At 45.4% G+C, this 1,062,613-nt stretch overlaps 2 protein-coding genes and 1 non-coding gene across 8 annotated transcripts; 2 read left to right on the top strand and 1 right to left on the bottom strand.

Moving 5' to 3' along the window:
• The first annotated feature begins 285,076 nt into the window (after positions 1-285,076).
• On the top strand, positions 285,077-290,271 carry RPL30 (ribosomal protein L30). Its single transcript, XM_069220528.1, has 5 exons — positions 285,077-285,187; positions 285,305-285,350; positions 286,230-286,375; positions 288,361-288,491; positions 290,178-290,271. The coding sequence occupies exons 2-5, from the start codon at positions 285,330-285,332 to the stop codon at positions 290,225-290,227; spliced, it is 348 nt and encodes a 115-aa protein (XP_069076629.1). The 5' UTR covers positions 285,077-285,187; positions 285,305-285,329; the 3' UTR covers positions 290,228-290,271.
• On the top strand, positions 288,886-289,020 carry LOC138283112 (small nucleolar RNA SNORA72). The gene has a single exon (XR_011201076.1). It is a non-coding gene; the product is annotated as a small nucleolar RNA SNORA72 (small nucleolar RNA).
• A 69,854-nt stretch (positions 290,272-360,125) lies between the features above and the next one.
• Positions 360,126-868,277, bottom strand: MATN2 (matrilin 2). 6 transcript variants are annotated; one of them, XM_069220524.1, is made up of 20 exons: positions 867,898-868,246; positions 846,206-846,394; positions 714,810-715,379; positions 702,120-702,242; positions 680,001-680,123; positions 611,047-611,169; positions 590,613-590,735; positions 587,554-587,676; positions 549,093-549,215; positions 531,891-532,013; positions 510,023-510,145; positions 490,620-490,742; positions 478,100-478,222; positions 452,333-452,455; positions 403,222-403,635; positions 385,631-385,783; positions 382,655-382,696; positions 376,405-376,494; positions 368,298-368,405; positions 360,126-360,537 (listed from the first exon to the last, which is right to left on the bottom strand). In XM_069220524.1, coding segments are annotated over exons 2-20 (2,877 nt in total). In that variant the 5' UTR covers positions 846,351-846,394; positions 867,898-868,246; the 3' UTR covers positions 360,126-360,535. The 6 variants fall into 6 exon arrangements, with proteins under 6 accessions (XP_069076625.1, XP_069076628.1, XP_069076622.1 ...); XM_069220521.1 differs by having other exon boundaries at positions 360,348-360,542; positions 368,309-368,405; positions 867,898-868,026; XM_069220523.1 differs by lacking the exon at positions 867,898-868,246 and adding an exon at positions 867,214-867,259 and having other exon boundaries at positions 360,348-360,542; positions 368,309-368,405.
• Between the last annotated feature and the right edge of the window lie 194,336 nt (positions 868,278-1,062,613).

Raw genomic sequence — 1,062,613 nt, 5'->3', positions numbered from 1 at the left:
GAGAAGAATCTCCTAAAAGTGAGGGTGCTGCGAGGATGGCCTGGAGCTCCTCCTCGCTGAAGGCAAGCCCTTCAGCCATACCCGGGAAGAGTATGGCAGAGGTTTCCAATTATCCTGTGCGTCTGTCCACAGGTTTATAAAACAAGACTCTCACAGCTGGCTGCTGCGCTAACTACAAATACACAGAAAGAGAGCAAGGGAAGCAAGGCTAACCCACACCGCCTCCCAAAAGAAACTATATAATCACAAAAGGTGTGGGGTAGTAGGAACTGGGGGTAAGACTGAGTTAGTCTTTTTTCAGTGCCTGGTTACATTAGGTTGCTTTATAGGGGGTGCTGTGTTGACCTACAGGAGTAGAGGGGGATTTTCCTTTACGGACTAGGTGGTCTCATACACATAATAGTGTCTTGCTTCATCATATGACCACCTAGCCCCACCCAAGAAAGATGATACTACTCCAGGCGGACTCAACCTCTGGTTAAAAGAACCAGGGGGGAGTGCTGAAATTAAATTGACTGGGATAGTTACAGTGATCCAGAGGGGGTGAATAATAAAATTACCGAACATGTCACCGGTGGCTCTGTTAGTTTTTAATGGTGGTGCATGTTGGTAAGACTAAAACTAAGGGGGAAGGCTCGTTAGAGAATGATGTCTCTTGGAGTCTAAAAGGGGATGGACAAGACCAACATGTTTCTGCCCTCACTAAGTGCTGGTAGGTCAGGGGCATTCGTCAGGGTCAGAGCACATGTAATAGGTACGGTGCTCAAAGTGAAAAGTGTGTGGCCTACCTGAACAGGTAGTTCACGGTGGGGTAGGCCTATAGTAAATGATAAATAAATCACAATTAATTCAAAGTGACAAAGAAGTGGCAAACACAGCACACGACACAGCAATAGGTGAGAAAATGAAACAATGCACTCACACATGCATGCAATTGTGACTTACCCCGGAGCTGGGGGCGTATTGCCTCTGGTCTGGCTAGAACCGGGGGGGGGGGGGTTTTCCCTTGTAGTCACACTCTGAGGAGATTAAGGGTTTAGCAAGGGGGGACAAGGAGAAGGAAGGGGACTGAGGACGCGTAGTGCGCTTACAGAGGGGAGGAACTGCGCAGGGGTGGCGCTACAGACAGGGGGAGGCCAATAGAGCAGGTTAGTGAGAAAAGGGAAGTGCAAGAGATAAAAAGGTAAACATTAAAGATCTGGTTAAGAAAGGGAGAGAGAAGGAATGCCACAGGGAGAGAAAGAAAGAAGAAAAGGAAGAGAAAGAAAGAAAAGGTACTAAAGATAGAAAAGGCCTGGCTGAAAGAAAATTAAAAGATACCAGAGGAAATGACCGGTAGCTATGAAGGAAAAGGGGGGAAAAAAGGGGAGGAAAAAGGTGATTAAAAGGGCCAGAGTAGCCCACACTTACACGCCAAAGGGAATACCATGGGGGGTACCTACATGCCGGAGCCAGGCCGCTCTGGTTACTGACTGAACGGCTTTGCCAGGTCTTTATGTGGAGCTGTGGCCAATCGATGTGAAGCTGCTGAGGCCAGGGGCGGTGCCCAGTAATTACACTCAGGTGGTGTTGCGCGTCACAGAAACGGAACACCCAGCATGTCAGGGAAACTGTTGCCACGCCCCGGAGCCAGCCGCGCCCCCTCGGGGGGCCGCGCTCGGTTCAGAGCCCACAGGGCCCCGATTGGTCCCGGTGGGGCGCAACGTTCCGCGGCGGGCACCCGGGTCCGGGGCCCCGCGGGGAGGGCGTCGCGTATGGTGACGGTGCGGAGAGGCAGGGCGCCTCGTCCGAGGCGCGGCTAGCACGCACGGGCGAGCGTCCTGCAGTGACGCGTCGCGTGTAACTAGAACACGTGGGACCAAACATGAGGCCTCCTTCCTCACTCAAGCTGATCCAAAAACTCCGTATTTCTATATTCTGCCCAAAATCCACAAGGACAAGCATCCAACCCCCGGGAGACCAATAGTTTCCGGGATTGGTTCTTGCTGGAAACCACTATCGCAATTCTGCGACTGGTTTCTCCAACCATTCGTGAAACAAATTCCCACGTACCTGAAAGACACAACAGACGTGCTCTCCCTTATAAACACCTTAGAATTTGACAAAGATAGCGAGCACCTCATGACATTGGATGTGGAGTCGCTATACAACTAATATTCCACAAGAAGCAACTCTAGAAGTGGTCAGCGATCTACTAAATAAGGGCACCTGGAATTACATCACCCCTCCAGAATTTATCCTGGATCTAGCCCACTTGGCTCTAACCAGAAATTTCTTTGAGTTCGATAAGAACTTCTTTTTACAGATCCAGGGCACCTCAATGGGGAGCACTTTTGCACCCAGCCTGGCATGCCTATACGTGGATCACTTCGAGGAAAGCAATGGGGTACTCACTGAAGAAAACCCATACATCGACCATATCGGGGTTATGGAAAAGATATATTGATGATATCTTGATTATCTGGAGAGGGTACCAGGGAAGAAGCAACCATCTTCATCACGTGGCTAAACACCCTAAATCCCTTTTTAAGATTTACAGCCACAGTAGGCAACCGGCAGTCTCCTTTCTCGACCTACTAATAACTGAAAGAAATGGCTCACTTATAACAGAAGTGTATTACAAGCCCACTGATAGGAACACTCTCCTCCAGTTTCAGAGCTTTCATCCACGTTCCCTCAGGGAAAACCTCCCAGTGGGGCAATACCTCCGCCTCAGACGGAACTGTACTGAACTAACAGACTATAAAAAGCATGCTCAGCTACTTAGTGGCAAACTTCGAGCAAGAGGATACCCGGATCACCTATTGAGGAGAGCAGACAAACGGTCCCGTGTGAGCCCCAGAGAGACTCTACTGCATCCAAGCAGTCGAACCAGTAAGGGGAACCCTTTGATCTGTGTGACCACATTCAACCCAGCGTCCAACATAATCAAAAAGATAATAAATGAAGACTGGAAAATCCTCACCTCTGGTGGTCTCCCTTTCGAGATCCCCATGAATGCCTACAGAAAGGCAAAAAGCATCCGGGATATGATCGTGCATACCCGCCCTCGTATAAACCCCACCACAAGCAGACAAAAGACCCTCTGGGACCTTCCCCCTCCCAAAGGACATTACCCTTGCGGCAATTGCAGTGTTTGCGCCTTTACCAGAAAAACCCTCACACTTGATTTGGGATTACAAACACCCTGGGATCTTAGGCAACTAACGAACTGCAACAGTAAAAATGTGGTGTATATGATCACATGCCCTTGTGACAAGAAATACATTGGGATGACGACACGAAGAGTGGGCACACGCATCTGCGAGCATAGGAGCACCATCCGTTGCAAAAGAGATGCCACAAGACTCACAGAGCATTATATCTCCAGCAATCACCATCCTTATGACATGCAGTGGGTGGTACTGGATCAACTTAAATCCACAACAACCAATGCCAAACACAAGCTCCTACTGTATGAACAGAGATGGATCTGGAGGTTGCGAACGGACACCTTAGGACTGAATGACAATATTCAATGGTCAGCTCTAGGCTGATGACTAAATACCAACATGAGATCCCTTTTCTATGAAAACCCACCTATGATCATAACCGGTATTAGATAACTTTACCGACATTCCACGAGCCCTATTAATCCCCATTGCGGGGCGTAGTATTTTTCATACTTGTGTATCACAACCTTACCCGACCCACTAGAATAGTTCCCCCTTCTCCTAGTAGATAAGCCAGTGTCGCTCCTCCCTTCTCATACCCTCTCTCCTTTTTTTTCTCCCCCTCTCTTTCTTCTCTATTTTCTAATGCATCTGCTGGATTCCCCCTTCTCTCTCCCTCACTACTCCCCGCCCCTGTGTTTGCTCTCTTTCCTCTTTCCCTTTCTTTCTTTCCCCCCCCCCTTTTTTTTTTCTTCCCCCCCCGGCGTTGTGTCCTTCCTGCCTGCTCTAATTGTAACCCCTCCTCTGTTTAAATCCCCCCCCCTCCATCTTTTCCCCTTTTTTCCACTCCCCCCTTCTCCTTCCGTCTGGGTTCCTTTCCCTCCTTTTTTTCCTCCCAGAAGCCCGCCACCGCCCCCCCCCCCACCTTTTTGCCCCCTACTTGTGTCTTCTTTCCCCTTTTTCTCAGCTCCTTTTCCTATTGGCCCTTATATTGGCCTTTTCAGTTTTCCGTTTTTTTTTCTCCTCTCTTGTTTCCTGCTCATTTCTCCTATTTCTTTTCCATTTTCTTTATCCACTCCATAAACCCCGTCTTTATGTTTAGCCCCAGCGTTGTTCCCCACCCAGAGTCCCTTTCTTTAGTTCTTCTCTCATTTCCCTTCTCTCCCCTCCTCTCCTTTCCCCTCCCCGCCTTGTTTTTTTTTTTTTTTTCCCCTTTCCCCCCCCCCCCCTTCTTCTTTATCACTTTTCCCTGGTCGCCCATATGGAAAAAACAGGCTTTCCCCGCGGGACTCACTTCCCCAGAGTCCCACGGGTTCTAGTGACGCGCCGCGTTACACGCGACGCGTCACTGCAGGACGCTCACCCCGTGCGCGCTAGCCGCACCTCGGACGAGGCGCCCTGCCTCTCCGCACCGTCACCATACGCGACGCTCCCCGCGGGGCCCCGGACCCGGGTGCCGCCGCGGGACGTTGCGCCCCACCGGGACCAATCGGGGCCCTGTGGGCTCCGAACCGAGCGCGGCCCCCGAGGGGGCGCGGCTGGCTCCGGGGCGTGGCAACAGTTTCCCCGACATGCTGGGTGTTCCGTTTCTGTGACGCGCAACACACCTGAGTGTAATTACTGGGCACCGCCCCTGGCCTCAGCAGCTTCACATCGATTGGCCACAGCTCCACATAAAGACCTGGCAAGCCGTTCAGTCAGTACCAGAGCGGCCTGGCTCCGGCATGTAGGTACCCCCCCATGGTATTCCCTTTGGCGTGGTAAGTGTGGGCTACTCTGGCCCTTTTAATCACCTTTTTCCTCCCTTTTTTCCCCCCTTTTCCTTCATAGCTACCGGTCATTTCCTCTGGTATCTTTTAATTTTCTTTCAGCCAGGCCTTTTCTATCTTTAGTACCTTTTCTTTCTTTCTCTTCCTTTTCTTCTTTCTTTCTCTCCCTGTGGCATTCCTTCTCTCTCCCTTTCTTAACCAGATCTTTATGTTTACCTTTTTATCTCTTGCACTTCCCTTTTCTCACTAACCTGCTCTATTGGCCTCCCCCTGTCTGTAGCGCACCCTGCACAGTTTCCTCCCCTCTGTAAGCGCACTACGCGTCCTCAGTCCCCTTCCTTCTCCTTGTCCCCCCTTGCTAAACCCTTAATCTCCTCAGAGTGTGACTACAAGGGAAACCCCCCCCCCCCGGTTCTAGCCAGACCAGAGGCAATACGCCGACATGTTCGGTAATTTTATTATTCACCCCCTCTGGATCACTGTAACTATCCAGTCAATTTAATTTCAGCACTCCCCCTGGTTCTTTTAACCAGAGGTTGAGTCCGCCTGAGTAGTATCATCTTTCTTGGGTGGGGCTAGGTGGTCATATGATGAAGCAAGACACTATTATGTGTGTGAGACCACCTAGTCCGTAAAGGAAAATCCCCCTCTACTCCTGTAGGTCAACACAGCACCCCCTATAAAGCAACCTAATGTAACCAGGCACTGAAAAAAAGACTAACTCAGTCTTACCCCCAGTTCCTACTACCCCACACCTTTTGTGATTATATATGTCCTTTAATCGCTGCACAAATTAATATCTAGTGAATATGCTTCTCTGTCAGATCTCCATTTAGGTCCTAATCCTTCATCAAGTATCAAAGTAGATGGCCTAGTGATGAGAAGCCGAGCACTGAAGGGTATACCAACCTAAATATGTCTTGCCATAGGCTTTGTTCTCAGCCAAGAGGCTAGTCCAAATTCCACTGGGTGTCACATTTTGAGAAAACACTTTCTGTGGCCTGGACCAAACCTTGGTCTGATGTTCCTACGTGTATGCCAGTCTCCTGCCCACAAAAAAAGTTTTGCGGAATTATTACTTCATGCAACAGCTTATCTTAGCACTTCTGTTCGTAACTACAAGGGTTTGAGGGCAATGCCCCTTGTCGGATCCTAAGTGAAACACTTGGATCCGTGTATTGTCACCAGATTCATTTACCTTGGTTTCCACCCTTGGGAAAATAAGCTGAAACTTTAGAGAGAAGTGTACGGCTGTACCTCAAGACCAGCACCCTAACTAGTTGTTGTGATACGAGCCAAAAATCACGATGAGAAACCTGTGCCAGCCTGCGTTGTGCTGCTTGAAAGAGACTGCCTAAAGCACCTAACGTGCTAGGATAGCACCAAGCTCCGGATTTAAAGCAAATGCTGGACGCAACCTTTCTACCATCTGGGCATATTCTCTAGGCTTATTCCATAGTGACTCATTCATGCCTAAAAACGGGTTTATTAGTGTACATTAATAACGAAGACACTAGGGGGCAACATCGTTCAAGGTGCAAGTCAGTGCTAAGTCTACCTGGGGCAGCAATGCGTCCATCTCATTGCTGCCCAACCTGCCTGCCTTCATGAAGTGTTCTGTTCAGTCAAAGGAACCTTTCCCCAGCTGGACCATCTATGAAGGTCCTGATCACCTCTATCACGAGGAATCAGACAACAGCTGTGACAGTCCATCAGAACCGCTAGCAACTAAGGAACTGAACCCACACCCACCACCTCACCTTGAAGAATACTGCAGACCTCTGGTCAGATAATGGCTCATGCTCTTGCTGAGCCACAAAGCCACGATCGCCCCTGGATGAAGTTATTTGAAAAATATACCCACTAGAGGCAGAAAATATGGCAGACCCAGGATTGTGAAGTGGGAAAAATTAACATGTGGACATTTTACAAAACATCAAATGGAAAAATAGACATTGTGCCTCCAACCAGGTTTGTGTAATTCTTAATAACTATTGGTGAGGTATCAGGCATTCGCCCAAAGGAATCATGCCTACTTCATGGTGCTACTGTAAGCAACTGGTCTTTGAACTTTGAACGTTGTCTAGCTCTGAAGGCTAAGATGGCACAACAGGGCTGAGTGTGTATCCTAATGAAGGGATGCCTGAAAATTCGGCGATGGGTCTTGGGCATGTGCATTATATAATCCCCAGATGTAAAACATGTACTCGGAGGTAAAGATATAGCAACAGGGCAGTCTAAATTAGTGTTACATTGCAAGCAAGGTAGGCACACTCCGTACTTGTCAAACCACTCCGTCAGGGAGATTACAATAAAAGTATGCAGTGTAATACTGCGACTTGCATTTAAAGGTGTGGGGATTGCTCTATGGACTATACATTTTACACACTGTGCTGAGTTCCAGACTTGCTTAGAGCCTGATCTCCCAATTCCATAATAGTAGCATTACGGCATGTCATAGAAGCTGACAGGTAGGAAATCACAGTTGTGGCAAGACAACAGAGGCCAGACTCAGTCCATTCAACTGCATGGGTCATGTCAGGGGGTCAGCACCTAACCAAGCCACAAAATGGGCAACCAAGATCCGGGTAAGTACATCCTAGTAGAGTTGCGGTCTGCCCACTTCACACGGTCCAATGGCTATGCTGAAAGCAGGAGGATACCAGGGAGCCCGGCCATTAAGCAGACGTGGTTAGTTGTCACAGTGCTACCACCAGCCAAAAAATATCAGGCCGGTTAAACACCCATTGAAAGTCCGTGCTGCTTTCAGAGAAAAAGGAACACTTGAATTTGGGAACTGGACAGGCTCACCTGCCACATACAAGGCATCCAGACCTTCTACCAGGTTCAACAGGCTGCACCAGCACAGACAGGTCTGAAAGGAAGGAAGCTTCAATGGCCAGACATCAAACTGATGAGCAAGGGTTGGAGAACTTGTGTCTATGCTTACTTCGCCAGCCTTGTAAGCAAGATGGTGTGAGACACTGTTCCAGGAATCGACACCTCTTTAAAGAAGTGTCCTTCCTGTCTGCCGCCCTCTGTCACAGAGCCGCTGTGGCACATTCCGAACCATGCCCTGAACTGTGATAGGCACAACTGACCGATGTCCAATGAATATTAATAGTAAGCAGTTGGGAAATGTATCAATATGATTCTCCTCTTAAATAAACCTTAAAACACCTTCACAGCATAATTCGCACTGAGGAAAAGCACCATGAGTGCTAAGGTGGCCAGTAACCAGCATCTTAGAAGAACCCCTTGCTCTTAATGTAAATGCTTAACAAGGCGGTTTAAGGTACGCATCACCAGACAGTGGCCTTTGCTTCGTGGCTTCCTTTGAAAAAAGCTGCATCACGGTGGATGAGTAACACTGTGATGTCATGGAAAGAAGCATGCTGTTACAGCACAATCAGTCACTAGGGGTCACTAGGAGTGAGTGCCCCAGGACATGTCTCAACAACGCCCAGCCCTCTCCATCAGTTAATGAGTGTCTCTTGGCCTCAGCAGGGGATCTCTTTGTTAACACATATGACTAATGATTGGTGTCCAGTAAGAAGGCTTGCTGTCCAAAGTGTGCACTACCTGACTGCCTGCATACTGACGCGGGCAGGCAAACTCCTAGCCCTGTGTCTGAAGTGCGGAGAATGAGACTGTCTCCCTCAAAGCTCAGACCCTTGAGGTACCAAATACTCACAATAGACGCTGGATTACAGCTTCAGTTTGATCCGCAGATCTATTTACTCTGCAATCATTATTAGTAGAATATCCTCAAAGCAACATCCAAACATCAAACAAGCTGAACAATCCTCCAAAGGATTCAGAGGGTTCTTCAGCTGAGAACATTCATGAAAAAATGGAGCATATAGCGGGGTTTACAGCGTAATTTTACAAAGAACTTTGGTAAAAAGCCTTACATTTTGCAGGAAATTCTGAATGGGCATATATGAAATATTCCAATTTTGAATCATATGTTTGGCAAGCCCAATACTTGCAAGAGAGATAGTAGGCATTTATTATGAAGAATGAGTGTTGTTCGCCTCAAAGAAATGAAATAAAAGAGAAATATTTATAGTTCAAGTTCTCTATGAAATTGGCTAAAAAGCCTAAGGTTTGACCGACAGTTCTGAATATACAATTTGGTATGACCTACTGTAACTTTGATATGCTTAACATCAGTCCATTCAGTTCTATCTAGCACTTTCTTTCCTTTTCCTGTCCTTCCCCCTCCCAGTGGATTCACATTTATTTGACATTACTGGGAATTTAGTGACAAAAGGCAGGATGGGAATAATTAAAAGTTGCAGATGTGACAATATCAAACTTCCAACAGAATAGCTAGTTTCGGGTAACAAAAACATTAAAGTTTCAGATAGCAGACCTATCCCACCGTATCCCAATCTTACAGGTTCAAGCCTTATGTAATCGTGCAGGGGTAATGATGTCACAGAAAACTAGCAACATAGACCATGATTGCCTCCACATTAGTCATAAAATAACAGTGCTACAAGCAAATAAGTGCAACCTAGAATCAAGAAAATCATTCCATGCTATTAACAATTAATGGCCCAACTGAACAGAAATGATTACCTAAATAACCGAAATATCAGCCATAAATAGATTTTAGATATAAACGTATTGACCACCAAACATCAGTCAACCTCAAATGTCAGGTTTTAATTTCTGGTAAGTTAAATAATTTTGACCCCAAACATCAGCTTGACATTTTGCCCTAAAATATTCGTTTTCAGTTATGGTAAATCAATTTCTCCTTACTTTGGCTTGATGCATTCTAAAATTCATTTATTTTGCATACAAAAATGAATTTTTCTCCCAAACCAAAAAGTATCAATATCAGAAAATAGCACAGCTTTGTTCGAAAATACCAGTTTTCTTTTGCACTATCATCCGTTTCCATGTCTAAATTACACAAATAAAATCGTACTTTTGGTATGAAAAACATTTTCAGCCCTTAAAACAGTTTTAGTAAACACCCAAATGTGCTCCCTAGACATCAGCGTGTTATTGTCCTCAAGTACGATATGATAATACCGAGAATAACAATGATAATGCTGATAACTTTTTGTATAAGCACTGCACTTCTGCCTTTCCTACGATTTACTACTGCCCTACATAGACAGACCCTGTTTTCATTCTCATTCCGTTGCCACCAACATATACTCTGTCATCCATACCAACACATGCGCAGCGGCACACTCCTGGGTACTGCCTCACATGCCCGTCAGCCCCCTTCATACTACAAGGATGGCCCCCTAGATCCCAGAATAGCCATTGTGTCCCAGGGGTGGTGATGATGTGCCAGACAATTCCTCAATACACTAGAAACTGCCACCAAATGGCATGGATGCCCACCATATATAGAGCTTAGCACCATATGTTTATAAACAGCCCAAACTGATTGCTTGGCTATACGAGGGAGTGGATGGCCTTGATTTACGTGACCAAAGTTTCATCGAGTGTGAGTGTTGATGTTGGTCTTCAGAAGTACTGTTGTGTGCTCAAGAGAGTCAACATATTCTTTAGGGTGGTTAGCTGTGGAAGCTAGTGTGTACAGATCTTGAATTAGAATTTGCATGTGGTAATCACTTAAAGAGGGAAAATGTTGTTAGGTGGGTTTATGTAATCCACTGAGGGTTGCTAGTGTGGTGTTTGAAGTTGGGGTTTGTAGCATGATAAGGTCAGTCCAGTGGCAAGTTATACTGTCATTCAATGGTTTTCATGAGGTTGAAGATATTACCATTAGAGTGAACTTAAAGTAAGAGCCTGAAAAGTGTCCTTTAGTGAACAATCAACCTAGTATCTATCCCTTTACTGTTCTTCAGTTGGTGTTACAGGCTTCATAGAAGTGTTAACAGGTTTATCGGACTGATTTGTGACACACATGAAGGAATGTGTCACAGACAGTCGTAACATCAATTGACCTGCGTTTGAAAGATACTGTTCATCAGAATCGAATATGGAAGGATCCTGCTTCCATCTCATTTGCAAAGGCAATAGGTAGGGGGTTTTCTCAGAAAACCTACCCTAGTTAAAATCATTCCTTGGCCGCCTAAGGATTTTAACAGACCCATTTAAGATTCTCCAGCTGAGAATGTGGTGGAATCAGTCTTTGAATGATGTAATGCAAAAGGTCAGCCAGGTTATACTCTTTTGAAGGGTGGTTTGTGACCGTCCTTCATCAACAAGCAAGATGCAGGAGTGTTGTGAATATTCCTGTGGCAATTCTTACTCAACCAAAACATGCCTGGGTGAGTTGCACCTCCAGAAAGAAACACAACTCGACCTCTTAAACCTGGCAAGTTGTCATTCTATAACAGTGCCCCTCATTTTTTTCAAAGATCATGGAGTTGATGGTGACATCCAAACTATCCAACTATCTTGAAGTTCAGGTGTTGCTGGGCGATACTCTGTCCATATTTCATCCAGATAGAGGGATTGAGATGGCTCACTTACATGGACTTGGCCGACAAAGGTACCACACATCTGTTGGTGCTAATGAACCAGTCAGACACTTTTTATACCACTAACCACAAACTTTTGCTGGGCAGTCTGCTAAGGGAGCCAGGGGTGCCTGGCTGCTCCATTGGGTGGTTTAATGATGGCCTATCTAAAAGAGCTACACCGGCTAATGTCAGGTTCTGCAAGCAAATAGGGTCCCAGCAACCCTGGGGGTGCTGCAGGGGTTTCCTCTAACTACATTCCTTCCAACATTAGTATGCAGCCTCAGCCTGAACATCTTGAGAATCATGGGGTGGAAGCAGGTGTGCATTGATAACTCCGGTCAACAACTTCTAGAATCATTTCAAGGCCAACATCATCAGACAATTTCTAAATTAAAGTGTAAAGGATATATTGCTTTCCAACAAGTATGTAAATGTCTAGAAAGATGTTTTGTTCTAATGTTCAAATCACCTCCCCATCTCAATGTAACTAATCTATGGTTCGAAATGCTTTGTGTCTGCTATGCCCAGGACCACTCTACTAATGTTTAAAATAGTACATAAATAAAAATATATTAGGTAAGCTACGCTCCTATCTATTTCAACTAGTTTGAGCTACAAACATCCTCATTATCATTGGCTGACACATTGACTTGGTGGACATGGTTTGTAAGGGACGTAGCAAGGTTTGACAATATAACCCCCATTTTATATTCATATTCATGCAAGAAACCAGCTTTGGACTCAGGTACTGAGATTAATAAGTGTGAACATAGCAAAGCAAGATGATTCTCCGGATCAGAGTTCAGGACAGAAGATTTTGCAGTAATTGGGCAACATGTGGTGGAATGGTCTTCATCTGATTGAACAGCGACTCCCAACTTGAAGAACTTTAAGAAATGCTATAAGTAGTACCTTTAATTTAGACCTGGGGAGTTGTATACCTCCAGATTTTAGTTTTACTCATTAATTTATGGACTTATGACATGTTTTGTGTTTACTGGTCCAGGTCAACAGTGCTTTCTTCATGGACTTAATGGATGCATTTCTATTGAGTTTGTGGTGCCCAATGAAAATGTTATTGAAATGGTTTACAGATACACTTGCAATGAGTTTTGTGATTTTCTCAGTAAAGTTCTTGCTAGTTCAGAGAGTCTGCAGCTCATGTGGACGGCTGTCATCGAGCTTAACGAGAGGGAGATGAAGTGTGGAACTCTATGGTGGTGAGGGTGGTGTGTTTCTTAAGGGTGCGGTTGATGAACTTTATATTTTTGCTGGAGTGGACAAGGACATGGTTCGGTGAGGAAGACTGTCTGACCGATATGTGGGAAAGTGTCAACAGCATTACAGTCTGAGGAATGTGTGTTAATAAGCATGGCTGCCTGAGAATGGATTGGATTATTTAATGTTTCTTCGCAAGCAGCGAATGCTATTAGGAGAGGCATCAAACGGTAATGCTGTGACTGTCCTGTCATTTTAACACTGCTGTATTTGTTAGAAAAACCAAATTAAAAACAAATTGTCAAAAAATAGGAAGCAGGGAATGCTGACCAGGTTCCTAACTATTTGGTCGTGGGTCGGTTTTCGCAACTTTATGTCGTGCTGGTATCTGTTGAGCTTTTCTGATTGCCTATCCTGTGTTTCTTTTTTTACACTGTGTCGGTAGTGGCTCTATTTGTCACGAAGGCGTTCATCTGCAACCATCCAAATACCATATATATTTATTTCTGGAACTGTGAAATACGCAACCATTATTCACGGTGTACGAATAGCACTAAGATATTTGTAAAAAAATTGCAATGACATGCAGGTAAGAATGGTGCCAATTATATGAGTCTTCGGCTTTGATGCATTTACTACTTCATGAGCTCTTAATCAACTGGAAATAATGCCATAAGAATTGGCGAAACTTCATTGATGGTGACTATACAATCCTCATTTAAATTAACTCATGAATAATCTCAGCGAACCCCTTTGTGGTAAAAAACAGAGGGTGATTTAAAGCAGGTAACTGATTGTTATTGACGACAATGGTCTCTCATTTTGCTTCGTAGTGACGGTACACCGAAGCATAATGCTTGAAAATGTGCAGAATAAAAGCAACTGCAAATACGGACAAGCATTTTATCAGAATAAAACATCAAATAATCAATATAACCACGGATATTTGTTAGACTATAACCCAAAGTCAGGATGCCACAAAGTAGAATGGCAGTGTAAGACAGAAGCTGAAAGACAGATGAGGGCAACTCAGAGCTCTGGTTCTGTTCCTTTAGTGACAGCAGTCGGCAATTTCTTCCTCTATCAACATACCTATCTGTGCGTCCCCAGCATCGTCCGCACCGTATCCCGTGTCAACGTCTTCTGTTTCCATACCCCCGGTCTCCATGTCAGATTCCTCCTCTTCTCTGCGCTTCCCTGGAAACAGTAACCATGGAGTGCGGATTAGGACACACGTGAGAACGTACGAAGCAGTAACCACTCGAACTCTGCCCTGCATGGCCCAGTAGGACTGTGCGGTAATTATAGGGAGATAACTTCAACATAGGGAAGTAGCTGTCAAGTACATCCACTCCTTAACAGCAAAGTTAATGCAAAGGGATACCGCCATGTTGACACCCTGTTGATACGAGGTCGTCTTCCTGCTTACACAACATAGCAGAATTTGTAGTGACAATGCGCCTTTGTTAGATTATATATCTTATGTTTCTCACACTCTGCAACATCCATACTTATGTGCAGCAACTGTGATGCTGTGCCCACCACAACAAACCTTACACATCACCTCAGATATCTCTCATAACAGGACAAACCACAAACAACACACTTTCCACCATGCACTCTGAAGGGCAGTCATGACTCCATTGAAAACTGGAGTGCTGTATGACCTCGCCAACGATATGAGGTGCTGTGGAAATAGTGGAACTGGACCATCCAGAAAAGTGGTTTAGGCCCCGTAAGGAAAGTGTGCCATAAACACCAGTAAAATGCTATACATCTGTATTTATGAACACACTATACTGATGCTGTGTAGTTTAGCCCCGAGTAGTGGGAGATTCTCTAGGAATTTTTTTGCATGAACAAGGCATGGTAACAGTGACTCTTCTGTCTCCAACTCTTGAAATGATCTATGGCTCCGGCACTGAAAAGCTGAACCAGCGGGGCATCCTCAATGCAAAGAACTATAGGACCAGACGTTCTTGCACGACTTGCTAAAACTGTGCCACCATGACCTGTTTGATGTTTTTGACCTGACTTGTGTCCCCGGTGGATGCCACAATCTGTGAAGCCAAGGAAGTTTTCCATGTTTTGCAATGGACATTGACAGTATATCCTAGGCTTTGTTGGCTTGGGAGTGTACCTGACGTTTACTCCAAATCATAGCTTAGAGTGACTACTGAGCTTTCTTGGCAGGCTTTCAGAAGACTAACCTTTGGTAGCAGTTGATTATAGTTAGAGGGGGATAGGTCTCTACTTGTACCCTGGAGTAAACAAACCATACAAATTTAAACTTTGTAACATCTTTAAGGTCACCTATATAAGCTTGACCTCCCCCTGAGTGTGTGGAGTATTACAAGTGTGTCTGGTGTGTGTGAACTAGGAGTCTGTGTACAGGGTCAATGATGGGCCTGTTCAGAAAGGAATTTCTCCTACAGGTTTCCGTGAGCCTCTCGTAGACATTGAAAGCCTGTGTTTTGGTGTCCTTATCCTCTAGCATGAAACTTTAGAGGTATCTGCTATCGAGGGAATCTAGATCTGCTCCCTGCCAAATTCACTGTATCTGAAACACCTTACCCCCCTTTTGAGTTGTGCTGGGTGCAGTGCAACAATTAGAGCTCCTTGTCTGAGGATGTCCATGTGCAAATCCCATTTGCTAGCAATCACCTTTAGCCAGCTCTCCTCTGCCTTCTGGAAAAGCCTGGGAGATGCACTTTACCCTGCTTGGAGATGGTCTGAACTCTGAAATCTTAGATACAGCTGTGGTTGGTCCTGAATTCCTCTCAATGGCCATTACTGTTAGCTAATCCTGCTTTCTTGCGGCTAGTATTTCCAATTTATCTTGTCAAGATTGAGTTGGCTGCAGTCCTAATTGCGGAACAGTTTAACGAGTCCACCTAGCTCCAACTGTTTCGGTGATTCCTTCATTGAAAGTTGTGATTGTCCACTGACTCTAAATCAAAGTTCCCAAATATGCCTGGTTGAGCCTTTAAATCATGTACGTGTCCCCAACCCTATAATATCCTCTAGGTCTAAAGTGAAAATCTTGAACATGATTGACCACTTCATGACTGAGCTGGTTTACCACTAGGGTTGTATACAAGTAAGACTGAGGATTTCTCACAGCAAAAGAAAACTCAATGTCTCAGTGCAGATTACTCTTACAGATAGTCACTCTGAAAACCTCATAGAAGGAGGGCAGCAGAGTGATTCTTTGTCTGGCCCTAGAGCAGAAGCAAGGTTTGCACTTACATAATGGAAAATCCCCCATGGGCCAGATGGAAACACAGTAGAGAGTTCTAAGAAAATAGCAATATCACACTTTCACAATTAAGGCAATTAAGACTATATGTAACACAAGACAAAAGAAGGGATAGGGATTGTCTCTTGGAATTCCAGAGCCGACCCCTATTCAAAGGAATATAGATATAGTATAGGTGAGGACAAAATAATAGACTTACCAAAAACTTAGAGCCAAAGCAAAGGCGTACAGAGTAGGAAAAACGAATATGCATATAAAGGACTTGCCAGACAAAGGGGCAAAACTAGAGACCAAACTATGCCTACAAACCGGAGCAAATATAAAAGAGCAAAGCATCAAAGTAAAAATGGAGATTGAAGAAGAAGGCAAGAAAATCATTACATTACTAGGAACTATAACAAGCTATGCAACTTGCGATTAAACACGTCAGGGCAAGCACATAGAGACTAGAACCAGTAGCAAGAAATGAGAACTGTGATGGAATTAAAGACTGCAAGACAGGAAACACAAGAAATATGCCTAAAAAGCAAGACACAAAATAGCAGGCTAGGGAGCCAGCAGAAGAGCTAAGGACAGAAAGAAAAGGATTGAGCAAAAAAGACAAGTAGATCCGAAACAGATATACAAGATACCAAGCAAAAGTGAAAGGTATCAGAAACTCGACAGGAAGCAGCTCAGGAGCTGAAGCTGATTGAAGACTATGCAGAGAGAACAGTGAGCAAAAAGCAATGCAGAGCTGGAAGAAGTCTGCAGCAAGCTGCATTGGAACATTACGTGAACTGACAGACATAACTGATCAGCAAACAGGTAATATGTCTTCCAGGGCTCAAAGCTAAAAGATCAATGCAGGAACAAGGAGCTTCAGGCTTTGGCAGCTCACAAGCAGCTCCAGGTTGCATGAAGCCCACGGTGATGTCACATAACTGAGCGACACAAGCCCAGCGACAGTTGTGTGTAATGGCATTCTCTCATAGTCCCGGAAGCAAGAATCTAATACTGAGGAATATCAGGACTTGTAGAATTGAACGCATGGCATTGAGCTTGTAACGTTTTTTAGGCTAATTGGCAGTGCATTTTGGGATTTGTTGTCTATGAAAACAAGTGCAGATTTTCAAGTGTGATCAGTATTGAAATTTCATGCAGCCAGAAATCATACAGATATTTAGGGAGAGTTTTGGTAACGATTTGTCATCTGTGACACCCGACTCTTCTACGGCACCTGCAGCCCCGTGGTGTGACCGCGACCCTGTGAGGTTGTCTCACTGTGTCTTGACCCATTGGGCATCGACCCCGCCAGAGCATAAGGAACCAACGCAGCCTCATCTCCCCTGCTCCGCGGCAAGGACCCGACGCTTCACACTGATGCCTCTGCTCTGCTATTCCGGAGCACTGGAACCAGCGCCACACCAGATCCAGCAATGCCTCGCTTCCCCGACTCCGTGCACCGGCTTGTTTGCTCACTTTTAAAAGGTAATGTACATGAGGGTCCGTGCGACTCAGTGACTGGTGCCATTGGTGTCGGATTGTTGGGAACGACTTTGTCACAACACCGTGATAACACCAAATTGAAGCACTTGTGTTTCTAACCGCTTTACTCAAGTTTAATCTTTGAAAATTCATAATTTTACTTGTTTATGTTGGACTTTTGTCGATTATGTCTTGTTTTACTCAGATAAATATTGGTTATTTTTCTAAACTGGTGTTGAGTGCTTTTGTGGTGTTTTCACTGTGTTACTGTGTGTGTTGGTACAAATATTTTACACATTGCCTTTGAGATAAGCCTGACTGCTTGCGTCAAGCTACCAATGGGTGAGCAGGGGTTATCTGAGCTGTGTACCTCCCTAACCCTGACTAGAGTGAGCGTCCCTGTTTGGACAGAGAGCAAACTGACTGGTTACCAGAGACCCCATTTCTAACATATAGACATAGTGCAAGTCGCATCTATAGGGGCAAAGGTTGTGGCACGTCTATGGGCAATTGACAGCTTAAAAATCCACCATATGAAAGATGCATACCCCTAAAGGTTGACTATCCAGTACCATATGCTCCGTAGGTCCAGTGCCAGGACCTATAGTTTCCCATTTGGCACACTCACGTTTGGGACCAGGGCTCTGTGCCTGGGTATTGAGAAACCCCATTAACCAAGCATTTAAACTATGACTTTAAAATTTTTCCTTTACTCAATGAGAAACAATTATTGCCGTGGATTGGTGGTTCTAGAAGGATGGTAGAATTTAGAGCTCCTGTGGTTTTAGCAAAGATACAACACCCTCGCATCTACTGAGTTACCCGTTTTGAATACAGTGTCACTGACAAACTACAACAAAGAGGCATGATTGCACACTGTATACTTTGTAACATTCTCTCTGGCACCTAGAGAAGCTTATTTCTGTAGTAAAAGTACTGCAACCAGAGGGTCTCTAGCATAACTAGAGATCTCTAGCTCAAAGGATACCATCATCTATAGACATATTAGTCGTATTGCTGTTAAAAAAGATTACTGTGTAAGTCTACTAAATATTTTAGGGTCACATCTAACACCTGACTGTAAATACATTCTGTTTGGCTCTGTTGACCACCATTTACTGCTTTACCTGGCCTACCTGTAATTAAATACCTATCTGTAATAGCTTTGAGTGGACATTGTGGTTTTTGAGTGTGACTATTGCATCATACTCTGAGTGAACTCCACACCTAGTACCACCTCTTGGGGTAAGCCTCGACTGCTATGCATTAATACTGTTGGAGAGCCATGTGTACAACCAGAGTAATTTAGTGTATTCTGGTGAACACTACTAGTACCTGAGGACACTAGTGGTAAGGGACCAAACCAATCACAACACTGCCCTGTAACCACTGCCTACCTCGTGATACACAGAAAAGTATTGAAACATAACATGGAATTTAAGAAAATGACCTTCATTATTAGCGTTCATGCAAATTACAGAGCACAACATTATCATATCCATAAGCATAAATGTAATAGAACAACATTGTAGCTTGATTGCAAATGGATCAAAATTCCCAAAAATGTCTTCCAGTGCAAAATCCCTGCTAAAAGTGTTTCTGTAGGTTAACAAAACTAAGAATTGTGATTGACAATCACAATACTTGCTGAAATCCTCTTGCGTTTCTTCCGACAGAGCTGCCTCCACTTCCCCTTGCATTTGAGAGGTAGGACCAGCAGCATTCCCAATCTGTTATTCCCCCGCCAGAGCCTGGCGACTAGGCTAAGGATGGGAAAGGTCTACAGAGAGTTGTCAGGCTCTTAAAGAACCTATGCTCGCCTTGTCCTAAGGATGGCTTCTCGTTAGCTCCTGGGGAGGGATAGGCAGACACCGGAGTAGATCGGAGGGGCTCAGATCTCACCACAAATGCTTCCCAATGACACTCATGCCATCAACCATTGCACCACGGGATGAATGCCCTTTAGTTCTTTACTGGTGCTTGCAGGAGTTATAAGGAGCAAAAAAGCAGCAGTATCTCGTTCATGGACGTCAATTCACCGAAATGCCAGGGGATGTGGAAGTGACATCACATGCCTTTTGACCCCCTCCTCACTTACACTCATCACACATACTTACACATAAATACAATTTCACACTTACATACACTCTCATATAAACAAGCTCTCACCTACAAGCACGCACGCAACATACACTTAAAACCATTGTTATTTACCTCAGCTGCCATGTAAGGGCATATTCTAGCTAATTGTACTCTATTTTTATTGCATTAATAGTGAAAAATACATTATTATTCACTCTTAGTGTAATACAAAATTTACAGAAACAGAGAGTGGAGCCCCTACTGACGTCAATACGGACGAGCTGCCCCTGTGTTCCTGGCAATGAATTGGCCATTTCTGGGGCCAGGGGTCGTAAAGGGCAAGCAGGGGTCGCAGCTACGACCCCTAAATAACGTCCATGACACGTCCATGATCTCGCTTTGTTAATGAGTGATTCTGGAGAAGGTTCATCTGAAAGCTGATGGTCTTCAAGAACGATTTTGTCTAAAACGACCTTGGGTCTGCAATCAAAATATAAATTGAATTTATACTGTCGCACCTGTCTGACTGTCGGCCTGGTTATCCATAGTACTGCATTGGTCATATCTGTACTTATTTTCTATACCTTCCATCAGTGCGATGTTAGAAGATGCCAACCAAAGTCTTATAAAACAATAACCTAAATAAATTAATCCCTTTTCAAGAGTAGTTGTATAAACATATAAATGTACCGGGTCTTTCTTTCAATCACCTACATAAGATGTCCGCATTGCTATTTTTTTTTATTGAGAAAGGAACATTTATTAAGCACGTATCTTAAAATAAATATTAATGTAATCTTCTCCAAGCTCTTGAACATAACCACGAGACAGTTACACTCACCTTTGTGTGCACACAGCTGAAGGGCAGGACTCACAAGCCAACCATGCACATTCAAAACACATCTTCAGTAATGTATGTTTACTCCTATGGCATGCATAAGTATGATCTCACACATTAAGAGACTGCATTTGATCTCCATTTACATTAAACATAGCATGCTTACATTTCTAAAACCAGGACCTTGTAGAACTTTCACAACACATCTGATATTCTATAGATGCTGGCAGCTCTATAGTGCTGGGATGCTGTGCCTTTGGTTTGACACGGGGTCCTCTCCTTGCCACAATCAGGGCGTGCGCGGTTTTTAAAACAGAAACAAGAGAAAACAAACAAGCAACTTCTTATTAATGAAGCCAATGTAGTTGTGATGGATTTTTAATATATATAGGGTTTTGTGTAATGGAACCTGATGTTTGAGTACTTCTGCGTCATAGTTTGGCTCATGAAGCTCGCAGAAAAAATAGTATTTTAAGGCATTTAGACTCATAAAACACCACCAAGGTAGTCTACTTGGCAAGAGAGACATCAGTGTGGAAAACTGTTCCCTGCAAGAAATGCTGTTGCTCAAACAGCCTAAAATAAGGAGTTGCTAGAGTTGTCAAACTGAAACAAAATACAGTTAACACAAACGATACGCGATGCTCAGCAACTGAGGAGGAGAGGTAAAACCCCTGTGGTTCCCATGGCAATCCTTCAGATAAAGACAAATATTATGATTGCAGCAATAAGGTTATCTGCCAAGAAAGAAAAGCAAAACCATCCAAGAGAAACAAGCATTTGCAATGCAACGGGTCTCGTGTTTGCTCATGTTAGAGCTGATAGCGTTGTAAACTCGTAACCCGACTTTTCACCTATCGGCAAAAGTGCATTTATGTACGTAACCCAAAAAAGTGCAATTAACTATGTAAAGCGCTCGACTTCTGCCAAGTGAAATCGCACTAGTAAATTAGAGAAAAAGTAGTCCACCAGCCGGACAGAAAACAGCGAGCCTTGTATGTTTTCTGTACTTGGTCGATGCGCTCGAGGAGGGCTAGCCACCGGAAAAGGCATGACGTATGCATGCCTTCGACTAATGAAAGCAAGTAGATTTTATTAGGCAAGCCCACGAACCAATCAAAAACACTGACGTGACATCGACAGGGCTCCGAGCCCTTTTCTAAACACTAAAGCGTCTCGCTGCGATACGCATGCGCGAGCGCATGCAACGCAGTCTCGACCCTAAAAATATAGTTAACATATTATTTTTATAATCCAAAGATCATTGAGGACTTTTTGTGAGTGCGGTTTAAGAAAGATATTAAACAAAAAAGATACAAAGCCAGGTTAAGAGAATTCAGGACAAGTGCAGAGAAAATACTTGATATAAATGGAGCACTGCAATCTTAGAAACAAAAGGGACAACAGCAACTTCTGTGGTTGAAAAATCTTTTCATACCAAAACTTTACTGAGTTCAGTTTGCCACTGTAGTGTAGCCCAGGTAAGGTGTATAGTATTTAATGCACATAAGGTAGATGTTTTAGCATTAGTGGATCTTCACCAGGGCAAGTATAAATGACACATTTTTACACCACACTCCAACATCACTTTAATAGTGGATCAGGAAGTAAGCTCTCAGTGTCAAGGGTTGGCCACATTTTGTGGGTCATTGTGTAGTAATGTGACCCATTTTATAGAACTTTAAAAAGGCACTGAAAAAAACTGAAAAACGAAGGCTGCCAGACCGCTATCGTTGACATTTTATGGAGTTCCAGAAAAGATTATTTGATCAGCGGTAGAAATACCAACAGAAACTTAGCAGGACAGTCACACCATTCCTCTCAGAGAGTGCATTTAGGAACTGAAGTGGAATCCCAGGCTGGTGCATAAATCTAGATTAAGTGCCTGCACCTTCTTCGTTTTTGCCCACATCTTTGGTTTGTTACAAATTGGAGCAGCTGGGTCTGTAGAGCACCATGGACGTCAATCCACCAAAATGTAAGGGATAGGGGAGTGACATCACACACCATTTGACCTTTAATTTCAGCCCCACATACATTCTTACAAACACATAAGCACACACTCACCTGCACGTATGCATGCAGCATACATTAAAACACATTGCACTTATCTCAGCTTTCAGATATGGACATATTCCAGCTAATTGTACTCCATTTTGTTACACAAATAGTGAATGGTGAATTGTTATTTATGTAGTAAAAATAATTGACATAAAACCTGGAAAGTGGAACCCCATCTGACGTCCATTAGGACGAACAGCCTGTGTGTTCCAGACACTGATTTTGTCACCTCTGAAGCCATGGGTCTCAAAGGCAGTACCAGGAGTTGCAAGGGGCAAGCCAGGGGTTGCAGCTGCGACCTCTGGCAAACCCTAAATGACGTCCATGTATAGCACCCCTTTACAATTTTGAATAGGAGGTTGCAAATCCACTAGTCCTCCTTGGGAGGCTTGTGTCCTTCGTGACTCCACAGATCATGTCTGGCCATTCTTAGGAAAATTTGCCATTGCCTCCCACAAAAGTTGCACAAATTTAGAACACCAAAAGGCTGGCCTAATTGAGGGTAGTTTTGCCTGTCAGCACCAGGAATGTAATGCCAATGGGAATTACTACTCCAGAGTAACATGGGGGACAAGATTTATTTGCATTGCATGGTCTGAGGTAACTATGTGCATGCTCTCAACTCAACCTGCCAGGAGTGGCGTTCCAAAAGCCGCTGCAGCCCCTGCAGTGCGGGGGGCCCAAGTTCCATAGGGGCCCACTCAGCACAGCACCCTGGCCCGAGAGCTCGTGAGTAAGTCCGGAAGAGGACCCACCCATGTTCTTTGCGGGGGGGCTCACATTTCGTTACGCCACTGCCTGCCAGCAGCCACTACAAGGAATATTTGCCATTGACCACACAAAACTGTGCAACATGCGGTAGTAACCACCGGGTGACTTCTGAGCCTAGCTTGTGATGCCGACCACCCATATAATTAATGCAGGCCTTTAGGTCTGAAAAGTATATCTGCCCTGGAAATTGTACAGTAAAACAAAACTGGGCAATGTACACACCTCAAACAATTGGAGTGTTTCTGGTTGGGTAGACAACCTTCCTATTTCACTTATTACTGTGTCGTTTTTACCTCAGAAGTTGTCACATATGTTCTAATCAGGCATATTTTACCCAGGGTAGCAGGAGGAGCTATTATACAACCCCGCTCGGGACAAAAGTAAAAAAGCATCTTTCTGTAGTACATATTTATTATTTCTTAGCTACTCCCTCTACCCTAAGAGTGTTGAAAGCTGTTTCCAAATAGTTACTTGGTACATATAGATAATGACATTTTTTCAGGCTATTGAAGATCATAACCAAATCTGGTCACATGACAGCATTAGTCCTTCCACTCAAGCAGTGCAACGTCTCTGAACTCCTCTGAGTCATTCAGTAGCCGTCATATGAACAGGCTGAGATACCTCAGTTTACTTATACTGTGATCTAAATATATCCAGAACACCAGACTTACAAAATCAAACAAATTCCATTTAGTTTGGTTGGATTTTCATGTCTATCATCCTAGATTCTGGGAAGGTATGTAGCTGCCAAAACTGACATTTATTAGTGTAATCATAATGGCTTGCATATTTTATATGTATTTGAATGGCAGTGTGCTGATGACTAATAGAGAGAGGTTATGTCAAGGGGTAACCCACTAAGGCCACAACTAAGAATGCAGTCTCTTATCGCACCAAGGCTAGTGGGGCATCAAACTGGAAGAAAAAATCGAATTTAAAAAACACATCTCCCCTTGGCCTTTTGGGTTGGAGCACCAATTGCGTGGTTCACACAGGGTACTGGCTATGGTTCTATGGTACAATAACAAGGTCACCAAATATACAAGATAAGCATGCAAAGGGAAGTACAGAGTTATTGTTTCACCTCCACTTCTACCTATCTTAACGATACAGGGCCAGTCAATATTGTGGTTATGATATAGACACCACAGGTTGATATTAAATCTTCTATATTGTAATCTCCACCCTAGTTGCTGGCAGCTAGTCTCTGGCTGCCCCTGAGTTCAGTGGCACAACAGAGAGTGGGTGCATAAATATCAGCTTACCAGAGGGGGTCAGGTCAGGTGTGATATTTGATAAGGGTTATAAGATGCATATTGTAGCTGAATGTGATTGACTGCATGAGCAGTTCAGAATTCAAGGTGATTGGCTAGAGTGTGTAAGGAGTATAAAAGAAGACAGAATGCTGATGGCCTGGAGGTGTGACTGGAATTTGGGGAGGTTGGAAATTCATCTTTAGGCTAAAGCTCTTTACGTGGATTTTGGATCTTTGATTCTTTTTCACAAAACGACCTTAGTACATTGCTCCCAGCCTAAGCATATGTTTATTCCATGAACCCTGAATCAAGCTGGGAGGCTGACACTAAAAATGCAGACAATTCTCAGGGACATTTTAGAACTGATAAAATGATATCAAACATTTTCAGATAACCTAAGAACACAATGTAACTGCTCCACTGTGCTAGTTAATAATAGTAGAGTTGTGACACGCCGATGCCTTTTGCCAGTGTTAGCAAACACTGTGAAAAGCAGCATCCTGGCACGTAGGCAAATAAAGGTAAAGTTAGCATTTCAGACACCTTCTAAACGTTCTATCCTGTATGTCCAGTCATTCGATATTAATCGTAAAATGTGTAGTTAATGCGGGGGTAGAGTTTAATGCACTGGAACAGGAAACTGCATATCACGCACACATTCTATAGAGCTGGGTAGTTCTGAAGTAGGGGCTTCCATTAAACTGTTTAGGAGTAGGTGTTTCCAAGATATTGCAGGTTGTTCATAGATAATTTTATGTTCACATTAGATTTCACATTTCTAACTGATTATCTGCAACAAGATGATTTCTTAGGTAAGAAGAGTGGAAGCCAAGTATTTGATGGGGGCTGATGGAAAGGTGATGGTGTGACCTTTTTCATAAGATATGAAATAACCCTACTGCATGTAAAAGCTCTACTACCTCAGTGACCTTATAAAGGTATTCTGCCTTTAGGCATGTTCCTCTATTTAGCCACGAAACTCTCACTATATGGATCGTTATAATTTACTTTGGAGGTGCATTATCTCATATGCATGGATAAGCCTTGTTTTAAAAATAAAATTAGATTTTTGTTCCAACTTACAGGCTGAATCATAATGGTAGAAGCACTGAAATATGTTTTACATGTTAGATATGCCCTTCCAGACATCCGAGGTAATGACAAGTAAAATAATAAACAGCTCAGGGCTTTTAAGTTAATTCTGAATGCTGAGCTTAGTTTTCACTCTTATTACTAATAGAAGCCTTGCAGCTTTTATAAAAACATTAAATAATGTGGAACTAAACATGGCCTATGCAAAGAACTTGTTTACAACCGATGTTGGATCAAAATGAACCTTTGATCCATATTAAAATAATACATTGAAAGTTATGTTGCAGAAAACATTACCCTCTTCATGGTTCTGTGCTTGGCTTCCGCTCTCTGCTGGAGGGTGGCTGGGCACTTCCTTCTCCTCTGACACAGGGGGCGCTGTTTTTCCAGGCTCAGGCACTGGCTCACTCTGGTCCACTGCTTCCCCATCAGGTGTGGGCTCTAACTCCGCCTGGTCAGGTACTGTTTCACTTTCATCTGAGATTGAATGACTATCATCAGAAGGCACTTTCCCATCACCAATACATTTCAAAGAAAAGACAACTGAAAACACACACACTGGCAAATTATGTAAAAGTTTGGATTTACAACAGAGATTTTTTAAATAATCTATTTTGTTTTAGCAGGTAGAGCTGGCCCATTTCTACCTAATCCGGAGCCCAGACAGAATGGCAGATTGGCAAATTCTTCTGTTTGCATGGGTAAGGTTGCGCCTCCTGCTCATACCTCAATAGACAACCGCTTGGACTTAGTTTCACGTACACCCAGACCTGAAAACAAAGGTACCACTACTTCCTTGAATACATTCGCTTTAAAAAAAAGTGTGTATCTTGCTGTTACCCAATTGCATTCAATATATTAACAGTGCCATTAAGATAATACATTGTGAAGGCACAAATATTGTCAGAAACATAGCAATAGGTGGCCCACCATTAAAGTTAAATCAACTGCAGCATGCTTAATACTGCAACGCCAGTGGAACTGGTACCCAGACAGCGCAAAAAAAAGTCAGCAGGCCTGCGCTATCTAAGCACCCAGTATCTGAAATAACATCCTCATGTCTACGAAGACTGAACAAACCCTGCTCTAATTCAGGAAAGAGCTGAAGGTGCACCTCTTGAAACACCAATGTGTTGCGGTACAGTAAAGCTCTTTAGACACCAGCTACCCTTGCAATCACATATTGACTGTATCCTCGTCTTTGACTCTGTACAGCTCTGCTCTGTCTTTCAAATAGGCTTGCGTTATACAAATATCACATGTACACATGTTATGTGACATTGTTATGTTATTTTGTGCTATGGTATGTTGTGTTATGATGTTAATTAAACTTATATTGTGCGGCTGTTACTCAAAAAAGGGCATCCTGGTGTCCGAGTGAACTGAGAGGCAGGATAAGGAGCCAGGAAGGCCTAGAGATGCATGTCGAACAGGTGAGTCTTTACATTTAGATAAAATTAGACGCGTCGTATAGAAGAAGGAATATTTTTCAGCATTTGGGGACAAGAGAGTTGAAGGCATAGCTACCCCAAAGGGCTTGTAGGGTGTGTGGTGAGATGTGAGGCAGAACCTAAAAGGTAAGAGGGGACATAGTTGCAGATGAACCTGGTGAACTATTTAGGCCCGAGTTGATTTTTCAGTGAGGCAGGCTTAAAAATGGCCTTCTTAGTAGATAGCCAGTGTAAGACTGCCAGATGGGGGGAGATATGACCATGAAGTGAAAGACCCAGGATTGCTTTAGCAGTGGGAGTTGGGAAAAAGCCAAGATATAGGGAGGTTCCCAAAGTCCAGCTCAGAAGTGACTAGGGCCGGAACATTAGCGGAAATATTCTGAGAGCAATTTGAAGATATTCTTAACTGTTTTAAGGGTGGATAAGCAAGTGGAGGCGACCTGATTAATCTGTTGGCCCAAAGAAATGTAGTTGAAAATTATACCCAAATTCCTCATAGCAGTGACTGGCAGAGGGACACAGCTGAGTTTCTGAGGCCACCAATCACACTGCCAGAAAGAGGAAGAAGAACCCGAGAGCTAGATTTCAGATTGGTCAGAGTTGAGTTTGAGGAAATTCGATATGCATGCATGAGGCAACAACCTGCATTGATATGTACACTTCTGGTGTCAGAAACAACAAGTGTTGCAAGTGCAAATGCCAAGTCTAAGAGCTACGTCTTTGGCCAAGCTAGAGACATCTTGCCTCTCCTCCATTGCCTTAAAATAATGGTTGCAATTCAAAACTCTGGCTTCACACACTAAGTTGTGCACAGTGCTCTCCCAAACATCTCACCAGTGTATTGCAGCCACAAAAGTCGGCCTTAACCTTACCAAGAAACTTGCTGAACTCCGAGTAGACTTTTACATGAATCTTCTTTAATCTACGTTCCCGAATCACTTAGTCAAAGACACTTTTTAAATCTGTCAGCCATATTAAAAAAGCTTTGGTCACAAAGCAGTGGCATTACTTAATTACAACGGATTATGCAGCATTCTCATTGCAAAATTATAGGTGTTTCATAATTATTAGTTAAGAGGCTATGAAATGCACTATCCAGTCTAACCACTAGTTCAGTTTTTCTCAAAGGCCTGTTTCAGATCTTACCAACAAAACCAATTCCCCTGAAATGATGTACGTCAGCTGGCATTTAGAATGAAGATGGACAACAACTGTACTCATCATTTGTTGATAATCAATATGTGTTGAAGGACTAGTTAAATCCAATATAATTCATGAAAAGTCTTTGTCCCAAGGAATTTCTGTCTTTTTATTTAGAAGATTCATATTGTCGACCAATATACTATTTAGGGTTCACTACGAGAACTCCCAGAAATCCCGATGGACATTTAACAAGAGTTGCTGCACAGGGATTACAGATTGTGGTGGTATGGAAAGGTAAAAGTTGACACTTTTTAGCTATTGAATTTAAATGGCGAGCCTCCAGAGACGTAATTTACTGATTTGTACAAATTATACTCTGCCCTATATATGTCTTTTTATGTTGTAAATCCGAGGGAGGTCTCTCAGATCAGCATTCTCCGTGCATCTGATGCTGACCATGCTTGACAGGAACACTGGATGCACCCTATAGATCCCCAGCAGGTTAAAAAGGATGTGATCTTTCGTGCGTATTAAATACTTTGCTTCTCCAAACATACCTTCTCATTGGCTGACAGAACTATTCACTGTTGAAATGTTTGCTGATTCATTTAATGAGGTTTTAAGTTGTTTGTCTGGTCTGTCATTTGTAAGGTTAGGCAGAAACCCTGTGAAGCAGCTTGGACACCGCAAGTGAGTAATTTATAAATAAAGCTTTCGTACGAAGGAGCCAGCACCTTGGCATATTCTCCTTCAGTAAGAGAAAAGTCTGAGATGATGGGTTTTAGCATCTTGCCACATTTCACACCAAAGGTTTCTTACGAGGTGCTCAAGACACAATTGGGCTGCTTGATGGCTTCCTACAGTTATCATTTTATGATGCAGCTAATGTATGGTAGGAGTTGTTGCTCCTTCGCACAGGGCGGGCTTCGATGACTCAAGCAGGGAAGGTACAGTTCCTCAACTGCCCCATGTTAGAAGACCCTCAGCCTTGCACACTGTAAATATGAGTGGTGTTGACATGCCTGTGGACTGGCTTTTAATGCAGCCAGCTGAAAGATTCACTTAATGGCTAGAAGGGAGATGTGACATGCTTATCTGGTATGCTGTGTGCTCGAGAGGAATAACAGCAAGCGTTGCTATAAAGAGTTATGCTTCATTGCTAATAGAGTTGGACAGGAAGAAACTCAGAAACATGAAGAAGGTGTATGGACATGGAAGGTATTTTACCACCAAAGCACGCTCATAGCACAGCTTGGACAGAAATAATCAATTCTAGACATTTACCTTCTGTGTAATGGTAGAAAATGTGGAAGTCTCTTATGAATGCAATAATAATTTTTCTTAGAGTTTGACAAGGGCTCGTAACTCTTCCAAGGACTGCTGGCTGTACTCCGATAGTTTTATTCATGAGGCAACATCAAGCTCGTCAAGGATGTGGCAAAACAAACAGAGCTGCCAACATTGGGAACTGGGGAACCAGGTTCGGGTCTTGGCGTCAGTTCAACATTCTGTGATTCTGGGCAGATCACTTAGGGCTAGGTGTAAGAAACATCTTTGCGTTGTTTGTGAACACAAAAATGACGTTTCTTATGTACAAAGCTCAAATTGTGATTCAGTAAAGAGTTATCGAATTGCAATTTGGGTTTTCAAATCAGTATTTGGAAGGGGAGTGTTTGAGGCGTCCCTTTTAAATACTGATTTACATTGATATGTAAGAATGTTTTGTGATCGAAATGCAGTTGGAAATAATTCACACTCCACTGTCAACTCAAAGTTGGTGGTAAGCCATTTGCAAATGGGAAGGGGTTACCTTTGGACTCCTTCCCCTTTGGGAATGGTTGGATAAATATTTTTTAAGACCAGGCGGTGGTCCGCTACTCTTAAAAAGTAAAGATGAAACTTTTACTTTTTTATTTTTACATGCATTGCGTTTTCCTTAAAGAAAAACAGGCTGCATTAAAAAAATGAAAATTATTACTTTATTTAAAAGCAATCACAGATGTGGTGGTCTACTGACCCCGCCAGGCCACAGTCCCTGTGATGGCAGCGAATCCTATGGGGTCACAAATAGTGACCTAACTCATTAATATTCATGGGGTAGATCTATATGCAACCCATTAAAAATTGCAAATGAAACTCGTAGTTTCATACATTAGAAATAGCGATTTCCTAATTGCAATTCCCAGGAAATAAAAATTAGGAAATCGCTGTTTCTAATCTTAGTACATGTAGTCCTTATTCTCCTATGCCTAGAAAAGAAAAATAAATGAATGTGTCCTTGTGTAAGGTAACTGGTGCTCATGTAAAGTGCTCAAATACCTGTGGGTCGAGTTTCCACGATATAAAACTGCAAAAAAATGAAATCCAGCAAAATACCAAGGGTAACTGTTGATTACATCACAGGATTAATCTTTTGTCCACCCCTCAACATTCTCCAATTTTCTTCTGAGGAAAAGAGGGAAGGCTAGGGAGTGGATGCTCCAGAAAGTCATCATAATTCCTGCAGCCTTGTTTACATTCTTGTTGGCCACTGCCTTCGTGACCCTGAGAACAAGGGCTGTGCTACTGGTAACAAAAGGTGAGGCACGGGTAAAAGCTGTAACCCCAGCCAACCCTAAGGGAGATCCATTGGTAATGCCATGTGAATGACACCTCTGACTCAGTGGGGAGGGGCGGAGACACATTACCAAAGCACCGCAATGCTAAGGAGCTTCATACATTGTACGCCAAGCACGCCCCTTGTTTCAATATCCAACAAATAAAGCAAATACAAAAAGAAGCTCTAAATCTTAATCCTGCCGATTGTTTAGTTACTGGATAATTTACACGACTAAGTGTGATGGAAAAGTGCTTCATCCTATTTCACGTTTTTTATCCCCAGTAGGAGTATTGGACACAGATGAAATACAAGACTGATCTATTTCCACTGGCACTATGGAAATAAAATGTGTTTCAACCTTTTCTTGGAGCACAGTTAAAAGGTTCCCATGATTGCAATGGCTAAGAAAAATGTTTGTGAATATCCATAAATGTAAGGGGTTGTGTGTATCCTATTCTGCTCTATGCCTCAGTCTACAATGGCGGTAAATAAGCCACGCTGCCGAATTCTCCACGACCATCGGAGAACTTCCCAGTCCTCAAGTTCCTTTTAATCGGATTCTGTGAGTCAGAATGCGGAATTTCGAATTGCACATCTCTTTTTGTGTAATAATATTCAAACGAGGTGTGCAAAACCTTTATGAATATGGCCCTTAATTGGTTATTTGTGCTAGATGAAGCAAAATGTAGTAACCAAGGGCCAGATGCAGGAAGCAGTTTGCACGTCGCAAACAGCGAATTTCACTGTTTGCGACGTGCAAACTGCACTTTGCAATGCACAAAACCCGTTTTGCGAATCGGTAACCTGGTTACTGGATCGCAAAATGGGTTTGGGAGTCGCAATTAGGACGGGGAGTCCCCTTCCTAATTGCGAGTCGCAGTGCAATGCAGGATTGCTTTGTGACCGCGATCGCGGTCGCAAACCAATCGCAGTTAGCACCCATTTCAAATGGATGCTAACCCATTCGCAAAAGGGAAGGGATCCCCATGGGACCCCTTTCCCTTCGTGAATGGCATTAAAAACATTTTTCCAGAGCAGGCAGTGGTCCTATGAACCACTGCCTGCTCTGGAAAAATGAAACGAAAACGTTTCATTTTTTAGTTTTGTAATGCATCTCGTTTTCCTTTAAGGAAAACGGGCTGCATTACAAAAAAAAAAAAAAAACTGCTTTATGTAAAAGCAGTCACAGACATGGTGGTCTGCTGTCCGCAGCATGCCACCATCCCTGTGAGTGCCGCGAGTCTCAAGGGGGTCGCAAATTGAGACCCACCTCATGAATATTCATGAGGTGGGCATTTGCGACCCCCTTGCGAGTCGCAAACAGTGTCAGGGACACTGTTGTGCATAGGGTTTTGCGACTCGCAAAACCCAACTTACCTAATTCTGGCCGTTATTCTTTTACAGAAAAAAACATTTGTATTTTATTCAGTTGTAGTTCACAGCATCACTTTGTTGATCTGACTATCAATTTCAAGTATTTTTGTTGATTGCACTCTTTCGTCTAATGTCTTTCTTGCGAAAAAACCCAATGCCATGTAAATAACAGTGCTAGATGATTATAGATTTTTGCAAACTACTGCAGTCTTTAAAATGGTTAATGCAAATGGTATCTGAGGAAGGATCCCCGACCTCTGCTTAACATTTTTTAGTCTTCCTATTTAAGAGATTCCTGCCACTGTACATAGGGAGAGTCATATTCCAAAAACTACTCTGGTAGTTATAAACTATGGATTATGGGTTATTTATGGATCAATTAAAATAACATATTCTTAACTATACCTTTGCGAGCGAGCACTCCAAGCAAACATATCTTTCCTAAAAGCTCATTTTTCTCGATGCTCTTGATTTAAATATGCTTCTCTGCATAAATGAATTTGGGTGGTAGTGCAAAAACTCAAATTTCTCCAATTCCTAGAGGATGTGCTACATAGAGAGTAGAAACCATTGGTGGATGCTGCTCCACTATACTATCCTTAGGGGGGGAGGAAATTCCACTAGTGAATTATTTTCTTCAGATATCCCTTCCACCATTAATAGGATTTTACATTAGTACTCAACTTTAATCAGACACTTAGATATGCAAATTATGGATATTAGATACATTTCAGCAACTCTCATCCAATCGAATGCCGAGTTTGGAATTGAAAAGCCAATAGTAATTTATAGAACTCAAACATTAAGGGGTCCCTGAAATTATAAAGAGAGAAAACCAGGGCAACTGATACAAAACAGCAATGAAAATTACTCTCTAATCTAATATGCAAAGAACTATATTTTTTATTTATTACAAAATACAAATCAACCAAAAAACAACTGCCTATATTAATGTCAAAAAAGAGCTAACAGCCTACTCATAAAATTACAAAATGACAAATAACGTACAACAAAGATAACCAATAATATAACAACACAACACAGACTTACACCGACAATAAACCAGACAACATGGAACGTGATATATAAAAAACAAACAAACAAATAATTACCTCAATATAATAACATATATACACATAAACAACTAGATATAATAAACAATATACACAAATAAATCACATAGAATTTTTTTATATATACATTCCTCTTTATGTATGGCGATTTTGTAAAGTCTTTAACAATCAAAAAAAAAAGTGTTCTTGAGGACAGCACAACATCACAATGCTGTCTATTGTTTAGCTGGTCCGAGTGTAATAGTCTGTCCTTGGATCTATCAAGCATCAGTTCTCCATTGCCAACTTTGGTACTCCATTGCCAATGTGTGTTTCGGTGGCTTTTAGACTTTCCAATATGATCATAATCACATAACCACCTTCCTTAGGGCACGTATAAAAAAGCACCAAACACCAATTGATTTATCTATATCAAAAGAATAAAGGGAATGTATTATTCGGAAGTATAAGATTCTATATAACAGATGTGTTGTAAATTACAATGAATAAATAATTAAAACTCTTCTAATGATTGCCCAAATAAAAAATAAATGAATGTGGGTATTCATACCTTGACATACTTAGAGAGACAAAACAAATATATATAAGAATAGAATAAAGTAAAAACAGAAACCGAATTAAACTTATAAACCATTCCCCATATAGTGAATACCAACGAAATGGAAGAGATGCTAACACCAAAACAAACATGTGAACCACCTAAAAAAAAAAATATATATATCTCTAAAAAGTTAAAACATCTATCCCCTAAAGAGACATCAATTACAAACTAATGCCATACCTGGCAGAGTTTCGCCTTTCAAAATTATATCAAAATGTCCTTATCTGTCACTCTACAACAACATTGATAAATAGCTTAGCTCTTAATCAGAGAGCAAACAGAAGCAATAACTCGAAAATATTGCATCAAAATCATGTGTTTGCGATAAAGATAACAAGCAACTGATAATAAATATTGCGCACATTTTTACAAAAACGCCCTGTCAAAAAACTCTTTGGAATCTATTAATCAAATTGAATGAAGGAGCTAGCTCCATGATGCAAAATACGACACCAAGTAATCAAAAGGACAAGAATAAACACGCCGATAGTACATCGTGCTGTTAACATTAGGCGCAGCGTGTCTTTCGGTGCCTAGATTTAAAAAAGAAAGAACTCACCACACTCCCTTTCCAGATCAAAGAACTGTTTAGAATCTGTTAATCAGGTTAGTATTAATAAAGGAGCAAGCTCCCTGTTATAAAATGCGGCACTAAGAAACCCAGAAAAACACGCCGGTAATACCTTGCGCTGTACACAGTAGGCGCAGCGTGTCTTTCAGTGCCAAGATTTAACAAAGAAAAGCTCACCACACTCACTTTCCAGAAAACAATACTCTCCTTATGATCAAGAGATGATAGAAACTCTGCTATAGCCAGATGCACTACATGGTACAAACAACAAGTGTACATACTCACAACGCTCTTATAGCAGCCCAAAACGCTGCTAGAGATGGTAAAACATAGAAGAAGGACTATTCGATAATACAGGCTAACTAACACCAAAACGGTGTCGGCCGTATTTAAAAGGAATAAACCTAAAGCCTATGTTACTGACAACATAGTTAATCGCAAGTCAAATAGTGATCAAAAGAAACAATAAAGGTAACTTTAGGACATGCAAAGGCATATATACTGCCAATATTGTGTTTTATGGCACAATCAAACAGGAAACATGAGGGCAGTATCAGAAATAAATACACTTTCTCAAAGTAAAATGATGAAATAAAAAGATTAAATAAATCAATCACACCTCCTGCAAAGTATTCTGGTAGGATTGTTTGTGCCATTCGTCACTCAAACATAAATGATAAAATCAGACGTATTATTAACTCACAATGGCATATTCTCAACGTGAGGTCAGATTCGGAACCATTAGAAAAAAACATTTTTGCCTTTAAGAAGAATAGCAACTTGAGAAACATTCTAGTCAAGTCAGGAACGGATAGCTCTAAGGAACCTACATAAAAGTCCCTTTTAGTTTTGGAACCGATTACTGGTAACCATAAATGTGGAGACTGTTTAGCATGCAGGGGAGCTATAGTTTCCAATAGAATTTTGCATAACAACAAGTTGATTGACTTAAAAATGATGTCAAATTGTAGATCAAAGAATATGGTCTATCTGATTCTCTGCCCATGTAATATGGGATACGTTGGTGAAACATCAAGAGAGTTTAGAACAAGGTATTACGAACATAGATCGTCTTTGAAGACCCATAGACATAATGCTCCTCTAGTTGCTCATTGGACTGAATATGATCATAAAGAGGATGACATTAGATGGACGATCTCGGAGAAGATTGTCCACATAAGTGGATATGATGCAGACAAGGTGAGGAAAAAGCGTGAAGTTTTTTGGATTTTTTATTTGGACACATTTTATACAGGATTGAATGAGGAAATCCCTTGGCAGAATACTTTGTAGGAGGGGTTATTAACTTATTTAATCTTTTTATTTCATCATTTTACTTTGAGAAAGTGTATTTATTTCTGATACTGCCCTTGTGTTTCCTGTTTGATTGTACCATAAAACACAATATTGGCAGTATATTTGCCTTTGCATGTCCTAAAATTACCTTTATTGTTTCTTTTGATCACTATTTGACTTGTGATTAACTATGTTGTCACTAATATAGGCTTTAGGTTTATTCCTTTTAAATACGGCCGACACCGTTTTGGTGTTAGTTAGCCTGTATTCTCAAATAGTCCTCCTTCTATGTTTTACCATCTCTAGCAGTGTTTTGGGTTGCTATAAGAGCGTCGTGAGTACATGGTACAAACAACAAGTTGTTCATGTGCATCCAGCTATAGCGGAGTTTCCATCATCTCTTGATCATAATGTGAGTATTGTTATCAGGAAAGTGAGTGTGGTGAGCTTTTCTTTGTTAAATCTTAGCGCCTACTGTGTACAGCGAAAGATATTACCGGCATGTTTTTAACGGGTTTACTGGTTTTCTTAGTGTCGCATTTTGTAACAGGGAACTTGCTCCTTTATGAATATTAACTTGATTAACAGATCCTAAACAGTTCTTTGATCTGGAAAGGGAGTGTGGTGAGTTCTTTCTTTTTTAAATCTAGGAACCGAAAGACACGCTGCGCCTAATGTTAAAAGCGCGATGTACTATCAGCGTGTTTATTCGTTTCCTTTTGATTACTTAGTGTCGTATTTTGCATCATGGAGCTAGCTCCTTCATTCAATTTGATTAATAGATTCCAAAGAGTTTCTTGACTGGGCGTTTTTGTAAAAATGTACATGATATTTATTGTCAGTTGCTTGTGAACTTTATCATAAACATGTATAATTTTGATGCAATATTTTTGAGTTATTGCTTCTGTTTGTTCTCTGATTAAGAGCTAAGCTATGTTGATAAAGTTTCAGGCAATTAACCCAATGGAAAGACTGACCATGATTATTTTTCTCTGTTTGAGTGGCTGTTTATCTTTATTTGGCCTTGTTGTGGTTGATATTTATCAATCTTGTTGTAGAGTGACAGACAAGAACATTTTGATATAATTTTGAAAGGTGAAACTCTGCCAGGTATGGCATTCGTTTGTAATTTTTGTCTCTTTAGGGGATAGATGTTTTCACTTTTTGGTGATATATATATATATTTTTTTTAGGTGGTTCACATGTTTGTTTTGGTGTTAGCATCTCTTCCATTTCGTTGGTATTCACTATATGGTGAATGGTTTATAAGTTTAATTCTGTCTCTGTTTTTACTTTATTCTATTCTTATATATATTTGTTTTGTCTCTCTAAGTATGTCAAGGTATGAATACCCACATTAATTTATTTTTCATTTGGGCAACCATTAGAAGAGTTTGAATTATTTATTCATTGTAATTTACAACACATCTGTTATATAGAATCTTATACTTCCGAATAATACATTCCCTTTATTCTTTTGATATAGATAAATCAATTTGTGTTTGGTGCTTTTTTATACGTGCCCTGAGGAAGGTGGTTATGTGATTATTATCATATTGGAAAGACTAAAATCCACCGACACGGGCGTAGGCAATGGAGTACCAAAGTTGGCAATGGAGAATTGATGCTTGATAGATCCAAGTACGGACTATTACACTCGGACCAGTTAAAGAATATAAAGCATTGTGACGTTGTGCTGTCCTCAAGAACTAAAACAATTTTGATTGTTAAATACTTTACAAAATCGCCATACATAAAGAGGAATATCTATAAAAAAAAATCTATGTGATTTTTTTTGTTTATATTGTTTATTATATCTAGTTGTTTATGTGTACATATGGTATTATATTGAGGTAATTATTTGTTTGTTTGTTTTTTATATATCACGTTCCATGTTGTCTGGTTTATTGTCGGTGTAAGTCTGCGTTGTGTTATTATATTATTGGTTACCTTTGTTGTACATTATTTGTCATTTTGTAATTTTATGATTAGGCTGTTATCTCTTTTTTTACATTATTATAGGCAGTTGTTTTTTGGTTGATTTGTATTTTGTAATAAATTAAAAATAGAGTTATTTGCATATTAGATAGGAGAGTGATTTTCATTGCTGTTTTAGAACTCAAACATTTCCAGTATCTTTGCAGAAAAGATCCAAAACGACTGACAGGTATGGTCCCTTTATCCTACAAAATTAGGCTCTGAAGGCTTATGAAAGTTGGTGAAGCTTTTCAAAGCCTTTCTCAATGTATTTAACGACCATCCAGTGCAAAATGAATGTGAAAAATGCTTGCAGGCTTACCTCTATAAATTCCTCTATAAACCCCTCCAAGTTCAATCTTCAACAAACTTTACAAATGGATTAAACACAATTTTTTATGGCAGTCTGGTGAAGATTGATCAAGAGCAGTTAAGGGTAAAGGCCATTATAAAAGACCGCTTAGCCCGTTTGTTGGTGTCTGGTCAACCATATTTCTAATTTGTTTATAGGTATCTTGTCCTCCGCTTCTGCCTGAGGTCTGTTCAGTGAATTCCCAGGCCTTCCAAGCCTTTCAGAGAGATTACATAGTAGCTTATCTCCTGCAAAAATGTGTCCTGGTGATTATATGATAACTGCACCCTTTGTTATAGAAATGCACTCATCACCATTATCAGCTGGTTTCCTCCAATTGCTTATTGGCCCCGAAATGTCCAACTCCCTATTAATAAAATTGCAATGAAGGCACTTTCCATTCTATTTGCACTAGCAGTCTAGCACTATTTCCTGACTATTACCATTTTATTATACAGGAGTACTATTTCATGTACTCTAAAATGTGTTCATGAATATGTGTGTAGATGTCCAAGGCCTGCCTACCGGACACACTGATGTCTTTCAGTAAGCAGGGAACAAAATGCAGCATTTCTCAGGAACAGGATTTGTATTTCATTCTTTTTTACTTTGCTGTGTCTTTGACAAATCAACTGCACTTCAAAAAGCTAAAAACCACGGTTGATGGGTCATCTGTGCCTCAAAGAATTCCGTCCTCGCACCCGTCCATGGGGAAAGTGCTTGGGCTCACCCCCATGGGCAGCACACGTTCACTCACCCAAAGAAGATGACAGTGTAAGCGACCTGATGACGTCGGCATGCATGGCGTGCGCCGTCATCAAAAGCTGCTGGATGCGCTGGAAGCCACTTGGCTTTCAGTGCACATCGGAGGAGGTAGGTTTTTCCTGCTAAGGGGGTGGGGTGCTCCACCGTGCACAGAGACATCAGAGGGTAGATCAGCCCTATTTGAAGGCCTATCTGCCCCAGAGGGGGGCAGAAAACCCTCTAGCACCAGTGATTTTCTAATACTGTGTTTGGAGGTGGCTCCTTAGGCAAGGGTCACCCCTATGGAGGATGATATTGTTTGAAATTACTTTTGGACGTTTTCTGCACCCCTCCCCCCCCAAGAAGCAGATCAGCCCTGTTTGGAGTCCCAACTGCCCCTAAGGGGGGGGGGGGGCAGAAAACCCACTAGCCCCAGGGATTTAGTCATATTATGTTTGGGGTGGCCCTTTGGGTAAGGGTTGTCCCAATTGGGGGTGGGGGTTTGTTTACTTTGGCTGTTTTTCTGTCCCCCTTGTTGGAAGATTGGCCATATTTTTAGGCCCATCTTCACCCCACCAAAGGGGCAGAAAACCACTGGACACTTGGGAAAGATTTTGTGTGCGTCTGAAGTTCGGCTGGCAGTGTCTGTGAAGTAGCACTTGGTTGGCGGTGTGTGTGGACTGGCATTTGGGTAGTGATATAGCGTTTTATAATGTTAACTGTTTTATTTCTTGTCATTTGCATTTGTGATTGGAATGTTTTATTTCTCCTTTTTATTCTAGTGCAAGGCTTTTGATTTCCTTTGCTGTGATTCCTGCTTGCGGTTTCATCACTGGGCGATCTGCAGTTTGTGTAGTTGAATGTGTTAAGTAAGAAAACGTTTTTTGTACTATTTACTCTAAATGAGTATTATTTCCCTGCATAAGTTTGTTGTTTTTAATGGTGTCATTATAGCAGCATTTTTAACTTCTGTTTTAGTGTGTGTGAAATTCTCCTTGCATTTGTGAACTTTGTGTATTGTGTTGTCTTGTGAGAAATGTGTTTGTTTTCTGTTTTTGTTGGATGTAGTTTGTGGTTGCTGTGTCTGCAGAGTAGGTGCTGGTGACTCTAGCTGTCTCTGGCAAGTGAGTGGTATAGTTTTTGATATATACATATATATATATATATATATATATACATATATATATATATATATATATATACATATATATATATATATATATGTATATATATATATATATATATATATATATATATATATATATATATATATATATATCTTTATGATAAAGCACACTTTGTTTACTAATTATTTTACACAGTGTTTGTTGTTGTTGACTTATTTGTAATTTACTTTTGGTAGTAAAGATTATGACTAGCGCAAGATGACCGCTCAGCAGGTTGTTGGCATGCTTTTTTAATTTTCCTCTGACCACGATTAAGAAATTGACTCTGCATCTGAGGCAGGGGAGGACATGCCAGATTCCGACAGTGAATTTTCTGTCCGAAAGGGATCATCTGATGATCAAGCCACTCTCAGTGTCAAGGAAGTACCTCTTCTAGAGAAGGACACTGATGTACCGATAGTGCAGCAAGAGGCACTTGGATTGCAGCCTCGGGCTTCAAGACTCCCCATTAGAAGAGCTGAACTCTGGGCTGCCCCAAACATGGTGCAGCCGGTGTTGCCTATCTTTACAGGAGTCGCAGGGTGTAGAGTGAATACTGAAAACGTTTTCCTATACATTTCTTTCAGTTGTTATTGGACAATGTATTTTTGGATGAGATTGTTGAGCAAACTAATTTGCATGCTGAACAGTATTTGGGGGACAAAAGTGCTGACTTAAGCTCCACTCTAGAGCTACCTGGTGGACTCCCACAAACCTCCATGAATTGAAGAAGTTCTTCCATGTAACTTTTTTGATGGGTTTTATAAGGAAGCAGTCGCTGTCTTCGTATTGGTCTTCTATTTCTTTGTTGGCAACGGCTATATTTCCTGCAACCATGAGTCATGATTGGTATTTGCTTCTGCTTCAGATACTGCATTTTTTTGATAATGCTTTAGCATTGCTACGAGATCACCCTTATCGTGACCGTCTTTTTAAGATTCACCTGTCCTTGATCACTTTGTAGATCAGTTTTCAGAGATTTATGCTGAAGAGAAAGAAATAGCTGTTGATGAGTCTTTGGTCCTGTTCAAGGGCTGTTTGGCAGTTGGCAAACTTTAAAGCAAAGTCTCAAGTGTTTGCAAGATCCTTCCTTGTCCAGGCCAGCCCCCAGGCGCACGTATATGTCCTACCTTAAACATACACTGCACCCTGCCCCTGGGGCTACCTAGGGCCTGACATGTAGTAAAATGGAAGGTTTAGGCCTGGCAAGTGGGTACACATGCCAAGTCGAATTGGTAGTTTAAAACTGCACACACAGACACTGCAGTGGCAGGTCTGAGCCATGTTTACAGGGCTACTAATGTGGGTGGCACAACCAGTGCTGCAGACCCACTAGTAGCATTTGATTTACTGTCCCTGGGCACCTCCAGTGCACTTTACTAGGGACTTACCAGTAAATCAAATACACCAATCATGGATAAACCAATCAACAGTACAATCTACCTAGGGAGCACTTGCACTTTAGCACTGATTAGCAGTGGTAAAGTGTGCAGAGACAATAAACCAGCAAAAACAGACCTGAAAAAATAGGAGGAAGAAGGCAAAAAGTTTGGGGATAACCCTGCAAAAAGCGCCATTTCCAACAAAATGTCTTCATGTGCTCCATGTCCTAGTAGTGACAAGCATCTTATTTAGTGTCTCAATACTGTGAGTGCTGCTCCTCTCATGGGATTGCATTGCAAATGCCCTTACATACGTCTAAGTGGTATCTTCTGATTTATGAGGAATAGTGTTGGGCATGTTTAGTATGTTTGGAATGGTAGTGAGAAATCCTGCTTATTGGTGTAGGTGGATTTTGTTTGTTACCATTGTAGAAATGCAACTTTTAGAAAGTGGGCATTTCACTGTGCTTATATCTCTAGTGTTTTGCAGCCTGACTCCAATCCACGTCTGGGGCAAAGTGATGGCTCCACTTGGTGCATACGTTCCAGACAGCCATCACACAGGAAGGGCTGGGTGTGACAGAAGAGGCATCTGCATACTGATATTCCTCCTGGGCTGGAGAGAGGGAGGGTCATTCACACCTTACATGTGAATAGGCTGTGTCCTGCCCTCACACAATGGACTGATTACCCCCTACTGATGTTTGGAGAGAGGGCTGGGTTGAAGGGTGTTGTGCTTGACTTGAAAGGACTCCTTTGAAGTTACCCCTGAACAAAGGCATTTTTGAGTATAAATAAAAGGGCTCTTGCCTCCTGATTTTAGAGCACCTTTGGAACTAGGACCGAACCTCTGCTGGACTGCCCATAGGACTCATCTGGACTGCTCTTCTTTTGTTGCCCTGCTGCCTGGTGTCTACTGGGTGGCCCAAAGGACTCATCAGGATTTCTTTTCTGCTTGTTGCCCTGCTGCCAGCCTGTTCCCTGACTTGGTCTCAGTTGAGACCAGGGATGTGGAATTCCTATCAGCACAAACCCTTTGGCTGCCTGTTTACAGAGAGAGAAACTCTCTGCAGTTGAGGTAATGTGTTTCCAAAACATAATGCTGTTCGAACTTGTATTTATGGTTCATTATTTGAAAGTCTTCATTATTAGGGTGAGTGCTGTAAATAAATGTTTTAAGGTCACACTTCACTACTGACGTTGGTTCCAGTACAAAAAAAACAAAAACGTGCATACACATGTTTGAAAAGTTTAGGCTATGAGGCTCAGTATAATGCTCCCAGAATGCTCTCTGATTAGATGCAAATGAAGTGTCATTTAGTAAAATGTGTTGATGCATGCTAGTATTTCCCAAAAATATTTCTAATGGAAAATCAGTGTAACCATTTTCAACACAATTATGGGAAGCATGAAAATAAACAAACACTGACAAATCCAACTGATCTGACATATTTTTATAAGTCTTTTAGTTTCATCAATGCGTGTCTTGTTTTGACATGCCTTTTGTAACACTTTATTGTTGTGGGAGCTACCAGGCCCTCAACATTGTAACAAACACTGGCAAAACCCAGCCAAAAAGTTTTTGAACTCTAAAAGCACATGTTGCCACCAGAGGAATAACAAAGGCCCGCAGCCGCCCTCCAGGGGCCCCTTCAGCACAGCACCTGCCCTGAGTGAGTCTGGAGAGGGGGCTCCTCCATGTTCTTTGCAAAGGGGTACCCTCCAGTTTCGTTACGTCACTGATTGCCACTGTAGTTCCTGCCACTGAACAAAACTACTTTGTGTGGCAATATGCTCCTTGTGGAAGAGCAGAATGCGATCACTCACAGTAAAGCCAGCCGAAAGAGAGAGAAATAGAAGTTTAATAAAAACAAAATGTCTTTGTTAACACCACACCTAATTAGGGACCAAGACCCACATGTAGGTAGCTTTTTGCATGTCGCAAACAGCGACTTTCGCTGTTTGCGACGTGCAAAAAGCACATTGCAATGCACAAACCCAGTTTTGCGATTCGGTAACCTGGTTACCGAATCGCAAAACGGGTTTGCGACTCGCAATTAGTAAGGGGTGTTCCCTTCCTAATTGCGACTTGGAGTGCAATGTAGGATTGTTTTGTGACCGCGAACGCGGGCGCAAACCAATCGCAGTTTGCACCCATTTCAAATGGGTGCTAACACTTTCGCAAAAGGGAAGGGATCCCCATGGGACCCCTTCCCCATTGTGAATGTCACTGTAAACATTTGTTCAGTGCAGGCAGTGGTCCTATGGACCACTGCCTGCTCTAAAAAAATTAAACGAAAATGTTTCATTTTTCGTTTTTGTTATGCATCTCGTTTTCCTTTAAGAAAAATGGGCTGCATTACAAAAAAAAAAAAAACTGCTTTATTGAAAAGCAGTCACAGACATGGTGGTCTGCTGTCTCCAGCAGGCCACAGTCCCTGTGAGGGCCCCCATTCGCGAGGGGTTGGCAAATTGCGACCCACCTCATGATTATGCGAAGCCCTTGCGAATAACAGATGGTGTAGGCACACCATCCTACATTAGGATTTGCGACTCGCAATTTGCAGGTCGCAAATCTGAACCTACCTACATGTGGCCCCAAATTCTTAAAGAAAGTCACAAAAGTGCACCCATTGTATATGTCGTACCCCTATAAAATATTTGTGAACTGTATTTTAGCATGGGTAAATACGATGTGTAGATTTGCTCATGTGAAAATCTATTGAGCATTAGCAAGTTCATTTTCCCTCTAGCCACTTTCTTCCCCGTCCTGGAAGAAGTTCTAATTCTGCCATTGTCAGGAGTAAATGTCCAACCTTTCTTATTATGGAAAAATATTAGAGAGAAGCTGGTAAAAATCTTTAAAACATGCAGGTTAGTAGGTTTGCAGACTCAAAGGCATTCCAGCCCTGGAACTATTGCTTACTGCTTCCTCCAGCCCCAGTATGCAGATCTGCAGAAAGGTGGCAAAATAAGGAAATTGCTACAGTAGGGATTGAAACTGCAAGTATTCAAGCCCTACTATGGTAATAGCCCTGGCATAATCAGAGAGGCTATTATCAGAGCACTTACATAATGTGATTGCGGCCATAATTTGTCGCCACACTACATGGCACCAAAGGGACAAGTAGATCTTTTTACAGGACAAGTAGATTTGAGAAGCAACCTGTCCACTGGACAAGTAGATATTTTAATAAATTCCACACCCCTGTGAGACAGTGGGATACTGTGTGGCCTGGATACAAGATGCTGCAGGAAGGATTCGCCAGGAGCTGCCTTGGGATTGCCCTGCTGTTGTGCTGACCTGTGACCTGCTAGGTCAATAGAAAGACTGACACTGCTTTCATCAGGACCTCTGTACTGGCCTGCTTCTCTGGGCTCTGGAACCTTGAGCCCCCCCGCAGCTGTCTCCAGGGGATGGGTGGTGTTCCCCTCTTTCCCCTTGTTTGATGCTCTATAGCGTGAGAGAATCACTTTTCCTCACACAAGCGCATGGTGAGCGCTGCTGTACTGGGTCTTGAAGCCGCATGGTGCAAGGCGAGCATCTTATTTTATTGAATCGTGCAGTGTGTGAGAAGTGCTGCACCTGACCTGAACAGTGTGTGAAGAGCGCTTCATTCTGCACGGAGCGCCCATTGTCACCGTGGTTGTGGCCTCCTTTCCCAACACAGGAGAAGTAGAGAGGAGCCCGATGGCAACCTCTCCTCGAGCGCGAATGAGGCGCACTCTCTTGAGTGCCCCTGGGGGCACAGACGGGAACCTACTTGAGCAAGATCACTGCCGCGGCCTGAGCCGCACTCTGATTGCATCGCTGGAGTGAAGAGAACCTGCAGCGCTGCCTTGGGGGCCAGCCGTGTCTCTAGGGAAAGGGGCAACCTCAAGTGGAACGACCTGAATCTAGGGGCGGTTGCACCAGGGACTTGCGGGCCACCGCCATGCTGAAGTAAGAATATGCGGGGGGACCAGGAGAGGTCTCCCCACCTGCCAAGGAGGCACAGGCTTCCATTCTTTGTTCTCCCCACCGCCAGGAGAACTGTACTGTGTTTCCCTCTACCAGTGAGGTCCGAAAGGGGACGTTAGGGGGCCTTGTTCATCATTTCCCTCGCTGGACAGGACGATGAGACCTCGACGGAGGCCGCATCCTGCGGGGAGGGATTCCCACCTGTAATTACCGCATTTTCCATGAGAGATGCAGAGGAGCGCCGCGCTCTCAGTTGGAAAGTGATGTCCTTGTCAGGGCTACATTTAATTACGGTATTCTGCCCTCATTGTGTATGCTGCATTTTCATTTCCCTACTATGATCTGAGGCTCTTTTGTTATGTTGCGCTTGCTATGTTGGAGGGACATATTTATGCTTTCACGGTCTACCTAATATGCAGTGGGAGGGTAGAGTGTACTTTTGATGTATGCAATATGAGAATGTTTCACTTTGTGCATTCATGGTAGTAATGACGACCTGACAACTGCTTTTTTAGAAGAGCACTAGTAACCTATGTGGTGAGCTGACAACTGCTTGTGTAGTAGAGTCCTACTGATTTATGTTGTTTTTGGTCTAATGAAGCTTTGTGCAATACAATATATTTTTATATAACTTGTTGTGGAGTTTTCATTGTGGTATAGTTATTGAGACACTGGATTGTATGTGTTGTGCCAATGCTTTACACATTGCCTCTGAGATAAGCCTGACTGCTTGTGTCAACCTACTAAGGGGGTGAGCAGGGGTTATCTTATGTGTGCCCGGACTAGAATGGTGGTTATTGCCTGGCTGAGGTGCCTACCCAAGCCAATCAGGAAACCCATTTCTAACAAGAACATACAACACCCAAAATATATTTTGGGAGCTACAATGAGCATAAAAGGGAACTGCCTGTTCTATATTGTTTTATATTTTTTGTTCAGTTTCATAGTTGGCATTAGTATCATGTATTTAGTTAATGCTTTTGTGTTTGTAGTTTTGTACTTACTTATATTCAGCGTTTTCTTTTTTGTTAAACAAAATGTGATGTTGGTGTGCATGGATTGGTGCTTGGCTGGCAGTGTGTTTGGACTGGCGCTTGACTGGTGGTATGCATGGACTGGCACTTGCCTGGAGGTGTGGTGAACTGGCGCTTGGCTGGCGGTGTGCATGGACTGATGTTTGGCTGGTGGTGTGTGTGGACTGGCGCTTGGCTGGCCATGTATGTTAGCTTGCGCTTGACAGACATTGTGTGAGTAGTGACTTGCTCCTGGTCACTACACATACTGCTAGCCAAACACCCGTTCACACACTTCATCAGCTGGTGTGATTGCTGTGTCAGGCATGTGGGCATATGAAAGTGATGGGCACTATCTGTTGATGTGAATGTTGTAATGTGCTGGGCCAACAGCTGGTGGCATGAATGGTCTTGTGTGTGTCACCTATGATAGGAGTGTGAATGTTTTGTAAAGCGGTTGGTGCCTTGTGGTGACTTTACAGCTCACGGGCTGTGAGTCACTGGTTCAGTTTTTTGACCTTTCAATTAATAACAGTGCATTTTTTTTTTATGAAATCTCTTGTTAATAAAATTTTATATATTGAACCATCACTCACCCTGTGCCAAATCCAACCACTATGTATGTGTAAAAAGAACGGCAGAAGCCTCAAGACCTTTTTATTGCACTTCTCTTCTCAGTTGGGAATTCAACTCACCAAAAAAAACGTGCTCCATTGTAATCAGGCGTCGAGGCACACCCCTGAAATGCTAGGTATCCCGGGTGGAACCCTAATGATGAAGCATGCCACCAACTAGGTTGGTGGGTGAGGGGGCTTTTTAACAAAACCCAAGGGCATTTTTTTTCACAATTTGAGTGTTTAGGACATTACAGAAGTAAGGGCCAGATGTAGCAAAGGGTTTTTCCCATTCTGTGTCAATGGGAAAATGTGTTCGTACATATGGCCCTAAGAGACTTGGTAGCGTGCTTGCTTCATGTCTATGGAAAATCTACCAACTCTAGATATGTTTGAAAACTAGACACCCAAGAGAGGACAGAATGCTGTGCCTCTCGTGGACCCCAACAAGTATTCATACCCACAATGCCCTGCAAACCTCAAAATGTGACTAAAATCACACATTTTCCTTGAATTTCTTGCCATATTCTTCAACAAAGAGAAATAAACCACAAATTTCCTACCGATAAATATGATACCTTACTTATGTGGGTGTCCAAAGCAGAGTCACCTAAAAATGTAATTTAAAAAAACTGCACTCATGAACAGGCTTTGGTGCCCCCTTAATCGCTACACGTTTTTGGCCCTTCCTTGTCGCAAGCACTTGGCCCACCCACACAAGTGAGGTATCTATTTTATCGGAGATCAAGGGAAATGCTGAGTGGTAGGAAGTTTGTGGCTCCTCTCAGATTCCAAAACTTTCCATTACAGAAATGTGAGGCAAATTTCTTTTTTATACAAATGTTGAGGTTTGCAAGGGATTCTAGGTAACAGAACCTGTTGAGAACCACACAAGTCACCCCATTCTGGATTCCGCTAGGTGTCTAGTTTTTAAAGATGTACAGGTTTGATAGGTTTCCCTAAGTGCCGACTGAGCTACAGCCCAAAATCCACAGCTAGGCACACTGCAAAAAATGAGTCAGCTTTTGGTGGAAGAATCTGACATGTCCGTGTTGTGGGTTGTTTCCTATGCTCGCACTAGTCCTACCCACAGAAGTGAGGTATTATTTTTATCGGAAGACTTTGGGAAATGCTAAGTGGAAGGAAGTTTGTGACTCCCCTCAGAATCTAGTACTTTCCATCACAGAAATGTGAGGGAAATGTGTTTTTTTAGTCAAATTTTGAGAATTATAAGTGATTCTGGGTAGAAAAATATGGTGAGAGCTGCACAAGTCACCCCATTCTGGACTCTCTTCGGTGTTTAGTTTTTAAAAATGTACATGTTTGCTAGGTTTATGTAGGCGATGGCTGACCTAGAGCCCAAAATCCAAAGCTAGGCACATTGCAAAAACTGAGTCAGTTTTCAGTGGAAAAATGAAATGAGTCCACGTTGTGTTTTGGGCCCTTTCCTGTTGCAGGCATTAGGCCTACCCATGCAAGTCAGGTACCATTTTTATCGAGAGATGTGGGGAAATGCTGAGTGGAAGAAAGTTTGTGGCTCCCCTCAGACTCTAGAATTTTCCATCACAGAAATGTGAGGTAAATGTATTTAGACAAACTGTGAGGTTTGCAAGGGATTCTGGGTAACAGAACCTGGTGAGACCCACAGTAGTCACCCCATCTTAAATTCCCCTAGGTGGCTAGCTTTGAAAAAATGTACAGGTTTGATAGGTTTCCCTATTCCCTGGATGCCAGCTGAGCAGCGGCCCAAAATCCACAGCTAGGCACATTGGAAAAACCAAGTCATTTTTCAGTGAAATTATGTGATGTGTCCATGTTGCATTTTCGTCCGTTTCCTGTCTCAGGGGCTAGGCCTACCCACACAAGTGAGGTACCATTTGTATAGGGAGACTTGGGGAAATGCTGGGTAGATGAAAGTTTGGGGTTCCCCTCAGATTCCAGAACTTTCCATCACAGAAATGTGAGGTAAATTTGTTTTCTTAGACAAATCTTGAGGTTTGCAACGGATTCTGGGTAACAGAGCCTGGCAAGAGCCACACAGGTCACCCAAACCCGAATTCCCCTAGGTGTCTAGTTTAAAAAAATGTACAGGTTTGCCAGGTTTCTCTAGGTGCTGGCTGTGCTAGGGACCAAAATTCACAGCTAAGCATGTTGCAAACAACAAGTCAGTTTCCAATGGCAAACTGTGATGTGTCCATGTTGCATTTTGGGCCATTTCCTGTCATGGACACTAGGCCTACGCAAAATAGTGAGGTACCATTTAGTGAGGTACCATTTAGTGAGGTACCATTTATAGCAGGAGCGTTAGGGGAATGCTGGGTGGAAGAATGTTTGTGGCTCCACTCAGATTCCTGAACTTTCCATCACAGATATGTGATGAAAATGTGTTTTCAGACAAATTATGAGGATTCTGGGGAACAGAACCTGGTGAGAGCCACACAAGTCACCCCATCTTAAATTTCCCTCAGCGACTTTTTGTAAAAAATTTACAGGTTTGCTAGGTGTCCCTAGGTGTCAGTTGAGCTAAGGCTCAAATTCCACAGCTAGGCACATTGCAAAAAACGAGTCAGTTTTCAGTGGAAAAATGTTTTTTTTTCAGTGGAAATATGTTATGTGTCCACATTGCGTTTTGGGCTGTTCCCTGTCACGGGCATTAGGTCTACCCACACAAGTGAGGGACCGTTTTTATCAGGAGACTTGGGGGAATGCTGAGTGGAAGGATTTTTGTGGCTCCCCTCAGTTTCCAGAACTTTTCTTTCAAGGAATGTGAGGAAAATGTGTTTTTAGACAAATTTTGAGGTTTGCAAGGGATTCTGGGTAGCAGAATCTGGTGGGAGACACACAAGTCACCCCATCCTACTCTCCCCTAAATGTCTAGTTTTCCAAAATCTACAGGCTTGCTAGGTTTTCTGAGGTGCCAGCGGTGCTAGGGCCGGAAATCCAGAACTAGGCAGGTTGCAAAAAACAAGTCAGTTTTCAATAGAAAACTGTGATGTGTCCATGTTGTGTTTAGGCCATTTCCTGTTGTGGCCACTAGGCCTATCCCCCCCCCCCAAGTGAGGTGCCATTTTTATCAGGAGAGTTGTGGGAATGCTGGTTGGAAGGAAGTTTGAGGCTCCCCTCAGATTCCAGAACTTTCCATCACAGAAATGTAAGGAAAATGTGTTTTAGACAAATGATGAGGTTAGCAAGGGATTCTGGATAACAGAACCGGTGAGACCCACAAAAGTCACTTCATCCTGGATTTTCCTAGGTGTCTAGTTTTAAAAAAATGTACAGATTTTCTAGGTTTCCCTAGGTGCCAGTTGTGCTAGGGCTCAAAATCAACAGCTAGGCACGTTGCAAAAAACAAGTCCGTTTTAAGTGGAGAAATGTGATGTGTCAAAGTTGTGTTTTGGGCCATTTCCTTCTTCCAGGCACTAGGCCTACTCACACAAGTGAGGTACCTTTTTTGTTGGGAGACTTGGGCGAACACAGAATAGCAGAACACATGTTATTACCAACTATCTTTCTCTGCATTTGTGCCTTCCAAGTGTAGAGACAGTGTGTTAAAAGGAAGGCATTTTGAGAAAAGTCCTCTAATTCACATGCTAGTAAGGGTACCTCCAAATTCAGGGATGTGCAAATGACCATTACTTCTAAACTCCATATCTTGTGCCCATTTCAGAAATATATATGTTTACTTGATACCTATTTTTCACTCTTTATATTTTACCAAATTAATTGCTATATACCAGGTACACAATGAAAAACCATTGTAAAGTGCAGCTCAGTTATTAGCTCTGGATAGCTTAGGTTCTTGGAAAACCTACGACCCCTATATATTCCTGCAACCAGAAGGGTCCAGCAGACGTAATGGTATATTGCTTTAGAAAATCCTTAGAGAACATGGGTGTCAGATGTAGTCCATTAAGAAGGGGCAATAAAGTTAAGGTGTCTGCGATGGCGGGCAGAACAAATTACACTGACTTAAGGTGTGAATCTATTCCATCAAGATATGTGGCCTAAATGATAGACACTAGGGGAGAAAAGTTGTGGCAGGTCTAAGATCTATGCAATGGGATGTAATATGTATACAGGAGACCCACATAACGTGGGGAAAATGGATATGTTTTTCTGATTTGGGGCTGATGCTCCTAGCCTGTATGCAGCAGGGTGTAACAACTTGTGGCGTGGCGGTTTTGGCTAAGAACTCACATTTTTCGGCTGCCCGTACCTTGGGGGATAAAGGTGGCCGATGGGCTACTCAGGAGCAAATGGGAGCTGCTAGGTTTACTCTATGGGTCAAATATTGATGAGGCGGGGTATCTGATGTGCTGAAAGCTGAATTGTCCACATGGCCGCTTCCTTTAGTGCTCTGTGGAGATCTCAATATCCATCTCAAGGTCAATAATGGCTTAACCGGCCCGGAAAATACCAAGGACAAAAACCTATAGTGTCCAGGGCACTATAAAGACTAGTCATGGATCAAGGCTTGGTTGATGTCTGGAAAAAGACTAGGGCCCTGAATCCAGGCTACGCTTATTACTCTTCTCCACATAATATGCTGCTATGCCTGGATTATTTGTTTATTTCTTCAGCATTAGCGGCCAAAGCTGAAATAGAACTCTTTCCCAGAATAATATCAGATCATAAGTCTTCTACTGTGGCTGGCTTTATTAGGCCTCGCAGGCTCTGGTCATTTGACAAGAAGTTATTTTACAGAACCATTATATCTCGATCATTTGTGTGGTTGGTTGACTATTAATATGATACCGCTGCCCTGGGATGGTTTGGGACATGTTAAAAGCTGGAATTAGAGGGGAAACCTTAAGCTTCAGCTTGTTTCTGCAGAAACAGGACGTGGAACGAAAGGGTCTACATCATAAACTCATGTTAGCTGAGGGAAAGCTGACTCATACTATAGCCGGGGGCAAAGCAGTAAGCGCAATACAAGAAGAAATAGTGTTCCTGAAAGCTAAAGTTAAATGTTATTTTAGCAAAGAAGCTGCTGCCGAATGACAGGTGTTCCGGGTGAAATGCTACCAGTATGGGGAAACCACAGGAAGGCTCTTAGCCAAACGAATTAGGCAGAAGGTGGTTGGTGGGCATATAAAGGCCATTCATGATTCTCTGTGACGAGTTCTTTAAAGTCCAGCACAGATTCTGGAAGTTTTTACGGCCTTTTATCAGGATCTCTACTCGTAGGATGTAGGATGCCAGACAGAGGTATATGTGGAGTTTGTTGGAGGACTGGCCACAGGTAGATTAACTAGGGATGATTATAATATTTTGGAATCTTCAATCTCATTGGAAGAGATAGAGGAAGCTATGTCTTTTCAGGCTCGTGGTAAGGCGCCCGGCCCTGATGCTCCTTCATTGGAGTTTTTCAGTTTGTTTTTTCCAGAACGGCGGCAGGACATTTTGGTAGCTTTTCTTGCAGCCCAGAAAGGGCAAACTTCGCCATCCTGGCAGGCCGCAACCATAGAGATGCTGCTATCCCCTGGTTCTTATAGACCAATGTCCCTGCTAAACTGTGATGGGAAAATCTAGGCTATGATTTTAGCTACTTGGCTGGGACGTGTAATTTCCCCTTCAGTATCTCACAGACAGCAGGGGTTTATCCCAGGCAGGGACACAGTGCACCATGTCAGGTGAGCCATCACGCTATTTGATCTTGTGGAGGCACAGCAGGTGCCGCTAGGCTTAATATTATTAGATGCAGAAAAAGCATGTAATCGTGTCTCTTGGTCATTCCTATGGGCAGTCTCTGAGTAAAAGGGATTGGGAGAATGCTTCCTCAATGGAATTAAAGCATTGTATCCGGCCCCTTTTGCAGGGATTCGTGCTATGGGTCTGGAATCAAATCTGATAGCTATTTCAAGAGGTACATGGCAGGGGTGCCCCTGCTCATCGCTATTGTTTGCACTTTACCTAACCCTCTCCTAACTATGCTTCAGGCTTCCATGGGAACCAAGCCAATTATACAGTATGGGGTGGGATACAGGGTATTTGCAGATGCAGATGATGTGACTGTGGCTGTGGTGACAGCGGATCCAGGTACAGCTGTATGAGAAATTGAAATGCTGGCTAAGAAATGTGGGACTTACTCTGATAATAAAGTGAATTAGGATAAAACTCAGATTATTTGCTCAGACACGGTTAGGTTCAGCGATCGGCAGGTGGTGGCTGAAGCCGTTTATCTGTACGTCAGAGTTAAGGCGGCGGTGGATGATTTAGTGGAATTAAATTTAGCCCCACTGTTGAGTAAAGTCAAAGCTGATTTAGACAGGATGCACTATTTAAACCTCTTGCTCTTGGGATGCTGTAATGTTTTGAAAATGAGTATTCTCCCAAAAGTATTATATCTCTGTCGGTCCATCCCTCTAGAGATTAGCAGGGCTTTGTTGGTTATGCTGGAGATATTCAAGACCCAGAAGGGCCATGAAATATGTGCCCCTCCTGAGGTTATGGGATGGGTGGTTAGTACCCAATTTGTCTTTATATTAAGTGGCATGCGTGCTACAGCATATGGGTGTCTTGATCACAGGTGAAACGGAGGGTATCAGTCCGGCAGAATTCCCCATGATCTATGAATTGGTGCTTGGTTCAGAGGTTAAAGGTTGCCTAATTAGGAAAATGGAACCGAGCTACTATAAGGAAACTGGTTTAAGGTCCCAAAGGCAGCATACAGGATATGAGGACAGGTCAGGTGTTGGTTGCATATGGGAAGGATATTTTTTTATACTCCTATGTCTGCCTCCCCACCATTGCCCTTTACTTCTAATGGGATAGTCATGAATAGTTGGAGGCAAAAAGGTATAGCCATACTGAGTGATTTGTATGTGGGATCTCAGCTCAGCTAGTTGTCGGACCTACAGGTACAGTATAATCTCCCCAGACAAGATTTTTTAAAGTATTTGCAGCTTCGTGACTTTCTCCACCGACAAAAGAACAAACTTTCTTCTATGGAGAAACTCCCTTCAATAAAGGCTGTTAGGTCAGATATAGAATAGGTGCATTACTGACTGGCGTTTGGAATGACGATCTTACAGCCCAGAAGTGAAGTGGGACTCTTGGTTTGGTAGGGATGGTCCTTGGCTGGGAGAATCGTTGTGGATAGCTGACACGATCCTTCTTACAGCTAATTTGAAGTGCCAGCATTTTAAGACAGCCCTTTAATTTATATTATATGCCAGCTAAAGCCTCTAAGTGGGAAGGCTCAGATGGTAAAAGTAACTGCTGTGGGGCAGATACGGCTACGATTATGCATATGTTTTTGCCTCTCCCAAGCTGGAACCCCTTTTTTCAGGAGTAGAGCTGTTTCTAAGCAATATCATTGAAGGGTGGATTTGTCTCACTCCATCCCTGGTTTTGTTGGGGGTAGCTGAGGAAGAAGAGAGAAGCGAAGCTGTAAAGAGGGAAGGCTGCCTCATATTTGTAGTGATGCAGTTCGATTATGTATAGCCTCGGATTGGTTGAAGCCAGATCCCCCTTCGTTTGAGATCTGGAGAGCGGGATTCCTGGCCATCTACGGTATTTAGGAAAGCCTTTACAGGCTCAAGGGGTATAAGAAGCATCGAAGGGGAAAGAGAATTTGGTCTGCAGTGACTATATGGTTAGATAAGGAACGAGAATGAATTATTGCACAATGACATTTCCGTATTTAGCACTTTATGATAGCACTATATTAAGTATTTTTCCTGCACTTTACAGTCCTTTGGGTTTAAACTAATCTGTAAAAGATTATCGTAACCCAAGATGTATGGGAAATAATCCTGATCTTTGAGTGGAGGTATAAGTGGTCGCTCATATCAAGCACCAGCACTGTATAGACATATGTGCAATAGGACTGGATTTTCCTTTTTTGCCCTCTTATGTTTTTTGCCCTTTTATGTTTTCACTTTTTTATGTTAAAATGATGAATTGTTCTCTATGATTATGATTATTCTTGTGATTAAAGCTGTCTTGCCTTGCACATTAAAAATTATAATAAAAATAATTTTTAAAAAAGAAACACCATTGCAAGGTGCAGCTCAGTTATTGGCTCTGGGTAGCTTGGGTTCTTGGAGAACCTACAAGCTCTATATAGCCTTGAACTAGAAGGGTCCAGCGGACATAACAGTATATTGCTTTTGAAAATCCTTAGAAAAAGTTACAGATGGAAACTATTTTTTTGGGCTGTTTTTTTTAACACAATTTCAATATTTGTTATTTCAAGTCACTTTCTATTGGAAAACCTCGAAGGATCTACACATATGAACCCTTGATAAATTCAGAACTTTGCCTACTTTTCAGAAATGTATAGCTTTCCAGGGTCCATCGTTGGGTTCACACCTATTTCTGTCACTAAATGAAACGAGTTTGAAAGCACAAAAATTAGGAAACATGGGGTATGTATCAGTAAATGCCAAAACTGTGTTGAAAAGTGTGGTTTTCCGATTCAAGTCTGCCTGTTCCTGAAAGCTGGGTAGGTGGCGATTTTAGCACCACAAATTCTTCATTTATGCCATTTGCAGGAGAAAAAACTGACGCTTTCTTCTGCAGCACTTTTCTTCCCCCATTTTCCTCCCAAAAAACAAACTTTAGCTGCATTTTGGCCAATTTCTCGGTCCTCCCAAGGGAAATCCACAAACCTTGGGTACCTTTAAAATCCCCAGGATGTTGAAGCAAAAAGGCGCAAATTTGGCGTGGATAGCTTATGTGTACAAAAAGTACGGGAGCCTAGGCGTCAGCTACCCCAAATAGCCAAATAAAGGGTTAGCACTGGGGGAAAGGCTTAGCTGCGAAGGGGTTAAATTGTTCATGTTTACAGTGAGTGTTATTAGTGATGTTATTTCATTACAATAATATGAACAGAAGTAGATTACATGACAGGAAGTTCACATAACAAGACCTCTGAACACTAGATGCAATCTCAAAGCCTCCCTATGTTTTTAAGCATTGTTTCCTGACAGGCCCAAGCACACAGCTACTAAATCTTGACAAGGCTAAAGGCATATATACATTTAAGCAGTCTGACTGATTAAATCACAGCAGTTGCAAATCAATCCACAGGGGTTGCAAGCAGCCACACAAGAGGACAAATTAGTATCCCCACTTTAATGAAGCCCCTGTGGCAGTTGTTTTTTTTTTCTCATATTAAATGAATTATCAGCTGAGCTTACCCTAATGTAAACTGTGTTTTCACTGTCCTCCATCTTGCATTCATGTCACAATACATCTCACAATGTCTACTACTGTTGTTTCTTGTTCAACATAAAGAATTTTGAGTATTACAATAATAAACAGAGAGAGCATTCCCAGGAACGTTTCCTGCACTGTACTAACCAAGGGCATCCCAACTGTCTAGGGCTATTGACGTATAAAGTATCAACTAATATAATAAACTGTGAGAATGACTGAAATCCAATGTACCATGAAAGAATCTCCGAATGTATTTTGTAGTGAAATGTTTCTTCTTGCTTGTTCCCTATTGGTGCATATCCTGAGAACCATGTACTCATGTAGAATGTATGAGAGTCCTTGTCTATAGCCCTGTCAAAGGACACGTAATTTCCTGTACCCAGGAACCGCTATTTCATACCTTTAGAAGGTGAATCTATGTCGGTATTCATGTAGAACTGTAGTGAACTATTTGTGTTTATGACCTGTACAGTTTGCTGCTGAACGTAATGATGGCATAATTATGTATATTGCATATTAATTCTTTACATACATTTTCAAACAATAACTCGTCTGTCATTCTTATGAGAATGTTTCAGCATCCATTATTGAACATGATCATAATAAATTAGCAATGGGCCCAATCGAGGAGCACTAAAGTCCATATTGGGACTACACCACTTCCTGTCCTAGCTGTTGGGGAGCCTTTGATAACATAATTTAGGACAAGTTTATGCACTGACACCCCTTATGGGTATGAGCGTATAATATCTCAAATTGCCAGGTGTGTAAACAATAATTTGTGTGCTGCTCCTGGGACCTGGTATGTTCTTAATTCGCTTCATTTGATTTCCGTACCATATTGTTCCATGATAAAGAACCTCAAAGCTGATTGTATTTGTTGCTATGCGAGACATGTCTCTGGAATCCCAAACCCAATCTTTAACCTTCTGTGCATGTTATACCGATACACAAACTTTTTGGTGTTCTTAGTTGCACCTAAATCATATATGAGCACAAATGCTGTGATTCTGATTTTCAAAATCAGAATATCCGACCTTCTATGATGGATCTTAGTACTGTTGAAAATCTCACCGCATAGCACACATTCTGCTTTGTATGTACTTAGTGTAGCATCATCTTGGTTACAGACATTACAAGGTGTCCGCAAAATGTAGAACTATATTTAAAAAGTCACCATGCCTCCCTCATTGTTTGAAGCTGACGTTCTTTGTGCTGTGGAACGTGTTGCTGTGAGGTCGCTGCCTCAAATACCAGGTTGCTTATGTCTAGGAGAATTAAATTACATGCTTTCAAGCCATAAAGTCCTTCCCTGTTTCTTTTACAACAAGGTCCTTGAAGTCTAACAAAGCCATGTTTGTTACATCTCTATGGGTGACTAAAAACCAACCTTCCCGTGATTCAGGAAGCCTTACAGATTCACAGATTCAGCATAGAACAAATGAGTCAGCTTAAGATCAAACTATTTTTGCAGCAACTGCATGTCTTAGTTCAACACCACCTATGGTATTCAGCCAAAATATGTTTTCAACTATTTTGTGAGACACAAATATAATGTCAAACAGTTTGTGATGTCAAAATACGGTAATGTCAAAAATATCATGAGACAGAATATAGAAACTGAGACTATCATTTTAAAACTTTTACATCATTTTTTCATAAAGTTGTACATAGTATCATTTTTCATTATTTAGTTACATTTTATTCGTTTTTGTATTGTGAGTTGTTATTTTAAAGTTAAGTATATTTAATTATTTTAGTGTGGTTTTGTTCTTTTATTTGTTAATGTGTTTTATGTTTTTTTATTTTATGTAATTTCTTGGGGTATTGGGTTTGTAGCATAATATGGTGGGAAGTTTGTTTCAATTTTTATTTTTTAATTTATTATAAAGTTATTTAATAGATCATTTTTAAAGTATTTTAGTAACTTTTGTATTTGTTAAATTGCTAGCCGGATAATTGATTGTGTTATTTAATCGCTATTATTCTTTTGGATAATAATTAATTATATTCTGTTTAAGGTTTTGTTTATAATAATTTCATAGTCTTATTTTTTAAACTAATATGTATTGTTATTTATTTCTATTGTTAATCTATTTGTTTTTGTGGCTATTGGAGTTTTGGGGTGAAAGATTGTGAAGTATTTTAAATATATTTTTACATTTCTTCAATGATATAATGTTTTAATGTATGTGTGTATAATTTTATATGCTAATGTCATGCTTTTAGTTATTAATGTATACAAATTATATAAGATTAATAATATATTTTATATATTTATGGAATTACTTCTTATGGTTTATATAAATAAATATATATATATAATTTATTTTGCATTCATTTAGGATAAGTAAAATTAAATCTGAGCTTGCTAAATTTTAACATTTTCCCTACTTTTGGTTATGGTGGAAAGGAAATACTACTTCTGACCCTTCCAGAATCCAACAATTTTCCTACTGTTGCTCATGTTAGAGTGGGAATAGTAAATAAGGTGGTACTAATTGGGTGGACTCTATCTTGGTTACGCAAAGAAATTCAAAGTTGATTTGTCTCCCAATTAAAATGAGAGGAAGGCTTCTGCTGATGGGATGCCTCTTCTCTGAATGATCCTGAGGGGCAGCAGTGCTTTTTAACTGTTTGAGAACACCAAGCTGACATTTCGTTATGTCAGCACATAGGTCACTGGCATGGTCAAGACATATGTTTGTCTCTGGGCACTGTTTTCATGGATTTTAGATACAACATCCGACTGGGCAGTTTAAGCTGCTTTTCTTTTAAAGGCCTTTGATGCTAAAACTATTATCCAATCAGACAGTGCGGGGGTTTCTCCGGATTAGCCAAACACATGCAGTGTCATAAAAATACCTGGGTGGGCAAAAGGAATTAGAATGCCGATATATGCTCATGACATGTTCCTACGAGTATACTGTGTTTTTAGTGCTACTACGTTCCAGCTTCAGGGTTTAGGTGTTCTGCTCAAGTCTTCTGACACATAGGAAAAGTCTTCTGTAATCCCTCTGACTCCAAGACAGGTTTATATGGCATGAGAATATATGTGCAAGGCCCTTCAGGGATCTTGGAGTATGCTCATGTGAGGAGGTATGCACAGATTCAAGAGGATATGCAAGAGAGTGGAACCTGCTGATTCACAATGTGCAGCAAGGCAGGACTCCAACCGACAGCCCAGTTTCACTAATTTGCTTTCGGTGGATAAGAGGAACCTAAACCATGGCAAGTGTGCATGCCACCACCACTTTATGACCATATTAGACGACATGCGCAGTTTTGTTTTTGGCATGGAACATGCACAGGAACAATGTGAATTTTCAATGATCGGGCATTTTCAGAGGCTGTGCATGGAGTAGAATTCTGACTGGTGAGCATCCAGGATGGTGCATCACTCAAAAATAAACAGAACCTAGTCAGAGATAACTGCTTCAAGCAGTGAGCCTCCTTTGGTACAGTAGCTGGCAAGGATGCTGGAGGCAAGAGACAAGCTATCCAGGTAAAGGTGAGGATTGATTCTTTAATGGCCTTGGGAATACAAACAGTGTTGAGGGTGGAGTTGATAGGTGTGACCAGCGGATAGGATTGGTGATTCTGGACTTGCTTCTGTTTGAACAAACAAAAGCACTGGCAGACTCTGCATATATAGAGTTGAGAAGATCACTGATGCTTCAAAGAATAGTTTCCTGGGACATTCTCTGAAAAAATCTTTTTCAATTACTGTTTAGAAAAGAGTGGATTTCAGGAATACAACTACTTCGGGGTGCAGGGGTCAAACGTGCTGCCTGTGGGCGCAATAGAATGGTTCTTGTTTAAGGGCAAGGCAAAGTGTGGGTATTTTAGTATTACACTGATGCTTCTTCTACAGAGGTTTCTGGGCATGACCTAAGAAAGTTCATACTAGCCTTTCATAGCGATCACACTAAGCAGCAAGCCGAGTATTCCCCAGGGAGCCTGGAGCTAAGTGACAGATTCCTATGAAAAGTTGGCAATTTTGCACATTTTACAAAAATCACTTTTCAAATATATAGGATGTAAAGCCATAGGTGTTACAGTGAGCTCTGAAGCAGAACACATTACGTACTACAATGCCCCAGAGTCTGCTGCCGTACCCAGTACTGCTATTTTTCAATAATAACGAATAACGCATATAAATATGATGCAATTGTGTTTTAAATACTCTATAGTTAGCTCATGGTAGGCAAGTATATTTGTATCTGATACACTGTGCCACACTGGAATAACCCTGATTTGCAGTGCACCCTGGTACCGCAATGCTGATGCATCCCCATGCCTACCCTTGCATCATGCACATTTATATTAGAACTGCAATATCCATTGAGCAGCTGGCACCCAAAAGCAGCCCTGGGAAAATCGTGAAAACCGTGTATTTGCATTTCATATATAAAAACAAAAGGAACTCAAAATACTACAATATTTGGGGTCTAGGCTAGCATAGTATACAGACGTATTATTTCACTGTATCGACAAAGCACGCATCTCATCATAGGAAAACAGTCTGCACAATAGAAATACTAGGTGCACAGAAAATACATATTTGTAGTACAAGAGCAGCAGTGCTAATCTGATGCAGAGCTCCACTTTGGGAAAATGCCAGGTGATTTAACACCCGCCTTGGCATCTACCAGTAGACCATACAAGATGGTATGCACCAGCAGACCATACAAGATGGTATCTACCAGTAGACCATACAAGATGGTATGTGCCAGCAGACCATAGTAGATGCTATGTACCAGTAGATACTAGTAGATAGTATATATCAGTAGACCACAGTAGGCGGTATATAACAGTAGACCATAGTAGATGGTATGTATCCCTAGATCATAGTAGATGGTAAGTACCAGAGTACCATAGTAGATGATATGTAACAGAAGACCACAGCAGATAGTATGTATATCATAGTAGATGGTATGTTAGTATGTAGTAGTAGACCATAGTAAGTGGCTATGCACTAGTAGACCAGGCTACATGTCAGTAGACTATAGTATGTAACAGTATACCATAGTAGATGATGTTTACCAGTAGACCATAGTAGATTAAATGTATCAGTACATCATATTAGAAGATATGTAACAGCAGACCACAGTATATGATATGTATCAGTGAACCACACAGTACATACCAGTAGATCAGGGTAGATGCTATGTGCCAGTACACCATAGTAGATGGTATCACTGACTATAGTAGGTAGTATTTACCAGTACACCATAGTAAATGATAAGTATCAGTAGGCTATAGGGGATGGCATGTACCAATATAGCACAGTAGATGGTATATAGCGGTAGAACGTAGTAGATGGTATGTATCACTAGACCATAGTATATAGTATGTATCAGTAGGCCATATAGGATGGTATGTACCAGTACACCACAGTAGATGGGATGTATGAGTAGACCATAGTATATAGTATGTAACAGTAGGCCATAGAGATTGGCATGTACCAGTACACCACAGTAGATGGGATGTATCAGTAGACAGTAACAACCAGTACATCACCAATCTTCTTGTGCCAATTAATAAGCAATCAAACGAAATAAAAATCCCTGCAACCCAAATCCATGCACAAGGAAATAAATTAACATCAGACTATACCCTATTTTATGCGAGGGTGCAATCATTGCATGCCAAGAAGGTGGGGTGTGCGAACTGAAATTGTCTCAAAATAGCACAAAACATGTATTGGCAGATTTGTTTTGAGAAATAGACTGTATGGTAGAAGCTAGCGTGTATCAGTGCCCCTTCCAATAGGCACAGTGTCCCTTCGACCACTTCCAGTCTCATATTCCCATTAGTAGTGGTTAAAGTCACCTGATTTTTTTACTCCTGAAAATTAAGTTTTATGTGAGGGAGGGCATCTACGTGAAAATCTGGACTTTTGCAATGCGTTTTATCTCCAGATCCCTATTGTCACAATCTGCAAGCTAAACACATTATCTCACACTCCAGTTATTAGTGGGGTAAATGTACGTGAGGTGTGCACTACTGCACTAAAAGGCTTGCCCTTCGTATTTCTGTATGTGAAGTGATGAGCATTGGTAATGTAGTGGTTATTGTTGCAGCAGATCGGAACGACATTGTACGGCGAGAATTAACAACAAAAAAAACCTATACAAATTATGCAAACTACGGGTAACCCATTAATTGGGCATTAAGTGAGATTCCAAATCAGGAATAAAAAATATCCATAGCTTTAATTCCCATGGTATGATACTGTAATAGTAACACAAAATAGCACAAGGATTGAGGGTATTTTTATTTCTGCATTTCGGATCTATTTTACGATTGCCTACAAATAACTTGTAGCAGGTAAAACAAGTTAAGACTTCAAGGATTACCGTGGATTACATGTTGAATCATTCTTATTTACTTTTGCAGCATTTTAGGAGCATATAATGTGAACCCTTTTAAAGTCGTGTGGGACAACCATCGGTGTAATGGCCGGGGCACCAAGATAAGCCTACAAAATATAAATAGTCAAATATCAGATAAAGACGTGTGGCCTTGATATACATGTACAATGTAACCCACTAAAGAACTTGAAATGTATGAAGCATTTACAGAGTATGTAGCTCGGTAACCATTCCCTCTCCCCTCAGTGTGGGTATGAATACTACAGAGTAGTATTACAATACAAAAGCAAGTTGAAAGTTACAAAGGTATATCCTACCCTTGTGACTCAGAGTCAAGAGCGACCAAAAGAAAACGACACATCAACTGTACAACTCTATATCGAAGGCTTCACAAGATGTAATATCCATAATGGCAAGAGAGGTTCAAAACTTACATCTACCTTTGCCATAGTAGCTTCATGAGTCTGATCCTCAATAAACTGAATGGTCAATGTGAAGGGAGAGTTGACAAATCAGTTTCCACATTACAAAATATTTAATGAGTCTATTTCCATATTATCAAGTAGACAAGTCCATATCTACATTGACAAGGTGCCTTATTAAGGATTTTTGGGCCCTTGCCAAGACTTGTTTTGGGGTTCCCTACTTAAAAAAAACTTAACATTTTTCAATGTATTCATGTCCTCATGATACCAAACAATACTGAATTATATACTAAACTTTCAGAAACAGGGGCACGCAGAAACAGGGTTGTTTTGTCTTGCAACAACAATAGTTTTCATAGACTTCAGTGTCAGATTAGTGTGTTCCCTCCATAGTACCAAAGCAAAGGTAAAGATGACTTGGTGACTGATTAGTGAGCTAGTGGAGTGGTTCTTAACCTGCGGGTGCCACTGCTTAAAAAAGTAAATATTAACAGATTAATAAAGTGTATAGCAAAAAAGAAGCAAAATGTACAATTAAAATTTTAAAACGTTCTGTAAAAGTGAAGGAATTTTAAATTGGAGGCTAAAACCTAAATTGAGTATTCTCAGATTGATTTGTGGGAGCAGTGTAAATGCATCAAACAGAATACAGCGGGGACGATGAGTGGCCTTACTGAATTTAGAAAAGCTCCAACCTTCCTTCTAAAATTATTATTCTTTTTTTTACATTTGTTTGTGAACTAAATAAACTATTTCATCATTTGTGTATTTGTTTAATGAATGTCTGGTTTCTAGTAACGACTTAGGGGGTCCTTGGACTGCAATAATGTTTCAGTGGGGGGTCCCTGGTTTCCAGTATTAATTAAGTGGGGTACACAGAAGTGAAAATGTTAAGGACTACTGAGCTAGTGGATAATAACAGATTAAAAATATATATGATTTTAAGTTGTAGATTTAATTGCCAGATGTTTGCAATCACAAAATAATACCCTCTCACAAATACCATTCTCACTGCAACAAGAAAATTCATATCAGAGCACTTTGGATTTTTGTAGTTTCATTGTGAGAAATCTGGACATTTTGTCCTTAATCCTCTTCCCCTGTCATGTCCCTCCTCTCCTCTTTCGATGTGTAGATTTCTCTGGCTAGACAGTAACTTCTGGCTCTGCTGTGTAAGAAAAATGGGAGGTGGCAGAAAACAGAAGAAAAAAGATGTGAAAAGAACAGTACAGTGAGAGAAGAGAGAGGGACAACATGAAAAGTGAGCTGTAGAAAGAGAGATCAGGGGAAGGGAGTAGAAAGGCTGGGAGAAAGGTGGGGAGACGGGTTGAAGGGTAGAAAGAGATGAGGTGCAGATAGAAAAGAGGTGAAGTAGAGAGATGTGCAGTAGAGAAAGAGGTGAGGAGGACAAGGTGGTAGAGAGTGAATGAGGTGGATAGACAGGCAGAGACAGCGCGGTGAGGCACAGGAGGACAGAAAGACACAGTGGTGAGGCAGAGATACACATAGAGATAGAGAGGAGGGATATAGGAAGTGAGCTGAAATAGAGGGAGAGGCACAGAGATGGAAGATTGAGAAGAGACAATAAGAAAAAATGGTCAGGAAATGGAAGGTAGCGAGAATGGATCAAAGTAGTTGAGGTAGAGGCAACAGAGGAAGAATAAGAAGAGAGGTGGAGAGGCAAAATCATAAAGGATCAGTGAGGTTGCTTATGAGGTTAGGTAGTTGGTGAGAGAGAGGGGATAAACAGTAACAGGTATGTAGTAGACATAGGTAGAGAGAAACATGGGCTAGAGCGAGTGGTGAGGTAGGAGAGTGGTGGAGAGGTGAGGTATAAAGAGATGTGGAGAAATAAGAAAGGGGAGACTAGAAAGATGAGGTTGAGATAAAGGTGAAGAGCAGTGAGCTCAGCCGGAGGGGATTGGTGTAGAGAGAGGGGCGAAGTGGCACAGGTGTAGAGGTAAGCACAGAGAGTGCTGGAGACAGTGGTGAGGTTCTGAGGGACAGGTAGAAGGACGTGTGTAGACACAGGTGAGGTAGAGAGAGCAAAGACAGAGGGGGGTTAGTTACATAGAGATGTGCAAAGAGAGAGAGAGAGACAGGACAGCAGAAGGAGATGTGGTGAAGTATAAGAGGTAGGGTAAAGTATGGTGAGAGGCATCAGAATAGTAGATTAAGCAGCAGGAGAGGTAGAGGGTCATATAAGGAGATGACAGCAGGAGAGGTAGAGGGTCATATAAGGAGATGACAGCAGGAGAGGTAGAGGGTCATATAAGGAGATGACAGAGTTGGTCATGGGATGAGATAGAGGAGTGTGGTAAGAAGAAGGCTAGGGATTAACCAACTGCGAGGTAGAAGGGGATGTGATACAGAAAGATGGAGAGGGAGAAATGAAGGTGAAGAAGAAAAATGTAATGTACATAGAAGAGAGGTAGAGAGAGTCGATGTGGGCAGAGGGAGGTAGAGCCAGAGGTAGATGTAGGTAGAGAGGAAGAGGGAGAGGTTGAGTTTGAGAAGGAGGCAGAGGGCAGAGAGAGTCTTCTGGGTTTCGTAAAAACTTTACCAAGGGGTCCCCAGGAAGGTGAGAGCATTAGGTAATTGCCTACTTTGAAGAGTGCCTTTGGCTATGCATTGACAAGTATGTAAAAACCAGAGCAGCTTTAACATGGCTGTATTCACATTAGAAAGCCTGTTTTCACAGTGTCAATAATTTAAAAACTGGTGCACCATGGACAGGCCTGTTCCCGCATTACTAAGTAGTTAGTGCAAGTTTAGCAGTTTCATTTTCACAGTAACATGTATGTAAAGTAGCCTAGCAACATTTACAAACTTGTTTCCACACTGCCAAGAATGCAAATCTAATGCTGCTCCTCACTGGTTAGGACCAACAAGGCTGAAGTAGTATATACCCGGTGTTATTTGATTTGCCATTTAATAGGAAGTGCACACTGCATCGAGAGGCCCCAGGTCCAGCCTGGCCACAGGAGTCATGCAAGTGCTTGTGTTTTCAGGCCGCCTCCCATATCGACTTCTAAAACACCACTGCATGTGTTTCTTTTCCTTGTTGCTTCTTTTCCCTCCCACCCACCCGTCCATGTTGCTTCTTTCGCTCCTACCACCCTGACCCAGTCCATTTCTTCTCCCCACCTGCCCCAGCCCTGTTTATCTCCACCACTTCCCACCCCTCCCTCTTTTCCCCCCATCTTCTACCATCTGTTCTCCTCGCACACGTCCCATAACTGTTTCTTCTCACCCCCACATGTCCTAGCATTGTGGCTTCCCCTACCAACCACCAACCCTATTTCTTTTCGCCCCTTCCCAACAGACACAAGGAAAAAAGCACACTAGTACGGCCAGCGCTGGTTGCTTCATAGAGGTTTTTTTTTTTTGACTGTCCTGCTCTCCACCTTCACACACCCTCCTGTTCACCATTCCCACCAGCCATCCCATTCACCACCCCACCTGACTAACAAAGCCAATAGCTCTCTCATAGGCCAGGCCTACTGGTTTTGCCAATGCTTGTTTATATAGAAAGTCTTTCTCAGGAAACCCAGCTCTACTCTGGTGTGGCTACTTTTTTCAAAACAGCTGCACCTCACGGATGAGTACCAAAAGGGTGAAACCGGTCTGGGGTTACTTGTGTCACCATTCAGAGTTTGGCTGTAGTCGGACTTTTCCTATTGGAGCAGGACAAGGCTGATTTGCATATGGTTGCTCCTTTTCTGGAGTGACACAATGGCCAAAAAACATTGACTGAAATGATTACCAGTGGTCAAGACTTTTCAAAGCATTCCACCATCAACTTTTCTCGTTCCAATGGACAGACGGGAGTACTTTGTGAGAGTAGCACTGGGCCTCTAGTATGCCAGATCTTGGCAGGAAGTACTTCCTCCTGCTGTGGTCCCCTTCAGGCCATGCCTGGTAACAAGCAGTGTGGGTACTGTTAAGAGACGAATGGAGACTGATGTGAAGTCACGAAGAGTTCCTGTGACTATTTCCAAAGAAGCAGGGCTCCTTGGAGACGGAGCATCATTGCTGTGACCTCTGTGCGTTGTGCGTTGTGCGTTAGCTCGGAGAAGCCCTGCTGCCATGGCAACACGTAACAGGCCACCAGTGGCACGTACAAGCCTCTGGGCGCCTGTCAGGTGTGCGGCCGTCCAGCCACCGGCCCAGCACTTGCAAACCACCAGCCAGGCGGGGTCCGGCTACCAGCAACTCACAGCTTGGCAACAGTATCCTTCCGATTCAGGCATTAAGCAGGAAATATAACTCAGTCGGTTAATACACAAACAATGCATGGAATCTGAAGACTACAAGATTGAACCCGGTCAGATTCTTCTTTGGATTAGTAATGCGCCTGTGCACTCACATACATACTTAGTATATGGGTAAGTGGTTGAGTGCGAGACAGGCCAATCATGTTTAAGTTTTGACTGGAAGTCATTGCAATTGATATTTATTTGTCGAAGTTAGAAGGTTTCCACCTGCTTGCTACCTTGAAATCTAAATCTAGCCAGGGAGAAGAGTGTCGTGGAATTCAGGAGGAGGGGGGCGTTCTCGACGACCTTCTGAGATAATTATAACCTGAAAGCAGTGCTTGAAATGGAAAAATAGAAGTGCAGGTACTCTACCAGAGTATCAGCTTATTTCTGAGAAGTGCCGGTACTCTCCAATTAAAAGTATTACGTTTTTCTTGAGAAGTGCAGGTACTCTCCCTCTAAAAATGAAAAAGTGCCGCAACTCCATACCGGACAGTACCGGCCCATTTAAAGCACTGCTTGGAAGGCCATACTTTCAACGTTTGGCATATGAGGAAACGGGCTCACGCTAAAGTTGGTGATCCCGCCCCACCCCCTCTTTCCGTCTAAGACCTGTTTATTACTTTTTAAACCCGGAGGCACGCAGGCACGTTCTGTGTCCTTGTTGTCTAAAAGCATTTTTAGCCGTCAAACAGCCCAGCGTGTCTGGCGACTCTTTCACGTGCGACAAAGAAACGATTTTGGACACTTGTATTCGGCCCCTTTAATAGAGTTGTAGCAGCGAGTAAATATTTTATGCCCGTCTGAGTCTCAATTATTCATTAGTTGTCCAATCTCATCGGGTTGAGTGTTGATGAATATGTATCATATTTCTAATTTGCAGTTTTATTGTCCCTGGAATGTAAAATACAGGTACCAGCACCACAGTACGCCCCTGTTGGGTGAGCGCAATAGATGTACCGCCCACGTAGTTGTACTCGATATTTCTGTTTGAAATTAGAGTTGCGTGGCGAAAAAACAGGCGATTAATCAAGTTAATGGGCAACCGCACTCTATGTGAGGTAGAAAGGAGACAGTGATAACAGTGCTTGCCCAAAATGAAAAACAAAACACACACATATTCGCGCCTACGCGCTTTCTCTCCAAACACACGGAATGTTCCTACAAGCGTTTAGTCAGAAACGTACCTTGTCAGGGGCTCCCTTCTCATAAACCCGCAGTGACATCACTACTACTTTATGGCGCACAGAGGCAGCTTTACGTCGCATCAGTTTGGCTACGAATATGCAGTGTGAGACGTGTTATTCAGCTCCAGATCTTGATTGTAGGGGGCTGATGCAGAGGACGTGACACCTCCTTCCGGCTCCTGTGTAACCTCCAATGCCCCGCCATCCATGGGTGCCACCAGCGGGGATTTGAGACGGAGCAGATGGTGGGGAAGGTGGCGCCATGAGGTAATTAAGCATTACAAAAGCACTAACGCGGCTAGTGATTGGAACATACATACAGAAGTGCTGTTATCCCCTATCTGTTTGCTACTTAGAAGTGATTGCACGCTCCCTTTCAACTTAAAGCGGTGCAGGTACTCAGAACCCGAGAGTACCTGTCCAATTTAAGCACCAAACCTGATGGGACATGGAAGCTGTGCCCTAACCCAACGACACCGACTCAAAGCAGCACATGTGTATCAGCACCAGAATGCCACAGAAACAGCACCCATCCCGCTGGTCGCACTCACAGGGGTTAGAGGGAAGCCCGCAACACCCAACCCCATAGGGTGTGCCATCCACGGAGAGGACTAACCACTTCAAGACAGGTGGCTCGCGAACGTATATGAACTTTTAGAAACACCGCTTATAATCAGGGTCACATAAATTATGTGGCAAGACAGGGCTAACTATGCGGTGTAATATGGCTCAATGTGTGGCTATATTACTTTATTATTTTGTACTTTTTACGCACGTTAACGCTGTCTGGTAAAAGTCATACCTTATTAGTATCAGTTTAATACCTAAATAGATCAATCAGTAAGTGAAATATGACCAGGTAACCTTTATGGTCTTCCAGCGAGTGGCAACGCGCGTGACAGCGTTTTTAGTCACGTTTGATCCGATTCAGGTAGAAACATCTTTTATTAAAATCTGTAAATCACTAGGTGGCTGTAACTTTACTACGGGTGACTAATGACATCACGATGCCCCACAGGCTCCCTGTAGCACAGAGAGTGCCGGGCCTCTCCTCCGTTGACTTCCAAGCTGAAAGTGAGAAGAGAGGCTGGCGGAGTGAGCCCCGCTTCATTTTCACTTTCTCCCGGCTCGCAGGTAAGCTGTGGCTCGAGTTACGTTCAAAGGAGAAAGAGCTGTCAGCATGAATAGCTGCGCCTGCGAGGGATGCTGGGCTGCGGGGCAGCGCGAGGACGGGAGCCAGCTGCCCGTCGCGTGCTCCCTGAAGACATCAGTTCTCGTCGCCCTTTCCGCAGTACATCTAAGTAGCAAGGATGTTCTTTGAGCCTCTTATATAGTCGAGGAGGAGGAAGGGTACACCTCGCAGGAACGAAAAGACTCCCATATCTGTGTTCTTTAAACGCATCAACTGTCGGCTCTAAACTTTAGTGAGCCAAACGTACTGTAGTATTTTGCTGGAAAATGCTCGACTTTTCTATTGTTATTAACAACTCGATTTCAGACTAATGGAAATGCTTGTAGCTTTGGAATACTTTATTTTTCTACATATTTGTATCTACAGATTGACGCTAATTAAAGGTTCAAGTATCACAAGGAATAAAATACACCTGCATGTATCTAAGGAGTACATTGCAAGTCACCTCGGCCTGGGGTTGATCTATGTCTAGTGACCTCTTTGATGACTCGAAGTATCCTACCTGAGTACAGATGGGGTACTTTATTCCATGTACACTCAGGTGAGTTTGCAAACTCCCTGCCACCACCTATCAATAATGTTCTTATGACAGCTGAGTTCCGACAGCGCCTGTACAGAGGGAGCCTGAGAATGTGTGGGCGATGGAGTGCCTGGGCAAGGGGGTCTGGGTGAGCAGGAGGGCCGTGTGGCGATGACAAGCATCGGGCGCTGGTTTCTCAGTGGGTGACCTTTGAACCGGATGGTGTCTTGAATTTAAGATCCTGGCGACACAGCCGCAACCGGTAGTGCATCCTCCAAATGTTGGCACTTTATTTCTAGGAATGTCTAGAAGGCTGCATTGGTTGCAATGATCCCTAGTGTCTGTATAGATAACAGTTGTTCTTAAAGTTACTGCGCACCGTCCACGGTGTGGGTGATGTGGAGGATTCTCTAGTTAAGTTTCGAGGTGATTGGTAACCAGTGTGCACTTAAATCGAGCAGTATTTAAGGAAAGGATGGCAGTGTGTGCAACGTTTAAACGCTGTGTTGGTCTAGGATACATTTCTGTGGAAACAATTAAACCATTTATCTTTTCACTGCCAGCGATCCGCAGACCTTCCAAATATAACCTATTCATGTGCAATCAGTTCATTTCTTATTAAAGTGGTGTGCTATTGAAAAATATTTAGTCTATGGACAAGAATTCCAGATCTGCCATGGCAGTGGGTTTAAGTAACACAGACACGCGCAGGAGCGCGCGCCGCACATGACCCCCTCAGGCCTGGATGGAAAACATTCCCAGCCATCTTGCCTATGGACCAGCTGTGTCCTGCGCAAACTCTGCGCCAGCCCTGCGCACCTGCACTGCGCGCGCTGCACACTGCCAGGTGTCTGCAATTGCACAGTGAGCTAACAGGAAAGATGAAGAGCATCCCCAGCCTTCTTGCCTATGGACCAGCTGCGTCCCGCGCAGACTCTGCGCCTGCCTTCTCCGCCTGCGCGCACGCGCAGCACATAGTCAGGTGTCTGCATTCACTCAGGGAGCTAATAAAACTCCACCTTCCTTGAGCATCCATGTTATTCAAGTATCTCCAAGCAGTGCCAGACTGGGGAAGCAAAGCAGTTCTGGCAAAAATGCTCTAACCAGCGACGCTGCCTTCCTTTCATTGTTCAACCACTCTCCTTCCGTTCACAAAGCCTCTGTCTTCCCTTCTCTCCTCCCTCTCTGATTGCAGTCTCATTACTATCTCCGTCTCTTCAACCCCTCTCTCTCTTGAAGCCTCCCGGTGACTACTACAAGTAAACTCGGGGAGCTGGGGAAAGTGGCAGACACCAGGAGAGGTCCAAGGCTTCCAAACCGGACTCCAAGGGCCACAGCCCCCCGGGGAAATCCCCGGTGGAGTAAAAGGCCTGTGGGGCTCTGACTAGACGGCCTTTCTAGGATAAACTACGCCTGGATAAGGCCACGTGGGGGATATGCAAAAAAACAACACGAAGTGTGGACCACCTTTGCCCGGGTCCGAACCCTTGCACCACCGTCTGCTTCAGCTGCAAACAGGAGGGGTGTCAGACGAAGCACAGAGCAACAGTACAGAAAACTGGTGAGGGGGCAGCTGTTGGACAGTATCAGACACACACACAGACAAACACCGAACACCCCTCTCCCCCAGTCAAAGGGACGAAGACCAACCAATGAGTAAGCCCAGTGTTTCAGGCTCACCACCCTAGCACTACCTGTTGCCCAAAGTGATTACTGCTGGACAGTATTTGTGTCATTCTTCTCAATCAACAACCTGAGCCACATTTGTAAAACCTTTTCAACGATTAGATATGTCTTACTCCTTATGATAATTACTAAGCATTAGCTGTGTTTTTCTCCAGAGTTGGGTGAGAATGCTTGCTCATGTAAAAAAAAGAGCTTTGTGGATCCGCATCTGCTTTGCACCTGGAAATACACGAGTAAGTAAAAAATGAGTCTGCAGCAGACGCTATCTATTCAAAGCAAACTGTTTGTGAATCGGACCCTATATACCAATATAATTCAAAGCTACGACAAGAATAAAACACATCTGTTCAAGCAAAATGTTGTAGGACTCAAGCCCGAGGTCAAATCAAGAAATAGACAAGCAAAAGAGGTGTAGGGCAATGTACTCGTGTAAGTGCGCATTGTGCGTGACTCTGCATCCATACTCCTGAAGATATGCGTTAATTCTCTGAAAGTCAGAAATCACATGCCAGAGCTTGACCGAAAAAATCTTCATGTGAGGGCAGTCACTGGGAGAGGAGGACACCGCGTAGGGGCTGCATGAAAATATGAAGGCGATGAAGGCTGACAACTCATTCTGTCTTGATCTGCAAAACAATGTTTTTGAAAGCTGGAAATCTAGGAATCCTTGGTTAGTTTCTATGATTTGGATAGATGTCTGACTTGCAGATACGTCATAAACTCCCCACTGCAGCACTCGTTAAGGTGAAGTATAATTCGTTCTCTGAAAAAATAGGAATCCATTCGCCCATGCCTTGGCTCCTCTCCCTGCAAGCAGGTCTAACTCTGACTAACAAACCCTGGACATCTGAGGGAACAGAGCTGCGCGCGGTTGAAAATTAACCAACCTGGTCTGCGCAGGGGGGCATTCTTGAGGCAGGGGAGGTGGACTGTGCCAAGTTCATGCACTCGAATAAAAGGAGCTGCTTGTGCACCTGAGAGCAGCAGGCACTGCTTAAGATCACACAGGGAGGCGCCGACTGCTGCGCTGTGTAAGAGCGAGCAGAGGAGGTGGCCGTGCACAGGGAGAACCCCACGCCACGCCGGAGAGAGAGTTGCTGCACACGAGCTAACTCCGCCAGCGAGAGGACCTTCTACTTAGAGATAACTAACCCTGCAGACGCTGCACCCGCACAAGGCCTTGCACATAGACAACACCAAAAAGCTTCTTGCTCGAGAGCACAGGGGACACGCCAGCAGGCCCTGTCCAAGCACTCCACTAAACCCTCCACGTGCACGAGTTCACACTTTAACAAACGCAGCTGTTTTCCTGCTGGGACCACGACAGTGGCGCAAGTTACACAAGATGTAAGTTCTCACCACGCATCTGGGCCCCGTTGCCGGCGGTGGGTTTTGCACGGGGTCTGTTGCTCCCCTGGCCCTCGGTCTGCGTGCTGCTGGAACAGCCCATCTCTGTCTCTCGCCGTAGCCCGAGCAGCGCAGGAAGCAGGTCACGCCGCCCCGGGGACACCGAGGGGAGAGGATACGGCCGAGGGCGCTGGCAGGTGCTGGGGGTGCAGGGGCGGGAGGGCAGTCAGCAGGGCAGGACAGCCGTGGGCAGAGGTGCTCCCGCCGAGAGGAGAACCAGCTGATGGTGACACCGTCACTGTCCCGCGCGGCTTTTATCTCGTGGAGACGTTGTTTGCTTGACAGGTCGGTTGCCATATGAACCCATGCTCGGGGCAGGCTGAGGCAAAACTTTCCAGACCCCAGCAGAGACGCTGGCACCGTGCGCGCACTGCGCAGGCGCAGGAAGGCGTGGCAGCCCGAGGCACGCGGACAAAGGGTGAGGGGCACAGATACTGAGTGGGAGGACACAAATACGGAGTTAGTGGGCACATACGGGGGTGGGCGCAAAGACACAGGGTGAGGGACACAGACGTAGGGTCAAGGGTCACGTGTACAGGATGAGGGGGCACAGGTACAGAGCGAGGGGGACAGCCACATGGTGAGGAGACTCAGATGTAGTGGGGGGGGGGATACAGAGAGAGGGCGAGGGAGGCACGGACACAGAGTGAGGAGACACAGGATGACGGGGCACGGACACGGGGGGGGGGGGGGGGGTGGCGGGCAGTCTGCACTCACAGAGGCACAGGGACGGCAAGAATACCATGGCTGTAATGTGTGTCTCCAGTTTTAGGTAATGTATGACAGGAGTGGATTACTCCCGCCAGAGATAGGGTGAGGTGTGACTGCAGTCACCGGCACAGTGATATGTGACCGGCCTGATCCAAACTGATGTATGTTTAATCCCAAATACAGATAGGATGAGGTGCGACGTGAGCCAGAGAAACAGAGCCAGGGTCAGGTATTACTCAAGGAAGGGGCCGCTGACAGAGTCACGGTATTATGCAAACCCGCCCCCAGCAGGGCGAGATGTGACTTCAGCTAGAGACCGGGCCTGGTGTGAGCCTAGGCGTGAGCAGGGCGACGTGCGTGACTGACGGGCAGGATGGAGAGCGAGACCAGCCAGGGGCGCACTGACAGGAGGAGCTGAAAACAGAGGAATATTTTCCCCACGTCTTATGAAGGAGGTCTCCTGAGAGGGAGAAGGAGGAAATGTTCCCTGCAAAAAAACGGTGAAAAAAGTTACTTAAAAAATGCATTTCCACTTTCTATTGGTTCTTCAGGAGAATGGCAAGGCACAATTATCTCTGATAGAAGCTGAAGAAAATCCGAGACTGATTTGACTGCAGATTGGCATAGATCCTGTCTATAGTGGTTCCCTGAAGTGATTGTGCAAGACAGACCAATTGTTGAATGGGTATGAGTCAGGAATTGTAATGTTACAATAACAAATTGTTTAATACAGTGCTTCAATAATGTATTTTCTTGTTTCTAAGCACTGTAAATAATTCGAGTTGTTATGACACAGTGGTACAAAATTGGTCAATCTCAAAGATATGAAATGTTGAGTTGCCCTTGTCAGGATTTTACTGCTGGCATTTTATCTACAGTTAATTAATCTAGAGGTGCTAAGGACTGAATGGGCATGGAAAATGGACTTGTCTAAGATCCACTCAAGAAAAGTCTTCAACTGAGAGGTCAAGGAATAAATCACCTCTGGTTCACTTTGCCCTTGAAAGTGATTTTCTCCACTGAGAGAACAACTCTAAACGTCCTTGACCATGAAGTTTGCATCCATTTGTACCACCACATGCAGACAGACATCACATATTCATTTGCGTGAAATCCTATACCCCCTCCAGAGATTAGACCATGCTTTATTTGTGCTGGTGTTTGTAGCTAGTGGATACTGACACTCATCTGTGAGTACTGGAACTTGTTTTTCACCATTAGACTTTGACTTAGACGAAAAGACGAAATATACAGGCAGAAAATACAGAAAGAAGACAGAAAGATAGAACAGTAACAAATGGAGACAGCAAGGATGAAAAATAACTTGCAAGAGTGAGATAAAATGATAAGAAGAGTTGTGTACCAGAAGAAAGAGGCATAGTCTGGAATCAAGAATAGGCAGCCTTGATATTTGGCAGTAATGCAAGCATTTGGCAGACCCAGTTGCAGGCTACTAAGAAAAAATTCAGACAGAGGCCATCTGGGGCCATATTATAGGAAGGCCTCTGGGAAACAAAAGACCTACGTTTGTGCCCACTTTTAGCATCTCAATGGGTACTTTAATAGTGCAGCAGGGCATCAGATGCTTGTGCAGTCCCTTCTGTAATACAGATCACAGCAATGAGCATTTTGCAGCTGGGTGATCCCAAAATAAAGTTCCCTCATTAGGCGCCTCATGCAAACAAGGGAATTCTTTTGTCCCATCTGGAGGCAGGTTGAATTTGAGCAACTTAAGAAGTGGTGCACAGTCAGTTTAGCACCTTAGAAGAAGGTAAGAGTGTCCTGAGAGTTCTACCAGCATTCCCCAGCAGGAAAGCGCACTCACCTCAGCCCCTTGCTGGGCGATGCCTTCCCTCACTGATTTGAAAGAGAGACCAGCTGTGTGAAACCATTGGTCTGCTTTCAGTGTTGTGTTATCACTAGTGTAGGTGCTAGGTTGTTTCTGCCTTCACTAGGGACTTCACTTTCAGTAAGCAGTGCACTGAGTGCACCTAGAAGAGCGTGCAGCGACAGAGGCTGGGACACGACATACTTTTACTTAATATGGCCCCTGATGTCTCTAGGCAGGAAATTCCTATTTATTAGAGTGTACTCAGTACATTAAAATAATAATGTTTGGTAAGAGAGATGATTGCTATGATGGATGACTAACTTAATGCACCAACCTCAGAAATCCGTGTACACCCTGAAGATCCCAGAACTGATTTCCGGGTGAGCCGGCTCAGTGATCCTCACAAGGTCAATACAACGATTACCATTAAGTTGGGTAATAGTGATGTTCTGCAACGAAGCTTTAAGACTGGCAAAATACGCTTTGTAAAATATCTTAGGTTGCGTTGACCATTCACCATTCATGGACGTTTATTCCTCTGGGAAACAATAAACATTTGGGTTTGATCATTTGATGTAAAACGGGTAACTTGTAAAGGCGGACGGCCCAGGGACAAGGAGAACGAATTGAGAATAATTACAGCAGTGAGTAGAAAAGTCATATTTTTGCGTCATCTTTTGATACTAAACAAACTGTGTGTAGGTTAATTCTTGGCCAATTCAGTAAATGCGACAGGAATTAAACATGGTCAAGTATGGTAAACGTAGGAGGTTGAGCAGCACTTGATGGACTATACTCATGGTATTATGTCGCACGGCACTGTTTTCTATATGACAAAGTTACATTTCAGGTAGTCTCAATTCTTTAGCCATAGTGATGCATTTGGTATACCACCTCCAGGCCAGCAGGCTATCATACTACTGAAAAAAGCAATACCGTGCAACTCCCAGTGCCTAGTCAAGGTTGTTACTTTGAAAACAAACATACTAAAATGGAACTAAAGTGTAGCTGCAGACTAGTGAAAGGCTGACGTCTCTAGCCCGAACTTTTCACGAGCCATTGCTGAGCGGAGACCGTTTCAGGTTTGTTCCACTAGCTGTGTCATCAAACAGTGCTCATAGAACACAATAGGCCAGTGTTATCTTATGACAGTTCAGCACCATGGAGAGCTCTGATGCTGCCCTAGATGCTACATGTCTCTTATGTTACAGTCTATCGAGCCCCCTTTGGGGGAACCGCAGGTCATTACTATCATTCTGATGGCACAACCAGGACGTGCTTTTTTTCAAGGAGCTGCACAAATCTTTTATGCAATTTTGATAAAATAAGGAAAAATATCATAATAAAATCAATAAATGTTATTTTATTCCACTTTAAGTCAAATAATTAAGGTCTCCTGGTCTGTCGCCTAGAACGTCCGTGGATGGGACAGGGGGTGAAAGTAGGTAACAACGACTAATATCTCTGGTTTTACAGTTTGTGGTGTGGTGCCCACAGTTACCGGGGATGGGTGCTAGAGTTGGAAAGTCCTTATCTAAGCATGGCTTTAAAATCTGAACCACTGGGTGAAGGCGGAACAGTTGAGTGGCCATGGACTTTTTATAAGGCCTGGTTGTCTCTCGGGTGTGATGATCGGGGTGTCCCCAGGACTTAAGCCTTTTGTGACTTCAGAACCGTAAGTGAAATCCTGCCGGGACAAATGAACTGAGTCTTTAGAGGGTCCTTCTTGTTGAGGGAGACTCGCTGTCTTTCAAAAGTTAATTGCAGTCTGGATCCTCAGGGGCTGCTAGTCAAGAGTTGGACCTCAGTACCCTGTTGTCTGCAAGGATGCACTAACGTGTGTGCTTGGGATTCAACAGTTCAACAGTTTTTTCCCATCTCTCACCACCTGTACCAGTGACCATATACACAGTAATATGAGTAGTCTTGGGCAAAATTTAAATTATGCTAGCATAATTCGCACGATATCGAGAATTTCGTGTTAAACTGGGCTTCTGAAATACCCGAAGATACACCATTACAGCACTGTGTGCAATTATGTGCCATTTGGGGTAAACATTTAACACAAATGTCACCATTTGTGGTAAAAACGTACAGCGAATGCACTGAACACCAGAATACGAGCAGCTGTTGTTCATGGTGCTTTTATTTAAACGCGTCCTTACCCCAAAAATTGATGCATGGACACATTTGCACTAAAACATAGCGCAAAATGATGGATTTTCATTTAGTGCAATTCCGAGAAAGCTAATTATATGAATTTTGCACACCCCTAAATATGAGGGCCAGTGGTAGAAAATGGGGAGAAGATAATGGGATAAAAGAGAAAACAGAGATACTAGACTCTAGCACTCTGAGTTCTCACTTTTGTTGTTCATTGGAGTCTGCAGAATGTAGTGGATATCTGAAACACAAGAGATGGCTTAGGTAGCTTGTCATAAAAGGCTTTGCACGTAACTATAATGGTGAATAGTGCCTCTGCAGTCTCTCTCCGAAGCTAGCATTTTTTACTTTGATGTGGACTGTGTAATTCCTGTAAACTAAACATTCAACGAATGGGTATTCCAAATATAGATATATTAGCACTTCTCATAATGACTTGAATAACTACCTGAAGCTACTCCATTTCCCACTCTGTTGTGGGAGACGAGTTCGTTTCTAAATGACTTCCATAGGACTGGAGGGTGGATAAACAATATTAATATTCTGTTGTGTTCTAATCTTGATACTTACAAGTGTACACTACTACTATGGTACTTTATATGTGACATTCATATAGAAATACGCAATATAGTCCAGACTAATACTCCATGCTGTCTGTCACAGAAATAACCTTAGTAAATGTGTACCACCCAGTCTTTGAAGAGTTTATATAATGTTCAATACATAAATCAAAGTTAATTTTCATCAAGAACATGGCTTTCTGAATACTTCTCTGTATTCCCAGTGTTCATCAGTACAAATCAGTAGGAAGCAATAGGTGTTGGCAAAGAAATCTGAGAACTGTGAGGAGAGGTTCTGGCTGCAGCAACATTTTATAATGGTTGCATGATGCCGTGGCCTACAAGGGAATTTATCCCCCGATCTCCAAGCCACCCACTCTCCAGATAGTGCAAGAGTTCAAGTACTGCTGAATAGTTCCTTGTTGGAACGCTGCTGTAAGAGTACATTTTTGGTGTGCAGCATCAGTCCAGATAGCATCACTACCTTATACAACTCACCTGCTTTTCTTTCTCAGGAAGATACTTACTGCATGCCTGTGCTCGAGCCATGCTAAAAGATAAGCAGTTTTCAGCCCTATTCCCTGGCACACCTTACAAGAAATGTGAAAGAATGATTAGGAAGCCTGCAAAGGATGCCTGCCTTTATAAATCATCAGAAAATACAAGACTTGATGATATTCACCACCCATACCAATTATAGTACTAAATTGTGACAGGTAGAATTGCAGCAAGCATGCACAGTATTTCATATTTGGCTCCGTTTGATAAATCTTCACAAAACGTTTAAAAAACAAAAAGTTCATCCACCTAAGTTTCTTCCTAGATAGTTTCAGGATGATCCATCCAACAGGGGCTGCGAAAAAAGGGGCCTCCCAAAATGCAAACTCTCAATAATTTTCCATAGGCTTTTTTTTTGGAATGTGATCGTGTGAAAGACTCTAAATGGAAGCTGAATCTTGGTACCAAAAGCATGTTTTTTGTAATTTGGTAAAAACTGTTTAGTAGTGTTTGAGAAATTAAAGTACAAAAATATATGTATATCTGGATGGTTGGGTTCCAGGGACTCCTGCGAGAGTGCCTCAAACACAACATCAAAAAACAGAGTGTGCTCATTAGGTGAGGGCCTTTTTCCCATTAGGCATCTTAGTCCCAAAGGACAGAGGGTTCCACAGGATTAAGTATTCTGATTGGCTGCCCCCAACATGAACAAAAATGTTGCACCAGCCATTACAGGAACTGGGGACTTAGTCGTCTGCCCTGAAAAAGTTTCAAAACAAAGCTATAAGGAGCCTCCCTTGCGACAGCCATTAAAAAAAATTAATAAGACCCCCGGGGTAAGCCAGAGCCTGGATGTCCACACATATATTTATTTGGGAATGGGGTGTGTAGGGGAGCTCCTCTCCTGAGCCAATTTTGGCCCTGGGGAACCCTTCCCCCAAGGTCCCCAACTTAATACAAAGGGGAGAGGGATGTGTTGCCCACTCTGCACCCCCGGTGCCGAATAAATCATTAGGGGAGGTTGGCATCCAGCTGCCCTCCCTGAGTCTCCTTGATGCCCTGGGGTCCCCATCACCTGGGGCCAATATACATTTGTAAGGGGGGATGCGCCCACCTCCCTGAGCCTTTCCAGGCCCCGGAGACCCTATCCCCAAGAGCTGAATTATAATGAAATGGGAGTGGGTATGGGGCATGGGACCCCCTCCCTGAGCCTTTGCAGGCCCCAGAGACACCATTCCCCTGGTCCTAATTTATTTTAAAAGGGCAGGGGGACCGCGCACCCCCTCCATGTGCTGATATTGTCCCTGGGGACCCCATCCTCAGGTCCGATACTGTACGGCGTCCCGGAATGCCCTGCCCTGGATAGTGCATCCATACTCTGCCTGCACTCTCCCACACAGATAATTCAACTTTGCTCCCATGGTGGGAGCAAAGGAAATTCGTCAGCTCCCACCAGCACCCAGAATGGTGCTCTGCTGATCGGGGAGCTTCATATGGCTTCCTTCCACAGACCCCTATGGATCCAACAGTGTGGGTTTCCGGGGGGGGACTGGGGCACCCATAAGAACCTTTGGAAAAGGGGCGACTCCCACCAGGGAAGCTGGATGGGACTGTATGGCCCTGGGGCTTCCTTCATGGCCCCCAAAAAGTTGAGCTGTGGGTGTCCCTGACAGACACTGGGGCACCAACAACAATATTGTTTTTTGAAAAAAAGTAAATAATACATGAGCGTCAGGATCTGTGCATTCATTACTCACTGGTCTTTGAAGGAACGCCCCTTAATGCTCTGCAAGGGCTATTTCAATTTTTATTGAGCTTAGTGACGTCCCTAGAAGGATCAGGTGCATCACCAAGCATTTCGTCCTAATGTTGTGGGGGCCTGCCAGGAGTGCAGCTGCCCCTAGCTACATTACAAAAAAAAAGTATGTCTCCTGGGTCTTTAAATTCATGACCCCAGGAGAACTTACCATATTCTTCAAAAACGCTCTTAGCTGAAACTGTATGATCTTTAGCTGGAATACAGGAACTTCTTGTGGTGGTTTTTATGACTGCATTTTGTGGGCTGAAAAATGTAAAAATAAAAAAACGTAGACATTGATTTTTTTCTTTTAAACAAAAAAACAAACAATCTCCGAGTCATTCTTTTAACATTTTTTCAGACCACAACATGCAATCATAAAACTAAATCAAAAGAAAGACTCACAGACATGTTTATTTTAATTTTTTTAATGAAAATGTATTATATACTTTTATAATATTCTCTGTTACTAAACATTGCAGTGTGTGAATTACTGAATATGCATTTGAATAAAAATATCAATGATTTTTGACAAAGATGATAGATCAGATTTTAATAGTTTTTTATGCCCACCTCTGTATAGAGCCAATAGACCCACATTTTATATTTTGGTATTGTGATTCTTTGGCAAAGTCAGTAAGTCTGCATCAGTGCAGCCAGGACCTGTGAGACGAACCACATGCTGTGCATGCCGGAAGGCCTTAGTGCTGCAGGAGGTAGGGTGCTTGTAGGAGGTTGGGTGCAGGCCATGCACTCAGCCCCACGCTGTGCATGTCTGAAAGCTGCTTGCAGCAGGGAGTATGGCACATACAAGGAGTTGGGTGTAGGACTTGGCAACAGACCATGTCTTGCGCCCAGCCCCACAAAATGTACAGACGAAGGCCATGCTTGGCATGGGGTTGGCTTTAGGTATGGTCATAAAATATTACTTCATGCTAAAAAACCTGGAAATTAACTGAAAAAAACAATGGTTAGAGAGACGTTATAGTTAAGAATTGTAATCATATCTTACTGTATCTTAAAAAAAGCCTTAGAAATTGACTGAAAAAAACAAAGGTTAAAGTAACTTTTTGGTTAGGTAAAACTTTCAGTTAAAACATACCGTTTTAAACAAAAAAAACATTGAAATTCACTGGTTATAGTTTTTCTTAAGTAACTATAACTTGTGTGTTAAATTAACTATAACTCACACTTCCCTTCGGGCTTGCTTAAGGTTAACCACAGGGCCAAACCCCTGTGGGCAACCAACCCCAACTCCTATACTGCTTTTGGGTAGCATGGCATCAGGTTACCTGCAAGGCCTAGCTTCCAGTAGGGGTTTAAGGGCAGAGCAGAACCCACCCAAACCCCCACTGGTGTGCACAGCTGACTGTGTGATGTTACAATAAAAAAGGCGTCATTTTAAGTAAGACAGATCTACTGACTTTGTCAGTGGTTCAGAAACCCAACATGTAAAAAGTGATATTGGCTTCACAATGGGGGTCAGCGTATCAACATATATAAAGCACATCTATTGTTTTTGTGACAAAAATTACCAAAAATATAATCAAATGTATATTTCAATAATTTGTGCAGTGTAATATTTAATTAAAGTGACTGTCCTAAATTTTTAAAATAAAGATTTACAACAAAAATATCATGTCTTTCAGTCTTTTTAAAAACAATTACTAAGAAACACAGAGCAGCAATAGAGCCAACCACAACGAGGTTCTGTGCCCAAGCTGAAGTAAAGCTCCAGCTTGGAAAGCTTTCAAAAGCATATGGAAAGCTCATTTCATGTTCACTACAATGTTTTCCACTTCCGCTCTACCCGTTTTTTTATTTTTTATTATATGCAGCATGGGGAGCCAACTCCTGTGCTGACTTAAAAAAAAGTTTCTACAGTCAGCACTGGGTTCCCACTCCTGCAAAGTCTTTTTGAAAAAAAAAAAGTACTCAAAGCAGCATTGGGAGCTCACTGCACTGCCATAGGGGTCGCTGAGGGAGGCCCATGGCCTCCAAGGCCCCACTGGCTTCCATACCAGCACATTTCTTGGTGCTGGCAGGAGCTGGCATTTCTAGTTTGCTCACAGACGGGAGCAGCTTTTGTTTCTGCTCTTGCTGGGGAGCAAACCTGTTCCCTTCCCACCTGGTGGGACCTTTTCTGCTCCCGCCGAGTGGAGTTTCCCTAGCTGCACTTTGGCGCACACGTAGCAAACAGTGGCATGGGTGTAGGCTCCCCATAAAACTGTAAAAAGTTACTGGCTTCGGGTGATGGGGTCGACCAGGCTATAATCAGCATGGGTAGGAGGCTGCAACATTCTATCCCATTTTTTAAAAAAAAGGAGTTCTGGGGATGGGGTTTTTATTCGACACAAGGAGGAGGGCTACACACCTCCTCCTCTTAAAAAAAACCAAAAAAACAGGAGGCCTCAGGGAATGGAGTTCCCGAGGCGAGGCCATATTCGGCACAGGGAGGGGGATGATTGGACCCATCCCCTTTATAAATATAGTTGCTTTAGGGGATGGGGTTCCCAAGGCAGTACTTGGCTCAGGGAGGGGGTCCCCCTGCATGCCCCCCTCCCCCAAATATTAGATAATGAATTATGCTATGACCCCGAACCCTTGCCCATCCTGCGGGTACATTTTTATTTTAAAAAAGCTGCTTTTTCATAGCGATCCCACAGGAGAACTGCTGGATCACAAAAAACTTTTGTTTGCATTTTGGCCCCAGGGATTACCTCTGCCCTCTCCCCCCGCCAAAGGTCTAGGGAGCCAGGATACCCCTACCCTGCCTCCTTATATTGCTTTTTAAAAAACGTTTTCAGGGCAGGCGACTAAATGGCCTTTTTGTAATGGCTGCCCCAACCTTTCTTTTCATGTTGTGGCCGGACAATCGGACCTCTTGCTCCGAGAAAACCCCTTCAGCCAATTAACTGGCTAGATTTTAAAAAATTTGGACCAACTGTCCAGATATCTATAAATATGTAACCTTAATTGCTCAAAAGCTACTGAATGGATTTACACCAAGTATAAAAGTATGCTTTCTGGACCAAGATCTAGCCACTTCGAATGAAGCGCTGTTCAAAAGTTCCTATGGAAATTCCCTGGGAATTTTGTGTTTTGGGTCCCCCCTTTTTCCCAGCTCCTGCTTGGCTCGATGGATCACCCTAAAACTTTCTATGAAGGAAGAAGCAAGAAGAGTACTTTTCGGAAACGTTCTTGTAGATTTGCCAAATGGTGCCAAAGTTATTAGCAGACCAACAAATCCACTTCCTATGGAAGCATCATTCTACCTATAACTACTAACTATCTGGCAATGACTGCCATTGTGAATAAAACCAATGAAATATACAAGCTATAGTTATAGTTACTTCAGGTAACTATGACTCGTGCCCTAAGGTAACTATAATTCATGTCCCCACCATGCACAGTTTTCTCATCATTAATTTCATTGCAAATTTTGCAGTGAAATGATCAATTATGCCATATGAAGATGTCATGAGTGATGTAATGTGGGGGGTAATTAGCAGTGCTTGGTGAGAGTGCAAGTTCTAGTTACCTTAGGGCACATGTTATAGTTATTTAGGATAACTATAACTGATGAATTTCTGTGGTTTTGTGTGTGTAAAATCTGAACCTAAACATAACACCCCTGCAAACGTTGGTTTTTCCAGCGAATTTCTAAGGCATTTAACATTTTATTTTCTAACTATAACATCCCTGTATCCTTTCTTTTTTTTCAGTGAATTTCCGTGATTTTTAATGCTATTTCCTAACTATAACATCCATGTATTCTGGGTGCATGAGGGAGTATGTGAGTAGGTGTGTGAGTGGTTGAGTGGGTGTGTGAGTGTGTGGTGGGTGTGTGAGTGCATGGCTGGCTGTGCATGTTTGACTGGCTGCGTGGGTCTGTGAATGGTTGTTCTATTACTTTTTAATTTTATTTTCCCCAATGGGAACCGAGTCCCAATGAACAAAATGGCAACTGCAACTTTACTCTCAGGTTGCACCCAGCCAATCACAGAATTACTATTGGTGGGTGGATCTGCAAATCCACCTGGATCCGTGGAGGATCCACAGTGGATCCGTGTCCCTAGATATTTATATTTCTTTTTCCTTTAACAACTACAAAGCTACTAATCTGATTTGCATCAGTTTACAAAAAGGACTCTTTCTGGACCAAGATCAAGCTTTCTGGCAAATTTGGTGTCATTCCGTTTAGCGGTTCAGGCTGTAGTCATGTGTAAAATGCTTATGGGAAATTGCATGAAGTAAACACTTTTAGGACACCTGCTTTTTCTCAGCCCCCGCTTTGTGGATCACCTCAAAACTTTCTTTTCTCAGTCCCCGCTTTCCGGATCACATTACAAAATATATTTATATTTTGTAAGTTTGCGCTGCTTTTGCATAAAAAAATGTTGTAAATGCGCTGCTAACTTTTCATAAATCAGGCCCTAAAAGTGCAGTTATATTTGCCTCGGTCTGCTTTATAACCTTCCCTACTATCAAAGGGCGCATGAAGTTAGAATAGTAAATACACACTTCATTACGGTCAATGGTCGGTCCTCCTAATTATAGGTATGTAACGTGTAGGGTGTGTGCGTGTTTGTGTGTGAGAGACTCTATATTTGACATACTTTCTTCCCTGTCCCCCGTACACATTGTCTGGTGGCACGGGCTCCAGTGTGAGCACCCAATAATATCAAACCAAAAATCCTATGCTTAGTATATGAAAGGCAGGCACGTGCAGTCGGGTAGATGGCAAAATGTTGAATGATTTGTTTAAAAGCCATGCAGCAAAAACTTAAAATTTTTGGTTTGATTGGTGGTCACCACTGGTTATAGTTAGGTCAGAGTTTCATTAGGAAGAACTTCTTTTGTTTTGATGGTTGGTGGGTCCTGAGGGACTCCGTGGCTGAGACAACTTTTTTGCATATCAGTCGTTTTGACCTTGGCAAGCAATTTGATTAGCTATCCACAAAGTGAATACAAATTGTGCAGCTGTCATTACAGAACTCAAGGAATTGGTCCCTGTTTCCTTAAGTTTAAGTTTAAAATACAAATACATATAAAGGGGCTGGGTAGGAGTACCCTGACCATCCAGCAGTTATGGGGGTGTCGGGAGTGATTGATGTAAAGCTGCTATTCAAACTCCCCTAAAATCCTAAAGCACAACACATCCTCTTCTATGTGAAATGATGCAAGTTCTTTCCTGGGAGGGTACTGGTCTTAAGTTTCAACTACAGTTGCTTATCACAGTCCCCTAAAAACAAAGTAAATCTTATGCTGTGAATAGGTAGACCTAATGCCCGGGTAGGCCCTTGAGCATGAATGGAGCAAGTAGAAAAGGTTCAAATAATGCAAAAAATAAGTAACCAATTTATTGGATTAGCTGATAGTCATGGCTCTGCCATGAGATGCTAAATCATCCACACAGAGCAACTGCATTTTTTAATTAGAACATTAGAATGGTTGGAGCTCCACTCAAGACGATGACGTGGCTCAGGCTTCCAATGGCTGGTATAAGCCTTCTACTCCAACATTCTAATGTTTGCTTTTCTGTTTCTTCTTTTTTAATTTAGAACATTTAGAACATTCTACCCACAGTGGGTGGAATGTTCTAGTAGACTTACAGCCCTTTGGCCTCTGGCTATACTGGTTGTTAAAAGCCCTCTAACTCATTATAGGCCCTTGCCTGCGCGTGGGCCTATAACTTGGGTTCAGAGACAACTGGTATAACCCTTGGCAGTGGGCTAAAGGCTATTTTAAGTTTTCTTTCCTAGATAAAAACGTGAATCCAGTCTCAGTTGAAAACACAGAGTGATTTAATTTCTCTAATGTCTCTTAACTGGAAAGCAAGAGCAAAAATGTGTTTACTCTTCATGCAGATCTGCATACCTACACGAGAGATGAATTTCACCAACTGTAACATGCACTGAAACAATAACTCTATCCAATAATAAATTGCTATGTATTTTTAAGATAGGTGGCTATAGTTTGAATTGCCAGTCTTGTCATTTAAATGTCTGACTATATGATATTTTTCAGGTTGGAAACAGCTCGTTTCACTTTTCCACACATTGATACATTTGCCAGTCCACCTTCCTCCCTCCAGTTAGCTTTACAGGAGCACGGGTACGTAATACATTTCAGTGCCTGTTGCCTGATCTCTCAAACTGTCACATGCTACTTCCATGCTATAGGAGCTGCACTTAAAGGCAGAAGGTCCCACATTTTTATAGCAGTGCTCACGTCTCCGAGGCTTATTCAGCAGTACTCAAGGGCAACAGATTTAAACAAGCATTTACAATGCAATAGATCTTGCATATTTTGAACAAGTTAATTATCATCTTTTGACAACAGCGCCCACGAGCAAAAACAAAAGAAAACATGAGAAGTAACTGAGAAAAGACAACTTGCCAAAATAAGAGAAAGCTAGCTTTAAAAAAATAAAACTTAGCAATTTTGTGCCCGCTGGGCATGTTTTTGCTGGTCACAAGCCTTCTGTTTGCGGGGCAGTAGAAGTTAAAAAGAACAAGTAGTATCTTGATCACGTTGGGAGCAGCAGATGGGCACTAATTAAGAAGCATCAATTAGTGCTTAATCCCTACTCCACACAGAGAAACTGAAATGATGCCAGGCATGCCTTGATGAATTACAAGGCTGTAAAGAAGAGTGCCACGCAAACTAACAAATGTTGAGCGACAGGCGGGCTCCAAGCCCTTTACGGAACACAACAGAGTCTCGCAAGCAAGACGCATGCACTAGCACATGCACTCGAAGGCTCGACCCTAAAAACAGCATACGCCAAAAATGCAAGGGCACAAAAGAAAGCGGAAACCTCAGAGAATTATGGACATCCATTTTCTACGAGTGGTAACAGGTACACTTAACAGAGCAACAATTCCAGATTGTCTACGATCCCTAAAAATGTAGATTTCACAAGTTGTAGCTAATCGTGTACGTGCACACCCACTTATTAGGCTTATCTTCTCTTTTTTCAGCAAAGGTCGATCACAGGTTCTTCTTCAAAGCCTATTTTTCCTGTTACAAGAAGAGAAAGAAGGATTTAGGTGAGGGGAGTAAGGCTAAAGTGAGTTGGACGTCTTACCGTTGTAGAGCTTGCTTCTTAAATGTCAAGTAGAGAGGTTTCAGAAGCCCTTTTTGGACTTAAGCTATCTTAAGCTATCTTTCGTTTGTCAGAAGTAGATCCACCCTGCAGATTAAAGATGCCATGTTGCATTATATTTCATATAATTTCGCTCCTTCATTTTTTTGTCTGCTTATATGGCATCTAACGGCAAAGCAATTTTCATAGCTAAGGTTTTGGTACAAAAGTCAGATAGAGAAACAATGATAAGTTAATCACATTTTTAACCATTGTTTTTAACATGGGACTGATGGAAAGGAAGTGGGAAACATAGAGTGGAGAAGATGGTTCGGATGAGAATGTGACCAAAAATAAGACATGGTCAGCTCTGGCAGATAGTGAAAGAGCTTCTAAAATCTATGTGCATTTAGAGTGAAGCAACAGAAAAGCAACTGGCCAGGGGGAGGTCTGGGGGTGGAAGGGTACGAAGAGTTTAAGAATGTCAGAAAGATAGGCAGACGCACATCTATGGACACATTTGTAGAGAGTTGTAAGGAAAGGTGAGATTTTGGCTGGCTAGGGAAGCATTAAGAGAAAATGGAATAAGCAATGTTAGTGGATGGAAACTAAGGACCTTTCTTATTGTGGACCTCCGAATGAGTCATACATGCAAAGAGCCTCCTTCCTTTTTCTGATTTCTTCCATCCTCTTGTGTTCCTCTTTTACGTCTGAACTGCAGACAGCTTTGCTTACTGTATCTGATACGTATCACACACTTGAGGTGGACTTTAGGTCAGATCCTTGTTCATGGTTAAATGACTTTATTGTACATCATTGATGTCTGCTCTTGATTCAATGGCTTTCCTTCCTATTCTTGTTTTTCTCTTACTTAGGAGCACTTCAGTCTCGCAGTGTTCTGACTGGATGAGTGGTATCTTTCAACTTCCGCTTTGAGGTGGAGCTCATTTTTTCTTGATGTATCAGCGTAGCAAGCAAAACATGTGTGCAGCGGAGTAGCCAGAAAATTGAAATAGCTGCCTTTCAGAACTAAAGCACTAATGCCACCAGGCAAGCAGAGCAAGTGAGCTGAACCTTCACTAGAACAGCTTCCTTGTCTATTCCATTCATGCATCTATCCATTCATCCTTTCACCATTCCACTCACCTAGTGATGTCCACTATTTCATCTTTACATTCTGTTCATGCATTTATTCTTTCATCCAACATTCAATCTTTCCCCATTCTACCCATTGACCCATTCATGCATCCATCCCATCTGCCATCTGTCATTCATCCATCCATAAAATCTTTAGTCCATCCACTCCGCCATCCATCCACCCCTACACTCTGACACCCACCCCCATTCTCCCATCCATCCCTCTAATCTGCCATACATCCATCCACTTTGCATCCATCCATTCATCCAGTCTGCCATCCATTCATCCTCCATCCACCTATCCATCTGTCCATCCATCCACTCTGCATCCATCCATCCACCCACCCTGCATCCATCCATCAATTCATTCACTCTGCAATCCATCAATCCACTCTGTCATCTATCCATCTATTCTGCCATCCATTAATTCACTCTTTTACCCATTCATCCGCTCTGCCATTCACACGCCCAGCCATCCTTCATGCACTTGCTCTGCGATTCCATCCATTCATCAACTCTGCCATATCTCCATCCACTCTGCCATCCAGTCATACATGCACTCTGCCATCCACCCACCCTACCATCCATTCACTCTGCTATCCATCCAATCCCTCTGTGATTCATGTACTCACCTTTACACTCATCCATCCCTTTACTCTTCAATCCTTTCACCTGCCCATCCAACTATCAATCCATCCATCCATCCACCTCTTTACCCTGCAATCCTTTCACCTGTTAATCGCCTATCCATTCATTGATTCAGCCATCCATCCATCCCTTTACTCTGCGATCCTTTCACCTGTCTGTCCGACTTTCCATTTTCTCACTCATCTCTCCACCACCCCTTGTCATCCTTCCACCTGCCCATCTACCTATAATTCACTCATCCTTTCACTCACTCTTTCACATTGCCATTCATTCACCCATTCATCCATACATACATCCTTCTTTTCAACTTTCCTTCCAATATTCCTTCTTTCTTTCTTTCCCTGATGTATTTACCCATTGTTGTTTTTCCTTGCTCCTGCTTGCTCTTCTATTGACGCTGTATTCCAGCGTTAATCATGATCTTTTGCCTGCCGAGATGCAGAAAGGAGAGGCCTAAAAAAATACCTCCTCCCGCTACAGCGCTAAAGCAGGGGTTTCACGGCACCCCTGCACGGCTTCCCGTGCTCTCTTCCCCCTACTCTTTGTTTTAGGTCAGGCATTAGCCACGATCTTTTGTTTTAAGCCAGCTCTCTGCATTCATTGGTCTGTTGTTGGGTATTTCACATTTTCAACCGCCCACTGCAGCACATATCATGGGATAACGGGTTAATCTACTTCAGCCATTGGCTAATTTCATTGTGAGTGTCAGCAGGCGGCTTTTTTACAAGGACTACACCCACACACAAGTGTCCCTTCTCTTCCAGGGACTACGGTAACGAAGTGTGATATTTGAGATCAAAAAATAATCTGAGTGGACTATGAACGTATTCATTGGTTCATGAAAAACTATTAGTTGCATGAATATGCTAAATACAAAAAATCCTCTAACCAGATGAGCATATATTCCGTTGGGTCATAAGCACAGTTTAGTCTAAGACCTAATGTTACAAGTTTATTAAAATGCACACGCAGTGGACTTTTACTCCTCCTATTGCCGTATGCTATTAGTTGTTTGATGTATTATTGCAAATTCTAAGGAGTGCTAGCATCGCAATGAATGAGGGATTACCTTTGCATCTCAAAAGTACACTGAATGGTTGAACATTATTTTCCCCCACTGCATTGGTCTTTTTTTAATGTTCCTTGTTGTCAATGATTGCTTTCTGTTTCAACGTGGTGGGGCATGTATGGAAACATACAGATCAGTGATAGAGCATGTAAAATTGAAGGTGCTGGAGAAAGAGGTGACCTGAGCAAAGGTAATGAGAGACACACAAGAGCTGAAGGAGTTAGTGCATGCATGTTATAAGAGACAGATGCAGATTTATAGTAAGTAAAGTGGAATCAAAAACCCAGTAAGAAAAAGCATTCGTAAATTTGTATTTGTTTTAGGGTTGCATCTTGTGCTTATTTCTCATATTCTGCAGAGTGTAATGTGTCAGCAGGCTAAGCGTATTGATCAAATACTCAAGTATGCCAGGTGATGTACTGTTTCGATGTGAACTAGAAAAAGGTCAAGCAGAAGTTGATGATTGCACAGAAGAAACAGATTCAGAGAAGCAATAGAAATCAGATGGTGATTTCAGGCATGGCTATTGTATCATCTGTATGTTCTGATGTGAGTGGGATGCAACAGATGCAAGGAGTTGAAACAAGGAGTGAGATGGTGCAGGTGCTAGCCCAAGGAGTTAATGAATCAGGAACAAACGTGATTATCAGTTTTCTGAAGAAGACCACACTTGTCACATCTGTGGTAAAATTGGGTACTGAAAGCGTGAATGTAGACAGAATGCAGATCAAATTGAAAAGGCTTTTGTTAATCAAATACAGCAAAATACAAACCAGATGAAAGCACAGCTTTCTTCCTGACGTCCATGCAGAGTGTGCAGAATCAAGGGCAGTTCCTAATGAATATGTCTGTAGCTCTGATGTTGCAGCAAAACATGAAAGACAAAATAATCTACTAGCGGAATCCATGATTTCTGAGCAATGATCTGCCCCAGTATTCAACATATGTGACAAATCTGCAGTGATGGTGCCTGAGGTGGGAGGAAGATTGCATGCTTGGTGTAGTAGACCAGAATGGCCCATACACAGATGGTGAGGTGAATGGCCAGAGATACCGGTGCTACCCTCTCCACAGTTTGTCCCATGGAGGTTCCAAACTTCCCTCTCTTGAGAAAAGAAGTCCACGTTGGAGGAGTGAGCAATAAAGAGATTACTAACCACGTTTCAGCAAACATCCAAGTTAAAAAAGGGTCCATGGAAAATGACCACCAATTGATATTGTGTGATTAAAATCACAATTAAAATCTGAGATGAAGATGCAGGAAATAAAATAAAATCACAGGAGTTAAGATTTCAGTTGTTCTTACAAAAGATGGCCTGCCTTTTGATTTATGACACACAGTGAAAGAAAAGTGAAGGGGAAAGCAATATGAATAATAATGAGTGCAGAACCAGTTATGGTACAGATCATTCCAGATGGTGTTTTTACCTTAGAACTTGAAAATGCTGAATTTCAAGAGAAGCAGAAGAGGGAAATGAAATGTGTTATTGAAATTGTGTTAGAACAGGATATCCTATGAGAGGTGCTAGATAGCTCTTGCAGCCATTCAGGGATGGGCTTTAACAAGTGGGAGGTAGGCCTAGACCTTAAACAAAATTAACAAAATTGTAGTCTCCTCTTGTCCAGTGGTACCGAATCCTGCTGTGATTTTCCTTCGAACTCCTGCTGATGTGTAATTGTATGCAGTCATTGACTTACGCCAAGCTTTCTTTCCATTCCTCTTCATGAGACTAGCCGATATAAATTTGCATTTCAGTTCTTCAATAGAATTCTGATTTGGTGCAGATTCCCACAGGGGTTTACAAAGATTCACTCAATCTTTAGTCAAATTCCCAAAAAAGATTTGGTGAGTTTGCAGCTGCCCTGTAATTTAGTTCAATGTTGGCGCAATAAATACATGATCTACTGGTAACATCAAAGACAAAAGAGGATTGTAAGTGGACACAAATGCACTCTTGAACCATCTTGCTAACAATGGTCATGGTCATAAGGTTTCACCTACAGAGATGCAGTACTGTAAAAAAAAGTGATTTCTCCAAGTTCCCATACTGAGAAGGTGGGCAAGGAAAGTCCAAATAACTTGTTTCTGTAGTTCTGAAGAGGAATCCTCCAACTACTCATAGGGAAGTGAGATGTTTTTGGGAGTGTCATCAGTGGAATCCTATTGTTTTCCCTGTGTGCAAAGCCTTTACTAAGGCTGACTTTCAGTGGCATAAAAGATCTGACACCGTTTGATAGCGAACGATTCAAATCCTTCCAAGGGCTCAGAGAATGTCTTTATAGCACTGCCCCTCCCAGAATGCCTGACTATGACAAGGAGTTTTACCTCTATTATCATGAAAAAGAAAGGTGTGCTTTAACAGCATTGGTACCAAACCATGGTGAGGTAAAGTGGCCTGTCGCTTACTTCTCTGCTACATTAGATTCAGTAGCTTTAGCTCTTTCTGGTGTTTGAAATCCAGTGTAGTTGTTTCCTTTGCAATTGAACAGAGCTAGGCAATTGTCATGGGTCATGCACTCATTGTGGTAGTTATAGGGTGATCAGATTTTCACACACACACACACACACACACACACCTCCTCCCCTCTTTCACTTTTGATTAGCAGGTTGACCTGACCTTTGCTCTGAAAACCAGGGCATTTATTTAAAATAAACAGAAGTGTTGGGACCGGGACTGTCTGGGAAAATCCGGGACGTCTGGTCACCCTTAGATAGTTGTATACTGACATAGAGGTATTGCAATTTAAACCAAATTATTAAATGAGCTTGCATTGTTTTTATAACTTAGATATGACTAGGTCTCAGTGAGGTATGAAAGCCGTCTTGTTTAAAATAGATTCTGAATCGTAATGCTTGCTCTGTGTTTATATTTCTCACTCAACACTACATGCAGCAACATGTGCATTTTTAATATCTGTATGACATTTGTTCTCTAAGAACTTGCTAGAGAAAGCCTTTTGCCACATCTCAACGTTCTTCCTGCTAACACTGCACTGCATTAATTCACAATGGTTCTCTGTTCATTGTGTAACTAGTCTGTCCTAAAATCGCCACACAATCTTGAATCAGAAGAGGCAATCAATATTCATGTAATCTGTTAGTGCTAAGAGGGTAAGGGTATGTGACATTTAAAAAATATGAAAAATGTTTTTGGGACACAATGCTGGCTTTGTAGTTTCTCTAATTTCCTATGGAAGAACGTTGTATGTAATCCCTTAAATTTGGTGTGAGCTAGATATGATTTCTGATCTTGTTGTATTCTACTCGGGATACTGTACAATGATTTTACTGATTTTGCAGCAAGTTTTCAATTTAGGGCCTGATTTATATGTTCTTATATGCCTTTTTTTTTATAAATTAGGTGCTGGTGCCGAGCACTGGAAACCACCGGATCAAATTAAGAACTGCCTTAGGGGCTGCAATGATGAATATGTATCGACCTGTTCAGTACAAAATGTGGCATCATGCAGCCAGTTTTGGTGCCTGAACTAGGGCCCCTCAACTATCTCGAGGCAGCCCAGTGTTAGCTGAGTACCAATAGCAAGGCCACTGATTTCAAGGCTGAGGATGGAATATCGAGATCGTAAATTGGATAATAGAGAACATAATAGTGGTAATCTCTTATTCTGCCTAATGGTGAGAGCTACTTCAGACCAAAAGGCCCGAATTAGTGGACACGCTCATGCCAGGTGTATAAAGTCAGCACGGCCAGGGGAATATGAAGCACGGGTCTTTCTGGTGTATACGGCAAGGAGTGTAACACACCAGGTTAATGAAGTAAAAATAGATTAGTCCAGGGGAGTCGTTAACCCCCAGCTTTAGCAGCTACAGTGGGGGTGGCATTTGTGATGGGCCTCTGCTGACTGCAGCTCAGCAGACAAAGGGCCATCGTTAACAAAAAAGAGTGGGAAGGTGAGTGAGTAAAAGGATGGATGGATCAATGTGTGAGTGAAATGGTGGGTAAGTGCAAAAGTGAATGGATCAATGCATGGATGAATGAGTGAAAGGATGGATGTCATGATAGATGAGTGAAATGGAGGAAGGGGGAATGAATGGATGGATGTGTGGAAGAGTGGATAGATGATGAGAGAAAGGATGGATGATAAATGAAATGATGATTAGTGAAAGGGGAAATGGATAGATGGATGATGGATGGATGGTAGATGGATGGAGTGAATAGCTGGATGGATGGAGGGACTGTAAGGGTTGATGAATGGATGAGTGAGATGATGGATGGATGAATCAAAGGGTGGATGTAAGGACAGAAGAGTGAAAGAATGGACGAATGAGTGAAAGGGAGGATAGATGGTGGATGGATGAAAGGGTGGACGGATGCATGAGTGAAAGGTGAATGGATTTAAGAATGGGGAAAGGGTGGATGGATAAATGACTGAAATGATGGATAGATGGATGAATGGGTGAATGGATGGCTGGATGGATGGATGAAAGGGATGGTTAAATGAAAGGATGGATGACTGAGTGAAAGGATGGATATTTTTGATGGCTAGGTTGAAGGACAGATTGATAGGTTTGGCTATGGATGGGCAGACGGATGGACGGAATGGTGACACACTAAATGTTGGATGAAAGACTGAATGGATGAGAGAATGCAACGGTAAAATAGTACACATCAGCTGGTGGATAGAAGGATAAAAAGATGAATGGATAGATAACTGGATGTAAAAGACAAGCATGCTGTTCTAAGGAGGGTCCAGATGAGTTGCTTTGCTTGCTTGGTGCCATCAGAACTTTGGTACAAAGTGAGAGGTGTTTTAATTTTCTGGCTACTACTTTGGATAAGTCTATGGGCCTGATTTATATTTTGGCGGAAGGAGTAATCTCTGTTGATCTTGTGGAGGACTTAAAATCTGCAAGGCAGAAACTACTCCACCTGCCAAATTTAAAAATGACCACCAATCTGGTGGTAATTTCGAAAGTACTATCAGGAACTCCCACCACTGTGGTTTTTGCCAGTGCGGTTTACAGTTTGGTGCATGGCTCCATCAGCCTGACGCAGCCCTACACCAAACTGTTTTCATTTCTTTTTTAAAAAGAAAATCCCGAAGCATGATTATATTTTTGAAAATATAAAACTAAATGCTTCCCTTGCTGCGGGAGTCCTCTCCCATGGCGGGGGGTGCATTTACCAGTATTCACTGCCCCTCACCACCAGGAAAATTAAAAGCGGTGACAACTGACCTCTAATCCTACCCTTCTAAATTAGGTGGGCAGAATTAGAGGTTTGCCATTGACGGCCCTTATTCCACAGGGCCGTTGGAGGGGTTTAATCATGGTGAGACAGAGTCATCTCTGCCATGATTAAGCCTAAAGCCCCCCCACATTTAAATTTGGAGTGCGGACAACAGTCTTGCAACAGAGTATACTTACTGCCAAGATATAAAGCAAGCCCTATGTCTTTGATTAATGGACACATGTTTATTCCATTCACAACAGTGCTACGCTTTTATTTTCAGCAAAGTCACTTTTTTCCCATAGCAACACTATGGCCCGACTCCTGGGAAGTGGGTTGAATCAGATTGGTGGTTTCTTTGCATGCCATTTGCAACATCTTGCATGCATAACACCAAGCAGTGGACTGGTGTGACCAGGGTAAATAATTGCTATGTTAAGTTTTCGAGGGTTTAGATGGTGCTACAAGTTTCTACTGTGTGCTAAAGATTTTGGATAGAAACATTTACCTTCAAAAATTAAAGACATCAGTCAGCCGTTGACCCATAGCAGGAAAATGTGAGGGATGTGTCCTGAAATATATTGCATGGAAAAGGAGTAGTCAGTTGATCATGTCCAGATGTGCCTTGATTTTTATTTTGTTATTAATTTAATTAAGACGGGGCTTAATTCAATTCTCACTTTTTCTGTGAATTCCGTATACTCAGGCATAATCATCCATGAGTACCAGCCTCGTTGATCTGGTTTTCTTAACTTATTGCACCTGTGAAGAAGGAAGTAGCAGACTATGGGGCTCATTATGAGCTTGGCGGTTGGATGAGCCGAATGCCAAACTCGTGGGGATGAGGTGGCCATCAACCCGGCTGCCCCACCCCCCATCGTATTACGATGTTCCCACCGGATGACCCGCAGGAATGTCGTATTACAATGTTCCTGTCGGTCAGCCCGGTGGGAACAATGCTACTGTATTCGTCACGGCTCCCTTAAGGGACTGGAATCCAATACCGTAGCACTACAGCACCCACAGAATGCGCACTGTCTGCAGAGCAGAGCAGACAGTGCGCATTTTGAGGTTGCTGGGCAGGGGGGCCCCTACACTGTGTTTCCGCCAGCCTTTTCATGTCGTGATCAGCTCGGTGGAGCTGAATTCATCGCTACCGTGGCTAACCACGAGTCTGACCACTGTCAGCCCATTGGGAACCATGTTCCTGGCACGGACGGCGGTCCAACCACCAGGGTCTTAATGTGATGGTTGGACCGCCTATAGTGCGGCGGGCCGACTGCCACCATGGCATTGGCCGTCCTAGGACTGGCAATGTCATATTGAGGCCCTTTGTTATTGTTTACATGTATTAGTTTTATTCATGCTTTGATTCTCATGCACAGCTCTTCAATAATTTTTAGCCTTAGTAGCAATCTGCAACCAACAAATCAGCAGGGATCCTTCCACCTCACTGCCCAAAGTCGTCTCCTGCCGTGTCCTCATGGGTCCTCTTATTCTCGTGACCCCTGGCAGATGAATTTCATCTCATAGATTATAATTCTAAATGTTTCTGGTGGTACTCAGAGCCATATCCGGCAGGAGAAAGTGGTGACGAATATCAAAACTATATGTTGGATACATCTATTATTGGATGAAAGAAAACTTACTGTGCCTAAAACAGAGACACCAAATATGGGGGAGTGGGGAATGGAGGATCAATGAAGAACTCAGCTTCATTGCTACGGCACTGTGACTTCGAAACTACCATGGCAGGGTGAAAAAAATCAAAAACCTAAGAGTCTGGTCATGGATGTCAGTTTAGGGGAGTCAGCTAAAGTAACTACTACCTCTGGCTTGCACTTTGATACCACTGCCCTTGCTACCACTGATCACCACGGTCATGAAGACAGCACCAGGAACAGAAGCCCCTTTTCTTTCCTTTAGTTGCCACTACTTGCCTTTATCGTAGCCTTAAATGAGGCTGTTGTACCCCAAAGTGTGGGACAATGGATTAATACTGTGATATCATTGGAGATAAAGGGCGCATGCTGTAATTTTTTTATCGGGAATTGACATCAAAAAGTCTGTTTCATGTTGGACCTCTCCTTTGAACAGTTGCTCTCGGCTGTAAAAGTTGCAGCTACCAGATTTTGAAGTTGAAAAATGTCCCTTAATTTCTTCAGGCAGACGATCACATGGAGCTTACCAAAGATTTTCCTTCTCCAGTCTAAGCTGTTGTAACATGTGTCAGAAGGAACACTACAGAAGGCTAAAGAGAAGCCAAAATCATGCAGCCAGACTTTGCCTGGATTTGAGAAAGTCAAGCAACATAATTCCGGCACCTATGGAGTTTTATTGACTCCCAGTGGAGAAAAGAAGTACATTTAAAATTATATGCATTGTCTTCGGGGCATATTATGAACTGGCCCAGAATAGCAGCAAGAGCCTTCTGAGACCTAGGCTACGGAGTACTTCTACCAGCCCTACACAGCATGCCTGCCTTCAAAACAGGTCTTTAGATACTTCTATTGACGTAGGCTGTTGGCTCTCCCCCAGTGCTTAATTTGTGCTTGTTGTTTCCGGTCCTGAGCACCAGCACTTATTTTTGAGGGCCGGGGCTTAGTCTTCTGCCTCAAGCATTTACTGCGACCACAAGACACACATGGGAAGACGGAGGAAGGGAAAAACAAAAAATCATCACAAAAGGAGAAAGTAGAAAGCTGCTAGAGTGATTGGAAAGGGCAAGGAGTGGCTTTATATGGATTGAAGAAGCCCAAGTTGGCTTCAGAATTACGTTGCCTAAGTATTCTGTGCTCGCACATTTAATAGCAGCAGCTGCGTGTTTAAGTGGAGTGCTTTGGGCACCGGCACCTTATTTACAAATTAAGCACTGCTCACCCGACCATTAACACATTCAGTCCTCACCCCGTTTATGACAGGACTGGGCCCTCTGAGTAGAACCATTCGTATTCCTGAACAGAACTGTCAATTAACCACTTAGAAAGTCAACTGGGACATTTTTGACCCGCATTAGAGGACTCTTGGGTGAAGTGACTGGAAGGTGATATACTAGTGCTTTGCAAAAACCTCCAAATAAACTATCAGTGGCACAGCCAATTGATCTAGCCTTAATGTACAAAACTATGTAAACTCATGTAGTCAGACATACTGTTTGCATGTATTGCATGCACAAATGATGTTTGTTATATTAAAACATGCCCTGTTGACTTTGCTTTTGACAGAAAAAAGTATCAAGAAAGGATTGCTGTATGTATAGAATGAATATAGGAGATAAAAAAATGTAATGTGACAAAAGGCATGATGACTAAGTGTACTTTTCAGTTGTAAATGAGTCCCTCATGCATTCCAAATGCAAGCACTTGGTAGAAGGTGGAATGGTACCCAAATATCCAACACATGAAGCAAGGGAACAATATTCCCTTTGTAGATCCAAAATCCACTCTATGTATATTTTAAAGAATCAGTAAAATGCCTATTGCAGACACCTGCACTGCCAAGCAAGACCTAATAAATAAATATATAAACTGGTTATATAAGGAACAAATTCTAGATAGTTAATTTACTTTTGATGTTTGGACGGCTTTGTAACGCCTACTTGTGCATTATAGTACACATGGATCCTAATGCTGGAAATAAAGCTATGGAGCCTGGATACTCAAAGTACAGCCCGCAGGCCTCATGCGGCCCCTCTGACCTTTGCATGCGGCCCCTTGGGCAACAGGAGCACTGGGCAGCTGTTTGCTCGAACTAACATTAAATAGACACACAATCATTTATTTCAAACTTAATTGGTGTTTAAGAAAGGAAGTAACTAGGGACTCATGCACTTAACTTTAGAAATGCCTTCATTTTTAAAGACCTCTTGCAGCATAAGTGTAAAAGTAAGACAGTCTCTTCAAAATTAAAAAAGTAAATTTAGTTAACATGCAGAACCTTTTCACCTTAGTACAATTTATTTGATCATTTAAAAGTGATAGTTTTCAAGCATAAATTTGGAAACATTAATTCTTCCCCTTACCACCAATAGTAAATTAAAGAGGCAAGTCACTTGGTATGTGCACTTTATGGGTGGCTTGGGTCCCTATCATACATGAATAACATTATAGTTTATTAAATCAAACATAGAAGCAGGTTTTGTGCAGCGCATACCATGAATCATGTATTTTGAGGTCCTCTTAAATGTAATAATGCAAAAAAACGAGGGGAAGTGAGATTAAACAATTGCCTAGGAGCACCCAATTTGGAAAAGTGAGTAAGCCAGGATTAATTCCAGGTTTTCTGGTTTCCTAGTGTTTATTTCAGCCACTAGATGTATATCCTTCGTTTCCCCTACACCTGCCTTGCCACCAATCCCCCTAGCCACCCCACCCAACCACCACAGCCCTGGCGTCAATGCGGCCCCCAGGCATATCGCAGACCAACCTTTTTGGCTCCTGAGAAAATGTTTGCGAGCACCCATGCTATGGAGCATCCTGTATGTGTTCCAGTTTGCCTATTGAAGGGCAACCTGGCAGTGTTTTGACTGTTGACCCTCGTATTTGACGCTAAGAGCACAGTAACTTGATTACTGGCAAAACACGAAAATGCAGTTTCAGCAAACTTTAACTTTTGGGCGGGTTCCAAGTGCCTCTTCTGCTTCGCTGAGGAATGAGACGTGCCTGTCTGGCTGGCAACAAAGGGAGAGATGGGGAACGCCCTGCTGCGAGTGGGACGAGCACATTTGCCTGTTTTGTAAATGGGACCATTACCCGGGCACGCAACCTGTCACTTCCAGCAGGGCAGACAAACACAACAAGCGAGCTTAAGGGATTCATGTAACTTCAGGACATGCTTGTCAAGCAGCCAAGATATTTTTGAAAAAAACATCGACCTTCACAGCAGTTTCTGAGAATTTTAAAATGTGCACAAGTCTATTTTACCAAAATTGCAGTTGTGGAATCCGTGTACCAGAAGCTGTGTATGTGTTTATTGGTCAGATGCTGCAGACAGAAAGACATCGGTTGTGGCATGGTTAGACAAGAGCCACAGAGGCCGCTGCCCTACTGCTCGTGCTCTTTAACAGCAATCGCCAAAAAAAAACTCAATTTCAAGGGCACAGAGACACCTCCTGCGCTCCATATGAACCACACATCCTTCCTTCAAACACCCACTTCACCCGACTAAGCCAACAGGTCTCGCTTTGGGGACCTATTGGCTTTACCAATGGCTTTGAGCCATGCTGCACAGAACCGGGTATGCTCTACAGCATGGCTAAAAACACCGGCAAAGCCAACAGGTCTCAAATGTGGGACCTATTGCCTTTGCCAATGATTGTTGCTGGTTGTGTCTGCCCAGACCTGCAATTTGACCCATGTGACATGTGCATCATTAGCCCGTTTTCACTAGCAGCGTTCTTGCATGCTGGAATTCGCTAGCTGAGACCTGTAGTCTCGATTTCCCTGTTCCAGTTATTTCCTATTCCAGTTATGTTCAAATTGCCCCAGGCTACAAAAAAGTGAACACTGGATGAAGGTTTTCAACACAGCTGCGCACCTCTTTTTACATGCAGCATCTCCTGGGGATCCTATACAAGGTGTTCAGAGGCCCTCTGGTATTTCCCTCATTGGTCCTTTTTCCGCCGTTCATCGGCCCTGCCCTGTCCCGAGAGCCTGTGTTTACTGTTTTGTATTAGGACGTGGTAGAAGATCAAGTGGACGTCCGGGAGCTGAGTGCTGCTCAGTTTTGCTGAGTAAATTGAAAGTCATTTTCTATTGTTTTGTCTCTGGTTCTTCAGACATGAAGCGCATTGATTTTTAGGTCTGGCTTGACAGTGCAGCTAGCTATACCCAGACATAATGTGATCAACATAATAAAGAGCTTTCAGGAGTACTTAGAGAGGGGCTTTGGCCCCACCCACATGTTCTTAGGTAGTAGTACATTTTTTGACTGGGCAGAGGTTGTGTGCTTCCACAGGAAAATAAGCACTTACCCTCAATGCAGTTATGATTATTTTGTTTATGTATTCAGCTGCCTGATAGAGCAGCAGTACGTTTGTTTGAGATTGAATTTCAGGGTCACACACCTGACATTCTAATGCTGTTAATGTGTCTTAGATAACTATATAATTTTTCTCTGGCAGCAACACCAATTGGAGGAAGTAGTCATACGTAATGTATTAAAGTCCTAGAACCTTCCCCATCCTTCATTAGCTTTAGACATCAAAGTGCAGTTTTGTGTTGATAGCAGTGTGGGATGGCTAGGGCTACACTAACGTACATGATTTTTTATGCCTGGCTTGACAACTTTTGCCAGACCTTCTGTGATCAAAAAAATAGCTTTCAGAGTACAACTGAGAGAGGGACATAGACTCCAGCCACCTATTGGTTCCCATGAGTACAGGATTTAGTTGGGGTGAACTTGTGTGCTTCCACAAAAAAACTTCTTATATTGCACTCTTTGGCTTGTGGTGAAGTTTATGCTCGATAGAGCAGGACTGAGTTGGTTATGGTGGCAAGCCTGAGATAGAAAGTTTATAGGCCTGATGGTTTCTAATTAAAAGGCCTGATATATTATGGTGTAAAGTATATGTTAAACTCAATAGGCATTTAAGGGTAGATTATTATTACTCTGTATTAAAGCCTACAGATAATTATTTTACATGAAGTTTCACAGATTACCAAAGTAGGCAAGGATTTTGGTGCTGGTTACCCCCTCTGACAGACCACAGGTATAAAGGATTTGCCTTGTCAGTATCCTTGTTAGGCCCTTCTAGTAGAAATAGTATTTTGCTTTGCCATCTGTATGACTGTATGCATCTTGGTTGGCTTGTGGGAAGGCTTAATCTGAATATAGTAGGCCTCTCTTAATTATGCTGAGAAGCCAATGACATCAGCTAGAGGCCGGATTGATTCACTAGGAAAAAATAATACAGATGTCATAGGCCTGATCTGTTTCTTATGAAAATTTATGATAAACACAGTACCTGACACATCAATTCTGAAAAGAATATCTTAAACATAATAGATAGTTAAGGATGAATTGTTACTTCCTTTGTATTAAAGCCTATAGATAGGTATTTTGTTACATGAAATGTTACAGATTACCTTTGTCAAGAAGGAATTTGGTTTGGTTACCACCTCTTACAAACCTTAGAGGGAGAAGATTTACACTGTAATGATTGGTAGAATCTCTTCCTAGCTGTCTGGCAGAATCTTGTAATAAAAAATATTTAAATAATATATACATCTTTATATATAAATATGTATAAATATAGATATATAACGTGCCTTTGCACAAGCCCTCCTCTGCCATTGGTCTGGCATAATGTCATTTACACTCTGCTTCGATCCCTGACAACATACTGCATGGGGTAACGGCTAAGTTCACATCAGTCATTGGCTCTCTTGCCCTGTGAATTATGACATTTTTGATCACATGTGTACACCCACCTGAAAATGAGTACACTGAGGTCAGTCCTAGTTTCTCAGGTCTTTGGTTTTCAATTTTCTTATTTCTTTGCTTCTCCTCTTTTTTGATAATGTTTCCTAAGGGGGTACTGACGTTCTTAAGGCAGTAATAATGGATTGATTGCTGCTTGTACCACATTCAACATGGCTACTTCCTTTAGAGCAGGAGACCATTATAGAATACTGTTGCTGATGGTGTAGCATTTTATTTCTGTCTCAAGATGGCCAACATGTTGGTTTTAAATGTGTCAGCCGTTCTGGAACTTTAAAACAATAACAGACTATGCTCAACACCTGTGCACAACGGACACCCAGTGCTATGGTTGGTTGCATTATATCAAGCATATTCCTACCATCTTTAGATGGCATCTTGTTTTTTTTTCCTATTTGCATTAATTTATTTTATCTTGCATATGTTGTTGAGTTTGTGTGTGTTTAAGCCTAGTTGTCTCAGAGAGTGAATGCACCAATTTATCAGTGAATTTGTGAATGAATGTGTGAGCGCAAAGATGAGAGGCAGGGTGCATGCATGATGCCTTATTGAGTGCCTAAGCTTATGAATGACACAAAACGTGCTTTTATTCATAAGCCAAACCTATTGCGTTGCCTATGCCTGTCATTACTGTAAAATACAAAGTAGATATATTTCATGTAAAAGCACACAAAGGCAGGAACTTGCATGATTCAGTGTTGACTAATGCTGTTTTGACAGTAAATTTGCACACCATGACAGTAAATTTGCTCCACCCTCATCTCCCCTGTTTATGATTGAAGATCAGCAGTAATTACATGTACACTCAGTATGTTAGAGGTTTGTGCAGGCACATTATAGATTGTCTTCTTTTTCAACCTGTGTACTGTGTGCTCTTGAGCAAGCCTTTGCATTTCAATTTGAAATTGTTTTGTTTTCTTCCAACATGGAGCAACAGGAAGGCTGGTGGGGAAGCAACACCGGGGACGCGGTGGAGGAATCAACATGGAGAGCACAGGGAGGATAAGAAAAAGGGAGAGAGTAATGTTGAGGTGGAGTAAAGTAGATAAGCAACTGGGAGAGACAGTGCAACATGGAATGTGGGGAGGAGAAGCGCACTGGCAAGAATTCAATAAGCAGGTCATTGGGGAAGAAGAAGCACACAAGAGCAAGAGCATTCAAGGGCTCTGAGGGAGAAGCTCTAGAGGGAGGCAACAGGAAAACACATACATGCTCATATACTGCTTAAGTAAAAAGAAAAATGTATTGCCTCAAAAAGTGAGCAGTGGAAGGACATGGTAATGCATTGTAGTGAAAATAAGTATGTTTGACCACTGACTTTGTGTTTCACCACTGTGCATATTAGTTGTTCAATGTTCACCAGTTGCAGATTACATTTTGTATTCAGTTTAGCTGCCTATTGGCTTTATCGTGGCGTTAGACATTGCAGTTGAGACATTGCAGATGAGCTGTGTTTTTCCACATGGTAAACTAAGCTTGTGTTTTTCGTATTTTCTCTCACCGAACATGATAGCATGATAAGGAAGCACATATTTTGTGTTTTTTTTTAGTGCAGAAAACAGTCTGACCTTGAGGGGCATGTCTCGAAACGGTGGCCAGCTTTCGACACACATTCCTGTCAAGGTTTACCTAAACAAGCCAGCATTTTTAAATAATTCACATCTGAGAGGGAAGGGCCTTTTGGAAGGCTTTTTTCCCATAATTATTTAATCTATAAAAGGTGTCCCTGGGCAGCAGCGAGGGGAATTTTCCGAGACTTCAGTCAGGAGTGGACGTCAATTGCCTGACCTCCCGTTAGGGTGGAAAAACTCTTTCTCGCAGTTGAAACGGGGATCATCAACTTGCTGTCATGAGAAAGATGAAGAGCAGTGATAGGCCCTACGGTGATGAATTTTGACTTTATTCTTTGCTGTGTACATTGCAGTTGAGAATCACTTTGATATATTTTCCTTTCATTGCTGTGACTATTTTTAAACGTGTGCCTCCAACCTACTAATCTCCTCTCTCAGGAACCTCGTGGTGAAGTAATAATAAATGTCTTCTTTAAACTAAGAAGTACATTCAAAAGATTTTTGTCAGCTCGGTCATTAGTGAAAGCAAAACATGGATCCATGCTCCAGGGGTAAGACAAACACAAGAAAAGGCGGGAACGTCCACACAGCTAATGAATAAGAATGAATAAGAAACAAGCAAATGAGAGTGACAATGAATGCAACCAATGGTGAGCAATGAGGAGGCTAAAGACCACCGTATGATAACAATATGTCTAGCAACAGACAACGCATGCACTCTCTTAGGTGAGATCTAAAAAATAGATGGAGACGGAGAGCAGGTTTATATTGGGGTCCTGTTGTGGTCAGACGTTAATGATTCTTAAAACTAAAAGTTGATCAGTTTAAAATAAAGTTGTTTACTATTGGTGTACCAGGATCACAATACTGTCACACTCCAATTAAAATGGTTGATTATTCCCTTTTAGCACTTGACTCGCTTATGGTAGTGAGGAAGAACAGTCACTGCATACTCCAAAAGGCGTAGGAATTTATAATCCCAGAATGCAATGTTACAAAATAGATTACATTTATTTTGATTATCAAGTCAGTGCATAAGTACTTTAGAAGAGAGAAAATGACCTTAATGGCAGATACATATATAGTACATTTAAAACAAAACTATGATTAGCAAAGCAAGCCATATGTATCTAACAGTCTGGACCAGAGAACCAACTGCAAATATGTATAGGATTAAATTTAGATTTGAGATCTCTGGTGAATTTCATCCTCTAGGAGATGTGTGGGTTGGCTTGGGACAATGATTATGCAATAGTGCAGAGGTGCCATGTAGAAACAAATAATGAATCAAAATTATGACTGTGAAAATCGGTGCTGGAGTCAATGGCTGACAATGAAGGCTGTGGAACTTGAGCAATGCAAAAACTCTTCACTAGCCCTAAATCATACCATCCAAGCAAAGGAGGATCCCTCCCTTACAAGTGGATGTTTTTGTTGGTATTTCTTGGAAGCCCTTGACGTGGCCTTTTTTAAAGGAGACCTAGGGGCATATTTATGAGCCCTTAGTGCCACCTTATGCCACATTTGCGGCTTTTATTTGTACGCAAATGTGGCGTTAAGGTGGCATTTCCCAAGCCCAATATTTACCAAGTAGTGCAATGCTTGCATTGTGCCACTTTGTAAACCCTTGCGCCACCTTATGCCTGCACCAGGCATAATGCATGCAAAGGGGGCGTTCTCCGGTTAGGAGGGCTGAAAAAATGGCACAAGGAAATCTATTGGATTTCTTTGTGCCATTATATTTTTGGCACTTTTAACATCTGCTGAGAGCAGGCGTTAAAAGAAGCCTTACATTATTTAGAGTGGGCCCCTAGATACTCTGCAGGAGTAGCACCAACATTTTGGCGCTACTCCTGTAGAGTACATCAATAGCATCACATAGAATGATGCTTTTGCCCCCTCCCCTGTGCCATGGTGCGCCGTATTTTAAATACGGCACACACATGGTGGCGGGTGGGGGGTAGCTAAGGGGCGCAGGGAAAGTGGTGCTGACTCGGTGCAGTGCCACTGTCCATAAATCTGCCCCCTAGTTTCTAATCTTTTTCAACTGGAGACTGGTAAAACAGTTCAGTTACTGGAGTTCAAAATCAGGTGGTCCACTTGACTGTAGTCCACTTGACTACTGCTGAGGGGCAGCTGCTGGCAAGTGGTCCAGTACCTTTAATTTGTGAAGGAGGTCTATGTTTGAAGAATCACTAGTCGTGGTACAGATTTTACAGTCATTGAGACGATGTGTCTGGCGGTACCTACTATAGACATCGAAGGGACCAGTGGCCCAGTGACTACTGTTCAGCAGAAAGGGATCTTGGCTGATATTGACCTCCCCTTCAACCAGAAATATCTCTGGAACTTTAACAGCTAGGCAGATGATTCCATATTTCCAAAATCATTGCTACCCTTTCAAGCTAATGTACCTCGGCCAGGACTAAAAGACTAGCTTTCTCCAGATCCAAAAGGGAAAAGAGGGTTGCTGTCAAAGCAATCTTGTCCTTCTCTGTCTGAAGGTAATGGAGCAGCGCCTTGACCCAAATGCCCAAATGCTGCTGGACAGCTGACTGGGGAAACTTTATGGCTCCTGGGCAGTCTCAGCCAGTTGAGATGTCTGTTTGGCAGGTCCTCCCAATCTTCTTGATCTTGGCTTTCTCTGCGTGGTTTAGGTCACTCATCCAGGTGTCCAGGTCCTACCACAGGCATGTAGGCATCTCCTATTCAATGCCAGGACATTGAGGAAGGAATTAGGCTTTAACTTATCTCACTTTATTTCCAGCAGCCAATCGATCCAACATTAACAGAAAACTACATTTCCCACAAGACATAGGGAAAATAGAAACAAAGAAAAGTCAATCTTCAATCAGCATATAGAGCGGCCCATAACGGGTTCTGGAGGACCTCTTTCCTCTTCTTTTTTCACTGCTCCAGCAGCAGAACAGATAAGTCAGCCTTTCTCTCATTTTTCTTTCTTCCCTCTGGCGACACAGATGCACTACCAAATGTTTGCAACGCTTCAGTTATAGCCAAACCGTTCCTTTACCCCCCGTCCGCCTGCGCTTCAGTTTCACTCGTTGACATGAGTCAAGTGCATCCGGCCACAATAGTGAGTGGGGGCTGTCAGACACCAGTTTTTACTCATTTTCTCAAAGCATTTTTCCCAGCTGTGATCCTCCGCCTGGAGACAAAACACCCGGGCATCAGGTAAGACTAATTCCAAGGAGATCAGTAATTTGCTGGGACTGGTCCCAGATGTTTTTTTCTTCCTGGCCGAATAAAATGGGTGGCAGTCCCAACCCATTTCCTCTTAGCCTCAATCTTCTGGGCTGTGCCCTGTATATTGCTCCCTTATTGAGGCCCAGCTCCTCCTTTAAACCGGATCAAGGGATCCTTGCCAATAATATTTAACCCTCCTGACAGTGACATAGTTTCCCACAATGTTCACCTCCCAAGGGTACCCGCTTTACATTACTGTGCCGTGGGGGATTTCAAGGAGTCAGAAACATATATGGAGAAAGATGCTGTTACTTACCTTCCAATAGATGACCACTTCTGTCAGGTCATGGATGCCTCCATCTTCAAGGTGGGAGCACAGCTCATAGCACCCATAGAGAAGAAGATTGGGCAATTGCAAACGCATTGCCAACAACCCCTCAGTCAGAGGTAAGACACCCCAGGGCCTCAGGCCCTAGAACCGCCAGGGCAGCCTACCATTCTGGCATCCAAGCACAAACATCCCAAAGAGGCAGGGGTGGATCTTGATGCTTTTGCGCACCTAAAAAGGGTTTTCTTGTGCTACCACCTCCTCCTATGGTGCATCCCGGGCCCTATGGGGGAACGCCTCCTCCCCCTCTTGGATGACCCTTTGGGTGGCGATCAATCCCCCAATACCTCAGACAGTGATGCAGGTCCAAGTAGACCGTGGTGCCCGTCCTCAAGTGATACAATTCTGGATGATACCCCTGCTGGGACCCCTGCCAGCCCCAACCTAGATTCCGATATGTTGAATCCCGATGATCTTTTGCAGTCTCGCCCCTCGGAGTGGTGCCCTGCTCCCAACATAGCCTCATACATGACAGCCCATTTATGCAAACCCTTGGACAAAGAGGCTCGGAGTATCCTAGACCTTATTTAGAGGGCAGAGTAATGCACACTCTAGAGATAGACACATTTCTGGCGAAATTCATCACAGATCCCAAGAAGGGGATCAATAGACCTTGGCGTTCCTATCAATACAAGCTTTTGGATGTGGCAGGTCCACTGGACAAAATTCTGGACATGGCGGAGGACGCTAAAGCGCCAGGGAGCCTAATCTCTCCAGACACCTTGGGCCCAGAGGGCGATCATATTTTTGGGGAACGTCAACTGGGCGATTTCCGCTGAGTGTCGCAGGTCACTTTTGATTAAAATAGACCCCAAGCTTTTGGTCCTGTAGCCCAGGGTGACCTATTTGATGATCCCTTTGTTCGGGAGCTGAGCAAATTTGTTAATACCTTCACCTCACTAGATAAGACCCAGACCTCCATGAGACGTGTCTTCATTCCACGTGCTTTTGTGGCCACCAGTCGTGGTAAGGGGCGCTCGACAGGCCGCGCCACTTTTCAAGCCTCCACTTGAGGTGCGGCCACATGCAAAGAATTAGTGGCAGGATACCGTCTAATTTGGAAATTTCTACCCTACCAGAAGATACCCCAATCGCTGGGGTTCCAGAGGTGAGAGAGTTCAACGAGTGGCTGGTTTACCACCTCTTCAAGATAGAGGGGATTCAATTTCTCATAGATCTCTTTCAAACGTGCAACTAGATGGTCCGTCTAGGTCTAAAGGACGCTTACCTGACAGTGCCCATATTTCCACACCACAGGTACTTTCTTCAATTTCAGTGGAGATCTCTAATATTCAAGTTCACATCCCTTCCTTTCAGTCTGTCTTCTGCCCGATGGTGTTTCACCAAATTGTTGAAACTGGTTATGGAGCACCTATGGTCCCGGGGGATGCGTCTCATCATTTACCTGGACGAAAGTCTCCTTATGAATCAGTGTCCCTTGCGCCTTACCCACCAATTACAATACATTATCCAACTCTTGGAATCCCTGGGCTTTGTCATAAACAAGACAAAGTTTTATCATATCCCTTTCCAGTCTCTACAATTCCTGGGGTTTGTGGTGGGTTCCCTTAAGGCAGTCCTGAGCCTTCCATCTCAGAAGCTGGCCAGGATCCGTCACAAGCTCAGGAGAACCCTCTCCAAATCTCAGATCTCTCTACACCATCTTGAAGCGATTGTGGGCCTCCTATCCTCATCCATTCAGGCAATCTTTCCTGGTCCTCTCATAAAGGGAATTGCAGCGCCTCACAATTTCACACCTCAAGTGGGGTCTAACCTATTCCCAATATGTTCCTCTTTTGCAGGAAGCAAAGGAGGAACTCAAGTGATGGATTGCTCATGTGGAAGCCTGCAATGGGAGGGTGATCTTCGGCTCCCAACCAGATCTGGTGATAGAGTCAGACCAAAGCTCTTTGGGCTGGAGGGAACGATGTGAAGAGTTCTCCATGGGAGGAAAGTGGTCTTCTGCAGAACAAGACCTTCACATAAACTGTCTGGAACTCATGGCAGGTTCCTTTGCGGTCAAGCGCTGAATGTTGTATTCTTCACAAAATGGACAAGGAAGCAGCAGTCTGTTACATCAGTGACCTAGGGGGCACTCGGTCCAAAGACTTGTCGGACCTGGCTCACTCCTTTTGGGAATACTGTGTGACAAAGCAGACTTCCAACCAGGTGGCGAATTGGCATTCCCGCCACTGAAAGGACTCCGGTCTCTTGATACTTCATCCGGAAGTCTTCAAACGACTTCAGGAATGTTGTGGCCCTTCTCTAGCAACCTCTTTGCCTCCTGTCCAGACTCCCAACTGCCCAAGTACTTCATCTGGAAACCCAACCCAATGCATCATTCACCAATGCCTTTCTCTTGGATTGGAGCACAGAATCGGGGTATGAGTTTCCCCCATTTGCAATGATAATGCGACTAACCATGCAGGTTCTAAGACAGAAGGTGGGTCTGGTGGTCATAACCCCGATTTGGAGATCTCAAGCTTGGTTTCCAGCTCTGATGGAATTTTCTTGGGATTTTCCAATCCCTCTACCCTGGTTTCTGGATCTCCTCAGGGATCCCTAGGGCAATCGGCTTCATCTAGTTCTTGATGCTTCTCTGTATCTCATGGCTTGACGGATTATCAGGAATGAAGGAAAGTCCCAGGCATTTCAGAAGAAAGAGCCTCCCTGCTTGCTAGAGCTTAGGCAGACAGCACCAACAAGCGATACCGCTCTGCCTGGTCTAAATGGCTGTGTTGGTGTATTCAACAAAAATTGGACCCCTTGGGGGCAGACATTGTCCATGTTTTGAACTTCCTTGCGGCTTTAGCCTTGGAAGGTCGGGCATACAGATCAATTAATACCTTTCGTTCTGCCATCTCGGCCCTCCACTTGCCGGTGGATGGTCATCCAGTGGGAGAGCATCCCTTAACTTGTAAACTGCTGCAGGGTATCAGATTATCTATCCCTCCAGAACCACGTTATTCTAGGCTATGGGATGTTAATCAGGTCCTCAATTTGTCGTGGCCTTCTAATAAATATCGCTCTAAGAAACAGATGTCTTCCAAATTGGCTACATTGTTGTGTCTTGTTTCTTGCAGAAGAGTTTCAGATGTGATAGCTCTGGATATAACAGGTAGAGTTTTTACCCCTGAAGGGGGTTACTTTCCATATTTCTCATCAAACAAAATGTGTTTCAAAGATTGTATCTTACCCGATGTTCTCTAAGGTTCCCAAATTGTGTGTGTTCAGGGCATTGAAAGCGTATGAAGCTATCACGGAGGATCTTCGTCCTCCTGGTGAACATCAGCTTCTCATCACCTTGGCCAAACCCCATAAGGCGGTCCCTTCCCCTACCATTGCCAGATAGGTCGGGATGGGCCAGGCAGGAAGCAGTTTCCCAGTTTGGAGCTCACTCTCTGAGGGGTGCCATGGCTTTTAAGTCCTTCTCTTTGGGAGCAAGATTGGAAGATATCCTGAATTCTGCTAATTGTTCATACGATTCAACCTTTAAACGGTTTTACTTCAAACCCATCTCAAATTTGGCGTCGCTGGTGGTGGACAAGCTTTGAACCAGCCCAATCCTCGCCTCCTCGCCTATGTGTCCTGCCATAGAATGCAAAATTTCCTAGTTACCGTAATGGAAAGTTTCAATTCTGTTAAGGACACAGAGGCGAGGATTAGCCCATCCTTTTCTTGGAAGAGGTTTTCCCTTTCCCCAACAGCATGTCATTTCCTATAAGTACGTAATGTTGTTATTCCGCATTCATGGATGTTGCTATTAATGATTTCATGCAGTTGTCTAAATGTGGTATATATTTTTTGTTTTTCCTGGTGACTAATTCTGAAATGCTGATTTCTTTTCCTCAGGTATAGATTCTGGCAAACAGGACTAATGGAACAGGAACTTGTTATGTCTTACGAAAAGTAGGAAGGAGGTCCTCCAGAACTTGTTATTGGCTGATCTATGTGCTGATTAGATATGGTCTTTTCTTTGTTTCTATTTTCCCTATGCCTCATGGGAAATATAGTTTTCTGTTAATGTTGGATCGTGTAGCTGCTGGAAATAAAGAGAGGAAAGTTAAAGCGTAATCCTCGCATTCGTGTCCTTAATAGAATTGAAACTTTGCATTACTGTAGCTAGGAAATGTTGCATTCACTTCACAAGTCCAGCAGCAAAGTGGTTCTATAGTCCTTCCTTGTTGGGATAATAGCAATCAGAATAGGTTCCACTATTAGATAATGTCTCTCCTGGGCTGGTGAGTTGGCTTACTTGCTGTAGAGATTCTAGTTTTGAGGAAAGTTATAATCTGTACTCATCTGGTGGCCAAATTAGTATTTCTTCTGCCAACCAGTGAGCCTAAAAGCATTTTGCTACTGCTGTGTCCAGTTTTTGTTTGTTCCCAGATTTTCCTACTGCTATGTCCGGTTTTTGTATGCTCCCACGCCTGGTGGCCACCCTCAGACCATTGTAATCTGGTGAAGGTGAATGTGTAATGGCCCCAACTTGCCAGCCATTTTACAAGGTGATGTTGGTCACAAACTGGAAAGGGGTCAACGTGGGTTTCACTGAATTAGGAGAAATTCAGCTACATCAAAGGCTAGGGGCTGACTACCTCCACAGCCACCAGGAATATGTTGTTTCAAACCTAATACATTGTTTAAGGGACTGAGTGGAATGTCATTTTTGTCTTTTTATCTAAGAAATTGGTTGTAAAGAAATAGAAAATGAAAAACATGCATTCCTCTTGCTATCTCACTGTTTAGGGACACAATACAGAACTTACGGGACCCTTTGCGACACTCTCTAAAACTTCCAACATTTTCTAATACTTATTGAGCACTGACGTTTGCTGCAGAGTCCTATGTGATTTTGTATTATGGTGTGTGAAGCCAGGGCTGAAAGGGATGCACTTTTGAAGAACCTAATGACAAAGAGCAGCCATTACTTAGCAGCTTCTTCACTAGGCGCCTGAGTTTTTTCCAGGCTTTTGGTTCATACATTACAAAGACCTCCACAGGATGCAGCATTCTCTGGCCAGTATGTATAAATGCTATATTATATACCCAAACTGCAGAAGTTGTTTTACCCAGATAGCTAACTCTTTACTTTTAGCATTGTAACTGTGCTCTGTCACAGGGTTTTGGATGAACTCCGTGGCCCGTATTTATACTCCGTTTGCGCCAAATTAGCGTCGTTTTTTTCGACGCAAATTCGGCGCAAAACTAACGCCATATTTATACTTTGGCGTTAGACGCGTCTAGCGCCAAAGTATGGGCAAATAGCGTCATTTTTTTGCGTGAACGCCTTCCTTGCGTTAATGAGATGCAAGGAAGGCGTTCCCGTCTAAAAAAATGACGGCGACGCAAATGCGTCGTATTTATACTCCCGGGCAAAAATCACGCCCGGGAGTGGTCGGGTCAAAAAACCCCACATTTGCGCCACTTTTTAACGCCTGGGTCAGGGTAGGCATTAAGGGGCCTGTGGGCTCAAAATGAGCCCACAGGTGCCCTCCCATGCCCCCAGGGACCCCCCCTGCCACCCTTGCCCACCCCAGGAGGACACCCAAGGATGGAGGGACCCATCCCAGGGACATTCAGGTAAGTTCAGGTAAGTATAATTTTTTATTTTTTTTATTTTTTTTTGGTGGCATAGGGGGGCCTTATTTGTGCCCCCCTACATGCCACTATGCCCAATGAACATGCCCAGGGGACATAAGTCCCCTGGGCATGGCCATTGGGCAAGGGGGCATGACTCCTGTCTTTACTAAGACAGGAGTCATTTAAATGGCGTCTGGGCGTCGAGAAAAATGGCGCAAATCGGGTTGAGACGATTTTTTTGTCTCAACCTGACTTGCCCCATTTTAAGACGCCCTAACGCCATTTTCCCCCTACGCCGGCGCTGCCTGGTCTACGTGGTTTTTTTCCACGCACACCAGGCAGCGCCGGTCTGCTAGCGCCGGCTAACGCCATTCCATAAATACGGCGCCCGCATGGCGCTTCAGAATGGCGTTAGACGGCGCTAAATTTTTTGACGCTAAACTGCGTTAGCGCAGTTTAGCGTCAAAAAGTATAAATATGGGCCCATGTTTCTTTTAATTTTACTCCATGATTACAAGAATATAGAAACTCTGTGGCCCAGTCCTTGGGTTTCTGCTCCCCCAATCCTGTAGCTTCATCCCATCCCCGTGTGAACTCTTCACAGCATTTACTGTGGCTGGTGGCATAATATCTACTTTGTGCTGGGCTATGTGTAGAAACTGTTTAGCACGTGTTATGGCTGGTTGCATAACTGAGTGGACCTGAGATATCAGTGCACGCTATTAGCTAGCTCTCCTGTTTTCTGACCAACTGCACCCAACTAGTGTCCCTTCTGCCATTTCAGACCACTAAAGAGCACCGTAGTTACACATAGAGACCCTCGTGGCTCGCAGCTCTCAGCCTTCTGTTTAATACATATGGGACCCCACCCCTTTACCTGATCAAACCACACGGCTCCTGTGCAGCAACATACACAGATGACACCCAAGGTTTGGTACCAGATTATCCTTGTTAGAACTATTGTTGCAGAATATTGCCTGCCATAAAGGCCACTTACAAAAATATCCTTACATTGGAATTAATATTATAAATTCGACATCCAATGGGAGAGTATATTTGTAAACAATATTTAGGGTTTAATTTTCTTGCCAGATTGTATTCAACAACAATATTCTGACATGCAGCGGACTCCATATTATGATTAGACTTGACATAGAAGCAACTCACTCTTTTCTACATCTCAGTATTTCACGAATAGACATACAAATGTGGATAGCAATAAACGTCGTGAATTAAAGGAATCAAGCTCCTTCTTTTAGAAAACAGCACGAATTGAGGGCATGGCTCAATTTGCGCCCCTCCCTTGGGGCGATTCCAATTTCCTCTGCAAAAAGATACAACCTTATGAGTGTGAATTAATGACACCTCTTTGCCGAAGGATCAATGTAGCTATGACTGAGGCCTATGTTATGGCCGCCTGCCATTGAACAGCTGCGCCTCTGTTGCTCCTTGTGGAGCCTTGAGTGCTTGCTCTGTGGCTGGGGTAGTGGTAGGGGTTGCTTGCTGCCACTGCGGTGTAAACATCTCAGAGCTTACACTAGTGCTGTAAGCATAATGCTGATTGGTATAGGGTGTTCCAGTGCAGGTCCTTTGTGGACTCCAGGACATGTAGTACTGCTGACGTAAAATCAGCCTTCCCAAAGTGAGCTCGTTTCATCTCATGGCTCTTTCCTGCGCCCGTTTCAACACGGTTTAAAGTGTATACAAAGACTACTCCAAAGATGGTGCATGAATGCCTATCTCCTTACACTTTTCTCCTATAGCCATGAAGGTTCCCTACTTCCGTGCGGCCAAGCAGACCAAGTAGATGGTGATCATCCCTGACCCACCGGGGTGGAGGGACAGTAGCTGATTGATTTGGACTCCAGACTGCCACTCGATGACTTCTAGGTTGCCTTGCCCTTTCTCAGCTTCTACAAAGCAAACAACAAGATTTAGAACTCAGTAATCAGTAATGTGAACAACTATTTTGCAACCATATTCTTGGATTCACCTACAGTCCCTTCCTCCCTTTTGACAGGTGTTGTGAAGTAACCAAGCTTCTGTTCACTGCATCTACAAGTACAAGAGCTTCCACCGTTACTTCTCCTAGTGAACATACATATACATATGCATATATTGTTGAGTATTGATCTAGTTTTCGCTAACACATACCTAAATATGTTTTTAAATGTGGCAAAATACTGCTTCCAAAAGTATTCACATAGCCAAATACATCTCATTCAAAGTCCATGAAAAGACAATATGAACAAGCAAGTAGAAAATAAATGTTCCTAATATAAACCCTAATACTGAGGTCCGATTAAGCAAAGTTCCAATATTTTTCAATCAATAAATTGCCATTATTATATTGTCCATAATAAGTATTACCAACAATTATTGATTTTGAACTCTTCCTTTTTTATAGGGTGTTTCAGTATCAAGGGTATTTCAACACACAATACAGCAGTGTCAAGATTTTCATTATATGAGTATCAAAAATTGTCCCATGAGCACAGTACACACGATACCCCTCTGAAAAGTATCCAGGCTTTTCCATTGTTGGTTGTTCTTTGTCGTTGCAGGGCGCGACGGCTCTTGGACACGGAGAGAAGTTAAGCAAATGGACCCAAGGAGGATGAGCCAGAGATGCCGACACTGCTGGAGTGAGGAGCGCGGAGACGTGAGTTAGCCAGACGGGAAGACGAAGAGGCAACAGAACGTGAAAACTCCACCTAAGCGGTTCGGCATCCAGAGGACTTCCGGAACGACAAGCAGTCACTCAGGGTGCTGCGCTCAGCCTTAAACGCCACGCGCTCTGCCCGTTAATGGGACCGGGCAGTCGGAGCAGTTGGAGCACTGTGCATGCATTGCCCCAACAGTTTATGAAAGGAGGTTTACACTTAAGAGAGTCTAGCCATGTGAACAAGAATAAATGCTTCCTTTTAGATTGTTACATAGGAAAGCATTGCTGCACTGGAAGCATAGAGCGCGACCATGGATCGGTTGGAAGAAGTGCCAGACAGGCCTGTGGAGACTGGGGCTACGAAGGAAGGACTGGCAGTACAATCTATTGCTGAGAATCAAAGAATTCTAGCTTACGCGACAAGAATTTTCAATTCTATTAAGGACACGGAGGCGAGGATTATGCTTATCTCTTATCTTTACTGCAACACACAGCAGCCAACAACAATAGTAAAAAACATGAAACTACATTTCCCATCAACATAAGCCTCGTAATGACCTTCCAATCAGGCTGCATTATCACTTATAAAGTGCGAAGCAAACAAAGTCCGTCCTCTTTCTTTGTACGTCTCTAACCAGATAACTTGAACCATATTATCCTTGAAATCTGAGTCCACTAGCAACATATTCCCAACAGGAACCTAGAAGGAAATGCACAACGGTGCAGGAAAAAACAGGAAGTCTTCCAATACATTCCAGAATGAGCCAACATCTATCAGGTGGATTTCTCATCTAAAAGAAGAAAGAAAAAATGGTAACATCCTGAAAATGTAAAACCTTGAATACATTTGAACCATATATTGCAAATGAATACTAATACATAATATATTTCATACAGGGTGGGAAAATCACTTTGGTTCTTCCATGGCAATAATCAAACATTCCTGGGCGGGATAATTCTCGCCCCGTGTCCTTGATAGAATTTTAAAATCTTGTCGCGTAAGCTAGAAATCTTTTATTCTATGTCAGGACCGGAGGCTTCTGATTATGCTAGTTCAAAGCTGAGCAATCACATTAGAAACAACATCAACAATTGGCTTATGATAGAACAATTTCAAGGTGGAGTTTGATGACCAATCAGCTGTCGTCATTATATCTACCAACCTGGACCCTACATTGAAAGCTTTAGAAGCCATAGCACCCCGCACAGAGTGAGCTCCAAAAATGGAAACATCTATGCCTGCTTCTTGCAACAACATCTGACCCATCTCGCAACAGTTGCAGAAGAAACTGGGCCAAAAGGTTTTTGCAAAGAAATTAACAATTGTCCTTGTACATCTCTTCTCAACTCTCTAATAACATCTTCATATGATTTTAAACAATTTACCACACAAAGTTTGGAGTTATCCCTGAAAGCTGGATATCTAATACATCTAGAATTTGACTTCGTATGTTTGGAAATGCAAAAAGATACTCCGGAAGGAGTAAAAACTCTACCTGCAATGTCCAAGGCTTTGACATCAGAAACTCTCCTGCATGAGATTAAACAAAGCAGCATAGTAAGTTTTGACAATAATTGTTTTCTTGAAAGGCCCTCATTAGCTGGCCAAGCCATCAAGAATTTTAAAATGACATTTACATCCCAAAGAGATGAATATTTTTGAAGAGGAGGGTGAAGCATACGAACACTGCACAACAATTTACAAATTGATGGATGCTCCCCTACCGGTTTACCTTCAACATGAGGATGTTTAGCTGAAATGGCCGATCTAAAATTATTCACTGTCCTGTATGCCAGCCCCTGCGCTCCAATGCAAGACAAGAAGTTCACTATCATTTGCACTGGGACCCCATGGGATCCACATTCCTTTGACTGCACCAATCCAACCATCTCCTGCAGGCGAAGGCATATCTTTTATGCGTACTAGGTGCCAAGGATTGGGAAAGGAAGAATCTAGTGTCTTCTGAAATTCTCAGACCCTGAGAAGATTCCCCAAAATTCTCCAAGCCATGAGAAATAATTGATTCTCCAGAATCAGAGGGTGAGGGTTCCCCAGTGGATCTAATAACAGGTCCCATGACGGGAGGATTCGAACTGGGGCGGCGCAGCACAAGGTCAGAGCCATCGGGAACCAAGCCTGTGCTTTCCAACACGGTGTTACCAGAATCAATTCTGATTCCTGCCGAATGGTTTGCGAGAGAACTCAATGGATCATGGAGAACGGGGGAAATGCAAAATGCAGGTCCCCTTTCCAATTCTGTAGAAACGCATCCGAGCTGAGGGCATTCGGATCTGGTCTCCAACTGAAGAAGAGCGGGAGATGCATATACAGACGGGAGGCAAAAAGGTCTATTTAGCAAGGCCCCCAGAGGTGATTCAGAAACTGAAATATTCTGGGATGGAGCTGCCAATCGCTGGCATCTCAGATGCCTGGAATTCCAGTCCGCCACTCTATTCGCTTTCCCTGGAATATATTCCGCTGACACAGAAATCTGATGAGCTAGGCAAAAATGCCAAAAGTCTTTGGCAATCTCCGCCAACATCTTGGATCGAGTCCCCCCCCCGTTTGTTGATATATCGAACTGCCAAAATATTGTCCATCCTCAGGAGAATACAACATTTCGATTTGGAAGGGGACAAGGTCTTCACTGTGAATGATCCCGCTAGGAGTTCTAGGCAATTGATATGGAGTTGGAGTTCCTCCGGAGACCAACGACCCCTGTCTCAATCTGGTCACACCTGGCACCCCAGCCCCATCTGCTGGCATCTGATTCTATGACCACTTCTGGAACCGAGGCAAAAAACCCTCTGCCATTCCAAGCGTCCATATGATTCAGCCACAATTGAAGCTCCATCCGGGCTTCATGAGAGAGAACAATCGACTCGGAGTATGTCAAGCCCTTCCGAAGATGAAGGATCTTCAGCCTTTGTAGGGCACGGTAGTGAAGAGGGCCCAGAAAGATGGCCTGAATAGATGATGCTAGGAGGCCCACCAGACAGGCAAGTACCCTCAAGGAAATCGAAGGAGCTAACAAGGCTTTCCTCAATTCTTTCTTTATAGCAAGCCTTTTGGTCAATGGCAATTTCAATAGAGCTGCAATGGAATCTATCCTGAATCCTAAGAATTATATGTTCTGAACTGGCTGAAGTTGAGACTTCTCTACGTTTAGAATGAAGCTGAGATCTTCAAGAAGTTGTATCGTCCATGAGAGATGGAGACGAGCAAGGCGCTCTTCCTGAGCCATAACGAGAATGTCGTCTAGATAATCAGACAAACCCCTTTTTCCTATAACCATTGCCGGACGCATTACTTTTGTGAAGCACCAAGGTGCCGAAGACCATCCAGTCTCCCTCTTGTAAAAGGTCTCTGAGAAAATGGATACCTTCCCCCTTGAAATGTCGATATATTATCCAAGCATTGAACTGTTTCAGATTGAGGACTAAACGGGACCCCCCTCCCTTTTTCTGAACAAGAAAAATTGTGCTTAGCATGCCTCTTGGGTGAGGAAACAATTCAACTCTTGATCTATAAAAGACATCTCTTGTTGGGAAAAATGGAGGGGGGGGTCTCAAATTGCTGTGGTTCGGAAGGTGGTAGCCTGAAATTGTGTCTAACACCTAGGCGTCTTGAGTAATCAAAAGCCAATTTTGAACAAACCGACTCACTCTGCCCCTCAAAACAACCTCTGTGTAAGGTATTAGACTCACCTGTTTGAGGGGTATTTTGTCCGCAATAACCTCCTCTGCGAGGTCCTCTGGGGTTACAACCCTTGTAGCCACGACTTCTGTTGGGATAGAAGTTGGGGTTGGGTTGATAATTGGAGTCCCCACGGTTTCTTTGGTAAGGGCGAGAGGTCTGTAAGGAGAAACGGCCTGACGAGCGACCCCTGAAACGCCGGGCCCTATGAAAAAGGCCACTGTTAAACACTTTTTTAATAGAAGTCTGGGCCTTGTCTAATGCTGAAAAGGTAGCAACGTATTTGGCAAGATCCTTTACAAACTTATGGCCAAGCAAAAGTCCTTTGGCCGCTGGTCCAGTGTCCGCTGGAGCCAGTTCGGTCAGTTTTGGGTCAATCTGGAGTAGGAAGGACTTCCTGGGTTCGATAGACATTGAACAGTTAGCGTTACCCAGCAGGCAAATGGCTTTCTGTGCCCATTCCAGCAAGGTGTCTGGGTCAATGGGCTCCAGCGATTCTTTGGCTTGGATTGCAAGGTCCAAGATTTTTGTAAGGGGACCTGTGATGTCCAGAAGTTTATCTTGGCAACCGCGCCAAGCCCTATCAATACCCTTTTTTGGGTCTCTGGAGAACTTCTTAAGAAAAGTAATCATATGTGGGTCCAATTCAGGAGTCTCCACTACCTTTTCCTCGAGGGCTGGTTGAGGGCATTCCGACCGTAGAGTGCTACAAATGTCTTTCTCAAAACTCTTCCTGAGTCTGGATCGAACATAGGCAGCCACCTCTGGGCAGGGGGTTCATTGAATTGAATTGGGGCGAATGATATTGTCCGGATCGAAGAGCAGGTTCTTCGCCGGAGGTGAAGAGGTATCAGAATGATCAAAGTGGCTATTTTTGCATTTGCGTTTGCCTTTACGCTTATCTGAGGAGTGTAGGAGGCTGGCTTGGCTTGTAGTGGGTACCAAAGGTACTTACACCTTGTGCCAGGTCCAGTTATCCCTTATTCGTAGAATAGAGGTGTTTCTAGCAGCTTAGGCTGATAGAAGGTAGCTATGGCAAAGCAGCTTAGGCTGAACTAGGAAACATGCAAAGCTCCTACTATACCACTTATACCATATGCACAATATCATAAGAAAACAGAATACACAGTGTTACTAAAAATAAAGGTACTTTATTTTTATGACAATATGCCACAAGTATCTCAGTGAGTACCCTCAGTAAGAAGGTAAGTAATATACACAAGTTATATGTACACAAACCACAAATAGGTAAGTAAGAGTCAGAAAAGTAATGCAAACAGTGTAGAATTACAATAGGCTACAATAGGTAAGCATAGGTCTAGGGGCAACAAAAACCATATACTCCAAAAGTGGAATGCAAATCACGAATGGACCCCAGACCTATGGGAGATTGTAGAGGGTCACTGGGACTGTAAGAAAACAGTCAGGGTGTCCAAGATACCCCACCCCAAGACGCTGAAAAGTAGGAGTAAAATACACCTACTACCCCAAGAGAGCACAATAGTCGTGATAGGGGGATTCTGCAAGAACAACAAGTACCAGCAGTGCACTGACAATGGATTTCTGGACCTGAGGACCTGCAAGGCAAGGGGACCAAGTCCAATAGTCGCAACAGTGTCCAGGGGGGGCAGGAGCCCAGGAAACCCTGGATGAAGGTGCAAGGAAGATGCCTCTGGATGGAAGAAGCTTGGATTTCTCCAAGAACTAAGAGGACTAGGAACTTCCCCTTTGGAAAAAAGATGTCCCACGTCGCGATGAAGGTTGCAGAAGTGTTCCCACGCAGAAATACTGCAAACAAGCCTTGCTAGCTGCAAGGGTCGCGATAGAGGTTTTTGGGTGCTGCTGAGGACCAGGATGTCGCCCCTTGGAGGAGGAGACAGAGGGGGCGCTCAGCAACTCAGAGAGCCCTCACAGAAGCAGGCAGCACCCACAGAAGTACCTGAACAGGCACTTGGAAGATTTGTGAACCGGAGTCCATGCAGAGTTACAAAAGAGGGTCCCACGATGTCAGAGGCCACCTCAGTGGGATGAGCACTGCAGGACAGACTGCTGGGGACCCAGGCTAGGCTGTGCATGAAGGAAATCCAGAAAGAGTGCACAGAAGCCGGAGCAGCTGCAAATCATGCAGTACACAGGTTTGCAGTCTAGCGTGGGGAGGCAAGGACTTACCTCCACCAAACTTGGACTGAAGGGCCACTTGTCTGTGGGAGTCACTTGGGTAGAGTTCCTGTGTTCCAGGAACCACGCTCGTCAGGATGAGAGCAGACCCAGAGGACCAGTGATGCAGTCTTTTGGTGCCTGCGTTAGCAGGGGGAAGATTCCGTCGACCCACAGGAGATTTATTTTGTGCTTCTGGTGCAGGGTGAAGGCATGCGACGCCCAGAGCATGCACCACCAGGAAACAGTCGAGAAAGCCGGCAGGATTAGGCGCTACAATGTTGCTGGTAGTCGTCTTGCTTATTTGTTGCGGTTTTGCAGGCGTCCTGGAGCGATCAGCGGTGGATCCTTGGTAGAAGTCGAAGAGGGAGATGCAGAGGACTCTGGTGAGCTCTTGCATTCATTATCTGAAGAATCCCCAAAGCAGAGACCCTAAATAGCCAGAAAAGGAGGTTTGGCTACCAAGAAAGGAGGATTGGCTACCAAGAAAGGTAAGAGCCTATCAGAAGGAGTCTCTGACGTCACCTGCTAGCACTGGCCACTCAGAGCAGTCCAGTGTGCCCCCAACACCTCTGTTTTCAAGATGGCAGAGGTATGGGACAAACTGGAGGAGCTCTGGGCACCTCACCTGGGAGGTACTGGTCAGGGGAGTGGTCACTCCCCTTTCCTTTGTCCAGTTTCGCGCCAGAGCAGGGCTGGGGGATCCCTGAATCGGTGTAGACTGGCTTATGCAGAGATGGGCACCATCTGTGCCCATCAAAGCATTTCCAGAGGCTGGGGGAGGCTACTCCTCCCCAGCCCTTCACACCTATTTCCAAAGGGAGAAGGTGTAACACTGTCTCTCAGAGGAAATCCTTTGTTCTGCCCTCCTGGGCCAGGGCTGCCTGGACCCCAGGAGGGCAGAAACCTGTCTGAGGGGTTGGCAGCAGCTGCAGTGGAAACCCTGGAAAGGCAGTTTGGCAGTACCCAGGTTCTGTGCTAGAGACCCGGGGGATCATGGAATTGTCACCCCAATACCAAAATGGTATTGGGGTGACAATTCCATGATCTTAGACATGTTACATGGCCATGTTCGGAGTTACCACTGTGACGCCATACATAGGTAGTGACCTATGTATAGTGCACGCGTGTAATGGTGTTCCCGCACTTACAAAGCCCGTTGATTTGCCGTGAGCGATGTGGGGGCACCTTGGCTAGTGCCAGGGTGCCCACACACTAAGTAAATTTGCACCCAACCTTCACCAGGTGAAGGTTAGACATATAGGTGACTTATAAGTTACTTATGTGCAGTGGTGAATGGCTGTGAAATAAGGTGGACATTATTTCACACAGGCTGCAGTGGCAGGCCTGTGTAAGAATTGTCTGAGCTCTCTATGGGTGGCAAAAGAAATGCTGCAGCCCATAGGGATCTCCTGGAACCCCAATACCCTGGGTACCTCAGTACCATATACAAGGGAATTATATGGGTGTACCAGTGTGCCAATGAGAATTGGTAAATTTAGTCACTAGCCTGCAGTGACAAATTTAGAAAGCAGAGAGAGCATAAGCACTGAGGTTCTGGTTAGCAGAGCCTCAGTGATACAGTTAGGCACCACACAGGGAACACATACAGGGCTCATACTGTGAGCACTGGGGCCCTGCCTGGCAGGGTCCCAGTGACACAAGGACTAAAACAACATACATACAGTGAAATATGGGGGTAACATGCCAGGCAAGATGGTACTTTCGAACACAACCCCCCCCCAAACGAAGGACAATAAGACTAGCCATGACCTGATGAGTCTTCATTGTCTAAGTGGAAATATCTGGAGAGTCCATCTGCATTGGAGTAGGTACTCCCAGGTCTATGTTCCACTGTATAGTCCATTTCCTGTAGAGATATGGACCACCTCAACAATTTAGGGTTTTCACCTTTCATTTGTTTTAGACAAAGTAGAGGTTTGTGGTCTGTCTGAACACTAAAGTGAGTGCTAAACAGGTATGGCCTCATCTTTTTCAGTGCCCAGACCACAGCAAAGGCATCCCTCTCTATGGCAGACCAACACTTTTCTCTAGGGGTCAACCTTCTGCTGATAAAAACACCTGGTTGATCCTGGCCCTCAGAATTCAGTTGTGATAAGACTACCCCTACCCCTAATTCAGATGCATCAGTTTGAACAATGAATTTCTTGGAGTAACATGGGCTTTTTAGGACAGGTGCAGAGCTCCTCAAAAGCTTTCTGACAGCTAGCTGTCCATATTACCTTTTTAGGCATTTTCTTACTTGTGAGATCATTAAAAGGGGCTGCTATGGAGCCATAATTTTGAATGAATCTCCTGTAATACCCTGTGAGGCCTAAAAAGGCTCTCACCTGGGTCTACCCAATCCATGATTGTCTGGATTTTCCCCTGTAGTGGTGCAATCTGTTCTCCACCTACCAGGTGGCCCAGATAAACCACTTTTCCCTGCCCTATCTGGCACTTTGAGGCCTTGATGGTGAGGCCTGCCTTTTGCAGGGCTTCCAAAACTTTCCAAAGGTGGACCAGGTGCTCATCCCAGGTTGAGCTAAAGACAGCAATACCATCAAGATATGCTGCACTGAAAGCCTCCAACCCTTGCAGGACTGTGTTCACCAACCTCTGAAAAGTGGCAGGTGCATTTTTCAAACCAAAGGGCATGACTGTGAATTGGTAGTGCCCTCCTATAGTTGAAAATGCAGTCTTTGGTTTAGCATCTTCTGCCAATCTGATCTGCCAGTACCCTGCAGTCAGATCAAAAGTGCTAAGATACTTGGCAGAAGCCAGTGTATCAATGAGCTGATCTGCCCTGGGTATAGGGTGAGCATCAGTTTTTGTTACCTGATTGAGACCTCTATAGTCTACACAAAACCTCATCTCCCTCTTTCCATCTTTGGTGCAAGGTTTTGGTACAAGCACAACTGGGCTAGCCCATGGGCTTTCAGAAGGTTCAATCACTCCCAGATCCAACATTTTCTGCACCTCTTGTTTAATGCAGTCTCTGACATGGTCAGGCTGCCTATAAATTCTACTTTTGACAGGCAGGCTGTCTCCTGTATCAATTGTGTGTTCACACCAGGATGTTGTACCTGGTACAATTGAAAAGAGGTCTGAAAATTGTCCAAGGAGATTGATGCAGCTGTCTTTCTGTTCTGCAGTCAGACAATCTGCTAAAACTACTCCCTCCACTAAGGCATCTGCTCAGTGGTGGAGAAGAGATCAGGGAGATCAGGGAGGGGGTCACTCTCTTCTTCCTGTCCCTCATCTGTTGCCATGAGCAGGGTGAGATCAGCCCTGTCATAGTAGGGTTTCAGGCGTTTGATATGAATTACCCTAAGGGGACTCCTGGCAGTGCCCAGGTCTACCAAATAGGTAACCTCACCATTTTTCTCAACAATTAGATGGGGTCCACTCCATTTGTCTTGGAGTGCTCTTGGGGCCACAGGCTCCAATACCCACACCTTCTGTCCTGGTTGGTACTGGATCAGAACAGCCTTCTGGTCATGCCATTGCTTTTCAGCTCCTGCCTGGCCTGAAGGTTTTTACTGGCCTTTTTCATGTACTCAGCCATTCTGGATCTTAGGCCAAGTACATAATCCACTATGTCCTGTTTAGGAGCTTTTAAAGGTTGTTCCCAACCCTCCTTCACAAGAGTGAGTGGACCTCTTACAGGGTGCCCAAAGAGGAGTTCAAAGGGGCTGAAGCCCACTCCTTTCTGGGGTACCTCCCTGTAAGCAAAAAAGAGGCAAGGTAACAAGATATCCCATCTCCTTCTGAGTTTTTCAGGGAGTCGTATTATCATACCTTTGAGAGTTTTATTAAACCTCTTTACCAGTCCATAGTCTGTGGATGGTAAGGGGTGGTGAACTTATAGGTAACACCACACTCCTTCCACATTGCTTTCAAGTATGCAGACATGAAGTTGCTACCTCTGTCTGATACTACCTCTTTAGGAAAACCCACCCTGGAAAAGATTCCCAGGAGGGCCTTTGCCACTGCAGGAGCTGTAGTGGTCCTTAGAGGAATGGCTTCAGAATATCTTGTGGCATGGTCCACAACCACCAAGATGAATCTATTGCCTGAAGCAGTAGGAGGGTCAAGGGGGCCAACTATGTCAACCACTACCTTTTCAGAGAGCACCCCAACCACTGGAAGTGGAATTAGAGGGGCCTTTGGAGTGCCACCAGTCTTGCCACTGGCTTGGCAGGTCACACAAGACTTGCAAAAATCTTTGGTGTCCTCTGACATCCCAGGCCAGTGAAACAAGGGGACAAGTCTTTCCCAAGTTTTTATCTGGCCCAAATGCCCGCCAAAGGAATGTCATGTGCAAGAGTGAGAAGAAACTCTCTGTACTGCAGGGGAATGACCAATCTCCTGGCTGCTCCAGGATTTGGGTCCCTTGCCTCTGTGTACAAGAGGTTATTTTCCCAGTATACTCTATGACTGTCACTGACATCCCCAATTTGCTGTTTGACAGCTTGCTGTCTGAGACCCTCTAATGTGGGACAGGTTTGCTGTGCCACACTCAGCTCTTCCCTGGCAGGCCCCCTCCACCCAAAAGCACAGTAGTGTCTGCTGCCAGCTCATCTCGTTAAGGTTCTGCACAGGGAGGAAATTCCTCTTCCTCAGAAGGGGAATCATCTGTAGAGGGAGGGATAGTGGGTAGGGATTTACCCTTGCTAGCCCTAACATTAGGGAGCACTTAGTCCATTGTTCCAGGATCCAAGTTACCCTGTCTTTTTTGCTTTTTGGCCTGAGCCCTGGTTAAAGCAAAAATATGCCCAGGAATGCCCAGCATTGCTGCATGAGCCTCCAACTCTACTTCTGCACAAGCTGATGTCTCTAAATCATTCCCTAGTAGACAGTCTACAGGTAAATCTGAGGCAACCACAACGTTCTTTGGACCAGTAATCCCCCCCCTAGTTGAGATTCACAACAGCCATGGGGTGGCTAACAGTGTTGTTATGAGCGTCTGTCACTTGGTACTGCTGACCAAGTAGGTGTTGTTCAGGGTGGACCAGTTTTTCAATCACCATAGTTACACTGGCTCCTGTGTCCCTGTAGGCCTGAACCTCAACACCATTTATTAGAGGAAGTTGCTTGTACTTATCCATATTAAGGGGACAAGCAAACAAGGTGGCCAAATCAATGGCACCCTCATAGACTAAAATAGCCTCTGTGGTCTCCCTAACAAGACCAACCCCAACTACATTGCCAATAGTGAGCCCAGCTATACCCTTGGATTGGCTATTAGTAGGTTTCCCACCACCTCTGCTATTACTAGGGGCACTAGAATTTGCAGCAGGGGTTGTGGTGGTGGGAGGTTTAGTGTTTTTCTTTGGACAACTGGAATCAGTTGCCCAATGGCATTTGACTTTACACAAATAACACCAAGGCCTTTTAGATTGATTATTGGAAGAGGATTTGGACCCACCACCCCCAGAGGATTTTTTTTTGGGCCTGTTGAAGACTCAGAATGTTTACTTTTGTCCCCACCCTTGTCAGAAGACTTACCATCCTTCTTCTTGCCTTCCTTGGCACCCCCTGTATGAACTTTTCTGTTCACCCTTGTTCTGACCCACTTGTCTGCCTTCTTTCCCAATTCTTGGGGAGAGGTCAGATCCGAGTCCACTAGGAATTGGTGCAACAAGTCAGACACACAGTTATTCAGAATATGATCTCTCAGAATAAGATTATACAGGCTTTCATAGTCAGATACCTTACTGCCATGTAACCACCCTTCCAAGGCCTTCACTGAACAGTCCACAAAATCTGTCCAGTCTTGTGAGGACTCTTTTCTGGTGTCTCTGAACTTAATCCTGTATTGTTCAGTGGTTAAGCCAAATCCATCCAAGAGTGCATCCTTCAATACTGTGTAGTTGTTAGCGTCACTTTCTCTAACAGTAAGAAGCCTATCCCTACCCTTTCCAGTGAAAGATAGCCATAAAATAGCAGCCCACTGCCTTTGAGGGACCAACTGTACCATACAGGCCCTCTCAAGTGCAGCAAACCACTTGTTGATGTCATCCCCCTCCTTGTAAGGGGGGACTATCTTGTTCAGATTCCTGAAATCTTGCTCTCTAACAGGATTGCTTTCAGAAATACTACTGCTGCCACCATGGGGTCCTAACCCCATCCTCTGTCTTTCCTTCTCAATGTCTAGGGATTCCCTATCGAAGGCCAGCTGTTGCTGTTTAAGCTTCAGTCTGGTCTCTTCAACCCTCAACTTTTTGAGTTCCCTTTCTAACAAGTTATTCTCAGGGTGGGTGGGTTGGGAATGCTTTGACACAGATGACAAATAGGAAACTTCATAGGGGGGGCCTGTCCCTAACTGTCTGGACCCTGGCAACCTGGACTCTTGGAATAAAGGATGCCCTACTGTGATGGGACCTCGTTCACTATCAGCTTTACTAGGTGCCCTGCTAGGGGGCAGATCCCTATCAGAACCCTCCCCAGCTTCCTCAGGGGGATCCTCTGAATCAGACTGGGAAGCTTCTACTAACCTCTCATTTGATGGGCCAGACTGGTTCTGGTCATCCACCATAAGCATGTTAAACAGAAACTCTTTTGTAGGGTTCTTTCCTATAACTAAACCTCTATCTAAGCAGAGACTCCTTAAGCTCTTGTAGTTCAAAATGTTATAAGTAGCATTGACAGTTTTGAGAGTAGAATCTACCACAGACATGATAGTAAAAGGTTTAGAGATAGGGAGAAGAGTGAAAAAGTTTTAGAACTTTGGAAAGCACAGAGAAAAAAACTTTTTCTAACTTTTAGAAAACTTTTAGAAGTTTTAAGAGACATCAGAATTTTGAAAAAAAGTTTTAGGAAAGAAAAGCAAACTTTTTGGGTTAAGTGTACATACACTGAACTGTTTGGTATATGATTCTCTTATGAAAAGTACAAAATGACAAAGTGGTAAAGTGGTTACAAGTACTTATCCCACTGCTGCACCACCAATGTAGGAGGCTGGCCTGGCTTGTAGTAGGTACCAAAGGTACTTACACCTTGTGCCAGGGCCAGTTATCCCTTATTCGTAGAATAGAGGTGTGTGACGGGCTGGATTGCGATCGCCCGCACACGGCCCTGTCTTGTGCTGACTCTGCCCCTGGTGCTCTTAGTCTGACATGCCTCCCGTCCCGTGATTGGTGGGATGGTCATGAATGGCGGGCCGACGAGAGGTCAAAACTGCCACTGACAGCACTTGCGGATGTCGGCGGTTCGGAAGACACAGACGAACTACCACAGGAGGAGGAAGAAACTCGACCACGAGAGGAGAAGTACAACGCACATCAGAAGGACGAAGGAGAGGGAGAGTGGTGGCGACTTGAGACAAGGGAAACAGCGAATCCCGTCTTCTACTTGGGAAGACAACCGGAGGCGCCTGACGTGTTCAGCAGAGACAGGCAACTGGGAGGACGGAACGCTACTGCCCGCCACGCTTCTGGAGAAACGTGGCAACTCCAGGTGCGTGGTATCACGTCCCTGTGAGAAAACGAGAGAGAGAGAGTGTGAGAGAACTGTATGAAAGGGGGGGGAAGAAGAGAGAAAGGAGGTGATAACAAAAAGGGGAACAACACGGGCACTGAAAGGAGGGGTGGGGGGAAAACAGAAAACCACCAATTGAGCACCAGAAAGCACTTTTATTAGAATATTGCACGTCAAAGGCACTGCGCACAAAACGGCATAGGCACCAAGGAAAAGGAAAAGAGGCACTGAGCAATACAATAAGGCCAAGCGGACCGTTCTAGGGCAGCGCCTAGAAAAGACAGAAAACAGAAGAGGGACAGATAACAAAACCATGTTAAGGAAAGAGAAAGACAGGAAGGAAACATAATAACAAAAAGAACAAAACAAAGGCAACCTGACCACTTAACATACTTCCTCTGTTCTCCCCACATGTACTTCCCGGGGACACCTGTACGCCAAGGAAACAAAGAGAGAGACGAGAGAAGATTAATCCACAACCGAAACAGCCATTCCACCCACCGCCCAAGAAGAAAACCTTAAAACATACCTGTACCTTAACTCACTAATTACCACATTGATCCAATAAAACTCTGGTACACCGGAACAGCGCGTTTGAGTATTCCTTCCACGCGGGCCCGGTCACAAGTGGTGTCAGAAGTGGGACTTAAAGAATCCGCCACCATGGAAGAAAAGGCAACCATGGCCGACGTAATAGCTCAATTAGCTGAAGGGCAACGTCATCTACAGCTGATATGGGAGCAACAAATGAAAGAAGCTAAAGAGGAACGTGAAGCATTGCAAACTGCTCTTAAAAGTCAGGCCACAATTATGGCCAACAACCAGATGGTGCATGAAACCACATTGGGAAAACTTACCGACACAATCGCCCATACCAAAGTACACCCTAATGTACAGAGCAGTGTGTTGCAGCGTTATCAGGAGCAGGAAGATCCCGACTCTTTCTTCACAAACTCTGAGAGGATAGCCAGTACAGCTAATTGGCCTGAGGATAAATGGGGCCAGTAGATCGCCCCCTTCTCACTGGTCACCTGCAGTCTACTTACCAAGCAATTAATCCAAGTGGGACTCTTCCTTATAGAGAAATCAAGAAAACCATTTTAGAAAGAGTGGGCTTAGATAGCGAAAGCTATCGCACCAGATTCCGACAAACGAAATGGCAGCACCAGGAGAACCCCCGCACTTTATACTACAGAGTCCAACACACAGCTGGCCGATGGCTACATCCCTCAGAAAAGTCCAGGCAAGAAATGTTTGATGCCATAGTCTTAGAGCAATACCTGGATGCCTTGCCATCTACCACTCGCAACTGGGTACGACAACATCCCGGTCTCACTAATGAAACGCCTGTGGATCTAACCTGTGCTTATCATAGGGGTCCGAACTTCAGTGCTACCGGGAGACGAGCTCCTCCCCCTCCTGTCCGACCGGTTATCTCTAGAAATGTCACACATCGACCAGTGGTGATACATGGCCCTGACCGCGCTCAACCTACGGGCCCGGTCGCTTCCGGACACCCAGGCACCGGACCACAATGTTATAACTGCTCCGAATGGGGCCATATTGCCAGGTATTGCCCTCAAAGAAAAGACGCAGAAGAACCCATGGAGATAGGTCTGACAAAGGGGAGACTGTTCTGGACTGGAGGAGAAAAACCCAAATATACCCTCCCCATCATTGTCAATGGTAAAGAAAGAATAGCTCTAATTGATTCAGGTTGTAGCCAGAGCGTGATCAGGGGAGATCTAGTACTACCAGGCCAGAAAGATACGGAAACTCAAGTCCTCATCGCCTGTGTACACAGTGATCAACGATACTACCCCCTTGCCACAATATGGTTGAAGTGGAGAGACCAAACCGAGAACCTACAGGTCGGGGTACTCTCTAAATTAGATGAAGACATTATACTACGGACCGACTATGATGGTTTTCCCTCTTTATTAGAGAAAGCTGGACAAGAGCACCTGTTTAGGGACTGGTGGAAGGAGGCACCCAGTGGGGTGGTTATAGAGGAGCCCAAACTAGTACGGAATACTCTCAGTAGGAGACAAAAAAGGGAGCAACGCCGTTCTTATGGTCAGAATAAATCCCCCCCAGATGAACTTATAGTCACCGGAAAAGTTTGCAAGGTCACAGGTGACTTTCGACGAAGTCAGAATGAGGACCCTTCGTTGAAACACACATGGCAACAGGCAGTATCCGGGGCAGCACAAGGGGTAGGTCCCAGATTCCTGATACATAATAATCTATTATACAGGAAACCCACCAACACAAGGGGAAATGACCTACAATTAGTTGTCCCCAGAAGTCACCGCCAACAGGTGTTACAGTTAGCACATGGGGATAACGGGGAAGGACTCTTGGGAAGGACTCGAGGAAGCTGTGCTTAGACGGTTCTATTGGCCTGGGGTTTATGGAGAGATTCGCAAACATTGCTCCGAATGTCCCAAATGCCAGCTATGTAACCCCTCCAATACAAGACCTCTTCCCTTACAACCACTTCCAGTTATCGATATTCCCTTTACCAGAGTTGGGATGGATATCATTGGTCCTCTCACTCCTTCTACCCGAGGTAGACAATATGTCTTAGTATTAGAGGATTATGCCACGCGGTATCCGGAAGCCATTGCCCTCCCTAGTATGCATACTAAAGCTATTGCCCAGGCAATGATAGAGTTTTTTTCGAGGGTGGGTTTCCCGAAAGAAATATTGACGGATCAAGGGACTCCTTTCATGTCCAGACTGATGACTGAAGTTTGTCGATTGCTAGGTGTGAAACAAATCTGTACCTCAGTATATCACCCCCAAACAGACGGACTAGTGGAAAGATCCAACAAGACCATTAAGTCTCTCTTAAGAAAAAGCATATCTGAGGCGGGTAAGGATTGGGAGAAGAAACTTCCTTTGGTTCTATACGCTATCCGTACCCACGTACAATCCTCTTTAGGTCATAGCCCCTTTGAAATGTTGTTTGCCCGACAGCCTCGTACGTTGCTAGATATGTTAGCAGAACAGTGGGAGGACACCGAAGAAGAGATAAAAGATTTGTTAACTTACACCCGAGATTTGCGAGAAAAGCTCCATATAGTATGGGAAGAAGCCCACACTGCTTTGCATGAAGCCCAGCACAAGCAAAAACAAATATATGACACCCGCAGCGAGGTTCGGTCATTAGCTGTAGGAGATAAAGCATTGGTCTTACTCCCTAGCACTGAGAACAAATTATTGGCTCGATGGAAGGGTCCCTTTGAAGTAATTGCCCAAATAAATCCCACCACTTATAGGTTAGCCATACCCCAAAGTGGCAGAAGAGAATAGATATACCACATCAACCTTCTTAAGAAATGGGTAGAACCCACTGGTGGACAAGCCATCCATTATGTCACCTCTGATGTAAATGAAGACATCCCTTATCTGTTCCTGTCTCATCAAGATGTATCCAACCCAGGAAAACCATGGATAAATCCCGACCTTACCAGGTCGTATCTTAGCCAGTTAAACCACCTGGTGACCCAAAACCAAGATGTGTTTTCTAAATATCTGGGAAGAACCACCTTAGTCCAGCATCCCATCCGCCTCAAAGAAAATACAGTATCCCGACAGAGACCATACCATATCCCCGAAGCCAAACACAAAATTATAGAAAAAGAAGTCCAAGCCATGTTAGCAGCCGGTATCATAGAGCCCTCAACCAGTCCATGGTGCTCGCCGGTCGTACTGGTTCCCAAGCCCGACGGCAGCACCCCATTTTGTGTAGATTATAGGGGAGTCAATAATTCAACATACTTTGATGCCTATTCCATGCCTAGAATTGACGAGCTGGTTGAAAGATTGGGTCAAGCCAGATATCTATCCACGTTAGATCTCATGAAGGGTTATTGGCAAATACCCTTGGGGGGGGGAAGATAAAGAAAAAACAGCCTTTGCCACCCCTTCGGGCTTGTACCACTTCACTGTCCTACCGTTTGGGATCCACGGGCCCCTGCCACCTTCCAAAGACTCATGGATGAAATCTTACGACCACACAGGCAGTATGCGGCGGCCTATCTTGATGACATCGTTATATATAGCAAAACTTGGGCAGAACATATGTCGCACCTAGAGGCCGTTTTATGTGCCCTTAGGAAAGCTCAGTTAACCGCCAATCCAGAAAAATGTTGGCTGGGACAAACTAGTATTAAATATCTAGGATACATTGTAGGAGGTGGTAAGATTAGGCCCCAAGTAGAAAAACTAGAAGCCATTTCCCAGATGTCATATCCAAAGAAGAAAAAAGATATCAGGGCATTCTTGGGGCTATTTGGCTATTATAGACGCTTTATTCCCCATTTTTCCACGATGGCTGAACCCCTTTCTAACTTGTTACGGAAGACGTGTCCCAATACCCTTGGTCCTCATTCAGTCTCTGAGTTATGTAGTTTTGACAAACTCAGGACCGCTCTCACTTCTGCACCAGTTCTCTGTTGTCCTGATTTCTGTAAGCCCTTTGTATTATTGACCGACGCCTCCGAGGTGGGCCTTGGAGCTGTGCTGTCACAACCGCAGGAAGATGGCTCCCTACACCCCCTTTTGTACATCAGCCGGAAACTTCTACCACGTGAAAGGCATTATCCGGCTATAGAGAAAGAATGTTTGGCCATTAAATGGGCTATTGAATCTCTTAGGTACTATCTGTCTGGCAGAACATTTACCCTGGTTACCGATCATGCTCCTCTCACCTGGATAGCCCACAATAAGGAAACCAATGCCTGTGTTCTGCGCTGGTTCCTTTCCTTACAGCCTTTTTTGTTTCAGATCCAGCATCTCCCAGGTAACCAAATGGTGACTGCGGATTTTCTGTCCCGGTATCCTGCCTCTAAGTGTCCCGACAGGCCGCTTTCTAGGGGGGGTGTTTGTGACGGGCTGGATTGCGATCGCCCGCACACGGCCCTGTATTCTGCTGACTCTGCCCCTGGTGCTCTTAGTCTGACACGCCTCCCATCCCATGATTGGTGGGATGGTCATGAATGGCGGGCCGACGAGAGGTTAAAACTGCCACTGACAGCACTTGCGGATGTCGGCGGTTCGGAAGACACAGACGAATGAGGAGGAAAAAACTCGACCACGAGAGGAGAAGTACAACGCACATCAGAAGGACGAAGGAGAGGGAGAGTGGTGGCGAATCGAGACAAGGGAAACAGCGAATCCCGTCTTCTACTCGGGAAGACAACTGGAGGCATCTGACGTGTTCAGCAGAGACAGGTAACCGGGAGGACGGAACGCTACCGCCCGCCACGCTTCTGGAGAAGCGTGGCAACTCCAGGTGCGTGGGATCACGTCCCTGTGAGAAAACCAGAGAGAGAGAGTGTAAGAGAACTGAAAACAGAAAACCACCAATTGAGCACCATAAAGCACTTTTATTAGAATATTACATGTCAAAGGCACTGTGCACAAAACGGCATAGGCACCAAGGAAAAGGAAAAGAGGCACTGAGCAATACAATAAGGCCAAGTGGACCGTTATAGGACAGCACCTAGAAAAGACAGAAAACAGAAGAGGGACAGATAACAAAACCCTGTTAAGGAAAGAGAAAGACAGGAAGGAAACACAATAACAAAAAGACCAAAACAAAGGCAACCTGACCACTTACCATATTTCCTCTGTTCTCTCCACATGTACTTCCCGGGGACACCTGTACGCCAAGGAAACAAAGAGAGAGACGAGAGAAGATTAATCCACAACCGAAACAGCCATTCCACCCACCGCCCAAGAAGAAAACCTTAAAACATACCTGTACCTTAACTCACCAGTTACCACATTGATCTAATAAAACTCTGGTACACCGGAACAGCGCGTTTGAGTATTCCTTCCACGCGGGCCCGGTCACAAGGTGTTTCTAGCAGCTTAGGCTGATAGAAGGTAGCTATGGCAAAGCAGCTTGGGCTGAACTAGGAGACATGCAAAGCTCCTACTATAACCCATATCATATGCACAATATCATAAGAAAACACAATACACAGAGTTACTAAAAATAAAGGTACTTTATTTTACGACAATATGACACAAGTATCTCAGTGAGTTCCCTCAGTAAGAAGGTAAGTAATATACACAAGTTATATGTACACAGACCACAAATAGGTAATTAAGAGTCAGAAAAGTAATGCAAACAGTGTAGAATTTCAATAGGTTGCAATATGCAAGCATAGGTCTAGGGGCAACACAAACCATATACTCCAAAAGTGAAATGCGAATCACGAATGGACCCCAGACCTATGGGAGTTTGTAGAGGGTCGCTGGGACTGTAAGAAAACAGTCAGGGTGTCCAAGATACCCCACCCCAAGACCCTGAAAAGTAGGAGTAAAGTATACCTACTACCCCAAAAGAGCACAATAGTCGTGATAGGGGGATTCTGCAAGAACAACAAGCACCAGCAGTGCACTGACAACGGATTTCCGGACCAGAGGAACTGCAAGACAAGGGGACCAAGTCCAACAGCCGCGACAGAGTCGGGGGGGCAGGAGCCCAGGAAACCCCGGATGAAGGTGCAAGAAAGCTGCCTCCGGATGGAAGAAGCTTGGATTTCTGCAAAAACAAAGAGGACTAGAAACCTCTCCTTTGGAAGGAAGATGTCCCACGTCGTGATGAAGGTTGCAGAAGTATTCCCACGCAGAAATACTGCAAACAAGCCTTGCTAGCTGCAAGGGTCGCGATAGAGGTTTTTGGGTGCTGCTGAGGACTAGGATGTCGCCCCTTGGAGGAGGAGACAGAGGGGGTGCTCACCAACTCAGAGAGCCCTCACAGAAGCAGGCAGCACCCGCAGAAGTACCTGAACAGGCACTTGGAAGATTTGAGAATCGGAGTCCATGCAGAGTTACAAAAGAGGGTCCCACGATGTTGGAGGCCAATTCAGCGGGTTGAGCACTGCAGGACGGAGTGCTGGGGACCCAGGCTAGGCTGTGCACAAAGGAAATCCTGGAAGAGTGCACAGAAGCCGGAGCAGCTGCAAATCACGCAGTACACAGGTTTGCAGTCTAGCGTGGGGAGGCAAGGACTTACCTCCACCAAACTTGGACTGAAGGGCCACTGGACTGTGGGAGTCACTTGGGTAGTCACTTGGGTAGAGTTCCTGTGTTCCAGGGACCACGCTCGTCAGGATGAGAGCAGACCAAGAGGACTAGTGATGCAGTCTTTTGGTGCCTGCGTTAGCAGGGCGAAGATTCCGTCAACCCACGGGAGATTTCTTCTGTGCTTCTTTTGCAGAGTGAAGGCAGGCGACCCCCAGAGTGTGCACCACCAGGAAACAGTTGAGAAAGCCGGCATGTTTAGGTACAATGTTGCTGGTAGTCGTCTTGCTACTTTGTTGCGGTTTTGCAGGCGTCCTGGAGCGATCAGCGGTCGATACTTGGTAGAAGTCGAAGAGGGAGATGCAGAGGAACTCTGGTGAGCTCTTGCATTCGTTATCTGAAGAATTCCCCCACACCACTTTACACTTCCTTTTTGTTTGTGCTAGAGTATTGAATTAATTCCTGGAGCTCCCTGCCTTTTCTACCTTGCCATACACACTTCCACTTCTGTGCTCCCTGACTTGAAGGGGGATCCTGGTTTTACACAGGTTTGTTCATGGCTAGTCATCCAGACCAGGAGGCAAGCTGTGTACTGTATGATATTAAAGATCTGTGACTGCCTTTATTATCATATATTTAAGTACCCTTTGTTTCTTCAAAGGAACTATCCTTCTTCTGTGAGCTGTTACATCAATAATCTGTTACAGACTGAAGCCTACCCTGATTCCAGTTGACGAGGTGCAGCAACCATATTTTGTCTTTTTTCTCTCTCAAACACCTTGCCCCTTTGCCCTCGACTAGGACACAGTCCCACCTAAAGAGGAGGCTGGTGGAATATCATCAGAACCTGACTCGAGTTTGCCCATTGGCTCAGTTCTAACAGTTAACAACAGGGTATGAGCAAAACACTAATTACATAGGCCACACTAAACTCACACATTTCTGTATACTCATACACGTGCATCTAATGCTTGAACGTCCTATCACTCACTCCTTTTTGCTTCAAATTCACGCTATGTTATAAAGACATATCTAATAGGAACACACCTCTGGTATGGTGTACTATCCATTTGCAAATGTGGTTTACGACGTCATCAGCTATAAGAAGTGCTTCATAAATGCAACCCCAATAAAATATGATCTCCACCATTGTTTGTCCGAATTGCCCTTTCAAGAACATTTTCACATCTTTCACTGCTGTTGCTTGCGCCTTGTCCTGTGCACACCAATCAATGAGGCACAAACTGCTGCAGAAGCCTCAATGCCAGGAGCAGAAGATGCATGCATACTTTCCCTGCTGAGTATCAAATGGATGGGAATTAGTAGAACCCCGGCTACCTCTGCCCACTTAGGCCCTGATTTAGAGTTTGGCGGAGGGATTAATAAGTCACAACAGTGACGGATATCCTATCTGTCAAAATATAAATCACATTATATCCCATGAGACTTACATTTCAGTGAATGGGATATCCATCACTGTTGTGACAGCGTAACCGCTCCAACAAACACTAAATCAGGCCCTTAGTCTACTTTAGCTTTTCTTGGTCACAGCATGTACAGGTGGAACAAAACTGGATGGCAAGGAGGTCTGCATCTAGGTCAGGTAAAGTTCTTTTTCACAGACCCATCAAGTCAATGTTTCCCATGTGCAGAGTCTAAAAAGAGCAACCAGGGCACTCCAAGATTAGTTATTTTGTGACGGATACTTTAATCCTTAGCGTTGCAGTATGCGAACAAAAATACAAATATACATAGATGTACAAAGTCCATGTAAACAATTGAAAATACGTGAGATCAGTGATAGCCAACACGTGTTTCGTCCTTACGGACTTCTTCAAGGCCGGAAGATTGTGATTTATGTGTCCGGATAAGTGAGGGTCCTTCGTGATATCAAGGACCAATAGTACAGTGCCGGGTACAGCGTAAGGTAGCGCTGACAGGTAACGCTTACCGAAGCGTCACTGACTCCCGGATCCTGGGGAATCACCGATCTCTGCTCCAATTCGCAGACTTGGTCTACTGAGACCTCAGACGGAGTGTGTATCCCATACTACGGATTCACCCTTTGGGGTATTCTTATGCCCTGATGTGTACTATTGGTCCTTGATATCACGAAGGACCCTCACTTATCCGGACACATAAATCACAATCTTCCGGCCTTGAAGAAGTCCGTAAGGACGAAACACGTGTTGGCTATCACTGATCTCACGTATTTTCAATTGTTTACATGGACTTTGTACATCTATGTATATTTGTATTTTTGTTCGCATACTGCAACGCTAAGGATTAAAGTATCCGTCACAAAATAACTAATCTTGGAGTGCCCTGGTTGCTCTTTTTAGACTCTGCATATTGTTTTATACAGCACTCAACGTAGTCGGTGCTCTGCTACCGCCTATGTGTCTGTGTATTTTCGAAACCCGTGGTGGTTGGGTTTCTGCACCAGGTTGGCACCCAACATATGTTTGTACTCTTGATAATATATTTCTGTATTTACTTTCTGCCAGATGTGCAATGATAAGCATTTAACCACTTCTTCTGAGGAATGTTGACTTATTGCAAATGTTTCCCATGTGTTTACCTGTGCCCAGAAGTTTCCCTTGTTTGTGGTTAACAATTGGTGCTACCAGATGGACTTCAGCGGGTGGCCCTTACTTTAAAAGAGTTATTTAACAATATATTGTGAACCACAATTACATGATACAAGAATATAGTGTCAAAAATATAGTTTACAAAAATATCGACTGGACATAGGCCCTCATTACAACATTGGCAGTAAATGTCGCTTACCACGGTGCTGACGGCCGCCAACATACCGTGACCGCGGTGGTATACTGCTATGGGTATTATGACCCACACAGAGAAATCCGCCACTATACAGACACCCACACAAGTCCGCGAAACCAAAGGTCAGTGATAAAGTGGCAGTACCAAAACCCACTCCGTTACGCCAACAGAAATACGCCCACAGCATCATGACCCACGAATCACGAATCACTGTGATTCAACCGTGGTAATCCATTGGCGTTACACACACACACTAACACACACACTAACCAAACTACACCACATTTGACAATTCAAACTACACACACCTGACACACATACACACACCACACCCACACCCAATCCAATATAAAACACACACCAACAATACCCACAACCCCTTACAATGAAAACAAATATTGCCAACTGAGAGAGAGACAAGGCAGGAGCACCCACTGAATCTGAGCCACATAACACCATCACCCATACACCATCCACGCACCTCACAGCACACACCCCAACACATCACCCCACACACCCTCACACACACCACTCACACTACACCCATGGCACCACAAAGACCCCCAGGTTCTCAGAGGAGGAGCTAAGGGTCACTGTGGAGGAAATCATTCGGGTAGAGCCACAGCTATTCGGATCACAGGTGCAGCAGACGTCCATTGCTAGGAAGATCGAGCTATGGCGGAGACTCGTTGACAGGGTCAACACCGTGGGACAGCACCCAAGAACAAGGGATGACATTAGGAAGAGATGAAATGACCTAAGGGGGAAGGTGCGTTCCGTGGTTGCAAGACACCAGGTAGCTGTGCAGAGGACTGGCGGTGGACCCCCACCTCCTCCTCCACAACTAACAACATGGGAGGAGCAAGTCTTGGCGATCATGCATCCTGAGGTCCTGGCAGGAGTAGCTACTACTTTAACCCCCACCCTACCTGCATGCCATCACAAGCAACAACCCCTACCCTCACCCCCATCATCCCACCACCTCACATGTACCCCACCACCACAACCCACCCATCCCAATACCATGCCCTGCATGCAACACCAATGCATGGACCCCCATCTCATACCTGCATGGACACCTATCACCACAGCATGCACACTAGTGACAATCACTTTGCCAAACCAAGCACAACTCACACAAGCCAAAGCTGCCTAGCTAATAACAACCATAGATGGAAACATATCCATGCACAAGATGGCACACGCAGATACATTAACACTGCATTTACATCTCCACAGGATTCCCACTCAAAATCACCGGAGAGGAGGTGCCAGCCACATCCAGTCCCCACCCCCCGAAGAGGCCCACAGTGATGACAGCAGCTCTGCACACCTGGATCACAATGACCAACCTGGCCCATCAGGGACCTCTGGACAGTCGGTGACCCAGCCACAGTCCTAAACCACCACAGGGCCTCCCCCCTCAGGACCCACCGAGCGGGCCCATACCACTGTCCCCAGGACACTTCAATCAGCAGTGTGTCCACCACTACAGGGACCCCAGGCAACCCCACAAACACAGGACGATCAGGGACCTGGGGTCAGTGGCAGTGGGCACATGGTTCAGGGGACAGAGGCACAGGACAACAGGGAAGCTGGGAGGACTGCTTTGCGACAGGGGAAGGACAGGCCCAGGGAACCCACTCTCCACGAGGCACTCACCAACATTCTGGGAGCATACCACCATTCCCAGGAGACCATGGGCCAGATACTGGCCAAGTTGCAGGAGACCCAGCAGCTGCAGGAGGGACAGTACCTGGGGATCAGGGAGGACCTGAAAGACATCCACACCACCCTGGTCACCATTGCTGGAGTGCTGGCTGGCATGGCCAACACCAAGAGGGAGGCAGTGGCACACCAACGGACCCCTGACCCTAGCCACACCGAAGAACAGCCCTCCACCTCTGCCGGCGCTAGTGGACAGGAGGCCTGGCCACAGGACCAACAGGCCACCAGCACCCCACACCCTGCGGAAGGAGAACCACCTTGCAAACGGTCCCTGTATCCAGGCAGAAGCCAGAGAACATTGCCAAGACCCCTGCCAGGAAAGAGGACTTTCCTGATTGTCACCCTTCTGCCCACTCTGTCACCCTGTCCACCTTGAACTGCCATTGCTCCACTTCCTATGCCCCTTTGGACAATGCACCTCTGATACAAATAGAATGGACTCTACCCTGTACTTCCCTCCATCAGCAACCCAGCCCATTTCAATACCCCCTACACCTATTAGCACATAAATAAACACCCTTGGAACAAATTCAAGTATGGAGTCTGTGAATTCTATGACAAATGTATTAGTTTCACAAACTGTAAACATTGCAATTCAAATGTACTCTAATATTAACATAGGTATGACCTGTAGTGGGCAGCAGTAAACACACCAGGGCCAGAGTGGGGCACAGAGATCTGAAAATAGAGATGCCAAAGGGTACAGTAAGTGGCCATCGAAATAGGGAAATCAGGCTGCCATGTTCAATGTCAAACACAAAACTGCAATGCAAGGTGAAGTTACGGTGTCTTACTTGTGTGTCACTGGAAGTACTGTTAAATGAGTGTACTTCTGTTGTCCACATCTTCTTCCTCTGCATCCTCTTTGTCACTGTCCACAGGCTCCACTGCTGCCACACGACCATCCCCATGCTCATCCTCCTGCAGAAAAGGCAGCTGGCGTCTCAAGGCCAGGTTGTGCAACATGCAACATGGAACGATGATCAGGCACACCTTCTTGGGTGAGTAGTACAGGGACCAACCTGTCAGATGGAGGCACCGGAATCTGGCCTTCAGGAGGCCAAAGGTTCTCTCAATGATCCTCCTTGTTCGTCCATGTGCCTCATTGTAACATTCCTCAGCCCTTCTCCTGGCATTCCTCACTGGGGTCAGTAGCCATGAGAGGTTGGGGTAACCAGAGTCACCTGCAAATATTTGAGGGATACCTGTTAGCCAGACACTCACCCTTAGGGCCAACCCCACACCCATATACCTACACCAACTGGGTGGGGACCATGGACTCACCTACTAGTGACACCCTGTGCCTCTGGAGTTGAGACATCAAATATGTAATGCTGCTATTCCTCATGATAAAGGCATCATGCACAGAGCCACGATACTTTGCATTGACATGGGAGATGTACTGGTACGCCAAACACAGCATCTGCACATTTAGAGACTGAAAGCTTTTCCTATTTCTGTACACTTGTTCCGGGGGGGGGAGGCGGACAAATGCAATATGTGTACCATCAATGGCACCAATGATGTTGGGGACATGTCCCAGTGCATAAAAATCTGCCTTTACTGTGGCCAAATCCTCCACCTGGGGGAATACGTAATGTAACTGCGCATGTGTTTCAGCAGGGCAGATAATACTCTGGTCAGCACGTTTGAGAACATTAGCTGAGACATCCCTGATGCCATGGCCACTGTTGCTTGGAAGGAACCACTTGCCAGGAAATGGAGCACTGACAAGACCTGCACTAGAGGGAGGATGCCTGTGGGCTGGCGGATATCAGAAATTAGGCCTGGCTCCAATTGGGCATACAGCTCTTGGATTGTGGCCCTATCAAGTCTGTAGGTTAGGATAATGTGCTTGTCCTCCATTGTCGCCAGGTCCACCAGGGGTCTGTACACGGGGATGTCTCCATCTCCTATTCATCCTCAGCGGTTGAACTCTAGGGTGAAAAACAGTGAGCAGAGGGTCATATTCACAAATATGTCAATATTAATATGCATTTCTTCATTTACAGAAATAGTATGTGAACTCGAGAGTTAGTTGATGTGCCAATGTCTGCTGTGACGCAGTTAGGCGGCTGCCTGACCTTTGAGGAGGGACAAGTGGAAATGAGGTAATTCCGCTGGCGTTGTGCGCCGTTGCGGGCGGTGGTCGATGACTGCTGCGCAACATCGCATTGGTTATCATTGGGCCCTATGGGTTCCAGGAGCCAATGGCGATGTATTCCGTTGGTGACGGTACGCACCACCGCAGACGTGACCGCCATTTTCTATCTGCTCACTCACTTGCTACCTGACCTTCAGCAGGAGAGGACCTACACTGCAAGTGCTGCTGTGACCTGTGTCTGGAAGCGACAATGGCTTGAGTGTCTGGGGAAAGGGCCCCCGCCTTCACTTCGGAGGAGTTGGAGAGACTAGTGGATGGGGTCCTACCCCAGCACACTTTACTCTATAGTCCTCCAGACAAACAGGTGAGTACACTGTGAGCATGATGCGTGGGCCATGAATGTATGGATTGCTGTGTGTGTAAGACCTGTGTAGTGGTGGGTCTGAGGGGTCCTGGCCAGAGTGCTGCATGTATGGTGGGGAATGAATGTGCATAAGGGGATGGGAGGGATATGGTGGGCCATGAGTTAGAAAGTCCGGACGGTATGACTAATCCCCTTTCTGCCGTATTTTTTCTGCAGGTCAGCGCCCATCAGAAAAAGGGTATTTGGCGTGCCATCGCCAAGGAGGTGCGGACCCAAGGGTCTTTGACAGGCAGAACACCCACTGCCACAAACGGTGGGAGGACCTGCGCCGCTGGGCAAGGAAGACTGCGGAGGCCCAGCTGGGGCTGGCCTCCCAACGAGGAGGGGGTGCCTGTCGTACCCTGACCCCCCCTGATGTTCTGCATTCTGGCGGTGGCCTATCTGGAGTTGGATGGGCGCTTGAAGGCATCCCAGCAGCCACAAGGGGGTGAGAACAGAATGAGAATCATGACTTTGCACGCATTAAGGTTTTACCTGGGTGGGGGATGTGGGCTGTGGGTGCCCCTAGGCCAGGGCGAACATGGCAGGGTATGTTCAATAATGGACAAGATCAGATGCATTCCAACCCCAATAGTGTTAGTGGGCATCTACTACTAGGCAGGGTCCTGTGGGTTTCAGGTGTGAAGCTAATGGCATTAGGCATTGTACCCCATGGGCTGGTGACTAGCATTGTAACTAGTAGTGCATGGCCTAGTGCATAGGGCTGTTCCCTGTGTGTTGTGTATGCCAACGGTAGTGTTGTTGTTGGCATTGACCAAGTGTATCCTCTGTCTCTCCCCCCCTTCTTGTTCTGTCACCCTGTCCTTGTGTGCATTAGCATCATGTGGCGGAGGAGCAGAGGCACCGGCGACGGAGGGAGCTGCATCCCACATGGGCCTGGAGGCCGAATCCACCAATGGTGAGGGCACCAGTGGGACGGAGGGAAGCACCACGACGGAGACAGGAGGAGACACTACTGACAGCGACTCCTCCTCCGATGGAAGCTCCCGGACGGTGGCGGACACCTCTGTGCCCACCCCAACAACAGGTACAGCCGCCACGCCCGTACCAGCACCGCCCTCCCAGCAGCTCCTTAGCATGTTTCCCGTGCCCGCTCACCCAGGAGGGTGGGCATCTTCTTCGCCCCGGGCACCTCAGGCCCTGCCCCAGTCAGCCCTGCTGCCCTCAGTGAGGAGGCTATTGACATCCTGAGATCCCTCTCTGTTGGGCAGTCATCCATACTGAATGCCATCCAGGGTGTAGCAGGGCATTTGCAACCAACAAATGCATACCTGGAGGGCATTCCCAAGCACACCTTCAGACTAGCAATCACCCAAATCAACACACAGAAGTGTCTCAGCCAAATACAAGAACCACACTTCATCTCACAGGCACTCACACAAGCACCATCCCCATGCAGACACACCAACATCACTGCCTCCACTATGTTCCCCTCCTCCTCCTTGTCCACTTCCCTCCCAGTAGCGTCTCCACTCACACCAGCATGCACTACATCCTCATCCACTACCTCCATCACCAGCACGCCTATCACTACACGCCCCTCACTGGCAGTCACCACCCCCACATCCATGCACACGTCCCCTGTGTGCTCTCCCACTGTGTCTGTGATCCCTCCTCCCAAAGTACACAAACGCAAGCACACACATACCCAACAGTCATCCACCTCACAACAGCATCCAGCCCACGCACCAGCACCCAAACACAGCAGACTGACACCTCCTACAACCACTCCCTCTTCCTCCACTCCCAAACCTTCACCCTCTTCCTGCCCCGGTGTCCCTAAGAAGCTTTTCCTCGCCACCATTGACCTATTCCCTATCCCTCCCTCCCCCCATCCTTCACCTCATGCCAGGGTGGCCAGAGCCCAGCCCAGCACCTCAGCCACCCAGTCCACGGCCACTGTGGTTTCTGAAGCTGTGAGAGGCTCCAAGGAGGCACCTGTCAGCCCAGCCAGTGTGCCACCAACACCTGCCAAGATGGGTCCGCCACCTGGCAAGGGCAAGAAGGGGACAGCAGCCAGCAAGGGGAAGGAAGCACAACCAGCCAGCAAGGCCAAGTCAAAGACACCAGCTGTCAGAAGGAAGGAGGCACCACCATCTGCTAAGGGCAGGAAGGGGCACAGAACAACAGCCAGGGAACTTGAGCTGTCTGAGGCTGCAGGTGAAGGCCTGGAGGCTACCACCACAACTGCCAGCACCACCACCTGCACTGTGGCCAGCACCGCCACCTGCACTGCTGTCAGCAGCACCACTGCCAGCAGCAGCAGCCCCAGAGGGCAGCCGTCCGAAGCTGCAGGTGAAGGCCTGGAGGCTACCACCACCACTGACAGCAACACCACCTGCACCGCCGCTAGCAGCACCACTGCCAGCAGCAGCAGCCCCAGTGGACAGCTGTCCGAAGCTGCAGGTGAGGGCCTGAAGGCTACCACCACCACTGCCTGCATCGCCACCTGAACTGCGGTCAGTATGCAACCTGCACCGCGGCCAGTACCGCCACCTGCACCGCAGCCCGTACCGCCACCTGCACTGCCGCCAGCACCGCCACGTGAACTGCCGCCAGCAGCACCACTGCCAGCAGCAGCAGCCCCAGTGGGCAGCCGTCCGAGGCTGAAGGTGAAGGGCTGGAGGCTACCACCACCACCGCCAACTGCAGCGCAACTGCCATACACTGAGCAGCCCTTCACCGCCGGAGAGCAGTGTATAGTGGTGACTACATGGGCTGCAGTGCATCCTGGCCCCTGCAAAAGCTGTTGTTGTGACACCCAGGTGAGAGACTGTGACCTTGCACTCCAAAACATCTGCATCGCAGGGCACAATGCCCCCTCCAAAACCAGTGGAAGAAGGCATCCACTTACCGTATCCTTGCGAGGATGAAGCAGACTGGGCACAATGCCCCCTCCAGAACCAGTGAAAAAAGGCATCCACTCAGCCCCTTCTTGCCAGGGTGAAGCAGACTGGGCACAAGGCCCCCTCCAGAACTAGTGGAAGAAGGCATCCACTCAACCCCTCCTTGCCAGTATGAAGCAGACTGGGCACAAGGCCCCTCCAGAACCAGTGGAAGAAGCCATCCACTTGAGAGACAGTGGCTTTGCACTCCCCAGGACCAAGCAGTGGGCAAACCACCCATTTGAGAGACTGTGGCTTTGCACTCCCCAGGAGCAAGCAGTGGGCAAACCACCCACTATAGAGAGACTGTGGCTTTGCACTCCCCAGGACCAAGCAGTGGGCAAACCACCCACTTGAGAGACTGTGGCTTTGCACTCTCCAGGACCAAGCAGTGGGCAAACCACCCACTTGCGAAACGGTGGCTTTGCACTCCCCAGTTCCAAGCAGTGGGAAACCACCCACCTGAGAGACTGTGGCCTTGCACTCCCCAGGTCCAAGCAGTGGGCAACCCACCCACTTGAGAGACTGTGGCCTTGCACTCCACAGGACCAAGCAGTGGGCAAACCACCCACTTGAGAGACTGTGGCTTTGCACTCCCCAGGACCAAGCAGTGGGCATGAAGCCCCCTCCAGGAGCAGTGGCGTTGTACCATCTTCCGGCTGAGGTGCCCCCCCATTCACCATCCCCCTGAGGTGCCTGTGGGTTTTTGACCTGATGCCCCTGCAGTGTTCTCTCCATATTGTGGCAGGAGTCATGTGTAGCCTTGGCCTATGTGTTTTGGTCCAGTGGGCCACGGACAATTTTTGAGTGAGCATTGTCCCTCCTTTCGTATGTATTGTATATATTGTACATACTGTTTTTATTTTATGAACGTATTTCTTAAAATTACTAATATTACACTCATTTTACTCCATTTCCTTTGTCCTTGAGTTATTCCAGAGGTTTACCGGGTGTATCTGTAATGTTGTTGCATGTGTTTGTGTAGAGTGTTAGGGTGGGGGTGGGGGTGTTGCGTGTTGCGTGTTGCGTGTGTGTGTCACTCTCTTTTTCCTCCCCCCCACCCTGTGTGCTAGGTGCAGTACTCACTGTGGTCGTCGTCGCCGGTGTTCATGTTCCTGGTGTATGAGAAGATACACCAGCATGGGAAACACCTGCAGCTCGGGCCCCATGGCATCCTGGTTCTTCCTTGAGTGGTGAGTCGTTTGCTTTTTGTGTTCTGTTTCTGCCGTGCTTTTGATGCCGTTGGTACCGCCCCGCAAAAGGTGGCGGATGGGCGGGTTGTAATGCTGTTGGCGACTACTGCCATGGTGTTTGTTGTTACTGGCGTGGCAGTCGGTGTGTTCAAGTGGCTGTAACTGTTGGCGGTTTCCGCCGGGGTCATGAATCCATTTTTTTTACCGCTGGCCTATTGGCGGTATTACCACCACTTTATCACCGATCACCAGGGTTGTGAGGAGGGCCATAGTTTGTATTTAAACTACCAAAATATTGTGTTAAAACATTTTGGAATAGAATATTGCGAAAAAAGGTAAAAATGCAGACATTGTTTGGCAAATAAGCCTTTCTCAAATACAATAATATTGTGTTAAAAATATTGGGCCTGATTCACAAAGGTAAACTTGAACGTTTTGTCTAAGTTTAGACCAAAAGTCTAAGTTTACAAATTTTCGATATTCACAAAGGTAAGTTATGAGTAGTATTGTTACGCCTCCCCGAGCTCGTAGATCCCGCCCTGAGTGTGGACGTATATACCTTGTATGTAAGCTAACAGAATATTGTGTCAAGTAGCCACTCTTTAGCTATAGTTAGGGTGGCCAGGTATAGGGATTTATTGGATTTTTGTTCCTTAATAACTTTGCACCCCTTTGAAGAATGTCCACAAAACTTTGCAGACCTACAGCCCTCATTTCATTCTTGACAGTCTGAAAGTTTTGTTGCGTTTCGTGAAGGGGGTACAATGAAAAAAGAGGAGTCCCAAAACAGGCTTCAAATCCAATTGCATTTTCTCATAGGCTTTTGTATTTCACATAGCACAGCTGGATTTTTGCAAATGTTGGTAGCATTGCATAGTAGGTGGTGTAAATGATCCTTTTGGGTAGTGTCAGCAAAGAAAATAAGTAATTCTTCAGTTATAAGGTATTTTTTAGCTATAACTGTGACCGTGGTGGTACTGTGGTACAACCTCGGAATTTCATCGAGGCCAACAACTCCCTAAACAGCTCCCAGTCCGGCTTCCGCAGCAATCACAGCACGGAGACAGCACTCCTGGCAGCCACTGACGACCTCCAATTACTCCTAGACCACGGCCACAGTGCAGAACTCATAGTCCTCGACCTCTCAGCAGCTTTCGACATGGTCTCCCGTAGCAATTTGCCCACCAGACTCCACAACATAGGAATCCACAGAATACCCCTGGAATGGATCCACTCCTTCCTCTCCGGGAGGACGCAGAGGGTCAGACTCCCACTATACACCTCCAGACCCACAGGAGTCAACTGCGGAGTCCCCCAAGGACCCTCACTGAGTCCCACGCTGTTCAACGTTTACGTGGCCCCTCTTGCTGCCATCGTCAGAAGCCATGATATGAACATCGTGTCATATGCCGATGACACACAACTCATCATTTGCCTCACTGAAGACCCAGGCACGGCCCAAAAAAACCTTTCATGCAGGAATGGAAGCCGTCGCCACCTGGATGAGAGAAAGCTGCCTCAAGCTCAACTCCGACAAGATGGAGCTCATCATCTTCGGGAACGCCACCTCAGCTTGGGGTGACTCATGGTGGCCCACATCCCTCAGCGCCCCCCTGCTTCGACCGAGCACGCCCGCAACTTAGGAATTATCCTCGGCACCTCCCTATCCATGACCCGCCAGGTAAACTCTGTCACCTCCTCCTGCTGGCAAACACTCCGCAAACTTCGGAAGATCTTCAGATGGATCCCAGCAGACTGCCACAGGACAGACCCACGCCTCAGTCATGAGCAAGCTTGACTATGGCAACTCCCTCTACAACGGCATCTCAACTAGAAACATCAAAAAACTTCAACTCATCCAGAAAGCTGGCCCCAGACTCATTCTGGACCTTACTTACCAAGAACGCATCTTCCAACACCTGAGGACCCTCCACTGGCTAACGGTCGAGAAGCGAATCACCTTCAAGCTTCTCATCCACTCGTACAAGGCCATATACAATGCAGGACCAGTCTACCTCAACCACCGCATCTCCTTCCACACCCCCGCCAGTTCCCTCCGCTCCGCCCAGATGGCCTTTGCCACCGTCCCTCGCATCCGCAAAACCACCGGCCGAGTACGATCTTTTACCTACACCGCAGTGAAGAGCTTGAACAACCTCCCCCTTCACCTCAGACAAAGCCCGTCACTCACCATCTTTAGGAAGAACCTCAAGAGGTGGCTCTTTGGATGAGGCCCCTCCCTCCCCAGCATCTTGAGACCCTCACGGGTGAGTACCCGCGCTCTATGAATACTGACTGATTGATAGCGATGACAAGGGATAATATAATTGGCTAAAGAGGACTTGTGAAAAACCTTATGGCAGCCATGTTGTTTTATATAGCATTTTGACTTGGTTTTACAATACACATCAAAATGTTGTAGTAGAAAAGGCTTAAAGATTGTAATTCTAATGGGAGTGAGATTTCTATAGTTGCCTTATGTAGATTTAAAAGGAGATGTATTGATGTTTTTTATTTTTATTTACTAAAGTACCAGAGTACGACTGCATGGGACTTTAGAGATTACTGCGGTGCTGAAAAATATATTTTTTCAAAAGAACCCAAATAAATTCATATATATCAATGGTCCTGTTAGGTTGGCTCTTAAAAGAGCCTTTGGGTATAACTAATAATTGGGAATATATGTTGTAGTAGGAGTTGGGGCATGTTGTTCATGAAAATGTTATTGCCAGTTGTAGTGAAATGGACACCATCAGCACGATAAAGGGAAGCATCTGAAAACCGAATGTTGAGGTGATACGTGGAGGACATGTGATCTTTAAGGAATGCACAGATCCTTTTGTTAATATGTCCCTGAGCTTTTCCATATGTCACAGCATTTTCTACAGAGTATTTCCACTGGATTATTTGGCAAATATTCAAAGTCATCTCTGTAAACTCATCAAAGATGTAAAAGTTACTTTCATATTAGTTTAATTTTTACACCTGTGAGGTGACCAATATTGTTAACTCCACAACAAATAATCATGACATGGGGATGCTGACAATTTCGAAGTGATGAAATTAGAGGTAGGATGCTATTCCACCTGAAACCTCTTTCCCCACCTATGTGATTTCAGCATTCGGTATACCAAATTTATGTTGTGTTCCTCTTCTTTTGGCATACTCTCTTGCCTAAAAACTATAGCTGTGTCCAATTATCCACACATAAAGCATTTCCCTTACTACAACAAAAAAGAAACTTCAAAATGCAGGTACTGAATGGAGTGAAGTGAAACTTCTAGATAATACCCTACAACTCTGCCCAATGATGTTCTTTGTCACATATTATACTTCTGAAAGAACTATGCTGATTGGTTGAATAATAGATTGAGCTGGCAATATAGCCCAAACCATACAACTGAAGTCCATTAATCCTAACAATACTACACTGTCGAGTTTTACTGTAAGCCACTACTCTGTAGACCGATCTCTACCCCACTACACTCTATGGCACTCAAATGTATGCCACTCTACTCTCCGCCACTCTACTAAATGCAACTCTGGTCTATGCCACTTCACTGTATGCTACTTGTAGGAAGTTGGCTCTGTATACACTATTTCAAAGTAAGAAATTGTGTGCACAGAGTCCAAGGGTTCCCCTTGGAGGTAAGATAGTGGCAAAAGTAGATAATTCTAATGCACTATTTTGTGGTAGTGTGGTCGAGCAGTAGGCTTATCAGAGGGTAGTGTTAAACATTTGTTGTACACACACAGGCAATAAATGAGGAACACACACTCAAAGACTTACTCCAGGCTAATAGGTTTTTATATTGAAAAATATATTTTCTTAGTTTATTTTAAGAATCACAGGTTCAAGATTGGCAAGTAATACTTTAAATGTAAGGTAATTCACTTAGATACTTTAGGAACTTTGAAAAAAAGCAATATCATATACATTATTTGTAAAAATGAAAATAAGCTATTTTCAAAGTGGACACAGTGCAAAAATCAACAGTTCCTGGGGGAGGTAAGTAAAGGTTAGGTTTGCAGGTAAGTAAAACACTTACAAGTCTCAAAGTTGGGGCCAAGGTAGCCCACCATTGGGGGTTCAAGGCAACCCCAAAGTTACCACACCAGCAGCTCAGGGCCTGTCAGGCACAGAGGTCAAAGAGGTGCCCAAAACACATAGGCTTCAATGGAGAACAGGGGTGCCCCGGTTCCAGTCTGCCAGCAGGTAAGTACCTGCGTCCTCGGGGGCAGACCAGGGGGGTTTTGTGGGGCACCGAGGGGGACACAAGCAGGCACAGAAAGTACATCCTCAGCGGCACAGGGGCGGCTGGGTGCAGTGTACAAACAGGCATCGGGTTTTAGATTGAAAACAATAGAGGGACCCGGGGGTCACTTCAACGATGCAGGCAGGCACAGGGGGGGCTCCTCGGGGTAGCCACCACCTGGGCTAGGCAGAGGGTCGCCTGGGGGTCACATCTGCACTGGAGTTTGGTTCCTTCAGGTCCTGGGGGCTGCGGGTGAAGTGTTGGTTCCAGGCGTCGGGTCCCTTGTTACAGGCAGTCGCGGTCAGGGGGAGCCTCTGGATTCTCTCTGCAGGCGTCGCTGTGGGGGTTCAGGGTGGTCGTCTCTGGTTACTCACAGGCTCGCAGTCGCTGGGGAGTCCTCCCTGAGGTGTTTGTTTTCCGCAGGTCGAGCTGGGGGCGTCGGGTGCAGAGTGGAAAGTCTCACACTTCCGGCGGGAAACGTGCAGTCTTTTAAAGTTGCTTCTTTGTTGCAAAGAAGTTGCAGGATTTTGAACAGAGCCGCTGTTCACAAGAGTTTCTTGGTCCTTGGGTGCAGGGAAGTCCTCTGAGGCTTCAGAGGTCGCTGGTCTCTGTTGGATGCGTCGCTGGAGCAGGTTTTCGAAGTTGGAGACAGGCCGGTAGGGCTGGGGCCAAATCAGTTGTTGTCTTCCTCCTTCTCTGCAGGCTTGTAGGTCAGCAGTCCTACTTCTTTCTTCAGGTTGTAGGAATCTAGTTTCCTAGGTTCTGGGGTGCCCCTAAATACTGAATTCAGAGGGGTGTTTAGGTCTGGAAGGGCAGTAGCCAATGGCTACTGTCCTTGAGGGTGGCTACACCCTCTTTGTGCCTCCTCCCTGTGGGGAGGGGGGCACATCCCTAATCTTATTGGGGGAATCCTCCAAACTCAAGATGGAGGGTTTCTCAAGGCAGGGGTCACCTCAGCTCAGGACACCTTAGGGGCTGTCCAGACTGGTCGGTTACTCCACCTTGTTTTTCTCATTATCTCCTCCAGCCTTGCCGCCAAAAGTGGGGCCAGTGGCCAGAGGGGTGGGCATCTCCACTAGCTGGGATGCCCTGGGGCGCTTTAACAAAAGAGGTGAGCCTTTGAGGCTCACCGCCAGGTGTTACAATTCCTGCAGGGGGAGGTGAGAAGCACCTCCACCCAGTACAGGCTTTATTCCTGGCCACGGAGTGACAAAGGCACTCTCCCCATGTGGCCAGCAACATGTCTGGTGTGTGGCAGGCTGGCAGAAACTGGTCACCCTACACTGGAAGTCGGGTATGTTTTCAGGGGGCATCTCTAAGATGCCCTCTGGATGTATTTTACAATAAATTGTACACTGGCATCAGTGTGCATTTATTGTGCTGAGAAGTTTGATACCAAACTTCACAGTTTTCACTGTAGCCATTATGTGTGGAGTTCCTGTTTGTCAAACTCCCAGACCATATACTCTTATGGCTATCTTGCACTTACAATGTCTAAGGTTTTGCTTAGACACTGTAGGGGCATATTTCTCATACAGCTATGCCCTTGCCTGTGGTATAGTGCTCTCTGACATAGGGCTGTAAGGCCTGATAGAGGGGTGACTAACCTATGCCATAGGCAGTGTTTTGTGGGCATGGTACCCTGAGGAGGATACCATGTCGACTTTGCATTTACCTCCCCAGCAACACACACAATCTGCAATGGCAGTGTGCATGTGTTTGGTGAGGGGTCCCTTAGGGTGGCAAAACACATGCTGCAGCCCTTAAGGACCCTCCCTGGTCACAGGACCCTTGGTATCAATGGTACCTTTTACAAGGCACTTATCTGTCTGCCAAAGGTGTGCCAATTGTGGAAACAATGGTACATTTTTAGGGAAAGAACATTGATGCTGGGGCCTGGTTAGCAGGATCCCAGCACAGTCTCAGTCAAGTCAGCATCAATATCAGTCAAAAAGTGGGTGGTAAATGCAACAAGTGCCAGTTTTCTACAACCACACTGAACAAGACTACACTATGGGGGTCATTACGACCTCGGCGGTCTTTTCGCAAGACCGCTGAGGTACCGCCGTGCTAAAGACCGCCACTGTACTCTAATACATTGTGTGTGTTGTGTGCGTGCATGGGGGTGTGCGTGTGAGAGTGTAGAGGGGGAGAGTGAGTGAGTGTATGCGTGCGGGGGTGTTTTGTGTATGGGAAATGTGTGCATGTCTGTTTGTATGTGTGCGGGTATGTGTTGCCAGGGTGTATGTGTGCGTGTAGGGGTGTGTATATGTCCATGTTGGGTGTGTGTGCGTGTAGCGGTGTGTATATGTGCATGTTCGGGGTCGGGGTGGGGAGGGGGGTTGTGCCATCTTTGGGGTGTGGCAGGGGGGTGGAGGGTGTGGGGGGAGGATTTGTGGGGGTTAGCGGGGGTGGGGGAGACCCCTATCAGTGCCAGGGAAGGAATTCCCTGGCACTGATAGTGCCTACCGCCATGGATCTCATGGCGGTTCCCAACCACCCGAGATCCATGGCGGTATGCAGGGTCCTGATACCGTCGGCGGTCTCCAGCCCATCAGTCTTCACCGCCATGGCGGTCTGAATGGTGAAGTGGAATGGTGGTAACCGTCGCGGTCATAATTAAAAAAAAATTCCGCCGGCCTGTTTGCGGTCTTACCGCCGCTTTACCACCGACCGCCAGGGTCGTAATGAGGGCCAAAATGCTATTCCACTGTACTCCAATGTACAGCACTCCACTCTACATCACTTCACTATATCCCACTCCAGTATAAAGTATCCCACTCTATGCAACTACATTGTATGGCTCTTGACTCTATGTTATTTGACTCTCTGCCATTCCACTCTACCCCGCCCCACTCCACTCTTCACTACTCCATGCTCTTACACTGTAAGCTAGTCTACTGTACCCTGCTCCACTGTACCCACCCAATGCTACTGTACTCTAGATGAATCATCTATATACTATTGCACTGTACGCCAATGGTGTGGACGCCACTCCACTGCAAGCTAAGCACTGTATGCTGTTTTAGTGCATGGTAGTCTACTGTACACTGTTCCATTATATGGCAGTTCACAGTACGCCACTCACTGTTTTTTTTACTGTGCACCAGTCCACTGTACAACACTCCACTGAACGCTAATTCACTCTACTCCACTTTATTGCAGGCTAGTGCACTGTACCTCACTCCACAGTACGCCATTTCACTCTACGCCACTCCACTCTACAATACTCCACTGTACAATATTCCATTGTACATCACTTCACGGTACACCAGTGTACGACACTCTACCCTATGGTATTCCACTATACGTAACACCACTGTACTCTCTGCTATTTCACTGTATGCCACTTAACTATATGCAGCTCCACAACAATGTGCTCTAACACATTACACGCCACTCCACTATATGCTACTCGATTGTACACCACTGCAGTATTTATAGAAACTGACCAATTACTTATCTTCTTGTTTACACTTTAATTGCATTCACATACTGCGAGTACCTGTAAGTAAAATGTTAGCCATACCACACAGCTCTTTATTTAAACAATGTTAAAAATAGTTCTTAAACAAACCGTTTAAAAAAAAAAAAAAAATGGGAACTGTAGGTCAACGTGACCAACAAAAAAACTGAACCCGAAATGCACCCAACAGTGTCTTATTACATATCCGGCAAAAAAAACAACTAGGGTTTCAGCGGAAGACAATGGTTACCAACAGCTAGCATGTGGTCAATATTAAGATTACTCTCCCTGCAACAATCACTGTGTGGCATGAAAGACAGTACAAAGCTGTCCCCACATATTGCTTCATGATGTGGCGTTCCTGCCTAAGATGGTTTACAGGAACCTGGGAGCCAGATGGTGGAATACTCGATGGAGCAGAAGAGGAAGGGTGGGATACTGGTTGCCTCTAAACGCCTAAAGTTGATGGAACAGAAGCAGGTGTAGTGCTGCCAGAAGTACCAGATGAATCTTGGCCCACTTTCAGCAATTGCATGCTTGCGTCTTCTTTCAGGCATGCGTTAAACAGGTGGCATGCAGGGCACGGAGGCGTTTGCCCATTCCCATTGTGCCTAGGGAATATTGTTGCAGTGTCCTCGAGAAATCACTTACTTGCACAGGCAACAAGTTACCTCGCAGGCGTTCACTTTATTTTCTGTAGGTGGAAGAGAGAAGAACTGCCAACACAACAGACTCCTTTAACTTGTCGTGTCGCTCTAATTCCTGCTCCTCTAGCGCAATCTCTTCTTCTTCACCCTCCAAAGGATATGGAGCAGCTGGTTGAAGTTTTTAGGAGCTATCTCTGCAGAAACTTGCTAAAACCAGCACCAGAAGATGCAACAGCACTGGAAGACTTCTGTATAGCTATGCACCAAAAGCCAACCGGGAGAAAATACAACCAACTTTCTTATTGTTTGGCAAATGGCTAGTTCTTCTTTCAGCCTCTTAGATTGAATATATATACATATAAATATATATATATATATATATATATATATATATATATATATATATATATATACAGGGAGTGCAGAATTATTAGGCAAGTTGTATTTTTGAGGATTAATTTTATTATTGAACAACAACCATGTTCTCAATGAACCCAAAAAACTCATTAATATCAAAGCTGAATATTTTTGGAAGTAGTTTTTAGTTTGTTTTTAGTTTTAGCTATGTTAGGGGGATATCTGTGTGTGCAGGTGACTATTACTGTGCATAATTATTAGGCAACTCAACAAAAAAAAATATATACCCATTTCAATTATTTATTATTACCAGTGAAACCAATATAACATCTCAACATTCACAAATATACATTTCTGACATTCAAAAACAAAACAAAAAAAAATCAGTGACCAATATAGCCACCTTTCTTTGCAAGGACACTCAAAAGCCTGCCATCCATGGATTCTGTCAGTGTTTTGATCTGTTCACCATCAACATTGCGTGCAGCAGCAACCACAGCCTCCCAGACACTGTTCAGAGAGGTGTACTGTTTTCCCTCCTTGTAAATCTCACATTTGATGATGGACCACAGGTTCTCAATGGGGTTCAGATCAGGTGAACAAGGAGGCCATGTCATTAGATTTCCTTCTTTTATACCCTTTCTTGCCAGCCACGCTGTGGAGTACTTGGACGCGTGTGATGGAGCATTGTCCTGCATGAAAATCATGTTTTTCTTGAAGGATGCAGACTTCTTCCTGTACCACTGCTTGAAGAAGGTGTCTTCCAGGAACTGGCAGTAGGACTGGGAGTTGAGCTTGACTCCATCCTCAACCCGAAAAGGCCCCACAAGCTCATCTTTGATGATACCAGCCCAAACCAGTACTCCACCTCCACCTTGCTGGCGTCTGAGTCGGACTGGAGCTCTCTGCCCTTTACCAATCCAGCCACGGGCCCATCCATCTGGCCCATCAAGACTCACTCTCATTTCATCAGTCCATAAAACCTTAGAAAAATCAGTCTTGAGATATTTCTTGGCCCAGTCTTGACGTTTCAGCTTGTGTGTCTTGTTCAGTGGTGGTCGTCTTTCAGCCTTTCTTACCTTGGCCATGTCTCTGAGTATTGCACACCTTGTGCTTTTGGGCACTCCAGTGATGTTGCAGCTCTGAAATATGGCCAAACTGGTGGCAAGTGGCATCGTGGCAGCTGCACGCTTGACTTTTCTCAGTTCATGGGCAGTTATTTTGCGCCTTGGTTTTTCCACACGCTTCTTGCGACCCTGTTGACTATTTTGAATGAAACGCTTGATTGTTCGATGATCACGCTTCAGAAGCTTTGCAATTTTAAGAGTGCTGCATCCCTCTGCAAGATATCTCACTATTTTTGACTTTTTTGAGCCTGTCAAGTCCTTCTTTTGACCCATTTTGCCAAAGGAAAGGAAGTTGCCTAATAATTATGCACACCTGATATAGGGTGTTGATGTCATTAGACCACACCCCTTCTCATTACAGAGATGCACATCACCTAATATGCTTAATTGGTAGTAGGCTTTCGAGCCTATACAGCTTGGAGTAAGACAACATGCATAAAGAGGATGATGTGGTCAAAATACTAATTTGCCTAATAATTCTGCACTCCCTGTATATATATATATATATATATATATATATATATATATATATATATATATATATATATATATATAAATATATATATATAACAAAGGGTAGACTGGGAATAAAGTATGTCACAAATGTATATGTTCCAAAACTTCTTTCTTTTATTTTCCAATTGTAGACACTCAAAAAGCAGCCGAGAGACAATATATATTGTCTCTTCAAAGTAGCAAAAACATCCAGCGGGCAGTGAAATGCGTAATGGGGCTGTGCATGAGGGCCCCTGCACTTCCCATGCCAAGTGCATGGGCCCCCTTGGGTCGCCTGACCCCCCCCATTCTGCCGGATCACGGATAGGGACTCGTAATCCCCAGGGCAGCACTGCTTGCAGCGCTGCCCTGGCCGATTGCAACTGCCGGGACCGTCAGGCTATAGGCTGGCGGCAGCCTGGTGGTGTCAGTGGTTGGACTGTGGCGGCTCCACCATGGTCGTAATGAGGCAGTCTGACTATCTCTGCGGCGGTCCAACCGCTATTGCGAGGCTAGCAGTCTTAAGATCCCCAGCCTCGTAATGAGGCCCACAGTCTTTTCTTCAGAACTGTATAACACACACAAAGAAAATCATCAAAATACATAATATAATGTACATTAAACCTCAAAACAAATACTTAAGTTATATAAGAAATGTGTGAAAAAAGTATATATCATTACATAGAAGATTCTTACTTTGCTATACAGTCAGAGTGCAAAAATGGTGGTAATAAGGGTGACACACTGTAAAACACAGACAAGCATATCATATTAATCATGCATATGCCATGTCTTTTTAAATTAACACATAGTTAAAAAAAAGGACCGCTTCCCAGACAATTTTAGTGTCTGGGATGAACCACAGGAAACCACACAATGAGAAACAACATTGAAACAGAAAGTATATATCATAACATGAAAAAATTAATACTTTGCCCATAGAATCACCATACTTAAATACCTGCAATAAGAATGGCACACTAAAAGCATAGAAAAACACCTCATATTAATCATTTATATATCATCCCTATTTCTAGTAGCATATGGGTCAAGAAAGATCCCATTATATCTCTTTCCAGGCTGTTAGAAGTCTAAGATGAACAACAGTAAACCACGTAATCAGTTGTAAATTCTTAATAAATAAAATAGTGCTGGCAGAACAGCGGAAAAAATGGATATATGCCCACTGGAGAATACACTCAGGTAATATTCTTTAAAGAAAAGAAGAAATTTAAAAAGTGAAAAACCATTATGTTTGAGTCGGACTCGAACCCCTCAGGGTCTGGCCTATATTCCGACGCAACAGTAGAACGTTCCTCAAAGCCGACACCCGAACATGGACACCTCCAGCTCATAATAACAAACTCCTACCCGTACGTATCCTGATTTCCTCCTCAAGCACAGAAAACAAACTTGTTCTTTAGGTTACACACCACATATATTAAAACGTTGTATATACTAGAAAAAAACTAAACGCTAGGGAAAGGCAAAAAAAGGTATTTTGAGTATACACTGTGCTCAACAAACAACAAATTCTTATATAGGATTTAGATGTCTACATACGTGTTTACGGAAAGGGGAAATCTCAGGCATGTTCAAAACATAGGAGAAAACGAAGGGGAAAGAAAAAGATTGAGAAAGAAAGTGTGCCACAGACGTGTTCATGGTCCGCTATGAAGGTATGGTTTGCCATACAAACCTGCGTGGGATGTGTCTCTTGCCCTCCGTTTTCTCCCCCTTCTGTCCTTTTTTCATTTTCTGTGCCTAGTGTTACTATTATGTGGTCACTTGAAGTCTATGTCAGTGGGGTTATGGCATTTTTTCTCATGTAGGTAGCGTTATTAACAATATGGGGGGTTCACAAGGTTCGGTATATCGACATAGTTTGCTTTTGAAAACTTGTGCGGCACACTTTCTTTTTCAAACGTTTTCTTTATCATCCGTTTTAAAAGGGAAGGTTTAGGCCTGGCAAGAGGCTTATCTTGTTAGGTGGAAGTGGCAGTGGGAACTGCACAGACAGGCTCTGCAGTGGCAGGCTTGAGACATCTTTCGGTGGCTACTTAGGTGGATGGCACAAGTGCTGCAGGCCCACTAACATTTAAGTTATAGGCCCTGGACACATGTAAGGCACTTTAGTAGGTATTTATATGTCAATTAAATTTTCCAGTTAAGGGTTAAGCCAATATTACCATGTTTAGGGGAGAGAGCACACACACACTTCAGCACTGTTTAGCAGTGGTAAGAGTTCTAAAGCCAACAAAAACAAAGTCAGAAAAAGGGGAGAAGGAAGGCAAAACATTTGGGGTGACCCTTCAGAGGTCACTTTCCAGTATTATGCCTTTCAGAGTGTGTATTTTGGGCAACTGGCATACAAGTGTGATGTTAAATGTGATAGCTTAGTTTTAGAGAAAATTATCAACTTCATCTGAGCTTTGTTTGATGAATAATTAATCATTTTGAGTCTGAATGTGTCTTCCTTGATTGAGCCTATTATACAAGATAAACATTCTGGCTTCAAAATTAAAGAAAAACTAAGCACATAACTTCCGCGTCTGCAGAAACATGTTTTTGTGAGTATGTTTTAAAGAGACCAACCGTCCTCAAGATACTACAACTAATTATAGAAATTATTTCTTAACACAAGTTGCACTGTCTTGCACTCCACTGCCATCCAGTGGTATTGTAGCACAATGACAATTTGACCTGAGTTTACACAGTCCATGCGGTTGATACTTTGTACTACTTATTTTAAACAAGTAGAACATCACACTTACAAAATGTGATTTTCATGATTTGTTTTACTAATTTGTCATAAAGAAATTGAAAAAAATGCCTGTTTTGCATAAGTGACAATTAAAAAGTTAGAAGCTGAGCTATGCAATGGTTTGCCAAGAGGAAAAACATTGCGATAGTAAATTGTTTGCTGTTGCTGCATAAAAAAAGCACAATTTGTCAGTATTCCGCCAATACTATTTGGTCCCGTGCGTTTCTGAAGCCAGAGCTGGCTTTTCAGGAAGTTTTATACTTCATAAGCATTCACTATATATGCATAATTAAAAATAGCGAAGCTCTCAAGCATTTGTGTTAACATCAATGTTACCTCAGCTTATCAATTCCCGAATTAGCTTTGTTGACGCAGATGTGCTAATTAGAAATTATTAATAAATGCTTACATGTTATGGCTTATAAAAGTTCATAAAGAAATTAATCGGATAGAAAAATGAATGTGCACGTTTGAAAATGTGCCCCTGGGGAATGGCAGCCACTTATGCGAACTTGTACTAAAAGGACAAAAAATGTGTGAAATAATGAAAATGTATAATAACAATGTAGTAGTATGTCATATTAAGATGTATAACCTATGTTTTGCAATATATTGTAGAGTTAACTTAACCGAAGTTGTGGCCTAGTTTCCAGGCCCCATACAGAAGCTGAATTTCTAGCGCACTGCATAGAAGCTGGCGCGTTGACCTGTCCCTGAACTGCATACGTTAATAATATCTACTTAGCTCGAATTTTCTGCAATGTACCGATAAACAGGAGATGAGGGACTAGGATATGTAACAAGTTTGTTGTAAGACGGACTCAATGTACTTTCCCAGGACTTGAACAATAGAAGCACTGACTGGAGAAGAAGATGCAACTTTTTCGATACCTGATGAGCCAGATTATGAGGACATCGTACAGCGAACCAATCAACGAATTGGGGATGGGGAAATATTAGAATTCATAGATTTGTAAAATTGATATTATAGGTTAGAGTCATAATTGCCAATTGACTGACTAATTAGGAATTAGGGGGATGGACTGAAAAACTCTAATAAAAAGTCATGACAAGGGGCTAAAACTCCAGATGCGAGGAGAGAATTGATGATGTCAGAAGACACGATTCGAGATTCTGTCATTGGGCTCATGCTCTTGAGAGCCTGATGCGTTGCTGATTGATTGAAGACCTGAAGACAAAGACTTACTTTGTTGCTGATCCATTTCGTGGATAGGTAGCTATGACAATGTGATTGATTAACTTTTGTGCCTTTTCTTTCCAGTACGACACCTGTTACTGCAGTCAACAGCACAGGAGCGGTGTCAAACCTAGGAGCAGCATAGGGTCCACTGAACCCAGTTCACGCTGTTCGAGCAGGCAACGGTGCACCGGGTTGCAGTAGGAAGCCCTTCTTGTGGTGACACTTATGGCTGCATGCTGTTTCGGAGGAGAGCTGCAGCGTTGAACTACGTATTGATTATTTAAAATAAAAAGACTTGCCGGCGGATGTTCAAGCCGTTGCGTGACTCCGTCTTTTAAAAGATGCTCCGTGCGACATACTCTGCAGTTTCCATGGAGACGCGTGTGGATTTGAGGTGAAACAAAGGCATGAACGTCTTAGTGTTTACATTCAGACGCTTGCAAGTCCTTAGATGCACGTGTGAGGAACTCGTCTATACAAGCATTCTGGATGTGTAACAAAAAAAAAAAGGGAGGAAATCTTACCTTCTTGTTTTTTCGTTCTTCCCTTCATTTGTCCCTGTTTTCAACAGGAAGTGACTACTCCATTTTTTTTCTTTCTCTACCACTTCCTGAACTATAAAAACTGTTAAAGGACAATAAGGAAGTGAGGTATTGAGAAAACTGGTTATTCTAAAAAAAAAGGGAAACAACAAATTTGAGTTTGTTTGTGGTTTGTTTCAATCAAACAACATTGTTTTATTATTAGCTTCTGTAACACTTTAAGAAGTTTTGAAACAAAATAAAAAAAAAAAACTATTGGGACCTACAGGAACCAGGAGAATTGAACTGGAGATTTCATAGTAATTTGCACACTTACTCTTGGTGCAGATTTATTTCTTTATTTTTTCGGAAAAGATATAATAAGAACAATGCAATTCGAACCGCCTGCAAAGTTTTTGCAAAACAAAGTAGATCCACCCATGCCATGGTCGAGATGGAAAGAAGAGTTTCTGACTTATATAAAGGATATTGATGATGATCATATGTCTCAAGAAAGGAAAACAAATATTTTGTTGCATTGTCTAGGTTCGGAAGGACAAATGGTGTTTAGAATTATACCTGAAGTTGTCATTCAGGGACAATCTGATGAGAAGATAGATGTGTTCAAGGAAGCATTGATGAGATTAGAGAATAGGTTTAAGCCTACTCCAAGCATAGCATTAAATAGATTTAAATTTTATACAAGGACACAGCAATCTGAAGAGATGTTCAATGAGTTTTTAACTGCATTACGAGGATTGTCTATGCATTGTAACTTTGGAGAGATGACAGATGAGATGATACATGATCAGATAATAGTGCATGTTAAGAGCAGGAAAATTCAAGAACAATTGTGGGTAATGGGATATCCCAAGTTACATGATGTTATTACCACAGCAAATCCTTTAGAACAGTCGGAGAAATGGATAAAATCTATACAGGATTCAGATAAAATTAAAAGTATAGAGTCTGAAGTTGTGGGTGCAATGGGGAGTAGTAGTACTAGTGGTAACTATAACTCAAATTCCAGAAACAATATGTTCAGTAAGAAATGGGATAGCTATGATAAGATGGAAAGATTATCATCCTATTGCCGTGATAATATTAATCATGTTGCAACTTCACCTCAGTGTCCCGCTGTTGGGAAGAAGTGTCAAAAATGTGGTAGAATTGGCCATTTTGCTCGTGTTTGTAAAGATTTAAAAAAACAGTAGTGGTATGAAAGGAAAAGTGGCTTATATGAATAGTGGAAAATATGATGAAGGGTGGCATGGACAGGAGGAAGAACATAGAGGAATGGTCCTGTCGCTTAAATATTTTGATGGAAAGGTGGAGGGTAGTATTAGACAACCTAGGTGCAAAGTGCAGGTAATGGGAAAGAATTTAGATCTTATGGCAGACTCGGGATCACCTTGGACAATTGTTACACAGGAATACTTTAAGCAGAAATTTGAAAGAATTTGGAAAATATCAGATTTGAGAGCATCTGACATAATAGCTGAGAGTTTTGATGGTTCCACTATTGATGTTATTGGTTATGTGGAGACGGAAATAGTTTTTAAGGGATGATGTGCTGTGATTAAGTTGTATGTAGCTAAAAAAGGAGTTAATGTCCTGGGATGGAGAGACCAGGGCAAGTTGGGAATTATATTGAATCCCAGAAGTAGAGAACCTGTTTTAGCAATAGAGAATTGCGAGACCAGAGAGTCGATTATATCTAAGTTTCCTCAAGTTTTTTCTAGCAAGTTGTGAAAGTTAGAAAATAACAGTCACAAAATCAGAATTAAAACAAATGCTAAACCTATGGTGCAAAAACTTAGGAATGTTCCAATAAGTGTCAGAGAAGAATTGAAAGAAATTTTGTCAGAAATGGATAAAGAAAATGTAATTGAAGTAATTGAATCGTCTGAATGGGTTGTTCCAATTGTTTTGGCCCGGAAGGCTGACAAATCTTTGAGATTGTGTGTGGACTTGAGGGCTGTTAATGCAAATATTATTGTGAGCTGTCATTCTTTGCCCAATATAAATGAGGTAATCAGCATGTGGGAGGGAGCAAGCATTTTCTCCACTCTGGATTTATGGTCGGCTTATCATCAAATAGAACTGACAGAAGATTCTAGACATCTCACAGCATTTATCACACCATAGGGTTTGTACCAATTTAAAAGAATGCCGTTTGGCACTAGCCTCTGCGGCGTCGGTGTTTCAGAGAGCTATGTATCATCTTTTCAATGATATGGATAGTTATGTGAAGTGTTTCTATGATGATGTTCTGATATTTTCAAAGAATGAAAGTGAACACAGAGAGCATGTAGTAAATATTTGTGAGATATTAAGGAAGATTGGTTTGACCTTGAAGGAAAAAAATTCACATTTTTCTCCAAATCTTTGGAATACTTGGGTCACACAATATCAGGAGAAGGAGTGATTCCGAAACAATCGTTGGTGGAAGCTATTGTCAATGCTCCTGACAATTGGGATAAATTGTTATCATTCACAGGTCTTTGTGAATATTATAGTAAGTTCATTGTAAATTTTGCTACTAAAATGGAGCCACTGAGAGAACTTGCACGTAAAGGGGTTCAGTATGTCTGGACTGATAGACAAGAATCTGCGTTTGAGGGGATTAAAATAGAAATTGTAGATGCTCCTACTCTGCGACCTTTTAGTGTGGGGGCGCAGTATATTGTAACGGTGGATGCAAGTATGTATGGTATTGGAGGAGTACTATCTCATTGTTATGGCAAGGACAAGTGGAATGTTTCTTTTACTTCTCGTACGCTAATGGATGCAGAGAGGAGGTATGCTGTGATAGAAAAGGAATTGTCGTGTGTTTGGGCAGTTGAACATTTTCGGAACTATATTTGGGGTTCAAGATTTATTTGGCAGGTGGATCATAAGCCATTGGTAGGAATTCTTTCTCCAGGTGGTGGGTGGAACGCTACTGCTCGCATTGCCAGATTAGCTTCTAGATTGTAGGAGTATTGTTTCAAGGTTGAGTATGTACATGGGAAGAGTAATGCTGTGGCAGATTGTTTGTCGCGACTTCCTCAAGATGATGTTAAGGAAGTTGAGATGTTTCGTAATGAGTTGGAAAATGAGGTTGTGTCTGGTTACATGACAAGTGAGTTTGGCGGTATAGAAGAGGAGATGTGGAAGAAGTGTGATGAGGAGGATTTGTTATTGCAAGAGGTAAAAAAATATTTGCAGTGTGGTTGTCCTGATAAGAAGAGTGTTTCAGAAGAGATCATGTTGTTCCAGAGAGTCAAGGATGATTTGGAAATAGAAAATGAACTTTTGTTCAAAAAAGGGAAGTGTGTTCCTCCTAAAGGACTGCAGGAAGTTATTTTAAAACTAGCACATGACAGTCATCCAGGGATGTCTTCTATGAAGAGGTTGATACGTACGTGTTTTTGGTGGCCGGGGTTGGATAAAATGGCTGACAGAGTTGTGAGGGAGTGTAGTGTGTGTGTGAATGCAGAAAAGATGTTAAGGATGGTCCCAGCTCCTCTTTTGCCAGTGCCTTGGCCGGATTCGCCCTGGCAGAAGTTAGAGTTTGACATTTCTGGTCCGTTTTTGTCACTTCCTGCAGAGGCCCATTATGCGTTGTTTTTGGTTGATTATTACTCTAAGTGGCCGGAGGTGAAGTTGGTTTCCCAGGTTACATCAAGTGCGATTATTGAATTCTTCAAAAATGTGTTTGCCAGGGAAGGATATCCTGGGGTGCTGATATCTGACAACGGGGTTCAATTAGTGGTGAAAGAAATGAAAAGTTTTTTTTAGGTATAGTAATATCAAACATGTTACCACTCCTCTGTATGAACCGCAAGGCGATGGTCAGGTTGAGAGATTCAACCGTGTACTTAAGGAAATTATTGGATGGGTATGTGTATTTGGCAGGCAGTGGAAGGAGAGATTAAGGGAAAAGTTATGGTATTATTGCACAACACCACAGAGTACTACATAAGTAAGCCCTTTTAGGTTACTGAAAGGAAGACATCCTGTGTCTAAATTGTGTCCATGGTGGTTCAAGAAAAAACAAAGAAAAGAGTGGGAAAATGTGTGTGTTGAAGAGGTCAGAGAAAGAGTGAGGAGAAAACAGGAGAAAGTCAAGGAAGCATATGATAACAAATGGAAAGTGAAGGAATCTGGAATTGCTGTAGGAGATTGGGTCAGAATACGCAAACCAGGGTTTGTGAGGAAAGGTACGTCCAAGTTTGGGAGAGCTTTGAAAGTGATAAAAGTATATCACAAGAGTGTGGGTACCCAGGACGGGAAAGTGTGGAATGTGAGGAGCGTGGCGAAGTGCAATAATGATGAGGAGTACTTTGGTGGTGAAGGTTATGATAATTATGTAATAAAAGCAGGAAATAATGTTGGTATGAGAGGAGTGCCGTCAGCAGGACGTTGTGTTGAGAGTGTGAATCCAGAACAGATGGTTGTCGGAAATGAACTGGATAGGGAAGAAGATTACGCTGAGACTGTCGGTGATGATAGTGATACAGTAGAAAATAGTAGTTCTATAGCGCCATTTGTGAAATCTGATGCCAGAACAAGATGTTGGCCAGCCACATTTGGGGACTTTGTCTCGGGTTGATAATATTATGTGGCCAACCATATTAAGGATCTTCTTAGAACGGTTAAGGAAGAATATAATATAAACTTCCTTGTATACATTTTATTTTACTGTGTTTGTTTAAAGGAGGGAAATATGTTATAGATTAATATTGTAGAATGTGGGGTGTAGAATGTTGGGGAGTTCTAGAAGAAGGAATGTGAAGGAATGGATTACATGTTGGACCTTGGTGATGGAAGGAGTGTACTGTGCTGTCTATTAAACACAGTTAATACTTTCACTGCATGTGTGTTTGGATTCTACATAGATATTTTCCAAATTCATGTTCTAAATTGTTTTCCCCTGAAGTCCCACATGCTAAATGCTAATTTGGGTTAGGCAGGGCTTCCTTTGGGTGGCGTTGACAGTGACAAATGATTGACGAACTGATTGCTGAACTCTGCTATTAATGTCGACATAGTCATCTTTGTTGGCTTATGCTGAAGCATTAGAGCATATGTTTTCTCAAGTTCTGATTAGATTATGTCATTGTGGTCATTAATGAGTTAACTTTGAGCTGATTGAATTAAGTTTGATCTAACCAGATGACTTAGTATTGTAACCAATAGGGAAATAAAATTGATAAAACGTATAATTGAGTTGTAGTTATTTCCGAAATGTTGATATATTGTCTCATGCTTAATGATTATCTTAGTGGTTATTGATTGATTACATTGATAATTGATGTTCACCGATTAATACATAGCTAGGATACTCCATGCGATCCAAAAGGTTCATCGGCCTATACGCGTCCCATTGTAAGTTTACTTACTAAGGACCAGGCACGCTAGCAGCTTCAAGAGTTCAGATTTATAGGACTAGAATTTGAATGGTAAATCTGCTCAGGTGAAGTTGTGACAGCGAAGGAACAGAGTCTAAAAAAGAGAGAAAAAAAACAAGGCAAGGAGTGCAAGTCATCCGGTATGGCACCTATATGCCTGACATGTACACTTCCCATACAGACAACATGCCAGATACACTCTCCCATATATGAAACAGCTGTGAGTAGTGTGCAACTCGTCCACAAGCACAATGAAAACACTACGCCTCTTTTGTCTTTACCTGAAACTTTAAAGGTTGTTTTTCTTCCTAAGGTTTCCATTTGTCACTGTTTTCTTGTCTTCACTTGCTCTTTCTCTCTTTTCTTCTTTTCTCTCTCTTGCACTGGATCAAAGCTTGATAACGAAAAAAAGTCCTGGACCGCAAAACAAGTTCTGGCAACCACCACTTCCAACCACCTGAACAAATTAAACACTGATCCTTGATGAAGAAAGCAGTGATGCAAGTAAATGTTATTTGATAATATAGGGAGGCATGGAGAAAGCTTCCATAAATAATTGGGATGGCTTCCAAATGTTGTGCAGAATATGCCTCATGTTCGCTTTTCAGCTGCATTTAGTATTTCATCAGACCTACAAGAGACTTGGTGATTGTGTCAAGACCCAAATACATTCTGGGTAGAACGCAACCACTTCCTGCTCTCTTGTAGCACAGCAGCCACGAGATGGCCTTAGAAAGAGAACTACCACAAAATGTGAACGAAAGGGTCAGGGCAGGGTCTTAGGGGTATCGATCATTAATCTTGTTGATGAGAAGGTAGGAGCAGATTATTCTTCAGTTCTGTGTTACAAATATGTACGTACCATGAAGTACAGAATTACAAATCCTACCTGAAGAAAGGGCTGCTTTGACTTACGATTGAGATGATTGCAACTGTACCTGCACCTGGCAATTTATGGAAGGGTTAAGGCATGGTATTTGAGGATGGAGCAATACCCTGAAAGGCAATGCAGCAGTTCAATCAATCAAGCAGTATTTATATAGCGTGGCTTATCACCCATGAGGGTCTCCAGGCACTGTGCTTCGGTCTCAGTCGAAGAGCCAGCTCTTGAGTCCCTTCCTGAAGTGGGCCAGCGAGGGTGAAATGCCGAGGGGGAGGGTGTTTGGAGTACAGTGGATGTGAGTGATGAAACATCTGGCACACATGCGCTTACGATTAGGTTTACTTTTATTCCAAGTATGAGAGAAACATGCCCAAAACAGGTGAAACATCCAGTCAATTCCGAGCACTGGGGCAACTGCTGTAGCGGTTCCCAGAACTCAGTCAATGCTCCAATATAGAAAATGACACCACAGATGTTCAGAATACATGTATAAATAGATAAATGCCCCATAGAGAATACTATATACTACATCACTGTAGGTCAATGGTAGTAAAATATTGAGCATCTCCAATGTTTGCCACCATTTCCTGGATATGTGGCACTGGATGACAGTCAACTACTATATTTTGATTGGGCGATCTAAGGTCTACATATAGCCTCAAGTCACCCGATTGTTTCTGTAAGAACAATTGTGAAAATCCACTCAGATGAATCTGTGGCCACAATAACTTTTTCAGTTGTGAGTTTGTGTAATAATTTCTTCAAATCCTCTCTCACGCTCAAAGGTACTGATCTCACTTTATGCACTACTGGGGAAGAGGTGAAATAAACTTGCAAGTCTACATCTTGTTCTCCAAAAGCCTTGGGTTGATGTCAGCAGGTATTAAATAGGTTTCTTTTGGACACATTTAAAAAAATTTGCTATCAGCTAGAATGATGACTGGTGCACCTGAATCTGCCATGACAGTGATAGGTTTTCCATCCATTGTGGCTTGGCAAAAAGGTTCCTTAATGTTCTTATTTTTGGCAAAACTTATTATATGTTCTCCCTTAATATCTATTGTCAATAACACATTCACAAATTTGCTGGTACACTCCTGCAAATCCTCTTCATTATTTGCAACAGCAACGTTGTTAATTTTCAGTCTGTTTGAAGATTCCATGGCTCCTTTTCATCATTCTGAAAATGACCTATCTTCTGGCAACGGTTGCACCTTTTCCCAAGAGCAGGGCACGATGCATAATTTCCAACGTGTTTCCTCGAACCACATCTATTGCAGCTTCCATTGTTTTTTTAGGTTTATTTTCCTATGTTAAGAGCACAGAGAGATGTCTCCTCCGATACGTAATTGACTGGTGATAAACCACTTTGACTGCTGCTATCCAACCCTTGATTCAAAATGACTTGTCAGGTCACAATGAATCTTTCAATGCCTTTAGCTATGGCTATGGTCTCTGATAGAAAAGGATTTCTGCATGTAAGAAGTCTTCCTTGTATTTTGTTGCGTAGCAGTTGAAGATAAACTGGTCTCTTATGTACATATCAACACTGTTTTCAAACTCGCATTTTGCCGCTAAAACCCTCAGAGTTGCAATGTACTCCTCATCTGTGTCTTGGGAGGAGTGTTTGCATTTGAAGAAATTATGGCCCTCATTACAACCCTGGCTGTTGGTGATAAAGTGGTGGTAATACCGCCAACAGGCTGGCGGTAAGTACTGCCAAATTATGACCCTGGCAGTTAGATCTCTAAAAGGCAGACAATGTACCAGATCGACCTCCAGGGCGGAAACAACAGTCACCACAGCGGTAGCTGCCTACAGCCAGGCGGAAGACAAAGTTCCGCCCACCATATTATGACAACACAATCCGCCACCTCTTCCGGGGTGGTACCAACGCCTTCAAAAGCCTGGCGGAAACACATTACAGAAGTGAAAGGACTCACCATTAGAGACACAGGGAAGAACCACGCCGGCATGGAACCAGAACTGCAAGTATTTCCGATGATCTTCCATGTTATGCTCCACCACGAACAGCAACGCCGGCGAAGATGACAACGGTGAGTACAGCCGCCTAGCACACCAGGGAGGGGGGGAGGAAAATGAGAGTGACACACACACACACCACACACACCCCATACATACACAAGAAAAAATGAATCCCCGTAATTCGGCTGAATAATGCAAGGACAACAGGAGTTGACTAAAGTGATTGTAATAAGATCAACACAAAAGTAATAATACGATTTGCCAATGCAACAGATATGTACAAATGTACAAAAAAGGAACACTGCCCAGTCCTCGTTCACAGGGGCCACATGGCCACGGGGCAAAGTCCAAGGCCCCACTCGTTACCTGCACCAATACGGAGAGAACAATACAGGGGCATCAGTTGGCAAATAGGCAGGCACCTCACGGGGACGGGGGGCTGCACCTCAGATGGATGCAGAAACAAGACCACTGGTTCTGGAGGGGGCAACATTCCTGTGATTTGTCCTGGGGAATGCAAGGTCACAGTCTCTCACACTGGTTCTGGAGGGGGCAACATGCCCTGTGCTTGGTCCTGGGGAGTGCAAGGCCACAGTCTCTAGAGTGAGTGACTACCCCACTGGTTCTGGAGGGGACATGCCACACAGCAGCCCATGGAGTCTGGAGCACATGGCGTCCGCCGGCGGTGACGGCTGCACTCTGGTGGTAGTGGGAGGCTCCTGCTCAGCCCCAGCACCCTCCGATGGCTGCACTGTGGTTGTGGTGGTAGTGGGAGGCTCCTGCTCAGCCCCTGCACCCTGCGCTGGCTGCACTGTGGTGGTGGTGGTAGTGGGAGGCTCCTGCTCAGCCCCTGCACCTTGTGATGGCTGCACTGTGGTGGTAGTGGGAGGCTCCTGCTCAGCCCCTGCATTCACTGATGGCTACACAACCCCGGCTGGCGGTGGGGGCTCTGCTTTTGCAGGCTCCTTCCCCTTCTTGCTTGCTGGTGCAGGCTCATTCCCCTTTCTGCTGGCTGGTGCAGGCTCTTTCCCCTTTCTACTGGCTGGTGCAGGCTCCTTCCCCTTCAGTATTTATGGCCTGGAATACTATCCACCAAGAGTAGGTGCTGATTGAACTGGGCCCGTGGACTGTTTGGCTGAGGTGCTTGGCTGGGTTCTTGATACCCTGGCCATACATGCAGGACGGAGAGGAGAAGGGTAGGGCAGAGGTCAATGGTGGAAGGGTAAAGCTTTATAGGGACGTTGGGGCGGGAAGAGGGAGAAGTAATGGGGGTGGAGGATGAGGGAGTGGTTGTTGGAGGTATTTGCTGGATTTGGGTGCAGGTGAATGGTTTGTATGCTGTTGTGAGGTGGATGGCTGTTGGGTGTCTACATGCTTGCGGTTGTGTATCTTAGGAGGTGGGGACAGACACAGTGGGAGAGGACACAGGGGAGCTGTGCATGTATGTTGTGGAGGTGTCTGCCAGTGAAGTGTGTGTTCTGCTTGGTGTGGTGATGATGCAGGTAGTGGATGATGATGTAGTGCATGCAGATGTGGGTGTGGACGGAACTGGGTGGGAGGTGGAGGAGGAGGGGTAGACATTGGAAATAGTGGATGCTGTTGTGTCTGCAACTGGATGGCGTTTGTGTGAGTGCCTGTGGGATGAAGTGTGGTGCTTGTGTTTGCCTGTGCCACTCTTTTGTGTTGTACTTTGTGCATGCTTGTCTGGCTGTGTGCTTGGGATGGGTTGGGGTTGAGGAGAATGGGACTGGGAAGTGGAAGTTGAAGGGGGGATGGTAGAAACAGGGACAATGGCTGCCATCAGAGAGGAGGCCAGAGCCTGGATCGATCTCTGTTGGGCCGCCAATCCAGTGTGAAACCCTCCAGGAATGCATTAGATTTTTGCATCTGGGCTGCCAGCCCATGGATGGCATTCACAATGGTTGATTGCCCTACAGAGATGGATCCCAGCAGGTAAATAGTCTCCTCACTCAGGGCAGCAGGGCTCACTGGGGCAGGGCCTGAGGTGCCTGGGGCGAAGGAGATGCCCACCCTCCTGGGTGAGTGGGCACGGGCAACTCGCTGAGAGGCTGCTGGGAGGGCGGTGCTGGTACGGGGGTGGTGGCTGTACCTGTAGCTGGGGTGTTCACAGAGGTGTCTGTCACCACCAGAGAGCTCCCATCAGAGGAGGTAGTAGAGTCTGTATTGTCCCCTCCTGTCTCCGCTGCGGTGCTTCCGTCGCCCTCTGCCCCACTGGTGGCCTTAGCGTCGATGGACTCTGCTTCCAGAGTCCTTTGGGATGCAGCTCCCTCCGTCGTCGGTGCCTCCGCTCATCCACCAGATGATGCTAATGCACATAAGGACAGGATGACAAAAGAAGAAAGGGGGGGGAAGTAAAGGTTACACTGGGTCAGTGACTGCACCAGCACCACCGTTGGCATACACAGCACCCTCACACACTTGGTACTGTCCTACGCACTATGCATTGCATTACCAGTGATATTGCTAGCCACCAAGGCATGAAGAGGAGCACACACTGCCAACTGCAGCACACCTGGGACCCACGCAGCCCTGGCCAGCAGTGGATGCTAACAAGCTAGGTAGGCAGTATTTTCCCTTCAGACCCTTAGCCACCAGAAGACCTACTGCTACATCTGGCCTGGCCTAGGGCCACTCACTGACACACAACCACCACCCGGATACCACCCCACCAGGCGTAAGTTGTAATGATAGCCACTGTACTCACCCCCGTGTGGCTGCTGTGTTGCCCTCAAGCACCCATCCAGCTTTGGATAGAGAACCGCCAGTGTGCTGGCCATCAGAGGGATCAGGGTTCGACTGGTACCCCTTCCTCGTTGGGAGGCCAGCCCCAGCTGGGCCTCCACGGTCTTCCGTGCCTAGCGTCTCAGGTCCTCCCACCGTTTGCGACAGTGGATGCTCTGCCTGCCATAGACACCCAGGGTCCGCACTTCCTTGGCGATGGCATGCCATATACCCTTCTTTTGGTGGGCGCTGACCTGCAGAGGCAATACAGACAGGGGAACACCATTAGACAAACAGTCCAGCCAGTTATACAAATGGCCCACCATACCCGTTTACTGCAGTATTGGCACACACATAGCCCAGCCCTCAATGTGTACCCAGCCAGGAGGACCTCCCTCCCCCCTTACACAATGCCTTCACACACACCTCCATAAATGCATGCCACATGCATCATGCCCATAGTGTACTCACCTGTTGGTCTGGAGGCCCATACAGCAGTCCGTACAGGGGTAGGACCCCATCCACCAGTCTCTGCAACTCCTCCGAAGTGAAGGCTGGGACCCTTTCCCCGGTCACACAGACCATGGTAGGTTCCAGACACAGGTCACAGCAGCACATGCAGTGTAGGTCCTCTCCTATGGAAGGTCAGGAAACGAATGAGGAATATGATAGAAAATGACGGTCACGTCCGCAGCGGTGCATACCATCACCGCCGGCGTAAATCACCATTGGCCACTGTACCCTATAGGGCCAAATATTAACCAATGAGGAATTGCACAGCGGTTCCCGACTGCCTCCCGCCATGGCGCACAACGTCAGCGGCATTACCTCACTTCCACCTGTCCCTCCACATAGGACAGGCAGACGCCATTTCAGGGGGGAAGGCCTATGGAATAATGCTGCGTCACGGGGGAAATAGGCACATACTGTTCAGATCACACTGACCCATTTCATGTACACAGATTTCAAACTACTGTTGTGGCTCCATTGTTCAGTTTGTGACAAGCTCCTCACTTTTTCATCCATTAGATTCCTACCACTGCGGATGAATAGGAGATGGAGACATACCCCCGTGTAAAGACCCCTGGTGGACTTGGCTACACTGGAGGACAGGCACATAATACTCACCTATAGTCTGGACAGGGCCACAATCACAGCGCTGTGTGCCCAATTGGAGCCTGACCCGATATTTGCTGTTCTTCACCCCACTGGGATCCCCCCTCTTGTGCAAGTTCTATCAGTGCTCCATTTCCTGGCAACTGGTTCTTTCCAAGTGACAGTGGGCTTGGCAGCAGGAATGTCACAGCCAATGTTCTCAATAGTGCTGACAAGAGTATTGTCTGCCCTGATAAAACACATGTGCAGCTTCATTGCATTCCCCCAGGTTGAGGATTTGGCCACTGTGAAGGCAGAGTTTTATGCAATGGCACATATCCGAAATATAATTTGGGTGATTGACGGAACACATATTGCATTTGTACCCCCGCCAGAATAAACAGGTGTTCAGGAATCATAAGAGTTTCCACTCCATGAATGTGCAGATGGTGTGGTTGGCGGACCAGTACATATCCCACATCATTGCTAAGTATCTTGGGTCGGTGCATGATGCCTTTGTCCTGAGGAATAGCAGCATCCCAAATGTGATGTCCAACTACAGAGACACAGGGCGTGGCTAATAGGTGAGCCCTGTTTCCCCCCCAGTATTTGTTGGTGTATGGTGTGGGCCATATAGGATAGTGTGTGGCAAAATGTTGTCCCTCAATATTTGCAGGTGACCCTGGTTACCCAAATCTATCATGGTTGCTGACCCCTGTGAGGAATGCCAGGACAAGGGCAGAAGAACGTTATAATGAGGCACATGGGCGAACCAGAAGGATTATTGAGAGAGCCTTTGACCTCCTGAAGGCCAGGTTCAGGTCCCTCCATCTAACAGGTGGATCCCTGTGGTACTCACCCAAGAAGGTCTGCCAGATAGTAGTGGCATGCTGCATGTTGCACAACCTGGCCCTCCGACGACATGTCCCTTTTCTGCAGGAGGAGGAGACTGGAGATGCCCCTGTGGCAGCAGTTGACCCTGTGGACAGTGAGGATGAGGAGGCAGAGGATGAGGATGAGGACAACAGAACAACTGTAATATGCCAGTACTTCCAATGACACACAGGTGAGGCAGTGTAACTTTACATTTCAATGACTTTGGTTGCATTCTGTGTGGCATTGGCATGCTGGTATTTCCCAATTCTATGCCCACTTACTGTTCCCTCTGGCCATTCATTTTGCGAATGTTGGTGGTATGACAAATACTCCTGGTGTGATCACATCAGCCAGCTACAGATCATTAATTCTATGCTCATTCTATGTACAGTTCATTTGCACTGGTTGTACCTGTTTCAATCAATACATATTTGAAATACATGACATACTCAAAATCGATTTTTATCAAAGGATGTTTATTGAAGTGCTAACATATAGGGGGAAGTGCAATAGGATGGGGTGATGATGGAGGAAAGGCCAGGGTATTGTTCCAGTCTGTTTGTAGCACAGGTGCAATGTCCAAGGGGACATAGGAAGGGGAGCAATGACAGTTCAAGGTAGACAGGGTGACTGTGTGGGACACAAGGGTGACAATCAGGAGAGTCTCATTTCCTGGCTGGGGTCTTGGCAAGGGTCTCTGGCTTCTGTCTGGATCGCAGGGAACGTTTGCGGGGTGGTTCTCCTTCTGCAGGGGGAGGGGTGCTGGTGACCTGTGAGTCCTGTAGCGGGGCCTTCTGGCCTCTAGTGGCAGCGGAAGTGGAAGGCTGTTCAGATGACTTGCTAGTGGCAGGGGCCCGCTGGTGTGAGACTGCCTCCCTCATAATGTTGGCCATGTCTGCCAGCACCCCTGCTATGTAGATAAGGGTTTTGTTGATGGCCTGCAAGTCCTCCCTGAACTCCTGGTACTGTCCCTCCTGCAGACGCCTGTTCTCCTGTACGTTGTCCAGGATCTGGCCCATCGTGTCCTGGGAATGTTCGTAGGGTGCCAGGATCGCTGAGAGTGCCTCCTGGAAAGTCGGTTCCCTGGGCCTGTCCTCTCCCTGCCGCACAACATTCCTCCCAGTGTCCCTGGTAGCCTGTGCCTCTGCCCGCTGAACTGTGTGCCCTCTGCCACTGACTCCAGGTCCCTGATTGTCTTGGGTACGAGGTGTAGCCTGGGGTCCCTGTACAGGTGGGCACACTGCTGATTGACGTGTCCTGGGGACAGGGGTTTGGGGATGCTGGGTGGGTGCTGTGTTGATGTTTCCTGATGGGGGAGGCTCTGTGGTGGTCTGTGACTGTGTTTGGATAACCTGCTGTCCAGTGGTCCCTGATGGATCACGTAGATCATCCAGATCCTGGAGTCTGGATTTTACTGTCATCACTGTGGGCCTCTTCAGTTGGGGGACTGGATAGTGCTGGCACCTCCTCTCCGGTGACATTGGCTGGGGTACCTGTGGGGATGTGTTATGGTTAATGTGTATGACGTATTATACATCCCTGACTTCCCCTCTATGGTTGATGTTGCCCTGCCAGCTTTTACTTGTGTATGTTGGTGTATGGTGGGATTGTTAGTTTCCTCTGCTATGCATGCTTTAGTGAAGAGTGTCCATGCAGGGCTATGAGAGGTGTCCATGCTTTGGTACAGCATGCAGTGCTTGGCATTGGGATTGAAGAGATGTGATGGTGGAGTGTGTGGGATGGAGCGGAGTGATGGGAGTGAGGGTGTGTGATGGCATGCAGGTATGGGGGGTGATAATTGTTGAAAGTTGACTTACCAGAGTCCAGTTCTCCTCCAACTCTGGCTAGGCCCTCAGGATGCAGTATTGCCAGTACATGCTCCTCCCATGCTGTGAGTTGTAGAGGAGGAGGTGGGGGTCCACTGCCAGTCCTCTGTATAGCGAGCTGGTGTCTTGCTGCTATGGAACATACCTTCCCCCGTAGGACATTCCACCTCTTCCTGATGTCATCCCTTGTTCTTGGGTGCTGTCCCGCGCCGTTGACCCTGTCTGCGATTCTCCGCCACAGCTCCATCATCCTTGCAATGGATATCTGCTGCACCTGTGCTCCAAATAGCTGTGGCTCTACCCTGACTATTTCCTCCACCATGACCCTTAACTCCTTCTCTGTGAAACGGGGGTGTCTTTGTGGTGCCATGGGTGTTATGTGAGGTTGTTGTGTAGCCATTTTAGCTATAGCTCCGTGCAAGTTATTTTAACACACTAGGCCAAGCCGCTGTGCACTCTAACCTAGATACATTTTATTCGGCTTTATTTTATTATTGTTACAATAGCCACTTTTATGGTCTTGTTTTATTTTTGTTTATCTAACTGTTTTTGCCTAGGCCAGCACTTTGTTCTCAAACAAGACATTCTCGCTCATTCTGTGCTTCTTCCAAGGCTACAGCAAGGTACATTGCCGGTGAACGTAGTATAAGTTTATTCTCCGACATTCATAGAAAACACACATCCTTACACAGGAACATTTTCTCAGAATATCAGCTGTGTTATTATAAAAACACTTCCCTGTCCCTTACACATTAGGGGGAGATTCCAGCCATAGAACGACGCCTGTATGCTGATTGTCGAATGCTTCACTGCAGCTGTTTTGCAGACAGCAGGCCTTTGCTCTGTATGGGGGATGATGTCTTCCCAGGGGAACCTGAAGAGCAGAATTAGAGCTTAACATGCTGTGCTCTATTATAGCTTAGGTAGGAGTTAGTCTACTGACTGTAGTGACAATATGGTAGCGTTATTCTTATTCTTCACTCTCCTTGTCACAATTTTAATACTGTAATGCTGTGTAGTCCTGGTTAGTGCAGCTCACGCTTTGCTATCTAAGATGCAGTTGCTTCATTAAAAACATTATTAAAACATATACTGCCTCTGTTTGTCATTGTATATATGAGACTAATGTAATTGAGAGAAATGGATGAGACCTGAGTGACCACGGCTTCCCTGAGAAACCAACTATGTCATGCCCTCAGCTGCCTAGTCATCCCTGCCCTCGGCAGAGATGAGGAGCTGCTAGTTGGCTGGAGCAAAACCCGGATTGGAGTGACAGGTGTCACCTGCAGTGGGTCAGGCTCAGTCTCCCCACACTGCAGGCGATTCTGCCGCTCAAAATCCAGTTGTCTCCTTAGAATAATGAGAGCCTATGCGACAAGGTGTGTTGGTGAGGGTGTGTTGGGTAATGTTCTGGGGTGTGTGATGTGTAGTGCGTGAGTGGTGTATGGGTGTGAGTGGTGTGTGGCTCTAGTTGGCTAAGTGGTCTTGGTGTCAGTCTCATGCCAATGATCTGTAATCGTAAAGGGTTGTGGGTAATGTGTGTTTTATAGTGGTTTGGGTGTGTGGGTGTGGTGTGTGTATGGGTGTCAGGTGTGTGTTGTTTGAATTGTCCAATGTGGTGTTGTTTTGTCCATGGGTGTCCATTGTGAGTGCGGCGGTATGTACCGCCAATGATTTACCGCCGTTAAATGTCCACTGTGGTGATTCGTGGCTCATAGGGGGTCATTACGACACTGGTGGTTGGTGCAATAGTGGAGGTATTACCGCCAACATGCTGGTGGTACATACCTCTACTGTTATGACATTGGCGGTTTGGCCAAAGCCAAACCGCCAAGTTAACACACCGACTGCCACGGCGGTAACGACCGCTGGGATGGAGACTACAGTCTCCAGCCCGGCGGCCGTCACTAGGCCTCCCATGGCATATTGACTCCGCCCACCGCTATGGTTTTCGTGGTTTCTGTACCGCCATGGAAACCAAGGCACTGATAGGGTTCTCCCCCACCCTCCTCCCCTCCCCAGAGTTCCCTCCACCCTTTCCCTTTCCCCTCCCCCTCCCAACACCCCTTACCCACATATACACATATACACGCACATACATACACACCCATACACACAGGCATACACAAATTCACACACGCATGCATACATTCATACACACTCACAGCAACACTCACAAACATACATCCAGGCACACACGCAATCACACAACACAACATGCACATACACACACGGTTGAGAGGTTTCTCATGCACACACGCATTACACACACATGCACGCATTCATACATAGTCACACCCCCCCCCACACATGCACACAACACCCCCAGCCCCCTCTCCTGTCGGAGAACCCGACTTCCTGCTTGCAAGGGGTCCTCCGACAGGAGATGGGACGCGGCGCTGCTGCCAGCAGCAGTGTCCGCCAGAAAAAACACCGTCAGGCCGTATAATGGGACATGATATGGTAGGCGGTGTTTTGCTGGCGTGGTGCTGCTGCTGGCAGCAGCAGCACCACCTTACTGCCGTCGACCACAATGACCGTCGCCGGAATTCTGCCAGCCTTCTGGTGGAATTCCGTCCACGGTCATTATTGCATGGACGGTCGGTAGCCACAGTGACGGTATGTCGGCAGCCGTGCCGTGGTGGTAGGCAGAATTTCCCACCAATGTCATAATGAGGGCCATAATGTGGTGGGTGTTGTTCTGTTGGCGTAACGGTGTGAGGTTTGATACCACCAGTTTATCACTGACCTTTGGTCTGATGGATTTGTGTCTGTGGCTGAATTCTTTTGGATTGGTGTGTGTGTCATAATATGGTGAACGGATATCCGCCGCCGTAAGTTTGCGGCCATTTGCGTGGCGGTAAGCGGGATTTACCGCCAATGTCATAATGAGGGCCTATGTCTTTCCAGAAGAACACTTGGGTGGTCATTACAACCTCGGCAGTCTTTTTGTAAGACTGCTGAGGAACCGCCGTGCTGAAGACCGCCAGTGCAGGCGGTTTTCCGCTCGGTGAATTATGACTGCTGGCAGCCCTCCGTCCTTTTTTGGACGGAGAGCTGCCAGCAGCCATACTGGCGGTCGGCTGGGAAGTGGAGGTTGCTCCACCGCCACCGCCTTGTCATCAGAACACCGCCCACTGAATCACGTTCCGTTCTGGTGACAAGGTGCTGGTGGCGGAGCAGCCCCCATGGATCCCGTCCCCTCCCGGAAGATCAACGGACCAGGTAAGTTGATCGTCCCTTAGGGGGGGGGGGTGGATGGGCGTTGTCTGTTGTGTGCATGCATGGGGTTCTGAGTATGTATAGGGGGTGTGTGAGTGTGTGTATGCATGCGGGGGGTGTTGTGTGTCTGGAAATGTGTGCGTGTCTGTCTGTATGTATGTCTGTATGTGTGCATGTATGACTGTGTGTGTGTCTCTTGGCATGTTTGTTGATGTGTGTGCGGGTATGTTTGTTTGTGGTGTCTACATGCGTGTAGGGTGGGGCGAGTGTTTCTATGTTGGGGTAGGGGTGGGGAGGAAGGTCCTGCCACCTTTGGGGGGTGGCAGGGGAGTGGAGGGAGTGGGGGAAGGACTCGGGGTGGTGGAGACCCCTATCAGTGCCAGGGAAGGAATTCCCTGGCACTGATAGTGCTTACCGCCATGGATTTCATGGCGGTTCCCAACCCCATGAAATCCATGGCGGTCAGCAGGGACGTAATACCCCCGGCGGTCTTGTAATGGCTGCCGGGCTGGATACCCAAGTCTCCAGCCCAGCGGTTGTCTCCGCCCTGGCGGTCGGATCGGAGAAGTGGTGGATGACCATGGTGGTAACTGCCATGGTCATAATTCAATGTTTTTTCCGCCAGCCTGTAGGCGGTGTTACCGCCACTTCTCCGCCTACCGCCAGGGTCGTAATGAGGGCCTTGGTTCCTCTGAGTACTGTTTGCGCATGTGTTCTATTCCCTCTAGATATACATTCCAAGGTGTTTTCAGTGGTAGGTGCTGGTACAACAGGCAAATTATCAAAAACTCTTTGCCCAGCGATGCCTAAATGGTTAAACGGTAATGCCTTCTTCCTCACAGGTGAGTAGTCATCTGCATCAATGGTAGTGATGTAGTTCTCAAATATGCGTAGCCATTCTCTCCATTTTATATCAGGTTTACAAGGTTTTCGTAAAAAGACCGGTGGCTGAAGAACTTCTTGTGAAGTGGCTATGGTGCCTTATGCATTTTTTTTATTATTACACAGAGTTCCCCAATCTAAGTTTGCCATGGATGCAGATGACACCAGGTGTAGGATTCATATCGGGTCACTGGTGCCTTCTGGGACCTCTCAACGCATCTGTGGTAATATGAGAAAGCGTGCGCAGCAGGATAGTAGGAGTACCCATGTAGATCGTAAAGACAATCCAGTGACACAGAGCAAGCGTATAGCAGTGGTCCACGCTTCATGTGAAACAAAGGCCTCGAAGAGGAACAAAGGTAACTGGTAAGCTAGCGCGTGGTACCTTTCTTTTTTAAATAAAACAGTTTCAGTGACTTCATTTTAGATCCAGATTGTACCAACATGCAGCAGCTACAGCTAGACAAAAGTACATCAGTAAATATCCAAACTCACCTTGAAGAACTCCTTATCCCTTATAATTGTTGAGGCCGTGCATGGGTTCGCTTACAAGGACAGAGAAAAAAGTCAAACAGGGATCCACTCCTGGTTCCAGATGAAGTACGGTAGATGTGAGCAATGAAAGATCCAGCACATAAGTACGAGAGAAACAAACCCACAACAGATGAAGCATTCAGTCAGTATGATCACTGGATCAACTGCTTTAGCGGTTCCCAGAACTCACTCAATGCTCCATTATAGAACATGACATCACAGAGGTTCAGCATACATGTACACATAGATAAATGCCCCATAAAGAATACTATATACTACATCACTACTATAGTGTTCCAGATTCTAGTGGTGAGGTGGGAGAAGGAGCGTCCTCGAGAGCAGCGGATTTGTGGTATCTGTGTGAGGGCGAGTTGGGCGGAGTGGAAGTTCATGGGAGGTCAGTGGAAATGTAGGCACTGGTTCATGTAAATAGGTTCTTGGTCACACAAGGCTTTGTAGGCATGGGTCTGAGGCTTGAATTGGCTTCAATTCTATATAGGGAGCCAGTGGAGGTCCTTCAGGTGCTGGGTGATGCGGGAACTCTTGGGTAGGTTGAGGATCAGTCTGGCTGCTGTGCTCTGGCCTGTCTGGAATCTTCTCGTGAGTTTGGTGGTGGTGCCTGTGTAATGTGCGTTGCAGTATTCCAGTCAGCTGGTGATGAGGGCATGTGTCACTGTTTGCTGGTATTGAAGGGAAGACACTTGAAGACTTTGCAGAGAGTGTAGAAACAGGCTTAGGAGATGACATTGATCTGATGTTTCATGGAGAGTTCGGTGTCCAGGATGATGCTGAGGTTGCAGGTGTGGTCTTTTGGAGCGGGGGTGGGACCAAGTTCCACTGGCCATCAGGAGTCGTTCGGAGAGCGGTGTATCTGCCGAAGATCAGGACTTCAGTTTTGTATGTGTTGAGCTTCAGGCAGTTGTTCTTCATCCAGGCTGCGACAATCTTCATAAAGTTGTGGAAATTGGTCTTTGTTAGAAATGGGGCTCTAGTTGGCAGTCAACTTACACCCTGCCCAAGTAGAAACCACGGTAAGGGAGTCACACATCTAAGATATCACTGCCCACCCCCTTGGTAGCTTGGCACAAGCAGTCAGGCTTATCTCAGAGGCAATGTGTAAAGTATTTGTACTAACACAGTAACACAGTGTAAACACCACAAATGTACTCAACACCCATTTAGAAAAATAGCCAATATTTATGAGTAAAAGAAGACCAAAATGAGAAAAATCCAACATACACAAATGAAAGGTTTAAAAGAGTCTTAATCCTGAGAATTCAGTGGTGGTATCCTTATAACACATGGTACCTTGGATTGGTCAAAAACAAAGATGATGCAGGCGTGATGCAGCAGGAAAAGCAAGCAATGTGTCAATTATTTCCTTGCTGGATGAGGGATGCTTGGATTCTTTTCCTACCTGATTTGTGATGCGTCAATTTTTTTCCTGCCAGATGGGTGATGCATGGATTCCTTTTCCACCTGGCTGGTGATGTGTCAGTCCTTACTGCGGTGCAGCATTAATGAAGAAGATGACACCCAAGGATGGTGTGTGGAAAATCCAGATGCCTGGCAGCGATAAATCCACGCTGAAGCAGGTGGTGTGTCGTTTTCACAGTAGCGAGACAGGTGCTGAGCTCATTATTCAGCCGTGGTGCAGGCGCTGTGTAGATTTTTCTGCTGCAATGGCCTTGGTGCATGGACATTACTTCAGGTCACCAGCTTCCACTTTAAAGGGCCCAGACACTGGATTTAGCATCACTTAGCAAGTAAGGACTCTCAGCAGAAGAGCCCAGACACTGGCACATGAAGTCTTTGATGTCCCTGAGACTTCAAAACAGGAGGCAAGCGCAGTTCAAGCTGTTGGCGGTTCCTCCTACAGCATCCAGCTCTTCTTCCTGGCAGAATGTCCTCAGACCAAAAGTGTTCTGAAGTTGTGGGGTCAGCAGTAGGCAAACTGCCAAGGAAAGTCTTTATAGTGCACCAGACCCTGCCTCTCCCTGTCCTGGCCCACAATGCACTCTTGGTTGTTGGAACCTGTTTTGTGTCAGGGCAGGCACAAACCCTATTCAGGTGCAAGTGCCAGCTCCTCCCTCCAATCAGCCCAGGAAGACCCATCAGGATATGCAGAACACACCTCAGCTCCCTTTGTGTGACTGTCTAGAGTGAATTCAGAAACAGCCCAACTATCAGTCTGACCCAAATGTGTATTTGCAAGCCAGGCAGAGGCACAGAATGGTTAAGCAAGAAAATGCCCACTTTTAAAAGTGCCATTTTCAAACTTACAATCTAAAAACAAACTCTGCCAAAACATGTATTTTAAAATTGTGAGTTCAGAAACCCCAAACTCCAAATCTCTATCTGTTCCCAATGGGAAACTGCACTTAAAAATATTTTAAGGCAATCCCTGTGTTTACTTATGGGAGAGATAGGCCTTGCAATAGTAAAAACCGACTTTAGTAGCATTTCACTATTAGGACATGTAAAACACAGCAGTACATAACCTACATTTGACATACAGTGCACCCTGCCCATGGGGCAGCCTTGGGCCCACCTTAGGGGTGACATATAGAAAAAGGGGAGGTTTTGGCCTGGCAAGTGGGTACACTTGCCAGGTCAATCTGGCAGTTAACAACTGCACACACAGACACTGTAGTGGCAGGTCTGAGACATGTTTCCAGGGCTATTCATGTGGGTGGCGCAATCAGTGCTGCAGGCCTACTAGTAGCATTTGATATACAGGCCCTGGCACACACAGTGCACTTTACTAGGGGCTTACTAGTAAATCAAATATGCCAATCATGGAAAAACCAGTCAACAATCCAATTTAGATAGAGAGCACTTGCATTTTAGCCCTGGTCACCAGTGATAAAGATCACAGAGTCCTGAAGTCAGCAAAAACGAAATTCAGCACAGGATCAAAAACAGGAGGTAAGAAACCAAAAAGACAGGGGAAACCACACCCAGAGCTGACAGGTCTAACAGTCTTAGTTGAAGTAGGGTCCGCTGCGAGCGAGAGGATGAGTTGGGAATCATCTGCATAGGAGATGATGTTGATGTTGTGGGATCTGGCGATGTCTGCGAGTTGTGTCATGTAGATATTGAAAAGGGTTGGACTGAGTGATGAGCCTGGTCAGTGCATTGCTCTACCTCCCATGGCTCCACCCTGTAAGTAGAGCCCATTCCCTAGCTCCTCTGAACTCCTGACCCCTGTCCCTTAATGCTTCTTTTCCTCGTTTCTCTCTCACTCCGCTCTCTCTCTCTCTCTCACTTTCGCTCTCCCTCTCTCACTCTCCCCCGCCGCTGCTGCCCCCGTCCCCCTTTTCGGCCTTGCCCCCTTTTTTAGCTCTGCCCCTTTTTCACGCCATTTTTCGTCCCCCGCTCACCTCCCAGCCATCCTCTTCCCCACCTCCCTACTTAATGGCGGCTGCCGCGTGGCCGCACAGTGGATGTGCTGCTGGTGCACCCAAGGCAAGCCCAACTGTGCCCATCTGTGCCCACCCACGCCCACCCACGCCTGGACTGTGCCCAATGCCTAAACCCCTGGCTCCCATCCCCCGCCGCCAGGCACGTCATCACTATGACGCCACCACCCTCTGTGCCCTCAACACCGGCCGGTTTCCCGTCTGCCTTTAAGCCTCCCCGCAGACCACCCGCAGACCCTTCTCCTGCCGGCTCTGCACCTTCACCAGTCTCCACGCCAACGACCCACCCACCAATGCAGGACGCAACCATCTCAGATGTATTCTCCTCAACACCTGCTCTGTCCATAAGCACGCAGTAGAGCTATGGAATCTACTCGACTCAGCCTCCCCAGATGTCGCCTTCCTGACCTGGATGAACCCCTCCTCAGCGCCTGACATCGCCATAGCCATACCGGACGGCTACAAGATCACCCGCAGGGACCACTCCAACAAACCAGAAGGAGGCATCACCATCATCCACAAGAACACTCTCAGGATCATGACCAACACCGAATACACTCTCAGTACCGCCGAACACCTGCACTTCTAAATCCACACTGACCCAAACAACACCCTTCGAGGGTCCCTCGTCTACAGGCCGCCCGGCCCACGACAGCAGTTCAGCGACTCCATTAATGACATCATCAGCACACACGCTCTTGCATCCACTGACTACATACTCTTCAGAGACTTAAACTTCCACCTTGAGAACACCAACAACAACACAGCCACCCTGCTCGACAACCTCTCTAACCTGGGCCTCAAACTGCTCGTCACGACACCAACCCACTCCGCAGGACACACACTTGAACCTATTTTCTCCACCAGCAATCACGTCTCTTTCAGCCACACCACCGAACTCCACTGGACAGACCACCGCTGCATCCACTTCTCCTTCAAGACACCTAAAACACACCACCACCAACAACGGATCCCCCACCACAGTTGGAACGAGGTCACCGAAGACCAACTTATCGCGACCCTCTCCCAGAACCCACCCATCGACACAGACACTGATGCAGCTGCCCGCAACTTAAAGGCAATGGGTCAACACCTGTGCCAATACTCTCGCCCCAATCAAGAATCCCTCCAACAGAAGCACCAAAAGAAAGGCCTTCTGGTTTACCGCCGACCTCCACAAATCTAACCAAAGCTGCTGAAGATCGAAAGAAAGTGGCGCCAAGATCAGACTCTGGACAACCTCACAGCCTTCAAAAACGCAATCCGTAGACACCACCACCTCATCCGAGCCGCCAAGAGAACCGCCTCGAAAGACCGAATCAACAACAACGCACACAGCCACAAGGAGCTCTGCAACGTCGTGAAGGAACTCTCCAACCCCAGCTCCAACGCCAATGACATCCCGCCATCCCAAGACATCTGCGACTCCCTAGCCTCCTACTTCCACTGCAAGATTGCAGACATCCACGACAGCTTCAGCACCCAAGCCCCCCCCCCCGGCAACGACCAACACCACAGATTCACCTCCAACCTACCTCCTGCTCTCCTGGATCCCCATCAACGACAATGACACCATCCACTCCGGCTCTCCATCTGACCTCTGTCCTCACCACATCCTCAACAAAGCAAGCTCTGTCATTGCACCCCAACTACGGAAGATCATCAACAGCTCCTTCGAGTCTGCCACCTTCCTGGAGAGCTGGAAACACGCCGAGATCAACGCCCTCCTCAAAAAACCCAAGGTGGACCCAAAGGACCTCAAGAACTTCCGGCCTATCTCCCTGCTCCCCTTCCCGGCAAAAGTCATTGAGAAGGCTGTCAACAGACAACTAACCCGCTTCCTCAAGGAGAACCGCACCCTGGACCCTTCCCAATCTGGATTCCCCACAGCCATAGCACTGAATTGCCCTCATCGCCGCCACCCACATCAGAACCATACTGGCTGGACAGCGGCGAAACTGCGGCCATCATCCTCTTGGCCACGTTCGACACTATCTGCCACCACACCCTACGCTCATGCCTCAACAATGCTGGAATCCGCGACAGAGCCCTGGACTGGGCCACCTCCTTTCTCACCGGCAGAACTCAGAGAGTCCGCCTCCCCCCATTCTTCTCGGAGGCCACCAAAATCATCTGCGGTGTACCCCAGGGTTCGTCCTTCAGCCCGACCCTCTTCCCCATCTACATGGCCCTGTTTCCCCTCGTCGGCCCAGTGTAATGTATATTATAGGGCCGGCAGGGTCTTCTAGGGGCTGGCGTTCTAAGTTTAGACCACCAGCATGAACAAGGCGGGCAATCCCGCTGTGTTCATAATGACCACCATCTGTAGAAAAGTATTCTTATTTTACTGGGCATAATGTTAAAAATGCTGAATCTTACTATTTCAAATAACCACATTCAAAAGCAAGGAAAACATTGCTAACTGACACAAAATTGATCTCTTTGGATTTCTTTGTTTCCCAGTTGGCCTTATAAGGTTATATGAGTATTAGAAGAGATTGATTGTTTTGAAAAGTGTATGGGAAATAAAAGATTGGCAAATACAAGGCCCACAATCTTTATTTAGAGCTTGCCTTATTCTATGACAAATAATGCTTCTAAATTACACAGTGCAGCAAACAACTTGACTAGGATTAGTAAAAATAAAAGAAATTCTTGCACCTAGTATTCCCTCTGTTGCAAAATTTTAGAATCAGCAGAGTACTCTAAATGTTACAGAAGAACAGCTCAATGGTTGGGTTTAGAATGGTACCTTTCGTTCATTACTTTTAGGCCCCTCCGGGTGGTTATTGTGGCCATTGGACACAAATGGCTGTCATGCAGGTTTTGCTAACGCTACACAGGGTTTTAGAGCAAAAAACCTGACCCTCATTACGTCACCACACAACATTCAGATATCATCACTGCATACAGCGTGGATAAACTTTGTCAGCAATGGTTACAATCATCCACATTTCCAGTTGTAAATGAACACCTTAGTCTTCTTTCCAAAGATGTAGACTGACAAGATTTCTTGTTAGGTCCCAGGAAACCATGCTCAAAATATTTCTTAGATGCAATAGATAATGAAATATGAAAGCTTTCAGAAATGGAAGCTGCTGCATGTTTAAGACAAATAGACAAGGAAAATTTAGAGAAAGCTCTTGCCGTTGTTGATAATAGTATGAACACATTGTCCAACCACATTTACACATTGAACAAAATTGTTTCCTCTGCTTTAGACATCATTCAAAATGACATGTCACCTTTACACCAGTCAACTTAGGTCCATTATGCAGTTGAGTTGGACATTACAAGTTCTGAAAAATGTCTTAGAAGCATGTTAACTCTAAGGAGTTATTTACCGCTTTTAACCTGACAAGAAAATGACAGTTAATGGCCAAGAATAAAGCTAGTTACATCATGCTTAACACTGAAAAGTTAGAAAAGTTGCCTTTCCCTGTGGCTGAAATACCATTGTCAGTGTAGTTAATACATGGAGTGATCTCTCTGCTGATATTAACATTCCAATTCACTTCATGTTTGAAACATTTTCTTAGAGGCAGATTTGAGCAGGTAGGAGACAGTTACATCCATGAGGTATGGGAGTTGCCCTTTAATGACTAATGCCGACTAAGAGGTTTTTCTTAGCGGAAGTGAATGTGAAACATCTGTAAGCCATTCTTTGATTTGTAAACAGTTGGTCTTGCAAAGTGCATGTTATGCATCTGAAGCGAATTTAGCTTGCTATCTGAAGGATATTCCTGTTCTTTCAATTCGCCCACTGTTTCAGTTACTTTCAAATGTGAGTTACTTAATGCTGAGTGATCAAGGTTGCTGTGGGATGAGAGCAGGTGTCACTAATGTGCTTTCGGTCTCTCAAATTGTGACTTGTAGGAATGTACTTTTTCCCCCTACGCATGAGATAAAAGTAGTAGATTTGTGGCCTCACATTGCTACTTATAATGTAAATTATGACAAACTGAGCAGACTGAAAGCTCTCTTGTTTCAAAAACACATGGCTCTCACATCAGCCCGCGAAACCTACATGCAAGAAATCAATGACCTGTCTCCCGCAGAGATACAGTCCCTATTAAATACTAACTTCCCAGAACATTTCAGTAAATTGGTCAGTCACATCTTAAATGCACCTAACACTGCTGGGATTGTACACTTTTTTAAGGCTAGGTTCTGGTTTTGTCAGGACCTTTTAGGCTGTGTTTGGAGTTATGCACAAGAAGAAATCCTAAAAGCTCAAAACTTTCCTTGGAAGTAATCTATATATTGTTAGCTTGAAGCTATATATCTCACTACTACACAACACTGCAATTGATATACAGAAAATATATTCATTATATCTTGTTTACATATAGTATATACACCACTAATATCTTCTTCAGTTTAAATATTTCCATATCATATATTTATATATTGTAAATAGATTGTATCTCAGCAATCAACAGAATCACAGCAGAGAAGTTGCTGGGTTTCTCACTCCCCCCTATTAAAAATCAATTTACACTCACCATCATATCTTGAAAATATTACATCCATACAGCATGCGTACTTCACATTCTGCCACTAAAACATTGAACAGGTTCAGGTCCAACAAAATCACAAAAAAACTAATAAGACATTATTAATCCAGCTATTTGCTTCATAGCATACTGTTGATGACATCACATATCAACTATTTAGTATACTCAACTTACAAATTACAATATATTCAATACTTTCATACTTTGGATCAAATTACAATGTCCATTATATTCAAATGATATAACAGTCATGGATTATATAAATTCACAATATAATGTTCAACTATTTTAATTTAACTGTGATCTTGTGGGGACTATGACCAGCACAGACGTGTGTTTCGTGAAAGGTGCAGGGACTGCGGTCACCTTCTTCAGATCGCAGTCACTTTCATGCAAGTGGAAAAGGAGAAGAGGATGAAACCCAGAACAAGGTACTCCAGCAGGGCTGGAATAGTGAATAAATAAATCAAAACTACAAGATAAACAGATAAGGCTACAAAGGATATATTCAGCCATAAATATAAACACCAAAAACTATTGCAAACTAATTAACATACTGGGTAGCCCAGAAAAACTGTAAGAGATAATGACCACTAGTGGGCTAGATCTCCATACCAATAGAAAACACCAAAAGAGCTTACAAAGTTGGAAAGGACTTTCCAAAGTTGTATATATGTGAAATAGCCACAACAACAAAAATTGAAAAGGTAAAGCCTGCCACCATGTGAAGGTTCACATTAATACTTACCAGTAGGCACATGTATTTTAGTTCAGATATATGAAACCAACTCTCTAGATGCTCTAGAGCAACGGTACTCAAAGTACGGCCCGCGGGCCGCCAGCGGCCCCACGGACCTAGCTTGGCGGCCCGCGAGACGCACACCAAACGCCACATCATAATGGCAGTAGTATGTAAACATAGAAGAGGGCCGCGGGAGCATGCTCCCGCAGCCCTCCTCTATGTTTACATACGGCGGCCATTGTTTATGGCGTTGCCCTGACGATCCTGGAAGCCAAAGCCCCATAAAAGTCAGCGCTTGCAGCTAACTTTTACGGGGCTTTGGTCGTCTGCTTCCTGTCACCGGCTCCACGTCTGCTGCCCGCCTGCCTGCCTGCTGTTAACATTTGTGTCATCTTTACAGTGCTTTGAGTCAGGTAAGGCTCTTTGGTTATTTATTTATTTGTTTTTAATGTAGTGTGTGTTACTGGGGTAGGCGTGAGAGCAGATTAGGCTGTGTGTGTGCGCTGTGTGTGTGTGTTACTGGGGTAGGGGTGAGAGCAGATGGCGCTGTGTGTGTGCGCGCTGTGTGTGTTACTGGGGTAGGGGTGAGAGCAGATGGCGCTGTGTGTGTGCGCGCTGTGTGTGTTACTGGGGTAGGGGTGAGAGCAGATGGCGCTGTGTGTGTGCGCTGTGTGTGTGTGTTACTGGGGTGGGGTGAGAGCAGATGGCGCTGTGTGCAGATGGCGCAGTGTGTGTTACTGGGGTAGGGGTGAGAGCAGATGGCACTGTGTGTGTTACTGGGGTAGGGGTGAGAGCAGATGGCGCTGTGTGTGTTACTGGGGTAGGGGTGGGAGCAGATGGCGCTGTGTGCAGATGGCGCAGTGTGTGTTACTGGGGTAGGGGTGAGAGCAGATGGCGCTGTGTGCAGATGGCGCAGTGTGTGTTACTGGGGCAGGGGTGAGAGCAGATGGCGCTGTGTGCAGATGGTGCAGTGTGTGTTACTGGGGTAGGGGTGAGAGCAGATGGCGCTGTGTGTGTTACTGGGGTAGGGGTGAGAGCAGATGGCGCTGTGTGTGTTACTGGGGTAGGGGTGGGAGCAGATGGCGCTGTGTGCAGATGGCGCAGTGTGTGTTACTGGGGTAGGGGTGAGAGCAGATGGCGCTGTGTGTGTTACTGGGGTAGGGGTGAGAGCAGATGGCGCTGTGTGCAGATGGCGCTGTGTGTGTTACTGGGGTAGGGGTGGGAGCAGATGGCGCTGTGTGCAGATGGCGCAGTGTGTGTTACTGGGGTAGGGGTGAGAGCAGATGGCGCTGTGTGTGTTACTGGGGTAGGGGTGGGAGCAGATGGCGCTGTGTGCAGATGGCGCAGTGTGTGTTACTGGGGTAGGGGTGAGAGCAGATGGCGCTGTGTGCAGATGGCGCAGTGTGTGTTACTGGGGTAGGGGTGAGAGCAGATGGCGCTGTATGTGTGCGCGCTGTGTGTGTTACTGGGGTAGGGGCATTGTTTTGAAAAAGGGGGTGGGTTGGTTGTTCCCCCTCTAAGCCCCGCCCCCTCTAAGCCCCGCCCCCGCTGTCACTTCAGTGCGGCCCTCGGCCGCAAACCATACTGCAATTTTGGCCCCCGAGAAAAAGTTTGTGAGTACCCATGCTCTAGAGTATCCCAATTCCTAGGTATTATCAGTCAATGACTTTACACATAGATTGGAATGCCCATATATACTGGAATTCAGCCAAGCATAGGAAAATATATATAGGCCCTCAAGTAGGGATATCCATCAGGTCCCCAGACAACAAAAGCCAGTAAAGAAACAGACAGAACCTTATTGTTAAAATTGTTCAGGGGAACATCCAATGACATAACTAGGCCATAAATGGAGCTGTTGAAAAACAGATAGACTGCAGGGAGTCTACTCATATCTACTAATAAATGAAAAATATAACAGGAATTAAAAATATACACTGGGTATTCATAAGACCCGAAGTAAACCCCCAGCTACCTGAGACAGAGGTTGTAGAGATAATGCAGGTCTACCCCTCCAACCATAGCTCCTTCCCAAATGGGCTATCAGAGATGCATGACTCAAGGTCTAGACTCCCTGAGTGTCTTCCTAAGTAAAAGTATTTAGATAGTAAACACAATACTACATTTTATAAAAACACAAATAAATAAATGAAGCTACCAACAGGGCAAGGGTTAAGAAACTGGCAAGAGCTACTCGAGCTCAGCAGTCTGGTATTGACTGCGACCCTAACAAACAGCATAGATAGAGACCATATACTCACCTGCCGATCACCACCTGTATGTATCGATAACAACAAGCAAAACCTCCACTCGAGCTAACATAAAGCTGCAAGGAGAGGCTATGATAGAAGCCTCACTAGATAGAGGCCCACACTAGTCATATGACCGCATTGGGAAGAAAGATATAAACGACAGACAACTTGGACAAAAGCAATCATCTACCACCAGGCTGAGACCCTGCATTCTTATACTTAAATGCTGGCATGTGCGCCATATTGGAATGATCATGCTTGCCCTCAAAGCTTTACAAAGTAACCAAGAATGGTTATTCGATAAGGAAGATTAAACAAAGGAAAACTAAATATACCAAAACATTAATATATTATGCAACAAGTCATGGAATAACAGCCTCCAAGGCATTCCCAGACCTCCAAGCCTGACAAAGTAATCCAAAATGGAGAATAAACAAAGGAAAATTATATATTCCCACCTATACTATGCAACAAGGCATGGTATAACAGCCTTCCAGACACAGCCAAACAGGAACCATGGCTACATTCGCAGCTAGCCAGGAACCAATACTTCATTACCAGGGGGAGTCATCCATAGAAGCCCTTAATGGTATTACAATTCATGTAGAGGCCCAAGGCTTATCAATAGCATTTTCCCAGGGAATTGACTAGTCCAAACCTTTATTATAAGTCCGAAGGGTATAAATCCAGTACACTTCTCTTTTTTTACGTTTTACATTCATATCTTGTCCCTTCACAGGTAGTATTTTTTCCAAAATGGTCCATGTTAGCTGTTGTTTTATATGTCCTGTTTGATTCCAATGTTGGCTCAGGGGGGTATGCCCTTTGTGTTTCCTAATAGCTGACTTGTGCTTACTGAACCACATCTGAAATTATCTTCTGGTTTCTCCCACATATCCTAGTCCACATGGTCATAGGAGCAGCTATATGACATTAGCTGTTCTACAGTATGTCATCCTCTTCAGATCAACAATTTTTTGTCCCACCATATACTGTTTCGAAACTATGGCTCCTTCACATGCATCACATGTGCCACATTTGTAGTTCCCACCCCCTGGGTCTTGCTCTGTGATAGATTGCTGACTGTACCTATGTTGCCTCTTGGAGCTCAAATTGACCAAAACACTCCTTGGGTTCCGATTTATTTTAAATGTGAACATCAGTCTAGCCAGGGTCCCCTCCTCTGGGTTGGTATTAAGGGCATGCCATTGTGAGTTGATAATTTGTCTCACTTTCTGATCAACATTAGAGTGTCATACAACGCACACTAATTTGCTATCATGTTTTTTATTTTTGAGTTGAAACATACTGGTTCTATTGTAATAGCTTGCTCATTGACATGAGTCCCTCACCAGACGTTTAGGGTAACCACGTGCAAGAAGCTTCGTCTTGAGTGTCTCTGCGTTTTCCAATAAATCCTGAATATTAGTATAATTTCAACTGAGTTGAAGGAATTGACTAAACAGATACCCTGTTTCTGACGGATGGTAATTCTCGAAATGCAAAAGGGTATTCCTCCCAGTAGGTTTTGTGTTTAGAGAGACCACTAAACTTAGCTCTCTGTGCTTAACCTTGATGTCGAGGAATTCTATTTGATCACAAATACATACACTAATTACTAATGAACTTAAGATTCTGATCGCACAGGTTTAACCATGAGCAGAATTCTGCAAGCTGTTCCTGTTCTCCATCCCAAATAGAGAAAATTTCATCTATATACGTAAACCAATATTTCACGTTCTCAAAGAACTGAGCCTTCTCACTGTAGATGTATATCTCCTCAAATGCTCCCATGCACAGATTGGCCGCACTTGAGGCACAAGCGGCCCCCATACTGGCTCCTTTTGTTTGTTGGTATTTATCGCCATCAAATAAAATAAAAAATCTCATTGAGAACTATTTAAAGACACTGAATTATGAAGTCATGAAGCCTCTTATCTCACGTTTTTAGGAGAATCTCCTTGATAGTATGGAGAGCTTCTTGTTGAAGTATACTCGTATAGAGAGTCTCTATATCCAAGGCAACAAGTAGTTCTCTTTGGAGATTGTATTTAGTGCCTTCCAAAGTATTTCTCTTTGGGGATTGTATTTAGTGCCTTCCAATTTAGATTCTCCTTTTGTCGTATGGATGTAGTTTGTGCGAGATATGATGGTGAGTGTGAACTTATTTTTAATACGGGGTGTGACAAACCCAGCAAGTTCTCTGTTATGATTCTGTTGATTGCTGAGATACAATCTATGTACAATATATGAATACATGATACAGAAATATTTAAACTGAAGAAGATATTAGTGGTTTATATACTATATGTTAACAAACAATAATGAATATATTTTCTGTATATCAATTGCAGTTGTGTGTAGTAGTGAGATATATGACTCCAAGTTAACAATGTATAGATGTTGTCTAAGGATATTTCTGAGTTTGTAGGATTTGTTCTTGCGAGTGGTCCCTTTTTCCTGGTCTACAGCTCAGTTCCCAGTGTTCAGGTGCCCTCTTATGGCTTTATGTGTTTGGAGTTATACCTTCAGCCATCCACTCACTTTTGTTTTACTGTTTTTCATGGATTCCCGTTAATATTGGCATTAATTTGTGGTATCTTGCTGTTGCTATTTTTGATTCCCAATGGATGCCTCATCTCAACAAAGAGAAACGATGAAGCTCCCACCAGCCCAACTGTGTTTTGAACGCATGAAGCAGTATTTAAGAGCATCTCTGTTGGAGGAACTGGATAGGAATTGGTCACTGTCTTTTTGACCAGTTCTCAAGTGTGTGCTGACCATCTCCCACTGCTTATGGTGCCTTTTCGAATGTGCACCACAAGTGGGCATTACCTTGCAACCTGTGCCTTGTAAGGGTGTAAATCTGACACTGTTCTCTGTGAAAGTTCATTGACAGACTTATCCATTGAGATTGCGGTTGTTAACTTCTATGAGCCACTTTTGTGGATTTAGTGACTCCTGGTGCTTCAACATCTGTCACAACGTGGAATGCCTCCCCTCTGCCAGAACTATGGTTGAGATGATGGATCACATGTGCTCCTTCCACCTTTTGACTAACAAGATGGTGGATTTATTACCTGCTGAAGTGGGGTCCATCCTGGATTCCATCTCCAATGATCAGCTCGGTGACCTCGGAAGGATCACGATTATTGTGAATTTAGCATTTGGTAATATTTATTTAAATCCTTCAACTGACCTGTTTTCAAATCTGGGTGCAGAATTGGACATTTTTTATCTCCTTTATGTATGTTTTAGCCTACTATTAGATAGTTAGCTTTATTGTAGTTCATTTTAGGTCTTGGACCCTGCACTCCTGTACCGAAAATTGGGAGGGTGTTGGTGGGTTCTTTTTAGCACCTAGTTTGGGCCCCCTTATTTTAGCTTTTGGTCCATAGCCTGTGCCCTTTAACATGCATACACGGTTTTATTAATTTTATTGTTTTAGCACAGCTTGCTTTCAGCTTGTTGTTTTTATATTTTAATCAACTGCCTTTTCTGAAAAGGCATAGTTGTTTGTGTTGCACATTTCTATCAGCCCCTTGCACGCATTTCACTGTGTGCTCTGTTCAAGGCTGTCATGTACCATACACCAGTGGTTCTCAACCTTTTGACTTCTGCGGACCCCCACTTTATTATTACTGGAACCCGGGGACCCCCAACAAATCATTATTGGAATCGGGGGACCCCCAAGTGAGTTATTACTGGAAGCTGGGGACCTAGGGCCAGATGTAGCACACAGTTTGCATGTCGCAAACAGCGAATTTCACTGTTTGCGACATGCAAACTGCACTTGGCAATGCACAAAACCCTTTTGTGATTCTGTAACCTGGTTACCGAATCGCAAAACGGGTTTGCAATTCGCAATTAGGAAGGGGAGTCCCCTTCCTAATTGCGAGTGGCAGTGCAATACCAGATTGCATGTGACCGCAAACACGGTCGCAAAGCAATCGCAGTTAGCACCCATTTCAAATGGGTGCTAACCCATTTGCAAAAGGGAAGGGGTCCCCCATGGGACCCCTTCCCCTTTGTGAATGGCATTAAAAACATTTTTCCAGAGCAGGCAGTGGTCCTATGGACCACTGCCTGCTCTGAAAAAATGAAACAAAAACGTTTAATTTTTTAGTTTTGTAATGCATCTCGTTTTCCTTTAAGGAAAACGGGCTGCATTACAAAAACAAAAAAACTGCTTTATTTAAAAGCAGTCACAGACATGGTGGTCTGCTGTCTTCAGCAGGCCACCATCCCTTTGAGTGCCACGAGTCTCAAGGGGGTTGCAAATTGCGACCCACCTCATTAATATTGATGAGGTGGGCCTTTGCGACCCCCTGGCGAGTCACAGATGGAGTCAGGGACACAATCCTACATTCCAATTTGCGGCTCGCAAATTGCGAGTCGATCTGACTCGCAATTTGCAAGTCGCAAAATGGAATATACCTACATCTGGCCCCTAATCTCTTAACATTATTTAATTTTCTAAGCAGTCGCAGACACGCTGAGAAGGTTTTGCGGACACCCAGGCGTCACCGGACAACTGGGTGGGAACCACTGCTGTGCACAATATTGTTACTAGTATTGCCGCTCCAGGAGTTACAAAGTCAACCCTCAGTTCTAGACATATAGGCCCTCATTTCGACCTCAGTGGTCTTTTGGAAAGACCGCCGAGGTACCACCGCGCTGAAGACCGCCAGTGCAGGCGGTTTTCTGCGCAGCGTATTATGATTGCTGGCAACCCTCCGTCCTTTTTCGGACGGAGAGCCGCCAGCAGCCATACTGGCAGTTGGCGGGGAAGTGGAGGCTGCTCCACCTCCACCGCCCGTCATCAGAACACCACCCATCGAATCACGTCCCATGATTAGGCGTGGCGGTGTTCTGGTGACGGGGTGCTGGCGGCGGAGCCGCCCCCATGGATCCCATCCCTCCCGGAGGATCACTGAAACAGGTAAGGTGATATTCCGTTAGGGGAGAGGGGTGGGGGGGGAGTTGTGTGATGTGTGCGTGCATGGGGGTGTGAGTGTGTAGAGGGGGTGTGTGAGTGCGTGTATGCATGCGGGGGGTGTTGTGTGTTTGGAAATGTCTGCGTGTCTGTCTGTATGTTTGACTGTGAGTATGGGTGCGTGCATGTCTGTATGTATGTGTGCGTGTATGTATGTGTGTGTCTGCTGGAATGCTTGTTAGCATGTGAAACACTGAAACCTATCTTGCATCTCCTCTTCTGCCTTAGCGTGTGTGAGACTTTGTGTAACTGAGAGAAAGGGGTATGATCTGTTCACCACCACTTCCCTGAGGAATACGAGTGCAATGTTTTTGGGCTGCCACAAGCGAGAAATTTTAAGAAAAACTGGTAGAACATATTTTCCCCCTTAATTTACAATGCAGTTAAGTAGATTTTAAGAGGAAGAAAGCTAAAACACCACAATTTTATTCTTACAAATAGTGAGTCTACAAAATAAGTGCAAATTTCACTAGCCTATCCATCTAAAAGTCCTATTTCTACTAAGAACACAGGCAAATAATATGCTATTGCTTACACTTCCTGTCTTTATCTATAGCAGCTCAATGACATCAATGGTTTCACAGAAATAAACATCAAAATATGTGACAGAATTAAATGATAAACATTATCTTAGTCCAAGTAAACACTTGAGGCGGCCACCTTGTCCTGTTTCAGTGTTGTGATGACCTATGATTTCATTGCATCCTTTACAAGGCTGATCCTGTTTCATGTCATTCCCAACAAGGTGGGTCTAAAGTATTAAACCATATAAAACATTCCTGAATACAATAAATAACAATGTAGAATCAAAATCAAACATATCACATATATAATACGGATAAAGTAATGCTTGAAAAAAAAATGACAACTTTCCCATGCAAAAGCTAGGAAATGTTGCAATCTGTGGCAGGACCAAGGCAAGGATTATGCTAATGTAAGGGATGTAGCTCCTACATGCAAAGCCAACTGGTGGGGCTACACTAAAATAATATTTCTTTAAAATTGACTCTCTCGATCAGTTCACTCCTTTCACAATTTATTTTAACTGGACTCCTGATAATATGGTCTTGGTAGCCATGATACTTCCCCTTTCAACCGAGTGAGCTGAAACTCTGTCATGTCAGGAATTGTAAAGTAAAGCCATTGAAAGTTTCCTTTTTAAAGGGGTTTCTCAACCTGGGTGTCTGCAATAAGACAATGACCGGCAGAAATTGCAATCTGTAAAAATAAATTGTTCTATCACTAAGCTTGATTCCACTCCTGACACCAGCCATGCCATTAATTGCAGGCCAGTTTGTATTTTTGTCTAGTTCCAGTGGCCTGAGCTTGATGAATGTCAAAAGAATGGGCACTCCTTTTTTCTCTAGAAATTCTGTATAATAACAGATGTATTTGGCCTGACATGCATAGGGGGTGAATTTGACCTAGAGAGTTTGTCAAGAGCAGAGAACATTTTACAATCCACATTGGGAGTGTTTGGCCAGTTCTATTAAGACCAGAAACCACACAAATGATTTAAAAAAAGGAGGGATCAAGACCAGCTTTGCTTATTTTGGGGATCATACCAAATAGTGGAAAGACATATTAGTGACCTCGTGTCCATCTGTTAAGAAATGAATCTGTGGCAACAGCTTTTGGGTCTGGGTGCTAACAAAGAGCTGGGGAAGTTGTTAGTTCAAGGAAGACATGAACAGATTGATCTTGCAGGGCCTTGATATATTTGACTGCTCAATTTTGAGTCACTGGAGACCATAAGATGTTCCAATCTGCCACTCAATTATCTTCATCTGGCAGATACTCTGCTGATACTGAGATGTTGCAGTTGAGACAATAATACTAGAATTTCTTGCACAGGTCTGACCGAACTTTCAATCCAGTACATCTTACCTTGTGATGTATTGTACTGTTCAGATGATGTCCATCTACAGCAGGACACAACAAACTCAAGAACTTCCTAGTTATCAGATTGATTTTCAGTACATTTATGATAAAGCCTAAGCTCTGAAACAGATCCACTGTCATAGTTAGCTTCTGCTTTAGAAGATTCATATGCTGGAACATGATAAGCATGTCACCTATACAGATGATCAGAGAGATCCCCAAGGAGCTGAGATGTTCGACCTTGGGTCTCATGAGCTTGGTAAATCACTGAAGACAGCCTGATGGGAACAGCTATGAATTTGTATCTGGTGTTTAGATTGGAACTATAGGAACCGATGATTGATATGTTATACAAGAACCAGCAAATGTTTGTCTTTGAGATCCAATCAAACCATACAGTGTCCTGCCTTAGACATCCCTCTGGAGAAAAATGTTCCTCATTTTAAAATGGCAGAATTTAATGTAAGCATTGACATCCCATTAATTTATCATAAGTCAAAGTCCTTTTCTTCTATCTCTACCAAAAAGATGCTCCTGATAAACCTATTGGGTTGATAGTGTGGTAGGGAAATGGTACCCTACTAAAAAAGTTCCTGAGTTATTGAGCCTATGCTGCATTACTGTTGGGAGAAGGAAATATGGTGTGGAGCTGCCACTGTACTAGGGACTGATAAAATACTAGCTGAAACTCTTGGTTGTCTGTAACTGTATTGTGGGCGAACTCCCTTGCCTTACACAGTAAAAAGGGACAAGGCTCATAAGAGACTCCTATTGGATACAAATTGCTTCCTCTCGCATTGCCTCTAATTCTGCTGTAGCCTCTGCGAGTCCTGAACAGAAAAACTGTGGTGACATAGCTCTGATCCCAATAGTCTCTTTGCTTGGCACTTGGTTATTTCTGAGTTCTGATAGGGTCAGCTATGCAGCATTTACCAATGCCAGCCTGTCCAAATAGGCCATAATTGAAACATTTTTGTGAGCAAGAGTTGCTTGCAGGAGATGAAGATTCAGGTAGGCCCAAGACAATGGCGGAAGGTGGCAGCTTTGTTTTTCCTTGCTGTGCCTGCTGTGAGTCATGACAGAAAAATGGGTGGTGCCTTTCTGTCCCATGAGCGAACCCCTACCTCCACTCACTGTACTGTGGAGGAGGGTCATGCTGGCTGCAAGATGTTGTTGTTTTGGCATCTGGCACCAACAAGTCCAGGCTCTGCCTGTGTCTCGGTTCCTTCAGGCCAGGCCCTCCCCCACTCCTTCAGCCCTCTGGCACCTGGCCAACAGATTTTGCCAGACATTGATTGCCGACTGCGCCCAGGATGCGAAGTCAACAACTTATCCCATGCTTCTGTCACAAGGCGTGGTAAAGATAAGTGCAGAGCACTGCTGCAATATTTAGCTAGCCCACTTGATAAGTGGCCATTCCAGCCTGGAGCTGTTATTTTTGAGGTGCGGAAGTAATTTGTGGCAGAGGGTGGATCTGAGTGTCAGATGGCACCATGACGGTTGCCTAATGTTCACTTCAAGTGATTTGCAACACTGTGAGTCCTAACTTTTTAACCCTAAACACTTTGCATGCTGGGACTTTGTAGTTTTCTCATTTTTATATTGGTCTAGGCATACAAATCGCAGCATGTGAAGTGCACCTGCATACAGAAATCAAGACTTGTGATCATGTTCAGGAACATTCTTTTGTGAATGAGATAGTGGGCCGCTTCCTTACTGCACTACTGGAGTTTGAGGAGCTGAAGGGCATGCCTGATTTTGATGATATAATGGGCTGGTGAGAAAATGCACTCTGAAACATTTTTGTGTTATTGCAATCACAGCAAATGTCTGTGTGTGTAACCATTGTGTAAACAGAGACAAAAATAACTGAATCCTGGTTGGCTGAAGCATAATAGAGACTTGTGTATCTATAATAGTGACCCTCCATTTCAGGCATTTGCAACAGTTTCAGAATCTCTTTTAGAGCTTTTCATTGCATTCTGCTATTTATCTCTTTGCAGCACTTCATTGATTGGTTTTGCATGCTAGAAAGTGTTACTCTAAGGGTCACACAGTTGGTCAATGAATGACTCTCATAAGTACTCTGAAACCATGCAAATGTCACACTTAAGAAATCTGAAAACGTGGTAGATATGTTACATGGTTCTCAATATGCAGCTACTTAGTAGGGTCCATAGTGGACCATGTAATGAGGGACAAGCATTCCTCAAAATCCTTGATGTCCACTCCCCTATTCCTTTCTTCATGAGAGAGAGCACCAAATATTATTTTTCTCTGCCTGAGAATGATTAGCTCCATCAGGCTCAAAGAGAGCTTCATCCTCGACCACAGGGCTTTGGTCAACCTCTGAGTGAGCAAAAATGACCCAAACTATAGGCCAGCATACGTTCTTCAGGATCAGCCTGAATCATGCTCTGCTGAATAAGTCTCACATGCATTGCGCGACAAAGTTAGGGCAGGATAGTTCACCAAATTAAAGGATCCCCGAGTTCTTAGACCTGTAGTCAGCAGAGCTCATATGTAGATGCTGGCAGAAACAAAGATATGCAAGTCTATGTAGCCTTGTAGCCTGGAGACAGACAAAGGGCAAAGGTGCACATATGATGACTCAAGGACAGTCAGAAAGATTGTGGCATTATGGCCAATGCTGCTGACTTTGGAACTCCGGAACAAGGTTTGAATCTTGCCGTCGGCTCAACATCCTGAGATTCTGGGCAAATTACTTAGTGCCTGATTTATACTTTGGCTGATGGGTTACTCTGTGTCATTGGTGACGAATATCCTGTCCGCTGAAATATAAATATCATGTGGGATAGATATACTGGTGGAAGGAATATCTGTTACTGTTGTGACAGAGTAACTGATCCGCCAAAATATAAATCAGGCCCTTAATCTTCCTGTGCTTAAAAAACCAAATCTAGCCTTGAGCTTGGGTAATGTAACTGGTGCTCATGTAAAGCACTCCACTGTCCTTGGGCCCAGCCCACACTATATAAAACTGCAAAAATAAATAAATCAATAAAAGCCAACTCCCCAGTATTAAACAAATGAACACACAATGAAGAGACTTCTCTGTGATACAAGAAGAAATGAAATAGGGCAAAATGACCGTATTGTCAAGGATTGTTATGAACTCACAACTGTTAAAAATTCTTAGAGAACTAATTAACATATTGGATGACATAACAGGACATTGTAGGAGTTATTTTTGAAGTTATAATTTCACATTGCAAATAATATTGAGTCCTAATGAGTTTTATAATGAATTGTAGTTGTAAACGATAAATTAATATGTTTGCAGTTCAAATGAGTTTTATATATAACTTAAAAGTGTGTTCATTAACATGTTCTAGTTTGGTCACATTTTAGTGAAAACAGCCATAAGGGTTAAATGGATGTCATCTGTTTTTCTTTCTGAATCTTCACTCCTGCATTAACCCCCACCACCCAACCCAAATCAGGGTTTTCTGTGTCTCTTCTCTCCTCACGGACTTTGCAAAAAAGGAAACAAAATGATATCATCTAGCATTTTTACAAAATGTGTATGTAACATGAACTTTATGGTGTTTGAATAACTGGTGTAAAATGTTCCTATAGTCCAAGGACTCTTCTTCTGTAATTCTGCCCCTGGGTTAGCACTCCAGGCTGGTGTATGGTCCATTGATTTCTGAATTATACATTTTAGCTGAACTTCCTAAGATGATGTGTTGCTGAAGCTGCTTGACGCTTACCTGAAAATAGGTCAATGTTAGCACAGTTGAATTGAGTTTGCCCAAATTATTTCCCTTGATTTTTGATCCAACAGAGAGAATAGTTTTCCCTGAACCATGAGAGCTCAAGCACAGGAGTTTTCCTACAGAAGCTGAATTGCCTTGTGTTCCTGATCAATTGAACTATGAACCAGACAGATTGATTGATGTATGTTGTATGTTTGTGCTGGTTAAAGTTTGTGTGATGTATTGTTGTTCGGTGTGTGAGTTGTTTGGTAATCTATTGATTATTGTTGGTTCAACTGGTATATTGATCACTGTTTTATTGATGTACTATTCATATTTGTGATTTGTTACTGTTTAGGAGTTATTGGTTGGTTAGCTATCAGATTTGCCAAATTCCAAGATCTCAAGATTTTGTGGTTTTTACTTGTCAGCATAAAGTGATGTGTTGAACAAGGTGCCACATGCACAGTTAGAACTCTAAACTGTTTCTGAAATAACAATGTTCTTTTTCCAGGTTGTGTGCATCTAATTAGGTTTGTGTAGCTTCACTCATTAGGGTACAGGTGTAAGAGTATTGTTCAGGGTGGATTTCCACTGGACGGGGGTCTACTAATGTAAATTGTGATTTAGGGCGGTACAGTTTTCATGGGTTTCTGTTCCTTTCTTTCGTAAGCTGTTTTTTGGAAAAATTGAACTGTATTACTATAACATGTTGACTTCTTTCCCATTTAGGTTGAGCAGACAAGAATTCTATGAGATTAAGGTTGTTTTAAAAGCTTTGCAATTGTTTTCTGTATTCATGGAGAAGTCATGCTGTGGTTGGTTGGTCAGCCAGGGAGCAGCATTGGGATTTGTGAAACCTCATCACAAAGCAGACCTCTGATTGCTTGGTTGCTGACAGAGCCTCAATGTGATAGGTTCACCTTTGACAGAGCCGTGCTGGGATTGGTTGTTGTTTGCTAGTTTGATTTTTGTAATTTTTAGTGGATTTTTCAGTTTGGTTTAAGTAGAAATAACGGGGAACATGTTGAAAAGGCTTAAATTTACTGTTGTACCTGCAGAGAGTCTGAAATTACCTGATGTAGGGAGGCCTGTATACAAGATGATGTCAGACATCAGGTAATATATGTGTATTTGGATTTCTGAATGGCATGATTATACTGCTGCTCACAAGGATTTACATGTTCTTTTGAGGGTACATTCAACATGAAAATGTTAGATTTCTTGAGAAAAACTATATACAAAATGAATCCAATGCCTAGATCCTCACAGTTTGAAGTGTTGAATAAATGGGATGCCATGGTGACAGAGAAAGAGAGAAAGAAAATATCAAAACATGTGAAAGCCTCATTTAGTGACTTGAGAATAAATTGGATTAACCAGAAAAGTGCTGGAGTTAGAGACTTTTTCTGCTATAATTAAAGAGACAAATGTCTGAGAAAAAACAAATAAGAGAGAGAAATTAAAGATGATTCTGATGAGACGGATAATTTCTCAAATGAACGTCTGAATTCTAGACATTCTTCATAGACTACAGCAGCAGCAGTGACAGGAACTAGTGGTTCTACTCCTAATTCTAGTGCCAGTTCTGGTTCAAGACCTGACATGGGAGCAGGAGGAAATAGTACTGCTGTAGAGGCTCCTTCAACTGTTGTGCCGAGTGTTAACAACTTAGACCGAGCCAATGTAATGCCCAGTGCTAGCAGAGATGTTCAGCCTGTTATACAGATTCAAGCTGATTCACCAGGATGGTGATAGCTGAGGAGCCTTCTAAAGACACAAATATTAATCTTTTGAAGATCCAATTTGGTGAAATGCCAGAGTGAAATATTGATTTGAATAGACTGTTAACATACAATGCTGGTGAAATGGCGAAATTATATATTTGATTAAAGAAGCAGCCAGGTGTGCGAATGAAGCACATGGAAAGCTTGAAGAACTGGCTGATGAATTAGAAATTGATATTAGCTAAATATAAAATGTTAAATGAAATTATAAAATAGACTTTACTCATGGTGAAATCAGGAAAATCGGCTTTATTACTGCAAGATTCATCTTAAATGTTTAATTAAAAATACAAGGGATTAGAGCGACCTAAAGAAATACAAAGAGAGATGGAAGAAGGAAACAGTGAGTAAAAAGAAAACATAGAAGGCAGAGTTAAGGGGAACATCAAGCTATTAAATGGCTGGAACAGGAACCATTTTAGAGTTTCCTTTGAGAGACATACATGGAGGAAATATTGTGCATGTCCCATGGACAAAAGCAGATCTTTTTACTTTTCATATAATTTTCCAAAATTGTGAGAAGAAATAGGGAGATGGTATGAAGAAGTACACAAATTTAACACACATTTCACATGCTCTGTGGATTGATTTGAATTCATTGCTTGAAATTGTAGTTCCTATTGACAGGTGGGCAGAGTGCAAAACTATAGTTAATTGGTCAAATGCAGAACCAGTGTGACTGGGCCCTAATAATGCTCCAGTAGCAGATGTAGCTGATATTTATGAGGCTGTTATTGAACATTTGAAAAAAATGAGTTCCTGAGAAGGTTATTAATTGGGCAAGGATTTAGAAAAGTCTTATGCAGATTATATTAAACAGCATAGAGGAGTCAATGACCCAGAGAAAGATGGTGTTCATGGTTTTGTGGCTGCCTTAGTTAGTAGTATAAAATAAGAGATTATTCAGTCAAGTGAATTGCGTTTGCAGTCAAACAGCATAGATGGGATATTAAAGATGGTAAAATATAATAGTGATTATTTGATGCAAAGCATAATAAGATTAAGAAGAAGATGATAATTGCTCAGACAAAGCAGTTTGGGAGAGGATCTCGAAATCAGATGAGTTCAAATGTAAATTTTGGTCAGACTGGAATGAACTAAATGAATGATACAGTAATAGATGTGGAAATGGAATGATGCAAATCTAAAGTAGTGACAGAGGAATGGTGATCAATAATGGAATGAATATGAGTGTTGAGATGATAGAGAAAAATATAGCTTGATATTTCTGTGGGAAACAGGGCATTGGAAGCAGGAGTGTTGACAAAACCCTAATAGAATTCAGGGTGTTGGTGTTCCGTGAATGCAAAGAAAAGTGGTAGTCCAAATGGTTCTGAACTCTGAACAGAATATTCAGAGTCAGAAATTGTTTAGAATGCCAATGCCTTCAGCTCCAGTGATGCAGCAAAATATCAAAAATTCAATGCCATATAGTGCATGGTACCAACAGAATCCATTGATTATAAATGACGAGTAGACAGGGAGCAGCTCACAATGATGGTGCTTGAAGGGGAGGAGGATTGCTTACTTGGAGCAGTCCCAGAGGTAGACCAAAGTGGCCCGTATGTTGGCACTGAAGTCAATGGTCATCCCGTTTAATTTTTGATCAATATGGGGACTACTTGATCTACAGTTTATTCTGTTGAAGTCCCACTCTTATCACTGCCAGGAAGAGAAATCCAAATTGTAGGGATCAGTAATAGACAAATCATTAATCAGGTTACAGCAGATATCCTATTTAAAATTGGTGAAAAGGAGAATATGCATCAGTTTATTTTATGTGATTCAAGTCCTGTGTCTTTGCTTGCCAGGGATTTATTATGTAAAATAAATTGTGCAGTTTATTGCACACCGTATGGTATTGCCTTTGAAACCCAACATGAGGACTCAGTTTTCAAAATAAAATCACAAGAGGACAAAGTACAGTTGTTTTCAGGCTTAAAAAAGATGACTTACCTTCAGATTTAAGATAGACTGTCAAAGATGATTTATGGAACTACTCTGAAAAAGAGATTGGTGTGATTAAAAGTGTAAAGCCAGTTAAAATAAAAGTAAGACCAGATGCAGGTTTTCCTAGGACTAAACTACATATTCTTACTAAAGAAGCAGAAGAGGAAATGAAGCCAGTGATTGGAAAATTAATTGAAAAATAAATCATTTGGGAGATACTTGGTAGTTCATGTAACTGTCTCCTAATAAGAATGGAAAAGCTGAATGGAAAATCATTCAAGATCCATACAATTTTAACAAGATAGTGAGTCAGTGTTTTCCACTGGTACCAAACCCAGCAGTACTTTTGTTCCAGATTACATCAGATGCAGAATGGTATACAGTCATTATGGTATACTGTCATTAACTTATGCCAAGCATTCTTTTCAATTTGCTTTCATGAGGAGCCACATTTTCTCTTTGCATTTCAATTTTTGAATAAAGTTCTTGTGTGGTGTAAGCTTCCACAAGGTGTACTGAAGGTCCTTCGAGTTTTAGTCAAATCTTGAACAAAATTGCAGAAAATCTGAGGTTGCCCCAGAATACAGATGACCTACTAATTCCATTAATGACAAAAGTGGACTGTAAATTAGATACAATTGCCTTGATAAATCACCTAGCTGACAGCGGAGATAAGGTCTCCCTAACTGAAATGTGAAGTGACCTATCTCAGACTTCAGATTGAAGACAGTGTGAGAAACGTCTCCACAGAACATGTTTCTGCAATTCTGGAAATAAGCCCACCAGCCACTGAGAGGGAGGTTTGAATGTTTCTTGGAATAGTTGACTACTGTTGTCAGTGGATTCCAAACTTTTCCATAATTGCAAAACCTTTAGTAAGGTTGACCCTCATTAATGTACAAGATCGGGTGCCATTTGAGGGCAAACACAAAAATGCAATTAAACAGTTTAAACAGTTGAAAGAGAGTCTGTGCTCTGTGCAGTGCACCAGCTTTGGAAATGCCAGACAACAATTTGGCTTTTTTCTTATACTGCCAAGTGAGAACTACATGTGCTTTATCAATTCTGACACAGAGACACAGTGGTTTAAAGCATCCGATCACATACTTCTCAGCTGTATTCGATGCAGTAGCTGTGAGCCTTTCAGGATATTTGAAATCAGATGCAGCTGTTTGTGTTGCTATTGAACAAAATGATGGAATTGTGATAGGACATACTTTAAGTGTATAGGTTGCTCATTCTGTGGAGAGTCTATTGACAAGAACAAGAATACAAAATGTGATGAACAGCAGACTGACTCCTTATAAGCAAGTCCTTCCTGCTGCTGAGAATATTTTGGTATGAAGATGCAATACATGAAACCCAGCGACATTGCTTCCTACTGGACACAATCTGCTGATCTTATATGTCCTAGATGTCTAACTTGTCAATATAACAATCAGGATCATAGGAACATGACTATAATGAATCATACTGACAAATCAGAAAGCCCATTTATAAGGCTTTATTGACATGCTGAATTTCCATGGTTTAAGGTATGTCATAGTTACTGTCTATTAGTTCTCAAAATGAGTGGAAACCTATCCTACTATGAAATCAGATAGCCTTACAGTCACTGAACTTTTATTGAGGGAGTTAATACACCAATATGATATACCAAAGTGAGATGAGACAGATCGTGATACTCATTTTAAGAATGAGGTTTTGCAGATAATGTGTACAATGTTTGAAATCAAACATAAGTTTCATGCTTGCTATTGAGTTCAATCTTCAGCAGTAGTTGAAGGAGCAAATGGCACTCTCAAGAATACATGGCAAAAGAGTGTGCTTTAACTGGCTCAAAGTGGCTGGATGCACTTCCACTTCTTTTGATGACCATGAGAAGTACTACTGATAAAACGACTGGTTTATCTCCCCATGAGGAGATCATGGTAAGAGTAATGTGGTTTCATACACTTTTTCAGCTGCACTAGTTTCAATAACTCATTATATTGTATTGGAATACTGCAAAGGCTTGGCTGATATGGTGAAATCTGTAAGAGAAACCAACGACATTGCTTGCCACAATTTGAGCCAAGGAGACTGGATTGTCATCTGAAAACATCTCAGGAAAAAGTGTCTGGATGAGCAGTGGAAAGGGCCACCTTTCGGGTAATCCCGACAATCAACAATGCAGTAAAATGGGCGGGAATGCTGCGGTGGACCCATGCTGCACACACAGAGTACAAGTGCAGGAGACTGCAGAGGCAGTGACTGAACCAATCGCATGTCACAAAGTTAAAAAAACAAAAGTTGATAGTCAAACTTCGGTACAAAGTCACAGCGTGGATCTAGCAGGTGATAAAAGTTCTGGAACTGGTAAAGAGAAATATGAAATCATAAAGTTTGAGCTCAGTGAAAGCACTTAAAACGATCCCAAGATGTCTAAAGTCCAGTTTCCAAATAAGGATCAGTGTGAAGGACTAACACTGTGCAAAAGTCAAATGCATGAGTGCAACAAGAAGAAGTAGTCTCTGATCCTGATTCTGAGAAGTTGCAGTTGAAAATCAAAGTTACTCGACACCCCAGAGGAGGAGAGAAATTTGCTGTTGATCAATGAAAAAAGACTGCTTAATGTTCAAGTCAGATGCAGAGCTCAAAAGCAAGTGTGACAAGTGAAAGCTCAAGTGCAATTTCAACATCAAGCTCTACAGAAGGTAAATAGACTTTGGGAAAGACTGTTGTTGAACAAAATTAACTTGAAGAAGACATTCCAAGAAAAAGAACTTGCAAAAGGAAGCATTGTGAATCAGAAAAGTTTGGGAGATCACTTAAATTTTAAACTAGGGGTAGTGAATCACCTGTGACCAAAAGATCAACAAGGATTCCCAATTGAAGGTATGCATCGCCTGAATTGGTCTATCTAGCTACAGTCTAAGAAGAAGAAGATGATGTTGAATTGGGGTGTGAAAAAGTAAATCCATGCCAGTACAGTTTTGAGAGTAATCCTGAGAGTGTAACTAAGAAAGAGAAAAACACTGTAAAGAAAAGAAAGGGACTCTTGAAAATAAATGTGATGATTGAAATAGACTTGCTATGAAATGAACAGATTAAGGCAAACTTGACATTTTTTATTTTTACTCTTGATTCTGAGACTTTGAGAGACTGAAAATTCTAAACTTGACACTTGCGATCTGAAACTCAGCATTGAAATGAATTTTGAACTTTAATGAACCTTGACTTTTAAACTTTGAATCGGAAAAGATCATTTTAGGTTTTGAATTTTTCAATAGATGTAGGAAGTTGGCTCTGTATATACTATCTCAAAGTGAGACATAGTTTGCACAGAGTCCAAGTGTTCCCCTTAGAGGTTGATAGTGGCAAAATGAGATAATACTAATGCTCTATTTTGTGGTAGTGTGGTCGAGCAGTAGGCTTATCAGAGGGTAGTGTTAAGCAGGCAATAAATGAGAACACACACTCAAAGACTTAACTCCAGGCCAATAGGTTTTTATATAGAAAAATATTATTTTTCTTAATTCAAGTAAGTGCATAAATTGTAAGGTACTTGGCATAGATAAATATGGAATTGTGAATTAAAACAATAATGTACACAGTTTTGGCAAAAATGGCAATAAGCTATTTTAAAAGTGGACACAGTGCAAAAATTAACAGTTCCTGGGGAAGGTAATTATTGGTTAGTTTTTCAGGTGAATAAAGTACTTACCGGTTCAGTCTCTGGGGCATAGGCAACCCACTGTTGGGGGTTTAAGTTAACCCCAAACACTCAGCCCCAGCCCCAGCAACACAGGGGCGGTCAGGTGCAGAGGTCAAAGTAGGGCCCAAATAGCATAGGCGCCTATGGAGAATAGTGGTGCTCCGGTTCCAATCTGCTAGCAGGTAAGTACCTGCTTCCTCGGGGAGCAGACCAGGGGCTTTTTGTAGAGCATTGGGGTGGGGGGTCACAAACAGGCACACAAAATACACCCTCAGCGGCACAGGGGCGGCCGGGTGCAGTGTGCAAAGTAGGTGTCGGGTTGTAGATAGGAATCAATGGAGAGGCCCTGGGGTCACTCTGGCGATGCAGGCAGAGCACAGGGGGCCTTCTCGGGCCAGCGACCAACTGGGCAGGGATGAGGGCTGCCTGCTGGTCACTCCTGCACCGGCAGTTGGTTTTTCTCAGGCCTGGGGGCTACAGGTGCAGTGCTTCTTCTAGGCACCGGGTTCCTTTGTTACCGGGCAGTTGCGGTAAGGGGGAGCCTTCAGATTCTCTCAGCAGGCGTCGCTGTGGTGGTGCAGGGAGGTCATCTCAGGGTGTCAAAGTTGTGGTAGTCGTCTGAGGGTCTGCTCTGCAGTGTTGGTTCTTCTGGACATGAGTCGGGGGTGTCGGGTGCAGAGTGTTGGGGACTCACGCTTCCGGAGTGAGGCTGGAGTCCCTTTAAAGATGGTTGTTTCTTGGTTTCTTGGACAGAGCCGCTGTCCACTGGAGTTTCTTGGTCCTTTGGGTGCAGGGAAGTCCTCTGAGTCCTCAGAGGTCGCTGGTCTTGCTGGATGCGCCGCTGTGCAGGTTCTTTGAGTCTGGAGACAGGCCGGCAGGGCTGGGGCCAAGTCAGTTGTCGTCTCCGTCGTCTCTGCGGGGCTTTCAGGTCAGCAGTCCTTCTTCTTGTTTCAGGTTGCAGGAATCTGGATTCCTGGGTTCAGGGTTGCCTCTAAATACTCAATTTATGCGGTGCGTTTAGGTCTGGAGTCCAGTAGCCAATGGCTACTGTCCTTGAGGTTGGCTACACCATCTTTGTGCCTCCTCCCTGTGGGGAGGGGGGCACATCCCTAATCCTATTGGGGGGAAATCCTCCAAAACAAGATGGAGGATTTTCCAAGGAGGGGGTCACTTCAGCTCTGGTCACCCTAGGGGTGCTCCTCCTTGTTTTCCTCATTATCTCCCCGGACTTGCTGCCAAAAGTGTGGGCTGTGTCCGGGGGTGGGCATCTCCAATAGCTAGAGTGCCCTGGGGCATTGTAACACAAAGCCTGAGCCTTTGAGGCTCACTGCTAGGTGTTACAGTTCCTGTAGGGGGAGGTGTGACACACCTGCACCCAATGCAGGCTTTGTTTCTGGCCCCAGAGAGCACAAAGACTCTCACCCCAGGGGGTCAGAAACTGGTCTCAGTGGCAGGCTGGCACAGACCAGTCAGTCCTGCACTGAAGGATTGGGTAAAATACAGGGGGCATCTCTAAGATGCCCTCTCTGTGCATGTTTTAATAAATCCAGCACTGGCATCAGTGTGGGTTTATTATTCTGAGAAGTTTGATACCAAACTTCCCAGTATTCAGTGTAACCGTTATGGAACTGTGGAGTTCGTTTTAACAGACTCCCAGACCATATACTTAATATGGCCACACTTTACTTACAATGTCTAAGAATAGACTTAGACACTGTAGGGGCATATTGCTCATGCAGCTATGCCCTCACCTGTGGTATAGAGCACCCTGCCTTAGTGCTTTAAGGCCTACCAGAGAGGTGACTTACCTTTGCCACAGGCAGTATTTTGTGTGACTTTTCCTTTTTCTCACCACCAACATACAATCTGTAATGGCAGTGTACATGTGTTAGGTGAGGGGTCCCTTAGGGTGGCACAACACATGCTGCAGCCCTTAGGGACCTTCCTTGGTCACAGGGCCCTTGGTACCACTGGTACCTTTTACAAGGGACTTATCTGTGTGCCAGGGGTGTGCCAATTGTGGAAACAATGGTACATTTTTAGTGAAAGAACACTGGTGCTGGGGCCTGGTTTCCAGGGTCCCAGCACACTTTTTAGTCAACTCAGCATCAATATCAGGCAAAATGTAGGGGGTAACTGCAACAGAGAGCCATTTTCCTACAGTAACTCTTTTGAATTTAGATTGTTGATTAATATGGACTAAAGTCTGTTTTTATTATTATTTTAATGTAATAAGAAAAAAGGAAAACATATAATTTTTTTAAGATTTATTTGCCTTTAGACTTTTCAGGTACCACAATAGCTTTTTGTCTCAAATGAAGACGGAACACTGCAGATGCTGTAAAATAATAGGCCTAATGATGATATTAACAATATTAATAGTTTAGTGGGTGTTTTGCTATGATTACTTATTCCAGTGGGATATGTTTCTAACTTCATTGCAGTTACTACAGTAAAGTGTGAATTAACCATATGAATTAACCAATAATGTACCAGTACACAAAATTATTTTAGTTCGTGGTTTCCAAGAGCTAAAATGATTTTTGTGTATATTAGCATAATCATAATTAGTGATTTTTATATATGTCCCTTTCTTCCTACTTCTGACGGGAGGGATCAACATACACACAGCTTCCAATATCTGATACTCTGTCCTGTAGTGTGTATGTCACTATATTTAATCAATATGAATTTCTTACTTGAATGAGAAAAAATTACCGACTGATCAAAGGTAGGCCAATGTCAGATTTTAAAATTCACAGAACACCCCATGTCGCAAACATGCCCCCTCATTTTTCAATGGCTCTCTGTCTTTAGTGACAGACAAGAGATGTTCTATCAATGGAAAACAATCATCAATCACCATCAGAAAATGTCCACTGTCAAGAAGACCTGAAAAATCAACAGCAATTCTTTCCCATACATACTTTGCCAACTCTGACAATATCAAGGTGTGTTGAGTGGTTTTAGATGACAGACAGTTGCATAGATAACAGGCCTTGAACTCTTTCAACTCTTTCATTGAGATGAGGAAACCAGACTATGATAGATACTCTGTCACAAAAGTGACAGATATCCTGTCCACTTTATTATGATATCATGATTTCCTATGGAAATTGTAATAAGGTGGAGGGGATGTCCATCTCGTTTGTGACGGAGTATTCCCTCCACCCAGATCTAAATCAAGCCCTTAGTCTTTTATATAGAAACATAACAATATATGTAGAAAAGGTTGTAATGTACCTGCAATTCTCCTTGAGTTCCAACTGATGATATCCTTTATTTAAGTCAAGGCGAGAGAAGACCTTTGCACCATTCAATTGTGTTATCATGTCAGCGATTTGTAGACCTGGACGTGGTTCTCTTTTAATTCCCATGGATGTTGTTCTCTTTCAATTGCCTTGTTAGCTTGATGCATATCCACACTGACGCATACAGCTCCTTCACTGCCCCTTTTGGGTATTACCACTATGGGAGAAACCCATGGCCTTGGACCAGTAGAACACTCAATTATATCATGTTGAAGTAACTGATCCTCTCCCTGTCCGAGGACTCTGCTCAAGCCAAGAGGAGTTTCCACAACGTGATGAGAGCAGTCGCCGTCTGGGTGGAGGCCAGCTGCTTCAAGCTCAACTCAGACAAGACAAAGATGCTCGTCATCCTCTCCACCCCTTCTGCCTGGAACGACTCCTGGTGGCCCACCGCTCTGGGTAACGTCCCCACCCCCACTGACCATGTGCACAAGCTAGGTATCATCCTGGACTCCTCTCTATCGATGACCCGCCAAATCAACGCAGTCTCTTCATCATGCTTCCACACCCTCCGACTCCTGTGGAAGATTTTCAAATGGATTTTTCCGACACAAGAAAGACAGTCACCCATGCACTCATGACTAGCAAACTTGACTACGGCAATGCACACTATGCTGGCATCACCAAGAAACTTCAATCAAGACTACAAAGAGTCCAGAATGCAGCAGCCAGACTCATCCTTGACATCCCCCGACCCATCCGCATCTCCTCCCACCTCAGAGAACTACACTGGCTCCCAGTCAACAAGCGCATCACATACAAACTGCTGATCTACAAGGCACTGCACAACATAGGACCGGCATGGCTTAACCACCGCCTCACCTTCTAAGTACCCAATAGACGTCTCGGTTCCTCCCAGCTCACCCTTGCAGCCGTCCCCAAGATCTGGAAAAGTACAGCAGGAGGAAGATCCTTCTCTTACCTAGCAGGCTGCACATGGAACACACTACCTCTCAAGCTCAGGCAAACAGCATAACTGAAGCAGTTCAGGAGGGACCTCAAAACCTGGCTCATTGAGTGAGCAGGATGCCCACATACATCGCCTTGAGCCCCTATGGGTGATTAGACGCGCTCAACAAATCCTTGATTGATTGGTTTATTGATTGAATTATTCCAGTTTGTTTTCAAGCGCATCTTGTAAAGGAAATGCAACTGTGTCTTTAAAGTTTTATGTTTTTCCAACCCATGAAGGGAACTGACTTACCATTTTGTGATGAGCATTCATATTGTAGTTCACTGAGATTAGTCCTATAACGGCAGCTGTGCTGAAACTGAGTAAACATGCACTTGATGCCGTACCTTGAAGCACCTGAATGGGCACTTTCACTTTTGTTTTCTTGTGTTTCATCATCACTACAAATGAATCTTGACGTTTCAATTGCGTAGATGCAGCCCATGTACAAACTTTAGTTTTTGATGGTGTCAGTTGTGGCACTGGAGATAGTTCATTGTTTTTCTCCTCAGGCATAATTTTTATTTATGCACCACTGCCGATAATGTAAGGTATTGAACAACTGATTTTGTTCAATGTAATCTTCGGACAATGTTTGAATGGCCTGGGTGCTTTTTCAAGTTGAATTTTCTTTTCACTGGTATTTTTCTTCAAATACAACCAGTCAAACATGAGCACATTTTTCTTAGATAAAATCAACATAGCACAATCATCTTTTTCATGTTCACTTGTTATTTATACCGAAGAACTGTTAGATGATTACTTGTATGGCGATCCACTTTGTTTGGTGTTGATTTCTCTCAGCTGTTGTCACTTGGCCTTGTGGGCATGCATCAAACGCCAATTTTGGAACATTTGGGTGGACATTTTGTCTACTCACCAGAGGCACTTACATTTTCTGTTGCCTTGCAAACTGTTACAAAATGGTGCTTCTTTCTATAGCCTATAGCCTTTACGTATCTGTCCAATGACAGAACGTTTACTTTCATGTGGAAACAGAAATTCACATCTAAAACACAACTTCTTTTTGCTTGGCGACATCACTTTGGGGGTCATTCCGACCCCGGCGGTCAAGGACCGCCGGGGCCGGGGATGCGGGAGCACCGCCAACAGGCTGGCGGTGCCCCACAGGGCATTCTGACCGCGGTTTTCCGCTGCCCTGGGAATCCATGGGGGATTCCGACCCCCTCACTGCCATCCTGTTCCTGGCGGTTCCGACCGCCAGGAACAGGATGGCGGTGAGGGGTGTCATGGGGCCCCTGGGGGCCCCTGCAGTGCCCATGCCAATGGCATGGGCACTGCAGGGGCCCACGTAAGAGGGCCCCACTTTGTATTTTAGTGTCTGCTTTGCAGACACTGAAATACGCGACGGGTGCCACTGCACCCGTCGCACATACCCACTCCGCCGGCTCCATTCGGAGCCGGCTTCCTCGTGGGGAGGGGTTTCCCGCTGGGCTGGCGGGCGGCCTTCTGGCGGTCGCCCGCCAGCCCAGCGGGAAAGCCAGAATGGCCTCCGCGGTCTTTCGACCGCGGAGTGGCCATATGGCGGCTCCCTCCAGGCGGGCGGCTCCCGCCGCCCGCGGGGGTCAGAATGACCCCCTTTGTGTCCTTCAGCCTTGTGCTTTAGCTTACTGTTCATGTTCATGACTGACTTACTTTGGGCACCTCTGGCCTACATGTCAGCAACTTGTTGCCCTCAACTGGATCCAATCCTTCCTCTCTGGGAGAACGCAACGAATGAGACTCGCCCCGTTCCTCGCAGAACCCACATCCACCACCTGCGGAGTGCCCCAAGGCTCCTCCCTCAGCCCCACGCTGTTCAACATCTACATGGCCCCACTATCCACCATCGTCAGAAGCTACGGAATACACATAGGGGGTCATTCTGACTCCCGCCGGGCGCGGTCACCGCGCGCCCAGCGGGAGCCGCCAAAATACCGTACCGCGGTCGGAAGACCGCGGTGGGTATTTTGAGGTTTCCCCTGGGCTGGCGGGCGGCCTCCAAAAGGCCGCCCGCCAGCCCAGGGGAAAACGTCCTTCCCACGATGAAGCCGGCTCGTAATCGAGCCGGCGGAGTAGGAAGGTGCGACGGGTGCTACTGCACCCGTCGCATATTTCACTGTCTGCTAAGCAGACAGTGAAATACAAGCGGGGCCCTCTTACAGGGGCCCCTCGACACCCCCTACCGCCATCCTGTTCCTGGCGGGCGTACCGCCAGGAACAGGATGGCGGTAGGGGGTGTCAGAATCCCCTCGGCGGCGCAACAAGCTGCGCCGCCTTGGAGGATTCCAACGGGCAGTGGTAAACCGGCGGGAGACCGCCGGTTTACCCTTTCTGACCGCGGCTGAACCGCCGCGGTCAGAATGCCCTCGGGAGCACCGCCAGCCTGTTGGCGGTGCTCCCGTGGTCGGTGGCCCTGGCGGCCACCGGCCGCCAGGGTCAGAATGACCCCCATAATCTCCTATGCCGATGACACCCAACTCATCCTCTCACTCTCCAATGAACTAGACAAGGCCAGACACAACTTCCACGAGGGCATGAAAGCAGTCGCCAACTGGATGAGAGATAGCTGCCTTCAACTCAACACAAACAAGACCAAGGTACTCATTCTGGGCCCCCAATCCAACGCATTGAGCGATTCCTAGTGGCCACCCACCCTCGGAAACCCACCCACCCCCGCCAGCTACCCCCGAAACCTCAGAATCATCCTGGACCCTGACCTCAGCATGAACCATCAGATCAACGCAGTCACCTCCACCTGTTAATCACCCCGCCTCCTACGCAAGACCTTCAAATGGATCCCCCTTGAGCATAGAAAGACCGTCACACACGCCCTCCTCACCAGCAGACTTGACTATGGCAACGCACTCTACGCCGGAATCAACAAAAAACTCACCCCCAAATTTCAAAACAATTAGAACGTCGCTGCCAGATTGATCCTCGACCCACCCCGACACTGCCACATCTCACAACACCTACGCACACTGCACTGGCTCTCTCTTGAAGATAGAATCACTTGAAAAATCCTCAACTACGCACACTAAGCCCCCCACAACACCGGACCTGCCTAACTTAACCAGCGACTCAACTTCCATGTACCCCACAGGACCCTACGCTCAGCCCAGCACTCACTCGCAGAAGTACCCCGCATCAGGAAAACCAGAACAGGAGGACACTCTTTCTCCTACCTCGCCACCGCCACCACCTGGAATACCCTACCCATCCACATCAGACAAACCACCCCCCTCCCTATCTTCACGAAGGAACTGAAGACATGGCTTTTCTAATCCGCCTCCGGTACACGCTACACCCCGCCTCTCGAGCGCCTTGAGACCCTAATGGATGAGTATCTGTGCTCTATAAACTCTGATTGATTGATTAAAATCGGGTTGCCCCTGTTTGTTACATAGCAGCCTCATGTGCTTGATCCACTAGATGTTATCCCTAAGGTCACAGACCAATCAATCTTCTATTATGTCTTATGTGTTAGGCAAGATCTATGGATCTTTGCAACCAGCTGGAGGTAGAACAAGTTAAACATCAAAATCTCTTCAACAAATGCAGTTTATAGTATGACCCATTTGGTCACAAAAGCAATATTCCAGGCAGGGAAAAGTTTAAAAGTTTTATTACAAACTGATGCTCAGAATTATATAAATGAGCCTCAAGACAAAACCCTAAAGGTACAGAATCACCAAGATTGACCAAAGCGGCTGAAAAGGTTCAGGCAAGTTAACATTAAGAGGACATTCAAAATACTTAGGCTAGTAACTGGGAGAAGGAAAACCCTACCAATTGGAAAAGGTGCTAAGATTTGATGGCTACAACACATGTGGACATAAAATGAAAAGCAAGTAAAGGAAAAAAAGAGTTGGAAAAAGCCATCTGGGGAAGAAAGAAACTAACCAAAACTGGTAAAAGGAAAGTAAAAAGGGAAAGCATCAGCATGTCAGAAGCTCGATCAAGAGTCTTCTTCTTTGGGACAAAGAAAAAATCCCTAAACTAAGCAAAACATTTGAAAATCCAGCAAGTGCTATGAGATCAGTACCTCTCAGAGGCCAATTAGGGATCAACTCCTCATGAGAAGAGCAAGAAGGGTCCGGGTCAAAGTCCAATGGGTAACAGACAGGGTGACTGCTCTAGGGGGAAAACCAAAGCGTAACTGTCCAAGGGGAAAGGCAGGATGAGACTGCTGCTTCTCCACCAGAGGAACGGTATATAAAAAAATCCAAAGATCAAGATGATTTGCCGAATCATCACTCCACACAGCTCAAAAGATTAAATTGTCTAATGAGCATCAATCATATGCCAAGAACGGCAACAGGCGGAAAAGGAAGATGGCAGGTTGATGCCACTGCTGTGAGCTCTCTCCCTGAAGCGCTCCGCCATTCGCCACACCACCACACCGCCTCATGCAGAGGATCAAACCCAACAAACCCTCTTGGAAGCCCAAGGAAAACATATCTCAATGGCATCTAATTGACTCCTGAAGGTGGCAGCTTCTGGGCTTGATGTCTCTGGTGCCCAATGGCTGTTTACCGCCTGAAACCCGGGTTTTCTGGTCATCCCCCCGGCATGGTGCCACCTCGGACGAGCGGGCTCCTTTCAGCAGCGCTGGCAGTAATGGCCACTCCAAACTTCGGGGAGATATCAGATAACAGGATTAACCCTTGGGCCCTAGTGGAGAAGGTGTTTATCCCTCAGATCAGCCACCCGATAATGACATGACTAAAATCTGGGTCCGTTGCAAATCTAACCCATGCGTGCATAGAGGATCGGCCCACGCTGAGTCATGAGCGGCTAATCGTTGACTCCCTAATAGACGCGGCTGTAGCCCAGGCTCAAGCTGATGGACCGGATACCTCTGCTTTGGTGGGGTCTCCCATCTCGGCTGCAGCATTGATATGCAACAGTGTTGCAGAGGCTCCCACAGACCCCATCGCGGCACAACAATGTAACAGTTCTAGTGTTTATGAAGCCTATTCAGAAACTGACTGCTTGCAACCGACCTGGAGGTTGCTCTTAAAGTGCTGGGGATTAGAACCTGAAGCTAAAACTAAGGAAGCGGATGAATGTGCTACTTAAAGGGCTACAGAGTGGGTTATTGGGACCATCTACATGACTGAGGGCACAGCTGTGATGCCTGAGCTTGGGGAGGGGACAGCTAGCAGCGGCTCCCTCTTCCATAATATCAGCTCAGAAGGTAGTAAATATAGGGCATGGCAATGTAGCAATATCCCTACCTGTTTCTACTATTGGTGGCAGTGTGCCTACTAATATTTAGAGCCAACAACTAGCTCTGATAGAGCTTTACATGATGTGGCTGCGAGTGACATTTATAAATCTAGTAATACACTCAGCACGGGCCCACAGGCTGTAGAGTTGCAACAAGGGAAGAGTGGCAAGCAGCCAGTCTAGAAAGGCCAGGGCAAAATGAAGAAATGCGTCGACTCACAAGGCGGTATCCAGTGTGGCAACCCTGCTACTGCCTACTTAAAAAGCAACAGTACAAGCAGTCCTTTGCCAAACTGGGTTACCTCCAAGGGGGAAGACAAAGCTTTAATTCCTTGACAATCCACTACTTGTTCATCTGGTCTTCCCCCCCAGCAGAGAGGGTAAGCAACTGGCCCCAGAATGACATCTGAGGCTCTCCGCCGGCGGTGAAGCTATCCTGACTCACATGGATGTTCATGAGGATGTTCTTGACTCTTGTGGCAGTACTCCCTTGGAATACTCTACACCAGCTGTTTTGACATCCACTCCACTTGCGGAAGAGCCATCCCTATCTGCGATATTACAGTTTCTGCAGTCTCAGCATTGTGAGGCACTTAAGCACTGTGCTCAAGTAAAGGCAGATAATTTAATACTGCAGCAGTCCCTGACTGAGGTCACTGGCAAGGTTACACTGCTTACTACGGATATAGCAGTAGTTCAGCAACTTGTTGCAGCGACAGAAGATGTAACACGGCCATAGCAAAGTCAGTTAGAAGCCATGAGAACTAACGGGCATCAGTTCAAATTAAGCTGGAAGATTTGGAGAATCATCAGTGCCAAAATGATTTGAGGGTGTTCGGGATACCTGAAGGAAGAGAGTGTGACAACCCGAGGCAGTTTACCATCAAGTTATTCGAAAAAGCGTTTCCTGAGCTGGTGGACTGGGAGGTGGACTCTCAAATACAGCGGGTACGTCACCTTCCAATTAATCGGAATCAAGTTATTGCTAGTATACGCCTATGCACCCTCATCCAATTTTGATTTATGTGGGCAACCTTCTATTAAGGTAGGCTATTTCTTTAAAAGCCCGTCCAGCCACACCAGCTTTAGTAGAGTCAATGGCCCTCATTACAACCATGGCGGTCGGTGTTAAAGTGGCGGTAATACCGCCAACAGGCCGGCGGTAAAAAAAATGGAATCACAACCATGGCGGAAACCGCCAACACAGACAGCCACTTTAACACTCCGACCGCCACGGCGGTAGAAAAAAACACCGCAGCGGTAACCGCCAACAGACAGGCGGAAGCCAATGTACCGCCCACTGTATTACAAGGCACCAATCCGCCAGCTTTTCCGGGGCGGTACCAATGTCATCAAAAGCACAGCGGAAATAGTCTGTGGAACGGAAACCACTCACCTCTCGACACCCAACGAGGAACCAGGATGCCATGGAGCCCGAGTTACAGGTGTTACCAATGTTGGTTTACCTTCTCCTCTACCAGGAAAATCAAAGACGGCGGCGACGACCACGGTGAGTACTGCACCTAGCACACAGGGGAGGGGGGAGGAAAAAGAGAGTGACACGCACACGCAACACACAACACTCCCACCCTCACCCCCAACACCAGACACACAAATACATGCATCAACATTACATTTACACCCCGTCACCCCCTAGAAGAACACAAGGACCAAATGAAATGATTGTTACAAGTGTAATCATCGAAAATCTGGATAGGGAAACAGGTCTGTAAAAGATCAAAATATACAAATATGTACAGCAACTACACAAGTCTGGATAGTGTTCCCTTCATTGTCCATGGACCAGTGGTCACAAAATGCATGGACGAAGCCCACACGATACCTGACTCAAAACGGAGAGAACAATGCAGGGGCATCAGGTCGAAAATAAACAGGCACCTCAGGGGGACGGGGAGGGGGGGCACCTCAGCCAGATGAAGGGACGATGCCACTGCTCCACGATGGGGCTCCATGACCACAGATTGGTCCTGAGGAGTGCAAAGCCACAGTCTCACAAGTCTCTCAAGTGAGTGGTCTACCCACTGATTGGTCCTGGGGAGCGCAAAGCAACAGTCTCACAAGTCTCTCAAGTGGGTGGTTTGCCCACTGATTGGTCCTGGGGAGTGCAAAGCCACAGTCTCACAAGTGTCTCAAGTGGGTGGTTTGCCCAATGATTGGTCCTGGGGAGTGCAAAGCTACAGTCTCACAAGTCTCTCAAGTGGGTGCTTTGCCACAGTCTCTCTAGTGGATGCTGTTCTCCACTGATTCTGGAGGGGGCATGGTGTCCAGAGTGCTTCATCCTGCCAAGGATAAGGTGAGTGGATGCTTTTCTCCACTGGTTCTGGAGGGGGCATGGTGCCCAGAGTGCTTCATCCTGCCAAGGATTGGGTGAGTGCATGTATCTCTCCACTGGTTCTGGAGGGGGCTTTGTGCCCAGAGTGCTTCATCCTGCCAAGGACTGGGGCAGTGGATGCTTTTCTCCACTGGTTCTGGAGGGGTCATGGTGCCCAGAATGCTGCACATGGTGTGTGTCAGTTCTCATTCCCTCACCTGGGTGTGTGTGCCACGAGATTTTCTGGGAACAGGTAGCATGATACTCCATGGAGGCAGAGACACACTCCACCATGCGGCGACTTTGCCTGCCAACTGCTGGTACTAACAGTGCTGGTTGTGGTGCCTCATGTAGTCTGTGCAGGGTCCAGGACATCTCCTGCAGCCTCGGATGGCTGCCCACTGGGAATGATGTTCATGTTGGCTGTGGTGGCACTGTCTGTGCACGTCGCGGGGCAGGTGGCGGTGGTTGTGGCAGTGCATGTGTCAGCACCTGTGTGAGGGAGACAGCAGGACATCTCCTGCAGCCTCGGATGGCTGCCCACTGGGGGTGATGCTGGGGACTGTTGCAGAGGCAGCAGACATGCAGGTGGCGGTGCAGGTGGTGGTGGTTGCAGCGTTGGCCACCGCCGTACAGGTTGCTGTTCTGTTTGGCAGAAGGAGTGACACCAGTCCCTCACCCGTGGGCTCCGTGCCCTGAGCCGACTTCCCTTTAGCCTTGTGTCCCTTCCCCACCTTGGAAGTTGCTGTTGGGACCTTGGCACTGTCCTCTTTTGTCTTGGATGAGACCTTGCTGGGTGGTTGGTGCGGCTTTTCCCTGTGGCATGTGGGCCCCTTCTTCACCTTGGCAGGTGGCGGAGTAGGGTGATCCTTGGCCTCACTAGGTGGCACACTGGCAGCCCCGATGGGTGCCGCCCGCAATGTTACTGGACTTGCAGGGACCACACTGCTCGATGATTTCGTGCCTGAGGTGCTGGGCTGGGATCTGGACATCCTGGCCCTAGGGGAAAGCCGGGGGGGGGGGGGAGGTGTAGGGAAGAGGTCAATGTAAGCCAGGAAAAGTTTTTTAGACACACTGGGACGGGAAGATCAAAGGGGTTTGGGAGTGGAGGAAGAGGTAGTGGTTGCAGGAGGTGTACGTCTGCTGAGTTTGGGTGAGGGTGCATGGGCTGGAGGCTGTTGTGAGGTGGACGGCTGTTGAGTGGGTGTGTGCCTGCGTTTGTGTAGTTTGGGATGAGGGCTCACAGACACACTGGGAGAGGACACAGGGGACGTGTGAATGATAGTGGGGGTGGTGATTGCATGTGAGAGGCGCGGGGTGATGGGCGTTTTGGTGATGGAGGTAGTGGCTGAGGATGTAGTGCATGCAGGTGTGAGTGGAGACGAGACTGGGAGGGAGGAGGGGGACATGGAGGAGGGGGACACTGTGGAGGCAGTGGATGTTGGCGTGTCTGCATGGGGATGGTGCTTGTGTGAGTGCCTGTGGGATGTGTGGTGCTTATGTTTGCCATGTCCACTTCTGTGTGTTGATGAGTGTGCATGCTGGTCTGATGGTGTTCTTGGGATAGGGTGAGGTAGAGGGGATTGGGTCTGGGTAGTGGAAGTTGGATGGGGGAGGCTGGACACAGGGACAATGGCTGCCATCATTGCTGAGGCCAGAGCCTGAAATGCTCTCTGTTGGGCTGCCACGCCAGAATGAATGCCCTCCAGGTATGCATTTGTTTGCTGCAAATGCCTCTCAACACCCTGGATGGCATTCAAAATGGTTGATTGCCCAACAGTGAGGGATCTCATTTGATCAATAGCCTCCTCACTGAGAGCAGAAGGGCTGACTGGGACAGGGCCTGAGGTGCCTGGGGCGAAGGAGATGCCCACCCTCCTGGATGAGCGGGCACGGGAAACACGCTGAGAGGCTGCTGGGAGGGCGGTGCTGGTAGGGGGGGTGGCGGCTGTACCTGCTGATGTGGTGGGCACAGATGTGCCCACCACCGCAAGGGAGCTCCCTGCGCATTTCGCTGTGTTCTGCTGTGTTTACTGATGCCCAACAACTGTCGAACATTGGTATGTGACGATGAACATTGACATTGCAATTTTTCTGAAAGGTTGCAATTACACATTTGTGAAAATACAGACTGACTGCAGATTGATTTGTGATTCAAGGGTGTTTATTTCTGTGCTAATAAGTGGAGGGGGCTGTGCAATGGGCTGGGGTGATGGTGGAGGAATGTTCATGGTGGAGTCCAGTCTCTTGGTATCACAGGTGCATTGTCCAAGGGGGCATAGTAAGTGGAGTAATGGCAGTTCAAAGTTGTCAGGGTGACATAGTGGGACAAAAGGGTGACAATCAGGAGAGTCTTATTTCCTGGCCGGGGTCTTGGCTTTGTTCCTTGTCTTGTTCCTGGATCTCAGGGACCGTTTGCGGGCTGGTTCTCCTTCTGCAGGGGGTGGGGTGCTGGTGGCCTGTTGGTCCTATGGTGGGACCACCTGTCCACTAGCGCCGGCGGAGGTGGAGGGCTGTTCATCGTTCAGGCTAGTGTCAGGGGCCCGTTGGTGTGACACTGTGTCCCTCATGGTGTTGGCCATGTCTGCCAGCACCCCTGCAATGGTGACCAGGGTGGTGTTGATGGAATTCAAGTCCTCCCTGATCCCCAGGTAGTGTTCCTCCTGCAGCCGCTGGGTCTCCTGAAACTTGCCCAGTACTATGCCCATGGTTTCCTGGGAATAATGGTATGCTCCCATGATGTTGGAGAGTGCCTTGTGGAGAGTGGGTTCCCTGGGCCTGTCCTCCCCCGTGGCACAGCAGTCTTCCCAGCAGTCTTCCCAGCTTCCCTATTATCCTTTGCCTCTGTACCCTGAACCGTGTGCCCACTGCCACTGACCCCAGGTCCCTGATTGTCTTGGGTTGGTGGGTTTGCCTGGGGTCCCTGTAGTGGTGGACAGACTGCTGATTGACATGTCCTGGGGACAGAGGGATGGGCCAGCTGGGTGGGTGCTGTGGTGGTGTTTCCTGAGGGGGAGGTTCAGTAGTGGTTTGTGACAGTGGCAGGGGAACCGACTGTCCAGAGGTCCCTGATGGGCCAGGCTGGTCATCTTGATCCAGGCGTGCAGAGCTGCTGTTGTCACTGTCGGCCTCTTCTGTGGGGGGACTGGATATGTCTGGCCCCTCCTGTCCGGTGACATTGGGTATGGGTCCTGTTGGGGTGTAAATGCATAGTTATTGTATCTGTGTGTGCCATCTTGTGCAATGGGTGAGTTACCCTCTTCTCCTGTGCTTGCATTATTGTGTTTGCCCTTGTGTGATTAGCGATTTTGGGGCCTGGGTGAGTATCTGTACTGGACATGCTTTGGTGATGGGTGTCCATGCATTGGTGTGACATGCAGGCCTTGGTTTTATGCTGTGTGGATTGTGATAGTGGGGTATCTGTCAGGTGCTGGGGTGATGGGTGTGAGGGTTGGGCTAGGAGTTTGTGATAGCATGCAGCTAGGGTGGGGGGGGGGGGGATATAGTAGTAAAGATATGACTTACCAGAGTACAGTCCTCCTGCTACTCCTGCGAGGAACTCAGGATGCATGATTGCCAAGACTTGCTCCTCCCATGTTGTTAGTTGTGGGGAAGGAGGTGGGGGTCCACCGCCAGTCCTCTGTACTGCTACCTGGTGTCTGGATACCACGGAACGCACCTTCCCCTGTAGGTTGTTCCACCTCTTCCCAATGTCGTCCTGTGTTCTGGGGTGCTTTCCCACTGCATTGACCCTGTCGACAATTCTCTGCCATAGCTCCATCTTCCTTGCAATGGAGGTCTGCCGCACCTGTGATCCGAAAAGCTGAGGCTCTACCCAATGATTTCCTCCACCATGACCCTGAGCTCCTCCTCAGAAAACCTGGGGTGCCTTTGAGGTGCCATAATGTGGTGTGGATGATGTGTGAGGTGATGTTTGTTGTGCTGTGTGATGTGTTGTGTTGGGGTGTGTTCTTTGAGGTGCGTGGATGTTGTATGAGTGATGGTGGTGTGTGCCTGTGGCTGCTGGTGTTGTGTTTGCTATTCTGTCTCTCTGTGTGTCTTCAAAAAAAATTGTTGTAAGGGGTTGTGGGTAATGTGGGTGTGTGTTTTATAATGGTGTGAGTGTGTGGATGTGGTGTGTGTATGTGTATCAGGTGTGTGTATTTGGAATTGTCCAATGTGGTTGTGTTTTGTAAGTGTGTGTGTATTTTGAGCGCAGTGGTGTGATTTGTGGGTCATGATAGTCATGATGTAGGTTTTGGTATCGCCAGTTTAGCACTGACATTTGGTGTGGTGGACTTGTGTGGGTGTCTGTTTTGTGGCAGATTACGAGATGTGGGTCGTAATACCTGTAGCGGATTTCTGCCGCGGCCACGGTATCTTGACAACCGTCAGCACGGCTGTAAGCGGGATTTACCGCCAGGGTTGTAATGAGGACCAATGTCCATTTTTTTTGGGTCAGATTTGTGTAAACTCACTATGGACAACATTGGCAATTGCGTCGAATGAAAAACCCATTGAAAGCTGTTTGGGTACAGGTCTTTCTGAAGGAGCCTGAGAGGCTTAAAATTGTCAAGGGTGGTCGAACACAGTTTTGCTACACAGAGAAAGATGCAGCACAAGTTCAGAGTCACTAGCAAGGTGTATCATTGCCAACCTGAATCTGGCTGATGTATGGCAGGCCTGGCAGGTCCTATTATTTCATGACTATGTATACTCAACCTTTCTGCCTATTTCTTCCCTGTCTGCTGGCACTCTGGTGCATATCATTTTTTTTCCTTGTTTGTGCATTTAGACATTTGTAGGATGCTATTTCACATTGAGGATCTTGTGATTTACTAGAGTGTGTCTTTTTTTTCATTCTCAAATTTGTGGGTGGTGTGTTGCTGGCTGGGGAAGACTTGGGATATGGCCTAGCAGTGCTGTCATTTCAGGTTTGGGTTAAAATGGGTCAGAATGATTGCAGATTGGCTCCTGAATATTTGGGCACATTTTTGACATGACAGTATTTAAGGCATGAACCCAGGCAGGGTATTGCTAAGACCAAACTAGTACAATATCTTACGCAATGACTGTACTGAAATGTATGTGTAATCAAAACGCTAGTAGTAGTATACACATCACACATCTTATGCGAAGACACAAGTGTAGAGCAAGTACGCACCAACAAAAGAGAGTCAAAAAGTGGGTGCTATGGTGATAGAGGGTATCCTACTACCAGAAATACCTGTGGAAAGCAGCCTAAGCAGGTAACTACATATAAATTCAAAATGAGTACCACAGCACAGCCAATAATTAATGCAATAGTGTATATGTCAGTCTCTTTCAAACAAAATTACGAAGAAAAAAGTTCCAATATTGTAGGAAGTTGGCTCTGTATATACTATTTCAAAGTAAGAAATAGTGTGCACAGAGTCTAAGGGTTCCCCTTAGAGGTAAGATAGTGTCAAAAGTCGATAATTCTAACGCTCTATTTTGTGGTAGTGTGATCGAGCAGTAGGCTTATCAGAGGGTAGTGTTAAGCATTTGTTGGACACACACAGGCAATAAATGAGGAACACACACTCAAAGACTTACTCCAGGCCAATAGGTTTTTATATTGAAAAATATATTTTCTAAGTTTATTTTAAGAACCACAGGTTCAAGATTTACAGTTAATCATTTAAATGTAAGGTACTTCGCTTACATCCTTTAGGAACTTTGAATGAAAGCAATATCATGTACAGTCTTTGTAAAAATGGCAATAAGCTATTTTCAAAGTGGACACTGCAAAAATCAACTGTTCCTGGGGGAGGTAAGTAAAGGTTAGTTTTGAAGGTAAGTAAAACACTTACAAGTCTCAAGTTTGGGGCATAGGCAGCCCACCGTTGGGGGTTCAAGGCAACCCCAAAGTTACCACACCAGCAGCTCAGGGCCGGTCAGGTACAGAGGTCAAAGTGGGGCCCAAAACACATAGGCGCCTATGGGGAACAGGGGTGCTCCGGTTCTAGTTGCCAGCAGGTAAGTACTTGCGTCCTCGGGGGCAGAACAGTGGGGTTTTGTAGAGCAGCGGGGGGACACAAGAAGGCACACAAAGTACACCCTCACTGGCACAGGGGCGGCCGGGTGCAGTGAGCGAAGCAGGCGTCGGGTTTTAGATTGAAAACAATGGAGGGACCCGGGGTCACTCTAATGTGGCAGGCAGGCACGGGGGCTTCTCGGACAGCCACCACCTGGGCTAAGCAGAGGGTCGCCTGGGGGTCGCTCTTGCACTGAAGTTCGGTTCCTTCAGGTCCTGGGGGCTGCGGGTGCAGTGTTGGTTCCAGGTGTCGGGTCCCTTGTTACAGGCAGTCGCGATCAGGGGGAGCCTCTGGATTCTCTCTGAAGCGTCGCTGTGGGGGCTCAGGGGGGTCGTCTCTGGTTACTCACGGGCTTGCAGTCGCCGGGAAGTCCTCCCTGAGGTGTTGGTTTTCTGCAGGTCGAGCCGGGGGCGTCGGGTGCAGAGTGTGAAGTCTCACGGTTAAGAGGGGAAACGTGAAGTCTTTGGAAGTTGCTTCTTTGTTGCAAAGAAGTTGCAGGTTTTGAACAGGGCCGCTGCTCACAGGAGTTTCTTGGTCCTGTAGTCCAGGGCAGTCCTCTGAGGCTTCAGAGGTCACTGGTCCCTGTCGGATGCGCCGCTGGAGCAGGTAATCGAAGTTGGATACAGGCCAGTAGGGCTGGGGCCAAATCAGTTGTCGTCTTTCTCCTTCTCTGCAGGCTTGTAGGTCAGCAGTCCTTCTTCTTTCTTCAGGTTGCAGGAATCTGATTTCCTTGGATCTGGGGAGCCCCTAAATACTGAATTTAGGGGTGTGTTTAGGTCTGGGAGGGCAGTAGCCAATGGCTACTGTCCTCGAGGGTGGCTACACCTTCTTTGTGCCTCCCTGTGGGGAGGGGGGCAAATCTCTAATCCTACTGGGGGAATCCTCCAAACTCAAGATGGAGGATTTCTCAAGGCAGGGGTCACCTCAGCTCAGGACACCTTAGGGGCTGTCCTGACTGGTGGGTGACTCCTCCTTGTTTTTCTCATTATCTCCTCCAGCCTTGCCACCAAAAGTGGGGGCAGTGGCCAGAGGGGCGGGCATCTCCACTAGCTGGGATGCCCTGGGGTGCTGTAACAAAAGGGGTGAGCCTTTGAGGCTCACCACCAGGTGTTACAGTTCCTGCAGGGGGAGGTGAGAAGCACATCCACCCAGTACAGGCTTTGTTCCTGGCCACAGAGTGACAAAGGCACTCTCCCCATGTGGCCAGCAACATGTCTGGTGTGTGGCAGGCTGGCAGCCTACACTAGAGTTCGGGTATGTATTCAGGGGGCATCTCTAAGATGCCCTCTGGGTGTATTTTACAATACATTGCACACTGGCATCAGTGTGCATTTATTGTGCTGAGAAGTTTGATACCAAACTTCCCAGTTTTCAGTGTAGCCATTATGGAACTGTGGAGTTCGTGTTTGACAAACTCCCAGACCATATACTCTTATGGCTACCCTGCACTTACAATGTCTAAGGTTTTGCTTAGACACTGTAGAGGCATAGTGCTCATGCACATATGCCCTCACCTGTGGTATAGTGCACCCTGCCTTAGGGCTGTAAGGCCTGCTAGAGGGGTGACTTACCTATGTCACAGGCAGTGTGAGGTTGGCATGGCACTCTGAGGGGAGTGCCATGTCGACTTAGTCATTTTCTTCCCACCAGCACACACAAGCTGTGAGGCAGTGTGCATGTGCTGAGTGAGGGGTCCCTAGGGTGGCATAAGACATGCTGCAGCCCTTAGAGACCTTCCCTGGCATCAGGGCCCTTGGTACCCTGGGTACCAGTTACAAGGGACTTACCTGAGTGCCAGGGCTGTGCCAATTGTGGAGAGAAAAGTACTGTTTAGGGAAAGAACACTGGTGCTGGGGCCTGGATAGCAGGGTCCCAGCACACTTTCAATCATAACTTAGCATCAGCAAAGGCAAAAAGTTAGGGGGTAACCATGCAAAGGAGGCATTTCCTTACAAATATTTTCCTCGAAGATTTATTGAAAGCAAAGTCCAGCTGCACATATTCTTTTGAGTATGACAAATCCTAAGAAACAGCCACAGCCAACACGTTTCGTCACATATAGTGATTTTCTCAAGGCTAAAAATAGCTGTAAAAGGAACATAAAGATGTCTTGTGAATGTCCAATGAGGAGATTCAAATGAAACTCCAAGTATCAGTTCAAGCTGCGAGAAGCCAACAAGGCGCCATGAAGTGTGTGAGGGCACAGAGTACAAAATGCCAAAATTTGGCGACAGTGATTATGCAGAGGAGATCCTGTTGGGTAGTAGTCAGAGTAGAGGCAATCTTCTGAAGAAACTGTTATTGAACAATCGTCAGTCAATGTAAAATTAAAGTGAATTAGGCTATGATATGCCAAAGTCATGGAATCCTGGGGAAAGGTAGCCTCCTGTGTCAAAACTTTAGCGGCTCCCAGGGGAAGATGGGCAATCACCCAGATGAGAATACATGGACAAAGATATGTTATTTGCTGAGTTTATGGCCCACATTTTGATGAACCTTGGATATTTGATATATTATGCTTACAACTTCTAGATTGGTAAGGGAATTTAATATTGATGGGGGACTTTAACTGTGTAATTGATTACCAAATAGATTCTACTAACCACCCTGTTCACCCGAGGATGTCTAAAACTAGGGCATCCATTTTAGAGCTTGCTCGATTGAATGGATTGATCAATGTATGGAGGGCTAAATATCTCACTAAGCTAGGATATACTTATTATTATACTCACGGATAGATATGACTTTTGTTAGTGGTTAGCTAATAGTGTGAGCAGAAATAAATCCTAAGATTACTTCCGCTCACAACCCATTACTGCTGTTGTTTCAGTCTGCCATGGCGAGGAGGGATAAATGACAGTTCATGTTTCCTCGTCATTTGCTTTCTGACCTAGATTATCAAGCTTTTATGGATAGGTCACTTAGGGAGTTCATTGAGGTGAACAATGGCTCAGCTCCACCACACATTGTGTGGGATACTATGAAAGCATATGTCAGGGGCATTATGTTACAGTTTATTCTTAACAAAAAAAGGGCTGTGCAGGAGAGTGTGCAGTGGCTCTGACACTGAATTCATTCTTTTTGAATTAGAGATCTGGCATGCTCAGGCAATTTGAGTTAGCGACTCAGGTGTGCAGGCCATATATCTGGAGCTAGGATGACAGGGTCTTGAACACCGATCCTCAGGTTATTGTTGAACAATTTACACTATTTTATCAAGAGATCTATGGTCCAGCCCAAGTACTTAGTCAGGCTGACGTCAGTGATTACCAATGGCGGCTCCTCCGCTTGGGCGGAGGAGCACCGCCTCCCCGCCAGCAGTAGAAGCTGCAAACCTTTCACAAGGAAGGGACAATAAACCATGTTTTTTGGTCCCTTCCTTGTGAAAGAGGTGGGGCCATGGGCTGACAAGCAGTGAGGGGAGTGTGCACTGTGCATTCCCCTCACTGCGCAATTATGTTTGGCTGGCCTTCTCCGGCTGGCCAAATATACATGTGCAGTAGGCTGTCTCCAGCCCGGCAAATCTGTTGCCAGGCTGGAGAGAGCCTACACAGGCTCCCAGTCTGCCTAGCAGCAGCCTAGATGGGGGTGCTCCTAGACAATCCTGACGCTGCTCTGGCCAGCGTCAGGATTGGCCGCAGGGCAGGCTGGGAGCCTGTGCCTGCGTGCAGCGTCGAAGCAGGAGAGAGAGTAAGTTTTTTTTTTTTTTTTTTTTTTAATTTAAATTCCTTTACCCCACGGCACCCTTCTTACCCCCCCATCCCTGCATGCTACCCCACCCTGCTCCTCCTAACCCTGGCGAGCTGGGACTGACAATTACCTACATGGCTCTGGATTACCATATCTCCAGGACAATAAAGCACAGGACCTCCAGAAAGATATCACCGCAGCTGAGATAGAAGCTGCTTTCATAGCTCTGCCTACTGGGAAAGTGGCTGGCGACGATACAATCCCACTTGGATTTTATAAGGTATATATTGAGATTTTGCTCCAAGAATGTATTGATCTCATCAAGCATATAGACAAGGGGGTGAGGTGCCCATTTCATGGAATCTCAGCAATATTGTAGTCTTTCTGAGGAAGGACAAGCTCCCAGTGGGCAGGGGCTCCTACAGCCCTATTTCTCTTATTAATTAAAATGCAAAAGTATTTTCTAAGAACTTGGCAATGCAACTGGCCATAACCAATACCTGGTTTTGTCTCAACAACATGGCTTTGTGCCTGAAAGGGACACTACAACCCATACTATTTTTTTTTAACAGATTTTATTAGTTTTTTGTTACATATCAAGCCATTACAATATACACAAAAGTTCCTGCAACCTAGAAATTGCATATTGGGCTGAATAGCATACATGTAAACAACTATTGTAAGACTTGTGCATAACAATGTTAGCATACTAATTAAGAGCATCCCCACCTCTGCCTGTGCTGTATCTCAGTCCTCAAGCCTGCAATCAAGTGTGAGTGTCTAAGGAGACAAGTGCATGCAGAGGAATCTCTGTCGAGTGTAACTATGATATAACACTTAAACTTCCTAACTAACACTTAACTCCCCCCCGTGCTCCTGCTGTCTTCCCCTTGTCACCCGGTTTAATGTAATCATAGTCCTTCCTCCCGTGCTGCCCGAGCAGCTCACTGTGTCCATTAAGTGTGGAATTCAGGCATGCTTCCTATTCCCAGCGTAATCCATCTAGTAAACCATTGTGTATTTCATCCTGTCAAATGGTAGCCACGGGAGCCGGCCCCACTCCTGTTGTACAGGGCGTTTCATCATGTAGTTTTTCATCTAGCTGGTCCCAGGCCTCCTTCAGTTCAGGAGACCCTCTACCCCTCTGAAGCTCCACATGCAGGACCAGTCTTTCGCTCCCAAACCATTTCTTTAGCTCTCTCCTCCAGATGGGAAGATGAGGGCCAGTGATGCTTTTCCAGTTCTTCATCAGCTCTCGTTTAGCAAGTATGAATGCAAGATCCTGAAACCTACTACCTATTTGATTCTTGGGGGTGTGTGGAAAAAAGTGTAGCAAGCAATGTGCAGCTTTACAAGCAACTCCGTGCTCTACTATATCCGCCACCTCCCTCCCCACAGAGTTCCAGTATGCCTTCAACAGAGGACAAGACCAGAGCATATGTATGAAGTCGGCCACCTCCGTCCCGCACCAGGGTCACCTCTCATCAGAGACCCGAAAGTGGTCCTGCAGTCTCTGCGGGGTAAGGTAAGCTCTATGTAATAAAACTGTATGAGCTGAAATCTAGCATTTCTAGAAATCTTCGGTACCCTTTCTAGTATTTGATCCCAATTGCTTTCTGAAATCTGGGTCGCTATGTCTGGCTCCCATTTGTGTCTCAGCTCTTCAAGTGGTCCCAGTGTCCCTGCATTGAATGTCCTGTACAGAGTTGTGACGGCCTTCTGAAGCCCGTCCAACGTCACTATATAGATACCCGGGTGATGAGGAGGAGGCTCTCCATTTCCTGACTTCCAGTGTGCTCGTATTGCCTGCGTGACAGCTCGGTGCAAGAGAACTTGGTCCTGTGACAGATCAAGAGCCTTACGAAAATCCTCGAATGGCAGAAGACAGCCCTCCCGATAACGGTCCCCATCTGTATGATACCGGACCCCTCCCAGGCCAAAAGTCCTCTCCAATCCCCTGCGCAGGTAACCACTGACACAAGCCAGTGGAATCTCCGGCGCATACGGCGCTGACAAGCCTGAGCGCCTCCAACACCGGCCGAGAACCCTGCCCTCGAGAGAGAGCCCAGAGTAGGGCGGCCAAAAAACATTCCCGCCAGCAGCAACACCGGAGGAGCCAAGGTGTCACTATTTTTCTCACCGACCCTTTGCTCTGCCACCCAGCAAGTCAGCCACTGCAGCTGAGCAGCCAAATAATAGGAGTCAATGTTGGGAACCGCTAGCCCTCCTCCCGCTCTGGGCCTTTTCAGTTTGGCGAGCGCCACTCTGCGTCTCCCCTTTCCCGGGATGAATGCTGTGAGCATGGAATCTAGCTCCCTGAACAGTGCCCCTGGAATACAGACTGGCAGAGTCACGAAGAAATACAGCAGGCGTGGGAGTGCCACCATCTTAATGACCGCTATCCGCCCTGCCACTGAGAGCGGGAGCGAGCTCCAAAAAGCTATGCTGGTTCTCAAGGCCCTGATGGTGCCCCCAATGTTAACCTCTAATAGGTCAGTCCGAGAGTGATAGATTTTAACTCCCAGGTAGGGCATGCATCTGGGTTCCTAACTCACATTCCCCAGCCCCTCCGGCGATTCCCGGTGCGGAGACAAGGGAAATAAGAAAGATTTCTGCCAATTGACTTGCAAGCTGTTCAGTCGACCAAACAAGGCCAGCATCGATTGGGCCCTCTCCAGCTCCCGATCGGTATGCTGTAAGAACAGCAGCAGGTCATCTGCATATAATGCGATTGTATGACGCCTGGTGCCCTGCGGTAATCCCTGATACCAGTTGGTGGTTCGAGTCTGGGCAGCCAATGGCTCCACTGCTAATGCAAATAATAGCAGTGATAGGGGGCAGCCCTGCCTAGTTCCCCTCTCCACTGAATACTGCTCTGACACTATAGTGCCCGTTCTGACTCTCGCCTTTGGATTCGTGTATAATAGACTCATCCAAGTGACGAAGCCCTCGCCCAACCCCATGTGGGGGGGCGTGGCTACGAGCTCATGGGAGGGGGCCCTCACTGGCACCCTATGTGCCCTTTCGAATACGAAGAAACATGAAATGCCCTCCGGTGCCACCTCCTCCATTATTCACTTCTCCAGATAGTCGGTTAAGTCTTGTCGCTCAGTTTTTTCCGGTGAGCCAATTATCCGTATGTTGTTTCTCCTAGACCTATTTTCTGCATCCTCAGTGTGGGCTAGGAGCGTACCCACTTGCTTTTCAAGGGTGGTGACCCGGTCTCCAGTCGCCTCCAACTCAGGCTTAAGTTCCTCAACATTTTTTTCTGTCGTCGTCACTCTCTCCGCAAGTTGGCGTTGGTCCTCTCTCAGTAGGCCAAGGTCCAGCACAAGGGTGTCAGTCTTAAGCTCTAGGCTTTCCCTTGATGATGTAATGGCCTGCATGATGTCGCCCAGTGAGGGGCCCTCTTCGGCCATCGGTTGCGCCGATCCGGTGGGAGCAGGGAAATGATCAGTGGGGGGGTCCCCAGTGTCTTGGGTCGTGTCCTTTCATTTGGTAGTCTTCCCCATCTTGCTAAAGCTCAGCAGGGTTCCCCCCCCCCACTGTCCAGATTGTTATATGTCTGGCTCTGAGGTGCTCAGCACCGTCCAGGCCCAATCAAGGCCCACGCTCCTCCATCCTGTATTCTGGGGCACCCCCTGTCTCTGCTCTGCGCACTCTCCTCACCTCGTGCAAGTCCCGGGGGGAAAAGACAGCCACCTGGTGATGCCGCAAAGACCAGATGCCCTCCTCTCTGGGCCCACGATAACTGTCCGATCAGAGAGAGTTAGGAACCCTCCTTTGCTCCCCACCCCCCTTAGAAGCTCTCACCTCGGCCACAGTGCCGGGGGGGGGTCCTATTTCTTGTGCGGTCCCTAGCTGCGAGAGGTAAAAGGCCCCAGGGTGCACGCCGCTTCAGGGAGATCCCTCAGGCCGCGCCCAGGCTGGGCCTCGGCATCCTGATGCCGCCCGACATTTTGAAATCAGGCAGGCAGCCCTCTGGTGCCATTTCTGGTGCCCCCCTTCTCCCGATCCTTAGGGAGGGGGGGAGCAGTGTGTCGGTCGATGGCGTCAGGATTTAGAAATAACGGGGGGCCCCAGCCGGAGCTCCCCTGCGACACAGCGCACTCCATGAGCTCATAGCCACGTCACCCCACACTACAACCCATACTAATGCGGCAATAGCAGCATTCGATGTGGCTGCGAAAATGGGAAATAGGATCAGTATGATGCTTTTGGATGATGAGAAGGAATTTGAATGAGTGGTTACGGAATGTCTCTGGACTACGATGGCAGGATTTGGTTTTGGGGACAGATTTATTAAATTGGTATAATCCTTATATAGGAATCCTGGTGCCGAGATAGTGCAGGGGGAGAACTCCTCTCCTATATTTAAAATTCACAGAGGCACCAATCAGGGATGACCGCTTCCCCTCTTCTCTTTGCTCTTTTTATAGAACCGTACTTGAAGCATCTCTTATTAAATAAGGGTATTCAGCCAGTAACATCTAGTGGTTTTGAACGTAAAGTTGCAGCTTACGCTGATGATGTGGCTGTACTGGGAGCAGTAGCCACGGCTACATACTTGGGTATAAAACTGAGCAGTCGGGTAGAAGAAATTTTTGAACTTACGTATGAGCCTCTTCTGCAGTTATTAACTGTAGTGTTGGGGCCCTAGGCCCCCATCCTACTAAAATGGACCACACGGACACGGTTGGTTGGTAGGCATAACTGGCCCTGGGCATGTGCGCCCGGCCCTTTTTATTGCCAGGGTCACCTGACCGGTGACGCCTGTGTTGGGTGGGTGTGGGGTGTAGGTGGGAGGCCAGCCCTCAGCAGAGAGGCTGGCCAAACACTAGAACGTGTCCAGCAGGACACTACATTAACTTCCAAGCTGTGATAATGGCATCGGCTCCCTATTAGCATGCTAGGCCAGTGTAATACCATTAAAATGAAGATCTTACCTACATTTCTGTATTTGTTTCTAGCCATTTCACTGAATCCTTTTTTTTTTAGAATTTTAGAAGGTGTAATTGGCCGTTTTATATGGAGCTACAAACGGGCCAAGCATGCTATTTGTTTTATCAAGCTACCTAACTTTAAACTGTAATTCTGGGCAGAATTTGCTGGGTGTATTCGTAATTTGCTATCTGAGCAGGAACCAGATATGCCCATTATAGAATATCAACTTGCCCTGGGGTCCGGTGCCAAGTTTTTCTTACACAGGCTAACAAACCCTAACTACTACAAATGTGTCCGATGTGAAATTATCAGGGATATTTGTAGTATTTGGAGGGAAATATGCTGTAGGTATTCTCTCGCTCTACTGCATGCAGAAACACCATTGAGGGGCAATCCAGCTTTCCCTGAAATATTTCATGATGCACTGGGCCAGGCACGGGAAGGGTTAGGGTTGACGACTCTAGGACAATTGCATGATTTGAAGGGGTTCTGCTTTGGTGGAGGTCTCTTATGATCTTCCCCATCATGCGGGATTACTTAATGCGCAGATGCAAGGAACCAATAAACCTTGAGGCATCTGACATACTGTCCTGCTTTTTTAGAGCACCATCAACATCTTTTATCAGCTTGGTATATCAGAGGCTTTGTTCGCAAGGGTGATAGCTCAATATTAGACTCCAAATGGAGCAGTATGTTTGGTTCTGAGGTTTCTGCGGTCGAGATCCAGGATGCTCTGGAGGGGGCAGATCGGTCAGTCCTTTCAGTAAGCTTAAAGCTGCAACAACTCTAGACTTTGTGTATGCTTTACCATACACAGCGGATTTCTGAATGGTCCACAAATTATGGGGTGAACAAATCTCAATGCCCGAAATTCTCCTGCAATGCGGCTGATTTATTGCACATTTGCTAGCTGCCCGGGCCTCCAGGAATATTGGGCTGGTGTTGCTCAGCTGGTAACATCTCATCTTGGTTGGAATTTCCAGTTGTCTGTGAGCAATATTATGATAGCGTATAAATAAGACTGTGATCTTAGCTCCAGAATCTTGACTTTGATAATAATTGCATCTGATCACTTATGTACACATAGGTCTTGGATAGCCTTGTCTCCCCCGAAGGTTGTTGAATGGTGGTCAGCTATGCGTCAAACTTACGAATGTGAAGTAGCTGTGTGTAAGGTTAGAGGTCCCTGAGCTTTAAAACAATGTGAACAAATCTGGGCAAGCATGAAATGAGATTAGCTTTAGAGGAACTTTCTTCAACTTTTGTTCTGCCTGTTCTCAAACATTTGAATGTCCATTATTGTATATAATATGCAATGTCATACTATTTTTACTGTCTGTGTTTCCTCTGTGTTATTTTTTCTTGCCAAACGTATTTCTTTAAGTTCTGCAATCATGTACGACTCAAATAAAAAATGTAATAAAAAACAAAAAGAACAGTAGCATAGCAATATTTTCCCAAGTCCAGCATAAGAATGGTATTCATCTTAGCTCATCCATATGATTGAAACAAATGTAGATACTTTACTTCCACAGTTCCTGCATGTACTGAATTCAAGGTTAGTTTTCCAGACTCACTATGTGTAAAACAATAGGACATTCTATTACCAATCTAGCATCACATGAGAACATTACCTAAAAGGAAAGGTCACGTTAGCAGACTGACTAAACATTTTCAACACTGTCAGAAAACAGAGCCTTGCAGGCCTCACTTAGGCTAAGCATAGGCATATATGAGGATCCGTTACAGCCATTAAGGCACATAAAACATTCAAAATCTGAAACTCATCATTATTAATATTGTCAGTTCATGAAATTGCAAATGTTTAAAGCGGAATAAACTTAAATTAATACATTCTAATAAATGTGGTGCAGAAGCGCATTTTCCAACACTTGCATGTAACTTTGGAAACATTTTTCTTTCGAAAATTATTATTGTATTAATGGAAACTAGTAACTAACAACCTATTGAAGTGACTAAAATCAAAACAAATTATTGCATTTGAAGTTTTAGGTCTTTACCACATCAACTAAATTGTGCTAACCCTCAGTGAAAGCACATTCGCATAGGCTATCGGTGCACCACTTTACAACTAGATTGCTAGAAGGTTTAATGACAAAATGCAAACTCTGTTATATTTATGTGATTACTGTGACATCAAAGTAGCTTTTAATATTTCTGCTACATCAGTATGGCATGGCCAGCCACAATTATAGGGGGCTTGTTTGATTTGATTGGATACATAATTTAGTCCTAACTCCTTGTGGGAGCTATTGGGTGGTAGACCTAACAGATATGCCCTGTAACCCCAAATTGCTGCTCCGTACATGATGACCAGGCAACAAAGTTATCAATCAGACTCTTAAGACCCAAAGGTGTTAAGAGACATGAGCACCGCATCATCTGCATATAATAAGGTGGCCATAGGTTGATTTTTTGCAATTGGCCTATCCCTGCCTGTTAAAGTTAAATGCTTATTGAGGCCATTAATATATAACAAAAATAAAATAGGTGCCATTACACATCCTTGCCTGCCTACCCGCTGTAATTCAGACAAGTCCTTACACTCCCCTTCTAGTTCATACCTAACATAAGCTAGCGCCCAACTGCAAAGCAAGCAAAAAGTCTACCACATCTTTTTCCAAACTCAGCTCTGTTATGACCTCCCAGAGATTGGACCAGTTAAGCAGAGGTGGCTGCTAAATTCTTAAAGTGCTAAGGCGTAATTACCTTCATCAATTTTGCTTTTGTGCACTTAACGTTCTCAAACTGCTTTTGGGTGATGGGGACAGTTGCCACCACATGACCATAAATAAACAATTCCTCCCATCTCTAAACAATAAGTTGAATGAAGGAGGGTGAAGAGGCTGCAGTGCTGTGCTCAGGCCAGCCCATAGGGTTTACAGTGGCATTGCACAAGCATTGCTGAGAGACAGCCTGCAGTGCCTGCTGGTATAGCTTTCTGCCGCCAGCTGAATCCTCAGGTCAGAGACTCGGTAATGCATAACTCAACTCTTATTCATGCTGCATGCTGCTGGCATTACTAGCTTTGTAGGCAGAGCTAGCATACAGCACTCACTGCGTGAGTGAGTGACGCTGCTTCAATAGCCTATGCTACAGTAGGCCTTGCAGCCAGAACAGGAGCACTCACAGCATGAGAGTGTGATTGTCTAAGTGCACTTCACGTGAGAGCCAGTCCCAGAACCTGGCGAGCATCTACCTGCTGCAGACTGAATGTTAGCATGAGTCGGTGAGTCGATCTCCTTCATGGACTCCTCCCACGTCCCTCACAAAGCCCAACCAACAGTGAGAAAAAAGCAAAAAGAGGGTGGAGCCAATGAATTTCCTCCAAGCTTGCACCACCCACTTCTGCCTTGACTGTGCTTGTCTGTTCTGTCGCCAGGTCATTGAAACCAATGGCACCATGGTGGCCACGCCCAGGGCCACAAACAAATAGCCCTAGAGCCAATAAAACCACTGGCACTGACAAAAGGACACACCTCTTCATTGACACAAGCACTCTCACTTATGCCTCAGGGGCGAGTGAGAATCTTGCTTGGCAGAGGTGGAGTTTCATGCCCTGTAACAAAACAAAAACACATCTTGAGCCTGATGGAGCAGCCAGTCCTTTCAGTGAGCTTCTTGTGCATTTCATTATTCTCCTTTTCCTTTCCTACTTTGCTCTGTGTGGCAAGGCACCGCCCCTTTTGCCCACAATTATCAATCTCCCCCACAGTTAACCCGATCAAAGGCAGTACTGAGATGCATGAAGGAGAGATATATTACCACCCCCCTTTGGCTAAAGTATACTCATTGATGAGCAGCAACATTAAGACATTGCTCCTGAATACCTAATCCTTCCCTAAAGCCATATTGCACTGGTGACAAGATATTAAATTGCTCGGCCGAGGTCATCATCCACTGAAGCACAATTTGGCCCAAGGTAAGTCCAGTAACGAGATGGGCCAGTACCATTTGGGATCCTGTCTGCTCTCTTTCTTATGCACATGGACAACGATCGCCAACCTCTATGTGGGCTGAAACTCAACTCTCACTGCAGAGTTTACAGCATTCATAATGGCCACTGCCCAGAGCTCAGGTTTGGCTTTATATAGATCTATTGGGTCCCCATTAGGTCCTGGGGCTTTGTTGGCTTGCTTTCATAATCACATCTGATATTTAGAGGAGATGAGAAAGCTTGAATATCGTGAGGAAGCTCCCCTGTTCTCGTTACACCATAAATGGAGATAAAGTGCTTGACCTGTTGATCATATAATATAATGGTCCCTAGGCCATCACTCTCCTTCACAAAGAGGTCCCTTGAATTAACTAAGTGCCAAACCCTCGCAGCATCCTTCGCTTTGCAGGCATTGTAAAAAGCTGATGCATAGTTCATATTTAAAATGCCTTTTCCTTTCTTTTATAGCCCTCATATAAACTCCCCTGCAGGCAGAGATTGCTACTCCCTCTTTAGATACTTTGTTCAGGGCAAGCATCAGTTGTCTAACGCAGCCCTACAGGATTTGTCAAACTGCCCAGGTGCCTTGCTACTGGCTTGCCTCCTCGTAACCAAGAGGGAGTCCCGGATTCTGTTGCCTAAATCTAAATCTCCAAATAATTCAACAGTTATAGGGCTTTCTGCATAACTGGATAATAATCATTCAAAAAAGCACCATATTATACTTAATTGCTTTATTGAAGAGAGCTTCTTTGTCGATATTCCTCCATTTAAGCCACAGCCTATTTTCAACCGTTTTCATATTTGTCACCCCCAACACTGGCTTTTTCCAGCTGCCTCGGGATAGCAAAGGCTAAACTATTGGGTTATGATCACTATTACCACTCTCCAAAGTCTCCCCCATTCACCCCACTAAGGAGCAATGATTGCAGGGTTTGTGAAAAAATGATTTAATCGATAGTAGTTCCCTGCCCCTGTCTGATAACTTAGGTGGTTGAATTTCTTCTTTCACTACGATCTCCATATAGTTACAGAGACCAAAATCTAAAAGATACCTATACAGTTTGATACATATACCATCCATACACATTCGGCACCCTGCGGAGTCCGGTGGAAGAAATGGATTAAGTATAGTAGGTCCTGAGCTAATTTTTGCATTAAAATCTCCAACTATAATTAGATTTAAACTGTTAAACAGACTATGATACCTGTCCATCAATATACCCATCACTGCAAACAAAAAGTCAATACTGCATCCGATATCCCTATGTTATGTTGAATTATAAAAATCAATTAAAAGATAATGATAATGTTCCAAATGATCCACACAATTGGATGCCCGAGAGCTCAAGAGAAATTGAGAAAAACCTGACCGAGAGAGTCAAGCGCAAATAGATGGACCACCTTCCGCCCCACCCCCACTCCGTGGTCTGCTCATAGCTGAGGGGATTGTTCAGTTACAAAAACTACAAATTTTCTGTTGTAGCCCATGTTTCTCGAAGCAATATAACATCATATTTCTTAACAGAATCTACCCAATCTAGATTAGCATTTTTTGATGTAAGCCAAGCTATGTTCCAACAAATAATATTAAAACTCTGTCCAGGGTCTTTAAAACTCATTGAGGATAGTATTGGAGCAGGTATGGGTCCAGCATCCTCTAGATCATTGGTTATGCAGAACACATTTGGTATAGTCAGTCATTATCCTCTAAACCAGATAACATGGTAAAGCGGTTTCCAAGTAATACAGGACCAGAAAGCTAGGACCTAAGGGCTGGTAGTAGCCATACTGCTTGGGTGCCTCTGCAGGCCTTGGATTCCTGTAGAAGTATCCAAGCGGCAGGGACGTAAGCAGGTTATTACTCAACCTATAGTGTGTATGCTGAGACAGGATGTGTTGCACCAGCATGGGGTGTCTAAAATTAAATATTACACAATCCCCAGGGAGTTTCTTAGACATTGGGCCTACACAGCTTACTCTTCTTACAAACAAAATGTGTTTGTAGTCTGCAATGTTAAAATTTACATTCTTGGAAAGCAAGTGAGTCAGCTTATTTTTCAGCTGCAATGTAAACTCCTTGGCATCCGGCACCAGCTGGGGCACTTTTGCTAATGCAACTTACATATGGGTGTGCTTCTGGTGGCAAGTTAATAACAACATTACTACCCCCCTCCCCTTAGGTAGAAAAGACACGGGTGGCTGGCCTCCAATGGGCACTGCTAGTGCATTCCTATAATATAGATAGTGAAACTATTAGCAGCAATTGCTTCAAGGGAGAAGAAGGGGGCACAAACCACTTCATAAGGAAACAAAAGTCTCCAACAAACTAAACACAATCTCCTGAGCAACTTGAAAATAGTACAAGTCATTGTAATAAGTCCATATAATTATCGAATTCGTTCATTTTTCAGTCTTCTTGTTCTTCAAATAATTCTTGACAGGAAACTTGTAACCAAAACCTTGTAGCCAACACGTTTCATCTCTGTGGTGAATTAACCCATGACTTCAGTAATACAATACAATACAATACAATAAAGTTGTAAAGCACTTGCTGCCTCTGAAGAGGCGTCCTGGTGCCAGCTGCATTAAAATGCACAGACAACTGAAATGCCACTGAAAGGCAATGCCTAAATTTCAAGCAGGTAGGTCTTTAGGCGTTTACGAAAGACTGATTCAGAGGGTGCCAAACGGAGGTAAGTAGGCAAGGAATTCCATAATATGGTGGTCAAATAAGAGAACGACCGCCTCTGCTTGCCCTGGTAACCCTCAGAACAAGAAGCATATTTTGTCCACTAGACTGACGCTCTCTCTCTTGACGATAGGGCAATAATCTTTCCCTCAGATATCCAGGTCCTTTCTGTTCACAAGCTCTGTAAGCAAAGGTGAGGACTTTAAATTTAACACGGCTAGCAATAGGTAGCCAGTGCAGCCTCCGCAGAGGGGCCGTGACCGAAGTTTGAGCTAGAAGCTTCAAGTCCAACCGAGCTGCTGCATTCTGAATCATCTGTAGGCGATGGAGCAGAAAGGATGGAGGGCCCAACTACAGATTGCTAGCATAGTCTAATTTAGATGTTATCAGAGCATGAATAACAGATTTGCTGCACTCGTCCGGAATCAAGTGGATCATCTTCTTGACCATTTTCAATGTCAGAAAACAGATGCCGACACAGCTCTGACCTGGGGTTCAAAAGGTAGCTTAGCATCAAATTTGACCTCCATGTTAAGTACTACAGAGCGGGGAAGGAGCCCTATCTTTGGAGGCCACCAATTGGAGGCATCCAGATGGAGGTTTGTGGTGAAAAAAAGACAATTGCGGTTTATCAGAGTTTAATTTAAGACAATTCACACTCATCCAGATACCAACAGCCCTCAAACAATCCTCGAACACAGTCAATGTCTCCAACTCCTTTTCCTGGAATGAAAGCATCAACTGCATATCATCTGCATAGGAGATAACTCTTATGCCCCATGCTTCCATTAGGTTTGTCAAGGAGACTAGGTAGATATAGAAATGTGTAGGGTCAAAGCTGAGCCTTGAGGGACCCCACAATCAAATTGTTTTGCTGAAGATGTAAAGGGGAGAAGAAAAACCTTTTGTGAGTGGTTTTCCAAGTAAGATTTCATCCCATTGCCTTGGATACCCACATCCCATCTTCTACCCAAGGCAAGAGAGTGGGAGACAGTATCAAAGGCTGCTGACAAATCAAGGACAACCATGGCCTCCAAACCCTGATTAAGATTGACTTTGATGAAGTCAGCTACCTCCAAGAGGCAAGTTTTCATTCTATAGCCTGCACAGAAACCCGACTGGGTGTTGTGGAGTAGGTTGTTGTTTTCCAAGAAACAGGAAATATGTCTGTTCACCCACTTCTCCAACATTTTAATGCCAGGCAGAAGGAGGGAAATGGAGCGAAAGTTCCTATGCATCTCAGGGTCTGTATTGACATTCTTCAATAAAGGAAAACGCATAGCATGCTTCCAGCTCTGTGGCACTGTTGCTGCCTCCAGTGAGGCATTTAACAACTTAAGAAAGATGGGGGGTAATTATTGGTGCAAGCCTTTTTAGAATATCTGGGGGACATGGGTCCAAAGGAGACCCCGATTTACAGCTAGCCAAAGAGGTAGATACATTCGTGAGTGTGAAATGGTCAAAACTGGCAAGAGGAGGGCCAGAATGAGGGCTCCTGTCGGTAAGCACAACTATAGCTCCTTGCAGGGGAAATTTATCATAAGTTGCTTGTATTTTATTATAAAAGAAATCTGAAAGTTTGTCATGCATTGTAGTTGAAGGAATCAAGGCGTTTTACAATGCATAGTGAAAAGGCATTCACAACCCTGAACAATTCACAAGTTTTATTAGCAGCACAAGTGATAGAAGATAAGATCAACTCTTTACGTGGTTTATGCACTGCCCTGTGCAAATTGCTTAAGGCTTTGTTATATACAGCCTTTGCAACAGAGCCATAAGATTTCCTCCACCTATGCTTGAGACTTTTACAATGTGTTTTTTCTGCTTTCAATGCACCAGTAAACCATGGAGCAGATGGCCTAGCTCTCTGCTGGGAAACTGTTTTTAGGGGAGCAATTTGGTCAAGAGCCGAAGTTAGCCAATTATCTACTTTGGCTGAGTCAGCACAAACTGCCACTGTGAGTTCAAGCAGAGTTTCCTGAAGTGCGTCCGAAAACAAGGATTCTGACATTTGCTTCCAAGGTCTGGAAATTTTCTGCAAAGATGTTGTAGACTCGAATAGCACAGCCTAACCAATTTAAACATCACTAGAAAATGATCTGACCATAAGCCGTTAAGAATCAAATCTATCTTTATATTTAAAGAGTGTGAAAAATTAGTTTGACAGTGTGCGCAGCATTAACAGTTGGACTGACCATATGCTGAATGAGATTGAAACCCTCTAAGGTTTTCCAAGAAATGCCTACCCCAAGAGAAGTTAGAGACACCAATATGCAAATTATAATCACCCAGCAACAAGAAATTAAAACACAGGATGGATAACTGCGCAACCAGATCGTTTAAAAAGTTAAGTGAGTCAGACGTACAGTTGGGATGTCTATGCACTAGTAGTCCTGCAATTGAAAAGGAATGGTTAAGGGTGATTGTAAAGGATGGGCCATCAATGACACCCAGGTTAAGGGGTTTAGTAATAGCACATTGATATGAGTCTCTATACACTTTTGCCAGCCACCCACCATGCTTATCCATTCTGTCTATGTGCTGTATTTGAAAATGAGCTAGAATCAAAAGGGCAATGTCGGGACCCAAGGAGGCCAAGAGCCATCCTTCTGACAGTAAAAACAAATCATAATTGTTTCCTGACAGACGCTCACTGATTTTATTACAAGACTGGAGGCTCATGTTATGCATTTATTTTCTCATTTATCAAATAGCAGCCAAGAACTACAAATCCCAGAAACCCTGGGAGATAAAACTACCAAACAACATCACAATGCGGGCGACCAATCCGATATCGAGCTTGCACATAACCATCTTGATTGAGAGCAACAAGCCCTCTTTTCTTGCCGCTCGCAGTCAAGAAAAGTACTCTGCTCACCGTTATTCTTTTAAAAAATATATATATTTTTATTAATTTTAATTGTTATACAGTTTCATAATTTGAAGTATTGTCGTTCTTAGTCATTACTATAAGTTCTATTCAACATTGAACTTTCATTTATATTGAGGGCAGTTGACTGATTTACATTATCTTAGTTACATCGGATCATTTACTATACCCTTCTGCATTATACTTGTCCTTAATCTGATAATTTGGTTCCGTACCCTTGTCTTTTTTGGTAATGCTTCCTCACTGTTTATATGTGAGTATCCATCTACTGCTGCTCACCGTTATTCTTATACTGTTTTTATAATATATATATTTCTAATGTTGTTGTTTATACATTTACTAACTTTTTTTGTCTTGCGCTGTTGTTTGATGACATCGCGCTCTGGGCTGTGCACGTGCGACGCTCTGTGAACGTTCTATAACGTTCATTTTGTCTTTCTTAAGGTATTCCTACCTCTGTATGCGCGCCTTAGCTGGCTCCAGTGTTGTGCTGCCGCCGTCAGTCACTGGCAGCGGCCTTCCTGCCTTTCAGCCTCTCCGAACCTCGTCTGTCCGATTCACAGACGGTGAGGGCTTTCCTTTTCCTGCCTTCGCTCCATGTAGCCACCGCCTCTGGGCACGCCCCTTCCTAGCCCTCTTTTACTTAGGCCCTCACTCTTGACTTTCCCACAGACTTAACCCTTTAGGTCAGGGCTTTTTTTTTTTTTTTCTGTAGGTGAAGTCTTCCAGGCTTCTGCTTCATTTTTTTGTCACCCTTCCACATATTTTATACAACATTATTATGTCTGGTGATGAGCAGACCCAGTTTATGAAGGACAATTTAAAATCCTTCATTAAAGACTCAGTTCAACATGCAGTCTCTGTATCCATCCTGGATATTTCTAAGAATTTAGAGGTCTCAATATCCAAAATTATACAGAACACAAGGATAATCCTTCTAAAAGAGGAACGAAACGTGCTGCACCCCCATATGTGCCTTCCAAAGGCATTTCTGTTTGGTTTGAGCCTCCCACCCGCGAAGCGAATTCTTCGGGGCTCCCTTCCTCCCCCCTTAATATTCTAAAACTTAGAGGCACTGACAGTGATTGGATAATATTTTAGACGACACCACGAATGATGATGTTTATGATAATGGGCCTTTGGAAAAAAGGTGTAAAGTTTCTCCCACTGTGCTCTCACCTCATCTAATGTCTGATGATCTTGTTCATCATTTTGGTGAACCCATGTTCGACCCTATGTTGATTCACCATCCAAATTCTTCAGAATAGTTTCCATCCGATCATGGTGCTGATTATGTGTCCTTTTATTTGAGGCATGCGCTTGATAAAGCGTCTAGGAATAAGTAAAAGTCTGAATGTCCTAGACCTTCCCTTCTATTTAAGGTGGCTGATACCCCCACTATTGACCACAATATGTTACTATTTTTTACCAAATTCAGGAAGGATCCCAAGAAAGGGGTCGATAGAGCCTGGTCGAACTGCCAGGATAGACTTTTGGACCTAGTGGGTCTTGAACTACGATTTTTGATTTGGCCGAAGAGGCTAAGATGCAGGGTAATCAGGTGGATCCTGAGGCGCTCTCAAATTGGTCACAGAAAGCAATATGCATGTTAGGCAATGCCAATGCCTACATCTCTCAAGAGCGGCGTAAAAGTCTTCTGCTTAAAACTGACCCCAAACTCAGTTCCTTGGCAACCAAAGAGGAAGGCCCTAATGCAGATGGCCTTCTCTTTGGGGTCTCGTTTATCAAGGAGATGAGCAGATACGTTACTGTGTTTATTCTTTGGACAAGGCACATTCTTCAATGAAAATAATATTTTCCCAGTGTGTTTTTGGAAGGGCCAGCAAAGGAGCAAAGGAAGGGGTCGATTTGCCGGCCGTTATTCTTCAGGAGGGCAATCCCTCGGCAGAGGTTCCTTCAATCAGGGCAACCAGCAGGAATTCTATCAGGGGTACAAACTCCAATTCTATCCCGACGTTTCAGTGGAGGCCGTTACAGGGGATACATATCCAAAGGTGACCAGCTCACAGGTAAGGATTTCCAGTTCTGGTCTTCCTCTCGTAGGAGGCAGACTGGGATATTGTCTAGATGCTTGGTTATTTCTAACCTCTGTTCCTGGGGTCATCCAAACCGTTCAAGATTACAGCATAGAGTTGTATCAGGTTCCTTTACAGACTCATCTGCCTCAACCTCTTCATTTTTCCCCAAGATCAGTTCCTTCTGGTTCAGGAGAAGGTGCAAACCCTACTATCAAAACAGGCTGTAGAAGAGGTTTCCTACGACCTTTCTGGGTTTCTCAGTACCATCTTTCTGGTTCAGAAAAAGAACAAACATCGACCAGTTATAAACGTAAAACTATTCAACAATTTTGTGGCATACCATCATTTCAAAATAAAGACTATTCTCCATCTCAGATCTCAGAGACCTTCTGCTTCAAAACGATTGGTTGGTTCAACTGGACCTACAAGACGCGTTTCTCTCTGTACCTGTTTATCCCTCCTACAGGAAATTTCTTCAGTTCCAGTGACTCTTCCTTTCTGCCTTTCATCAGCCCCTTGGTGTTTCACCAAGATCCTCAAACAGGTAGTGGCCTTCCTCAGAGGTCAGGGGATAAGACTCATTGTCTATCTTGACAATTTCCTCATTATGGCACAGGACAAGTCTTGCCTGCTGGATCAGTTAAACCTTTGCCGGGACCTTTTGTCTCAGCTGGGGTTTCTCATAAATCTTCAAAAGTCCATTCTAGTTCCTTCCCAATGTCTCGAATTTCTCGGTTTCATAGTGAACACTGTCAATTCAGTGCTTCATCTCCCTCAACAGAAGGTGACTCTGATAAAGAAAGAGATTCATCACACCTTATCTATCCCTCTCTGTTCCCTCAGGTCCAAGGCTTGTTTAGTAGGCTTTCTTTCCTGCTCCATTCAGGCTATCTTTCCAGGACCCCTTCATTTCAGGGCTCTTCGGAGGTTTAAATTCCATCACCTTCTCAAGGGTCTAGCTTACACAGATCCTGAAGTTTTGGATCCTGAGTCCAGGGAAGAACTTTGCTGGTGGATAAGTCACTTGGATGCTTGGAATGGGAGAACGATTTTCTCTGCTGCCCCAGATCTTGTCTTAGAGCCAGATGCAAGTCTGACAGGCTGGGGCGCAAAATGTGATCAACTCTCGACTGGGGGTCCATGCTCCGTTCAGGAGTCCTCACTGCACATCAACTGTTTAGAAACGCTTGCAGGTTCATTTGCTATTCAGTCCTTTATAAAAGACTAAATGAAATGCTCAGTTCTTCTGAGAATGGACAACCTGTCTGCAGTCAGGTATGTAAACCATCCAGGTGGAACAAAATCAAAACCTCTGGCACTCTTGGCCAGGAACTTGTGGGAATTCTGTCTCCCAAGGAATATCTTCGTCAAGGCGGAAAACCTCCCAGGCAAACTGAACTTGGTGGCAGATTGGTTTTCCAGGCATACCTACGATTCAAGCGATTGGAAAGTTCATCCTTCCATATTCAATCATCTTTCTTTGGTTTTCGGTGCTATGTCAATAGACCTTTTTGCTTCCCGGGTCAAATCTCAACTTCCGGCCTTCTTCAGCTGGAGGCTAGATCCATTAGCGATGGCCACAGGCGCTTTCCTGCAGTTATGGCCTCCTCTACCCCTTTCCCCCTTTCCTTTTCATTGCTTGGGTGTTAGCACAAGCCTGCAGACAACACTCCTTCCTGGTTCTCATCACTCCATTCTGGCAGTCACAGCCTTGGTATCCAACCCTGTTGGAACTATCCTCAGACCTTCCAATATTGATCCCTCCTTTTCCCAATCTTCTCTTGAACCCTCAGGGTCTTCCTCACAGTCTAATCCTAGAAGGTTCCCTTCATCTTGTAGCATGGAGAATTTCAGGGCTTCCTGGAGAACCCCAGGAATTTCGTAGGAAGCTGTCCAGTTCATTCAGCAATCATGGGCTCCGGGTACCACAAGAGTCTATAGCTCCGCCTGGTTGGTTTGGTTTAGCTGGTGTTTGGACAGGGATTCAGATCCCTTTTCAGCAGATGTCACCTTAGTGATGAATTTTCAGGCTTCCTTAACCTCACAAGGTAGGGCTTATTGTACTCTTAATACTTACAGGCATGCGATCTCTTCAGAACATATCAAGGTGGATGGAAGGCCTCTTGGTGAACACCCATTGGTTTGTCGACTTCTAAAAGGAGTACGTTTTGCTAAGCCTCCAGTCCCTAAATAGAATGTGATGTTGATTCAGTACTTCAGTTATTCCTCGCATGACCGGATAATGCTAATTTATCGCTAGAACATTTGCCTGCAAAATTGACTATGCTCTTGTGTTTAGTCTCTATTAAATGTGTATCAGATGTTAAAGTTCTGTATGTTTCCTCCTTTCGTTTTTCCTCTTTAGGTGTTTATTTTCAAATCAATAGGCTTACCAAGACTAATTTATCTACTGTACATTATCCCTCAACCTGAATTGTGTGTTGGTAAGTGTTTGAAGACTTGCGTTTCACCGACTGCAGATCTCAGGATTCCCTTCTCTTCTCAATTACTAATTTCCTTTCAGAAACCCTACAAACCTGTCTCGTCTCCCACCTTGCTTGTTGGGTTAGATGGCTCATGTCCCTGGCTGGTGTTTCTATCCTTTCTTATGGTGCTCATTGGGGGAGAGGAGCTACGGCTTCTCAAGCCTTTTGGGCAGGGGCTAGTTTACAGGATATCCTCAGATCTGCAGATTGGTCGAACGTTAGCACGTTTAGAACTTTTTATTATAAACATGTTGATCATCCATTGGACACTGTTATTTCATTGCTTTAAACAAGCATAATATGAGCCTCCGGTCTTGTAATAAAATTGAGATTTTCCTAGTCTTGGTGTGAGAAAGGCTGGATTTTATTAAAGACACAGAGGTGAGTATTATCCCACCACATTTACTTTAACCTTTCCTGTTTCTTCTTCTTCAGTTGCCACGCCTTCAACCAGATCCCCCACTTCCAGTTGATCCTCTTCCTGTTTCTTCTGGCCTAGTATCTCCATGCCGAAGTTCTTTCTCGACAGTTTTTCTTCTCAGTTCCTCATAGAATTCTGCAAGGATTTCTTCTCCTCTCTCCTGACTTTGTAAATGGTTCTGTTTGTGCTCTCAGATTCTGCTTTTGACTGACTCTTGCAAGAAAAGAGGGCTTTTTGCTCTCAATCAAGATGGTTATGTGCAAGCTCAATGTTGGATTGGTCAACCCCATTCTGATGTTGTTGGGTAGTTTTTTCTACCGGGTTTCTAGAATTTGTAGTTCTTGGCTGTTGTTTAATAAAATGGGAAGCAAAATGCATAATACTCGCCTCTGCGTCTTTAATAAAAATCTAGCCTTTCTGACTCCAAGGCTAGGGAAATCTCAATTTTATAGGAATGTTTGGGGCAAGACCGACAGTTAATTAACCAAGCTGAGAGCACCAACCCTTACGAAATATAACACAAAGAGCGGTGCTGAATCAGAGGACAGATGGGGATAGGAATGCGTTGCTCAGTTAATTAATTAAAAGCAAAGCTGCATGCTTGACAACATTGTTTGGCCTCCAGATTTGAAAAGGCCTCAGACTCAAATTGTTCACCATCATGTCAAGTTGGGCTGTGTATTTAATGAGAATAAGCCTTCTTTTTGCAAAAGCTAACAAAGGTGACAAATTGCTAACCTCACGGGCAGCATGGCTGGTGGTGGCCGCAATCCAGATGCAGACAGGCGCCTTTGGCACGTCAGCGGGGCGTCCGCATTATCGCTCACTTTTATCAAAGAAATGAGCCTGCACTTCCATCCACTAGAGCACGACCTTCCAAAAACGGCACCTCTGTGGTGGTGGAATCAGGAGTAAAACCAGTAAGTAATGCACAAGCCCCACAGTTGAACAAAAAGATTTTTAGCTGTTCCTAAGACCAGTACAGCATATTCAGATTCAAAACAGTCTATTAAAGTGCAAGTTTTAAAGAATTTAAAAACAGCGATATTAAGTGAGGTGAAAAAGAAGTTACGTGTTAAGGAGACGGCAGCTTGTCTGCATCATCTCCCACTTTTATCTAAGAAATGAGCCTGAACTTCCATCCACTAGCGTGCGGCCTATCAAAATGGCGCCTCTGTGATGGTGGAAACGGGAGTAAAACTGGTAAGTATTGCACAAGCCCCAAAAGTTCAAGAAAAATATTTTTAGCTGCTCCCAAGACCAGTATCCCAATTCAGATTCAATACAGTATGTTAAAGTGCAACCTTTCAACAATTTAAAAACAGCAATATCAGGCGAGGTTACAAGAAAGTTATGTGCATAGGACATCACAGCAATTCCAACACTGAGGATTACACGTGACTTCCGGAGTACTTTCCGTAACAACCTCATATTATAGAGGATAATATAATAGGAATAGGGGACAATATCTTTAGTCGGTTTTATATGAATGTTCATTATTATTGATGCATTCAAGTTGAATTTATTTAGGACCATAGCCACACTAGATTTCCTACAATTTGCCCTGAGTAAGTTGTAGGTTAATTCACCACAGCGACAAAAAATGTGTTGGCTACAAGGTTTTGATTACAAGATTCCTGTCAAGAATTACCCCCCTTTGGTAGACTATCAAACAGGACTCCGTTACCCCTTCCGTGACATATGACGTTAAGGCCCTCTGGCTGGAATTTGATGGGGTGGCAAAGCTGTTGCAGAATGGACATTGCATGGTGATGTCATGGTTTGGTTTAAATTACAACCATATGTAAAATCTCCCATGGGTCGAGTCTCTGAAAATGTTGCAATCACTTTTTCCAAGGCACTTTTTTGCTCAACCAAGGGGCCAATGCTAGTAGAGATCTCGGACTTTAATTTATCACACAGACGTTCCTCCCACTCAGGCCCAACAGACTAACCCTTTAAGGCTGTGTTTCTGTTTGACTGACGGGTTAGTCTAGGGCTTGATACAGGGCCATCCTTCCCCTTAGCCGAACACCCAAGCCCTTTCTTCCTTTTGGCACTTGGGCGTGGTTATCTAGATGGACGTTCTCTAACGTTTTGGGTTTGGATTGTGGACCCTTGAAGGAGGGGAGTCAGCAAGTGAAGTAGATGGAATAGCTACCAAGGTCCATGCGGCAGGACTCTGTACTGGTAGTGCAAGGACTATAGGACACTGTTATTTCGTTGGGAACAGTCAGCTGATCATTAAAGTCCAGTGAGAGTTACCTCTCTGCTAGGTCGATCTCTTTCGCAATCACTCCAACCAACCACCCTAAAATGGTATTCAATGTGCTATGGTTTTTGCAAGTGGAGGCATTGGAGCTGGCTGATTTCTTCTTGCGCATTCTGTGGGCAATTAAAGTAAATCAACTCTGGGAGAAGTACCTGTCTCCTGGCAGTTGAGGGAAGTCTGGGCGTTTTAGCCTGGACTTCGAGTGGAGCGACCAAAGTTGAATGCAGGAATTGAAAGCGATTTAAGTAAGCCCTTTCTGGGAGAACTCCCCGACTCCTGGCAGGTGAGGGAAGACTGGGCGCTGTAGTCCATGTCCCTGATACAGCCACCAAAATCGAGTGGTCCTGTGCTGCAGGAAAACGAGGGTGATTTAAATAAGTTCTCTCTAGGAGACCTTCCCGTCTCCTGGCAGGTGAGGGAATTCTGAACACTGCAGTCCAAGTCCCCGGTGGAGCCACCAAAAATGAGTGCATCATTTCCCTGTAGGTCGTTACTGAGGCTCAGGTGCACTTGCAGTCTTCCAAGGTATCAGTCAGGAGGAGGAGGTAAAGAAGAGGATTGTGTGAGTGTCTCACCTGCGCTCTAGAGCTGAAAAAATGGCCACCATGGTGCAAGCTCAGATTTTGGGGTCTCTCCAAGAGCAGCTGTTGCAGGTATATATAGCACAGAGTCTCTCTGCTGAGCCTTATTAGTCTTTCAGTCTTTGCTGAAAAGTTGCAGGCCCCACCAAAATTATGGTATGTCTCTGACTTAGTCTCCATGGCAAGTAATCCCCATGTGGGGCTGGGAGATAAGAGGTCACAAAAAATGGGGGTCCCTATGTTACCGGGTCTGATGACGCAGAAATGAAGGTTTTACATTTATTAGCGCATAGACGTAGTGCTGCAATAATCAAGTGTGACTTTAACCGAACTAATAAAGATTGTACGGGGACAAATGTGCCCTCAGAGTAGTTTGCCAACATTTCTAAGCGTGCTTTATATAACGTGATGTATTAGAATTGTACTAATCTGACATAACCGTAAACGTGTGCCATGATTTGCTTGTTTGAAATGTTTTAGCTTAGCATAACTTTAGTGGAGGCTTTGGCCTAGTTGCCTTGTCTCACGGTTTAGATGCTCGTGTTTTTCCAATGTGCTAATAAACGTGTATTCTTGCTTGAAGCTGTACTTTTCCAGTGAGATCGGTTCACATGCTTATCTTTAAGGTTTCGTGCCAGCCTGGCATCTTCTTCTTTGCTCCAAGGTCAATCTGCAGGTGCAGACAATGGAAGCTCTGAAAGTGAGTTAATTGGTAAAATATGTTGCAACTTACGTTCCCGACTCCAAGGATAATGTATGCCTAGGTAGAAGCTTGTGAATTGTTGTTTTTGATTGGACAATTTGAAGCCAACCTATGAACCCTCCAATGGAAGACCCTACTGGATTTGAACTGTTGTTTATTTAAACCTGGTGCACAAGAAGAAAGCGGCCATTATCCATTGCACCCATTGAGGACATTAGACATTGCAGACATTATGGCCCATCTTGCCGACTTCGTCATTTTGCCATCGTCTACGATGCCAATTGATGTTCGACGCCATTTTGAATGAGACTTTGATGCTTTCTCTAATCGAGAGAAAGAGACTTTAAATAATTCTCACCCTAGAGACTTTAACTTCGATTTGCCCCTTTGCATGAAGTAGTAGTTTTGTCCTTTATCTTGCCGCTGTGAGGCAATTGCCCCGTCCACCCTGCCCCTTTGCCCCCGTCCCATGCTGATCGAATCCGGTACCTGTGAGACGAAGACTTCCTTGAATGCTGATTGAATTTGGTAAATATGAAAGGAAAATGTACAATTGCATTGTGTTTCTTTTTAGGTAACCAACTGCTGATTATTGATAAGAGCCCTAGTTAGGAGTTTCCAAATTAATGTTGCTAAATTGTTTTTGCATGAAATCCCACATGCAGATGCTAATTTGAGGTTAGATGAGGATTCATTTGTCGCACGATGCAATTTGAGACCTTGTTATGCTGACTAATGTATGCAATTAGCCCATTACAGATTATAGTTTTAGTGGTTTGCGTTGCTATCATCGAATGCATTGTTATTCAAATGCTGCATAGATTGCATCTTTTTCACCATTATGGACAACTATTAATGTTCATTTACATATATCATTTGGTGCTGAGACACATTTATATCGTGCTAGCTTTGTTAATATAGGGAAATAAATTCATTAACTTTGAATAAACTGGTGTGGTTATTCATGACCGAAAGGTCATGGTTTCGCCGAAATGTTTTCTGGATTAATTGTGAAGTGTTATGTTGATCAGGGTATTGCTTATGTTCGTTATTGATTATTGATTTGATTAAAATTGATTACTCTCGGGTGAAGAGAGCCCCACTTGGTCAAAAGATTCATCGACCCAAGAGCGTCCGAATATAGGTAATTTATTAGGACGGAACGCTCTACCAGTAGATGGTAGCAGAGGACGGTTTCGCCCTTTGGGACCCCACTCGAGAGGTATATGGTGTTGAATTAGATTTTTCTTGGGTAAAACAGATTGAGAGAATGATGATGCCCTAAGTCCCCCGCGACTTTCCTGGGATCTCGGAGCTTGCGAATGGAGAGAATGGAGGTGTGAAATCGGCGTTGGCGGTACTAGTGACGGTATGAGTGAAGTCAGGATTTTGCGCTTGCACAGCTTATTGCCGCAGATTGTTTGTAAAGGTTGCGAGGATTTTAGAGAATAGCGGAGGTGCGACTCCGAGTGTGAGAGTAGGGAAGTCGTCGAACTTCATGTGCATGTGGCGCTTTGTGCAGAAAAAGGTCCACGTGGTTGTTGTTGTTGAGACGGGCCCTGCGAGGTCAAGAGACTCCGGAGTATGTTGAAAAGTGTATGAGACACTTGTTTTATGTTGTGATCTGGTCGATTTACTAGGTTGACCGGGCGTGGTCAACGAGTCGGTACGTGTGTTAAGGGAGTGAAAGAAAACTTCGACTTCGGGCTTTGACAAATTCTAAGTGCACTAGAATAGATCACTGACAAGTTGAGAGCAGAGTCTGCGGGTCAGAATTTGCTTGCGAAAGTGGGGACCGAGAAAGATGGAATAACTGCCGAGGCAAGTGAAAAATCCCTGAGGTCCTGAAGCGATTGTGTTACCCTTCCTGTAGTAAACCGACAGATCTGTTTTATTATTATTTGGTTGCTCGCGATACATGCCAGAAGTTGTTACGAGAGGAGCTGAGTGAAGGAGGACAAGCCGCGAGGCTTTGTCAGCCGCAGTGTGTGTGAGTGTGACGTCACTAGGAGCCGCGCTGGGATAGGTTGGTTGCAGAGAAGGGTCGCGCACGGATTGGACGCAGTCCGTGGGGCTCGATTGGAAGGGGAAAGGCAAGCGAAGAGTATTCCGGGAATTAAAGTCACTTATTGATTACAAATTTTGTGAAATAAAAGACGAGAAAATTAAATTTTTGAAAGCATTAAAGAGTGCGATGAAGGGGGAGTCTTACATTAAAGCGAGCGTAGGAGAGGAGACGCCACCCGAAGGTACACCAGCTTACATTGTAATGGAGGAAAGGGGGGTAGCTCCGTGCCTTTGGCTAAAGCAATGGCACAAGCTGACAGAGAAACATGGGAGCGTAGCGTTCCCGATCCATGGGACATTCAATATAAGGATCCTAGAGAATTTGAGATTCGCGATGTACGACATGAAGGTACCTCCAAGGCCAGCACAGTTTGAGGCTCTAGCGGTTTGGGAACTAATGGCTAGACAGCAACAGCAAAAGAAGTTCGAGACCAGGATAAGAAAGGTAGAAAAGACACTAGCGGACGCTAGGTGGGATAATGCACAGAAAGTGTGGAGGTCAGATATATTGCAGGGGATAAAATTGTTTCCCGCAATTGCTAAGGAAGAAGAGGCGACAGGCAAGAAAGCTACCTGCAAGACAAACAGTCTGAATTCCAAAGGTAGAGAAGACGAGTCAGAGGATGAGGAGTTCATCATGCAATTGCTGAACGACCGTCCACCACCTTATGCAGCGAGTGAACAAGGTCCAAGTACCAGTTCTGCCCCTCTGGCACCGGTACAGAATAATGAAACTCCGAATTCAGAAACGCCATCGGGATCTAAGGACCCGAGTTTACTGTTCACCCCGCAGATACCGCAGGTTAGGAGAATATATCCAGATGTGCCTATATTGAAAACAGCAGAAAATTATCAGCCGCAGGTCCCAAGGTACTACAGCAGTGACAACAGTACGGGAATGATTCTAGATCCAACTGTAATGGGAGTACAGAATGGTCGCAACCCAACATTGGCACAAGCTGAGTCAACCCAGTTTTTGATGCCTCAAAAGCAGATGCAGGGGGGAACCGCACATGCTCAGATGACGGGGAGTCAGACGGGCATGCCGGCAATGATGACCCATAGTGTGGGAATGAACATGCCTCAGAACCTGGGGAATGGACAGAACCCAGATGCGATATCCCTACCCATTACTGTAGGTCCACCGGTACCTTTGTACATTCAGCCTAACTCAGGTATGAGCGGTCAAGGATCAATGGTGCAGAATGGGACGGAAAGGAGGTGCATAGAAAACACTCCAGAGACAACTCCGATAGCGGCTCAGCCAACTGGATCTGGGTCCTTGATGGAGTTTAGTCCCATATGTGCTCAGTCAACAGTGGTGAGGTTGAGTCCCCCACTGATGATACCGCTATCATCGAACACTGAAAAGTTGCCGAAACCATCAATGGCAGTCGATGTGAATGCTACACTGATGGGGTTGAATGCACAACAGCTAACGCAGTGGTTCAACAGTCTGAATTCCACACAAAGCTCAGCCAGTGGGAAGGGAGAAGACTATCTGAATAGGGTAAGGTTGAACATGGAAGCAGAAGAATTGGTGGAAGGGACTATGGGTTTGAATAGGTTAGAGTCCTACTCGGAAGAAGAGCTGAGGTATCTATGTCCCAGGATTACGAGAGAAGTGAACAAGGTACATAGAAGGTTGCAAGAAATAGCTGACAAAAACGGGGTTGAGATAGACAAGACAAAACACTTGAGCAGGAGCTATAGGTTGGATTTCGGGACCACAGACTTTGAACACATGAGGTCAGCAGGCATGAAAACGCACCTTAGAGAATTGCTGCAGAGTGCACAAGTGTGGAGGTGCTTAGACAAATGGGAAAGCAGATGGGCAAAGAAAAAGGAAAAGAAGAAAGACAGTGTCCCGGAGCACAAGGAGAAAAGACCACAGAGTAGTGATGCAATAACTATGTTACCAATGAGGGAGACAGCAGGGGGAAAATTAATACATGTACCGTGGCACAGAAGTGACATTCAGTCTTTTACGGATGATTTTCCCAAACTGAGAGAGAAACCGATTGAATGGTATCAACAGACTGATAGGTTTGTGAAGCTTGCAAAATGTCTTTGGGAAGACCTGAACACCCTCTTTGAGATCGTGGTTCCGGCAGATTTGTGGGGAGACTGCAAAAGGGCTGTAGGTTGGCCGACAAGTGAACCAGAGAGAGACAGGGATACGGGTGCACCATCACCTATGGTAATGAGCTTGTACTATAAGGTGATTGAGCATTTGAAGACGAAGGTTGCCGCGAAAAATGTGGATTGGCAGAAGATTGATCGAAGTGCCCAAGAGGCTAAAGAGTCGATTCATGGTTACTATGAGAGGTTGTTGAAGGCGTTCAAGAACTACAGTGGCACGGAAACAATAGAGGCGAAGGACATGCTTCATTTTGTGTTTAGATTTGTGGAAGGGCTGAGACCAGAGATAAGTCAGATGATAAAGACACATTTGATTTGTTGGCAGTCGAAACCTATTGATGAGGTGTTGAATTATGCGAAATACTGTAGCGACGAAATTGAAGTGAAACAGAAAAGGTTGAAAGAGAAAGTGATGATGATGCAACTTAAAGCAGCTCAGACAGGTTTGCAAGGGTTGCAAGGGTTCCAACAGCAGGTACCGCAGCCGCAGCCGCAGGGAAATATGGTGTTTCAGCCACAGGCGAGAGGCAGAGGCAGAGGAGGCTTTGGGAGTAATGGTCCGGATTTGAACACTGTTGCGATTCCGAATGGTGTGCAGGCAATGAAAAGGGTGATGCCGTGTCACGTGTGCGGAATCGTCGGACATTGGAAACGCGAGTGCCCGATGGTGGTGTAGGAAGGTGCAGGTGTTGGTCAGCAAAACAATGATGTCAATGCATTCCAGACAATGAGGGGACCGAAAATGAGAGGTCCAAACCCAAATTTTCAGACCATAAATCAGCTGCAGGGATTACAGCCCATGCAGCCGCAGCAGATGCAGATGCCCCGTATGCAGATGACGCAAATGCAGCCAATGCAACAGCAGTTTCCCATGGTACCTAATCAGCAAATGCAAATACCTTTGGCACCAATGAATCAGCAGCAAGCGATGGTTCCTCCACAGGTCTCGGGTCAGGTGATGAATACAAATGGCACAGTACAACAGTTCCCATTACACAGTGAGAATGGAATAAACAATGTATGGGAGAGTGAAAGTTCAGATGAGGAGGGAAATTGTGTGCTTGCAGCATCCTTGGAAGTTGATCAAAAGGGTCCATATGTGGAGGGAAGAGTTATGGGTCATCGTGTTTCATTCTTGGTTGACACAGGAGCCACACGTTCAACTGTTAGGAGCATTGAAGTCCCAAATTTGCCACTCTCAGGGAGAACAGTTCAAGTGGTGGGAGTAGCAAACAGGCACCTGACGAACCCAATCACAGATCCAGTAGCAGTCAGAATTGGTAACTATCAAGGGTTACATAAATTTGTGGTATGTGACTCAAGCCCGATAGCACTGTTAGGGAGAGACCTATTGTGCAAATTGGGATGTTCGATTATGTGTTCGGACGATGGAATTAGAATTCAGACGAGCAGTGATGGGGAAGAAGAGGAAAGTGTAGAAGGGGACGAGATGGAAACTGTCGATGAAGAATACCCTCTGATTAACCTTTTTCCGATGATAACTGAAGAGGATATTCCAGCTGAATTACGGGAAACAGTCGGAAAGGAAGTGTGGGATATGACAGGAAAAGAGGTGGGATTGGTGAAAGGAGTGGAACCAGTGAAAGTGACCGTAAAACCCAATGTAACCTTTCCCCAGACCCCACAATACCACATGGCACAAGACACCCTCATGAAAGTCGCCCAACTCATTGACGAGTTTGTAAAACAGGGAGTACTGAAAGAAGTGTTAAGCAGTCCATGTAATTCACCAATCATGGGACTAATAAAGCCGAGTGGAAAGGTCCGAATCGTGCAGGACTTGAGGAAAATAAATGACATCATAATTAAATGCTGCCCTGTAGTACCGAATCCAGCTGTGATAATGTTTCAAATCCCTTGCGATGCCGAGTGGTTCTCAGTCATCGACTTGTCACAAGCATTCTTTTCGGTGCCTCTTCATGAGGACAGCCAATTTCTCTTTTGTTTCAAATTCTTAGACAGAGTTTACAGTTGGTGTCGAATTCCTCAAGGGTTTTCTGAGTCACTGTCAATTTTCAATCAGATTCTAAAGAAAGACTTGGAAGCATTAGAATTGCCATTCGAGTCAACCCTAGTACAGTACATTGATGACTTACTGATTGCATCTAAGACAGAAAGTGGCTGAACAGCCGACACCATTGCTCTACTGAACCATTTGGGAAGGAATGGACACAAGGTGTCTCCTTCAAAGTTGCAGTTCTGTCAGAAGAAAGTGAAATACTTGGGTCATCAAATAGAGAAAGGGTCGCGGAGAATAATGAAGGAGAGAATAACAAGTGTACTTCAAATGAGTCCACCAAAGACAAGAAGGGAGGTGAGGAAGTTTTTGGGGATGGTGAGCTACTGTCGCCAGTGGATTCCCAACTTCTCAACTCTAGCAAAGCCTTTACTGAAACTGACCCAGAAGGATGCATTGGATGAAATTGAGCTGAAAGGAGATGAGATGGATGCTTTTATTGAATTGAAAGAATGCATGTGCAGGGCTCCAGCTTTAGGTATGCCTGATTACACAAAGCCTTTCACATTGTTTTGTCATGAACGTGATGCATGTTCTTTGTCTGTCTTGACCCAAGCCCATGGTGGCATAAACAGACCAGTAGCGTATTTTTCAGCTACTTTGGATCCGGTCGCAGCAGCACTGCCAGGGTGTTTGCGCGCCGTAGCAGCAGTTGGTATCAGCCTCACTCAGAGTGAAGGAATAGTGATGGGACACCCATTAACAGTCATGGTCCCTCACTCAGTTGAGATACTTTTGACCCGCTCCCGAACGCAACACATGACTGGAGCAAGACTCACAAGGTATGAAACAATAATTCTGGGCTCACCGAATGTGCAGCTGAAAAGGTGCACTACGTTGAATCCAGCAACCTTGCTTCCCGGTGAAAATGCTGAAATTGAGAACGCTGAAGACGTCGAGCACGACTGCCTTCAGGTGACTGAATTTTGCACAAAACCCCGACCTGACATTAAGGATACTAAGCTTGATGAAAATGACCAAATTGTTTTTGTTGATGGGTCATGTTTAAGAGATGCATTGGGAATACTGAAAGCAGGATATGCTGTATGTACTGTAACAGGTGTCTTGGAAGCGTCCTGGCTTCAAGGAGTCTATTCCGCACAAGTAGCAGAGCTTGTAGCCCTTACGAGAGCATGCCAACTGTCTACATTGATGAAGGTTACCATTTACACTGATAGTCAGTACGGGTTTGGAATTGTGCACGACTTTGGGCAATTATGGTCACAGAGAGGTTTCCTGACCTCTTCAGGGTCCCCAGTGAAAAACGGGGAGAGAATAAGGGAGTTGTTACACGCCATTCAAATGCCAGCCGAAATTGCAGTGGTAAAGTGTAGTGCTCATACAAAAGGACAGGACTATGTTTCTCTGGGAAATGCATATGCGGATCAAGTCGCAAGATTTTGTGCCTTGAACTGTATATTGCTCAGGGATGAATGGAATTTGATAAGTGAGCCAGAGCTCGAACCAGCTGAAGCATTTGCCTTGAAGGTCGTGGATACAATGGATGAACTAAAAGCATTACAGAATAGCGTCAGGGAGGATGAAAGAGCTTCCTGGATTAAGTCACAATGTACAAAGAGACCAGATGAGTTATGGGTTTCAAATGAGGGAAAATTTGTTTTACCAAATAGTCTCTTATCGCAGCTAGCGCGGTTCTATCATGGGCAGGCTCACCTAGGGAGAGATGCCATGATAAGATTGTTCAAAACTGATTGGTTTAACCCCAGATTCCGTCAAGCTGCAGAAGCAGTTTGCCATCGTTGTGTCATTTGTCAGCAGATGAACCCAGGAAAGGGAACGGTTGTGAACATGAGCCACATTGGCAGGGCGAGTGGCCCGTTCAGCAGAATGCAGATGGACTTTATTGAGATGCCTGTGCATGGAGGTCTGAAGTATGTGTTGGTGATTGTGTGCATTTTTAGTCACTGGATTGAAGCATACCCCACACGTAGAAATGACAGCCTTACAGTTGCAAAACTATTGTTGAGGGAGTTGATACCACGTTTCGGATTCCCGATCTCTTTAGAATCAGATAGAGGAAGTCACTTCAATAACGAGGTGATAAAGTTACTTTGCGCAGCGCTGAACATTGAGCAAAAACTGCATTGTAGCTATCGCCCTGAAGCCTCAGGACTGGTGGAGCAAATGAATGGTACACTGAAATCAAGAATGGCGAAAATATGTGCATCGACAAATTTGAAATGGCCTGACGCATTGCCTTTGGTGTTAATGTCAATGAGAAACACCCCTGACAGAAAGACTGGATTGTCCCCGCACGAAATTCTCATGGGCAGGGCCATGAGACTTCCTGCAGTTCCCGCAAACGCGCTTTTGAATATTACAGATGATATGGTGTTAGACTACTGCAAAGGTCTGGCTGACGTGGTTCGCTCTTTCTCTCACCAGGTGGAAGCAACCACCTTGCCACCGATCCAAGGTCCAGGACACACACTGAAAGCAGGTGACTGGGTCGTGATAAGGAAGCACGTGAGGAAGTCGTGTTTGGAACCCCGTTGGAAAGGCACTTTCCAAGTGATCCTGACAACCACTACCGCTGTGAAGTGTGCAGGAGTTCCCAACTGGATTCACGCCAGTCATACAAAGAAAGTGTTGTGTCCTACAGATGAGGAAGTTGAAGCGCTGAAACTGCCAGTACCTGATAACAAAGTGCCGAGCGCTGAGACAGAGCAAAACAGAACTAGAAGCGAACAGGCAGAAATAGAGGAGAGAGAAATATTCTCTGAGGACGAAACAACCGATTCACTTGGGGAAGACCAAGGAGAAACCTCAGACAGCGACGAAGCAGCTGAAGGTAACAAAGAGCCTGAAGCAGCTGAAAGTGACAAAGAGCCTGAAGAAAGTAACGGTGACAAAGGGCTCGAAAGAGGTGAAGAAGTAGGAGAGCCTGATCAGAGGACGGCTTTCCCAGAAGCAGACGGTACAGAAAAAGAAAAGGAAAACCTGATTGACTCCCCAGAAGGAGGGGACAAGGCAGAACAGAACGAAACTGTTCAAACTTCTTCAGAAGAGATCGCAGGTCCATCAAGTGGACACAGTGCAAAGAGAAGACCAAGCATATCACCAGTAAAACTAAGAACTAGAGAAAAGTTGAATGACAGTGAAGGGCCAAGAGTGAAAGAGAAAAGAAAGGAAGTGTCTGTCGTGGTACCAACATCAAGTGATGAAAAAGACTTGGCCAAAGAGGAAAGTACCAGTGAGACAGAATCAAAGAGAGATGCAAAATTGAAAAGGAAAAGGATACCAAACAGGAGATATTCCGGTCCAGAATGGGCATATGTAGTCAATGACGATTGGACCGACGAATTTGTATCTCTTAGCCTCGAGAACGAAGAAGAAGAGATACCAATAGAAAAGAAAAGTTTTATGGACACTATTGATTGAAAAAAAAAAAAAAAAAAAAAACTGATAAATGACATTGCTTGCTATAATATAACGTGATACAACCAGCTGAGACATTGCTAAACCGGATGAGACATTTGCTAACTTGATAAGACTTTGATAACCTGATTGACTCTTAAACCCGATTTGAGACAACGTTGCTAACTGAAAAAAAAAAAAAAAAAAAAAAAAAGACTGAGTTATTGCCGAATTGAGACAAATGCTGCTAACCGATAAGTGATTGGGCTCTTGAAGAAAACTGTGTGAACATTGCGCTCGTTCAGCTTTGTAACTAATTGCTAAATCGTTTCTTTATAGGTGCTTCTAGCTCTCTGATTCTATACAGATCATGACACAAAACAGTAGAGTGAAATATTGTAAATATGCGTGTATAGGCTTGATAACTGCATGTGTACTAATAATAATGGCAATAGTGCTGGCAACGCGTGGTAAGGGTGAGAATGAGAAAATTGATGCTTCTACTTCTGCTCCTGTTACTGTCACTGAACTAACCGCATTGAAAAGACTAGAATTAGATGAGAGACACTTGCATGATAAGAAGGAACTTTCGTATAATGTTTTCTATCGCCTACTAACAGAATATGTTGAGACTATGGATGCGAAAGATTGTTATGTGTGTACACAGATACCGACATCGGTAACGGAAGGGGTGACTTATCACCACATGCCTCTTACATATGGGATTACATGTAGTTTAGTAACTTCTAGATTTTATGGTCAAACTAACATACAGTATTTTTACTCAAATTATGATGTTACCTTTGCATATGTTCCTATAATAACGCAACTAAGCCAGATTGCTAAAGATTGGGATGCTAAAATATTGAGGGAATTTTTCGAGCCAATGCAACCTTTTGAAACAGCTCACGCTCATAGGGAAAACCTTACCTGCTCGCTCTCTACAGTAGAAATAAGCTTTTTAGATAGCACAGATGATAGAAGGGCACAAATGAATGCGAAATTAGAAAAAGAGCTAAGTAAGAGGACTTCAGTAGATAATTATGCTTTTGCCGCAATAAAAACACAAGGAAGAATAGCTTTAGACGCTTGGCATGTAGGGAAATTTTGTATATATCGAGGTGAATCTTATTATGATAACATTTTCGTGGGAGCGAGTGAATGTAAACATACGTTTATCTTTAAGGCCAAATGGACATTCATGCTGAATGGACTAGATCCTGTCATACCTGGTGTATATTACATTTGTGGGCATAATGCCTATTATCGTCTTCCAAAGGGATGGTGGGGGGAGATGTTATTTGGGTATAGTGTTCCCAAAGGTTTATCAACTGGATGACCTATCGGTGATTCCAAAGACGTCTGGATCTCATCGTATCCAGAAAAGAGAGACCGCAGCTGCTGTGGTAGGAGATATATTTGGAGCCATGATTCCTTCATTGGGAGTTGTGTTGAATTCCATCAAAATAAGAAAGTTGTCTACTATAGTGGATAACATGTTGACAAAGTTTTCAGGTGCTATAATCCTGATGGATGCTGAACTTGCAGCGGAAAGAGCTATGACTCTTCAAAACAGGCTTGCCCTAGACATTCTTTTAGCAAAGGATGGCGGCGTTTGCAAAATGCTTGGTGCGCGTCACTGTTGCACATACATACCAGACAACAGTGTGAAGATTAAAACAATGCTTGCAAATCTAACAAAAGAGAGTGCAGACTTGAAGGAATTGAAAGAACCAGGAGTTTGGGAGAAGGTTGGAAAGGGAATTGCTTCAGTGGGAAATTGGCTTGGTGGCATTTGGAATGGAATATTACTAAAAATAATACAGGGAATACTAATAGTACTAATTTGCATCTTTGGGATTTGGGGAATAAAGAGGGGAATACTAATGATCATGGCAAGAATTAAAAGAAGGAAGGAAGAGAAAATGATGAAAAGAATGGCAGAAGAATACAAAGCAAGAACAAGGGGAACTAAAAGGCAAAGAGAACTGACAGAATTTTAATGGAATAAAATTTGTGGGATTAGTTTTGTGTGATGACAAGTAGTCATCAGAGGAGGGATTGATGACGCAGAAATGAAGGTTTTACATTTATTAGCGCATAAACGTAGTGCTGCAATAATCAAGTGTGACTTTAACCGAACTAATAAAGATTGTACGGGGACAAATGTGCCCTCAGAGTAGTTTGCCAACATTTCTAAGCGTGCTTTATATAACGTGATGTATTAGAATTGTACTAATCTGACATAACCGTAAACGTGTGCCATGATTTGCTTGTTTGAAATGTTTTAGCTTAGCATAACTTTAGTGGAGGCTTTGGCCTAGTTGCCTTGTCTCACGGTTTAGATGCTCGTGTTTTTCCAATGTGCTAATAAACGTGTATTCTTGCTTGAAGCTGTATTTTTCCAGTGAGATCGGTTCACATGCTTATCTTTAAGGTTTCGTGCCAGCCTGGCATCTTCTTCTTTGCTCCAAGGTCAATCTGCAGGTGCAGACAATGGAAGCTCTGAAAGTGAGTTAATTGGTAAAATATGTTGCAACTTACGTTCCCGACTCCAAGGATAATGTATGCCTAGGTAGAAGCTTGTGAATTGTTGTTTTTGATTGGACAATTTGAAGCCAACCTATGAACCCTCCAATGGAAGACCCTACTGGATTTGAACTGTTGTTTATTTAAACCTGGTGCACAAGAAGAAAGCGGCCATTATCCATTGCACCCATTGAGGACATTAGACATTGCAGACATTATGGCCCATCTTGCCGACTTCGTCATTTTGCCATCGTCTACGATGCCAATTGATGTTCGACGCCATTTTGAATGAGACTTTGATGCTTTCTCTAATCGAGAGAAAGAGACTTTAAATAATTCTCACCCTAGAGACTTTAACTTCGATTTGCCCCTTTGCATGAAGTAGTAGTTTTGTCCTTTATCTTGCCGCTGTGAGGCAATTGCCCCGTCCACCCTGCCCCTTTGCCCCCGTCCCATGCTGATCGAATCCGGTACCTGTGAGACGAAGACTTCCTTGAATGCTGATTGAATTTGGTAAATATGAAAGGAAAATGTACAATTGCATTGTGTTTCTTTTTAGGTAACCAACTGCTGATTTTTGATAAGAGCCCTAGTTAGGAGTTTCCAAATTAATGTTGCTAAATTGTTTTTGCATGAAATCCCACATGCAGATGCTAATTTGAGGTTAGATGAGGATTCATTTGTCGCACGATGCAATTTGAGACCTTGTTATGCTGACTAATGTATGCAATTAGCCCATTACAGATTATAGTTTTAGTGGTTTGCGTTGCTATCATCGAATGCATTGTTATTCAAATGCTGCATAGATTGCATCTTTTTCACCGTTATGGACAGCTATTAATGTTCATTTACATATATCATTTGGTGTTGAGACACATTTATATCGTGCTAGCTTTGTTAATATAGGGAAATAAATTCATTAACTTTGAATAAACTGGTGTGGTTATTCATGACCGAAAGGTCATGGTTTCGCCGAAATGTTTTCTGGATTAATTGTGAAGTGTTATGTTGATCAGGGTATTGCTTATGTTCGTTATTGATTATTGATTTGATTAAAATTGATTACTCTCGGGTGAAGAGAGCCCCACTTGGTCAAAAGATTCATCGACCCAAGAGCGTCCGAATATAGGTAATTTATTAGGACGGAACGCTCTACCAGGTCTTTCGATGAGGAGTGCACTGCTCAGAGATATGGCACGGTCCGCCGCGGGCGTGTGTCTGCCATTTCTTCCCATGGAGCAGCCAGGACCTTTCAGGAGGAGGTCCCTGCCGACCCAGCATGTCCTGGGACCTCGAATACAGGCATGGTGGCAGCACTGGAAGAGTAATGTGTGTTCAGTGGTGCTGGGCTCCACAGTAGGTGTAGGTTCGTCGCTGTGGCACAAAGAGGCTGTGGCACAATAAGGAACTCACCTGTCAAGGGCCGGGCGCAGTCTCAAAGCCTTCATGAGCTGCATGTCCCTCGTCAGTCAGCAGAGAGTGGCACCAATTGGCCCGAGGTGCCGAGGGGGGAGCCAGATATGGCAACCAAACACGCTCTAAGATCTCTAATTCAGATGCGGTCATCATCAAGGAGGGACAGTGCACATCTGCCGACACTGATCTCCAGCGTGGCAGTGAGAATCAGGCCATCTGGGACAGGTGCCAGGCCCGGGTCCACCTTCGGCCTCATGCAAATCACAAGGCTTCTCACTTGTTTTTGTCATATTTTAGCTGATTACCTGGGTTTCAGTGCTGATTTTTGGGGTACAGGGACTCCCCTCTCGCAACTTAATGTCACTCAACCTCAGACATCAATAGCACAGGAAGCAATATCATTATGATGTAACTAATAAAGTGAAATCATACATATCAATGCTCCCCATTCAGGCAGGAGAATCCTGGTTATTTTTTTAACAAAGTGTTATTTTAATTTTCTTCTATTTGAAAGTTCCATAAGTCGAATTCAAGTCAATGTGGAAATTGAAGTCCCCATTTTTTCTCAAAATCTCATTCTTAGTTTGGATATACCTAAATGTTGGTACATATATGACAGGAACAAAATTACAAAAAAATCCTCACAAAATTAAACTTGTAGCTTATAAAAATACTGGAACAGCCCTTTGATGCATGTGATTCAGCTACTTCTACCAACTGAAGGGGTTTGAAGGAGGGCTTGTCCTCTCGTGGGGTGGTTTGCTTATATCTCTGTCAATTCCAAGAGCTCCTCTGCCACAGTAGAACTATAAACACAGTCACACTTAGGGTCTGATTACAAATGGATTGGTTAAATTCAAGCAATGTGTAAACACTTGTTTATGAATTGGGTTGCGATTATTACTTTGAAAGTATTTAACATAGCCAATAATTATTGGATGTGTTAAATAACTCAATCTTTGTTAAATTTCTGCAGGTAAAACCTGCCAAAGTTTAACATGGGAAAAGCATATGGTATTTACAGTGTCATTCGGATTTTGGTGTGTAAAATCCAAAAAATCTGTATATATTTTCCACAAACTTGTGCTAGGTACTATTTATCGCACCCAATAAATAATGTACCCTCTGATATTGTTATTTATCGGGTGTGTTTAATAACACCCTGTAAGGAAATGCCTCCTTGGCATGGTTGCCCCCTGACTTTTTGCCTTTGCTGATGCTATGTTTACAATTGAAAGTGTGCTGAGGCCTGCTAACCAGGCCCCAGCACCAGTGTTCTTTCCATAACCTGTACTTTTGTATCCACAATTGGCAGACCCTGGCATCCAGATAAGTCCCTTGTAACTGGTACTTCTAGTACCAAGGGCCCTGATGCCAAGGAAGGTCTCTAAGGGCTGCAGCATGTCTTATGCCACCCTGGAGACCTCTCACTCAGCACAGACACACTGCTTGCCAGCTTGTGTGTGCTAGTGAGGACAAAACGAGTAAGTCGACATGGCACTCCCCTCAGGGTGCCATGCCAGCCTCTCACTGCCTATGCAGTATAGGTAAGACACCCCTCTAGCAGGCCTTACAGCCCTAAGGCAGGGTGCACTATACCATAGGTGAGGGTACCAGTGCATGAGCATGGTACCCCTACAGTGTCTAAACAAAACCTTAGACATTGTAAGTGCAGGGTAGCCATAAGAGTATATGGTCTGGGAGTTTGTCAAACACGAACTCCACAGCACCATAATGGCTACACTGAAAACTGGGAAGTTTGGTATCAAACTTCTCAGCACAATAAATGCACACTGATGCCAGTGTACATTTTATTGCAAAATACACCCCAGAGGGCACCTTAGAGGTGCCCCCTGAAACTTAACCGACTATCTGTGTAGGCTGACTAGTTCCAGCAGCCTGCCACACTAGAAACATGTTGCTGGCCCCATGGGGAGAGTGCCTTTGTCACTCTGAGGCCAGTAACAAAGCCTGCACTGGGTGGAGATGCTAACACCTCCCCCAGGCAGGAGCTGTAACACCTGGCGGTGAGCCTCAAAGGCTCACCCCTTTGTCACAGCACCGCAGGACACTCCAGCTAGTGGAGTTGCCCGCCCCCTCCGGCCCGGCCCCCACTTTTGGCGGCAAGGCCGGAGAAAATAATGAGAATAACAAGGAGGAGTCACTGGCCAGTCAGGACAACCCCTAAGGTGTCCTGAGCTGAGGTGACTCTAACTTTTAGAAATCCTCCATCTTGCAGATGGAGGATTCCCCCAATAGGGTTAGGATTGTGACCCCCTCCCCTTGGGAGGAGGCACAAAGAGGGTGTACCCACCCTCAGGGCTAGTAGCCATTGGCTACTAACCCCCCAAACCTAAACACGCCCTTAAATTTAGTATTTAAGGGCTACCCTGAACCCTAGAAAATTAGATTCCTGCGACAACAAGAAGAAGGACTGCCCAGCTGAAAACCCCTGCAGAGGAAGACCAGAAGACAACAACTGCCTTGGCTCCAGAAACTCACCGGCCTGTCTCCTGCCTTCCAAAGAACTCTGCTCCAGCGACGCCTTCCAAAGGGACCAGCGACCTCTGAATCCTCTGAGGACTGCCCTGCTTCGACGACGACAAGAAACTCCCGAGGACAGCGGACCTGCTCCAAAAAGACTGCAACTTTGTTTCAAGAAGCAGCTTTAAAGAACCCTGCAACTCCCCGCAAGAAGCGTGAGACTTGCAACACTGCACCCAGCGACCCCGACTCGGCTGGTGGAGAACCAACACCTCAGGGAGGACCCCCGGACTACTCTACGACTGTGAGTACCAAAACCTGTCCCCCCTGAGCCCCCACAGCGCCGCCTGCAGAGGGAATCCTGAGGCTTCCCCTGACCGCGACTCTCTGAAACCTAAGTCCCGACGCCTGGAAAAGACCCTGCACCCGCAGTCCCCAGGACCTGAAGGACCGGACTTTCACTGGAGAAGTGACCCCCAGGAGTCCCTCTCCCTTGCCCAAGTGGAGGTTTCCCCGAGGAAGCCCCCCCTTGCCTGCCTGCAGCGCTGAAGAGATCCGTTGATCTCTCATAGACTAACATTGCAAACCCGACGCTTGTTTCTACACTGCACCCGGCCGCCCCCGCGCTGCTGAGGGTGAAGTTTCTGTGTGGGCTTGTGTCCCCCCCGGTGCCCTACAAAACCCCCTGGTCTGCCCTCCGAAGACGTGGGTACTTACCTGCCAGCAGACCGGAACCGGGGCACCCCCTTCTCTCCATTCTAGCCTATGCGTTTTGGGCACCACTTTGAACTCTGCACCTGACCGGCCCTGAGCTGCTGGTGTGGTGACTTTGGGGTTGCTCTGAACCCCCAACGGTGGGCTACCTTGGACCAAGAACTGAACCCTGTAAGTGTCTTACTTACCTGGTAAAACTAACAAAAACTTACCTCCCCCAGGAACTGTGAAAATTGCACTGTGTCCACTTTTAAAGTAGCTATTTGTGAATAACTTGAAAAGTATACATGCAATTGAAATGATTCAAAGTTCCTAATGTACTTACCTGCAATACCTTTCAAACAAGATATTACATGTTAAATTTGAACCTGTGGTTCCTAAAATAAACTAAGAAAAGATATTTTTCTAATACAAAACCTATTGGCTGGATTTGTCTCTGAGTGTGTGTACCTCATTTATTGTCTATGTGTATGTACAACAAATGCTTAACACTACTCCTTGGATAAGCCTACTGCTCGACCACACTACCACAAAATAGAGCATTAGTATTATCTATTTTTACCACTATTTTACCTCTAAGGGGAACCCTTGGACTCTGTGCATGCTATTCCTTACTTTGAAATAGCACATACAGAGCCAACTTCCTACATTGGTGGATCAGCGGTGGGGTACAAGACTTTGCATTTGCTGGACTACTCAGCCAATACCTGATCACACGACAAATTCCAAAATTGTCATTAGAAATTGATTTTTGCAATTTGAAAAGTTTTCTAAATTCTTAAAAGACCTGCTAGGGCCTTGTGTTAGATCCTGTTTAGCATTTCTTTTAGAGTTTAAAAGTTTGTAAAAGTTTGAATTAGAACCTAGAACTAGTTGTAGATTCTTAAAAAGTATTCCAACTTTTAGAAGCAAAATGTCTAGCACAGATGTGACTGTGGTGGAACTCGACACCACACCTTACCTCCATCTACAGATGAGAGAGCTAAGGTCACTCTGTAAACTAAAGAAAATAACAATAGGCCCCAAACCTACCAAAATACAGCTCCAGGAGCTTTTGGCAGAGTTTGAAAAGGCCAACCCCTCTGAGGGTGGCAACTCAGAGGATGAAGATAGTGACTTGGAGGGAAATTCCCCCCCTCCAGTCCTACTTAGGGAGAGCAGGGCTACTCAAGCCCTGACTCCACAAATAATAGTCAGAGATGCTGGTTCCCTCACAGGAGGGACCAACAACTCTGAAATCACTGAGGATAACCCCAGTGAAGAGGACATCCAGTTAGCCAGGATGGCCAAAAGATTGGCTTTGGAAAGACAGATCCTAGCCATAGAGAGGGAAAAACAAGAGATGGGCCTAGGACCCATCAATGGTGGCAGCAACATAAATAGGGTCAGAGATTCTCCTGACATGTTGAAAATCCCCAAAGGGATTGTAACTAAATATGAAGATGGTGATGACATCACCAAGTGGTTCACAGCTTTTGAGAGGGCTTGTGTAACCATAAAAGTGAACAGATCTCACTGGGGTGCTCTCCTTTGGGAAATGTTCACAGGAAAGTGTAGGGATAGACTCCTCACACTCTCTGGAAAAGATGCAGAATCTTATGACCTCATGAAGGGTACCCTGATTGAGGGCTTTGGATTCTCCACTGAGGAGTATAGGATTAGATTCAGGGGGGCTCAAAAATCCTCGAGCCAGACCTGGGTTGACTTTGTAGACTACTCAGTGAAAACACTAGATGGTTGGATTCAAGGCAGTGGTGTAAGTAATTATGATGGGCTGTACAATTTATTTGTGAAAGAACACCTGTTAAGTAATTGTTTCAATGATAAACTGCATCAACATCTGGTAGACCTAGGACCAATTTCTCCCCAAGAATTGGGAAAGAAGGCGGACCATTGGGTCAAGACTAGGGTGTCCAAAACTTCCACAGGGGGTGACCAAAAGAAAGGGGTCACAAAACCTCCCCAGGGGAAAGGTGGTGAGACAGCCAAAAATAAAAATAGTCAAGAGTCTTCTACAGGCCCCCAAAAACCTGCACAGGAGGGTGGGCCCAGAGCCTCTTCACAAAACAATCCTGGGTACAAGGGTAAAAACTTTGATCCCAAAAAGGCCTGGTGTCGAAACTGTAGTCAGTCTGGACACCAAACTGGAGACAAGGCCTGTCCCAAGAAAAGTTCCACTCCAAACTCCAATCCAGGTAACACTGGAATGGCTAGTCTCCAAGTGGGATCAACAGTGTGCCCAGAGCAAATCAGGGTCCACACTGAAGCTACTCTAGTCTCTGAGGGTGGGGTGGATTTAGCCACACTAGCTGCCTGGCCTCCTAACATGCAAAAATACAGGCAGCAGCTCTTTATTAATGGGACAAGTGTAGAGGGCCTGAGGGATACAGGTGCCAGTGTCACCATGGTGACAGAGAAACTGGTTTCCCCTGGCCAATACCTGACTGGAAAAACGTATACAGTCACCAATGCTGACAATCAAACTAAAGCACATCCCATGGTAATGGTAACTTTAGAATGGGGAGGGGTCAATGGCCTGAAACAGGTGGTGGTCTCCTCAAACATCCCAGTAGACTGTCTGCTTGGAAATGACCTGGAGTCCTCAGCATGGGCTGAGGTAGAACTAAAAACCCATGCAGCCATGCTGGGTATCCCTGAACTGGTGTGTGTAAAAACAAGAGCACAATGCAAGGCACAGGGTGAAAAAGTAGAGCTGGAGTCTGGAAAAATGGCCCAGCCTACCAAGAGAAAAGGAAAGTCAGTTGGGAAACCAACTGCAACACAGTCAGAAAAAGAGAACCTCTCTTCTCAGGAAGAAGTTCTGCCCTCTGAGGGAACTGAGCCTTTGGAGCTTGAACCTTATCAGGTTGAGCTCTTAGGCCCAGGGGGACCCTCAAGGGAAGAGCTGTGTAAGGGACAAGAAACCTGTCCCTCTCTTGAAGGCCTTAGGCAGCAAGCTGCTGAAGAGTCCAAGGGCAAGAAAAATGGAACACATAGGGTCTATTGGGAAGATGGACTCCTGTACACTGAGGCCAGAGACCCCAAACCTGGTGCCACTAGGAGAGTGGTAGTGCCTCAGTCGTTCAGAGAGTTTATTCTGACCTTAGCCCATGATATTCCCCTTGCTGGGCATTTGGGACAAACCAAGACGTGGGAGAGGTTAGTCAACCACTTCTACTGGCCCAATATGTCCCAGAAGGTTAAGGAGTTTTGCCTCTCCTGCCCCACCTGTCAATCCAGTGGTAAGACAGGTGGGCACCCAAAGGCCCCCCTCATTCCACTTCCAGTGGTGGGGGTCCCCTTTGAAAGAGTGGGTGTGGACATAGTTGGTCCACTGGAACCTCCCACAGCCTCAGGAAATATGTACATCCTAGTAGTAGTGGATCATGCTACTAGGTATCCTGAAGCTATTCCCCTTAGGTCGACTACTGCCCCTGCAGTAGCCAAGGCCCTCATTGGTATCTTTACCAGAGTGGGTTTCCCTAAGGAGGTGGTGTCTGACAGAGGTACCAACTTCATGTCAGCATACCTAAAACACATGTGGAATGAGTGTGGAGTGACTTACAAATTCACTACACCATACCATCCACAAACTAATGGCTTAGTTGAGAGATTCAACAAGACATTAAAAGGCATGATCATGGGGCTCCCAGAAAAACTCAAAAGGAGATGGGATGTCCTCTTGCCATGTCTGCTTTTTGCTTACAGAGAGGTGCCACAGAAGGGAGTAGGATTCTCACCCTTTGAACTTCTGTTTGGCCACCCTGTAAGGGGACCACTTGCTCTTGTTAAAGAAGGCTGGGAGAGACCTCTTCATGAGCCTAAACAAGACATAGTGGACTATGTACTTGGCCTTCGCTCTAGAATGGCAGAGTACATGGAAAAGGCAACCAAAAACCTTGAGGCCAGCCAACAGCTCCAGAAGTTTTGGTATGACCAAAAGGCTGCACTGGTTGAGTTCCAACCAGGGCAGAAAGTCTGGGTTCTGGAGCCTGTGGCTCCCAGGGCACTCCAGGACAAATGGAGTGGCCCTTACCCAGTGCTAGAAAGGAAGAGTCAGGTCACCTACCTGGTGGACCTGGGCACAAGCAGGAGCCCCAAGAGGGTGATCCATGTGAACCGCCTTAAGCTCTTCCATGACAGGGCTAATGTAAATCTGTTGATGGTAACAGATGAGGATCAGGAGGCAGAGAGTGAACCTCTCCCTGATCTTCTGTCATCAGACCCAAAAGATGGCTCAGTGGATGGAGTGATCTACTCAGACACCCTCTCTGGCCAACAGCAAGCTGATTGTAGGAGAGTCCTACAACAGTTTCCTGAACTCTTCTCCTTAACCCCTGGTCAGACACACCTGTGTACCCATGATGTGGACACAGGAGACAGCATGCCTGTCAAAAACAAAATCTTTAGACAGTCTGACCATGTTAAGGAAAGCATCAAGGTGGAAGTCCAAAAGATGCTGGAATTGGGAGTAATTGAGCGCTCTGACAGCCCCTGGGCTAGCCCAGTGGTCTTAGTCCCCAAACCTCACACCAAAGATGGAAAGAAAGAGATCAGGTTTTGTGTGGACTACAGAGGGCTCAATTCTGTCACCAAGACAGATGCTCATCTAATTCCTAGAGCTGATGAGCTCATAGATAAATTAGGTGCTGCCAAATTCTTAAGTACCTTTGACTTAACAGCAGGGTACTGGCAAATAAAAATGGCACCTGGAGCAAAAGAGAAAACAGCATTCTCCACACCTGATGGGCATTATCAGTTTACTGTTATGCCCTTTGGTTTAAAGAATGCCCCTGCCACCTTCCAAAGGTTGGTGAATCAAGTCCTTGCTGGTTTGGAGTCCTTTAGCACAGCTTATCTTGATGATATTGCTGTCTTTAGCTCCACCTGGCAGGATCACCTGGTCCACCTGAAGAAGGTTTTGAAGGCTCTGCAATCTGCAGGCCTCTCTATCAAGGCATCCAAATGCCAGATAGGGCAGGGAACTGTGGTTTACTTGGGCCACCTTGTAGGTGGAGGCCAAGTTCAGCCACTCCAACCCAAGATCCAGACTATTCTGGACTGGGTAGCTCCAAAAACCCAGACTCAAGTCAGGGCATTCCTTGGCTTGACTGGGTATTACAGGAGGTTTGTGAAGGGATATGGATCCATTGTGACAGCCCTCACTGAACTCACCTCCAAGAAAATGCCCAAGAAAGTGAACTGGACTGTGGAATGCCAACAGGCCTTTGACACCCTGAAACAAGCAATGTGCTCAGCACCAGTTCTAAAAGCTCCAGATTATTCTAAGCAGTTCATTGTGCAGACAGATGCCTCTGAACATGGGATAGGGGCAGTTTTGTCCCAAACAAATGATGATGGCCTTGACCAGCCTGTTGCTTTCATTAGCAAGAGGTTACTCCCCAGGGAACAGCGTTGGAGTGCCATTGAGAGGGAGGCCTTTGCTGTGGTTTGGTCCCTGAAGAAGCTGAGACCATACCTCTTTGGGACTCACTTCCTAGTTCAAACTGACCACAGACCTATCAAATGGCTGATGCAAATGAAAGGTGAAAATCCTAAACTGTTGAGGTGGTCCATCTCCCTACAGGGAATGGACTTTATAGTGGAACACAGACCTGGGACTGCCCATGCCAATGCAGATGGCCTTTCCAGGTTCTTCCACTTAGAAAATGAAGACTCTCTTGGGAAAGGTTAGTCTCATCCTCTTTCGTTTGGGGGGGGGGGTTGTGTAAGGAAATGCCTCCTTGGCATGGTTGCCCCCTGACTTTTTGCCTTTGCTGATGCTATGTTTACAATTGAAAGTGTGCTGAGGCCTGCTAACCAGGCCCCAGCACCAGTGTTCTTTCCCTAACCTGTACTTTTGTATCCACATTTGGCAGACCCTGGCATCCAGATAAGTCCCTTGTAACTGGTACTTCTAGTACCAAGGGCCCTGATGCCAAGGAAGGTCTCTAAGGGCTGCAGCATGTCTTATGCCACCCTGGAGACCTCTCACTCAGCACAGACACACTGCTTGCCAGCTTGTGTGTGCTAGTGAGGACAAAACGAGTAAGTCGACATGGCACTCCCCTCAGGGTGCCATGCCAGCCTCTCACTGCCTATGCAGTATAGGTAAGACACCCCTCTAGCAGGCCTTACAGCCCTAAGGCAGGGTGCACTATACCATAGGTGAGGGTACCAGTGCATGAGCATGGTACCCCTACAGTGTCTAAACAAAACCTTAGACATTGTAAGTGCAGGGTAGCCATAAGAGTATATGGTCTGGGAGTTTGTCAAACACGAACTCCACAGCACCATAATGGCTACACTGAAAACTGGGAAGTTTGGTATCAAACTTCTCAGCACAATAAATGCACAGATGCCAGTGTACATTTTATTGCAAAATACACCCCAGAGGGCACCTTAGAGGTGCCCCCTGAAACTTAACCGACTATCTGTGTAGGCTGACTAGTTCCAGCAGCCTGCCACACTAGAGACATGTTGCTGGCCCCATGGGGAGAGTGCCTTTGTCACTCTGAGGCCAGTAACAAAGCCTGCACTGGGTGGAGATGCTAACACCTCCCCCAGGCAGGAGCTGTAACACCTGGCGGTGAGCCTCAAAGGCTCACCCCTTTGTCACAGCACCGCAGGACACTCCAGCTAGTGGAGTTGCCCGCCCCCTCCGGCCCAGCCCCCACTTTTGGCGGCAAGGCCGGAGAAAATAATGAGAATAACAAGGAGGAGTCACTGGCCAGTCAGGACAACCCCTAAGGTGTCCTGAGCTGAGGTGACTCTAACTTTTAGAAATCCTCCATCTTGCAGATGGAGGATTCCCCCAATAGGGTTAGGATTGTGACCCCCTCCCCTTGGGAGGAGGCACAAAGAGGGTGTACCCACCCTCAGGGCTAGTAGCCATTGGCTACTAACCCCCCAGACCTAAACACGCCCTTAAATTTAGTATTTAAGGGCTACCCTGAACCCTAGAAAATTAGATTCCTGCGACAACAAGAAGAAGGACTGCCCAGCTGAAAACCCCTGCAGAGGAAGACCAGAAGACAACAACTGCCTTGGCTCCAGAAACTCACCGGCCTGTCTCCTGCCTTCCAAAGAACTCTGCTCCAGCGACGCCTTCCAAAGGGACCAGCGACCTCTGAATCCTCTGAGGACTGCCCTGCTTCGACGACGACAAGAAACTCCCGAGGACAGCGGACCTGCTCCAAAAAGACTGCAACTTTGTTTCAAGAAGAGGCTTTAAAGAACCCTGCAACTCCCCGCAAGAAGCGTGAGACTTGCAACACTGCACCCGGCGACCCCGACTCGGCTGGTGGAGAACCAACACCTCAGGGAGGACCCCCGGACTACTCTACGACTGTGAGTACCAAAACCTGTCCCCCCTGAGCCCCCACAGCGCCGCCTGCAGAGGGAATCCCGAGGCTTCCCCTGACCGCGACTCTCTGAAACCTAAGTCCCGACGCCTGGAAAAGACCCTGCACCCGCAGTCCCCAGGACCTGAAGGACCGGACTTTCACTGGAGAAGTGACCCCCAGGAGTCCCTCTCCCTTGCCCAAGTGGAGGTTTCCCCGAGGAAGCCCCCCCTTGCCTGCCTGCAGCGCTGAAGAGATCCGTTGATCTCTCATAGACTAACATTGCAAACCCGACGCTTGTTTCTACACTGCACCCGGCCGCCCCCGCGCTGCTGAGGGTGAAGTTTCTGTGTGGGCTTGTGTCCCCCCCGGTGCCCTACAAAACCCCCCTGGTCTGCCCTCCGAAGACGCGGGTACTTACCTGCCAGCAGACCGGAACCGGGGCACCCCCTTCTCTCCATTCTAGCCTATGCGTTTTGGGCACCACTTTGAACTCTGCACCTGACCGGCCCTGAGCTGCTGGTGTGGTGACTTTGGGGTTGCTCTGAACCCCCAACGGTGGGCTACCTTGGACCAAGAACTGAACCCTGTAAGTGTCTTACTTACCTGGTAAAACTAACAAAAACTTACCTCCCCCAGGAACTGTGAAAATTGCAGTGTCCACTTTTAAAGTAGCTATTTGTGAATAACTTGAAAAGTATACATGCAATTGAAATGATTCAAAGTTCCTAATGTACTTACCTGCAATACCTTTCAAACAAGATATTACATGTTAAATTTGAACCTGTGGTTCCTAAAATAAACTAAGAAAATATATTTTTCTAATACAAAACCTATTGGCTGGATTTGTCTCTGAGTGTGTGTACCTCATTTATTGTCTATGTGTATGTACAACAAATGCTGAACACTACTCCTTGGATAAGCCTACTGCTAGACCACACTACCACAAAATAGAGCATTAGTATTATCTATTTTTACCACTATTTTACCTCTAAGGGGAACCCTTGGACTCTGTGCATGCTATTCCTTACTTTGAAATAGCACATACAGAGCCAACTTCCTACACACCCAAACTCGTAATCAGACCCATAGAGTTTAGTTTCTAGCTCTTCATGTCAATTGTGACATTTAGGGCCTGATTATGAGTTGAGGCTTTATTAATCACCTCTGATAAATAATAATACCACAGGGTACTTATGTTTTATTGGATGAAATACATAACACTTATTATGAGTATATGGAAACTAACATATAGAATTTGCTGCTTAATGCGCCAAACTCCATATGACAAGGTATATATGATAGAGCGTTTCCAGCCTACTAATTTACCTGTAGTTGGACGCTCTTAAGGTCGATGAATCTTTTGACCAAGTGGGACTCTCCGTACTCGGGAGTAATCAATCAAATCAATAATCGATAATCAATAACGGACATAGGCAATACCTTGATCAACATAACACTTCACAATTAATCCAGAATACATTTCGGCGAAACCATGACCTCTCGGTCATGAATAACCACACCAGTTTATGCAAGGTTAATGAATTTATTTCCCTATATTAACAAAGCTAGCACAATGTAGATGTGTCTCAACACCAAATGATATATGTAAATGAACATTAATAGCTGTCCATAACGGCGAAACAGATGCAATCTATGCAGCATTTGAATAACAATGCCTTCTATGATGGCAACGCAAACCACTAAAACTACAATCTGTAATGGGCTAATTGCATACATTTAGTCAGCATAACAAGGTCTCAAATTGCATCGTGCATCAAATGAATCCTCATCTAACCTCAAATTAGCATCAGCATGTGGGACTTCATGCAAAACAATTTAGCAACATTAATTTAGAAAAACTCCTAACTAAGGCGCTTATCAAAAATCAGCAGTTGGTTACCTAAAAAGAAAACACAATGCAATTGTACAGTTTTCGTTTCATATTTACCAAATTCAATCAGCATTCAATGAAGTCTTCGTCTCACAGGTACCGGATTCGATCAGCATGGGACGGAGCAAAGGGGCAGGGTGGACGGGGCAATTGCCTCACAGCGGCAAGATAAGACTAATACTTCATGCAAAGGGACAAATCAAAGTTAAAGTCTCTAGGGCGAGAATTGCTTAAAGTCTCTTTCTCTCGATTAGAGAAAGCATCAAAGTCTCTCGAACATCAATTGGCATCGTAGGTAATGGTCGGTAAAGTTCGTAATGGGCTCGTAATGGCTACTTTCTTCTCGTGCACCTGGTTTAAGTAGACAACAGTTCAAATCCAATAGTGTCTTCCATTGGAGGGTTCATAGGTTAGCTTCAAATTGACCAATCAAAAACAACAGTTCTCAAGCTTTTACTTAAGCATACATTATCCTTGGAGACGGGTACGCAAGTTGCAACATTTTATACCAATTAACTCATTTTCAGAGCTTCCATTGTCCGCACCTGCAGATTGACCTTGGAGCAAAGAGAAAAATGCCAGGCTGGCACGAAACCTGAACGATCTCAGTGGAAAAGTACAGCTTCAAGCAGAAATACACGTTTATTAGCACGTTGGAAAAATACGAGCATCTAAACCGTGAGACAAGGCAGCTAGGCCAAAGCCTCCACTAAAGTTATGCTAAGCTAAAGCATTTCTAACAAGCAAATCATGGCACACGTTTACGATTATGTCAAACTAGTACAATTCTAATACATCACGTTATATGAAGCACGCTTATAAATGTTGGCAAACTACTCTGAGGGCACATTTGTCCCCGTACAATCTTTATTAATTCGATTAATGTCACACTTGATTATTGCTACACTACGTTTATGCGCTAATAAATGTAAAACCTTCATTTCAGCTTCATCATATACAGCATGTTTTCCCCTCTCAACCCGGCAGGTTGTTAAATTTAGGCAAGTTTGACCTGCCGAAATGAATGTTGGGTTATTTAACACATCTGATAACTATCAGATGTGTTAAATAATACCAATCTCATAATTCCATCCTGTACATAAACAGGGTTTACGTAAGGCACAGAGTTTAATGAGCTGCTCATAATTAGGCCCTGCTGTGAGTGAACGCATAGCCCGACCTCCATGTGTCAGTCTCTGTCACAACAACTGAGATTTGAGATTTCTGCACATTATGTTCACCGTTTAGTATCACAACTAGTTTATTGCTGTGAAAACAAATATGCCGCTGTTCGAGGGTTGCAACCTTCCGAAGGGAAAAATACCATAAACCTACTTGCATTTTAAAATTCTGTAAAGTCCTTCATCTGATTTTTAAGTAGAACTTTATTTGAAACGACTGTATTCGGTTTTAACATGCCATTTCTATCCTTGTTTACTTTAACTGTCAGTCAGGGGTCATTAGGGCATCCGTAAAACACAGTTTAAAGTTTTTTTTGTATTTACTGTTTAAAGTATGTATTGATAAGGGGAAAAATACCACCTTTCAGTTATTTTGCTAATTTTTGTACCAGTAAGACATTAAAATACCAGCCATGCCGGTATAAAACCAGCTAAGTGGCAACCCTAGGTCCTTTGTTTGATGTCTTGCTATTGATCTGCTCTTATATAAAGCTAATAATGTCTGGCATAATAGCAGCATCTGTGTTTTGGAGAAAATTGAGCCTTCTTTATCAACAAGGTGTGGAAAATCAGCATTTTCCTTGCAAATACTGAGGAAAATGAGTAAACCAGAAATTGCAGTAAGGCAGCAGTTCTCAACCTGTGGTCCATGACCCCCCAGGGGTCCATGACACATTCCCAGGGAGTTACTGCTTTGGCACAGAAATTCTTTTGTTACTGTGCAGTTTATAAATTACACTCCTAATCTAGCACACTGAGCTATGAAGTTCCATTAGAGAACTGCATGCAAACTTTATGGCACAAATTATAAAATTATGTTTTTTCCCCCAGTCTTTCATTTACCTTATGCTGCTAAAAAAAGGTTTGCTTGCTTAGAAATGCATTCTTATTATTAAAGTCAACGCTAACCACTGTGTTATGTTCTGAATCCTGAGTTTGTGCTTTTCCAGACCAAGCATTCTTAGACAATGCCTACCAGTGTGGATGCTGTGAATCCTACACCTTTTAGTCCCCTGTAAAGTGCTCTGACACCCTACATTGGTATGAGAGGTGCTACAAAACAAAGTAATTAGATGTGACAGAGAGGCTATGGAAGATGAGAGGTCCTTGTGGATTTACTATCTTCCCCCACCACGTTTTATGTGATAAAGCCTTTGCAGATCTTATGTAATAAAATAAAAACAGAAATCGCTTAGGAAATGTAGAATATGACCTGAGAATTTAGCTTTCCTAAATAAAATCACACACTGAAAAGCTAGTTACTGAAATGCAGTGCCAACATTCCCATTAAAGTTTTTCGATTTTTGCATATTTTTTCAAAGAAAATAATTATATCTTTAGTAATTTGAGTATTTAGTGTGTACATGTTTGTATATTTTTTCTGAATTACTGTTTTAATTTGAAATGTAAGTTGTGCAGATTGCCTGGGGGTCCCCTGCTTCCAGTAGTGATTCAGTGGGGGTCCTCATGAGTCAAAACGTTGCGAACCACTACAGCAGTGGTTTTGAAACATTTTAATGCTGCCCCCAAGGCGTCCCCCCCCCACTCCCCCACGAATAAAGGTTATCATTGGGCCCCCTTCAAAATTATTCACAGTTATTCTAATAAATAGCAATGTTTAAATATGTCTAGGCTTATTTAAACATTGCGGTTAAGTTCTATTACCTTTTTTTTTATGAAATACATTATTTTCTGCGTAAAACAAAGCATTGCTCTCTGCACAACACTTTTTTTGGCCAGAGTCTGGCGCCCCCCAGGGATCACTTGAGCCCCGCCCGGGTGGCTCGCCCCCACGTTTGAAGGCAATTGCACTACAGTAATGGAAACACTCACGTATTACATAATCCAAGTTAGCATTCTAGTTTTTAGTAAAACTCCATGATGAGGAACGTAAGTGTCCCTTCGAAGGTTGGCAAAACGTCAGGACAGCGCCACTACTTACACTGTAAGAAATGTCACTCAAAGATATTCTGTGCCTGGTTTTAATATGGCCACCTTTTCCAGGGACCCGTTGAAAGGAGCCTCTCTGACGTACCTCTGTCACTGTGCGCAAGCGTCATTCAGTTGCTGTGTTGCAGCTTCCTGTTCAATGGCGGGCGGAGTCTCTGGGGCCACATGAAACGCGTTGCATTGTGGGCGCTCCTTCCTTTCTCTCTACCCGGCCATATTGGCGGTGCAGCTCTGGTGAGTTGGAGCTCCGACATTGGGAAACGGTGGTAGAGCGCGAGGGTGAGGTGGGACGTTGGACTCCGCTGGAGTTAGCTGGGGAAGCTTTAATCTCTCTGGTTCTGTCTCTTACAGCTCTCCAGCATCTCCCGGCGTCAGGATGGTGGCCGCCAAGAAGACGGTGAGTGTCCGACGGGCCTCACGTGGAGCTCGGGAGGGAAGCAGTGAATGCAGTTTATAACTAACACCCTCGTGCTTCTCACAGGGTCGGATTCTTTAAGTGTAGCGCCTGTCCATCCAACTTTGACAGCAGCTCACAGACTGCACACAACTGTCTTGTGCCCCTCAATGTTGTACTTAGAATATTTGGGTATGGTATAATAGTTATCGACAAACCTGCCAAAGTCAGCTATAAAGTGGAAATGATTCTAAGTTTTTTTGGCAGTTTTGCAAGTATGGGTAATCTCGCAGATTTTCCGCATAAATTCGTTGGCTAGAAAAGTGATTCCTGCACCGCATAGTTTTCCACATCACTGCTTTCCACTTCCCTTGGTGCACATTTTTGAAGCCATGTTATTAATTGATTGTTTAGTTTGCCAGCTCTGACCCCTTCAATCTAGCTACCAGATCGGGCAGTGTTTATTTTTTATTTTGGGCCCAACTAGAATGGGACTAGCTTGACAATGTCAGATTGCACATCTAGCACGTTGACACTTATACTGTAGAATTGCTCCAGCCTGCCTCCGTTTCAGTTAAACCTTTCTGTGACTTGACATCCACTTCTCTCATGTTGGTGGTTTGTCTGGTCCTGCCTCTTAACGTTTGGTGCTTGTGACGTTGGGTTTATAACGTTAAAAAAGAAAGTGTTTTGGCTATTCTTATGCTACTAATATAACCGAATGTATGTGCACTGCCGGTATTGTTGGGGGAACGGTGAGGACGAACTTGACACAAACCCATGCCGCTACTAAGTACGTCAAGAGGAAACATGTAGAGTATATTGCTTTTGGTGCTTTTTTAAAAAAAAAAAATTTATTTAAACTATAGCGTTCTCTTTCAGAAAAAGTCCCTTGAGTCTATCAATTCGAGACTCCAGCTGGTTATGAAAAGTGGTAAATATGTGCTGGGATATAAACAAACGTTGAAAATGATTCGCCAGGGGAAAGCCAAGCTGGTTATTCTCGCCAACAACTGCCCTGCTCTGAGGTGAGTCCTTTTGACTGCCATTGCCACTTTATATTTTGTATGGCCTTATTTGATGAGTGTTGTCAGTAAGAATCTCTGATTTTTATTTTTTTTATAATGTGGTTCGTGAATGCAACCTATTACTCTTGCAGGATTTAAATAGTATGTTTTCCTACTCTATTGCGACGCTCGGACTTTTCTTTGCGGTAAAGGCATCCCTAAATAACTGGCGATCGAGTGCAAATTATCTGGTGCGCTAGCATTATACCCTGTACATAAAATAGGTATCTACATTTTACACTTACTGATGTATTTTGGCTGAGGTGATGGAGCAGATATATGCCAACAGTTCTTAAACTGAGCACACGTGCAGCACCGTATAACAAGTGACTTATTTGAATGTTCGACATGTAATAAACCAATCTGTCCACTAATGGCACTGACGAATTGCTTCATCATAAAACCTTTCTTTGCAGAAAATAGCAGCTGACAGTTATGTTCACTTTAGTGGAAGTGCTACGTGAATAATATTGCATGGTGTCGTGGAAGAGTACAAGTGGCTCACACCTGTAGTGTTATGTTATTGTGGTATTACGTTTTTGATCAAGGGCTTGCCATCTCTTTACTTATGCCTGAGTGCGCAGATGGTTGCTGTTCAGCCAGTTCGAACCATGTGATGTTAGTGTTCTTCTGGGTGTCGTATGATTTTCGTGTTATCGCGCTGACAACTCTTTATATGTTTAAAGTGACTTGGTGGGTGAGGTGGTTGTATTTGTTCTGCCTTTTTGTTACGGGGGTTGAATGTGCTTTTGAAGTGGCAACTGTTAGCTAGTTAGGTTTTGTTACCTTGAGTGCATGATACTTTTCTGAGTTGTTGAATATGTATTTTGGTATTGGGTGGTAAATAGACTATTCATCGCTATGCACTTTTGTTCAGCGTTAGAAGTATTGTTCTCGGTCTACTATTGATAGGATTTAGGTAAAGCTTGTAGTGTGCTCAAACCTGCAATATTTTAACGAGGCCATGCACTTACGACCTGCAACGGAATGGGTTATTTGCCTAGTGTGAGTAACTTCCTCCTTACCTTTCCCAGCCCTTCCCCACTGAACGAGGCCACTTGGAGCCCTCGAGGGCTGAAGTTACGAGTAGATGGTAGGGAACTAATGGAATCGTTGAGGGATGAGGAAGAGTATTTCAGAATATATTAAGATGGGAGAGGAAGGAACTCGGAGGTATTAAGAACAAAACATTGGCAACATTCAAATGACTTTTTTCTGAAAGATTTGTATTTTGAGGAATCCCCTCTACTTAACACAAGTTTGGAAGCTCTGTTCAACTACGTACTTGATTAGAATCCTCATACAGAATCGCTTTAAGTTGGTATAAGAGCCTAAAAGCTATGCAGTGTGCTTGAGATCAAATAAGCAGTTTTCACCTGGACATGAATGGGAGCAGAGAGGGCTGTCTGCATCAACTATTAGAGTTTGGGACGCATATTGTTTTTTTAAGTAGTTGTCAGCAACTCTGCTGTCAAGTATCAAAAGTAACATAATTGATGCAGCCTTTACTTTTTGTTTTGTTATGAGCACTGTTAAAATATTTGTAATGTCTTTTTCCCAAGTTTGAGGCTCTTCGGATGATTTAATATGCTTCGCTGGTCAAAGTAGAAACACTTGTAAACTTCTGATATTCCAGTTTTATGTTTTTGGAATGTCTGAAAAGTGATAATCCTCCCTGGGGCTATTTCGCCTTTGATTCACCTTCAACGTCGTTTACCTTTATCTGGTTGTGAGCTTTGTTTTGTATAGGTGACTTGTACTTTTTCTTTCGCATGAATGACCGATGAATTGCTGTAATAAATTTTTTTTTTAAATTATTTGTCCCCTAAACTGAAGTAGCATTGCTGTATTTCTTGAATGTAATTGCTTAATCACTGCGATTGAATGGTGTGAAGAACTAAATAAGTTATTCTTTTGCCATGACCTAATACAAATTTCTTCTGCAGGAAGTCTGAGATCGAGTATTATGCCATGTTGGCAAAGACTGGTGTGCATCACTATAGTGGGAACAACATTGAACTGGGCACAGCTTGTGGAAAATATTACAGAGTATGCACATTGGCGATCATTGATCCAGGTTAGTTACCATCTTCCCACTTTACTGTGGGTCATGAAGGGTGCCTGGATCCGTTTTAATGCTGCTGAAAGGCACTATTACTTCCATACATGTAGATTTTGTTGCATATTTTAATTGTTTGACAATGATCCTGATACGTTTGTAAATTGTTGTAGTTCTTAGATTGGGTTGACCTAACTTTTATCGAACATTGAAGATATATGCCTTTAGAGGTCTTTAAACAAGTGTTTACGTTAACACTCCTATAAGATTTCACTTTAATTCTGCCTGGAGGGAGGGAATGAGAAGAAAGTAAATACTTGTACAGCTTCTCAGGCCAGTACTTGGTTGCACATTCCCCTATAACGTCTCACGAAATTTATTTTTTTAATGTGGTCATTTGTTTAGAATTGAATTGCGAATATATTCTCGCTGGCTTGATCTGTAGTGATCATGTCCAGGCTAGACATTCGCTATATTAAAACTTTGCATTGTGTCTTCAGGGCTGGCTCTTCACCCGGTTCTGATTTTAAATTTGCAAGTGACAATGTTTCTTTCCGCTAATTTAGTTAGCAAATACTTCATGATTTGGTTGGAGCGGGAATATTCATTAAATATCTTACAGATTCCTAAATTTCTAAATCAGAGTAATGTTTTTTTTTGTGTAAATTTCAGTTGCCTGTTTCTGATTATCAAATTTTGTTGTGAATGGTTTCGTCTTCACGTGGTGTTTTTCTCTCACCCCCCCCCCCCCCCCTAAGTCCAGTAAAAAAAAAAAAAAGTTAAACCGATTTCTATAGTACACATTCTGTCAATAGAATGTCATTGGAGCTCTAAAAACATAGGTTTCTTCTGCTTCTAATAGTGTGTTTTTTTAGGACTATTTGTGGAGAGGTTTGTAGTGAGCCTAGTTACTAAAACCTAAGCTTTTTTGCAGCGCATTTGTCTGTGCTTAAACACCATCACTACATCAAAGGATGAAATAACATCCTACCTAAAATTTTATTGGCTACCTATGTCGGTTGACCAGTTTTGTGAAGGTGGATACAATTTAATCAAAGCATATTTGAACTGAATGATTAAGCATTCTCCATTATCATGAGTTACATCCATTAAGGCCTCTGCTTTTTAGCCCATTTAATGTGGTTGGCAGGTGGTTCTTATCTTACGCAAATGTGTCGACATATATGTGCTTGATGCCCAATCAATACCGGTAGTGATTTTTCTCAAACCTAAACCGCTGTTGGATGATTTTTGAGCAGTTTGAGACTTGTTTTAATCTCAATAATTTATTTGATGCATGATGAAATTCCTGTAAGAACTTTGGTTTCCCATTTCGTTCCTCTCCCCTCCCCCCCCCTTAATAGGACTGTGCACTTGACTTATTATTTTATTTTGTTTGCGCACCTGCGCATTTTAAACAAAATGGTTATTTGAGAGGTTCGGCGGTAAAGTAATGTGCGTTGCATTTTATACTTGTTCTAAACATATTTATGGAGCTTTAGAGGTTTTCCAATGTGTGTTGCTCACGGGGTTTTGATAAACGACTTGCACAGTATGTGGCCGACTTCTCCTAGAATAAGTATGTATTTCAGATAAAAGCCTTTCTGGCAAATGCGTTAAAGTTTTTGTTTCCATTCAAGTGTACTACCTTCATGTGGCAGTAGTAACCAAAATCTTTTTTTTTTTTGTTTTTTTTTGTTACAGGTGATTCCGATATCATCAGAAGCATGCCAGAGCAGACTGGCGAGAAGTAAATCTTGTGCGACTTTTGTTCTAAATAAAAACTGGTTTCAGAAAATTTGCTTTTAAATGGCTTTATTATCGTCACGCTTGCTTTTGGTTGTGGCAAACGTATACGTTTGGAGTTAAATGTTTGTGTCAAATTAATGAGGCACTTGTCCATGTGTGCCAATAAGAGTGGCTGTCTTGAACTGTTCTTGGAAGAACTGAGTAAGCTGTTGCAAAAATGGAAGGGTTCATGATGCCAGCGAGTAACTCACTTGCTGGTTAAATTAATGGTGTTCATCAAGAAGGTAAACCACCACTACTGAAATAAAATGCAGGCTTTAAAATTGTGCATGCACGTTCGCCAGTTTTAATCCAGGCGAGCCTTTTCTCTGTCCGTAAGCACCTTGTTTGAATGTTAGAAACACTTAAACTTTGGCAGGGAAACGGAACAAGATGTTGTGGTTACTGAATCACTGAGCTGCAGTACTGCTCCCTTTCCACTCCCATTTTGCAAAGCCGTAAGGACATCTTTTCACTTGTGTGCGTTGACCATTTGCAAAATAATTTACTCTACCTTACTGCTCACAGGACACACGTTTGCAGCAGGAGAGAATCTATTAACACATTTTTAGTTGTCCGTTAATCGTTGTGGGGCTTTTTACGTTCCTGTTTTGTGTTCCGTTGCTTAGCTGGAGGGGATAGTTGTATAAAGTCTCAACACAAATACCAAGTTTGCCATCTTGTGGTCCCACCATTTCCCTAGATTGTCAATTTGCTTCCAACTGCCCATGGTGAGCAGGACTTCAAGTTCATTTTTTTCCTAAATTTCAGTATTCCAAAGGCGGGAGTGATATGATGAAGATAGAGCAAGTGGACAACATGGGGAGATAGCAAGGTTCAGCATGACTCCTCCCCCTCATCAGCTGCTTCTTTTTCCTCCTTCCACTGTTTTAGGGGTAAATGATGGGGATGGGGCATTTGATGGTTGAATACTGCCCAGGAGAGAGGTTTGATCTACCAAGTCAGTGGTTTAGGTATTACCTAGCATCCCTAATCCATGATTAGGTTGGTTTCGTGTAATGTTGAAGGATTGAATTCTCCTCTTAAACGCCACAAGATTTGGGGAGTTATAAGAGAAGTACTTCATGATCCTTTGCTTAAAGGAGATGCGCCTGATGGTTTCAGACACCTGTTTTATAAAATTAATTGGATCCTCCTCGGTATTTCCCAGCAACAATTTAAAAAGGGATGAGTAATGATTGCATACACAAGGACTTCAAAGACTTAAGTGCTGCGTGACTCAGTAGATGGCTGTTGTAGATGCCTGTTTGTTTGTTCCTGGAGGATTTCAGTGAGAGGGTTAAATTTTAATCTTTATTCCTAAGCTTCTGATACATGGCAGGAACACCACCTAAGGGGTATCGCGATAAAGCTAAATGGTTGGGGTGGAACTAGAGGCCACAAAAGATGCATTGATTTGCGAACACCTGTCAGTTTTTGACCCAAACAAGTCTATGGATTTTAGGTATATGTATATATATTTGTGTTTAAAGTAGATCTAGGGAAATTAGATGTTTTAAATACGTTGAGACGATAAAACAACTCTGTTTCCCACTTTCTATAGGCCTGGTACAAAATTAAGTAGCTTTGATTCAAACTTCATATGTTGCCAACTGTCCTAGATTGATTAATGTAATAAAGGCAGATATTTGTAGGTGGCTAACTTTGTGACTGGATCCGTAGAGTTGCAGCAGTTTAGCTGGATATGCGTGTCACGCTTCTTTATATTTTCAGGGCCCTGCCACTTCCTTGAAAAAGACATGGTTGACCCAACAGTGAGCTCTAGATGTCATTTATTTGGGTGGGGAAAAGGGCAACCGGACCTCTTCATGATTGAATTTGATCACCACTTAACTCCACACCAAGGCTGGACTGGCTGTACCAGGCATTAAGTGTTTTTCTGGTGATTGATATACCTGCCGGAGAAAGATTGGAGGTTTGTCTTGGGGCAGTTCCGACTCATCTAAGGTAGCAGAGAGGGTTAATATGCCTGTTGCAAAGAATGTGTACTGTGCTGATCACAGAACAGTATTTCATGTGCAATGCTCAGTGGGATACTGCTTTTGTCACATTCTTTTGTTACTGCGCAGTTCATAAGTTACAATCATCTAGTACAGTGAGCTATTAACAGCCATCAAAGAGCTGCATGCAAACTGGATGGTACAGGCTAGAAAGTTGTTTTTTCCAGTCTTTGATTATCCTGATTTTGCTAAAAAGTTTGTTTGGGTATAAATTATTAATGAACTTGGCTCTAACCACGGTTATGTTCTGAATCCTGATTTTATGCTACAGGAAAGGTTAAAGTATTACTGGATGAATAACCAGCCAATAAGCATTGTTTTGTAACTACTAGAGGGACGGTTTGTTGGAGAATCTAAGTGTAGTGATTTCTATTGACTGCTTTCTTTGTCCAGATAAGCAGTCCGTATCTAGGCTTTGAAGACCACCCCTTTTGAATGGTGTATGGACAGTCTCGAGTCCCTTTAGGACAGATCCCGCCTTTTATGACAAATAACATTGCTTGAGTGCCATTAGTTGTGACTGTTTTGCCATGCCCATCACCTATAAGTGACTAATCTCATTCCTCTGATATTTTACTTCCTTCTTCATACTACATGTGCATGCTTGTTTCACCCATGTTTGGCAAACCCTTGGCCTGTGAAGCAGTTTGAGCTCCTTCGTATCATCCCATATTATCATTAACAAGCTGACAAGCCTAGCATTCCATAGTCCTCTAGTTATCCGTGCCAAGATGCAGTTCTATTGTGTCAGCAGAGCAAAAGGTGTCTTGCTTAGGTTGTGGAGCTGCATGTTTGGAGTCTACTTACAATGATATAGATCTGTATATCAAGGGTGTCGATGGCACCTAGTTATGGTTGGGTTTGTCTATATAGAAAAGTAACCCTCTTAAACTTTGCTCTATTCACCGAATTTGCATGCACTGACCCAAAAGGTTCTGATTTATGTCCTGCGTTGCAAATTTTGTTCCAATCTGCTGGGGAGGACAATGGGATCGCCAGGAATGTGAGATCACATTTAAAATCACATAGAACACTGTCTACTGGCTGTCTAAAGGGAAAAAAAAAACTGAATGGAATTACACCAAACCTGACGCAAAACTATACTCCAGGATGTGCCTTTGTTTGGTTTTCTATAAATTCTTTGTTTTTGAGAACTTGGCATTTCAAAAAACTTTGCGTGTGCCTGAAAGGGTTAAAAAGTTAATGATATTAAGTTAGTCCCACAAGTCCGCAAATCCAGATTGGATGACCTTCTGCAGACCCAAATAAAAAAAACGCACCTGATTTACAAGGGATTTTTTTTCCTCCTAGTTTGTGCCCAGTCTCTAGACCCGAAGCCCTCTCATTGGTTGCAACCCGGAGAAAGAATGTTACTGTTAAAAGACTGTACCAGAGTATTGCAAAACGAAAACAATGGAAGGGTAGTATACCTGATTCCCTTGCTCTGGAGAATAGGGCTAGGGGTGGAAAAATCAAAGGATCCCTCCTGAAGTCCAAACGTGTTTGTAATTTTTTTTTATTAAGTGTATTTTTTGGGGGGGTATCCAGACCATCGAACAATCCTTAAACATTACCTTCAGGCACGCCTGCCCATTGTGAGGGCTTATGGACCCATGTTGGGACAATTGGAGGTTGGCAGCCTGGGGGAGGTATGGATGCATGACTAACCCTTGCTGCACACGACAGTCGCCAGTGCTTAAAGGGGTAGAGTATGCAGCCCCAGAAAAGTTGTAGTAGAATGTACATGATCAAAAACCTAGAAATCCACTGAAACAACCAATAGGTGAACTTGATGATTAGCTTAGAACACCTCAATGTGTGTGTGTGTATATATGTGTGTATGTGTATATATATATATATATATATTTTTTTTTTTAAAAAAGGCTTCATTTAAGAAACCGCAGCTAAAGTACAGTTACACACAAGTTTTGTAAGCCATGGTTAGCTTTGCAATCAATATCCTCCAACCCTTCTGCAATATTTCTCCTCATAAAAATAAAACCAGGGAGTAACAGTGTACAAGCACAGCTCCAACTCATGTGAATGAAGTCTGCATCGAGTGGCTACACCCATGACATTCATCTGTGCCTCCCAAACAGAGGTAACGGTAGCACCATATAGGGCACAGGTTCCTCTTGGACCTCTGCTGCAGAGGGTTTCAAATGTCAGGAATTGACCCAGGGGCATAGCATGCGGATTTGACAGTTTCTCCAAGGGAACCAGGGTGTCCAGATGTTAAGTACGCAGCCTCTGTTTAGTCTGACATCTGTGAGGCTGTGAAACAGCCAAAGGAAAGGCAGAGGCATTTTTCTAGTTCATTGTGTAGCGTCGCCAACATTTTAGGGCTGTCGTCAGGGTACCAGGTTGTGTAATAACTGATGGTTGTGGTGCCAGCCCCAATAAGGTCCAGTTCAGGGGAGGGGGGAAGGCTTAAGCCATCAAGTGGGGTGGGACCTAGTCCCACTTTGGTGGATACTGCAGGCCTTTGAGGTAAACTGTTCCCCCCCCCCCCCCCCCCCCCCATATTCCAAATCAGTTCCCAGAGCAGGACATCTGTTAAAACTAGGTAACCAGAACCTTAACTGGGAGATTTGCGAAGAAATACAGTAAGTGGAGGAGCATCACCGTTTTGGACTTCCAGAAATGGATGCACGACTTAAGGGATTTGAAGTGCTCTTCCCAAGTTGCCCCCTCGTAGGTCTACTAAACTGTGGTATATCTGGATGCCCAGACATTAACAAGTTAAAGAATCAGGTCAAGCCTGGATCAAAGTCCAGAGGTTGCTAGGTCCCTGGTATTCCTGGAAGCAGGCAAGGTTTGGCCCTGTTGACTTGCATGCCTGCGTCCCACACTCCTCTACAGTTGGAGCACTTCTGGGCACCGGCAGGGCCATCAGTCAGAATAGGAGGTTGTCTGCATAAAGCAAGATGTTTGTGACCATCTACTACAATGCAACAGCCCCTTCCCTCTTGATGAAACCGTTCCGCCGAAGGTTCGATGGCCAAGACAAGCAGGAGGGGGCTGTTAGGACAATGGACAACCCTGTCTCCTGTCCCGAAATCTCATTGTTGGGAGATTGTAGTGCCTGTCCGGACTTGTTGTCCGACTAGAATACAGTAATTTGACCCAGTCCCAACTGGCGAATGACTGCCATGAGAAAGTCCCATTGGACTGTCAAAGGCCTTTAAGGTCCACAGACATGGCTCCCAGTAGGGACTGCGCTGCAGGGTGATGTGAATGAGCCATCGAAGGTTAAGGGAGGTACTACGGGCCGATCTAAAGCCATTCTGGTCTGTTTAGAGTTGGCATATGAGGTAGCAATCAAGAGCCAGACCCTTGCTGAGACTCTTGAAATCTATGTTGAGCATGGATGCGGGATGGAACGCAGATGCAGGTACACCTGTAACTTGGGCCTTCGGAATGGGCACCACAAGCGCACTTATGGATTCGGGTAGAGCTCGCAATCTTGGCAACTCTGCATAGTGCTTGCAGTTTCAGGCCAGATGTCCCATGAATGTGGAGTAAAACTGCAGGGAGTTCATTGAGCCCAGGGTTTTACCAGTAGCCATTTCTTGAGTGGCATGCCTCATCTGAACTGTCACTAGACCTCCAAGATCCTCCATGGCCCTATACGGTAAAGTCAGGAGTGGTAACGGGCCAAAAAATATCTGTCTGCAAACCCTTTGGGAGTGACCCCAGGAGGTGATAAAGTGCCTCATTGTAGTCCTGAAATGCATCATTAATGGCCCCCGGGGAGTAGACACTTGCGCCATCAGCAGCCTAAAGTTGGGTGATACAGGTGCCACAAGTCTCCAGGCTAATCAGTCAAGCCAGAAGCCTTCCCTGACCATCCCTCTGCTTCATGAGCCTGGGCCACAGTTCTTATAGTCCTTACATCGCTAATGTTCCAGTGTAGCATTATACTGCTCATTCACCTCAAGGAGCCTATGATGAGCCACGGACCCGCCCCCAGGGTATTATCCAAGGTGTGGAGAGTGCCATCTAGGGTTTGCAATTCCTCATCCAGTTCCCTTCAGACCCCCCACCAACTGACCTAGACAGTGTTCCTGGCCCACTACTTTAGTGGAGGCCACCCTGGTTAGGGTCAAAGTAACCTGTGATGGCAGTTTGTAGGGATTCCGTATAGATGATGCTTTCGACTAATTGGTTAATTCTCCATGTGGGAATCACCGGGCGATCCTCAATCCGCTGGAATCCTAGAAGCAATGGGCTTTGGTCAGAAAAGGTGTGGCCAAGATATTCAGAGTAAGTGGCATAAAGATTTAGCCTGCTGCAAAACACATGCCTGTCCAATCTAGAAAGTAGTGCATAAATGTGGGAATAGTAGGAATAATCCAGTTTCAGCCCATGTTGGATTTGCCAGATGTTGGCCAGCTGCAACTAGTCATGGATGCCTACTGCTATTCTATGGGCCTGTGCCTCCGATAGAGGGGACATGGAGCGATCCAGCACTATGTCCGTGGCACAGTCTCCTCCCAGGAGCAGATCATCCATCGCTAGGTGTCTCATGGGTGCCGAGAGGGAATTGAAAAACGCTACTTGGTCTGAATTTGGTGCATATACACTCCCTAATGTGATTTCTCTACCCAATAGCGTGCCCTTAACCAAGGCATATCTCCCTTCTTTATCTATGGAGGAATGTTCCAGCTCATGGGTTTCCGGTTGTAATCTATACAAAGGCCCCTCCCCTAGGCATAGGCTGAGTAAAAGGTGGCATATAGTTGCCCATGCCTCCAACGCTGCAGGTGCTTCATTTACACACCTGTAAGGTGGGTCTCCTCTAACATAGCTATATGCCCCCCGCGCCTAAGGTATCTGTGGATGTTGTCACTTAGATGCAGACCCCATCTATTGGATGTTGCGTGTCCTGATTGTGAGACCTGGGTGTTGAGCAGCCATCTATCCAGATGAAACGCAAGTCCACCCCATAGTTGACTCCAAGCCAACCTGACACCCACACTTCTCACAACAGCACACACCACAATCCTTAAGACAAACCACAAATCCCTCACATTGACCTCCCCAACCCGAGAGCAGTCCAGCAACAGCTGGCCACCCAAACATGATAAAAAAACATTGTCATAAGCGTGATTCCAACTAACTACTGGTAGGGGCCAAGTGGTGGTGGGCAGGCTAAAGTAATCGGAGTCCACCATTCCTGCTCCAGCCCAGGTAGAGGGTGTCATCCAGGAGCTGACCGTGGCCCTGATTAGGGCACTCAGTACTGAAGTGTCCCAGATCCATCAACAGAAGCACTTGCCTCAACCCCTGCAGCCAGCACCATGACAGGCAGTCCATACAGAAACCAAGAGGCAGGGTACAAAGGCAAAGGTTTGCATCAATCCACTGCCAGCAGGTTGGAGCATTGGGGTGGGGTGCAAATCTAAGTTAAGAACCACCTCTGGGCTGCATCACTTCATATCAGGTCTTCTGCAGATCGTGGGGTCACATCTGGGGGATGGGAGGGGCACCGTCCACTGTTGAATTTTCGGATTCCTACTCCATGGACTGTTGCCCGCGATGACTGACTAGTCTTTGAGTCTGACAGACGTGCCACTGTGATCTCTGCTGACGCCTGACGTGGTGCTGCCTGATCTTTCTCAGTCTGGGACCTAGTCAGCTTCTTCAGGGCTTCCCTGTGGCTGGCTCTTCAAGAGTGTTTACTGGGCCTGAGTTTGCCTCCCAGTGCCTGTGGTACTGGCGGGTCTGACCCTGATCTGTAAGTTTCCAGCCTGTCCCATGCAGTTTTGGGGTCTTTGCAGAAGTGCATGGGGCCATCCAGTATTATCTTCAGTTTGGCTGGGAACATTAGTGAGTACTGGAGACCTTTTTTCTGAAGCACCCTCTTCATCTCCAAAAAGGAGGCTCTCTTGGCTTGCACTGCAGTGGTAAAGTCTAGAAACAGCAAGTATGGGCCCTCCGCCCACCTGTGCCTTCTTTTGTAACACATCCCTGTCACTGAAATGAAGTAACCTGGCCAGGTCAGGTGGCCCGGTGCTGGTGAACGAGCCAACGCTGTGTCTGCATGCTCCAGGGCAAAGAAGGGCCACAGCTCTTTCGGCACGATCTCTGTCCGCAACCTGTGCTCAAGATAAGCCAAAATGTTTCCTCCCTTTGTTCCTTCAGGGATGCTGACAATGCAGACATTGTTTCAATGGTTGTGATCCTCTGCATCTCCAGCACGATGTTCTAGGGTACACACCCTGTTGCTCAGCTTCATTACCTGCCAAGTCCGGGCTAGATGCTCTGGGTGCAACTCTCCCACCACTGTCTGCACGTCTTTTGCTCTGTCTACCAATTTGTTGTGGTTGGCTCGCAACAGTCTCGGGCTTACTGAGACTGCAGAGGGTCGATTTAGTATTGGCAATGGCAGCAAGGATTCTGTCCAGTTGATGCTTTAGATGGGTGGTTGAACTGACTTGGCCCCATCCATATCCACAGGTGAGAGCTGGGAGTAGTCTCCTGTTCCTACCTGCATGCCCAACACTTTAGTCCTTGGCTTCCCCACGGTCATGAAGGGGATCTCTATTGGCAATAAAGGTGTAGCTGAAAGGGCAGGTCTCGCAGAGACTGGCCTCACAAAGCCTCCAGTACTGTCCACTATGGTGCCCAGGTGTCCAGCAGGTAGCCCCACTTGAGACCGAAGCAGGCAGTTCTATATATATAATTTTGGCACCTAGTGGGATTGGTACCAACCTCTAGTGCCCAAAGTGGTGGTGTACACTATCAGGACGGTGTGCAACCCAAAGCACCAGACCTTCAGAGCTGTTCAGCAGTGCAAATCACAGGTATTTTGTGTTCTTCCGCGTAAGCTATCCGATACAAGCAGCTGTCAGGGCATCATGCAGGTACAGTCTTGCAGTGCAGATCACAGGTGGCTCAGAACACCATCCTCCAGGCCATGCCCGGCCCCAGCTGCACAATGCTCCAGCACCAGGTGGTGCACTGGGGTAGTATGCAGTTATCTGTGTAATACAGCACAGCTGCTGAGGGCATCTGTTCGTGCTACCAGGACTGGGCTCTCCAAGCCCTATGTGCCACATTCACAATATGGGCCCTGACCAGATGCCTGTGTGCATGAACGTCCTGGATCGTTCCTTTTCCATAGGCCTAGTCTATGCACAGGGGGGGTTTGCAGCTCCAGGCTGTCTTCCTACCTTTTGTGAGGGTGCTGAACACTGATGCGTGCCTTGAGTCTTTGTATCCAAACGTTTCATGTTCCCCAAGCTGGGTCTGCTTTCCCTGCTCCCCTCAGCTCTACAGGTTGGTGTTGCCGATGTCACCACCAGCGAGAGAGGCTCGTCTGTCGGTCGATCACTCCCGGAACAGGGCATCCACGTAGTGGGCGTCTATTTTCAGGGGGACACTGCAAAAACCTGTTTTATCTATCTTCTTGGGAGGGAGAAGCGTTCCCTCTCCACGTGGTCCCACCGGAATGAAGGGGGGCAGCTCAGGGTCAACCAAATGCTCTTGACTCCTGTCTGGTCCATTGGATGACTTTCAGGTCAGATCTGAGCACCACATGCCTTGGTGCTGGTATGGCACCCCTCCTGTACCGTCACAGGGTCGGGGGTGGGGGACCAGAAGCCTCAGCCATCAGTAAAGGGTGCGGCCACTCTATCCATAGGTTGGGTGGCTGCCACTCAGAGCCACAAGTGTCTCCACTGGCTGGGGCCAAACACCATCCAACAGCCTCTGGGTGAGGCTCAGAAAGGGTGTTCTATTTTCCGCAGCAGTGTTGGTCCTCTGGGGTTCTGCAGACAGCTGCCTCCATCATTGGCATAGGAGGCCCTCGTTGTGGGCTGAGCAGCCACCTCGCCGCTACTCGGGGGTCCCCTGTGGCCATAAAAGCACCTCTCTGTACAGTGGGGCTGGTATTGCAGTGTGGCAGTCAACTCCCATACATTCTTGGGGTTGGATTGTCCCCCGGGCAACAGATGGATAAAATTGGGCTGGAGCAGAGCAAAAGGATTAAGCGTCTGCCATATTGGGCAGGCAAGCCACACACCCTTCTTGTTACCTCCATTATAAACTCTTATTGCCTCTGGCTCAGTCGGAAGTGGGGACTATGGAAGGTCCTATTAGAATTTGACCTGGAATTCAGACAAGACTATGTGAGATAAATACCTCCTGGTATACATTATAAAGATATTGCAAGTTGGAAGAGTTCTGCACGGAACAAGGCAAAATGCTGAGTTATTTTATGAGGTCCAAGAACCCAGAGGTTGCTTGCAATATCCTTAATGTTCGGTAGGGGATACTTTATTTCTTATGATACATGATCACACCCACACCCTTCCCACAAACTGGTTAAATCATGAGTGTGTTGCTCTTTCATATGAGCACAATTGGATGTTTGCATTCATGAAGAATAAAGGTAGATTCTGTAGTACAAATCTAAGCGCATAAAAAGGCAGACATGTTGCAAAAAATATATTGGAATCACTTAAATGTCATTAAAAAAAAATCTATGGCTAAGAATGTGTAGAAATATGCAGAGATTCTATTGTTCCTATAATTACCTAAAGTATGTGTAGGAAGTTGGCTCTGTATATACGATCTCAACGTGAGAGATAGTGTGCACAGAGTCCAAGGGTTCCTCTTAGAGGTTGATAGTGGCAAAATTAGATAATACTAATGCTCTATTTTGTGGTCGAGCCCTAGGATTATCAGAGGGGTAGTGTTAAGCATTTGTTGTACACACACAGGCAATAAATGAGGAGCACACACTCTACTGAACTCCAGGCCGATATGTTTTGTAGAGAAAAAAAGCTTTTCTTTATTTTAGAACCACAAAATTCAAGATTTGAGTTAAGTACATAAAATGCAAGGTACTTCACTCAGGTAGGCACAGAACTTTGATTTAAAACAGTAGTACACACAGTTTTGGTTAAAATGGCAAGCTATTTTAAAAGTGGACACATTGCAAAAATCGACAGTTCCTGGGGGAGGTAAGTTTGGTTAAGTTTCTCAGGTAAGTAAAGCACTTACGCAGTCAGTCTCTTGGGCATAGGCAGCCCACCGTTGGGGTGTTCAAGGCAACCCCAAAGCCACAGCACCAGCAACACAGGGCCGGTCAGGTGCAGAGGTCAAAGGAGGACCCAAAACACATGGGTCGCTGGTCCAGCTACCTCTGAGGACTGCGCTGCACCTAAAGGACCAAGAAACTCCAGAGAACAGCGGCACTGTTCAGAAACTGCAACGACTTTTGATAGAGACTCACTTCCCGCCGGAAGCGTGAGTCTTCACACACTGCACCAGCCTGGTAACAAAGGAACCTGATGCCTGGACCAAGCACTGCACCTGCAAGACCGAGAGGAACCGCCTACCAGTTCAGGAGTGACCAGCAGGCGGCCCCCGTTCTAGCCCAGTCGGTGGCTTGCCCAAGAAGCCCCCCTGTGCCCTGCCTGCATCGCCAGTGTGACCCCCCCAGGTCCTCTTACATTGTTTTCAACGACAAACCCGACACCTACTTTGCACACTGCACCAGCCGGCCCGGTGCCTGTGAGGGTGGTTTTTGTGTGCCTGTGTGTCCTTCCCCCAGCCCCCCCCCCCCGCCCTCAGTGCTCTACAAAACCCCACTGGTCTGCTCCCCGAGGACGCAGGTACTTACCTGCTAGCAGACTTGAACCGGAGCACCCCTGTTCGCCATAGGCGCCTATGTTAATTGGGCCCTCGTTTGACCTCTGCACCTGACCGGCCCTGTGTTGCTGGTGCTGAGGGTTTGGGGTTGCCTTGAACCCCCAACTGTGGGCTGCCTATGCCCAGGAGACTGAACTTGTAACTGCTTTACTTACTTGAGAAACTAACCAATACTTACCTCCCCCAGGAACTGTTGATTTTTGCAGTGTCCACTTCTAAAATAGCTTATTGCAATTTTTACCAAAACTGTGTACTACTGGTTTAAATCAAAGTTCTATACTTACTTGTGCGAAGTAGCTTACAATTTATGTACTTACCTAAATTCTGAATCTTGTGGTTCTAAAATAAATTAAGAACATATTTTTCTATATAAAAACCTATTGGCCTGGAGTTAAGTCTGAGTTTGTATTGCCTGTGTGTGTACGACAAATGCTTAACACTACCCTCTTACAAGCCTACTGCTCGACCACACTACCACAAAATAGAGCATTAGTATTATCTAATTATGCCACTATCAACCTCTAAGGGGAACCTCACTTTGAGAAAAATACAGATCCAACTTCCTACATTGGTGGATCAGCGGTGGGGTCTAAGACTTTGCATTTGATGGACTACTCAGCCAATAGCTAATCACACAACACAATTCCCAAAAATGTCATTAGAAATTGATTTTTGCAATTTGAGTATTTTTCTAAATTTTTTAAAAGTCCTGCTAGTGCCTTGTGTAAGTCCCTGTTAGTATTTCTTTTGAAGCTTAAAAGTTTGTAAAAGTTAGGATTTAAGTTCTAGAAGTATTTTTTTAGATTCTTAAAAAGTAATCCCAACTTTTAAAGTGATGGAACTCAACCTCACCTGCATCTAGGGATGTCAGAGTTAAGGTCTCTCTGTAAATCAAAAAATATAAAAACTGGTTCCAACCATACCAAATCGAAGCTCCAGGAGCTCTTGGCAGAGTTCACAAGGGACCACCCCTCTGATATAAACGAACCTCCTTCAGATGGGGAAATTAGTGAACAGGATGAAGAACTCACCCCTCCTGCCCTAATTATGGAGAACAGGGCTCACAGAACCCTGACTTCACAAATCATAGTCAGAGAACCTGCTTCTTCCACAAGGGACACTAGTGCCTCTGTAAGGATTGAGGACAGCCTCAATGAAGAGGACATCCTGTTAGCCAGGATAGCCAAAAGATTGGCTTTGGAGAAGTAGTGCCTAGCCATAGAAAGGGAAAGAAAAGAAATGGGTCTATGTCCCATAAATGGTGGCAGCAACTTAAATAGGGTCAGAAAGAATACTGACATCCTAAAATTCCCCAAAGGGATTGTAACTAAATATGAAGAAGGTGATATCACCAAATGGTTCACAGCTTTTGAGAGGGCTTGTGCCACCAGATAAGTAAGCAGATCTCACTAGGGAGGTCTCCTTTGGGAAAAGTTCACTGGAAAGTGTAGGGATAGACTCCTCACACTCTCTGGTAAAGATGCAGAATCCTATGACCTCATGAAGGCTACCCTGATTGAGGGCTTTGGATTCTCAACTGAGGAGTACCCGATTAGGTTCGGGGGGCTCGCAAATCCTCATGCCAGACCTGGGTTGATTTTGACTTCTCAGTCAAAATACTAGATGGTTGGATAAGTGGCAGTGGTATAAATGATTATGATGGGCTGTATAATTTATTTATGAAAGAACATCTGTTAAGTAATTGCTTCAATGACAAAATGCATCAACATCTGGTAGACCTAGGTCCAATTTCTCCCCAATAATTGGGAAAGAAGGCAGACCACAGGGTCAAGACAAGGGTCACCAAGACTTCCACAGGGGGTGACCAAAAGAAAGAGATCACAAAGCCTCCCCAGGGGAAGTGTGGTGAGACATCCAAGGACAAAAACAGAGTCTTTTATAGGGCCCCAAAAACTGCTCAGGAGGGTGGGCCCGAGCCTCTTCACAGTCCACAAATGGGTATAAGGGTAAAAATGTTGATCCCAAGAAGGCCTGGTGTCACAACTGTAGACCGCCTGGACACACAACTGGAGATAAGGCCTATCTAAAGAAAAGTCCCACAACTACTACTACTCCAGTTAGTACTGGAATAGCCAGTCTCCAGGTGGGATCAACAGTGTGCCCAGAGCAAATCAGGGTCCACACTGAAGCTACTTTAGTCTCAGAGGGTGGGGTGGATGTATCCACACTTGCTGCCTAACATGCAAAAATACAGGCAGCAGCTCTTGATAAATGGGACTGGAGTAGAAGCCGTGAGGGATACAGGTGCCTGTGTCACCATGGTGACAAACTGGTTTTCCCAGGACAGTACCTGGCTGGACAGACACATCCAGTCACAAATGTTGACAAACTAAAGTCCATCCCATGGCAAAGGTAATGTTAGAATGAGGAGGGGTCACTGGCCTGAAGCAGTTGGTAGTCTCCTCTGCAATTCCAGTAGAATGTCTGCTAGGGAATGATCTGGAGTCCTCAGCATGGGCTGAGGTAGAGCTCAACACCCATGCAGCCTTGCTGGGCATCCCTGAACTGGTGTGTGTGAAGACTAGAGCACAATGCAGAGCACAGGGTGAAAAAAGTCTGGGATAATGGCCAAACCTTCCAAGAGGAAAGGAAGAAGACTGGGGAACCAGCTTCTGCACAGCAAAAGAAACAGAACCTCTCTTCCCACGGAAGATGTTCTATCCACTAAGGGAACTGCGTCCATGGAGCTGGAGCCTTATCAGGTAGAGCTTTTGGGCCCAGGGGAACCCTCAAGTGAACAGCTGTGTAAGGGACAAAAGAGCTGTTCCACTCTTGAAGGCCTAAGACAGCAAGTAGCTGAGGCAGAAAAAGGTAATGTCAGTGGAACCCACAGGGTCTATTGGGAAAATTGACTCCTTTACACTGAGGCAAGAGATCCCAAACCTGGTGCTACTAGGAGAGTGGTAGTGCCTCAGGAGTTTAGGGAGTTCATTCTGACCCTACCCTGTGACATTCCCCTTGCTGGGCATTTGGGACAAACCAAAGACTTGGGAGAGATTAGTCAACCATTTCTATTGGCACAATATGTCCCAGAAGGTTAAGGAGTTTGCACGTCCTGTGTCACCTGTCAACCAGTGGTAAGACAAGTGGCCATCCAAAGCCCCCCCCCACCCCCCTTCATTCCACTTCCAGTGGTGGGGGTCCCCTTTGAGAGAGTGGGAGTGGACATAGTGGGTCCACTTGAACCTCCGACAGCATCAGGGAACCAATATATTCTGGTAGTAATGAATCATGCTACCAGGTACCCTGAGGCAATTCCCCTAAGGTACCCTACCGCTCCTGCAGTAGCTAAAGCACTCATGGCTATTGTTTGCCAGAGTGGGATTTCCTAAGGAGGTGGTTTCTGACAGGTACCAACTTTGTCAGCTTACCTAAAACACATGTGGAAGAGTGTGGGGTGACTTAGAAGTTCACCACACCATCCACAAACCACTGGTCTTGTAGAAAGGTTTAACAATACATTGAAGGGCATGGTCATGGGGCTCCCTGAAAAACTCAAAAGGAGATGGGATGTCCTCTTGCCATGCCTGCTTTTCGCCTACAGGGAGGTGCCACAGAAGGGAGTAGGGTTTTCCTCCTTTGACCTTCTATTTGGCCATCCTGTAAGGCAGTGGTCTTCAAACTTTTTAGTGCCGCGCCCCCCAGTTGAAAAAAAAACAAAAACATTGGGCCCCCCCCCCTCCTCAGAATTTTTCACAATTATTTTTGAAAGATGGCAATGTTTAAATAGGTGTAAACCTATTTAAACATTGCAGTTAAGTACTGTTACCTTTTTAAAACTGCAATAACATGCTTCTGCTTAAAACAAAGGCATGTTATCTGTATAATATTTCTTTTTGACCAGAGTTTGGCGCCCCCCCTGGGATCACTTGAGGCCCCCCAAGGGGGGCCCGCCCCCCAGTTTGAAGACCTCTGCTGTAAGGGGACCACTGGCACTTGTAAAAGAAGGCTGGAAGAGCCTAAACAAGATGTAGTGGACTATGTACTAGGCCTCTGCTCCAGGATGGCAGAGTACATGGAAATGGCAAGCAAAACCCTTGAGGCCAGCAAACAACTCCAGAAGCTGTGGAATGACCAAAAGGCTTCTATGGTTGAGTTTCAGCCAGGCCCAAGTCTGGGTTCTAGAGCCTCTGGCTCCCAGGGCACTTCAAGACAGATGGGAGTGGCCCTTACCCAGTGCAAGAAAAGAAGAGTCAGGTCACTTACTTAGTGGACCTGGGCACTAGCAGGACACCCAAGAGGGTGATCGATGTTAACCGCCTTAAGCTCCATCATGACAGGTCAGATGTAAACATGTTGATGGTTACTGATGAGGATCAGGAAGCAGAGAGTGAACCTTTCCCTGACCTCCTCTCAACTGACCCTAAAGATGGCTCAGTAGATGGAGTTGTCTACTCAGACACCCTCTCTGGCCAATAGCAAGCTGACTGCAGGAAGGTCCTCCAGCAGTTTGCTGAGCTCTTTTCTTTGACCCCTGGTCAGATACACCTGTGTACCCATGATGTGGACACAGGAGCCAGTTTACCTATCAAGAATAAAATATTCAGACAGTCTGCCCAAGTCAAGGAAAGCATCAAAGTGGCAGTCCACAAGATGCTGGAATTTGGAGTGATAGAGCACTCAGACAGTCCCTGGGCTAGCCCAGTGGTCTTGGTCCCCAAACCTCACGCCAAAGACGGAAAGAGAGAGATGAGGTTTTGTTGGACTACAGCGGGCTCAGTTCTGTCACCAAGACATGCTCACCCCATACCAAGGGCAGATGAGTTAATAGACAAATTAGGTGGAGCCAAATTCTTAAGTACCTTTGACTTGACAGCAGGGTACTGGCAAAGCAAAATGGCAACTGGAGCAAAAGAAAAGACCGCATTCTCTACACCTGATGGGCATTATCAGTTTACTGTTATGCCCTTTGGCTTAAAGAATGCCCCTGCCACCTTCCAAAGGTTGGTGAATCAAGTCCTTGCTGGCTTGGAGCCCTTTAGTTCAGCATATCTAGATGATATTGCTGTCTTTAGCTCAAACTGGCAGGGTCACCCGGTCCACCTGAAGAAGGTTTTGCAGGCCCAGCAAGCAGCAGGCCTCTCTATCAAGGCATCCAAATGTTAGATAGGGCAGGGAACATTTGTATACTTGGGCCACCTTGTAGGTTGAGGCCAAGTTCAGCCACTTCAATCCAAGATCCAGACTAGTCTGGACTGGGAAGCTCCAAAAACCCAGACGCAAGTCAGGGCATTCCTTGGCTTGACTGGGTACTACAGGAGGCTTGTGGAGGGATGTAGATCCATACTGAAATTCCTCACAGAATTTTCCTCCAAGAAAATGCCCAGAAAAGTTAACTGGACCTTGGACTGTCAAAAGGCCTTTGACACCCTGAAGCATATGTGCTCAGCACCAGTTTTGAAAGCTCCGGGTTATTCAAAGCAGTTCATTGTGCAGACTGATGCCTCTGAGCATGAGATAGGAGCAGTCCTGTCCCAAACCATTGATGACAGACTTGACCAGCCTGTTGCTTTTATTACCAGGAGGTTACTCCCCAGGGAGCAGCGTTGGAGTGCCATTGAGAGGGAGGCCTTTGCTGTGATTTGGTCCCTGAAGAAGTTGAGACCATACCTGTTTGATACTCACTTCATAGTTCAAACTGACCACAGACCTCTCAGATGGCTTATGCAAATTAAAGAAGAGAACCCTAAACTGTTGAGGTGGTCCATGTCCCTACAGGGAATGGACTTTGTAGTGGAACATAGACCTGGGACTGCCCATGCCAATGCAGATTGCCTTTCCAGGTTCTTCTACTTAGAAAATGGAGTCCCTCTGGGGAAAGGTTAGTCTCATCCTCTTTCGTTTGGGGGGGGGGGGTGGGCGGGTTGTGTAGGAAAATGCCTCTCATGGCATGGTTACCCCCTAACTTTTTGCCTTTTGTTGATGATAGTTATGATTGAAAGTGTGCTGGGATCCTGCTAACCAGGCCCCATGACCAGTGTTCTTTCCCTAAACTGTACCTTTGTCTCCACAATTGGCACAACCCTGGCACACACAGAAGTCCCTTGTGAATGGTGCCCCTGGTACTAAGGGCCCTGTGGCCAGGGAAGGTTTCTAAGGGCTGCAGCATGTATTATGCTACCCTGGGGACCTCTCACTCAGCACATGCACACTGCCTCACAGCTTTTATGTGCTGGTGGGGAGAAAATGACTAAGTCGACATGGCTCTCCCCTCAGGGTGCCATGCCCACATGCCACTGCCTATGGCATAGGTAAGTGACCCCTCTAGCAGGCCTTACAGCCCAAAGGCAGGGTGCACTATACCACAGGTGAGGGCATAGTTGAATGAGCACTAAGTCCCTACAGTGTCTAAGCCAAACCTTAGACATTGTAAGTGCAGGGTAGCCATAAAGAGTATATGGTCTGGGAGTCTGTCAGATATGAACTCCACAGTTCCATAATGACTACACTGAATTCTGGGAAGCTTGGTACCAAACCTCTCTGCACAATAAATCCACATTGATGCCAGTGTGGGATTTATTGAAAAATGCACACAGAGGGCATCATAGAGATGCCCCCTGTATACCAGTCCAATTTCTAGTGTAAGGCTGACTAGTTCCTGCCACAACCAGACGTGTTTCTGGCCACATGGGGCGAGTGCTTTTGTCACCCTGTGGCCAGGAACAAAGCATGCACTGGGTGGAGGTACTTCTCACCTCCCCTGCAGGAACTGTAACACCTGGCAGTGAGCTTCAAAGGCTCATGCCTGTTGTTACAGCGCCCCAGGGCATTCCAGCTAGTGGAGATGCCCGCCCCTCTGGACACAGCCCCCACTTTTGGCAGCAAGTCCGGAGGAGATAATGAGAAAAACAAGGAGGCGTCACCCATCAGTGAGGACATCCCCTAAAGTGTCCTGAGCTGAGGTGACCCCTGCCTTAATAAATCCTCCATCTTGTTTTGGAGGATTCCCCCAATAGGAATAGGGATTTACCCCCTCCCCTCAGTGAGGAGGCACAAAGAGGGTGTAGCCACCCTCCAGGGCAGTAGCTATTGGCTGCTGCCCCCAGACCTAAACACACCCCTAAATTGAGTATTTAGGGGCGACCCTGAACCAAGGAAATCAGATTCCTGCAACCTGAAGAATGAAGGACTGCTGACCCGAAAGCCCCACAGAGACTACGGAGACAACACCTGACTTGGCCCCAGCCCTACCGGCCTGTCTCCTGACTCAAAGAACCTGTACAGCGACGCATCCAGCGGGACCAGCAGACTTTGAGGACTCAGAGGACTGACCTGCACCTAAAGGTCCAAGAACCTCCTGAGGACAGGGGCTCTGTCCAGAAACAACAGCAAAGAAAGCAACTTTAAATAGACTCCAACTTCCCGCCAGAAGCGTGAGTCTTCACACTCTGCACCTGACGCCCCCGGCTCGAGTTCAGGACAACCAACACTGCAGAGAGGACTCCCAGGCGACTCCAACGACGTGGACACCCTACACCCGCACAGCAACACCTGCAGAGAGGATCCAGAGGCTCCCCTGACCACGACTGCCTGGAGGTAAAGGAACCCGACACCTGGACCAAGCACTGCACCCACAGCCCCCAGGACTGAGAGGCACCACCTACCAGTGCAGGAGTGACCAACAAACGGCCCCCATCCTAGCCCAGTCGGTGGCTGGCCCGAGAAGCCCCCCTGTCGCCCTGCCTGCATCGCCAGAGTGACCCCTATGTCCCTCCATTGTTTTCAACGACAAACCCAACACCTACTTTGCACACTGCACCAGTCTGCCCCTGTGCCGCTGAGGGTGTATTTTTATCCAAGCGGTCCTGAGAGAGGTCGGTTTAGGCGCATAGAGAGCGCCCGCCTTTGATGCAAGTCTGACTATAAGGGGACGCTCCCTCTCCCGGACATCGGAGGCCAGTAGCCTCTTGTGATAGGGTCTTCCCCAGGTATTTCCTTGGCAAGGTAGGCCCCCCTGCCCATTTGGGTATCACTCACTTTTTATTTCCTACACTATTGTGATTTAATTATTCAGTGCTCACTGAGCATGAATAACAGGGATCCTTCGCCCTGATGAATGCCCCGAGACCTTCCTTAGCTAATTTTTTGAGGGCAGAAACATGTTGGCTTCTTCCTTTTAGATAGGCGACCCAGTGAGTCATCGCTCTCACATTGGTGTCCCAGTCCCCCCCTTTTTAATCACACCAAACAGAACCCTCCATTAAAAACCTACATGGGTATCTGTTTAGGTGTTTTTATTTCTTAGTCTAGCTGGATCCCTTTTCCAGAACCAGAATTTATTTACGCACTCCCTCCTGTTCCTATAACAGAGAGGTTGAGTCCGCCCAGGTGGCATTGCCCTACCTGGATGGGGCTAGGTGGTCATATGATGAAGCATGAAACCATAGAGTGTGTGAGACCACCTAGTCCGTAAAGGAAATTCCCCTCTCAGACCATACACCACAGTCCACCCGTGTCTCGCCTCTAGTTGAGGATAACGAGGGGCATAGTGTTATAAGTGATACACTATTGATTCACCCCCGTTACAAGAACCCCGTACTCCCAGTTGTGTTTTTGGTGTATTTTGTGTGAGTGTGTGCCCCCCCCCCCCCCCCAGTGCTTTACAAAAAAAAAACGGGTCTGCTCCCCGAGGACGCAGGCACTTACCTGCTAGCAGACTGGAACCAGAGCACCCCTGTTCCCCATAGGTGCCTATGATATTTGGGCCCTCCTTTGACCTCTGCACCTGACCGGCCCTGTGTTGCTGGTGCTGAGGGTTTGTGGTTGCCTTGAATCCCCAACTGTGGGCTGCCTATCCCCAGGTAACTGAACTTGTAAGTGCGTTACTTACCTGAGAAACTAACCAATACTTACCTCCCCCAGGAACTGTTGATTTTTGCAGTGTCCACTTCTAAAATATAGCTTATTGCCATTTTTACCAAAACTGTGTGTACTACTGTTTGAAATCAGTTCTATACTTGCCTGCGTGAACTACCTTACAATTTATGTACTTACCTAAATTCTGAATCTTGTGGTTCTAAAATAAATTAAGAAAAGAATATTTTTCTATATAAAAACCTATTGGCTTGGAGTTAAGACTTTGAGTGTGTATTCTCATGTATTGCCTATGTGTGTACAGCAAATGTTTAACACTACCCTCTTAAAAGCCTACTGCTCCACCACACTACCACAAAATAGAGCATTAGTATTATCTTATTTTGCCACTATCAACCTCTAAGGGGAACCCTCAGACTCTGTGCACACTATGTCTCACTTTGAGATCGTATATACAGAGCCAACTTCCTACAGTAATCTACACAAGTGACCTCTTGTTCAGTTTGTTATTGTGTCTAGTTTTCTGAAACTTATGGCTTTCTGAGCTCACCCATGAGTTTCACACCTGTTTCCACCACAAACTGCAAGTAGGTTGAAACGCCAACTAATAGGAAAATGGACTACCAGTTAATGAACTTTGGTTAAAAATTGGTTTTCTTTTACAACTCTGCTTGTTCCTGAAAGCTGGGAAGATGGTTGTCTTAGCACAGCAAACCTTTTGTTGATGCCACTTTTAGGAGAGAATAAGCATATGCTGTCATGAACAACACTTTTTCCCTATGTGTTAAACAAAAACAAATATTGTGCTAGATTGGTTAGTTTCTTGGTTCTTTCTGGGGGAATCCACTACCAACAGGTACCTTTATATTCACCAAGATGTGGGGGAAAAAAAGATTCACATTGGGACTGGCTACATTTTTGTGGAAAATAAATGTTGCAAAGTCGTAAGTGTCAAGTATCCCAAACATCCAAAAATAGGGATCAGCTTGGAATGGAAAATCATCATTAGCTAGGGCTTAAAAGCAAAAAGTGTAGCCTGTTTACCATTTTCTGCTGCTGGTGACCATGGAGACATTTGCTGATGATTCCTTTCATTGATCCCAAAAGCCCAGCCAAAGAAGCCTTCGATAAGGAACTCAGGAAGACTGTTTGGCATAGCCAAGTCAGGACTTTGCTGCCTAGACCTGCTTGGTGGAGAATTCTGTACTGCCACAAATGTGTCTATGACAACTTTGTTGTGTGTTGCACATTACACAACCGAGCTATGGAAGGTCCAATGCCTCTTGATAATATCCAGACAACAGTTGGTAACTACAGAGGCTGCCTCAAATGAATGCTCCAATAATGATACAGACGTGCAAGATGGACTGGCAATTGTAAGACTCTAATAATGATATATTTTCATGATGTTACTAGCACATTATGCAACATTCATGAATTTCCACATGTATGAGAAATCAAATAAAACAGAAAAAAGGAAAATGCCACATAACAAGCAAAAGTAATAGTCAGTAATCCTTTTTGTGTCTGAATGTTTCGTCTGCTGCACCTCTTGCATTGTCACCTGCCCTTCTATGGTCGATAATGTGCCAAAAGATGGGCATGGTTGTGCCACGTGTTAATGTGGGGTAGGTGGGTTCCTTAGAACCAGCACATCATTAATCCACTGGAGAACTCATGATGTGCGTTAGCTATTTAGCCACCTATGAGAAAATGCCACTTTGCCAAGTAATGCCCTATTGTAGAAATTGCCATGGCACTATTGTCACCCAATGCCTCCAAGAAGGTGATCTCATTGGTACCCAGTTCCACAATACCTTTGTGGGTGGATTTGCTCATCCTTGCACCTATGTCAGATTGTTTAGCCTCTAAGGCCTTCAGAGGTGCATTTTCCTTTTGGCACGATTTGGTGTCTATTAGAATGTCATCGTTACCAGTGAGGTATGTGTATGTGAACCTGGATTGCCTATCCATGACATTGAATAGCTTTAGAATTACATAAAAGTATTGCAAGTCAGCATTTATTGCAATAATCATACCTCAAGTATGGTGAGTGATGCAGTTATCAAATTTTGCAAAAGCATAGAGTTGAGAAGGTAACATGACAGAGCCTTGGATTTTCTTGGTTTTGAAGCAGCAGACTGTTGTGGACCCTCCGTTCTGTATATAATGTATAGTGCAACTGTTGTTATTTCTTCAGTCTGCTTGTGCAAAGGCTATAGTATATATTACAAATGGGGTCTCTAGTTGGCAGTGATTTGCACCCTGTCCAAATGGGGACCCTCACTCTAGGCAGGGAAAGGAAGTCACACAATTGAGATAACCCCTGCTCACCTCTTGGTAGCTTGGCATGAGCAGTCAGACTTATCTCAAAGGCAATTCGTAAAGTATTTGTACAGACACACACACACAGTAACACAGTTAAAACACCACAAAAGTACTTCACACCAGTTTAGAAAAATAGCTAATATTTATTAGAGTAAACCAAGATGAAAATGACAAAAATCCAACACACACAAGTAAAGATATCCCTTTTAAAAGGTTTCAATGTGTCTTAATCCCTAGGAATCAATGGTTGTATCTTTTCAGCACAAAGTACTAGGGGTGGTGAGGTGCCGAAAAGCAAATTGATGCATCGTCCCTTACTGCGCAGGGGAGGTAATGCACAGATTCTTTCCTTGCAGAAGATACCATGTGGTGATTTCTGGACACGCAGCCACGGTTCCTTACTGAGGTGCAGGGTTGGTGAGAAATTTACACTCTGGGGACGATGTGTGGAAAACCCAAACTTGCTGTGTTGATGGAGCCGCGAGGAATGATTCTACATCCACAAGGCAGGCGCTGCATAGATTCTCCTGCCACAGAGCATCATTGCATGGATTTTCTCCTTCTGATCACCAGCATACGCTTCCAAGAGCCCAGGAACCGGAGTTGGCACCACTTGGCTAGTCAGGCCTCAGCAGATAAAGCCTTTGATGTCCCTGAGACTTCTTAAAAAGACAAAAGCTCAGTTCAAGCCCTTGGAGAAGTTGGAAAGCAGGATGTAGAAAGCAAATGCCATTCCTTTTACTCACAGGACAGAAGCCGCAAGCAGAAGGCCAGCACAAAAAAGCAATAGGCAGAGTAGCAGTCCCTCCTGCAACATTTTGTCCTTCTTCCTGGCACAATGTCCTCAGTCCAGCAGTATTATAACTTTGTGGGGTCAGAGGTCCAGTACCTATGCCCATTTCTACCTTTGAAGTAGGCCAACTTCAAAGAGAAGTCTTTGTAGTGCACAAGACCCTGCCTTTCCCTGCCCTGGCCCCAGACACACTCCATGGGGTCGGAGACTGCTTTGTCTGAGGACAGGTACAGCCCTATTAAGGTGCAAGTGTCAGCTCCTCCAACTACTCTATCTCAGTAAGACCCATCAGGATATGCAGGGCATGCCTCTGCTCCCTTTGTGTGACTGTCTAGAGTGAATTCACGAACAGCCCAACTGTTATCCTGATCCACATGTGTATTTCCCAGACAGGCAGAGGCACAGAATGGTTAAGCAAGAACACACCCTCTTTCTAAATGTGGCATTTTAAAACTTACAATGCAAAAACCAACTTCACCAAAAGATGTATTTTTAATTGTAACTTCAGGGAGTCCAAACTCCGCACCTCTATCTGCGCCCAATGGGAAATTACACTTAAAAGATATTTCAAGGCATTCCCCATGTTACTCTATGGGAGAGATAGACTTTGCAATAGTGAAAACCGAACTTAGCAGTATTTCAATATCAGAACATGTAAAACACACCAGTACATGTCCTACCTTTTAAGTACACTGCACCCTTCACATAGAGCTGCCTTGGGCCTACCGTATGGGTAGCTTACATATAGTAAAATGGAATGTTTGGGCCTGGCAAGTGGGTGTACTTGCCAGGTCGATATAGCAGTTTAAAACTGCATACACACACACTGCAGTGGTAGGTCTGAGGCATGTTTATAGGGTTACTCATGTGGGATGCACAATCAGCGCTGCAGGCCCACTAGTAGCTTTTGATTTACAGGCCCTGGGCACATATGGTGCACTATACCAGGGACTTACTAGTAAATCAAATATGTCAATAATGGATAAACCAATTACCAATACACTTTGGAGCATATGCACTTCAGCACTGGTTAACAGTGATAAAGTGCCCAGACTCCTAAAGCCATCAAAAACAGATCAGAAAAAAATAGGAGGAAAAAGGCAAAAACTTTGAGGGATAACCCAGCATAAAGGGCCAGGTCCAACGCTCCTATTTTTGCTGAGTTTGTTTTTGTTGGCCTTAGGACTCTGTGCACTTCACCACTTCTTGCCAGTGCAAAAGTGCTTGTGCTTTCTCCTCTAAACATGGTAATATTTGGCCTATACCCAATTGGCATATTTAAGTTACCTTTAAGTCCCTAATAATGTGTACTATGTGTCCAGGACCTGTAAATTAAATGCTACTAGTGGGTCGGCAACACTGATTGTGCCACTCTCTTAAGTAGCCCTTTAACCACATCTCAGGCCTCCCATTGCACAGCCTGTATTTGTAGTTTTACACTGCCCAGTTGACCTGGCAAAATAAACTCTCTGCCAGGCCTTTAGTTTCCCTTTTTATACATTTAAGTCCTCCCCAAGGTAGGCACTGGACAACCCACGGGGCAGAGTGAAAAATATTCAAAAGGTAGGACATGTGCTTTTAATTAAAGTTTTACATGTCCTGGTAGGGGAAAACTCCCAAAGTCAATTTTCGCTACTGCAAGGCCTGTCTCTCCCATAGGATAACATTAGGATTGCCTTATAACATTTTATAAGCACAATTTCCAATTGGGAAGAAATAGAACTGTAAAGTCTTATGTCTCTGGAATCACAATTTAAAATCCAAGCTTATGGTGAGGTCGGATTTTAATTTGCAATTATGAAAATGACACTTAGAAAGTGGCATTTTCTTACTTTAGCTATTTGGTGCCTGCTGCCTGTCTGGGGTGGGTGACAGCTGGGCTTTGTGTATTCCTCCTAGACAGCCACAGAGAATCGGAGCTTAGGTGTGACTTGATGGGACATCCTAGGCAGGATGGACAGGAGGAGCTGCCTCCTTTACACCTATATAGGCTGTGTCCTCTCCACACACAAATGGCTGCATAACCCTTTGTAGTGATTCTGGAGCCAGGGCAGGTTCTCTGTGCACTTCAAAGACCTGTCTTTGAAGCCTCCTCCACTTCAAAGGCCCAACTGGGTATAAGTACTGGACCTCTGACAGCCCGCTCCCTTTTGGTATATTTCTGGACCTGGGAGTACTCTGCCTGGAAGGAGGAATGCTGTGCTGCCACATGACTGCCACTTTGCTGGACTCCTGCCTTGCTGTGTTGCCCTGCTGCTCTCTTGCCTGGGTGGCAAGGACTGGATCTGCATCACTTAAACCCAGAGTGACTCCAAGGGCAAGATGGCTGGCCTTTTGACCCAAAGTCTCAAATAAACAACTTCCAACCAACCATCATTTGCACCTGGACTCTGCAATCTGTGAGCCTGCCCTCCCCAGTGGTGCCACAGAACCAATACATCACCTCTGCTGCACAACACATCTTTGACGCAGATCCAGGCAATGCTTCATAACCTAGGAATAAGGTACTTTGATTCAGCTGGCCTATCTCCGCAGTGGACCTGAACTTTTGATTTCGTCTGGGTCCAGCGCAACACATATCCACGGTTAGCACTTCATGCTTCTTAGTGCTTTTTTTTCTTCAAACCTTTGAAATTCAATATCCAGTTCTTCTTATTAGATTTATGCTGTTTTTTATTTTTCTATCTTGGTGTGGAACCTTTTTGAGTGGTATTTTCATTATTTTAGTGTTGCACAAATACTTATTAACTGCCACTACCTTAACAGACTGCTCTGTTCCAAGCTACCAGAGGGTGAGCTAAGGATAATTTAGGGTTTGCCTGTACCTTACCCTGGCTAGAACTGTGGTTGCTGCTTGACCAGAGCTTTAAACCATGTCAAGCAGCAACCCAATTTATAACATTGGTGTTTAGCGGTGAGATAAGTAATTGTGTTTGTGCAGTGCCATGAAGTAACTTGCTATGCACTACCATTCCACATCAAGACCAATTTGAATGTTACATTTGCCTTGATTGGCATTTGTTAATTTTTCCTCAAAGTCATGTCTCTAGCTGCTGGATCCACAACCACAAGCATGGAATTTGAGCTGGCATAGAACTGTGGCCCAGCTCAGAACCTACTGCAAGTAGTTTAGACTTCCTACTAAGAGCAACACCAAGAAGCTGAAGTTGCAAAAGGCACTGAGGGCCTGGGCAGATGTTCACTTCATGCTAGATGAAACCACAGCTGAGGATGATGGCCTAGAAGATGCCCCTTGTGAGGAAACACCTGCGGTGGATGGGGAGGATGGCTTGATCCTTAAATTAGAGCTCCCTGCTAGAGCAGGGAGAAGTGTTTCTTTCCACGGCCTGTCCCATCTGAAGAACAGGCAGAGAGTAGAAGGGTTAAGCTTCAGATGGCCAAATTCAAAATGGAAGCAGAGGAGAAAAAGGCTGCAAGGGCTTTACAACAGTAAAAGTCTAAAAGGGCCTGAAAAGAAAGAAAGTTGTTGTTTGCTCATGAACAGAGACTAAAAGAGCTGGATAACAAGGCCAGACAGGTAGTTCCCAGCAGGAAGCTTGCTGTGGGGGCGGACCTCTGGGTCAGTATCAGAGTGTCCTAGAAGGTACATGGGAGTGACCCCAGGAAGGGTGGTTCATGTTCCTTCTGAGCAAAATGAGGGAGAGGTTACAGATAACCCAGACAAATGCCAGAGTAAGAGGGGAGGGAAGGGTTTCCAAGCCCCATCTGAGAAACAGGGGGCAGTGACCAAGGACACTCCATTTCCATCCCTGCTGCTTTGAGTGCTCCCGGGTAAGTCAGAAGCAGGTGGGGGCTCTGTCTGTTCAAAGAAACCACCCACTGGTAGGACCTCTACAATGGTGGACAATATGGCCTTCAGGATGAGCCGTTCACAGAGACAGGTCATAGAACATGCCATGATCTCCCTTGGTTGAGAGATAGACTCCGAGGGTAAGCTGGTGATCCCTGAGGGAGGGAGTCATCACTTCCACCAGTTGAAACTGAATGGGGTCACAGTCACTGCTCTGAGGGACACTGGGGCTAACCAGATCATGATAGTGGAAAGGCTAGTTTTCCCCGGGAAGTAAACTGGCCAGGTGTGTAGAGCGACTCAGGCCCATGGACAGGACATTTGACACCCTATAGCCCTAGTACCTCTGGAGTAGAGTGGGAAGATGAGGGTTATAATTAGTCCCCAGATGCCCAAAGACTGCATCCTGGGGAATGAGTTGGCCTTGGTGGCAGAAGAACTGAGATGGGTGGACGGCCTGACAGTTCAGTTTCCTGGGGCTTCTGCTCACAAACAGAAGATATGGGAGCCCAGGTGGAGGGTCAAAGTGAGGGAGGACTCTCCCCTGTTCCCTGTTCAGCTTTAGGATACAGGCCCTGGGCAGAGTGTCGGGATAGCATGCATGAACTGGTGGGAGGTAGATTGGAAGTAGGATCCAAATGAACAAGTTTACTTGCGTTCAGTTATACCTTATCTGGTAGAGACTGTATTTAGCTGGGGAGTACTTACCTTAGAATTATCCCCAGGCGTCAGGCTGAATCTGGATATTTTGGCATGAGCAGTGCCGTTGTGCACCAGTAGGTGGCATTGTTCAGCTCCGCATGGTGTTGTCTGCACTGGAAGTGATGTTTGTGGTGCCTATGTAGGCACCACCCAGGAGCAGTGTCGGTTTCTTTTCTCGACTTTCCAAACCAGGAGCGTGGAGCCACGAAGAATACTGACCACTGGTGTGGCAAACTAAGGATCTGAAAGAGATGTAGCCCGTTCCTAGCAATCTGTCTGCAAAGTGGGGAGGATGGGTGGGTCGGAAAGGAATCTGTGGCTGGATATAGTCCCTTCCAGATAAGGCACTACCAAAGGTAAGTAACTTGTTCATCTGACTGCGACTTCTAGTAGCAGATTCCTTACCTTAGAACAGATACCCAAGCAGTACCTTCCCCAGAGGTGGGTCTGTAGACCAACTTCAGATGAGGAAGTCCTACAGGACCGATTTGGGGAAATGCCCACCCCAATATAACTGACTGGCCAGGTAGCAGTGTTTTGTGAACGTGTGCAATGAAGCCCATGGTGCTGCTGGCGGATGTCCAGGACTGGAACTGGAACTGCATGCCATCTTTCTTCACTCCGACATACCCCAGGAAGAGTTGGTTGTGCATTTGGAGCTCTCGTGTGCAGTCAAGTTAGAACGACAATGCTGCTTTTGGGTCCAGACGGTGGAGTCACTCCTTCTCCTTGGAGGGAAGTGGCACGGGGTAAAAACTAGGCAAGGTGATGGATTGACCTACGTGAAAGGGAGTGACCACTTTCAGAAGAAAGGAAGCACTTGTAAGAAGCACCAGTTTGTCTGGATAGCTATTGAGGTAATGATACTTGGATTAGATCATTAAACCTGGAGCTTGCTGAGCCTCTGGGCAGATTTTATCACCACAAGGATGTAGTTTTGATGGTAAGCAGCCTGAGAGGGCAATTATGGAGTGGCTCAAAAGGAGTACACAGTATGGATGTCAAAACAAGATTGAGGTCCCAGTGCAGGACTGAGGCACGATAAAGGTTGAAGGAGGGAACAAATGTTGGAGACCTTTCAAGAACCTACTCACAACAGGTGATTAAAAGAGGGATGGCTGATCAGGCTACTGCAAAAAAGCAGAGATAGCAGAGAGATAGTCCTTCAGAGTGCCCAAAGCAGAGTCCTGCTGAGCAAGAGAAAGACTAAAAAGAACAAGCTGAGAAAGGGGGGGCTTAAAGGGGATCAATTTGTTTTTCTGAGCGCCATGCCACACATTTTTGCCAGTGGCAGATGTGTACCGTCTTGGTTGAGGGACGTCTGGCTTCTAAGATAACATCACAGACTTCAGAAAGAAGGTCAAAGGTTGTCAACTGTCGCTGATCAGTCTCCACAAAAGCATGCGAAGAGTTGACAGGTTCGGGTAGAGGACCCTCCCCTGCTGCTGCACCAGAAGAGCCTTCTCAAGGGGCAGCCTGATTGGAGGATGGATGGCTATGCTCAACAGCTCAGGATACCAAACTCTCCATGCCCAGTCCAGAGTCACAATAATGACTTGAGCCCAGTCATTCTTGATCTTCAGAAATCTGAGCAGGAGTTGTATGGGCAGAAAGGCGTATTGGAGGCCTGAGCTCCACTTAAGATGAAAAGCATCTCCAACTGAAAGCCACCTTGGAAACTCCAGCATGCAAAACTGCTGACATTGTGCGTTCTCAGCGGTGGTAAACAGATCCACATAAGGCTCTCCCCACTGCTAAAAGAGGCCTTGCACCACTTCTGGATTGAGATGCCATTTGTGATCCACTATGCATCTGTGGCTGTTTGTTTGCTCTGACATTCAGTGAGCCCATCAGATGCTGGACCACCGGGGATATGCCCTGATGTTCCAGCCATGCCCAGAGATGCAGGGGTTCTTGACAAAGGGTCCACAACCCCACCGCACCCTGCCCCGCCCTGCCCTGTTTGTTGCAGTACTACATGGCGGTGATGTTGTCCGTGAACACCTGCACTATCCTTCCCTTGATTGAGGGTATAAAGGTTCTCAGTGCCAAACAGATCACTTGGAGCTCCAACAGATAGATATGGAGTCCGGATTTTGCCAGAGACCAAAGTCCTCTGATCTCCATCTTTCCCAGATAGCTCCCACATTGCAGGAAGGGCACATCTGTCACTACTGTCAGATCTAGTTGGGGAAAGGGGAGGGTCTACCAGTGACCCACTTGTGGTTCATCAGCTCCCTCTGCAGATCTTTTGCAGTTCCCTCTGAGATCTGGACCCAGTCTGAGAGATTTCCCTGATGCTGCTCCCACTGGAACTTTAGGTCCCATTGCAGAGCCCGCATATACCAGCGGTTATGTGTATCAAGCAGAATGCAGGAGGCCATAAGGCCCAGCAGCCTTAGAGTCAGTCACACCAAAATCCAGGATAGAAGCTGAAACATTGATATAGCCTGAAAATCCTGGACTCGCCATTCAGGAGAATAAGCCCGAAACTGCACTGTGTCCAGAACAGCTCCATTGAAAGAGAGCATCTGAGAGGGACTTAGACACATTGATAGTGAATCCCAGCGAGCGTAGGTGGTCTGCCGTAGTCTGCAGGTGGGTGACAACAGTCTGGGGCAAGCAGGCAGTTGAGATAGGGCAACCCCAATCTCTGCAGATGACCTGCAACTCCCTATGGCTCCCTTGGGCAATAGAGCCATCACTTCTTGGCGGAGAATGGAGAGGTGATCCTCCGTCAGCCTGTTGTAAGTGAGTGACATTGGGAGAAGGGAAGTCATCAAGGGGAGGGAGTAGCCCCTTTGGCTGATCTGCAAAACCCACCCATCTGATGTTATGGACCTCCAGTGGTGCAGATGTTGGTGAATCCTGCATCCAGCTGGGTGCTCATGATGGTTAGATTAGGAGGGTTTGGAGGGTGCAGCTGCCGGGGAGGAGTAGTGGGCTTGCCTGACCACAGGCTGCCTGAACCACAGGGCCTATGGGTCCAGAGCTCTCGCTAAGCGGAAGCTGGGGAGCATGCATGGTGTGGTTTCTGGGAGGGTAGAGGTGTGGTTAGAACCCCCTTCAGTGGCCACGAAAGGGAGATTGTGGGTGACAAGAGACCATGAAAAGGCCCAAGGACTTGGTCGTAGCCCTGCTGCCCTCAATCAAAGCATTTGTAAAGTGCACTAATCACACGTGAGGGCCTCAACGTGCTGAGGGGGGGACTGCTACTGCTCAGACAGCCAAGTCTTCAGGTGTCTCCTGACGGTAAGTAGGTCCTGTGTCTGTCGCAGGTGGATGGGAAGAGTGTTCCATGTCTTGGCGGCTAGGTGGGAGAACGATCTGCCACCGGCGGTCGTTATGTGGATGCGTGGGACGGTGGCAAAGTCAGCGGAGCAAAGCTGTCAGGTCGGTGTGTAGAAGAAGAGACATCTGTTGAGGTATTCTGTTTCGGTGTTGTGCAGTGCCTTGTGAGCATGGATGAAGAGTTTGAACGTGATTGTCTTGTTAACGGGGAGCCAGTGCAGGTCTCTCAGATGGGCTGTGATGTGGCTGTGGCGAGGGATGTCCAGGATTAGGCGTGCGGAGGTGTTCTGTATGTGTTGTAGTCCTTTCTGGAGCTTGGCCGTGGTTCCCTCATAGAGGGTGTTGCTGTAGTCCAGTTTGCTGCTTACGAGGGCTTGGGTGACTGTCCTGGTTTCAGTGGGGATCCATTTGTAGATCTTCCAAAGCATGCAGAGGGTGCTGGAGCAGGAGGAAGAGATGGTGTTGACTTGCTGGGTCATTGATAGCGTTGACTTGGTGGGTCATTGATAGCGATGAGTCCAGGATGAATCCCAGGTTGCGTGCGTGGTCCGAGGGTGTGGGTGCCCTCAAAGTGCTCCAGCGCCAAATCCACCTTGTCTCCAAAGAACCAGTAGCCATCAAAGGGCATGTTCATGAGTGATGCTAGGACATCCCCAGAAAAGTCAGTCATTCTCAACCAGGTGTAGCACCCGAAGGCCACCGCCGATTAAACTGCTCTGGCTCGTGAGTCTGTGGTATCTAGTCCGCATCGTATTGTGAACTTAGGTGCGTCTGTACCATCGCCAACAGCCTTGAAGAGTGTGGCCAGGCCTCTTTCTGGACCCTTAGCAGCACCTGCGCAACCATTTCCCACAGAGCATGGGAATAGTAGCCCAAAAGGCAATCAGTGTTCACAGACCGCAGTGCCAGGCTGGTGGAAGAAAACATCTTTTTCCCTAGGGTGTCCAGCCTCTTGGATTCCCTAACCAGGGGAGTGGTGGGGAATGCACCACAATTTAGATTCAAATATTTGTATTGAGTTTATCAAAATATGCTGTACAATACAGAACTCTCACGTACAACCTCAAGCTGATGAGGAACAATAAGAGAGAATTAACATTAAATAGAAACAGAAAAAGAGGGAGAAAAAAGCCCATATTATTAAGCGGCTGTGTACAGTTGTACGGTTATTGTGGGGTTCATGGCACACAGTCTTCCACGGTCCTCGTCTGAGATATGAAGAGCTAAGCCAATATTAGGTCCGGGGGGTGAGATGGCGTATTCGTAAATGTCAGGCATGTAAGTTCTTCAAATTCTTGTGAAAAGTATGTCAAACATGGTCTCCAAGTTTTGTCAAATTGGGGGAGTCTTTGTTCAGATGTGGCTGTCAATTTCTCCGTGCTTAACAGGTCCCAGAGTTTGTGAAGCCAGTCTAAGTGAGTGGGTATGGTGTCTGTGCCCCATCTTGCCAGTAACACTTGTTTAGCTGCACAAAGGGCTAACGTAATAGCCCGGCCCTGCAATGATTTCAGTGGGTAGTGTAGAACATTCGGTAGGCCCAGGAGAACGTAACTCGGGTGTCTCGGTGTCTGTATATTGTACATCTCATCTAGGGCATCTTGCACCTCAGACTAGTACACATAGAGTTTTGGGCATCTCCAAAGAAGGTGGGTCAGTGTCCCCTCCTGTGTACGTCCCTGCCAACAGTGTGCCCCCCCCAACTCCTCCTCCACTTGGCCACTCTTGCCTGTGTATAATACCAATAGTGCACAACTTTTAATAGAGTTTCCTTCCCCGTTACATTACAGGCTGAGGAAGTGGCCTGCTAAGGATATCTGACCACGCCAAAGATGTAAAGGAGCACTCACATTTCTTCTCCCAGCGGCGCTGTGCAGAGGATTTGCAGGTAAACTGTATATTATTGATAAAGGTGCATATATCAGAGAGAATACCTTTGTCAGTGCCTCTATTCAGGAGCCATTTCTCAAGTCAAAGCAGAGGACGGCTCGCGTGGGGCTTAATAGAGGGTTGTGTAACCCAGTGACTAATAAAAGGATACTACCACCGGGCATTTTTGGGAAGACCATAGTACTTTCGGATTTGTGGAAAAGTCAGTAAGCCTGATTCGTCAAATAAATCACTAACCCTTTTACAATTTGCACGATGCCATGCTAAGTAACTGGGGCCCTGATGCGCGGGTGGAGGGGAAGTCTGATATATTCATGATTGGGGTGAGGGTTGGAGATGCGGCTGAAGAGTCTCTTACTCATCTGTATTCTGTTCCACACCCCCATTTTGGCCCTCAGAATAGGAGAAATATATACTCTTTGTGGTCTATGGGGTTTAGAAAGCCATGGTGTCATCCATATGTGTATGCCTGAGATGGCCTGATCTATGAAGCACCACTGTTTATCGGTGTGGGATCTGCTCCACTCCACTCCACTCGGTATAGCAGTTGGGCTGCCTGGTAGTAGTGGATAAGGTGAGGGATCCTCAGGCCCCCCCCTATCTATAAGGGTAGGTAAGTCTGCTTCTTGGCTATACGTGCCTTCTTTCCCTCCCAGTTGAATTCTTCACTGTGGCGTTGTAACCTATCTAAAATCTAGGGAAGTGGAGCTAATGGCAACATCTGCGTAACAGAATTGTGGTTAATAAAGTCATTTTTCCAGCTGCAGTGCGGCCCAACCACGAAAGTGCTTGGTTCTTCCATTTGTGTAAGTCAGCACGTATTTTTGCTAAGAAAGCACCATAATTGAAGGTTGCAGTCTGAAATGTAGTAGAATGAATTTGGAGATGCAAGTATCCCACTCACCCTGTGGTCCAGTCAAATGGAAATTGTTGTTGAAGAATAGTCTGCGTTGCTGCTGCAACTGTTAAGTTGAGAATCTGGGATTTTTGTAAGTTCACTTTAAATCCAGAAGCTCTCCCAAAGAATTCCCGTTCTTCCATCAGTGGAGGCAAGGACCAGATAGGGTGTGTTACAATCACCATGACATCATCTGCATATAATGCTAGTTTATGGTCTCAACCCCCCCCATTGGGATACCTGTTATCAGGGGATTTCGTCCAATTCGCTCTGACACGGGTTCCATGTATATTGCAAAAACTAATGGGGACAGTGGGCAACCCTGTCGAGTGCCTCTAGTCACCAGAAAAGGAGATGACATTAGCCTGTTAACCCCAGCCATTGCCTTTGGACATTTGTAGCTGCATTGTATCCAATCAATGAATCTCATACCCAGGCCCACCTTCTGCAAAACTGCACACAAATATGGCCAGTGTACCGGGTCCAATGCCTTTTCGGCATCAATAGATAGCATCAATGCCGTTTGTTGAGAGTGCTGGGATTTATCCAGTAGGTGACATATAAGTCTTGTGTTGTCACTGCAATTGCGTTCAGGAATGAATCCGGCCTGATCTGGGTCTATAATGCCTTGCATATAAGGGGCCAGTCGATTAGCCAAGATATAGGTGAAGATCTTGGCTTCGACATTGATTAATATGATGAGCAGTACAATTTACGTGTTAGGACTGGGGCCAATTGTTTAGCAAATAATTTATAAAATTCTGCATGGTATCCATCCCTCGCCGAGTTGGAGCCGGTAGATTGTTGAGAGTACCTCATTTAGCAGTATGTCCTGGTCCAACTGTTGAGCGTCCACCGTAGGTAGACTCTCTAGTGGTATATGCTCTAGGTAGGATGTATGGTCTCTTTCTAGTAAAGGTTCAGCAGTGTAGAGTTGGGCATAAAATCGTGGTCAACCCATTCCCCCGGCCAGCCTATCACTGCCTCCACTCTGTCGGGTTGTCTGGGCCTGTAGGCGGTGGGCTAGGAGGCAGCCCGCCTTGTTGCTCCATACATAGTACTTTTGTTTAGTGCGGATCAGAGCATATGTTGCTCTATCCATGTTCAGTGCCCATAGTTGTTTACATGCGATGTTCAATTGTCTGCGTATTTTGTGGGATCCCAACCGTTTGTGTTCCACTTTTAGCCCTTTCACTTGTCCTTCGAGTGCAGCTCTCTATCCCACTGATCTCTATTAAGCTGGGTAGCCAATGCAATTAGTCTACCTTAAAGTACTGATTTTAACGTGTCCCAGCGCACTTCCATGTGTGTATCAGGGTGGTCATTGTGTTCTAAATAGTCAGTGATTGAACCTGTCATTTCGGAGGTGTGTTTCAGTAGTAAGAAGTCGGAGATTAAGATGCCAAGAACACTGCTGGGCGGTCGGGCCGGGGACAATTTAATGATATGGAGTGGAGTGTGGTAGGAGAGCACCGCTGTGCCTATCTCTACCTGCGTGATCGATTGCAGGAAGTGCGGTGTAGCATGATAGAGATCAATTCATGCATATGTCTGCCTGGCTGCTGAGTAAAAAGTGTAATCAATCTCTGTAGGGTGGCGATGCCACCAAACATCCGTTAGCCCATAGTCTGCCAATTTCACCAGGTTCTGGGTTGAGAATGCCCCTGTCTGTCCCACCTGTTGCACTGACCAATCCAGACTAGTGTCTGGTACTATGTTGAAGTTCCCTCCAATGAGCACAGCCCTATCTATAGTGGCCATTACTTTATCTAGGGCCTCTAAAATAAAAGCCTCCTGATGGTCATTAGGTGCATATAAAGTATCCAAGATGAAAGTGTGAGAATGTAATGTAATGCGGAGATGGTAATCTGCCAGGAATGTCTGACTGGATCTGATTCACCCTACCCAGGTAGAATAGCCACCCCAGCTTTTTTCCGCTTAGTAGAGAAGAAGTATTGTCTGTCAAACTTGGATCGTAGACGTTTCTAATCTGCTTGCACCAGGTGTTTCTTGTACCAGACCTATATCACACCCTGAACCTACCATCGAGGATAGAAATGCTAACCGCTTTGTGGGTGCGTCAAGCCCCCGGATATTGTAACTAATAATGCGTACGATTGTGATGTCTGGTGTAGGTGCATATTTATGAGGTGTGTCAGTGTTCACTTGAGGACAGCCAATGAATTTTCCATGTGTAGTTATGCCCTGTCGTGAGATGCCGTACCGCTTAGTAGGTAAGAAAAAAAGCATAAAGAGATAACATAGAAAGTCAAACATGTAAACAAAAACAGTGTGGTCTTCCCCAGTACCGCTTCGAGCCAATAAGGTGGGGTCCATGGGAAGGCGTCCCAGTCCATGCCCTGCTCCCTTCCATGTGTTCAAGGACCCCGCTTTCAGCTCATGTCCCCTCAACTATTGGAGACGGGCCTCCCCAGCCCACCTTCAGGTAGTTCCTGTGGGGAGGGGAAGTATGTTCGTGTGTGGCATCAGTGCAAGGTCTGTGTCAATCCATCATTTCTCAGTCATTATCCACATCCAAGGTTTGCTCTTGAGGCTTCAGCTGTTGGAGTAAGGATGCCCTTTTACTACGACTCTCCATTGCAGTAAGCCCAACCGTCTTCCCCTTCGTCCTTCTTGCTGGGTGTTTGAGGGGCGCCAATGAGATGAACTTAATTGCGATGAATGTAGTTCTTCCTTTTGGGGTTTGGTTAGGGGCAACACTGCTGGTGCCTCTTCCAGGGTGTGCACAATGTGAGTCTATGCCTCCCATACAAACGTGAGTCAAAAGGGGTGGCCCCAGCGATAACGTACTACTTGTTTTTGCAGGAATTTAGTAGTTGGTCGTAGCTGGCAAGGTCTCTGCAGTATTATGGGTGAGAGTTCCTGATACAGCCAGATTTTATTACCCTCAAAGTCAATGTGGTTGGGGTCCCGTACTGCTGCCATGATGATTTCCTTTTGCCTGTAATCTCTTGTGGCGTGAGGTCTGATGTGGTATGGTGGAACAATCTGCGCGTGTACTCTTCCAGATTCCCTCTGGCTGCTTGTAACGGGGCACCTTTCATTTTTTTGTTAGCTCTCCTAGATCGGTTTTAGAGATCTTCCACCTGATACAGGAGTTCCGCATTTCTATCTTGCAGCTCTAGTATTTTACGCCGGTGGGCATCTAGTTCTTCTCCTTGCATTTCACCAGTTCGAGAGAGTCCACATGGTGCCCTAATTTGTTCACATCCTTTGTGAGGCCCCTGTCTTTTGTAAGGTCATGTTTAAGTGTAGCGATATCTGCGCGCAGTGCTCCAAAGAGGGACTCCAGGAAAGTATGCGTTGGTCTGGCTGGTGCTTCAACCCTTGCAGGCTTCTCTGCGCTCTATAGGCACTTCTGCACCCAATAAGTGGCGGGGCTAGCTGTCTCTGGTCGCGTTCTTGTTCCAGTACTCTGGCTGATCATTCCGAGCCCCCTTTGTAGTTCTCAGTGCAGGCCCCAGCTCCACCATGCGATGCCCACTGCCGCCCATGGGCCCGCATTATGTATTTCCTAGGGCCTGGCCTCGGGGGGCATAGCCCTGCCTTTGGGTGGGGGCCATATTGCCCAGGGACAGGATCGTGGCAAGCACACTATGGTGACAGCACAGGGGAAGCATGTTATCCCGCTGAAGGAAGCAGACCTCCGATCGCACTTACCACCAGGCGGCTGCCATCTTAGAATCAAGTGCGATGCGGAGTGCCTCTTTGAGCAGCCTGCTACAGGGACCTGGGGTGCCTCATCCAATGTCCCCTGCACTCCCCCTGTAGTCTGCGATGCTTTGGACAGCCCTCCTGCCAATATGGAAGCGGAGGAGGCCCGATCTCCTGTAGCTTCTTTTGTCCGACAGCGGAGCTTGAGATTTTCACTCTGGCTCGGATGCCATCTTGGCCACACCCCCGCACCAGGATTTAGGTGGGAAGTAGAGGCTTGGACCAGCAAGCTCTCCTAGGTAGGGTGTTGACTGAGGAAGTGTGAGTCTCCTGGAGCAGGGCAGTGGTGGCGGGCAATTGTTCTGTTCACATAAGCCCCTGTGCTGGGTTTGGGCCAGATCCCAAGCATGACGGCTGGGAGGGCTTCATTAAATGGGAGTAACAGTTCTTAGGAGGAAGACATTGATCTTGACTGCCACTTAGGGCAACCGAAGGTTCAGGACCTCAGCTGCCCTCCCCAATAGCCATGGTAGCGGGAGAAAGCATGCCAGTATATAAAGAAGTGCTCAGTCCACTGGCCTCATCCGGATCCTCACATTAGTCCATGTTAGGTTTGTAAAGCTGGTCTTTTTCAGGGTCCAGTGACCCCCCCCCCCCCCCAATCACTTCCTGAGTCCTAGCCCATAGGAATAGGGCTCAGGTTCCAACGTGGAAGTCATGACTCCAGTGGGTGCTGGAATCAGCGTTGGTTGACACACTTCCAACTCTGTATCGGAGTCAGGGATCAGAATAGAAGTGGCGCCAGCAGCGCCGGGTCAGTTGGCATTGGGACCTGTGCAGGAGAAAGTTGAAGTAGCATGACCGGCGTTGGTACGGATTCAAGATTGGATCCTAGGTGCCCGACTAGAGGCAATGCCATTGTCATGGAACCAGGAAAGGCCCCTCCCAAGCCCTCAGGCCCAAGGGTGCACTGGAGGAAACAGACCACCCAAATATGATGTGCACAGCCTCATAGAACTGTTTGAGTTGCGTGGGCATTGACTCTACCATGAAGCTAGGCCTCGTCTCGTTGGCCAACGGCTGAGGCGAAGTTGACGATCCCTTTGACTTCTTCTCTTTCTTGTGGTGCTTACCTGAGTGACCTGATGGCTTTGAGTTGGTCTGCGATGGCTCCCAAGAACTTTATCTCAACCATGACCTTTATCATCACAGCAATGCACGTAGAGCCACCAGGAACTTGTGAGATCGCTCCCTCAAGGACTTTGAGTTCATGGCATGGCAATCGGTGCAGGCATTGGGGTCATGGTTGCGCTTGAGGCTCCAGGGACATATATAATATGCTGGTCCGTCATCCACATCGAACTGTGACAGTTGCTAAAGGGCTGGAAGCCGGCCTTCCTTGATGACATCCCTGACATAAGAGGAGGAAAAACCTCAAAAAGAAGTTGAGAAAAGTTGAAAAAAGTTTAGTTAGTCAAACAATGACTAAGGTTTAACTCTTCTCAGGATCTGCTGTGACTTGCATGGGAAGAAAATAACTGATGTCAGTGTGCCTGGGTGGCACCTTCATAGGCACCACGAACGCCACATCAGGAGCGGCTAGACAGATGACCCCACACAGAGCAGAATGATGCCAACTACTGGCATACAGGGGTACGTCTCACAAAAAACTTTCCTGATCCAGTCTGACACCTGGGAATAATTCTAAGGAAGGAAACTGCGGCTAGATGTCACTATCAAATACCTTGGGCTACTGCCCCCCATGCTGAGAAACTTCAAATGTCAGAGAACCTTCAATTGCCCACGGGGATCTCCTTGCCAGCCTTAAGGCAGAAAGTGAGGCCTACCCAATGTCCCCACTTAAAGCTTCCAGCTAGCAATGGATGGCCTGGATCCTAGCCCCTGACATTGACAGCTGTCAGTAGCCTCTGTTGGTTACTATCCTTATGGGCAAAGTTTCCTTGGGTTGAGGACAGAAGCCTGATCTAAGGAGTGGAATGACCACATCACTTTCTTGGCCATGGTGGTACCGTCTGCCTACTGGTATTCATCTGTGAGCAAGTTAGGTTTAGGTGCTACATACATTGGGCCCACAGATGAGGTGAAGGGTTCCCCGTGGGTCAATCCAGTGGCGCAAGAGAGGTCCACCTGGATTCAAAAGGGCGGAGAACTGACAAGAGCCCTTGTAATAGAAGGCCATTGTCCACATACTGTCATCTAAGCATGGAAGTCCATCAAGATATTCTTTTCTCTCCCCTAGCTTTAGGCTGGAGGTGCGCTGTGTTGGACTTGACTCTTTTTGCAGGGTCATCCCAAAACCTTTTGCCTTCCTCCTTCTGTTTTTTATATTTTTGCTGAATTTATTGGCCTTAGGACTCTGTGCACTTTACCACTTCTAACCAGTGCTAAAGTACTTGTGCTCTCTCCTCTAAGCATGGTAATATTGGCTTATACCAAATTGGTATATTTAATTTGCCTATAAGTCCTTAGTATTGTGCACTAAATGTGCCCAGGGCCTGTAAATTAAATGCTACTAGTGGGCCTGCAGCGCTGATTGTTCCACCAACTTAAGTAGCCCTTTAACCATGCCTCAGGCCTGCCAATCCAGAGCAGTATGCGCAGTTTTACACTGCCCTGCCGACCTGGCAAAATAACACTTTTGCCAGGCCCAAACTTTCCTTTTTTATATGTGTAAGTCACCTCTAAGGTAAGCCCTGGACAACCAAGAGGGCAGAGTGCAATGTATTTAATTGACAGGACATGTGGTTTTACGTTTTACATGTCCTGGTAGGGAAAAACTCCCTGTTAGAAATGGGGTCTTTGGTTGACAGTCAGGTTACCCCCTGTTCAAGCAAGGACCCTCACTCTAGTCAGGGTAAAAGAGAATCGCCCTCAGCTAACCCCTGCCTACCCCCTTGGTAGCTTGGCAGAGCAGTAGGTTTAACTTTAGAGTGCTAGGTGTAAAGTATTTGTACCAACACACACAGTAACTTAAGGAAAACACTACAAAATGACACAACACCAGTTTAGAAAAATAGGAAGTATTTATCTAAACACAAGACCAAAATGACAAAAATCCACAATACACAAGTCAAGTTATCAATAAAAATGCAAAAAGAGTCTTTAAGTAGTTTTAAACACACACTAGCGCTGCTAGCGAGTAAATGTACCTGGTGTGCGTCAAAAATAACTCTGTACAACGGTACGTGAGTCAGAAATCCAGTCGCACGATGATCCGAAATCCCCGCAGCGCAGGTTGTGATCTCCCAGCCTCCGTCAGCGAAGCTGCGCGTCGTTTCTCCTGCTCCGTGCTTCGATTCTTCGGTCGCATTTCCTGCAAGCGTTGTTTTCTCACCAGCGGAGCCGGCGGTGCGTTGTTTTTTTCAGATCGGAGTCGTGTAAATCTTTTACCTGCACGCCGCTCTGTGCGTGGATTTCCTTGTCTTTAGGCTGCCAGCTTCCCCTTTCAGGGTCCCAGGAACTGGATGGGCACCACAGGGCAGAGGAGGAGTCTCTCCAGAGACTCCAGGTGCTGGCAGAGAGAAGTCTTTGCTGTCCCTTAGACTTCAAACAACAGGAGGCAAGCTCTAGATCAAGCCCAAGGAATGAATCCGGCCTGATCTGGGTCTATAATGCCTTGCATATAAGGGGCCAGTCGATTAGCCAAGATATAGGTGAAGATCTTGGCTTCGACATTGATTAATATGATGAGCAGTACAATTTACGTGTTAGGACTGGGGCCAATTGTTTAGCAAATAATTTATAAAATTCTGCATGGTATCCATCCCTCGCCGGGTTGGAGCCGGTAGATTGCTGAGAGTACCTCATTTAGCAGTATGTCCTGGTCCAACTGTTGAGCGTCCACCGTAGGTAGACTCTCTAGTGGTATATGCTCTAGGTAGGATGTATGGTCTCTTTCTAGTAAAGGTTCAGCAGTGTAGAGTTGGGCATAAAATCGTGGTCAACCCATTCCCCCGGCCAGCCTATCACTGCCTCCACTCTGTCGGGTTGTCTGGGCCTGTAGGCGGTGGGCTAGGAGGCAGCCCGCCTTGTTGCTCCATACATAGTACTTTTGTTTAGTGCGGATCAGAGCATATGTTGCTCTATCCATGTTCAGTGCCCATAGTTGTTTACATGCGATGTTCAATTGTCTGCGTATTTTGTGGGATCCCAACCGTTTGTGTTCCACTTTTAGCCCTTTCACTTGTCCTTCGAGTGCAGCTCTCTATCCCACTGATCTCTATTAAGCTGGGTAGCCAATGCAATTAGTCTACCTTAAAGTACTGATTTTAACGTGTCCCAGCGCACTTCCATGTGTGTATCAGGGTGGTCATTGTGTTCTAAATAGTCAGTGATTGAACCTGTCATTTCGGAGGTGTGTTTCAGTAGTAAGAAGTCGGAGATTAAGATGCCAAGAACACTGCTGGGCGGTCGGGCCGGGGACAATTTAATGATATGGAGTGGAGTGTGGTAGGAGAGCACCGCTGTGCCTATCTCTACCTGCGTGATCGATTGCAGGAAGTGCGGTGTAGCATGATAGAGATCAATTCATGCATATGTCTGCCTGGCTGCTGAGTAAAAAGTGTAATCAATCTCTGTAGGGTGGCGATGCCACCAAACATCCGTTAGCCCATAGTCTGCCAATTTCACCAGGTTCTGGGTTGAGAATGCCCCTGTCTGTCCCACCTGTTGCACTGACCAATCCAGACTAGTGTCTGGTACTATGTTGAAGTTCCCTCCAATGAGCACAGCCCTATCTATAGTGGCCATTACTTTATCTAGGGCCTCTAAAATAAAAGCCTCCTGATGGTCATTAGGTGCATATAAAGTATCCAAGATGAAAGTGTGAGAATGTAATGTAATGCGGAGATAGTAATCTGCCAGGAATGTCTGACTGGATCTGATTCACCCTACCCAGGTAGAATAGCCACCCCAGCTTTTTTCCGCTTAGTAGAGAAGAAGTATTGTCTGTCAAACTTGGATCGTAGACGTTTCTAATCTGCTTGCACCAGGTGTTTCTTGTACCAGACCTATATCACACCCTGAACCTACCATCGAGGATAGAAATGCTAACCGCTTTGTGGGTGCGTCAAGCCCCCGGATATTGTAACTAATAATGCGTACGATTGTGATGTCTGGTGTAGGTGCATATTTATGAGGTGTGTCAGTGTTCACTTGAGGACAGCCAATGAATTTTCCATGTGTAGTTATGCCCTGTCGTGAGATGCCGTACCGCTTAGTAGGTAAGAAAAAAAGCATAAAGAGATAACATAGAAAGTCAAACATGTAAACAAAAACAGTGTGGTCTTCCCCAGTACCGCTTCGAGCCAATAAGGTGGGGTCCATGGGAAGGCGTCCCAGTCCATGCCCTGCTCCCTTCCATGTGTTCAAGGACCCCGCTTTCAGCTCATGTCCCCTCAACTATTGGAGACGGGCCTCCCCAGCCCACCTTCAGGTAGTTCCTGTGGGGAGGGGAAGTATGTTCGTGTGTGGCATCAGTGCAAGGTCTGTGTCAATCCATCATTTCTCAGTCATTATCCACATCCAAGGTTTGCTCTTGAGGCTTCAGCTGTTGGAGTAAGGATGCCCTTTTACTACGACTCTCCATTGCAGTAAGCCCAACCGTCTTCCCCTTCATCCTTCTTGCTGGGTGTTTGAGGGGCGCCAATGAGATGAACTTAATTGCGATGAATGTAGTTCTTCCTTTTGGGGTTTGGTTAGGGGCAACACTGCTGGTGCCTCTTCCAGGGTGTGCACAATGTGAGTCTATGCCTCCCATACAAACGTGAGTCAAAAGGGGTGGCCCCAGCGATAACGTACTACTTGTTTTTGCAGGAATTTAGTAGTTGGTCGTAGCTGGCAAGGTCTCTGCAGTATTATGGGTGAGAGTTCCTGATACAGCCAGATTTTATTACCCTCAAAGTCAATGTGGTTGGGGTCCCGTACTGCTGCCATGATGATTTCCTTTTGCCTGTAATCTCTTGTGGCGTGAGGTCTGATGTGGTATGGTGGAACAATCTGCGCGTGTACTCTTCCAGATTCCCTCTGGCTGCTTGTAACGGGGCACCTTTCATTTTTTTGTTAGCTCTCCTAGATCGGTTTTAGAGATCTTCCACCTGATACAGGAGTTCCGCATTTCTATCTTGCAGCTCTAGTATTTTACGCCGGTGGGCATCTAGTTCTTCTCCTTGCATTTCACCAGTTCGAGAGAGTCCACATGGTGCCCTAATTTGTTCACATCCTTTGTGAGGCCCCTGTCTTTTGTAAGGTCATGTTTAAGTGTAGCGATATCTGCGCGCAGTGCTCCAAAGAGGGACTCCAGGAAAGTATGCGTTGGTCTGGCTGGTGCTTCAACCCTTGCAGGCTTCTCTGCGCTCTATAGGCACTTCTGCACCCAATAAGTGGCGGGGCTAGCTGTCTCTGGTCGCGTTCTTGTTCCAGTACTCTGGCTGATCATTCCGAGCCCCCTTTGTAGTTCTCAGTGCAGGCCCCAGCTCCACCATGCGATGCCCCCTGCCGCCCATGGGCCCGCATTATGTATTTCCTAGGGCCTGGCCTCGGGGGGCACAGCCCTGCCTTTGGGTGGGGGCCATATTGCCCAGGGACAGGATCGTGGCAAGCACACTATGGTGACAGCACAGGGGAAGCATGTTATCCCGCTGAAGGAAGCAGACCTCCGATCGCACTTACCACCAGGCGGCTGCCATCTTAGAATCAAGTGCGATGCGGAGTGCCTCTTTGAGCAGCCTGCTACAGGGACCTGGGGTGCCTCATCCAATGTCCCCTGCACCCCCCCTGTAATCTGCGATGCTTTGGACAGCCCTCCTGCCAATATGGAAGCGGAGGAGGCCCGATCTCCTGTAGCTTCTTTTGTCCGACAGCGGAGCTTGAGATTTTCACTCTGGCTCGGATGCCATCTTGGCCACACCCCCGCACCAGGATTTAGGTGGGAAGTAGAGGCTTGGACCAGCAAGCTCTCCTAGGTAGGGTGTTGACTGAGGAAGTGTGAGTCTCCTGGAGCAGGGCAGTGGTGGCGGGCAATTGTTCTGTTCACATAAGCCCCTGTGCTGGGTTTGGGCCAGATCCCAAGCATGACGGCTGGGAGGGCTTCATTAAATGGGAGTAACAGTTCTTAGGAGGAAGACATTGATCTTGACTGCCACTGAGGGCAACCGAAGGTTCAGGACCTCAGCTGCCCTCCCCCATAGCCATGGTAGCGGGAGAAAGCATGCCAGTATATAAAGAAGTGCTCAGTCCACTGGCCTCATCCGGATCCTCACATTAGTCCATGTTAGGTTTGTAAAGCTGGTCTTTTTCAGGGTCCAGTGACCCCCCCCCCCAATCACTTCCTGAGTCCTAGCCCATAGGAATAGGGCTCAGGTTCCAACGTGGAAGTCATGACTCCAGTGGGTGCTGGAATCAGCGTTGGTTGACACACTTCCAACTCTGTATCGGAGTCAGGGATCAGAATAGAAGTGGCGCCAGCAGCGCCGGGTCAGTTGGCATTGGGACCTGTGCAGGAGAAAGTTGAAGTAGCATGACCGGCGTTGGTACGGATTCAAGATTGGATCCTAGGTGCCCGACTAGAGGCAATGCCATTGTCATGGAACCAGGAAAGGCCCCTCCCAAGCCCTCAGGCCCAAGGGTGCACTGGAGGAAACAGACCACCCAAATATGATGTGCACGGCCTCATAGAACTGTTTGAGTTGCGTGGGCATTGACTCTACCATGAAGCTAGGCCTCGTCTCGTTGGCCAACGGCTGAGGCGAAGTTGACGATCCCTTTGACTTCTTCTCTTTCTTGTGGTGCTTACCTGAGTGACCTGATGGCTTTGAGTTGGTCTGCGATGGCTCCCAAGAACTTTATCTCAACCATGACCTTTATCATCACAGCAATGCACGTAGAGCCACCAGGAACTTGTGAGATCGCTCCCTCAAGGACTTTGAGTTCATGGCATGGCAATCGGTGCAGGCATTGGGGTCATGGTTGCGCTTGAGGCTCCAGGGACATATATAATATGCTGGTCCGTCATCCACATCGAACTGTGACAGTTGCTAAAGGGCTGGAAGCCGGCCTTCCTTGATGACATCCCTGACATAAGAGGAGGAAAAACCTCAAAAAGAAGTTGAGAAAAGTTGAAAAAAGTTTAGTTAGTCAAACAATGACTAAGGTTTAACTCTTCTCAGGATCTGCTGTGACTTGCATGGGAAGAAAATAACTGATGTCAGTGTGCCTGGGTGGCACCTTCATAGGCACCACGAACGCCACATCAGGAGCGGCTAGACAGATGACCCCACACAGAGCAGAATGATGCCAACTACTGGCATACAGGGGTACGTCTCACAAAAAACTTTCCTGATCCAGTCTGACACCTGGGAATAATTCTAAGGAAGGAAACTGCGGCTAGATGTCACTATCAAATACCTTGGGCTACTGCCCCCCATGCTGAGAAACTTCAAATGTCAGAGAACCTTCAATTGCCCATGGGGATCTCCTTGCCAGCCTTAAGGCAGAAAGTGAGGCCTACCCAATGTCCCCACTTAAAGCTTCCAGCTAGCAATGGATGGCCTGGATCCTAGCCCCTGACATTGACAGCTGTCAGTAGCCTCTGTTGGTTACTATCCTTATGGGCAAAGTTTCCTTGGGTTGAGGACAGAAGCCTGATCTAAGGAGTGGAATGACCACATCACTTTCTTGGCCATGGTGGTACCGTCTGCCTACTGGTATTCATCTGTGAGCAAGTTAGGTTTAGGTGCTACATACATTGGGCCCACAGATGAGGTGAAGGGTTCCCCGTGGGTCAATCCAGTGGCGCAAGAGAGGTCCACCTGGATTCAAAAGGGCGGAGAACTGACAAGAGCCCTTGTAATAGAAGGCCATTGTCCACATACTGTCATCTAAGCATGGAAGTCCATCAAGATATTCTTTTCTCTCCCCTAGCTTTAGGCTGGAGGTGCGCTGTGTTGGACTTGACTCTTTTTGCAGGGTCATCCCAAAACCTTTTGCCTTCCTCCTTCTGTTTTTTATATTTTTGCTGAATTTATTGGCCTTAGGACTCTGTGCACTTTACCACTTCTAACCAGTGCTAAAGTACTTGTGCTCTCTCCTCTAAGCATGGTAATATTGGCTTATACCAAATTGGTATATTTAATTTGCCTATAAGTCCTTAGTATTGTGCACTAAATGTGCCCAGGGCCTGTAAATTAAATGCTACTAGTGGGCCTGCAGCGCTGATTGTTCCACCAACTTAAGTAGCCCTTTAACCATGCCTCAGGCCTGCCAATCCAGAGCAGTATGCGCAGTTTTACACTGCCCTGCCGACCTGGCAAAATAACACTTTTGCCGGGCCCAAACTTTCCTTTTTTATATGTGTAAGTCACCTCTAAGGTAAGCCCTGGACAACCAAGAGGGCAGAGTGCAATGTATTTAATTGACAGGACATGTGGTTTTACGTTTTACATGTCCTGGTAGGGAAAAACTCCCTGTTAGAAATGGGGTCTTTGGTTGACAGTCAGGTTACCCCCTGTTCAAGCAAGGACCCTCACTCTAGTCAGGGTAAAAGAGAATCGCCCTCAGCTAACCCCTGCTTACCCCCTTGGTAGCTTGGCAGAGCAGTAGGTTTAACTTTAGAGTGCTAGGTGTAAAGTATTTGTACCAACACACACAGTAACTTAAGGAAAACACTACAAAATGACACAACACCAGTTTAGAAAAATAGGAAGTATTTATCTAAACACAAGACCAAAATGACAAAAATCCACAATACACAAGTCAAGTTATCAATAAAAATGCAAAAAGAGTCTTTAAGTAGTTTTAAACACACACTAGCGCTGCTAGCGAGTAAATGTACCTGGTGTGCGTCAAAAATAACTCTGCACAACGGTACGTGAGTCAGAAATCCAGTCGCACGATGATCCGAAATCCCCGCAGCGCAGGTTGTGATCTCCCAGCCTCCGTCAGCGAAGCTGCGCGTCGTTTCTCCTGCTCCGTGCTTCGATTCTTCGGTCGCATTTCCTGCAAGCGTTGTTTTCTCACCAGCGGAGCCGGCGGTGCGTTGTTTTTTTCAGATCGGAGTCGTGTAAATCTTTTCCCTGCACGCCGCTCTGTGCGTGGATTTCCTTGTCTTTAGGCTGCCAGCTTCCCCTTTCAGGGTCCCAGGAACTGGATGGGCACCACAGGGCAGAGGAGGAGTCTCTCCAGAGACTCCAGGTGCTGGCAGAGAGAAGTCTTTGCTGTCCCTTAGACTTCAAACAACAGGAGGCAAGCTCTAGATCAAGCCCTTGGAGATTTCTTCTCAAGATGGAAGGCACACAAAGTCTAGTCTTTGCCCTCATACTTTGGCAGAAGCAGCAACTGCAGGATAGCTCCACAAAGCACAGTCACAGGCAGGGCAGCTCTCCTTCCTCAGCTATTCAGCTCTTCTCCAGTTAGAGGTTCCTCTTGGTTCCAGAAGTGTTTCTAAAGTCTGTGGTTTTGGGTGCCCTTCTTATACCAATATCTCCCTGGCCCATTTAAAGCACTGGTCCCAGGTTGAAACACTGCCTGAGCTCAGTTACGCCTTTTAACCCCAGAGCAGTGTCACACTGATGCCCAGACTAGATCCTAAACTGAGTGCGTGTTTCACTGTTGTTGACATACAAGGGAGAGCACCCTGACGGAAAACGCACAGAGCTCTTTGTTCTCTGGGTCCTTGCATAGGGTGACCATGCGTTTTAGATTTGCCAGGACCGTCCCTGTTTTTCACCGGCTGTCCTGGCAAATTTCAGGAAATTTAACTCATGTCCCGGTTTTTAAAGAGAGTCGCCTGAAAACGGTGGGAAGTGTTTTCTTAGTTTTCCAAAGCAGATATACTTAGCAAGTGGAACTGGAAAGCAAGTTAATTAACAGGCAGTACACTTGCTTTAAAATGGCATTTTGATATGTTCTTAGTGCCTCTTCTGTAATTCTATGCTAATGAGCGCTGTCATTCTGTGTGCTCGGTTGAAGAAAACATTACAGTCCTTCTTCTATTTATGTGAAAAGTCCCAGTTTTTGGCTTTAAAATTCGGGTCACTCTATCCTTACAGCAGAATCAAGATTAGCATTCCTTTGATTACTGCACTGTAGTCACAATTGCAGGGGGTTGCGTGCCAAACTAGTTGTGCTGAATGGAATGTGTAAACGCCATATCTGCCATGAGAATGCTGCAAAGGAGAGAGGCAAAATAAAAAAGTAGCTCCCCACAGTAAAACATATCGGCAATTTCGTGTAATTATCCAGGTAACCGGGTCAGTCCACAAGGCGTAACAAAACTGTCCCAAGGCAGGACAAACCAAAAGCTTGTACCAACAACATCCATAGATTTTTCAAAGGCAAGCCCACAAACCAATGAAAGTGATGAGCGTGGTTAAACTCCACAGAGAGATAACAGGGAGAAAGAAGGCTTAAGCGCTGATTTGCTCGACCTAAAACTAGAATTTGACGCGCCTGCTGGCAAAAGGAAGAGGGGCCTCCTGCATTATCTCGCCCTAGAGGTTCCGGGGCAAGCTGGAAAGCCATTTTAAGTATTTAAGTTTAAATGCAATTTTACCATTTAAACTGGCCACCTTCAGCGTGTATATGTTAAGCTGCAAACCACGTGCTTTGCAGAACTGCCAATTTCATGCAAACTAATGTCAGCTTTGTAAATGTGCGCAATTAGCAAAACCCTTTCTCTGGTGTGTAGCAGTCAGGACACCTCCCTTTTAAAGGGCCAATTTGGAAACTTAGTGGATGCAATTGTTCTGTTACAGATACTGTGAAAATGTAAGAGGGAGGACGTTTATTTGTGGGACTGTGATCTATTGGTAGAATAACAACAAAGGAGGAGAGTGGTTGTGGGATTCATATTGTTACAGAATGCACAGGTCACAGGGTCTGAGCGTGCATGTGTGTGTTATTGGTGTACTGTTGTATACATGTGTTTTACTAGAGCAGGCGGTAGTACTAATTATTTCCCGTTATACCTGTGTGCCTTGAGTATCGTACACAGTGAGTGGAAGCGGGGCTTGTTGCAGAAGTAAGGACCACTGAAAGGGTAAGTTTTCTTTAGTTTTTCTCCAACTTTATAAATATACAATTATGTAAGAATCCAGTTTCATCAGTGGTCACTTTCCCACAAGACTCCTCTTCCAGGGTCTTAGTGTTTGTGTGACGATAGTACCCTAAAAAAAAGCTACATGCGCCACAGCTTGAACTATTTTTTCCCAACTTTTATCAGTTTTGCAGAATTGCACAGCTGGCATGTCATTTGAGAAAAGGGTGTCAGCTTTCCTCAGTCAGGTCGGTGTGCTGCCAATCAGGAAAGAGGTGGGGCGGTGGGGGAGGGGGGCCAGACGTGTGTGGCAGCCTACAGCACAATGTTATAAACTAGGAGCAAGTGCTTCATTTGTAAATAAAAACGTGCCAGTCCTCAAAGCTCTCCTCTTAAACACGCAGCTGCTGCAATTAAATGTGGGAACACGGAATACTGAGGCAGCGTAATCCTGACGCCATCTTGGGCCTCTTCAATCCATTTAAAACCACTCTCTGCCCCTTCTGCTCACTCTTGCAGCTTTCTCCCATTGTGACGTTTTTTCGTTTTTCTCTTCCTCTGCCTTTCCCATATGTGTCTTTTGCTCGCAGCAAGTGCTTCAGGCAGAAGAATAAGCGCCGGCCCTCAAAAATAAGTGCCGGTGCTCCGCACTGGAAACAACAAGCACAAATTAAGCACTGGTGGAAGCACAGGCTGCGTGGATAGGTCAATGTCTATATTGGTTGTACACCACACAATGCAGAACTCAATTCAATTGTTTGTATGTGCTAGAACCTTGCAGGTCTTATATTCTGTCCAGTAGCTTGTGCTTGTGAGGGTTCAGTTTCCGAGGACAGGTGCCTGCCTTGTCACTTCAGTTGATTCAAACAAAGTAATGTGGTACCTCACCAGCAAAAACCTTCAGCGCCTCACTGGATTTAACAGTCACAATAAATATGAATAACATGATTAGTATTTTTTTATTTTCATATTTACATAGCACTTCAAGCCCTTGTAAGGTTGATGCTGAAGGGCAATGTGCAATTGAATGAAGTGGATTGAGGGATCTCATAAAGTTGAATATACTATGTATGGATATTTCATGTCTGGTTGAAAGAGTGGTGACTATCTGGTAAGTAGTCTGTTCTCATACCTCCCTCAGATTGGTGTGATTGTGTTGCTGCATTTATGCATGGTGGAGTAAGCTAGTTCAATTACTTGGATAGGGTTACAAACCTAGCAGGTTTCCAAATTGCAGATTTGTAAAATATATGTGAAATATGTTGAGGTGCATGGAATCAGCCTTTTCTGCAAGGTCACTCTGGACTTTTGCCTTTTGCTAGACCCTATATATTTCCTGGCATTAGAACTTTGTGCACTTTAACTCTGCTAACCAGTGGCAATTTATATGGCACAAAATGTTTCTGAGGGCCTGAAAGTTAAGTGCCACTAGTGAGTGGTAGCACCTATTGTGCCATCCACAATAATGGCAGTGCAAGCATGGTTTACGGCCTACCATTGTAGCTGAACTGTAACAGTGCATAACACGCACTGCAAGCTGCCAAAATAAGCCCATTTTACTGGTAAAAATGCTTCCTGCAGAAATTCATAAATTACATCCTTGTAGTCCTTGTAACCCACAAGTTAAGAAGCATGGTATGTAAACACAGACCATGCAGAAATTTTATCTTAACATGTCCATACAGAGATGAGCACTCAACGGTTATTTTCACAGTGACATGCTTAACTGTCCTAAGTAGAAAACCAGAATTAGATCAAAATACTAATGCTGTATTTCACAAATAGGACTAGCTAGAAAAATCAAATACTACTTTTAATAGTTATTAAAAATTCAATTCAACAGTGAAGTCAAATTTGTAATAAATATTAAGGAAAAGTAGCTTTTAGAACTACTTTTCTCTGCCTGAAGTTCCTGGAGGTTAATTTCCATTTGTACTCGAACTTCACCCAGCCAGTGATTAGCATTTGGGTAGGTGTGAAATGCCTCCTAGGAGCAAACACAAGGCTGACCTGAAAAGGCAGAGATGACTTCCTCTGCACCTCACAGAATGTTCAGGGTGAGGGCTGTGTGCATCCTTTGTACCACTACAGTATCAGTGCCTAATCCTGCTTGAGAGGTCTTTTGGGTTTTATGTATGGAGTGCGCTTGAAAGCAGGGGAACAGGATGCCAAGATAATTCTTGCATATCTACTGTCTGGTTGCGGATGAACACTGCTTTTTCCCTACCAGGCTTTTGTCTTTGGGTTTATTGTGGATACAGTGGCTGCTTTAAACTAGATTTTAGTGTTAGATGCAGGAGGACACTAGCATTACCATAGTACATTTCCCCCTCCCACCCCCCCCAACCAAGCCCTCAGGGCGTAGGTTTAGTGTGACCAAAGGCTTTCGCCATCTTGAAAATGCCCATTGTGGGTATAATTGGCCATTGGAACTTTTACCTCATTGGATAAATGGAGCTCAGTAGTTATTCCAAACCACTATCTAATGTCAGTTATAAATGTAGCATCTCCAGGTACCTATTTCAGAGCACAGCTGGTCTTGAGGAAGAACAAAAGAGGACTGGCCCTGCTTTCTCTTGTTCCCAGGACAAGAAAGTGGACTCCAAGGGTTATAAGACTGACCTACTGTTCAAGCGACAGGGACATACCAAGCTACAAGAGGTCTTTCCTGAAACTCGCCTTCTTTTTGATTAAACAAATATGTAGCTATGGTTAATGTGTGAGCTAATGTTTGAGGGGGTGGATGTATTGTGGGTGGAATATATTAGGGAAGGGTTGTGATTTCTTAATATTTCTAATGTGTATGTTTCAAAATTGAAGTTAGGGAAAGAAGATTGCATTATATTGGGTAATGCATATGGAATATGTTGGGGGTGGGTATGCTTCCTTACTATTTGTGGAGTGGATGTGTATTTTATATTGGCTTAGGCAGGGGGTGTTGGTATGGGCTGGAAGTTGATATGTTGAGGGGCAATGTTATATGACTTTATTTTGGCATGCATGATTGTGTTACCTTTAGCATATAGTAATGTGTAAGGACGTTGCTAACATCTGCTAGTCAGCTATATTATCCAGACAATACCAGGAGGAAGGCGGAATTAAGAAGCACAGCATCACCACAATAGAAGTCCCATCATCCACTCCAACTCATTCTACATGAGTTCCTGTTAGGAGTTATCTGGACACATATCTCTAATTGCTGCTGTGATGTTACTGTCATGTTCTCTAGATAAGTTTGACACAGAAGGATGTTCCCTTCAGTGGCTTATTGTCCTACAAGGCATCTTTTATGTCCATAAGTGTGGTATATTTCGGTGAGAGAAGGGGTCATGTTCTTAAAATGTTTGCCTATAACTTCAAAGGCTCCTGATTCACTTCTATTTCTTCTATGCCAGCATAGATTGTTACTGTGTCATCATGGACAACAGTAGCAGTGTGTCTCTGGCACTCTACAATGCGATCATCACCTTGTTGTGTTTCTGGGTATCAGAAGGCATGGCAGCCTGTGTACTGGATTGATGGGTTTTACTCCCATCAACAGGTAACCTATAATAGTTCTACAATTGTACTCCAGTTAAGAAAAAAAACAATTAAGTCCCTCCCTTGCAAATCTCTTTTTCCATATCCTCATACCATGGTTATAGTACTATCCCCACAATGCACAAGGTGCCTGCTGTCGCCGCAAAACACATAACTTTAAACCACTGAAATTATTGATATGAGCACCTATTCACTGTGAGAGAGAAGATTCAAGCCCCCTCTCCCCTGCACCCTGGAGTCACCATAAATCTACTAACTAGTATATCGTAGAAAAAGGGACAAACACATAAATAGTCAGGCAAACATCTTAGGGACTAACAGACCTCAGTTAAACAGGACCATTGTTGAAAATCCCCCAACCACAGTCTGTTATGATGTTTTGCGTTTCAGCAATTCCCTCCCCCTTCTATTGACCAGTTGTATGCTGATATAGTGCCTTCTGGGTCATCACAGTCATATTCATTAGGTGATCTTGTTAATGCTGGAGTTTACTAATGAATATTCATATATTCTGAGTGTTGAATTTGCATAGAAAATGAGCTAACATAGAGAAATAATGCATGCATTTGTGATTGCGCCTACTTGAGTGGCCGCCAGTGTTCACGAAGTGTAATTTTTTACAGCTTATTAATGTAAATTGTTGAGCTCTTGTTTTGATTAATGTACTAGTATAACATATTAATGGTTATGTATTATGTACTTGCTTTAGTATTCATAGGCCTTAATTTAGCCACGTCTTGGGCCTAGTTGCACAGCCTCATGTCAAGCTGCATTTCTTAGGCGACTATAAATGGCTGCTTAGAGAATTAAATTGTGATTTTCCACTGCATTGACTGATTGTTAGTATATGAAATTATTTCTCATGAGAACTGCTTGCTAGAATATACTGTACTAGCTAGGGATAAATTGTATAATTTAGAGTGTGTAAAGATGACCTGCCCAGGAGAGGACATGAGATGCACTAACGGAGTCTGAGCTGATACAATATTGTTACCTGACGAGCGCAATGACAAGAACAGGCGAAGAGGAGCCAATCTTCGGCATGTGAACCGTGTACTAGTAAATTCATAGATTTGGGGTTCTACTTTCATTGGACTAAGCATAATCGTGCGATTCCTCGCCCACTGACAACTTGAGAAGTAGTTATAGGAAATCTTACTTAGCCAGACTGCACCAGGAGGAGAGAGGACATTCCGCGATATTGTTCTTAACTGTCTTGAGTGTTTAACGATTATTCTTTATGAACTGAAGAGACTTTCCTTTACTGAACTTTAATGCTGAATTCCGATGCCTTGCTGGCCGAATCGATGTCCAGTTGATGAAGACTGTCACAGCTTGCTGAACCATACTGAGGCAAGGTATAAGACAATGTTAATGATTGTTATGTCTATTTGCTTTTGTCCCTAGGTACCAACCGCTAATTTTGACAGAGCCATAGCTAGATGTTTTTCCAAATTTGTGTTGACTAAATTGTTTTGGATGAAGTCCAAACATGCTATTCCAATCTGAAGGTTAGTTAGGGTACTCACTGATGGTGCTCGCTACATGTAATAACAGTTGATGTCTTTTCTTTGCTGACGCTAAATGTATATCATTTCCTTTGCGCAGTTATTCTTGCTATTGATTTGTACTGTAACCTAAGAGTGTGTAGTGGTCCAAGCTTTGATTAAATTATGATTCTTTAGGAGGTTTCGGCAGCCAGTATTGTTTCTGCTTGTTTACCATTTGATTTTGAGACTAAGGGCCATATGTAGGAACACATTTTCCCATTGACACAGAATGGGAAAAACCCTTTGCTACATCTGGCCCTAAGTTACGTGACATTAGCATTATTAATATAGGGAAATGAACATTCTAACTTTTACATGAAGGTGGGGTTATTCATGCCGAGAGGTCATGGTGTGTGGAAATTACTGATTCATATTGATTATTGGTGTTATTGATTGTTACTGCTATTGATTTGTATTGGTACAGGGTTACATGGTGGGAATTACTCGAAGTGCAGTTAAAAAGGCCCATCGACCTTCAACGCACCCCCTTATAAATTAACCAAATAAGGTATGACGCGCTAACAATCACCTAGGGCCCGCATCTGTCTAATTAAACAATTTAACTGTTATTCTAGTAGAATCTGGAACTTCTCACTCTCCTTAGGTGAGGGAGAGGGATCTTGCCTGTCCCCCACATCTCCATCTTCTTATTGGGCATGTTGCTCATTTGTTCCTCTTGATGTATGCGCTCTTGTCCATCACAAGAGCCTTTCCCAGATATCCTTTTGTGACCGGAAATGCCCAGTCTTCCCATCCGCCAGTACTCTCAGGAGTGCTGGCAAGAGTATCAAATAATTGTTTTTTCTTTTTCAGAGTTCGCACTTTATTGCTTTAAAGGTTTGGCACTGCATAACATCTAGAAACATCTAAAGCTTTGCACACTCCACCTTCGCTGGTCCAAGCATTCTACCGGCTTGCAGGAAAGCATCATTGCCTCTCAAACTGACAACACTCACAATAATACCTCTAGCGTCCCAGGTTTAGGACATGGCACAGAGGCCACATGCACACCTTCCACAGAGAAGAAAGTTGACAACACCTTTGGTTTGAGCTTGTGACGAACTGAGTTTTCTATAACTAGTTCTTTGCTCTTCCCCACTGTGCTTTCAGGGACGCCTATTATGTTTACTAAGCACACATTGTTGCCATTCAATGAGCACGCTGGAGGAGGGGCTGCAGAGGCAAATGCCGTGGTCGGGAACTGATGGGGAGACGTGAAGCTGACGATTACAGGGCTGATGGGGTCTCTAACTCCCGTTACCATCCTCGCACCCTCTGCGGGTCAGTGTGCCCCATCGCGGCTGTTGCATCCCCTGCCTGCTGGTGACTCTTGCTGCCTCCGCGCTATGAGTTTCCGGATATGCAGGCAGCACACAGTAGGCAGCGTGGCTGGCTGCACATGAGGCAGCTGAGCTCACAGCTTGGGAGGCCCCCAGGATGCCCCAGGATTCCCTCAGGACACAGCATGAGGAGCGCTGTAACATGGATGGACCCACACTTTGGCAGCCTGGAGGAGGTGGCTGGGCTCACTCTGTAGGAGGCCCAGACCTCAACAGGCTTTAGCAGGCCGATAGGTGAGGGGGGCAAGCACAGGCGGTGGCTGAGAGGTGATTGAGAGGAGGAAGGTGCACTAGGTTGATTTAGGTTGCAGCACTGCCCCTGTTGTGCAGAGGGGGCTGGCGTTAAACTGGTTAGGCTTACTCTCTGTGTGGTGGTCTGACCCCCCCACTCCCACCACACCGCATGTTTCCGGCCCCCAGTAGCTCGTTGGAACTTTCTCCTCTTGGCAGTCTCCACTGGATTATTGTATTACTGGTTATCTTTCAGTGTTCAAATGACTCTCTGACCCATGCTAATACTTAAGCGCAATCAAGAGTAAGCCAGGAGGCCCTCGGAAGAACTTAAAGAGGGCTGAGGGCATGGCTGCTGCTGCTTCTTGCTGTTTGTCAGCTGTCGTCTGCCTGTCTGGTAAGCCTGCGGTGGCGTAACGGTGAGGGGTATGGGAGTGCTACAGTAGGCTACTTCCTACTGCCTCTCGGTAGAACTCTGGGATCACGGAAGCGGCCCGAGTAGGTTTGGGTGTGGCTTGTGGCCTGGGTGAGCCCCACCCCCATCGGGACTGCAGGTATCTGTGCTCATTTGTGATTGTACACACCTATCATTCTACCCCACCGCACAGTAAGTAAGCCCTGCTTGGAGTGCGTGTTCTTAGCTTTTTTCAATCTCTAGAGTAACAACTTTTAACTCATTTTTATTGAACTCTTGTTGAATTTTATTTTGGGCAGTGTGATCGTGCCCCTACCCCATCAACTCTCAAGTTGTTAAACTGTAGGAGGTTTGGTGGCGATGGTGAGAGGAGCCCTAATTGCTTGAGCATACTGAGACAGCAGATAGTTACATTAAATTACTTCAAACAGCAACAGTTTTAGCATGCTGAAAACTGGAGAAACCGAAGAAAAACGGAGAAATCCAATTACGATGCACTCTGGGAGAACTCAGGCCTGGGCTCTCAAACACCTAACAGAAACGAGGGTGGAAAAAATGCAAAAGATATGTCCACCTCCACCGATGATCAGGAAGGAAATACTTTGATATCATCTGCACTTATACCAGCACTTTCTTCATCAACACTACCATCTGCCTCTCTTCAAGCCTCTGTTTCAATTGAAATCCCCCCTCCTTAACGTCCAAAGATCACAGATTATTTGCATCTAAATAATTCAAAAATTTTAATAGTCGTATTGAGATCACAAGCCTCAACACCCCAGTCGACAGTAGTCATGACACCCATGGCAATAAGGTACATTGCGCTTCGTGTCAGCTCAGGTTCATGCATCCGCCACAGATCATCAAGAACACTAGGACAACTTGTCGATTTTATAGTCCGCTTTCAATCACTCCTCCTCCTTGATTTTGGAACCAAACACAGCAGCTGGCGGTGAAACCATAATGAGCAAACCATCCAAGGAGGCAGGTAGTACTGTACATAGGGTGACAAGCCCAATACAAACCAGTTTATGTGCTCAAGCATCAGATTGGACCAACACTTCTGGTAACTTTGCATTTCATCTGGTCCCCTCTGCTCCATAACCCTCTTAAAGCTAAACCTTTTGTCTGGGAAACTACTAGTAATTAGCGCAGTCAAGTAAACGTCTAGTCACCTCCTCACATAAGAGGATCACCGGCCTCGACACTTTGGTTTTTCAAAATTAGTGCAACTCCCGATATAGTGCAACTCCCGATATAAATCAGTCAGCAGTCAAACTGAAGGGACATCGCAGCAAGATTTAGTGCTGCCATCTGGAACGCCTTACTTAATAATCTGGAGAAAATTGCAGCATCACTGTTGTATCACTGAGAAAAACTGGGTACGCAAGTGGATATCTTAAGTGCTTTAGCGACCCACCTCGTGAGTATAGATGCAAAATTGCTAGGATTGAGCATCTTGATCACTAGGGTGCAGTCGGACCCGGAAGCCATCTATCATTCCTGTTGCTGCTCCAGCACAATCAACTCTTTGACTGGGATACCCCAAATTCTGGGCAATGTCCCTAAGTGGATTTCAAGTCCATACCAGCAGATGGGTGTAACCTCGGATCAACAGGCCAAGGCAGAACCCTGTCAGGCTCCTGCTGGGCTTAACAACATTACAGGTCATATACGGCAAACTAATTTACCAGGTACTATTACCAGCCCGGATTCTACCGAGGTAGCTGCAGGGTTAGCATCAGAGTAACTGCTCCTTGTGGAACCTATTCCGCCCGGCTCTGAAAGTGGCAGCGAGGGCCTGCAGCACCCACACCTAACCCATCTAATTCACAAGATGACAACACTAAATTAAATACAGACTGAACAGCGTTTGCGGTACAACAAGGAGAGGTCACAAGGTAACACATGAAAAGAAAGAGTAAAAGAGTTCAGAAAGCAAGAAAGAAGCAGAGGATGAGCTGTGTCTCCTTTACCCGTAAAGGTAGTACTCAGCCGGCTCCAAATGCTAGCAAGTGCTTAGAAGCTGACCCTGGCATGTCTCCGCCTGCAAACATGCAGCCTTTCAGTGTAATTAAAACATACTTATTGTTTCACTGTAATTTAGCACCAAAGATGGTCAGTAAAGTGAAGCTGCTATGGGTGGGAGTCTGCTGTCCCCAGTATGTAGCTCCAGCCCCAATACCAAATCCCCCCGGTAACACATTATTTGAGCTCTTTGATAATACAACTCTTGGTCTAAATGCGCTAGATATGTGAAACATAAACACCAACCCCCGCCCGGGGCCTGCAATCATAATTTGGACTACAAATGGAACCCTTAACTCAGCTAACAGCCTTGCCTGGGCCATCCCACCAGTCCCTAATGTCAAATACACCCACTGTGCCTGCCTATCTCTATATAGACATTGTAAAGCCAAAAGCCTCAATAGTGAATTTGACTTTCTTTCCGGGGAAGATATCATCTGATGCCCATAGTATGTGGGCCAATAAGACCAGGGAAGTAGAAGAGTGAAGTCGAAAGTCTGACTGCACATCTTATTTTCCCACTACTAAACTGGAGTTTAGACGGTATGTGAGAAATTGGGTTGTTGGTTGACTAGGGTGTGAGCCGTGGTCAAGCAACAGCCACAATCCTTTACAGGGTGAACCACAAAAAGTCACAAAATTAACCTGTGCTTAACCCTGGGTCGCTAGGCACAAAAATACAGTCAGGCTAAAATTAGAGGCAATGTGTTAAGTATTCATGCAGTACACAAACAGCACCACAGTGAAAATACAATAAAAATTCCAAAGCAATGTAGTAAAGTACAGAACATTTGTAATACATTATTTACCACCAAAACCATCAAAATCCAATTAGTAGAACCGGATTTATGATTTTTTAAATGTTAAGGTTCAAAATAGCAAGTCCTCAGTTTTAGAAAATGACCACATGGGCACCTTTAGCACCGCAACCAAGGGTGCAGGAGTGGATGGAGATCTCTCGGGGGTGCAAGACTCAGTCAGGCTGGGTCCAGGTGCAGGTTTACGATGGTAGGAGCCTGTTATGTCCCTGTGGTTCAAAACAGGAGACCAGCTGAATTAGCCCTTTTGGTGATGCAGGGCTGGTTTCTGAAGGTCCCAAGAAGGCTCCAGGCAGCAGAAGCAGTCCTTCTAGGTACAGCAGCAGTCTGGCAGTGCACAGCTGATCAGAACAGCAGACAGTCCTCTGAGAGTCCTTCCACAGGTCCAGCAGTGAACTGAGAAGTAGGTCTGAGAGTCCCAATTTTATACCCTGGTGCCCCTGCCCCTAGAGGTTGGGAGAAGTTTCCAGAAGAGTCCTCTAAGTTCCAGGAATTCCCTGCCTCCCCTGACTCCTATCGGGCTACACTGACAATGCAAGGTTGTTAAGCCTATTGTGTGTTGGCAGAGCCCATCCTATTCAGCTGCAAGTGGGTCTGTGCTTAGCTCCGCCCCCCATCAAGTCAGTTAATTGCCCATTCAGGCTCTGCTAATCACATAATTGTGTGACTGTCTGGGGTGAATTCACAAAGTCACAGCTGTCAGTTACACCCATTCATGTGACCTAGGGCAGGTTACAGGCACAGATGGCTAAGGGAACGAAAATGCCAACTTTTTTAAAGTGGCATTTTCAAACTTGTAATGATAAACCCTCTTTAATGGTAACGTCGGATTTATCATTACAAGTTCATAGGTACCAAACGGGACATATCTACCACCTCTGGTTAATTAATTACAGCTTATTATTTTTAATAGGGAATCCCCAAAGTTACTCTATGGAAGGGTAGGCCTCTTAGTAGTGAGAAAACAAATTTGAGAGTCTTGTCACTGCTAGAATATCGAAAAATAAAAAGTGCATATCCTACCTTTTAATTGCACAGCACCCTGCCCTATTGGCTACCTAGGGCCTACCTTAGGGGTGACTAATATGTTATAAAAGGGGATTTTAAGGCTTGGCAAAGGGTTTTAAATACCAAGTTGACATGGCAGTGGGACACTGCCTTGAGGCTTCAATGGCAGGCCTGGGACATGTTTTAAGGGGCTACTTATGTGGGTGGCATAATAAGTGCTGCAAGCCATCTAGCAATTTACAGGCCCTGGGTATATGTTATATCACTCTACAAGGGACTTACATGTAAGTTAAATATGCCAATCTGGAGTATGCCAATCAGACCATGTTTAGGGGAGTCAGTGTAGGAGGCTGGCCTGGCTTGTAGTGGGTACCAAGGGGTACTTACACCTCGCACCAGGTCCAGGTATCCCTTATTAGTGTAGAGGGGTGTCTAGCAGCTTAGGCTGATAGAAAAGGTAGCTTAGCAGAGCAGCTTAGGCTGAACTAGGAGGCGTGTAAAGCTCCTACTATACCGCTAGTGTCATATGCACAATATCATAAGAAAACACAATACACAGATATACTAAAAATAAAGGTACTTTATTTTAATGACAATATGCCAAAAGTATCTCAGTGAGTACCCTCAGTATGAGGATAGCAAATATACACAAGATATATGTACACCATACCAAAAATATGCAGTAATAGCAATAGAAAGCAATGCAAGCAATGTACAGTCACAATAGATTGCAATGAGGGCACATAGGGATAGGGGCAACACAAACCATATACTCTAGAAGTGGAATGCGAACCACGAATGGACCCCAATCCTATGTGACCTTGTAGAGGGTCGCTGGGACTGTAAGAAAACAGTGAGGGTTAGAAAAATAGCCCACCCCAAGACCCTGAAAAGTGGGTGCAAAGTGCACCTAAGTTCCCCAGAGAGCACAGAAGTCGTGATAGGGGAATTCTGCAAGGAAGACCAACACCAGCAATGCAACAACTATGGATTTCCTGATGAGAGTACCTGTGGAACAAGGGGACCAAGTCCAAGAGTCACGATCAAGTCGGGAGTGGGCAGATGCCCAGGAAATGCCAGCTGTGGGTGCAAAGAAGCTGCTACCGGATGGTAGAAGCTGTGGATTCTGCAAGAACGACAAGGGCTAGAAACTTCCCCTTTGGAGGATGGATGTCCCACGTCGTGAAGAAGCTTGCAGAGGTATTTCCGCGCAGAAAGACCGCAAACAAGCCTTGATAGCTGCAAGGGTTGTGGTTACGGTTTGTGGATGCTGCTGTGGCCCAGGAGGGACCAGGATGTCGCCAATTGCGTGAGAAGACAGAGGGGGTGTCCAGCAAGACAAAGAGCCCACTCAGAAGCAAGCAGCACCCGCAGAAGTGACAGAACAGGCACTACAAAGTGGAGTGAACCAGAGCTCACCCGAAGTCACAAAGGAAGGTCCCACGACGCCGGAGGACAACTCAGGAGGTCGTGCACTGCAGGTTAGAGTGCCGGGGACCCAGGCTTGGCTGTGCACAAAGGAAATCCTGGAAGAGTGCACAGGAGCCGGAGCAGCTGCAAATCATGCGGTACCCAGCAATGCAGTCTAGCGTGAGGAGGCAAGGACTTACCTCCACCAAACTTGGACTGAAGAGTCACTGGACTGTGGGAGTCACTTGGACAGAGTTGCTGAGTTCCAGGGACCACGCTCATCGTGCTGAGAGGGGACCCAGAGGACCGGTGATGCAGTCTTTTGGTGCCTGCGGTTGCAGGGGGAAGATTCCGTCGACCCACTGGAGATTTCTTCGGAGCTTCTAGTGCAGAGAGGAGGCAGACTACCCCCAGAGCATGCACCACCAGGAAAACAGTCGAGAAGGCGGCCGGATCAGCGTTACAAGGTCGCAGTAGTCGTCTTTGCTACTTTGTTGCAGTTTTGCAGGCTTCCAGAGCAGTCAGCGGTCGATTCCTTGGCAGAAGGTGAAGAGAGAGATGCAGAGGAACTCTGATGAGGTCTTGCATTCATTATCTAGAGAATTCCCCAAAGCAGAGACCCTAAATAGCCAGAAAAGGAAGTTTGGCTACCTAGGAGAGAGGATAGGCTAGCAACACCTGAAGGAGCCTATCAGAAGGAGTCTCTGACATCACCTGCTGGCACTGGCCACTCAGAGCAGTCCAGTGTGCCAGCAGCACCTCTGTTTCCAAGATGGCAGAGGTCTGGAGCACACTCTAGGAGCTCTGGGCACCTCCCAGGGGAGGTGCAGGTCAGGGGAGCGGTCACTCTCCTTTCCTTTGTCCAGTTGCGCGCCAGAGCAGGGCTGGGGGATCCCTGAACCGGTGTAGACTGGCTTATGCAGAAATGGGCACCATCTGTGCCCATGAAAGCATTTCCAGAGGCTGGGGGAGGCTACTCCTCCCCAGCCCTAACACCTTTTTCCAAAGGGAGAGGGTGTAACACCCTCTCTCTGAGGAAGTCCTTTGTTCTGCCTTCCTGGGCCAAGCCTGGCTGGACCCCAGGAGGGCAGAAACCTGTCTGAGGGGTTGGCAGCAGCAGCAGCTGCAGTGAAACCCCGGGAAAGGTAGTTTGGCAGTACCCGGGTCTGAGCTAGAGACTCTGGGGATCATGGAATTGTCTCCCCAATGCCAGAATGGCATTGGGGTGACAATTCCATGATCTTAGACATGTTACATGGCCATGTTCGGAGTTACCATTGTGACGCTATACATATGTTGTGACATATGTATAGTGCACGCGTGTAATGGTGTCCCCGCACTCACAAAGTCCAGGGAATTTGCCCTAAACAATGTGGGAGCACCTTGGCTAGTGCCAGGGTGCCCTCACACTAAGTAACTTAGCACCCAACCTTTACCAGGTAAAGGTTAGACATATAGGTGACTTATAAGTTACTTAAGTGCAGTGGTAAATGGCTGTGAAATAACGTGGACGTTATTTCACTCAGGCTGCAGTGGCAGGCCTGTGTAAGAATTGTCAGAGCTCCCTATGGGTGGCAAAAGAAATGCTGCAGCCCATAGGGATCTCCTGGAACCCCAATACCCTGGGTACCTCAGTACCATATACTAGGGAATTATAAGGGTGTTCCAGTATGCCAATGTAAATTGGTGAAATTGGTCACTAGCCTGTTAGTGACAATTTGGAAAGAAATGAGAGAGCATAACCACTGAGGTTCTGGATAGCAGAGCCTCAGTGAGACAGTTAGTCATAACACAGGTAACACATACAGGGCACACTTATGAGCACTGGGGCCCTGGCTGGCAGGGTCCCAGTGACACATACAACTAAAACAACATATATACAGTGAAATATGGGGGTAACATGCCAGGCAAGATGGTACTTTCCTACAGTCAGCACATGCACTTTCACACTGGTCAGCAGTCGTAAAGTTCACAGAGTCCTAAGGCCAACTGAGCAAAAATCCAGACAAAATGGAGGCAAACAGGCAAAACGTTTGGGGGAAGACCACCCTAAGGTTGACAGGTCTAACATCGCAGTATGTTTCCAGGGGTAAACATGTTGTCCTTAACAGGAGCACAATCTTGAAATTACTGGGGTCAGCGGCGAGCACCAGACATTTTGAACGCATAGCCTTGGAATCAGTAGAGTTTAGGGATAATCCAGCCCCAAGGAGTGGCAACATTACCTTCACTACCTGGAATTCACCAGACTTCGCCAATCTTCCCTGGCAACTGAATGATACATTTTCTATGTGGGGAATTGAGCTGGCACCAGTATTTCTCCCTCGCTACCCCAGTCCACTGCTGCCAGATGTTAGTATCCCAAATAAAGTACTGGGGCCCAGATTTAGGAAGGCCTAGCGCCTCCTTGCGCCAGATTAGCATCATTTTTTATGACGCTAATGTGGCTCAACAAGGCCAAATTTGCTGCATCAGATGTACAAAGTGGCGCAATGTATGCATTGCGCCACTTTGTAACCCCTTGCGCCACATTATGCCTGCGCCAGGCATAATGTATGCAAGGGGGATGTTCCCCCATTGGGGGACTGCAAAAATATCACAGTGGAATCTGAGGTTCCACTGCACCATTTTTAGTGGCTATTTTTAACACCTGCACAGAGCAGGTGTTAAAAGGGGCACACCATTATTCTTAATGGGCCCCTATGTACTTTGCAGTGATAGCGGCAACATTTTTGGTGCTAATCCTGCAATGTACTACAATAGCGTAAAAAATTATGATGCTATTGTCACAACCTGCACCATGGTGCTCCGTATGTTAAATACGGTGCACACATGGTGGCGTAAAGTGGGCGCTAAGGGGCGCAAGGAAAGTGGCGGCGCATGTAATGCAGCTCCACTTTTCTTAAATTTCGGCCTGGGTTTACTGAGAGGATCAGTTGGCTCAGATTTTTGTAGGAACCCATCAATGTCTTTAAAAGTTATAAGAAGGCATAATGAGGGCCAACACTGAGAAGTTATCTCAGAAACATGGCAAGCAGAAAGTGACGTTATGAGCACAAGCGTTCCCCAACTCTTCACACGTACATGATGCCATGATAGTGCCCCACCCTGGCAACTCCAGTGGAAACTTGATAGGTAGGGGGATGCTGGGCCTGGATTATAGCTGGAGAGCCTGATCTAGACATTAATAACGGCTCAAACCAGTCCTCATTGAAGCCCGAAACTCATGGGATCCAGAAAGCTGACAGCTGCCTCACCTGCAACAGTGGCAATGCAACATCACCCCTATTGTCAATGAATTATGATATAGCATCTGATGGAGACAACAAAAGTAGCAACACTCCAAAATTCTTGATTTTGGTACGGAATGCTTCAAGAATAAAAGTGAAAATTGAGAACAAGATATGGTCAAACTTTGTGAGTTCCTTAATATTATGTTTCCAGGAAACATGGACTGTGTCCTCCACACATATCAAAGGCTTCAACACGTTTGACTTACCTGCAATCCCTTCTACATCTGGCCACCTGGGCTGGGGGATTGGTTGGCAATTTATATCTCGACTCTGGTCAACGCCAAGCCCTTCGCATATGTGGCTGGTACACCATTTTATCAGGCCCTTGGCCTGGAATTTGGGTCAAGTTATCTGCTGGGCATCATGAACTTTTATGAAAACATTCCTATAGCAGACAAAGGCTGTGTACTGTCAAAGTTAGATCTCGATTTGGACTCACCCAGCCCAAGAAGTGGTAGCAAGCTGAATTTAATGCTCGCCTTTGTTCTTTTTTCCTCAAGGACGTTTGTGGTTCAACTGACGCTGAAGGAAATGCTCTAACTCATTTCTCTGGCAATGTATTTGGGGATAAAATTAATCATTTGTTGATGAAATTTAATATGTGCTTTGCTAATGAGTATAGCACCATGAATGGTTCATTCCCAAGGACCTTCGCAGGAGGGATTTGCGGTCAGGCATTGATTATATTTTAGCATCAGCAAATTTAGTATCCAATGCAGGGAAACACCGTCTACATAATCTTGCTCTTAGTGATCGCCTCCCTCAAAGCCCTGTTTTGGATATTGTTAATTGGCTGAATCCAATGTGTTCCCTTATGAAAATCACCAGAATTACTGTGCAAGGGAAAAAAGAGGCACACATCAAGTGAGAACATGTCAACACTTATACCTTTTTATCCCAACTGGTCAAGGGCAATCACACCCTGTTTGAGGTCTGCCTAGATGCTGAGGCTAGTATAAAACAAGCCTTCCACGCTATTTCAGAGGCAGTTGCAAGGTCGCTATGTAGAGATATCTGATGGCCCCGGTAAGAATAGGGGCTAGTTTGATGCTGTATGCTCTAGGTCGCTTAAAGAGCTGCTGATCTCACTCCAGAAGCAGCCCATATCGGTTGCTGATTTTGCTCCCTATAAGAAGGCTTATAAAATGGTGATTAAAGTGAGGAAAGACAACCTTCGATTAAAAGCCTGGGGGGGATCTGCAGGAAGTTGCCTCCAAGAAGGACAAGAAGGCCTTCTGGAACATTATTAGCTAATCATTTCTCAATTGTGTAGAACCAGTGATTTAATTTGCTATTACTGGCCATGAGCGTGCCACTTTCTTTGGGGAGATCTATTCTACCAGTGATATCATAGGCTTTGATGGCGATCCCTTGACCCCAGAAAAGGAATGCTTTCTTCCAAAGTATTGGCCCTTGCTGTAAGAGGTGCTAGAGGCTATTAGGATCAGCCCTAGTGGCAAGGCCCCGGGCCCGGATGGAGTGCCTCTAGATCTCTTCAAGAGTAACCTAGACTTGTGGGCACCCTTGGTAACCAAAGTCCTCAGAGCTGTTAGCTCCTCTACCAAGATACTGCCATGGTTCAACTCAGTAATTGTTCCATTTAAAAAAAAAAAGGTAATCATGAGGACCCCAGCTGCTACTGTTGAACCTCTCTCTGGGACTCTGCTGTGAAGATTCTGAGTTGTGTCTTACTCTCCAGCCTGGAGGCTTGGGCTAGGACAAGTGGTACTCTATCAGACATCCAGTATGGGTTCCCTAAAGGGCTTTGGATGGAAGACCAGTGCCTTAATCTCTGCCTCCTCCTAGAGAAATATACTATTGCAAATGGAGGGGAGGGGGAACTGCACTTAGGTTTCATGAACCTGTCCAGTGCCTTTGACAGCGTCTCACGTTCTACACTGTGCAGTATCATAGAAGATCTGGAGTTTGACAGATCTATTATTAATATTATCGGAGAACTCTATTGTGGCTCTAGTGCTGTTGTAATGTTTGGGCTAGGGGGTAAGTGCTTCAAGAGCCTTAGCGTGCACAGGGGCGTCAGGCAACGATGGCCCTCCACATTAACGATGAGGAGAGGGAGCTTTTAGCTAGGTGTGGTGATGAACCCCAGATTGGGGAATGCCTAATACCGGCGTTATTGTATGCCAATGCTGCCCTCATTGTGGGCTGCACACCTGCTGCGCTTCAACAGCTCCTGGATGCCTTTGTATCCTTTATGGAAGGGCTTGACATGAGGATTAACATTAGTAAATCCTCCACAAAGTCCTGCGGATACAGGAAGGCCCTGAAATCTGCCTTTTTGCTTCATGCTACTCCTGTCAAACACTTGGACAACTTAGCTATTTAGGTGTCAAGTTTAACTTCAGGGGATCCTGGCAGCCATAGCTGGAAATTAGGAACAATCAACTGGCATGGTGCAATAACGCTGCATTTTCCTTTTTGGCTAAATTAGGTAAAAGATCACTCGCCCGTATGCTGGTGATATATCGGGCAAAATGTTTAGGCATAGCAATATGAGACAGGAATCTGGGGCACACAGGGGGCTCCCCTTCTACTGGTAAGAGAAAACAAAGTCACACGTAGCGTACTTGCCCTTTCATCGTTCATCTCCTCCTTTATTACCCACAGGGAACAAGGACTTCTACATATTGAAGATGTCGTCACATCCCGCCCAATGATTTAATAGCGTAGGGTCTGGGCTAATGAGATCTGCCTCATTAATTGATTGCTAATTGAGGATTAACTGACCCGTTTCCGAGGATTAGAGATTCCATCGCTGAGGGAAACTAAGGACTGCTATGGCTCTGAGTAGGCAGGATTTGTTCATAGACCCTCAACGATCTTTGCCGATGCTGGATAAAAAAAAACACTTAGAGTCATGTGTTATACCTATTGGGAGGAAGAGAGGTGGGTAAGGGTATCAGTACTCCCTACTGTGGATTAATTTATGCAAATCACCCCGCCCAGGGACATACAGCCATTTTTGCTGAATAACACATCACACTATCAGCATTTTATTATTCTTAGGTTCGTACTGTGTCTTTTTCAAAGATTAGTCACCTTCCCTCAAGGCAATGACTGGTCACATGACCTGCCACCTGCACAGACCACTTTAGATGTCACATTGTTCTGCATGTTTTATTCCCAATTTAAGTCTTTGGTATTAAAACCCACATTGGTCAAGTACTCCCTCTGCCATTCCACTGATGCACCGCACTTTCTTCAATCAGCTGCCTCTCTGGATATTATGTTTACACTTTACACTTTCTTGAAGTTGGTGTTAAGGGCAAAGAGATTGCTTGAGTAGCTTAATAATATAGTGCCGCTCCTCCGTATGTTTGATTTAACATGCTATGCATGAGAATCGGACATTTTGATAGTGGAGTGAGGTACCATGTTAATAGCAAACCTAATATAATGACGGGATATCCTGCTGCCCAAGATCACGCTTACACTGCATGAAGCAAAAAACATTGCCTTGAATATACCTTTCTGATTCACCGTCATGTTTTGGAAACTTGCTGGTAGGCCTTCCAACTGATAATATTTTATGTACTAATTTGGCAACAGTATTTTATTTGCTAGATAAGTGTATTATTTATTGATGGATTGTTTAGATGCACTGGTACTATGTCTTCATGTCCTGTCCTATGTTATAGTATTATACTTTTGCAGCCTATTTTAATATGACCAAATAAAGTGAACTGAGCTATTAACTAATTTACACACTGTTAAAATTTCCATTGCTTACCTTGGGTTGGAATATCATCCGGGTATATTGTGTTTTGCTGTTAAATTCCATTTACACACTCCAGTGCAAAGAAGGATTAAAACGGAAATTCAAGATGGCGATGCTGTTATAAAGACAATAAACCTTATCCTGCATGGTCTTGGAAGCAAATTCTAAATACCAGCATGACCACATCACCATTGTACAATAATGTTGTTTTATTTATTTGTTAGAAACTGGAGATCAAACATTGGTCTTAGACTTCCCTGTAAGTACCTCTAGTAACACCCTTTTCCAATGCCTTTGAAACTCTTTAACATTTTGAGGTAATAAAATCAGGTCTGTCCTTTATTTCGGTGAAGGAGGAGTGCAGAAGAATTATAGCTCAATATGTTTTGAGGTCTCAGTTAGAACACATTAAGAAATAGCCTTTTAATTTTTTCTACAACCTGTAACAAAGCACTTCAAGGGAAAATGTGTTAGAGGTAACTTGCTACCATAAGAATAGCGTTATAACATAATAAATAATTTAGTCTACATTCTGTTTATGGTTTTGTCACAAAATTGGAGAATCGTTCTCCAAGTGGTTTTATTGACAAAAGGTATCACACACCATTATAAATTCATATATGATACAGCGGTACATATTCTTAAACTTTACAAATGTCCTTGGTCCTGATAACGTTCTGTGATTTTGCATAGGTCACAATGATTTGTTCCCCTTGTAGTCAACTTTAAATACATTCAGAAGTTGTTTTGCCATTTTGATTGTCTTCATCGTCCTAAAGCACTGAGGTGTTGTTCAAACACAGAACAGCCTTTACAATACTGTGGGGTACTAGATCACACTAGCATCAGTCACTGTCTTTGGCCCAAGTAGTTACGTGTTTTGGTACAGTCCATAGTATCTTCATTTTACACGATTTTCTAGGGCTTCCATCCGCTTTGTTATCTCTTCTAGTAATGGTAGGTTAAGAAGAATAGACAGACTTGTGTACCCTTAGTTATTATTTCAACAAAAATCTTAAATTTAGTGAACTGGCTGCAAACCTGTGAATGTCAAAATTCATACATTTTCGTAACTGTTTTGCCGCTGATTAAACATTGACCATACTTAGAATAATCTACTAACAACAACAAAGTAGTAATTCCAATCCAGAAACAAAAAGAACGGGTAAAGAAGAAAATGAGGACCTAGAAATTGCGACTCTCTGAGGTAGTATTCTACAAGGAAATCTGTCATTTTGATAAATATCCATAATTAAGAAAGTCAGTCTGATGAAATCAGGCTGCTGAAACTTCATTATGGAAATATGCCAAAATGACTAAATACATACACACAAAATATTTTTTTGTGTAAAATGTATATATTTGAATGAAAAGGAGGGAAATAAGGAGGGGGCACCACAAAGGGTAGACAGAGAAAGGAGTTAAAATAGAGGGGGGAGAAAGGACATAGGGGAACTCTTCCCCCATTAAAAATGGGGGTAAGGGAGGGAACTCCCCCTTTCAACAGATAAACGAGAAAAACAAACACAAAGAAACAAATGTTTCTTCAAGAATGTTGTTGTCCAGATTGGATTAATCAATTGGGTGAAAACCATTCTGGAAGAAAAAACAATAAAGGATCCAAATAAATTTATCAGAGCTATTTTCTTAATGTCTATTTTTTATGTAAGACACATTTAACCTTCTACAATGGATCCATTGCTGACTGTTCCTCTTATCACAGCAGGAGTAACATCTAGACAATCACTATCTGCCCTCCATTGATGGTGTTGCACTTAAAACTTCTACTGATCAGGGCAATGCCATATAATCTGAGATCAGCTCAAACCTGCATTGGTTTAGGCTCAGTCTTACAACTAACACAAAGCTGTCACACCTTGCACCTCCAAGGACATTACAAAAATCTAAAAACTACTGTGGTATGTCAAGAGCAATACATAAACTCAAATAGCTTCTTACTTAATATACAAATTGTAGCAGATCTGTCACCAGGGTAGAAATATCAGAGATTGTTCTCTTATCTATTAACCACTTGCAAGGGCTGCCCCTTCAAGGTTTCAGAAGACATCCTAACTCCATCACAGTTTAAAGAGTTTGGGACCTATTAGTTCCTCCCATAACACGACGTGTCAATGACTCCACTGTTTCCAGTTGATTTAAATGTATATATTCACACTACTGATTAAAGAAGCCTACACTTAACTTATCTGTGTATTCCAAATGTCCCCTTGTAGTCACATTCTATATATAGGATAGAATCAACATGAATAGAAGTAAAACTGAAGTGAAACACATACAGTGGAGATAAGAAGATAAGCACTGTAACACGCTAGGAAAACTGAGAGGTAAACCCAACCCAGGACCTGAAGGATACCAAAAGTATACCAAACGTATTAGGGTAAATTTCAGTGAAGCCCCCTAATTCATAGGCATCATCGTGACAGTAACCATTACCATATTTACTCTTGAAACCGGAGTGATAATGGAAATGACAATAAATTAAAATAAATGGAGGAATAAACAACATATCTTATCTGTCAGGTTCATGGTTGCCACCCGGGGACGCTGTGGATGAAGCCCCGGCAGCTTACTACTCCAAAGGGTGACGCTCGCTCCGACTCCCTCCCCAGCCGTGGATGGTAACCGGATGGGGTGTGTCAGAAGATAAATGGTCTGCCGCCCAGCACGTCATATTCAATTATTTTCTTTCACCCTCAGGCCCGTCCTGTTAAGGCCCTCCTCATTATATACAGTTAGCCACCTCCTATTGAGGCAGGCCACCCTGCTCAGCATATGACTCTTTAGTGCATGAACTTAGGGATCCTAGGCCCTGACAAATGCCCCAGACCGTCTTCGTCTATAGTTAGCGGGCAGAAACATGTTGGCCAGTGATTTATCAGTGACTCTTTGAGTCATTTTTCTCTAGAAGCATTCCGCTGTGTTTTTAATCTCACCAACAATCACTGCCAATAAAGGTGTAATGTTACACAGGAGATTGATTAGGTGATTTTAGACTCTATGTAGTACAACTGGATCACGATTTTATCCAGATAAACTTTATCTCCGCACTCCCTCCAAGTTCTTTTAACGAGGAGGTTGAGTCCGTCGAGGTAGTACTATCCTACCTGTATGGAGGTAGGTGGTCATATGATGAAGCATCACACTATATAGTGTGTGAGACCACCTAATCTGTAAGGAGAAATTCCCCTCAGCCTTTTCTGATAACCACATTCAGCACACATATAGGTCTTGAAGTCCGGATACAGACGGTCTAGTACAATTAATTTTATTTTGTACCTACATGAAACCCTTTTCACTTTGTGTTATTTGTTGTGTGCCCAGGGGAGGCAGTAGTGGGTCTTAAATTCTTCTCCCCTTCTCTCTCGTTGTGTTAAGACCATAATGGATGGCTGCACTTTAATTACAAAAATGGCATTCCACTTCCTTTACTAAATCTGTACAACCAAAGATCCTACTCTAATTAATCACCTAAACATGTAATCTTAGGCCAACTTCATCACCAAAATGTCTTCTTTATGCTTTGCCAGCTCAAATACACCCTTGCATATATATCCAAGAACCTGTCCATAGAAAGCATTGTTGGTTGCCTAAACCACTTCAAGCTGGAATTTCGGTATGACTACCTTCTGTCTTCCAAAATACCAATTCAATTGGATCCAGAGTGTTCAAATTGCAGCTGTAAAGTGATTACTAAACTAAAAAAACTTGATATTTTTCCTATCTAAAGACCCTTCCCTGACTTCCTCTCCGCCATGCGAGGATTCAACTGAAAATCCTTTACCTCACTTACCATTTCAGTAAAAATATCCCACACACTCCGGATCAAAATATTTGTACATCCAATGTCTACTTTTCTTTTTAGCCCCCACCCAAAAGAGATGCATAAGAGATGGTTGTTCTCACATTATAATAGGTTTCTTCTTCACATAATAATTTATTTTACACTCTAGAACTTGAGAAATGGCGGAAATATTATATAACAGTTACCTCATATACATCTGAAGCATCTTCATAGATGAATACATCACATATAAAGGCCATGCTTGATCTTCTCAATACAAAATAGTTATTTTCTTGAATCTGATATTATACTGTGCAGACTCTCTGAGATGGGCTATCCACTTAGATTGCTGAAGCAGTAAATTAAATCTGGCCTGTAGCAGTATCTGCCAAAATACATCCATCTCCTTGCACCTCTGAGAACTACACTGGCTCCCAGTCAACAAGCGCATCACATACAAACTCCTGATCCACACCTACAAAGCACTACACAACATAGTACCGGTATACCCCAACCACTGCCTCTCCTTCTACTTACCCAACAGACGTCTCCGTTCGGCCCAGCTCGCCTTTGCAGCCGTTTCCATGATCCGGAAAGGTACAGCAGGAGAAAGTTCCTTCTCCTACCTCGCAGCCCGGACATGGAACTCGCTACCTTTCAAGCTCAGGCATACCACATCACTGAAGCAGTCCAGGAAGGACCTCAAAACCTGGCTCTTCGATTGAGCAGCATGCCCACAAACAGCACCTTGTGACCCTACAAGTGATTAGCCAAGCTTTAAAAATCACTGATTGATTGACTGATTGAGGTGTGGAAATATATATAATTCCCCACTAGTGAACTTTAATTTGATGACACCCAAAACCTTTGTTGTTTCTTGCTGCGTTGTCTGTTTTATTATTTCCCCACTTATTCACTTCACTATGCCAATATTAATATAGTATGACTTGAATTTTATGTTGATGTTTATGTATGGTCTTATCAATTTGATTTATTCTTCTGTGAAGATATCATTGAAGTCAGAAATTTTATTTTATGTTTCTATCCTATGTGGTGCTCTGATTGACATCCTAGCGATTTGATTTTGTCTGCTAATGGATCCAAAGAAGCCATTGTGGGTATGCTATTTATGAAGCGGGAGGTGAAACCAATATTATGAAAACAAATTATTCATTACTTTTTTACATATTGGCACACTTCTACCATTTATATGTACTGCAAATTCCCAGTGTTACTATTACCAAATGTAATGCTACTCAGTATACTCCCTTGAAAGAGTGGTGGTTAAGCTGCTATGCTATGCCTTACTGTGTGTTGACACAGAAATGTGATTGCATCCCCTTAGGCAGACATTAAAAGTTGTCTTCCGTTTTAAAACCATGGATGTTGGGGTTGCTTCTGATCTTGTATAGAAGAGTTTTAAGGGTGAGGCATGAACTGACAAACCCGATGGGAGCTTATTTGGATTCAGAAGTAGAGGGGGAAGACTACCTATTTATGACAATAGAGGTTGCAAGGGTATATAGACAGCCGTGAAGCAAATCTTGTCATTTATGGACATGTTTAGGGACAACCATTTGACCTTTTCACCCTCAGAAGCCACAGCGGAGCTTCCTCACTCTCACATTTTACTTTAGTGAAATACGTGCAGCCTCTTGTCTAAGTAAAATGCTAACAGCCTAAGGGGCATATGTAAGAAAAGTGGCGCTGCGTCCAATGCAGTGCCACTTTTCTAGCGCCCCCCCCCTACCGCCACCATGTGTGTGCCGTATTTAATATAGGCGCACCATGGCACAGGGTAGGGGCAATAGCGTCAACATTTTTTACGCTATTGATATACTTTGCAGGACTAGTGTCAAAAATGTTGACGCTAGTCCTGCAAAGTACATGTAGGCCCATTTTAATAAATCGTGTGCCTCCTTTTAACGCCAGGGCAGTACAGGCGTTAATAAATGTCGTTAAAAATGGCTCAGTGGAATCTCTTAGACTCCACTGAGCCATTTTTGCGGTGCCCCTAACGGGGAACGCCCCCTTTCCATACATTATGCACAGCACATGCATAATGTGGTGCAAAGGGTCACAAAGTGTTGCAATGCACGCTTTGCAGCACTTTGTAAATATGGCGCAGTGAGTTTTGAAGCCTAACACCACATTATTATTTAAAAAATGACACTAATGTGGCGCTAGAGCTTCTTAAATCTGGGCCTCAATGAATTACCCGAAGCGTAGAAAAGAACATCAGTGCAGTCATCGATGACACTGGTCATCTTCAATTCAGAGTCTGAGATTCACATACTTTTAAGTCCTATGAAACACAAACTAGCAGAGACACCACTCTTGAACCTTTGAAATCTGTCCTGCAGACCGCAGCCTGTCTTATCACCAACCAGTTGAACCTTGACGTCTTGATCTCATCACCCTCCTTGACAATATCATGTTTCAGCAATCATTGAGCTGTTATTTACAAAGCTAGTTACATAATCAACAAGACTTTAGCAAATAAAGTTCCGTGTAGAATATCTGTTCTTTTTCTCTATAGAAAATACAGCAAAACAAAGGTAGGGATTTTTATGAATAAAATAAAAAAGAAGCAAATATACAACAATAGAGAAAAAGGTGACGTATTTTGATTAAAAACCCGCCAAAAATGAATGATGTTCTTCTGAGAGTTATTCCTCAAAGGTATTAAAAGATGGTAAACAGTTGCGGTGGTTCAAATTCGATGCAAATTGAACGTGTTTTTTTCTGAGAATGCATGGACTAAATATCTAACTCATTTATGAAGTAATGCAGTTTTGGTCTCTTATTCTCTGGATCATACTCAGTAGATATGAATCGTTTAAGATTAATGACACGTGTAAAGAAAACTATTTTGCCTATTAAAATTAATAGGGCAGCAGGGCATGATAACTTACGATGTGCCTCGCTGAGACAGAATTTTGATTAATGTGTGGACCAACTTGCTCCATTTTGTTCTGGGTACCTGTTGTTATTATACCAGACAGTTGGCATGGAGTGATGGTCAAGCCATTTACAAGCAAGGCTATTGGAGCAAGTCATCAAATTGCTGGAATTACTGGCTAATTTCAGTCTTGGATTGATAGGTAGAGTGTATGCAAACGTAGTTCTTACTCATCTTAAGAATAAGTCATTTGAAATGGAATTAATCAATTTTCAACAGGAAGGGTCCTGTCACAAATATAGACAGGTGAAGCACTGCTTCGCCCTCTGGACTGGCATTCACACGTCTGTAGAGCAAGGTAATCGATTGTGCTCCTGCTTCGCTGACTTTTGGGTGATGGCTTTTGACCTTGTGGACTCAGATGTGCTCTGGGAAAGGCTCAGAAGTATGGGTAATTCAAATGAGTTATTGTCAATAATAAATAAATGGAAACAAGTAGAGGTAAATTGCTTGGGGGCCTAACAGTGGATTGTGATAATGAACTGGTTGAAGTCCAGCTTGGCACCAGGCCAGGTTGGACTTTCTTTATCTGCTTTGCTAGAGGCATTAGGTAAAAGTAATTTGTTCCCATACTACTCCACCCAAGGATGGGTGCTATCTTTCTATTATGTCTGCTATATGCAGATGACCTAGTTCTCCTGGACTACACCTCGGTGGCCTGCAAAGAAAACTTAAACTGCTCCACATTTATTGGGAGTACAATCTCACAATTAATGTGGATAAGACAAAAGTGTTATTTTTTGGATTCAAGACTTATTGCAAAGGGTTCTGATCATTGTAGGCACTTTGACTCGAACAGCCCTATCAATTCTGGGGTATATTGTTTCATTTAAGATTAAAGTGTAAATGCCATATAAATATTACTAAATTGCATCTAATGTATGTGTTGGGAAAATTATACAAATTTCTCTGCTTTTATGATTGGCGATCAATCTTCTCATTACTCAAAGCTTATGAAACAAAAATAATACAGCTAGCATTACAAGGAGTTTGTCTGTTAGCATTAGATGTGAATTTTGACGGGCTGTTTTAGGGGTTTTGTGTTATAGTAATTATTAGAATTCCCTGAAATGCTATTAATAAAAGCATTATACCTGGAGTGGAGGCTTACACCCATGAGATGATTTTAGCTCACTCTTGATTGAATAGATATACCACATAATAAAGGATAGAACTCAAGGAAAATTATCAGACGTTTGATGGAAAGCACTTCAATCAAGAGAATCAAAGCTGTTGAAGGTGTTCACCAAAGATGTAACACAGATGACTGTGCTGTTTGCTAAAAGGAAGATTTAGATTGTGTGAAGATGATGGTTGTTAAATATGCTTTAGAAAATATGGGATTACTTTTGAGTAAGAAAGGTACAGAATATCTAGCACGTAAACCAAGTGCGAACTTATCTGAAGATTATTTGGGAGAGGATGAAGTGTTCCAATATTTGGACAAACTCAATGATAAACATCTATGTCTAAAATATTTAAGAGTGTTTTGGGGACTTAATCCAAGATGACATGTTAATGGATTTATGGACCAAACTGCAAATAATAACTGAAGGTGTTTAGGCCACAGTACACCAAAATTTGAGACTAGATGTTATAACTGCCTGCCCTTTTATTGTAACTCAAGGCTGAATGGTTTTAGGGCCAAGTTTTTTTTTTTTACAAGAGGCCTAAAATCGTTTAAGGACCAAAGCCTTAGAAGGGTGAGACTTAGGAATGGGTTCAGGGAACGTTTTCACCAAGGAAGTGGGGATCAAGATTTAGTTCCTAAAGTTTAATTTCTGAAAATAATTTCTAACAAGAATTTTTCCAAAAGAGAACACACGTTTGTGCATATGCTACTTGTACTTTCTTATTATGGACCACCACCTTGCATTCCCTCCTCCCAACACAAAAGGTAAAAAGAAAAGGCTGAAATACAATTTATACAAAAAAGGGAACCACAAAGGATATGTTGTTGGGTTAGTTTCCTCACGTCTTCGTTCGCATGGTTCTGTAGCTCCATTATGTTTTTACATTTGCAGTGCTCCTCTGCGGCATCGAGGCGATTCTCTGAAAGAACGGAAACCATTGTTACCACCTTAGATCAGTGAGATACATGAAATACATAATAGGTCAGCTCTAAGTTTAAGCCTGTGCGTGATGGATGACCGGGGACCCAACACTACTGGAGTGGCATAACGAAACTGGAGGGGGCCCTGTAATGCTATCTGTATTTAACCACCGATTCCATCTTGACCACTGACTCCATTTTGTGCTTAGCTTTGCTGCAAATGTCGTCACATCGGTGGCACAGGTATTTTTCCATGAACAGCCTGCTAATGTTTTTCCGCTTTTCTCACCAGGGAAGGGAACATACATGGGGGGGTGCAACGCTGATAAAAGTGTACAAGTATGAGAATGTTTATATTAGAGAAGGGTAGAGCTCTGTCTTGGAAATACACCCTGGGATCTGGCCAATCCTTCGCGTATTTTTCAACACTGACCCAGTACAGCCAGCGCTTGAATTTGACAACTTACTCAAAGGGAGGGGGTTTACCAGAACCTTCCTCTTAAGTTTGTTTAAAGTATATAAGGTGAGGAAGCTTGGCGCTGAGGCAGAAGGAACTCATTTCTGAGGGTGGACGAATTGCTCACAACAAGCCCATTGGGGAGAATTTCTCCTGCCTCAGCCGTCCAGGGTTCTACAGCTTAACGTTGGCAAAGGCAAGGATGATGTTGGATTCGAACCCCATGGTGATGCATTTTTAATTCCTAATTATATAGCTTTACTGTGTACATGCATAAATATATATATATATATATTTTTTTAGTCACTGAATACATATTCATTGTTGATATATTGCATTTTCTCTGATTGTTATTATTCAACTGCTGTGATTATTTTACGTTTTGCTGCATTCAAATTAAATGCTCATGTTAATATTTTCGTATACTTATATTTGAACCTTTGGGAAGTGCCTTAATAAATTCATAACTCAGACTAAGAGTGTTGCATTCATTGCATTCTTTAGCCTCATTCCCTCTTAGTTTGAAGCAAAGCAGAACAGGCCCCCTGAAAAGAACATGGAGGCACCCCTCCGGACTCCTCAGGTGCCCCTGCTGAGGGGGGCCCCAAGGAGCTTGGAGGCCCCTTAAAACAAGGGGTCTATGGGATCTTTGTTACACCACAGAACTACTGTATACTAATTGTAGGACATGTCTTGTAGCAAATCTAAAAGTAATTGTGATAGGCATCATGTTGAAAATGAACAAAAATCAAATGTTCTCAATATTGTTTTCTCAAAAATTGTAAAGTTTTAAGTTTTATGAATATGATATTCTAGTTACACAAATAGGGATGTAGATCCCCCTCAAGTTTGAGAAAAATTGCCAAGAGCAACAGAAAGCAAAAAGAGGCTTGCTTTTGCTACTGTTTCTGTAAGCAGTTACATTTTTCTAAAAAAACAAGACAAAAGGCAGTTCCTTTTTACTCAAGCTCTTGATCATTTTCTCTGAAATGAAAAGACTTTCCTTACACCACCACAGCAACACTTCAGAGCTGTGTCGGGCAGAGTTGTCATCTGATGGTGTCAGATATCTGTCTAACGAGACGGAGCTGGACGAGATGCTGATCGTGAACGCAGTCTGCCGGGTGTGAGTGTGGGCGTGGCCAGGAGCTCCAGGGAGCATGAGTCGGCTGCCGGCTCTCTGCTCTCCTACGGGATTCAGAGGCTGAGTCCCCTCTCCATCCTCTCGCTGCAGTCGCATTAGTTCTAGGGCTCCCGGGGTCAGGGGGGAGCAGAACGAAAACAAATAACCAGGAAGGAAGCGGGCATAATATTGTCCGCGTGCCACCGGACTAAATGGATTGTACGGACCAAGGTAAAGGGGGAGCGCAAAGAGGTGAAGTGGAAGGCCATGGTGTATTATTCCAAGTTGGTGCGTAGGCGGCCTGCAGTAGGCCGGTGCGGCTTGTGTCCACTGACCTAATCCTATATGCCAGCTCTGCCCTCAGCCCTGCCCATGCTCCCCTCTGGAAGCCATTCTGGACAATCCTTAAGTCTCTCCGGCTATTGGCAGCATCAGGGCAGTAAGCCTCCCCAAGGACCTGTTTTAGGCACTGAGTTTGCTAAGATTGTTAAGCTTATCTATGCCCCTGCTGCATGGGAGGCCTTACTCTTCCCCTACCAGTGTGCTCCCCTTACTATCAGCATGCCTGTTCCCCCCTCTCCATTAAGAAAGATATATACTCAGAGAGAGATCTGCGGCAGCACTTGGGCCCGATCAGATTTTGGGCAATTTCCTCTCTTTATTTCGTGCTGATCTTCGGTTTAATCTGCTCAGCAGTATTTCCACTCTGAAGGCCACCTCAAGCACTATACTACACCCGCGATAGTAGTGTGCTCATGCCCCTCATCAAAAGTTGTTGCTGCATTCCTTCTGAGGATTGGCGCTCTATTTAGCGGTTGCAGTCAGTTCCTTCAGCTGGAGGGCCTTTTTGTGTAATGAGGCATGCCATCCACAGCTGTTGTGGAAGCTACTGTTTGTATCACAGAATCGCCCTAACTTTAATGAATTGTCTGTTCTGCCCGCTGTGGCTTGCTAGAAGGAGATTTGTGCTGGTGAAAGGGCGAGGGTGAGGAAAGGAGGGAGGCATGAGGGGCTTACTGTTGAACTGGGTGTTACCCCTTGGTGCTCATTTCATCTTCAAACTTTTATCTACTCATTCATTGTTTGCTTCCACCTATTGTCAAGAGTAGAATGTCTTCTCCTCCAGAGGTACATTCCAAGGCTCTCAGTTCCAACCAAAGCCCACTCGCTATTTATGCTGTCTGAGTGTCTTGTAGTAAGTAAAGGTGGTGGCAGCATGTTCACAATTAAGGAGATAGTATTTTCATCACAATGACAATCAAAAAGCTATGAAATTCCACAGTAAACAGTGTATAGCAGTACTAGGTGATGAATCAAGTGATATTTTAAAAACAGATTGTAACAAAGCCATGCTAAAAGTTGTAGACAATACTGAAAGCATTATGACGGATGACTCCTCGGTTACAAGCAACAAGAGGGTAGCCTAAAGGCTCCTTCAATATGTTCACCTCCATTGGAGTTTACACTCCTCGATATTGAGCTGAACCTGCTTCCTAGCCTGGACGGAAGCAAGCCCCAGAAGAGACTCTTCTGCTATTTAATAGTACACAAAGCAAAGGAATTGGATACTAGTTTATCTCATTCCCCGGGTCTACCTATATTATTATCATTTCACCCTTAACATGAGCATTTTATAACCTCAGATTCTCTGCAAGCCCTTCAAATGGTCTTGAATACATATTTTCACTATTAGAAAAACAACAAACAACTCAGACAACTCACTGGAAATTCAGACTTCAATTTTAGAGGTCTGAGCGAAACACAACAACCTGCTCGCAGCTGCAATGGCTGCCCCTGAGGAGAGGGCTCATAAATGTGACCGCAGCTTGTCAAAAAACTCAATTCTCACAGCATATATTCACAAAACTAGTGCAACTCAGACTACTGTGGTACCCAAGAAGGGGAAAAAGGAGAAAGTGGATGGGGGATGGGACTGAAACAGTCTATTCACTCCGCATGTTGTTCGTCGAACATTCACCGGACCTAGAGGCAAGTGAAGAGACAGCAGCTCGCCCCTGCTGTCCAATATTCAACTATACAACGGGAGCTAGTTCTCTAAAGTATCCCTCGTCTTCTTCACCACTACATGTCACCAGCGGGAAACCTGTCATCGGAAATAAGGGGTAAATGAAGAAACCGGCGGGGAAAAGAGGAAATCTTAATGGTAGAATCTCCAAACATAAGCCCAGCAAAGTAAAATTTGACCTGTCTATAGCCCCCTCTAGTGACGAGGCAAAGGGAGAAGTTGTGTCTTTGGCAAATTTAGAGAGTCTGCAAGCCTCTAGTTTGCTTTTTTTATCCTCCCAGCAGGGAGGAGACAGTGCAATTAAAGCCCCAAGCCTCTAGTTTTGTGAGCCCAAGGCCTCCTCACGTGATCTGCCTGCCTATGCAAACAACACTGGGAAATAGTCCTCAAAGAGGACCAATGTTGGCAAATGCAGCAACAAACCAGTTTTGTATCTTTGAGATAACAGATGTTTTGCGAACAGACATGACCCTCTGAATCGCCTAAGAATTTCAAAACTCCTACAAAATCTCCCTCGCCTCTATTCCTTAACCTCCAAAATAAAAATAATGTCCTTTCGTAATAAACAAAATCTTTATAGAGCCTAGGTGGAATTGTGGACCAGCGTAATTCCATCACTAGTTCTCCTAGAAAGTGAAAGGCTGCGCATAAATGGTTTTGATGTAGTGGGCATCCAGCATAGATCTCCAGCAGCCTCTGTCAACCAGTATGCTATCAACCGGGGAGTTAAGCAGCTGTTACCATCGCTCAATAGTGATGGCGACAAGTATAGTACAATTCTTGCAGATACTTTGACAATGTGTATAAAGGATGGAGACAGACAGATTTGGAACCATAGCCTGCCCAGCCAGGAGGAAACACATGATGTAGCTGCTGGGCCTTGGCTCCTAAGGCATTTAAACAGAAACCAATCAAATGGTGGCTTCAAACTTCCCTTTTAGCAACAACACCACTTGGAAAATCGCTGGTCAGGAAGACTCAAAGTAGAGTGGACTGCAGTGATTTTCTCCAGCAATTATCTGTCTACAAGAAACTTGGTCTACAGCTAAAGTAGATTGTATCAACTATTGTGTTATAGATGCTACTGCTTCTAAGGTTCGGTGAGGCCATGCCAAGGGCGGTCTTGCCATGCTGCTTGCGGAGAGGGGACTTTGAACTTGTTCATACTTTTCACAATAACATACAATGAATCAAGATAAATCTCCCAAAAACATGTGCCTCTTCAACAACACCTTGTTTTTATTTAATTTGTATGTTCCTCCGGGTCCTAAATTTATTGTTTTGGTGGTCGAGCTGTTCAACCTAATAAAATTCACTTTGGAATCGGGTAGTAATTTCCAAATGCTGATAGTAGGTCACTAGGAAGGGGGTCACCAAATTTTCTCCATTGGACTACATTATAACTAGTCACAACTTATTTAATAAAGTTCAGATCCTCAAAGTGGAGTTTGTACAGGGCAGTGACCATGCATTACTGTAAACAGAGTTAGCAATAAACTTTTACAAACCTTTTTTGTGGTGCTTAGCAGATGGCAAGGGCATGGTTTTAATTGTCAGCAATTGGGGTCGAATCATACAGAATTCCAAAAATATCTCCAAGATGAATTCAGTGATCACCTCTCTGAGATGGTGCCATACACTTGAAGGAAGTAATCCCATCCTATTTTTGAAGAGCATATTTCAGCAGCCATTCTCTTGCTCCAAGTCTATGGCAAGTAATAAAATGTCCCCAAGGAAAAAACGGTTTTTAGATCCTGTCCTTTCTCGCAAACTCAACAAGCTTATTCATCAGCAGTTTATTGATTACGTTGTGTCATGGCTAGAAGAAATCCACTCCATGTGGAAAGGGCGAAGAAAAATATGTTTGACTTACATAAAAGCCTCTATGGATAGGAACTGGGTTGACTTGCAGAAAGCTGCCTTACAAAAATTAGCAAAGTCTTTTGGCAGCTCATATTTAAGTCTCTGGGAATTACCAAAAAGCCCTCTGTAATTCCCATCCCACAACTGGAATGGATAAGTTATTTTTCTGAACTCTATGGGCCGAACCCCACGTTGCCATAGCAGGAGGAGACCATTGTTGTCTTGCCTCTCGATAAGCAAACACAGTATGCGACAGCCCCCAGCGCTAAGCATATAAGGAAAGCATGACCCTCAGCAGCAATGGGTCCTGATAAGATTCCCATTAAAGTACTCTAGGATGACCCAGTAGGATGGAGCAAGTTCCTCTATCCGCTTATGGAACAGCAAGCATTAAAAGCTCTTGGACCGGTCGTAGAGCAGATCCTCTTCACAAAAAAGGTTTCCAGTCTTCACCCTGCAATTATCGGCAAATTGCACTCTTCAATGATACATGGAAGATTTCTGCCACCAGTATTTTGGAAGACCTTAAGGACTGGGCCATTTCTAGGGACGTGATTCTAACAGTTCAGGTGGGTTTTGGGTCCAAACACTCCGCTACAGATAATATTGCTATATTACAAACAGTTATTGATAGGTATGTGGTGACTAAATCACAAGTTGTTTATTGTGTGTTTGTCGACTTCTCTACTGCATTCAATAAGGTTGATAGATGTACCCTATGAAGGAAATTAGAGAGCCTGGGAATCCCCAGTACGCTACTTTGGCTAATAGTCTCACTACACACATCTACGTGGAGCCGAGTTCTTATAGGGGGAGATAAAGGGTTGACTCCCAGGATACCTACACACAATGGACTGAAGCAGGGATGCATTCTATTTTATTCATTTCTTAGTTATATACCAGTTTGTTTTTCAAAAGCAAGGAACTTTCCTCCAAACTTTGCATCTCAAAATGTGCATGTGTTAATGTATGCTGATGATGTGGTGAGTCTAGACCTTACTCCTATCGGTCTTGAGCGTAATATTGACACACTATTTAAATACTCTGAGGAAAACTTCCTAAAATTTAGCATTTCTAAAACCAACGTAGTACAATTCAGAAGGAGGAAGCGGTATTGTCCCCAAAACTGAGGACTAGGAGGAAGGCCAGTTACAGTGGTTGAAACATATACCTATTTAGGGAAGGTGTTCTTGCAGACTTTAGAATGTGGCTCTCATTTCCCCCCCATAGGGGTTAGGGCTACTGCCCATGAAGGTGCTTTAAAATGATTTTACTCAGCCTCCTGCAAGAGAAATTTTAAAATCCTTCTTGACATCTATCAGGTCAAGATACCTCCTATCCTCTTGTATGCACTTGAATATATTCCTGCTAGCTAATGGTCAATTCTAAACATAAGAAGGAAGGCTTCTTCATAAGATTACATCCTTGACCCAAGCCACCCCCTAAACAGGCATTACACCTAGCCTATTCTAGGTCATTGGCAAATGTCATCAGGTGGGCCTATAACCTTCTGCATGCGACTGAAGGCTCCATGAGCGCATCCTTGAGAGATGGAACCTCTCTGGGATGGAAGGTTATATACCTTTAATAGCAATCTTGTGATTGCACTAGAGAAATTCCAGTGTTCTATCGTCCATTTGAAAACATGGACACCAGTGCATTTGAAGCTGTTTATGAGGAATTTGATGCCCAGACTAGGTTTTACCCTGGACACCACACATTGCTCCCAGCTGGTGATATATAGACCCCTCGCTGATAATTTTTTTAAAATTAAAGTCCTCAAACGTATCTGGGGTTTACACTAGGCCATAGAACTAGGTGGTGTATAATCATGCTATGCTTAGGCCTGCTCCCCCACTAAATCGTGTTACGAGACAGTGGAAGAAATCCAGAGATTCGAGATGTCCAACATGTTTTATATACCTGTCCTTGTAGGAAAGCGGTAGAGGTGAGGATCCATTTTATAAAAACCTTTGTGTTTTAAATATGGTGTGTTTAAAATCAATGACCTAATTGCTCTAGCAAAGTCACCTCCAGGTGAATTTGTGTGTAACTTACTGTATACATTTTTTTAAAGTTTTTATCTTTGTATTAACTACAGTCCTCTGCAGTGCTGGCTATGTTTTTTAACTACTTTATGTGATATTTTATGAGTTTTTGAATTGTTGACCTGTTGAGGTCTAAATCAATCAAATAAAATACATTTGAATTTGAAAGAATTTTCCTTTGGGTGACCTCTTGGGGCACATCGGTTAATATTCCACTGTAAAGGTGGATTTTCTAGCATAATCCACGGGAAATTCAAATACCTAGTTTCTGGAATATTGCGGCCTCCCATTAGCTCCTGGCAATTACTCTGCAGGCCATGTAATGTGCTCAGAATGCATTATTACACGGAGAGCAACAAAGACAACGGTAATTTCTGTGTATCAGGTTCCTGCCGGTTACATAGCCGGTTATTGTGAATTTGTTAAAATATGCACAGAGTGCGGTTTTGCAACGTGCCATCGAAGGCTGAAACAATCTCACCTTCTATCCCAGCTTTGAAATGGTTGAGGGGTATCGAGCAAGAACCAGAATCTTTGCTTCCTTTGCTTGGGGCGGGTTTCTCTGTGACATCTGGGAAAGAGGGAAGAAACAAAACCAGTGTTACTTCATTTAAAGCTTCAACTGAACGATTCCACTTGCCAAGACAGACCTAAAGAGGAGTTACTTATAGCGTTGTTTTTCTCTTCTCAGTGCAGCACACATTTGTGAATAGGGATATTATCAGCTTGTCAGTAGGTGGAAAAAATTCGATCAATCTACTCTGGTTTAAAGAAAAAGTGCGACAATTATGACATAATTGCACCGTGAACCTGGGAAAATGAGGGCTTGTAAGTAGTAATGATTGCATGTATGTGCGATAGATGTTCCAGCAGGTGGCGCTGCTGTCGAGCGGCTGAATATGGTTCCACTGAAGCGAGTCCAGGTAACGGCGACACAGCGAGCCTGACGCTAGACATTCTATGATGTTAATAATGTTGATGTCCACGTCTTTGGGGTGGATGCCTGTTCTCAATGCACAGTAAATCATAGATGTCACCACGTCTAATGGCAGCATAGACAAGTGACGTTATTATTATGTTTATAGAGTGCCAGCATGTCTAGACTGCGCCCTACATCTTCAAGGGAGCAACGTGAAGACAAACGCTAGCTAGTAATTTCTGTGATATTGCGCCAGGCACCGATTTTCAGAATAAATGTCATGTTTTAACAATTCTCCGCTTGGCTGCCTATGCTGCTGAAGAAGTGGTTCGGGTGTCTTTGGAGAGGGGGCAGATCCCAGTGACACTGCTTGGATGTTATATATTCTTGCACTTACATAGATTAAGCTACTGAGAAATTCCCAACACAAACCACCAACATTCTACTCACGACTGTTCTCCAGAGTCAAAGCCCCCTTTCTCTCCCCCCCCCCCTCCCCCCCACCACCAACACCACTCGCCAGTCCGGCTTAGGCACAATTCTTTGCACCATCAGCCCGCGGATACCGTGAATCAGTGACTTCTTTATACAGCAGCAACCCGGGCCCCATCTTAAAGGAATCTATTCTCCCTGTGCCTCGAAGAGCGTAATTGTGCGTTGCAAATTTCGAAACTTTCTGAATCCGACGTCTTTGGAAAGAGATAGATAACCTATCAGTGCACAAAACACGTGCAGGTAGGCTTTGTAATATGTTTTCACAGCGCAGACGGCATCTTGCCTGCACTTCGCAAGGGCACATAAATCCCTTTGGAGTCATGTGCTGTGAGTGACTGCACCCCCCTGCAGGGAGATGTCTAGGGAGGTCCTTGGGACCTCAATTTCCACTCAAGAGGTGTCTTTTGGGGTGAAGGGGGTGCACTAACTGTACACCACCTGTCAGTGCGCCTAATGATGGCCATAATACGGTCTGGATGCAGAGGCAACGTTCCCTATTTCCATGTGGCCACATCCCCATGAGAACGAGAGGACGCCCCCTAGCATGGTGTTGGTGCTATTCAAGCACAGAAGGTGCACGCGAGCGTCTGCAGCCCTATCTGTCATACCAAAGTGCCCAGGCGGAACAGTAAGCGGGAGCACATGCCTGGTGCACCGCCATGGTACTTTATGTAATACAGCCATTGAACCATATAACACCGCCTGTAGATGCTATGATACCAGCATTATTGTGTCCACTAACTGATGCTTAAGGCAAACTCGCTTGATAAGTATCTGAAGGAAAAGGTAAAATCAAAACCAAGAAAGACCCATGCAGGTGAGGAAGAGCTGCGTCGGATCTTCAGAGTTGAGGCAGAGTGCGTGTAGTGTATTAAACTGAAATATTGCGAGTATTCGTTCAGGACGGCGCCTTTGAGTCTTTCTGAGATATTGTAGGAGTAGAAGACACAGGTGACGTTTAGTTAAAAGGGCACTCAATGACAAAAGTCATTGCTACCGATCCAAAGTTAGTTGAATCCACGAATCGAACGCGGTGAAGCTTTGAAAACCATGATAATCCTAAAGCCAGAAAGGATGAATAGGCTTAAAGACCCCTTTTCTGCTGATGCAACCCTAAATGTCTGTATATCAAGCTCGACACTGCAAGCCCGTCCAGCTGCGGGATGCACATGTACCAGAGCCGCCGGCGCTAATGCTGGGTTGTACAGGAGGAGATCATGGGGAAGGGCGCTATGAACCCACATGGTTAAACGAAAAACCTTAACCGTGCATAAGAACCTTCCTGGCATATAGACATTAATGTGAGACTGTGACAAAAAGACGCATCTAGGTATTATGATCCACTTGAATTGATTCACTGGAATTGGACTCCAGATTCAACGAAAGCCCTAACTTGTCCACAATAGCATTAACTACAGATTCTACTGGGAAAAAGGAGAAGCATGATACATTCAGAATATACTAAGAAGTGAAGACAAGGTACTTGAGAGCTATGATCTGGAGCTGGGACACCCCCGGCCACAGAAACATTTACCCGGATACTGCTGATGCTGCACTAAAATGAATTCAGGCTATATTAGGCCTGGGTGGGATGGCTGAAAGCTTTGCACGTGCTGATTCAAGCAAATTATCAACTGGTTGAAAAATATTTAGTGAGCTCAAACATGCTCATGACCTGAATAGATTTTACTTGGCTTAGAAAGTGGCTTTATTCTATGGAGTGGAAGGTATAATGAAAGGAACTTTAGCTGCCTTTTCTGAGCGCTAATGAGACCAAAAGCGGGTCATAGCATATTGCAGCTGGTTACACTGTGGAACTGACTTTAAATTGTGAAAATGAAGATGTAGTGTATACATTCATTTTCTAATTCACAATTTCACATGCAAGTAATATTAGAACATTGGAACGTTGGCAGCTCCATTGAAAACAATGGAGTGCTCCGGGCTGTTACTGGCCGGTAAAAGCCCGCAGCGCCAACATTCCAATGTTCTCTTTGTTCACAGCAGCAGCTGTGAACAAAGCCTCACGGAGCCTGAGGGGATTGTAATCCCTTCTGGTTTCGTGAAGCCTTTGTTTTATTTAGGAGAACATTCTGCCCTCTAATGACATAATGTTCTAATAGCCTTAGAACCCGCTGTAGCGGGCTCTACCGGCTATTAAAGGCCCTCAACACGTGAGCGGGCCTTTAATAGCCGGTAGAGCCCGCTATGGCGGGATCTAAGGCTATAATGGATCCATCCTGTGCCTACAGTGTATTTTACAGGCATACATTTCTTTTGAGCCCATGTGACATCAATACAATGCAAGCCAGATGCACTGACTTGCCAATCCTTGTTCACAGAGAAGTCCGTTTTGAGGCATGTATTTTCTTAATCAAGATCTGTCCAAATTTATGAACTTTTGTTTGCAATCTTTGAGGTCATTATTGAAGGATCTTATTTTTGTGTCCCTGACTGATTTTGGGCTCACCCCTGTGATGTAAAGAATGACCTGCAGCACTCATATTTAGTCTAGTAAGTAAGGAGCAGCAAAATTAGAGCATTGTTAAGCCTTGTTAAGAATGAAATGTGCACAGGATGAATAGATGCGTTTGACTACTTGTAGAAAGGGGCCTGGGAAGGAAAACATTTAAGAAACGGTTTGCAACTCTCTGAAAATATAAAGGGGCAAAACACAAAAGAAAAAGCCTATGTGGTTGCTGCAAGGGATTCAGTAGCATCCACTGGAGCAGCACAGAAATCAAAGATGCAAGGAAATTAGTGTTTGTAGTTTCGTAGTTGTAGTGGTGCAGCTATTCTAGTGTGGTGCTGCACGTGTTGCAACTGCATTGTAGTGGCATTTGTAATGGGGGTGTTGTGCTTGTACTTCACCTTCTAGTGTTCTGTTCAAACGTACTGTATAGTACTGGTGTTAATGCAATATTTGTGAAGTGAAGAGTTATCATAAATTAGAAACAAGTAAAAAAATATCTTTGGAAAATAAATTCTATGCATTCCACAAACATTGTCTTGTAGTGAGGCTGCTTATTGTGTGGACTGTGGGCAGTGTTTTTTTTTTTTTTTTTTTTTTTTAAGTGCAGGGGTCTAAAGTTTTTCTTAGGAGCCTCCTGCCAGTGGTTGCCGGATATCAAGACTGAATTGTCTTCTTACACCACCCTCCTGTCTTTGTCCCAGGCTCTCTTTCAAGTTCTCTTCCATCCCCACTTTTTCCCTTTGTCTTTTTTCATACCCTTCTCTTCCCCCATATCCTTTTTTGTCTCTCTTGCTCTATGTCCACGTCTGAGGATAAGAAAATTAATCCTGCTGTACAAAAAGACGTGCCCGTGCCAAACACTTACCACCTGCAACCACTGGCACAAATTAAACACTCTATGGTTGGTAAGTGGTGTGAGGAATTTCAACCAAATTTCCATTATGTCCCCTCTCTGTGTATGAGAAAACAGTGGATTTCACCAATGAGTGCCCCAACCCTGGCCCGATGTGCATAGATGGTGCGTCCCAGCCCAAAAACAACTTTCTTATAAAATGCTACAGAGAAAATGCCACTCTAATCTGCTTCCTGCCTCCCCCATTTCAAAATAGATTTCGTAGCACAAAAATATGTGAACTCCCAACAGTTTAGAGAACTAGGTTCAGATCGCTCTGAGTGCTAGTCATCCTTCAACGTTTGTAAAAATACCAGCTACTCCCCGGAACACACACTGAGCTAGGTATTCAGCAGCTCTACGTGTATGGAATTTCTGACAACTTGGGTGTATATTTCGATCCTCGTATTCTGAGTCTCCACTCTACACTGTGCACAGAGCTTAGCCTGGGAAGCTTCTCTGTAACAACCCCCATGCCAAACCTCTAATGCCCAGGCCTGATTTACTGGAGTTGAGCACATGGAGGATTGTGAATGTTGGCTACACCTAGACCTTGGAAGACACCCTTCCTCAGAGGCAGGTTTAAGGTGAACTGTATCCTGTGTAAACTTAAATAAATGAGGGTCCCTAGGACCCCCTCTCATGCCAGAGGGCTGCCTTTAGGAGGCGTACTGAAAGCGTGCAACCTTTTTCTGGCGCACTTTCAGTGAGCCTCCTAGAGGCATGTTTACTTCTGCACCCATGTTTGTAATACGGTGCAGGCGCAGGTGCAAAGTGGTTCCCTCATCTGCATGAGGCCATGTCCCCATGCAAATGAGGGAATGCCTTCTCATGATAGCGCTGGCGCTACATGTGTGCCGGCGCAATCAGTATTTCAGGAGGGGCTGCGCAAGTGTTTGTGGCCTCTTCTGTAATACCAAAGTGCCCGGGGGCGCGCAAAGCAGGTGCACATGCCTGTTGCATCCCCTGAGCACTTTTTGTAATACTATCCCAGAGTGTTAGAGTCTGTGACCTGTTCTCTTTAAGTGCAAATTGTCTTTTCAAGAGACATAACTACATTACTGGGTATGCTAATGAATTCAGAAATGCCATTACTAGTAGCAGTGAACCTATATCTTTTCCGTCTAGAAAGGTTAGCCTATCAACGCTGAAGGAATAGAGCATTGTCATAATGCAGTCTCCATCACATTCCATATCATCTAGCACCCTATGGTGGGTTTCACCTAGCATTCTGTTTTGAACAGTACACTTAATAAATGCCTTTAACTCTGAAACTTTCAGTGATTCTTGTCAAACACCAAAATGAGTCAATTCGCAGTGCTTAACTTGTAAAAACATAAGTACCAGGGCCCTCATCAGGGGGCTACTGCAGCTTGCACCACCCTTGTTTCTTCCAGAACTGCCAGTGACAGCACCAACACTACTACTAACCAGCACACTCCTACACGTGTGACAATCCAGACTATTCCAGGCCCCAAACTGTAAGGATAGCTTGGGTGGCAGTCATTTTAATGTATATTCAATTAGTAAACAACTGCTGCTGGGCTCATCTCTAAAGCAGACAAACAGTGCCACGATGTGGCAGACTGTCATAAGTGCCAGTGTTGACAATTAAGTGACTGTACCGAACACTGGAAACTACCGCCTCAAATTAAGCACTGGATAGTGTGAAAAAGCACTAGTGCGCAGAGACCTTCTATAACAGTATTGGATGAAGCATTCTTCAGGATCATGCATGTACTTATGTGTAAATAGCACAATCTTGGCTACAACTGAACAGAGAGCTGCAGAACAAAGGAGGCTTTCGGGTTCATATGGTATGAAGAAAAGGCGAAAAAGTAGAGGTCAGTAAAGGTTTCAAAATGCTCGATTACTGAAAAAACAAACAGTTAGAGCAACTAAGATGAATTGGGTGGGAGTGTTCCTACTCCAACAAAGACATAGATGCTTACCTGGGAAAATATGTTCTGTCTGGTTATTTCTTTGGGTCAAACCTTGGCAAAACAAAGAAATGTGTTAATACAGAATAACAAGAATAGCTTTCAAAATCATATAAACAATAAAGTGAAATCAACCCTTATCAACACAGAATCGGTATCTTGTGGAAATAGTCTATAGATAAAATGTTAATCTAGCTGAATGGCTGAAGAGTGGCAGTGGTTTCCTGGCATACATTAATTAAAATACTCAGTTGCAGCTAGAAGAGGCCCTGTTTTTAGGGGTGCCTGTGTCATGTTTTAGTCTTATTACACATTTTTCCTCCTAATGTGCATATTATGTTATACCTTGTTAAACCATCATACTGTATTCTCCCTTTTAAATTTGCAGTGTATGCCCTAATCACTTTTGTAACCCGCAACTTGGAGCTCAGTCCTATATAAAGTCCTCTGTCACTTAAGGGTCTAATCCACGCTATATACAACTGACTCTAAATTAAAAAAAAAAAAGAAAACACAGAAAATCAAACCACTGCCAGAATGTTCTTTCATCCCAGCTGTATATGCATTTACAGAGTGCAGTCCTAGCTAGAGAGCAATGGAGCTTTGGACAAGAGACAGGAGCCCTGAGCAGTGGTGTAAGGATACTGAAGCCCCCCTCTGCAATGAACATGGAGAGGGCTCCCCTCCGGACTCACTCAGGCCAGGTGCTGTGCTGAGGGGGAGCCCCTCCAGACTCACTCAGGCCAGGTGCTGTGCTGAGGGGGAGCCTCTGGACCTCAGGGGCCCCACTGCACCATCGGGCCGCGGAGGGCCTTTGTTACGCCACTGGCCCTGAGTTAAGATTCAAGATATTTTACAATGAAGCCTGATGTTTGTGAGTCGGGAGTCAGATTCACAGAAGCATTTATGAGTAATGAAAGCAGTACCACAGGAGTACCCTTTTACAGACCCTTGACGGGTTTGTGAATCTGCCTCGAAACATACAACTCCCCATGAGTAATGGTGGATTTAGGGCGCAGACCTTTATATTTGTACTAATTGTTCTTACATATTAGCTAAATGCTCCCACTGTAGAGGGTTTGGAGCCAATTTGCTAAGTCATGTAAGAAAACATAATTGACTACTACAGGAATACAACTTCACGTGCTAAATGCCATTGTGAAAAGGCCCCGTAGTTATCTCTGAAGAGGTGTATTGTTAGCTTCTTTCTGAATTGCAGAAAGGCTGGGGCAGTGTACAAAAATACATAAATCAAAAGGGGGTTTCAACACTATACTGACACCTAGTAGCTCAGGGGAGATTATCATGTTATGTCACTTGGTATTGGCGAAGCACATCGTCTTTTGAGGCCTGGGTCCATTTGTGCTGAGGGTTGTTCAGGATGTCTACATTTCCATATTCATGTCTTTCTAAGTCTGTCTGTGTCTGCTCCAACTACGTTATTCCACCTTCAAGTTTGGCATGAAATCAAAGTAAACAAGGATGGATGGGCCCTGGGAAGGGATCACATGATTATCATTACCTTGGGGAAAAGTATATAATATGGATGCAAATCAGCAGTACTAAGTTGGGCGCTTTACAAATACCATGTTTCAGGGATGTATTGGTATTAATTAATTTTTAAGAAATGTTAAAACTATGTGTTTTTTATTATTACTAATTCTGCAATTATGCAATACTACAACACTGCATGGTTATGGTAGCTAGTAATATAAAAAAGGCCTGATTCACATAGGCAAACGTACACTTTTGTATAGGTTTACTATTGTTTGCCATTCTAGGTCTCAAGACTATCCTATCTTTTTTTGTGCAGAGACTCCGCAGATGTAAAGATACCATGAGTAAAATACCTTTGTGAATAGCAAACAATCATACATTTACACAAAGATGTAAGTTTACCTTTGTGAATCAGGCCCATAGTGTATTATTATACTCTGTTGTGTAACACATGCTACCGCGGCTGTGCAGTGTTGTAGCACTGCAGTTAATAATAATCATCATCACTATCCATCATCAGCATTTTTAACATGACAGATCTCTTTTGAGATTAAGGAACTGATAGTAGAGCTGGTCACAAAGAGCTAGGAGTGGGTCGGCAGTTTAGAGTAGACTTTTCAGAAAGAGCTATCTTTGTCATGAATCCTACTGACATTTGGTTAGGGGATAAATACTTCTATAACTGACTTCTAATGAGTGAATGGTGCTATTCTTTTAGTTTAAATCTGTTTTTATTGGTTTTGACTTTTATGGTTGACTACACAGTAAGAGTGCGTACATGATGGCATCTGCTGGTCAGTAACATCTACAACAAGATACATACATTGTAATGATCAACATTGTGCACAACGCCGTGTATAAGATGCATTGTTCCACTCTTGATTCGAGCAGTGCTTTACATGTACAGTTGCATACAGTGTCTCTTTGTTTATCAATTGTGTGTGTCATCGATGAACAGATCAATCCTTTATACTATAACATAACAAAGAGAGAGACAAAATTCAACTAGCCAGTTCTGATGGAATATACTGTCTGCCAGACGTGAAGGTGTGTGATAAAATTAATCGTTAGACAACAGACTTTCTGAGTTTTCTATATGATGGACAGAAGGAGACCCTAGAATTCTATTCCCATTAATTCAGTATGTTGACTGGCATGTAGAGTGGGGCGGTGTTCATTCATATTATCCAGTACCACATTCATCACCTTTTTGTCTGGTTATGTGGGCGTGGTGAATGGTGGTATTCTTTGTCAACATTTCGTTATGGGATGTCTGATGCAGGAGCTGAGTTAGAAAGAGTGGTTCCCTTCAATTTTCTTTTGTGAAAGCAACTTTGGTTTGTCCCACTATGTCCAATCTGCAATGCCTTTTAGTTTTTAGTTTGTCCAAATTAAAAAACACCATTTTCATAAAGAGATTAGGAATCAACTGAAATGCCTGTTGCAAGGAAGGAGATTATAAAATATCATGGGCTCTGCTGGTGCTAGTACCTTCACAGATGCTGGCCTTCAGCTTTTCAGTTAATACTCCCATAGAGCTGAAGTCTTCTGCGTAGAAGAGATGTCGGTTTTCTGGTATAGATGCAATTTCTCGCAGCTCTTCCTCAATAGCCTTACCGACCCCGATGGCGTAGATTGTTATGCCTGTTGAAGAGAATATTTATCATTATATAATGTATGTTTACTTGCTACATGGTATATCTAATTTATCTTCAGTACTCTTATACTTGGTATTCATAATACATAAATCAATGTATGAGTTGTGCATTGCATTGTAAGGTGTCAACAAATACGCCTGTTTTTTGTGTCTTGCATATCCACTACCATGCTTTACTCTTCTGAATCCTGGCTGGATGATTGATGGACGTGACAACATTAAATAACAATTGAGAACCTATATTTATTTATGTGGTAATGCTACTTATGTAGCGTCACAGAAGTGACAATAGTGGAAGCAGTTTAGTCACAGCCTACGGCTCTCTGACACCTGAGGGAGTCCAGGGAGGTGTGACTTGCGTGGATCCCCCAGTGTTTTCTTACCCAGAATCCTCAGCAAACCTCAAATTTAGCTAAAAAATCTATTTTTTTCCACATTTCTGTATGGGATCACCGCACTGGGACAAATTTCCAACCACCCAACGTTCCCCTCAGTCTCCCGGTAAAAATGATACCTCACTTGTGTAGGTTGGCCAAGTTCCTGTGACAGGTAAGAACCACAAACATGTCGAAATTGAGGGGGAACCAAAGCGTGTCCAAAAGGGCAGTTTAAAAAAAAAAAAAAATCTAGGCTGACAAGTGCAGCAGAAGTTTTATCGGTATAGATGAGACAATGTTGGGTGGTAGGAATTTTGTGGATTTCAGCAGATTCCGGAAGGTTCCATCGCACAAATGTGGGAAAAATGTGTGATTTCCAGCAAAGTTGGAGGTTTGCAGGGCATTGTGGGTAAGAAAATGGTACGGGGTGCATGTGAAACACACCACCCTGGAATCAACCAGATGTTTAGTTTTCAGATGTGTCTGGGTCTTGTGGATTTTTCTACATGGCAGTGTCCCAATGTCAAAAAAGTGCAGCCCTCACCATTCCAAGTGGGACAATTTTGAGACTTACCAAGCTCTCATGGCCCAAATGTAAAACCAAAATCCAAAATAGTCAAATGTCCTCTTGCTTGCCGTGGGATAAGATGTTTTAGTGTGCGGGGGGAGAGCTGAAAGACTGTTATCCCCTTCAGTTGGGGTCGGGCCTAACCAAGCCCATACTGGTTGGTAGCCACCACCCCACTATTTTTTGTTTTTTCTAAATTCCATGCCATCTAGTAGGCTTTCTGCCCCCCCCCCCGGGCTGTGGATCGGGGGTAATTGCCCCATCTGCCCACTGGTAGGCAGAACAACTTTGGCCCTCTTTATTTGGGGTGGGGGTATGGCCATACCCCACCCTCTTATTTTGAAAAATAAATCTTCCCTGGTTTCTGGTGGGCTTTCTGCCCCCCTTGGGGGCAGATGGGCCTTCCAAAAATAGGCTGATCTGATATGGCCAACAGTAATGTGCCTCTATGGGGAGCGACCCTTGTGCAAGGGGCAGCCCCCCCCCCAAACAAAACATACACATAGACACACACAGCAATCCCTGGTGTTTAGTGGTTTCTGCCCCCTTTGGGGGCAGATTGGCCTAACAAAAATAGGCTGATCTGCCTCCAAGGGGGGTAGAAATGGCCTGAATACAATTTCCCCCCCCAGGGGAACAACCCTTGTCTAAGAGGTCGCTCCCCATACATAAAAACATAAAGTAAATAAAAATATATATATATCCCTGGCGTCTAGAGGTTTCTGCCCCCCTTCTCCTCGGAGGCAGATCGGCCTAATTATATTAGGCTGATCTGCCTCCAGGGGGGGCATAAAAGGCCTAAAAATATTTTGCCCCACCTGGGGGCCGCTCCCCTTTTGCATTTGTATATTAAAAAAAGATTCCCTGGTGTCTAGCGGCTTCTGCCACCCCGGGGGCAGATCGGCCTAATATAATTAGGCCGATCTGCTCCCGGGGGGGCAGAAATGACCTAAAAATAATTTGGCCCCCCGGTGAGCGACCCTTGCCTAAGGGGTCGCTCCCCACATATATAAAAAAAAAAAAATTATCCCTGGTGTCTAGGGGTTTTCTGCCCACCCTGGGGGCAGACCGGTTTAATTATTTTAGGCCGATCTGCCCCCAGGGGGGGGCAGAAATTGCCTAAAATTATTTTGCCCCCTCCCGGGGAGCAGCCCTTGCCCAAGGGGCCGCTCCCCTTATGCGGAAGGATAATAAATAAAAAACTCCCTGGTGCCTAGTGGTTTCTGCCCCCCCGGGGGCAGAAATGGTCTAAAAATAATTTGGTCCCCTGGGGAGCGACCCTTGCCTAAGGGGTCGCTCCCCACACATAAATGAAAAAAAATATATATATATATCCCTGGAGTCTAGGGGTTTTCTGCCCCCCCGGGGGGTCAGATCGGCCTAATTACATTAGGCCGATCTGACCCCGGGGGCAGAAATGGCCTCAAAATTATTTGCCCCCCTGGGAGCGATCCATGCCCAAGGGGCCGCTCCCCTTATGCGTAAGTGTAATAAAGAAAACAATTCCCTTGTGTCTAGTGGTTTCTGCCCCCCCTGGGGACAGATGTGCCTAATTATATTAGGCCGATCTGCCCCAGTGGTGGGGGGCAGAAATGGCCTAAAAACAATTTGGCCCCCCATGGAGCGACCCTTGCCTAAGGGGTCGCTCCCCACACATAAATGATGTCTACGGATTGTCTCCCCCCCCCGGGGGGCAGATTGGCCTAATTATATCAGACCGATGTGCCCCCAGGGGGAGCAGAAATGGCCTAAAAATGATTTGCCCCCCTGGGGAGTGGCCCTTCCCAAGGGCTCGCTCCCCTCATGTCCATTTCACCAAAAAAAGAAATCCCTGGTCTCTAGTGGGCATTTCTGCTTCCTGATCTCATTGCGCCTTTGCTTTCATGCCTCTGCTGGCCCCCTCCTCCTGAGCGGAAGAGAAAAGCTTTTGCATTTCTCTTCCGCATCGCGCTGGAAGGTGACTTCTATCATCAGACGTCACTGGGAGGGTTGAAGGGGGTTGGGAGTGGAAGGGGAAGCGATTCCTCTTCCAGCCCTGACCTGAGGTGGGGGGGAATTGGACGTAATGGTTACGTCCGTGGCACCTGAGAGGCACAGCCACGGATGTAACCATTACGTCCGTGGCCCGCAAGGGGTTAAAACAGTATTCTTGTTCTGATAGGACGTCAGTGAAGAGTGCACAGATGAGAAGACACACACGCTTTAACTGGCAGTTTCAAAAGGAAATGAGCCCATGCATTCTGGACCACCTGAAGCTTCTCCAGCAGGCACTCTGGCTGGCCAAATACAGGGCATGACCGTAGTCCAACCTCGAGGTCATCAGGGTCTGGATAACCATTATTTTTGTAGTGAAGCACAGATAGTGTAAGAACGTTTTCAGGGAAATCAAGTGCCAACCACTGACCTAATTTGTGGCCTGAAAGACAGGCTGTCATCAAATTTGACCCCTAAGTTTTTAACCACGCCCCCTTGAGGGCTTGGAGGTAGGGCATTTTCGTCCAGAAAATCTGCCAAGTTTCTGGAGAAGTATTGCCGAAAAAAACAGAATGTCAGTGCTGATGTATGACATTGAAGCTGTATTTAAAAACCCTTTACAACAACTTTCCCCACGCAGTAAAACAATACTCATATTACCTTCACACGAATCTGACAACTCAGTTGCGAACCGTTGTCACCAAGTTCAACAAAGTGCTTTGACCCCAAAGACTTTCACATTATCATTTGCGTTCCCGTAATTCTTGTCTTGATTTTCTTGAAGTTTTCCTTTGTAATTTTGCCTCCTATTTATCAAATATATTACATTTAACGATTCACATGTTGAAAACTGACTAAACTGAATATCGTTGGCTGTTCTAATTTTTTAAGAATTGGTCCTTTGATATTATTGTTGCAATTTAATAATCACAGACAACGGTTAGTCCCTAACTAGACTGGTGCTATCCTTGATTGTTCAACATTCATTGCTGACCTTTAGTGCTAAAACATCCCTCAACTTTCTCTTTTTGTGCGACACAAATAATTTATTTATAGAAATGATCCTCAAATTTTCATAATCCAAGGTGTTTCATGCTTTTTGATCGTTTTCGTTATCACATATGACAACCTGCTTGTGATAGAATTATTGCTCGCATGGTATTCTCTTTTTTTCTTGCAAAGCTGCCTCAAGGAGCAAGTATTAACCATTGTTTTCCATTTGTAAACACGTTTCATTGTGGCCATGTTGCAGGGATTTATTCAACAATTTATTTTATCTTGCGTGATATGTATTTTCATGTGATACAATAATTTTAATACAGTACACCTGATTGAAAGGGGGATTAAAATGAAAGCTTATTGCTATTAGTAAAGCCTTTCTGTTTTTTCCCTCTAATGTTGTTCTAATATCCAAGAAGTGCACCCCTTTTCCAAAATGCGAGGGAATAGTGTGGGGACTGTAAATATCTTTTGAAGTACTCAATTTCTTCTTCTATGTCAATCCATACCCCAAAGATACTGTATATGTGGAGCCACCCCCCTGGTGGGTTGTATATCCATTGTTGATTTTGAAGATACAATTTTTTGTGAAAACAAAAGCATTTAACAAATACCATGACAGCTGATCAGATTATGTATTGCAGAATAGATATAGGAAACAACAGATAATCTGTTGTTTCCTATACCAAGTCAACAACAACATCATTCACTCACAGATTATAGACAAACTTCCACACAGATTATACATTTTAAAAAGATGGAATATCTTGGAGAAAAATCAGCTAAGCAGCCACAGTCTGAAGAATACCCATCATCTTCTGGTCCATCTAATTTATCTTGAATCATACTGTATTCGAGGTCTCCTATAATCTTCTGTAATTTATTAGGTCAGCCATGTCTATTATATAGCCTCCCTCTCCCACGGCCATCATACATCCGTCAATGCAGGCACCTTGGGCAGAATTGTGCAATAGCTCTTCTAGTCATCATTAAATAAATGTCCCAAAACAGCTCCTGGTACGGATGCAGTGTAGAGTCTTCCAATATGTCAAATAAAGCTGTCTTTTCTGCTGTAACCATTAATGAGCCAATAAAAGTACCTCAGTCGTGGGGTAGGAGAGTATGAAGGAGAGTGCCGTCCTCCACACAACCTCTGAAACAAGATATGCATCCCGTCCGCCACATTTTCACCACCATAGTCATGGTGCAATGTACTCTATGGAGTATTTTTAGCTGGACCAATTAGAAGCCAGATGGAATGGTGTCTCCTCATTGATACATTTTGGCCTCAACCAGTTCTCATTCTCCGTCTCACCATCGTCAACCTGTCATTTGTCTTGTAGGTCGTCAACTTACCTGGTGCCATATTCATCAATGTTTAAAAAATGCAGGAAACCACGTTCTTACCAAGCTATTTCAAAGGGATCCAGTGTTCCAGTGGCGAGGTGCCTTGAAGATTGCATTGCATAACATTGATCCATCCTTGTGCACGGCATGTTTTAATGTTTTAACTGCATATATACAAAAATTTGTCGGTATCATTCAATAGGTATCTATTCTGGAGACATGCATCACACATAATTGGGTTGCCAAACCTGTCCTAGCTTCCACACTCCTTTAGATTTCTTAGGAGCGCTAGGATCACCGATAAGCATTTTGATGTCTCCATTGTCACAACATTCTCACTTCCCATGTTTCTTCACGCACTGTTTCATGTCAGCAGGACAAGGCTTTTTCCTTAGGGTCCATTAGAAGTTTGGGAGCCCTTCCTCCATGTATTAATTTAAGGAACCTCTCCAAACACTGTGCTTATTTTGTAATTGAAAAGCCCAACTATTCAAGACTATGTATTGTTACACTTGGAAATATTTTCTTGAATCTGGGAGTGATATTCCCCATCATATACTCCTCTACGTGGGATGTACAGCACTGTCTGTGAACTGCCTCTGTCCCACAACAGTACCCTTAATGTTCTATTAAGCTTAGAGAAGAGTTTGTCTTGTTTCTGGACAGGTGTGCTTTATACAATATAGATAAGTCGTGGTGAATAATTCATTTTACATTTAAAAGCTGGACCCGTTTCCCTGAGACACACTTTACCTGCCTGACAACCTTGATAAAATCTGGGCTGAATTTTTTATATCTGTGGAGCTGATACTTGAGGTGGGACAATTCTGCCCTAGGCGGAGCTAAAAAGAAAATCTGGTGCCTGCCCTTCGTCACTGATGGTTGGTCAGACTCTTAGAAGGACTTGCCTCGGCTGTCCTGATGTCAAGAGCCCTAGCAGCTCTCATGCAGCTCCTGAGGGGAGGCTAGGCAGGTCTGGCATTCTTCTATATCGTGACTGCTGTGGGAATGACCTGACAACATTTGGGATATAGGGGTGCTGCTTCCAACATTCACTATGGCAAAGGATAATACAAAGGATAATAAGCAGGTAAAACTGGATATGTTCATCAAAATCCTTCCTCAGAAGACAAGTCCTCAGACTGCCTCAGTCTGAAGCTACAGGACAATGTGTCTCTCATTGGTGACGCCTGCTCGAGCACTGATTCATGTTGCAGGCCATACCATCCTCATGACAGGGACCAGAAACCAAAATCTGGGAAGTGGGTGCAGATGTGGTTCTCCTGCGGCAGGCCGTGCACAATATGACCAGCCATTTCACTGAAACAGTGAGCCGCATATCTGTTTTGGAAGACTCTGTGAACACACTGAATCAGAGAGTCCAGAAACTGCACAGTTTGTCTGATGAAATGGCAGCAAGGGTCAGAGACACAAAGGGCCACTCCTGCCTTCACCTGGTGGGTTTCCCTAAGGGAGTAGGAGGTAGCCACCTTGAACAATTCCTCAAGACCTGGATCCGCACATTTGTGTTTGTGTAGAAGCTCTCCATTTGCTTTCTCATTGAGTGGGCACACGGGGGGCTGGCACAGAGGCCTCTGCCAGGGGCTCCCTCCTCACTGCATCATAGTCTATGTCCTGAAAGAAGGAGAGGTTACTAATAAGTCCTGCAAAATCCTATTTTTTCTGATTACACTAGGCTAGTTCAGCAACAACAGAAATCCTTTGGACAGGTAAAACATAAGCTATGTTCAAGGGTGCTCCTGTACCCGGCTAAGCTGCGAGTCTTCTTCCGGGGACAGGCCCTGTTCTTTTACCTCCCAGACCGCTTATGGCAGTGGTGGCGTACAGGTCCCTGCCCAAACAGGGAGTCAATCACCAAACATGGATGAGAAGAGGTTGGAGGGGCGGCCAGAGAATGGCGGCCCCACCTGGATGCAGCGGAGACGCTTCCGGTCACAGATATAAATCAATGACAGAGAGGGCTGACCTTTTAAGCCATAGCACTGCCTGATATCTTGACTCAACAGATACGGACAATGGTAGGTGCTTTCTCTCTATGGACCAACAATCAGTAGCAAAGCCTCAGGCTGAGCACACTTGAGGCTACAAAGACACACGTTAAATAACAATAGGTGTTGCTTCTTATTCCCTCTTTGTTGTTCGCCTTTTTTCCTCTGGAGGTCTAAAGGGATTTAAATCAATTATTTTAAGCTCTTGTTCTCAGTTAGGGTGACAAAAGATTCCCGGTGAGAACTGTAGGGAGGGGAGCATTTAGGAGGGTAATGTCAAAGTTTACTTTGTCCTGCATTCTTTACAGTTGGCACTGGCACACAGCAACTGCGCACACAAAACACTACCCCTTAAGAATCTCAACACAACAACTAATGACAGACATTAAGAGAGAGATTGAAATAATGACCTGGAATGTTAATTGTCTCCTTGACAGGATTAAGCAAGGAGCGCTCATGCGATATGCTAATAGACATGCCTTTGCTGTGATTCTACTGCAAGAGACTCACCTCCTGGGCTCTAGATGCCCCTTTTTGGGATGAAATGGGTTCACTACAGTATTCCACTCTGACTTCACCAGGGGCTCCAGATGAGTGGCAATACTGCTCAACAAATCCTTGCCATTGGTTGTGTCTAAGACTCACATAGATGGGCAAGGCCATTTTGTGGTGCCAGAGGAGGTTTTGGGAGGGATCCCGTGGGTACAAAGCAGTGTCTACATCCCTTTCGCCTTGAATGGTGCCAATTTGCAGACCCTTTCAATTGTAACTCCAGTCTTGAAAATTTCTTTATGACAAACAACAGTTTAGGTATAGTTGCCGGGGTCCAAAATCTTCAGAGAGATCTTTCTAACCATGGACTGGTTGAACTACTTTTTCATGGCTAGCATCATGGCCCACGTAGCATCTGGCATTTAAACTCTTGATGGCTTGGAGATGATTAATTTGTTGACCTTCTACGAACAGGGGTTACTCTAAAATAAATGCACCCTCTATGTCCTCTAGGCCTACTTGAGGCCTTTAAAACAGTGATTCTCCACCGCACACGGCAAAGAGGACATAGGGAGAGGGAAATCATAGAATTAGAAACTCAAATTTAAAACCTATTGAATACGAAAACCACAAGACTAACTGAAGAAGGGAGGAAGTGGTTGCAAGATATCCGTGAGACTCTAAAGCTGAAACTATTAGACACTGCCAAAAATGCCTAGGCTATTTCCAATATAAAATGTATGAACAAGGCAATAAGTATGCTGCTTCACTGGCTGTCACAAAAAGAATTAGGAACCAGGATAGATCCTACAGTTCGTGTGACTGATGGTCCCTTGGTTACCAACTTAGTTGAGATTGCAGCAGAATTTGTAAATTATTATTGCGAGCTCTATAGCGAGAGGCCCCTCCTCCGCTGGCAGTGCTGTATCCCATCACTAGAGACATGGCAATGCAATAAAATCCCTTTCTGAGTCTGACTTAGATAGCCCGCTAACCCTGGAAGAAATCCAGGCAGCCACAGTCGCCACACCCTTAGGCAAGACTCCAGGCCCCATTCTCCTCCCTATAGAATTAGTTTCTCCTCTCGTCTTATACCATATGTACAGAACCTCTTTCAGGTGGTAGAACGCACAGGCTCCCTATCAGATGACCTCTAATGCACATCTATCTCTACCATTAACAAACTCAACAAGCTTCCTGACGAGTGCCCCTTGCGCAGGCCCATGTGTTTACTTAACTTTGAGATTAAACAGTTATCTAAGGTACTAGCCACTAGTATTGGTCAAAGTAATTGGGATATTTGTCCACCAGGATCAAAGTGGGTTTATGCCCAGTAGCAATATGAGACACTGTTTATGCCACCTACAAATGGATATGTCCTAAATAGAGGGTTCATAGCATAGGTGCTTTACTCGTGCTGGATTATGAAAAACCTTTTGACACAATGCACTGTACCTTCCTTCTCCAAGTGTTGCGGAAGATTAATATTGGTCCTAGGTTTGTAACTTACATGGCGGCCCTGTATAACCTGCCGAGGGCATAGGTAAGCGTTAATGGGGTGCTTCCCCCCTTTTCAATCATGTGTGGTACGCGCCAGGGCTCTCCCTTCTGTCCTCTTTGCACTAGCAATAGAGCCATTGATGGAATGGATTAGTAGAGATGCGCAATTAGCTGGATTTCTTTGGCCAAATGGATTAGAAGATAGGATGTCCCTTTGCACAAACAATATGCTGCTATATGTCCAGCACCCTAAACCTTCACTGCCATGACTGATACAGATACTGACTGTCTATAGCGACACGTTCAGATCAACGGTTAATTGGAGGAAGTCGACATAAGTACGACATAAGCATGCTCCTCCCTTGTTGCCCACATCCACCCACCTCCAAGTGACTGAATGCCCATCTCAATATCTGGGCATGTAAAAAAACTAGGGTTCAACAAAAAGTGTGGGATGTGAATATTCTCCTGATAATATGACATAACCAAGAGAACTTGGATACCTGGGTCTCCCTGCCACTTAACCAGATTGTTAAGAGTGGCTCTATATAAAAGATGGTACTTCCCCCTTCCTCTATGCCCTTCCAACCAAATTATCCATATATCCTCCCATCCACCTTCTTTCCCGACCAACAGTCACTCGTTGCCAAGTTCTTTTGTGCAGGCAAGCTCCCTAGAATTTCGTATGTCACATGCACTTTAGGAGTATATGAAGGAGGCCTAGGTTTGCCGGGTATGCAGGTTTAGGAGTATATGAAGGAGGCCTAGTAAACAATTTGATCCTGGTCCCAAATATCTCCCAATTTAGTGATACCAGTTAGATTCCATGGGTGGAACCTGGGTAGCTGTGACATGTATTAATCTAGTTCCAAACCCATGGAAGGGTCTGGGCAGTAAGCTTACCAAGTCGCTTAATATGGGTCAGGACTGTCCGCCAACACAAAAGTGGAGGGAGTGTGATTGGTGGCAGTAAACGAGGGGGGTGGGGGATGCCCACCATATAATAGGCTCAGTGTCCTTAGTTTGTCAAGGGCTTCCATTTCCATCATCCAGGAAGAGTTTTGTTGGTAGATGATATGCAGTTGGAGGACATTTTGGAGGGGGCTGGGAATGTTTTTAAGAAAGAGTTGGGATGTTTAAAAGGTTACGTACATAAGATTACGTTGAGGGATGATGCTCACCCAAGTTAGCACAAGGTTCGCAAGATACCATTTGTAGTCAGGGACGAAGTCAAAAAGGTGATAAGCAACATGTTGGCAGAGGGTATTATTGAACCTGTTGAGGTTTCTCCATGGATTTCTCCTTTTGTCATTACACGGAAAACAGATGGTAAGGTGAGATTGTGTGTGGACTTGAGGTCTGTGAACCAGAACATTGTGGTGGATGTTTACCCCTTGCCGAATATTAATGAGTTGTTAACCTCGGTCAAAAATGGTAGGTTTTTCTCAAAGTTAGATTTGAGAAGTGCCTATCATCAGATTAGGCTTCATCCTGAATCCAAACACATTACGGCGTTTGTCACTCCAGAAGGTACATTTCAATTCACCGCATGCCTTTTGGTTTGGCATCCGCGGCAAGTGTGTTTCAATGAATGATGGCCAAAATGTTTGGGGATGTTAAAGGTGTATTGTTTTTCCAGGATGATGTACTTGTCATGGGTGAAACAGTTGGTGAACACAATATCACACTCAGAAATGTTCTCAAGATTATTGATGAAGCTGGCTTGAGTTTGAATAAAGAGAAGTGCATCTTTCTTGTAGAGGAAATTGACTACTTAGGGTACTCAATTTCTAAAGGGAGTATCAAACCAAAGAGAAGTTTATTAGAGGCCATTAGGCTGGCACCAGCTCCGACTGATAAGGAACAGTTGAGGTCCTTCTTGGGACTCGTAGAATACTACTCCAAGTTTGTGGATAAGTTTGCAAGCAAAACTGAGGATCTACGAAAATTGTTGAGGAAAGGGAGTAAGTTTTGTTGGTCTAGTGAGCAGACGGTTTGCTTCAACAGGATCAAAGAGGAAATTTGTGGAGCAGGTATCCTAACAGCTTTTGACGTTAATGTGCGCTCTATCTTGACTGTAGATGCCAGTGGTACAGATTTAGGAGCGGTGTTGTCACAGATGCATGATAAGTGTGAGAGGACTGTGGCGTTTGCGTCTCGAACTTTGACCCAGACAGAACGTAACTATTCTGTTATTGAACGAGAGGCCTTGGCGGCTGTCTGGGGTACAGAGTACTTCAGAATGTATTTGTGGGGATTGGAGTTTACTTTGAAGAGTGATCACAAACCACTGTTAAGGATACTGTCTGCTGGTGGTGCGGGGAAGGGGTCAGCAAGGTTGGCCAGACTTTCTGCTAGACTGCAAGAGTATCTATATTGTGTGGAGTATGTCCAAGGTTGGAGAAATGTCCAGGCTGATTGCCTGTCCAGATTGTCTCTTGACTGGAAGAAAGTTGATTCCCAATTGATAAAGTGTTGTGATACGGATGATGCAGTGACCTCCATTGGTGATGTGGTTGAGTGGGGTTAGGTACATTTACGCTGGAGGAATGGGAGAGTGAGATGGCTGGGGATGATTGTCTGAAGTGTGTTTTCAAACTAGTTTCTTTACGGGCCAGAAGAGAGAGATCTCTTCTGCTGTCTGTGAGGCCATTTCTGCATGTGTTGGACGAATTGTCGTGTTGTGGGGACAGTGTGTTGATGCAGGTAGAGCGTTTTGTTCAACCAATTGGGTTAAGGTTTAAATTATTTTCCCTAGCCCATGAGGGTCACTTGGATCAAGGAATGACAAGCAGGAGGTTGAAAGAGTTTTTTTGGTGGCCAGGCTTAGATGGTCAGATTAAGCATTGGGTGGAGCAGTGTAGGCTGTGTAAGGAGAGTGAAAAGAGGTTGAAAGTTGGTGTGGGGAAGATGGAAGGACACATTGAAGATCCTGGGAAGCCCTGGCACACTATTTGTTTAGATTTTATTGGTCCACTGTTGGAACTTCCTCTTCAGATGCGCTTTGCAGTTGTGGTGGTGGATGTACATTCAAGGTGGCTAGTGGTTAGGTTTGTACGTGACGTGACCACAACAACTACTATACGAGTTTTGGAAGATATTTTTATGGAAGAAGGTATTCCACTGGTTTTGATCACGGACAATGGGACACAATTAACTTTGAAGGAGATGTGTGCGTTTCTGAAAAATTGTGGAGTGCGTCACGCCAGAACATCCTTGTATTATCCTCAGGGTAATGGCATTGTGGAAAGGATCAATAGATTAATCAAGGGGACAGTGCAGTTAGCTCTTGCCAATCATTGTAGTGTCCGGAAAATGATTGTTGATGTGGTACGGGCTTATCGTTCCACAATACACTGTATTACTGGAGACTCTCTTTTTTGTGTGATGAGGGGGCGACCAAAAGGCTCGAAATTGATTCCCTCCTGGCTTCAAGAATGGGTTGCTTCAGGTGGGGACAGGATGTCAAGGGGTGACAAGGATGTGATTTCTCACCACAACCATAAATAGAAGGTGGGGGAATGGGTTGAGATCAAGTCGGGTAGAGTCAAAGGGGGCGTTTCGAAGTTTAGAGGTCCTTTTCGTGTAAAGAATGTGGGGAAATTTCAAGTTGAGATTGAAGATGGTGAAAAGTGGAATGTGAGGAATGTAGCTTTGTATCAGAGAGGAGGAGTGCATGCTCGAAGTCAAGGGGAGGAAGAGTGTTCTAGCTCCTTCTTCTGGGGAAATGAGGGCAAGAGGGATGTTGTTTCTGATGACGTAATTTGTGAAGAGGATGGAGGAGTTGAGGTACAAGGCGCAAGTGCTGTTCATGATGGTGTGTTGCAAGACACAGGAGAAATTCATGAGAGTATGAATCAAGATGCAAGTGCACCTCATTTAGGCACAACCATTCGTAAACAACCGACAAGAGTGAATAAGTGTCCTGATTATTTGAAGGACTATATTGTGAAGTAACTTTTGATTTTAGAATGTTCCTTACTTGAAGAACTATGTTATTAGTAACTTGTATGCTAAAGTTCAACTCTGGTTTTCTGTTTCTTTCTTTCGTTTTCATTTTTTGAATTTTTGTCATTCTTTATTGGTTACTCATTAAGAAGACAAGAGGATATGTTGTGTTTTGATTCTTGTCGTTCTGAAGAATGTACGCGTCCAAACATTCTGAAAAAGACAGTTACTGCTGCCTTTCCAGAGTGGCTGGACGCTAGGTCGCGTTTATCAATAAACTTATGATTAATACCTACATCTGTTGTGGATCCCTGTCTTCTTCCACAACACGTAGCTTAGCAACCAATATGCAAGAACCATCCTGGAGTGTTAATGCCTGCAGCCTCCCAAAGGTTCATCCTGGAAGAGGTTCTATGATCAAGAATAGGGCAATAGCTGGACTGTGGAACGCTATTCTGCAAAAACCATGTCAAACTAGGGCTTTTCTTCGATTCCCAAGTAAGTGGCATGGTTTTCAGCATCAAGGGTGTGGTCAAGCATTACTAAAGCACCCTCTTCAAATAGGATGTGTTCTGGGAATCCCAATCCAAGATGAAGTATGCTCCTTTTTCTGTGATGTTAGTTCTTTTCAACCATATATAGCTGGACTGTTCTGTACAAATAATTAATCACAACACATCTGTTCCCTGTTTTTGTTGTGTTCTTCATCCTGTTGTTTCTAGTTTTGTTCCAGATGTTTGTATTCTTGGAGTTGGAATGTCTAATCGATATTTCATGTGGTTTTTTGACTGCCTCTTTCTACTTCCTGTGGGGAGTTTGGTGCTAGCCATTCTCATTATTCTTGCCCTGCATCTGAGGACAAGAATCGTAAGAGGAGATTTTTCCTGCACTCTGACACTGTCTTAAAGAAACACTTGATATCGTTCACGTATAGTATTCTGAGTAGGGTTGCACTGTAGCTACTAGGATAACTCACCATCTAGTCGAGCAAACTAGGAGACTTAGCAGACAGTCCCAGCATTTAGTACTTGACAAAAGGCTAATTAATATAAATCTGATTTGTTGGCCAGGTTTCCCAAAACAACAGTGAATACAGAATTCAGCAATGCTCCATTTCCATATTAGGGCAGCAACTGGTTCAAATGTAAAGGCCTATTCAACTAATCAAAAGTAGTGCCAGCACTATAACATTAAATATAATTCAGAGTCTTCGTGGTTTCTAAATAGGAAGGGAAAGAGGAATCGTAGAGGCAATACAAGAGAGGCTTATACAGAACCTTATAGATTGGGAAATAAACAATCCTCTAAATTCACCATAATCACAGTCCCAGGAGAAGGCAGCTGTATTCCATTAGCACAATGTTTGACCTAATCCCTGGTAGTAGAATTTTTAACCTCATGTCTGCTATGTGTAGGACCACCAAAACTATACCAACTAGCATGGCATTCTTCCTCGTATATCTTGAGGGGGATATGATGACTGCCTGTAACTAATACAGATCAAACTCCAAGACTCCACTAAGTCACCCAGTACATTCTCCATTTCTCATGCTCATACAGGCACAGGAAGTAAAGAAGCCTAATAACAAAACTTCTGGTGCGAGCTTTAGGACAATTCTTCTAATAGCCCTTTGGACTATATTTTAGATTGTTTAGCCTTCAGCAGTTGTGTTTGGCCCTGCATGTTGCGCATACAGTCAGGGCATATTTATGTCCAAATGACGCAGCGCAGCAAGTCACCTTGCTGCGCCACAGGGAAAGGGCAGGAATGCGCTGTATTTAAAATAATACAGTGCATTCCTGACTTTGTCCCTGTGCTGGTGCCATTTTGGCCGCCTAGCACCAATGCAGGCATCCTTGCACCAGGGATAACTTCCTGCACAAAAACAATCCCCTAAGGCATATTCCTCTTTCTATGTGTGCTGCAGAAAGCAACACACATAGAGGAACTAACGAGGAGAAATAAAAATATTTCTCCTCATTATGCCTCATCTAGGAAGGTGTGGCATTTTGGTGCATTCCCAGGTCTATCACTTTTAATAAATCTGGGAATGCATCACGCAACACCCATGGAATGCCTCCCTGGTGCAAAGTAATGCAACGCTGCGATTTGCGCTGTGTTGCTTTACTCTAGATTTATGAAGCCACTCAGGGCCATGCAAGGTGGCCTTTGCGTGGTTCATAAATCGCATATGGCATTGCCTTGCATGGTGCAAGAGTGACACAAACCCACATATAAATAGGCCCCTCAGTGTGGGCAGGGGTTGGAGGTAAGTGTGATTCATGGCTATTGTTAGAGTTGTACTCTCGATTTCACTGCCTTCGGTGGCATCACACTGCCCTGCAGGTAGCATCTGACTTGGACAGCTGAGTGGCGTTGCTGCAAGGAATAGCAGGTAAGTTGGCAATAGTAGCCTCTGGATTATGGCTGTCATTGTATCTGGTTAGCTTCATACCCCAACCAAGTCTACATAGTTACCTTTTGTCTACGTTGGATCTAAACCTGAACTCCTTTCAATTTTTTACCTAGAAGGTGCTCTTGCCAGTGTAACAATGTTGGTGCAGAGATGGAAAAAATTATTTATTTGATAGCAAAAGCTCTCTATGAAAAGTTAATAACCACTCTAAATTCACAGTATTTCTATTGAATGTAGTTAAATTTATATGATTTATGACCTACTGCTAATAGGAGATCTTACAACATATATTCATAATATACAAATGTTTGAGACCCACAACCTATATGCAAAAACCTGTGCATGAAATGGTCATCGTGCCACAGCATACCATCTATCCCTCTGGTGAATGCTGAAGATGGGTCCATATAGCTTTTGAAACAGGTCACTTACTCACTCTCATATACCAGAAGGATCCGATCTGGTATTGCCCAATGCGTAATTATAATGTCACAAAAGCTCTACACACCCTACCACCTGAACTGGCCTTGCAGCAAACACAACAATCAATAACAGAATATTGAAAAGAGGATGGTAGATCAGTGAGAGAATGAAAGGAAGGAGTGAGAAATAGTCATTCTCTTAATGAAGGACAATTCTGACCGAGATGAGAAAAGAAAGATTAGCTGCCCAGACAGCTACAAGACAGTAGGGTGGTGACCACACTATGGCTCCTGCCGCGGTAACGAGTGAGGGGAAAGGTGGGGACAGCAGTTCTGAATGGTGCACTCTTCACCTTAGCGCAAAACACAAAGCACACAATCAGGCTTACAGTCAGCACATTTTAAACTGTCTTTTACCATACTCACCCATCATTTGTCAGATATCCCATGATCAGTCAATCATTGGATTCCCAACAGCTCACCCCTGAACATTATCATTCACCAGTGTTCTAGACACACCTTGAAATCATCACCTTGTGAAATCACACAGTACCCACAACCCAAACACCCTAATGTGAATACCACCGAAGCAAAGCCATAAACCTGCACAAAACCACTGACAAACAGCACTGCGATCCACCTCACTAACACAAATCATAGACATGCTAGTATAAATCCTGCATAAACATACTGCCCCCTCTGCTGCATCTCAATTACCTGAACAGTGATGAGTATATAACACCATACTCCAGCCTGGAAATTAATAATTGACCACCCAGCACAGGACAAACGCCTATATGCCACGACACACCCACGCATACAGATTTAAGCACAAAGATCTACAAGGTCTAAAGCAATTTACCTTTACAAAAACCCACAGAAATCAAATACAACCTACATTTTAAACATAGTCTCTGCTAATCTCACAAAATCAAAAATATTTCCTGGTTTTGCAATTAAAAGCCCAAATCTAGAGGATGCCCTATGATGAGAGGGAAAGGCGCATTGGTGTACTACAAATGTGAATACCATAGTATAAAGCAGGGCAACTATTTCACTGCCTGAAAAAAACAGAATGGAGTGTGTGTGGTTGACTATGGTTTAGATTATGACATTGTTCGAGCATTTGCTAGGTGTGTGCATAACTTAAATCTTGGGTGAAAGCGCTTGGGAGGGGGCTGTAGCACACTGTGCGTGGTGTACAGGTGCCAATGGACATTCACATTAAATTTGTTCTCATTACAGTTTAAGGAGATGGACATTATTTGCTATAGAAAAAAAATCACCAAAACAGGCTGCGAGAAAGTACCTTGTGATGTCAATGAGAAGATGATCTACTCCACACCGATTGGGCGTTTTTAGGTGAACTTACCATGGTGTTTTGCTTTCTTAGCCCAGACTGCGACATCGTCTTGTGCTCGCCCATCGGTAAACACAATTGCCACTTTGGGCACCCTGAACACAGATGCTCTGGCCCCTTCTACTTCACTGAAGCTCTTGTAGAACATGTGTTTTAGGGCTTGCCCCGTCATTGAACCTTTCCCCATGTAATTCATTTGGGACACAGCCTTCTTCATCTCCTGGGCTGAGCTGTGCTGCGCCAAGGTGAACTCTGTGCGGACCCGGGTGGAGTACTGCAGCAAGCCCACTCTTGCAGCTTTGGGGGAGATCTCCAAGGAATCCAGAATTCCATTCACAAATTGCTTCACTATTTCAAAATTGTCTTCTCCAAGGCTTTTGGATCCATCAATAACAAACACAAGATCGATTGGTCCTTCGGTGCATCCTGCATAATGAAAAGAAAAGGATTGTATAATGCAGGTCAATGGGCAATAATGAAGTGTTCAAGTGATGGAAATGGAATGTTGTAATCTAAATAGAGGGCAGGGTCACCTTCAGGATTTATACAACCTTTTTATCAAATATTTTTAATGAATATTTGATCACAAAATTGCCAAAAGACATACATTGTAAATCTAGTGACTGTACAATATAATGACATAGCCAACCCTGTGACTAAAAAGTGCTATTTTCGACTGTACTATAATATGTGTGTTTGTGCCGTACTATATATTCAAAATACATTAAAAGGTTAATTAAAGCTAACAGAAACAAGAGGGTGGTGCTAGGTAAGGGAGAGAGCGTGATAGAATCCACATACGATACCTTAGAAATTGACATATGTAAATATACATACATGACCCATACGCTATTTTACACATAATCAGGTTTGATAATGATATCGGATTATATTTTCGGGGATTTTTTCTTATTCTTTTATATGTTAGGATAGAATTATTTGTAATGAAGACTAGCATTTGTTGACCTTTAGAATTCTATATTCGAGTTTACTAAATTCCTTTCAAGTTGAAGTATGCTGAGTAAACTATTTCGACATAACAAAGGAGAAAAGTTCCTATGTTCTTTCCAATTTTGTGTAATAGTAACAATAACAACTAATATCATAATATTAGAAAGTTTACTTATGCTTCTGGAAAAGGTTAGAATCGTAGACACAATACAAGTATTTTCCCAAGGAGTGGAATTACTGCCTAAAAAGAAGTTTAATTTTATTTCAGATTTTATTTTTCAAAAGCGCTTGAAGTTTAGAGCTTTACAGAATTTATGCTTATATGAACCAATCAATTTTTTTCATTGGGACAATTCTTGTAGCGCTGAGGTTTTCCTTAAATAAATGTGCAGGTGGTAATTAAGATCTGTTAGAGAAAAATGCAGCAAAACGTTGATATTCATCACCTCTGAAGCTCGGAGAAGCGTGGGTGTTATATAAGGCTCATTAGAGGTGTCAGCTGCTACCCCTGGCTTGCACCTTGCGACTTCTGGCCTCAAAGGCCGCAAGGGGCGGTGCCACAAAAGCAGTAAGCAAGGGCTCTCATCAGCTCTGTTTACTTCCATTGGCCCGCAGCTAGGCTGTCCAGAATTTGAGGAGCAAAAACTGGGACAGGTCAGACATAAAAGGAGGACTAAAGGCAATACTCTCACTTTTATATCTGCCTGGCCCGTTTTTTTTTGCATAGCTTTGTGAATGTGTGCCTATATGTGTGTGTGTGTGTGTGTGTGTGTGTGTACACACACACATGTACAAGACTACATACATAAAATGAGTTATGGCTTGACCTTCCACCCTGCACCCCCAACCCACCCGCCACCCACCTCTCTCTGCTCTCTACTCCATCTCTCTGCTGGGAGCAGACAGGGGGCTGGGTTGCCTGACAGTAACAGATAAAATACTTACATTATTTCATACTTTATAGGCCTCTTTAAGTTATGCTTCCCTAGATGATCTGACCTTTGTCCCAAAAACCGGGACATTTATTTAATAATATGATCTTAGTCCCAAAAACCGGTACATTTATTTAATAATATGACCTTAGTCCCAAAAACCGGGACATTTATTTAAAATTAGAAGAAGCGTCGGGACACCGGGACAGTCCCATCAAAAACGGGACTGTCCGGGGAAATCCGGGACGTCTGGTCACCCTACCCGCAGCGAACATGGACATCAGGTAGTCTGAGTCATAAAATAAATGCATTCCGGGGTTGAACGGACGTTACACCGGAACAACGCATTGGCATCCTTTTACCTGACACTGGCATCGTTCGGTAGTGTGTGGTACCCTTTGGTGGCATTTGCAGCTTGTGAAGACAAAGGTAACAGGCGGAAGGAAGAGAAAAGAGGGAGGGGATAGTGCAGAGTGACAGGTGAGTGATAGGCGAGTGATAGGCAAAGAGGCGTGTGTGTCTCTTTATGTGTGTGAGAGAGGTGTGATATACAGATGTGAGCGGGAGGGAGACAGACGAGGGAGGTGATTAAGACACCGAGACATTCATAACAGACGAGGAAGAAACAGCTAGGCGAGGCACTCAGACAAGTGTAAGAAAGGTGACAAGGAGGTGGTTGACAGTCATCTGAAAGTCAGAGGGTGGGCAGGTAGACTTTAGTGTTCAGAGAGACACTGAGTGAGAAGAACAAATTACTTACCTTCGGTAACGCTTTTTCTGGTGGATACACTAGCTACCTGTGGATTCCTCACCTTATGAATTCGTCCTTGCGCCAGCATCCGACAGAAAGTCTTCTTCCTAGCTGTCCACGTCGACGAGGATGTCATAATGGCACGGCTCCACATGACTCCGTCTGAAGTCAACGTGCCAATAAGAGGTCCTCGTGGGCGTACTGACATCAGTTTCACCTAATTTTTTACGTGCCTTTGAGGCGAACAGGTGAGAACCGACCCATCAAAAACCATAAAGAAAAATATATATATACAATAACCTTTCCCATTAAACGCATATATTTATATAAATATATAAAAACATATATATATATATATTTATATACATATATCCAGATAAACAAAAATCAACCACTTACAAGATAACTGTGAAATCAGGCAGGCAACGGGGAGGCAGGAGGGACTGTGAGGAATCCACAGGTAGCTAGTGTATCCACCAGAAAAAGCGTTACCGAAGGTAAGTAACTTGTTCTTCTGATGGATACAACTACCTGTGGATTCCTCACCTTATGAATAGAGTCCCAAAGCAGTACGCACTCGGTGGTGGGTGCCCGCCTGATTACACAAAGAAATCTTGTAATACCGAGCGAGCAAAATGACCGTCCCTCCTCACTTCAGAGTCCAAACAATAATGTTTTACGAAGGTATGGAGGGACGCCCAAGTTGCCGCTTTACAAATGTCTACTAATGGAACTCCTCTCGCTAGGGCCGTAGAAGCGGACTTAGCCCTAGTAGAATGGGCCCTGATACCTTCAGGAGGAACTTTCTTAGCCAGAGAGTAACAAACTTTTATACACAGGATGACCCACCTGGAGATTGTTCGTTTCTGGACCGCTCTGCCCTTCCGCTGTCCAACATACCCTATGAACAGCTGATCATCCAGACGAAAGTCTTTTGTCCTCTCCAGGTAGAAACTCAGGGCCCTCTTAGGGTCCAACCAATGGAGCCTCTCTTCATCCTTAGAGGGGTGGGGAGGAGGGTAGAATGAGGGAAGGGTAATAGCCTGCCCCATATAAAAAGAAGTGACAACTTTTGGCAGAAAAGCCACCCTGGTTTTCAACACCACTTTATCAGGGAAAAACATGGTAAAAGGAGGTTTAACAGAAAGGGCTTGAAGCTCCCCAACCCTCCTAGCAGAAGTAATCGCAATCAAGAAAACAGTCTTTAAGACCAAGTATCTCAACGGGCATGAATGCATAGGCTCGAAAGGCGAACCCATCAGAAACGTCAGTACCAGATTCAAGTCCTACTGAGGCATGTGAAAGGGCGTGGGAGGAAACTTATTAACTAAACCCTTAACGAACCTATTTACAATCGGAGATATAAATAAAGAAGGTTGGTCCGGAAGGCAAAGAAAAGCTGACAGAGCCGCCAAATAACCTTTAACCGTAGCTACCGTACAGCCTTTCCTTGCCAAATCAAGAGCAAACAAAAGAATATCTGAAAGGTGGGCCTTTAAGGGATCTTTTTGATTCTCTCCACACCAAACCACAAATTTTGCCCACCTACCGGCATAAATGGATTTAGTGGACTGTCGCCTGGATGATAGAATAACATCCACTACATCCGGTGGGAAAGAAAAGGAACTCAGGTTGCCCCGTTCAATCTCCAGGCATGAAGGTGCAGGCTCTGGAGGTGGGGGTGTAGAACCTGCCCCTGCGACTGTGAGAGGAGGTCTGCCCTGAGCGGGAGACGGAGCAGAGGGCACTGAGAGAGTTGAAGCAGGTCTGTATACCATACCCTTCTCGGCCAGTCCGGGGCCACCAAAATGACTTGGGCCAGGTCTTGACGAACCTTCCTCAGAACCCGAGGAATCAAGGGTATGGGGGGAAACGCGTAAAGCAACTTGGCCGCTCCAGGACATCTGAAACGCATCCCCCAACGCTCCTTGCAACAGATACTGGAGGCTGCAGAACAACGGACAGTGTGGGTTCTCTTGAGTGGCGAATAAATCCACCTGAGGCGTACCCCACATCCCGAAGATGTAGAGGACCAGGTCTGGATGGAGACGCCACTCATGATCTACTGAGAAGTGACGACTGAGACCGTCCGCACGTACATTCAGTACTCCGGCCAAATTATTCGCTATTAAGCAAATCTGATGGTCCTGAACCCAGGACCAGAGTCGCAGAGCCTCTCTGCAGAGAAGGTACGACCCTAATCCTCCCTGCTTGCTTATATACCACATTGCGGTAGTGTTGTCTGTCAGGACCTGAACTGTCTGACCACGAAGGGAAGGGAGGAAGGCCTTGAGCGCCAAACGTACCGCCCGCAACTCCAACAGATTGATATGCAACATCTGTTCCGCTGGAGACCAATGACCCTTGATCTCCAGATCCCCCAGATGAGCTCCGCACCCTAGAGTGGAAGCATCCAATATTACTGTGGCCACAGGAGCTGGTAGTGAAAACGGTTTTCCTTGGGAAAGGTTGCCGTCTACGGTCCACCAATGAAGATCCGCTACAGCGTCCCTGGAGATCTTTATTGAATCCCCGAGATCTCCTTTGTGCTGGAACCACTGCCTGCGGAGGCACCACTGAAGAGCCCTCATATGCCAGCGAGCGTGAGTGACCAACAGAATGCAAGAAGCAAACAGACCTAGTAGGCGTAAGACCTTGAGGACTGGAACTGCTGCTCCAATTTGAAACATTGGAATCAGTGCCTGAATGTCCCGAACCCGCTGAGGCGGGGGTAGGCCCGAAACAATGTTGTGTCCAGTACTGCCCCTATGAACAGGAGGCGTTGAGAGGGCTCCAGGTGAGATTTGGGTACATTTACTGAAAAACCCAGTCATTCGCAGATGAGACAACACAAGCTCTGGAGTCTTGGCTTTGATCAACCAATCGTCCAGGTAGGGAAAAAACGCTACTTCCCTCCTTCTGATATGTGCTGCAACAACCGCCATCACTTTCGTAAAAACCTGAGGTGCTGAAGTAAGTCCAAACGGAAGGACTGCAAACTGGTAGTGTTGCGTCCCGACCACAAACTGGAGATACTTCCTGTGCAACTTGATTATTGGAATATGAGATTACGCATCCTGCAAGTCGACAGACACCATCCAGTCTCCTTTGTTCAACGCCAATAGTACCTGCGCTAGGGTCAGCATTTTGAATTTCTCCTGTTTGGGAAACAAATTCAAAATCCTCAAGTCTAGAATTGGTCTTAGACGACCGTCCACTTTGGGAATCAGGAAATATCTTGAATAACACCCCTGACCCCTTTCCTGCAATGGCACCAACTCTATTGCGCCCTTTGACAACATGGTCATAACCTCCTGTTGCAACAACAGAAGATGGTCTTCTGAACAAAATGAGGGACGGGGGGAAAGGGAGGAGGGGACTCCTGAAAGGGGAGAGCATAACCTTTTTCCACAATTCTTAACACCCACGAGTCCGTTGTAATCGACTCCCACTTTTGGAGAAAAAGACTCAATCTTCCCCCTACAGGAGAAGTATGGACGATAAAGTGGGGAAAACTATGGCTGCTTCTGCTATTGTCCACCGGAGGAGGATGAAGATGAAGGCTGTTGGGCTGGCCCTCTCGCTCTACCCCTACCCCGCCCTCTAAAGGCATGATAGGGCGGATTGGCCGGTTGCTGGGCCAAGTATTGGGACCTCCGAAAGGCAGAGCCATGTGTAAACCCCCTAAACCTGTGAAAAGGTCTATAAGATGCTGCAGCAGAAGTCTGTAAGCCCAAAGACTTAGCTGTTGCCCGACTGTCCTTAAACCGTTCAAGGGCAGAATCCGCCTTGTCTCCAAACAGCTTTTCCCCATCGAATGGTAGATCCAATAAGGTGGATTGAACGTCCGATGAAAATCCAGAGGACCTTAACCAGGCATGCCTCCTAGTAGCCACAGATGTTCCCATGGCCCTGGCTACGAATCAGACGCGTCCAGGCCAGACTGTATAATTTGTTGTGCAGCCGCCTGCGCATCCGTAAAAAGAGACCCAAATGACCTTTGCACCTCCTGTGGCAGATCCTTGGCCATCTCTTTAGCGGAGTCCATAAGGGCGTGGACATACCTGCCCAGCACACAGGTAGAATTAGTAGCCTTGAGCGCCATACTACTGGATGAAAAGATCTTCTTCGAAGACTGCTCCATCCTCTTGGACTCCCTATCAGTTGGGACTCCAGGGAATGTTCCAGGAGCAGACTTCGCGGAGCAAGACGCCTGGACTACTAAACATTTAGGAGTCGGATGTCGTGACAGGAAAACGTTATCTCCTGGTGCGCCCCTATGTCTCCTCGCCACTGCCCTGTTCACTGCAGAAGTCGTAACTGGCTTCCTCCACAAGTCCAATATAGGCTCAGTTAAAACCTCATTGAAAGGCAGCAAAGGATCAGCACTGGCCGCAGAAGGATGCAACACCTCTGTGAGCAGGTTAGTTTTCACCTCCGCCACAGAAAAAGGCAAGTCCAGAAACTCTGCTGCCTTCCTTACCACCATATGGAAGGATGCGGCCTCTTCTGTAAACTCCCCCGGAGACGCAATGTCCCACTCCGGGGAAGTATCCAGCCCACTTGCAGTGGCCAGACCTTGGAATTCATCCGAAGGCTCAATCTCACCTTCCTCCAGATGTCTGTATTCTTCCTCCTCCAAAAGTCTTAAAGCCTTCCTACGAGATTGAAGATGTGTCTCCAAAGCCGGCGTTGATAACGAATCCATCGACGCCGAAGACTTCGAACCTCGGAAAGGCCCCGGAAGAGATGGGTGACTTCTAGCCTCACCCAGCGCCGGCACTGGTGCCGACACGGAGTCCAGCGATGACCTCCGCGGAGTTGGTTGGCAGCAGGCGATGGAGCCGGTCTGGAAGGAGACATCATCGACATCGAATGGCGCGGCGATGGCGTCGGCTGACACGATGGTGAAGCCACCGTCACAGGTGGTGAACTCCCACAAGGAGATACCCTCGGCGCCGATCCGACACTCTCCGTTGGACAAAAGGGCATGAATGGAGCCGCCTTATACGGCGCCGGAGAGCCCAAATCAAATGCCAATGGCCCCGTGGGACCCGCCGGTGCAGCAGCAGGGGCCATAGATTGAAAAACGGCATACATTGCATTAAAAAATGCAGCCGGATCCGCCCCTGGAGCCGGGAAAGCAGGATATTGCTGAGTAGAGGACTGCTGTACATCAGGCTCCCTCGACGCCGGCGAAAATTGAGGGCTATGATGAGCAACCTCAAAGACAGACGGCGCCGGCGACAACTCCGGACTCCTGGGCTGAGGCGTCACAGTAGAGCTCATCTCCCATGTCTTCTGGCATCGAGAAGACCGAGACCTCGAACCTTGATCGGCTCCGCTCCGACCGGCGCCGAGAGTCATGACGGCGCCGTGAATCATGATGACGCTGCTTCTTATGCTTTTTTGGTGAAGCATGGGAGAAATCCCTCTTATGGCCCTTCTTCTTCACTTTTGCCAGAAAAAGCTTTGCCTCACGCTCTTTTAGAGCCTTAGGGTTCATACTCTGGCACGATGAGCATCCTTCAACATCATGCTCAGAACTAAGGCACCAAATACAATCCGAATGTGGGTCGGTCACTGACATCTGACCCCCACATTCTCTACATGGCTTGAAACCGGACTTCTTTGGAGGCGACATTGTAACCACCAAAAAACGCAACAGTAATCAACGAGCCACGAAGAAAAAACGTTGGCGTCGAAGCCACGGAAAAAAGGAAAACTGACGTCAGTACGCTGACGAGGACCTCTTATTGGCATGTTGACATCAGACGGAGTCACGTGTAGCCGTGCCATTATGGCGTCCTCGTCGACGTGGACAGCTAGGAAGAAGACTTTCTGTCGGATGCTGGCGCAAGGACGAATTAATAAGGTAAGGAATCCACAGGTAGTTGTATCCATCAGAAGTAGACAGGTTAGAGAGAGAGTTACAGACAGAGAGGTGAGAAAGAGAAAACTGGTATGAGAAAACTGAGAGAAAGAGGGGAGAGACGTGTAAGAGATAAGGGTGATAAAGACAGGTTAGAAAGAGAGAGCTGAACAAGATGGGGAGGAGGGACAGGTGAGAAATAGTTGGGTGATAAAGAGACTGCTGAGATACTGAGTGAGGCCATGGAGAGAGTGGTGCGGAAGAGACAGTTAAACGATGAATCAGGAAGACAGATGAGAAATACAGAAAGAAGAGGAGGGACATGTAGGCGAGAGATAAGTGGCAGAGGTGAGGAGAAAGGCGGTGGAGGGAGTGAGATAGAGAGGTTGGAAAGAGATGATAAAAGGTATAAAGAGACACTGAAGTGATAAAGACGGCTGAAAGAGACGGAGAGGTGTGACAGTGAAAGTGTTCATTTGATAAAGACACAAACAAGTGGGGAAAAGAAAGTTGAGAAGAGAAAAAAGGGAAGTCAGGCGAGAGAGGGGATAAAAAGCCATCAAGAGACGTCAACAAATGAGAACGATTTATGGAATAGTGAGGTGATGAAGACACAGGCACGTGAGAGAAGTAAGGAAAGGTAATGAAGACGGACTGGCGAGTGAGAAGGACACAATGGAGGGGTCTGCACGTTATTTCTCATTTCAATAAACACATGGTAATGCTACACTCGTACTATTACCATAAATCACGTGATACTGTCCAGGTGATGGGCTAAAATACTTCCCTTGCTGGTGGATATAGCAGCATCCTCCAGATATTCATCCTTTCTCTATACAGGGATAACTTGGATTGAGTCACATTGTTGTAGAAGGCAGGTAAGGAGAGCAGGGCACGAGTTAAAAAGAGAAAACCTATGAGAACTGAGTGAAATTGTGCATATATACTGATTGTTAACAATATCAAAATCCAAAAAAAGCAGAGCTGCATAGGCCCTACACGGCAGCACTAGTGTATGGTAATTCAAAGTGACTAAAATGCGCTCAACCCCCCCTTGGTTCCACTGCTCAAAAATCATTACTCTTACAATAAAAAAAATCACCAAGGAGGGAACGCTCAGAAGTAGTTCCAAAGTTAATTTTTCAAATGTCCCAGTCAAACATGGATTGATCAATTCGATGTTCCTTTTTAGAAATATTACGAGAGAGGAGACATAATCTATATTTGATTGAGACATTTGAAAAAGTAGCTTTGGTGCTACTTCCGAGCGTTTCCCTCCTTAATGATTTTTTTTATTGTTAACAATGCTGCACGCGCCAGATTCCAGATCTGCAGCATCCCCTATTGCTTACACACGATGGTTGTACCCGGCTGAGCCCTTTCTAGGCAGCATTATAATGAACATAGGCATTTAGTTGCTTCTGTAGCTGTAGTCTCTTGTATCAACCTGGCACGTATTGCATAGTTCTTAGCTTCAGTGATGTAATGTCATGTGACGCCATCAGGGGAAAATCACTTGCTAGGTGCCTTTGTATAGTATAATGTTGCTTCGTGCGATGCCATAGAACGGGCCGAGGGTGTTTCTTGGCGATGTACTGTACATGAAACGTGGGGTGATCATGCTTGGTGCTCCACGCACCCCAGAAATATCCTTTCTTGCAACAGAGTGTTCAGGGTGTAGTTTAAGGGGAGAACTCAGTTTGAATTCAGCGCCCATGTCACATCGGTCTCACAGTTCCCGCTTGAACAAGTTGCTCCGCCCGAGACCATAGCCCAATCCTCTCATTTCTATTAACTAAGATTCAAAGAATTTGAGTCAAACTCATTGGTTGCTTTCTCAATTCCGTATGCCCTTTTCCTGTCTCTGACTGCGCGGTGGATGTAAGGCTCGTCCAATGTTCTTCAGTCACTAGATGACATATCGGGAAGATACCCTAATAGTCCTGCCAGGTATCACATGCTCCCCTGCTGCTGCCCCGTTTTTACCCGACATCATACACCCAACGTCATTCACCCCCAGCTCTTTCCCAGCATTCCCTCTCTCTTTCTTTATTTCTTCCTCCTTCCCTTCAGTGCTCCCTTTCTTACGAACGCGTTATCCTTTTCTATTTCTGGAGCTTCACCCTCTTTCTACTTCCCAGACATTCAAGAAAGAACACGTTTCACTTAGAAAACGATCACAACTTTGAATGCACTGTTGTTATTCAGTTAATCATAATCTTTTCCGGCGAGTTTGGCTTCTCTTTTGTCCTTTTGCTGTGAATCAATGATATATTAAGCTACCGAGTTTATCTTTCACTGGGATAGACTCAAGAAGGCCGATTCCTAAAGGAAGGCGTAAATCTCCGCCTACAAGTAAATGCCCTTAGATGGGTTAAAATTTACAATGCCCAGGAACTCACAAACGTTTCCAAAAGTACGCATTGAAACTTACCATCGTGACAGATACGTAATGGAGATATACATTGCAGTGGTATTTACTGCTATTTAGAGTAGAAGGTTTGATATACTAAAAGGGTGATAAACACAAAATGTTTTTTGAAATATTTTAAGTCCCATAAAATTGAAGTACGTGCAATGCTTTTTAAAGTAGATTTTCCACCAAGATATTTATTTATAGAATTTTATAAAGCGTGAACTTGACCCAAAGGTATCAGAGCGCTGTACATACTGAAAGAAACTGCAAACCTATTGTAGTACATGAGATCAATTAGTTAGTCCATTGCCTGTCATATGGTAAATCATAGACCCCAAGGAGAAATGCTGAGGAAATTAAATTTTCATGGAATTTGAAACAGCACCCTGTTTGATGGCGAGACCACAAAACTGACAAGCTCTTCAGGATACGCCAAGGGTGAAGGGTGGTATTCAACTCAAGTCAGTCCACTCAAAGGTAGTTCAGGAATCTGGTCAACAGAATCTTCTTGGCCTTTTCTTTTTAAGGTGCGTGTCAGTAGGTTGGACCGCATCTTCGATGGTAGCGAGTTTCATGTTCGGGGCGCAGATCCTGAGAAAGTGCAGGCATAGGCCTTCTTTTTTAGAATCTTGGGGATTCTAGCCAGAAATAAATTGTACTCCTTAAGAAACGGCTGCCTCCTGAGATCTTCAGCATGTCAGTAAGGTATCTTGGTTCACAGTGGTGTATGGCTTTGTGTGTCGTGCACGCTATCTTCAACTGGATCCTTGCTTCGAACGGGATCCACTAGGGCAACTTGAGAGAGGGTGTGATGTGATGCAAACGTCTTCTGCCTATTATCAGTCTGACTGTGGCATTAAAGGTAGCCTTGAGCAATTCTAGGCTTGATTTAGATACTCCTGTCAACGTCGTGCTCCCATAATCCAGTTTGGAAATGACCAATGCTTGCACTGCAGTTTTATAGCCTGGAGGTAGGATGAAAGGTATGGCCTTCTTAAGTATGATCAGTTGGAAAATGCACTGAGTGTGGATGAGTTTATGTGTGCTTATCCAGGGTGATTCCAAGACATTTCGTAGGTTTGATGCTGATTGGTTTACAATTAAGGCATCTTGGTGTGAGATCCAATCATGAAGATGAAGGGTATTGTGTGGAGGGGAGAAGAGTAGGAATTCGTTTTTTGAAGGGCTAAGTTTGGCAGTCATTGTTGACTGTGTCAATTCCTCATGACAGGTCAAGCAAGATGAGAAGGCAGGAGTATTTATAATCAAGAGTACTGAATCCGTTGTCCATAATGTTAAGGCTGGCCAATTCAGTGTTGTGACTTGGTGTGAAGCCAGATTGGAGCTTGTCTAGGAGATTAAATTGTTCGATCTGTTAGCATGGTTGGTTGTGAACATGTTTTTCCAACAGTTTAGTAAGGAAGGGGATGTTCGTCAGTGGGTGGAAATTCTTTAGGTCTGCCAGATCCACGCCTGTTCTTTTCAGTAGAGGCAACACTTCATCCATCTTAAGGCAGTCTGGAATGGTTCTTTGGGTTAATGATACATTCAGAACTTTCATCCAAATTGGTGCGATAAGATGATTGATATATTTTAAGATTGTGAAGGGGATTGGGTCATTAAAGCGTGTTGTTGGTTTAATAGATTCTATGATCTTGCTGATCTCCTCTTCATTGAGGGTTCTGAATTGGTTCCAGGTAGGAGCGGGCTTATTTTTTTTAGTGTGAGTGGGTCGATATTTGTTCTTGTGGCAAATAATGTGTGAGGAATTCTGGAATAATTTTGTAGTTCGATTACATTTCTCTTTCAATTTTCGCTATTTTATCTTCAAAGAAGGTTGGGAAAGCCTCACAATTCTCAATGAAGGTATTATTGATCACAGCACGATTTTTTGGTTCCAGATTACTGTTTTATAATTTCACTGTTCAGGGTTTGCCTTTGTCTAGTTGGGATGTAAAGAAAGCTGTTTTGACATTCCATATGATCTTTTTGTAGGTTTTTCTTCGCTTTCTAAGTGGGTTTAAATGTAAGGTTATATTTCTTTCTCCTTAGTCTTTTACTTTGTCTATCTCTCCTCCTCTCTTTGATTAAGTTTTGGATGAACCATGGGGGGTGATAATTGATTTTTGTGTCTTTTGAGGTATAGAGAAGTTAGCCTATCCAAGATGTTTCCCATTTTATTGTAGTGTTCAGTTCTAGTACATTTTGTTGATCATTTCGTAGAGAGAGGCTGCTTTGACATAGGAAGATTAGGCTATATGACATCAATAATTCAAGTGTGGCACCTATGGTGTGTGTTGGCCCTGTGCATGCTTGTAAAAGGTTGTCACCAGTGAAGAGGCATTTTAAAAAAGGACACATGTCGGTCATTGTTGTTCCGGTGGAGATTGAAATCCCCTGAGAAGATGGTGTTACTACGAATGGGTGATTGGCTCCATTAATTTTAAAATAAATAGTTGGATGTCCCTGGTGGAAGGGCGTATAGGAGATAGTATTGTGCTGGGGATCTGCCAGCTATGAAAAGGTTGACCCATGGATTCACAGGAGGACAGTTTCTCCAATGGTAGTAGGTTAACATTTTGGTGTATGGTTTCAATCCGGCCAGTTAGACTCTTTGAGCGATCTAGGGTCAATACAGTTTCTGGTATGTCTGTGGTGTATTTGGTCATGGATCTGTGGTTGTTTAGCATGCATTTCTGTGTTGTTGCCGCCTCACAAAAGTTGCTTGAGTGGCCCAGTATAATTGGTATTATGATCAGCTTCTCTATTGGTGATCTGTGTCTTATGGTGAGTTCCACTGGTGAGTGTTATGATTGGTATGTTGAAGGCCTTTGAGGAATGTAACTGTGGGAGTTCTTCGTAGGACAGCAGTTGATCTTCAATGTCTTCCATAGAGATCTGACTGAGTGATATTTTAGAACATTGAGGATCATTAGCTAGTGGTATAGATAGCCAGGAGTGAGAGTGAGAGTGTGAGCGAGAGGGTGTGTGGAATGGTTTGTCATGGGGTTGTGGTTGCAACAGGTGTGGCTGTGGCGTAATAAGATATTAATTTCCTCATTAAGTTGGTAATTTTTATGTTCTAGCCAACTGATACGGTGGTGGTGGTGAGAGGTAGGATCATGTCCATTCTTGGGTGTGTTTCAAGGAGTTTTTGTCGACGTACCTTTTTGACCAATGATCTGTTGGGTAGGCTGTTTGTGTGTGTATGTACAGTATATCTGTAGGATTTGAGTTAGGACTTCGCTTTCTTGGTGGTGTTTAAGATTAAGATATTGAGTGTGGGGCAGACTCATTGGTGCTGAACTGATTCCAGTTGCTTTGTGTCATGAAGTCCAGTGGGGGTGTCTGGTCCAGTGTCTGCATTTGACTGATTGTTAGCTTTGCTATGTGTTGTTTCCAAGTATTGGGTTATTCAGCGTGTTCTGGTGCCTTCATCTTCAGGAGCATGAGGAGGGATATGTCTAGAATTTGGTTCTGTTGTGGTTCTGTTTGATTCTGTAGGAGTACATATGTGAGTCTGCTTGATGGTGTTGGAGGAGTGAAGAGGGTGTGGTGTTAGAGTGCACTACGGTGGTTCCTTTGCTGTGCTCTAAATGTTCGAGTGGGATTTCGCTGAGATATGAGCTTTAATTTTCTGAAGTATCCGGTTGAAAGACTCTAAATCCTGCTTGGAGGTTTGTACTAAAATATTGGGATTTTTGTACATTGATATTGTTGCCTTAGTGTTGCGAAAGTGGGATGGGGAGATGGATAACTCAAGATCATAAGGTATTTTGTCTCGTTTTGCTACTACCAAGAGTGTATACAGTGACATTCTCCATCTGGGTGTACAGCTGGTGAAAAGGATAAGGCTAGATTTAACTGTTCCCTTGTTCATAAAGAAATAGGTGTTGAAAAGGAGTGTTTCGGGAGAGTTTGTATTAATTTATGTTTTATATTATTTGCAGTATTGGAGAGATTTGGTGGGAATATTATTTTGTAGGAGTTATGTCCAGATTTTGATAGACTTTTTTTTACAGAGTTGATGGTTTGTGATTCTTCATGGTAAATGTTAATTTGTGTGCGTTGTGAGAGGAAATAGCACACTTATAACCAATACAATAAATAGTAGGTGGTACTGCTCCATGGGCTAGTGGATTAGAGTCCGGACGCGGAAAAGCTACACCTCTAGTCAATAGTTTTGAGTGAGATCAACCTGAAAATTGAGGAAGTGTGTTTTGAGCCTGTGCTAAGACAGCGGGGGCTCAGGCATACGCTTTTTGGAGGAGTGTCCTCCTTTTAAAGCATGTGTTCCCCCGCTTCCTATTGTAATATGGGTGTGGCCGCATAATGTAGTTTATAATGAGCGCTAGGTTCACTGTATCTGCTGTGATTAAGCTGAGGGACAGAAAACAGAGATATATTTGTTATCTTTGTGTTAGCACTTTGCTATGGGCTGCGGTTGTGGCATTTGGTGGGTGTGTATGTGAATGGGCATTTAGAGGTATTGAGAAGGAAGCATGACCGTGTGAACATGTGGCAAACAACTGGCGTGCACGTGTCTCGAAGGCATTTACAGGTGGCTGCTTGGGAGAGTGTGCACAAAGATTTGTTATTGCTACACGCTGCTCTGCAAAGATTTAAGAGACGACCTAGCTTGCCAGCAATAACGTCAGGGGAGTTAAGCAAAGGTTTATTATTTTGTTATAAATGTTATTACCAGGCAAATGCTAACTAACCAATTGGAAATCTTGCAAGAAGAAACATTTCCAGCAGGATCAGCGAAGATTGGTAAACCCTCTCAGACAGGGAAGTCACTCTGTGAAGGAGTAACATTCATTCTTGGGAAACCTGCATGCTGGTAATTCGTCCCTCAAACATGCACCAGCATCAGTTGTAAGGTACCTGTAGTGGGAAGAGCGAGACCAAGGCCAACCCACAAGATTATAGCTAAGAATGTCCTTGTTTCTGCCTGCAGGTACACTTATGTGCCGCAGGGGGCGCAAACACTGTCCTAGACACATGCCTGCTGCAGAAGCAGATGTAATTCCTTTCTATTTCACTTCCACTTTCTCACGTCAGCATTCTAGGGAGGATCAAGGGCCAGGAAACACGCTCTTCCTAAAGCCATAATGTTTTAAAAAGAACATTGCAAAAGGAAGATGTTAACATTCTTATGATTTTCAGTTCAGAAAGCCGCAAACGGGAAAAACATCCACTCAATAGTTTCCAAAGCTGCAGCTGGTACGACATTTGATCAAATAACGCGTAAGAGAGAAAAGCACAACAATTTATTCGAATACTTTATAGCACTCCAACACATATTGTACACGAACTAAAGCAAAACTATCAGTTGCCAAGAGCGTATTTTTATGGATAGCATGTGTTTCTACCATAGTCTCAATGGGAATGTATTTTGAAACATTTTGAAACAGCGAAACGGAGACCTTTTTTCATTCTATTTTTAACAAGCAAATCACAGCATTGCTCCTCCTAAAATTATTAGTAGAAAAACGAATTTAAAAAGAGACTTTGGATTTTTAAAAAGGCTGCATGTTTATTATTACACAAATAGAGAGAGCGAGATTATTGTGTCACCACTAACCCATGAAAATGTCATGACTTTATACTTCTGGCCAAACATATGAGCTTGAAAACGATTATTTCAAAACATGTGTTCTTTCCCAAATACCATACTTAGGCTAATATATATATTGACGAATCTTCACGAAATGTTCAAACGTCTGGCTTGGTCACTTCAGCTGCTTTCTTGAAAGTTTTGGGGTGATTCGGCAAGTGGCAGCTGAGAAAAAGGGGGGACTCAAAACGAGTTTTCCCCATGCAATTTCCCATAGGGATTTTTACACAACTACAGCTGAACTGCTGAATGGAATTGCAACAAATGTGGCAGAAATCTAGCTCTTGGTCCAGAAAGAGCCCTTGTTGTGATTTGGTGCAAATCGATTCAGTAGTTTTGGAGATATTAAAGGAAAAATAAATTTGTATATCTAGGGACACGGATACTCCACAGATCTACGCACAGGGAATTTGCAGGCACCCACGGCAGGTCTGCGGATCCGGGGGAACAGCAAGGCCCCGATTGGCTGGCCCCAGCCTGAAAGGAAAGTTGCAGCCGCCATTTTGTTTGTCGTTTGGCCTGGAATAGGGAAAAATAGTGTCAAAATATACAAGTGGTCGGGATAGAGGTATCTTGAGCACATAGGACATATGGAGAAATTCCTGAAGGACCCCTCATGGCCAGGATTTTGCCCCAAAAATGTTTTTTTGCCCCGACTCAAGGATCCTTCGGTACTCACAGGGGATCTGCAGATTCAAAGCCCATTGGGAAAACAAACCTCACCCATTCACATACCATACCCCCGCTGCACACGGAAGAAGGCAGTGTGCAACAGTAGTTGTATTAAAGTATGGTAATTATATATTACTTTATGTTAAAAAAACATAAACATTCACTGGAAAGAACAAAGGTTACAGGGACGTTACAGTTAGGTCCACGTTTTAGCTACACAAAACCAAACACATTCAGCAGTTATTATACTTATGGTAATACTTGCCTGAAGAAACAATAACTCGTTCCGTCTAGTAACTTTCTGTCCCTTCCATGAAGCACACCCTACATTCTTCTTGTCCACTCCATACAGCAAAGCCTGCAGCCCTCCTGTCCGGCCATGTAGCATAGCCTAAAGCCTTACTGTTTTTTCCATGCAGCACAGCCGACAGCCATCCTGTCCCTACACGCAGCACAGGCTGCCGCCCTTCTGTCCAGCCATGTAGCAGAGACTAGGGCTTTCCTGTCCCTTCTATGCAGCACAACTTACAACCTACGGCCTTCCTGTCCCTTCTGTGCATCATAGGCTGCAGCCCTCCTGTCCCCTCCATGCAGCACAGGCTCCAGCCCTTTTGTCCAGCCATGCCACAGAGCATCACTGCATAACTTATAGCCTTTCAGTATTGTCCATTCAGTAGCAGAGCTGAGAACCCTCCTGTCCCAGTCCAGCAGCACAGCCTAGAGCCCTCCTGTCCAGCCCTGCAGCACAGCATAGAACTCTCCTGTCCTGACCCTCCAGTACAGCATTGAACTCTCTGTCCCAGCCCTGCAGCACAGCATAGAACTCTCCTGTCCTAACCATCCAGTACAGCATTGAACTCTCTGTCCCAGCCCTGCAGCACAGCATAACCTGCCGCAGGCATGCAGACCCCCCTATCACGCAGCAGAGCCTCTAGCCCTCCTGTCCCAGCTCTGCAGCATAACATAGAACTCTCTTGTCCCAGCACTGTAGCACAGCATAGAACTATCCTGCCCCAGCCCTGCAGCGCAGCATATGTCTCCTGCCCCAGCCCTACAGCACAGCATAGAACTCCCCTGCGCACCCTGCAGACTCCCTGTCGTGCAGCACAGCCTTGAGCCCTCCTGTCCAGCCCTGCAGCACAGCATAGAACTCCCCTGCGCACCCTGCAGACTCCCTGTCATGCAGCACAGCCTAGAGCCCTCCTGTCCAGCCCTGCAGCACAGCATAGAACTCCCCTGCGCACCCTGCAGACTCCCTGTCATGCAGCACAGCCTAGAGCCCTCCTGTCCAGCCCTGCAGCACAGCATAGAACTCCCCTGCGCACCCTGCAGACTCCCTGTCGTGCAGCACAGCCTTGAGCCATCCATTCCCGGTTTCAGGCTAGCTTGGCGGCTTTTGGTTCAGATGCCAAGCAGAAGGTAAACAGATCCTAGTGCTGACGTCAGGAGGAGTGTGTGTTTAACGTGCAGTCAACACTTTAGGGAGCAGTTGACGATTCATTTCATAATGGAGACACACACATGAAGAGAGAGGAATGCCGGGATGATGGCTGCTGTTAAAATCAGAATGTGCCACAGACCTTAATGGACACGCGCCATCCTTCAGGGGCATGCGACTGGGTGACCTGCACAGGCAGATGTATGCACTGTTCTAAAGCGCTTCGGCCACACTTCTGAAAGCGCTGAAAGTAACAGGCGCTACAGTTTCCGCCCAACAATGCTCCCTTGCCAGCGTTGGACGGACGGAAGGCTGATTTGGCCTCTATTAGGTAAGAACTGATGTCCTGTAGATGAAGTCACTCACCCCTCCAGCGAAAGTGGGTAAAGCACTGTCCAGCTGCGTGTTGATGCAGATGAGACCTTGACACCTTCGAAGTGACATTAAAAGAAACTGGAAGCAGACCGTTCTAAAGCACCGCACATGTATGATGATGCCCTGCCAGCGGCGCCCTCTTCTACAGGGCAAAGATTCACTGTAGATGCGGTTCCAAGTATAGCAGCTTCCGAGAGACGTGGCTAGGGTCCATGAGAAGTCTATGGCATGTTGTGATATGTTTTATTCCCCAAGTTCACACAACAAAGCAACTGTGTTACATCCCAGTCTGACACTGGACTGAAGCTGGATTTTCACATGTAAAGCAGATGTAAGGGGTGTTATACCCCCCCAATATAAATGTATTACCTGATAAATAGTAAAGCGCAAGGGCTTTCAGTAGGGTACGGTGAGGTGCCTGTGGGATTTCACCTGGAATTTTTACATACACACCTACAAAAACGCACACACGCTCTTTCCCTCTCTCTGTTTTTAAAATCTTAAGAATCTTAGTTATTTTAAACAATATTACGTTTTCTCTCACTTAAGCTCCCACCAATCGACAGTACTCCCACTTTCCACTGGCCCTTAGGCCCCTCTCATGCACCCCGCTTGTCGCATAATGTATTTTCACATTATATGCAAGCATGGTTGTCAGAACTCAAGAAACTCACCCCCTCAATCTTACTGACCAAGCTACTCCCCTGGCCATAGCACAGCGGTTATTTACCCATGGGCAGAGGACTCCTGGGGGTCCACTGATGCTTAGAAATTAAATATTGTTAACAGATTAATAAAGTGAAAATAAAAAAAGAGGCAAAATGTAAAAATGTTAGAAATGTTAAGCACCTGTGTATTGATGGAAACACCATGATGTCACGTAGCATCTCATAACGAAGTGATAGACTGTGTTGAGGGATCAGTGACAGTTAATCCAGAGAAGCTGGTGGATGGATGGGAGCTTTTTTAAGAATCAAGTATCTGACCTTTGATAATTCTGCACTCCTTCGTGTTGTTTATGGAGCAACTAACTTGGATTGCCACAATGGCGTAGTCGGCAGGATTAAAAAAAGATCTCTACACATATGGAGGACCTGGAAATTCATGAGCCCATGCCTTGATTTCAACTACAGTGAAACTGCCTTTCTTTATGCCTGCATCGGGTGGGATCGATACATGTGACTGTTAAGGGCCAGCAGCTTTAGGAGGGAGTGGGGCGGGCGGGAAACACACACACATACAAACTCGTTCATTCTTTCACACACAGACACACACGCACATCCATTAACAACACTCATACCATTCAAACATGCACGCACGCACGCACCAAACATTCCTTTTTTCACACACGCACATCCATTAACACTTATAACATTCAAACATGCACGCATGCACCAAACATTCATTTTAACAGATCACACACACTCATTCTTTCACACACACACACGCACGCACGCACACACACACATCCATTAAAAACACTCAAAACACTCAAACATGCACCTGCGCACCAAGCATTCAATTTAAAACATCACACACATACACACACACACACACACACACACACACACTTACCTTCAGCCTCCAGGTCCCAGGAGGGTGGGGACCGCTGCCTTCCCTCATTGGCTGACCTTAGGTCAGCCAATGAGGGAAGGTAGCAGTCCAGCCTCGTCAGAGAGTGGGATGGGGTCAGTGATACTGCTGATCCCATCCCACTCTGTGACGAAGTGTCACTGATTGACACTCGCCCTGGGCGCTTCCGGGCTTAATCCTGAAGCGCCCAGGGCGAGCGTCAATGGGTGACGCTTTCCTCATCACCCAGGGGAGGGCCTCGAGTCACCTTTGCTGAGCCGAGGAGGTCCCGCCCATAGGAGTTGTGACCTCCTCAGCCCAGCAAAGTTCAGCTCAGGCAGCCAGGAGTCTGTGCAAATCGCGCATGGCTCACTCCTGGCTGTCTGAGCTGAAAATGAAGTGTCGGTCAGGCTGACCTTTGTTCAGCCTGACCGACACTCTTCATGAGGGGCAAAAGGTGGGGGGGCGTGGCCCCTCAGCCCTAAAGGACGGGCCGCCACTGTCTGTTTTCCTTTCTCTGCCCTGAAGGAACGGCGATATTTTTTATCCCTGCGTTAATTTCAAGGGCTAGACTTTTGTTATGCTGATGCGTTAGGTCCTGTGACAGCCACCTCGCAGTTTTGATTTTATTCCCTTTGTTTCCCAAACTGTGGTTTTGAGGGCTCAGACCAGTGCAATACTGGTGAGGTTTCCGTTGGTGCTCGTGCTCTAGCCTTCTTTAGGCCACGGGGACAAGGCTGAATGCAGAATCCTCATGCACAAGGCCCACATACAGCCTCGTCTGAAAGCACTGCCGGCCCTGGCAAATGCAAAATCCTCAACCGTGAGGCCTACATGTTTGCTGGTCTCGGAGCGCAACTGGCTCTAGCTCACACACGTGCCACTCTCAGAGTGTGACCAGCTCTTCTAGCCTAACAGGGTACTGCTGGCAGAGCACAGACCGGTGGGTCGCATTTTATTTACTCACTGCCTGGGTAGTCGACTTTCTTTGGGACAGGGCTCCATAAAACGTTAAGGCAAAGAGATTCCTGTTGAATGGAGAGCGCATGCTGGGCGACTTCAAGGACTGTGCTGTAAGTTTGCCTGTCTTCCAGCATGTCCTCACAGTGAAGCAGTGACACGCACTGTAGAATGCCAACCTGCTTCCTGTTGCGGTGTTAATCTGCTGTTCATGGCAGCTTGTCCTAGCAGTGATGCGTGTGCTATTACGTCAACCTGCTTTCTTTGGCAGCATCTCCCTGAGGTTTTCAGTGCAGTGATGCACACACTTACCTCATATTTAGTGTTATAGCAAGTTGTAGTTGGAAAGTGCTATTTCGTTTACATGTGATGCACACACCATTGGAGGGTGTCATTGCTGTTTCCTTTGCAGTGATACAGACACTGAAACTCGTTGAAGCATGTCTTTGAAATTGGATAACCACTTTCTGCCGAAAGTGAGCACCATTTTAGAACAATATTATTTTGCAAGAAGGTTTCAAAAGGAGGGAGAATCTTTAAAATGTTATTTTACTGATTTAAGAAGTCTTGCTGCCGCTTGCAAATTTGTGGGAATGGTAGATGAAGGTATACGTGATTAGTTCATGCTACGATGTGGAATTGAAAGAGTGAGAGAGGAGCTGTGGTTGAAAGACAAGCCTACTCTTGAGGACGTTCTATTGGTTGTGAAACGTGTGGAGCATTCTATGGAGTATGTCAGTATAATTAAGAAGGAGAAAGAGAAGGAAAATATGGTGAAATTAAAAGTGAACCTGCTAGATGCAGATGTTACAGGTGTAACAAAATGGGTGATCTAGCCAATGATAAAATGTGTCCAGCTTTGAAGGCTACTTGTGTGAAATATCAAAAAAGGACACTTTGCTGTGGTATGCAAAAAGAGGGAATTTAAACCTGAGGTCAAGGAAGTGTATGAAAACGATGATCAGGAGGGTGATGATTCTGATTTTGAGTGTGGTCAGATTGTTCCTCAGGTAAACAGTACATACAGAGTTAGACTGAGTACTGTGGATACAATTTTGGTTGAAGGTGAATCCACTAGGGTATTGTTTGATTCAGGGGCCGAAATCATCATGATCTCTGATAACTTTTATCGTAGTAAGTTGCTGGATAAGGTCACTTTTTCTAAACCTGATATCACACTCTGTGCTTATGGGGGTCAGCCCATAAAGTTACATGGACATTTCATAGGCCTAATTGAATATAAACAACATTTGGTTTCAAGGAAAATACATGTGTTGAAGAAAGGGGATAGTGTCATCAGTTGGATACATCAAGGAGACCTGGGAGTCTTGTTAGATCCTGGTAGTGAAGCTCTCATTTGTTTAAAGGAAAGGAGATACTCTACAGTGTTGAGACGATGTCTGATGGTAAGATGTTGGAACAACTCAAAACTGATTTTCCAAAGGTTTTCAGGGAAGAGCTAGGATGTTTCAGAAATTATAAGCCTGAGGTACCTTTATTTTCTGGAGCACAACCTGTATGTTGCATAGCTATCAGAGAGGAGATGCGTGAGGAAATTAAGAAACTCAAAGAGAGTGAGATTATAGAAGAAGTTGAGGAAATTAAGTGGCTTGCACCTGTCCTGGTAGCTAGAAAGTCTAATGGAAGCTTGCGCTTTTGTTTAGACTTGAGCCACCTAAACAAAAATGTAATTGTGGTTAAGTATCCCATTCCAAATATTGCAGAACTGTTATTGTCACTGGGTGGTGCTAAAGGTTTTCGTACCATAGACCTCACCTCAGCTTGATACCAGATTGAGTTGAAGGAGTCCTCTAGATATTACACTGCATTCATAACACCGCCTGGAACATTTAGGTTTGTCAGGCTGCCGTTCAGTTTAGTTTCTACAGCCTCAGTGTTTCAACATGTTATGAAGGGGGTTTTGCAAGGAACTGAAGGGGTTTGTGTTTATCAAGATGACATCCGTGCTTTTGGCAGGGGCTCTGAGGAACATGATATTCAGTTGAGAGATGTGTTGAGAAGATTAGCTGACTGCAATCTCAGAATAAGACTGGAAAAATGATAATATGGTACTAAAACTATCCAATATTTAGGACCTAGGATCTCTGGGGAGGGTGTATTTCCTAAAGCAGAGTTAGTGAACACGATCCTGCACATGAGCTTGCTACATCCTGTGAGGAGTTAATGATGTTTTTGGGGATGACAGATTACTATGGCAAGTTTGTTAAGCATTTTGCTGAATTAAGTGTTAGTATGAGGAGTCTTTTAAAGAAGGGGGTTGAGTTTCTCTGTGAGAAGGAATTTTTGGGTTTAAAAGAATGGCTCGCATTCCAAAATTAAAAAAAAATGTGATCCTAAGAAAATATCTGTGATAACAACGGATGCCAGTCTTAAAAGACTGAGGGCTGTGCTGCAACAAAAGGGAGAGGATAGCATGAATACCACTATGTTCATCCCACCTGGCTTAAATGATCCTGAGTCTAAGTACTGAGTTATTGAGAGACAGGCCCTTGCTGTGTACTGAGTGGAGAAGAAATTGAAAAAGTTATTTTGAGGCTCGGACTTTGTAATAAGGACTGATCATAAGCCTCTTTGTGATGTCTTCAAAAAGAAAGGAGTGGATTTGGTGTCAGGAAGAATAACAAAGTGGGTAATTGCTTTACAGGAGTACAATTTTGAAACAGAATGCATACCGGGTGTAAAGAATACTACAGCTGACAGCCTTTCAAGACTGGTTCCTGAATCTAGTAATGAACCAGTTGTGGATGATGTGTTGGATGAGGAAACTGCATTTGTATGTGCAGTGGATTGCAATATCATTTTGGAGGAAAGATGGCATGAGGAACCGAGAAATGACAAAGTACTTGGATAAGTGATAAATTTGGTGTGTAAGGAATGGCTTGGTAAAAAACAAGGGCCTTATGGTTGTCAAGCTTATTGGGGTGCAAAGCATGAATTGTGTACTAGTAAAGATCCGTTGTTTAGAGGAACTAGACTGATACCACCGTACAGTCCAAGAGAAGAATTGATTACTCTGACCCATGAGTCGCATCAAGGAATGTCAAAAAGTAAGGAGAGGCTGGGAATTGGCGAACAAGCTGAGAGAGTGGTGTAAGATTGCTTACTGTGTGCACTTAGTGAAAAGTCTAAATAGACCAGGGTGCAACCTATGGCTGTCAGGGAATGCGCCAATGGACCGTGGAAGGGAATTGCGATGGACATTTTAGGTTTGATCCCTGGGGAAGGACAACAAATTTATATAATAGTGGAAATAGACATGTTTTCACAATGGTCAGAAATTTGTTTGACAAGCGCCATAGAGAGCAAGCATGTGATCAGATTCTAGAAGGAATTCATGGGGAGAGAAGGGTTTCCAGACACTTTACTTACAGACAATGGAGTCCAATAAACGTCAAAGGATATGGAAAGATTTCTGAGCAACAGGGGGATAAAGCACAAGAAGTGTGCATTGTATCACCCGGAAAGAAATGGAATGGCTGTAAGGTTGAATAGGGGGCTTAAATAAACAATCATGAAGGCAAAATCAGACTCTTTGAATTGGAAAGAGAAGTTGAAGAAGAAGAGTCACGCCATATAGTATAACAGGAAAAATGCCTTTTGAACTGTTTTGAGGGAGGCTTCCCAACACCCTTGTAGAACCCGCCTGGTTTAATAATTATGTGTCTGAGTTGGGAAAAGGTAAAAGTGATGATGTTTGGCATCAGAGAGAAGAGGCTTTGGTCCTCCTATCCAAGTCATCAAGACTTTCAACAATGCTATCAAAACACAGGACCGTCACTTATGGAACCTCAGCAGAGTTGTCTTGTGCAAAGGAACTATGAACAATAATAAAATGGAAGGTGGGGCTAGATGTGAGGAGGGAGTGGCAATAAGAAAATTTGGTAGATATGTTAGAAAGCCAGAGCATTTGAAAGACTATGTTTGACCTTTGAGTGGCAGTATGGTTTAACCATCTCTATTATAATGTGCATAGTTTTACAAGTGTTTTTTGTGGTTTTAAGTTATTTGTAAAGTTAAGAAAGAGAACTATAATCTGTTTGGTTCATTAAGGGAAGGAAGTGTGTGGTAGCTGGGTGGCTGTCAGACCTTTGTATTGATGGAACACTTTGATGTCACCTAGCATGTCATAACCAGGTGATGGAATGTGTTAAGGGTTGAGGAATCAGTGACAGTTACTCCAGGGAAGCTGGTGGATGAATAGATGGGATATTTTTTATGACTAAATTAAGTGACCTTGGTAATCCTGCATTCCTTCATGTTATTTAAGGAACAGCTAACTTGGGTTGCCACAGTTTGTTTATGCATTAAATAAAATATTTAATCATTTGTGTATTTCTTTGATGAAGGCTTGTTTCTGAAAATGCTTAGGCCAGGGTCCCCTTCTTCTAGTAATGATTCAGTGGGGTCCCCAGGATTCCAATAATGATTGAATGGGGGGGGTGTCCATGGGTTCCTGTAATAATCAAGTGAGGGTCCCTGGAATTCAACCGTTTCAGAACTACTGCCTTAGACTGATACCAAAGTGTGACAGACATTCAATGGATCAAAACCTAAAAGACAAACAAATTAATAGCTGGAAGTGGCTGGCTTAAAATCACTCTAAATTGTATTGTGTCATATATTGTATTTTGTGTGTTGTCTTGAGATGAGATCTGGTAAATGCCTACAGCTGTCTGTAGCAAGACTTAAAAGAGATTTAATACTGTTTAGAAAACTAGATTGTTTAACACTTCTGTGCCTCCTAACTAAACACTTGATGCAATTTTACTGGTATGTTATTGAATAGTCAGCAAAAAATAACTACCTCCAAGCTTTGAATGTTTGAGGTGAAAATGTGGGGCTAATACTGTGGTGAGATGACACAGGATTTAAGTGAGAAATGAGTGGAGATTTGAAGGGATGTAGTCTCACACGTTAATGATAGTATATTTACAACAGTGCAGAGGAAAGCTTCCAAAATGGCAGTAGGTTTGCATTAGAAATCCTTTAAGCAGGCTGTAAGAATGAAAGCCCATATAATCATGAGATGGAGGGAGAGTAAATAAATGGCAAATATTTTTTAATATGTAATGTGTGTAAGAGAAATATGAGAGAGGAAGTGTTGCTCAAGAGCAAGGGTCATGAAATTTGACTCAAAAAGGGAATTTACAGGATAAATATTAGAAAGTCCAGCACATCCACTACCAGGATCCACAAAGGCATAGCAATGGTGGTAATCACAATACAAGATTATGACAGAGTAGGGTACAAAATAGAGTATACATTGCGGTAGTAGGCAGAAAAATCAGCCCAGTAGTTAAGCTTAGCAAACATATGGGGAGCAAGGTCGCCACTTAGTAACTTAGGGGGTCATTCCTACCCTGGCGGTCCGAGACCGCCAGGGTAGGGGACGGAGGAAGCACCGCCAACAGGCTGGCGGTGCTTCTGGGGCTATTCTGACCGCGGCGGTAAAGCCGCGGTCAGAAAAGGGAAGCCGGCGGTTTCCCGCTGCCCCTGTGAATCCTCCACGGCGGCGCTGCAAGCAGCGCCGCCATGGGGATTCCAACCCCCTTCCCGCCAGCCTGGTTCTGGCGGTTTTCACCGCCAGAACCAGGCTGGCGGGAACGGGTGTCGTGGGGCCCCTGGGGGCCCCTGCAGTGCCCATGCCACTGGCATGGGCACTGCAGGGGCCCACTAACAGGGCCCCACATTGATTTTCAGTGTCTGCTTGGCAGACACTGAAAATCGCGACGGGTGCAACTGCACCCGTCGCACACCAGCAACTCCGCCGGCTCCATTCGGAGCCGGCTTCCTCGTTGCTGGTGCTTTCCCGCTGGGCGGGCGGGCGGCCTTTTGGCGGTCGCCCGCCAGCCCAGCGGGAAAGTCAGAATGACCGCTGCGGTCTTTTGACCGCGGTACGGTCTTCTGGCGGTTCCCGCTAGGAATGAGGGCCTTAGTCTTTCAGGTTTGTTTGAGTGTTTTGCTGGGTTGGGGTTCCTCAGGAAACAGATACCTACCACTTCCGAGTTGGGTTTATCTGAACTGGTTCCTCCTACAACATGGAACAGTACTAAACAAGCACAAGAGGGTTCTAAAACATGCTGGGTTGAACAAAAACAAAATAAAGACAGAAGAAGTCCGAGAGTAGACTCTCCGCATCCAGAGAGCTCTAAAAGGAGATATAGGGCCTGATTACAACTTTGGAGGAGGTGTTAATCCGTCCCAAATGTGACGGATATACCACCAGCCGTATTACGAGTTCCATAGGATATAATGGACTCGTAATACGGCTGGTGGTATATCCGTCACTTTACCGTCACTTTTGGGACGGATTAACACCTCCTCCAAAGTTGTAATCAGGCCCATAATCTTAGAAGTAGAGAAGCTTTAAAGACTCCTGACAGATATACTGATACACATCCCTCTTGTTCCTTGCAGGACACGCCGGATAAACAGAGTGAGCAGCGCACTGACTATGTGAAGCAGAGAAAAGACTCACAGCTTTCATTCAGACAAGAAAGAGGACAAATCTCCCTAACAGAAGCCTCAATTTAAAAAGAAAAAGATGGCTGCAATAACAGTTAAACATGCCAACAATGTTGAGGACGTTGTTGAGGAACAAGATGTGGGCAGGGACTATGCTAGACAGTGCAGCAGAGGTCATGATTTGTCGCCAGTGTCTGAAAGATCATCTGGCTGTAACAGCAATTAGCAACTTTCTTGTGGTCGAGACTGCGTACGGGTGTGTCCTCCCACCCGACAGGGTTTCTGATTTAAATATCCAAATTGAGGGAGACATAGAGTGCACTATTAGTGTAATTTTTTGGGAAGAACTTAATTGTGATATCCTCTTGGCAGAAACAAGACTGGCCACCTGACTACATCCCCAAGCTCCCACATGATGAAGATGTAATTTTGCCTTCTTTCTCAGATCTTGTTCCGGATGCTGTAAAGGAAGCCTATGCTGTTGACTCGGCTTTGGCGCAGGCATCTGCACTGTACCGCAATCACGTAGGGTGGGATAAGGATTCCCCCTGCCTATTAGGTATACACCACAGGCTCAACCTCAGTATCCAGTCAAACATGAGGCTAGAGCCCCAGTGTGGGAATTCCTCACTCAACTAAAGTACCAGGGAGGAATAGAGCCCTGTGTCTCTGTAATGAATAACCCTTTATTCCCAGTTGCAAAACCAAACTATTCAAGTAGAATAGTCTTAGATTATAGACACTTAAACAACTGGATATGCACATATGCGATACAAAACGCACACAGCACCACACTAATAACAAAATAGTGTGTAAGAAATACAAAAAATAACTTGGGTATTTCCAATGTTTTTTTCTGCCAAAACGTAGCGCATGAATGTCAGGAGCTGAATGCAGTCTCATTCGGATATGCTTTTGTCGTTTACCACAGGGCTATAAGAACAGCCCAGGGTTATTTTCTCCCCATGTAACATCAATATTGCATGATATTGATCTTGAGACATTGTCCTAGGTGGCTGGCATCTATCTCACATATAATGACCTCAACATTCATCTTGCCAGGGTCGATCGGATCATCTTAGGATTTGTGGTCTTAGGCTACAAATTCAATTTTAAGAAAACTAAAATAGCCTTTTTCAGTGTATTGTTCCTTGGATACGAGCTATCAGATGAGGGCAGGCGCCTGGCCCTGCACTTTCTAGAGAAAGGCGCTCAGCTTCAACCACCAAATACTATTAAGAAACTGAAGTCATTACTTGGTTCTTTAACTTTGGCAGAATTTACATTCCAGATTATGCACAACGCATAAAGCCACTCTATGATTTATTTTGCCCAGATTTTTCAAACATACGCACTTTTTAGAGAAATGCAGCATGACATGCTTGAAGCAAAACACTTACATACACGTGACAACAAAACAAATTTGGTCATCAGAATAATTGCTGGTGCCATCGGGTTCACCCATGTCACCTTTAATGCGGGCGACATGGTGCCCGAGCATATAAATCACATTTGTACTCAAATGCAGAACAATATTTTGCACCCGCAGAAAAGATTCTGACTGTCATACAGATGGCTGTCATTAAAGAGAGGCCACTTGCCCAAGGGAAAGGCATTATTGTTGTTACCTCAGTACTGGCTTTAGAGGTTGTCACCAAAGCAAGTGTTCCTAATGCTAAAGCATTACATCGACATTGGATTAAATGGGAAACCTCCATGAATGCCATTGATGTTGACTACATCTTTGACCAAAACTTCAAACACGAGAATTTCTCCAATACGAACAGGAGTACCCTGCACCTACTAACATCTTTCCACTTGACGATACCAAACTGTCATTTATACTGATGGTTCAGCACAACCAACTGTAGGTACAAAACGTCAATACTCAGCCGCTTGCGCAGCTGTGAGTGAAGTGATGAGAGAGGTTGTAGTCTAACCTAAAAATATCTACACACATAGACCCTGGGGGACTGCACAGCACAGTTGGCTGAGCTTAAAGCTCTTATCTTGCCACTGGAGAATACAGATACAGAACAGCTCACATTGATTGTGTGTGATTCGTACTTCTGTGATCAGTCCTACAATGATTATCCTAATCATTGGCGGTGGAACAAATTCAGAGGCTCAAAGGGGAACACCATGAAACATAGAACTCTGTGGAGAAGGTAGATGATCTAAAGGATAAGCTACCAGATGCTCATGTGGTACATACACTGAGCCATCAATGTGTAGGAGTTGACATTGTAGGAAATACTTTGGCTGATGAAGCTGCCAAATTCGCAGTAGATATGGCTTCTGTTGCTGCAGTGACTCATTCTCATTCGAGATTGGATAATGAGATTCAGGCTGCCGTGAAAGCTTCAGCTGAAAACAAGCCTCTTCCAAAAGCATACCCTGCAAAATATTCCTACCATATCTTTGCGACAATTCCTGGAGTAGGAGATCAAGTGATCCCCAACCAAGACCAGAGTTTAGATCTCATCAAAGCGGCACATGAGGGTGTTGCATCTGCTCATGCAGGTGTGGCGGCCACAATATCACTTTTACAGAAATGCTTCTGGTGGCAGGGTCTATACAAACAGACCAAGCAATATGTCCTTTGCTGTGACATTTGCCAGCAAATAAAGGGCTCCAACATCAAACGCCCACCACAGACATCCCTCTTAGTGCCCAATAGGCCACTACAATCGTTGTACCTGGACCATTGTGGTCCCTTTCAATCTTATGGTGCATACAAAAACATCTTAATTGCGGTTGATTCTTGTTCTAGATTCCTTTGGGTATGGCCAAATCGTTCGGCTGATGCTCAAATTGTTATTAAAGACTTGCTTGTCTCCAGTGGTACATATGCAGTTGCAGCATACCACTCGGACCAGGGCCCGCTTTTGCCTCTAGGGCGTTCAGGGACTTCATGAGGACGATGGGTGTTGAACTCCATTATTCTTCTCCATATCATCCTGAGGATAATAGTGTTGCGGAGGGAGAAATTGTGACCTAAAGCAGTCCTTAACAGCAAGAGTATTATGTACAGGCTGCAGTTGGCTTCATGACCTAAACGGGGTTCAGAGAGCACTGAATAATCTGCCAAGATGGTGCTTGGGGGTCGCACTCCTTATGAGGTCCTCTTTGGGATACCTATGTATGTCCCAGATCTAGATGACCCTGGTATGGTGGCCGCAGACACACCATTTGACATAAATGAACATCTCACTGTCTTACAGGAGCTTCAACAATTTTGTGATGACAATTCATCCACCAGTGCCGCCATTTTAGGAATAAGGGATTTACGAACCTCATCTACAGGCTGGATTCCTAAAGTTGGAGATCTGGTTTGTGAGAAGATTGCTGTGAAGAAGGAATTCGGCCCATCTTACAGAGCACTGATTCCAGTCTTATGAATTCAAGGCACCAGAACTGTCATTCTACCACTGTCCCAAGGTTACAAAGGGAACAGATTTTTCTCCATAGCCAACATCAAATTGCACCATGTGGTTGATCCTGCCTGTAGTCCCCGAGGTCCCTTGGGTAGTTCCCAGTCCCCTCTCACTACCCAACAGGATATACCTCTTCAAAAAATAAACAATATTTCTGAGTATAGCAGCATGTGCAACAATGCTACAAATGCCTCCTCTAGCATAGGGAGGGTAGAGAATGAGCTTCTGCTAATTCCTGTTACCACTTCTCTGAGAAGAACTGTCCAAGATGTGGCTATTTATTACTGCAATGCAACCCAAACTGACGACACTGTCTACTATGAACCTCCACAGGAAGTGGATCCATCCACCAGCTCAGCACCAGCTCCTTTGTTTCACAGACTGCCTCTGGTTACTTCATCAACCTTGATGAGTTTTCTTCAACTTCATCTTCATCTGCAACTGAAATTTTTTCAAAGACTCGCAAGCTATACATAGAGCTTAAGAATAACTATTTGATCTATCCAAGGTATTATCTGTGGATACTACTGATATTGCTTACCTTTCTGTTATAGATTGTTTTTGGGACTGTTTTCTTTCTCCTGATAAATGGTCATTACTTTCCTGAATGCTTTACTGTTGAGCCGGTGGATGATGTTTTAACACCGTATCTCTCCTCACAAATGGTCTGAAGAGACTTATCCCTTGTGAACATTTAAGCAGTACCAATTCCGGATGGGATTGTTTGGGATAAAGTACCATTTGAGATAGATGGCCTACTGGGGTTATCCAAAATTCTTATGGATTTAAGATTTCAGTGGCTGATGTAATTATACCTGGTGTTGTTTCTGATGACAGGGATGTTAAAACAGTTGATTCTATGCAGTCTTAACTTCAGGCTCACAGGAACTGCAGGATTACACTGTATTTGAGAGTGAAGATGTGTATATGAGCACAGTGAATTATGGGGAAAGGTTCTGTTATCATCATTGGAGACATTACTTTCTGCACTGAGCTAACAGACCTAGAGCAGTATTTAATTAAACACAATGGGAACATTGTTCAACTCCAACTATGGGGAGCCCCAAAACATATGTAGTTAAATTAGCATATTTCTCTGGGCATGCCACTACAAATGCAGATTCATATCATTTTAAATTACCACCTTCTAAAAAGGGGAAAAGTTTGCTAACCAACACCAAATTGATTCAGATTCATTTGTTTCCTGACTTGCTATTGATGTAAAAAGTGTATGGGGAACACAAGATTGGCACATTCAGGGTAGGGAGGCTTTGTTTAGAGCATACCTTATTACTGTACCAATTATATTTTTAAATGACACAGTTCAACAAACATCCTGCTTAGGATTAGTGAAAATAAAAGAGATGAATGCTCCCTGGATCCCCACACCAACAAAATTCACCAGTTGGCAAAAATACTTGTCAGTAAAGAAGAACTGAATGCTTAGGTTCAGAACAGTACCTTTAATTCCACATTTTCAAGTCCCGGTGTGTGGTTATTGTGCTGTTTGGACATAAATGGATGTCAGACACGTCTTGTGAATTCCTCAGGGAGTTTCAAGATTAGCCAGACCCTTGCTATGTCTCAGGTCAACACTCTGGTATAGTTACTACATACAGTGTGGGAAAACTGTGCCAACAATGTTACAAGGTTACGAACTAACACCTTAGCAGCAGTTAAAGAGCATCTTAGTCTCCTATCAGAGGATGCAGACTTGCAGGATTTCTTGCTAGGTCCAAGAAAACTCTGCTCTAAAAATTCCTGTATGCCATATCCAATGAGATCAGGAAGCTTTCTCAAATTAAAGCGGCTGCACGTTTAAGGTAGATAGATAAGGAAAATATGGAAAAGGCTTTGGCTGTTGTCGATAATGGCATGAACACTCTGTCCAACAGATTCTATACACTTAAAATTATTGTGATTGACATCATTCAGAATGACGTCCCTTTTACAGCATGGGAAAAGTCAGCTGCATTCCATAGAGGGTTGGACATTGCAGACTCTAAACAATGGCTGCGTCCCTTAGAGATACATAAACAGTAGTGAATTGGGGGAGGAGCCAAGATGGCCTCCGAGTCGGACGCTTGAGAATGGAGCTCCGACTCGGGCCTGGCCTACATATCCTGGTGGGCGCCCCCAGGCAGGGCACATCAATAATTGAGACGCGCACCGGCCCCCGGAACGACCCTGGAACAAGGGAGCAGCCGAATCGCGGCTGATCGTGGCTTAAGCCGCGCCGTCCCGATCGCGGGATTCCGGCAGCGTAGAAGAGGTGCCCGACAAAGCGGCTCCCTGCAAATAAAATCGGAGGCAGGTGAGAGTGGGGGCCACGGCGGCCGCCGATTTCGCACCCCTGGGACACTGGTGGGAAGGGAGGGTCCGAGCGCTGGATCGGCCCTTTTGGGCCCCCGGCAACCAGGGGCGGCGCCCTGCTCCCCCTCCTCCCCCGCCCTCGCACCTTAATCCGGGCCGATCCTGCCGAGAGCAGGATCGGCGAAAATTAGCAGAAAGGAGGGGATCCTCTCTCTCCCCCCCCCCTTTTATTGGGAGGTATCTGCGGTAATAATAACGCGCCTGCTCCCGAAGTGGGGCTTTAATCTGGTGTGGATATCTCGGGCCTCCGCCTGCTGGCCGCCGCACGCCGTTTCCCACCCTCCACCTGCAGAATTCTTCGCTGAGCTGAATCTGGACACGGAGCAGCGACCCGGCCCACAGCGCTCGGCCTGGAGACCTTGAGCAGATGAAAGGAAGCCGCCCCAGCACCAGGAACGCATGACACAGGGAACGCTCACCTGGGGCCGGGGCGAAGTGAGATACGCCTGCCGCAGGCATGCGGCCGCATTCCCCCCTCCCGTCCTCCCTCCTGCACGTGGGGATTGCGGTGGGCGGCACCCGGCCCCAATAGGGACCGACCGAAGGCACTTAATTCGGAGACTGGCCCTTTTCCGCCCCCCTCTTCCGCCCAGCGCAGGAGTACACCCAGAAATTCTTACCGTAAGCGAACGGAGGCGTTCCCACGCAGACTGCGTGGACCCCCTGGGTCTTCCCCCACCCCCAAAAAAGGGGACTTCGCGAGGGGCTCCCAACAGGGGGCTGGGGGCTCACGCAGTCAATATCCTGTGCCCCGCCGGGCCTGCAGCAACCACAGCGACATCCCACATTACTCTTTGGGCCTGCCCCGCATAATAAATGAAGAGGCCCCTCAGGAAAGATCCTGCAACCTGAAAGAAGCATAGTCGCACTCAAAATCATACAACTACTGAAAGATATATCCAATTACTCCCTCTATCCCTGGTAGATAGCGCCATTCGTAAGGAGAAGAAATGGCTGGGAAATCTAGGATGACAAAGAATCAGGAGCGAAATACGCCGGGCCTGGCGCACACTGAACAATCGCAAAATACAACCGTGCAATCGCTTGAAAATACACTTCAAACGCACTCAGTGCAATTCGAAAAAGTACTACAGGCTATCATGGACACTAAGGCCCTCATTCTGACCTTGGCGGTCGGCGGAGAGGCGGCGGTCGGACCGCGAACAGACCGGCGGTCAGAAAAATGGCATTCTGACCGCGGCGGTCACCGCCGCGATCGACCGCCACTTCCCCACTCCGACCGCCACGGCGGTCATGACCGCCGGGCTGGAGTTTGCGCACTCCGGCCCGGCGGTCGTCCCAAGACCGCCAACGGTATCATGACCCTGCCTACTGCCGCGGTTTCTGTCGGTCGGGAACCGCCATGCGAACCATGGCGGTAGGCACTATCGGGGCCAGGGAATTCCTTCCCTGGCACTGATAGGGGTCTCCCCCACCCCCCACTACCCACCCGAGTCCTCCCCCCACACCCTCCACCCCCCTGACACCCCCCAGAGGTGGTACGAACCCCCTCCCCACCCCCACCCCGACATGCACATACATGCACCCCGACATGCACACACCCCCAACATGCACATATACACACCCCCTACACACACATACACAACGGCGACACATACCCGCACACATACATGCAGACATGCGCACCTGCCGAACAGCACACATTACCCATAGACACAGCAGCACCCCCCGCCCGCATACACGCACTCACACACCCCCTCTACACACTCACACGCACACCCCCATGCACGCCCACATCACACAACACCTCCCCTCCCCCTCCCCTCACGGACGGTCAACTTACCTTGTGCATTTGTCCTCCGGGAGGCGACGGGAGCCATGGGGAGGTGACCGCCAACAGAACACCGCCAACAGAAGACCGCCACACAGATATGTGGGTCGTAATTCTGTGGGCGGTGTTTTGCTGGCGTGGCGGTGGAGGTTGACCAGTCTCCACTTTTCCGCCGACCTCCAGTGTGGCTGCTGGCGGTTTCCCGGCGGAACGCTCCCAGCGGTCGGAATGCGCACAGCGGCATACCGCCGCGGTCGGCGGTCTTCACCGCGGCGGTAACTCGGCGGTCTCGCAAAAAGACCGCCAAGGTCAGAATGAGGGCCTAAATCTTCCTTAGAACATAAAATAGACGCAGTAACGCAAGACTTAAATCTACTTAGAGTGGACCACCGGAAACTGGCAGAAAGGGTGAAAATAACGGAGGATACCCTAGCAGCGACAGGCCCAACTGTATCAGACAATCAGAAACAAATACAACGGTTAGACTCGGAAGTAAAGACCCTTTGGAGACGGGCTGAAGAAGCAGAAAGCAGATCCAGACGTAACAACATTCGTCTAGTGGGGATACCGGAATTCCCCCCGGAACAAAACCCGGAGCTAACAACAGAGCAATGGCTAATTAAAGAGGTACTGAATGGCTCCCCCTCCAAGTTCTTCTCGGTAGAATGAGCAAATAGAATCCCGGGCAGACCTCCACTCCCGGGTCAGCCTCCTAGATCCCTCATAGTTAGACTCCTGAACTACCTGGACCGAGAACTGATTCTACAGCGTTTCCGCAACAAAGGTCCATTTCAATTTGAGAATGCAGTGATCCAGGCATATCCGGACTTCACTCAAGAGGTACAGAACAGGAGGAACTCTTTCGTGAAAATCAAACAACGACTCCGGGAGCACAACATTAAGTACGCTCTCCTTTTTCCAGCTAAACTGAGGGTGAGTCTGGACGACCGCACACATATGTTTGCTTCCCCAGAAGATGCCTGGACATGGATGCATGCCAAAGGCCTCGCGCAGTCAAAAGAGGGCGCACCTGAGGAGGAAGAATGGACTGCCGCCGCAACTAAGAAACATAGCAAGAGGCGCCCAAGGGGCCACCCCACCGAGAAACAGGCGGCAGAAGAAAGAGCGAAAATAATAAAAGAAACTCCGACACTCATGCAAAACCCCTTTGAGATACTCCGGACGACTCCTACGTCCGCATCAGACTCAGACTCGACCAACTCAACTTCAACAATCACAGAAGCTCTCAGAGGCCCGGACATAACTCCAAGAACAGCAGACGAACTGTGAAATGGATAAAGCAATAAAAGCGAGACTGTCAGGAACATTAGGAGTCCAGATTCCTGAAGCGGCTAAAGCTGGAATCGTAACATAAACCGCATTGACTCCGAAATGTATCTTTTCATGTTTTAAACTGCGCACCAGTGATTATAGCAGTATAAACGCGATGGGCTGTGGAGGGAGGGAGGGGGGACAGATAAATGAGAGGGCACTCTCGGGGGTGCTCACGTAAACGCATGTGCGCATTCACAGACCAGGTCTGAGGAAGGGTGTGTGCTCTGCATAGGTGACACGCCCGACCAGAATGAGTACCCCCCCACGAGTGTCCGAACAGATACCGGCCCCACCTAGTAACAAAGTTGGGGTTCTTTTTTTTTTTTTTTTTCCTTTTTTCTTTAAGTTTGAGTGGTAGTATTCAATTAGAGGGATTAGTAAACACGGTGGGTGGGATAGTGGGAGTTAGAGGGGTTAGACGAGGTCAACACCGCCAGCAGGGTACACTAACACGTTCGCCAGCTCTAGACATAGACCTAATAAAATGCGCAGATAGCTGGGAGGAAATGGGACTAAAAAGGGAACAAAAGATTGCGGCACCACACAGGGCAACATGGCTCAACAAACTGTAGCAGACGCACAACAATATGAGATAATTACATGGAATGTAAGGGGAATGTCCACACCGAGCAAGAGAGCGCAAGTGCACGCACGCCTCAAGCGCTTAAAGGCCCACATAGTTATCCTACAAGAAACACACTTAATGGATGATGAATTACAAGAGGTTCAGACGAAATGGGGTGGGCAGGTCACAGGCACAACACACTCAGCGTACGCCAGGGGGGTATTGATCTGTATAGCTAGAGGTGTCCCATTTGCCAGAACCTCGCACAAGATTGACACAGGGGGCAGATATGTGATAGTGGAAGGCCACCTAGATGGTAGACAATTAGCCCTCATAGGGACATACGCACCCAACAATGCACAGGCGAGATTTCTGGAGTCGTTAACCCTGGCGTTTCTGGACAACCCAGCGGCGCCCACACTATGGGGGGGTGACTTTAATTGCCTCCGGGACGTAGAGTTAGACAGATCGGTTCCTCCTAAAACAGCAGTAATATTCAGAAGCATCAAAAGCCCACTACAGAAATGGGCGGATGACATGAGACTTCATGACCTTTGGCGACTACAGCACCCCAGACAGAGAGAATACTCATTTTATTCTGTGCCACACAAGGTGCACACAAGAATAGATATAATCTGGGGCACCACTGATATATGCGCGCTAACGAAGGAATCAGAATATTTAGCTACAACACTGTCTGACCACTCCCCGCTCAAAATAACCCTGGGCTGGGGCGGGTCCCGACAGGCAATCCCCACATGGTGGCTGCAGCCAGAAGCGCTCCAGGACCAGGCCTATGCAGAGGAACTAGGTACAGCACTAAAGCAATATTGGGAAGTCAACTCTGACTCCGCAAACACAAGAGCAACGGAATGGGAGGCACATAAAGCGGTAGTGAGAGGGCTCTGCATGGCAACTTCGTGGGGGGTCAGGCGCGCCCTACACTCGGAGATAAACAAATTGGAAAAGGAGCTGAGAACACTTGAAGTAGCGATAGCCGGTAATACAGCACCATACGCCACACTAAAGGAAGCACGCATAAAATACAAAGAAACTGACTCCCGCCTCCGCAAACACGATCATAAGTATCATTTAATGCGTCAACAATCTGAGGGGGACAGGTCGGGCAGACTGTTGGCTTGGCTCCTTAAGGGAACCCAGCAACAGACCCCAATAGGGACTATAAAACTAGACAATAATGAGTGGGTCTCCACGCAAGCAGATATAAACAGGGTGTTCAGGGATTATTGCACAAACCTATACACAAAACGCTCGGATTACACACCCGGTCAGCTCGAAACTTTCCTATCTGGCGCTAATTTAAAACAATTATCTCATGAACACGCCGAAGAACTAGAAGCCCCATTGAGAGTAGAGGAACTAGAGGCCGCATTAACACAAATTCCAAGAAACAAGGCACCAGGAATGGATGGCCTCCCAATGGAATACTATGCGAAGTATTCGGCTCTCCTGAAGCCCCATCTATTAAAAGTATTCGAAGAGGCCTGGAGACATAAGGCACTACCCCCCACACAGAGGGAAGCAGTGATAGCGGTCCTGCCCAAGCAGGGACGGGATCCCACAGATGTCAAATCATATAGACCACTATCACTTTTGAACACCGACTGTAAAATACTGGGCAAGATGTTGGCCAATAGGCTGGCCCCAGTCATCCACACACTGATACACGAAGATCAAAACGGCTTAATTCCCAAACGAAATACATTTCTGAACACTCGCCGCCTTCTGGGAGTGATGGGAAGCACCCCCCCGGACGCATATGACGAAATGGTACTATCATTGGACATAGAAAAGGCTTTTGACACGCTGGGGTGGGATTTCCTATTTTATACCATGCGGGAAATGGGAATAGGCCCAAAATACATACAATGGGTGCAGACATTGTACTCCGGGCCACAAGCAAGAGTCAGAACAGGCGGAACGGTATCTGAAAGCTTCCCGATCGCAAGGGGCACTAGACAGGGATGCCCCTTATCCCCCCTGCTATTTGCTATAGCTATGGAGCCCCTGGCTGCTCGCCTAAGATTGAGGGAGGAGGATTGGGGTATACTAAGGATCGGGACGAAACATATAATATCTTTGTACGCTGACGATGCCTTAATTTACCTCCGGAATGGAAACGAAACAATACCATCAGTAATGACACTCCTCGCTGAGTTCGGCACAGTGTCCGGACTGGTAGAAAACTGGGAAAAATCGTGCGTATTTCCCCTAGTCGCCCGGACACTGTCAAACCGAACAACAACTTTATCCGGGTGCCTGAGATTGTGCTTTGACACATTTAAATACCTGGGGGTACAAATATACCATAAACAAGATGACCTCAGAGACGGTAACCTGGGGAGAGCACTTGCCTCCATTAAGGGATCACTCCGCTTCTGGGGCAGGCTGCCACTGTCACCAATGGGCAGAGTTGCAATAGCAAATATGCTGATACTTCCCCGCCTGCTGTATTATTTCTCTGCGCTGCCACTCTTAGTCCCCAAGAGCTTTTTCCGCGAACTTAACAGTGTACTGCTACAACTCATATGGGCAGGAGGCAGAACGCACGTCGCCCTCACCACACTACAACGCCCAGTAGCCGAAGGTGGCATGGGCGCCCCAAACTTCGAGCGCTACTATGCGGCTGCCCAGCTCCAGTGGGTACTGGACTGGATACATAGACCTACAGTAGCAGAGTCAGCAGGAGCGTTAGCCAACCTAAAGGGTACACCAGTGGTCGCATGGATGGCAGCCGGAGTCCCGAAGGGAATAGCCGGCAAACCGCAATTGCAGGTGGCGCATGCGTGCTGGAAGAGATATATTCAGGGTGGACGCCGCGCGCTTCCCTGCTCCCCTCTAGTGCAACTGGGGGCCCTCCCGGGCTGGGCTGGTGGAGACAGAAGAAGGTCTTTGACGGTGTGGGCAGAGGCGGGCATCGAGAAGGTCGGGGATTGCTTTGAGGAAGGGAAATTAATGACCTTCGAAGAAATACGCGACCTCTCAGCAGTAAGCCCAGGGCAATTTATGACATATCATGCCCTATGGCACACCATAAAGAAGACATGGGGGTCGGGAGAACAGGAACACGCGACCTCCACTGCTGTACACCATATGCTGCAACACGACGGACAACTGCGAATAGTGTCGAACCTGTACATAGTACTTAATAAGGAGACGGCACCCGCCCTGGGGAAAGCATTAACTAAGTGGAACGAGGTGCTCCCACTCCCGATCACGCTAGAGGAATGGCCTTGTGCCCTATTACACACTAAGGGAGTATCGAGGAACCCAAGGTTCAGATATACGCAACTAAATTATCTACACCAAACGTACCTCTCTCCAGCCAGGATTAAAAGTATCTTCCCTAGTTCGGAGCCCGCTTGCCCAAGATGTCGTGCCCCGCTGGCACATTTCTATCACATGGTATGGGACTGTCCCCTAATACGAGAAAAGTGAAGCGCAATAGTGGTAAAGGTATCTGAATTGACGGGCCTGGCACTCACAGTAGAGCCTAAATCCTGCTTGCTAGGCCTGAGAAATAGAAACAAAAAGCACAAGCACTTACATAAGTTTATTGATTTAGCTTTCGTAATGTACAAGAGATTGATAGGAATGAACTGGAAGTCGGCCGCCGCCCCGGACCTGAAGTCCTGGCACAACGCGACACTAAGATGGGCCAGCGCAGAACTGATGGTGCTAAGGACCACAAAAATGGGACCACAACAGACGGGCGGCGAGGTGTGGGAGATCCTGATAGATAGACTAGACGCCAAAAGCGATGAGAAACCACCCTGAACTAAAACACACGAACAGCTGTAAATAGCGGTCAGCCTCGACAGCTCCCCACCCCATCCTGCCCTATTAGGGACTTTTCAGGCGAGAATCATCGGAACGGGTGGCACCTCCCTGCACCTGTGTGCGAGCCAGGGGTGTCCCATCACGATCGCCCATAGAAGAGATGCGTTTCCACAGCATAATGCGAGCTATACACCCCACATTCAACACGCATATCCCCACTGTATCAGTCCTTCCCTCACGCAACACATAGGCGCCAGCACCACAAAAGAATATGCCTGATGTATCGGAAATGTACTCACATTTTTATTTAGGCGAGCAATTGTTCAGGAACCATTTCTGTACCCCTTATTTAATGTGCGATAATGACCTCAGTTAAGTTGTTAAGTTAGTGTGTTAAACTGTGTATCAGCAACGCCATTGATGCAATATATCTGTAAAATGAGACTAGTAAATGTTGGAAGCAGAATTAAAGCAAAAATGTAATAAAAATATTTAATAAAAAAAATAAACAGTAGTGAATTATTTGCTGCTTTTAATTTGTCCAGGGAGCAACAGATAGGCCCTCATTATGACTTCGGCGGTCTTGAAAAAAGACCGCCGAAGCCGCGGGTGCCACAATATCGCAAGTGCTGGCAGTATGCTTGGCACCTTATTTTGACATTTCTGCTGGGCCAGCGGACGGAAACAGCGTTTCCATCCGCTGGCCCAGTGGAAAAGTCACATCAACATTGAAGCTGGCTCATAATAGAGCCGGTGGCAATGTTGATGTGCAGTGGGTGGGGCAGCACCCATCACGCATTTCACTGCCTGAAATTCAGGCACTGAAATGCGCAATGGGTCTGACTCTGGGGGCCCCTGCACTGCCCTTGCCAAGTGCATGGGCAGTGCAGAGGCCCCCACGGGCACCCCGAGTACCCCTTACCGCCAGTTGGGGACTGGGCTGGCGGTTGGGGACTCATATACCCTGGGGATTATGACTGCCTGGCGGAAGCCTGGAGGTATATTGGAGGGGCCGGCGATATGGCCGTGGCTAATGCGCCACAGTCATAATACACTGGCGTAACACCGCCAGCCTGTTGGCGGTATTACCGCCAGTGTTCCGCCGGCCACCAGGGTCGTAATGACCCCCATAGTGGCTAAAAGTGAAGCAAGTTATACCATGCTTAACATTGAGAAGTTAGAAAAGCTGCCTTTCATGTAGCAGAGACACCATCAATAGTATGGCTAGTACATAGGGTTATAAATCTGCTGATTTTCACCTTTCGTTTCACAAAATGTTTGAAACATTTTGCTGTAGGCAGATGCGAGCAACGAGGAAGATAGCTATTTTAAGAAATAGTGAGAGTTGCCTTTCGAGTTCAAATGTATGAACGGCGAAACAGAGGTCTTTCTGAGCGGAAGTGAATGTGAGACTACTGTTAGTCATTCGATGATTTGCAAGTAGGTGTCCCTTCACAGCTTTTGCAATGCAGAGGTCACAAACTTGGCATGCTTTCTAAAGGATACTCCCGTCCCTATGCAATTTCAGTTTCTCAAAGTGTAACTTGTTGTGGCCTTGTTTTATTCCCCCCGACAAGAGATAAGGGTAGCAGACATGTGGCCTCACAGTGCTACTGTTAATGTAAATTTTGACAGGCTGAGCAGACTAAAGGTGCTATTGTTTCAAAAAAAGTGCCAGTGACATTGGCCAAGGAGACATACAATCTACAGATAGCAAGATCATCAGCCGAAATACAATCCTTATTAAACACCAACTTCCCCAAGCACTTTGGATAGCTGGTCTGCAGGATTTTGTAAGGTCTTGAGCACTGCAGGGATTGTATACTTTTTAAAGGCTGTTGGCTCTGGATTTGTTTTCACCTTCCAGACTGTCTTTGAAGTCATTCCTTCCCTTCATTCACTCTTTTCAAGTGTTTTTGGCACATTTCCTATAATTTTGGTGCTGATTGGCAGAATACTGCTACTGCTATTCCTGATACTCAGTGGTTGTGCTTTCTCAGGAATGCAGAGTGATGGAGCTACCACCAGCCCAGCATGATGCAGTACTTTGGCGCCCTGTTGCTGGAAGAGCTGGAGCATGATTGGTCATTCTTATTCTGGTCACTAGTGTGGTGCTTGCTGTACAGGCAATGCCTCCTGTGGACAAGGAACTGTTAATATTCCTGATGAGGGTTCATTCATAGTCGTGCCCCATGAGACACAGGTTGATTCGCGAGGCCAGTTATGAGCTGCTGGGCTCCTTCAACATATGGCACAATGGACGGTGCAGCCTATGTGGGTGATCCTGTGTCTGAGGCTTCTGCACACTTCTGCTCCATTGATCCTCCTGCCAATCCTCTGATTGATTTGTCATCTGCTGATGTGGAGTCCTTCCTGGACGCACTCCCGTTTCATGCCTTTGGCGATTTTCTACATATTGTTGAAATTCAACTATTGCCTTTTTAAAAAATATATAAAATTTGATAACAAATTGCCTCATTAATTTGGTTTGTGTTTGGCCTGCCTTGCTTGTCATGGTTGATATTATGTCTCTTTTTTGTATGTTTTTAGCTTAGATTTTAACTAGATTATAGGCTTTTAGTTCAGTTTAGGTTTGAACTCGAGCACCCTTGCTTGTTAGTTAGCATCCTTGTTCTGGCAGTTGGGGAGGGTGTGGTGAATCTATTTTAGTTCTCCACTGGGTACAGGAGACAGCTTAGCCATCTTCTTGCAGGCCTGTTGCCCTTTTTACCTAATAACCTTTCACCCACTTAGCATGCTATGTTTTAGCCTATGTGTTTCATTATTTCTTTTAGCACTTGGCATTTGTTTATATTTTATAAGAAATGTTTTGGTTTTCATTACTAGTGCCATTCTGAGAAGGCATCATTCTCAGTGTCATTATCAGTGATGTACGTAGGTTTTGTCATCATGTCCATTTCTTTTTTACGTTTGACAGGAACATGTTACGCACTTGTTAGACATTGTTTATGTAATTGCTGACAAACTTTTGCAGTTGTTTAAGTACATACCTGCTTCAGGGTTCCTACATGATCAATATAAATACACCTCACATGCACAAGGTCATTAGAGGGATTCCTTCCAGATGCCATCTATGCTGCATGTCACCTTGCTGCAGAACTCACTCTTGGTGTCTCCACAGAGTCTGACCTGGAGACCTCATTCTAAGGTAACGAAGGCTATGGGGCGCGTCTCATAGACATAGTACTGGCAGATTAGGGTTTATCACACCTACCGCATATTAGGGCAGAGATTAGGCTTTCTTTGTTAGGAATTTCATATCTTATGTTTATTGCAATATGGTGGGGGTTTTCATATTCACAACTCTCATCTTCACGATTTTGCTTTTATTATTGCTTATTATCCTAATCATAGCAATTCATGCATTTTATCGTAGATTGCAGTCTTTTCAATAAATATACTTAAAACTCTCCTGCATCTCCTTCATTGCCTTTGTGTGTAGGAGACTTATTGCTAACGAGAGAAAAGAGTAACTCCCGTTCCACCATGACTCCCCTGAGAAGTTTCATCTAGAGTCCATGCATAAGGCTGCCACAAATCACCTTTACTGTCTGAGATGTAGTGAGGTACTGTAGGAAAGTACCATCTTGCCTGGCATGTTACCCCCATATTTCACTGTATATATGTTGTTTTAGTCTATGTGTCCCAGTGTGCCCTGTATGTGTTCCCTGTGTGATGCCTAACTGTCTCACTGAGGCTCTGCTAACCAGAACCTCAGTGTTTATGCTCTCTCTGCTTTCCAAATTTGTCACTAACAGGCTAGTGAATAAATTTAGCAATTCACATTGGCATACTGGTACACCCATATAATTCCCTTGTATATGGTACTGAGGTACCCAGGGTGTTGGGGTTCCAGGAGATCCCTATAGGCTGCAGCATTTATTTTGCCACCCATAGGGAGCTCTGACAATTCTTACACAGGCCTGCCACTGCAGCCTGCGTGAAATAACGTCCACGTTATTTCACAGCCATTTACCACTGCACATAAGTAACTTATAAGTCACCTATATGTCTAACCTTCACCTGGTGAAGGTTGGGTGCAAAGTTACTTAGTGTGTGGGCACCCTGGCACTAGCCAAGGTGCCCCCACATCGTTCAGGGCAAATTCCCCGGACTTTGTGAGTGCGGGGACACCATTACACGCGTGCACTATAAATAGGTCACTACCTATGTATAGCGTCACAATGGTAACTCCGAACATGGCCATGTAACATGTCTAAGATCATGGAATTGTCACCCCATTCTGGTATTGGGGTGACAATTCCATGATCCCCCGGGTCTCTAGCACAGAACCCGGGTACTGCCAAACTGCCTTTCCGGGGACTCCACTGCAGCTGCTGCTACTGCCAACCCCTCACACAGGTTTCTGCCCTCCTGGGGCCCAGGCAGCCCTGGCCCAGGAAGGCAGAACAAAGGATTTCCTCTGAGAGAGGGTGTTACACCCTCTCCCTTTGGAAATAGGTGTGAAGGGCTGGGGAGGAGTAGGCTCCCACAGCCTCTGGAAATGCTTTGATGGGCACAGATGGTGCCCATCTCTGTATAAGTCAGTCTACACCGGTTCAGGGATCCCCCAGCCCTGCTCTGGCGCGAAACTGGACAAAGGAAAGGGGAGTGACCACTCCCCTGACCAGTACCTCCCAGGGGAGGTGCCCAGAGCTCCTCCAGTGTGTCCCAGACCTCTGCCATCTTGGAAACAGAGGTGTTGGGGGCACACTGGACTGCTCTGAGTGGCCAGTGCCAGCAGGTGACGTCAGAGGCTCCTTCTGATAGGCTCTTACCTCTCTTGGTAGCCAATCCTCCTTCCTTGGTAGCCAAAACTCCTTTTCTGGCTATTTAGGGTCTCTGCTTTGGGGAATTCTTCAGATTACGAATGCAAGAGCTCACCAGAGTTCCTCTGCATCTCCCTCTTCACCTTCTACCAAGGATCGACCGCTGACTGCTCCAGGACGCCTGCAAAACCGCAACAAAGTAGCAAGACGAATACCAGCAACATTGTAGTGCCTAATCCTGCTGGCTTTCGCGACTGTTTCCTGGTGGTGCATGCTCTGGGGGTAGCCTGCCTTCACCCTGCACCAGAAGCTCTGAAGAAATCTCCCGTGGGTTGACGGAATCTTCCCCCCGCTAACGCAGGCACCAAAAGACTGCAACACTGGTCCTCTGGGTCCCCTCTCATCCCAACGAGCATGGTCCCTGAAACCCAGCAACTCTGTCCAAGTTACTCCCACAGTTCAGTGACTCTTCAGTCCAAGTTTGGTGGAGGTAAGTCCTAGCCTCCCCACACTAGACTGCAAAACTGTGTACTTCGTGATTTGCAGCTGCTCTGGCTCCTGTGCACTCTTCCAGGATTTCTTTCATGCACAGCGTAGCCTGGGTCCCCAGCACTTCGTCCTGCAGTGCACAACCTTCTGAGTTGTCCTCCAGCGTCGTGGGACTCCCTTTTGTGACTTCGCGTGGACTGCGGTTCACTTTTCTTCTAAGTGCCTGTTGGGGTACTTCTGCAGGTGCTGCCTGCTTCTGTGAGGGCTCTCTGAGTTGCTGAGTGCCCCCTCTGTCTCCTCCTCCAAAAGGTGACATCCTGGTCCTTCCTGGTCCTCAGCAGCACCCAAAAACCTCTACGCAACCCTTGCAGTGAGCAAGGCTTGTTTGCGGTTTTTTTTTCTGCGTGAGAACACCTCTGTAAGCTTCATAGTGACGTGGGACATCTGTCTTCCAAAGGAGAAGTTCCTAGTCCTCCTCTTTCTTGCAGAACTCCAAGCTTCTTCCAACTGGTGGCAGCTTCCTTACACCTTCATCTGGGGTTTCCTGGGCTCCTGCCCCCCCTGGGCACTGTCGCGACTATTGGACTTGGTCCCCTTGTCTTACAGGTACTCAGGTGTGGAAATCTGTTGTCAGTGCACTGCTGGTGTTTGTTCTTCCTGCAGAATCCCCCTATCACGACTTCTGTGCTCTCTGGGGGTAGTAGGTGTACTTTACTCCTACTTTTCAGGGTCTTGGGGTGGGGTATTTTTCTAACCCTCACTGTTTTCTTACAGTCCCAGCGGCCCTCTACAAGCTCACATAGGTCTGGGGTCCATTCGTGGTTCGCATTCGACTTTTGGAGTATATGGTTTGTGTTGCCCCTTTACCTATGTGTTCCTATTGCAACCTATTGTAATTCTACACTGTTTGCATTACTTTTCTTGCTCGTACTTACCTGATTTGGGTTTGTGTACATATAACTTGTGTATATTACTTACCTTCTTACTGAGGGTACTCACTGAGATACTTTTGGCATATTGTCATAAAAATAAAGTACCTTTATTTTTAGTAACTCTGTGTATTGTGTTTTCTTATGATATTGTGCATGTAAGTGCTATAGTAGGAGCTTTGCATGTCTCCTAGTTCAGCCTAAGCTGCTTTGCCATAGCTACCTTCTATCAGTCTAAGCTGCTAGAAACTCCTCTTCTACACTAATAAGCTATAACTGGACCTGGCACAAGGTGTAAGTACCTCTGGTACCAACTACAAGCCAGGCCAGCCTCCTACAGGTACTGCTTGTGTGCCAGGAGGGTTGGGCCGACAGTTGCGACTTGTTGTAGGAGTGACTCAGTTACCTACAACAAAAGTGCTTCCGCCCCTAAACCAGCAGCTTTGCTAGGGAGCGAGAGTCCAATTACAACAAATGTTTATGGCTCAAATGCATTTATTTTGACAGCGGGTGCAGCATTTCTTGACTTCTAATGTTTGAATGTGTATCCTGTATCAGCAGGCTATTCTGATGTAGTGTGGATATATGCCCACTTTTCCCCCATGGATCAGATCTAAAATCAGAGTATTTGACAGGTGCTGCACTACACACAGCAGCAGATGGTTGCTTCTTGATGTGCTAGATGTAGTCTGCTCCTTGCTGCAGAGCTCATTTTGCCTAAAGGTCTGTTCTCAAAGCAAGCGAAACTCAGAGGAAGTGGGGAAAAATGTGACTGCCCAGACGTCGTTCACACGAAGATCTGTTGGAGCTCAATGCTAATGACCTGCACTTGTATTTGGCTTGCGTGTAAACATTTATGTTGTGGAAAGAAACTCAAGGAGTCCAGGTAGGGTACCTAGCAGCATACAACCTGAGTGCTAAAAGAAGCCAGACTACAGTGGGCAGTGCAGCTGAAAGCAACAGGAAGCATTATGCTTATTAAAAAAATAAAAAATAAAAACTTCCTATAACTGGGAGTCTCATGTAACATGGTCTCATATTGCAGAGATGTAGGCAGAACACAGGGGACAGGCTAATTTGCATCGCATTTGATTGGATTGTTAGGTGCATGTGGGTGCATTTTTCTCCATGAAGAACATCCTAAACTGCTTCTTATAGGCTTTTATTGACAACAGGGGTGCATGGAATAGGGGTGGGGAGGGATTACAAATACGTAAAGATCTTGTAACGTTATTTCAGTGTGAAATTACATGAATAACTGTGCCTATTCTAGGTACTTTACCAATGACAGATGTCTTTGGTTATTATCCGATTACAAATCATACACTCCCCCATCCAATGCAATAACATAATAATATGCATTTGTCTAGGCATATTTCAGGGTCAAAGGAATTTAAAATTGACTCAATGCAAATAAATGTAACAATGTGGAAAGAAATCCCTTTGATTATATGATTTTGGCTGCATTTTGACCCAATTTGATTCCAAACGTTAAATGACATAATTTGTTGCATTAGGGCAAGAGAAAGTTCGTAGGATCACAGCCAAGAACAGGCATGTTACTCACTGCGGCACTCCTTCCCATCCTCTCGCAGTGTGTATCCTTCAAAGCAGGAGCAGATGTACGATTTCTCATTATTAACACAAATGTGTTCACAGCCGTGGTCAGTGGACTTGCAAACATCGATACCTACAACAATAAAAATGAGGTTGAAAAGATCTGCTTTCCCCTAGTGTGAACACCTTACTCCGTAATGGCCATTAGTCAAGGTCATTACGGACACTGTCTCCAGTTTTCACCTATAAATCATTATTTTCTGGTGTTAGTCTAACTAGTTAAATGAAAACAAACCAAGGCTACACCACTCATAATGCATTAGGTTATCACATGAAAGTTCAGGGCTGAAAAAAGTGCTGTAAAGACGTGGCGGAAGGGGATGACCTTCATCTATTGCGCCGCAGTCTTTGAATGCTCCCCTCAGCAAGCATACACCTTGCCAGCAGCGGCTCCTCCGCTGTGGCAGAGGAGTGCCGTCGCCCCACCAGCAGCAGCTGCTGCAAATCCTTTAACAACAAAAGAATAATGAACTAGGTTTCGTAGGTAAAGGGGCGGGGCATTGGGGATGACGGAAATAAGGGGAGTGCACTGTGAACTCCCCTTAGTGCGCATGTATGTTTGTCCAGCCATCTCGGGCCGGCCAAACAGACATGCGCACTGTGATCTCTCCAGCCTGGCACTGTGTTGCCGGGCTGGAGAGAGCAGGCAAAGGTTCCCAGTCGGAGTGGGAGTGCCCTGACTGGGCGCTCTCAGCCAATCCTAATGGTGCTCTGAGCAGTGTCAGGACTGGCTGCAGTGCAGGCTGAGAGCCTGTGACTGCCTGCTGAGGCGATGAAGGAGTGGTGGTGTGGTGTGGTGCGCAGGTACATTGTTTTCTATACTTTTAGATTATTAATATTCCCCCCACCGTGCGCTGCCCCAGCTCTTGCAACCCCCACAAGCCGTGACTGCACCTTGCAGATCCGGCTTGCTTGCAAATTATTAGACATGCTGACCTAGGTCTCTGCTACAAACAGCTTTATCTGTCTGTGGGATGTTGGACTTTTTTGCTTATGCAGGATCATCCCCAATCTTTTTCCCTCCTGACTCCTATTTTTCCTGACCTGTTGCTGTTGGCTTTTGAACTCTGAGCACTTTACCACTGCTAACCACTGCTAGAGTGCATATGCTCTCTGTATAAATTGTATGGTTAATTGGTTTATCCACGATTGGCATATTGGATTTATGAATAAGTCCCTAGTAAAGTGCACTAGAGGTGCCCAGGGCCCGTAAACCAAATGCTACTAGTGGGCCTGCAGCACTGGTTGTGACACCCACATAAGTAGCTCTGTAATCATGTCTCAGACCTGCCACTGCAGTGTCTGTCTGTGCAGTTTTTAACTGTAAATTCGACTTGGCAAGTGTACCCACTTGCCATGCCTAAACCTTCCATTTTCTTACATATAAGACACCCCTAAGGTAGGCCCTACGTAGCCCAAGGGCAGGGTGCAGTGTATGGTTAAGGTAGGACATATAGTAAATGTGTTTTATATGTCCTGACAGTGAAATACTGCTAAATTAGTTTTTCACTGTTGTAAGGCCTGTGTCTGGGGCCTGGCCTGGGCAAGGCAGGATTTCACAAACAAGAGAGACTTTGTTTTGCAGTAGACCTACTTCAAAGGGCAAAATGGGTATATGAAGGGCATCCAAAACCACAGACTTTAGAACACTTCTGAAACCAAGAGGAACCTCTGCCTGGAGAAGAGCTTCAGAGCTGAGGAAGAAGAGCTGCCCTGCCTGTGACTGTGCTTTGTGGAGCTATCCTGCAGTTGCTGCTTCTGCCTGTGCTAGAGGACAAAGACTGGACTTTGTGTTGCCTTCCTTCTTGTGAAGAACTCTCCAAGGGCTTGATTTAGAGCTTGCCTCCTGTTGTTTGAAGTCTCAGGGACAGCAAAGACTTCTCTCTGCCAGCACCTGGAGTCCCTGGAGAGACTCCTACTCAGCCAAGTGGTGCCCATCCAGTTCCTGGGACCCTGAAAGGAGAAGCTAGCAGCCCAAGAGTGAGAAATCCTGCACCGACTGCTGTGCGGGGAAAAGAGCTTTGTGACTCCGATATGCGGCTGAAAAATCGATGTGCCGCCGGCTTCGCGGCTGAAAATAGACGCTCGTCTGAAACGCGACCATAAGATCGACGCCCGGAGCTGGGGAAACGACGCGCAGCATCGCTGACTGAGGCTGGTGAGAGTGCTTTCCACGCTGCGTGGTTTTCGAATCATCGTGCGGCTGAATTTCTGACGCAAGCACCGCTGGGCGTGCAAAAATGACGCAAGGCCTGCCGGACCCGAGAGTGCTGACTGGATCGACGCATCGCTCTCCTGCAGAGAGAAGAAATGACGCACTCCAACCCGACTTAAGGAGAACCAACGCAAGGTCTTGCTCGTGAGTGAAATTGACGCATCGCAAGCCCTTTTTGACGCACACTCGCCCGTGTCGGTTTTTTTTTTTGATGCACCCAAGATACAGTTTCATGCTAACAGCGTTAGCGTTGTGTTTAAAATAAAATGAGGACTCTTTTTGGTTTTTAATTGATAACTTGAATTGTGTATTGTGGATTTTTTTTGTTTTGGTCTTGTTTTGTTTAGATAAATATTCTCTATTTTTCTAAACCTGTGTTGTCATTTTGTAGTGTTTTCATTAAGTTACTGTGTGTGTTGGTACACATACTTTACACCTAGCACTCTGAGGTTAAGCCTACTGCTCATGCCAAGCTACACAGTGGGTGAGCGGTGGTTCGCTGAGGGTGATTCTCTTTTACCCTGATTAGAGTGAGGGTCTTTGCTTGGACAGGGATTAACCTGACTGCTAACCAAAGACCCCATTTCTAACATTGGTGATCAGCGGTTGGGATTGGACTTGTATTTGTACTTGACATACAGTGATTAAGTGTACACTACTGTTTTGAGTTCAGACCACTACGTAACCACATACTACTTGTCTTGTGATTTTTCTTTTTGTTCTCTGATGTCCTCCTGGATATATTGTTGATATCTTGGGACTCTGGTTTTTGGTTGTGAAGCCTTTGCAGAATGGAAGTCAACTTCTGGCACCTATTTATCTATAAAAATTGGCAGCTAAAAGCATTCTGCATGGAAAGGGGACTGGCTGTGAATAAGAATTCCAGAAGGGAGGATCTTGAGTCAGCCCTGTTTCAGTATGAGTTGAAACGTTGGCAGGCAACACCACCAGATGAGTCTGAGGAGGACTACTCTGAGGAGGAGGGCAGTGGCCCCGAGGAGGGAACAGAGAGAGAGATGAATGGCTCCTAGTTAGAATCTGGAGTCTGGAAGAGCTAGATGCAGAGCTGAGAGTGCTGAGAAGAAGAGAAGAGAGATTTAGCCCTGGAAAAAGAAAAGTTGGCAGCTCAAGAGCTGAGCTATGAAGAGCTGAAGCTGGAAGCCATGAGGACTGAGTCAGGTTCAGATGATGGCAGCAAATATCTTGTATGCAGTACTGCTGAAGAAGTGCACATGCCCAGAGGTGTGGTGCCCTACTTGAAGGAGGAAGTTAACACGCACCAGGAGGTTCAGGGGTATGTGGTAGCCCCAGTGATGCACAGGGTCCATGAGGTAGATTGGGGAACTGGCATGGGGAGTCTTATTCCTACTGGTGGGAGGGACACTCTACCAACTCTAGGTGAGAGTGACAGGGAGAGGGGTTCCCCACAGGTAGAAGTCCTGGTTATGGAGTGTGAAGACATCCCAGGAGAGTGTGGGTTGAGTGTCAGGGACAGTCAGGTACTGTCTCACCATTCTCAGGAGGGTGATGGTGGGTGCTTTTTCAAGGCTGAGTCACTGGATGGTTGGGTGAAGGGTACTTTGGTGAATTCACGTGAGGGGCTGAGTGATGTAATTGCTGGAGAGCATATGTCTAGTCCTTATTTTCCAGAGCTACGTCAACACCAGGTGGAGTGTGAGTTCTCTGACCCTAGGGAACTTACACTGGAGGCAGACCTCTGGGTGAGTACCAGAGAGTCTGAAGAGGGCTTTGGGGGTGCTCCTGAGACGAGTGGTCTAGGTATTTCCCAACCAGGTGAGGTAGGGAAGGATTGCAGTTTCCCAGGTAGGTCCCAGTGTAGTGGGATGGGTGAGGGACCCCATGTCCAGTCTCGGAGGAGAGGTAATGGGGATGGGCTAAGATTCAGGGTGACCGAGATCCAGTCCCAGGTCCTGGAGGGTTCCATGAGGGAACACCAGGAGGGGAGTCTAGCCTGTACCATAGGGCCATCTGCTGAGGGCGACCCCATAGTGTCAGGTGAACTTGGGGGGCGGCTGTAGCCAGCACCCCACCAGTTCTGGTGTCTGGCAGTACCACTCCTAGTAAGGGGGAGCAGAAGTCCAGACAGAGGGTTGAGAGGTGGTTGTGGACCCCAGTGGAGAAACTGGAGGGTCAGGGGTCAGCTCTGAGAGCAGAGCCCCACATGAATGACAATGGTGAGACTATTTCTGTGTTGGGGGAATCCAGACTCTTCCAGATGGGCAGAGATCAGGAGACCTGCACCTGCCAGACTCTTGTGTGGCCCTTGGGGACGGTGTGTCCCTTGTCGGGGGTAGGTGTGCTTCCCAGGAAGTCCTGGTGTGTGAAGCAATGGTTCAACCGCAGGGTGGTGACTCTGGGTTGAATGATCAGGTTCCGGGGGTAAACGCTAACCTGATGGGGAGTAGGTGTGCTCCCAAGGAAGTACTGGTGCGCCAGGCAGTGGTTAAACCGGGGGTTGGTGACTCTGGGTTGGATGACCAAGTTCAGAGGGTAAACTCTGACCTGGTGGGGGGGTGGGCGTGGCCCCCAGGAAGTCCTGGGTTGCCAGGCAGTGGTCCAGTCTGAGAGTACAGACCCTGGACTGGAGGATCAGGTGCAGGGGTAAACCTTGACCTGAAGAGGGGGCAGGTTGGTGGTTTGCCCAATCACCCCCTTTGTGATTTCTAGGGGTACTCTCCCTGATGGGGGGTGCAGAACCATGAAAGTAGGTGCAGGGAAGTGTGTGACTCACCCCTGGCTCTAGTTCAATCTAAGGGTACAGACCCTGGATTGGAAGGCCAGGCTCAGGGTGTCCCCCTTGACCTGGTGGAAGAGCTACTGCTAACAGTGCCCCTACCATGTTGTCTTCTGGGGGGGGCATCACTAGTTGGGGGGTGCAGGACCCCAGGAAGGACGGCAGGGGGAGGGAAGCCTCACCCCTGGTCCAACCTGAAGCTACAGACCCCAGGTTGGAAGACCAGTTGCAGGTTAACATCCCTGCACTGGTGGGAGAATTGTGCAGGACTGCTTCTATAAGCACCCTGACAATCTTGGACTCTGGGGGTGCCATTCCAGGAGGGAGGGTACAGAGCCCCAGAGGGGAGGACCAGTGTCAGGCTGTCATCCCTGACCTGGTAGAAGGGAGAGTGGTCAAGGGGGGCCGCCCCCCACTTTCCAGAGTCCAAGTGGTTGGAGAGGCCTGAGGTCTGGCTCTCTTCCCTGACAGTTGTCAGGGGTCACTGTGGCTTGCTGACCTGGTGGACAGAGTTGCCCCTGGTGGGGGGAGGGGGATGAGAATCACACCCCGGGGGCGGAGTGTGCCACACCACTGTGTTGGCCCTGGTGGTACTATCTGCCCACTAGGATACATCTGTGAGCAAAGTAAAGTTAGGTGCTGCAAAGATGGTATCTGCAGATGTGGAGAAGGGTTCCCCATGGGTTAGCTTAGTGGGCCCTGAGAGTATGGACATAGGGATCCAACTGGAGTCAGGAAGGCGTATAACTGGAACATGCCCCTGCTGTTGTGGGCCTGGGACTCTGTTCTATCGCCCCAATCAGGGAAGTACATCAAGGTATTGATTGTTCTCCCCTGGCTTTAGGCTGGTAGGGGGTTGTGTTGGACTTTTTTGCATATGCAGGGTCATCCCCTATCCTTTTCCCTCCTGCCTCCTATTTTTCCTGACCTGTTGCTATTGGCTTTTGAACTCTGAGCACTTTACCTCTGCTAACCAGTGCTAAAGTGCATATGCTTTCTGTGTAAATTGTATGGTTAATTGGTTTATCCATGATTGCCATATTTGATTTACTAGTAAGTCCCTAGTAAAGTGCACTAGAGGTGCCCAGGGCCTGTAAACCAAATGCTACTTGTGGGCCTGCTGCACTGGTTTTGCCACCCACATAAGTAGCTCTGTAATCATGTCTCAGACCTGCCACTGCAGTGTCTGTCTGTGCAGTTTTTAACTGTAAATTCGACTTGGTAAGTGTACCCACTTGCAGGCCTAAACCTTCCCTTTTCTTACATATAGGATACCCCTAAGGTAGGCCCTATGTAGCCCCAAGGGCAGGGTGTAGTGTATGGTTAAGGTAGGACATATAGTAAATGTGTTTTATATGTCCTGACAGTGAAATACTGCTACATTCGTTTTTCACTGTTGCACGGCCTGTCCCTCTCATAGGTGAACATGGGGGCTACCTTTAAATATGATTAAAGTGTAGATTCCCTTTGAGAGCTGATAGACATGTAGAGTTTGGGGTCTCTGAGCTTCCAATTTTAAAAAACATCTTTTAATAAAGTTAATTTTGAGATTGTGAGTTTGAAAATGCCACTTTTAGAAAGTGGGCATTTTCTTGCTTAAACCATTTCTATGACTCTGCCTGTTTGTGGATTCCCTGTCAGGGTCAGTTTGACAGTTGGGCTGGTTGCACCTCTCACTAGACAGTGACACAAAGGGAGCTGGGGTGTAGTCTGCATTTCCAGATAAGCCACCTATGCTAGGAGGGAGGGGAGGAGTGGTCACTCACACCTGAAAAGGCTGGGCCTGCCCTGACACAATGCAGTCTCCAACCCCCTGGTGTGTGTCTGTGGCCTGGCCCGGGCAAGGCAGGATTTCACAAACAAGAGAGACTTTGCTTTGAAGTAGGCCTACTTCAAAGGGCAAAATGGGTATAAGAAGGGCATCCAAAACCACAGAGTTTAGAACACTTCTGGAAACCAAGAGGTACCTTTGCCTGGAGAAGAGCTGCCCTGCTTGTGACTGTGCTTTGTGGAGCTTTGCCTGTGCTAGAGGACAAAGACTGAATTTTATGTTGCCTTCTTTCTTGTGAAGAACTCTCCCAGGGCTTGATTTAGAGCTTGCCTCCTGTTGTGTGAAATCTCAGGTACAGCAAAGACTTCTCTCTGCCAGCACCTGGAGTCGCTAGAGAGACTCCTACTCTGCCAAGTGGTGCCCATCCAGTTCCTGGGACCCTGAAAGGAGAAGCTGGCAGCCCAAGAGTAAGAAATCAACGCTTCGTCCGCTGTGCGGGAAAAAGATCGACGCAACTCCGATCTGTGGCTGAAAAATCGATGCGCCGCCAGCTTCGCGGCTGAAAATCGACGCTGGCCTGCAACGCGGCCGGAAGATCGATGCCGGGAGCAGGGGAAACGATGTGCAGCATCGCTGATGGAGGCTAGTGAGATCACAACCCGCGCTGTGTGCTTTTCGTGTCACTGTGCGGTGAAGTTCTGACGCAAACGCCTCGGGGTGTGCAAAAACGACTCAAGGCCTGCCCAGACCCGAGAGTCCTGACCGGATCGACACATCGCTCTCCTTCACAGAGAAGAAACAACGCATGCCGACCCGACTAAAGGAGAACGGATGCAAGGTCTTGCTCGTGAGTGAAACCGACACATCGCAAGCCCTTTTTGATGCAGACTCGCCCATGCAGGGTTATTTTTGACACACCCAAGGTACATTTTCATGCTAGCAGCATTAGCGTTGTGTTTAAAATTACATGGGGACTCTTTTTGTTTTTTAATTGATAACTTGACTTGTGTATTGTGGATTTTTGTCATTTTGGTCTTGCTTTGTTTAGATAAGTATTCTCTGTTTTTCTAAACCTGTGTTGTGTTATTTTGTAGTGTTTTCATTGAGTTACTGTGTGTGTTGGTACAAATACTCTACACCTAGCACTCTGAAGTTAAGCCTACTGCTCGTGCTAAGCTACCAACGGGGTGAGAGGGGGTTAGCTGAGGGTGATTCTCTTTTACCCTGACTAGAGTGAGGGTCCTTGCTTGAAAAGGGGGTAACCTGACTGCCAACCAAAGACCCCATTTCTAACATGGGTTATTTAAGAATTGTTAGAAATAGGCTCTCCAGTTGGCAGAGGTATTCACCTTTATCCAAATAGGGACCTCAATCCTAGTCAGGGTAAGTCACACACAATCCAAATTATCCTGTGCCCACCCTCTGGTAGCTTGACACTGAGCAGTCAGGCTTAACTTAGAAGGCAATGTGTAAAGTATTTGTGCAGTAAATCATGCAATAACACAGTGAAAACACTACAAAAATACACCACACATGTTTAGAAAAACATATGATATTTATCTAGTTAAATTAAGGTCAAAATGATAAATATTCAATAACCTCAAATTGAAATATCACTTTTGCAAGATTAAAAAGAGTCTTAGATCTTAAAAATCAACAGTTGTCTCATGTTTGCACAAAGCACCTGGTTTTCGTCAAAATTACACGCACGGAGATTGTAGAGGAGGAGATGCATGGAAAAATAAGGTGTGCGTCAGATTTTCTGCCGCAGCACAGACAATGTGTTGTTTCTTTCCACGCAGCAAGGGGCTCGCCGTCGATTTCCGGCACGCAGTCTTGGGTCCTCTCTGTGATGCGGGGTTCTTTTGACACCCAGGAACTATGCATGGAAACTCTAGGCGTGCGGGAGGAAGTCACAGGCATTGCGTCGATCCGGTGGGCATTGCAGCAAATTTTCTGTTGCATGGCAGGCGCTGCGTTGATTCTTCACTCAGGATGTCAGGCTGAGTCATTCCAGATTGTCTGTGCCTCGATCCGGTAGGGCTGTGCGTTGAATTTCCAGTCGCAACTCAGGCGCTGCATCGAACCCTCACTCCGAAAGTTGGGCTGCGTCGTTCTGGTTCAGCTGTGCAGCAATTTTCTCGTCGCAAGGCAAGCTGTACATCTTTTCCGGCAGGCTGTGCGTCAATTTTTGGTGCACAAGGAGTTTCTTCAAGAGATGAAGTCTTTTTGGCCCTGAGACTTTAGCAAAACAGGAGGCAAGCTCAATCCAAGCCCTTGGAGAGCACTTCTCAGAAAAGGCAGAGGCCAGCAAGGCAGCAGGGCAACAGCAAGGCATCAGTCCTTCACAGCAAAGCAGTCCAAGTAAGTCCTTTGGGCAGTCAGGCAGTTCCTCTTGACAGGTTGCAGGTTCTAGTCCAGAAGTGTCTCATTTGATGGGGTCAGAGACCCAGTTTATATACCCACAAATGTCTTTAAAGTGGGGAGACTTCAAAGAGTGGTTTTGAAGTGCACAAAGTCCCCTTTCAGTACAGGTCCAGGGCCCTTGTAGGGGGTTTGGCAGTCCATTGTGTGAGGGCAGGCCACTAGCCTTTGACATGTAAGTGTCAAGCCCTCCTCCCTTCCAGCCCAGGAAGACTCATTCAGTATGCAGATGAGTGCAGGTGTGACTGAGTATCCCGTGTTTGTAGTTGTCTGAGTGAAATGCACAAGGGAGCTCTCAACCAGCCCAGCCCAGACTTTGATTGGAGATAGGCTAAAAGGCACAGATGGGTTTTAATTGCAGAGAAATGCTTACTTTCTGAAAATAGCATTTCTGAAATAGTAATATAAAATCCAACCTCACCAATAAGCAGGATTTTCTATTCCCATTCTGACCATACTAAACATGACCTGTTTACCACTTTCTAATCAGAATCTACCACTCAAACAGTATATGAGAGCAGACCTGATGCTAGCCTATGAAAGGAGCAGGCCTCACAGTAGTGGAAAACAAATTTAGGAGTTTTCCACAACCAGGACATACATAACAAACATGTATATGTCCTGCCTTTTACCTACATAGCACCCTGCCCTATCAGTTACTTAGGGCCTACCTTAGGGGTGACTTATATGTAGAAAAAGGGGAGTTAAAGGCTTGGCAAGAATTTTTAAATCAATATATAAGAGTACGTTGCTCCACAGAAGAGGACAGATTCCACTAGGCACTCCTATATCTAGAAGAAAATACCCTCACACATCCAATGGATGTAATGCTTCATCATAGGGATTGCTCCTCATCACTTTGGCACTGCAATGTCTGAGGGGTCCACCCCAAGGGGGCACTTTGCTGGAGATCTTTACTGGAAGTCCGTGCCATGGCTTAAAGAATGTAGGGATGAGTTCAAACCCACATGCAAGGAAAGAGCAGGAGAGAGAAAAGGGATAAAACGGGCTCAAGAACCCTCCAAACAACCTACAATTTATTGCACAGTGAGGGGTCTTGGCCAAGATTAAAAGAATGCTAGGGAGTGAAAAAGAGATAATGCTCAGTCACTTTAGAACAGAGATGGGAGAAGAAAAAATATCTTCAGCCATCATAACGGGTGTAAGGAAATGCCTCCTTGGCATGGTTACCTCCTGACTTTTTGCCTTTGCTGATGCCAAGTTATGATTTGAAAGTGTGCTGAGGCCTGCTAACCAGGCCCTAGCTCCAGTGTTCTTTCCCTAACCTGTACCTTTGTATCCACAATTGGCACACCCTGGCATCCAGGTAAGTCCCTTGTAACTGGTACCCCTGGTACCAAGGGCCCTGATGCGAGGGGAGGTCTCTAAGGGCTGCAGCATGTCTTATGCCACCCTGGGGACCCCTCACTCAGCACAGACACACTGCTTGCCAGCTTGTGTGTACTGGCGGGGAGAAAATGACTAAGTCGACATGGCACTCCCCTCAGGGTGCCATGCCAACCTCACACTGCCTATGGCATGGATAAGTCAGCCCTCTAGCAGGCCTTACAGCCCTAAGGCAGGGTGCACTATACCATGGGTGAGGGCATAGGTGCATGAGCACTATGCCCCTACAGTGTCTAAGCAAAACCTTTGACATTGTAAGTGCAGGGTAGCCATAAGAGTATATGGTCTGGGAGTCTGTCAAACATGAACTCCACAGCACCATAATGGCTACACTGAAAACTGGGAAGTTTGGTATCAAACTTCTCAGCACAATAAATGCACACTGATACCACTGTACATTTTATTGCGAAATACACCCCAGAGGGCATCTTAGAGATGCCCCCTGAAAACATACCCGACTTCCAGTGTGGGCTGACTAGTTTTACCAGCCTGCCACACACACAACAGACATGTTGCGGGCCACATGGGGAGAGTGCCTTTGTCACTTTGTGGCTAGTAACAAAGCCTGTACTGGGTGGAGGTGCTTCTCACCTCCCCCTGCAGGAACTGTAACACTTGGCGGTGAGCCTCAAAGGCTCACCCCCTTTGTTACAGCACCCCAGGGCACTCCAGCTAGTGGAGATGCCCGCCCCCTCCGGCCACGGCCCCACTTTTGGCGGCAAGGCCAGAGGAGATAATGAGAAAAACAAGGAGGAGTCACTGGCCAGTCAGGACAGCCCCTAAGGCGACCTGAGCTGAGGTGACTCTGAATTTTAGAAATCCTCCATCTTGCCGATGGAGGATTCCCCCAATAGGATTAGGGATGTGCCCCCCCTCCCCTCAGTGAGGAGGCACAAAGAGGGTGTAGCCACCCTCAGGGCTAGTAGCCAGTGGCTACTAACCCCCCAGACCTAAACACACCGCTAAATTGAGTATTTAGGGGCTCCCTGAACCTAGCAAGATAGATTCCTGCAACCTGAAGACGAGGAAGGACTGCTGACCTGAAAGCCCTGCAGAGAAGACAGAGACACCAACTGCTTTGGCCCCAGCCTTACCGGCCTGTCTCCCCACTTCAAGAAAAACTGCAACAGCGATGCGTTCCACAGGGTTCAGCGACCTCTGAATCCTCAGAGGACTACCCTGCATCTAAAAGGACCAAGAACTCCCAAGGACAGCGGCTCTGCTCCAAAGAAGAAACATCTTTGCAACAAAGAAGCAACTTTTAAAGACAACACGTTTCCCGCCGGAAGCGTGAGACTTTGCACTCTGCACCCGACGCCCCAGGCTCGACCTGCGGAGAAACAACACTACAGGGAGGACTTCCCGGCGACTGCGACCCCGTAAGTAGCCAGAGTTGACCCCCCCAGCGACGCCTGCAGAGGGAATCCAGAGGCTCCCCCTGACCGCGACTGCCTGATTCTAAGAACCAGACGCCTGGTAAAGACACTGCACCCGCAGCCCCCAGGACCTGAAGGATCCAACCTCCAGTGCAGGAGCGACCCCCAGGTGGCCCTCTACCTTGCCCAGGTGGTGGCTACCCCGAGGAGCCCCCCCCTTGCCTGCCTGCTTCGCTGAAGAGACCCCTGGGTCTCCCACTGAACTCCATTGCAAATCCGACGCCTGTTTGCACTCTGCACCTGGCCGCCCCCGTGTTGCTGAGGGTGTACTTTTTGTGCTGACTTGTGTCACCCCCGGTGCCCTACAAAACCCCCCTGGTCTGCCCTCCGAAGTCGCAGGTACCTACCTGCTGGCAGACTGGAACCGGGGCACCCCCTTCTCCATTGAAGCCTATGCGTTTTGGGCACCACTTTGACCTCTGCACCTGACCAGCCCTGAGCTGCTGGTGTGGTAACTTTGGGGTTGCCCTGAACCCCCAACGGTGGGCTACCTTGGACCCAACTTTGAACCCTGTAGGTCGTTTACTTACCTGCAAAACTAACAAACACTTACCTCCCCCAGGAACTGTTGAACATTGCAATACCCGTAATTGTATTTATATGATAACTTGCCCTTGTGACCTAAGATATATAGGAATGACCACAAGGCCAGTCAAGGTTAGGATCAATGAGCACTGCAGCAACATCTGATTCAGTCGCTCTACTACCAAACTGAGCATCCACTATCTTGATACTAAACACACCACAGAGGCTATATGGTGGGTAGTCCTGGACTCCCCCAAACACTTACCAAAAGGATCCAGGACTCTTCTTGAAAGAGGGCAGTGTTGGGTGTTTAAATTGGGAACCCACATCCGTGGGCTGAACGATGAGATTCCATGAATGAGCTTTCACACTGAGACCTGAGGGGGCTGACGTTATGAATACCATCGGTATCAGCCAGTTCATACTCATTAACACCATATACACCAGAAGCATCTGTCACTATTGGTCAATGTCTTCGGTTGATTGCAACTTGATTGCAGTATTACACCCTCTAGATTTGACCACCTGATTGCACTCTCAATGAGTTTAAGTATATGAGACCCTGTAGATCCGCCACTCAATCGCATTCCCAACAGTGTCTTTCCTTCCTGTCACTGTTGGTTAATACCTTTGGTTAATTGCCACTTAATTGCATTATTATACCCTTTAGATTTGACCACCGGATCTCCTTCTTAATGAGGTTTAGTATATGAGATCCTGTGGATCTGCCAAGAAATAAAAAAAAAATTAGGTTTTTGAAGGTGGGACCCTTTGGATTCATAACTCAATCACATTTGAAGCAGTGTGTCCCTGTATTCGCATCACTCTTGCTGAGGTTTTATTATATTGTGTTCCTTCCCTCGTTTTTATGGAAAGTGCCTCTGTCTCTGGCGGTTCTGGTATTGTCTGCCTGTTACACGTTCAACATGCAATGTGCTTCTACTATGTGTGGATTCCCTCAGGTTCCCAAGACTGTCCCGTCTCTATTTCTAACTTGATGGGTGTTTTCCTTTATTTCCAGGCTCGTCCTTCTTCTATTTCTAGGGATGGGTGACGTGCCCTTCCCCGGATGCCCAATCAACAATCAGCAATACTGTTTGGTGCACCGGTTGCAGTCCACTCTATTTGACCCCAGAGACGCGTTCCCTTCGTGCTATTCGGGAACGTGCCCTCGGGGTAGGTCTCCAAACAGGACTTGGCGTGTGATAATGTGAGTACGACCGCTTGTCTTGAGCGTTTTTATTTTGATTTGTTGTATAATATTTACAGTTTTGGGCATACTGCACTCTAGTCAGTGTCCGACTTCGCCATTAGGGCACAGACTGTTTTTCAATTAAAGGCTTCATCCCGGCACTTTTGGTTCGCCTGTACGGGGATTGACGGGCTACTTTGTATAGACTGCCCATCCTAAGTGCTCGTTGCCTACTCATTCTCTGCACATTTTTGCATCGACAATTGGTGTGTATGACACTACGCATTCCTGCTTGAGTTTGGATACACAAGCAGGACATTACACGCACTGGCTTGAGATTGAATACACAGGCAGGGCAATAACTATTTTGATATGAAAGAGTCTGGCTAGCAGTCCACGTATCACTCGCCCTCCCAACTACTTTTCAAGACTCTTGATAGACATTTCACAGATACACAGGCCAGTGGTGAGTGATGTATTCTATTGCACGCTGCCTCATCACTGGAGAGGCATACTACGATCTGGCCAGAGTCAGACTTCGCCGTTAGGGCATGGACTGTTTTTCAAATAAAGGGCCCATCCCGGCACTCATTGGTTCGCCTGTACAGGGATTGACAGGCTACTACGTATAGACAACTGTCCGTCCTAAGTGCTCATTGCCTACTCGTTCTCTGCACATTTTTGCATCGACAATTGGTGTGTATGACACTATGGGGGTGATTCCAAGCGGGAACCGCCAGAAGACCGTACCGCGGTCAAAAGACCACGGCGGTCATTCTGGGTTTCCCACTGGGCTGGCGGGCGACCGCCAAAAGGCCGCCCGCCAGCCCAGCGGGAAACACCCTTCCACGAGGAAGCCGGCTCCGAATGGAGCCGGCGGAGTGGAAGGGGTGCGACGGGTGCAGTAGCACCCGTCGCAAATTTCAGTGTCTGCTAAGCAGACACTGAAATTCTAAGTGGGGCCCTCTTACGGGGGCCCACGACACCCCATACCGCCATCCTGTTCCTGGCGGCCGAAACCGACAGGAACAGGATGGCGGTATGGGGGTCGGAATCCCATGGAGGATTCCCCTGGGCAGCGGAAAGCCGGCGGTACACCGCCGACTTTCCGTTTCTGGCCGCGGCTGTACCGACGCGGTCAGAATGCCCAAAGGAGCACCGCCAGCCTGTTGGCGGTGCTCCCGCGGACCACGGCCCTGGCGGTTTTTACTGCCAGGGTCGTAATCAGGCCCTATGTGTTCCTGCTTGAGTTTAGATACACAAGCAGGACATTAAACGTACTGGCTTGAGATTGAATACACAGGCAGGGCAATAACTACTTTGAAATGAATGAGTCTGGCTAGCAGTCCACATATCACTCGCCCTCCCAACTACTTTTCAAGACTCTTGATAGACATTTCACAGATACACAGGCCAGTGGTGAGTGATGTATTCTATTGCACGCTGCCTCGTCACTGGAGAGTACATTTAAACATATGCTTAGGCGAGTAGTGAGTGATGCATTCTATTGCACGTCACCTCATCAATGGAGAGTACATCGAAACATATACATTACTCCTAATTATACGCCATTATCACACATCGCCATTTTGATTCTTTATTCTACTCAAGGTGCATTTTTTATGTAACCAGGTTTATTGATGAACATATGTTTTGCCTGTACCTATATCGATACCACACCAGTCCCATGACACGCTTGTTCCCATGAAACCTTGTCCTTATCTGAGGATGGTAAGCATTGCTGCTCTGGCTATTTTTTGTTTTCATTCACACTGAGCATGGCCACATTTTGATCACTGAGTGCCACGTCACCTTAAAGATTAAGCTTTACTATAAGTGTTTTGGATCCCGAATTTTGGTTGACATTTTTAATATGGTCCCTTTTCTTTCCTCAGACTTCCTTTTGCACATCCATTTCATTTACAATGTAGCTGTGAGTAAGTGACTCCCTTCTTTGCATTCAGGCACACTGAGGTCTTTCCAAGAAGTTTAGGAGAAGTGTTTCTTTGTTATTTGGTTCTGATGAAGCGCCACTTAACTCTTTCGGTGCGAAACATGTTGACCCTTTATGATGGTTGAAGATATTTTTTTTCTTCCATCTCTGTTCTGTTGGTAGAGTGACTGAGCATTATCTCTTTTTCACTCCCTAGCATTCTTTTAGCCTTGACCAAGTCCCTTCACTGATCAATAATTTGTAGGCTGTTTGGAGGGTTCTTGAGCCAATTTTATCCTTTTTCTCTCTCCTGCTCTTTCCTTGCATGTGGGTTTGAACTCATCCCTACATTCTTTAAACCACAGCACGGACTTCCAGTAAAGATCTCCAGCAAAGTGCCCCTTGTGGTGGGCCCATCAGACATTGCAGTGCCAGTCTGACAAGGAGCAATCCCATGATGAAGCAGGACAGCCATTGGATGTGTGAGGGTATTTGCTTCTAGATATAGGAGTGCCTAGTGGAATCTATCATCTTCTGTGGAACGGTGTACTCTTATGTATTGAATTATTATTAGGGAGGCCGTACACTGGACCATTAATCTCCCTGTCCCTCTTTATGATTATATAAGTATTTTTAAATGGCAAGTCGAAGTGGCATTGAAACTGCACACACAGGCCTTGCAGTGGCAGGCCTGAGACATGGTTATGGGGCTACTTGTGGGTGGCACAATCAGTGCTGCAGGGCCACTAGTAGCATTTCATATACAGGCCCTGGGCACATGTACTGCACTTTACTAGGGATTTACAAGTAAAATAAATATGCCACTTGAGTATGAGCCAATGTTACCATGTTTGAAGGGAGAGAGTATATGCACTTTAGCACTGGTTAGCAGTGGTAATGTGCGCAGAGTTTTAAAACCAGCAAAAACAGTGTCAGAAAAGTGGAGGGAGGCAGGCAAAAAGTTAGGGGATGACCACCCTAAGGCTGTCAGATCTAACAAGAATATTTAGCACAGACATTTCATACTACAAGAATAAAATAACCAAAAGCAATGTAAACCAAAATACTAAGATCATGAGTATAGATTTACTACTTGACATCCAATACTTTCAAGGTATATGTATTGTCAAACTACATACCTAAGAAGTTAGGTACATTAACCTAAGATTGCCTACATATACATACCTTCTAGATATTTTAGTTGTTGATTGTTTTGAAACAATATTTTGGTAAAACGATGCATGGAACTATACCCTGGTGTGTAAGCAGACCCAATGTTTCCAAAATATTTAGGGCCCGATTTAGAACTCAGCTGATGGGCTAGTGCGTTACAATGGTGATGAATATCCCATCCACCAAAATCTAAATCCCATTATTTCCAATGGAATTTACATTTTGGCAGATGGGATATCCATCAGCATTGTGATGGAGTAACCTGTCCGCCGAGTTCTAGATCAGGCCCTTCGATTGTTGTTTGGCTCAACCTCTTGTTCATGATTGGATGGCTTTGTTGTCCATCTAAGATGTGTGCTCCTGATTCAATAACTTTCATATTTACTCTTATGGATGTCCTGCCCAGGAACATTTTGATCGACCGTGTTCTAATCGGTGGAGTTGTTTCTTTTAACTGCTTACTTAATGGAGTGCATGTGGTTTCTTGCTCTTTTTTCCTGTTTTTCTGTCCCTATCCAGTTCTCCCTTTCTTGCTCCCTTCTCCCTTCCCAATATTCTCTGCCCTTCTTCCAACCTATGCTCGCCCATTCCTCCTCCCCACCTTCCTTGAGTGAGGAGTTCCAGCGTCTGCTGCATGTTTCCTAAACTCAGCGCTAATGCACATGTGGTGAGGAGGTCTGTCTGGGTGCCAGCCCCATGAAAAGGCTGGCAGAAAGTGGAGTCATGTTCATCACGGCAGAGACAAACTCAGCACCACCGTGGCTGACCACAACTCTGACCGCTGCCAACCCATCGGTATCTATGATCATGGCGGCAGTCTCCTGGCTGTCTGACCACTAGGATCGTAATCTGGACTGCCACCCTCGTAATCAGGCCCTCAGTCTTTTCTAAATTGGGTGACTGCAGCCATAGGGATAGCAAAACCACCTTCTGAAGCAGAATTGAAAATGTAAGCGCTGGCTTACAGTGCCTCCAACTGACTATGGGGGTCATTCTAACTCTGGCGGGCGGCGGAGGCCGCCCGCCAGAGTTCCCCCGACAGAATACCGCTCCGCGGTCTGAAGACCGCCGCGGTGATTCTGTGTTTCCCGCTGGGGTGGCGGGCGACCGCCAGAAGGCCGCCCGCCAGCCCAGCGGGAAATCCCTTCCCACGAGGAAGCCGGCTCCGAATGGAGCCGGCGGAGTGGGAAGGTGCGACGGGTGCAGTTGCACCCGTCGCGAATTTCAGTGTCTGCTAAGCAGACACTGAAATTCTTTGTGGGGCCCTCTTACGGGGGCCCCTGCAGTGCCCATGCCGTTGGCATGGGCACTGCAGGCGCCCCCAGGGGCCCCATGACACCCCATACCGCCATCCTGTTCCTGGCGGGCGAACCGCCAGGAACAGGATGGCGGTATGGGGTGTTGGAATCCCCATGGCGGCGCAGCTTGGAGGATTCCTGAGGGCAGCGGAAAACCGGCGGGAGACCGCCGGTTTTCCCTTTCTGACCGCGGCCAAACCGCCGCGGTCAGAATGCCCTTGAGAGCACTGCCAGCCTGTTGGCGGTGCTCTCGTGGTCGTTGACCCTGGCGGTCAATGACCGCCAGGGTCAGAATGACCCCCTATGTCCACTGGCTAAGAAAAAATCATCCCTGGGACTAAGGCGGGGAAAAAATGGGTCACAGCCTACAATGCATGAGACTATCATCTGCAGTGGCGGCTGCCACTGAACGGAGGGGTGGCAGGGGTTAGAAAAATACTAATAAATAAAAAAACACCAGCTCCTAGGAGAGATGTGTTCATCTCTCCTCCGTCCTCATCCTCTTCCCGACTGCACACAGGCTCCCACCCAACCACGACGCTGCTTTGACCAGCATGACAGAAGCATTGTGATTTGTGTGAGATGCCTGGTTCGGTGCTCGACCAGGAAGTGGGAGCCTGTGCACTTTCTCCTCCCAGCTGTGCAATATAGCTGGGTGGAGAAATGCAAAATGTGCATGTCTGTTTGGCCGGCCCAACACATCTGGCCAAACAGACATGCGCACTTATGGTGCACATACCCCTCCTCCTCCAGCCATCCTCCGACCCCCTCCAGCCCAACCCCACCCCACTAACCTGGCTCACAGGCAAAATAAAATAATAATAACATAGCATTATTATCATTTCATTTTTCCTTGTACTGAATTGGGGTGACCCTTCTCTGCCTTAGCGGAGGAGTTGTAGCTGACTATTTGAACCATCCGCTGCATGCTGGGAATATGCGGCACACACATTGGCAAAGCCAGTAGGTTTCACCTTTGTTTTTTCTTTTGCATTCTATCTTATTCTCTAACTGGATCATAAGTATTTGACATAGGTTGTAATAATGTTTGTTTTATATTTGATAAACCGTTAATAGTTGTTTATGTTGTTGTTCATTAACTCAACACACATCACTACATAAACACAGTGCACTCCCCTCAGCTCATCACCCCCAGTGCTCCGCCCCTTTCACATGGAAAGGATAATAAACACAGTTTATTATCCTTTCTATGTAAAAGGATTTGCAGCGGTTTCTGCTGGTGGGGGGTGACGCCCCTACACCCAAACGGAGGAACCACACCTGCAAGGGCCCCGCAGCTGCAAATTGCTGCCGGGCTTGTTGCCCCCATTTTATGTTTCTCATGCACTTAAATTTACTATTTGTTGTTTACTCTTTATTTCACCATTCTAACGTGCTAAATAACACAGTGGAGCAAATGATAATGTGGCGCCCGTATTAATTCTGTACTGGTCAGAGCATTCCGATTTTGGGTGCACTTTGTTAGATAATGGAGCCCATAGTATCTGGTTCTACTCATAAACCCCCCTTTACAATCTTGCTGCATCATTTACAGAATCAGTTCAATTCAAAAGCAGGAGGTTCTTCTGCAGAAGTTATTTTCACATTTTTAGGGTTTTACATTGGTTTTCAATTTAATCTTTTTACAGATTATTCTACATTATGTTTATGGATCACGCAGCTTCGAAAATGCAAACCTTGCAGTTTCATGTGAGGCCAGATTTAATAATTTGGGCTTAGTTTTACACTTCTGTTTAGATTCGTATAAATGGATGGTACCCTGAAAAGGGGTTTAGCACATCTGTATGTAAACAACTGTGATGTGCACTAAGAACAATTTATCTAGCCAGTAACGTTATTTCTCTCCACAAGATAGTTCATTTATTAATCCGCAGTGTCAGAGTGGGAATGCCCAGTAGTTGTTTAATTATTGATTTACATAATATAGGCGGTCATTCTGACCGCGGCGGAGTCAAAAGACCGCGGCGGTCATTCCGGCTTTCCCGCTGGGCCGGCGGGCGACCGCCAGAAGACCGCCGGCCGGCTCAGCGGGACAGCCCCGTCAACAATGAAGCCGGCTCGGAATGGAGCCGGCGGAGTTGAAGGGGTGCGACGGGTGCAGTGGCTAAGCAGACAGTGAAAATCTTTGTGGGGCCCTGTTAGGGGGCCCCACGGCACCCGTTCCCGCCATCCTGGTTCCGGCGGTGGACACCGCCAGAAACAGGCTGGCGGTAAGGGGGTCGGAATCCCCATGGCGGTGCTGCAAGCAGCGCCGCCATGGCGGGTTCCCTGGGCCAGCGGGAAACCGGCGGGAAACCGCCGGCTCCCCTTTTCCGACCGCGGCTTTACCGCCTCGGTCAGAATCGCCCAGGAAGCACCGCCAGCCTGTTGGCGGTGCTTCCGCCGTACTCCGCCATGGCGGTCATGGACCGCCAATGTCAGAATGACCCCCATAGTGTTATAAAAACATAAATGAAGGGCACTTTGCGAACGACGCCATTACAAGTAAATACAAAACAATTCAGTAGACAGGAGGAAGAGGGACATGAGCAGAAAGGACCAGATTTTTTGTATTGCAACTTACAAAAAATCACTCATTAGAGAATTTGTGAATGAAAACCTTCTTTACAAGGTAGAGTATTCTATGTATTTGTAGCTCTCTAGGAAATAAGATCTCTGGGTAACTTACTAGTGTGGCGCCAGGGTGGTACAGGCTACTATGAAGGGGATAGCTACCATGATCAGTGTTCACAACCTCGGAACTGGCAGTGACTCTGGAGTCTGCCTGGAGGACTTCTGTTAGTGGAAGCTGAGAAAATGTAGATAGCCCAACCCTGTTGTAATCTCCAAAGTCAGTGCCAAAAATGACTACAGTTTCCATGACAGTATAGAAGTCACTTCAGGGGAGACGAGGATTTCATTTCTTCATCAGGTGGATTTCCTAGCTTTGTGATTGTGTAAAATCCATTGTAAGGCAGATATCTGGATTGAATCCTGGTAATTGTGCTTGAGGGGAGATATTTAGTTGGAAGCCGTCAACCTGAAGGTGTGATTGCTGAGAAGAGTCAGATATGGGGGAGTGTTTGGGAGTCAGTGGCTATTCTGTTTTGGGAAGACTAGATTACTTTGTCAAGGGTAAGGACTAGTGTTGCAGCCCATAAGAAGATTAGATGTAATATGGAAGACCACGGTCGCCATGTGCCGAGGACGAGACCAGCTCGTCCTGCACCCGGCCCACCCACGGGGGGGAACACCAGTGCTCCCCCGTGGGCCTCCAACCCCCCTCCTCCGGTCATGGATGGAAGGGGTTCTGAGTAAAGCCACATCCTATCATTCTTGGGGCATATATATCTCCCCCGTAGAACAACAGTATTAGAGGTGGGCGATAAATTCCGCTTCGCTGGCAGAGTTGAAATTTTGACCACTCTGGGTTACGCTTGTAAAGCAGCAGGTCCGGCAAAATTCCGCCAACTGCCACGTGGTGGAGATTTTTGTCACACGCTGCTCACCAGCTGTAAGTCGGTGAACGCTAGACCCTAGCATGATTTTTGGGTGTTAGAAAGGCCAACGGGTGAGATTTTCCCAGTGCGGCCAGTTAGGGTAGTTGCGACCGTTCACAGTGTGAAAGCTGCTGCTCGAGTAGAAAGTCTACTCGAGTGGCAGCCAAACCAACTAAAAAAGCAGCACCCTCCAAAGCACCGTGCAGTGCTGTTCTCACAGATTTTTTAGTGCAGAATAAGCTTCTGGTGCTAAAAGTCAGGATGACAGGCCAATTTTTGCCTTTTTGCGGAAGTCCCCAGAATCTTTCTTTTAATTCCGCACAATTCTGTGGAGTGAAACTCTGTGAGGCCCAACTACCCCTAAATAATATACCCTCACCAACATGACAGGATTACAGGATTGAACTGTACCAATCAGGACAGATCCTGCACTTGTCTCTTGCCGACCATCTGAACTTCTTTCCCTAAGAGCATCTACAAAGGAAGAGGTAATAGATGCGTTTATGCTATTGGTCCTGGCTAGAAGCCAGTAGGGGCACGAGAATGTAGATAAAATGGTTGATGCTTAACAGCTAATGCTCTCTTGTGGTTGCAAGAGTCAATCATAGTGACACAGGCAGACAGGACCATACTCATTTTCAATCAATTTAATACACTTTATTCAGGTTAACATATCTGCTAAAACATTATAAAACTGCAACACAGAATAATATTCCACACAACATATAGGGCGCAATATATCATTATTTCCAATAGTGATTACCAAATTGCGATTTTTTGCAAATCGCAATTAAGTAATCGCTATTGGAATATATGAAACTCCAGGAGTTTCATATAGCGATTCCCAAGGTCTTGCAAATGGACCTACCTCATTAATATTTATTAGGTAGGTTGCAATTTGCGACTCATTGCAAATGGCTACGATCACAAGGATGGTGGCCTGCTGGGTTTTATTTTCATTTTTTTTCATTTTTTTTAAGAGTAGGCAGTGGTCCGTGGGACCACTGCCTGCTCTTAAAAAATGTTTTCACATTAATTCACAAAGGGAAAGGGGACCATTGCCCCTTTGCGATTGGGTTACCACCTACTTTCAATGGGAGGTAAAATGCAAATGTTTTGCAACCGCATTTGGGTCACAAAACATTCATACATACCTCTGCGATTCGGTATTAGGAAGGGACGCCCTTGACACACCCCTTCCTAATACCGAATCAGTATGTAGTCGCAAATCCAATTTGTGATTCGGTAACAAGTTACCAAATCGCAAGTTGGACTTGATACATGCCAAAATGCATTTGTACGATCGCAAGCGGCCCGTGTTTGATACATCTGGCCCGTAGTGCCTTTCCTGCAACGTAAGGCATTTCATATCTCTGCAGCTAGACTATTTCTTAATAATAAGAGGAGAGATCTGGTTTCCCATCAGCTGACAAATCTCCATTGTCTTTTGTAGGCTTCATGTGACCAAATGTGTTTGATTTCAAGTCCAGAGCATTTTCCTTAAAGTTCTGTTCTCAAGTATGTGCCCTCATGATCACGAAGGTCACCTTCTGCATCTTTAGTGAAATTGCCAAAAGTGATGAAAAATAGGACTGGCAGCCCAGCTGTTGCTTAATATGCAGAAAAACTTAGAATCAACTTCTCAATATGATCAGAAACTCACGGTGGGTTTAGCAATCAACTCTAAATCTGGCTCCTTGTTAACTCTCCTGCTGTTTAGTAGCATTTGACAGCTTCTTTCTAGCGCTCGGATACCCATTAGGGTCCCTGTAGCCCTTTATAGAACATAAAAAAAAAAACAAAGGCAAAATTGCTCATAATTTAGGTTCAACATTCATATGTACTTATGCCTATTATAGTATACTATGCGGTACCGTCTACCTACTAAAATACCCAAAGGGATAACATTGTCTTCCCAGTTTATCCATACCAAGGGCCAGATGTACCAAAAAGCAATTTTGCATTTCTTAAATAGAGACTTTATAGAAATTGCTATTTAAGAAATGCAGTGTACAAAGTAGGACTAGCTATTAAGAAATCGATATTAAGAAATTCCATTGCATTTTAGTCAAAGGGCCGGTTTTGCATTTTCCAAATAGCAATTTATTATTAAGAAATCACTATTTAGGAAATGCAAAACCAGGGATGGCAATGGAAAAAAGGCCCCCCTTGGTTCACCCCAAAAATAGAGGCGCACCTGTAGGACACACCTATGTCTAAGGGGCATGTGTGTGCTCTACTGCAATTAGAAAAACACCTTGGGGTACTTTTTTGAATTGCACCTGGTTACCACCGACTTTAAGTGGGTGGTAATTGCATTCCCAAAATGCCCAAATCACATTTTGGAAATGCATGGTATATCAGAACACCATTTGCATACTATTTGCATACTATTTGTAGTTCCTATTGTGGGAATCGCAAATTGCAATTTCTAAGGGGTAGCGATCGCAATTTGCGATTCCTTAAAGGGCTTTGTACATTAGAAAAGCCCAGTTTACGTTTCTTAACGGCCTGAAATATCGATTCGGACTGTTAAGAAATACAAACATGCTTCATACATCTGGCCCTAGATACTTTGGTCAGCAGCATTATATATGGTGTTGGGATCAGATGGTCTTTATAAGAAATGGATTAACCTGTGGACTGGCTCCTCCTCCTCTTAATGCCAGGATATTTGAGACCTTAAACCTATAGACAGGAAATAAACAATCAGGGTGCGCTTGGGCGTCTTCTCTTGTGGCTCAGCTGCTGTTAGTTGTGGAGCACATCCGTGTTACTTTTGGTTGCAATTTGAATGTAATATCTATGTATAGTCACAATGTAACTTCAACAGGCCATGAGAGCCAGGGTACATAACTCCGTTGATGTGCAGATTGCCTGCCTGACTGCTTGGCTCAGGTTCAGCAATCATTTAGCCCTTCGTTACTAGCAGTCAAGGTAATGCCTGTTATTGACAATTACCATTACCGTGGGACCCGATATTTCAGTGGCACAGGGAAATAATGGGATTTATACGTTTTTGGTGAACAGCGTGAGGGAATGAGCGTCCTAATGGTGACTGCGGGTATAGTTGTACCCTTACTAATCCCATCAGATGTGGACCACTTTTTTGGACTTTTTAATCAAATATTTGGTGAAATATTCAGAGGACATGACATTTGCAGGGACTCAGTCCATTTACAGCAAAAGCTATAAATGCATGCCATGGTACTACTTTGTTGTACCGACTGCTTACAAATATATACAAAAATTGCCATTCCACTTTGCCCACACTAGGTACCTTGTTCAATTGCTTTATATATGCTGCAATCAAGCGATCTTTATTAGAACTGGATTACCCTGTGGACCGAATACTACTCCTCTTAAGGCGGGGATATATGAGACCTTGGGCCAGATGTATGAAAATGCAATTTAGCATTTGCTAAATAGCGAGTTCATAGAAATTGCTATTAAAAAAATGCAAAATGCGATGTGCAAAGATACCGATTTCATTAATAGGGATTCCTACCAAATAAGAATTGCTATTAGGAAATCAGTTTTAAGAAATCCCATTGCATTTGAGTCAATGGGCCGGTTTTGCATTTCCTAAATAGCGATTTCTTATTAAGAAATCACTATTTAGGAAATGCAAAACCAGGGATGGCAATAGGAAAAGACCCTTCTTGGTGCACTCCAAAAATAGGAGTGCAGCTGTAGAGCATACCTATGCCCAAGGAGCATGTGTGTGCTCTGTTGCACTAGTTTAAAAAAGCACCTTGGGGTTCTTTTTTAAATTGCACCTGCTTACCACCAGTTTCAAGTCAATGGTAATTGCATCTCCAAAATGCCCAAGTCGCATTTTGGAAACGCGTGGTACATCAGAATAGGAAACGCAAATAGGAAATCCTTGTTTGCATTTCCTATTTTAGGAATCCCAAATTGCGATTTCTACTAGGCAGAAATCACAATTTGTGATTCCTGAAAGGGCTTTGTGCATAAGAAAAGCCCAGTTTGCATTTCTTAATAGCCCTAAATACCAAACATAATTTGTTGCATTAGGGCAAGAGAAGGTTCGTAGGACAACAGCAAAGAACAGACATATTACTTACTGTGGCACTCCTTCCCATCTTCTCCCAGTGTGTATCCTTCAAAGCAGGAGCAGATGTACGATTTCTCATTATTAACACAAATGTGTTCACAGCCGTGGTCAGTGGACTTGCAAACATCAATGCCTACAACAATAAAGATTTGGTAATGAGTCATGATGATTAAAAGATCTGCTTTTTCCCCCAGGGTGACCACCTCAGTCCCTAATGGCCATGAGTCAAGGTCGTTAAGGACACAGGGCCGGATGTACGAAAATGCAATTTTGCATTTCTTAAGTAGCAACTTCATAGAAATCACTATTTAAGAAATGCAAAATTCTATGTACAGAAATACCGATTTTCTAATTGCGATTCCTACAAAGTAGGAATCGCTATAAGGAACTCGGTATTAAGAAATCAATTACATTGAGTCAATGGGCCGGGTTTGCATTTCCTAAATGGCTATTTAGGGAATGCAAAACCAGGGATGGCAATGGGGAAAAAATAAGGGTGCACCTATAGAGAAGACATATGCTTAAGGGGCATGTGTGTGCTCTATTGTATTTAGAAAAAAAGCATCTTTTGGTGCTTTTTTTAAATTGCACCTGGTTACCACCGACAAATGCATCTCCAAAATGCCCAAACCGCATTTTGGAAATGCATGGTAAATCAGAATGATACAATGCAAATAGGAAATCCTTATTTGCATTTCCTATTCTGGCAATTGCAAATTGCGATTACTACAGGAGAGAAATTGCAAATTGAGATTCCTTAAAGGTCTTTGTACATTAGAAAAGCCCAGTTTGCATTTCGTAATGGGCCGAAATATCGATTTGTAAAATAAATCAGTGACCACCCTTAGTAGAGGGTGATTTCCATTGTAGATTACCCTGGAGCGCCTGGTTGACTTAATTATTTTAGCTATCATTGGTGGTTTTATTCACTTTAGCTACCACAATGATCATCACAAAGTAGCTTTAAGTGCTCTTAGTAAATATGGTTGGGAGAAAGGAGGTATCATGATACAGGACAATAGGATCTAATTGACAGCTTATGTGGAAACCAGTAGCGTAGCTTGGATGCCACAGCCCTTGGTGCAAGGAAGGAAAAGGGCCACTTGGACTGCTGCTGGGATAGTACAATACAGCAATAACCATGGTTAAAAGAGACCGCCACGGTGCTGAGCCCCAATGCACTGCACCTGCTGCACCAGTAGTAGCTATGCCTCTGGTGGAAACAAGCATCTTGTATGATTGCAAGTCCAAATTTCCAACCAACAGGTACTAAGACATCATTATTATAAAACATACTTGATCATGAGAATGAGGAATTGTTGAAGCAAATGGTCTTTTTCAGCCGCATTGAACACATTCTGATGTTAAGAACCAGGGAAGTGGTGGGAGTCGTCAGATCATCCAAATGGTTTGCTTATTTTCTAGGGAATAAGCAATCTGGGTGCTCTTCTAGGAACTTCTCTTATGGCTCAACTGTGGATAGCTGTAGAGTGATTCCGGGTTCCTGTTGCTCACCATTTTATATAATATCTCTGTACAGCCACAACCTAATTTGTACAAGCCGTGGGAGTCAGTGTACATAGCTCCAGTGATGACACCCTCGCGATGTTCAGTTTCCTGGTTGCTTGGCTCAGGATGGACAAATGACTTAGGTCCTTATTACTAGAAGGTGGGGGGCGTGTCCAAGATGGCGACCGGAGCAGCAGCATAAATTGCAGCTCCGCTCCCGGCCACCCAAATATCCTGTGCCCAGGCCCTCTCCGCTCGACTAGCGGACCGCCGAGAGCCTGGCTGCCCCAGACCTGCACTGAGGAACGGAGTGGTGACAGAGGCATACAGCTGTACCGGGCTGCGCGAGTAACACCATAGCCGCGCGGAAGGCGGGGCCTCGACCCACGCAGCCCGTTCGTGATCCCGTGTCCCACCGGACGTGGGGGACTGGTGCTTAGACGGGCCCAGTGTGCTCCCCCCTCCGGACGAGTACCACTGCGACACAGGGGCTCTAAACCCCCCGCACGGAGAGACTTGGCAAAAAGACAGAATCTCAAATGCCCAAGGGCGTGGGAGCGCAGATGAGGTGAGAGGCTGGTGTAGCAGTGTGCCCCAGACGCCGACCGATACTGCATGTGCCCCGAAGGGCCTCCACAACCCTTGGTGCTGCTTGAGAACCCCGCTACGCAAGGGTTCTCTTAAGGGCTTTTCTTCCGGTGTGCAGCCGTAATCCGGGTGCTCCCCTCACCACACAGTGCCGCACCACATCGGACCCGGCCCCCGGGCGTGGGAGCACCGTGGACACCCCAGCGCCACAGGATAAGAATGCGGGGACCCTGTTGGGGCGCTGTTCTGGCACTCGCCCTGGTTCGCGGCTGAGGCCGGGGGTGGCCTGAAGACTCTCCACTTGCCTGCTGCCACACAAGAATACCCGCTTATTGGGATGAGGAATCCTCTTCCTACACCATTGTCCTGACCCCCCTGTGGCGGCGGCTGCACGACTGGCCTGGAGGTACCTACTCTGCCACAGCGGAGCCGGAGCCCTGAACCGTCAGCCGCTTTGGGAGTCTCTCAGAGCGAGCCGCCCCTTGTTGGGGTTACTGGCAACTTCCTTATGTGTGCGGTCGCTTGGCCGGCATCCTGTGACATGGGGTAATCTGTCCACTAACCACATGGGAGCAGTGAGGCGGCACTAACCCCGCGAGCCAACATCTACTCTCAATATTACCTTCTACTGCCTCCCCATGGTATTGGAATGGGGCACGCCAACACTGCGCCCAACCTCCCATCCCGCTGCATTGTGCGACTTGCCAATCTAATCTACCAACAAACTGGTGCTGGTCTGGGGGCCCGTCTCGGTGGTACCCTGAGCCCCCCGCTGGGGCGCCCACTCCAACCTCCCTAGACAAACATCCTGGAGGTGGGATCGTTAGTGAAGAGACCGGTGGAGAGCTCTTATTTGGGTCCTACCTGTGACCAGATCCACCGGATGGGTAAACCAAAGCCTGCCAAGACCCCTGCGATGCCCAGGGAGATGGCGGGGACGACAGCTGGGGATACAGACTCGACTTCTCAGGCGCTGCGCCAAATGGAGACTTCCCTGCATAATCACACCTCACAGTTTGAAAGGGTACTGCAGGCCATATTAGATACCAAGTCCACTCTAGAGACGAAGATCGACGCTGTCACAATAGACGTCAATCTCTTGCGGACTGACCACCGGGCTTTGGCGGAAAGAGTAACGGAATCGGAGAGAGACATAGCGAGACTGTCTCCCGAGGTGAGGACCCTCAGGAGAAAATGTCCCAGTTAATCACGGAAGTAGACGGGCTGCGGCGCAGAGCGGCGGATGCAGAAGGGAGATCGAGGCGCAATAATATACGCCTGGTGGGCTTTCCGGAGAGGGTCGAGGGCCCAAGTGCAGAACTGTTTTTGGAAGGCTGGCTGACGGACACCATCCTGCGAGACAAAGTACCAAACTTTTTCTCGATCGAGCGTGCCCACAGAGTACCAGGCAGACCTCCACCACCAGGCGCTCACCCCCGGCCATTGATTGCCTGATTCCTCAACTCCCGCGACAGAGACTTGGTACTTCAACTGTTTCGCAGAGAGGGTCCACAAAAATTTGACAATGCATCAATATCCGCTTACCCGGACTTCACTGCCGATGTCCAAAAACGGCGTGGCTCTTTCTACGCGGCAACGTCTCCGTGAACATAACATTAAATATGCTCTCCTCTTCCCTGCAAGGCTACGGGTACAGGATGGCTCGACGGCGCATGTTTTCTCGACACCGGAGGATGTCTGGACTTGGCTGCATGCTATGGGGCTGGCCCAGCCTATGCTACCAAAAGATACGGAGGAGACATGGTCACCCTCCAAGGGAAGGCGCAGGCGCTGAGCCCGATCTGAGATTAAACCTAGCAATGCACAATCGACAGAGGAACGTTCCCGTTTACTGCGCGAGGTCATGCAGTTTACGTCTAATCCTTACTCGGCTCTCGGGGACCTGGTGAACACCGAGGCCGATCAGTTGGACTCTTCTGAGGCTGGTGGCTCCTCTCGGGCCTTCTGCTCACTCCACGTTCCGCAGATGACATATGATCCATATACACTACACCATCGCCCACCTCATAGGAGTCGCATTCATAGGCACTTTTACCCTCTGCTCCCGCTGGTCTTCATGCAGGTCATGTTGCCCCAACGAATTCTTGGGGCTTGGACCCGGAGTACACAACCGGAATATAATAACTGAGCTCAAAGGTGGCCGAGGCCTACATCGTTGCTTAGGTGTCCGGGGACGAGACTCCCACAACCGAGTAACCACCACCGCGCTCCGATCCATATGGACCAGTTTCTTATCATGCCTGCTCGCAGGCCTTGTACCATCTTTCTGTGTTGTCTACTTATGACATATGTTCTTGTTCTTATGTCTACTTTGTTGGGATCCATTTTGTTAGGACCCCCATTGTTTTGTTTAGTTTTGGCCACGACTTGTAATCAGGAGGAAGGGGCAGTATTGTATTACTGGAGGACTACCTAGCTGGCGCGCCTCTCGCTCTCATGGCGCTATATGCGCCCAACACCACCCAACAACGCTTTCTTCATGCTATATCTGCCGGCCTCTGTAGAGAGCCCACTCGGGAGAGTATTTGGGGTGGAAATTTCAACTGCATGCAAGGTATCCAAATCGATTGCTCCTTCCACCCCGAGCAGACAGATCTTGCGCGAATTCACAGAATGGAAGATGAAAAATGGCTTGTGTGACATTTGGCGCATGCGACACCCAACAAAACGCGAATATTCATTTTACTCCCCGGTCCATGACCTACACACAAGGATAGACCTGTTCTTTGTCTCGCCTTCGATGATACACAAGGTATACGCCTCAGATTACTTGGCGTGCACTGAATCAGATCACTCCCCCTTACGCGCAGTTCTGGAGTGGGGTCGCCCGAGACCTCGGATACCCACATGGCGCTTGCAGTCAGAGGCCTTAACAGATCCCCCTTTCCATGTGGAATTAGCTCAATGCTTAGACATTTAGGGCCAGATGTATCATCAAGGCCCTTTGCAATTCGGAAATAGGAATTTTTAAGAAATCGCTATTTCCGACTCGCAAAGTGCCATGTATCACACTTAAAAATCGCAAATGCTATTACCGAATCGCAAATTGCGATACCGGCCCCATTCACAGCTATAGGCCTGTTGGCCCATATCTGCGAATTTTTTGCATTTCCAAAATTGCGATTTCTGAACCAGAAATTGCAAGTTTGGAAATGCAAAACCCCAGGGTGCTGGGGGGGCTAAGGCCCCCACTGCTGCACCCCAAAAAATTTGGGGGGGACATGTAAGGTGCTTTACATGTACAATTTAAAAATGCATTTTAAATGCATTTTTAAATTTTGCACATGGTTACCACCAAGTTCAACTTGGTGGTAATTAGCGATTCCTAAATGCCAAAATCGCATTTAGGAATTGCTTCATACATGTGCTAAGAAATCGCAAATAAGGAATCTTTATTTGCGATTTCTAATTTAGAGAGTCGCAATTTGCGACTCTCTAAACAGGGTCACAATTTTAAGGAATCGCTATTTCAGCGATTCCTTAAAATTGCGTTCAGAATGTATTTCATACATTCTGAAATGGCATTTTGCATTCGCACCGTTTGCGAATGCAAAATGCTTTCATACATCTGGCCCTTACTTCACAGAAAACCACAACACGACTTCATGCAGGGCAACAGAGTGGGATGCCCACAAAGTGGTGGTACGTGGCCACTGCATGGCCGCATCTGTTGGGGTTCGCTGTGCCCTGGTCAGGGAATTGGCAGACTTGGAGACTAAGCTGCGCATAGTGGAAGTCGCGGTGGCCAATGGTGAGGAATCGGTGGGCGCACTTGCATCTATGCGTGAGGATCGCAGAGAGGCTAACGACAGACTATGTAAATATGACTACCGCCACTATCTTACACAACAATATGCAGAGGGGGACAGGGCTGGACGTTTGCTGGCGTGGCTGGCTCGCGATAACCCCCTATCTTCGCCCATAGGAAGCGTTTCTTGTATGAAGTATACAATGAAATATGGATACCGGTGAGATAGTAAACACCCAATCAGCGATCAACAAAGCTTTTTATAATTATTATAGCGAACTATATCCGACCCCCCTACAACATGACTCGTTGCTGGTTTCCTGGACTCTATGCAACTGCGCCGCCTGCTCCCGGAGCAGGCATCTGCATTGATGGTCCTATCGACATAGATGAAATCCGTACTGCACTGTCCCAAATGTCCCGCAATAAGGCGCCGGGCTCAGATGGTCTCCCAGTTGAGTATTTCGCATCCCTATCACCCCATTTATTGCCGCCCAAGCTCCGGGTGTTTGATGAAGCGCAAACCTGCAGACAACTACCGACCTCAATGCTTGAGGCCCTCATAGTGGTACTCCCGAAGCCTGGCCGGGATCCCCTTGATGTTCGCTCGTACCGCCCCCTCTCATTGCTGAATACAGATTGTAAGGTACTCAGGAAGATACTAGCCAACAGGCTCCTTATATCCCTCACCTGATCCACGAGGATCAATCGGGCTTCATACCTGGCAGGAATACTTCTCTGAACATTAGGCGTTTGATCCACCTGATACACAATGCTGATCCTCCTCTTAATAATGGCGGAGTCGCCGTGTCATTGGATATAGAAAAGGCGTTTGACAGGCTGAGCTGGGACTTTCTTTTTCAAACACTTACTGCGATGGGGTTCGGCATAAGCTTCATAACATGGGTTAGAACTCTTTATTCTGGCCCAACGGCTCGTGTCAATACGGGGCACATCATCTCTGCCTCATTCCCCATCTCCAGGGGCACCAGACAGGGATGCCCGCTGTCTCCGCTGTTGTTCGCCATAGCTATGGAGCCACTGGCTGCCAATTTTAGAGCCCATGCACAGCAGTGGGGTATTTCAGAATTACACACACACCATATAATCTCCTTGTATGCAGATGATGCTCTGATCTATTTGCGTGAACACACTGCGTCCATGTGTCAAGCTTTGGAGCTCTTGGACTCCTACGCGGACATTTCCGGCTTACGGGTAAACAAGTCAAAACCTTGTATTTTTCCCCTGTCTCTAGTGCCTCCGGACCGTCAAATGGCACTGCCGAAATATCAACTGCCATGGTGTCACTCCACCTTTAAATACTTGGGCATTCAAATATACCACTCTATGGAAGACCTCGGAGAGGGCAACCTGGGCAGAGTTCTTCGCTCCATCAGCCCTTTTGGGGGGCACTGCCTCTGTCTCCCATGGGCAGGGTATCCATCGCTAAGATGCTCATTCTGCCTCGTCTACTCTACTACTTCTCGGTGCTCTCGATTTTCCTGCCATGCACATTCTTTAAGTTACTTCAGGGAATGGTGACAGATTTCATATGGGGTAAAGACAGACGCCGTGCAGCTTCTACCACAATTAAATATCCGCAGTTGGAGGGAGGTTTGGGTGTCCCCAATTTTGAAATGTATTATGCAGCTGCCCAGCTACAGTGGCGGCTGATTGGCTAGGCGCTCACTTCTCAGCAGAAAAAACAGTCTTAATCAATAAATTGTCACCACTGCCCCTATTGATTTGGCTGACAGACAAATCTCCCCCCTCGTCACATGGCAACATCATATTGTCTACCGCAAAATAATGCTGGTTACGCTATGTTTGCGGCAAGAGCCTCCACACACCATACTCTCCACTATATCCTCTGATGCTGTTGCCTGAGGCACGGACCTTGCTAGCGCATCACAATATGTCCCCTTGGAGGGAGGCGGGTCTTGTTCTTGCCGGGGACTTTTACTCGGATAATACACTGTTGACCTTCGGCGAGCTATCGGAGAGCACGGGGATCCTGGCTGGCAATTTTCTAGCATATTGCACAATACGGCACCTCCTTCACACCACATGGGGCACGGGCGACGGGGAACCCCCAGCGTCGCAGATATTCACTCTGATCCTCTCGGTGGGTGGCTCCAGGGGGGTGGTGTCTCGACGGTACGCCATGTTGCTACCGGTGGCACTTCAGGGACTGGAACATGCAAAATCGCGCTGGGATTCTGTGCTGCCCACTCCTTTATCCTTGGCAGCATGGTCGTCTTCGCGCTCTTCTGTTAAATACGTCTCTCAAAATGCCAGTCTCCGCTACACCCAAATTAATTACGTCCACCACTCTTATCTATCTCTTCTCCGCACAAAGCGCATATTCCCTGCATCGGACCCAGCGTGCCCCCGTTGCGCAGACCCTCTGGCAGACTTCTATCACATGGTGCGGAGCTGTCCCCCGCTATCCATGGCTTGGCAGCGCATTACTAGTACGGTATCTGACATCACTGCCCATGCTCTGCAGCCGACTCCTGGGTCTTGTCTACTGGGATTGCGGCACCGCTCCAGTAAAAGATAAACATCTACATAGGTTCATCGACTTGGCATTCATTGTCTTCAAGCGACAAATAGCCACCCACTGGAAGGCACCTCACACTCCCAATTATGATAGCTGGTAGCAAGTGGTGCTGCAGCAGTCCCGCGCGGAGGCCCAGACACTACGCGATATGCAAAGTAGAGGATTGGTGCAGGGTGGCTCTGACATTTGGGATATCTTTATAGTAAACATGGAGGCCACGGACGACACTCGGCCACCTTAGACTCCCCACAGGCATTGATGTAGATGCATGTCCCGGGCCTACCCGAGTTGGTGTTTGTTCTATGCCTTCCCAAGGAAGACGCAACAGATCTTGCGCAAATGGCGATACCAATGGCTATGAAACCCACGAAGATCTCTGCCGCCCCTGTTGCTCAACTTAACATAACCTACCCCAATCTGCTCTTCAACCTATATTAATATTACTATAGCGCGTGTTACCTCCACTATCATACCAGCACTCTATTACTCTAATGGCACAGTCAGACACCTAACTCCCCTCCTCTCACTGAGATCCTTTCAGTTGCACCTCCTCCGTCACGAAGGGAGGAATGCTTGACTAGTGGCGCAGTTTATTGTTGTTGATGTGGTGTTTTCTCTGAATATACGATGTAAAGAATGTTCCTATTCCCATGCTCCTGCCTGAGGCTTCAGGCGTGTTCTATCTTATGTGATACTATTGTAACAATAAAGAGATGATAAAAAAAATTAAAAAAATTACTAGCAGTTGGGATAACCACTGTTATTTCCAATTAACATTATGGAGGTTTCCCATAGTTCATGGCTGTGGGGAAATAATAGGAATTACACATTTTTGGTGAATATCTTGATGGAGTCAGACTTTCGGTGCCAATTCCATTATTTCTTTCCTTGGCACTCGGCCAGGAAACCTCAACTGTTTGAAGGAGATGAAATGAAATCTATAGGTGTGTTGGAAATGGCCCTTCTGCAGGGTTATCCCCAGACTTTTTGCCTTTCTCTTTCTCTTTTTCTGACCTCATTTTTGCTGGTATCTAGACTGCTAACCAGTACTAAAGTGCATATGCTCTCTCCCTTAAAACATGGTAACATTGGATCATACCCAATTGGACTATTTAATTTACCTATAAGTCCCTAGTAATGTGCACTTAATATGTGCCTAGGGCCTGTAGATTAAATGCTGCTAGTGGGCCTGCAGCACTGGTTGTGCCACCCACTTAAGTAGCCACTTCCCCATGTCTCAGGCCTGCCATTGCAAGGCCTGTGTGTGCAGTTTCACTACCACTTCGACTTGGCATTTCAAAGTACTTGTCAAGCCTAAAACTCCCCTTTTTCTACATATAAGTCACCCCTAATGTATGCCCTAGGTAACCCCTAGAGCAGGGTGCTGTGTGGGTAAAAGGCAGGACATGTACCTGTGTAGTTTATATGTCCTGGTAGTTTAAAACTCCTAAATTCGTTTTTACACTACTGTGAGGCTTGCTCCCTTCATAGGCTAACATTGGGGCTGCCCTCATACATTGTTGAGGTGGCAGCTGCTGATCTGAAAGGAGCAGGAAGGTCATATTTAGTATGGCCAGAATGGTAATACAAAATCTTGCTGACTGGTGAAGTCGGATTTAATATTACTATTCTAAAAATGCCACTTTTAGAAAGTGAGCATTTCTTTGCACTTGAATCTTTCTGTGCCTTACAATCCACGTCTGGCTAGGTTTAGTTGACAGCTCCTTGTGCATTCACTCTATTTTCAACAACGTCAGCAACATCCATGCGACAAACTCACACCAATCCCCTTAACAGACCACTGTGTGTCCAGTTCAGCATCCCAGTACAATGTAGAAGCATGACTGCCAGACTAGCCTGCCAAAACAAGAAGACTGGAGCATCACTGACAAAGACTGGAGCACCACTCTCAACACCCACTGACCCGAACACAGCAACAGCTTCCTCAAAGCCATAACAAATTCCAATGATTGGATCACCTTATGTGCTGACTCCATAGATCCCTTCGAAGACAGCAATATAAAAAGAACTGGAGCACAGAGGAACTAAGACTGATGGAACATCAAAGCAAACAACTGGGGCTCAAATGGACAAAGCGCCAGGACAATGCAGACAGGAGCATGTTCAAATCCACCCTATGGCGCTACTACCAAAAGATACAGACCACCAAAAGTGCCACTCTACTGGACCACATTGATGCCAGCCCAACAGCAGCATGGAAATCTTTGCCACTGTGAAAGATTTCACCTCACCATCGGCCGCTTCCAACTCAATTACCCCCTCACAGGACCTCTGCAACAATCTCTCTCAATTCTTCAGCAAAAAATAACAGCCATTTGCAGCACCTTCAGGCCACAACTGGGCCTGGCAGATTTCGCAAAACACTGCCCGATCTTATCCAAGGAACCAATGCTATCCACATGGCCTATCATTACTCCAGAAGAAACCATTATAATGTGGAAGTCTATCCACTCAGGGGGCTCTATCCAACCCTGGTTCCCACCATGCCTACTCCAGAAGACTGCAACCTATCAGCGTCATGCCCACACTCATTCTGAATACTACACCTCTTCTGCATTTGGACACACGCAACTGTCCTCTTATTGCCAAAGCAACCCCTGCGGACCCTTCAGTGCTCACCAACTACAGAACAATTTCTCTGCTACCATTCCCAGCCAAGGCTTCAGAAAAAATTAGCAACAGACATCTCACCAAATAGCTCAACAACTAACAACACCTCAACACTAACTAGTCTGATTTCAGACCCAACCACAGAACAGAAACTTCCCTCATTATCCCCACGGATGACAGCCACATTCTCTGGACAGAGGAGACACAGCTGCCATCATCCTCCTGCACCTGTCTGCAGCATTTGACACAGTCTCCCATCCAATCCTCATCCAACACCTACATGATATCAGAATCCAAGGACACACACTCCAGTGGATCTGTTCCTTCCTTAGAGGAAGGTCCCAGTCAGTCAGCCTGGTACTGTACATCTAGGATGTCCATGACCTCATCTGTGGAGTTTTGCAAGGCTCCTCCCTGAGTCTGACCTTCTTCAACACATACATATTCTCTCTAGCCAGCATCATCTACTTTCACAATATCAATGTCCTCTCTTACAACGATTACACACAACTCATTCTCTCTATCACGGACAAGACACCCAGTACCCGGATCAAGTTCAGTGCCTGCATGACTGAAATCGTACACTGGATGAAAATCAACTGTCTAAAGCTAAACACCAACAAGATTGAAATTGTGATCTTTGTGTAAAGCACATCACCATGCGACTCCACCTAGTGGCCAAAAGAGGTAGGATTGACACCCACCCCCATCACCCATGCCAAGAACCTGGTGATCATCAGATACTGCAAACTCAACAAGACCACCCAAGAATTTTAAATGATTCCCAATCAGTACCCGGAAAACCATCACATACGTCCTGGTCAAAAGCAAGCTCAACTATAGAAACACCCTCTATGCCAGGATCAACAAAAACTCAATAGAAGGCTGCAGTCCATTCAGAACTTGGCAGCCAGAATCACTCTTGATCAACCATGCCACATTCATATCACACTACACCTGAAGGAGATCCACTGGCTTACCACTGACAAATGAGCATAATTCAGATTCCTCAACCACACTTTCAGGGCATTGCATAACACTGGCCCAGTATACCTCGACAATCGCATCTACTTTCACAAATCTTCCAGACATCTGTGCTCTTCTGGACTCCTACTGTAGAAATCCCACACATACGGAAAGCCAAATCTGGTGGTTGAGCCTTTTCCTACATCGCTCTTAATGCATGGAATGACCTACAGCTACATATAAGAACTCAATCCTCACTTCGTGAATTCCAACAGAAGCTGAAGACCTGGCTTTTTGAGTAGTCCCACTACGCCCTATGTGTGCCTAGACTCACTCCTGCTTAGCACCAGGATACCCTGCTGGGTAATAGTGCGCTCTACAAATCAGCATAACATAACCTGGTCATTTATTCAGAGGATCTGACAATTGAAGGAACCCATATCATATGCAGCAAAATCTACAAATACATTGATTACAACTAAAAAAAAGGAGCTGCCAACTCACTTTTGCAGCTTTTCCCATCGTCTTGAAGCTTGTATCCTTCATAGCAGAGGCACATGTATGACTCATCGCTGTTTGCGCACTGGTGCTCGCAGCCGTGATCTGTTAGGGCACAGTGATCCACTTCTGAGAGACCAGAAAATTAAGCCATTAGGAAGTCAAGTAAATTCACAGATTTTGCATCTTCTGGTATTATTTTTCATACATAGTATTTAGTTAAGACATTCACCTTACAAAATTACATTGACAACCAAAATGAAATGCACTTCCTTAATAATACTGACAACATAAATTGATACTTCATTCGATCTGTTTATGATATTGAGCTCATTTAAGCCATATTTTCTTTGCCTAGTCTTTTTTTTAAATGATACTATGAGAAAGACATACTGGGCACTTCCCCAACACCAATATAATAATTTCTCACTGTATCTTGATAATGCTGTTAGACAAGGTTCCAACTTACTCATTTGGAGGAACTTTGCTCAGCTTAAACATGCACACTTTTTGTGTTGTGTGAGGGTGGAATGTGCCAAAACCAATGCTTATTTTAAATGTAGCATGTCATTGATGCCGTCACTAAGTAATTTTTCCATCTTCTGTGCAGCAAACACTGTTAAGTGGTTTATTTTAAATTGCGCCTCATTTGGAATTTCATAGGTGTTGCTCCACCCATATGTTTTCAAAACATAGACCTTTACAAAAATCTCTCCTTGCTGATTATTACTCTCTGAAGTGAGAAACAATGTAACTACAAGGGCAGTAGGTGATAGGTATATACAATATATTATCTTACAATCTCTGAGCTACTCTGTTAACATTGATAGTCATTGGATACCCATTCTAACATGGAAAGTTACCACTGCGTACCTTTTTCAAGGCTGAGAGGCCTTTCCCAACCGAGGTTTTTAAAGGGTTGAAGTGAGAGGACCAACCATTGTATATCATCACAGTCAAGAACCTCTCAGACAGAAAAACCTGTTGTCAGTAGTTGATATAGGTGTGTTGCCAGTAGGTGCACGCCTATCCCTTCAAAAAACAACTTCCCCTGAGATTGAACATAGCCAAAAAGAGTAAACTGGAGTCCTTGATCATTACAGTTCAGGTTCATGTATCTATTTGGGAGATAAACACAATCAAGTGCTATCTCTCTTAACACAGGCAGTGACACTCTCAATACCCTTATAGCTTTTTTCCCATGATAGTGAACAATATAGTTCAAACTGAGAAAGAGTCAAAGAGTCCAAAGTGAGAGGATCAGGTGTTATCTAGGCACTGTCAGGCTTCTATGCAAAATTCATGGCTAATGCAGTAATACTATGGCAGATGACCAACTGATACCTGTATGCCTTCAGCCTGTGAGAAAACCACAGACTACGCTCTCTATTCTATTACGAGTGGGCCAGCTGCTTTGACTCCTTTGATTAGTTTATAGAGATGCAACTTATTACAGCCCAAGTTGTGATGAAAGTGTGAAGCCGCCCTTAGCTTTCATTTGTTAAAAATGACTATATACAATAGGATCACTCTGATCATCACTGATTTAACGTCAATATCCAGCCCCCACAGCTTATGGTGATATGGCCAGAACACCTAGTTGCTAGGAGGTACAATGTCAATACTAATGGAAAATGTGTTTAGCCTGTATTATCTAAGATTTTCCTGAGCATTTGACAAATTTGTATTAGCGAGCAAGACAAATATTATAATAACAACCAACTAGGGATGAGTGCATCTCTGTTTCTGTGATCTAACTACAGCCACATCTATCATATTGTAGCAAACTACAGGACCTCCAATCAGTTCTTTAGAGAGAGATTATATCTTGCGTGGGTGTAGTGAGCAACATTAACTTTTTTCAAGTGCAGAGATCTGCTTCTGAGTATGTGACTCAATTGTAAGGGGGCAGTAAGATTCCCTTTTTTTCAAGCTATGGGGGCAACATGTCAAAGTTGTGTTATTCTTGTTATATGTTAAAAATAACCAACATAATCATATTCTATACATTTCTGCTTGGAACATCCTCTAGTCTACCTACTTCTGTTTTGAAGTAATTTCATAAGAAGCTAACAATAACAGGGTAAACACAGGCAGACATTTTTCCAATATGGCTTGCACCTTCTATTTTCAGCTCTTGTACTTTTTATTTGAATTAGGTGTTTATGTAAATAGGCAACTCACTGATGACTGCTGTTTTCCGATCCTGGAACTGGTCATATTCAAAGGAGCTCTATGATTTAGCTGTATCCCTTGCACCCACCCATCCTTGCATCATCCCACAACGGTCATCCTTCATATGTTTGTCTCTTGCAGACCTTAACCACATCTTCAACTCTTTCAAACGAGCTTCCTCTGAATACGATGTCTGCCACTCATTCTTCATCAGAGTCTTCTCAAGAGGAGCTCTATTCACTCTCAATAACCAATGCAAACGCCTCTCATGCTGGAGGCATCTTCCCAGCAGCTCTGGAGAAAGGCCGGATCCTCTGACTCCTTTAGAAACACACACTAAACTGTGGTGAGCACTTCAACCACCTGCACTGCAGTCAACTACCCTCAATTGGCATAATCATTATAGAAAAAAACACTCAACTCTAACATCCCAACAGCATCATCCAGATTCTGCACATCTAACAATCTAGCATCAGATCATGCTGTATGAGGGAACAGCAACCTTGCAAATCACAGACAACACTCTCATGACCACAGATAAAGGTGACCATACTTCCTGATTATTGCTGGACCTCTCACCCGCCTCTGACACAATTGACCATCCCACTCTCATTCACACCCTGAAGTCTTGTATGAGATTCACTGGCACTATACTCAACTGGATTTCCTTCTTCCTGTCCAAGCAGCACTAATTCGGTCACTTGCACATCTTTGGGTCCCAGCAGGTCCCTATCACCTGTGGAACCCCCCAAAGTTCTACCTTGTCCCTAGCATCCTCAACTTCTACTTGGAGATCCTTAGGTCTCACCTCACCAATAACAGTATCAAAATTAACAAATACACCAAGGACAAACTTCTCTAATTGAAAGTCTCTGCTGCTCTAGACATCCAGTGCCTCAAAACGCTGCCTAAACCTCATACACACCTGATGTCAGGCACCTACCTGGAGCTTACCATCACTCAAACAGAGTTCCTTCTATTCCACAAGAACAACAAGGAACAATTAGTCCAAACATGGTGCAATGGCACAGACCTCAAAGGATCGGAATCCCAGCTTTCATCCAACACTAAGACACTTGGATATACTATAAACATCAACCACACCCTCAAGAAACACACTGTGAATAACAGCAAATGCAATTTAAGCCCTCATACTCTGGCATCTGGACGGTGGCAATGCCCTGCTTGTCCTACAATCCACAGCATGTCTTTCTTAACAAGGTCCTGAAAAAAATATGAACACATACTCCACATCTTGATAGAACTTCAATGGGTCCCTTTTTTGTCAGCTCACACCATCTTCAAAACCAACTGCCTTGTCTACAAAGCCATCGCAACAAGCAGCCACATCTATCTGACTAGCTCACCTTTTTGAGTGGCTCTCAGAATAACTGCAGCAAGAACACTATCAGACTATAGATGAAGAAGTGCAAAAAAGAAAAGGCTACAGGTCTTTTCCATCTGTGCAGCTGGGGCATGAAACAAAATCCCTGTATCCATCAGGACTGTCCTAACCCATATCCAATTAAGGAAACTGTTGAAGATACATGTCTTTAAAGAACACTACAATGCAGTAAGCCTTCTTGCACTCTCAGAACTTAGCTACCCTTTCAATTTCTCCTTGGCTATACTTGTGCGTTTAAAGCTGTACAGCTGTCCACTGTCTTTTGGCTAGGTTCAGGCTATACAAATATCATGTGGATTTATACCTACATACAAGGCTAGTTGTTTCCCCGGAATAATTCTTTAGATGGTTGTATATGAGATCTTGCTTCTATGCGAAATAATATGTCTGTTTGCCATCTGAAGATGAGCTGCTGTTTGTGGTCATTGAGTTTTAACCTCAGAACACAGTTTAAGTGGTTTTTAAATCAAACAGCCTGAAGTTTCATCTTTAGTGCTGCAAGGCTCTCACTTTTTTTTACTATTTGTTCTGTGGCTTAGTAGTTGTCTCCCATGTGAACTTTCCCTTTTACTATAATACTATTAACTGATATTTATGTATTGTCATTTAGCTTTGCTAGTTCAATTTTATTTCATTTTTTTAACTTTGAAGAACTTTGTGGAACTATTTCTCCACACTTTGATCTTTTATTCAGCCCTTCAAAGTCCCTGGGAGGAGGTTGCAAATTTGCCTAATAAACGTTTCTTTCATACACTTCTGCATTTAGAACATAAACATCTACAAAGCTAACTATTATAAAAATCCTGAAAGAACTAACTAAGAAAATTGAGAATGCAATTCCATATTCTCAAAATTTATTTTAATAGTTACAATATATCAATCTCAGTTATAACAAACCAATGTCTGTGTAATTATCAATATTTCATAAATATTTGAATCACATTTACCAGTATTCTTTGTGTAATTTTACCAAACCAATGTTTTTTCATCAGCAGCATGTAGTAGATAGATATCTGAATCACATTTAGCATTATTCTTTGAGAACATTTACATGTATTAATTTGATTAAGAAAGAAACAATATTGTACATAAGTCCTGAACAAACCAAAAGCACAGCCAACACATGTTTCGCAACATATGTCATTTTTCAAGGAAACTATCTGCATTGTCTTTAGTAATTATTGAGTTCCAGCGGTCGAATCTGATACACACTTTATTTTCAATAGAAACTTTATGCTCTGTATTCCCACACATGGCAGTCATATAGCTTAAGGAGCAGATATTCTTTCAACCATGGACCTAAAATTCCATTTCTACTGCTGTTTTTCAAGTGATGTTCAGCCAGTCATTCTATTGGCCTTATCATCAGTTTGCACATATTTTGAAGCTGTAATTGGAATGTGTATAAACACTGGTACACCTAGTGTTGTTTTAGAATGTATATTAGGTCCATTGATCACTTTGTTAGAAATTGGATGTTGGAGTTTTATCAGAAATTACTTTCCCAAGTCTGTCATGAAAGATAAAAAGGGTTGAGGACAGCATGGATAATAAGTCATTATTATTTTGGAAACCATAGAGCAATAATGAGTAGAGAATTTGTAGACATTGCTGGATGCTTGCTAACCCCAGAGTGGGCATTTCTTACAATGAGCACTGGCCTGATCTGCGCAGTGCATCTTTAACTGGCTGCACAGCAAAGAATTTGCCCCGCTTTTGGGGGAGCGCTTTATTGAAAGGCATACCGGCTGTTTGAAACAGTCAGTCTGCCTTTCATTGTGCAGGCAGCATCTGGTCTTCATGTGAAAGGAGCAGAGATCCTCACGCAGGCATGTGCAGTGAGTTACTGCACCCACCTCCAGGGTGATTTCTGGAAATTCCAAAGGATTCCTGTTAAACCTGGCATCCTTGGCATGGTTTCCCCTGTCTTTTTGCCTCTGCTTCCTGTATTTTTGACTGTGTGCTGGATTTCGTTTTTGCTGGTTTGGTACTCTGGGCACTTCACCACTGCTGACCAGTGCTACAGTGCAAGTGCTCAGTATCTAAATTGTGATTATGATTGTTTTTCACTGATTGGCATATTTGATGTACTAGTACGTCCCTAGTAAAGTGTACTAGAGGTGCCCAGGGCCTGTAAATCAAATGCTACTAATGGGCCTGCAGCACTGATTGTGCCACCTCCATGAGTAGCCCTGTGAACATGTCTAGGACCTGCCACTGTAGTGTCTGTGTAGGCAGTTTGATACTGCCAGTTCGAACTGGCAAGTGTGCCCACTTGCCAAGCCTAAATCGTCCCTTTTATTACAGATAAGTCACCCCTAAGTTGGGCCCAAGGCAGCCCCATGGGCAGGGTACAGTGTACTTAAAAGGTAGGACATGTACTAGTGTGTTTTACATGTCCTGGTAGTGAAATAGTGCCAAATTTGTTTTTCACTGTTGCACGGCCTATCTCTCCCATAGGTTAACATGGGCATTGCCTTTAAATACCTTTTAAGTGTAATTTTCTAGTTTGGGGGCAGATTGAGATATGGAGTTTGAGGTCTCTGAATTCACAATTTCAAAATACATCTTTTGGTGAAGTTGGTTTTTAGATTGCAAGTTTGAAAATGTCACTTTTAGAAAGTAAGCAATTTCTTGCTTAACAATTCTGTGCATCTGCTTAGCTGCTGAATCCACGCCTGTGTCAGACTGGCAGTTGAGCTGTTTGTGAATTCACTCTAGACAGTAACACAAAGGTGTTGCGTAGGTTCTCACTATGCTAATGAGGCTATTGGATTTAGGAGACAGGATCACATGGATTGTGGCTACTGTGTATGGTTCCACACCACATGACGCCTGTCGGCCTAATCTGGGTTCTCCGGCTAACTAGCAGCGCCTTATCTCTGGCCAAGATGATTGTGGCAACCGGGCGCATGACAAGGAAGACTCCGCAGGGAAATCGTGGTCTATCAGATCCCATCCCTTTCTCTCAGTTACCAAAAGTCTTGTAGGGGCAAAGACAACAGAGGCAGAATATAGTTCAATAAAGATTTATTGAAGTAACTGCATCTTAGATAAAAAGGCATGTATTGCAATACCTTGGATGATAAAACACAATAAAAGCAAGCAGGTGACTAACAGAGTAAAACTCAAGAACAGTCCTACCATACTCTCACTAGGAGTGATATATTTCTTCTACCTACACTATGTTTGAGCGCAGCTAATAAGCCTAATCTGCCCTTTGGATTTCCCCCCCTGGGGGTACATCAGGAGGAATAAGCCTGTAGTCTAGAGAGACCCTGTCCCCATGTGGATCAGGGGTCCGGCCATCTAAGCAAGTAGCTGCAGCGAAACAGTCAGCAATCAGCATACAGTTGTAATCATCTTGCTGGAATCTCCCTCTAATGTGTCTACGACAAAGGATTGTTTTTATAATAATACAACTGACATTCTAAGAAATGGTCCCCATGTATGAGTGTGTATTTTCTGCGAATGTTGGAGACACAGCATACCACGTTTGTCGACAACCCTATCTGACTGTAGCCTTGGAGAAAGCACAAAGTGAAATAAATGTCCTACTAAGAAAGTGATGCTTTCTAGGCAAAAGTACAATGAGATAAAGAAAATAAAACAGCACTGCAAATGTGGCTATTGCTAGAAAAATAAAGCAATGCTGAATAAAATGTAACTGGATTAAAGTGCACAGTGGCAGGCCTAGTAAGTTAAAACAACGTGTCTAAAACATGGCTAAAATAGCTATACAACAAAGGGAGCGGAGGTGTCTCCTCCATATCCTATTGGGTCTTCCTGGGCTGGAGTGGAAAGGAGGAGCTGACATCTGCACTTGAAAGGGCTGTGTCTGACCTCACACAATACAGTTTCTAACCCCCTAGAGTGTGGTTGGGGCACGGCTAGGAAGACGCAGGGTCTTGTGCACTACAAAGACTTTCCTTTGAAGTTTTCCTACTTCAGAGGAAGAAACAAGTATAAGTATTGGACTGCTAGCCCCACAATTTTACATCACTTCTGCATCAAGAGGAACCTCTGCCAGGGAGAAGAGCTCAAGATGTGAGGAGGGGTACTGCCCCTTTGCTGTGTGTGCTTTGCTGGGTTGGCCTGAAGTTGCTGCTTTTGCCTTAGAGAGGACAAAGACTGGACTTTGCTGTGTATCTTGCTTGTGAAGTTTCACAAAGGGCTTGGACTGAGCTTGCCTCCTGTTAAGAAGTCTCAGGGACATCAAATACTTCACCTGCCAGCACCTGGGCTCTCTTGCTGAGACCCCTGACTTGTCAAGTGGTGCCACATCCATTCCCCGGGCACAAGGAAAGGAAAAGCTGGCAGAACCTGAGTGAAAATCCATGCAAAGGAGCAAATCGGTAATAACAGCGACACAGCATCTGCCTCACATCTATAAAATGGACGCAGCACCGCTACTTATCGCCAGCTCAGAGCGGATTCACCGTTGCCGTGTATCTGGATTTTCCTCTCTTCGTCCCTGGTCATCAAACTTTCAACATCAAAGCATGGACCCGAGGCTGCTTGTCCGAAAATCAACGCAATGTTCCCTTTGAGGAGAGAATCAACGTATCGCTTACCTGACGAGGAAAGAATCGATGCATGGCCATGCTTGCGAGTAAGGAATCAACGCATCATTTGCTTTTCTGATGCATCTTCCCCCGCGGCTTTATTTTTTATGCATGCCAGATACTTTGTACTAAAATAAGGCATCCTTTGATTCTTTTGGATTAAGACTCTTTTTACTTTAAAAGTTGATATCTCTTTTTCTATATGTTGGATTTTTGATGTTTTGGTCTTGTTTGATTTAGATAAATATTGGCTATTTTGATAAACTGGTGTGGAGTCCTTTTGTGGTGTTTTCACTGTGTTATTGTATTTGTTTGTGCAAATAACTTACACATTGCCTCTGAGACAAGCCAGATTGCTTGTGCCAAGCTACCAAGGGGGTGAGCAGTGGTTATCTTAGTTGTTTGACTCCCTTACCCTGACTAGAGTGAGGGTACCTGCTTGGATAGGGTGTTAACTGACTGCCAACTAGAGACCCCATTTCTAACGTCGGTGGCAGCGGTGGAAATGGGACTTGTATTTGTACTTGACATACAGTGATTGATGTACACTACTGTTTTACCGCAGACCATTACGCAACCACATACTGTTTTTCTCTTGGATTTTTCTGCTTTTCTTTTTTCTTTCATTTTTGGTATCTCCCTGCCTCTTGAAATTTTGTACCCTTGGTGAACCTTATGCACAAGCATGTCTTAGTCCAGGAAATCATCAGCAGTGGCTACAAATGTGGTGCTTGAGCTGGAGAAGTTGGATATCTATAATGTGTCTCAGCTCAAGCAGATTTGTAAGGAATTCAAGGGTCCAATTAAAAGCTCCACCAGAAAGGAGGAGCAGCAAAAAGCACTGCGGGCCTGGTTACCAGCAAAAGAGGTTGAGGAGCACACAGCAGAGGAAAATGTCATTGTGGGTGAGGAGGTGCAGAGCATACATGATGTTTTGATGTATACCTGCCTGGAGGGAGGGCTTCCAGGGCAGGCAGTACTGTTTCTTGTAAGTGTCTGACCACAGAGGAACTGAGGGACAGACAAGCAGAGAGAAGGCCTTATTTGGAGCTTGAGGAGCTCAGGCAGGAATTGGCCAAATGGAGAGACAGGCAGAAGCAAAAAAATGGCAATGGCCATGGAGGAGAGAAAAATGTTGTTGCTAGCTCATTAGCTGAGCTTGAGGAGCTGGATCAAAGGAGCAAGTACAACACAGATGATGGCAGCAATACCACAGTGCAATCTGAAAGGAGGGTGCACATTCCCAAAGATCTAGTCTTTGTTTTTCAGAGCTGCACCAGCACCTGATTGACAGCAAGCTTAATAACCCCAACAAGCTTGCCCAGGAGGTGGTACATCGGGAGAGTACCAGGGTCCAAAAGAGATATGGGAGAGTCTCCACCAAGGGTGGACAGGGTCCCCATCAGAAGAAATGTGGGAGAGGAGTGTAAACAGGGGCAGTTCTCTAAAGGGCCCCCACCTATTTCCCAGGGTAAAGATTCCAATCCCCCAAGGTGAGAAGAAGCCTTGGATCTCTACAAGGAAACCTGCAGAGAAGGGACACCCACAAGTGTCACAATGTGATCAGGAGGGTCACATGAGGGGGACCCCAAGTGTCCCAAGTGGACACCAGCTCCCACTAGTGCAGTCACAGGGTTTGGCCAGTGTAGCGCTTGGGGAGAAGTTTGTTCCAGGAGAAGGGTGGGAGCCAGCTGAGATGACCCTTGTCTCACTAGGGGACAGCAAGAGGACCCTCGTGCCTGAGAACACTAGAAAGTACAGGCAGTGGGTGGCCATCAATGGACAGAGGGTGGTGGCTCTGAGAGACACAGGAGCCAGTGTGACTAATGTCAGGTGTCATCTGGTGTCTGAAGAGCAGGTGGTCCCCAACGTGATTAACCAAGTAGTTACTGGAGACAGCTCTGAGCGTCAGTTCAATGTGGCGCAGGTTCCATTTGAGTTGAGGGGTCTCATGTTCTTTGAGGGTAGCTGTGAGTCCAACCATGCCTGTTGATCGTCTGCTAGGTAACGATCTGGAGATTCCATTTGGTGTGAGGTGGAATGCAGGTCACACTTGGAGATGCTGGGTGTGCCTGAGTGGGCACTCGTCACCACCCGGTCAGACAGCTAGTAAGGGTGATCAATAGGACCGGAGCCTGAAAGAGTGGCCTAGGTGCCTGCCAGGAAGAGGAGGGGCAAAGGGTGTGGGAAACCCACTCTAGAAGTTTCAACGGTCTGGGAGGAGGCTGAACCTCAGGGGGATGACCCGGAACCTACAGGAGAGCAAGTGGCCGAACTGGGGGATGTGCCTGAGGTGACCTGTTGGCAGCAAGAAGGGGGGTCCCACCAGGGAGGAGTTTTGCGAGGCAGAGAGAACATGCCCTTCTTTTGAGGGTCTGCACGGCAGGCTGCAGACCAGGCAGCTGGCAAGGAGTCTGGATCACATTGGATTTACTGGGAGGATGACCTACTGTATAGTGAGCCTAAAGTTGCTGAGCCTGGGGCAGCACAAGTGCTAATGGTAGCCGGGTGCCTCAGAACCTTCCTACTGGGTTTGGCTCATGATGTGCCCTTGGCAGCACATTTTGGGGAGGACAAAACCTTTGAGAGGATTGTCCCCCACTTTTACTTGCCCCAAATTTTCAGACAGTATGATGCACACTGTCGGTCTTACCAAACTTGTCAGGCAAGTGCAAGAGTGAGTGGAATGCAAGGCTCCACTCCAACCATTCCCAGTCATGAGCACCCCTTTTGAGTGGGTGGGAATCAACATTGTGGGGCCTCTGGACCCCAAGACAGCCAAGGGCAACAGGTTCATCCTGGTCTTGGTGGACCATGCCACCCGGTGACAGCCCCGAGGTGGGCTGGGCATTGACAGGGATTTTTACCTGCATGGGGTTCCCCAAAGAGGTGGTATCTGACAGGGGTACCAACTTCACATCTACATACATGAAGTATCTGTGGAAGGAGCGTGGAGTAACCTACAAGTTCACCACTTCTTACCACACCCAAGGAAATTAGTTGGTTGAAAGGTTCAACTGCACAATGAAAGTCATGATCATGGGTGTGTGGGACGTCCTCTTGCCACGCCTTCTATTTGCATACAGTGAGATCCCGCAGAAGGGTCTTGATTTTAGCCCCTTTAAGCTGCAGTATGGGCACCTTGTGAGAGGATGTCTGAGTCTGGTGAAAGAAGGCTGGGAGAAAGCTCCCATTAATCCCCCACCCCCGGAACGTATTTAGCTACATGCAGGTCTTCAGAAACCAGACTGCATGCACTCTTTAGCAAACTCGCTCAGGAGAACCTGGAAGCAAGCCAGGAGGACATGAAACAATGGTGCGACCAGAATGCCACTCTGGCTGAGTTTCAGCCTGGTCAGAAAGTGTGGGTTGTGGCCCCAGTGGAGCCTCATGCTCTCCAGGACAAGTGGACTGGGTCTTTTGAGGTGGTGGAGCAGAAGACTGATGTCACTTACTTGGGGAACTTGCAGACTCCAAGTAACCCTATGAGGGTCCTACATGTGAACTGCCTCAAACCACATTTTGTGAGGCCTGAACTGACTATGCTCTTGGCAGCAGTGAATGGAATGGAGGAGGAGAGTGAACCTCTTCCTGACCTCCTGACTGTCCAAGAAAAAGATGGGTCTGTGGAGGGTGTTACTCTCCCTAACACTGACCCTGGACAGCGGAGGTTCTGTCATCAGGTGCTGGGACAGCTTGCCTCTCTGTTTTCCTTGACCCCAGGGGTCACTCATTTGAGTACCCACGATGTGGACACTGGGGATTATCTACCTGTGAAACATAAGATCTACAGGGTGGCTGACAAGGTTAAAGCCAGCATCAAAGATGAGGTCTCCAAGGTGCTAGCCTTAGGGGTCATAGAGTTCTCCACAGTCCTTGAGCCAGCTCAGTGGTCTTGGTCCCAAAGGCTGCTGCCCCAGGTGCCACTTCTGAACTTAGGTTCTGCTGGACTACCATGGACTCAATGCCGTCACTAAGACTGACACGCACCTCATTCCCCGAGCTGAGGAGCTCATAGATCGGCTAGGAGCTGCTAAGTTCCTCAGTACGTTTGATTTAACGTCTGGGTACTGGCAGATTGCCTTGACTGATGGGGCCAATGAGAGGTCAGCATTTTCAACACCAGAGGGGCACTACCAGTTCCAGGTCATACCCTTTGGGTTGAAAAATGCCCCTGCCACCTTTTAGAGGTTGGTCAACCAATTTTTGTCTGTGCTGGAGGACTTTAGCGCTGCCTACCTGGATGACATTGCAGTGTTGAGCTCCAGCCGGCCGGATCACCTGCATCACCTCTGCAAAGTGGTGAAGGCCCTGCAGAAGGCAGGCCTCATTGCTAAGGCCAGTAAGTGCCAACTAGGGCATGGATTTGTGGTTTACCTGGGACACCAGGTGGGGAGTGGCACTCCTACAACCCAAAATTTATACCAATCGTGCTTGGGAACCCCCCAAGACCCAGACAGAGGTGAGAGCCTTCTTAGGCCTTACCAGCTACTACAGGAGATTTGTCAAGGGGTATGGCACCATTGTATCCCCCTTGACAGAGATGATTTCCACGGAGCAGCCCAAGAAAGTGATCTGGACCAAGGCTTGCCAGACCGCTTTTGATTCCCTGAAGGCAGCCATGTGCGGGGCACCCCTGCTGAAGGCACCCAACTTCTCCAAGGAATTTGTTGTGCAGACTGATGCTTCAAAGCATGGTGTGGGGGCACTTCTAGCACAGCTAAACAAAGAGGGCCTAAACCAGCCTGTAGCCTTAATTAGTAGGAGGTTACTCCCCAGAGAACAGAGGTGGAGCGCAATTGAGAGAGAAGCTTTTGCTGTGATCTGGGCACTGAAGAAGCTAAGACCCTCCTTGTTCACTCTCACTTCAGGGTTCAGACAGACCACAGGCCCCTAGATGGTTAATGCAGATGAGGGGTGAAAACCCAAAATTGTTGAGGTGGTTCATCTCCCTACAGGGAATGGACTTCATGTTGGAACACTGCCCTAGTACAGAACACGCCAATGCAGATTCTTCCACCTTAGTGATGAGAACTCCCATGAGGTTGGGTAGTTCTCCCCACTTTTAGTTGGGAGTTTGGGGGGGTTAGACCTGGAATCCTTGGCATGGTTTACCCTGTCTTTTTGCCTCTGCTTCCTGTATTTTTGAATGTGTGCTGGATTTAGTTTTTGCTGGTTTTGGTTCTCTGGGTACTTTACCACTCCTAACCAGTGCTAAAGTTGAAGTGCTCTCTATCTAAATTGTGATTATGATTGGTATTCCCTGATTGACATACTTGCTTTACTAGTAAGTCCCTAGTAAAGTGCACTAGAGGTGCCCATGACCTGTAAATCAAATGCTACTAGTGGGCCTGCAGCAGTGATTATGCCACCCAGACGAGTAGCCCTGTAAACATGTCTAAGACCTGTCACTGCAGTGTCTGTGTGGGCAGTGCACCCACTTGCCAGGTCTACACCTTCTCTTTTACTACATATATGTCACCACTAAGGGTGACCCCAAACAGCCCCATGGGCAGGGTGCAGTGTATTTAAATCGTAGAACATATATTGGTGTATTTTACATGTCCTGGTAGAGAAATACTACTAAATGTGATTTTCTCTATTGCAAGGCCTATCATCCCTATAGGTTAACACAGGAATTGTCTTCAAATACCCTTTAAGTATAATTTTCCAGGGGGAGCAGATAGAGATCTATAGTTTGGGGTCCCTAAACTCAAAATTTAAAAATGCATCTTTTGGTGAAGTTGTTTTTTAGATTGTAAGTTTTAAAATGCCTCATTTAGAAAGTAGGCATTTTCTTGCTTAACCATTCTGTGCCTCTGCTTGGCTGCTGAATCCATGTCTGGGTCAGACTGACAGTTGGGCTGTTTATGAATTCAATCTAGACGGTAACACAAAGGGAGCTCAGTTGTGTCCTGCATATCCTGATGGATTTTCCTGGGCTGGAATGGGAGGGAGGAGTTGACACCTGCACTTGAAAGGGCTCTGTCTGACCTCACTCAATACAGTCTCCAACGCCCTAGAGTGTGGCTGGGGCAGGGCAAGGAAGAGGCAGGGTCTTGTGCACTTCAAAGGCAGAAATGAGAATAAGTATTGAACTGCTGACCCCACATTTTTAGAACACTTCTGGATCAAGAGGAGCCTGTGCCAAGGAGATGAGCTGAAGAGCTGTAAGGAAGAGTACTGCCCCTTTGCTGTATTGACCTATAGTTGCTGCTTCTGTCTTAAAGAGAACAATGACTGGACTGTGCCATGTATCCTGCTTGTGAAGTTTCTCCAAGGGCTTGGATTGGCTTACCTCCTGTCAAGAAGTCTCAGGGACACCAAAGACGTCTCCTGCTAGCACCTGGGCTCTCTTGCTGGGACCCCTGACTTGCCAAGTGGTGCCACATCCATTTCCTGGGCCCCTGAAAAGGATAAGCTGGCAGACCCTGAGTGAAAATCCAGGCACCAGAGCAGAGAGGTAAAAAAATTGATGCAGCACCCACGTCATGGCTGTAAAATCGACACAGCGCCTGCCTTGCGGCTTCAGAAATCAACACATTGCCAGCTCAACATGGATTAATCGTTGCCATGCATCTGGATTGTCCATGCATCGTCCCTGGGCATCAAATCTTCAACATCACCACACGGACCTGAGACAGCTTGTCCGGAAATCGAAGCATCTTTCCTCTGCGGGTAAAACATCAACGCATCACCTACCTGATGAGGAAAGAATCAGTGCATGGCCTCTCTTGCGAGTAAGGAATCGACGCATCACTTGATTTTCTGATGCACCTTTGCCCCGCAGCTTTATTTTTGACACATACCAGGTACTTTGTACTAAAACAAGGCATCCTTTGATTCTTCTGGATTAAGACTCTCTTTACACTTTAAAAATAGATATTTATGTTTGTGTACATTGGATTTTTGCCTTTTTGATCTTGTTTTATTTAGATAAATATTGGCTATATTTATGAAATTGGTGTGGAGTCCTTTTGTAGTGTTTTTACTGTTGTACTGTGTGTGTTTGTGCAAATACTTTACACATTGCTTCTGAGATAAGCCTGACTGCTTGTGCCAATCTACCAAGGGGGTGAGCAGGGGTTGTCTTAGATGTGTGACTCCCTTACCGTGACTAGAGTGAGGTTCCCTACTTGGACAGGGTGTAAACTGACTGCCAACTAGAGACCCCATTTCTAACAATTCCCAAACCCACTCAACAAAGGTCACCCTGTGGGCGGGGGCAGAGGGGTGATGTCTTGCTGACTGTGAAATACCTCTTTATGGTGCACAATAAGTGCACCCCCTGACAGCTTATTTGTCTCTGCACCCACATGTATAATATAGCATGAGTGCAAAGGCAAAGCATGTGCTCATTTGCAAATGGAGCCATGCCACCTTGAGATGCACATGTAGTGCTGGACAGTGCAATCGGTGTTACAGTTGAAGTTTAAATATTTTTATTTTTTGCTACCTCAGAATCATGTGTGAAAGACTTGGACCATGTTTCTGACACAGGACACCGATTGTGACGTTCACTGGGAGAGTAGCCCACTGCCATGAGGATTTCAGTTATGAAACTGTTTGGCTAGAAAATGTTTCTTTCGTTCTTCTTTGCAGATGCCAAAGGTATTTGGTAATCTTTAGTTGGCTACAAAAGTTATTCTACCAGCTCATGAGAAGCTGGGTATTAGCTGGCTATATTTGATAATGGACTTCATAGTTACTGAGTGTTTGTGCAAGATGGAGCTTATACTTTTTGGGCAGAGATGAAGACAGAGAAAAGATTGGTGACACGCATTAAGTCAGCTTTATGTATCAAAGATTCCTCAGTTCCAATCCATACCTATTAACTCTGATCATCAAAGAGGAAGGGTTGCATCCATTTCAAGGCAATGTTGGCAATATATGTTCACTGTTTCAAGGAAAACGGAATGGCATATCATGTAATAAGCTGCACGAGGTCTATGAATACGATGGTGTTTGTTTTCTTTCATCAAGGTTAGTAAATAGTTTGGCAAGGATGATTTTACTTGCTCTCATTGGCCTAAATCATTTTTGGTCAAGAAGCATTACGTTTTGTTCAAGATCTAGGTGAAATTGCTTTGTTACCTTTTTCTCCATAATTTTACTAAGATAAGGGAGATTTGAAATCATACAGTAGTTGATATGATAGTGAGTTGTCTGTTGGCTCCTTAAGCAGTGGGGTGATTACCACATGTTTCAAATAACCTGGAGATCTACCATCTGGGACTGATGTGTTTACTAGGTTTGTGATGTCAAAGGCCATGTAAAGGAATGGATTGTACAAGTTTTGCCAGTTAGTTAGAAGCTTTAATTTATTCGAGCCAGGTCTATGATGCCCCCCACGCTGATGGCTTGAATAATATAAGTTTGATTAGTTCCTACTAAGGATCAATTGAGAGCGGAAAGGTCAACTTTGGATTAGTCAGGATGGTTTCTGGTTTTTGCTATTTGTTTTCAATTAACAAGATCAAACCTACACAATATTGTTGAGTAGCAGTGGGCTATTTGTAATCATAGTTGGGTTGACATTCTCTGATGTTGCTAAAGATTTCCTTTGTTTGACTCAGTGTTTCATTAGTTTGCCTGTTTCTCTTTTGATGGCCTTATGGTAGCCCTTCGTTCCTTTTGATCCATATTTTATCAGACTGGACATTGTTTTTGCCAAGTTCAGTCCAGCTTGCAACTGACTCTTTTAATATGGCCAATATGCTCATTGAACCATGTTTCGCTGTCTTTTGGCCTTGTTTAGTTTTTAAGTTTAATAAAAATATGTGGTGTGGTTGTAAGGTTACAGTGTATATTCTTTACAATTGTCTCGGTATCCTCAATGCTTTGATTGTCAGATGTGAAAGCTTTCGAATTCTTCTCAGTAACATGACAGTATATGTGCCTGATTTCGATTTCGATAGATGGGTTACTCCATCACAACAGCGACTGATTTAGCATCCAACGAAATACAAATCCCATAGGAAATAATGAGATTTATATTTCGGGAGATGGGATACCCATCACTGTTGTGACGGAGTAACCCGTCTGCGAAATCTAAATCAGGCCCTATTTTATTCAGTGTCTGATTAGGATAGACGTTTACTTGGTATGGTTGCAAGGTTGAGAATTATATTGCAGGTTAGTTAGCAAGAATGTGGTTAGACCATATAGAAAGCTTTTGACTTCGAGGCTATGGTAGGTTTTCAGATTTACCCAGGCGTGGCTCCTCCGTTAGGCAGAGGAGCATCGCATCCCCGCCAGCAGCAGCTGCTGCAAATCACCTTTAACAAACAAAACAATAATAAACCAGGTTTATTATCGCTTTGTTTGTTAAAGGGGTGGGGCATCGGGGATGATGATGATGAGGGGAGTGCACTGTGCACTCCCCACACTGGGCATATATGTTTGGCCGGCAGTCTCGGGCCGGCAAAACATACATGCGCAGTAGGCTCTGTCCAGCCCAGCAACACAGTTGCTGGGCTGGAGAGAGCATGCACAGGCTCCCAGTCTTCCTGGGAGCGCCCTGGCTGGGTTCTCACTGCCTATCCTAACACTGTTTTAAGCAGCATCAGGATTGGCAGCAGGGCAGGCTGGGAGCATGTGCCTGCAGTGCAGCAGAGGAGCAGTGCTGAGGTGGCGGAGAAGCAGGTAAGTGATTTAAAAAATAATAATTAGGAATTCCCGCCCCCGCACACCCTCCACCACCCGCTCCAACAAAGCCCCGCAAACCGCTCCTGGATTTGCTATGATATCTAAGTACAGCCTTTCACTTCCTGAGTATAGATGAGAACTTGGATGCTCTACACTTGGCCAAACTTTCATTCCATCTCTTCGGTTCTAGGATTCATGGATTATTTGCATGTGTCTGCTTAGTACGTGAACGTACACCCACTTTATATAATTAGATTGAAAGAGACCTCCCATTATTAAATTCAAATTTAACCAACTATGGCCCTCATTCAGATTTTGGCGGTAACCTGAAAACCAAGTTTTAACCGCTGCCAGGGTGGCGGTTTGGCCTGTGCCAAAACATCACTTACCCGTTCATACCGCCAGGGCAGTTGGAACTGCTGGGCCGGAGATGAGCATCTCTGACCCGGTGTTCCACCCAATGCCGCCGGTGGTATCACAAGTCCCCTTTCTGCCAGGGATTTCATGGCAGTAGCATCGCTGACAGGAATTTGCATTCCTGTCACTGGTAGATGACCCCCCATCATCTACCTAAGAGCCCCCCAATCCCATTCCCTTACAACATTCCCACCCCCACCTCCCCAGACTCCTACCCCCCACTCCCAGTATTGAACCCCCACCCCGATCCCCTTACTTACCCCCACCCCTCCGCATATACACATGCACCCACAGAGACGCACACCCTGCACTCACAACACCCTTACACTCATGCGCACACACACACACACACACGCAACACCCCCAAATCCATACACACATAGACGCTCACATGCACAACACCGCCACTCACACACGCACTCAGTACATTCACCCCATTGACTCGCATACACACTCCATTCCCCCACCCCCTCCTTTTCTCAAAATACACACACACACAACCCCCACCTCTGTCTACATGCATGCACACACGCACTCCGACCAAGCATTCACATTCACCCACACACGCATCACCACATTGACACACAGACACACCCAGGCACCCACAAACCCCCCCCCCTACCCCCATTCATTGCACGCATACACACACTCACACACATCCATTCACACACCACACCCCCTCTCCTTGCGGAGGACACTTACCTCGCCCGCTGAGGTGCTTCTCCCTGAGGGATCAGGAACCGGCGCTTCCACCGCCGCCAGCGCCCACCATCAGGACACTGCCGGGCCGTACTACAGGTTGTAATAGGGTGGGCGGTGTCCTACTGGCAGGGTGGGGCCGATGTGTCTGCCTCCCACGACTTTGGCAGTCTAAGGAAAAGACTGCCAAAGTCAGAATGACCACCAAAGGCCTTTGTATACAGACGATGGGGAAATTACCTTGCATGACCCATTCCACCTCATCCTTGTTGGTACATCTATGCAAAGAGGTATTTCTAAATCAGTAAGGAGATTCCATGCACTTTGATAGCTGAGCAATTCACATATCATAAGGTTCTCATGTTGACCATGGTGACCTATTTTGATGATTTTGAATCTCAAATGTTCAGATGGTCTGACATTAGAAAGTACTTGCGATAACCAGAGCAGAAACTATACACAAATAATTTACATGATTTAAACAGCTACTGGGAACTTACTTTTGCAACTTTTCCCATCATCCTGAAGTTGATATCCTACTTCACAGAAGCACTTGTACGAGTTGTCAATGTTTGCACACATGTGCTCGCAGCCCGGATTCACCAGGGCGCAGAAATCGACAGCTGAAAAAGCAGATAAATGTGAAGTGACTAAGTATTTATATGAGTGCACTCACTTTACAATTGTTACAACATGTCATAAGAATAAAAGAACAAAGCATGCTCCATTTAAAATTGGTACCACAACCTAATACTTAACATCTGTGAATTGTACATACACATGTTGTAGATTACTGATATTAAGATAGATTAGCCATCATTGTCTTTGCTCAGTGCTGTAGCTTTAACAAGAGTGGAACCTCAGGAGGTTCCATGCATTGTTGTGTAGAATGTGGTGGGGGTTCTGAAAAGAGTTATGATCAGGCTTGCATGGACAGTTTACTGCCTGTTCGTTGCAATCTTGACCAAAAGTCTTGAACCCATTGCCTCCATTTCAGTGCCATTACTTCAATTTGGCTATGAGCTGGCCAGATAATCACATTATCACAATTAAACAAAATTATGTCAAAAAATGACCTGTGACCCGAGGTGCCGGAATGTAGTTTACGGGCAGCGGAATACAAGGACAATGTCAGCTTGAGTAAAAATGTGTAAGAAAGGCAATGGGCAGACAGGAACCTGACTCTCAATGTGCCCATAGGGTGTCGCGTAGGCTCTCATTATCCTAATGAGACTACTGGATTTTGAGCGGCAAGATCATTCACAGTGTGGGGGAATGAGTCTGACCCACGGTGGATGACACTTGTCACTCTAAATCCGGGTTTTGCTCCGGCTAACTAGCAGTGCCTCATCTCTCCCAAATGGAAGAGACAATTGGGCAGCCGAGCGCATTACATCTTAGTACGTCTCAGGGAAGTCGCGGTCACAACCGGTTCTCTCATACACAGTACAGTCTCATATATAAATGACAAAGGCAGTTTAAGTTTTAAAGATTGGTTTAATAAAACGACAGCATTTTAGATAGCAAAGTGTGAGCTGCAATAACCAGAACCATACAACACAGTAAGATTAAAATAGTAACGATGAGAGTGAAGCACAAGAATAAGGCTATCATAGTGCTGCTAGATTATTTTCTCTCTAAGTTATATTTCGAGCACAGCATGTGAAGCTCTAAGCCTGCCTTTCAGGTTCCCCCGGGAGGACATCAACCCTCATACCTGAGCAAAGGCATGTAATCTGTATCAGCAACTGCAACGGGCATTCAGCATCTAGTTGTAGGTTCCTGGCTGGAATCTCCCTCTTGACGTGTACTAGGACTAGGAAGTGTTTTTATAACTAACACGCAGATGTTCTAAGAAAATGTCCCTCCGTGAGGATGTGTATTTTCTACGAATACTGGAGACTAAACTTCTACCACGTTTACTGGCAATGTACCAGACTGTAGCCTTGACTGAAGCACAGAGCGATCAAGAATGCATTATTTGAGAACACAGTGCTGAACTAAGCTAAACAGTGTGATAGAAGAAATTAAAACAAGACAGTAAAAACTGGTTATTGTAAAATAACAGTGTGAAGTTGAATAAAATATATCTAGGGCAAAGTGCACAGCGGCCTAGTATCAATCAATAAAAAAAAATTGTAGAGCGCGCTACTCACCCGTGAGGGTCTCAAGGCGCTGGGTGGGGGGGCAGGGAGGGTCATTGGTCGAACAGCCATGTCTTGAGGTTCTTTCTGAAGACCAGTAGGTCTTTGGTTTTGCGAAGGTCGGTGGGGAGGGAGTTCCAGGTTTTGGGGGCGAGGTAGGAGAAACACCTGCCTCCTGTGGTGGTGCGCTGGATGCGGGGGACTGTGGCTAGGGCGAGGTCAGCTGATCGGAGGTTGCATGTGGGAGTGTGGAAGTTTACTCTTTCATTGAGGTAGGTTGGGCCGGTGTTGTGGAGGGATTTGTGTGCGTGGATGAGGATCTTGAATGTGATTCTCTTGTCTATGGGGAGCCAGTGAAGGGATTTGAGGTGTGGCGAGATTCGTTCGTGGCGGGGGAGGCCAAGGACGAGTTCTGGATTCTTTGGAGTTTGCATTTGAGTTTGAGTGTGGTGCCGGCGTAGAGGGCTTTGCCGTAGTCCAGTCTGCTGCTGATGAGTACGTGGGTGACTGTCTTTCTGGTTTCTGGGGGGATCCATTTGAAGGATTTTTTTAGAGTGCGGAGTGTGTGGAAGCAGGAGGAGGTTAGAGCATTGATTTGCTGTGTCATGGAGAGGGAGGGGTCGAGGATGATGCTGAGGTTGCGTGCGTGGGTTGCGGGGGTGGGTGCGGGGCCTAGGGCGGTGGGCCACCAGGAGTCGTCCCATGTGGTTTTGTTGGGGCCGAAGATGATGATTTCGGTTTTATTTCAGTTGAGCTTGAGGTGGTTAGTGGTCATCCAGTTGGCAGTGTCTAGGAGAGCGGCGTGTAGGTTGGTTTTGGCAGTGGTGGGGTTGCGGGTGAGGGAGAGGATGAGTTGGGTGTCATCTGCATAGGAGAGGATAGTGATTCCGTGTGCTCGGAGGATGTTGGCTAGGGGGATCATGTAGATGTTGAAGAGTGTGGGGCTGAGGGAGGACCCTTGGGGGACTCCGCAGGTGATCTTGGTAGTGTCAGAGTGGAAGGGCGGAAGGCGGACTCTCTGGGTCCGGTCGGTGAGGAAGGAGGTGAGACAGTCTAAGGCTTTGTATGTTAAACTAACATGCATGAAGCGATATTAAAAATGGCTACACTACAAGGGGTTGCAAATATTGTAAAGTAGTCAAATGTGCATGAGGGGAATGGAAAATGTAGAATATAAAAGAAGGACAGGGTACAATAGTACATGCAATGTAATGAGCAAGAGGAGCTGAGCAAACTCAAGTCTTGAAAGAAATAGTAATATGAGAGAGGTCTAATAAAAAATGTATAGGTGTAGGAATGATCTTCACAGTTCAAAGTCAGAATTGCAAAGAATGTAGGCAATGGCTCGGAGATAGCATTTTGCCACAATGTGCAAAGAGAAAAATAGAAGCAGTGGTGCAATAGCGAGGAAGGAATTGCATGAGGCAGAGAGGATATTAAGGGTAGAAAGAAGAAAGGATAGCTGAGATTGGACACACATTTAGGAGGGTGGTGGCAGCAGGTAGCAAAGAAGTTTAAAGAATGTTGGAAGAGATGGTGTCTGACGCAGTGATTGAACCTATGGAGGCAGCAGAATATGTTTCACCAGTGGTCGTGAGGAAGAAGGCTGTTGGAAAGCTAATGCATCATGTTGACATAGAGGGCCTCGAGCGCAACATTGCCATGGATAGCCTTCCACTGCCGAACATAAATTAAAGTGTGTTAACATTAAATCCTGATAATTATTTCTCAAAGCTAGGTTGGAGAAGAGTTTTCCACAAAATTAAATTGCATCAAGATTTGAAACCATTAACACTGTCATAACCCCAGATGGGGTACTTCTGTTCATGTACATTAATTCTGGGCTTGGTTGTGCAGTGAACATATTCAAGAGAATGGTTACTTGATTATTTGGTCGCCAGAAACAAGCTTTATTCTTTGAATAACATTATTCGTTTTTGTGAGTATGGTGAAGGAGCACAATATGGTGTTGAAAGAGGAGTTAGATTGGGTGGGAAATCAGGTTTGACATTAAAAAAGAGAAATGCTATTTTATAGAAACAGAAATAGAATATTTGGGATACAGTATTTGTATAGGAGTAAGACAAAAAACAAACATGATGAGAGCAATTAAAGCAACACCCAAAAGAAAAAGACCAGGTAAGATTGTTTTTTGGGATTGGTGGAGTTTTATCTGAAATTTGTGATAAATGTTGCCAATAAGCCATGACCTTAGCAATTGTTAAAGAGAACCTGAAAACACATTCAGTGGATGCAAGCTCAAACCAAGGCTTCCGAAGACATAAAAATGGAAATATATGACGCTGACATACTGACTCTATTTGATGCTAAGAAGAAAACATATGTCATGGTGGATGCAAGGGCACACAGGTATGGAGAGGTACTATCATAGGGTCAAGAAATGAAGGGGAGGGTGGTAGCCTATGCTTCTTTACTGTTGACAACAATAAAACCAAAATAAAATGATGGACGGAGTGTTGAAACTTTTCAAACACTCACCCCCAGTCACAGATCTGGGTTTAATCCATCGGTATTTTGCTCGCCAAGTCACCCCAGTTTGGACCCAGCCATATGCAACTCAGTCTTGACCCTGCTCGCAATGGGAACAGTCCAGGTCGAAATCAGGTCCTCCCTCAACCGGGAACAAGCATCCTGCGACCGGTTTTGGGGTATCACCTGTCATCAGCCAGGCTAGCTTTAATCCAGTGGCACAGTGAGCAAGGGACCCAGGATGCTTGTTTCCAGTCCAGGAAGGACATGGCTTAGCAGTTCAGGCTGGACTGTTTCCATGGGGAGCAAGGTCAAGACTGATTTGCATATGGCTGGGTCCAAACTGGGATGATATGGCGAGCAAAATAAGGATGCATTAAACCCAGATCTGTGACTGGGGGGTGAGTTTTTGAAAAGTTTCAACACTGCGTCCGTCATTTTATTTTGGTGTTGCTATTGACAACAACAGTCAAAAGAAACTATTTGGTGACTGGGGGGAAGCACTGGCTACTATTGAAGTTAATGTTGCAAATAGATTTAATAATTTCTAAGGGTTTTGCAGTTGAGTAGAATAATGAAAGTGTCTGCAAAGTCGGCAAGTATGGCAGCCACATTCCAAGGATGTAACTTTGCAATGAAATACATTTCAATGTGCAATAACAAACACGCTTGATATTCATTATGTTTGAATTTAGGAGTGGGGATGGGAAACAAGGAGTGTAGTTTGAGGAGTGGCTACTGTGTGGGACAGCTTGGAGGTGTACACAAATGCAATCATGAGAGAGATGAGTGGCTGCAGACCGATAGGTCGGGCAAAGTTTTGAAAGCAGTTGATCAAGGATGGAAACAAGAGGGCGAGTTGTCTAGAAATAGTAGTTAGGCAATTTTTTAAGGTGAAAGAAGGAATGACAATTGATGAGGAAGGTTTTGTGAAGAGGGGAGAAAGGCATGTTCTGGATAAGGGTGATTTAATTGACAGATGAGGTACATTTACGACAAACCCTGACTTTGAAGATAGAGAAAAGAAAATATTGGTGGCCAGGAATGTACCAAAAAGTTGTGGTTTGGTCAATGCAAGATATGTAATGAAAGTGAGAAGGTGAAAATAGGACGAGGCGAGTCGCAACAGATACAGGATTTTACTTCCTCCTTAAATGAGGTTAGCCCTAGATGTTATAAGTCCAATGATGAGTTTGCAGAGGCAAATCATTTTGTTCTAGTAATTATAGATGTGCATAGCCACTGGCTGGTGGTGAAATGTGTTGGAGAAATAACCATGGCAAGAACCAATGGAAAATGGCCATAATTGAAGGAGCCCTGAAATATATAACCAATGATAACAAAACCCAGTTGGAAAAGATAGAAAAATGCTAACAGGAATTTGGGAGGAAACACATTAGAATTTCGGTCTATAATCCACACTCTAAAAGAATAGTAAAAAGGGCAAATTGAATAATCAAAGGAGTCATTGATCTGGAGTGTAAAAATAGATTGAACATTGATAAGGCAAAAGATTGTTGTGGGTGCATATTTTACCTGTATGTGTTGGGTCACCGGTCACACAACTGTTGTGTAACACAAAGGCTAAGACTATGCTGAAAATCAGCATTGGTGAGTTCCAACTCTTTCTCTCCCTCCTGTCAAGAGGTGGTCTTCTGTTGTTCTCCAGCTAAACGCCTTTACTCTTGAGCATAGCTTGCGGGCACGCAATGGGAGATCCAGGTCTGATCTGGGAGGGCCTCCACACTTACAAGCGATTACATTGTTCCAGTCTAATTCATTACATAATTCTTGACATTAGGCTTTGGAAACTTTTGGTTGATATGACCGTAATTCCCAGGCAGGATAGTGATCATAATGCCCTGGACCTTACTTTGGCAGCTTTGGGTGGCACTTTGTCAAACTCTAACGCACCGATTAAAGTGGAGTATCATGATAATCTCAGAACAAACTTTGGGAAAAGTCTTTGAAGTCATTGCTAATGGCCTCACTGCTGTGGTAGATGATATTATGCCCCTTGGTATTCCAGACTCTGTGCTGAGGTTGAGTAGTATTCATAATACTATGTTTTACTCTTTAAAATCACTTATTTTGGTTGACCCTAGGCCCATACCAAAAAGGAATATAGCAGCCCCTTGGTTAACAAGTGCTTGTTGTGCTGCCTAGCAAGCGCCCTCTCAAGCTAGTAAACCTGCTCTAGAGAAGCTATAAAGGGGACCAGACTTCATTATAAAACTATTATTGTTAGTGCTAAGAGAACCTGGGAGCGTACCAAGTGGAGTACTATGTTGGGTGCCGTAAAGATAAGGATCATCGTTCCTTTTGAAGGATCGTCGCTGATGGAGCTGCTGGCAATCAGACCCCATTGGATAGCAACATTCCTGCTGCAGCTTGGGTGGAGCACTTTTCTAAGCTATACTCTGGTGAAGAGGATCAGGGCTTGAAGTCAGCAGTCCCTTCCATTGAGACCCCAGGGACAATTACCAACGATTTACCTGGTACCCCCTAGTTTGATCCCCAAACACCTGGGACCCACCCGATCTCCAGCTCTGAAATTTCAAATGCGATTGACTGTTTTACTCCCAATAAAGCTCTGGGATTAGACAAGGTGCCTGGCAATCCATTCAGATCATACAAAGATATCTAGTCCCCTTATCATGTCCTGTTTTTTAATGCCATATTGAATGGTACACCTATCCCCCCTCTTGGGTGGTTGATTAAATTGTCCCCATCTATAAAAAGGGTTCCAGATCCTTAACATTTAATTACAGACCAATCAGCCTTATTGACTGCCTGGGAAAATTGTTTAGTCCGATTGTTCTGAACAGGCTGCCTGAGTGGATTTCTGACAAGAATGTTTTATCCCCGCTTCACGCTGGGTTTAGAGATTGTGTTGGGACACTTTGCCAAGTTTTCCGGTGGCAACTGTTATACTGGAAATATGTAACATTGAAGGTTGGCAGACTTTATGTTATTTTTGTAGACCTTAAATCTGCTTTTGATCTTGTCCCCAGACATCCTTTATGGGCAGTTTTAGAAGAGCTGGGAGTCCGGGGCTATCTCTTGCGCATTAATGCCAGATTATATTCTGGTAATTTTGCTCAATTTAGATGTGAGCTTAATGGCAAATTGACTGAACCCATCTTGTTAAAAAGGGGAGTGAGGCAGGGTTTTGTGCTTGCCCCAACCCTTTTCCTCTTGTATATTATTGACTTGGTCTCCCAATTGCAGCTATGCGAGGACGATGCCCCTACTCTCGCAGGGGCCGATGACATCCTTCTGCTATCCAAATCCCCAATGGATATTCAGAAACTTTTAGATTGCTTCAGTCTATTCTATTGACAACAGGGGCTGGAGATTAACCCCAGCAAGAAAATATTTATGGTCTTCAACCCTTGATCGTCCACCCATCCCAGCCCGACAATCAGTGGGGTGCCACTGGAATGGGTGTCTTTGTTCAACTACCAAAAGTTTTGATTGGACCCTCCATGTTGAGCTATGCAGACTCAAACTAGGGCAACTTTGTGGAGGCATTTTGAAGGCTCATTGCTCCTCCTCCTTTCGGCCAGTGTCACCGGCCTTGGAAATCTCTAAATGCCAAACTCTGAAAGCTACTTCATCTGGCGGGGAGCTTTGGAGCTTCCATGATTTAAGAAAGTTAAAAGTATCTGAAAACCACTTTCTAAGAAGGTTAGATAATCTAGCATCCCACTTGTAACCTTAATGTTGGATTGTGGTTTGAGATGAGTCAGCGACTTGGTTGGGCTTCGACCACTCTTATATTGGTGGAGGCTTTGGTCAACTCCTGAGCTTACCCCCTTTTGTGAGAGTCTGGGAGATGTGTTGGAGAAGCGTGGCGCCACCATGATCCTCTGGTTGGGGTCCCTGAAAGTACGTCTGGGACAGATTGGGTGCGAGCATCCATGGTCCTGTCCTGCAGCCACTATTTCAGAGTCTAAAGCTGACCTGAAAGATGCTTATTGACAATATGTTGATTATTCACATTTGCACTCCTCCAGAGCCAGGTCCCTCACGGCTTTCTTTATGGAGTTTAAAGTGGTGTGTCAATTTGAGGAGTTCCTGGACGACATTGAACCTCTTCTTGCAAAGAGTTTATATTTTACATTTCACCTTGGGATTTTGCCCCTTTGTAGATTACGGTTAGGTGGAAAGCTCATTCCAGTGAACGGGTGACTCCTGTCCATTTTGTCCACTGTTGGTGGAAACACCTGAGTATGCCATGTTGTTTTACTTGGACTTTCAGCGGGCCAGAAGAAAGTGGATTTTACCTGTCTGCCACAGTTTGGAGGCTCAGAATTTTAGGGCAGCTTTTAGGATGCTGCGGAGAGATACCAGGCAGTTTATTGTCTTTGCTGTCTCTCAGTTTCTGATGTGGAGAATCAGGCAGAAAACATTGGCTAGTTGAGGTGCAGGACTCCTACTGCCTGCCACATTTTTAAGGCAAAACTGATTTATTATTTATTTAATTTTTAAGCATATTGCTTCTAATTATGTTTTATTGTTAGGAATATTAATATATTTTTATCATCTATTTATCATATTACATTGATGTATTTGGATTTTAATATGCTCTTTTATGGGTATACAGCCAAAATAAAGATTTTGACTGGGGTTGAAAAATGTACATTTATAGTATTATTTTATTTTTTTAATTAATAGTGATGTATGTTATTGTTAATATATGTTTACTCATTTTAATTGTTAAGTTATTGTTGCCATTATAAATGTATTTATTAAAATTGTTTACAATGTTTTAATATATTTATATATGCATATTTATATGTTGATATACATAGTTGACAGTATTAATTCAAACTATTTTTCTACATTCTTTTTATTATTTAAAGTGGGGTATATGTATGTTTCGGGTATGCATATGTTAGTTCATTTTGGATCTATCATCCATATATTTATTTTAATGTATTTTAAATATAGTTTAACTACTATTTCTATATTTTTAAAGAATGTATATATATGCACATATTTTATTTAAACATAACTTGTTAAAAATACTTATTCTTATTTGTAATATAATTTTCTAATTTAATATTTTAAATACATTAATTATAGTGCTAAGTATATATTCTATGCCATGTATATATCTGATATCTTTTGACTGCTGGTACTTTAAGCCCTTGAATTTTTTCCTCGAATTAGTTGGTGGTGCCTGACTCCACTTGCAGGACTAACTCACTGCTTCCATAGCAATGGAGGTTACTTTATAATTTTAAACTAAACTATTCCTTCCTCTTGTTTTAATCACATTTACTTTCCAACTACGTACACAAACCCCAAAGTTAGTCGGAAGGGTGAATGACAACATTTTTTAATCAAAAATATGTATGACATGAATATTGTGTCAAACATATCATCACTACAAAAATATTGAAGAACAGAGCATAGAAAACAAGCCTATATTTGTATTATGTATAGCATATCATTTTTAACATTATTGTATATAATACTGCTACCTTTAATACGGGTGTATTAAATATTGCAAGTTGTATTAATTTAATACATATTACTTATTATATTCATTTTAGACATTAATATCATTAGTGTAATTGTTTACAAAAATCTTAGGTATACTTTGTATTTTTTCAGGTGCAATTACATTAGTTTACATTTAAATAGTAATTTATAATTTAGTAATGGGTTGTTGGTTTTCTGGGTAAATAGGGTAGAAACTTATTTGAATTATAATGTATTGTTTTGTAATTTTGATTTTGATATGTTAATTACATATTTACTTGGTGGTTCAATATGTAAGTTGATAGTTATAGTAATCCTTTTCAATATTCATGTGTGTTTAGTGATATTTAATGTGCATTTTATTTTAGTATAGTTAAATTAGTAGTTTGTATTGTAATTGTGGGTTGTTGGGTTTGTAGAGAAATGGAGTGAAGAGTTATTTAAATTATGAGCTATCCAAAGTCCAAAACTTTCTCTACTGGTCTATAACAGAGGTGGCTTCCCCTCAGGAGTAAGAGTGTTGCTCCACTAGGCGCCAGAGCAGAAATTAAGACCTCCCAAGGGCTCTTTGACTGCTCCGTAGGTGCAGCCTGCGGGGCAGGACATTGTAAAAGCAGGGGTGGTTAGTCAGGGAGATTGGCAGTGAAACACTGATCGCATCAGCAGACATCCAGTGTGCATGTCAGTTTGGACAGGTCTTAGACTATGCCCCTAAATATGACCCTGGTGGTCTTTAGACCACCAGCGCAGCAGTGGCGGTCTGACCGCCGCCAAAGCAGTAGTCCGACTGCTTTGGTGGAGGTCATCCCGTCACATTATGACCATGCCAGTTGGGCCACGTTCGGACCGCCAGCACCACCAGTTTCCCTCCACTGGAGGGACTGGCGGTCCTAATCCGCAAGGGCAACGCTGCATGGGGATTATGACCCCCCTCTCCACCAGCTTTTACACCACCATGGATAATCTGGCAGAGATGGGGTGCAGGTGGCTCCCATTGACTCCCCATTGCGCTGTTCACTATCTGCTCTGCAGACAGTGAAAAGCGCAACTGTTGCACCTACGCACCGCAACGTTGTCTTCGGCTCATTTATAAGCCGGTGTCAATGTTGTCGGCTGTTCCCCGCTGGACCAGCAAGCAGAAACAGTTTCCGCCCGCTGACCCAGCAGGGAACTCCTAATGGAGCCTGCGGGAAGGTGGTCGCACTGGTGGCAACCTGACTGCAGGAGTTTGGCGGGTGGCCTTTTCCACCCGTCAAACTCGTAATGACCCCCTATGTCTGATCCGACATGCACACTTCAGGCCTTGAACTTAACACTCTATTTGGGAATCAGGGGAACACAGCACAGCCTCTCTGACCTCCTTTGGGGCGCTGTGTTTGCCTGCTTCAACCAATCACTGGTTTGCTCTCATGCAGCTTTAAGTATAAAAAGCATGGTTTGGGAAGAGTAGTCTGCCCTTGCATGCCAATGCTTTAAAGCAGGCACAAGGGCGGGATGTGTAAGAGCATAACCAATCACTCTGTGGCTTTATTCCAAAGTCACACACTGACTGGTTGTTTTTTTATTTAATGGTGACGTAATAGCACTGCTTGTGACCGTTGCTGCCAGTTTGTGACATTTTCCATGATGCAGTAAGCCCTGACAATATTCAGGTAACTCCTTTTAATTTATGTGCCTCTACGCGTGTGCTCTCTTCACCTCACAAGATATATTGATGTTGCTACACCAGTTTTCACTCACACAACATAGCACCATCCTTGTACACACTGCCAACTCACAAGGCTTTAGTGAGTCTCTTCTGTCACCTGAAGCTTTTGTACTTTTTCCTGCCATCAGCAGTGACCACCGCAGCCTGGTATCTGCTTGTAGAATGATGGATGCATGTGTGCATATATGAACATATGTGTATTTGTTAGTGTGTTCTGCAAATACCGGTGTATGTGTGCATGTCTGTATGTGCTTGTGAGGGATGGGTGTATGTATGCTTGGGAATTGATGAGTGTGAGTGAGTGTGCACGGGATAAGTGCAAGTGAGTATGTGTACACTCTTTTGAGTGGATGGGTGGAAGTGAGGGTGAGCATGTATGCTTGTCCCGCTTCTCGCCCATATTACGGGCCTACACTGGTCCATAGACTGGAGTGGGAATAGTATATCTAACCCCTCCAAATTCCAACACGTTTGCTACTTTTGCTTATATTTTAGAAAGATTAGTTACTCTGGCTCTTCCGAAGTCCAATATTTTAGCTAATGCTGCTTATTTTTAATTGACTAATTAATTTTTAATATTTTGCATTTTCACTTTGGTGGTTATCATTTTTTAAAATATGCAATGTTTTATCTAAGTTTTACCTTTATTATATTATTTTATGTTCTAATTTATTTGGATGTATGTTATTGTTAATATATGTTTGTTGATTTTAATTGAAGTTATTGTTGCTATTTTGAATGTCATTTTTTAATTGTTAATTAAAAAAAAAAAATGATGTATATATTATACTTTTTTAGTAGACACTATTAATTGAAACTATTCTTACATTATTTTTAGTTATTAAATGAAACTGCATATCCGCTTTGGTTATGTATATGTTGATTTATAATTTATCATCAATGTATTGTAATGTATTTTAAAAATTGTTTAGCTATTGTTTTTATATTTTTCTAAAGAAAATATATATATTTATTTATATATGTATAAATAAATATATATATACGTATATATATATATATATATTATATATATATATGTGCATATTTTATTTACATTACTTGTTAAAATGACTTATTTTTATTTGTATTATTATTTTCTAGTTTATTATTTTAAATAAATTACTTGTAATGTTATGTACATACTAAAATTTCAATATACTTACTTTTTGGATGAAATTCTGTTCCACAATATTTTTGACACAATATTGTGCTAGTTTTAATACAAAGCTTTTAAACTTGAAATTTTTATATGCAGTATTTTTGACTCAATTTTTTGGTGTCACAATGTGGTTGTTCACGATATTCTGTCGCACAACCGGTCAGGAGGTACTGGAGTGGCTGGGCTCCAGTCGGTATTTTATTTTATCCCACCCACTTTCATTTTGCGTTCAGCATACAAGCTTCTCAACATTGATCACACCCCCTCTATCACTGGCCCATCTGAATGATGTGTCTGTATGTCTGCGTAACAGGTGTGCTAGTAGCACGCCAAAAGCAAGCCCGTCTGTCTGCTCCCTGACTGCACCTGCTACCAGAAACAATGTTTCTCTACTGACCCCGCTGGCATAGTTCCCCTGCCTCTTACCTTCATTCCCTCAATCTAGGTAAGCCAACTTTCAGGTCCACATTATATATACCTGCTCTAGAAGGCTGTTTTATCTCCATTAAATGTATATTCTCTTCTCTCATTTCCCTATACAAGTCTATCAAATACCCGAAACTTGTTGGCAATCTAAACATCTCTCTGTGTGGGTTAGACTACTTCCTCCTTAACGTATTATCCTGACAGTGTCATCAACCCAATGTTTAGGACTTTATCTCTACTCAGACACCTGACATTGTCTTTAAATCAGAGACCTCGCTAAAGCCTGAGGCTAATCTGTATATTGCAACCACATGGTACTCTGATGACCTCAGAATAAAAAAACACAAATGTAAGGCATTAGCACACATATGGAGATACTCTTATACAAACACTGATAAATTAGCATATATGTCCGCAATAAAATGTTATTGACACATTATAACGCATTGTCGCTATCTTAACTATTCAGAAAGGTTAAGTCATAAAAGCTCCTCCACCAAAGAGTCTGCTGCCATCATCAAAGAATTAATTTACCCATACTTCTACAGAAACTAAGCACCTTGCTCTCTGGGGCTCTGTAATACACTCTGAACATTTCTCAGACAAAACTGCCTCCTTTACAGTAGTTTGAACCCCCAACCCTCCTCTGATTCTTTAGACTTTATGATAATAATATCCACTTTACCAAGTCTAGCCTCTCTAACTAACAGCCTTATCCCCTTAGAAGAAGGGCCTTCTGATCCCTGTCACTCCTCTGTCCTACACACATGGATCACTTATATAAGCCCTCCTCACACAGTAGTATGCAACACAACTCTGATTACAGGACTCATCTTCAGTAGCTGGAAGCAAGGTATGGTCTTTCCTGTTCTTAACACAATGCTGACCCTTTTGCCCCCACCTAAACCAGTCCAGTATTACTCCTTCCTCCAACTTCCAAATGTAGGGAAAACAGTGAACGAACAACGTATTAAATACATGGAACCCAATGACTTTTCAGACCTATCTGGGTCAGGTATTAAAACCTCTTTGAGCATTGAATCATCACTCTGGGTCACCAGAGTTGACTAATACATCTTCCTGAATCACATAGAATCAACAGCACTGATCCTCCCAGAGCTTTCTGATGTCTCCCATCCTGTGCTTCCAAAGGGACTGTTTTACTGGTATTTGCCTCAGTGATGTGCACTGCTTTGCTTCTTTTTTTTCTTCAATAACCCAAACTGTCTTCTTGCCGCTTTTTCATTTCCCCAAATCTAAACTACTGTGTGGAATCACACTGGCTCCTCACTTAGACGTACACCCTTCAATGTTTGTCATACTGTTTGCTGAGCTTTTGAGATTTTTGGACTAAAGATTGTATGCAGATGACTGCATCTATTTCTGATAATCTGGTGGAGGTTCAAAGATATTTCCAATCCTGCTTGGCCACTCTCACTATGGATGCAGGCCAATGGCTTAAAACTAAGAAGCTCTAAAACATAAATGTGTTTCAGAAACACCACCACCAGCTGGTCTCCATCTTATTTGCCAGTCTCTCTGAGCCCCACTCCTTCCTTTACCACATCCACAAAATATTTGCAGGTATCACATTTTATACCAACCTCTCTTTGGCCAACCAAATTGCTAAACATGCAGGAATATGTTTTTCCACTTTAGGAATGTTAAGCAAGTCTTCCACTGGCCACATGTTCAGCGCAAAAACTAGTCATACCTGTTCTATTCATCTCTCTTCTTGATTACTGTAATGCCTTCTATCTTAGCATTCCAGACTACCTGACTCACCAACTTCTGGTGACTCAGAATATGGCCACCAGACTAATTTTTAATCTCCCAGCTAGATTTGACATCCATCACCCTTCACATGAACATAACTGGCTTCCTACCAATAAACGCTCCTTGTTCAAAATCTCTTATTTCACACATAGGCTGTTTTATCAAACTGGTCCTACGTGCTTCAATAATAGTCTGAAATCTTATTACCAAAACTGGGCCATTAGTTCAGTTAACTTTGCATTCTTTGCCATTCCTCACATCAAGATCAATAAGTCAATAAGACTGGTGGACAAGCATTCTACTATCTGGCAGCCAAGAATTGGAATCTGCTTTCCAGCTCCATCTGTACAGTTCCTGATTTCAGTTATTTTAAAAAGGTTTGAAAACCTGGCATATTTAACAGTATTAAACAGTTATAGTCTTCTATCCTGTACTCCTTCAGCCCAAGGACACCATTTGGGGCTTTGTTCACACTATAGAAAATAATACATTAATAAGTAGATAAAGAAATAACTATATAAATATAGTAATAGAATGAAAGACTTTAACCTATTGCCTACTCCATTTTATAGAACCAACCTGGTAATATTTTCAACATTAATGAGACTATAGCTCACTGCTACAAAGTTCTGACTCCACAGCCTTTCCATACTAATTTTAAAAAAGTCCTGCGACAGTCAGACAAAAAGGAGATGAGACTATGTCATGTCCATCCTTCTTGTAAACACTATATTATCTATAGGTATGTTAGACTCCAAAGAGATCATGTGTAGGTACTGGGACAAGCCTAATTATGAAGAAAAAAAAAACTTGTTTGGATACTGAAGGTAGAAAAGATATAGTTGAACAACATTATCTGTCTTAAAATTGATGTGATCTGTAGGTCACCGTCCCAGCCCCTATTCAGTAAAACAGGTTTAGTAATTTATGTTACTTATCAATTCATTTATTAGTTTATTATTTTTAAATTATTTATTTTAAAACATTATTTCTAGGTATTTTGATGAAAAAATATATAATCAGCATGTGGTGGAGGAATCAGTCAGAGAAAAGGCTAGTCTTATTTTTATACTGTGTTTACATACGCATGACTTTACGGTCTAGGAACAGCACTTTGTTTTCATCTGACAAGATATTAGACCGATAATTTCAACCCCCAAAATCTCACAGTGATAAGAAGGTATGCTTATCAGTGGAAAGGAAAGGGAAGAGCTGGCATGAGACGATGCTCCAACAACCACTGGGGATTCTTGCAAAAGTCTAAAGGAAGAGTTAAAGAACCACCAATGACCAAAGCAGCTATATCAAAAAGAGAAAGAATGGTGAGGGGTTTAAAAACAAAGGCAAATTTGGTGAGAGTCATGAACAGAGGGGCATGGGTTAAAAAGGTCTTACACCACACTCTTCAGATCCTGCCCCTATGGGTCTAGTTAATAATTTAACCCATTTTTGAAAGACAGCCTTTCAGTCTTGCTACCTCAACCCCCTCTCTGCCTTCAAAACAATGTCCCAGAGAAAATGCCTGTTACATGACTGAAGACCTTTGTGTTCCTTCTGCACTCCCAAGTAGTCCCTTATTACAGAGCAGTGGAAGTAACGAAGCTGGGTGGTAGCAAACACATTGCACCCCAAGCCATGAGTTCTACTGGCTTCTTAATACGCCTAGAGTAATAGAATAAATATGATAAGATTCCACCCACTCTTAAAGTTGTCTGAAAACAGCAGGGCATTGAATGCTGTTAAGGTGTCAATGCAGCACCCACAATGTGAGGTGGGAGTAAAAATACTGGAGATATCAAGCAAAGCTCTTAAAGGGGAACTTTGTTTTAATAATATTGCCAATGGAAGAACCATTAACAGGACCTCCTTGAAGCCCAGAAGGCCTGCATGTTTTGCCAATATAATGTATATCCAGAAACAAACTTCTTGCAGAACCCAAAACCCCAAAGGCTAACCACAGAAGAAGCATCCGTCTTCTCCAATGAAGGCACTCCTTCAAAGAAATCTCCATAAGCTACATAGGGCATAGGATCGATCGGGCTTAAGTCCAATATTCACATGCAAGACCAGTTACTTAAGGTCAATTTAATGCTTAATAATAGCCAAAACATTTCAAATACCCCACATTCACAAATGTGTGGTTAGAACAAAGCTTTGTGCCATGCGAGAAGATGGCAAGTGTCAACTTCCATAACTTGAATATAATTTTCTAGCATCATTGTTTATTTCTGGGCAACTGGTTGTCATACCTGCAATCAGTTTTCTGTAAGAATTTTGAAACAGATGCTGAAGGAGTATGTCCTTTTCATCTTTGTCCCTAAATGTTAAGAACCTAAACAGCCCAAGAAAGATAGATTCTAAACCTTAGTGGCAATGTGTCATAGGTTGGAGTGTTGCTCATGAAAATCTGACCAGCAGGAGAACTGGGATGTAACCCCCTCTGGAACAATCCCACTCTGCCACCATAGCTCTCTCCTGGAAGGCCTCAGAATCTCACAGCTCTCCCTGTGGATGAATGACCCCCACCCACATGCTCAACACCTCCTCAACTCCACCTTCACCAACTTCTCCACCATCACAGTAGCCAAACCCATACCACTCACGTAGGTGGATTACTCCCTCATTCTCAGCAGCATGCACCAGCATAACCAGCCCTGAACTGCCTACACGCAGAGCGTCTGACACCAATGGAACAAAAACCCTGAGGAAATATGAAACTTCGAGCAGGGGTCTTGATGCCTCCCACAAAATGACCACCTAGCATGCTCCACCACGAACCTCAGCACGTGGATCACCTTGTGCGTGGACTCTGTTCCTCCTCTGAGAAACAATCTTCCTCACTCCAAACTGCAAGCCAGCTGGTACACTGAAAACCTCTGGCTCACAAAGAATAACTGCAAGCACATGGAGCGATGGTGCCTCACCATAAACCCGACACAAGCTCCTACATATTGGCCATCCGGATCTCCACCAGCGCCTCAAAACTAACAAACTCAAAACTACCAAGCACCTAGCCTCACTGAACGCATTCACAACAACTCCGCCAAATAAATCTTTGCCACTGTGAAGGAATTCACATCCCTTTTAGCCAGCTCTACGACCATCGTCCCCTTTCCCACAACTTCATGGATAAAATCAATACCAGCTACAACAACTTCGCCCCCCAAACCAGACATCTCCACTCCCAAAGTTCTCCACTCTAAAGACAGGAACACCTTGGAAACTGCACTGACCTGCTAGTCATCCATCAACACAATGGAAGCCGCTGACACCATGTGCTCCATCCATTGAGGAGCCCCATCAGATATGTGCCCACACTACATCTTCACCAAAGAGCTCTACCCCTTCTGCATCTCCCTTACACCTTTACTCGGCATATCTCTCTCTAACACCACTTCTTCAGACTCCTAGAAACACACCACCAACATATTGTTCCTTAAGAAACCATTGGTGGTGTCCCAGACCATTGCCAACTACAGGCCCATCTCCTTCATCACATAAGCAGCCAAAGTCCTGCAGAGGTTCATAAACTCCCACCCTTCAAAACAAACCACCTCTTGGACTCTTCCCAATCCAGCTTCAGACCCAGTCACCGTACGATGACATGTTTCATTGCTGCCACAGATGACATCTGACTCAGCAGGGACCAAGGAGACATATCAGACCTCATTCTACTAGACCTTTTGTCAGCATTCAGTACTGTTTCCCAACCCATGCTTATCCATCATCTTCATGAAGCTGGATTGTGTGGCTCAGCAATATGATGAATCAACTTCTTCATCTCCAGATGCACCAGTGTGCACAAACAACGAAAAAGTAGAGACAAGGACTTACCTGGGTCTTCCAGGGAGTCATCCTCTCCTCGTCGACGAGTCCGCAGTGTCTGTCTCCCTCTGGCCTCTGCTCCCAGGCTCCGGAGCACACTGCAGCCCAGTTATGGGCTACACAGTGTAAGAGCAGACTGTCTGTGCTTGCACTGTGCAACCCATAAATGGGCTGCAATGTGCACCGGGTGAGCTCCGCTCTGCAGGCTGGACTAGTGGAGTTTTTGGACTAACACCACGCTCCAAGAGGAGAGTGGAGTTCCAAAAACTCCATTAGCTCCGCCACCGGAGCGGAGCTCCCTGCACACCCCTAGTCAGCACAGGTGCTTCCATAACTTATAACTTTTCAGGAAAGTCATGAAATGGCTCGCTCTGAACATACACAGATACATCACACACGCCCACTTCACCAGCAGGCTCGACTACGACAACTTCCTCTACAATGGCATCTCAGCCCAACTCTTCAAAAGAATCCAGAAGCCTAAAGAATGACACTGAACATACCCAACCACACTCCTAAATCCAGAAACCACAAAGACCTTCCAATCCATAAGTGCTCTCTTTTCAAACTCCTCACACAAACATACCAATCATGACTTAGCCTACCTCAACAACTGCATCCTGTTTGACACTGAGCCAGACACTTCCGCTTGGCTAGACTACTTCTTGCCCACTTCCCCCAGAGCCAGAGGGCATGCCTTTTCATACATCGCCTGTAAAGCGTGGAATGATCTCCCCTACCACATCAGAGGTAGCAGTTCTGCCCTTGAATTCGGAAAAAATCAGAAAACCTGGTTCTTCCAGTAGGCCCCTAGACAGGTAAACACTCTCCTTTGACAAGCACCAGGATATCTTCCTGAGTGATAAGAGTGCCCTGCAAATAGTAATAACATAACATAATATGACGTAACATAATATACCATGACAGACGCAAGGCGGGGATGGGTGTTTCATTGGATAATTGAAGTAGATCATCTGTTGGGTGAGGACATTGTACCAAGCTGAGCTGAGCAAGTAGAATAAGGAATACATTTCAAGGGGAATTTTTGAAAAAAATCTACAACTTAGAAGCAATTGGAGTAATGTCAGTAACCCAGATACTACACACGTGTTTTGGCTCGTAGTTAGACAGCCACCATGCAGGAGGCAAATATCAAAAACATATCGGTAATAAAAATTGAAAAAGAACCATTTTGTTTCAGGATGTTAAGGTATAATGAACTTTGCCTAAACTCATGAGTAGAAAAAGGAAATTTTTTGTTAATTCATTTATTAATTTAGTTATCCATGCATTTATTTATTTATCTATTTGTTTATTTATTATGTTGCTGTAATCTGCCCTACTTCTTTATAGCTCAAATACTTTGATAAAGTCATGATTTTTATTAACAATTGTGTGTTTCAGAGATAGACAACTATTCCAAGGAAACAATAATCTTTGCCATCCCAGTTCTGAAAGTGCATCGTTGACAATTTTGCGTCTTTCTCGGTAAAATAAAAGTGTATAAAAAGATTGCTATTAAAAGAAGAACGACCCATACACTTTGAAGACGGGGTTCTGAATGTAACGATAACTTTAAGTCGTTTCTTGCGCTGACGTAGCTATGTTATTGGACACGTTTTCTGTGTCTCAAAATGTGCGATACTGCACAATAATTTTTCGTTGGAAACATTGTAAAAAGGACGGGGTAAATGTGGGTGATTTTAGCTTTTTCTATTTTATAGAACGTTTTTAAAATTACACTTGTACTGAACTAGTCTGTTCAATCTGCATTAAAGTCTAAGTAGATGTTTGCATAGATTATGTAAGGGCTAGTTTAGTTGTTCATTGGTTGCAAATGATGTTGAGTTTTATCAGAATGGATGATGAGCAGGCCGAGTACATAACTCAAAGCTGTGAGCCCAGAATGATGAAAATAAAAACACAACCCATAGATGGTTAGTCCGAAATCAGTTTAGAATCTCCGTGAATTCTGATTAGTCTAGGTCAAAGAGTAAAATACCAGGACATGGTGGAAACCTGTCAGTCACATACATTTGTTTACCCCCAGACCCAGAATATCTCTTTCATTGTGATGCCAGTCTCTATAATCATGGGCTCCATTCTTCATATATTTTACATAGTCCCAATCTATGTATTCTTGAGGCCCACCGGGGAAATATTTTAGTTAATCTCATTCTCTATATTCATGGGCTCCCATCGTGATTTACTTTACATAATCTCAGTCTCTATATTCAAGGGCTTCACTTGTGATATATTTTACATAATCATAAACCTCTGTATTCATGGCGTTTACCCAGGATATATTTTACATAATCTCAATCTCTATATTTACAGGCTTCACTTGCGATATAGTTTAAATAATAGTAAATCTCTGTATTCATGGGGTTCATCCGGGATATATTTTACATGATCTCAGTCTCTATATTTATGGGCTCCACTTGTGTTATATTTTACATAATCGTAAATCTCTATATTCATGTGCTCCCCTCGTGATATTTTTCTATATAATCTCTTTCTTTATATTCATGTGGCTTCAATCATGATTTACTTTACATAATATCAGTCTCTATATTTATAGCTCTACTTGTGATATGTTTTAAATAATCACAAATCTCTGTATTCATGGGATCCACTGAGGATATATTTTACATAATCTCAATCTCTATATTCATGGACTCCACCCGTGACATATTTTACAAAATTGTAAATATCTGTATTCACGGGGTCTAATCACAATATATTTTACATAATCTCAATCTCTCTATTCATGGACTCCACTCATGATATATTTTACGTAATTCCAACTTTCTGCATTTATGGGATACGCAGGGATATGTTTTACATAAACTCAGTCTCTACGTTCATGGGCTCCAATTGTGATATATTTTACATAATCGTAAATCCCTGTATTCATGAGGTCCACCCATTACATTTTTCTACATAATCTCAATCTCTCTATATTCATGGGGTCCAATCATGATTTACTTTACATAATTTCAATCTCTATATTCACAGGCTCCACTTGGGATATATTTTACATAATAGTAAATCTCTGTATTTATGCCCCCCCCCCGGATATATTTTGCATAATCTCAATCTCGATATTTATAGGGTCCCCCTGGGATATATTTTACATACTCTCAATCTCTATAGTCATTGGCTCCATTCATAATATATTTTGCATAATCTAATTTTCTTTATTCATGGGGTCCACCTGTGATATATTTTCCCCCAACCTTGGCCCACTTCTTGCCTTATCCTATCACCTCCATCACTTCTGCTGATATATTTCCTCCCATGATAAATATATTGAAGAACGAAATAAATTATTCCTGGCCACTTACTTGTGCAGCTTTTCCCATCATCCTGAATCTGATATCCTTCAAAGCAGAGGCACCTGTATGAAGTGTCAGTGTTTTTGCACAAGTGTTCGCAGCCGTGATCTGTCAAGGCGCAGTAATCTACTCCTAAAAGAGTATGTAATTATGTCAGAAAGAAGTTAAGTGACTGCACTTGTTTAGCGTCTACAATCATTATAGCATTATAGCCTGCTGCCGAAAGCTATAACCGTTAATAAAGACCCTCTTCCACATTTATAGACCCAAGCCCCAGGTGAGCTCTCAACATTCCAAAGGTGATATCAATATCCCAATGTTCTAATTAGAGTTACAACGTGTTAATTATTTAAGGCATTCACCTTGCACAATACCATTTAGATTAAGAATAGTATACTCCATTTCAAATTGATAAAATATTGATACTCTTGAAGGTTTTTTGTTAAAATATTTGCAAATGTGTGGAGGATTTAGATTTGAGTGCAATTCATGACTTTTGAAACAATGTTTTTCATGTATCCTTATTTAATACAAATAAAATGGGTCTGAAGCAGATATACTTTTCAAAGAAACAGTATTTGTCCAATTATTAGAATCCCAAAATTCAGAATACATACAGAAATATTCAGTAACATTTAATGTCTAATTAGCATCAAGATTCACCCATATAATTCTTTAATGTTCAATGCATATTTCATGGCTCGGGGGACAATTCCTGAAAAATTATTTCATTACAGAAATATTCAATGTGTGAGCATTGTGTCATTTATTGCGTCATGATTTCAATGCATTATGAAAAGTGCAATGAAGAATGAGTGTAAGAAAGTGGTGCGCTGGAGAGTTCAGTGCCCTTGTGTGTCCTAAAGTAGTCACAAGCAATGGGGCAGGGAGGTGCAGACACTGAACAGTGGGTTATGGGCACTTTCCCCTCAGCTCAGCACTTTTCCTCACAATCAATCCTTCCATCAAATCCAATGACTCCACTTCCACCTTATACACTCTCCTTTGTCCTCACACCCATTCATACCCCCACAACTAGCAAGCCAAATGTCCCAAACTGGACATTTACTTTCTTTTCCCTAGTACTCACAACAAATGGCCTTTTCACAACCTCCAGGCCCCAATGCCATTGTTTACCCCACTTCTCGCATTACACTCACACAACCCAAATGCCCCTGAAATGCATATGCGTTTCTCTTGCTATGAACCTACTACCTCTGCCGTGCACCCATTCACCTTCCATTCACAAACACCCCCCTCCGCTTCCTTGACACTAATGCACCAGGCTGACATGAGCAACAACCACACAAGGACCGAAGAAAAGACTGATAAGGCAAGTAGTTCAAAGAGATAATCATGCTTTCAAATACTGCTGTGGCTTCTATACTTTGAAACGTAGGGGGAGCGGGCAGCCACAAAGCTGACCTCTCTCAGGAAACACCCATGTGTGGCAACCATCAGACCAACCCCCACTTTAGTAAAGCAGTCCTACTGTTGCACTGCTCTACTACAAACACTGCGTAAAACTACATTTCCAACTATCAGACCACTGAGAGCACTTTTAGCTAATATTAACTTGGTGCCAGTGGCAATGCAGAAATGACTGTTACATGTTACCTATTTGATACTGTTGGTTATAAAGCGTAAATTACATTTTAATATCATAGTGGACAGCTCAAAACATTATGGCTAGAAAGGTATCCAAATCATGATTTCAAGCAAAACTATTAAGGTTGATTGGTTCATGATTATTTGCTAGATGTCGAAAGATAGCAGATTTATTGTACAATGACCCACCGGGGCATAAACCGGGAAAAGGTGACAACTACTGTGCAATTCAGTGGTTGTTTTAGAAAATACCCTTTAATCGTCACAGGTGCCAATGAGTCAGTGAACCACTGTAAAATCTGAGAATTAAACATTATTTGTTGAACTCAGTTACAGAGTGAACTATACCTACAGTGTCTACTGCATCATTATAGTTTCTTATGAATATGAGTGAGATATACTGAAACCCTTCGGACTGAAAGACAGAGAGTTAGAAATTACCTTTCCTAACAAATTGTTAGAGACAACCTTTAGCATCATCTCACTATCTCACTCAAAAAACAGTTTTAGGTACAAAAGTAGAAATGTTAACTAGACGCAACTATCAACTTCCACCTAACCCTCCTAAATGTTAATGTTTGGAAATAGGAAATTTTGAACAAATAATCAGGGAGTTACTTCCAATTAACCTGCATTGAAGCGGGAGCAATTCTAGGTGTGAGATAGACAAATTAAAGCCATGTTTGGCTTTAAAACCTGCAGTCTCCCGCGCCATGGGTCTGCTGGCACTGAAGAACTCTGGGCACTCATGCATCAACCACTGGAGGTGGAGAGGTCACAGATCCACTCATGAAATACCTGTGCAACGTTTGACTATTTTTCATTATTGTTTCGCCCAACCCATTGACCAATTTTCTTGCTTTACCGGAACCTGGTGTCACCGTTTAAGTCATTTATTCCTAGAAAGGTAGCAAAATTTTCTCTGAAAAAGAGCTAACTTTCAGGTCAAGCTACGAATACGAATCCTGCCTGAATCTGTGGATTCTTCCATTTGGGAAGGGTGGGAGCTCAGTCTCAAGACACAACGAGACTGTGGCTTCTCCCCAAAAACTGTCAGGCAAATCATTCTTGAATCCCAAATCTGGAACTTAACATACAGAATAGCTAGATCACTTGTCAAGGGGATGACCTAACTGTCAGGTTTTTACATATTCTGCATTTTGTTGGAACATTGTGCCATATGATTTAATATTTACCTTAGCTGCATTTACAGTAACTCTGTACAGAAAGAGCTTGGATGTCTACATTTAAAGCTTCTGTAACAAGTCATCCCAACATCGTACTCCTGGTGCAGTTACTGGCCTTTTAACCTTGCAGAACGGGATGACATATACTAAATGCTCTCTGTCCAGTGCTTAATTTGAACAGCTGGATGGAGGGTGGGAGCAGCGCTCATTTTTGGGGACTTGCACCACGACCCAGAGCAAGAGAAGAGACTGATAGAAATGGAGAAAGGGAATGAATGGAAAGACAGACAAACAGCGACAGCAGGGATGAAAAAAGACATCCAAGTGTGAAATGAAGGTGCAGGGAGGGCATGGTGGTGGAAAAACAGACGAGGTAGAATACAGACTACGCAACCTTGATATTTCACAACCCCGACACTAGTCTTGTAGGCTGTGACAAAAAACATTGGCTTTTATTATTTTACAAATTAAGCACTGCCTCTGTCTCTGTTAGCCACTCAGAGTTATACCTACAGACTTAAACTAGCAGTGTGATAAATTGGGCACTCAAGTTCAAATACTTGACACACTTACATCATTTGTATCATCCTTAGACACCAGACTATGGGGGTCATTCTGACTCCCGCCGGCAGCGGTAACCGCACGCCCGGCGGGAGCCGCCGAATGACCGCACCGCGGTCAAATGACCGCGGCGGCCATTCTGGCTTTCCCGCTGGGCTGGCGGGCGACCGCCAGAAGGCCGCCCGCCGGCCCAGCGGGAAAGCGCCTTCAACGAGGAAGCCGGCTCCGAATGGAGCCGGCGGAGTTGAAGGCGTGCGACGGGTGCAGTGGCACCCGTCGCGATTTTCAGTGTCTGCTTGGCAGACACTGAAAATCAATGTGGGGCCCTGTTAGGGGGCCCCTGCAGTGCCCATGCCATTGGCATGGGCACTGCAGGGGCCCCCAGGGGCCCCACAACACCCGTTACCGCCATCCTGTTCCCGGCGGTGAAAACCGCCAGGAACAGGATGGCGGTAAGGGGGTCGGAATCCCCATGGCGGCGCTGCAAGCAGCGCCGCCGTGGAGGATTCCCTGGGGCAGCGGGAAACCGGCGGGACACCGCCGGTTTCCTGTTTCTGACCGCGGCTGTACCGCCGCGGTCAGAATGCCCATGGAAGCACCGCCAGCCTGTTGGCGGTGCTTCCGCGGTCGTTGGCCCTGGCGGTCGGTGACCGCCAGGGTCAGAATGACCCCCTATGCACCCTAAGTGTGGTCATAAATTCCATCAGAGAAGAGCCTAGGATGGTTCCTAGCCAGCTGCCACCGTACACCAAATATTGACAAACCCACGATGCTATCAACAATGGTGAAAGACCTTAAGGACAAAGTGTATCTAAGTAAACGTGGCCCAGATTTCCCCCCTTCTATCATTTTTCTCCCAACTGACGAAAAGGGACACTTTCTTTTGTGAAGTCTATTCTGATGCTCAGGCCGAAACTAAAGGGATTGCTGATCTATTAAGGGCAGGAGTTGAACCCCAAAAGCAGTGACAGACCAATAGTCCCACTGAAGTCTATTCGGTAGGTAAAATAGGAAAACGTTCTGTACGTTGAACAATGGCCATTAGCCAAACAATTCACAACAACATTGAGACTTCAAAATGATCCTAAACACCTGACACACTTCTCAGTTTTTTGAAAGTGAGTTCAAGTAATCAGTGAAAATTAACTGAGATTAATGGTGACTATCTTGAAAAATGTTCAAAGCATTTGCTTCAACTAATACAAAGCGAGCAGTGCCCTTATGAAATGAAAGTATACCAGAGAAGATTGAAAAGTGACAATATTGATAAGGCTAGACTAATGTGGTGGTAAACAGTTATTATTAGGAGGGGATAACTCAAGAGGTGGTTCCCATAACAACTACCATGGGCTGCACAACTACTGCTGGGGCTGCGAAGGCTTGGGCCTCAAGTTGGGCGAATGGCTCACTGCATCTGAAGGTTACATTGCCATCGTTGATGATCCTGCGCCTGACCCCAATTGCTCGTGAGTTTTAACCACCCCCCCGCTTTGTGGCTGACCATCAAAACTACATTTGCACCAAGAGAAGCAGAAGTAAGGGTGATTACAGACACAGATCCCAATATAGGATACCATTGTGGAGACTGTGTACTTGAAACAAACATTGGATCCATCGCTCTAAGATTCCCAGATTGCTGGAGACCTTACATTTTGTGCACTCATTTTAACCCCTAAATGCGTACCAAGTGAATGCCAGGATATTTTCAACAGGAGGGCATTACTTTACTCCCAGCAGTGCAGATAAAACAGAGTGTATAAAGTAAGACCTGTAACTTTTGCTTGAATCAACTAGAGAAAGGACAATAGGACAGTGGCAACAACATCAACCATATTGAAAGGTGCTCAATGGTCCTCAGCTCCTTTACATTCCATGGCTGAGTAGCTCCAAATTAATGGGAACACATTTAGAGGGAGGAGAAGTAGCCCACATTTTCAAAAGGCGAACACTTTTAAAGTAAATATTGGACAGTCTAACACACATGCATTCTCAGAGCATTGCAACAAGACATACTTGCAGCTAAACACTTACACACAAGAGACAAGAAAACACATTTGGTCATCAGAGTAATTGTTGGTGCCAATGGGTTCACCTATGTCACGTCCAATAAGGGTGATACTGTCACTATAGAATACAAATCACATCTGTATTCAACAGCTGAACAACGGTTTGCTCCCACAGAATAAATTCTGATTACTGTTCAGATGGCCATCATTAAAGAGAGACAGCTGGCCCAGGGGAAAAGCATTATTGTTGTATCTCTGATCCCAGCCCTTGAGGCAGAGTTCCCAATGTCAAGGCACTACATCTGCGTTGGATTCAATGCGTAACATCTCTGACAGCCACTGATGTTGATTATGTTTTTTACCCTAATTTACAATGTCAAGAATTTCTCCAGTATGAACTAGAATACCCAATTGAACAATATCAAACAATTATGTGCACTGATGGCTCAGCCCAACCAGCATGAGGCACAAAACGTCACTACTACACCACCTGTGGGGTTGTGAGTGGCTACATGAAGTATGGAGGATTCCATCCACAACATAACTACGTGCAGATCTTTAGGGACTGCACTGCACAATTAGCAGAGCTCAAGGCTCTGTTGATGGCACTGGAACACACGGATCCAGGACAGTTAACATTAATCCTCTGTGATTTTACTACTGTGTTCAATCCTTTAATGAACATCTGCATTGCTGGCGCCAGAATGGTTTCAGAGATTCAAAAGGCAACACCATCAAACATAGACTTCTGTGGGGGAAAGTAGCGGATCTTAAAGAAACGCTACCCAATGTCCATATAGTTCATACATTGGGACATCAACGTGTATACTTTGGCTGATGAAGCGGCCAAGTCAGCAGTAGCTACAGCCTCTGTTGCTGCAAAAACCCATTCGCGGATGAGGTTGGATGATGAAACTTAGGCTGCAGAGAAACCTTCGGCTGAAAGCAAACCCATGCCAAGGGCATATCCTACCAAGTATTCCTACTGCATATCTAGCCTAAATACTGCCCTTGTAACAATACTAGGGGCGAGTGATCGTGTGATTCCCAACCAAGCTCAAAAACCTGAGTTGATAAAAGCAGCGCATGAGGGAGTTGCTTCTGCCCATGCTGGTGTGGCGGCTCCTATTTCACTAGTACAAGGACATTACTGGTGGCCTGGTCTCTACAAACAGACCAAGCAATATGTCCTGTGCTGTGACATCTGTCAGCAAATAAAAGGGTCTACTATCAAACGCCCACCGCAGGCACCACTCCTAATTTCCAACAAACTTCTATAATGTGTGTACCTGGACCATAGTGGTCCCTTGACACCTGATGGTGCATACAAATACATCTTAGTCGCTGTTGACTCATGCCCCAGATTTCTATGGGTATGGCCACAATGCTCAGCTGACGTGCAAACTGTTATTAAAGATTTGCAAATCTTTATCGGCACATTTGTAGGTGCGACTTTCCACTCAGACCAAGGACCTACTTTTGCCTCATGGGCATTCAGGGATGCCATGGCTTCGTTAGGGGTCCAACTGTATTATTCATCTTCATATCATCTTGAGGAAAACAGTGTTTTGGAACGAATAAATCCGGTCTCAAAGCAATCTTTAACAGTGAGAACATTAGGCATGGGTCATAGTTGGCTTATTCGCATGTATGGAGTCCAGAGAGAACTTTATATTCTTTCCAGAAGGTCCCTGGGAGGGTGTACCCCATATGAAGTCATGTTTGGGACACAAATGTTTGTTCCAGATCTTGATGGTCCTGGTGCGGAGGCGGCAGATACACCTTTTGATATAAATGAATGTGTCACTGTCTTGCAGCACTTACAACAGTTCTGTGATGACAACGCATCTGCCAGTGCCACCTCCTCGGGAATAAGGGATGCACCAATAACACCTACTGGCTGGATTCCAAAAGTTGGGGATCTAGTACGTGAAGTGATTGCTGTAAAAAAAGAGTTTGGTCCTTCTTATTGTGCACCAGTTCCAGTCCTGGGAATACATGGTACCAGAACTGCTATTCTACCACTGCTGCCTTGTTCTAAAGAAAACGGCTTTGTCTCCATCGACAATGTCAAGCTACACCATATGGCTGATCCTGCAGAGCAGACCTAGAGGCCTCCTGAGTAGTACCAGATTCCCTTTCACTACAGACCAGGATGTTGCTCTACAGGTTTTGAGCAGAAACGCTGACACCTCTCTGAGTTTAGGGATGGTGGAAAATGATCTTTCATTAGTTCCACTAACTTCTTCTGTGACAAGCAATGTCCACAACAATGAGCAATTGTTCTTAAATTCAACTCAAACTGGTGGATCATCTACTAAGAACCACCAAGGGAGACCTCTGCCAGTCCTCCTCTTCCAAACATGGCTCCAGTTTTTACACAAAATGCTTCTGGATATTTTGCTGACGTCAATGACTCTTTCACTGACTCATCTGTCTCTTCTGCAACAAGATTGTCAAGAGTACGTAAGCTGATAAGTTGGCTCAAAATAAACTATTTCATTCACCCATGAAACTATCTGTGGCTCTTATTAACTGTATTTGCCTTCCTTCTTTGGATTAGGTTTGTCATCATCTTTTTCTTATTAATACATGGTCATTACCTTCCTGAATGCTCTACAGTTGAACTGGTGGATGAGGCCCTAAAACCACATTTTTCCTCCCATAAGGTCTGCAGAGACTTGTCCCTAGTGAATATTTCAGCTATACCAATTCCAGATGGGATTGCCTGGGATAAGGTGTCTTTTGGTATATATGTCCCGGCAGAGGATATTCAAATTCCATATGTTTTTAAACTTTCAGTGTATGCTGTAATAACACCTGGAGTTGTTTCTGATGATTGGAATGTAAAAACAGTTGATTCCACGTTATCTGCGCTAGAGTATTTTACTGTATTTCTAAGTGAAGAAGCTTATCAATCAAAGGAAAATTATGAAGATATGTTCTGTTATAATTATTATGGACATCATTTCATTCATACAGCAAGTACCCCAAGACTATTTTTAACTACACACAATGGGAACATTATCTGACTCCGCCAGTAGGGAGTTCTAAAACATACTTTGAAAAGTTTGCATATTTTTCTGGGCATAATATTAAAAATGCTGAGGAGTATTATTGTATATTGCCTATGATGGAAATGCACAATATATTATTGACTGATACAGAACTGATTTATTGTGATACTTTTGTTTCACTGTTGGATATAGAAGGCTATGAATATTGGCTGAAGTTGATTGGCTTAAGGAGTGTATGGGGAACTACAAATTGGCAAATAAGGGGAAAGGAAGCTTTATTTAGAGCATGCCTGATACCTGTTCAAATGATATTTTTAAATGAAATTGTACAACAGACAAGTTGTTTAGGCTTAACAAAATTAAAGAATTGAATTGACCTAGTATCCCTGTCACTGCTAAATTCTATAAATGGCAAAAATACATCAGTGCAACTGAAGATCAGTGGGATGGGTTGGTCCAAAATGGAACATTTATCACATCACTTTCACGTCCTGGTGGGTGGTTATTGTAGCCAGTGGACACAAATGGTTGTCATCAGCGTTTTGTAAACTCCACAGGGGAGTTTTAGAATGAATAGACCAGACCCTTGCTTTGTGTAATCAGAACATTCAGGTATAGTAACAACGTACAGTCGAGGGAAATTATGCCAGCAATGGTCAAAAAGTTCCTCGCTAGATGCTGTTAAAGAACACCTCAGTCTCCTGTCTAACAACACTGAATTGCAGGTTTCCTGTTAGTCCCCAGAAGACAACGTAAAAAGCGCTTCTTATTTGCAGTTTATAATGAAATTTGGAAACTTTCTCAGCAAGAAGCCGCTGCCCCGTTAAGGGAAATATATCAGGAAAATTTACAGAAAGCATTAGCCATTGTAGGTAATGGAATTAACACCTTGTGCAACCGCACATACACCTTAAACAACATTGTTTCATCTGCAGTAGTGGTTGCGGTTCCTGGCAACATGTCAGCATAAGGGCCTTTTTTGCAGCATTTAACTTGACCCAACAGCAACAAATAATGGCTAAGTAGAAAGCAACTTAATGTTATGCTAAATACCGAAAAGTTAGAAAAGCCTTTTACTGTGGCTCAAATACCATCTGCTGAGCGGCTAATACAGGGGGTTATTAATCTGCCTATTTCAACACTGCAGTTCACATCCTGCTTAAAACATATTCCAGTGGGCAGATATGAAAGGCTCGGAAATGGTTACATCCATGAGGTGTAGGAGCTACCCTTTTCACACCAATGTCTCAATGGCATGAAAGAGGTCTTTCTTAGTGATAGTGAATGCAAGACTTCTTTGAGCCAATCCATGCTTTGTAAGCAGCTGTCTTTGCACGGGGCGTGCAATGCTTCGGCAGTGAATTTAGAGTACTATCTGAAGGGAGTTCCTGTTCCCTTTATTAGATCAGTGTTCCAGGTGCTCTCTAATAGAAGCTATGTGCTTCTTAAACATGAGAGCTGTTGTGGAATGCAAGCCAGAATTGCTTATGTAGTTTCAGTCTCCCAAATTGTCACAATTTGCGGTAACATTCTTTTCCCCCCAAGTCTCAGACAAAAGTAGCAGATATTTGGCCCCACGTTGCTACTTCAAATGTGAATTTTGAGAAGTTAAGCAGACTAAAAACTTTATTGTTTTAAAAACATGTGGCACTGACATCTGCATGCAAGAACTATGCGTTACAAGTGGCGAGGCCATCTGCAGAGTTACAGTCCCCTTTAAATACAAATTTTCCGAGACACTTTAGTGAACTTGTGGGATGAATTTTTAACGCACCGTGTACTACAGGGATTGTAAATTTCTTTAACGCTGCTAGTTCTGGTTTTGCAAGTACCTTCTCCTCTATATTTGGCATAATTCCTTCAGCCATACACTCAATATTTTTGAGTATTTTCGGGGGATTTCCAATTACTTTGGCTATAATAGGTGGCATCTTGCTGTTGCTGTTTTTATTTGCAATGGCTGTCCCATTGCAACAAGGAGGACTGATGGCACTTCCACCAGCGTAACTGTGTTGTGAACGCATGATGCAGTATTTAGGAGCACCACTCCTGGAAGAACTGGAGTGTAACTGGTCTCTGTCATTCAGACCGGTTTTGGATTGTGTGCAGCCCGTATTTCGATTCCTCTGGTGCCTTTTCAAATGTGCACTAAAAGTTTGTCTTTCTACGCGGCACTTACTTTCATTGAACGCTGATCTGTTGATGTTCTCGCTGAGGGCTCATTACCAAACATGCACGTTGAGAATTCATTTGCTACGGAAAACCATCTATGAGCTGCCCTTCGTGGATCATGCAGCTCTTGTTTCAACATCTGACACAACACAGAATGCTGCTGCCTCAGCTGGAGCTCAGTCTTTGGAACATGAGTACTCTTTGGTTTTCCATGGCACCGATTTGGTCACATTCCCACCTGTCGAAGTGGAACACTTCCTTGCTTCAATTGTCTCGGCTGTAATTTGGAGATTTTCAAAATGACACTGACTTTTAAATTCAGCTCCATTGGCACTACTGCTAAGATTTTAAATTGTCCATTCAAATTTTTTAATACACCTGCTCAAGTATGTTTTGACTTGTCACACTTGACATTTATGTATATATGTTTTAAAGCATTGCCTTTAAGTTGATTTTAACTTAGGAACTAGGCTGCTTTTCCACTTCTGAACCGACACGGGAAGGGTGTTGCAGAGCCATTTTAGTGATCTCTGTGGCACATTATTTTAGCAACTAGGCCTTCTGCAAGCCCTATGGCCCATTAACATTTCATTATTTTATTTCATTTCATTCTTTTATAATCTGCCACATTTGTGGTGATGTTTTATTTTCCTTTATCTTGCTGTTCTTTTGCCTAGGAGAGTTTACATTTCTTAGCACAGCATTCTTTTCACTCTGTGCTTCTTTTTCCAAGGCTGCAATGTGATAGGATTGTCAGCACAAGTGGTACACTGTGTCTCTAACACTTCACAGAATCATACAAATTTTTATGTAGAGACACTTTTCTCAGAACACTAGCTGTTCTATTATAAAAACATCTCAATGTCCCATACACGTTAGAGGGAGGTACCAGCCAGATGACCATGGCTGCATGTTGTCTGACTTTGTTACAGCTCCTCTCTGAGACTACTGATTCCCTGGCTTACATGTGTATGGTGTCTTTATAGACAACAGTCTTCTCCGCTACTGTCATACTCAGGTATGGGGAATGATGTCTTTCCAGGGGGATCCTGAAGGGCGGTTTAGGACTTATCCTGCTGTGCTCTTACATAGACCACTACTAGTGTAGCTAGAAATCATATCTTGCATAGTGGCATTATGGTAGGACTTTTCTTGTGTTTCAGTTTTGCTTTCACATTTTGCTTCTAGTACGTTTCATGATCCTCATTATTGCATTTCATGTTATTTCATCTAAGATGCAGCTGTTTCAATAAATCTTACTGAAACATTCCCAACTTCTGTTTGTCTTTGAATGTGTGAGATGAATGTAAATGAGAGAAAAGGATGAGCTCTGATCCACCACGGTTTCCTTGAGAAGTCACAATGTTATGCCCCCGGTTGCCACAAATCATCCATGCTGTTGGGCAGAGATAAGGCGCTGCTAGCTAGCCGGAAATGGATTAGGCCGACAGTTGTCACAAGGTGTGGAATTGGACTCAGTTCCCCACAATTCAAGTGATGCTGCCACCCAAATCCAGCAGCCTCATTGGTACAAAGAGAGCCAACGCGACAGTGCGCTCTGCATATGCTAATGGGTCTTCATGAGCTAGAGTGGTGTGAGGAGCTGACACTCGCGCCTGAATAGGGCTGTGCCTGTCCTCACACAAAGCAGTCACCAACCCCCTGGAGTGTGTCTGGGCCCAGGGCAGGGAAAGGCAGAGTCTTGTGCACTACAAAGACTTCTCTTTGAAGTTTGCGTACTTCAAAGACAGAAATGGGTATTAGTACTAGACCTTTAACCCACATAGTTGGAATACTTCTGGACTGAGGACATTCTGCCAGGAAGAAGAGCTGGATTCTGTTGGAAAGACTGCCACTCTGCCTGTTGCTTTGTTGAGCTGGCCTGCTGCTTGGTGCTTCTGTCCTTGGAGTGAAAGGACTGGACTTTGCTTTCTACATTCTGCTATCAAAGTGTATCCAACGGCTTGAACTGAGCTTGCCTCCTTCTAAGAAGTCTCAGAGACATCAAAGACTTCATCTTCCAGTGCCTGGACTCTTCTGCTGAGAGTCCTGTCTTGCCAATTGGTGCCAACTCTAGTCCCTTGGCCCCTGTAATTGTAAGCTGGTGGCCTGAAGGAGATAATCCATGCACCAACATGCCAATGCAGAAAATTCAATGTCCCCCGGCTGAAGAATCGATGAAGCGCCTGTTTTACTGCAGCTCCATCAACACAGGTCATCTGGATTTTCCACTCATCGTCCCTGGGACATCAATTTGTCATCCATCCCACATCTCAGTGAGGAACCGAGTCTGCATGTCCGGAAATCAACAAGGCAAGAATCAACGTATCACCTCCCCTGCCAGTAAGGAATTGGTGTATCATCTCTCCTGCGAGGAAAGAATCAACACATCACCTCCACTGTGCAGTAAGGAACAGATGCATCGCTTTGGTTTTCAGAGCCTCACCTCCCATGCGGCCCACATCGTCTTTGTATTTGACGCATCCTAGGTACTTTGTGCTACAAAAAGATACAACCATTGATTCCTAATGGATAAGACTCATTTAAACTTTAAAAAAATGATATTTTTAATTGTGTATGTTGGGTTTTTGTTGTTTTGGTCTTGTTTTATTCAGATAAATATTGGTTATTTTTCTAAACTGGTGTGGAGTCCTTTTGCAGTGTTTTTGGCTGTGTTACTCTGTATGTTTTTGTGTGTGTGTGTGTGTGTACGTGTGTGTGTGTGTGTGTGTATGTGTGTGTGTACAAATACTTTACACATTGCCTCTGAGATATGCCTGACACCTCATGCCAGGCTACCAAGGGGGTGAGCAGGGGTTATCTTAGCTGTGCGACTCCCTTACCCTGACTAGGCTGAGGGTCCCTACTTGGATAGGGTGCAAACCACTTCCAACTAGACTCCCCATTTCTAACATTTTTCAAAGACGTCAAATGGATTCACTTCACTAGTCAAGACCTATACAGTAGCTGTGTCTTTGGTGAGAAAATATGAGTCATCAGGCGCTGCACTATGACATTTAGTAATATTCCTGTTCACAGGTGGGCAAGAACATGGTTTTGACCAAGCAGCCATCAGTGCATCTGTGAGGGCATCAATACATTGAAGTAAAGGCTCAGAAGTTGCTGGCCTGAGCTGCTGAATTTGTTTTAGTCTAAATGGAAGGCATCTGTAACTCTACCACCTCGGCCTACATCCTAACCACCATTGCAAATTAGGCACTCTTCTCCGCCATGTGCGCATATAGTGAGTCAAGCACTGTCTCAGGGAAGGTGTCAAGCCCACTGGTGTTTTGTAAATCCAGGTACAAGGCATCATTAGTATGAGGTGGGAGCAAGCCATCCCCCTCACCATTATCATCGACATCCTGGGTGCACCCTGTTCTGGCACAGTCATAAGAGGAACCAAAACTATAATGAAGCCTCTGCTGAAACCTGTAATACAGGAGAGGTGCAGGTTTAGATTCATGCTGCATGACAACCGGTTGCGCTTTTTTAATTTCCAAGCGCAACATTGGTTGAGTTTGGCCAAATTCAGTTCAGGATCAGACATGGGCATCTGCACTGGCATTCAGTTGGCAGGAACTGGCTTAGAATTTGGGACCAAAGTAGAAATCTATACCACACTCTGCACAGGCCCAGTAACAGGTCCCAAAAGGACAGACTACACCCCTGAGAGACCTGGCGGCGGCAACTTGACTGGAGGTCCCTGCACTTCTGTGGGGCCTGAAAGCATACCAAAGGGATTTAGAGCACACTGGATATTTGCAACACAGCCTCTTTCAAGACCTCTTTCAGTTATGGGCTTGAATATGGCCCAGGAAACTCAGGCGCATAAGGACCAGCTGATGAATCGGTTCTGTGACCTCCAACTTCGATGGAGTGCGACTGACACCTTGACACCCTTGCGTCTGCTCCTTGGAGTCAGAGTGGCGTCAAGTCCCACTTTTGTATACTAGCTTTTGGACTTATGCTTACTGGAGGACATTGAGCGTGAAGTGGGATGGTCATAGGATCTCTCCCGGGACCGAATCTAGGCCTGTGAATTGGAGTGGACCTATGCAAAGGCTGCACCTTCTTCTTGAGATCGGTGATACAGGTTCACCTCCCACTCTTGAATTACCCTCTGGTGTATGTGGGCACACATCATATGATGTAGAGTGGTGTCCCAAGCCAAGGCACCAAAGATACATCTTGTGCTGGTCTGTGACTGCAGATCCGGCACCACTTAAAACCTGTCTTTTTTGTGTGGATATCATTCCCTAGCACACTGTGAAAAGTTTGAAAGCCATCAGAGGACCTGACAATTCGAAAGTGAGCTCCAGATGCATATCAAAAGGCACAGAGCGAAAGGAACTGATGGTCTGCTCTATCACTTACAGGGCAGTATGGGGCAAACCTTAAGCTGCACGACACCATCGACCTGCATGTGAGATCACTTCTACGTAAAATCTCTAGATTCAGTCTAGGGAATGTGCTAAGGTGAGGTATCAGCAGTTAGGGTATCCACCAGAAAATCTAAAAGTCCTAGAACTGATACAATCTCAATTCCTTTACTCGTGACTTAGAGCATGTATGTACGCTATTGATTGTATACGAGTGAGTAGGGATAGTGATTTTAACCTCTGTTTGGCACGTAGCCTAAAGAATGGTGAGACCACGTTAATGCATACAGTGTTTGGAGACTACTTTAGTTTATTGATCCGAAGGGACACAACAACTTAAAGATATGAAGCAGAGCTATTTGTTATGGTTAATTTGTTGGTTGGATGAAATCTAAAAAAGCAAATGATAACTTGGAAAGCTTTACAGAACTGAGCAGTAAGTACTGCGTCCTCCATCCATCCCCCTGTAGAACCTTTAAAACCTTTATGTAAACATTTAACAGCTCTTAAAATAAATGTATTTTTGTAATGGGTTTTGTTTTTGTAGGAGCAAACTGCAGTTATCTTCTTGGTAGTGATTTTCCTGTGACAGCTCATCTCTGTAGTGTTTCCTGTATAAAGTTGTATCTCTGTTCGAGTTTCTCGGGTACCACGTGAGCCTTAGGGCAGGCGTGAATACATTCAAACTGCGCCAGCGCTTTGATTGTGGTGCAAAACCTGTGGTAAATACCTACAACGATTTGAATGCAGTGGCTACTATCAAGGTTTATATTTATTTTATTTGTGTACCTATTCATGCCTATAAAATTGAAAAAGGATTGTGTTTCTTTCCTGCTAGTCATGGCTGGCTGCCAACAAAAACACAAAAGGGTAAAACTATGACATCTTGAAATCTTGTTGGTAGAGTGATGAAAGTAATACGTATGGCTCACCCAGTGCCTTACATTGGGTAACCAGACAAAGGCTCCTGCCCTATTCTAAGTATTATGTCCTACTAAGACAGTAATGTAACAATACCATTAACCACAAGGTCATCCGTAGGTTACCAGGTCATTCAGACTAGTATCTTCTAGAAGTCCTGCAGTTACCAAAATGTTTGCTTCCCGTAGGAAACCCAAACTGATGATTCCAAGTGCGCGCTACGTTGTGTAATACCAAAAGATGGAACGGGTGTGAAGAAACTGTGCAGAAACAGCGCCCCAATTTATTGGAGGCTTTTTCCTCTTTCTGTATGTACTGCAGAACACATAGAAGGAGATAAAAACAAGAAGAACTAAAGATATATCTTCTCATTGCACCTCCCCTGGGGACGTATAAGGTTTTGGCACATCCTCAGATTTACAAGCTCTTGTAAATCTGCGGATGCATCAAAATCCATTGGTGTTGCATGGGAACACCCACTGCAACGCCCTGAGAACGCCTCCCGAGCGCAGAGTAAGGCGACGCAGCTATTTGCACTGCCTTGCCTAACTCTGTATCTATGAGGCCATTCAAAGCCATGCAAAGTGGCTTTACATAACCTCATAGATATGGCTGAGAGGTTTGTGCAGCTGCTGCGTCACTAGAAGTGATGCAACAACTGCGCGAGCTTCTCATAAATATGCCACTGAGACTGCTCCCTGTTGCAGCTCATTTACTACGGTGCTCTTGTATTACCCTGGAAAACTCCTCTGTATTGCTGTGGCGAGTTACATAATCTTCGTTGTTTAGAATACAAACCTCATTGAGCTATGCAGTTGTTCTTCAAGTTTCACAGTTTTGTTCATTTTTTCTGCCACACTTGTAGCTTCAGATTCTCTTAGCAGTGTACTTGGGGCGTCACCAGTAACGTACACCAAGCGCTTTAACCATCACTGCCTTCTTCAAGGCGGGGGAAGTTAGTAATGGTGAAAGTGCTTTGGATATTCCACTAGTAGCCTTGCTTGGGTGACAGAAGATTTAAAGTTGCAAGTACTGAGAAGAACTAGGATGAAAGAACAACTTAATTCAAATAACCTATTAACTGAAATATTGCTTTGAATTTTTCAGGCAGGTGGATATTGAATATTGATTAGATCAGTTCAGTGATCTGTACATTCATATAGGACAAACACTCAGTGACAGATCTATTGCTCTTTCACTCACACTCGGAGACAGATCTAATGTGTCATCTGACACACTTCAAGGAAATACACCATAATGTAAATCATAAAAATAATCATGTAATTTAAATAAAATAGAAAGAATCTTATAATAGCAAAAAAAGATTGTTATCTGTTGTCATGTACAAATGACTCACTGCTGCAGGTCTTCAGATCCTCATTGATGACAAAGCCTTCAGAGCACTGACAGATGTAGGACTCGGGGGTGTTCAGGCACAGTTGCTCACAGCCATGATTGGTTTCCGCACAGTGGTCCACTTCTTCATTCATTTATTCATTCAGAAATGTAATCCAGGAATTGCAAAAGAAAAAGAATAAAGATGTTTCAGAACGTTCCACGATATGCACTTCCTTTTAGACAATAACACGCTACAAACATCATCTAACTGTTTAAGGGTCATCTTCAGTATCAGTAATTATATATAAATACAGTGTTGTGCTTTCTTCAGGACTACAATAAAGATGACGTCAAACATACTGTGGTCAACACTCGATGGACATAACTTTCGCACCACGTATCTTTGGTTCTTTCCGAAGTGCTAGCTGTAGATAAAAACAAGCATCGGCAAAGGCAAATAGCCTGGCTTGTAATTTTACTGATAGTACACAAACAGTGACATTCTCCTATGCTATCATCAGCTATATTTTGCACACACACACCTGTTAAAAACACAAGATTCACACACAAACATGCAAGAGCACCATGGTTAAGGTAATGGTGTTAGTTGTGGTGGTGATGATGGTAGTAGTACTGATGGGGGTAGCCACAGAGATGTTAGTAGTGGTGGTAATAGTGGAGATGGTGGTGGTAGTAGTGCTGATAGTGTGTATAGTCGTAGCAGCGATCATAGCTGTGATGGTACTAGTGCAGGTGGCAGTAGTAGTTGTGATAGTGGCATCAGCAGTTGCTGTTACAGCGGTGATGGTGGTAGGGAGTGTAATGCTGGTAAGGCTAGTTTTTGTTGATGTTTATGATGTGGTAATAGTGGTGGTGATAGTGGTGGAGCTAATGGTAGAGGAAATGGTAGTGTTAGTGGTGGTGATGGTGGCACTGGTGACAGTAGTGGTTGTAATGTTGGTGGTTGTGGTAAAGTTGGAGGTGGTAGAAGTAATGCTGTGGTAATGTTTGTAGTGGTGGGGGTAATTGTTTTTAGTGGTGATGGTAATTGACGCAGTGGTAATGGTGGTGTAGTAATGGTGGTGTCAATGCTGTGTTTGGAATTGGTAATGGTGGTGGTAATGTTGATGGTATTAGTGGTAAAAGTGGTAATGCTATTGATAATGGTGGTGATGTAATGGCAGTAATTGAGTCTAGAGGTGGTGCTGGTAATGGTGGCAATGACCATCATGGTGGTAAGAGTGGTGGTAGTAGAGGTGGTGGAAATAGTAGTGGCAGAAATAATGGTAGTGATAATTGTGGTGGTAGTTGTTATGATGGTGGTAACAGTTATAATTTGTTGTGTAGTTTTCTTGAAATTCTTCCTGCTAAAAAAAATGTATGTAGCCATACAATTGTAAATAAATTAGGGGTTTACTTACAAGTCCCGGGCACAGGGCACTGCAGCAAGTAACCTTCCTGCACTGTTCTGCACTGGAGGTAAAGAGCAGAAATGCACCATATCTACAAGATACTGCACATTTCTGTCCTCTTCCCCTGCACTGCGCACAATGGGCTGTCTAGCGCCGACACAGGCACCCTGGTACCATTGTGCAAGGATGCCTACGTCGCAGACAGGATTGTTTCTGTGCAGGAAGGGACAACTTTGTGCACAAAAAGAATCCATGGATTTGTAGTCCTCTTTCTGTGTGTGCTACAAAATGCAGCACACATAGAAAGAGGAAAAACAAGGAGAAATAAAGATATTTTTTCCATGTTGCGCCTCCCCTGCGGAGACATAAGATTTTGAAGCATTCCCAGGTTTGCAATGCCTTGTAAATCAGGGAATGCGCCAAAACACATGGGTGTTGCATGAGAAAACCCACTGCAACGCCCATGGAATGTCTCCCTGACGCAGTGTAAGGCAATGCAGCGACCTGCGCTGCGTTGTGCTGCCTTACATCATATCTTCAAGGCCATGAAAAGCCACGCAGAGTGACCATGTGTGGTCTTGTAGATATAGGCCAGCACAATGCGCCACTGGTGCGTTTATACACATTTGTGTCATTTTATCATTTAATTGTAAGAGCCCATAGAAAAAAAAAACACTTTAACTGCGATTCCGTTTTCGCATTGATAATAAATTCGAGGGGAAATACCATATGGGCCCAGACTGAAAAAAATCTGTCTCCAATGCCACAAATAAGGCATCTTTGCACTCTGCGATTACATAAAAGTGAATATGCAGTGCTGCCAAATATTTTGTGTCAGATTTTCTTCAATAAAATTAACTCTGGTGAAATGTATAATAATAAATAAACATAAAAAACGGGTGCTTAAATCTGAGATAAACAGGAGTGCTTCTGTGCTCTCCACCTCGCCACGGTGTAACTTGGTTAGATGTAATTATAGCACAGACAAGCCACTGAGCACAGAAGCTGTGTTGGTTAAAACCACAGTATTGTACTTCAGGTCCTCGCCCTGAAACATTCAAGTTACAAGGAGAGGCAGCAATGAGTGCAAGACGCTCTGACATACTCGTGAGTGGACCCTCTAGCGCATAAATCGAGCTGCCACACACGAGCTGCCCGACGCAGTTGTGTGTGAGCTGCACTGCGAGAAGAAAACAGAAGCACCGGCAAAGGAAAAAATATGAAAAGCGCAAATGAAAACATATATTGACCCATTAGTCATGAAGTGCTCTACTTTTTAGGTGGTTGTGCACATGGGATCAGGCAGTCAAAATGGCACCATTACAGCGTAAAATAGCCAATGGATTGAAGGCCCTGACCCATGCTGTATACTGTGGTGGGTGGAAGCGAAATGAGAATGACACATTACCAGACCAATGGGTGAAGAGGGATGACCAAAAGCTCCTAAATTTACGTATATAAGTATACATTTTTTTCTTTTTTTTTTACACATTTTTTGAAAAAAAGGAGGCTGGTGAATGAGACAGCTAAAGTTACCTCTAGGTCAGCCCAAAGTAGGTTATATTTCTCTAGGCTAAGACCAGAAAAGGTCATATTTAAAAATATGTTTGTACAGCCATGTTTACATAGATCGATATTGTAACTTGTTACCTCAAAATGTTGAATTGCATACCCCTTGAGGGCCAGTAATCTGTTATAAATGAAGGCATTTCATAATTTGGAAAATAGCTATGGAGACTTTGTTAATTTTAATTCTTTCTGTACCTCTCCTCTGCTATCTAAAGGCACTGAGATCTGCAGAAATTACCAAGGGGTGTGTGATATTACACATCACCCCTCCCAACTCTGGCCCTCAGGCTCCAGAGCTCCAACCCTCACATAATGTCCCAAATGCAACATAGTGCCAGGCTCGGAAGCAGAGGCCAGCAGTTTTAAGGCAGATGAAGTACCATAGACAGAGGAAGCTTTGTCTGCTTTTCCACTTTCAAAGACTAGATCTACCTAGTCTTCCTTTGCAAAAGTACCTTCTACAGTATTCCACTCTCAGTAGGATTTTAACACATGTGCCTAGTATATTGTCTAAGCAGAAACACACCAAGGGTTGCCTATCTGTTTCTTAAGGGGAAGGATCTTGCTCATGTTTCCTCTATTTATAGCACTTCACCAATTAAATGCACAGGAATGCTACCTCTTATACATATTGGGCTCAGCCTTTCAGGATGAGTAGGCTAGCACACCCTCTAGAATTAATAAACACACAGAAGACCTAGTTGCCTAAACTACTGTGAATGAAAATGTCATCAGTATGACTACATAAGGAAGCTATTTGTTGGCCATATGACCAATCCTGGTTTGGGGCTACAAATGAAAGCAAAAGAATGACCAGCTCCAGACTTGGCACCAGAAACTTTCTGTGGGTGAGTGACTCTGAACATTTTTTGCCAAAGCCTCTGACCTCAGAACGCCATTGATGTGATTACACCAAGGAAGTTGTGCAAATTATACATCAAAAACGTTGTGCAAATCATAGATGTTGTAGCAATGAAAGGAGTGCCTTAGGTCTCTAAAGATAAAAACACAGTAGTGAGAACTTGTAAACAGTTCTATCAGAATGAATAACGGTAGCAATCTTGAGATGAGTAATTGCAAAATTTACAGGATGTGGCTCGAGACTACTTTATGAGGAACTTGTATGGCACATCGGGTGAGGCTGGGTGGATTCTGAGTTTATTCTTGAAGTTGCTTGTCCCAGTGCAAAAGTTGGTGCGAAGCTCATTCTTCATTCTGCGGTCAGACTAGTTGCTAGTTTTTATTGCTAAGGTGTTTGTCCCCTTTATTTTTGAAGTAGAATCCTTGCTTCCAAGGATAGTTAGGTGGCATTGAGGAACCAAAGAAGTGGCTTAGGAAGCGGATGGGTGGCAGAGTTGGGGGCAGTATTAAGGTCTCTTTCTTTCTAGCGTTGCTGCTGTTGGCCTCTGGAAACCTGCAGATGGACACTTTGGTATTCAAGTAGACTATGTAAATGGAAGCTGTGGGGCCAGGTTAGGAGTTTATTGTATATCCAATGGTATCAATTTACTTTTGCTTTCAATTTAAGAGATGGAGGAAGTGATGGAAAGCGCTGACAATGATCTAATCCGTCATCAAGCATCACGGCTCAGAAAACTGTAAGGATCAGACTTTTAGAGTGTGGAGTACCAAGCTGTCCTCACATGAGAGGCAGCGTAAGGGGGTGGCTTGAGAACCATGGAAAAGGTGGTTTTGATCCAAAGACTGGGAGCAATTTCATTACAAAAATATTTAAGTTGGTGAAGACAGAAGAAGGTCTGCTATGATCCAATGCTGGGAGTGTGAGTGCCATCTAAATGACCAAATGTAATTTTAGAGTGCTGTATACATCATATATGTAGCAAGTGATCACAGGGATATGTGCAGTGCACTGTGAGGATGGCTACCTCTTAATGCCTAAAGACAGTTGCACCACTGTGGTATCCACACATATTCATCACAAAGTCCAAATAAAAGTCGAAACAAGCCACAAAGTATTGCATTGTAAGTACTGGTGTAGTTTAGGTTACAGCTCATTAACTGATTCATTATTGACCCACATAGTCTGATCGAGATCGAGAACTAAATGGGCATTGGCAATAATTCATCGCAGTTACAATTACTTATGGTAGGAAAAACACACAGTGGTAACGTAATTTACAGGTTCCACTTTGTACCTCTAACAACATGTTAGACAATGCATGTTCTCAAACCCTAAGAGAAAGCGAAGATGAGGAACAATGTAGACGTTTAGTAGAAAAAATCTCTTCACGATTATTGTATTATATTTACTTTGACATTAAATACATTGGTGAAACTATAGACTGCTGATGTGACAAAGTACTTGTGACACTGGGCCTTGGTAACACAAAGGTAGTTTGAACCTAAAGGTTATTTGTGTTGGTGGTAAAATAATCATCACTTGGCTGTCTTGAGGCTGAATAAGCACTTACAAAGTCAACAGTTTGGGCTTTTGTTTTTATAACAAAAAGTGCTCCTTAATCATTGGCAAGTTTGAGTTTGTGTGTGTGGTTGTGTGAATAGGCTAGAGGGTGAATTTGTCAACTGTTGCAAGAGTAAATGCATGGATAGATGAATAAATGGGTGAGTGGCTTAGTGTATAGATGAGTGGATGGGTGACTAGGCTATACGTACTAATATAATAATATATAATGCTTGCGTACGTTGATTTATGGATGGCTGTATAAGTTGAGTGAGTGCATGGATGAACACGAGTGGTCTCTGTGGACTGTCTTATGCCCTGCCACCCCACGGCTCTCTGCCCACTATCCTCTTAGATCCATGAAAAACTGGTGTGTGGGAAACCTGGGTGAATCACAGGATCTCCAGCAGCTTTTCACAATACAGAGGTATATTCTGAGCTCGGAAATTAACTACAAAATGCATGGATCATAACACTCGTGCATGGTCAAGGGTCAAAAACCGCTGGAGAGCACCACTGTCTCTGCGTCTGTCACATTTTATGAGTGGAGGATATATGTCTTCAATGTCACTGTCTCGAGTCAACCTACACACCAGCTGAACAGCTTCTTGGAGGGTGAGTGTGTGACAAATGCCAGAGACAAACTTCTTTGTCGTGCGCTGCTCATGCCTCTGTGAGGATTCATACATCTGTTCAACCAATGAACTAGCCAAACACCTGTAAGAAGCAAAATTCCCATAAGCCATGAATGCCAGGGACCACATGCAATAGCCTTAATGTCGGCTGATCATTAATGTGAATAAGACAACAACTAAACAACTAAATGTTGAGGATAACTGACCAACTGCCCCTTTGCCTGTATTTTGTTACTGATGGTCTAAGCTCTGGGAAAGCAAATGCTGTCTCTAACCAGAATTAAAAACAGAAGGGAGCAATAATTCATATTGCAGTAGTTTGAATCAATTAGCGGTAACCATTCTAGAGATGGTGCTTTTTGCAAACCTATAAAGGACTTAGACAACAAACAGCTTCATGAAGGGCCAAACGTTGTCACCATTGTCAGCAAGTGGAGGATAATATTCAACAGCTCTTCCCTTATGTCACATGTAAGCGTTGAGGATAGCTATGCGAGATCAGCTAAGTCAAGGAACATGCCTCTGTCATTCAAACCAAATAATTACACTTTATTTCCATTCTACCATCTTCAGAAGTTGAAGGGGTGAGCCGGCCTTGTCATACTCGTCATTTTCTGCACTCAGATGATATAGGCAAGTTCTTGAGCAGCAGAGGACATGTCTCAGAACTGCTATTGTAATGCTGAGACCTAAATGCCTTTGACCCAGGACTTCAGTGAAGCAACTATCTTTCGGAAAAGTAATTCATCTGAAGACACACTCCTGCTTGTGTTTAGCATCTTTTCCAATAACACATAATTCCTTCTAAGAAGCTCTTCAACAGCTACGGACAATTACTTACTTGGGTTTGATTAAAACCCAGTTTGCTCATTAAAGGCGCATAGTCTGAAAAGCTCAATAATGGTTTCAGAGCGCGCTACTGTTATGTACAGAGCACTGTATAGCTGTAACAATTTGAATAACAATGGAAATGGCACTGCACGTACTACATTCTAGTATTCAATTAACTTTTGTGCAAGGCAGCCTTTGAAGACCTACAACCCATAAATGGAGAAATCTAAAGCTGCATTTATGCAAGACAAACCACCCATTTGGGTGTGCACTCAGGACTTTGCATGTGGGGGCAACCGGCGCTTTTTGCCCTCGGCACGGCACTTTTCCTGGGCCTGCAATGAAGTATGTATTTATATATCTATCACAAAAGCAAGCTTAGGCTTTGGAGAGATATTCATGATGCAGTAGATAATGGTCACCGCTAGGTGGCGCCATATATCTGATCTCACAGCAAATGTACTCCTGGACATTGCTTCAATGCAGCCAGAAAACCGGAGAGGGGGCTCACTTGAAACGTGTAACCCAGGCCGACAATGCTTCTGGCAGGCCAAAGTGAAGTGTTTCTTTTAGAATGTCAGTAAAACCTGGGATAATAAGTATTTATTACCTTTTGCCCAGGTGCTTTTGAAAATAGGTCGTGTGATGCTTTCGAATCTAGCACAATCATTCTACCCAGCCGACTAAAGAAGCGTTGGGTGGAAATGATACCACTGGGACAAGGCAGACCATGTGATTTACCCCACAGGCAAGAAGAATTTCTGACCCTAATGCTGGGTGCAGAAAGGGTCAGCTGAGACTCCTCACATCCCTGTCGGTCTTAGGCCAGCGGAGGATCCTCTTGAATATATGCCCAGAAGAAGAACAGCAGAATCCTAAGGCTTGATTTAGATAGTCATTTGCCCTTGTGAAACTTTGTTGGAAAGGTAAACAACAGGGTTTAGAAATCCAAGATGTGAGAAACTGGGTTAATGGCTGAGGAGGGTATAATCTTTCTCAAGCAACAACTACAATCCTTGTCAGGATGAACCACAAAAAGTCACTAAATTAACCTATGCTTAACCCTATGGTAGCTTAGCACAAAAGCAGTAAGGCTTAACTTAGAGGAAATGTGTAAAGCACACAAACAGTATTATATTAAAAACACAACACAAGAAATATCCCACACCAATGTAGAAAAAAAGAGTACATTTTAATAAATAAAATGATATTATAATGAAAAAAATCCAATTAGTAGACGTGGAAAAATTGAATATTAAATGTTTAAGTGAAAATGGAGCCAAGAAGCAGAAATCACTAAATGTGGGTACCTGGTTGTGCTGAATGGGGACAAAGTCACAAGTTCAGGCCAACCACAATGGAGTGCAGGCTGGGCACATGAGCAAGTATGTCCAGCTGAGTACTTGTGTACGTTATGTTCTTGCTGCAGGGTCTGTGCGACGTTGCTTTGCAGGGCTTTGCTTTGTCTAATGTCGGCTCTGATGAGACTGCGCAGTGAGGTTTTACGAGGCTTTGCGGCAGTCAGTTTCGATGAAGCTTCCAGCTGTGCTGTGAGGATTTGTGATGCCTCACATTGCTTGGTGTATGTTCCGGTGAAGCTTTCAGCAGTGCAGCAAGGCTTTTTGTCACTTGGCGTCAGTTCTTATGAAGCTATCAGTTGTTCAACACAGTTTTGTGAGGCTTTGCATCCTTCAGAATAGATTTGGTGGAACCTTCAGTCAGACAAGGAGGAGTTCTTTCTAATGCTAGCCAAGGGTCCAGGACCCAGTGAAGCACCTCTTTGGTATATGGGACTGTCTCCAGCAGAGGCCAGAGGGGCTCAAGCAGGTCCAGTTGAAGGTCCAGGAAGGTCCAGTGCAGCAGGTCAGCTGTTGCAGGGAGATCTCTGGAGATTGTTGCGCACATGTAGCACAGAACAGGAAGCCAGACAGCTAGCCCTTGGAGTCTCTCCGATGGGCCTCGGTTCAAGGAGCAGGTCCAGGCTTCCTTCCTCAGGCAGAAGGACAGCAGGGTAGTCCATCCAGCAGCAGGGCAACAGTGTAGTCCGTGCAGCAGCAGGGTAGCAGAACAGTCCTTCTTCTGAGTATTCCACAGACCCAGAAGTGACCTGATGAGTGGCTCAGGAGGTCCAATATTTATCCCTGGTTCCAGCCTTTGAAGTGGGGGACTCCCTACATAACTCCCACCTCTGGTTCAGGGAAGTTTTCCCTTCCCCATCAAGACACCAAGTAGTCTAGGGTGCCAGGAGACTGGTGTCAATATCCTTTGTGTGTGTGCTGAAGTAGCCCTTTGAAATGTAACTGGTGCAGGAAACAGCTCCGATCCAACAACCCTTGCATGATGGCCCATCCTGCCAACAACTAGTCCACCTTTGTCTCACAGTCTAGGAGGAATACACAAAGGCCAACAGCTAAACTTACACCAGTCATGTGACCAAGGATACTGGCAGAGGGTACAAAGGGCTAGGACAGAAAAATTGCAACTTTTTTATAAGGGCATTTTCAGAATTGTGACTTAAATCCGACTTTACCATTAAAGCGGGTTTCAAATTACAATTCATTCAAGTGTAAACACTGTTTTCCTATCTGCTCCCAAACGTAAGTTCTCACTCATTAAGTGTAATAAGGTAATCCAATGTTATCCCGTGGGAGAGACAGGCCTTGCAATAGTGAAAAATGAGTTCAGGAGTTTTTCACTACCATTACATGTAAAAAAATAAATGCATATGGCCATATTTTTAAATACAATGCACCCTACACTATATGCCTTTATGACTTACCTTAGGGGTTCCTTATATGTATTAAAAAGGAAGGTTTAGGCCTGACAAAAGCCTTCTTTTTCCAGGTCAAAATGGCAGTTCAAAACTGTACTACATTCTTCAGTGGCAGACCTGAGATATGTTTTGAAAGGCTGGCACAACGAGTGCTGCAGGCCCACTAGTAGCATTTAACTTACAGACCATGAGTATTTGGAGTACTATTTACTAGGGACTTGCAAGTAAATTAAATGTGCCAATTAGGTATAGGCCAATTGTACCATATTTTAGGGAGAATGCACATGCTGGTTAGCAGTGGTTAGCAGTAATAAAGTGCACAGAGTCCTAAAGACTACAAAAATAAATTCAACAAACAGGAAGGGTGAAGGCAACACATTTAGGGGACTACCACCCACAAAAAAATACTTTATATTCATAAATGAATTTAATATTTTGTAAGATTACTCAGAGTAATTCTTAAGCAACTGCTAGGGATTGGGTGGTAAAATGCATGGTCCACATTGACAGTATGTGAACAGAGACAAACATGTCAGTTTGTGGGTATTCACAAACTTCCCTTCAACTGTTTCTCACCCTCAAATTTATTAGAGATTTGCTCTTCCCAAGGGCTGCAGTCAATCTCTTTCTAGGGGTGAAGAGGAACAGAACACCCCCAAACACCAGGTGGGTGAAGGAGAAGTGGTTCTCTACTGGGAAAGATATTTTACCACATGACTTACTACCATCAGGATGCAAATCTTTTGGGTTCAATTAAACTGAACTAGGACTATAAGTCTCAGAATGCACTTTATTCCATAAATGAAAACATAGGACAGGAAACATTGTGGCTTGGTGACATGAAGTCATATAGTAGCCTCATATTTGGAGGAGACTTGAGATCTATGCAGTGTTGTCACTGGTCTTTTAAGTTTGACATGCATGATGCTTGTACCAATCATGGCAAACATCTTGTATTTTAGTCTCACTTTTGTTTGTTGGCTGTTTCCTTCTGTACCCAATGGAATGCATGAGGGACATTTTACATCTGAAATCTGTCGTTGAGTGCCCCGTAGCAAGTGAGTAGGAGTGAGCATTGACAAAAGCATCTGAAAAAATGGATGGAACAGAAAAAATGATTTTTGTTTGTAAGACAATGGATTTTGCCTTTTGCTTTATGTGACTTTTTTACTGTGGGTGAGCCCCCTTCCCCCACCGGGGACTCACCCACCATAAGTCCACAGTAAATTGACAGTGTGTGTGTTTACCGCCAGTGACTGCCTTTTAAGATAAAGCCTCTGTAACGCAGCAAGAGTAAGGAGAACTTGGCTGGTTACACATGAACACGTTTGAGGGCTGCACGTGGGAAACTCCTGTCATGTGCACCCTGGTAACTGCACACAGGTAGGCTGGTGCAAAGGGGAGTCTCCAAGATTGAATATTGACCTGGGGTAGGCCTCATAATATTAGTACACACTCTGATGGAAAGTTAGTTTGGTTACTGTCTTGTTTGCAGTGACACGCCATTATATACCTATGGGGAAGACTGCCTTAGAGTGCAGCTTTGCTTCCCCTTGGACTACAACGACCCGTGATATATCAAACTGGGTTGGACTCTATATGCCAAACACAAATATGAGAGTTCAAAAAAGATACCTAATCAGCCTATGGATCACCTAGGATTGCCATATTTCTCTGGCTCAGCTCAGGATCAGAGACCAGGCTTTTTGGCACCCTACTGTACCACATTAATTGCGTTTCTCTTCACAGCAGGAACAAAGGACACCCCTCACCAAGGGAGCAATTAACAGTGCTTGTTTCAGCTCCTGAGGGGCTAAGAGGTGGGGATGAAGGATCTGCATCAATCAATTAGCTGTCACTGTACCGGGGATGGGCCAGCACAAACCCATGGAACAAAGGAGGAAATCCAGACAACTGTAGCCAACCCAATAGAGGGCGGGGAATTCCCTTTGAAGTCTTAGCAGGAAAGGCCCTGGCAGCGATGTCAGCGAGGGGCGGAGCTGAGGCCCCCAGAGGAGTTTGACAAGTGACTCCTGGGTGATGCCATTTTGAAATGTCCCAGCAAGCTATGGTTGGTACAGGGGCAGAGAGGTGATGTTGCACCCCAGGATAAACCAAGGGCACCTCCCTTCTAGAACCTTCTGCCCCACCTAAAAAATCTTGTGCAAGGGGGAGCGCTCTCTCTTAGTTTGTTTTTCTGATGTACACTGGGACAGGAGGGAGCTGCCATAGACAGCTAAAAAGAGGAACCCCCAGATGCTCATCTGGACTAAAGATTCTGCCTACAGCTGGCTCCAGGACCAGTGGGGCTCTCCTCAGGACCAGGGAAGCTGGTATCCTCACCCCGAGGTCTAGTTGGAGAAAAAACTGAGCTTTTGCACCGTGGAGGAGAAAAGCTTCAGTGGAAAAAAGGAGGAAGACTGGGGCATGAAGCCAGTGGAATGGGTTCCCTGTAAGGATTGCCATTTTGGAGGTCAGGAAGCCCAAGGAAAGTTCTCCAAATGTCTAGGGCTCACTACCAGGAACAAAATGAGCCCAAAGGCATTTAAAGCAGCCCAATGGGGCCCAAATGATGGGCAGGAGAAAGATTAGACCTTCGACCCTACCAGCGAGGCCTGGAGCACGTGGGGCTCCACTGCTGGAGAGTTTCCTGCCCCCAAGGTGGGTCAGGGCCCGGGGACCACCACTAGGAGTGAATTGTGATTTTTTCCCAGGAGGGAGAGTGCATAGGGCCCCCTCACCTGAGCTTAGAGAGCCCAAAGACCCCAGCACCAGGGCAGGATTTTCATTACGGAGGCCGGGACCAGCAACTCTGTGCCCCCACCACTGCAGAAAGTCAGGGAGCATCATTACACCCTGTGAAGGAAGCCAGGGGCCTGGAACACCTAACTCTGGGCCTCTCGAGAGAAGCAGTGTTGGAGGAGCGTGGCTGCACCCCTCCTGAGTAGTGGTGTTCCTGCCCTCGCATGCCTACCCGTGGGAGCAAGCAGGAAAGAAAATACTGCCAGCTCCCGCACTGCACGCACGGGTGAAGTCATGTGGGGAGCGGGCAGGGATGCCAGGGGTGGGATTCCTGAGCTATCACCACCATGAGGAGCACGCGGGGGAGTCCAAGTGGGACCAGGCACCACTGATTAAAAAAAAAGAAGAAAAAAAAGTGCATGCGGCCGGTGTGAATCCATGTGGCTTCAACAAAGAAAGCAGGAAAGCCACTATAAAATATGCACGCTCCAAGAGGAGTGCCCCATAATGCCCTCTGGGGCTTGAAAGTGCAAGGCAATTTTGTCAGCATGTGGTGGCACCAGGACCTCCACCAATCACATAAAAAAGGTTGTGGGGAGTTACAATGGAAAAAGCTCAACCCCCTTGATGAGTTTTTCCGAATCTGTGTACCTGTAGGAGATCTGCAGTTTCCGACCTTAGATGTCTCCTAGGAGAATATTGTTTCAGTCTACATTGCAGCAATACAGGGCCCTTTTCCTGCAAGGCTCTAAACACAATGCACATAGACTTGAAAAGAATCCTCTGTTCCACGGGAAGCCAGTGAAGTTCCCTAAGGGCATTAGAGGCAGAGGATCTTTGAGGCATATTCAGCGTTAATTTTGCAGCAGCTCTCTGGACTCTTTGAAGTCTCGTAATCAAAAAGTCAGGATCTCAAAGGAGGGTGGCGTTACAACAATTGAGCTGGCTAAGTATAATAACCCATGCAATTAATTACTTGCAGTGCAAGGTCAGCAGTGGGAAAAGTTTTCTGAGGCCGCAAAGTTGCGCAAAGCAGACACCAGCCACTTTATTTACATGTTTTTCAAGAGAGAAATGTGCCTCAAAAGTAGCACTTAGGTTACAAATGGCCTCAGATGAATACATCTCCACTTCAGTCAGAAGTGACCAAAAATTTTATTTTGGGAAAGAGGCAACTGGAACTTATTAGATGAACCACAAAAAAACTCAGTTTTATCCCCATTTAGTTTAAGGGAATTTATGTTCATCCATTTTACAGTGTCGGTCAAACATGCCCGGAAGGAAGTTACCGCATCCTGCTGATTTTTGTTAAAAAACAAAACCAATTGCATATCATCAGCATAGTTAATCACTGAGATGTTATGCATTTTTATTAAAGAGATCAAAGGCTTCAGAAAGACATTAAATAAATAACACCAGACTAAGGCCCTCATTCTGACCTTGGCGGGCGGCGGAGGCCGCCCGCCAAAGTCCCGCCGTCAGGTTACCGTTCCGCGGTCGAAAGACCGCGGCGGTAATTCTGACTTTCCCGCTGGGCTGGCGGGCGGTCTCGTTCAGACCGCCAGCCAGCCCAGCGGGAAAGAGGCTTCCACGATGAAGCCGGCTCGGAATCGAGCCGGCGGAGTGGAAGCTGTGCGACGGGTGCAGTTGCACCCGTCGCGTATTTCACTGTCTGCGCAGCAGACAGTGAAATACATTTAGGGGCCCTCTTACGGGGGCCCCTGCAATGCCCATGCCAGTGGCATGGGCACTGCAGGGGCCCCCAGGGGCCCCGCGACCCCCCCTACCGCCATCCGGATCTCGGCGGTCCGACCGCCGGGATCTGGATGGCGGTAGGGGGGGTCAGAATCCCCGCGGCGGTGCAGCAAGCTGCGCCGCCGCGGAGGATTCAATGGGGCCGCGGTAACCTGGCGGGACCCCGCCAGTGGTGCCGGTCCGACCGCGGCTTTACCGCCGCGGTCGGAATCCCCATTGAAGCACCGCCGGCTTGTCGGCGGTGCTCCCGCGGTCCTCCGCCCTGGCGGTCATAGACCGCCAGGGTCAGAATGAGGGCCTAAGTGCTGATCCTTGCTGTACTCCATGTTGGATGCATTGAAAGTCAGAGCGATAAAGAGGCAAAGCCACCGCCTGGCAGCGATCCTGCAAATATGATTCTATCCAGTTTAACACAGTACCACCAACCCCCAAAGATAATATTCTAGCCAATAGGGTGTTGTGGTTAACCGTGTCAAATGCTGTCGACAAATCAAGCAGAATTAACACTACAGACTGGCCACTGCCTACTCTTCTGTGCATCTCATCCAGCGTGCTCAAGAGGGCTGTCTCGATTGCATGGCCAGGCCTAAATCCAAATTGTCCTTCCTCAAGTGAATAGTTAACTTCCAAGTTCCAAGGTTGTATAGCGCCTTCTAGGGACTAAGCTCATGGTTACAAGTTGTGTGATCAAAATGTGATGGCCTCTAAAGGCTGTTTTTATAATTGCATTCTCATGGGTTGAAAATCTATAAAAAGCACACAGACACATGTGATGTTCATTTTTAGAAGCTTTATTGGCATAATAATGTTCACAGTGATTACTGATCAAAGTGCATATGCTTTATTAACATTAATAAGTGCATTTATTAATGACTATTGCATTCACTCCTAAAATGATGTTTCTGATATGTGGTTTGTTGAACTGAAACCTTCGACTAAGTCTTTTTGGATGTGTTTATATGACCCTTTAGGGAGTCGGAGGTAATTATGCAATGTCATCAAAGGTATTTCCACCAACCTTATGCATCTTGGTAAATCACTGTGTAGTACTGAGTTGTGTGTGTGTGTAATAAATGTACTTTTCTTTTTCAAAAGAAAAAGCACAGACTGGACAATTATTTATTGAGTGCTATCACTGCGTGCCAGCGACTGGTGATTACTAGCCCACAGCACCTCCATTGAGTAAGCTTTGGACTCCTCTGCTCTGCTACTTTGAGAGAGTCAAGTGCTACAGTGGGGTGTTTGGTTCCCAAAGGAGGGCGAATGTGGACCCATTACTTACGCAGCCCACACAATTAATCACCTGTTTCCTTACAGCGTGGTTTTCTGCACCATTCATTTTTCAGATGCTTTTTATTAGCACTTGCTCCCCAGTCGTGCCATCCCCCTCACCAACTGGTTACGTACATGGTGGCTTTCTTGGAACGGTTTTCCACATATATTATTGCTATTTTACCATTGCAAGATGGCTACTACATTTATAATCAGCCAGTGAGTGGCCCGCGAGTACTGATAAAGGAATCTCAAAAATAGGAAGCTATGGGATGGAAAGTGACCCATTTTTTGCAGCACCCATTTTCCAGTTGCTCATGGCTGGACACGTTCATCAAAGCTGCTGGGCAAACTAGCACTAGCCAGGGGAATAGCTTTGATGTTGTACAGCATGTGCACGCCCAATTCACACACTAGACAAACATCAAGCAGATTAGCTTTGCCAATGCTTCTCTAGTTCTCAGTCATTCCAGCTTCAGGGAATAATTACAGCACCTCTAGACATTTGCAGAGTGGTTGCCCTCAGTGCTCCCCCAGGAGGTCGCGAAAACATACTACTACCTGCACACTATCCTAGCTTTAACGTCTTTAATTAAAACAAATTTGAGGGTAGTTTGGAATGTTCAACTATTTGCCAGTTTTCACCGCTATGAATCACGGTCGTTTTTCAGCCCATTTACATCTGTGAATTGCGAATAGCATCTTTCTCAAGGTAACCGATACGTTTGGTTTATTGACCGATCAGCTACATTTCCAAGACTCAATTGTACTCTATTTTTCGAAACAATTTGACGTTCGTCACAATTTGTTTTATGTTTAAGAATTGTAGCTACATGTTTTGGAGGTGGAATATTTATGTTTTAAGGTATAATGCAAATGTATACGTGAAAATGATTATCTTATGTATGCCAACCTTCTGCCCGATTATGCATTAAAAGGCCTCTGTTTACCACGTCGGCAATACAGCTAGTGAAGTAACTTCCCTTCTCCCGTAAATAGGATTCTTGACGCACGGTCAGATAAGAAATAGGCTGCTTTAGGACCCCGGCCGTTCCGTCCACTTGAGATGTGGATCATCTTATCATAACATATTGTACTCAATTTACCGAACTCTCAGGGATGGAAGGCTGAGTGTACCCGCTGGGATTAAAAAATATTAAATTGAAGTTAAACACAAATTGATGGAGTGGATCCACGAGTCTTCTAAGCCATCAGTAAGTGCAAATGAAAATAGAAATGACTGAGTGCTGATACAATGAGGACAGAAAATAGGTAGAAATGCTATAGCTTAATTGATCTATTAGTCTTTGGCTACAGACAGGCATAGCTGCCTGTTTAAAACCTACTGTTTCCAATATATTACACGTACTAGTGGGGTTTCAGTCAGTCCATTGGTCAAGACTGGATGGCATTGTTGTCTACATCAGGTCTCTGCTCTTGATTCAATTGCTTTGCTCCCTATTCGTGTGTTTGTCTAGTCCAGGAGCATTTCTAACACACAGAGTTCTGATTGGATGAGTTATCATGTGACTGGTTGAGTTGTATCCTTCCACTCCACTGCTGACATAAGGAGGCAATTTTTCTTTGTTTTCATTCCCCCATAAGAATTGCTCCCCAATTCGAACTGTTCTCTTTTTTTAAAGGGCTGGTTTGGGCGCTATCTTTTTCATTCTCCTGTGCATTTTCTTTTTTAATTTACAAATCAAACATGGCCATTGACGATGTTTGAATAGTGAATTAAAAATACCAACATAGCCCCTGGTGTCTCAAGACACATCCACCTGCATATTCCACGATGCATGAGCATGTCTGCATCAGGAGGCATGTATTCGCATTTGCCACTATCTTGGTAAGGCTTTTCTTTATTAGAATACACATTCTAAGAACGCTGATTGTGTGCGTTGTGATGCATTGGCACCCAATGCTAACAAGGATTGGAAAAGCCAATAGCTCAGCCTTCTATTGCTGAGACATATTGGCTTTGGCAATGTTTGTTTCATGTAAATCACCAACATGTTCAGCATTGGGATATCAGATAATTATTTAAATGCAAACAATAAGGGCACCAATTGAGAGGAAACAAATGACAACCAGCAGACTGGCATAACAAACAACAGAGGGAGATAGGTCAGAAAAGACATAGGCCCTCATTACGACCCTTGGCGGTCGGCAGTAATTTGGGGTAAGGTACTGCCAACAGGCTGGCGGTACCTTTTCCCAAATTATGACATTGGCGGTTTGGCTCAAGCCAAACCGCCAATGTACCACTCCGTCTGCCAGGGTGGTAACGGCCGCTGGGCTGGAGACTTCGGTCTCCAGCCAGGCGGCCGTCACAATCCCACCCTCTGGATTATGACCCCACCTACCGCCATGGTTTTTAGTGGAAATTGTACCGCCACAAAAACCATAGCAGTAGGCACTATCAGTGCCAGGGAATTCCTTCCCTGACACTAATAGGGGTCTCAACCCCCCTCTCCCTCCCCAGGGCTCTCCCCTGCCCTCCTCCTCCCTCTCCCGCCCCCGCACATTTACATACCCACATGTGCACACATACACAATCATACACACACGCATACCCACATCCACCCACGCATGCACTCATACATACACACACACCGCAACACACACCAACATACATTGTCACACACACGCATTCACAACACACAACATACACATACACTCACATTCAGTCATTCACGCACGCATTCAACGCAACTCACACCCGCATGCACGCATACACAAACAGACACACACCCCCCACACACAAACACATAACACCCCCCCCCACACACACACAACAACCCCCCCTCCTGTCGGAGAATCCGACTTACCTGCCCGCAGGGGGTCCTCCGGCAGGAGACGGGACACAGTGCTGCTGTCAGCAGCAGCATCCGCCAGCCAAACACTGCCAGGCCGTATCATGGCTCATGCAATGAGAGTTGAAACAGCTGTCCGCCGCCATCACCGTCGACGGTATTCCGCCAGCCTTCTGGCGGAATTCCGTCAACAGTCATAATGCAGGTGGGCAGCTGGTAGCCACGGCGACAGTAGGTTGGTGGCCATCGGTTGGCAGTTATCGCCAAAGTTGTAATGAGGGCCATAGTTAATTGTTGAAATCACACTGAATAAATAAAACATCTTATAATGTATATGTAATCTGTTTGTTAAGTTAAGTTGAGGGAAGAGCCATCTTCTTGCCATCATAAAAAAAATCTATCACTCGCTTTTTCTTTCCCTTGTTCATTTTCAGTCCACGTGTTGAGTGGGGGAACTTCCTAAGCATTACCTGTTGAACTTTTTATCATGTACAGCAGTCTAGTGCATGAGTGTCCAATGTCAGTCCTGGAGGGACAAACCCATACCAAATTTCCAGGATAACCACTGACTATGTAAATGCGTCCATTCCAATATCTGTTGGCATATAAACATTTTTGCAAAAGTCCTGGAAAATCCAATGAATATGTGATATGAACCAGGGTTGGATGAAATTGCATACTTTTTTCATATGTACTACATATAATTGTCATGAGAAGCAAATTACACTTGAGTGATTCTCTACATGGAAATCGTATGTGAGGTATGTCCTAGAATACAAAAGTCACTCAACAGACTGGTATTTCTGTAACAATTTTTGCTCTCAGGTAATCAACTTAGTTCGCGCAGCTCACGCAACAGTGGCATACATCCACTTTTACAGTGTTGTCAAGAAAATACAAAATTAAGTGAAAAATGCTGAACTCAATAGTCACGATTTACAAAAAATTATACTCACATAAAAATGGGCGAATTTGAGAATCAAAGGAGATGAAATGGAAAGGCTGGCGGATGCTTGCAGCATGTAAAATAATACCAGGTGCACAAAAGAGGGTTAGAAGCCAAAGGGGGGCTGGAGTTGAGTACAGTGTTGATGGTCAAGATGAGGCTCAGACCCCTGATAGACCGATACACTGCAGAATCATCCTTAAATTGCTGTGGATGCCGACGAGAGGCTGATGAAGAAAATGCTAAATCTGGAGGATAATCAATAATTTCCACCACCACTCTATCTGAATATGGAGAAAATTTAGTAATTGGATTCTCCTCTGGATTTAGAACTTTCTTCTAGAAAGTGGATGATATTTCATCAGCACCAAATGTAAATGATTTACATATATTACGTGCCTCTAGGTTAACCTGAAAATATATAGTCTGATGACCTAATTGCATAGCTCTGTTAGGAAGAATTAGGCATTTCAACATGTCCCCATCAAACTCTGAAGCATTAAACATTAAACATACGGCAATTGAAAAATGAGAAATGAAGAATTGGATCTCTTGCTAAAGTCTTACTCCTGAGCACCTCCTCATTGAAGGAAGACACTCTTGTCTCTCAGTTCAGCATTTCCAGGTCCTCTGATTGTTGAACTCCAGCAGCTAATACGTGTAGTATTTCTTCACTACTACTGAGTTGCTCTGTAGTTGGCATCTTTTTTGGAATCTGTGGCTGTGTTCCTTGCATAGCTGCCCTGGCAACCTCTCTCATAGATACACGTGTCAGACGTACCAAGTGGCCTCAACATTGCTGTTAGTGTCTTACTCGCTTCGAACAGCCAGTATAAACGAGTTTCCTTTTAATTGGAGGTACTCCCACAGTTAGGATCAACCATCTCCAAACCATATCCGTACAATGAATGGTTCGCTGGTGGATTTTCATGTCCGTGGCTGAATTTAGACCAATGACTGTAAACTGACACAGACCATTGCTTCTGAGCGAGAGCGACATTCTCCTTACACCTATAACCAGTGCTTAATTTGTGCCGGTGGTTACAGATGGCAGGCATGGTCCAACCACATAGCCAGGGTGCCTGGGTCCTAATGCGAGCAGGGAAAATTCCTCCCTACCCACCCCCATCACCTGGTATGTTAATAAAAACAGCTTATGTGTCATGTGCCCCTCCACCCTTCAGTTCCCCGTCCACTGCATCTACCATGCTATTAATGGATACGACTTTGGCACTAACACTCATCTTTGTTTTCTTCCTCGGACTTTGACCATGAGCAAGATATAGAAAGATAGAAAAGGGGGAAAGCAGAGACAAAAAGCAACCCGTAAAAGTGAGTTAACAAGGCAGGAAGTAAATGGAGGTGTAAGAAGAGCTACGAGGTAGAATAAAGACTTCACAGCCTACGAAAACCTTTGTATCTTTCAACTTATTTGTTTATTTACAAGTTTAGCACTACCCATTCCAGTAGTCCCAGTACAGTGTGAGCACCACCCTGTTCAGCTTGGAATGATCACAATGCATTCATTATAAGACTGTGTAATGTATAGCTCTTTAAGTGTCAAAGGAGATGTTGCCAATCGTGTTAATATGTCAAAAACAGAATCTTTACCGTCCACTCCTGAGTCGGAGGCCTGCCCATCAACCAGTATTCAGCCATGTTCTGCATTCTCTGCCTCCCCTTCCTACGTCCCAGTGCTGCATCAAAATCTCTATCTTTTATCCCAAGATGCACACCCCGCAATATTTCCGAACCATATCGGCCCCGTTCTCTCTTCCTTTCTTGCTATGTGTTGCTGATCCAACTTTCCATTTCCTAGTTCTCATTTTTCGTTTGCTTGGGCTTGAGTAGAGGATACACTCATTACTGTAAACACAAAGATAGGATGTTTGTTTTCCCAAAATGTAAGCAGATGGGATGCATGAAGTCCCTGCCCGGCAGTAAATAAGAAACTTTAGTCAGATTTTCACAACGGAGTACTAGTGAAACCGTTTTGCTATGCATAATTTTTGGCAGGAACATTTAAGCCCATAAAGTATTTCAGTGGGTCCAGCTGGCATTGCGCCGATGTTTCCATAACTTGACATTATCGCCATGGAGTCTGGGTTCCCTCTCACACAAAGGAAGTACCAGAGCATTACAAAGCTAGCAACTACACCCTGCATCAGTCCGGGTCAGCTAATCCAGCCCAATAGCGATTCAATTACACACGAGCTTTACAATTCTGGAAGTTCATCATGGACTGGTTTATATAAATACATCACATCCTTGCTTCTAATTAGACCCGGACACAACTTGTATAAACCTTGATGTTCCTACAAAATCTGCGCCTAATCAACAGTGATTCTAAAATGAGCCATAAATCTTGTGCTACGCCCTTGTCCCGACACCTTGTAAACTGGTGACAAAAATATGAATTCCCACAATAGGAAATACAATGTCAGCAGTTGCTGAATTACAAGGCGTGTGAGAGACCCTAAAACACAGTACCAGGCGGTAGTGAAGTTCACATCTTAAGCCCAGAGTCGTCAGCATCATGATTAGCAGGTTAAAGCATCGAGCCTGGATTGAGTCACAACAAATGATGACACCCTTGGTACTCTGAACAATTCAGCACAGTAACAGGTGCTGTTAAAAGTGGTTAAGGAAAAAGATTGGGGTCAATACAGGGGAAAGCCAGCGATATGATGCCACATGTCCTTGGTATCAATATCCTATGCTGATCCTGTTAATTTTGAAAAAGAAGAAAACGAACACAATGACCACGTTCTGCTCATAGAGACAGCTACAGGATACTCTTGATTTATAAAGTTAAGTTTTTGAAACATTTAATTTCCATTTCTTCAATTTATCTTCAATTCATCAGATTTAAATGTTTCATTAAGGCACAGAACTGTGCGACCGACACGTATTTCACGTCACCTTTACAAGGACAAATGAGCGAGATCCTATTGTTAATACTGTGAGTTTGGGTCCCTGGAAACCAGACCCATATTTTACTTAATGTTAACATTTGCCCGAACAGTGACCGCATTGTTTGCACAAAATATGAGGCTAAAACTTAAAATCAATGAGACTAAAGTGCTAGTTGCTGCTGGTAGCCTGGATCTCTGGAAACTCTCCTTATGTCCACTTGACCTCATCTATTACAAGTGAAAAGTCTTAGGGGGTCAATACAACATTGGCGGTAAAAGCCACTTACCGCCGTGCAGAAGACCGCCAATACACCGCGGCGGCGGCGGGAGACCGCCACAGCTATTATGACACACATCACGGATTCCGCCGAAATTCAGACACCCACACAAGTCCGCCACACCAAAGGTCAGCGATAAACATGCGGAAACAAATCCTCCACCTCCACGCCAACAGAAACACGCCCATGCTATTACGACCCACGAATCCACGCGGCGGTCTTTGAACCGCGGGATTCCATTGGCGGTACACACCGCCGCGCTCAAAATACACACACACCTCCAAAACACCGCCACATTGGACAATTACAAATACACACACCTGATACACATACACACACCACTCCCACACACCCAACACAATATAAAACACACACCCACATCACCCACAAACCCCTACGACCACAAATTAGAGACGAAGGCCAGAGAGAGACAGCACAGAATAGATAATCACACAGAGGCACACTACACCATCACCCACACAACATCCACGCACAAAACACCACATACCACTACACTCACCACACTCATCAACACATACACCACCCCACACATCACACACACCACCCCATGTCACGCCAAAGACACCCCGCTTCTCCGAGGAGGAGCTCAGGGTCATGGTCGACGAAATCATCAGTGTAGAGCCACAGCTATTTGGCTCACAGGTACAGTACACATCCATAGCCAGGAAGATGGAGCTATGACAAAGAATAGTTGACAGGGTCAACGCTGTGGGACAGCACCCAAGAAATAGGGAGGACATCAGGAAGAGGTGGAACGACCTACGGGGGAAGGTGCGTTCCACGGTATCCAGGCACCACATCGCGGTACAGCGGACTGGCGGCGGACCCCCATCTCCTCCCCCACAACTAACAACATGGGAGGAGCAAGTCTTGCCCATCCTGCATCCTGAGGACCTCGCAGGAGTCAGTGGAGGAACGGACACTGGTAAGTCAAATCTTCACTATCATATCCCCCACCCTACCTGCATGCTATCACACCCCCCCACCCTCACACCCTCCCCTATCACCCTAACTCCTCACTAATCTACCCATAACACCAACCACCCATCCCAACCCCAAGACCTGCATGACACAACTAAGCATGGACACCCATCACTAAAGCATGCCCACTGCACATACCCACAACACCCCCCAAACATCACCACACAAGCCCCCACACAGGAATGCCTGAACTGGGGTTCACGTACACCCAACCATTGCACACCATGAAACACACACATGCAATAATCATGTACTTATACCCCCGCAGGAACCCGAAGGAACGTCACCACACCAGAGGGTCCAGACAACACCACTCCACCCCCAGAAGAGGCCCACAGTGACGACAGCAGCGCTGCCCTACTGGATCTTGATGACCAGCCCGGACCATCGTGGGCCTCAGGACAGTCGGTTCCCCTTGCCCAGCCACAGCCCAACACCGAGCTTACACCCTCTGGTAACCCCAGCACAGCACCCACCCAGCGGGCCCATACCTCCCTACCCAGGACAGGTCAATCAGCGGTGTGTCCACCACTACAGGGCACCCAGGCTAACCCACCACCCCAACAACAACAGGGACCTGGGGGCAGTGGTAGTGGGCACACGGTCCAGGGGACGGAGGCACAGGAACACCGGGGAACTGGGAGGGCTGCTGTGCGACAGAGGGAGGACAGGCAAAGGGAACCTACTCTCAACGAGGCCCTATCCTCCATCATGGGAGCATACCACCACTCCCAGGAGACGATGGCAACGGTCCTGGACAAGTTGCAGGAGACCCTGCGTCTGCAGGAGGAGCAGTATTTGGGGTTCAGGGAGGATCTCAGGACCATCGGCTCTGCCCTGGGCACCATCGTAGGGGTGCTGACGGACATTCAAAAGACCTTGAGGGACACCGTGGCACTCCAAGGGGCCCCTGACACTAGCCACGACGATGAACTGCCCACCACCTCCGCCGGCGCTAGTGGACAGGACGCCCCGCCACAGGACCAACACACCAGCACCCCACCCCCTGCAGACGGACAACCACCATGAAAGTAGGCCCTGAGATCCAGGAACAGGACAGAGCAAGATGGCAAGACCCCACCAGGAAATAAGACCACCCTGATTGTCCCCCCACTGTCCCACTTTGTTACCCTGTCCAGCTTGGAACTGCCCCAGCTCCACTTCCAATGGCCAGATGTGCAATGTACCTGTGAGACTAATAGACTGGACTCTGCAATGGACATTCTTCCACCATGACCTCTCCCCATTTCACAACCCCCCTACATTTTTATGCACTTCAATAAACACCCTTGAATCCTCAATAATATTGGAGTCAGTCAATGATTGTGAACTTTGTATTGTCAATTACAGTGTTAAAAAAGGTTACCAATTGGAAGGTCAACATACCAATGTCACACATCACAAGCCTTTCAAGGGTGCAAGCTGTTGACACGTAGGTTACCACATTACTAAAACTGAAATGGAAGGGGACAACTCAGTTACCAAATAGGGAGTGAAATGTAGGTACAGGATAGAGGTAGACGTGTGAAAGGTAATATAATGTGAAACATGAAATCGTACTCACCTGTGTCTCATTGAAAATATTGCTGTATGACTGACTCCCTGTTGTCGTTTTCATCTTCATCAGCTTCATCCTCATCACTGTCCACAGGCTCCACAGGCTCAACCGCTGCAACAACACCGTCATCTGGATCATCCTCCTGCAGAAAAGGCACCTGGCGTCGCAATGCCAAGTTATGGAGCATGGAGCAGGCGATGATGATGTTGCACACCTTCTTCGGTGAGTAGAACAGGGACCCACCTGTCATATGGAGGCACCTGAACCTGGCCTTCAGGAGGCCGAAGGTCCGCTCGATCACCCTCCTAGTCCGCCCATGGGCCTCATTGTACCGTTCCTCTGCCCTGGTCCTGGGATTCCTCACTGGGGTCAGTAGCCAGGACAGGTTGGGGTAACCTGAGTCCCCCAGTAGCCATACACGGTGCCTCTGGAGTTCACCCATCATATCAGGGATGCTGCTATTCCGCAGGATGTAGGCGTCATGCACTGAGCCAGGGAACATTGCATTTACCTGCGAGATGTACTGGTTTGCCAAACAGACCATCTGGACATTCATAGAATGATAACTGTTCCTGTACACCTGTTCATTCCTGCGGGGGGGACCAGAGCTACATGGGTCCCATCAATGGCACCTATGACGTTGGGGATATGTCCAAGGGCATAGAAGTCACCTTTCACTGTAGGCAAATCCGCCACCTCAGGGAAAATGATGTATCTCCTTACGTGTTTCAGCAGGGCAGACAACACTCTGGACAACACGTTGGAAAACATAGGCTGGGACATCCCTGATGCCATGGCCACTGTTGTCTGAAAAGACCCACTTGCAAGGAAATGGAGCACTGACAGCACCTGCACGTCAGGGGGGATTCCAGTCGTATGGCGGATTGGTGACATCAGGTCTGGCTCCAACTGGGTACATAGCTCCTGGATTGTGGCACGGTGGAGAAGTGTGGCTCAATGGTTAGAGCGGCAGACCCTGAAGCAGAGATCTGGCTCAAGACCAGGGTTTAAGTCCGGCTTCGGCAGGTCTTGGGCTCAATTCCCCTTGACCAGATAATTCTCGCCTCGGTGCCTAATCTAATTCATGGGTCCCACTCTGCAACTCTGGGCAATAGCTTGCTTAATCTCCACAACGGCCCCAACAGCGCTTGGATGCCTGGCTTCACCCTGGGGGTGCTCAGGAGTGGGCGCCTCAAAGGGAAAAGCCAGGAGGGGTTCCATAGCGGTATGAGTACAGCGCCTTGAGACCCTAACGGGTGAGTAGTGCGCTATACAAGTGCTAATTTACATTTACATTTACGGTCAAGCCGGTAGGTCACGATGACATGTCACTCTTCCATTGTCAACAGGTCCACCAGCGGTCAGTACACCGGCGGATTCTGCCATCTTCCAATATGTTCCAACTGACGGTGCCTAAGAAGGACAACAGCGAAGAAACTGTCAGCATTCCTCCAGGTATGTACCCACAGTCACACAAGACTACAACAGACAATTAACCCATCCGGTAAAGGTTTTGAGTGTAGGCCTCGGTATGTGTGACGCAGTAGTAATTGAAGCCATGTGGGCCCCTGAAATGGCGGCTGCCTGACCTCTAAACTGGGACATTGGAATTGTGGGGTAACTGCGCTGGCGTTGGACACCGTCGCGGTAGGCGGTCGTAGAGTGCGGCGCAATGCTGCATTGGTTAACATTGGACCCTATGGGTCCCAGGAGCCAATGAACAGGTGCGCTGGCGGTGATGATGCGCACCGCCGCGGACGTCACCGCCGCGGACGTCACCACCATTTTCTATCTGTTCAATCATTAGATACCTGACCTTCGACAGGAGAGGACCTACACTGCTAGTGCTGCTGTGACCTCGGTCTGGAAGCGACGATGGCTGCTGCGTCTGGGGAAAGGGCCCCTGCCTTCACTGCACAGGAGTTGGAGAAACTTATGGATGGGGTCCTCCCCCAGTATATGCTACTCTACGGTCCTCCAGACCAACAGGTTAGTACACAGGGAGCACGTTGTATGGGCTAGGCCTGGGTGGAGAGGGCTGGGTGGATGAGGGAAGGGGGCAGAGTACATAGAACAGTCATGCATGGGGATGAATGGGCCACAGGGATAGAGTTGGGAGGGGGCCAATTACAACAACGGTGCTGTAGGTAATGACTGTTCCTCTTTCCTTGTGCATGTCATGTAGGTCAGCGCCCACCAGAAGAGGGACATTTGGCGTGCCATCGCCAAGGAAGTCCGGACCCTGGGGGCCCACCAGAGACGGGGCACCCACTGCCGGAAGAGATGGGAGGACATTCGCCGCTGCAGCAAGAAGACGGCGGACGCTCAGCTGGGGATGGCCTCCCAACGCGGGAGGGGTGCCCGTCGCACCATGACCCCCCTAATGTTCCGGATCCTGGCGGTGGCCTACCCGGAGTTGGATGGGCACTTAAGGACATCACAGCAGACACAAGGGGGTGAGTACAACCTCATCCTATGGACTTTGCGTGCAGTGGAGCTGTCTGGGTGGGGGTGGTGGGCTGTGGGTGTCCCTAAGCCAGGGCGAGTTAGGTAGGCAAGGCCCCTCCGTTATGTAGGCCATGTGGCACTCTACCCCAGCTCTAAAAAATGGCAAATTGATGTATAGTTGCCCCTTTGCCATCCATGTGGGCAGATTTCTACCATTGCCATGTAGGCCATATCCCAGAAATTGCATGTGCAGAGGGCAGGAGCACGGCGTAATGCAGGGGCCTGCTGCGTTTGTCTTGTCCGCCAACGGTAGCGGTATGCCATGCACTAAAACTCTCTTTCTTCTGTCTCCACCCTTTTTCTGCTCTCCCTGTCCTTCTGTACATCAGCATCAACAGGCGGAGGTACAGTGGCACCGGAGCACGAGGGAGCTGCATCCCACATGGCCATGGAGGGCCACACCACAGACTCTGAATTCACCAGTGGGATGGAGGGCCAGGGGAGCTTCACTTCGGCCACAGGATCACCAAACAGCGACACGGACTCGTCCGCCGATGGGAGCTCCCCTGTGGTGGTGGCACCATCTGTGCGCCCCACTTGTACAGATACAGCTGCCACCTCCCCTACCAGCACCGCCCTCCCAGCAGCCCCTCAGCGTTCGCCCCATGCCCGCTCACCCAGGAGGGTGGGCATCACCTTCGCCCCAGGCACCTCAGGCCCTGCCCCAGTCACCCCAGCTGCCCTCAGTGAGGAGGCCATTGACCTCCTCAGGTCACTCACTGTTGGGCAGTCTACCATTGTGAATGCCATCCAGGGTGTAGAACGAGAGCTGAAACACGGTAATGCATTCCTGGAAGGCATTCATTCTGGTCAGGCTGTCCTTCAGCGAACCCTTCAATCTCTGGCCTCAGCACTGATGGCAGCCATTGTCCCTGTGTCCAGCCTCCCCCCTCCAACTTCCTCCATCCAGACCCAATCCCCTGTACCCCAGCCCATCCTAAGCACACCTACAGACCAGCATGCACACAAGTCAACACACACAAGTAGCTCAAGCAAACATAGGCACCACACACACCACAGGCACTCACACAAGCATCAGACCCATACAGACACAGCAACATCCACTGTCTCCACTGTGTCCCCCTCCTCCTCTTCTCCCTCCTCCCTCCCAGTGTCGTCTACACACACACCTGCATGCACCACATCTACAGGCACTAGGACTCGCAGCAGGACACCCAGCACCACAAGCCGCTCATCTGCACTCACCACCTCCACTGCCATATACACGTCCCCTGTGTCCTCTCCCAGTGTGTCTGTGACGCCCCCTCCCAAAGTACACAAACGCCGGCAATCACTCACCCAACATCCATCCACCTCACAACAGCCCCCAGTACCTGCACCTGCACCCAAAACAGCTAAAGTGACACCTCCTACAACCACCTCCTCTTCCTCTACTCCCAGAGCCCCTCCAGCTACCCATCCCATTGTACGTCAGAAACTGTCCCTATGTCAAATTGACCTTTTTGTCTCCCCCCCCCTCCAATTCATCAGTCCCGTCGTAGCGCCTCAGCCAAAAAGCCTCCAGTACCAGTGGTGCGTGTACCAGGTTTTTGGAGTGCCCCGTCCACCAGGGGAGGCAGTAGGACCCGGAGCCAAGGCACTGTCAGCCCAGAGAGTGGCCCGTGTCAAGAAGACAAACAGTGAAATGGGATCCAAGGCAATTGGTGAGTCATCTGTAACTCAAAAGAAGGTGGGGAAGGTCCCGAGGAAGTCTCCCCAACCTGTTGTGAGTGTCACGCCGGAGAAGTGCGCCATCATTTCCGGCGGTCCAGACACAACCGCCAGCACCGTCGTTACTGGTCCAGAGACCACCGCCAGAGTCACAGCCTAGGAGGGCTCAAGTATCGTAACTGGTCCGGAGACCACCGCCAGAGTCATAGCCCAGGAGGGCTCAAGTATTGTAACTGGTCCGGAGACCACCGCCAGAGTCATAGCCCAGGAGGGCTCAAGTATCGTAACTGGTCCAGAGACCACTGCCAGAGTCATAGCCCAGGAGGGCCCAAGTATCGTTACTGGTCAGGAGACCACCGCCACCGCTGGAGTCACAGCCCAGGAGGGCTCAAGTATCGTAACTGGTCAGGAGACCACCGCCAGAGTCATAGCCCAGGAGGGCCCAAGTATCGTTACTGGTCAGGAGACCACCGCCACCGCCGGAGTCACAGCCCAGGTGGGCTCAAGTATCGTAACTGGTCAGGAGAACACCGCCAGAGTCATAGCCCAGGAGGGCCCAAGTATCGTTACTGATCAGGAGACCACCGCCACCGCCGGAGTCACAGCCCAGGAGGGCTCATGTATCGTAACTGGTCAGGAAACCACCGCCAGAGTCATATGCCAGGAGGGCCCAAGTATCGTTACTGGTCAGGAGACCACCGCCACCTCCGGAGTCACAGCCCAGGAGGGCTCAAGTATCGTAACTGGTCAGGAGACCACCGCCGGAGTCACAGCCCATGAGGGTCCAGAATCCCACAGCCCCGCTGGGCAATGATGGAACGTCAAGCCACACACCAACGTCCTGTATGGAGTTCGTCATGCCACACACCAATGTCCAGTGTGGAGATCGTCATGGCACACATCAATGTCTAGTGTGGAGTTCGTCATGCCACACACCAATGTCCAGTGTGGAGATCGTCATGCCACACACCAATGTCCAGTGTGGAGATCGTAATGCCACACACAAATATCCGTACCAGAACCGCCATGGCAAAGCACCGCTGAACAGGGCAAAGACCGCCATGGTGAAGACCGCTGAACAGGGCAAAGACCGCCATGGTGAAGACCGCTGAACAGGGCAATGACCGCCATGGCTAAGCACCGCTGAACAAGGCCAAGACTGCCATGGTGAAGACCGCTGAACAGGGCAAAGACCGCCATGGTGAAGCCCGCTGAACAGGGCAAAGACCGTGTGGGTATGAATAGTCCCGCACATCAGGCATCGTTCTCCCATGTGCAGCTGGGACTGTGACAGGACATGTACTTTCACGGGGAGACTCATCCAGTCTGGGCACCAGTCCCACCCAGTACCAGTAGAGAACTGCATCTACTTGCGAAGATGTGTCTTTGCACTCCCCAGGATGTAACAGTGGGCAAGCCACCCACTGTAGAGACTTGAGAGACTGTGGCTTTGCACTCCCCAGGATGGCACAGTGGGCAACTCACCCACTGTGATTTTTGTGAATGCATTGGTGTGTATGTTGTAATATGCGAGGGTGGGGGTGTTTGGTGGGTGTCCCTGTAACTTTTGCCTCCCCCGTGTCATAGGTGCTGTACTCACCGGTATGTTCTGCGCCTACATCGCTGTTGGTCGTAGATGAGCAGGAATGCAAGGGCAGGTAAGATTTGGAGTTCCGGCTCCATGGTGTCCTCGTGGGATGTGTTGAGGTGAGCGTTTTCCCATAGCAAAAGCTGTTTCCGCCGTGTTTTTATCCACAGTGAATCCGCCCCGGAAAAGGTGGCGGATTGGTGTGTTGTGATAGTGTGGGCGGTACATTGTCTTCCGCCTGTCTGTTGGCGGTGACCGCCGAGCTGTTTGTCTGTACCGCCGTGGCGGGCGATGTGTTAAAGTGGCTGCCAGGGTCGTAATTCCCTTTCCCGTGGCACAGTGGGCAACTCACCCACTGAAGTGACTTGAGAGACTGTGGCTTGGCACTCCCCAGGATAAAGCAGTGGGCAAACAACCCACTGGAGAGACTTGAGAGACTGTGGCTTTGCACTCCCCAGGATAAGGCAGTGGGCAAGCCACCCACTGTAGAGACTTGAGAGACTGTGGCTTTGCACTCCCCAGGATTGAACAGTGGGCAAACCACCCACTGTAGAGACTTGAGAGACTGTGGCTTTGCAATCCCCAGGATTGAACAGTGGGCAAACCACCCACTGTAGAGACTTGAGAGACTGTGGCTTTGCACTCCCCAGGATTGAACAGTGGGCAAACCACCCACTTGTGAGACTTGAGAGACTGTGGCTTTGCACTCCCCAGGATACATCAATGGGCATGGAGCCCCGTCGTGGATCTGGCTTTGCATTCATCTGGCTGAGGTGCCCCCCCTTCCCTTCCCCCTGAGGTGCCTGTATTGTTTCTATCTGATGCCCCGGCAGTGTTCTCTCGGATTTTGGTCGGGTATCTATTGTGGGCGTCGCCCATGCATTTTTGGACTGCTGGTGCACGGACATTGTTGTGTACATCTCTGCACTACTTCTTGTATTGTACATTTATGTTTGACAGATTTCGTGATATATATATCCGTATATTTTTTAATGAGTAGTATATTGGCACAATACAACGTTTTACCGCTATTCGCTTTGTCTTTGCATTCTTCTGGGGGGATTGTGGGTTATTACTGTGATTTTTGTGAATGCATTGGTGTGTATGTTGTAATATGCGAGGGTGGGGGTGTTTGGTGGGTGTCCCTGTAACTTTTGCCTCCCCCCTCCCCCGTGTCGTAGGTGCTGTACTCACCGGTATGTTCTGCGCCTACATCGCTGTTGGTCGTAGATGAGCAGGAATGCAAGGGCAGGTAAGATTTGTAGTTCCGGCTCCATGGTGTCCTCGTGGGATGTGTTGAGGTGAGCGTTTTCCCATAGCAAAAGCTGTTTCCGCCGTGTTTTTATCCACAGTGAATCCGCCCCGGAAAAGGTGGCGGATTGGTGTGTTGTGATAGTGTGGGCGGTACATTGTCTTCCGTCTGTCTGTTGGCGGTGACCGCCGAGCTGTTTGTCTGTACCGCCGTGGCGGGCGATGTGTTAAAGTGGCCGCCAGGGTCGTAATTCCCTTTTTTTGTCCACCGGCCTGTTTGCAGTATTACTGCAGCTTTAACATCATCCGCCACGGTTGTAATGACCCCCTTAGAGACAAAATTTACTTTGATCTCCAAATGTGTACCCGTGAATCCACTATAACTTCATTCTGTACCTTCTAAAAATAAGAAGCTGGACATTTCTCCCTCTTGTTACCTTTGGGGTGCTGTTCGGCTGTTTCAGCTCTCATTGCGTGTGTCTCCGCTATTGTAATATGCGGTATAACGAGACATGACAAGTTCCTCACACAAAAACTTTAATTTCTCCTAACTCAAGCCCCAAGGATTATTTCCTCCTTCCCTTGCTATAGCGAGGCTTCGTCCCATCCTTCACCAGCTTCACTGGTTCCTATTCCGTCACTAGTTACCTTCAAAGCCCTCTTTCTAACATTGTTGTGTATATGGCACATTTCCTATCTCGTTGCCTTATAACCTTTGTGGTTCTTGAAAGCTCGGCGCTCTCGAAACGCTGCCTTTTGGAAACCCCTTGCACCCCCAAGATTTTGCACCCCCAAGACTGCAACTTTTGCATGAGTTTCCTCCTAGGATGCTCTTCCATTAGACATGAGGCCCATTCGCTCTCCCTCTACTCTGTTCTTTATTACCAACTGATCCCTTACTGCTACCCAGTGACCTTCCGCTGCAAAAGTGCTTCAACATATTAAAACTGAAGGGCCAACCGACAGAGGGATTTGTAAGACTCCACCCCCTCCACCACCACCATACAGAAGTGGCGCATGTAGGCTTTTATATCTTGACCATGTTCAGCATCACGTAGAGGGAGAGATCTTCTGCATGAAAATATCCTCCAATGGAGATCATTGGGTTCAGAGTTCTCAAGGAATATAGTTATAATTGTGTAAATAAGTGTCTGAAATGGCCTTATGTCGCCGGATAAATCACAGAAAATGTATACATAAATAGTGACAAGTTTATGCTGTTCCTTAATCTGTCAATTTACACACAAACCCTTTATTTTTCACCAGGTTCTTCTGCAGCCTTACATTTTCGTCCATGCTTATTCTTTAATGTCACCTCCAATGTCTTCCAGTTCCTCTTTTTTGCTTTCTTTAGTTTGAAAACACCTTCACAGTTTCATCACTGTTTATTTTCCTTGGTTTAATTGTACGCTTTCTGTGAGAGAGCACTCTTAGCACTGAAGTGTAGAGTTTAATTTGAGCCGCTGGTTTCCAGTGCTTGGCACCGGAACATAATTGTCAACACTGGCTCCTATGACAGATGCCACAGGGTGGTGCTGTTTACGTAATTTAGAGATAAGGAGAACAAAAGTTCTATATTAATTCAATATGCATTTTGGGGGCCTCAAACTGTCTGAATTCTAGTCCAGCTGTGTAGGGTCGATCTTTGGCAGCGCTGACTTTAGCAATATACGGTGCGAGCTGCAGTGGCCCTCTGACAAGGGCCCTGCCACTTATCTTTTTTACAAAGCAAGCACTGCTGCAGTGGCTATGTTCAGATACACCTCATTTACTTCAAAAAAATATAGACAGGTCCTCAATGCGAGTGGTTCAGAAATTTCCAATATCTGAAAAAACCTCTATTTGCCCAGGGATCCTGGTGATTATTGCACCCAATAAATACAAAACCACATGGTGCTGCATTTTATCTGGTATAATATCATGCCAATGCCTCCAGGAAATTCACACTGGGACTTAACTCTGCTATTGTTACTATATTCAATTAATCTGATTCACATTATGTGTAACGAAAGTACACTTATTCCACCCTGCTTTGTTTCCACATTATTTCTAATGGTACCCACCATGCACCTTTGCTTTCAGCCTTGGGGCCCAATCATTTATTGTTCATGGTGCGTGGTACTGCTATATGATGATAACTATGTAACACTTTGTTGCTTATGTGTTAGGCATTATGATAGTATGCCTTTAGATCATATGTTCATTTAAAGTATAATGTCTTAGGGCCTGATTTTGAATTTGGCAGAGAGGGTACGCCATCACAACGTCAGTAGAGTTCCCTGCCTACCAATTAGAGTTGGGCGGAATGTCAGTATGTCGATGGCACACCTCCGATGGGCCAACAGAGTTAGAGCCACTGGAGGTTTGTCCACGTGTTCACATGTCCTATTTAGAGTGGGCGAACATATCGCCAGTTTTCACTGTCCATCACTGCCACGTAAATAAGCAGTGAGAACTGCAAAATGACCCCAAGCTATGCAATAAATCTCCTTTGGTGAGGGGGTCACTGCCTTTTTATTTTCAAAATTAAAATCCTAATTTGACATTTTCTCTTTGAAAATTAAAAAAAAGTTGAACGTTTGCCAGACAGCTCTGTCATGTTGACAGAGCCATCCATCAAGCTTTCAATGCATTTACAGGAACCTGCAAATGCAAGAGATGTCTACTGGACCTGCATACATATCTAAATTTGGTGAGTGGAGTATGCTCGCCGTGGCAGACTAAACTACTCTGCCATGGCGATGGTAGTGAATTCAAAAAGGCACAGTCAAGCCTTTATTTTAGTCCTTGTGGTTTCTCCCTGTGGATATTAATAAGTATGAATTTCCATGACATGCTTCACACACTGCATCAGTGATTACAGGGACAGTTTATCACAAAACAATAGTCCTGTAAATTAGCACAAAAAATACATGTCTTCTTGTCTCTCAGTCAGAGAGGTGCATCTTGGAATACAGGGAGTTTCTTTCTCTATCACCAAGGACACTGGTTGATAACAAGAGGAACTCTCACAGCTCCACCCTGACCTTGTAGGCTTGGGGAAGCACACCTATGGAAAACAAGTAGGCAATAATGTATGGCAAACCAGCCAACACAATGCACCTACTTCACAACAATGTACATACTTCCCTCTCAACACACGTTCCATTTGCAAACATGCCACCGAGATCTGGGACCTCAACACCACCCTCAACCCTGACATCGTCTTCCTCATTGAGACTTGTTCATGTTTGCTCCCAATAGTGCCACAGCACCCCCGGTGGATCCTAAATCATACACTGAGACTACACCAACAAACCCGGAGGAGGGATCGCCATCATCCACAAAGAAAACATCCACTGCTCCACTGAAACAGAAGGCACCATCCAGAACAGGTAACGTCTCAACTTCAAACTCGAAACAGATGGAAAAACTACCATCAGAGGCGCCCCTGCCTGCAGAGCACCTGGACCACGCTCCATCTTCTGCACTGTTGTACCTGACTTCATTTCCCCTCTTGCCATCAACTCCAAAGATTACATCTTTCTAGGAGATCTGAATTTCCACCTCGACGACCTCAACTACACCAACACAGCCAGCCTCCTCAAGTATGAATAACGATGGACTCACCCAACCTGCCACTAACCCTCCCACCTACAACGCAGGACACACACTGGACCCATCTTCACCTCCAGCAACATGCTCAAGCACAGCCATATCACCACAGTCACCTGGACCAATCACTCCATTTTACATTCCAACATCTCCAGCCCCCACACCTCCACCAACGACCCACCAGTGCCCCTCACCACAGCTGGAGCAAAGTATCTGAGAGCCAATGGGCTGACACCCTCAACACATAGTGCCCTAAGACTGCATCAAACCTAGACCAAGCTGTCACACACTTCAACTTCTGAATCACCAACTGCACCAACATCATTGCTCCCATTAAGACTAGCAGACACAGGAGATCCACCAAGCAGGTAAGATGGTACACCAAGGAACTGAGAACAGCAAAACACCACTGCAAGCAGATGAATAGAAGATGGTGCACAAGCAAGGACAACTCAGACAGGACCACCTTCAAGACTTCCCTCAACCTCTACCACTGGCTATTGCACAAGACAAAGAAAAAAGTCCTAATCGACTGCATCAAGTCCCGTTCCAACTACAGCAAAGAGGTCTTCAACATCGTCAGAGAGTTTGCCAACCCTGCAGCCACAAAAACAGCATCACCTCCTCCCAAGAACTATGCGACAGACTTGCCAACTTTTTCCACAACAAGATCACCACTATCTATACGAACTTTGAGCCCCACCCCAAGCCCTCAGATTTCCTTCATCTTCAAGCACTCACCAAAATCAACACAGACCACTGACTTACCTCATGGGACCAGCTCACACCCTAGGACACCACCACCACCATCATGAACTGCATTCACTCTGGAGTCCCCACGGACCCCTGCCCACACGATATTTTCAACCTCGGAAGCTATGGGATCAGCAGCAAGCACACCACCCTCTTCAACTCCTCCCTTGATACGGCCACCTCTCCCGAAGACTGGAAACATGCAGAAGTCAAACCACACTCCTCTAGAAACCATCTGCCGATGTGAGCATACTCAAAAACTACCACCCTGTCCCCTTCTCCCTTTCCCCACCAAAGTTGTGGAAAAAGTCATCCATCGACAGCTCACTAACTATCCGGAGCAGAACCTTCTACTAGACACCTCCTAATCTGGATTCCACGTCAACCACAGCACTGAGACTGCCTTAATCACAGCCACAGAGGACATCAGAGCCTTTCTCGACTGGGAAGAAACAACGGCCCTGATCCCCCTCGACCTCTCAGCAGTCTTTGACACTGTATCTTATCACACCCTGATCAGAAGACTGCATCACATTGGCATCCAACGGAACGCCCTCAAATGGAAGCTCAACATGGACAAAATGGAAGTGCTGATCTTCAGCAACACCACCATTTCTTGGAAGGACTCCTGCTGGTCCTCGGAACTAGGATCATCACCCAAACCGACAGGCCACACTAAAAACCTCAATCCTGGAATGCAATCTGACCATGAAGTCCCAGATCAACACTGGTGCCTTTGCTTGCTTTTGCACACTTCACATGTTTCAAAAAGTGGTCAAATGGCTCTCCCTGAACAACAGACACGTTGTCACGCAGGCCCTAATCAACAGCAAATTAGACTTCGGCAACGCACTCTACCCTGGGATCACCATACACATTCTGCAGAGACTCAAGACCATACAAAACCCGGCTGACAGACTCATTCTCGGACTCCCCAGATGGACCCACGCCACCACCACCTCTGAAAACTCCACTGGCTCCCCATACAGAAGACACACCATTCAAGCTGATGATCCACACCTACAAAGCACCCCACTACCAAAGACCAGCATGTATCAACCGTTGCCTGAACTTCCACCACCCTACCAGACACCTACGTTCCGTCTCCCTCTCACTCGCCTACATCCCCCCCACATCCACTGATGCAACAGCGTTAGACACTCCTTCCCCTACCTGCTGACAAAATCCTGGAATGATCTCCCTCTATAGCTACGGACCTCCACTCCCCTACTGGAATTCTCAAGAGCCCTCAAGACTTGGCTGTTTCACTGAGTCACCTGAAACATCATGACCCTCAAGCACCTGGATACCCTCTCCAGTAATTAGTTGCGCTATATAAATCCCCTGGGATTGATAATGATTGATTGACCTCTCTTGTCAGGTTTGGAGGTACTAATCCCAGTTAGCAAAGACTCAGTAGTAAGAGGATTAAATAGAATGACATATTGCCTATGTGCATATCATCTACTCAGTTCATTCTTTATCGCCACAATTTCGGGGATATTTGTTATTGTAATTCAAAATATATGCTGCAAGTTTGTCTTCAAATAAAAGCCTCTAATGACAATAGTCCAGTGTGTTGTCCTTTCTTGTCTCGTCTTGAGGAAAGGTTGATGGAAACCCAAACAAATGCTCGCAATTCTCTGTAAATAATGTTCGTTCCCAATGTGAATCTCTTCGAGGTAAGTTTGAAAGAAGTTCACTGGACCCCTGCCCGTTATCCCCACTGTGAAAGGTAAGTTGGAATACTTGCCCTGCTGCAGGGAATCTGCCAACTGGGACCAGGATGGGCCTGGTATACAACAACACTTTGGAGGGGAACATTGGAATGACGTCACATTTTATCCTCTTGGAGAGGATTGCCTCCCTTTCCCACGCACAATACCTCATCCCTTAGAGTGAGACATCATTCATGGGAAGAACTCTCACGTGGATTACCCTACCACTCCCACAAACGGATGTTCCATATGTTGATAAATCTGATGTACCTGTTTATCAGTCAATCAGCTTGAAAAAACATTCACCTGTCCCACATGGAAACAAAACAGGCAATAAAGAAGAACGTCATTTATTCTTTTCAGGGGCATGTGCTGATGCAGAATTTCAGCGAATACCGTGCGTTTCCCACGCAGATAATGCACCCTCAAATCCCAGTTACAATAAAGGATGCAACCGAAGGAATGACTTACCTCTACACGTTTTGCCATCAGGATTTAAAACATGACCAGTTCGACATCTACAGATGAAGGATCCTTCAATGTTAACACATTCATGATCGCAGCCATGGTTCCCCAGTACACAGTAGTTTATTCCTGCGTTGAAAGGATTGAACATAGATGTCATTAATCTGTCACTTCATCCACATGGTGCAGGCACAGTTGGTCTTGAAAGGCATCATCCTACGATACATTTCCTTAATATACATTTGATCAAATCTAGGACTGCTGTAGGTCACCTCGAGTGTTTAGTGTCATTGAGTAATACTTAAACCATTAATACTGATCTATCGTTGTCCCAGTATACACAACGATATTAACGATTTGAATTGTATACTTCACACTCTTCGCTTAACAGTGAGTAATTCTATATGTGAATGCCCTCTTTTTAAAGAATGATTCAGAGGCGGCATGAAATTAAATTCGGAAGTGGAGAAATGTTTGTGATTGTGAAAATTAGGGCATTTTACCAAAAGCGAGTGCAGCGCAGATTCAGGCTAGAATAAAGAATACAATTATAGAGTACAATACTAGAGGACACCTGGTTTAATGTGTAGAATAGAGCACTCAAACATGTACATAAGAATGGAGGACCTTAGAGTAATTTGCCCTATGCGTAATTGAGTGTAAGAGAACGGTAATAGCTGCAGCACCGGGAGGTGGTGTGGGTGTAGGTGTAAAGTGACAGCATAGAGTGATAGTTCTGGGGTGTAAGTGGTGTTGTACAATGGGGTTAAAGAAGGGCACTCTGGTTACTGGTTGGGGGTGTGGTTGTAGGTGTTGGTGTTGGAAGTGATGTGGGGTTTAGATGATGGTATAGGGTTGACATGCTGCTGTAAGGAATATGTCATAGTATATGGTATTAGCTGGTGATGAAAGTGACTTAGGTGTAGGCATGCATCAATTTCCTGCCCTTTAGAACAAACGTCAGCTAAATATATGAGGTCTACCTCAGCATCCCTAAAAAAACACTGTAACATGCTTATAACAAAATGCACTCAGGCTTTGTGCACTGCAATGGTTACACATTTGAAAACGACAAGAATACTAAAGCTTCCTGTCTTGTGTCCCATTCCTTCATTACACCAATACAATACTTTATCCCAAGTGATGCTAAAGGGACACCATGCCAAAATTAAAACAGAGCATCCACTGAGATTAAGAAAATAAAAGAGGGAGAAGATGAGTTTGGAAGTGGTATCTAATAAAAGCATTCCAGGACCACCAGGGCTGGAGTGCGAAAGTGCCCCAGGAATGTAACGGACATTTCCATTTTATAGAATGATCCACAGAGAGATGCACAGTTCCTTCTGTAATGCCAGTCATCCAAATCACATTTCTTCATTTGCAGTGGGGTGTGGTCCTATCCAAATGAGGGAATACCTTTGCTCCTGCTTCCTTGATGTATTACAGGCGCAGAGGCAGGGGTAAATAGGCTTTTTGGAGGTACACTAACTATGAGCAATCTACGAAGTAGGATGATTAGTATGGCCCAATAAGGCATCACGTAGAGTGTGGGTCACTGAGACTTCCCTGGCATTCCTCCGCATGTTGGAGGATTTCTGCCTCTCTTTAAAATCAGCTCGGTCCCCACGCATTGAAAGATGACCCTGCCCTTCGTAACCCTTGGTCCGTTTTTTACTGCTGTCCTGCTCCCAGTGCACGTGCCAGTGCACGTGTTGCAAGTTCGCTCCAGTATTTCTGGACTTCACTAGACACACCATATCAGATGCTGAAAATGTGCCATGGTAATATAATATGGCCTCATACCACCTTTAATTCACTATAAACACATTTTGGATACATTCCTGAACATGTGTAGAACAAAACAAGATCGTAAAGTGGAACCTGACTTTGGCAGTCAGACACTTCTGGGAGAACAGTGGATTAGTGATGAAACAACTACAGTCAGCTTTTGTAACAAATAAAGTAAAGAGGTTTTTTATGGCCCACAGACAAAGGAAATACAGTAACCCATGGGTCCCAAACCTTTTCTGTAAAAAGAGTTACTTATGTTAAATGAAAATCATCCTGCGCTACTAATATTATGTGTTTCAATAATGTCCACACCAGGCAAGATTACATTAGTGTCCACTATATGCAAGATTACCAGAAGTTATCACTTCAGTGCATTAACCATGGTAGCCAGCAGTAATGTAAACAAGCATTTTCAATGCAATGGGTCTCGCGTTTACTCAAGCTAAAGCTATTAGCGCTGTAAACTCCTAACCGGACTTTTCTTGCCACATAAACTGAAAAGTAAAACAGTTTCACATGAGTGAGCCGACGGCTGCCATGAGCGCAAACCAAACACACAAAAGGAAACACAAGTTCACCTCAGTGAAACGTATCGGCAAAAGTGCAAGTATCCATGTAACCGGCAAAAGTGCAAATATCCATGTAACAGGGTCGATGTCATACAAATCGCTCTACTACTGCCCTGCGAGATCGCGCTGCCTACGAAATAAAGAGAAAAAATAGTGCAGAAACCATGCGGAAAACCTGGAGCCTCGTATGTTTTCAGTAGTTGGACGGTGCGCTTGAGGCGGGCTAAACACCAGAAAAGGCATGACGTATGTATGCCTTTCACTAATTAAATCAAGCTAATTTAAAAAGGCAAGCCCACAAACCAACCAAACTGATGGGCTTGACATGGGCGTGGTTAAAAGCCCACAGAGAGGTTACACCAGGGTCAGAGCGCTTCGACCCTAAAAAGAGGGTGATAATATTAGTAATGTCTCCCCAGTGGTACATGATTTGTCACTCGATTATCAGCTATAAATTTATTTTGAAAATTCAACAATTTTTCTGAAATCATCAGTTTATGATTTCTCACAATATACACATTTTTGTCTTGAATACACACATAAGTATACATATGTTTATTCAACCAATTAAATGGTTCTAATTTATAAGGCTGGACTGCACACAAGAGAGCTACTTGCAAGTAGCAAGCAAGTTTGTAGTAGCTCAAGCTGCTCCTTTGAGAAGCCTGCAGTAATCAAATGTGTTTTTATAATGATTGTACTTACTTTTGCATGTTTTTTTATCTGGATTAAGAGTAAACCCTTGTTGGCATTTGCAAATGTAGGACTCCTCCTTATTAATACATTCATGTTGGCATCCATGATTACGTAGAGCACAATAGTCTGGCCCTGATAGGGAAAGCAGCAAACACTCATAGATTATCAAGCTGATATTTAATAAAACATTATCTCATTTACAGGTAACATAATTCTACCCTTTTATGCATTGCAAATCCTCATAGTTATAACATTTTTCTCTAAAAGCAAACACAAGACTGCTTAAAAAATCACTAGGCATACTGCATACATGTGTGTCTATTTCTATGTCAATAAATCAGCTTTATAAATATAGAGCTAACAGGCCTAACTTCATTTGTATTAATGTATTTATTTAACAGTAGTTTTATATAGCCTGAACTATACTTAGAAATGTAACAGAGCAGGAAGGCTAGAGTTGTGCCAACAGCAACCATTTTGCAGTATTAGTCATCTGGAAATGGACAGGAACACATGGAAACTCTAAGGAATGCCACAGCAGATCTTCCATTCAAGTATATCTATCTATCTATCTATCTATCTATCTATCTATCTATCTATCTATCTATCTATCTATCTATCTAACTATCTATCTATCTGTATTTTTTTAATCAAAACAAAAAGTCACGCACCCAGGAGGACGTTCACGATGTTTATTGAGCCATACAACAAAAAAATCCAGCTTTGACAAACACCTTTCAACGTGGAGCCTTCCTCAATGTCAAAGACCAACTGCATTTCGGTCATTTAAATAAACAAAACAAAGTTGCTTCCTGGCAACTTAGTAGTAGAAATAGAGGAAGCACTCAAGCTCCCAATTACTATACTATGCTGTTTTTTTTGTGGCGGCCGTATTGTAACATATTTAATGAAAAGGAACTAATGTTACCACAATATATTTTTTTGCAAAATAATGAATTATAATTTATAAAATTTGCAACAAATCTAGTCTGCTTATCAATATACTCAGTTAAAAAGAATTAACACAGAGCAGTCTGCATTGTGATGGCAAATAGATCCATTGATTTAATAAACATCTAACCAACCCCTGAATGAGCATTTCAATGATATACCTGATGGTGCAAACAAATATATTTTAGTCGCTGTCGGCTCATGCTCCAGATTTCTATGGGTATGGCCACAACGATCAGCTAACACTCAAACTGTTATTAAAGATTTGCATGTCTTTATCGGGACATATGCAGTTGCAGCTTTCCACTCGGTCGAGGGCCCTGCTTTTGCCTCAAGGGCATTCACAGACGCCATGGCTTCATTAGAGGTCCACCTCCATTTCTCGTCTCCCTACCATACCCAGGGCAACAGTGTAGTGGAGCAGAAGAATTGAGACTTAACGCAATCCTTACCAGCAAGAGTATTGGGCATGGGTCGTAGTTGGCTTAGTCATCTGCATGGAGTCCAGAGAGCACTTTATAATTTGCCCAGAAGGTCTTTGGGAGGGCGCACCCCATATGAGGTGCTGTTCGGGACACAAATATATGTTCCAGATCCGTATGGCTCTGGCGGCAGACACACGTCTTGACATAAATGAACATGTCACTGTCTTTCAGGAGTTACAACAGTTCCAAGATGAAAATGAGTCTACCTGTACTGCCTCATTGGCACTAAGGGATGCACCAATAACGTCAACTGGCTGGATTCTGAAAGTTGGGGATCTAGTATGAGAAAAGATGCTGTGAAAAAGTCCTGGGAATACACGATACCAGAACTGTTATGCTGCCTAGATCAAAAGAAAATTGCTTTGTCTCCATTGATAATGTCAAGCTACACCATATGGCCGATCCTCCAAAGCAGACCTAGTGGACCCCTGGGTAGTTCCTGAACCCTCTCATTAGAGACCAGGATGTTCCTCTACAGGTATTAAGCAGCAGTGCTGAAACTTCGACGACCTTGGGGAGGGTGGAAAATGATGTTTCATTAGTACTACTATCTTCATCTATAACAACAAAGAGAAATAATGAAGACTACTGCACAAACGCAACACAAACGGATGGATATGTCTACTGTGAGTCACCGAGGGAGACTTCTGTCAGTTTGCCAACTCCTAACATGGCTCCAAATTTTGCACTAACTGCTTCTGGATACTTTGCTGATCAAGATGATTCCTTTTATGACTCATCCACTTCTTCTCCGACACCATGGTCAGGACCACGTAGGATGATAAAGTGGCCTACAGATAACTATTTCATTCATCCATGGAACTATCTGTGGCTTTTATTACCTCTGCTTGCCTTTCTTCTTTGGATTGGGTTTACAATCGTCTTTTCCTTACTGGTACATGGTCATTACCTTCCTGAATTGTCTCCAGTTGAACTGGTGGTTGAGATCCTAAAACCACATCTTTCTTCACACAAGGTCCATTGAGTCTTGTCCCTAGTGAACATTTCAGCTATACCAGTTCCTGATGGAATTGTCTTGGATAAAGTTTCCTTTGATATATTTGGTCCAACGGAGGTTCTTCAAATTCCATATGTTTTCAAACTATCTTTAAATGTGGTAACAATATCTGGATTTTTTTTCTGATGACTGGGATGTAAAAACAGTTGATTCTATTCTATATGAAATAGAGTAATTTACTGTGTTTGAAAGTGAAGGTATTTACCACACAAAAGAAAATTATGGTGAGATGTTCTGTTATAATTATTAGGGACAACATTGCATTCATAGAGCAAGTAGTCAAAAGACAATTTTTTATCTATACACAATGGGAATATTGTCCTACCCTATCGGTGGGTAGTTATAAAACATATATGGATAAGCTTACATATTTTGCTGGGCACAATGTTGAAGATGCTGCGTTATATTATTTTAAATTGCCCATCATGGAAATGCACAATGTATTGTTGACTGATACATAATTGACTTATTCTGATTCCTTTGTTTCCTGGTTGGCTATAGAAGACTATACATATTGGATGAGGTTGATTGACTTAAAGAGTGTTTGGGGAACTAAACATTGGCCAATACAGAAAAAGGAAGCTTTATTTTGAGCATGACTTATACCTTCACAAATGATATTTTTAAATGACACAGTGCAGCAGACAAGTTGTTTAGGTTTGGCTAAAGTTGAAGAATTAAATGCGCCCAGTATCACCACTCCCACAAAATGTTACAAATGGCAAAAATACAAATACATTATTGCAACTGAAGATCAGCTCGTTGGGTGGGTCCAAATTGGAACATTTAACACAACACTTTCAGGTACTGGTGTGTGGCTATTGTGGCCATGGACACAAATATTTGTCATGTGTGTTTTGTAAACTCCACAGGGGGTTTTAGAGTAAACAGACCAGACCCTTGCTGTGTGTCACCAAAACATTCGGGTATTGTGACAACATACAGTGTAGGAAAATTATGCCAGCAATGTTTAAAAGGTTCCTCACTAGGGGCCATATGTACAAATACTTTTTCCCACAGACACAGAAGGGGTAAAAACCTTTGCTACATCTGGCCCTAGATGCTTTAAAAGAACACCTCAATCTCCTCCCTAATAACACAGACTTACAAGATGTTCTGCCCCAGAAGACAATGTAAAAAGTGCTTCTTATATGTAATTTACAACAAGAATTGGAAAATTTCACAACACAAAGCCGCAGAATGGTTAAGGCAAATAGATCAGGAAAACCTACAGAAAGCATTAGCCATTATAGATAATGGGATTAACACCTTGTCCGATTGCATTTACACTCTTAACAACATTATTTCCTCTGCAATTGGCATTATGCAAACTGACATGTCATCTTTACACCATGGACAGAGTCAGCTTAGGTCCATTATGCAGTTAGGTTGGATACTACATACATTTTAAAAAAATCGCATTCCATGGCATTAAGTCAGGGTTTAGGACCTGTTTGCCGCATTTAATTTGGCGCGACAACAACAAATAATGGCTAAGAAAGAAGCAACATATAGTAAGCTTAACCTTAAAAAATGAGAAAAGTTTCCTTTTATTGTGACAGAAATACCATCTGCAGTCTGGCTAGTTCATTGGGTTATCAATCTGCTTATTTCAATACTTCAATTCGCATCCTGCTGGAAGCACATTCCTGTGCCAGATATGAAAGGCTGGAAGATAGTTACATTCATGAGATGTGGGAGCTACCCTTTTCGTACAAATGTTTCAGTGGCATGAAAGAGGTCTTTCTTAGGGGCAGCAAATGCGAGATTTCTGTGAGACATTCAATGGTTTGTAAAGAGCTTTCATTGCATGGAGCAGGTAATGCTTCAGCAACGAATTTAGCATGTTATCTGGAGAGAGTACCTGTCCCCTTAACTTGACCAGCGAACCAGGTGCTCTCAAATGAAAGTTAAGTACTTCTAAACAGCGAGAGCTGTTGTGGAATGTGACCTAGAACAGATTACCTACTTTCAGTCTCTCAAATTGTAACTTGCCGTAATGTTCTTTTTCCCCCCTATGCAACAGACGGAAGTAGCAGACATCGGGCCTCATATTACTACTTCTAATGTAAATGTTGAAAAGTTAAGCAGACTTAAAGCTCTATTGTTTCAGAAAAATGCAGCACTGACATCTGCATGCAAGATCTACACGCTTCAAGTAGCAAGGTCATCTGCAGAAATAGTGTCCCTTTTAAACACAAACTTTCTGAGACACTTTGGAGAACCTGTGGAAGAATATTTAATGTGTCCAATACTGCGCAGATTGTACACTCCTTTAAGACTGTTAGTTCTGGGTTTGTTAGCACCTTTTCATTTATATTTGGCATAATACATTCAGTCATACACTTAGTACTCTCGGGTGTATTCGGAGAATTCCCAGTTCCTCTGGCCTTAATTGGTGGCATTCTGCTGTTGCTATTTTTTCATTTGCAATGGCTGTCCCACCTCAAAGAGGAGGACTGATGGCACTTCCATCAGCACAGCTGTGTCGTGAATGCATGATGCAGTATTTGGGAGCATCACTCCTTGAAGAACTGGAGTGTAACTGGTCTCTGTCATTCATACCGGTACTGAACTGTGTGCAGCCCATGTTTCATTTCCTGTGATGCCTTTTTCGAATGTGCACCACAACTTTGTCTTTCTATGCAGTGCTTACTTTCACTGAACGCTGATCTGGTCTTGATGAGGGCTCATTACCATACTTGCGTGTTCAGGGTGAATTTGCTAAAGGAAGTCTCCTGTGAGTCACCCTTTGTGGATCAAGTGGCTCTGGGCACTTCAGCATCTGACACTGCACGGAATACTGCCCCCTCGGCTGGAGCTGAGGTCTTGGAACACAAGTGCTTCCTGGTTTGCCTTAGCATCGATTTGGTTGCTTTAACACCTGTTGAAGTGGGATCCTTCCGTGATTCAATTATCCTGTATATACTTGGCAGTTTTCAAAATGACACTGACTTTTCAATTTGACATTCGGCCTTTTATCTCCAAAATGGTTCTTTTAATTGATAGTTTTTAATTTGGCCTGCTTTGAGTATACTTACTTGTCAACATGGACATTTGTACATACATTTTAATCCATTTTAATGCAACTTTTTTGTAGTTTGATTAGGTTTACCTCTACACTTTGAGCTGACAAGGGGAGGGGAGGGGCACAACTTTTTCCCAGGAATACAAATTAATTAGAGAGAGACTTTAAGGCACACACTGTAGCAAGCCCACCCACAAGAGGTCGGAACAGAAAAGTCAGAAGGGGGAAGAGGGGACAAAAGAAAATTCCTCCCCCAAAGAGCAGCAAGAAACCGGCAGTGCAATACTCAGAGATGAAGGAATTGAACCTTACAGTAGTCAATTTGACAGATAGGGCAATGACTGAGACAGAATTGGAGGTGCTACATTTAGGCCTCATCATTTGGCCCACATCGAGACTTGACTTTAAGTGAACACGTATTGATTTATACCAATTAATTTGCAAGTTGAAGCTGAAAAAGTACACTCACTGAACCCCAAAAGAGGATTGGAAATCAGGGCAGGAACAGTGTAAGCCATTGATATTTTGACGGGTCACGACCATTGAAATTTATGGAACATAATGCAATGTTGTTGGAGTTTGTTGCTTTTTGTATGTACTATAACATTGTTCTCTTTTCAGGCCAATTGTATCATCAGAGATAGGGGACTGCGATGGACACATGCTTTGCCCAAAGCTACACAACTTTATTTGTGGCCTGGTGGGAGGAGCACGTGGCCTGCGCCGAAGACAATAATCAATGTTGTCCTATGGGTACACTACATCTATGATTTATTTTGGATGTGGTAAGGTACCAGGGAAATGGCTGAAAGTTATTTTGAGAGGTTGAAAACAACTCCCTAAATTTACCTTTTTCCACACAGATAGGTGATGTGGGCGTACCTTTTTTGGACTAATGGGTTTCTGTACAGAGAGGTGGAGTACACACCAAACTTTATAGAAAGCCCACTGCTGGCAATTGTATCCTACATGCTAGAATCCAGCATTCTCACAGTCTGATCAAGAGTATCCCCTTTGGGGAACTTCTGTGAGCAAGACACAATTTCTCCTCACATATTGATTACATATTGATAGCACAAGACACTGTGTCATGGTTTTCGGTACAAGGATACTCTGAATCCATTCTGAAACTAGCTGTAGAGAGAGTACTCACATACAACAGACATGAGTTATTGATGCAATCTGGCCTCAACAAGAAGAGGAATGAGGATACGGTGAGGATGGTTATGGATTTTTCGGCTGAGGCAACATCATTTATGGTATGCTCAAAAAGCATTGGAGAATATGAGAAACAGATCAGGTTATTAGTGCAAATGTAACATCAGCTCCACAGGGGGGCACATCTCTTTAGGACATGCTAGTCCACAGTCACTACTCTTTATCCAAGATCAAAAAAATGACTGGTTTCTTTCCTTGTATGTGTTGTAAGGCGTGTAAATACAGCAGAAAAGTGAGGGAGTATGAGGTCCCAGGGACAAGAAGGAAGAAATGTATTGCTAAGTTGTTGAACTGCAACTTTGAGTATACATGTATTGTCTAATCTGGCCCTGTGATATGAAATACATGGGTAGTACGGTGAAGCCAGTCAAGAATAGAGTGTTAAAGCACATGCATGCAATAGCAAAAGGTGACCCCACATATCCCGTGGCCCAAAATTTCCAGGCGGCACATGAAATTAATAGAGACCTGCTATTCTTTTTTTGAATGGACCAGGTCACCACAGATGAGCCGGGGGGGGGATTCAATTCACAGATTATGACGTCTTGAATCATGTTATATAATTGAGATGCAAACCAAAACCCTGAATGGGTTAATCATGGATGAAGAGATGTGGACTTACATTGGTTAGTGCTAAGGAGGAGGACAAGGGGACGCCACTGAGAGGTTTCATGCTGCTTGATTTTTGGTTATGTCATTGATGTACCCATTCAGGGCTTAATTGTGTGTTGTGTGTATCCCATGAAATGCCAATGACTGGGGACAGTAGATGCTCTGTGATTATGATACACATTGGGTACTGGTGATGAATAAGTGGATTAATTTGCAATGACAATGCAGACTTTTCTTTGTTATATCTTTTTAAATGAGTATATTGATAACCAGGCTGTTTTAAAAAATATTTTTATAATTTATAAATCATTATTTTGAACAAAATATATTGTGACAACGTTAGTACCTTTTTATTAAATATGTTGCAATATGGCCGCCACAAAACGGCAGCATAGTATAGTAACTGGGAGCATGAATGCTTCCTCTATTTCTACAATTTAGCTGCCAGGAAGTAACTTTGTTTTGTTTATTTAAATGACTGAAAAACGAACATCTATGACATTGAGGAAGGCTCCACGCCGAAATGCATTTGTCAAATCTGGATTTTTGTGTTGTATAGTCCAATAAACATCGTAAACATCCTCCTGAGTATGCAACGTTTTGTTGTGGTGAAACAAAGACAGTGCGAGGCCGCCCTCACATTCACACTGATTTGACGGAACTGGAGACAGTGTGACAATTGGTCTGAAAAGCAGTGCACTCTGACTGCCAGCACACATGGTTCTCATTTAGGCAGGTAAATGAGAACCATGTGTGCCTACAAACTAAAACAACCTGAGGAAGACGAAATGTTGAAACGCGTAGTGGTGTTTGGAGTGCTGCTCTGTGAATAAATGGAATCTGCTAATCTTTACCTCTGAGAGTGCAGCAATTCTTATTTTTCTAGGGTCCTGGTTTCAACCCTATGCTGGCACCGGCAGTCAGAGCACGCCGCTCGGTTTTGTGGAATGGAAACATCATGAAATTATACAGGTGGCGAGGAAATACTATGTTCCTATGTGTGTACTGTACACATGGAGACAGATAAATATGAAAATGCACCTTGCATCATCCTGAAATCAGTGGGGCATCCTTATCAAGATGTTTGGCGAGTTGAAGCCGATGCAGCCCTAACTGAATAACTATTCAGGGGAAAAGGGCCCGAGGCCATGCAGTAAATCACAATTTTATTATCACAGAGACAGAGGTCAAAGGGGCCGGCAAAGAATTATTCTGGAAAGACTTATTTTGAACAGTATGCCTGCAGAGAAGCTTTACTGAAATGTTCAAACAAAGGTTCTGCTAATGAATTAACTCTATGTGAATGTCCTCTTTATTAATGGAAGTACAAGTATAAAAGCACTGAGCATAAACTGCACAGAGACTGTTATGACCTCTCATAATATGTTTACTTGTGAAATGAGCAGAACCCAAATATTGATTAGCAACATTTAAAGAAGGACTCTGAAAGTGGCACTGTGAACTATAACTCCCAGAATGCCCCCGTGTTAATATAAGGCAGGTAAATGAGAACCATGTGTGCCTACAAACTAAAACCACCTGAGGAAGATGAAATGTTGAAACGCATAGTGGTGTTTAAAGTGCTGCTCTGTGAATAAATTGAATCTGCTAATCTTCACCTCTGAGAGTGCAGCAATTCTTGTTGGCTTATTTTTCAAGGATCCTGGTCTCAACACTATGCTGACACCGGCAGTCAGAGCGCGCCGCTTTTCAGACCACTTGTTTTGCTATATATACATATATATATGTTGCCTAGTGCACTGGGTAGTTATAGTTAGGTCCTAGTTTCTATTGAATTAGGGTTTTTCTTACTTGCCTTTATCTTTGGCACCAGCTGATGAATGTTCATGAAATTTTCCAAAAAAACGATGCTCATGTGAGCTGCTGTATGGAAAGTTTCAGGGTGATCCGTCAAGCAGGGGCTGAGAAGAAGGGGGTATCCCAAAACGCATTTTCTCCATTCATTTTTCCATAGGGATTTTGAACAGTGATAGATCTCAAACCACTGGTCAGACAAACGCAACATTTTCAAGAGCAATTCAGAATGTTCATATAGCCTGATAGACTTGTCCCTAAAAATTTATGTTGGAATTGTTTTTTGGAAATAGAATGTGTTAATTCAGAATATTTTGGATTAGATATTATTGTCCAATACATTTTCTTGGTTTATTCAGATTTATATGCTGGGTTTACATAGTATTTTTCTATATATTAATCTGTCTTTTATGTTTAGTATAGCCAATGGTATATTTTCTACGGGAGAGGGGGCCTCTGTAATGACTTGGGCCAATGAAAAAGACCGTAGTGGTTGAAACGCGTTGCCGTTGCAAGTCGGAACTTTGTTTTTCTTTGAAAGACTTTACAAGCCTTAATTAAACATTGAAGTTGTTTGGAGTGCTGGCTCACTATCAAGTTACTTCTATAATTATTTACGGGTCCTGCGCCCATAGCGGTGCACCGACTTTGTGTGGTGAAGTCAGGAAGAACAGCAGGAAATATCTCTAATAACAGCGAAAAAACGTGTCAGGGGTTGCTTTGCTCATTCCAGGTTGGCTTGGACGGTATTTGACCAGTCCAAAGCTGTAATACTGTGCCTGGAGTGGTAAATGGCTTTTGTCATTTTACAGCTCGGCGAGGATGACACTATGTCAATCCTATGCTTAAAGATTTTGCTGTACAAATGGCAAAAGACTTTGTCACTATCTAGCTCGGCGAGGATAGCACTGTACTGATCCTATGCTTAAAAACTTTGCTAGATAAGCAGACATTTGAGGTGAGCAAATCTAGAGTGTCTCTGGTGTTGCAGGGTGCTCCTTACTAGAGCAGCTCTCCACCTAAATTGGGAACTTCCCAGAGTTCTCCTTTGTTTTTTGCCAAATTTATGCGTCACTCTAACCCTGAAAGGGCCTTGGTTTGACTTATACTGGGTGCTCCCTTGTGTCTGGACAAAGCCATACCCCTTTGAAGAGCTCTAATGAGAGCAAAACACGTGTCAGGGGTTGCTTTGCTCATTCCAGGTTGGCTTGGACTGTATTTGACCAGTCCAAAGCTGTAATAATGTGCCTGGAGTGGAAAATGGCTTTTGTCATTTTACAGCTAGGCGAGGATGACACTATATCAATCCTATGCTTAAAGATTTTGCTGTACAAATGGCAAAAGACTTTGTCACTATCTAGCTCGGCGAGGATAGCACTGTGCTGATCCTATGCTTAAAATCTTTGCTAGATAAGCAGACATTTGAGGTGAGCAAATCTAGAGTGTCGCTGGTGTTGCAGGGTGCTCCTTACTAGAGCAGCTCTCCACCTAAATTGGGAACTTCCCAGAGTTCACCTTTGTTTTTTGCATAATTTATGCGTCACTCTAACCCTGAAAGGGCCTTGGTTTGACTTATACTGGGTGCTCCCTTGTGTCTGGACAAAGCTATACCCCTCTGAAGAGCCCTAATGAGAGCGAAACATGTGCCAGGAGTTGCTTTGCTAATTCCAGGTTGGCTTGGACGGTATTTGACCACTCCAAAGCTGTAATACTGTGCCTGGAGTGGTAAATGGCTTTTGTCATTTTACAGCTTGGCGAGGATGACACTATGTCAATCCTATGCTTAAAGATTTTGCTGTACAAATGGCAAAAGACTTTGGGGGTTATTCTAACTTTGGAGGAGTGTTAATCCGTCCCAAAAGTGACGGTAAAGTGACGGATATACCACCAGCCGTATTACGAGTTCCATAGGATATAATGGACTCGTAATACGGCTGGTGGTAAATCTGTCACTTTTCCGTCACTTTTGGGACGGATTAACACCTCCTCCAAAGTTAGAATAACCCCCTTTGTCATTATCTAGCTCGGCGAGGATAGCACTGTGCTGATCCTATGCTTAAAAACTTTGCTAGATAAGCAGACATTTGATGTGAGCAAATCTAGAGTGTCGCTGGTGTTGCAGGGTGCTCCTTACTAGAGCAGCTCTCCACCTAAATTGGGAACTTCCCAGAGTTCTCCTTTGTTTTCTGCATAATTTTTGCGTCACTCTAACCCTGAAAGGGCCTTGTTTTTTTTTATATATATATATATATATATATATATATATATATATATATATATATATATATATATAGACACTAAAAAAAAACACAAGTCAAAAATGTTACTGCAAATATTACATTGCTTATCAATGATGTTATCAAAGATGTCATGAGTGCTGTAATTTGCGGGGTAATACCAGTGCAAGGCGAGAGTGTGAGTTAAAGTTACTTTAGGGCACAAGTTATAGTTACTTGACGTAACTCTAACTACAACTGGTAAATTTCAATGGTTTGGTACAGTTAAAATCTGAGCCTCACTATAATGTCCCTGTAACCTTTGGTTTGTTAAGTGAATTTCTATGTTTAAAAAAAATTCTATTTCTTAACTGTGACATCCCTGTAACCTTTGTTTTTTAGTGAATTTCTGTGGTTTTCTACGTTTTTTGAATATATAGTAATTTTAATTACTATACATTAATGCAGCCACTGTGGCCAGGCCCTGAGGCCAACCCCCTAAAAGCACCCAACCCTGCACCGTGCACAGCCTTCACCCGTGCACAGGGGAGGTTGCCTGCAAGACCTGGCCTGCAGCCAGACCCTGCGGCCAACATCCCCTAACCACCCAAAACCACGATGTGCACATCGCTTTGGCCGTGCGCAGTGGGAGCTGGCCACGGCTTCTCTGGGTGCGAAAATAGGTGTGAGAGGGTTATCTGGGGTGAGAGTGGCTGACAGATTGTCTGTCTGGGTGTGAGAGTGCATGCATTAGTGTTTTACTGGGTTGGTCAGTGTGTGTGTGGGTCTGTGAGTGGGTGCATCAGGGTGTCAGTGGGTCTGTGAGAGGGTGTTTGATAGTCTGAGTGGGTGTGTAAGTGGGTGTATAACTGTCTGAGTGGGTCTGAGTAGGTGCATGAGGGGCTAACTGGGGCCGTGAATGAGTGCATGAGGGTCTGAGTGGGTGTGTGAGTGTCTGAGTGGGTCTATGAGTGGGTGCGTGAGTGTCTGTGTGGGACTGTGAATGGGTTCATAAGTGTGTGAGCGGGTGTGTGAGTGGGAGCATTATTGAAAGAGAGAAAGAGTAAGCAAATAAAAGTGAGAAGGAGAGAGATAGAGTTTTTTAGTCTTTGATGTCTGATATACTTACAAAGAGTTATTTGTTTCCAATTTAAAATTACAAATGTAATTTTTTAAATAAAATATTTTATTTTTATTTTTCTTAAAACCATTGAAATTAGTCCAGCTGGATTCAAACCCCCTAAAGCTCAATGAGAAGGTCTGCGACTTTCACACTGAGCACCGGTGTTTTTTCCCCCATTTATTTAACCCTTTATGGGCTACCTGGGATCACGATGGAGCTCCTAGGGACTCCCTGTGGTCCCTCCTCATTTATTTATTAAAAAATAAATTGTAACTAAAATGCCCTTCACGGGCTACCTGGAACTGCGAGGGAGTCCCTCCTTATATATATATATATTTTTTTTTTTGAAGTTTAAATAAAATGCCCTTTAAGGGCTACCTTAAGGATTCCGCTGCAGTGCCAATAATTCAGCAAGCACGGAGCTGAAGCCGAGTCCCAAGATGGCTGACAAAACTTCAATAGCTTCTATTGTTCAAGTGTTATAAGCCAATCAGATCTCAGCACAAGATTACCTGGGGTCGGGAATCCTTCGTGTCCCTCGATATACAAATTTGTTTCCCCTTAATTTCTCAAAAACTACTGAATGGAATTACACCAAAACACAAAAAACACTCTTTCTGGACCAGGACCTACATTCCTGCCAAGTTTGGTGTAATTCCATCCAGTAATTTTTGGGCTATTGCTGTTCAAAATCCCTATGGAAAAATGAATGGGTAAAACGTGTTGTGGGACCCCCCTTTTTCCTTGGCCCCCTGTGGACTGATGACCCTGAAACTTTCCAGTTAGCAGCTGACAGGACTGGCAAATTTGTTTGGAATGTTTTGTCAAGTTTTGTGAAGATTTGTTAAGCGGCTCCAAAGATATATGCAAGTAAAAAAACACTTTTTATGTAGAAACTAGGTTCTAACTGTAACTACCTAGTGGCGACCGCCACTAGGTAACAAATAGGGTCATCTTGAATGAGGGACCCTGGAAAGGTTTGTGGTAAATTTTGAAAATATATAATACAAATGAATTGGATTTATTGTGTGGAAGTTGGCAGGATTAGGCACATGGATCTTTCTAATCACTGACTAGTGCATGGGAAAGACTGCCACCTCACTACCACCTTGTCATAGCGTTCTGGAAGAACATCAAGATGAAGAAAGAAGTTTCTACCTGAGTGCTGTGGAGACAAGACTGAAGGACTTCTGTTGGCACCTAAGGGCTGGTACTTATCAACAAAGGCTTGCTTCTAGAGAGACACAACAGGCATAATGGCTCCCGCTGACCATGTAGCACACTAGACACTGAGAGGGCCATGTCTTGAGAGAGACCAGCTGCCTAAAGGCCTGTCCTAATGACCATATGCTTGTGGGAGATACCAATTTTCCGAGTATCAAAATGTTTTGGGACATATGGATTTATTTAGAGATGGGCAGATGCAAGACATCCACCAAGGAGCACACTGACATTAATGGCACTATAAATATTGCAGAGAAGACATTCGCTATTTTTCATGACTATTCTGCTATGAAAGCTCAAAATAGGGGCCTTAGTCATTTATGGCCCCCTGAGAACTAGGTCAAGGTGTTGTGCTACACCAGGGAGTGTGTACCCTCAGCAGGTAAGACTTCCAGGTTTGCCAACGGAATCATGTTGCACCTGACTGACACATCCCAATCACAGTGAAACCTTTCTTGGGTTGCTTGTGTTTCAACTTAGAGAGGACCAGACTTGGCATTTTGGCTGGGCTGTTCATAATGGAGCAGTTTCTAGACTGATTTGCGTATGGCTAGATCTAATCTGAGGTAGTATAGTGAGGAAATGTGTGATGGGTTGGAATGCTACCCTGAAGATTGCCAGTGGTTAGACTTATTGCAAGTATTCTTCCCATCACCTTTTGTTTGTTTGAAGACTTCTAGGTTTAACCCACTCAGAGCTTTTTGCCATAAAGAAGAAATCTTTAGTAGGACCTTGTGGTGAAGGCATCTGGTCTTTTGGAGCCCAGTCTGGACACTGCATCCAAACTTACCCAGATAGAGATTTCTGAGAATGAAAACAGACTATCGGTCTGGTTTAGAGTTTGAACAAGGTAGGGCATTGCCCAAAAAGTGGCACATTTTCCGTCCATTCTATTTAGAGAGAAAGAGCTTCTTCACACTTTGCACAGGGTGAACAGCATATCATCCACCAAACTCTATATCTGGTCCTAATTCCAAAGTTAAGACTTGGGACTGTAGCAGGGTGGCAAAGTTATCCCATGGGTGAAAAACCATGGAGACTTCGAAATCCTACTTTGTCTTACTCAGTGCTCTTGGCATCAAAATTGAAGGCATCAGAAGGAAATTGGTGATGACAATGTATCCAACATCAGGGTACCCATGCCAGCTTCAGCATCCTGCCTTGCCCAATTGGTGGATTTTGAGAACTAGAAAAGAAGTAACATCATGAAAAAGCTGTGAGGGCCAAAGAAGAGGTCTGCCAATTACAGGCCACCTCTGGATAGAATCAGAATTAAAAAGTTGAAGATCCAGGATGGCCTTTCTCAAGAAGCATCTTGCCTACATGGTGCGCGGCTAAGACAAGTGTATTGCAGTTTATTCTCATCTGAGCAGAGGATAAGGATTTTATGAGGGATTTAAATTTGAATTTGGCTGCAATGGCCCTCGAGAGAGGAGATTGTGGGGTAAAGAAGCCTTTGGTGCTAAGGAAAGCAGAGCAACCCACGCTCTGCAAGAGAGAATGTTGGCTGCTGAGCAGAACAAGCATTTGCAATGCAATGGGTCTCACGTTTGCTTGAGTTAGAGATATTAACATTGTAAATTCCTAACTGGACTTTTCTTGCCACATAAACTGAAACTGAAAGGTAAAACAGTTGACATAAGTGAGCCAATTCAAAGTGATACAGCCGCCATGAGCATGAGCATGAAGAAGAGACACAAAAGGAAAAAGAAGTTCACTCACAGTCAAACGTATTGGCAAACGTGCAATTATCCACGTAATAGGGTCGATGGCCAGGGCGGTAACAAAACTGCCCCAAAGAGGGACAAACGTAAAGCATCTAACAATGATAACAAAGGATTTTTGAAAGGCAAGCCCATGAACGAGTGATTGTGATGGGCGTTCAGTGGGCGTTGTTAAAAGCCCAAAGATACATGACAACATTGCAGAGCATTTGCTCGCTCAACCTAAAAACTGAGGAGCCTAAAGACAAGGGTGGGCAGGATGCTGTTAGTGAGTTGTAGTGCTGTATGTGTATGATCGTACTAAAGAGTCCAATAATGGTACAGGCACACAGAGACCAGGATACTGTTTCCTACAGGTGATCATTCCAAAGTGCGAAAGATTGATTGTGCATGAAGTCTGGACTGTTTCACCATACAGTAAAGAAATATCTCCAACAAGATGCTATGGTTGAATTAGTTTTGGGACTCCAGTGATTACTTCATTACAAATGTAATTTCCTCTGCACAGAAGTTCAAAATTAAGCCTGCATCTGCACATGCATCTACCAGTTCCTTCTGGAATCTTCCATTTGTCCATCAGATAGTCTGTTCACCCATCTGTCATCTATGCATGCCTTTTGTATGTGACCGGCTTGTATGTGTATCTAGTTGTATGCCTGCAGCTGTGCTGTTAGTGTCTGTATATGTATCTCTGTGTATGATGGAGGCTGCATGTAAGTTGTTATTATGCATATGTGCATGTACATCTGTTAACCTGTGCGCGTGTGCTCATGTGTTTGTTTGCCTGTACACGGAATCTCGAATGTTTGTTGACCTATGTGAGTGAACGTCAGTATTTGTTTTGGGGACTATACTTGGCTGCCTGTATTTCCTTCTGTCACTGATAAATCATCTGTGCCTCATTGTGTGTTGGCTGCAATTGTATATGTTTTTTTCGTGCTGCATGTGATTCACATGAATCTGTATGGGTATGTATTTGTCCTCTGCTTGTAGTGTGTCCACACATCGCTTTTGCCTGTACTCATCCTTGTGTCTGGCACTCTCTGCACGTCTGTTGATCTGCAAGTATGCATGTCTATGTCTGACTGTATGTCTATGTGTGCCTGTGTGTAGGGACGGCTCCTCCATTAGGGCGGAGGAGCGTCGCCTCCCCGCCAGCAGCAGAAGCTGCAAACATTTCACAACGAAGGGATCATAAACCATGTTTATGATCCCTTTGTGGTGAAAGAGACGGGGCCAAGGGGGGTGACGAGCGCATGACTCCCTTCAGAGCGCATGTGTTTGGCTACTTTTTTATTAAATGTTAACCCCCTGTGCTTGCTGCACCCACCCCACCTCAATTGTGCACACAGCAATTATGGGACTTTGGTCCAAGGAGATGGTACTTAAGGAAGAGAAGGACAATTGACAGCTCTTAACCTTGAATCAGCATTAGTGCCAGCCTTCCTAATCTCGCTCAAAATAAGAAGACAAAGGGGTCAATCATCTCTTTATAGTATATGACCTACTGAGCCAATAGTGTATTATAAGAGTTCTGAATCGCTTAACCAATCTCACCATTTCATAAGGGATTCTAATTTGACTTGCTGCACGTGCAACTTTACTTTCTGTGACACTTTACTCACCACAATGGTCAACTAGACTCCTGTCACGACACTAGTCTCCAGCCATTGCTGGCCCATTGGCACACAACGAGCAAATACTTGCAGTTTTACTTTCTCAGCAACATGTACCTATCTACCGTACCCAGTATGTTTAGTGTTGATGACCAGCAAGACAGCTCTAGGCAAGGAGCTGATTGTCAATAGGGATGCTTGACACGGAATGTGTTTTAAAAAAAAACTAACTCTGAAGGATAGGTGCACTCATGTAGGAGTGTGAATTTGGTATAGCGTGTCGTGTTCCCGATTTTTCTGCTTTGTATGCTACTGCCAATGAGGATGACAGCCTCCAAGCTTCAGTCGGGGATGGTGTACCTAGGCCCTGGAGTAATTTTGAGACTTTAGTGTTACACTTTTAAGAAACATTCTTGAAATGATGCAGCGTGTAATTAAACTGTTGCTTGCCGCAAAAGGATAGAGTTAGAGAACAGGAACAACGTGGACAAACAGAAAGCATGTGGTCATTATCTATTGTAACAAAATAAGTATGAAAGGACCAGGCGCGGCCCATCCTTTAGGGTGGAGGGGCCACCCCCCCCCACCTTTTGCCCCTCATGAAGAGTGTCTGTTAGGCTGAGCAAAGGTCAGCCTGACAGATACTCTTCATGTTCAGATCAGGCAGCCAGGAGCGGGACATGCACGATTTGCTTAAACTCCTGGCTGCCTGAGCTGAACTTTGCTGGGCTGAAGAGGTCACAGCTCCAATGGGCGTGACCTCCTCGGCTCAGCAAAGGTGCCTCGAGGACCTTTCCCTCTGTGACGAGGGGAAGCGTCACCGATTGACTTCGCCCAGGCTGAGTGTCAATCAGTGACACCTCGTCACAGAGTGGGGAGGGTCAGAAGTCTCACTGACCCCTTCCCACTCTGTGACGAAGATGGGACTGCTTCCTTCCCTCATTGGCTGACCTAAGTTCCCAACACTCCTGGGACCTCCAAGGCTGAAGGTAAGTGTGTGTGTTTTTTAAATTAATGTTTGGTGCGTGCGTGTATGTTTGAATGCTGATGAGTGTTGTGAATAGATGTGCATAAGTGCGTGTGTGAATGAATAAGTGTGAGTGTGCTTCCGCCCGCCCCCTCCCTCCTAAAATTACTGTTTGCCAGGGCAAAAAGACGGATTTGGCATTTCACGCAACTACCAATAATTTCACGGAACTCAGCAAAAGCGAATTACATGAATTTGCACACCCCTCACTGGTGTACCAAGCAGCATCAAGTGCTCAACTAGGATTGAACTAATGCATCCTGCTCCTTCCCCATTCTAAAACTGCAAAAGCGGTTGTGACTTGCAGACATTCTGGCCAATGCCCTTCCAGCACTCCCGGAGGGCACTCGCACCGACCATACTCACTCCTGAAGCCAAGAGGGACGTCACATTGGTCAAGGCAGTCACAAAAGGCCATTATCACAGCAGCTTTACTTGTCATACAGGGTATACTGTTTATTAGAGGGGTGAGGGGAAGAGCAGAGACAGGGAAGGAAACAAAAGAAGAACGAATAAATAATTGTGAAAAAACTAGCACAGTTGTGCTGTGTAAAACCTTGAATTCGCAAAGGAGCACTAGGATAAACAATAGCATTAAAGTGGTAGTCATGAAAAGTGCTTGATTACTGCTCAGCGAGGTTGCTCTGAGTACGAAATAAAAAGAAAGTAGTCCAGAAACCGTCCAGAAAACATGGAGCCTCGCATGTTTTCAGTAGTTGGTCAGTGCACTCGAGGAGGGCTAAGTACCAGATAAGGCATGACGTGTGCATGCCTTTCACTAATGAAATCAAGCGAATTTTAAATGGCAAGCCCACAAACCAACAAAAGCGATGGGTGTGATATGGGCGTGGTTAAAAGCCCACAGAGCGATTACAACAGGGGCCAGAGCGCTCATGTGCTCGACCCTAAAAAGGTAGCCGCTATGCTGGCTGCTGAAAAGAAACAATCAGTAGCCACTCGGCACTTGAGGAGAAAAGGTTGGTCTTAGTGGAGAAGGAAGATCTATTGGCTCATTGGACGAACAAAAGGAAGCTGGCTGGAGAGCCAGGAGGGAATCAAAGACCAATGAGGATGATGGCAGCAAAGGTAAAATGTTCATCAGGGGTCACGCACAACTTGTTGAAACAACAGATGTTGTACCTACCTTTATGAGCAAAGGTAAAATGTTCATTAGGGGTCACGCACAACTTGTTGTTTGGGGATGACATAGAGAACTATTTTAATGCACATGAGGTGCCCTTAAAGATGAATGGGATAGACAAAAAGGGCTGGAATGCATTTAGGCCCACATGGCTACAGTCCTAAACCTTGATACACAGAGATGGAAGGTTATGCTGCCATGAAGGCTCTGCTAGTTTGAAGGTTTGGTAATTTTGACAAATAAATCTTCTGGTTTACAGACACAGCGGACAGACGTGCTGCAAGCACATACGGGTAATATGAAACAGCGTTTTGTCATGCAATGAGCCAAATAAAAGTTTCAAAGTTGTAAAAGAAAAATGGATATTAGACAATTAGATGAGCTAATGTCATATAAAACTTAAGGTGGCTATACTGACGAGAGATTCTGACAATACTTTGAGCTACTGGCTTCCACCTGATTATGGTCCACACAGGAAGCGAGTGTAAGCAATGTATGAAGGGCAACAATATTGCATTCTTGACAACAGATGCAGTTAATTAAGTTTATTTATTGCATGTCATCTCATACTTGGGCCCAAGCCACAGACATGGGACAGTAACTACTACTATTTGCCAGGTCGTAGGATACTAATGTAAGCTCCTGCCCTGCCCCCCCCCCCTTGTCCCTCTTGTTCATCGCACATATTCACTACTCCACCCAGCAGATCGTTCACTGCTTATAGACAGTACGCAGAATGATACGCATGTTCTGCCAGCAATTCAGAACAGACTAGCAATATTTAATGCCTGTATTTTATTTGTTTATGATTGGCTGAGCCATTCTTACCAATCGTTGTAAGATGTTAAGTAATCATTGTTTCTCTTTGATGAGGGCGCTGACAAGTATTACTTGCCAGCCTCAAAAGTATGTGTCTGGCCTGTAAGCAAGGACGTATAATGAGCAATAAGACTAATCCATAACAACACAAGAATGCAATGGGTCTTCCCTATTCTCACCCGCATAAGAAACCTGTCCAATTCCCCCATATTGTTAATGTGACTGCTCTACTCTCTTGACTACAAATAAGAGTAATTAATTAACGCTTTCTAAGTCTTCTGGTGGCCTGAACCAATCACAGCATTCTACAATGGTTGCTAATATATTTTATTGTCATCATGTCAGTAGAGTTTTCCCTAAATGTCAATGAAATAGGAGTTCCAAAACAACACATGCAAAGCAGTTTAATCAGAAGAGGTATCTTACTTCGACAGGTTTTCTGGTCTGGATTAAGAAGATATCCTTGACGACATTTGCAGACATAAGACTCGTCAGCGTTGACACACTCATGCTGACATCCATGGTTGCCCACTGCACAAAAGTCTACAACTGAAAAACAACAAAAACAAATTATTGCAGAGTAATCATAAAATACGTTTGTGCAAAGCCATAACTTTAAATACAGAACATACGAGTTCTGAATTGAAGTAGGGACTTTCATATGAATTGGCTGCTAATACATTTGACCTTACATCGAAGTACCTTTGATTAGTATTATATAGCACTTACTTTAGATCAAATCATCTCTAGCCTCCTAAGGAACCACTCAGAGGTCGAATCACTGTAGCAAATGCCCTGGAGAGCAAGCGATCTATTACTATTTGAAATGTTGTCACGGACATGGCAAGAGCTTTGTTTTTCTCTGATGAAGTGGAATCATCTGGCCTCAGTTATGTCTCTATTGGCAGAAACTTCTACTAGCGAAATCCATATCTCTGAAATGATAGCTCTTGTCATCATGCACGGTGATCGCAATAAACAGAAATGAACTGTTCATTAGTAAAGGCGGGCTGCTATTCTGTAGCATCTTTTATCTGCATAGAGATTGTGACTTGGTTCACCAGCAAGAAGGCTGCATTAAATCAGCAACGTCGCCACAGCCCTTCAAGCAGCTGAGGCTGTTACATACGGCATCACTAATGAACGGCTGCCATCCACTTGTTTATTTAGTTTTCCATCTCCACCCGAATTCCAGCAACAACACAGTGGTAGCTCTCCATCGCCCTTTCCAGTCATATGTGATCTTTCTTAAACCCTTTTTCTTTTAGGTTTGATGCATCCAGAATGTTTGTCATTTACCTAAAATAAGCACACAGGGAGGGGATCTGGGATAGCCCACTTCAGCCGTTGGTTTGTTTGCATTAGATCTCCTGAAATTTGCATTCGTCTTTTAGATCAGCACAGGGGATTATTTCTTTCTAATTATTCTGCTATTAGCTATAAATGCTGCAGTCCTAAGGAGTGCTTCAGTGCCTGACGGGCTGGTCGGTGCCTGGTAAAGGATGCTCATTGTCGAGGACGGACTGTGATTTTTTCCTCGTATGGGCTGCTTAGTGCCTGCCAGGTTGTTCCTTGGGCAGCATAAATGACGCAGATTAAAATCAGCAGGTGATTGCTCTTCAGTATGGACTAGAGAAATGCTCTAAGATGTGGCACACCTCACACACAGCTTCCCCCCCAAACAGCCCCACGTCCCTACCCCCAATATCCACACCACCGATTCCCCTTCGCTCCTCTGTACTGTTACTTTCTGAAGGTCTTACTGCCTGCACAGCCGAGCTTGCTCACATCCTCCCGCTCACACTGCTGAGATGGTAATTTTTAAATCCCTCGGTGATGCCATGAAGTGGTAAACAGCTGGATTCTGGCTCCAACAGCTTCTCTTTTTTGTCAGAATCGGATTCTGATCTGGCCCCAGCAAATCTTTGAGACTGTGGCCCTCATTAAGAGTTTGGCGGGTGGTGGAGGCAGCCTGCCAAACTCTTCCAGCCTTCAGACTGCCTGTGCGGCCTGAACCCCGCCGGCCATAATAAGACTCCACCACAAGGCCAGCCCTGTGGTGAACAGGGCCTTAACATTGACACCGGCTCCTAAAAGCGGTGCAGCGGGTGCAGCAGCACCCGTCATACATTCCACTGCCCGTAATTTGGGCAGCGGAATGCGCAACGGGGCTGTGCATAAGGGCCCCGTACTGCCCATGCTAAGTACATGGGCAGTGCAGGGGTCCCCCCGACATCCCCATTCTGCCAGCCTTTCCATGGCGGTAAGTCTGGCAGAATGGGGATTCCTAATCCCGAGGGTTGCACTGCAAGCAGCGTTGCCCTGGAGGATGAAAACCCCCGGGACCCCCAGGCTACCGGCTTGCTGCAGCCTGGCGGTGTCAGTGGTCCGACCGTGGCGGCTCTGCCACGGTCATAATGTGGCGGTCCCACCTCCAGCCTGTTGGCGGTGGGACTGCCACCACGAGTCTGGTGGTCTGCTGACTCATAATGAGGCCCTGTGTATCTGTGCTGTGTTCCTGCAGCGGACACTTGCACTGAGTTCTGCTGAGCTGCACATGGAATACAATACTCCAGACCTTTTTGCCTTTAAGATCCCTCAAGAGTCCAAGCCGGATGGGTTTGAGCAGGTAAACAATATAAATAAGAAGCAGGAGCTGCAGCAAAGTGTCATCTTCCATAAAACAGATTTAAAACCACTTACATTTTTTGATATATCAGCAAGCTTAATTTGAGCCGGTGTTTTTCAGTCCTTGGCACCGGCACTTAACTATGAATGCTGCTAACGACAGTCCACCACATTGTAGCACTGTCTGTCTAATTTTGAGGTAGGCACAACAACAGTGTTTAACAATTCAATGTACATTAAAATGAGCAATTCTTTCTTCCCACGCCGTTTCTACAACATTTGGTGGCCTGGAATATTCTGAATGCCACACTTTGAGGAGGGCTGTCTTTGGCATCCTTAGTAGGGACAATGGGTGGTGCAAGCCACGGTGGCTTCCTTAGAAGGCGCCTGGCACTTTTTTAAAAATAGAAATTAAGCACATAGGCAACTGCAGTGAAGTAGCCCTGAACTTGATGATGAGCATGACCGAAACCTTTAAAAGAGTGCCGATTCTCCGACAATTGCCAAATCCACTTTACTGTTGATCTGTCACTGCCAATATGGAAATGGTAAACCGAAAATGTGATTGGGAATAATACGGTTACCTTACGTTTAATCCTCCCATCAAGGCATAGCTACAGATCCCTCGCTTCACAGACAAGCAACCTTCCTTGCATACAGGATTCTGAAGTTTGCCTACTCTCCAGGGCGAAACGCGTAGTGAGTCACCAAGGAGGGTCAGTGCAGCAAATCAGCATGGCACATTGTATTTCAGGTCTAGCCCGATGTAGCCTCAGATGACTGCCAGTGGTCATGTGATGAACAAAAGGAAGTACAGAGAGAGGGACTCTGGGACAGCCTAATTCAGTCATTGGTTTCTTTGGCTTAGTCTCTTTTAGCCACGCCTTCAAGCTAGTTTGGATTAGCAAAAAGGAGTATTTCCTCCTCACCATCAAACTCCTACTTGAATGGGCATTGGGTGTAGGGTCCTGTCTACAGAGCCCTTACAATGCAATGCATGGATTGTGCACTGCCAATGCAATGCAAATTGACAGACATTATTATTAGCAGTATTATTATAGGATTACCAGTATTACTACTTGCATTCATGCTCAAGGTGGTGCATGCGAGTATCACAAGCCTGGCACATATCTGTGCTATTCCCTGCTCCCAGCAGAGAAGAGTGCTTGAATCCTACCTTCTTTGTAAGGGACAAATGCAGTTCATGGTTTTCTTTGTACTTATGGGGTTATCATGTGTGCTCATTGAAGAATACATGCACAGTATGGCCTGTAACCCGCCCCTCCCTATAGAATCCAGGCAGAGCATTCTTTGTATTGCAATTTGGCCACAATTTTAGTGATGGAAAAAATGCTTCTTGAGGCTGTGACAGGCCAGGTCAGTGCAGTCCTGCAAACTGGATACACGAAAGCCTTGGGAGGACAAAACAGTTGCAGTGTGCTTGTGCCAAGGACTTTCGACGTGAAAGGCACGCACTTCAGATGCTGCCCTTAGATTTACACCTCTTGGGCACCATCTTGAATTAGAATCTTAACCTATTATGTAGAAGCTTCCTTTTGTCAACCCACTGGAGTTGTGCATAAACGTGGATATATTTTTTCAAATAGCAGTCATGTATACGTTTATCGAAGGTTATCAAATTAATCTTGATGAAGACCATTACTCAGAGGGCTAGCAGACCTGTCAATTTAAAAATAAGTATTTCACCTTGGCCTTGGATGGGGCCAGGTCTCGTGCCAAGAACTACTTGAACGGAACGGACGACCAGCAATCTCCCAACTCCTCCAAAAAAATAAAAACATCAAGGGGCTGCTGAGTCTGTCCCCGATGTCCTGGGGTGCTGCCTACAGCCTCCAAAGACAAGACAGAAAGACACTCTCTGATGTGGTTTCCAGCTCGTCTTCCCTGACACCATGTGATACCGGTCTCTCGCCGGGAGACGGTGCGGATGTAGCTGATATTGTGTGACACACAGTGGCACCATGTGAGTTTGTCAGGTCTGGGCTTGGTCCAAAGTTACCTGCAGGAGTCATCTCTGTATGCGTCAGTTCCACCCAGTTCTTGTATTAGTGGTTCTGGAGTTCATGGAGTGAACATACATGGATGATCTTGGACTTGTGATGCCGTTCATCTGGAAATCTGACTCTGCAGGCTGTTTTCGGCAAAGGTTCATGGTGTGCCAGTGTTTTTTCATGCTACCATAGCCATACTGCACCACATACCTAAAACACGGACAAGGTAATGGTTATACGTGCCTGCTTCCAAAGCCACCCCTTTCTGCTATGCGGCATATTGGGCCAAGCAGAGTAAGTGAGCTTCATGCAACCTGGCGCTCACAAATGGAATGAAGGGTTTTGCTCATGTGGTTTCCCTTAAGCGAGTCTGCGCCCGATTGGCGGCCCTCGTGGGGCAGCACCTGCAGCTGGGGCTGCCATTGTTTGATGCAGGTTGGCTGATAGTGTATGGTGAGCATGCCACTTAAATCATGCAACGCCCAGAGGTTGGGCTGGAGAGGAGGGGGTGAAAGGTAATTGCTTTTTGTTTCTGCTTTTAGACACCTCTAACTTGCTGGTGCTCCCACTGATCTAGTTAGTGGGTCCTTTATGGAAACTGGTTTTCAAAAGAGTGTTAATGTTAGCCCATTAATAGGAGATGCTTACATTTGCATCTCAAAAGCTATGGCTGTCCTCTCACCCACTGGGCTGTTTAGCCATTATTTGCCTACAAGAAAAAAAGGCAAAAAGTTAGTAACCACATTTTATTTTACTTTTCACTCTGCGCTTCGGCACTATGACATACATCCCAACATCTTTCTTTTTAGCCAGCTGCATAGTGCATTGTGTGGCTTATAGTCTTGCTTGAAACGGTTTTATTATGGGATCACAGCCCAGCTTGCAAAGTGCTGTGGGCTAAAATGCCAAAATTGTAAGGAGGTGTTATACATGAAATGGAGCCACTTGTCAGCTATCTTTTAAAATTTTACAACACCTACTATATTTCAAAAACTGCTTGCTTCACGAGCTAAACCAAAACTAAACTTTGTTCACACATGTTGTGATGGTTCACATAATTTTCTCATACACCATGTATTAAAACAAGTGTTGGTAAATTGAGCCTGTCCATGATATATTTTAGATATGAATTCATTATAAAGCTAGAACTTGACGGGGGGACCTGAAGTAGCCTATGACAAATGCGGGATTCCACGCTTGGAAGGGACCTGCTGTTTCAGAAACCCCAGACTGCGGCCCCATACGTAGCTGCAGGAACCCATTGAGAATTATAAATATTTACAAGAGGGAGAATCAAACCCTTCATCCCTCCTCAGTGTAAATTAAATAACATACTAGCCACTCTACTAAGTCTTAAATAGGTGTCATCCACCTAGGGCAGCCAAGAACCCTTGGAGTTAAAAATAGTTCCTAAATAACTAAAATCGTTAACACTACTCATAGACTGACCCTTAATTTTAAGCCTGGTGACATTACACTTAGAAGGCCCACATGCCCTATTGTAAGACTTCCCATAAATTGTGGTCAAATCCAGATTACTAATGAAAGAAACAAAGCAATCAACCAGTTTTCGCAACGCATTTGGGGTGCGTGCCAACAGCACAGTATCATCCGCATATAATAGAGCCTGAACCTGAGTTCCAGCAATCCTGTGGACGTCCCCACAGACCTGATCAACTCAGAGCACAATTTATTTATGTAGATGAAAAAAGCAGCGGGAACATAATACATCCCTGTTGTTTAAGGGAAAACTCTGCAGTCCTGTCTTTCTGAATATTCAACCGAACTCTGGCAGCAAGGTTGATATGAAGCACATGCAAAAAGTTAACTACTGGCAAATCCGTTCCCAAAACTAATAACATCATCCGTTCGGTTCACATGATCTAAAGCAGTAGAAAGATCCATGAAGGCCAGGTATAGCGGGCCATGCCCAATCAGCATGTATTTTCCAATCAACAAGCTAAATTGAGGCATTGCTCCACCGTACCCAGTCCTGACTGAAACCCAAACTGGAAAGGACAAAGAATTCTATTTTCTTCAGCCCAAGTAGAAAGGCGATTAAACACCACTCTGCCTATGATGTGTACAGCACTATCAATTAAAGATATTGTTCTGTAACATTTCAGTGAGGCCCGGTCACTCTTCTTAAATATGGGGACGATGGTGGACAAAGCCCAAAAACGGGGGATTGTGGTTCTAAAAATTCTGGACCCATGTAATTTACTTTGCCACAGCAGTACGATTTTAGTATCAAAAGACCGATAATGACTAGTACACTAAGCATGAGCATTTTCGCTCAATTCCAGCAGCGTTTTCACCTCGAAATCGCCATTTTCGTCCTGCACTCGTGGCTCCCATTTTATACACAGCAGCCATTTTAAAAGTTGCCCTCACATAGGCTTATAATACAGTCAGATTTGATTCCAAGGACACGTACACCTTGATTGACTTTTCTCTGACCTGGGCAAGCTGGAACCATTGCCTCAGGCCAAACCTGTTTGGTCAGTCCCTCTCCCAGTGGCCGAATCAGATAGCATCAAGGCACACCATGCCATAAAACCCTTATTATCGCTCACACACCCTGCCTAATCTTGCTCACACCTGCACCTGCTCTTTTCTTCTTCTTACTTTACGAGGGGGAGGTGCCCGTTTTTATTGGGGGTCCACACTTATCTGATGTAAAATACTAGGCCTTGCCGGGTAATTTATTATGGGTTGGATGACATGAAATATGAGGTTTCATCATGACACTGTTTTTTCCTTTGTAGTGAAAACATGTGAATGACCAACCAAAATGTCAAGAATGTTTGCTTGAAGCTTAAAAAACTGTATATAAGGAAACCTGACTTTGCATTGAAACACAGTCTCCTGAGAACATACAAATCGTGCTGTTGTACTTCTAGGACACTTGTCAATTGGTTGCAGCCAATAAATTCGATCTTTGACTTCACCTAGAAGACTCTGAGTTTCTGTAGTCTGAATCAGGAAAGTACCCGAGGTCTTTGGGTGTACCCTGGCACCGCTGGGTTACCGGATCAGTACCGGTTCTGAAAAACCCAGTACCTCAGTTGGCGCCCAAACGTGGGGCGATACCAGCGGTACCGGTCCAAGCCTGAGGTCCGTGGGGAGCTTCGTGTGAAAATTCTGGAGGAAGGCTGCCACTTCATCGACCCCTGCATGTCGACGTGGTCCGAAAGTCTTTGTTGCGAGGTTCCCCGCTTCCCGACGGCTATGAAGGACTGCTGCCCTGGCTATCGCCCTGATTTGGACCCTTGATTTTTGGTAGAGCGAAACGATAAGACGAGTCTTCTGGTGACGTCATTGATATTTTCAGTTAAGTATAAGTGGAGCGTCTCCCAGTCCTTAGTTGGACACTTGGTTTGGTCCTTAGTTGGACACTTGGTTTGGTCCTTAATTGGACATTTGGTTTGGTATCCCTTTGGGATCACTTTGATTTGGAACTTGCAAGTACCAAAGCCGAAGGACTCGTGTATTCACGAGACTATCGTAAACGATAATCCTTTGAAGTTTGAAACTAGACTAGTGAGCGAAGATGCCTGGTCTTAGCAGACTTGGAAATTTGTTTTGTCTTGGTTGTAAAAGGGACTCCCGGTTGGAGGACTCATGTCCGGTTCCTCCGATTGGAACTCCAACCTATGAACTATATGTGAAGCACGGAGTGGGCCCCATCACGTTTAATAAAGTATGGGTCCGCTATTCTTGGAAATAATTGAGAAAAGTTTTTTGTTTTTTTTTCTTGTAAATATGACTTACAACTAGGATCTGCAAACGGTTCTGTAAGTAAATTGCGACGGCGCTATTTATGAAAAATGGCTAAAGCGCGCTGTATTGTGTGTACTGAGTGTTTTCTGTTTATATCTGAAATGAGCTCAATGTGTGTTTGTGGGTCTTCTTGATGTTTACAGTTTGTTAAGTAAAATGTTGGTTAATTAATATTAAGTAGAAACTTAGAAAAAATCCAGAAATGAACCATGTGATGTGCTAACATAGCTATATGTTGCTCTTTAATTTATAGAATGAGCAATTGTGCACATATACAAAACTGCCGTTAAATGCTTAATAAATTAGAAAACACATTCAATAGATATAAATAGGGCCCCCCCCAAAAAAACGAAATTATCTATTTTCAATTCAGCCAGCACTTTCCCAGTTAAACATGGGTGGAATTTTGCATAACCTTCCTTTTAAATGAAAGTGGCGCAAAAATGTGACGCATTTCAAGTTAGGCTTATGCGCTTAGGCTTGTGAGTTAATGTATCCCAAATAATAGGCAAGGGATGCAGCTTGCTTTTATATGTGGAATTATCACAAAAAAAAGAATAATTGGGTTTAAAAAAAAAAAAAAAAAAAATATATTAATTATGGAAAAATTATTAAAAAAATAAGTGCCTTTCAAAATCGTTTTTTAATATTTATAAAGCTTAATACCTATACTATGACCTCCTAACATTAAAATTTAATTTAAGTTATGTTGCACTGCTAAAATGACATTTGTATGTGCAATTTTCCCTTGGCGCAGGAGCAAACAAGCTCATTTCTATAAAGTATAAGTTAATATTTTCAATGGCTGACTCATGGATTGTGTAATAGACATTCTGGTAATGCATATTATGCAAGAAAATTGTAGGATATTGATTTTTTAATGCCTAAAATATCAAAGTCGATTTTGGGCAAAAGCACTGTTTAAACTGCATTTTCTTTCATTCAGAGTACTTTTTAAAGTGTCTCAGGCTTCAGTAAATGCATACATTTAGGTTTGATATATATTTGCAGGTTGTGCCTTCTTATGATTCAATGAGTCAATGTGCCAGTACAAAGGCTTGTTTTAATATCAAGGTTGAAGGTTCTAACTTCAGCTGGGCCTACTGAGACGTTCATTCATTCGAGGTTGATGAAATATGTACCATTGCATGGGATTGCAACAAGCATTTATTCTAACAACTGGTATGTGTGTTATTAAGGTTTGTGAATTATTCACAGTAAATGTAGTTTAATAATCTGGAAATAGAGATACATTTTTTTAGCGCCTAAAAAGGAAAAACATTTTTTTTTAAATAGAGTGAATTATTGCAGGTTAGAAGGAAAATAGAAAGGCCTACTGTCTTTGACAGATTCAGAGTGGAAGAAGCTAGGAGAGCTACAGAGGCTGGCTCAAGTCATGCTGCTGAGATGCTATCTTTAGTTTTCCCATAAACAATGGAGGAGGCTGTCATGTTGACACTTGTGACCTTTTAAATTAGGGCCTTGTCTCTGTGAAATGCAGAATGACCCTACCGGGCCTCTAAAAGTGGGATTTCTGGTTTCTCCAGAAGAACATCAATACAATTAAAGAACTTAATTCCAAAGGGAAAATATAAAAAAAGGGGTTTCTTCGAAAGTCCCAACATCATGTTAAATGCTCTGCAGAACTGATACATTTGCGTCTCCGCTCTAAAAAAATTAAATTATGCCTGCTAGTTGCTTTTATTTGACAGAAAACGAAGTGTTGCATTAAGTCTTAGACAGAAAATAAGATGCAGCCCTTTTCTAAAATTTTGAAGGCTACATGCCTTAATGAGAACGATTTGCCAATTAAGACTTATTTTTCACAGTGGAAATTGTAGGTGCCAAATTAATATGGAGTGTCAGTGTAACAATTTTTACTTTTAGAAAGGTAAAACTAAGGTGGCTTGATGTTGCGAAGTAGCTTACAAGAGGGTAACAGTTAAGTAATGGAAATTTATTTTCATGTATTTGGTCCTATCATGAATTGTTCTTGCTGGTCCTGTATGTTAGAAGAGAAACAGTAAAGTTATATTTGACAGCAGATTTCCATTGCCTGGTGATCTACTGTCAAAAGGAGGGTAAGGATTTTAAACCTGACAAATTAAACAGGCCCAAATATTGGGTTTTGGGCTGCAGGTTTACAGTGCATAAAGTACATGACATGGTGTTGTGTGTCACCGCTTATTCACACATGCTATTGTTTTGTCTATGCTTTTTGTGCTTGATACACAGCAAGTATATCTGATGGCTTGACGTTTTGTGCGTTTTTATTATTTTTTTTATTTGTTTTTTGCATGTTTGTTGCTGCTTTTGATACTATTACAAGCTCCCCTGTGTTGTGAGGGGATGGTCATGACGATGCCCATCGCTACGCAACAGTTGGTTGAACTTGTTCTGGTTACTAAATTCCACAGATAATGATATTTCATGCTGTGAACATAAAAGACAACACTTCACCAGTGAATGTCTATTTGGCTATAATGGTATTGAAGGAAAATAAAAAGAGATATACAGGATCAAAGTGTGTCACCTGCAGTTAGTCACGTTACTGCCCCTTCCCTTAAAGGAACAGGCAGCCCTACATTTATGTATCCTTGATTGGACCTAAGGATGAAATTATAGATCTGTGACTCAAGGTGGCCTAATTTCTATATTACATTAGTTAATGATGTTCTGTTTCCTAAGTAGCATATGGCTTTCGTTCCTTAAAAGAAAACCAGGTTTTCATTTTTTCCTGAAGAAGGAACTGAAACATTAGCTAGGAGTACCGTATATGGTGTAGTCGCCAACGGTAGAGTTAAAATTTGTGTAACTTTGGCCTTTGTGTATCACCCGTACTCTTGGTGTTGTGTCACATGCCTGACTATCACCCAAATAATTTTTTTTGTTCTTTCTATAGATTTTTTCTTTGGTTACTTCCCCTGACCAATGTCGCACCATGCTTAGTTATTGAGATTTTAGCTATGTCCTAGTCCCATTTCTCTTTTTCGAATTCCTTTCACCAGTCAGCCCTTTTATTATTATTGATGTATTGTTCAGGTTCACATTTCCAGACTGCAGTGATGTACCAGGGACCCCCATGTTATGTATAATTCCCTTTGGTATGACCAGACTGGTTTTCAAGAATTTGCCTGCTTCAATGTTTTCCAGCCTGACTGTCAGGGTAGCGATAGACTGGTTAACTGACTCAATATTATAGTAAGACAAGTTTTCCATCTCAATAGGAGATATCTTATGTTTACCTTTTTGAACATGACGAATTTTCAATGTCTATTTTAATTTGGTTTTCGGTTCCCTTCTGTTCCTGCTACTTTAATTTTTTGTGGGATCAGATGTGTCCTAGTCATGCAAATATCAGGACCCTCTAGTTCTTGTCTTTTTGTTTGCACATTTGACTATTAGCCTGTGTATTGCATAGTGCACCTGATGCACAGTTTTTAAAGGAAGGTTTCTACATGTCCCTGATAATCGGTATCATGTGATTTCTCTATTGAGATGTTCTAAGGTAAGGAGGAACACCTAGACTTAATCATTGAGGCAAATATGTGTTTACCCCATTAGACAATGCCACTGTGTGAGGAAATCCATTCAGATAGAATTCTCATGTAGCTATAGATGGCAGAGAATAATGACGAGAACTGAATTAAAGATGCTACAGACCCTGTTTTGCCCTTCTGCCTTTGTCTTTGTATTTTATGCCCATGGTGTATGGCTACTCCTTTGAAGATTGCAGACCACCTGCTTGCAGTCCCCTTGTTAAAAACCATGAACTGTTTTTGTACTAAATTGAAGGAAACTAACAGCTGTGGCACACTTCCTACGTCACTAGATTCTGCGGGTATCAAGTCATAATAACCTGCAGGACATTGATTTAAGCCTAATTCCCATCAGTGACAGCTACAGATGAAAGACGGACGTCTTGGCCCTACAGTCTCAGCATCCAGGAAGTAGCAAAGCTGGACAGCGATCGCCAGCGCATGGTATCGTACTTGCTCCATCAGACGGCGTTGGACATCACAAAACCAAAGTTTCAGTGTAAAAGAGCTAAAGAGAAGGATTCCTGTTGTTGATGGCAGAGCTGTTTTGAGGTTTCATTTCTCTACCTGTCATGTGCTGGTAACCTCTGACAGTGTGCAATCCCTTGAGCCCCTTGGCCTGAGTTTTGGCCACACACCCCCTTTTCTTTGCTCCAACGGAAGAAGGGCAGTGCACCGGAGATTTCAAGTTTGGAAAAAGGCACTATAGTTTGGTGCCCATGAAAGAGCATCTTGAGAGTCCTCTGACACTAAATAATGAGTGTTGGAGTCTGAAAGTGCTGCTGAGCTTGAGCTATTTCCCAATTAATGGTGCTTGGGTCTGCACGAGATGATTTGTGCCCTTGATCAATGAAGAGCACATTGTTTGTAGTATCTGCCACAGAGGAGAGACACTGGTGCATTGCTTTAAGACATTGAGACTTTCGAGTGAGCTGTGGGTGTTTGCCAGGAGGGCACTTCAACTAAGCAGTACTTTTCTCACGAAGAGGCCTGAATTGAGAGGCCCATGCGAAAAAAAACAACAAAAGAAAATTTGATGGACAATAGAAGCCTGCCAGAGAGGCTTTTTGAACGGACTCTGGGCATAGTTGGTTTCACAAGAGGTTTCCGTGTGATTGTATAGACTAGGTGTTAGGAGACTGATTGTTTTGCTGGCATTGTTTTAAAGTACTATTCTGTTTAGTAAAAGCAGAATAAAGTCCATTTTCTGTGGAAAGAGTACCCCCTTTTCACCTTAGAGCATTGATGAGTCACCACTGTTCCACCTGAACATACAAAAATTACTGAAATGCAGAGGAGCCCTAAAAATTTTACTAGATAATTTTAGGATTTGCTTTTTGGTTAGGGTTGTGAAAAAATATTATTTCATTTGTAAATAGTGGTCACTACTTTCTCCCGTTGTCTATATGTTCTTAATAACGTGTTTTCTAGTGTCTTTTAAACATGACGTTGTCATTTATGGGTGGGATTGTTTTTCTCTACTCAATTGACTTCTGCACCCACTTCCCAACCTATGTCTTTTCCTACTATTGTTTCTTTGCACTCTTTTCACCCTTTTCCTGAACATGAGCAGGTTAGAAGATCAGAATTTGTAAGCAATTCTTTTGTACAGCTTCTGCATCAACACTAGTTAGTAGTGAACATCACTAATTGTTGGGTGTGTGATCTTATGCCACCTACTGCAGATAGAGGTATTCCTTATTTTGTCCTGCCATATGTGGCCTTTTGTGCTACTTCATGTTCGAGGAGACCTGTCCAGAGAGAGTTACCAAGTACTAGAATTTTGCTCCAGCAACATCTCCATGGCCTTATAAACATAGACCTGGACTCAGATTAGCATGAGAATAGGTTTATTGCCTATGTAAGGGCAAAAGGAGGGTTTGTGGTTCTAAAAATTCTGGACCCATGTAATTTACTTTGCCACAGCAGTACGATTTTAGTATCAAAAGACCGATAATGACTAGTACACTAAGCATGAGCATTTTCGCTCAATTCCAGCAGCGTTTTCACCTCGAAATCGCCATTTTCGTCCTGCACTCGTGGCTCCCATTTTATACACGGCAGCCATTTTAAAAGTTGCCCTCACATAGGCTTATAATACAGTCAGATTTGATTCCAAGGACACGTACACCTTGATTGACTTTTCTCTGACCTGGGCAAGCTGGAACCATTGCCTCAGGCCAAACCTGTTTGGTCAGTCCCTCTCCCAGTGGCCGAATCAGATAGCATCAAGGCACACCATGCCATAAAACCCTTATTATCGCTCACACACCCTGCCTAATCTTGCTCACACCTGCACCTGCTCTTTTCTTCTTCTTACTTTACGAGGGGGAGGTGCCCGTTTTTATTGGGGGTCCACACTTATCTGATGTAAAATACTAGGCCTTGCCGGGTAATTTATTATGGGTTGGATGACATGAAATATGAGGTTTTATCATGACACTGTTTTTTCCTTTGTAGTGAAAACATGTGAATGACCAACCAAAATGTGAAGAATGTTTGCTTGAAGCTTAAAAAACTGTATATAAGGAAACCTGACTTTGCATTGAAACACAGTCTCCTGAGAACATACAAATCGTGCTGTTGTACTTCTAGGACACTTGTCAATTGGTTGCAGCCAATAAATTCGATCTTTGACTTCACCTAGAAGACTCTGAGTTTCTGTAGTCTGAATCAGGAAAGTACCCGAGGTCTTTGGGTGTACCCTGGCACCGCTGGGTTACCGGATCAGTACCGGTTCTGAAAAACCCAGTACCTCAGGATCTTAACATTTGAGTTATTAAATACATTGGTGATTAAAGGACCCCACAGATCCACTTTATGCTATATCAGTGGGTTCCATTTCTTGCAGTGGGAAGCATTCAAGAGCACTAGGCCCAGATTCTCAAAGGTCTTGCACTGGTGCACGCATGACACAAAGCATCACATACGCTTGCAGCAATTCACTTTGGGACGCAAATAACATTTAGTGCCAGATTCCAATTAATGGTTGGCGCAGGATGGATTTTGTGTTGGTCTGCGCTGAAAAATAAATAATGTATGCATTGTGGGCATGGTGGGGCGGAACAAGTAGTGATGAGAAGTGGTGCTAAAAGAGACGAGAAACAGGGCCAAAAAGAAGTTCGTGAAAAAATAGAGCATCTGAAAAGCAGGTTCAAAAGCAGGGCAATTGAATGAACTATCAACTCAAGAATACCAGAACTTTGTTTGCTTCCAGAGCACCATGGAGATCGCAATGATAAGACACCAGCAACATCTACTTGGGGTGGCAAGAAGCCGCAAACAGTGAAAAGAAAAAATTTACAAGCAGAGGATTAAACTCTTTGAGCAGAGTGACAAACAAATAGTGAAGAGATATCACCTCAATAGGCAAGTAAAAATGTCTCTCCTACAGCAAATTGGACCAGCACTTGAGTCAAGCACTGGTAGGTCACGTGCCATAACACAAGATGTAAAGGTCATTGCAGTACTAAATCTTCTAGCACCAGGATCCTGCATTTATTTTTTGGTCATTGGAGGTGGTTCCCAACCTGTGGTCCAGGGACCCCTGGGGGTCCACAAAGTCTCCTCAGGGTGTTCGCGACTGCTTAGAAAATAAAATAATTTTCACAGATTAGGTCCCCAGCTTTCAGTAATGACTTTAGTTGTGGGGGGGGGGGTACCCAGATTCCAATAATGATTCAGTGGGGGGTCCCCAGGTTCCAGTAATGATAAAGTGGGGTTCCACAGAACTCAAAAGGTTGGGAACCACTGGTCTATGGCATTCCACACAGCTGATTTCTTGGACTGAGGAAGTTTAGAATTTACAGAAATCTGAATGTTCTTGTTTAGTCATTTCTGTGATTAAAATGTCTTGGACTGAGGAAGTTTAGAATTTACAAAAAGCTGAATGTTCTTGTTTAGTCATTTCTGTGATTAAAATTCCAATCGCTTCCTCAGTGAAGTTGTACTTTCTTTTTGTACTTCCATCCTGGGATCCTTCAAGGGAGACATTATGGGTAGGATCCTCAGTCACCTGGTGTGCAGGAAAGTTCTCTTCAGGCTCCCAAAACAACCCTCCAGTGAAAGGGTTTGATTCCAAATCTGGCCACCATAAAAAGAGCTTCCCTGATAAGTGTCAGAACAAGACTCCCGAGTGCTAAGAGCGCTATGAGTTTGGGCATTATAAGAGAGATGCCAAGTGCCCTAAGAGGACACAGCTTCCCATTGGAGGAAACACACCAGGGGTGGCAAGTGTAGTGCTTGGAGAAGTGTTTGTTCCAGTCAGTGGGGGGAGTCAGTGAGGGTACCCTAGTTTCCCTAGGTCAGAAGGAGATGGTGTCTAAAGCCCATTTGCTTTCTAATACTGCAAAGTATATGGAGTGGGTCACCTATAATGGGCAAGGTATTGAGGCTCTTAGGGGCACAGACGCCAGCATGACTATGGTAAGGAGTCAGCTGGTGGCCCCTGAGCAGATGTTTTACCCAATACATTCCACCAGGTTGAAGTAGCTGATATCCGGGAGGGAAACGAATCCTGTGGCTCTTGTTGCATTTGAGTTGGATGGGGGGATTCAGGTCTTCTGAAAGTTGCTGTGAGCTATGCCATGCAAGTAGATCTGTTGATATGCTTAAAGCAATGCCAATGCAAGCCATGATATGTGCCAGCATAACAACGAACTTGCTTGGCTATTGTTGATTCCACTGGACATGACCTCCCCATCAACCCCGCGCCAGAAGTACGTGGTCAAGCAGGCCCTGCGACCTAGGCCTGCACCAAACAGGAAAGACCCAGATCGATTCCCCAGATAGGCAGCAACTCGACAAAGGTCCTAGGAAACTGGACCCAATAAAACACATTTGGCTGGAGGGGTACGCATTCCCAAAACACCATAAAATTAGATGCCACATGAGGTTAGGAAAGCACAGCCAATCAGAACACAACACACATATTACACACAGTGATCACGCACTCCCCATCCCGGACATCTGGACATGTTACTTACTGGCCCACATTATGTTCATGCAATGTCGACCCCCACCTGACCACTTTATTAGGAGGTTGGATATATGGCCTGGTAACCAGTCTCTGATTCATTTTTTCAAAGAATGTATTTAATTGATTTTTTGCATCTCAAGGCAATGCATAAAAAGACGTTCATAACTCTGTAACTTCAGACAGTCATCAGACCCCAACTCTGTACTGCACTCTCCCGGCCATTGCGTTTAATTAAATAGACTGTTCCTGTATGCAAGACGCCTCTTGTCTTTCATTCATTAAGGTAAATCCACATTTGAGCAAGAGATGGTTTGTTAGGAAATGACCTAGAGCATACTACCTTGAGGGAAGTGGAGCTTAGGTCACACCTGGAAATGTTGGGGTTGCCTGATTGGGTCTGTGCAACCACTAAGTCGATGGCTACCCGGGAAGGGAGTCAAGACAGTCTGGGGCCTATAAAAATGGCCCAGACAACTGACAATAGAGAGGGAAGGGCAAGGGGCATGGGAAAACCAGCCTTTAAATGTCCCCCTGCTGATGTGGATGGAGCGCTAGAGGAGGTCTCCCTGGAGCACACTGAGGACGATATTATCTCCCTTGGTGACCTGTCTGAACTTGCTAGATGGCTAGAAGAAGGAGGGCCCACCAGGGAGGAATACTGTCAAACACAGAGAGAATGTCCACCCCTGGAAGGCATGAGGCAACAGGCCGAAGCCCAGGCAGATGGTGATGCTTCAGAGAATAACCACATTTATTATGCGATTCGCCTCCTTCTAGTGAGTCTAAGGCACCTGTGCATGGGGCAATAAGGGCCCTGGTGGTCCACCAGCACTACAGAGCCCTACTACTGAGGCTGGCTCATGAGATATCCCTACTAGGACATATGGGCTGGAACAAGACCTTTGCCAGGCTTGTCCCCTAATTTTACTGGCCCCAGATGAAGGTTTCCTTAGATGCCTTCTGTAGGGCTTGCTTGCCGTGATGGGTCAGTGGGAAGACAGGACAGAAGCTGAAAGCTCCTCTGAATCCCTTATCTTTCACTGGCACCCCCTTTGAAAGGGTGGGCATCAACATTGTTGGGTCCATGGATTCACAGACCACATCTGGCCACAGGTTTATCCTGGTTCTGGTGGACCATGCCACACAGTACCCAGAGGCTGTCCCTCTGAGGACCACAACTACACCTACAGTGATTAAGGCCCTAATGAGGATTTTTACCAGCGTGGGTTTCGCCCAAGGATGTGTTGTCTAATCAGACACCAAATTTATGTTTACTTACATGCAGTCAATGTGGAAAGATTGTGGAGTTATTTATAAGTTTTCCACATCCTGTCACACACAAACCAATGGGATTGTTCAGAGATTCAACAAAATCATTAAGGGCATGATCACACGCCTACCAGAACCCATGTGGCATAAGTGGGATATCCTGTTACAATGCCTGCTCTTTGCTCACAGAAAGGTGCCACCAAAGGGTGTTGGATTTAGCACCTTTGAATTGCTTTAATCCTGTAAGGGGACCTATCAGTCCGGTTGGGAAGGCGTGGGAGTAAGCTCCCAGGAAACATCCCCAAGATGCGGCAAGCTATGCGCTAGCCCTTCAGAGCAAGATGGCCATGTTTTGGAAGCAAGCTTCTAAAACCTCAGAGGCAAGTCAGGAGGTAATGAAGCAGTGGTATGACCAGACAGCTACCCCTCTGGAATTCCAGTCTGGACAGAAAGTGTGGGTTATGGAGCCTGTGGAGGCCAGGGCCCTCCAAAATCGCTGGACAGGGCCCCATGAGGTGATTGAGAGGAAGTGGGAGGCCACCTACTTGGTGGACCTCAAGACCCCCAAACACCTGCTAAGGGTCCTCCACATCAACCAACTCAAACCCGACCATAAGAGGTCTGAGGTCACCATGTTGCTGGTGACAGGAAGGGGTGAGGAAGAGGAGAGGGAACCTCTCCCTGACCTCTTAGCCTCCAAAGAGAAGGAAGGTGTAAACGTCTCCCCTACCCTGACTTCAGAACAGCAGATGAACTGTCACCAATTGCTGGGACAGTTCTATTCTCTTTTCTGAAGTCAGAGTAGGGTAGAGGTCTACAACTTCCACTGTTTGGGGGGCTTGAGGTCCACCCGGTTGACCAAATTGATGTTTTATTTTTCCACATATTGAGAAGTCGCAGTAACCTAGTAAGTTATTGTTATTTGGAACAGCCTTGCTACAGTTAAAATAACTATGCTCTAGAAAGGCATACTTGTCGACTTATCTGAAAAGGTTTTGAATGCACGTAAATCAGGCAATGGGCAATCCCAGCCTTGGTGCTGCACCTGTTCAAAATGTTGAAGGCCTTGGCTGAGAGTGTGCCATCCCCACCATTCTCGTCAGTAGAAAGCAAACTAATTATTGGAGCTAGTCATTTAGTGATAGACAGTGAACATGAGAATTTGTCTCGGCTGGCTCCTTGCAGTTATTCAGACTTTTCAATAACCTCGAAGCTGCATCCTTTTTTTCCATTTTTCTTTTTGTTATAAAACCACATTTAAAGCCTCCATGTGATCACCTTGTTATATATTGTGAACATTTTAGTTTTACTTCTTGTGGGACACCTCTTTGATCCGTTTATTTAATCCTGCCTCGATTGTCATTGCTTCTGCCCCATGTTTTGCATTTAACCCCATTCCTTGCCTCATGCACGTTCTCAACCCTGGCACTCCTTTTTCAACAAGTCTACGCTCCCTCTCCTGCCTTCACTTTGTCTGCAAATTGAACCTTCTGTGCTGCATTCTCCTGAGCCCTCTATGCCCCTTGCCAGCCCACTGTGCTCCTTTTCCAACTCACGCTCTGTTTCTCATTTTTACTGATGGTGGGGTTGCTCGAATTCTACTGCTTTTTGTCAACATTAGGTAAAGATAGAGATTTATCATGGATGTTATGCTGGAAGAAGGGGGGCCAAAATGTGCCTTATCTCATGAAGAATAATAGCCTTATGCCATCAAGTGAATGTGTCCATTTGTGCTCATGCTAATCATCTTACCCGTTCAGACATCCAGAGCCTCACCTATTTATCCCTCCATAGACTCATCTAGTTATCTGTCCATCTATTCATTTACACATTCATCCATCCATGAATTCCCTCCTCATCCATGCAGCTAATCACTAATCCATCTGTGTTTCCACTCAACCATCCATTTATCTACTTTTTGAGCCATTTTTGCATTCACACACGCAACAGACCGTATAGACACACAGAAAATAGCTAATCAATAAAGATTTTTTTTTTTTTTTAAATGCAGAAATCTTTACTTTGCTGGTGCTTGGACCTTTTTGCATTGGTCTTGCATTTGTTATGCCATGTGAAAAAAATGTTATCCACCACATGATACAACTTCTTGTTGTCTAGTTGCTACACTCCTGGTTCTCAGGCACTTGAACAAGAGTGAGATCCTCTTCGTGGCTATCTTCTCCATTCGGTAACTGCACTGTTCTATGTTCTATTAGCCAATTCACTTGCTGTGATTAGCAACTTTCAGACTAGATTTCACCGTTGCAACGGGGGAGTAACATTCACCTATTATCTCACATTCAATGGTTTAGATTCTTTGTTCATCAATCACAAACAATGCGGGTAGTCTAGCATTTCTCAATAACTGTACATTTTTTATGCTATATTTTACTAATCGTGAAGTTATATTGAAACACCTGCCTTCACTGGATCTAAGGTCAGATGAGACTGTCTATTTTGAGTAGCTGAATATGTTGATGACCATTAGATTTAGTGAGGACTGATGAAGTTTCATGAGATTCTGAAATCATGTTGAAATACAGATAAGTAGCAGAGGTTTCTGGGTGAGACTGTTAAGCCCCCTGGCAATGTATTGATGGGCACCACAGCATCCTCAATTGGGGGCTCTTGCAACCCCACAACTCAATGGCATTTATTTCTTGAATTGTGTACGTTGACATCTGGGGAGGAGATATATCTGTGCAACGAGAACTGCTGACCTTGGAACTGGGAAACCAGGTTTGAGTCTCGGCATCGGCTCAACATCCGAAGATCTGTGCATATTCTGATACTCATGTAATGCACCCTAGTGCCCTCTCATTCACACTATGTTGAGCCTTAAAGTATATATATATAAAAATGAAAAATTCTGCAGGCATTGAACTGTGAATGTCAACCAAGTAGTTGCTTGAAGTCTCCATTTTATGATACTGGTATCCACAAATTACACTAACCACAACAGAAGAATGACATACTTTATCTTCATTGACAATTGTAGATCAGTGTCCAGGTACCGGACCCCTTCTTTTTTAGTTTTTAACTCACACAATATCAATGTGTTCTTTGTGCATGATTAGCAATACATTAGGCACACATTTATGTGTTATGAATGTTCTATGACCCTCAGCAAGTCACTCTCACAACACGTTACATATAATTATTGGTGCCTGATAGATTATGCACATTATCATTAAGCAGCTGCTGTGTCCTACATAAGAAGGAACAGGTTTCTATTTGATGATCTATTCTACCACAGCTGTGATGGCATGTTAAATGGAAAAAAAACATCTTGAACATAGCTGTGCAAATGAGCGTAGTTTTATTCTAGTAACGTTATGCCTTTTATGACAGAGCCACAAGCCATGGTTTGTGTAGCAGACCATAACTGGCGAATTTCGGGTATTTTTAAACGTTGTTTTGGAGCCAAAACATCACTGAAACAGTATTATTTTACTGATATTCCAAGTTTTGTTAAATGGGAATTTTTAAATGTTTGTACTAATTGAGCCATACCTTTATTTTAACTGGTGATGGATGCTAGACCACCAACTGATGTCTCACCCACACTCTGCCTGCCCTTAGTTGTGCAAACCTAGGGTTGGATGGAGAGCCTGCCCTGCAAGGGGGCCCCTAACCCACCTACCATTGGGTCAACAGTGCTGCACTTTTCATGGCAGGGACTAGACACAGAGCCTGGTCTGAGGCCAGGTCCTGCCTCCCCTGCATCCAAAAAAACCCTCACACGTGGCCTTTGGCAAAATGTCATCCATCTCAGAATACAAAATGGTGACTGAGTGTGCTTTGTCCTTTTAAGTGTATTTGTCTCACTTTTGGATACATTTTCCACATCGCTGCCAACCTAATTAGTCTTATTTCTGTTCAAGGACCGGTCAACATTCCTGCGCTTCTCTATACAACTTTTTTCTATGACACATCATTCTTAAATTCGGAAGAATCACAAATTCCAAGATGATGGTCAAAAATAGTTCTAAACATTACTCGTCCCATCACATTTCATGAAAAATTCAAATGTGAGTGACAGAACCTCTATGTGTGCTCCCGAGTTTAACCAAGCTATTGCTACATTTTAACCCTTAAAAGCCAGCTCAAAAACATTTTTGAATTCAAATATGTCTAAAGGCACTAAGGCCCTCATTACAACCCTGACGGTCGGTGGAGAAATGGCGGTAATACCGCCAACAGGCCGGCGGAAAAATGGCATTACAATCAGAGGGGGCCATGCTAAACCGCCATTTCTCCACTCCGACCACCAGGGTGGTAACGACCGCTGGGCGAGAGACTTTGGTCTCCAGACCAGCGGCTGTCACTACACCGCCGGCGGTATCACGACCCTGCATACCGCCATGGATTTCGTGGGGTTTTGTACCGCCATGAAATCCATGGCGGTAGGCACTATCAGTGCCAGGGTATTCCTTCCCTTGCACTGATAGGGGTCCCCCCCACCCCCCAACCCTGAGTCCTCCCCCCACACCCCTGACCCGCCTACCACCCCTCAAAGGTGGTAGTACCCCCCTCCCCACCCCCCACATCGACACACACCCCCCTTCACGCACACAGACACCACCACACATACCCGCACACATACTAACAAACATTCCAACAGACGCACACAGTCATACACGCACACATACATACAGTCATACACGCACACATACTCACAGACAAACATACAGACAGACATGCACACATTTCCAAACACACAACACACCCCGCATGCATACATGCACTCACACACCCCCTCTACACACTCACACTCACACCCCCATGCACGCACACAACACACAACACCCCCACCCCACTCCCCTAACGTACGATCACCTTACCTTGTCTGGTGATCCTCCGGGAGGGAACGGAATCCATGGGGGCTGCTCCGCTGCCAGCACCCTGTCACCAGAACACCGCCACACCGAATCATGGGACGTGATTCGGTGAGCAGTGTTCTGATGACGTGGCGGTGGAGCAGCCTCCACTTCCCCGCCGACCGCCAGTATGGCTGCTGGCGGCTCACCATCTGAAAAAGGACAGAGGGCTGCCAGCAGTCATAATACGCTGCGCGGAAAACCGCCTGCACTGGCAGTCTTCAGCGCGCCGGTACCTCGCCGGTCTTTCAAAAAGACCGCCGAGGACGAAAAGAGGGCCTAAATATGTTACATCAAACCACAAAAAATCACGTACTAACTGAAGCTCTATTTTCATGCATATTTTGTTGCAAATGTGGTCAGCTGTTTTGCCATAGTGGAGAGCAATAATTCCTACTTGAGCAAAAATGGTAAATGCATCTTTGTTTTTGCCCCTCTTATCTTTGTACATCAATAAATCGATCTGCACAAAATTTGTAAAGCCAAAAAGTAGCTGGTTACAGTAGACAGGTGCCAGATTTCGTAATAATCCAATAAATTGTGCCGAAGTTATAAGAACATCAACAATCAATGGAAAGTTAAGCTAAAACGAAATACATAGTCAATGTCTCTTTTTTGTGTTCATTTAAATATATTGCAGGGGAAAAAAACAGAGCTAAACATGAAGTTGGCCAGCCAACTGTGATGCAAACATATGAAATCTATATTAAATACATCAAACAGTAGACATATATCATAAAACAGACTAGCAATTCACCCAATTTACAAATCTTGGGGATATGGTTAGTAACTAAGGGATTGTATGGTGAAAAATATTTGTACAACAAGGTGGTGAGTAGGGATGATGTGTAATGGTGTGTGTGTGTATTGTTATTATTCAGAACCATATGTAAATGAGGGTGATGGGGAAGGAAGGTGGGGACACGGGGGTAATCAGTGAGAAATGTAGTAGACATGCACCAGAATCAGGTATCACATGTTTGACATCTACAGAGAAGATGAGGATGGTGTCTGCATAAGCTGCAGTTTTATAGGATTTGGAGCCAAATTGATCTCTGGGGAGGTGTGTACTACTATGAGCAGTGGGTTAATGGCGAGTAAGAAAAGAAAGGGAGATAGAGGGCATCCTTGCCTAGTGCCTTGGTGTAAATCAAGGAAGGAAGACAGTTCTCCGTTTAGTCTAATATTCATGCTAGCATTGACATAAAGTTCCATGGTCATGCTGATAAATGATTCGCCAAGGTCATGGCCCTCCAGGACTGCCTTATCAAAGGCCTTTTCTGCGTTGATTGCAATCGCCACAGCAGGTAAGGAAGAATATCTAGCTTTCTCCATTATGTGATAAAATGTATGAATGTTATCCCTGGCTAGTCTGCCTTTAATAAAGCCAGTTTAAGAGCTGTGGATGAGTCTAGGGATGAATGATTCTATTCTTTTTGCTAAGATTTGAATGAATAATTTTGCCTCCATAAGTACTAAAGAAATGGGGTGATAGTTTGGGGAATCTGAGTGATCTTTATCCTCTTTGGGGATTACTACAGCTGTGGCTTCCACTGCAGTACCAGAGACTCTACCTTGTTGGGCAAAGGCATTTTTGAGATGCTCAATAATGGAATGTTGGAATGTTTTAAAAAATATAACGAGAAAGCCATCAAGACCCAGTGCTTTCCCTTGATAGCTTTCAAGACTTCGGCAGTTTCGAGCGGTTTGTTTAAAAGGTCTCTATAAGTGTCTGAGAGTTTGATGATATTTAGTGAGTGTAGGAACGCATCACAATCAGATTTCTCACAGAGAGCCTTTGGAGTATAGAGCTTAGCATAGATGTCTTTAAATATATCAAGGATCTCCTTATTTTTGCATTTCTGGGAGTCATTTGAAGCCTTAATATGTGAGATATTATTAGAAGAATTTCTGACTTCCAGAGTGACTACTAGGGCTATGCCAGGTATATTAAGGATTAAGAGTTGTTTGGATTTTGGGGCATGAACCCAACAGTAGGCTCTTTTGCTTATAATGGAGTTTTATTTATATTTCAGTTGTTGGATCTTGTTAAGTATATCCTTATTTTTGGAGTGTCTGAATGAGGATTCCTTGTTTTTAATTTCAACATGTAACTTCTTTAAAGTCTCTTTAATTTCTCAATTCCTATTGGACACACATTTAATAATATGGCCTCTCATAGCACATTTAAATGCATCTCAAAGAACCACAGGAGAGGACACAGAGCGTATATTTTCTTTGAAGAAGCAGTCAGTCTCATACTTTAAGTCCATTATGTCCTCTGATTTATCAAGGATTTTCTAATTCAGATGCCAAATTTTGTTTTTACCTTTACTGGGTATGTTCAGGATAGACACAGAGATTACCGTATGATCAGAGATCAAAATAGGGTGGATTGTGGCCATAGAGGTGGACTGTAGTAGAGAATCAGCTACCAAAAGGTAATCAATGTGGAAGAAACTAGTGTGGAGGGGAGAAAAAGATAAAGTCATTGGTAGTTGGGTTGTGGAGTCTACATACATCTCTCAGGCTGTGCGTGTCGCAGAGGTTAATCATTTGTTTCTGAGATTTGGGAATTCTAAATTTTAATGCTGAGTGGTGATGTAGGATGGGGTCCATTTGGAGATTAAAATCTCCACCTAGTATCAATTTGGAGTTAGGTGGGATTTCTGTCAGCTTCTTATTGATGGAACACCAAAACACTGGGTCGTCTGCTCAAGCGGCGTATGTATTCATTAAATATAGATCATGTTCTCCAGCATTCAGTCTAGTGAGAAGCCGTCTACGGTGAGTATTATTTTTGGAGGTTGTTACCGATAGACGGGAATTTTTCAAAATCAGGGTAAGTGTACTGATTTTTTTCACCGGTGCTTTGGAGCATACCACATCAACCACCCAGCCTCTTCTCATTGATAGGGTTTGGCTATAGCCAATTTGTGTTTCTTGGAGAAGCACAATGTAGCTTGACAGCTTTTTACAGCAATCCAGTATTTTAGTTCTTTTCACTTGGTGGTTTAGCCTCTTAGCATTTAAGGACATTACGTTTGAGGAAGTCATGGGTGGCTAGTAAGAATGGTTGGGAGCTGACCTGGTTCGGTATATCTAGGATGGCCAATTTCAGCCCTATGCATTGTAGCAAGTAAACAGGGTTCCCACCGTTGGAGCATGAGGTGAAAGTATGGGTGCAGTAAGGGCAAAGGGCAGGGGGCAAACAACAAAGTAAACAAGAACAAGAATTAGTTGTCCCATGGGCTAAAGTTGAGGGCCTTCCTACCATGGGGAGTCTGTAGGAAACAAAATACAGTAGGAGAAGCGTGGTGGAACACAACATGATGGCACATCCCCCACAAGGTCAGACTCCAAGGCATAAAAGTAAAGGAGAGCAAACATGTGAGCTTATGTTAGGAGGAGAGTTGTCTATATCATTCAGTATTGTCATGGATATGTGGGAGCAAGAGATTCATATTTGTTTTTTGGGTTCTGAATGTAAGGAGGTCTCAATGGGAACTCCTAGGACTAAGGTGCAGAACATAAGCACTAAGAGGTAATCTGTGTGCAGTGATGAGGTATGCATGTTAAAAAACCTACTGCGTAGGATCACCTATGACAACAGTGCAATCTATATAACCACTTACATTCTTGTGTGCACTTTAGGCCATATAGAGCTCAATAGCCATTAACTTCACCATTCATTAATGTTGGGAATCACAAAATTGTGAAGCAAATAGTCTACATGAGGGTCATCACAACATGAGTGGGAAGTGGAGGCTAGATGCCATCAAAAGTTGATTTTGAGAAGAGAATGTAGGCAAGATCTTCCAGGCTATTGTACCAGATGGTTCTCCAAACATTACAGTTGATATAACTTTAAAACAAATGGTGGTAACCCAGAGGGGCAATATAATGCTGAAACATATCGCTAAGATGCAAGCATGTGACACAGTTAAACATTCTTCACAAAACTATCAAGAATCAAATCAGCATCTGGTAACATAGAAAGGATATAGTATTGCTTTGTAGTTGGTGATGCAGCATAAGAAAGAGTCGGGGAGCACAACTCATTGAAATTTCTATAAACGACTCAGGGTCCATTCAAGTTTCAGGTTTATTATCAAGGAAAGCAGCAAGGTCTGCAGGTTCAGACAAGATTTTTGTCTGGTCTCCTGACACGAAATTTCGAGGGACCAGAAAAAGCAAACAGTATTCCCATTTAAGGCCATGAATCTCTTTTGTTGAAGCACTGTTTCTTTGGCATATTCTTGAGAGATGTAGACAGTTTAGATGTGCCACATAACCATCTTGATCTTCCTCATTTGTGCTAGGACGTGTTGGTGTCTTACTGGGTTGAAAATCAAAGATCTCTGTGCAGTCAAATAGTTTGGTTTGTAGGTCGGAACCCTATGGGCCTGCTCAATTCAAAGTCTGTAGCAAAGGACATTGTAAGGCTTCTGGGACTTTGCACAATGTCATGTTCTGTATTCATTTTGTGTGAGATAGTATCCAGAGTGGAGACAAATCTGACTTTTCCTTGATGGGAGAATCCAGGATGGGACAAAATTGTTTCAAGTGCTTTAAGTTGGCCATGGAGTCTCTCTCCTTCATGGATGAGTCTCTGGTCTCAGACATAGTTAGATCCCTCAGCTGGTTTTAGTTCACAAAAACTTTAGGGGCTTATTTACAAGCGGCTTGCGCCACCAGTGCATCACTTTTTGTGATGCACTGGTGGCGCAGGATGCAGGCCCATATCAACAAGGCCAGGCAAAGCTACTTTGTGTGGCTTTTCATGGCCTTGTAGATATGGAGTGAGGCAACGCAACACAAGTGGCTGTGTTGCCTTACTTTGCGTCAAAGAGGCATTCCATGGGTGTTGCAGTGGGTGCTCCCACGCCACACACATGCATTTTGATGCATTGCCAGGTTTACAAGATTTTGTAAACCTGGGAATGTGTCAAAAGCCTATGCCTCCCCAGGGAGGCATAAGGGAGGTGCAACGCAGAGAAATACATTTATTTCTCCTTGTTTTTTTTCTTTTTCTATGTGTGCTGCATTATGCCCCTTCCTGCACAAAAACAATCATCCCTGCAACGCAGACACACTTACACAATGGTGCCAGGATCCCTGCATTGGCACATGGTAGCGCATTGTGTGCCAGTGCAGGGGAAAAAGACAGGAGTGCGCTGTATCTTATAGATGCATGCATTCCTGCCCTTTTCTTTTGATGCAGGGCAGCACATCAATAAAGCTTGAGGTGCTGCTCTGTGCCAAAAAGTAATAAATGAGGACCACAGTATGTAGACAGATTAGAGTGCACTCACTGTTGAGATAGCTTGTTTCTCATAGCGCTAAGCATGATTTTGCAGTAGCCATCTGTAGTGTAGGCGACCAGGTCAGCAGTCGCTGGATGTTGTCACCGAAACTCAGCATGAAGGGACCTCAAATTAGGTTTACCCTCTAAAGGTCACTGGCGCAAGAAGAGTCTTTGGAACAGCCACTCGATGCGCCTGCTTGTTTGTTGAGCAACTCCGAGCATTATGGCAATTTAGGGCAGTTGCTGTCAAATGTAGCACTGAAGTAGCATCAGTGCGGAGATCCTATGAGTTGGGCAGAAGAATGGCTGAGATGCTCTTTAGTGTTTTATATTCTGGATGATTAGATATTTATATGCTGCCACAAACTGATTTGTCGCATTAAGATTAAGTGCCACTTAATGACCGATCAGATAATAGAGGCACCTATCTTGGATGGCAACAAGTATAGTGGAGTATAGTATTAGCGACACTCGATGCCCCAATCATGTTTCCCCACCCTCCACAGTTAGCCTAACGCGGGTTGGGAATTGCTGTTGTATAAGGTAAGTATGGTTGCCAGTCCACAGTCTGTATCAGCGCAATGCCCCCTTTCAGGCTCTCAAAATGACTCTTGTGCTGTGTGTGAGGACAACGGGTGGTGAACCACCATTGGGCCCAGGTAATTAATCAGGACTCAGGAACAACGCTTCTGCAGTGTATTGCAAGTAGGCTTGTATCTGAGGTGCGCTTGAGGCCTTCAGTGCAGTGGGTCTCTTACCACCTCACATACAGTGCAACAGTTGAAGTGGTGTGATTGCTCTGCTCCATCTCGTAAGGAGTCCTCATCTATCCCGGGTGTGCCTTGGTCAGCAGGTATTCCAAAGAGATCAGCTGTAGACTCCGACCGTTTCCGCCATCTTGTAGTAATGTGATGTCTGAGGTAGTGCAGAAGATGGGTTGTGGGGTGCAGGAAGGAGCAACTTTGGTTGTGTGAGGCTCTCCCCTTGATGTTTAAGGGTTCTTCCATTTATTTTGAAAGGTTACAGGACCAGTAATGGCAATTTAGTCCAACATGGCGCAGGAGGCTTGCCGGAGCTTAAGGACGAGCCTCCATCTCGCTGCGCACCAAACCACGCCCCCATAGTCACTATCTTTGCATGTTATATTTAGCAGAACATAGTGTACAGTGTTTTAAACTACCAATAGTATATTTTTTTTAACAACCTGATTTTAATTTTGAAGGCATGGAAAGTGACAGTCATAGAACCAATACATTTTTAAGGCAATTTAACAGATTATAGCATCAAAAGCTCATATAGTACATCTGATTGTGAATTACAATTGTATAGTACTGGCTGGGGCAATGACCTCAGTTAGGCAGAAGCAGAATCATCTGCTTCATATGATATGTAAGCGCTACCACTCAGCCAGGTAGTTCAGAGTTCCTGTCATCTCCTCTTGAAAAGGACAGGTCACATATCTGGGGATGGTAGAGCACATCGGAGAACATGGGGCGTCACCCCCTAAAACTATAGATCGTTTTGTGTACCTAACAAAGGGAAGCTACACTTAATTGAATTTACAGGACCATTTCGGAGAATGTTTCCATTGTAAAGATGGACTACACCTTGCCTCACCATATGTTAAACGGCAGGGCTGCTTCCATTGCTGGAATATACACAGATGAGCTGCAAGTAGTAGTAGTCAATGGGTTGGTCACAGGGAATATATTCTCCTCTCTAGACTCTCTCAGTAGTAGTACCAGCAGTTAAAAGAGAAGGCCTTTAAGATGGAAGACAATTCCACTCCAAAAAGTTTTTATGTGAACACAAGACCACCAAATGTGGATCAATATACCCCTTTCTCCATAGTCCTTCTCATAGGAATTTGAACCCCAAAGATAGTCTTTGACCTGAGGAGGGGGTCAGATACCACCTTGTCATTAATTTATATGCATTCACCCTATGTTGGATGCAAATGGAGGCACTGACTGCCTCACTCCAAATTACAGCCTGTGAGGACTCTGGGTTCTCCACTTCCAAATCTTTTTCACAGTTTAATATACATTTTCTGCTTAGGAAACGGGTTAAAGGTTTGCATATATAGCTATATCCAAGTTTTGCCCCTGCATCTCCACTTGTAGTATATAGAGATTCTAGGTGTTCTCTGCTGACTTTGGCCTTGACCTCCTGCCTAGACACCCAGTGTAAGACTTGTGTGACACAAAGATTATCTTCTCAAATTAAGTTGAAGCGGACTTTGATATCTTTGAGGGCTATGGGGTCACTGCCTTCAAAGAACTGTCCAAGTCTTGGTGGGACTCTCAGGTTCCAGGATCGTAATCCAGGGTCTATCAGGGGGAAGTTGGAAATGTAGTGAATTAGAGACAAAGAGGGTGGCTTTGTTGTGGACTCCTTTCTATGGTTTATTTGTTGGCAGCAGGCCAGATGAATTGAAATGGATCAAAGACGGACATTTTCCCTCCACTTCGGGTCCATTGGGAACCACAGTTCCTGTTCTACTAGAATCCAGCGTTTTCTTTCAGGGCCATGAATCCAGTTCAACAAGGGTCTAATCTACACCGCTTGGATATATGTTGTCTCATCTGTGAAGCCGAGGACCCCATTTGCCGGGGGGTGGAGCAGCGTCACCCTTTATTGCTTTAGGTGTCTTGTTTGCCTATACAAATGTGAACACTTTTTTTGGATGGTGGCCAAGATTGGAATGGGGAATTTAAGAGGCAGGATTTGGACAACGTACAGCAGCCTACTCTCCCCACCCGTAATATAATGATATTTCAAGTTTGGCCCGATCGTACATATCCTTGTAAAGTGTCAGGAGTGTAGAGGAGGGGTGATGTTGCAAATAAATAGACCCTTTGACGTAGACAGTAAAAGCATGGGTAGGTACTTGATAGAGGTCTCTGACTACTTGAAGCCTATCTGTGCCGCAGTGTGAGAGGGTTGTTCTGTGGGTCAGTGACACCTATTCCCTGGGACTTAGAATAATTCATTTTGAACTCTGAGACCGCTTCAAAGGCCTCTAATTCTGTCTTAAGGGCCTACCATGATGCACAGGTCTTTTATGACGCAGACAATATTATTGCAAATAACTCACGTTTTGTTACACTGCCCCCACCTTCACACTCTGATGCTCAGATTGTGAACAATGCACTGAACCAGGTTCTTTTCCAATGGAGTGAACTGCAGGGGGAGAGATAACTCCCCTCACTCTTTCCCTTTGGGATTGGAGTATCAGCTAAGAGTTCCCCATTGATTTTGATTTTGAAGGTTATAATAGTTTGTGTGGATTTAAGCCTTCTTTTTGAGCCCCATTCATGTTTTGTCTAGTTCTTTTGTGAGATAAAACCAATGACCATATAGGGGAAGACCATAGGGAGGTCACTCCTCTCTGCTACCTCCATCAGGTTGAGTGCCAGTCTTGTAGTATATCCCGCTTGCGATTTTTGACAAAACCTGATTGTTGCATCAGTATTAGTTTAGGCAACACTGTGTTAAGTCTTTGAACTAAAGTAGAGGCAAATAGCTTTACATTAAAATTTAGAAGTGCTACAGGACAATAAGAGCTGCTGCACACCACATCTTTATCAGGTTTCAATAAGAGGGACAGATGAGAAGCTAGCATTGAGTGTGTGATAGTATTTGTTGTCAAAATGTGGTTGAATACCTTCGTTAGCCGGTCAGCTAATGTGTTACACATTATTTGTAGAAAGAGGTGATGAAGCTATCAGGTCTGGGGGCTTTGTGGATGGCCATATTTTTGTTTCCCTCCCCCCACCTCCATGGTAATCCCCTCTTCAAGCTCCTCATAGTCAAACTGCAGATCGGGAATTATATAGGACCAGATGTATAATCATTAGAAACAGCGATTTACTTATCATTATTATCTCTGAATCACAATTAGGAAATCACTATTTTTAAAGCGTGAAATGTATTACTTCAAAATGGTGATTCCTACTAGGTTGCAAGTCAACCTACTCATGAATATCAATGAGGTAAGTCACAATTTACAACCCTCCTGCAATTGCAGCATCGCTGGAATGGTGGCTTGCTTGGGTCAGCAGACCACCATGTTAGTGACTGCTTTTTAATAAAGCAATTTTTTGTTTTAAATGCAGCCTGGTTTCCTTTTAAGGAAAACAGAATGTGTTTTAATTTCGTTTTTTAAGAGTAGGCATTGGTCCCTGGGACCGCCCCCAAGACTTAGCCTGGCCCTACTTGAAAAATAAAACGAAAATAAACCTTTTTATTATCATTTTATTTTTCAAGGTTTGAGGCTGCTTGCAGGGGGCGATGCCCCTCCGCCATAGCGGATTAGTCGCCGCTGCACTGGTATTTGAAAAGCGAGGAGTAGAACGCTACCAAAGTGTTTACGATTTCTGTAGTAGAAGTCTCCTTGATGCCATTTGTGTCAAGTATTTCTTTTCTGTGGGAAGTTGCCTTAGTTTGTAAGCCAAGAGCCTGTCAGCCTTGTCTCCTCTTTCATAATAGTTCTGCTTGTAATAAAGCAACTTTTGTATTGCTTTCACAGTGTGGTGTTGCAACTCTTCTCGGAGTCTGAGCAAGTTCCTAAGTGTGAGTGTCTTGCTTCCTTGCTTGTGTCGAGATTCTGTTTAGGAGAACTGTGTTTCAAGGTTGATTTTTATTTGTTTGGCCAGATGCTTGAAATTGGATGAGTAGAAGATCAACTCGCCTGGGATTACTGCCTTGGCAGCCTCCTAATGCTATCTCGCACTGTGGGTTATTAGAGGTGGATTTTGTTGAGTAGCCTCAGTCACGGTTGTAGTGTTTGTGAGGAATGGCAGGTGAAATGCAGCCAAATTGAGGAATGATCAGATAAGGCTTTAACACTAATTCTAGAGTCGATAATACTTAGTGAAGATCTGTGGAAAGCAAAAAAAGTCTATTCCAGTATAGGATCCATGAACACCAGAGTTAAATGTAAAATCTTTTTCCACAGTCTTGGTGCATCCAGATGTCAACAAAGCCCAGGTCATTTATAGCATTCGTTAGAGATAGTGGGGGTTAATTGGTTGATGCACTAGTTTAGGATTTATCCAACTCTGGCTAGAGTACTACAATAAAATCACCTACTTTTATCAGCCTCCAACTGTCAAATTGGGAAGCCCTAAGGAAAGAAAACAAAGTAGAATTGACCTTTGTTACCATTAGGGTCATAGATGACTATTAAAGCCAAAGCAGTCTAGGCCAATTTACTCCTTAGGCCCAATATTCTACCGTTTTTGTTTTTGTGCTTAGCACATAAAGTGAAGTTAAGACCCCTGCACAGAAGCATAGCCACCCTCTTTGATGATTTAGTGTTATATGTGAAGTTTATATTAGAGAGGGAACAAGTAAGATCTCAACCTTAGACTGTCTCTTTCCAGCAAGTGGGTCTCTGCCAAAAGTGTCACATCTGCCTCCGTTTGCTTAACCCCTTTGCAGCGAAGGACGTAACGGTTACGTCCTTGGCTGAGGCGCTTCCCCTTCCACCCCCCTGTGGCGTCTGATGACGTCAGCGCTCTATCGCGCGCTGACCTCATCAGAGGCCTGCCCACCAGCGTGGATCGGAGGAGAAATGCTTTTGCATTTCTCCCCCGATCAGGTGGAGGGGCCGAGGAAGGCATCAAAAGAAAGGAAAGGCCTTTCCTTTCCTTTCCTTTGATGTCTTTCTCAGCATTTCTGCTGCCCGATCGTGATGTGATCGGGTAGCAGAAATGCCTACTAGACACCAGGGATTTTTTTTAATGTTATTGTCATGAGGGGAGCGGCCCCTTGGGCAACGGCTGCTCCCCAGGAGGGCAAATTATTTTTAGGCCATCTCTGCGCCCCACCCCCCGGGGGGGGCGAAACCCCCTAGACACCAGGGATAATTTTTTTGGGTTTATTGTTTTTTTTAATATGTGGGGAACGACCCCTTAGGCAAGGGTCACTCCCCAGGGGGACAAAATTAATTTTAGGCCATTTCTGCCACCCTTGGGGCAGATCAGCCTAATGTAATAATGCAGAAACCACTAGACACCAGGGAATGTTTTTTTTTTTTACATGAGGGGAGCGGCCCCTTGGGCAAGTGCTGCTCCCCGGGTTGGGGGATATTTTTAGGCCTTTTATAATTACGCCGATCTGCCCCCAGGGAGGCAGAGACCCCCAGACACCAGGGATATATATATTTTTTTATGTTTACTTTTGTTTTTTATGTATGGGGAGCCACCTCTTAGGCAAGGGTAGCTCCCCTGGGGGGGCAAATTGTATTTAGGACATTTCTGCCCCCATTGGGGGCATATCAGACTATTTTTGTTAAGCCAATTTGCCCCCAAGGGGTGCAGAAACCACTAGACACCAGGGATTTTTATTTTTTTGCGCCAATTTCAAACAAGGGTTGCGACCCCTTTGGCAAGGGTCGCTCCTCTGGGGGGGCAAATTTATTTTATGCCATTTCTGCACCCCTTGGTGGCAGATCGACCTATTTCTATTAGGCCTATCTGCCCCTGGGGGCAGAAACCACTTAGGCACCAGGGATTGGTGTGTGTGTATGTGTGTGTTTTGTTTGAGGGGGCAGCCCCTTGGGCAAGGGTCGCTCCCCATGGGGGCACATTACTGTTGCCCATATCTGCCCTCCTTGGGGGCAGATCGGCCTATTTTTGGAAGGCCCATCTGCCTTCAAGGGGGACAGAAAGCCCACCAGAGACCAGGGAAGATTTTTTTTCAAAATAAGAGGGTGGGGGTATGGCCACACCTCTACCCCAAATGATGTGGGGACAAAGTTGTTCTGCCCACCAGTGGGCAGATGGGGCAATTACCCGCGATCCACACCCTGGGGGGGGGAGGCCGAAAGTCTATTAGATGCTAGGGAATTAAACAAAATAGTGGGGTGGTGGCTTCCAACCAGTATGGGCCTGGTTATGCCCCCACCCCAACTGAAGTGGGTAACAGTCTTTCATCTCTCCCCCGGCACACTAAAACATCTTATCCCACGGCAAGCAAGAGGACATTTGATTATTTTGAGTTTTGGTTTTACATTTGGGCCATGAGAGCTTGTCTAACCCTCAAAATTGTCCCACTTGGAATGGTGAGACTTTTTGAACTTTGGGACGCAGCCATGGAGAAAAATCCACAAGACCTAGACACATCTGAAAACTAAACATCTGGGTGAGTCCAGGGTGGTGTGCTTCACATGCACCCCGCACCATTTTCTTACCTACAATGCCCTGCAAACCTCCAACTGTGCTGGAAATCGCACATTTTCCCCACATTTTTGTGATGGAACCATCCAGAATCTGCAGGAATCCACAAAATTCCTACCACCCAGCATTGTCTCATCTATACCGATAAAAATTCTGCTGCACTTGCCAGCCTAAAAATTTTTTTTTTCCAAACTGCCATTTTGGACCCGCTTTGGTTCCCCCTCAATTTCAACATGTTTTTGGCTCTTACCTCTCACAGGCACTTGGCCCACCTACACAAGTGAGGTATCATTTTTACCGGGAGACTGAGGGTAACGCTGGGTGGTAGGAAATGTGTCCCAGTGCGGTGATCCCTCACAGAAATGTGGGAAAATGTGATTTTTTAGCTATATTTGATGTTTGCTGAGGATTCTGGGTAAGAAAACACTGGGGGATCCACACAAGTCACACCTCCCTGGACTCCTTCAGGTGTCTAGTTTTCAGAAATGTATGGGTTTGGTAGGTTTCCCTGGATGACTTCTGAGCCCAGGACCAAAAACGCAGGTGCCCCCCCAGCAAAAATAGTTTTGTATTTGATAATTTTGATGTGTCCAAATAGTGTCTTGGGGCATTTCCTTTTGCGGGCACTAGGCCTACCCACACAAGTGAGGTACCACTTTTATCAGGAGACTTGGGGAAACGCTTTCTGTCACCAAAATGTGAGGAACAAGTGTTTTTGGCCACATTTTCAGGTTAGCAAAGGTTTTTGGTTAACAGAACCTGGTGAGAGCCCCAAAAGTTACCCCATCTTGGATTCTCCTAGGTGTCTAGTTTTCACAAATGTGCAGGTTTGGTAGGTTTTCCTAGCTGCCGGCTGAGCTAGAGGCCAAAATCCACAGCTTGGCACTTTGCAAACAACAGCTCTGTTTTCTTTGGGTAAATGTGATCTGTCCATGTTGTGTTTTGGGGCATTTCCTATTGCAGGCACTAGGCCTACCCACACAAGTGAGGTACCATTTTTATCAGGAGACTTGGGGGAGCGCTCAGTGGAAGGAAATTTGTGGCTCCTATCAGATTTTAGAACTTTCTGTCACCGAAATGTGAGGAAAAAGTGTTTTTTTGGCCACATTTTGAGGTGTACAAAGGATTCTGGGTAACAGAACCTGGTGAGAGCCCCACAAGTCACCCCATCTTGGATTCCCCTAGGTGTCTAGTTTTAAGAAATGCACAGGTTTGGTAGGTTTCCCTACGTGCCGGCTGAGCTAGAGGCCAAAATCCACAGCTAGGCACTTTGCAAAAAACAGGTCTGTTTTCTTTGGGAAAATGTGATGTGTCCACATTGTGTTTTGGGGCATTTCCTGTCGCAGGCGCTAGGCCTATCCACACAAGCGGGGTACCCCTAGGTGTCTAGTTTTCAAAAATGTGCAGGTTTGGTAGGTTTCCCAAGGTGTAAAAATGTGATGTGTCCATGTTGCATTTCCTGTCGCGAGCATTAGGCCTACCCACGCTAGTGTGGTACCATTTTTATTGGGAGACTTGGGGGAACACAGAATAGCAAAACAAGTGTTATTGCTCCTTGTCTATCTCAACATTTTTTCCTTCCAAATGTAAGACAGTGTGTAAAAAAGACGTCTATTTGAGAAATGCCTTGTAATTCACATGCTAGTATGGGCACCCCGGAATTCAGAGATGTGCAAATAACCACTGCTTCTCAACACCTTATCTCGTGTTCATTTTGTAAATACAAAGGTTTTCTTGATACCTATTGTTCACTCTTTATATTTCAGCAAATGAATTGCTGTATACCCAGTATGGAATGAAAACCCATTGCAAGATGCAGCTCATTTATTGCCTCTGGGCACCCTAGGGATCTTGATGAACCTACAAGCCCTATATATATCCCCGCAACCAGAAAAGTCCAGCAGTCGTAACAGTATATTTCTTTCAAAAATCTGACATTGCAGTAAAAGTTACAGAGTGAAATGTGGAGAAAAATGGCTGGGTTTTTTTCACCTCAATTTCAATATTTTTAATTTCAGCTGTTATTTTCTGTAGGAAATCCTTGTAAGATCTACACAAATTACCCCTTGCTGAGTTAAGAATTTTGTCTACTTTAAAGAAATGTTTAGCTTTCTGGAATCCAGCATTGGTTTCATACCTATTTCTGTCACTAACTGGAAGGAGGCTGAAAGAACAAAAAATAGTAAAAATGGGGTCCCAGTAAAATGCCAAAAAATGTGTTGAGAAATTGGGTTTTCTGATTCAAGTCTGCCTGTTCCTGAAAGCTGGGAAGATGGCCTAAGCGCGAACTGCCCCAAACAGCCAAAAAAAGGCTTGGCACCTGAGGGGGAAAAGGCCTGGCAGCGAAGGGGTTAAGTTACATCTTGTGTTGCATAGTGTCAGTGGGAGGCACCCCACCTGTATGTGACTGTCTCATACCATAGCCATTTTTGAACATCTAAACTACAAAGGGTGTCAAGATCTATTCACAAAACAGGAAAGCAGTAAAAAATAAAACAGCAGTGGTGAACCAAACTTTGACCCACCAGAAGTCCCCCAGGCTTCGGAAAGCAAAATAATACTTATGAGAGACCATGGTCATCTATTGGGGTTTGAGGCTAGGTTCATGAGAAAGGCATCTAGCCTGACCCCTGAAACAATCCATAGTATCCAAACAAACCTCATAGGTATTCAGTTTCTAGAGAATTGTGGCTGGAGGATGAGTAAGTAGCTCAGTCAGTAAAAAAAATGCAGATGAAGTTTCTCAGTCTACCCCAAAGGATGGATTATAGCTTTCCTCCTACTGCTGCTGGTGAAGGCACCGACTACCTTTGCAGGATGCCCTTGTTTTTGGAAATTTCCATTCTCCTCCAGTGTCTTCTAGGGCTAGTGAGGCAGCCCTTTCATCTGCTGGTGTTGCATTCAGAAGGGCGAGTACCTCCCTTTCATCCTGGACTTCCCTGGCAGCAATGCATTGTCCCTTGATAGAGAAATGCAGGAAGAACGGAATGCCCCACCTGTAGCGGATGTTCTCATGTTGGAGATGGGTAGCAATGTCTTTGATTTGTCTGTGTTTAGTTAAGGTTTGTGAAGAAACATCTTGTAAGAGAGTGAGATTATAGCCCCCAAAGCTCACTAATTTTTGATTATGAGGCGCTGCCAGATTTTTTTGTTTTTCCTGGAAGAAGTGATGTGTATCAATACATCTGTTGCCATATTTTTCTGCTGTTGTAAGGTCGAGAACACTGCCACTGCAATTGAGGCAAATCAGTGACACACCAGGTTGCTGTAAAATTTGGGCGAAAAGGGCCTGGACATGGGTTTCCAGGTCATTGTTGAGCACTTCTTTAATAATGCCTCACAGGCAGATGTTATGCTACCAAGAGCGGCTCTTGATGTCATAACTTTAATCTAAAATTGCCACTGTAAAATGCCAATTCGAGAGGAGTATTCATCCTGCTCGTGTGCCTGTCCCAACAGATTGGCTTCAACCTGATGGAGGCACTATTCAGCTTTTTGAAGGGAGGAATCCCCGTCAGATTTCTGCATTGCAAGGGGGACCGAGCTGCAGGTGGGGAGAGCACAATCCACTTTTTGAGCATGTAACATGGCTTTGATAGAGGTCATTTTAGGTATTTTCTCCCAGTTTCTTGTTATCACAGTAGGCCACTACAGGTGCCATTGTCTATTTATTGGGGATGGAGAAAGACGAATTACCCCTAGCGCTGTTACACTCCAAACTTGGGGGATTGGTGAATCGCACCTTTTGGTGCTCAGTGAGGAGACTTTTGGCACTTTCATCTTCTCTCGGAACCAAAGTTGTGTGCCTTAAACTTGTGAGGGAAACGCTGCCACAGAGCACCTGAGATTATATCTTTAGTGTTCCTCAGCATTTGGGGCCGTTCCTCCCGTGCTGCTTCTTTCCCCTCTGAATATGAGTTGGTGTTGTTGGTACTGCCCTATTCTGCCAGATGTGTGCGGAGAGGGGTACACCACAATCAATGCCACTTTACACGGGGAGCAACTATTGCTGCTGGATCTGAGGAGGGACTTGTCCCCCTCACCTGTTGCCAACCCTCACGTCACTGATTGCTCTGTGGATCACTGTCAATCACCCCAACTCCCTCTGTTTCAGACTATGGGCCACTGCATGTCTGATGACCACCTTGGATTCCGAGCAGGGAACTGTTCTGGGAACATTGACTGGAAAGCTGTTGTTATTCTGCACCTGCCCTTCAAGGTCTTCTTTTTGCTATGTGCATTGTTTCAGAGCCGAAAGACTTTGGGGAATATTTCAGAGCCCCTAGCGATACCATATCTTAATTTTTTTACGCTAGGGTGGCACTAACATGGGTTTTTCCACGCGCCATATTTACAAAGTGGCGTCCCTTGCACCACATTATGCCTTCCAGGCATAATGTATAAAAGGGGGGCGTTCCGGTGCTAGGAGGCCTTCAAAAATGGTTCAGTGAAATTTATAACATTTCACTACGCCATTTTTTGCATTATTTTTAATGCCTGCTCAGAGCAGATGTTAAAATTAGGCTCCCATAGAAACCTATAGGCCTCCTTGCAAACTTTTGACATTATTATGCTAACGACAATTGGAAATACATTGCAACCACAGTATTGTTAAATGCCAATAAGGGGGGTGTAGAAAAAGTGGCACATCTACTCTGATGTGCCACTTTTTCTTAAATATGGGCTTCGTTTCAAAGAACATTTCTTCGTTCTGTGAACTCCGGGGAGGCCCAGAATGCAGAACTCGGAGGAGACACGTCTTCGCAGGTCCCCGTCCTGGCCACGCCCTATGTATCATCACCAACAATATATTTAAGGAAATATTTATTTGATTGGGGTTTTAAGGAACACAAGTGTTTATATTTATGCTCTACATAAAAATTACGTTTTTAAAATTAAGCCTGTTTACACATACATTATTTATTAATGGTTTTACATTTACAGTAAACTTATTTGTGCTTCTTGCATTTCATTGATTGTCTACGTGGGAATATCTCAGCCTGTCTCACGTAGGTCTTGCATACCACCTAGAAACCTTAAGGTAAAGTGAAAGTACAAGCGGTCATTTTAATTTTGTTATTTAGGGCCACATGTACGAAGCATTTTGCATGTCGCAAAAAGGGTTTGCGATTCGCAATTAGGAAGGGGTGTAACCTTCCTAATTGCGAGTCGCAGTCCCATGTATGATTGTTTTGTGACCGCGAATACGGTCGCAAAACAATCGCAGTTAGCACCAGTTTCAAACTGGTGCTAACCCATTCGCAAACGGGAAGGGGTCCTATGGGACCCCTTCCCCTTTGTGAATGGCAGCGGACCACTGCCTGCTCTGAAAAAATTAAAAGAAAACTTTTCATTTTTTATTTTTGAAATGCATCTTGTTTTCCTTTAAGGAAAAAGGGCTGCATTTAAAAAGAAAATCTGCTTTATTTAAAAGCAGTCACAGACATGGTGGTCTGCTGTCCCCAGCAGGCCACTATCCCTGTAAGGACAGCCATTCCCTATGGGGTCGCAAATTGCGACCTACCTCATGAATATTCATGAGGTAGGTCATTTGCGACCTCCTTGCGAATCGCAAACAGTGTCATTGACACTGTTGTACATAAGGTTTTGCGACTCGCAAATTGCGAGTCACAAAACCTGTATTTCATACATGTGGCCCTTAGTGTTTGCGTATCGATACATCTCTGGGTCATTGGTGATCAGTTTCTAACTGAACTCTGACCGACTTATCCTAGGGAAAGTAAGAAAATGAGATCATCTGGTCCTGTAATTTCCATTCAAAGTGCTAAAGAGAACGGGCTAGGTAATGGCTAGGAAAGCAGTGAAGACTTAGGCCTAGTGAACGAGAAAGTGGTTAGAATGCCAGATGGCAATCATTGGGTTCTGGAAAGTGCTGGAGAAAATTCGCTTGAAACACAAAGTATTTTGTACAAAGTATTTTCTACATGTAAGTACAACTTAGCTGTACAAAAGGATCCCTTGGTGCATTGAAATTCTCAAATTAAATCAAAGGATTAGTATTGGTCTAATGTATTGTGAGGATAGTCTATTTGCAAAAAGGTTTGCCAGCATGAGATATGTTACACAACTGCACAACTATTAGTAGGAGAGGGTTTGTGGGTGTTACCTGCTGTGTTGGTATCCACCTGTACAAGTTGGTGAACACCCACAAATTAATACGTTTGTGTTTATTCACCAACAATTTACAGGTTGCTTGTTTCCCATCTCTGAAAAGTACTGAAATTTTCACCTGTCAGTGTGTTTCCAGGGCAGTGATGAGGTGGGATTCTACACTAAAGGGATTGGAGTTTATGGCAGAAGGAGTTAAAGTGGGGAAATTATTTTGGCAGTTTTAGATACCCCTGAAAATTTGCACCTGCCGCACATTTTCTCAATCCATTGAAGGTCAGAGGTTGGTACCAACTGTAGGACTCGTCTGATGGATACTATTTTCGACTTTTTACCCTTTGTGTATTGCTTTTAAGAAAGCAAACACTGGTGCACCTTTACTTTCTGCTCTCCAGCCCCGTGGTGCATTTTTGTGTAAAACTGATTGTAACTGTTTTGTAACTGATGCATAATCAAACAAAACAATCCAGAGAAATATTGATACTACCGTGAATTAAGCAAATAGTGTATACTCTGAGGTTCAAATGTACACAGAGGGCCAGCATTAAGAAAAGTGATGCTGCACCCAGTGCACCGCCACTTTTCTTGCACCACTTAGCGCCCCCCTCTAACGCCACAATGTGTGTGCCGTATCTAAGATATGGCGCACCATGACAGTAGTTAGAGAACTAGCGTCAAAATTATGGACACTAGTTCGGAGCTTTGCAGGATTAGGGTCAAAAACGTTGATACTAATCCTGTAAAGCCCATTGAGGCCCTTTGTAAACAATGGTGTGCTCCTTTTAATGCGTGCTCTGAGCAGGTGTTAAAAGTGCTGAAAAAAATGACGCAAAGAAATCTCTTCGATTTCTTTGCGACATTTTTTCGCCCCCCTAATGGAGGAACGCCCCATTTGCATACAGTATGCCTGGCAAAGGTATAATGTAGCGCAAAGAGTTACAAAGTGGTGCAATTCATGCTTTGCCACATTAGCATAAAAAAAATGACTGTAATGTGGCACAAGGCGGTGCTAGGGGCTCGTAAAATCTGCCCCGAATACCTTGAACACTGAATAGTAAGAGTGCCTTGGAATTGATGTCGCTCTGGAACTACAAACAAAAACACAGCTGATTTAGTTGAGTTTTGCTCATTCAAGCAGACCCTTTAATATGTAATGAATTGGCACTTGTAACAAAGAAAGTTAATTTTTCCAAGCTGAGGCGACTGTCGAACTGGTTCTGCTGCTGTGCTGAGTTGCAGGTGTTGCATGTACAGGGATTCCACTCCCTGACAATGAATAGTGTGGAGAACTGACTTTAAGACTGCCTGTCACCAGCTAACTATATGGACCACTGACTCCATGGTCATCTATTTAGAACTATTATGAGGTGCAGAGATTGAGTTCCATACAAGTCACAACCTTTCCTGTATTTAGCAAAGATAAAATAGCTTTGTACTGCAGTGGTTCCCAACCTTTTGACTTCTGTGGACCCCCTCTTTATCATTATGGAACCCAGGGACCCCCACTGAATCATAATTGGAATCCGGGGACCCCCCACTGAGTAATTACTGGAAGCCGGGGACCCCGGCCTACACATTGTAGATGATTTGAAATGCAAAACAATACTAAAAACAATACAGAAACAAGCATTCATCAAACACATACACAAATTATAACACATTTAATTTGCAAATATAAATTACAAGAGTTAAAAAACATAATTGTAATGGGGCTGTTGGCATTTTTCTAAATTCAATTGAAGCGACACATTGTCCATACCATATTCTGCTGGATACACTTGCACTGCTCCAAAGGATCAATCTGAGGATACTAGTTTAATTTTTAGCCTCCAATTTGAAATTCCTTAACATTTACAGTACATTTTAAAATATTCATTTGTACATTTAGCCACTTAATTTATATACACTTTATTAATCTGTTAATAATATTTCATATTCTAAGAAGCCGCGGACCCCCTGAAGAGGCTTCGTGGACCCCCAGGAGGCCCCGGACCACAGGTTGGGAATCACTGTTGTACTGTACTATGATGCAGGGCGTTCCACATACTATTGATCTGACAGACAGTGTATTAATGGTGCACCATGCTTTTGGGTTCCATGTTAAGCTGGGATCAGAGTTCTTTCTTATAAGGCTCCAAGGTTAAACTATACATCTTAGCATTTGTGTCCAAGAGCAGAGGTATGCGGGTAGCTTGAACAAACAGCTTAAAGGTTTTGACATAAATGACTGCAGCATTAAGAGTTGATGAATTGTGCCCCCACCTACAGTGTTTATAGAAAGAGCTTGTGCAGAAGTGCCATATGCCAATCTGTACACGGGCTAATAGGCTTGAGGACACTTTCGGAACTAGCCTACACTTAGGGAACTGCTGGTGATAATTATGAAATTTATCAACCAAAAAGGATTCGTTCTTCTTAAAAAATGCAAAACTACTAACCAGCTTCCCCAGCAGAAAATCCTTATTTTACTTAATTTTATCTTCGTATAACACGATCCTCACTGCAAAATTAACAGACAGCTTTACAGAAATAAATAGCTAGATACATCATGATAATGAGTGCAATGGGCAAAATAATATCTTTAACATATGTCAATTAAGCTCAGAGAGGAGGGGAGAGAGTTAGCCCTAAAAGTAGGGTGTGAAGAGACAGGTTTTAGTGCCCTGTGGAAGGCAGGCAGGTTCAGGATTTTCCTAATGTCCCTGGGAGGGAGTTATAAGGTTCAGGAGTAAAGCAATAGAATATTTGATTCAAGGAGTTTTTCTTTCGAGTAGGTGTAACCCTCTGGTTCAATCTCAAACTCATTCACAGACACCAAAGACTACAGAATCAGGAAGGTGGAATTTGTAATAAAACTTATGAGGGCAATAACATCAACCCCATCCTTTAAAACACTCTTCGTTGATGTTAGTATAAAACTCAAGGTCTTCTGCGTGTCTATAAAGCAGACTGGGACAAAGGCCTGGCACACCAACAGAAAGTGATGTCTCACTATGTTGTGCTGATAACCAACTCATCTTCTTGCTGGCAGACGAGACACTAACCACCAGAACCGACTTCACCAACTGCATGACCCTGGTAGTGGAAAAGATGAGAACCAACTGCTTGAAACTGAACCCCGGCAACACTGAAGAACCGTACTTTGGAAACAAGAACTCCCTGTGGGACATCACGTGGTGGCCAACAGAATTGGAACCCACACCAATATCCACCAACCACGCCAGAAATCCGGGGATCAAACTGGACGACAAGCTGAACATGAGGGCACAAATCAATTAAGTAACTCAGGTTGCTTCCACATTCTAAGAATGACTACGAAAAACGTTCAAGTGGCTTCCACAGAACACAAGACGAACCGTCACGCAAGCACTCATCACAAGCCGACTAGACTATGGCAACAAACTGTACACCGGAATTACCAAGCAACTCCGAAACAGACTTCAGACCATCCTCAATGCTGCTGCCAAGACTTATACTCAACCTTTGTCACCACACCCACAGGTCACCTCAAGTTAGGGAGCTCCACTGGCTCCCCATATTCACAAAAGCAGAGAAGGAAGTTACTTGTTCTCTTACATCGCTCCCAAAACATGAAACAAGCTCCCAGACATATCTGAGGCTCTTTACTCACTAATTTCACAAGAAGCTGAAGACCTGGCACTTTGAACAATTCTGTGGGGATCAAACACCAACACACCTGCTCAAGTGCCCCTGCATACCTTTGTGGGTGATTAGTGCGATCTACGAATCAGCATAACATAACAACATAACACAAGTTTGATTATTGTTGAGTCACAATGCTTTTAATCAATTTGGCGAAAAACACGGTTTGAGTGTGTATGACTGCTGCATCAGCATAGGAGATATATGCATTCATTGCACAATCTGGTGATGATCCAGGAGTTTTTTTCTGTAGTTACTTAATGCATGTAAAAACAAGCATTTGCAATGCAATGGGTCTCACATTTGCTCGAGTTGGAGCTATTAGCATTGTAAATTCCTAACTGGACTTTTCTTGCCACTTAAATTGAAAATGAACAGTAAAACACTTGACATAAGGGAGCCGATTCAAAGCACTATGGCCACCATGAGCACGAAGAAGAGATACAAAAAGAAAAAGAAGTTCGCTCACAGGCAATTGTGCAATTATCCATGTAACAAGGGCAGTCTGAAAGGCAGGAACAAAACCACCCCTAGGAGGAAAAAACGTAAAGCATTTACCAATGATGACAAAGGATTTTCGAAAGGCAAGCCCACGAATGAGTGAAAGTGATGGGCATGTGGCGGGCGTGGTTAAAAGGCCACAATACTTGTAACAGATCAAAAAGCTTTCACGCGTGACCTAAAAAGGAACAAGATAGAATTTGTCGGTTTGCTCTGGTGAGCAAAGAATGACCTTCCCCTCTGTGAGGCTAGTCCTTTAACCCCAGCCTGGTGTTCCAAGCACTGCTGCAGGATTAGTTAGTTTTAGTGGTGGTAGTGGTGCAGTTTTTAGTAGAACGTGGAAAGATCAGGATTGCTGCTACAAACCAATAACTCTCAGAACACGACCATTATATCTAAAGAAAATGTATCAATATTAAGTTCTAAACTTTGATTCTGTCTTGAAGACACAATTTATATTTATGATTTGCTTTTTAGCATGTTGTATATTAGGAGGATAAATGTAATTATATATTTTATGTCTAGCCTGGAAACAGCTTCATGTAATAAAAAAGATCATAAATTCATGTGTCAACCCACTTCATCAATTGTTCAGCTGTCGTTCACATTTTGCATCTGCCCACCACAGGATACCACATGATGCAATGGGCTAGCTCATTTCAGAAACTGTTTTTGATCCCATGTAATTGTAATTGTATTTATATAGAGCTTTCGAGCCCTGATGAGGCACTGAAGCACTTTTCGGCAAGTACGTATTCACTGTGAATAAGAAGTGCAGCTTACTGCCAGGGCCGGTAGGCCAATACTCTACTTTATTCTTTTTTTCTGTAATCACGGTATGTGTACCTAAGCCTTCAACTTGCAATAATTCAAAGGCAATAATATATTTTCTTTGCACCAATAAGAATCTTGTTTTCCTATGATGTGATTTGATTTAAAAATTGTATGTATGTATGTGTGTGTGGATGGATGTGTATGTGTGTTCCAAGTACAACTCTTTTTCTTCTTTGTATTTTTGTGGTTTACACTTACAATAACACTATAAAAAATAATCCTTTCACCAAGGCCAGACCTATTGACTTTGTCAGTTTTTAGCATTGTATATCTGACCTTTTAACATTTAAATGAAATTGTGTCTTGTGATGCACCTGGTAGCCAGTTATAAAGAAATGATGTCAGAACACTACTGGAATAAGTTAATGCAGTTGAGTTTTTGTGTCACAATTCCTCCTTCTAAAGCCAGCAGACAAGGGGAAAAGGAAGGTCAAATGACAGAGCATAATTAAAGCAATTGTTTATAAAACTCTACCCTTTTGTTTACCACTGTACATTGACAGTTATTTATAGCAACATGTTTATTTTTGCACTCCTTTGGTAATTATAAAAAAGGGTAGCATATTTCGGCATGTTTCTACTGCAATTAATTTTTTTTAACGAACTTGTTTAAAGTTGCTTCTAACATCTTTTTTCAATAAATATCTAACAGCTTTTTGACGTGCTTCATTTTCCACTGGAGATTATATTTTTGTCTTCATTTTTGCAAACATGCTCTCTTGTTTACGTGAACGAGCTATGCACCAAGGATTTAAGTGGTTTGTGGGAAAGGTGATAGTGTGACCATGTATTATTAGAAATTAAGTACCTCTGCCATACATAATAAGAATATTGCAACTCACATCAGAGTTCCACAACCTTATAAAGAAACTCAGGCCCATATTTATACTTTTTTAGCGCTGCATTTGCGCCGCTTTTGCGTCAAAAAATGACACAAATACGGCGCTAAAAAAGTATAAATATGGGCCTCAGTCTTCAATCTTGTTATTCTATAGGGTTAGGGAACTCCTCTGAGACTTGCAAAATCCTTATAATGTATAAAAGGGGTCACTTTATGCGATATATTATTAAAATATTAACCAGATAATTTAGCACACTGTTAGCTGAGTGGTCAATAAAAAAGTGGGGCACCTTTTATTCACACCACATTGTTAGACTATTACTTATTTGGCTGAATAGAGGGCAGCAGACAAAGGTTCAATCAAAAAAGAAGACAGACAAGGCATGCCTTCTGCCAAATGAAGTGAAAATCTGAGAAAACATATTCTCTTAAAGAACACCACTTAGTATGTTTTGTACTCTGTCTGTCCTCTTTAAAGGGGGGGAAATAATACTTTTCTCAGCACTGAACAAGGGTTTTTAGATTTGAGTGAGAACTCTTAATGCAAGAGTGCACAAAGATGAAGTGCATGGTGTCTGGAGAAAAAGTTGATGTTTCACCAGAAAATGGAGATTCTTGGGTGTGAGGCTCCATCAACCAGAGAGGACAATTAGATTGACCACAATGGAGATAGTAGTGTGGGATGTGAGGCTTACTCCAGTGAGTGAGAATGTGGGCAAAAGTTTTAGACCTATAGAGTGGAACTCTGCTCCACAGTGAATACTGCAGGAGACTATGCTAAGTGAGATTTGCAACGTATGAGCTGTGATGTAAGATGTGAAACTGATAGCCATTTAGAAACACGGCATCTCAAATGTGTGATACTCATGCCAAATGAGTGTGATTTGAAGTGTGAGAAACTGTGCTCCATGGTGCAAGACCCACACTCACAGCAAGGGACAGTGCTGCAAGGTAAGTGACTTGTAACCAATAAAGTAGACTGAGATCCAAGATGTGAAACTCATAGTCATTCATTGACACTGTTCAAAAGTGTGAGACTCACACAAATGAGTGACATTGTGATCTACTGTGGGTAATGTGCACCTGAGTAACACTAGAATTGCCACCATTGAATGGCAGTGAGGTCTAAGCTGTGTGACTTACCCAAAGAGCTGTATAAGCGTGAGGCTTACACCCACTGAGTGACACTGTGCATGAAAGAATAAGACTTGTGCCCTCTGAGTGACCCTGTGCTCCAGTGTGTGAGACATATGGATAATGGCAACTGTGTTCCATAACATGAGACTTACACCAAACAAGTGAAACTGTTCTCCAAGCTGTAAAATCCACACTGAGTGATAAATTGTGCGCTGATGTACAAGCACCCCAAAGAGTGAGCCTGCACTCCAAGCCTTCAGACTTGCGCCCAGTGAGTGAATCTGTGCTTCAAGCTGTAAAATTTCCATTGAACGAGTAACTACGCACCGATGTACAAGCATTCCAAAGAGAGACTCACCTCCAAGCCTTCAGACTAGCGCCTAATGGGTGAATCTGAGCTTCAAGCTATAAAATACCCATCGAACGAGTAACTGTGCACTGATGCACGAGCATCCAAACAGTGAGACTGCATTCCAAGCTTTCAAACTAGCACTTAATGAGTGGATCTGTGCTTTAAACTGTAAAATATCCATCAAACGAATGACTGCGCACTGATGTACAAACATCCCAAAAAGTGAGCTTGGACTCCAATCCTTCAGACTAGCGCCTAATGAGTGCTTCAAGATGTAAAATTCCCATCGATCAAGTGACTGCACACTGATGTACACGCATCGCAAAGACTGAGCCCGCTCTAATGCTTAAGGTACTTGAGAGAATGAGACTGCCTCGAGGCCAACACACACACAGTGAGACTGCACTCCAAGATTTGAGACTAGCGCCTGAGTGAATTTGTGCTTCAAGGTGTGAGAAAGGTACACTGAATGAGACTAGAGAGGTCAGTTCGGCATGCCTGGGACCCTCTCGGCTCCCCTAATCCTCTGTTACTCATACTAGTTACGTTTAAAGCGCACAATGCGATCTGAACAGCCTTTGGGCACGTTAATAGCATGTTTTATTAATACCTCGACTCAACAGTAGTCCTGTAATCGGCTTTGGAAACGTGAAATGCTGAGTAAACCCCCACTTTCTTTCCCAAAGTGTTCGTGCTTCACTCACTCGTTCCACGCATTTTGTTTATGGGAGGGTGAGCTTGCAATCCTGGTCACACATTTTCATAGACTGTTTAGTTCTTTGTTAGTCTTAAATGAAAATATTCCTGTAATCCATATTTCTAGAAAATAACAACAAGGCAGGCAGAGACACAAACTTTTTTCTGCAGTTTTTCCTGAGTTTAGCTGCTTTATAAACACGTTTTGCAGTCTGTTTGTCATAACACGCGGCCCCTTGGGTGCAGCCCCCATGTAGGATGACCGAGCTTTGCATGTTACATGCATGACCTGATATTACATGTATACGCATGTTAACAATAGTACCTCTTGTCGTTGGTTATAAAGTTTGGGAAGTTTGTGCAAAAAAAGGAGGCACTGAGAATGTTTTCCGAATAATTAAGAATAATTAGTGGTGGGAGACTCTGTACTGGAGTAGGGGTTGCTGTGGGGAGGGAGGAGGGCACCGAATAGTTAGTCGAGCCAAATAAACATGATATTCCTGTCCAGATAGTGAGTACTCCCAAAAAGTCTCCTGTTCAACAAAAACAAAACAAAGGAGTGGATTCAAAGCACCACAGCCGCCATGAGCATGAGTGCGAAATAGAGACACAAAAGGAAAAAGAAGTTCGGTCGCAGGCAAACATATCGGTAAAAGTGCAATTATCCATGTAACAGAGTCCATGGCCAAGGAGGGGCAAAGGTAAAGCATTAACCAATGTCATCAAAGGATTTCCGAAAGGCAAGCCCAAGAACGAGTGGTAGTGATGGGCGTGAGGTGGGCGTGGTTAAAAGCCCAGATACATACCAACACGTCAGAAAAGCAGCGCGCAACGCTGCTATGCTCAACCTAACCACCACGCTGCTTTCTGCTTGCTTGTATCCAGGAGTATTTCTCTGTAATTTCTTACTTAATGTGTGTAAAACACGCTTCTTTCTGGCTTGTACAGTATAAAAATATAAACATACTCTGCAAAACAACTGGCTGGCTTATCATGGAACATCCTCGCACACCCGAGGGTAGAAACACCAGGAAGATCTACTATAGAAAGGCAGCACCATTCACTAAATTGCACCTACTCTCTTACTTTTTCAACTTCCTATTTCCCACCTTCAACCGAACAACCACTCAAACTTACGAAAGCAAAGATTCTAAAACTTAATAAACTAAAAAGAAAAACAAATCGCTCTCACCTCTTTACAAAACCAACAGTGAGAAATCTAAGGCACGCTAATCAAATGCCATACTCTAAAATCTTACCTAGACTGACTCTTTAAATGTACCTGAGGAAATTAGAACGCGTTTCAGCTAGATGCTCTGCTACGCATTTGTTATATTTAGATTTTTTTTTTAAATTGCACATTTACCGACATGTGAGACGGCTTAAATGTGAATTATATAATTATATTTTATTGAAAAACACTAGAGCTTTTTAAAAGAAAAGAGACGGGGAGGTAATTTCCTCAACAATCGAATTAGCTTTATTTTAAAGAAGTGTTTCTTTCAATACTTTCCCTAAGTGTCGGTGATCCATTCTCCAGTCACCTCCTAAAACTGGCAGCCGCGGTTCCTACCCTTCTGTTTATTGGCTGCTCTTTCAGGGTGCCGCAGGAGGCCAGGATGCCTTTTACAGAAGAGAGGATTTATCACCGCGGCGACCTCTGTTACGAACAGCTTGTGGCCTAGACTCATCCGGCAACATCGATTAATTCCCTGTTATTATCAGGTTACTTAGTCCCATTCATCTTCATGTTCGTTTAATTTCTTCTGAATTGCAGCCTGAAACAAAACGTCGTTTCTGAGGCTATAGGAGTAAATGCTTGTTGTGGGATACATTCTACAGTAGCTGACAAGTCTTTCAAAATAAAGTTCATGGATTCGTTTTTTGTACTCACCGAGAGTCTTTCACTTGAAATTCAATATGGTGCCTTCCTTAATCCACATCTTCTGCACAAAGTGCACCCACCCAGATTTGTCTTTTTTACATATCTCGTATATTTAAATTATTTGACTGCACAAAGGGGCATATTTATGTCATTTTTTACGCGAATATGGCGTTAAGGTGGCATTTTCCACATGGCATATTTACACTTTGTAAACCCTTGCGCCACATTATGCCTGTACCAGGCATAAAGAATGCAAGGGAGGGTGTTCCCCCGTAGGGAGGCCCAGAATAATGGCGCAGTGAAATTTACTAGATTTCAGTACACCATTTTTAGCATCATTATTAACTCATGCCTAAGGCAGGCGTTAAGATGACATTCCCAGTGAAAACAATGGGCCTCCCCGGACTTTGCTGTATTAGCACCATAATTTATGACGCTAATCCAGCAAAGTGCCACATTAGCGCCATAAATTAAGACACTAATGTGGATACGACCGCCATGGTGCGCAGTATTATACGGCGCAACTATGCTGTCATTAGGGGGACGCAACAGGGAGCTAGAAAAGTGGAGCATCTTAATTGATGCATCGCTTTTCCATAAATATGCCCCAAAATACTGTTTCAATAATCAATGATTAAAATACAAAATAAGTGAAATTTGAATAGCATTAAAAAAAATACAATGAAAATCAATAAAGCAAAAAATACAAATGTACCTAAGAACCACAATTAGATGCAGGAAGCATTGCATAAATTGAGATAGTGTCCTGTTCATGGAAAGAATGACAGGAGCAAAAGTGTTGTTACACAGTTTATTCAGCAAGAAAAACTGAGTATAGCTTCATCACTTCATACTGCTGGATGGGGCATATGTATATGCACCCCAAATGAGGGAAACAGTATTGTAGTCTCAGGGAAAGCCAGGATCCTCTCACCCAAATGGGGTTGACTACCACAATCATATCTTGAACATGTATGTAGGGTGTTGATACGTGCATGAACATAGATGCACATTTTTTGTTTTCTGTGTGCCTGCCTCAGTAAATGATGGACTCTATAGGGCTCCTTGTGGTTTTGCACTGACAAGATAGTGATTAGAATTGTGAAAGGATGACAAACATCTATCTCAGAAGCCTACACAACATGTTAACAGTCTCCTGCCCAAATTTTGAAACAATTTGGTCTCTGTGGGTTGAGGAGGTAGGCCACCAACTTCTTTGAAGTATCCACAAATCTCCCTGCCAGAGTGGAACTATTCCACCCCTCTTCCTTCTGAGCTCTGTATTTGTGGCTTCCTGTTTGAAGTACAGATATTTTGGTCTGGTACGCTAATCAGATATTGCCCCAACTAGCCACCCAGGAGCTTCTGGACTGTTAGACGCCTCAATCGGAACACTTAGGGCCTGATTCACAAAGCTAACCTTAGACCAAAAGTCGCCGTTTATTACTTTCGGTGTTCACAAAGGTAAGTTATGAGTAGTATCTTTATGCCAGCACTCGGCGTGGAATCTCTGCACTCAGTCCAGGATCTCAGCCCCAAGTGCGGAGATTCCCCTCTGCACCCAGAGTGGAATCCCTGCACCCTGAGTGGAATCTCTGCATTCGGGGTCGGTATACAAAAAACAAGAGAGAACTCTGGGAAGTTCCCAAATTAAGGTGGAGAGCAGCTCCAGTAAGGAGCACCCTGCAACAACAGCAACACTCTAGATTTGCTCACCTCAAATGTCTGCTTATCTAACAAAGTTTTTAAGCATAGGATCAGCACAGTGCTATCCACGCTGAGCTAGATAAGGACAAAGTCTTTTGCCATTTGTACAAGAAAATATTTAAGCATAGGATTGACACAGTGCCATCTTCGCCCAGCTGTAAAATGGCAAAAGCCATTTACCACTCTAGGCACAGTATTACAGCTTTGGACTGTTCAAATAACATCCAAGCCAACCTGGAATGAGTAAAGCAACCCCTGACACGTGTTTCACTTTCATTTGATTTCTTCAAAGGTGTTTAGCTTTGTACAGACACAAGGGAGCACCCAGTATAAGTCAAAACAAGGCCCTTTCAGGGTTAGAGTGACGCATAAACTATGCAAAAAACAAGAGAGAACTCTGGGTAGTTCCCAAATTGAGGTGGAGAGCAGCTCCAGTAAGGAGCACCCTGCAACACCAGCGACACTCTAGATTTGCTCATATATATGTATAATTTAAATTATTCTATATATAGATATAGTATTTTTAGGGTGGGTATGGGTTTTTGGGTGGTGAGGGAATTTTTAGGGTTTAGGGTGGGTATTGGTTTTTGATAGGTAATGGATTTTTAAGGTTCTATAGTGGGTATGGGTTTTGGGTGGTAAGAGAAACTTTAGGGTTTAGGGTGGGTAAGGGTTTTTGGCTGGTAGTGGAATTTTTAGGTTCAAGGATGGGTATGGGTTTTGGGGGGTGAGGGATTTTTTAGGGTTTAGGGTGGGTATAGGTTTTTGGGTGGTAAGGGAATTTTTAGGTTTCAGGGTGGACATGAGTTTTTAGGTGGTAAGAGAATTTTTACGGTTTAGGGTGGGTATAGGTTTTTTGGCATTAAGGAAAGTTTTAACATTTAGGGTGTATATGGGTTCTTGGGTGGTAAGGGATTTTTTAGGTTTCAGGATGGACATGAGGTTTTGGGTGGTTAGGGAATTTTTAGGGTTTAGGTTGTTTATCGGTTTTTGGGTGGTTGTGGTAAGGGAAATTTGGGCAGGAAGGACTTTTTTTTAGGGATCAGGGGGTGTTGGTTAAAAGATGTATATATATATATATATATGGTATACTGGAAGATGCAGGATCACAAGAAAACAACAGCCAGCCAGGGCAAAAATCTGGATCCCAAAGGATACAAAGAGCCACAAGAAAATGTAATATCCAAGAAAGAAGTGACTCAAACAGATGATCTCATTAAAGAACAAAAATATATTTCTACTACAACGTTTCAGCTTCCGCCTTCCTCAGGTAGTACAAGATGGTTTGCTCAGTGGCTGCACAGCTGACACTGGTGGATTTTCAAAAAGCATCATGAGTGAAGATTCCAATTGGAATGTGGAATCAATGCAGTCCTGAGAACTCTTCAGATATGCAGAAATCAAGTGGTATTGTCAGTGATGTTCAGTCCATCTGGATGCAGAGATTTTAAACGGTACATCCAGAAATTTTCTCTGATGTCCAGTAGTTCTTCCTTTAAAACATGCTCCACAGGGAAAATCTTCAAATCTGATAGTAAATGGTCCACAAGGTTAAAATGGTTGGCTACAGGCTGGTCAAGTTTCTTGTTAATTATTGCCAATTTGTGGTTCCTGAATCGTGTACGGAGGTCATTCACAGTTTGACCTACATATTGTTTTTTACAGCTTTGACGTTGGCACTGAATCACATAAAGAATGCATCTAGAGCGACATGTAAGATGCTGTCTTATTCCATAGGTCCTTTTTGTAACAGAGTTAGTTACTGATGATGTTTGTAAAAGGTATTCACATGTGATGCACCTTTTGGAATCACAGCAATGAACTCCTGCATTTGTTACAGCTTGCTTAAGTTCAGCTCTCACAATAAGTGATCGTAAATTGGGAGCTCTGCGGTAAGCAATGACTGGCGGTTTTGGAAAAAGCTTTTGCAATTGACCAGCCTGTAGCCAACCATTTTAACCTTGTGGACCATTTACTATCAGATTTGAAGATTTTCCCTGTGGAACATGTTCTAAAGGAAGAAGTACTGGACATCAGAGAAAATTTCTGGATGTACCGTTTAAAATCTCTGCATCCAGATGGACTGAACATCACTGACAATACCACTTGATTTCTGCATATCTGAAGAGTTCTCAGGACTGCATTGATTCCACATTCCAATTGGAATCTTCACTCATGATGCTTTTTGAAAATCCACCAGTGTCAGCTGTGCAGCCACTGAGCAAACCATCTTGTACTACCTGAGGAAGGCGGAAGCTGAAACGTTGTAGTAGAAATATATTTTTGTTCTTTAATGAGATCATCTGTTTGAGTCACTTCTTTCTTGGATATATATATGGTATATATATAAAACACCAACGTTGCCAGACATCCGAGGCTGCTATTTCAGTAGTGGTCCAGGCGTGGACCTAGCCATCCACATTTTATTACCAACAATCCTCCTGTTACATGCAGAAAGTTCCCGGACACCAAGTGGAGGTCCAAAGGACTTTATTCACCAATGCTTCCTCCCAGAACAACGCGTTTCAGCCGTAGCCTTGATCACGTAACAATTGAGAGTGTCTCACAAACCAACTATATACCACACCCAAAACACAATTAAAATAATATAAAATAATAAGGAAACTCCTCTCTCTCAGTGGTGAACTTCTTCTACAACTGCGGTATATCATATTGAGGCAAACTTGTGGTGGTAGAGTGGATCAGAGATATTGAGAATCCACAACTGGTGGTTAATTGGCTTTGTCACCAATATGGCTTCCTCCTTAGAGGTGAGACGGAAAGAGAAATCCAGCAAGCTGTTCTCTGCTCACATGATTGATACTAAGGGCCTTCCCCCAGGGCCTGGCCTAAACATTTGATTGTTTTTGGGGGGAGGTGGCCCACGCGGCCTCCCTCCCTGGGCCGTTCATGGCTACGGGGACACCATCCCCTGGGCACCCCGCAACCCTGGGGGAGCATTTACTGCTGTCACAAACAGGGACCTGCTAAACATGCAGAGAGGCAGGAAATTTCAGACACCTATGGAGGGGGGAAACTCCAGAAGCTTCTCCCACTTCAAAGTCGACACCAGGTATAAAATAAAAAAGGAATCCTCTGACCCACTCTTCAGTACACACCTGGACGTATTGATACTAGAGAAGAAGGTCACAAGATTGCCCTGCTGCTCGATTGAATGAAAACTGGACCTGCACCCTTCATCCAAGGCTGAAGTGACTCCAAAGGTCAGGTGGCTGACCTCCTGTTTTGAGTTACATGGATGGAACAAGCACCAGAGGCCTCACTGCAACTGCCCAGCTGATCTTCTGCATTTGGTCCTGCCTGGACCTGCAACTGGGCCTCCATGAGCCCTGCTGACCTCTGCTGGAGTGAGTTCCTGATTCCCAAGATGTGCCTCCCATTTCCTTGGCCCTTGGTGTGGCATCACTTGTGTTCCTCTTTGAAGAAAAGGAGAAATCCTGAAGTTTTGGGCTCTTCATGACTGTGAATGGTCTACATCAACCACCAGCGATGATCAGCAATGCACTTTGCGCTACAGCATTGACAGTCCACAGTGATCCTCAACATGAGTCTCCAGCCATGACCGTCTATGACGGCCATCAGGATCTTCGCACTACAGTGATGACCATTCACGAAGCCCCGCCTGTTCTTCGTGTTACAGCAACAACAATACACAATGCTCGCCCTGCTCCTCGCAGCCTCCTCCACTGCGAGCTGAACTCTTCATGCTAAACTTCTGAAAGTAACTCTTTCAGCATGACAAACCTGGTCCCTGTATCCGCCATGCCCTACATGGCAGTCGGCTTGAATTTGTGACTTTCACCCGGTTTGGTTTGACTAGATAACCGCAAGTGGCACTTTGTGCTCTTAAGCCCTATACTTACCTTAAATCTTTGAAATTACATATCTCCAGTTCTACTGATTTGATTTTTGTTGTTTTGTAGTCGAATAATTTATTGCATTTTTTCTTGTATAATTGTTCTCTTACACTAAGAACCTACTAAGTAATTGTCCTAAATGAATGGGAAAAGACCACAGTCAAGTCTCTTTTAAAAAAGGTAGATATGTTCCCTAGGTTCAGGCAATCCTCTGCCCCATTTCTGAAATATTAGTGCCAGATCTGCTTCTAAAAATTGGTTCCAGGTCAGATTCATAAATTGATTGAAACATAGGACAGTGTGATTCCTTCCCAACTTAGAAATCATTCTGAGAGGGGGTCTTACATTGTCCTGCTTTCCATCCTTGATGATATATTGCATGGCAGCCGTGGAAGCAGTGCCGTACATTTCTAGATCTATTATTGGCATTTCATACTGTTCACCAATTCATCACATTTTGTAGTACTTTGTGGCTAGTTTAAAAACTTGCTTGTGGTTGCTGGGTCAAGTCAAGTCATTTTATTGCAGTTATAATTTAGTCTTCGCAATTTATAACAATAAACACAATTGAGTTGCAAACTGCGGGGGCCTATTCATAAAGGCATTTATGAATATGCTGTAGTACTCTTTTATGAACTCTAACATGCCCTTGTGAACTGGCCACAAAATATCTTACATGGGTATACATTGGGAATACAATTAGTACACACTTACAATTTAGAAAAGGCCACTTTTAGAAAGTTGGCATTTTACTGTCCTATTTGGTGCCTGCAGCTTGTTCCTGGGTCACATGACTAGGTGTAGTAGGCAGTTGGATTTTATTTATTCCTCCCAGAGAGCCACACAATGGAAAGATTAGGTTCACTTAGCTAGGCCATCCCTTGTAAGATAGAGGGCAGAGCTGGGCGCAGCCCTACTTGCAAATCAATGACTATTGCCTGCCTTCACACAAAGGACCTTCCAGCACTTCATTATTCATGTAGCCAGCCCTGAATCCAGGGCAGGAGAGGCAGGAAACCTCAAACACTTCAAAGAAAAGTTTCTTGAAACTTCCCCTACTTCAAAGAAGGCACCAAGTATAAAAATAGGACCAACTCTTCAGTTCACTTTCTGGACCTGTGTAAGGACTCCCTCTGGCTGTGGCTTGCTCTATACTTAAGAAGACTGCTTTGCTGTGCATGGAAGCACTTATCTGCTGCCTGAAGTCTGCCTTGAACTCTCAGAGGCCTGCCCTACTGTTTGAGCCCTGTTCCACTTTTTGAACCCAGGGCTATCGGAGTGACTCCTAGGGATAGATGGCTGGCCTTCTGATCAGAGCCTCAGAGACAGAACAGGCTCCAACCATCTAGAATGCTCACCTGGGCTCAGCCTTAGTGAACCCTGACCCTTCAAGATGTGCCTCTCCAGTCTTGGACCCGTGGAAGTGGTGTTAAAGGTGCCCAGGTAGCCAAAATCCCAAATTTGGGGCTTAGAATTTTTTTTTGCTAAAAAGTGCTTTAAGAACCGAGAGGAGACTGGGACCTACCTACTTGTCAATCTACCCAAGGTCCATCATCGGTCGGCCTTACTTTGTGACACCTCCGTCTTCTCTACAGCAGCAAATCCTATTCAGCAGTCTTTCGCAGAAGGGATATAGGGCCTCATGGAGCCCTTGTTGTCTACAGCTTGTAGCTTCTTCCCGCTGTAGATTTTTGACTTTGAAAAAGGAGTCTAAGGTCCTGATTTAGAACTTGCGGAGAGAATACTCTGCCACAAACGTGACCGATAACCCATCTGCGATCCCCCTGGTATATAATGTGATTGTAATAAGGCAGACTGGATAGTCGTCACATTTGTGATGGAGTATTCACCTCCGCCAGGACTTAAATCAGGCCCTAAGTCCTAATGTAAAAATCTTCATCGCAACTTCATCCAGCGGCTCCCCAATGGTGACTCCTCCGACACAGCCTGCAGCCTTGCCCTGCTGCACCTCTACTTTCTTGGGCATTTTTCCACAATATTTCTTCCAAGCGCTAAAGTAAGCGCTGATCAGGCACAAATCACTTTTTGTATCTGACTTGTGCTCCTTTGTGGTTGGTCATATTTTTTTACTTAGGCCCAGTCTTGCGCAACTAGCTGTCTCTGGTTGACACTTTGAAACTTTAGGTGCTAGTTTTTACCTTAAAAATTAAACATTCATAACTCCAGCTGTATTGATTGGATTTTTTTGTTTTGGTGTCAAATAATTTATTAAAATGTACTCTGTTTTTCTAAAGTGGTGTGGGATTTTGTTGTGTTTGCACTTTATTACTGTTTGAGTGCTGCATAAATACTTTGCACATTGCCTCCAATTTAAGCCTGACTTCTTTGTGCCAAGGTACCAGAGGTTTAAGCACAGGTTAATTTTAGGACTTTAGTGGTTCACACTGGTAGAGACTGTGGCTGTTGCTTGACCAGGGTTATCCCCCACTCAAAGAACAATCCAATTTCTCACATACTTTTAATATCTGATTTGCAGCCTCTGCTTTGTGGAGTACCACAGGGCTTATCATTGATTCCAACCTTGTTTAATATGTTTGTCTAGCATACCCTTCAAATTATTTAGACATTTCCGTTTATTGGAAGAATTAATGCAAGAAAATGTATTTCTTTAATCTCACTGCAGTGAAATCATTTATGACAGGTTGGAACAGGGGAAACTTGCTAAATACTTAAAGAGAGCAATTTGTTTGCTCTTTCATGTAGTTCAGCAAAGTCCTTTGTAGTGATAGGATTTGCCTGCTTGTCCTTGGAAATTCTTTGAAAACTCACATTTTGCATGTCACATGATTTTGTAGTTCTAAGTCCTCTGCCCACGATTTGCAGCTCAATTAATCCAGTCACATTTTTGATTTTTTGTATTTTGTGTGGAGGGGAGTAAAAATATTGATTCCCAGATAAAAAAGATTTGTGAAGCAGAGCAGAGGTCTTGCAAGCAAAGAACACATAAGATAGTATGTCTCTTGAAATGAAGATGAACGATAAATGCCCTCATTTAGAGTTTGGTGGAGGTGGCTTAATTTTGTTTCACAGGCCAAAAAACGTGAGTTTCCCTGCCCAATTTATGGATCAAGTCTTTTTATTGGTTTTAACATATAAAAGTACGAAGCACATTGAATCTCCAGCAAGTCAACCACCTAGTTACAGCGTTTCAATCTGATATCCAAGAAAGTATGCACATGATTACTGTCTTATTGCCAAAAGAAATCTAGTTTTTCGCCCACTTCCATACATTTAGAAGAACAAGGAAGGTAGAGACAATGATCTAATGACCTCAGAGCTTCATACATAGTCAAACAAAACATGTACAAAATTAACAACAGAAAAACTGTGCCCCCCGTCAGATATCTCGCTCTCCCCCCCCCCAGGAATCCCCCCAACTTTACAGGATAACATCATACCAGGTCACCCCCATCCAACAGACCAAGCATCATCTAAGAAGCATCTGTCAGCCCCAGAACCCTCAAATAAGCCGGGCATGTCAGCTCCGTGAACTCTGTTGACAGGATCTTGAGAAACAGCTTCCATAACGTAGGTATGTCACCCACTCTCTGCGGAGCAACCGGAGTAAGCTTCTCCATTGCAAGAATAAACCACAGCTTCTGAAGCCAGGTCGCATACGTCGGTACCATGTCCGTCCCCCATAAGGCTAATATCGACTGGACAGCCGCATTAAGTGCCAGCGCCATCTGTCGCCCTTTCAGGGATCGTAGCGGGAAGGTGAGGGGGTTGGGCAGGCCTAGAAGTATATACAATGGAAACCTAGGGAGCTCGGTCTGGAACACTTTGTCAATATCGTCTAAGATGCTCATCCAATATCTCTGAAGTTTGGGGCAATGCCAGAGCAGATGTACCAGCGTACCTGTATTACCACACCCCCTCCAGCAACTGCTGGACTTGGTGGAGTCCCATGAATGTATCCTGGCTGGGGTGTAATACCAATAGGAAGCCACTTTATATGCTGTCTCCGTCCCCGCCGCATTGAAAGCTGTATGATGTGCTCTATAGTATATGTTGCCCCATTCCTCGTCAGAGAACTCCCTCTCCAGCTCCCCCTCCCATCTAAGTTGCCCCTTAGACTTAGCCAAGCGTTCCCCTCCTTGTAAGAGTCTATATAATTCTGAAAGGACTCTCCTGTCATCCTTCTTAGTCAACAGCCATTTTTCGAATGGCGTGAGCGGCCTATCCATCAGTGCTCTGTTCGCCGGCAGAAGAGCCCAATGTCTCACCTGGTAGTACATCAACCTGTCTGCCTCTGTCAGACCATATGTTTCCCTCATCTGATCAAAAGAAACTACTCCCTGTGCATCAAACAGACTCCCCACCCTTTTACAGCCTCCATCATACCATCGGCGCAGGCCCTCCAGACACAGCCCAGGCTCAAAGTCAGGGTTCGCCCCTATCGGGGTCATGGGAGACGGGAACGACGTAAGCCCCGCTCGACATGCCACTGCATCCCAGACACGTTACGTCGCTCCCGTAATCGGGGAGGAATATAGGCCCCGCGCCCTATGTCGACGTCGAAGCCAAGGTTCCTTCCAAATGTGCGATCCCACTACCGCCTGGTCCATGAAACACCAGTGTTTCTCTGTAAGTGGGCGGCTCCACTCCAAGAGAAAGCGCAGCTGTGCTGCCTGATAATATCATATAAGGCATGGGACCGCCAACCCCCCTTCCGCTCTAGAGCGATATAAAAGTCTTCTAGGGAGCCGAGCAGGGCGCCCATCCCAGATGAACTTGAGGATTGCCGACTGAAGAGTCGCTATCGCACGGGGAGGGGGAGCCAGAGGGAGAGCCTGGAAGTCGTACAATATGCACAGCAATGTGGTAATCTTCACCGCCGCTACCCTGCCCAGCCATGAAAGTTTATGTTTCGCCCAGCTCTCCAGATCGCGTTGCACCTCCCGGACTAATGTTGCATAATTCATGTTCACCGTCTTCGTAACTGAAGACGCCAAGTCAATACCCAGGTAAGGGAGTCGTGATGAGGACCAAATAAACGGATATCGAGTCTTCAACTCTTGCTCATGTTCTGGGTTCACAGACAAGCTAAGGACTTGGGATTTCTGCATATTTACCCAGAACCCCGAGATCTGGCTAAATTCCTCCATCATCGCCATTAGTTCAGGCAGTGAGGTCGTGGGTTCAGCCAAGGTAAGTATCACATCATCTGCATACAGCGTGATAAGGTGTTGATCCCCTCCAAACTTAACCCCTGAGACCAAGGGGCTGTCGCATAGACGCTGCGCAAAGGGCTCCATGTAAAGCGCGAACAAAAGGGGGGAGAGAGGGCACCCCTGCAGAGTCCCCCGTCCAATCGGGAACAGCAAAGAGACTGTACCATTAACCCGGACCGCAGCCCTAGGCGAGCGATAAATGCAGTGAACCCACCTCCTGAAGCCCGGGCCCAATCCATAACACTCCAAGACCCGGAATAAGTAGGGCCAATGGACCCCATCAAATGCCTTCTCCGCGTCAATAGAGAGGAGCAGCGTCTCCCTACGAGATCTGTTAGTTTTATCTATCAAATGTAGCAGACGCTTGGTATTATCACTACACTGACGATGGGGTATAAAGCCCGCCTGGTCCGGATCTATAAAGCCTGGCATATAGGGATTAAGGCGGTGGGCCAGTATTCCAGTAAAGAGCTTAGCATCTATGTTCAAAAGCGAGATTGGTCTGTACGAGGAACACTCCTCGGGATCTTTCCCTTTCTTGTGTATCACCGCAATGGTAGCTTTGGACATACTGGGCACAAGAGCCTCCGACTCCTGAAAGGAGTTAAAAAGACGTGCCAAAAGAGGTGCAAGCTCCGCGCAGAAAGTCTTACAAAAGAGCGCCGTAAAGCCATCAGGGCCGGGGGACTTCCCCACCTTTAGCCGTGATATTGCCGAGATAACCTCCTCCACTCTGATAGGCTGATCCAAGGAAGACGCTTCCCTCTCACCAAGCGGAGTAATTGCTAACCCCGCAAGGAATGCGGCTGGATTCGCATCACTCCGAGGATCAGCTGTATATAACACTCGATAATATTCGGCGAATGCTTCTGCAATATGATCGTCTGTGTAGGCCTCCCTCCCTGAAGGTGAACGGACCATTTTCATCGCTGCTGCTGCGCTCTGTGCTCTCAACCGATGCGCCAAAAGCTTCCCACACTTATTACTCCCAATGTGATAGTTACGCTTAAGCCGCGCTATCGCATACTCCGCCCTGTCCCAGTCCAACCGCCTCAACTGCTGCCTTATTTTCGCCAGTTCCCGCCAAATTCTCGGTGCACCCGTGGACTTATGGGATCGCTCCAATGCTGTCACCTTTTGTTCTAGCGCCGCCCTCTGTTCCCTCCTTGCTCTATTATCTCTTGCTGATAGCGACATTACCTCCTCCCGCACTACTGCCTTCAGAGCCTCCCACAAAGTCTCCAAACTGGTTGTCCCATCATCGTTGTGACTAAGATAATCCGAAATCATGCGCCGTATCGACTCCTCTGTTTCTCTATTCTGCAAGATCGAATCCCTAAAATGCCAGCTCAAATTGCCCACCCGACCTACATCCACCCCAGCCTCCACTGTGATAGGCGCATGATCTGTAAGGGCCCTGGGCTCTATTGTGGACTTTCGAACTCGAGAAGCGAATTCTCGTGAAGCCCAAAAAAAGTCAATCCGTGCGTACGTCTTGGTAGCTGCCGAGTAAAAGGAATAGTCCCTAAGCGAAGGATGTGCTCTCCTCCAAACATCCTCCAGTCCACACTCGGCCAACCACTGTCGCCCTGCCGTCGTCAACGCACCCGTCTGCCCAAAGCGGTGCCCAGATCTGTCCAACTCATTGTCCATTGCCAAATTAAAATCACCTCCCACTAAAACAGCACTATCGGGTGTCGCAAGCGCCGGGGCAATCGCCTGTTTCAGGAAGGATTCTTGCTGCGCATTGGGGGCATACACAGGAGCAATGGTAAAGCAGAAAGCCCCCACCCGTAGTCTAAGGGCCAGGAATCTGCCCTGTACCTCATGTATCTTTGCTATCACTTCCCCAGAGAAGGTCTTCGAGAGCAATATCGCTACCCCAGCGCGTTTCGTGGAGGACGAGGACCAGAACTGTCTAGGAAACCACTTTGAGCGCATACAATATGTGTCCCTAGCCAGTAGATGCGTTTCCTGTAAGAGGCAAATGTGACTACCAGAGCGCTCAAGCGTCAACAGGATCGCTAATCTCTTAGCCGGACTGTTAAGACGATGGACATTCAAGCTTAGACACTTAAGAGACATATGGCCCAGTATCAAAATCTCTCATGGGGAGGATTCACCGGGGGAGCCCGCGCCAAAACCAGTCCCAACGCCGCTCCGAACCAAGGGACCCGGCAGCCAAGACAACCTGTATACCAGATTCAGGGGAAGCACACCAACTTACAACCATAATGCACAACAGGTGCTCATAACCATAAAGTCCTCTATCACTCATCTCCTAAGAGGCAAAGTCTCAGCAGGGGCAGCAAAATCACACAAGTTCGTCGTATAGCGTCCGACGGCTCCGCCGCCCAGGTCCTGTCACTACAGTTACATGACCTAAATTGTTGCGGCCCACCTCCGAGCCACCATCCCAGCCCCCCAGCCATTAAGCATGTGTTCCAGTGGCCACGCTACTAAGTACAGATTGCCGCTCCTGGGCCTGCTCCGATGCTGTAGGTCGCTGCTGCTTCCTCTTCCTCTCCTTACGCAGCCATCGCGGTCAGTCCCTGTCATTCATGACCATAGTTGTGCCCACTTCCTGGGTGTAACCCTCCAAATGAAGAATCTTTCTCGCTTCCGGCACTGATTTCGCCTGGCGGAGCTGTTCTTCCCAAGGAACGATGAGGCGGAAAGGGTGCCCCCACGAGTAAGATACCGAGTGTGCCCGCAGGTGCTCCGTGATGGGCTTAAATTTGCATCGCCTCTGCAGAGTCCGCAGCGAGAGGTCTTGAAATAAGTAGAGCGTGTGCCCTCGAAATTGAATCTGTGGAAGATTACGGGCCTTCTGCAAGATGCTTTCTTTAAGCCCATAATTATGAACACATGCCAGGATATCAGGCGGGCGGTCTCCGGGTCCGCCGCTGCGGCCCGCACGATGGACCCTATCTAATGTAATCTCCCGGGTACCCTCCAGGCCAAGCACAGAGTCAAACAGTGCCACCACAAATTCACTAATGTCCTCCTTCTCTGCTCCAAGTGGCACACCTCTGATGCGAATGTTATGTCGTCGTGACCTATTTTCCAAGTCTTCAACCGCAGACTGGAGGAGTTCCTGCTGGTCACGTAGGCGTATGCCCTCTTGTTGCATGCCCGCTAACACCTCGCCATGAGAGATCTCGCCATCTTCAACCTTGGCCACCCGCTCGCCCAGAGACGTGACCTCCACTCGTAGCTCTTTCACCTCTTGGAAAATGTCTCTACGAAGTTCCTGCAGGTCACTCCGCAGCAAGTCAAACAATGAGGTAATGAAACCCTTCGTGACCGGGGCCTCCCCGTCCTCCTCCATCTCTCCACGTACCTCAGGATTCAGTCCCACCGCCGGGCCCTCAGTCGACTTGCCTTGTACTGGGTGGGATCTGGCCAACATTTCTCTCACCGACTGATCACGTTTTGGCTTGGAGTACGTCATAGCCCCGAGTGCCTCTCTGAGGTCCGTGCCCGTCACGTCTAGAGCCTCTTCGTATTGCCCGCTGTGGGCTGAGTTGAATTCCTTCACTTTATGCCCTTCATACTCTGGCCACCAGTTTCTGCATCCATCACTGCCCAAAGTTCACAGGTCAGTTACAGGCCCCAAGTTCCTTCTGCACTCGGGCTGGGCCGCCGCGGGCTGACCGCACCGCCGATGGGCGGCCCAACCCTCTAGCTCCTGTCCAAGCTCCACCAACCTGGAGCAGGGGCGCAAATATGCAGTGTTGCGCTGTGTCGCGCTCGGGACCTCCAACCCGTAATGGCCCGGGAAGAAAATGGCAGCCGCGGGCCGCGGAGACCCGCCGCACCCCTGCTCTGCTTCGGGACCTCCGTCACGAGGTTCAGCCCTCTCCACTGCTCTGACGCGGGTCCAGGCAGCTTCTGCGCCACTTCAGGGTGCCGGCCAGCCGCTGCGTACCCAGCCGCCCCACGCGGCTCAACCGCCACTCGCCGCGGCCACCGACCGCCAGCACGGCCCAGGCCGCAGGGCCCAACACCGTAGCCGCTCTCTCCACGGGGAGCGGCCCGCCTCTCCCCCGAGGCGTCCACAGTCTCCCGGTCCCCTTCAGTCAGCTAGGAGTGCCTGGGGCTCCAAAAGACGGGACCACAAAGCTTTTACTGGGACCCGGGCGGCGGAGCTCAGATGAACGCGTCTGCTCACGCCGCCATCTTGGCCACGCCCCCCTGCCCAATTTAGAGGTGGGGAAAAATGCAGACTGTGCCGACGGGTCCTCGGCTGGTTCTGTCAATGGAAATCCTTGACCTGGAGGCCTGTCCATGAGGCACAGTTGTTCTGGAAAGGAAAATGAATCAATGGCCCTGATGTGTAGGGAGAAATCTACCTGCGCACCTAGCAATTCAATGTTTGTGTTTGAAAAGTAAACTCCCCTTTGCTGATAGAAAAACAAACAGAAATGCTGAAGGAAGTCAAAGCAACATGTCAGCCACTGTGTATTTACCTTCGGCCATACTGTATTTGTATTTATTTTAACAGTTTGATATTATGCCAATAAGGTAATGCAAACAATACACATTTTATACACTGTCATAAAATTTGTACTACATCAGGGTACACATTATTACTTAAAACCTATGACAGTTAGTCAAGTAAATAATCATAATAACTAATACTCACAGATATATGAATGAAATCTATAAATATGATCAATTCAAAAGGGCCAGCCATTCGGATACCAAAGATAAACATTTCCCTACAACGTGAATAATCTCATATTATTTCATTTTAAAATTACTTTAATTAAATTACAAACACGCAAACCTGTAAAGTTTTAAGAACCCGGAGTAGCAAACATTTCTTTATCAAAACAGGTACAAAATAAAATTACGCAAGGTAGAGACAACGGAGCATAATCACAAAAAGGGCAAATGCAACTGTCGGCCCGTCCAGGTTGTCCAACTTCCAATGTATAAATGCAGGCACCTGCCCAAGCTGACCCCTCAATAGCCACTTTCTAATGTTGGGGCATTTTATGTCACTCAAATACAGTTGTATATCCCCACCATAATATGTATCTATTAAATGAAACAAAGTGTGTCCTTTCCCCACATCTTCTAGGTCAGAATGTCTAGATTTCTTTTTTTATCACATGTTTTACTCCAACTTTCTGCAGTGACATACTCTGCAGATTTGGCTCTAGTAATGTATCCAGGAAAACCTTGATAATATGAAGGTTGGCATCCCATTGGCCTGTATCATTCACCTGTAAATAAGATTTAATTAATTGCCTCAGACAGCCCTTTGCCAACTCCGTGAATCAGGCCCAATAATTGAGAATCAACTGCTTATATTTTTATAGTATATTGGTGAGTCTCAACTGCAACCTCAGTGTGCTGTTCACGAGCCTCAAGACAGGCCAAGCCATCTTTTCCAAATATTATTTTCTATAATCTGCAACTGGGCTATGTTCTTCACAGTCAAAACCTCACAACCATACACATCTGAATTTACAGTTTTTGCATTGTAGGTCTCTCTCAGTACTTCCCAAGATTTATGTCCAAATGCAGGTCTATCCTTGTAAAGCACTTGCAATAGCCTTAGATGGAGCTTCCTAATGGTCTATGTGGGCTTCAAAATTCAAATTATATCTAAACAGAAGTCTTAGATAGCTATACTCATTTAGCACCTCTAAATGATCATCACTTAGTCATCACTTGTGTCTTATTTTCTGAGTAATTCTTCTGGAAAATACTATTACTTTAGTTTTTGATGTATTTATTCACAAATCATTTACCTTATAATATTCTGAGAATGCTTCAAGTTGCCTCTGAATGCCTATTGGAATGAGAGCCAATAGAACTGTATCATTAGCGTAGTACTGTGATGAAAGAACCTATTTTCCTAAATTAGGTGAAAATAAACAAACCTGCTTTAGTGCTAGCGGTGCATCAGCAATGTAAATTAAAAACAGGGGAAGGGCCAATATAGACCCGCCTTAGACCACTAGGAGTATCTATTTTCTTTGACAATGCTCCATTTCTCCTAGCTCTACCCTTGTCCACGTACCCTCATGTAATTGAATTATCAAATTTAAAAACTAGGTGGAACATTCCAGTTTTGCTTTTATTTCCAAAGGAGAGCCCGATTTATTGTGTCAAATGCTGTTGACAAATCTATATATGGCACATAGAGGGACTATTTCCTTTTCAAAGCATTTCCTTCAGCCAAAAGATTGAGTATAAAGCAACCATCAACTTTTGAGTGCCCTTTACAAAAACCCAGTTGGACCTTTGGGAGAACTCTTTCACCAACTGCCCACTCTCCCAGTAAACCTACCAGATGTTTCATGTAAATTTTACTAGAGATGTCCAACATGGTGACCATACAATAACTTGTGGGCGAATCATATCCCTCTTTTTTTATACAAAGGGACCCAGATACTTCCTTTCCAGCACTCTGGTAAATCATGGCCACTTATTATAGCTCCAAACACAGGGCTCAGAACTTGGGCCCACAGACTACGATTAAGTTTTATTATGTTCGAGGATAGGCCAGCTAGATCTTGGGCCCCTGAACTTCTTAGCTTTTTATTAGATCCTGAATACTACTTACAGTGGGAAGCAAAGGAAGCTCCTCCACCATCCCTAAATTCTCCACAACCACTGTATTTTCTTCTTTTACCCTATATGAATCTAAAATATACCTGACCCACTCTTCTTCGTCCACCGGCGCTGCTTTAATTTGTTTCTTCAGCCTCAGCACACTGCTTACTGTAGTCTAAAAGCCATTCCGCTATATTGGAGCTACCACATCAGTGGCTTCACTAGAAACTTATCAATTTCTCTAAATTGGGCAGGTGGTCCTTCATAAGGGGAGTGGAGACCATCGCCTCCCAACTAAAATTACATTAAAGGGTCTACCTTCACTGTTGAATCAACACACTCTTATACTTCCATTAGTGTGGCTAGAATATACCTCACGTGAACATAAAATGCCATTGCAATACTCACTGATACACTTCTTTCCATCTGCATCTAACTCGTATCCCTCGTAGCACTGACAGACATATGACCCGGGTGTATTCACACATATTTGTTCACAATCATGGCTCTCCAATGCACAAAGATCTTGAGCTGTAAATAAAAATACCATTTTAAGTAAGCAGTTATCGAGCATCTGTATAGGTATATATATATATATATATATATATATATATATATATATATACACACAATGTGTTTATATATGTGTGCAAACACATAATGAATTAGGCAGTAAGAAGACAGAAGAGTTATTAAGCTAGAAACAGTTATAGAACACTTTGTTGAACATATACAAATATTTGAAAAAACATTTCTTGTGCACCATATCAAGGTAGTTTTGTGTATGCATGCATCTACGTATATGGTATATGAGAACTATACATGGTACAAGAATCAGTGTGTGAATGGAAGTGTGTCTGTGTGGTAAGAAGTTCCATAAATGGAGACCTTCTATCATGAGGGCAGTGCTATCCATACAAAACAGTCTGAACCCTATAGCTTTCACTTGCATTTGAAGGCACTATTCACAAAGCCTTTAGTGCAGCTAAATTCAACTTAGCTGCACAAATAGAGAGATTCGTTAGAGCATGTTCACAAACTGCGAATTTCCACTTATAAATGTTCTCCCATAGAATATTACAAAGAATGGTACAATCTATTGGTGTAATATTCTGAGGGAGTAAATCTATTGTTAGTGGCTTGGAGTGAGCGTTCTAGAGAGACATTTCTTACAAAATAAGGTTAAACCCCAGAAATGTGTAAGTTCAATAAAATTTACAAATCTTTTCAAGACATACTACCATCCTGAATATGATCAGATTGTTGTTCTAGTCAAGGACAAGAGTTAGGACCTCATGTACAAATGCAAATCCATTACAAATTATGTACAGATGAAAATTTGAGATTTGCAAATCCTGTGACTCTCAATATCTGTTATTCTCAGAATCACAATGTTTGTGACTGAAAAAGGACTTTTCTTTCTGTACAAAAGCCATTTTATGAGTTAGAACATTTCTTTCCCCTTGGACCCTCTCCAATTTGTGAATGTTGAAAAAAGTGTCAGGGAGAGTTGGCAGTGGTCCATGGGAAATTTTATGAATAAAGATTTTTTTTAATGCAGCCTTGTTATTTTAAGAAAAAGAGCTGCATTAAAAAAATATATTTATATAAGCACAATCACAGACATAGTGATATGCTGGTCACCATCCCTTGCGGTCTGCCTAATAAATATTAATGAATATAAATCACCTCCTGTGATTTGGTATTTTGTGAACTGACCTATTTGTACATAGGGTGGTTCACAAAATATGATTCCATTCGTAAAACGTTGTGCACAAATCAATATTTGAGTGCTTTATTCGGTATGAAATAATTCAACCCTTAAATTACATAAACAACAATAAATAACCATAATATCAATAAAACAGTAAAATCAGCATAATCATAATTTAAAATCAGATCAAACATCATTTCCAAGAATAATAATCTAGAACGTCCCTTAAAAAAACTCTAGGTTATTACGCCAGGTAATGGCTCCCCTCAAAAACAATCCCAAACCCCTCCATACCAATACATCTGAGGCCATTTGCAGCCACATAAAAGCAGGGCGAAATTGCACAAATCCCTTTGGCCTCAGCAGGGGTAGTAAAAAACGTCTTCTAAAAGGTGCATAAAAAACTCAGAATAATGTAAAATGGGGCAAGGTATGCAGGGACACCCCGTCACAGGGACACGATCTGATAGATTTTACACCATACTGACCTAGCGGGAAGCAGAGATTATTCCTAATGACCCCCAAACGAAATCGAGTAATAAGAGTCCTTTCCCTCAGGTCAATTATTACTAGGAGGTAGGGCTCAGGACCCACCCCCATCTTTAACATAATAAAATCTCTGACCGATTGTTTCCCTAGTTCCTTTCCCTCTCTTTCAACTCTCCGCATTCTTAAGAAATTCTCCTTCACCCAATTCTTATCCTGGCTAGTCAGACCCTCTGGAGAGTAAAACAAATCCGGCTGCCCCAACTCCTGTGCTATTTTTCTTATATACATCAGCCCGGGAATGCATTTTACATTATCACAGGCCAAACAATCCCTTAAAATCTCTCTATTAAAAATATCAAAATCATTTCTCCAAATCGAAATCCATAACAAAAGGGGAGACAGCTGAATAGTATCTTGCACACACTCAAGATCTAATTCTAGATGCAGGCAGAAACCAGAGGTATTTTGACCAACGCCCAATAATCTTCTACAAAATCGATTTTCTTCAATGATGGGCACTCGGGTGTCCATATACATCCAGAGTGCTGCACCATACAACAGGACAGGGAGACATTTTCGCCTATAGATTTCAAGCAGAGGCTTAATGGGTTTGCTTCCTACTCTTACAGCAAAATCAAAAGTAGCACCAACTGAGGCATGGAAGAGCATACTCCTTCTGGCAATAGAAGGTTTCCATGAGCCTTTGTCGTCAAAGATTACCCCTAAATATGGGAATTCATTGACCCTGCTAATAGTTTGATCATCAACCTTTAGCTCCCCAACCCTGCTCAAAGATTTACCACATACCATAAAATGCGATTTCTTATAATTTATCTCTAGGCCCAGACCTGACATATAAGATGATTAAGCTCTAACAGCTTTTCGAAGACTGTTCATGGTGCGGGCCATCCGCATATGTCAACACCGGGACACTAGTGCCATTCACCTTTGGGACATCCCTACAGTGCTCCACCAAGAAATCAGACAATCCATTAGTATATAAGAGGAACAGAGTAGGGGCCAACAGACACCCCTGACGAACACCCTTGGTGAGCCCAAAAGTCTCTGAACATTCCCCATTTGACCCCACCCTCACGTTGGCAACCGATCCTGAGTGGAGGTACCGGAGCAGCTCCACAATATCAGGATCCATCCCTAACTGACTTAACCTTTCCCACAATATGGACCGATTTACCTTATCAAAGGCACAACTAAGGTCCATAAAGGCAAGATAGAGGGTACCCTTCCTAGCTTGCGTATATTTCCCAATCATCATCAGAAGATTGAGGCACTGCTCACGAGTGCCAAGACCTTCCCTAAAGCCATACTGATCCCGGCTCAAAATATCCTTTTCTGCCATCCAAGCCTCAATACGCCTTAAGATGATCCGCCCCAAAATCTTCCCAGAAGAGTCAAATAGGGAGATAGGGCGATAGGACTTCGGGTCGTTCCGATCCCCCTTTTTAAAAACTGGAATGATACAGGCCCTCCTCCAAGAGGCAGGGATTCCCACAGTAACTGCTGCGTTAAGAACATTTAAAAGAACAGGTGCCCATAGCTGAGGGCAAGATTTATACAAATCCATAGGAATGGAATCCGGGCCCGGGGCTTTATTACTAGCACTGCCCTGGAGTGCATCAATAACTTCCTGAAGCGAAAACCTGATCGCTAAGTTGGGAACCACCACACACTCTTTTTCCCAATTATTTCTTAAAGGGGTTCCCTCAAAAATTCTACAGAAGTAATTTACCCAAACCTCTGGGGCAATATTGCAGCCCAAACCCTCGGATGTCTCTGTGGCAAAGGAACCTCTATTTACCACCTTCCAGAACAAGCCAGGATCCTTCAGGACTGAGGTGCGCTCCAAATCTGCCCAGGCCTTTACTTTAACTCTATCCTTACTTTCCCTCAGGGCCCTTTTGTACTCAATTCTTGCTGCTTTCACCATGGGCCTATCTCTGGGATTGCCTTTGAGGGCCGTTTTCATGTTTGCCCTGGCATCGTAACAAAACTTATCAAACCAGCCACCTCTGCACTTGTTAGAACGACTGTCTGACAAGAATAAACTTCTATGTTTACTTAAGCTATGGCATCCATCACTTCGTTTGGGCACGGAGTCTCTCTCAAAAGTACGTCCATGAACAAGGGTAAGTTTCCCCCCACCACCCTCTCAATAACTTGTTGGGCATCTACCTGTTTCCAGCCAAGTCGCCTACCCTGATCTTTTATCTTCACGGTTACAGGACCACCCCGCCCTAATTTACTTAGAGCCCCTGGAAATTTGAAGCACACTGTGAGGGGGTTATGATCACTCATATACCTCTCCACCAGTAATCAGATTTTTCAGTAACGGGGACACAAAAATGTAGTCAATTGTGGTGCCAAACCCTCTACCCACAAATGTTGGGAGCTGGTGAGAATCTACTGCTTCAATGTCCCGGAAGTTCAAAAGGCCCAACTTCCTAAGTTCCTGAATGTTATCCACCAAATAGTCCCCGCAGTCGTAGTCAAAGGGATTTATCATTGTATTGAGGCAGCCCAGCTTAGCATTAAAATCTCCTGATACAATGGCACAGAATTCCAACCCCACCTCCTCCATTCTATATTTCAACACCTGAAGAATTGAGAAAAGGATCCCAATTTGACACCCCCCGTTCCATACAGCATTATAAAAATTAACCAGCAGAACATTAAAATTATTAGAAAAAATTACCCAAACTGGCAATATACCATGGTGGTTACAATTAATTTGGAAGGCAGCCACTATCTTGGAGAAACGTATGAGGGTAACAAGGCCCCCTTTCGAGCGACCTCAGAGGGACTGAGCTGCTGGGATGGCAAATCTATCATATCCATCCCACGCAGCCAGCCCCTCAGACCATGTTTCCTGCAGCATAATAATATCATATTCAGCCACACGCCTAACCCAATCCTGATCAGACATCTTGGCATCATACCCCGCAATATTCCAAGAAATAAGATTACACTTCGAGCCCACCCACTCCAGCGCAATCACAGTCTTGGTGCATTGTCAATTCACCCCTGCCAAGTCCGAGTTTATATTGTAAGATGTTCTCCTGCAAATTTTCCGTGGGGCATTCTGGCCTAAGGCGGGGATCCTACCAGGGTCAGGAGAGGGATCAGCACCCAGTCGCATATGATTGTAAAAGTATCCCAGGGGGGCCATACCAATTGAATATGCCCTTAAAAAGGCCTGACTGTATGAGGAGAGAAGCCGTTGAGCCAGGCCCGGATATCTGACATTTATAATCAAGATCCTTACAAAAAAAATTGCAATTTTTGCTCAGCCAATGGCCAGTTTTGTTCTTTAGTTGAGCCATAGATTCTGTTGCCCCACGGGCCAGAGCAGGAACATTTGTCAGTACTACCACATATGGGGCACATGCGGGGGGGAGATCCAGACAGGCGAATGAAGACTTTTTACTCAGCGGATTCTGATTGAACTTCCCAACCGGCTGTGGGCAGGACCCTCCAACCAGCGCAGAACCACAATCAGGCTGTCTTCCGAGGCTAAGACCATTCAGGGCCCGCTGCCCATTGGTGGGGCAGTAGTTGGGGCCAACACAGATTGAATGCAGGCACCTTGTCCCCCAGAACTCAACAAGTTATCTAGATGCTGAGGCAAACTTCCCAGGGGCCCAGCATTTTCCTCCTGTAGATTCTCATCCATACTAGGACGAGATACACAACACAGGGCCTTACACCCCCCATAAGATGGCTCACTTGGCTCCTTAGTTCGCCTAGCTGAGTAACTGCTTTTTCTATCACCGACAATTTTGCCATCACAGGTGTCAAAATACCCTCAATCATCTCCTTCAGCTTTAGCAAAAGAATGGTTGCTTCACAGCTGTAGGAAGTTGACTCTGTATGTACTATTTCAAAGTAAGAAATAGCATGCACAGAGTCCAAGGGTTCCCCTTAGAGGTAAGATAGTGGCAAAAAGAGATAATTCTAATGCTCTATTTTATGGTAGTGTGGTTGAGCAGTAGGCTTATCAGAGGTTAGTGTAGAGCATTTGTTGTACACACACAGGCAATAAATGAGGAACACACACTCAAAGACAATTCCAGGCCAATAGGTTTTTATATAGAAAAATATATTTTCTTAGTTTATTTTAAGAACCACAGGTTCAAGATTTACAATCAATACTTCAAATGAAAGGTACTTCACTCAGGTATCATAGGAACTTTGAATCAGCAAAATAGCATGTACAGTTTTGGCAAAAATGGCAATAAGCTATTTTAAAACTAGAGAGTGCAATTTTAACAGTTCCTGGGGAGGTAAGTGTTTCTTAGTTTTGCAGGTGTGTAAACCACCTACAGGGTTCAAAGTTGGGTCCAAGGTAGCCCATCATTGGGGGTTCAGGGCAACCCCAAAGTTACCACACCAGCAGCTCAGGGCTGGTCAGGTGCAGAGGTCAAAGTGGTGCCCAAAACGCATAGGCTTCAATGGAGAAGGGGGTGCCCCGGTTCCAGTCTGCCAGCAGGTAAGTACCCGTGACTTCGGAGGGCAGACCAGGGGGTTTTGTAGGGCACCGGGGAGGACACAAGTCAGCACAAAAAGTACACCCTCAGCGGCACGGGGCGGCCGGGTGCAGAGTGCAAACAAACGTCGGGTTTGCAATAGGTTTCAATGGGAGACCCAGGGGTCTCTTCAGCGAAGCAGGCAGGCAAGGGGGGGGATCCTCGGGGTAGCCACCACCTGGGTAAGGGAGAGGGCCACCTGGGGGTCGCTTCTGCACTGGAGGTCGGATCCTTCAGGTCCTGGGGGCTGCGGGTGCAGTGTTTTTACCAGGCGTCGGGTTCTTTGAAGCAGGCAGTCGCGGTCATGGGGAGCCTCTGGATTCCCTCTGCAGGCGTCGCTGTGGGGGCTCAGGGGGGTCAACTCTGGCTACTCACGGGCTCGCAGTCGCCGGGGAGTCCTCCCTGTAGTGGTGTTTCTCCGCAGGTCGAGCCGGGGGCTTCGGGTGCAGAGTGGAAAGTCTCACGCTTCTGGCGGGAAACGTGGAGTCCTTTTAAAGTTGTTTCTTTGTTGCAAGTTTTGGTTTCTTTAGAACAGGGCCGCTGTCCTCAGGAGTTCTTGGTCCTTTTAGATGCAGGGTAGTTCTCTGATGCTTCAGAGGTCGCTGGACCCTGGGGAGCACGTCGCTGTTGCAGTTTCTCTTGAAGTGGGGAGACAGGCCGGTAGGGCTGGGGCCAAAGCAGTTGGTGTCTCTGTCTTCTCTGCAGTGCTTCAGGTCAGCAGTCCTTCTTCGTCTTAGGTTGCAGGAATCTGTTTTCCTCGGATCTGGGGGCCCCCAAATACTCAATTTAAGGGTGTGTTTAGGTCTTGGGGGTTAGTAGCCAATGGCAACTAGCCCTGACGGTGGCTAAACCCACTTTGTGCCTCCTCCCTGAAGGGAGGGGGGCACATCCCTAATCCTATTGGGGGAGTCCTCCATCTGCAAGATGGAGGATTTCTAAAAGTCAGAGTCACCTCAGCTCAGGACACCTTAGGGGTTGTCCTGACTGGCCAGTGACTCCTCCTTGTTTTTCTCATTATCTCCTCCGGCCTTGCCGCCAAAAGTGGGGCCGTGGCCGGAGGGGGCGGGCATCTCCACTAGTTGGAATGCCCTGTGGTGCTGTAACAAAGGGGTGAGCCTTTGAGGCTCACCGCCAGGTGTTACAGTTCCTGCAGGGGGAGGTGAGAAGCACCTCCACCCAGTACAGGCTTTGTTACTAGCCACAGAGTGACAAAGGCACTCACCCCATGTGGCCAGCAACATGTCTGGTGTGTGGCAGGCTGGCAAAACTAGTCAGCCCACACTGGAAGTCGGGTATGTTTTCAGGGGGCATCTCTACGATGCCCTCTGGGGTGTAGTTCACAATAAAATGTACACTGGCATCTGTGTGCATTTGTTGTGCTGAGAAGTTTGATACTAAACTTCCCAGTTTTCAGTGTAGCCATTATGGTGCTGTGGAGTTCGTGTATGACAGACTCCCAGACCATATACTCTTATGGCTACCCTGCACTTACAATTTCTAAGGTTTTGCTTAGACACTGTAGGGGCATAGTGCTCATGCACCTATGCCCTCACCTATGGTATAGTGCACCCTGCCTTAGGGAGTGCCATGTCGACTTAGTCATTTTCTCCCCACCAGCACACACAAGCTGGCAAGCAGTGTGTCTCTGCTGTGTGAGGGGTCACCAGGGTGGCATAAGACATGCTGCAGCCCTTAGAGACCTTCCCTTGCATCAGGGCCCTTGGTTCCAGGGGTACCAGTTACAAGGGACTTACCTGGATGCCAGGGTGTGCCAATTGTGAAAACAAAGGTACAGTTTTAGGGAAAGAACACTGGTGCTGGGGCCTGGTTAGCAGGCCTCAGCACACTTTCAAATCATAACTTGGCATCAGCAAAGGCAAAAAGTCAAGGGGTAACCATGCCAAGGAGGCATTTCCTTATAACAGCTCATTAGCTCGCTGGAATTTATACCACCATATAGCTCCTTGGAACAAGAGAAGCTTTCATTTTAGGGACAGATTTCTTCAGTGTCTTTTTCTTCCTTGGCGGGGGGCTGCACTTATCCATAGAACAGGCCACAGGAGAAGACAGCAAAAGCCTTTTGCTTCTTCTCGAAGGCCCTGGGTCGCCAGAGTCCCCTAAATTCTTTGCATGGTCACGCTCTGATACAGCACACAGCTCTCCTCCATGGTGGACCACCACCCCCTCCTCCTCCTCCAAAGCCACTGAGGGATCACTGGCTAATGAGACATGACCCCAATCCTCCAACTCCATAGATAGCCTCCTCTCCGCCAAGTCAATTTCCTTTGTCACAACCCCAACCGCTCTCGCAAGAAAGGAGTCCAAGGTGGTATTTACATTGCCCTCCCTGCCACCTCCACCACTCATGGCTCCATATAGTTGGGCCTTTTTCCGCCCCATTTAACAAACAATAGCTCCCCACCGAGGGCAGCAGCAGCAGGATACGCAGTTTGAGACAAGGGTTTTCAGCAAAAAACTCTCCAGGGGCTAATACAATAAGTAGTCACCAAAAAGGAAAAAACTTACCATCCCCGGCAAGATGAAAGGGGGGTGGCCCAGCCCAGCCTCTAACGGTCGATGACTGGCGCAGGACGGGCCCGCCCTCAGCCCGGGCTTGGCCCGGGCACGTCCCGCGAAGCGGGCACGCAAATCAGGTTTAAAGGGGCCAAAGGTCCCACCCCTCCTGCTGCCGAAGTCCACAACGTGTGACCCCTTTTTGCGAATGTAATGATGGTACATGTGACTCTAGGGGCCATATGTATCAACTGATTTAGCATTCCCAAATGGTGCGAATCACTATATTAGCCTTTCTTAATTTATGAAAGGCATTTGCAGGCCAATTTTAGAGAACTGCAAAAAATAATGATTCCTTAAAATAGCGACTCTAATTTGCAACTCGCAAATAGGTAGTCGCAAAATCAATATATGAACCATTTGCAAATTGTGAATGGTTGCAAAATGGTGATTTTGCATGTGCAATTTACCACCAACTCAAATCAGGTGGTAATCAGGTGCAGCCTATGTAAACAGTCCAAGAGTGCATCAGCATCTCCCACAATGGCTGCTCTCTACATCATGGCGAGGAGTGCCTCAAATATCATAACTGATTTAGTGGCCATATTTCCTGGTAGTACAGATGATTCTTATATTTTTAGGCATAGTGAAATCTGCACACGGCTACGGTGAGTTTGGAGAAGGATTCCTACTTGGTAATTTTCCACTAAACTGTGTAGCATAGATTACAGAAGCAGTAACTGATGACAATGACCCATAATTTGCTTTTATCATAGTAGGACAGTGCATATACAGTGCACTCATTCATCCTCACACCACATTTGAACCCATCAGCTCCAAGTGAACAGTGCTACAATGCAGCACATAGGAGAACATGAACCATGATAGAGAGGACTTTTGGCTTGCTCAAGAGTTGCTTCAGGTGTTTACACAAAAGCGGCGGGGCATTACAGTACAGTGCCAAAACCAGCTGTAAAATCATGGCTACATGTGCCATGTTACAAAATATAGCAACATTAAAAGGCATACCCTTGGGCCTCTCAAATTCAGATTCGGATGATGATGATGAACCATGACCACCCCATCAATCTGCAGATGGATCAAGAGCAACAGAAGGCAGACAAAGACGTGCTGAAATAACACACAATTATTTTTAATGTAAGTAATGGTGAGACCAAGCATTTCATAATCTTGCTGAAGGTATCATACTTATTGACTTAACTTTAGGTCAGATATGCCAGCACTCAAAAGAAGTTTTCAAAAGTACAAGTTGTGCTTAAATCAAATGTGTCACCACAAACATGACAAATGTTTTGTAATGTCCCAAAACAATAACCACAGATACATGTCTTTATCACTTTTTCCATCCATGCACTCCACTAGGCCGCTCAGTGGGCTCAGCACTATGTCTTGGTGAGGCCTCTGAAGCTGCACTATGTCTGGAACTCTGACACCTATTTTCCATCACAGGGGCAGTAACACTACTGAGGCTGGAGAGCTGGGTGGATGGTCCTCCACCAGTTTGCCTTGCCTCCGCAAGTTGTTTTTGCTACCTTCTCCTTGGCCCGTGTCCGTAAGTCATACCATTTCTTGTGGATTACCTTGACTGAGCGCTGAGTGACACTCACTGCACTGATCGTGGCCTGGATGTCCTTTCAAATTTCCCTTTTTTCACTCTGGTACCTGCAGTGAGCTCTTCCCAAAGAGCGTATCATGGCTCTTCACAATCTCATCTGTGAGCACCTCCAGTTCTTGCTCACTGAATTTTAATTTTCTTTTGCACTCTCCAGCCTCCTCGGTATTCCAATCAGTGGCCATGATGAGTTAGGTGTTAAAAAAAACACTCCAAACAGGCTGCAAAGTACTGTGCTACAACAATCTGCCTCCTCCTCTGCCTCTGTGTTCTGGCTGGAAACAGCATGGATTGCCTCACTTCCTCATTGAGAGGTCATCAAGCTGCTCCGAAATGCGACATTTGCAATAACCTAATTGCGATTTCCTATTTTTGGTAATCACAGATTGTGAATCCAAAGGAATCGCAAAAGCATTAGTAATTTGTGTGATACATTGCAAATTGCGATTACCAAATAGCAATTCAGTAAAATTCTCTACTTGGTAATTGCAAATTCTGTTCTTGATACATATAGCCCATTGTTCTAACGTATTCCTTTCGTAATAAACACACACACATGTTTAACAAACAACAATTGTCATAGGGGCCCACTTTAATGTCTAGATTAATTGAGGCAGTCGCTAATACGCCTACGCCTACGCCTATTATTTTCTTCCTTATGGCTTTACTTGCCTGATGATGCATGTAACCTCACCGACAGACTCACCAAGCCCCTGGCTTTGTATGCAGAACTCTTTTGACTGCCTTCTTCCCAGACTTTTCCTTCCTGGCCTGCCAGTTCTCAACCCATAACCACCAGGGACAGGAGCAGCCCAAGGAAAAACAGGGTTAAAAGAAGGGAGTGAGAGGAATAGGAAAAATAGGAGGTTTGGGGGAACAACGTTCCCCATCATAATTTAAAAAGGGAAAAAAAAATATACATGACATACCCAAGGCACAAGACTGGAAAATACAACGAAAATTACACAATGTAACACCCACAATAAAACCTCTTTAAAATGTAAGCGTATATATTGGAAAAAGAACAAATTATCTAGGAGAACGAAATAGAAAATACATTTAAAAATTTACTAATTTATAGGTTTCATTTATTTTTTATTAAAAGCTAAAATAAAACTAAAAGTAGCTATAGTTACCAATTAATTTCCAGATGTTAATTGCTATTTGTTCCCACTCTATTAGTTGTGGATTATTTTAATTATTTCATTTCTTTTGCCCTAAAATATGATTTGAATGTTAATTTTTAGCTCACTTTAGTACTTCTTTAAAATCTAAATGTATATTTTAATGAAGATGAAACCAAGTACCTTGTTATTTATTGTTGGAAAAACATTTAAGTTACTCTTAAAAATTGTGTTCACTTTCATTTTAATTTGAAAAACTTTGAATTTTGAATTCCAACTAAAATGAAGTAATGGGCTCATTCATTTTGAAGTCAGTATTCTATTGGCTAACTTCATAAATAAAATTACCAGGATCCCTCACTCTTGTTTTTTAAACATTTATATTAGGAAGCGCCGTGATCGAGACCTGTGGGGCAGGAGCCCTTTAAAGTTGATTAGCGCTCCCGCCGTCGCGGGAAGCGCCGTGATTGAGACCTGTGGGGCAGGAGCCCTTTAAAGTTGATTAGCGCTCCCGCCGTCGCGGGAAGCGCCGTGATCGAGACCTGTGGGGCAGGAGCCCTTTAAAGTTCATTAGCGCTCTCGCCGTCGCGGGAAGCGCTGTGAAGGAGTCCAGTGGGGTAGGAGCCCTTTAAATTTGATTAGCGCTCCCGCCGTCGCGGGAAGCGCCGTGAAGGAGTCCAGTGGGGCAGGAGCCCTTTAAAGTTGATTAGCGCTCCCGCCGTCGCGGGAAGCGCCGTGATCGAGACCTGTGGGGCAGGAGCCCTTTAAAGTTGATTAGCGCTCCCGCCGTCGCGGGAAGCGCCGTGAAGGAGTCCAGTGGGGCAGGAGCCCTTTAAATTTGATTAGTGCTCCCACCGTCGCGGGAAGCGCCGTGATCGAGACCTGTAGGGCAGGAGCCCTTTAAAGTTGATTAGCGCTCCCGCCGTCGCGGGAAGCGCCGTGATCGAGACCTGTGGGGCAGGAGCCCTTTAAAGTTGATTAGCGCTCCCGCCGTCGCGGGAAGCGCCGTGATCGAGACCTGTGGGGCAGGAGCCCTTTAAAGTTGATTAGCCCTCCCGCCGTCGCGGGAAGCGCCGTGATCGAGACCTGTGGGGCAGGAGCCCTTTAAAGTTGATTAGCGCTCCCGCCGTCGCGGGAAGCGCCGTGAAGGAGTCCAGTGGGGCAGGAGCCCTTTAAATTTGATTAGCGCTCCCGCCGTCGCGGGAAGCGCCGTGATCGAGACCTGTGGGGCAGGAGCCCTTTAAAGTTGATTAGCGCTCCCGCCGTCGCGGGAAGCGCCGTGAAGGAGTCCAGTGGGGCAGGAGCCCTTTAAATTTGATTAGCGCTCCCGCCTTCGCGGGAAGCGCTGTGATCGAGACCTGTGGGGCAGGAGCCCTTTAAATTTGATTAGCGCTCCCGCCGTCGCGGGAAGCGCCGTGAAGGAGTCCAGTGGGGCAGGAGCCCTTTAAATTTGATTAGCACTCCCGCCGTCGCGGGAAGCGGCGTGAAGGAGTCCAGTGGGGCAGGAGCCCTTTAAATTTGATTAGCGCTCCCGCCGTCGCGGGAAGTGCCGTGATCGAGACCTGTGGGGCAGGAGCCCTTTAAAGTTGATTAGTGCTCCCGCCGTCGCGGCACGTGCGCGGGCGGCGCCCAGGCGAAGCCCGGGCCAAGGGCGGGCCCGTCCTTGCCCGTCATTGCCAGGAAGAGGCAGGGCAGGGCCACCCCCCTGACATTTCTCCAAAAAATCTCTGGACTGGACACCTACGAACATAGGGCTGCCTGAAGGTACTGTGACGCTTTGTCTGCTCCCCTTTCCTCTCAACCTTCCCTATAACTGTCGTGCTGCGTTTTGCTGAGGGGGCAGGAGCCCTGTAAATCCAACTTTCTATCTGGACTGGCCGTAAGGCCCATTGCACGAAGGAACCCTCTGTCCCTCGCCTGATATCGACGGGAAGAGGTTGGTCTGGGCCCCCCCCTCTTTATCTTTGTGTTTTAAGCTGGTCCCCTAGTGTTTAGAGCCCTTTCTCTCCTTTATACTAAGGGAATTTGCTTTAGACATACGAATACAGCTCTCCGAGTTACCGGCCACTAAGTAAAATATGGGCAAAAGGAAGCACTCAAAACTAAACACCTCAACAAATTTAAAAGACAGTTCATCTATATTAAAATACATCTCTGGGGCGATGGGAATGATAGATAAGCAAATTGCTTCTGTTGAAGGGAAAATGTCATTATCTAAAGAGCAATCTCGTGATTCATTAGGGTCTGTACTACCGCACCATAACTCCCCATCTAGTGAACTTGGGGACGGACTTTCAAAAGTAAGGTTTACAAATGGTTGTATTAAAGACTCCTCGAACATAATCTATTCTATGGATGAAATATCCCCTGTTGCTAAGCGACCAAGGAAACCGGAGACGGGCCTGGTGGACATGACCTCAAAGAAAACGCCAGTGATAGACTTAATAACTACTCCAATTAAAAAACATTCAAAAAAACTAACCCGGAAGAAGCCCCCAACCTTAGCAGGAGACACTGTTCGATCACTCCTCATAAATCTCCATGAGATAGTAAACTCATTGAAATTATCTATCGGAGCCACTCTGGACTCAATGTCGGAGCGCCTAAAGGGGGTGGAGTCTAGTCTTGAGGCAGGCCTTGAAACAATAAAGTCCTTACAACGGGAAGACACGCATTTTACAAGCAAGGATCCCGGAAACACATTGCGGTCCTTTTAACACGAGAACAACACACAATCTATTCCGTCTAACAGGCCATTTAGAATACATCGAAACGTTAACTCCCAGCCTCACCCAATAGCCCCAACCTCACCCAATAGCTTCTTCTATGAACCAATATAACCAACCCTTATTTTTGCCTCATAATCTTTCTTCAGATAAAAAAGTTCTAAATCCCACTTTATGCAAGACAGCGAGTAGTGCTATGCGCAGGGCAGCGAATACCTATCCCTATTCAAATCCGGGGAGAAATATAAATAGCAGGCCTAGATCGCCGAATCTCGCTTACCTCCCTAGTGACTTGTTACATCTTCCCCCGGAGGCTACACCATATGTTGTGGTCTTGGCTAATGTTCCACCGATAAATGGCCAACAGCGAGAAACTTGGACGGCCTTGAGAAACAAGGCCCTTAATTGGATCGGGGCCTGAATGAGCCCTGGAATGGTGAGGACTCTTTTTGATGATATAAAAATGGTCAGAAGAATTAAATGGATAGGAACCAGTAGGAAAGCGCTGATGGGAGATTGTGTGGTCCTTTCTTTTGGCTCACCAAATTTAGTGAATAGGATTATTCTTGACTTAGGAGCCAGACAAGCTACTTTACAAGGAATCTCGCTATTACCCCTGGGATATTTTTATCAAAGACCAGAGGGGAACAACTCCACCTGCTCACAGCGAGCTGTAGCACCCTCATCCAGCCCAGACTTGCCTATAATGTGCAATAGATTCTATCCCCTTTCAACGCTGGAAAATACAGACTGACTGGACATGAAACAGTTAGCTCTCCATGATAGAGAAGCACAGATAAAACATAGATCAGGGACGGAACTACAAAAGGAAGATACATCACATACAACGGTTTCTATAAGGAATGAGATATTACCTCATCTAAGCCAGGGCAATGATGAATCTAGTAATATACCAAATACCTCTATGGGCAATATCCCCCCTCCTTACCCAAAGAACCAGCCCTGCAATTTTAAACAGAATACTAACCAGAAACCTGAAATAGTCTTACTATTCTGGAATATTGCAGGTCTAGCAAATAAGTTAGGCAACAAGATCTGGGTTAATTTTTTAGAAGACTATCTATGTGTTTGTCTACAAGAGACATGGCTTTTAACCCCTGCCCATTTAAACGGCTACAAAATATTCCACACCCCTGCTGAGCAGTCCAGGTATGGTAGACCTAAAGGGCACTGTGTACATATATCTCTAATAAGTTGCCCTTACAGAACTTAGTGATGCAATTTACGAGTCCATACTACCAAATGATAGAGAGTGACGTAGATCACAATACCCACCTGGTCATTATTAATTTTTATAATAACGTTGCTCCAGGAGAATTTTCCAACACTCTCGTGGAAATGGGAAATGACTTAAAAAAAATATGTGAAAAAAATAACTGTGAGATCCTATTGATATGGGGTGGTGATTTTAACGTCCATCCGTGCAAAGAAAATTCAGATAAGATATGTGGATGGGACTCGGAAGGTCTAGGTGCAAGCCTCCACTTCTCTCACAACACCCAAGGAGATGAAATGAATTTGCTAGCTCAAACCTATAACCTATCCTTTGTAAATGAATTATTCTTGGACGAACCACACTTCAAACCAACGTATAACGGAAGGGGTGTAAATACAGTGATCGATTATGTCCTAATGTCCACTCACTTCGCACACCATCTTACAAACTATACCTTGCACGACATCGCAATTAGTGATCACTACCCCCAGAGCATAAATCTCTTACTATCCCCCCTTTTAGCAGCTAGGGAAGACAGTATCACACTGGTAGATGACATTGAACTGGTGCCGCGCAATGGATACACTATGAAGTGGTCTCAGACAGATCCCAAGTCTTTATTAAAACAGGTAATATGCCAATGTAAACATGCTTTCGCAGACTGCTTAAGAGAGAACCCACATCCAGGACAATGTCTAAGTGCGTTTACGATGATTACTCAAACCATAAAAGAAGCCCTCACTATTAGAAGTAGTAAGACAGGGAAAAAAAGGACGTGCGGATGGTTTGACCGTAACTGCACTCAAGCACATAAGAGACTGAAAAAGGCCCTAAATGCCCCAAAAAGATGCGTGAGTGACATACGTAAACGCAGACAGGAATATAAGACAGCAATAAAGGAAAGGAAATTGACTATAAAAACAAACTTGTGGGAAACCCTCCATATAGCAAGTCGTAAGAAAGATAATATACTTTTCTGGCAGACAATAAATTCCCCCGTGTTAGGGGACAGAGACATTCCTAGGATGGAAATCGCCATCTCCGAAGAAGATTGGGTAGCACATTTCTCTAATATATATTCACTGACAAGTGATTTATTAGACCATACACATGACCACGATCACCAGGAAGGTCCGCGCCTTGATATAACCCCCCAATTTAGCCTTCAGGAGGTTGAGGAAGCTATAATTGAAAGCAAATCAGGGAAAACGCCAGGCCCTGATGGCGTTCCGATCGATATATTTAAGGCCAATATTGAGCTGTGGGGGCCTGTACTGACGCAGACGTTGAGGGCTATCTGCACATGCGGACCCCCACCATCTTGGAGAGTCTCCAACATAATTCCAATATATAAAAAGGGTGACGGCCTTAATCCAGCCTGCTACAGGCCAATTTCCCTGCTGGACACAGCAGCTAAACTAGCAGGGAGAATAATCCTGAATAGGCTGCAATCATGGGCAGAGGAAAAGAACGTTCTATCCCCGGTCCAGTATGGATTCCGGAAAGGAATCGGAACAGTAGAAAAAAGTTTAAATTTAAGTCTCATCATTGGAAAGTATACTAAGATTAGAACAGGCAATCTGTACCTGGCCTTTATTGACTTATCATCAGCTTTCGACTGTGTAATCCATGATAAATTGTGGGACATTTTAAATAGCATGGGGGTGGAACTAGCCTTAATTCAATTTATCCGCGAAATGTACACAGGGTGCAGAGCAAGAGTGAGGTACGGCCTAAAAGGGGAATGTACTCGCCCCTTTGGTCTACACAGAGGAGTGCGCCAAGGCTGCATTCTCGCTCCGTTCCTGTTTTCAATGTATATAAACAATCTAGACAAAGAATTGGCCACTAGGTGTAAAGACGTACCACAAATAGATAAGCAACCTGTCCCAGCATTACTTTACGCAGACGACGCAGCATTAATGGCCAGGACCCCAATAGCTCTCCAGAAACTTCTAACAACCTGCATTACATACATGACACAGCTGGGACTTACTGTCAATCGCTCCAAAACCTTTATCATGAACTGCGGAAGGAAGCGCAGCAAGACTTATAACACCACCATTTTAGACAGCAAGGTCGAAATCGTGCAAACCTTTTCATATCTGGGCATAACATTTGATAAGCTGGGTTCCTGGGCCAACTGCAGGAAGATGAAGAGAGTACACCTGATTAAAACAACGATGGCACTACAACTCTTCTCCAAAAGGCTTGGGGGGATTACACCACCTAACATGATAAAGATCTATAAAGCCAAGTGTATTCCGGCCGTTACGTATGGGGCAGGAATTTGGGGACATACAAACTGTGATCTAGTGCAGACAGTGGAAAATGACTTCCTACGACATCTGTTGAGGGTACCAAAAGGCACCTCATCGTATGTCACACACTCGGAACTCGGGGTTCCCTACATTGCAGACTTGATAAAGATCCAGCCACTACTACTATGGCATAAAGTCTGGACTTCGGAACACACCAGTTTTAATAAGGCTATCTTGACCGACTGTACGAAATCATTATATACATCAAGGGTACCATGGTTAAAATACATTATGACCTTTTTCGAAAAAATGGGCAAGCAAGACTACTATACAAGCCCAATCTCTTTGCGGAAGATATCCAGGAAGGACCTGAGTACCTTGGCATTAAACTATCTAGAAGACATACGTTGGGAGGTGGAATAAAAAAAAACCTCAGTCATTTATAATCAAATAATTCTGACGGCTGAGGGCATGCAGCCGTACTTGGCAAACATGGTACTCCCTCGCCACCGTTACGTTCTGACAAGATTTAGGCTAGACACATTCCATCGTCTAGTTTCATTTCCAATTATGAACGATTGGACCACTGTGTTAAAACCATGTCCCTGTGATGCAAAAACACTTCAATCTACAATCCATGTGGTTTTATTCTGTAATCTTTACGCCTACCAGAGGAAGCGTCTAGTTGTTCCGCTTTTAAGGTCAATTAATCTCCCCCAGTGTTGCACAGCCTATGTCTGCCTCCAGTCACTATCTTCTCTAGAGATGTGCGGAATTTTAGCTAATTTTTTATGTTCTGTATTAAAGATAAGGAAATCTATGGGGGAGGTGATCGAATTGTAACTTATTGTGATAGGGTTTTTTATTTTATTTATTGATATACTAGACTGATTTATTGTTGTGTGCTTTTAAATTTTTTATTATTTTATCTACTCGACTTTTTATTATATATTGAAATGTATGTATCATAATTGGAGATCTTTTATGACTGTTATGTCTTTAATGACTTGTTGAAAGTCGAATAAAGATTTTGTACTACTACTACTACTATTAGGAATCCAATTGTACGTTACATATATTTTAGCACTGAAGATATACAAAATTCTGTGTGGTTTAAATTATTTGCTTTGTTTGGTTTGTTTATCACTGCCTCATCACCTGCTCCTTTTTGCTTTGACGCCTTTTATTGGAGCTGATCATTTGGACTCAAATATAATTGTTTTGGGAAACTCTAGTGAAGAACAAGCTGAACTTTTCCTTCTAGACTAATTTTGTGTTACTGACATATCAACATGTCAAAATATTGAAAGTTTGGATGTGGTGAATACCACACAGTATCCATTCTGCACAAATTTTAAATTTGTTACTGTTCAACTACTCCTGGGGGGCTCAATTTAAGACATCACATCCTGGGCTGTTGGCTGTTGTCTAATTAGCAAGAAGCACATAATATCAACTCTTAAGTGCGTGGAGTGAAACATTATACAAATGTGCCCGTGACCAGCCATCTTGTCTCTGTGTAATTGTCTTTGATAAAGGAGAATAAATGGTCAGACAGAGAAACACTGAATGGTGAAAGGCGAGGTGTTGTTTAGTACACTGTTCATTTTTACTACGCCAGTAGGATTCGGTCAGTTTGAAGTTTTCACTTACACCTCCATACCACAGAGCGTGCCTTAGAGGACTCTGATCTATTATTTCTTTTTTAATTGCCATTCTGACACTGTTGAAATTTCAAATTAAATACTTATGCTTTCATCCCAAGGTCAGGGGATTTCCTAATTCGACCAGTAACAAACAATATCAACCAAAGTGGGATCACAACATGTACAATAAATTCACAGGCACTTTTGGGATTTTCCAGGGGATTATTGGCCAAGTATAAATTGGTGGACTTTTGCTCTGGAAAACGACCCATAGTTCGTCCAGGCAATTAGAGCACTCAGATTCAAGGATCCAAATTTGGAACCATGGATTTGAAAGGAATGATGGGATAAAGGTTGGATTTGCCAATATCTGCGGACTGGATCTGTAAATCCTCCACAATTAAAATGGCCACGATATACAAAAGTGTTTATCTAATAAAGCACAACTTTTTAAATGTTAAGATCTCAAATACTACTGAACAGATTTACAGCAAAGCAATTCAAGCATGATTTCTGAGTAAAGTTCTGTTTGCATGCTAAGTTGGGTGTAAATAGATTTTACATTTTTGAATGTAGGTGCAAGCAAAGTTTCCTATGGGACATAAAATGGGAAAACACATCTTTTCCATCCCCATTTTAACTTTATTTTTCCTGCATGGATCTGCATGAAAATTGGCATGATGCTACTTAGATCAGCGGTTCCCAACCTGTGGTCTGCGGGCACCCAGGGGTCTTTGACACAAGGGCCTCTCATCTCTCCATAGCCTATCACATGCAATTAATTTGTTTTATAGCACGTCTCATACGAGTGTAGAGTATTGGAGCACTTTACAGGGGACTACAAGGTGTAGGATTCACATGTCATCCATACTGGTATGCATTTTCTAAGAGTGCTTGGTCTGGAGAAGCACAACCTTAGAATTCCCTGATTTACAAAGGATTTTGTTATAGCTTAAGACCTTTTTACCACTACTTTTGGATTTGAACAGTTTAAAGATTGTGTTTTTTCATTGAGGCAGTCTTTAGACGGGCAAACGTGGAATACTAGGCACTTACCTCAAATGAGAGGCACTTCGAACTCAGTAGCGTAACAAAACTTGAGGGGGCCCACCTGCAAAGTACATGCAGGGGCCCCCTCCCAGACTCAGTCAGGAACTCTCAGGCCAGGGTAAAGGGTTGAGGGGGCTCCTGGAGCTCAGTCCTCCTCCCCACTGTGGGGGCTGTGGGAGCTAATGTTGCGCCACTGTATGAACACTGTAATTTGACACAGTATCCCAGATTTAAGAAAGTTTTGCAGTTTCTTCAATTTGGGGTGGTTAGACTAAGGACTTTCTAAGCAGTGGAAAGGGAGACCATTTTGGATTTGTAGGGGTACTAAGTGACCAAAAACACAATATTTAGTAAAATAACCAACATTGTTGAGTCTTTCTAAACAGAGGGGAGAGAGTGTGTGTGTGTTTTGGTCTGTGTATATGCAAAAATTCCTGGTGAAGGCCAACAGACACCTCACCATACCCCACTAAAAGCACCTGTACCCAACTATTTACCGGAAAATGCATTTATTAGGGGGCTGTAACCTCGCTCCCCTATCCCACCCCCAAAACTATGCCCCTGCAAAAGCATAGAGACTCACCGCTCAATGAGCAATACACAAACACCTTACTGCAAATACGATCTGGGAAGAATATTTGTCCTACATTGTCACAGATGTCAGTCTGCAATGGTTAACCCAAAACCAAATGGAAACTCTTCAGATTGGGCAAAGTGCTGCGAGGCCCTACTAATGGCAGAATGTGCACTTTACAAATGCAGGTAAGATAACTACCAAAACATAACATATGAACAGGTGTATCTTACTCATTGTAGATGTTAATTACTCAAGAATATCAGGTCTGATAAACAAATCATGTACGTTTCATCCTAAGCAGCCTAGGATGCATCTTAGTCATGAGTCTTCATGAATAATACTTGTTTAGTCACATAATAAGTATTTATTTTTGTGGAGAACAAAGCTTTTCTCCATGAGTAAGCATGGCTTACTCCTAGACATACATGAGAAAATCACACCTTAAACCTCTAGTAAAAAAAAAGCCTACTCCACTGAATTGCTTTGTAAACCTGGCCTTGAAATTCAGAGTAATTCACACTTAGGAAACGAGTAAGACAGAACTACTCGTAGAAAAAAGCTTTTTTAATTTGGCTTAAGTTTTGAAAATGTTGTTAGTCTAACCTTTCTCTTTACACACAGTTTAAGCTTGAGTGATAAATCTGCGGTGGCTGCATTAATGTAAACATAAACATTTGACACTGCTGTGGAACATGGCCAGATCTCAAGATGGCTAATCAATGGAAAGTATATCGGCGTTCTGAAGACATTTTAGCTGGCCTCGACTTTCAAAAACAATAGTATCAGAAGTCAACTTAGCCAGCATATCTGCCGTGTTTTGTGTCTTGCTTGTGTATTTGTGAAATTCAATAAACTTTAATAATAGGACGTTTCTCTAAATGACAAACGTGTTTGACAGCCATGTCTGTGTACGACGACAGCGGGTGGCCTGCATACATGTGTGCTCCCCACCCCGTAGAACTTGCATGGTTCACGGTTTTACAGTAGGAAAGAAGTGAGGCGGGGTGCTTACTGCTGCAGGTCTTCCGGTCCGGATTGAGCAGGTATCCTGCTTGGCATATACACGAGTAGGAGCCTGGGGTGTTGATGCAAAAGTGAGCGCAGCCGTGCGCCGCTGTGGCACAGAGATGGGTAACTGAAAAGGAAAATACAAATGGTCAGGTGAGCAAATGAAAGCAGCGTCATCGTCATATTTTCACATAACAGTGCTGTTGGACCTGGCCCTTTTACAGGGTCATTCCCCAAACTTTTTGCCTTTTCCTCCTTATTTTTCTGACCCTTTTTGGTTCACGTTATGACTCTTTACCACTGCTAATCAGTGCTAAAGTGCATGTGCTCTCCCTTGTAAACTTGGTATGATTGGCTTATACCTAATTGGCATATTTAATTTACCTATAAGTCCCTTGTAAAGTGGTATCTCTATACCCAGGGCCTGTAAATTCAGTGCTGCTAGTGGGCCTGCAGCGGTGCTTGTGTCACCCACTGAAGTAACCTTTCAAACCTGTTTCAGGCCTGCTAGCACAAGGCCTGTGTGCACAGTTTTCTGACGCAGGGACCTGGCATCTAAATTTACTTGCCAGGCACAGAACTCCCCTTTTACTACATGTAAGTCATGACTCTGGTGTTTTGCAGCTTGACTCCAATCCACGTCTGGGCAGAGAGACAGTAGGGCTTTGTGCATACTTTTCAGACAGCCTGTACACAGGGAGGCTGGAGGTGACACAGAGGGCACTTACATACTGAATAGTCTTCCTGGGCTAAAGGCTGTGCTCTGGCCTCACAAAAAAGGGTTGTTTACCCCCATCTGATGTTTGGAGCCTGTCCTGGAGGAGAGAGGGGGGGCACTCCCAGAACCAGTTGTAACTGGTTGGAACCTCCTCTCCCCTCTCTTTGCGAAACACACTGAGTATAAGTACAGGGGATTTTTCCCCACAATGTAGACATGAGTAGACATTCTTGGGACTCCAGAGACTCTTCTGGAACTGGGCACGGAATGCTGCTGAATGGACTCACCAGGACCCACCTTGGATTGCTGCTGCTGTGCTGACCTGTAACCTGCTAGGTCACTAGGAGGAACTGCCACCATCTGCATCCCTTGTGCTGGCCTGTTGTTGGGCCTGCTAGCCCTGTGCTTCCCTCCCCTCTTCTGTCTCCAGGAGCGGGGTGCCATGACCCCTGACCCCTGCAACTCCCCAGTCCAATGAGTGCTCCTTTTCATCAGCTAAATTTGCCCTGCGAGTGCTTCGGCATCGTGTTGCTTAGTGCCTTGGAAGCATTCCCGTATGCTGCCTGTAGCACCTGAGGAGTGCCTTCTCGTAGGGCCTTTAGAGAAAACTCACCACCGCGACCCGGGCTCTAAGTAACTGCCCTGCGCTGAGAAGCTCTCATCTGGGCTCTTCTTTCACCGTCGTGACCCGGGCTGGCTAAGCGCAACCAAAAGCGTGCTCCACATTGTGCCCTCAGGGGACCAGAACTCCGTGAAGTGCCCCCGGGGCACCACCAGGCTCTTGTTTGTGAGCCTCATTACTGCTGCGGTCCGGGAGAAGGGCTAAGGACTGGCTCGTGCACCATCTCAAGTGCAACTGGTAAGAGCGGGTGGGAAGCCTCATTGGAGGCCCCTGGTCCACCAGGCCTCCAATCTCCTCGTGGAGCGTGAGGCCGGAGGGGAGTCCTCAATGGAGACTCCCCACCCCTAGGGCCCCCTTCGCCATGAAAGAGATTGCGGGTGGGAGGTAGCCTCACTGGAGGCCCCCGCACTGACCGGTCTCTCTCCCCTTTTTTTCCCCGTAGTACCGCCCCCCCCCTTCGTTGGAGGGCCCGTAGTGGCCCATAGAGGGAACCCGAGGGATCGTGGGTCCCAGGAGGGGCCCTGTCCTGCAAACCCAAAGGGGATGTGTACTGCCCTACCCCCAGGATCAACACCCGGCCCCCATTTTGCGCAGGGAGCGCCAGGGGCCCCGCCTGGCCTCATCGCAGCACTAGGGGTGCCTTGGCAGCATAAAAACAGGTACTTTCAAAGAACGTAAGACTTCAGGTGTTCCTAGTATGGACGTGATGGATTAATTATGTTAGCCTGTGTCTTTTTGCGCCATATATTTGCTGATGTGCCTTTTAGGGGTCAGACATGCTGTAGTGTGTTGATTACTTGCCATGTGGTTTTATAATGTTCCTGATTTAGGCATGTATGATACTTTTATGACAAGTGCATTTATTTCTTTACTGTGATTCCTGACTACTGCTTATGTTGCAGAATCCTGAATACTTACGTGTTCTAATGTGACTACTGCTTATTCTTGCAGAGTATTAGTAACCTGTGTAATGTTCTGACAACTGCTAAGGTACCAGGGTATTACTGACATGTAAAGTTTGGTCTCATCATGTTTTGTGCAATACAGTTTATTTTTACATAACTCAGTGTTGTGTTTTCTTTGCGGTGTATATATTGCGTCACGTGTGTTGTGTGTGTTGTGCAAAAGGTTTACACATTGCCTCCGGGTTAGGCCTGGCTGCTCGTGCCAAGCTACCAAGGGAGTGAGCAGGGGTTATCTTGGACGTGTAACTCCCTTGCCCTGACTAGAGTGGGTGGGTTCTGCCTGGCTTAGGTGCATTCCATAGCCAACCAGAAACCACATTTCTAACAAGTGCCCAGATCTATCATGAACACGGACATAGAATAGTGCCCTTGGGCATGGACTTCTGAAAATGGTCTTCGTGATCCGTCTGTGCAGCTCGCATCCATTTCCGCCTCTTCTTGACCTCACTTACTATGCCGTAGATAGATTATTAGAACATTGGAATGTGGAGCACTTCACTGAAGACAATGAAGTGGCTCTAGACTTCTAAAGGCTGGTAAAAGACTGGAGCTCCAACATTCCAATGTTTGTCTTTCACAGCTGTTGCTATGAACAAAGATCTCACAGAGCCCAAGGGGATTTCAACTCCCTTGAGCTCCATGAGGCTTCTGTTTTACTAATTAGAACATTCTGTCCTGATGGGGCAAAGTGTTCTAATAGTTTTTTAGTCTGCCGAAGCTGGGCTATACTGTCCATTAAAGCCCGCTCTCTTGTTAAAGGCCCTGGCTTTCAGCTCAGGCCTTTAACTCTGGAGTGGGCCTTTAATGGACGGTATAGCCTGCTACAGTGGGCTTTAAAGTTGTATTTATAACTTTGAGGCTCTTTATGATGGCTGGGAAAACACTGCAAACATTGCCTGTTGCATGCAATGCATCTGACTGAAAAAATAAGAGACTTGAGGCTCAATCACAACAAGTCAGAATAGGGGTGATAGAGGTGTCAAGTCAGAGAATACCTAACTAGAAGCCCTGGGGAGAGGTCAATGAAATAGTTCCTTCAGGCGATGCTCCTATAACAAGTGCTCAGTAGTTAATTCTCTCAATCTTAAATGGCAATAAAAGGAAAAATTACAGAAAGTACAACCAATGAAGTTTTGCCAAACTGGGGATGAAATATGGCAAGTATGAATCCTGCACTAGCGCCTCTCATTGTAGGCACAAAGTTATTGGAATAAATCATGAACAAGAATAAGTTAGACATGGGGCAGTTTCCATCAATTGTCAGCATTAGCCTAGAACTTTTGCTGTGTAGCGGCTCGAGTGCATAGATGCAGCATGGCCTATAAACTCAAACCTGCCTAACTCAACATTTCATAGCCTAACCTAACCTTGCCTAGCCTAGTTTAACTGAACCTGTTAATGCTAAGTTTGCTCTGTTGTTGCTGGCATTGAGCACCCAGAGAGAGATAAAGAAAGAGAAGGGAGAAAGAAGATTGAATAGAATAATAGGGAAATGATGAGAGATAGAAATAAGGGGCGAAAAAGGATCTGCAACAGAGAATAGTGAGTTCAAGACAAGATAGCATTGATATTCATCAACTCCAGGATTTGGCAGTGACAGTGACTGGCTCCGAAGGAAAAGTTTCTGCCTCCTGAACTTATTATTTTCAATACATAGGATTTAATTCTGAAAGAAATCTGTAAGTGTGTTGTTACTTCTGTAAAGTCAGGAGTAGTTAACGTCTAGGTTTGAGGGAACACAACAACTAGTCAAATCAAGTAAATTGGGCACACAGAAGGATGAAGTGGGACCTCAGACTGTGCATCTTATTCAGCTGCGGCCCGTCCATTGGGGCTGAGGGGACCACGCCCCGTACCGTTTGCACCTCAAGAAGAGTGTCTGTAAGGCTGAGCAAAGGTCGGCCTGACAGACACTCTTCATTTTCAGATCAGGCAGCCAGGAGTTAGACATGCGTGATTTGCGCAGACTCCTGGCTGCCTGAACTGAACTTTGCTAGGCTGAAGAAGTCACAGCTCCTATGGGCGTGACCTCCTCAGCTCAGCAAAGGTGCCTCAAAGCCCACCCCCTCGGTGACGAGGGAAAGCGTCACCCACTGACTTCGACCTGGGCGCTTCAGGTTTAAGCCCTGAAGCGCCCATGGCGAGTGTCAATCAGTGACACCCCGTCACAGAGTGGGGTGGGATCAGAAGTCTCACTGACCCCATCCCATGCTATGACGAAGTTGGGACTGCTGCCTTCCCTCACTGAAATGAATTAAAATGAATCAAAATGAATGTTTCGTGCGTGTGTGGGTATGTTTGCAATATTTGATAATGAGGGCTGTGACTGCATGTGTGTGTGCGTGCATGTGTGTGTGAATGAATGAGTGAATGAGTGTGCCTGTGTGTCCCGCCCCCCTCTCTCCTAAATTTACTGGCCGCCACTGATCTTATTATAGCAGGTGCGCCTCACATCATCTGACTTCACTCTCACAGGACCCTCCCTCAGATGGCCAAGACCCCAACCATTGGGCATGCGCTCCTTTATCTGAGTCCTCAGCACCCTCCTGTTACTCAGTGAGTCTTAACTTCTTCTGTCATTGCTATTTCTTTTCCTGTCCAATGGTAAGAAATGGGCTGATCATATTGACAGGCAGTTCTCAATATGCTCTCCTTCAAGGAATCTTGAAAGTGACTAATACATGTTAGAATCGTCTCTATGGCAGTGATATTATACCAGACTTTGTTATTTAGTATAGTTTAATAAACAAGAAGGCCACAATCCCAGTTCTTCAGCAGTCTCATCTACAGAGAGCCTTTGTTTCTTCTAGCAGAAGGGCTTGATAAGACTCTGTGATTGAAGGACTACACGTGATCTGTCAGGATTCTGCATGGGTCCCTAATAGATAAGTTCAATTATTCTGACTTAACTCTATAAGGCAAGGCAGTGTCAAAGACCAAGGTCCAAGACGTTCAAGAGGCTCATCTAGGGAGAACATTTCTTTCTTCCAGCAGAAGGACTATATAAGAGGTTTGAATCTGTGATTAATGGACCACCGATAATCTGCCAGCGTTCCGAGTGCACTGCTAGAATATGGGTTTCATTATTCTGACAAACCTCATATAATTATGACGATGCAAATAATCTAAGTGAATACAAGGTATGCATGAGCACAGTTCCAGCTGTAAGAAAGCAAATGTCTAAAGTCGCTTGTCTATATATTCTCAATTATCTACTGACAGAAAAAGGTTTGTAGGATTTAGTGCTGCTTCAAATTCAGTGACCTCTGTCTCAGTAGCCTCAACATTGATATGTTTGCTAAACGAGGTTCAGTTGCTGTTGCCTGCTCTTCATTTATAGAGCCCAACTGGCTTAATGATCTTTAGTGTAATTCCCAATGAAAAGTCAACTTGATGTGAATTGAGGTTCTCGTGCATAGCTTTAAAGCCAAACTGACCAGAGAACTGGCTCTCCTACAGATCTACTTCACAAAGCTTAACCCAGGCAGATCTAATGTGTTATTGGTAGAATATATTATATATGTAGAAGTAAATAATTGATAAGCTGGAGACACCTATGTGTTAGCATTAAGATTTATCATTTGCACACACTTGAATATCAGTAATATAAGGCTAATGCTTGAGTAATCAGTTTCACCGTATAACAAGACCTCAAGTCACTTCACTGAGAGGGGTATGCCCCAACTTCTAAAAAGAAAGGGACGTAGCAAGGTATGAAAGGGAGTTCACTTTCTCTTCTACTCAGTTACCTCATATTTCGAAATGCTCTTTTGTACTCTTAGAAAGACAACTCATTTTCATCTTTGATCCTCTTATAGAATCTGCACTGGCCTCACATTCAAAACTTTGGGTCTAACTACAAATTCCCCATTAAATTTGTGGGTAGATATGGTGACCAGAATTAAAAAGCATGGCCAATACTTCCCTAGAAGTCAGTGGTGCTGGAACAATTTTTAGAGTGGAGGTGCTGGCCAGTAACATCCCCTCACTAAAGGCAGAGGGGAGGTATGGTAGTTTACCTTTCAAATCATAACAAATGGTGCTAGACGAAAAATATGTAAAAGACCCCTTTGTAGTTCATTCCACCATCTAAACTCTTTCAGGTTGATGGGAGTGCTGCAGCATCTCACACACCCCTAGTTCCAGTGCTACTGGCAGAAGCTAACGAGGATACAAAATTAATTCCCTCTCAATATGGTACAACATATGGAGCTGGGAAGACCGGGTCCAATTTTGTGTGTTTGTTGGTCTTCTGGTCAAACAACAGGCCCAAATCTGCATACGTATTCCACCTGCTTAGAGTAGGTGATAGATGTGTGGGGCGACTTTATCTTCAGCCACGAAGAGTTGGTCAGAGTAATGCAGAGGCAAGAGATTCTTTTACTTTAGCTGTAGGATCCTTTTTTGTATTATAGAATTTTACAAAATTGTGCCAGGAAATAGAAATAATCTACAAGTGGTGTCTGCAAATATACAGTAGCAATATAACACTTTTTCATTAATATTGATAAATTTTACTCCAAAAATGTTGAAACAAAGTACAATAAACTTGACTCGTTTCGTTTATTTATTTTGAAACTTTTCAGTTCCTAAATATCGCTCCAGAGCCTCATTGCCTGATGTCGCTGACTACTTCGCCTTTTCTCTGCATCCTTTGCTTGTTTGGTACAGTCTGGACACGCATACACCTACCACTCCCTCTGAAGTGGTAGCCAGACTAGGCCATTGTTTCCCTCCAGAAGACAAAAGGGAGTGGTGATTGAGTGACCAGGACTATGCAGCATTTCTAAAAGATGCACTGTGCAGGTCATTGCTGCTCTGCCCAGCCTGCAGGTCATCCTAGCTGCCATTAGAATGAATTAGTCAGTTCTGCATACATGCCAACATTTTAAAAGAGGTAAGTGGGAGATTTAAAAACAAAATAATAGGGGAATTGTACTTCCCCCATTGACTTCTATTGGAACAGAGGCTATTTTATGCAGGAGACAGCCAAAATGAACCCATTGTTGCCTTAAAAAACTGGGAATCTCTCGCCTGAAAGTTGCTAGCCTTTGTCAATCAATGCCACTACTGCTCTGTCTCCACGGCTAATAAATGTTGTACTTATTTGATGTATTTGTTTTTTTTTATGGCTGAAACTAGACTTTTGGGCATTTCACAACACTGTAAAGATAAGGTACGAAACACAAGACAAGCTGGCCATGCATCTCTACATTTGGTGGCTTAACAAACAGATTTCCAGGTAGCGCAGAATTGGTCATAATATTTGCAGAGGAAGGTAACATTTTAGCACACAGAATATAGTCATAGAGGATGAAAGTTATCACCGTAGAACCCAACGTTGGTAGCAGCACATTGGTCTTTTGCAGCAATAACAAACAAACATTTGCAATGCAATGGGTCTTGGCATATTTTGAACAAGTTAATTGTCATCTTTTGACAACAGTGCTTGTGAGCAAAAAACAAAGAAAACATGAGAAGAAACTGAGAAAAGACGACTTGGCAAAATAAAATAGAGTTAGCTTTAAAAAAATAAAAACTTTGCAATTTTGATTGTCCTGCTGAGCATCTTATTTTCCAGTCACAAGCCTTTTGTTTGCGAAGCACTGGAAGTTAAAAATAACAAATAGTACCTGGATCATGCCAGGAGCAGCAGACGGGCACTAATTAAGTTGCATCAATTAGAGCTTGATCCCTGCTCCACACAGAGGAACGGAAATGATGCCAGGCGTGCCTTGATGAATTATGAGGCTATAAAGAAGAGTGCCACATAAACCAGCAAATGGTGAGCGACAGGCAGGCTCCAAGCCCTTTACTGAATACAACATTGTCTCGCATGCGAGACGCATGCTCAGGCGCATGCACTCGCAGGCTCGACCCTAAAAATCAACATGTTTACTCTTTATCATATCTTCATATAGAGACTGTGCAGAGAGGAGGCAGGGAGTCAGGGAATAAAGTACAAGACTGGGGAAATGCATATATATGGTTAGTGGTAGCATTAACAGAGAACACATATTTGGACAGAGAGAAAGGGAGCAAAACGGCTTACAGGTGTGTAGACCAAGAGGGCAGGAGACTGGTAATTAGAGCATATGAAAAAAAGAAAAACGGTGAAAATATAGGTCAACTTGAAAGAAGCACAATACGCATGCACGTTTTGTCGGAAAGCGGTATGTTCAATGGTTAGCAGAGAAAAAAAACAGATGAGGGAAAAAATGTCATTAGCATTAAATGTAAGGCACCAGTTACACTAAAATCCACAATAGTACAACTGAACACACCAGCATAGCTATAAAAGAACCCAAGGCAAACCCAAAGTCAAGGGTTTTAGCGAGGTGAGGAAAATAAATATAATTGATTAGGGGAGCAACAGTAGAAATCAACTGTTTCATTGCAGAGAAAGTGAGGAGGGCAGGGGTGGGTTGATCTGTGGAAGGAAGCAGTGGAAACCAGGTGGGTGAAAAACAGGAGACAGATAGGGCAGGGGTGGATACACGACGAGAGAACATTAAATAAACATGAATGCTCTTCTGGGATCAGTTATGGGAAATCTGAAGGGTTAGATAGGGCAAACATAACAAAGTTGCGCAATAGACAAGCTCAGCTGAGAAGATCTTGAAAGCAAACTGGGAGAATTAGGTTAAAGGTGAGAGAAAAAGTCCCCTTGGGAGTTTAAAAACAGAGGTAAAGGCGCATGTAAGTCATGCAATTAGACCGTCATGTGCACATGTGCCTTAAGGAGCATATTCTTCAGAATGTACCTGAAGATCTGAAAAGAAGGGGCATTTGGAATATGACAAGTGGAGTTCTAGGTTCTGGAAGCTTTGACAGAGATAGATGTGTGAATTATGGACATTTTGTTGGAATGTGAAGTGGAGAGAGCTCAAGAGAGATTCCAGAAAAGGATTGCTTCTATCTGAGGTGGTTCCTCCTAAAGGGCGGAGGAGCATCGCCCTGCCTGCTGCAAATGTAAATGCCATTTTATTACAGCACAGGCTGGCAGCACAGATCCATGCTGTTCTATCAGCGTGACTGTCAGATTTTGAGGGCTGGGCAGGGCTGATGGCAGCATGTAGGATGATTTGAAAAGCTGCCAGTGTGGAGTGTTGAATTGGCCGTCTGTCTTGGGACAGCCAGCCCGACATGCTCATTTCAGATCGCACCAATCCCTGTCAGGGGATTGCAGGCACAGGCACTGTGGCTCAAAAGGAACACTGGGTTAACCTGCTCAAACCAATCCCAGAGCTTCTTTCATGCAGGAAACAGCATGACAGGAGCTCCAGTATTGGTTAGGTCCAAGCTGGCTGTAGGAGAGTCACGGCACCCAAGGGCTGGTCTGGGAAAGACACAAGGACAGAGCACATTTTAATTTCTTCCTTTCAAGTTAGGCGAGGGGAAGTGTGCCTCTTCCTATTCTCTACCTTGTACCCCTGGTCCAGCCTGTACATCTCATGCCAGCCTTGTCGTTAAAATAGAAGAATGATTGCGTCAGGAGCACAGATGGTTGGTCACAGCATGCCTACTTTTAAAATACTTCCTTTGTGAGTATAAAAAGGAGACCCCTGTGTCAGCTATTAATGTAATATCCAGTGATTTATGCGCTATCACCTTCACCAGCACCATTGAAGAGATAAAAAATCATTACTAAACCACTGAAGCACTAGGAGTTTAAACCCACTCTGCATTACTGACTCAGCTTGCACTCAGGTCTGCGGCTGGTTGACCAGCCACCACGCTGCATAAACAATTGTTCAACTATAGAATGGTGCTTTTTCCTAAAACCACAACCACAGGAGAAACGTGGGAGATCATGGGTAGAGTGAGCTTTGCACGAAACCTCAGGACGTCATGATGTCTGCTGAGCGGGGATTGTACAGTGCCTCGGGGCAGGAGGTAACATTACAGCTTGAGCATCGCTGCTCACTCACATGTAAACACAATTCACAATGGTCTGCGCATCAGAGGCAAGGATTTCCTTCTCCAACATAGCTTACAGCCCATCCTGAGCCCAGTGTGCTGTGTTTATGGCCTGACAAATGCTTGCAACCTGTATAAACTAGTTTGCTAAAAGCAGGTGCTTCAAATGCAAGCAATACAATTCAATACAATTCAAGCCATTTGTCAGGACATAAACAAAAACATGGAGCCTGGTAACAGATTCATTGGCTTGCACGGAAATACTGTCTCGAGCTGTACTCTGTACTAATGTAATCTTTGAGACAGTAAATCCCCGGAGGCCCCACTTGCCTTTGATACACTGTGCTTTTGTGAACATGCTAGGGAGTTAGCAGGTATGCATGCTGTGAATGTGCAGTGCAGTTTTATTGCTATAGCTACAATTTGAATTTACTACATTAACTGCTAAACAATTTTAGTTCAGTAAGATATGAAGCGTTTTTTTATGTATTTCAATATTTTAAGTCTACACTTCCAAAATCGCATTATAACCCTCCTTGCTTTCTCAAATTTGCTTGAAAATACACCATTTGCCTACTTCATTTTCAAAATGTTCCCATGGGTAAAAACAACCCCTCCCCACCACAAACCCTCCTTATGACGGTTGGGATCGCTCACTATGCTCGCTCACCACAGGGCACTCCTCTTGAACGTTCATGTCCCACCAATCTCAAATATCAGCAGTCGTCACTGGCTTACATCAAAGATAATCTGATGTTTGATGGTTCAGAACTTTGAAGGCAAGTCAGGCAGTTCTCAGGGAGCAGAGTTCCTCAATGAGGAGCCATTTTAGTTAAACAAGTGAGGGACCACTGTAGTCGTGTTACTTGGTGTTTGTGAGAAGCCTCGCAGCGGCTTCTCACAAATACTAAGGCCCTCATTATGAGTTTGATGGGATTGCCAAATTTACGGGGAGGACACCATGTTCCCGCCGGGCTGACCAGTGGGGAAATTGTAATACATGGCTCCCACGGACTGCCCGTGGGGGACAATGCTATGATATTGGTCCCGGGTCCCCTAAGGGAGCCGGGACCAATATCATAGCACTCCAGCACCCTGGGACGGTGCACTGTCTCCAGAGAAGACAGGGTGCATTCTGACAGTGCTGGGCAGGGGGGGCCCCAGCACTGACTTTCCGCCAGCCTTTCCATTTCTCCCCACATATATTTTTCCCTGACTTGATTAGTTGTAGAGTTGATCTGTGCCTAGCCAAAGATTATTGACTTTGCTAATTTGAATTGACCACTGAACAACGTATCATCTCTGTAACTCAGATATTCTTGTTGATGATATGCATTTTTCTTCTTGAAGGCTTAGCTTTATTAATGTTAGTTTGCTTAAATAATTTATTTTGACGCCTTGGGCAACCTTTAGTGATTACGTATCTTTATAATTTGATTTTGCACATCGTCTACATGACTTTGAGCGTGTGTTTGTAATACATTTTTAACCTTATTTTCTGATTGGAGTTTTCCTTCCATGGCTACATCCGTCATAGTGTTTAAATTGTTTGTACTGAAATTCTACTGATGGTTCCACAAAACTACTTACTGGGTTCACAGATTAATCCACCTCGAAGAGCATTGATTCCTGCGAAGGATGAAAATGCTTCAGCAATGACAATCACCTAACAGAATTGAACTGCAACACAATTATCCAGAGAAAGCTTTCAAAGGCAGGTAGAAACATCAACAAACCCTGTCTAAAGTAGTAAAAGAATCAAAACACCTATGAATCTTTGATAACTGGTTTGGCCCTAAAAGTGGCACGAGAACAAAACAATGGATGATCATTTGTATTTGAGAATTACAACGAAGGCCCACAACATAGCTTGCAAAGGGAAAGTGCATATGTACAGTGTACGCACAGCCCACATCATGCCAAGGGCCATACTTGTCCTGTATTCACTTTTATTTTATCATTCTATAGCTGTTGAAAACAATTTACACTTACAAGTTACTTTAATGCCTCACTACATTCATGCTGATAAGAGTTTATAACTGTATGCTTTGTGTACAAATCCCAGACTTACTTCGGTAGTTGGTCCCTTTTATCTATGTTCAAACTTTACAGTCCACCTCAGAGCCTCCTTCCTCGTCACAAAAACTTTTTAAGGTTCAGATGGCGTGGAAATCGTGGCAATCATGTCATTGTCAAGAAAGGTTGCGGTCCTGTCAATCACCTGCATGTGTTATTTACAAGTGAGTGCAAATCACTGAGCATAGGTGTTTGGTCCGTATTCGTTATGCTACATTTGGGGCTATGTAAAGGAATATTTGGACATAAACCACCTGTGGTAGGCATGAAGTCTACCAAAGAAAGTACCACCGCAAAGCATGACATAAAATAACAAAACATTTCACGACTGGTAAAATAGAAAGCAAACACAGTGACATGTCAGCTGTTAGATTACATAATTAAGGTCCTTACCACACAACTTGGTCTGGAAAACTGAAGTCAGGGACTCTATCTGGCTGAAGTTGGCGACGAGGAAGACGTGTTCTTCATGAGGATCACTGCCGATGGACTTCAAGGTGTTCATGTCCACTCGTCCCACACCAATAGCAAAAATGAGGATTCCAGTATTTCGCGCCTTAGCTGCAATCTCTGCCACAGGATCCTGTGGTCTCCCATCTGTCACAATCATGGCAATTCTTGGCACATTTTGATCTAAGGGCCGAGCTCCATCTGCCTCTGTGAAAGCAATGTTCATGGCATATTGAATGGCCACCCCTGTCATTGTGCCTGTGGCCAGGTGCCTCATCCGCTGAACTGCATGTTCCATGTCGGATTTCTTCCTGTATGTCTTGAGGGAAAACTCCTGTTTGACGGTGCTGCCATACTGGAGGAGACCCACCCTGGTGGAGTCTGGCCCAATGTCCAGAAACTGCAAGATGGTTACAATGAATTCTTTCACCTTCTCGTAGTCATACGGGCGAACACTGCGGGAGCTGTCAATGATGAACACAAGGTCCAGGAGTTTCTTTTTACATGTATTCTCTTAAAGAAAAGAAGAGGGATATGTGAGATCATTGAATGCTGATGAAAATTATATGTTCGGCATATTTGGTAAGGCCCCTGGAATGAAATAACTTTATGTAGCAATTTGTAACCCACATTTTGTAGCAGTGTAAACATCATGTTATTATTTCATATCACCCAATTCAATGACACTCATTCCATAAAACTGACAAGGATAAACTGACCAATTTTATGTAACCGACACTGTAATTTGAACTTGTAATCACTTTACAAAGAAATTCCTACAGCAGACACATTAACCCTTTGAGCTTTTACACCCATTTACCATGCCTGGAATCGTTTAACGTGAAATCCGTGTTTTTTTACCAAATGTAATTTGATGGGATTCCACGCAGTACCAATAAAATAACAATAAAACACATTTAATGCCACCATACATCGTTGTCACTTTCTAGCTTCCAAATAACTACACTTCAATTAGTTTAGACACCTTAGGTCAAGGATTTGTTAAATGTAAAGGCTGTCTTTTATTATTCCATCTAAGTCTACTTAGCTATAGAAAAATGCTTACAATTACATCTATGTTTTCGTGTATATATTTCTTTCGACAAGTGTCTTCAACACTCGTATTAGTACACAGTCCTGAAAAAAGAATTCATCTGCTAACATAAAAATAACTACATGAAGAAGACTGATAACCAAATTTCACTATATCCTTTCTGCCATTAAAGCAGTCAGTGGGTTATTATCATGAATTATCTGTTGAAGAGAGTAACCAGACAGAAATGAAGTATCATATGCAGCATTAGGACAAATGGCTCTGGAAGGTCATATGTTAGGCGGAGGAATTTCTTTCCAAGAGGGGGTGGGGGTGATCTTTCTAGTAGTGTGCACATCTGACCACAGATTGACCCTGGAGTACAAGATAATTCAAGTATTGCAACATGGCATAATTCTAAGTAACACACCCCATGATAAAGAGACAGTCTGTTCTCAGCATGAAAAGCAAAGGCTTCTTGCTAACAATACAAAATATCTATTCACAAACAAAACCCTTTAGGCTGTGGACTTAGGGACAGATGTATTATTTACTACGTCTGAAACACTTGCCATAATTTGCAACCGGTATTTTTGTGACCAGTAAATAATTTTCCACACTGACCAATGTACAAATAAGTCTAGCCTCCTATACAAAATGTGCACTGACTTTCGGAGAATGGAATAGCGTTTTGTGAACTGGCCTATGTACAAATAGTTTTGTGAACAATATAACAAATAGCAGGGAATTGCACAGTGACCAGCCTGGTGAATATTCATTCAGAAAGTCGCAAATTGAGATGCCATACGATTGGCCACAATCATAGGGGTGGTGACCCGCAATGGTCAACATATCACCATGTGTGTGATTATGTTTAAGCAAAGAAAACTTTTTTTAATTGCAGTCTGTTTTCCTTAGGGAGACTGGACTGCATTTAATAGAGTAATATTATTTTTTAGAAAAATGTTTTGCTGACCACTGCTAACAATCCGTGAAACATTTTTCAAGCTTTACAAAAGGGAAAGGATCCTAAAGGGGCTGCTTTACCTTTGCAAAACAGATGCCACCCCCTCTGAGATGTCAATAACTGGTCAATAGTTTGTAACTTCAGTTGAGGTCACAAATCATGTATATATTCCTATCTGACTCTTAAATAGGAGGATAACGCCCCTTTCATGCACCTTCTATTTGCGATTTGGATAGGAGCACAAAGCCCTTTCACAAGTTGGAAAGAATTTTCAGACACATAAAAGGGCTTTTTATCGTAAAGAAAATCCCTCTGTGGCTGCAAACACTGCAATTTTACGAATTGCATGTTTTCGATTGCAAAAAGGCTTTTTACATGAGGCCGACTATTCATGAGGTTGTCCCAAATTGCTATTCACTCTGATTGGAGACCACCACAAGGATGAGGGCCTGCTGAGGTCAGCAAGCCATCATGCCTGTAACTGTCTTTCAGTTATGTAATTTATTTAATGCAACCTGTCTTCCTGAGACCCCACAATGTTGATGGTCTTCTGGGGTCAGCAAGCCACCATGTATGTGACTGATTTTCAATGAGGTAATTTTTTTAATGCAACCTGTCTTCCTGAAAGTAAACAGGCCTGTATTTAAAAAGAAAAATAGAAAAGTTTTAAAATGTTTGTTTGAGAGTTGGCTTGGGTCCCACAGTAAACTCTTTTTTATCATTCACCAAACCCTTTCCTTTTGCAAATGGGTTACCACTCCAACTTGGGGGGTGGTAACATTTTAATGGTTAACGGCTTCTATTTTGACCCTAAAACATTGATACCTATGGTTAGGAATCACTATCTGGAAGGGATGCTTTCAATAACCCAATTTTAAATAGTGATTCCTTATCCATTTCTAAACCCTTTTTAGGAGTCAGGGAAAAGTCACTGTATCCCGAAATGGATTTAGTAAATCACAAAAAACTTTTTTGGCGTTCACAAATTCAAAATTGGAGCATTTGCATCTGCAAAAATACCTTATACATACGTTTCAAAGAAAGATCATTAGAAAATAGTACATTGTCCAGAGGGTTTATGAAGAAAACTCTACGTTTGGTTTTTAAACTTGTAACTAGGAAACTCGTTCACTTCAACATAGTTTCCAAAAGATCAGTCGGATTAATAGGTGTAATGTAAAACAGAGAATTCAAGAGCTACCCAGAATCACATATCAATATTTATATGTTTTTGTGGGAAGGTAGTGAAATAATGCTTTATATCACTAGTTATCACACATTTCAATATTTGACAAGGAGGCTGGTGTGTCTAAGACTTTCATGAAATGAAATGTTTCAAACAAAAAGTAGGATTTGCAGATAGTTTGGGTAAGAGTGCATTGATTTAAGCAAACACTATATTTACAATTTGGTGTGTCCACTCAAATTCATTGAGTGGATTTTATCCCTAAACTCTTTGTGGTATCACTTTGTGCAACTCTGTAGTGCGGTGGCAGTTTCCAGAGTTCCTGTTTAAAGTGAGAAACAGAATTTTGGAAAATGTAAAGGAGATAGCAGGAAGTTTAGGAGGAAGGGCATTGTCATCCTACCCAACACGAAATTCATATTTGCCAGGTCAGGAGAAATGGGACAGCCTCTGTCCTTGTCAAAGGTAGTGTCAAGATAGTATGTTAGTTGGTACCAGGAAGATACAAACGAGACATCACCCCTAACCCTGTAATTTCCAGATTCTGCTCTCATACAGTACATGTTTGAGGTGAGCTCTTCTTGTAGTTAGGTTTTGCAAGAGGTTTGTGTGGTGTCTGCAGAGGTTTTTGGCTTTCGCAGCACAGTAATTGGTAAACTAAATGCCCCATGAACCACATTCATGCTTTCACTCTGACAAACCTAACTACACTTGTATACTAACAAACAACCATAACCATTGCCTAGATTCCCATTAGAATCATGTGAACCAGTGATAACAAAACTGTGGGTCACGACCTACTAGTGGGTCGTGAGATGATTTTTGGTGGGTCACAAAAGTTATTTATTTATCTTGTCACATTTGTTCCGATTCAAAGAGTCAGAGGTCAAATGCCAACCTATGCCTTATAAGAAAATGTTGCCTTTTTAACATGGGGATTAGTGTTTATGAACTCTTCTCACTTTTCAGTCAGAGAAAGAAAAGTAGAGTGCTTTACTTTACAATCTTGCTTGGGTACAGGGTCAGTGAAAGGAAAGGCTGCAGGATGTCATTTTTTGTAACACACAACAAATGTAAATACTTGTAAATGAACTGTGCACGTTCATCAGTTAGGAAGGCAAAAATGAAGCACACTTTATTTGTGATTTTGAAGTTCGACGGAAATAAAGATTTTAATTGGATCAAAACTAGTCAAAACACTACTTGGTGACGCACACATGATAGATATTCACTCAAACATGATTTCTCCACATCATCATTTGAGTGCAGTATAGTTTCATCAGGAAACATGTATGTCTTTGTAACTTTAATGGCCATTTCAATGGAAAATGTGCTGTCTGTAAATGACAATGCTCTACCACACAATGCTTTAGTAACATAAAAAAACCTCCCCCCTCATGCCCATTAAAGCTCGATGGGTCATGAACGTTTGTTGTTTTAGATGCTGGGCTGTGGTCCAAAAAAGTCTGGGAAGCACTTATGTAAACATATCTAGCTTGTAATTATTCACTACTCATTCAAGCATGCCGTTAATTCATGAGCAGGCAGGTGGACCTTCAATGTCCCCATTATTATTTTTAGCACTGCTTAGGTGTACATGAGATTGTGTTTATAAACCTTACTATTTTTGACTCATCTATTCCTGAGTCCACAGAGTCATGTGTGTGATTGCAAGTCCTTGTAAGTGCTCCGTCCAAGACAATGACGCTCATTGAGCATGCCAAGATACACAGCCACTATTCCAAATAATTGGCCATGGAAGTATCTTCATTGCACATATAATTTCTGCCAAACATAACACTGCCTCATACAGCAAAGCATGCCCAGAACTGCCCAGCCAAACTAACGCTTACAAACTACCCAGGGATTTCACCATCTGCTTGAAGCTCACATTTCTAGACACCTCAGTAGATAAGGCGTAATTCCTTATTACACACAAAATTGTGCATTTAGCAATCTACGCTACTACTAAGGTATGAATTGTTGTGATTTACAAATCTATGCATTTTTTATATTAATGTTATTATTACATTAATAAAAACACAAAAATGTACTGTTAGGCACTAACTTATTACTCTCTGGCGGAGCAGCAGACACTCTGGTAATACTGCAGGTTTTGAAAAAGTCCGGATCTCTGAGAGGTCTTCAGCTTTTCTGCGAGACCACAAGCCTTTCTGGGACTTCCACTCTTCTCAGGCGTAGCAAACACTAACACGTCACAACTCTATGGCACATTGACTCTGGTGTAAGTTGTAATGTCACGTTTCCCACATTTTAAAGCGTTGTTCTACCATCTACATGTGATGTCATGAGCAACGTATTGGGAAAGGCCGTAAGGTTGTGTTGGTTACTTACCTTAAAGGATGCATTCCCTACTTTCTAAGGGTTTGGGGTTTAACCTTAGTGCTACAATGCTACATGTTTTACAATCTCATTATGCATCTTTTCTCTCCCTTTCTCCCTTTCTCTTACTTTCTCTCCCTTTCCCTTTCTTTTTCTCTTTCTTTCTCAGTGTCTCTGACTTTTTCCATCCCTCCCTCATCTTGTCTTTCACGTGATTGGTGGGTCCACTTCATGGGTAAAATGTTCATAATACTGGATGTACACCCAAACTGGGACTACCTTTTCAGCGTCCACCTTACAAATGTCTCTAACATGCCACTTGTTATCTTCCTTAATGTAAGGGCTGTTCCGAGTTTTTTTTGTTCAAGGCTGCCATGGTGTACGTGGTCATCCCGAACTGGAAGGACCTGAGCATAATAGCAGTAGAATCTAAACTGAGAGGTCACTCTGATGCCATTTCTAACCATGTCACTTTCAGTTTTGTTCATGGTGGAGCTGAGAACAGCAACGCCATTGAGAATACCATGTTCCACTGCACTCAAGATAACGGACATCTGCTGTTTTTTGAAGGAAGTTCCATTACAGCCTTCTTCCAGTTCAAGCCCAAAACCCCTTCCTTGGCCAAAGGGCCATACAATGTCACCATGGCTGACAGTTATATGAAGGGCTCTAGAATATTCTTGAAATGACTCCACTGCACCAAATGCCGCACTCACACAGACACACAAACATACTGACACCCACACAATCAAGAAAATAGAAATTTGTCATTCATCTACAGCACTAGTTCCCAACCTTTTGACTTCTGTGGACCCCCACTTTATCATTACCAGAACCCGGGGACCCCCACTGAATCATTATTGGAATCCAGGACCCCCCCAGTAAGTCATTACTGAAAGCTGGGGACCTAGACCCATATTTATACTTTTTTAGCGCTGCATTTGCGCCGCTTTTTGACGCAAAAACGGCACAAACTTACAAAATACAATTGTATTTTGCAAGTATGCGCCACTTTTGCGTCAAAAAATGCCGCAAATGCGGCGCTATAAAAGTATAAATATGGGCCCTAGTCTGTTAATATTATTTAATTTTCTAAGCAGTCGCGGACCCCTCGAGAAGGCTTCACGAATCCCCGTGGGTCCCCGGACCACAGGTTGGGACCACTGATCTACAGCACATGCAGTCATCTATGAATCCACGTGACCTCTTTAGATATCAGTAAATATGATTTGCCACTATGGAAGCAGAGCAGGTGCGCCTGTGATACACTGGTCGAGTATAAGCATCTAATGGAAAGAGACAATGCCGAAGTAACAGAGTGTACAGAGACCCTGCTGCTCTTGAACCGAAAGGACACCTATAGTACCAGTGAGTTCCCCCACACCCAGTGGATCTGGTCTCATAACAGAAACTGCTTCTCTTCAGCAATTCAGCCAATAGCTCCAACTTTGGCTTGGACCAGAGATGGGCCAGGACCCTATCACCACACATGGAGAAATCATCCAAGTGGACGCCTGGTACAAAGGCGAACACAAGACCTGACTTATCCAGCGCTGAATACATGCATTCGGTTTGGGTGAATTTGCCATGATTTTCTCTTGCAAACTTCCCATACTGGTGCTGGTTGCTGTTCAGGAAGTTGTCTACAATGTGCTTGCCACATTAAAGTCCAGCAGTCGCTTCCCTTTTATGTTGTTGCATGAAAAAATGTCGCCAACACTCACCCTGTTTTAAAACTTCAATGAAAATGGTGTTAAAGTAACTGCCAAGAAAACCACACGGCCAGTTTCAGCTCCTGGTAGCACTTGCAGGGAATTTTGATACTCACGAGAAAATGCTGCCAGTCGGTGTAGGCGTAGAAAAAGTGAAACACGGGCTATGTGTTGTGTTGGCCGATAATTTAAAACGGGGTAGTTGTTTTTTTAGTTGCCCACTAATAAGCATGAAAATAGATGACAATCTCGCACAATTATACATGAAAATTCGTTTTTCGCGACCTCTGCCATTCGGTTCTCCTCTCCTGCGAAGCTACGGAGAGGGAGCCGAGATGTCATGGACCCGACTGATATCAGAGGATATTTGCCTCTCTCTTGTCATCGACCCCTGTCAATGCTGCAGCTTTGACACTACCAGTGACTTGGGCACATCACATGTTCCGCTCCGCGCTGAGCCATCTGTGAGATGACGCCCTGTGTGGGGCACACGGCATGAATGCTCCATTCTGCACACAACACTGGACGCATTATTATACTTGGACTGGACGAGCTGCGGCCGCTGTGTCTGAATCGGGCCCAGAGATGTGAGGTGATTGTGTGTGTGTGTCACAGAGCCGAGGCAGGCCGGCACCAGTGCGCAACTAAACTGGAGGGGGCCCGCTTGCAAAGAACATGGAGGGGGCTCTCCTCCGGACTCACACAGGCCAGGTGCTGCGCTTAGGTAGCCCCCTGGAGCTCGGGGGTCTCCTCGCAGGGGCGGCTGGGGGATGGCGAGGCTGCGGGGGTGCTTTGTTACGCCAGTGGCCGGCACAAGTGAAGTGAATCACTGAGGGCAGATCTGAGCTGAGAGGAGGTTTGTCTGAAACCACAGTCTCCCGGTTGTGACACGGTGGTTTGTAAGTAACCACCACCCGGATCATTCAACCACTTCTAGTCTTGAAGGTGACATTGGATAATGCTCGCGCACCTCTTTAAGGTGCCTATGGTAACGTTACCGCAAAGGAATGGACCATAACGTTATTTTGTACAGGAGGGAGCATTGTGAGCACATTAATAGCTCCCTTTACAATAAACTCAGTCATCGCTTCCTTGCAACCAGCTGTCAAGGGGCAGATTTAGCAACGTTTGTGTCAGCTCATAGGAAGTGCGTGGCTTGCAAGGGTGCAGGTTACACCTGTATACTTTACTAGCGGAACTTTCTTACCGAAGCATGTAATTTACACTGTCAAGAAGAAACGGATGCGTTTGTGGTGTTCCTGAATAAAACTCACTGAAAGTACGTGTACGTATTTCACAAAATGGGGAACGCACGGATGAGTACGGACAGGTAACCTGATCATTTTTAAGCTTCATCTTTTGTCTTTTTTCTGTTCAAAATAGTTCCCCCAAAATATGTTGGCGTGCCGATCCTTCTCCACGGGAAAACTAGGGTACTTGGTGCACCGTCCCATCGTACACTTTGATCGTTCAGGTGTCACTTACATGTAATAAAAAGTGTGGCAAACCTACTTACAAATGTTTATTAATACTTACCTTGTCATACCTGAGGCAATGCTCAGCACGCTTGCGTCACATTTCCCTGACCACTTCTCTACCACACCGACACGTGTAAAGTAGGCCAAAATGTACACGTAAGTGCATGTTGAGAACATGATAAGCACAGTGCAAAAGTACACACCGTATGCACATCTTTCTAAAATACATTCATTTCATGCGATTAGATATCTGTGAAACAGACAGATAAACATAACTTTTCCCATGTTTAAATAAAGGAAAACATTTTGTGTATCAGGACTTTTATTAGAACCTGCGTGATTTCTGGCTTAATTGTGATTGATATGATTTACAGCCTCAGCTTTAAGAGGGCGGTATACGTGTGCCAAGATTTACTGTCATGCAACGCAGCAATTGAATATTGAATTTGTGGTGCTGCGTTGTGCAAGGAACGAAATACAGCGCGGAGTCGTGTTTGCTAAATGTAGCCTGCTGCTGTCACCCCCCCTGGCTGCCTTGTGCGACGCAGAGCCTGTCAATAAGCTGCAGAGGAGTGTTTGTGTTTCTGCATGGGGCCTGTGCTGGAAGCATTGCCTTTCAGAACAAACAACAATTCCTCGGCAACATTTCGGCAAGATCCCACACATTGTGTATGTTGTGGGCTACCAGCACACGTGCAATGCATTGTTTTTTGGCAAAATTAACACATTTGCCCTTGTTTACGTCTGCCTCCCACAAGCGTTAGTTTTTGACGTAAGGCCCAGTCTTGATACATTTGTAGATCAGGTTTGTGTTAAAACCCATGGGTATTTCCTTTGCAGCAAAGGCACAAGACATCTTTTGCAATGGATGGTAAATAGCGTGCAAGACCTTCTGTTGCTTTGCGCTGGCACAAAGGGGGTCATTCCGACCCCGGCGGGCGGCGGGCGCCGCCCGCTGGGCGGAGACCGCCAGAAGACCGCACTGCGGTCAAATGACCGCGGCGGTCATTCTGACTTTCCCGCTGGGTGGGCGGGCGACCGCCAAAAGGCCGCCCGCCCGCCCAGCGGGAAAGCCCCAGCAACGATGAAGCCGGCTCCGAATGGAGCCGGCGGAGTTGCTGGTGTGCGACGGGTGCAGTGGCACCCGTCGCGATTTTCAGACACTGAAAATCTGAATGGGGCCCTGTTAGGGGGCCCCTGCAGTGCCCATGCCATTGGCATGGGCACTGCAGGGGCCCCCAGGGGCCCCACGACACCCGTTCCCGCCAGCCTCTTCCTGGCGGTGTAAACCGCCAGGAACAGGCTGGCGGGAAGGGGGTCGGAATCCCCATGGCGGCACTTCTTGCAGCGCCGCCGTGGAGGATTCTCTCGGGCAGGGGAAAACCGGCGGGAAACCGCCGTTCCCCTTTTCTGACCGTGGCTTTACCGCCGCGGTCAGAATTGCCCCTGAAGCACTGCCAGCCTGTTGGCGGTGATTCCTGGGAATGACCCCCAAAGTCTTGGTAGATGTGGGCTATAGTGTTTTCACTTTTCTCTGCTTGGTGCGGGAGGGGGGAGGTGTGTGGGGCTATGAGAGGAGACAAACAGTTCCAGCTTAACAACATCTCGAAAATGAGCACAACGGGTAAGTTAGGATTGGGACCAGACATGATCGCCAAAATCATGGCCTCACATGTGGGCCGCAACAGCAGCCTTTAATGTCAATGGGCAACATACAGCTCCTGTAGCCATTGTTAGGGATACGCGGCTACGGTGCCTGTTGTCGCCCAGGTTATTTGCCCTGGGGTGGAGCCCTAGGCCATCACTATCTGCCACACGGCACATTCCCTTTGGGGGGTAGGATCCACAAGATCAACATGTTTGCTGATGACCTCTTGCTTTCGCAGCCCAATATCTCCCTCCCAGCCGTAGTTGCGTCTGGATGCTTTTGAGGATGTATCAGGATTTAAGATCATTAGGCCTAAGTCAAGTGCCCTCAACCTGACTATCCCCAAGCAAGACCTGACTGCTGTGCAATGCCTGGCACCATTCCAATGGTCACCGGATACAATTAGATACCTGGGACTTAACCTTACCCCCACGATTATGTCCTGAATGTGTGCTGACTGGCCTCATCTCTGCCGATCTATCCTGGCAGATCTTCAGCGGTTGAAATCTTTGCATATCTCCTGACTGGGCCAGGTGAACGTCATCAAAATGAACATACTGCGGCGGGCCCTGTACCTCTTCCAAATCTTACCCACACCGATTCTGCAAGAAGATATCCTGCACTTGCAGCGTGACATCTGTTCCTTCATCAGGAATGGGAAACACCCTAGGATTTCTAATGCCCTAATGATGCAACTCCTAGACAGGGGTGGTCTGGCATGCCCCAACCTCCTCTAATACTACTGGGCTGCTGATTTATGCTACATCTCTGAGTGGGTGGTACGCGAAAGCTAGAAGCACTGGTTCCATATGGACATGGAGGTAGCCTGCCGTCCCCTCTGGGATCTGGCATGGCTCCCCAAGCATGTCCATACGTGTAGTGCAAAACTTGCTACTACCACCAAAAAGGTGCTTGACATATGGGATAGATTGGCACTTAAAACGGGACTTACTACCTTCCCCTCTCCCAAGATGCCTATCGCTATAACCCTGACTTTCTTCCTGCACTGTCACCCCCTTCCTTCCACGGCTGGTGAGGAGGAGACTATAGAACTGGCAGAGATCCCTTTCATGGGGTCTTGGTGAAATCCTTTGATCAATACAAGACTGAATATCATCTCCCAGGGGCGGTGAGGCTCCAATGTTGTTAACTGTGACATTGGGTACCACACCCTTCTGTCTACCCTGGGGCCACTGACCCTATACTCCCTTTGAGAAGCTGCTACAATCGTATGAAGGCTCACGAGGACTCACCTCCAGCACATACCATATGCTCCAGCACTCCACCTTCCCTTGCACCCACGCCTCCAGTCTACATGGCACACCAAAACTCAAGAGAACGTTTCATCAAAACAGTCGGAGACTCTGTGGCGGACATACCCAAAACTTACTGTAGCATCTCCCTTAGGGTAACGGCGTTCAAACTTCTGTTTCAGTGGTACTACATACCGGCTTGTCTTTCCACTATTTACCCCAACACCTCCCCCTGTGTTGAAGATGCCTGCCAACAGCTGGTGATTTTTTCCATATATGGTGGTTCTGCAGCCTCATCACCACCTACTGGAAGGAAGTCCTGGGCCATATCGAAGCCACAATATGGGATCCACTTCCTACCTCCATCCTCACAGCTTGTTAGCTACATGCTTGTAGTGGCACAGCAACTTGTGGAACTGACATGCCTCACCTCGGTGGCCCAATGGTTCTTTCGCCTGTGGCACCTAATGACGATTGAACAGCTCTCCCATAGCTTAACTAAAACAGACTCCATGGTCCCAACTATTTGTCGCCCACTGATCCAATATCTTCCTCATAGATTAATTGACCTGCTTCACTCCACCAAAGTTGAGAGCGCTCCGGCTCTTTGACTAATGCTCACACTGGAAATCTATCTCACTGCCTGGCCTACTGCTGCGTAGTGGGGGCATGCCCTTTACGTTACATCATAACCCTGAACCTACCTCTAACACTGATGAATCTGACTTGCATTTAATGTTCTTACTACCTTACGTATTTTATGTTTTCTTTCTTATGTACTGCGACACACTGCACTCTAGGTGATGATCTGAAGTTAGGATTCTTGGCTAATGTTTCTGTATCATCTGGACTGGCTCTACCCTGAGCGCTTAGACCCTGTACCACGTGCTGCTTGATCTCCTGTCGCTTTTGGTTGTACTTGGCGGCTATGTCGTGTTTTGTTTTTTCTGTCTTGAGAGTTTCAATAAAGTGATTTTGAGTGAAAAAAGAAAAAGAGCACAACATTTCTTAAGAGCGTCTCTGGCTTGCACACATCACAACCACCAGTTCAGTTGGTTATTTGTAAAATATTAAGGGGGTCATTCTGACCCTGGCGGGGCGAATGACGGAAGCACCGCCAACAGGCAGGCGGTGCTTCAATCCCCATTCCGACCACGGCGGTAAAGCCGCGGTCGGATTGCCGGGGCTGGCGGTCATCCGCCGTTTTTGCCCCGGCTGGGAGAATCCGCCAGGGCAGCGCTGCAAGCAGCGCTGCCCTGGGGATTCTGACCCCGTACCGCCAGCCTGTTTCTGGCGGTTTTCACTGCCAGGAAGAGGCTGGCGTTAAGGGGTGTCCTGGGGCCCCTGGGGGCCCCTGCACTGCCCATGCACTGCCCATGCCACTGGCCACTGGCATGGGCAGTGCAGGGGCCCCCTAACAGGGCCCCATGAAGCTTTTCACTGTCTGCTTAGCAGACAGTGAAAAGCGCGATGGGTGCCACTGCGCCCGTCGAACCGCCGCAACACCGCCGGCTCCATTCGGAGCCGGCTCCTGTGTTGCGGCCCTCATTCCCGCTGGGCCGGCGGGCGCTAACTTGCTTAGCGCCCGCCGGCCCAGCGGGAATGTTGGAATGCCGGCAGCAGTCTTTTGGCCGCATGGCAGCCGATTGGCGGTTCCCGCCTGGCGGGCGGCGGTAATGACCGCCTAAGTGCCAGTGCCCAAAGCGCTGCTCAGACACCGTGACCGGCGCTATAAATGTCATCTTGCCAGATACCAAGGGTGCGCAGTCCTAAATCCACCTCCGACCTCTCTGTTTCATTGGCAGGCACACCCTGACCTGTTATCTCATACTTACAGGTTTGTGCTTGCTCCTCTGGTGACGGATTTTCTGTCTTTCTCTGTCTTTCCGTTTTGTCTGTTTTTCCCTCTGTTCATCTCGGGAAATATCTGGTTGAGGAAAATAAGTGGCAGTCTCCTAAAATAGGTGTCGGTGCCCCCCACCGGCTCAAGACTAGCACTGCACCAGTTGCTAGTTTCTATGTTACCGTCTAAGGACCAATTGTTATACGGCATGCATTGTTTTCTGATTTCTTTTTCGGACTACCTTAATTTAAAATAGAATGCCAGAGGTGCTAGCTCAGATGAACTTAAAGAGACGCCTTCCCTCGCACAAGCGAAGGAATAGACGAGACCTCATGAAAAGGTACCCAGACAGTGGATGTAAGAAAGCCAGAATGAATAAAAATATATTTTCCAATCTAAAAAAAGTATAATTTCCAGTCTAATTGGATGCAGAATTGTTGGCACTAAAATCGTTTTCCATCGTCGTGGTGCTGTGTCTGATTACTTGTGCTGGATATTGCATCACTGTAATGCGCCAGCAGTGTGTAAAGAGACAAGGACGTCTTATGTAACACCATAAGGGCGGAGGGGTTGGGCCCTGCACTATGTGGCCTGAACACTACTGTACCCCCAAGGGGAGTGACTCTGCCACTCTCCATCTTCATCCAGTTCTCACTTTAATGTGGCACCCATGCTTTGGCACGTTCCCAGGATGACGTGAGCCATTGGAACGGATACTCTTACAGTTTATATTTTCTAAATGTCAACCTGGCAAGAAAAGGCCTCTTTTCACTGCCTTAGTGTTATGATGTTCAATGTTTTGCACTGCCCTCGCAGGACAATATGATTTGAGTTTGAGGTTCTCTGCTTCCATCTGGTTGCAGCACAAGTATGCATTAAAGGTTTGTAACTGTATACATATGTGTGTTATTTGCATAGCGCAAACCTAGTCAAGAGAGAGCAGAGGGCCTTACAGGATCAAAGGCAAAGATTTATCCAATAACTGATCAGCGGGAAGCCGGGCTCTGAGAGTGGATGTGCAGTGTTACTTCGTCGTGATGAAGTGTTTTTTAAAGGGTTGTGTCCAGCTCTTGTTTAAACTGGAGTGGTTTCTGGTGCTCAGGAACATTCTTACGGCTGTTTGAACGGGAGCATATGTGGTATCACATGTTTAGGGAAAGTCAGAAATGACTGAAGGACCCAGCCATGGAAAGACCTTGTCTGATGGCAGAGTATTAGGTTATGACTATCTGGGCAAGGCGAGCAGTTTTATTGGAGCAAAAGAAGTGGGTGAGAAAGGTCAAACTAGTGTTTGTGTGTGAGAGGTGGAGGTGTGTGGGGTTGCAGGAGAGAAGTAGACCTGCACACTTGTTAGGTTATGTGAATTTCCTGTTTTTATTAGAGTGAGGTTTCCAGTGTGAGTTAGTCTGGGTTGCATGTGGGTATGGTGAGTGGTGTCAACTCGTGTGCAAGGAGTCAGGAATGGTTGGAATATACATCCGTGCAATTTATGGCATGGGTCTGACATCTCGAAGCTGGTGTCATGGTGGCTGACAGAGGGAGAATGTCGAAACGTGGCCGTAATGAAATGTGTTTTCTTCACTCTCGTTATGGGTGCTGTAGTCTACCTTATTTTTATTTGCCTTTTATCAATACTCAGTGCTGCACATAAAACTTGAATGATTCCATTATTGTTGTCATTCCAAATCTAGGGCTCATCTCCCTATGTAATAATTCTATAACTGTTAGTGCATCACAGCTCGTTGTTCAATATGCCTAAATCCACTCTAAAAACACACAATTAACCATTTTAGATTAGAAACCTAATGCCTTAATATAGATTGATATATTGATGTAGATAATATAGATGTGGTTCAGTTAACATCCAGGCCATATTAGGCCGCCCTTCTGAAAGTGCAGGTTTAAATGCCTTGGTGTCTGTATGTGCAAAAGTATAATTTTTAGCTTTCTTAACCGTGGAGATGTAGTTGAAATAGTTTAACGGCTAATGTGCTAACCCTCCGTTGCTAGTTCGCTGTTATGCATGTGAAGAGCAGTCGATAGCATTTTATTGCATTTCTCATATTTCTGTCCAATGAAAGTAATTCGCAAGTAGGACACTGACAGTTTGTTTTGCTTGCTGTGCAAGTAACATTTTCATGCCACCTCTCTATGTAATATCATGCTATAAATCTGTGTGCTGGCTTTGTCTAAAACATTATCAATGATTTGCAAACCTTATGTCGATATTGATTTTTGCCTTTTGCTTTAGACATTTTGCCTTAGACATTTAGGCATTTTTACATTTAGCATGGCAGCATTGGACATTTCAGAAGCGCTGTTTTTATCTTATAGAGGTATTGCTCATATTATTGCTCTAATCTGCTAGTTCTAGTCAGAACTGAGAGAACTGCTGTTTATTTTTAGGCCGAGCACAGCAGCGCACAAGCGCTGCTTTTCCGACGCGTTGATATGTATCTGGGCTTTTAACCACGCCCACCGCACGTCCATTGCTATCACTCGTCCATGGGCTTGCCTTCCAAAAATGCTTTATTTTTATTGGTAACTGCTTTACGTTTGTCCCTCCTTGGGGCGGTTTGGTTACTGCCTTGGACATTGCCCCTGTTACATGGCTGATTGCACGTTTGCCGATAGGTTAGACTGCAAGCGAATTTCTTTTTCCTTTTGCTTGCTGCTTCATGTTGATGCTGGGGTGCTTATGTGAGACTGTATTACTTTTCATTTTCAATTTGTGTGGCAAGAAAAGTCCGGTTAGGAGTTTACAACGCTAATAACTCTAACTGGAGCAAATGCAAGACCCATTGAACTGCAAATGCTTGCTATGTAGGTCACATATGGGGCCAGATGTAGCAAAGGGTTTTTACCCATTCTGTGTCTATGGGAAAAAGTGTTAGTACATATGGCCAATGGTCCTTTTGTATCTTGGATTATTATTATGATTTGATTTATGCTAATTCCCTGATTATGATTAATGTTTGTTTTCTGTAACATTATTTTGATATCTGAATACATCTGAAAAATTGAGAAGTGGAGCAACATTATTGTGAACATTTTTCTTTAATGGTCTTGGCTGACTATTTGAGCACTGGGTTACCACTTTCCTGCAAACTGACCCTGCTTAATTTTAATTTGGTTATTGCATTAATAGGTGAGAATAATCACAGTAGCGTCGGTGAGAGGTGGGGAGTGTGAGAGAGAGTGCATGAGAGAAGTAAAGCTGCACATGTTTACATTATGTGAGTTTCTCGATTTTATTAGAATGAGGATGGCTATGTGAGCGGTTCTGGGTTGCATGTCTGTATGGTGGAAGGTGTCATCTTGTGTTTAGGGAGTCAGGAATGGCTAGAATATGCGGCCATGCAATTTATGCTATGAGGCCATCTTCAGTTAGAAAGTACCTGGAAAGTGTCTTGTGTGACAGAGAGAAAACCTACGGCTACGTGCTTTGTTTTCTGAAAAAACTGCAATTCAAGAAAGTGAGAGAAAATGTGTGATTAGTCCTAGCAAAATGTACACATTTCACAGTTTAGTTGCTGTAAAGCTGAAGAGAAAAATTAGACTATGAGATGAAAAAAAATCTTTTGGGTAAAACTAAATTGTGCCTCTTTCACAGAAATTACGTATTACAAGTAAAATGGACTAATCAGGATTATGGATACATAAAAAAACAACAAAGGTATTTGTTAGAAATGGGGTCACTAGTTGGCAGTCGGTTTGCACCCTGTCCAAGTAGGGACCCTCACTCTAGTCAGGATAAGGGAGATACCCGCTCAGATAGCCCATGCTCACCCCCTTGGTAGCTTGGCATGAGCAGTCAGGCTTATCTCAGAAGCAATGTGTAAGGCATTTACACATAACACACAGTAATAAGTGAAAACACTACAAAAGGACACCACACCAGTTTTAGAAAAATAGCCAATATTTATCTGTATAAAACAAGACCAAGTACGACAAAAATCCAACATACAGTAAGAAAAATATGAATTCTGCAAGATTTACTCAAAACTACAGTTCCTTGAAGTCGATAGCTCCACCTGGGGCTATCACGGCGTCGTGATCAACATAACCAACAGTTCAGGCCGGACGTGGTGTTGCGGGCCAGCTACGGTGTCGGGAAGACGCGCAAACAGTACCTTGGATTTGCAGGGCGTTGTGATCCTCGCGGTGAGCTCCGGAGGGTGGCGTCACTGACGTTGCGGTGTTGGGTCCGGAGTCGGTGGAGGAGTCGTCGGGCCCTTGAGTTCACACGTGTTGCAGATCGAACTCCAAGCTGATGAAGTCAGGTGCGCCGGCGTGGATGGCGTTGGGGCTGCGGTGCGAAGTGGGACGATGTGACGTGCAGTGCCCACAGGTCACGGTGCAGGCAGCGGCTCGGTGATGGCGTCCAGCGGCGTTGGTGAGACCAGGGCTGCAGTGTGAAGCGGGGCGGTGTGACGTGTGGTGTCCACAGGTCACGGTGCAGGCAGCGTCGTCGTCATTGCTGAAGCGCTGTCGTCGGTAGGCCCAAGCCAGCGGTGCAGGACGGGACGGTGCTTCATGGCCCTCACGAGCGGTGTCCACAGGCCACGGTGCAGGCAGGATGCCTGGTGACGACACAGGAGTCGATGGTGCTGGCGTCGGTGGACCGGGGCTGCGGGACGGGACGGTGCTTCGTGTACCTCACGAGCAGTGTCCACAGGCCATGGTGCAGGCAGCGGCGCCAGTGTCTGCAGGAGAGGCGTCATCGGGGATGCCCAGGCTGCGGTGTGAGCAGGCGATGCCGAAGTGCGGGCCCACAGGTCGCGGTGCGAGCAGCGGCTCAGTGAAGTCGTCCTATGATGGCTTCGGTGAGACCAGGGCCGTGGTGCGAAGCGGGGCAATGCGACTCCCTGTGGCATTGGCAGGTCACAGTGCAGGCCAGAGGCGTAGTTGGTGGCGTTGCTGTGGTTTTTCCTCTTGAACAGCACAAAACACACAGTTCCCAGTGCTGCAGGTCGAGGAAACTGAAGTCTTTGGTGTCCCTGAGACTTCCAACAGGAGGCAAGCTCTACTCCAAGCCCTTGGAGAATTTTCTCAAGCAGGACACACAGCAAAGTTCACCCTTTGCACTCTTTTCAGGCAGAAGCAGCAACTGCAGGCAAGTCCAGCAAAGCAACACAGCAAAGGGACAGTACTCCTCCTTCAGCTCTTCTCCTGGGCAGAGGCTCCTCTTGATTCCCGAAAGATTCTTAAAGTCTGGGGTTTTGGGTCTGCTTCTTATACCCAGTTCTGCCTTTGAAGTTTGCAAATTTCAAAGCAAAGTCTCAAGTGTTTGCAAGATCCTTCCTTGTCCAGGTCAGGCCCCAGACACTCACCAGGGGGTCGGAGACGGCATTGTGTGAGGGCAGGCACAGTCCTTTCAGGTGTGAATGACCACTCCTCCCCTCCCCTCCAGCACAGATGGCTAATCAAGATATGCAGGCTACACCCCAGCCCCCTTTGTGTCACTGTCTAGAGGAGAGGTGTGAACAGTCCAACTGTCAAACTGACCCAGACAGGGAATCCACAAACAGGCAGAGTCACAGAATGGATTAAGCAAGAAAATGCCCACTTTCTAAAAGTGGAATTTTCAAACGCACAATCTTAAAATCAACTTTACTAAAAGATGTATTTTTAAATTGTGAGCTCAGAGACCCCAAACTCCACATGTCCATCCGCTCCCAAAGGGAATATACACTTTAATCAGATTTAAAGGTTGCCCCCATGTTAACCTATGAGAGGGACAGGCCTTACAACAGTGAAAAACGAATTTAGCAATATTTCACTGTCAGGACATATAAAACACATTACTATATGTCCTACCTTAACCATACACTGCACCATGCCCTTGGGGCTACCTAGGGCCTACCTTAGGGGTGCCTTACATGTAAGAAAAGGGAAGGTTTAGGCCTGGCAAGTGGGTACACTTGCCAAGTCGAAGTTGCAGTCAAAACTGCACACACAGACACTGCAGTGGCAGGTCTGAGACATGATTACAGAGCTACTTATGTGGGTGGCACAACCAGTTCTGCAGGCCCACTAGTAGCATTTGATTTACAGGCCCTGGGCACCTCTAGTGCACTTTACTAGGGACTTACCAGTAAATCAAATATGCCAATCATGGATAAATCAATCAACAGTACAAGTTCTTTAGGGAGCAGTTGCACTTTAGCACTGATTAGCAGTGGTAAAGTGCGCAGACACAATAAACCAGCAAAAACAGACCTGAAAAAATAGGAGGAAGAATGCAAAAAGTTTGGGGATAACCCTGCAAAAAGGGCCATTTCCAACAGTATTTAAATTAATTTAACAGTTTAAACTACAAAAATGTTAAACTTGCCTCAACCATATTTACATCACATGTACGATTATGGGTATAGCAAATGGGATCTGCCCACCTATTTACCCTGGATTTTAACAATTGACTACCTTGTTTGGGACTTCTACTGTCCACCAATCTGAGTCTCACTCACTTTAAATTCACGGTAAATGGACTGATAGTGCTGACCGCCAATGTCCGCCTTTTAAGATAAGGCTGCCGCTGTGCAACTAGGGTAAGAGGCACTGGGATGGGTACACGTGAACGCATGAGCATACACATACATGCACATGTCCAAGATGCATATGTGAGACTAGCATTGTGCGCAACACACATAGCCTGGTCCATCGGCACTGGGCTGGGGTAGGACTTATTATATGAATGGGCATTCATAATATAGGTCTGTGGTGCTTACTGAAGATCTGTGATGCTTGCACTATATTACACATTAAATCTAAAATATGCCCTAAAGTAGAATTGTGCACCACAATATGGTCCAGTGAGGTACCAATCTAGGGGTAAATAGGCACCCAAGTGTAGGCTTACAGGCCTTAACATCAACAACACTTAAGATTTGTTAAATTGCATGGCTCAGCTCAGAATCATGTTCTAGGCCTTCGTCCTCCTCACTAAACCATGGGCCAGATGTATGAAGAATTTGTTTTGCGAGTCCCTAATGGCGAATTTTAAGAAATCGCTATTTCCGGCACGCAAAATGTGATGTAACAAAATTGCAAGTCGGAAATAGCGATTTTAAAAAAATCGCTAATGCAATTTGCGACATCCAAATACCGAATCCTAAACAAAATTGCGATTCGGTATTTGAAAATTGCAAATTGCGAAAACGGTCACCTGGCACAGCCTGATGACATCACAAGCAGGAAGTGAGTCAGCCCATGCTGTTTCCAGGTACCACACCCACAGGAGCAGTCAGAGAGTCACAGACCAGCCCCAGGGAGCAAGTGTGTGAGCAAGCCAGGACCTAACACCAACATGGCCAATGCTGGCAATGGGAAGGAGAAGGGAGAGAGGAAGAGGAAGCTGAAATTCAGTGAGCAAGAATTGGAGGTGCTCACTTAGGAGGTGGTCAGGAGCCATGAACGGCACTTTGGGAAGAGCTCACTCCAGGTACCAGAGAGTGAAAAGCGGGCTGACATCCAGACCAAAATCTGCGCAGTGGGGGTTGCACAGCGCTCAGTGGAAGAGATACGCAAGAGGTGGTACAACCTGCGTTCCCGTGCCAAGGAGAGGGTGCCCAGCAGGCTAAAGGAGGCAAGGAGCACAGGAGGCGGACCATCCACCCAGACACCCTCCACCCCCATGGAAGACCTGGTGGAGTCCACACTGCTTCCAGAAGCTGTCAGTGGGGTCACTGACATTGACACTTCCGGCACACCCAGCACCAGTAAAGGTATGTTCAATAATGATATGTAACCACATATGTGCATGTACAAATGCCCCTTAGGAAATAGCAAGTAGTGCAAAGCAATGTGATAAGTAGTCCATTCCACATCTTACATGCGGCACAACAATTCCTTATGGGATTGATAGTCCACAACCCAGAGCTGAAAATAGCACATAGATTGCAATTAAGTATACCGACACACAGAAGAACAAAACACACAGTTCATAGTGATACGATGTAAGTGTACATTTATTACCATTGTGCCACAGTTGGTGATACATACATAAATGACATGCTGCACATTGTCGTTGCAGATGGCTCAGGCCCAGCAGCAGCAGAATGTGCCAATGTGGGGGATGCAGAAACACAGCCTCTGTCCGACTCAAACACCAGCGAGTCATTGTGTATAGCACCAATCAGACGTAGGGCAAGGGTGTTACCTCTCCACAATTTGAACCAGGACTCCGATGAAATGCCCGATGAAGGCCACACACCACCCCCAGAAGCTAGATCCACAGGAAGGCAGCAGTCCCTGCCCCAGCGTCACTCAACTCCCTGCAGGAGGCCTCACGATGCAGGCACACAGCACACAGATGAAGGTGAGGGCCCATCATTCTTTGGTGGCCTTGAAGCATCCATGCTCAAAGTGCAGTGCCTGCAATGCAAAAATATGAGGGCAATGCACAGGCAGTTGCAGTCACACAATGCCAATATGGGGGGACTGCACAAGCAGTTGAAGTGTCTGAATGCAAACATCTGCAAACTGCAAGAGGGACAGCAAAAAGCTGTGGATAACACCAAGGAACTGACAAATGCCATTAAGAAACTCTGTACTGAGATCAGGCATGAGCGTGTTAGCCACCGCAGGCGCGAACGGCAATTCATGGGAATGCTCAATGGCTTTTACAGATCTGTAAGTCGTCTTGCTACATCAACTGCCCTGATATCATGGCGTGCTGTGGCCGCACAGGTGGAGGCAGCACATAGCAGTCGGACGTTGCCCAGGGATTGGTGCAAATAACCAACGTCTAGATGCTATGCTGACAGCACGCAGTGCTACACCCAGCGAACTGGGAGTTGGGGATACTGAGGAGTCATCTAGCCTCAACAGTCTTGCAGTCCCCGTGATGGATCCTAGGCGTCTCAGTGCCAGGCACAGTACTGCCTGTGAGCCTGATACAAGAGGTGCCGGCGAGGCCACTGCGCACTCAAGTGGAATGTGTGGTCGTAAGAAGTGACATTGAGGGTTACAGGGGACTACCTTCACATGTAGCAATACAGTAAACTATGATGATAATAGTGTGACACTGTTAATGGCTCATGTCTGACTCATGTGTATTGCTTTGTCCTAGTGATACATATGTTACCTGAAGTGAGTACCTGAATACATGTCAGTGAGGTTGTGTTGTCATAACTTACATCTGAAATGGTTGTGCGTGATGTCTGCACGCCTTTGCCTGCCCTCTGCTGCAGTGGTCCTGTCTGCTGGCTGTAGGGGTGGTATAGGATCATCATCCTCATCTGAGTCTGGCTCCGATATTTCCACAGGTATGCCCCTGGTGGTAGCTATATTGTGCAAGATCGCACATGTGGCCACTATTCTACAGGTCGTGTCCGGGCTGTACTGTAGTGCCCCTCCACTTTTGTGGATGCACCGGAAGCAACTCTTCAGCAGACCAAAGGTGCGCTCCATAACATTGCGGGTTGCCCTGTGTGCTAAATTGGATCTCCGCTCTGCTGGTGTTGCAGGATTTAGGTAGGGCGTCATCATGTAGGTGCGCACTGCGTAGGCACTGTCTCCTGGAAGGAACAGAGGGTATAATGAGTAGTTGTGCCATCTGACGTCACACTGCCATCAATACAAGACTGTAAAGTTTGGAAATTACCTAGTAGATATCCTTCACCAAATTCCCCAGCTAGCAGTCTTGTGTGAATCCCGCTGGGGCGAAAGATGTACGAATCATGTGTGCTCCCTGGGTACCTGGCCACGAGATCCGTTATGATGTAGGAGGCATTGCATATCACCTGTATGTTCATTGAATGTTGGTATTTACGGTTGCAGTACACATACTTTGTGGTCGATGGTGGACAGATTGCAACATGTGTCCCATCAATGGCACCTAGGACATGGGGGAACTGTGCTATCTGGTAGAAATCTATTTTTGTCTGCTGTATTTCCTGTGGGGTGTGGGGGAATCTGATGTACTGGTGTATCCTGCTCAGCATGGCATTCAGAAATGCATTGAAAAATCTAGAGAGGGCACTCTGTGATACCCCTTCAGCTGCTGCTATGACCCCTTGATGACTCCTTGAGGCAAGTAGGTGCAGGGAGCCTAATACCTGCACATGGGTGGGTATACTATTGGTCCTGTGTATTGTGCGCTGCAGTATGGGTTGTAGCTCAGCTATCAGGTCAAGTATCATGGCTGAGCTCAACCTGTATTTATCAAAAATTTCCTCCTCAGTCTGGTCAAAAAAGGTAATGCGCACTCTGAAAATGCGCTCCTGTCTCCTCCTCCCTCTCCTCAAACCTGCCAAGATCCTCATTCTCCTTGCCATGACGTAGAGTGCAGCCATTGTGGAAAAGAGGCTGAGGCATTCTGGGCCTCTTTGTATAGGTTGCACCTGGTTACCACCTGGTTTCAATCCGTGGTAAATTGCATGTGCAAAAGGCCATTCTGCGATTATTCGCAATTTGCGATTTTTTTATGCATCGCATAGCGACATGGTTTTGCATGTCGCATTCTGCGTATCGCAATTTGCAACAAGAAATACCGAATCTGTATTTGCGAGTCGCTATTCGGGCTCGCAATTTGTGATATGCAAATAGTGATTCGATATTTCATGTCGCAAATTGCGATATGCCGATTGCGACACGCAAAACCATGTCGCTTTGCAAAAAAATCGCAATTTTTGCGATTACTTGTTTTTGGCCTGCGAATGCCTTTCATACATCGCAAAACATGTTTTTGCATTCGCAAACGGCCGATTTCTGCGAATCGCACTGTTTGCGAATGCAAAAACGTTTGATACGTCTGGCCCCAAGTTATTTACTCTGTTCCCCAGAAGAGGGATCAAAGGCCTCCCCACACAATAGAACAATTAACAGTGTTTGACCCAGTCGGTGGAATGAAGGGGTGGGGAGGAAATCTGCATCTGTTAATTAGCGTGTAATACTGCATCTGTGCTGGGATAGCCCATGCCCACTGGAATAAAGGAGGGCCAGATCTCTGGAGCCAATACAGAAGGGACCTGCCTTTGAAGTTTTAGTGAGAAGAGATAAGGCAGTTGTGTCAGCAAGGGGCAGAGCCAAGGCTCTCAGGGGAGCTTTTTCAACCATTTAAAGTTGTCATATCGGATTGTCCAGAAGGCTGTGAAAGAGAATTGGGACAGGAATGGCCTGATGATGTGGCATCCTACGATTGGCTGGGGGCACCTAGCTTCTAGAATTTTCTAACCACACTTAAAATTCTTTACAGAAGGGAGAGACTGATGTGAAGACACTGGACCTGGGAGCGATGATGGTGAAAGAGTGCCCAGCTAAAAGGCAAAGCTACCTGATGCCAGCAAGGATAGACTTTGGAACACGGACTCCAGCTGACCCTCCCCCCCCCAAGACAAGGATGGGTCTCTTTACAGCCAGTGATGCTGGCCTCCTTATGCTGCCTGAGGAAACTATGGGGAATGGACCAGCTGGGCGACCTGGATGGTTCTCCTGGACCTTACGTGGACTGATCCTTGAGTCTGCTGACACACACGTGCCATTCAAAAAACAGGAGTCTGTGCGATCTGGCTCAAAGTATGCACTAAAGTACAGGAGAGCTAAATGGTATAAACAATAGTATTTTACATGTAGACTGCTGTTGTTTTTATATTTCTCTGTTCTCTAGAATTCTGTGTATGAATTGTAGAAAAGTATTGCTGTCCTGAAGAAGGCGGTGTAAACCACTTTATGTACTGCTGAAATGATACGTCGACATTCTTTTAAAAAAACTTTTCTTCTTTTTGTGTTGCTGTTTTTGGTTTGTATTGCAGTGACAAAAGATAGCTCTTTAAAAAAAAAAACAAGATATTGGTCTGAGCTTCTTTTAATTTTTTGCATTGCGATAATGTTAACAATGACACGGGATACCAATGTTGCTCAGTGATGTAAATTGTATTAGAGCATTATGTTTTAAAAAGCTTTTTGCATGTTTTAATGTAGATACATGATTTTATGTATAAACAGTAGACCCTATTGGAATGCTTTAGGAAATAATAAACAATACTGATTTTTTACAAGTCAGAGGTGTAAATGGTTTTAATGTGGTAAAAAATGCTCACTGTATCTCTGTTTAGTGCATTCTAACTAATCCTAGGACATATAAGATTGGGACATATGTAGAAGGAAGGTTGCACAAAAGGGAGTTTCCTCTGTGAATGAATACCACTCCATCATACTCTTTCACAGATTATCCAGGGTGGGCCAGGGCCGGGGGTCAACGCATCTTTATTGATTTTTTTCCCATGGGGACGGGTGTGCATGAGTCCCCTCCACTAATTCAGTGTGGCCAAATGGTTGCTGTTTTCTTGTGGGCAGCGCATATAATTTAGGCTGCTGTGGCCTATAAATAGGGGATGGGGCACACCGTTCCCTTATCTTCCTGCTCACTTTCCTTGCTGGCAGGGAAATCTGTATTGCTCCCAATGCAGGAGCTGAGAAAAAAGGCTGCTTCCACCCGGCGGGAGCACAGAGAAGTGATGCCAGCTGCTGCATGACACCAGAGAAAGGGTGCTGGATGCAGGGAGCTGCTAGGGCTCCTTCCATAGCCCCACAACCCTACCTGCTTATTGGTACCCTGGGTGGGACCGTGACAGCCAGGAAAAAGAAAAAACCGCAACATGAAGCTGCTCTAAAACAAAAAGGTTGAAGTCCAAGGCCACTCATTTAAACATTCATAGACTGGGCAATGGATGAAATTTGCATATGGGACTCTTGGTGCTTTAAGAATTGGCAGGGGCACACCAACACTTTGTAGTGCTGTAGGGGGCTGCAGGAAGTGCTCCGCAGCCCCCATAATTGATTCCTAAAAACACCACTATAAGTCTCATGGGCCTTACTAGTTTAAAACACTCTTGAGTTGGATCTTTTGGACTCTGAAATATAGGGACCCCTTGTGGTGGGTCCTATGACTGCAATAGTAGTCTAACAAAAGTGAAAGATAGACTCAGAGACAAGTTCTGAATTTTAATGCTTTATTGAAAATGTTGTTCTCCATAATAATTAATGCTTGTGAATATTTGTATTGTCCCCATTCATTTTATGAAATTGCAAAAAGGGAAACATGATGTGTGGGTATGCTGACCAATGTGGCAAAACCCTGATAAAACCAGTAGACCTGCCTTATTTCTAATGACAACCTCATATATTGTAATGTTGTATATAGCATAGGTGGTTGTATTGTGGTTACAGAGTTCAGGACCCAATAAAGTTATGACATGATATGAGGGTATCACCAAAGGCATTTCCATCTATCAGAATTTATATATTTTTAATTTAATGAGTAGTATTTCGTACTGTATGTAATAAAAGTACTATCCTCTTCAAAAGAAAAAACACTGACTGAACAATAATGTATTGAGTGTAGTACAAGTGAGTGTAGTACCAGTGAGTTGTGGTTATTCTACCTCCCCTGAGTAGGCCTTAGACTTCTGTGCTTTGCTACCCTGAGAGAGTGAAGTGCTACAATGGGTTTATGGATTCCCAGTAAAAAGACAATTGCAGATTTATTACTTGTGAAGGACTCACATCCTTCACAACTAATAACCCAGTTTCTTACAATGGCATATTTCAGATCTTAAACCAAAACAGCTACCAAGACCGTAAGATGTGCACCTACACTCTCCTCTCCATTTGGATTTACAGACTCCACACCATGAGGACCAATAGACCATAACAGCACCAACAGACCCTTCAACAGCAACACTGATAGACAGGCCAACAATCAGACCTAAGCATGATTTCCACTTGGCTTACACTGTCTGCTCACTCACTTAATATTGGCCCAAAGACTACTTGGCACTGCGAAATCATACCACATATCACACTAATTTAAAGCTTTTTCACCATTTATTTTCCACATCTCTACATTAGCAGATGTATCTTCTGTATCTTCCTGTGCCTCCAAGACGATACTTCCATGTCGACATATATACCCACCTGTCACTTGACACAGTGTCCTAACAATGATGGATGTAGTTATGTTTTGCACTCATTTATCAACTGCTTGCAATCAAAACTTGACAACCTATGATGAGGCATACACTGTATATGTACGTTACTGTCTCCCCCAGTTATTGTGAAGGGGTTCTCCAGAAGATGCCTTTGATCCTTCACAAACATGCATCTTCTTTCTTTTGTTTCTCACTCAGGATTCTGATGATTAGTGTATGATACCCTATTACACATGTATCTATCTTTTGGATATACTCAAAGCCATAGAAGGTGATATACTGTTTGTAAAATAATCTTATTTCACGGAAGCTTGTCTTCTTCTTATTGCCAAATCTACTCCAGAGTTTAAAGACATTTTGCAATGTTGACATTGGGTGTTGATCCACTTATTATTTTTCAAAACAAATTCATAACCCGAAGGATGTCACACGTGTTCATGCACAGATGCAAACCTCTCCTCGTATTTTCTCACATTAAATCCGTATTTTCCCCATTTAGACTTCTGCACGGCTTGACCTACTATTAGGACCTAAAACATTACTTTGAAATACTCTACCTGAACTTGCAGGCCTAATCTCTCTCTCAGAATCCTGCTCTTCAATACAGAAGCAATCCAGGTCAGCCAACTGAACACGGCTTCACACACCTCAAAAGCCACACTGTACCCAGGCATACATAAATACCATTTCATTTGAAATATTGTCTTCTATTCTGATTTTGCTGTACATCTGTGGAACAGAACATCTGAGGAATCTGAGAATACTCAACTACCCAACTAACGTGCCATTAAGCCTAGAGTAGTTGAAAACTTAGTTACACAATGGCAGTCACACCTTCAATCACTGACAATGCTTATCCCAACTTGAAAGAGATGGTTGGCATTCTCCTGTAGTGGTTCATGTCAACTATCAAACATCAGACGTGCATCAGTCATGCATCACTCAGTGCAGCTTACAATTGATGATGGACTGAAATTCCACTCACAGTTCATAGTGTAAAACCAGTTTACCGCAACCAATATCATTAAAGCATGTTTTAAATAAAATCTGTCGAGATTTAAAATCCCTCATCACCCTATTCTCACGGGCAATGGTCTCTCAATACCGCTATGAAACAACCAATGTTTCATCTCCGCTGAGACTAAGGCAATCGCTAACAATATCCACCGAGTTTGGGCAGGGGTTATCACCATAATGTATGCTGTAGCACACTTGACATCCTTTTTGAACATTTTGTCCCCTCCACACAGGAGTCTGACACCCTGGTGCAGACTAACAAACCAAAACACTAATTTATATCTGACCCCAAGGTTTATTAAAAAACCGAGCTGGGAGGGCTACGGTAGACCACATGCCACATAAGTTCAACAATCAGTTTTAATTGTCTAGTCTGGTTCAAGATCAATTCAAAAATCTCCTTTTTTTCCCCAGTTCAAAAATATTAATATTAGGGGGGCATGGCCACAACGTGGGCCCATATAGATGTGTCCTTTCTGAACTCAGCACTCTGATGAACTCCTAGAGGACCATTCCCAGTGAAATTAGCGCAATGCCCTCTCACCTTCAGCGAGCTTCAAGTGGTGCTCCTTCAAATGGAGAGCTGCTCGGGCTAGGGGGAACGGAGGAGAGTTGATCCATCAGGGAGACCTCCACTCTCCTTGCCTGCACCACTGGACCCAAGATCACCACTGCCTCACAGAAGTAAAACAGCAGGCCCCTGAGGAAGTGCAACTGAACAGAAGCTAGCGGAAGACCCAAAATGCCTTCAAGCAGTAAAGGTTAGAGCATGTGGGCAGGTGGTGGTGCCTATAGGGCACACTGCTCGAGGACTGCGGTCAGAGGATACTAGTGCGCCATGAGAAGCGTGGCTTCTCTTGCAGAGCATGTGGAGAGAGGCCGACAGACTGGAGTGGTGCTCAGAGGGCTGAGGGAAGGGACCTCACAACAAAGACCAGCCCAGGACAAAATGACAGCAAGCGGGGGCCCCCTTGGCCTAGTGTGGGGGGTGAGAAGTTGCTCCACACCGCATAGGAGGCCCTTCTTCTGTGGTTGTGAGAGGTTAGGCTCGACATTGGCAAAGCCCCAAGAGATGTGGTTATCTCACTTTGGTCCCCCTGCTGACGGTTCCAGATGGCTAAATCCCACCCCGTGGTCCAGGGCCCCTCCTCGATAAATTACTTACTTCAGAGCACAAGAGCACCCTCACTAGCCCACAAACAGCCCGTACCGATGGCGACTCTCTCCAGCAGACCATCTCACCAACAGCGGAGGAAGATACACAAGCTAAGGCCATGAGAAGCAACATCAGAAAGCTTAAGGCCACGTTTCAGGGGGAGATGGGGCTGCTGCAACAGGATGCAGTGACATCTCTGGTTGATTTGGATCAGGCTATTCAAACCGTAGACATTTGAATCAATCACCTTGAGGTAACAGTGGTAGAGGGAGCCCATGAGAGAGATGATCTGACAGTCTGCATTGATGAACTTGAAAAACAATGTTTAACAGACAGAGTGGAAAATTGATCCATGCAAAACATTATATGTATACGGGGGAGATGGAGAGGCTGCCTAAGATGTCGAACTACTAAGCTACATCGAAGATCTGTTTCGGCCCCTTTTGCAAGACTCTACTGATACACAGCTAGAGCTTGACTGAACACATAGGGTTTATAACGTAGATCAAAGCACATTTAAACTGACACCAGATGTTCTAACAAGGGTCCACTTTTTCTGTCTGAAAGAGGACATAATGGAAGCAGCTAGACAGGTGGACCCCCTGGTGTTTCAGGGCTCATTATTGGCTTTGTTCCTGGATGTCATCTCACTAGCTCTGGCCAAATGGAAATCTCTAAAGTAAGCCACCGAGGGGGTGGGGGCGGAGCCACGCCGGATACCAACATGGCTGCTAGGCACTGAAGCTCCGATGGGTATTCTCCTCCATTCATGCCGAGGAGGCCAGCGGCTTGGAGTTGGACAGGTGACAGACCCATCCTATGGACTGGGAAGACTGGAAAGTGCGTGACAGATGTGCGGGACCGGCATTAGGTGTGTAGCCAGAGGACCACCGGGGGCCTTCCCAGGCCTGCCTCAAGCTCCGGAGGCCCCACGGTGGCAGGGAGTGTGGGTGAACCTGAGGCAAGGGGCTGGAGGGCCGCACGGCGTGGCCCGAAGTGCTGGGTGGTTCCTCCGTGACCGGCAGGGGAGCCAGGACACCACTGCTACCCCGTTTGAAAACTGCATGATGCAACAAGACTTTCGCGCCCTGCCCCACGCTCCGGGTGCCCCACGGTGACAGGGGCCGTGGGCGAGCCTGGGGTGTGGAGCAGGCCGCACGGTGTGGCCTGGCAGAGCGTGCTGATATCCGCACATTGCAGGGTGGACTCCTGCTGGCGGCCCACCCATGAGAAGCATAAGTGAGCGGCCGTGCTGGGAGATCAGAGGTGAGGCCTTGATGGAGTGGTGGGGGGCTCCCCTATCGAAGCTAATACCACCTTACTGCGCATAATTTAAAAAACAGAAAACTCCAGACATCGGCAGTGTCTAACCATAATCTAGATTTAACTGATCAGCGGCGGCTCCCCCCAGGAGCCATGAGCTTAGACAGATCAGAGTAAGCGGGAAATGAAATAGCGGCTACCCGCACTGAAATGGCACCCAGAGATCGCTGAGCTGTGGTGAACGGATCGCTACAGACTGGAGATTGGCTATCTGGGGACACCCGCATGTGAGGTGTCAAGCAGGGCTCCCCACAGCAGTCCATCACAAGATGATCATGGTCAGGGGGGACTCCAAGCAAAAAAAGCTCACTTTCGAGAGGTCACGCCGTGCCACCTTGATGGACGGAAACATGGCTGAAGGGGGTGTGCGCTGGAAGGCTCCGCTATGGTGGAGACTACGGATCTGGGTGCAGTCATAGCGGAACTGCACTCTGCATTCCGGCTGCTAGGTGCTCGGTTTGACACAATTGTGTCCCGCATTGATAAGATGGGGACAGAATGGACAAGCAAGACACCAGAATCCAGGGAGTCGACGATCTATCTCCCACCTTGACGATGGAGCTAACAAAGCAGATAAACGTCTTGAATGGTTGGAGAATAGGCTCCGCATCATCGCAACAAAAAATGAAGACGTGGAAGCTCGAGGACGAAGTAACAATATCTGTATCCTGGGAATTGCAGAATCCACAAACACTGGTCACCTGGACTCTTTCATAGAGACCCTGTTAACGGAAATGCTAGGCCATGACAACTTCACCGCTACATTTGTGGTGGAACATGCCCAAAGGACCCTAGGGCCACACCTGGTGCCCGGGGCCCGCTGAGACCTATCTTGGCCCGCATACTGAATTTCAGGGACTGTGATGCAGTCCTACGCCTGGCAAGAGAGAAAGGCCCCTTATAGTATCAGGGTATGTCGGTGTCAATATTTCCGGATTTCACGATCGCTGTCTAAGAGGCACGGTTCAAGTTTACGGAGGCGAAAATACAACTGCGTAAGCTGGGCATTCGTTATCGAATGCTTTATTCAGCGCAACTGAGCATTGACGGTAATGATAAGGAGCGCATCTTGGAGAACCTCTCTGACGTACTGGAGTTTTGTAAAAACATTGCCAAACACCGTGAAAGGGGCTCAGGAGACAGGCCCGGAGGTTCGCTGCCTGACACAAAACTCAGCCAGTATGGGCATGTTTCCAGGAGAGTAGCTTGGCTGAACGAACTGGGCACCGGGGGTGCAGCCGCCAGTGGACCTGGCCTACACGCATCCAGAAAGTACAAATGAGTCGCTAAAAGGCACAAAAGATAGCACACCGGGTTGGCGAACTGGGCTCATCTAAAAATGTATCGCAGACAGATCCTGATTCAATGAGGAGATACCCGCCATAGTGTTGCTTCCCCTCATGGTTGATACCACACGCATCTTTTGGGGGCTGTCTTCCTGCTTCTGTTTTATGGGCTCCATCTGTCCTGTTTTTGGGGATTCACCGGACAGTTTATTGCTGCATGTGGGGGGACGGGACAGTGATTTGCATAATTCTTGTTTATCAGTTACACGTTACTGTTTTCTTACACAGAATACTAATACTTGTAATGCATCATACACACACATACATCCATATACATGGCAGGCTGTAAATCTGGCAGGCAAGCTGACCTGGAGGCCGTCTTTATATCTTGGAATATTCGAGGACTGAATAATCCCCGCAAGGGCAAGCAGGTGCTGCAATACCAGAATAGATACGGGTCACAGATTGCATTTTTACAAGAGGTCCGCCACATGACATGCACAATATTTGCAGCTATTTAGAGTCCTCATAGGTACTTCTCCTGTTATATATACCTCATATTCCTGAGGGGTCTGTACTTTGTACATAGGAACCTGCTGTTCCATCCAATCTCTACCTCCGCGGACAAACAGGGCAGATATATATTAGTGGCTGTATCAGTGGCTGGACACCGGGTCCTGTTGGTTAATATTTATGCTCCAAACACAGACAACCCTGATTTTGTCCACGCCTTGGTGACCCAAATAGGCAAATGGCAGCAGACCACATTACACAGCAGTACACCCCCCCCATCAAACCTCGATCTTTGCAAATCCTGTGGGACACCTGTGTTGCCCATGGGCTACAGGACCCCTGGTGCATACAAAACACGCATACCTCAGCTTATATATTCTATTTAGCACCACATAACACATGCACATGAATAGACAACTGCCTAGTCTCAAATGCCACAGGACTCTGGGTGGGTCACATCACACATCTCCCGTGCACGCTGTCGGACCACTCCCCAATCAAGCTTTCCTGTAGGATTTCGCAGTCAGTTCTGCAAAAGCATGGATGGATATTTCTCACCTCAGCATTACAAGACATGCTCTTTCGCACCAAACTACAAAAAGTAATTACAGGGTACTTTGACCTAAATAAACATACAGTGACCTCTTATGCCACCTTATGCGAAGCCTTCAAAGCATATTATGCGAGGGGAGGCTGTACAGTGAAGCACACAGGAGTCCTGTGTGATATCCACAGTAGTCTGTCCAGGGTAGAAAAAGCGCTAGCAGAGATGGATCGCACTGATGACCAGCATCGCATGCAATCTAACAAGAACCAGAGGGCCTCCCTTGTGGAGGAGTTTTGAGACCTCGCTGAGCACGAAGCACATTACTTGGGCAAGTATGCTAGCGCTCAGCGGTACGGGGAGGAGGGGCAACCAGGCCGTACCCTGGCACACCTACTGAGACCCTTCACTGTCTCCTCGCATATACCTGAACTGTACGCTGTGGATGGAACGCACATAACTGACATCACAGGGATACAGTCTGAATTTCTTGTCTACTACACGCAGCTATATACTTTCAACCAGAATGTTTATAGGCCCGCCCTGACACAATATCTTGCCGAAATAGCCATGGTATTGCTTATGAACGTGCAACAATATTTTTTGAGTGAACCATTCACATGCAAAGAAAAATCTGCGCAATAGAGGCTTTGGATGGTTCTAGGGCCCCTGGGTTCGACGGTTTCGGTAGTGCCTTCTACAAACCATACATGAACATAATAGCACCACACCTATTGGAAGTGTACACCAAGGCACTGGAATCTGGTGTACTACCACCAGCACTCAGAGAAGCAGTAATTACACTTCTGCCCAGGCCAGATAAAGACTGAACAAAATGCGGCTCCAATAGGCTCATTTCACTGTTAAACTTTGATAGCAAAGTCCTGGCTAAGCTACTAGCAATGATACTATCCCTACTGATGGATAGCATTATCTCATCAGCTCAATCAGGATTTGTCTCACAGTGGTCAATGACCATCAACCTTTGTACATTATTTGCCATGCTTAATAGAGTTTCCCCTGCGGTCCCTGCAGCGGTGGCACTCCTGGATGCGGAGAAGGCGTTTGGTTCGGTGGAGTGGTCATTTGTGATGATGACTCTCAATAAGCTGGGCATCCTCCGCGGCTTCCTTTCCTTGATTAAACTCCTATATACTGAGCCAACAGCCAGACTCTGAATTAACAATACTTTGTTCCCGACTTTTCTGATTTCGCAAGGCACACAACAGGGGTGCACGTTGTCTCCTCTACTTTTTATTATCACCATGGACCCATTGGTGCATAACCTCCATGAAAACCATATGCATAGAGGACTACAATTCAAAACAGGCCCATTGCTCATATCGTTATATGAAGATGATATACTACTGCTCTTAAGGAACCCTGTGGACAACTTAGACCCTGTCTTACAAGAGGTGGCCCAATTTGGTACCTATTCTGGGCTACGAGTTAATTGGTCCAAATCCGAACTATTCTCACTCACAAAGAAGACATAATCCGGCCATTCACGTTTTCCGCTGACATGGTGTGATAAACACGTCAAATATCTGGGAATGTATATACATAGGGACAAGAACCAAATGATTCGACTTAATTATGAGGCTGCCCTAGACAGATTCTCCACACAGGTAGAGAGATGGGTCCGCCTTCCAATATTTATGGTGGGCTGTGTAGCCATTATTAAAATGGTTGTCTGCCGCCGATTTCTATATCTGATCACGAACATTCCTATACTGCTCTACAATTTATTCTTCTTCCAACTTAGGAGACTCTTTACACTACTAATCTGGGTTGATAAGCGTCCCAGGATCCGTTGGGATGTATTGACACTTCCCTATGAACATGGTGGGTTGGGAGTTCCACACTTCCAATTGTATTATATAGTCGCACAAGGCAATTTTGCATCACACTGGTACCACCCAGACGCCAGGTTGCAGTTCAACATACCTGAAAGGGACCTTTCTTCCCCGGTCCCCCTGCGCTCTCTTCTCCCAGAGGAATACCCGCTAGACCCCAATGACATACAAACAGTTTCAACCACCTGTTGGTCATGGTGCAAACTGACTCGACTTCTCCACGTGGACCATCTCTATTCCCTTGCATTACCCCTACCAAATAATGCATGGCTCCCTATTATGAGGGAAACACTTGTCCAACGTACACTATACAAATTTTCCTTTCACACCTTTGGTGAACTGTTCCGGGGCGGGGCATGTGTTTTCAAGGATGGGGGACGCAAGGTTCACTATTGCAATCAACATGAACCACTTTGTACTCAGGCGCCTCCCAAGCACCTTGAAAGCACTGATTCCCACATGTCCCCTAGCACCGATGACTTTTAGCCCCTGACTCTGATGATTACGGATATTGTAGGGGACAGACTGGTAGCTCGCCTATATCACGCGTGCCGTTTCCTGCTACCAACCCATGATGCTAAGCTGCGAGCCAACTGGGAGGAGGAAATAGGACAACCGATCACGCATAAAATATGGGCAGCATGCTGCTTACAAACTTGATTAATCTCTATGAACTACCGCCACAGACTCATACATTACAAATTCTTATGACGGGTATATGTCACTCAAGTGGTGAGGAAATTCGATTTTTAATACGATCGTATCGACCCGCCATTTTGTGGCCCGCCGCCATTTTATGTTGCCTTCACTCAGGCAGCACAGCGAACGAAGTCCATTCTGCCTTTTCTGCTTATTCTGCAACATGGTGTTCAAAACAGCCTTCTGCCTCTATCTTTACAAGGCTGGTATTAAGGTCTGACCGAGTACACTAATCCCTGTCTGGTTTTCTAATCCTTGTTTCAACTATCTGTAGGCTCACACTATTCTCCGCCGATCTTATCTTATCGTCTGGCCTTCGCTGTCCTTTGCTAGTATTCTCTCATTTCACAACTGTCCTCCAAACGCACACAAACTTATCACACCACATGCAACTTCGTTGTGGATCGGTTAATTAATTAGTTCAAGGGAGGGGTGACAAACACAGCTGGAGGGGAGGCAACCTTAAGTCACTTGATACTTTGTTTTCCAATTCCTTCTATTGGTGCTGTCTTGTTTTCCGACATTTCTATTGGCTCTGTTCTATCTTTACATTATTCTTACTGGCTCCTTTCTATGTGTTCTGGGAGTGTATGTAGTTAATAAATGGTTTTTATACGGTATATAAGATTGTGCGCCACAAAGTAAAGTGGCAGTCTCCTGAGAACATACCTTGTGTACTTCTTGGACAACTGTACTAGCTGCAGCTAATAAAATCTGATCTTTTACGCCTGACAGAGTGTCCCGTGTCTCTGTTAGTTGAGGCAGGTGAATCCAAGGAGATTTCAGGCGTACCCTGCGCCGCCAGGCCCATAAGGTTCTGGTTCTTCAACTGGCGCCCAACGTGGGGCGGCTTCAGCGGTACCGGTTCTGCCTGAAGGTCGTGAGGAACCCCGCAAGAAAATTCTGGAGGAATCGCGAGCCACGTCAAGCGACCCCTGTATGTCGAAGTGGTCCGAAGGTCTTTTTCAGCGCGGTTACTCCTTCCTGACGGCTACTGACGACTGCTGCCCTGACTGCCGCCCTGCCTTGGCCCTTTCTTTGATGATGTATGGTAAAGCGAGACGATAGACGGGCCTCTGTTGGTGTAAGAAGACATCCTTAGTTAAGTATTTGGTGGGTCGCGCCCACAAATTTTGGTCTTTGTTTTGTCCTTAGGTCCTTAGATTTGGCCATTGCAGTGGCCAAAGCCGAGGGGTAAGTGCATTTGTGCTGTGTAAACTGAAAGTTTTACCCCCTTGATGTTTGTGAACAGCCAGTAAAAATCGTGAGATGTCTGGTCTGACTAAGTTTGGAAAACTTTGTTGCTTTGGTTGTAATAGGGACTCCCAGCTTGAGGACTCCTGTCCGATTCCTTCGGTTGGAACTCCCACATATGAGCTCTATTCTAAACATGGTGTTGGTCCTATTGCCTTTAATAAGACATGGACCCGATATACAAAGAAAGATGGTGTTTTAAAATGGCCAGAAAATGGTAGTTTCGAAACTGATGTGCTAGATAATTTAGAAGCAACGTTATTTAAAAGAAAAGCCCGGCCGGCAATGTTTGACTCTTTTCGCCTTTGGCGTAAGGAAGCCAAACAGAGAGAAATTAAACAAGCGAAACGAGATAGGAAAACACAGGGAATGACGATTATACAGGCTGCTCAGCAATTCAAAGATGATGAAATAGATAATGCAATGGAAATTTCAGACAGACAGCATCGAATGGCAATAGATAAATGCTATCCGACGTTGCCTATCTCTTCCCTTGATAAGAGAAAAGATTTTGAGGAAGATTCCTTAATGTCCCACTTATTGAAATTGCCTCCGCCCTATGTACAAGGTGCTAATGCACCCCCGATGTTACAGCCTGTTCAGCCGCCAGTTGTGCTTCCGCCTGCTCCAGCTTTTCCACATTTGCCTCCTCAAGTATTGCCTATGCCAGCTTTGCCTTTAACTCCTTTGCCTTCTGCTCCTTTGGCAATTCCTAATGCTCCTTTAGTTAATTCACCTAATACCTTGTCCCCTATCCTTATGTCAAATTCTCCATCTATGCGTAAGCGATTTGCAGATACTGTCTCTGGTCTCTTATCACCTTTCTTTGAAGCTTTAAATGTGTCTCCAGCTTTTTCTCGAAGACAGTCTCGTAGTCAATTCCCAGACTCCGAAGAGCGAGAAAAATTGGACTCACTTGCTTGTAGATGGATCAAGAAGGGTCCCCAATATAGTACGTCTGATATTATGTCCACCTTTCTGCAATGGAATGCACCTACGCAGAGATATGTTTTTAAAGTTATGTGCGATACTCTCGCTAAAGAATGGGAGGATATGAATTTGGGTTCGGTCCCACAGGATCTGTTAGATGTTCAGGCTGACTTTGACAAAGGACTTATTGTGGGTCCTAAGGTTGAAAACGCTGTCAGAACACTTATTTCTTTCAGATCCCTATTGTTCTCACAGACTTTTCCTGATTCTGATCCTTCAGTTAGGACAGCACTGAAAAACTATCCCATGAGAGAGGTTTCTCCAATATGGAAGGAAGAAGTTGCAGCAGCAGGTGCTAATCCAGCTATTCCTGCGCATTTTCAGCGCATATGGATACATGTCCCCTGGAAAAGGTCTGAAGTTTTAGCACTTAAACAGTCACTACCAGATCCACGCAAAAATCCTGCTGGTTACTATAAAGAGTTGTCGCAAACAGTTGATGCATGTACTATGAATCTAGCAGATATTGACATGTTGATGGGAAATGTAGTTCCACAGACAATATGGGCTAAAATTCGTAGAGAGGATCACGCTCAAGAATTAGGCGGCGATTGGAACGCTATTATTGCCGCAGATAGAGGTCAAGTAGGTGGTGCAAAGCCCGACGCTTTGATCTCAGAACTCCCTGGTAGGATTATTACATTAATGAAAACAATGATGCCTGCTTTGAGAGTTAATTGGGATAAGCTAGCAGTATGTAAACAAAAGAAAGATGAAAGTGTTTCCGATTTCTTTACCCGATTCGAGGAGACATTCATTGATCACAGTGGTCAAGATATGGCTACAGAAGGGGGACAGCGATTATTTGTGGATAAGTTCGTATATAACTTGCTTCCTGAACTATCACACAAGCTAAAAGACTCCGAGAGTTCATGGGCAGTTTCTTCTTCCGCCCAGATATTGGCTACTGCACAATATTATGAAAATAGAGACAAAGAAGAAAGGGAAAAACAAGAGAAAAAGACGAAAGAATTAAAAACTAAAGTTCTCTTGCAACAGGCTTATCCTCCTCGTTATGTTCAGCCTCAGTTTCAACAGCCTCCGCAGTTTGAGAGGTTGTATCAAAAGCCTGAACCATTCATTCCAAGACCTTTGCTAGGTCCCAATCAATGTGCTTATTGTAGGGAGGAAGGTCATTTTAAGAACAATTGTCCGGCATTGTTGCAGCGTAATGGAGCAACATCTGCTTCACGAGGTCGTGGTGGTCTTCAGTCAGCAAATAGAGGTAGAGGTCGAGGTGTGTTAACCCAAGGGCAGCGTTCTTTTGTTCCTCCAAATTCCGGAAATTACTTTGACCAGCAAAATGTTAGGTCTACACAGTATTACAGTGAGGATCAGTATATTGAAGGAGGGAATGAAAGTCTTCATTTTGAATAGGACAGCCATGGACAAAGTAAGGGGGTTACGTCAATTCCAGTGGATCAGAATGGACCTTATGTTAATGTCACTACAATGGGTGTTTCAGAGCCATTTCTTTTAGATACTGGTGCCATGAGAAGCTCTATCATTCATTCTAAACTCCCTGGCGCACCTTTGTCTGGCTTAACGAATGTATCTGTAGGATTTTCTGGCGCCCCTGTTCGCAATCCAGTTTCTTGCCCTTTGCCTGTTTCAATAGGCCCTTATGATTTAGAAGCTCCGCTTCTTCTGACGAATGGTTGTGGTGAAAATCTGTTGGGTTTAGATCTATTAAAAAGAATGCATGCTACGATATATTGTTCACCTTCTGGTGTATACCTCACTCTAGGACAGAAAATGACTAGTCCAATGTACTTATCAAAAGATCAATTCCCACCTGAATTGCTTTCTCTTCCCGAAACGCTTTGGGCTACGGGTCCGAATGACGTTGGTTGTCTTGAGATCCCACCTTATGTTGTTACTCTTAAGCCCAATGCTGAAATGCCACGTATTCCGCAATACAGAATCTCTACTGAAGGTGAGAAAGCACTTCTGGAAATTGTCAATGATTTGATTCAGAAGGGTGTGGTTGAGGAAACGAGAGGAAATACATGTAACAGTCCTGTTCTTCCGGTTCTTAAACGCACTGATCCTTCTCAGCCTCCTGTTTATCGTTTTGTAATTGATCTTCGGGAGGTAAACAAGATTGTCGTACCGCAGTTTCCTGTAGTCCCATATATCACTGCTCTGTTGACGATGATACCTTCTACAGCGACTTGGTTTTCAGTTGTTGATCTAAAGAATGCTTTCTTTAGTATTCCCATCGCCGAAGAGAGTAGAGATATTTTTGGTTTTTCCCTCGGAGGCCGAAGCTTCCGGTTTAAACGCGCACCTCAAGGTTATTGTGAAAGTCCCTCTGTTTACAGTCAAGCTCTAAAATGTCATCTTGATGCCTTTTCCTTACCGTCCGGTGCCGCTCTCATTCAGTACATGGATGACTTATTAGTTGCCGCTGATTCAGAGGAGATTTGCAAAAACGTGACCGTTGCACTGTTGCGTCATTTGTTTGATCTGAATCACAAGGTTTCTCCTTCTAAATTACAATATGTCTGTCGCGAGGTGACTTATTTGGGTCATCTCTTGTCAAAGGAGGGACGACGATTGACCCCCGAACGAATTCAGGCAATTGCACAAATGTCAGTGCCATCCACACAAAGAGAGGTACGTGCTTTTTTGGGCATTACTTCTTATTGTAGACAGTGGATTCCGAGTTTCTCTTTATTGGCTAAACCGCTGTTGGCGCTAACTTTAAAAGATACGCCTCAGCCTCTTCCGTGGACTGACGAATGTCAGAAGAGTTTTACTGATTTGCGTATTGCTTTGTGTTCTGCTCCTGTATTGGGTACTCCTGATTACAGTAAGCCCTTTACGCTCTATGTCCACGAAAGAGAGGGTTGTGCATTGTCAGTCTTAACGCAGCGTTTTGGAGATCAACAGCGACCATGCGCATATTTCTCAGCTACGTTAGATCCAGTAGCTAAAGCATTGCCTAGTTGTCTTAAGGCGACAGCGGCAGCAGCAATTTCTATTCGACAGTCTGCTGGAGTAGTGCTAGATAATACTCTCATTGTTATGGTGCCACATGCAGTGGATACTTTACTAAATAGGACAAAAACGCAGCATCTTACGAGTGCTCGGTTGTCCGGATATGAGCTGACGCTTTTGGCTAGTCACATACACATCAAACGATGTAATACCCTGAATCCAGCTACTTTGTTGCCTCTTCCAGAAGAGAGAGATGTCTCTGAACAGCATGATTGTTTTCTCCGTACTGAAGAAGAGACTAAGGGTAGAATTGACCTAAAAGACACGCCATTAGTGAATCCAGATGGAACACTATGGGTAGATGGTTCTTGTTTCAAGCTCCCGAATGGAGATACAGTTTCAGCCTACGCTATTACTACTTTGCATACGATTGTGGAGACAGCACGCATTAGACATAATTCAGCTCAGGCAGCTGAATTGATAGCCTTAACTAGAGCGTGTGTGTTATCCAAAGGAAAAAGAGTAAACGTGTACACTGATAGCCAATACGCTTTTGGTGTAGCGTTTAACTTTGGGCGTTTATGGAAGGAAAGAGGATTCTTTACTTCCCATGGTACTAAGATACAACATGGTCAATTAGTGACTGAACTTCTTGAGTCACTTACAATGCCTACTCAGATAGCGATCGTGAAGTGTAGTGCACACAAAAAGATTGTGGACGATGTTGGTCGAGGAAATGCATTTGCAGATGAGGTAGCGAAAAAGACAGCCAGAGACAACACAAGTCGAATGTATGTTGCAGGTCCCGCAAACTGCGTAAGAGAAAAGGGAATGTGTGAAGATACAGTAGAGAGTGTGAAATCAATTCAAGGAGAGGCTACGGAGAATGAGTTGAGAAAGTGGAAGGAAAGTACAGGAATGTTAGATGAGATGGGATGTTGGGTTGAATTATCAGAACATCAACGTTGGCTGTTACCAGATGCTTATGTACTACCTGTAGTTACTATGGCACATGGTCCAGCTCACCTAAGTGCAAAAGGAATATGTAAACTTCTGGCTCCAGTGTGGCAAAATGAGGGGATCCCAAAGTGTGCAAATAATGTAGTAAAACATTGTATTGTTTGCTTGATGTACAATCCGGGAAAGGGAACCCCAACTCCAGCAGGTCATTTTGCTCCTCCAACATATCCATTTGAGGTGTTGCAGATCGATTATATTCACATGGAACGATGCAACAACCTCAAATATGTTCTGGTGGTAGTATGTGCTTTTTCTAGATGGGTAGAAGCCTACCCTCTGAAGGACAATACTGCTTTATCAACTGCCAAAATACTTTTGAAAGAATTCTTCCCTAGGTTTGGTTTGCCGCGCATTGTCTGGAGTGACAATGGGAGCGAATTTGTGGGTCAAGTCATGCAAAAAGTTTGTGCAGGTCTTGGCATAAAACAGAAGTTCCACGCGGCGAATCACCCACAGTCGGCTGGTTTAGTAGAATGCTACAATGGAACCTTGAAGCTTAAAATTGCTAAGGTGCAAGCTAGCACAGGACTTAATTGGCCTGATGCTTTACCATTGGCTCTTCTGTCCACCAGAACAGCAGTACACTCTCGTTTGGGGCTTAGCCCTTACGAAGTGATATTTGGTCGCCCAGCTAATGTATGGGGAGTTCCTCGCCCTAAGAAATACTCAGACTTGCCATACCCGATGTTGATTGACTACTTGCATGACCTTACAACTAAATTGCGTGTTCTTCATCAACAGGTTCAGAGTGCTCTACCAGAGGCTTCCACAGACCCAGGTCATTCCATCCGACCAGGTGACTGGGTCTGCACGAAAAATTTCCAACGACAGAGAAATTTGGAGCCCAGATGGAGAGAGCCACTCCTGGTTCTTTTGACCACAAGAACAGCAGTTAAAGTCGAAGGAAAGAAAAACTGGGTGCATGCCGTGCACTGCAAGAAAGTGCCTTTGCCCTTGCCTTTCGATCAGTGGGTCCGTAGAGGCATCAGTGACTCTGAAAGTGAGAAAGTTCCGCAATTTGTACCATTCAGTGATGCGCGTCTAATTGGAACACTTTCTGAGAAAGAGGACGACGACATCCTTCAAGAAGCAATACCATCGCATCGTCGCTTGAACACGACAAATCCAGGAACATTGTTTCAAAACCAGACTGCCTCTGGACAGGAACGCTATAATTTGAGACCAAGACCAAAGAACTTGTAAATTTCTCTCCTATGTAGTACTCTATCCCGGTTGCAGGGTCACGGTAGGAGTCTTAGTTACGACCTGAGTAAGTGGCAATAGGCCTGCAGGACCTCACAGTGTCATAGGACGGTAGATAATCGTGACTACAGTGATTGAGGAAGATTGCCGTGAGCATCCACTTAGAAAGATGGAGGCTACATTAGATAAAAGAGAAAGTAAAAATGTAAAGAATAATTGTAAAGAAATATATAGTCGTTGTAGTATTGCTCTATGCGTCATTATATTGTCGTGTATTCTTTTGGCATCTGTAAACTGGATCATTATTACTCTGCAGCAAAAAGTTGTCTCTTCTCCTACCTCTACATCTTCTTCTACTATCTCTCCGCACCTATTTCACACTCTTCCCCAGCATGAACTCATCAGAAGAACTGAATACTTTAACAATTCCTTCGTCCAGTTGTTACATCAACATCAGTTAGTGATCAATACAACTGACTGTTGGGTGTGTGGACTCATACCACATACGGTAGAAAAAGGAATGCCATATTTAGTTCTTCCATTCTCCTATGAAGGTTCCGCTTGGGCTTATTTTGTCATTTTCAATAATGCATATCAAAGTAAAATTAAACAACCTGTCAGTTCACATAGTGTTGGTTCAGATTTCAGTCATAGTTTATTGATAAAGGGAATGGTAGCTATGGCTAAAATCATGAAAAAAAGTGAAGCTTCCATAGATGAAAGAAAAGCATATACCAATTGGAACATAACTAATTACATTTCCAGCCTCAATGATAAGGTTGAGCAAGGAAAATCTCCTCCGATACGGGTCATACCCCAACAAGGAAATTTCTGTCTGCAAATAAATGGTAGAACTCCAAACACCGGACAAAGAGAAAGTTTATGTTCCCATACATATGTTTATTCAGCCCTGAATTCACTGCCGTTAGTACCATCTCAAGGTACATACTTCGTTTGCCACGATAGGGCTTATACATGGTTGCCAGCTGATTTCTCTGGTACTTGTTATATAGCCTTTCTTCTCCCCCCTACATACACCGCTCCTGCGAACCATCATAAAAATAGATATGGCAGAGGGATTGTGGATTCGAAAGACACAGCAGGACAAGAGGGAGGAGATTTCCTCAAAGGATTTCTTCCCTTCTGGGGTCCAATGGCCAACAGCAGAAATATAAGGCAATTGGTTCGTGTCGTAGAAACCACCATAGACATCACTGTAGGAGCTTTAAGTAACATTACAGCTGAACTACAGGCTGATCGTCTTATGACCTTGCAGAACCGTGTTGCCTTAGACTTTGTTCTTGCGGACCGTGGTGGAGTATGCAAATTGATCGGATCAAGTTGCTGTATTTTCATACCTAATGACGCTCCGACAGTATACCAAGCTATCTCTAAGTTACACATAATCTCCGAGTCGATTCATCAGGACGAAGGAGATTGGTCCTTTTCAGAGTGGTTTTGGGGAATACTGTCCAAATGGGGTTGGAAGGTATTGACATTCTTTGGAGTAATTTTAGCTTTTATATTCTCTTGTTGTCTTTGTATGCACTGCGGTCCTGCCATCTGCAACCTATGTGCTACTGCATGTATTCCCAAACCCAAGTCACAAAGAGCAGAGAATATCAAAATGATGGTACAGCAACAGCTTGATGACCTCATGGCCATAGACATCGACTCAGATTAACATGAGTTTGTGTATCTTGCCTGAGTTCTGGCAAAAGGAGGGTCTGAGGAAATTCGATTTTTAATACGATCGTATCGACCCGCCATTTTGTGGCCCGCCGCCATTTTATGTTGCCTTCACTCAGGCAGCACAGCGAACGAAGTCCATTCTGCCTTTTCTGCTTATTCTGCAACATGGTGTTCAAAACAGCCTTCTGCCTCTATCTTTACAAGGCTGGTATTAAGGTCTGACCGAGTACACTAATCCCTGTCTGGTTTTCTAATCCTTGTTTCAACTATCTGTAGGCTCACACTATTCTCCGCCGATCTTATCTTATCGTCTGGCCTTCGCTGTCCTTTGCTAGTATTCTCTCATTTCACAACTGTCCTCCAAACGCACACAAACTTATCACACCACATGCAACTTCGTTGTGGATCGGTTAATGAATTAGTTCAAGGGAGGGGTGACAAACACAGCTGGAGGGGAGGCAACCTTAAGTCACTTGATACTTTGTTTTCCAATTCCTTCTATTGGTGCTGTCTTGTTTTCCGACATTTCTATTGGCTCTGTTCTATCTTTACATTATTCTTACTGGCTCCTTTCTATGTGTTCTGGGAGTGTATGTAGTTAATAAATGGTTTTTATACGGTATATAAGATTGTGCGCCACAAAGTAAAGTGGCAGTCTCCTGAGAACATACCTTGTGTACTTCTTGGACAACTGTACTAGCTGCAGCTAATAAAATCTGATCTTTTACGCCTGACAGAGTGTCCCGTGTCTCTGTTAGTTGAGGCAGGTGAATCCAAGGAGATTTCAGGCGTACCCTGCGCCGCCAGGCCCATAAGGTTCTGGTTCTTCAGTGGCCACAGCCAAGCTGGACCCCACACGCTCACTGAACTGTCCTAAATGTCTGGCACCCATGGCGGATTTTGCACATATGACATGGACATGCCCCCTGCTGGGGCAATATTGGTGGGATATTTTTAGCAAAATATCTTTAATGATAGAAGTCAAACTGGATCCCTGCCCTTATGCTCTCACTTATGAGTTATCTAGCAGATGTCCCAAAATCTGTCAGACGGTATACGGTGCTAGCCCTGCTACTAGCGAAACGAGAACTTGCCGTACACTGGTGCCCACAGCAGGAGCATGGCAACACAGTCTTATCTATTGCAATACCACTAGTGAATTATACGCAGAGTTTCAACAATCCACATCACGTCCCAAACACATATGGAACCCCTCTGTAATTATCTGATGTCTGCTGACCCAGACCCAACATAGCACATTTGTGGGGTGGCTACTGTGATGGACAGAGGACAGTGGGGTACATGTGGTATCGAACTCAGATGACATCCGTTTATTTGCCACACACATACTCCCAAAATGGTTGTAATATTGTAATGCCTGTACTCACATAGGTGATGTAATGTTTGCCCTCAAGTGCTGTATCCTAACTTGAAGTAATGGTAGCAATCTGTTTTTTCTTATTGTTTTGTTTGTTTAATCTTTCTATCGACAAATTATAAATATTATTTATTTTTTTATTTTTTAAAGTGAGCCACCAACCTTCTTCAGGGTCACAAAATCCCTTATCGTTGGGAATTCCCAACACACTTTCTTCTCGGTACAATGAGAAGTCCATCATGGTCCACACACAAGGAGGCAATAGCATTGTTCGGCCTGAATGCTGTACCCCAGGTTGTGGAGGAGCAACTGGATTCACAGTGTCCAGAAAGGAGGGAAGCCCCAAAGTTCACCAGAACTTCCCACCTCCTGAAGAGGAAGACTCGCATTCCCTTAATATTTGATTCTCGAGGCCTATAGAGCTCATGTCTTACGGAAGGGCATCAAGGAAGCTCTGCTTTGAACACTCTGGGTACAAAACTGTAAGGAGAGGGCATGATGCAAAAGAGGTGAACAAATAAAGGCCTGAAGAGGCCCACCAGGACAGAGCATCGGCGAACAGTGATTCATTCAGGGCCAACGGGGTTGGCCCCGCAACAGAGAACAGCCACTGATTTCAGCCTGGCTTTTCTTAAGTTATTAATGTTTTGTTTGATGATTGTTTTTCTTGTTGCATTTTCTTTTTGTATTGTTCAAAAATGAGTAGCAGAGTCATATCGAGATGAGATCCCTTTGGTGACACAGCCCCAGTGGCACAAAATGATAACATATAATGCAGGATTATGCCACACAACAGACCCTACTGTCACAGACTATATATGTGCAGGGCCTTAGCTCTCCAGTTACATGGAAGTTGATCCTCCACTAGCTATCCACAAAGGGCATAGACATCGCTCTCTTCCAAGAAACACATCTCTTGGCTGCAGACATGAAATGATGTGCCTCCTGGTATTACCCCCAGTAGTTTCACTCCACTGCCCAGACAGAATCAAAGGGGTGGCAATTTTCCTGAGAGCAGGGATTCCCTTTCAGCTAAGATCAGCTTACAGGGTCCAGGACGGCAGGCTGGTTATGATTAGGGGATGTTGGGACGGGAACAGGTGTCAATAGCCTCAATCTATGGCTCTATTGACACCAGAGATCACGTCTCCTGGATGTTTTCCTATCTAGCAACTCATACTGATGGCAATCTGGTGTTTGGGACGACTTTAATTCTGGGCTCAAAACGACAGTGGATAGATCACACCCCACATGGCACACACTGCCACTCCCACCATCCTTGACTCAGGGTTTGGACAATTTGAAGCTAATAGTCGTATGGCACAGGCAACACAAAAGCAAGTGAGACTATACTCATTTTTTGCATGTTTATTCTCCAATATACCCTAGAGTAGATTCTTCCAAAATAGGTACACACACTGTCTAACCATGCACCGGATAAGATTCTGCTGCAGGTAAAGCCCCCCGCTGATCCACCCCTCAAAATTTGGAAAATTAAAGTGATAGAGTTTCAAGACCCAGTCCTATGAGATAACAAGTAATAGGTACTGCCATGGGCTACTATCTGGGTGGAATGTCTGCTGGCATACAAAATACATGCCCATACGCTGAGGATCCACATTCAAACAGTTCTGAATCCCCACGGCTCACCCCACACATCTGAATGGGAAACCCTAGAGACCTTCAGGCAATATTACTTTGGATTAGATACCCGCTAAGCGTGCTCCCAAGAAGCTCAAGACACATACTTGAGAATGGCCCAACTGCCCGATCTCTACCTAGAGGTCAGAGAGGGCTTGGAGGACAAGATCACAGAAGAAGAAGTACAGCTGGCCGTCAAGCCATTGCCAAACAATTAGTCCCCTGGCCCTGATAGCCTTCCAAATTATACCTATGAAGCCTTTGCTGGCCTCCTGCCCCCTCACCTAACAAAAGCTTTCAACTCAATTTTGGCCACTCAGGAGGTATTCTCCTCTACGGTGGAGTTTTTTTTCGGTCGAGATTAGGCAGCGCATGCACTGTCTCTTCGAGACATGCTGTAATCAGTCTTTGTGCTTACATCTTGGACATGGCCCGCGCATTGCTTTTGATTGGTAACTTGGATTGTCATTTTAAAAATGTCCTTTCTAGTGGCTAATCTTTCTTTTTTGATTGTCATTTTAAAATCTCCTTTCTAGTGGTTAATTTTTCTTTTTAGTGCCCCCTTTTGTTATTTGTTAATGCCCAGAGGGCAGGGCCTTACTACTGTTAACATTCTGCCACTGTTTGTTTCTTGGAACTCTTTTTTTCTTGTTTCCTACTCGTTCAAAGGCCCTTGCTGCTCCCAGATGCTTGTGTCCTCGATGAGTGTTCCGCTTGGGTTCCCCTTTGGTGCACAGTGCCGATCCCAGTTCAAGTAATCTCCCTGTGCCGTGGTGCCCGCCCACCTTCCACCTGACGTTGCTTGTCATCAGTTGTATTTTTATTTATTATTTGTGTGCAGAGCCTGTACCATGTTTAGTGGAGAAAGGCAAATGGGCGGAGTGTATACATTGTGCTGACGGCTTCTGTTTACCAACACACAGTTCTTTGTTTCCTGCACACGTTCCGAGGACGCTTGTTCTGTGTACCAAACTCTCCTCGCCTGCTTATACTCTTGTTAGGCTCGTTCGGCGCCTCTTCCTGCTCCCAGCTGCTCATGTTCTGGGTGAATGTTCAGTTTCGGGTTCACCTTTGGCGCATGGCGCTGCTACCAGTTCAATTAATCTGTGCTGTGACGTCCCCCCCACCTTCTGCCCATCCCTGCTTGTTATGTTGTTGTATTTTTCTTTATTATTTATGTGCATGGCCTGTACTGTGTTTAGCGGAGAAAGACAAACTGGTGGGCTGTCCACATTGCAATACTGCATTGTGTTCTTGATGCAGCAGGACAAGAGGACAACCATATGTTTTGGATCATGGTCTCAGTGTAAGCAGACAGGTAGACACTGACGAGTAGCTCCACATGAACTTCTGGTTATATTAAATGTTTTCTTACAGGACCACTGTTTTAGTTCCTTTCCACCCTTCATATGCTTGCCTCACCCTTATTGATGAACACTGGAGTCTTTTAAGCCAATGTTGTTCAGTCTCAAATGAATGTATCGCAGCGACCATCTCCTAATCTCCTCTCTCCTTTCTTATTTGTGGTGTTGTCTGAACCACAGTGAGGAGAAACAGCTTTCTTAGGTTAGAAATGTAAACCGCATAAGATAATGCAGTATAGCTCATTCCGTGACAGTATCGCTGTTGATTATGCGCGTTAATTATTGATAAGTAATTGCCTACAGTCTGCAAGAGTGCTGGCAACGGTTTAAATAGTTACTTGACTTGTCCCAGTGTGCATGAAGTATGTATGGTTGTTGCATGCCAGTTCATCATGCACCTCGTGCCTCCTTACTGCATTTCAAACGCATTCTGTGTAATGTGCAGCAAGGTGGTTCTTGCAGTTCGTGGTTCTGTTTCATGGGTGCAAACCAGCTCATAAGCTAAATAATGTGGTCAAACAAGGCACAGCAATTCAAGCAGGAAACTTACCCAACCCTGATAATCATACACTAATGCTCAGGATAGAGGTGTGTAAAACATCTGCTCATAAGTGATGCACTTAAAATATTTCCTAACTACCTGGAAATGTTCTGCAGTGGGACCTCACACTGACGCTTCTTCCGTTCAGTTAGCTCTGGTAGAATAGACTTGGCGGGCATTAGAAACTGAACTCCCCCAACCCCCGGGCATTCAGGACAGAACTGAAAATCCACCTTTTCTGGATTTAGGTCACTGTACATGCTTCCCACATTGAATTGTGACCCTACTGCACAACGACTTTTCTAGTTTCGTTATTGTCTCGGTATTTTGCACTTTCAGTTTAGTGTAAAGTGCACTGGTACCGTATGGAAGACGAGTGCTATGAAAAAGCATGAAATATAATAATGCCCTGGTGTTTAATTTTGGCGAAGAAGACCTTACAGAAGGGCCCTGTAACTATCCAGAGCAGTCATTTCTTTATTTTATTTTCAATTTAAGAAGATAAAAAACAAGAATATTTTATGAAGCAAAGGCGAATCGTTGCCACGGAATTCATGCCACTGTTTATCCACTTTGAAGGCCCAAACGGAAGAAGTTCTATTTCATTCCCCATTCTCCCCAACTCGTATTCTGCCAGACACTACCTCATAGCCATGAGCTAATCATCCCTCTGAGTGACGTCTGACTTGTATACAGAGAATCAATTGTATAGCTCAAGAGCAGAGCATTCCTATGATTGATTTGGTGCTTCTTGCTAAAGTTCGTCAATTGGAAGTCGTTCTAAACTTCATTTCAGTCAAAGGCCTACTGCTCTTCATCATGGAGAGTGCTATTTTGATGAAGATGACTGATGAGAAAAGGGTGCATCTGTTTCTGAGGAGCAGCGGAGGTGTAAAGAATGCGACAAGATGAATGCAAGGAAAGAGTGATTTGACACGAAGAAAGCTCCAAAACAACCAGAGTAAGCACTGGTGAACTGGAGGGCAGGTCACTTCTATGCACCTATTAACAGATTGAGATAAAATGCACTCAGAATGGAGTTTTTGGAGAGAGACTTGCTTCTTTCACATTGTCAGTACTACACGTGGGATGGAGGTGACAAGAGGGGTAGGGAGACAACAGGTTGCCCAGACTCTTTATTTTTTTTTGTTTAGAGTCTCCTGTACTTGCTTTTATGGATTTTGGATAAAACTCCTCAAGCCATTGCCTTCTTTAGCTCCGTAACCTTCAGCCACTGGCATGAGACATTGTCAGGCACATCCTTGATCATCTCACTGTTTTGTTATTGTCTGTTTCACTGTATCCTCCAGTGACATGCAAGGGAGACTGTTTTTAGGCCAGCTGTCTGGTTTGCTAACAACATCTTGGGGAGATTCGGAAGCGTTCCCTGGAAATGCATTCTGCGCATTGCTTATCATTGGCTTTGTGGTTTGTAACTCACATTTGCTTGCTTTGTGTTTGCTGGCTTTACTATATATAGGCTTTCCGGCTTGAGTTTATCCCTTTCCTTGCCCAAACCCCTTTTACTGTGTTCTTTTACCAGTACGGAATTTCTGTAAACAGGCCTTTCAATCTTGTTCATATCTTGTCACATTTGATGTGCATTCAAAGACAGAGGTCAAATGTCAGGCTCTATCTTCCAGGGAGTTTGGAATTTACTTTTCTTTCTCTGACTTCAAAGTGAGAGGATCTATGTAACTATACCACTGGCTACTTGCTGTGTGCTGTACGATGTTATTTTTTTTTTTCCTAGCACAAATCAAAAATTTAACATCTGTAAATGGACTGTGCAGATATTTCAGAATATGGAAAGCACAAATGAAGCATATTTTTGGTAATTTTGAATGTGATGGAAACAAATATTTTAATGTGATAAAATAAATCAAAACACTAGGGGATGACATTTCCACACATTATCATTTGTGTGCTGTATACTTTCATCATTACAACTCTATGTCTGTGCAAATGTAATGGTCATTCCAATTGAAGATGTGTTTATAATGGCAGTGTGCTACCACACCATGCATACTACGCCTTACTCAACTTCACTCTATTCTGCACCACTCCATGACTCTCCACTCCACACTGCGTCTCTGCACTTTACTAAAACACATGGATAAAAGATACTGTCATTTACAATACCAATAGTTCAACTCTCGCAAATGAGAGACCTATTGCATATCAAATGCTTGTTTACATTGCTGCTGAAGCCAGGCAAAGACCACCATCAGTGTTGGTTCCTACTGCCCTATAGTGCTGTTCAACAGTAAGTGAAAACTTTTGAGAAGGTCTTGGCCTGCTGACTGGGTGAGGTCTGGCTGCATCTGGTGTCTCCCTATCAGGCTGGATTTATTGCAAATAGACATACAGGTGATAACATCAGACTGGCCCTCATCTTGGTTGACAAGACAGGAGCCATGGGCACTGAGGTACTCTTGCTTTCCCTCGACACCAAGAAAGCCTTTGACCGTTTTCATTGGTCCTTCCTGAGGAAGACTCTTTATAAGATTCCACTAGGTTCATCCATGAAAATGTTCATACTGGCCAATTATGCCAGACCCTCGATGAAAATTTGAATTCACTCTCACCTCTCTGAATCAATACCCTTGACAAGGGGAACCCACAAGGGATATCCCTTCTTGCCCCCGATTTTTAATCTCACCTTGGAACCCCCTTATCATAAGATTATGGCCAACCAGAAGGTCAGGGGGATGCTTGATAAACAGAGACCAATTAAACTGCTGCTCTTTGGAGATGATGTCCATTGTTTCTTAACCAGTCTGACGAAATCACGAGCTGATCACCTGGAGGAGCTGGAGTGCTTCCGCTTGGTGGCTGGCTTCTGGGTGAACTGACGGAAATCAATGATGATAGGAAGGAATTGTTGCATCTCTGAAGAGATGGTAACAAGACACGGCCTGAGGTAGTCACCATGTGGAATCTGTTACTTGGGTGTGATGATCCCACCCTCGGTAGCAGAAGGTTTCTCTTGCAGTGTTCCAACCCTTCTAGATATATAGTTTAAGGACTTATATAGATGGGGTAGACTTGAGATTTCCTGGGTGGGCAGGATAGACTGTAAAGTTGAAGCTGTTGCTCAGATTGTTGTACGTCTTCCGTTCTCTTCCCGTACAAAAACCCTTAGACAATCTGAAATCCCTAAACCAGAGGAGGTGGGCTTTCATATGGAATGGGAAGTCTCCTAGGGTGGCTAGGTCCTTCCTGAGGAGGAGCCCGATTGAACGGTGAGTGGGAGTGACGGATATAGACAATTATGTATTAGCCCAAATTTCCACGGCCCTGAGTTGATGCTCTCCGTGGCCAAGTCTGGTGAAGGCTACAGCATGAGTGCACTTTTATCCCCCTCCACCATCTTCTATAGCTGTCCCCTAAAACATGGGATTCAGACTGTACACTCAGATGGTCGACGAAAGTGACCCTACATTATTGGCTGAAGGCTCCGACGACAAGAGGGATCACAACCTATTCCTGCCCCATCACCTAATAATGTGGAGTCTGGATTTCCCCCATGGATGATGGATGGACAGGCGGCATCAGACGTGGGGAGCAGGGGCTACACTATGCCTTGAACAGCTCTACTCACCTAGGGCCCCTAAAATGCAGGACCAATGTGCCCCAGACTTCCTTTTGGACCCTCTAGACATGCCTTACATTACACTATTCCTACATCGGGGGAGACAACCAGGTCTTTGCACACAGGGAGCGCGTGACACAACAAAAATAGAAGGCATGTTCGTAGACAGAGACACCTTTTGAATGCTTTCCCAACTTAATGAGGCTTTGGACAACCCCACTCCAGCATTACATTTGCCATATATGCAAAAGTGGGCAGGTAACTTGGTTCTGGACTTGACTGAGGGGGGTTGGATTCTAGTATAGCAACAGGCTGCACACTCCTCCATTTGCACCCAGCACAGGGCAAATGCTTTTAAAATCATGTTACAATGGTATATGACACCCAGCCATCTCCAAGCAATGATTAATAATGCTGATACATGCTGGGCATGAGGGGCTAGACGGATGTAGTTGCATATGTGATTTGAATCCCTGTGACACAGCAATTTTCGTCCCAGGTGATGCAGGTTACTCAATAAAAATCACGAATGAGACCCTCCCCATGCAACCTGGTTTGGCCTTGTTGGGAATAGTGGATCATGAGGGGATATCCACACTCGCCCCTTCTTCAGCCCTATTGCACAGCTCCATGCTTTCAGCAGCACGCCTGGTAGAGGCCCATCTTCTCTGCTGACCCTAGACATGTGGTGGTCAGAGGTCTGGAATATCCATACAATGGAAAGGTTGACAACACTAGTGGGGGACACTCTGCCGTGATATGAGAGGACATGGACTCCCTTCTACACTTACGCTAAACACACACAAAGGCTCCCATGTTCCCCTGAAGCTGGTCCAGTTGATGGGGGAGCAGGCCATGCGTATGGAACCAGAGGACCAGTAGGCCGGAGGATGCATTTAGAATCTGCCTGTACTGTTGAGATTTAGTGCACATGGGTTGCGAGACAGCCCAGGGATCTGTTGGTCAATGGTGGGGACGGTAATGGTCATTCTGTAAAAGCTGTCTGTCTGATGGCAATACCATGCTCTTTCTCTTGTTTTTCTTTTAAGGAAATGTGTACCTGGGGACTGAAAATGTTAAATAAAGTTGTTACAAAAAATAATTTCCAGTCACACAGGGGCCATAGTCTGATTCTCAACTTTCCCTAATCACTCAAGGTTCATCTTTCCAGCTTTCTATGGAAACGATCAGTGTCTTTCTGGCCAAGCACAGAATCGTGATCAATGTGTCATTAACACCCAATTCTAACTAAAAGTCTAATTAAATATGGTCATCAAATAAGTCAAGACGTACCTCACACTCATTCAGACCTTAATGACCAGTGTCCAACGCAAAATGGACACTACCAGGACTATATACATATAGACTGAGGTGTCATTCTCCAAGAATTAGACAGCCTACTAATCTTCCACACAAAATCCCTTGTCTTTGCCTTCAAGATCCACATTGCGAAGAAGCCATGTAACTGACTGGACTCAAACATCAGTACTGTAAAAAATCAGTCCTTTCCTCCCCAAAGCTGTCTTCAGAACCAACATCTAAGCTTGGTTTGTTCCTTACCTGGATGGTCGCAAATCACACAAAGCCATGACATTACTAGAATAGAAATGAAGAGGCGCATTAATAAAGACAAGAGAAAAACTTACTTAATTTATGCAAACGGGCTAAGAAACAACATCCCTCCCCAGATGACGTACGTGGTCCTCATTTTCTCTTCTGCTGAAAACATATCTCCTCAGTACTCACCTCTTCCACCACTGATAAGGAATTAATGTTCTAGCATGTTCCAAAGGAGAATTTGTTCCCACCTGTACCCTCTTGAATATGATCTTCACCCTACATTTCCTATACTGAGGTCAATCGCTTGTAAGCTAGGTTATTTCTAAATACATCCCAAAATATGCAGAAATACATTTACCCTGATTGCCTCAGTAGGGTTACTAGATGACCCCAGGTCACTAAAACACAGTGGAATGATTCACAAAAGTAACTTACACTTTTGATAATTTTATACTTTGAGAAAGTTTACTATTTTTTCTTGTTCACAAAATCAAAGTGTTTAATTTAATACGAAAAAAACAGTAGAAATCCAGCACTCCACATGACCAACCAGTAGTAATGCAACATCCTCCTACAGTAAAATAATGCAGGTAATGAATTAAAATAAAACCCCATAGGAAATAACGCTAAACAAAATTAAAATAGTTAAAAAATATCTAATATGATTTAATTTTAAAATATATAAAATAGCACATACTTATTAATTATGAAATATTTCAATGCCCCATTTTGAGTTTAAAAATGTGTCACAATATTTTTTCTTAAAATAGATCTAAATTATATCTAAAGTAATTTTAATTGTCTATATATCACAGTTAATCATTATTTATAAATATATAAATATTTGCTTCAGTAGGTGGAAAGATATTTTTTAATTTAAACTCCAGGAAAATAATTGTATTTCCATTTAATAATGTTTTATTTCAAAATGAAGTTAACAGTGCTTCAGTATTTTTTTATTTTGTTCTACACTTAAGATAAGTATATAAAAGGAATTTACGTTAATATTTAGAATAAAGATATTTTAAATATTTATTTTCGAGTGGAATAAACGTTTGTTATTTTTCCGTATACCGCACATGGAGATCTCCACATGGTAACGTATAGGGGGAAATACAACGTTTAGGAATATTGAGGAATTGTATTTATAAGAGCCAATGCCACGTTTTCCCTCGATTTGCATTTTACATGAATCTGTAATTATTCACACCTTCCTTTGTTTTTTCCGTTTATATTTTTATTGGAATAGAAACATCTAATTTGCACCGAGCTAAACAATAAGTTGTTTTCTATTAAGATCGGAGCCTTCTTTGAATAAATGCCAGAAATTACAGTGCGACTATGTATGTAAGAATCCATATACACTGTGACATATTTAAATGAATGTCAGGCTCTGGCAGTTTCCCACACTCTGTATTTTAAACAACGAGAACTGTTTGTCACGCTCATCACCAGCGACCAGTGACAGCTGCAGGATAATGATCCGAGCACCTAAACACCTCAGCCCAGAATTCACGAACTGTTGGAAAAGGTGTGGGCTGGCGCACCTCCCATCCGGCCAATTTCTATGATGTAATATATTGGTAATAATTTAAAAATGATTTTAAACTGAAACGACCCAGGGTATAAATCTACCACTGGTTTCACAATGGAAAATGTCTCCGATGGGCCAGGGTTGCACTATATACAAGATAATATGATCGACTCTGACATGACATTAGATGTTCATGGTGGGTCTATTCATAATGAGTGCATACAGCAATGTAAAATATCACATTGCATCACGTTCGCATTCAGAAAAAAAACAAAAAACGAGGAGGCGCGTGAGGCCTAGAGTATATAACGGCGCTGATTGCTGTTGAGCTGGTCATTTCTCATTGATGGTAATTGTTTCCACCTGGGAAGGATGAAAGGCAGAATCGTTAAACACTGGCCCTTGGAGGCTCTGGCGGTGGAAGGACCACAGAGCAGAACCCCGGTGATTGGAACCTCCTGTCATGAGACCTGCACGTGCAGCACAGCAAACAAATGTGGAAGTCTCTCTGAGTGAATCCTCTTGCATCAATCATACATCAACTTGTGAGGATGGCACGTGATCACATGTAGTCAAACTGTATAATTCCTCTTGTACCATCCACACATCAACATGTGAGGATGTTACACATGATCATGTCCAGAGTTTAATTTAAGCCAGTGGTTGCAGGTTATGTATTATATTGCGCCCTTTACATAGTGTTTACTACCTCTGTGTGGGGCACCAAAGAGCTATGTCATGTTGTGTGTGTGGCTGGAAGGATATGGTCTTTCTTTTTTGATCCTATGTGGAGAGTCATGAGTGATAACCACCGAGGTGTGGTTATTGCTTTATGGCAGGCAGCGAGCGCATAGAAGTTTGGTGGATGAAGAGGTGTGACAGGCACACAGTTTGTGTTTTTCAGTGGGCTGTTGTGTTGAAGATCTAGCTAATGGCTATGAGCTGTCCAAATCATTGAGCTCCGATTATCATTAGTACTGCCCATGGGTACTCATTTTTGGGGACCAACACTTATTTCTTCCTCGCCAGACTTTGACCCGCAGGAAGAAAGTGAGAAGCACACAGGGACGAAAGAAGGAAAAACAGAAAAACAGAAAACATGTGACAGAGAAACTAGGAATCTGCAAGAGTGAAATAAAGGGTCAAGGAGTGTCTGGTGGTGGTTTGAAGAAGCATGCGGTGGAATCAAGACTACAGTGTCTTGGTACTCAGTGTGCCGACATACAGTAGCACTGGCCGCAGGCTTCTAAGCAAAACTTTGCACCCCAGCACTTATTCTTTTACAAATTAAACACTGACATGTCATGTCAATCTGCATGCATCTTCTTGTAGCACCCGCGCTTTAGTATTTGAAGATTTTGTGTATGATGTCATCATATCAACCTCTATGCATACCCTTGCAATATCCATTCATCAGAATTTCGGTGTGTAGTAGTTGACATGTGATGCCAATCTGTATATGTCCCTTTGTAACATGCATACATCACATTTGAGGACATCATATGTGATCATACCATGTCAGTCTGTATGTCTTTTCTTGTAAGATCCATGCATTACATTTGAGGAGGTCACATAGAATCATATCATCTCAATCTCTATGCATCCTCTTGTAACATCGATACATTAATATTTAAGGATATCACAGATGGGCATATCACCTCAACAAGTAAACAGTGAGCTATAGTATAGAAGACTGCAGTTTCCAATTTTACAGCCACCATTTTAAAGAGCCACAACTGCAACTTTTTGTTGCACCATGTGGGGTACCTCTTACACACAGAGTTTGCAGACCATCCGGATGTCACTAGTCATTGTGGCCGAAGGAGAAGGTGGAGAAGGATGTAATGCTTTGGCCCACCACAAAATACACTGCAGGACTGACCAAACAACCCAGATCTGGTGTCAAAACAGAGCAAATCGTAGGCAATGAGAGACATGCGGATTAATGCTTCGGTTGCCTTCGAAAATCTTGGAATGCAAAATATCCAAAAGCCACTAAAACCTCACCAGAGGTGCATTGTGGCTTAGCTGTGACAGGATCTTTGCATTAACACACTGATGACAATCACCTGTGATGAAACACGTGCCTCATCTAGGGGGATCTCACCAAGAATAATGTTTATGCAACTTTAGTTCATATTTTAGTAGGAATCTACAGTGTCTTTCGGTTTGTCCTGCACAGTTTGTAGCTCCCTTTCTATGAGGCGAAACCCACTGGCAGGAAATTTATTCAAACCAGGGCTGATTGTTGTGTGTGACGCAGATGAAACCATGGGATTTGTGGCAACACCTTGGTTTCCTTTCACATCCTTTCTCTTCTTGGTACATTTTGATGGAGTGGTGTTAAAATTTGTTTCTTTCAAATAATCATCTTGTAAATATAGTAGTTTTGGAGAGATCATGTACAGGTCTGTACACTCTTTCTGTGTGGATCTTCTCTGCACCTCTTGATAAGTGATGTACATTAGGTTGTATTGCGATTCATCTCTGAGGGACAGGTCAGTTTGAAAACTGAGAACTTATTCACCCAAGGATCAAATGACTCTTCTTTCAGGCCTAGAGGAAACTCTTCCATAACATGCAATCTGTCTCAATAGACAAGCAGAATGAGCATATTTAACCTATTCCAGGCTGACACGATCCTGTGGAGCATGAGACCCTCAACATAAGTTGATCACTTCCTGAGGCCTCAGATGCTTAGTTAGATACCTTTAAGTAATTCAACCACATTCATACTCAGACAGGCAGGAATCGGTGTCAATGCAGACAGCAACACATGACCTAGAGTAACTGTATGCTTATATGTGAAACATCACTTACAATGCGGTCAATGCAACGCAATGCATTTACCGTGCTGCCATTACCACGCAAATGCATTGAGCACGCATGCCTTTAGCATGCATACCTTTACTGCACATATGTGTGGTGAAGGCAGAGAGGGAGGTCTAGCTGTCCAGGCGGAATAGGAAGGAGCAGAGGAGAGAGAGGTAATCATAGCATTGCTGGGCCCTTAATCTGGTGTTGGTAATTACTGCGTAGTCATATATAGGCTTGGAGTTTGACAGCATTTATTTTAAAGCTTATTAGATGTGTCTTTCCAAATAATTTGTTACATGAAAATTATACCACATATGTAATGCAGTGACGTACCACAAACCAGTTTAACGTATACTCCAGTGACTGGTGCCTTTCGTCAATTGTTTCATCAAGACCAGATCAATATGCTCTTCTCTGCATGAAGGTTTTTGTGGGGCTGTGGAAGAGGATGTCATGTACTATAAAGAATAACCTACCCAACCCTATATGTAGTTAAGACATGATAAGTCATTCTGGAATTTATTGACCACTTACAGTGAGTTCGCCTCCTGGTGCTGGTATATAGTTATTTATCTTGCCGGTCACTCACAACACAGTGCTTGTGTAGACTTGTGCCGCACATCAACACTTCCACGCTAAAGTTAAATATGTCAAGCCACAAAGTGCAATGGCATTTGGTACTGAGCTGGAAATGTGCAATATTCTTTCTAAGCAGCGGAAACTCTTTCTGCCACATCCTCCTGTTTCTTCAAGAGATATTTATGGTTCTGTAAGCCTGCCCTGCACATCTGTTCAATGGATTTTCCCTTTTGGTGTTGGGATCTGTCTGCTGCCAGAAACACCTCATATCTGGCAGGGTGAGCTGCCTTTGGCCTAACATCTATTAGAGGCTAACAGTCAGTGCGCTGCCGAGACATTTTGATATTTCATGTGAATATTTTTCATTTTCAGTTAGCACACACAGTCTGTGGACCCTACATTCAACACTGCATTCAGGTTCAGTGACTGACCCACCTTTTTCTTGGAACCTGCAGGACCATTGCTGAAAAGCGGAGGAGCAATGTAAATCAGGCTGATGAGGAGGCTGGACAAGGGCAGGGTGGGAGACCTAGCAGACAGAAGAGAAATGGAGGAAGAGAGGGAGGAGAGCAAAGAAAAGTGTCGAGGAAGACGGGTTGTGGTAGTAGGGGCCTGTAGGCCAGTGGTGGGGAGAGGATGTGTAACTAGCAGAAGTACATCATGAGAAGATGCAGAGAGGGAGAAGACATGTCCACCTTCAGGCCATTGCCCTTCATACCAGAGCAGACTGTTCTCTAAACTTTCTAATAAGGCTGGTGCATCCTAATTAAAGGTTGATATTGTTCTGTGGAGTGCATTAAAAATTTAAAAACATTGTGCGGTAACCCACACTTGGAAAGTGGTAGTCTGCACTGCGTTTGTTTGTTTTTATTTCCACAGTTTACAAGGATTGATTTTCTGGGCCCGAAGGTCATTCAGGGAAGAAATAGACTCCCCACCTGACCAGGCCTTCCCTGTGCTTCACTGCACCTACAACTCTGGTCTCTCTCCTGCCTTGCTACATCTTGGGATAGTCACTCCTCCTCTCTGCCTTCTTAACCTAATTACCTTCTCCTAGGGTACGTAGCTTGGGGATCCAGTTAACAGGTGGAGAGATTAATGGCGTCCTACAAACCCATCTTCCCTGTTGTTTGAGCCTAGAATGGGCCTTGGACCAGAACCTCTTCCTATGCACATCCTTCCATATTCTCATGCAGTAAATTACCACCCAGCTTGTATTCCTAAGCTAGTTATGGCTATAGGTTCACTGGATGATGCTGTCCATCCCTCTCAATACTTACTTTCTTAGACAACCGTTTGGGCCTGTAGAACCCTCACTGTTGTATCTAATGTTCTCAGTGGACTACTCCACATCAGTCTGCAGTGGACTCCGAACCTATGTACTCTACTCATATATACAATGATACAGGGGTTGGGCATCTGCTGCTCCTGATGGACTCTGAGTATTTTTTTCTAGATGATTAACAATGATTCTATCATACCTAAGCAGGCCAGCATCTGAAGAGTGTTATTGCTGCCAATGTACCATAGCTGTGGGTCTTTTGTGATGACCATAGTGCACCTGATAATGGGCCACCACAAGGCAATAGCTACATATGAAAACTGGGAATGGATCTCATGTTCTGAATTGTTCACTGTTAGTTGTTTTTGTATGTTCATGTAAGGAAAAAAAACAATACAAATTGCAACAATGCTTCAAGTGCCTGGGCTTGAGCTACTCATCAGAGGTCTATATCTAGTCAACACTGGTTTCTTAAACATGTTTCCTTAGGTGGGGCTTATGTCACTCCTGGATGAACCCACATATTTTTTCACTAGTGTATCAGAGAGATCCTCCTGAAAGACCACCGCTACGGACTCCCTGCAACACTTCCTGTTTACGTGCAGGGCATCGCCGTACCATGTTTGCCAACGGAGGCTCGAGATTGAGGCCCTGATCCATGTCAATTGATGCATTACTTTCTTATCCCCTTTTTTCTACTATTCTGACATTTCATGGCCTCAAGCCGTTTCTCCCTCAAAAATACTGAAATGTTAGTGTTAGAAATGGGGTCTTTGGTTGGCAGTCAGTTTGCACTCTGTCCAAGCAAGGACCCTCACTCTAGTCAGGGTAAGGGAGATACCCACCTAGGATAACTCCTGCTCAACCACTTTGTAGCTTGTCACAAGCAGCCAGGCTTATCTCAGAGGCAATGTGTAAAGTATTTGTACCAAAACACACAGTAATACAGTGACAACACTACAAAATGGACACAACACCCGTTTATAAAAATAGTCAACATTTATCTAAATCAAACAAGACCAAAACAAAAAAACATCCAACATACACAAGCAAAGTTATGAATTGTTAAGTTAAAAAGGGTATTAATCAATAGAAATCAATGGACTTGTTGATTTTACACAAAGTACCTAGGTTGCATCAAAAATAAAGCCTCACAGGCGAGTGTGCATCAGAGAAGTCAGTAATGCGTTGATTACTTACTCGCAAGTGAGGACATGCGTCTTTACTTCTCCGGTCTGGTGGGCGTTGCGTCGTTTTTCTCTCCCGCAGAAGGGTGATGCATTGATTTCCAGATAGGCAACCTCGGTTCCTCGCAGGTTCACAAGGATTTTGACAGACAGTGATGATCCATGCGAGATTCTGGTACACGGTGGTGAAGAGCAGTGCTGTGTGGGTAAGGCATTGATTTAGGCAGCTGCACACGGGTGGTGCGTCGATTCCCCAGCCACGATGCAGGTGGTGCGTCAATGTTTCTGCTGCGAAGTAGGTCCTGCGTTTATTATTTTCCCGCACGGCTCCTGTGCGTGAATTTCAGTCTTGTTCCACCTGTTTCTCCTTTCAAGGGCCCAGGGACAGGATTAGGCACCACTTGGCAGGGTAGGAGTCTCAGCAAGAGAGTCCAGGTGCTGGCAGAGGAAGTCTTTGATGGCTCTGAGACTTCAGAACAGGGGGCAAGCTCAGTCCAAGCCCTTGGAGACACTTCACAAGCAGGAAAACACAGCAAAGTCCAGTCTTTGTCCTCTCGAAGGCAGAAGCAGCAACTGCAGGCCAACTCAGCAAAGCACACTCTCAGGCAAAGGGGCAGTACTCCTTCTGTAGCTCTTCAGCTCTTCTCCTTGGCAGAGGTTCCTCTTGATCCAGAAGTAATCTAAAAGTCTGGGGTTTTGGGTCCTCTACTTATACTCCTTTCTGTCTTTGAAGTAGGCAAACTTCAAAGGAAAGTCTCTGTTGTTCACAAGATCCTGCCTTGCCCATGCCTGGCCTCAGACACACACCAGGAGGTTAAAGACTGCATTGTGTGAGGTCAGGCGCAAGTGAGGACGTGCGTCTTTACTTCTCCGGTCTGGTGGGCGTTGCGTCATTTTTCTCTCCCGCAGAAGGGTGATGCATTGATTTCCAGATAGGCAACCTCGGTTCCTCGCAGGTTCACAAGGATTTTGACAGACAGTGATGATGCATGTGAGATTCTGGTGCACAGTGGTGAAGAGCAGTGCTGTGTGGGTAAGGCATTGATTTAGGCAGCTGCACACAGGTGCTGCGTCGATTCCCCAGCCACGATGCAGGTGGTGCGTCAATGTTTCTGCTGCGAAGCAGGTCCTGCGTTTATTATTTTCCCGCACGGCTCCTGTGCATGAATTTCAGTCTTGTTCCACCTGTTTCTCCTTTCAAGGGCCCAGGGACAGGATTAGGCACCACTTGGTAGAGTAGGAGTCTCAGCAAGAGAGTCCAGGTGCTGGCAGAGGAAGTCTTTGATGGCTCTGAGACTTCAGAACAGGGGGCAAGCTCAGTCCAAGCCCTTGGAGACACTTCACAAGCAGGAAAACACAGCAAAGTCCAGTCTTTGTCCTCTCGAAGGCAGAAGCAGCAACTGCAGGCCAACTCAGCAAAGCACACTCTCAGGCAAAGGGGCAGTACTCCTTCTGTAGCTCTTCAGCTCTTCTCCTTGGCAGAGGTTCCTCTTGATCCAGAAATAATCTAAAAGTCTGGGGTTTTGGGTCCTCTACTTATACTCCTTTCTGTCTTTGAAGTAGGCAAACTTCAAAGGAAAGTCTCTGTTGTTCACAAGATCCTGCCTTGCCCATGCCTGGCCTCAGACACACACCAGGAGGTTAAAGACTGCATTGTGTGAGGTCAGGCGCAAGTGAGGACGTGCGTCTTTACTTCTCCGGTCTGGTGGGCGTTGCGTCATTTTTCTCTCCCGCAGAAGGGTGATGCATTGATTTCCAGATAGGCAACCTCGGTTCCTCGCAGGTTCACAAGGATTTTGACAGACAGTGATGATGCATGCGAGATTCTGGTGCACTGTGGTGAAGAGCAGTGCTGTGTGGGTAAGACATTGATTTAGGCAGCTGCACACAGGTGCTGCGTCGATTCCCCAGCCACGATGCAGGTGGTGCGTCAATGTTTCTGCTGCGAAGCAGGTCCTGCGTTTATTATTTTCCCGCACGGCTCCTGTGTGTGAATTTCAGTCTTGTTCCACCTGTTTCTCCTTTCAAGGGCCCAGGGACAGGATTAGGCACCACTTGGTAGAGTAGGAGTCTCAGCAAGAGAGTCCAGGTGCTGGCAGAGGAAGTCTTTGATGGCTCTGAGACTTCAGAACACGGGGCAAGCTCAGTCCAAGCCCTTGGAGACACTTCACAAGCAGGAAAACACAGCAAAGTCCAGTCTTTGTCCTCTCGAAGGCAGAAGCAGCAACTGCAGGCCAACTCAGCAAAGCACACTCTCAGGCAAAGGGGCAGTACTCCTTCTGTAGCTCTTCAGCTCTTCTCCTTGGCAGAGGTTCCTCTTGATCCAGAAGTAATCTAAAAGTCTGGGGTTTTGGGTCCTCTACTTATACTCATTTCTGTCTTTGAAGTAGGCAAACTTCAAAGGAAAGTCTCTGTTGTTCACAAAATCCTGCCTTGCCCATGCCTGGCCCCAGACACACACCAGGAGGTTAAAGACTGCATTGTGTGAGGTCAGGCACAGCCCTTTCAGATGTCACAGCTCCTCCCTCCCCACTCTACCCCAGGAGACTCATCAGGAAATGCAGGCTACATCCCAGCTCCCTTTGTGTCACTGTCTGGAGGAAATTCACAAACAGCGCAACTGTCAGTCTGAACCAGACGTGGATTCCACAAGCAGGCAGAGTCACCGAATGGTTAAGCAAGAAAAAACCCACTTTCTAAACGTGACATTTTCAAACAGACAACCTGAAAACCAACTTTACCAAAAGGTGTATTTTTAAATTGTGAGTTCAGAGACACCAAACTCCAAATCTATATCTGCTTCCAATGGGAAACTGAACTTAAAATATACTTAAAGGCAGTCCTCATGTTAACCTATGAGAAAGATAGGCCCTTGTAACAGTGAAAAACAAATTTGGCAGTATTTTACTGTCAGGACATGTAAAACACACCAGTACATGCCCTACCTTTAACATACAGTGCATCCTGCTCATGGAGCTACCTAGGGCCTACCTTAGGGGTGCCTTACTTGTACAAAAAGGGAAGGTTTGGGCCTGGCAAGTGGGTACACTTGCCAGGTCGAATTGGCAGTTTAAAACAGCACACACAGACCCTGCAGTGGCAGGTCTGAGCCATGGTTACAAGGCTACTCGTGTGGGTGACACAATCAGTGCTGCAGGGCCACTAGTAGCATTTGATTTACAGGCCCTTGGCACCTCTAGTGCACTTTACTAAGGACTTACTAGTAAATCAAATATGCCAATCATGGAAAAGCCAATTACAAATATAGTTTACAAAGAGACCACTTGCACTGTAGCACTGGTCAGCAGTGGTAAAGTGTTCAGAGTACCAAAACCAGCAAAAACGAAATCCAGGACACAGTCAAATATACAGGAAGCAGAGGCAAAAGGGCAGGGGAAACCACGTCAAGTATGCCAGGTCTCACAGTTAGCTTATGGCAAAAACTATCTCTAGGCATCCTGAACAACCCATAAATCACTCCATTCTTGTTCCCTTCCCTAGCTTGTTCAGATACTGGCCATTTCAAGCAGGCAACATCAATTGAGAGATCAGACTCTCTCCTTCTTCAAATTCCTCATCTTCAAAAGGCAAAGGCCCTAAAAAGATTCTCTGAAGGTGCCCCTAGGGTTTAGAACTCCAACCCTCTGGACACATTATCTTCTTTTGATACATTATCAAATAGTTAAGATATCCGTGGTTTCAACATGACATTACAACCTGAGTGACTTGTGGCAATAGCAATACTTTGAATTATGAAAATCTACTTTTTTATAATTCTTGATTGATTCACTTCCTCATTATTTTATTGTATTTTGATATTGTGGATATTTGCACCATTTAATTGTACTTGAAACTTGCCTTATTTTGCAATTTCATGAGTACCATATTTGTTCTTCTTCACACATCTCTCTTTCTCTCTCTTTTAACCGTAACAGTAGCTTATAAAGTGCTCTGTGACAGCCGAGTCTTTACCACACTATAGACAACTGCTATTAAATACCAAATAACAACTCCCCAAAGTTGTTCTCGAATAAATGTAGGTGCCACCTACGATGCTTTTTCCTAATACCTTAAAGCTAGAATATAAATTGCTGTTTAAGTAATTAAGAGGTGTCATAAACAAATGTTAGGAGCTTATGGGTTATAGAAAAAAATAAAAACAATCCAGGTTTGTACACGAAGCCAATGCAGCTCGCAGCACTGTTGTCTTGTGAAGTCTTTGAGGAATATTCAGCATTATCCTAGTAGCGAAAATATGTATTTCCTGCAGGTGGTATAATAATCCCTGGTCCAGCTCTGCATTCAAGACATTGCAATAATTCAACTTGCCCCTGTAATGGCACGAGGCATTGCTGCCAACAGATACTGCAATAGGAAGGGACTGATTCTGAGAAACAGATTCAGGTAGTACAAGGACGTATCATAGCAACAGTCTCCACTTGTGCCTCTACTGAGAAAGTAGCATCTTTATCTACGCTCAAAGTACTAATCTTGGTAGCGATTGGAATCAAACTGAAAAAGTGAAGACAGGATAAAGGATGGTGCATACTTCTAGGATATGGTCTGAAGCACAGACTACAACAATGTTTTGGTGTATATGAGTGTTTGCTAATTCAGCCTCAATTATGTTTGCCTCTTCCTCCTATATACACATTAGATAAGCCCTTCCGATCCAAGATCAGACTTCCAAAGACAAAACCTGAATGTCATCAATATAAACGTGAATTCAAACCTTCCTCTGAAAGTGCTTAATGCAAAGGCTTAACATGCACATTTGACAATGTTAGGGAAAAGTGTGATACGAGCAAGAAGTCACCAATAGATTACAAGAATTTGAAGTGAGTTTGAAGTGAAACCCTCAAGCACATCAAGAACATCAAATCCATTTATACAGGATAGGATAGGATAAGAAGGTTTAAGACTCCCCCAACCATTTCAAGGAAATAGAGTGGCGAGGGTTTTCGAAAACAGCTCAATAATCTAGGAGGAGAATAATGTCTACCCCGCCCTGATCAGGAATTTGCAGCAAGGTTGTTTGTACACCCAGCAGCTTTCTCTCAGTGAACTTGCTAGCCCAGAAACCCATCAAAAGGTCATGCAAATATCATGAGATTGAAGGAATTCCAGAAGATGAGCTACCACCGAACACTAGCGCTATTTATTTGTTAGAGGCACGTTTTGTTTCGGCACAGCTCTGTTCTGAAAGGACTGCATGGCGGCCACATCTGGCGCAGCTCAGCTAAAGACAATTACATGTCCTCAGAGTAGGAGCCAAAAGCTAGCTAGACTTCAGTGGGGGATAATTGTCCCGAGTTCGCTTTTCTGAAGTTCATCCAGTTGGCAAGGGTCAAAAGTTTAGTACATCTTCAAATTTCGCGTTGAAATAGCATCCTGTTTTAGCTGGATTTTAGATTTAGACGATGTTTATCACCAAGTGGCTCATGAAACACGTGCTGAATATAACCTCTTTAGTATAGTAGCACTGAAGAAGCAGTGATGAAGCAAGAACTCAGCGTGTACCCCTTGCAAACTACGCAGGGGGGCCCTTGCCATGTGCCCGTCTTTTTCTATAACGACCTGTAACCAAATGATGTCTCACTCGTTGATGAGCCTTGGCTGAGGGGCAGGTTATTTTTGTCCAAATATGAATACTCTGGCGTTTAGAATTTAAAAGGTGGGAAACGTAGCACCCTTTACGAGTTTTCCTCATTGCAGTGTGGAATACCATGCAGATTTTGGTGCTTCCTCCACCAAAATCCTCGTGTTCTGTTATTTACCAGGCCTTTTCACCTGGTAAATACTGTCAGGTTTCAGCAGGTTTATAACTTTGTCATGCTTAGTGGGACTGAAATCTGCCACTGCAGGTTTAAAACAGACCTCTTCAACATGACCACACACCCCTGAGCTCACTTATTTATCACAGGTTACACATAGATGTCTACACCACATGCTTGTAGCATCCTTCCAGCCTGGGAGCATGTAAAAGAACGCGCCACACACAGAGCTCTGGAACAGATGCCTTCATTCTTCAACATACTATTACGCTCTACTCGCATTGCTTCATAACGTTTATAACCACATCTTTACACTGCCCATCCAATTACATAATTCACGTCTAGAGTCCACCCAGGACCTCAAGGGCCCTAATGTGCATGATCTCAAAGACACTACACCCCCCCTTGTTAAATACAAATTTCCACAATGGGCCGTCGAGGTGCTCGCACTGATCTGCCAGATCGAGTGGTATGAGGTATTTGAGATGCACCATTATCGGGCTCCAAGGGCATAGGCTCAGGTGTGCGACCTGGACGTTCAGGTGGGGTTGCTTTGCTTGCATTCTCAGGAGCTGACGAACACTGAGGTAGATGTTTAAAGTGTGACAAGTCCTGTGTGATGGATTTTATGAGACCATGTGCTGTCACCATGTGTCCTTTGCAAGTCACTACCCTTAAAGGGTCAACAACAAATGGAGAGTCTTTTTTACACTTTAATTTCTATTTGACCAGTACCAAGTCCTCTTTCCTGTGTACATTGGTGCTGATCAGCATATGTTTTAATTTTGCACTTTTGAGAAGTGTCAGTGACATGAACGTAATCTGCATTCAGCGATTGTCTTGATGTCCATTGTGGTAGTTTGGTTCCCCTGGCTCTCCCAAATGGCACGGTAGCAGGGCTCTCACCAGGTTTAGAGTGAGGAGTTGATCGATAGGCACAAAATACTGGGCACAGGCCTTGATTAGATTGATTCCTTCCATCGATGCTCGCTGAATTACGCTCTGAGGGTGCCCATGAATCATTCAACAACACCATTGCCTGGGGGCAGAGAGTTGTACTGTTTTGATGCTTAACATTGGGTCGATCAAGAAACTCCTTGAATTCCTTGCTATTGAAAGGAGAACCATTGTCAGATTTGAGAACTGCGGGGATGTCCCACACTACAAAGATGTCATCAAGCAGCTTAATGACTTTATCAAGGGTTGTCAATGATAAATCTTCAGCCAAGGAAACATTAGCATTCATTAATGCCTATCATGAGATGATGTCCATTTTCCAGAGGCGCTAAGAAATCAACTTCAACTGTTTCCCAGGCATGCGCATGGAGGTCAGACATTGTCACTGGTTGCTGAGTCACCGTAAGGGATAAACAGTTGCAAAGATAGCATGCTTTTAGCTCTTTCTCAACTCATTCGTCTAGATGAGGGAACCACAATGGGTCACTTAGGGCTCTTTTGGTGGCTACAATGCCACACTATCCTTCATGGGCTACCTCAATGACTTGCTGTCGCTGGCTCTCAGGTATGACAATCCTCCAGCCTCTCAATATGATACCCTCTTGAGTGACGGATAGCTCATTCTGTACATTTTTGAACTTTTGAAATTCAGCATCATCAGCAAAAGGTCAAACACTTGTCTTCCAAGATTGCATTGTAATGAGGTCTTTGAGGGTCAGAATATCTTTATCTGCCTTGGGAGCAACAATACTCTGTTCAATGGCTAGAACTGCTGGCATTCTGGACATCACAATGAAATGAAGAAACTCTTCAGCCGCTCTGGATGTCGAACTTTGGTGATGTAGTGGCACTCATGAAAAGTAGTTGGTGGGGCTTATGCTTAATCACGTAGTCACACTCTTACAGTCGCAACCCCCAACTCTCAATGCAAGACAACATCTTAGTTTTGGGGTTTCCAAAGATAGTGAGCAACCCCTGGTGGTTGGTGATGATAGTAAAATGTTTTCCATATAGAACCACATGAAAATGTTCGCAAGCACACACTACCGCCAGGCCCTCCTCCGGTTGAGAGTAGACATGCTCTGTTTCAGACAGGCGTTTGCTGGCATAGTCTGCAGTGTGTCTTTAGGCATTTGGATGGCCTTTGTATTGAGCAAGGATTGCCCCCAGCCCCACCAAGGTTGCATCTATTGTGTTCTCAGTATGTAACTTTGGGTCAAAATAGGCCATTTCAGTTGCATTGTCAATAGCATGTTATATTTTGTTGAAACTGAGATCACATTCAGGAGGAGTCCATAGTCGTGTTGCCAAAAAGGACAGTGGAGGTACGGTACCCATTTGTGTTAAGCTCCTTTCATAAAGCACAAATAGCGTTTTCATGTATTACTTGGGGTGGAGGAAATCATTAGTCCTGTTTGTGGTCTGGACCGACAGTGCATCTGTTGCCAAACAATTATGTGCCATAACGAGAGAGGGTGTTTGACTGTGCTCACAAGTTAGGAGCCTAGTATGCATGTTTTGATTGGCCAGAAATTGTGTGCTTTCAAAAGAAAGTGCTTGCCCTCCAAACAATTTGTTTATTTATCCAGCTGCATGATCCATGCAAGTTCAGGAATTTTCAGTGCTGGGACAACGTCATGCTATGAAGCGACATAGTAATGTGGTACCAAATATCCTCATATATATGAGTAATGTAGTACATCTAAATAAGATTCTATTTAATTACATAGAAATCCATGTATCTAAATAATAGACTTTTAGGTGTATTATTGTCAGGCATATATCGATCTTACATGAATGCTTCTGGGCGCCTCTTTCACTTCCTCCCTCCCCTCGCACCCTGCCGTTCACTTCACTCCAGCACAGGGCTGACTGGATATCCAAAAGAATCCAATATACATCTTATAATAAAATGCTTTAAATCCACAGTTAACAGGATCTGTTGTCGAAAGGCTTTCTACAAAAATGTTATTATTGGAAAATCTTTTCCCTATTTGTTACCCTAAAACCAGTAAAACAAATGGTAGCCTATGTATAGTCTGTTGCAGGTTCCTGCAGAGTCTCAATCAGTTCACCTCTTTTCTGTTAAGGGCAAAGTTTCCCTGCAATAGATTGTGAGAGATGGCAGGTTGCATAAGAAAAATAAGTCACACGACCTATAGCGACATATACATTAACTGTGTTTACCACTAACCACAGAGATGAAACAAAAATGGTGGCACAGATGAGCTACAAATGACGGATTGGAAATTGTGCATTGTAATTTACCAGTGGTTCAGATGGTTTATGCGTTTCCATCTCTCTCTTTTGTGTTATCTAATTGTTGGAACACCAATAATTGTCTGAGCTCACAACATTAATATCTTGTCAGCTTGGTATTATAAACAGCTACATAGAATATGCAGATCTCAAGATGCGCTTTTCACTGGCATATCTGAGACTTTCCTGATATCAATGGTATCAATCGCTCAGTTCATTGAGAGACTACTGCCTGATGGCAGCCTGAATATCTTCTACGAGACAATCTCTCCTTAAAGAAAGAGGAAACAAAGATCTGAGACACAGCAGACTCCTACCTGTCCTGTCTCCTATCCTAGACTTTATGCACTGCTGAACTATTCTGCTGTTTTAGTTTGTTGTTGCAACACGCTGATCAGCATTAATTCAAACTTCAGCAAAATAATGTTAATTTAATTCAGAATAATTTTGCACATAAACATATTTTTACTATTTTATCATAAAGTTTAGTAAACTCTTTAAAATTTTCCTATACTTTTTCATAGGGAGATCTATGGTAAAGCACAGGAAAAAGTAAAAAAGTTTAATTAACTCGACAAAAAAAGTAAGCATATTGCTTTGGTAAATATTAATTGATTTATTGTATATATTCATGTGTAAATGTAGAATACATTAAAAAAAAATGCTACAGCATGATTAACTCAATTTTGAATTACATATTTAAATATTATGAGCTAAATAAAAATACTTACAGTAGTTTAAATTAAAGAATACACTCTTACCTGAGTAACAAAATACACATTTCCATTATGCATTAGTAATTATTAAAGTGGTGTACAGAATTAATATAATTAATTAAAAGTAATTTATTTATGTATTAACCAAAATTAATATTCATTAATTTTAAAAAAATCAAAAAAGTTGTAAAATATTTTATAATTAAATAGTAGTATAACATTAAATTATTTGTATTTGTCTTTTTAAATATATTTAATCATTTAATTTATTTTAACATTACTTCCTATAGGGTTGTATTTTAAGTCCCTGACTCCATTGTTTTCAATAGGAGGGTGTTACAGTACAAGTAGTTGGCTGTGTGTGATGCCGCATTTACTGCACTCTGAGCTTGAGTAATTTGCTACTGTTTTCGGTACCCTTTTTGGCTGTTGTAGCTTCTAAAATGCAGTATGTAAATAGCAAAGAGAATTACTCTTTTGAGGATGGTGTGTGACCGCCTCTAAACCCCTTCTTACTCCTCCCTTAATCCATCCCATCTAGTAGTGAGAATCCCCTTTTTTCAGCCACACAGCTGAGCAGAAAAACATCAGAGAATCAGGTATTACCAAGCTAGCACTGCAGGTAGGAACGATTCTCAGAAATATGAACACCTGCTGGTGCACAATGCAGACATCCCTGGCCCTCCGAGGCAAGCCAAGGTGAAAGAAAGTCCTTTCTCGTGCAAGAAGAGGACAGCAAGTCATTCTTCTCTGGCGATCCAGCTGCCTTCTTTCTGCAGTTGTTAAAGGACACCACTCACAATCAGACAGGTTGTCCGCAACACTGTTCCTATTTGTGACAGGCGGTGTGGGCACTGATAGGTTTAGGGCGAAGGATACATCAAAAGCTAAACCCAGACAGGGCAAAGAGCAAAATGTTTTCAGTAGCTTTACTGGCCAGAACTGAAGCCAGTCCCCCGCCGCACGAGGAAGAATAGGAAGAGATTCAAACAACTGTGTATACATTACCTACCCTACCCCTTCCAGATCAACCACTATCCTGTCTCCTACTGTGCTCCTCACAGCCAGAATAGATCCCAACTCCTACTACATCCAATACTGCTCTCATCTGTCTTCAAAGTTCTGAGTACCTCATCCCTCCTGGGGCAACTATTCATCCATCCATCCATCCAAGGAACTATCCATCTCAGGCAGTATTGGGCCATAGATTCTGGTCTGAACATACCAGTATGCAGACAGGATGGGGAGAGAGTAATCCTACCATTTAGTTATATAGTACACATTATCTCATAGAAGTGGTGTAACATAAGCCCCCACAGCCCCTGTGGTGTGGGGCGCCGGAGCTTCAGGGAGCTCCATCACCAAAAGTGGTAGGTGGTGGGCCGGGGAAGCAGGGGCCTCAAGTTTCATCATGCCATTGCTTCATTGCACTGTCAGGTGAGTGCATACATCATTCTTGTTGAAATGGGAATTGAGTGGTCAATGGGCGAAGTGAGTTACACAATCCGATGTTCACCTCCATTTCTATGTGGTCACAATTGAAGGTGAGCCTGAAGACTTCAGTTTTCAGATAATTCATGTGGTTGGGTTCAGCCCTTACATCAGGGTTAAGGGAGCTCCATAATTTTGGTCCTTGCACACCTAGAGATCAACCACCGCGTCCCACACTCTTGAAGGAACATTGGTTGCTCTGATGAGCAACCGTAAGCCAAGGCCTTAAGTCTCATTCTTTACATGTGCGCATAGTGTTGCTTAAGTTGGTGTTAGATATAAGTACACCCTACACAAGAGGTCTTAGATGTTATCTTTGACAGAATTCTCTCTTTATGTGTTACAACAAGCGAAGAAGGTGACCTTTAATGATCATCATATCAGGAATTCACAAAGCACCTACGTATACAGGACCAAGGCTCAGGTCCCATATAACAAATGTGCATCCCTCATTGCTTGCTATTCAATTAGACCCAATACTTATTCCCCAGCATAAAAGTTTTGCCAAGAATTACCCTAGGCTCCTAAGAGTCACCTTAGAATGGTAGAGCCCATTTTAGCCAACCCTCCTGGGGTCAATTAGAAATACCTCGTCAGTGCCAAGAGCTCAGGATTGGCCCTATACCCCAACATACTGAGCTAGAGAACAGATCACACCAATGATTAGGTATAATGTAATGTTTGCCAGGCACATTTTTATTAGTGCTTTTTGACCTTTGTGATTGGTGCATGCAGGCTGGTGCTGGTTGGGGAGGATGCCAGCGGGGTTTGGATGTGAAACAATAATAATGGCTGTGAGATCTAATCAGCAAACAACCTTTTAATTTTAGTAACTTTCCTAAATGCAGTGCAATGTCCTGCTCGGCAGAAAGCTCAACCTGGGGGTTTGGCAGGACCTGCTGTCTTCTCAACCCATAATACACGGGGCAGGAATGAGCACAACTCTTCCTACGGCCGTGCAGTGTAATCTCTACAGGTGTGTGCCTAAGTTTAGAACACTGGTTGGTGAGATCTGCTTTCCGGAGACATGCCTATTTAATTCATCTATTTCAGAGCGAAAAAGTGAAAAGCCGGCTCTTTCAAGGACTGTTCCTTCTTGTACAACAGATATAAATTACACGGGGGTTTGCTTATCTGTTTGTTTGGCCCAGCTGCTCACAAACCTAATAAAAAGAACCAGCTGCAGTTCTTCTAGGGAACTAGTGCAGCGAGGTCTGAAGGCTGGTTCCAGCTGGATGGATCTGGAGGCATTGAGAGTGTGCATTGCACAGCTCTTTTCTGGCTCAAAATATGTTGTGTCTCAAAGACCGGAACAGCCTCTAAATAGAATAATGGAAACAACAATGGTTTTAAAATCTACCAGTGCCTAGAAATGGTTGTGTAGCACATTCAATTTTATGGGGCTCACATTTTATACCTTGGTTGATTTGGGGACATTTAGAAAGACTATCCAGGGATGGACTAGTGGCGGGTGTACGGTAAATGGCTCATTGGGCAACAGCAACCTAGGGCCTTAGGTGTGTAAGCAGCGTGGTGGTGGAGCTTGGGTGGACAGATTTTGGGGTGGTCTATAGTTCACAATTGTGCATTTTAGTTGTAGTGATTGCAATTGTATGTTTTTAAATTTTTTATTACTCTATGTACTCCTTGTGGGTGCCATTACTAGGCCTGGAACCTAGGTGTCTCTAGTTACGTTTCTGTCTCACTAGCTATGAATCCTGTGACCCTCAGGCTCTGCTTAGCTCTTTGCAGTAAATGCATTAACCCACTAATTAATCCCACAATGATTCGAACCCCTTACGTATAGGGTATACACAGATCTCTGCAACAAGAGCTCTACTATCCCACTCGCCTGACTCACTAAGATTTAAACATACGACTTACAGGTTAAACAATTTCCATGCTTAAGTTGAATTAAACTCCTAGGCTTTCTCACGAAGAAGCTGTTACCTGCAGGAGGTACACAGATGACTACAGTATATACATTTAACTAATTGTCTATCCTATTATGGACCAGATTTAGAGTTGGTTGGTAAAGTAACGTCCACCAGTTTTTAGAGGAAATGCTAAATCTGAAGCCAACACCACTGATGGATCTTCCTCCACAAGACTAATTCTATGAAGGGAAAAATTCTCATTACGACTCAAAACTAAATTGCAGACCTGCAGATTACACATGTCTCTCTTCCGCAGGTGCATGATCCTAAGGTTTCTATAAAACATGCATACCCTGTTTATTTTTTCCTGTTGTTTCCTGTTTCATTTCTTTTCTATTCTTGTTCTTATTTCTAGTACTTGGTTACGTCTGTTTCTTTTGTTTGGCATTTTTAGCTCCAGAATCTCTGTTTCTCAAGGTGTTTGTATTTTCTACTGATTTTTATTTCTGCCAATAATTTTCCCTTTTGATCCATTTCTTCATTCTTCTTCTTCTTTTAAGCTTGGTCTTTTTCGTATAGTTACTTTTCTTCTTATACTTCTTCATTTCTAGGCAATTTTGAGTCTTTAATTCTCTGTGGTCAATAGACCTATTGTGTACAAAACCTATACTTACACTAGCTTTGGGTCACCCTATTGCTTATCAGCGGTTGGCTTTCTCATCAATCTCATTTGCTTGCTTTTTATTCACTAGGTTTTCTTCTTACTCTTATGCCTCTACCCAGGAGCATGGCTTCCTTGCCATCCTTTTAATTGGATGACTTTCATTCTTCCTCTGCTTACCTTCAGGGTACTAGTTTTTAGGTTTTGTATGCATGCTGTAGAAAGAACTTCTTGTGGACCAGACCAGAACATATAGTGGGCTTTTGGCCAGCCTATTACTTACCATTGATTGGCTTTCTTGTCACACTCATGAGCTTGCTTCTTATTCAATACCTTTCTTTCTTCTTCTTGTGTTCCTACCCCATGCTCCCCCCCAAAGCATAGCTTTGGTACCATCCTTTTGGTTGGGTGACTTGTAGCCACCCACTGCTCACATTCAGGGAACTACTTTTTTATTTTCTTTCAGCACTGAAAGAAAGTGCATGTATTTTCTTCTCTCTCCCTTATCTGCTGCTTCTCCCTGCAAATTCCCATCCTCGCGGTTCATGTTGCTCCCTCCATCATCCACTGCAGCTTGTCCATTGATTTGCTTAACTCTGCTTTCTATTTCCTTCTTCTATGTTGCTCCCTCATCCTCTCACCACTGCTTCCTTACATTCACTTCCCCCCCACTTTCTCACCTCACGCGCTCCTCCATTGCTTCCCCAGCTCTAGTGTGATCTTTTTTTAAAAAGTGTTTTTTTAAATTCTTTTTGGTTTGCCCTGCATCTGTTATTTGCTGTTGGGCAGCTCTGGTTTTTAAATGCACATTCTTGTGTATTTAAATTAATTTAAATTAGAATAATTCTCCAAGTGGTGTCCACCATTTTGGAACAGGTACATAAAAAATAAACAAATTATCCTTGCAGCCATGCCATATGTTTGTGTCGCTATGGTAATGCATGCTCGTGCATGTGTCATCACCTTATTTATTAGTTAGCTACATATCAGTGTGGTCGAGCTGTTAAAACAAGAGCTCACTCTGAAAAAGTAACAATGTGTTACATAAGTCTAAATTTGGGTCAGACAAACCTCCTTCAAGGTGTGTATGTTTTTATCTGAAGACTGGTGGCAAATCGTGATAGCCTTTGCCAGTTCCATTTCACAAGGCCAAGAAACCAAGCCGATGCAAGGCATCAATACAGTCATCCCAAAGTCAGAAAAAGACTACCTGAGATAAGGGGATGGCCTTTAGCCTATTAAATTCTGGCACAAATTCTAGTGGTTAGAGGTAATAAGATGCTGACTGTTGTAATTGAAAAAATGAAGGGAGTTCATGCCAGGACCTCATAACAAATGTGTATTTATAAAGCACACCTAAACTACAGGACAGTGAGATGTCCAGAGAACCCTTGTGCCTGAGAACACTAAAAAGTACAGGCAGTGGGTGACCATCAAGGGCCAGAAGGTGGATGTTCTGAAAGACACAGGAGCCAGTGTGACTACTGTGAGAAGTCACCTGGTATCTGAAGAGCAGGTAGATCCCCATGTACTTCACCAAGTAGTTGCAGTAGACAACTCAGAGTGCCTGTGGAGAGTGACATAGGTTCCCTTTGAATGTTTAGGGGGGGTCCTCAGGTGCCTTGAGAGCAGCTGTGAGTCTAACCATGCCTGTAGATTATCTGCTTGGCAATGGCCTAGAGGATTCCCCTTGGAAGCAGGTGGAACACAGGTCTCACTTGGAAATGTTGGGTTTACCTGGGTCGGTGTGTGTGTCCACAGGGTCGATGGAAGCCCGTCAGGCTGATCAGGAGGTGCTGGAGCCTGAAAGAGTGGCCCAGTTGCCTGTCAGAAGGAGGAAGGGCAAGGAGAGTGGGAAACCTGCCCCATAAGTTCCCATGGTCCTGGAGGAGACTGGACCTGAGGGGGACGCCCGGAGCCTACAGGGGAACAGGTGGCTGAACTGGGGGATGTTCCCAAGCAGGCTCAGTGGCAGCAGGAAGGGGGACCCACCAGGGAAGCCATTTGTGAGGCACAGAAAACATGCCCTATTCTGGAGGATATGCGGCAGCAGGCTGCAGATCAGGCATCTGGCAAGGATTCTGGATCACACTTGATCTACTGGGAGAGCAGTCTACTATATAGTAAGCCTAAGTTTGCTGAGCCTGGGTCAGCCCATTTGATGGTGGTACCCCAGTGCTTCAGAGCCTTCCTACTGTGTCTGGCTCATGATGTGCCTTTAGCTGGAGATTTGGGGCAGGACAAGACCTTTGAACAGCTTGTCACCCACTTTTACTGGCCCCAAATGCGCAGGCACTTCGATGCACACTGTAGGTCTTCCAAACTTGTCAGGCAAGTGCCAAGAGTGAGGGGAAATGGAAGGCTCCCCTCCAACCTTTTCCTGTAATCAGCACCCCTTTTGAGAAGTTGGTATTGACATTGGGGGGGCCTCTGGATCCCAAGACAGCCATGGAAAACAGGTTCATCCTGGTCTTGTTGGACCATGCCACCCGTTACCCAGAATTCGTTCACAGCTTGTGGTAGGACGTGCATTGATGGGGGTTTTTACACACATGAGGTTCCCCAAGTAGGTGGTATCTAATAAGGGTACCAACTTCATATCTACCTATATGAAGTCCGTATGGAAGGAGTGTGGGGGAACCTACAAGTTTACCACTCCTTACCATCCCAAAGGAAACAGTCTGGTTGAGAGATTCAACCGCACTTTAAAGGGCATGATTATGGGCCAGTCAGAGCCCTTGAGGCATAAGTGGGCTTGTCCTCTTGCCATGCCTTCTGTTTGCCTACAAGGAGGTGCCACAAAAGGGTCTTGGATTTAGCCTTTTTGAGTTACTTTATGACCACCCTGTCAGGGGACCTTTGAGTCTGGTTAGGGAAGGCTTGGAGAAAGCCTCCAGTACGCCCCCCAAGATGTATTCAGTGACATGCTGGCTTTTAGGGCCCAGACTTCCCGCTTCAGGAAGCTTGCTCAAGTGAACCTGGCAGTAAGTCAGAAAGATATGAAACAGTGGTATGACCAGAATGCCACTCTGGTTGAGTCTCTTCTTGGACAGAAAGTGTGGGTGATGGCCCCAGTGGAGCCTTGCACTCTCCAAGATAAGTGGACTGGGCCTTTTGAGGTGGTGGAGAGCAAGAATGATGTTACCTATCTGGTGAACTTACAGACTCCCAGGAACCCTTTGTGGGTCCTGCACGTGAATTGCCTCAAACCTCACTTTGAGAGGTCTGAAGTAACAATGCTCCTAGCAACAGACCATGTGGTAGAATAATAGAGTGAGCCTATTCCTGACATCCTGTCTGCTAAGGAGAAAGATGGGTCTGTGGAGGGTGTGAACCTCTCCCCTTCACTGACCCCAGAGCAACAGAGGGACTGCCACCTGGTGTTGGGACAGTTTGCCTCATTGTTTTCCTTGATCCCAGGGGTCACTCATCTTTGTACACATGATGTGGACACTGGAGACAGTCCTCCTGTGAAACATAAAGTTTACAGAGTGACTGACAAGGTTAGGGACAACATTAAGGATGAGGAATACAAAATGTTAGCTCTTGGGGTTATTGAGTTTTCCAGTAGTACTTGGGCCTGTCCTGTGGTCTTGGTCCCAAAAGCTGCTGCTCCTGTTGCCACTCCAGAACTCAGGTTCTGTGTGGATTACCAGGGACTTGATGCAGTCACAAAGACTGATGCGCACCCCATCCCCAAGATGATGAGCTCATTGCTCGGTTGGGGGCTGCCAAATATCTAAGTACGTTTGATCTGACCTCTGGATATTGTCAGATTGCTCTAACTGAGGGAGCCAAGGAGAGATTTGCATTTTCTACCCCAGATGGGTACTACCAGTTTAGGTTGATGCCCTTTGGGATGAAAAATGCCCCTTCCACCTTTCAGAGACATGTTAACCAGGTGCTGGCTGGATTGGATGATTACAGTGGAGCCTACCTGGATGACATTGCTGTGTTCAGCTCCACTTGGGAGGAACACTTGCTGCACTTCTGTAAAGTGTTAGAGGCCCTGCAGTGTATGTTAAAGGTAAGACATGTAGTGATGTGAAATAGTGAAATACTGCCAAATTCGGTTTTCAGTGTTGCTATCTCTCTCATGTGTTAACATGGGTGCTGCCTTTAAATATTCTTAAAGTGCAGTTTTCCTTTGAGAACAGATTCAAATATGGATAGAAATATGGAGTACCTATAAGCATTGTCCTGGGTTGCCTCAGCAGTTATGACCAATCACACTGCTAAATGGTTCAATAGTATTAATTGGATATTTCTTTTGCATAAAATGAAACATTGTGGCTTAGACTATATGTGCATTTGGCCCACCAAGGCATGGTAAAAATCTTCAACAGGTTGTGAGAAAAATGGGCAAACAAGGTACAGTTGCCCCCTCTTTCCAGGCGTGCCAGGACAGGAAGAGGGCCCTGCCACCTTCAACCTGCCCCTAAGGGCCAGATTTACAAGGACCTAGCGCCACTGGAGCGTCACTTTCAGTGACGCTCCAGTGGCGCTGTTCACTGCGCCATATTTACAAGGAGGCGTTAAGCCACTTTTTATGGCTTAACGCCGCCTTGTAAATATGGGCCCCTCTGGTGCAGTTTTCTGTGGCAGTGGGGCGTGCAATGGGTGTTGCTCTGGGCCTTCCACTGCAATACCCATTGCTTTTGGCGCTGCCCCAGATTTATGAGAAATCGTAAATCTGTGGCAGCGCCAAAAACAAGAGTTGCGTTACCATGGCGCAACGAGGAGAAATACTTTTATTTCTCCTTGTTTTTGCTTTTCTGCAGTACACATAGAAAGAGCAAAAGGCCAGGAATTATACTTTATGTGTGGGAAGGTGTCCCTTCCTGCAAATGAACAATAATTCAAAAATGGCGATTTGGTACTTCTATATGTACTGCATTCTACCAAATCGCCATTGTAGATTGTTTATGTGCAGGAAGGGCACATAAACAATCAATCCCTTCAGCGCAGACACCCTTTCACGATGGTGCAAAGATGCCTGTGTTGGCAGCTAAGTTTATGGCCAGTGCAGGGGGAAACACAGGGATGCGCCTTATTTTTGTAAATACAGCACATCCCTGTGTTTCAAAAGTGGTGCAGGGTGGCGTTACAAATGTTGTTGCAAAGCTGCGCTGCACCACTTTTTTGTAACTCTGGGCCTAAATGTCTTTTAACTCAGCCCCCCTCTTAAACCACAGCTAATCCCTTCTCTGTCTTGTCCTGGCACCCCAACGTGCCTAACACCCGAGGGGTAGACCTCCTAAAGTCATCTCCCCTATCCTCCAGAAGGCGGGATGGTCACTACTCTTCAGGTTTGGGAAAGGAAGACCATACTTTAAGTCAATACCACCATATACTCCTCTGGACCAGTGCTTAATTTGAGCCTGTGGTTGCCGGTGAGGGCCACCGGCACTTATGTTTTGAGACAAGAAAGGGAAAAACACAAAAACAGTAACGACATAGGAACCTGCAACAGAAAATTAAGAGAGATGGGCTGTCTGGTACGGGGTTAAAGAGCTCTTTGGTGGATTCAAGGCTATGCGACCTTTGTATTCAGCACACAGACATTTAATTGCACCGTCTGAGGGCTTCTTAGCAGAGTTTAGGGCACAGGCACTCCTTCTATCCCAAATTAAGTACGCTTTGTGCATGTATCTTCCTCCCCTTCATCAGAGAGCTGTACAATAAATTAGTGGCCTTCGGGTGTTTGTTTAAGGAGGATACCAGTTCTATGAAACACCGAATAAAATACACCATATCATAACAATTGTGTTCCCAGGATGACACTTTCCTCACAGCAAGATGACCTGGCAACATTTCTTAAAAGATCATTCTGCAGCTGGGGAAGATCTCCTGTTTACAAATAAATGGTGAAAAATGCTGTAAAATGTCCTTATAGGTTAAGATGGACTTCCTCATTGAAAATATATTTCTCCAAAGAGACGAGCACTATCTCAGCTAGTTTCATTCTAGCATTTCTTCCTTCAAAGACCCCTCAAAAAGTAAAGTGATATGGTCATTGTTGAGGGGAGCTTGTGCATTTCCCGTGTGCAAATCAATGAAAGCAGGGGTGCTCTGTGCTCGGATTAAGATCCAGTAAGTGTCATATGTATCTATAATACTATGTTGCTATGACGTTTTTAGGTTGAGCATAGCAGCTGCAAGCACTACTTTTCCGATGTGTTGGTATGTATCTGGGCTTTTAACAATGCCCACCTTACGCCCATCAGTACCACTCGTTTGTGTGCTTCCCCTTCAAAAATCCTTTGATGACTTTTGTAAATGCTTTGTGTTTGTCCCTCCTGGGGGTGGTTTGGTTACTGCCTTGGCCATCGCCCCGTTACATGGCTGATTGCATTTTTGCTGATACGTTTGACTGCAAGCGAACTTTTTTTTCTTTTTGTGTCGCTTCACACTGATGTTCATGGCGGCCCCGGCGCTGTGAATCAGCTTGCTTAAGTGAAACTGTTTTACTTTTCATTTTCAATTTATGTGGCAAGAAAAGTCCCGTTAGGAGTTTCCAACGCTAATAAATCTAATTCGAGCAAATATGAGACCCATTGCATTGCAAATGCTTGTTATGATATATTTCCCAATAAATGCCCTATGGCAACTCATGGTCATTCCTTTTCCTAAATGTCCAGACATATGTCATCAATAATTTATATTGTACTTTTCACGCATGTATTAAGTTGGGCCTCAGATATGTGCAATTTATTCATATTACCACAGTTTTCGTTATTCCTTAAAAAATACTCAAATATTTGGAGCACAAAATTGACCCATTAAGTGTAATTTTGATAAGTTAGCAGAAATGGCAAAGCATTGGGAAATGCCAGAATTACTATATATTATTCTGTACTTAATTATTTAAACAAATACATTTAAAAGACTAGCCTCACATGCTAGACATTGGTTTGAATCCTCACAATATTGAACACTGTTTAAAGCAAAGTGTGCATAATGTTTTAAAAGAGGCAGGAATATGCATCTTAGGGAATCTTTTAGGGGCACAGGGACAAATTAAAGCATTTGATAGGGAGTTCACTATCTAAATTCAAGAGTCACAAATCAAAGGCCTTTGCCTTGGGTAAGTCTCAGTTAATTTATGACTTCTAAATGGTGCTGTGGGCGAACATTAACTTACAGAACAAGACATTGCATTTTTATAGCACCTTGATGGACTTGAAGGCACTCCAAATTGTTCCATCATACGTAACAAAGGAAAAGAACTAGAAAATTCTGTGAATGTCAAGCTAATGGTAAGTAGCAATGAGTAGTCTGAAAACAGAAGTGTTACAAGAGAGGGGGACTCCAGTATCTTTCTCCAAAGAAGAAATTTATTGAAGATAAATCCTTACAATTGTGGGCAGCCACTGCCAGTCTCCGGTTCACCAGCACCTCTAACTGCCTCTCCACCCTCGACATTCCAAACCAAATGTCTGAGGGGAAGGGAGCACCGAGATGCCACAAGTCCTTACGGCCACGAGCCATAGATGTAACACATCTCCCCTTTTTCCACCAAACAAAAATATTGAACAATTGCATAATAACATGCACTATAATTTTACAAGGAAAACAAAGCATAATACGATACAGTGTATCAATTTTAACTAACAATAAAAAATAGAAGGAAAAAGTGAAATCATCAACAGGAATGAATACGGTATGAAAATACAATTGAATAAATGAGTATGCAATGTAAAATGAGCCACATTTCAAGTTAACACAATGGGCCTCATTACACGTTTGGCGGTCTTCAGACCGCCACACTCGCTGTGGCGTTCAGGACCATCACTGTTGCGGTTGTCCGACCGCTACAATAAATCCCTGGCAGTCAGACCACCAGGGAACTGCCAGCACCACCAGGATCCATGATCCCGGTGGCCTGGGGGTGGTGGAGACCTTGTTCTCTGCCAGCCTTTTCATGGCGGTAACATTGCCATGAAAAGGGTGGCGGAGAATAGGTGGAGTGGGTCACGGGGGGACACTGCACCCCCCCTGCCCAGCATCCCCACAATGTTCACTGTCTGCCTGCGGTCTACAGCATTGCCGCTGGCTCAATTACGAGCTGCAACAATGCTATAGCCTGTTTCCCGCTAGGCCGGCGGACGGAAACTGAGGTTTCTGCCCGCCGACCTGGAAGGAAACTCTTAATAACTATGGCAGGGTGGTCGCCACGAAGATGGTGGCCACCCTGTCAGGATTTTGGTGGATGAGCTTTCCCCTCCGCCGAACTCTTAATGAGGCCCAAATTCTCTGAATTTCTTATGAATCTTACGGCTACGTCTTTCCATAGTGGATGATAGATCATCTTTCATCACTGTGTTCCTTATACGTTGATTGCAATTCTGTACAAGATTTATGACTTTGACTAATCTTGCACAGTTCCACAAATGTCCATTTTGCAATATTACAGCACATTCAACTTTGCTTACTCCTTCCACACGATGAGCAGGACCAAATCTCAATTTCCCCTTGACACACTTGACATTGGGTAATTTCACACGTACAAAGTCACCCCTTTGGAATTAATAGGATTAGATCCTTTCATAATGTCATGCCTTATTTTGCTCTTAGCTTGACTTTCTCTGGTTCTATCCTTGGCTATTTCAATATCATGTGCTTTAAAACTGCTGGATTTAATTTTGGGTATTTTTTAACCAAGCTGGCTTCAACAAATCCTGTGTTCCTTTGCCCCTCAATTCTGTGTAATGCCTGTCACACTAGAAGGAGTATTGCGATACGACCAAAGCATGGCATGTATTGAATCACCCAAATCAACTTCTCCAAGTACAGCACCCTTCTCACAGTCTGAAACAATTCTGTTGGCCCTTACAACATGATCATTTCCCTGGGGGTAGTGCAGACTACACCTTTTGTGTTTGATCCCTGCTTTGATTAAAATTCTTGCATTTCTAACTAAACAAACGGCACTCCATTATCAGATAACAATTCAGAGGGAAACCCTTCCCTTGCATCAATAAGGAATGGTATAACACTTCTGGTGTTAGGCTCACAAATAAATGTAACTTCAAGTTATCTAGATAAATGTTCAAACAACACAATGGCAAATCTTTGACACTGAGGTAGAACTTGGAAAGGTCCAAGAAAACCTATACTGACTTTTTCCCATACTTTTTGGAGTGAGTGGTTTCCGAAATACCAATTGGTGAGGTTACACATTTTAAACCCCATTTTAAACTCTGTTTGACACACAATTCGTACATTTCCCAAACCAATCTTCAAAATGTCCAACCTATGTGATTGGAAGGTTTCTCTCAATCTCTTTTTAGTCATAGTCATACCCAGATGGTCTTCATGACTTATGTTCCTTAGTCTCTCCATGACAACGCTAGAAGGAACCAATTTGTCCATTCTAAATAGCAACCCATCTTCCAATGAAAGTTCTGATTGCATGTTTATGTATGATTGAAGTTCAATCAAAAGGCTGCCTTCTTTTGTCTAACCCTGCCTTGTGTATTCCATTATTTTATTTAATGCTGGATCTTGACTAAGAGCAGATCTCCATTCTATTTCACTTACGCATTTGGGATCTAATGAGAATACATTTGCCATAAAACATTCCACATTGTGCTGATCATCCAGTACTTCTACTTCTCCCAGAATCAGCAATCTGGATAAACAGTCAGCTTTCTTGATTTTCCCGTCTGGAATGTACTCAACAACAAACTCCTACTCCAATAGATCAACACTCAGCCTCACCAATCTAGCTGCAGCTTTCGAAGTATGTACATTTGTACCATTTAGAATAGGTATTAATGGCTTGTGATCCAGCCTTATCTTGAATCTGGTGCCCCGTACATAGGCCCTAGAGCACTCCACTGCCCAAATACACGCATCATTTCACGTTCAAAAAACAATTATTGTCTCTGAAGCGGTCTGAGAATACAAGATGCAAAAACAACAGTGTGTACATTATCCCCTCGGCCCTAAGACAACACTGCCCCAGTTCAACTGCGCTCGCACTCCCTGTTAAAGTTAACCCCTCACCAGGACTAACCAGACTTAAAAGAGGAGCATTGGTCAAATCTTTCTTAATCTTCATGAAAACACACATTTGTGACTCACCCCATGCAAACCTGACATTCTCTTTCAATAAAGCAAAAAGAGGATCAGCAACGGTGGAGACATTTCTCACAAATATGGTATAATATTCATACATTCCCAGGAATGCCTTTAATTGTTCCCTGTCCGACGGAACTGGTACCTCCTCCATAGCTTTCAACAATCCTGGTCATAGACCAATCCCCTTTTTGGAAACAACATGCCCCAAATATTCCACTTCTTGGACACCAAACACACATTTATATCTCCTCAATTTCAACCCCTCTGACTCATTGCAGTTAAAACCACATTTAATCTATCCTGATGTTCAAACTTGTCCTTCCCAAAAACCAATACATCATCTTGGAATACAAACACTCCTTGCAGTCCTTTTACTACATCACACATTACTCAATGGAAAATCGCCACAGCAGAAGCAAGACCAAAAGGCATCCTGCAGAATTGATACAAGCAATTTGGTGTGACAAAAGCAGTTGTATGCTGAGATTGTTTTGCTGAAATATTTTGATGATACTATAATCGCAGATCAAGTTTAGAAAACATATTAGCTCCAGCCAACGTACACATAGGTGGTCATTCTGACCTCGGCGGTAAAAGGCGCCTACCGCCGGTCAGAAATCCTCCATAATCCTGCCGCGGTCGCGGTAATCCGCCACGGTCATTCTGACCCGCAGCAGCCAAACCTCCGAAAATCCGACAGCCACAACAGACCGCCAGACCAGCGGTCGGCGGAAAAGTGGAGGTGACCAAACCTCCACCGTCACGCCAACAGAAATACGCCCATGCCATTACGACCCACGAATCCACGCGGCGGTCTTTCAAACGCGGTTTTCCATTGGCGGTACACACCGCCGCGGTCAGAATACACACAAACGAACAAAACTCAGCCACATTGGACGATTTGAATTCCACACACCTGATACACATACACACACCACTCCCACACACACAATACAATATAAAACACACACCCACATCACCCACAAACCCCTTCGACCAAAATCCAAAAAGAAGCACTGAGAGACACAGCAGCGATCACAGAACACCATCACACAGAGGCACACTACACCATCACCCACACAATATCCACACACAAAACAACACACACCACCACACTCAACACACTTAACTACACATACTCCACCCCACACATCATACACACCACTCCATGGCACCCCAAAGACACCCCCGCTTCTCAGACGAAGAACTCAGGGTCATGGTGGAGGAAATCGTTCGGGTAGAGCCCCAGCTCTTCGGCACACAGGTCCAATACACCAGCATTGCCCGGAGGACGGAGCTATGGCAGAGGATTGTCGACAGGGTCAACGCTGTGGGACAGCACCCCAGAAATCGGGAAGACATCAGGAAGCGATGGAACGACCTACGGGGGAAGGTGCGTTCCATGGTATCCAGGCACAACATCGCCGTGCAGAAGACTGGCGGAGGACCCCCACCTCAACCCCCACAATTTACAACATGGGAGGAGGAAGTCTTGAACATCCTGCATCCTGACGGCCTCGCAGGAGTCGGCGGAGGAATGGATTCTGGTAAGTTGAAGCTTCAATACTGCTTCCCCCCCACCTGCATGCCAAATCATACCCCAACCCTCACCCCCATCCTCGAACTCCACCCTCACCCCCACCCCCATCCTCACCCCCACCCTCACCCCCACCACCATCCTCACCCCCACCACCATCCTCACCCCCACCACCATCCTCACCCCCACCCCCAGCACACCTATTCCCTGCCAATGTCTCACCATCACAACCCACACATCCCAAAACCTAGGCCTGCATGCGTCCACTAAGCATGGACACCCATCACCAAAGCATGCCCAATGCATATACACATCCCCCCCACAAGCCACCCTCACCAAAGCCCCCACACACGAATGCCAGCACTTGGGGACACGGGAACCCACAGATACACCCATATGGCACACATTGAAACTATAACCATACCTCTATACCCCTGCAGGACCCGACCGCCAACACACCGCCACGGAGGGCCCAGAATTCTCCACACCCCCCACCCAAGAGGCCGTCAGCGATGACAGTAGCTCTGTCGACCTGGACACTGATGACCAGCCCGGACCATCGGGGACCTCTGGACAGTCGGTTCCCCTCACACAGGTACAGGCCACTACAGACCCAAACCCCTCTGGGAACACCAGCACAGCTCCCACCCAGCGGGCCCATGCCTCTGTCTCCAGGGCGCGTCAATCTGCGGTGTGTCTACCACTACAGGGCACCCAGGATAACCCACCACCCCAACAACAACAGGGACCTGGGGGCAGTGGTAGTGGGCACACCGGCCAGGGGGCAGAGGCCCAGGGAAACAGGGCAACTCGGAGGGCAGCTGTGCGACAGGGGGGGGACGGGCCCAGGGAACCCACTCTCCACGAGGCCCTCACCACCATCATGGGAGCATACAACCGCTCCCAGGAGACGATGGCGACGGTACTGGCCAGGTTCCAGGAGATCCAGGTACTGCAGGAGGAACACTATCGGGGGTACAGGGAGGACATCAGAGCCCTCACCTCCACCCTGGTTACCATGGTAGGGCTGCTGCAGGAACTCATCAACACCAGGACGGACACTCAACAACAACAAAGGGCCCCTGCCACTAGCCTGGACCAAGAACAGCCAACCACCTCCGCCGGCGCTAGTGGACAGGAGGCCCCCGCACAACAGCAGCCCACCAGACCCCCACCTCCTGCAGGAGAAGAACCACCCCGCAAGAGGGCCCTGAGATCTCGCAAGAAGACAGAGTAGGATGTCAAGACCCCCGCCAGCAAAGGATACCACCTGATGTCATCCCACTGTCCCACATTGTCACCCTGTCCATCCTTGAACTGCCCATGCTCCATCTCTCCACAGGCCTATGGACAATGCACCTGTGTGACTGTTACTCTGGACTCTGCCATGGACATTCCTTCACCATAGCCCCCACCCACTTGAAACCACCCATCCCATTTTGAGCACTGAAATAAACACCTATTTTGCACAAAACTATCTGGAGTCTGGCTGTGATTTCAAAATATTGTAATTGACATGACAGTGCAAATATGTCCTTGTACATAGTGAAGTCAACAAACAGCTGCCAAAAAGCTGTAGTCCACGGGGAAACGAAGCACAGGACTCGTAGTGGGGACCCCAGATCTGAAATAGGGAGGGAAAAGCCACAACTCAGTCATCATACACTGGGGCAAAAAGACAGGCAGCAGAGATGCAGGAGAGTATTTTACATTTACAAAATTATGTTTGAATTGTTACCTGTGTCCTATTGGAAGTACTGTGCAATGATTCTGTCCCTGTTGTCTGTTTCATCCCCGTCGTCTTCCTCCTCTTCACTCTCCACAGGTTCCACAGCTGCCACAACACCACCATCTGGACCATCCTCCTGCAGGAAAGGCACCTGGCGGCGCAAAGCCAGGTTGTGAAGCATGCAGCAGGCCACGATGATGTGACACACCTTCTTAGGTGAGTACATTAGGGATCCACCTGTCATATGCAGGCACCGAAACCTGGCCTTTAGGAGGCCGAAGGTGCGTTCGATCACCCTCCTAGTACGCCCATGGGCCTCATTGTACCGTTCCTCTGCCCTGGTCCGGGGATTCCTTACTGGGGTCAGTAGCCACGACAGGTTGGGGTACCCAGAGTCCCCCAATAGCCATACACGGTGTCTCTCTAGCTGTTCCATCACGTAAGGGATGCTGCTATTCCTTAGGATGTAGGCGTCATGCACTTACCCAGGGAATTTGGCATTTACATGCGAGATGTACTGGTCAGCCAAACACACCACCTGGATGTTCATGGAATGGTAACTTTTTCTGTTCCTGTACACCTGCTCCCTGTCTCTTGGGGGAACCAAAGCCACATGGGTCCCATCAATGGCACCAATGACGTTGGGAATATGTCCAAGGGCATAGAAATCACCCTTCACTGTAGCCAATTCGCCCACCTCAGGGAAAAGGATGTAGCTCCTCATGTATTTCATCAGGGCAGACAACACTCTGGATAACACCTTCGAAAACATGGGCTGAGACATCCCAGAAGCAATTCCCACTGTTGTCTGAAATGACCCACTTGCCAAGAAATGGAGTACTGACAGGACCTGCACCAGAGGGGGAATCCCTGTGGGTTGGCGGATGGGGGACATCAGGTCGGGCTCCAGCTGGGCACACAGTTCATGTATAGTGGCACGGTCAAGCCGGTAGGTCAGGATAATGTGGCGTGCTTCCATTGTCGACAGGTCCACCAGCGGCCTGTACACGGGAGGATTCATCCGTCTCCTCGCCAAACCCAGCGGACGGTGCCTAGGAAGGACAACATGGAGCACACAGTCAAGCAACCCACAGGTACGTACTCACAGCTTGCACAGTAAACGATTCTCTATGCAGTGAATGGCGTGTATGAGTGGCTATGCAAGGCCTAGGCCTGTGTGACGCAGTTGAAATTGAGCCATGTGGACCCTCGAAATGGCGGCTGCCTGACCTGTGAAGTGTGACGATGTGAGGTCAATGCGCTGGCGTGGTACACCGCGGCGGTCGAAGACCGCGGCGCGAAGCCGCATTGGTTAACATTGAAGCCTATGGGTTTCAGGAGCCAATGGCGAAGGGCGCCGGCGGTGGCGGTACGCACCGCCGCGGTACGCACCGCCGCAGGCGTGACCGCCATTTTCTATCTACTTATTCACTCGCGACTTGAACTTTCACAGGAGAGGACCTATACTGCAAGTGTTGCTGTGACCTCGGTCTGGAAGGGACAATGGCTGCTGCGCCTGGGGAAAGGGCCCCTGCCTTCACTGGAGAAGAGTTGGAGAAACTTGTGGATGGGGTCCTCCCCCAGTATGCGCTACTCTACGGTCCTCCAGACCAACAAGTGAGTTTAATTCAATATGGATTTGGGGCCACTGGCTGGCTTGGGGGCCTGGCGGGGGGCCTGGCAGGGATGGGGGGCATGTTGGGCCTGGCGGGGGGCATGGCGGGGGGCCTGGCGGGGATGGGGGGCATGTTGGGCCTGGCGGGGGGCCTGGCGGGGGGCCTGGCGGGGATGGGGGGCCTTGTTGGGCCTGGCGGGGGGCCTGGCGGGGGGCCTGGCGGGGATGGGGGGCATGTTGGGCCTGGCGGGGGGCATGGCGGGGGGCCTGGCGGGGATGGGGGGCATGTTGGGCCTGGCGGGGGGCCTGGCGGGGGGCCTGGCGGGGATGGGGGGCATGTTGGGCCTGGCGGGGGCCTGGCGGGGGGCATGGCGGGGGGCCTGGCGGGGATGGGGGGCATGTTGGGCCTGGCGGGGGGCCTGGCGGGGGGCCTGGCGGGGATGGGGGGCATGTTGGGCCTGGCGGGGGGCCTGGCGGGGGGCCTGGCGGGGATGGGGGGCATGTTGGGCCTGGCGGGGGGCATGGCGGGGGGCCTGGCGGGGATGGGGGGCGTTGGGCCACTGGCAACGAAAATGCAGACAAACTTGAACGTGGTATTTCTCCCTCCCTGTACGTGTCACATAGGTCCGCGCCCATGAGAAGATCGGGATTTGGCGTGCCATCGCCAAGGAAGTCCGGACCCTGGGGGTCCACCATCGACGGGGCACCCACTGCCGCAAGAGGTGGGAGGACATCAGCTGCGGGACCAAGAAGACCGCCGAGTCTCTGCTGGGGATGGCCTCCCAACGTAGGCGGGGTGCCTGCCGTCAACTGACCCCCCTGATGTTCCGGATCCTGGCGGTGGCATACCCTGATTTGGATGGGCGCGTGAGGGCAGCACAGCAGACACAAGGGGGTGAGTACAAGCATAATCTACTCTGTTGTCGCGCAGTGGAGGTGTCTGGGTGGGGGAGGAGGGCTGTGGGTCCCCCTAGGCCAGGGCGATATCTGTAGGCTGGGCACCCCCGTAAGCCCCTGTGTCCCCAGCCACCACCCTCAGTAGTGTGCCAGTACAGCCATCCCTGGGCAGTGTCATCCATGGGTGCAGTTGTCAACTCTAGGCGTGTAGGGCATGTTCCACGGAATGCGTAGCGGACCCCAAGTGCGCAACTTAGTGCAGGGGGCATCTGTGTCTGTCATGTCCGCTAACTGTACCGGTGATCCATGTACTCAAAATCTCTTTATTTCTCTCTACCCCCCCCTTTTTGTTTGTCTTTCTGTGCTTGTGTGCATCAGCATCATCAGGCGGAGGAGAAGTGGCATCGGGGCAGGAGGGAGCTGCATCTCACATGGCCCAGGAGGGCCATGCCACAGAGTCTGACTGGACCAGTGAGACGGAGGGCGAGGGGAGCTCCACAACGGGGACGACTGGACCCTGCAGCGACACGGACACGTCCTCGGAAGGGAGCTCCCTTGCGGGGGTGGCACCATCCGTGCCCCCCGCCATTACAGGTACAGCCGCCACCCAGCGCACCATCTCCTCCCTCCCAGCAGCCCCTCAGCGTTCGCCCCGTGCCCGCTCTGCCAGGAAGCCGGGCATCTCCTTCGCCCCAGGCACCTCAGGCCCTGCCCCTGTTACCCCCGCTGCCCTCAGTGAGGAGGTCATTGACCTCCTCCGAACGCTCATTGTTGGGCAGACTACCCTTTTGAATGCCATCCAGGGGGTGGAGAGGGAGGTTCATCGCAGCAATGCGTACCTGGAGGGCATTCATTCGGGTCAGGCTGCCCATCAGCGATCGTTCCAGGCTCTGGCCTCAGCACTGACGGCAGCCATTGTCCCTGTCTCCTGCCTCCCTCTACTAACTCCCTCCTCCCAGTCTCCTGTTCCTCTGCCTGTCCCACCCACACCATCAGACCAGCCTGCACACACCTCAACACCCAAGAGCAGCTCATCCAAACATAAGCACCACAGATCACGCAGACATTCACACAAGCAACATTCCGATGCAGACATGCCAACAGTCACTACCACCTCTGTGACCCCCACCTCCTCGTCTCCCTCCTCCCTCCCTGTGACGTCTACACTCACACCTTCATTCACCTCACCATCAGCCAGTGTTTCCATCACCAGCACACCCGCCAGTACAGTCCGCACACGTGCAGTCACCACCCCCACTGCCATTTACACGTCCCCTGTGTCCTCTCCCACTGTGTCTGTCACCCCCTCTTCCACACCACACAAACGCAGCCACCCACCCACCCAACAGCCATCCACCTCACGACAGCCTCCCGCTCCTGCACCTGCACCCAAAGATAGCAAACTTGTCTCGCCTACAACCACATCCTCTCCCTCCACTCCCATACCCACTGTACCTACCACTATCCATTGTCCCAGGAAAATCTATCTCTCTACTGCTACCTTCTTTCCTGACCCTGAGCCCCCCCCCTCCTTCTCGTCGGGGTAAGAAGAGCACCTCAGCCACCACCAGCCCTGCAGCCCCCTTGACAAGGGTGCAGGGGTATTGGAGCCCACCAGCCCGCAGGTCTGGATCTTCGCCCAGCAGCAAGGGGACAGCCAGCCCACCCCCTGGGAAGAGGAGCAGAAGGCGGAAGGGCCGCCGCAGGAGCCCGGGTTCTATATCCCCCCAGGACACTATCCAGCCACCGTCAACAGCCACAGCTCCAAAGGGAGGAAAGGGCCACAGACTCCCGACTAAGGAGGGCAAGGGCAGCAAGGCGGAGAAGTCAGGCAGCAGGCCTGCTGCCCATGGAGGACCCGTCACAGCTGCCCAGGAGGAGCCCGCAACCCCCATAGCCGCTGCCCAGGGAGGAACCGTCACAGCTGCCCAGGGAGAGCCCACCACCCCATAGCCGCTGCCCAGGGAGGACCCAGCCCAGCTGGCCAGGAGGGCCCCACCACCCACAGCCCAGGTGGGCATTGAAGGAGCACCATCCCCGCTGCCCAGGAGGGCACCACCAGGCAATGAGCAGTTGGCCATAGAATGGCCGCCGTCTCCAGCACCGCTCCGCTGGGGACCGCCGTCTCAAGAACCGCTGAACTGGGCCCTTCAAGGCAAGAACCGCTGAACTGGGCCCTTCAAGGCAAGAATCGCTGAACTGGGCCCTTCAAGGCAAGAACCGCTGAACTGGGCCCTTTAAGGCAAGATCCGCTGAACTGGGCCCTTCAAGGCAAGAACCGCTGAACTGGGCCCCGCTGTCTCCAGCACCGCTCCGCTGGGGACCGCCGTCTCAAGAACCGCTGAACTGGGCCCTTCAAGGCAAGATCCGCTGAACTGGGCCCCGCCGTCTCCAGCACCGCTCCGCTGGAGACCGCCGTCTCAAGAACCGCTGAACTGGGCCCTTCAAGGCAAGAACCGCTGAACTGGGCCCTTCAAGGCAAGAACCGCTGAACTGGGCCCTTCAAGGCAAGATCCGCTGAACTGGGCCCTTCAAGGCAAGAACCGCTGAACTGGGCCCTTCAAGGCAAGAACCGCTGAACTGGGCCCTTCAAGGCAAGAACCGCTGAACTGGGCCCTTCAAGGCAAGAACCGCTGAACTGGGCCCTTCAAGGCAAGATCCGCTGAACTGGGCCCTTCAAGGCAAGAACCGCTGAACTGGGCCCTTCAAGGCAAGAACCGCTGAACTGGGCCCCGCCGTCTCCAGCACCGCTCCGCTGGGGACCGCCGTCTCAAGAACTGCTGAACTGGGCCCGCCGTCTCCAGCACCGCTCCGCTGGGGACCGCCGTCTCAAGAACCGCTGAACTGGGCCCTTCAAGGCAAGATCCGCTGAACTGGGCCCTTCAAGGCAAGAACCGCTGAACTGGGCCCGCCGTCTCCAGCACCGCTCCACTGGGGACCGCCGCCTCAAGAACCGCTGAACTGGGCCCTTCAAGGCAAGAACCGCTGAACTGGGCCCTTCAAGGCAAGAACCGCTGAACTGGGCCCTTCAAGGCAAGAACCGCTGAACTGGGCCCCGCCGTCTCCAGCACCGCTCCGCTGGGGACCGCCGTCTCAAGAACCGCTGAACTGGGCCCTTCAAGGCAAGAACCGCTGAACTGGGCCCTTCAAGGCAAGAACCGCTGAACTGGGCCCCGCCGTCTCCAGCACCGCTCCGCTGGGGACCGCCGTCTCAAGAACCGCTGAACTGGGCCCTTCCAGGCAAGAACCGCTGGCCCTTTGGCAGACGTGGCAGGGCAGGATCTGTCTCGGGCAGGGCTGCAGGATGTCCTCTGGCCAACATGCCTCCTCCAGTGGCAGTGGAGTCTGTTATGGACTGTTTGGACTGTGGCTTTGCACTCCCCAGGATGGCCCAGTGGGCAGGCCACCCACTGTATGGACTGTATGGACTGTGGCTTTGCACTCCCCAGGATGGCCCAGTGGGCAGGCCACCCACTGTATGGACTGTATGGACTGTGGCTTTGCACTCCCCAGGATGGCCCAGTGGGCAGGCCACCCACTGTATGGACTGTATGAACTGTGGCTTTGCTCTCCCCAGGATGGCCCAGTGGGCAGGCCACCCACTGTATGGACTGTATGGACTGTGGCTTTGCACTCCCCAGGATGGCCCAGTGGGCAGGCCACCCACTGTATGGACTGTATGGACTGTGGCTTTGCACTCCCCAGGATGGCCCAGTGGGCAGGCCACCCACTGTATGGACTGTATGGACTGTGGCTTTGCACTCCCCAGGATGGCCCAGTGGGCAGGCCACCCACTGTATGGACTGTATGGACTGTGGCTTTGCTCTCCCCAGGATGGCCCAGTGGGCAGGCCACCCACTGTATGGACTGTATGGACTGTGGCTTTGCACTCCCCAGGATGGCCCAGTGGGCAGGCCACCCACTGTATGGACTGTATGGACTGTGGCTTTGCTCTCCCCAGGATGGCCCAGTGGGCAGGCCACCCACTGTATGGACTGTATGGACTGTGGCTTTGCACTCCCCAGGATGGCCCAGTGGGCAGGCCACCCACTGTATGGACTGTATGGACTGTGGCTTTGCACTCCCCAGGATGGCCCAGTGGGCAGGCCACCCACTGTATGGACTGTATGGACTGTATGGACTGTGGCTTTGCTCTCCCCAGGATGGGCCAGTGGTCATGGAGTCCCCTCGTAGATCTGGCGTTGTGTACTCAAGTGGCTGAGGTGCCCCCCCTTCCCTTCCCCCTGAGGTGCCTGTCCTTTTTTCTTTCTGATGCCCCTGCAGTGTTCTCTCCGTGGAGTTCTTGTCGTGGGACTGGGCCTTGCCCCTTTACTCAGGACCCCTGTGGTCCACGGACAGTGGTTGGACTACATATAGTAGATGTATATATTTTGTACATAGTTTATTTATTTATTTGGATTACTGCTGTCCATTTTTCAATATATCTGCCCGTTTAAGATCTCTTCTTTTGGTCTTTGCATTATTTCGGAGGGGGGGGGTTTGTGGGTTGTGACAGTGATCTGTGGGAATGCATTGATGTGTGTGTTGTAGTGGGTGTGGGTGGGTGGGTGTGTGCCGGTAATCTTTTCCCTCCCCTGTGTCGTAGGTGCAGTACTCACCGATGTATTCCGCGCCGCCGGGCGTGCTTCTGGTACAGGAGCAGGTATAGGAGTGCAGGGATGACCTGTAACTCGGGTTCCATACTGCCGGAATCTCGCGTGGAGTATGTGGAGGTGAGCGTTTTCCCGTTCGTAGTCTGTTTCCGCCGTGTTTTTATCGGCAGTGCTCCCGCCCCGGAAAAGGTGGCGGATTGGTGGGTCGTGATAGGGTGGGCGGTACATTGTCTGCCGCCTGGCTGTTGGCGGTGACCGCCGCGCTGTTTGTTTGTTCCGCCGTGGCGGTCGGAGTGTTAATGCGGCGGGCTGTGTTGGCGGTTCCCGCCAGGGTCAGAATTGCATATTTTGGACCGCCGGCCTGTTGGCGGGTTGGCCGCCGCTTTATCACCGCCAGGGTCAGAATGAGGGCCATAATTTCCTCAATTTTTTGTAAAGGATAAGCATCCACCCAATTGCTTGGTTCAAGCTCCTCATATACATACACATTTTTATCTCATTGTTCTTTTTTGAGCAACTACAATGGACGACAGCCACAGAGACTAGTTAATCGGTTCAGTCACCCCATCTTTGCATAGATATCCAACACATCCTTCAGACTGATTCTCACACTTAGTGGTATTCCTCTTAACTTATGCTTGACAGGTATACTCCCTTCATTAATTTCATAATATGTTGAAGTCTGCTCAACTTTCCCAATTGGTCATTAAAAATATTATCATGTTTCTTAAGCAGAAAATATAATCCATCAACTCGTCCACTCATATGACCATCAACCACAGTCAAAACTTGACAACCACCACCAGCTTTAAGACTAATATCCAAAAATGCTTGGCGGTGTCATCCAAGAATATCCAATCAGCTGTGTGATACATACACTTCTCCCTGCACTTCACGATCTTTGAAGCCAATAACCATTTCAAAGTACCCCATCAGATCAATTTTTGTACCATCATATCCTTGAGGGGGGAACACCTGGAGGAGATTACACTTCACTAATATTGAATTTAAAAACTGTACTTTTTAAAATGGTTGTAATTTTGGATCCTGAGTCTGTCAATAACTGTACCATATTCTTTCCTGCCCTGAATATCTCTACAGGATCCCTGGATACAGGTATATCATTTTCATGAATCCTAACACAATGAACAGGATAATCAGTATGTACATTTTCCATGCTATTTGTCAACACTGTGTCCGCCTTATTAGATTCCTCCTGCCCTTCAACATTAACAAATAGGAACATATTATTCATGTCACTAGAGAAACCCTGATCATGGTCTGCAGTTACCAAATTTACTTTCCCCTTTTTGGCATTTAACTGACACATCCTTGCAAAATGACCTGTGGCCCTACATTTGTTACATTTCTTAGCAATAGCTGGACACTGTTTGTATAATACTATGTGGAACTTGGATCCACATTGATAACACATAATGCTAGTACTCATGTTTTTTTTTCTTTTCAAATGCTTTAGTTTTGTCTGATGGTTAGTTTTACTACCCTTAACCAACAAAACTGTGTCATCAGGTTAATTAAGTTATTTTTTTGAGTTCTTTGAATCTTAAATAGAATGTGCTATTTTTACAGCTTCATCCAATGGAGGATTTTTACAGGTCAGTAATCTCTCCTGAATCTTTTTTTTGTGGCATCTTGTTACTAATCGATCGCTGATCAGTTGTTTAGTAAAATTCCCAAATTCACATTTAGCTGTCAGAATGTGTAATTAACCTACATAGTATGGATTCTGTGGCAGCCTGCTCCCCGGAGAAGAACTTGTGCCTCCTCACAACTTAATTTGGTACTTGTGAAAAATATTTATCTAACCTCTTCACAGCTTCCTCACATTTATCTAGTTCTTCATCATCCGCTGGTGTGTATATATGGAGATGAACAAATATTTCTTCACCTTCCATACTCAATGAATGTTCTAGTAACCATCTTTTCTTGTTAGGCTTAAACTTAAAACCATCTATTGTATAGTTAATTGCCTGTATAAATTAAGAATAGTCTGCCTGACAGTATGCTATGGACACAGTACACGAGTATATGGCTGAGGTGTGCCTATCATCGTACAAAATGACAAGCTAAATAATGCAGTTGTCATACAATACAATGGTGTGCCTGTTGCCACAATGTTCATCCACAACAGGCTGAGGAATAGTAAGTGGTGTCAAAGGTCATAAAGGTGTGCCTGTCACCAGGCAATCAAAATGGCCGCCAAGTGTCACATTCTGTTCTCTTTCTACATCCGGTGGAACTTGTATTTCCCTGGTATTCATTGTTGAGCATGTGTGTAGCAATTACTAATTGGAAACCTGCACAAAAGTAACTCAGTGCAGTAACATAGAAATCATTCCTGCAATTTGTAAAATCGCTCCTGCAGCCGCATGCATGAAACTCATGAAGTGAAATGACCAGAAACGTGCCCAGCATATCTATGTCACCGCCAACCTGCAAGTTCACCAGCTGATTTTTTTCATTGCATCTCCACTTTTACAAGGAGAGGGGGAATCCAGTATCTTTGCCCAAAGAAGATATTTACTGAAGATTACTCTTTACAATTGGGGGCAGCCACTGCTGACCTCTGGCTCATTGGCACCTCCAACTGCCTCTCAGCACTCAACATTCCAAACAGAATGTCGGAGCGGAAAGGCAGCGCAGAGACGCCACGAGACGCCAGAAGCCCTTATGGCCAGAAGCCCTTATATCCACTAGCCATAGATACAACAAGTAGTAAGATAAATTTATTTACAGCAAGCAGATTGTACTGGTCGCCAGTGATGTCAAGGAGTAATGAGAGTGCCCAGAGCTATGCCCTACATGTGGGACTCATAATGTAGATGACTATTGACTTATGTAGTGCCCACAGTTGTGCACACACTGGATATTCTAGTGCCTTCCTGTGTGAAGTTTGAGGTGAGCAAAATATTAATATCCTTGAAGGTTTAAGACAATAATTCAAGCTGGGGCAGGTATGCTCAGAACTTACAGCCAGACTCAATGTTTGTGGGCACTGTGTGTCCCACACTCCTCCTTTGGGTAACGGTTAGGTTACAGCATATCTTCAAGCTAATTTTGTACAATATTGGTGGATGAGACAGGCAGAATTCTGAAGGAAATCTCCTTTTACTCTTGATACATAAACTAGAGGAACTGAAATACATGCAACTTTAAAGGGTAACATCTGTGCAAAACCACAATACCTCTTCAATGAATTTTTCTACCCATGCTAGCCTTAAGTGAGGAATCATTGTGACCAACTTAAGGCCTACATTGCGTGGCCTCTGACAGCTTCTCAGATACCGTTTCTTCTAGAAATAACTAGACAAAAAAATCAGAGAGAGTTCTTGCATGACTGCACAGCACCCTGCACATTCTCACACTCTAGGGGTCCACATGCTTCACTGTGGAGGTATATGGGACCACTAGGTCTTTGGGGCTGTACTGTTGGTGTAGAAGAGGAGATATTTTTATGGTGGAGGTGAAGTATAAATCAGCCAGTAGGCAGTGTTCATTCTGTGTGTCTAACTCGAACTATGCAGGAAAGGTTGATCTTATGAATGAGGCTTCCCTCATTACCCTGGGGAATGCCTCTCTGGGAATGCTTCCGTGCCTTCTTGGTGCATGTGTGTTCGAAATCACAGAAGGGAGCATATGACACTGTCTATAATACCAAAATGCACCACAAGCAAAAAACCTGGTAGATGCCAACAACAAGTCTAACCCAGCTGAACCTACACCAGAGGCCAAAGTCTACCAGAAAAGAACAACTCCCTACTCATCTTCGTCCCCTGAAAGGCAAAAGACAAACCCAAGTGTCGTCATCCATCACACAGGCGTTTGGTGAAACACACAGAAACCTGTGAGTGCACCTGATGTGGGTTGCATACCTCTATAATCTGCATCAGGTTAGCTCTGCCTTTACCTTGTTTAACATAGAGTAATACTTGCTCTCCAAATGTTGGTGGCTTGTAAACGGTGCACCATAGGACTTTCAACATACACAATTATACTTGCCTCCAGGGCTTATGCTATTTCTATGCTACTTTACTGCTTGGATTTTTTTTAGCTTCCCATCTACCTATCTACTATAATCTCTCACTGATTCATCTCATTTCTTTGTGAAATTGGGAGTTAATTGTTCTCTGTAAAATGGCATGGCCCATGTTCATAGATAAAATAGATACTGTAGTGCACTAATCACAAGTGTAAAATATTTCCATGTGGTAGGCATTGAATGTGTCAGATATCTTTGGCGAATGGAACTAAACATCCGTACCTTATAAACATCCTTGTCACATAGAGTTTGTCTATACCACTTTATCACAACTGTTTAACATGGGCACCTGTCCAGATATCCACTGTGGATAATCTGTAGTCAACAGAAGCTTTGGCCTTACTCATAGATTTTTTGGAACAGGTTTTGGCGTTAAGCCTCAACCTTCTTTCAAACATACCTCTGCAACCTAGATCAGCTGTGCTCTGCTTTTACCTTATTTGCCAGGAGTACTATTTGTACTCCAAACGTTAGTGGTTTATGAACAGTGCATCATAACTTTCAACATGCACAATTACACTTGCCTCGAGGGGTTATGCTATTTGTGGGCTACAGACCCACACATGTACACTCAGAAACTCCATGCTGTATATGTTTATGGTGTTATCAGTGTTGTCATAAAAAATTTAATTTGCGATATCATCAGTGATGCCTTTAAAGATGTAATTTAACATGTCATGAGTGATGTAATATGTAAGGTCTTAGCAATGCATGGAAGGTGCAAGTTATAGCATCGGATTACCATATTTAACATCAATTTAACCTTTGGCTTTTCCAGTGACTGTATATAAATATACACACAAACTCAGGCCCTCAATATAACTTCGGTGGTCAAAACAGTTGACCGCTGAAGTCACGCCCGCCAGGAGACCGCTAGTGATGGAGTCTTGAGACCGCCATATTATGACTCTTGGCAGCTCTCCGCCATAAATTGGGCGGAGAGCCACCAGCAGCCATACTGGCGGTCGGCAGTCTAGTGGAGGTTGCTCCGATGGCACCGCCACGTCATCACAACACAGCCCGCCGTATTACAGCTTTGTAATCGGCATGGCGGTGTTGTGGTGAAGGGCCGGTGCCGGCGGAGCAGGCACCATGGACCCTGTTCCCTCCCGGATTACCACCAGGTAAGGTGATTGACCGACAGGGGGGGTGTGTGTGTGTGTGAATGGAGGAGGTGGGGGGACTTTTGTGTGTGTTTATGTGCATGTGTGTGGAAGTGTCTGTGTGCTTGTGTGAATGCGTGTATGCAAGGGGTGGGAGTGTTGTGGCCATATGTGCATGTGTGTGTGAATGAGTGAGCGTGGATGTGTGAGTGTATGTATGTATGTGTGGGTGTAGGTCTGTATGTGTGGTGTGTGCATGCGTAGATTGGGGGGTCAGTACGGGGATCGGGGGATCCAGTACAGGCATCTGGGGGCGGTAGGTCAGTACGGGGATCAGGGGGGATGTTGCTGCTTGGGGGGTGGAGGGCACCTGAAGGGGTCAGAGTGGGGGGACTCCTACAGGGAGGGGGAGTTGGGGAGTCCTGTAGTGGCAACAGGAATTAGTATTCCTGTCGCCAGTATCCTTACCACCAGGGATTTTATGGCAGGGCTGACGACAGTATCCTTACCGCCAGGGATTTTGTGGCAGGGCTGACGACACGGAATCCCTGGTGGTAAGGATACTCATTATACCGCGGGCGGTCCCACGCATCTGGCGGTACATGCAGTGAACTGGCTTCGATGCAGCCAATTCACTGCAATGGTCATAATTTGGCGGTCCTGTACCGCCACACTGTCGGCGATCTGGCTGCTACCGCCGGCGTGGGGGGGCGGGACCGCCAGGGTCATAATGACCCCCTCAGTTACTTAAACATCCCTTTGGAGATACTGATGCACCAGGTCTTACTCTGGTGCTCTTCTGATGAGGTTCTAAGATGAAATGTGCCATAATCACTTGTCATACATGTATGATGCATACATGAAGTGAATTTCAGGTTGTATGTAAAAATACTGATTATCAATCAGGAGTTTAAAATAATAATGTTTGTGTGTTATCTAATGAATATATAAAAAAACGATTTGGTTTTAGACGATTTCCATGGATTGAACTTGAAAAAAGGACATAGGCCCTCATTTTGATGTTGTCGGGCGGCAGAGGCTGCCCGCCAAACTCTTTAGGACGGAAAACCGCCACTCCGGTGTTCCGCCTGCTGCCCCTATTATGAGTTTCACACTGGGCCAGCGGGTAGAAACGGTCTTTCCACCCGCTGGCCCAGAGAGAAACAGGCCACAACATTGACGCTGGCTCGTAATCAAGCTGGTGGCAATGTTGCGGTGCGTCGGGTATGACAGCACCCATTGCGCTTTTCACTGCCCGTAATTCGGGCAGTGAAAAGCGCAACAGGGCTGTCAGTGGGGGCCCCTGCACTGCTCATGCCAAGAGCATAGGCAGTGCAGGGGCCCCCATGTGGCCCCCGGCACCCCCTCTCCGCCATCCTTTGCATGGCAGTGGGACCGCCATGCAAAAGCCGGCGGAGAGGGAACACGTAATCCCCAGGCGGATTAAAACCCATGGCACCGGCAGGCTGTTGACTGGCGGCAGCCTGGCGATGCCAGCGGTCGGACCGTGGCGGCTTTGCCACAGTCATGATGTGGAGGCTGGACCGCTGCTTTGGTGGTGGTCTGACTGCCACCAAAGCCCTGGTATTCTTAGGACTGCCAGGGTCATAGTGAGGAGTATAGTGTGTGACTACTTTTACTTTAATATAGGTGAATTTAAACCAAATATTAGTATTTGGATTACATAGATGGTACGATTTTAATATGCATATTGTATGTCATTTTCATGTTTGCAGTCTGTGGTATTTACATGCTCTGTGTATGGCACTTTGATTGACACCTTCTCGCAAGCATTTTAAGAAGAATACTGAAGCAATGCAGAAATCACCATCCCTGATTTATTCTTATGGTACCTGAAGCTCTACATTTCTACTTTAGGTAGCAAATTAAAAATACGTTAATTTATAGGGAAAAACAGCAGTGCCTTCACTACTTGCACCTACCATACGAAAACCTGAGTCATCAGAAGTTGACATAGGTCAAATAGCATATAGGGGTTCATTATGACCCTGGAGGTCCTGCCCCGCCATGCCGACGGTGGCGGCCAGACCGCCGACAATGTGGCAGTGCAGGACTTCCAAATTATGACCACTGCAGAGAGCTGGCTGCTTTGCAGCCAGTTCACTGCCTTTACTGCCAGGGGGGTGGGACCACCTTGCCGAAGATTGACCACCTGCGGCCAGGCGGCTAACACCACTTGCGATATAATGAGTATCCTTTCCAGCAGGGATTCCGTGGTGGCAGCCCTGCCACAAAATCCCTGGCGGTAAGGATACTGGCGACAAGAATACTAATTCCTGTCGCCACTACAGGACTCCCCAACCCCCCTCCCTGTAGGAGCCCTCCCACTCTGACCCCATCAGGTGCCCTCCACCCCTCAAGCAGCAACACCCCCCGATCCCTGTACTGACCTACCGCCCCCAGATCCCTGTACTGGATCCCCCCACCCCCGATCCACACAGGCCCACACTACACATACATAAATACACACACACATCCACACATACACACATACACGCACACATCCACGCTCAATCATTCACACACACATGAACACATCTCCACAACACTACCCCACCCCACTACCCCACCCCGCATACACGCATGCACACAAACACACAGACACTTGCACACACACACAACACCCCCCCATTCACACACTCACACCCCCCATTCACGCATGCAACACTCAACACCCCCCCCTGTCGGTCAATCACCTTACCTGGTGGTTGTCTGGGAGGGAACGGGGTCCATGGGGCCTGCTCCACCGGCACTGCCCCATCACCACAACACCGCCATGCCGATTACAAAGTTGTAATATGGCGGGTAGTGTTGTAATGATGTGGCGGTGCCAGCGGAGCAACCTCCACTAGACTGCCAACCACCAGTATGGCTGCCAGTGTCTCTTCATCCAATTTATGGTGGAGAGCTGCCAGGAGTCATAATATGGCGGCCTCAAGACCGCCATCACTGGCGGTCTCCTGGCGGGCGTAATTTCTGCCGTCAACTGTTTTGACCACCAAAGTCATAATGAGGGCCATAATGTCATTTAATTGCACATTTAAATGTTCATCTTGCGTGATGTTGTTTTATAATTTATTGTCCACATCTTCTATATTAATGATGATATAATCATTACCATTGTCTGTATTTATATGCTCGGGGGACCCCCGCCCCTTAAGCATTTTGTTGGTCTAGTGCATTGTTGTGCTATTATTCAATATAAAATTATGAATTTAAAAAATGACAGGTGTGCTGTGGTTGTGATGGCGGTTGTAGTGAGTCGAGTCTACACAAATAGCTGAAGTGTGAAGTATTTAATTTCAGGATGGACTAATCACAAGCTTACGAAGGTGCGAGGTGCCGGTGCAAGACGAGGATGGGTGTAGGAAAATGGCTCCCTGTTGCAGTTACCCCCCACTTTTTGCCTGATATTGATCCTAACTTGACTGAGAAGTGTGCTGGGACCCTGCTAACCAGGCCCCAGCACCAGTGTTTTTTCACTTAAAAATGTACCATTGTTCCACAATTGGCACATCCCTGGCACACAGATAAGTCCTTTGAAAAAGGTACCAGTGGTACCTATGGCCCTGTGACCAAGGAAGGTCCCTAAGGGCTGCAGCACATGTTGTGCCACCCTAAAGGACCCCCCATCTAACACATGCACACTGCCATTGTAGATTGTGTGTGTTGGTGGGGAGAAAAAGGTAAAGTTGACATGGCATCCCGCTCAGGATGCCATGCACACAAAATGCTGCCTGTGGCATAGGAAAGTCACCCCTGTAGCAGGCCTTACAGCCCTACGGCGGGGTGCACTATACCACAGGTGAGGGCTACAGTGTCTAAGTCTATTCTTAGACATTGTAAGTACAGTGTGGCCATATTAAGTATATGGTCTGGGAGTTTGTCAGAAACAAACTCCACAGTTCCATAATGGCTACACTGAATGCTGGGAAGTTTGGTATCAAACTTCTCAGAATAATAAACCCACACTGATGCCAGTGATGGATTTATTAAAACATGCACACAACCAGCAACAAAGAAGCAACTTCCAAAGACTGCACGATTTGCGCCAGAAGCGTGAGACTTCTCACTCTGCACCCGACGCCCCCGGCTCGAGATTCAGAGAACCAACACCTCAGGGAGGACTCCCCGGTGACTGCGAGCCCGTGAGGAACCAGAGACGACCCCCCTGAGTCCCCATAGCGATGCCTGCAGAGAGAATCCAGAGGCTCCCCTGACCGTGACTGCCTGTAACAAGGGACCCAATGCCTGGAACCAGCTCTGAACCTGCAGCCCCCAGGACCTGAAGGAACCGACCCTCAGCGCAGGAGCGATCCCCAGGCAACCCTCTGCCTAGCTATCCAGAGAAGCCCCCCTGTGCCTGCCTGCACTGCTAGAGTGACCCCTGGGTCCCTCCATTGAAGCCTATACAAAACCCGACACCTGCTTTGCACATTGCACCCGGCCGCCCCTGTGCCGCTGAGGGTGTGTGTTGTGTACCTACTTGTGTCCCCCCCAGTGCTATACAAAACCCCCCTGGTCTGCCCTCGAGGTCGCAGGTACTTACCTGCTGGCAGACTGGAACCGGAGCACCCCTGTTCTCCATAGGCACCTATGTGTTTTGGGCACCTCTTTGACCTCTGCACCTGACCGGCCCTGAGCTGCTGGTGTGGTAACTTTGGGGTTGCCTTGAACCCCCAACGGTGGGCTGCCTATGCCCCAGAACTGAAACTTGTAAGTGTTTTACTTACCTTCTAATCTAACCTTTACTTACCTCCCCCCAGGAACTGTTGATTTTTGCACTGTGTCCACTTTGAAAATAGCTTATTGCCATTTTTACAAAGACTGTATATGATATTGCTTTTAATCAAAGTTCCTAAAGTATCTAAGTGAAGTACCTTGCATGTAAAGTGTTTACTGCAAATCTTGAACCTGTGGTTCTTAAAATAAACTAAGAAAATATATTTTTCTATATAAAAACCTATTGGCCTGGAGTAAGTCTTTGAGTGTGTGTTCCTCATTTATTGCCTGTGTGTGTACAACAAATGCTTAACACTACCCTCTGATAAGCCTACTGCTCGACCACACTACCACAAAATAGAGCATTAGAATTATCTCTTTTTGCCACTATCTTACCTCTAAGGGGAACCCTTGGACTCTGTGCACACTATTTCTTACTTTGAAATAGTATATACAGAGCCAACTTCCTACAATGGGGAATCAGCTGCAGTTGTAAGCAAGCCACAGAACCTCACATAAAACCCTATTAACTCTAAAGGGTAATACAGCTAAATACTAACATATGGATGTTTAACTAGCATGCTTATGTGTAAATATAAGTGATAGGTAACACAAACTCCCTTCTTTAACGTCATAAGGTTCCAGCCCTCTTCCAACCCCGTGTGCTTAGCCTTTTTTCATATTTGTGACAATTCTCACTTAAGCCTTCACAACTTTTGTTTCACAAAAGCTATACAAGCCAAAAAGGTATTCTATCTTTCCCATGTGTTTGGAATTCTAACAGTACCTCAGTTTGTGGATTATCCTGGAACAAAAATAGAACAAAGCTAAAATGTTACAGAAGTTTTTTTTTTTTAAACTGGAAAAAGTTATGTGCAAGAAAGTGTGTGCGTTTTTTCAACAAAAAGGTTTGCTGTGCTTTGCTAAGAACGTCCTCCTTCCAGCTTTCAGGTACAGGTAGAGTTTAACAAAAACATGTTTTATCTTAATTTTCTAAGTAGTAGTATATATTTCATATATTTGTGGTTTCTACCTACTTGCAGTTTGGGTGGGGGAGGTGTGAAGTTCAAAGCAAAATGCTGTACATTTCTGAAAAATAGACTAGAAATGAGCGACAAAGTTGTTATTTGTATATTTTTGCCTTTGTAAGAGTTTGAAAATACCAGCAAAGAAGGTAGCCTCAAAAACCTGTACCCATCAAAAGGATCTTGTGACTCTAGTATCAAGCAAACCTGGTGATATGGTGATCTAAGATCAATAATGTAGAAGTAATGAGCATTTCCTAAGGCTGCCAGCATGTGCTTATCCTTGATAGTGGATGGCAATCTACCACAGTATTCTTATTACCAGTGTGAAGGTCAGCACACCCATGAATCTTTTTTTCTGGCAATAAGATTGCCCGATCTCGTTCAGATGAATCAGTCAGTGCATGAATTCCCTCTTCACATAGTGGATCAAACCATTCCTTTAAATCTTTGCCCCACACAAAGTGGCACAAGTCTGACCTTTGAATGATTGAGATAGCAATTGCTTCAGCTTAATTTAGCATTCAAAGCCCTTCATGAAACCCAGTTTTGAATCAGGAACTTCGAGGTATGTTGCAATGATGTGTTCAGTTCTAGAAATATTCATATCAGGGGAGCAAACTTGCAAATAACACAAAGTAAATCGGCAAGGACTACTAGATTGTAACACAATGTCTAATTCAGCCTGATCCAAACACCAATTATATTCCTCCCATGTTCAGTCACATAGGTTTTTGGTTTATTGACCTACCCATGAATTCTAATGTGTCGGGTATCCAAAATCCTGATAGGGCTTTCTTTTAATATCAGTGGCCAAATGTCTCTTCCCTTTCACAAATCGGCAAAGACCACGTCCACTTTTATATTTTTTAGTGACCTTGAATTGACCATGTTGTTGAGTTCCATATTAACAATGTGCACCAAACAAAATTGGCTGCCAGAGTGACCATGAATACCGGAGTCTCATGCAATATCTCATGGTACAGTAGAAGCCATCACCCACTCAGAGGTGGCATGCTTCATCATAGGCTCCTCCTCACATTGAGAGAAGATTCTGCACAAATTAATATTCACACGTAAAAACCAATTCACACCGAGTGGATGAATCAATGTTTCAAGAAAGGGACAAAGGTCCCCCAAATCACTGAAGAACAATACATATTCAAGAGTGTTCCTTCCCCAGTTGATTTACAAGTCTTGACCCCTTGGGTACCTAGATTAAGTAATTGTGCAGACAGTGCAACTGTTTCTGATGAATTCAGATTTGCCTTCAGGGTTCCAGCGTAGAGCACTTTTGGGACACCAATGTGTAAAAACCAGCAGTCTTTTGGCATAACATGACAGTGGCCAGGCAGAAGATTGAGAAGAAGAAAAGCTTGGGTGGGTAGCTGGTCATTTAGGCGAAATACCGCTGGACAACTTTTTGTGTTCTCTAATAAGTGTTGCATCCAAGAAGAGGTCATTGACCAGGCACTATGCTTTGCAAGGTATGCTTCTCTTGAACAATCTATCACCATGTTATAGGCATTGGGCCCAGGGGCATTGTTGGCTAAGGCCGATATTGACTCTGCTCCCAGGTTATTACCAGTTCACCCAGAAGTTTTCCACCTGTTGGGTTTCCAGTTTGAGGGATTGTAGTACTTTGCCAAATGCATGCAAATTAGCTGTTCAGTATAATGTTCTTACTTTCAGACATTTCGCACACTTTCAAAGTGGGTGTTTAAGAAGGTGACAGGTCCGACATGGATCTTGTCTCACCTTGTTCATTTACTATTCCTGGGACTCCCCTCTTCAGGTCATTATGGGGAGTCACTGGCAGCATTTGTTAAGCTATGTGGCCAGTCTGAAGTGACATCAGTGGAAGAAAAAGAAAAGACCTGTAGGCCCATCACAACACTGACTTTTTAGGGATTCATTTAGAATCTATCCAACGACAGTGCAGGCTTTCGCATGAGAAAGTGGTTGCTTTCACGGAATCCATCAGTGGGTGTTTGGAAGCAAGGAAGAGTACTCTTTATCAGCTGCAGATGCTAGTGGGACAGTTGAATTTTACACTGTGCACGATACTCATTGGCTGCACCATTTTCCAAATACATTACACAAGCAATTTTAAGGCTTAGACTTAGGCTAAAGCATCATTTGACAGGGTTGTTGGCAGAGGTAAAGCAATGTATGCTAATCTGGGTAGCCTTTTTAGAGGAATTCAATGGGCCTGTTGTATGGCCTGCTCCACTTACATCCAGCCAAACGCTGGGCCTATTTACTGATGCTGCAAGAAGTGTGGGTTTCAGAGTGATCTTGGGCCAGAAAATGGTATGCCTTTTGGGTGGCTTGAGTTTGGTTTGGTGAAGAATGTGCCTTTTCTGGACGTGTTTCCTATTTTGGTGGCCCTGATGATATAGCCTATGCATTTTCATCTCCTGTTGGTGAGAAGGTCAGACAACACGTCAGTGGTTGGGCACATAAACCAGCTGTGCTCAGGGTGCTGAACGAGATCATTCTGCTCTGCTTAAAGATTAATGTTGCATTTAAGTTTAAGCATGTTCCAGGGGTCGGAATACTGCTGCTCATGCTCTGTCTCGTTTTAAGATGCAGGAAATTAGGAATTTCCATTTGGATGCTGCAGAAGCACCTACTCTAGTCCCTGACCAGTTATGAAGGTTTGGTCCCCAGTCCTATCAGACCTCATGACAGCCAGCTTAGAACCAAAGTGGAACAAGAGCCTATGAGAGGGCAATCCAGCCTTACTTGTGTTTAATGGGACAAGCATATTAAGGAGAGATGTTTCCTGGGGTTTCCTGAATGCCTTTTGTCACCTCACTGTAACTTGAGGGCAGATTAGCTGCGTATGCTAGGCAGTACCTCTCAGCAATGTTCTTCTTTGCAAAGTTGACAGAGTCTAATGGTTTGGCTAATTCCTTTATCATTAAGAGGGCTATGAGAGGCCAGCATAGGCTCGAAAGGATAAGGTCAGATAATAGACAACCTCTTGATATTGTCAGGCTATGCATCATCAAAGCTTGATTCCTGTGGGCCTGCTATTCAAATCTAAGGTCATTCTAGCCAGCTTTCTGCCTGCTCTTTTATGAGACATTCAGAAAGGGGAACCAAGTGCCTAGATCCAAAACTGACACCCACAGGGGCTGCGATTGGAAGGAGTGAGCTGGCGGAGGGGAAGGAGGAGACTTTGGATGTCTATCTGCCCTTTTCTGAGACTTATCAGGGAGGGCAGGAGCGCATATAATACTAAATGGGGCCTCGGGATCCAAATGCTGCCCGGTCCAGGCACTGAGTGGTTACGTGGTGGTTTGAACATCAATTGGCAAGGGCACTGTTCCTCCATGCTGACTGGGCTCTTCTTTCCAGGTTTCAATTAACAAAGGTACTGAAGTTGGAGTTAGGCAAGGCAGGGATCAAACCAAATAACTTCACCTTTCATTTTTTTCATATTGGTTCAGCCACGTAAGCTGCCAGCTCTGGTTTGATGATCCGATAGTCAAGAGAACTGGGAGGTCGAAGTCAGGTTGCTTCAAGTGGTATGTTCAACTTAACATTGTCGAAATACATGTTCTTTGAGTAATTTTGTGATTTTCCTCAATTAACTACCTCTTGTCAGCACATCTAGGTGCCATGTCTCCCCAGGAGGTGTTGGACCACTCTAACAGTTAGGAGGCCTGGGAGCTGGATCAAACTAGTGACTTTACTGAGTGGACTAGAGAAGCTGGTCTTAACATGAGGTGATATGCCAAGGAGATAGCATAGCAGGAATTTGATGGCAGTTGTCAACAAGATGGTACCAAGTGGTCTTCCACCTTTGGTGCTAACTGTACTTCATTTGGGAGGTAATGCTCTGGTAGAACATGGTCACAGGGACCTTTTGGAATTGCTGGTCACTTGGTTAGCGTCGTTGTTTAGGCATCTCTGTCTAGACTCTTAACCAATCTGCAAAGTGCCTGACCTGAAAAGTGCTAAGATTCTGAAGTTATCTGGGCTAAGATGCATCCCCCATGGATACATCAGAGGAGGAAGGCTCTTTTTCCCTGATGGGGTTCCACTTTCCCCTTTGGGTAATGATATGTTTGTAAATACTCTATTTTCTTTTGCTAGTCAATTTATCTTGCAACTTGCAGGGAGGCCACATGGCAGGTGAATCATTCCGCCCTGTTGAAGGGTGAACTCATGGTTGGCAGGAACACTTCAGATCACCTTGGCTTCTCACAGGGAGTAAGGCATAGAGAATATCAGTCTAATGTGGACCTCAAAGGGGTTGGCAGTCACTTATGTAGCTCTTACTAGCCTTCCATGCATATTCTTTGCTCCAATCGCCAGTTGTCATTTTAGAAGGTGGAGGAGGTGGTCTGCCCCAAGGGATCAATTTATGGCCATGATGACCAGATTAGCTCTCCATGAGATGCTGAGGGTACCCCAGGGGGACTGCTTTGGGGTGAGGGGATTCTAGCATGAGTGACTAGCGCTTGAGTTTGCATACAAGCAGAGTCTTCTTTTACTCTGAGGTAGGGTCCATTGTAGGTCTGAAACGTTTTATGTATGCCAGTGGTACCAGGTGGAAGGTCAAAACATGAGTTCAGTAAAATCATTGATTCAAAGGGAGGGATTGGGTTTTAGTTAACTCAATGACTAACTGATCATGTATCTGGGAAAACAATTTTATGTAAGATGAGAAGTGAATCTCTAACCAAAAAAGCAACACACTGGGTCTCAGACTCTCAATTGGGGGGGTCAAGAAAAGGATGGAAAGTGTTGTGTTGAGGTACATCATCAACATGTCCCCTCCATATGCTTTCTTTCACTGTTCTTCTTTGGCAAACCAAATAGAAGCCTTACAGCTAGCAATGTACCAAAGGTACGATGTGTCCTTGGGCATGAAAGAAAAGTTGACCCCCACCTCTCCTTTTTGGTGGTATATGGCTGTCATAGTTAGGGTACAGTGGGTCCCTCACACACCTATGCCCCAGTGCCACTGCTGCACAAACAATAGCTAGGACCCTGCCTACATTGCTTAAGTTGTGAAAAGTTCAAGTCCGAGGGTCTAATTTAGATTTTGTGGACAGGTTACTCCATCACAACGTTGACAGATACCCTATCTAACAAAATATAAATCCCATAGAAAATAATGGGATTTATATTTCGGTGAACGGGATATCCGTCACTGTTGTGACGGAGTAAACCATCTTCTTGAATCTAAATCAGGCCCTTTGCCTTTTGGTCTACGATGTTTATTCACCACCTGGTTTCAGTTCTACGACTGGCTTACCTGGAACCCGCCCTACTGCCATGTGACCTAAGGAATTGGGTTTTATCTGTTCAAGAAGCAAACTGAGGAGATAGAACAAGCCACACAGGAAAGGTGAAAAGTTGGCAAAACCATTAGTCTGCTCACGTCATACCACTTGTGGCTCCCACAAACAAACACAGGGAAACAGGGAGGTTGGTGGTCTAAGTGCTACTGCAAATTTAGTAGAATCACTTTCTCCCTATAGTTCAAGTCATAAACACAGTCAAAACAGCTCTGTTTGCACTGTCCTAAAAACATATGCTTCTAAACTGAACAGACCACAATTCTAGTCTGGAGCACTCAGCTGATTGTTTTCAAATGATTTGTCTTTATTTTTGGCACAAAAATCATGTTTTTATTGTTTTATTTTAAGAGTAGTTCACATGCTACTTTAAAAGATATACTAAGACATGTGACTCAAACTCAGTTTGGCAAGAAAGGCACCCTTGGCTGAAGTATTTTTGGCAAAGTTTCATCAAAAACGAAATACTGTGGAATTATTAAAATCCGAAAAGAGCACGGTGTTTGAAGATATTTTCCTTCTTTTGGAGACTACTAGCTGCCATTATTTTAAAACAAGTATGCTTTCATTTCTATGTGAGTTTCATTTTTAATTGACAACCTGAAGTTAATCTTAAAGCATAAATTCTTGAAATCACACTACATGTGTGTTTATTTCATTAACTTACTATTGAGGGTTCACAAAGGACATAGCATATGTTCATGATGCATGTATACATCAATGTAGACAATCAAAAGACAATTAACTGGTGGGAAAGCGAACCAACAGCAGTTATAGTTAGTCTAGTTGTAAGGCGGGATGAGAAAAGGGAAAGATGAAGGGCGAGAGAGTAAGGATTTCAAACAATGATGGCGAACGTGGAGTAAGACCGAAAATGCAATGGAGCAGATCATGTAGACATAGCTGGCAAGAAAGGCCCTAGTAAAAAAGAGGTGAGTTGAATCTAAGGAGGGTGTTTGTCACTGGGTAAGACAGGTATGTTATGCTTTGTTATGAATGCTTAGTATAGTGCAAGCAACTCACTCCCAAACGAGTATCTCGGTGCTCCACAGAATCAACACAAGGTGACCTATCAGAATAGCCAAGTCTTCAGAAGTTTTTTTTTACACCTACCGAAGTCGGAACTGTAACGCATGTGGAGGGGGGGGTATGTTCCAACAATGGGGGGGCAAGGTATGAAAATGATTGCCCGCCATACCTCGAAGAACTGATATAGCGGGAACTTAACAAAGCTTTATCCTCAGATTTGGGAGTTCTATTAGGGCAGTTCTGAGTAAGCTTTGCTCATAAACAGGTCTGGCCATTGCAGATTTGTAAATAAGACAGAGAAGCAAACGCTTTCTGATCAGCAGCCAGTGAAGAGCTTTTAAAGTGTGGGCCGAATGGGAGCCAGGAGGGACCTTATGGACCAAGGGTGCCACAGTATTTTGGACTACCCACAGTTTGGAAAGAAGAGTTTTGTTAGCCAATACCAACAAGGCCTTACCATAGTCAAGACAACTCATAATGAGCACTTAAATCAGAGTTCTTCTAGACCTTAATGGAAGCCACTGAAAAACATTTTAGGGAAATGCATGATACGAAAGCAGATGCCACAGGCGGACATAACTTGTTCTCTCACTGAGATTCTCATCAACTAAAAAAACTAGGTTTTTGACAGCCCTCCTACGGCAAGGACCTCCTCCTAACTCAGTAGGCCATCTGTCTATGGACCAAAAGGCCTGTGCCTTATCAAACAGCAGAATCTCTGTCTTGTCTCCATTAAGTTACAGACAGTTGAGATACATCCAGGTGGCTAGCTTCCGAATGAAGTCCCTAAATTTAATTTTAGCGTTCTCCGGATTTTTCCCAAATGAGATGATCAATTGGGTATCATCTGCATAGGATAATATATCAAAGCCACATGATTTAACTATCTGAGCAAGTGGAGGGGGGGAGGGCACATAGATGTTAAAAACGTAGGGCTCAGGGAGGAGCCCTGATGGATCATGGACATGGCTTGAGATTTAAAAGGATCAAGTGAGATCATTTGGGTCCTATTTTCAAAAAAATCTTTGAACCATTCCAAGGCTTTTTCATAAAGTCTTCAGACCAGGATGGAATGAGAGACAGTATAAAAAGCAGCTGACAGTTTGAGCTGAAAGATCAAGCAGAACCAGCATAGCCAGAGTAACAGCATTCAAAACAAGTTGGATGGAATCAACTACTGCCACCAATGAGGTCTCCGTAGTGTGGCAGACCCTGAAGCCCGACTGAGTGGGGTCCAGTAAATGGTGGTCCTCCAAATAAGAAGAAGGTTGTTTGTTACCAAGACCCTCGAAAACCTTATCTAGAAGGGGAAGGAGCGAGATGAGCTACCAGTTGGCAAGTTGGTTGGGGTCAACATTGATTTTCTTTAAAATAAGGGTGACCTGAGCAGATTTCCAGTCCAATGGCAGTTTCGCTGAGTTGAAAGATAAGTTAAAAAGAAACCTAATGGAAGAATAAGGCTGACAAAGTTGCAACTATGTGAGAGGGGTAGGGGTCTGCGGGGGAGCAAGATTTGAATTTATCTAGCATATCCTGCACTTGCTCTTGGGAGATAACCACAATCTTCTTCAACAAGTCAGGGGAATTTGGAGGTGGAGAGTTACAATTGGGCAATTCAGCAAGTACTGGTAGTGAGATGTGAAAGTTCTGATATATATTTGTGATTTTCCCTTCAAAATAAATAGTAAGGGATTCACACAATACTTGTGTCTCCTCTAGCTATCATGTAAACTCAGGGCTTGGTAGGTTTGTTAAGCACCCTGAATAGTTCTTCAGTAGAATTTCCAGTCTGTTTAATCCTGTTAATAATGTGAAATTTGCATGTTTCTATAATCTTCCTATGATACATAGCTAAAGCTTCTTATGATACATAGCTAAAGCTAGTTTGCTTGCCTTTTTATCTGAGGAGGATTTGGTCAAACACCACTTCCTTTCCAGTCATCTACTGGTCGTTTTCTCACTTCCCATCTCCTCTGAATACCAAGGGGCATGGTGTCTAATGAATTTGGAAGTGTCTTTTTTGAGACGGTAAGTATATCAAAAGCATGTGAGATGGAGTTGTGGTACTCTAATAAGGCAGTATTTATGTCATTGTTATTCTCAATGTAAGGAGTATGAAAAGCTGTTTTAAAAGAGAGGGAGGTTATGCGATTCCAGTGCTTTAGTGTTCTTCTGCAAACCCTCTTATGCTCACAGGGCCTAACGGATATTAGAAGTTGAAAGCTAAAAGAATAGTGATCAGTCCAGGCTAAAGGCTGGGGAGAATTTATGTCCAATTGCTGAGAGTTGGTAAACACTAGATTCAAAGTGTGCCCAGCTATATCTTTGGGGCCAATGACCTTCTGCTGTAACCCTATGTAAGGAAATGCCTCCTTGGCATGGTTACCCCCTGACTTTTTGCCTTTGCTGATGCTAAGTTTTGATTTGAAAGTGTGCTGAGGCCTGCCAACCAGGCCCCAGCACCAATGTTCTTTCCCTAACCTGTACTTTTGTTTCCCCAATTGGCACACCCTGGCATCCAGGTAAGTCCCTTGTAACTGGTACCCCTGGTAACAAGGGCCCTGATGCCAGGGAAGGTTTCTAAGGGCTGCAGCATATCTCATGCCACCCTGGGGACCCCTCACTCAGCACAGACACACTGCTTGCCAGCTTGTGTGTGCTGATGAGGACAAAACGAGTAAGTCGACATGGCACCCTCAGGGTGCCATGCCAACCTCAAACTGCCTATGCAGTATAGATAAGTCACCCCTCTAGCAGGCCTTACAGCCCTAAGGCAGGGTGCACTATACCATAGGTGAGGGCATAAGTGCATGAGCACTATGCCCCTACAGTGTCTAAGCAAAACCTTAGACATTGTAAGTGCAAGGTAGCCATAAGAGTATATGGTCTGGGAGTCTGTCATGCATGAACTCCACAGCACCATAATGGCTACACTGAAAACTGTGAAGTTTGGTATCAAACTTCTCAGCACAATAAATGCACACTGATGCCAGTGTACATGTTATTGTAACATACACCGCAGAGGGCACCTTAGAGGTGCCCCCTGAAACCTTAACCGACTATCCGTGTAGGCTGACTGGTTTTAACAGCCTGCCACACTAGAGACATGTTGCTGGCCACATGGGAAGAGTGCCTTTGTCACTCTGTGGCTAGTAACAAAGCCTGTACTGGGTGGAGGTGCTTCACACCTCCCCCTGCAGGAACTGTAACACCTGGCGGTGAGCCTCAAAGGCTCACCCCCTTTGTTACAGCACCACAGGGCACTCCAGCCAGTGGAGTTGCCCTCCCCCTCCGGCCACGGGCCCACTTTTGGCGGCAAGGCCGGAGGAGATAATGAGAAAAACAAGGAGGAGTCACTGGCCAGTCAGGACAGCCCCTAAGGCAACCTGAGCTGAGGTGACTCTGACTTTTAGAAATCCTCCATCTTGCAGATGGAGGATTCCCCCAATAGGGATAGGAATATGACCCCCTCCCCTTGGGACGAGGCACAAAGAGGGTGTACCCACCCTCAGGGCTAGTAGCCATTGGCTACTAACCCCCCAGATATAAACACGCCCTTAACTTTAGTATTTAAGGGCTCCCCAGAGCCTAGGAACTCAGATTCCTGCAACCTAAGAAGAAGAGGACTGCTAAGCTGAAAAACCCTGCAGAGAAGACAGAGACACCAACTGCTTTGGCCCCAGCTCTACCGGCCTGTCTCCCCACTTCTAAAGACACTGCTCCAGCGACGCTTTCCCCAGAGACCAGCGACCTCTGAATCCTCAGAGGACTGCCCTGCTCTAGAATGACCAAGAACTCCCGAGGACAGAGGCCCTGTTCACCCAAGACTGCAACTTTGTAACAAAGGAGCAACTTTAAACCAACTTGCGTTTCCCGCCGGAAGCGTGAGACTTGCTACTCTGCACCCGACGCCCCCGGCTCGACTTGTGGAAAACAAACACTTCAGGGAGGACTCCCCGGCGACTGCGAGACCGTGAGTAGCCAAAGTTGGCCCCCCTGAGCCCCCACAGCGACGCCTGCAGAGGGAATCCCGAGGCTCCCCCTGACCGCGACTGCCTGCTCTTCAGATCCCGACGCCTGGTAAAGACTCTGCACCCGCAGCCCCCCTGAAGGATCCGAACTCCAGTGCAGGAGTGACCCCCAGGAGGCCCTCTCCCTTGCCCAGGTGGTGGTTACCCCGACGAGCCCCCCCCTTGCCTGCCTGCATCGCTGAAGAGACCCCTTGGTCTCCCATTGATTTCAATTACAAACCTGACGCGTGTTTGCACACTGCACCCGGCCGCCCCCGCACTGCTGAGGGTGTACATTCTGTGTGGACTTGTGTCCCCCCCGGTGCCCTACAAAACCCCCCTGGTCTGCCCTCCGAAGACGCGGGTACTTACCTGCTGGCAGACTGGAACCGGGGCACCCCCTTCTCCATTGAAGCCTATGCGTTTTGGGCACCACTTTGACCTCTGCACCTGACCGGCCCTGAGCTGCTGGTGTGGCAACTTTGGGGTTGATCTGAACCCCCAACGGCGGGCTACCTTGGACCCAAACTTGAACCCCGTAGGTGGTTTACTTACCTGCAAAAACTAACAAACACTTACCTCCCCCAGGAACTGTTGAAAATCTAGTTTTAAAATAGCTATATGTCATTTATGTGAAAACTGTATATTCTATTTTGCTAATTCAAAGTTCCTAAAGTACCTACCTGCAATAACTTTCATTTGAAGTGTTACATGTAAATCTTGAACCTGTGGTTCTTAAAATAAACTAAGATAAAATATTTTTCTATACAAAAACCTATTGGCCTGGAATTGTCTCTGAGTGTGTGTTCCTCATTTATTGCTTGTGTGTGTACAACAAATGCTTAACACTACTCCTTTGATAAGCCTACTGCTCGACCACACTACCACAAAATAGAGCATTAGTATTATCTCTTTTTGCCACTATCGTACCTCTAAGGGGAACCCTTGGACTCTGTGCATACTATTCCTTACTTTGAAATAGTGCATACAGAGCCAACTTCCTACATTGGTGGATCAGCGGTGGGGTACAAGACTTTGCATTTGCTGGACTACTCAGCCAATACCTGATCACACGACTAAATTCAAAAAATTGTCATTAGAAACAGATTTTTTGAAATTTGAGCTATTTTTCAAAAAATTTTAAAGTCCTGCTAGGGCCTTGTATTAGTCCCTGTTAGCATTTCTTTTAGAGTTTAAAAATTTTGTGAAAGTTTGAATTAAGTTCTAGAAATATTTTTAGATTCTTAAAAAGTATTCCAACTTTTAGAAACATAGGGGGTGATTCCAGGGCCGGGGTCCGCGGGAGCACCACCAACAGGCTGGCGGTGCTCCTTTGGGCATTCTGACCGCGGGGGTACAGCCGCGGCCAGAAACGGAAAGTCGCGGTGTACCGCGACTTTCCGCTGCCCAGGGGAATCCTCCATGGCGGCGCAGCTTGCTGCGCCGCCATGGGGATTCCGACCCCCATACCGCCATCCTGTTCTTGGCGGTTTCGGCCGCCAGGAACAGGATGGCGGTATGGGGTGTCGTGGGGCCCCTGGGGGCCCCTGCAGTGCCCATGCCAATGGCATGGGCACTGCAGGGGCCCTCATAAGAGGGCCCCACTTAGAATTTAAGTGTCTGCTTAGCAGACACTGAAATTCGCGACGGGTGCTACTGCACCCGTCGCACCACTTCCACTCCGCCGGCTCCATTCGGAGCCGGCTTCCTCGTGGAAGGGTGTTTCCCGCTGGGCTGGCGGGCGGCCTTTTGGCGGTCACCCGCCAGCCCAGCGGGAAACCCAGAATGAAGAAACCCAGAATGACCGCCGCGGTCTTTTGACCGCGGTACGGTCTTCTGGCGGTTCCTGCTTGGCGGGCGACATCACCCCTTACCTCCATCTTAAGATGAGGGAGCTGAGGTCTCTCTGCAAAATAAAGAAAATACCAGTTGGCCTAAGACCTTCCAAAATACAGCTCCAGGAGCTGCTGGCAGAGTTTGAAAAAGCCAACCCCTCTGAGGATGACCTCCCAGAGGATGAAGTTAGTGACTTGGAGGAGATTTCCCCCCCTCCAGTCCTAATTAGGGAGATCAGGGCCCCTCAAGCCCTGTCTCCAACTGTGATAGTCAGAGATGCTGCTCCCCTCACAGGAGGGTCCAGCACCTCTGTAATCACTGAGGATAGCCTCAGTGAAGATGACCTCCTGCTAGCCAGGATGGCCAAAAGATTGGCTTTAGAGAGACAGCTCCTAGCCATAGAATGGGAAAGACAAGAGATGGGTTTTGGTCCCATCCATGGTGGCAGCAACATAAATAGGGTCAGAGATTCTCCTGACATGTTGAAAATCCCAAAAGGGATTGTAACTAAATATGAAGATGGTGATGACATCACCAAATGGTTCCCAGCTTTTGAGAGGGCTTGTGCAACCAGAAAAGTAAACAGATCTCACTGGGGTGCTCTCCTTTGGGAAATGTTCACTGGAAAGTGTAGGGATAGACTCCTCACACTCTCTGGAAAAGATGCAGAATCTTATGACCTCATGAAGGGTACCCTGATTGAGGGCTTTGGATTCTCCACTGAGGTGTATAGAATTAGATTCAGGGGGGCTCAAAAATCCTGGAACCAGACCTGGGTTGATTTTGTGGACTACTCAGTGAAAACACTGGATGGTTGGATTCAAGGCAGTGGTGTAAATGATTATGATGGGCTGTACAATTTATTTGTGAAAGAACACCTGTTAAGTAATTGTTCAAATGATAAACTGCATCAGCATCTGGTAGACCTAGGACCAATTTCTCCCCAAGAATTGGGAAAGAAGGCGGACCATTGGGTCAAGACTAGGGTGACCAAGACTTCCACAGGGGTGACCAAAAGAAAGGGGTCACAAAGCCTCCCCAGGGGAAGAGTGTTGAGACATCCAAAAATAAAAATAGTAAAGAGTCTTCTACAGGCCCCAAAAAACCTGCACAGGAGGGTGGGCCCAGAGCCTCTTCACAATCCAATTTTGGGTACAAGGGTAAAAACTTTTATCCCAAAAAGGCCTGGTGTCGTAGCTGTAATCAGCCTGGACACCAAACTGGAGACAAGGCCTGTCCCAAGAAAAGTACCACTTCTAACTCCACTCCAGCTAACACTGGAATGGCTAGTCTCCAAGTGGGATCAACAGTGTGCCCAGAGCAAATCAGGTGTCACACTGAAGCTACATTAGTCTCTGAGGGTGGGGTGGATTTAGCCACACTGGCTGCCTGGCCTCCTAACATGCAAAAATACAGGCAGCAGCTCTTAATTAATGGGACAAGTGTAGAAGGCCTGAGGGATACAGGTGCCAGTGTCACCATGGTGACAGAGAAACTGGTTTCCCCTGGTCAATACCTGGCTGGACAAACTTATCCAGTCACCAACGCTGACAATCAGACTAAAGTGCATCCCATGGCTATGGTAACTTTAGAGTGGGGAGGGGTCAATGGCCTGAAACAGGTGGTGGTCTCCTCAAATATCCCAGTAGACTGTTTGCTTGGAAATGACCTGGAGTCCTCAGCATGGACTGAGGTAGAATTGAAAACCCATGCAGCCATGCTGGGTATCCCTGAACTGGTGTGTGTCAAGACAAGGGCACAGTGCAAGGCTCAGGGTGAAAAAGTAGAGTTGGAGCCTGGAAAAAGGGCCCACCCTACCAAGAGAAAAGGAAAGACAACTGGGAAACCAGCTGCAACACAACAACAAAAAGAGAACCTCTCTTCCCAGGAAGAAGTTCTGCCCTCTGAGGGAACTGAGCCTCTGGAGTTAGAACCTTATCAGGCTGAGCTCTTAGGCCCAGGGTGACCCTCAAGGGAGCAGTTGTGTAAGGGGCAAGAAACCTGTCCCTCTCTTGAAGGCCTTAGGCAGCAAGCTGCTGAAGAGTCCAATGGCAAGAAAACTGGAACACATAGGGTCTATTGGGAAGTTGGACTCCTTTACACTGAGGCAAGAGATCCCAAATCTGGTGCCTCTAGGAGAGTGGTAGTGCCTCAGGAGTTTAGGGAGTTCATACTGACCTTAGCCCATGATATTCCTCTTGCTGGGCATTTGGGACAAACCAAGACGTGGGAGAGACTAGTCAACCACTTCTATTGGCCCAACATGTCCCAGAAGGTCAAGGAGTTCTGTGTCTCCTGTACCACCTGTCAAGCCAGTGGTAAGACAGGTGGACAACCAAAGGCCCCCCTCATTCCACTTCCAGTGGTGGGGGTCCCCTTTGAAAGAGTGGGTGTGGACATAGTGGGTCCACTTGAACCTCCCACAGCCTCAGGGAACATGTACATACTAGTAGTAGTGGATCATGCTACTATATACCCTGAAGCAATTCCCCTTAGGTCGACTACTGCCCCTGCAGTAGCCAAGGCCCTCATTGGCATTTTTACCAGAGTGGGTTTTCCTAAGGAGGTGGTGTCTGACAGAGGTACCAACTTCATGTCAGCATACCTAAAACACATGTGGAATGAGTGTGGAGTGACTTACAAATTCACTACACCATACCATCCACAAACTAATGGCCTTGTTGAGAGATTCAACAAGACATTAAAAGGCATGATCATGGGGCTCCCTGAAAAGCTCAAAAGGAGATGGGATGTCCTCTTGCCATGTCTGCCTTTCGCTTACAGAGAGGTGCCTCAGAAGGGAGTAGGGTTCTCACCCTTTGAACTTCTGTTTGGCCACCCTGTAAGGGGACCACTAGCTCTTGTGAAAGAAGGCTGGGAGAGACCTCTTCATGAGCCTAAGCAAGATATAGTGGACTATGTACTTGGCCTACGTTCAAGGATGGCAGAGTACATGGAAAAGGCAAGTAAAAACCTTGAGGCCAGCCAACAGCTCCAGAAGTTTTGGTATGACCAAAAGGCTGCAATGGTTGAATTTCAACCAGGGCAGAAAGTCTGGGTTCTGGAGCCTGTGGCTCCCAGGGCACTTCAGGACAAATGGAGTGGCCCTTACCCAGTGCTAGAAAAGAAGAGTCAGGTCACCTACCTGGTGGACCTAGGCACTAGCAGGAGCCCCAAGAGGGTGATCCATGTGAACCGCCTTAAACTCTTCCATGACAGGGCTGATGTGACTCTGTTGATGGTAACAGATGAGGACCAGGAAGCTGAGAGTGAACTTCTCCCTGATCTCCTCTCCACAAACCCTAAAGATGGCTCAGTTGATGAAGTGATCTACTCAGACACCCACTCTAGCCAACAGCAATCTGATTGTAGGAAGGTCCTACAACAGTTTACTGAGCTCTTTTCCCTAACCCCTGGTCAGACACACCTGTGTACCCATGATGTGGACACAGGAGACAGCATGCCTGTCAAAAACAAAATATTCAGACAGTCTGACCAAGTTAAGGAAAGCATCAAGGTGGAAGTCCACAAGATGCTGGAACTGGGAGTAATTGAGCACTCTGACAGCCCCTGGGCTAGCCCAGTGATCTTAGTCCCCAAACCTCACACCAAAGATGGAAAGAGAGAGATGAGGTTTTGTGTGGACTACAGAGGACTTAGTTCTGTCACCAAGACAGATGCCCATCCCATTCCAAGGGCTGATGAACTGATTGATAAATTAGGTGCTGCCAAATTCTTAAGTACCTTTGACTTAACAGCAGGGTACTGGCAAATCAAAATGGCACCAGGAGCAAAAGAAAAGACAAGACAGCATTCTCCACACCTGATGGGCATTATCAGTTTACTGTTATGCCCTTTGGTTTAAAGAATGCCCCTGCCACCTTCCAAAGGTTGGTGAATCAAGTCCTAGCTGACTTGGAGTCCTTTAGTGCAGCTTATCTTGATGATATTGCTGTCTTTAGCTCCAGCTGGCAGGATCATCTGGCCCACCTGAAGAAGGTTTTGAAGGCTCTGCAATCATCAGGCCTCTCTATCAAGGCATCCAAATGCCAGATAGGGCAGGGAACTGTGGTTTACTTGGGACACCTTGTAGGTGGAGGCCAAGTTCAGCCACTCCAGCCTAAGATCCAGACTATTCTGGACTGGGCAGCTCCAAAAACCCAGACTCAAGTCAGGGCATTCCTTGGCTTGACTGGGTACTACAGGAGGTTTGTGAAGGGATATGGATCCATAGTGACAGCCCTCACAGAACTTACCTCCAAGAAAATGCCCAAGAAAGTAAACTGGACTGTAGAATGCCAACATGCCTTTGACACCCTGAAACAAGCAATGTGCACAGCACCAGTTCTAAAAGCTCCAGATTACTCCAAGCAGTTCATTGTGAAGACAGATGCCTCTGAACATGGGATAGGGGCAGTTTTGTCCCAAACAAATGATGATGGCCTTGACCAGCCTGTTGCTTTAATTAGCAGGAGGTTACTCCCCAGGGAGCAGCGTTGGAGTGCCAGTGAGAGGGAGGCCTTTGCTGTGGTTTGGTCCCTGAAGAAGCTGAGGCCATACCTCTTTGGTAATCACTTTGTAGTTCAAACTGACCACAGACCTCTCAGATGGCTGATGCAAATGAAAGGTGAAAATCCAAAACTGTTGAGGTGGTCCATCTCCCTACAGGGAATGGACTTTATAGTGGAACACAGACCTGGGACTGCCCATGCCAATGCAGATGGCCTTTCCAGGTTCTTCCACTTAGAAAATGAAGACTCTCTTGGGAAAGGTTAGTCTCATCCTCTTTCGTTTGAGGGGGGGTTGTGTAAGGAAATGCCTCCTTGGCATGGTTACCCCCTGACTTTTTGCCTTTGCTGATGCTAAGTTTTGATTTGAAAGTGTGCTGAGGCCTGCTAACCAGGCCCCAGCACCAGTGTTCTTTCCCTAACCTGTACTTTTGTTTCCCCAATTGGCACACCCTGGCATCCAGGTATGTCCCTTGTAACTGGTACCCCTGGTACCAAGGGCCCTGATGCCAGGGAAGGTCTCTAAGGGCTGCAGCATATCTTATGCAACCCTGGGGACCCCTCACTCAGCACAGACACACTGCTTGCCAGCTTGTGTGTGCTGATGAGGACAAAACGAGTAAGTCGACATTGCACTCCCCTCAGGGTGTCATGCCAACCTCACACTGCCTATGCAGTATAGATAAGGCACCCCTCTAGCAGGCCTTACAGCCCTAAGGCAGGGTGCACTATACCATAGGTGAGGGCATAAGTGCATGAGCACTATGCCCCTACAGTGTCTAAGCAAAACCTTAGACATTGTAAGTGCAGGGTAGCCATAAGAGTATATGGTCTGGGAGTCTGTCATGCACGAACTCCACAGCACCATAATGGCTACACTGAAAACTGTGAAGTTTGGTATCAAACTTCTCAGCACAATAAATGCACACTGATGCCAGTGTACATGTTATTGTAACATACACCCCAGAGGGCACCTTAGAGGTGCCCCTGAAACCTTAACCGACTATCCGTGTAGGCTGACTGGTTTTAACAGCGTGCCACACTAGAGACATGTTGCTGGCCACATGGGGAGAGTGCCTTTGTCACTCTGTGGCTAGTAACAAAGCCTGTACTGGGTGGAGGTGCTTCACACCTCCCCCTGCAGGAACTGTAACACCTGGCGGTGAGCCTCAAAGGCTCACCCCCTTTGTTACAGCACCACAGGGCACTCCAGCTAGTGGAGTTGCCCACTCCCTCCGGCCACGGCCCCACTTTTGGCGGCAAGGCCGGAAGAGATAATGAGAAAAACAAGGAGGAGTCACTGGCCAGTCAGGACAGCCCCTAAGGCAACCTGAGCTGAGGTGACTCTGACTTTTAGAAATCCTCCATCTTGCAGATGGAGGATTCCCCCAATAGGGATAGGAATGTGACCCCCTCCCCTTGGGAGGAGGCACAAAGAGGGTGTACCCACCCTCAGGGCTAGTAGCCATTGGCTACTAACCCCCAGACCTAAACACGCCCTTAAATTTAGTATTTAAGGACTCCCCAGAACCTAGGAACTCAGATTCCTGCAACCTAAGAAGAAGAGGACTGCTAAGCTGAAAAACCCTGCAGAGAAGAGGGAGACACCAACTGCTTTGGCCCCAGCTCTACCGACCTGTCTCCCCACTTCTAAAGACACTGCTCCAGCGACGCTTTCCCCAGAGACCAGCGACCTTTGAATCCTCAGAGGACTGCCCTGCTCTAGAAGGACCAAGAACTCCCGAGGACAGCGGCTCTGTTCACCCAAGACTGCAACTTTGTAACAAAGGAGCAACTTTAAACCAACTTGCGTTTCCCGCCGGAAGCGTGAGACTTGCTACTCTGCACTCGACGCCCCCGGCTCGACTTGTGGAGCACAAACACTTCAGGTAGGACTCCCCGGCGACTGCGAGTCCGTGAGTAGCCAGAGTTGCCCCCCCTGAACCCCCACAGCGACGCCTGCAGAGGGAATCCCGAGGCTCCCACTGACCGCGACTGCCTGCTCCTCAGATCCCAATGCCTGGTAAAGACTCTGCATCCGCAGCCCCCAGGACCTGAAGGATTCGAACTCCAGTGCAGGAGTGACCCCCAGGAAGCCCTCTCCCTTGCCCAGGTGGTGGCTACCCCGAGGAGCCCCCCCCTTGCCTGCCTGCATCGCTGAAGAGACCCCTTGGTCTCCCATTGATTTCAATTACAAACCCGACGCGTGTTTGCACACTGCACCCGGCCACCCCCGCACTGCTGAGGGTGTACTTTCTGTGTGGACTTGTGTCCCCCCCGGTGCCCTACAAAACCCCCCTGGTCTGCCCTCCGAAGACGCGGGTACTTACCTGCTGGCAGACTGGAACCGGGGCACCCCCTTCTCCATTGAAGCCTATGCGTTTTGGGCACCACTTTGACCTCTGCACCTGACCGGCCCTGAGCTGCTGGTGTGGCAACTTTGGGGTTGCTCTGAACCCCCAACGGCGGGCTACCTTGGATCCAAACTTGAACCCCGTAGGTGGTTTACTTACCTGCAAAAACTAACAAACACTTACCTCCCCCAAGAACTGTTGAAAATTGCAGTGTCTAATTTTAAAATAGCTATATGTCATTTATGTGAAAACTGTATATGCAATTTTGCTAATTCAAAGTTCCTAAAGTACCTACCTGCAATACCTTTCATTTGAAGTATTACATGTAAATCTTGAACCTGTGGTTCTTAAAATAAACTAAGAAAATATATTTTTCTATACAAAAACCTATTGGCCTGGAATTGTCTCTGAGTGTGTGTTCCTCATTTACTGCTTGTGTGTGTACAACAAATGCTTAACACTACTCCTTTGATAAGCCTACTGCTCGACCACACTACCACAAAATAGAGCATTAGTATTATGTCTTTTTGCCACTATCTTACCTCTAAGGGGAACCCTTGGACTGTGTGCATACTATTCCTTACTTTGAAATAGTGCATACAGAGCCAACTTCCTACACCCTAACATTCGGTAAACAGCTGAATTACATCTGTACCTAAGACATCTTCCTCATGGTAGTTAAAAATCACCCACCAAAAGAAAGTTGTCAGTAGCAAACATATGCAGCACCAGGCATTCCACCAGCAAATGGCTGGAATTTTTCTTCGCATCTGGTGGATGGTAAACTAAAACGTCCCTCCAGAAATTTCCACAGGGGGTCTCCATCTTGAAGACACACATCTCCAACCAGTCAGAGAGAAAGGTGTTGATGATCACTATCTTCAAGGAGTTCAAGAAGGTAATAGCAACTCGGCCTCCCACTTTGGATTCTCTGTCCATTCTAACCACCTTAAATTCTTCAGAAAATGCTATTGGGATACATGTAAGGGCTAGAGGGTGAAGCCATGTTTCTGTGATACCACAGATGTCTGGTTGATAAGAGGATAAAAGATCCCAAAGGTCAGTTGCATCAAAGGTCAGTTGCATGTTTAGAAATAGACTTGGCATTACAGTGCAGACCTTCAAGGATACCAGATCCACAGGAGAATACAGAGAGGAGTGTCTCTGGGGTCAGGAAGAATATTTTTTTCCGTATGGCCACTTAGGGATAGAATTGGGCCTTAACTCACTTTCCCCGAAATTTTGTCTCTCCTGGGAAATTTGTGGTGCAGAAAAAGCACAAGTTGAAGAAAAAACAGGTGGAATTGGAAGTCACAAGGTATGGTCACTGCCTCATGGTAGACAGACAAAACCCTGATCTTTTTTAATTCCTGGGTAAAATAGCAAAATCCTAGCTCATGAGAGACGTCAATGGAAACAGCTGCAGGGGTCTTGGCACCTGGTGATGTTCGGGCATGGATGACCGCAGATGGGCTTGCCTTGGGCTCGTCTTTGGCACACCAAACAACTCTAGCATCATGTTTAAGTAAGCGGCTGATTCCCAGTGGCTGAAAGAAATATTAGAGTGCTAAGTGCCCAAAAATGATGGCTGTAGCAGTCCAACCAGGGCGTAAAGAGTGCTCGGTCTCTAGCTGATCTGAGGTAAGCAGTTTCGTCAAGATCCCCCGCAATAGAGGATCCCAGCAATGGGAGATCCCTTCTCATTTGGTAGAAAGGCCCAGACATGCCAAAGAGTGCAGAAAAATGAAAATGCTGTAATAAAAAAAGCACAAGGCAAAATAATACATAACACTCATGGATTATTAAAAATCGCGGCTCTTCAAAATAAAGTGCAAAATGCTAGTACTCTGTGATGTCTTGTCTTAATCAGGTGTGATTAGCTAGCATTGCCTTTAAGTAAGCAGATGATTCCCAATGGCCGATAAGAACACTAGACTGCTAACTGCCCAAATATGGTTGTTGTAGCAGTCCAACCAGGAAGTTAAGAGTGTGTAGCTCTAGCTCTCTCTGCACAAATAGCATAGACTGGGGCGGACCAGAGAGCCAAGCAGTTTCACCCAATTGCCCCCGCAATGAGGGTTCCCAAAACAGCAATGAGAGATACCGCCTCCCCTGTTTGAATGGCCCAGATAGGTTAAATAGTGCAGAAAAAATAAAAAGGTTCCCACCCGTCAGCCAAGTGGGAAAGGTGTGGCAGCATGGCGGTAAAACTGCCAGAAAAGGCTGGCAGAGAATGGGGTCGTAATCAGCAGGGCGGCACTGCATGCAGCGCCACCCTGGCTGATTGTGATCTCTGCCGCTGTCAGTCTGTCGGGATCACCGATCTCAGCGGAGACAGCTGTACCCTGGCGGTCGGACCGCCAGGTTCTTAATGTGGCAGTTGGACTGCCACAGCAGCGGCGGTCCTGACCACCACCGCAAGCCTGGAACTCTTAATACCACCAGCCTCATAAAGAGGACCAGTATAGAAGAAAATGTTATTTAATAATTATTTCATTACATTCCCTCACTGTAGGAGCACATTAAACATATATCTAAATGAAAACATTATAATATTTACACAATTTACATAAACTAACAATTATTTAATTCATTATAAATAAATAAATTATAATGAATTGATTATAATTTAATTAACTTCCTTCCAATACCGCTACAAATCCAACAGCCCACACCAAAAATGTTAGTTTAAAAATGATGTCATTTACAGAATTTACTAAATTAGTTAACATTTAACTAATTAATAATTTATATTAATTAACAACTATTTATTTAATTACCTTCCCACCTTATGCCCCTACAAACCCAACAACCCGCACCTAAAATCTAACGTAAATTTTTTTTTACACAATTTACATACTTAATACTCAAATAAATAAATAATATTAATTTAAAAATATACAAATTAATTATACTAAATTAACTTCTCACCCGTACCCCTGCAAACCTCACAACACACTATAAAACTATAAATTACTATTTTATAATTAAATAAAAGGTTTTAATAACTTCAAATTACAAACTATATTTAAAAACATTAACAACAATTACACAAACAATATAAAACACAGACAATTAAAATATAATTTAAATGAATAAAGAAGCTTAAAAAAATATAATTCTTACCGTAAAAAATCAATCCTAGTCACAGGCAGAAGTCTTGCAGAGCTCCTCCTCCTCACCCAGCTTGCACGGCTGTTTGACAGTTAACAATTACAAGTTTGGCGGTCGGATCACAGACCACCACGGCAGCAGTCTAGATTTGCTGGTGGTGTGGGCGGAACCACAGTGGTCTTTTGTCTATATAACCGCATACATTGTAATATGGCGGTCTGACCTCCAACACTGCGGCAGTCTGACCACTCCCGACACTGTGGCAATTCCTTGGCTACCAAACTCGTAATCAGGCCCTGAGTCTTTGAGGTTTACGTTGGAGGTCTGCTTCCTTTTAAAGTGCCCTCTCCTCTGCCCTGCTTTTCCTCCAGAAAGCAGTCTGTCACAGCAGGAGCAACTCCAAATCTGATAGCCCCACAACACAGGCCATGGGAATGACTAGATGTTCACACCTGGATGTGAGCCGCAGTGATATGTGTATAAAAAGGTTACTGTAGGGTCTCAGCCCTACTCTTTATGAATCTTTTATCAGCCCCTTCTCCTTTCTAAGATGTGCAAAGGGCCCTTCTTTGTGACCTAATACTAAATCAAAGATCACACATTAAAAGATACTGAAGTGCCTGGCTCTTCCTGCCTCCAATGTGTTCCGTCCATCTATCAGGAAGGCAGCAATACACATATCTGTAAATCAATCAATCAAACATCATTTGTAAAGTGCAACACTGTATCTGAGGGGATACCTCTACCTCCTCATGATCTTCCAGCTAGCCTTGGGTCTCTCAAAGTGGAACCCATAACTTTCTATGTACTGTACCAGTTAGAGGCACATATACTCCCAGCACATGCATATAGCACACACACACACTGAACAGCACTACATCTCCCAAGTATTGTAACATATATAGTCACACAAACATCCAGCACATGTATAACACAAGCACAGTGCAGCAATAAATACCAAGCCAATGTAGACCAAGGGTGTGTTAAGCACACAGCAGTGGATCTAACAATTACTAAGCCTATAGGGCTCACTCCATTGACACAGGTTAAAAGGCCAGTTCACTCCTACTGATCACTAATTGTATGCTGCCACCACCGCATTTGTGCCACTTTATTCCTGGCAAAGGCAGTAGCCTTCTACCACTATGAAGGTAGTGCTTCTGGAGACCCCCATCCAAAAAGACCACAATTCATGGGACAGGCCTATAGCATGGTGCACACATGATCCGTGTACACCAATAATAACACAAATCAGCATTAGGGCTCCATACATCATTACAGTTAGGGTACTCAAAGCAGGGGTGCACGTCCATCACTATGCAAGGGACTTTTCTGTCCAACAGCAGTTATATATTGGTAATATGGAGGCCTCTTGGACCTAGGCTGTTACATCAAGAATCTTATGTCAAGTATCGGACTTCATCACAAGACCATTTCCAATGTACCCAGGCATAAAACGTGTAATACAGATGGTCCACTGGAATTAAGATCTCAGGTTGAAGGATGATTTGTTTCAGGTGTTGCTCATTTTCATCAAATGATTGTATCAGTTTGTGTACATGACAAATTCCAAGCACAGAACAATTTTATTACTTGTTTTACAGCTAAGGCAAGCAGAGGCATATATTCAGGGCCTGGCAGCTGAGGAGAACTCACCCAGTGGAGCTGTCTGCAGGGCAGCATCCCTGCCAGCTCTTGGCACGGCGCCCGGTTGACGCCTCCCTCTGAGCTCAGCTGCTGAAGAAAGCTCCAGGGCGTGGGTGAGGGAGAGCAGAACGATGCCTGGAAACACCAGCTTCATGGTGGAGATCTTGGAAAGCTTCAAGGCCAAGAACAGGAGCCAACCTAAAAGTGAACAAAGAGAAATCAGGAACTGAAGTTATTTGGAGAGAGGCCACTCCTAACACAGATGTTGTGAAAAAGGCCACTTTATTGGAAGCACGCAGTGCTCATAATTGCTAACAATCCTTGAGCACCTCCACACATGTTAAACTACCATAAACAAGGTTGTAGCGCAAAATCAACATCACCCTCCCCTTTAAAAATCACCCTCCACTTGAAGGCCTAGAGCACAACCCCTCCTTTTACATTCCACATCGTATCATACCTGTCTAAAGAACTTGTATGTCCTACTCTTTCCCTTCAATCTCCACTGCTTTATTTTTCCAGCTGCTCACAATAGGCCCAGGCTGCCTATTATTCCAACTTTGATGTGCCCTTTCCCGTCCTTCTCATCTTCTAACTTCCCATCTCTCCCCTGACTTGTCCTGAGCTCTCTCTTTCTACCTTCCCCTAGTGACTACAGACACAGACAGGTTCAAACAAAGTAGTCCCCAACCTAAATGATTCCAAACACAACCCCATATAGTACAACTGGTTGGATGGTTGCCCTATACTGCTCTGAAAGGATTTAAAAATCCCATTGTGCATGCTTTAGCAGTAATGTGGTAGACTAATTGCTGCCAGTATCATCTTTATTGCATTATCCTTAGACCCCTCCTAAAGACTAAAGAGTCCAAGTAAAGGGTGCGGGTCCTTCGCCACGCCACGTGGCCAGCCATAAAAGCAAGGGTCACGAGCACAGCAGTCCTAAGAAGTGCGCAGCTCAATATTAATAAGCTTTGTTTATAGAATTTAATGGAAGACTCCCAGTGAGGGTCAATGTGGCATTTAGGAGACTCGTACTATACACAAGTGGCTCTTAACCTTTTGACTTCTGTGCACCCCTCACTTAATTATTATTTTAATATGGGAACCTACCACCAAATCATTATTGGAATCCAGGGACTCCCACTGAGACATTACTGTAATCCTGGGAACTCAGCCTCAGCAATTTCAATTATTTAAACCTGAAAACAATACACAAAAATACAGAAACAAGCATCCATCAAACAAATACACAAATGATGAACTGTGTTATGTAATTCACATATATAAAAAAAAAAAAAGATTGTGGGAACGTTGGAGCTTTTCTAAATCAATTGAGGCCACCTATCTGTTTGATGCACCTGCACTGCCCAACAAATCAGTATGAGGATACCAGCTTCAGTTTTACATGACCCTTCATTATTTGTATGCACTTTATTAAGCTATTAATAATATTTAAATTTTTAAGCAGTCATGGACCCCCTGAGTAGGCATCTATAGGGGTCCCTATGACCATAGGTTAAGAAACCCACTGCAGCCACTTATGAGTCAATTAAAGCAAAAGGCCTGAAGCCATAGAACAGCATTGTCTCTTCATGCCCTAGTAAAGCATTGACATGGAGGATCGCATTCAGCAGTAATACCACAGCCATCAAGTCAAAATACTTTGGGCCTCATTACGAGCGTGGTGGTTCGAGGACCGCCTTAACACAATGGGAGAGGTAGGGAGAGAGAATTGAGCCCCCATACTGCCTCCCCTAAGCGCACTTCAAAAAACACAAAGAGTATAGGGTTTCACGTAGGGACAAAATATGATTAGATTGTCCCAGACCGCTGGTATATCCCCGTACTTCTGGACTGATTTGTGCGCTATGTGTGGTTCTCAAAAGGTGCTAAGGAGAAGTTCTCCTTACGGACTAGGTGGTCTCACACACTATATAGTGTCATGTTTCATCATATGACCACCTACCCCCATCCAGGTAGGATAGTACCACCTAGACAGACTCAACCTCATAGTTAAAAGAACTTGGAGGGAGTGCGGAGATAAAGATTATCTGGATAGTAACGGGATCCAGTTGTACTATAGAAAAACTAAAATCACCTAATCAATCACCTGTGTAATATAACACCTTTATTAGCAGTAATTGTTGGTGCAATTAAAAACACAATGGGGACGCTGCTAGAGAATAATGACTCGAAGAGTCACCCATGTTATACTGGCCAACATGTTTCTGCCCACTAAACTCAGCCAAAGAAGGTCTGGGACATTTGTCAGGGCTTTGGATCCCTATGATCATGCACTAAAGGTCATGCACTATGAAGGATGCCTAAACTTAGTAGGAAGTGGCTAGATTAACATGATGAGAAGGGCCTTCCTGTGAATTGCTCAACAAAGACGGCCTGTAGATGGAGAAGAATAATTAATTGAAACTTGCATGCAAATTACATGTACGTGAAACTAAACACGGCAAACCACTGCACACGAAAAAGTGATTCTACATGCTGAAGCTGGCAAATAACCATGCACGTTATCAAACTAGTCCAACTAAGTGCTCTTTTCAGTGGGACATCAGCCCACCGGATACAGGGAGAAAAAGGCGGTCTCTTACCCTGTCATTGAGGTCAGATGGCCCCTGGGATGGGGAAGGGGGAGAGTCCCCTTGTAGCCACACACTATATAGAAAAGAAAGCCGCCAGGGACGGGTGAAATACAATCATTATAACAGAAGACAGGTAAACACTATTAGCATCTGGGGAGGAGCGCGCTAGAGAAAATAGGTAAATGCCCAGGTGAGGGCCTAAAGGGTACCTTATGTTAATAGTCTATCATGTAAGCCCAGTCAAATGGAGGGCTAGACACCGGCGATCTGCTAGCATAGGTTATGATTAGTGTGCTGCATAAATGGAGGGGGGAACCGCTGCAGTGGGACCCCCTCCATTCTAAACATAATAGCAAGGGTTGTGAACAAAAGAAAATAGGTAAGCCCCATATTTGCTCGAAGAATACCGGATACAGACAGGGCAATAATGACGATAGTAATACCACGTCAAACGAAATATTTAAACAAGAGAATTAAACACAACATGAAATTGTAGCAGGTCTTATCTGAGTTGGGGGGTCCATGATTGCCACCCGGGGGTGCCACGGGTAGCGTCCACTTACTACATCAAAGGTGGCGCTCACTGGCGCATCTAATCTGTTTCCTTCCCCACCCGTCAGTAATTCCCTGCTGGAGATCTGCCGGAGGTTAAAGACCTGCTGCCGGGCATCTCGACCAATGTACTGGAGTGCGTCATTAGTGAGGGCCCGGAGTGTGACATCGCTCCGAGCGCCCAGGCCAAAGGAGCATGGGACATGTCGTCCCCAGTGTCCATGGTCTACAGTGGGTTCCACGTTAAGATGTAAACGTTGGGGAAGGGGCGGAAGGGGTTTATGGCATTAGAAGAGAGGAAAAAGCAAAAGGAGAAAAAAAGGGAGGAAAAAAGGGGTTTAAGGGCGTGGGGGAGGGAAGATGGAGATGAAGAAGAGTTGGGAGAGGAGAAAAATTGGGACCGCCACATTCACATTGATGGTAAGATCGCCGCACTCCAGGCAGTGCGATCGCCCAATTACGACTCTGGCAGGCAGACCAGCCAGGGGACTGCCTTCCCCATCAGGAACATTGTTCCCGACAGGCTGATGGCGGTCTTGGTTGTAGTCAGCCAGGGTGGCGCTGAACTCTGCGCCTCCTGCCGGATTACAACCTTCTTCTCTGCCAGCCTTTTCATGACGGTTTCCCCCACCATGAAAAGGCTGGCAGAGAACAAGTGCAGGAGGGCCCTGGCATAGGCAGTGGAGGGCCTCCCTGCCCAGCACCGTCAGAATGTGCACTGTCTGCTTTGCAGACAGTGCGCATTCCGAGGGTGCTGGTCGTCCTCCTATGTGCTACGATATAGATATCGCCTCCCTTACTGGAGCCAAGTGCTATATCGTAGCATGGTTCCCATCAGACTGACCAGCGGGAACTCGTATTGCAATGTTGCTGCCGGTCAGCCCAGCGGGAACATTGTAATACCCTCAGGGGGGACACCACCGCCATGGCGGTGGCGTCCTCCCCACGAGTTTGGTGGTCCTGTGGTGGGACCACTTAGCTCATAATGAGGGGCTTTGGAACTACTCACTACTTAAAGAATTTTCATTAATAATAATTATACAGATAATAACTTATTTTTATATACTGCTTCATAGAACACATTTACAGTTTTGGAAGGATGGGAGGCTGAATTGGCCTAGCCAGATTCTAACTAATGGCCCTGTCGTAGTTTGGACTCTTGCTGTGAGCAAGACGGCTGGTTAAAGGATGACAGTACTTTTGTTTGTAGGCGACTACGCCTTTCCTACAACAAGTCGCAACTGTTGTCCCAACCTTACCGGCTCACTAGCAGCACCTCACCAGAAACACAATAGTAAAAGGTGAATTGTGGCAGCCTTTACACATGGACTCGAGAATAAGACATCTCAGGGAGTGTCGTGGTTAAACAGAAATTACCCCTTTCTCACAGATATGTCATGTCTCATACAAACACAGGCAATGACAAAGATGCAGTAGAGTTTCAATAGTTTTTATTTAACATAACTGCAATTTGCGATACGTTGCATGGGCTGCAATGATTAGGATAATGAATAATGCAAGAAACAGAATTGTGAAGAAGAGAGTCATTATTACAAAGACCACCACCATCTTGCGATGCATAGGAAAGACATAAGAGATGTAATATGCCCTAATACCCTAATGTGATAGGCCTAACCTCCTACCTAAAGGAGAGCTGGGTTTGCTAAACCTAATCTGCCAATACCATGTCCATGAGAGGAGCCCCCAACCCTCGTTACCTTGGAATGAGGTCTCTATCTCAGACTCCGCAGCGACACGAAGACTGGGTCAGCGTCAAGACGACTGCAGCATCAATATCAGTGATGGTGACGATGCCCTCTGGTCGGAATCCCTCTGATTATCTGTCTAAAGTGCAATATATTTATACAGATCTAAAAGGACCCCTGACGTAGGTGTGTTCCCAAACAATAGATAACAGACATGCCTGGGACGGCAATTAATATAAACAATCCCTCGAAAGTATAGAGAGGGAAAATCCCTAAGTGTGAACACCTACTGTTTGTTTGTCTTTGTTGCTTAATCTTGACGCCTTAGCGCGGTGACACTGATAATGTAACTCATAACAAGTGGCCTAACTATAAACAAGGCAGCCATCTTAGAAGAATTAAAAAATTAAATGGGCTTAGACAGAGCGAGCTAAGTAGGTTAAAAGTCACAGGGTGACAGAGGCACGAGTCTGCAAGCCGAAAGCTAAGCTAACTCCTGTTATCCCCTTAAAAACGAACTAGGATTCACTACAGCCCGAAACATATTACTTACATAATACTTAATGTCAGTGACGAGCCTTTAACTCACTGGCCAATGGCTTGGCTATCCTATCGTCAGTGAATCAGGTGCAGTAGCCCCAGAGCTCAAGGGCATGCAAGCGGACCACACAACAACTATAGCTCTTTTACTATATTCATGCTGAGGTTAGGGGACCTATTCTCCTTGCTTGCATTAGGGCCCATGTCATTTGTGACGCGTTTGTGTCCATAAGCTTGTATTTTAGTCACTGCAATGGTTCGAAGGTTTTTTACGAAGCCACCGATTCAGCTGAGGAACCCACATGTGAGAAATATGCGTCACTAGATGTTATAAATTAAGTGTTGTTATTATCGTGCAATTAACGTGTTTCAATGTAGTTCCCCCAACCGGCGACAGCATAATGCCTGGTTTTAAAAACCCTTAATCCCACCTCCATGCACCTAAGCCCCAATCATGTTCCCCAATGCCACTTCCTCCCCAAACGCTCCAGTGGAGAGACTAGACTGCGTCTGCTCTACACGGGCCCTCCATTCTGTGCAGGGCCGGAATTCCGAAGACTCGAGACGGGGCCTGACATACTCCTTCCAAAGGGCATTCATCTCTGAACATGTTAGGCGTGTGTCTTATCAGGTCTGTGTCCACAACAAAGATGGTGTATTTATTTTCCCAGCTGGGAGGAGCGCTCTGTTGATTTTGTTTTAGATGCAATGAGCACCTAATGAGAGGGAGGCGTGAAAGACAGACATTTAACTTCTCAGTGTGACATGATGCTTCAAGAATAGGACCCTTCCTCCCTTGACCAGCGCTCTGGTGCATGGAGGCGCAGACATTTGATTAACTCTTCCTCGTCAAACATCTGCCCTCCTTCTGTTGAAGGACACTCTACTGTTGACTGTTGATGGCCAATGGGACATCGTTTGTCAACGGTGGCTCATTTTGGCGGGCTCCATGAAAACAGTAGAAATGGCTTCAGATATGGAATGGCCAGTGCACAGTATACTGTGAAGGTCTAGAAAAAGATATTTTTCTAAAACAGAGTCGCTAAATCACAGACTGCCAAAACCTCAACAAATCCCAGAAAATATTACAAATGTCCTCATACAACTTTTGATCTGCATTTAAATTTGGAGGTGTGCACAGCTGCAACCCTGCACATTTTTAAACTATGGGTAGCTACAGCAAGTGTGAATCGATCCGATTTGTTTTTTGTTTTTTAATGAGAGCGAGCTCAAGGTAACAGGCTTGCCCACTCCTCTCAGTTCCCAGCTTCCTACACTTTGTTACGCAGCTCACTTTCACACCCTGAAGTCACCTCGCGAGGGCGGTCATCTTCATGTCACGCTGAAGAAAGTCCCTCCTAGGAAGAGGGATATACATTATCAGAAAACTGCAGCTACTTGCAATAGGACACCATTTTGCTTAACCTGTGAAAGGTTCCAGCCCTTCAAAAGCTTCGGACATGCCTGACTGCAAGACACTGTGAATAGAATGTGCCAATGGGGGCATAGTTGGGTCATAGGAGATCAGTCTTCTCTGAAAGCAGCCTCCTAGCGTGTATGATACTGGGAAAAGAGGCGCTATGGCAAGTCGTGCCGTGTACGTGGGAAGTCAGTGGATGAATCTATTACATGCAGGTGAACATTTTTATAGAAAGATATTAATGTAAGGTTGAGATGTTGGCAGCTAATAATTTGAAGACTATGGGCCTGAATAAGACCTTGGCGGATGGGATGCTCCGTCACAAATGTGACGGATATCCTGACCCCATTTTAGAAGTTTTATAGGATATAATGGAACTTGTAATACGGCGGGGGAAATCCGTCAAGTTTGTGATGGAGTATTTAGAAGCCCCTAGCGCCGCCAGGGCATCACTTTTTTTTACACTGTGGTGGCGTAGTGTGCCGGCCCATATTTACAAGGCCATCAAAGTCACCTTGCATGGCTTTTCATGGCCTTGTAAATATGGCCCCCTTTCACATATTACTCTGCTTAAAAGGGGCGTTCTGTGGGTGTTGCTGTGGGTGAGCCAAAACCCATGGAATCTGATGCATTCCCAGATTTACAAGGCGTGGAATGTGTATAATTCCTACGCCACCCCAAGGGTGGTGTAAATGTGGTGCAATGAGGAGAAATATCCTTATTTCTCCTTGTTTTTTTTCTCTATGTGGTCTGCATTCTGCAACACACATAGAAGGAGTTAAATGCCATTATTGAGTGTTTATGTGGAGGAAGGTGTCCTTTTCTGCACATAAGCAATCATCCCTGCAACCCAGCCACCCTTGCACCATGGTGCAAGGATGCTTGCCTTGGTGCTAAGCTGCCAATTTTGCGCCAGCACTGAGGAAAGTACAGGGATGCGTCATATTGCTGTAAAACAACTCATCCTTACACTTTCCTAATGGTACAGCACAGTGCTGCAATATGGCTTGCAGCACCGGGCTGCGTCATTCTTTTGTAAATATATCCTTAGGTGTAGAGTGTGTGCTGTTCTTGTCTGGCCAACATGACTACAGGAATGGCTTGTACACCTCTACATTTGATGCACTTACACAAGAAAGTTATTAGCTTAGAAATCAGACAATGATCATACAAGAGGTGATTTTTTTCTTATGCCCGAAATCGATTAAGAAAGATTTTGAAAAGAGTGGTTTCTTGGTACTACACATTCCTATGTTTTTTTCTCGTTTTGGGCTCTCATATAACTGAAAGCCAGATTTAGAGTTCGGCAGATGGGTGTTCATTCTCCAGGGTGGTAGAGGACATTGCATCCACCACCCTGACGGACTGCTGTTCGCCAAATTCCAATATCACTGCTAAATCATCAGTGATCTCTGTACTTTGACAGGAACTGCTATCCCATTAGTTCCTGTCAAGGTACAATATATTTAGCAGATGGCCGCTGTCAGTTTTGATGTCCGTCTACCAAATTTGAACAAACTTTTGGTTTTTAGAAAATAAAAAAATAAAACAACTAAGTGGGAGCTCGTTATTGAAAAATAAATAAACTAATTATCTCCACACTGAGTGATGGGATTTTTGGTAGATGTGGTGGTCATTATTTGATTGTTTCTGCCCCTCTTCATTAGGTTTTACCTGGCAGTGACAGACAGGAGAAAAAGAAGATCATACTGTCCACCCTAATTAGGGTGGGTGTTGTAATGCCCTTCCTTCAACAGCCCCTACTCCATAGGGCCACTGGAAGACGCTTTCCATTGACTGAGCCAATAGGGGTTTGTTGATGGAAAGCTGGTGGTCTCCTACGCCTAAATATGGAGGTAGACATGCTACTCTATCTCAACGGAGTACACTGTCTGCCATCTCAAATCACCCTCTGAGATTGTTTGTCATTAGTGACGCCTAGAGATGAATTAATTTCAAAGCCTGCCAACTACAGGGAGTGCAGAATTATTAGGCAAGTTGTATTTTTGAGGATTAATTTTATTATTGAACAACAACCATGTTCTCAATGAACCCAAAAAACTCATTAATATCAAAGCTGAATATTTTTGGAAGTAGTTTTTAGTTTGTTTTTAGTTTTAGCTATGTTAGGGGGATATCTGTGTGTGCAGGTGACTATTACTGTGCATAATTATTAGGCAACTTAACAAAAAACAAATATATACCCATTTCAATTATTTATTATTACCAGTGAAACCAATATAACATCTCAACATTCACAAATATACATGTCTGACATTCAAAAACAAAACAAAAACAAATCAGTGACCAATATAGCCACCTTTCTTTGCAAGGACACTCAAAAGCCTGCCATCCATGGATTCTGTCAGTGTTTTGATCTGTTCACCATCAACATTGCGTGCAGCAGCAACCACAGCCTCCCAGACACTGTTCAGAGAGGTGTACTGTTTTCCCTCCTTGTAAATCTCACATTTGATGATGGACCACAGGTTCTCAATGGGGTTCAGATCAGGTGAACAAGGAGGCCATGTCATTAGATTTCCTTCTTTTATACCCTTTCTTGCCAGCCACGCTGTGGAGTACTTGGACGCGTGTGATGGAGCATTGTCCTGCATGAAAATCATGTTTTTCTTGAAGGATGCAGACTTCTTCCTGTACCACTGCTTGAAGAAGGTGTCTACCAGGAACTGGCAGTAGGACTGGGAGTTGAGCTTGACTCCATCCTCAACCCAAAAAGGCCCCACAAGCTCATCTTTGATGATACCAGTCCAAACCAGTACTCCACCTCCACCTTGCTGGCGTCTGAGTCGGACTGGAGCTCTCTGCCCTTTACCAATCCAGCCACGGGCCCATCCATCTGGCCCATCAAGACTCACTCTCATTTCATCAGTCCATAAAACCTTAGAAAATCAGTCTTGAGATATTTCTTGGCCCAGTCTTGACGTTTCAGCTTGTGTGTCTTGTTCAGTGGTGGTCGTCTTTCAGCCTTTCTTACCTTGGCCATGTCTCTGAGTATTGCACACCTTGTGCTTTTGGGCACTCCAGTGATGTTGCAGCTCTGAAATATGGCCAAACTGGTGGCAAGTGGCATCGTGGCAGCTGCACGCTTGACTTTTCTCAGTTCATGGGCAGTTATTTTGCGCCTTGGTTTTTCCACACGCTTCTTGCGACCCTGTTGACTATTTTGAATGAAACGCTTGATTGTTCGATGATCACACTTCAGAAGCTTTGCAATTTTAAGAGTGCTGCATCCCTCTGCAAGATATCTCACTATTTTTGACTTTTCTGAGCCTGTCAAGTCCTTCTTTTGACCCATTTTGCCAAAGGAAAGGAAGTTGCCTAATAATTATGCACACCTGATATAGGGTGGTGATGTCATTAGACCACACCCCTTCTCATTACAGAGATGCACATCACCTAATATGCTTAATTGGTAGTAGGCTTTCGAGCCTATACAGCTTGGAGTAAGACAACATGCATAAAGAGGATGATGTGGTCAAAATACTCATTTGCCTAATAATTCTGCACTCCCTGTATTTCAGACTGACGATCTGCAACAGGGTGTGAATTTCATGGAGGATTGCTAACCATCTTTGAGTGATGCCTGTCTTGGGCTGAAAAGTCACATTTCCAGAGCCACTGACTTAAGGGCTCGACATTATTCTGAGCTTTTCTTTGAGTCCATAAATCTAAAAATAGTCAAAGCAGTTCTGATTGGGATAACAGGAAGGCAGGAGATTTCAAGGTGAGTTGATAACCTGCCGGACAGTTTTGAAGTTGCAGAGAAATAATGTTCCTTTGTACTGCAGCAGATCCCGAAGTAAAAAGCCCTATCTGGCGCCCATCTTTAGATTATAGTACTCTGACACTTTACTGACACTAGATGTAAGTTACTCTAGTGCATCTTTCGAGAAAAGAGCTCCTCTGTCTGAAGTATTTGGTTGAACATCTCAAATTCTTTACATTCCAAAAGATGTGCTTCCAATTCAGTATTTGGATGTCCCATTGATGCAAATAGCTTTCACCATCTTGCAGTGTTGGTCAGTGAATCTGTTAACACAAGAACTACATGCGCAGCGGTGCGCAGAACTAATGTGGCAAGTGGCACTGGAGTCGTAGAGGGGCACTAGTGTCCAGAGTAGATGTGGCTTGAGCTTGCTGCCTGCTGTTCCCTCTCTTCATCCCTTGACATTCTGCCTTGTACCCCATCACTTTACTTCCCACTACCTGCCCCTGCACTGTGGACTCCCCTGCTTGTGACTTGCTGGCTGCTCTCGTTCTGCTCAATGTGTCCAATGCCTTATCTAGTCTCGACTCTGCTGCTACATGGAGTGACAATGTATGTGCCCACTGGGCAAGAGGAAGTCTGCATTCATTGTTGTTCTTTGTGAGATGGATGGGATTGTCTTCCATTCTGTGCTAAACCAAACCCACCAGAGCAATTCATCCTGGTTTAGAACGTTTCTCCTTGTCTATGCCTGCGGTTGGAGGTCTAGCATAACCACAGCCAGCCTGGGAGCCTTAGCACCAATGGTCTTAGTGGAGACCATTTCCTGTGCCCTTGTCGGAGGAAATGGCGGTTTGGGGTTTTGGTGTCTCCTACCATACTCAGAAGCAGCACTTTTCTTGTCCTTCTCCTGCTATCTTTGTTCTTTCTTGGGTCTGTGCTGCCATTCTCACTCTGTTCCTATCTCCAGATCAATGGCCATGTTGCAAGGTACCTGCCTGTGTCCATATCAGGAACCCCCAAGCCTATGTCCTATTGTGCCACCCACACCCATGTTGCTCAGCCCCTAGTCCACTCATCTCCACTGAGTGCCTTAATCCCATTCAACAGAGCTATGTAATGTGGCAACTTGAACATTCTCCCACCCTGTAGCACGTTTTTCTCCAGCTTCACCTCGACCTGCAATTGTTCCATTCATCATCCACACTCGCCACGCCCATTCTGTATTCTGTTCTGTTCCCCAGTGATACTTGAACATTACACCCGTTTCCTACCCACTCACTGTGGCACATTGTGGGATCGGTAAAGTACTAGCCCCCCTCGTCCTAACACCCCAACACAATAAATTCATTTCCTAATAACATATAACATTGCCCAGTGCTTATGCAGATGTCCCTCTCTCTACCCTCACCCAGAACCCACCCCCGACCCCACCGACCCAGACACCACCGCCCACAACCTCACTCTGTGGATCAACGATTGCGCCAACACCCTCGCGCCACTCAAGAAACCCACCGACAACCAAACCAGAAAAAAAGCCACCTGGTTCACCGACGAGCTCTTAAACTCCAAACGCGACTGCCGGAAGCTAAAAAAGGAATGGCTCCTCAAACGCACACCCGACAGCCTCACAGCCCCCAAGGACGCCACCCACAATCACCACAAACTCATCAGACAAGCCAAACGTTCCCATTTCAAAGACCTCCTGGACAACAAAGCACACAACAGCAAAGAGCTCTTCAGCATCGTGAAAGAACTCTACAACCCCAGTGCCAACGTCAACGACATCCCTCCATCCCAAGAACTCTGCAACGCACTGTCCACCTTTTTCCACCGGAAGATCACCGACATCCACGACAGCTTCAACGCCACTCCCACGCCAGACCCCACCCCCGAACGCCCCACCTGCACAAACCACCTGACGTCCTGGACCAACGCCAACGACAAAGAGACACACAAGATCATGAACTCCATCCACTCAGGATCTCCGTCAGACCCCTGCCCCCACTACGTATACAACAAAGCCGGCTCCACCATCGCCCTCCAACTACGGAAGGTCATCAATATCTCCTTCAAAACAGCAACATTCCCGGAAAGATGGAAACACGCCGAAATCCGTGCCCTCCTCAAGAAACCCAAAGCAGACCCCAACGACCTCAAGAACTTCCGACCCATCTCCCTACCCCCTTTCCCTGCGAAGGTGATTGAAAAAATCGTCAACACACAACTAACCAGCCACCTCGAAGACAACGACATCCTGGACCCTCCCAGTCCGGATTCAGAAGAAACCACAGAACCGAGACTGCCCTTCTCGCCGCCACAGATGACATCAGACGCCAAATGGACAACGGCGAAACATCAGCCCTCATCCTCCTGGACCTATCTGCCGCCTTCGACACAGTCTGCCACCGCACCCTGAAATCACGCCTCCAAGAAATCGGAATTCAAGGAAAAGCCCTCGACTGGATCATCTCATTCCTCTCCAGCAGAACCCAGAGAGTCCGCCTCCCCCCCTTCTGCTCCGAAGCCACCGATGTCATCTGCGGCGTCCCCCAAGGCTCATCCCTCAGCCCGACGCTGTTCAACATCTACGTGGCCCCCCTCGCACAAGTGGCCCGACAACACAACCTCAACATTCTCACCTACGCCGACGACACCCAGCTCATCCTTTCACTCACCAAAGACCCTCGCACCGCCAAAACCAACCTCCACGAGGGAATGAAATCCATCGCCGAATGGATGAGAAGCAGCCGTCTGAAACTAAACTCAGACAAGACGGAGGTCCTCATCCTCGGACCCACCCCCTCCGCCTGGGATGACTCCTGGTGGCCTACCGCACTAGGAACCCCACCGACACCGACTGACCACGCTCGCAACCTGGGCTTCATCCTCGACTCCTCCCTCACCTTGTCTAAACAGATCAACGCAGTTTCCTCCTCCTGCTACAACACACTCCGCATGCTCCGTAGAATCTACAAGTGGATCCCAACAGAAACCAGAAGAACTGTGACACAGGCCCTCGTCAGCAGCAGACTGGACTATGGCAACGCACTCTACACAGGCATCCCAGCAAAAGACCTACTACGCCTCCAACCCATCCAAAACGCCTCCACCCGGCTGATCCTCGACATACCCCGCCACAGCCACATCTCCCACCACCTGAGAAACCTTCACTGGCTCCCCGTGGACAAGAGGATCACTTTCAAGCTTCTTACCCACGCTCACAAAGCGCTCCACAACACCGGACCAGCCTACCTGAACAACAGACTCAGCTTCTACACCCCCACCCGTCAGCTCCGCACCACTAACCTCGCCCTCGCAGTCGTTCCCCGCATCCGAAGAAAGACCTCCGGCAGCAGATCCTTCTCATACCTCGCCGCCAAAACCTGGAACACCCTCCCCACCAACCTACGACAGACCCAAGACCTACTCACCTTCAGAAGACTCTTCAAGACCTGGCTCTTTGATCAGTAACAGTACCCCCCACCCCCAGCACCTTGAAACCCTCACGGGTACGTAGAGTGCTTTATAAATCCAGTGATTGATTGATTGATACAGATGTCCCTCGCTTCTCTTTTACCACCTTGGCACTGGTTCCTAGTTAAAGTACTGGTTCCCCTTACTAGTATCTGAGAAGTAAAGAGCCGTGTAAAAAGAGAGCATGACATCCAGTACAAAAACTATGAACGTGAGGCACAGGATGAACGAGCACTTTCCAATAAGTGTACTTGGTCCATTCTGCCAGAAACAGGGCACTATTTCAGCTAAAAACTCATGCTCTCCTCAGAACCAGTGGCCTGAAGTAGGAAGCTTTTTTGCATCACAAACCCTCAGAATCTGTCAAATACGGGGTGCGTGACTGGAAAACACCTTTTTCATACTTACTAATCCCATTTTGTGATTCTGAAAATGTTTTCCAAATTGCAAAATGGGTGTAGAAATTGTTACCGAATCACAATTTGGAAGAGATTACAACTGTAATTCGGTAAGCAATGTATTTATAGTTTGTGACAGCTTCCAAACAATTCATTAGACACTGACTTCCAAGATGGGGTGGTTACTTATTTGCAAAGGGGATGGAGGACTCTTTAGAACCCTTACTTTTAGGAATTGGGGCGAAGCATTCGAGGGAATAGGTAGTGGTCCAGAGGACCACTGCCTGCTCTCACTGACATTTTCTAAAATGGTAACTTTTTCTAAAAGCAGCCCGGTATTCTTGAGGAACTCTGGCTGCTTTAAAAAAATTCTGTTCGGAAATACAATCACAGAAAATGTGGTGTGCTATCCCTTGCAGGCCACGATCCTTGTGATTGAAGTCAATTGCTGCGCTGTCCTGCATCAAAGGGAACGGGCACTGTGTGGTATCTATGGCATACTGCGCATTCCAGTCCTTTCCATCTGCACTGGTGCCGTTTCAGTAGCCTAGTGCCAAAGCAGGCACCCTTGCGCCTGCCTTATTTGCAGGATTGTTTTTGTGCAGGAATGGTCACCTTCCTACAAACAAAAATCCCCTGAGGCATTTTTCTCTTTCTATGTGTGCTGCACTTTGCAGCACACATAGAAAGAGGAACAAATGAGGAGAAAGAAAGATATTTCTCCTTGTTGCGCCTTCCCTGGGGAGGAGTAAGGTTTTGCACATTCCAGGTTTACAAGGTCTTGTAAATCTGGGGTTGCATGAAAATCCATGGGAGTTGCGTGGGAACACCCACTGTAACGGGGTTACTACCAGGGTAAGAGGAAAGGGAAGTTGCTACCGCACAGCACTCAAGTCCAAAGTCTACTTCCACTCTAACCATACACACATGGATGAAAACACTCACATCTTGGGGACCACCACCCAACCAGACATATGTCCGCGCATACCATCCCCCATCCATCATGTTGGAAATGCTAGCCTTAGCCCCTGCTCCTCTACAAACTGTGAAGAACTTGTAATGCTGTGGTGCTCACTCATCTCTCATCAAAGGAGGAACCACCTGTATTCAGAGATACCCCATCATCTCTGTGTACCACTGCTTCCTTTCCTTGCTGCTCTCCATACTGATGGAGGAGTACCACAAATGTGATAAGGAAAGATAGGTTTTGGTGAAATAAAACTATTTTTTTCCCACTGTGGTAAAAGAAAAAAACTAACTGGTCAAACTTCCTCTCCAAATCACTACTATTTGATGTATCCTATTCCTCTTTCAAAATATCCCTGCGTCCACTCTGACTCTTCTGAAACCTCTCTTCCTACTATGAACTCCCAAAGAACCTTTCCAAAGTCTTCCCGCTGCTATCCATCCTTTATCCTATTCACCCAACAGGCTCTCTGACTTATTGCAAACATCTTTTACTTCTATGAACTCCAAAATAACCCTTTCTAAACTATTTCCTACGCTACCCATTTTATCGTATTCATCCAAATAATAGGCGTGCATGCCCACCACAACCAATAACAACTTATATTTGGCTCTACTAATCCACCACTACTCCACCTGGGCTTCCGGGGTAGCGGGCCACTCGCTGAAAAGCACTTCAGTGCCGCATAAGGGATAGTAAGCGCTATATACATACAATTACAAACTACACCAAATACGGGCCTACGCAGCTTCCTCCCCATGGTTCTCGGCTTTGTCCTCTCCACCTGCAGCAACGGCCACGGGTTGGTGCGCGAGTCACAACATGGCGGTGTGTGTGATGACGGATTACCTGCGCACGTTTTGACTACAGTGCTGTAGTAGCTGTCTCTCGGTGGGTAGTGACTATGGGGTTGCCGCACACTGCTTCCCAACGGAGTTGTGGCAGCGACACAGCCTCAGCAGTCCAGAGAAGGACACAGGACAGGCGGGTGATTATCAGCAAGGCAGAGGCTGCCTGCACTTACAGCAAGATATAATTGTATGGAAAGGGTGAAGAGGGCTGGCTCTCCGCCAACATTTCACTCATTGTGGTTGCACCTACAGCACGAGATGAGGAGACATTCGCTGTGTGTCAGCCACACGAGCACATCAAGCAGGGTTTGCTGCCAACCCTATTTTTATAGTGTCCTTAGTACTGGCATGCTCTGTGAACACCCTGTATCTGCAGGATTCTGTCACCTCAGATTAATATGTGCACTCTCTGTACCTACAATGCAGAGTTTTAAGTGGAACGGAAAATGTGGTGGGCCTCGAAAAAGGGCGGGAAAAGCAGCTTAACTATGAGTCAATTCCAAGAGACGTTCCGTATAAAACCAAGGGCGTGGCTTAAAACCCACACTAAAATCCTGTGCTTCATACAGCTGGCCACCTGACTAGTGCTTGAGTGCCCCTGTGTGAGTTATTGCATTCGCACACATCACACAATTATGGACACACACAAGATGAACAAGACAGACCTACTGAACTGCCAATGTTATTAGCATCAGATAAATGAATAACAATTATGTTGTAAGTAATTATGCAAATTCTGAAAATGTAAGTCCGTTAATTAAACATTACCGAGGTCAGGAAAGGGTCGGTGTCTGTAGTGTCTCAATGGCGCCTGGTCTCCGCTTCACACCACTTTCCACGGTAGCCTCTCAGAGAGACGCCCACATCCTTTTCCTCCTACAGATTTTTGTAAATTCCTTCATCTGCATATTTCACACCTCATCTGTTTCCTCTTCTGCATCCTGTTTTCTCTTTCTCCTTTAGCGCGTACTTTACATCTCATTCCCTTCACCATTGCCCACACATTTACCTGTGAGCACTTCATCTTGTTTTACTTTCGCCCTGTCAATAAAACTGCTTTGTACCTTTTAACACACTTTTTCATATAGTCACAATCCCAAGTGCACATGCCACCATTGCTCTGTGTGCCCCCGCAGACGGGTTAAGGATTGGGTGAGAATGTGTCCTGCACACCTTTATGACACACTGGCAGACACTGAGAACCTTGCCCTGCCTTCAGCCCCAAGTCCAGACCTCTCTGTCGATGTCCAATATAGACACTCACCCACAATCTGAACTCCTACAGACACATACACATGACCCACTTCACAGAATGTGCAATATAAGATTAATGTACTGCATGAAAAAAAACTACATATAAACTGCACCGTAAAACAAATAAATACACTTAGGGCCATATGTACGAAAGCTTTTTCCCATAGACACAGAATGGGTAAAATCCTTTCGTACATCTGGCCTTTAGAAACCTAAATCAAATAGAACGTGAAACGTAAACAGGGGTCACCTCGCTAACGTGGATTTCAATAGTGGTTTTTACTATCATCGCTGAGACATCAATCAGTATTTTTTTCCATAAAAGACACCAATATATGGCTCAACAGGGACCCGTTACAAAGTCAGATTTTTATTACTGTTGGGTCTGAGGCCCAGAGGGATTCAGCCCACTCAAAGCCCTGTGACAATGTTTGCATTTGGGCTCGCGTAGGAAAGGCCATGATTTTTGCAATTGAACCTTGTTTTATAAGTAAATACACTCCTCAAAATGGCAGGCTCTTTAGCAAGGACAAGTAGTAAACATCTGTCTCTGCTGCTCCGTCCACTACTACGGTTTATTTTGGTGCTCAGAAACTGTACATTGTTCATGTGGAACTGAGATAATCCTGGCAAGGTCAATTTAGCCTTCCATCATTCTGATGTAGATACACTGAGTACATTTATATTGGATAATAGTAACACCTGTTATTTTCAGCGCTTAGAAAGTGAAGCACTACGGTTCGATGTGCTATGTAAAAGCACGTTATTCTTATGCTTATTGTAAATAGTTGTAATATTAAAACATACCTTCCTTTGCTGCAAGCATCGTCCCTCCAATTGACATGACGTTAAACTCTACCCCTCTATTTCCAGCATTTTTTTTATCCACAACAGAACAATTTATATATGTATACAGCACTTATAGAGTGTGGGTGGTCCGTATGAAAGAAGAGCTCTGTGCATAAAACTGTATATTTACCGGGCATTAACATAAGTGGCCTTTTCTTACTAGGCACATGGGCCTGTTTGTCTTAAAGGACCATTACTGCCGGCACCACACGTTGTACCCCGTAGCCTCTCCATGCCCCCGCAGAACCTTGTGGCAAGAAAAACTGCCACAGACTTTGATGTACATACACATTTAAGATCCAACCCCTAAACAGAGGCTGTGGTGTACACATTTAAGACCTAACGCCTACACAGAGGCTGTGATGTACAAATTTAAGACCCAACGCCTACACAGAGGCTGTGATGTACAAATTTAAGACCTAACGCCTACACAGAGGCTGTGATGTACAAATTTAAGACCTAACGCCTACACAGAGGCTGTGATGTACAAATTTAAGACCCAACGCCTACGCAGAGGCTGAGGTGTACAAATTTAAGACCCAACGCCTACGCAGAGGCTGTGATGTACAAATTTAAGACCTAACCCCTGAAGAGAGACTTTGAACCATCTCCTTCACAGAGGCTGCGATGTATAAATCTTCGACCCAACCCCTACACAGAGGCTGTAAGGTATAAATCGAAGACTCAACCCCTACACAGAGGCTGTGAGTATAAATTTAAGACTTAACCCCTACACAGAGGCTGTGAGTATAAATCTAAGACCCAACCCCTACACAGAGGCTATGAGTATAAATGTAAGACTCAACCCCTACACAGGGGCCGTGATGTATAAATCTAAGACCCAACCCCTACACAGAGGCTGTGATGTATAAATCTACGACCTAACCCCTACACAGAGGCTGTGATGTATAAATCTACGACCTAACCCCTACACAGAGGCTGTAAGGTATAAATCGAAGACTCAACCCCTACACAGAGGCCGTGATGTATAAATCTAAGACCCAACCCCTACACAGAGGCTGTAAGGTATAAATCGAAGACTCAACCCCTACACAGAGGCTGTAAGGTATAAATCTAAGACTCAACACCTACACAGAGGCTGTGAGTATAAATGTAAGACTCAACCCCTACACAGAGGTTGTGATGTATAAATCTAAGGCCCAACCCCTACACCGAGGCTGTGATGTATAAATCTAAGACCCAAACCCTACACAGAGGCTTTCAGTATAAATGTAAGACTCAACCCCTACACAGGGGCTGTGATGTATAAATCTAAGACCCAACCCTTACACAGAGGCTGAGAGGTATAAATCTAAGATCCAACCTCTACACAGAAGCTGTGGTGTATAAATATATGACCCAACCCGTAAACAGAGACTGTGGTGTACAAATCTAAGACCCAACCCCTACAGAGAGGCTATGATGTATAAATCTAAGACACAACCCCTACTCAGAGGCTATGATGTATAAATCTAAGACACAATCCCTACTCAGAGGCTATGATGTATAAATCTAAGACTCAACCCTTACACAGAGGCTGAGAGGTATAAATCTAAGATCCAACCTCTACACAGAAGCTGTGGTGTATAAATATATGACCCAACCCGTAAACAGAGACTGGTGTTTACGTTTCTGTTCCAACCCCTACAAAGAGGATATGTACACGTCTGTGTCCTTTTCCTGCACATACTAGGGGATGAGGAGACTGCCCTGTGCAAGCCTCAGATGGGCCGGCTCCACGGGTCTAGCATGTGCCAAGGGATGAAGAGACTGCCCTGCGCAAGCCTCAGATGGGCCGGCTCCACGGGTCTAGCATGTGCCAAGGGATGAAGAGACTACCCTGCACAAGCCTCAGATGGGCCGGCTCCACGGGTCTAGCATGTGACAAGGGATGAAGATACTGCCCTGCGCGAGCCTCAGATGGCCCCGCTCCACGGTGTCTAGCACGTGCCAAGAGATGAGGAGACTGTCCTGTGCAAGCCTCAGATGGGCCTGCTCCACGGGTCTAGCACATGCCAAGGGATGAAGAGACTACCCTGCGCAAGCCTCAGATGGGCCGGCTCCACGGGTCTAGCATGTGCCAAGGGATGAAGATACTGCCCTGCGCGAGCCTCAGATGGGCCCGCTCCACGGAGTCTAGCACATGCCAAGGGATGAGGAGACTGTCCTGTGCAAGCCTCAGATGGGCCTGCTCCACGGGTCTAGCACATGTCACGGGTCTAGCACATGCTAAGCGATGCCAAGGGATGAGGAGTCTGTCCTGTGCAAGCCTCAGATGGGCCCACTCCAGGGGTCTAGCACATGCCAAGAGATGATGAAACTGCTCTGTCCCGCTTGGATCTCATCCAAAGGCCAGTCTAGTACATGCCAAGTGTTGAGAAGACTTCCCCGTGCACTGTCCTGTACCCCACACCCCCTCCAAAGGCCTCTCTAGCACATAGCAAGGGGTAGGGAGAATGCCCGGGCAGTATCCGAGGAGCCCCCTCCAAGAGTCAGTCCCGTGCAGTGTCACTTCCAAGGGTCTGTCTGGTATAGACAAAGCCCAGAGATTAGCCTACACTGGGATCCGTTCCAATGGGGTGACAGAGGCAAGAGATGTACTGACAGCATGGCAGATGGCACCCCTCCAAGAACGGACATATGTAAAACCCTGGCGGTGGACAGACTGGACCGTACCAACCACAGACGGGATCTTTTCCAAGAGTTCGTGTAGTACACGGACGGGCAGCCTACCCCTACAGAGCAGACAGGATCCCTCCTCGAAGAACGGGTGAGGAGAAAACTGTGGAGGTGCGCAGGGCGTCCTGTATTAACCACAGACGTGGTCCCTTCCAGCCCAGAGGTGGGCAGGCTGTGACACCGCCCCCCACCTCCCATATGGGATCCCTCCCAAGGACATGTCCACTTCAGAGCCACAGGTGGACAGGCTGCTACGTATAAACTTCAGAGACTGAGTCACCACACGATCAGACTTCTGCCCAGTAAAACCCGACCACTCACTAAGAGGTTAGTTTATTTAGTCCAGGACTGACCAACCACTACAGGCAGGCTAGCCGCAGGTCTGACCCCAGCGCAGCGTTTTATCAAGTGCCTCGATTAGTACACACGACAGATTTTTGCCCACCTCACCCCTCACACTCGTCCTCTTTCACACTGCCAGCGCAGACAGACCCCTGAGGAGAAGCACGTAACTCCCCCAGGTCTTTATTTACGAGCGCTGAGCTGCTTTGCTGCACAGTGACACTTCAAGTCTGAGCCCACCCCACGCTGCCTTTGCAGAACTCCATTTGGGCACAGTGCGCCTCTCATCCTCACTCCACTAACACCACCCGATGCCCCGGTGTGGGGTCAAGCTCCTACCTGCAGGAGGCGGTGCTGTGTCGGATGGCTCTGCCAGGAGCAGACTGTCCGGTGTTCTGGCGGCGGACAGTCCAGCTCCTCATGTGCCCTGGCCCGCAGAGTAGCCCGTGCCCAGGGCAGGCTAGGGTCCTGCCTGTGGCGGTGCCTGCCCTGCGGTTGCAGCCTCAGCCCGGGTCCCTGGTCCGTCTCTTGACAGTGGAGGAGTCGCCCGGGGTCTGGTCTCGCCTCCCTAGCCCTGGGCAGCTCTCAGGATGCACTGCTCCCGGGTCAGCGTGCAGCGGCGCTCGTCCCACAGCCAGAGCATTACGTGGCCGCGGCAGGGTGGGGTGGCGCTGTCAAAGCGCTCTCTGGCTCCTCCACGCTGTACTCCACACATGAGCTCGGGTTTTCATAGTTCAATGCCAAATGTGGTCTCGGGTATCACTTTCTGCCCTCGTCTGGCCCCACCTCCCCATCCTCCGGTGTGCATGGGGCTCTTCGGACAGTTTGTGGGACTGTCACTCGGGCGCAAACTGTTGCCGATACCTTTTTTCATGGCCTTACTATGCAGACTTCCTGCCTACGTCCTGCCAGCGTGCCTGTGTCCCCCTCTACCTGTGTACTGTAGGGTTCATATGCAGATCTCCAGACACCTAGCGCTGTGGCCGGAAGCAAGTGAGTGACAGCAATAAAATGAAGACTGGACAAGTACTGTGATGTTCACTATCCAGCGTGTGTTAGATCAGACAATATTTAGGAAGACTTGCAGAAAAGGGTAATTGCCTAATTTAAACTACCTTCTTGAGTCCACTTAGGCTCATGCTGTCATCGTTTAACCCGCATCCATCCATTCACCCACACACACAGACTCACCCATAACCCCTCCATCCATTCGTTTATTTAAACTTAATAGTATCATTCATCTATACATATGCAATCACCCATAATGTTATGGTATGGGTATTCATAAAGCGCACTATCACCCGCGCGGTCTCCTGGCGCTGAGCAGGTACGTGTGACTAGCCCTGGCTGTGGTAGGTCGATTAATTGAAAAGCCACGTCTTCAGCTTCTTGAGGAATTCAACACAAGAAGAGGAGGCTCTGATGTGGAGTGGGAGGCAGTTCCACGCTTTAGGAATGATGTAGGAGGATACCCATCCTCCTGATTCGGTTTTCTTTATGCGCGGGGTATGTGTGAGTAGGAGTCCTGCAAGGCTGAGGTGTCTGGGTGGTTGATGGAAGGAGATGCTTTTTCCACAGACCACATGGGACCTGCACATGCAACGCATCGGACAAAGGTGAATGCTTTGAATCTCAGTGCCATAACCCACACGGCGACCCTTTCTTCAGACAACTAGTGGGTCCGCCAAACTCAAAAAGACGGTTTTGAAGGCTATTTTTGGATGCACTCTATGAGATTGACAGTCCATAACTAACATGGGTTTGGCTTCTAAATTGGATCCAACCCTTTAAAAGACCCCAGGCCTACGCACCGCAACGGGGAGAAACAAGCACATGTTGGCTGTTATTTCACAGTTGTGAAGAACAAAACGTAAATAAAAGTATCACTATCAAATCTTCGTTTTCCTACCGTTTTTTGGAGAAATCTGTTCCTCAGTATCTATTGCTTTATATATTGAAGGTATTGTAAGAAACTATGTACATTTCCATATCTAGTTTGGTATGTAAATATCCCAGCATTCTCAAAATACTTTGATAATACATATTGCAGGAGGTGGAGGTCATGTCCTCAAGGGGATGCTTATACACGCTCTGATTTCCAAAACAGCATTAGTAGAATTTAAATCGATGGAAGGAGATGCAACTTTTCAGGTAGTTGGGGCCTAATTGGTGCAGTGTCTTGAATGTGTGCATGAGAGAATTGAAATGAGTGTGTTTGCATACCAGCGTTTGCATACCAGGAGCCAGTGGAGTTTCCTGAGGTGTGGAGTGATGTGAGTTTTGTGTGGGAGATTGGGAGTGAGCATGGCAGCCGAGTTCTGGATGGTTTGTAGTCCTCTAATGAGGTGCTTGGTGATCTCAACATAGAGAGTGTTCCCATAGTCCAACCTGCTTGTGACGTCGGCATGGGGGACAGTTTTACTAGTCTTGCATGAGAGTCATTTGAAGATCTTCCTCAGCATCTTTGGGGAATGGAAGCGGGATGCAGTGATAGAGGTGACTTCTGTGGCCCTGTCCAGTTTCCTGTCCATGATCATTCTGAGGTTTCTGGCATGGGTGAGGTGTGTGGGCCCGAGTTCGGCTGGCCACGGTTTGGAGTCCTATGATGAGGTGTTTTTGCTGAAGACCACTACTTCCGTCTTTCAGTGTTGAGCTTTAACAGCTGGCTTTCATATAGTAAGCAACTTCAGTCATACAGGCGGTGAACTTGTTTCTTGTATTGGAGTACTTGTCAGAGACGTCGAGATGTGTGTTGTCAGCCTAGGAGAGGATATTGATGTTGAATGTGCATGTATGATGTTGGCCCTGATTATGTATGCATGGAGGAGGGTGGGGCTGAGTGATGGACCTTGAGGCACTACCCAGATGAGTTTGCTGGCTTTCAAGGAAGGTGCCAGGCTGATAGCTTATGTTCTATATGTTAAGAAGGAGCAGATCTGACGGAGAGCAGATCCTTGGATGCCAGTCTCATGCAGTCCCCTTGGTCCGAGGAATGGGCAGATGAGGAGGAGTCTGATTCCTCACGTGCCCTGGACTTCGGTGTGGAAGCAGAGGTGTTATAATCATGTTTCTTGGCCAGAGACCTGATAAGGCTCTCAAAATCAGCCATATCGGGATTTCAATCCACCTTTGGGGCTTGAGAACTGTAAGACAGGGAGGTTTCCTACCTATCCTGAAACCCAGAGGGGGGCATCCAGCACTGTGGCTCTGCAAAGCCAATTAGATGATGCTTAATAGGTCGAATAGCCTGGGCCAAGGCTTGATTTACCATGTGACTCACACCAGCACCCACGGCACAGACAAGGTCCTGTTCAAAAGATCCAGCTGGATCATCAATATAATATTCACCACCTATCTCTTCATTATGTGCAGCCATGCTGACCAAAAGGCAGTTCAAACTCCAAAGGAGCAGTCAGAAGAGGTTATACAGATCAGAAGTGGAAGCTAATAATCCGTGCAAGACAGGGTAAATATCATATAAAAGTTAAGTTTGGATGTGGAGGGAGCCCCGACTACAAAACAAACAGGCAAAAACTGGGGAAAAGCGCCCGCACTGAAGTGGGGGGTGCGGCCCGTTAGGAGTCGGGGCCTCCAAGGCCCTGTGGCACTCCCCCTTTCCTTGTGCCTACGTTCTCGCCGGGAGTGCATTGGGGTCGGCGGGGTTTCCGCCCTCGCGAGGCTTTGGGGCGGAAGTCGGTCAGCGGGGGGCATGTCGTGGGGCCGACGTTCGCTGTTGGGCCGGATCCGGCCGCCGCAGACCTGCGCTGCAGCCCGCGATTGTGCTGATTCCTGGTCTTCAATCCGGCATCTGGAGTTCTTCGGTCAGTGAGGTTAGAGGCTGTACCACGCAGGCGGCGCTGCGTTCAGACCGGGACAGAAGTTTCCTTCAATTGAGGTGAGTCTCAGCAGTCGGAGGTTCGAGCGCGCTGAAGTTTGTTTGTTTAGTCGAGTACTTTTTGCGCCGCAGGTTGCCTGTGTACAAGGAGTCACATTGTTTTTTAGAGGTTTGGGGAAATAAAACCCAGGACCCCCCCACCCCCCCCTTTTTTCCTTTGGGCTGGACTCGGTCACAAAGCGTTTTCTTGCTGCGTCGCGTAAGGTAAAGGTGGTGGGTTCGTGTCCCACCTGAGTCGTTTCTGGTCAGTTGGGGTTCAATTTTATCAAATTATAGATCTGTCGGGTGGGGCCACGGTAACCTGTTCGTTTACTTAACATTGAGATTGCCGCGCCTTTTACGACAACGCGTAAGTTATATTTCTCTACGCGCGTCGAGTGATTTAGCAGGAGCGCCCTCGTGTTTTAAGCTCCTAGGATCGGTTGTGTAGAGTCGCATCAATAACGTGGTGGGGCAGGCACACGCAGCGCGCGGCTGTTTCTTTTTAGCGGTTTTAAAGGAATTAGGCAAGTTTTTGGTGCTTTTGGGGGTTAAGGCCCTTTTTAATTTGGGCATTGTGTGAGACTCTGACGAATTGATTCTGGGGCAGTGTTTTATCAGAAGCTGAGCAGCAGAATAGCTGCAAAACTTTAAGGCGGTGTTGTACCAAGGGGCTTTATTAGTTGCAGCCTCAGGTCTCTGAGTTATGTATGGTGGCACACATGTTTAAGGTGGTTGTCGAGAAGTTAAAGCATTTGTGAAGGGTTATCTTATTGATCCTTGTGTTTGACTGTCTTGTATTTGGATTCTTTTCAGGTTCATCCCTAAAAACAAAGAAAAACTAAAAAAACTGTGGGGTTATATTAATATATAGATAGTCTTTAACAGTTTGCCTCAGGTTAATAGACATACTAGCAGTCCAGCATGCCACCTAAGAAGGCTAGCACCCAAAAAGGGAATGGGCGCGACCCAGAGTTATCCCAGCTGCTAAGATTAGTCTTGGAAAAATTGGGGAGTGAGGAAACCAGTGAGGTCATTGAGGGTCCTAAGAAGGGTGAGGGCAGAGATAGGGGTTCCCGCCCAAAGCGGTCCCACGTGGCCCCCAGCGCGGCTTTCCCCCCGGTTAAGCGCAAAAAGAATGGCAAAGCGCAGGTGCCGGCCACCATCATTCTGACGCCCCCCGCAGCAGTTAGTCTGCCAGCACAGCTTATCTTGCCTGATACCCCGGCCCCGCCCGCAGTGCCACCCCCGCGCCTCACGCTTTTACCTCGGGCACCACGGCTCCTCCAGGAATGGGTATAGAAGGGGTCTTAGCTGATATACGTAAATCCTTGGCGGCCTTAGCGCCTACAGCTCAGCCCGGGCCATCACCCACCCCTCTCCCGGGTGTAGTTGTTCCCGCGCCGTCGGTTCCCCGCCAGTGCGCTTGCCCGAACCCCAGACACAGGATCAGGATCCCTCCAGATTGGCACTAGTGGAAGTGTTTAAGTTATTGGCCGGTATTAATGCTACTGCTACCACCGCGCCACCACCCACAACACCGTGGGGGGCGAACGACTCTTGGCAGAATACAGTAGCAGACTTAAAGCGCCAAGTAGATTCACTAGTGGCAGCGCACTCTTCAATCCCTTTGCAGGCCTCGAATAGTATCCCGAGTGTCGCCCCGGCACCGAGCACTTGTCTCGCCTCACCCCCTCTGGTTCAAAATGTCTTGCCCAGTTCAAGCAAGCTTCCGGGTCCGGACATCCCTACTAAGGAAGGGACAACAGATTCGTTACTATCCAGACCAGGTAAGCTGGCAGATCACGTTAGCACGGAAGTGAAGAAAAAATTTGGAAGGGGGACTTTATGGACATTTTTTCATTAATAAGGGCAAAAAGAAGGGTAATTGAAGTGAAGGAGAAAGAACCTAAGCCATCCTCTTACGTGGAAAGGAAGCCCAAAATAGAGGAGAACATCACAAATTGGCTATTTGGTTTTAATGTTTTTATGTCAATCCTTTTAGAGAAAAAAACAGAATTGGGCACCTCTTTGATTTATTATGCTAATAAAATATTGAAAGCCCAACACACTTATGGGGGGTTGGCCTGGTTGGAATACGATAGAGATTTTCGTTGGGCAAAAGTAGAGGATCCTTCCATTGGGTGGGATCAAACAGAGGTAAATGTGTGACTCGAATGCGTTAACAACAAGGTCCCAGGGAGGCAGCCCTTTCGGCCTCAGTTGTCCGGTGAGAAGAAAGGGTCATGCTGGGCATTCAACAGAAAGACGTGTTCAAGTCCCGCAGGAACATGCAAATTCAGGCATAATTGTTCCTTTTGCGGACCGAATCAAAGTGTATCAAGAAATCAAAAGAGCGGGGTCGGGACCCAAGTAAACTATCAAATTGATCCCCTGCTGCCCTCCCCGATTAAGTTAGAAGTGTTACGCCCTTGGTTGCAGGCTTACCCTTCTTTGGATTCAGCATCAGTACTTCTCAACGGATTCTCCTTTGGCTTCAGGATACCCGCCCCTAATGTTTCTCCTGTGAATCACTGTAAGAACCTAATATCCGCCTCACAGAACACTGCAGTAGTAGCCAGGGAGCTGGAGAAAGAAAGGGCCCTGGGCAGGCTTGCCGGCCCTTTTAGGTGCCCACCACTATCTGGTTTTGTGTGCTCCTCGTTGGGAGTGGTTCCTAAAAAAGAACCAGGACAGTTCAGACTGATTCACAATCTGTCGGCCCTCGGGGGTCATCAGTCAATGATGCCATTGATCCTCAGCTCTGCCAGGTCCGTTATGGGTCAGTGGATAATGCAGTAGATAAAGTTAGGGCGTTGGGCCGGGGGTCTCTGTTAGCAAAAACCGACATTGAGTCTGCCTTCTGTCTGCTTCCAGTTCACCCCGATGACTACCACCTGTTGCGTTTTCAATTCCGGGGGGAATATTATTTCGATCAATGCATGCCCATGGGATGTAGTATATCATGCAGTTATTTCGATCAATTCAGCTCCTTTCTTCAGTGGGTGTTCTCGTAGCGTACTGGACACCGCGAGGTCATCCATTACTTGGATGACTTCCTGATTCTGGGCCCCCCTAATTCTGATAGGTGCAGGTGGGCCCTCCGAGCATTAATCGCTTTGTTTGAAGAATTCGGTGTTCCTTTGGCGCCCGAAAAAACCGTCGGCTCTTCTACCTGCATCACTTTTCTGGGGATTGAAATTGACTCCATGGCAGGGGAGTGTCGCTTACCTTTGGATAAGTTGCTGGCCTTCAAAGAGTCCATTTGGGCTATACTGTCTCAAGAAAAGGTGACCCTGCACCAGCTACAAGTACTTGTGGGTCAGCTGAATTTTGCTCTGAGGATCATCCCCATGGGCCGCCCCTTTTCCAGGTCAATAGCTCGCTCAATGGCGGGACTGAAAGAAAGACACCACCACACTCGTTTGTCTAGAGAAGTTAGAGACGACCTAAGGTTGTGGGATCTGTTTCTAAGGACATTCAATGGGTCTGTCATTTGGCTGCCAAAAGCGATATCCAGCCCCACGCTGGGCCTATATACTGACTCAGCGGGTAGCATAGGTTTCGGCGCAATTCTGGGCTCATTGTGGTGTAGGGCAGATTGGCCTGGAGATTGGGTCGGTTGGGGGTGGACCAAGAATATAGCTTTCCTATAATTATTCCCACTTGTGGTCGCTGTTAACATCTGGGCAAAGGAATTAAGGAATAGGGTGGTAATTTTCTGGTCCGATAACATGGCAGTGGTAGAAGTTATCAACCGCCAAGGGGCTTCATGCCCTTTGGTCTTGCGCCTGTTAAAACACCTAGTTCTAGCTTGTCTGGTTCATAACAACGCAGCTGACGCATTGTCTCGATCATTAATGCAGGATTTTATGCGGTATTACCCTCAGGCGATGGAGAAGATGACGGAGTTCCCAGAATCTCTGTGGAAGATTGGTGCCCCACCCTCCCAGACTTAGTAGCGACGTCTCTGGCTCCACACACAAAAGCAGCTTATGAAAACAGTTTTTTCCTCTACAGGCGATTTTTGCGGTCGCAGCATATTGCAGATACATTCTCTGAGTCTGCAGTAGGGGTGTTTCTACAACATTTACAAAGCATAGGACGTCCTGTGTCATGCGCGAAGGCCCACTTGGCGGCGATACGTTTTTTCACAAAAATACGTAATTTGGAGAGGCCTCTGAATACATTTATTATTAGACAGGCCCTGTTGGAGTGGGCCAAGGGATCCCCAGGTAGCTCTGATGCCAGGCGTCCCGTCACTACCCCTTTGTTGGAAAGGATTTTGAGGGCACTCCACGTCGTCTCCCCTTCTCCGGCCGAGGCGGTACTATTCGCCGCGGCATTCACTTTGGCTTTTTACGGGGCTTTTCGCATCAGCGAGTTGATAGGCTCTTCCAAGGGTGATCACTTAGGGGGGTTACAGCAGAGAGATGTGATGGTATGCACCGGGTCACTATCCATAACGTTGCGCAAATCAAAGACCGACCAGCTTAAAAAAGGAACGCGCATCACACTCTGTGCGGCGCCTGGTTCCCCCTTATGCCCTGTGTCACTTACAAACAGTTATCTTGCAGTCCGCCCTACGACGGGCTCTCCGGCCTTGTTCATTCACCCCAGTGGAGACTGCCTATCGTGCTGCCAGTTCTCGGAAGTCTTTAAATTGTCCCTAAAAGCAATTGGGGTGGATCACAAAGGGTACTCATCCCATTCATTTAGAATAGGGGCAGCCACAGTAGCGGCGGCAGCAGGCCTTCCAGCGACCGCGTTAAAAAACATAGGTCGAGGGTCTTCAGAGTGTTACAAGTGGTACATCAGGCCAGATTTGGTGTAACGGTGGCTGGGTTGCTTGGTGGTGATGTCTCACGCGCATGTTTCTTTTCTTTCAGTCAAATGTCTCAGCGTGTGGTCTGGGTTTTGGGGCATTCATTTGTTCGTCGGGCGGCGTACCGGTTGCAACAGCTCCGTGGGTCGAAGCCGGCAGACATGCAAGGCGTGGCATTTCGATGGTGCGGCATTGGTGGAGGAGGCATCACGCAGCTACAGCATTTGGTCGATATGGTGAGAGGATGTGGGGGACTGCAGTCTCCGGATTTAATCATTATTCACTTGGGGGGCAACGATTTAGTGCGTTTAGGCCGAAAGGCCCTGAGGGAGACAGTATTCCTTGAAATCACAAGAGTGGCAAAGCAATTCCCATGGAAAATCCCCCACAAACTGTTGAAGGGCGCCCACATGTTTCACAAGGACCAGGTACACTTATCTGATGAGGGAACCGATCAATTTATCCGTGACATGTGGGGGTTTGCCCGCAGCCTCTTTTTGGGGGGGAGGGCGAACGACCTTTTGGGCCCTGGTCGCCCTTGTGGCGGAAATTGAGATATAAATGTGACTAGAAACAATAGGAGGGGGTCCCCAAGGTGGGGCCCCAGGAGGACTTCTGGGATAGGATCCTGAAGTTCTGAGCCAACCAGCGGAATGTACACACCAGATCAGGGGGTAAGAGACCTCAGATCACTGGGGGAGAACATGGGGCTCCAGCTCTTGGCTCTCCCCATTACACCCCAGGGCTGATTGGTGTTTGGAGGGGGGGCGGAACCCGAAACATGAGGACAAGGTACGGTGTAGTCAGGGTAACCGTCCCTCCTACGGATACAGGTGAGACATGGGTCACCTGTGTGGTCCAATGGTGGTTCAGGACAGGAAGGGATCCTGTCAGATTGATTTATGGTCACAAGAAATTCTCGTTAACATGTAAATAAAAATGTTTTCTTAAATGATTAACCTTGCTATACTTGCTATTGATATTTTGGCTTGTTGAAGTTATGAGATGTTTTGAAATATGTCTTTAAAAATAAAATAACCTCTTCCGACGATAAAAGCTTGTCGCTCTGTGTATTCATGACGGGGGGAGTGTGGGCCGTTTTAGAGGCCTCCGGATCCTATATAAAAATTATTGCAACCCTAAGGCTAGAACACATAGGTTGTAACACAGGGATCACAAGCTCTAACAAGGCAGAGAGATGTACACCCTCGTCTCAACAAGTTCACTGCTGAAGGTTTCATATTAGCGTATGAGCGCTAAGCCTCAGAGCCAAAAATAGCATCAAGTTGCTAAATACTGAAAGAGGACTGCGCAGCGTCACTTACCTGCTCCCACTCCACTTGAAAGACGCAGCCGGGGGGGCGCACTAGAGAGGTAAAAGATGCTCCCAAAATAGACCAGCAGGCGTACAGACAATGTGCGACTCCGCCAGGAGAGCAACGCGGTGCGCAAGTCAGCAGATTTGCTTGAAGCCAGAGAAACGCAATGACCAAGCTAAAGGCATCGATAAACACAAAATTTTACACAATAACAAAACCTGCAATACACACAAGAATACAATCAGAGGTATAGTGAGTAGTTAACTGACTGCGAAGCAGCAAAAAAAGAGAAGTTGAGACTTTGTTGAGTGCATTATATTGGAGGGCGTTTCTATGGTTATCACATGATGTGTATCTTCATGGGATTTGTAGTTGTTTTGTGATTTGACTTTCTGATTGACTGCTGAAGTAATTAAAGGTGAAGAAAGAGAATCACAATCAAAGCCTCCTGTCCTGAAATCATGAAATATTAGCTTTAGTAGCAAGTTTCTTCCTTAACCAAGAGTATCGCTATGCCTCCTAAACAGAGGGCCTTATTCATTAAGGTGAACTCACACTTTTGTGCAAGTTTACTATTTTTTGATATTAACAAATTACAAGTTAATAGTAAGCCTACAGCTGCGGATACTCCGGAGTTGGGGTGGAGAACTCCACATATAAAAACACAGGACAGGCCTATGTCAGCCTTGACTGCGGAGTTTCCACAGTTGTAATCTTACTATTAACTCATGGCTTGCTAAGAGCAAAAAATAGCAAATTTACCAATCACGCCCTCAGAGTCAATAATCACTGTAGTATCTGCTTGAAATATATTTAAAAATTCAAGTTAGTTTCTGAAAATGTGCACGCCTTGCTATCTAATGCAACTGTATATTTTGGATAAATAAGCTCAACTCATTCAGCAAGTAGGTTGCCGTTTCCATGAAAATTAATGTTTGTTTTTTTGCCCAGAAATACCTGATTTTCATTTTGGCTAATACATGTTGGGTTTCTTAAAATTACGTAAACGTGTTAATAACACACAAATATATGTTCGGCCTTTCATACCCATTTATCGTTATCATGAAATACCCGGGATGGCATGGATTTTCATAAACACTATGGCCCTCATTATGACATTGGTGGTTAATCCCACTTACCGCCATGCCGACTGCTGTCAACATACCGCCGCCGCAGCGGATATCCGCTAACCATATTATGACACACACATACCAATCCGTCACTATACAGCCACACACCCAAGTCTGCTAGCCCAAAGGTCAGTGATAAACTGGTGGTATCGAAACCCACACCATCACGCCAACAGAACTACGCTCACAACATTATGACCCACGAATCACCACATGTACATTGGCGGTACATACCGCCGCGCTCAAAATACACACACACACACATACAAAACAACATCACATTGGTCTATTCAAACTACACACACCTGACACACATACACACACCACACCCTCACACCGACACTACTATAAAGCACACACCCAAACTACCCACAACCCTTTACGAAGACAAACCATTGGCACGAGACAGACACCACAACCACAGACAAGACCAGAGTCACACACCACCTACACCTACACCCCACCCACACACCCCACATCACACACCCCAACACATCACCTTACACACCCTCACCCACACCATTCACACCACACCCATGGCACCACAACAACACCCCAGGTTCTCTGAGGAGGAGCTAAGGGTTATGGTGGTGGAAATCATCCAGGTAGAGCCACAGCAATTTGGATCACAGGTGCAGCAGATATCCATTGCTAGGAAGACGGAGCTATGGTGGAGAATAGTGGACAGGGTCAACGCTGTGGGACAGTACCCCAGAACAATGGATGACATCAGGAAGAGGTGGAACGACCTACGTGGGAAGGTGCGTTCCATAGCAGCAATACACCAACTCGCTGTACAGAGGACTGGCGGTGGACCCCCACCTCCTCCCCACAACTAACAACATGGGAGGAGAAAGTCTTGGCAATCATGAATCATGAGGCCTGACAGGAGTAGGAGGAGGACTGGACTCTGGTAAGTCAACTCTTCACTACTATCACCCCCCCCACCTGCATGCCATCACATACCCCCACCCTCACCCTCACTCCCATCACTCCACCACTTCCCACACACCCCACCATCACATCTCACTTATCCCAATGCCAAGCCCTGCATGCCATACCAATGCATGGACACCACCCACAGACCAGCATGGACACCGATCACCACAGCATGCACACTAGAGAGAATCACCTAGCCCACCAAATAACAACTCACACAAAGCAAAGCTGGCAGAGCAGTAACAACCATAGAGGGCAACACACCCATGCACAATATGTCACACGCAGAAATAATAACACTGTATTTACGTTCCCACAGGTGACCCAGCCAATGTCACTGGCGAAGAGGTGCCAGCAACATCCAGTCTCCCCCCAGAAGAGGCCCACAGTGATGACAGCAGCTCTGGTCGCCTGGATCTGGATGACCAACCTGGCCCATCAGGGATCTCCGGACAGTCGGGTACCCAGACACACTCTCACACCACCACAGAGCCTCCCCCCCAGGAAACACCACCACAGCACCCACCCAGCAGACCCATACCTCTGTCCCCAGGACACGTCAATCAGCAGTGTGTCCACCACTACAGGGACCCCAGGCCACCCCACAAACACAGGACAATCAGTGACCTAGGGTCAGTGGCAGTGGGCACCCGGTTCAGGGGACAGAGGCACAGGACAACAGGGAAGCTGGGAGGACTGCTGTGCGACAGGGGGAGGACAGGCCCAGGGAACCGACCATCCAGGAGGCACCCACCGCGATCCTGGGAACATACCAACATTACCAGGATACGCTGGGACAGATCATGGACAAGATGCAGGAGAACATGCGGCTGCAGGAGGGACAGTACCTGGAGATCAGGGAGGACTTGAAGGCCATTAACACCACCCTGGTCTCCACTGCAGGGGTGCTGGTAGACATGGCCAACAGTATGAGGGCAGCAGTGGCATACCAGTGGGCCCCTGACACTAGCCACACTACTGAACAGTCCTCCACCTCCGCTGCCGCTAGTGGACAGGAGGCCCCGCAACAGGACCAACAGGCCACCAGCACCCCTCCCCCTGCAGAAGGAGAACCACCCCGCAAACATTCCCTGTGATCCTGGCACAAGCCAGAGACTATTGCCAAGACCCCTGCCAGGAAATAAGACTCTCCTGATTGTCACCCTTGTGTCCCACTCTGACACCCTGTCCACCTTTAACTGCCATTGCTCCCCTTCCTATGTCTCCTTGGACACTGCACCTGTGATACAAATAGACTGGACTCTAGTCTGGACTTTCCTCCATCGTCACCCCAGCCCATTGCACTTGCCCCTCTTCTTCCGGGCACTGAAATAAACACACTTTGATAAAATACAAGCATGGTGTATGTCAAATGCTTTCAAAATGTATTTGTTTAACTAGGTTCAAACATTGCAATTCAACTGTACAGTAATGTTTACATAGGAAAGACCTGTAGTTGGCTGCACTGAACACACCAGGAGCAATAGTAGGGCACCAAGATCTACAAAAAGAGATGCCAAAGGGTACAGTGAGTGGGCAAAGAAGTAGGAATTCACAGCCTGCCCGTGACAATCACACATCAAACTGTCAATTATATTTGAAATCACAATGTCTTACCTGTGTCTCATTGGAAGTATTGACGAATAACTGCACTTCTTTGTCCTAATCCTCATCTTCTGCCTCCTCATTTTCACTGTCCACAGGGTCCACTGATGCCACACGGCCATCTCCAGCCTCCTCCTCCTGCAGAAAAGGCACATGGCGTCGCAAGGCAAGGTTGTGCAAAATACAGCATGCCACGATGATCTGGCAGACCTTCTTGGGTGAGTAGCACAGGGATCCAACTGTTAGATGGAGGCACCGAAACCTGGGCTTCAGGAGACCGAAGGTCATTTCTATAATCCTTCTTGTTCGCCCATGAGCCTCATTGTAGCATTCCTCTGCCCTTGTCCTGGCATTCCTCACAGGGGTCAGTAGCCATGAGAGGCTGGGTAACCAGAGTCACCTACAAATATCGAGAGACAACTGTTAGCCACACACTCACCCTTAGAGCCCACAACATACCCATACACCAACATCTACTGGCTGGGAACCAGGGCTCACCTATGAGTTACATCCTGTGCCTCTGGAGTTGGACTATCACATTTGGGATGCTGCTATTCCTCAGAATAAAGGCATCATGCACAGACCAAGGATACTTTGCATTGATGTGGGAGATGTACTGGTCCCCCAGGCACACCATCTGGACATTCATGGAGTGAAAACTCTTTCGATTTCTGAACACCTGTTCATTTTGCTGGGGGCGGGGGGCGACAAAGGCAACATGTGGTCCATTTATTGCCTCAGTGATGTTGGGGATATGTACCATTGAGTAGAAGTCAGCTTTCACTGTGGCCAAATCCTCTACCTGGGGGAAAACGATGTAGCTGCACATGTGTTTAATCAGAGCAGACAACACTTTGGTCAGCACTATTGAGAACATTGGATGTGACCTTCCTGCTGCCAAGCCCACTGTCACTTGGAAAGAACCAGTTGCCAGGAAATGGAGCACTGATAGGACTTGCACAAGAGAGGGGATCCCGGTGTGGTGACGGATAGCAGATATTAGGTCAGGCTCCAATTGGGCACACAGCTCAATGATTGTGGCCCTGTCAAGTCTACAGGTGAGGATAATGTGCCTGTCCTCCATTGTTGCCAAGTCCACCAGGGGTCTCTACACGGGGGGATGGCTCCATCTCCTATTCATCTACAGCGGTTGCATTCTATTGGGCGAAAGAGTGAGCAGCTGGTCATTATCTGCACATTCTAACCACTACAGTTCAATGCTTTTTGTGATTGTAACATTATTTTGGTGTGATATGTCCAAAATGTGAATTTGTGTACTGTGACGCAGTTGGGATCCATGGCATGCACCCCTCCCTGAAATGGCGTCCGCCTGTCCTGTATGGAGGGACAGGTGGAAATGATGTAATTCCACTGACCTTGTGCGCCGTTGCGGGAGGCGGTCGAGAACCGCCGTGCAGTTCCTCATTCGTTATCATTGGGCCCTATGGGGTACAGTGGCCAATGGTGATGTACGTCGAGCGGTGACGGTACGCATCGCCATGGACATGACCGTCATTTTCTATCAGTTCACGCACTTACTACCTGACCTTCAACAGGAGAGGACCTACACTGCATGTGCTGCTGTGACCTGCGTCTGGAACCCACCATGGCTCGTGTTACTGGGGAAAGGGCCCCTGCCTTCACCTCGGCGGAGTTGGAGCGACTGGTGGATGGGGTCCTACCCAAGTACCGACTGCTGTATGGGCCTCCAGACCAACAGGTGAGTACACCGTGAGTATGATGCATGGGGCGTGAATGCCTGAAGTGCTGTGTGTGAAGGCCTCATGTAGGGGCGGGTTGGTGGATGGGCCCTGGGCAGCGTGCAGCATGTATCCTGGGGCATGTCTGTGCTAATGGGAATGGGAAGGGGCATGGTGGGCCATGAGTGTAACAGGCAGGACGGTCGGACTAATACCTTTTCCTGCATCTATTTTCCTGCAGGTCAGTGCCAATCAAAAGAAGGGTATATGACGTGCCATCGCCAAGGATGTGCGGACCCTGGGGGTCTACGGCAGGGGGAGCACCCACTGTTGGAAACTGTGGGAGGACCTGAGACGCTGGGCACGGAAGACGGCGGAGGCCCAGCTGTGGATGGCCTCCCAACGAGGAAAGAGTACCGGTCGAACACTGACCCCCCTGATGGCCTGCATACTGGTGGTGGTCTATCAGGAGCTAGATGGATGCTTGGGGGCATCACAACAGCAACAAGGGGGTGAGTACAGTGCCCTACATTACAACTTACGCCTGGTGGGGTGGTATCCGGGTAGGAGGTGTGGGCCCTGCGGGTGCCCCTAGGCCAGGCCTGCCATTGCAGAGTAGGTCCAATGTTGGGCAGGGTTCTGATGTGAAAGTCCTCCAACCAAGCTAGTAGGCATCCACTACTGGGCAGGGGTCCCGTGGGTCTCAGGTAGGCTGCAATTTTCTTTAGGTGTCCCTGTCCATGGGTTGGTGACTAGCTTGTGACTGGTAGTGCATTGCTTAATGCGTAGGGCTGTTCCCTGTATGTGAGTGTGTTGTGTATGCCAACAGTGGTGTTGGTATCGCCACTGACCAAGTGTATCCTTTGTCCCCCCTTTTTGTTTTGTCACCCTGTCCTTATGTGCATTAGCATCATCTGACAGAGGGGCAGAGGCACCGGTGACGGAGAGAGCTCGATCCCACAGGACCCAGGAGGCCGAATCCACCGATGGTGAGGGCACCAGTGGGACAGAGGGTGAGGGGAGCGCCAAGGCGGAGACTGGAGGGGACAGTTCAGACACAGATACCTCCTCCAATGGAAGCTCCCTGGTGGTGGCGGACAGCTTTGTACTCATCCCAGCTACAGGTACAGCCGCCACCCCCGTACCAGCATCGCCCTCCCAGCAGCCCCTCAGCGAGTTTCCCGTGCCCGCTCACCCAGGAGGGTGGGCATCTCCTTCGCCCCAGGCACGTCAGGCCCTGCCACAGTGAGCCCTGCTGCCCTTAGTGAGGAGGCTATTGACATCCTGCGATCCATCTCTGTTGGGCAGTCAACCATTGTGAATGCCATCCAGGGGCTGGTAGCCCAAATGCAACAGTCCAATGCATTTCTGGAGGGCATTCACACTGGCTTGGCTGCCCAACAGAGATCAATCCAGGCTCTGGCCTCCTCTCTGATGGCAGCCATTGTCCCTGTTTCCACCCTCTCCCCTCCAACTTCCTCTTCCCAATCCCATTCCCCTCATCCCCAACCTATCCCAAGCACACAGTCAGACGAGCAGGCACCCAGGACAACACACAAGAATGGACATGGCAAACACAAGCACCACACTTCATCCCACAGGCACTCACACGCACACCATCCAGAAGCAGACATACCAACATCCACTGCCTCCATTGTGGTCCCCTCCTCCTCCTCACCCACCTCCCTCCCAGTAGCATCTCCACTCACACCTGCATGCACTACATCCTCATTCACTACCACCATCACCAGCACACCTATCAGTACACACCGCTCACTGGCAGTCACCACCCCCACATCCATGCACACGTCCCTGTGTCCTCTCCCACTGTGTCTGTGCCCCCTCCTCCCAAAGTGCACAAACGCAAGCACTCAGACACCCAACAGCCATTCACCTCACAACAGCATCCAGCCCATGCACCTGCACCCAAACACAGCAGACTGACACCTCCTACCACCACTCCCTCTTCCTCCACTCCCAAACCATCTCCCCCTTCCCGCCCCAATGTCCTTAAGAAGCTTTTCCTCGCCACCATTGACCTCTTCCCTAGCCCTCCCCATCCCTCACGTCAGGCCAGGGTGGTAAAAACCCAGACAAGCACCTCAGCCACCTAGTCCACGGGCACAGTAGTGACCCCAGCAACTCCAGCTGGGAAAGAATCCCGGCCACCAGCCACCCAGACGGAAAGGGTGCCTGCCCCAAGTGCTTCAAGGAGGGGCAAAGATCCAAGCCATGCTGCATGAAGGAAGGGCAAGGAGCCAGCCTTAGCTGCAGGAGGGAAGTGCAGGGGGCCAGCCCCAGCTGCAGGAAGGAAGGGCAAGGAGCCAGCCCCAGCAGCAGGAAGGAAGGGCAAGGGGCTTGCAACAGCAGGCAGTAGAGATAATAGTCCTGGTGCTGGGACTCAGTCGGAGCCACCTCCACCAACCATGGTGGTGCAGCCATCCGAGGCTGCAGGGGATGGGCTGGAGCCTCCTCCCACCACTACCAGCTTCACCAGCAGCACCGCCACCTGCCCCAGTGGGCAGCCGTCCGAGGCTGCAGGGGATGGGCTGGAGCTTCCCCCCACCACTACCAGCTCCACCAGCAGCACCACCACAAGCACCACCAACTGCCCCAGTGGGCAGCTGTCCGAGGTTGCAGGGGATGGGCTGGTGCATTCCCCCACCACTACCAGCTCCACCAGCAGCACCGCCACCAGCACCACCATCAGCACCGCCACCTGCCCCAGTGGGCAGGCGTCCGAGGCTGCAGGGGACTGGCTGGAGCCTGCCCCCACCACTACCAGCTCCACCAGCAGCACCGCCACCAGCACCACCACCACCTACACTGGTGGGCAGCCGTCCGAGGATACAGGGGATGGGCTGGAGCCTCCCCACACCACTACCAGCAGCAGCACCACCACTGCCACCACTGAGCAGCCGTCACCGCCGGCGGACAGTGTGTAGTCCTGCATCCATGAGCTGCTGTGCGCCCTGGCCCCTGCAAATCTTGTGGGTATGACACCCAGCTGAGAGACTGTGACCTTGCACTCCCCAATATCTGCATCACAGGGATTGATGCCCCCTCCAGAACCAGTGTAGAAGCCATCCATGCACCCCATCCTCCCCAGGTTGAATCTCACTGGGCACAATGCCCCCTCCAGAACCAGTGGAAAAGACATCCACTCATCCCAACCTCCACAGGACAAAGCTCACTGGGCACGATGCCCCCTCCAGAACCAGTGGGCAAGTCACCCACGTGAGAGACTGTGGCCTTGCACTCCCCAGAACAGAGCACAGGGCATGTTGCCCCCTCCAGAGCCAGTAGGCAAGTCACCCACTTGAGAGACTCGCCTTGCACTCCCCAGGACACAGCACAGGGCATGTTGCCCCCTCCAGAGCCAGTGGGCAAGTCACCCACTTGAGAGACTGTGGCCTTGCACTCCCCTCCCAAGGATAGAGCACAGGGCATGTTGCCCCCTCCAGAGCCAGTAGGCAAGTCACCCACTTGAGAGACTCGCCTTGCACTCCCCAGGACACAGCACAGGGCATGTTGCCCCCTCCAGAGCCAGTGGGCAAGTCACCCACTTGAGAGACTGTGGCCTTGCACTCCCCAGGACAGAGAACAGGGCATGTTGCCCCCTCCAGGACCAGTGGTGTTGCACCATCTTCCGGGTGAGGTGCCCCCCTGCTCCCCATCCCCGTGAGGTGCCTGGCTATTTTCGACCTGATGCCCCTGCAGTGTTCTCTCCACGTTGTTGCAGGAATGAGCTGGGGGCTTGGGCTTTGTGATGTGGCCCTGTGGCACACTAACATTGAGGACTTGGCAGTGTCCCTTGATTTGTAAATATGCATATACTTTTTGATTTGCATGCACGCATTACTACTATATTTATCTTATTACACTCTTTTTACTCTATTGTAGTTGTCCTTGCATTATTCCTGAGGGGTACGGGGTCAATATGTTATGTTACGGCATCTGCTTGTGTGTATGGTGTTGTGGATGGGGGTGTTGCATGTGTGTGTCACTCTATTCCCCCTTCCTCCCCTGTGTGCTAGGTGACTGTATTCACCGTCGTGGTCTTAGCCTTCGTAGTGGAGAAGCACATAGAAGAGCATGGGAAAGACATGCAACCCAGGCTCCATGGCGGCGTGGTTGTTCCCTGAGTCTCCACAGGTGAGTCGTTTCTCTTCTATGCAGTGTTTCTGCCAGGCTTTTGATGTCGTTGGTACCACCCCGGAAAAGGTGGTGGTTTCCTGTCTCTTAATACAGTGGGTGGAATATCGTCTTCCGCCTGGCTGTAGGTGGTTACCACCGTGGTGCCTGTTGATCCCGCCTTTGCGGTCGGTGTGTTAAAGTGGCTGTCTGTCTGAACTGTTTCTGCCATGGTCATAATTTCAAAGTTATTACCGCCGGTCTGTTGGGGGTATTACAGCCACTTTATCACCAACCACCAGGGTTGTAATGAGGGCCTATGTCAGGAATGACGAGAAGTACTCCAAGAATATCCACTGCAAGTACAAGATGGGAACCATTACGCTTCACAATTCTGTTCAGAATGCACAAACATACACATGCAAACACATGCATGCATACACACAAGCATGCCAGTCTGCACATGTCCCTCACTCACAGCTTACCTTTCAATGCTAGTAAAGCTATGAAAGTCCTCAAATTAAAGTCTTGGCTCAGATCTTGCCTCTTCTGTCCTTGGCAGAGACAGTCAGGAGAGGTGCCAAGATTCTCCTGCAAGAAGTCAGAAGCTCAGACATCCTCACTGCACCCCACACTTGTGACTTTGTTATTATCAGAGTTTAATTTTAGGTAAGTGATTGAAAACAAAGCACTCATACCATTTTTATACATACGTTATTGATTTTAGTGCCTAGGTTTCACACATTTAGCACTTACTGGACATACATATCAATCACTAACAATAGGTTTTCCAAATATGTAAATTACATCACAGACCATAAACCTTTCACAATGTAGCCATTAAACAAGTAAACATGTAACAGACTAAGAGGATTGCATTTAAGTGTGGTAATTTACATAGTTAGGACCAATCCAGTCTCACAAAGGGGGGCCTCACTGCTGTTGAGTCTAGTTTGTAAGGGGGATAAGAGTATGGAAGCCCTTGTGCTGGACTTTGCCCTTTCTGCTGGGCCAGACTTTAGTCTTTCTTCTCCATGTTTAACTGAACTAGTTTTTGTTGTCCTTGGTGTTCTGTGCACTTTACCACTGCTAACCAGTGCTAAAGTGCTTGTGCGGTCTCCTGTAAACATGGTAGAATTGGCTCAAACCCTATTAGCATATTTAGTGTTCTTGTAAGTCCCTAGTAAAGTCGCACTACATGTGCACAGGGCCTGTAAATCAAATGTTACTGGTGGGCCTACAGCACTGATTGTGCCACCCACTTCAGTAGTCCTTTAAACATGTTGCAGGCCATGCATTTGCAGGCTGAGTGTGCAGTAGTATACTGCTTTTTCAACCTGGGAAATGAACCTTTTTTTCATGCCCAACTCTTCCTTCTAAATATACATAAGTCACCCTTAGGGTAGGCCCTGGACAGCCCAGAGGGCAGGTTGCAGTGTATTTAAAATGTTTGACATACACTTTTAAGTTTTACATGTCCTGGAAGTGAAAAACTCTTAAATGTGTTTTTCACTACTGCAAGGGCTACCTCTCTCCCTTGGGATAACACTGGCGTTACCTTATAACATTTAATAAAATATAACTTCCATATGGCAACAGGTGACCAGTTCATGCTTGGTGTCCTTTGAACTGTAATAAAAAACCAAGTCTTATGGTAAAGTCGGATTTCAAATTACAATTTTGAAAATGCCACTTTTAGAAAGTTGGCATTTTCCTGCTTTAACAATTTAGTGCCTGAAGCCTGTCTCTGGATCACATGACTGGGTGTAGCTGACAGGTGAGCTTTGTGTATACTTTCTAGACAGCCATGCTCAATAGAGAGCACAGGTGTCTCTCGATGGACCATCACTGGCAGGATGAGAGGTCAGAGCTGTGCGCAGCACCACTTACACTTGACTAGGCTGTGTTCTGCCTCCACACAAAGGGCTGCATACACACTGTAGTTAGTTTGGAGCCAGAGCAGCGGAGGTAGGAAGCCTATAGATTTCAAAGGGAAAATATTGGACCTCAGGCACTAGCTCTTTAGTACACCTCTGGACCTGTGAAAACTCTGCCAGGAACACAGACTGCTGTGCTGCTGAAAGGACTACCACTCTGCTGGACTGCTGCCCTGCTGGACAACTGCCTTACTTTACTGCTGCCCTGCTGGAATGCTGCCCTCCTGTCTGTGTCATGGGATTTGGACCTGAACCCTGAACTCCCAGAGTGACTCCAAGGGCTATACTGCTGGCCCCCAGTTCAGAGCCACAGGGACATAACAAGCTCATAACCACCTGAATCAGCACCCAGATCGAACTGGAACAACCCCTGACCCCCATTTGGTGCCCCTCAGACTCTGGACCCTTTGTGTGGAGTGAGAGAGGTTTAACTGACGTTTTGGGCTCTTTTTTCACCGCGAATGAGCCTGTTGGAGCCAAAACCTTGTCACTCGCACAGTCTGCCAAACTGAAGCCCCATCACCCCCACTCTTTACGCTACAGCATCAACTGCTTGCGGGGGGCGATACCGCAAAGCTCTGGTCCACCTGCTCGCGATGACCACAGTATCTTCCGCACTACAGCAAAGACCATCTGCGACTCCAGGCCTGCTCTTCACGCTACATTGACGACTGTCTGCGACACTTCCTTGCTTCTCGCGGCCCAGTCCAACACGAGCGAGACTGTTTGCACGGGACGGTAACTTTTCGACTGGACTAACCTGGTGTTTGTATCAGACCTGTGCTCCATCATTGTGAGCCTGAACATGTAACTTTCTCCCGGTCTAACACGACCCGATAGCTGCGTGTGGTGCTTTGGGCTTATTGGCGCTATTTTCATTGAAATCTTTACAATTACATATCTCCAGTTCTTCTGATTGGATTTTTGTCATGTTGGTTTTGTTTTATTTATTAAAATGTACTCTCTGTTTCTAATTGGATGAGGGACCCTTTTTTGTGTAGTGTTTTCATTTCATTACTGTTGAACTGTTGCTAAAATACTTTACACATTGCTTCTAAGTTAATCCTGACTGCTCTGTGCCAAGCTACCAGAAAGTTGAACACAGGTTACTTCAGGGTTTGCTTGTTACTTCATGCTGAGAAAGACTGTGGTTTCTGCCTGAGTAGAGTTTCACCCTCTCAAGCAATAACCCAAGTTCGTACGCCTTGCATTAATGTACGGTATGGCCGTGTGGCTGGCTTTCTCCTTTATCTGCTGCTTCCTGTGATTAATCTCATCTTTCATAGTTCTCAGTTGGCCATTGAGAAAACTTTCCTTTATGGTGGCTTGTCATTCTTTCCCTTCTCCTCCACCAGTTTTTGTAATATTTGGTCCCATATCTTAGCAATAGATCTCCTACTTTCTCCCTCTTTTCTAATCTCTATGCAATGCCATGCTCTCAAAGCTTGTCCATTTAATCACTGAGCTCTACCACTGGAGCAGGCAGGCGAGAACCAGAGACGTCCATGCCAGGAGAGGGATGAGAGAACTGGGTCAGAGGTCAATTTTGTTCACACCTGTCTGTGACAACTGGTGCCTGCCATCAGAAAATACTAGTTGCTATATCCAGAGTCTCACTTCTTAGTCACATCATTACCCTTAAGCTTCATTAACAGTTGATACATTTTGGTATTTAATGCCAAATTAAGGTCAGAGTATCAGCTCCATTTTAAGGAATGGTCAAGGTGGCCAATTGCCCAGGGTTCTGAACTTCCAAGTGGTCTGTTAAAGTGATCGCTCTCTATCTTAATCACATCAGTCTTAACCTCTCTCCCTCGTTATGCCCATCTCTACCTCTGACTATGTCTCTCCACCTCTTCCTAACTATCTGCTCTCCACCTTTATATGTACCTCTCTTTCTCCTCTAGACTATCTATTGCTCTATCATCGCTCTCCCTTCCTGACCATACCAATATTTGCCTCTCTTTCAACCTCTCTGGCTTTCTTCCTCTAACCTACTTTTCAAGTAATTTACTTCTGCATAGCTTACCTCTCTCTTTACCTTCATTTCTCTATATCTCACATTTTCCTATCTTATTTCTTTCTCTCTTTACCTCTCAATCTTGTTGTACTTCATCACACTCAACAGCATCAATTATGAAAGCCCTGCTTTCCTCCTACTTCACCAATTAATAAATCCCTGCCCTTCTCTCTACCTCGTTTTTCCATCTATCCTTTTGATTACCTCTGCACCACTCTTTACTCTTCTTTCTCTCCCTCAAGTATCTTCCTCCTATGTCTCTCTTTTTTGACTTCCTTTCACATCTTCTACCTCACACCTCTCTCTTTCCCTTACTCTCTCCATATCTCCACATCTCTATGTAGCAACCCCCTCACTTCTCATCACAATCATACTTCTAACTAGCTTATCACTCTTATGACCCCACCTTTCCCTTTGTTACTCTCACTGCTTATGTCTATATTACCACCTCTGTACCCTCTCTCTAACTCCCTACTCTCTCCGCTGCTGACTGCTCTGTTTCCATCTCTCTTCTGTGTATCACTCTTCCATCTATTTCACCTTTCTCTCAAACACATCCCTCTTCTTACCTCATCACTCTGCCTTTGAGGATCACAAAAAGAAACAAATATAAAAGTTGTGTAATAATGCACATGGTGAGTCCCAACAGAAGGCTTAATGCCTGTCATCCACCTCCGATTTCTCAAAGACTTCCTTCTATCATAAACCGCTACCTGTACCTCCCTTTTGCCACATTTGTGATTTTATTTGCCAAGTTCCAGATAATTTCTGTATGTTGCTAAATTTGAAGTCGACCCACACCAATAACAATCATGATTGCCTGGTTCATCATCTTTGTTTTTCGTTGGCAACAGTTTATTCTTTGGTTTTAGTCAGTTCATTCTTACTGGTTACTAAGTTTTTGAAACTGGTTTTCACAGCATTCATACTCCCTTGACAGATAGCTCAGCTCTATTGATGGTGCTGTTTACTTTGTCTAAATGAGGGCCCTTCTGACAGAGCAATCTTTTCTGGGCTTTCATCCATGGAGTTCTCATGACTATATGATCATGAATCATTTTGTTCTTATCCTTAAATGAACATGTAAATGCAAGCATGTGTGAATGAGTAATGCTTGCCTCTACTCACTCCCCAGGTACTTGATATGTGTAAAGTTGTGGCAGTCCATTATTATACTGAGTGTGGTGTCAAACACGTTTCCATGCACTTTTTTACCTCAGTATAAGCTTCTCCCTCTAATACACTGCCAGGTTTTTCTTGTTGAGTAGTGTTGTCAAACAAGCATCTTCCTTTAACAACTAAGAAATTATCTAGCAGTGCCTGTTTCTTGCCTGCATTGTACTCAATTCCTTCAATGGCAACAATAGGCATTTCAAAACCTTTGATCCATTGGCCCCACCATTTTCTAGATGCCCCATGATCTTCCAGAAATGTGGTTGGAATGGAAACTTTGTTCAAAACACATGGCATGTTCACTCCTGAATTGGTGCTAAATGCCCTGGTATTGGAAAGTTTGGTGCAGACATCTCCCAGGGACAAGGTGGCTTGTATGAGCATCAACAGGTTTAATGCTTGACAGAATGCCTTCTATGGTTAAATGCCACTTACACCCTCCCCCCCGGCGTTCTAACGTTACCATTCTAAATTCACTTGTGAGGGGACACACATGCACACACTCTCTGAGGAAAGACAGAAGGGTAAAGATAGACTATAAAGATACATCAAACAACTTCTGCTGACCCATAACCTTTAACAAAGTACTAATAGATTTGTTATCTTCCTCTACAGATATTGATATAGCTGTTTCTGACTATACAAAATGGCTTGATGCTGCTGCCACTTCTCAGGAATCAGTAAAACTGATAGCACCTACGAAAGGCAGTGCATCAGCCACCTGGTTCTCAGATCAACTCAGGACCCTAAAACAAAGCTGTAGATGCCAAGAGAGAAGATGGAGAGCCAATTATAATGAAGATGAAAAGGTGAAGTACAAGAGCCGTCTAGCAGATGGTAAACCTGCAATAATTAGGGAGAAAGCTGCCTATTTCACAAATAGAATCGAAACTGTGAAAAATTCGACCAAAGAGCTATTCCAAACAGTTACCCAATTAACTACTGTACCATCCAACATTAATTTAAACATCAAGCAAGTATTCTGCAATTCTCTGGCCATTTTCTTTCAACAAAAAGTGGAAGTACTGTATAATAATTTCCCACTTTTAATGCCAACCCCTAGTGTTGATACTGGCAGTGCAATAAACTCTGAGACTGACCAGCATCTCAGTCAGTTCTACTTACCCTCTAAGGAGGAAATCATAGGCCTATTAACCAATGTGAAATCGGGGTCTCCTAAAGAACCCTGTCCACCTAGAGTAGCTAGATTGGCTACTAACACAAATGCTCTAGTATTGCACAAGATCTTCCAACTCATGTTTAAGACTGTCTTCCTTCCAGGACTCTGGAAGAAAGCTTCACTACCCACCTTATAAAAAAGCCTAATCTGTTCCCAAAAAACACTAACAAATATCTCCCTACATCCCATCTACGTTTAACGCCAAAAAGTGTTGAAAAAATCATCAACAAACAATTGATGGAATTTGTTAATTCCGGCACCATCTTGGATGATACACAGTTCCGTTTTCGAAGTGGACATAGCACTGAGACAGCACTGCTCAAGGCAACAGAGGAGATTAGATTGTCGCATGACGAAGGTGGGAGAACTGTTCTCATTTTGATAGATCTGTCGGTGGCCTTTGATACGATCAACCATGGGCTGCTGATGGATCGCCTTGCAAAAAATGACATCAGGAGTACAGCTTGGGATATGCGGAAATCTTTACTCACTGAGCAGGAGTAGGAGATAAATCTTGGTGGTTTTGTTTTACCTTTGTTCTCTCTCCCATCCGGTGTCCCACAGGGATCCTCACTTAGCCCCACTTGCTTCAATTTTTATCAGTCCTCTTGCTCACTTAATCAGATCCCATGGTTTTGCCATCATGTCCTATGCAGATGACACAGATTGTCGTCTCTCTGGCCCATAATGACACAAGGGCTCAGTCCATATTTTGCGACTGTATGCGGTCTGTCTACACCTGGATGAATAAAAACTGTCTGAATTTAACCGCTAGGAAGACCAAAATGGTGCTTTCGGATCTCAGACTTCTTTCTGGACCCCCTCCTGGTAGCCACAGGAGTTGGGCTCGCTCCCAGTACCCGGGTTGAATGCTCGAAATTTAGGAGTCCTCATTGATAATAAACTGTCATACACTGAGCATGGCAATGCAGTGACCTCATCTGCTGTTCTTATTCTTAGGTCAATAAAAAAGATCCTGGCTTATTTACCTGAACACTTGCAAAGATTATTGGTGAACTCTTTAGTCATGACCAAATGGGATTATTGTAATAGATTATTCCTAATGACCCATCAGCACGTTAAACAAAATATAAATTCTGCAGAATGCTGTAGTTCAATTATTGTTGAATATTCCCAAATATGTTCCAGTCTCCAGCCACGTTAAGAAATTGCACTGGCTCCCTCTAAGACAGAGAACTGTCTTTAAAGCACTAAGTTTTGCTTACAAAAGCACTTAATAATCTTGGCCCAGCTTTTTTCAAACACAACTTCCAATGGTATATTCCAGCTAGGACCATTCACTCTACTTCAGCAAAGTTGGCTGTAGTTCCCTAGTTTAAGTGCATGTTTTGGGTGACAGAAGTTTTTCAGGGGAGCGATGCTTGCCTGGAATACTCTGCCAATTGCCATCAAATCTTCCCCCAATCTTCTGGCCTTTAGAAAAGCTGCAAAAACATGGCTGATTAACAACAATGAGGAGTAAGTCCACCTTGATTCTAGATTGCTGTTTTTCAGATAGGAACCACTATGCTATTTCTTAGTGCCAAGACACCTTCGGGTATACGCTGTGCTCTGCAAGTTGATATAACATAACATAACATAACACAATGTAACATAACATAATTATTTATAGCAGTGACATAACCATATAATTAACACAGTGGCCAGGGCAAATATTCTTGAGAAATCCGTTCTCTCCCAGCTCATCCAGCATATTGACTCCAACAATCTTCTTGATTCACTCCAATCAGGTTTTAGAAAGGGATGCAGCACAGAAACAGTCATACTGAATATAGCAGACTACCTACAGAAGTCTCTGGATTCTGATAGATGCTGCCTGCTCATCCTCTTAGACCTATAAGAGGCCTTTGACACAGTCAACCACAAGCTGCGTATAGAATCCCTCCAAACTCGGATTGGAGCAGATGGCTTTGTTCCGAGATGGTTCACCTCATATCTACCTAACAAATAAATAAAAAACTTGACCTCAGTTACTTCCTCCATAACAAAGGTTGTGCCCGAAGGCTCAATACTCTCATCAACACTCTTTAATATCTACTTGGAACTCCTCACCACCATAGTCAAACAAGCAAGCATCCCTTAGCATCATTATGCAGATGACACCCAGCTCTATTTAGAAACATCCTCAATTGTAGACCTATGATGGCTAAACTCCACTATCATAAAAGTCCAAAACTGGCTATCACACAACCACCTGAAACTCAACCAAGACAAGATGGAAATCCTCCTCCTATCCAACAATGGACAGACCACACAGGTTCAAGAGTGGCTAAAAACATTGACACTTTTAACTGCAAATTGTCTCTAGCTGACTCCATCAAATCTCTGGGGATCACCACTGACCCAAATCTGAGTATGAGTCCACACATAAAGAACACTGTGAACAGTTCTTTCTACAACCTAACACTCCTTCACAAAATCAAACCCTTCATCTCCCCCAATGATCTAAATTCAATTCAATTCAATTTTTATTATCATGATTTGGAACTCCTTAGAGATCCACATGACTAGTGATAAAGAGCTGTATAAATACATAATAAAATGATACGCTTTTCTAAAAAGACAAAACCAAACCATAAATACGTAATAAAATAATACACTTTTACTAAAAGAACACAAAATATCTGCAGGAAAGTTTGAAAAAAATACAAAAATCCTCTGACAGAATCCTTCATTAGGGGGGTATAACATAAATCTAAGGCCTCTCTGTAAGATCTAATATTTAGCCATAAAAAAGTGGTTTCAGCCAAAGTGTCCTTTGTACGGCTAAAGCAGGACAGACAAATAAAATGTGTCTGGTGTTCTGTACCCCACCTTGACACAAATCACAGAAGTTAGTCCAACCTTCCCACTTGGAAGTAAGGTCCCTCAGGGGTATTCTATTGAGTCTGATCAAGATAAAAAATCGCCTCACACCATGTGGAAGATTCCAGGTCAGGTAAGGTTGCACCACTTTCACAGTTACAGAGCTGGTTAACTTCTCAAGACCTCTTCTATGGCGACATGCATCAAGGTCCATTTGGTATCCTTTGGACCATGTCACTTCCTTCAGGATTTTTAAAAATATTATGAAAGGTAATGAAAGAGTGAGGTCCGAGTCCAGCTCTAAGAGCCGAATAGCATGAATGTAGTTTCTGAAAAACCCAGATTTTTCTCTCAAATTGTTAAAGATTTCATTGAAGGCCAGGTTTCTCAGCGAGAATTCCTTGCTATGGAGAAGGCTATGGGCCCTTCTTATCACAGCGGCAAGGCCTTGCATGAAGATATTCTTAATGCCTAATTCAAGTCTTAACGCTGCCCCTGAAGCTGAGTGATTACAAGAGGCCATGCGTCTTAGAATTCGGCCTTCTGTCTTATCGAGGAAATCCCATTTGTTTATGTCTATACATTCTATTGTATATAGAAGAGTAGCTGGAATCTTAACCTGATAGGCACACAATAAATGCGATAAGTGACGTTTACCATTTGCATTAAACATAAAAAAAAAGCCACCAGACCTTGGCCGTGTGAAATAGCCTTATTAGTATTATTGTGAATATGCTCTTGCTCATTTATTGAGGCGGAAAAGATCTTACCCAAAAACCGATATGTATCTATCTGTTCCAATTTATACTGACCCAGAACCCAGGGGGTACAGACTTTCCTTCTGTTTTTTTCCCCAGAGAAGCATACAACCTGAGACTTTGATGTATTAATTCTTAAGTAGTGCTTCTTCGAGTAAAGATTTAGAGCGGCCAGGCATTAATTTAGGCCTTTTGGGGTGAGATCAAAGACCACTATGTCATCCACGTAAAGTAGGCATACGATTGGCCGACCACCCACCATGGGAGCGTGTCCAGAAGTACTCCTAAGGTTTTTAGGGAGGTCATGAATATAAAGGGAGAAAAGCAGTGGGGCCAATAAGCAGCCCTGTTTTCAGGCCATTTTTAGTTAAAAGTTTTGAGGACAATCCCTGCTCTCTGCCCATGAGGATTTTGCACCAGGTCGAAGACTGCAGGGCAATCACCAATCGCAGGAGACAAGGCGGACCCCCTAATTCTTGATGTTTCATCCACACGGTTTTCCTGTCCACTTTGTCAAGCGGTGTCAAATAATCAATAAATGCAGCATACACTGTCCCCCCCCAGTCTGGACTTGTTTGTCAATTATAGTTTACATTTTGAGATTATTATCTAAGGTATTATGGGCCTTTCTGAAGCCTGCCTGTTCCAATGGAAGAAAACCATTTTCCTCAACCCAGTCAGTTAATTACAGTCATATGCTTTTCGCAAATATCCTTCCTGTTGCTTCTAATAAAGCAATTTGTCTGTAGTTTGACGGTAGAGATCTGATCCTTTTTATGTAGAGGGAGTATTATGCTACCCGCCCAGGATTTTGGGATTTTACCTTGGGTATAACAGGCGCCAAATACTGGATGAAGAAGTTTTGCCCAGAGCAAAGGCTCCCTTTTAATTAGAGTCATCTGAACCTTGCCGGATGAGCAAATTGACGTTATAATCCCCTCTAATTCAGCCACAGTAGGCGCACACGTATTGACCATTTCTCCCCCTCCATTTAATACTGTTACCTCTCTCCCAGGATCAGAGCACCAGTTTTCAGCGTGAAGGACTTGGAGATACAACTTCCAGTCTTCCTCTGCTATCGAGGGCGGCAAATAGGGTTTTACAGTTTCCGCACCCTTCTGAAATGGTAGCCCAAACTTTACTGAGATTTCTCTTTGCAGCTGCTTCTCTCAATGCGATCCACTTATGACCCTCTTCTTTTCTTCGGATCGACAGTTTCAGCCGCGATCTTCTTCTCTTAAGTATAGTTATTTTCCTATTCATTTCCTTAGTCTTATGCTCCAGATGTCGCCTCACTAACTTATTTATTTCTCTATTCAGATTCATGATAGTGAGCTGATCTTTTTTGATTCTGGAAATATTATGTTCAGGCTGTTTGCGCGTAATAATATTACTCATTAAGTTGGGAAAATGTGTTAAAGTGTCTTTCCCCCAAACCTTCCTATTTCCCATAATGTTTTCCAACAGCGGCTTAATCTATATTATTTTGGCCGTCGACCAGAACATTCTCCTGTTTTTCCCGTTTATTCTAGGGTTTGCTCCTTTTATAGACCATGAATCTATAGCCCCCTGGTGCAATTTTAAGGTAAGTTTTAGAAACATATGATCACTGTATAGGGTGTCTATTATTTCCATATCCTCAGTTCTTTGAGCGATGTTATACGAGGTACAAATATAATCTATGATGGAATTATTCTTGGCAGATTTATGTGTAAAAGCTGCAGGCGAATCCGAACAGAAACGCCCATTCAGAATAATACTGCTACAAGATCTCAAACCTTTCGGAAAAATGTATCCTCTTTTGTCTGTCCCAATGCTAGGAGGGTATAAGATAGGTGGAATGTTCAACGCCTTTTCCCTGTCTGGGTCACCAAAGATGTGAAGCGAAGAATTAGAATTTTTACAATTTAAGTCCCCCATTATAATTAAATTGGCCAAATTTCTTATAGCACTGACTTGTTTGAGCAATTGTTGCAGAATATTGTCGAATTCTTTTCCAGGGGGATATATGCATTTACAATAATCAGGGGAAATTTCCCACCCTTCTCCCCCCTACCATGTACTCGTACTATTTGAAAGAAGTTTGGAATTACGGGGAGGCTATCAAATTTCCAGTTATATGTGTCACTTAAGAGCATGGCTACACCCCCTTTAGCATGCCCTTTTTTTGAGGGGAGTGCTTTTTTGGTTAGTACGGTGTAACCCGGGCATGAGAAGTCATTTAAACACTAGGGCCCACATTACAACCCTGGCGGTCAGTGTTAAAACGGTGGTAATACCGTCAACAGGTCGGCTGTAAAAAAAAGGGAATCACGACCATGGCGGAAACTGCCAACACATACAGCCACTTTAACACTCTGACCGCTACAGCGGTAGAAACAAACACTGCGGCGGTAACAGCCAACAGACAGGCGAAAGACAATGTACTGCCCACTGTATTACAAGACACTAATCCGCCAGCTTTTCCGGGGCGGTACCAACGCCATCAAAAGCACGGCGTAAACAGTACTTGGAATGGAATCCACTCACCTCTCAACACCCAACGAAGAACCAGGACGCCATGGAGTTACAGGTGCTACCAATGTTGGTTTACCTCCTCTTCTACCAGGAGCAGCAAAGACAGCAGCCACGACCACGGTGAGTACTGCACCTAGCACACAGAGGGGGAGGAAAAAGAGAGTGACATACACACGTAACACCCCGACCCCGACCCCCACCCTCACCCACAACACCAAACACCCATATACATGCTGCAACATTACATATACACCCCGTAACCCTCTGAAAGAACGCAAGGACAAAAGGAAATGATTGTAATGAGTGTAATCATCTAAAATTCAGATATGTAACAGATCAGTATATACAAATATGTACAGCAACTACACAAGTCCGGATAGTGTTCCATTCATTGTCCGTGGACCAGTGGTCCCAAAATGCATGGGCGAAGCCCACACATGATACCTGCCTCTAAACGGAGAGAACACTGCTGGGGCATCAGGTCGAAAAAAAACAGGCACCTCAGGGGGAAAGGGAGGGGGGGCACCTCAGCCGGATGATGGGATGACACCACTGTTCCACAAGGGGGCTCCATGCCCACTGATTGGTCCTGGGGAGTGCAAAGCCACAGTCTCACAAGTCTCTCAAGTGGGTGGTTTGCCCACTGTTTGGTCCTGGGGAGTGCAAAGCCACAGTCTCGCAAGTCTCTCAAGTGGGTGGTTTGCCCACTGTTTGGTCCTGTGGAGTGTAAAGCCACAGTCTCACAAGTCTCTCAAGTGGGTGGTGTGAGAAAGTAGCCTCTTTCTAGCCTTGTTACCCCCACTTTTGGCCTGTTTGTGAGTGTATGTCAGGGTGTTTTCACTGTCTCACTGGGATCCTGCTAGCCAGGGCCCGGTGCTCATAGTGAAAACCCTATGTTTTCAGTATGTTTGTTATGTGTCACTGGGACCCTGCTAGTCAGGACCCCAGTGCTCATAAGTTTGTAACCTATTTGTATGTGTTCCCTGTGTGATGCCTAACTGTCTCACAGAGGCTCTGCTAACCAGAACCTCAGTGGTTATGCTCTCTCTTTACAAATTGTCACTAACAGGCTAGTGACCAATTTCACCAATTCACATTGACATACTGGAACACCCTTATAAATCCCTGGTATATGGTACTGAGGTACCCAGGGTATTGGGGTTCCAGGAGATCCCTATGGGCTGCAGCATTTATTTTGCCACCCATGGGGAGCTCTGACAATTCTTACACAGGCCTGCCACTGCAGCCTGAGTGAAATAACGTCCACTTTATTTCACAGCCATTTACCACTGCACTTAAGTAACTTATAAGTCACCTATATGTCTAGCCTTTACCTGGCAAAGTTTGGGTGCTAAGTTACTTAGGCCCTCATTCACACCCTGGCGGTCTCTGACTGCCAGGGCGGAGGGCAGCGGAAGCACTGCCAACAGGCTGGCGGTGCTTCCTGGGCTATTCTGACCGCTGCGGTAAAGCCGCTGTCAGAAAAGGGGAACCGGCGGTTTCCCGCCGGTTTTCCCCTGGCCCAGGGAATCCTCCATGGCATGGGGATTCCGACCCCCTTCCCGCCAGCCTGTTTTTGGCGGTTTTCACCGCCAGAACCAGGATGGCGGGAACGGGTGTCGTGGGGCCCCTCGGGGCCCCTCAGGCCCCTGCACTGCCCATGCCACTGGCATGGGCAGTGCAGGGGCCCCCTAACAGGGCCCCACAAAGATTTTCACTGTCTGCCACTGCACCCGTCGCACCCCTGCAACTCCTTCATTGTTGCAGGGGCTTTCCCGCTGGGCCGGCGGGCGCTCTTTTGGCCCAGCGGGAAAGTTGGAATGGCCGCCGCTGTGTTTTGACCGCATGGTGGGCGGCGACCGGTGACCGCATGGCGGGAGGCAACCGCCGCCCGCCGCGGTCAGAATGACCGCCTTAGTGTGTGGGCACCCTGGCACTAGCCAAGGTGCCCCCACATTGTTCAGGGCAAATTCCACGGACTTTGTGAGTGCGGGGACACCATTACACGTGTGCACTATACATAGGTCACTACCTATGTATAGCGTCACAATGGTAACTCCGAACATGGCCATATAACATGATCCCCCGAGTCTCTAGCACAGACCTGGGTACTGCCAAACTACCTTTTCTGGGGTTTCACTGCTGCTGCTGCCAACCCCTCAGACAGGTTTCTGCCCTCCTGGGGTCCAGCCAGGCCTGGCCCAGGAAGGCAGAACAAAGGACTTCCTCAGAGAGAGGGTGTTACACCCTCTCCCTTTGGAAAATGGTGTCAGGGCTGGGGAGGAGTAGCCTCCCCCAGCCTCTGGAAATGCTTTGATGGGCACAGATGGTGCCCATCTCTGAATAAGCCAGTCTACACCGGTTCAGGGATCACCCAGCCCTGCTTTGGCGCGAAACTGGACAAAGGAAAGGGGAGTGACCACTCCCCTGACCTGCACCTCCCAGGGGAGGTGCCCAGAGCTCCTCCAGTGTGCTCCAGACCTCTACCATCTTGGAAACAGAGGTGCTGCTGTCACACTGGACTGCTCTGAGTGGCCAGTGCCAGCAGGTGACGTCAGAGACTCCTTCTGATAGGCTCTTACCTGTGTTGCTAGCCTATCCTCCTTCCTAGGTAGCCAAACCTCCTTTTCTGGCTATTTAGGGTCTCTGCTTTGGGGAATTCTTTAGATAACGAATGCAAGAGCTCATCAGAGTTCCTCTGCATCTATCTCTTCACCTTCTGCCTTCTGCCAAGGAATCGACCGCTGACTGCTCTGGACGCCTGCAAAACTGCAACAAAATAGCAAAGATGACTACTGCAACCTTGTATCGCTGATCCGGCCGCCTTCTCGACTGTTTTCCTGGTGGTGCATGCTGTGGGGTTAGTCTGCCTCCTCTCTGCACTAGAAGCTCCGAAGAAATCTCCCGTGGGTCGACGGAATCTTCCCCCTGCAACCACAGGCACCAAAAGACTGCATCACCAGTCCTCTGGGTCCCCTCTCAGCACGACGAGCGTGGCCCCTGGAACTCAGCAACTCTGTCCAAGTGACTCCCACAGTCCAGTGACTCTACAGTCCAAGTTTGGTGGAGGTAAGTCCTTGCCTCCCCACGCTAGACTGCATTGCTGGGTACTGCGTGATTTGCAGCTGCTCCGGCTCCTGTGCACTCTTCCAGGATTTCCTTTGTGCACAGCCAAGCCTGGGTCCCCGACATTCTAACCTGCAGTGCACGACCTCCTGAGTTGTCCTCCGGCGTCGTGGGACCTTCTTTTGTGACTTCGGGTGAGCTCCGGTTCACTCTTCTTTGTAGTGCCTGTTCTGGCACTTCTGCGGGTGCTGCTTGCTTCTGAGTGGGCTTCTTGTCTTGCTGGACGCCCCCTCTGTCTCCTCACGCAATTGGCGACATCCTGGTCCCTCCTGGGCCACAGCAGCATCCAAAAACCCTAACCGCGCCCCTTGCAGCTAGCAAGGCTTGTTTGCAGTCTTTCTGCACGGGAACACCTCTGAAAACTTCTTCACGACGTGTGACATCCATCCTCCAAAGGGGAAGTTCCTAGTCCTCTTCGTTCTTGCAGAATCCACAGCTTCTACCATCCGGTGGCAGCTTCTTTGCAACCTCAGCTGGCATTTCTTGGGCATCTGCCCACTCCCGACTTGAGTGTGACTCTTGGACTTGGTCCCCTTGTTCCACAGGTACTCTCGTCTGGAAATCCATTGTTGTTGCATTGCTGGTGTTGGTCTTCCTTGCAGAATTCCCCTATCACGACTTCTATGCTCTCTGGGGAACTTAGGTGCACTTTACACCTACTTTTCAGGGTCTTGGGGTGGGATATTTTTCTAACCCTCACTGTTTTCTTACAGTCCCAGCGACCCTCTACAAGCTCACATAGGTTTGGGGTCCATTCGTGGTTCGCATTCCACTTCTAGAGTATATGGTTTGTGTTGCCCCTATACCTATGTGCTCTCATTACAATCTATTGTGACTGTACATTGCTTGCATTGCTTTCTATTGCTATTACTGCATAATTTTGGCATTGTGTACATATATCTTGTGTATATTTGCTATCCTCATACTGAGGGTACTCACTGAGATACGTTTGGCATATTGTCATAAAAATAAAGTGCCTTTATTTTTAGTATATCTGTGTATTGTGTTTTCTTATGATATTGTGCATATGACACTAGTGGTATAGTGGGAGCTTTGCATGTCTCCTAGTTCAGCCTAAGCTGCTCTGCTAAGCTACCCTTTTCTATCAGCCTAATCTGCTAGACACCTCTTCTACACTAATAAGGAATACCTGGACCTGGTGCAGAGTGTAAGTACCCCTTGGTACTCACTACAAACCAGGCCAGCCTCCTACAGGTGGTTTGCCCACTGTTTGGTCCTGGGGAGTGCAAAGCCACAGTCTCTCTAGTGGATCCTTTTATCCACTGGTTCTGGAGGGGGCTTAGTGCCCAGAGTGCGTTATCCTGCCAAGGACTGGGGAAGTGGATGCTGTTCTCCACTGGTTCTGGAGGGGGCTTAGTGCCCAGAGTGCTTCATCCTGCCGAGGACTGGGGTAGTGGATGCTGTTCTCCACTGGTTCTGGAGGGGGCTTTGTGCCCAGAGTGCTTCATCCTGCCAAGGACTGGGGTAGTGGATGCTGTTCTCCACTGGTTCTGGAGGGAGCTTTGTGCCCAGAGTGCTTTATGCTGCCAAAGACTGGGGTAGTGGATGCTGTTCTCCACTGGTTCTGGAGGGGGCTTTGTGCCCAGAGTGCTTCATCCTGCCAAGGACTAGGGTAGTGGATGATGTTCTCCACTGGTTCTGGAGGGGGATTAGTGCCCAGAGTGCTTCATCCTGCCAAGGACTGGGGTAGTGGATGCTGCTCTCTACTGGTTCTGGAGGGGGCTTAGTGCCCAGAGTGCTTCATCCTGCCAAGGACTGGGGTAGTGGATGCAGTTCTCCACTGGTTCTGGAGGGGGCTTTGTGCCCAGAGTGCTTCACATGGTGTGTGGCAGTTCCCATTCCCACATCTGGGTGTCAGAGCCACTAGATTTCCTGGGAACAGATAGCATGATACTCCATGGAGGCAGAGACACACTCCACCCTGCGACGACTCAGCCTGCCAACTGCTGGTACTGCCAGTGCTTGTTGTGGTGCCTCGTGTACGCTGTGCAGGGTCCCAGACGTCTCCTGCAGCCTCAGACGACTGCCCACTGGGGATGATGTCCATGTCGGCTGTGGTGGCACAGTCTGAGTACGTCGCGGGGCAGGTGGCAGTGGTTGCGGCGGTGTCAGCGACAGACATGCTGGCGGTGGAGCATGTGTCAGCACCTGTGGAGGGAGACACCAGGACGTCTCCTGCAGCCTCAGATGGCTGCCCACTGGGGATGATGCTGGGGACTGGAGCAGAGGCAGCAGTCGTGCAGGTGGCGGTGCAGGTGGCGATGCAGGTGGCGGTGGTTACAGCGGTGTCCACTGTAGTACAAGTTGCTGTTCTGACCTGCAGAAGGGGTTTCACCAGTCCCTCACCCTGAGGCTCCGTGCCCTGAGCTGACTTCCCTTTAGCCTTGTGTCTCTTCCCCACCTTGGAAGTCGCTGCTGGGACCTTGGCACTGTCCTCTTTTGTCTTGGAGGATGCCTTGCTGCTTGCTTGGTGGGGCTTGTCCTTACGGCATGTTGTCCCCTTCTTCACCTTGGCAGGTGGCGGAATAGGGTGAACCTTGGCCTCATTAGGTGGCGCACTGGTAGCCCTGATGGGTGCGGCCCGCGATGTTACAGGACTTGCAGGGACTTCAGTGCTGGAGGATTTCGTGGCTGAGGTGCTGGGCTGGGATCTGGACATCCTGGCCCTAGGGAAAAGACAGGGGGGAGGTGTAGGGAAGAGGTCAAAGTTAGCGAGGAAAAGTTTTTTAGAAACACTGGGACGGGAAGATGGAGGGGGTTTGGGAGTGGAGGAAGAGGTAGTGGTTGTAGGAGGTGTGCGTCTGCTGAATTTGGGTGAGGGTGCATGAGCTGGAGGCTGTTGTGAGGTGGAAGACTGTTGAGTGGGTGTGAGGTGGCATTTGTGTACTTTGGGAGGAGGGCTCACAGACACACTGGGAGAGGACACAGGGAACATGTGAATGGTAGTGGGGGTGGAGATTGCACGTGAGCGGTGTGTGGTGATGGGCGTGCTGGTGATGGAGGTAGTGGCTGAGGATGTAGTACATGCAGGTGTGAGTGGAGACGAGACTGGGAGGGTGGAGGAGGACGTGGAGGAGGGGGACACAGTGGAGGCAGTGGATGTTGGTGTGTCTGCATGGGGATGGTGCTTGTGTGAGTGCCTGTGGGATGTGTGGTGCTTATGTTTGCTATGTCCACTCTTGTGTGTTGATGAGTCTGCATGCTGGTCTGATGGTGTGCTTGGGATAGGCTGAGGTAGAGGGGATTGGGTCTGGGTAGTGGAAGTTGGAGGGGGGAGGCTGGACACAGGGACAATGGCTGCCATCAGTGCTGAGGCCAGACCCTGAAATGCTCTCTGTTGGGCTGCCAGGCCAGAATGAATGCCCTCCAGGTATGCATTTGTTTGCTGCAAATGCCTTCGACACCCTGGATGGCATTGAAAATGGTTGATTGTCCAACAGTGAGGGATCTCAGGAGGTCAATAGCCTCCTCACTGAGGGCAGCAGGGCTGACTGGGGCAGGGCCTGAGGTGCCTGGGGCGAGTGAGATGCCCACCCTCCTGTGTAAGCGGGCACGGGAAACTCGATGAGGGGCTACTGGGACGGCGGTGCTGGTAGGGGGGGTGGCGGCTGTACCTGTTGTTGCGGTGGGAACAGAGGTGCCCGCCACCGCAAGGGATCTCCCATCAGAGGAGTCGTCGCTGTCGCTGTCGCTGGTGTCTTCTCCTGTCCCCGTTGTGGAGCTCCCCTCGTCCTCTGTCCCACTGGTGCCTTCAGACTCCATACATTCACCCTCCAGGGCCATGTGGGTTGCAGCTCCCTCCTGCTCCGGTGCCACTGCTCCTCCGCCAGATGATGCTAATGCACACAAGGACAGGGTGATAAAACAAAAAGGGGGGGAAAGACAAAGGAGAGACATGGTCAATACCTGCAACAACACCACCGTTGGTCGGACACAACACACAGGGAGCAGCCCTATGCACTAGGCCATGTACTAACAGTTCAGGGGAAAATCAGATGCCCATGGTGGACTGTGCCTATACCCATTTGATGCACACCTGGAACCCACAGGAGCCTGACTAGGTGTAGAGGGCCACTACCAGTTTTGGGGTTGGACTGGCACTGAGCCTGCCTAACAATGGATCTACCCTGGCACGCTTGCCCTGCCCTAGGGGAACCCACAGCCCTCTTCCCACACCCAGAAACATCATAAAGCGCACAGAGTTAGCTGCATGAGACAGTACTCACCCCCTTGTGGCTGCTGTGATGCCCTCAAGCGCCCAGCCAACTCCGGATATGCCACCGCCAGGATCCGGTACATCAGGGGGTCATGGTGCGACGGCACCCTTTCCACGTTGGGAAGCCATCCCCAGCTGGGCCTCCGCCGTCTACTTGGTCCAGCGGTGCAGGTCCTCCCATCTTTTGTGGCAGTGGGTGCTCCGTCTATGGTAGACCCCCAGGGTCCGCTCTTCCTTGGCGATGGCACGCCCAATACCCCTCTTCTAATGGACGCTGACCTAGAGGAAATGTAAAGTAGGAATTGATTTTACTCCCCGTCCGGTTATTCTTACTCATTGGCCACAACCACCCACCCTGGCTCACAAACACATTCACTGACAATCCTCACATGCTGGCCTCCGCCCACCCCCCCACCTGTATCTTCCATCGACGCCACTCCATACATTCATGTCCCATCCATCATGCTCACAGTGTACTCACCTGTTTGTCTGGTGGACCGTAGAGTTGCGTGTACTGGGGAGGGCCCCATCTACCAGTTTCTCCAACTCCTCCCTAGTGAAGGCAGGGGCCCTTTCCCGAGACACTGTAGCCATTGTCGCTTCCAGACTCAGGTCACAGCAGCACTTACAGTGTAGGTCCTCTCCTGTTGAAGGTCAGGTATCAAGTGAGTGAAAAGATAGAAAATGGTGGTCACGTCCACGGCGGTGCATACCGTCACCGCCGGCGTACATCGTCATTGGCTCCTGGAACCCATAGGTCCCAATGATAACCAATGCTGAATTGCGCCACAGTCTTCCACCGCCTACCGCGACGGTGTACAACGCCAGCGCAGTTACCTCATTTCCCCTTGTCCCTCTTACCAGGTCAGGCAGCCGCCATTTCAGGTGGCCACATGGCAGGCCAACTAACTGCGTCACAGCGGTTTTGTGCAGGAATACGGACATACAGCGCTAAACACAGATTACATCACATTTGTTCTAAACACCCTTGTGAAACCTATGTGGTGTATGACCCTCTGCTCACCCTTCTCCTCCATAGGCCACGTCCGCTGGGGCAGATGATGAGATGGCGTCATCCTCCGGTATACAGACCCCTGGTGGACCTGTCGACAATGGAAGACAGACACATCATCATCACCTACAGACTTGATTGTGCCACAATCCATGAACTGTGTGCCCAGTTGGAGCCAGACCTGATGTCAGCTATCCGCCATCCCACAGGAATCCCCCTTCTAGTGCAGGTCCTGTCAGTACTCCATTTCCTGTCCAGTGCGTCCTTTCAAACAACAGTGGCCATAGCATCAGGGATGTCACAGCCAATGTTCTCTAACGTGTTGTCCAGAGTGTTGTCTGCCCTGCTGAAACACATGCGCAGCAACATCGTTTTCCCCAGGTGGAGGATTTGCACACAGTAAAAGGTGACTTCTATGCCCTGGGACATATCCCCAACATCATTGGTGTCACTGATGGTACAAATGTGGCATTTTCCCCCCTGCAGAAATGAACAGGTGTACAGAAACCGCAAAAGCTACCAGTCTATGAATGTGCAGATGGTGTATTTGGCAGACCAGTACATCTCCCATGTGAATGCCAAGTATCCTGGCTCAGTGCATGGCGCTTACATTTTAAGGAATAGCAGCATCCCTTATGTGATGGGGCAACTCCAGAGGCACTGTGTGTGGCTAATGGGTGAGCCCAAGGTCCCAACATAGATTACATAGGTGTCTGGCTATGGTAGAGTCCTTAATGGTTGGTGTATGTCTCACGGTTGTCCCTCTATATTTGCAGGTAACTCTGGTTACCCCAACCTGTCATGGCTACTGACCCCAGTGAGGAATCCCAGGACAAGGGCAGAGGAATGCTACAATGAGGCACATGGGCGGACTAGGAGGATAATTGAGCGTACTTTAGGCCTCTTGAAGGCCAGGTTCCAGTGCCTCCATCTGACAGGTGCCTCCCTATACTACTCACCGAAGAAGGTGTGCCAGTTATCGTGGCATGCTGTATGTTGCGCAACCTGGGTTTGCGATGCCAGGTCCCTTTTCTGCAGGAGGATGGGCCAGATGTTGGTCTTGTGGCAGCTGTGGAGCCTGTGGACAGTGAAAAAGAGGGGACAGAAGAAGAAGATATTGACAACCGAAACAACATCATCATGCAATACTTCCAGTGAGACACAGGTAAGAGACTGGCACTGCTCCTCTCATATCAGACTACTGTAGGACATTGCATGATTGTGCCTTTTTGCCTCTGTGTATGGACCCTGACAGTTCACTTTGGCTTTCCATTTTACAGATCTGTGTACCACTTTCTGCCTTCTGCTATGTTTACTGCTGCCCAACAACTGTCTAACATTGGTATGTGAAAATGAACATGGGCATTGCTATTTTTCTGAAAGTGTGCAATAACACATTTGTGAAAGTACAGACTGACTCCAGATTGATTTTTGATTCAAGGGTGTTTATTTCTGTGCTAATAAGTGGAGGGGGCTGTGCAGTGGGCTGGGGTGATGGTGGAGGAATGTCCATGGTGGAGTCCAGTTTATTGGCATCACAGGTGCATTGTCCAAGGGGGCCCAGGAAGTGGAGTAATGGCAGTTGAAGGTGGACAGGGTAACAGAGTGGGACAGAAGGGTGACTATCAGGAGAGTCCTATTTCCTGGTGGGGGTCTTGGCAATGTTCTCTGTCTTGTATCTGGATCGCAGGGACCCTTTGCGGGGTGGCTCTCCTTCTGCAGGGGGTGGGGTGCTGATGACCTGTTGGTCCTGTGGCAGGACCTCCTGTCCACTAGCGCCGCCGGAGGTGGAGGGCAGTTCATCATTCAGGCTAGTGTCATGGGCCCATTGGTGTACCACTGTGTCCCTCTTGGTGTTGGTCATGTCTGCCAGCACCCCTGCAATGGTGACCAGGGTGTTGTTAATGGACTTTAAGTCCTCCCTGATCCCCAGGTAGTGTTCCTCCTGCTGCTGCTGGGTCTCCTGAAACTTGTGCAGTACAGTGCCCATGGTCTCCTGGGAATTATGGTATGCTCCCATGATGTTTGAGAGTGCCTCGTGGAGAGTGGGTTCCCTGGGCCTGTCCTCCCCCTGTCGCACAGCAGTCCTCCCAGCTTCCCTGTTATCCTCTGCCTCTGTCCCCTGAAAGGTGTGCCCACTGCCACTGACTCCAGGTCCCTGATTGTCTTGGGTTAGTGGGTTTGCCTGGGGTCCCTGTAGTGGTGGACACACTGCTGATTGATGTGTCCTGGGGACAGTAACATGGGCCCGCTGGGTGGGTGCTGTACGGGTGTTTCCTGAGGGAGGACGTTCTGTGGTTGTTTGTGACAGTGGCAGGGGAACCGACTGTCCCGAGGTCCCAGATGGGCCGAGCTGGTCATCTTGATCCAGGCGTGCAGAGCTGCTGTCGTCACTGTGGGCCTCTTCTGTGGGGGGACTGGATATGTCTGGCACCTCCTGTCCGGTGACGTTGGGTAGGGGTCCTGTTGGGGGGTAAATGCATAGTTATTGTATCTGTGTGTGCCCTCTTGTCCAATGTGTGAGTTACCCTCTACTCCTGTGGTTGGCGTATTGTCTTTGACCTTGTGTGATTGTTAATTTTGGGGCCTGGGTGAGTATCTGTACTGGACATGCTTTGGTGATGGGTGTCCATGCATTGGTGTGACATGCAGGCCTTGGGATTGGAATGTGTGGGTTGTGATAATGGGGTATCTGTGGGGTGTTAGGGTGATGGGTGTGAGGGTAGGGGTAGGAGTTTGTGATGGCATGCAGGTAGGGTGGGGGGATATAGTAGTGAAGATATGACTTACCAGAGTCTAGTCCTCCTGCTACTCCTGCGAGGCCCTCCGGAAGCATGATTGCCAAGACTTGCTCCTCCCATGTTGTTAGTTGTGGGGGAGGAGGTGGGAGTCCACCGTACTGCTACCTGGTGTCTGGATACCACGGAACGCACCTTCCCCCGTAAGTTGTTCCACCTTTTCCTGATGTCATCCCGTGTTCTTGGGTGCTGTCCCACTGCGTTGACCCTGGCGACAATTCTCTGCCATAGCTCTATCTTCCTTGCAATGGATGTCTGCTGCACCTGTGATCCGAATAGCTGTGGCTCTACCCGGATGATTTCCTCCACCATGACCCTGAGCTCCTCCTCAGAAAACCTGGGGTGTCTTTGAGGTGCCATGATGTGGTGTGGGTGATGTGTGAGGTGCTGTCTGTTGTGATGTGTGGGGGGATGTGTTGGGGTGTGTTGTTTGAGGTGCATGGTTGTTGTATGAGTGATGGTGTTGTGTGCCTGTGGATGCTGGTGTTGTGTTTGCTATTCTCTCTCTGGGCTTCTTCCAAACAGGTCATTGTAAGGGGTTGTGGGTAATGTGGGTATGTGTTCTATATTGGATTGTGTGTGTGGGTGTGGTGTGTGTATGTGTGTCAGGTGTGTGTATTTAGAATTGTCCAATGTGGTTGTGTTTTGTAAGTGTGTGTGTATTTTGAACGTGGCAGTGTGTACCGCCAATGGATTACCGCGGTTGAATGACCGCTGTGTTGATTCGCGGGTCGTGATAGTGTGGGTGTAGTTCTGTTGGCGTGACGGTGTAGGTTTTGGTATAGCCAGTTTATCACTGACCTTTGGTGTGGCGGACTTGTGTGGGTGTCTGTATTGTGGCAGATTATGAGATGTGGGTCATAATACCTGCAGTGGATTTCCGCCGTGGTGACGGTATCTTGATGGCCGTCAGCACGGCGGTAAGTGGGATTTACTGCCAGGGTTGAAATGAGGGCCCAGGTCTCTTGAATGCAAATCAGGTCGATCTTCATTGTACATATTACATTTAATTTACCTCGATCTTTCCCTAGTTCTGCAGCATCGCAAGAGACCAGTCAGTGTTAGTAACGTGGCTGTGTCAGCTTACCCTTTGATTGAGATCTATTCAGGGCCCCCGTAACCAATTCCAGTTTTCCTGATTGGGACTGGAGCCCTGGTATTTAGGACCTTCCAAAACATTCACTACCCTTGTACCCTGGAATAGGGAAATTTGCACAGTTTTGTCTGCGGTGAAAGAATGTTTCACCCCCAGTTTACAGTACTATTTGTGGAGTCTAACCATAGGTAGTATACTGCCCACCAAGGTATGTTGACTTCTCCAGAACTGGGATAACATCTATTCCCTTGCGTTGGAGTTTGGCACAGTTAACCAGAATTAATCTCAAAATAGTTTTAGAAGAAAAACATACCTTTGCCTTAAGCCCCCCTATACTGTGGTCAAGAAACACCCTCATATTATCAGTGCTCTCACTAAATGTAAGTTCTCCTATTTCCAAAAAGCATGGCAGTAGGAAGGAACGATTTAGGCATATATTAGAGTCAAATATAGTCAAGAACTCCAAGCAGTCCAGTACCTCCATATGCCCAGCAAGGGCATTATCCCTTCTGAGATTTTCTCCCACTTTCTGAGTAATTAATCTGGGACAAATGTCCATAGCTCTTTGAGGGGCAGTATCAGGCGGGATTACATTGATGGAATCAGAAATGGCACTGGGTATCATCGGAAGATCGGTCTGTCCATGATATCGCGGAAGTACCACTCGGAACGCCTCCTCAGTTCTGTTCTGGGAGTTCTTGAGTGAGGGGAACTGTTCTGACACATCTGCTGCTTCCACCTGTTCTCTTTCCTCAAATTTAACCTTCCTTGTTTTCTTTTTGGAGATTTGCTGGTACCTTTTTTTTCCCCGTCTTTTTCCCCTCTTGTTTTAATTGCTTTACAAGCCTTTTCTATGTCGATTTCATTTTGTTCCATCGGTTTTAGAGATAAATGATCTTTGGGAAGAAAGATTGGAAATGGAACCGCTCGAGCATTTCGAGCAGGTTCCTTTTCCTGGACATCATGGGCCAATGGTGGAATATTATTCAGTGAATTCATGCCAGAAAAGAGGTTGTCCAGGGAATATAACTCATTCTCTTCGGGGGCTGAATTCACAGGTTTAGTGATTGCTTCCTCCAAATGTGGTTTTCCTGCTTGGGTTCCTTTATTGGAGTGGAAGATCTTATCCCCTATGTTTGTCAGGTCTTCAGCACTTGGGGACAGCAGACAAGTACCATTTATGTTTGGACCTAGACCTTTACAAAGCTCCTTTTTGGTTATATTAGCCGACTCATCAGGAAAGTGGCTCGCATTTTGATTTACTAGTAAGGCTTTTAGGATGGAAACAAGAATATCTTGAGTGTGGTCAGAATTTTTTATAGATATTTCAAGAAGTTCCAAAATAGACAATAGAATTCTTTCGAGGCACTTAAAGGATTCAGAAAGAACTATGGGCCTCATTACAACACTGGCGGGCGGCATGCACCGCCCGCCAAGTTGTAACCGCCGTGCGGGCGCCAATGTGGCCGCACTCCTGCGGTGCCCATTTTGACATCCCCGCTGGGCCGGCGGGCGGAAACCGAGTTTCCGCCCGCCGGCCCAGCGGGGATGTGGGCCACAACATGGGAGCCGGCTCCAAATAGCAGACAGTGGCATGGGCAGTGCAGGGGCCCCCTGGGGCCCCCTGGGGCCCGTGACTCCCCGTTCTGCTAGCCTTTTCCTGGCGGTTCAAACCGCCAGGAAAAGGCTGGCGGTCGGGGACTCGTAATTCCCTGGATTGTGGTGGAAAACGGCCGGCCCCGGCGGTGCGACCCCGGCGCTTCCGCCGCGGTCGTAATGACCCAGGAAGCACCACCAGCCTGTTGCCAGTGCTTCCTTCATTTTAGCCGTCAAAATGACCCCCTATATGTTGTTCTGATGGACACACTAAGTCCGGGGTTTCTGAAGCTCTTATATCTGAAAGAAAGTTGTCTGAAGGGGTACTGCGAAAGAGCTTTAGCATAGGGGAATTGATATTAGATTGTACTACTACGGGCGTTATTGGGCTGGATGGAGGGGCTATTCTGCGGCCGGGCACCTCATCTGGATCAATATTGGGGAGGGTAAATTCCATAAATTTTGCTTGATTGAACCTACTCAGGAGGGGCGAGGTGGTGAAAACAGCTGATGGTCCCTCCCTGACAGCAGTTCCGTCATCCGTCATAATATTCAAGACATTATCAAAGTCATTATCCTGGGTGGAACCTTGAGGTGTATTATTGTTGATACCGGATGTATTTGCTGCCTTGACAGTTATTTTTCACTAGAATCCTTTGTAAAAAATGGGAGGATAGATAGCTTTTTACATTTAGATGTTGTGCCCCCTTATTTCTTAGGGGGTTTGATTTAGGTTTTTTGCAGGCACGACTAGGGAATGACCTACTCCTTCTCATCCGTTTAGAACCTTTCTACTAAAATCTACTTTTATCCCAGATCCACTCTCCCAGCAGACCAATTTACCTGTCAAGAGGGTTGTTTGCTGATCCTCCAGGCCCTAGTATGCATCCAGTATGTTTCGAAATCCGATATCCCTGCTATGCCCTTCTAATTCTCTCTGCGATGCAGGCACACTGTCAGTCACAGAGACACTTGCTCCACTGGCGGCCCACAGTCCACAGGCCTTGAGTACCCCTTTTAACACAATTGCAAACAGAGGCACCCCTCAGTTCACACCTCAACCAACTCTCAGCCGGGCCCACAGTTCTTCACCACCTGCTGGCCAGGTTCTTCTGTTTCCTCAGGGTACAGGTACTTTCCTTAAGTGTTTGGGAACTTTCGCCTTCCGGGAGGTGGGGACGAGAGCAAGGGACCAGCCCCCCTGTAGCTTGCGCCGTCTTTGCCTGCGGCGCTGCACGATTTCTCACGGGGATTATACCGTGGCGACTTTTGGCCCTCCTCCTGGACGTGGGAGCTGGAGCAAAGGGCTTGCCTCTCTCCCCTCTTTTCCCCCTGCTCAGGAGAGCCGGCAGCCTCCTCTGCTGCTCTGCCTCTAGATTTGCTGCAGCTTTGCAGCGATGTTTCCACTTTGTCCTCTTTAAAGCAGGGATGGAGGTGGGGGCCGTCCTCGCTGTGGCATGGCACGGTTTTCCCACGGCGACTTTACCACTCTCTGCCCCCCTCCTGGACGCAGGGGCTGGAGCAAAGATCTTGTGTGGCACTGCACGGCGGGTGCCTCTCTCCCCTCTTTCCCCCTGCTCAGGAGAGCCTGGCGACCTCCTCTTCTGCTGCTCTGCTGTGCCCTCAGCTCTGCATCTGCGTCTCCTCTGATTTTACCACCACGCGGGAAAGCCAGTACATATCAGAACTAGTCCCTTCTTCATGAGCTTCAAAAGACAATGAAAAGATATTTTCTTAAATCAGAACTTTAACCCTTCTAGCTCCAACAATTAGCACACAACTCGAATCCCATCTGGAATCTCTTCCCTGAGGTGCAGAGTATGTCTGTTCCTTTACAGGAAATTCTTTGTTTGATTTTTCAATAGGGTTTTACTTCGTAATCGATGTTATCTAACTCTGCCTTTTGCCAATGCTTAGCACACAACTCGTATCTCACTTGGAATCCCTCCCCAGAGCTATATATGATCTTTGTTATTCTACGAGTAATGTTTTGACAGATTTTTCAGCAATATTTAAATGTGTAATCAATTTGTTATCCAACACTGCCTTTGCTAATGTTTGTAAAAGCGTTCAGATGCCCTCGGGTCTTGCCATTGCTTTATAAAAATCTTAAAATAAAATAAAATAATAAACAGTGTATTACAGGGCAATAACAGATTATAGTCACAATATACATCTTTTCTTAGTGGTATATTACTATTTTTAGAACTTGTGGTGAGTTCAAACGCAATTTGTCCCTCTAAAAAATGCTGATCATCTGCTTTGCTGAACCATCTTTGAGAGAAAATTATTTAATCATGATTTTCTCATCAAAACTATGGAAGGTGGTGCAGAAGCCAAAATCAAACCACATTTTCCTACAAATACACAAATATTTTCCTCAGTCATGCTGAGTAAAACATAGACTTCCATCAGCAGTAATTTTTATTGATGAAAATGTGTAGCGCACTGAATGCCATCATGGTGCTGGAGTCAGAGTTATAAAGTGGGAATTTTTTTTTGCTGTGACAACTGCAGGAAATTAACATGAGGGCTTGATTGTGTTATAGAAGTTATGGTTGTTGCTCTAGAAAGCTAAAGTGGGGACACATTTTCTATAAATTCTCAAATATCTCCTCACCCATGTCAGAAAAAAGACTACATGTACACTCTTTCAGATGTCTACCCACTCACTACTGTAGCTGCACCGCAGAATTCCAATGAACAACTAGAGTGATAATATTCTGAACTGAAGACAAAAGTGAGATGTTCCTGACAATATTTTACTGAAATAGGGGCTATTGAATTCAAAGCCTTTCTTGTGGAGCAGGCGGAAGTGAATGATCATTGGGGTGTTGGCGCTGATATGAAACCAGTTGGTTAGAAATGTGATGGGAGGCATGGGTTTTTAGTCATTTGAGGTATAATTTATTTCAGAGGTGCTAAAACAGTTAAAGAGATAGATCCCTACTTACATCCAGTGTCCCTTTTCCACACCTGTTTACTCAAGCTTCTTCAATATTAAACACTTCCCTAATTTTAAAATAGTAATATTTCGGTAGACGCTGAATGTTTTTTAATCTTCCATTTAAAATATTTGGGCAGGTTTCTTAGAGGTGCATGAAGCTATTTACAAACAGATCACATATTTGAAGTTAATGATTTGTAATACAATAAGTATGGACACCCTCATCTGGATTTGCTTTATGAACATTTAGGCCCTCATTACACCTCTGGTGGTAAATGCCGCCTACCTCCGTGCTGACGGCTGCCAACATACCGTGACTGTGGCGGTATTCCGCTAAGGGTATTATGACCCACACAGAGAAATTGACCACTATACAGACACCCACACAAGTCCGCCACACCAAAGGTCAGTGATAAATTGACGATAGCCAAACCCACACCGTTATGCCAACAGGAATACGCCCACAGTATCATGACCCACGAATCACCGCGGCGGTCTTTCAAACGCGGTAAACCATTGGCAGTACACACCGCCACGCTCAAAATACACACACTTACAAAACTACACCACATTGGACAATTCAAACTACACACACCTGACACACATACACACACTACACCAACACACTCACACCACCATAAAACACACACCCACATTACCCAAAACCCTTCACAGTGAAAAAAAAGATAGCACAGAGAGAGAGATAAGGCTGGAGCACCCACTCAATCAGAAGCACAGAACACCATCACCCATACACCATCCACGCACATCACAGCATACACCACAACACATCACCCCACACATCACCCTACACAACCTCACACAAATCACTCGCACCACATCCATGGCACCCCAAAGACACCCCAGGTTTTCTGAGGAGGAGCTAAGGGTCATGGTGGAGGAAATCATCCAGGTAGAGCCACAGCTTTTCAGATCTCAGGTGCAGCAGACATCTATTGCTAGGAAGATGGAGCTATGGCAGAGAATAGTGGACAAGGTCAACGCCATGGGACAGCACCCAAGAACCAGGGATGACATCAGGAAGAGGTGGAACGACCTACGGGGCAAGGTGCGTTCCGTGGTTGCAAGACACCAGGTAGCCGTACAGAGGACTGGCAGTGGACCCCGCCTCCTCCCCCACAACATGGGAGGAGCAAGTCTTGACAATAATGCATCCAGAGGGCCTCGCAGGAGTAGCAGGAGGACTGGACTGTGGTAAGTCAAATCTTTACTACTGTATCCCCCACTCCACCTGCATGCCATCACATACCCCCACCCTTACCCTCACTCCCATCACTCACATATACCCCACCATCACACCCATCCCAATACCAAGCCCTGCATGCAACACCAATGCATGGACCCCCATCACAGACCTGCATGGACACCCATCACCACAGCATGCCCTGTAAATCACCACTCACACAAGGCCAAGCCGAAACACACCCATGCACAATATAGCCCACGCAGATACACTAACACTGCATTTGCATCCCCACAGGACCCCTACTCAACGTCACAGGAGAGGAGGTGCCAGCTACATCCAGTCCCCCCACAGAAGAGGACCACAGTGATGACAGCAGCTCTGCATGCCTGGATCAGGATGACCAACCTGGCCCATCAGGGGCCTCTGGACAGTCAGTTCCCCTGCCACAGTCCCAACCCACCACAGAGCCTTCCTCCTCAGGAAACACCAGCACAGAACCCACCCAGAGGGCCCATGCCACTGTCCCCAGGACACGTCAATCAGCAGTGTGTCCACCACTACAGGGACCCCAGGCAACCCCACAAACCCAGGACGATCAGGGACCTGGAGTTAGTGGCAGTGGGCACATGGTTCAGGGGACAGAGGCACAGGACAACAGGGAAGCTGGGAGGACTGCTTTGCGAAAGGGGGAGGACAGGCCCAGGAAACCCACTCTCCACGAGGCACTCTCCAACATCCTGGAAGCATACCACCATACCCAGAAGACCATGGGCCAGATACTGGCCAAGCTGCAGGAGACCCAGTGGCTGCAAGAGGGACAGTACTAGGGGATCAGGGATGATCTAACAAAATATACACCATCCTCGTCATCATTGCAGGGGTGCTGGCAGACATGGGCAAGACCATGAGGGAGGCAGTGGCACAACACCAGGCCCTGACACTAGCAGCACCGAGGAACAGCCTTCCACCTCAGCCAGTGCTAGTGGACAGGAGGCCCGCCACAGGGCCAACAAGCCACTAGCACCCCACCCCCTGCAGAAGGAGAACCACCCTGCAAACGGTCCCTGTGATCTGGGCAGAAGACAGAGAACACTGCCAAGACCCCCACCAGGAAATAAGACTCTCCTGAATGTCACCCTTCTGTCCCACTCTGTTACCCTGTCCTCCTTGAACTGCCATTACTCCCCTTCCTATGTCCTTTTGGACAATGCACCTGTGATACCAAGAGATTGGACTCTACCCTGGACTTTCCTCCACCATCAGCCCAGTCCCTTGCACCACCCCCTATACTTATGAGCACTTAAATAAACACCCTTGGAACAAATACCAATCTGGAGTCTGTAAAATTATTCAAATATGTATTAGTACAACATAATCAAAGCATTGCAACTCAAAGGTACAGTGAATAATACTTTAGGATGACCTCTGGTGGGCAGCAGTACACATAGCAAGAGCCAGAGTGGGGCACAGAGATCTGAAAATGGAGATGCCAAAGGGTACAGTCAGTGGCCATAGACATAGGGAAACAGGCTGCCTTGCACAATGTCCAACAGATAACTGAAATGTTAAGTGAAGTTACTGTGTCTTACCTGTGTGTCACTGGAAGTACTGCCGAATAACATTGGTTCTGTTGTCAACATCTTCTTCCTCTGCCTCTTCTTCCTCACTGTCCACAGGCTCCACCGCTGCCACAAGACCATCTCCAGGCACATCCTCTTGCAGAAAAGGCACCTGGCGTCTCAAGGCCAGGTTGTGCAACATGCAACATGCTACGATGATCTGGCACACCTTCTTGGGTGAGTAGTACAGGGATCCATCTGTCCAATTAAGGCACTAGAACCTGGCCTTCAGGAGGCCAAAGGTTCTTTCTATAATCCTCCTTGTACGCCCATGTGCCTCATTGTAACGTTCCTCTGCCCTTGTCCTGGGATTCCTCACTGGGGTCAGTAGCCATGAGAGGTTGGGGTAACCAGAGTCACCTGCAAATATTGAGGGACAACTGTTAGACACACACTAACCGTTAGGGACAACCCCATTCCCAGACACCTACTTATACTGTGTGGGGACCCTAGGCTCACCTATTAGCCACACCCGGTGCCTCTGGAGTTGGCCCATCAGATATGGGATGCTGCTATTCCTCAAGATAAAGGCATCATGCACAGAGCCAGGATATTTGGCATTCACCTGGGAGATGTACTGGTCCGGCAAACACACCATCTGCACATTCATTGAGTGATAGCTTTTTCTATTCCTATAAACTTGTTCAGTCCTCTGGGGGGGGGGACAAATGCCACATGTGTCCCGTCAATGGCACCAATGATGTTGGGGATATGTCCCAGGGCATAAAAGTCAGCTTTCACTGTGGGCAAATCCTCCAACTGGGGGAACACAATGTAGCTGCGCATGTGTTTCAGCATGGCAGACAACACTCTGGACAATACGTTAGAGAACATTGGCTGAGAGATCCCTGATGACATGGCCACTATTGTTTGGAAGGAACCACTTGCCAGGAAATAGAGCACTGACAGGACCTGCACTAGAGGGGGGATATCTGTGGGTTGGTGGATAGCAGACATCAGGTCTGGCTCCAATTCTTGGATTGTGGCACGATCAAGTCTGTAGGTTATGATAATGTGTCTGCTCTCCATTGTCGCTAGGTCCACCAGGGGTCTGTACCCCGGAGGATGCCGCCATCTCATATTCTGCCTCAGCGGTTGATGCCTATGGAAGAGAACGGTGAGCAGAGGGTCATATTCACACTAATGTTGCACCAATAATGATTTGTTTGCTTTATAGAAACAGTATGTGAAGTCGAGAGTCTGTGGATGTGCCAATGTGTGCTGTGATGCAGTTAGGTGCCATGCCCTGTGCCCCCCTGAAATGGCGGATGCCTGACCTGTGATGAGGGACAAGTGGAAATGAGTTAATTGCGCTGGCCTTGTGTGCCTTCGCGGTAGGCGGTCGATGACCGCCGCGCAAACTCGCATTGGTTATCATTGGGCCCTATGGGTTCCTGGAGCCAATGGCGATTTACGCCGGCGGTGACGGTATGCACAGCCGCGGACGTCACCGGCATTTTCTATCTGTTCACTCACTTGCTACATGGCCTTCAACAGGAGAGGACCTATACTGCAAGTGCTGCTGTGACCTGTGTCTGGAAGCGACTATGGCTCATGTGTCTGGGGAAAGGGCCCCTGCCTTAACTGCGGAGAAGTTGGAGAAACTGGTGGATGGGGTCCTAACCCAGTACACATTACTCTACGGTCCTCCAGACAAACAGGTGAGTACACTGTGAGCATGATGCGTGGGCCATAAATGTATGGACTGCTGTGTGTGTAAGCCACATGTAGGGGGGGCAGGGAGTCCTGGGCAGAGTGCACCATGTAAGGGGGTCAATGTATGTGTGTCAGGGGATGTGTGGTATCTGGTGGGCAATGAGTATGATGGTCTGGATGGGTGAATAATTCCCTTTTCTGCCGTCTTTTCCATGCAGGTCAGCGCCCACCAGAAAAAGGGAATTTGGTGTGCCTTCGCCAAGGAGGTGTGGACCCTGGGGGTCTTTGACAGGCGGAGCATCCGCTGCCGCAAGAGGTGGGAGGACCTGCGCCGCTGGGCAAATAAGACGGCAGAGGCCCAGCTGGGGCTGGCCTCCCAACGAGGAAGAGGTGCCCGTCGCACTATGACCCCCTGATGTTTCGCATCCTGGCGGTGGCCTATCCGGAGTTGGATGGGCGCTTGAAGGCATCACAGCAGCCACAAGGGGGTGAGTACAGAATCTGAACCCTGACTTTGCGCACGTTAGGAGGTACATGGGTGGTGGATGTGGGCTGTGGGTGCCCCTAGACCAGGGCAAACATGACACGTTAGGTCCCTTGTTGGACAGGCTCTGATTCACTCAGACCACAATAGTGTTGGTGGCCATCTACTCCTGGACAGGGTCCTGTGGGTTTCAGGTGTGCAGCTGATGGCGTTAGGCATTGTACCCCATGGGCTGGTGACTGGCATTGTAACTGTTAGTGCATGGCCTAGTGCATATGGCTGTTCCCTGTGAGTTGTGTGCGCCAACGGTAGTGTTGTCGCTGGTGTTGACCAAGTGTATCCTCTGTCTCTCCCCCCCTTTTTGTTTTGTCACTCTGTCCTTGTGTGCATTAGCATCAACTGGCGGAGGAGCAGAGGCACTGTCGATGGAGGGAGCTGTATCCCACATGGGCCTGGAGGCCGAATCCACCGAGGGTGAGGGCACCAGTGGGACGGAGGGCGACGGGAGCTCCACAACGGGGACAGGAGGGGACACCACAGACAGCGACTCCTCCGATGGAAGCTCCCTGGCAGTGGCAGATACCTCTGTGCCCACCCCAACAACAGGTACAGCCGCCAACCCCCCACCAGCACCACCCTCCCAGCAGCCCCTTACCGTGTTTCCTGTGCCCGCTCACCCAGGAGGGTGGGCATCTCCTTCGCCCCAGGCACCTCAGGCCCTGCCCCTGTCAGCCCTGCTGCCCTCAGTGAGGAGGCTATTGGCCTCCTGAGATCCCTCACTGTTGGGCAGTTAACCATTCTGAATGCCATCAAGGGTGTAGAGAGGCATTTGCAACAAACAAATGCATACCTGGAGGGCATTCACTCTGGTGTGGCGGCCCAACAGAGAGCATTTCAGGCTCTGGCCTCAGCACTGATGTCAGCCCTTGTCCCTGTGTCTAGCCTCCCCCCTCCAACTGCCTCTACCTAGACCCAATCCCCTCAACCCCAGCCTATCCCAGGCACACCTTCAGACCAGCATTCACCCAAATCATCACACAAAGGTGGCTCAGGCAAACATAAGCATCACACTTCATTTCACAGGCACTCACACAACCACCATACCCATGCAGACACATCAACATCCACTGCCTCCACTGTGTCCCCCTCCTCCTCTTCGTCCACCTCCCTCCCTTTTTCGTCTCCACTCACACCTGCATGCACTACATCCTCATCCACTACCTCCATCACCAGCATCCCCATCACAACACACCCATCACTGGCAGTCACCACCCCCTCAACCATTCAAACATCCCCTGTGTCCTCTCCCAGTGTGTCTGTGTCCCCTCCTCCCAAAGTACACAAATGCATGCACCGACCCACCCAATAGCCATCCACCTCACAACAGCATCCAGCCCATGCACCCTCACCCAAACTCAGCAGAAAGACACCTCCTACAACCACTCCCTCTTCCTCCACTCCCAAGCCCTCTCCATCTTCCCGTCCCAGTGTGTCTAAAAAACGTTTCCTGGCAAACATTGACCTGTGCCAAGGTGAAGAAGGGGCCACCATGCAGCAAAGACAAGGAGCACGACCCACCCAGCAAGGCCTCCTCCAAACCTCCAGCTGACAGAGCCAAGGGTACAACACCATCTGCCAAAGTGAGGCGCTTCAGCTGACAGAGGATGCAGGTGAAGCCCTGGTGCCCATCAGCAGAAGCGCCAGCCCCGCCACCTGCACCGCATGCAGCACCGCCAGCAGCCCCGCCGCAAGCACTGCCACCTGCTTCGCCACCTGCACCGCGGCTGCCACCACTTCTGTCAGCAGCAGCATCCCCAGTGGGCAGCCGTCTGAGGCTGCTGGAGAAGGGCTGGAGCCTCCCTCCACCACTGGCAGCAACGGCACCTGCACCACGGCCAGCACCGCAAGCATCCCCGCCGCAAGCACCGCCACAAGCATTGCCACCTGCACCACTGACAGTAGGACCACTACCAGAACCAGCAACCACAGTGTGCGGTCGTCCGAGGCTGCAGGAGCCGAGCTGGAGCCTACCACCACCACTGGCAGCACCCCCACCAGCTCTGGCACTGCCACCACTTAGCAGCCTTAGGCGTCTTAGGCGCCGCAGGATGGAGTCTAGCCCTGCCTCCATGAACTATCATGCTACCTGTTCCCTGCAAATCTCGTGCCTCAGACACACAGGTGAGGAAATGTGTACTGACACACCCCAAGTACTGAATCACTGAGCACCAAGCCCCCTCCAGAACCAGTGGAGAAAGGCATCCACTCCCCCTATCTTTGGCAGGATGAAGCACTCTGGGCACCAAGCCTCCTCCAGAACCAGTGGAGAAGCCATCCACTCCAGAGATTGTGGCTTTGCACTCCCTAGGAGCAAGCAGTGGGCAAACCACCCACTTGAAAGACTATGGCTTTGCACTCCCCAGGACCAAGCAGTAGGCGAACCACTCACTTGAGAGACTTGAGAGACTGTGGCTTTTCACTCCCCAGGACATCGCTGTGGGCATGGAGTCCCCTGAAGGAGCGGAGGCATTGTACCATCTTCCGGCTGAGGTGCCCCCCTTTTCCTTCCCCCTGAGCTGCCTGTGTTTTCGATCTGATGCCCCTGCAGTGTTCTCTCCGTATTGAGGCAGAAGTCAAGTGTGGGCTTGGCCCATGATTTTTGGCCCACTGACCCACGAACATTTGTGAAGGACAATGTAGGCACCTATGTACATTTTGTATATTTCTGTATATACTGTTTTTCGAATTCTATTGTATATCTGTCTATTTCTGAAATAACAATGATTTGACTCACTTCCTTTTGTCTTTGCGTTCTTACACGGGGTGTATCTTTAATGTTGTTGGATCTGTTTGTGTGTATGGTGTTGGGGGTGAGGGTGGGGGTGTTGCGTGTGTGTGTCACTCTCTTTTTCCTCCCCCCCTCCCAGGTGCACTAGGTGCAGTACTCACTGTGGTTGTTGCCGCCGTATTTGATGTTCCTGGTATATGAGCAGATACATCAGCATCGGCAGGACCTGCAGCTCGGGCTCCATGGCGTCCTGGTTCTTCGGTGAGTGTCGAGCGGTGAGTGGTTTCCCTTCCAAAGACTGTTTCCGCCATGCTTTTGATGGCGTTGGTACCGCCCAGGAAACCTGGCGGATTGGCGGGTTGTAATGGGGTGGGCGGTACATTGTCTTCCGCCTGTCTGTTGGCGGTGACCGCTGCGGTGTTTGTTGCTACCGCCGTGGCGGTCAGTGTGCTAATGTGGCTGTCTGTGTTGGCGGTTTCCACCACGGTCGTGATTCCATTTTTTTCACTGCCGGCCTGTTGGCGGTATTAACACCGCTTTAACATCGTCCACCAGGGTTGTAATGAGGGCCTTAATGTTTTCTTTTTACTTCGTCCCACGTCTAGTTGTCAGTAGTTATCTGTGTTTGCATCTCCCTACATTAATATGCAAAGGCCTCAAAATATTTTTCATTGTGAGTTAAACATATTTATAACATATTTATGTTTATAAATATATCTTTCTGTATAGTTTATAAACAGCTGCATTCTAATTCATTTAAAGTTTTTTTTTTTTTTTATGAGATTATAACATCATAAATCAGACAAAATAATGAGAGTACTATCTTAAAACACAGCGGGAGCTGTCATAGGTTACTCAATTTTCACAGACTTGGAACACTATAAATAAATTATACCCACATATGGAAAGGAAAGTTTATTATCTATTTCAGGAACTTGTAGCAACATGGACAATAAATATTTTCATGTAGTTATTCAGCCACCTATAGAGCTTAGTATACGATTGTAAGTCTGTCTTCTCCAACCATAAATCTTAGAGTGGGTAAATCCTGTGAGACAGGTGAAAATTATATTTCTGTATTTGAACTCTGTTATCTTGTACACAAGCGGCAGTTATGGGAAAAGGTATAGTGATATGTAATGAGGCTTGTATCAGGTACTAACTATAAATGTCCTGGGTAGATATCGACTGGCTATGAGCCAATCAAAATTCAGCTTTGATGTAGTGTACAGCTGTCAGATTTCTAGAAGAACCTCAAGATTTAATGTTCTCTCCCTTTGGATTTGGGTGTATTAGTTCTTTTGGAGTTCTAAATAAAAGAGGCCTTTGGGAAACAGTGTGCTTTACAAGTTCCGCACCTACACATTCACTTGATCTGGGTTTCAAAAATACATATTGTCCCAATGCAGGGCCTACCTTAACTTTTTAAAGCTCTTACTGGGAATATCTGGAGGTTGCTGCTGGCTCGGTTTTAGATCTCATAAAGGTTGCAGAATATCCTCCTGTCTGCTGCAAGACATTCTCGGAGCTTGTAACAGAGTTTTTGTATCAACTTTACAACAATTTGACATTTGCAAACATCGTACCACTTTGCCTTTAACCACAATTTCATGATCGTTGCTATCACAGTCTGAAGTGTGCAATACTCATCCAACCTCAAATTTATCCCAAGACAACCTTTTACAATTTCATCTAAACACTTACAACTGCAGTTTTTATGCGTTACAGAAAGTTTTTTCTGTCTCGAGCAGAAGGTACATGAAAAAACGTTGTGCAGGTTAACTTTCACAATCATTCTACCAGCTTTGTCGCGCTGGGCTACTCTTCCTCTCTTTCTGATAAAAAGAAAACATAACTCCTCAAATCCTCATAACTATCTTCCTTATCACCACTCAGTTAAATGACCCAGAGGTTTGATGAAAAAGTATAACTTGTACTCACTTTTCGGAGTTAACATCTTTCCTCTTGATCACCTAGTGCAGTGGTTCCCAATCTGTGGTCCAGGGAACCCCTGGGGGTCCGTGAAGCCTCATCAAGGGGTCCCCGACTGCTTAGAAAATGAAACAATATTAACACATTAGGTCCCTAACTTTCAGTAATGACTCAATGACTTTTTATTTTTTTATTTTTTCCCCGGGTTTTCCCCCAGGTTTTCCCCCGGGTTTTTCCCCGGGTTTTTCCCCAGGTTTTCCCTTGCTGCAGAGCCCATTCTGCCCGCCCCCTTCACTCCCATTGGCCACCCCGCTCCCACCTCCCAGCTGCTCCTCCCTCCCTCTGCCCTCATATGGAGGCCGCGAAGCGGGCGCGCAGCGGGCGTGCCGCTGGCACGCCGAAGGCACGCCTAAGGCAAGCCTGTCTGCGCCCATCCGTGCCTGGACCGCACCTAGCACCAGAACCCCTGGAACCTGCACCCCCCGCAACGCCAAACTGCACTACGACGCAAGCACCCTCAATGCACTCAATACCAGACGAGACCACCCCTGCTACCGGGCCACCCCGAAACGCACCCAGGGGCCTTTCACCTGCCGGAACTGCAGATTCACCAGCATCCAACCCTCCACACCACCAGCCAGAGAACCCAACCACCTCCGCTGCATCCTCCTCAACACCCGCTCCGCTCGCAAGCACGCCATCGAACTTTGGGACCTCCTAGACTCCACCGCCCCGACGTCGCCTTCCTGACGGAGACCTGGCTGAACGCCACCTCAGCACCAGACAGCGCCATAGCCATCCCACAGGGCTACAAGATCTCCCGCAGAGACCGCACCAACGGAGTCGGAGGAGGAATCGCCATCATCCACAAAGACTCCATCAAAATCTCAACGAACACCGATGACACCCTCACCACCGCCGAGCACATGCACTGCCAGATCCACACCGACCCCAATGCCACCCTCAGAGGAACTCTCATCTACAGACCTCCCGGACCCCACCCACAGTTCAGTGACACCATCGCTGACCTCATCAGCACCCACGCCCTCGCATCCATGGACTACATCCTCCTCGGGGTCCTGAACTTCCACCTCGAGAACAACAACGACGCCAACTCCACCGCCCTGATCGACAACCTCGCCAACCTCGGACTCAAACAGCTCGTAACGACACCCACTCACGCCGCTGGACACACGCTCGACCCCATCTTCTCCGCAAGCCCCCACGTCTCCTTCAACCACACCACCGAACCACACTGGACCGACCACAGATGCGTCCACTTCACCTTCAGAAAACCCACCACACACCACCGCACCCAACAGCTACCACGCCGCTGCTGGGGCAAGGTCACCGAGGACCAACTGACTACCGCCCTCGACCTGAGACCACCCACCGACCCCACCGACCCAGACACCGCCGCGACCAACCTCACACAGTGGATCAACGACTGCGCCAATACCCTCGCCCCTCTCAAGACCTTTACAACCAACCACACCAACAAGAAAGCCGCCTGGTTCACCGAGGACCTCCGGATCTCCAAGCACACCTGTCGGAAGCTGGAGAAGAAATGGCTCCACGACTGAACACCAGATAACCACACAGCCCTCAAGAGCGCCACCCGCAGACATCACCAACTCATCAGGACCGCCAAGAAGACCGCCTTCAAGGACCGCCTAGACAACAACGTACACAACACCAAAGAGCTCTTCAGCATTGTGAAAGAACTCTCCATCCCCAGCTCCATCACCAACGACATCCCGCCATCTCAAGACCTGTGCGACTCCCTGGCCACCTTCTTCCACCATAAGATCACCAACATCCACGACAGCTTCAAGCGCGACCCCCCCGCACCCTCCACCGAGTCCACCACCCCTGCGACAACCACTCGCACCAGTCGCCTGACCGTCTGGTCCAGCGTCAGCGACGAAGACACCATCAAAACCATGAACTCCATCCACTCCGGATCCCCATCTGACCCCTGCCCTCACCACGTCTTCAACAAAGCCAGTGCAGCCATCGCGCCCCACCTCCGGAAAACAATCAACTGTTCCTTCGAGACAGCAACCTTCCCTGAAAGCTGGAAGCACGCCGAGATCAACGCCCTTCAGAAGAAGCCCAAGGCGGACCCCAAGGACCTCAAGAACTTCCGGCCCATCTCCCTGCTCCCTTTCCCGGCAAAAGTGACCGAGAAGATTGTCAACAAACAGCTAACCCGCTACCTCGAAGTCAACAACATCCTGGACCCTTCCCAATCGGGTTTTCGCAGTAACCACAGCACCGAGACCACCCTCATCGCCGCCACTGACGACATCCGGACCCTGATGGACAAAGGAGAAACAGCTGCCCTCATCCTCCTGGACCTATCAGCAGGCTTTGACACGGTCTGCCACTGCACCCTATCAGCACGCCTGCATGACACTGGTATCCAAGAGAAGGCCCTGGCCTGGACCACATCCTTCATCTCCGGCAGAACCCAGAGCGTCCGCCTCCCACCCTTCTGCTCCAAAACCACCAAGATCATCTGCGGTGTCCCACAGGGATCCTCCCTCAGCCCGACACTGTTCAATATCTACATGGCCCCCCTCGCCCACGTAGCACGACAACACAACCTCAACATCATCTCCTACGCTGACGACAACCAGCTGATCATATCCCTCACCGAAGATCCCCACACCGCCAAAGCTAACTTCCATCGAGGAATGAAGTCCATAGCCGACTGGATGAAGGACAGCAGACTGAAGCTGAACTCAGACAAGACGGAGGTCCTCATTCTCGGACCCACCCCATCAGCCTGGGACGACTCTTGGTGGCCCACGTCACTAGGCACAGCCCCGGAACCCACGGACCACGCACGCAACCTGGGGGTCATCCTCGACTCCACTCTCTCCATGACCAGGCAAGTCAACGCCGTCTCCGCGTCCTGCTTCAACACCCTCTGTATGCTCCGCAGGATCTTCAAATGGATCCCCCTTGACACGAGAAAAACCATTACCCAGGCCCTCATCACCAACAGACTCGACTACGGGAACACCCTCTACTCAGGAATTACAAACAAGCTCCTGAGACGACTCCAACGCATCCAAAACGCCTCGGCCCGACTCATCCTCGATATCCCCCGCCGCAGCCACATCACACTCCACCTGAGAGGCCTGCACTGGCTCCCCGTCAACAAAAGGATCACCTTCAAGCTCCTGATCCATGCACACAAAGCACTGCACAACACCGGACCCACCTACCTCAACAACCGACTCAGCTTCTACACCCCCACCCGAAGCCTCCGCTCAGCCAACCTCGCCCTCGCCACAGTCCCCCGCATCCGAAAAACCACCGCCGGCAGCAGATCCTTCTCCTACCTAGCCGCCAAGACCTGGAACACTCTCCCCACCATCATACGACAGACCCAGGACCTGCTGGCCTTCAGAAGACTCCTCAAGACCTGGCTCTTCGACCAGTAGCACCCCCCTCTCCCCAGCGCCTTGAGACCCTCGCGGGTATGTAGCGCGCTTTACAAATGCAGTGATTGATTGATTGATTGAGCGGGGGTCCCCAGATTCCAATTATGATTCAGTGGGGGTCCCCGGGTTCCAGTTATGATAAAGTGGGGGTCCACAGAAGTCAAAAGGTTGGGAACCACTGATCTAGTGACTTCTCAGGGTCGTTTATAGCTTCTTCATTAGAATCCAACTCCATACCATCGCTAGAGTCCTCTGGTTCTGCTTCACGCAGGTCCATGCCCTCATCATCTTCACTCGGCTCCGTTCTCTCTCTGGCGTCTGTAGCATTGGCGGTATTTTGCTGCAGTTTAGCGGCGACCGCCGTAGATTCTTCATCAGCGACGGCCTTGGACTTTTTGTTGAGCAGTGCCACAGAAGCTGCTGCTGCCGTACCCTGAGATGGTGGTGCCCTTCTCCTTTGTATGGTCGAGTTCCATCTCCGCGTCTGACGCGTTTGTGACTTCCTTCAGCCTCGCTGTTGTAGTCTCTCCTAGCAGCTATTACAAGCCGTTCTCAAAGTTGCCTTAAAGCGAGAGTTTTCTTCTTTAAAAAAAAACTGGAATTTCTTCACCCGGCGGTCTGCGGCCAGTTTGCTTATATACTATGTGAACGTACTTGGCATGCCCATAGTATACATACAGACTCATTATCCTGTAAAAGATTGAAAGACACATGCATTGCCCACTTTGTAAATCTGGGGCAGCGAATTTGGCGTCGTTGGGCCACATCAGCATAAAAAAATGACGCTAATGTGGCGTAAAGAGGCGCTAGGCCCTCTTAAATCTGGGCCTTAGTTTACAGTGCTAGCTTTTGAGTTATTTATATATTCTATTATTTTTAGAGCTGGCATACTGATCAATTTCATGCAGTTTCTAGTATAAAGTTTGTTGTTAATTTTTATATTGACGCAGATGCTTTCGTTCTTTTTTTGTATCTGTGAATAAAATGCAACGATGTTGAAGAGAAGAGAGTGATTTGCAATCGATGTTGAAATAACCAAGTCTTCAATCCCTCTTACTGCGGTAAGAGTAAAGGAAATTAGCAGGCTAAATTATTAGCACTGAAATGTCTACACGGTGGTTAGGAAAATAGGAGACCTATGTTTGGACACAGGCATACATATTGGAGCCAACTGGAAAAGTCTGGAGCTGTCCGCATCCAAATTCCAAAGCTGTGTGTTGTTTTTGGTGTGTACATCTTGCACAGTGAGCCAGAGGGTTTCTCTGCTGGCTGGCTGCTTCACGTTTACATGTTTCTGGGAAATAAAGATAATCACAATTTTTATAGAAGTGTCCCGGACGGAGGAAGAGATCTTCATCGCCCATCCTGTTTCTCCTGTTTTTAGAAGCCGTAAAAACTCGTTCGTACCTGTCAAATGAATAGCCAGTCTTTTGTATTTCCTGGGGCTGATGAGGGCTGCCAAGTGCTACATGGGAACAGCGTGGTACAGGAGGCCATCAAGTCTAGCAACTGTGTACTGCAACTGTTGATATTTTGAAATCAGTTATTTGTCAGTTTCAATCAGAAATCAGTTGATTCTTCTGATGACGACCGTGACTGATCACGTTTCACTTTAATAACGCTTGTGAAAAATTGGTATGAAATGTCCATTTGGTTGCCACCTCTCTCCATATCAGCAAACCATCCTGGGCCCCATTCACAACGTCATTTAACATCTGCCATGGCGATTGACAGAAAATGTATTTACACTGGAACAAAGATTTACTCACATATGTTTTTGTATAATAAATGGTCTCGGGGGAAACACCCACAAAACTACTTGCTGTTGGGGATTCACAACTTTTTCTATATTCCTTTGGCGCCCTGGATATGGATATGCATCTTCCACGTGCAGAACTAAATCTGCTTCCAGAGTGGGAATCAAAAGGAAACAACACCAATCTAGGCAGGGGCACGAGAGAGGGGTTTATCAATGGGGAAAATGATTTTCTCCATGCATAAATAAGTTTCAAAGTGGACTTGCTCGAACACAGTACATTTTCACATAGGTAAATGTGAAAATAGTTGTAAATAGGAATTCAGAAAGGATTTCTAGGAGTATTTCTGAAAACCTTTCGGAATTCCAGAACAGTCATACATTTACTCCAAAGATAGGACACCAATAAGACAAAGGGTCATATGTATAAAGCCTGTTTGTGTTCACAAACAGCCCGAAGGCTTTTTATTATGTATGAAACCCAAATTGTGATTTAATAACAATTTGCTGAATCACAATTTGGGTTTGCGACAAATTTATTGGAAATTATTGAGATTGCTTAGAGCATCCCTCCCAAATACTGAATCAGAAGGGTATGTGTTAATGGTTTGTGACTTTAATTCAGTCACAAAACATTAATACTTTACAGACTACTGAAAGGTAGTGCAAAGGCATTTAAAAACGGAAAGGGGTCCCCAAGGCACCATTCCTCTTTGGGAATGTTGAAAAATATATTTTTAAGAGTGGCAGTGGTCTTACGGACCACTGCCCCCTCTTAAACAGTGTTAGTAACATTTTTAATTTTCTTTTTTTAAAGCATCACACTTTCCTTAAACGTAACCTGTTTTCCTTTAAGGAAAATGGACTGCATAAAATGTTTTTTTATAATCCTACAAGTTTTCGGGAGAAGTCAATGGCCATTTTTCATGCAAGAATATTTAATTCCCTCATATTCTGGTAGCCCATATTAAATTTTAGAAATGAATAGCTTACCTGAGAAGTTGTTCCTGTGTTCTAGTCAGACCTGGAATATTCTGCATTTTGAAGAACGCATCTAAATATAGTAGTACTCATTGCACCAGTAAAGATTTCCCTCCAGCACTCCACCATCAAAGACTACTGAGTGCTACTAGGGATTTTCTTAACTTCATTGAAGAGGATAGCTAAGATTTTCATAAAGATAATTAGGTGAGTATATTATGCAATATCTCTTTTAGGGGTAACCCTGACAGCAGTAATATGATGATGACATCAATGATCTGATATTAGTATGTCTATAAGTCAGTATCTCCAGCACTTTTACTGCCAGCTGAAATGAAGAGAAGTAGTCAGGAGAGAATCCAAAGCAGGCAGAAACGCCAGAATTGGAGTCAAAGAGGGCAATCAGGGCTGGCAGGAGAACAGAGAAATGGAAGGCATGTCAGAACACAGGAATCCACCACAGCACCTCAGGCATCAAAAGGATGTTACATTGAACCTGAAGAAAAAGGAATTGTGAGAAAAAAGAGATCAAAAGAAAAGCTACACAAAAAGACAGAGCAAAGTTCAATCACACATAGTGAGGTGAGTGGGGAAGGTAGGAAAGGAATGTCATGAAGAGATATCATTAGGAAAATTTCAAAATAAGCAGGATGGGAGGGAGATATTATACTCTCCCCTTTGTCATTATTACAATCTTAGATTTCCTCTTCACTAAAGCTAGGAAAATATCAATTTGAACACGTCAGTTATGTGGTACAATATGTAAATTCAGGGGCCAGCAATGACACGCTTGGGTGTGGGTTCGGGAGGCTTTGGTTAGAAGGTCTTAAAAAGTTGCAGCTCTAGACCAATCTTTCATCTTAAAGATAGTTTCTAATCTAGAGCCTGCAAAAAGGCTATGGAGGCCATGGCACATATACCATAATGAAGTCTGAAACAGGAGATGTCAATGCCTGCAGCACACAAAGTGAGCTTGACCTAAAGAGGTAGGGTAATTGAGAAGTAGGGCCTATGAGAGCTCGTAGAAGTAAGGAAGAGCTGGTCAGGAGAGCTGAGAGAGGAGATACTCTGGACAGAAGGTTACTATGCACAGGGAGATGAGAGTGGGAAGGAGGGGTACAAGATTAAAAGGGAGGCTGTCTTGGAACGATCCAATTGGCAGAGAAAAGTACCATCCAGAAGAAAATGAAGGTCTGATGGGTATAACACCCTGACGTCAAAATCTGCCTATGGGAGATGAGGCACACCAGAGAGTCTAGTTCAAAAGAAATGTCTTTTAATGAAAGACCCACATTTTCAGAACAAGAGGATTGGAAGGACAGAACCGTGGAGACATCCCAGGTGAAGAGTAGTGGAAAAGGGGAGGTCTTCTGAGGTAAATGCCTTTCATGAGGGAACAGATGAGAAGGTCTTTCCATATATAAATAGCACTGCAGAGAAGAAGGTGGACTGTGATTGCCGAGTGTTACACATTACTGGTTCTGTAGGGAAGGTCTATAGCAAAAATTGTTGACCAAATGTTGGCCAGTGAAAAAGTAGAGAAAGTAGGGTGACACAAGTTTTGTCCCACACACTAGAGAAGCCAGGTCTTCCAGGCAGAATTGCAAGCTTCTCTGGTGTAGGGTGTTCAAGATTCATTGATCCCCGGCGACTTTAAACTCCACACCATTAGATAGAGTTGGCCTTAAAGAACCAGATCCTGAGGGTTAACCTCCAGATGAAGGAGCAAATTATCAAAGGTGGGAAGAAGGAGAGGGAATTCCATTCAAGTTCTAGAAGATGAGTGAACCAGGCCTGAGAGGGCCAGTGAGAACATCATGCTGCATCAGATTCATCTGGGAATGTGGAGTAGTCTTTTTTATGCAGATTTATACAGCTCAATCTCGGCCCAAAGACCTCAGAATGCTTTACATGAGCACCAGATTACATTACTTAAGGTCAGTTTTCATGCACAGGAAGATTAAGTGATTTGCCCAGAATCATAGGATGTGGAGCCAATCTGGGACTCAAACCTGTTTTCCTAGTTCCAAATTCAGTAGCTCAGGCTGTTAGAAGAGCACAGGGAAAGAATGCCAAAAAGGGACCAATCCTGCAGGAAAGCATCTGACTGGAAGACTGACTTTTTAGTTGGTAGGCAAAATGATCCAGGTCTAGAGGGATCCACATGCAACAAATGAAATAGAACATTTCCTTGCCCAATATCCAGTCACTGGAGTCTTGAAGATGCCTCAAGAAACAATCAAACAGAACGTTGGAGAGAATTTCAAGGTACTGTGCCAAAAGAGGAATGTTATTGCAAAAACAGTGCTCCCAGAGGTTCTTGGAGAGGTCGATGTTTGTTGACATACCTGACAGCTAAACAGTTGTCTATCCTCAGGAGAAAGCAACAGAATGATTTGTGTTTGCTGAAGCACCCGAAAGCAAAGGTAATTAGTGAACGTTCAAGGGTGTTAATGTGAAGATTCCTCTCAGCAGGACACCGAGGCCCTCATTATGATATTGGCAGTCAGGTGACAGCCACGCCGGCGATGGTGGGAGTACCGTCGGCAGGCTGGCGGTAATGACTGGCAAATTATGACCATGACGTGATCCCTCCCATAGACAGCCAATGTACCACCCCATCCACCAGTGCGGTACGACCACTGACCACGGCGGGTAGCCACCTACAGGCAGGCGGAAGACAAGGATCCGCCCACCATATTATGACATAGCAGACCGCCATGATTTCTGAGGCGTTAGCACCACCACCAAAAGCCTGGCGGAAACACATCATATAAAAGGAGACACTCACCTGCAGGGACACAGAGGAGTCTACGGCCACCATGGAACCAGAACTGGAAGTTTTCCCAATGATGTACCACGCAATGGCCGTCCAGGAGCACCAACGCCGACGAAGACGACGAAGGTGAGTTCAGCCGCCTAGCACACAAGGGAGGGAGGGGAGAGTGACACACACACACACAACACACATCATACACACACACCACACACCCAGAACTATCTGCAGAATAAATCGACAGCAACAGAACTCAGGAGCATAGAAAGCTGGGACACATACCTCTGGTCCAACAACTGTAATCATGTTGGATAACTAGCGTAAATTCAAATAAATAATAAACAACGTATTTACAGGCAGGGTCATTGGCCAATCCAAAGTTTGCAAATGGCCACAGGTCAAAGTCCAAGGCCCAACGTGACTCCTGACAGCCCAGTCAATCCACTGGGCAAGGGCATCATTGAGATGGTAGGCAGGCACCTCAGGGGGTGGAGGGGTTTCTTCTTGGGAGTCGGGTCCTTGGGCTTGGGTTTGGGAGGGGGTGGGTCCTTGCCCTTCTGTTTTGGGGGCGGAGGAGTGGCCTTGCGGCGTGAGTGCTGATGTGACTGTGAGGGAGGAGAAGGATGGGGAGACAGTGGAGGCAGTGGCTGTTGTTGTGTGTGCATCTGTGTGTTGGGGTGTGTGTGTGTGCTTGTGGAGTGAAGCATGCTGCCTGTGTTTGTCTGTGCCAGTCCTGTCTGTTGTGGTGGGTGCATGCTTGTCAGAATGTGTGCATGGGATGGGTTGGGGGAGAGGAGACAGTGACTGGGAAGAGGTAGTTGAAGGGGGAATGGAAGAAACAGGGACACTGGCTGCTGTCAGAGAGGAGGCCAGAGCCTGAAACGATCTCTGAAGGGCCACCAAGCCACCGTGAATGCCCTCCAGGTAGGCATTGCATTGCTGCTTCTGGGATGCCAGCCCCTGGATGGCATTCACTATGGTTGACTGTCCTACAGAGATGGATCTCAGGAGGTCAATAGCCTCCACAGTGAGGGCAGCAGGCCTGACTGGGGCAGGGCCTGAGGTGCCTGGGGCAAAAGAGACACCCATCCACCTGGTTGAGCCGGCACGGACAACTGGCTGGGGAGGCTACTGGGGGTGCGGTGCTGGCATGGGGGGGTGTAAGATCTTGTAGCTGGGCTGGTCCCAAAGGGTTCTGCCACCACCAAGGAGCTTCCTTTGGAGGAGGAATCAGAGTCAGTTGTATCAGCTCCAGTCTCCCCTGTGGTGCTCCCCTCACCCTCCAACCCACTTGTCCCCTCGGCATCAGTGGACCCTGCCTCCTGGGTCCCTTGGGCTGCAGCTCCCTCACTCGCCGATGCCCCTGCTCCTTTGCCAGAAGATGCTAATGCACACATTGACAGGATGACAAAAGGAGAGCGGGGGAGAAAGAAAGGGAGTACAGGGTCAATCACAGCACCAACAGCACAGATGGCATTCACATCACAATCACTCCCTGGGACTTACAGTGTGCAGAATGGACCACAGTGACAAACCATTGCCTAGGTACTACAGCAGTAAGGAACCCAAACACTACCATCTGCACACCTACAGGGACCAACTAAGCCCTGTCTGACATGGCATGCTAGCTACCTAGGAATGACAAAAATGTATACCATCCTACATAGCTAAGCAGGACATCGCAGGAATGGCCAAACTGGCATATTGGGGCATCCTCTGACTAGAACCTTGCACCCAAATCCCATGCAAGGCAACAAAAAAGTAAGTACCACACACACTGTACTCACCCCCTTGTGCCTGCTGTGCTGCCCTCAAGCGCCCATCCAACCCTGTATTGGCCACAGCCCGTATGCCGGCCATTGGGGGGGTCAGGCTCCGACGGGCACCCCTCCCTCATTGGGAGGCCGTCCCCAGCTGGGCCTCTGCGGTCTTCCGGGCCCAGCATCTCAGGTCCTCCCACCGTTTCCTGCAGTTGGTGCTCTGCCAGCTATGGACCCCCAGGGTCCGCATGTCCTTGGCGATGGCACGCCACAACCTCTTCTTCTGATGGGCGCTGACCTGCAGAGGAAACAGACATAAGGACACCATGAACCATACAATCAAGCCTGTCACACAAATGGCCTACATACTGCATTTGCCCCTAATGAAGCACACACAATTACCAGTACCTCTGCATTCACATTACCTGGAGCAATACCCCCCAAATGAAACACTGCTAGCACACACATACATCTACATGCAGCCATGTTGCATGCAACGTACCCATTGTGTACTCACCTGTTGGTCTGGAGACCCATACAACTGCCCATACAGGGGTAGGATCCTATTGATGAGCCTCTCCAACTCCTCTGACGTGAAGGCTGGGGCCCTTTCCCCTGTAGCACGGGCAATGGCAGGTTCCAGACACAGGTCACAGCAGCACACACAGTAGAGATGTCATTCGTTGAAAAGTCAGGAATCAAGTGAAGTGGTAGAAAGAAAATGGCGGTCACGTCTGCGGTGGTGAACACCGTCACCACCGGTGTTGATCATCATTGGTTCCTGTACTCCATAGAGCCCCATGTTAGCCAATGAGAAATTGCACAGCAGTGGTGACCGCCTTCAGCTATGAGGCCTAACACCAGCGGAGTGAGGTCACTTTCACCTGTCCCTGCATACAGGAGGGTCAATTGCCATTTCCTACTGCTAGTACTCATGTTTAGAATTTAAATGTGCGTCATTGGTGTTGACTGTACACACCTAGACAATTCTAGGGTCCTACATACATACATGCTCCGTGTACTATGATGTCATTTGTCCATAGGTCCTGTTGTCACACCCATTTTACTTTTGGCTCACTTAGATACCAACCACTTCGGAGGAATAGGAGGAGGAGGCAAGCACCCATGTACAGACCCCTTGTGGACTTGGCTACACTGAGGACTGGCACATAATGCTCACCTATTGTCTGGACAGGGCCACAATCACAGAGCTGTGTGCACAATTTAAGCCTGATCTGCTACCTGCTATCCATTGCACCACATTATTTCCCCCTCTTGTGCAGGTACTGTCAGTGCTCCATTTTCTGGCAACTGGTTCTTTCCAGGTGACTGTGGGCTTGGCTGCAAGAATGTCACAGCCAATGTTCTCGATTGTGCTTCGAAGAGTTTTGGTTGCCATGCTCAAACTCAAACACATATGCAGTTACATCTCATTCCCACAGAGTGAAGATTTGCCCACTGTGAAGGCTGTATTCTATGCAATGGGACACATACCACATGTGATTGGGGCCATTTTTGGGACCCATATTGCTCTGGGCAAATGAGCAGGTGTACAGGAATAGGAAGAGTTTCCACTCTCTCAATGTCCAGATGGTGTGCCTTGCTGACCTTTACATCTCCCAAGTCACTGTCAAGTATCCTGAATCTGTGCATGATGCCTATGTCTTGAGGAATAGCAGTGTCCCACAGGTGATGGCGCAACTACAGAGGCACAGAGGGGGTCATTCCGACCCCGGCGGGCGGCGGGCATCGCCCGCCGGGCGGAAACCGCCAAAAGACCGCACCGCGGTCAAATGACCGCGGCGGTCATTCTAACTTTCCCGCTGGGCCGGCGGGCGATCTCCAAAAGATCGCCCGCCGGCCCAGCGGGAAAGCCCCTGCAAAGAGGAAGCCGTCTCCGAATGGAGCCAGCGGATTTGCAGGGGTGCGACGGGTGAAGTGGCACCCGCCGCGATTTTCAGTGTCTGCAAAGCAGACACTGAAAATCTTTATGGGGCCCTGTTAGGGGGCCCCTGCACTGCCCATGCCAGTGGCATGGGCAGTGCAGGGGCCCCCAGGGGCCCCACGACACCCGTTCCCGCCAGCCTGGTTCTGGCGGTGTAAACCGCCAGAAAGAGGCTGGCGGGAAGGGGGTCGGAATCCCCATGGCGGTGCTGCAAGCAGCGCTGCCATGGAGGATTCCCTGGGCCAGGGGTAAACCGGCGGGAAACCGCCGGTTCCCCTTTTCTGACCGCGGCTTTACCGCCGCGGTCAGAATGGCCCGGGAAGCACCGCCAGCCTGTTGGCGGTGCTTCCTCTGCCCTCCATCCTGGCGGTTTCAAACCGCCAGGGTCGGAATGAGGGCCAGAGTGTAGTTTATAGGTGAGCTTGAGTCCCCACCCAATGTATGTCAGTGTATGCCTACTGGAGTCATACCCCATGCCATTTTGCATCGCTAATGTGTGTCCCTCACTTCTTCCAGGTGACTCCGGCTACCCAAACCTGTCCTGGCTGTTGAACCCTGTAAGGAATCCGAGAACAGGGGCTGAAAATCTGTACAATGATGCTCATGGGCATATCAGGAGGATTGTGGAACGCACTTTTGGTCTCCCGAAAGCCAGGTTCAGGTGCCTCCATTTGACAGGTGGATCCCTATGCTACTCCCCTGAGAAGGTCTGCCAGATTGTGGTGGTCTGCTGCATGCTGCACAATTTGGCCCTCAGATGCCATGTGCCCTTTCTGCAGGAGGAGAGGAGTGACAATGCACCTGTTGCAGCAGTGGACACTGAGGACAGCGAGGAGGAGGAAGTGGAGGAGGATGTGGACAACAGGACACATATCATTCAGTAGTACTATCAATGACACGCAGGTAAAACTGTTGATCTATACATGTCTCCATTTTAGTTAAGTGCTGTGTGGCTGTTGTGTTGTGCCAGTCACTACCTTCGCATCACAATTGACTGTCACTGATGCCTTTCCTTATTGCAGATGTTGGCGTGGTTACAACAGCGTACTGATGTGATGACTTCAGACTGCTGAAACACATTTGTTGGATGGATTAACACATTACAGGACATTTGCACAGGATAATGCAGTTTAATACATTGCACATTTCTATCTGATAAAGCACTATTACTCAAGTTGTGTTCAACAGTGTTTATTTGAATAAAAAAAAATCTATGGAAAGTGCAATTGAGTGGGGTGATGGTTGGGAACAGTCCAGTGTAGTGGGCCAGTCTGTCTGTAGCACCGGTCCAGTGCCCAAGGGGCCATAGGAAGAGGAGCAATGGCAGTCCAAAGTGAACAAGGTGACTCAGTGGAACATTATGGAGGGGCTCATTTCCTGACGGTGGCCTTGGTCTTAACAACTGTCTCTGGTGTCTGTCTGGGTCGCAGTGAACGTTTGCGGGGTGGTTCACCTTCTGCAGGGGCAGGGGTGCTGTGAGTCCTGTGGCAGGGTCTCCTGTCCAATAGCTGCAGCAAATGTGGAGGGCTGGTCAGTACACTGGCTTGTGGTAGTGACCCGCTGGTGTGCTGTGTACTCGCCCATATTTTTCACCATGTCACTCAACACCCTTGCAATAGAGGCCATGGTGGTATTGTTGCATGACCTCTTGGTGATGTTCCCCCTGCAGCTGCTGGTTCTCCTGCATGATGTTTAACACCTGACCCATCCTGTCCTGGTATTGTTGGTACGCCCCCAGGACATTTGTGAGTGCCTCCTGGGCAGTCAGTTCCTTGGGCCTGTCCTCCCCCTGGCACACAGCTATCCTCCGACTGTCCCTGGCCCCCATTACCTGTGTCCCCTGGATGGTGTGCCTACTCCCACTGACACCAGGACCTTCATCGTCTTGCCTGTGTGATGTCAACTCGGGTCCCTGTGCAGGTGGGCACACTACTGATTGACATGTCCTGGGGACAGAGGTTTGGGGGCGTTGGCTGGCTGCTGTGGTGTTTGAGTCTGAGGGTAGGAGGGGCCTGTGATGGACTGGCTTTGGGATGTGGTAGCCGACTGCCCAGTGGTCCCAGATGGGCCAGGGAGTTCATCTAGATCAAGCCCTCCAGAGATGCTTTCATCATTGAGTGGATCTTCTGGTGGGGGACTGGGTTGCCCTGGCACCTCCTCACCACTGACATTGGATGGGGCATCCGTGGGGATGTAAGTGATTTGTTAGGGTAATTGTCTGTCACATATTCTGCATTTCTACCTTTCCCAATGATATTGGTGTTGTCCTCCCACCTTTGGTAGTGTATGGTGATGAATTGTGGAATTGGTAGTTCTCCATGCTGTCCATGCATTGCTGGTGGGTGTGCATGCAGAGCTTGGAGGGATGTGCTTGCAGTGTGTATGGCATGTAGGGGTAGACATTTAGGTGTGCTAATTGGGGTGGTGAACTGTGTGGGATGGAGTGGGGTGAAGGAAGTTAGGGTGAGGGGGTGAGATGGCATGCAGGAATGGAGTGGTGGTAGGTTGGTACTGGTGACTCACCATTGTCCAGCCCTCCCGCTACTCCAGTGAGGCCCTCAGGATGCAGGATTGCCATGCAGTCAGCTGTGGGGGAGGAGATGGGGGCCCACCGCCAGTTTTCCTGATGACAAGCTGGTGCCTTGATGCAATGGAACGAACCTTCCCCCGTAGGTCGTTCCACCTCTTCCGAATGTCGTCCCTTGTCCGTGGATGTTGTTACACGGCATTTACTCTGTCCACTATCCTCCACCATAGCGCCTTAGATCTGCTGTACCTGTGCTCCAATCAGCTGTGGCTCTACCCTGACTATTTCCTCCACCACCACCCGCAACTCCTCTGCAGTGAAATGGGGGTGCCTTAGTGGGGACATGGGTGTTCTGTGGTGTGTGTATTGTGCAGAGGGTGTTGAGTGATGTGGTGGGTTGTGTGATGTGTGGTACGTGACAGATGAATGGGTAGTTGTGGTGTGTGTGCAGTTATCTCTGGGATTGGAGTGGCAAAGTGGAGCGATCTGCTCGTGTTTGTAAAGGTATGTGGGGGGTGTTACATGGTGCTGTTGATGGCTGTGTGGGGTGTGTGTATTTGTGTAAGGTGTGTTTTTTTTATTCTGGTCAATGTTGTCTTGTTTTGTTTTTAGGCGGCCATTTCAGCTGCGGCGGTGTGCACTGCAAATGGTTTATTGTCGTTGAATGTCCGCTGTGGTGATTCGTGGGTCATTATTTGGAGGGCGTTGTTTTGGTGGTGTAACGGTATGGGTGCTAGTTCCGACAGTTTAACGCATTCGTTGGATGTGGCGGATTTGTGGTTGTGGCTGGTTTCTGTCGGTTTGGTGTGTGTATGTCATAACTTGGCAGATGGATGTTTGCCTTCGCAGCGGTATGTTGGCAGCCGTCACCGAGGCGGTATTTGGAATTTACTGCCAATGTCATAATGAGGGCCTAAAGGTCTCCAGTCGAAAGTATCAGGGATGGCGCCGCAGTCTGATCTGCTCTCATCTGAGTTGATGACAATGCCTTGAGAGGAGCTAAAATGGCCTAGCCATTTCTCTCCTCCATGTTCAGGAGCATAGCTCTGCATGTGATTCGTTGTTCAACAGAACACGGGCGTGTAATCGAATTCTTGACACAGGAGATGGGTTTACAGCATTGCAAAGCTCAATAGTGAAGGGAACCTGGATAGATGGCTTGAATTGAGGATGCAAGAAGGCCATTCTGGTGAGCCAGGTGCCTCAGTGGCAAAGGGAACTGCCAACGCTGACTTCAACTCCTGCTTGATCTGATAACTCTTCTTTGGGTGGAGTTCCAGTGTACAAATGACACTGTCTGCTGTACATTACAAGAAGCCTGAAGTTTGGGATGGAGAGCAGGGTGGCATCTTGGAGTTAACAGGAAAGCCTAGGTTGAGCAGCAGAGGATTGTCCAATCTAGGTGGAAAGAAAGGAGCAAAAGGATGGGTGGAGACTGGTGCACCATCTTTAGAACCCACAGGTCCGAGTTGATTCTGTGCCAGTTTGAAAGGAAAAGAGTGATGCACCTCTCGATGAGGGGAAAAAGGGAAGAAAAAGAAGGACATCTTATATTAAGTTAAAGGAGAGAGGCTTTACTGCTTGATTTCACATCCTGTATCTCTTGAGGGGCAGCCACCACATGGAAGGAAGTATGGAGCAGGAGATAAAGATGAGGTCAACATATCTATGGAAGGGATAGTGACTAAAGGGTTGACCTCTGTGGCTACCAGACAATGACACCAGAAGATCACTACCCAATGCAAAAAACAAAATATCTTTCTCAGGTTGGGTTAGGCCTTATCAAGGAAGCTGAATGCGGATACCTGATTTCTTACACCAATCAATAGTTGAGCCTGTTTGTGGACGATGGAAGAAGGCCAAGATGAGGATTTTTTTAACCACGTAATTTGATACGGTACTGCACTAGTCTTGTGGTAGAATTTTCTTAATTCAAATTGTCCTGAAGAAGGTGGTTATACAGTCTTAATTCCACCAAAACATGTTGATGTACAGTATGCTGGATGCACTTAACACTGGGAGATCATAAATGAAAAAGAGTCTGTATCCTCAGGATTCTTGATTGATGATTTTAGTGGATTAGCAAATGATATTGTTATATTTCTACTGTTATTCTTTCTTTTTTGTTCCTCTCTTTCTGTAATTTTAACAATTTTATTTTATGCTGGGGGTATAATTTGTGCCAAACTGGGGTGTTTTGTTAATGAGATTGGTTTACTGTATGTGATGCATTAAAAACCTTTATTGTAAAGTATCTTACTTAATGTGAGAAACATTGTGTGAAGGTATGTGCTTACAAAGATTGTATCAAAGATTCATTAAAGCTCTGTGTAGTTCTTTAATCCTGTGGTACTGTTTTAGACAAGAGAAAAACAAGACTTATTGAGTGTGTGTGTTGATGTTTTAGATCAAGTCTCTGATGTGGATTGTTCAATTAGTGCGTTATAAAGGTTACCCAAGGGAAAATGTATATTTTGCAATGGCGATCCTCCAACAGCCAAGCTGTTGGCCGCCCGGTCACCCGCATATGAGATCGCAGAGACATTGGTGATGTCTACGGCCCCCCATTTGTGACTCGGGGGATGATGGGGATGTGTCCTGGTCCCCGCAGCCAGTGCTTCAGCCAGTGGCACACCCGATGGGATATGGGGTGGCGACACTCCCATCACGAGGCCTAGAGCTGGCAGTGTGCCTCGTAGGGAGGGGCCTAGCAGTGGTGAAGTACAGAGTGCGGTGACCATCTGGAAGCCGGGCCTGATGAACTGCGAGGCGGTGATGCGATATCCTGGGGGAGAACGGTCTCCAAGTCAGGGAGCACAGCTGACTGGCACTAGGGAGACAAGGGCTGAGATTGGAGTGCTGTGGAGGAGACGAGCATGGAGATTGCTCCGGCATGGGTGGCCCGAGGGCAGATGGCCTGCGGTAGTGACCGCATTATGAGGACAGGGTCCCACTGATTTTTCCCCTCATGCCCACTTATATCAGTAGAGAGGCCCCAGCAGTAAATATTTGGTGATTCAATGAGGGAGGCCCCGTTCGGACACGGACCCTGTCTTGTGGCTATGGGCTGGGCAGACTGTGCCCTGGGTCCTTTACCCCAGGGGCCCCCAGGGACCTGCTGAGGCTGGAGAATGAGGACCTTGGGGACCTGCTGAGGCTGGGGACCAGAGATCAGTTGCTTGAGAGCGGGGGTGGGCTCACCACCCTGTTCCAAGGGCTGCTCTCTCACGCCTCCACATGACAGTGACTTCTCCCCTTATGGGTGTGAGCTGGATCTGGATACTGTGCACTGCTTCGGAGCCCAGCAACTGCAGTGCTGGAGACCAGGGATGTGGCCTTTGGTAACAGCTGTTGGCTGCGGACTTGGGATACCTCTGCAGGGTTTTCTCTGTGTTTGCCATGGATGTGATAACCTTCTCCGCTCTATGACATTGGCGCAATTGCCTGCATCCAGGGCCCATGATGGTCCAAACCTACTATTCTTTGTGCAAGACAGGTGCTGGAGCTACATAACATCGCAGTGGTTCTCCTGCTGTGCCTGTGAGACTGAGATGATTATGCCTGGCCTCTGGTTCTCTCACCTGGTAGCACTGAGGTTGACCTATGTACTGAGGGTATACAAACATGTCTCAGCATTGTGGATGCTGGCCCAAGTGGGGCCCCACCTAGGATGGAGGCTTGAAATTTGGGGCTATTGACATCCCAGTGGAACGCTGGGGATAAGTGGTAGGGGTCTTGCTTACTCCTTTCACTGAATAACATCACCATGGGGAAAGATAGACCACAGTGAGGGTCCTAACAGACTAAGATGGACCAGTTTAGGGCCCCAGAGACTAGCTGTGGGGCAACCTCCCTCTACCGGAACAGGCAGAAAGCCTGTAGGAGCCGTTGGGCCCATCCAAATACTGGCAGCAATCAAAGCCTCCAGTGCCACAGTCCAAGCAAAGATTTAAGCTGTCTTGCAGGACGTTGGCCTGCTGCGGGTGGACATCCGTAAGGTGGCGGAAAGCTCCTAGCAGGACATTTTCAAGCTTCAGGGGGAGATTGCTTCACTGCGGGCTAAGCTGAGGTGTGCTCTCTCGGATCGAACAGCACTGTTGAAGTGCCCGTTGCTGCATTGTAGGATTTGTTGGCTTTCCAGAGGATGCAGAAGTGCAGAGCCCGGAGCTCTTTCTTGAAGGTTGGATCTTGACAGCGATCCCCTCAGCCAAGTTATTTCCCTTCTTTGGGGTGGAGAGAGCTCATCGCACCTTGACTCCGAGGCCCCCTGCTGGTGCCCCCCGTACACCATGATAGCAAAAATACTTAACTATGGAGAGAGGGGTGTCACTCTGCATGCGGTCCGTCAAACTGCAGTCCCCAAATTTGAGACCATGTGATCCGTATCTTCCCAGACTATACAAGGCAAGTGCAACAGCTGCGCCTAACGTTTGGAGGGAGAAGCAAAAGCTGAGAGTTATGGGTCTGCAATAAATGCTCCTCGATCCAGCAAAAATGGAAAAATTTAAGTGATCCATATTGACTGCTTGCATTTCTTCACCACACCGAGGCAGTGTGGGACTGTCTGGAGATCTGGGGTGATGGCTGGATCCCGGCACATGGCTCCCCATGGATCTGGAGACTGAACGGGGAGTATGCCCAGCTCACGGCAGAATGGAAAGCGTAAGTGCTGGAGGGGTGGGACCTCCCGTTCCTCGTCTCAAGTGGTGGTCTGACAGGATGCATATTGGATTTGGAGCAGCTATGGTCAGAGAGGGAGGTGGCGAGGATGCATGTAGCAGCAGTGACAGCCTCCAACTCTGACGAGAGTGCTGTGGATGTGGTGGAGCTGGGAAAGACTTGAATTTGGGCCTGGCTCTGCTGTTGCACTTTGGCACAGGTTTAGCACTGTATTGCTGACCCGGAATTGATGTGTGCCCTGAAATGTATATGCGAGACATGGACCCAGGGGGCCCCTGGAGATCCCACTGCGACAGATTGAAAAAATGGACAACATGATATGAGTAAGATATGTAGAGGTTGAGCAGGTGGTGGCATGTACTGAACAGCATGTGAAAGGCCACTGCATCCTCCCCTTTGTAGTTAGTTGTTTCTTTCTTTCTTTTTTAGCCCTTCATTTTATAAGTCAGGGTTTCTCCTTTGAGATTGCTGTATTATTGAGTATATTGGAAAGAGTTGTTCACTGAGGTAGTGTGGGGGTCTTGTATTTGCCTGCTTTGGAAGTGTGACAAGTGTTGTGGGTGTGTGATCAGATTGGGGCTGTGCTCTGGTACGGCAGTTACTGTTGTGGTTTCTAGGTGCAGCTTCCCCCACTATTACCATATCTATGGACTGTTTGCAGGCTGTGGGGGTTTCATAGTGGTTTAGTGTTTCTAGTGGAGTAGGGAATTTTTTGCTGGGATGGGCGTTGTGGGATTGTGATTATTGGGGAGACACATGTTGTTCAGCTTTGTTTACCTGGTGGGTGAGTCAGGGTGTTCAGTTGTTATGATTCATTGAGCAGCAGTGGCAGTGATGTAGATGATGCCAGAGTTGCGGTGCTGGGTGGGGCACGGGTGGATGGGCAGATTTCTCTGTGAAATGGTTCCCCGATTTAAAATAATGACATGGAATGTTTGTGGACTAAACTCATTTGTTTAGTGGTTTAGGGTACAAACATACTTCGGTCGACAGGGCATACAAATTGCACTGAAAGAGGAGACTTATTTGATGGAGAGCGAGGTTCAGAAGGTACAAAAGAAATGGAGGAGACAAATATACTCCATCACATACTCTAATTACTCCTGTGGATTCTTAATATGGGTCACCACTCTGGTTCCCATCCAGGTTTGGAGCTGTAAGGCTCAAGTTGAGGGGAGGTATCTCATATTGCACAACATGTTGGATGGGAGAGAGCTGTGCCTATTGAACGTGTATGCACCCAACACGGACGACAGGGCATTTTATCTTTATGTGAAGCATGAACTACTCCCCTATGTTGAGCCCCCCCCCCCCTTATTGTGGGTGGGGGACTTCAGTTGTGTGCTTGATGGGAGATGGAATAGGCACCCTCTGAGATCCCACACAAAACCTAATATGGTGGCTGTGCTGAGTGGTGTGATGAAGCATCTGCACTGTTTAGATGTCTGGCACAAGACACACCCAGAAGCCAGGAAATTCACATGTTATGTCCCAACCCATGACTCATATAGTCATCCTAGTAGGTTCTTAATGTCAGAAGGCCTCACCCCTGAAATAATAGATGTTTGGGTATTGGGCAGATTCCTCTCCAACCATGCACCTCTGCTCTTGGAGTGGGGTCCGAATGAGAAGAAGACCCTTCTGGGGGAGTGGGGTGCTGATGCAGACCTTCCCCAGGCCTCATGCAAGGGGCAGGTATCCAGAGTGATTACCCGTTTATTGTCCGACTGGTGACGGCATCCTGCAACCACTTGGTGAAAAGGGCAGTACATCGAGGTCCTTCTGCTAGGTTGTTGCTCCTCAGTTGGCTAAAACACTGCAGGACCACACAGTCAGTTATGGATCCGTCACAGTGGCTTGGGAGGAGGGCTAAACAATGGCTGATGACTTATATCTAAATGTAATTTTCCTCACACTGGGGGAGGCACGAGACCTGTTTCATCTTTAGCAGGATTTTTTTTTGCAATATGCATAGTTATTCCAAAAGATCTGAGAGATCTGGACAGATATTCCTGCTGAGCCCGTGAAGCCCCACACATTGCAAGAACTATTAGACCCCGGTTCCAGTCAAGGCTTGATTTTGTGTATGTCTACAGCTCTTAACAGTGATCGATGAACTGACATGCAGGGGTCAAGGATAGATGAGCTGCTGACCAGCCTGAGTCATTTTCTAAGGGCGGTTGGAGGAGAGCCTTTGCTCACGTTAAAGAGGTGGCTAGCAACACGTGGTTCAACCTTCTCCAATTATATTTTTTGCATTGTACTTACCTGACCCCACAGCACTTAGGATCAACAGACCCCCCTCTGCTGCTTGCTCTGGTTGTGGGTTGGTTCAAGCTTCCTTCCTACGTATGACATGAGACTGCAACAGGGGCGGCTCCTCCGTTAGGGCGGAGGAGCGTCGACCCCCTGCCAGCAGCAGAAGCTGCAAAACCTTTAACAAACAAAACAATAATAACCCATGTTTATTATCAATTCGTTTGTTAAACGGGCGGGGCCATGGGGGTGACTAGCAGTGAGGGGAGTCCACTGTGCACTCTCCTCAGTGCACATGTATGTTTGGCTGGCTGTCTCGGGCCAGCCAAACACACCTGTGCAGTAGCCTTTCTCCAGCCCAGCAACACAGTTGCCGAGCTGGAGAGAGCATGCACAGGCTCCCAGTCTGCCTGAGAACACCCTGGATGGGCGCTTCCAGACAATTCTGATGCTGCCCTCCTGACGCTGCTATAAGCAGCGTCAGGATTGGCCGCAGTGCAGGCTGGGAGCCTGTGCTTGCAGCGACAGGAGAAAGAGGAGTGGCGGATCAGATACGATTTTATTTATTTAATTACATTTTACCCCACCTCGCCCGAGCGAAGCGAGCCACTGCTGGACTGTAACAGATTACGGGGATTCTGGGGAGGAGTCATACAGGCTTTGCAGGAGGTCACATGGGCAGGTGCAAGCTTCCGTCAACCACTGTCTACTTGGGGTGTTCCCGCCGTAAAGCGTGAGGCCAAAATGAGAAATAGGTTTGTACTTCTGGGCCTGGTGCTAGTCAAGCGATGTGTAGCTATTCACTGGATGCAGCCTAGTGCACTGACAGTTAAAAAATGGTTGGTGAATTTACACAAATGGAGTTTGGGGGACGAGAGACAGCTACATGTGGTGCGCACAGATGATAATGGGAATCAAGATTTGGCTATCTGTGGACACATGTTAGACAACTTGACAGAGACGGAGCTCCCAGTGAGTGATTTCTCTGTCTGCCCCCTGGGGACTGGAGCCAGGGACATCTCTGGTGGGGGTTTCAGGGAGCTCTATTACAGGCTAAACCTAGAAGTGAGCGCACAAGAGTACTTGTGCTTCTGAATAGTAGTGTCAGATGTTGGGGGTCAAGGGGATTGTTCCCTCCCTGCCTCCCCAACCCTGTTCCCTGCCGTCTTCCTGCGCCCCCTTTCCTCCTTGCCCTCTCCTGGGTGGTGGTGGTGGGGGGGATTTTAGTACTGAAGGAGTATTGATATAGTTGACCACTGCTGCTGCTCATTTTTTCCTTTTTTCCTTTTGTTTGTGCTATTTCTACTGTATAGTGATCTCTGCTTATACTACCTGTTGATACATACTAAAGGGCCATCCACTCTGCTGCTGAACTAATTCTCCCGGGTGGGGACAAATGTTGTTCTGTACTACTTTATACAACTGTATCTGGCAGAACCTGGTGGACATGAGGAAGTGTTGCCTTGAGTGGCACCTCCATTAAGGTTGAATGTACTGTTTACTCGAGCCTTGTATTATACTGATTTCAATTAAATAGTGTTAATAAAAAAAAAAGAATTTTCAATGGGGGGTTTTAAATACTTTAAATTTTTAAAAAGATTATTTTTTACCTCAGTCTTTTTACTGCAATGTATTTTTATAGCATTATAATTTTGGTGCGCATTATTTTCTTTTTTGTATCATTGCTGTCTCTCTTAATGCATTGTGATTTATACATCACTGTTGTTTTCTGCATTGGCCTATAACCACACAGTCTTTTTTACTGCGCTGTCTTTGTACTGTACTATCATTTTAATGATGAGTTTATGTCTATATATTTTAGAATCAAAGAGGCGAGAGAGAGAAATACAGAGAGATAGAAAGATGGAAGAGATAGAAGAATGGCAACATGTAAGGTAAGCAGACATGACCTCTGAGTTGGAGACAGAGAGAAACATCAAGCTTTGGCAGCAACCAAGAATGAAGAACAACAATCACTCCCTAAGACCCATTTCACACAACACACAAGATAATTGTCTGTGCGGTGAGCAACTATGGCAGGATTTTTATTTTTTAAATGGCATTATTAAAAAGAAGATGGTAAATACTATATGAATAAAGCAGTTTATGCTAAAATAGTGGGCTAAATACATATTATGTATACAAATTACATGCCTGATAATTTTGTTGCCTGATTTGAGCTACATATTGTCAGACCCCATTTGGCGGCCATGGGAAAGACAGGGACACTGGAACAATTCAGAGGTGGTTGAGTCACTTGCCTGTAGAGTGGAGAGGTCTGACTCACCAGTATGGAAAGAATGTACTGGCCCAGTGTCCTACCATACCACTGTACACTGGGCTCAGTACATTCTTTCCACACTTAACCCCCAAGGTAGTAAGGTCGAACAGTCAAAGGCTTATGAGCAAGGTAGACTGGGGGCGAGAATTCAAAACTCAACCTTTAGCCAACAGACACAATAACGTATTGTCCTCCCCTTTGTTTCTCTTTTTTAGTTAAAACGGAAAATAATTTAATCTCACAAGAAAACAAAATACTACACACTTCAACTGATTAAGCGTCACAGGGCTGCAATCTCACATACGAGTTCTAGTGAAGCTCTATACCCACTGCGGTGCCCTCTCCATGCTCTAGAAGGTTCCATAATGCCTATGATAACTTATGCAAAGGTACGGGGATAGGCATTCATAATGCACAAGTCACTAGCGGTTATCCCAATGGATAGTTTTTAGGTGAACTGAATATTTCTTTAAGTCAAAAGAGTTTACACTAGCAAAGGATACCGTTGTAACAGCAGTTTCACGTATGTACGATTTAGAGATGGTCTTTCCGTCTGTATGGAATTATGCGTGCTCTACATTTCCTGGACACCTGAGCTAGGATTATGGTGGCACTGAATGGTGTGGTCAACGATCTTGCATGTTCTGCGTCAGCTCTGGCAAATCAGGATCACGGGCGGTGGTCTCGCTCGTCACTTAGCCAAGGGGTTGAACAGTATAGCAAACAGTTCAGCATGTGCTCATCTTTGGCAGTTATGGCTTCCAGGCTAGCTGCAGACAGGTGCTCATCTTCGGCATTTGTGACCCCCTGTCCAGGAGCAGATGGGCGCTCATCTTCTGCAGCTGTAACCGCCAGGCCAAGTGCAGGACTTCTGCTTTGGTGACAACAACAGCCCCTCATGTGAGAATATTACATTGGGCAGGAGAAGTACTATAGCTTTGGGCACTGCAGGGGTGCCAGACAGCACAATGTCTTTATCAGAAGATAGACTCTTCACACTACGAGATTCATATTAGCTCTGGCTTTACTTCTACTGGTAGTAAATTACTTCTGGGTGTTGCACACATTAGAAACACCTGGGCTTCTTTGTCCTGGACAGTCTCACTACCTGCAGGACCAGGCACTCTCCTTCCAATGCTATTTTCAAATCGTAACAAGAGGGGTATGCACATACATTTTTGCATGCATTGTTTATTGGGGTTTGATGATATCTGCACTGACTTACAAACAGCAAATGTTGAAGATACTTATTGGTTTGAATGTAAATTCAGATGTGCCCTGAAAAAGCGGAGATTCCGCGAAACACATGTTGTCTACTTCAGTGCTAAGATTGAGAATCATCACATTGTCAAGGTATAAATTCATTGGGATATTTATGAAAATATATTTGCCCAGAGACCGTGATCATTTTTTAGTTTTAGCAATGTTTTGGAGGAATACAGTGGAACAAATATGAAAGTTCATCTGCATAGAAACTGGGGTCTATTTTGAGTCTTAGTAATGGGTTGGAGTAATGTTGTGTATACTGACATTATTGCTCCTCGAGAGATCATCGTGCTGGTCATATGTCCTGGATCCTGCTGATACTGTTAGCAAGTTGTTCCCTACAAGTTTGGTATCCTTGTGGGTTTCCCCTGTGGATTACGTTTTTTAAACCATGTGAACTTGTAGAGTGAGAAAGCATAGCTTTATTTAGCTATATCCATGTGTTAGTCCTTCATTTTGGACCACAAATTTGAAGTTGGAGAGTGTTTAATCCAGACTGTAAGGGATATCTAAGTTCTTTCATATCTAAGGCAGATTACAAGATGTACGTATGCCAATTATACTGAATCATAAAGTCCTGATGAAGGTGTATTTATATTTTTCTTCACTCACCGAAACGCGCGTCGGCTTGTAAATTGGCATGTCTTGAACATTGGCATGACGTGTTTGAAATTGGCAAATTTGAAGCCCTGACCAGGATTGGCTACCATCAGGCCTGTAACACGAGAATTTGAATCAGGAAATTATAACCTAGAATTGGCTGTTATTATGTTGAATTTTATACTATCCAAACTACAACGCATAATTGTAGCATCAAAGCAGTAACTTTATTGTGCTGTTTAAATATCCTCTCATGTATGAGGCGGTTGTAAATTTGTATGTATACTATTTTGTGATTTTGTTGGTTCTGTGTTTTTTGTTTATTTTTGCGTATCTGCTGGTATGTTATTTATGTTTTCATATATGTATGTTTCATTTAGGTTAGGGGGTTGTATTATATTTTGTTGGTTGAGTCTATGTTGATTATATTATGTGCGAACTGAATGTTTAATTAGTTATAATAAATATCTAAATTGAAATATATTGTATGTTGTATATTTGAATTTAAGATTTCCATTCCTATGTTTGCTATGTTAATGGAGAGTAAACTACGTTATACTCATAGTGTATACTGATGACTACATATACTTCAATTGGTGATGTATTAGTGACTATTATCAATGAATGTGATTCTTTTACTATTGGCAATATGAAAATACTTAGTTAAGTAATTTCTTAGTGGTGGAGTTTGTGATGCATGTTTGCCTCATTTCTTGACTTTTACTGCCCATGACTTCTTCACGTTATTTATTTAATTTGTGTCAGTAGGGTAAAACTGACTTGGTGGGTGAGTGCACCGGACTATCTCTCAGTTTACCCACTCATCTCTGTTAATTGTACACGTTTACCTTTTGACTTGCACCCACTTGGGGACCCTGTCTTCAGGGTCAGATCTCAAGATAATTGCATTGACCACAGTGAATGAACCTGAAGTGCTGAAGGTAGGTAAAAATGAGTAATAGCTTTTCCAAAAGCGGCCCATTCCCTATTACTGGTAGAAGTGCTTTTGTACTTAGGGGAGCGAAGTGTTGGTGGGTAGGGTAAGTACATAGTGGTGAGGCTAAACCCACATTGCTTCAGTGACACATTTTCCTGGAATCTGCTAGTTAGTGAGTATGGCAGATGCCCAGGTGATTAGGATCCTAAGGGTCTGCCCGTAGTCAAAATGGACAAATCTCTAGCAACTAATCATGTTTAATTAAAGTCCACGTCAAAAACACGTATTGTGTCTGGAGAAAGCAAGGGTTTAGCCTAAAAAAACAATGACCATAGCCCAGCCACTAGATTCAAGACCTTCCCCTGATTAATGATTGCCTTTCTCAAAGAAATCACCACAGAACAAAATTATATCATTGTGGAAAGAAAATTCCTCTCCATAAAAATAGTCTTCCAAAAATAAAGACCATAACTAGGCACATGGTCACATGATTATTCAGTTCCTCAGCAAGGAGTTTGTGTGCTGGACACTCATATTTAATGAATATTCATTAATATGCTGATTCAGCTGAGTAGGAAAAACATCAAAGTGGATGCCTTGTTCAGATTCAGCCACTTTGAGTAATGCAGTGACAACCTCTTATGGACAGACGGCATCCTCCCTGTGGGGCCAGTGATAAGGTTAGTAGACATGGACAAGTATGATAGGAAACTGTTATACTAGATCAGCAAATTTGGGTCAGTGCCTCATTTGATCCAGGGATGTCAGACTGTTTTTCAAGACAAAAGACATTCACCAGATTTGCAGGATCAAGCCCTTCACTCAGGAGAAACAAAGTGGTGCAAATAGCCCAGAAGTATTTTGGTGTGAATCCTTGTCTAGTGATATACATGGGTTTGTCCAGACATGTGTAGTTTGTGTTCATAACAAAACTAGGTTTGCCTTTTCTCTAACTTACTATAACATCTTACAGCCCCACCACAAGCATGCCAACCTACAGCTATGCACTTGATAGATGAGTTACTCCTTTTTAGTGATTCACTACAATCCTTGTAGTGGCAGATAGCTTCCCTAATATGGTCCATTTTATACCACTGAGGAACGTGTTTTCAGGCACAGCTTTGGCATATGACTCCATGTTGCAACTTTTGACAGTTTGCCACCTGTTTTTCTTACCAACAGTGTTCCACGATGTGTGTCCTGGTTCCGGATAGCTCTCTACATTGATGTGCCTTAATACCCATTTGACATTAGCATATCAATCTCAAACAGATGGACAATCTGAGCATGTGCACCAAGCCATGGAACAGTGTTGGTGCTGTCCCATTTTAAGAAATGTATTTATTGGAGCGTGCGGGAGCCGCCAGCCAAGATGGCCGTCTGATCTCGGAGCTCCGCGCATCGTCAGACACATTTTTACAGTTGGAGCCGTTTTTTTCCTTTTTCCTAATGACACTTTGCTCACAATAGCTGTGGGGTGCTTTGGTGAGCATTTTTAATGTTTTTATTGTCGCTTAGCTTATTTCCTGACTTTTAAATTATGCTTTTAAATTTTTCCTCATGAGAGTGGCCATTTTGAATAATTTTTGCTCACCAATACAAGATACTTATCTGTTTTTTCTTTGAATATTTGATGGCTTTGCTTGCAGTTCTTTGTGAGAGCCATGTAATCTCTGTCTCATCAACATATATTTGGAGTTCCCGTGTCACTCGTTTCCTTACTGAAGGCTTTTATTTTTATATGGGCAAACTAAAGAAAATAAAATCTCTGTTGCATCAGTTCTCCTCAACTGACAAACTTTCGCAGTTTTTAAAATTGGATACTTCTGCTGCAGTGTCTTCTTCTTCCACATCAAAGATGTCTTCCTCATCTTCTTCTTCGTCTAAAGTTTCTCAGAATATTTCTACAACTATTCATTAGAGGGTCAAACAGGACCCACCTTCACCAGTAAAATCTCCCTCACCGATCTCTCTTGAACTTGTGCTTGACAAAATACGTGCATTTCATCCTTTTGCTGAAGAAACTAATTCTCGGATACAAAATCTTGATACTAAGGCGGTCATTCTGACCGCGGCGGGCGGCGGTCGCCGCCCGCCATGCGGTTACCGCCGAATGGCCGCTCCGTGGTCAGGAGACCGCGGGGGCCATTCTGGCTTTCCCGCTGGGCCGGCGGGCGACCGAGGAAGCCGGCTCCGAATGGAGCCGGCGGAGTTGCAGGGGTGCGACGGGTGCAGTGGCACCCGTCGCGATTTTCACTGTCTGCAAAGCAGACAGTGAAAATCTGTATGGGGCCCTTTTAGGGGGCCCCACGACACCCGTTCCCGCCATCCTGGTTCTGGCGGTGAAAACCGCCAGAAACAGGCTGGCGGGAAGGGTGTCGGAATCCCCATGGCGGCGCTGCAAGCAGCGCCGCCATGGAGGATTCCCTGGGCCAGGGGAAAACCGTCGGGAAACCGCTGGTTCCCCTTTTCTGACCGCAGCTTTACCGCCGCGGTCAGAATAGCCCAGGAAGAACCGCCAGCCTGTTGGCGGTGCTTCCGCTGCCCTCCGCCCTGACGGTCAGAGACCGCCAGGGTTGGAATGAGGGCCTAAGTGTTCTCAAATGGAAGTGAGAGTCTCTGTTTTGGAGCAAAGAGTCAGTGACGTGCAGGATGAAACACATAAAATTACTAGTTTGGAGAAGGAAGTGGCAACTTTGAAGACACTTTCGGAGGATTTGGAAAACAGAAACAGACGCAATAATCTTTGCCTTCATGGATTACCGGAGGGTCTTGAAGGGAGTGACCCAATTTCATTTTTTGCTTCATTCTTTCCACAGTTAGTGGGCCTACCATCTTCTACAGTATTGAACATCCAAAGGGCACACCGCATTGGTCATCGTCCTCCGCATTCCTCTACATCTAAGCTAAGAGGCGTGATTATTTTCTTTCTTGAATTTACTGATCTATTGAGAGTTCTTAATGCTGCGAAAGGCAAAAAACAAATGTCTTGGCAGGGAAGTAAAATCTTCATCTCACAGGATGTGTCCAAAGCTACAGCAAAAAGGAGGAAACAATTTTTAGATCTTCGTCCACAGCTTCGTGACTTGGGAGCTCATTTTGGATTATTCCATCCGTGTTTGTTCAAAGTGACATATTAAAATAAGACCACTTCATATACCTCCCCTGCAGCTCTTCGTGATTTTCTAAGACTACACTCTACAAACCCTATGGAAACAGCTGGTCCTTCTACACGTTGACTATAGACGTTTCTTAATCTATTATGCCCTTGTTCATTACTATTACGATACAGTTGATGGTCCTTCATATGCAGTTTATACATTATATTATATTGATGTGACAATAGGTCCTCTTTGTTAATGTATTGTTTTCTTTTCACAGGTTCCTGGTTTTCTATAGTCATTATTTTTGCTCGTAACTTTTGTCAGTTGATGCGTTCCGTTCCCTTGCTGTGCCGTCTTCAGTCTGTGCTGTCATCACCACTCTCCTGTTGTTCCTTCATCTCAGGTATGTTTTTGCAGTCGTCTTTATTTGACATGTACTGTCTCTTCTTTTTTTCTTGAATATTTTCTATCTTTTTTCTTGCTGTTTCCCCTTTACTCTTCTCTCTCTTTGTTTTTCTTGTTTTCCTTTCCCCAATATGTATTTTCAGTTATTTATGGTACAAGACATTTCGTGTATATATATATGGTTATGTGACGTAAAAATTCAGAGTTATTTCTTGGAATGTCAAAGGATTTATTAACCCAATTAAAAGGCAGAGAGTTTTATCCCATTTAGCTAAATATAATCAAGACTTGTTTTTTTTTACAAGAGACCCATTTGACAGATTCTGAAGCTCTGAAACTTAAAAGAGGTTGGGTGGGCAATGTTTTTACTTCTCCTTCATCTACAAAGAAAAATGGTGTAATTGTGCTCTGCCATAAAAAATTATCAGTTAAGGTTATTTCGCAAGACTCTGATTCCGGTGGTAGATGGCTCTTTGTGAAGCTAAGTATTAATGGTATTATAATGACTATTGGCAATATTTATGGTCCTAATCGCTCAGATTATCTTTTCTGGCCTAATGTTACTAAACAATGTTTGCATTATAATGATGATTTTTTTCTTCTTGGAGGTGATTGCAATCAAATTATTGATCCTTTTATAGATAGGCAATCTGTAATTAAATTTTCTCTCCATAAAATGCATAAACAATTTAAGGCATTTCTCTCACAATGTAATTTAATTGATTTATGGAGAACCTGTAATCCTGATAGTAGGGATTTTTTTATTTTATTCTCCACCACATGGCTCCTTATCTAGACTTGACCATATTTTTGTTTCAAAATCTCTATCCCAAAATCTTATTAATTCCTCCATTGAACCTATGGTAATATCTGATCATGCTCCAGTCATCACAGATTTTGATTTGATCCCAGTGCATCCCAACTCCTTTGTTGCTTGATTCTAAATTTTCCACTTCCTTTGTTGCCTTTGCGGAGGAATTTTTCCGATTTAATGATGATTCTCATGTTTCCCCACAATTGTTATGGGATTCGTTTAAGGCTGCGGCTCATGGTCATATAATAAATTTTGTCTCTAATAAAAAGAAAACTTTTAATGCACATCATCAATCTCTGCTTCTCAAAATTAAACAGTTAGAGCATCAATATTATTCTTCCTCTTCTAATTTTAATCTACAAGAACTTATTCAAGCAAAATTGCATTTTAATAAAATCTCAATGGATAATGCCTCTTCTTTTCTTCTACGTAGTATCGCCCGCTACTATGGAGGTCGAAATAGATCGGGGAAACTTCTGGCTAATTATTTAAAAGTACAAAAGCAACGCCACACTGTGAAGTCTATAGTTACAGATACTGGTGAGTCCCTTTTTAAAGATGAAGATATCTTAGCTGAATTTGTTAATTATTACCAGACACCTTATACACCTGAGTCAGTCCCGACCTCCTTACAGATTGATGATTATTTAAAGAACATTCCAAACCCGAATAAGACGCTTGTTGATGTTTCTTCACTTGAAGTAGATATTTCTCCGTTAGAAATTTTTAAAGCCCTTCAATCTAAAAAAAAAAGGTAAAACTCCTGGTCCGGATGGATTTACAGTGGAAGTTTTTCAAAAAATGTCTGACATTTTACTTCCTAAACTTTCACAGCTTTTTCAATTCTTCACGGGTTCTGGTTGTACAGGGGGAACATTTCAAGAAGCTTCGATTTGTTTAATTCCAAAGGAAGATAAGGATCATACTTTCTGTAAAAATTATAGACCAATCGCTCTTTTCAATACAGATTAAAAAATCTTTGCTAAATTATTAGCCTTACGTCTTGATACCCTTTTACCTGCGCTGATAAATAAGGAACAAACAGGTTTTGTCAAAGGTAGACTTGCTTCTGACAACTCTAGAACATTCTTCAATGCACTCAGCAAAGCTCCCGCTCTTTCGTACTCCTTAGCAGCAATTTCCATAGATGCTGAAAAAGCTTTTGATCGGTTAGACTGGTATTTTCTATTAAAAGTTTTAGCCTGGCATCATTTAGGGCCTCGTTTCATTTCATTTATCTCTTTGCTTTATCAATCCCCAATGGCATCAATATTGGTGAATGGGTGATTGTCCAGATACTTTGTATTACATCGTGGTGTACGTCAAGGGTGTCCACTCTCTCCACTCCTATTTATTCTAGCTCTAGAGCCCTTTCTATCCTGTATTAGAAATAACATTAACATTGAGGGTTTCCAATATAGTGAGAAACACTTAAAATTAACGGCATATGCAGATGACATACTTTTATATATCTCAAACCCTGAACTCTCGATTCCATTTCTACTTTGGGAGATTGAAGACTTTTCTTTGATTTCAGGTTATAAGATAAATTTGGATAAAACTGAAATCCTTCCTCTAACAAAATTTTGTTTTAGATCATCGTTTGATATTACTGGCTTTCAATGGAATTCTTCCAAGATTAAATATTTAGGTATTTGGTTCACCTCATCTATTAAAAAGTCAATTGAAGTAATTATCTCAGATGCTTTAGAGAAGGTTGATAGATCCATTTTGTCATTGAATCCCTTATTTTTATCTTGGTGGGGTCGTCTTGACTCTATCAAAATGATGATTGCTCCTAACATTTTATATATCCTATCCATGATTCCTATTCCTCTACCTGTTACTTTTTTTAAACAACTGGACTCCAGATTGTCTGAATTCCTCTGGAACAATAAGAAATCTAGAATTTCCCTTAGTCACCTTTGTCATTCTAAACAGGAGGGGGGAGCCAATTTGTCTGATTTCAGACTGTATCACAAATCCTTTTGTTTGCGTCAAGCTTCTAGATGGATCTCCCTGTCAGGCTCTATGTTGACTCCCTTATGGTTGGATATTGAATGTTCTTTTCTTTTACCTTTTTCTCCTCATGAGGTGGTATCCTTTTCTTATAATATTTTGCTTACCTCCTCCCCGCTTCTTAAACATACTTGTGCTCTTCTGCATTCTCACTATTTACCTCAATCCGTCACTTATTCCTCTTTTCTGAATTCCCCTATTTGGCATAATCGTCTCATCACTATTAATAAAAAAACTTTATTTTGGAAATCCTGGAGACAAAGAAATATAGCGTGGGTCAAAGATTTATTTTCCAATGATACTCCACTTTCTTTTTCACAATTCCAACTTCTATTTCATTGTCCCAATTCATTTATGCCTAAATATCTTCTTCTTATTAATATTATTCTTGATGTACTTTTTTGCTTGCCTTCCCCTCCTTCTTCTTCGGAATTACCCTTTTCTTTGTCCTCCTTTCTTATCTCATAAGGCATCAAATATTTATAAACTTTTTCATTCTCCTGTTTTGACACGTCCTAAATCTAAAATTGAGTCTCAATGGGAATTGGATTTGGGATGTATCTGGATCAGCTTCTACCACACAGTCACTTTTCTTTCTTTACCACAGACTTTATTTTACCCCTTCTACTATAGCAACATTTTCTGTATCCTCCACTTCAAACTGTTGGTCCTGTAATAGCCCAAAGGGAGACCTTATGCATATCCTTTTTGAACGTCCCCCCACTGCCTCTTTTTGGAGAAAAGTTTTGCGTCAGCTTACCTCCATTTTTCCTTTGCGATCTCAATTATCTCCCTCAGTGCTTTTTCTAGGCAGCCTCTCTGCTGACATTGTTTCAGATGATGATAATTTAAAGCTGTTGGATCTCATGTTAGCGTTAGCCTTTCAGCAAATTACTCTTAATTGGAAAAATTCATCCAACATTTCCTATAAGGCTTAGTGGTATAATGTTTGCCACTACCATAGACTAGATATTGCTTTTACCTCTTTATGCTGCCCCTCCATAAATAGAGATTTGTATTGGTTACCTTTGACTGATTATCTTAATGCTGTTGCTCGCAATTCTACTAATTGTACATTATCTGAGAATTTTAAGCCACCATGAATTCTTTATTTCTCTGTTCTTGAGTGAATTTAAATTTAGCTTAACTCTATGCTTTATTGAATATCACTTTTTTAAAGCTTTTTAGTACCCAATGTATCTTTCTAATTTTAATTGGTCTTGTTCTGTTTTTATTGTTTTACCCCTATTTTATACTTATAAAGGTTAAAACAGCTTTTGCAATTCCTTTCAAAATGATATCATTATCATTGTGACAGATATCTTGTATTGTTATGATGTGACCCATATGCATTTTGATTTTAATAAAGCTGATTTACCTTAAAAAAGAAATGTATTTATTTATAAGCGTGTTTGCCAAACATAAGTTGTTTTATGAGCTAAATACAAAAGTTAAACCTGCTGGCAAAACAGCAAACATTTTAAATGCTGCATAAATTTTTCTGTTATACTTAAAATCATGTTTAGCTTGCAAATTAACATAAATAGTATGTCAATGAATAACCCTTCGATAACTATATCCAATTATTGAATTCAGCACTCACATCGGCGCCCAACACCCAATCGGCCAACTATTCCGTACCTCATTGTACAACAGACAAGCCAATATAACATGACCAGGCATTCCAATACCACCAGACTCAGAGGGGCATTATTTTGCTGTGTTTTTATATCACCCACCCCAATTGATTGTAGCTGTCCCTAGCTTTAACTTGCTAAAAATTAAAGACACAATTGGTCTATCAAGCACCTTTTGTTGTGAAAGATATACTTCTGATGGGAGCTCCACGAGCCAGTAGGAAATTAAAGTAGGTATATAGCTTACCCAGAGCCTCAAAAAAGATCCATTTTTCAGCTCTGACTTCACCTATCACAAATCTTCATAAAGGGACTTTTGAGGGTCTCCTGATTTAATCTTGGTAACCCTTTCCATGTTAATTTAGCCTCTGAGTTTTCTGCTTAGTTTGGCATCGCAAGAGCCCAAAAAACTCTTGCCAGGAGTCCTAGATTTATAAATCCATATCACATTGTTCGAGAAGTCAGTGTTGTTTCCCGAACAATTAGTTATTTATACCACAAATAAACAATTGTAAATTATAAAGTACGAGTCATTCCATGCTGTCCTCCATTCATAGGTACACATCTGTAATTGGTAGTATATTTACAATACAATATATTTTATTAAAACATCACTTGCCACATAACGTCCCAATAGGCAGGCTAACTCACCAAGTGTAAATCCCATGTAGAAACTGTATCAGCTTATCACAATATACAATAGGAAGCCTCCTATAATATTATCTAGGCATCTTTGTGAACCCTTCATATTTTATCTAGGGTCTCTAGATTTTTTCAATTGTTCTTACTCACCCTGGCTAGTGTAGACCACCCTTTCTGCCACAAATGGTTATTGTTATGCTACAAAACTGGACGTGTCCACAAGCCTAACAGTATAGCCGGTGTTTCACATTTCTCTGCTGGATTCCTGTGAGCAAGCAAGCACGCAAGCACTCATTGAAGTGGACTGAAATGCAGAGTGAAGTCAAGGCAAGTTGGACTCAAAGAGGGTACATGGATCCCTTCATTATTAGATAGACTGGAAAGGTTACAGTTCTCATGGGAGTCTGTGGCTCGGGTATAATGACCCTGCTCAGTACATTTAGTCCATGACCACAATCCACAGAACCTCTTCTCTCTGACTTTTGGGGTGTGGAAGCTTGACCTGCTTATCTTACGTCTATCAAAGGTCCGAATCAGTACTCAACCCCGGCACAACCTTCTTGAGCATCTATAACAACCCCAAGATCAGCACCTGTTAAAAGACATCATGGAGAGGGAAGAAGTCCTGATGCATAGGCAGAGATGCCACATGCAATCACAATCTCATGGGAGTCAGTCTTCAAGAACCGGCATAAGATTTGAAAATGCTGCACAAAGTTGGCAGATATTTTGCATAGGGGCTTATTTAAACTCCCCCCATCCTGGGGGTCCCTACTTTGCTTCCAGAAGCAATGGAGAGCTTACATGATCATCGATTCTTGAACTCTGGTCTTGACTGACAACGTTTGCCTCTGCAGCCTGAGGCTACATTGCCTTCTATTTAGCTAAAACCTAGTTTTACAGCATCGTCCCTTGAAAACCTGAAAAAGAAAGAAGGTCAGTAGTTCCATTCAGTACAAAGGTCACACTTAAGATAGTGCTGTTCTACTCAAAAGCTATGAATAGACCAGTAAAGGAATACCCTTCAGTACAACATCAGCGAAGACCAAAATGTGCTAATCAAACTTAATCAAAGTCAGCTTCTTCACACAATTCCCTTCCGAGAGTGTTCCCCTAGGAACTCTATCAAAAATACTTCACCCTAACACTGCTCCAATGGGATATTTGGGATTCTTATCTCAGAGAAGATAAATGTTAAGAGGGACTTGCTTGTGGCATAACCATTGAACTGTATATGTATTGTTTGGCATGTAGGGCCAGATGTATCAAGCTCCTGGTTTGCGAATTTTAAGAAATCGCTATTTTAGAAATGCAAAATGGGATGTATGAAAACTGTGAGTTGGTAATAGTGATTTCTTAAAATTCACAATCGCAATTGAAATACGGAATCGCAAAAAATAGCAAATCAGTATTTGCAAATCGCAAACTGCGAAAATGGCAAGCCGGAACAGCCTGATGACATCACAACCAGGAAGTGAGTCAGCCCATGCTGTTTCCAGAAGCCCCACCAACAGGAGTAGGCAGAAAGCCACACCCCAGCACCAGGAAGGCAGCCTTGAGAGCCAGTCTGGACCAAACAGGAACATGGCTACTGATGGGAATGTGAAGGAGAAAGGTGACAGGAAGCGTAAGCTCAAATTCAGTGAGCAGGAATTGGAGGTGCTCATCGAGGAACCACAACAAACTTTTTGGGAAGAACTCACGCCAGGTACCTGAAAGTAAGAAGAGGAAACTGTGGTCAGACATCCAGACCAAAATATGCGCAGTGGGTGTTGCGCGAGCTCTGTCGAGGAGATATGCAAGCGATAGTACGACTTGCGTTCACATGCCAAAGAGAGGGTAGCCAGCAGGCTAAAGGAGGCAAGGAGCACCGGAGGAGGACCACCCACCCAGAAACTGTCCACACCAATGGAAGACATGGTGGAGTCGACACTGCTTCCTGAAGCTGTCAGTGGTGTCACTGACATTTACACCTCAGGCACACCCAGCACCTGCACAGGTAAGGGCAGTAATGACGTGTCTCCCCATTGATGTGTCTCCCCATGTACAAATGCCCCTTAGAAAATAGCTATTGGCACTATGCAGTGTGATAATTAGTCCATGCCACATCTTACATACCACACAACAATGCTTTATGAGAGTAGTAGCCTACACCCCTAAAGTGCAAATACCACATAAATATCAAGCTAGTGTTAATCCAAATAGAGAAACAACACAAAAGACTCTTAGTTATACTATGCTAGTGTACATTTAATACCATTATGCAACTATTTAAATATTAATCTAAAATGACATGCTGCGCATTGCTGTTGCAGATGTTCCGGGCCCTGACGCAGTAGAAGGTGGAAATGTTGGGGATAGCGAAACTCAGCCACAGTGCGACTCAAACACCAGTGAGTCCTTCATACATGCACCAACAAGACGCAGGGAAAGAGTGCTACCTCTCCCTGAGTATAATCTGGACTCTGATGAAACGCCGGATGAAGTATCCACACCACCCCTAGAGGTTAGAAGCACTGACAGACAGAAGTCCCTGTCCCAGCGTCAGTCCACTCCCCTCAGGAGGCATCGCGAAGCAGGCAGATAGCGCACAGAGGAAGGTGAGGGCCCATCACTGTTTGGCGGCCTTGAGGCTTCCATGCTGAAAGTGCAGCGGATTTAATGTAAACACATGAGGTCAATGCATAGGCAGGTGGTGTCAATCACTCATAACATGGGCGCATTGCACAGGAAGTTTGAGTCTCACAATGACAACATGAGATCAATGCACAAGCAGGTGGATGCACTCAATGAAAACATGGGATCAACGCACAAGCAGTTCGAGTCTCTCAATGGAAACATGGGATCAATGCACAAGCAGTTTGAGTCTCTTAATGAAAACATGTGCAATCTGCATGAGGGACAGCAAACAGCAGCAGAAAACGCAAAGGAGATGACAAACGCCATTAGGGAACTCTGCACTGTGATACAGCAGGAGTATGTCAGCCACCAAGTTGGATGGGTTCTGTAGATCTGTCAATCGGCTCACTACTACAACTGCCTTGATATCATGACGTGCTGGGGCATGAAAGTGGAGATGGCACATTGCAGTCGGGACGTTGCACAAGGATTGGTGCAAATAATCATTGTTTTGGAGACAATGCAGACAGCACGGAGTGCTACAAACTGCCAACTGGGTGATGGCCATAGTGAGGAGCTCTCTAGCCTCAGCAGTCTCACAGCCGCTGTGATGGATCCTAGGCGATGCAGTACCAGACACAGTACTGCTTTGAAGCCACTACAAGAGGTGCCACCGAGGCCACTGAGCACTCAAATTGAGTGTGTGGACATAGGACGTGATGTTGAGGGCTACAGAGGACTAGCTTAACATGTAGCAAAGCAGTTATACTATGATGCTAATAGTGTGACCCTGTTACTCGCACCTGTTTGTGTATAGTGAATAGCTATGTCCTATTCACACATATATTACCTGATGTCAAGGCAATAAAGATGCTACCTACAGCAATACATAAAATAGACGTGGTATTGTCATTACTTACATCAGAAATGGTTCTGCGTGATCTCAGCATGTCTTTGTCTGCCCTCTGCTGCACTGTTTCTGTCTAATGGGTGAAGGGGTGGCAAGGGATCATCATCCTCATCTGAGTCCGGCTCAGTGGGTTCTACACCCCTTGCCCCTTATTTCAGCAATGTTGTGCAACATAGCACATGTAGCCACGATTTTGCATGTTGTTTCAGGGCTGTATTGTAGTGCACCACCACGATGATTAGTTTCTTTCTGGGACCTTACTCTGCTCTTCTTATCAGCCTGTCGCTTTGGGATTTACTGCGATAGCCATGCATTCATTTGTTTGTGGAGCTTTCTGTCTACCATATATGACAGACTCACTGACTGGTGCTGCTGTAACCTCTGTGTGACATTTAAGTCTTTGTTCAAGTATGGTTATTTATTTGGTTTCTTAGTTTCACCACACCAGTAGTTTTTTTTTCTCGTTGTAGTAAGTGTACTGTTTTCTTATATTGGTAATACAGAACGTAGCTGTTCCTCCTTTCTTTCTTTCCACCCCTGGAGAACCCCCTATAAGGTGGGAGAAATGGAAGGAGGTTTTGAAAGGTACTCGAGAGTTTGTGGTACCTCGTTGAGTACAGAAAGAAGAACTACTTTGTTATTACGCTGTCTGGGTACTGAAGGCCAAGAAGTTTTTGACCATGTCCCTGATATTCCTGACAGTGAAGCAATTAGTCTCAATGAATATGATATCTGCATTAGAAAACTGGATTTGCATTACTTACCAAAAGTTAGCACGATATTAGAGATATACTACTTTGGTAAAAGACTTCAGGTTGAAGGTGAAACTGTTGAGAATTACATCACTGACTTGAGACGTTTGGCCTCCTCATGCAAGTTTGGGTCATCTCTGGATGAAAGAATGTGTGACCAATTCATGCAGGGGTGCAGCATTGATGAAGTACGTGATGAGTTGTGGTTGCTGGATGATCCCCATCTTGATGAAGTGATTTCTCTTGCAAAGAGAATTGAACATTCCATGAAATGTGTTGAAGTGATGAAAAAGAATGGTTTCAATGACGTTTGTGTAATAAAAGACGGCAAGTCCAAAGGTAATAAGTATGTCAACAAAGATACGTCTCAAAACTCTGTTAGAAAAAAAAATGCTACAGGTGTGGCAAGGAAGGCCATTTTGCTAATGATAAGTCTTGTCCAGCTGTTAATAGTCCTTGTTCCATCTTTAAAAAGAAGTGCCATTTCTCGTCTGTGTGCAATCTACGCAAATCTAAGCAAACTGTGAATGCTATTGATAATCACTCATAAGTGCGAATGAGGATACTTGTGAGTGTGGTCAGATAGTTCTACAAGTGTCTGATAATAATCTTAGTGGTCCTTTGGATTACATTATGGTTGAAGGAAAAAAAACGAAGGTACTTTTTGATTCTGGTGCCAAAATCACTATTGTTTCCAATCGGTTTTATCAGGAGCAACTCAAAGGGAGGGTCAACTTATTGAGACCTGATATCAGACCGTGTGCATATGGTGGGGAACCTATTGAGGTATATGGCTACTTTCTAGGTTTGATCAAATATAACCAATGTTATACCTCTGGGAAGGTTTATGTCTCAAAAAAAGGTGACAGTATAATAAGTTGATGGCACCAGAAGGATCTGGGAGTTATGCTTGACCCTAACAGTTCTCCTCCCATAATACTAAAAGAGCAGATATGCATTGATGAAGTTGGGAATGCAATGATAGCCTCAGATTCATTGATGTCTCTTCGTAAAGATTTTAGTAAAATTTTCAGTGACAAGATTGGATGTATGAAAGAATTTTCACACAAGATTAAGTTAGTTCCTGGGTCTGTTCCTTTTTGCAGTAAGGTTCGCAGTGTCCCCTTTGCAGTGAGGAGTGAACTCCGAACTGAAATGGAGATGTTGATGGATCAGGGTGTGATTGAGGAGGTGGAAGGAACAGAGTGGTTCTCCAATTGTTATTGCTAAGAAGGCTAATGGAAATATTAAGTTATGCGTGGATCTTCGCAAGCTCAACAAGTGTGTAGTGGTAGATAAATATCCTCTGCCGAATATTTCTGAATTACTATCCATGGTGTCTGGTGTTAAGGTATTTTCTACCATTGATCTGACTTCGGCCTATCACCAAATAAAATTAGATGAATCCTGTAGAAACCTGACAGCTTTCATAACTCCGTTTGGTACTTTTAGATTTATTCGTCTACCTTTTGGGTTGATTTCAGCTGCCTTAGTCTTTCAGAGAGTGATGGAACGGATTTGAAAGGAATATCTGTGTGTGTATTTATCAGGATGATATTTTGGTTTATGGCGGAAATTCTGTTGAACATGAGATGAGGCTCAGAGAAGTTCTAGGAAAAATTCCTGAATGCGGCTTGACCATTAAAGCAGAAAAATGCAAGTTTGCTGTTGGCACTATTGATTATTTGGGTCACACCATTACTGGTCTAATGCCCAAGAAAGAACTTGTTGATACCATTCGAGGTTTATCTTCTCCTACGTTAAAAGAAGAATAATGCAATTCCTGGCCATGGATGAATATTATAGTAAATTTGTCAGAGACTTTGTCAGTTCTTGCTTTAACATGAGGCTTTTGTTGAAGAAGGGGGTGGAATTTGCATGGAATGAAGATTGTGAAAGGGAGTTCATTGGTTTGAAGGAAAGTCTTTCTGAATCTCCTATATTGAAAAACTTTAACCCAAACTTCCAATCTATTTTGACTACCGATGCCAGTGGCAAGGGCTTGGGGGCTGTGTTACAACAAAGAGGTTTTGCTCCTGAAAACACTATTGCATTCATATCCAGATGTTTGAAGGGTGCTGAAACTAAGTACTCTGTTATCGAAAGGGAGGCTCTTGCTGTATTTTGGGCCATTAGGAAGTTAAAGAAGTTTTTGTGCGGAGGTTCATTTATTGTAAGAACTGATCATAAACTTTGTGTGAAGTTTTCTGCTCAAAAGGTATTGAAGTGGTGTCAGGAAGAATCATCAAAAGGATTGTCAGCTTGCAAGAATATGATTTTGCTGTTAGATATGTTGCCGGTTCAGACAATGTTTCAGCTGATGTTTTATCTAGACTTGTACCACCAGATTTAAATGTACAGGGGGATGATTGTTTGAGTGATGATTTGGAGAGTTTTAAGCGTGTATGCGGAGTTGATTTTGAAATCATCTCAGAGGAGAAGTGGCGTGAGGAAACTTTGTCGGACAGTGTTTTGGAGGAGATCATCAATTTGGTACAGGGTGGCTGGAAGAATAAACATCAAGGTAGTGTAGAAAGTAAAGATTTCCGGAGTGTAAGAAATGAACTAACGGTGGATCGCGATCTGCTGCTAAGGGGTACAATTTTAGTCCCACCCTCTAATGTAAGGAACCACTTAATAGACCAGTCACATAGCAGTCATGTGGGTATTTCAAAAACTAAAGAAAGATTGCGTTCTTCTTACTGTTGGCCTGGCATGGATACACATACTGAAAGGGTGGTGCGAGATTGTGTACAGTGTGCTATTAGTGAAAAGGCTATGAAAACCAAGGTGCAACCTATGGTGAAAAGGGGTAAACCAAGGGGACCATGGGAAGACATTGCTTTGGCCATCTTGGGACCCATTTATGGTGAGAATACCGTGGAGTACATAATTGTGGTTGTGGACATGTTTTCCAGATGGCCTGAGTTGTGTTTTACCAAGAGCATCGTGACTCAGAAGGTGATAGAGTTGTTGAAAGATTTGATAACTAGGGAAGGTGTTCCCTCTACTCTTCTCACTGATAATGGTGTGCAACTAGTTTCCAAAGAAATGAATGATTTTTTGAGAGGGTGCGGTATTAAGTATAAGCTGTGTACTTTGTATCATCCCAAATGCAATGGTATGGTCGAGTCACTTGAATTGGAAACACGAGGTATTGAAAAAATTAAGGCCCTCATTACAACCCTGGCGGTCGGTGATAAAGCGGCGGTAATACCGCCAACAGGCCGGCGGTAAAAAAAATGGGATCTCGACCACGGCCGAAACCTCCAACGTAGACAGCCACTTTAACACTACGACTGCCACAGCGGTAGCAACAAACACCGCGGCGGTCACCGCCAACAGACAGGCGGAAGACAATGTACTGCCCACGCTATTACAAGGCACCAATCCGCCAGCTTTTCTAGGGTGGTACCAACGACATCAAAATCACGGCGGAAGCAGGACACAGAAGGGGAACCACTCACCTTTTGACACTCAACGAAGAACCAGGATGCCATGGAGCCCGAACTACAGGTCCTGCCGATGCTGGTGTATCTGCTGATATACCAGGAATATCAAAGAAGGCAGCGACGACGACCACGGTGAGAACTGCACCTAGCACACAGGGGAGGGGGTAGGAAAAAGAGAGTGACACACACCCGCAACACCCCCACCCCCCGCCCTCACCTACAACACCATACACACAAAAACATGCAGTAACATTACATTTACACCCCATTATCCCCTGGAAGAACGCAAGGACAAAAGGAATTGAGTTAAAACAGTGATATTTAGAAAATGCATATAAAGTTAATGATTGTAAACAACAGTATATACAAATATTTACAATATGTACAGAGGGCCATACACTGTCCTTTGAAAATGTCTGTGGACCAGTGGGCCTAAAAAACATGGGCAAAGCCCACACCTGACTCCTGCCTCAAAACGGAGAGAACACTGCAGGGGCATCAGGTCGAAAACACACAGGCACCTCAGGGGGAAGCAGAGGGGGGGCACCTCAGCCAGAAGATGGTACTACGCCACTGCTCCTCAAGGGGGCAACATGCCCACAGTGATGTCCTGGGGAGTGCAAAGCCACAGTCTCTCAAGTCTCTCAAGTGGATGGTTTGCCCACTGCTTGGTCCTGGGGAGTGCAAAGCGACAGTCTCTCTAGTCTCTCAAGTCTCTCAAGTGGGTGGATTGCCTACTGCTTTGTCCTAGGGAGTGCAAAGCCACGGTCTCTCAAGTCTCTCAAGTGGGTTGTTTGCCCACTGCTTGGTCCTGGGGAGTGCAAAGCCACAGTCTCTAAAGTGGGTGCCATTTTTCCACTGGTTCTGGAGGGGGCTTTTTGCCCAGTGTGTTTTATACTGCCAAGGATTGGGTGAGTGGATGCATATCTCCACTGGTTCTGGAGGGGGCCTTGTGCCCAGTCTGCTTCATCCTGCCAAGGATTGGGTGAGTGGATGCATATCTCCACTGGTTCCGAAGGGAGCCTTATGCCCAGTCTGCTTCATCCTGCCAAGGATTGGGTGAGTGGATGCATATCTCCACTGGTTCTGGAGGGGGCTTTGTGCCCAGTGACTCTGCACCTGGGGTGTGACAGTTCGCATTCCCTGACCTGAGTGCCTGAGGCATGAGATGTCCAGGGAATAGGTAGCATGATACTCCATGGAGGCAGAGCCAGATTCCATCGTGCGGCAACTTAGGCTGCAAACTGCAGGTAGTGCCAGTGCTGGTGGTGGTGCTTCAAGTGGTGGGTGCAGGGTCCAGGCCGTCTCCTGCAGCCTTGGACGGCTGCCCACTGGGGATGCTGCTGATGTCCGATGTAGTGGCACCAGCTGGGCATGTGTCGGTGCATATGGCAGTGCAGGTGGAGGTGCCTGCGGCGGAGATGCTGCCGGTGCTGGCCGTGGTGCAGGTGCTGATAGTAGTGGAGGGAGACACCCGGCCGTCTCCAGCAGCCTCGGATGGCTGCCCATTGGGGATGATGCTGCTGACTGTTGTTGTGGCATCGGCGGTGCAGGAGGCCGTGCAGATGGCAGTTCAGGTGGCCGTGCAGATGGCGGTGCAGGTGGCGGTGCTTGCAGCGGTGCTTTCTGTGGTACAGGTTGCTGGCCTGTCAGGGCTAATGGTGGTCACCAGTCCCTCACCTGGAGGCTCCGAGCCCTGAAGTGCCTTGCTTTTGTTTTTTTTCCCTTCCCCACCTTGGCAGATGCTGCTGGGCCCTTGGCACTGTCCTCTTGTTTTTTGGATGAGGCTTTGCTGGGTGGGTTGTGCGTCTTTTCCGTGCTGCAAGCTGCCCCCTTCTTCACCTTGGCAGGTGGCGGAATCAGTTGGTCCTTTGCATTGTTCGGTGGCACACTGCCAACTCTGACGGGTGCCCCCTTTGATCCCCTGGGACTTGCAGGTACCACAGAGGACGCCGAGTTGGTGGCTGAGGTGCTGGCCTGGGATCTTGACACCCTGGCCCCAGGGGAAGGACGGGGGAAGGCGTAGGGAAGAGGTCAATGTTAGCCAGGAAAAGTTTTTTAGACACACTGGGATGGGAAATGGAGGGGGTTTGGGAGTGAAGGAAGAGGTAGTGGTTCTAGGAGGTGTACATCTGCTGAGTTTGGGTGAAGGTGCATGGGCTGGATGCTGTTGTAAGGTGGATGGCTGTTGAGTCGGTGTGTGCCTGCTTTTGTGTACTTTGGGAGGAGGGCTCACAGACACACTGGAAGAGGACACAGGGTACATGTGCATGGTTGTGGGGGTGGTGACGTCTTGTGAGGGGTGTGTTGTGATGGGCGTGCTAGTGATGGAGGCAGTGGCTGATGATGTAGTGCATGCAGGTGTGAGTGGAGATGCTACTGGGAGGGAGATGGACAAAGAAGAGGAGGAGGACACAGTGGAGGAAGTGGATGTTGGCATGTTTGCATGGGTATGGTGCTTGTGTGAGTGCCTGTTTGATGATGTGTGGTGCTTATGTTTTCCTGAGCCACTTTTGTGTGTTGATTTGTGTGCATGCTGGTCTGAAGGTGTGCTCGGGACAGGGTGAGGTAGAGGGGATTGGGTCTGGGTAGTGGAAGTTGGAGGGGGGAGGCTGGACACAGAGACAATGGCTGCCATCAGTGCTGAGGCCAGAGCCTGAAATGCTCTCTGTTGGGCTGCCATGCCAGAATGAATGCCCTCCAGGTATGCATTTGTTTGTTGCAAATGCCTCTCGACACCCTGGATGGCATTCAGAATGGTTAACTGCCCAACAGAGAGGGATCTCAGGAGGTCAATAGCCTCCTCACTGAGGGCAGCAGGGCTGACTGGGGCAGGCCCTGAGGTGCCTGGGACGAAGGAGATGCCCAGGAGGGTGAGCGGGCATGGGACACACGCTGAGGGGCTGCTGGGAGGGCAGTGCTGGTAGTGGGGGTGGTGGCTGTACCTGTAGTTGGCGTGGGCACAGAGGTGTCCGCCAGGGAGCTTCCATCGGAGGAGGAATCGCTGTCATTGGTCTCCCCTCCTGTGGCTGTCGTGGAGCTCCCCTCGCCCTCCGTCCCACTGGTGCCTTCACCCTCGGTGGATTCGGCCTCCAGGCCCATGTGGGATGCAGTTCCTGTCGCCAGTACCTCTGCTCCTCCGCCAGATGATGCTAATGCACACAAGGACAGGGTAACAAAACAAAAATGGTGGGAGAGACAGAGGATACACTTGGTCAATGCCAGCAACACCACTACCGTTGGCGGACACAACACACAGGGAGCCGCCCCATGCACTAGGCCATGCCCAACCAGTCGCTAAGGGAGTCACAAGCCAATGGGGTACAATGCCTAACGCCAGCATCTGCACACCTGACACCCACAGGACTATGCCCAGTAGTAGTTGGCCACTTGTACCATTGGGGTAGGAGTGCTTCAGAGCCTACACACAAGGGACCTATCCTGTCATGATCGCCCTGGCCTAGGGGCACCCACCTCTCCCATCCCCCACCCTGCTTGCTCCTAATGCGCGCAAAGTCAGCTTTCTGAATCTGTACTCACCCCCTTGTGACTGCTGTGATGCCCTCATGCACCCATCCAAATCCGGATAGGCCACCACCAGGATGCGGAACATCCGGGGGTCATGGTGTGACCGGTACCCCTTCCACGTTGGGAGGCCAGCCCCAGCTGCGCCGCTGTCATTTTCTTAATCCGCGCAGGTCCTCCCATCTCTTGCGGCAGTGGGTGCTCTGCCTGTGATAGACCCCCTGAGTCCACACCTCCGTGCCGATGACACGCCAAATACCCTATTTCTGGTGGGCGCTAACCTGGAGGGAAAAGACAGGGAAAATGTAATTACTCACCCGTCCGGAACGTCATACTCATTGGCCACCAGTTCCCACCCATGCCCTGACGCACATACACTGACCACTTCTCATGTAGCACTCAGGCCAGGACGCCTTAGCTCCCCCCAACATGTACATCCACACCACTCCAAACAGGCATTGCCCATGCATCATGCTCACAAGGTATTCACCTGTTTGTCTGGAGGAACGTAGAGTAACGTGTACTGGGGGAGGACCCCATCCACCAGTTTCTTCAACTCCTCCGCAGTGAAGGCAGGGGCCCTTTCCCCAGACACTCTAGCCATTGTCACTTCCAGTCTAAGGTCACAGCAGCACTTGCAGTGTAGGTCCTCTCCTGTTGATGGTTAGGTAGCAAGTGAGTGAATAGCTAGAAAATGTCAGTGACGTCCGCGGCGGTTCGTACCGTCACCACCGGCGTACATCGCCATTGGCTCCTAGGACCCATAGGGCTCAATGATAACCATTGTGGAGTTGCGTGGCGGTCATCGACCGCCTACCGCGACGCAGCACAACACCAGTGCAGTTACCTCATTTTCCCTTGTCCCTCCTCACAGGTCAGGCAGCTGCCAGTTGAGGGGGGCATATGGCATGGCACATAGCTGCGTTGCAGCACATATTGGCACATCTACTGACTCTCGAATTCACACACTGCTTCTGTGACATTAATTCAAAAACAGTTGTGCCATCTATGTGGAAAATGACCTTCTGCTCACTGTTCTCCTCCATAGGCTACAATCACTGAGGCAGATGATGAGATGGCGGCCTCCTCCGGTGTACAGACCCCTGGTGGACCTGTCAACAATGGAGGACAGGCACATTTTCATCACATACAGTCTTGATCGTGCCACAATCCAAGAACTGTGTGCACAATTGGAGCCAGACCACAGGAATAGCCCCTCTAGTGCAAGTTCTGTCAGTGCTCCATTTTCTGGCAAGTGGTTCCTTTCAAACTACAGTGGCCATGGCATCAGGGATGTCTCAGCCAATGTTCTCCAACCTGTTGACCAGAGTGTTGTCTGTCGTACTGAAGCACATGCACAGCTACATCGTTTTCCCCCAGGTGGATGATTTGGCCACAGTGAAAGCTCTGGTTACCCCAACCTCTCATGGCTACTGACCCCAGTGAGGAATCCCAGGACAAGGACAGAGGAACGTTACAATGAGGCACATGGGCGTACAAGGAGGATAATTGAGAGAACCTTCAGCCTCCTGAAGGCCAGGTTCTGGTACCTCCATCTGACTGGTGGATCCCTGTACTTCTTACCCAAGAAGGTGTGCCAGATCATCGTGGCATGCTGTATGTTGCACAACCTGGCCTTGAGACGCCAGGTGCCTTTTCTGCAGGAGGATGAGCCTGGAGATGATCTTTTGGCAGCGGTGGAGCCTGTGGACAGTGAGGAAGAGCCGGAAGATGGTACAACGCCACTGGCCTGGAGGGGGCTCCATGCCCAGTGCTTGGGAGTGCAAAGCCACAGTCTCTCAAGTGGGTGGTTTGCCCACTGCTTGGTCCTGGGGAGAGCGGAGCCACAGTCTCTCAAGTGGGTGGTTTGCCCACTGCTTGCTCCTGGGGAGTGCAAATCCACAGTCCTTCAGTGGGTGGTTTGCCCACTGCTTGCTCCTGGGGAGTGCAAAGCCACAGTCTCTCAAGTAGATGGCTACTCTACTGGTTCTGGAGGGGGCTTTGTGCCCAGTGTGCTTCATCCTGCCAAGGATGGGGTGAGTGGATGCCTTCTTCCACTGGTTCTGGAGGGGGCTTTGTGCCCAGTCTGCTTCATCCTGCCACGGAGGGGGTGAGAGGATGCCTTCTTCCACTCGTTCTGGAGGGGGCTTTGTGCCCAGTCTGCTTCATCCTGGATGGTGTAAGGACACAGTCTCTCACCTGGGTGTCACACCGACAGGTGTTGCAAGGGCCAGGATGCACTGCAGCCCATGTAGTCACTACTACACACTGCTCGCCGTAGGTGACGGCTGCTCAGTGGATGGCAGTTGCACTGCAGGTGGCGGTGCTACCATTGGTGGGGGAGGCTCCAGCCCTTCCCCTGCAGCCTCATACGGCTGCCCACTGGGGCTGCTGCTGCTGGCATTGGTGCTGCTGGCGGCGGAGCAGGTGGCGGTTCCGGCTGCGGTGCAGGTGGCGGTGCTGTCAGTGGTGGGGGGAGGCTCCAGACCTTCCCCTGCAGCCTCGGACGGCTCCCCACTGGGGCTGCTGGCAGTGGTGCTGCTGGCGGTGCAGGTGGCTTTGCTGGTGGCGGGGCAGGTGGTGGTGCTGGCCGCGATGCAGGTGGCGGCGCTGTCAGTGGTGGAGGGAGGCTCCAGCCTTTCCCCTGCAGCCTCGGACGGCTGAAGTGCCATGGCTGGTGTTGTGTGCCCCTTCCTGTCCTTGGCAGGTGGTGGTGCCTCCTTGCTTCTGCCAGCTGGTGTTCTTTTCTTGCCCTTGCTGGCTGGTGGTGCCTCCTTCCCTTTGCTGGCTGGTGGTGCCTCCTTCCCCTTCATGGCTGGTGTCCCCTTCTTGCCCTTGCTAGGTGGCGGCCCCTTCTTGGCCTTGGCAGGTGGTGTTGGCACACTGGCTGTGCTGACGGATGCCTCCTTAGAGCCTCTCACACCTGCAGTAGCTGCAGAAACCACAGTGGCCGTGGACTGGGTGGCTCTGGTACTGGGCTGGGTTCTGGCCACCCTGGCCCGAAGTGTAGGACGGGGGAGGGGTAGGGAATAGGTCAATAGTGGTGAGGAAAAGCTTTTTAGGGACACTGGGGCTGGAAGAGGGTGAATGTTTGATAGTGGAGGAAGAGGGAGTGGTTGTAGGAGGTATCAGTCTGCTGTCTATGGGTGCAGATGCATGGGCTGGATGCTGTTGTGAAATGGATGGCTGTTGGGTGTCTGAGTGCTTGCGTTTGTGTACTTTGGAAGGAGGGGTCACAGACACAGTGGGAGAGGATACAGGGGACGTGTGCATGGATATGGGGGTGATGACTGCCAGTGAGGGGCGTGTAGTGATAGGCGTGCTGGAGGTAGTAGATGAGGATGTAGTGCATGCAGGTGTGAGTGGAGACGCTACTGTGAGGGAGGTGGATGATGAGGAGGAGGAGAGGGAAACAGTGGAGGCAGTGGATGCTGGTGTGTCTGCATCTGGATGATGCTTGTGTGATTGCCTGTGGGATGAAGTGTGGTGCTTGTGTTTGTCTGAGCCACTTCTGTGTGTTGATTTGGGTGAATGCAGGTCTGAAGGTGTGCTTGGGATAGGCTGTGGTTGAGGGGATTGGGACTGGGTAGAAGAAGTTGTAGGGGGGAGGCTGGAGACAGGGACAATGGCTGCCATCAGTAAGTTGGCCAGAGCCTGGAATGCTCTCTGTTGGGCCGCCACGACGGAGTGAATGCCCTCCAGGTATGCATTTGTTTGTTGCAAATGCCCTGCTACACCCTGGGTGGCATTCAGTATGGCTGACTGCCCAACAGAGAAGGATCTCAGGAGGTCAATAGCCTCCTCACTGAGGGCAGCTTTGGCTTGTGTGAGTTGTAATTTGGTTGGCTAAGTGATTGCCACTACTGTGGATGCTGTGGTGATAGGTGTCCATGCAGGGCTGTAAGTGGTGTCAATGCCTTGTTGTTGCATGCAGTACTGGGTACTGGGATGGGTGGGTTGTGATGGTGGGGTGTATGTGAGGTGGTGGGGTGATGGGCTGAGGGTAGTGGCGGGGGTATGTTATGGCATGCAGGTAGGGGGGTGAAAGTTGTAAAGAGTTGACTTACCAGAGTCCAGTCCTCCTGCTACTCCTGCCAGGCCCTCAGGATGCATGATAGCCAAGACTTGCTCCTCTCATGTTGTTAGTTGTGAGGGAGGAGGTGGGGGTCCACCGCCAGTCCTCTGTACTGCTATCTGGTGTCTTGCAACCACGGAACGTACCTTCCCCCGTAGGTCGTTCCACCTGTTCCTAATGTCATCCCTGGTTCCTGGGTGCTGTCCCATGGAGTTGACCCTGTCCACAACTCTCCGCCATAGCTCCATCTTCCTAGCAATGGATGTCTGCTGCACCTGTGATCCGAAAAGCTGTGGCTCTACCCAGATGATTTCCTCCACCATGACCCTTAGCTCCTCCTCAGAGAATCTGGGTGTTGTTGTGGTGCCATGGGTGTAGTGTGAGTAGTGTGTGTGTGAGGGTGTGTGGGGCGATGTGTTGGGATGTGTGCTGTGAGGTGAGTGAATGGTGTATGGGTGATGGTGTTTTGTGGCTCAGAATTAGTGGGTGCTCCTGGCTTATCTCTCTCTCATTTGTCAAATTCTTTGGATTGTAAAGGGTTGTTGGTATTGTGTGTGTGTGTCTTATAGTGGTGTGGGTGTGTGGTGTGTGTATGTGTGTCAGGTGTGAGTAGTTTGAATTGTCCAATGTGGTGTTGTTTTGTATGTGTGTGTGTATTTTGAGCGCAGCGGTCTGTACCGCCAATGGTTTACCGCGGTTGAATGACCGCCGCGGTGATTCGTGGGTCATGATGCTGTGGGTGTATTTCGGTTGGCGTAACGGTGTGGGTTTTGGTACTGCCACTTTATCACTGACCTTTGGGCTGGCGGACTTGTGTGTGTGTCTGTATAGTGGCAGATTTCTATGTGTGGGTCATAATACCCATAGCGGTATACCGCCGCGGTCGCAATATGTGGGCGGCAGTCAGCATGGCGGTAAGCAGCACTTACCGCCAATGTCAGAACGAGGGCCATAGTCTTGGTTGGCAGATGCAGTGGAACCTCGTACTATTTTCCTGCCATGCTTCTCTGTCTTGGAAACTGATGGCATAAAATGAATGATAACACAAGGGTCCACCATGGCGACTCTCTCTCACTGTTTTAGTATGAGCACGAAAAAGAAAGCCTTCTCAACAAACATACATGGAGGAAAATAGCTTAATTGGGCCTGCCATCTTCACAGTAGAGTACTTAAGAGCTGTTCTCTCACAGTACCAGCCCACAAGATATATAAGGGGAGAGAGGAAAGTTATGTAACAAAGCAGAAGAAAGCCACCGTCTAGTACAAACAGGAGGAAGTCAACTACTGAAATATAGAAAAAAGGGTAGTGCAGGGAGAACATGATTTTAACAAACATCAGATGGAAGAGGAGCTAAAAATAAGGCGACAGTATTAAAAAAATAAACAAGGCAAACTTATTGCAAATGAGGAGAGGTAAAAATTAAGGAAATTAATTATAATAGGACTTACTGTGGCCAGCAGAACTATCAGCCCCAGCACTGGTGGCGGTGGTGGTACTTCTACCCGCCGCAGCACTGGTCATGTCAGCCCCTTCACCGTGACCCACCTTTGATGGTGCCCTCTTCTTGCCCTTGCATGCTGATGTAAGAAATAAAGAAGTTAAAAAAATTGATTAGTGGTACAGTTAATCTCCCACAAAGTATTTTGACAGGCAAAGGCACATGCAGTAACATTGATCTTTTTAAAATCAGATCTCCTATAGTATTAGTATTGAGGTAATTTATTCCCCAAAATTCCTACTCCTGAATCCTATTCCTAATTTCCTAAACCTAAACTACATTTTGAACTACTAATGAATTGGAACAAATTACCTTTGCCTCTCAGCTCCTTTGATGGGCAAACTTGGTCTCCCTTTTCAATGTATAGATTTGTGCAACACATCACTCAGGGATTGGGACTGTATAAGCTACATAAAGAAAGGCACAGACAGAGAATGCTAACTCACTGACATCACTTACTACCACAGTGCTGGTGACAGGACAGGGGAGTCTGCATGACTTCTTAAATAATCAGACCAAGCAAGCACCATCAAGTATGATTAGGTAGCACCAAGCACCTAGCTAGCTCAAGCTGGATGACATAATATTCATAAGGTTACGTATACTTAAAGTGATCTCTGAGTGTGAGCAGCATGCTATTTGAAAAAATATTAGCATTTTAGAAACCAAACAATACATAATTACTCATTGAGCCCCGCAACTTGGATGCCCAGAAGGTTAAGTAGGTTCTGTCCCTAATCGAGCATGTCAGCCCAGCGGTGCGTCAGCTGCTGCTAAATGCGCTGGACCCGGCACAGACACCAACTGAATCTCCCCACAGCAGCTGACGTTCCTGCAGGAAGTGTCCCCCCTCTCAGGCCTGCAGTCTGCTGCCAGCATAGTGGGAAGGTGGCATTGTACACCAAAAATAAGTGTGGCCACCTCAGAAAAAATGGGGTGGGGCTAGCACCTGCACTGGTGCCGCTGCTTCCTTACTGGTGCTGCTCCTCTGACATGGTGCTGGGAAGAAAGCAACAGGAAAAAATAGGAAGGAGGCAAGAGAAGACAGAGAAGCAGAAAGGAATGAAAAACAATTTTAAAAAGTGTAAAAAGTAACAAAAAAGAAAAAAACTTAAAATACATAAAGACACTCACTGACAAAAAAAGGGAAATTTGGGTGGATGACTGAGAAGGAGAGGATTGAAATAGATTGAAAAAATCAGGCCTAGCACCATAAAGAGAATAGAAAGCAAGTAAAACAAAATGGCTACGTTCATGTGGACCTCATGGTGCCACTTGTGCCCGCTCGTGGAGTTCCTCAGATTTTTGACACTACGCGGAATTCTTCAAAGCAAAACACCATGATTTCCACTCCAGGCCTAATGCAGGGCAGATTAGGCCCCAAACAGTAAAACAACATCACAAAAATAGTGGTGCCTGCCTTCCTTCACACAACACAGTTTTTATAAAGTGCTGTTTTGAACTTACTTGATTGTTCCCAAAACTGAAGATTCCAAAGGTTTGTGTGCAACAGAGATGGCAGACACAAAGAGAGTTATGCATTCATTCCCAAATCCAAATCCAGATTGACGAAGGGCTGAACAAAGCACAGATCGGAGTTTTTAGGACTGGACAAATAAGATCCTACTGTAGGTACAGTGACCTCCCGGTCTCTATGGCACTGTCTTCCTGGGAAGACAAATGCATGTTTCCTGGAATTAAAAAATACATCTCACACTGCCTCTCATGTTCAAAGTTCTAGTTTGGTGCTCAAAAATTGCCCAAACAGTTGACTCGGGTAAGAAATCTACCTGACAAATGTTTGTTCACTGGCCAAATTAAAGGAACTGCTGCTCACAGTAGAATTGATGCTGCTCTCATTTAGATTTGTAGTTAAGCACTCAAAAATTACTTCTACGGTCCACTCAGGTAAAAAATCCACCTGAAATATTTGCCTCTGCTTTTGGTAGATGCTGCTCAGGTTCATGACAAGTTGTTTACCTACATATCTTGTTACAATTTCTCCCTGCATAGAAGCCTTGTTATGTGACATAGTGCAATGGTGTAATCTCGATAATTACATGTACATTTTTTAAACAAGATTGACGAAATCACACTGATTACGCTGGCGTAATTAAATCTAATGTGCACTCATGAAAGTCCAACATTTTCCCCACTGTGGTTAAGTTTGGAGTGAATAGTAAATTTGACCCCCCCTTCAAATGTAACGTACTGTGCTGGACTTCTCAACTCTGGATTTCGGATTGGCAAATACACCAAGTCTTCTACAGGTCCTGGATGTTCCCAGATAAGGGCGACCCCTTCTAGTAGCCACGGTGCCGCTTGACAGGCTACGCCAAAGCAGACCGTATCCTCCAGAAGGAGTCCCAGAGGGAAAAAACCCGAACACTGGGGAAAAAACCTCTAACAGGACTCCTGAAGGAAAACAAGGAAAAAACAGGACTTGACAACAGGAAACAAAAATAGGCAATATCCAGGGTACAAGGCAGGAAAAAAAGGAACAGGCAAAAATATCCCAAGGCAAAAGCAGGAACAAAAGAACAGGCAAAAATCTCCCAAGGCAAAAGCAGGAACAAAGAATCAGGCAAAAAACTCCCAAGGCAAAAAAGCAGGAACAAAGAACAGGAGCGAACAGCACAACCAGAAGAAAGTGTTTGCAACGCAAGGAGGAACAAGACTGACTGACTTATATACTGAGAAAAGGGAAGTGACATCACAGGAAAGGGAAGTAACACCATCTTGGATTGGGAAAAGCCCATAGACCAGTATAGGAAAAAGGAAGTAGTATAAAAGAAAGCAGAGCATGCTGGGACAAAAACACGAAGAAGACAAGATGGACACAACATGGATAGAGACAGGCAAAAGGCCCAACAAAAAACCCACCACCAACAATAAAAGAAGAAAAAAGGCTACAAGTAAGTGTAGCGCGACCGGGAGCAAAATATATGCTTCCCAGAAAGCATAGTCAAAAAACGCGGAGAACGGCGCTCCGAATATCGGTAGGGTGTTCCACCCACGAGGACAGAAAGAGACGCGGCGTCAGAGCGCGGCGTCACATCAAACTCCAACACTTTTCCCAATCTGGTTAACTGTAGAGTGGGAATAATAATTTTGACCCTCTTGTAGTCCCTAATGTGGTTATGTTTGGAATTGGAATAGCAAATCTTATATCCCAAAGGTCTAAGACTTGGTTAGGTTTGGAGTGGGAATAGTAAATATTAACTCCCAAAGTCTAGCAGTTTCCTCAATATGGTTAAATAGTAAATGTGTAATCCCTCAAATCCAACACTTTCCTCTGTGTTGTTAAGGTTGGAGTGAGAATATTAAATGTGAAACCCCTAAGATGCAACACTTTTCCTCAATGTGCTTAAGTTTGCAGTTGAAATTGTTATTCTGAAATAAGTCCCGGTGCCCTCCCAAAACCTAACACTTTTACCAGTATGGTTAATTTTGGAGTAGGATTAGAACATCTGAACCCTTCAAAATCCAAAACTTAACCCAATGTGGTTAAATTTAGAATGTAACCTTCCCCCACTGTCCAAGACTTTCCTAAATATGGTTACATTTGCAGTTGGAATAGTAAATAGGAATCTTCACAACGTTCAGCATTTTTCTTAACATAGATACATTTGGAGTAAGAATAGTAAATATGAAATTACCATAGACCACCACATTTCCCAGCGTTGTTAAGTTTGAATATTAAATTTACAGTCCAATCCTCTCGACAATGTGCTTAAGTTTGGAAATAGAATAGTAAATTCGACCCCCACAACCCAACGTCAAACACTTTACCAAAAGTGGTCAAGTTTGGAGCTGGAATAGTAAATCTAAACACCGCAAAGTCCGACCCTTCTCCCAATGGGATTACGTTTGGGAGGGGACTAGTGAATCTGAGCTTATCCCCAACCAAAGTTTATTTTCTGCAATGTGGTGAAGTTTGGACTGGTGGTAGTAAATTAGACTTCATCCAAAGTAGGACACTTCCTCCAGTTTTTATTGGGATTACTACGTGTTATAGTTCTAAACTCTAAGCATTTGATTGTGTTTTTTATTTTGTAGGTTAAAAAGATATAGACCCTCATTATAACCCTGGCGGTCAGTGATAAAGCAGCCGTCATACCGCCAATAGGCCGGCGGTAAGAAATATGAAATTCTGACCACGGCGGAAACCGCTCAGACAGACAGCCACTTTAACACATAGACCGCCAGGGCGAAATCAACAGGCAACACGGCGGTAACCACCAACAGCCAGGCGGAAGACAAAGTACCCCCCGGAAGACAAAGTACCCCCGCAGCAATATGACCCACCTATCCGCCACCTTTTCCGGGGCAGTGCCAACGGCATCGAAAGCATGGCGGAAACACTGCACGGAAGGGAAACGACTCACCTCTGGACACTCCAGGAAGAACCACGCCACCATGGAGCCCGAGTAGCATGTCTTCCCCATGCTCTTCTACCTTCTGATCCACTATGAGCACCAACGCCGGAGAAGACGACCACAGTGAGCGCTGCCGCCTAGCGCACGGGGGGGAGGAAAAAGAGAGTGACACACATACGCAACACACAACACCCACACACACAACCAGGAATAATGCAAGGACAACCAAAATAGAGTAAAACAAGTGTAATAAGATAAATATATTAGTAATACGTGCATCCAAAAAAAAGTATATACATATTTACAATGCAAGGGACACTGCCCAGTCCTCGATGTCCGTGAGCCACAAGGTCACATCACAAAGTCCAAGGCCCAACCTCACTCCTGCAACAACACGGAGAGAACACTGCAGGGGCATCAGGTCGAAAATAGACAGGCACCTCAGGGGACGGGGAATGGGGAGGCACCTCAGCCGGAATGTGGTACAATGCTACTGCTCCTGGTGGGGGTAACATGCCCATCACTTTGTCCTGGGGAGTGCAAGGCCACAGTCTCTCAAGTGGGTGACTTGCCCACATGCTCTGGAGTGGGCAACATGCCCTGTTCTTGGTCCTGGAGAGTGCAAGGCCACAGTCTCACAAGTGTGTGACTTGCCCACATGCTCTGGAGGGGGCAATATGCCCTGTGCTTGGTCCTGGGAAGTGCAAGGCCACAGTCTGTCAAGTGGGTGACTTGCCCACATGGTCTGGAGGGGGCAACATGCCCTGTGCTTGGTCCTGGGGAGTGCAAGGCCACAGTCTCTTTAGTGGACGGCTTCTCCACTGGTTCTGGAGGGTGCATTGTGCCCAGTGTGCTTCATACTGGGAAGGATAAGGTGAGTGGATGGCTTCTCCACTGGTTCTGGAGGGGTCATTGTGCCCAGTGTGCTTCATCCAGGGAAGAATGGGGTGAGTGGATGGCTTCTCCACTGGTTCTGGAGGGGGCATTGTGCCCAGTGAGCTTCATCCTGGGGAGGATGCAGTGAGTGGATGGCTTCTCCACTGCTTCATCCTGGGGAGGAGGCGGTGAGTGGATGGCTTCTCCACTGGTTCTGGAAGGGGCATTGTGCCCAGTGAGCTTCATCCTGGGGAGGATAGGGTGAGTGGATGGCTTCTCCACTGGTTCTGGAGGGGGCATTGTGCCCAGTGAGCTTCATCCTGGGATGGATGGGGTGAGTGGATGGCTTCTGCACTGGTTCTGGAGGGGGCATTGTGCCCAGTGTGATCCATCCTGGGGAGGATGGGGTAAGTGGTTGGGTTCTCCACTGGTTCCGGTGGGTGCATTGTGCCCTGTGATGCAGATCTTGGGGAGTGCAAGCTCACAGTCTCACACCTGGGTGTCAGACCCACAGGATTTACAAGGGCCAGGCCGCACAACAGCCCATGGTTGCAAGACTACACACTGTCCACCGGTGGTGATGGCTGCTCAGTGGTGGCAGTGGGGCTGGTGTCGGTGCTGACAGTGGTTGGGGGACGCTCCAGCCCATCCCCTGCAGCCTGGGATGACTGCCCACCCGGGCTGCTGCTGCTGGCAGTGGTGCTGGTGTCGGTGCTGGCAGTGGTGGGGAAGGCTCCAGCCCATCCCCTACAGCCTCGGACGGCTGCCCACTCGGGCTCTGCTGCTGGCAGTGGTGCTGGTGGGCGGTGCTGGTGGCTGTGCTGGTGGCATTGCTGGCAGTGGTGGGGGGAGGCTCCAGCCCATCCCCTGCAGCCTTGGACGGCTGCCTACTCGGGCTGCTGCTGCTGGCAGTGGTGCTGGTGTCGGTGCTGGCAGTGGTGGGGGAGGCTCCAGCCCATCCCCTGCAGCCTCGGAAGGCTGCCCACTTGGGCTGCTGCTGCTGGCAGTGGTGCTGGTGGCGGTGCTGGTGGCAGTGCTGGCAGTGGTAAGTGGAGGCTCCAGCCCATCCCCTGCAGCCTTGGATGACTGCCCACTCGGGCTGCTGCTGCTGGCAGTGGTGCTGGTGGCAGTGCTGGCAGTGGTAAGTGGAGGCTCCAGCCCATCCCCTGCAGCCTCGAACGGCTGCCCACTCGGGCTGCTGATGCGGGCAGTGGTGCTGGTGTTGGTGCTGGCAGTGGTGGGGGAGGCTCCAGCCCATCTCCTGCAGCCTCGGACGGCTGCCCACTCAGGCTGCTGCTGCTTGCAGTGGTGCTGGTGGCGGTGCTGATGGCGTTGCTGGCAGTGGTGGGGGGAGGCTCCAACCTATCCTCTGCAACCTCGGACAGCTGCCCACTCGGGCTGCTGCTGCTGGCATTGGTGCTGGTGGCGGTGCTGGTGGTGGTGCTGGCAGTGCTGGGGGGAGGCTCCAGCCCATCCCCTACAGCTTTGGATGGCTGCCCACTCGGGCTGCTGCTGCTGCTGGCAGTGGTGCTGGTGTCGGGGCTGGCAGTGGTAGGGGGAGGCTCCAGCCCATCCCCTGCTGCCTCGGATGGCTGCCTACTCGGGCTGCTGCTGCTGGCAGTGGTGCTTGTCATCAACAAAGAAAAAGCTGGCAGGTAGAGACAAATTAAATCCTAAATTGTAAGAACAGACCTGTATTCTGTTGCTTTTGAGTTTATTTCTTACTCAATTTTAATTTAAACCAATTTATCAAATAGCAAAAAAGGATCTAGGATGATATCAAATTTATATACAATACAATAATCACTATACACAAAATATAGACAAAATGTTACTTCACAAAACACACACAATGGGCCTAATCACAAATACAACAATACAAACCTTTAGAGACAAATAGTATTAAGAAAAATATTAGGAAACAATGCCCTATATATTTGAATGGTGGTCACTGTTATAACTCCACATGTGATCCACTTCTAAATGCTAAGGAACTGGGCTTTTACGTGCACTCACTTATCAAAGTATTGTGCATTTCTTTCACACAAGTATGATATAGTGCATCTTAAGACATTACAGTATATTCCATTGTTTGGCAAGCCCAATGCACTTGCAATACAAAAAGTCAACACGTTTCGGCCTATTAATTTAAGGCCTCATCAGGACTGAAGAAGGGCAAATGTAATTCTAGAAAGAAAATCAAAGAAAACAAAAGGAATGCTTACAATTATACATCCATACATGTAATCTAAGAGTCAATAAAAAGATTTATAGTGCACGCCTACAGGATATCTGGTGTTAAATAAAGCTTATATATATTTTTTAAAAGAAACATTTTTTATAAAAACAGTATTCGCTAGATTAAATAGCGTCTCCTACTATACACATAATCATACGATAATTTTATCACTGGCTGTGGTAAAGTGCTACCCTACTTGAAGATTTATTAAAATTATCTATCAAGATGTATACTTTGTTTAAAGTATATATACTCTATTACAAATATAGAATTTAAGAACCACATATTTTTACCTTAATTGTAAAGATCAAAAACGGGGAACAGGACTCGTGTATATCATCTTCGATTAACTTAAACGATGGACTTTGCTACTTAAAGACGCCCATCAGGAATCAGACATGTTGCTGCTAGTATCATCTCCCTGGCAGGGAAACAAATGTCAAAGTCAGCATGCACTCTGTCCTTATTGCTCTCTCACAACTCAAAGCGGCTACCAAGCCTCAGGACATCTCAAAGCGCTGCCTTCTTACCGTATTCTACACGTAAAGTCTGAGGCTCGCGCTACAACGCGTACATTTGGAACCGCGTCTTCCGTGTTGCGATTGTAACTAAGCGACGTCACGCACTCGCACTGTGCTGGCGTCTCAAATAATAGCAACCAATCACACCAGCAAGTGGAATTATGGGAAATCTAATAGATGGTAAAGCACGTCGGGAACACGGCGGCCATCTTAGAGCGGGGGAAAAACCCGCTTCTGCCATTGTATAGGCCAGTAATTAAATACTCTTTTCAACAAATCTAATGGCATCGTCAGTAACATTTAACAATTATAGGATGACCTTACTCAGGCAATAGAAGAGAACCTGTAAAAAATTGTATCCCAAATTTTTGAAATAATTTTAACCAAATTAAGAAAAATTATACTGAAAAGAAACAAAGACTATTTCCAATCCGCCTAACTCATCTGTTATTGTTAAAAAAAAAAATTTAAGCTTGAATCGGTCATCTCCTGTAATTATCAGTCTAAAGTTCCACTCTGTTTTTCACACTTTCTACCTATGTTAAACTTTAGGAGAGTTTTATAGACGATCACCAAAACACAATGCACAGAGTATATATATTAGTCTCTGAGTCACCTCTTATATCTGATGTTATATGAAATATAATGCATGTAGCATTGTCATACTGTAGATACTAACACCGTATACAGACTTCTTGCGGTAAATGCCAGATCTTACTTAATTAGAGCCCACATTTCATCATCATCATTTAATCCAGTTTTAGCTGTTTGAAATCTTTCGATCAATCTTGCTTCCATTCTTAATAGTTTCTTTGTCGTTGGAAATCCGTTGGTTTGTATTGCCAATAATACTGTCCACCAGATGTCTTCTGCTGTGTGCATCCATTCCTGGAAATGCTCGACTAGTGGTGCTCCTTTGACTCCGCATTTGATTCTAGAGCGATGTTGAAGGATCCTGGTTTTGACTGGTTGTGAAGTCTGTCCAATGTATGCTTTTCCACATGGGCACATAATACAGTAAATCACATTTTTCGTGTTACGATTAGTGAAATCATTTTGTGCATGTATTCTACCGTTTATTTTAACCTCTTTGGTATCGTGTGTGAATTGGCATGCAACGCATTTTCCACATCTGTAGTGCCCTTGAATTGCTGGCAGTTGTAGGAGAGTTCTTAAATCTTTCTTTCTATCAGTTTGTGTCTGTGCTGCCTTCACCCATTGATCTCTCAAACTACGTGCCTTCTTGAACGAAAACAGTGGTGTGTCTATGCGCAAATCACTAATGATTTTCCAATTACGTTCAATGATCGACCTTATTTTATTTGCCTTAGGGCTGAATGTGATCACGCATGTCAGGGGGACCTTTTTTGCTTTTTCTTTCGGGACCAGCAATGTTTCTCTCGGTATAAACCAAGCTCTTTTGGCTGCATTTTTAACCAATTTTCTCGGGTATCCTCTATCGATCAGTTTCTTAATCAGTTCATCTGCATTATCAAAATAGTCAGTTTTATCAGTACAGTTCCTCCTAATCCTTAGGAACTGACCAAAAGGTAAATTTTGTTTAAGTGAACGTGGATGTCCACTTGAGAAATGCAGCAGAGTGTTACGATCTGTGGGTTTTTTATATAGGCTGACGGCCAGATTGCCACCTTTATTCCATATCCATAAGTCAAGAAAATTGATTTTAGCTTTATCTTTACTCATAGTAAATGTGAAATCTACTGTGCGGTGATTGAGCCATTCATGAAATGCCTCTGGAGTTTCCTCTGACCCTTGCAAACCATCAAGATGTCATCAATGTACCGGAATCAATGATTAATATGTTTCCTAAACGGATTGGTTTGTGGATAGACCCATTTATGTTCAAAAAAATCCATTACCAAGTTTGCGACCTCTGGGGCAAAACTACAGCCCATTGCCACGCCTTTAACTTGGCGGTAAAGTTGGTCATTGTATTTGAAGAAATTATTTTTCAAACACAATGTAGCTAATTCCACTAAGAATCCTGTCGGCGGGATATGAGGTTGAATATTGTTGTTCAACACCTGTCTAATGATTTCGAGTTGTATATTGCGGCACTGTACTCACCCCCTTGTGGCTGCTGTGATGCCCTCAAGTGCCCATCCAGCTCCTGATAGGCCACCGCCAGTAAATGGGCCATCAGGGGGGGGGGGCCAGGGTTCGATGGGCACCCCTTCCTCGTTGGGAGGCCATCCCCAGCTGGGCCTCCGCCGTCTTCTATGACCAGCGTTTCAGGTCATCCCACTGTTTCCGACAGTGGGTGCTCTGCCTGCCGTAGACCTCCAGGGTCCGCACGTCCTTGGCAATGGCACGCCATATACCCTTTTTCTGATGGGCGCTGACCTGCAGGGAAATGGACACAGGGAAAGATATTAGTCCGTCCGTCCTGCCTGTGACACTCATGGCCCACTATGCCCCTTCCCCTCCCTGTTAGCACAGACATGACCCACCATACATGCAGCATGCTGCCCAGGGCCCATCCATAAACCACCCCCCTACATGAGGCCTTCACACACAGCACTCCATGCATTCACACCCCATGCATCATACTCACTATGTACACATCTGTTGGTCTGGAGGCCCCTAGAGCATTAGGTACTGGGGTAGGACCCCATCCACCACTCTCTCCAACTCAGCTGAGTTAAAGGTAGGGGCTCCTTCCCCAGTGACACGAGCCATGGTCAGTTCCAGACACAGGTCACAGCAGCACTTGCAGTGTAGGTCCTCTCCTGTTGAAGGTCAGGTAGCAAGTGAGTGAACAGATAGAAAATGGCGGTCACGTCCGCGGCGGTGCACACCGTCACTGCCTGCATACATCACCATTGGCCACTGTAACCCCTTCTCTATAGCCCAATGACAACCAATGAGGAGTTGCACTGCGGTTTTTCGACCACCTCCTGCAACAGCGCACAATGTCAGCGGAATTACCTCATTTCCACCTGTCCCTCCAAACAGGACAGGTGGACGCCATTTCGGGGGGGAGGGAGGCAGGCCATGGCTCCTAACTGTGCCACAGTACACATATGCACCATTTGGACCTCTCTAACAAAATACTGTTACAGTCATGACATGCATTGAAGTGTAGTGGTTGGAAAGAAGAGATACTAACCAGCTCCTCACCATATTGCCCCATAGATTCCAACCGCTGCGAATGAATAGGAGATGGAGACATGCCTCGTGTACGGACCCCTGGACAATGGAGGACAGGCACATTATCCTCACCCGTAGACTGGACAGGGCCACAATCACAGAGCTGTGTGCCCAATTGGAGCCTGACCTGATATCTGCTATCCGTCACCCCACTGGGATCCCCCCTCTTGTGCAAGTGCTATCAGTGCTCCATTTCCTGGCAACTGGCTCCTTCCAAGTGACAGTGGGCTTGGCAGCAGGAATGTCTCAGCGTTTGTTCTCAGTAGTACTGACCAGAGTGTTGTCTGCCCTGATTAAACACATGCGCAGCTACATCGTTTTCACCCAGGTGGAGGATTTGGCCACAGTGAAAGCTGACTTCTATGCAATGGGACATAGCCCCAACATTATTGGGGCAATTGATGGTACACATATAGCATTTGTGCCCCCTCTGGCGAAATGAACAGGTGTTCATGAATAAAAAGAGCTTTCACCCCATGAATGTGCAGATGGTGTGCCTGGCGGACCAGTACATCTCCCACGTCAATGCAAAATATCCGGGGTCTGTGCATGATGCCTTTATCCTGAGGAATAGCAGCATCCCATATGTGATGGCTCAACTCCAAAGGCACAGGGTGTGGCTAATAGGTGAGGCATGGTTCCCACCCAGTGGGTGTTTGTGTATGGGTATGGTGTGGGCCCCAAGGGGTGGTGCGTGGCTTACAGTTGTCCCTCGATATTTGCAGGTGACTCTGGTTACCCCAACCTCTCATGGCTACTGATCCCTGTGAAGAATCCCAGGATAAGGGCAGACAAATGTTACAAGGAGGCACATGGGCAAACAAGAAGAATTATACAGAGGACCTTCGGCCTCCTGAAGGCAAGGTTTCGTTGCCTCCATCTAACCGGTGAATTTGTGTACTACTCACCCAAGAAGGTGTGCCAGATCATTGTGGCATGCTGTATGTTGCACAACCTTGCCTTACGTCGCCAGGTGCCTTTTCTGCAGGAGGATGAGGCTGGAGATGGCCATGTGGCAGCAGTGGACCCTGTGGTCAGTGAAGATGAGGAGGCAGAGGAGGAGGATGAGGACAACAGAAGTGCAATAATTCGTCAATACTTCTAATGACAGACAGGTAGGAAAGTGTAACTTCACATTTAATTGACATTTTTGTGTTTTACATTATAACTGGCCGGCTGTTGTTCCCACTTCTATGGCCACTCACTGTAGCCTTTGGCATCTCTATTTGCAGCTATTTGTGCCCCACTATCACTCCTGGTGTGTTGACTGCAGCCAACTACAGGTCATTCCTATGTTTAAATTTCTTTACAGTTGATTTTCAATGTTTAAACCTTGTTGAACTAATACATAGTTACATCTTTTGACAGAGTCTATACTTGTATTTTTCCAAAGGGTGTTTATTTACATGGTAAGAGGTAGAAGGGGATGTGCAATGGGCTGGGGTAATGATGGAGGAAAGTCCACGGTATAGTTTCAGTCTATGTGTATCGCAGGTGCATTGTCCAAGAGGGCATAGGAAGTAGAGCAATGGCAGTTGAAGGTGGACAGGGTGACAGAGTGGGACACAAGGGTGACAATCAGGAGAGTCTTATTTCCTGGCAGGGGTCTTGGCAATAGTCTCTGTCTTCTGCCTCAATCGCATGGAACGGATGTGGGGTGGTTCTCCTTCTGCAGGGGGAGGGGTGCTCGTGGCCTGTTGGTCCTGTGACGGGGCCTCCTCTCCACTAGTGGCAGCAGAGGTGGAGGGCTGTTCATCGGTTTGGCTAGTGGCAGAGGCCCGGTGGGGTGCCATTGCCTCCCTCATCTTGTTGGCCATGTCTGCCAGCACCCCTGCAATGGAGACCAGGGTGGTGTTAATGTTCTTCATGTCCTCCCTGATCCCCAGGTACTGTCCCTCCTGCAGCCGCATGTTCTCCTGCAACTTGTCCAGTATCTTGCCCATCGTCTCCTGGAAATGGTGGTATGCTTCCAGGATCGCGGTGAGTGCCTCCTGGAGAGTCGGTTCCCTGGGCCTGTCCTCCCCCTGGCGCACAGCAGTCCTCCCAGCTTCCATGTTGTCCTGTTCCTCTGTCCCCTAAACCGTGTGCCCACCGCCACTGACCCCAGGTCCCTGATCGTCCTGTGTTTGTGGGGTGGCCTGAGGTCCCTATAGTGGTGGACACACTGCTGATTGACATGTCCTGAGGACTGAGGTATGGGCCCGCTGGGTGGGTGCTGTGGTGGTGTTTCCTGAGGGAGGAGGCTCTGTGGTGGTGTAAGAGTGTGCCTGGTTAACCAACTGTCCGGAGAGCTCCAATGGGCCAGGTTGGTCATCCAGATCCAGGCGAGCAGAGCTGCTGTCATCACTGTGGGCCTTTTCTGTGGGGGGACTGGATGTTGCTGGCACCTCTTCTCCGGTGACATTGGCTGGGGGATCTGTGGTGATGTAAATGTAGTGTTATTGTTTCTCGGTGTGACATCATGTGCATGGGTGTGTTGCCCTCTATGGTTGTTGTTGCCCTGGCAGATTTGCCTTTGTGTGAGTTGCTATTTGGTGGGCTAGGTGATTCTCTCCTGCCAGGCCCTCAGGATGCATGATTGCCAAGACTTTCTCCTCCCATGTTGTTAGTTGTGGGGGAGGAGGTGGGGGTCCACCATCAGTCCTCTGTACAGCTAGTTGGTGTCTTTCTGCTGTGGAACGTACCTTCCCCTGTAGGTCGTTCCACCTCTTCCTGATGTCGTCCCTTGTTCTGGGGTGCTGTCCCATGGCGTTAACCCTGTCCATGATTCTCCTCCATAGCTCCATCTTCGTAGCATTGGATGTCTGCTGCACCTGTGCTCCAAATAGCTATGTCTCTACCTGGATGATTTCCTCCACCATGACCCTCAGCTCCTCCTCAGAGAATCTGGAATGTCGTTGTGGTGCCATGGGTGTAGTGTGAGTGGTGAGGATGTGTGGGATGATGTGTTGGGGTGTGTGATGTAAAGTGCGTGGATGGTGTATAGGTGGTGATATTATGTGGCTCTGGTTGTGTGTGTGCTCTAGCTGACTCTCTGGTGGCAATTCTTTCTAGTCGGGAAGGGTTGTGGGTAGTGTGGGTGTGTGTTTTATAGGAGTGTGGGTGTGGTGTGTGTGTGAGTGTCAGGTGTGTGTAGTTTGAATTGTGCAATGTGGTGTAGTTTTGTTTGAGTGTGTGTGTTTTGAGCGCGGCTGTATGTACCTCCAATGGTTTACTGTCATTCAATGTCCGCCTTGGTGATTCGTGGGTCATAAGTTCTGTTGGAGTAACGGTGTGGATTTGTATACCGCCAGTTAATCACTTACCTTTGGCCTGGCGGACTTGTGTTTGTGGCTGTATAGTGACGGATTGGTATGTGTGTGTCATAATATGGTTGGTGGTTATCCGTGGTGGCGGCGTTATGTTGGCAGCAGTTGGCATGGCGGTAAGAGGGATTTACAGCCAAAGTCATAATGAGGGCCATAGTAGTTTATAGTATAAATAGTTTTTTTCATAATTTAATATTTGTAAAATAGGTTGTATTACATTTTGCTATAATATACATTTCCTAAATAGCTTGGTACAAAAGCAGTCAGGCTTAACTTAGAGGCACTGTGTAAAGTATTTCTGCAACACTCGCATAGTAATAAAGTGATAACAAAATACAAGAAAAATCCCAACCAAGTTAGAAAAGTAAAGTACATTTTAATAAATAAAATGATACTGAAATGCCTAAAATCCAATAAGAGGAAAGGGAGATGAATTTTTAAAGTACCAAGAAGTACAAAGTGCCAATAACTGTTATCTGGTCGCGCTGGACTCGGTCAAAGTCAAAAGTTCAGATGAACCACAATTGAGTGTAGATTGAATATAGGGGCCAGTTTCAACCCAGTGGAAAGTATACCTTCTTCAGTTCCACAAGATGAGACTTAATCAGAGCTTTCCAATTGGTGAGGGATCGTGAGGAGATCATTGTTGGAGGAGTAGAGCTGATCTGCAATTGGAACTTTGTTTGGCCAGAAACGTGTAGCAGTTGGTTGCCTTGAAGAGCACTGGGCAGCTGAAGTCCAAAGTTTGTTGCCGGGAAGGTCACATTGGCAGTCAGATGCAGGTCCTGTGTTGGTCAAAGTGCAGTCCACTCACGTTCGCAAGGAGACTGGGACCGTTCCTATTTAAATGTGATGAGCCAAGAAACTCTGAATTTTCACCTGAAGTTCAATTCTTGTAGGTTTAGGTTGCAGGAGTAAACTGTGACAACAGTCAAGGGTCTGTGACCTAAGGAGGCACCCCTTAAGGGTCAGGACTTACTCCCATAGAGGCCAGCTGGAGAATCCAGGCAGGCCCAGTTGCTGCTGGCCAGCTGGGCAGTTTTAGGGGAGCTCGTTGTGACCCTGTAGCTTAAACAGGAGGTCAGCCATTTGACTCATGGTGTCATTTCTGGGATCCTGGGTATAAGGGAAGCAGGTCCAGTCTTCCTTCCTCATACAGCAGGGCAATCCTTCTACTGAATCTTCTCCGGTCCAGGACTGATGTGATGAGAGGTTCTGAAAGTGCCACCTATATAACCAGTGCTAACTTGTATGTGTGGGTCACCCCATTTGCCTGACCTAACTAGTTCGAGTCAGTTCTTCCGATTTGCCTGGGCCTGGATCCAATCTATCCAGGATTACAATGGGCAGACGGGCCTATTTGTCAGCTGCACTTGCAAGTGATAGGGCAGACATCTTCAAAAGTCAGGAAGTCAGTGGGCAGAGCACTCAGGCCACCCTTTGAATTTCAGGAACGGCTGAGTGCAACACCTAAGCCATCCTGCTCAGAGGAACAGAAAAACACCCTTCCCCACACCCAAGGCCATTTTCCCCTGTCTAGAGGAAATGCACATCACACCACAGGAGGGCCATTAACAGTCACCTGACATTGGACACTGGCAGACAGGCACAACAATGACAAATTTCTAAAAGTGGCATTGTCAGAATAGTAACTTAAAATCTGACTTTACCATTACAGAGGATTTTTAAAATACAATTCAAATGAGTTGTAAAAGTAGTTCTCTAGCTGCTCCCATACTGAAGTTATCACATATTAATGGGGTAATTACGAGTTTGGTGGTCTCATGACCGCCATGTTGGCGGTCGTACCACCAACAGGCTGGCAGAGAAGACCGCCAAATTATGACCATGGCGGTATTCACAACAGAATACAGACAATCCTCCACCGACGCCACCAGTGCGGTCAGGCCGCCATAGACAACGGTAGCCATCTGCAGGCTTGTGGAGACTATGGGCCTGATTCTAACCTTGGCGGACGGCGGAGGCCGTCCGCCAAGGTTCCGCCGCCAAATGACCGCACCGCGGTCACAAGACCGCGGCGGCCATTCTAACATTTCCTCTGGGCCGGCGGGCGCTCTCCAAAAGAGCGCCCGCCGGCCCAGAGGAAATGCCCCTGCAACGAGGACGCCGGCTCAGAATTGAGCCGGCGTAGTTGCAGGGGTGCGACGGGTGCAGTTGCACCCGTCGCGTATTTCAGTGTCTGCATGGCAGACACTGAAATACTTTGCGGGGCCCTCTTACGGGGGCCCCTGCAGTGCCCATGCCATGGGCATGGGCACTGCAGGGGCCCCCAGGGGCCCCGCGGCACCCCCTACCGCCATCCTGTTCCTGGCGGTAGGGGGTGTCAGAATCCCCATGGGTGCGGAGCGCGCTCCGCAGCCATGGAGGATTCCCCCGAGCAGCGGAAAGTCGGCGGGAGACCGCCGACTTTCCGCTTCTGACCGCGGCTGAACCGCCGCGGTCAGAATGCTCGTGGGAGCACCGCCAGCCTGTTGGCGGTGCTCCCGTGGTCGGTGGCCCTGGCGGCCACCGGCCGCCAGGGTCAGAATGACCCCCTATGTTTCCGGCAGACAGATTAAGAGGCTGCACACCGTTAAGGTTTCCACTGCGGTTGCACCACCACGGAAACCCTAGCGGAAACCAGCTTTATAAAAGGAGACACTCACCTTCAGGAACACATACCCGTATGGAGCCGCCATAGAACCTGAGCTATACATTTTCCTGCTGCTCCTGCTTGCCCAATGACTCTAGAATCAGTGACAATGACAACAACAGCAACCATGAGTATACACACTTACCTGTCACGGTAGCACAATGCCAATGTATCTACGGGCACACAACATACACATCCTGAATGGGTGGCATTGGTGACACACACACACGTACCCTCACACTGGCAAGAACACTCACACTGCAGCCACATACACACACACATACATAGAACACACACTGCAGCCAACACACACACACGACAAAAACACACACCGACCCCCAAATAGACAGCACCCACACAGTCAAACACAACAACAAACAACACTACCAAATTACACAATTACACCACAACTGCAACACCTCAAAAGCACTGTTAAGCATCCACAATACACACCTCCACTTGACAAATCATACAATCAACAAAATGTAACAACACCAGAGAACAAATACACACAATCACACATCCATACAACGAGACATACCTTATACCCTGCAAACACACATACCAACCATCACACACTGACGCATACAGTACAACCACACAAGGGCACACAACACTCCAAATAGTACAATCGCAACATACAATACCAAAACAAATCAATGTCTCCAACTCGAACATGTCCATCACACAATACACATGTTGCATGTGTGTGAGGTGTGCTTGTGCATGTGTGTGCGAGGTATGCTTGTGTGTGTTGGATGTCTATTGGATGGGTGAGTGTGGGTGTTTTTGTGTCTTGGGAGGAGGGGGGTGGAGGTGCAGGGAGATGCTGTGGTGGATGGGTGACTGTCTTAAGAGGGGTGACTGCAGGCATGGTGGATGTGTTACATGCAGGCGTGTCTGCGAATGTGGTGACTGGTGTGGATGTCTGAGGGTCTGCTATTTTGGTGACTGTGGGTAGGATAGGAGTTGTGGCTGAATCAGTAAATGTTGGTGTGGTGTCTGCAGGTTTTCCGGTGTTGTGTCTATGAAGGTGGGAGTGGTGGGGGAGTCAGTGCAGAAAGTGACTGTTGGTGTGTCTGCAGGTGGGTGTTTGTGTGCATGCTGGTGGTGGGTTTTGTGTTACGTGTGTTTGTCAGTGGTACCCTTGGATATTGAGGTGGATGAATGCTTGTCTGTCTGTGTGCTTTGGCTGAGTCGGGGAAGAGGGGTTTGGGATTGGGAAGAGGAAGGTAGAGAGGGGAACGGAAGACAAAGGGTGAGTGGCTGCCGTCAGTGTGGAGGCCAGAGCCTGAAAGGATCTCTGTAGGGCAGCCAGTGCACTGTGAATGTCCTCCAGGAATGTATTGCTCTGTTGGACTTGAGTTGCTAGTCCCTAGATGACATTCATGATGATCGACTGACCCACAGAGATCGACATCAGGAGGTCAATAGCCTCCTCAATGAGGGCAGCAGAGCTGGCAGGGGCAGAGGTGCCTGCAGTGTAGGAGATGCCCGCCCTCCTGGGTGAGTGGGGAGCTACAGGGAGGGGGGTGTTATTAAGGGGGGGTGGACAAAGATGGTGCTATGGTAGTCCCAGAAGGGTCCGCCACCTCCAGGGAGTGTCTACTGGAGGAGGATTCAGAGGATGATGATGATGATCCTGTCTCCCCCGTGGCACCCCCCTCGCCCTCCAGGCCACTGGGTCCGTCGCTGTCAGTGGTATCAGCACTCCAGGTCCCATGGCCAGCAGCACCCCACTCGCCTGTGCCCTGTCTCCTTTGCCTGCCAATGCTGAGGCACATAAATTGAGAGAGGGGGAGGGAGAGAGAGGGTCATCACATTCTTCACCTACATACATTACAACATGGACAACTATAGGAATACATCTCCTGGCTAGGCAATCGCATATAGAAAGCCACATATCAGACATCATGTCACAACATGTTACTTCTATCCACCCATATATGTCATCTCTCTTCCCCACATCATAATCCAAGTAAGGTATAACAACTGGAGCATTTCAACAAATTACCTGTAAAGCTATGTCAGCATGCTCATCATGACCTGGTTGAAGCTGAAATTCTGTCCTAATCCTGATCATAACTCTCCATACTCCTATCACCTTTAGGAAATGCAACTGACTGATCACACCATATCATGCATGTTCTGATTTAACTCCTGACCAGTCCATGTCCATAAGCAATGTCCCATGCAAGTTAAGACAACTCTATTCACAGATCACATAGCACCTGCCGTTCCAGTTACATGTCTGGCTGAACTCTCTGTGCATGTATGCCATAATGGATACAATCTCTGATGTAGCCACAACAAGTGGTACTCCCATACAGGTGGCATCTGATGTTTAGAACACATGTCTGGAGAACAGCCATGTCACTAAATATACCAAATCCCAGGGGAATATCTGCAGACTCTATCCAGAGATATACCACATCACTTCATACATGCATGTGCAGCTACAGTGGCCTAGGTAGCACACATGAGACATCCACTGACAATCACATAGAGCAGTGTAAGAACAACTAAACAAAAGCCAGCCAACAACTACATCATAGGGCACATAACATTATACCTGACATGCAGATACAGTTCCACAACATGACAACATGAGTAAACCAACATCACTCACACCATTCCTGACATGTGATTACCTGTACCTAGGTCCAGACAACACACATATCCCACTGAAAAAACATGCGCACATAATGTACACATGGACCTACATGACTGCCATTGCACTGACAACATATCCCACAACAACACCTGTATTAGAAATAATAGTACAGCTAAACCATTACATCTTGAATTAAGAGGTGAGTCTATACCAATTCCTGTCCAAACTGCCCACATCAGCTAGGCTAAGGGTAGCACTGATTGTCCCACTCTATAAGGTGTGCCCCCAAGTAACCATTGAGACATGATGTAGGCAGCTAATAACATGTTGCACTCTTATTGGTAGGGCATTGGCACACATAGCATGGACATTGCATATAGTCAAAGGGTAGGTCAGCCTAGCCACTTATCTCATATAGAACAAAGCCATTGGGACAAAAGTGATTTGTTCACATGTCAATGGCATGGAAATGCATGGTAAGGGCAAATACACAAATACTCCTTCCGTTACAACCTTCACAAATCCCATAGTATGAATATGAAGGGACAATGGGGATACATCTGCAAACCCATATTGACAGTCCTATACTGGCCATATCTGTTGACTGATTGCGATGCCAGCCTCACATGGAGTCAATACATGTACCAGGATAAAGGTTAACTAGCCCCTGTACCAAATCTGTCAGGCGCCCAGTAGCAAATACGTGTGATCAATACAAATGGAATTGGTGAGACACTTTAGAGCTACTTAATCACATATGCTGATGGATGGACCTGGAAATACTCTTTGGGTAGGATGATACAGCAGCTTACATCCATATAAATGGCTGGGTGGAGTCACACATGGGGCATTTTCATTTGTGTATCTCCACATGCAGTCATAGATATACCTTGAAACAGGTGTTCTTAACATACATAAAGCAAACATAGATGCCAGATCTCAGTTGATGTGGGTACTACGTATTACCCACTTGTGGCTGCTGAGCTGTCCTAAAATGCACATCCACCTCAGAGTAGGCCACCGCAAAAATGCAGGCCATTGCGGGGGTCAGGGCCCGAAGGGCACCCCTCTGTCTTTGGGAGGACACCCCCAGCTGGGCCTCATCAGTCTTCTGAGCCCAGCGTCTCAGGTCCTCCCACCGCTTTCAACAATGGGTGCTCCACCGGCTGTGGACCCCCAGGGTCCGCACTTGCTTGGCGATGCCACGCCAAATCCCCTTCTACTAATGGGCATTGACTTGCATGGATGACACAGACAAAAGGAGAAAGTCATGTTCACATGCACCATACCGATAGGAGTGTACACATCAGTCACAGCAAGAAGGCACACATACCCATTCTCTCTGCTCACATGCATTCACAATATGCTGTCTGCATGTCATCTGCATGCATCCACACCCTCACCAGTTCACATGCCCAATGCAACATCACTCACAACACCTATCACACATGGCTGGGGCATTTGACTCACCTGCTCCTCTGGTACCCCATATAGCTGTCCATACAAGGGTAGTACCTCCTCCACTAGCTTCTCCAGCTCTTCTGGGGTGAAGGCAGGGGCCCCATTACCTGCAGGAAGTGGCATGATGGATCCCAGAGGCAGTTTACAGCAGCTCACATCATAGAGGTCTTGCTGGCAACAGTGTTAGGAGTCAAGTGAGCAAAACTCCAGAAAATAGTGGTCATGGCCACCATGTAAGGACTGTCACCACGTACGGTCATGCTCATTGGCCCCAGTCTGCCAAAGGCAATGTTAACCAATGGCAAGTTGAATGGCAGTTGCAACCGCCTACCGCCATTACGACTTCCGTCAGCGGACTTAGGTCACTTGCAACTGTCCACTACAGTAGATCAGGTGCCTGCCATTTTGGGCACATGTCATTGATGGATGTGCTCAATTATCTGCGTCTGTCACTCACACCTTTAAAAATCTTTGTAACCATATGTTGTGCCATCAAAATTGTGCAACATATTTTGCCAATTTTTGCACAATGACGTGTGGAGGGAGTACATATGGTGAGAAATATGATAAGCTATTCTGAAGTACATAGGCCACGGGTAGATATTGGTAGAATTCAATATATGTGTGTAATTAGTGCAGGACACCTAAGTCTCACACACATGTATAGTAACATTTGTTTCATATGCACAATCCGATTGACATGCCAATGTGCAGCTATGATGGTGAATTAGGGGCATATCTATGGTCTGTATTGTATAAGTCAGAAGTGCTACGCATCCTCTACAGATGTTAGGTGTCAGGTAATATACAATAAGTTAATGATTTGTGTAAACTGCATAACTCATTGTATATTCTCTCCTCTCAACATAGTTCTCCTGCCATGAGGAGAATGAGACAACCACCAGTGTACCGTCTACTAGTAGACCTGGAAACGTTGGAGAAGAGGCATGTCATCCAGACATATGGGCCCTCATTATAACTTTGGCGGTCTCTGAGCGAGACCACCAAAGCCCCGGGTGCCCGCCATATAATTGGTACTGTCGGATTTCCACCACACTTTGGGCAGATTTTCGGCAGTAGCCATGCTGGCAGGCCGTGGTGCACTGGTGGTGCTACCACCTGCACCGCCTCGCCAAAAGGAAACCGCCAGCCATTTTAAGACCAATAATATGGCCTGGCGGTGTCCTGCTGGTGGGGCACTGCCGGAGCTGGCAGTGCACCTTCCCGTTCCCTGCTAGAGGACCTCCTTGCCAGACAAGGTAAGATGGGTGTCCGACAGTGGAGGGGGAGGAGAGTGGGGGGGTGCTGTGCGTGCATGTCTGACTGAGTGTGTGGTGTCTGTGTGTGTGTATGAATGTGCGTGTGTGAATGCGACTGTGAGTGTTGTGGTGCATGCGTGGTTGTATGAGTGTGAGTAAATGCGCGTATGAATATTGGTGTGGGTGTCTGTGTGCGTGTATGCGGGGGTGGGTGGTGCTATTGAGTAGGGGGTGAAGTGGGTGCTATGTGCGAAGGGGGGTGGGGACGCTGTGACAGTAGGGGGGTGGGGGAATCAGGTGCTTGCAGGGGCGAGCCATCTACTGTGACTGGGAAGGAATTCCCTGTCACTGGTAGCCCTACCACCATGGTTTTCGTGGTGGTGCTCCCGCTCGGAAACCATGGCTGTGGGCGGGCTCCCAATACTGTCAGCAGTCCTCTGTGGAGCGACGGGTTGAAGATGAACATCTCCGGCCCGGCAGTTCATACCGCCATGATGGTATGGGTGGAGATGTAGTGAGTTGGCAGCGGCAACCCGCCATACTCATAATGTGCCATTCTCCATCGCCAACCTGTTGGCAGTGGGACCTCCACCATTACCCTGGCGGTCGGAACCACCATAGTCTGAATCGTCATGCCATCATGGATCTTTGTACACAGATGGAGCCAGATCTCATGCCAGCCATTCGCAATCCCTATGGCATACCTCCCACCGTTCAAGTATTGTCAGTTCTACACTTCGTGGCCACTGGGTCCTTCCAGAATACTGTTGCCTTAACAGCAGGGATTTCTCAGCCCATGTTCACACTGGTGTTGAAGGATGTACTGTGTGCATTGTTGAAACACCGGGACAGCTAAGAGCAGATTTAGCCTTTGTGAAGGCGACTTTTATGGGATGGGGCACATTCCTCATGTGGTTGGAGCCACTGATGGCACCCATATAGCCCTGGTCCCTCCCAGTGCCAATGAACAGGTTTATAGGAACAGGAAGAACTATTACTCAATCCACATTCATGTGGTGTGTCTGGCAGACAAGTACATCTCACAAGTCTCAGCCAAGTTTCCTGGATCTGTGCATAATTCCTACATGATGCGGAACAGCAATGTCCCACATCTGACTACACATAGAGAGGGTCTGTCATCTTAGTATGTTTGCATTGTAGTATGTGTTTCAGTGTTATGTCACCTGTCATCACAATATATCCAGTCGCAGCACCTATTTATGAGTTGTTCTACCATTGTGATCACAGGTGACTCAGGCTATCTAAAACGTCCTTGGCTGGTGACACCTGTGAGGTACCCAGCAATGCCAGGGTAACTCTGTTTCAATGAGGCCCATGGGAGGACAAGGCAAGATTCAGGTGCCTGGACCTATCTGGAGGAGCCCTCCTCTACTCGCTCCACAAGGTATGCCAAATAATCGTTACCTGCTGCATGCTCCACAATCTAGCCCTGAGACATCAGATACCATTGATAGAAGAAGAGGGTGAGGCAGCTGGACCGTTGGCTGGAAATGCTGATATGGAAAGTGGTGAAGAGCCAGAGGAAGAAGGAGCAGCTGACTCTAGGGAGGATCTCATCAATCAGTGCTTCCACTGACATACAGGTATGTGAAGTGGACCTTTAGAAGTGTTGAATGTGCACAATTGTTATTGGATGGCTGCCATTACACCTCCTGACTTGAATCATCAGTGGGGGTGTAATGAGCTCCAATGCCTATGTTTAACTTGTGGAAGCAGAGTGATAGATTGTAATGTGTACAGTAAAAAATGGTCTGCTTTAATATGTATTGTTACATCTGATCCTAATATACACTTCTGTAATGGACTAATCAGTATTGAGGTATTTTTCTTGCCTTCTCCTATCCTCTTCTCCTTCCACTCACTAAAATTGCTATTTCGTGTTTGATTCTGCAACCTATGTCTTGAGCTATTCATTGTCAGTAGCCAATGGTAATAGCTGACAGACATGAGAGGTGTACATGACAGATAGCTGGTAAAATGAATATAGTTATAGTGGGATGGACACTTGTTTGTACTCCCTTCATACAAGTGGGGTTGTGACTGCTTAGTCCTTGCCTGTTGCCAGTGGGGCTGGGGGATGTGAAATAGTATATTACGTGTCAGTTAAAGTCTGTGGCCCATGTGTGAAGATTGGATCATGGCGTCTGGCTACACAATGAGTGGAGTACTTTGTGATGACCATGGGACCTGGCTGTGTTTGTATTCTGACGGTGCTGTCCAAGGTGCAGGTAACTGTATTGTTGACAAGGTGAGTAAGAGTCCTACAGGTATGGGCCATGTGCTAGTGCCTGGTTAATGTTCTAGGTTCCTCAGTGATGAAATATGTGTGTTCCATGGGATATGTGATCATGTAGCTATAGTATGTGTATGTGAAGAGTATGTACCTGGTGATATATAGGCCCAATCTGGGTGCCCCTGCTTTGTAGGTGGGTTAACATGGGCATGACTTCTATTACCTGTATTTGTACATTCTGTGTTACCATGTCTTCTATCCTGATAGTACTCTGTCATGCTCTATTTGCAGATTGGAATACTGACTATTCTATGGTTTTGGCCTGGATTTCAACCTCTCTGACATCTGTCCCGTGACATTTCTGTTGTTATGTGTGTGCTGCTGAGGGAGCCTACATCTGATGACCTTTACACTGGATGTTTGATGTAGGGAGGCATGACCAGACCGCAGTTGGCAAGCATGGCAATTGTTGATGTATTATAAAAGACACATATACAGTAGCTGTGTTCAATTGTGGTTTATCATGCATATCAAGATACTAAAGGTCAAAATCAAAGTAATTAAATGAAAAATAGGGTAATGAATTAGGTCATGGTAGATGGATTTATCAGAGTAGCACCTATGCCAGTTGGCCAGGGTCCTTGTACAATGGGACAATTGAGTAATGTCTCAGAACAGTCTACACAGTGTCTCGGTGCCACACAAGGCTGACGTACCAGGAGAGATTCACTTCCTGGCAGTGGGTTTGGTCTTGGCATTTATTCCAGCCAGGTGTCTGGGTGGACGTCCATGTTTGAGGGGGCTTCTTCAACTACAGAGGGAGGGGTGTCTGAGGCTCGTGGTTCCCCTGACAGGGCCTCCATTACACTAGCTGCCGCAGATGTAGATGGGGCGGATGTTACGTTGCTAGTGAAAGGGGCCTTATTGTGTGTTAAGGAACCAATGAGGGTGGTATTGATGTCCCTCAGCACCCCTGCAATGGTAGCCATGGTAGCATTATGTGCCTGCCACTGCTGCATGACTTTCTGGTGATATTCCCTCTGCAGATTCACCTCTAACATGGTGATTATTTTGCCTATTCTGTCCTGGGAACTTTGGTATGCTCCTAGGACTTGGGAGATGGTTTTCTCATCAGTGGAGTCCCTTTGAGGCCCCATCCTCTGGCCCACTGCATCCCTCCCACGCACTCTACCCCCTGGTGTCTGTGCCCCCGGCATGGTGTGCCTACTCCCAGTGGATGTAGGGCCTTCATTGCCAGGGACATCAAAGCTTAACTCAGGTTCCTGCACTGTGGGGCACATAATTGATTGAAAAGGCCTTGGACACAGGTTGGGGGACAAATGGTTGCTTGTGATGTGCTTCCACTAGGGATGTGGATGTTGATGTGGGCTGGGTGAGGCAGGAAGTTGTTGACTGACCTTTATCCTGAGGGGGACTGGCAGCCTCTGGTATCCTCTCCATGGTGGCAATGGCTGGGTTACCTGTGGAGGGAGTGAGCCACAGAGTTCAGGTTGGAATTTGTGTTTGATTACCTCTTTGTGAAACACAGACAGTGGCTTTATATGATTCCCTGCAATGACATTGACAGATGCTGCACAGCATACCTTTTTTGTACATACTACAATGTGACTTGATTACCATACTCCATGTTGGGAGCCGTCATACACGTTTAGTACAGATTGCACTGCAGATGGGTTCTGTTTTTGCCTGATAATTGACATGACTATTCACCTCTGTTACCTAGTAAATAGTCGGGCTTGCTAGATGGCACCCATTAGAGCTGAACAATGCACAATGGTGTTGTTGTGGGAACACAGTATGTGAGTGTGCAAGGGTAATAGTCCTGTAGCTAGTTGTTGTGCATGTGCATCAACTCAGCCATCTTACTTTCCAACACAGGTCAGTCTATTTCTGGCTTAGGATATTTGATCTCTGGCTATTAGGAATTGTCACTCAGCTGTAGCTGTATATAGTTGTATATTCTATTGTGAGTGTGTCATTGCATTGCTGTCATTGCCATGTACTGGTCCTCACTAGGACTACCTAGATGGAGTAGCTAGGACTTTAGTTGAACATGCATGAAATGTGATATGTTGTGCACATTCCAGGTTTTCTAAATAATGGATTAGTGTATTGTGGGAGTTGTAGTGATTTGATTAGCCAGCAGTTAAAGTGCCACTGCCAAGGGCTTTGAGGGCAGTTAGGCTGAGTGGAGTGGTGATTTGCAGGAGAGGGGCATTAGATGATTATGTGGGGGGTGTAGTGGGACATTTAATTAATTAGGGAGTATTTGGGTGGTTAGGAAGCATGCAGGACAATACAGTTGTGTGACATGACTGTAGTAGGTACTTACTAGACTCCAGTCCCCCAGGTATTCTAGTCAGGCCCTCAGGATGCAGTATGTCCATGACCTTCTCCTCCCATGATGTGAGCTGTGAGGGAGGAGGTGTGGGCCCGCCTCCAGTCTTGTGCACGGCTATCTGGTGGCATCATACCTTGGGACGCACCTGCCCCCTTAGGTCGTTCCACCTCTTCCTGATGTCCTGTGTGTTGATGGCTGCCTGCTGAGTTGACCCTGTCGATTATCCTTTGCCACAAAGTCCATTTTCCTGGCAATCAATGTTTGTTGGACCTGTGCTCCAAACAGTTGTGGCTCTACCCTGACAATTTCATCCACCATGACCCTCAACTCCTCACCAGTAAAACGTGGGTGTTTTTGTGGGGACATGGTAGTGGTTATGTAGGTGTGTGTGGGGGTGTTTTGAGTGTAAGGGTACAGTAATGGGTAATTGGTGAGGTGTGGGTGCTGCGTTGTGAGGGTGTGACGGTTGTCACGAATTGTGTGTGCTTGTGTTGTGTGTATTGTGTTAGTTGTGCTAATGTGGGGTGTGTGATGAGTGTGATGTATATGTGGGCCTATTGTGTAAAGGTGCTATATCTATTATTTTCTCCGACTCTCTGGGTATCTGAATGGCATTTTTGCTGCAAAGGATTGTGGGTTGTGTAGAGGTATGTTATATAGTGCAGTGATTAGGTGTGTTAGGTGTGTGGATGTGTATCAGATGTGGGGTATTCAAACTATCCAATGTGATGATGTGGTGTTCTGCCTGATGTGAGTTTTGATCGCAGCAGTTCACACCGCCAATGGTTATCCGCCATTGGAGAACTGCTGTGGTGATTTGTGGCTCATAATCTGGTGGGTGGAATTGTGTCGGGCTGGCAGTGCTGGTCATGGGACTGCCTCTTTCCCACCCTCCTGTGTCCTCGCAGTTTCAGATTTTTGACTGCCTTTAGGCGGTCTTCACAGTGTGACTCTAAATACCGAGGCTACCACCACAGTGGTCTTCCCAAAAGACCCCCAAACTCGTAATGAGGCCCTAAGTGTAACTTGGCAACCCAGTATTATTCAATGGGAGAGTTAGCCTAGCTACAGTGAAAAAGGACCTTAGGAATCTTTCACTGTCAGGACATGTAAAACTTAAGTACACCTTTTAACTTCTGTGCACTCTGCCCCAAATGTCTTTGGGGCTATCTTAGGGGTGACTTATTAGTATTAAAAAGGAAGGTATATGCCTGGTAAAAGGTCTACTTTGCCAGGTCAAAATGACAGCTGAAAACTGCACACACAGGCTGCAAAGGTAGACATGGAGACATGCTTTACAGGGATACTCTAGTGGGTGGGACACTGAGTGCTTTAGCCCAATAGTAGCATATGATGTACAGTGTCTGGGTACATGTAGTGCCATATACTTGGGATTTATAAGTAAAATTAATGCACCGATCAGGTAGATTCCAATTTTTTCATTTTTTTCCAAAGGAAAAAGCATACACACTTTACCTCTGGCTGGCCAGAGTAAAGTGCAGAGTCCTAATGCCAACAAAAATTAATTCAGTAACAGAAGGCAAAATCTGGAGGAAAACCACGCACAAGATGGTCATTCTTAACAAAAAGAAACACAATTATACATATGATATAGTTGTAGTGTACATTTTTATTTGTAGTTGTACTATATGCTACAAAGTACTTACAATCACTTTTATATTTATATCTTTATTATTTTTAACATCTATTTTTACATAAAATATTTTTGTACATTTTCAAACATATTTTTTTAAACATTTTTAACATGTGTATTATTTTATAAACATTTATCAATAACGTATATATTTTGTACATTGATTTCTATGAGATGCAAATATATTTTTAATTGTCCTTTTTTCCATTTTTTTACTTTTTGTTTTTGATTTTGTAGTCTTCCTTTGCCATTTTGACACTGCTTGTGGATTCTGTACCCCCAGTTTTCTATTGCTGGTCTCCGGGTTCAGGTAACACTATTGTTTATAGTTTAGTGCTAGTGAGAAATTGGTTAGATTGATGACCTGATTACGATCTAGGTGGATGGAATACTCAGACACAAACTTGACAGATATCCTGTCCGATATATTACAAGTTCCATTATATCCTATAGAACTTGTAATACAGCAGACGGGATATCCGTCACATTTGTGACGGAGTATCCCATCCCCCCAAATTGTAATCAGGCCCTTAGTCTTTTTAATTGGATATTGTTTTAGTGTATTTTCATTTAGTGCAGTGTGTGTTGGTTAGTTTATGCAGTAGGCTATTATGAAGTGTATGCTTATTTGTATTTTATACATGTTTTTATTTTGTTTAACATTGATTTTAATGCATTTTATATTTCCTTTGTTTTATAACAAGACTCAATGGGCCTGATTTAGAGTTTGGCGGACAAGTTACTCCATCACAACGGTGACGGATATCCTGTCTGACAAAATATAACTTCCATTATTTTCTATGAGATTTATATTTCGGTGGACAGGATATCCATCACTGTGTGACAGAGTAACCCTTCCGCCAAACACTAAATGAGGTCCTGCGTGTTTTTCGGGCAGGTTTATATGTTTTTCCTTTGCAAGTTTTATTTTCAGATATGGGGCTTTATTTTTAACCTGGATGTGGTTTGATTTTTTTTCAAGGAAAAAGAGTTGGTTATTGGTTCAACAATTGTTTTTCTTTTTACCTTTTTCTTTAGTTCTCTGTTTTCCTGGAGTATTTAGTATTTGTTTATTGTTTTCTATTTTTTACTGTTTTGGTTGGATTTATTGGATTTTTAGAGCCGATTTGGATGTTCTAGTTTTTGCATAAAATTTTTTGGAATGTCATTACACTGACCAACACTTCAGCTACAAAATGATGTCAGCCTACTTCCTTTAATTATACTATTGGGTGGGCAATGTTAATTCTTTTGATGCTACGTTTGTTTGTTGTTTATATGTATGAATTGTTATGGTGTTAGCATATTCTTCTAAGTGATAGAAACGTGTTTCTTTATATCAATTAATGTTGGTTATTTAGCATTGTATATTTATTTATTTTTAAATATAATTATATTAAAATGTAATTATCAATGTCAATCCGTGTTTTGTGATTTTTTAAATTCAGATTGTTATTTTAAATGAGCTTTCGTAATATTTAGAAAAAAAATGGATACAGTTTGAGGGTTTGTGTTATATGGAGGATAAATGGTGGTGGTGTATTAGATATGCATATGTTTTAGCTCTGAAAGAATTACGACTTGGTTGTTTGGATTGTTTAAAAATGTTCTTTTCTATTGATCCACATTCTTCCTCTCATCAATGTAGCAACTGAACTGTTTTTTATCCTTTCTGACTTTTATAATTCTTTTATCTGTTGTCTTTCTCTATCGCTCTCTCTCTCTCTTTGTCTCCCTTTGCTTCAGATACGCTTGGTTCAGGCTGGAGTCCCTTAACCACTTCAGTGTGGGCTTTGGCCACTACCTCCCCGGTGCGGATCACAACCAGTGGCCGACACCATGGAGGGGGATAAAAGATTTTTTTTTAATTGAAATAACCCAGGGAGGGGGTGGGGTCGGCCCCCTTGAAAAAATGGGCCGGCTCCCCCCCTTGCGGCATTTATTTTTAAAAAGGTAGGTTTATCCCTGGGGGAACCCCCCCCCCCCCCCCCCACAGCGGTTTAAAAAAAAAAAATTACATTGACAGGGGTCCCCCTCTAGCAGGGCGACCCTGTGTGGGGGCAATAATTTTTTTAATAGTTGTATGGTTTCCCTGGGGGCCACTATGGCTCCCAAAGAAACCAAACAGCTATTAAAAAAATATATAGATCTAGATGTGTGTTTTTGGTCTTCGACTCAGTGGCCATGTAGGGAAACCTACCAAACCCAGGCATTTCTGGAAACTAGACACCTGGGTTAGTCCACAGAGGTGTGACTTGGGTGGATTCCCCAAAGTCTTCTTACCCAGAATACACTACAAAGGTGAAATGTTGAATAGAAACTCATTTTTTTTCTTGCATTTGTCACACAAACTACAGGAATATCCTGGGATCCACAAAATTCCTACCACCCAGTGTTTCTTCACCTGTCCTGATAAAAATGCTACCCCACTTGAGTGCCTGTATCTAGTGCCTGCGTCAGGAATGGATCATCCCAGGGTCAAGAGTTGCCCTCATGTAAAGACCAACATTGACCGTAATGTGATTTATTCCTGTTGTGGGCATTAGGACTACCCACACAAGTGACGAACCATTTTTATCAGGAGACTTCGGGGAATGCTGGGTGGAAAGGAATGTGTGGCTCCTCTCAGATTCCAGAACTTTCCATCATCAAAATGTGAGGAAAAAGTGTTTTTTTGCCAAATTTTGAGGTTTGCAAAGGATTCTGGGTAACGGAACCTGGTGAGAGACCCACAAGTCACCCCATTCTGAATTCCCCTAGATGTCTAGCTTTAAAAGATGTATAGGTTTGCTACGTTTCCCGTGCAGGCTGAGCTAGAGGCCAAAGACTACAGCTAGGCACTTTGCAAAAAACAGGTTAGATTTCTTTGAGAAATGTGAAGTGTCCATGTTGTGTTTTGGGGCGTTTCCTGTCGCAGGCACTAGGCCTACCCACACAAGTGAGGTACCATTTGTATCGGAAGCCTTGAAGAAATGCTGGGTGGAAGGAAATTTGTAGCTTCTCTCAGATTCCAGAATTTTCCATCATCAAGATGTGAGGAAAAAGTGTTTCATTTTGTCAAATCTTGAGGTTTGCAAAGGATTCTGGGTAACAGAATCTGGTGACAGCCCCACAAGTCACTCCATTCTGAATTCCTCTAGATGTCTAGTTTTCAAAAATCTATAGGTTTGCTAGGTTTCCCTAGGTGCAGGCTGAGCTAGAAGCCAAAGACCACAGCTAGGCCCTTTGCAAAAAACAGGTTAGTTTTCTTTGGGAAAATGTAATGTGTCCATGATGTGTTTTGGTGCGTTTCCTGTTGCAGGCACTAGGCCTACCCACACAAGTGAGGTACCATTTTTATCAGAAGACTTGAAGGAATGCTGGGTGTAAGGACATTTGTAGCTTCTTTCAGATTCCAGAACTTTCCATCACCGAAATGTGAGGAAAAAGTATTTTTGTTTTCCAAATCATGAGGTTTGCAAAGGATTCTGGGTAACGGAACCTGGTGAGAGCCCCACAAGTCACCCCATCCTGAATTCCCCTATATGTCTAGTTTTAAAAAATGGTTTGCTAGGTTTCCCTAGGTGCCGGCTGAGCTAGAGGCCAAAGACCACACCCAGGCACTTTGCAAAAAACAGATTAGTTTTCTTTGGGAAAATGTAATGTGTCCAGGTTGTGTTTCGGGACATTTCCTGTCGTGGGCACTAGGCCTACCCACACAAGTGAGGTACAGGTTTTATTGGGAGACTTGGTTGAATGCTTGGTGGAGGGAAGTTTGTGACTCCTCTCTGATTCCAGAACTTTGAAGCACCGAAATCTCAGGGAAATGTAATTTTTGTTTTTGCCAAATCCTGAGGTTTGCAAAGGATTCTGGGTAACAGAACATAGTGAGAGCCCCAGAAGTCACCCCATTCTGAATTCCCCTAGGTGCCTAATTTCCCAAAATATATTAGTTTGCTAGGTTTCCCTAGGTGCCGACTGAGCTAGAGGCCAGAATCCACAGCTAGGCACTTTGCAAAAAACACATCTGTTTTCATTGGGAAAATGTGATGTGTCTACCTTGTGTTTTGGGGTGTTTGCTGTCGCAGGCACTAGGCTTACCCACACAAGTGAGGTACCATTTTTATCGGGAGACTTAGGGGAATGCTGGCTGAAAGAAAGTTTGCGGCTCCTCTCAAATTCCAGAACTTTGCAGCACCGAAATCTGAGGGAAAAGTATTTTGTTTGCCAAATTTTGAGGTTTACAAAGGATCCTGGGTAACAGAACCTGGTGAGAGCCCCACAAGTCACCCCATCCTGGATTCCCCTAGGTGTCTAGTTTTAAAAAATGCACAGGTTTGGTAGGTTCCCTAGGTGCCAGAAGAGCTAGGGGCCACAATCCACAGCTAGGCACTTTCCAAAAAACACGTCAGATTTCAATGTAAAAAATTTGATGTGTCCATGTTGCGTTTTTCTGTCGAGGGGCATTAGGCCTACCCAAGCAAGTGAGGTACTACTTGTATTGGGAGACTTGTAGGAATACAGAATAGCAGAAAAAATGTTATTGCCCCTAGTCTTTCTCTACATTTTTTCCTTCCAAATGTAAGACAGTGTGTTAAAAAGACTTCCATTTGAGAAATGTCCTGTAATTCACATGCTAATATGGGCACCCTGGAATTCAGAGATGTGCAAATAACCACTGCTTCTCAACACCTTATCTTGTGCCCATTTTGGAAATACAAAGGTTTCCTTGATACCTATTTTTCACTCTTTATACTTCACTAAATGAATTGCTATACATCCAGTACACAATGAAAACCCATTGCAAGGTGCAGCTCCTTTATTGGATCTGGGTACCTAGGGTTCTTGATGAACCTACAAGCCCTGTATATCCCCACAACCAGAAGAGTCCAGCAGACGTAACGGTATATTACTTTTGAAAATATGACATCGCAGGAAAAAGTTACAGAGTAAAATGTGGAGAAAAATTGCAGTTTTTATTTACCTCAATTTCAATGTTTTTTTACTTCAGCTGTTATTTTCTGTAGGAAACCCTTGTAGGATCTACACATATGACCCCTTGCTGAATTCAGAATCTTGTCTACTTTCCAGAAATGTTTAGCTGTCCAGCATTGGTTTCACACCTATTTCTGTCACTAACTGGAAGGAGGCTAAAGGCACAAAACATAGTTAAAATGGGGTGTGTCCCGGTAAAATGCCAAAATTGTGTTGAAAAATCTGGTTTTCTGATTCAAGTCTGCCTGTTCCTGAAAGCTAGGAAGATGGTGCATTTAGTACTGGAAACCCTTTGTTGATGCAATTTTAAGGGAAAAAAACAAATCCTTTCTGCTGCAGCCCTATTTTCCCATTATTCTGAAAAAAACAAACTTTTCGCTGTATTTCGGCTAAATTCTTGGTCTCCCCCATGGAAAACACAAACTCTGGGTTCTTTTAGAATCCCTAGGATGTTGGGAAAAAAGAACGCAAATTTGGCGTGGATAGCTTATGTAAACAAAATGTTATGAAAGCCTATGAGCGAACTACCCCAAATAGCCAAAAAAAAGGCTCCGCACTGGAAGGGTGGGTGGGTGGGGGACCCAGCAGCTAACGGGTTAAAGACACAGAAGCAAATCAGAGGTAAACTTATTAGTGTTTCACTATATATCTTTTTCTCAATGTAAGTGGATTCCTTCAAATACTTTCTTTTTCTGCTCGCTTTATCTTTATTTGCTGTTCTTTCTTGTGTCTATTTTCAAGTGTCCTTCTTTCTTGCTTCCCTTTATCGCTACTACGCTTTCCACTATCACACCTGACTTTTCATCCTCATTTTATTTAGTTTTAGTTGTAGATTTTTTCTTTGCAGGTCTGTTTCATGTTGTTTATGGTACATGTGTTAGTTGTATCAGTTACTTTTTATTGTAAAATTTAGTGGGAAGTTTGTTAGTTTTCATTTTTGTAATTGTCAAGGCTTATTTTTATTTTTATTTTTGTGTTGAGTTTTATTTATAAACCTTACGTTTGAGGTGGTCTTTTTTGTATTTCAAGTAATTCAGTGTCTGTGTCTTTATTTCTTTTCCTATTTGTGTTTTTTCCTTCTGACAGAGGATACAACTGTAATTTGGCGAAATTAACATGTAACATACTTTTAATTATTTGTTATTTTAACATAGTTTTATTTACTTCATTTGTAGGTTTCCAATCCAGCAGAGTGATGCTGTCCTGCTGTAATTCTTTTTTAGGAATCAATTGTTGTGCATTTTTGTGACCTGTTATAATTTATTTTTAAATGGAAATGTATTTCAACTTGTTAACAGTTTTTCAGTTTAATTTGATAGGTTGGTTGGAAACTAGTTTGATTTTTTTGTCTGCACCCTTTTATGGTAAATGTTAATTAGTGTTTTCGTTCAGAATACAGGGGCAGATTTACTAACATTTCACACAACTCAGTGCAGCAGGGCAACTTGCTGCATTGCCTTGCATAAAGGGAGACATCTGTCTACAAAAGCACACATAACCATTATACTCACTGGCACTGAAGGGAACTACTTTGTGTAGATGTGCACATTGTAAAAGGGCAACATGTCAACTCATACTGAAGTCAGCTGATGACTGACACACTGCCTTTTGATGCATGCTTGAGAGGTTGGAGATAAATGTGAATGACACAACCACAGACAAATGGATGAAACGTGGCTGAAAACTCATATGAGTAACTATGTCATACATATTATTTCAGTAAAATCGAAAGGTCTTGGCTAACATGGACCTAAAAAAGCCAATTGTTCTGACATCAGTAGCTAGATACCTGCCTTTGAGAAAGAAGGAAGGAAGGAAAGGAATAAAGGATACTGGAAAGAAGGCAAGAATTAAAGACAGAAGGCAGGAAGGCAAGAAAGAATGAAAGAAAGCAAGGAAGGATGAAAGAAAGAAAAGAAAGTCAGGAAAGAAGGCAAGAAGGCAAGAAAGAAAGTAAGTAAAAGCAAGACAGAAAGTGAAATAAAGACAGAAAGAAAGATCGAAATAAATAAGGAAAGCTGGAAAGAAAATTAGAAAGAAAGTAAGACGGAGGAAGGAAAGAAGGCAAGATAGAAAAAAGCAAGAAAGAAGGAATGAACAAACAAAATAAACAAAGAAAGAATTAAATACATTTTTTAAAGTGTTGCAAGGTCCAAAAAGTAAACAAGATAGAGGCTGATTTTCTTCCTGAGCAAAGTTTATTAATGAACCATTGGCAAAATTGAGTACAAAATAAATGTGCTATAAGGAATTGTCAACTTATAAATTAGAATGTAGAATATTGAAACTTCCGGTTCATGTTCTGTATGCGTAGTGAAAAGAGAATAATACAGAACAGTTTGAAATGGATGCACTTGATTATGCTGTAAAATACCAGCAGTCAGATAAAGGACCCTTCAAAAGGAATGTACTGCAGCATTGGCAGGAGACAGGGACTGATTAAGCTAGAATGTGGCCTGTGCTCTGATCTGGTAGAAAGCATCCTGCTATCACATCAGTCTCTAAAGATGAGGGCAAAATTAAAGTATTTATAAAGTTGAGTTACAAACACTGGCACTGAAGGCAAAACTTGTGTGCGAATGTGCTCATTGTAAAAGAGCAAAATGCAATGCCTCAAAGTAAGGTTGATCAATCTCTGCAGTAGGCTGCCAATTGCCCCATGCTCTACGCTGTAGTGGGCAGAAGGAAAATGTGAATGACACAACAACAGACTAATGGATGAAGAGAGGTGGCTGAAAGCCCCATATAGTAAGAATATTATACATATAATTTTAGTAAACTCAAAAGGTAATGGATAACAAGGAGAAATAAAATATATTTTTCCTGGTAACGCCTGAGTCTGGGAACCGTACTATTTTGATGCATCCCTAGGTTTACAACTCTGGGATGGTGGCAAAATCCTTGTGTGAATGTGTGGGAAGGCCCACACTTCACTCATGGAACACCTTTCTGCGGCAAGGTAATGCAAGGCAGTGAAATGTGCTCCCTTGCATTACCTGGGATTTCGTAAACCATGCAGAGCCTCACAAGGTGGCTTTGCGTGGCTTAGTAAATTTCAATTAAGGCCTTGTGTTGTCTTGCTTGACACAAGGGCAACATAAGCCCTTAGTACATCTTCCTATTAATGTATATTATTTTGCTTTGACTTATTTTTATACATATTTAAGATAATATTGTTTGCTTTTTTTAGAATTATGATGATTTTCCTGTATTTGATATTTAGCTTTTCGTGATTGTTGTTATGTTTCCTTAGTGCTAATGTGTAGGCGATATTTGTTATTTCTTTGTTTGTCTTTATGATATTATTATATTACAGATATATTTTTTTGGGATTTATTTTTCATCAATATTTGTGCATTTAATTTTTAGGTTTTTGGTTTGCAATATTTTTTTTTTTTATATTTTTCAGCGGTATTTGTGCATGCCAATGTTGTTTTTCTACAGTGTCGTACACCAAGAGAGGAATTATTCATATGAACTGAAAAACCTCAGTGCATTCCTATTCTTCTGTACCTGCCAGGGCCTGTTTTGCTCTCTGTTACTATGCCCCTCTAGGCCACTACGCTCCCCTATGCCTCACTAGGAATAAATATTAAGCTGCCTGGTCCGAGGTAGGCACTTTCCGAACAAAATCAGTGTTGAGGGTCTCATAACTGACATGCTTCTAGTGCAGGGCAGGCTGGGCCACCTACCCCTCTGGGCTCCACTAGTGCACAGGTTGTAGTATGGATAGCAATGCCCCTGCCTAAGTAGACTCCATATCACACTCCTTGGTGGTTTAGCAATGCCTCAAATGCCTACAATGCTTTGCTCCTTTGTAGGCCACGGAAATACTTCATATAATACTTCTTGTGGTTTAAGATTCCCAACAAACAATTTCTCCTCTGTTGCTCCTGAGTAAATTTCATATAATGCACTGAAGTAGTTTACCGGTACCTGGAATAGGTTGTTGCTCCTCGGTTGCTCGTGGGTAGACTCCTTATAAATCTCCTTGGTCATTCAGCAGTATCCCCAGTGGTTTGTATTTCTGTTGCTCCTTTTTTGCTCTTGAGTAAACTTGGTATAATATCACTGATCCTATGTAATAAAGTCTATCATCACAAACAATGGCCTGAAGAAATGTAAACAAATTACATAACAAGTAGATAGCAAGCAGCATGCCAACTAGTGGGCCTATGCATGTTAATTTTACTAACAGAGGGACGCAGCCCAACTTAAATATATTAAATTAAAATACATATGAAAGTGGCACAAAATTGCCACAAAATTAGCATGAGAGGAATTACTATAAATTGCACTATATTTGATAGACCTGACATCTTTGGTGTCGCCTTCCCCACAACCTTTTGCCTTCACTACCCTATTTATATTGAACCCATTTTTGTTGACATTAGTACTCTGCACACTTTACCCCTACTAACTAGGGGTAAAGTGTGTGTGCTTGCTACCTTAAACATTGGTAGACATTTGTCAAAGTTAATTTACTTATAAGTCCCTAATAAATAGTCCTACATTTACCTAGGGCCTATAAATTAATGCTACAAGGGCACATGTACCCATAGTGCCACACACTGAAGAAGCATTAAAGTAGCACTGTTAAACATGTCTCAGGCCAGTCACTGCAGTTAGAAACTGGCACTTAAAGCTGGCAAAATAAAGATTTGCCAGACCTGAAACTTCCTTTTTAACACTTATAAGTCATCACTAAGGTAGGCCCTAAAGGCTCATAGGGCAGGATACATGGTATTTAAAATGTAGTACATGTGTGCTTATGTATTACATGTACTGACAGTAAAAAAACTCCTAAAGTAATTTTTCCCTGTGGCAAGGTTATCTCTCCCATAGACTATAACTTGACACCAGGCCTGCTCTTGCTTTTGTCCCCCTAGACAGACTGGAGCCAAACCCAGGAGAAGAACTGGCCAGCACTAGTTCGGAAGTAGGCCAGGGATACCCCACTACACAAAGATTGACATTTGCTATAAAAGTAGAACTCTCTGGACCTCTCATCGGAACGCTTCTGGACAGGTGGAAGGGTCAGAAGAGTTGCTTTGCTGTCTGAAAAAGGGAGACACGGCCTGCTTGCTTTGAGGTAGGATCCCAAAATTGACTCCAAGGGTCAGCTAGATGACCTCCTATTTGAGCTATAGGGAGACACCAAGCTTCCAGAGGCGTTCCATCCACCTTCCCAGCTGTCCAGCACCACCTGGACTTGCCTGAGCCCTTCTGCTGGCCTCTGTGGCATGATCCCAAAGAGGTGCCCCCCAGGTCTTTGACCCGTGGGTGCCATCAGAGTGTACTCCTCCTTCTTCAAATCTAGAGAATCTGTACTCCAGGTGAAAATCCAGATGGTTGGGGCTCCTTTTGACACACAAGGGGGCTCTTTGCATCAGCAAAAATCACTGTGTCTCCCACCAGCACAAAGTTTCAAGGGTGACCTGTTCTTCGCAATAAACAACAACTGTCCACATTTTCCACCAATGCAAAGCTCCATCGATTACCTGCTCCTCACAGTGACAATCTCCTCACTGCCACGGTCAACACAAAGCTCCAGCTGAGGTTCCTTGTGAGGACTTGAACATTGAGAAGGTGAACTATTCACCGGGATGAAACTGGTCCCCATATCCATCCCACACCCCATCACAGTCACGGTGAACATGCAAATTTGACCCGGTCCAGCACAACCAGATACTCAGGAGTGACACTTTGTGTTATTGCTACTTTTGTCACCTGAAACTTATTAACACAATTTCTTACACTACTGAATGGAAACATAATAATTACATGTAACCATTTTGCTTGACTAAGGGCCTGGATTAGATTTCAGCAGAAGGGTTAGTCTGTCACAACAGTGATGTATATCCTGTCTGCCAAAATATAAATCCCATAGGAAATAAGGGGATTTATATTTTGGCAGATGGTATATCCATCAACGTTGTGACGGAGTAACCCATCTGCCGAAATCTAAATAAATCAGGTCCTAAGTCATTTGCAGTAGGGTGCCACCCATTCACAAAGCATTTCAGTGCTTAATCAGCTGTAGTAAACACCATATGAATACCAGCACCAGTACTATGTTGCTACATTGTAGCAAAGGTAAAAGTGTAAATGCCATAGGCCAGGACCCCTGAATTATAGGTTGTATGGGTTAAGAAACACTAAAGTCTCTGCAGTCATAACTTGGTCTACACAAACTCTGGATCCTCTACTGTTCCACACTTCTTAAGGGTCTGAAGTGTAGGTTACACCACTTGTGGAGCCTGTGTATCCTCACCCTGTGCATAGCCTTAGCCCAAACCACAGTGTCGCAGGTACCACAGACTTAGAGAGGTACCCATGTCAAAGCCCCACAAAATTTATGAACTCCCTGGTATACAAGCACAAGTTACTTTTGTTGGGCCTGAAAGCCTCTCCGAGACTGAGCAAATGAGAGAATGAGACTGACACATGGTGACAGCTTTGACATTGTTGAATGCAAGGACATTTGGACATAGATTTGCGAAGATTTTGTGTCGGGTTTGTGATACTTTTTTTTACTGCAGATTCGATGCAAAATCCAGGTTGTTATTTACAGAACAACGCAAAAGGCGATTTGTGTTGGTTTGTAACCAAACGTTACGCAAAGCAGTGCCTTGCTTTACTTTGCTCCAAAGGCGTGTTATATTTGTGGTGCACCGGCATACCCCGTGCATCCACCCATGGATTCTGACACAATTCCATATCTATAAATAGTTGTAGACATATATGTGCACCACCATCCTGCACCTCCCTGAGGCTTTCATAATGGGGAGAAACATTTTTATTTCACATTATTTTTATTGCTTGCATGCTGCATTTTGCCGCACATATACAAAGCTGAAGTTGCCTTTAGTCACAGGTTTTGACTAAGAAGGGAGACTTTCTTGCACAAAAACTATGCTGACTACAATGCTTAGACTCATGAACTATGGCACACGGGTGCCTGTGTTAGAGCATTGCAGCTGAAAATGAACCAGTATAGGGAGAGAGCAGAATTGTGCCACTTCTTTGTAGATATTGTAAAGTTCTGCACTCTCCAGTTCAGGCAACACATTGTAGCAACTTTGCTTTTTGCCCTGCGCTATGTCAAATCTCTGTAAATTGTACCTGGGTTCTTCAGCACATGTAAGTGTTCTGTTCCTTACTTTAGACCTGTACATACATGGCCAGTATACATGAGAATAGAGGTTGATATTCTAAAGTCTACACACTTGCCATGTGAATGTTAGTTCTAGAAAACAAACTTCCGTCCTGAAGATATTTTGGGCAATTAACTGATTTATTGCAATAGTGCTAGTCTTGGCATCTATGGCATGGTCTCCCCTGTCTTTTTTGCCTCTGCTTCTCATGTTTTGACTGTGTGCTGGACTCTGTTTTTGCAGTTTTATTGTATTCTGGGCACTTTACCATGGCTGACCAGTGCTCAAGTGCAAGTGCTCCTGTGTAAATTATATTGGTGATTGGATTTTCCATGATTGGGATATTTGATTTACTAGTAAGTCTTTAGTAGAGGGCACTAGAGGTGCCCAGAGCCTATAAATCAAATGCTACTAGTGGGCCTGTAGCACTGGTTGTACCACCCACATGAGTAGCCCTGTAAACATGGCTCAGACCTGCCACTGCAGTGTCCTTTGTGTGCTATTTTAAAACTGCCAAATTCGACTTGGCAAGTGTACCCACATGTACTGATGTGTTTTACAAAATTTAAAATACATCCTTTGGTAAAGTTGTTTTTTAAATTGTCTGTTTGAAAATGCCACTTTTAGAAAGTGGACATTTTATAGCTTAAACCATTCTGTGACTCTGTCTGTTTGTGGATTCCCTGTCTGGGTCAGACTGACAGTTGGGCTGTTTGTGAATCGCCTCTGAACAGTGACAGTGACACAAAGGGAGTCGGGTGGAGCCTGCATATACTGATGAGCCATCTGGGCTAGAGTGGTGGGAGGAGAGGTTACACCTGAATGGGCTGTGCCTGCCTTCACACATTGCAGTCTCCAGCCCCCTGGTGTGTGTCTGGGGCCAGGCCAGGGCAAGGCAGGATCTTGTGAATAACAGAGACTTTCCTTTACAGTTTGCCTACTTCAAAGGCAGAAAGGGGTATGTCGTGGGTATGTTAGTAAGTATCCTGTCAGGGTTTAGCCTAAGAAAAAATGTTCCGACAACTGCTTATGGTGGAAGGATAGTGTGATTTCTTTTATTACTCTTATGTGATTTTCTATGTGGTTCTCAATTCAATTATTTCCTTTGTACTGTTTCTCTTTAGGTCTCTCCGTTTCTCTCTGTTCCCTTTCTCTAGTGGACTTCTTCATGGACTGTCTCCTCATTGGTCCTTCTCTTTCTTTTCTTCTTAGGTGTCTCCCCGATCTCGTTGCCAGCAGTTGCCACCATAAGATGTGCCCAAAGGGAAACAGGGAACAGAGGGACAAGTGGTAAGTACTTTTGGTTTGCGTGTTTCTTTTATATATTTTTTTGGGGGGGGAGGAAAAGAGGGGAAGAAAAAAGAAAAGAAGACAGAATGGAAAAACGCCTCCTCTTGGGACTTTCTGAAGGATAGTGCTTAATTGGGTAGGTGTGATGTCCTTTTATAACCTCAGTATCGTGAAACAAAAAGGTGCTAGTGAAAACATGCAGCCCAGCAAACAAAATACCAAGCATTTGAAGAGCGGTCCCTTTAGGGACCCAAAATCAATCTGTTTCTGAATATTTCACCGTAGGTGAGAAGTGAATGTTTCCCTTGTCCTCCTCTCTCCCTCCTCCCCCTTCTCCTTCCCCTCCTCTCCTCCACAAATAGGTAAAGGAATACCATAAGCAGGCACGTACCTGCATTAGTCACATCCCTCTTGGGTCGTGGCGGGTTCTTTTGTTCTCTCCCACAGACTGTCTCTCCCTTGCGTCCACTGCACTTCTGGCTTCTCTCCCCAATGCGCCTCTTCTCACCGCGTCTTCCTCCTCTGTGGCCTCCTCCTCCGCGCCTTTCCCAATCAGCACCTTGTCTTCGGTGTCCCTCCCTCTCCTGGCACCTTTTTCTCAGCGTCTCTTTCTCCTCGGCACCTTTTCCTCCACGTCCTCTTCGTCCTGTTTACTCTTCCCTGCGTGCGTCATTTCTGACCCCTTTATTTCCGGGTTCGAGTGAGCGCTTCTCTGTCCATGTCGTTTCTGAGTGCCCCCGGGGCACTACGTTGTCGGCCCCACTTTCATGGTGTCCGATGTAAACCTGTTACAGGGTATAAGTAGTGGACCCAAAACCCCAGATTTTTAGATCACTTCTGGAACCTCGCCAAGGAAAACAGCTAAAGAGCTGAGGAGAAGTGCTGCCCCTGTCTGTGATGGTGCTTTTTGAGCTATCCTGCAGTTGCTGCTTCTGCCGGAGAAAGGGGACAAAGACTGGACTTTGTGGTATATTCCTGCTTGAGAAGAATCTCCAAGGGCTTGGACCAAGCTGGCCTCCTGTTTTGAAATTTTAGGCCCATCAAAGACTTCCTCTGTCAGCACCTGGACTCTCTGCTGACACTCCTGCCCTGCCAAGTGGTGCCCTATCCAGTCCCTGAGCCCTTGAAAGGTGAAGCATGTAGAAAAAGGACAGAAATCCACGCACAAGAAGCCATGCGGGTAAAGTTCAACGCACCACCTGCAACTAAGCTGAAAAATGACGTGCCACCGGTTTCACGACTAAAATCAACGCTCCACCTCCATTGTGGCTGGTAGATCAACGCATTGTGGCTGGAGAAACGTTGCAAAACCCACTTGCAGTTACTGATAACGACGCAAACCCCATGCAGCACGGTTTTCCAAAACCATGTGGCCCGATTTCTCAAGCATCATCGCTGGGCGCCAACAATCAACACAAACTTGCGCGGATCTGAGCTACCCTGTCCGTAAATTGACGTATCGCTCTCTTGCCGGAAAAGAAATATAACGCATTGCCTACCTGACCAAAGAAGGAATGATGCACGGTCTCACTTGATGACTTTTTCTACGCACACTCGCCCGTGCAGCTTTATTTTTGACGCAAACCAGGTACTTTGTGTAAAATTAACTCTTCCATTGTTTTCTATGGTGTAAGTCTCTTTTTACGTAAAAAATACGTATCTTGACTTGTATACTTGGATTTTTTTCATTTTGGTCTTGTTTGAATTACAAAAATATTACGTATTTTTTTTAACTGGTGTGGTGTCCATTTTGTAGTGTTTTCACTGTATTACTATGTGTGTTGGTACAAATACTTTACACATTGCCTTTGAGATAAGCCTGACTGCTTGTGCCAAGCTAGTAAGGGGTAAGCACGACTAGAGTGAGCGTCCCTGCTTGGACTGAGTTCAAACTGACTGCCAACCAGAGACCCCATTTCTAACAAGTGGCAATCTGCAAATGAGTTGGACTTCATTCCAGAGTCTTATTTCAGCATGTAGAGTCTTGCATGATTTAGAACGGAACCCTTCTGGATCCTCGAGGATTCTTTATCAGTGTGACAAAATCGCTGGAATGGAATGTAATGAAAGCTTGATTTAGAATGTGGGAGTTCACAGGTACACACAGAGGAATAAAGATGTGTGATTCACAGCTCTACGTGTGGCTTAGTCATTTAGTGGGTACCAGGCTGGGGAGGAGACTGCAACAAGATAGGGAATCAGTAACCCAAAGAAGAAATTACTCTCCTGGAGGGTTTGCTGTGGTTCAAGCAAACTGCTTGTGCGTGCCATATGTGTCTTCGTCAAAGAGCCGATTCAACGGTTGGCGTATGTGGAAGCAAAGCGATACTCCAGCCGATGTGAAGTATGTGAATGAAAGACAGCTTCACAGAAAAGTCCACACATCGTTGGACAAAAAACTATGACCAAGATCCTGTAAAAAGGTACTGCATTTCCACGTAAATAATGTTATACCGTATGAGGAGCGTGAATGCTAAAGGAGGATTTAACTAGGGGCATCACACCCCAGTTGATGGTGGCCCCATGAGAAGTGCCTGGGGTTGTGCTAACTGGGCAGTCCATATCTACAGCGGACAGAAATTTGGCAATAGGCCATTTGGCTGATGTAGTTCATCAAGGATGACCCCAAGGCCAGCCCATCACAAGGCCAAAGCGGGAGTACAAATAGAACATTTCCTGGTTTCCAGTCAGAGAGGCCGGGAGGCGTTCCAATCTCAACATCAGTAAGTTCCACACTGGTGTACAACGCTTCCTCAAACCACCATCACTTTTCAATACCACCAAAAAGCAAAACATAGGCAATAGAATATAGAGACATTTGAAGATTTCATTGATGCACTTGAAGAGACTGATAAAAGGAAGATCATCAAATATCTCAAAAATCTTGCTGCCGATGGTGTGAAATAAGTAATTAAATAATGGCAATAACTGACAAAGAAATCACATACCGTCAGATTAAGAACGTGTTGAATCTTAAATTTAATCCAGTACCAAACGTTGACTATGAATGATGTTTTCAGTCAAGAACAATAAGGAGTTGGTGAAACAATTGATGAATTTGTGGAAAGACTCAACACACTCATGAAACACTGTAAGTTTAGTTAATTTAATGATGAAAAAGTCATGCAGCTTAGGGTGATCAATGGATGCTTGCTGATTCATCCAGACAATGAATGCTGAGAGAAACTTTTAGTCTGGAACAGATGTTAATGGCAGCCAGAGCTGAGGAATGTGCTGAAAGTCTGACTGCCAACATGGAGGCCAGAGGTACCCAGAGCGAGTCAGTCACAAGAGTGAAAAGTAATTCAAAACAAAAGACTGAAGGACAAAAAGTGATGTCTACTCACAAAAACAAGTTGTGTTTTAAGTGTGGATGTGCATTTTCACATGAAGGAAAGTGTCCCGCCATTAGTCAGATAGGCAAAGGCTTTGGTAAAGAGAACTATTTTGTGACGATGTACAGAGCAAAGGAAAAAGTAAGTTCATCACAGCATGAAGACAAAATGACCACCAGAACATTCCAGAAGCAACATTCGGTGCGCAACCACATGACCAAGCGGTGACATCAATTGAGGCAAATAGATACTAAATGAAGTAAATTGTCATCTGATTTACCATCAAACTGTTCTTCTGCCTCAATAATAAGTGAAGGTGAAGAAGGTGATTGGGCCAGGTCACTGCTTATCTGAGATAAACGTGCACATGTCGGACTGGTGGCCCGGAGACAAGAAAAGTCAGTCAAAGAAAAGTCAATATGTCAAAGCGACAAAATCATACAAACACTGTCCAAAGATTACCTTGAAAATAAATGGATGTTCAATACTGTTCATTGTCAATAGTGGTCCATCAATAAATATAATGCCTGGAGAAAAGTGCAATGAACTCTCTCCGTGACTGTGGCTTATGCCATCAAAGGCCAAAGTAAACACTTAGGTTACATCGATGCCTATGAAGTGTTGAGGTTCATTTACGGTGACAGTGAAACATAAGAAAACAAAAGAACAAGCACTGATTCATGTGCTTCAAGGTACAGTGGCAAATGCCTGCTTGCTCAGCTTCAACACGGCTGCTGACGTGGGACTGATTTCAGTGAATTACAACAAGAATGCTTATCACAAAATAGTAGGCCAATTCCCTTCATTGTTTCATGGTTTAGGAAAGTTAAAGACCATGAAAGTATAGCTGCATATTAATGAGGATGTCAGTTGTGTTGCTCAGAGACATAGAAAAGTTACTTTTTATTTACCAGAAGCCGTTGCAAAAGAACTTGAGTCATTACTTAAGCACAACATTATTGAACGTTCCATTGGTCCAATATCATGGGTTTCTCCCGTACTAGTGCCTAGAAAGGACTGTGAAGGAGCTGTGTGCATATGCGTTGCCATGCGCCAAGCTAACACAGCAATTAAACAAGAACGACATCCAGGACTGCACATTGCTGAAATGATAATGCATTTGAATGGTGCCCTGGTCTTTTCTTGACTAGAATTCCATAAAGGTTATCATCAGCTAGAACTTGAAGAAAGCTGCAGATATATCACAACCTTTTCTACAAATGTTGGTTTGTTTAGATGCGAGACTTAGAGCCTGATTTAGATATTGACGGATGGGTTACTCCGTCACCACGGTGACGGATATCCCATCTGGCGAAATCTAAATCCCTTTATTTCCTATGGGATTTAGATTTTGGCGGACGAGATATTTGTCACCATTGTGACAGAGTAATCCATTCACCAATATCTAAATCAGGGCTGTAGGTTTTACCCAAGACAGGCCCAAGACGTCATATAATGCATCACACAGCCTGTTGTGAATGTATTTAATTATAGTGATGACATTTTAGTTTTTAGAGCTATACAGAAGGAGCACGATATAGCCCTCACACGGGTATATCAAGTACTCAATGATGCAGGATTGACCTTAAATGCAGACAAATGTGAGTTCAACAAGACAAACCTGAAATTCTTTCATTATGTCCTTTCTGATGGGGACATGACGCCTGATCCTTTTCTTGGTATGGACAGTTACTTTTCAAGATACATAAAAGACTTTGTCACTGATAGTGCTCCATTGTGGGAGTTAACACAGGAAAATGTTTCTGGTAACTGGTCACAAGAATGTGAAAATAGTTTCAAAATAATCGAACACGACATTGAAAATGCATCATATGGTGTACTTGAATCCATTGCTCCATACAAATAATGTGGTCGACACTAGCCCGGTCGGGTTAGGAGATATACTTGAATAGAATAGTGGATGCCCAATTGCTAGAGGAAATATTGTGGTCTGTGCTAGTAGAAGTTTGATTAAAAAAGAATGTGCTTATTCACAGCCTGAGAAGGAAAGATTGGCTGCAGTATGGACTTGTGACCCTTTCCATGTGCTCCTTTATGGAAAGCCTTATACAATGGTGACTGATCATCAAACTTTGCTGACCATTTTTGGCAATCCAAAAGCCTAGATGCCTCCTCGAATTGAACGATGGGGACTACGATTGCAAGAGCACAATTATACAATTGTGCATCGACCAGGAAAGGAAGAAAATCTTGCTGACTACTTTTTGAGAGTGCCTATCCAAGGTCATGGTACTCCTTCCAAGATTTCTGAGGACTGCATCAGGTTCACTGTCAAGTCCAGTACACCAGCTGCAGTGTTGTTATCCCACATTGTCACTGCCACAAGTCATGATAGTGACCTGCTGAAGTTAAAAGACATAGGGGGTCATTCTGACTCCCGCCGGCCGCGGTAACCGCTGGCCCGGCGGGAGCCGCCAGAATACCACTGCGCGGTCAGAAGACCGCCGCGGTTATCCTGAGTTTCCCGCTGGGCGGGCGGGCGACTGCCAGAAGGCCGCCCGCCCGCCCAGCGGGAAACCCCTTCCCACGAGGATGCCGGCTCCGAATGGAGCCGGCGGAGTGGGAAGGGTGCGACGGGTGCAGTTGCACCCGTCGCGATTTTCAGTGTCTGCATAGCAGACACTGAAAATCTTGGTGGGGCCTAGTTACGGGGGCCCATGCCATCAGCATGGGCACTGCAGGGGCCCCCAGGGGCCCCACGACACCCCTTGCCGCCATCCTGTTCCTGGCGGCCAAGACCGCCAGGAACAGGATGGCGGTAAGGGGGTCAGAATCCCCATGGCGGCGCAGCAAGCTGCGCCGCCATGGCGGATTCCTCAGGGCAGCGGGAAACCGGCGGTACACCGCCGGTTTTCCGTTTCTGACCGCGGCTGTACCGCCGCGGTCAGAATGCCCAAGGGAGCACCGCCAGCCTGTTGGCGGTGCTCCCGCGGTCCCCGGCCCTGGCGGGTCGGAATGACCCCCATAATTACACATCAGTCCTGGAATAAACACATTCAGCCTTTCAGTGAGGATGATGAATATCAAAAATAAAAAAATTTTAAAGATGAAATGTCCATAACTCAGGAAGGAGTTATAATGTGCAGATCGAGGATCCTGATTCTGTAGAGTCTATGACAAAAGGTGATCAAAGTGACTCACAAAAGACATTTGTATTCTAACTAGAAAGACAGCTCTGAGACCGAGTTTGGTTTCCATTCTTAGATGAAAGAGTTGAAAAGGAACTCAAGGCCTGTCACAAATGCAACTGCATGTCAACCAAAGTCACTCAACATTCCTTGAACATGCCAGAACTCCCTAAAAATGCCTGAGAGAGAATAGCTATTGATTTGTTTGGTCGTCTTGATAATGGACATCATTTAATGGTGATCATATATGAATATTCACGTTTTCCTCTAGTTGAAGATCTTTCATCCATGACATGAGCGAGTAATTGAAAAAGTTGATGGCATCTTTGCAACATGGGGCACACCAGCCACTGTAATGTCTGAAAATGGTCCACCCTTAAACAGTAAAGAATTTAAATACTTTCTAGAGCATCTGAATATAAAGCAACAAAAGATCACACACTTACAGCCACAGGCCAATGGACTTAATTGAACATTTTATGAGTATGTTAAAGAAAGGTCTGCAGCGTGCAACTCTTAAGAAGCTCAGTTTAAGGACAGTATTAAATTCTACTTTACAAGCTTATCGTTCGACATCCCACTTGACCACTGGTGAAAGTCCTGTGGCTTCGATGGCAACCAAGTAACCTCAATGGACCAAAGACTGAGATAAAAGTGAAAACATGATTGGTGGAAGGGACATGGTTCACAAACAGAAAATTATAGTTTATGCAGTCAAGAGGCGACATGCAAAAGACCTCTCATTCAGAAAAGGTGATTCAGTGATCGCTCAACAGTTATGCAAATGACAATCTGATGCTCCTTAAGTTGCTGAACCTTTCCAAGTAGTGCCTACTGAAGGACACATAGTGATTTCCCAGTGGCCTGGGAAGTCTATTTTCAGAGACTCTTCTCACTTTAGGCCTCTACTACATCAGTCTACAACTCGAGATGGTGACAGAAAGACTAATTATGACAACTCAGTGACTGTTGCTAATTTCTTACCATCTTTAGACATTTCCGACATTGAAGATGACAGTTTACAGCTTCTCGTAACCAGATCACATCAACTGATCAAAACACCAAGAAGATTAATTGAAGAAATATAGTTGTACAATGTTTCCATATGTGTGCATGTCCAAAGATTTCCCCCAAAATGTACTTTTTCATTTAACAAAGGGGGAGATGTAGTGCTTTGCTTGATTTAGAACGAAACCTATCTAGCTCCCTGAGGACTCTGTATCAGTATAGCTACACTCAGAGGAATAAAGATGTGTGATTTACAGTTTCATGTGTCCCTTGACATTGGGGAGTAGGCTACATAGCAGACGCTGTCACTGGCCTAGCTGTCTCTCTTCTGCTCACAGTCATGGAATGGAATTAGTCAGCCAAACAGGAACAAACCTTAGAAAAGCCAATAAGTCTTGGCTGTAAATAGAAACAAGATTGCTGACAACCAAGATGTGAACTCTAGTAAGAGAAAAAGTCACGAGCAAAGCGAAGGCCCCACATAAGGAAATGGAGAAGTGCGGGATGCACTGAGATGCAGATGAAGACAGGTTAAAGAGAAAGCTGTGCACTTCCATTGAGAGCCAATAGCAAAATGATACAAAGCCATACAGAAATAAAAAAGAGCTCTCTTATTTCAGCAGTGGAACACTATTACTCATGAATCAGAGCACTGGTAGACCGAAATGTTACTGCATAGGACAAACACAAGAATAGGGAAGAAAGACATTGCATCAGGAGTCCCTCACTCATGATTAATCAGGATCCAATCATGAGCAAGGGGCTGGCCTAAGTCCACTCTGAATATAGGTAATGTACTGGAAACAATAGGTCAGTCAACAGACAGCTACGGTTGTCTGTAGGCAAAATCTTAAAAATTAAAGGGTAGAATGGATACACATTAGCCTGCTCACAGAGAGGCCTCTTTAGGTCTGTCACAGTCCTCCTTCTACCCACAGTCCTTTGGGGCTTTACAATGCTCCCCCGGTCCAGTATAACACACTGCCTCTATGGAAGATTATAGAGACTCGAGGCGTGTGTTGCATTTTCAGTAGTACTCTAGTATGCGCTTTGGATCTCTCTCCCTGGCTACGCTTGGTCTCACATTGGTTGCACATGGAGATTCATTTGCTACCCTGACTTTACAAGCAGAATCTTCTATGTTATAGCATCATTGATGAAAATGGTAATATTATATGCAATGACAGATTTGAAACCAATGATTTTGTCATTTGTCATGCTGTGGGAGACCCTGAGCTATGTTTTTGAGTAATTTTACCAAATGGCTCCATTTCATAATGATTTTCCCCAGTATTGTTTTTTTTTCTCACAAGTCATTGTTTCCATGTGTGTTAGTGCAATTGGAATAACTGACATGCACCGAATTCATATGGTTGATAAATTAAACCATGGGTGTGGTGCACTTACCTTGTAAGGTAAGATTTGGGTATTTTGACGATTTTCATTGTAAACGCCACAGTCCTTGAGCTGGAGATCTTCATGGAATGTTAAACGTTCTGGCACTAACGTTACACGTTTTTCTGCAGGAGAGCAATTTTAAATTCCAATTTCTTGTATTAAAGTGGTTACATTTGAAAAAAATTAACATGGTAGCATAAATGTCAATGAAATAGGTGAAATTTACGATTAATCTGCAGAGAAATGTGTTTCAGAACGTTCTACATCTGCATTATACCATTAATATTTTAACTACCAGCTTGTGATTTGAGGACCTGGTGTGCTTTGGCAGTTGTAGTCTACTGTCTGGGCTCAACTCGTGTGAAACAATTCGCCTGACTCACCTATCATGATGCTTTAAACCAAGGTCCAAGAGCAGGACACCGGTGACCTGCTGGCGTAGGACGATCTGGAAACCTTGGAGTAGCAGAGATATTTGCACGCAATAAAAACCATTGGAAACCCCGAATGTGTTATGCTTTTATAGACTGGCCATTTAACTAAACTCCAGCCCAGACGTTTAAAGACCTCTGGTATTTGTTACAGATATTTAGCCTGGAAATTTGGATGATCAGTTTTACAGAAGCTCAAGGGCCGCCCCTCTGGGCACTATAACACTTGGAGCAAATCCATTTCCTCCTGATAAAAAACACCTTCTTGTGAGAGGAATGTCACGAATCAGTGAAAACCTGAGCGAGACTTGGCTGTTAAAACAGTTTGTAGAATGATATTCAAAGCTGGAGGTGGAGTGGGGGGACGAATGTGCATGTGTTGAGGGCCAATAGAACAATCTCATCCCTCTGGGCCACCTTAGGCCTGGTCTAGAGTCTAACTAGCCCAATGTTTTCAAATATTAATAATAAAATCTCAGTTTTCAGTCACTCACCATCCATTTGTCTGTTCAACTGTCATTTACATTTTGCTTCCACCAACAAGAGCATTGGGTCAGCCTCTTTCACCTCTTGGCTGTCCTAACCTATGAGTGAATGCATTTTGTCTGATAACACGTGGTATTAATTTATTTGCTATTAATGGTCTCCTTCTTATGAACGAGTTCTTTGTGAGCCATTGTTCTACATACATGTACTCTTGGCAAAGTCAGTTGTTCTTTGTTTTCATAAGTTTCATTTGTAAGCAGCTACCTGAAAAGGAGTGCACTTCAATGCCAGGTCTGGTGTGTCTGTGCTGCTGGGAGATTAGTTTATGTTTATATATTTTTTATTTATTAATTATTTTTGCACATTGTGTATGTTTACAAAAAATAAAAAATAACTTTTGCACTCTTGACAGGGCCAGATACAGATCCATTTGCTCGCCAATGCTTGTTTAGTTTGGCATTTGAGATTAAAATAGTAAGACGAGTAACACTTGTGGGACATTACTGTTCAATTAATTCAGCAGTATGCATAGCAGGAATTTACATGTTTTTATTGAACAGATACAGCAGTAATGAAAGAAATTCAATTCAGGCAAATACTTGATTTACATTACTGCTGCATTGAAAAACTCAGGTCCTTATTACGAGTGTGGCGATCTCAAGAACGCCACTCTCGCGATGGCAGTCAGACCGCTGCAGACAGGGTGGTCCGACTGCCCTATAATGACCGTGGCAGATGGGCCACGGTACAACCGCCAGCACCGCCAGGTTACCGCGTGTCAACAGCCTGGCAGTCTAGGTGGACGTAATCCTCCAGGGCAGCGCTGCAAGCAGCACTACCCTGGGGATTACGAATCCCCTTTCCCCCAGCCATTGCATGGCAGTCTCACAAATTACGGGCAGTGAAATGCGCAACAGGTGCTGTCACACCAACGCACCACAACATTGCCACCGGCTCGATAACAGTGAGTTGTGGTGACTTTTCAGCTGGGCCATCAGGCGGAAACGCTGTTTTCACCAGCTGGCCCAACAGAAAACTCCTTATAGGGCGGCCAGCATACCGCCAGCACTGGTGATATGCTGGCTGCTGCGGCTTTGACGATCTTCTAAAAAGACCGCCAAAGCTGTAATGAGGGCTTCAGCATCTGACACAGTGCCGCCAAACTGGGGATTTATTTATAAACATGTGGCCTTAGGATTTCTTGCCAAACTAAGGTTACAACATCACATAATTAGAAGTCATGAAGAAAGCACTTTTTTCTAGGTTACTACTTCATTGTGTTCTGAGACTTGTAGTCCCAGTTTAGTTCAATTGCATCCTTTTGACTATCACACCTGAAAGCAATAAATCGTAAGAGGTAACTCAAGGGCTGGCAAAGTTACAGCCTCTTGACATTTATTCATACGGTATCTTCAACTGAACGTATTCTGGAAAAGATAAAATCCCAAAAGTAGCACCCATATGACCTTACTCATCAGTCCTTCTTTCTACAAACGTTTAAATAAACAAGATTTTTGCATCCCTTGTTGGAACATGTCCATAGGGTAACATAATTTTGCATGCATGTACTTGTAGTCCTTTTACTGCAACCAACAAGTGATAGTTCATAAACGTCAGTACATAGCTCACAGTAAAGGTATCACAAAGTAAACGGACCACCCCCTTCCATCTACAATGCAGTGTGGCCCTGGGGGTCTGGCACAGCTTCTTCCCCACTGTGGGAGTTGTTTAGAAGCATGTTTCTTTTACTTCATGGCTAGGATAAGAAATATTGGTGCCTAATCACAAACTGCACTTTGTAGTATTTTTTTCTCTTGCAACTCAGCACTTCTATGTATTTCTCTTATTGATATAAATACGTCCACAGGTTACGATTTCTAGAATAATTGATGGCACAATTTTCAAGCTTCTTATTGATGGGACAAATCTTTACTCAAAGAAATGTATTCCTGATTATCCTTATCTTTTAAGGTTCATAGTGTCCATAAGGAATATAAATCCCAACTTATAATAACCACAGTAGCCAACGTGTTTCGTCCACAAGGACTTCTTAAGGGCTTCACAAATGAGTGGTTAAGTTCAGGCGCAGTAAAGGAAGACTCCATGCACTTTGTAGTATGTTTAATAGTACTACTAACGTCCTACAAAAAGCTATTCACTAAACAACTTGTGGAGATCTCTGCCTCCACCTCTCCTATCTTTTATATGGAGAGGTCCCTGTCCCGCCTGTAGAGATCTCCGCAGACGTTGACATACGCATTAGTAGCAAATGTGGGAGGGTCTGGGGGAGTAGGTAGAAAATAAGGAATATTTACAGTGGAAATGGTTGGGTTATTGAGTAGTAAAGAGGGTCTTAAATGACAACAAGGAAGGTATTTTGAGGGACATGCACCCACCCACAAAATATTAAGCAGATTGCTAGTCTCAAACTACACTTCAAAAGTTACTACAGCAAAAGGACACAACACAGTTGAAAATATACTCCAACGTCCAGCACCATTTATGGCTATTCTCAGGTACTACAACATCCTCCGATAGGAAATGATGAAGCTGGGGCTGAAATAGAACCATAGGAAATAATATTCATATAAATTAACTAATTTAAATTTTTAGTAAAAATAAATGTGCAATTATTTTAATGTGAGAACAATAAATATAAATTATTAAATACATTCTAAATGCATGCTATTTTAATTTATAATAATTTAAATACCTTTTTTCACCTTAAAATTTATTTCACTTTCTTTGTTTAACAAAGTGTTAAATTAAATTAATTTTATATAAATCTTTTAGTCAATCTTTTTACATATTAAATAAAAATAAACATTTTACATTGGTGGCTGTTATTTTAAATAATTTTTAAAACAATGTAATATAATTTAATAAACTTAAATTTATTAAATGATTCATTTAAAATGTAGTTAATAGTACTGTAGAAAATTACCCTACATTTAAAATACATACATAAAATTATTTTCCATTAACATTTAACTTACAAATACTTTAAATATTTTTTAACCTTTAATTAACTTTCCAAATGTCCCTATACTTTACTATAGGGAGATTTCCACCCCGATTGCGGAGGTCTCTGCCAAGTTTGTAGAATGTCACATACGATCTGTACTAGTAGTAACTTTACAGTTGTATATGACACTTTTTACTGACTCTGCCCTCTGTTCCAGTAGGTAGGAACATGGAGGTCAAGTCTGCACTTCTGTGCAAGTTTACACTCATAAATGGGGAACAGCCAAAAGTAGTAAAGGTACATAAAAGTGTAAGAGTAAACTGACACATGTAGATTTACTCACATGCAAATTTACCTTAGTGAATAGCCCCCTTTGTGAATACCCTACATTGTTTTCCGAAAGTACTGAATGTGTTTCCAAATACAGGGCATATTGGTTCCAGCATGGTTTCTGGTGATGTATGGTAAATGAAAAGTGGCTAAAGACACCCTTATGACACTGGGGCAGTTGGCAAACATGTAAAAAAAAATATAGCAGGGTACTCAAGAATTAACAAACCCATTGTGCTTTGCAGATCTCCTATTCCTATACATAGTTACCTATGTGCAAACTAGCTATGCAAACTGTGCAGTTACTTTGCCAAGTGGAAGATCCCATTTAGGAGGATACGGGGTAGGCAGGGTCTACTGGGCCTGAGCTATGACTCTGCAGTCATTTGCCTCTACTGTCACTGGGACTGTCCTACTATTGCTCTGCAAACTAGACCAAGTACAACTCTTTCATCTCAGTGGTTGTGATAGGGAGCAGTCACAGGCTTCACAGGGAGATTAGGCGAGGATACTCAGGCTCAGCACTGAACACTACCTGCAGTAGTCCGATAAGATCGATGTTCAGCCAAGTGCCTCTTTTAATAAAAGGTAAGTACTTTATTAGACAGAAAGCAGAAACACTATACACTACAATCATGTGGCAATGCCTGATTCACAGGTGTGAGTTTTAGGCACCTCAAAGTGGGCCCTGTCCCTCTATGCTCTATGCGCTATGCGCTATACCCTCTTCCACCTATATCTATATATCTGTTATGGTATGCAGATTTACAGAACACACTATCACCCGTGAAGGTATCCTGCCACTGTCTCAAGGTTTGCTGGGTTCAAGACATAGGGGGTCATTCCGACTCCCGCCGGCCGCGGTAACCGCAGGGCCGGCGGGAGCCGGCGAATGTCCGCATCGCGGTCAAATGACCGCGGTGCACATTCTGAGTTTCCCGCTGGGCTGGCGGGCGACCGCCAGAAGGCCGCCCGCCCAGCGGGAAACCCCCTTCCACGAGGATGCCGACTCCGAATGGAGCCGGCGGAGTGGAAAGGGTGCGACGGGTGCAGTTGCACCGTCGCGATTTTCAGTGTCTGCTATGCAGACACTGAAAATCTCAATGGGGCCCTGTTAGGGGGCCCCTGCAGTGCCCATGCCAGTGGCATGGGCACTGCAGGGGCCCCCAGGGGCCCCACGACACCCGTTCCCGCCATCCCACCAGGATGGCGGGAAGGGGGTCGGAATCCCCATGGCGGCGCTGCCTGCAGCGCCGCCATGGAGGATTCCTCAGGCCAGGGGAAAACCGTCGGGAAACCGCTGGTTTCCCTTTTCTGACCACGGCTTTACCACCGCGGTCAGAATTGGCCTGGATGCACCGCCAGCCTGTTGGCGGTGCATCCGCGGTCCCCTGCCCTGGCGGTCTATGACCGCCAGGGTCGGAATGACCCCCATAGGGTCTAATAAGGTGTAGTATGCCTCCTCCCACTTATCTCAGCACACATCATATCTAGGACAGTGGTTCACAACCGTTTGACTTCTGTAGACTCCCATTTTCAGTACTGGAACCCAGGGACCCCCATTGAATCATTATTGGAATCCGGGGACCCATTTCATTTCTGAAATTTGGGGACCTAATCTGTGAAAGTTATTACATTTTCTGAGCAGTTGCAAACCCCATGAGGAGGTTTCATGGTCCCACAGGAGTCCCCAGACCACGGGTTGGGAACCACTGATCTAGGATAAAGGGCTTGTTGGAGTTTTTTGCTCTTACATGGTTGGAAGAGCACAGGGGCCACGTTGCTTTGTTCCGTGTTGGTGGGTCCAGTGGCAATCACCAGGGTCCTCCCCGTATGATACATGGCAGGTTTTCTGGGTGCAAGTTACTGCCAGTTGAGCAGGGAGTCCTAGGGAAGTCCACAGCAAGAGCAAGCGCAGGCCCTCTTCCGAGCCACAACATCAGTCGATGCCGCAAGCCCAGAGGCTTTGGCAGGCACAGCCCGATACTCAGGTGATTTTTTTGCAGTCTGTTGGTTGGAGCCTTCCCGGATTGGGTCAGCTGGCAGTCCTCTTCTCCTAGTGCAGGGCTGTGGTCATGACAACAGACCTACAGCTGCTCTCCTGTGATGAGTCAGCAATCTCTAGATTGGATCCCGAGGTCTTAGGTGGCTCAGCTGGCAAGGGCTATTTTCGTCCTATTGTGCCAAAAGGGAAATAGCCTCAAAGTTTCAGAGCATGATGGCCCAGGGCATTTCTGGGCTGTGCAGTGTCTTCTACTCATTACGGGGCATTCTGGGGCTCCTTAGGTTTGATAGTCTTTACTTCATGGGACAGGTGAGGACTGCATTGTACGGACTGGCGGCATCATGGTAACATCATCCACATTCTTATGTACATACACAGTGGGTGCTACAACCAGGCACTTATGCTAGCTTTAGTCAGGCCTACCAATGGACACAGAACTCCTGGTGCTTTGGCAGCTGAGATTGTAGTAATTCAAGGAGACCGCCTATAAGAAATTGGGTTACTGGTTCTTGGGGAGTGAGACGCTGCTGAAACTGAAATCACAATCCTTGTCAGGGTGAAGTCACAAGCAAACCCCAAATCAACCTGTGCTTAACCTTCTGGTAGTTTGGCACAGAGCACTGGGCTTAATTTAGAGGCAATATGTAAAGTATTTATGCTACACTTCGAACAACAATGACGTGAAAACACAACACAAGAAAATAAATCCCACACCAATTTAGGAAAAGTAGAGTTAACTTTAATAAATAAAACTGTCAAAAATACAATCAGTAGAACCAGAGAAATGCAATTTTACAAATTTAAGTGAAAAAGCAGAAAAAGCCAACTGTGGACATCTAGTCGTGCTAGACTGGGAAAAGTCACAAGTTCAGGCCAACCACGATGGAGCGTGCGCCAGCTACTGGGACCCAGTTAGGCCCACTAAACAAGAGTACCTTAGATCCTGGCTGCAGAGTGTTGTGGAGCCACGCATTGAGGATGTGTTATGCAGCTGTAAATCATAGGAGCTGCGAAGCTGTGATGCAAGGTCCTGCGTCGTTGTTGAGGAATGCAGTTGACGAGGGGCTTGATATGCATCTCAGGCACCAGCTGGCCCCAAGTAAGCTGTTAGGCTTGTGATGTGGAGTCCTGCATCGTCACTGAGGAGGACATTGGTGAGTGGTTTGTGATGTGAGGGCCTGCATCAAGGTGAATGCTCTCAGTGGCAGTTCCTGCAAGGCTGCAGGCAGTGATGCAAAGTCCTTGCATTGGGGAAATCCAAACAGCTGAGGTGATAGGTCGGTTCTGCTAAGGGTTGCACCTCACAGCAGTGGAGATACGTTGGTTCGGCTGATATCACAGATGGGCTGGCAGAGCACCTTCAGGCCCACTTCCAAGGGTCCAGGACTAGGGTGGCACTACTTGAAAGGGTTGGACTCACAAATGGCAGAGTCCAGGTGCTACTTTCAAGGTTGTTGGAGCGTTATGTCCCTGAGACTCTAGTTGAAACTAGCCCTTGGAGTAGCTCTGGGGTTCTTGGTTCAACAAATGCAGGTCCAGTCCTTCTCACCAAGGCAAGAGGGCAGCAGCAGGGCAGCAGTCCTTCCAGAGCAGCAGTCAAACAGAGTGGCCGTCCTTTCAGCAGCACAGCAGTCCTTCTTCCATAGCCCAGAAGTGTACTGAATAGTTGGGGTCTGAACTTCAACATTTATACCTGGTCCCCACTTTGAAGTGGAGGACGTTTATAGAGGTTTCCACCCCCCTGAGACATCAGGCATCCCCTTTTTCCCTATCTTGAACCAAGCTTTTCTGGGGTCACAATAGAGGTTACAATAGACCAGTTTCACACCCTTTGTAGAGTGCTCAGGCAGAGCCGTTGTGATGTGCAGGTGTAGTAGGTCATAGCTCCTGCCTCTCGTTAAATCAAAGTGTCCCATCCTTCCAAAGCCTGTCTTCCCTTTGTCTCACCATCTCAGAGCAATACACAAAGATCAACTGCCATGTACACCCAGCAATGTGACACAGGATCAGGCTGCATGCACCAATTGGAAAAGCCAAAAAAATGCTAACTTTCTAAAAGTGGCATTTTCTGACTTGTGATTAAAAATCAGACTTCGCCATTAAAGAGGGCTTTTAACTACAATTCATTAGGCACCACACTCAACTTGTCTACTTGCGCCCAATTGGAAGTTAAAGCTTATTAAATGTAATATGGCAACTCCAATGTTATCCCATAGGAAAGGTGGGATTTGCAATAGTGAAAAACAAACTTTAGGAGTTTTTCAAAACCAGAACATTTAAACTTTAAAAGTACATGGCCTACCTTTTAAATCCACTGCACCCTGGCCTCTGAGCAGTTCCGGGCCTATCCTAGGGCTGTCTTATATGTATTAAAAAGGAAGGTGTGGGCTTGGCAAAAGGTTTATTTTACAAAATAAAACACAAAATAAAATGTTATTTTTTGCCAGGTCAAAATTTAAAGTTTAAAACTGCACACAAATTTTGCAAATGGCAGGCCAGAGATATATATAAAGGTTCTACTTATGTGGGTGGCACAATCAGTGCTGCAGGCCCACTAGTAGCATTTAGTTTACAGGCCCTGGGTACAGGCACTACTACATTACTAGGGGACTTAAAGGTAAATTAAATGTACCAGTTGGGGGTAAGCCAATCCTACCATGTTTATAAGGGGAAAACACAAGCATTTTAGCACTGACTGCCAGTGATAAAGTTAAAGAGTCCTAAAGTCAGCACAAATTAAGTCAGCAAAACAAAAGGGTTGAAGGTAAAAAGTTTGTGGAGAATCACGCCAAGGATTCCAGGTCTAACACAGTCTAACACACTTCAGGAGCACCACTTATTCTTTGACAAATCTGCAGGGACAGATCAGCACTCCCAATTAGATCGGTCATTTAAGAAAGCTACTTTCTGTTAGACAGACCCCCTACACCAGGGCCATCGGTCAGCTCCTCTTATAGGGTTGGTGCCTCTTTCCCTCTCAAACAGGCTGGATCCTTTGGTTTCAGGCTCAAGTTTAACAATTCCTCCCTCAGATCAGACTCCAGGTGATGAGGTGATGTTCCCTCACTATCAGATGGACACCAACCCTTGGTTGCGCAGTAATCCTCTAGGTACTCTGCAGAGTACTTTCACCTTGGTGAAAGAGAACTTGGAAATGGAACAAGTGGGTTCCGAGCTCCAAATTTTACATTATTTTCACTGACAGAAGAGATGGATTCTAACGTTGCCTTCACTGAACCAGTTTGAGTCACAGTTTCTCCTTCATGTGTCCCAGCCAGGTCAACTTCCTGACCCAGTCTTTATCTCGAGGGATGCTTTTCACAACAGGGCAGCATCCAGGTGGAGCACACACCACTAAGGTACAAATGAGCCATGAGCAGGCTGCACTCTGGCTATTTACAACAACTTCTGACAGAGATCCGGAAGACAGGCAAAGGTCTGCTCCCCTTAAAAGAAACCCTTTATCCCTGACAACAGACTCTTTATCCTCACCCTTCACCCTTGTTATCCACCAACTGGCAGCTACAGAAAATTATTTAACAGCTCTCTATATCAGAAAGAACCTAAACAACTTCTAAGGGAAAACCTGCCTCATTTTTACTGACTTCAATAACTGTTCTCCCCCATTTCATGAATGTCAGCAACATACTTCTGTCTTCTAGGGGAAGTACCCTCACCTCCATCTTGTGCTCTTGTCAGGGGAAGAGCTTCCAAAATGGACGCAGAGTCCTGCATCACTTTGACTCTTTTAGACACGCATGTAACTGCGTACCAGCACACGGACATGCTCAGTGCTCAGGATCTTGGTGCTAGTGATAGAGCGGAACGTGGTAACAAATTTACCTACGTTAGGACGCTCTTTAGGCCGATGAATCTTTTGACTAAGTGGGAACTCTCTGTACTCTTTAATCGATCAATCACATCAAATCAATAATCAATAACGAACATAAGCAACACCTTGAACAACATAACACTTAACTATTAATCCAGAATACATTTCGGCGAACCCTGACCTTTCAGTCAGGAATCACCACACCAGTTTATTGCAAAGTTAGTGAATTTATTTCCCTATATTAACAAAGCTAGCACAATGTAAATGTGTCTCAACACCAAATGATAAACATATATGAACATTAATAGCTGTCCATAACGTCGAAACAAATGTAATCTATGAAGCATTTGAATCACAAGGCATTCGATAATGGCAATGCAAATCACTAGTACGATAATCTGTAATGAACTGATTGCATACATTTAGTCAGCATAACAAGATCTCAAATTGCATCGTGCGACATATGGAATCCTCATCTAACCTCAGATTAGCATCGGCATGTGGGACTTCATGCAAAACAATTTAGCAACATTAATTTAGAAAACTCCTATCTAGGGACCTTACCAAAATCAGCAGTTGGTTACCTAAAAGAAACACAATGCAATTTTACAATTTCCTTTCATATTTACCAATTACGATCAGCATACAAGGAAGTCTTCGTCTCACAGGTACCGTTCTTCGGTCATCATGGGTACCGTTTCTCGATCAGCATGGGACGGGGCAAAGGGGCAGGGGTGGACGGGGCAAATGCCTCACGGCGGCAAGGTAAACTATTACTTCATGCAAAGGGATCAAATCAAAGTTACAGTCTCTAGGGCAAGAATCATTTAAAGTCTCTTTCTCTCGATTAGAGAAAGCATCAAAGTCTCTCAAAATGGCGTCGCAGCAAAGTGGGCCATAATAGCTATGAAGTCAAAATGTTCGTAATCGCGGGCAAATGGCTACCTTCTTCTCGTGCACCTGATTTTTATAGACAACAATTCAAGTCCTGTAGGGTCTCCATTGGTGGGTTCATAGGTTAGCTTCAAATTGACCAATCAAACACGACAGTTCTCAAGCTTTTACTTAAGCATACATTATCCTTGGAGATGGGTACGCAGATCGCAACATTGTTTCCCAATTAGCTTACTCTCAGAGCCTCCATTGTCCGCACCTGCAAGTCGACCTTGAATTAAAGAGAAAATATGCCAGGCTGGCACTAACTTTAAGATAAGCATGTGAACAGTTTCTGTGGAAAAGTACAGCTTCAAGCAAGAATACACGTTTAATAGCACAGTGGAAAAATACGAGCATCTAAACCGTGAGACCAGGCAACTAGGCCAAAGCCTCTGCTAAAGTAATGCTAAGTTAAAACATTTCAAACAAGCAAATCGTAGCACACGTTTATGATTATGTCGGATTAGTGCAATTCTAATTCACCACGTTATATAAAGCACGCATATAAATGATGGCAAACTACTCTGAGGGCACATTTTGTCCCCGTACAATCTTTATTAATTCGGTTAATATCACACATGATTATTTCAGCACTACGTTTAAGCGTTAATAAATCAAAACCTTCATTTTCTGCTTCATCAATCTCTCCTCTGATGACTATTTGTCATCACATCAAACCACGCCCACAAATTTTATTCCATTAAAATTCTGTCAGTTCCCTTTTCCTTTTAATTCCCCTAGTTTGCGCTTTGTATTCTTCTGCCATTCTTTTCATAATTTTCTCTTCTCTTCTTCTTTTAATTCTTTCCATAATCATTATTATTCCCCTTTTTATTCCCCAAATTCCAAATACACAAATTATTACTATTAATATTCCTTCTATTATTTTCAATAATATTCCATTCCAAATTCCCCCAATCCAATGTCCCACTGAAGCTATTCCCTTTCCAACCTTCTCCCACACTCCTGGTTCTTTCAGTTCTTTCAAATCTGCACTTTCTTTTGTTAGATTAGCAAGCATAGTTTTAATTTTCACACTATTATCCGGTATATAGGTGCAACAGTGACGTGCACCAATCATTTTGCAAACGCCTCCATCCTTTGCTAAAAGAATGTCTAAAGCAAGCCTATTTTGAAGAGTCATAGCTCTTTCCGCTGCAAGCTCAGCATCTATCAGGATTATAGCACCTGAAAACTTTGTCAGCATGTTATCCACTATAGTAGACAACTTTCGTATCTTGATGGAATTCAACACAACTCCCAATGAAGGAATCATGGCTCCAAATATATCAACTACCACAGCAGCTGCGGTCTCTCTTTTCTGGATACTATGAGATCCAGATGTCTTTTGAATCATCGATACGTCATCCAGTTGATAAACCTTTGGGAACACTATACCCAAATAACATCTCCCCCACCATCCCTTTGGAAGACGATAATAAGCATTATGCCCACAAATGTAATATACACCTGGAATGACAGGGTCAAGTCCGTCCATCATGAATGTCCATTTGGCCTTAAAAATAAACGTATGTTTGCACTCACTCGCTCCTACAAAAATATTGTCATAATATGATTCACCTCGATATATACAAAATTTCCCTACATGCCAAGCGTCTAAAGCTATTTTCCCTTGTGTCTTTATAGCAGCAAAATCATAATTTTCTACTGAAGTCCTCTTACTTAGCTCCTTTTCTAATTTCGCTTTCATTTGAGCCCTTCTATCATCTGTGCGATCTAAAAAGCTTATTTCTACAGCAGAGACTGAGCAGGTAAGGTTTTCCCTATGAGCATGAGCCGTTTCAAAAGGTTGCATTGGCTCGAAAAAGTCCCTCATAATTTTGTAATCCCAATATCTTGCAGTTTCGCTTAGCTGCGCTATTATAGGAACATAAGCAAAGGTAACATCATAATTCGAGTAAAAATACTGTATGTTAGTTTGACCATAAAACCTAGACATTACTATACTACACGTAATCCCATATGTAAGAGGCATGTGGTGATAAGTTACCCCTTCTTTTACTGATGTCGGTATCTGTGTACACACATAACAATCCTTCGCATCCATAGTCTCAACATACTCTGTTAGCAAGCGATAGAAAACGTTATACGAAAGCTCTTTCTTATCATGCAAGAGCCTCTCATCCATTGCTAGTCTTTTCAATGGGGTTAGTTCAGTGACAGTAACAGGAGCAATAGTAGAAGCAGTAATAGTCTCATTCTCACCCTTTCCATGCATTCCAAACACAATTGCCATTATCATTATTACACATGTAATTACCAAGCCTATACACACATATTTACAAAATTGTCATGTCCCACACTTCCTTTCCGACTGTTTCCCGTAATTCTGCTGGGATATCTTCTTCAGTTATCATCGGGAAGAGACAAATCAGAGGATATTCTTCGTCGACTGTTTCCATTTCATCCCCCTCTACACTGTCCTCTTCTTCCCCATCATTGCTCGTTTCTATTGTTATTCCTTCGTTTGAACACATTATCGAACAACCCAATTTACACAATAGGTCTCTTCCTAACAGTGCTATCGGGCTTGAGTCACACACCACAAACTGATGTACCCCTTGATAGTTTCCGATGCTGACTGGAACCGGATCTGTTATCGGGTTCGTCAGATGTCTGTTTGCTACTCCCACCACTTGAACTGTCCTCCCTGAGAGTGGCAAATTTGGAACTTCACTGCTCTTAACTGTTGAACGTGTGGCTCCCGTGTCAACCAAGAATGAAACACGATGACCCATTACTCTTCCCTCTACGTACGGACCCCTTTGATCAACTTCCAAGGATGCCGCAAGCACACAATCTCCTTCTTCTCCTGAACTCTCACTCTCCCATACGTTGTTTATTCCACTCTCACTGTGTAATGGGAACTGTTGTACTGTGCCATTTGTACTCATTACCTGACCTGTTACCTGTGGAGGAACCATCACTTGCTGCTGACTCATTGGAGCCAAAGGTATTTGCATTTGTTGATTAGGTACCATAGGTAACTGCTGTTGCATCGGCTGCATTTGCGTCATCTGCATACGAGGCATCTGCATCTGCTGCGGCTGCATAGGTTGTAATCCCTGCAATTGATTTACAGTCTGAAAATTTTCGTTTGGACCTCTCATTTTCGGTCCTCTCATTGTCTGAAATGCATTGACATCATTGTTTTGCTGACCAACACCTGCACCTGCACCTGCACCCACACCTACACCTGCACCTTCCTGCACCACCATCGGGCACTCGCGTTTCCAATGACCGACGATCCCGCACACGTGACACGGCATCACCTTCTTCATTGCCTGCACACCCGTCACAACAGTGTTCAGATCCGGACCATTATTCACAAAACCTCCTCTGCCTCTGCCTCTGGCCTGTGGCTGAAACGCCATGTTTCCCTGCAATTGCAACTGCTGTTGCGGTACCTGCTGTTGGAACCCTTGCATCCCTTGCAAACCTTGCAGACCTTGCAAACCTTGGAGACCTGTTTGAGCTGCCTTAAGCTGCATCATCATCACCTTCTCTTTCAGCCTTTTCTGTTTCACTTCAATTTCGTCGCTACAGTATTTTGCATAAGTCAAGACCTCATCGATCGGTTTCGACTGCCAACAAATCAAATGCGACTTTATCATTTGGCTTATCTCTGGCCTCAGCCCTTCCACAAATCTGAAAACAAAATGGAGCATGTCCTTAGCCTCTATTGTTTCCGTGCCACTGTAGTTCTTGAACGCCTTCAACAACCTCTCATAGTAACTATGAATCGACTCTTTAGTCTCTTGGGCAGTTCGATCAATCTTCTGCCAATCCACGTTTTTCGCGGGTACCTTCGTTTTCAAATGCTCAATCACCTTATAGTACAAGCTCATCACCATAGGTGATGGTGCGCCCGTCTCCCTATCTCTCTCTGGTTCACTTGTCGGCCAACCTACAGCTCTTTTGCAATCCTCCCACAAATCTGCCGGAACCACAATCTCGAACAGAGTGTTCAGGTCTTCCCAGAGACATTTTGCAAGTTTCACAAACCTATCAGTCTGCTGGTACCATTCAATTGGCTTCTCTCTTAGTTTGGGAAAATCGTCCGTAAAGGACTGAATGTCGCTTCTGTGCCATGGTACATGTACTAATTTTCCTCCTGCTGTTTCCCTCATTGGTAACATTGTTACTGTATCACCACCCTGCGGTCTTTTCTCATTGTGCTCTGTAGCACTGTCCCTCCTCTTGTCCTTCCTCTTTACCCACCTGCTTTCCCATTTGTCTAGGCACCTCCACACTTGTGCACTCTGCAGCAATTCTCTAAGGTGGGTCTTCATGCCTGCTGACCTCATGTGTTCAAAATCTGTGGTCCCAAAATCTAACCTGTAGCTCCTGCTCAAGTGCTTCGTCTTGTCTATGTCAACCCCGTTTCTGTCAGCTGCTTCCTGCAAGCTCTTATGTATCTTGTTCACTTCCTTCGTAATCCTGGGACATAGATACCTCAGCTCTTCTTCTGTGTAAGACTCTAACCTGTTCACACCCATAGTCCCTTCCACCAATTCTTGTGCTTCCATGTTCAACCTGACCCTATTCATGTAGTCTTCTCCTTTCCCACTAGCTGGACTTTGTGTGGAATTCAGACTGTTGAACCACTGGGTCAACTGTTGCGCATTCACCCCCATCAGGGTAGCGTTCACATCAACTGCCATCGATGGCTGCGGCAGTTTTTCAGTGTTCGATGTAAGAGGTATTATCAGTGGGGGGCTCGACCTCACCAGTGTTGACTGAGCACATATGGGACTAATCTCCATCAAGGACCCAGACCCAGTTGGCTGAGCCGCTATCGGAGTTATCCCTGGAGTGTTTTCTATGCACCTCCTCTCTGTCCCATTCTGCAGCATTGGTCCCTGACTGCTCAGACCCAAGTTAGGCTGACTATACAGAGGTACCACTGGACCTACAGTTATGGGTAAGGATATCGCGTCTGGGTTCTGTCCATTCCCCATGTTCTGTGGCATATTCATTCCCACACCATGGGTCATCATTGCCGGCATGCCCATCTGGCTCCCCGTCATTTGAACATGTGCGTTTCCTCCCTGCATCTGCTTTTGAGGCATCATAAACTGAGTTGAGTCAGCTTGTGCCATTGTTGGGTTGTAACCATTCTGTACGCCCCTTACGGTTGGATCTAGGATCATCCCTCCACTATTTTCACTACTGTAGTACCCTGGCATCTGCGGCTGATAATTTTCTGCTGGTTTCAACACGGGCACATCTGGATATATTCTCCTAACCTGCGGTATCTGCGGGGTGAACAATAAACTCGGGTCCTTAGATCCCGATGACGCTCCTGAACTCGGGGTTTCACTGTTTTGTACCGGTGCCGGAGGGGCAGAACTGGTACTTGGACCTTGTCCATTCTCTGCATAAGGCGGTGGACGGTCGTTCAGCAATTGCATTATCAACTCCTCATCCTCTAACTCCTCTTCTCTTCTCAACTTTTCCTCGTCCTCTCTATCCTTAGAACACTTTCTGTCTGTCTTACAGGTGGCTTTCTTACCTGTCTCCTCTCCTTCCTTAGTAATTGCTGGGAACAATTTTATCCCCTGCAATACATCTGACCTCCACACCTTCTGTGCATTATCCCATCTAGCATCCGCTAGTGTCTTTTCTACCTTCCTCATTCTGGTCTCGAACTTCTTTTGCTGTTGCTGTCTGGCCATTAGTTCCCAAATTGCTAGAGCCTCGAACTGTGCTGGCCTTGGAGGCACCTTCATGTCGTACATCGTGAATCTCAAATTTTCTAGAATCTTTATATTGAATGTCCCATATATCGGGAACGCTACGCTCCCATGTTTCTCTGTCAACTTGTGCCATTGCTTTAGCCAAAGACACGGAGCTACCCCCTTTTCTTCCATTACAATGTAAGCTGGTGTACCCTCAGGCGGCGTCTCCTCTCCTACGTTCGCTTTAATGTAAGACTCCCCCTTCATTGCGCTCCTAAATGCTTTAAGGAATTTCATTTTCTCGTCTTCTATTTAACCAAGGTTATAACCTGTATTTGACTTCAATTCCACAAAACTTTAATCAATAGGTAACTTTAATTCTACAAAATTTGTAATCAATAGGTGACTTTAATTCCCGGAATACTCTTCACCTGCCTTTCCCCTTCTAATCGAGTCCCACGGACTGCGTCCAATCCGTGCGCGACCCGTCTCACCCACCGACCTATCCCAGCGCGGCTCTTAGTGACGTCACACTCACACACACTGCGGCTGACAAAGCCTCGCGGCTAGTCTTCCTTCACTCACCTCTTTTCGTAACAACTTCTTGCATATATTGCGAGCTACCAAAAATAAAACAGATCTGTCGGTTTACTACAGGAAAGGTAACACAGTCGCTTCAGGACCTTAGGGACTTTTCACCAACCGTGGCCACTATTCGATCTCTTTCACCAGCCTCGGCCGCTATTCGGTCTTTCTCAGTCCCCACATTCGCAAGCAAATCTGACCCGCAGACCTACTCTCAACTTGTCAATGATCTGTTCTAGTGCACTTAGAATCTTGTCAAAGCCCGAAGTCGAAGTTTCTTTCACTCTCTAATACACGTACCCGACTTGTTGACCACGCCCGATCAACCTACTAAACCGCCCAGACCACAACATGGATCAACATACTCCGGAGTCTCTTGACCTCGCAGGGCCCGTCTCAACAACAACAACCACGTGGACCTTTTTATGCACAAAGCGCCACACGCACATGAAGTTCGACGACTTCCCTACTCTCACACCCGGAGCCGCACCTCCGTTATTTCTATGAAGCTCGACGACTTCACTACTTCTACACTCGGAGTCGCACCTCCGCTATCCTTAAAAGAAAACCCTCGCAACCTTTTCACACACCCTGCGGCAATAAGCTGTGCAAGCGCAAAACCCTAACTTCACTCATAGCATCACTAATACCGCCAGCGCTGATTCCACACCTCCGTTCTCTCCATCCGCAAGCTCCGAGATCCCAGGAAAGTCGCGGTGGACCTAGCCCATCATCCTCTTGTCAATCTGTTTCATCCAAGAAAAATCTAATTCAACTTCTCGAATGGGGTCTCAAGATGCGTAACCGTTAATTCGACACCATGTACTTTAGGAGTACAGGGTCCCAAAAGACGTAACCATCCTCTGCTACCATCTACTGATAGAGCGGAACGTGGTAACAAATTTACCTACGTTAGGACGCTCTTTAGGCCGATGAATCTTTTGACTAAGTGGGAACTCTCTGTACTCTTTAATCGATCAATCACATCAAATCAATAATCAATAACGAACATAAGCAACACCTTGAACAACATAACACTTAACTATTAATCCAGAATACATTTCGGCGAACCCTGACCTTTCAGTCAGGAATAACCACACCAGTTTATTGCAAAGTTAGTGAATTTATTTCCCTATATTAACAAAGCTAGCACAATGTAAATGTGTCTCAACACCAAATGATAAACATATATGAACATTAATAGCTGTCCATAACGTCGAAACAAATGTAATCTATGAAGCATTTGAATCACAAGGCATTCGATAATGGCAATGCAAATCACTAGTACGATAATCTGTAATGAACTGATTGCATACATTTAGTCAGCATAACAAGATCTCAAATTGCATCGTGCGACATATGGAATCCTCATCTAACCTCAGATTAGCATCGGCATGTGGGACTTCATGCAAAACAATTTAGCAACATTAATTTAGAAAACTCCTATCTAGGGACCTTACCAAAATCAGCAGTTGGTTACCTAAAAGAAACACAATGCAATTTTACAATTTCCTTTCATATTTACCAATTACGATCAGCATACAAGGAAGTCTTCGTCTCACAGGTACCGTTCTTCGGTCATCATGGGTACCGTTTCTCGATCAGCATGAGACGGGGCAAAGGGGCAGGGGTGGACGGGGCAAATGCCTCACGGCGGCAAGGTAAACTATTACTTCATGCAAAGGGATCAAATCAAAGTTACAGTCTCTAGGGCAAGAATCATTTAAAGTCTCTTTCTCTCGATTAGAGAAAGCATCAAAGTCTCTCAAAATGGCGTCGCAGCAAAGTGGGCCATAATAGCTATGAAGTCAAAATGTTCGTAATCGCGGGCAAATGGCTACCTTCTTCTCGTGCACCTGATTTTTATAGACAACAATTCAAGTCCTGTAGGGTCTCCATTGGTGGGTTCATAGGTTAGCTTCAAATTGACCAATCAAACACGACAGTTCTCAAGCTTTTACTTAAGCATACATTATCCTTGGAGATGGGTACGCAGATCGCAACATTGTTTCCCAATTAGCTTACTCTCAGAGCCTCCATTGTCCGCACCTGCAAGTCGACCTTGAATTAAAGAGAAAATATGCCAGGCTGGCACTAACTTTAAGATAAGCATGTGAACAGTTTCTGTGGAAAAGTACAGCTTCAAGCAAGAATACACGTTTAATAGCACAGTGGAAAAATACGAGCATCTAAACCGTGAGACCAGGCAACTAGGCCAAAGCCTCTGCTAAAGTAATGCTAAGTTAAAACATTTCAAACAAGCAAATCGTAGCACACGTTTATGATTATGTCGGATTAGTGCAATTCTAATTCACCACGTTATATAAAGCACGCATATAAATGATGGCAAACTACTCTGAGGGCACATTTTGTCCCCGTACAATCTTTATTAATTCGGTTAATATCACACATGATTATTTCAGCACTACGTTTAAGCGTTAATAAATCAAAACCTTCATTTTCTGCTTCATCACTAGGATTGCAGGTTCACCATGAGCAGCAGAACTTTCAGATGAATGAATCGGTGGGCTTGCATTTAAATGACACACGTAAAAAGGCCTGGTGACTATAATCACTACAAATCAACTAACATAACGTAAAGTAACATAATGTAATAAGACATAACATCATGCAGCATAGTATAGCATAATATACCATAACTATAGAATACCATAACATAACATATTGCCTCTACTTAGACCGCGTTGCGTCATTTTAGGTTTCTGCAGCCCTGAGATGGTATTCGTTATAGATAAACGCAATCTCAGCACATTCCTGGGTAGGAGTTCGGACTGCAGGTTTTCAAAAGGCCTTCCATTTATGGAGAATATGTGGTAGTTTAGAGGTGGGTTGGCCAGTAATTAATGCATGACTGCTTAGAGGTAATGCCACTAGTGCTTTGGGATTTTCATTTTGTCCTTATTTTGCTTATACAGACATTGTTTTCAGCTGCAAGGCTCAAGCTCTAAGGAGTTCAGAGCTTCTCTAGTGCCATCTGTGCCTCGGATTTCCACGTCTCACAAGATTTGATGGCGGTAAGTGATTTGGAAATCCCCTCAGCCATCTTGTCATCTCTCACTAGCCATGCAGGTCTTTCCTTAATTTGTCATCAGTTCTAAACACAAACATACACATCTCATCTGCAATCGGCCATTCCTTCCTGTCTTGTTTCCACATCACAAGGGATTTTTCTGAATGTCTTTAGTGGGTGGTTCATTATACACCTCATGCTATCAGTGAAGACAGGGCCACAGACTTAGAACAGATATTTCCCTTCTCAATAACATCTCACATGTGTTTATTTTAGACATATTTTCTATGCCAAACCAAACAAGCATTGTCAGAGTAATCTAGATCTGGCCCTGGCAAGAGTGCAAAAGTACATAAACAATATACAAAAATAATGAAAAATGTATATATAAATATAGGAGTCTCCCAGCAGCATAGGCACACCAACCCTATCACTTCTTTTCAAGCACCTGCACCCATATGTGAAACTCATAAAGAAGCAAGAGCAGCCCATTTTGCTAAGAGTACAAGTGTACAGAACAATGATTCACCAGCTACTAGTGCACCATAAGAAGGAGAACATCAATAGCAAAGAAAATGAACAGCACATGTGATCAGGCACAACCCGGTCAAGACACCAAGAGATGAATGAGGCTGGCCCAATGCTCTTGTTGATGGAAGTAAAAAATAAATGACAGTTGAACAGACCAATGGATGAGGAAGGCTGACAGAAAGTTATGCTTTCATTATTTTCTTTTCAAACATGGGGCTGGTTAGACTCTAGACCAGGCCAAAAACAGCACACAGATTTCTAAAGAGAGAGACACTCTGCCCCCACAGTTACTCTCTGCATGTCCCCCACATGTCTCCAGAATTGTGCTGCAGCCTGCAAGCATGGATGTCACTTAGGGATCGCCACGGGTCGCAGTTGCGATCCTAGGCTTACCCTTTGCGACCCCTGGCAATGTCTTTGCCACCCCTGGTCTCAAGGTGGCAAAATCCGTGCCAGGAACACAGTGGCAGCGCGTCCTTATGGTCATGGGTTGGGGCTTTACTCTGTTTTCTCTCAATGGTTTTATTACACTAATAGTGAATAGTGTTTCATTATTCGTTAGTGTATGAAAAATGGAGTACAATTAGCTGGAATGTAGCCTTCCCTGGCAGCTGAGGTAAGGGAAAAACGAAAAATGCTTTTAAATGTATGTTGTGTGCGTGCTTGCTGGTGAGTGTGTGTTTATGTGAGAGAGAGTATGGGCCATATGTATGAAAACATGAGCTTGCGAATCGCAAATAGCGATTTTTAAGAAATCGCTATTTCCGAGTCGCAATTGGCCATGTAACAAAATTGCGAATCGGAATTAGCGATTTCTTAAAAATCGCTATTTGTGGTTTGCGAGGCCCATTTCCCGAATCGCAATTTGCATTATCGCAAACTGCGATTTTTTTTCCGATTCGGCAAAAAATAGAAAAATGCGAGAAAGTTTGAGAATGCACACCTGGAGGAGCCTGATGACATCACCAGCAGGTAATGAGTCATCCCAGGCAGTTTCAGGTGCGACACCCAAACCAGCATCCTGAGAGAGAGCAGCCCAGCCACACAGAGCAGCACTCAGAAGGAGCAAGAACACCTGAGCCAGGATGGACACCCCAGGCCAAGCACAGGAGAAGCGCAAGCTGAAATTCAGTGAACAGGAGCTTGAGGTTCTAACTGAGCAGGTGGTGAGGAGCCATGACCGCCTGTTCAGAAAAAGCTCACTCCAGATGCCTGAGAGTGAAAAGAGAAGATTATGGCTGGACATACAGTCCAAAATCTGCACCATTGGAGTGGCACAGCGCTCCATCGAAGAAATCAAAAAAAGGTGGCACGACCTGCGCTCCCGTGCAAAGGAGAGGGTGGCAAGGAGACTTGCGGAGGCCAGGGTTACAGGTGGCGGACCACCAACAGAAGCACCATCAATACCATTGGAGGACCTGGTGGAGTCCACACTCCTCCCTGAAGCTGTGACTGGGGTCACAGACATCGACACCTCCGGCACACCGAGTACCAGCCAAGGTAAGTGCAATAATGTTTTGTAACCCTATATGTGTATGCACAAAAGCCCCTTAGGAATTAGCATGTAATGTGAAGCAGTGTGTGAAGTAGTCCAGTCCACATCTTAGAAGCTGCACAACAATGCATTATGGGAGTGGCAGTCCACAAACTAGTACTGAAAGTAGCACAACAATGTAATGAAGTATAATCACACCCAAGGTAGCACAACACACACAACACCGTGTAGAGCAGTACCTGTACCTTTATTGCCATTTTCTGACAGATAATGTAACATACAGAACTGACATGCTGCATATTGTTGTTGCAGGTGGGCCAGGCCCAGCAGCCACACCGTCTACATGTGTAGGAGAGACGGACACCCATCAGCCCTCGGATACAAACACCAGTGGGTCCCTCCACATGTACACTGTCCGACGCAGGCCCAGGGCACTGCCACTGCCAGAGTTCAGTGGCGACTCTGATGAGCAGCAGGAAGGGCCAAGCACACCGTCAGCACCAGACAGGCGCAGCCAGATTCTGGAGGGCAGGGGTCATCCAACAACAGCACCACGCAGGATTGCGACGGAGTCCCGGGCACAACATCATGAGGCAGGTGAGGGTCCGTCCTTATTCGGGGGCCTTGAAGCTGCTATGTTGCAGCAGCAGCGTCTGCAAAATAAGCGGATCCTCAGTTTAGACAGAAACCTGCTCATACACAACCGCAACATGATGGGCCTGCATCGCCAACTGGACGCACTCAATGGCAAATATTGTACAGCTGCATGAGGGACAGATGCAGGCTTCAGAGGACACCAGGGACCTAACAAGTGCTGTCCGTGACCTCTGCCAGGAGCTGCGCCATGAGAGGGTTAGCCGGCGCAGACAGGAGCACAGATTCCGGACAATGTTTGGCAGCTACTGCAGGTCCTCTAACAGGATGGCAAATTTCACTGCATTGATCGCCCGTCGCGCAGTGGCAGCGCAAGTGGAGGCTGCACATAGCAGCAGGGACGTTGTCCAGGGACTTGTTCAGATCACGAATGTGATAGAACACATAATGGGACAAAGATCTGCCACTCCAAGTGAGGCAGTGTTGCCGTACCAGCAGCAGACACCAGACGGCGCAGTGCCAAGCACAGCACTGCCACTGAAGGTGACAATAGAGGTGCCAGTGACTTAACTGGGCACCCGAGTGGTGTGCATGGGAGAAAAAAGTGACTCTTGTCCCCATTAGACTGCTGTTGCCATTATGAGGAAATAGTGCATGACTCTGGTAATTAGTTTATTTCCGTTTGTGACATCACCTGTTTCATTTCTTTCTCAATCATACATTACCTGACGTAAGGTAATAAATTGATATCACTACAGGTACAGTTGTCAGTGGATTTGTGTAATTCATACTCACGTCTGAAATGGTTGTGTGTGATGTCGGCACGCCTTTGCCTTCCCTCTGCTGCACTGGTCCTGTCTGCTGGCTGTAGAGGTGGTATGGGATCGTCATCCTCATCTGATTCAGTGTCACTGATTTCTATAGGTATGCCCCTGGTTGTAGCTATATTGTGCAAGATTGCACAAGTAGCCACTATTCAGCATGTCGTCTCTGGACTGTACTGTAGTGTCCCTCCACTTTTGTGGAGGCACCGGAAGCGATTCTTCAGCAGTCCAAATGTGCGCTCCACCACGTTGCGGGTTGCCCTGTGTGCTGCATTGTATCTCCGTTCTGCTGGTGTTGTAGGATTGAGGTAGGGCGTCATCATGTAGGTGCGCACTGCGTAGGCACTGTCTCCTGGAAGGAACAGAGGGTACAATGAGTAAGTGAGCCATCAGACATCACAACTGCATGTGTGCCAGTGTACAGAGGGAAAATACCTAGTAGATATCCTTCACCAAACTCCCCTGCTAGCAGTCTTGTGTGAATGCCGCTGTGGCGAAAGATATACGAATCATGTGGGCTCCCTGGGTACCTGGCCATGAGATCAGTTATGATATAGGAGGCATTGCATATCACCTGAATATTCATGGAATGTTGGTATTTACGGTTTCGGTACACATACTCTGTGGCTGATGGTGGACAGATTGCCACATGTGTGCCATCTATGGCACCTAGGACGTGGGGGAACTGTGCTATCTGGTAAAACTCTATTTTTGTCTGCTGTATTTCCTGTGGGGTGTGGGGGAATCTGATGTACTGTTGGAGTTTGCTCAGCATGACATTGATGAAAGAATTAAAAAATCTGGAGAGGGTACTCTGTAATACCCCTCGAGCTGCTGCTATGACCCCTTGATAGCTCCCTGAGGCGAGTAGGTGTAGGGAGCATAATACCTACACATGGGTGGGTATGCTGTGAGTCCTTAGTGTTCTGCGCTGCAGTATGGGTTGTAGCTCAGCTATCAGGTCAAGTATCATGGCTGAGTTCAACCTATACCTCTCATATATTTCCTCCTCTGTCAGGTCAAAAAGTGTAATGCGCACTCTGAAAATGCGCTCCTGTCTCCTCCTCCCTCTCCTCAAACCTGCCAAGATCCTCATCCTCCTCGCCATGACGTAGAGTGCAGCCATTGTGGAATAGTGTCTGAGGCATTCTGGGCCTCTCTATATAGGTTGCACCTGGTTACCACCTGGTTTCACTTAGTGGTATTTTGCATGTGCAAAATGCCATTCTGCGAAAAATCGCAATTTGCGATTTTTTGATGCATCTATTTGCTACTTGGATTTTGCAAATCGCATTTTGCGCCTCGCAATTTCCTTCTGGGAATACTGAATCACAAAATGCGACTCGCAAAACCAGCTCGCAACGCAAAAAATCGCAAAAATTGCGATTTTTATTTTTGGTCTGCGAATGCCTTTCGTGCATCGCAGACCACGTTTTTGCACTCGCAAAAGGCCGATTTTTGTGAATCGCACCGTTTGCGAGTGCAATAACTTTTCATACATCTGGCCCTATGTGTTTAAGTGTATGTGTATCTGTAAGGATGCGTATGTGGATAAAATTGAAGGTATAAGGGCGTGAGAGGTCACTTCCGCAACCCCTTGCATTTTGGTGAAGTTCATGCAGGGAAGCCCAGACCAAACGTATAAGATCAGCTCCTTCTAGGCGATGCCTTGCCAATGGCCTGTTATGCACGAATGTATGTTGCCCAGTAGAGATGGGGTGAAATTGGCAGTGTGTAGCAACTTAAACTGTGCCATACACAATCTATCATCCCTTGTCCACCTACCATAAATAATGAACTGTCCAGTTTGTATCTTCCAACGTTAACATTTTGTCAGTGTTTAAATCCCTCATCATTCGACATACACATTTGTGCCATAAGCCTGTGAGCATAATTTCAATTGAGCCTTAAATCTGAGACTAACTGGAAGAAATTCAGTTCAGTATGTCTGGTGTAAAAATACATTTAGGTATGGTTTTCCAGGCAATAATCTTGCTTCACATACTACGTCGTTTGCCATATGTACAGTGCACATGAGAAAAGAGATAATTCTTGATTCTCTTATAGCAATGTTCTGAGGGTGTTGGAGGTGAGAAATAAAATGATGTTTAAAATCTATTACTTTTAACCTATGTAAATTCACGAATACAATATACCGAAGATAAATTACTGGCATTCAAGAAATAACCAATTTTTAGCTTGAAAGAGTGTTCATGGTTTTTTGACAGTATTTTTACTGTATCATTTAAATGCCAGACTCCCGCTTTGGCTGTGTCGCGGATCTCCCTATGAATTTTCTCGCTTGTTTACGTCTATGAACGGGGTGCATGAAGTTGTGGGGGGTTTCAATGAAATTCATGTGCCCTCCCAAAACGGACTGTGCAGTACTTAGTGCACCTCCATAGAGACTATTTCTCCCTGGGCCAACAATCCTCGTTTACATGGAGCCACGCCTCAGTGCACTTAAGGAAACACCTCTAGTGATGTGTTTACTCAAAATATGCACATGTGCAATGTGTGATTCTCCACATGCTGGGCACAATGCTTCCGCTATTTCTGTAATGTTATTGAAGAGGCCATAAACACACATAGGGGGTGATTCTAAAGCCCGCCAAGCGGGAACCGCCAGAAGACCGTACCGCGGTCAAAAGACCGCGGCGGTCATTCTGGGTTTCGCACTGGGCTGGCGGGCGACCGCCGAAAGTCCGCCCGCCAGCCCAGCGGGAAACACCCTTCCCACGAGGACGCCGGCTCAGAATGGAGCCGGCGGAGTGGGAAGGTGCGACGGGTGCAGTTGCACCCGTTGCGAATTTCAGTGTCTGCAAAGCAGACACTGAAATTCTTCGTGGGGCCCTCTTACGGGGGCCCCTGCAGTGCCCATGCCATTGGCATGGGCACTGCAGGGGCCCCCAGGGGCCCCGCGGCACCCCCTACCGCCAGGAACAGGATGGCGGTAGGGGGTGTCAGAATCCCCATGGCGGCGGAGCGCACTCCGCCGCCATGGAGGATTCTCAAGGGCAGCGGGAAAGCCGACTTTCCGTTTCTGGACGCGGCTGAACCGCCGCGGTCAGAATGCCCAGCGGTGCACCGCCAGCCTGTTGGCGGTGCTACCGCCGACCTCCGCCATGTCGGTAATTACCGCCAGGGTCAGAATGACCCCCATAGTTCCGTGAACCCTGCTGCAGTGCTTTCTGGTTATGGAGCTACTTACTACCTGTTTTCACAAGGGTAGGACCAAAGCTGATACCGTACTGAAGCTATGCTGCCATTATGTTCTACTGTTGTAAGTTTGTTCCTGTGTAGAAAGGTAATAAACTTTGTCTATCCACATCTGAAGACAGAAAGAGACCTTCCACAGAAAATATCTATTATCTGGTGGTGGCAAGCTGAGTGCTGCCTCCGTTGTTGATAACACCTTTACCCCGTGTGTTTACTTGTTTTGCCTTTTGTGAGGACGCAGGGGCGTGGTTTAAACACAGATCCATCACCAACTAAATGGCTTGACTGCCAGAAGAAGTGTTTTCAGCCACTCTTGGACATCAACTAATCCTGGTGTGTGGTGTAGAGGTCCAGCACCCGGGTGGATCGAGCTTTATTTCTTTATTTATTATAGAATTCATAAAGTGCAACAATCACCTGAAGGTATTCTGGTTCTGATAATTCTGTAGCCAGAAATAGAAAATATTAAAATACTCACAATGTATGTAGTACCATACGAGATGAGGAAGAGCCAAGTCTTCAACAAATTCATATAGTAACAAAGGTGTATATCCTTTCGCAGTTACAAGGGCATCTTTTTCCTAAGAATTGCTGCTGCAAGTGAGAAAGCCCTGCTTCCAAGGATAGCCCTTCTAATTTTGGGGTGTTTACTAAAAAGGGACAATTTTTCTGATGTTGGCATACGTGTTGGTTTGTAGAAGGAAAATCTGCTATATAGGTGTAGAACGAGGTGCCTGGACAGCTTTTTATGTAAGTGCAGGAGGGGTGGGTGGATATAGGTATGTCGAGGCTGCATAGGTTTCTGAGTTTTGATGTTTTTTTGTAGTCAAAGTACCAGAATGAAAAGTGTCTCTCGGGTTTGGGGCAGGGGAATGAAAAGGTTTCATCGAATATTCGTCCGCTTCCTCCATCCACGGAGTATGCTATTGGGTTTTCCTTCTTCTTCCCTCTCGGTGTTCAGGATAGGATGGCGCCGCCAGAGTCCTCGAAGAAAACAGAGCGGTAAGTATAGAAATCAGGCTCACTGCAATAGTGTATGAACCTTCACCTCACCCGTGATAATATTTCCAAAATGCAATGGATCATGCAGACCTGCCCCAAGTGCAAGCAAACCCAAGAGATGACCTGAAATTGTTCAAGCTCCTCCCCTTTCTCCACTCGTGGGGACAGTCTTGTGTTATTGCCATTCGTGCTTCATGCGTACATCCTGTGAAATCACCACATGTGCCTGGTTCTGCTAATCCCCCTTCTGGAGTGCCGCAAAGTGAAACACACATGTTAAAACAATAGCCCCACCAAAAGAAAGTAGGAAGACTCACAAAAAAACAATATCTGACACGCTGTTTCCATAGAGCGTCTGATCGAGTATAATCAGAGTGGGGAATTCTCCAGGCCACAGTATAGAGGTAACCAAGGCTCCCCTCAGGGAAAAGAACCTGACCCACTCTACCCACCAGATAGTTTTCTCCACCTTGTCCCGGGATCACTCACTTGCTCTGTTGCGGTGGGCTGTATTGCGTCCTCCAGTGGCGTCCACCAGTCCTCTGTCCATGTGTCCTGGGCTTTGTCGAGGTCCTCTCCTCCAGGTAGCTTCCTTCCTTCTTCCTCATTCCACTTTGGAAATCAGACGTCTTCTCCACCCATGGTTTCAGCACTCGTCCTCACCTTTCTGATTCTGGTGGACCTGACGTTTTTGACTCCACCTGCCTTAAGTTCTGATTGGTTTATGACTCTTCCCATCCTCCTGTTCCAAAACATAGTAGTCAATTATTATTGTTGGTGTCCTTTTTTGAGTCCTGCCCTGCTTAACAACATCCTTCTTTTCTTCATCACCAACATTCCCCTGGCATTGCAGGACAATAGGGTCGATCCCGGGACCCCGCAAGGTAAATAAGGGGTTTGGACAGACTCCTTCTCATAGAAAGGCATAATGACTTGAACATTATTCTTTGTGGCACTGAGAGCCACGAAGTTTGGTTAAGGCTGTTTTTAATGAATCAAAGTTCTTACATTAAAAATCATTCTGGACCCAGTCCCAGATTTGTGACAACTGGGAGATCAAAGAAGGGGCATGCCTGTTGCACCTTCGCCCATCTTAAACCTACCTGTCTTTTCCCCCTTCCTTGACACCCGCATTTGTCTTCCTCCCCACGGTTCGGTCCTCTTGACTAGAGTAGAATGGTAGAGAATGTTGACAGTTGGTGATGTGAAACCTTTCCTATGTGACACTTCTGAGCTATGTGTTCCGGAGATACTTCAATGGTGAAACAAAGAAGATTGTTTTACTTGAATTAATATTTCAATGTCTACTTTACGACACCAATTCTCCTTCACTGGAGACAGAAATAAGAAGCATAGATTCATGTTTTTTGCCAGCTTTCTTGTTCTCCCTGCCAGGTGTGCCTGCAAGCAACTCAGAGAGATATATGTAGCTGAGTATTTCTAACTTCAGTTAATCCATATAAGGAATAAAAACATCTTGGCAGTCCAACCATTTTGGTTTGTGTAATCCAGCAATTCCTAGTAAGGGACAGTCTCAATCAAAGCTCGAATCATGTAATCCACAAACCACACAACATAGATGCTAATTTAATAAAATGTAGATTTTCCTAGTAATTTATGACTGAAAGTCTTAATTTTATTAAAGACACAGAGGAGAATATTATGCATTATTTTCTTACTTTATTTTAAACAGCAGCAGTCAAGAACTACAGCTCCCAAAAGCACTAGCAACAGGCTAGCCAATGGGAGCAAAACAGAGTCAAACGTTGGATCAATAAGGGAACCCCACCAACAATGTAGTCTACCCTTGACTGCAAGCAGCCCTCTTTTCTTGAGCGAGCAGATCAAACAGAGTCATAAAACAAAGGGTAAATAAGTCCAATAATTGCTAGAGCGAGGGAAGCGGAGCAGAAGTCCTGAACACGGGCAATAAGCCAGGAAACCGTTGGTGAAGGACAAAGGTCCTGAAGATTGTGGAGAGTTGAATCTTGAGGTTTTCCTTCGACAAGAGTGGAAATGGAGGAACTTGCACTATCCCGAAGCCTGAGGTAATGCTGGAGTCACTGGGATGGGAAAAGAAAAAATACGTGTTAGTAGAAACAGCAGTAGGATAATATTCACCTCCGTGTCTGTAATAAAATTAAGACTTTCTGTCATAAATTACTAGTAAAATCTACATTTTATGTCAAGACCGGAGGCTCTATTATGCAAGTTTAAAGCTTGTCAATGACTAAAGAAGTTGCAGTTCTAACAGGTTTGCAATAAAGGTCCTAAAAACATTGTCATTAGACCAATCGGCCGACCTGAGAATGTCCTCCAAACTGGAACCCAGGGAGAATGCTTTAGACGCCATCACTCCCCTAGAAGAATGGGCTCCAAAAGTGGAAATATCTATACCCACTAGGGACATGACCCATTTAACCCAACGGGCCAAAGTGGCTGAAGAAACAGGTTTATGGGGCTTACGAAATTAAATCAAAAGTTGGTTAGCAGAGGGCGTTCTCAGGTTATAGGTTCTTTTTTCATATTCCTTTAAACAGAGGCCCACACATAGTTTTGGTTTGTCAGGAAAGAAAGGATAGAAAACAGAGTGTAGATTGGTTTTGGTACTTTTGGAAATATGAAATAGGACACCCGTAGGTAAGAACTGACGGGCAGAAACGTCTAGAGATTTAACATCCGAGACTCGTTTAATAGAAATCAGACACAACAACATAGTTAGTTTGGCAGAAAGCATTTTTAGAGAAAGACCTAAATTGTCTGGCCAATTAAGAAAAAAGTTCAAGACTAAATAAACATCCCAAATACGGGAATACTTGGCGGACGGAAGCCTGCAAGAAGCTCTAAACAACTTATATGCAATTTTTACTCCTCTGTGGACCATATACCACCAGTCGATATCGAACCATAGCGGGCGCCCCAGCCCGTGCGACTTGCATCTGAGTCTAACACAAGATCGGGCACAGAGGGGAAGATGGATCTGCCGTTCCAAGCATCTAAATGGGATATCCACCACTAAATCTCCATCCGAGATTCCTCGTATAGAGACACGAGGTCGGCAAAAGCCAAACCTCTGCGAAGATGAAGAATTTTTAGTCGTTGGAGAGCGGGATAATGGAGCGGTCCTGGGAAAATGGCCTGGATTGAGGAGGAGAGAAGACCCACAACCCTCGCTAGGGACCTGAGAGAAATTAGATCTTTTTGAAGCGTGAGAGTCAGTTCTCTTTTGATTGAGGCAACCTTGGCAGAAGGGAGGAGAAGAGTGGCCGAGACAGAGTCTATTTGAAATCCTAGAAACTCTATTTGTTGGGAAGGAACGACCATAGATCTTTCGTGATTTATAAGGAAACCTAGCTCTGTGAGGAGCGAAGTTGCAGTATGGAGATGAGAAAGAAGAGAAGACACGTTCTGATGCATGATAAGAATGTCGTCGAGGTAAATTATAAGTCTGATACCCAGAGACCTAAGATAGGCTACGACAGGTTTCAACAGTTTTGTGAAGCATCAGGGTGCTGACGAAAGGCCAAAAGGAAGGGAGGAAAACTGATACGTTTTTGACCTCCATTGGAACTGCAAGAATTTCCAGTGAGCAGGATGAATAGGAATGGTGAGATAGGCGTCCTGAAGATCCAATCTGACCAGCCAATCCTATTGAAGAAGAATATCTCTGAGATGGATGATAGTTTCCATCTTGAAATGCCGGTAGACCACAAATTGATTGAATGATATGAGACTGATTACCGGCCTTAGTTTTTTGTTCTTTTTGTGGAGAAGAAAAAGGGAACTCATGAAACCGGAAGATTCGGGGATGCAAGGTTGGATCGCGTTTTTTTTTAAGAGCGATTGAATTTCTGAAGAAATGAGAGAGGACAGTGACAGAGAGAATCTTGGTGGGGGGAAGATTGGACTGGAAAGGAGGAGAAAGAAGCTCGATGTAATAACCCTGAACGGTGCTTAGAACCCAAGGGTTACGATGAAATTGACCTCCATTTTGGAAGGAAATAACATAACCGGCCTTCCACGGGAAGGCCAGAAAATTGTCTTACCTTGAGAATTGCTGGACTGGCGTAACGGTGTCCACGGTTGCGGAAGCCTCTTGACCTTTGCGGATAAAACTGCGGTTTAAACTCCTGTCCGTAGGAATTGAAGGAGTTGGAGGAGCCTCTTGTGCCTTGGTTTCGGTATGCCCGTCCGGTAAAGCGGCTTCTGCCTCTACCGGCCCGTGCAAAAACCTGTTGGTTAAAGACCTTTATCTAAAGAGGAAAAATTGGAGACATAACGGCTGAGGACTTTAATAAAAAAGAGTCACCGAATAGTTTGCCGTCGGCCTAGATGCCAGGATCTAAAGTGGCTAGGTTAGCTAGCGTAGGATCCATCTTTAACAGGAGACCCTTCCGTCTCTCATGGATGATTGCTGAGTTGGCGTTTCCTAAGAGGCAGAAGGCTCTTTGAGTCCAAAGAGAAAGATCCGAAGGATCAATCGGGGAATTCTCCAGTCTGGCTGATTCAGCTAAATCGAAAATTCGAGCGAGGGGTCCTACTACATCCAGGAGTTTGTCCTGGCAAGTCGTCCAGGCCATGTCAACCAATTTACGGGGATCCTTGCCAAATTGTGTGAAAAAAGTTATGAGAGACTGGTCAATAGCAGGAGTGGCGGTTATGTTAGATTCCAGTGAGGGCCTAGGGCATTCTGATCTCAGTTTTGCACATGTTTGCTTGTCCAGAGGAAGACGCAGGCAGGATGCAATGTAATCTCCTACGTGATCCAATGAAAGCCACTCGGTAGAGTTAGGGTGGTGAATCAGGGAAGGATCAAACATCGGGACACCCTCTGAATCGACAATGCTGGGAGAGGAGTTACTCAGAGAGAGTTTGGGACATTTGGGAGGAGGCGAGGATGGAGGAAATAAGTCATCA

This window comes from Pleurodeles waltl, chromosome 2_2, assembly GCF_031143425.1.
Source record: "Pleurodeles waltl isolate 20211129_DDA chromosome 2_2, aPleWal1.hap1.20221129, whole genome shotgun sequence".
Taxonomy (NCBI): domain Eukaryota; kingdom Metazoa; phylum Chordata; class Amphibia; order Caudata; family Salamandridae; genus Pleurodeles; species Pleurodeles waltl.
Note: the sequence above shows the minus strand (reverse complement) of the source record. Positions and strands in the feature narration are given on the sequence as shown.

Coding starts and splice junctions, on each gene's coding strand:
- RPL30 (XM_069220528.1), top strand. CDS start 285,330: ATGGTGGCCGCCAAGAAGACG. Junction 285,351..286,229: donor TGGTGGCCGCCAAGAAGACG/GTGAGTGTCCGA, acceptor GTTCTCTTTCAG/AAAAAGTCCCTTGAGTCTAT. Junction 288,492..290,177: donor ATTGGCGATCATTGATCCAG/GTTAGTTACCAT, acceptor TTTTTGTTACAG/GTGATTCCGATATCATCAGA.
- MATN2 (XM_069220521.1), bottom strand. CDS start 846,350: ATGAAGCTGGTGTTTCCAGGCATCGTTCTGCTCTCCCTCACCCACGCC. Junction 611,170..680,000: donor AGATGGAAAGAAGTGTATCA/GTGAGTATTGCA, acceptor GTTGTTTTTCAG/TTGTAGACTTTTGTGCAGTG. Junction 590,736..611,046: donor AGACCAGAAAACCTGTCGAA/GTAAGATACCTC, acceptor TTTCCCTATCAG/GGCCAGACTATTGTGCTCTA.